Raw genomic sequence first — 817,500 nt, forward strand, 5'->3', positions numbered from 1 at the left:
CTGTGCACACACACACACACCAACTGTGCACACACACACCAACTGTGCACACACACACCAACTGTGCACACACACCAACTGTGCACACACACACACCAACTGTGCACACACACACACCAACTGTGCACACACACACATCAACTGTGCACACACACACATCAACTGTGCACACACACACACCAACTGTGCACACACACACACACCAACTGTGCACACACACACACCAACTGTGCACACACACACACCAACTGTGCACACACACACACCAACTGTGCACACACACACATCAACTGTGCACACACACACATCAACTGTGCACACACACACATCAACTGTGCACACACACACATCAACTGTGTACACACACACACACACACACACACACACACACACACACACACACACCAACTGTGCACACACACACACACACACACACACACACCAACTGTGCACACACACACACACACCAACTGTGCACACACACACACACACACACACACACACACACACACACACACACACCAACTGTGCACACACACACACCAACTGTGCACACACACACCAACTGTGCACACACACACCAACTGTGCACACACACACACACACCAACTGTGCACACACACACACCAACTGTGCACACACACACACCAACTGTGCACACACACACACCAACTGTGCACACACACACCAACTGTGCACACACACACATCAACTGTGCACACACACACACCAACTGTGCACACACACACCAACTGTGCACACACACACATCAACTGTGCACACACACACACCAACTGTGCACACACACACATCAACTGTGCACACACACACATCAACTGTGCACACACACATCAACTGTGCACACACACATCAACTTGAACTCAGGGGCAGACGTAACATAGCAAATGTAAATCCGGGACACTAGAATTAATATGATATGTTACGCTTCGGGTGGTATGTATTAATTTGTGGATGTCCATCATCCATTTCGTATGCTATGTTGGGAATTCCAAGTTGTTGTCGCTAATGTTAGCTAGGTGGCTGTTACGATACGTGTTAACATGTTACATAGAATGTTAAGTAAAAAGTAGTAAGTTACTAATTTGCAAAAATGCTAAAGGTGTCCGTGATGAGATTCGAATATGCAAACCTAGTCCAGGTTTTCCCTAACTCGGTCCTGCCCTCCCTGACGATGATTGACAGGGGAAATCTTCACACTTTTCATTTGAGCCCAGAAGCAGTGTTATTCACAACAATGAGTTTAGTCTATGCACACCAATGTCCAAATAGAAATCTAATGCTAGAGGTAAAGACAATTAAGACCAAGGGCAGTGGTACCCAGGGCGGCAAGTAGCCTAGTGGTTAGAATGTTGCTGGTTCAAATACCTGAGCAGAGTTTGACAAATCTGTTGATGTGCCCTTGAGTAAGGCACTGAACCCAAACTTGTTCCAGGAGTGCTGTACCACTATGACTGACCTTGAAAAGAAAGTCTCTGCACCTATGTGATAACAAAAAAAAAGTGGTCAATAGGCCACACTGTAGCAAACAGAAAACCAAAGTCTGTATGTATACTTATTGGACAAGATCTGGTAATACCTGAATAAACGTTTTCCCCCTACACGACCAGGAGACAGCATACTTACCAAGGTCCAATACGAGCTCTAGGGACAATCACAAATCATCCCCTAATCCATATGCACTTGTGGAGATGTGAGAGGATTTGATTGGTATGAGCAATATGGAAAACGTCCATCTAGAGGGCAAGGTGGAGCTATTACGAGTTTGGTTAATTGTCAATTCCTCTCAGATGTGCATAGGGCACAGGGCTTAATGGATGGTTTAGGATTTAGCCCTATTCTGAGTCCTGAGTCAGCCGGCCCAAGCAGGTTCCATTTGTTCATATGGTTACAGACACACACAAAAAAGAGTTGAGGCTACTCAATACACCTCTCACTCACTGATTACCCTCAATCATCCACAGTTGTGAGCAATTACTAATTTGTCAAGCCTACCTGCCCGGTGTATTGCATTACTGGAGATGCATGCTGTTCTGCAGGCAGGCCTGTACAGCAGAAGTTACTTTTCATAGCAGGTTATCAAGGCTGGCCCTAGCGTTTTGGGGGACCTCAGCGAGATTTGTCTTCGCAGGCAATTGTTTTTACTGGCCCCCCTCTTGGTGTCGGAGAGAAACATTTGTTCAAGTTAATGTACTGCAATTCTACACATTTTGCCATGGGGTGTTGAGAAAATGTTGGGTTTGTTGGGGTTTACACATGGTGCAATAGGGTTGAGATTTTTTTTTGCAGTTTTAAAGCTAATTTCCTTCAGTTCTACACATTCTGCCATGGAGGTCAGGGCCCCGGGGCACGTGCCTTGCCTGCCCGGTCAGTAATTCAGCCATGATTACTACAAGGCTTAAATAGCGGTCTAGATTCTAGACTAATTTATCTAGCAGTCTATAAAATGTTGGCTGTCATGGGCTAATTGAGTGACTGTCAGTAACTGACATAACAAGAAAACTGACGATGCACTACCTAATTACAAAATTGCACGTTGTTTATTCTATCCTAAATCACAACAATAAGCTAAGACCCTTAACTGACTTCCCAAAAAGCATATATATTATTATTTTGTGCCAGTTATGTAACTTAGTGACTTGCTTATTTAACTTAGTGGCTTGAGCCGGCACTGCAGGATAGGATAATTAACGTAACCTTATTTTCCTAACCTGTTGCGGTGAGTTCTCAGTGATCACCTCCAGGGGTGATTACCGACCAGCTTCATTACTGCAGTAATTAAATAATAAAGTTTGATTGTTTAAGTCTCTCCTTTTGATTACAACAATTCCACCACAACTATGGGCACTGATTGCTAACGAGCAGCAATAGTTCCAGTGCTTTGGTTTTTTATCACTGGTTATCTGGACAAATCATGATTTCACAAACGTGGGGGAACATTTGGCCCATAGAATTGCACGTACCTTGTAAAGAGAGAGGGTGGAGTTCCTCAGTCTAGCATCTCTTTATTAGAGCATCTGACCAATTACGTGATACTTTAGTTCTGGGTTAACCAAGATTACCTGTGCCCTAAGCACAAAACTGTCCCCATTCCTAATGGTCCAAAAGCCTGTCCATGTAACGAGGGTGCTGAGAGACGGGAAGCAAGTTCAGGGAGTGAGTGTTTTTTATTACATAAAAGGACCACGAACAATGCACCGACATGAAACAAAGTCAATAACACCTGAGGAAAGATCCAAGGGGGGTAACAGATATAGGGAAGATAATCACGGAGGTGATGGAGTCCAGGTGAGTCTCATGAGGTGCAGGTGTGCGAGACAGGTGTGTGGGATAATCAGCAGCCTGATGACCTAGAGGCCGAAGAGGGAGGAGACATGACAGTCCATTTGCAGACAGCCTGCATTGTAATAGAAAAACAAACATACCTGTACCTCTAAACTTTGCATGAGGTTCTCAGTCAAAACAATACACTTCTGAGAAAATAGTTTTCGACAAAGGAAACACCCAAGTCCATAACTTTGGTCTCTTCACTAGTCTATTTCCATGGGCCAGGGAGAAGGTAGACAAAAACACCCCAAATAAATTGTTGCTCTAGGCTGCTTTACGACAATCTACATAGATCATGTTGGTTGCCCTTCAAATCAAATCTTATGATGTACACAGTTTACAGCAGGTATGAAAGGTACAGTAAAATGCTTAGTGCCTTCAGAAATGATGCATACCCTTTGACTTTTCCACATTGTGTTGTACTCCAGCCTGAATTCAAAATGATTTAATATACTTTTTTTCCCACCCATTTTTTTTTACATTTGCATTTTAGCAGACACTCTTACAGTAGTGTGTGCTTACATTTTAACACTTTTTTTTCATACTGGTGGGGGACCAGAATCAGAATCAAATCCACAACCCTGGCATTGCAAGCACAAAGCTCTACCAACTGAGCTACATGGGATCTTCACGCAATACCTCATAATGACAAAGTGAAAGCATGTTATAGAAATGTTTGCAAATGTATTGATAATGAAATAAAGAAATATATAATTTACATACTGTAAATACTCACACCCCTGAGTCAGCTGGGATTACAGCTGGGAGTCTTTCTGGGTAAGTCTCTAAGCGCTTTCCACATCTGGATTGTGCAACATTTTTCAAAATGATTGTAGCTCTGTCATATTGGATGTTGATCTTTGCCAGACAACAATTTTCAGGTCTTTCCATAGATTTTCAAGTAGATTTAAGACAAAACTGTAACATGCACTGTCTTCTTGGTAAGCAACTCCAGTGTAGGTTTGGCCTTGTGTTTTAGGTTATTGTACTGCTGAATTAATTTCCCAGTGTCTGGTGGAAAGCAGACTGAACCAGGTTTTCCTAGGATTTTGGCTGTGCTTAGGTTCAGTTTTCAGTTTTTTATCCTGAAAAACTCCCCTGTCCTTAAAAATTACAAGCATACCCATAAAAGGATGCAGCTACCACTATGCTTGAACATATGGAGGTTGGAACTCAGTAATGTTAATTGCTCAATTGAGAGGTTGGATAATCTCCCTGTTCTTTGTAGTTGAATCCAGGTTCTGAAAATCACTGCTCGACTGCAGGACCTTACATATAATTGTATGTGCGGGGTACAGATATGAGGTAGTTATTCACTACTATTGCACACAGAGTGATTCCATGCAACTTATTATGTGACTTGTTCAGCACATACTTCTTATTTATTAAGGCTTGCCATAACAAAGTGGTTGAATGCTTATTGATTCAAGACATTTCAGATTTTCATTTTTAATTAATTTGTAAACATTTAGAAAAACAGGATTGCACTTTGACATTATGGGGTATTGTGTATAGGCCAGTGACAAAAAATAAAATAAATTGAATCCATTTTAAATTCATGATGTACCACAACAAAATGTGGAAAAGGGTGTGAATATTTTCTGAAGGCACTGTATGTGCTAGCTCCATCGACATTGCAGAACCAGGACAAGAACTGAGGACCCCAGTTGGAGACCATGTCCACCGAGAGTCCATGGGTCCGGAATACGTGCTGCATCATGAGCTGGGCTGTCTCTTTGGCAGAGGGCAGCTTGGGGAGAGGAATGAAATGGGTGGCCTTGGAAAACCGTTCTCCTACTGTAAGGATGACGGTGTTGCCATCAGACGGGGGAGACCAGTGACGAAGTCCAGGGATATGTGTGACCAGGGACGGTGAGGGACAGGAAGTGGTTGAAGGAGACCAGCCGCAGCTTGCCGAGGAGTCTTATTCTGCGCACAGATCGTGAAGGTGGCGACGAACTTGGAGACGTCAGGGAACATGGTAGACCACCAAAAGAGTTGTCACACAAAGGCCAGGGTCCGACGGGAGCCCAGATGGAAGGCAAGCCTAGAGGGGTGGTCCCATTCCAGGACTGAGTGGCGGACAGCGTCAGGAACAAACATCTGGTTATCTCGCCCCGGCTGGGAACACTGCGTCTCACGGACCTGATTCTCTATGCCCCAGCTGAGTGCCGCCGCCAAACATGAGGTGGGAAGGATGGTCTGAGGGTCTGAGGGAGTAGCTATAGCGGCGTGAAAGCGCATCTTGGATCCCAGACGGTAGGAGGGGGAGAAGTTAATCCGGGTAAAAACAGGGCCCACCTAGCTTGCCTGGAATTGAGACGCTTGGCGGTGTGGAGATATTCCTGGTTCTTGTGATCCGTCCACACAATGAAAGGATGTTCCGCCCTGTCCAACCAGTGCCTCCACTCCTCCAATGCCATTTTCACCCCGAGACGCTCACGATTCCCCACGTCGTAATTCCTCTCCGTGGCATTAAGACGATGGGAGAAGAAGGTGCAGGGGTGCAACTTCATGTCCAGGACAGAACGCTGGGACAGGACAGGCCCCACTCCGACATCTGAAGCATCAGCCTCCACCACGAACTGACGGGACGAGTCAGGATGAACTAAAATGGGAGTTGTATTGAAGCGGTGCTCTAGGTCCTGGAACACTCGGTCTGGGGACCACCTGAACGGAACCTTGGGAGAGGTGAGTGCAGACAGTGGGGAAGCCAGGGTGCTGTAACCCCCTTATAAAGCAGTGATAAAAATGGGCAAATCCAAGAAGCGTTGCAGCTGCACTCTGGACGTAGGTTGGGGCCAATCCACTACCTCTCTCACCTTTCCGGGATCCATCTGTATATTCCCAGCAGCGATGATGTAACTGAGGAAGGGGATGATGGAGCACGGTCAAGATATCAGAGCTTAATAACATATATACATATCTCAAAACACTTCTATCTCAAGGCCATCAGACTGTTAAATAGCCATCACCAGCTGGCCTCCACACAGTACCCTGCCCTGAACTTAGTCACTGTCACTAGCCGGCTACCACCCGGTTACTCAACCCTGCACCTTAGTGGCTGCTGCCATTCAATTTGTACATAGACATGGAACACCGGTCACTTTAATAATGATTACATACATACTAATTTCATATGTATATACTGTATTCTAGTCAATGCCACTCTGACATTGCTCATCCTAATATTTATATATTTCTTAATTCCATTCTTTTACTTTGAGATTTGTGTGTATTGTTGTGAATGGTTAGATACTACTGCACTGATACTACTGTACTACTACTACTGCATTGGAACACAAGCATTTTGCTACACCGGTAATAACATCTGCTAAATATGTGTACGTTACCAATAAAATATGATTTGATTTGATTTGATTCATAACCAAAGGCAAAAGGCGGCAAGAGGCTTCAAGAAAACTGCAGTTTTTCTCACAGTTTCAGTCATTTGCCTCATATCAATTTCCAGCCCATAACTTCCGTTTTATAACCCCTCACAAAGTTCCAGTTGAGGCATCAAGCTATCGAAAGTATATGGAGCAACTGAAGCCTACCAACAAGTCATGTATGAGAATGGTTGTTTCGCTGCTTGTTCTTATTCACCCCTATCCCCTGCCTAGCACAGCATCATCCTAATAGAACGTCAATGATACTACACATGGGACTGGTGGGGGAAAATCATATTTTAATCATCAGGAACCACTGCCTTTAGAAATCCTATTTTTCAAGCAATTTATCCACAGCCTGGGTATAAATAATGAATGTCATTGCTGTATGTGAAAATGTATGTTAACAGCTGCCTGAAGCAATGCAAAACTCCCCCATTGCTGGTAGAGGTGAGATAATGAAATGTAACTCTGTAATTCTTTGGGAAAATACTGCAGTATATTAATAAAGTACTGCTCTGGTATAAAGACCTGTGAAGGTGTGGGATTGTTAAGAACCACACATCACTTCTCTGTTTTGTACCATCATAAATACCCTTTATATTTGACTGTCCATGTGTCTGCATATGTAGTGGAGGTGGTTGTGAGAACCAGGTTTCTGTGATCAGTAACCTTGCCTCAAACCTGAAGACTTGTCGTAACTCCCTTAGCGAATGCCTGGGCTTTAGTTTGAAGGACTAAAACAACATTGGGGTGCACAGACAACCCGGGATTCAAACCCATTTGGTCACACAAAGAAGCTAGCACAAGCATTTTCTATCTCATTTGAACTACCCCGTAGAAGAGCAAAGAGATGGACAAGAACAGGTTGGACTAATCCCAATACCTGAATAAACCAAAATAATGAATTGTGCCTAATTTTCAGCTGTCTAAACAGAGATTGGATTCCTTTAATGTTAAACAGTCTAGTTCGGGAAATAAACACGTTCATAATTTAAAACCTCCCCAAAGTGTTTCTCTCCAGATGTAATATATGTAAATGAGAACATTTAGGCATCATCCCTTGCCTTCAGAGTAAATGGTGAGAATTCCCTTGGAGAGTTGTAGTCTTGTGTGCTGGTATAGTCAAAACTCTGCTTCTTCTACATTCTGCCCTCATGGTGGGCTTGCAAATGGCAGAAAAAATATGCATGAACTCTGTCATGAAAAGATTAAGATGTGCTCCTCTCATGGCTTCTTCAATCTTGACTAAAGGCAGAAATAATGGGTGTTACTTGTCATTGGTCTATGTCCAGTAAGAATTTAAAAGGCTCCCTAAAGTCTACATTATAGTAATTACATTTTTTTGCTGAAAAAACAGTATGGCGATATCTCTAACCCTGGCTGTCCATGTTCCATAATTGTTTCTGTTTCTGTTTGTTGTTGTCAAATGCTCCACAGTCCAAGGATCTGAAATGGAGTGTTATTTGATACTCAATTCTGACATTGCAAAAAAGCAGACTGAACTTTGTCAGTTTGTGTGCCATCAAAGTCTAGATCCAAAGTGCTCCAGATGACTGGCAATTTGAAATACAGTTTTTCTCAATTGCTAAAACACTAAAACCCATTGGCTGAACAAAGTTCTCAGTTGCCTAGACTCATTTAGCTAATTATGCAGTCTGTTGTCAATACCTTAAACCATTTTCACATTGTAAAACAATTTGCAGATCTCACTTAGACTTTTCAGCAAAACTCTAAACACATTCTCATTCTCAAAACACATTCTGCACTCTAATGCACGTCATCCATACTGGTAAACACAAGTGGCAACAATCAAATGCAAATAGAGAACATGTCATTGATTGAACACAACCACTCAAAATTGATTTAACCTGTTTCAAATGATGTGACAACCAATATAAGCCAGTTCAGAGAGCAAACAGGTTGTTGAAGGTGGGAAGGAGAAAGTCTGAGAATGGATACTGTAGTACAGTGCATTGTAGGCTGTATACTGTACAATGGAAAAACAAAACCTCATCTTCAAGCACTATTTACATAACCTCTGACTCCTCTTGCAAAATGAGACATTTGCCTCAAAACAGTTTTACCTGTGTTCAACATCAAACACTGCTCTCAAATCATAAACAAAGTGATCAAAGTGATATACACTCTCAAGCAGTCAGTAAACAAAAATAGAAAATACACCAAAAAATAGAAAACACATTGTTCAAAACATACAATTCTCAGGGAGAAGTACATTTTTAATCTAAAACAATATTCATATTTTTCCGTCATTGTCTTTTGATGAACGAAAACATGTTCTATCATAGTAGCTCAAAATTGATCAGAAATTACTACTCTGCTTTGCTCTTTGCAATTTTGTTTTTTGTTCTTCCTCCTCCTTTATACCCCTATTTTTACAGTACTGTACCTTGCAGTGAGATCAGGGAGCTACAGTCAACCATGAGAGAATTGGAGTTGGGACAACCAAGCCCTCAGAATGGAAGTGTGTTGACTGAATGAGATGCTGGCCACCAGCCCGGCCACACTGCCAACCCCCCTCCCTCTCCCCGTCACATCACACACACACAACACCGTCTCCCCCGCAAACTGACACACACCCTGACCTACCCAGCACTTACACACACACTCCCCTGACCAGCAGTGGCCCAAGTAACACAACCTGCCCTGGGCCAGACCCCCTCCAATCCCCACACCTTGCCTAGAGACTATTAACCACCAGAACTAGACTCCAAGGCCCTTCCTCAACATCCAAGGAGTCCCAAGCTACAGAGAGCCCACATTCCCACTGGCCCCAATCACCACGCTGCTCCAGGTCCTCATGCCCAACCACTAATCGTCCCTGGCAGAGCATCCAGCCAGTCACAACAGGCAATACAGAAGAACAGCTACGTAGCAGTAACTGCAACAGGGTCCTCAGCACAGGACAACCAGAGACCTGTTGGCTCAAATCTTCTCTAAGATAGGCATACTGAACTAAAAACATACATGCACTATAGATGACATCCAGGATAAAGTACCAACGTATGCATAGGCTATGTAGCCTAGATAATAATGAAAGAAAAATTACCTTTATTTTTGTAACTTTAAAAAATATATATTTAAATTAATATTTAAATACTGTTTATTTGTTTTATCCCCATAACATTTTATAACACATAAGACCCACAATGATAACAAATTGGTTCACAGATCAAGCGTTCCAGTGTTAAACACGTCCAAAAGAAACATTTGAAGCATACAGTTGAAGTCGGAAGTTTACATACACTTAAGTAGGAGTCATTAAAATTTGTTTTTCAACCACTACACACATTTCTTGTTCACAAACTATAGTTTTGACAAGTAGGTTAGGACATCTACTTTGTGCATGACACAAGTCATTTTTCCAACAATTGTTTACAGACAGATTATTTCACTTATAATTCACTGTATCACAATTCCAGTGGGTCAGAAGTTTACATACGCTAAGATGACTATGCCTTTAAACAGCTTGGTAAATCCCAGAAAAGGATGTCATGGCTTTAGAAGCTTCTGATAGGCTAATTGACATCATTTGAGTCCATTTGAGGTGTACTTGTGGATGTATTTCAAGGCCTACCTCAAACTCAGTGCCTCTTTGGTGACATCATGGGAAACTCTAAAGAAATCAGCCAAGACCTCCACAACTCCACAAATTGTAGACCTCCACAAGTCTGGTTCATCCTTGGGAGCGATTTCCAAACACCTGCAGGTAACACGTTCATCTGTACAAACAACAGTACACAAGTATAAACACCATGGGACCACGCAGCCGTCATACCACTCAGGAAGAATTCTGTCTCCTAGAGATGAACATACTTTGGTGCGAAAAGTGCAAATCAATCTAAGAACAACAGCAAAGAACCTTGTGAAGATGCTGAAGGAAACAGGTGCAAACGAATCTATATCCACAGTAAAACGAGTCCTACATCGACATATCCTGAAAGGCCGCTCAGCAAGGAAGAAGCCACTGCTCCAAAATCTCCATAAAAAAGCCAGACTACTGTTTGCAACTGCACATGGACAAAGATTGTACTTTTTGGAGAAATGTCCTCTGCTCTGATGAAACAAAAATAGAACTGTTTGGCCATAATGACCATCGTCGTGTTTGGAGGAAAAAGGGGGAGGCTTGCAAGCCGAAGAACACCATCCCAAACGTGAAGCACAGGGGTGGCAGCATCATGTTGTGGGGGTGCTTTTCTGAAGGAGGGACTGGTGCACTTCACAAAACAGATGGCATCATGAGGGAGGGAAATTATGTGGATATATTGAAGCAACATCTCAAGACATCAGTCAGGAAATTAAAGCTTGATCGCAAATGGGTCTTCCAAATGGACAGTGACCCCAAGCAAACTTCCAAAGTTGTGGCAAAATGGCTTAAGGACAACAACGTCAAGCTATTGGAGTGGCCATCACAAAGCCCTGACCTCAATCCTATAGAAAATGTGTGGGCAAAACTGAAAAAGAGTGCGAGCAAGGAGGCCTACAAACCTGATTCAGTTACACCAGCTCTGTCAGGAGTAATGGCCCAAAATTTACCCAAGTTATTGTGGGAAGCTGGTGGAAGGCTACCTGAAACGTTTGACCCAAGGTAAACAATTTAAAGGCAATGCAACCAAATACTAATTGAGTGTATGTAAACTTCTCACCCACTGGGAATGTGATGAAAGAAATACAAACTGAAATAAATGATTATCTCTACCATTATTCTTGCATTTCACATTCTTAAAATAATGGTGATCCTAACTGACCTAAGACAGGGAATTTTTACTAGGATTAAATGTCAGGAATTGTGAAAAACTGAGTTTAAATGTATTTGGCTAAATTGTATGTAAACTTCCGACTTCAACTGTAAAGTTTAACTAGTGTCTGAAATAATTTTTGGATTTAATATTTGTCAAATTATTGAGCATGTCCTCAAAACTAAAATACTCATCAGAAATGGTCCTTATTTAGCATTTCAAAAGCATATTAAGATCCAGGTATGGACCTCAGTCAAGAGCATATGCATTGTATTTGCTGAGAAAATATACTATGTAGGCCTACTGTCAGTATTTGTCATCATAGAGAAAATAAGATGTCCACATAGGCTTATCTCAGGATATCTAATGAGTCAATATCCGGCCATACCATGTGTGATATATGGAGGGAATCCCAAAATTATTTGTGCCTGAAAGAAAAATATGGATTTCATATTTTGTCAAAATATTGAGCATGTGCTTAAAAGGTGGAAATGCATCAGAAATTGTCCTTATTTTCAGTATATAAAAGGCATATCAAGAACTGGATATGGACCTCAGCCAAGAAAAGCTTATCTGGAAACAATATAGCTTAATTGTCACGTTCTGACCTTAGTTCTGTTATTATATCTTTGTTTTAGTATGGTTAAGGCGTGAGTTGGGTGGGTTGTCTATGTTCGTTTTTCTATAATTTGGGATTTCTGTGTTCGGCCTAGTATGGTTCTCAATCAGCGGCAGCTGTCAATCGTTGTCCCTGGTTGAGAATCATACTTAGGTAGCCTGGTTTCACTTTTGAGTTGTGGGTGTTTATTTTCCGTGTTTGTGTTTGTGCCACACGGGACTGGTTTGTTTGTTTCACATTGATTGTTTTGTATTTTGTAGTGTTCAGTTTTTCTTATTAAATTATGGACACTTACCACGCTGCAAATTGGTACGATCTATATTACTCCTCATCAGAGGAAGACAACGAACATTACAGAAACACCCACCAACCAAGGACCAAGCAGCGTGTCAACAGGCAGCAGCAGCAGCGGCTAAAAACACAGGAATCCTGGACATGGGAGGAGATTCTGGATGGCAAGGGACCATGGAAACAGGCTGTAGAATATCGCCGCCCCAAGGATGAGCTGGAGGCAGCGAAAGCGGAGAGGCGGCGGTATGAGGAGGCAGCACGGCAGCGCGGCTAACATCAGGACAACTCAGAGTATGCTATTCTGTTCTTCTGAAATAGGCTATGTGTGGAAGCCAGGAGATGCTAAATGTGTTTATGTTAATTAACAGTCAATTACCTTGACAGTTCTTAGCTTGACAATCACCGGCTGACAAGATTTTGTGACCGCCACAGCACTAGTCACAGATAACTTATTTTTTAATGTAGGGGCGTGGATCTGAAAACCAGTCAGTGTCTGGTGTGACCACCATTTGACTCATGCAGCGCCACACATCTGTGAAATGTTGTCCCATTCCTCCTCAATGGCTGTGCAAAGTTGCTGGATAGTGGGCAGGAGCTGGAACACGCTGCTGTACACATCCATCCAGAGCATCCCAAACGTGCTCAATGGGTGACATGTCTGGTGAGTATGCAGGCCATGGGATAACTGGGACATTTTCAGCCTCAAGGAATTGGGTGCAGATCATTGTGACATGGGGCCATGCTGAAACATGAGGTGATGGCGGCAGATGAATGGCACGACAATGGGTCTCAGGATCTTGTCACAGTATCTCTGTGCATTCAAATTGCCATAGATAAAATGTAATTGTGTTAATTTCCCGTAGCTTACGCCTGCCCATACCATAACCCCACCGCCACTATGGGGCACTCTGTTCACAATGTTGATATCAGCAAACCGCTCGCCCACACGACACCATAGTCTGCCATCTACCCGGTACAGTTGAAAACAAGATTCATCCGTGAAGAACACACTTCGCCAGCGTGCCAGTTGCCATCAAGGGTGAGCATCTGCCCACTGCAGTCAGGTCAAGACCCTGGTGAGGACGACAAGCATGCAGATGAGCTTCCCTGAGACGGATTCTGACCATTTGTGCAGAAAATTCTTAGGTTGAAGCATTAGAAGAGAAAAAAATGAACATTAACAATTGAACAACATCCATAGCAAGATAAATACATGTTACAGTTTACATAGCTTGCCATAAATGGATGTTGCATTTTACTTTATCGGTTGGTTATGTAGACTTCTTCTAACCCATTATTTTTCTACTACAGATAATACGATTAGGCTATATTATTACAATAAAAATCAAAGTCTGTCAGATTTCCAGTCATTGTAGTTAATTTAATACCCCTTGATCTTCAAGAACAGGACATGGAAACACAATACATTCAGAAAGTATTCAGATCCCTTGACTTTTTCCCAATTTTTTTACGTTACAGGATTAAATAGTTTTTTCCTCATCAATCTACACACAATATCCCATAATGACAAAGCAAAATCAGGTTTTTAGATTTTTTTGCAAATTTAAAAAAAAACATTTTTTAAAGATATCACATTTACATAAGTATTCAGACCCTTTACTCAATACTTTGTTGAAGTAGCTTTGGAAGCAATTACAGCCTCAAGACTTTTTGGGTATGACTCTACAAGCTTGGCATACGTGTATTTGGGGAGTTTCTCCCATTCTTCTCTGCAAATCCTCTCAAGCTCTGTTAGGTTGGATAGATAGTTTTGCCGAACAGATATTTTCAGGTCTCTCCAGAGATGTTCAGTCGAGTTCAAGTCCGGGCTCTGGCTGGGCCATTCAAGGACATTCAGAGACTTGGCCTGAAGCCACTCCTGCATTGTCTTGGCTGTGTGCTTAGGGTTGCTGTCCTGTTGGAAGATGAACCTTCGCCCCAGTCTTATCGCTCTGGAGCAGATTTTCATCAAGGATCTCTCTGTACTTTGCTCCGTTCATCTTTGCCTTGATCCTGACTAGTCTCCCAGTCCCTGACGCCGAAAAACTTCCCACAGCATGATGCTGCCACCCCCATGCTTCACCGTAGGGATGGTGCCAGGTTTCCTCCAGACATGACGCTTGGCATTCAGGCCAAAGGGTTCAATCTTGGTTTCATCAGACCAGAGAATCTTTTTTGTAATGGTCTGAGAGTCCTTAAGGTGCCTTTTGGCAGACGGCATGTGCCTTTTACTGAGGATCGGCTTCCATCTGGCCACTCTACCATAAAGGCCTGATTGGCATGCTGCAGAGATAGTTGTCCTTCTGGAAGATTCTCCCATCTCCACAGAGGAACTGGAGCTCTGACATAGCGACCATCAGGTTCTTGGTCACCTGCCTGACCAAGGCCCTTCTCCACTGATTGCTCAGTTTGTTCAGAATATATTCAAAAAGAAAGTACTCTTTCTGCTCACAGAAGAGTATTGGTGGTTCCAAATTTCTTCTATTTAAGAATGATGGAGGCCACCGTGTTCTTGGGACCTTCAATGCTGCAGAAATGCTGCAGAAATGTTTTGGTACCCTTCCCCTACGGACAATTCCTTCGACCTGTGAGTTTTTGCGCTGACATGCACTGTCAACTGTGGGACCTTATATTGCCAAATCATGTCCAATCAATTGAATTGACCAGAGGTGGACTCCAATCAAGTTATAGAAACATCTCCTGGATGATCAATGGAAACAGGATGTACCTGAGCTCAATTTCGAGTCTCATAGCTTATGGAAATGAGGTATTTCTGTTTGTTTTTTATACATTTGCAAACATTTCTAAAAACCTTTTGCTATATCATTATGTGGTATTGTGTGTAGATTGATGAGGATTTTTATTTATTTAATCCATTTTAAAATGAGGCTGTAACGTAACAAAATGTGGATAAAGGGGTCTGAATACTTTCCCAGTGCACTGTATATATTAGCCAAATTGTCTTACCTGAGCATAACCCAAAACCTGCACATGGTGCAAGTAAAACATGTGGTTGTGCATAAGCAGTTTTTCTTTAGTTTAGCCAGGTACTTGCTAGCCAGCTATCTAAACTTGTTGTAATGATGGTCAAATACCAACCGGGCATGCAGGGCACGTGCCCAAGAAATTCCGCTATGCCTTCAGACGAACCATCAAACAAGCAAAGCATCAATTCAGGATTACGATTGAATCCTACACCGGCTCTGACGATCGTCAGATGTGGCAGGGCTAGAAAACTATTACGGACTACAAAGGGAAACCCAGTACCGAGTTGCCGAGTGACACGTGCCTACCAGACGAGCAAAATGCATTTTATACTCGCAAGCAACACTGAAACATGTATGAGAGCACCAGCTGTTCTGGATGACTGTGTGATAATGCTCTTGGTAACCGATGTGAGCAAGACCTTTAAACAGTCAACATTTACAAAGCCGCAGGGCCAGATGGATTACCAGGATGTGTACTCAATGCATGCACGGACCAACTGGCAAGTGTCTTCACTGACATGTTCAACCTCTCCCTGACTGAGTCTGTAATACCTACATGTTTCAAGCAGACTACCATAGTCCCTGTGCCCAAGGAAGAAAAGGTAACCTGCCTAAATGATTACCGCCCCGTAGCACTCATGTCGGTAGCCATGAAGTGCTTTGAAAGGCTGGTCATGGCCCACATCAACTGCATCTTCCCGGATACCCTAGACCCACTCCAATTCGCGTACCCCCCCAACAGATCCACAGATGATGCAATCTCGATCGCACTCCACCCTGCCCTTTCCCACCTGGACGAAAGGAACACCTGCTCGGCCTCCAACCGCAAGACACTATAGCGAGTACTGCGTATGGCCCAGTACATCACTGGGGCCAAGCTTCCTGCCATCCAGGACCTAATAGGTGGTGTCAGAGGAAAGCCCATACAATTGTCAGAGACTCCAGTCACCCAAGTCATAGACTGTTTTCTCTGCTGCCGCACGGCAATAATTACCAGAGCGCCAAGTCTAGGACCAAAAGGCTCCTTAACAGCTTCTACCCCCAAGCCATATGACAGCCGAACAATGAATCAAATTGACTATTACACTGACCCCCCCCATCCATTTGTTTTGTACACTGCTTCTACTTGCTGTTTATAATCTATGCACAGTCACTTCACCCCTACCTACATGTACAAATTACCTCAACTAACCGCACACTGACTCGGTACTGGAACCCCCTGTATATAATGGTAACATCTTGTCTACGCCACATGCCAAAATGTGTAGAATTGCAGGAAATTAACTTTAAAATGTACATTTTTCTCTCCACAGTTGTAAGGTTCTGCTTTTCTTTTCTTAGTCAACATTGTGTTCTTTTTCTTTGTGTTCTGGAACGTAGCCCTGCCTTTCATTTTTGTTCATTGATTCATTGTTTCTCATCTCACCTGGTCTCATCAGCTCCCATTTAGTTCAGTTCTTTTGGTTTGTATGGTTGTGAGGTATTGTGTGTTTTTGACTGCCTATCTGTGTTTGACTATTGCCTGCGACCACGATTCCTGCCTTCTGCGAAGGCTGTATAAACATATGCAGCGCTCTGCGTGTGAATCTATACCTTTTTCTCCCTGAGTATTCTTTACAGACGTCAATGGGGGGGGCCACAAAAAAAATCACATTTTTTTCCCACTTTTCCCACTTGATGCATGTGAAAAATGTGTGCTCTATGCTGCATTTGCTATAGGGCTATTGTTTATGGTTTTGTTGGTGACACTTTGATATCTCGGTAATTTGCAGCTGTTTTTAATTTTATTTATTTAACCTTTATTTAATTAAATTAAATCAAATCAAATCAAATTTATTTATATAGCCCTTCGTACATCAGCTGATATCTCAAAATGCTGTACTGAAACCCAGCCTAAAACCCCAAACAGCAAGCAATGCAGCTGTAGGCAAGTCAATTAAGAACAAATTCTTATTTACAATGATGGCCTACACCGGCCAAACGCGGACGATGCTGGCCAATCGCCCTATGGTTCTCCCAATCACGGCCGGTTGTGATACAGTCTGGATTTGAACCAGGGTGTCTGTGGTGTCTTCTCTAGCACTGAACTGCAGTGCCTTAGACCGCTGCGCCACTAAATTAAACTTGTTTTTGACAGTATGGGACGCAATACCACTGAGGAGTACCACTTTTATTCCATAGGCTGGGATCTGCACAATCCAGCTGTTGGAAAAGCACATTTTTCACTGGCTTTCGACTGGTCACAAAACACAATGATTGATAGGCAGCTTAAACTTCTTCAATTCAACCATTATTAGGTTAAAATACACATACATTTGTGAATACACATCCACAACAACCACAATCCGTAAGGCGTAAATAGCTAAATGAGATCTCATCAGTGTGATTCACATAAATGCTCGATGTAAATATCAATATCCGTATCACCGTAGGCTATACCACTGCTGTGTCCTTACCTCCAAACGTTTCTTAAAGTTAAATCATCTTTGGATGCCGACAGCAGTCGCTCCATTGGAAGACATAGCTTGGACTGTAGCCTACAAAAGCCATTGAATGCATTTGTGGTCTCTGACTTGTAGTCAGACTCACAATGCTGACTTGAATGTCATTGAGATAACAGAAAGGTGTCAAATAATTATTTTCATTATTTTTTTAAATTATTTTCATAAACATCCTTTCAGAGTTAAAAAAGAATCCTACAAGTTATCATCTTTTTTTTTCAAAATGTATATGTAATCTGATAACATAACGGATTAATAGTTTTTTGCAATGTAGCCTCCCAAAACCTGTGTGTGTGTGTGTGTGTGTGTGTGTGTGTGTGTGTGTGTGTGTGTGTGTGTGTGTGTGTGTGTGTGTGTGTGTGTGTGTGTGTGTGTGTGTGTGTGTGTGTGTGTGTGTGTGTGTGCTAATAGTGTTACTGTGTGTGAAGCTTGTTAGAGGGTTGTTTGTCTTGCTTTCCAACCACTTCCAACCCTCCCTATCCCCTCAGCACCTAGAATTGCAGCAGGCACTCCTGGGCAGATTGTGTCTGGAGGCTGGTTATACGGGAGCCTTATGGCTTTGTCATAATTGCCCCCTCATAAACTCGCCACCACTGTTATTTTGCACGCTGAACCCTATTAGCAGATGAATACGCTTCCATGCTGGCTTCTTTCAGTCCGGGCATTGAATGCTAGCGTTAATTAGCTTCGTTTACCATCGCTTTCCGGGGTAATTTCTAAGTGCTGCTTTGGATGTCTCTTTGGAATCAAGCCTCATTATTTCATTTGTTTGCCCATGCATGTTTTTTTGTTATTAATCGGTGGGGTCACACAATTCCAACATTTTTAATTTTGTTTAGTCATTTTCAGATTAGTTCCACAGGAGGTGGCTCAACCCCCACAACATAGACACTGCACTCTGCCTCATCAAATCAGAAAAGTGACTTCTTAGTTCAAGACCTGTGCTACTGCAGGGCTACCTTATATTACTCCGAAGACCACGGAGAGACATCAACGGTCACATGATTAGCGCACCCCCAACTGGAAAGATCCCACAGTAACATCCACAATCAAGTCCCCGAGGACGTTGGTTAAATGCATAGAAAATGGGAACACAGCAGCATAAATTTGACTAATAGGGGAAAGGTTGCCTGCTTATTCTAATCTGAACCTGTAAACATTGTGCAGTGCTGCCTGTTAGCGTCACTGAGGGCTGTACAAGGTCTCCTGGGAAGGTGTGTGCTCCTTTGGCATGCTGTACAGTTCTTTGCTGACGAGTTGATGTACCAGGCCCATTGATCATAAGTACGAGAGAGATCATTGATCTGGTTGGTTGGTTACCACTCAGACCCTGCTTGGCTGTATGAGCCTATCCCAGTCCAGCTCTGACACATATGCTGTCATTAAACGCACTGGGAGTTTGAGTTGCAGCGACAGCTGTAGCTCAGGGGAATCACTCTCCATATTCAGCCTGATCCCAGACCAGCTGTCTGCCTCAGGGACGTAGGCACCTCAGGACACCTCCTAGGGGTTTCCCCCTCCTCAGGCAACCAATAAGATTGCAACCGTTTGCTTCTTCCCCCTCACCAAGGGAAAGGTCACCTGAGTGTGGCGTGCTCAGTGGGACTATTGTACTGCAGTGCTGCTGGATCCACAAAGGATTTTTTTTCTAACAATGTAATTGCCACCAAACTGGATTAAAATTACTAGATTATACCTGGGCATATTGGTTGAACAATAGTGCAAAACACATACTGAATCATCAGACATGTTCTATTTATCTGCTGAATGATCTGACAATCCATGAAGTTACTTCGGATGATAATGTCACCTTGAGGACATTCCAATTTTGTCGATCTCAGTACCGTAGCAGACTGACAATGAAGTTGTTGTGTTTGCATCATAAATAGAGTTTGTGTGAGGAATTGAGAAGACATGTCGACAGCAGGTGGCCCAGTATGTGGGAAAGAGTGAGAGTGTAAAGTGAGAAGACAGAATATGGTGAGAACTGTCCTGCTATATTCCATCTGCTTTATGTATTGAAAGAAGATAGAATAATTTTAGTTATTTCTAAGCAAATATGCCACAATATTTAAGATTCCAAAACTGAGGTCAGAATATATTCAAATCAGTTGTGCATTCTGAAATTTAGAAAAATGCAATTCAATACACGTGGGAACTCCAAACTGTATTATGATGCTTGGCCTCCATTCTGGTCTTACTTTAAACAGTCCACCCTCTGATGGAATTCTTATTCAAATAAGTCTGTATTTGGCACCTCTGTGATTTACTGGTTGGAGGAGCATTTCTTTGTGTTTTTTGGGGGAGGACAATGAGGTGATGTGCCTATTGATTCTTATTGAATGTGACTTGTGGATGCCTTTTTCCTCTTTCCCTGTCGGAGCCTAAAATGTGAGCTGTTTTGCCCTGGGTTTTTTTTCGTTTACACTTACATAACTTCTTTTTTTTTTAAGTATTGTAAACTTTAATTTAGAACTTTATGAGGATCTGAGGACCCATGCCAAATCTTTTCAGTCTCCTGAGTGGGAATAGGTTTTGTAATGTCCTCTTCAAAACTGTCTTGGTGTGCTTGGACCATGATAGTTTGTTGGTGATGCGGACAACAAGGAACTTGAAGCTCTCAACCCGTTCCAATACAGCACCGTCGATGAGAATGGGGATGTGCTTGGGGGGAGGGACACGGGGAGTGTGGCTAAGTCAGGTAGGAGACCTGCGCCAACTCCCCGTGCTTACCGTGGAGAGAGGTGGACCGGGCAGGCACCTTGTTATGCCGTGAGGCACACGGTGTCCCCAGTGTGCAGGCTTGGCCGGTGCGTTACAGTGCAGCACCTCGTATCGGCCGGGCTAGAGTGGGCATCGAGCCAGGTGCCATGAAGCCGGCTCAGCGCATCTGGTCTCCAGTGCGTCTCCTCGGGCCGGTGTACATGGCACCAGCCCTATGCATGGTGTCCCCAGTTCGCCAGCACAGCCAAGTGCGGTCTTTTCCACCTCGCTGCACTGGCCTGGCTACAGGGTGTATCCAACCAGGTAGGGTTGTGCAAGCTCGGTGCTCGAGACCTCCAGTGCGCCTCCACGGTCCGGTCTATCCGGTGCCTCCTCCACACACCAGCCCTCCGGTGGCAGCCCCCCGCACCAGGCTGTCTCTCCGTCTCCTCCCTACAGGTGCTCCCGCCTGTCCAGCGCTGCCAGAGCCTCCCTCCTGTCCAGCGCTGCCAGAGTCTCCCTCCTGTCCAGCTCTGCCAGAGTCTCCCTCCTGTCCAGCGCTGCCAGAGTCTCCCGTTTGTCCTGAGCTGCCAGAGTCTCCCGTCTGTCCTGAGCTGCCAGAGTCTTCCGTCTGTCCTGAGCTGCCAGAGTCGCCCGTCTGTCCTGAGCTGCCAGAGTCGTCCGTCTGTCCTGAGCTGCTAGAGTCGCCCGTCTGTCCTGAGCTGCCAGAGTCGCCCGTCTGTCCTGAGCTGCCAGAGTCGCCCGTCTGTCCTGAGCTGCCAGATCCGCCCGCCAGTCAAGAGCTGCCAGAGCCTCCGGTCAGTCAGGAGCTGCCAGAGCCTCCGGTCAGTCAGGAGCTGCCAGAGCCGCCGGTCAGTCAGGAGCTGCCAGAGCAGCCTGTCAGTCAGGAGCTGCCAGAGCAGCCTGTCAGTCAGGAGCTGCCGGAGCCGCCCTTCACTCCGGCGGTGCCGGAATCGTCTTTCATTCCGGAGCTGACGGAGTCTCCCGCCTGTCCAGTGCTGCTGGAATCTCCCGTCCATTCGGGACCCGTTGCTAGTGGCGAGGGTCGCCACTCCTATGGTGCCACATAAGTGGGCCGAGACTATGGTGGAGTGGGGTCCACCTCCCGCTCCAGAGCCGCCACCGCGGTAAATGCCCACCCAGACCCTCCCCTATAGGTTCAGGTTTTGTGGCCGGAGTCTGCACCTTTGGGGAGGGGGTACTGTCACGTTCTGACCTTAGTTCCTTTTTTATGTCTTTATTTTAGTTGGTCAGGGCGTGAGTTGGGGTGGGCATTCTATGTTGTTTTTCTATGTTTTGTTCTGTTGTTATATTTCTATGTGTTTGGCCTAGTATGGGTCTCAATCAGAGGCAGGTGTCAGTCGTTGTCTCTGATTGGGAGCCATATTTAGGTAGCCTGTTTTCTATTGTGTTTTGTGGGTGGTTGTATCCTGTGTTAGTGTTTTCACCATACGGAAGAAGAGAAGAAGAGGGAACGGAAGAAGTGAAGAAGAGGAATTCCGTTACATCATCAGTGCTTCAGAAGTCAAAGATGCTGCATGAAAACAAGCTCTTTTCAGTACTTCACCGCACAAAAAAACTTTCCCTACGAGAGACATTTGTTTTGGCAAGCTGAACAAGCGCAGGGGGAATCTGTGGACACGTTTGTGAGCAGACTGAAATAGTTAGCTGCTTAATGTGATTATGGAGATTTCAAAGACAATTTCATAAGGGACCAAGTGATTGACAAGTGTCACTCAAATGTGTTGCACAAATGGCTTCTGTGCAAGAGGGACCTCACTCTCACCGGTCTAATGGATATGAACTCAGCAAAATAAGAAAAGTCCTCTCACTGTCAACTGCATTTATTTTCAGCAAACTTAACATGTGTAAATATTTGTATGAACATAACAAGATTCAACAACTGAGACATAAACTGAACAAATTCCACTGACATGTGTCCCTGAACAAAGGGGGGGCAAAATCAAAAGTAACAGTCAGTATCTGGTGTGGCATTAAGTACTGCAGTGCATCTCCTCCTCATGGACTGCACCAGATTTGCCAGTTCTTGCTGTGAGATGTTACACCACTCTTCCACCAAAGCACCTGCAAGTTCCCTGACATTTCTGGGGGGAATGGCCCTAGCCCTCACCCTCCGATCCAACAGGTCCCAGATGTGCTCAATGGGATTGAGATCCGGGCTCTTTGCTGGTCATGGCAGAATACTGACATTGCTGTCTGCAGGAAATCACGCACAGAATGAAAAAGTGGGGATATCATCAGATCGAACTGAAACCTGAGTCTTGTTCCCTGACCACATTTGTGACTCACAAAGGTTTGTGGCACTACAAGAGACTAATGTTCGGTGTCATATCAGCACATCATCCGCCAAGTCCTACAAGGCATCGAGGGGGTCCACAACATCTCAGGTGATATCATTGTGTTTGGGAAGAACACACAAGAACACAACAAACAATGACACCAAGTTGTGAGACGCTGCAGGAGAGGGGGTTCACCCTCAACAGTGACAAATGTGAATTCTGTCTGATGGAGAGGGAGTTCATGGACCATGTTTTCTCCAAGAATGGAATCGTAACATCACAGTCAAAGGTGGAAGCGGTGCAGAACACACTCAGACCAACAAATGCTGCTGAAGTGAGGATTTTTTAGGGCTAGTAAACTACTGTTGTAGATTTAACCCTAATCTGGCAACCACATCCAAACCACACAAAACCATCATGCAAATGGACATGGGGAGATGAACAATAATCACTGGCCAGTTCACACAACACTGGCCTACTTCAATCAAGATGCAGAGACACATGATTGTGGATGCTAGTCCAGTGAGGCTAGGGGCTATCTTGAGTCATAAGCAAAAAGATGGTTCAGACAGGCCAGTGTACTTCGCTAGCTGGGCTCTCACAGTTGTAGAGTGATGTTATTCTCAGACTGAAAGAGAGGCACTCGCCATAGTCTGGGCATGCGAGAAGTTTCATGTGTTTCTCTATGGCAAAGACTTTGTAATGGTAACCGACCACAATCCTTTAGAGACTATTTATTCTCCAAAATCCAAACCACCAGCAAGGATCAAGAGATGAGCACTGAGAATACAGCCTTACAGATTCAAGGTTGTATAAAAGCCTGGGCCTCAGAATGCAGCCGACTCACTGTCACGGATGACTCTGAACCCTCCAGCATCTCTACACTACGGGGACGACCACATCTACTACATAGCCAAACACGCAGTGCCATGTGCATTCACCACACGAGAGCTGGAAGAAATGTCAGCAAATGACCCAGTTTTAGCTACTCTACAAACAAGCATCAGACAGGGTGATTGGAGCATATGCGACACTGCATACCAATGTGTGCATACCGATGTGTTCAAGAAGAACTCTCTATTGTTGGACAGATAGTTCTATGAGGCAACCACTTTATTATGCCACGAGCAGCTCAGAAACAGACTTTGATGTTCGCACAAGAAGGGCATCGGGGGATAGTAAAAACTAAACAGAGACTGAGCACAAAAGTGTGTTGGCCAAACATTGATAAAGAGGTTGAACTGCTCATGTCCAGCATGTCAAGTCAATGGCACACCACCAAATCAGGTCCACACACTGTTCCTAGGCTGTCATTGAAAATAAGAATTTGTTCTTAACTGACTTGCCTAGTTAAATAAATGTTAAAAAAATGTTTTTTAAATGTTTGGGCCGTTTCCAACAGGAGAACACCTCCTCGTAACAGACTACTACTCACCATGGGTTTATGTGAGTATCCTAAACTGCATCACCACTGCCAATTTAATCAAAAGCCTTTGCACAAGGCTGACGTTCTCAGTCCATGGGTATCCTGAGTCTATTGTGACGGATAATGGCGCTACTCTCACCACGAGAGATTTTCGAGCATACGTGGAGGAAAACGGGATCCGACACCGCTGCATCACTCCATACTCTCCTGGAAGACAGAACAGGACGCTTGTCAAAGCAATTTGCTCTGCTCAATCCGAAGGGAAGGATTGGCGAACAGAACTACAAACGTTTCTCATGGTCTACAGGAGTCCACCACACTCAGTCACAGGCCGCAGTCCAGGTGAACTGTTGTTCAACTGCCAAATTAGAACCAAACTGCCCGAGCTGTCAGCCAACATGCAACGAGGAGCTGAACCACACAACAACAATGCCATTTGGCTGAAAGTAAGGAGAAGGGCAGACAGAACGCTGACAGATCAAGGAGAGCAACTGAAAGCACAATCCAACAAGGTGACATGGTTCTGCAACAGCAACCAATGCAGAACAAATTGTCAACTACTTTCGAACCAGAGCCATACACCATTGTGGACAGGAAGGGGACCTCTGTTGTCCTGAAAAGGAATAGCAAGAGGGCCATAAGACATGTTTCTTTTGTGAAACTGTGGATACAACCACAGTCAGGACAATGGACTACAAGTGACAGAGACACTGACAGGGCAGAGCCTGCCTGCACCTGACGAGGCCATTCAACTACAGCCTCAACCCCAAAGACTCCGACAACAAGTTGTGCATCTGAATGACTATGTTAGATAGACATGTTGCCATAATGGGGCAGAATAACCTCCAGCAGAGTCTGAATGGCAGGGCATTCTACCCCTAGCCATCACAGAAAAGTTCCAATAATTATTGTCAAATAAACATTGTTAACAAAAGAGTTCCAGCAATGTAACCAGTGTTAAGGCTGGTAGTTTAAAGACAGTAGAATTAAACATTACAGTATGTTGTTGTTGGAAAATATATTAATACTGTGTACAAGAGATACTTTATTTTGAGTACTAGATCATGTTTTGTTATGATATAATGCATCGATCTGCAGTGTCATGACGTTGCCCTCTTTGGGTATAGCAAGCCCCATCCCCCTCTCCCTGCCCCGCCTTTCCTCCTTCAACTAGGCTGCTGTGGTCAGAGAGAGGTTGTAAATTCCTGAGGATCTCTTCATGGCCACACAGTATAGAGACAGAGTGAAGTTTCATAGAGAACAATGGAATTTCTTCCACCTCACAGAACTCGAGGTCCGAACAAATTTCATGTTCCAGAGAAGGTATAAAAGATCGGTGAAGAATCCAGCTACGAACTGGTCCATTTGTTACAACTTGGGGAAGCTCATGGGAGACGGTGTGGCCACATTACCATAACACTGATTCTATAATAGCCTCAGATATGTTTACATCTAATTGTTGTATAAGATGAATGAGTATGATACTGTTTACACAATATTACAATGTGATTTTGGACTGTTTAATGAAGGAAACGCCAATTCCCTTTTGAGTTTAAATGAATCAGAGGACCTCCCCTGAGCCCAGTCAGGGTCAGGCATCCTGGGACAGCCCCCTTTCTGCAATTCCAAGTGAAACCCAACTTTGAGAAAGTATCACCAGACCATGTTTTTCTCCATTAGGAGAGGACGAAGGTTGAAGACCATTGCTGAATCTTTTAACCATACCACGTGGTTAAACTCTTAGACTATCGATACCGACAGAATAAGAACAAGTCTTTGATATTAATTACTAGTCTGTAGCTAGGAATTTGGTATCATTGAACGCGAAGAACGACAACCGCCGAAACATTAATTCTATAACGAATGAAGGAATGTCACTCTGAACAACCCACTCTAACCCCAACCGAGAGAGAGAGGGAGAGAGACGGACAATTCTAAAAAAGAAACAAACTTTTCACCAGCGATCAAGACGACAAACTGAGCGTAAATATACAGTGGGGCAAACAAGTATTTAGTCAGCCACCAATTGTGCAAGTTCTCCCACTTAAAAAGATGAGAGAGGCTTGTAATTTTCATTATAGGTACAGAAGAAGAAGAAAAAAAATCCAGAAAATCACATTGTAGGATTTTTTATGAATTTATTTGCAAATTATGGTGGAAAATAAGTATTTGGTCACCTACAAACAAGCAAGATTTCTGGCTCTCACAGACCTGTAACTTCTTCTTTAAGAGGCTCCTCTGTCCTCCACTCGTTACCTGTATTAGTGGCACCTGTTTGAACTTGTTATCAGTATAAAAGACACCTGTCCACAACCTCAAACAGTCACACCCCAAACTCCACTATGGCCAAGACCAAAGAGCTGTCAAAGGACACCAGAAACAAAATTGTAGACCTGCACCAGGCTGGGAAGATGGCTCTAATGAACACAATGTGCATCTCACATTTGTTTTTTGTTTTCAATTTGTCATTCCAAGAATTCATTTCTTGAAGAGTAGAGTACTTAACAACAGAAAGAGAAATTAGCACTGCTCAACACGCCTCGGCTAACAATTTAGTTCCACCCCCCGCACACGCAGTGACATCACCTGGTTTAACTGCTATTTCTATAGACAATATCTCTTTCATTATCACTATATGCACAGGTTTACCCCCACTGTATTCACATCCTACTATACCTTTGTCTGTACATTATGCCTTGAATATATATTCTACCGTTCCCAGAAATCTGCTCCTTTTACTTTGTGTTATGAACGTACGAGGCGCCCAGTTCTGTTAGCCTTTAGCCGTACCCTTATCCTACTCCACCTCTATTTCCTCCAGGGATGTAGAGGTTAATCCAGGCCTTGCAGTGTCTACCTCCACTCCCACCCCCCAGGCTCTCTAATTTGCTGACTTCTGCAACCGTAAAAGCCTTGGTTTCATGCATGTTAACATTAGAAGACTCCTCCCTAAGTTTGTTTTATTCACTGACCTAGCACACTCCACCAATCCGGATGTCCTAGCCGTGTCTGAATCCTGGTTTAGGAAGACCACCAAAAACCTTGAAATTTCCATTCCTAACTATAACATTTTCCGACAAGATAGAACTGCCAAGATCTCAGCGATCACTGCCTCATTGCCTGCATCCGTAATGGGTCTGCGAGCAAACGACCACCCATCATCACTGTCAAACGCTCCCTAAAACACTTCTGCGAGCAGGCCTTTCTAATCGACCTGGCCGGGGTATCCTGGAATGACATTGACCTCATCCCGACAGTAGAGGATGCCTGGTTATTCTTTAAAAGTGCCTTCCTCACCATCTTAAATAGGCATGCCCCATTCAAAAAATTTTGAACCAGGAATAGATATAGCCCTTGGTTCACTCCAGACCTGTCTGCCCTTGACCAGCACAAACACATCCTGTGGCGTTCTGCATTAGCATCGAATAGCCCCCGTGATATGCAACTTTTCAGGGAAATTAGAAACCAATGTACACAGGCAGTTATGAAAGCTAAGGCTAGTTTTTAAAAAACAGATATTTGCATCCTGCAGTACAAACTCCAAAAAGTTCTGGGACACTGTAAAGTCCATGGAGAATAAGAGCACCTCATCCCAGCTACCCACTGCTCTGAGGCTAGGAAACACTGTTACAACCCACAAATCCACTATAATTGAGAATATCAATAAGCATTTCTTTACGGCTGGCCATGCTTTCCACCTTGCTACCCCTACCCCGGTCAACTGCCCGGCACCCTCCACAGCAACCTGCCCAAGCCCCCACCATTTCTCCTTCACCCATATCCAGATAGCTGATGTTCTGAAAGAGCTGCAAAATCTGGACTCCTACAAATCAACTGGGCTAGACAATCTGGACCCTCTCTTTCTTAAATTATCTGCCGAAATTGTTGCAACCCCTATTACTAGCCTGTTCAACCTCTCTTTTGTATAGTCTGAGATTCCCAAAGATTGGAAAGCTGCCACGGTCACCCCACTCTTCAAAGGGGGAGACACTCTAGAACCAAACTGCTGCAGACCTATATCTATCCTACCCTGCATCTCTAAGGTCTTCGAAAGCCAAGTCAACAAACAGATTACTGACCATTTTGAATCACATCGTACCTTCTCTGCTATGCAATCTGGTTTCCGAGCTGGTCATGGGTGCACCTCAGCCACGCTCAAGGTCCTTAATGATATCATAACCGCCATCGATAAGAGACATTACTGTGCAGCTGTATTCATCGACCTGGCCAAGGCTTTCGACTCTGTCAATCACCACATTCTTATTGGCAGACTCAACAGCCTTGGTTTCTCAAATGATTGCCTCGCCTGGTTCACCAACTACTTCTCTGATAGGGCTCAGTTTGTCAAATCAGAGGGCCTGTTGTCCGGACCTCTGGCAGTCTCTATGGGGGTGCCACAGGGTTCAATTCTCAGGCCGACTCTCTTCTCTCTATAGGTCAATGATGTCGCTCTTGCTGCTGGTGATTCTCCAATCCACCTCTATGCAGATGACACCATTCTGTATACTTCTGGCCCTTCTTTGGACACTGTGTTAACTAACCTCCAGACGAGCTTCAACGCCATACAACTCTCCTTCCGTGTCCTCCAACTGCTCTTAAACGCAAATAAAACTAAATGCTTGCTATGCAACCGATCATTGCCCACACCTGCCCGCCCATCCAGCATCACTACTCTGGACGGTTCTGACTTAGAATACGTGGATAACTACAAATACCTAGGTGTCTGGCTAGACTGTAAACTCTCCTTCCAGACTCACATCAAGCATCTCCAATCAAAAATTAAATCTAGAATCGGCTTCCTATTTCACAACAAAGCTTCCTTCACTCATGCTGCCAAACATACCCTCGTAAAACTCACCATCCTACCGATCATTGACTTTGGCGATGTCATCTATAAAATAGCCTCCAACACCCTACTCAGCAAACTGGATGTAGTCTATCACAGTGCCATCCGTTTTGTCACCAAAGCCCCATATACTACCCACCATTGCGACCTGTACGCTCTCGTTGGCTGGCCCTCGCTTCATACTCGTCGCCAAACCCACTGGCTACAGGTTATCTACAAGTCTCTGCTAGGAAAAGCCCCGCCCTATCTCAGCTCGCTGGTCACCATAGCAGCACCCACTCGTAGCACACGCTCCAGCAGGTATATCTCACTGGTCCCCCCAAAGCCAATTCCTACTTTGGTTGCCTTTCCTTTCAGTTCTCTGCTGCCACTGACTGGAACGAACTGCAAAAATCACTGAAGCTGGAGATTCCCATCTCCCTCACTAGCTTTAAGAACCAGCTGTCAGAGCAGCTCACAGATCACTGCACCTGTTCATAGCCCATCTGTATACAGCCCATCTATCTACCTCATTCCCATACTTTATTTATTTAGCTCCTTTTGCACCACAGTATCTCTACTTGCACATCCATCTTCTGCACATCTACCATTCCAGTGTTTAAATGCTATATTGTAATTACTTCGCCACCGTGGCCTATTTATTGCCTTAACTCCCTTATTTGACCTTATTTGCACTCACTGTATACAGACTTTGTTTTCTTCTGTATTATTGACTGTATGTTTTGTTTATTCCATGTGTAAGTCTGTGTTGTTGTATGTGTCGAACTGCTATGCTTTATCTTGGCCAGGTCGCAGTTGCAAATGAGAACTTGTTCTCAACTAGCTTACCTGGTTAAATAAAGGTGAAATAAAATAAATAAATAAATAATCATTAATGTATATTCACCTCATAGAGAACACTACCACTTACGTTAATAGCCTGTCTTGTAGAGTACATCAAGGTTAGGTACTCTTGATATGCACTTTATACATTATGGAAGATAACATGTATAGCATGCAGGACGATGCTAACAATGTACCACAATATTTTCACTATTTCTGTCCATCTAAGTTGTTGAGTTTTTGTAGCTTTTTTTAGAATGCGTCTGTAAGTGAGGTGTTTCAATGAAACACAAAGACCTGAAGAAACTACTCAGCAAACCGGATGTAGTCTATCACAGTGCCATCCATTTTGTCACCAAAGCACCATATACTACCCTCCACTGCGACCTGTATGCTCTCGTTGGCTGGCCTACATATTCGTCGCCAAACCCACTGGCTCAAGGTCATGTAAGTCTATGCTAGGTAAAGCCCCGCCTTATCTCAGCTCACTGGTCACCGTAGCAACACCCACCCGTAGCATGCGCTCCAGCAGGTATATTTCACTGGTCATCCCCAAAGCCAACACTTACTTTGGCCGCCTTTCCTTCCAATTCTCTGCTGCCAATGACTGGAACGAATTGCAAAAATCACTGAAGCTGGAGTCCTATATCTCCCTCAATAACTTTAAGCATCAGCTGTCAGAGCAGCTTGCCGATCACTGTACCTGTACACAGCTAATCTGCAAATAGCACACCCAACTACCTCATCCCCATATTGTTACTTATCCTCTTGCTCTTTTGCACCCCAGTATCTCTACTTGCACATCGTCATCTGCACATCTATCACTCCAGTGTTAATGCTAAATTGTAATTATTTCGGCTCTATGGCCCATTTATTGCCTTACCGCCCTACTCTTCTACATTTGCATACACTGTACATAGATTTTTATATTGTGTTATTGACTGTATGTTTGTTTACGTGTAACTCTGTGTTTTAGTTTTTGTCGCACTGCTTTGCTTTATCTTGGCCAGATCGCAGTTTCATTTCTAGGAACTCATAGCTCCTACCAACAGCAACAGGACATTGGGTCAGTCAGGGACATGAAATGAAATCAAATCAAATATAAAACCTTTAAATGTTGACACATGTACTATGTATTACCTACAACACACAACAACCTTTACTGTAAATGTAGCACTGAATACTGCATAGCGGATGGAATCACAGTTTTCCTTCTTGCCTCAAGGGATAGGCCTAAGGTTTATCAATCCAACTTTACAGGGATCTATTCCTCAGACTGACTACTGTGTACACTGACTCTTCAATTACAAATAGGTCAACCAGAACCTTCCCTTCAGACCAATGGCACATTGATTTGTCAATGCAGCTGTAAAAATGAATTGCTGCCTTTATTTGTTTCCCAATTTAGGCACTGTTTAAACTCTGCTCTGTTGTTGCAGAGAGAAAGGCTTAACACAACTCCATTTGTTACTTCAGAAGGGAGTACATCAACTCCTGTGTCGCCATTCATTTGTTAGGTTTAATACTTTCGAAACAATTTCCTCCAAGGACCCATGCTGTTTCCCCATAAGAGAGATAATGGATGCAAGGAAAGCGGCAGAAACGTTTCATTCCTGTCACAGATAGCTGTGGCGCTCCACACAGAAACTAGCCCTCCCTGTGGTAGCTAGCGACCGAACCGACCGGCATCATTTCCTCCTAGCTGATTGCCACATCAGAGAGATGAAGCACTAAGCTTAATCCCTCCCTGGAGGCTAGGGTGGAAGGCTCTCTACTTTGACTTCAGCCATCAGGGAGAATTAATACTGAAAAGACCCATAAATCGTCTCCATTGGATGCCTGGACATTTCCAATTTGTCTCTTCACCTTAGGGTGGACAGTAAAGCACAGTGAATGGCTGTCTCGCCGTCACTGTAATTATCCTTCAGAGACTGACAACTTGAAGCGTGAGACAATGGATCAGTGTCCAGTTATTTATTGTTTTCCTCTGCTCCGTAACAGCAACAGGCCTCCATTAATGTGGAGGTAATTGTTTAAAGTCGGTAAAACTATGAATGTGCTGTGGCACGTAATATATGGTTTAGTGAGGGGATGTTTTCAAGTTCATGCTTGGAAATGAGGAGTGAGCTGGGGAATGTTCCAGTAGGTGGGTTACATTTTCAGTGTTGCACTGGATTGTCTCATACATATGCAATGTTCTCATGATTGCCAACTATTTTTCAGTTTTTGCCAGAAAACAACTAATAGTTGTCATTTCCAGACACACATGAAATCAATAAATAAAACGTGTCAAGAAACCCAGCCATGCCAGTCAGCTTTTCAACCAGCAGCAGCAGGGCTGGCTCTAACCTTTTGGGGGCCCTAGCAGCACAACTTTTTAGTGGCCCCCCTCTTGATGGTGGACAGAAAAAATGTATGGGGTTCCCCTGGAGGTCAAGGCCCCTGGGCATGTGCCCTGAGTGCCAGTGTAACACATGTCCCATGAAGACAAGAAGACTTGTCTCGGTCCAGTGTAACAAATGTGATTGTACTTCGTAACTCTCTTGCATTATGTTTTAAAGAAAGGACTGTCCAGCCAACATTCCCAGTTGATAGTGTTTATTCTGACGATAGACACAAGAAAGCACATTAGATGTGAAGGACAACAATATGTTGATGACTGTACATTCGTGATTCTTCGCTTGCATATCAATATCAGTCTGGGAAGAATTTACATTTGAGATCTCCCCCTATCTGCAAGCGTAGCCAATGGCATTACACCTTATTGATATCCAATTTGAACCAACAAATTAGAATAAATAAACATTCAATTGACATCTCTGCAGTGGAATTGTACTGTAACTAACCCTGTTACACCTCTTCATAATTCAGCCAGGATTAATACAAATTTAGATAACTGGCTAGACTAACTAACAATCTAAAAAAGGTTAGCTGACATGGCTAATTTAGTGACTGTCATAACAATAGAAAATCTGCCAATGCACAGCCAATTTTCAAAAGTGTATACTACTATTCCTACATTCAATGGTAAATTGAGCCCTGTCTGAGTTCCTAAAAAAAGATGTTGCTTATGCCTGGAACTGGCCCGGACAGCAATGTGCTTTAAGGGAACACATGGTGATGATACCCTTTAAGCTCAAGAGCTAGCCTTGTGTCACCTCCACCTCTTCATTATAAACCCTGGGGGATGCTACATCGTCACTTAGAGAGATAATTTGACAGCACAGTATAAACAGGCGGATAAACAAAGCCTTAGCTTCAAACACACATTCTCTCCCAAGGGAAGCTAAGCGAGAGGGAGAGAGAGTTATAGTGAGAGGGATATGGATAGATAGATAGATGGATGGAGGGAGGGAGGGAGGGAGGGAGGGAGGGAGGGAGGGAGGGAGGGAGGGAGGGAGGGAGGGAGGGAGGGAGGGAGGGAGGGAGGGAGGGAGGGAGGGAGGGAGGGAGGGAGTGCTCAGTATTGCCAGTTTATCTGCCAAGTTTCTTCTACCAATGTTCTTCCAGATCAATGGCCATGAATTAGAGACTGATATTAAAGTTTCTCATGACAACAGCATCAATAGCGAAACAAAAAATCATCCAATAAATGGATAATTTCAATGTTATGAGTAATGCTTTAATAAACAAGCTAAGAAAACAATAGGCAACCATATCATGGCAAAGCCCCAGTGAGTGTTGTGCATCTCGAAAATCATAACCCTAATACTAAATCAGGCCAGATCATTCTAAAACTGTAATAATTGGTGTGTTCACTGATTAAGCTAATTGATGCAGTCTTATTAATGTATCTGTTCGTGTAGCTGTTACTGTTATGGCTACAGAGATATTCATTGTTGGTTTCAATTTCTTTCCTCAGCGTCAAAGGCATGTTCAGTGAAGGCTTTCCCTAGTTTTAAAGACCTTGCATTTAATCTGTGACTAGCTTAATGCCTCTGCGCCTGCTGCCAAGGAGGTTTCAGGATAATTCATGAGAACATATCCTCAAGGAAATGAGCGGGCGGAATGGCGCAATGAGGAAATATGACATACTGTATAAACCACACTGGTCATGAAATCCCTCTAATGTAAATGTACATTCTTTCTCTGCAAAATCATTGTCATTCACTGCAAAGTTTCTTTTTGTTTTTTTATATATCCAGTTGTACAACCGTCCATTTGATTTATGAATCCGGTTTATCTGCCAGTTGCAAATAGCAACCACTCTGGAGTCACACACATATGATTTAATGTATTGAGGCACGAGGCTGAGTCAATAGAATGGCTGGGAAAATAAGAGTTGTCTTAGACAAATGGGATTTGGATTCGAAATGAATTTTTAACATGTTTTACTGACAGCTTCCAACGGCGTTAGGAGGAGACTTGGGCTCCGCACTGCCACAGTTTATTATTAAAACATCCATTCAGCACTATCTCAGCATACCATAAAGAAACACTGGCCAGACCTGCCACTGTTTGTTTACTGTAATCCTGAACTTTGATGAGTGAGGCTGAGTAGAAAATTCCTATCTATTGTTGCCCTTAGAATAAATGGGTTATTTCAGTGGGAGATTAGGACAATATTGACAACTACAAATTCCAGTTATGCTTGGTATTATTCATGATAATAAACATACATGTCAAGGGACAATCAGTTGTATGTGGTCTACTACTAATTGAGTGAGGAATGAGTAAAGAATGATGCCTTTAAAAGTTATGATTTGCGAAGAATCAAAAGGAAAGGCTACTGTCACACGAGCAAAGCCACACGATCAGAAAGGAAATCTTATTCAAATTTGGATTGAAAGTGAAATAAAGTGTCCCCTTGAAGGTAATTCAACATATTGAATATTCAGTATTCCACTGAGGTTCAATTCCCTGATTTGGGTCTGAGTTAAAAACTGATGGGGGAACACAATTGGAAACACTACATGGCCAAAAGTATGTGGACAACTGCTGGAACATCTCATTCCAAAATCATGGGCATTAATATGGAGTTGGTCCTCTCTAGACGTTTCCACTTCTCAATAATAGCACTTAGTTGACCGGGGCAGCTCTACCAGGGCAGAAATTTGACAAACTGACTTGTTGGAAAGATGATATCCTATGACAGTGCCACGTTAAAAGTCACTGAACTATCCAGTGTCTTGGGTGGTTGACATTTCCCATTGCTACTCCCTTAACTGGATAGAGTATAACATAAATGTAACAAAGATGTGGTTGATATGGCAGCAATTTGATAAACTGGCAGCCCATTGCTTTTTAAAATATCCTATCCTTCATTAAAAAATGATGTGAATCTATAAAAGCAAGATGGATGAACACGTGTATGACATTATCTCTGAATGTATGGCATTGTCTTTCAGAGGTGCTCTAACAATGTTCCGGGGTAAGACCTCTCAATAGACTAAAAGCTCTTTACTGACCCTTTATATAGCAACGATTAAAACATTCCCTAACGACTCAGAAAAAGAGGGAAACGAAGCGGTCTTCTGGTCAGACTCCGGAGACGGGCACATCGTGCACCACTCCCTAGCATTCTTCTCGCCAATGTCCAGTCTCTTGACAACAAGGTTGATGAAATCCGAGCAAGGGTAGCATTCCAGAGGGACATCAGAGACTGCAACGTTCTCTGCTTCACGGAAACATGGCTAACCGGAGAGACGCTATCCGAAGCGGTGCAGCCAGCGGGTTTCTCCACGCATCGCGCCGACAGAAACGAACATCTTTCTGGTAAGAAGAGGGGCGGGGGCATATGCCTTATGACTAACGTGACATGGTGTGATGAAAGAAACATACAGGAACTCAAATCCTTCTGTTCACCTGATTTAGAATTCCTCACAATCAAATGTAGACCGCATTATCTACCAAGAGAATTCTCTTCGATTATAATCACAGCCGTATATATCCCCCCCCAAGCAGACACATCGATGGCTCTGAACGAACTTTATTTAACTCTCTGCAAACTGGAAACGATTTATCCGGAGGCTGCATTCATTGTAGCTGGGGATTTTAACAAGGCTAATCTGAAAACAAGACTCCCTAAATTTTATCAGCATATCGATTGCGCAACCAGGGGTGGAAAGACCCTGGATCATTGTTACTCTAACTTCCGCGACGCATATAAGGCCCTGCCCCGCCCCCCTTTCGGAAAAGCTGACCACGACTCCATTTTGTTGATCCCTGCCTACAGACAGAAACTAAAACAAGAGGCTCCCACGCTGAGGTCTGTCCAACGCTGGTCCGACCAAGCTGACTCCACACTCCAAGACTGCTTCCATCACGTGGACTGGGAGATGTTTCGTATTGCGTCAGACAACAACATTGACGAATACGCTGATTCGTGTGGGACAAATGAGGGACAAATGATTCGTGTGGGACAAATGATTCGTGTGGGAGTTCATTAGAACGTGCGTTGAAGATGTCGTTCCCATAGCAACGATTAAAACATTCCCTAACCAGAAACCTTGGATTGATGGCAGCATTCGTGTGAAACTGAAGGCGCGAACCACTGCTTTTAATCAGGGCAAGGTGTCTGGTAACATGACTGAATACAAACAGTGCAGCTATTCCCTCCGCAAGGCTATCAAACAAGCTAAGCGCCAGTACAGAGACAAAGTAGAATCTCAATTCAACGGCTCAGACACAAGAGGTATGTGGCAGGGTCTACAGTCAATCACGGACTACAGGAAGAAACCCAGCCCAGTCACGGACCAGGATGTCTTGCTCCCAGGCAGACTAAATAACTTTTTGCCCGCTTTGAGGACAATACAGTGCCACTGACACGGCCTGCAACGAAAACATGCGGTCTCTCCTTCACTGCAGCCGAAGTGAGTAAGACATTTAAACGTGTTAACCCTCGCAAGGCTGCAGGCCCAGACGGCATCCCCAGCCGCGCCCTCAGAGCATGCGCTGACCAGCCGGCCGGTGTGTTTACGGACATATTCAATCAATCCCTATACCAGTCTGCTGTTCCCACATGCTTCAAGAGGGCCACCATTGTTCCTGTTCCCAAGAAAGCTAAGGTAACTGAGCTAAACGACTACCGCCCCGTAGCACTCACATCCGTCATCATGAAGTGCTTTGAGAGACTAGTCAAGGACCATATCACCTCCACCCTACCTGACACCCTAGACCCACTCCAATTTGCTTACCGCCCAAATAGGTCCACAGACGATGCAATCTCAACCACACTGCACACTGCCCTAACCCATCTGGACAAGAGGAATACCTATGTGAGAATGCTGTTCATCGACTACAGCTCGGCATTCAACACCATATACCCTCCAAGCTCGTCATCAAGCTCGAGACCCTGGGTCTCGACCCCGCCCTGTGCAACTGGGTTCTGGACTTCCTGACGGGCCGCCCCCAGGTGGTGAGGGTAGGCAACAACATCTCCTCCCCGCTGATCCTCAACACTGGGGCCCCACAAGGGTGCGTTCTGAGCCCTCTCCTGTACTCCCTGTTCACCCACGACTGCGTGGCCATGCACGCCTCCAACTCAATCATCAAGTTTGCGGACGACACAACAGTGGTAGGCTTGATTACCAACAACGACGAGACGGCCTACAGGGAGGAGGTGAGGGCCCTCGGAGTGTGGTGTCAGGAAAATAACCTCACACTCAACGTCAACAAAACTAAGGAGATGATTGTGGACTTCAGGAAACAGCAGAGGGAACACCCCCATCCACATCGATGGAACAGTAGTGGAGAGGGTAGCAAGTTTTAAGTTCCTCGGCATACACATCACAGACAAACTGAATTGGTCCACTCACACAGACAGCATCGTGAGGAAGGCGCAGCAGCGCCTCTTCAACCTCAAGAGGCTGAAGAAATTCGGCTTGTCACCAAAAGCACTCACAAACTTCTACAGATGCACAATCGAGAGCATCCTGGCGGGCTGTATCACCGCCTGGTATGGCAACTGCACCGCCCTCAACCGTAAGGCTCTCCAGAGGGTAGTGAGGTCTGCACAACGCATCACCGGGGGCAAACTACCTGCCCTCCAGGACACCTACACCACCCGATGCTACAGGAAGGCCATAAAGATCATCAAGGACATCAACCACCCGAGCCACTGCCTGTTCACCCCGCTGTCATCCAGAAGGCGAGGTCAGTACAGGTGCATCAAAGCTGGGACCGAGAGACTGAAAAACAGCTTCTATCTCAAGGCCATCAGACTGTTAAACAGCCACCACTAACATTGAGTGGCTACTGCCAACACACTGTCAATGACACTGACTCTACTCCAGCCACTTTAATAATGGGAATTGATGGGAAATGTAAATATATAAACAATGCTACCTTATATAATGTTACTTACCCTACATTATTCATCTCATATGCATACGTAGATTCTGTACTCTATATCATCGACTGCATCCTTATGTAATACATGTATCACTAGCCACTTTAACTATGCCACTTGGTTTACATACTCATCTCATATGTATATACTGTACTCGATATCATCTACTGTATCTTGCCTATGCTGCTCTGTACCATCACTCATTCATATATCCTTATGTACATATTCTTTATCCCCTTACACTGTGTATAAGACAGTAGTTTTTTTGGAATTGTTAGTTAGATTACTTGTTCGTTATTACTGCATTGTCGGAACTAGAAGCACAAGCATTTCGCTACACTCGCATTAACATCTGCTAACCATGTGTATGTGACAAATAAAATTTGATTTGATTTGATTTGATTTATGATAGGTCAAAGCCCCGATATTTCCTAGCAGGCAAGAGGGAGACAAAGAGGATTTAGTTCATGTGACTGTTAAATTCATCACGCCGAAATAAACGATTCCATGAAGAAATAAACAAAGTCATAAAGCAACTAAGTCATGAACTGCAATATGTTTCAGCATTCATCATTTTGGAGTCGTTGCTGTAATGATATTACTAACGCCACGGAATGAAAACATATGTGATTTTATATACACTTGATATACAGCAGAAAATGTTAATGCCCAGAGCCAAACAGTAGAATGAATGAAACGACAAATATCAGTGGATTCTGTATTACAAAAAATGTATTATATTTGATTAAGAATGTGCAATTTCATATCAAAAATTGAAAATAGGGTCTTCTGTCCCTGCCTGTTTTGTACACCATACATATTGAGTATAGTAACAAATTAACTTCAGGTTGGTTATGTTTAAGGTGATAGGCAAAGATCTCCAAATTTCAACCAGGCTGTAATGACATTATTTCAAACAGTTTTCAACCTGTCTGTAATTATGCTATTTTAACCAGGTTGTTATACCATGTGGTCATGCTCCACTTAGAGTTATATTAAGGATACAACCTCTACTCTGACCAAAATATTACTCCATATCATAATATGATGTATTTAGCTGTTGCAAATCGTTTGAAAAAAAAACAGGGACGTCTTTGCTTATCACCTTTAATTGAACCCTTCATTCAATTTGTTGGGGTCGTAATGGGTTTACAAGCAACAACTTGCCTGTAGAAATATCTCATATTACACCCACTTACCCTGGAGGAAAGACAAAGTCAAATATAAACATGTGGGTTGTAATTCTTATGTTGAGTTAGGGTTGGTCCCACCCACATTCAAAACTTGCCCAGAATTACCAGGTTTTCCAGAAATCTCAGTTGGAAGATTTCCCAGATCTCCTGCATATTTTGGTAAAGATTGCGTAATTTTGCAACCCTATGTTAAACAAAGTTACTCCGTTTTTTACTTGTTGATGACTTACGGTGTTCAAATGTATTTTCTGTGTGGTTACTATCGAGATCAATCGCAAGCTGAAAGGCAAATCTAATGCCCTGTTCCCTCTGATCTCATTTGTCCCAAAGTTGTAAAATAAATAAAACTGACATTGTGCTTTGTAAGTGATTTATGCTTTAGTCTCAAAGGAAATTTGCATATTTTATTTCCACACCATTATTTTCCAAAAATGCGGTCAAAATTACTTGTAAGATCGAACTTCTCATTAATGTCACGTTTAACTCCCAGCAAAAGAAGCCTAATGTTGTCAGTCCCCTTTGGTCGCGGAGCAATCCCATTCAATGAGTACACATGGACCGTGTTTGATCGCTTGACTTGAGCATCTTCAATGAAAGGGTGAGCACTAAAAAGAGGTGTGGCACAGCTTAGGAAGTGCATGAGGCAGCCAGCTGAAGAGATCAGCCATTTCAAGATGAGGAGTAGGCCTATCGACTGCATTTCATAGTCTATAAAACATTCAGGATTCTGTGTCATCTGTGCTGGAAAGCCTTTGTTCCAGCCTCACAATTCTTCCTAGCAAGCCCATATCTTAAACACTACCCACACCAGTTCTATTTGCGATTAAAAAAGAAAATAGTAATCGTAATTACAGTTATTGCACAGCTGTCAACAATAGTATCATCATATACACTACATGACCAAAAGTATGTGGACACGTGCTCGTCGAACATTTCAATTCAAAATCATGGACATTAACATGGAGTTGGTCCCACCTTTGTTGCTATAACAGCCACCACTCTTCTGGGAAGGCTTTCCACTAGAACATTGCTGCAGGGACTTCCTTCCATTCAACCACGAGCATTAGTGAGGTCAGGCAATGATGTTGAGCGATTAGGCCTGTCTCGCAGTCGGCGTTCCAATAATCCCAAGGTGTTCGATGGAGTTGAGGTCAGGGCACTGTGCAGCCCAGTCAAGTTCTTCGACTAACCATTTCTATAATGTAAAAGCAGTAGTATGTCATGAATACCGAAACAGCTATCGAGCTGTTATCGTAGCAGTGGAAGTAGTGGTAGCAGCAACAACAATAGTAGTAGTAGTATTAGTAGTATTAAAAGTGGAAATATTAGAACTAGTAGTAGTACTAGTAGTACAACTAGTTGTAATTACTCCTGTAAGCAGCAGTAGTTAAAGTAGTAACAGTGCTAGTTGTAGAGGTGGTAGCAACAGCAGCATAGAAAGTACTAACTCTGTAATAGCAGCAGTAAAATTGTCATAAATAGTCCTTGACAGAACGCATGACACCTCAGAAGTGAAAAGTTTTCACTAAAGCAAGTTCGAGGGCACCACATGCTATTTAAAAGTAGTTGTCAAGATGACTGGCAATTTCCCAAAGCAGAGAACTGTGAACGTTATATGTATTAGCATTCAGTTCACAAAGAGAGTGGGAAGGAGAGTAAAGCTTAGAGATTTAGCAATCAATTCAACTGAAAAAGAGAACAGTCAAACCAAATGGATAACAACGCTACTGTCTTTTGTACCATATCCAATCGGGCAGAAATAGTTTTGAGATAGCCTCAATTGGTCCATGAATTCAATTGCATCAGCACATCACAGTGAATCTCAACATTATCAAGGCTGCATACAGAAGGTTTGTAGCTTGCCTATTGTTAACTCCTTTGTGTCTGAAGTACAGTAACATAATACTATAGTTGGTGCAAATTGCTCTTGACAGTCCAAGGTAATCAATGGAGACAGGAGATGATTGTTTACTGTGAATAAAGAAAGTGTTAAAGTCAAGAACCATTCAAATGTTTGAGTGGATGCCGTGGTTAACATATACCATTAGGCCACACAGAGCGCATTTTAATGGCACCACATAAGGCAAGGTCAGTAAGAACTATAGTTTGATTTGTTAGACATTTCTACCCCATGCACAGGATGATGGGGAATATGGCAAAATATTGCCTGTTGTCATTGTATGAATTGTGATAAGCATTCACAGTCCCATTTAATATGTCCTCATAGTAATCCTCAGGATTTACCTTTACCTGTGTTGTATGATACAGTGAAGTAAAATGACAAAAATGGCATATTTAAAGTGTTAAGAAAACATTCCATCACAATAATGTCACAAAGTGCACGACTAGAATACCTGTTTTGAAATGGTATGATAATACTTTCTAAAGGTTATGTTTTTCAATATTGCTTTAGGACTACTGTTGTGGGGGCTCATTTCTGCATTGCAACTTGTGTGTGATATAGTAGACATAATTGAATTCAAAAGTGTGTTGTTTAGTTCTAATTTACAGTGACACAGGATGTAAAATATTCCATGCCTCTTATCTGTTCTGCAACTGTCCAATAATATGGAAATAGAAAGCTTGGGAAAAAAGCATAGCTCTGTGGCATGCGATTTAACCGTCCACACACTAGGTGGTAAAATAATGTGTGTACATTTTCCTGATGCTGGGCGTGGATAGCCTAGCTACTACAGGAATGTGGGCTTAATCAGAGATAGGATGGGCAGTGAAGTCCAAGGATAAATCGTCTCCAGCCTGTGCAGTAACCCAATGCCTTACTTGTCTGACACTGTCAAACTCGGCTGCAGAAACACTGCAGATGGAGAACAGATATCATCTGCAAGTATTGATGAGGCCTGCTGCCCATCTCATCGGAAAGGTCTTTGGATGCTCTGTCATTTCATTATTTCTTGCTCCCTGCCGAAGGGATGACATCCACAGCAGCACCGGCGCCACGGCAGTATGTGTGTACTGTATATCAAGCATAAGTGGGGCTCGTTTAAATTCTGAATTTCTGGCTGTTGATGTTTGTGAGACGGTATGATTCATGCGGATATGGCTGAAATGCAAACAACACTCAAGTGTGGCGTAGCGCAGTTTCGCCGGGCCCCCTGCAAGGTGCAAGCAAGCAGTTTTATACATAGAGATCCTATTAAATTATTATTATAATTATATTGTTTTTTTATCTAATCTAATGCAATATTACACCTTTTGCCTTGAGGCTGAGAGAAAATGTTGCAGTCTTAAAGCTAATTTCCTGCCATTCAAATCATGGCTTATGACGTGTTCATATGCTATCTGGGGGGCCCAACCTCCGGGGGGACCCAAAGCTCGTGTGGGGGGGGGGGGCAGATTGCTGGTCCTGCAAATACAGAGGACATTAGAAAAATTAGACAGTGCCTTTGGAGGTTTACGGAATGAACAGAATGTTGTTTATTTTGTTAATTGTAAGAGACATGATCCGGTGACATTGTTTAAACGTTTAAAATCCCCCAAAATCCTGGATTTGTGTGTGTGTGTAACAGTATAGCTTCCGTCGCTCTCCTTGCCGCGAAGCAGGGACCCTCTGCACACATCGACAACTGCCTCCCACGAAGCATCGTTACCCATCGCTCCACAAAAGCCGCGGCCCTTGCTGAGCAAGGGAAACAACTACTTCAATGTCTCAGAGCGAGTGACGTCACCAATTGAAACGCTATTATCTCGCACCCCGCTAACTAGCTAGTCATTTCACGTCGGTTACACTCACCCCCTTTTGACCTCCTCCTTTTCTGCAGCAACCAGTGATCCGGGTCAACAGAATCAATGTAACAGTTTAGCTTCCGTCCCTCTCCTCACCCCTACCTGGGCTCAGTGTAGCCGATGTGAAATGACTAGCTAGTTAGTGGGGTGAAGTAGTTGTTCCCGCGGCTTTTGTGGAGCGATGGGTAACGATGTTTTGAGGGTGGCTGTTGTCGATGTGTGCAGAGGGTCACTGGTTTGAGCCAGGGAGAGGGAGAGGAGAGGAGAGGAGAGGAGAGGAGAGGAGAGGAGAGGAGAGGAGAGGAGAGGGAGAGAGGAGAGGAGAGGAGAGGAGAGGAGAGGAGAGGAGAGGAGAGGAGAGGAGAGGAGAGGAGAGGAGAGGAGAGGAGAGGGAGGGCCGGAAACTAACGTGTGTGTGTGTGGTCTAACAATAAAAGAGAGAGAACGAGACGCGCTGCTGTTGCTATGTGTTGGCCGATTAGCGGAATACTAATTACTGTAAACACGTAAACAAAATAACAGAGAATAAGGTTATGAAAATGGAATTCCTCAATTTGTTTGCCAGTATCCAATGCATGGGGTATGCAAACTAGAATACAAGCTATTAGGACAATGGTCAGTAATGCGATTCATGACAGTGGCCTCATTGTTGGTGCACTGAAAAATCCACTGCATGTAGCTAGGGACAGGATTTGATTGCATTCATCAGTAATGGCTCACCTCAGAAACAAACAGATTTCTGCTCCGATTACTAAAAACAGCCTTGATGCATCATGGAAGAGGGGTTGTCCTGGGTAAAGGTAGTTGTAGGTATACACAGAAAAGATTAGGGAATTTGAGACCTGGTCTCAAAAGCAATAATATTGCACTCACAACAAACTTGCTTGACCACAAATCTGAGAAATAATCAGAGAAATACACAAAGAGAGATAAGAAAGCAAGATGTCAGAATAATGGAAAACACAGGATGAGGACATTGATGACAGTATGTTGATTGTTCACATTGATATTTAGATTTTTTTTAGATGGTGTAAAATACTGATGAAAAAGATGGTGAGAAGTAAACAAAGCCTATCCAGAAGTCCATCTCAAATTTTACATCAATGTCACAGTCAGAGGAAAACTTGGACATGCTATCTAGCTATTTCGCCACAGTCTTTGAAAGCAGTGTCAAAATCATTACCCGCCCATCAAGCCAAACCTTTGATAAAGATGATAGATGCCGAGTAGGAAACGTACAATAACACTCCGGCTGTGTCCAGCTCACCACATATTCCAACTTGATTGGAAATGCTCTGATTTTGTCCTCGTCAATTTTGGCCTATGATGGCTGAACGCGTTCGGTGATGACAGATTGAGGTTGTTAAGGCTGTCAAAGATATCGACAAGGACGGTCAGAGGCCAGTCACAGCTGAAGAATGTCTTGTGCGGCTTCTCTTCCTCTTTTCACAGCAAAATATGAACCTATTTCCTGATGGACGAATGTGTGTTTCATCCTTTCCCTTGATGCATTAAAACAAACTTGATGCATTAAAACAAACATACAGTCAATAATACAGTATAAACAAGTCTATATACGATGTGAGCAAATGAGGTGAGATAAGGGAGGTAAAGGCAAAAAAGGCCATGGTGGCAAAGTAAATACAATATAGCAAGTAAAACACTGGAATGGTAGATTTGCAATGGAAGAATGTGCAAAGTAGAAATAAAAATAATGGGGTGCAAAGGAGCAAAATTAATTAATTAATTAAATACAGTAGGGAAAGAGGTAGTTGTTTGGGCTAAATTATAGGTGGGCTATGTACAGGTGCAGTAATCTGTGAGCTGCTCTGACAGTTGGTGCTTAAAGCTAGTGAGGGAGATAAGTGTTTCCAGTTTCAGAGATTTTTGTAGTTCCTTCCAGTCATTGGCAGCAGAGAACTGGAAAGATGCTCTTATCCAGAGCGACATACAGGAGCAATTAGGGTTAAGTGCCTTGCTCAAGGGCACATCGACAGATTTTTCCCCTAGTCGGCTGGGAGATTCAAACCAGTGACGTTTCCGCTAGGCCACCTGCCGCCCAATTAGAACATTTGCTCCAATTAGTAGCTGTAACGTTAGCCATTTTTGTAGTTGCCAGTAGGGGGAACTGTAATTAAATGGCCATATATTGCAATTAAAAGCTGGCCACCACAACTTGATACACAGACATCTGCATATCTGTTCAGTGTGCATATCCAGTCCTACTGTATGTCTCAACAATCTCACCTAATTTTACCTTATCGATGCCCAATGGCCACAGTGCAGACCTGTTGGCTCCAATGGAAAATAAATGAATGCTTACAGATTACACTATAACTAGAACTCACCCCACTGAAACTCACAACAGCAACTAAAATGCTTGACACATCCACAGAAGTGCTTCATTTCATGCTCAGGTGACACAAACAGTAAACCAAAGACCTTAAAAAAGGTTTACCCTGTTAACACTGGATCCAGGGCCTACATTTACATAAGGACAGTTTGTGTGATAAAGAAGCACGTAATATGTTAATGAAATTTGAATCAAAATCACAATGATCAAGATATCCCTGGCAGATTCTGGGACTGCCTCCTTAATGCTCAAATGTTTATTCATTACTGCGTAGTTACATCAGTCTATTCAAAATCAGATTACTGCACCCATAGCAGTCCTTTGTTGGGGTTAATGCTCCAATTCTACTGCATTATTAAGCTAACAGATGTGTATTTAACACTCATCTCAGCCAATTATACTCTTTTTGCCCTGGCAAAATGTTGAATTATACAATGGATTTACTCCTCCAGAATAGCAATATCTTCCTCTGTGCACAATATCAATACATATTTATAGGTGGCTGTACGCTAGTAGTCAACATAGAGGCCTATGTGAGTTGAACTTCCAACTCCTCAATCTACACTGAACAAAAATATCAACGCAACAATCAAAGTGTTGGTCCCATGTTTCAAGAGTTGAAATTAAAGATCCCAGAAATGTCCCTTCGCAACAAAAGGTTATTTCTCTCAAATGTTGTTTACATCCCTGTTAGAGAGCATTTCTCCTTTGCCAAGGAAATCCATCCACCTGACAGGTGTGCCATATCAAGAAGCTAATTAAACAGCATGATCATTACACGGGTGCACCTTGTGCTGGGGACAATAAAAGGACACTCTAAATTGTGCAGTTTTGTCACAAAAAAACAAAAATCCAGAAGATCACATTGTATGATTTTTAAGTAATTAATTTGCATTTTATTGCATGACATAAGTATTTGATCACCTACCAACCAGTTAGAATTCTGGCTCTCACAGACCTGTTTGTTTTTCTTGAAGAAGCCCTCATGTTCTCCACTCAATACCTGTATTAACTGCACCTGTTTGAACTCATTACCTGTATAAAAGACACCTCTCCACACACTCAATCAAACAGACGCCAACCTCTCCACAATGGCCAAGACCAGAGAGCTGTGTAAGGACATCAGGGATAAAATTGTAGACCTGCACAAGGCTGGCATGGGCTACAGGACAATAGGCAAGCAGCTTGGTGAGAAGGCAACAACTGTTGGCGCAATTATTAGAAAATGGAAGAAGTTCAAGATGACGGTCAATCACCCTCAGTCTGGGGCTCCATGCAAGATCTCACCTCGTGGGGCATCAATGATCATGAGGAAATCATGAGTAAGCGATCAGCCCAGAACTATACGGCAGGACTTGGTCAATGACCTGAAAAGAGCTGGGACCACAGTCTCAAAGAAAACCATTAGTAACACACTACGCCGTCATGGATTAAAATCCTGCAGCGCACGCAAGGGTCCCCCTGCTCAAGCCAGCGCATGTCCAGGCCCATCTGAAGTTTGCCAATGGCCATCTGAATGATCCAGAGGAGGAATGGGAGAAGGTCATGTGGTCTGATGAGACAAAAATAGAGCTTTTTGGTCTAAACTCCACTCGCCATGTATGGAGGAAGAAGAAGGATGAGTACAACCCCAAGAACACCATCCCAACCGTGAAGCATGGAGGTGGAAACATCATTCTTTGGGAAGGCTTTTCTGCAAAGGGGACAGGACGACTGCACCGTATTGAGGGGAGGATGGGTGGGGCCATGTATCGCGAGATCTTGGCCAACAACCTCCTTCCCTCAGTAAGAGCATTGAAGATGGGTCGTGGCTAGGTCTTCCAGCATGACAATGACCCGAATCACACAGCCAGGGCAACTAAGGAGGGGCTCCGTAAGAAGCATCTCAAGGTCCTGGAGTGGCCTAGCCAGTCTCCAGACCTGAACCCAATAGAACATCTTTGGAGGGAGCTGAAAGTCCGTATTGCCCAGCGACAGCCCCGAAACCTGAAGGATCTGGAGAAGGTCTGTATGGAGGAGTGGGCCAAAATCCCTGCTGCAGTGTGTGCAAACCTGGTCAAGAACTACAGGAAACGTATGGCCTCTGTAATTGCAAACAAAGGTTTCTGTACCAAATATTAAGTTCTGCTTTTCTGATGTATCAAATACTTATGTCATGCAATAAAATGCAAATTAATTACTTAAAAATCATACAATGTGATTTTCTGGATTTTTGTTTTAGATTCCGTCTCTCACAGTTGAAGTGTACCTATGTTAAAAATAACAGACCTTTAAATGCTTTGTAAGTAGGAAAACCTGCAAAATCGGCAGTGTATCAAATACTTGTTCTCCCCACTGTACACTTAGGTTGGAACAAACTATAGTTTTGGCAAGTCGGTTAGGACATCTACTTTGTCCATGACACTAATAATTTTTCCAACAATTCTTTACAGACAGATTATTTCACTTATAATTGTAATGGCTCTCGACGGTGGAAGGAAGAGTGGACCAAAGCGCAGCGTGGAAAGTGTTCATGATATTTATTTTCAAGAAACCCTCAAACCAAAATAACATATCCAAAAAAATGAAAGCGAACAGTTCCATCAGGCACAGACACTAAACAGAAAATAACACCCCACAAAACCCAAACGGAAAATCACAACTTATATATGATCCCCCAATCAGAGACAACGATTGGGAACCACACTCGGCAAAACACCAATTTATAAAAAAATTAAGTATTATTTACCTCAAATCTGTAATCCTTCATAGAAACCTACCAGAAGCTAGCCAGAAGCTAGCCAGAAGCTAACCAGAAGCTAGCCAGAAGCAAGCCTGAAGCTAGCCAGAAGCTAGCCTGAAGCTAACCAGAAGCTAATCAGAAGCTAGCCAGAAGCTAGTTATCTTCTTTACTGGCTAAAATCGTTAGTATTCAGCTAACCACGGTTTGTGGTCATCAGCTATCCTTTAGCTCGAAAATCTATCGCCAGTTTTGTGCGGCGCGGCTCGGACCGGAACATACCAAACCTATTTTTTCTCTCCATGTCCCTGGATTTCAACCGCAAGCTCTGGACATTTATATCTGGATCTCGCAGCTAGCTAGCTGCTATCCGTTTGACTATCGGCTTATGTCGATCCCGGAGAAACCATCAATTATTCCGGAGCTAGCCAGCTGAAGAGTTCCATCAGCCACTCCTGGGCTACAATCACCTATCCGGACCCGTTTTACTGCCGACGCGGAGCCCCACCGGGCCTTCACAACTGGACTTCCGACGTTATCTGCCTGAGGGAGTTATCCAGCTGGCTCCTCCGTCGCAACGTTACTTGAACGCCAATCTGCGGCCCGCTAATCGTTAGCTGTCTTATCGGCTGCTATCTGAATAGATCTATCGGACCATTTTTTTCTTTTTTCTTGAGCCTCTATAACTATATCTATTTTTTTTTGAGAATTGGATTGATCCCCTCTACCACACTGAATCCCACTAATTCTACCGACGGAAACGCACGAGGTGGCTAAAAACAGACCTCCATCCTATGGTAGCTTGCTACTGAATGGCCCGGCTAGCTGTCTGAATCGCTGTGACCTCAACCAACCTCACTACTCACTGAACTCTTTTGATCACTCGACTAAGCATGCCTCTCCTTAATGTCAATATGCCTTGTCCATAACTGTTCTGGTTAGTGTTTATTGGCTTATTTCACTGTAGAGCCTCTAGTCCTGCTCACTATACCTTATCCAACCTATTAGTTCCACCACCCACACATGCAATGACATCTCCTGGTTTCAATGATGTTTCTAGAGACAATATCTCTCTCATCATCACTCAATACCTAGGTTTACCTCCACTGTATTCACATCCTACCATACCTTTGTCTGTCCATTATACCTTGAAGCTATTTCATCGCCCCCAGGAACCTCCACTGTATTCACATCCTACCATACCTTTGTCTGTCCATTACCTTTGTCTCTGTTCAAGACGTTCGAGACGACCAATTCTCATTGCTTTTAACCGTACCCTTATCCTACTCCTCCTCTTTTCCTCTGGTGATGTAGAGGTGAATCCAGGCCCTGCAGTGCCTAGCTCCACTCCTATTCCCCAGGTGCTCTCTTTTGATGACTTCTGTAACCGTAATAGCCTTGGTTTCATGCATGTTAACATTAGAAGCCTCCTCCCTAAGTTTGTTTTATTCACTGCTTAAGCACACTCTGCCAACCTGGATGTTTTAGCTGTGTCTGAATCCTGGCTTAGGAAGACCACCAAAAATTCTGAAATTTTCATCCCTAACTACCACATTTTCAGACAAGATAGAACTACCAAAGGGGGCGGTGTTAATAATCTACTACTATTTCAGAAGAACAGAATAGCATACTCTGAGTTGTCCTTATGTTAGGTCCTGGTCTGGCTATGCCATATGGCTGAAGGCTACACTAGTTCATTTAGCAGACAAGATTTGGAAAGAATCCTGTGGCATTATTTTATATTATTTTATAGTATAAAGAATAGAATTGAACAAAACTTAATAAAATAGAAAGTATACTTTCTCTAAACGATTTGAGGGAGTGCGCACATGCGGCTATTCTGTGTTGAGAGGTTAACAAAGAAATAGGTACTCTTATATGCTACATTTAGAGTTCTTAATGTAACTTTAGTTGTTCTACAAACTTTGGGCTATATGTTTTTATTTTGGTACATTGTATACTGCGACTCTTATGATTATTTGCTTGAAAGGCATGAGTTCTGCTTTGTTTTTTTGCGCAGGCTGTACTCCCTAAGTTTGTTTTATTCACTGCTTTAGCACACTCTGCCAACCCGGATGTTCTAGCTGTGTCTGAATCCTGGCATAGGAAGACCACCAAAAATTCTGAAATGTTCATCCCTAACTACAACATTTTCAGACAAGATAGAACTGCCAAAGGGGGCGGTGTTGCAATCTACTGCAAAGATAGCCTGCAGAGTTCTGTCCTACAATCCAGGTCTGTACTCAAACAATTTGAACTTCTACTTTAAAAATCCACCTCTCTAAAAACAAGTCTCTCACCATTGCCGCCTGCTATAGACCACCCTCTGCCCCCAGCTGTGCTCTGGACACCATATGTGAACTGATTGCCCCCCATCTATCTTCAGAACTCATGCTGCTAGGCGACCTAAACTGGAACATGCTTAACACCCCTGCCATCCTACAATCTAAGCTTGATGCCCTCAATCTCACACAAATTATCAATCAACCTACCAGGTACCTCTCCAAAGCAGTAAACACGGGCACCCTCATAGATATCATCCTAACCAACTTGCCCTATAAATACACCTCTGCTGTCTTCAACCAAGATCTCAGCGATCACTGCCTCATTGCCTGCATCCGTAATGGGTCAGCGGTCAAACGACCTCCACTCATCACTGTCAAACGCTGCCTGAAACACTTCAGCGAGCAGGCCTTTCTAATCGATCTGGCCGGGGTATCCTGGAAGGATATTGATCTCATCCCGTCAGTAGAGGATGCCTGGTCATTTTTTTGCCTTCCTAGCCATCTTAAATAAGCATGCCCCATTCAAGAAATTTAGAACCAGGAACAGATATAGCCCTCGGTTCTCCCTAGACCTGACTGCCCTTAACCAACACAAAAACATCCTATGATGTTCTGCACTAGCATCGAACAGCCCCCGTGATATGCAGCTTTTCAGGGAAGCTAGAAACCAATATACACAGGCAGTTAGAAAAGCCAAGGCTAGTTTTTTCAAGCTGAAATTTGCTTCCTGCAGCACTAACTCAAAAAAGTTCCGGGACACTGTAAAGTCCATGGAGAATAAGAACACCTCCTCCCAGCTGCCCACTGCACTGAAGATAGGAAACACTGTCACCACTGATAAATCTACTATAATTGAGAATTTCAGGAAGCATTTTTCTATGGCTGGCCATGCTTTCCACCTGGCTACCCCTAACCCGGTCAACAGCATTGCACCTCCCACAGCAACTCGCCCAAGCCTTCCCCATTTCTCCTTCTCCCAAATCCAGTCAGCTGATGTTCTGAAAGAGCTGCAAAATCTGGACCCCTACAAATCAGCCAGGCTGGACAATCTGGACCCTTTCTTTCTAAAATGATCTGCCGAAATTGTTGCCACCCCTATTACTAGCCTGTTCAACCTCTCTTTCGTGTCGTCTGAGATTCCCAAAGATTGGAAAGCAGCTGCGGTCATCCCCCTCTTCAAAGGGGGGGACACTCTTGACCCAAACTTCTCCAGACCTATATCTATCCTACCCTGCCTTTCTAAGGTCTTCGAAAGCCAAGTCAACAAACAGATTACCGACCATTTTGAATCTCACCGTACCCTCTCTGCTATGCAATCTGGTTTCAGAGCTGTTCATGGGTCCACCTCAGCCACGCTCAAGGTCCTAAACGATATCTTAACCGCCATCGATAAGAAACATTACTGTGCGGCCGTATTCGGTGATCTGGCCAAGGCTTTCGACTCTGTCAATCACCACATCCTCATCGGCAGACTCGACAGCCTTGGTTTCTCAAATGATTGCCTCGCCTGGTTCAACAACTACTTCTCTGATAGAGTTCAGTGTGTCAAATCGGAGGGTCTGTTGTCCGGACCTCTGGCAGTCTCTATGGGGGTGCCACAGGGTTCAATTCTTGGACCGACTCTCTTCTCTGTATACATCAATGATGTCGCTCTTGCTGCTGGTGAGTCTCTGATCCACCTCTACGCAGACGACACCATTCTGTATACTTCTGGCCCTTCTTTGGACACTGTGTTAACAACCCTCCAGGCAAGCTTCAATGCCATACAACACTCCTTCCATGGCCTCCTTGCTCTTAAATACAAGTAAAACTAAATGCATGCTCTTCAACCGATCGCTGCCTGCACCTGCCCGCCTGTCCAACATCACTACTCTGGACGGCTCTGACTTAGAATACGTGGACAACTACAAATACAAATGTCTGGTTAGACTGTAAACTCTCCTTCCAGACCCACATCAAACATCTCCAATCCAAAGTTAAATCTAGAATTGGCTTCCTATTTCACAACAAAGCATCCTTCACTCATGCTGCCAAACACACCCTCGTAAAACTGACCATCCTACCAATCCTCGACTTCGGCGATGTCATTTACAAAATAGCCTCCAATACCCTACTCAACAAATTGGATGCAGTGTATCACAGTGCCATATGTTTTGTCACCAAAGCCCCATATACTACCCACCATTGCAACCTGTACGCTCTCGTTGGCTGGCCCCCGCTTCATACTCGTCGCCAAACCCACTGGCTCCATGTCATCTACAAGACCCTGCTAGGTAAAGTCCCCCCTTATCTCCGCTCGCTGGTCACCATAGCATCACCCACCTGTAGCACGCGCTCCAGCAGGTATATCTCTCTGGTCACACCCAAAACCAATTCTTTCTTTGGCCGCCTCTCCTTCCAGTTCTCTGCTGCCAATGACTGGAACGAACTACAAAAATCTCTGAAACTGGAAACACTTATCTCCCTCACTAGCTTTAAGCATCAGCTGTCAGAGCAGCTCACAGATTACTGCACCTGTACATAGCATATCTATAATTTATCCCAAACAACTACCTCTTTCCCTACTGTATTTATTTTATCTTATTTATTTATTTATTTTGCTCCATTGCAGTCCATTATTTGTATTTCTACTTTGCACATTCTTCCACTGCAAATCTACCATTCCAGTGTTTTACTTGCTATATTGTATTTACTTTAACTCCCTTATCTCACCTCATTTGCTCAGTATATAGACTTGTTTCTACTGTATTATTGACTGTATGTTTGTTTTACTCCATGTGTAACTCTGTGTTGTTGTATGTGTCGAACTGCTTTGCTTTATCTTAGCCAGGTCGCAATTGTAAATGAGAACTTCTTCTCATCCTGCCTACCTGGTTAAATAAAGGTTAAATGAGGGGGCACTAGAGAGCGTGCTATGGAGTAGACGTGCTTTGCTAGATCTCCGCTCCATTTTGAAACAAATTAGTATTTATCTTAACCTCTCACGACCTATAACTTCAAACAAATATGACAAAGGGAAAAGGCACCAAAAAAGGGAGCGCTAAACAAGATAATTTGAATGAGATAGACAACGAACCAAATTCAACGTCGCCAACCCACGAGGAGTTAGCTGAAGAGGCTAGCTTCCAAGAGATCCCCACAGAGCCTACGTAAAGTGACATACTGGCTGCCATAAACTCACTAAGCAAGAAGGTGGACACAAGGTTGGCTGATATCTCAAGGAGTATTGGGACTTTGGCCGAAACTGTGAAGGCAACTCAGAGAAGGGTGCATGAGGTTGAGCAGACGACAGTCGATCACGAGGCCAGGCTACAGGACATAGAGAAACAGTGCGCAATGTTCAAAAATGACAACAAAACCCTGAAAGCCCGACTGGAAATGCTCGAGTCGCATTCAAGACGCCAGAACATCCGAATATGTGGCATCCAGGAGGACACTGAGAAAGGGAAACCCACTGAATTTGTCTCGGAGCTGATACCGGCCCTGCTGGGGAGTGAACACTTCAAAACGGCCATCCTGATCGATCGCGCACACAGATCTCAGGCATCGAAGCCGGCCAAGGGCGGGCCACCAAGGCCATTCATTGTATGGCTGCACTATCCCCAGACCAGGGATCTCATCCTCAAGCTGGCTAGTCAAAAGTTCCCCCTTAACTTCAACGGAGCCAGGGTGTCTTTCTACCCAGATCTTACAGGAATGTGTTTGGATTTCCGGCCTATGTCTTTTCGATTAGAAGATCAGAATTTTGGACTTATGATTGGTGAGATGTTGTGGCTAATGTAGCATTGTTTGGCACATCATGTTTTAGCGCCACTCACCCCCTAACGTGAGAGTTAAGTGTTAAGTGTTATTTAATATTAGCGCATATGCGGAGCATCGATAGACGACGAGTTAGTTCAAGCTGTATGTCTAGACACCCTAAGGTTTGTGTGTTAGCCAAGGAGTGCTTCGTTTGGGGAAGTCACTCAGTAAAGGGACGGGAGGGGGGATGGGGTCTGTGTTTTATGTTCACGTTTATTAGTACAGGTGGCATGACAAGCTCCCGCATGGCGGGACGATTTTCTTCTGAGTTTCGTATGACAGCAACAATTTGCTCTAAAATAAGAAATGCCACATAGTGACAGAGCACAGAGTAGACCAGGTGGAATAAAGATAGTCAGCTGGAACTGTAATGGCTTAGGGCATGTGGTGAAACGAGCTAAGGTTTTTTCTCATCTTAAATCACTGGGTGCTGACATAGTGTTTCTTCAAGAAACTCATATTAACAGCTCCGCTCAGGCCAAGCTACGAGTCGGCTGGATCGGTCAGATATACCAGTCTAACTTTGATGCAAAAGCGAGAGGGGTAGCAATCCTGATAAGGAAAAACATTCCTTTTGTTTACTCATCCTCGATTTCAGATCCTAATGGTCGGTATATTATTGTGGCTGGTACACTGAATTCGAAACCAGTAACCTTGGTCAATTTATATGGACCCAACTTCGATGATCCATTATTGTTTCAAAGGGTATTTAAGGACATACCAAATATCTCGGATACAAGTGTTATTGTTGGAGGGGACTTTAACTGTACGTTAGATCCTCTTTTAGATAAACAGCTATCAAGGTCACTTCAACAATCAAATGCCATTGTCTGTCTAAATACATTGATGACAAACCTTAACATTGTCGATATTTGGAGACTGACGCACCCAACAGACAGGGATTACTCTTTCTTTTCATCAGTTCATAAATCATATTCCAGAATTGACTATTTTTTGTTGGTCTCCAAACTAATTTCAGCAGCTGAGTCGGTTACCTATCACCCTATTCTAATTACGGACCACTCTCCTGTGTCCATGGTGCTGAAACTCGACAATATGTCGACAGGTCGGCAACCGTGGGGCTTAGACGCATAGCTGCTGAAAGATTAGGCTTTTTGTCAGTATTTGAAGGAGCAGATTGCCTTTTTCCTCGGAACTAACGACACGGTGGATGTTGACGACTCCACCCTTTGAGAATCTCTAAAGGCTGTGATTAGAGGTTACATTATTTCTTATACATCAGAGAGGAAGAAACACGCCAATACTAGGCTGAGAGAAATTGAAATGGGTTAGGGGAACAGGAGAACGTTTTTAGGACGAATTCCTCGTATACAGTCCTTGAGAAGATCACAAAGTTAAAATATGAATACTGTCACGCCCTGGTCTTAGTATTTTGTGTTTTCTTTCTTTATTTGGTCAGGCCAGGGTGTGACATGGGTTTATTTTGTGGTGTGTTTGTGTATTGGGGTTTTTCGTAGGTTTTGGGATTGTGGCTTAGTGGGGTGTTCTAGCAAAGTCTATGGTTGCCTGAGGCGGTTCTCAATCAGAGGCAGGTGATTCTCGTTGTCTCTGATTGGGAACCATATTTAGGCAGCCATATTCTTTGAGTGTTTCGTGGGTGATTGTTCCTGTCGCAGTCTTTTGTATTTCACCAGATAGGCGGTATAGGTTTTCACGTTCCGGTTGTTGTTTTGTATTGATCGTGTTTTGTCTACATTAAACATGTATCGAATTAACCACGCTGCATTTTGGTCTGACTCTCTTTCGACGGAGGAAAACCGTAACAAATACAATACCATCCTTTTGAAACGGGTGGGCTCTTTACTTGCTAGAACGCAACAAAGTTATTTTGAACTGGGTGACAAACCACATAAATTATTAGCAAGACAGCTAAGGCATGTACAGGCATCTAGAGCTATTCACAAAATAAAAGACAAGAAGGGTATAATAGTAACAGATCCGCAGGATATGAGTAAATGCTTTGCGCAGCTTTACTCAGAGCTATACCAATCAAAATGCGATGCTACTGATCCACAAACTATGGAACTCTTTCTCGCTGAATGTGAACTTCCTAAACTAGACAGTGGGGCAGCTTCTGCACTCGATGCAGGGATAACTTTAGAGGAAATTAACACAGCGATAGCACAATTTCCAAACAGCAAGGCCCCTGGGCCCGATGGATATGTAATAGAATTCTATAAGAAGTACTGCGCCAGTCTATCTCCACTTATGTTGCGAATGTTTAAACAATCCAAAGAAAATTCCAAACTCCCGCAAACACTGTATGAGGCTACAATAGCACTGATCTTGAAAAAAGATAGAGATTCCATGGAGATGTCGTCTTATCGCCCCGTGTCGTTACTCCCCATAGAAAACAAGGTGTTGACAAAGATATTGGCAAACCGATTCAAAACATACATTTCCAAAATCATACACCCTGACCAGACAGGTTTTATCCCGGGCCGACATATATACTACAATTTGAGACGCCTTTTCAACGTAATGTATCACGATCATAAGGTTGAGGCAGTGGTAATAGCTCTTGATGCAGAGAAGGCGTTTGATCGGATTGAGTGGAAGTATATGATGTCGGTTCTGGAGCACTTCGGATTCGGAAAGGAATTTATTAATTGGATAAGAATTATTTATGCACACCCAATGGCGTCCGTGGTAACCAATCAAGAAATGTCGCAGTCATTCCGCTTGTTCAAGGGGTGCCGACAGGGGTGCGCTATTTCGCCTTATCTCTTCGCTATAGCCATGGAACCCCTTGCTACTCGCATTCGGGCATGTGCCGATATAGCTTCTGTTAAAATAAAGGACACACAGCACAAAATTTCCCTATATGCAGACGATGTTCTTTTGTTTTTGTCCAAGCCTAAAACTTCTATTCCACCCTTAACTTGATAAACACATTTGGCTCCTTCTCTGGCTACAAGATAAACTGGCAAAAAAGTGAGTTGATGCCAATATCACGGCCAGTGGATATGCAATTTCTGCAATCTACCCCATTTAGAACAGTGATGGACAAGTTCACAAGCCTTGGCATTGTAGTGACAAGAGACCTTGATCAGCTATTGAAAGCGAATTGGGACATGAAAATATATCAGCTTAAACAAAATATAGATTTTTGGAAAACTCTGCCTATCTCCTTGGTTGGTCGTATAAACGCTATTAAAATGGTTGTCCTACCCAGGTTTCTTTACCTCTTCCAATGTCTACCCAATTTCATACCACAAAGCTATTTTAAGAAACTGGATTCAATAGTAACTCCATTTTTATGGGATAACAAGGCAGCCAGAATTTCAAAGAAGCGTTTATGCAAGTACAAAATAGAGGGGGGCTTTGGCCTTCCTCACTTTAAACTGTATTATTGGGCTGCTAATCTGAACATTGTGTCTTTCTGGAGGGAAGGTTTACCTGCGATGAGACAGAAGGATATGCCTGCATGGCTTTTGATTGAGCAGGCCTCCTGTCAACGTTCCTCACTCCCTGCACTTGTTAACAGCCCATCATATGTGAAAAAATCCACTTATGACTCTAACCCAGTCATTTGTCATACGCTTAGGATCTGGAAACAGATTAGGTATTTTCTTAACATACCCACTGTATACATTGACAGCCCGATTTGCCTGAATCATGCTTTCCACCCCACATTGGATGATGTGGTGTTTTCACAGTGGAGGGAGAAGGGGCTCACAACAATTGGTAATCTATACATAGATGGTCAGTTAGCTTCATTTCAACAATTACAGGGAAGTTCAACATGCCAACACATTTTTTCAGATTCCTCCAAATCAGGAATTTCGTAAGGACACGTATCCCACAGTATGGCATGAAGCCAAATAGTCCTACATTAGATAGCTTAATCCTTGTCAAACCCCATTCAAAAGGGTCGGTCTCTAGACTGTATGATGTGCTACAGGCCCACATAGAGGTATCCACAGACACCACTAAAAGGGCTTGGGAACAAGAACTTTGGTCAGAAATCTCAGATGAGGACTGGGTAGAAGCTCTCAGGAATATAAACCACAGTTCAGTGAATGCCAGACACAACCTTGTACAGTTTAAGGTGATACACAGGTTACATTACTCAAAAGTAAAACTGCATAAAATGTTCCCGGACACCTCACCACTATGTGAGAGTTGACCCACTTATTCTGGACATGTCCTAAGTTACATGTTGACTGGGCTCTAATTTTTGATTACTTATCTAGAGCCTTTAATAGAGTTCTAGCCCCAGACCCATTGGCCACTCTGTTTGGTACAGTTGATGGGAATAACCACAAAGGGAAAGGTGTCTCTCTTTCTACTCTATTAGCCAAAAGGCTCATATTGCAATTTTGGAAACTGGAGACTGTACCTACCTTTGAAATGTGGTCACGGGATTTAGGGAATGTAATACATATGGAAAAGATCCGATACAATACCTCCAATCGAAGTCCAATGTTTTACAAAATATGGCAACCGATACTGGATAAATGGTCTAGTCCCGCTTCATAACTGGGTTGATGATCTGCTGCTACTCTGTGCTGTACTCCACTCAATATTTATTTTTGGCTTAACTACACTGCTTGTAATGACTATATGCTGTCTTCTTATACATGTACCACCTAATAGGATTTTGTTTTATTTTGTGTATGTGTGAGTTAAGTTTTGTTTTGTCCTCTAAATTGGCCATCCCATTCAACAGTAAAATGAATGTCATTGTTTGTATTGCTGTCTTTTTTATTTGATTTTTTTATTGGAAAATAATAAACATATTATAAAAAATATAAAAATAAAGGTTAAATAATAAATAAATAAAAAACATTGAGAATAAATACGGATCTCTTGACTGTGCCTTTAAACAGCTTGGAAAATTCCAGAAAATTATGTCATGGCTTTTGAAGCTTCTGATAGACTAATTGACATAATTTGAGTCAATTGGAGGTGTACCTGTGGATGTATTTCAAGTCCTACCTTCAAACTCAGTGCCTCTTTGCTTGACTTCATGGGAAAATCAAAATAAATCAGCCAAGACCTCAGAAAAAAAATTGTAGACCTCCACAAGTCACGTTCATCCTTGGGAGCAATTTCCAAACACCTGAAGGTACCAAGTTCATCTGTACAAACAATTGTACACAAGTATAAACACCATGGGACCACGCAGCCATCCTCCCGCTCAGGAAGGAGACGCGTTCAGTGACCTAGAGATGAATGTACTTTGGTGCGAAAAGTGCGAATCAATTCCAGAACAACAGCAAAGGACCTTGTGAAGATGCTGGAGGAAAAAGGTACAAAGTATCTATATCCACAGTAAAACTAGTCCTATATCGACACAACCTGAAAGGCAGCTCAACAAGGAAGAAGCCACTGCTCCAAATAAGCCAGACTATGGTTTGCAACTGCACATGGGGACAAAGATTGTACTTTTTGGAGAAATGTCCTCTGGTCTGATGAAACAAAAATATAATTGTTTGGCCATAATGACCATTGTTATGTTTGAAGGAAAAAGGGGATTCTTGCAAGCAGAAGAACACCATCCCAACCATGAAGCACGGGGGTGGCAGCATCATATTGTGGGGGTGCTTTGCTGCAGGAGGGACTGGTGCACTTCACAAAACACATGGCATCACGAGGGAGGGAAAATTATGTGGATATATTGAAGCAACATCTCAAGACATCAGTCAGGAAGTTAAAGCTTGGTCGCAAATGGGTCTTCCTAATGCACAATGACCTCAAGCATACTTCTAAAGTTGTGGCAAAATGGCTTAAGGACAACAAAGTCAAGGTATTGGAGTGGCCATCACAAAACCTTTATCCTATTGAAATTTTGTGGGCAGAACTGAAAAAGCGTGTGCGAGCAAGGAGGCCTAGAAACCTGACTCAGTTACACCAGCTCTGTCAGGAGGAATGGGCCAAAATTCACCCACCTTATTGTGGGAAGTTTGTGGAAGGCTACCTGAAACGTTTGACCCAAGTTAAACATTTTAATAGCAATGTTAACAAATACTAATTGAGTGTGTTAACTTCTGACCCACTGGGAATGTGATGAAAGAAATAAAAGCTGAAATAGATCATTCTCTACGATTATTCTGACATTTCACTTTCTTAAAATAAAGTGGTGATCCAAACTGACCTAAGACAGGGAATTTTTACTAGGATTAAATTTCAGGAATTGTGAGAAACTGAGTTTAAATGTATTTGGCTAAGGTGTATATAAACCGACTAACTGTAAGTATATGGATGAGCGATGGCCGAGCGGCATAGGCAAGGTGCAGTAGATGGTATAAAATACAGTATATACATGTGATATGAGTAATGTAAGATATGCAAACATTGTTAAAGTGGCATTATTTAAAGTGGAATTGTTTAAAGTGACTAGTGATACATTTATTAGTGTCCAGTCATTGGGTCTCAATGTAGGCAGCAGCCTCTCTGAATTAGTGATTGCTGTTAAGCAGTCTGATGGCCTTGAGATAGAAGCTGTTTTTCAATCTCTCAGTCCCAGCTTTGATGCACCTGTACTGACCATGCCTTCTGGATGACCTCGGTGTGAATAGGCAGTGGCTCGGGTGGTTATTGTCCTTGATTATCTTTTTGGCCTTCCTGTGACATTGGGTGCTGTAGGTGTCATGAAGAGCAGGTAGTTTGCCCCCTGTGATGATTTGTGCAGACCGCACCACCCTCTGGAGAGCCTTGTGGTTCAGTTGCCGTACCAGGCTGTGATATAGCCCGACAGGATGCTCTCAATTGTGCATCTGTAAAAGTTTGTCAGGGTTTTGTGTATCAAGCCAAATTTCTTCAGCCTCCTGAGGTTGAAGAGGCACTGTTGCGCTTTCTTCACCGCACTGTCTGTGTGGGTGGACCATTTCAGTTTGTCTGTGATGTGTACGCCGATGAACTTAAAACTTTACACCTTCTCCACTGCTGTCCCTTTGATGTGGATAGGGGGTGCTCCCTCTGCTGTTTCCTGAAGTCCACAATCTCCTTTGTTTTGTTGACATTGAGTGAGAGGTTGTTTTCCTGGCACCACACTCCGAGTGCCCTCACCTCCTCCCTCGTCGTTGTTGGTGATCAGGCCCACTACTGTTGTGTCGTCTGCAAACTCGATGATTGAGTTGGAGGCGTGCTTGGGTATGAACAGCATTCTTACATAAGTATTATTTTTGTCCAGATGGGATAGAGCAGTGTGCAGTGTCCAGTGTGATGGCGATTGCGTCATCTGTGGAGCTGTTGGGGCGGTATGCAAACTGAAGTGGGTCTAGGGTGGCTGGTAAGGTTGCAGTGATATGATCCTTGACTAGCCTCTATCGCTCCCGGGCGATAGTCATTTAGGTCCATTATCTTTGCCTTCTTTGGGACAGGATCAATGGTAGCCATCTTGATGCATGTGGGGACAACAGACTGGGATAGGGAGCAATTGAATATATCCTTAAACACAGCAATTGGCATGCTAACTGCAGGGATGTCCACCAGAGATGCTGCCAGAGAATTGAATGTGAATTTCTCTACCATAAGCCGCCTCGAGAATTTGGCAGTACGTCCAACCGGCCTCACAACCGTAGCCCAGGACCTCCACATCTGGTGTCTTCATCTGGGGGATCATATGAGAACAGCCACCCAGAAAGCTGATGAAAATATGGGTTTGCACAACCTGAAGAATCTCTGCACAAACTGTCAGAAACCATCTCAGGAAAGCTTAATTGCGTGCTCGTCTTCCTCAACAGGCTCCTGCCCCCTGACTGCAGTTTGGCTTCGTAACCAACTTCAGGGGGCAAATGCTCACCTTTAATGGCCACAGGCACACTGGAGGAGTGTGCTCTTCATGGATGAATTCCGGGTTTCAACATTTCCGGGCAGATGGCAGACAGCGTGTATGGCGTTGTGTGGGTGAGCGGTTTGCTAATGTCCACGTTATGAACAGAGTGATCCATGGTGGCAGTGAGGTTATAGTATGGGCAAGCATAAGCTACGGACAGTGAATACAATAGCATTTTATCGATGGCAATTTGAATGCACAGAGATACCATGACGAGATCCTGAGGCCCATTGAGGTGCCATTCATACGCTGCCATCACTTCATGTTTCAGCATGATAATGCATGTCACAATGATCTGTACACCATTCCTAGAAGCTGAAAATGTTCACGTTTTTCCATGGCCTGCATACTCACCAGACATGTCATCAATTGAGCATGTTTGGGATGCTCTGGATTGACATGTACGACAACGAGCTCCCGCCAATATTCAGCAACTTCACAGTCATTGAAGAGGAGTGGGACAACATTCTACACGCCATAATTAACAGCCTGATCAACTCTATGTGAAGGAAATTGCATGAGGCGAATGGTGATCACACCAGATACTGATTGGTTTTCTGATCCACACCCCCACTTATCTGTGACTAACAGATGCATATATAGTGCATTCTGAAAGTATTCAGACCCCTCCCCTTTTTCCGCATTGTGTTGTAGTCTTATTCAAAAATGTATTCAATTATTTTCCCTCATCAATCTACACACAATACCCCATAATGACAAAGTGAACACAGGTTTTTAGTTTTTAGTCACATTTATGACAAATGTCTTACTTACATAAGTAAGACCCTTTGCTATTACATAAGTAAGACCCTTTGCTATGAGACTCACAATTGAGCTCAGGTGCATCCTGTTTCCATTGATCATCCTTGAGATGTTTCTACAACTTGATTGAATTCAATTGACTGGACATGATTTAACCAAGATTGAACTCTTTGGCCTGAATGCCAAGCACCATGTCTGGAGGAAACCTGGCACCATCCCTATGATGAAGCATGGTGGGGGCAGCATCATGCTGTGATGTTTTTCAGCAGCAGGGACTGTGAGACTAGTCAGGATCGAGGGAAAGATGAACAGATCAAAGTACAGAGATCCTTGATGAAAACCTGCTCAAGTGCTCAGGGTCTCAGACAGGGGTGAAAGTTCACCTTCCAATAGAACAATGACCCTAAGCACACAGCCAAGACAACGCAGGAGTTGCTTCAGGATAAGTCTCTGAATGTCCTTGAGTGGTCCAGCCAGAGCCAGGACTTGAACACCATTAAACATCTCTGGAGAGACCTGAAAATAGCTGTGCCGCGACACTCCTCATCCAACCTGACAGAGTTTGAGCAAATCTGCAGAGAAGAATGGGAGAAACTACAGTACACAAATACAGGTGTGCCAAGTTTGCAGCGTCATACCCAAGAGTACTTGAGGCTGTATTCGCTGCCTCAAGTACTCTTGCTTCAGGTGCTTCAACAAAGTACTGAATAAAGGGTCTGATTACTTATGTACATGTGATATTTCCATTTTTAATTTTCAATAAATTAGCAAAAATGTATAAAGCCTGTTTTTCTTTGTCATTATGGGTTATTGTGTATAGATTGATGAGGGGAAAAAATATTTGATACATTTTAGAATAAGGCCGTAACATAATAAAATGTGGAAAAAGTCAAGGGGTCTCAATACGTTCCAAATGTGAAGTCCATAGACTAGGGCCTGATGAATTTACTTCAATTGACTGATTTCCTTAACTCCTTAACTCTAAAATCTTTGAAATTGATGCATGTTGCATTTATATTTTTGTTCAATGTGGTAACTGTAATGAATTACATTTAGAAAGTAACCTACCCAACCCTGCACACACACACACACATTAACACATACAGTACACTATTCACACACACACAGACTTAATTGCTATACAATTCATGAATACTTTGTTTCCATACTGACTTGCATATACAGTGCCTTGCGAAAGTATTCGGCCCCCTTGAACTTTGCGACCTTTTGCCACATTTCAGGCTTCAAACATAAAGATATAAAACTGTATTTTTTTGTGAAGAATCAACAACAAGTGGGACACAATCATGAAGTGGAACGACATTTATTGGATATTTCAAACGTTTTTAACAAATCAAAAACTGAAAAATTGGGCGTGCAAAATTATTCAGCCCCTTTACTTTCAGTGCATCAAACTCTCTCCAGAAGTTCAGTGAGGATCTCTGAATGATCCAATGTTGACCTAAATGACTAATGATGATAAATACAATCCACCTGTGTGTAATCAAGTCTCCGTATAAATGCACCTGCACTGTGATAGTCTCGGAGGTCCGTTAAAAGCGCAGAGAGCATCATGAAGAACAAGGAACACACCAGGCAGGTCCGAGATACTGTTGTGAAGAAGTTTAAAGCCGGATTTGGATACAAAAAGATTTCCCAAGCTTTAAACATCCCAAGGAGCACTGTGCAAGCGATAATATTGAAATGGAAGGAGTATCAGACCACTGCAAATCTACCAAGACCTGGCCATCCCTTTAAACTTTCAGCTCATACAAGGAGAAGACTGATCAGAGATGCAGCCAAGAGTCCCATGATCACTCTGGATGAACTGCAGAGATCTACAGCTGAGGTGGGAGACTCTGTCCATAGGACAACAATCAGTCGTATATTGCACAAATCTGGCCTTTATGGAAGAGTGGCAAGAAGAAAGCCATTTCTTAAAGATATCCATAAAAAGTGTTGTTTAAAGTTTGCCACAAGCCACCTGGGAGACACACCAAACATGTGGAAGAGGGTGCTCTGGTCAGATGAAACCAAAATTGAACGTTTTGGCAACAATGCAAAATGTTATGTTTGGCGTAAAAGCAACACAGCACATCACCCTGAACACCCCATCCCCACTGTCAAATATGGTGGTGGCAGCATCATGGTTTGGGCCTGCTTTTCTTCAGCAGGGACAGGGAAGATGGTTCAAATTGATGGGAAGATGGATGGAGCCAAATACAGGACCATTCTGGAAGAGAACCTGATGGAGTCTGCAAAAGACCTGAGACTGGGACTGAGATTTGTCTTCCAACAAGACAATGATCCAAAACATAAAGCAAAATCTACAATGGAATGGTTCAAAAATAAACATATCCAGGTGTTAGAATGGCCAAGTCAAAGCCCAGACCTGAATCCAAACGAGAATCTGTGGAAAGAACTGAAAACTGCTGTTCACAAATGCTCTCCATCCAACCTCACTGAGCTCGAGCTGTTTTGCAAGGAGGAATGGGAAAAAATGTCAGTCTCTCGATGTGCAAAACTGATAGAGACATACCCCAAGCGACTTACAGCTGTAATTGCAGCAAAAGGTGGCGCTACAAAGTATTAACTTAAGGGGGCTGAATAATTTTGCACGCCCAATTTTTCAGTTTTTGATTTGTTAAAAAAGTTTGAAATATCCAATAAATGTCGTTCCACTTCATGATTGTGTCCCACTTGTTTGTTGATTCTTCACAAAAAAATACAGTTTTATATCTTTGTTTGAAGCCTGAAATGTGGCAAAAGGTCGCAAAGTTCAAGGGGGCCGAATACTTTCGCAAGACACTGTAGGCAAAAAACACAAACTTAAGAAGCACAGACATGGCAATCACCAAAAACAAGGGTCCTACTGAGTCCCTAAAGATTAGAGCAAGCACCTCCTGTGGGCAAACTAGGGATCTGCCAAACTGTTGTCGACAAAGCTCCATAGACTCACCAACACCAACTAATTAATGAAGAGCTAGAGAAAATTACCAACTATGTCACCTTTTAATAGGATTTAATGATAATTACTTCACTAATGATTATCATTATCTTTACAGATGAACGTCTCTCATTGCATTCTGTATTGATGAGGGATAGTCTATCCGACAGAAAAAATGCTTTCCTATCCAGTTTGAAGGTTGTGGTATGTGTGAGTTCTTTGGACATTGTCTCTGAATATTGAGCTTTTCATACCACATTCTTTTGCGGAAGAAGCTGAAATCAATGGGAAAATGGACACACAGCCTTTAATTACATCCTCCAGTTAAAGGCAGTCCATGCTCGCTTTGAGAGAGAGACTCAAACTAATTTGCTTACCGCTTTCTAACCTTATTCCACCCCACACCCAACCTCGTTACTATTGCCGTCAGACAGCCAGTTTGGGTGACATGCAAACTGTGAATGGGAAACGTTCAACCAGATATCGAGTTTTAAAAACTATGGGCTGTTTTAAAGGACAGCTGCCAGTTGACAGCTTGTACAGGTCTCCAACGGCTTTGAGAGAGGATGAAAGGGAAAGGAAATGGATGCGCTAGCATGGATAATGAGATCAAACCTGAGTTTCCTGCTTGAATTTCAATTCTCCGGGAAGTATATTGATAAACAATAGATTTGTGGAAAATAGACTGTCCCAAAATATTGGTCTTCTGTCTGTATGCTGTCGGATGCAGTCACATACAACATGCAAGCGTGCATGTAGACACACACCTGCACGTGTTCTCACATACTCTCACACGCACACAAGCACACACTTTAGTACTGCAGGACTCCAAAGATATTTTTTTAAATTAAAATGTTCACTTTGTGGGTTGGTTATTTTCACATTTGTCATTGGTTATTTCCACGTGTCAGTGTTTATTTAGGATGTTACAAAAAGGAGATGACAGTTATAGAACATAATGTCAATATAGTGCATAGTATAGTGTTTATCTTTGAAATGGGAAAAAACCCAGTTAATATGAATTTTGCTTTTGTCTTTCTTGTGCTTAATCTCATGACAAGTGGGCATAGCCTCTTGTCATATATTCTTTATTAAGCAATCACAAGACACTCAACAGTCAGACACATCACATAGCTAGTATTCAATGTTGAGATTCCATCTGCAATCAATTAGATGATACAATGGACAGCCAAAAGATAGTGTGCTTGGGTAAGCTCCAATGAACAACATGCACAGCAGAGGTCTTGAGCCACTCACGTGACGTGATCAATACAAAAAATGTAAGATTCCATCTTATACCAGCAATTTTAAAGCACTACACATTTGTTCACTGAAGAGGGCAAAATCATATTCTGTGCATTAGTGCTGAACATTAGCCTGCATTGTGCCCACTTTACAGATAAAAGCCTGCGCTTATAGATAAATCACTTCAGATGTTAGCAAATATGATTCCCATTTTGAGTTCTTATTAATCAGATTCTTCTGCTGTTGGAAACCTGCACTTTAAACAAATCATTACATGGAAGCAGACCTGGGTTCAAATACATGTGTATTTGAGTATTTGTTATTTCAAATTCTGTGTTCTTGAGTATTTTCAAATATACGGCCAAAAACAATTACTTTTATTTGAATGGTTATTTGTAAAAACCAAATAGTCTACTAAATTGTATTTGAAAGTATTTTCAAATGCATACCTGGAATAAACCCCTTTTCAGATACCCTCAAATAATCTGCTATAAAATTTGGGCAAAAAGGCAAATGTTTATATACAATTCTATGAATACATGGTTGCTGCCTTCCTCTCAAGAAGAGGTTACTGATGATGAAGCTGATGTCACACCCTGATCTATTTCACCTGTCTTTGTGATTGTCTCCACCCCCCTCCAGGTGTCACCCATCTTCCCCATTATCCGCTGTATATTTATACCTGTGTTCTCTGTTTGTCAAGTCAACCAGCCCCTGACCCTGAGCCTGCCTGCCAACCTGTACCTTTTCCCCACCTCTGGATTATTGACCTCTGCCTACCCTGAGCCTGCCTGCCATCCGGTACCTCTGGTTTACTGACCCCTGCCTTGGCCTGTCTATTGCCTGCCCCTGTTGTATTATTAAACCCTTGTTAATTCGACATTGTCTGCATCTGGGTTTTACCTTCACACCTGATAGATGAGGAAGGTCTATAACCGGTAAATTGCACTAACCTTGATGAAGTTCACTTTCCACAGCATGAAAAATGCTTTGCTCACACACTAGAGCGCACCATAAAAGATGGCCTTAAATCTGCAGATAACCTCAACAAAGCCATTTTCAAAGCCTCCAACAATGTCTCCCACGACCGCAAGTCAACGTTTGCACAGGATCTCCTTGAAGGGGAGAATCGTCTGCAACCAGCCACTGTCACAAGGTGGAACTCTCAATTTGAACACTCGGTTCTCAATGCGGATTAAGGAAAGCTTGACACACTGCCTGTCACCAAGCTATCCAAGCACGTTGATGCTGTGGATATCCAAACCCCATTTGAGGTTGCCACAGATTTTGTGCGCAAGGATCTGACATTGTCACAGCTAGCTACATCATTCCATGCATCAGAGAGGACTGACTAAACATCTCACTTATAGCTCTACCAGGAACAATTGAAATCTTGGCAAAAACCTGAAAGAAGCAGTTGATAAGCACCTGACTGTTTATGAGCATTAGAAGCCAGACCAGATTGCCTCAGCCTTGGATTCACGCTTGGCATGGTGCAAATACATTCCAATATTTAACTACTTTTTTCAAATGAAGTTTATGTATATTTTTTAAATGTACTGAAAAGTAATTGAAATACATTAAATAGTATTTGAACCCAGATCTGCAGGGGAGGACAACCAAGGTACTGTGGGACAGAAGTGCACTGTAGCGTTTGCTCCAAATCAAATAACTTCTATTTGCAGACAAGAACAAAGACCTTGAAGCAAATCAATAAATAACAGGACGATTTCATTAACTAAAGAGCCCTTATGGTGACTTTCCAGAAGAAAAGTGTTGATCCAACAAGCTACCAAAAGCTTGTAGTCTATTACGGCAGGATCTCAAAACATGACCAGTGGGTTCAAAGGTTACATTGTATTCCTGCTGTGGCCTCCTGTTAGGAGTTGCTTTAATCTGGGAGCAGCTGTGGGTTTATTTTTAACTGAATGCATTTAGTTATATTTATTTTATCTTAATGCCTTGGGCAGATTTGTTAATCATATTAGTTACAATGGTCTGTTCATCTTATGTGGTCATGCATTTGACTGTATGTTGTTGATTAAATAAGTCTCTGAAATATTCCTATACTGTATGTTACAAACAGACTTATTTGCCTAGAATTAGAATACCTCATGAGAGAGCAAGTGACAGTGACATACTGTCTCACCATGTGGTAATCTGTGCTGCTTACTGCTCAGAAAATGTTTACCATTCATATAGTCTTAAAGTGCAGGGACCTGTTTATACAGGAAAGGGGTAGCTTGTAGATGCAGACCAAAAGTGCACTAGTTGTATGCCATGAAAGATGATTTGTCAACCAAAGTATAGTATCAGGGTGTCCCAAAGTCACACAAAGTAGGAAAAAAACATCCTGTATCCACTTTATTGGAGGGAGAAAAAAACTGCATTTAACTGTAGCTATTCCAGAAAGAACACTGCCAGTAGGAGACAATTGCCTCCACCCCTGATAAGTGCAGAATGGATTTGGCTGAGAGTTGTCTTTCCAGTTGTATAGGCATGGAGGGTTATCATTGAAATGTGAGGCATGTATAAACATTACTTTAATTCCTCTTCATTTCCAGAAAATCAAAGCACTTACCCTGTGAGCCATCGCATAACATTTGCATAATGCACCATCAAGGGTAGGAGCTACCTGGATTACATTATCAATTTGCAACCCTTGCTCCAACTGCAAGTAAATTTGAGAAAGCAACCAATGAATTTACATTATAAAGCCAACATATTGTTGATGAGTCCTAATTCTTGGAGGGTGAGGTAAGGTTTGGACTGGGCATGAAATCTCCCTTAATCTGGTCTCTAAAATGTTTGTGTTCAGATCATTTTTGGCTTCGGTGGTCAGATTTGTTGTCGTTGGATTACGCTCAAATTATATTTTTTGAGTTAATATCCTACAAAAACAGCTGGATTTGCAATCATTAGGTGTCTGAGCATTCCACCTTGGTGTTGGTTGGCTTAAGCAGTTGTTTGGCACTGATGTGTCACACAATTGTGTGTCTTCTACTATTTCTGGTGGGTGGAAAAAAGTAGATGAATCAGGGTTGTCAGATTGCAAAATTGACAGGCTCTCGACAGACCAAAGCTATGGACCGTTTACAAACAGAATTTTTAACACTTGCCAGGATCAAAGGCATGATTTGGACCTCTCTGAAAAGTATAATTAACTTCACAGAATGTCAATAAAGTGCATAATGAAAGTGTGACAACCATGGGATACCAGTATAGAAAAAAACCTGCATTGATAATGTATAGAATATTAGAACATTAAAGTAATAACTTAATATTGTAACAATGACGCAGGGAGTCAGGGTGCAGATGCTGAGTTTAATAACGAAAATGGAGAGAAACAAAACAAAACAAGCATCCGGACATTAAAACAGAACCAATGCTGCCTTAAGAGTAATGCTAGGGAGTGCTAGATAAAGGGGGAGTAATCAGGGTAGTGAGAAAGTTCAGGTGTGCCTCATGATGGGGCCCAGGTGTATGTAATGAGGGTTGCCAGGTGTGCGTAATGCCAGGACTAGTGGTTAGTAAACTGGCGACATTGAGTGCCGGAACGGGAGTAAATGTGACAGTAACCCCCCACCCCCCTGGGCGATGCCAGCTAGGGGAACTGTCCCGAGGGCGAGGAGCGGGTCGGTCCGGACAGCGAAGGTAGAAATCTCGGATGATGTTGGGATCTAGAATGTCGTCCACCGGAACCAAACACTGCTCCTCTGGACCGTACCCCTCCCAGTTCTGGAGCAGACCCCCACAGACGTCGGAAGTCCAGGTGGGATCTGACGGCATAGGCTGGGCTTCCCTCTATGTCCAGGTGAGGCGGAGGGTTATTGTGGGGGACGGCCTCAGCCATGAGACCAGGAACCACTGGGAAACAAGGGTGACATCCGGTAATTAGTGGGGAGATGTAATCTATATGTTACCTTGCTGATCCTCCGGAGGACCTTGAACGGCCCCACAAACCGGGTGCTAAGCTTCCGGCAGGGCAGGCGGAGCGGGAGGTTCCTGGTGGAGAGCCAGACGCGGTCACCAGGATGGAACACGGGAGCCTCACTGCGGTGGCGGTCCGCTTGATCCTTCTGATGGCGCACTGGAGCCTCACGTGGGTAGCGTTCCACACCTCCTCTGTATACCAGAACCATTCGTCAACTGCAGGAGCCTCGGTATGGCTCAGAGTCCACGGAGCCAGGGCAGGCTGATATCCACTGGAAGGGAGAGCCCGGTGGAGGATTGACGAAGTGAGTTCTGGGTGTATTCTGCCCAGGGAAGGAATCAGGCCCACTCCCCCTGCCGGTCCTGGCAGTGACTCCTTAACTTCTTATGGTATAGGGGACGCTTGCGTCCCACTTGACCAAAAGCCAGGGAAAATGCAGAGCGGCAAATTCAGATAAATTGATATAAAAATCAAACTTTCATTAAATCACACATGTAAGATACTAAATTAAACCTACACTCGTTGTGAATCCAGCCAACATGTCAGATTTTTAAAAGTATTTTCGGCGAAAGCATAAGAAGCTATTATCTGATGATAGCACAACAGTAAACAAAGAGGGTAGCATATTTCAACCCTGCAGGCGCTACACAAAACGCAGAAATAAAATATAAAACATGCCTTACCTTTGACAAGCTTCTTTTGTTGGCACTCCAATATGTCCCATAAACATCACAATTGGTCCTTTTGTTTGATTAATTACGTCCATATATATCCAAAATGTCCATTTATTTTTGTTTGTTAGACTGAGGCTGGTACCCGGATGTGAGGCTTACCATGGCCCCCCAGCTTCTCCATAAAGGCTTTCCAGACCCACGGCGTGATTTGGGGACCACGGTCGGAAACTATGTCCAGATAGTCATAGTGCCGGAAGACCTGCTGGAATAGTGCCTCAGCAACCTGCAGAGCGGTAGGTAGACCAGAGACAGGGATAAACCTGCAGGATTTGGAGAATCTGTCAACAACCACCAGAATAGTGGTAAAACATTCAGAAAGGGGAAGGTCCATTACAAAGTCTATGAACAGATGTTACCAAGGCCGCTGAGGCATGGGAAGGGGAAGTAGTAGTTTAGGAGAGTGGGTATGAGGTTAAGTTCAGGAAGGAGGCGAGGGCATGGTCGATAAAGTTCCTCGTTGCACCGGAGTCCACTAGAGCTGTAGAGGTAACACTTGAGGGACAGCGAAATGGGAGCCAGTAAAGGTTTGGCGGAAATCAATGATAATGGAATACTCACGCCTACCCTGGGAGATGGAAGGTCATGGGGCCGCCCTTCTGCTCTAGTGGACCTCAGGTTAGGACACACCGGACACCACTGAAGCTGGTGCCCCTCCTGGGCGCAATAGGGCAGAGCCCCAGCTGTCTCCGGCGACTCGGAGATGTGTGTGGCCCCTACCTCCATGGGTTCAGGCTCTGCCTCAGGACAGCCAAAGGAGGGAGGTGAGTGGCGAGGTGGACACTGACTCTCCCGAAGAAGATTATCCAGATGGATGGCCATCGCGATTAGAGTGTCCAAGGATATGTTGTCATCTCGACACGGAAACGCCGTCTGAACCTTTTCACACAGTCCACTGTGGAATAGAGTGTGGAGGGCCGGCTCTTTCCATCCGCTGGAGGCCTCCACAGTCCGAAAGGTGAGGCCGTACTCCACAGAGGTCTGGGCACACTGCTGGAGTTGGAAAAGTCTCTCACCTCCCTCTCTGACCTCTGGAAGATTGTTGAAGACCACCCTGAACAGAGCCATCAACCTCTCATAGGAACCCAGCTCCTCCTCTTCTCTTTCCCAGATGGCCGTAGGCCGCTCCAACGCCCGTCCGGTCAGCCTGGAAATGACCGTGGCAACCTTGGCCCTCTCAGTGGTGGGGGTGCACGTCTGATATGTCAAATATAGGGAGCACTGGAGTAAGAAGCCACGGCATTAAGATGGAGTGCCGTCATACTTCTCCGGAAGCGACAGTCAGGCAATTCTGACCTGGGGGGGGGGCTGGGTATGCTGGGGGACTGGCTCACTGTGATGACCCGTGGTAGGAGGCCCTCCGTCTGAGGTGGTGGACTACCTCCTTCATGGTCTTACCCAGTAGAGCCAGCTGGTCGTGGTGTGGGTGGAGTAGATGACCTTGTTCCTCAACCGTCTGGAAGATGGTGTAATCAACTGCTGTTCCCATAATACATCCCAAATGTACTCAATGGATGACCATGTCTGGTGAGTATGCAGGCCGCGGAAGAACTGGTAAATTTTCAGCTTCCAGGAATTATGTACAGATCCTTGCCACCTGAGGCCATGCATAAACATGCTGAAACATTAAGTGATGGTGGCAGATGAATGGCACGACAATAGGCCTCAGGATCTCATCACGGTATCTCTGTGCATTCAAATTGCCATCGATAAAATTTAATTCTGTTCATTGTGCATAGCTTATGCCTGCTCATACTATAACCACACTGCCATCATGGGGCACTCTGTTCACAACGTTGACATGAGCAAACCGCTCGGCCACATGACGCCATATGCATTGTCTGCGGTTGTGAGGCAGGTTGGACGTACTGCCAAATTCAAATTCTAAAATGACGTTGCACAAAATTTGAGAGAAATAAGCTTTTTGTGCGTTTTGAAAATGTATGGGATCTTTCTTATCAACTCATGAAACATGGGACCAACAATTTACATGTTGGGTTTATATTTTTGTAGGTAAAGTGTTAGCCTACTCTGCCACAAACCTTGTACTGTGGAACTACTTTATTACAGAATGATGAAGAACTACAGAAAGCAACTCATTATGAGCTAGATTGACTTGCATCAGTGAAAAAACTGCACCTGCTACTATCCGTAGGGACTATAACCGACGGTGCCCTTCAAAGTATTCATACCCCTTGACTTTTTCCACATTTTGTTGTGTTACAACGTGAATTCAAAATGGATTTTTGATAATTTGAATCTCACCGATCTACACACAATAACCCATAATGACAAGGTGAATATGTTTTCAGAAATTGTTGAACATATTCACACCCGAGTCAATACTTTGTAGAAGCACCTTTGGCGGCGATTACAGCTGTCTTTTTGGGTAAGTCTCTAAGAGCTTATTGTACGGATTGTACAGTACTTGACCATTATATATATTTTTCATTCTTCAAGCTAGGTCAAGTTAATTATTGATTTATTGCTACACAGTCATTTTCAAGTCTTGCCATAGATTTTCATACTGATCTAAGTCAAAACTGTAGTGGATTTTGAAAAGGAATTTGCCTCTCTCTCCACTGGGATTCTCTGCCTCTAACCCTATTACAGGGGTCGAGTCACTGGCTTACTGGTGCTCTTCCATGCCGTCCCTAGGAGGGGTGCGTCACTTGAGTGGAATGAGTCATTGACGTGGTCTTCCTGTCTGGGTTGGCACCCACATTGAGTTGTGCCGTGGCGGAGATCTGGGCTATACTTGGCCTTGTCTCAGGATGGTAAGTTGGTGGTTGAAGATATCCCTCTAGTGGTGTGGGGGCTGTGCTTTGGAAAAGTGGGTGGGGTTATATCCTGCCTGTTTGGCCCTGTCCGGGGGTATCATCAGATGGGGCCACAGTGTCTGCTGACCCCTCCTGTCTCAGCCTCAAGTATTTATGCTGCAGTAGTTTGTGTCGGGGGGCTAGGGTCAGTCTGTTATATCTGGAGTATTTCTCCAGTGTCCTGTGTGAATTTAAGTATGCTCTCTCTAATTCTCTCTTTCTTTTCTCTCTCTCGGGGGACCTAAGCCCTAGGACCATGCCTCAGGACTACCTGGCATGATGACTCCTTGCTGTCCCCAGTCCACCTGGCCGTGCTGCTGCTCCAGTTTCAACTGTTCTGCCTGCGGCTATGGAACTCTGACCTATTCACCGGAAATGCTACCTGTCCCAGACCTGCTGTTTTCAACTCTCTAGAGACAGCAGGAGCGGTAGAGATACTCTCAATGATTGGCTATGAAAAGCCAACAGACATTTACTCCTGAGGTGCTGACCTGTTGCACCCTCGACAACTAATGTGATTATTATTATTTGACCATGCTGGTCATTTATGAACATTTGGACATCTTGGCCATGTTCTGTTATAATCTCCACCCGGCACAGCCAGAAGAGGAATGGCCACCCCTCATAGCCTGGTTCATCTCTGGGTTTCTTCCTAGGTTTTGGCCTTTCTAGTGAGTTTTTCCAAGCCACCGTGCTTCTACACCTGCATTGCTTGCTGTTTGGGGTTTTGGGCTGGGTTTCTGTACAGCACTTTGAGATATCAGATGATGTAAGAAGGGCTATAAAAATAAATGTGATATGATAAAGTAAGACTGGATTTTTTAAATTAATTTTTCAATTTCGGTAATTCTCTTATAAAATGGGTAAAAATAATGTTTAGCAACTCCAGGTGTAAAATAGTAAATAACGGCTACTTCTCAGAGTTTTGAATTGTCATGAGTTAATACAAGGGAGTCCGCTGTCACCATATCTATTCATTATGGCCATCTAAATGCTAGATATTAAAATCAGATCCAATAACAACATTAGAGGATTAGAAATCCAAGGCTTAAAAACAAATGTGTCCATGTATGCCGATGACTCAAGTTTTATATTAAGTCCGCAAGCTAGATCCCTGCAATGTCTCATTGAAGATCTAGATAACTTTTCTGTACTCTCTGGTCTAAAACCTAATTATGATAAGTGTACAATATTACGTATTGGATCGTTAAAAAAATACAAATTTGACATTACCCTGCAGTTTACCTGTAAAATGGGCTCATGGTGAAGTAGACACACTCAGTATTTCGCTTTATCTGGGACGCTAAACCAGACTAAATAAAATGTGCCTATCTATATAATGAATATGAATTGTGTGGGTTGAGATGATTAAATATAAAAACACTAAACCTCTCTCTAAAAGCTTCACTCATTCAAAAGTTTTATTTGAACCCTAAATGGTTCTCAAGTAGATTACTAAGAAAAGCTCATCCATTGTTTAAAAATGGCCTTTTTGCCGTTGTGCAGATTGCCATGTCTCATTTTCGATTAATTGAAAATTATACATTTTTCAAAGTATCTCTTTTTCAAACAAGCATTGCAGAGCTGGCTACAATTTCAATTTCATCCCCCTGAAAAGATAGAACACATATTATGGCTGAACTAAAATGTGCTGGTTGATAAAATACCTGTATTTATGGGAAAGATGTTAGAAAATGTTATTTTGTTCTAAAATGATATTGTAATGGTAGAGTTGTGTCCTTCATGTAGTTATCAGAATTGTACGGAAAGGTCTGCTCAATCCAAGAGTACAACCAATTGATTACAGCATTACCCCAAAAATGGAGGAGGCAGGTGGCAGCTGGAGGAGGTAGGGAACTGGTCTGTCAGCCCAATATAAAGGATCAAAACTGGCAGAGGAATAAAAATAGCATAAATAGGAAAGTATACCAGTTTCATTTGAGGACCAGGATGTTGACAACTGTGCCATACAGATTGCAAAATAGTTGTGAAGAGATTTTTGATGCACTGATTCCATGGTACAGGGTGTATGAGTTGATATATAAAACAACGCAAGTTTCAAGACTTTGTGCTTTTCAGCTAAAATTATTATATAGCATTCTTGCCACAAACAAAATGTTGAATATTATATATTATATTTGGGGCATAAAAATCATCGAAGCTCTGCAGAAAATTGTTGTGAGGACACAGAATCAATAGACCATTTATTTTGATATTGCCCTCGGGTAGCCTGTTTCTGATCTCAGGAATGGCTGAAAATACATAGCATTGATCTAAAATTGACCCTATACATAGTACTGTTAGGAGATCTGGAGAGACCGGGTCAGTCAAATCAAATCAAAGTTTATTTGTCACGTGCGCCGAAAACATCACAGTGAAATGCTTACTTACAGGCTCTAACCAATAGTGCAAAAAAGGTGTGAGGTGAACAATAGGTAAGTAAAGAAATAAAACAATAGTAAAAAGACAGGCTATATACAGTAGCGAGGCTATAAAAGTAGCGAGGCTACATACAGACACCGGTTAGTCAGGCTGATTGAGGTAGAATGTACATGTAGATATGGTTAAAGTGACTATGCATATAGGATGAACAGAGAGTAGCAGTAGCGTAAGATGGGTTGGTGGGTGGTGGGTGGCGGAACACAATACAGATAGCCCGGTTAGCCAATGTGTGGGAGCACTGGTTGGTCGGCCCAATTGAGGTAGTATGTACATGAATGTATAGTTAAGGTGACTATGCATATGATAAACAGAGAGTAGCAGCAACGTAAAAACGAGGGGCTGGGGGGGGGCACACAATGCAAATAGTCCGGGTAGCCATTTGATTAGCTGTTCAGGAGTCTTATGGCTTGGTGGTAAAAACTGAAGCCTTTTTGTCCTAGACTTGGCACTCCGGTACCGCTTGCCAAGCGGTAGTAGAGAGAACAGTCTATGACTGGGGTGGCTGGGTTCTGTGACAATTTTTAGGGCCTTCCTCTGACACCGCCTGGTATAGAGGTCCTGAATGGCAGGCAGCTTAGCCCCAGTGATGTACTGGGCCGTACGCACTACCCTCTGTAGTGCCTTGCGGTCAGAGGACGAGCAATTGCCGTACCAGGCAGTGATGCAACCAGTCAGGATGCTCTCGATGTTGCAGCTGTAGAACCTTTTGAGGATCTCAGGACCCATGCCAAATCGTTTTAGTTTCCTGAGGGGGAATAGGCTTTGTTGTGCCCTCTTCACGACTGTCTTGTTGTTGATGTGGACACCAAGGAACTTGAAGCTCACAACCTGCTCCACTACAGCCCCGTCAATGAGAATGGGGGCGTGCTTGGTCCTCCTTTTCCTGTAGTCCACAATCATCCCCTTAGTCTTGGTTACGTTGAGGGATAGGTTGTTATTCGGGCACCACCCGGCCTGGTCTCTGACCTCCTCCCTATAGGCTGTCTTGTCAGTGATTAGGCCTACCACTGTTGTGTCGTCTGCAAACTTAATGATGGTGTTGGAGTCGTTCCTGGCCATGCAGTCGTGGGTGAACAGGGAGTACAGGAGGGGACTGAGCACGCACCCTTGTTGCTCCAGTGTTAAGGAACATTGTGGCAGATGTGTTGCTACCTACCCTCACCACCTGGGGGTGGCCGTCAGGAAGTCCAGGATCCAGTTGCAGAGGGAGTTTTTTAGTCCCAGGATCCTTAGGATTCAATTACTAATATTCTAATACTCTTAGGAAAAGTATTTATCTTCAACTCGCAATCTGTGGATTCTATTCGATAAGATAGATTGAAATTTTACGTTAAACATCAGAGCATAGTTGAAAGATATGTGTTGCGTAGAAACCCGAAGTGGGTGGCCAGCAGAGATAGATGGGATGGGCTGAGGGTTGGTATGTGGGATTGGAGAGAAGTGGGAGTGGAGTTGCTGTGTGGGAGATAGAATGACGGTCAAAGATAAAAGTTTTAAAAATTAATTAAAAAAATTAAAGTCCAAATAAAACATAATAAAAAGTACATTTGAATGACACTAAGGGGCAGTGTTTTTACAACTAATGCCGGTTTGCCGGAGGCTAATGCCATGCAGGTGGTTGTACCCATGCATATACACACACTCTCATTCAAATAAACACATACAAGAACACACCCATGCATGTAATAGTGCCAGACATGCACACAAACAGATACAGTTGGCATTGCTGTTATGATTTTAGTTGTCCTTGATGTCCTTTGTTTTAAATTTATTATTTTGTTTTGTTATTTTTTTGCATTGTTGATTGCTGTTTTCTTCTGTCTTTTCCTTTTTTTGGAATATTTGTATTTCTGTACAGGCTTCCTTCTTATCACTCTGTTATTTATGTTAGTGTTGTGGAGTATCTACAATGTAGTCATATTACATTCATTAAACTCTAGGCCTCATGGTATAGGCCTCATGGTGACATCTCTGAGCAGTTTCCTTCCTTTCTGGCAACTGAGTTAGGAAGGATGCCTGTATCTTTTTAGTGACTGGGTGTATTGATACACCATCCAAAGCCTAATTAATAACTTCACCAAGCTGAAAGAAATATTCAGTATCTGCTTTTTTGTTTGTTTTTACAACAATCGGTGCCATTCTTTGCGAGGCAATGTGAACTTCCCTGGTCTTTGTGGTTGAATCTGTGCTGGAAATGCTCTACTCGATTGAGGGAACTTACAATTATCTGTATGTGTGGTGTACAGATGGGGTCGTTATTCAAAAATTATGTTAAACACTATTATTGAACACCAAATGAGTCCATGCAGCTTATTATGCGATTTGTTAAAAACATTTTTAGTTCTGAACTTATTTAGGCTTGCCATAACAAAGGGGTTGAATACTTATTAACATTTCAGCTTAAATGTTTTTTAAAATTAGTTTCTAGAAACAAAATTCCACTTTGACCTTACTGGGTATTGTATGTGAATCAGTAATCCACTTTAAATTCAGGCTGTAACACAACAAAATGTGGAAAAAGCAAAGAGTTGTTAATAATTTCAGAAGGCACTGTAAATGTCAAAAAGAAGGGACAACAAAGATAAGAGCATGATTCATATATGTAGGTAATGTGTCAATAGAGACCCTATGAGTTTGAAATAACAGGTGCAAACCTATCCCAACGACACATAAAATATGGCAAGACATCCTCATGTCTGCAATGATGAGGACTTTTTCTGTAACCTTCAAATATAGGCGAGGAAATATAACTTGAAAATCATGCGCTTCCAAAAAATAATGGTTGATTGGCCTAATCTCTGATTAGAGTTCTGAATGGGTGTAATTACAAATATAAATCAAACTAAAAAGTTCTCATTCACATTCCTCTCAAAGCTATCTGTCACATGTCATGGGCAGACAGACCCGTTGTTCCATTCTTTCTAGGCTCTTGTGTCTGCCATAATGGGAGGCTGTGTAATAAAATAAATGTTCACCCCCAAAATAATTGGAGGTTATGTAGCTTTTGGGCATTCATTAGCCTAGATAAGAAGGGTCTTTCTTAATGTGGAACTAATTGCATACATTGATTTAAAACCATAAACAACGCTTATCAGTATTACCTTTTAAATCTTTAAAAATATCTGCACTATCCCAACTACTTTTCTCTCGGACCAGTTATTTCCTGTTATACCATGCAATTAACAATTTGGTCATTAGTATCAGCACTAACCAATTAAGCAGAGGATGCATAACTTATGTATAACTAATTATTTAACCCTCCCATTGTCCCCCAACAATGCTTTAATTTAAACTATAACTGGGTGGATCCAGCCCTGAATGCTGATTGTCTGACAGCTGTAGTATATCAGACCATATATCACGAATATGACAACATTTATTTCTACTGCTCTAATTACATTGGTAACCAGTTTATAACAGCAATAAAGCACCTTGGGTGTTTGTGGTATATGGCCGTGTTGTGTCGTGCCAAAGAACAGCTCTTAGCCATTGTAAATTGTCCATATACCACACCCCCACGTGCCTTATTGCTTAGAACTATCATTCATATGTTGATTATTGTATAATTTTTTAGGGGGGGGGCTTAAAGCCAGTTTAAGTGACACAAAGTAACACATCAATGCAACATGTCGCTATACTTTAAACATGCAAACTTCAAGCTGATGAGCACAAGTACCTCAGCTTCTGAACTTAGGGTCCCGAGTGGCGCAGCGGTCTAAGGTGCTGCATCTCAGTGCAAGAGGTGTAACTACAGTCACTTGCTTGATTCCATGCTGTATCACATCTGGCTGTGATTGGGAGTCCCATAGGGCGGCGCACAATTGGCCCAGCATCGTCCGCATTTGGCAAGGGTAGGCCGTCATTGTAAATAAGAATTTGTTTTGACTTGCCTAGTTAAAAATGAATAACTTTAAAACGAGACTGTTGTTTGCAATGGGAAAAATGTGCCATTGTGGGCAGAACATGCAAGGACGGGGGCAGAGCCAAGCATTGACTTGTCTAGCTAAAGGTTCAATTTGTACAGTGGCTTGCGAAACTATTCAACCCCCTTGGCATTTTTCCTATTTTGTTGCCTTACAACCTGGAATTAAAATATATTTTTTTGGGGGGGTTGTATCATTTGATTTACACAACATTCCTACCACTTTGAAGATACAAAACATGTTTATTGTGAAACAAACAAGAAATAATACTTTCTAGAGCAACCTTTTGCAGCAATTACAGTTGCAAGTCTCTTGGTGTATGTCTCTATAAGCTTGGCACATCTAGCCACTGGGATTTTTGCCCATTCTTCAAGGCAAAACTGCTCCAGCTCCTTCAAGTTGGATGGTTTCCGTTGGTATACAGCAGTCTTTAAGTCATACCACAGATTCTCAATTGGATTGAGGTCTGGGCTTTAACTAGGCCATTCCAAGACATTTAAATGTTTCCCCTTAAACCACTCGAGTTTTGGTTTAGCAGTATGCTTAGGGTCATTGTCCTGCTGGAAGGTGAACCTCCGCCCCAGTGTCAAATCTCTGGAAGACAAACAGGTTTCCCTCAAGACTTTCCCTGTATTTAGCACCATCCATCATTCTTTCAATTCTGACCAGTTTCCCATTCCCTTGCTGATGAAAAACATCCCCACAGCATGATGCTGCCACCCCCATGCTTCACTGGGATAGTGTTCTCGGGGTGATGAGAGGTGTTGGGTTTGTGCCAGACATAGCGTTTAACTGGCCAAAAAGCTACATTTTTTTCTCATCTGACCAGAGTACCAGCTTCCATATGTTTGGGGAGTCTCCCACATGCTTTTTGGTGAACACCAAACGTGTTTGCTTATTTTTTGCTTTAAGCAATGGCTTTTTTTCTGGCCGCTCTTCCGTAAAGCCCAGCTCTGTGGAGTGTGCAGCTTAAAGTGGTCTTATGGACAGATACTCCATTCTCCGCTGTGGAGCTTTGCAGCTCCTTCAGGGTTCTTTGGTCTCTTTGTTGCCTCTGATTAATGCCCTCCTTGCCTGGGTTTTGGTGCATCTGATTAATGCCCTCTCTTGGCACGTTTGTGGTGCCATATTCTTTCCATTTTTGAATAATTTAATGGTGCTCCGTGGGATGTTCAAAGTTTCTGATATTTTTTTTATAACCCAACCCTGATCTGTACTTCTCCACAACGTTGTCCCTGACTTGTTTGGAGAGCTCCTGGTCTTCATGGTGCCGCTTGCTTGGTGGTGCCCCTTGCTTAGTGGTTTTACCGACTATGGGGCCTTTCGGAACTAGTGTGTGTATATATACTGAGATCATGTGACACTTAGATTGCACACAGGTGGACTTTATTTAACTAATTATGTGACTTCTGAAGGTAATTGGTTGCACCAGATCTTATTTAGGGGCTTCATAGCAAATGGGGTGAATACAAATGCACGCACCACTTTTCTGTTTTTAATTTTTACATTTTTTTTAAACAAGATATTTTTTTCACTTCACCAATTTGGACTATTTAGTGTATGTCCATTACATGAAATCCCCCAAACTATTTAAATTACAGGTTGTAATGCAAAAAAATTGAAAAATGCCAGGGGGTGAAAACTTTTGCAAGACACTGTAAATCAAATCAAATCAAATTTTATTTGTCACATACACATGGTTAGCAGATGTTAATGCGAGTGTAGCGAAATGCTTGTGCTTCTAGTTCCGACAATGCAGTAATAACCAACAAGTAATCTAACTAACAATTCCAAAACTACTGTCTTATACACAGTGTAAGGGGATAAAGAATATGTACATAAGGATATATGAATGAGTGATGGTACAGAGCAGCATAGGCAAGATACAGTAGATGGTATCGAGTACAGTATATACATATGAGATGAGTATGTAAACAAAGTGGCATAGTTAAAGTGGCTAGTGATACATGTATTACATAAGGATGCAGTCGATGATATAGAGTACAGTATATACGTATGCATATGAGATGAATAATGTAGGGTAAGTAACATTATATAGGGTAGCATTGTTTAAAGTGGCTAGTGATATATTTACATAATTTCCCATCAATTCCCATTATTAAAGTGGCTGGAGTTGAGTCAGTGTCAGTGTCAGTGTGTTGGCAGCAGCCACTCAATGTTAGTGGTGGCTGTTTATCAGTCTGATGGCCTTGAGATAGAAGCTGTTTTTCAGTCTCTCGGTCCCAGCTTTGATGCACCTGTACTGACCTCGCCTTCTGGATGATAGCGGGGTGAACAGGCAGTGGCTCGGGTGGTTGATGTCCTTGATGATCTTTATGGCCTTCCTGTAACATCGGGTGGTGTAGGTGTCCTGGAGGGCAGGTAGTTTGCCCCCGGTGATGCGTTGTGCAGACCTCACTACCCTCTGGAGAGCCTTACGGTTGAGGGCGGAGCAGTTGCCGTACCAGGCGGTGATACAGCCCGCCAGGATGCTCTCGATTGTGCATCTGTAGAAGTTTGTGAGTGCTTTTGGTGACAAGCCGAATTTCTTCAGCCTCCTGAGGTTGAAGAGGCGCTGCTGCGCCTTCTTCACGATGCTGTCTGTGTGAGTGGACCAATTCAGTTTGTCTGTGATGTGTATGCCGAGGAACTTAAAACTTGCTACCCTCTCCACTACTGTTCCATCGATGTGGATAGGGGGTGTTCCCTCTGCTGTTTCCTGAAGTCCACAATCATCTCCTTAGTTTTGTTGACGTTGAGTGTGAGTTTATTTTCCTGACACCACACTCCGAGGGCCCTCACCTCCTCCCTGTAGGCCGTCTCGTCGTTGTTGGTAATCAAGCCTACCACTGTTGTGTCGTCCGCAAACTTGATGATTGAGTTGGAGGCGTGCGTGGCCACGCAGTCGTGGGTGAACAGGGAGTACAGGAGAGGGCTCAGAACGCACCCTTGTGGGGCCCCAGTGTTGAGGATCAGCTGGGAGGAGATGTTGTTGCCTACCCTCACCACCTGGGGGCGGCCCGTCAGGAAGTCCAGTACCCAGTTGCACAGGGCGGGGTCGAGACCCAGGGTCTCGAGCTTGATGACGAGCTTGGAGGGTACTATGGTGTTGAATGCCGAGCTGTAGTCGATGAACAGCATTCTCACATAGGTATTCCTCTTGTCCAGATGGGTTAGGGAAGTGTGCAGTGTGGTTGAGATTGCATCGTCTGTGGACCTATTTGGGCGGTAAGCAAATTGGAGTGGGTCTAGGGTGTCAGGTAGGGTGGAGGTGATATGGTCCTTGACTAGTCTCTCAAAGCACTTCATGATGACGGATGTGAGTGCTACGGGGCGGTAGTCGTTTAGCTCAGTTACCTTAGCTTTCTTGGGAACAGGAACAATGGTGGCCCTCTTGAAGCATGTGGGAACAGCAGACTGGTATAGGGATTGATTGAATATGTCCGTAAACACACCGGCCAGCTGGTCTGCGCATGCTCTGAGGGCGCGGCTGGGGATGCCGTCTGGGCCTGCAGCCTTGCGAGGGTTAACACGTTTAAATGTCTTACTCACCTCGGCTGCAGTGAAGGAGAGACCGCATGTTTTCATTGCAGGCCGTGTCAGTGGCACTGTATTGTCCTCAAAGCAGGCAAAAAAGTTATTTAGTCTGCCTGGGAGCAAGACATCCTGGTCCGTGACTGGGCTGGATTTCTTCCTGTAGTCCGTGATTGACTGTAGACCCTGCCACATGCCTCTTGTGTCTGAGCCGTTGAATTGAGATTCTACTTTGTCTCTGTACTGACGCTTAGCTTGTTTAATAGCCTTGCGGAGGGAATAGCTGCACTGTTTGTATTCAGTCATGTCACCAGACACCTTGCCCTGATTAAAAGCAGTGGTTCGCGCTTTCAGTTTCACACGAATGCTGCCATCAATCCACGGTTTCTGGTTAGGGAATGTTTTAATCGTTGCTATGGGAACGACATCTTCAACGCACGTTCTAATGAACTCGCACACCGTATCAGCGTATTCGTCAATGTTGTTGTCTGACGCAATACGGAACATCTCCCAGTCCACGTGATGGAAGCAGTCTTGGAGTGTGGAGTCAGCTTGGTCGGACCAGCGTTGGACAGACCTCAGCGTGGGAGCTTCTTGTTTTAGTTTCTGTCTGTAGGCAGGGATCAACAAAATGGAGTCGTGGTCAGCTTTTCCGAAAGGGCAGGGCCTTATATGCGTCGCGGAAGTTAGAGTAACAATGATCCAAGGTCTTTCCACCCCTGGTTGCGCAATCGATATGCTGATAAAATTTAGGGAGTCTTGTTTTCAGATTAGCCTTGTTAAAATCCCCAGCTACAATGAATGCAGCCTCCGGATAAATCGTTTCCAGTTTGCAGAGAGTTAAATAAAGTTCGTTCAGAGCCATCGATGTGTCTGCTTGGGGGGGGATATATACGGCTGTGATTATAATCGAAGAGAATTCTCTTGGTAGATAATGCGGTCTACATTTGATTGTGAGGAATTCTAAATCAGGTGAACAGAAGGATTTGAGTTCCTGTATGTTTCTTTCATCACACCATGTCACGTTAGTCATAAGGCATACGCCCCCGCCCCTCTTCTTACCAGAAAGATGTTTGTCTCTGTCGGCGCGATGCGTGGAGAAACCCGTTGGCTGCACCACCTCGGATAGCGTCGTTCCAGTGAGCCATGTTTCCGTGAAGCATAGAACGTTACAGTCTCTGATGTCCCTCTGGAATGCTACCCTTGCTCGGATTTCATCAACCTTGTTGTCAAGAGACTGGACATTGGCAAGAAGAATGCTAGGGAGTGGTGCACGGTGTGCCCACACACACTGTATGTGTGTGGTTATTAAGACCAGGCACCACACCCTAATATGGCATTATTTTTCCCCCTTAACCATATCACAATCAACTTTTACCAGTTCAATGTGGACACAAATATAATACTTTTTTTGTAAAATAAACATTTGACAACATATAAACAATTTCCTATGTCTAAGTCTGGAGAAACGTCTAAGGATAACCACACAAAATGTGGTGTGTGTAGATGTTTCTGAGGGTGAGAAAAAGGATTTGGCGTGTGGGAAGAGTCTGACTCGTGAAAGTGCAGTTAAAGGCAAATACAATGAATTTAGACTTCCAAAGACCTATTTAGACCCAATCACCATCTCTTCAAAGTAAGTTACTACATATAGTCCAGTTTGTAACATGCTATATGAAATGGGATTTTAAATGGTGTGTGATTCAATGTACTGAGCGAAATTATGGATGTATGTCCATTGAAGTGGTTTAAGTGATGCCGGTAATATGATAAACTAACAAAAATAACATTTTCATAAACTTTTTGACATTTTCAAATACCAATATTAATGGACCAAAATACCAAACAATCTCTAAATTGATAAGCAGATGCAAAAATGTAATTTTAGCCTGTGGTGCCTGGCCTTAATTAGATAACGTCACAGGATGAGACTGGGCCTCAACTGGCCTCCAACACACAGGCATGACTACATCAAACACAGCCGCAATACTTTAGTTCCACTCTCAGTGTGTGTCAATCTCTGCAGGGTACAGCTCAAATCAGAAAGGTATTATGCCATTCATCTGGTCCCGATTCACTGTGAAGATCATTCCTGAGCTTTCTTCGACTCAACCTTAAAATCCAATCCCAAACTTTTGTAAATCACAAGGAATGTTAAGACCCGGCAGGTACATTGCAATCTGATATTGAGGGAGAACAGAGAGGTCTGGTCATTTTTTGGTATGACATGACATAGAAGAATCCTTACGATTTCAGAGTGATGATTGCATTTGGGATTGCTTGTGTTTTACTATGAATTGGTATATTTTCAAGACAGTTAATATGTCATTGTGGCCTTCCCACTGGGACATTTCTAATCAGTACATGTAATTTATGCTATAGCCTCAAGATCATCTTTTTTCCTGCAAGAGATTCTGATAAAAAAAAAAGATGTAACTTGGTACCACCACTAGAGGCACCACTCTGTAAGCTACTTTTGTCAGAGAGCAGTCATTCTAATGAGCCCTCATTATATCAATGTGGTGTGGACATATAGGCTACTGCACTGTGTTAAATAAATAAAATATAACGGTGAAAATGATATTCAACAAGATTCTCTATATTGAAAATGCAGTATGCTTGTTTTTGTATTTTAGTTGCATGATGCCCAAAGTGGATGTAGCCTATTTACTTATCGGTGTTACTTGAATGTGTGTGCAGGCCATTTTTTATTCGCAAATGGACATGCCAGTGATGCAAAACATATCGTCATGTACAGCATCTTTGATAGCACATAAGGAATATATGGATGAAAAAGCTGCCACCTATATGATACTTCCCAGTTCATGTGACGAGCCATCTATGAGTAATCTAAGCACTGTTTGTCACAAAACAAATAATTAGGGAAGTTTTGAAAATTCACTGGATGTTTTGCCTTGAACCCTTCACACAAAAATGATTCAATGTTCTGGAATGGTTGAAAATAAAATAAACGATTTTCCCTCAGTTGTGCATTATTCAATAAGAACCCACCGTAACACTTGTATAACCTTTCTTAGTTGTTTAACCATCTTTTAAAAAATGAATTTGAATTGTTCCCTCCCCGCCATGCATATCATTAAAGTGATTCGCGTTGTCGCTAGGTGAAGTAGCTAGCTACTACTCGCGCAGCCAGATTGAAGCAGGTGTACAACATGGCGATCACAGGCAACGGATCTCTCGCTACTCTTCTCTTTTTGTTCGTGATTCCAGCAGCTCTTCACAAAGGTAGGATTTCGACGAAAAACTAAACAAACCTACGTCTTTTTAATTATTTTATATGGACATTGAGGAGTGGGCAAAAATGAGTGCATTCAGAGCAAGCTTTTTTCTGGATGTGCCCGTATAATTTTGAGTGATAGTTTATTAGTTAAGCATTGAGTGTTGCCTAACTGTTCTTCAAGTTGGAATACGATATTCCATGTGCCTAAAGAAGACTCAAATATTTGTTACATTCTTTGAAAATGTAAATTTCACTCATAGCCGTTACAGATGTTTCTGTCTTCCATACTAACCCCTCAACACAAATCACTTTGGCTAGTTTTCCCTTAGTCTTGAGCCCTGTGCCACTGTAATACTCACAAAGCTGCAGTTGGGAGTTTAAATGTGCGAAATTGGATATGAAAATAGTTGATTTTCCAAAGTATAAAGACCATAAATTCAACTTCAGTGTACAAGTTTAATATGGTTAGTTAAAATTAACCAGTCAGATGTTCTGAACACTTTTGTGTTGCGAATGTCCAGATTCTGTTGAACGCCGTAGCCTACAATGAATGCTGAATATTTGTAGCGGGAGCTATTCTGAGCGCGTTACCATGCTGAAGTTGAGGCTAATTTACATTGCATCACTTTACCGAAAAAATGCTCAGCTTTATTACATGTATTTAGACATTTTGATTTAGTTTGCTCAAACTATGATCCATAGGCCTACTGGCGTGATTGAATAGTCACTTTGTGTGTCGCATGTGTGACCTGGCAGACTGTTGATACAGCTAGGTATCTATGTTGCTAGGTAGGCTACTCTGAAACTATACCTTACAGTTGAATGCCCAGGGAACGGTGTCAGTGGTGTACAGTACACCGATGGAGACATAAGTTGTTAGTGGTGCTGTTTTGATTTTGCTTGCTTCCTAAACACCTTTTAAAAGTCAAATCAGTGGCTTAAAATATAACATGAGTGTGTGCTGTTATAGACTAGTCAACTGGATAGGCTATTACACATTGTCAGCTGATTCAGTATTGCAAATACTGTATCATGCCACGAGCTCTAGCAAGAGATGCGTTGGGAATACAATTCATGATGAATGAAAATATGGCAATTCAGATGTGGCTAGCTAAACTCGATTGAATCTCTGCAATTTGTGTCATATTGTACTGTAATTCATGTTTGTTAAAAATTCAATGTGAACAAAGTTATTTATTGAATTATCATAGCCTAGTCTTGTGGAAACGAATCAATGTTTCTCCGAAAAACCTGGCATGCGGTTTTACTCTGCCAAATGCAAAACACACTTGTTTTTCGATGCACCCATCTCTTTTCTACAACGTGTTGATTTACAATGTTGGGCAAACTCTATCAATTATGCAAAATAATATGCCAGGCTACTCAGTCAATAGGGAGTTTAGTTTACTGTAATCATCAACAGGTTCACCCTAATTAAGCTACCAAGTACCAACACCTACTGTATAGTCTATGACATTGCTGTCCACAAGATGTGCACAGAGCTTGGGTAGCCTTTATCTAGACAAAGCACTCCCACTGCTAGGCTGAATATTTCATAGACATTAAAACCAGTAGATGGTGATAGTGCTGGCTTCATCCACGTATTCCAATGGAAAACTCCCAATGGCGCATGAAGTATTTGAATTTTGATTTGATTTGCTCAAGTAGGACAGTGGTCTAAGGTACTGCATCTGTGCAAGAGGGGCCACTACAGTCCCTGGTTCGAATCCAGGCTGTATCACATCCAGCAGTGATTGGGAGTCCCTTAGGGCGGCGCACAATTGGTCCAGCGTCGTCCGGGTTTGGCCGGGGTAGGCCGTCATTGTAAATAAGAATTTGTTCTTACCCGACTTGCCTATTTAAATAAAGGTAAAAAAATAAATACAATTAAAATGAGAGACCACATCCTGTCGTTTTCAATGGGAAAACTTGTGCCATAGTGGGCAGAACATGCAAGGACGGGGGCAGAGCCAAGCATGAGCAAGTGAGATCCAATTGGTGCGTTCTAGTATGATGCATATTGCCATTAGGGAACACCTACTCCTTCTAAACAATGCAATTTAAAAAAAAAAACTTTTGCAAAGGGTAAAGTCTACAAAACATCCACTCTGTTCATAACAGATTCTAGTTTTGGGAACAGAACTGTATTGAGGTCAAATTTTTCAGCAATGAGAAATCCATCTTCTCCCACTGCCCGCCAGTGGGCTTCCTCTCATAACCATATTTGATAGTGATTAGAAACGCCAAGTGTATTGGCGTGTATTCAAGTGTATAAACTGTAAACTTCCGACTTCAACTGTATAAGTTGGAGTCATTAAAACTTGTTTTACAACCACTCCACAGATTTCTTGTTAACAAACTATAGTTTTGGCAAGTCAGGTAGGATGACAAGTAATTTTTCCAACAATTGTTTACAGACAAGATTATTTCACTTATAATTCACTGTATCACAATTCCAGTAGGTCAGAAGTTTTCACATATACTAAGTTGACTGTGCCTTTAAACAGCTTGAAAAATTATGTGATGGATTTCGAAGCTTTTGATAGGCTAATTGACATCATTTGAGTCAATTGGAGGCATACCTATGGATGTATTACAAGGCTTACCTTCAAACAATGCCCGACAGGCGGGAGCGAAGGACACTGTCTACCATTGTGTACTAGCTAAAGCTAGCTACCGTTGTCGCCCCTGCCTCTTCTGTGGGATTTATCGGCGGTTGGCATCCAGCATTAGGGTGTGCCCAAGCCTCCCACCTACAGTTGAATTCGGAAGTTTACATACACTTAGGTTGGAGTCACTAGTTTTTCAACCACTCCACAAATTTCTTGTTAACGAACTATAGTTTTGGCAAGTCGGTTATGACATCTACTTTGTGCATGACACAAGTAATTTTCCCCAAAATTCAGACAGATACCTTCAAACTCAAACTCTGTGCTTCTTTGCTTGACATCATGGGAAAATCAAAAGAAATCAGCCAAGACCTCAGAATTTTTTTTGTAGACCTCCACAAGTCTGGTTCATCCTTGGGAGCAATTTCCAAACGCCTGAAGGTACCATGTTCATCTGTACAAACAATCGTACGCAAGTAAAAACACCATGGGACCACGCAGGAAGGAGATGCGTTCTGTCTCATAGAGATGAACGTACTTTGGTGCGAAAAGTGCAAATACATATTTATATCAAAAAATCTCATTTTACATTGGCTCGTTACGTTCAGTAGTTCCAAAACATCCAGTGATTTTTGCAGAGAGCCACATCAATTTACAGAAATACTCATAATAAACATAAATAAAAGATACAACTATTAAGCATGGAATTATAGATGCACTTCTCCTTAATGCATCTGCTGTGTCAGATTTTTAAAAAACTTTATGGAAAAAGCACACCATGCTAGAATCTGAGTACGGCGCTCAGAGACCAAAACAACCCAAACAGATATCCGCCATGTTGTGTAGTCACAGAAGTCAGAAATAGCATTATAAATATTCACTTACCTTACCTTCATCAGAATGCACTCCCAGGAATCCCAATTCCACAATAAATGTTTGCTTTGTTTGATAATGTCCATCATTTATGTCCAAATACATCCTTTTTGTTAGCGCGTTCAGCCCAGTTACCCAAATTCAAGACGTGCGATCACTAGGCGTAGAAAAAGTCAAAAAGTTCCGTTACAGTCCGTAGAAACATGTCAAACGATGTATAGAATCAATCTTTAGGATGTTTTTAACATAAATCTTCAACCATGTTCCAACCGGAGAATTCCTTTATCTGTAGAAATGCAATGGAACTCAAGCTACCTCGCACGTGAACACGCGTGTCCAGCTTGTGGCTCTCTGGCAGACCTCTGACTCAATCCCCTCTCATTCTCCCCCACTTCACAGAAGAAGCCTCAAACAAGGTTCTAAAGACTGTTGACATCTAGTGGAAGCCTTAGGAAGTGCAATTTGACTCTATAGACACTGTGTATTTGATAGGCCAAGAGTTGAAAAACTACAAACCTCAGATTTACCACTTCCTGGTTGTTTTTTTTTCTCAGGTTTTTGCCTGCCATATGAGTTCTGTTATACTCAGACATCATTCAAAAAGTTTTAGAAACTTCAGTGCTTTCTATCCAAATCTACTAATAATATGCATATATTAGCAACTGGGCCTGAGTAGCAGACAGTTTACTCTGGGCACCGTATTCATCCAAGCTTCTCAATACTGCCCCCAGCCCAAAGAATTTAAGGACAACAAAGTCAAGGTACTGGAGTGGCCATCACAAAGCCTTGACCTCAATCCTATAGAACATTTCTGGGCAGAACTGAAAAAGTGTGTGCGAGCAAGGAGGCCTACAAACCTGACTCAGTTATAGCAGCCCTGTCAGGGGGAATGGGCCAAAATTCACCCACCTTATTGTGGGAAGCTTGTGGAAGGCTACCCGAAACGTATGACCCAGGTTAAAATATTTAAAGACAATGCTACCAAATACTAATTGAGTATATGTAAACTTCTGACCCACTGGGAATGTGATGAAAGAAATAAAAGCTGAAATAAATCACTCTACTATTATTCTGACATTTCATTCTTAAAATAAAGTGGTGATCCTAACTGACCTAAGACAGAATTTTTACTAGGATTAAATGTATTTGGCTGAGGTGTATGCGAACTTCCTACTTCAACTGTTCATGTGAGTTTTCGTGAGAGTCAACTTTTCATAGATAGCTTTTAATCGTTTGTAGCTCAAACCATTCGGACTCCACAGATGTTTTTGTAAAAAGACTCGGCCCGGGCCCCTTCGGGATCTGCCCTTGTCTCACAAACACCTCTCTAGCTCAGTCCCCGTTATTCACACAGACTAAAATTATGAGGAAGAAATAGACAAATCCAATGATGCAACCCAGAAGTCTGTAGCTCTGACACACTATTTAAAAGGGGTTAGAAGTCTAAAAGGCGGTGGCGTTGCAGTGGGTTAACGAAATAGCAGTTGTTCCATTTGATTTTGACCCTTGCCATTGTTTCCCAGCTAAACAGAATAACCATACAGTTTTCTTTATAGCAGGCTGGTTTCACAATCCCAACAGATTACTCCAAACATCAGAGGTCGACCGATTATGATTTTAACGCCGATACCGATTATTGGAGGACCAAATAAAGCCTATACCTAATTTAATTTTTATTATTAAAAAAATGATTTTACCCCTTTTTTCTCCCCAATTTTGTGGTATCCAATTGGTTGTAGTTACGGTCTTGTCTCATCACTGCAACTCCCATACGGACTCGGGAGATGCGAAGGTCGAGAGCCATGCGTCCTCCGAAACCCAACCAAGCCACACTGCTTCTTGACACAATGCACATCCAACCCGGAAGCCAGCTGCAACAATGTGTCAGAGGAAACACCGTACACCTGGTGACCTGGTCAGCGTGCACTGCACCCGGTCAAACACAGCAGTCGCTAGGGCGCGATGAGACAAGGATATCCCTGCCGGCCAAATCCTCCCAAACCCGGACGACGATGGGCCAATTGTGCTCCGCCCCACAGGCCTCCCGGTCACGGCCGGCTGGGACAGAGCCTGGGCTCAAACCCAGAATCTCTGGTGGCACAGCCTTAGACCACTGCGCCATCCGGGAGGCCCTATACAGAGTAGAAAGTAAAAGTGCAATATTTGCCATGTAAAGAAGCAAACGTTTAAGTTCCTTGCTCAGAACATGAGAACATGTGAAAGCTGGTGGTCCCTTTAAACATGAGTCTTCAATATTCCCAGGTAAGAGGTTTTAGGTTGTAGTTATTAGAGGACTATTTCTCTCTATACCATTTGTATTTCATATACCTTTTGACTATTGGATGTTCTAATAGGTACTTTAGTATTACCAGCCTAATCTCGGGAGTTGACATGCTTGAAGTCATACACAGCGCAAAGCTTGAAGCATTGCGAAGAGCTGCTGACAAATGCAGGACAGTGCTGTTTGAATGAATGCTTACGAGCCTGCTGCTGCCTACCACCGCTCAGTCAGACTGCTCTATCAAATCATAGACTTAATTATAATATAGTAACACACAGAAATACTAGCCGTAGGTCTTTAATGTGGTCAAATCCGGAAACTATAATCTCAAAAACAAAACGTTTATTCTTTCAGTGAAATACGGAACCGTTCCGTATTTTATCTAATGGGTGGCATCCATGAGTCTAAATATTGCTGTTGCATTGCACTACCTTCAACGTTATGTCATAATTACGTAAAATTCTGGTAAATTAGTTGGCAACGAGCCAGGCGGCCCAAACTGTTGCATATACCCTGACTCTGTGTGCAATGAACGCAAGAGAAGTGACACAATTTCCCTAGTTTAATATTGCCTGCTAACATGAATTTCTTTTAACTAAATATGCAGTTTAAAAAAATATACTTCTGTGTCTTGATTTTAAGGAAGGCATTGATGTTTATGGTTAGGTACATTCGTGCGATGATTGTGCTTTTTTGCAAATGCGCTTTTGTTAAATTATCCCGTTTGGCGAAGTTGGCTGTCTTTGCAATGAGCCAGGTGACCTAAACTGCTGCATTTACCCTGACTCTGTTGCACAGAACGCAAGAGAAGTGACACAATTTCCCTAGTTAAAATAAATTCATGTTAGCAGGCAATATTCACTAAATATGCAGGTTTAAAAATATATACTTGTGTATTGATTTTAATAAAGGTGTTGATGTTTATGGTTAGGTACACATTGGTGCAACGATGGTACGTTTTTCGCGAATGCGCTTGTTAACCTCTCTAGGGTATGTGGGACGCTAGCAAATACAGAAATACTCATTATAAAAATTCTGAAAACAAAACATATTTTACATAGGTTTAAAGATTAACTTCTTGTGAATCCAACCACGGTGTCAGATTTAAAAAATGCTTTATGGCGAAATCAAATCAAATCAAATCAAATTTATTTATATAGCCCTTCGTACATCAGCTGATATCTCAAAGTGCTGTACAGAAACCCAGCCTAAAACCCCAAACAGCAAGCAATGCAGGTGTAGAAGCACGGTGGCTAGGAAAAACTCCTATGTGGGGTGGCCAGTCCTCTTCTGGCTGTGCCGGGTGGAGATTATAACAGAACATGGCCAAGATGTTCAAATGTTCATAAATGACCAGCATGGTTGAATAATAATAAGGCAGAACAGTTGAAACTGGAGCAGCAGCACAGTCAGGTGGACTGGGGACAGCAAGGAGTCATCATGTCAGGTAGTCCTGGGGCATGGTCCTAGGGCTCAGGTCCTCTGAGAGAGAGAGAGAGAGAAAGAGAGAATTAGAGAACGCACACTTAGATTCACACAGGACACCGAATAGGACAGGAGAGGTACTCCAGATATAACAAACTGACCCTAGCCCCCCGACACAAACTACTGCAGCATAAATACTGGAGGCTGAGACAGGAGGGGTCAGGAGACACTGTGGCCCCATCCAAGGACACCCCCGGACAGGGCCAAACAGGAAGGATATAACCCCACCCACTTTGCCAAAGCACAGTCCCCACACCACTAGAGGGATATCTTCAACCACCAATTTACCATCCTGAGACAAGGCTGAGTATAGCCCACAAAGATCTCCGCCAGGGCACAACCCAAAAGGGGCGCCAACCCAGACAGGATGACCACATCAGTGAATCAACCCACTCAGGTGACGCACCCCTTCCAGGGACGGCATGAGAGAGCCCCAGTAAGCCAGTGACTCAGCCCCTGTAATAGGGTTAGAGGCAGAGAATCCCAGTGGAAAGAGGGGAACCGGCCAGGCAGACAAATCAAAGCCCATCAGACAAATCATTACAAACAGTAACCAGCCAAGTAGAAGAGTTACACAAGTCAGAAATAGAGATAAAATGAATCCTTTACCTGATGATCTTCATATGGTGGCACTCAAAAGACATTCATTTACTCAATAAATGTTCCTTTTGTTTCGAAAGTCTCTTTATATCCGAAAACCTCAGTTTTGTTTTCTTCAGTAATCCACAGGCTCAAACGCAGTCAAAACAGGCAGACAAAAAATCCAAATTGTATCCATAAAGTTCATAGAAACATGTCAAACAATGTTTATATTCAATCCTCAGGTTGTTTTTAGCCTAAATTATCTATAATATTTCAACCGGACAATAACGTTGTCAATACAAAAGGTAAACAAGAAAGGCACTCTCTCGGGATTGTGCATGAAAAAGCTCTGTGACGCGACAAGGGTCCACTCATTCAGACAGGTCTTACTCCCTCATTTATCAGAATACAAGCCTGAAACAATTTCTAAAGCCTGTTGACATCTAGTGGAAGGCATAGGAACTGCAAATTGAGTCCTAAGTCAATAGATACTGTAATGGCATTGAATAGAAAACTTACGAAAAATCCATTCAGGAAGTAGGTTTTTGCCTGCCAAATCAGTTCTGTTATACTCAGGCACTATTTTAACAGTTTCGGAAACATTAGTGTTTTCTATCCAAATCTACTAGTTATATGCACTTCATATCTTCTGGGCCTGAGTAGCAGGCTGTTTAATTTGGGCATGCTTTTCATCCAAAATTCCAAATGCTGCCCCCTACCCTAGAGAAGTTAAATCACCCGTTTGGTGAAGTAGGCTGTGATTCAACGATAAATTAACAGGAACCGCATCGATTATATGCAACTCAGGACAAGCTAGATAAACTAGTAATATCATCAACCATGTGTAGTTAACTAGTGATTATGTTAAGATTGATTGATTGTTTTTTATAAGATAAGTTTAATGCTAGCTAGTACCTTACAGCTCCTTGCTGTTTCGCCTGTCGCGCAGACTCCTCGTGGAGTGCAATGTAATCGACCATGATCGGTGTCCAAAAATGCAGATTACCGAATCAATCATAATCACTAGTTAACTACACATGGTTGATATTACTAGATATTATCTAGCGTGTCCTGCGTTGCATATAATCTGACTGAGCATACAAGCATCTAAGTATCTGACTGAGCGGTGGTAGGCAGAAGCAGGCGTGTAAGCATTCATTCAAACAGCACTTTTGTGCGATTTGCCAGCATCTCTTCGTTGTGCGTCAAGCATTGTGCTGTTTATGACTTCAAGCCTATCAACTCCCCAGATGAGGCTCGTGTAACCGAAGTGAAATGGCTAGCTAGTTAGCGTGCGCTAATTGTCGTTGTGTTGCTGTTCGAGCCCAGGGACGAGCGAGGAGAGGGACAGAAGCTATACTGTTACACTGGCAATACTAAAGTGCCTATAATAACATCCAATAGTCAAAGGTTAATGAAATACAAATGGTATAGAGGGAAATAGTACAATAATTCCTATAATATCTACAACTTAAAACTTCTTACCTGGGAATATTGAATACTCATGTTAAAAGGAGCCACCAGCTTTCATATGTTTTCATGTTCTGAGCAAGGAACTGAAACGTTAGCTTTCTTACATAGCACATATTGCAATTTTACTTTCTTCTCCAACACTTTGTTTTTGCATTATTTAAACCAAATTGAACATGTTTCATTATTTACTTGAGGCTAAATGGATTTTATTGATGTATTATATTAAGTTAAAATAACTGTTCATTCAGTATTGTTGTAATTGTCATTATTACAAATACATGTAAAAAAAAAAAAAAAAATTATCCGATTAATCGGTATCAGCTTTTTCGGTCCTCCAATAATCGGTATCGGCGTTAAAATCATAATCCGTCGACCTCTACTCTGTTGCATGTGTAGCGCAAAGTTTTACGTGTCGTCATTACATGTTATATAGGTATGCACGTCCAGCTTTGACATCGGTTTTGCACATCAGGGTTAAACTGTTTGCATTTTTAGCTAATATCGGCTGATTCCGATATATCGTGCATCCTTAGTGAAAATGGACCTTTATATTTGCTGCTGCTCTGTTTTTCTCTGGTGCCCTGAGAAGTAATGAAGAACAATGGCTTTATTGTGGGGGGAGGTGGGTTGCTGCTGTACCCCTCTGTCAACAGATGACTGGGCTTGGTCACATCACATGTATCTTTTTGATTATACTAAGTCTTTACTGAGGTGCCAACTGATTGAACAAGTAAAGCTACCAACACAATCCCTGATGAGGGATGCTGGATTAAAATCAGACATTTTGAAACCACTGCACATTATGCCACTGCATTGTAGGAAAAAAATATTATTTGACTTAGAAGATGTCATCATAACAACGGTCCTAAGACTAGCCCACTGCTCTGAAAATATTTGTACCAAAACAAATATTTTGATTAGGGCTAGATCTCCCCCAGAGTTGTTAGGCCCCTAATAAGCTTGTTATAGCAAGCTGTCATATTATATAAGTGAGCAATTTTTTTTGCATGCATTCATCCATGTAATGCTGGGTCCAACAATGAATTAAAAACATGTATGGAAGCATAAATAATATGCATGCATACCCCTGAAAAAACAAATACTGCTTCATCATTGTAAGGGAAATGCATCCTTTAAAATACAGTACAGGTATCTATCAACTGGGCTTATTGGACTTGAGTGATCTGCATTCTTGTCTGATATTAGCATAACACTAGTTACTTTTCAGTGAATTTGGCTCTGACGAGACCCTCACTGTCTCCCACAGAATTGGATCCCTTGTGATCATTGTATTCAGTTCCTGTCCATTTGTTTCCTACCTATTGCTGCAGTGTCTTGTCTGATGATAGCTTCTCGGCTGTTTTGTCTGCACAAATGCCAGATGCTACAGGATTATACAGTCTAAGGTCTCTATTCAATCCACATTGCGGAAGTTCAGCTTTAAAGTATGATTGAAATTTTAAAGGGAATGTTCCTGCTTTTGCAGAGACTACAATCACGGTAAATGCTACATATGTCAGTTCAATCTGAAATTACCTTTTACATTAATGTTGAGGAATCTGTAATGGTTCAGCTTTACAGATTGAATAGAACCCCAATTTTCTCTGTCAGAGCTGGGTGATGCAAGGGAAGTCTTGTGTGAAAATGCACACTAGGCCCTCCCTTGTGGTAAATCGTTTGAAGTAGGTAGTGTCCCTAAATAGCACTATAATCTAATAACATTGTGTAGAGTTAGAGAATAAAATAAATAAATATATACACACACTGTAATCTACTCTAGCGTGAATACCTTTTATTAGCAATCTATCAACGGGGGCAGCAGTAGGCACAGCCTAGGCCTAGCCTATGTTTTATCCTGAAAATAAAGATGAAAGGAAATGTTTGAACCACGTTGCTTTTCTTAGACAGTTTGCTGCTGCTTTGAAGTGTGTAGTATTGGATGGGCTCCACTTGGCTGTCAGACTAATACCTTCTAGACTGAAAATGAAATGGGTGAGGGAGAAACTAATCCGCATAATAATATTTTTGAGGATTATGTCTGGAGACTAGCAAACTGCCTTCCTATTGATTGGTCGCTTGGCCCTGCAGAAATGACAGAGCGAGACAAGATCCCTCTTAATTCTTACTTAGTTTGGACACTTAGACAGATTTCCTGCCTTATTCCTGATGCCTTCTGTCCTACAATATTGATTAATAATAATAGCAGCAGCAGCCACAACAATAACAACTTAAGTTTTATAACAATGATGGCTCTGGGCATACTGAACTAAATGCTCACGGAAGGGAGCTGTTAACTTTTTAAAATTGTTTTCAAAAAGCAGTGTTGATGGCATTTATACAAAATTAATTGAGAATTAAATTGTACTGCATTATGAAACTTCAGTTCACCATTTAGTCCAAGGTTTTGAAGTCATTTACTTATTGTAAAAAAAAATCCCCCAAAAATCTCAGCTCTTTAAAATGAAAGCCTTGGATGATGTTTTGGTTTATAATGACTAGTAATAAACTATTTAAGACTGGAGCCAGCAAACATTGATTCAGCAACTGATACAGATAAAAGTAGAAATCATCAATAGGCTAGTGGATAGAATAGTGTTTATGCAAAGGTTGAAGTTGATACATTATCACAAACGGGGATTTGCTAATAGACAGAGAATCCAATGTCCATGTGACTGTGTCCCCTCTTAGGTGCTATTACCTCGACTCCTCACTCATCTGAAAGGACAAGACAGGTTCAAGCAATATGGCGGATACTAACATGCTGTGTAGATGGAGTTGCTCTCAAAGGCCACTTAACGCTGCGCTCATATTACTCTGATATCCACTTGACTACTGATGTTAAGCTCAATGTAGGCATAGCTTATTTGTAATAAATCTATTATGTAACATATTTTTCTTCATTTTTATGCATGTATTTGTGAAATACATGACACTGTCATCAATCATAGGCCTTTGGTTGTTGATTTATGACGGTGCTACCCACATTCCTTCCAACATTTTCTCTCATGGGAAGAATGGATAGTCTTTCTCTTTGTTTTATTGGCACCATGTGCTATACAATATAGTGCCTCATTCAACTTTGAAATTCTTGCCAGTGGTTGAAGATTCATATAGGTCAATGCCATTTGACAAAAGCTCTTATTCAAACCAATCATGTACATGATTACCCGAGTTTAAATGAATAATGCGCGTTTCTTGGGTATGACTCAAAACCGGCTTTTATGTCTTGACTGAAATTCTGTCATAACCCCCCCCACTTAAATTTCTATCAACAAAAGACCCTCTCTACCAAAATGTATGCCGACTAGCATCAGAATATTTTTTTGTAATTCTTTCAAAACTCCTCATTGTTCAAATTTAAAGGAGGAAAACAGAGCTTTATTCAACACAGGCATTGAAGCTGAAGTGGTCTGATTTGTGTGCTGAATTTATGAAAGTTGTCTGTCCAAGGTTTTCCAACATTTTGATATTATAGTTTTGTGTTTTTTATTTCTATTCGTTTTTATATTTTCATTGAAATTCAGTTTTAGTTTCAGTTTCAGTTAATTTTCAGATCCACTTTACTAGTTATTTAGTTCAGTTTTTAAAATAACTTTTCTATTGTGCTTTATTTTAACAGTGGCAGGCTATACAACACATACAGTGGGGCAAAAAAGTATTTAGTCAGCCACCAATTGTGCATGTTCTCCCACTTAAAAAGTTGAGAGAGGCCTGTAATTTCCATCATAGGTACACTTCAACTATGACAGACAAAATGAGAGAAAAAATCCAGAAAATCACATTGTAGGATTTTTAATGAATTTATTTGCAAATTATGGTGGAAAATAAGTATTTGGTCACCTGGATAAGTATTTGGTCACCTGGACTAAAGCATCCACCAACTCCTGGACAGTCTGTGGTGCAATGTGGCGTTGGTGGATGTAGTGAGACATGATGTCCCAGGTGTGCTCAATTGGATTCAGGTCTGGGGAATGGGCGGGCCAGTCCATAGCATCAATGCCTTCCTCTTGCAGGAACTGCTGACACACTCCAGCCACATGAGGTCTAGCAATGTCTTGCATTAGGAGGAACCCAGGGCCAACCGCACCAGCATATGGTCTCACAAGGGGTCTGAGGATCTCATCTCGGTACCTAATGGCAGTCAGGCTACCTCTGACGAGCACATGGAGGGCTGTGCGGCCCCCCAAAGAAATGCCACCCCACACCATGACTGACCCACCGCCAAACCGGTCATGCTGGAGGATGTTGCAGGCAGCAGAACGTTCTCCACGGCGTCTCCAGACTCTGTCACGTCTGTCACATGTGCTCAGTGTGAACCTGCTTTCATCTGTGAAGAGCACAGGGCGCCAGTGGCGATTTTGCCAATCTTGGTGTTCTCTGGCAAATGCCAAACGTCCTGCACAGTGTTGGGCTGTAAGCACAACCCCCCCCACCTGTGGATGCCGGGTCCTCATACCACCCTCATGGAGTCTGTTTCTGACCGTTTGAGCAGACACAAGCACATTTGTGGCCTGCTGGAGGTCATTTTGTGGGGCTCTGGCAGTGCTCCTCCAGCTCCTCCTTGCACAAAGGCGGAGGTAGCGGTCCTGCTGCTGGGTTGTTGCCCTCCTACGGCCTCCTCCACGTCTCCTGATGTACTGGCCTGTCTCCTGGTGTCTCCTTCTTTAACCTCTCTCTCTCCCACTTGGCCAATAGTCAGGGAAAATGCAGAGCGCCAAATTAAAATACTATAAAAATCAAACTTTCATTAAATCACACATGTAAGATACCAAATTAAAGCTACACTTGTTGTGAATCCAGCCTACATGTCAGATTTCAAAAAGGCTTTTCGGCGAAGCATAAGATGCTATTATCTGATGATAGCACAACCGTAAACAAAGATACAGTAGGATATTTCAACCCTGCAGGCACGACACAAAACGCAGAAATAAAATATAAATCATGCCTTACCTTTGACGAGCTTCTTTTGTTGGCACTCCAATATGTCCCATAAACATCACAAATGGTCCTTTTGTTCGATTAATTCCGTCAATATATATTCAAAATGTCAGTTTATTTGGCACGCTTGATTCAGAAAAACACAGTTTCCAATTTGCAAACATTTTTTTTGCTCAAAACATTTCAAACTACTTTTGTCATAAAACTTTAGGTATTTTTAAACGTTAATAATCGATCAAATTGCAGACGGGGACTATCTGTGTTCAATACTGGAAGACCATAAACTGACGCTACTTTTCGAGTCATGCGCCTCTCTCAAGAAGTACACTTCAAATGACACTCATTCAAGATGGCCGAACTTCTTCATTACACAAAGGAATAACCTCAACCAATTTCTAAAGACTGGTGACATCCAGTGGAAGCGGTAGGAACTGCAAACAGGTCCCTTAAATCTGGTTTCCCAATAAACTCATTGAATAGACAAAAAAAAAAATCTGAATGGTTTGTCCTCTGGGTTTTGCCTGCTACATAATTTCTGACATGATTGAAACATTTTTAGAGACTTCAGTGTTTCAGAGTGGATCATGGCTTTCAACTAGATTCACATGGTCAGTCTGTCATGGAAAGAGCAGATGACCTTAATTTTTTGTACACTCTCTGTGTATACAAATAAATGTGATATTTGAGGCTCTCTCACAAAGTGATTGTACAGTGTACACTCATAATATTATGATTTCAGTTTGTTTCGACCATTATAAAGACAAACATTTAAAAAAAAAAACGATGGCATCACTGCCATGTATAGCCTATAATGTGTTTTGTCTATGTGATCATCATTTTAGCTTTTTAGAAAATAAATATTCAACTAAGATTGGTGTGGTACGAACACATTGGTGAGACCCGGGTCTGTGCAGATTCACAGACTATACGACGTTCAGAACGAGATTGTAGAGGTAACTGGTTAATTAGCTGTTAATTTGGGAAATAGAAACTCAATAAAAACTCGTTTTCCCATGGTGCCCCAGGTTAATGAGTTAATAATTGCTTGATTCCGTTAATCACGCAATTAGAAACTTTAATCATTCGATGAGCAACAGTCGTCACATTAACTAATACAACGTCACGACACCGGTTAGCCAATGTGCGGGAGCACTGGTTGGTCGGGCCAATTGAGGTAGTATGTACATGAATGTATAGTTAAAGTGACTATGCATATATGATAAACAAGTGGTTGAACCAGTGGTTGATATGCACAATACGACCAAGAAGCATGTTTTTGGTAAACATTAGGCGTACATTAAATCTCATTGATATCAATCCATCTTTAATATCATTAAGGGTTGCATCACGTCTACCACCGTGCCATAGCGTTGCGTATATGGCTATTTTGAACATTTAACATCAATTCTAATTATCCTGCACTAAAAATGAAAGTAATTTACACATCACCTATTTACAAGTTAACATTAACAGAATGTACCTTGACGCTGGCAGGAAATTTGAACCTTCTTGTTAACGAATGATTTGAATCTATTCAGCAGGTATTTAATGAGCGGTGGAATTGAATTCTGAGATATATTCCCCCTCCTGCAATCCCATCCCTCCACCTTCCCACCTCAGCCATCCCTACCACCTGACTTGTGTGAAGCCATTGCAGCAGAAGAAACTGCAACCCCATACATCATATTGCCTCCTACACAAGAAATATCTCCCATTAAGTGTAGCTTATGAAGATCCATTAGCACTACTTTAAAACCCATACAACATCCTCATGTCTCATGTTTGAGGGCAATCATGCCATTTTTCAGAGTAAAGGTTTTCTTTTATTGAGACAAAAATGCCCTCTTGTGCGAATTCTACTCTGAAGGTGCTATCTACTGAGACCATAACCACTTAATCTATTCAGCGGGTGTGTGTGTGCTCTTATCACATGATTTGGTGTTTTGTGTAATGTTTCGCAGTTATTTTCCATCGATTTATCAATGAGTGGTTGTTCAACAAGAACATCCACAGTTGCTGCAAAGGGTCCGTCTTGGTTGGTTGCAAGAATTATGATGAGTTCTTAACTTGACTTCACACTGCTGAATTTCATTAACTACCACTGCAACCTCACACCACATAGTCATGGGTATATAGTCTAGCTCCACAGTATGTTTAAAAACTGTAAGAGCAGCATTTTAGTTTAATCAGCACTAAAGCATTTTCAAAAGACATTTCCAATTAGAAAATACTAGACGTCTTTGTTATATAACACCCTGTCATAGACAATTTTCTGGATAAACCTCTGGACACTTTGATCAAGAGGCCCAACTTTGGTACGCTACAGGTTTTTGCAGTTTGTATCGACTGGATGTTACCTGCTTTTGGAGTGAACTCATGCTGGAAGGATTTCGGAAGTTCAATGACTTGGATGTTTTAGGCTCTCTTTTGATGGCTTACATTGTTCAGTTTTGATTTGTCCCCAGTTTCTTTTGTGGCTGAAGCCAAAGTTTCCTTGTAGACAGAAATATAATTGTGCATGCAGTCTTCGGTAGTTTGAGTCGATTCCTTAAAGATTGCTCAAGTGCCTTGTGAGCCTATTTTGGCTTTTTTCATTTAGTCGCGTTCTGATATTGATTCATTGAGTGCATTCTAATTTGTTTCCATTCCCCTGTTGCATTTCTGTTGTGGGTTTCTGTGTGCCAGAAAATAACACTTGTTGGTTTTGCTGCCCTCATATTATTTAGCCTAATTTTATAATGCCTTGTCCCTGTTGACGTGCAAGAGCTGGAGAAATCTTATTTTTCGAGAGGAGAACAGTGGGTGACCATTTAGCGGCAGTGTATGTGTCAAAGTTAGTGCAAAAAGGGTCAATGCAGATAGTCCAGGTAGTTATTTGGTTAACTAACTATTTAGCAGTTTTATGGCTTGGGGGTAGAAGCTGTTCAGGGTCCTGTTGTTCCAGACTTAGTGCATTGGTGTACCTCTTGCCGTGCGGTACATATTAAGTGGTGATGCAGCCAGTCAAGATGCTCTTGATGGTGCAGCTGTATAGCTTTTTTAGAATCTTAGGGCCCAGGCCAAATCTTTTAAGCCTTCTGAGAGGGAAGTGGTGTTGTCGTGCCCTCTTCATGACTGTTTTGGTGTGTTTGAACTAGAGGTCGACCGATTGTGATTTTTCAACGCGGATAACGATTATTGGAGGACTAACAAAGCTGAAACCTATTAATCGGACGATTTTTAAAATGTATTAATGACAATTACAACAATACTGAATGAACACTTATTTTAACGTAATATAATACATCAATAAAATCAATTTAGTCTCAAATAAATAATGAAACATGTTCCATTTGGTTTAAATAATGCAAAAACAAAGTGTTGGAGAAGAAAGTAAAAGTGCAATATGTGCCATGTAAGAAAGCAAACGTTTAAGTTCCTTGTTCAGAACATGAGAACATATGAAAGCCGGTGGTTCCTTTTAACAGGAGTCTTCAATATTCCCAGGTAAGAAGTTTTAGGTTGTAGTTATTATAGGACTATTTCTCTCTGTACCATTTGTGTTTCATATACCTTTGACTATTGGATGTTCTTATAGGCACTTTAGTATTGCCAGTGTAACAGTATAGCTTCCGTACCTCTCCTCGCTCCTACCTGGGCTCGAACCAGGAACACAACGACAACAGCCACCCTCGAAGCACCGTTACCCATGCAGAGCAAGGGGAGCAACTACTCCAAGTCTCAGAGCAGGTGACGTTTGAAATGCTATTAGCGCGCACCCCACTAACTAGCTAGCCATTTCACACCACATCGTTACACCAGCCTAATCTGCAAAACGCACGAAAGTGCTGTTTGAATGAATGCTTATGAGCCTGCTGATGCCTACCATCGCTCAGACTGCTCTATCAAATATCAAATCATAGACTTAATTATAACATAATAACACACAGAAATGCAAGCCGTAGGTCATTTAATATGGCCGAATCCGGAAACTATCATCTCGAAAACAAGACGTTTATTCTTTCAGTGAAATACGGAACTGTTCCGTATTTTATCTAACGGGTGGCATCCATCAGTCTAAATTTTCCTGTTACATTGCACAACCTTCAATGTTATGTCATAATTACGTAAAATTCTGGTAAATTAGTTAAAATCAAATGTATTTGTCACATACATGGTTAGCAGATGTTAATGCGAGTGTAGCGAAATGCTTGTGCTTCTAGTTCCGACAATGCAGTAATAACCAATGAGTAAGCTAACCTAACAATTCCAAAACTACTACCTTATACACACAAGTGTAAAGGGATAAAGAATATGTACATAAAGCTATATGAATGACTGATGGTACAGAACAGCATAGGCAAGAGGCAGTAGATGGTATTGAGTACAGTATATACATATGAGATGAGTAATGTAGGTAAGTAATTCGCAACGAATTCGCAACAAGCCAGGCGGCCCAAACTGTTGCATATACCCTGACTCTGCGTGCAATGAACGCAAGAGAAGTGATGCAATTTCAACTGGTTAATATTTCCTGCTAACCTGGATTTCTTTTAGCTAAATATGCAGGTTTAAAAATATATACTTGTGTATTGATTTTAAGAAAGGCATTGGTGTTTATGGTTAGGTACACGTTGGAGCAACGACAGTCCTTTTTCGCGAATGTTCACTGCATCGATTATATGCAACGCAGGACACGCTAGATAAACTAGTAATATCATCAACTATGTGTAGTTATAACTAGTTATTATGATTAAGTTTCATGCTAGCTAGCAACTTACCGTGGCTTCTTACTACATTCGCGTAACAGGCAGGCTCCTCGTGAGGCATGTGGTTAGAGCGTTGGACTAGTTAACAGTAAGGTTGCAAGATTGAATCCCTGAGCTGACAAGGTAAAAATCTGTCGTTCTGCCCCTGAACAAGGCAGTTAACCCACCGTTCCTAGGCCGTCATTGAAAATAAGACTGTGTTCTTAACTGACTTTCCTAGTTAAATAAAGGTATAAAAAAATAAAATCGGCATCCGAAATGACCGATTTCCCATTGTTATGAAAACTTGAAATCAGCCCTAATTAATCGGCCATTCCGATTAATCGGTCGACCTCTAGTTCAAACTAGAGGCTGACCTATTTATCATTTTTCAACACCCATACACATATATATAATGACAATTACAACAATACTGAATGAACAATGAACCCTACTATTTTAATTTGATATAATACATAAATAAAATCTATTTAGTCTCAAATAAATATTGAAACGTGTTCAACTTGGTTGAAATAATGCAAAAACACAGTGTTGGAGAAGAAAGTAAAAGTGCCAAATGTTCCATGTAAAAAAGTTTACATTTAAGTTCCTTGCTGAGAACATATGAAAGCTGTTGGTTCCTTTTTAACATGAGTCTTCAAAATTCCCAGATAAGAGGTTTTAGGTTGTAGTTATGAAAAGGACTATTTCTCTCTATACCATTTGTATTTCATATACATTTTGACTATTGGATGTTCTTGTAGGCACTTTAGTATTGCCAGCCTAATCTTGGGAGTTGATAGGCTTTAAGTCATAAACAGAGCTGTGCTTCAAGCATTGCTAAGAGCTGCTGTCAAACGCAGGAAAGTGCTGTTTTAATGAATTCTTGCGAGCCTGCTGCTGGCTACCACCGCTCAGTCAGACTGCTCTATCAAATGTGAAATCCTAGACTTAATTATAATAAACACACAGAAATACAAGCCTTTGGTCATTATTATGGTAAAATCTGGAAGCTATCATTTTGAAAACAAAATGTTTATTCTTTCAGTGAGATACGGAACCGTTCCATATTTTATCTAACGGATGACATCCCTAAGTCTAAATATTTCCGTTACATTGCACAACCTTCAATTTTATGTCATAATTATGTAAAATTCTGGCAAATTAATTACGGTCTTTGTTAGGAAGTAACAGTTCGCAACGAGCCAGGCGGCCCAAACTGCTGCATTATACACTGACTCTGCTTGCACTGAACGCAAGAGAAGTGACACAATTTCCCTAGTTAATATTGCCTGCTAACATGAATCTTTTAACTAAATATGCAGGTTTAAAGGTTTAAAAAAATATGCTTCTGTGTATTGATGTTTGTGCTTTTTTTCACGAATGCGGTTTTGTTAAATCATCACGTTTGGCAAAGTTGAAGTAGGCTGTGATCCGCTTTGATTATATGCAACGCAGGACAAGCTAGTTAACTACACATGGTTGATGATATTACTAGGTTAACTAGTGATTGTGAATATTTCTTGTTTTTTATAATATAAGTTTAATGCTAGCTAGCAACTTACCTTGGCTCATTGCATGCACAAGGTCCCTTTGACGCTGCACTCGCATAACAGGTGGTCAGCAATGTAATCGGCGTCCAAAAAGGCAGATTACCAATTGTTATGAAAAATTAGGGCCTATTTCAAGTTATCGGCCATGTCAATTAATCGGTCCACCTCTAGTTTGAACCACGATAAAATCCTGACCGGTTGCATCACCACCTAGTATGGCAACTGCTCAGCATCCGCCCGTAAAGCGCTACAGAGGGTAGTTTGTCCGGCCCAGTACATCACTGCCATCCAGGACCTCTATACCAGGTGATGTCAGAGGAATGCTCAAAAAATTGGCAAAGGCTCCAGTTACCCAAGTCATAGACTGTTATTTCCGCACAGCAAGTGGTACCGGAGTGCCAAGTCTAGGTCCAAAAGGTTCCTTAATAATAGCTTCTACCCCCAAAACATAAGACTGTTGAACAATTAATCAAATGGTCACCCGGACTATTTACATTGACACATCCCCTTTTTCTTTACATTGTTGCTACTCGCTGTTTATCTATTCATAGTCACTTTACCCTGACCTACATGTACAAATGACCTCGACTAACCTGTACCCCGTACATTGACTTTGTACCCTGTATATAGCATCGTTATTATTTAGTAAATATTTTCAAGAAACTCTTTCTTGAATTGCGTTTTTGGGCTTGTAAGTAAGCATTTCACGGTAAGGTCTGTTGTATTCGGCGCATGTGACATGTAAAATTTGATTTTGATTTGACACAGAGGAACTTGACGCTCTCGACCTGCTCGACAACGGATGTAACGGTTCGGTACATATTGCGGTTTTGGGGTCTTGGTTCGGTTACAGTTACGGTACAGCGGGAAATTTAGTTACTCTAGTCAATTTGTTTATTTGACAAAATATGCAACAATTAAAAGCACACTATTTGTGGCCGAAGTCCAGTTTCTGTGACATCACTCACAATGTTCCTGGCATTGTCTGTTGTGACAGGGATTGTTATGTTAAGCCTCTCAAGTAGATGTCTAAAAGGTTGGACCCGTTCCTAAATTAACCTGGGGCTTGCCCACCCAGACAAATATGCAGAAATACGTTTTTCAATATAGAGACCGTTCCGAACGGACCCGAGGACGAACAGTTCTGTATAGACATGATTTGATCCGAGTGAGGGAAGCAGCAGAAAAGTGAATTTGTAAGCTACTTTATTAACCAGAGCTAATTCAGTGTGAGGGAGAGCAGGCAGAGGGGCCTTGTGGTGTGTGCACTGTGAGCGATTGACACTGCATCAAGGAGAGGAGGAGAGACACAGTAACCAACCATAACAAGGCGTCTCGTGCTAGAATACTAACTTCTAGCTTGTCATAGTTAGGTTTTTTATCATCCAATATGATTTTTTAGTACCAGTCTTGACTGCATCAAACCGAGAGAAGCTAGTTGGCTACGATGCTGGAGCTAGCTAAGTTAGTGCATGCAGCCTAGCTAGCTAGCTTTCTTCCTGACCTACAGTTACAAATAACAACACCTCCATTAAGATTATTAAATAACAGCCTACCTGTCAGGGATGAAATTATATATAATGTATATACTTTGCTCGCTCCGCGCACTTCTCCAATTTATCAAATGTAACAACAGAAGACCGATCAGGGTCTCCATCCCCGCTCGCCATCAAGGCTAAATTATATTTAAAAAAATTGATGGATGAGTTGATGTGCAGGAAGAGTAGACAGAAAGAAGCTGGTGAGTGAGGGCTGGTATTGGATGTGGCTGGCTGATCAGAGCTGCCACACGTGATGTGCATATGAAAATCAAGTGGACATTATTGGACCATTTGCTGTTGCTAGAAACATTTTACTGTACCTATAAACAACTGCCTTTCTAAACATTTGAAAACAGGCGATAAATAAAACAAATAAATTCTAAAAGCTTTAACAAGAGCAAGGTATTGTGTTTCTCTTTGTACTCCGTGATAGTTTGCAAGCCCTGCCACATCCGACGAGCGTCAGAGCCCATGTAGTAGGATTTGATCTTAGTCTTGTATTGATGCTTTGCCTGTTTGATGGTTCGTCAGAGGGCATAGCGGGGTTTCTTATAAGCTTCCGGGTTAGAGTCCTGCTCCTTGAAAGCAGCAGCTCTACCCTTTAGCTCTACCAGCTCTACCCTATCCATGGCTTCTGGTTGGGATATGCAGTAATAGTCACTGTGGAGACGATGTCGTCAATGCTCTTATTAATGAATCTGGTGACTGATGTGGTGAACTGCTCAATGCTATCGGATGAATCCCGGAACATAGACCGTCCTGTAGCTTAGCATCCACTTCATTGGACCACTTCCTTTTGAGCATGTCACTGGTACTTCCAATTAGAGTTTTTTGCTTGTAGCAGGAATCAGGAGGATACAGTTATGGTCAGCTGGATGGTGAGGGAGAGCTTTATGTCTTTCTGTGTATGGAATAAAGGTGAACTATACATTTTTTCATCTCTAGTTGCATAGCTCACATGCTGGTAGAAATTAGGCATAAGACGTATTTCAGTTTTCCTGTATTAAAATCACCGGCCACTCTAGCAGCGCTGCTTCTGTATGAGCATTTTCTTGATTAATCAATTTTAGAACAAGGTTGTAATGAAACAAAATGTGGAAAAAATTAAGGTCTGAATACTTTCCGACTGCACTGTAGTTGAGTAGCTATATGGAGAGCTGTGATTGGGTTCAGATGGTAATCGTGGCCAAGGAGTGCAAGCATTGACGGTATTCTCCAATTAACCAAAAATGTTCAGTCATTGTTTTCCTTTGAATACTTGCAGCTGAGATTCAGTAATATTGTCATTCAGAGCAGATTACTGAACGAGCAGCAGTTAAAGAGAGTAAGACTATTTTAATGTTTCTGTCATCAGCTGACACTGGAGTAATGTCAGATTTATGTCTGTGCAAGGGACTTATTGTCACAGCAACAAGTCCTATCTCTCTAGTCCAGGCCTGGGCAATGGCCAGCCCGGGGGAAGTATGCGGCCCCCGAACTGATTCAATACGGCCCACGGAATCATGCTCAGATCACATAAAGAATTTGCGATCGTAAAGTTTTGAAAAACGTATTTGTTATTCAAATTAAAAGCCCAATGAATATTCTCCTTTGTGTAATGATTTAACTCCCACCGCTTGTGGGACATTTTATTTTGAAGACTTGTATAAATAACTGCACGAGGACAGACATTGACTGACACGTTGACAAATACGTCCCAGTTACAAAATAGTAGCTAGCTAGAAATTGCTTAAATTCGTTTTTCAAAGAAAATTAATGTAGGCTGTTCCAGCAAGAGTGGACATCAAAGTAATTCTTTATTGAGGTATCAGGGAAAGCTGTTTGCAAAGAGAGCATTACTGTCTTGAAAGGCTGGAACTTGTCCCGACACTTCCAGACAAAGCATGCAGAGAAATGTAGGAATTTGTCTTCTGAACAGAGGGCAAGTGCATTGAAAGAGTTGCTTTCTCAGTTGCAAAAGCAGCAAGGACTTTTCACAAAACCGTATTCAGGAAATTACGGAATTGCGAGAGCTAGCTATGAACTGTCCCACAAAATTGCTAAACATAGCAACCCGTTCACTGAGGGCAAATTAATTTAAATAATGTATCATTGACTCTGCAGTAATACTTTGCCCCGACAAGAAAGAGCTGATTGAAAATGTTTCCCTATCAAGACAAACAAGTGATATGGTGTGTTGAGGACATCGCAGAGAATATGGAACAACAGTTTGAAAGACAAGGTAAAGGATTTCGCCTAGTTCTCCGTGGCCCTGGATGAGAGCAGTGATGCACGTAACACGGCACAGTTGTTGATATTCTTATGAGGCATAACCCCAGACTTTGAAATTACGGAGGAGCTTGCTTCAGTCCAGTCAATGAAGAGCACAACCACAGGTAAATATTTATTGGAGGTTAATAAGTGTTATCCAGTGTGACCACTGATGGGTGCCCAAACTTGACAGAAAAAAGTTTGGCCTTTTGAAAAGGATACAAGATCAAGTAGTTGAGCTGAACCCAGATCAGAAAATGATTTTCCAGCATTGCATTATTAATCAGGAGGTGCGCTGTAAATGTGTTCTGAAAATGAGCCATGTTGTGGATACAGTCACTAAAGTGGTAAACTTCATAAGAGCAAAATCTTTAAACCACAGGCAGTTTGTCTCACTGTTGGAAGAGACCGAGTCGGGTCATGCAGATCTCCCCTCCCACTCAAACGTGAGATGGCTGAGTTTGGGGAAGGTACCTAAAAGGGTGTGGGACCTGAAGTCGGAGATTGCTGAGTTCTTGCAAATGAAAGGAGAATATGTGGATTTCCCTCAGCTGCAAGATAAAGAATGGTTGGCTGATTTTTGCCTTCACCGTGGACATGATGGCTCTCATGAATGAACTGAATTCAAAACTACAAGGGAAGGGCTTTTTTGCACATGAGATGTCAAAGCCTTCAAGGGAAAATTACTCCTCCTGACCCACCAAGTAGAAGCCAAAAATCTCACCCACCTTCTGACACTTCCAGCCTGTTCCCTATAAGATGACCAGCATGAGAAGTATACATCGCTGCTGCGACATTTTGAACAGTGACATTTTTTAATGGGATTTTGTCATTTTGAGGATTTCAAAGTCTTGGAAAATGACATGCTGTTGGTTTCCTCTCCTTTCAAATCAATCAAATTTTATTTGTCACATACACATGGTTAGCAGATGTTAATGCGAGTGTAGCGAAATGCTTGTGCTTCTAGTTCCGACAATGCAGTAATAACCAACAAGTAATCTAACTAACAATTCCAAAACTACTGTCTTGTACACAGTGTAAGGGGGATAAAGAATATGTACATAAGGATATATGAATGAGTGATGGTACAGAGCAGCATAGGCAAGATACAGTAGCTGATATCGAGTACAGTATATACATATGAGATGAGTATGTAAACAAAGTGGCATAGTTAAAGTGGCTAGTGATACATGTATTACATAAGGATGCAGTCGATGATATAGAGTACAGTATATACGTATGCATATGAGATGAATAATGTAGGGTAAGTAACATTATATAAGGTAGCATTGTTTATATATTTACATTTCCCATCAATTCCCATTATTAAAGTGGCTGGAGTTGAGTCAGTGTCATTGTCAGTGTGTTGGCAGCAGCCACTCAATGTTAGTGGTGGCTGTTTAACAGTCTGATGGCCTTGAGATAGAAGCTGTTTTTCAGTCTCTCGGTCCCAGCTTTGATGCACCTGTACTGACCTCGCCTTCTGGATGATAGCGGGGTGAACAGGCAGTGGCTCGGGTGGTTGATGTCCTTGATGATCGTTATGGCCTTCCTGTAACATCGGGTGGTGTAGGTGTCCTGGAGGGCAGGTAGTTTGCCCCCGGTGATGCGTTGTGCAGACCTCACTACCCTCTGGAGAGCCTTACGGTTGAGGGCGGAGCAGTTGCCGTACCAGGCGGTGATGCTCTCGATTGTTCATCTGTAGAAGTTTGTGAGTGCTTTTGGTGACAAGCCGAATTTCTTCAGCCTCCTGAGGTTGAAGAGGCGCTGCTGCGCCTTCTTCACGATGCTGTCTGTGTGAGTGGACCAATTCCGTTTGTCTGTGATGTGTATGCCGAGGAACTTAAAACCTGCTACCCTCTCCACTACTGTTCCATCGATGTGGATAGGGGGGTGTTCCCTCTGCTGTTTCCTGAAGTCCACAATCATCTCCTTAGTTTTGTTGACGTTGAGTGTGAGGTTATTTTCCTGACACCACACTCCGAGGGCCCTCACCTCCTCCCTGTAGGCCGTCTCGTCGTTGTTGGTAATCAAGCCTACCACTGTTGTGTCGTCCGCAAACTTGATGATTGAGTTGGAGGCGTGCGTGGCCACGCAGTCGTGGGTGAACAGGGAGTACAGGAGAGGGCTCAGAACGCACCCTTGTGGGGCCCCAGTGTTGAGGATCAGCGGGGAGGAGATGTTGTTGCCTACCCTTACCACCTGGGGGCGGCCCGTCAGGAAGTCCAGTACCCTGTTGCACAGGGCGGGGTCGAGACCCAGGGTCTCGAGCTTGATGACGAGCTTGGAGGGTACTATGGTGTTCACCTTCAATGTGGATAACGCTCCCACTGACCTGCAACTTGAGCTTATCGATCTTCAATATGATGCAGTGATTGTTTTTAATAATTCTCCAATGTCACTGACGAGGTTCTATGCATCTCTCGATAAACAGAACTTTCCAAAGATTAGGAGTCATGCTCAGAAGATGTTTGGTTCACACATATGGATGTAAACAGACATTTATACAGACTCTCAGCAATCCTGCGCATAGCAACGTCAACCTATATCTGACTTCACTGCTCTAGTCAATGCCTGTCAGAGACTTCACTCCTCACACTGTGTAGTTTAAGTGTAATGTTGAGCTCTCTCTCGTGTTTTTGTGCATACCCATGAAGAATTCTCTCCGTGGTGCTAAATGCAGTGTACTTTTCCCTCCGTGTAGTTCATTGCATGGTTAGTAATGAAAATACAGATGTGTTTTGTTTCTGTGAATGTTAAAAAAGTTAAATAAGTAGCATATCTGGATGTGATTTACTGTAGATATATCTGTCAACACAGTCATACACATGTATAATCCTGTAATATGATTCTGACATGCGATGGCAAACATATATTCTAATGTGGCCCTCTTTGGAAAATAATTGCCCAGGCCTGTTATAGACAGAAGCGTGCTACATTGCAGACCAATCTGAACATTTTACGTTCAAATGCCTCTCCTGTGAAGTAGTGACGCGCGACATATGCCTAGTTTCCTGAAACTAGTCACAAATGTCACAGGACATCCTAAACAGATGTCCAGTATGCAGAATGTAGATGAAAATATTTTAGTAATACTAGTTTTGCAAGTCTTTGTTTCTAGCCGTGTTCAGATACTTAAAGGGATGTTGGCAATGAAGCCCTTTATCTACTTTTTCAGTAGATAGAGTCCGATGAATTTGTGGATACCATTTTTTTGTCTCTGCATGCAGTTGCTAACTAGCATTAGCGCAATCACGAAGTCGATGTTAACTGCTAGCATGCTAGTAGATATCATAGACTTTATCGTTGCGCTAATGCTAGTTAGTGTTGTCTTGCAAAACTACCTCTAACATCCTTCATACTGGATGCAGAGACATAAAATGGTATCCATGACTTAATCTGTAGATAAAGAGCTTCATTTCCAAAATCCGGAAGTATGAATTATGAACACCAGCCATAATGGAATGTGGTAATATATTATGGATTGGGCAAAAGCCTTTAATGGCATATAAACAAACACGTGTTATGGTTGCTGTTTTCCAGAGGACTTCAGTGGCCTATTTTTATGCTTTGCAGAAGATGGAGAGAAAAAATAAACAAAAATAATGACATGTAGTAGCTAGATATTGCTAGGATATTATCATGGGCAAACTATATTTACCGATCTCGGTTGTGCTCCAGTCCGACCACCTTAACCTAAGAGAACCCTTTGTTTACCAAGACCACCTTAGTAATTATCTCCCTGTTTTTCAGTGGCAGATCTTCTTGCTCGACCTCCAAGTTCCTTGATAATATCCATTGCTAAGTGCGTCCAACTTTAAGACCATTAGTAGCTTCGGAGATTCTTAAGCGGGAGCAGAAGTTCTCAAATCTGCTCAATCTGGATTTCCTAATCCCTTTATCATGGGGGTTTCTGCCTGCTCTTCACCACCTACTATGCTCAGACCAGACATGTTTGGGCTTCAGACACGTGCACAGATGCAGTGGCCATCTGGATGTGCTTTTTTATTTTATTTTTTAAGGTCATAGGGATTTACCCTTGCATGGTAACAAGACAGAAGGCACAGATAGGATGGCTCCCCCATTCTGGGTCAAGAGAAGAGGAAATTGCTGTAGTTTGGGAAGATTACAGTACAGGACGTGGTATGAGAGCGCCATGCAGAATGAACATGAATAGTAGGCTCTCCATTCCCGCTCCCAAAATGTCTGCTTGCTCAGTAATGAGGAAGCAGACAACAAAGGAATAAGTACTTTTAAATGAAAGATAATTTTATCATTCCACCAGGTCAAGAGAGGTTATTAAGAGTACATTCTGTCCCAAAATGTGTAGTCCTAGGCTATGTTATGAGTTGTTTGTATACAGGACGAAGAGACATCCTAACCTTTTCTAAACTGTCTTCAAGTTAATCCAATGAGTCTACCTATCACACAGAGCATGCTAAAGGGGACCCACTCCTGGGTCAGCCCAGTTTGAGCTAATATACAGTGCTGTTAAAAAGTATTTGACGCCTTTCTTTTTTTTACACTGCATGTTATATCTTCAACCAAAACCTAATATTAGAGGGAACCTGAGTGAACAAATAACACAAATATTCAATACTTATTTAGTTTATTTAATAAACAATGCAACATACAATGACCCTGTGATAAAGTATTTCACCCTTTACACTCTAACTGGTTTTGACATATTAAGCTGCAATGACTATAACATCTCTAACATCACTGTGGAGGAATTTTGGCCCACTCTTCCATGCAGAACTGCTGCATGACCCATCTGGGCTTCATCTTACAGATGGCCTGACATTCTCCAGTAAAATGTTCTGATACAAAACAGAAATCATGGTTCCTTCAGTGACGGATGGCAAGTCGTCCAGATCCTGAGGCAGCAAAGCATCCTCAAACCATCACAATACCACCACCACCATGCTTGACCGTTGGTATGGGGTTCTTACTATGAATGCACAGGGGCATTTTGGCAAACTTTTTGGATTACGTGGGTCCTGTTATGTTGTGCAAAAACCAAACACAGCATCTCACAGTAAAAACTTCATACCGACGGTCAAGCATAGTGGTGGCAATGTGATGGGTTTTGGATGCTTTGCTGCCTTAGGATCTGAACGACTTGCCATCATTGAAGCAACCATGAATTCTGCTCTGTATCAGAGAATTCTACAGGAAAATGTGAGGCCATCCGTCCATGAGCTGAAGCGCTGTTGGGTCATGCAGCAAGACAATGATCCAAAACGCACACGCAAGTCGACATCAGAATGGCTACAAAGCAACACACGTAAGGTTTTTGGAATGGATTAATCAAAGTCCAGACCTAAACCCGATTTGAGATGTAGCAGGACCTGAAACGAGCAGTTCATGCTCGAAAACCCACATTCCGTTAAAGCAGTTCTGCATGGAAGAGTGGGCTAAGATTCCTCCACAATGATGTGAGCGATGGATCAACAACTACAGGAATCGTTTGGTTGCAGTCATTGCAGCTAAAGGTGGCACAACCGGTTATTGAAAGTGAGGGGCAATTACTTTTTCATAAACGGGCATTGGGTGTTGCATAACTTTGTTTATTATATATAATCTCAGCAAAAAAGAACCGTCCTCTCACTGTCAATTTAACTTGTAAATATTTGTATGAACATAAAATTCAACAACTGAGACATAAACTGAACAAGTTCCACAGACATGTGACCTAACAGAAATTGAATAATGTGTCCCTGAACAAAAGGGGGTCAAAAGCACCACTGCACCAGATTTGCCAGTTCTTGCTGTGATATGTTACCCCACTCTTCCACCAAGGCACCTGCAAGTTCCCGGACATTTCTGGAGGGAATGGCCCTAGCCCTCACCCTCCGATCCAACCGGTCCCAGGCGTGCTCAATGGGATTGAGATCCGGGCTCTTCACTGGCCATGGCAGAACACTGTCTTGCAGGAAATCACGCACAGAACGAGCTGTATGGCTGGTGGCATTGTCATGCTGGAGGGTCATGTCAGGATGAGCCTGCAGGAAGGGTACCACATGAGGGAGGAGGATGTCTTCCCTGTAACGCACAGCGTTGAGATTGCCTGCAATGACAACAAGCTCAGTCCGATGATGCTGTGACACACCGCCCCAGACAACGACAGATCCTCCAAATCGATCCCAGTACAGAGTACACTCATTCCATTGACGATAAATGTGAATCCGTCCATCCACCCGGAGAGACAAAACGGCTACTTGACACTGAAGAGCACTTTTTGTCAGTCCTTTCTAGTCCAGCGAGGGTGGGTTTGTGCCAATAGGTGACGTTGTTGCTGGTGATGTCTGGTGAGGACCTGCCGTACAACAGGCCTATAAGCCCTCAGTCCAGCCTCTCTAAGCATATTACGGACAGTCTGAGCGATGGACGGATTGTACATTCCTGGTGTAACTCAGGCAGTTGTTGTTGCCATCCTGTCCCGCAGGTGTGATGTTTGGATGTACCGATCCTGTGCAGGTATTGTTACACGTGGTCTGCCACAGCTGTCCGTCCTGTATTCCTGTAGCACTGTCTTAGGCATCTCACAGTACGGACATTGCAATTTATTGCCCTGGCCACATCTGCAGTCCTCATGCCTCCTTGCAGCATGCCTAAGGCACGTTCACACAGATGAGCAGGGACCCTGGGCATCTTTCTTTTGGTGTTTTTCAGAGTCGGTGGAAAGGACTCTTTAGTGTCCTAAATTTTCACAACTGTGACCTTAATTGCCTACCGTCTGTAAGCTGTTAGTGTCTTAACCGTTATAGCAATCCCCAACCCCCTCCCCCTGCCTCCCCCTTTCCTCCTTCAACTATGTTGCTGTGCTCAGACGTCGTAAATTCCTGAGGATCTCCTCATGGACACACAGTATAGAGAGAGTTTTCATAGAGAACAAAGCAATTCCTTCCACCTCACAGAACTTGAGGTACGAACAAATTTCATGTTCCGGAGAAAGTATAAAAGATTGGTGAAGAATCCAGCTACGAACTGGTCCGTTTGTCACAACTTGGGGAAGCTCAATGGATACGATGTGGCCACATTACCATAACGCTGTTTATATAATAGCCTCATATGAGGTTTACATCTTATTGTTGTATAAGATGAATGAGTGAGTATGATACTGTTTGTAAAATGGTGTAATATGATTTTGGACTGTTTAATGAAGAAACTCAAAAAGGGGATTGGATTTAACTAAATCAGAGGACCGCCCCTGAGCCCAGTTAGGGTCAGACATCCTGGGACAGCCCTTTTCTGCCTTACGAATAAAACCCCCACTTGGGTTTTTGATCAGCAGACTGAGCTTACCTCAATTACGAGATGGCTAAAGGTTGCAGACCATGTTTTTCTCCATTAGGAGAGTACAAAGGTTGTAGACCATTGCTGAATCTTTTAACCATCCCACGTTGTTAAACTCTTAGACTATCGATACCAACAGAATAAAAACAAGTCTTTGATATTAATTACTAGTCTGCAGCTAGGAATTCGGTATCATTGAACGCGAAGAACGACAACCGCCGAAACATCCATTCTCTAACGAAACGAATGAATGTCACTCTGAAGTATCCACTATAACCGCAACAGAGAGGGAGAGAGACGGACAATTCTACAAAAGAAACAAACTTTTCGCCGGCGATCAAGACGACACACTGAGCGTAAATATATATATATTGGTTGCAATTGTTCCCGAATGAGTGACAACAGGCCCTCCGATTTGACACACTGAACTCTGAGAAGTGGTTGGTGAACCAGGCGAGGCAGTCATTTGAGACAAAAGGCTATTAAGAATGCCGTGATTGACAGTCAAAAGCCTTGGCCAGGTCGATGAAGACTGCTGCACAGTACTGTCTTTTATCGATAAGGTTTATGATATTGTTTAAGACCTTGAGCGTGGCTGATGTGCACCTATGACCAGCTCGGAAACCATATTGCATAGTGGAGAAGGTACGGTGGGATTCGAAATGGTTGGTGGCTTTCGAAGATTTTAGAAATGCAGGGCAGGATCGATACAGGTCTGTAGTATTTTGGGTCTAGAGTGTCTCCCTCTGAAGAGGGGGATGACCGCGGCACCTTTCCAATCTTTGGGTATCTCAGACGATACGGAGGTTGATCAGACTAGTAATAGGGTTTGCAACAATTTTGGTGGATAATTTTAGAGCGAGAGGGTCCAGATTGTCTAGCCCAACTGATTTGTAGATTTCCAGATTTTGCAGCGCTTTCAGAAAATCAGCGGTCTGGGTTTGGGTGAAGGAGTGTGGGGGCTTCGGGAAGTTGCTTCTTTGAGTGTGGAGCTGTTGGTAAGGGTAGCCAGGTGGAAAGTATGGCTAGCCGTATTAAAATGTTTATTGAAATTATTGTACATTTATCGGTGGTGAGTGTTTCCTAGCTTCAGTGCAGTGGGCAGCTGGGAGGAGGTGCTCTTATTCTCCGTGGACTTTATAGTGTCCCAAAACTTTTTTGGAATTCGTGCTACAGGATGCACGTTTCTGTTTGAATAGCAAGCCTTAGCTTTCCTAACTGACTGTGTATATTGGTTCCTGGCTGATTACGGGGGCCATTCGATGCATATGCAGAAAGCCACAGCATGTTTTTGTGCTGTTCAAGGGCAGTCAAGTCTGGTGTGAACCACGGGCTATATCTGTTCTTAGTTCTACATTTTATGAATGGGGCATCCTTATGTAGATGGTGAGGAAAGCACTTTTAACCTCTGGGATATGTGGGACGGTGGCGTCCCACCCCGCCAACAGCCAGTGAAAGTGCAGGGTGCCAAATTCAAAACAAAAATCTCATATTTAAAATTCCTCAAGCATACAAGTATTTTACACCATTGTAAAGATTAAAATTCTCGTTAATCCAGCCACAGTATCTGATTTCAAAAAGGCTTTACAGCGAAAGCACCACAAACGATTGTTTGGTCACCACCAAGTCACAGAAAAACAGCCATTTTTCCAGCCAAAGAGAGGAGTCACAAAAAGCACAAATAGAGATAAAATTAATCACTAACCTTTGATATTCATTAGATGACACTCATAGGTCTTCATGTTGCACAATACATGTATGTTTTGTTCGATGAAGTGCATATTTATATCAAAAAATCTAATTTTACAGTGGCACGTTACGTTCAGTCGTTCTAAAACATGCGGTGATCTTGCAGAGAGCCACATCAATTTACAGAAATACTCATAAATGTTGATGAAAATACAAGTGTTATACATGGAGTTAGAGATATACTTCTCCTTAATGCAACCTTTTGTCAGATTTAAAACATTTTTTTAACAGAAAAAGCAAACCATACATTAATCTGAGTACAGCGTTCAGACAACAAAGCAGCCAAAAAGATATCCGCCATATTGGGTAGTCAACATTTGTCAGAAATAGCATTATAAATATTCACTTACCTTTGATCTTCATCAGAATGCACTCCCAGAAATCCCAGTTCCACCATAAATGTTTGATTTGTTCAATAAAGTTAATAATTTATGTCCAAATAGCTTCTTTTGTTAGGGCGTTTGGTAAACGCACGTTCGGGTCCAGCCAAATGTTATTTAACAGGTCAGAGAAACATGTCAAACGAAGTATAGAATCAATCTGTAGGATGTTTTTATCATAAATCTTCAATAATGTTCCAACCGGAGAATTCTTATGTCTGTAGAAAAGCAATGGAACGAGAGCTAGCTCTCTCTCGTGACCGCTCGAGCCTGTGGCACTCTGCCAGACACACCTGGCTCAATCCCCTCTCATTCTCTCCCCCATTCATAGTAGAAGCCTCTAAAGACTGTTGACATCTAGTGGATGCCTTAGGAAGTGCAACATAACCAATATCCCACTGTATCTACAATAAGGTCCGATTTGAAAAACTACAAGCCTCAGGTTTTCGCCTGCCATAAGAGTTCTGTTATACTCACAGACATCATTCAAACAGTTTTAGAAAATTCAGAGTGTTTTCTACCCAAATCTACTAATAATATGCATATATTAGCAACCGGGCCTGAGTAGCAGACAGTTTACTCTGGGCACCTTATTCATCCAAGCTACTCAATACTGCCCCCCTGTTACCAAGAAGTCAAAGAGCCTTCAGGCATCCTCTACTGACGGGATGAGGTCAATATCCGTCCAGGATATCCTGGCCAGGTCGATTAAAGGCCTGCTCGCTGAAGTGTTTTAGGGAGCGTTTGACAGTGATGAGGGGTTGTCGTTTGACCGCAGACCCATTACGGATGCAAGCAATAAGGCAGTGATCGCTGAGATCTTTGAAGACAGCAGAGGTGTATTTAGAGGGCAAGTTGGTCAGGATATCTATGAGGGTACCTGTGGTTACGGATTTAGGGTTGTGTCTCGTAGGTTCCTTGATAATTTGTGAGATTTTAGGGCATCTTGCTTAGATTGCAGGATGTCCGGGGTGTTAAGCATATCCCGGTTTTGGTCACCTAGCAGTACGTACTCTGCCCGCATCGATCTTCAATCTATTCACATATGGTGTCCAGGGCACAGCTGGGGGTAGGGGGTCTATAACAAGCGGTAACGGGGAGAGACTTGTTTCTGGAAAGGTGGATTTTTAAAAATAGAAGGTTGAATTGTTAGAGCACAGACCTGGATAGTATGACAGAACTCTGCCCCCTTTGGCAGTTCCCACTCGTTGGAAAATGTTGTAGTTGGGGATGGAAATGTAAGGATTTTTGTTGGCGGAGCAGTGAATAAAACAAACTTTGGGAGGAGGCTTCTGATGTTAACATGCATGAAACCAAGGCTTTTACGGTTACATAAGTCAACTAATGAGAGTGCCTGGGGAATGGGAGTGGTGCTGGGGGCTGCAGGGCCTGGGTTTACCTCTTCATCACCAGAGGAACAGAGGAGGAGTAGGATAAGGGTACGTCTAAAGGCTATAAAAACTGGTCGTCTAGTGCGTTTGGAACAGAGAGTAAAAGGAGCAGATTTCTGGGCGTGGAATAATAGATTCAAGGCATAATGTACAGACAAGGGTGTGGTAGGATGTGAGTACAGTGGAGGAAAACTTAGGCATTGAGTGACGATGAGAGTGGTTTTGTTTCTAGAGGCACCAGTTAAGCCAGCGGAGGTCACTGCATGTGTGGGGAGGTGGGACAAAAGGGCTATCTAAGGCATATTGGGCAGGGCTGGGGGCTCTACAGTGAAATAAGACAATCACTAACTAAACAGCAATAGACAAGGCATATTGACATTAGGGAGAGGGGTGTGTAGCCGAATGGTCATAGGGTCCAATGAGTAGCAATAGGTGAGTTAGGGAGCCGATTCAGTAGTCTCTACTACTCTAAGCGAGCTGGAGACACGGCGATTCAGACAGCTAGCGGGCCGGGGATAGCAGATGGGCCTTCGCGTCATCTCAATGGACAGGACTGTTGAAACCACCTCGGACGATTACGTCGGCAGACCAGTTGTGATGGATTGGGGGGGGCTCCGCGTCAGCAGTAAAGGGTCTAGCTCGAGGCTATCTGGTGCTTGCTTCGGGACAGACATCAGCCAGGAGTAGCCACTTGGGTTGTAGCTCGCTAGCTGCGATGATCCGGTGTAAAGGTTCAGCGCTTGAGGTAGGAATCTGGAGATGTGGTAGAGGAAAATCAGTCAAATATGCTCTTGGTTGATATCGCGCTGTGCAGACTGGCTGGTATTGACCGGGCTGAGGCTGGCTGGTGTCCGAGTTGACGGTGAAGGCCGCTAGCAGTGGCTACCTGACTACTAGCTAGTAGCTAGTTAGCTACTGATGGGGGTTCTGGTTCTAAAGTATAAAAATAGCAGATCCGTACCACATTGGGTGAGGCGGGTTGCAGGAGAGTATGTTCAGTCCGTAGATGAAAATTGAGATTAAAATATACTAAATATATAAGGACAAAAACGAGGAAAACTATACTTACACGGGACTAGACAAAACACACGTCTGACTGCTACGCCATCTTGGATAATTTTGTCTGACCTTCATGTCTTAAAGTAATGATGGTCTGTCGTTTCTCTTTGCTTATTTAAGATGTTTTTGCCATAATATGGATTTAGCCCCATTTGGTAAAATACCATCTTCTGTATACCACCCCTACCTTGTCACAACACAACTGATTGACTCAAATGCATTAAGAAGGAAAGAAATTCCACAAATTACCTTTTTTTTTAACAAGGCACACCTCGTGAAGCTGGTTGAGAGAATGCCAAGAGTATGCAAAGCTGTCGAGGCAAAGGGTGGCTACTTTGAAGACTCTCAAATATAAAATATATTTTGATTTTGTTTAACACTTGTTTTGGTTACTACATGATTCCAAGTGTGTTATTTCGTAGTTTTGATATCTTCAATACTATTCTACAATTAAGATAGTACTGAAAATAATGAAAAACCCTTGAATGAGTAGGTGTGTCTAAACTTTTGACTGGTACTGTACATACTCAGTTATACACTCTCAAGGTTATTTTTGAATGTGAGTAACGGCAAATACAATTCCACTCCTCAGTTGTTTATTCCTAAGTTATTATTCCTAAGTTTATTCCTAAGTGCTTTTCTTCTTTAACTTGCCTGCCTCCTTATATTGGGCTTTTCACCCCAATGTGATTTGTGACGCCTCATGTTGAAGGCTCTACCTTTGTTGCGGCTGCAGTAGTTTTCAGTTAGGCCCTCTGCTCTGTACCTGACACTCGGAGTGATTAAGCCATTGCTCTTAGGTCGTCTCTGAGATCTTTGAGTCAGCCTTGATTGGCCGTCTCATCCTTATGTCCAATAAAGCCTCTATTTTCTCTCAGACATAGGTGGAGTGTACACAGGCGAGCAGGTCAGAAAACATCCCTTGACTACTAATGCAGGGTGTTTTTCTGTATTTTCTAAAACAGAATAAAAAATGGTTTTGTAACTATTACATTTTAATGGGCATGTATCAGCACAGTTGACCTGTGTATGAGTGTATTTAGTGCCGGCCAGCATGCACCTGATGCAATGTGTGTAATGTTACGCATTCTAATCCAGCTCATGGTGAATAATGGATAATTTACAAAATGTGGAGTTTTGGGGCTGGGGACAGAAGCCCTTTACTCATTATGAATTCATTTCCCACCAGAATTATTTGATAACGTTTCACTGGGGTGTCTGTTTTCAATGTCAAAAGAGGACCTGTGCTTGAATATCAAGCAGCCCCATAGATAATGCATGTTTAATTTCCCCTAACCCACAATCCCTAGAGCCTAGGCACCTAACCTCGCCAGTTTCTTTTGAAGTTTGTGTTATCAAAGTTCCTGGACGGCGGTAAAATCCTCACCTGTTGGAAACAAGGGGACGACAGTGCGCCTGGGCTACTCTTTGAGAATAATCAGTCGAGCCTATGGAGAGGTAGGCCTGTGATCTTCCCTCTAAGCACAGCCAACAATATGGAATCAACATGGTCGTCGTGCTCAACGGAACACAAGTGCGGTATTGGTCCACCCAGCTTACAGACCCCCACTGTTTTCAGTTGGCCTATATCCGTTTGTGTGTATGCATAGCCCACAGCCATCAGTGACGATAAGGGAAGCATGTTGCCCAAAGCAATAATATTCTTTGAGAAAATGACCAATTTCCCACCCATTTCTGAAGCAGCTATGTTATTACGGTAATAAGGTCTAAGTGTCATTCCATATTTAGGTGGCTTGAGCCTGTATCATAGCCTCAAGTTAGATATAATTGGACTAATTAAATAAACTGACTTGCTCTATAATGTCACATTATATAAGCAGAAAACTAAGGCAAGCCATTTAGTGTTGTCGCCATAAAGTTGATGAAAAAGAAAGGTAATAAAAGGTAGAATTAGGACATGCTATGTTTGCCTCAGCCTTGCATATCTCTAAAGCTGTTTACAATGTATTGTTGTTGTAGTGTGTGGGAAGTGGGTGTCTGATAAATGATGATCGTTCCTTTAGGATTTCGACAGAACCAAATGGCTTACCAGCCACCATTTAAAATTGATGACTTGGCATGTGCTGATATCAAAATGTTCAGGTCATCAGGACAAGTCATCTTAGATTTTTATCCTCTGAAATATTTTCCTATCAGGGTTCTCACACACAGTAAATCACTGCTGTGAGATGAATGCATGTATAGCCTATTTGCAAACATCATGACCAAGCATGTGTGCTTAACTTACATTACACACGTTTTGTGTTTGTATAGCCTACATATACTGTACATGTTTTGCTGCCTGTAAATTGCATAACATCACATTTCAAGATCTCTGCACTAGAGGTCGACCGATTAATCGGAATGGCCGATTTAATTAGGGCCGATTTCAAGTTTTCATAACAATTGGAAATCTGTATTTTTGGACACCGATTTGGCCGTATTTAAAAAAAAAAATATATATATATATTTTTAACACCTTTATTTAACTAGGCAAGTCAGTTAACACATCCTTTTTTTCAATGAAGGCCTAGGAACGGTGGGTTAATTGCCTTGTTCAGGGGCAGAACGATAGATTTGTACCTTGTCAGCTTGGGGATTCGTTTTTGCAACCTTCCGGTTACTCGTCCAATGCTCTAACCACTTGCCTTACATTGCACTCCACGAGGAGCCTGCATGGCAGGCTAACTACCTGTTACGCGAGGGCAGCAAGAAGCCCAGGTAAGTTGCTAGCTAGCATTAAACTTATCTTATAAAAAACAATCAATCTTAACATAATCACTAGTTAACTACACATGGTGGATATTACTAGTTTATCTAGCGTGTCCTGCATTGCATATAATCGATGCGGTGCCTGTTAATTTCTCATCGAATCACAGCCTACCTTGACAAACAGGTGATGATTTAGCACTGTCGTAGCACCAAACCTAACCATAAACATCAATGCCTTTCTTTAAAATCAATACACAAGTATATATTTTTTAAACCTGCATATTTTAGTTAATATTGCCTGCTAACATCAATTTCTTATAATTAGGGAAATTGTGTCACTTCTCTTGCGTTCCGTGCAAGCAGTATTTGCAGCAGTTTGGGCCGCCTGGCTCGTTGCGAACTGTGTGAAGTCCATTTATTCCTAACAAAGACTAATTAATTAATTTGCCAGAATTGTACGTAATTATGACATAACATTGAAGGTTGTACAATGTAACAGCAATATTTAGACTTAGGGATGCCACCCGTTAGATAAATAACGGAACGGTTCCGTATTTCACTGAAAGAATAAACGTTTTGTTTTCGAAATGATAGTTTCCGAATTCGACCATATCATTGACCAAAGGCTCGTATTTCTGTGTGTTATTATGTTAGAATTAAGTCTATGATTTGATAGAGCAGTCTGACTGAGCGGTGGTAGCCAGCAGCAGGCTCGTAAGCATTCATTCAAACAGCACTGTTGTGCGTTCGCCAGCAGCTCTTCAATGCTTTGAGCTGTTTATGACTTCAAGCCTATCACCTCCTGAGATTAGGCTGGTGTAACCGATGTAAAATGGCTTGCTAGTTAGCGGGGTGCGCACTAATAGCGTTTCAATTGGTGACGTCACTCGCTCTGAGACTTGGAGTAGTTGTTCCCCTTGCGCTGCAAGGGCCGCGGCTTTTGTGGAGTGATGGGTAACGATGCTTTGAGGGTGGCTGTTGTCGATGTGTTCCTGGTTCGAGCCCAGGTAGGAGCGGGGAGAGGTACACTGGCAATACTAAAGTGCCTATAAGAACATCCAATAGTCAACGGTATATGAAATACAAATGGTATAGAGAGAAATAGTCCTATAGTTCCTATAATATATAGTTCCATATAATAACCTAAAACTTCTTACCTGGGAATATTGAAGACTCATGTTAAAAGGAACCACCAGCTTTCATATGTTCTCATGTTCTGAGCAAGGAACTTAAACATGAGCTTTTTTACATGGCACATATTGCACTTTTACTTTCTTCTCCAACACTTTGTTTTTGCATTATTTAAACCAAATTGAACATGTTTCATTATTTATTTGAGGCTAAATTGATTTTATTGATGTATTATATTAAGGGAAAATAACTGTTAATTCGTTATTGTTGTAATTGTCATTATTACAAATGCATTTAAAAAAAAATCGTCAGATGAATCAGTATTGGCTTTTTTTGGTCCTCCAATCGTTATCGGCTTTTTTTGGTCCCCCAATCGGCATCGGCGTTGAAAAATCATAATCGGTCGACCTCTACTCTGCACTATTGAAAATGGGCAGACCTTTTCATTCTATAGTTTGACATTTATTAGGCTCCCTACTGTTGCCAACTAATAAACTATTTTAAAGCCATTTGGGTTGTTTGCTAAATCATGGCAACAGTGATATACATCCCTTGTAAAATGTAATTTATAGATCATTAAATTCACACCCACATTTAATTACAAAATAATGCACAGCCTGGCATAATCCCTCATATTTTAACAAATGGTTGCAGGCCAGAAAAAACTAGTCAACTGGTTGCATTGGGTAAAAAAAATAATTTGGCTAATGCTTGGACTCAATCAGATATTTTCTGAAGGTGAATGTAAAATATACACTACATCGACAAAAGTATGTGGACACCTGCTTGTCGAACATCTCATTCCAAAATCATGGGCATTAATATGGAGTTGGTCCCCCGTTTGCTGCTGTAACAGCGTGAATTTTACAATTTTCCTGTCCTGCTAAGCATTCAAAATGTAATGAGTACTTTTGGGTGTCAAGGAAAATGTTTGGAGTAAAATGTACAATATTTTCTCAAGGAATGCAGTGAAGTACAAGTAGTCAAAAATTAAAGTAAAGTAACCCCAAAAGCTACTTAAGTAGTTATTTAAAGTATTTTTACTTATGTATTTTACACCAATGCTCCAAAGTCCAATGGCGGCGACCTTTACTCCACTCCAGCCGACGCTTGGCATTGCACATGGTGATATTAGGCTCGTCTGCGGCTGCTCGGCCAAGGAAACCCATTTCATGAAGCTCCCGATGAACAGTTATTGTGCTGACCTTGCTTACAGGGGCAGTTTGGAACTCGATAGTGAGTGTTGCAACCGAGGACAGATAATTTTTTCACGCATTACCCGCTTCAGCACTCAGCGGTCCTGTTCTGTTAGCTTGTGTGGCCTACCACTTCGCTAGACATTTCCACTTCACAATCATTTGAAGGGATGTCCCCATACTTTTGGCTGTGTAGTGTATGTCGTGTGAATTTAATGCTAGTCTGGAATACAAATGCACAAGAAATTATAATCCTGTTTCCCATTAACACTATGACCACTTCTGCCAGAAGAGATTACTTTTCCTTAAATACAGAATGGTCTTTCCTCATCTCACAAGCAAGCACAATAAATGCCATATTCTGAATATGTTCTCTGCATGTGCAATAATTTGGATGACAGAAATATGACCTAAACTCAGCTGTTTAGCAATTGCTTTTTTATTTTTTATATTCACCGCAAATGAAATGGCCTTGCTCTTTCTCTCAATGCTAGTGTCATCCCGTCAGTCGAGGATGCCTGGTTGTTCTTTAAAAGTAATTTCCTCACCATCTGAAATAAGCATGCCCCTTTCAAAAAATGTAGAACCAGGAACAGATATAGCCCTTGGTTAACTCCAGACCTGACTGCCCTTGACCAGCACAAAAACATCATGTGGCGGACTGCAATAGCATCGAATAGTCCCCGCGATATGCAACTGTTCAGGAAAGTCGGGAACCAATACACACAGTCAGTCAGGAAAGCAAAGGCTAGCTTCTTCAAACAGAAATTTGTTTTGCTTTTGGGACACTAAAGTCCCTGGAGAATAAGAGCACCTCATCCCAGCTGCCCACTGCACTGAGGCTACGTAACACGGTCACCCCCGATAAATCCATGATAATCGAACATTTCAATAAACATTTCTCTATGGCTGGCCATGCTTTCCTCCTGGCTACCCCGGCCAACAGCTCCGCACCCCCCGCAGCTACTTGACCAAGCCTCCCCAGCTTTTCTTTCACCCAAATCCAGATAGCTGATGTTCTGAAAGAGCTGCAAAACCTGGACCTGTTCAAATCAGCTGGGCTAGACAATTTTGACCCTCTATTTCTAAAATGATCCACCGCCATTGTTGCAACCCCTATTACCAGTCTGTTCAACCTCTTTCATATCATCCGAGATCCCTAAAGATTGGAAAGCTGCTGCGGTCATCCCCCTCTTCAAAGGGGGTGACACTCTAGACCCAAACTGTTACAGACCTATATCCATCCTGCCCTGCCTTTCTAAAGTCTTCGAAAGCCAAGTCAATAAACAGATCACTGACCATTTCTTCTCTGCTGTGCAATCTGGTTTCCGAGCTGGTCACAGGTGTACGTCAGCCACGCTCAAGGTACTAAACGATATTATAACATCCATTGATTAAAGACAGTACTGTGCAGCCGTCTTCATTGACCCGGCCAAGGCTTTCGATTCTGTCAATCACCGTATTCTTATTGGCAGACTCAACAGCCTTGGTTTCTCTAATGACCTGTTGTCCGGACCTCTGGCAGTCTCTATGTGGATTCCACAGGGTTCAATTCTCGGGCTGACTTTTTTTCTCTGTATATATCAACAATGTCGCTCTTGCTGCGGGTGATTCCCTGTGCCACCTCTACGCAGACGATACCGTTCTGTGTAAATCTGGCCCTTTTTTGGACACTGTGTTCACAAATCTCCAAACAAGCTTCAATGCCATACAACACTCCTTCCGTGGCCTCCAACTGCTCTTAAATGCTAGTAAAATGAAATGCATGCTCTTCAACCGATCGCTGCCCCTCACCCACCCGCCCGACTACCATCACTACTCTGTACGGTTCCGACTTAGAATATATGGACAACTACAAATACCTAGGGGTGTGGCTAGACTGTAAACTCTCTTTCCAGACTCACATTAAACATCTCCAATCCAAAATGAAATTGAGAATTGGCTTCCTATTTCGCAACAAAGCCTCCTTCACTCACGCTGCCAAACACACCCTCGTAAAACTGACTATCCTACCGATCCTCGACTTCAGCGATATAATTTACAAAATAGCCTCCAACACTCTACTCTGCAAACTGGATGCAGTCTATCACAGTGCCATCCGTTTTGTCACCAAAGCACCATACACCACCCACCACTGCGACCGATATGCTATTGTCGGCTTGCCCTTGCTACATATTCATCGCCAGACCCACTGGTTCCAGGTTATCTATAAGTCTTTGTTAGGTAAAGCTCTGCCTTATCTCAGCTCACTGGTCACGATAACAACACCCACCTGTAGCACGCTCTCCAGCAGGTATATCTCACTGGTCATCCCAAAAGCCATCAACTCGTTTGGCCCTCTTTCCTTCCAGTTCTCTGCTGCCAGTGACTGGAACATATTGCAACAATCGCTGAAGCTGGAGACTTTCATTTCCCTCACTAACTTTAAACATCAGCTAACCGATTGCTGCAGCTGTACATAGTCCATCTGTAAATAGCCCATCCAATCTACCTACCTCATCCCCATATTGTTTTTTATTTACGTTTCTGCTCTTTTGCACACCAGTATTTGTACTTGCACATCTATCACTCCAGTGTTAATTTGCTAAATTGTAATTACTTTGTTACTATGGCCTATTTATTGCCTTACCACCTCCTGCCATTTGCACACACTGTATATAGACTCCTTTTTTCTATTGTTTTATTGACTGTACGCTTCTTTATTCCATGTGTAACTCTGTTGTTTGTGTCGCACAGCTTTGCTTTATCTTGGCCAGGTTGTAAATGAGACCTTGTTCTCAACTGGCCTACCTGGTAAAATAAAGGTGAAATAAAAATACATTTAAGAGCCTATTATAGGACATCTTCATCCAGTTATTTCATGGAAATAATAATAATTGTAACCCACATGTTTTCCCACCTAAAAGACTGGCAAAACAGACTTTTTATTCGATACACTGAACTGGAATGATAATAAATCAAGGATGTTACTTAACATGTTAACCTTTCTGGCGCAGGCTTTCCGCTAGAGACCCACCTCGACAACATCCTGTGAAATTGCAGAGTGCCAAATTCGAAATACAGAAATAGTCATAATAAACATTCATAAAAAATACAAGTGTTATACATCGGCTTAAAGATTAATTTCTTGTTAATCCAGCCTCTTTGTCAGATTTCAAAAAGGCTTTCCGGCGATTATCTGAGGACAGCGCCCCGCTTACAAAAGCGCACAAACATTTTACAACCAAGTAAAGGAATTACAAAACTCAGAAATAGCAATAAAATTAATCATTTACCTTTTGAAGGTCTTCATATGGTTGCAGTCACAAGAGTCCCAGCTACACAATAAATGTTAGTTTTGTTCGATAAAGTCCCTCTTTATGTCCCAAAAACTCAGTTTTGTTGGCACGTTTTGTTCAGTAATCCACTGGCTACAAAGCGGTCAAAACATGCAGACGAATACACCCTAATAGTACCGGTAAAGTTCGTCAAAACATGTCAAACGATGTTTATAATTAATCCTCAGGATTTCAATTATCTAAATAATCAATAATATTTCAACCGGACAATAGCGTATTCAATAGAAAGGAAAAAGAACGAAGAGCACGCACACAGTCACGCACGCAAACCAGTACTGCATGATTCCATAGACTACTTACCAAAAGGTCTTATTCTTCATTGTTTTTCAAAAAGCAAGCCTGAAACCATGTCTAAGGACTGTTAACATCTAGTGGAAGCCATAGAAACTGCAATCTGGGCACTAAACCCATATATGGTCAATAGGCTTTCAATGGATAACAAAATAAATAAATAATAAAAAATCCTTGGGTTTTTGCCTGCCACATCAGTTCTGTTATACTCACAAACATTATTTTAACAGTTTTGTAAACTTTAGAGGGTTTTCTATCCAATGCAATTCTGGGCCTGAGTAACAAGCAGTTTACTTTGGGCACGATAGTCATCCGAAATTCCGAATACTGCCCCCTTTCCATTAAAAAAAAATCATTTTTTGCTAAATAGTTTCTCAAGCAAGAATTTGGGTAAGACTGTCTGGGAGTGGTCTGAATTGGGAGGGGGAACTGAAAACTAGCTTGTTATTGGCAGATTTACCGCATGGTGATGTCACCATGGAAAGCGGAAACTTCCACCCAAACAAACCTGATTAGAAGGCCATGTGTAGGAACTAGCAATGCTATGAACTGTTCACTCAAAGACACAACGACAAGGTTCCAGTTTGCTGAAACTGTATTAGCACAATACATGGTTGCCATTTTCACTCCACTCAGGCCAGGTTAATCTCCAAGACTCCTGCGCAGGGGCACTAATAACAGACTGATAGCACCGTAATAGCAGAAATATAGGGATACTTAACATGAACCGCTAACACTTGACAAAAAAAACAATCTTTCCCCAGACCTTAATTTCTGAGCCACAGGGCAACCATCGTGACATTTTATGAAGTCGGCACAACAGACTTAAAGCAAGATCTCAGGAGTGTAATTATTGAGTTGCAAAGACAAATGAAGAGTGAGTGATAGTGAGTGTGACCTTGCAAGTTTGCAGATCCTATTGGCTACAATCAGTGTGCAAAGAAACCATGACCCTTGTAGCTGTATCGATATTGCATTACTAATGAAGACGTTCCCTTCGGTTACTTTGCTGCACCTTTTTGTTTTTTAAATTTTTAAATTTCACCTTTATTTAACCAGGTAGGCTAGTTGAGAACAAGTTCTCATTTACAACTGCAACCTGGCCAAGATAAATCATAGCAGTGTGAACAGACAACACAGAGTTACACATGGAGTAAACAATTAACAAGTCAACACAGTAGAAAAAAAGGGGAGTCTATATACATTGTGTGCAAAAGGCATGAGGAGGTAGGCGAATAATTACAATTTTGCAGATGAACACTGGAGTGATAAATGATCAGATGGTCATGTACAGGTAGAGATACTGGTGTGCAAAAGAGCAGAAAAGTAAATAAATATAAACAGTATGGGGATGAGGTAGGTACAGTGCCTTGCGAAAGTATTCGGCCCCCTTGAACTTTGCGACCTTTTGCCACATTTCAGGCTTCAAACATAAAGATATAAAACTATTTTTTTGTGAAGAATCAACAACAAGTGGGACACAATCATGAAGTGGAACGACATTTATTGGATATTTCAAACTTATTTAACAAATCAAAAACTGAAAAATTGGGCGTGCAAAATTATTCAGCCCCTTTACTTTCAGTGCAGCAAACTCTCTCCAGAAGTTCAGTGAGGATCTCTGAATGATCCAATGTTGACCTAAATTACTAATGATGATAAATACAATCCACCTGTGTGTAATCAAGTCTCCGTATAAATGCACCTGCACTGTGATAGTCTCAGAGGTCCGTTAAAAGCGCAGAGAGCATCATGAAGAACAAGGAACACACCAGGCAGGTCCGAGATACTGTTGTGAAGAAGTTTAAAGCCGGATTTGGATACAAAAGATTTCCCAAGCTTTAAACATCCCAAGGAGCACTGTGCAAGCGATAATATTGAAATGGAAGGAGTATCAGACCACTGCAAATCTACCAAGACCTGGCCGTCCCTCTAAACTTTCAGCTCATACAAGGAGAAGACTGATCAGCGATGCAGCCAAGAGGCCCATGATCACTCTGGATGAACTGCAGAGATCTACAGCTGAGGTGGGAGACTCTGTCCATAGGACAACAATCAGTCGTATATTGCACAAATCTGGCCTTTATGGAAGAGTGGCAAGAAGAAAGCCATTTCTTAAAGATATCCATAAAAAGTGTCGTTTAAAGTTTGCCACAAGCCACCTGGGAGACACACCAAACATGTGGAAGAAGGTGCTCTGGTCAGATGAAACCAAAATTGAACTTTTGGCGTAAAAGCAACACAGCACATCACCCTGAACACACCATCCCCACTGTCAAACATGGTGGTGGCAGCATCATGGTTTGGGCCTGCTTTTCTTCAGCAGGGACAGGGAAGATGGTTCAAATTGATGGGAAGATGGATGGAGCCAAATACAGGACCATTCTGGAAGAAAACCTGATGGAGTCTGCAAAAGACCTGAGACTGGGACGGAGATTTGTCTTCCAACAAGACAATGATCCAAAACATAAAGCAAAATCTACAATGGAATGGTTCAAAAATAAACATATCCAGGTGTTAGAATGGCCAAGTCAAAGTCCAGACCTGAATCCAATCGAGAATCTGTGGAAAGAACTGAAAACTGCTGTTCACAAATGCTCTCCATCCAACCTCACTGAGCTCGAGCTGTTTTGCAAGGAGGAATGGGAAAAAATGTCAGTCTCTCGATGTGCAAAACTGATAGAGACATACCCCAAGCGACTTACAGCTGTAATCGCAGCAAAAGGTGGCGCTACAAAGTATTAACTTAAGGGGGCTGAATAATTTTGCCCGCCCAATTTTTCAGTTTTTGATTTGTTAAAAAAGTTTGAAATATCCAATAAATGTCGTTCCACTTCATGATTGTGTCCCACTTCTGGTTGATTCTTCACAAAAAAATACAGTTTTATATCTTTATGTTTGAAGCCTGAAATGTGGCAAGAGGTCGCAAAGTTCAAGGGGGCCGAATACTTTCGCAAGGCACTGTAAATTGGTTGGTCTATTTACCGATAGACTATGTACAGCTGCAGCGATTGGTTAGCTGCTCAGATAGCAGATGTTTGAAGCTGGTGAGGGAGATAAAAGTCTCCAACTTCAGTGATTTTTGCAATTCGTTCCAGTTAAATTTTAGACTGATCAATAATCATCTGAGAAATGTCAGAGCTTTTATGACTCTCAAGCTTTTGATTTAATAACAAGTAGGGATGGTTTAAAAATAACCTGCAGACTGTGTAGGCCCAGAACAAGGTAGTTTGGGATGCCAATAGCATTAAAAATAAGAAACATTAAGTATATACAGTATGTTGATGATTTGCTATATCATGTAGTTAACTCCCTTGACCGCCAATGTGTGAAATATCATAAATCAGATGTATACTGTATAAAGGCCACATGCGCTTTAGTACGTGCTCCATTGATACTACCAATCCCCTGACTCCCACAATGATGTTCAACATTTGAAAATTGACCTGCCAGGCACGAGCTCTCCATGTTCGCTTATTACCAAGGCTATTTGATCAGTTATGATGGTAACCAGTAGTCTCTGTACCTCTTGCTTAGAGAAAGACCATGAGAACAGGGGCTGAATACTGAGTAGCTGATATTTTCCCATACATTCTACCATTAGCCCCTGTCAGCCCCCCCAAGAGCCGAGGCAGGTGTTAATCAGCATCCTAATTGTAATATTGTGTTAATGCCCGATCTGCTAAATGGAAGGGGAGGGCGCTTTTACCCAAAAGAGTATGGAGAGTATATGCGTTTAACTGTCTGTGTATTTGGTGTGTATATACTGTATGCAAGTGTGTCTAAATAAGGATATTGACCTGGGTGATGCTCCAGCCCCATCTTGATTATGAAGCTCGTCATTCTGAGTTCAGTTATTACAGCAATTACTTCCTTCAACTCTGAACTTTTAATAAGGTACGTACAAAGGTCACTGTAGCAAAATATGGTACACCAGTTCTCCAGTTGAGTCTGTTTTGATTGATTTCATTTCAATGCTAAAATTTGCTAGCTAGCTAACCATCAACTGTAACGATGTATTTGAGAAAAAGTGCTCATTGTGCAAATGTATTTGTTTTCAATAAACATTTGAGACTAAATATAGCTTACATGTTGTCGACAATCTATGCCAACCCCGTCTGTTTTGCCCCATAGTTGTGCACAAGTCGGTTTTGTTGCTTAACAACCAACCCGTCTATTGCAATGAGCTATGACGAGGTTTTGCCCAGCTAGATGAAACACTGTTTGGTGGTTACTATAGTCATTGTGCCACTAGTGGCCATTCTGAATTGAATAGTAAATGAAAGGGCCACGGCACATTGGTCTAATATTACCGCAACAGAAGTAGGCAGTCTAAATGGAGCGTAGAAAAGCAATGGCTCTCACTGGGATTGGCTTCACCATGCTTAGATTTCCAGACTCAGATTTCCACACTCCTCAGTCTACAAAAGAAACAATGCAGTGATGCATTTTTTTCTTCCTCTTTTTGCCTTGTCTTTACAGCCACATTTAGGATCTGTTTCATAATGTGTGACTCTGTGTCAGAGGTATTCATGTAGTTATTTCCCTGGCAACCTCAAGCACACACCGAGGTGAGCTAGAGGGAGTTATTGTTTAAGTTGACATGTTCCACACATGCTTACCTAGTTCCAGGGAATATCAGACTTCCCATATGTACCCGTTCCGCTCTTGATACATTAGTATTTGTAGCATATTGTCTTTCCTCTCACTGCTCTCTACTAATAACCTCCGTCTTATTGGATGCCTTTTTCTGGAGGGTAATCTTACAAAGGTTGAGCAACATTTAATTGCCATCCCCGCTCTTCCTTTATCTTCCATAGGAAGGAAGTGTTTAAAATCACAGCAGAGGAAATTAATGTTCTGTCATGTGGGAATTTGTCGAATAGTATAGCTGCTGTCCTATTAATTACGCCTAACAATGGTAGCAGGCTTATTGTGAAATTAACCCAAAGGCTTGACATAATCTGGGGCATGGACATATGATTGAGACAGCCTGATATTTTTGGTTGTTAGGTAGTCCTGTTAGGACTGGGCAATTAATTCACTTTTTATTACTTTAACAATGAAAAAGCTTTGTCTAAATTAAATTATTTGTTACATAGGATAGGCCTACACCCTGCCATTTGAAATTGTTACTTATTATTTTTATTTAAAGATTTTCCCTTTCTTGTTGTGTTTTACATGAAAATACATTTTACTATCATAGTGCATGTAGCCCTCCAGCCAGCACTGACAACAGTAGCCTATGCTATTTCCCCCCCACTTCAAATTGCGTTTACAGGCTTTCACCTAACAGATTCCACAGAACTGATTCCAATTAAAAATATCTATCATGGTGAACTTCAGACTTCTCTTTCACTGTATCAGAACCAAGGTAAGGCCCAGATGCAGACTGTCGAAGTAAAAATGTTTATTGTAGCACCAGGCCGGCATAGACCTGTCAAGGCTGGCAGGGGTCGATAATCCAGAGTATGGGGGCAAAGGTACAGGATGCAGGCAGAGGTCAGTAATCCAGAGGGGGGCAGAGGTACAGCTCAGGGACAGGCGGAGTGGTCAGTCTGGACAGGCAAGGGTAAAAATCGTGAGGAAAAGAGACTGGGGGAAAAAGCAGGAGCAGAGACCACAACCCGTTGGTTGACTCAAACAAACAAGACAAACTGGCACAGACAGACAGAAAACACAGGTATAAATGCATGGGAAGATGGGCAACACCTGGAGTGGGGTGGAGACTATCACAAGGACAGGTGAAACAGATCAGGGCGTGTACTCCAGAGTACAGGCCTTGGTGTAGCGCCCATTCCATCAACGATAAACGCGAATCCGACCATCACCCCCGGTGAGACGAAACTGCGACTTGTCAGTGAAGAGCTCTTTTTGCCAGTCCTGTCTGGCCCAGCAACGGTGACGTCAGTGACGATGTTGCCGGTGATGTCTGGTGAGGACATGCCTTACAACAGGCCTACAAGCCCTCAGTCCAGCCTCTCTCAGCCTATTGCGGACAGTCTGCGCACTGTTGGTGGGATTTTGGGATCCTGGTGTAACTCGGGCAGTTGTTGTTGCCATCCTGTATGATGTTCGGATGTACCGATCCTGTGCAGGTGTTATACATGGTCTGCCACTGCAAGGACGATCAGCTGTCTGTCCTGTCTCCCTGTAGCGCTGTCTTAGGCGTCTCACAGTACGGACATTGCAATTTATTGCCCTGGCCACATCTGCAGTCCTTATGCCTCCTTGCAGCATGCCTAAGGCACGTTCACGCAGATGAGCAGAAACCTTGGGCATCTTTCTTTTGGTGTTTTTGCAGAGTCAGTAGAAAGGCCTCTTTAGTGTCCTCAGTTTTCATAACTGTGACATTAATTGCCTACTGTCTGTAAGCTGTTAGTGTCTTAACGACAGTTCCACAGGTGCATGTTTATGGTTCATTGAACAAGCATTGGAAACAGTGTTTGTAAAGGGTTTAAATCTGTGAAGTTCATTCACAAAATTCAAATATCTTTGAAAGACCTGAAAAAGGGACTTTTCTTTTTTTGCTGAGTTTATAATGATTATACTAAATCTGTGCAGTATTTTCACGTCCGGATAAAATGCATGCCCAAATTCAACTGCCTGCTACTCATCCCCAAAAGATAAGATATACATATTATTAGAAATTTGAATAGAAAACACTCTTTTTGAATCATGTCTGTGAGTATACCAGAACTTATTTAGCAGGTGAAACCCCGAGGACAAACCATTCAGATTTTTTTTTGAGGTCCCTCTCTTTTCAATGGATTTTCATTGGGAATCCAGATTTCTAAGGGACCGTCTTGCAGTTCCTATCGCTTCCACTGGATGTCAACAGTCTTTAGAAATTGTTTGAGGTTATTCCTTTGTGTAATGAAGAAGTACGGCCATCTTGAACGAGGGTCACTTGAAGTGTACTGCTAGAGGCGCGTGACCAGAAAGCATGCTTCAGTTGAGCAAGTTGGAACCGGTGTTTTTCTGGATCAAACGCGCCAAATAAATGGACATTTTGGATATATATCGACGGAATTAATCGAACAAAAGGACCATTTGTGATGTTTGTGGGACATATTGGAGTGCCAACAAAAGAACCTCGTCAAAGGTAAGGCATGAATTATATTTTTATTTCCGCGTTTTGTGTCGCGCCTGCAGGGTTGAAATATGGTTTCTCTCTTTGTTTACGGAGGTGCTATCCTCAGATAATAGCATCGTTGGCTGGATTCACAACAGGTGTTGCTTTAAACACCGGGGCGGCAGGGTAGCCTAGTGGTTAGAGTGTTGGACTAGTAACCAGAAGGTTGCAAGTTCAAACCCCCGAGCTAACAAGGTACAAATCTGTTGTTCTGCCCCTGAACAGGCAGTTAACCCACTGTTCCTAGGCTGTCATTGAAAATAAGATTTGGTTCTTAACTGACTTGCCTAGTTAAATAAAGGTAAAAAAAATAAATGAATTGCTATCTTGCATGTGTGATTTAAGGAAAGTTAATTTTTATAGTAATGTATTTGAATTTGGTACTCTGCATTTCCCTGGCCCAGAGAGGTTAAATAGCGAAATTGTTGCAGAAATCAGCTTTGTTTGCAATGATGAAAGGGAGATCATTTAGGCTGTAATGAACAAAAATTCTGATCATTAGGTCATCACACCGTTGATATAGCAACGGACGCTAATAGTTTATCGAATACCATTGTGACGTAGAGGGGGACACTATTTGGCTGGGGAACATTATTTGGTATGACAGGCCGATTGTTAATTGCCGACACCATTAGTGTCTGCTGCTCAGTTAATGTCCTTCAAGTGAAAGTCTTAAATAGAAGTGGCGGAGCACTCTGTGGTCGGCGTGGTGTAGACAGCAAGCATGAGCCTTAACCCCTATACCTGGCAGCCAAGCAAGGAGTGGATGGAAGGGAGGAAAATGAGAGCTCATGCTTGAATTAGTGAAGGTCCCCATTCACCCTTGAGAGCGCCGGAGCCACGGATGCGCTGCAGAGATAGGGTTACGGCCAAGCAAGTTTAAGCGGGTCCTTTTAAACGCAGAAACACACACACAAAGATATGTGCTCAGTACAATAGAGAGCCACACACTCACAGGCACACACTATTCTGTACATATACAAACTAAAGAAGCAGGACACACACACACCAAAAAGAAGCATGAACAGACACACATCAGCTCTTTGCTCCCTTTACCCTGCGCTTTCTCCCCTCTCCAAAACGAAGAAAAAATGTTATGCAACTCCAGCTGTTTCCCCCAATCAGTTAATACTGTGTCAGAGAGAGACTGCGTCAAAGAGAGAGACAGTGAAGCTAGGCCAGCCAGGGGCAAATCTCCCCACACATAACCAAGGACCCTTTGAAAAAAAAAAGAAAATGTTGCCTTCATGCATATTCCAAGGCTGTTGGATGGTAAGGATTTATGTTCTCTCTGCTAGTAGACAGTGGTTTCTTGAGAGATTTCCTGTATGGACAAAAGGCATATGTGATTCTCTGTGACAACACAGACTCGTTAGGGTGTTCACAAATCATAGCTGCCACGTTTCTGGTGTTGTATCCTCTCTGCTACTAAAAGACAAGTCGGATAACAAAGTAAGGGTAGAGTGCCTTTTCATTTGTTGTTAAAACTGCATCATGAACCTTCCAAATTAGTGATTTAATTGACCTTCTAAAACAAAATAAAGTGGATGATCATCTAGAATCGATCAGAGTGGCCCAACGGTCTCAAGTGGCATTTCCTCTGCCGATTGTTTCATCTTTCATCGCCTTTCATTGCTTTCCTTTTCTGTTTTCAGGCCTACAGCTGAGTAAGAGCATGGAGGAGGCTAACAAGGCCATGCTAATGCAACCCTTCATCTTTTAACCAAAGCCTTGTTTTTGTGTCAGCAAATTTTCCTTGCAAATGGAAAAAGGCACAGAATGAGAACTGGAGCCTGCCGACAAAGCCCAGGCCCTGGAAGCCAAGTGCTTGGTACTTTGCAGATTAGGAGATCAGTCATCCCCCCTCTGGACTGAGCAAAAGGGAGCCATGAAGAGGACCTTCTAGTCGGGAAGCAATTCCTGCAGTGTTTTCTATACTAGAGCAGCAGATTTCTACCCTTGTCCCAAGTTTGATTAATAAATAAGTGTTTTTCAGCTTCGGAATATTTTGTTTTTCAGGGGTGGATCACAGTAGGAAAGGGAAGACGAGACAAAATTGGCATTTCATGAGTGTTTTGTTAGAATCAGTTTCTCCCATTCCCTGTCTTCCAGTTTTGAGGAGTCAAAGGGACTTGTGACAGACAATAATATAGCCTACTGTAAGTAAACAAAGGGCTTCTTTACAGCATAGGCTACTAGCAGTACGCTACTAGCAGTTTACATTTTTCATGGAGACATGTTCAAATTTCACCCACCTCACAGTAAAGTGAAGCTAAAAGGCCTAATCCAAGCCTCGTCTCAATGTCCCGTTCATATCGATGAAGGGAATGGCTAGGTAGTATACCATATTTTACTATACACCGTTAAAAATGCAATGACCCATTTGGGTTTTTACTTTACCTTCTACAACGGTATTTTAATGTTTGGTTTGTTAAACATGATACGTGCCACTCCGGCATGTACTCCGTCTGCCACTTGAGTCGTCTCTCTCCTCCTGCATGCCGCTTCCCCATGCGCTTCCTTCAAAGCCCTGCCCCCTATCACTCAAGCACTTGCCGTGCTGTTCACACTGTCTGCATGATCAGATGCAAAAAGATATTGGTGACAACAATGCAGATTTCCACTTTGCTTCTTAATATACAATACCAGACAAAGGTTTGGACACACCTACTCATTCAAGGGCTTCTCATTATTTGTACTATTTTCTACATTGTAGAATAATCGTGTAGACATCAAAACTATGCAATAACACATACTGAATCATATAGTAACCAAAACAGTTAAACAAACCAAAATATCTTCAATATTTTTCATTCTTCAAAGTAGCAACCCTTTACCTTGACAGCTTTGCACAATCTTGGCATTCTCTCAACCAGCTTCACCTGGAAAGCTTTTCCAACAGTCTTGAAGGATTTCCCACATATGCTGAGCACCTGTTGGCTGCTTTTCCTTCATCTCAAATTGGATTGAGGTCGAGTGATTGTGGATGCCAGGTCAAATCAAATCAAAGTTTACTTGTCACGTGCGCCGAATACAACCGGTGTAGACCTTAGTGAAATGCTTACTTCCAGGCTCTAACCAATAGTGCAAAAAAGGTGTTAGGTGAACAATAGGTAAGTAAAGAAATAAAACAGGAGCAAGGCTATAAAAGTAGCAAGGCTACATACAGACACCGGTTAGTCAGGCTGATTGAGGTAGTATGTACATGTAGATATGGTTAAAGTGACTATGCATATATGATGAACAGAGAGTAGCAGAAGCGTAAAAGAGGGGTTGGCGGGTGGTGGGACACAATGCAGATATCCCGGTCAGTGGGAGCACTGGTTGGTCGGTGCAATTGAGGTAGTATGTACATGAATGTATAGTTAAAGTGGTTATGCATATATGATAAACAGAATAGCAGCAGCGTAAAAAGAGAGGCGGCACATAATGAATATAGTCCGGGTAGCCATTTGATTACCTGATCAGGTGTCTTATGGCTTGGGGGTAAAAACTGTTGAGAAGCCTTTGTCCTAGGGGCTTCTCAACAGTTTTTAACCCCAAGTCATAAGACTGCTGAACAGGTAATCAAATGGCTACCCAGACTTTTTTTCATTGTGTGCCCCCACCCCCCAACTGCCACAGGAACGGTGCAGCACACCATCACCATCCTTCTTGGTCAAAAAGCCCTTACACAGCCTGGAGGTGTGTTTTGGGTCATTGTCCTGTTGAAAAATAAATTATAACCTCATGGCTACCACAACATTGTGGGACTAAGTGTGTCTTGAATTCTAAATAAATCACTGACACCAGCAAATCACCCTTACACCATCACACCTCCTCCATGCTTGACGGTTGGAACCACACATGCGTAGATCTGTTCACCTACTCTGCGTCTCATAAAGACACAGCGGTTAGAACCAAACATCTCATATTTGGACTCTAGACCAAACGACAGATTTCCACTGGTCTAATGTCCATTGCTCGTTTTTTTTGGCCCAAGCAAGTCTCTTCTTATTATTGGTGTCCCTTAGTAGTGGTTTCTTTACAGAAATTCGACCATGATGACCTGATTCACGCAGTCTCCTCTTAACCTCTCTGGGATATGTTATATTTCTTCCCAGAGAGGCCAGGGAAAATGCAGAGCGCCAAATTCAAATAAATTACTATAAAAATCAAACTTTCATTAAATCACACATGCAAGATAGCAAATTAAAGCTACACTTGTGAATCCAGCCAACATGTCAGATTTCAAAAAGGCTTTTCGGCGAAAGCATAAGATGCTATTATCTGAGGATAGCACCTCCGTCAACAAAGAGAGAAACCACATTTCAACCCTGCAGGCGCGACACAAAACGCAGAAATAAAAATATAATTCATGCCTTACCTTTGACAAGGTTCTTTTGTTGGCACTCCAATATGTCCCATAAGCATCACAAATGGTCCTTTTGTTCGATTTATTACGTCTAGATATATCCAAAATGTCCATTTATGTGGCACGTTTGATCCAGAAAAACACCAGTTCCAACTTGCTCAATGTGACTACAAAATATCTCAAAAGTTACCTGTAAACTTTGCCAAAACATTTCAAACTACTTTTGTAATACAACTTTCGGTATTTTTTTAAACTTAAATAATCGATAAAATTGAAGACTGGATGATCTGTGTTCAATACCGGAGGAAAACAAACTGTAGCTAGCTTTCTGGTCACGCGCCTCTACCTAACAGTACACTACAAGTGACCCTCGTTCAGGGCTACTTCTTCATTACACAATGGAAAAACCTCAAACAATTTCTAAAGACTGGTGACATCCAGTGGAAGCGGTAGGAACTGCAAGAAGGTCCCTTAGGAATCTGGGTTCCCAATGAAAACCCATTGAAAAGAGTGATCTAAAAAAAAAAAAAAAAAAAAAAAAAAATCTGAATGGTTTGTCCTCGGGGTTTTGCCTACTAAATAAGTTCTGTTATACTCACTGATATGATTCAAACAGTTTTAGAAACTTCTGAGTGTTTTCTATCCAAATATACTAATAATATGCATATCTTATCTTCTGGGGATGAGTAGCAGGCAGTTGAATTTGGGCATGCATTTCATCCGGACGTGAAAATACTGCCCCCTGTCACCAAGAATTTAAACAAGTTTTGTTTAGCTAGTAAAATGAAAACATTATTTCAAACTACTTTTGGGGACCTTTTGTTAAGATTGGAAACATGAAATCCATATTTTTGGCTATTGGGCTTCACTGAAGTGTAGGGCGTCAGTGCTTCCAGTGGTCGACCGTCCAACTGCTCCAACTGTAGAAGATTATTGGCTTCTACCGAGGTAACCCTAGGAAGACAGAGAAAAATATCAGTGTTAGGGAAACTAAAACTAGCTTCACATTATTTTTGGTCCAAATGCTAATTGTTATTATCTGAGATTTTTATATTCACTTTAACAGATGGTGACCCCAGCTAGGAGCAAAAGAGCAGCGAGGTTTCCCAGGTCTCGCCTTCCTTTCATCCTTCTTCCAAACCAAGTAATTTGCGTGGATGTCATAGCACATGGTCCTTTTCTTGATTCTGCTCCGGTAGCTCTCCTTCTGTTTCTCCTGTGCCTTGTCCATGTTCTGTCTCACCTTGATTGATGACAGGAATAAATACAATTATATTACAAATACATTTCTTACATATCCTCTTGGAGGGACGGAAAATAACAGTGGACAATCATTTTTACCTGCTCAAAAACCTCCACATCCTTCTCTGTCTGTGCCTGAAGGTCTGTGCCTGAAGGTCTGTGCCTGAAGGTCTGTGCCTGAAGGTCTGTGCCTGAAGGTCTGTGCCTGAAGGTCTGTGCCTGAAGGTCTGTGCCTGAAGGTCTGTGCCTGAAGGCCTGTGCCTGAAGGCCTGTGCCTGAAGGCCTGTGCCTGAAGGCCTGTGCCTGAAGGCCTGTGCCTGAAGGCCTGTGCCTGAAGGCCTGTGCCTGAAGGCCTGTGCCTGAAGGCGTTCTGATCTGGTTCGACAACTTCCACCACATCAGGTGGAGTTTCAGTGATTTGAAAGTACGTTATACAAAAATAGCAATAGACAAACACTAAGTCCATCAATTTTGAAAGACTACAGTATGTACAATTCCATTGTTTACCTCAGTCAACAGCTGCGGCTCCCTGTCCATACTCAGCCTGGATGCTGCTGTTGTGTACGAAGATAATTATTATTATTAGGTTGTTCTCCCACCCTTCCTGGCAGTCTTGAGGGTCTGGTTGGTCCATTCACCAATAGGAAAGAGATATCTATTGAAATATGTCTGATTATGTACTATGGAAAAACAAATTGTAAAAAATAAATATAACAAACCATTGTTGACAGAATATAACCTGTAACATACGTACCTTGTTCCAGCGTTCATGACCTTGGTCACTCAAGATGACCTCAGGAGAACCGTGGGTGTTGACGATGTCCACCATTGCCTTTGAAGTGGCCTTGCTAGTCTTGTCCTTGATGGGTATCATACTTAACAAAATTACATTTTAGGTTCCAAGCACCCTTTTTAATGGGTTACAGAAGGGAATTTAGAGTTAAGCACGTACTCTTCCTCTACTGACCTTAATGGGTATTGCCTCCACCCACTTGGTAATGTGATCAGTCGCAGTCAGACACCAGCTTTGCCATTCCTGGATTTTCTGAATGGTCCAATGAGGTCCACCCCTAACATTTATAGTGTTTGTGAGAAGATTACTTTATTCTTACCCGTATCTGCATCATACAGTATGCAGATTTTCATATTTGTGAGGATACTGACACACACACACACACACTCTATAATATTGAACTCTGCTGTGGTCAAATAAAGAAACCATTACAGAACAACTTATCAGGGCAAATGTGCCATGATGAAACAACTTTGATGGGCTTTAACTCCGGCGCCACTTCGCCCTCTCAAACTTCTGGCAGACTAGACATGGTACTGACCTTTACGCAAAAAGTGACACATTTAGATGTTGTGTGCTCTCTGATATAACATTAATTGAAATCATAATATCTTCACATATAATTGAATGTGATTGATAAACGAAATATTATTTAACTTGCCCAGCTGTCCACCTCCTTGACACTTCCCTGTCAGAAGAAGTGTACGTTGATTTTGGCAATCATGCGCTTCACTCCGAAATTGCCAGCATGCATCTCGGTCAGCACGGCCTCCTTTTCCTTAGTAAAAATCACCCTCCCGTGTGGTTGGCCATCCTTCCCCCGTAGGTAGATGTGATTGCCTAAAAGTTGTTCAAATACTCAGGTGTAAGTACATTTGCACTGCTGTCTTTCACTCTCTGTTTCTCTCCCTCTGTCCTCCCCCTCTCTGTCTAGCAAAGAAACCTAATTAAGGCCATTTGGAATTACCATAATTGCTTACACATATCCATTTTATTGATCAGGTTTAACTTATAGCTAGACACCTCAATATGACAGACGTATAACTATATCAGTGGAGGCTGCTGAGGGGAGGACTGCTCATTGTAATGGCTGGAATGGAGTCAATTGAATGGTATCAACCACATGGAATCCACGTATTTTATTCCATTTACTCCATTCCAGACATTATGAGCCATCCTCCCCTCAGCAGCCTCTACTGAACTATATGTATAGCTAGCAACTGGCTAACATTAGATGGAAAAAGGTTGCAACGTTACATATCTAAATCTGTCCGTTAACTGCTTAACGTTACCCTGAATTGTGAATTCCTTTGAATCCTTTGGCTCTTGTCGAGTTCAGTGGTGTCTTCATAGTAGTTCGCCTGGTTGGAAAGATAAAAGAAAATCTCCTCGGGATGCTGTTGAAGTGCACACTACATACAAACAGAACTGCAATAACAGTTACAGTAGCTACCTAGCTAAATAAAACAGGCTGGTTAGCTAGCTAGCTGGTTGGTTAGCTAGCGTTAGCTAAATAAAACTTTCTGACTGGTTAGCTAGTTAGCTGGCTAGCTAACGTAAACTCACCCCATTCCATACAAATGTGTGCAACCACAACATTCAAACGAGGCTACAAAGAAAACTAATGGGACTTGAGCGACTTCAAAATCGGGGGTGTGAACTAGATTTCTATTCAAGCGTTGATCGACATGGTAATGTCTCTATAGTATTGGAGAAAAAACTGACCCTCCGTTACATCTTGACGTGTCATGTTGTAACGTACAGCACGCATAAAGTAACTCTTTCTGTCTTACAATCTCTCCACCAGGTGTAGCACTTCTATCATCCTTTAAAAACAAGAAATGAACAGTGACGGGGGTAAGGGGGGATACCTAGTCATTTTTGCGTCATCGTTGCATGTGATCATCATTCTCAAAGCCGCTGTTTACTTCTAAGATCACTTTAGCACCGCCCTAAAAACCCATTTAAAAAAAATTGACACAAACCTTCAAATAGGTATGACACATTATATAAACTCTTTATAGTGTTTTATTTACATTTTAGAGGCAATAAGGTGATAAGTTGGACAGATCGAGTGAAAAAAAGCAATTTTCCCAGACATCTCTCCTTCTCACTATCACGCATTTGTTTCGCTTCCCCACCCGCCATTTTTAAAAAGACCTGACGGGGCTCATTGCCTGCTTGAATTATGCAGAAACGGGCAGCGTTTAGGTCATGTAATTGATTCTGTTGGAAAGGGGAGAAATTGTGCTTTATAGAAATTGACATTACAGTTGATCTGGAAGTATTACGTTTTTGGGGCGCTAAAATAAGGGCAATTGTACAGACCAAGGCGATGTACGAGTTTACGTTACTGTAGGTGGCTAGGCATGCTGAGGTATATAAGTAAAGTAGTTAGCAACATCAATCTAAAAACAGCTTAATGATTTATTTATTTTTTAACTATGTACTTATATAAAATACAAGTACATCATAAAGAAAGTGTTCTCTTTCCAGTCTTTTCGGTCCTCTGAAGCAGTAGGTAGAACTCATTGAATCCCATTGTAATTTCCAGCTGTAGTCTAGAGTTCATGTACACAATGTTTTTATTACATTTTCTCTGTAATGAAACATAGTGACTGTCTTTGCTTTGCCTCTTGTCTACGGCGTCTGGCAGTGTGTGGGTGTTCATTCTGATTTTTCGTTCAGACCTGGAGTTGGGGACTGGATTTGATGACTCTGTCTTACCACTGAGATGAATCGACATCCTCCAGCTTACGCCATGACAATGAAGGAAAGAACGGCGTGATGTACCAAGGGTCAAAAAATTTGCCGCAGTACGCAGCCTCAGCTGGCAAACAAGGTGTTGTGTTGGAGGCACTTTAGTTTCCGAGACCTCTGCAGGGACCTTGCTCATTCACTGTGCGATGAAAGACTTACCGTTGCATTGTTCAAGCCCACTCTTTATTTTGCAAAAGTACAACTTCAATAGCCCGCACACAATTTAGTTGGGAATTCAGTTCAACAGTATAGCGGGTCAAGGTCGCAGATACACCCATGAAGGGACCTGTCTTTTCTAACAACCTGTTTCTTTAAAGCAAAATGAGAGCGATGGGGTTGTAAGACGCGCCCCCGGAATGTCTGACTGTGACGGTAATAAAAATGACGAAGGAGAGCACTCTGTAGAAGAAAAAAAAACACAGACAAGGCCTGGTAGAAGGTTGAGGTAAGTGAGCAATTATTAGCGGGCGAGGGATGGTGGAACGGCCACCCTCAGACTGACAAATAATGGTCTCCATTCATGCCAGGTCAGTGCTAATGAGAGAGATATGCGGGAGATAGCTTGGGAGAGAGGGGGATGAATGGGGGACTATGACATTGTTTCCCACCATGCCCAAGTTAATTTTTTTCTGGAACACTGTTCATTGTCTGAATTGCAGCACATGACGTCAGGCTTTGGGCGCGGCAGCCAGAGGGTGGGAACACAAGGGTCAGACAATTCTCGCAGCCAGTACTGTACCCCATTCGGAAAAGTCTACTGTACCCATTCTATGAGCGTCAAGTCTAATTTGTGCCTGTCACTTAATGGATGAATGCAGAAGGTCTGTCTCTTCAAGTAGCAACCATACAATAGTATCCTATTTTATACAGTATAAATATCTAGCAATATCTTTCAATAAAAGCCATTTTGAAATGTTTCAATATTTTTGGTGCTTTTCTGCCACTACGATAACTGGCCTACATTCCTGCGGAGACTTGGTTCGCCATGTCTTTAACCTGATTTGTAACTGTCAAAGATTTTTTTGCTCAATTCCCTCACTTGTTGCGCCTCTTTCCTTTATAGATTATAATTTCATCTGCCAAGGGAGCAGAGAAGTGGATTGCCAAGCAGCAGGCAATTTGCACATTTTTAAACTTGAAATTGTGTTTTTTAGATAGGATAAATGTAGAGACTCTGCTACAAAATGGTTAATCATCAGTTGTGGAAAAGTACACATTTGTCATGCTTGAGTAAAAGTGAAGATACCTTAATAGAAAATGACTCGAGTAAAACTGAAAATCACCCAGTAAAATACATCTTGAGTAAGTCTAAAAGTATTTGTTTTTAAATATACTTAAGTATCAAAAGTAAATGAAATTGCTAAAATGTACTTACAGTGGGGCAAAAAGTATTTAGTCAGCCACCAATTGTGCAAGTTCTCCCACTTAAAAAGATGAGAGGCCTGTAATTTTCATCATAGGTACACTTCAACTATGACAGACGAAATGAGAAAAAATTCCAGAATATCATATTATAGGATTTTTAATGAATTTATTTGCAAATTATGGTGGAACATTTTTAACATTTTTATTTTAGTGCCTTCAAAAAGTATTCAACCCCTTGACTTATTCCACATTTTGTTATGTTACAGCATTATTCTAAAATTGATTAAATAAAACAATTCTTAGCAATCTACACACAATACCTCATGGATTGGTTTTTGATCTGACATACACTGTCAACTGTGGGACCTTGTATAGACAGGTGTGTATCTTTCTAAATCATGTCCAATCAATTACATTTTTGTAAAATTGTAAAAACATCAAGGATAATCAAGGATGATCAATGGAAACAGGATGCACCTGAGATCAAAGTATCATAGCAAAGGGTCTGAATATTTATGTAAATAAGGTATTTCTGTGTGTTACAAATTTGCTAAATTTCCAAAACCCTGTTTTCACTTTGTCATTATGGGGTAGTGTCCAGATTGCTGAGTTTCAAAAAAACGTAACAAATGTGGAAACAAAATGTGTAAGTCAAGGGGTCTGAATACTTTCCCAAAGGCATGGTCTCACTTTAATATGCTTGGGAATATTTTTTTTTTGGGGGGGTCAACTAATATCAATCCCGTAGTCTTGAGTGGGTTTGTTCGCCCGCAATTGCTAATAACCCATCCTCAACCACCCATATAAGTGATAAAGTGAAAATCCCAACCTTAGATATGGTTCTGCTAAAATTACTGACATTTTGGTAGGCTATTTGTTAGTCAATTTGTCTATAATTAGATACATGCTACTTCTCCTGTCATTATGTTGCCCTTGAAGACTAAATATACCCTTACTCACCAGAATGTCAGAAATCAATAGAATGAATTTTAACCTTTTAACTAGGCAAGTTAGTTAACCTTTTTGGGATAGGGGGCAGCATTTTCACTTTTGGATGAATAGCGTGCCCAGAGTGAACTGCCTCCTACTCTGTCCCAGAAGCTAATATATGTATATTATTATTAGTATTGAATAGTGAAGGGCCAAAATACCAGCAACAGTGTGTGAAAACCTTGAAGACTTACAGAAAACGTTTGACCTCTGTCATTGCAAACTAAGGGTATATAACAAAGTATTGAGATACATTTTAATTATTGACCAAATACTTATTTTCCACCATAATTGGCAAATAAATAAAAAATCCTACAATGTGATTTTCTGGATTTTTTCCCCCCCTCATTTTGTCTCATAGTTGAAGTGTACCTATGATGAAAATGACAGGCCTCATCTTTTTAAGTGGGAGAACTTGCACAATTGGTGGCTGACTAAATAGTTTTTTGCCCCACTGTATATATATTCCATGTCAGATATACAGTGGGGCAAAAAGTATTTGATACACTGCCGATTTTGCAGGTTTTACTACTTACAAAGCAAAAACACACAGCCATTTTCCCAGCCAAAGATAGGAGTCACAAAAAGCAGAAATATACATAAAATTAATCACTAACCTTTGATGATCTTCATCAGATGACACTCATAGGACATCATGTTACACAATACATCTATGTTTTGTTCGATATATGTGCATATTTATATCCAATAATCAGTTTACAATGGCACCTTACGTGCAGTAATATTTTGATTCCAAAACATCCAGTGATTTTGCAGAAATTCTCATAATAAACATTGATAAAAGATCCCAGTGTTATTCACAGAATTAACTGACACTAATTAGCATAACGCAACGGACATAAATATTCCTAGAAAATATTCCTATTCATGAAAATCACAAATTAAATATATTGAGAGACATTAGGTACCGAGATGAGATCCTCAGACCCCTTGTTAGACCATATGCTGGTGCGGTTGTCCCTGGGTTCCTCCTAATGCAAGACAATGCTAGACCTCATGTGGCTGGAGTGTGTCAGCAGTTCCTGCAAGAGGAAGGCATTGGTGCTATGGACTGGCCCGCCCGTTCCCAGACCTGAATCCAATTGAGCACATCTGGGACATCATGTCTCGCTCCATCCACCAACGCAGTTGCACCACAGACTGTCCAGGAGTTGGCGGATGCTTTAGTCCAGGTCTGGGAGGAGATCCCTCAGGACACCATCCGCCACCTCATCAGGAGCATGCCCAGGCGTTGTAGCGAGGTCATACAGGCACGTGGAGGCCACACACACTACTGAGCCTCATTTTGACTTGTTTTAAGGACACTACATCAAAGTTGAATCAGCCTGTAGTGTGGTTTTCCACTTTAATTTTGAGTGTGACTCCAAATCCAGACCTTCATGGGTTGATAAATTTGATTTCCATTGCTAATTTTTGTGATTTTGTTGTAAGCACATTCAACTATGTAAAGAAAACAGTATTTAATAAGAATATTTTATTCATTCAGATCTAGGATGTGTTATTTTAGTGTTCCCTTTAATTTTTTGAGCAGTGTATTATCGAATAGATATTTGAAAAATACCCTGAGGATGACAATTATACCGGATCCGGGGTGGGTGGTTCAGAGAGGTTAAAGGACTTTTAAGCTTTGAGACAATTGCGACATGGATTGTGTATGTGCACCATTCCGAGGGTGAATGGGCAAGACAAAAGATTTAAGTGGCTTTGAATGGGGAATGGTATTAGGTGCCAGGCGCACTTGTTTGAGTGCCAAGAACTGCAACATTGCTGGGCTTTTCACGCTTAACTGTTTCCCATGTGCATCAAGAATGGTCCACCATCCAAAGGACATCCAGCCAACTTAACACAACTGTGGAAAGCATTGGAGTCAACCTGGGCCAGCATCCCTGTGGAACGCTTTGACGCCTTGTAAAGTCCATGTCCCGACAAATTGAGGCAGTTCTGAGGGCAAAAAAGGGGGTGGGTTAACCCAATATTAGGAAGGTGTCCTTAATATTTTGTATACTTGTTAATGTGCTAAAATGATGATCTAGGAACTGTTTGTTGGAGCTTTCACATATTTTCCCCCACGATTTGAATTTACTCGAATACTAAAATATTAAATATCTTGTGTTTTACATGTTCGTGCTATACATATTCCACACATCAGAAATTACTGATTTGAAGCCAAAGCTGAGTTTAGGGTCTGTGACTCCAATGGGGTTTATTCTGAATTTGGCATTTTCCAGTACATTTAGTTCAGTTATAATTGACATTTATGAGTTTGGGGGTCTACAGACCATGATAATTACCCTTACTTGTAATTATGCATTTATTTTCAAATGTAGCAGAAGGATTGGGAAAAATAAATTGAATTAGTGATGGAACAGTGGATTTGTATTTGCGGGGACCTATGCTGTGTACTGCCGGGTTTTCCACTAGACGTCCTGTCAGTAAGTACAAAAGCCTGATCATTATATTTCCGGTATGCTTAGATTTAGATTTCATTGCTTCAGCCAAAAGGAAAGGTAGTTGTTCCTGCAGGTTAATTTAATTGTTCAAATTTCTGAGTCCGCTCTGTTTTATGTTTGCACCTGCACCCCTGACGGGTGTCCTACGAGGCAGGTTTGAAGAGATGGCGAGGTAACTTTTGTCAACTCGGGATAACAAAAAACAGTGGGTCACATTTTAGCCAGAAATGTATCCACCTACTCTGAATGAAATGACTGAGCCATGAATTGAGGACCAATGAAATCAGATTCCCTCCCTCTCGCAAAGATTGCATCATCATCCCCTTCATTTAAGGAAGATGACTGATTTTAAATATTTATAATCACATTATGATAAAAAATATTAATGTTAGTGTGTGTTTCTGAGTGTATACATGTGTGTATACGTTTCTCATTTTGTCTGTCATAGTTGAAGTGTACCTATGATGAAAATTACAGGCCTCTCATCTTTTTAAGTGGGAGAACTTGCACAATTGGTGGCTGACTAAATACTTTTTTACCCCACTGTATATATACATATGTGTGTGTGTGTGTATGCATTTATTTATTTAACCTTAAAGGGCTCATTGAGATTTTAAATATAATTTAAGAGCGTCCTGGCCAAGATGGGCAGCACCAAGTAATTACACAATTACAGACAGACAACTTGAAAAACTACACGTAATCTAGTAAAAACCATAGAAATCATCGGAGTATAACGAAATCATAAAACGGCAAATTAAAAACAATGACAGGTTATGGAATCGGCCTCAAAACCCTTAATAATTTAAATACACCAATCGGTACAAGTTCTTCCAGTTTAAAACTATTTTGTAAGGCGTTCCAATTAGAGATCGACCGACTCTGATTTTTCAATGCCGATACCGATTATTGGAGGACCAAAAAAAGCCAATACAGATTAATCGGCCATTTTTAAATTGTTTTATTATTATTATTTTTATACATTTTGTAATAATGACAATTACAACAATACTGACTGAACAATTAACACTTATTTTAACTTGATATGATACATCACTAAAATCTATTTAGTGTCAAATTATTAAACATGTTCAATTTGGTTTAAATAAGGCAAAAACACATTGTTGGAGAAGAAAGTAAAAGTGCAATATGTGCCATGTAAAAAAGCTAAGGTTTAAGTTCCTTGCTCAGAACATATGAAAGCTGGTGGTTCCTTTTTAACATGAGTCTTCCATATTCCCGGTTAAGATGTTTTAAGTTGCAGTTATTATAGGAATTATGACACGTTGACTATTTCTCTCTTTGTATTTCATATACCTTTTGACTATTGGATTTTCTTATAGGCACTAGTATTGCCAGCCTAATCTCGGGAGTTGATATGCTTGAAGTCATAAACAGCGCTGTGCTTCAAGCATTGCTAAGAGCTGCTGGCAAACGCAGTAAATTGCTGTTTGAATGAATGCTTACGAGCCTGCTGCTGCCTACCACCGCTCAGACTGCTCTATCAAATATCAAATCATAGACTTAATTATAGTATAATAACACACAGATACGAGCCTTTGGTCATTAATATGGTCAAATCCAGAAACTATCATTTCGAAAACAAAACGTTTATTCTTTCAGTGAAATACAGAACCATTCCGTATTTTATCGAACGGGTGGCAACCCTAAGTCTAAATATTGCTGTTACATTGCACAACCTTCAATGTTATGTCATAATTATTTAAAATTCTGGCCAATTAATTCCGGTCTTTGTTAGGAAGAAATAGTCTTCACACAGTTCACAACGAGCCAGGCGGCCCAAGCGGCTGCATATACCCTGACTCTGCTTGCACTGAATGCAATTTCCCTAGTTCATATTGCCTACTAACATGCATTTCTTTTAACTAAATATGCAGGTTTAAAAATATATACTTCTGTGTATTGATTTTAAGAAAGGCATTGATGTTTATGGTTAGGTAAATTTTTCGCGAATGTGCTTTTGTTAAATCATCACCCGTTTGGCGAAGTTGAACTAGGCTGTGATTCGATAAATTATATGCAACGCAGGACAAGCCAGTTAACCTAGTAATATCATCAACCATGTGTAGTTAACTAGTGATTATGTGAAGATTGATTGTTTTTTTTATACAATAAGTTTAATGCTAGCTAGCAAATTATCTTGGCTCCTTGCAGCCACAAGATCCTTTTGATGACACTGAAATAAGATAAAGACGGGACTTCTAAAGCCTATTTCACACTACAGCCTGCTGACTTTACAAGAAGTTGTATTTCTTATGATTTTGGCACAAATTAAAATGTGGCACTGACTTGCCCATGGATTGATGTTTCAGCGTTACCTCAATGAAGAGTTTGGTGTTTGAATAGCCATGTGCGACATGCACGCACAGTTACAAGCCTGCCAGAGTTGGCAGCAGGCGGAAAAGCAATATCCACCATTGTATTATGGATGAATCCTGACCTGGAATGTGAAGCTAACTGAAGCTGGTTATCTTTAGAAAGCCCTGAGTAGATTTAGCTTGATTTGTAGGATACCCCTATGGTCTTTACTGGTATTTTTGCACTTCTAGCAAGATGGACGTCTCCATGAGCCTTGTTTGCTAGGATCTGTGCAATGACAGCTGCAGTGGAGGTTGCATTTACTGCATGGCTTTGCGTGTTGGTGAGTGGCTGGGAGAGAGACAGTCCAAAACTTTTGATTAACAAGCCAGTAGAACAGACTGAGGGCTGGGGGTGTGGAGTTAAATCATGCTCTGAGCCAACTTGCATTTTTTAGGTGTGTCAGTTAACCGGAGGAGAGGAGTTGATGCTGATTGGGAATCTTGTGAAGCTAGCGCAGACCGACAGATGTTGATGTGCAAGCTTTTCTGAAGAGTAGCACCTCCCCTTTATGAGCCACCATCTGTAAGCCTACTGAAGGTGTGCATGTGTCTTTCTCCTCTCACTGTCCTCCCACATCCGCACACAACTCTCCAAGGTAATGAGTTAATCTGCTGTGAAGAGTTGCACTGGGTCTGTTATAATGCACGTATGAGCATCTATGGAAAGTAAACAAATAGTGCCAGTTTCTCTGGTGTTTGAATAGCAACTCATCAGGGTATATATACAAAAGTACGTGGACACCCCATCAAATTAGTGGGTACGGCTATTTCAGCCACACCCGTTGCTGACAGGTGAAGTACATTGAGCACGCCGTCATGCAATCTCCATAGACAAACATTGGTAGTATAATGGCCTTACTGAAGAGCTCAGTGACTTTCAACGTGGCACCGTCATAGGATGCCACCTTTCCAACTAGTCAGTTTGTCAAATTTCTGCCCTGCAAGAGCTGCCCCGGTCAACTGTAAGTGCTGTTATTGTGAAGTGGAAACGTCTAGGAGCAACAACGGCTCTGCCATGAAGTGGTAGACCACACAAGCTCACAGAATGGCGCCGCTGAAGTGCGTAGCGTGTAAAAGTTGTTCGTCCTCAGTTGCAACACTCACTATCGAGTTCCAAACTGACTCTGGAAGCAACGTCAGCACAATAACTTTTCATCGAGAGCTTCATGAAATGGGTTTCCAATGCAGAGTAGCCACACACAATCCTAAGGTCACCATGCCCAATGCTAAGCGTTGCCTGGAGTGGTGTAAAGCTCACCGCAATTGGACTCTGCATTTCTACTCCTCTATTCTCTGGCAGTCTGACGAACGAATCTGGGTTTGGCGGATGCCAGGAAGAACGCTACCTGCCTCAATGCATGGTGACAACTGTTGGGTGTACGAGGAATGAATGGTCTGGGGCTGTTTTTCCTGGTTCGGGCTAGGCCCTTAGTTCCAGTGAAGGGAAATCTTAATGCAACAGCATACAGTGACATTCTAGACAATTCTGTGCTTCCAACTTTGTGGCAACAGTTTGGGGGAAGGCCCTTTCCTGTTTCTGCATGACAATGGCCCCATGCATAAAGCGAAGTCCATACAGAAATTGTTTTGTCGAGATCGGTGTGGAAGATCTTGACTGGCGTGCACAGAGCCCTGACATTAACCCATCGAACGCCTTTGAGATAATTTGGAACGCCGACAGGGAGCCAGGCCTAATTGCCCAACATCAGTGCCCGACCTCACTAATGCTCTTGTGGCTGTCCCCGCAGCAATGTTCCAGTGGAAAGCCTTCCCTGTCATAGCAGCAAAGGGGGGACCAACTCCATATTAATGCCTGTGATTTCAAAAAGCACATGTGTCCACATAGTTTTGGTCATATAGTGTAAGATTGGAGTTGCATATTTTTCAACCACACTGAACGGCATTGGAATGTTGTGATAGTTGTGTTATTTATACTCTCTATATAAACTCACTAATAAAAGAAACCTCCTCTCACTGTCAACTGCGTTTATTTTCAGCAAACTTAACATGTGTAAATATTTGTATGAACATAAGATTCAACAACTGGGACAAACTGAACAAGTTCCACAGACATGTGACTAACAGAAATGGAATAATGTGTCCCTGAACAAAGGGTGGGTCAAATCAAAAGTAACAGTCAGTATCTGGTGTGTCTCCTTGTCATGGACTGCACCATATTTTCCAGTTCTTGCTGTGAGATGTTACGACACTCTTCCACCAAGGCACCTGCAAGTTCCTGGACATTTCTGGGGGGAATGGCCCTAGCCCTCACCCTCCGATCCAACAGTTCCCAGATGTGCTACATGGAATTGAGATCCGGGGTCTTTGCTGGCCATGGCAGAACACTGACATTCCTGCCTTGCAGGAAATCACACACAGAGCGAGCAGTATGGCTGGTGGCATTGTCATGCTGGAGGGCCATGTCAGGATGAGCCTACAGGAAGGGTACCACATGAGGGAGGAGGATGTTTTCCTTGTAACGCACAGCGTTGAGATTGCCTGCAATGACAACAAGCTCAGTACAAAGATGCTGTGACACACCGCCCCCAGACCACGACGAAACCACATCGATCCTGATCCAGAGTACAGGCCTCGGTGTAACGCTCATTCCTTCGACCTTAAACTCGAATCCGACCATCACCCCCGATGAGACAGTGAGTGAAGAGCACTTTTTTTCCAGTTCTGTTTGGTGTTTGGTGTTTTTCAGAGTCAGTAGAAAGGCCTCTTTAGTGTCCCAAGTTTTCATAACTGACCTTAATTGCCTACGCCTAAGCGGTTAGTGTCTTAACGACCGTTCCACAGGTGCATGTTTATGGTTCATTGAACAAGCATGGGAAACAGTGTTTAAACCCTTAACTTCACAGATCTTCATTGTTATTTAGATTTTTACGAATTCTTTTTTTTTGCTGATTTTAGTTGCATGCTATGGCTTGGAATCAGTTTTTTTATTTTTTAAAAACTCTGCACTGCTTATTAATCTTGATCTTGATCTTCATTACCATAACGCAACGTTAACTATTCATGAAAATCGCAAATGAAATGAAATTAATATGCTAGCAACTCAAGCTTAGCCTTTTGTTAACAACACTGTCATCTCAGATTTTCAAAATATGCTTCTCAACCATAGCAAAACAAGCATTTGTGTAACAGCTAGCGGAGCTAGCGTAGCATTTAGCGTTAGCATCAGCAGGCAACATTTTCACAAAAACCAGAAAAGCATTCAAATAAATCATTAACCTTTGAAGAACTTCTGATGTTTTCAATGAGGAGACTCTCAGTTAGATAGCAAATGTTCAGTTTTTCCAAAAAGATGATTTGTTTAGGACAAATCGCTCTGTTTAGTTCATCACGTTTAGCTACGAAAAAAACCTGTATCCAGGAGTGTAATTATCCCCGCAGCTCATTAGCATAACACAACGTTAACTATTCATGAAAATCGCAAATGAAATGAAATAAATATGCTAGCTCTCAAGCTTAGCCTTTTGTTAACAACACTGTCATCTCAGATTTTCAAAATATGCTTCTCAACCATAGCAAAACAAGCATTTGTGTAACAGCTAGCGGAGCTAGCGTAGCATTTAGCGTTAGCATCAGCAGGCAACATTTTCACAAAAACCAGAAAAGCATTCAAATAAATCATTAACCTTTGAAGAACTTCTGTTTTCAATGAGGAGACTCTCAGTTAGATAGCAAATGTTCAGTTTTTCCAAAAAGATGATTTGTTTAGGACAAATCGCTCTGTTTTGTTCAACCAGAAAAGCATTCAAATAAATCATTAACCTTTGAAGAACTTCTGTTTTCAATGAGGAGAATCTCAGTTAGATAGCAAATGCTCAGTTTTTCCTGAAAGATTATTTGTTTAGGAGAGATTGCTCCGTTTGGTGCGTCACGTTTGGCTACCAAAAAAACCCGAAAATTCAGTCTTCAAAACGCAGAACTTTTTTCCAAATTAACTCCATAATATCGACTGAAACATGGTAAACGTTGTTTAGAATCAATCCTCAAGGTGTTTTTCACATATTTCTTCATGATATATCATTCGTGGAAGCCTCTTCTCTCCTCTCAATCACTGGATGACTGCGTGCAGCTTGTAGATTACGCACCAATTTAGACATAGGACACCGGGCGGACCCCTGGTAAATGTAGTCTCTTATGGCCAATATTCCAATGATATGCCTACAAATACATCACAATGCTGCAGACACCTTGGAGAAACGGCAGAAAGGGCAGGCTCAGTCCTGGCGCATTCACAGCCATATAAGGAGACACTGGAAAACAGAGTGTCAAAAATTCTGCTCATTTCCTGTTTGAAGTTTCATCTTGGTTTCGCCTGTAGCATGAGTTCTGTGGCACTCACATATAATATCTTTGCAGTTTTGGAAACGTCAGAGTGTTCTCTTTCCAAAGCTGTCAATTATATGCATAGTCGAGCATATTTTCGTGACAAAATATTGCGCTTAAAACGGGCACGTTTTTTTATCCATAAATTAAAAGAGCGCCCCCTATATCCAAGAAGTTAAGAAAACAGAAGTCTCTCCTCAGTCAATTAAATCTTGCTCAGCATTTTGTGTTCTACCTTAGATATATTTATGGGTACATTTAACAAGTACAGCAGAAAGGAAATGCCTGGTAATGATATGTACAATTAAAGTCTCGGGACAATGCACTCCGAGCTCTTACCCACAGAATTAATATTTCATGTGGAGCCATCACTAGCGTATTGGGAATAGTGCAGCCCTGAAATGAATGCAAGGGAAAAGGTGGGTCTCTTGAGGCCTTGTGATCGTATTGAAAGCTCCTAATCCGACCATTTTAAAACTTGAGGCTACTTTTGGGAACATGGGAAGTTCCAGGCAAGTAAGAAGCTTTATTTAGCTCACTTGTGTGTTTTCCCCAGTTAGTAATCTACTGGCTATTCATACAGACTGACTGTGGCACCCTTAGGAACACCATATTGAAAATGTACCATTAAGTGCATGTACCTCTCCCTCATTATTCTAATGTCAGTGACATAAGTAGGGTGCCATGAATATTCCCATTTCAATATAATTTCTGCGCCTTCTATTCTGTTTGTCAGTAATTGTTTTCTAGCAATGTATACCGTGCTAAAGTACAGGCCAAATGCTCAGAATGACATGGTTTTGTTATTCAGTTATTTTTGTATAACAGAAAGCAGTGTTTTTGGAAGGCATAATAGTGCCTTTACTTAATTTGAGATAAATGTGATGCTAGCAGGCAGTAGAGCTGTAACTCTCCTCTTAAACTGTAATTCTTCTGTCTGTAGTGGCACAGTCTTCCAACTGTCCTCTCCGCTCCCCTACTGCTTTTGTGAAATGTCTTCTCCTATGGCCACTTTGTTTTTATCAATGTCCTACCGTTTTATGTGTAGCCTTCAATCTCTGTGAGACGATGGTATTTTTATGTCAATGAATTGTGACGAGTGTGTAGGCTATGCGTGGCGCACATCTGTGGAATCCTGAAGGAGCACTTTTCTCATATCGAGGTGCCATCTCCTCCACTTGAGAATTATTCTTCTCATATGAGCGGGGCTCTATTATTTATTAAGTCAGTCTTTTTCCAGGAGTGGATTTCTCTTGTTCTTAGCGGTGTATCACTTTCCCATTTTTGAATAATTTGCATGATATTGGCGATGCTGTTGCAAGTCGTGCTCCCTTACTATCTCTTAGCGCTGAGATGGTTACAGTTCCTCAGTGTTATCATGTATGTAATGCCCTGTTGCATTGTCTCTCTCAACATACTATAAATCAGAATTAGGTTTTTGAATTAGTGGAACTTGCAGCACTGTATTAAGCAAGAATATTTTCATGCAAGGACAGACTTTTCATCAAATTGAGGGATTAGTGTACGTGCTTCGATCACCTACTCTTTGCCAGGATAAATGTTCCCTGTTGTGCAAAAGATTTCGCTCTCTGAGATGCTGCTGGGGCTTCTACCAAGTAATTACCGCAATGATGTTGAAAGTTATGCAGAGAGAGAATAGACTAGCCTTCATAAGAGAACTGTGTAAGCCTACAGGACGAAGCAAGTTTATTCCAGGTTATTTGCTTGGGCTGTTTAACATATGAGTCGTTACTTTGGCTTACTTTAACAATCTTAATTGCCCTGCCACTGAACCCCCCCAACCCCCAAATGTTATCTTCAGCAGAGTCTGCAGAGTGCAACCCAAGCAATAATACCACTTCACCCAAACCAGTAGCCTATCGATCGGTGCACATGGTAAGGGACATCTCAGTGAATGTAATGGGGTGATAAAGCTGCATTGTAAAGGGAAGGCACCTAATCCTTTTTTATATTTCCCAGCTAATGTTAATCGAAGGCAAAGGTTCCTGCTGCACTCTCTTAATTGCCCTCATGTTGGGACTTGAATGGGCCAAGAGCAGCAATTTATTGGACAAAACAGCGACAGGAAAAAATGGCCAAGGACTGCCAAGCCGCTGAGGCCCTCTGACTGGGAGCCTCGTACTTAGTCAATACTTCTGATGACACGACATTCATGCCCTCTCAATGGGGAAGTTATGCAAAAAACCTATCTGATGTGACTACCAGCTGACATTGTCACACAGATGTTGCCTGCTGTGGGACTTTTAAATATATATATATATATATTTAAAAAAAAAATGTCTGTGCAGATGAGAGGCCAGGACTGATGTGTGTTTTTGTGTATCCTGAAAAATTAAGCATGAGAAATGACATACAGTATGTTAAATCGAGGCTATAGAGAATGCTTGGTTTTGGTCACTTAGTCTTTAGGGATGGAGCAAGTACATTGAGGCACCAGTTGAGTTTAGAGGCCTTCTCTCTTGTTATCATGATCACTGCCACAGATCAATAGCAATTTGGTTGTTGTACGTCAGACGTTCAATGTCAGTGATGTTTGTATATATACTGAGTGTACAACACATTATGAACACCTGCTCTTTCCATGACAGACTGACCAGATGAATCCAGGTGAAAGCTATGATCCCTTATTGATGTCACTTGTTAAATCCACTTCAATCAGTGTAGATGAAGGGGAGGAGACGGGTTAAAGAAGGATTTTTAAGCCTTGATACAATTGAGACATGGATTGTGTATGTGTGCCATTCAGAGGGTGAATGGGCAAGAAAAAATATTTAAGTGCCTTTGAACGGGGTATGGTAGGTGTCAGGCACAGCGGTTTGAGTGTGTCAAGTGCAACACTGCTGGGTTTTTCACGCTCAACAGTTTCCAATGTGTATCAAGAATGGTCCACCAGCCAACTTGACACAACTGTGGGAAGCATAGGCCAGCATCCCTGTGGAACGCTTTCGACACCTTGTGGAGTCCATGCCTCGACAAATTGATGCTGTTCTGAGGGCAAAATATGTGCAACTCTATATTTGCAAGGTGTTCTTAATGTTTTGTACACAGAGTATGTATGATTCCCCTTATTGTACTGAACCTTAAATGGAAAAAAGTGTCCATGAATATCAGATGGAAGCTGGTTTCAATGTTGTTGCAAGGTATTATCTTGGTTGACCGTCATCACACCTCAACCTCAAGGGCCATGTGCTCAAATTGTTTCATAGTGCCTAAGTGGAAGTTGGACATTTCTTATCTCTTGCCATGGTCTAGTCTAGGCTCTCATACATTTGATTAGGCCTATGCCTACAGCACATTTACTCTTTACTATTTTCACAGTTACAGTATGCCTACTTTTGTTTATCAGGGACTGCATTGAGTGTGAAATAAATGTACCATTCCTAATTGTACAGTTATGCTAGAAATGTGAATGTGCTTTTTTTGTCAGCAAAAGAGGACATGGAACGTTGACATAATTGAAACCACCAAGTAAGAGGTCATCCATTTCTGCACCTTTCGTCGTTCAGCACTAGCAAACACGTAGAGGGTCATGACTTTTCAGCACTAGTCTGAGCTCAAGCCATGATTTGTATTTTCAGGCATCATTAAAACTACGTTAGCCAAAAGAAATTTAATTGGAAAATGTGTTTTTTTAAATACTAATTTGCCCATGTGCTTCTATAATTGAAAATGCAGGCTGTATATTGTATGAGAAGCACATTAGAATATAGTAATATGAAATTAAACTGTTCATTGAAACTGCACAGCGTCATTTGGCTTTCGATCTCCCCGAAACATTCTATTCACCCCCCCCCCCTCCTCTACTTCTACTCGCTGAGGAGAGGCTGGCATACTGAAGAAAACACGATCACGTTAGTATTTTGGTGAGCAAGGTCAGTTGCCAGCCTGGGAGAGACAGAAGCATGCTGGTGTGTCTGGAAAGTGTTATAATTGATCATGTGGGAGTCGCTCCTCCTCGTTATTCCCGGCAGCCCCCTGCAAAGTACAGAAGCTGCTGACCAATCTGGAAAAATATGGCTTTGACAGCAATCCTTTCAACCTGGTGAGTGTTCCCTAAGGACCAACATTTCTCTGCTGCCATTAGATTTTCTGTTGTATCTTCGAGATCTTGTTGTCCAAATTTAACAGGTCTGTAAAATCTGCCTTCAGGATTTTTCTTGCAGGATAGGTGGAAACTTGAACTGAACTGGATAAAGTTTTGTAAAGAAAAATACATAAGCCTTCATCAGGTCATGAGACCAACACCTGGTGTTGAAGCATTTAATCTGTTTACGGCCGTGTAGCATGACGCTGAAAAACTGAGTTTGGCAGCATTGGTTTTGCATAGCAGTGCCCTCCTGGGTCCAGGAAACTTCACTATCAATTATCAACCTGGTGTAGAGCTTTCCTTTCCTTCCATTCATAACATACCTTGTCTGCAAACCTGACAAACTACAAATTAAGCTTAAGCACTTAATGCTACAGAGACGTGTTCATTTAGTGATCGACTTGCAGAGTTGACAACCTCAGAGGTAAGGTTGTAGTGTATCAAATTTTATTTGTCACATGCGCCGAATACAATATCCAGTGAAATGCTTACTTACAAGCCCCTAACCAACATTGCAGTATAAAAAATAGGAATAAGAACTAAACGTAACAAATAGTTAAAGAGCAGCAGTAAAATAGCAAGACTATATGCATGGGGTACTGGTACAGAGCCAAAGTGCTAGTCGAGGTAATATGTACATGTAGGTGTAGTTATTAAAGTGGCTATACATAGATAGAGTAGCAGCGGTGTAAAGGGGGGGGGCATTTGATTAGATGTTCAGGAGTCTTATGGCTTGGGGGTAGAAGCTGTTCAGAAGCCTCATGGAGCTAGACTTGATGTTCTGGTACCGCTTGCCGTGTGGTAGCAGAGAGAACAGTCTATGACTAGGGTGGCTGGGGTCTTTGACAATTGTTAGGGCTTTCATCTGACACCGCCTGTTATAGAGAGGTCCTGGATGGCAGGAAGCTTGGCCCCAGTGATTTACTGGGCCATACGCATTACCCTCAGAGGCCGAGCAGTGGCCATACCAGGCAGGGATGCAACCCATCAGGGTGCTCTCGATGGTGTAGCTGTAAAACCTTTTGAGGATCTGAAAACCCATGCCAAATCCTTTCAGTCTCCTTTGGGGGAATAGGTTTGTCGTGCCCTCTTCACGACTGTCTTGGTGTGATTGGACCGTGATAGTTTGTTGGTGATGTGGCCACCAAGGAACTTGAAGCTCTCAATCTACTCCACTCCAGCCCCGTCGATGAGAGCGTGCTCGGTCCTCCTTTTCCTGTAGTCCAATCATCTCCTTTTGTCTTGATCACGTTGAGGGAGAGGTTGTCCTGGCACCACACGGCCAGGTCACTGACCTCCTCCCTATATAGGCGGTCTCGTAGTTGTAGGTGATCAGGCCTACCACTGGTGTGTCATCGGCAAAGTTAACATTGGTGTTGGAGCCATGCCTGGCCGTGCAGTCATGAGTGAACAGGGAGTACAGGAAGGGACTGAGCAAGCACCCCTGAGGGGCTCCTGTGTTGAGGATCAGTGTAGCGGATGTGTTATCTGTCCTTACCACCCAGGGGGCAGGATCCAGTTGCAGATGGAGGTGTTTAGTCCCAGGGTCCTTAGCATATTGATGAGCTTTGAGGGCAGCAGTCGCCTCTTCACTGTTGACGTTGAGATGGGTGTTTTGCGGGTAATATTTAATGAAGCTGCCAGCTGAGAACTTGTGAGGCGTCTGTTTCTCAAACTAGACACACTAATGTACTTGTCCTCTTGCTCAGTTGTGCACCGGTGCCTCCCACTCTTTCTATTCTGGTTCGAGCCAGTTTGCTCTGTTCTGTGAAAGTAGCAGTACACAGAGTTGCATGAGATCTTCAGTTTCTTGGCAATTTCTCGCAAGGAATAGCCTTCATTTCTCAGAACAAGAATAGATTGACGAGTTTCAGAAGAAAGGTCTTTGTTTCTGGCCATTTTGAGCCTGTACTCGAAACCAACAATGCTGATGCTCCAGATACTCAACTAGTCTAAAGAAGGTCAGTTTTATTGCTTCTTTAATCAGAACAACCATTTTCAGCTGTGTTAACATAATTGCAAAAGGGTTTTCTAATGATCAATTAGCCTTTTTAAAATGATAAACTTGGATTAGCCAACACAACGTGCCATTGGAACACAGGAGTGATGGTTGCTGATAATGGGCCTCTACGCCTATGTAGATGTTCAAGTTTATTTTTACAGGGACAGTGCACATTAATAAACTTTTCAGTAAAAGATCAGGTTTTAGTCAGCCGCCTAATTTTAAATCGCAGTTCCTGGGTAGGTTATTAAAAACAATTACAATACCAATACAGGCATTCAATGAGCAGTGAGCACACACAGAGCAACATAGGACAAGCAAGTTGTAGCATGCAGACAGAGCAATATAGCACAAAAAGCAACAAGACAAAATCCATAAAAGCAACAGTGTTTCCACACCTCACAAGCTACAGACATGGAAAGCGGCAATACACAACTAGGTATTATGTTCACAAGTCTGATTGGCCATTAGCCATTTCTTCATGTTTTTTGTGAAAGTGTGATAGGTGGTGCAGTTGTGTGTGTGTGTGTGTGTCTGATGGCAGTGTATTCCAAACATTGGAAGCTCTCACAGAGAAAGCAGATTGACTAAAGGTGCTTTTCCTTAACCTGTTTGGGGTAGGGGGTAGCATTTTCACTTTTGGATAAATTGCGTGCCCAAACGGAACTGCCTCCTACTCTGTCCCAGATCCTAATATATGCATATTATTATTAGTATTGGATAGAAAACACTCTGAAGTTTCTAAAACTGTTTGAATCATGTCTGTGAGTATAACAGAACTTATTTAGCTGGCAAAACCCAGAGGACAAACCATTCATTTTTTTTGAGGCCACTGTCTTTTTCAATAAGTTTTCATGGGGAATCCAGAGTTCTCATCGACTTTCCTGCAGTTCCTACCGCTTCCACTGGATGTCACCAGTTTGTAGAAATTGGTTGAGGTTTTTCCTTTGTGTAATGAAGAAGTACCATATCTCAGAACGAACGTCAATTCATGTGTACCTTTTTTGATAGAGGCACGTAACCAGAAAAGAAGCGTCAGTTTGTTTTGCTCCTGTATTGAACACAGATCATCCAGTCTTCAATTTTATTGATTATATGCGTTTAGAAATACCTAAAGTTGTATTACAAAAGTAGTTTGAAATGTTTTGGCAAAGTTTACAGGTAACTTTTGAGATATTTTGTAGCGACATTGCATAAGTTGGAAGCGGTGTTTTTCTGGATCAAACGCGCCAAATAAATGGACATTTTGGATATATATTGACATAATTAATCGAACAAAAGGACCATTTGTGATGTTTATGGGACATATTGGAGTGCCAACAAAAGAAGCTCGTCAAAGGTGTAAGGCATGATTTGTATTTTATTTCCGCGTTTTGTGTCGCGCCTGCAGAGTTGAAATATACTACTCTCTCATTGTTTACTGTTGTGCTATCATCACTTAATAGCGTCTTATGGTTCCGCCGAAAAGCCTTTTTGAAATCTGACATGTTGGCAGGATTCACAACGAGTGTATCTTTAATTTGCTATCTTGCATGTGTAATTTAATGAAAGTTAGATTTTTATAGGAATGTATTTGAATTTGGCGCACTGCATTTCCCCTGGCTATTGGCCATGTGGGACCCAAGCGTCCCGCCTACCCCAGAGAGGTTAAGGGAACTATACTGTCACCTCTCATGGCAGACCTTGTGGATCTGTTGCCATATGTTTGGGTTTTCTGTTTAACAAAAGTACTGAGTGGAGGGGAGCCAGGCCATTTATGTTCTGGAATACAGGATATGTGTCGGTGTATTGCACAAGATTTTTCCAACTCAGGAGCTCATGCTTTCTGAGGATGTAACAGTGATGATGGCTATTGGGCTTCCTATCAAGCACTTTGAGAGCCTGTTTGTAGACAGACTGAATGGTTTTTAATGTTGTACAGCAAGCTTGGGCCCAACTAGTCAAGCAGTATGTTAAGTGGGGGAGTATCATAGATTTGAAATACATTTGAAATTTGTATCATAGATTTGAAATACATTTGAAATTTGCTACCTCTAGTCAAACAACTTCGTATAAATCTGAAATGATCTAGGTTGAATTTGGTTATTTGAGTTACCTTATTCACCTGCTTTTTAAAAGAGAGGTTGGAATCAAGTGTAATGCCAACGTACTTTAAAATCAGATACCACGAGCTTCTCCCCTGACACCCAGACATCTGGCTCAGTAGCATGTTGCCCTCTTTGTGAAGTTTTTTCACATTGAGACTCAAACATGAGTAACTGAGCCACTTTGTAACCTGGACCATTACAGTAGTGAGTTCTTGTGCAGCTTGTTGTTTGCTCTTTGCATGCACATATCACTGTATCATCTGCATACATTTTAACTTCAGACCCAGTACAGACAGAAGGCAGAACATTAATGTACAGGCGTAACAGGAGGGGCCCCAGTATTGACCCATTATAACTAAGAGTGGGCGATGGCTCATCGCTCATTCTGACACACTGAGTTCTGCTTTCAAGCAGACAAGTTGGCCGTTTCTGTGGAGTGTTTTGCACTGAAGCCAAACTGCATGTATGTAATGTGAAGGGGCTGCCGTTGAGGTTTGCAATCATTTGTTCTACTCCACACTTTTCAACAATATTCGACAACACAGAGAGTATACTAATGGGGCTGTAGTTACTCACGTCAGCAGGGTCACCCGATTTAAAGATGGCCGTTATTATGGCTGACTTCCAGACCCTTGGAAACACTCCCGGACCAATAGATGTGTTGGTGACCTGAGTAATGGGGCCAATGAGTGACTCTGGTAGTTTTTAAGAAAGGTAGAGTCCAGCCCAAACACATCTTTGGCTTTAGAGTTCTTTAGTGAGCGAATCACCTTCACCTCTGACTCGGAAACCTCCCTTATGATGAAGATGGGTTGAGTGTCATTCTCTACTGAGCCAAAGAAACCAGTGGAGGGGTTCTGTGTTAGTACCCTGACAGAGTCAACAAAGTGAGAATTGAAGGCTACTGCTATTTCGACGATATTCTGTGTTAGATTGTCATTCACCATGATTTCTAGTCTTTTTGCAGTGTTACTAGGGTCTTCCCCTGTAACTTCTTTTAGATTATCCTAGATCAACTTAGAATTTCCATTTGCTTCACCAATTATGTTAATTAAAAAGTTTGCCTTGGCCTGTCTGATTTCTTTCATCACGTTATTTCTCAACATGGTAAACCTGTGTCTGTCATGCTCTAATTTGGACTTTAGGGATGTTTTTAGAGCATGATCTCGTTCTTTCATCAGTTTCCAGATGTATCCATTTAGCCAAGGAAGAGTGCTCCTTTGGCCAGGTTTGGATTTAATTTTCTTTAGGAATCCATTTATTGTAGTCTGGATTGTGGATCAAAAATAATATCAGCTTCCACGTCTGTATAGGACTATAGATCATTCCAGATAATTCCCTTAATTGCGTTTTCAAAATAATTTAATTCACTTAGGTATTCTGAGTTGATCAGGCTTTCTAACAGTAGAGGTTCAACCTGTTCTTAGACAGCTTTCTGTCAATAAATGTCAGATTATGATACGATAGTCCAGTAACCATATTGAATGATTTAGTCACTCTCTCTGGTTTATTACTCAACACCAGATCAATCTGTGTTTAGAGCAAGAAGTTACCCTGGTTGGTCCTTTAACTAGCTGTGTAAGTTCAAAGGTATTATTGATCCGTTTGAGGGTTTTCCTGCAAGACTTGTCTTCATAATTAATGTTAAAATTTCCCGTTAAGATGACCTCTTTCTCAGGATCACATTCCCTAAGCATGTTATTAAACTGATCAAAAAACGATGGTATATACGTTCCAATAAGGGTGAAAGATATTTCGGGAGACAGTGTAACGTTTAGGCTAATACATTCTAGTTCATTATCACATGACCACTCAATTTGTTTACATCGGATATGTTCTTTAATGTAAATCATCAGACCCCCTCTTCCTTCAATCGTGTCTCTCCTGAAGACATTGTAGCCAGGCACAATCAAAGCAGCATATGGAGAGTTTTTATGGAGCCGTGTCTCTGAGAGGCAGAGGAAGTCAAGGTTGGAGTCTGTGAGAAGATGTCGAATTTGATCACTTTTTGGAATGACGCTGCGAATGTTCAAGTGCCCCCCTGGTAGTCCCTTGGGCTTAGCTCGTGGGTCCCAGATAACTTGAGAGTGATGACTCGAGAGAAACCGGGTGACCATGGAGCCATAGCACTCACCCACTTCCGCAGCGGCAACGATCTGTGGAAAAGGCCATCCACTGCTTTCCACTCCGGTGAGTATCGCTGGCTCGGTGATGTTAGGCCCAGGGTTGAGTTGTACATCCCCGGAGAGCAGGAGGGTAGTGAACAGGTAGTTTAACAGTTTCCGATAAAGGTTGGACTAGTGTTTGTTACTCCTAAGCGGTTCAGTGGAATAGGGAGTGAGGTAGACTTGGCCATTATTCAGAACATTATGGTATGCTCCGCTCCCGTAAAACAGTGAACCAATGTGTTTGTTGTTGGTATTCTCCAGCAGTAGATTGATTGTGTCATCCCAGCAAGGATGCACAGATTATCAATAGAGCAGCTACATAACTGACAATTGTGGCAATGTACTGTAAAATAAGATGCATAATTGCGCTTTAAATCTTTGCATGACTTAGCTGTACACCTGATGTTTGAGAAAATAACAGCATCTGTAGGAGAAGTGGCACCACATCCTCCCTTCCGTCTGCCATCTTCCACATCATTCCATTAAAAATCAGCCATTTCCAGCAACAATAGTAATTTACAACATTAACAATGTCTACACTGTATTTCTGAACAATTTGATGTTATTTGTCTTTCAAAAACAAGGACATTTATAAGTGACTCCAAACTTTTGAACGGTAGTGTATATCACCAGGGAAATGTACAAGAGCATGTTGCCCATGGTGACATGTTTCCAGTGCTTCTTCTCCCCTTCCATGCTGCTTCTTGTCTACATACTTGTTGGTATTGGAAACTAGTGTCCCCAGCACAGAGGGTGGTGAAGTAGAGCTGAAACAGCTGGAAGGGGGTATATGTTTGTGTACTGTCCAACTGTGGGCCTACAGGTCGTTTGGGTCTGAACATAATCTCCACAATCTTCAATGATTGTATGCTATCTGTTTTGGGGTGGCAGGAAGCCAAGTGGTTAGAGCGTTGGGCCAGTAACAGAAAGGTTGCTAGATCGAATCCCAGAGGTGACAAGGTAAAAATCTGTCAGTCTACCCCTGAACAAGGCAGTTTTTAAAATTTAAAAAAATGTTTTATTTAACCAGGTAAGCTAGTTGAGAACACGTTCTCATTTACAGGCCAAGATAAAGCAAAGCAGTGTGACACAAACATCAACACAGAGTTACACATGGAATAAACAAGCGTACAGTCAATCTAACAATAGAAAAAAGGAGTCTATATACAGTTTGTGCAAATGGCGTGAGGAGGTAGGCAATAAATAGGCCATAGTAGCGAAATAATTACAATTTAGCAGATTAACACTGGAGTGATAAATGAGCAGATGATGATGTGCAAGTAGAGACACTGGTCTGCAAAAGAGCAGAAAAGTAAATAAAAACAATATGGGGATGAGGTAGGTAGATTGGATGGGCTATTTACAGATTGACTATGTACAGCTGCAGCGATTGGTTAGCTGCTCAGATGGCTGATGTTTAAAGTTAGTGAGGGACTATAAGTCTCCAGCTTCAGCAATTTTTGCAATTCGTTCCAGTCACTGGAAGCAGAGAACTGGAACGAAAGGCGGCCAAAGTAGGTGTTGGCTTTGGGGATGACCAGTGAGATATACCTGCTGGAGCGCATACTACGTGTGGGTGTTGCTATCGTGACCAGTGAGCTGAGATAAGGCGGAGCTTTACCTAGCATTGACTTATAGATGACCTGGAGCCAGTGGGTCTGGTGACGAATATGTAACGAGGGCCAGCTGACTAGAACATACAGGTCGCAGTGGTGGGTGTTTATAAGGGGCTTTGGTAACAAAACAGATGGCACTGTGATAGACTGGATCCAGTTTGCTAAGAAGAGTATTGGAAGCTATTTTGTAGATGACATCGCCGAAGTCGAGGATCGGAAGCTATTTTGTAGATGACATTGCCGAAGTCGAGGATCGGTAGTTTTACTAGGGTAAGTTTAGCGGCGTGAGTGAAGGGGGCTTTGTTGCGAAATAGGATGCCGATTCTCGATTTCATTTTGGATTGGATATGTTTAATATGAGTCTCGAAGGAGAGTTTACAGTCTAGTCAGACACCTAGGTATTTGTAGTTGTCCACATATTCTAGGTCAGAACCGTCCAGGGTAGTGATGCTAGTCCGGCGAGCAGGTGCGGGCAGCGAACAGCTGAAAAGCATGCATTTGGTTTTACTAGAATTTAAGAGCAGTTGGAGGCCACGGAAGGAGTGTTGTATGGCAGTGAACCTCGTTTGGAGGTTAGTTAGCACAGTGTCCAAGGAAGAGCCAGATGTATACAGAATGGTGTCGTCTGCGTAGCGGTGGATCAAAGAATCATCCGCAGCAAGAGCGACATCATTGATATATACAGAGAAAAGAGTCTGCCCGAGAATTGAACCCTGTGCCACCCCCATAGAGACTGCCAGAGGTCCTGACAACAGGCCCTCCGATTTGACACACTGAACTCTGTCTGAGAAGAAGTTGGTGAACCAGGCGAGGCAGTCATTTGAGAAACCAAGGCTATTGAGTCTGCTGATAAGGATGCGGTGATTGACGGAGTCAAAAGCCTTGGCCAGGTCGATGAAGACGGCTGCACAGTACAGTCTTTTATCGATGACGGTTATGATATCGTTTAGTACCTTGAGCGTGGCTGATGTGTACCCGTGACCAGCTCGGAAACCAGATTGCACAGCGGAGAAGGTACGGTGGGATTCTAAATGGTCAGTGATCTGTTTATTAACTTGGCTTTCGAAGACTTTAGAGAGGCAGGGCAGGATGGATATAGGTCTATAACAGTTTCGGTCTAGTGTCACCCCCATTGAAGAGGGGGATGACCGTGGAAGCTTTCCAATCTTTAGGGATCTTGGACGATAGAAAAGAGATGTTGAACAGACTGGGAATAGGGGTTGCAACAATGGCGGTAGATTGTTTCTAAAACTGAGGGTCCGGATTGTCTAGCCCAGCTGATTTGTTCGGGTCCAGGTTTTGCAGCTCTTTCAGAACATCTGGACTTTGGTAAAGGAGAAGCTGGGGAGGCTCGGGCAAGTAGCCGTGAGGGTGTGGAGCTGTTGGTTGGGGTAGCCAGGAGGAGATTATGGCCAGCCGTATAGAGATGCTTATTGAAATGTTTGATTATCATGGATTTATCGGTAGTGACCGTGTTACCTAGCCTCAGAGCAGTTGGCAGCTGGGAGGAGGTGCTCTAGTTCTCCATGGACTTCACAGTGTCTCAAAACATTTTGGGGTTAGAGCTACAGGATGCAAATTTCTGTTTGAAGAAGCTAGCCTTTGCTTTCCTGACTGGCTGCGTGTTTTGTTTCCTGACTTCCCTGAACAGTTGCATATCGCGGGGACTATCCGATGCTATTGCAGTCCACCACAGGATGTTTTTGTGCTGGTCAAGGGCAGTCAGGTCTGGAGTGAACCAAGGGCTATATCTGTTCTTAGTTCTACATTTTTTGAAAGGAGCATGCTTATTTAAGATGCTGAGGAAATTACTTTTAAAGAACGGCCAGGCATCCTCGACTGACGTGATGAGGTCAATATCCTTCCAGGATACCCGGGCCAGGTCGATTAGAAATGACTGCTCGCAGAAGTGTTTTAGGGAGCGTTTGACAGTGATGAGGGGTGGTCGTTTGAGCGATTACCCATAGCGGATGCAGGCTATGAGGCAGTGATCATTGAGATCCTGATTGAAAATAGCAGGTGTCTATTTGGAGGGCAAGTTGGTCAGGAAAGTATCGATGAGGGTGCCCATGTTTACGGATTTAGTGTTGTACCTGATGGGTTCCTTAATGATTTGTGTGAAATTGAGGACATCTTGCTTTGATTGTAGGACTGCAGGGGTGTTAAGCATTTCCCAGTTTAGGTCACCTAACAGAACAAAATCTGATATTAGATGAGGGGCAATCAATTCACATATGGTGACCAGGGCACAGTTGGGAGCTGAGGGGGTTCTATAACAGGCGGCAACAGTGAGACTTTTTTCTGGAGAGATTAATTTTTAAATTTAGAAGCTCAAACTATTTGGGCATAGACCTGGAAAGTATGACAGAACTTTGCAAGCTATCTCTGTAGTATATTGCAACTCCTCCCCCTTTGGCAGTTAGTTATATCTTGATGGAAAATGTTGTAGTTGGGAATGGGAATCTCAGAATTTTTGGTGGCCTTCCTAAGCCAGGATTCAGACACGGCATGGACATCAGGATTGGCGGAGTGTGCCAAAAGCAGTGAGTAAAACAAACTTAGGTAGGAGGCTTCTGATGTTAACATGCATGAAACCAAGGCTTTTTCGATTGCAGAAGTCAACAAATGGCGGGGCCTGGGTTAACCTCTACATCACCCAAGGAACAGAGGAGGAGTAGGATCAGGGTATGGCTAAAGGCTATCAAAACTGGTCATCTAGTGCATTGGGGACAGAGACTAAAAGGAGCAGATTTCTGGGCGTGGTAGAATAGATTCAGGGCATAATATGCAGACAGTGGTATGGTGGGGGTACAGTGGAGGTAAGCCCAGGCACTGAGTTATAAGAGAGGTTGCATCTCTGGATGTGCTGGTTATACTGGGAGCGGTCACTGCATGTGTGGGGGGTGGGACAAACGAGGAATCTGAGGCATGTTGAGTGGGACTAGGGGCTCCACTGTAAACTAAAACAAGGATAACTATCCTAAACAACAGTTTATAAGGCATATTGACATTTTGAGAGAGACATAAAGCGAGGCATAAAGCAATCACAGGTGTTGATTGGGAGAGCTAGCTAAGACAACAACGGTTAAGACAACAACGGCGAATCAACTAAGACAACAACAACAACAACAGATAAAATGGTGATGAATGGGTAGAGAGGGTTGGTTAACTACACACAGGGCCTGAGTTCGGGGCTAGGGCCGCGAGATAAACAAAAAAATTAAAGTAGACAAAATTGAGTACCGTGATAAATGAACAGTCCAGCCGGCATCAGCTATATAGCCAAGTGATCATATTGTCCAGTGAACAGCAATAGATGGAGCAGGGAAGCCGTGGCGTAGTCGTTACTACGCTAGCACACGTGAGACACAGCGTTTAAAGTTACCAGGCTGGGGTAAGGAGAAGCGTCTGCTCCGATGTACGGCATTGGCCGGTTGAGGGCACAGCAGATGGAATTGCGTCTGCGGACCAGTCGTGGTGGTACGGCAGGGCGTCGTGTCTACAAAAGGTTCGAGCCAGATGGCGAAAGAGATATTGTAGTTCTAGTAATTTCGTTTGCCAGCCAGGAAATGCGCCTGGCTCACGGCTAACTGGTGCTAGCTTTTGGGCAGGGGCGTCAGCCACTATAGCCACTCAGTACCAGCTAGCTAGCAGCGATGATCCGCTGTAAAGGTCCAGAGCTTACGGCAAGTATCTGGTAGGAGTAGTGGATTCTAGCCGTGTCCGGGAGGCATCGGCTGGATAGCCGGGTGATCAGAGTGGGCCGGGATGTGGGCCTCGCTCAGGGCTAGCTTCGAGGCTGGGTCACTCGGTGGCAGCTAGCTAGCTGTGATGATCAGGAGTAATGGTCCAGGGTTTACGGTAGGAATCCTGTGTTCTACTGGAGAAATACAGTCCGAGGCTGGTAGGTATTATTCAGGCTAAAAAAATATGGCTGGTGCCTGTGCAGAAGGTAAAGAACGCTAGCAGTGGCTAACAATGACTAAAAAGCTAGTAGCTAATTAGCTGGTTAGCTTCTGATGGTTAGCCTCTGATGGAGGTCCTGGCTATAAGGTCTAAAAAAAAAATAGCAGATCCGTGTCACATTGAGTGAGGCGAGTTACCGGAAGTTATATTTAATTTAAAAATAGAAAATAAATTGAAATGTATAAAAAAAAAAATGAAATATACAAAAAGTAAGCGAGAGGACGACTAACCACGTCTGCATCTCTGCGTAGGAGTGCTGATCGAGAAGCAGTTTTACTTTTTAGATCATAATGAATAAGATTAATTGGACACTGTCTGGAGAGTGCCTCACATAGAGGTGTGAAACACGCACCAACTCACAATGCAAACAGTGGAACACATAAGAGACAAAGGAGCAATGGCCACGAGTTTGATAGCCTCCCAGTAGGGGTGCAGGCAGAAGTTCGTTGGTGGGCGGGTCTGCAGAAATATGGATGGGCCAATGGGGAGGGGGGTTGTTCAGTATTTTTGTAGTAATAATGGTTTGTTTTTGTTCAATCTGATGCCTACACACCTCCCAGTGGAAAACTAATTTCAAATATTGCATAAACGGGACACAGTTACATAGGCCTATACTGGGTGTAAGCTATACATACAGTCCAAAACACAAAAAAAGCTGACCACAACTATAACATAATTACATTACTGTAATGTTAAAGTAATATACTAGCCTATACAATGCAAACAGTGGGATGCAGTTTAACATTGGCCATGATGATTTGTTGGCCTCTCGAAGGTTACACAGAATATATGCAACTTTTACCAGCAAACTAATGTGAAATATATGTAATGTGTAACTACTTTAGAATGATAGACAGGATATAACCTACACACACACAAAATTCTCCACCAAAGTCATCTTGGTCCAGGACGCTCCCATCATCTGTCTGACTCACTAAGAATTTCTTCCAAATACTCTTCCTCTGTATACCTGGCTTGACGTCTTTAGACTCCCCGTTGGGTACTTTGCTTGGTCTTTCGCTTTCTTTTTACATCCCTAATAAGCCATTTTTATGCCAAAGTGATGAAAGAATCTGTTCAAAATACTATGATGCGTTCTGAGAGTCCTTTCACAATGCTGGTAGCAATGGGCCATATTACTCAAAAGACATACTCAAGTACTACATGATCCCACTCAGGTCATCGGATATGACTGTAAAGCTTAATGTGTATTGGCGACACGGCTGTCCATCTTTAACTTTACCCACTCCCCAGTCTAACGCTATACCACAGGTCGAAAGATAACACCCCACTTTTTGTGCACAAAGATGTCGTCATTGGGTGCACATTTTGATGTTCTAATTCAGCCATGTATTATCAGAGAACATTGACAATAGACTACTGTTTGAAAGAACCTATCAATCATTTATCTCTAGCTCAAACACAGACCAAATCAAAGCTTACCTTGTAAGATGTTTGTTGTTTAGTGAAAATGAAGTATAACATGAACAGGTCACAGGCCGACCAATAACATATCATTATTATCTGTATAGTCTTCACTTTCACCACATATCAATGTTGTTCAAGATTTATATAGTTTTAGCTTCTCCACACTAACGGACTGTGAGTCATAGCCATCTTGACATGGGCTCATGGGTGTGACCATATATGGTACTAAGTTACGCCAAAGATTGTATGGTACGGCTGGAAAGCCAAGGTCCCCAGCTTTCAGGAGACACGGTATTCACGGATAGGGGCTATCGCTATCATTTTAGACAACATTGAATAAAAAATTGAAGGTCCCCTATCTTCAATTTTAGACATTGGCTCGAATCTAGCTTGTACCTTTTTCGATTTCAAGAACAATTCACTTCTCTCATTGACTTCTCAATCCCAAACACCTGCCTGGTCTGTTTCGCAAGCTTTCTTGCAAGTCTCGCGATGTTGTGCCTTTGGATTTAGAAACTTTGTGACCAGAGTAGCAATTAAAGCCTACTGTCGAATGGCTATGTGAGGACAGCTAGGCTACACTGCAGAAACCTCTCATTCGCTTGTGTAATGTATGCCATCAATTCACCTGTCTAGAGCAATTGCAGGGTAATACATTTTGTATTTGATGTGGTCATTCAATTAGCCTTTTCCACTTTACATAGCCAGTGATGCTTGGACCTGTGATGTATTAAAGCAGACATTCATGGGCAAAACCTGCATCATGATCCCCAAGAATTAGGTTGAAATGGGTTCTGTATTAAAGCAGTTGTTCTGCTCAATGGAATAGCCTGAACTTGTTTCACATTTGAAACTAACATTCTTTAGTCCTAGGCTATATGATCATGTGTACATTTGTGGTTTGTTATTCTGACTGACATATATCCCTGCCTCTTTGTGACTCATGTCAGGAAACTAAGCGTAAGTCGGGCGTAACTACTTCACAGGAGAGCCATTTGAACGTTAACTTTTTTTAAAATTATATAAATGCGTTTTTTGCGTTGTGAACTTTAATTTGCCTTAATAACAAACTTGTATGCCATCTGTAAATTCAATTGTTAAATTACGAGTCTAGTTGGTTTAGCCACAGAAAAAGTCAAGAACCTTCCCGCTAGCCATGATTGGCTGAGCTAATGAGTGAGCTGGACATGCTTAGAGATGAGTTCGGATTGGTCTGCCATATAGATCTATAACATGAGCTGTTCAGAGTATGTGTCGGTAATCCTTTCTAACGCAGCTTTTAAAAAAAAAAAGCTATCACGAAGTAGAATTTCAAAGGTGTTGCTCTCCACTTTCAGGAGGACCGAGTTTTGAAATCAGTGCAATTAGAGTATGATAGCTAAGGAGATGGAGAAAATGTTGGTGTTTGATTGCAAATATGCAGAGGGAGTTGAAAAGAGAACACACAGAAGGCTGTTGTAATCCAGATAGAGGCGTTTTATACATCTTCAAAACTAAGGGCAACCATGGCATCCGTGACAGAGGGAGAAGCTAGTTACATTTTCAGATATTACACGTTTCTAATTTTGTCACAGTTGTTTCCATTTCAAGTTTACGTGTACTGCTAGCTAGCTAGCTAGCGTTACATGTATGAGCTGTGTAGTATTATTATTAGTATCTCAGAGCCATTTGCATTTCTAGTTATAGCCTAATGTTAGCTAGCTAGCTAACTACCAACCTGGTTGGTTAGCTACCTAAAATCAAATCAAATCAAATTTTATTTGTCACATACACATGGTTAGCAGATGTTAATGCGAGTGTAGCGAAATGCTTGTGCTTCTAGTTCCGACAATGCAGTAATAACGAACAAGTAATCTAACTAACAATTCCAAAAAAAAAAAACTACTGTCTTATACACAGTGTAACGGGATAAAGAATATGTACATAAGGATATATGAATGAGTGATGGTACAGAGCAGCATAGGCAAGATACAGTAGATGATATCGAGTACAGTATATACATATGAGATGAGTATGTAAACCAAGTGGCATAGTTAAAGTGGCTAGTGATACATGTATTACATAAGGATGCAGTCGATGATATAGAGTACAGTATCTACGTATGCATATGAGATGAATAATGTAGGGTAAGTAACATTATATAAGGTAGCATTGTTTAAAGTGGCTAGTGATATATTTACATCATTTCCCATCAATTCCCATGATTAAAGTGGCTGGAGTAGAGTCAGTGTCATTGACAGTGTGTTGGCAGTAGCCACTCAATGTTAGTGGTGGCTGTTTAACAGTCTGATGGCCTTGAGATAGAAGCTGTTTTTCAGTCTCTCGGTCCCAGCTTTGATGCACCTGTACTGACCTCGCCTTCTGGATGACAGCGGGGTGAACAGGCAGTGGCTCGGGTGGTTGATGTCCTTGATGATCTTTATGGCCTTCCTGTAGCATCGGGTGGTGTAGGTGTCCTGGAGGGCAGGTAGTTTGCCCCCGGTGATGCGTTGTGCAGACCTCACTACCCTCTGGAGAGCCTTACGGTTGAGGGCGGTGCAGTTGCCATACCAGGCGGTGATACAGCCCGCCAGGATGCTCTCGATTGTGCATCTGTAGAAGTTTGCATACCTGCATATTCATGCAGAATAGTAATGCTATGGATTGGGATTATAGTTAATTGTTTAGCTAGCTAGTTACATGTCTAAACAAGACTCCACTATGCAAGTAACCATTTCAATAGAATGTTCATGATGTCACTGCGACAACAGTCACCAATGCTCTGGAGAACATAAAAAGGTCAGAGTTCCCTAATTTGTCCCTGGGAGTAGCTAGCAAGCTAGCCAACGTTAGCTTGGGTGACTGATTGCTGCTGTTTGATCAGAACGCTTGGATAAACCCTTCTCCCCGGCCAGAGCATCCAGTGTGCGTCCTGAACGCTCCGAGAGTTTACCAACGCCCAGAGTGCACACTCTGGCAATCCAGATTGAATTTACGAACATACCTGTAGTATAAACCATAATTTAGTCTTGAAATCTTTGGTTGTTTTAGTACATGTTCTCGCATGTGAATCCTTAGAAGAAGAGCTCTCCAGTAGGTCTACCAAAACATTGAAGGTCCATTTTCTCAAAAGTGAGGTTACAAGTTTATCAACTTTCAAAGCAGAGTTACTTTCCCATTGTTCCTCAACTGTAGTGTATGATATACCATTTTCTAACTGTGAGTCTCTGATTTTATCCAATGTAAAAAAAACAAAAAAAACATTTAAAATGTTGCTACATAAGACCGAATTGAGCCAGGCGGTCACATTCATTGTCCCTGTAATCATTCAATTCTAGCTCACTGCATGGCAGATGCTTTTAGTCTCTGTCACTTGTAGCTCCAGCAGGCCTTTTTGCATTTGAACTGTATCACCAATTTATCTCAACTTTGATGTAATTTGCCTGGTTCCATTACCCTTTGTTTGCCAGTGCTGATGTCTGAATTCATATCTTGTTCTCCCATTGTTGTCGCTCAGTGTTGCCAAATGAGTATGCCTCGCTGTTTGACAATGCGCAGCATTATTCTTACCATTATGCACATTCAGTCTTCTCAATTAAAGTATAACACAGCTCTTGCCACTTGCATGCTGACTCTTAGTGCAGCAGTCTTCCCATTGTCTCCCAGTTTGTCACTGTGCTGTATCTATCCATCAACAATCACCAGAACCCTCCTCTGCAAAGCACATAAAAATATGCTAAATAAGGTGTTGAGAAAATAAGGACACTCCTACTGGCTGTTTCGGTATTGAAATTTGCGACAGGCAAAAAGGATAGGCCTATCCAAGACTGATGTTAATTCTGCTGCTTTCACATATATAGCGTAACACATTCCTTCTGTTCTGTGATTACAATGTTATGACTCGAGTGTTCCAGACCTGAATAACACAGGTGCTCACAAATTCCTGTTACTTCTTGGCTATACACTGCACTGGCTTTTAAAGGCAAATGCACTTCTTTCAAATCACTGTGTTTTTCCAGAAAACTCACATTTCATTCTTGACATAGTGATCCATTACGGAAGCTCACAAATCATACTGTACGTTTTTTTTTTGTTTTTTTTTTTTTTTTTTTTGTTTTTGTTTTTGTTTTTTTGTTTTCTGTTTCACAGTATGCAAAAAATTAAATGATTTAAATCAACGGTCCAATGGTTTATGATAGTAACAGCAGTTACATTCCCCTGATTGTGGCCTACCAGTTCTATTATCGTGGCAGTGTGTCAAGTAGATTTTTATCCCCGGGTAGCCTAGCGGTAAGAGTGGCGAGCCAGCAACCAGAGGGTTGCCGGTTTGAATATCGTGTCCAACAGGAAAAATCGGGCGGGAAGTGAGCTGGAAACCCGAGGGTTGCTTGTATAAAAACCTAGATGCCTTTGCCTGCCATTGTGCCCTTGAGCAAGGCACTTAACCCCCCGCAACAACAGGTCCTCGGGTGCCCAGTGTGGCAGCCCCCTGCACCTCTCCAAAACCTGTATATGTATGCATGTGTCTCTTTTGGAGGGGTTGGTGACCACTTATGTGGTCAGCACTGGCTGACATTTGTGGTGGCTTTAGAATAAAGAAATTCATGGTTGGTAAAGGCACATGGCAGCCTCCTTACGATGATGGTAGCAGAAAAAGTAGACTTGCATTCTCCTGCATTGCCTTAGACATTATCATTCCAGTTACAAGTCTTCTTTAACGCGACATCATGAGAACCTACTCATTTGAATTCAGTGATATGCAATGGAATCTGCTTCTTAAAATGCAAAGTTATTGTTTCTATAGAGTAAAGCATTAATGTTAATTAAGTCCATAAATTAAGCTGTTTAAGTGGTCTTTGACAGCGGAAGAAAACACACACACCAGTGTTTCCCCGATATTCAGTTAGCAACGGCGAGTTCCACTCCCAAAAATCTGGTAAAAATCTAAATTGGTATGGTTAAACATTTTCAATATATATAAAAGAAAATGGCGCTATATATTTTTTTGTAAGATTGTCTTTGAGAACTGAGAACCACAAGAAGGAAAAACTAAACCTTCATGGAGAATCTAAAATTCCCATTCATTTTGTTAATGTTTGAGTCACTCAGACAACATAAGAATATGGCATAAGCCATTGCAAAATTTTGCTTTAAAAGTGTTCTTTTTTTTTCTTCCTTTATTTAACCAGGCAAGTCAGTTAAGAACAAATTCTTATTTTCAATGACGGCCTAGGAACAGTGGGTTAACTGCCTGTTCAGGGGCAGAATGACAGATTTGTACCTTGTCAGCTTGGGGATTTGAATTTGCAACCTTTCGGTTACTAGTCCAACACTCTAACCACTAGGCTACCCTGCTGCCCCTCTCAGCCCCATGACAAAATGTGTTAGAATTGCAGGGAATTAAGCAACATTTTGTCTGTGCGGCCAAGTGGAAGGCCTCAAATGTTTGGTCGGAGACCAAGCCCCCCCCCATACTCAAACTTTCCTACCGCTGCTGAAAAAACTCCTAGGGGCAACACTTCACACACAAACAAAGCAGCAGCTTCTTTTCCATACTTATTCATTTCACCGTGCCTCTTTGGAGGCCGTCCAATTATGGCAGTTTAGCATAACGGCGCTAGACAAACGGACAAGATGGATGAGTTTACATATCTGGCTTGGTAAATGTATCTACAACTGTTTGGCTAAGTGCCCGCAAGGCCTTCAGAGTCCTCAGGTCTGTTTAACCTTGAGCAGGGTGCTGGACCGATACTGTAAGCTGCAGGAATCTCACTGAAGGCCAGCCACTTATAAACAAAACCACACACAATAGCCACAGAGCAAGGCTTCAGCTTTCACTGGCTGTGCTACAATAAGTGGTCATTTTTGTGACTGAATATTAAAAAAAAAAGGGAAGCATGCAGTGTGCACTTGTATTGGTGGCACTTGTATGTATTGGTGGAGCGTGTAGAAGTGCAGAATCTGCAACAGGGACGGACGGATAGACAGACACGTGGCCATGAACGCATGTGCGCACACTTTTATATTATACGCCATGTCTAATATTGTATTGCTTATCTTCAAATTCTCTATTAACCCGATTTAATGTAAAGTTTGCATTCTATCTTGGCTCCTTCATTGCAGTTCATTTCTTGCCAGGGCTGCCGTGTGGAATGTATTTTCCCAATATTGTAACATCCCACTGGACACATACGTCAATTCAACGTCGGTTCAATGTAATTTCATAGAAATTATGTGAAAACAACGTTGATTCAACCAGTGTGTGCCCAGTGGGATATTTGCAGAGAGACAACATAAATAGTTTACCCTGGCATCAGGGGAGTACTTTGTGCTCAAACATTTGGTTGGTTAGCCATCTCTAACAGTGAGTTAATTGAAATAGAAACATTGGCTTACGTGCTTGAGATGCTCTTTATTGGAAAGCATGTGTAGACTATATTGATGGATTCTGTCAAAGTATAACATGTTTCAAGTTCAACTGTAGTTTTGTTTGTATCCTGTTTAGTGAATGATTACTGTGAGTATTAATGGAGTTTAGGCTAATTAGAAAGGTTGACCTAATCAGATGAGAGGAAATTGCCTAGGATCAGAGAGCAGTGTCAGGTCTAGGACAATGAAGATGGACGGGTTGTGATTCTGACATCTGGCTAAACAAAGAGAGGAGCATGGACATTCCACAGGGGAAAGGAGGGAAACTGGGGTCATAAAATGTAGCTGGGGAGGTGACACCTATAAGAGGGAAGGGACCAAAAGGAGGGAAGAGTATAAGATGTTTTGTGATCTTTCTAAATGTATTCACTCTGACTGTATCCTTGCTATTAAACACTTGAAACTTCTCTTGAGCGTTTGGGCTCAAGTCCTTATTGCAAAGAGGTTGCATTAGCATTTTTCATATAACAATATTAAAGTTGAAATCAATTGGGATTACTCCAGTGAACTTCCTTTTTGTCACCAAGGAGAAATAAAAGCTTGACGAAAGCTGGGATGAGGGAAGCGTCTTGGCAAATCACATCTCGATTAAGATGAAGTTGTCAACTTTCTAGCTGGATTTTACTCTTTAGTGTGATCTACTAATCTAGAGTGAATGTCATTAAATGTATCCTCACCGTTATGTGTTTATGGCCTCCAGCCTTGTTCTGGTAGAGACAGAAAATGTCCCCCAAACAAAGCATAAATCACAAAGTTAGTGGAAGTGAAGCAGGAGGAATAAATCAAAGCTCTTCGCTCGCAGCCCCAAGTTTGGCACGACAACAAGACCTAGTCATCGTCATAGCAGTGTGACTTATAGCCCTGAGGCAGAGCGATGACATTTATCACTTAAAGATAGAGAGAAAAATGCAAATGAATTGCTGGATGAGAAATGTCACTTATATTTTTAAAGCATGGTCTGTCTGTGGAGAGTGTGGCATGTTTGGGTGCATAGAAAGAAGGCATTTATTTTGTGTGTGTTGGGGGAGGGGCTGCTGAAAGTCACTAAGGATGACTTTTGACTTCCCAGAGGCCTGGTGAAAAAGGCTGAGCTACAACACAATGGCCGCTTCTTCCTGCCTGGAAAAAGAAGGGGGTTATCTTCGTCATGGTAATTGGTTTGCCGGCGTGGAAGTGGGATAATTTGTAAAAGTTTATTCAGTCTCAACTCCCTTGCATTTATCTGTCTGGAAGAACAGGGGGCTGGGGAGAGAGGTGGAAGAGGGAGAAAAAAAGTGCTGCAGAGAGAGAAATGAGAGGCATTTCCATAAAAAGGCTGAGAAGGTGAAGGAGAGTGTATGAGGGCTCAATCTGATGGCAGCCAGAATGAAGGATCCCTTTGGCAATCCGATGCATTTAACCCACATTTTAACCCATACAAGCACCTCTCCTGAACTGCCTTTTAACCAATGCAAGCACCTCTCCTGAACTCCTATCTCCAGAGAAAGCGATCCCTTTTAGGACCAATGCAGCAAATATAATATGTTTTGTGAGTATGTGGTAGATGGAGAGGGTTACCAGTGCAGAAGCACAGAGGTGGGGTGGTAGTAGTATCATCAAATAATTTCACAATTTTCAGTTTATATTAATGACAGTGGTAATTGCGTCCCCTTCTCCGACTACTATCGTCTGGCTGGGCCGTGCTTGAAACTAAATACAAGGTTTCTCGCATAGCTCCATAATACATAGGCCTATTTACAGATTATCATAACAAACCTGAGAGAGTTACGAGCGGGAGCTTCATGGTGCTCCAGTCCTCAACGCCGCTCTACCTACCCCAGCACTGCGGACCCAAGTTTAATCAAATGGAACTGCAATTGACTGGCAATTGCTTACGTGGATGATGGAAACGTCTTGACTTGTTTAGGTGCACCTCCACTGCTTGCAGACTCTAATTTAATCAGGCAAATGTGCAGGCTGCCTGCTTCAGAGCATCTTGACTGATCACTTTTCCAGGTGATCAGACGTGTTCAACCAACCCTTCCTTCTCTAAGGTCTCTTTCATACTCCTCCCTATCTATCTTTCTCTCCCTGTCGGTCTCACTTTCTCTCTCTCTGTTCTGTTACCCTCCATCTTCCCTCTCCCTCAAATATCTTCACTCTGCCTCAATCTCTATTCCCTTCCTGTTTGACATTGATTTGTTTCAGGGGACATAGGTTGTGAACAGGGGCCCTACCCCTGGCAAAGTGTGTCTTACCCCTGGCAAAATTGAGGTGGTGGGGTGCTGGTGGGAGGGGAAAAGTGTCTCTGGTTGTCTCAGTGCTGTTGCTAGGGTAACGCCTAGCCTCCCACAGTGATGTATCACTCAGCCTAAAGGCAGAATCATTGAGAGGAGGAGGAGAGGGAAAGAGAGGCCTTGATCAACTGGTAGTCAACACTGTTGTGGCAGCTCTGCAGCACACACACACGCTGCTTCCTAGCCCAATTCATCCACATTTCTTGAACTCTCCTGTTATTGTTAATAGCTATGCTGTTTTTAACGGGGGCTTGGAGACAAACGATGCCTAGGCTTATCTCGAGCCTACATATAGCCATTTCTCAGACCAGTACCATTTGATCTGGCGAGATGTCAGATATGCAGAGTTGTTTGTGCTGAAATATAGGCCTAGCTGTTTTCTCTTGTATGCCAGCCCTTATAAATAGCTTTCCACGTGATTTCCAACAGACCGTGGATGAGACATAATTTATAGATCGGCATGTAAGGGTGCTCTCGAGCGGCTAGATGGTCTTTACCATTCTGCCATCAGATTCGATGCTCCTTATTGGAAACATCACTGCACTCTATAATCCTCTGTAAACTGGTCATCTGGTTGCTTATTTATAAAACCTTCTTAGGCCTCACTCCCCCCTACCTGAGATATCTACTGCAGCCCTCGTCCTCCACATACAACACCCGTTCTGCCAGTCACATTCTGTTAAAGGTCCCCAAAGCGCACACATCCCTGGGTCACTCCTCTTTTCAGTTCCCTGTAGCTAGCCCAGGAACAAGCTGCAACAAACACTCAAACTGGACAGTTTTATCTCAATCTCTTCATTAAAAGACTCAATCATGGACACACTTACTGACAGTTGTGGCTGCTTTGTGTGATGTATTGTTGCCTCTACCTTCTTGCCATTTGTGCTGTTGACTGTGACCAATAATGTTTGTACCATGTTTTTTGTTGCTACCATGCTGTGTTGTCATGTGTTGCTGCCTTGCTATGTTGTGTTAGGTCTCTCTTTATGTGGTGTTGTCCCTCTTGTTGTGATGTGTATTTTGTCCTATATTTATATTGTATTTATTTTTAATCCCAGGCCCCCGTCCCCGCAGGAGCCCTTTTGCCTTTTGGTACTCTGTCATTGTAAATAAGAATCTGTTCTTAAATAAAGGTTAAATTAAAAATGTGATACTTCATCTTCCTATTGGATATTGTCTGTCCTGTCAATCCAAGTTACCAACATAATTGGGTTTAGTAATTTTCTTAACTTGGGGCGGCAGGGTAGCCTAGTGGTTAGAGCGTTGGACTACTAACTGGAAGGTTGCAAGTTCAAATCCCTGACAAGGTACAAATCTGTCATTCTGCCCCTGAACAGGCAGTTAACCTGCTGTTTCTAGGCTGTCATTGAAAATAAGAATTTGTTCTTAACTGACATGCCTAGTTAAAAAAATAAAAACTAGAAGGTCAGAAAGTATCTCCGGGGTTGATATTTTGTACAAAGATCCCACAGTGGAGCTTATATTGGCACAGTTCTCAGCTGTATTGGCTTGTAGAAATCTCTTTTAAAGTTGGAAAGGGGTGGAGTTGTCATGGCATACAGTACGAGAGCCAAAAGCCAGTCACCTTAGTGTTAGCCTATGGATACTGTAAAGTCTGTATCGCCACCAAACAACGCAGGACAAGGAATCATATCAGGGGCTATTGTATGCCGTACACTACACCCTGAGCCACATCGAATGTGCATTGCGTATCACAAATATACCAGCACACAATTTGCTGTGTCAGCAACATTGGCCGCCCGGTTCCTCACTCTCTGTCCGTCACCACAGTTATTCATAGAACACATCAATGATTTATTGAATAACAAATCATGAATAATGAGAACCCAATCCATCATCCTGCCTACCTAACCCTCACAGCTATAAGACGCTTCCTTTGATTTATTTCATTTGCTTGATTTCCAAATTAAATTTCGCAATTGCCAATGGTTTAATTTGATTTTAGGAAATGAAATTGGGGTGGAGGGAGAAGAAGGAAAAAACAAGACAAGAAAGGGACCCTTGTGGAAATCAGGATCTTATTTCATTTAGTCTTTCTATTGCGTTGAACATGGCCACCTGTTTTAATTTTTTGAATTTTATGGCCACCATATCATTAGCATAACTGGCCGATTTTTTTCACTGTAATTACAGCGGGTTGTCAGGCTGGTGGAAAGCACTTAACATCCTGGCCTGTTTAGACATGGTGTCCTTTACAGCAGTGGTGTAAAGTACTTAAGTAAAAATAATGCAAAGAAATCAAGTTGTTTTTTTGCGTATCTGTACTTTAGTACTCTATATTCTTTCCAACGTTTACTTCACTACATTCCTAAACAAAATAATGTACTTTTGACTACTTACATTTTCCCTGACACCCTTAAGTACTCGTTACTTTTTGACTGGAAAATGGTCCAATTCACACACTTATCAGGAGAATATCTCTGGTCATCCCTACTACCTCTGATCTGGCGGACTCACTCAACACATTCTTCTTTTGTAAATTATGTCTGAGTGTTGGAGTGTGCCTCTGGCTAGCCGTCCCAAAAAATGTAGTTTGCTTAATATAAGGAATTTGAAATTATTTATGCTTTTACTTTTGATACTTAGGTATATTTTAGCAGTCCCATTTACTTTTGATACATAAGTATGTTTAAAACCAAATACTTTTAGACTTTTACTCAAGTATTTTACTGGGTGACTTTCACTTGAGTCATTTTCTATTAAGGTATCTTTTACTTTTACAGTTCCTACAGGCAGGGGCTGTCTGAGAGAAACCTTCTGTTTGAATAAGGAATGCTGATTTAAGCCTTTTTATTTCTTCGCATTCTTAGATCAACCTTATCAGTCCCGTGACCCCAGCAAAAATCGGCTTTTCATTTAACTGCATGTTCAGGCTTTATATTTAGCCTAACAATGGAGTGTTTTATCATTTTCTTTACAGGACAAACAGGGCGACAAGTAGAACACAAAACAATGACTAACAGTTGCATTCATGAGTTTTTTTGACAAATGTCTGCCAAAGCCAAAACCTGATAAAAATGAATATATATGATTTCTGTAAGTACAGAAATTCTTTGCTCACTGTGAAATTAATATCCAACTAGTCAGTGACAGCAACTATGTGAGCTTATTACAGTATTTTAGGCACTTTGTCCTGGGATTTCCTATGTTCTATGTAGATGAACAGAGCAAAACGTGCGTGTTTGTCTCAGATTTTCATAGATAGCTTTTAATAGTTTGTAGGTCAAACTAGGGATGCACCGATATGACAGTTTTGGCCAATACGATATCCAATATTTTCCTTGACAAAACAAACGATACCGATAACCGATATTTAACATTTTAGCGGCAGTCTAATACAGTTAAATAGTTAACACACACACATGGACACAACGGTCTAAGGCACTGCATCGCCATGCAAGAGGCATCACTACAGTCCCTGGTTCGAATCCAGGCTGTATCACGTCTGGCCGTGATTGGAAGTCCCATAGAGTGGCGCACAATTGGCCCAGCGTCGTCCGGGTTGGGCCGGGGTAGGCCGTCATTGTAAATAAGAATTTGTTATTCACTAACTTGCCTCGTTAAATTAAGGTTCTTCTGGTCAGACTCCGGAGACGGGCACATCGTGCTTCACGGAAACATGGCTCACTGGAGAGACGCTATCGGAGTCGGTGCAGCCAGCTGGTTTCTCCACGCATCGCGCCGACAGAAACAAACATCTTTCTGGTAAGAAGAGGGGCGGGGGCGTATGCTTCATGGTTAACGAGACGTGGTGTGGCCACAACAACATACAGGAACTCAAGTCCTTCTGTTCACCTGATTTTAGAATTCCTCACAATCAAATGTCGACCGCATTATCTACCAAGGGAATTCTCTTCGATTATAATCACAGCCGTATATATTCCCCCCCAAGCAGACACATCGATGGCCTAAAACAAACTTTATTTGACTCTTTGCAAACTGGAATCCATATGTCCTGAGGCTGCATTCATTGTAGCTGGGGATTTTAACAAGGCTAATCTGAAAACAAGACTCCCTAAATTGTATCAGCATATCGATTGCGCAACCAGGGCTGGAAAAACCTTGGATCATTGCTATTCTAACTTCCGCGACACATATAAGGCCCTGCCCCGCTTTCCTTTCGGAAAAGCTGACCACGACTCCATTTTGTTGATCCCTGCCTACAGACAGAAACTAAAACAAGAAGCTCCCGCGCTGAGGTCTGTTCAACGCTGGTCCGACCAATCTGATTCCACACTCCAAGACTGCTTCCATCACGTGGACTGGGATATGTTTCGTATTGCATCAAACGACAACATTGACGAATACGCTGATTCGGTGAGCGAGTTCATTAGAACGTGCGTTGAAGATGTCGTTCCCATAGCAACGATTAAAACATTCCCAAACCAGAAACCGTGGATTGATGGCAGCATTCGCGTGAAACTGAAAGCGCGAACCACTGCTTTTAATCAAGGCAAGGTGACCGGAAACATTACCGAATACAAACAGTGTAGCTATTCCCTCCGCAAGGCAAACAAACAAGCTAAGCGTCAGTATAGAGACAAAGTAGAATCTCAATTCAACGGCTCAGACACAAGAGATATGTGGCAGGGTCTACAGTCAATCACGGATTACAAAAAGACAACCAGCCCCGTCACGGACCAGGATGTCTTGCTCCCAGGCAGACTAAATAACTTTTTTGCCCGCTTTGAGGACAATACAGTGCCACTGACACGGCCCGCAACCAAAACATGCGGACTCTCCTTCACTGCAGCCGACGTGAGGAAAACATTTAAACGTGTCAACCCTCGCAAGGCTGCAGGCCCAGACGGCATTCCCAGCCACGCCCTCAGAGCATGCGCAGACCAGCTGGTTGGTGTGTTTACGGACATATTCAATCAATCCCAGTCTGTTGTTCCCACATGCTTCAAGAGGGCCACCATTGTTCCTGTTCCCAAGAAAGCTAAGGTAACTGAGCTAAACGACTACCGCCCCGTAGCACTCACTTCCGTCATCATGAAGTGCTTTGAGAGACTAGTCAAGGACCATATCACCTCCACCCTACCTGACACCCTAGACCCACTCCAATTTGCTTACCGCCCAAATAGGTCCACAGACGATGCAATCTCAACAACACTGCCCTAACCCATCTGGACAAGAGGAATACCTAAGTGAGAATGCTGTTCATCGACTACAGAATCACCTGACTCTGATTGAGAACCGCCTCAGGCACCCATAGACTATGCTAGACACCCCACAAAACCCAGAGACAAAACGCACCACAAAAACCCATGTCGTGACAAACCCCCCTAAGGTGCGGACTCCCGGACGCACATCAAAACAATAGGGAGGGTCCGGGTAGGCGTCTGTCCATGGTGGCGGCTCCGGCGCGGGACGTGGACCCCACTCTATCAATGTCTTAGTTCCTCCCCCTCGCGTCCTAGGATAGTCTACCTTCGCCGCCGACCATGGCCTAGTAGTCCTCACCCAGAACCCCACTGGACTGAGGGGCAGCTCGGGACTGAGGGGCAGCTCGGCACTGAGGGGCAGCTCGGCACTGAGGGGCAGCTCGGCACTGAGGGGCAGCTCGGCACTGAGGGGCAGCTCAGCACGGAGGGGAGGGGCAGCTCGGCACGGAGGGGAGGGGCAGCTCGGCACGGAGGGGAGGGGAAGCTCGGCACTGAGGGGAGGGGAAGCTCGGCACTGAGAAAGCTCAGGCAGGTAGTTGGATCCGGCAGATCCTGGCTGGCTGGCGGATCTAGAAGAGTCTGGCTGACTGGCGGACCTGGAAGAGTCTGGCTGACTGGCGGATCTGGAAGAGTCTGGCTGACTGGCGGATCTGGAAGAGTCTGGCTGACTGGCAGATCTGGAAGAGTCTGGCTGACTGGCAGATCTGGAAGAGTCTGGCTGACTGGCAGATCCTGGAAGAGTCTGGCTGACTGGCAGATCCTGGAAGAGTCTGGCTGACTGGCAGATCCTGGAAGAGTCTGGCTGACTGGCAGATCCTGGAAGAGTCTGGCTGACTGGCAGATCCTGGAAGAGTCTGGCTGACTGGCAGATCCTGGAAGAGTCTGGCTGACTGGCAGATCCTGGAAGAGTCTGGCTGACTGGCAGATCCTGGAAGAGTCTGGCTGACTGGCAGATCCTGGAAGAGTCTGGCTGACTGGCAGATCCTGGAAGAGTCTGGCTGACTGGCAGATCCTGGAAGAGTCTGGCTGACTGGCAGATCCTGGAAGAGTCTGGCTGACTGGCAGATCCTGGAAGAGTCTGGCTGACTGGCAGATCCTGGAAGAGTCTGGCTGACTGGCAGATCCTGGAAGAGTCTGGCTGACTGGCAGATCCCTGGACTGGCAGATCCTGGAAGAGTCTGGCTGACTGGCAGATCCTGGAAGAGTCTGGCTGACTGGCAGATCCTGGAAGAGTCTGGCTGATCCTGGAAGAGTCTGGCTGATCCTGGCAGATCCTGGAAGAGTCTGGCTGATCCTGGAAGAGTCTGGCAGATCCTGGAAGAGTCTGGCAGATCCTGGAAGAGTCTGGCAGATCCTGGAAGAGTCTGGCAGATCTGGAAGAGACTGGCAGATCTGGAAGAGACTGGCAGATCTGGCTGCTCCATGCAGACTGACATCTCTGGCTGCTCCATGCAGACTGACAGCTCTGGCTGCTCCATGCAGACTGGCAGCCCTGGCTGCTCCATGCAGGCTGACAGCTCTGGCTACTCTATGCAGGCTGACAGCTCTGGCTGCTCTATGCAGGCTGACAGCTCTGGCCGGTCCATGCAGGCTGACAGCTCTGGCTGCTCCATGCAGGCTGACAGCTCTGGCTGCTCCATGCAGGCTGACAGCTCTGGCTGCTCCATGCAGGCTGACAGCTCTGGCTGCTCCATGCAGGCTGACAGCTCTGGCTGCTCCATGCAGGCTGACAGCTCTGGCTGCTCCATGCAGGCTGACAGCTCTGGCTGCTCCATGCAGGCTGACAGCTCTGGCTGCTCCATGCAGGCTGACACCTCAGGCTGCTCCATGCAGGCTGGCAGCTCTGGCTGCGCTGAACAGGCAGGAGACTCCAGCAGCTCTGTAGAGGAGGAAGGCTCTGGCAGCGCTGAACATGCGGGAGACTCCGGCAGCGCAGGAGAGGAGGAAGGCTCTGGCAGCGCTGAACATGCGGGAGACTCCGGCAGCGCAGGAGAGGAGGAAGGCTCTGGCTGCGCTGAACAGGCGGGAGACTCTGGCAGCGCTGTAGAGGAGGAAGGCTCTGGCTGCGCTGAACAGGCGGGAGACTCCGGCAGCGCTGTAGAGGAGGAAGGCTCTGGCTGCGCTGAACAGGGGGGAGACTCCGGCAGCGCAGGAGAGGAGGAAGGCTCTGGCTGCGCTGAACAGGCGGGAGGCTCCGGCAGCGCTAAACAGGCGGGAGACTCCGGCAGCACTGGAGAGGAGAAAGGCTCTGGCAGCGCTGAACAGGCAAGACGCACTGAAGGCCTGGTGCGTGGTGCTGGCACTGGTGGTACTGGGCCGAGGACACGCACAGGAAGCCTGGTTCGGGGAGCTGCCACCGGAGAACTGGTGTGTGAAGGTGGCACAGGATGGACCGGACCGTGAAGGCGTACTGGAGAGCAGGACTGACACAGGACGTGCAAGGCTAGGGAGGTGCACAGGAGGCCTGGTGCGTGAGGCTGGCACAATCTTCACCAGCCGACTAACACGCAGCTCAGGACGAGTATGGAGCGCTGACCCAGGTGCCATCAAATCCCCGACACGCTCCGTCGGGCGAATATCTTGCATACTACACCAAATCAACTGCTCTCTCTCTTCACTCTCCTCCAATTCTATTAACACCTCCTCGAGTGTCTCCTCATCTCCCATCCGTGCACTCTCCTCCATTCTGTCCAATAATTCCTCGACCCTCTCAGACTCACCCTCCACAGCTTCGCCGATAGCTCCGATAACATCCCTGGCTCCTTACGGTAAACAGGGGGAGTTGGCTCAGGTCTGACTCCTGACTCTGCCACACTCTCCCTGAGCCCCGCCCCAATACATTTTTGGGGCTGACTCTCGGGCTTCCTTCCGCGCCGCCGTGCTTGTCTCTCCATCTCCATTCTCCTATAACCCTCTTCGCACTGCTCCAGCGAATCCCAGGCGGGCTCCGGCACTCTCCCTGGGTCGACCGCCCACCTGTCTATTTCCTCCCAAGTAGTGTAGTCCCGATATTGTTGCTCCTGCTGCCGCTGTTGCTTCTCCTCATACCAGCGCCTCTCAGCTCTCGCAGCTCTCGGGGCGGCGATATTCTCCAAGCTGATCCCAGGGTCCGTCTCCGAACAATTCATCCTCCCATGTCCAGTCCTCTCTTTGTTGCTTCTGCTGTCGCTGCCTGTCACCACGCTACTTGGTCCTGGTGTGGTGGGTGATTCTGTAACGGCGTTCGTCTGTTGAAAGAGGAGCGGACCAAAATGCAGCGTGGTGGTTACTCATGTTCTTTAATGAAAATGAACAAACGAACAATACAAAACAACAAACGTAACGCGAAAACCTATACAGCCTATCTTGTGACAAGTAACACAGAGACAGGAACAATCACCCACAAACACACAGTGAAACCCAGGCTACCTAAATATGGTTCTCAATCAGTCAGGTGATTCTCGTTGTCTCTCTCTCACCATTTTCCCTATGGATGTGCCTTTCCCCGTTCACGCCTTAGATAGTCAACCATTAGGGTCAGGGATAATTAGGGAGGTCACCGCTCCGTTGGGTATGGTGACGCAGGGGGGTCATACGAAGAGAATTAGCCTCTTCCTCATTGATTCTCCTGTTTTTTCCCGTGGTGCTGGGCATACCCTGGTTAGCGTTTCATAACCCCACTGTTTCTTGGCCACAGAGGGCTCTCACGGGGTGGTCGCGAGAGTGCTCAGGTAGGTGTTTAGGGGTTTCTGTTGGTGCTACAACGGTGGAGAGTCCAGACCAAGTTTCCACTGTGCGCAAGTGCAGTCTCAGTGCTATGATGGGGTCTAAAACCAGACTGAAATGTTTCGTGTACATCGTTTGTCTTCAGGAAGGCAGTGAGTTGCTGCGCAACAGCTTTTTCTAAAATCTTTTGAGAAGAATGGGATATTCGATATAGGTCGATTTTAGTTTTTAAAATTTTCTGGGTCAAGGTTTGGCTTTTTCGAGAGAGGCTATATTACTGCCACTTTTAGTGAGTTTGGTACACATCCGGGGGATAGAGAGACGTTTATTATTTTCAACATAGGAGGGCCAAGCACAGGAAGCAGCTCTTTCAGTAGTTTAGTTGTAATATGGTCCAGTATGCGGCTTGAAGGTTTAGAGGCCATGATTATTTTCGTCATTGTGTCAAGAGATATAGTACTAAACTTGATTGTCTTCCTTGATTCTAGGTCCTGGCAGACTCAGGATTGAGTTTTGGAGGAATACACAGGTTTAAATATTTGCTTTTTAATGATCATGATCTTTTCCTCAAAGAAGTTCGTGAATTTATCACTGCTGAAGTGAATGCCATCCTCTCTTGGGGATTGCTGCTTTTTAGTTAGCTTTGCGACAGTATCAAAAATAAATGTTGGATTGTTCTTATTTCCCTCAATTAAGTTGGAAAAATAGGATGATCGAGCAGCAGTGAGGGCTCTTCGATACTGCACGGTACTGTCTTTCCAAGCTAGTCGGAAGACTTCCAGTTTGGTCTGGCGCCATTTCCGTTCCAATTTTCTGGAAGCTTGCTTCAGAGCTCTGGTATTTTCTGTATATCAGGGAGCTAGTTTCTTATGAGAAATGTTTTTAGGGGTGTGACTGCATCTAGGATATTGCGCAAGGTTAAATTGAGTTCCTCAGTTAGGTGGTTAACTGATTTTTGTACTCTGACGTCCTTGGGTAGGCGGAGGGAGTCTGGAAGGGCATCTAGGAATCTTTGGGTTGTCCGAGAATTTATGGCACGACTTTTGATGATCCTTGGTTGGGGTCTGAGCAGATTATTTGTTGCGATTGCAAACGTAATAAAATGGTGGTCCGATAGTCCAGGACTATGAGGAAAAACATTAAGATCCACTACATTTATTCCACGGGACCAAACTAGGTCCAGAGTATGACTGTGGCAGTGAGTAGGTCCAGAGACATGTTTGACACTGAGTCGATGATGGCTCCGAAAGCATTTTGTAGTGGGTCTGTGGTCTTTTCCATGTGAATATTAGTCACCAAAAATTAGAATATTATCTGCCATGACTACAAGGTCCGATTAGGAACTCAGTGAGGAACGCTGTATATGGCCCAGGAGGCCTGTGAACAGTAGCTATAAAAAGTGATTGAGTAGGCTGCATAGATTTTATGACTAGAAGCTCAAAAGACGAAAACGTTGTCGTTTTTGTAAATTGAAATTTGCTATCATAAATGTTAGCAATGCTTCCAAATCCTTCTTTAACCTGTCTCCTCCACTTCATCTACACTGATTGTGAAGTGGATTTAACAAGTGACATCAATAAGGTATCATAGCTTTCACCTTGTAAGTCTATTTCATGAAAAGAGCAGGTGTTCTTAATGATTTGTGTACTCAGGGTATATTCAGATTTGCCTGCCAAGTTGTAAACATTTTTTGTAGGCCTAGCATTTACATGCAACATCCAAGCAAGTGTTAAACTTTAGAATGCTGGATCTTATTAATTTATCAACAGTTTCACCAAGCCACATTCGCTAGTCCTGAGAGAGCATTTGGGTCAGCGATTCACTGCTGCTCTTTGCGACAAGGGGAAATTCATGATTTACGGTACAATAATTCCCCAAGATACATACTTCGTCACACTATTTTAGGATGTTTCAAGGATACTCTAGGGTGTGTCTTAGAGAAAAGGGGACAACAGGCACTGCCAAACCGATTCCTAGTAATTTATCTGATGGACAGAACAAACAAATCATAACACATGAAAGGGAGAGGATTTTTGCTGTTATTTTTAACTCCTATTTGCCCTTCAGTGACTCAATGCAGATTACTGCCTCATGCTGAGTGATACCTGTTTTGTGACTGTACTGTACTATGTCACAGGGCTCTACGCTGAAAAATTTAGGAGCACAATAAAAGTTTGAAGGGTTGTTTTTATAATAAGAAATTACTGAAAGTTCATGAATAAAATATTTTTGTAGTGTTCCATGCACAATTAAGTACAATGTACCCTCAAATATTTGGGTCACTTAGGTGAGACAATGTTCACCTGTCCCTCTAAGGGTCGGTCTATTACCATACCATCTATTACCGGTGGGACCCATGTCTGTCTGTGAGAGATGAGATTCTCTGACATGTCACTTCACTAGCAGTTGCGCAAGCTCAAACTAACATTGAAAACAACTTTGTGTGTTAACAAAACAATGAATAACTAGAAACGTGAGGACAAAGATACTTTAATACCCTTTCGGGTAAATTCAACCAACTTCTATGCCTGTGGGCTTCTAATACTGAATCTTTCAGCACTTTACACAGTGTGCATAGCTCCACAGTGTTGCGGCGTGAGGTGGGATAGCTATATAGGATTTGTAGTTCTTTGTGTGATTTAACTACGAGCTATGAAACAAAACTGCAGAAATACTTTAAAAATAGTTACGGCAGATTTTGTTTTGCTCTAAATCACAACTCCCATATGTTCTCATACTTTACTTTTTCAGTTTGCACATCTATTTTTAGGTGCATATTTGAGTAACATGGTCATTGAGTTGAGAAGGATACATTGAAGATGAGTTTAACTGATTGGTGGCTCCATTAGCATTGAGTGAAAATGAGAAAGTATTTTTAAGGATATTTTCATCTGCTTTGGAGCTGTAGTGGGAGGAGAAGGCTAATTAAATGTATAATCCACTAACTCAGTCTTTAGAGACTCGTTTGCTCTAACCACATGTGGCGATCACTGGACTTTGCCGTAAACACAATCGGACGACAAGCGCAAGCTTATTTGGCCCTTGATTCGTATTTAATTTATGTTTTTTTTTTCTCCCCAAAAATGATCAGGCAATAAGAAACAGCCTCTGGCTATTTTTTCCACGGTCTATTGCCTGGCACCATTAGGTGTTTGATATGGTGCAAACCTGCCACATTTACAATTCTCCAACCACGTGCGTGCTCAGGCAGATATTGACGGCTTAAAATACACACTCATCTGGAGCCTTGTAATTAAATCATTTGAGAGGGTAAGCAGTGAGCTGTGATGGCGTGCCAGATGCTGTTTTGTTTAGAATGATGCTAATATTGGGCGTACGGAGGACACAAGATATTTTCCTCCATTCTGCTGGCATATGGGGTAGAGAATCAGAATTCCGCCCACTTGAAATGGAAGAGGAGAGTCTCTGCTCAAAAAAACGGCTTCACAGAATTTCTGCAGCTTGGATAGTTTAACTTTTAGAGGAGTTTGATTCGTTTGTTTGGTTGTTTAGCAAATGTGCACTGTAGTAGGGCAGGGATGAGGGTTGGTTAAGATTGCTGTGCATTTGCTCTTCAAATATATGCGCAATAGCTAGTGATAATTCATTTTCTGGCATCATTTTGACATATTTCAATCCATGTGCTTGCTTTGTCTCGCAATTTGAAACATTTTATTTTCCAGTCAAAGTTCTGAAGCGCTTTAGCTTCTTGTGAATAGTCTATAGGCTTCATGAACACAAACAATAACTCTCATCCAGACAGAGTATGAATCAATAGCAACACTCAATCCAACCATTGCTGCCATATAGCCTAGATGCCAGGATGCATACCCTAATGCAGTCAACCCATCCATCCAATTTCTTTCTCCATCTCAACTCCCCATCCTCCCATATCCCTTGGGCATGCACAAACCTGGGCCCTTTGAAAGGGGAACATCCCTTACTGAATGAGATCACATCACAGTGAAGCCAGAAGAAACGTGATCATTCCTCAGAGTCCCTCGGAGTACAGAGATGTTAGTGGGAGCAAGGCGAGTGAACGAACTGAGAACTCTAAAAGCCATGTTGCCTGTTAGACAGTATTTATAGAACGTCCCCCAGGCTGCCATGTCCTGGTTCTGTGAAAGCACAATATAAAATTTATATTGTGAGGCACAAATAACTGGGAGTTTGACTTTGTGAGTGCACATCTAGACAGTTTGTCTATAAATCAGAAAGGGCAGTTTTGTTATTTTATCCTCACTCCTGGGTGTAGATTCATTCAACAAAGGCATTATTACCCAAACACACAACAAGGGGGTGACATGGAGGCAGGACTTGCCAAAAACACCTCTTAAATCACACTAGCCAAATGCCATAAAAAAAAATATCCCTCAGTATCATTTTCCATGCAGGCATGTATTTAGCAAAACATATCCACAGTGCTGCAACGTGTGCATAGCCCTGCATTTTGCCTCTGCTGGCCTATTAATCTGCAGTTAAATCACTTCCATTAGATTTCAGGGAAAAAAGCATTTAGCAGTGGGGATTTGCTGAGGCATTGCTTACACAGAGGGAGAGGGGGAGAGGAGCTGGCGATAAGCTGTTGGGGATAAATGAGCAAGCCACCACAACCTGTAAGAATGATGAATGAGGAAAAATACTCATCCGGGGCTGACTGTTTTCATCATGGAACATTTCTTTGGAGACACATTCACCTGTTAGAAAGGCCCCATTCGGAAGCACAGTAATGGGCATTATTCCTAAGCACAGAGGTGCAGCTGGGTTGGGATAATCGGTAAGGGGGTGCTGGGCGAACAGTGACGGGGTGGGGGTGGATGCACGTTCACTGATTGGTGCAGATTGTGCTGAATGGCTCTGCTGTAATTCTTGGTGGAAGTAAATAGATCACCCCCTCCTTCATTTGGACGCAATTTTCCTTGAACGCTCAGCCAGACACCTTCTCCTGTAGCATCGGCTCTGTAGCTCTTACTCCCCTTCCATCGAGGTTTGCGCTAGCTAATGCTTACAGATGTCATTCAACCCTGTGTTGTGTTGTATACGCAGGGGTTACAGTGGTGGTATGGATTTAAGTTCAGAGGTCTCAATAGCACGATTTTTGGGATGTTTTAGGGACCAGACAGTCCATTTTTTAGCGATTACATGTCATGCTGAAGCAGGGTTCCTCAAATGCCGGAGATGCTAGCTGCTTCTACCTCTGTTCGGCTTGTCAAGCCTGTCTCTGCCTCTTCTCTCACGGTGTCGGCGGGTCAGCACGCCAGAGCCACTGGCACCAAAGCAATTGGTCATAGAGTCCCATCTGGGCTGGGAGTCAGAGACAATCTGGCCTCACACTACTATAGACCCTGGAGCTCTCTCTCTCTCCTAAAGAGAGGGGCTTAAGTCTTATTAAAGAGGGTATTACAGCCAAACACAGCCATTTAATAGGACAACACTGTCAGGGAACAAAATGGAAATTACGTTTGTGTTAGAGAATCCTCCCTTTGTACTGTAGGTTAGAGGCTGGTAACAATCTGGAATTGATGACCCATATGGTACCCACTGTACTGTACACACAGTTCTGGAGAGCATCCCCCTATAGTATTTAGTAGCCAGACACTGCAATTGAACGGGATAGCTAGATGGTAATTCACCTGACAAATTCTCTTAAGAACGTAGCAGCATAGCAACGACGCTTGGGCACTCACCGAGTGACATTTAATCAGTTCTGGCATGCAGGATGGCTCACTCAGAAAGAGCGAGGTGAACAGATCTCGTCCGCCGGTAACAGGTTGGCGTCAAGCGCCACCGCGCCACTCACTGTTTTTGATTTCCTGCACCGTGCCTCTCCATACTGGTGGTACCCTCTCTTCCAGAAGGGTGTAATGAGAGCTGAATGCATTAACCTGGTTTTTCCATTTACTCCCCATAGACACGGCACACAGGGCTAACTGAACAGGAGCTTCTTTCTGCTTCTTCCCTCTTTTGTCGCAACACTTTGTCATCCCTGGCACTTTCTGCAAAGTCTGGTGACCTTTTGGTGACCTTGCAGCACAAATCCTAGGGGAGTATCCTCGAGGTGACTTTGGCCTTTGTTTGCAGAGAAATTCACACTACTCTCCATGCCTCAAGGCACGCCTGTTCACAGCTCAAAGCACCACCCCCGTCCCCCAACATCACCTGCCAATGTGAGGTTTGATGCGTTTTAATAATAAATGGCTTCAGTCAAAGCATGTGCTAACTGATAGACGCATCAAAGAGTTTGTTTTCACTGGCTTGGGGAATGTATCCAATATAGATAGTGGGAATGCTCTCTTCTTGGCTTTGCTTACATCTGTTTTCTGTCAAAGACCAGGTAAAAATAAAATCAAAAATTCATCCCTTAGAGCAGTGTTTCCCAAACTCAGTCCTGAGGCCCCCCCTGCCTTAGAGGGATGTTGAAGTCATAAAAAAATATGTATTTAATTTTTGGTACAAATTCATTATTTAAGTCAAAACTCATACAGAACATATCATGCATATATTTTCCCTATCATGGCAAATAAGTGATTCCTGGAAAATTGTAATAATCATAATCATTATCATGACTTGCTTGCACATTTGACTTGATGTTGACTTTCACATATACTCTCAATGTGACGAGTTCACTGCAGTCTCTGGTGCTGATAGACCCGAGGACAGCTTCGCTCACTACACACTTACACATTCGGCTGCCGGGATAATGACATTTCATGTATATCTACACAGGTTCAAGCTTCGTAAGTACAAGAAATGATTCTTGGAGATAATTGAGTCCATAAAATGTTAAGGACGATATTACCATTCATGCCTAAATAATTTCCAACCGTAAAACCCCCACCAGTTACGATGGCTGGGCAGAAGCCTCCCTTCATATCCCGTATCGTCGGGTTGCGTTGGTATGATTTCAAATGTTAACTAGCAAGAGGAGGAGGGGTTTATGACGTAGCCTATTGGTTATTGCCTGTGTTTTCTGTGGAATTCTTCCCCAGATGTTTGACCCAACTTCCGGGGTGCCTCTCCTCTGCTTATCCCAGATTCGGCCACTGTATAAGAGTGAACAGGGGTTAGACACACAGCTGGCGCTCTTGAGCCCATTTTAATGTGCACCTGTTATTAGTCAGCAGCTTTAACGGTGTAATAGGACTGTGGGCTGCCCCAAGTGAGTCTTCCCCCCTCCAGAATATTTGCTTCCTGTCAATGTCTTAACACTGCAGCAAAGCACACTGCTTAAGCCCCAGAGTGGATCTGGATCAGATTTGATAGCTTCAGCACCCCTGAGTGAATTCACAGGCCTATGATACATCTGACTGGAGGCTAGATGCGCACTGGAGGCCAGATGCGTGAAACCGGTGATGATGCGCACTGGAGGCCAGATGGCACCGGACTGGTGTCATGCTCTTCAGTACACCTGTACGGCAGCATTCTCATCGCTACCACCACTCCCTGGAATCTTTCATCAAATTCCTCCTCCGACTCCCAAACAGGCTCTGGTACTCTCCGCTGCTCGACGGCCAGTTCCATGTGCTACCCCCACCCCCCCCTCCCAAAAAAACTCTTGGGGTTTCTGTGGCCGTGGTCCCCGGTGTCGTCGCTGTCCTTCCATGCTCCTTGGCGACTCCCGCCAAGGAAGGGTCTCGTGTCCTCTCATGTCCATCCAAAACGTCCTTACCTCATTTTCACGCTGCTTGGTCCTTTGTTGGTGTGATATTCTGTCACGTTTGTTGTAAGAAAGGGAACAAGGCGCAGTGGATGTTGAGTTCCACATATTTATTGCAAAGTGAAACTTAAAGAAAAAAAACAATAAATCAATAAACGAACAACTAAACGTGTTTGTGCATGTGCACCACGTAGTCACAAAACAATATCCCACAAACACAGGTGGGAGAAATATCTACTTAAATATGATCCCCAATTAGAGACAACTACCAGCTGCCTCTAATTGGGAATCATACAAAACACTAACATAGAAAATATAAACTAGAATACCCCCTAGTCACGCCCTGACCTACTTCACCATAGAGAAACAAGGGCTCTCTATGGTCAGGGTGTGACACACCATCTATATGGTTTGTTGTGCACCACTGTTAAACCGCGATACTATGGCAAGAGTTACAGCTTGCCTGTAGCCAGCGTTTGAAATTCAAACTAGTCTTACACACTTTGCAGTAACTAATACTGAGATATGTTATTGTTTCACCCGCACTAACTCGCTCACAATGAGCTGCTCGGCACTCCTATTTGTCATGTGGAGAGGTCGACAGCTGGAGAGCTGAAATATTACCTCATTAAGTGAATGAATTCTGCTGGACCTGTGTTGTTCTGTTACCATATTGTACAATTGTGGACAGATTTGTGACTGCGACAGCAGCCTAGGGGAAAAGAGCTACAGAGCTTAAAGGCAAGCAGGTTATATCCATAGAACCCTTAATACAACCGAGGCTGGCAGCAAAAAGTGGCCAGCGCCAATCTGTCACTGCTTTTGTCGCCTGAGCCAGTGATTTGTCCCGTGTCCATTAGAGACTAACCCTTCATGACCCATACAAGGGGTTACCAGACGGGCTTTACCTCAGGGAACCGGAAGAGGTCAAGGGAGCATCACTCCAAATGCACACGGCCACTGTTACAAGGGCCCATTACCCATCTGTTCAGTAACACAGCCACTATCCCGTGATGGAAATGTCCAACTGACTAGGCAGCAGGGCATTGGTGTTGGGGGTGGGGAGAGACAGGAGCGGTCGCTCCCTGCCAGCAGATGCATCCCTAGCTTCCCTCTGCGAAAGCTGTTTGGAGATCGTCTCCCCCTCCCAGCTCTCCATCCGATGGATTATTTATGCTATCCCTCTGCCCGTCATCACTTATTTATGGCATATTTGCATACGCAGAGCGTCTCTCCTTTGACAGCTCCTCAAGCGGCACTCACGGTATAGCCTAATGTTTACAGATTGAACACAATAAGTAGGTGATGTCACCCGGGCTCCAAAATGAAACACTTCATTCTCAGCATAATGGCTGGCAAGGCAGCACTGATTGGGCGGAACTGAAAACCACACAAGCAGTCTACCACAGGTTGTCACAAGACACAAGGTGGAAAAAAGTAATGGATGAGCCCTTGTTCCCAAGAGCTTTTAAGACCTTCTCTCGTTCTTTGAAAGGCCCTCCCCCTCTGTAACAGAATATGTTGCAGCAACCGAGCCAAAAGGCAGGCGTGTGTATTGGAATTTCACATGTTCAGTGTTAGTCCAGACTTGTACACACAGTGGTGTGTGCTAACGAGCGAGCGATACGCAAATTCTTGTGCTTGCAACGACTTGACTATAGCTGGTTACTGTAGCAGTGACATGTTTAGTTTTCATTGACCCACTTCGACTTGCCCTTGCCTGAGTCTAGCTCCTAAGAGGAACATCAGTTTGCAAGTGAGAGTCAGTGAAACGCTGAATATTATTTGAGGCATGGCCCAATGAGTGGGCGGATGTTCTTCCGTGTGCAAGCCGGAGTCTGTCTGTGTACGCCACTCTACAGGGCTGTACCCAAGAAAAACCAGTTATGGACATGACAGGGTGAAAGTGTGATGAAGTGAGATTTACTGCGAGACATTCACAGCCCAATACAGAGGTCTACTAAATCAGCTGTATATACCTTCTTCCCTAAAATAACCTAAGCTACTCTCGTAACTCCCCTGAAGTTGCAGGGGTACTGGTAAGTAGCTTCAGGCACTCTGTCTGTTGTCACCACCTCTTAATTTGGCCACATGCCCTGGAATATAATTTCATTATTACTGTTAAAAAATCAGCGTTAGCATGACATTTTTAGTTGCTGTAAGCAAGTTGAGAGGAACTGAGCAAATGAATTGGGTCTGACACTATGAATACTGGCGGGCATGTTATGTTTGAATATCATACTTCCTTTGCAAAATGTATTTTGGTTTGAACATGACAATTCAACATTGGCTTTAGAGTATGTAATTGAATTGCCCTTTAGAGCCAGAGTGGAATCTTCAAAGATTCCTGTGTTGTGGGCAATAATTTTCCAGTTATTAATGGGCAATAATTTTGACCTCGAGCTACAAAAGAGGGAAACAGCTGGTTTTGGGGTAATATTTCCAGTGCCTTTAGGCCAGAGACAATATATGTTGTCATGTTACATTATCAGTGAGGTGTAAAAATGAAATTTCTTTAAACTCAGACATGAGCTTAACTATGATGGTTTTGTTGCACATTCGGCTAACAGAGCTAAATCGCTGGTTGTTTTTACTATCTGCAAGCCATATTAAGGTACATGCAAGCCACTCTTGCCTTTGGTATTAGGCTAGCCTATTTCAGGGAATACAATTAAGTAAAGACACACAGAATGTGGCACCTCAGGGAGCTGAAAGTTACTTCTGACAGGTTTAATGTGCTTCTTAGAGCAGGGTAATGGGAAATGGAGATTTGGAATGTTAAAAGGATAGTCTTTTATTTCACCTTTTATTTATTTATTTATTTAACCAGGTAGATTAACAAGTTCTCATTTACAACTGCGACCTGGCCAAGATAAAGCAAAGCAGTGCGACAAAAACAACAACACAGAGTTAGACATGGAATAAACAAACGTACAGTCAATAACACAATAGAAATATCAATATACAGTGTGTGCAAATGTAGTAAGATTAGGGAGGTACGGCAATAAATAGGCCATAGAGGCAAAATAATTACTATTTAGTAATTAAACACTGGAGTGATAGATGTTCTGAAGACGTACAGTGGGGCAAAAAAGTATTTAGTCAGCCATCAATTGTGCAAGTTCTCCCACTTAAAAAGATGAGAGAGGCCTGTAATTTTCATCATAGGTACACTTCAACTATGACAGACAAAATGAGAAAAAAAATGTATTTGCAAATTATGGTGGAAAATAAGTATTTGGTCACCTACAAACAAGCAAGATTTCTGGCTCTCACAGACCTGTAACTTCTTCTTTAAGAGGCTCTTCTGTCCTCCACTCGTTACCAGTATTAATGGCACCTGTTTGAACTTGTTATCAGTATAAAAGACACCTGTCCACTTCCTCAAACAGTCACACTGCAAACTCCACTATGGCCAAGACCAAAGAGCTGTCAAAGGACACCAGAAACAGGCTGGGGAGACTGAATCTGCAATAGGTAAGCAGATTGGTTTGAAGAAATCAACTGTGGGAGCAATTATTAGGAAATGGAAGACATACAAGACCACTGATAATCTCCCTTGATCTGGGGCTCCACGCAAGATCTCACCCCGTGGGGTCAAAATTATCACAAGAACGGTGAGCAAAAATCCCAGAACCACACGGGGGGACCTAGTGAATGACCTGCAGAGAGCTGGGACCAAAGTAACAAAGCCTACCATCAGTAACACACTACGCCGCCAGGGACTCAAATCCTGCAATGCCAGACGTGTCCCCCTGCGTAAGCCAGTACATGTCCAGCCCCGTCTGAAGTTTGCTAGAGTATTTGGATGAATCAGAAGAAGATTGGGAGAATGTCATATGGTCAGATGAAACCAAAATATAACTTTTTGGTAAACTCAACTCGTCGTGTTTGGAGGACAAAGAATGATGAGTTGCATCCAAAGAACACCATACCTACTGTGAAGCATGGGGGTAGAAACATCATGCTTTGGGGCTGTTTTTCTGCAAAGTGACCAGGACGACTGATCCGTGTAAAGGAAAGAATGAATGGGGACATGTATCGTGAGATTTTGAGTGAAAATCTCCTTCCATCAGCAAGGGCATTGAAGATGAAACGTGGCTGGGTCTTTCAGCATGACAATGATCCCAAACACACCGCCCAGGCAACAAAGGAGTGGCTTCGTAAGAAGCATTTCAAGGTCCTGGAGTGGCCTAGCCAGTCTCCAGATCTCAACCCCATAGAAAATCTTTGGAGGGAGTTGAAAGTCTGTGTTGCCTAGCAACAGCCCCAAAACATCACTGCTCTAGAGGAGATCTGCATGGAGGAATGGGCCAAAATACCAGCAACCGTGTGTGAAAACCTTGTGAAGACTTACAGAAAACGTTTGACCTCTGTCATTGCCAACAAAGGGTATATAACAAAGTATTGAGAAACTTTTGTTATTGACCAAATACTTATTTTCCACCATAATTTGCAAATAAATTCATTAAAAATCCTACAATGTGATTTTCTGGATTTTTTTTTCTCATTTTGTCTGTCATAGTTGAAGTGTACCTATGAAAATTACAGGCCTCTCCCTCTTGTTACGTGGGAGAACTTGCACAATTGGTGGCTGACTAAATACTTTTTTGCCCCACTGTATGTGGAAGTACAGATACTGGGGTGCAAAGGAGCAAAAAATAAATAACATGGGGATCAGGTGTGCTATTTACAGATGGGCTGTGTATAGGTACAATGATCGGTAAGCTGCTCTGACAGCTAATACTTAAAGTTAGAGAGGGAGATATAGGACTCCAGCTTCAGTGATTTTTGCATTTAGTTCCAGTCATTGGCAGCAGAGAACTGGAAGGAAAGACGGCCAAAGAAGGTGTTGTCTTTGGGGATGACCAGTGAAATATACCTGCTGGAGTGCGTGCTACGGGTGGGTTTTGCTATGTTGACCAGTGAGCTGAGAAGGCGGGGATTTACCTAGCAAAGACTTGTAGATGATCTGGAGCCAGTGGGTTTGGCGCCGAATATGTAGCGAGGGCCAGCCAACGAGAGCATATCGGTCGCAGTGGTGGATAGTATATGTTGGTTTGGTAACAAAACGGATGGCACTGTGACAGACTACATCCAATTTGCTGAGTAGAGTGTTGGAGGCTATTTTGTGAATGGCATCGCTGATGTCCAGGATCGGAAGGATAGTCAGTTTTACTATGGTATGTTTGGCAGCATGAGTGAAGGAGGCTTTATTGTGAAATAGGAAGCCAATTTTAGATTTCGTTTTGGATTGGAGATGCTTAATGTGGGTCTGGAAGGAGAGTTTACAGTCTAACCAGACACCTAGGTATTTGTAGTTGTCCACATAATCTAAGTCAGAACCGTCCAGAGTAGTGATGCTAGTTGGAGGCCACAGAAGGAGTGTTGTATGGCATTGAAGCTCGTTTGGAGGTTTGTTAACACAGTTTCCAAAGAAGGGCCAGATGTATGCAGAATGGTTTTGTCTGCGTGGATCAGAGAATCACCAGCAGCAAGAGCGACATCGTTGATATATACAAAAAAAAGAGTCGGCCCAAGAATTGAACCCTTTGGCACCCCCATAGAGACTGCCAGAGGTCCAGACAAGAGGCCCTCTGATTTGACACACTGAACTTTATCTGAGAAGTAGTTGGTGAACCGGGCGAGGCAGCCATTTGAGAAACCAAGGCTATTGAGTCTGCCGATAAGAATGCAGTGATTGACAAAATCGAAAGCCAGGTCTTTTATCGATGGCGGTTATGATATCGTTTAGGACCTTGAGTGTTGCTGAGGTCAGCTGGGTAGACGGAGTTAGTCTTTTCAAACAAATGAAATGGCACACCAGTATCACCAATAGTAAATTTTTCGTTAATTACCATAATTTCTAATCTACAATATATTTTTGGGGTTACAGTCATTTCTGTTGATGCATTCAATTTATTATTATTGTTATTATTATTATTGCAGTCTTACTGTTGTCATTGTAGGAGAGGACACATTGTTTGCAGAGCACCCAACCTAGGCCACACTTGTGAGAACATTTTTGGTTTATTTCATTCCATTTACAAGTTGTCAATTTATTCATGGTCTTTTACTTGGAGCGCTCCTGTCAATGTTGAGTCAGGACACACACTTGATTACACATAGAAGTTGGCCTAGGCTAGCGGGCCTGCTTGTAAATGTAGGCTTATAAATGTTACTCTTTCTGATTGTCTTACCTCACCATTAGGGAAATGGGGATACCTAGTTAGTTGTACAACTGAATGCCTTCCGCATTTAACCCAACCCCTCTAAATCAGAGAGGTGCGGGGGGCTGCCTTAATCAACATCTAATTCTTCAGCGCCCGGGGAACAGTGGGTTAACTGCCATGCTCAGGGGCAGAATGATTTGATCTCGCAACCTTTCGGTTACTGGCCCAATACTCTAACCACTAGGCTACCTGTCACCCCATTACTGTGGAGCTTCTCAAAGTAATTTTTTCTTAGCCTCAAACAGCAAGTAAACAAAATCTGTTTTTACGTCCACTGAACATGATAATAGTTCCACAATGTAGCCTATTTAAGAAATCTTTCCATCTTTCTCCTTTTCGATAACCACTCGTCAACAAAGCGGGATAAAATGTCATGCTCTGATCCGGAGGAAACATCGTAAAAAAGGCCTACTTGATTTGCTTCTTATCCCTTGCGCAAATAGCATACAGCTGTGTCTGTTCGGAGCTTACTGGCATGGGAAACTCTGAGGACCCAGAATATTTTATACAATGCTGCAAGTTTGCTAGTATGAGCCTAAGTTGATAGCTGATAAAATGTTTCAATTTTCTTGCAGACAGGCCATGCGTAGCCAACCTGATTTGTAGGATATTTATTTTTATCAGGATATTTTCTACCTGCGGACTGCAAGGTTTTTATTTGTTGTCTTTATATAGGCTATTTTTACATAATGGCGATACAAGTTACTTTTAGATAGAATTTTCATTAACCACATGACATTGATTTTGATTCATGAAGAATTTATTCTAAATGAAATGAAACTGTTCCACAAATGTGCATATGAAAATCATCCGTTGATGAATCATCAGCATGCATACCAATAGAAATGGTACGATAACAAAAAAGATTTGAGATTCTTCAAAGTAGCCACCCTTTGGCTTGATGACAGCTTTGCACACTCTTTGTATTCTCTAAACCTTCTTCACCTGGAATGCTTTTCCAACAATCTTGAAGGAGTTCCCACATATGCTGACCACTTGTTGGCTGCTTTTACTTCACTCTACCTCATCCCAATCCATTTCAATTGGGTTAAGGTCAGGTGATTGTGTAGGCCAGGTCATCTGATGCAGCACTCCATTACTCTCCTTCTTAGTCAAATAGCCCTTACACAAATATAGTCCCACTAAGTGCAAACCAGATGGGATGGCGTATTGCTGCAGAATGCTGTGGCAGCCATGTTGGTTAAGTGTGCCTTGAATTCTAAATAATTCAACGACTGTGTCACCAGCAAAGCACCATCACACATCCTCCTCCATGCTTCACGGTGAGAACCACACATGCGGAGATCGTCCGTTCACCTACTCTGCTTCTCACAAAGACACGGCGGTTGGAACCAAAAATCTCAAATTTGGACTCATCAGACAAAAGGACAGATTTTCAACCATTCTAATATCCATTGCTTGTGTTTCTTGGCCCAAAGCAAGTCTCTTCTTCTTATTGGTGTCCTTTAGTAGTGGATTCTTTGCAGCATTTGGACCATGAAGGCCTGATTTGCGTAGTCTCTGAACAGTTGATTTTGAGATGTGTCTGTTACTTGAACTCTCTGAAGCGTTTATTTAGGCTGCCATTTCTGAGGCTGATAACTAATGAACTTATCCTCTGCGGCAGAGGTAACTCTGGGTGTTCCTTTCCTGTGGCGGTCCGCATGAGAGCCAGTTTCATCATAACGCTTGATGGTTTTTGCGACTGCATTTTCCGGATTGACTGACGTAATGATGGACTGTCATTTCTCTTTGCTTATTTGAGCTGTTCCTGCCATAATATGGACTTGGTCTTTTACCAAATTGGGCTATCTTCTGTATACCACCCCTACCTTGTCACAACACAACTTACCGGCATTAAGAAGGAAAGAAATTCCAATAATTCATTTTTAACAAGGCACACCTGTTAAGTGAAATGGGGGACAGTCGGGCACACTCCTATAATGGGAACACACTAAATCAATTGCACTTACAGCCAATTGACACTACCTGCACTACGAGCCATAAAGAAAAGGAAATGTTTTTAACAGTACTACTTTACTAGGTGTGGTAGTCGATGTGGTTTTGCAGACAATAGAAGTGGGAAAGGTTAGCCTAATTGGAGTTTGTCTGATTGCAAGCAAAATAGTGCCTAGTAGCCTATAATTTAATGGTAGATAATGACAAGTTATCACCTTGCTGAAGAAATCTCAGATACGCATATTTTGTTCTTCCCACTGAACTGTATCTCTCCAATGCTCCCTCACTCTGCTCACACCTCAAATCTTCGGTGGTAGACTGCTGATATCGGGAAACCCGATATTCAGATCTTAACTTGACTTTGGGCTTAAGTACACATTGGCATTTCTGTTATAAGGGGATCGTATTCTGTGATTCAGTTGCACCGGCCAATTACTTTCAGTTAACTTTGTTCAATATGCCTGAGTGAACATTGTGTAGCTGAGGAATCATTGGGAGCTGTTGTCTTACTCTCAGTAGCAGATGAACTCTTCCTTGTCTTCTGTCATTTACCCTGGCTACAAACGCACACACACACACACACACACACACACACACACACACACACACACACACACACACACACACACACACACACACACACACACACACACACACTCGATTGTTTGCTTAGTCTGGCAACAATGCCAAAAAACATTCCGTCTCACTTGGGGATGTGACAATGCCTCCTGTCTGTTTACCCGGCCGCTCCAGCCCAGATGTCGCTCCAGGTTGCTAATGGCCCCTGACCATTTTGGCGAGGGACACAAGCATACATTTTTTTATTTAACAGAGCCACTCAAATATATGTTCGCCTCTTAAGCGTGAACAACTATTTTATTACCTGAGATGTTTAACCAAGCTGTCCCTGTATACCAGGTAGCATATGGCAGCCATATGTAACTCACTGGAAGGCACACATCCTGATTTACATGACTTTTTTTCTCTCCATTTCCTCTAGGTAAGTGATGTTTGGCTTTTCATCTCCTTCATCCTAACTGTGCATCCCCACCCCCCTGGAGGACGTACCCCAGAGATACAGGCGCCTACAGTAGGTGATTCATTGGCGAGAAGGGAGCAGAGTGATAATAAATGCTCTTCCTCTCACCTCACCACGCCACAGCAGAGGAAATAAACCCTGCTCAACTCGTGTCCAAACAGGAAATCTAGAGGGGCTGTGAGCTCATATGGATCATTGTAATGTTCCCTTTAACTCCTGAAACACATGAAATATTTATTGGGCAGTCTAAAACCGAAGAATGGCCCGTGACATAGAGGTTTAGGAGACGTTTTAGGACGTTGAGCTGACAAAAGATGGGGAATATCTGTGTGGGGTGGGAGTTTAGAGCCACAAGGCTACAGTTGTTCATGCCCATAAGTAGCTTACTGCTTGATTCATGCCCATAGCTCACTGATTTGGCCTTAAGAGGTCATGGATGAGCATTAGATACCTTAGATATCTGAGAAAATAAAGTTTACAAACTGCATTACGCCTAGAAAATCAACACAGCCATTTGGTAGGCCGATGCAACAATTAAAGATAGGTCTAACATGTTTTATTCGAGCATGAAGAATCCTGACCTTGAAAGTGGGCGATACACAATTATCATCAGAATGTGTCTGAAGCACAATTTGGCTTCACCACGCGAGAAGCATCACCTTGTGTTCTTCCCACTGATGCAGCCATAAAGTATTTTATCACACACCTCCAGGAGGAACAGATTAATCCATTTAACTGTTTTTCAGCTAAGACAGTGTTACTAAATCGAGAGGTGGGGGCAGCTTCTACTGTGGGGGTCTCCGACATTACAAAGTCACTCTTCTTTTTAAAAGAGGGAGAAACATGTTTATGCCACCAAGATCAATCACTTGGCAAAACATTGGTTTGAAGTGCTTGTTTGCTTTGTGGATGACGAATTCCTGAGCAACGCTGTTTCGGCTTGGCTCCCATCTGATGCAACCGGGGTGCAACAGCAATTGTTTTCTCGGTTCTGAACTTTGTTTCCCCGAACGGTGGAAAAGCTTGCCGCGTTGACAGCCGTTCCTCTCAAGTGCGGGTGGAAGCGCGAGGGGTTTTCTCGCGGTGGCCATCGGGAGGGGGCGATGGATGGCATTTATCTGAGGTCTATGAAGGTTAAGTGATGCCAGGGGTCTCCGGCTCTTTGCCAAATTTTTCACACCTCCAAGGGAACACTCATCACGACAAGAGACAACACAACACTACATAGAGAGACCTAAGACAACAGCATAGCAAGGCAGCAACACATGACAACACAGCATGTTAGCAACATAACGACAACATGGTACCAGCACAATACATGGTACAAACATTATTGGGCACAGAACAGCACAAAGGGCAAGAAGGTAAAGACAACAATATATCACGCAATGCAGCCATAACTGTCAGCAAGAGTGTTCATGATTGAGTCTTTGAATGAAGAGATTGAGATAACTGTCCAGTTTGAGTGTTTGTTGCAGCTCGTTCCAGTCGCTTGCTGCAGCGAACTGAAAAGAGGAGTGACCCAGGGATGTGTGTGCTTAGGGGACCTTTAACAGAATGTGACTGGCAGAATGGGTGTTGTATGTGGAAGATGAGGGTTGCAGTAGATATCTCAGATAGGAGGTAGTAAGGCCTAAGAGGGTTTTATAAATACGCATCAACCAGTGGGTCTTGCAACAGGTATACAGAGATGACCAGATAAGCGAGTGATTGACGAAAAACCACTTAAAATGGAATGAATGTGGAAGCTCTGTATAATTCATAAGAGAGAGTGAATTAACAAGTCCTTATGGGACTGGTGACCTTCTGCTGGTTCTGCTATAGAGTAGGTTGGCACAAACTTTTTCCCATGGTAGCACTGGTGCCACTAACATTTTCATTTGGTGGCACTGATTTGGTCGCATCAACATTTTGTAGCGGCCTCACACAATAGATACAATTTGTAGTGAACTTAAGTCATTCACAGTGCTATCGAGATGGTATGATTGAAGAAATAAAGTTAAATAAATATAAAACAAGTTGTTTCATCTTACATGTCCAAGCAGCAGGAACACCTAATTCAAGATATTATTTAATGTGAAACCTAAACCAGTGATTGTTTTTGTGTTTACAATTAGGCTTTTGTGTCTATATTTTACTCTCAAAAAGTTTGCTGTGTCTGTCAGCGTAGTGTCCAGAGCATGGAGGCGCTACCAGGAGACAGGCCAGTACATCAGGAGACGTGGAGGAGGGCAACAACCCAGCAGCAGGACCGCTACCTCCGCCTTTGTGCAAGGAGGAGCAGGAGGAGCACTGCCAGAGCCCTGCAAAACGACCTCCAGCAGGCCACAAATGTGCATGTGTCTGCTCAAACGGTCAGAAACAGACTCCATGAGGGCCCACAGGTGGGGGTTGTGCTTACAGCCCAACACAGTGCAGGACGTTTTGCATTTGCCAGAGAACACCAAGATTGGCAAATTCGCTACTGGTGCTCTGTGCTCTTCACAGATGGAAGCAGGTTCACACTGAGCACGTGACAGACGTGACAGAGTCTGTAGACGCCGTGGAGAACGTTCTGCTACCTGCAACATCCTCCAGCATGACCGGTTTGGCGGTGGGTCAGTCATGGTGTGGGGTGGCATTTCTTTGGGGGGCCGCACAGCCCTCCATGTGCTCGCCAGAGGTAGCCTGACTGCCATTAGGTACCGAGATGAGATCCTCAGACACCTTGTGAGACCATATGCTGGTGCGGTTGGCCCTGGGTTCCTCCTAATGCAAGACAATGCTAGACCTCATGTGGCTGGAGTGTGTCAGCAGTTCCTGCAAGAGGAAGGCATTGATGCTATGGACTGGCCCGCCCGTTCCCAGACCTGAATCCAATTGAGCACATCTGGGACATCATGTCTCGCTCCATCCACCAGACTGTCCAGGAGTTGGCGGATGCTTTAGTCCAGGTCTGGGAGGAGATCCCTCAGGAGACCATTCGCCACCTCATCAGGAGCATGCCCATTCAGATCTAGGATGTGTTATTTTAGTGTTCCCTTTATTTTTTTGAGCAGTGTACATTTTTGTATTCTAATATCACAGTGAGAAACGTAAAACCCCTTAATTATATCACTAAATAGAATGTGCTGCTAGTTAGCTGTGTAATGGATTAATCTAATAATAAATGTAATGTCCTAAAAAAGAACTTTGCAGCATACTAGGCCTACCCAATGATGTCTAAATAGGCCTATGCAATCACTGCAAATGGGCGATGCACACTTCCTGCACTCTGCATCTCAAAGCCACCAGTTGGTTTACTTTGGTCGTAAAATGGTGCTAAAATACTCAATATTAATACCTACAACTTGCACAACTGGAGTTGTTTTCAACACTTTTCCTCCCACTTATTTCTTTCCCGCAATTGCATTTGAAATGAGAATGCATTTTTTCTCTCTACATGGGAGTGCACAGGAGGGAGGGAGTGTGGCTCTCTCATCACAGATACTCTACCTAAATCCTTCCTGACAGTGAAACAGCTACAGGGGCAGACACTTTGATTGCAGGAATCAGGATAGGCCTAATGCACTTTTTTTTTTACTGTTTGACCCCAAAAATAAATGCCCCCAAAACACCCTAAAAGTAGACTACTTTTTTTCCGAGTATCTGAACAGTTTGTTAGAATTAACTGAATTCCACCTGGTTATTGGGACAGAGATGAAGGCCATTAAGATGCCAATAAGACCAACTACAATCCACATGCAACCAAGGCTCTCTAACATATACTCTCTGATTACAACCTCATTGATTCCTGGCGAGCACATAATCCTAAAGCAAAAGAGTACACTTTCTACTCAAACAGACATAAAATATTATCCTGAATCGATTTTATATTATTTATACCTATTTTTTCTAAAATTAAGAAAATAGAAATTTGACGTGACCTGTTTCAGGAAGCTTGGCGTATGTCGCACGTCACTACTTCAAAGGAGGCGTTTGAACGTACATATAACTTGTGTACCATCTGTAAATACTAATACCATTTTTATGATTCGCTGAGATAATGGATGGGCTGGATATGCCGAGATGAGTTTGGATTGGTCTGCCATGTAGCATACTATAACATTAGCTGCTCAGTACGTGTAGATAATCCTCGCTATCATGGCTTTTTTGAAAGATATAACGTTAGTCATGGAGACCTGCAAAAGTATTGCTACTGCCGTCAACAATATTGCTGCCCTGATTGTTGCCTGCCTTTTAGCAGGCGTTATTGACAAAGATGGGAAAAAAGTCTGTGTGAACCAGAGTGACTTAACACAGCGTGGGCCAAACAAGTTGTACAAACAAAATGGAGTTAAAGTATTGGACAATGCCCCCAACCACGGGGCAGAAGTGGTCACTGAATGGTTTGATGAGCATGAAAACGATGTAAACCATATCTCATTCACCAGGTCTCAACCCAATTGAAGACTTATGGGAAATTCTTGAGTGGCGCCTGAGACGGCGTTTTCCGCCACCATCACCAAAACACAAATTTAAATGGAATTGAATTTCCAGACAAGGTGCATTGAAGCAGTTCTGGCTCATGGTGGCCCAACACCCTATTAAGACACTTTATGGTGGTGTTCCCTTTATTTTGGCAGTTACCTGTAGTTGGTGACCTTCACCTTGGCACCCACTCAACAAGGGAATTTAAGCCTTTGGCAGCAAACCATTAGATCTATTTGAGTTATTTATAAAGTATCTAAATACAGCATTACCCAGAACATTCATTATTACGACTCGGAGTAAACTATTATTTTGCCCGGCAGATGGGCGACGACTTCAAGGTAATTTTATGGGAATAATTGCTTTGAAAATGGCATCCATTTCTCCCCTTGTCAGGTACTGTAGCAATTCAATGTTTTTAGCCTGTGTAGATGTGTCATGCCTATGAACATGGTGTACCGCCCCTTTGTGTCCTTCTGCCTGGCGTCACGGCCCTGTGCCGTGTGATGGTGGGGAACAGAATGGCGAAGGGTGGGAGGGCCGTCTGCATTCTTCCCTGTGGAAGGCTCAGCCACCTGGCCGCTCGGGGGAGGGGCCCAGCGGGAAAGGAGAGTCTCCTCCTCTCTTCTATTTCTTTGTCCAGAGTTCTACCCCGCCTTGGCTCATCTGTCTTTTCTCTCTCTCACTCTGTCCTACTATTTTTTTTCTCCATCTCTCTCCCTCTTCCCCTCTCTGACTCTGTCTTACTTTTTTTCTTGTACTTGTTTTTCATATGTCTTTCCTCTCTTAACCATGCGGGCATTAACCACGGTTCAACTGAGAAACATCTGAGAAAGACAATAATGCGCTTCAGGCTAGCGTCAGCCAGCCTGCATTTGACTACATACATACACAATCTTTGCTGCAGTGACTGGAGCTGTGTGTGTGTGTGTGTGCGCATCTCATCATTATCACACATTTCAGCAGCGAGCAGGCCTTTTTGGAGTCCCTGCATTGCTTTGCATCTTAAGATGCATAACATATCCTCTTCTGAATACACTTTTTCCTCTCTTTCTCAAACAGCCCATTTGAGTTTTTGCCCCTTAATTATTTTCAGGCTCTTCTGGAGGGGTCGACACATGGCACAGAGGTCAAACTGTGAGGCCAGGTGAAAATAAACTGGCCATATTGCACTCGCCCCTGTCTCCTCCCTCTCTCCTCAGGTCCTCAGGGCTGGTAATGGAGATTTTGGGAACCCCCACTGCTCGAGCCACCTGTGACATTATCTCCCGGATCCTCAGTCAAGGTGTGCCGTGGCATCTTTCCCTTAGCGGCTCTCTGCAAAGATACATTTGACTTAGTTTCACTACTCAAAGGATCCAAGGCTATGAGGCTATTGGAGGTGGTTTGCCATAAGACGTCAAACTTGACATGCCACATACAGGAGTGAAAAACGCAGAGGCACAGGTGTCGGATATCAAAAGCTACCTTTGAAGGTTGCCTGTAGTTCCTATGCCAGTCGACCACAGCGCCGATGGAGGGTCTATCTTTCATTACAGTTCACTGCTTTGGTCTATGTTGTGGTTAAAATTGTTAGAATGCATCTGGGAAAGAACAAAACATGTGCCAGCAATCTATTTCTACGTTTCTACTTACAGCCCTGCAGTGCTTTAAAAAAAACACTTAAAAAATGCCCCTAATCATTTATAGACATGTACCTAGCTACCTATTGCATAATTGTTTTAAGGAAATCTCAAATGATTCACAAAGCTATTAATATTTCCATATTCTCCCAGTTTGATGCTTGAATTTGTTTCTTCTCTTATGCTGGAAAATTTGCTGGTGAGGTGTACGTACCAGGGACCTTGTGGCTCTTAAAATCGTCCTGTGTTTTACTTTATTACCTCATAAGATGACCTGACGGACGTTAATTAAGCAGCAGAATTTCAAACCATACCTTTCTTAAATATTTTTAACATTGACTCATGTGGGACTTCAGTGGAACCTCAAACAGGCCATCCCCTAGTCTTCTTCATGTGGCTATCAGTTAGAGACTGGGTAGGCACAGCACAACCATATGGGCACCGTGAGTGATTTTATAGCAACCCCCTAGTGCACCACTTAAGTAGCTCTCATCATTAACAGATGCCATGACTCCGGAGGAATTCTTAAATGTCATGTTTGTCATTTTGGTCACATCTAGACAGATGCATGTTTAAATGTTATGTAATGATCTGGTTTGTTCATGAACAATATCAAAATGTCCCGCTTAAAAGGTTTGATGGTGCTTATGCCATGATTTTCTAGTTAGGCTTCAATGTACTTCTCATACAGTTAACTGATAGTTCTTGTTAATGCCTCCAGCGTTGTGTATTAAAGGGTTTAGAAGACTGCAACACTTTGTCCTGGTAAATAGCCTCTGCTTTTATGGTGGTGGCAGACATAACTTTTCGACTAATTAGCCACTGTCCCAGAATAAGGCTGTGACTGGGGACTACTTAACTAGTGAGATGAAATGTGTGAACATCCTTCATCATGCTAAGCTCAGCCACGTTCACTCACGTCCCCCAGCTCATTCTTAAATGGTTGTATAAATAACAGATTTTTATTATTTTGTGGTGCTGACACCATCCACCATGGTGTCATGTGTAACTGTAATCCCATAATACACAGGATGTCTCCTCTGTAACCTTTCTCAATAACACCCTGCAGCCTCTGGCGCGGTGTTGTGAAAATGTCTGACCTCACAATTTCTGACCTGTTTTCTTCTCCTGGTGCATTTATTTCCTAGAAACCTATCTTTGTCACCCAGTGTGGGAGTTGCCCCTTAGGCCAGACACTTTACCATCCCAAGAGGCATTTGTCTCACAGAATTCACATTTATAGGACACAGATGGCAAGTGTAACTATTCAATGCATTTCATACACCCTTGGTGGCAATATTGACAGTCTAAAATTAGGGGTTTAGGATAAATGTCACAGGAGACTTAACTGTCACAATTCACAACTCATATAGGGCCTAACAGATTATCTGACAAACGACAATTCCCCACAGCCTTGGTTTTAATTCCATATTGTGCTACTGAGGCAAACTTAGAATATATATATTTTTCTTATTCTTAAGGTCATGAATGGAACCACAATTAATCACAATTGGAGGTATTTCTGGCGTTATCAACTCTTCTGTATTGTTGAATTCTATTTTTAAAAATGTCCACGTAAATGTCCAGAAGCCCAGGGCTCCCCTTTGCCTCTCCTGTGGGACAGCAAAGATGGGGAACATACTTTCATTCAAATCAAATCAAATTGTATTGGTCACATACACATGTTAGCAGATGTTAATGTGAGTGTAGCGAAATGCTTGTGCTTCTAGTTCCGACAGTGCAGTAATATCTAACAAGTAATATAAAAAATTCACGACTACCTTATACACATAAATGTAAAGGGATGAATAAGAATATGTACATCTAAATATATGGATGAGCGATGGCTGTGCGGCATAGGCAAGATGGTATAGGTACAGTATATACATATGAGATGAGTAATGTAGGATATGTAGACATTAAAGTGGCGTTAATAAAAGTGACTAGTGATACCTTTTATTAAATGTATTAAAGTGGCAAGAGATTTGAGTCTGTATGTTGGCAGCAGCCACTCTGTTAGTGATGGCTGTTTTTAAGTCTGATGGCCTTGAGATAGAAGCTGTTTTTTAGTCTCTCGGTCCCTGCTTTGATGCACCTGTACTGACCTTGCCTTCTGGATGATAGCGGGGTGAACAGGCAGTGGCTCGGGTGGCTGCTGTCCTTGATGATCTTTTTGGCTCTTCCTGTGACATCGGGTGCTGTAGGTGTCCTGAAGGGCAGGTAGTTTGCTCCTAATGATGCATTGTGCAGACCTCACTACCCTCTGGAGAGTCTTGCTGTTGATGGCGGAGCAGTTGCCATACCAAGCGGTGATGCAGCCCGACAGGATGCTCTTGATTGTGCATCTGTAAAAGTTTGTGTTTTAGGTGACAAGCCATTTCTTCAGCCTCCTTAGGTTAAAGAGCTGTCTGTTTGGGTGGACCGTTTCAGTTTGTCTGTGATGTATACACCAAGGAACTTAACTTTCCACCTTCTTCACTAGTGTCCAGTCGATGTGGATCGGGGGGATGCTCCCTCTGCTGTTTCTTGAAGTCCACGATAATCTCCTTTTGTTGACGTTGAGTGAGAGGTTATTTTCCTGACATCACACTCCCAGGGCCCTCACCACCTCCCTGTAGGCCGTCTCGTCGTTGTTGGTAATCAAGCCTACCACTGTAGTGTCATCTGCAAACTTGATGATTGAGTTGGAGGCGTACATGGCCACGCAGTCATGGGAGTACAGGAGAGTGCTGAGCATGTACCCTTGTGGGGCCCCAGTGTTGAGGATCAGCGGGGTGAGAATGCTGTTTCCTACCCTCACCACCTGGGGGTGGCCAGTCAGAGTCCAAGACCCAGTTGCACAAGGTGGGGTCGAGATGCAGGGTCTCGAGCTTAATGACGAATTTGGAGGGTACTATGGTGTTAAATGCTGAGCTGTAGTCGATGAACAGCATTCTTACATAAGTATTCCTATTGTCTAGATGGGATTGTGCAGTGTGATGGCGATTACGTCGTCTGTGGACCTATTGGGGCGGTAAGCAAATTGGAGTGGTGATGATGACAGAAGTGAGTGCTATGGGGCAATAGTCATTTAGTTCAGTTACCTTAGCTTTCTTGGGAACAGAAACAATGGTGGCCACCTTGAAGCATGCTGTCACAGCAGACTGGGATAGGGATTGATTGAATATGTCCATAAACGAGCCAAGAAGTTGTTTAATTTGTCTGGGAGCCAGACGTCGATGTCCGCGATGGGACATCTTTTTGTAGTCAATGATTGACTGTAGACCCTGCCACATACATTTTGTGTTTGAGCCATTGAATTGCGGCTATACTTTGTCTCTATACTGCCGCTTTCCATGTTTGAATGCCTTGCGGAGGGAATAGCTTTACTGATTCGCGTTTTCACTTCGCGCGAATGCTGCCATCCATCCACGGTTTCTGGGTAGGGAAGGTTTTAATAGTTACAGTGGGTACAACATCACCGATGCACTTGCTAATAAACTCTTTCACAGAGTCAGCGAATACATCAATGTTATTGTCTTGGGCTACCCGGAACATATCCCAGTCCACATGATCAAAGAAATCTTGAAGCGTGGAATCCGATTGGTCAGACCAGCGTTGGATAGACCTGAGCACGGATGTTTCCTGTTTTAGTTTCTGTCTATAGGCTGGGAACAACAAAATTGAGTCATGGTCAGATTTTCCGAAGATAGGGCGGAGGAGGGCTTTGTATGCATTGCGGAAGTTAGAGTAGCAATGATTGTAATGCATACAATGCGGTCGGCATGTGATTGTAAGGAATTCTAGGTCAGGTGAACAAAAGGACTTAAGTTCCTGTATGTTGTTATGATTACACCATGTGTTGTTAATCATAAGGCATACACCCCCTGCCCTTCTTCTTACCAGAGAGTTATTTGTTTCCATCGGTGCGATGCGTGAAGAAACCAGGTGGCTGTTCCGACTCTGACAACATATCTTGAGTGAGCCATGTTTCCGTGAAACAGAGAATGTTATTCTCTGTGTCTCTGGAAGGCAACTCGTGCCCTAATTTCGTCCACCTTGTTGTCTAGAGATTCGACATTCGCGAGTAATATGCTCGGAAGGGGCGTATGGTGTGCTCGCCTTCTAAGTCTGACCAGTAGGCTGCTCCTTCTGCCTCTCCTGCGGTAACCGCATTGTTTTGGGTCGGCCTCTGAGATAAGATCCCACGTACAGGGTGGAGGTCAGAACAATGGATCCGCTTCGGGAAAGTTGTATTCCTGATTGTAATGTTGGTAAATTGACATTGCTTTTATATCCAATAGTTCTTCCCGGCTGTATGTAATAACACTTGAGATTTTCTGGGCCAACAATGTAAGAAACAATACATAAAAAAACAAATTACTGCATAATCTCCTAAGGACCTGAACGAGGCAACCATCTCTGTCGGCGCCATCATGCAGTCCTTTACATGCACTTCTTTAACTTCTTGGTGACAGAGGGCAGTATTTTCACGCCCGGATGAAATGCATGCACAAATTCAACTGCCTGCTACTCATGCCCAGATGATAGGATATGCATAGTATTTGGATAGAAAACACTCTGAAGTTTCTAAAACTGTTTGAATCATGTCTGTGAGTATAACAGAACTTATGTAGCGGGCGAAACCCCGAGGACAAACCATTCAGATTTTTTTTTTTTGAGGTCACTCTTTTTCAATGGATTTTCATTGGGAATCCAGATTTCTAAGGGACCTTCTTGCAGTTCCTACCACTTCCACTGGATGTCACGAGTCTTTAAAAATTGGTGGAGGTTTTTCCTTTGTGTAATGAAGAAGTAGCCCTGTTCAAAACGAGGGTCACTTCAAGTGTACTGTTAGATAGAGGCGCGTGACCAGAAAGGTAGCGTCAGTTTGTTTTCTTCCTGTATTGAACACGGATCATCCCGTCTTCAATTTTAACAATTATTTACTTTAAAAAATACCTAAAGTTGTATTACAAAAGTAGTTTGAAATGTTTTGGTAAAGTTTACAGGTAACTTTTGAGATATTTTGTAGTCACGTTGTACAAGATGGAACCAGTGTTTTTCTGGATCAAACTTACCAAATAAATGGACATATATCGATGGAATTAATCAAACAAAAGGACCATTTGTGATGTTTATGGGACATATTGGAGTGCCAAAAAAGAAGCTCGTAAAAGGTAAGGCAAGATTTATATTTTTATTTCTGCGTTTTGTGTCGCGCCTACAGGGTTGAAATATGCTTTCTCTCTTTGTTTACCGAGGTGCTATCCTCAGATAATAGCATAGTTTGCTTTCGCCGAAAAGCCCTTTTGAAATCTGACATGCTGGCTGGATTCACAACACAAATAGCTTTAATTTGGTATCTTACATGTGTGATTTCATGAAAGTTAGATTTTTTATAGGAATTTATTTGAATTTGGCACTCTAAATTTTCATTGGCTTTTGGCCAGGTGGGACGCTAGCATCCCACATATCCCAGGGAGGTTAAAGCCCCGGCTTCCTGCATTGGCCAATGTTTGTTGTTCGTCATTCTAATGAATGATACATTTGATAGGAGACGTCTTGCCAAGCTTCCTGTTGGTGGCCTGAGCTCCTTTTATGTTGGGACTAACTACAGCTTCCTGCTCGTGTTGATTAAACTTTCATAATGGCTTTGAACTACGCCGTCCCCACTCACCGCCATTCTCTCACATTGTGGGTAACCATGTGAAAGAGGATAGTGTATCTGATGTGCACTGAATGAGACTGCTCGAGGAAAAACAGTGCCACCGCAATTTTTATATAAACACCAACAACGGCACAGTTTGCTCTGTAAAAAGGCGACTGTAAAGCTGAGTCTGGTTAGTTAGTGTGACAATTTATCTTCACACTGTCAGTTCAGGCTCAGGGCTGTGGTATTTGACTTTTTAATGGCAGTCCCCACTCCCACTGACACATCCTCCAATTATTATTTTTTATCTCCCACTGTAGTCACTGACAACTTTGATTGCCATATTTTTTAAAACAGAATCTTGAAATTATACTCTGTCAGATTCATTTTGCATCCCTTCTGAAACATAACATGAGGTGTCAATCATCTCTAATTATTCAGTCCTGACAGTGCATTTGGGAAAACAAGACCTCCGCAATACCTTCATGGATTTTTTTGTTATTGTTTTTGGTGGGGGTAAGCCGGTAGCAGAGAATCTTGGTCAGAGACGGGGGGACCTGTTGTGAGATGAAGACTGACCTGTCGCTTTTCTTTCCAACCACACGTCTGGTTGTATTGACAGTGCCGCACCCTCTAGCATTTTCCTGTCTGCGTCAGGTGCAATATAGCTGAGGTTAAAGCGAGCATGTGATGGCAACTAAGGCCGCACCCGGGGCCCTCTGTCGAGCGCTTAATAGAGTGCTGTCAAGCACAAGGGCCATTAAAGAGGGATACCGGGGGCATAAATTCCATCCCCAGGATGACAGCCTGCCTTGCGTTGACAAGGCACTGGCCCTTCTGTTTGCGGAGCCATTAGCATGGAAAACAGCAACAGGAGAGGGAACTCGGTCACCGATGACACCGTTACACTACCTACCCAACAGCCAGTGGAGTTTCTCCCTATGGCTGCTCCGTGCAGCTTCATTGCCTCTCACAGATGGAGCCCGAGCACTCCCCGACGCACAACAGTCTGCTTCAATTGGGCTGTTTTTAAGAGTGTGGGCGCTCATGCTAATCATACTCTCTGCCATGTCTGGCAATGCTGATGTTCAGAGACTGTGGCTAGAATGCTACTGTAACTGTCAGGCCCCACCTGCAAGTTTAGCCGGATGTGTCACTTCCTGTGTGCGAGCTGATATTAGTTTTGGTTAGAACTAACATTTCATGCCATGAGTTAGCCTAAATGTTGTCTTTGATTACCAGGAATATTTTACATTATAATTTTAACACTCATTAAATATTACCAAAAGTTACAAAATATTCTTAAACATTTGAACCCAACCTACAGTGTTTCTCCTACGATTATGCGACCCTGCTATGTTCTTCACTCTGAAGATGGCGGCAGGTAGCCTAGTGGTTAGAGTGTTAGAGTGTTGGACTTGTAACTGAAAGGTTGCAAGATCAAATCCCAGAGCTGACAAGGTAAAAAAAATACAAAAAAATGTAATTCTGCCCCTGAACAGGCAGTTAAACCATTTTTCCTAAGCAGCCATTGAAAATAAGAATTTGTTCTTAACTGACTTGCCTAGTTAAATAAGGGTAAAATAACATTTGTTTGACCTTTTATACATACAGGAGTCTTAGAAGCATTGAGGTATGATGGTGCTGTTTTTCCACTTTGATCTCCCCACAGTTCACCACTCTGTCCAAATTGTGCGAGTCACTGTACTGTTTACCTGCCTCCTATCTCCAGAAGAGTGTCAACTGGTCTTGCAAAGACCAGCACAACAAACTTGCCCTCCCTCGCTTACAGTACCATCCACCACACCGCAATTTTTTATTTATTTTACCTTTATTTAACTAGGCAAGTCAGTTAAAGAACAAATTCTTATTTTCAATGACGGCCTAGGAACAGCGGGTTAACTGCCTGTTCAGGGGCAGAACGACAGATTTGTACAATAACAACCACATTGTAGCACAAAGGGAGCATTGCAGTGAGTATACACCCCATACCCTTAAAGTACTTTCAGACTTGCCTTATTGTGCTGTCATCCCTTTGATATCCCCCAGGTCATTCAAAGTTAATATCTGTCAGTCAGTCTATTAGGCCTCCCCTAGCCCCATAATGACTTCCAGAGTTTTGGGATGCAGGCTCGACGATGGCAGGGGCTGATAGTGGCAGCGTTTCGTCTCAATGGGGCACAAAAGGCATTTGACTTCCATTGTGCTCATTGCAGTCTCCTCTGTCTCAACTGTGGTAACAAAGAGCAATTCGCATGCTGATTCGTCGCAGAAAGTGTGATTGTTTTCATTCGGGGAGGAGATGGGCGGCAAAAGGAGACGTATTACCCATGTACAGTGGAGCACAGTGGCATGTTTCAAAGAGCTGTTGATGAAATGGGGAGGCCATAAAAGTGTATGTGCTTTTGACTGAGCTTCTTTTGGTGGCAGCGGTGTCAGTGCGTGCAACTGTTCGCTCATAGGGTCCATTTGAAAAGAGCCTGACATGTCGAGTACAGTTTGGTAGTATAGGCTAGTTTTAGACAGATTTTTCCCAGAGATATTCTGCTATCATCACATGTAATGTACCTGTCACGAGGGCTTTATCTTTATTAGAAGCTTCAATGTTTCAAGGCAATTTTCAGTGCTGTGTTCTCCCTTTACCTTGATCTACAGCCCGAACAGACAACACAAACAACAGTACATTGCTTTATTGGTGCTTTCTGTCATACCGTTCCATTAGGCATCAGAAAATGATGGGAACACAACAATATCCCTCTGGAATACCAAAGAGCTTTGAAGAAACACCTTTTTGAAGAGTTCTAAGAAAGCGATTGCAAAAGAGAAGGTGCCAAGAGGTGCACCAACAATGACAGCGAAAAGCTCCATCCAAAAGGGAAAGTGAAAGAGGGAAGGGTGTGTTCCCTCAGACGCCTGGCTTGTTTTATTATTGATAGGATTATGAGTCAGTAACTAGGGGCTATAGGCCCATTAGCGCTAGCACCAGGACTCTGGAGCTTGCTGTACTCTGCACAGCAGGTGGAGTGATTGACTTGGAAACACAATTGACTCCTAGCTGCAGCTAATGCCTGCCATTTATTAATTAGCATGGCTAAAAGGGTCAATCATCGATGAACCATTGTGCTGCTCTGAATTTCGGCCTAAGGTTGCAGGTGTCATATTACAACGCGGTAACATGATCAAAAGAGAAAAAAAAGCACTTAGCTGTAAACCTGTGGTTAGTTGGTTTGTTTAATTTGCTTTTAGTGAATGAAAGGTCTTTAAAACGTTTGTTACCGAAATACAACATGCTTTGTGACACCAACCAGCATGTGGGTGTTGTTTTTGTCGTGACCAACTAATTAAGAGATTTTATATCATAATTACTTTCTTGCACACGAGCATGGCTAGAATTTACTCGTTAAGTTACTGCTTTTGAAGGTTGTGAATAAGTATGTATTTTTTTCTTTCTTTGCTCACAACATCTTGTTCTAAATGTTTCCAGTGAGTCAAGACAGATGGAGTTTCCACGTTCAGCTCTGTATCAAAGTGTCGGCTCAACAGGCAACTTCACTGCCACCTTCTCCAAGCCTCAAAGATCTTGTGCTCAATAACACGTCATGTTAAACAGCAGAACTATGCTAAAACATATATTTTTGACAGCAACCATTTTAAATAAAGCTTTTGGTGCAACCTATAACCCCGTTTTCAGCTTGACACCCACTGGGGATTTGTTTTTACCTTTCCAGTTCTTTCACATCAGTGTACATTGAATGAACGGATATTGTCTGTAGATGGGTGAGAATTAAAAACAAATATATTTAATCCATTGTGAATTCAGGCTGTAACACCAAAATGTGGAATAAGTCTAGGGGTATGAATACATTCTGAAGGCACTGTAACTTGTGTAACAAAATCGTTAATGTAGCACAGCTTTCTAATTAGGCTACATAATTTAAGGAAAATACAAATATTAGGCATATGCTTTTCCTCTAAGCATTTAAAAAATGTCTGACACTTCTAACGTTGAATTTTCTGATATCCCACTTCGAGACCACTCTCTTGCTGTTTTTTTCAATCAAAGTCATGAGCAGTGCTATTGTAGAAGCTTCAAGCTTTTCATGGTCACCATGTGAACTCAAGCTTCCTGGGTAGAAGGCAAAGAGAAGTTTAAAATACGGTACAGCAGATTTTTTTCTCGAGGCATTCACATAATTCTGGGCTGTCAAGAACAGAATTTTATTCCTCATAGAAAATCTGTCTGAAAGTGCCTACATTTCATCTCCATATTTTTGATAAAATGAAAAATGTCCACAAAGGGAATGTGTGCTTCCCGAATTAGAGTTGCCATCTGGTTGTAGTCATACAGTGGTCCCATTTGGGATTTTTCTAATGGTCCACAATTGGCATAGAATCATGATGATGTTATTTGGACCAAAGTAGAAAGTCTGCCCAGAATGGAAAAACATGTTAGTCCTATAACCTTTTGACACCAACTAGGCCTAGCTTTTAACAGTCAGTTGGTCACAGGATGTAACAAGTTACACATGTGAATGTCACTTTAAACATTTTTATATATAGGCTATAGTATATTTAGGGCTGGGTGAAAAATCAAATTAATTTGGTGAAGGGAGTGAATGTTATTTATAGTATGGGTTACATGGGGCGGCAGGTAGCCTAGTGGTTAGAGCATTGGGCCAGTAACCGAAAGGTTGCTAGATTGAATCCCTGAGCTGACAAGGTAAAAAACTGTAATTCTGCCCCTGAACAAGGCAGTTAACCCACTGATCCTAGGCCGTCATTGTAAATAAGAATTTGTTCTTAACTGACTTGATGAGTTAAATTTAAAAAAATAATTACACAGACAAAATCGGACCTCTCTGAAATTCAAATGGATGGCCCCTTCAGCCAAGAATATTTTGCCTAAACCCTACCTGAACACTTGAAAAAAAACTAGTGACCCTCCCATATACCCAAAATAATAATTAAAACAAAGTGGATAGTAGAGAACATTTACCTTCACTTCCTGGACTGACCAGAGCCTTAGATATGTCGTTTTAGAAACTGTTCTTCATCCTTTAAGCATTACATGGCAACGCAGGAATTTTAATAGCGCACAGGGCTGGGGGCCAGAAGCTTTTGTGTTTGCAGACCACCGTGGACAAGAGTAGGAGTGGAAAGATCTCCTTTATAGTAAAAGCATTGCATGAATCTCATATCGTATTTGCAGGTCAGAGAAAATATAGCCTTTTGTAAAAATGTCATGCAATTCTACATAATTTCACATATTAGCAGAATATTTTTAATACCACACAAATGACAGAAATTACAGGCTTAGAATGGACAGAGAGATAGGCCTGTGTTGATCTTAACATATTTCTCATATGGCAAATCAGTGTCTTGGTTGCAACGAAACTGTTCCGGTTTGCAATAATTAAATCTGAGACGTCATTAGGAATCTGACTGAGCATGGTACATTCAAAATATAGGCCTACCTTTCCACCCCAGACAGAGTAGTCCTACCAACGCAGAAAACATGTAAGCTTTAACTGCTGGCTACTCTTCTTCCATGGCTTAACCCACTGAGAGAAGGTCACAAGTGTTTCACTAAAAGCTGTCTGGGTTTAAACACCTCCTATGGTACAAAAAGTGAATAGTTTAATCAATTGATTGTGACAGAATTTGATTTCTTCCCGAGCAAAGTACATTTTTTTGTCTCCGGTTGTAGCCCAGCCGCTGAATGTCCCCATATACATCGTAGTCAAGTCTTTCCTGGGAATTTTACAGCTTGTTTCTAGCATAAAGCATCGCGGACCAAAGTGCTGTTAAAGATCACTTTATATAATGGGATCGGTTTATTTTTTTTCTAAAGCTAACAAGGGGTAGGCCCTCTCATACCCCCTCAATACTAGTTTTGGGTTTCACCTAACCTCTCTGGGATATGTGGGACGGTAGCATCCCACCTCGCCAACAGCCAGTGAAAGTGCAGGGCGCCAAATTCAAAACAAAAATCTCACGATTAAAATTCCTCAAGCATACAAGTATTTTACACCATTTTAAAGATAAAAGTCTCGTTAATCCAGCCACAGTGTCTGATTTCACAAAGGCTTTACAGCGAAAGCACCACAAACGATTATGTTAGGTCACCACCACGTCACAGAAAAACACAGCCATTTTTCCAGCCAAAGAGAGGATTCACAAAAAGCACAAATAGAGATAAAATTAATCACTAACCTTTGATGATCTTCATCAGATGACACTCATAGGATTTCATGTTACACAATACACATGTTTTGTTCGATAAAGTGCATATTTATATAAAAAAATCTAATTTTATATTGGCGCGTTACGTTCAGTAGTTCTACAACTTTTGCAGAGAGCCACATCAATTTACAGAAATACTCAACATAAATGTTGAAGTGTTATACATGGAATTAGAGATATACTTCTCCTTAATGCAACCGCTGTGTCAGATTTAAAAAAAACTTGATGGAAAAAGCACACCATGCAATAATCTGAGTACAGCGTTCAGACAACAAAGCAACCCAAAAAATATCTGCCATATTGTGTAGTCAACATTAGTCAGAAATAGCATTATAAATATTCACTTACCTTTGAGGATCTTCATCAGATTGCACTCCCAGGAATCGCAGTTTCACAATAAATGATTTGTTTGATAAAGTTCATCATTTATGTCCAAATAGCTTCTTTTGTTAGGGTGTTTGGTAAACAAATCCAAACGCGCGTTCAGGTCCAGCCGAACGTCGGACGAAAAGTTCAAAAAGTTATATAACAGGTCGTAGAAACATGTAAAACTAATAAGTATAGAATCAATATTTAGGATGTTTTTATCATAAATGTTCAATAATGTTCCAACTGGAGAATTCCTATGTCCGTAGAAAAGCAATGGAACGAGAGCTAACTCTCTCGTGACCGCGTCACGAGAGAGTTAGCACTCTGCCAGACACCTGGCTCAATCCCCTCTCATTCTCTCCCCCATCATAGTAGAAGCCTCAAACAAAGTTCTAAAGACTGTTAACATCTAGTGGAAGCCTTAGGAATTGCAATATGACCCCATTTACACTGTATATTGGAATGGCAAAGAGTTGAAAAACTACAAACCTCAGATTTCCCACTTCCTGGTTGGATTTTTCTCAGGTTTTCGCCTGCCTGTTATACTCACAGACATTATTTAAACAGTTTTACAAACTTCAGAGTGTTTTCTATCCAATACTACTAATAATATGCATATATTAGCATCTGCATCTGGATATATCAGCCTATAGGCCTACCTGTTTGACAGACAAAACTACTATCTCTTTTTTCTTAAATAGGAAGAAATATGCTCCAACACAAAGCCCTCTTGTTTTTAGTAAAGTCTAATTAAAATGAAGATGGTTGAAATTAATTTGCCTACTTTCAGCAACATGAGCTGTCAATTTCCGATTGATGGTGCAGTGACTGCTGCTTCAAGTTTGGGCACCCCAATGCAAGTTACTTGAAATCTGCCTTATTGTGAGGTCAATAACTCTGATGAAAAATACATCATGAGCAAGAAACAAATTGTTTTTAATCAAATCAATTACGCTAGAAACAAGCTATCAAATTTGACCTCAGATCTTACTCTTCATCTTTGCGCTCTCCTTCTCAAACTGAACAGAACACAGGCTATAGTCTAGTCCGCGCATAAGAGAGTGCATTTTTTCGGAAGAAGCCGGAAGAAGCCTTTGACATTCCTCATGAACTGCCACGTTAGGCCTAAACAGCACAGCTAATGGTTAAGCAGCACACAAACAAGTTTTTGATCAGCAAGAGTAGAGCAGGCCGGGACTCAGGGTTGTTATATCCAGTGCAGTGTGAAATACAGTCTAGTTTAATTTACACCATCCCTACAGCTGTCTTAGAAATATAACTTTGATGTGCTTCTCCAGGCATGCACTTCGTAGCCTACAGTGCATTCGGGAAGTATTCAGACCCCTTCACTTTTTCCACATTTTGTTACGTTAAAGCCTTATTCTAAAATGGATTAAATAAAACAATTCCTCATCAATCTACACACACTACTCCATAATGACAAAGCGAAAAGAGGTTTTTAGACATTTTTCAAATGTACAGTACCAGTCAAAAGTTTGGACACTTACTCATTCAAGGGTTTTTCTATATTTGTACTATTTTCTACATTGTAGAATAATAGTGAATAAGTCAAAACTATGAAATAACATATATGGAATCATGTAGTAACCAAAAAGGGTTAAACAAATCTTCAAAGTAGCCTTGATGACAGCTTTGCACACTCTAGGCATTCTCTCAACCAGCTTCTATAGGAATGCTTTTCCAACAGTCTTGAAGGAGTTCCCACATATCCTGAGCACTTGGCTGCTTTTCCTTCACTCTGTGGTCCAACTTATCCCGAACCATCTCAATCGGGTGATTGTGGAGGCTAGGTCATCTGATGCAGCACTCCATCACTCTCCTTCTTGGTCAAATAGCCCTTACACTGCCTGGAGGTATGTTTGGGTCATTGTCCTGTTGAAAAACAAATGTTAGTCCCACTAAGCACAAACCAGATGGGATGGCATATCACTGCAGAATGCTATGGTAATCATGCTAGTTAAGTGTTCCTTGAATTCTAAATGATTCACTGACAGTCACCAGCAAAGCACCATCACACCACCTCCTCCATGCTTCATCCGTCCACCTACTCTGCGTCTCACAAAGACCCTGCGGTTGGAACCAAAAATCTCAAATTTGGACTCATTAGACCAAAGGACACATTTCCACCATTGCTCATGTTTCTTGGCCCAAGCAAGTCCTCTTCTTATTGGTGTCCTTAAGTCGTGGTTTCTTTGCAACAATTTGACCAGTATGGCCTGATTTACGCAGTGTCCTCTGAACAGTTGATGTTGAGATGTCTGTTACTTGAACTCTGTAAAGCATTTATTTGGGCTGCAATCTGAGGTGCAGTTAACTCTAATGAACTGATCCTCTGCAGCATAGGTAACTCGGGGTCTTCCGTTCCTGTGGTGGTCCTCATGAAAGCCAGTTTCATCATAGCGCTTGATGGTTTTTCAACTGCACTTGAAGAAATGTGTCAAGGCAAAGGGTGGCTAAGAATCTCAACTATAAAATATATTTTAATATAACACTTTTTTGGTAAATACATGATTCCTTATGTTATTTCATAGTTTCAATGTCTTCACTATTATTGTACAATGTAGAAACAAGTCCAAATAAAGAAAAACCCTGGAATGAGTGCCAACCTTTGACTGGTACTGTATAAAAATAAATACCTTTTTCTTTTTACAGAAGTATTCAGACCCTTTGCTATGAGACTCGAAATTGAGCTCAGGTGCATCTAGTTTCCATTGATCATCCTTGAGATATTTCTACAACTTATTTGGAGTCCATCTGTGGTAAATTCAATTGATTGGACATGATTTGGAAAGGCACATACATGTCTATATAAGGTCCCACAGTTGACAGTGCACGTCAGAGCAAAAACCAAGCCATGAGGTCGAAGGATTTGTCCGTAGAGCTCCGAGACAAGATTGTGCCGAGGCACAGATCTGAAGGTTTCCAAGGACACAGTGGCCTCCTACCATTCTTCAAAGGAAGAAGTTTGGAACCACCAAGATTCTTCCTAGAGCTGGCCGCCCAGCCAAACTGAGCAATCAGGGGAGAAGGGCCTTGGTCAGGAAGATGACCAATATACCGATGGTCACTCTGACAGCGCTCCAGAGTTCCTTTGTGGAGATGGTAGAACCTTCCAGAAGGACAACCATCTCTGCAGCACTCCACCAATTAGGCCTTTATGGGAGACTGGCCAGATGGATGCCACTTCTCAGTAAAAGGCACATGACAGCCCGCTTGGAGTTTGCCAATTAAAGATTGAACACTTTGTCTTGAATGCAAAGGGTCACGTCTGAAAGAAACCTGGCACCATCCCTATGGTGAAGCATCGTGGTGACAGCATCATGCTGTGGGGATGTTTTTCAGCAACAGGGACTGGGAGACTCGTCAGGATCGAGGGAAAGATGAACGGAGCAAAGTACAGAGAGATCTTTGATGAAAACCTGCTCCTGAGCGTTCAGGACCTCAGATTGGGGTAAAGGTTCACCTTCCAACAGGACAACAACCCTAAGCACACAGCCAAGACAATGCAGGAGTGGCTTCAGGACAAGTCTCTGAATGTCATTGAGTGGCCCAGCCAGAGCCCGTACTTGAACCCAATCGAACATACAGTGGGGCAAAAAAGTATTTAGTCAGCCACCAATTGTGCAAGTTCACCCACTTAAAAAGATGAGAGGCCTGTAATTTTCATCATAGGTACACTTCAACTATGACAGACAAAATGAGAAAAAAGTCCAGAAAATCACATTGTAGGATTTTTAATGAATGTATTTGCAAATTATGGTGGAAAATAAGTATTTGGTCACCTACAAAACAAGCAAGATTTCTGGCTCTCACAGACCTGTAACTTCTTTAAGAGGCTCCTCTGTCCTCCACTCGTTACCTGTATTAATGGCACCTGTTTGAACTTGTTATCAGTATAAAAGACACCTGTCCACAACCTCAAACAGTCACACTCCAAACTCCACTATGGCCAAGACCAAAGAGCTGTCAAAGGACACCAGAAACAAAATTGTAGACCTACACCAGGCTGGGAAGACTGAATCTGCAATAGGTAAGCAGCTTGGTTTGAAGAAATCAACTCTGGGAGCAATTATTAGGAAATGGAAGACATACAAGACCACTGATAATCTCCCTCGATCTGGGGCTCCACGCAAGATCTCACCCAGTGAGGTCAAAATGATCACAAAATGATCACAATCCCAGAACCACACAGGGGGACCTAGTGAATGACCTGCAGAGAGCTGGGAACAAAGTAACAAAGCCTACCATCAGTAACACACTACGCTGCCAGGGACTCAAATCCTGCAGTGCCAGACGTGTCCCCCTGCTTAAGCCAGTACATGTCCAGGCCCGTCTGAAGTTTGCTAAAGAGCATTTGGATGATCCAGAAGAAGATTGGGAGAATGACATATGGTCAGATGAAACCAAAATATAACTTTTTGGTAAAAACTCAACTCGTCGTGTTTGGAGGACAAAGAATGCTGAGTTGCATCCAAAGAACACTATACCTACTGTGAAGCATGGGGGTGGAAACATCATGCTTTGGGGCTGTTTTTCTGCAAAGGGACCAGGACGACTGATCCGTGTAAAGGAAAGAATGAATGGGGCCATGTATCGTGAGATTTTGAGTGAAAACCTCCTTCCATCGGCAAGGGCATTGAAGATGAAACGTGGCTGGGTCTTTCAGCATGACAATGATCCCAAACACACCGCCCGGGCAATGAAGGAGTGGCTTCGTAAGAAGCATTTCAAGGTCCTGGAGTGTCCTAGCCAGTCTCCAGATCTCAACCCCGTAGAAAATCTTTGGAGGGAGTTTAAAGTCCGTGCTGCCCAGCAACAGCCCCAAAACATCACTGCTCTAGAGGAGATCTGCATGGAGGAATTGGCCAAAATACCAGCAACAGTGTGTGAAAACCTTGTGAAGACTTACAGAAAACGTTTGACCTCTGTCATTGCCAACAAAGTATATATAACAAAGTATTGAGAAACTTTTGTTATTGACCAAATACTTATTTTCCACCATAATTTGCAAATAAATTCATAAAAAATCCTACAATGTGATTTTCTGGAAAAAAATATATAATTTTGTCTGTCATAGTTGAAGTGTACCTATGATGAAAATTACATGCCTCTGTCATCTTTTTAAGTGGGAGAACTTACACAATTGGTGGCTGACTAAATACTTTTTTGCCCCAATGTATCTGGAGAGACCTGAAAATAGCTGTGCATTGACGCTCCCCATCCAACCTGACAGAGCTTTAGAGGATCTGCAGAGAAGAATGGGAGAAACTCCCCAAATACAGGTGTGCCAAACTTGTAGCGTCATACCCAAGAAGACTAGGCTGTAATTGCTGCCAAAGGTGCTTCAACAAAGTAAAAGGTCATTATGGGGTATTGTGTGTAGATTGATGGAGAAATTGTGGAAAAAGTGAAGTGTTCTGAATACTTTTTGAATGCACTCTATAGCTACAGGCTATGGATCATTTGATTGAGACCACACTAAACACTTGATATTTCGTGTCCTGCGAGAATCAGAGATGAGGGGCGGCATCGATCATGCGTGTACTGTATCACGCCTAATAAAGCAACTCATTCTAAAACACTGAAAAATATAGACATTTTATCAATTACAATTTACATGGCCCTGTCCTGGACTAGATTAAAAAAAATACTAATCCCTCCCCTTCACTGAAATTGAAAAAGCATGATCCTCCTCCATTTTCCTCCAGATAATTATTCTGTACATTTTTATCCATCCCTAATTCAAATGCCTGTATCGCAAGATTTGAGGTTATAAAAAATAAATGATTATAATTTGTCTGCTTGTTCTCATGTCGTCTTTCAGGTCTCCTTCGTTCCTTTTGCTGTGGCTGTGCACCTTTTCATTTACACACAGACAACAAGCTCCTCCCCCTGCCACTCAGAACAACAAACATGAAAGATAACTTCTTCCTCTTTGACAAGAAGTGTTTTCAACTCGCTCTTTGCTTTTGAGGTTTGGTCCAACAGAATGGGTCATATGGACACTGAAACACATTGAGACATTATTTTACTGTAATAGAGGAGAAGAACCTTTCTAACAATACCCTTTTTCCTGTCTCAACTCCTCACATTTTGCGAAGAGCAGACTACTGAAACAGGAGTATCAATATACATTCTGGAAAATGAATGCTCAGTTTCTGTCGCGTGCTCCATTGCCGTACCATGTACCGTTAACAGCATTTTAGCCACAGACTGTTATACTAGCTGTCTAATCTGTATATGAGTATACAAAGCAATTATATAGAAGTAAGATAGGCCACTTGATTTCAATATCTGAAGAAAGCGGACAGGCCATCATTTGGAGACTGACAGAGAAGGGTGTGTTCATAACAATTCAACTGTTCTACCTTGGTAACTTGGATCTATTTGCTAGCTTTCTAGATTTTAAATATACTCAAATAAAATGTAAACGCAACATGTAAAGTGTTGGTCCCATTTTTCATGAGCTGAAATAAAATATCAGAGAAATGTTCCATACAAACAAAAAGCTTTCTCTCAAATTTTGTGCACAAATTTGTTTACATCCCTGTTAGTCAGCATTTGTCCTTCGCCAAGTTAATTTAGATTTGACATTTTAGTCATTTAGCAGATGCTCTTATCCAGAGCAATTTACAGTTAGTGCATTCATCTTAAGATTGCTAGGTGAGAACCACATATCACAGGCATAGAAAGAAAATGTTTCCCCAATAAAGTAGATATCAGTAAAGTCAGAGCTAGAAGGGAGAGTGGGGTGGAGGGGAGTCAAGTTTAAGTGCTGGTTAAAGGGGGGAGGGGGTCGAGGTGAGGAGGAGGATTATTTACGATACTGTTTGAAGATGTGCAGGGACTCATCTGTCCTAGCATCAGGGGGAAGTTTGTTCCACCATTGGGGTGGGTGGGTGCTGAGGAGAATTTCTATCTGTAATAACGCTCTTTGTTGGGGAAAAACTCATTCTCATTGACTGGGCGTGGCTCCCCAGTGGGTGGACCTGGCTCTCAAGAGGTTGGGCCCATGCCCACCCATGGCTGCGCCCATGCCCACTCATGTGATATCCATAGATTAGGGCCTGATAACCTTCTATGAACTGTAACACAGTCAAATCTTTTAAATTGTTGCATTTTATATTTTTGTTTAGTGTATATAAAAATTAGCTGGCTACTACCCAACACTTGAGTTGGTGCTTGAGAGATTGTTCATGTTCTGGAACGCCTGCTACAAGAAGTAGGTCATTATTGTTCATTTTCTATAATGCCTGCTTCAAGAAGTAGGTCATTATTGTTCATTTTCTATAACGCCTCCTACAAGAAGTAGGTCATTATTGTTAATTTTCTATTTGCAGTGGTCTGTTAAATACTCCTTCCATTTCAATATTATTTCAAGCCCTTGCACAGTGCTCCTTGGGATGTTTAAAGCTTGGGAAATCTTTTTGATTATCCAAATCCAGCTTTAAACTTCTTCAGCAAACAGTATCTCGTTTTGGACCTGCCTGGTGTGTTCCTTGTTCTTCATGATGCTCTCTGCGCTTTTAACGGACCTCTGAGACTATCACAGTGCAGGTGCATTTACTGGAACGGAGACTATAGTTGATTACACACAGGTGGATTGTATCTTTATCATCATTAGTCATTTAGGTCAACATTGGATCATTCAGTGAGATCCTCACTGAACTTCTGGAAAGAGAGTTTGCTGCACTGAAAGTAGGAAAAAAGGGGCTGAATAATTTTGCACGCGCCAACTTAAGGGGGCTTTTTCAGTTTTTGATTTGTTAAAAAAGTTTGAAATATCCAATAAATGTCGTTCCACTTCATGATTGTGTCCCACTTGTTGTTGATTCTTCACAAAAAAATACAGTTTTATATCTTTGTTTGAAGCCTGAAATGTGGCAAAAGGTCGCAAAGTTCAAGGGGGCCGAATACTTTCGCAAGGCACTGTATATATGTCTTTTTTAAAGATGTGAATCACCCATACGTAAAAACCAAAAAAAAGAGGTATGATTTTTAGGACATATCGCCAAGCCCTAAGTAAACTCCTAACTCGCTTGCTTGTTAGATATATCAAACCTTTTGTACTTCCCAAAGAAAGGTTGGCCAATTGTGTGGTAAGTCCTCTAGCATATTCATCCTTTTCTTCACAGCCCTGTTTACTGTGTGAAAGTTGGCTGAAGGAGATAGAATGAGAAACAATGTACTTCTTTTCTTTCCCCATGAGGTAATGTCGCCTTTTGCTCTGCTCATTTTTCGCCAACATTTATTTCAGCTCCAAATGGCTCCTGGCTCCGAGATGTTTCTGGAACATAAATTCTAATAGGCGAGAGACAGCTAGAGCGAAAGAGACAGACAGAGCAAGAGGGAGAGAGAGGGAGAGAAAAAAGTGAGGTGGGCAACCATGCCATGGTGCATGTTGCCAGCTCTGTTTATCATGCAATAGTCCTCTGTTTGTTCCATCTTTACATGCAATCGAGCCACTGGTGCATGTTAGCCCTGGTTACCTACACTTGCCTCTGAAATGCACCATTAGCCTGATTGATCCTCCTGTGTTTGGCAACATGTACAGTACTTGTGCATGGCAGCCATCCTGTAGTGTTTTTGCCTATGTGTTTTTACCCCAAATCATGAATTTGTAGTTAGTGAATCTCATCTTCGACTGTCTTCCAGGTATAATGAATCTTCTCAGCACAGCATAAAGATGATTGATAGGTGAGGCACTTAGACAAGCCATGGTGCTGGGATAAAGAGGGAGAGGAGAAATCAGACAAGCAGCGATAATGGGAGGATTGCGCCATAATCATTGCATTGACTGTTGATGTGCTGCACGTTGAAGAGGCAGGCGTATCAGAGAGTATGCACTTTGGTCTTAATTGCACCTTTGGGCACCTTTTCAGCAAGGATGTATAGACCCAGGCCTACATTTCATTAGATATCAGGTAAGGTTGGTACATGTTTAGCCTACCAGCCGCCAACAGAGTTAATCTAGATAAGGTGTCTATAAGGGGTTGGGGAGGCCGCTCAATTTACTTTTTTTCTCTGCTACGATGTAACTGCAATAATAACATTGTTACTCATTCAAGGGTTTTTATTTGTACTATTTTCTACATTGTAGAATAATAGTGAAGACATCAAAACTTACACATGGAATCATGTAGTAAGCAAAAAAGTGTTGAACAAATCAAAATATATTTTATATTTGAGATTTTTCAAATAGCCACCCTTTGCCTTGATAACCGCTTTGCACACTGTTGGCATTCTCTCAACCAGCTTCATGAGGTAGTCACTTGGAATGCATTTCAATTTACTTGTGTGCCTTGTTAAAATTGAATTTGTGGAATTTATCAAATCAAATTTCATTTGTCACATACACATGGTTAGCAGATGTTAAATGCGAGTCTAGCGAAATGCTTGTGTTTCTAGTGCAGTAATATCTAACAAGTAATCTAACAATTCCCACACAACTACCTAATACACACAAATATAAGGGGGGAATGAGAATATGTACATGTAAATATATGGATGAGCAATGGCCCGAGTGGCAATAGATAGAATAAAATACAGTATATACATGTGATATGAGTATGTAAGATATGTAAACATTATTAAAGTGGCATTATTTAGAGTGGCATTGTATAAAGTAACTAGTAATCCATTTATTAGTGTCCAGTGATTGGGTCTCAATGTAGGCAGCAGCCTCTCTCAGTTAGGGATCGCTGTTTAGCAGTCTGATGGCCTTGAGATAGAAGCTGTTTTTCAGTCGCTCGGTCCCAGCTTTGATGCACCTGTACTGACCCCGCCTTCTGGATGGTTGCGGTGTGAACAGGCAGTGGCTCGGATGGTTGATGTCCTTAATGATCTTTTTGGCCTTCCTGTGACATAGGGTACTGTGGGTGTCATGGAGGGCAGGCAGTTTGCCCCCGGTGATGCGTTGTGCAGACCGCACCACCCTCTGGAGAGCCTTGCGGTTAAGGGTGGTGCAGTTGCCATACCAGGCTGTGACACAGGATCCTCCCGATTGTGCATCTGTAAAAGTTTATCAGGGTTTTAGGTGACAAGCCAAATTTCTTCAGCCTCCTGAGGTTGAAGAGGCGCTGTTGCGAGTTTCTGCCTATAAGACGGTAGGAGCAAGATGGCGTCGTGGTCGAATTTGCCAAATGGAGGGCGGGGGAGGGCCGTGTATGCATCGTGGAAGTTAGAGTAGCAGTGGTCGAGGGTGTTGCCCATGCGCCATATGCTGGTAGAATTTAGGTAGCCTTGTTTTCAAATTTTCTTTGTTAAAATCCCCAGCTACAATAAATGCAGCCTCCGGATGTATGGTTTCCAGTTTGCATATATTCCAGTGAAGTTCCTTGATGGCCGTCTTGGTGTCTGCTTGAGGGGGAATGTACACAGCTGTGACTATAACTGACAATAATTCTCTTGGTAGGTAAAATGGACGTATTGGATTGTAAGGAATTCTAGGTCGGGTGAGCAGCAGGGCTTGAGTTCCTGTATGTTATGATACACCCCCACCCTTCCTCTTCCCAGAGAGGTGTTTATCTCTGTCGGTGCGATGCATGGAGAAGCTCGGTGGCTGAACCAATTCCGACATCATATCCCAAGTGAGCCATGTTTCCGTGAAACAGAAAATGTTACAATCTTTGATGTCTCTCTGGAAGGCAACCCTTGCTCAAATATCATCTACCTTGTTGTCAAGAGACTGGACATTGTCTATTCGTATACTTGGGAGCGGTGGGTGACGTGCACGTCTACAGAGCCTGACCAGCTGACCTGTTCCTCTGCCCCTTCTGCGGTGCCGTTGTTTTGGGTTGACTACTGGAATTAGATCCATTGTCCTGGGTGGTGGTCCGAACAGAGGATCCACTTCTGGAAAGTCGTATTCCTGGTCCTAATGTTGGTAAGTTGACGTTGCTCTTATATCCAACAGTTCTTCCCAGCTGTATGTAAGAGGACTTAAGACTTCCTGGGGTAATAATGTAAGAAATAATACATGAAAAACAAAGTACTACATAGTTTCCTAAGAATTCGAAGCGAGGTGAACATCTCTGTCGACGCCATCATACAACTTTCCTTCTTAATGCGTTTGAGGCAATCGGTTGTGTTACAAAGTAGGGGTGTTATACAGAAGATAGCCCTATTTGGTAAAAGGCCAAGTCCATATTATGGCAAGAACAGCTCAAATAAGCAAAGAGAAACAACAGTCCATCATTACTTTGAGACATGAATGTCAGTTAATACGGAAAAGAACTTTGAACATTTCTTCAAGTGCACACAAAAACGATCAAGCGCTAGGATGAAACTGGCTCTCGTGTGGACCGCCACAGGAATAGAAGACCCAGAGTTACTTCTGCTGCAGAGGATAAGTTCATCAGAGTTACCAGCCTCAGAAATTGCAGCCCAAATAAATGCTTCACAGAGTTCAAGTAACAGACACATCTTAACATCAACTGTTCAGAGGAGACTGCGTGAATCAGGCCTTCATGGTCGAATTGCTGCAATAAAACCATTACTAAATGAAACCAATAAGAAGAAGAGACTTGCTTGGGCCAAGAAACGTGAGCAATGGACATTTGACCGGTGGAAATGAGTCCTTTGGTCTGGAGTCCAAATTGGAGATTTTTTGGTTCCAACCACTTTGTGAGATGCCGTAAAGCATGGAGGTGCTACGGTGTGGGGGTGCTTTACTGGTGACACTGTCTCTGATTTATTTAGAATTCAAGGCACACTTAACCAGCATGGCTACCACAGCATGCTGCATCCTATCTGGTTTGGGCTTAGTGGGACTATCAATTGTTTTTTAACGGGACAATGACCCAACACACCTCCAGGCTGTGTAAGGGCTATTTTACCAAGAAGAAGAGTGATGGGAGTGCTGCATCAGATGACCTGGCCTCTACAATCCCCGACCTCAACCAAATTGATATGGTTTGGGATGAGTTGGACCGCGGAGTGAAGGAAAAGCAGCCAACAAGTGCTCAGCATATGTGGGAACTCCTTCAAGACTGTTGGAAAAGCATTCCAGGTGAAGCTGGTTGAGAGAATTCCAGACTTGTGCAAAGCTGTCATCAAGACAATGGGTGGCTCCTTTAAAGAATCTCAAATCGAAAATATATTTTGATTTGTTTAACACTTTTTTGGTTACTACATCATTCCAAATATGTTATTTCATAGTTTTGATGTCTTCAATATTATTCTACAATGTAGAAAATAGTAAAAATAAAGAAAACCCCTTGAACTTTTGACTGGTACTGCATGTCTTTTTCAAGTTGTATGTGTGCTTGTTTTTAAAATAGTCAAATGAATTAATAAACTAATCATGATACTTGGTCAATTGAGCGGGCTCTATGATACTCTATGATACTCTATTCTGAGAGGTTTATTTAAACTCATTTATTTGAAACTAGTGTGAAATTTCTTCTATTTGAGATTTGATTTAATATAGTTTATCAAACATTTAATCGGCCATAACACATCTGATAGCATGATTCATTATGTGCCATCGACAGCTAGAACTCTGATTTGGTTAGTTAACTCTGGCAATTATTTAGCTGGGCCCACTCCAAATTAGAACACTGATATGCTTCTGGTCTCCATAGCAACTTCCTGTACTTTTTTCCCGAAGTCTTGTTTGTCATTTTTCATTTATTATTTTTTTTGTTTGCTGTCACGTCGTACCAAAATGAGTTAATTACAGCTGCGGACGGGTGGTATACTGCGCGAGATGACAGGAGGTCTCTGATGATGCCTGATGGATTAGCATGGCTGTTTATTTTAGCGCCCAAAGTGTTTATTTTATTTTAATTCCTAAGGCATTGATGCTTGCTGTAATTATTTAATGACTGTGCTGTACCACGCTGTGTCAGTAAGCACATTTCCCATCCGTTTTTTAAATCTTTTGAGCATTTTGGTAAACAATCATGGTTGCTACCTGGACTACAAATACACCCCCCCCCCCTTTTTTTTCTTCTTCCTGATTGGCATTGACTGCTAATGATGTGTGAGGGTGTGGGAAGTCCATGACACAGGAGCAGAGAGCATGCTATGGCTATTGCTAATGAGATTCTTAATTGCCAATGCCCTTCAACCCTTTGAGTTCCAAATCAGGAATCTATGAAGCCATCTTTGACGAATGTCCATTGGAGGCCTAAGGCTAATAGTTAGCGCTTGATAAAAAGGAAACAATGAGTTGGTTATACGGTACGAGTCAAAAGTTTGGACACACCGACTCATTCAAGGGTTTTTCTTTATTTTTACTATATTCTACTTCTTTAGAATATTAGTGAAGACATCACAACTATGAAATAACATATTTGGAATGATGTAGTAACCAAAAAAGTGTTAAACAAATCAAAATATATTTTATGTTTGAGATTCTTTAAAGTAGCCACCCTTTGCCTTGATGACAGCTTTGCACACTCTTGGTATTCTCTCAACCAGCTTCACAAGGAATGCTATTCCAACAGTCGTGAAAGAGTTCCCACGTTTGCTGAGCACTTGTTGGCTGCTTTTCCCTCACTCTGCGGTCCAACTCATCCCACACCATCTCAATTTAGGACTCGAGTGGCGCAGCAGTCGAAGGCACTGCATCTCAGTGCTAGAGGCGTCACTACAGACATCCAGGGATCGAACCAGGGTATTACAACTGGCCGTGATCGGGGCATCCCATAGGGCGGCGCACAATTGCCTCAGCCATCACTGTAAAATAAGAATATGATCTTAACTGACTTGCCTAGTTAAATAATAATAAATAAATAAAAATTGGGTTGAAGTTGGGAGATTGTAGAGGCCAGGTCATCAGATCTAGCACACCATCACTCTCCTTCTTGGTCAATTACCCCTTACACAGCTTGGAGGCGTTTTTGGTCAATGTCCTTTTGAAAAATAAATTATACTCCTATTAAGCGCAAAGCAGATGGGATGGCGTATCGCTGCAGAATGCTGTTGTATCCATGCTGGTTAGGTCGTGCCTCGAATTCTACATGAATCACTGACAGTGTCACTATCAAAGCGTCCCCACACCATCACACCACCTCCTCCATGCTTCAGTGTGGGAACCACACATGCAGAGATCATCCATTCACCTACTCTGTGTCTTACAAAGACTCATCATACCAAAGGACAGATTCCCACTGGTCTAATATCCATTGCTTGTGTTTCTTGGCCCAAGCAAGTCTCTTTTTATTATTGGTGTCCTTTAGTAGTGGTTTCTTTGCAGCAATTCGACCAAGAAGGCCTGATTTACGCAGTTTCTTCTGAACAGTTGAGGATGTGTCTGTTACTTGAACTCTGAAGCATTTATTTGGGCTGCAATCTGAGGTGCAGTTAACTCTAATGATCTTATCCTCTGCAGCAGAGTTAACTTTGGTTCTTCCTTTCCTGTGGCGGTCCTCATGAGAGCCAGTTTCATCATAGCGCTTGACTGCGTTTTCCGGATTGACTGATCTTCATGTCTTAATTGTAATGCATTCCAGTTGGCTACCTCACGAAGCTGGTTGAGAGAAGGCCAAGTGTGTGCAAAGCTGTCAAGGCAAAGGGTGGCTACTTTGAAGAATCACAAATATAAAATATTTTGATTTGTTTAACACTTTTTTGGTTACTACATGATTCCATGTGTGATTTCATAGTTTTGATGTCTTCTCTATTATTATACAATGTAGATAATAATACAAATATAGAAAATCCCTGGAATGAGTAGGTGTCCAAGTCTTTTGACCATTTACTGTATATGTCTTCGTCTTAAAGAGGTGTTTTCTGGTCTTATCGGTGGCTCGGTTTTGTGTTCAGCAAGCAAGATGTTTCATCACCAGCTCATTCACTTCAGCTTTACAGTGGGATTGTCACTTTAATCTAATAAACAGAGAGTTAAGTAATCTTCTGGGCTTCTGTCAAGCTTTTGAGGGGCTAATACCAGGCTTTGATAGGCTTCGTCATTGAGGGAATGTGCTAAATGGCCCGCTGAACCATGTTTTTTTTCGATGAGGGACACATTTTCCTGGAGCGAGTCTTGTATACCTTTCATGGTGTTAATTTATTTGGGGCTAATTTAGCATTCTCGGCTAGTGCGACTGGGTGCGGAAAAAGTCTTTGCAGCCTTTGTTCAAATCCACCCGACACAGGAGTTGTTTACCTTGAATTTCTAAGCAGTTAAGCTTGTTTTCCCTTTTTCTTGTTCTGCCCCATACTTTTCTTTGTGTTGAAGGGAGAGTGAGGAGACAAGGAAACGAAAGGTTGAGTGGAGTTTGACTTATAAGCTGACTGCAAGTCCGCCTTCTGGGAGGCTGGGTGGCAGCTCTAAACTTTGCCAAACTTCTCTCTCTCTGGTTCGCACTCTGGTTCTATCTCTGTCCATCTCTCTTTATCTCTCTCTGTTCTCTGCTAACATAATTTTTTTGCCGTCTCTCAACCCTTGCTTAGCTGAGAATGTAGATATCTTCAGTTGAGTTATGACCTGTAAAGAGATCCATGATTCCACCAAGCAGTTGGGCAATGAATGCTTGTCTTTTTAATATAGCATCAAAAAGAAAGTTGTGTGGTGGTTTTTCTCAGATATTGCAATGAAGGCTGCCTCATTACCGACATAAGAGGGACTCCCACACGAGCATCAGGTGTCTTCCAAGTTGGAAAACTAGCTCTTTTAGTATTTGTCAAGTAGGGATCTTCAATTGAAGAAGCTCCCATTTTTATGGGGCAGGTAGTCTAGGTCTTAGAGCGTTAGGCTAGTAACCGTAAGGTTGCTGGTTCAAATGCCTGAGCAGACAAGGTGAAAAATCTGTCCATGTGCCTTTCAGCAAGGCACTTAACCCAAATTTACTTGAGGGGCACTGTACTACTCTGGCTGACCCTGTGAAACAACACCTTTCAATGCACCTATCTCTGGTGTATGTTACACTAAAACATTATTTATTTTATTATATTCTCTGAGTGGCCTGCCTGCAATCTCATACTGTATACCCACTCTACCTGTCCTATTCTCCTCACACAAATTTGAAAAGAGTTGGACAGATGAAAGAAGGTTACTCAGTAGGCCTAGTACTCGGGTGAGTTGTTTTCATATCAGTGCAGAAGAAGGAAAGTAAACAAAGAGAGGAAGCCACTTTAGATTGGGGAGCACGTCTTCTCTACCCTCGTTTGCCTTCTCATAAACCCCAGTTTTTTTCTGGACAGCCACTATATCCTCTGTGGCCTCTTCTCACTATGCGATAATGGAAAGTCTTCGGACAGTTTGTGAAGTGAGAAATAAGGAGAGGGGGAGTGCGAAGGGAAAAAAACGTGAGAGCTATCCATCAACGGCACAATCAGAGGCTGGGATCCTTCGTTCAGATAAGGACTGTTTAGAAAGATGGACGGCCATTGTCAGCGCACAGCATCATCCAAAAAGGCTTAAATGAAATCTAAAGATTCTCAGCGGTGGCTTGAATTACCTCTTTAATAACTGCAATAAGGCCCAGGCTAAACCTAGTTCAAGGATGATTATAGTGGCAGTTCCCAGCGTTATTATTACAGATTGTAAACATTAGCCTGCCCTAACCTCTTCAGCTCAGGGCCTGCCGGGAGAGGGAGAGTTGTGGTGGGGGGTTGAGGAGAATACCATAGGTCAGGGATCACCAACCAAATTTATCCGCGGGCCGATTTTTTTTTCTTGAGTGGATGGTCGGAGACATAATTACAAATAATTAGTACAGCAAATTGACGCACTAACCTTGCTTACATTTGTATACGATCACGTGTCTCTCTATTATGCATGGAATACTTGGGAATAGATTTCTTAAATTAAAATCACTTGGAACTGATTTCCTGGTGTTTTTACAGTCTATGTCCAACAATGAAAATAAAAAAATCTCAGAAAACTTGCCTGGCCAAATAAAACCACCGCCAGTTGGGGAACCCTGCCATAGATAGTAGAGGGGGGATGTGGCTGTGTTCTTGAGGTTCAGTTCTCAGGGCTTCATGTCCATTGGCAATTGGGCTCCTGAATGGCGCAGCGGTCTAAGGCACTGCATCTCAGTGCAAGAGGCGTCACTACGGTCCCTGTCACTACAGTCCCTGGTTTGAATCCAGCCTGTATCACATCCGGCCGTGATTGGGAGTCCCATAAGGCGGCATGCAATTGGCCCAGCGTCGTCTGGGTTTGTCTGGGGTAGGCCATCATTGTAAATAAGAATTTGTTCTTAACTGACTTGGTGTCCATGTCCTTTCCAAATACTTCCCATGGTTATTTTCACCAGTCAGACATGGGGTTAATAGCAGCCTTTTCTACCAGATTTGAATTGCAATGACACATTGTTGCCACGTAAGTTAGGCTATGCTGCTTAGGCATACACCCCCTTACCCAGGTAGAGACATTGCTCCTGGTGGTTTTCTATGGGGCATAACGTATCTTCATAAAGGTATGCCAAGTTGCGTTGAGATCTGCTCTTTGCATGAATAATCTTTACTGTAATTGGCTATCTCAGGTTAAAACAATGTTTCTAAGGAATACCACAGTCTGATGTAATATTACAGGTCAATATTACCGACAGGGAATCAATGGCTGAAGTTGTCCAGATAGCTGCATCAATCTAATCACTTCATTAGTGATACGGTCGTATGGAAACTCAAGCTTGGATTGGATGCGAATAAAGCTGCCATACAACACATACATTTGTTGTGTTTAAGATAATAAAGACAAGAAAAAGTTAATGTCTATTTCTGATTTGCAGTTCTCTCTCTAATATAAAGACATGGAAATCTAGCCTGTGATGGAATAAAAGGGCTTTTATTCTGACCTCTCATATTGACAGTCTATTTATGTCTCCGGCAGAACTCATTTCAGCCTCAGTTTCCTGCTGAGAATAAATGAAGCTTCTGGAGGACCCTCGCTGTGTCTCTGGAACTAGCCTGAGTATTCTGTTCTTAAGTGCAGAAATTGGCAACAGTTCCCCCTCGCTAAGTACACCACACATTCAGTGAGACTTCCTTCTGCCAGCCGAGTCAATTTGGTCAATAGATGCTTTTAATTCCTTTTCCAGCATGCTTTGACAGGAGGGCCCAATGAGGCGGACTTGGCGATTTGTGAAGCCTGAAGGGACTCTCTCAGTGCTGATGTCATCGTCCATGTTAACCGTGTGTGGCCCAAATGACCCATGTTGACGCCGCTGGTCTTACCTCCGGTTTCAACACTTCAAACTGATTTGAGCATTGAGTGAGCTCAGCCTCTTAGATCATATAGCCTACAGTACTATAATGGTTTCAAAAGCCTAGTCTTGCCAATGACCTTGGGCATAGCCGTCATATCTCCTGTCACATCGTGTCACAGTCCAGGTCATCTATTTTAGGCTTTGCGTAGTTGGTAGGAAACTTCATAATTTCAGGTCAAGTAAGCCTACATCAAGAGGTTTCTTAATGTTGTTCTATCCCTTCATCATTAGGTCCTTACTTGCTCCAAACAAACTGATCAGCTGGACAGGAATCATAAAGGGCAGGTTGTTTTGCTGGAGGGATTATAGCTAGCCAGTAACTTTGCTCAAATACCAACCCACTGGACGAATGCCCTGAGCATAACAGCACAGCCAATTTGGACTGTTCTGGGGCGAAAATGAGGATTGTTGGTAGGCCTATATTCCTCCTCACTACAGCCGACAGTACCTGTCAGCCCACGCCCGTCAAGAGCTGCCTGGCGATGTCGAGACGGGTTTTATTTCAAAATGAGAATCGATGGTTGTTCTGACGGCCGCAATTACTGTCGTCTCCATGTCAAGGTCTGAGCCTGTCCCTCCAACAGAACAGCCTAATTACTCATTAGCAGCACATTTTTACCTTTTATAATCTCACGTCATAAAGGCTCTACCTTTTCATCTCGTTCAGGGGGAGGGCTGTCTGTCGGTGATTGTTAGCGTTAGCTGCCCCGCTCCGAAGCTCTATTACCTTTATGCCAATGATGAATTTATGAAATACCGCAGCCCAAGTGCACCGTCTCTCAATATCATGGGGTCAAAAGCCTCCCCCCAGCCCATTTCTTTGTCTCCTTATTTAATTTCCTGGCCGGCTAGGGCCTTGATTAATGCTTTGCAATGCCAGAGTTGGTCATCTGCTTTCTTTTTTTCTCTTTTTTTCAAGATTCGTAGTGTGCCACCTGCTCCTCTGTTTTTCGAAGGGGAATGTTTTGATTGTAATGATGGTTTTTATTGCATGCTTTTCATTTTCATTCTGGTATATGATGAGAAGTTTAATATATGAGGCTGAGTGATGGTTATAACCTTGGAGCTCTCATAACGTGGGGAATTGACACCCCCAGCACCTGTTGAATATAGGCTGAATGATGGTTATAGCCTCGAAGCTCATAACGTGGGGGATTGATACCCCCCAGCGCCTGTTGAATATAGGCTGAATGATGGTTATAGCCTCGAAGCTCTCATAACGTGGGGCATTGACACAGGACATTGTTCTGGATGAATAAATGCCAGCAGGAGCCTATTGTTTAGTAAACTATACTCAAAATTCTTCCATCACGGTATCCAAAACCCCATGGCTCATAGGTAATGACAAGGCTGCTTTTTCATTTCTGTTACCACTTACACAATTTTTAAAGAAGAATACCTACTGTTGCTTGGCATTTTGTTGAAATTGAATAGTGGAGAGATGTTTTTTTTTACCCCCCCGGGGTACGCTCAAAGCTGTCGGGGGTAGGCCAAATAAAAATGTGATTCACATTTTAAACATAATACAAAAATTACAGTTCATCACATTTTCAAACAGTACATTTATATTTTCCAACTGAGCTTGGAAAATTTGGGTGAGTTTTTTTCTCTCTCACCTGACTAGCCTCGTTTCTCTGCCCAAAATAAAATTAAACCATCTAGTGTTCAGCGAAATAACAACACAATGTCAAATACAGGAAACCTTCACGCAGACATTTGGAAACGAAACATGACAATTTGAAAAATAAGCCACAGGAGTTTTTTGAGCGAGAATAAAGACAACTTTCAAGTAGTAAGACAAGTAAACTCAGTAAAAAAAGAAACGTCCCTTTTTCAGGACCCTGTCTTTCAAAGATAATTCATTAAAATCCAAATAACTTCACAGATCTAAATTGTAAAGGGTTTAAACACTGTTTCCCATGCTTGTAGAATGAACCATAAACAATTAATTAACATGCACCTGTGGAACGGTCGTTAAGACACTAACAGCTTACAGACGATAGGCAATTAAGGTCAGTTATGAAAACCTGGGACACTAAGGAGGCCTTTCTACTGACTCTGGAAAAACACCAAAAGGAAGATGCCCAGGGTCCCTGCTCATCTGTGTGAATGTGCCTTAGGCATGCTGCAAGGAGGCATGAGGACTGCAGATGTGGCCAGGGCAATACATTGCGATGTCCGTACAGTGAGACTCCTAAGACAGCGCTACAGGGAGACAGGACGGGCAGTTGATCGTCCTCTCCGTGGCAGACCACGTGTAACAACACCTGCACAGGATCGGTACATCCAGACATCACACCCGCGGGACAGGTACAGGATGGCAACAACAACTGCCCGAGTTACACCAGGAACGCACAATCCCTCCATCAGTGCTCAGACTGTCCGCAATAGGCTGAGAGAGGCTGGACTGAGGGCTTGTAGGCCTGTTATACGGCAGGTCCTCTTCAGACACCACCGACAACAACATTGCCTATGGGCACAAACTCACCGTTGCTGGACCACACAAGACTGGCAAAAAGTGCTCTTCACTGACGAGTTGCGGTTTTGTCTCACCAGTGGTGATGGTTGGATTCGTGTTTATCGTCAAAGGAATGAGCGTTACACCGAGGCCTGTACTCTGGAGTGGCATCAATTTGGTTGTAGGTGGAGGGTCCGTCATGGTCTAGGGAGGTGTGTTATAGTGTCATCGGACTGAGCTTGTCATTGCAGGCAATCTCAACGCTGTGCATTACAGGGAAGACTTCCTCCTCCCTCATGTGATACCCTTCCTGCAGGCTCATCCTGACATGACCCTCCAGCATGACAATGCCACCAGCGATACTGCTCATTATGTGCGTGATTTCCTGCAGGACAGGAATGTCAGTGTTCTGCCATGGCCAGTGAAGAGCCCAGATCTCAATCCCATTGAGCATGTCTGGGACCTGTTGGATCAGAGGGTGAGGGCTAGGGCCATTCCGCGAACTTGCAGGTGTCCGGGAACTTGCAGGTGCCTTGGTGGAAGAGTGGGGTAACATCTCACAGCAAGAACTGGCAAATCTGGTGCAGTCCATGAGAAGGAGATGCACTGCAATACTTGCAACTGGTGGCCACATCAGATACTGACTGTTACTTTTGACTGTTACCTTTAAACACAGTTGACAGTTTGCGGAGTTTATAAAAGCAACAGATACCATTAATAAGAAGGGGCTAGAAGTGTATTTCTTATATGGTGAGTTACTTAGTGGCTAGAACAGGCAAGCCTCATTCTTTTGTGGAGGACTTAATTCTTCCTGCTGCTGCGGATATGGCTGGGACAATGCTGGGGGAAAAGGCCAAAAAAACTATGCAGACAATGCCCTCATCAAACACTGTTTCACAACGCATCAGTGACATGGCAGGAGATGTTTTGAAACGGTTACTGCTTCGCATACCAGCTAGTGAATTATATGCGTTACAGCTTGATGAGTCAACAGACGTGGCGGGCCTGGCACAGCTCCTGGTATATGTCCGTTACGTTGATTGGGGGGTCAATTAAGGAAGACCTCTTCTTCTGGAAACCAGGACAACATGAGATGATTTAAAAAACGCTCTGGACAGCTTTGTGACATCAAATGTACTTTGGTGATCAAGACGTGTTGCTATCTGTACTGATGGCACAAAAGCCATGACAGGGAGACATAGTGGAGTGGTAACGCACGTGCAAGCAGTTGCTCCCGATGCCACTTGGGTACACTGCAGCATCCACCGAGAGGCTTTTGCTGCCAAGGGTATGCCTGACAGCTTCAAAGACGTTGACCCTGGTGCTAGAGGGGGTACACAGTTGGAGGTTGAATGTTTGAAGGGGTAAAGGACTATTAAAAGTTGGGAACCACTGCTAAACGAATGGTATCCTTTCAGTTAAGCGTACTAGTGCTTCACTGGTCTACTGGATGTTGATGCTGTTGCTATGCAACCTCTTGCTAACTTGTTAGCATAACAGATTACTAGCTAGACATTTAGACTTCGTGTGTATTCTTAAATTCAATCTGGAGTGCCAGAGTGCCCCCTGGGTGTTCATAAATTGAGGGTTGTCAGATTGTCCGTTTGTAAATTCAGAGCATTTAGCTCCTCGGAGTGTTCAGAGCGCACACCGGATGCTCTGGTCGAAGAGTAGGCTTGATTTGAGAGTTCTGACCTTACAACGGTAGTCAGGCATCCATGCCAACTGGCTAACGTTGGCTAGCTTGCTAGCTACTTCCAGACACACATAAGAGAACACCTCACTTTGACCATTTTACTTACCCTAGCAGCGATGGTTAGGCAGTTTTCATGTTATCCAGAGCGTTGGTGACAAACTGTGCTGCTGTCAACAATTTAATTACACTTTTTGAAGATGTTTACTGATACCGGTTATATTCCATGGGTGTTGAGCGTTCGTAAATTCGTCACTTTTTCTGCGCTCTGGTACACTCAGACGAGAGTGCTCTGAAATCAGAGTAGATAGCCAGAGCGAATTTACGAAAGCACCTAAATGTCCATTAACAACACCACTTAGCTAAGCTAAGTATGACTGTAATAAGTCAAACGTTGGTTAGTAGCCAACTAACATTAGGTAGCTAGCTAACATACCGGTACATACTGCTGTAATAATATGCTAGGTGGTTTGTAAGGAACAAATTGTCAGCCAACATAACATGTAAGGTAATTTATTTGAAAAGTCATTGCTCAACCTTGCTGTCATAATTATTTAAAGCTGTGAATTGTTGGACTTTGGCTGCATATTTTCTGCCATTTTCTTCAAATCTGAAAATGATGTAAAGCCACACCATTTTTTGAAGAATTGCATTATGGGCCCTAAAAGCATGGAAATAGTGTCCACTGCTTGTATATTTTGTATTTTGGCTAACGTAGTACGACATCCGGAACTTTTGTTGTACTAACTATATCCATACTATGACCAATAAGCATACTATATACTTAATTTACATCACAAATAGTACGATTAATGCGGTTAGTATGAGTATTCAAACACAGCTCATGTCTTTTTGTTTCTACCCCAATGGTGGAGAGGAGAGTGAGATGCTAATCCTTTCCTTGCCTGGGAAGGTATCTGTATAATTTTTTGGAAGCAAAGCATTATAAATATAAAATTACTTGAGTTGTTAGCAGGATAAGAGGCTGACATTCAGCACATGGGGTGGATTAATACACTCCATGTTTCTCCTGACAGCTCTCTCTTTCTTCCTGCTTTGTGGGGAAATAGGCCAAATCCTTAGATGTCATTAATTTCTCTCTCCGGGGTCAGACGCTGAATATCTTGACTTCAGAGGGGCGGTCACAAATGGCAACATGGTCTCCCTCACTTTCCTTCTATAAAACACCCAAACCGGAGGAGAGAGCCAGCCAGGGAACTTTTAATAGATCCAATAAACAGAAACACGTTGGTTACAAGCGACCCAAGCCCTTGAGCTGGCCCTTCCATCAGCTTTAAAGCCCATGTCAAGGATAAAGACATCCCTTAATGGGATGGTTATTAAGCTGCTATGAGCTAAAGGCCATACAGCTAAGCTAAGTGGACCATCAGGGCACCCCTGTGCTGGTGCGGCAACTAATCCCAGGGAGAGGCACGCTACTGTGGCCACGGCACCAGGCTTCGTCTGCCTCTCCTGGCTGTCACAGCTCTGCTGATTTCTAATTAAATGACCCGAAGCCGCATTGTAATATTCAATGCAAATGTGGGTGGGGTGGGTGAGTGGGGGTGGGGGGTCTGTGAGCCACCTTCTGGCGGTAAACCTAGATATCCCACGACGCACCCGCCACCAGATTCGTTCTTCTTGACCTCCTTCCATACAGTCACCCACCAAAGAGCTTACAGGTGTGTTCAGGGCTAAGAGAAGCAATTTAGATTTGAATTGTTTCAAGACTCGTTCAAGTGATGGGAGAGGGAGACTGAAAAAAAGACGGAGTCCCTTATGTGAAGTAGTAGCTGTCATTTGGATTAGGTGAAATAATCCCTTTCCTCCTCAATGGCTCCCACCTCTCTCCTCCCTCCACCCCTCAGGCTCTCTTCTTCCTCACCCCTGCCAAGCCCACTGGGATCATAGCTCCAGTGTAAAAACTCAGGCCAGGTGCTGATGGAACTTTTCTTTTTTCTCTCTCTCTCTCATTCCCTCTCTACTTCCATCTCAACTATGGCAGTAAACTAACGCAGCCCAACCACAGAATAGGGGGAAGATTAGCACGCCCCCACCCTCTCTCGCTTCTTCCTTTTTTGTTGTTGCTTACTGCCGTCGGGCTGCTCCACACGTAGCGGCCCCACCGAGAGACGGAGAGAGGGAGAGGAAACACTGAGGGCAAAACCCCATGGGTGCTGAGGATTTAGTGGAGGACTGAGGAGATGAAGCAGCCAGTCAGTGAGGCTTGATCAGGAACAATCTGAGAAGAGGACAGAATGGCAGTTGTTGGTTTGATATGGCAAACGGTATGCGCCTGACTTACACACATGCACAAACTGAGGTATAAACATACCTGTGTGCCCCCACAAAAGAAAGGAAACTATCTGAATGAGCAAATGAATAATGGAGCTCTGCAATGACTAGGGTTGCTGCATCCGCTCTCGTTGAGCTGTTTTTGAGACCACCTTAGCAGAATAATAGATATTCCAATGCCATAGATGGAGCATGGATCAGATGACACTGCATGCATGTTGATGTTATTGGGTTAGTGTCCACCATCCGCCTGCCCACCATATATGATTGGCTTTGAGAGAAACATATTGACTCACTTTCTGAAGGAGGTGAAGTGAGGTTTTACCGATATTCTCTGCTTATGTCTCCGTGGAGCTAATTCTAATGTAAATGTCAAATGGACCACGGTCAGGTGGAGAGAAGCCTGACAAGGCCCTGAAGTTATTTACCGTGAGTTACAGTGCCTTTCGAAATCATTCATACCCCTGGACTTATTCCACATTTTGCTGTGTTACAGCCTGAATTCAAGATTGATTAAATCTATATTTTGTATCACCTATCTACACACAATACCCCATAATGGACAGTGAAAACATTTTTAAATGTTTTATTTGCTAATTTATTGAAAATGAAATACAGAAATATCTAATTTACATAAGTATTCACACCCCAGAGTCAATACTTTGTAGAAACACCTGTGGCAGCGTCTTTCTGGGTAGGTTTCTAAAGCTTTCCACACTTGGATTGTGCAATATTAGCCCATTTATTATTTTAAAATTCTTAAAGCTCTGTCAAATTCGTTGTTGATCATTGCTAGACAAACATTTTCAGGTCTTGCTATACATTTTAAAGTAGATTTAAGTCAAAACTGTGACCTGGTCACTCAGGAACCTTCACTGTCTTCTGGGTAAGCAACTCCAGTGTAGATTTGGCCTTGTGTTTTAGGTTATTATCCTGCTGAAAGGTGAATTCATCTCTGTGTCTTGTGGAAAACAGACTGATCCAGGATTTCCTCTCGGACTTTGCCTCTGCTTAGCTCCATTATGTTTCTTTTTCGTCCTGAAAAACTCCAGTCTTTAACGATTACAGGCATACTCCTATAGGGCTGTGGCGTTCACCAAATTTTGTCAGCCGTTGATTGTCAAGCAAATAACTGTCGCTCTCACAGTAATTGACCGTTAATTTACATAAACACATTTAGCACCTCCTGGCTTCCACACATCAGTGACCTACAAGCCTACACACTATATAGCCTACACCTTCATAATAAATCCATTATTTATTTTAGATGGGTTTAAAGAAACATGATATGAAGAAAATGTAGTCTATTTCAGAAGAACAGAATAGCATACTCTGAGTTGTCCTTATGTTAGATCCTGATCTGGTTATGCCATATGGCTGTGGGCTACATTCATTTAGCAGACAAGACGTGCTTAGAATTCCGTGGCATTATTTTTTTTTATAGTATGAAGAATACAATTGAACAAAGCTGAGTAAAATACACTGCTCAAAAAAATAAAGGGAATACTAAAATAAAATAACACATCCTATTTTAGACGGGTTTAAAGAAACATGATTACTGAATCTGAATGAATTAAATATTCTTATTAAATACTTTTTTCTTTACATAGTTGAATGTCCTGACAACAAAATCACACAAAAATTATCAATGGAAATCAAATTTATCAACCCATGGAGGTCTGGATTTGGAGTCACAATCAAAATTAAAGTGGAAAACCACACTACAGGCTGATCCAACTTTGATGTAATGTCCTTAAAACAAGTCAAAATGAGCCTCAGTAGTGTGTGTGGCCTCCACGTGCCTGTATGACCTCCCTACAATGCCTGGGCATGCTCCTGATGAGGTGGCGGATGGTCTCCTGAGGGATCTCCTCCCAGACCTGAACTAAAGCATCCACCAACTCCTGGACAGTCTGTGGTGCAACGTGGCGTTGGTGGATGGAGTGAGACATGATGTCCCAGATGTGCTCAATTGGATTCAGGTCTGGGGAACGGGCGGGCCCTGGTAGAGGTGATATGATCCTTGACTAGTCTCTCAAAGCACTTCATGATGACAGAAGTGAGTGCTATGGGACGATGGTCATTTAGCTCAGTTACCTTTGCTTTCTGGGTACAGGAACAATGGTGGACATCTTGAAGCAAGTGTGGATAGCAGACTGGGATAGCAGCCTTGCGAAGGTTAACATGCTTAAATGTCTTACTCACGTCAGCCACGGAGAACGAGAACCCACAGTTCTTGGGAGTAGGTCATGTTAGTGGCACTGTGTTATCCTGTTTAGCTTGTCTGGGAGCAAGACGTCGGTGTCCGCGATGTTGAATTGCGACTCCACTTTGTCTCTGTACTCACGTTTTGCCTGTTTGATTGCCTTATGGAGGGAATTATTCAACCATATTCCCAGTCACCTTATCATGGTTAAATGCAGTGGATCACGCTTTCAGTTTTGCACGAATGCTGCCGTCTATCCACGGTTTCTGGTTTGGGTAGGTTTTAATAGTATTTACAAATACTCCGGTATACTGCCCAACCCTAGCCTCATGGTTAAATCCCTCAGCTGTTTCCTACCTCTCCAGCAACTGAGTTAAGAGGACACCTTTATCTTTGTAGTGACTGCGTGTATTGATACGACATCCAAAGTGTAGTTAATAACTTCACAAGGCTTTTTACCCATCTAACAATTAGACACCCCTGGTGTTTGTGGTTGAATCTTTGCCAGAAATTCACTGCTCGACTGAGGGTCCTAACAGATAATTAAAGTGTGGGGTACAGAGAGGAGGTAGTCATTAAAAAATCTGGTTGAACACTATTATTGCACACAGTGAGTCCATGCACTCATTATGTGACTTGTTAAGCACATTTTTGCTTCTGAACTTATTTAGGCTTGTCATCGGTTTGAATACCTATTGACTCAAGACATTACATCTTTTCATTTTTTATTAATTTGTAAAAATGTCCAACAGAATTCCTCTTTTACATATGAGGTATTGTGTCTAGGCTAGGGCTGGGCCATATTGCCTAAAAATCATCTCGATAAAAAAATAAAACGTATGGGTGATTCACTATGTATATATATTTATTTATTATTACTTTTCTCTAAATAAGCTTGGTTGTACAATTAAAGGTCAGTACACTGCATTTTGAACAGTCAGGAATTATCAAATGAATTCAGGGCTTGTAAAACTAATATAAATATAAGCCTTCAACCATAAGATTCACTATAATCTAATTATCAAAATAGTATAACCTGCTTTTTTGCTCTAATTAATGATCTGGCTTTCAAGTCTATGAAAATCCCCTTTTGTTACACATGTAACCAGAACCATGCACATTCACTACTGATAACCAACGTCATGTATTCTAGAAAATTAACAGTTCATAAAAACCTCTCTCTCAAGCACAAGTCCACTGCTATTGAGTAACCAACTAATATTTTTTTTGAAGTCTAGCCAACATGGCTCTATTTGTTTGACAACAAGGTAGAACAGTTGAACTTTTCTGAATACACCCACCCGTTCTCTGTTCTACATTTTTGGAGTTGAGACATAATAAGGGTATCGTTACCAAGGTTAATTTCTCCTCTATTAAAGTAAAGCGAGTTGAAACAGCTTGTCAGGGTGGAAGAAGTTATCTTTCATCTCTTTGTTGTTGTGAGTGGCAGGGGGAGGGTTAAGGTGTCTGTCTGAGTTGCAACACAGCACACAGCACAGAAGCAGTGAAGGAGACGAGACCAAAAAGACAAACACTCATAAAAATAGAAGAGAAGAAAAACTAACCTAGATTCTTGCGATACAGGCATTTAGAACATCGCTTCAACATAAATTTGACTTAATCAAATTAGTTCGATATCGCTCAGCTCTAGTGTACAGTGGTTCTTCCTTTAAAGGTTGTAGCACACCTTGCGGGTTGCCGCAGAAATCTATGGCACATTATTTAATTGTCAGCCATTGTTACCATTAATGCTAGTTAGTGCTAGTTTGACCACCAGAGGGCATCTTTGAGAAGCATTTGAAAACCTTCAACATTGGCTGTACTAGAGAATTTAAAACCTTTTTTTGTAAGAACATAGTATATGGGATTGATTTGAAGAAATGTATCTTAATTAATTAAATTAATATTATGGTGTTTCGATTCCGAGAAAAACGAAAAACCCTCTGGGTTTTCGTTAAAAAATCTGGCGCTGTACACCGTGACGGTTGGGAGTAGGCTACAGTACTAAGAGCATAACATTTCCACACCCTAAGTGTAGTCTAACCAATACCCAAAAGGAGATTCAGTCAAAATAAAAATCTCATTAATTTATCAAGACCAGTCCCCATGCTTGTCTCAGAGCAGTGCTAAACGGTGCTGAAATTGTTGTAGGCTAACGCTTCAAATCCTATTGCTTCTAACTTCAATATGCTTTTTAAACAAATAAGCCCTACACCACTTAACAGCACATTACTCAACACTAGTGAGGCTCATATCGCCTACGGTAGACCTACAGTATATTGAAAAATATTTGTTTCAATTAAGTTACTCTCAGCCGATAATTAGATTTAGAGGATTGGAGGATTCTACAGTAATATCTAAGGGGCATTTTTCGTTTGGGCAAATCTGATCTGTGAGAATATCTAAGGGGCTTTTATATCATTCTAAATTAATTAATAATAATCATCATAATTGCTTTATTTTAAAAATTAATGATATTCTGGAGATTATTTAGTTTTCAAGTAACCTAAAGTGAGGGAGAAAAAGGACATTCTTGAACATGCGGTGAGACATCGTTACTAATTTGTAAATAAAGACAGTTTGTAGGCCAGTGACAACAAATCTCAATTTAATACATTTCAAATTCAGGGTGTAACACAACAAAATGTGGAAAAAGTCAAGGGATGTGAATACTTTCTGAAGGGACTATATGGTCTCCTCTGTGAAGGCTTCTGCTCTTGTGGCTTTTCTTCTCACCATCGACAGTACCGTTTAAAAATAATTGTTTAGCTCCCTTAACAAGACAGACAACACATTTTGAAGGGCATGGGATCGTTGGGTGTATGTACACCTATATGCCTTATAAAACTATGGAGTTATATTGAAAAGTAATAGATAGGGTTTTGGGAAATCCTCTGAAACAAACTTTGAATCAGAGGCCTTCTCATGGCATTTTCCTGAAAATCTTAGGACACCAGTCTCAGACAAATAGGGTTTCTTAGAGGAGACTCTGAGACTGGGAGTGTTGAATTGAATTTCTCACCTTTTAACAAAACTCTCATGACTCTTCCCTCATGACCCACAGTCAACTATGGTCGTCACACAGGCTTACCAATATCTCTCTTGATCCTTTTTTTCGGGCCATTTTATCTTCAACTTTATAGTTGATCGTACTGTAGATTTAGGCCTGCAAATCTACAGTCTTTCCCACCTGTTGACATATCTGTTTAACACTCATACATCCAATAGTGACATTTCATCACACGACACATAGAAATGTCTGTGTTTAATAAGAGGATGTTTAATTGCAGGTGCTTCCAGCTGACCAGATTTAGCTTAGTCCTGAAAAGCAAATCAAATCAAATCAAATTGTATTTGTCACATACACATGGTTAGCAGATGTTAAAGCAAGTGTAGCGAAATGCTTGTGCTTCTAGTTCCGACAATGCAGTAATAACCAACAAGTAATCTAACTAACAATTCCAAAACTACTGTCTTATACACAGTGTAAGGGGATAAAGAATATGTACATAAGGATATATGAATGAGTGATGGTACAGAGCAGCATAGGCAAGATACAGTAGATGATATCGAGTACAGTATATACATATATATACATATGAGATGAGTATGTAAACCAAGTGGCATAGTTAAAGTGGCTAGTGATACAAGTATTACATAAGGATGCAGTCGATGATATGGAGTACAGTATATACGTATGCATATGAGATGAATAATGTAGGGTAAGTAACATTATATAAGGTAGCATTGTTTAAAGTGGCTAGTGATATATTTACATCATTTCCCATCAATTCCCATTATTAAAGTGGCTGGAGTTGAGTCAGTGTCAGTGTCAGTGTGTTGGCAGCAGCCACTCAATGTTAGTGGTGGCTGTTTATCAGTCTGATGGCCTTGAGATAGAAGCTGTTTTTCAGTCTCTCGGTCCCAGCTTTGATGCACCTGTACTGACCTCGCCTTCTGGATGATAGCGGGGTGAACAGGCAGTGGCTCGGGTGGTTGATGTCCTTGATGATCTTTATGGCCTTCCTGTAACATCGGGTGGTGTAGGTGTCCTGGAGGGCAGGAGAGCCTTACGGTTGAGGGCGGAGCAGTTGCCGTACCAGGCGGTGATACAGCCCGCCAGGATGCTCTCGATTGTGCATCTGTAGAAGTTTGTGAGTGCTTTTGGTGACAAGCCGAATTTCTTCAGCCTCCTGAGGTTGAAGAGGCGTTGCTGCGCCTTCTTCACGATGCTGTCTGTGTGAGTGGACCAATTCAGTTTGTCTGTGATGTGTATGCCGAGGAACTTAAACTTGCTACCCTCTCCACTACTGTTCCATCGATGTGGATAGGGGGTGTTCCCTCTGCTGTTTCCTGAAGTCCACAATCATCTGCTTAGTTTTGTTGACGTTGAGTGTGAGGTTATTTTCCTGACACCACACTCCGAGGGCCCTCACCTCCTCCCTGTAGGCCGTCTCGTCGTTGTTGGTAATCAAGCCTACCACTGTTGTGTCGTCCGCAAACTTGATGATTGAGTTGGAGGCGTGCGTGGCCACGCAGTCGTGGGTGAACAGGGAGTACAGGAGAGGGCTCAGAACGCACCCTTGTGGGGCCCCAGTGTTGAGGATCAGCGGGGAGGAGATGTTGTTGCCTACCCTCACCACCTGGGGGCGGCCCGTCAGGAAGTCCAGTACCCAGTTGCACAGGGCGGGGTCGAGACCCAGGGTCTCGAGCTTGATGACGAGCTTGGAGGGTACTATGGTGTTGAATGCCGAGCTGTAGTCGATGAACAGCATTCTCACATAGGTATTCCTCTTGTCCAGATGGGTTAGGGCAGTGTGCAGTGTGGTTGAGATTGCATCGTCTGTGGACCTATTTGGGCGGTAAGCAAATTGGAGTGGGTCTAGGGTGTCAGGTAGGGTGGAGGTGATATGGTCCTTGACTAGTCTCTCAAAGCACTTCATGATGACGGATGTGAGTGCTACGGGGCGGTAGTCGTTTAGCTCAGTTACCTTAGCTTTCTTGGGAACAGGAACAATGGTGGCCCTCTTGAAGCATGTGGGAACAGCAGACTGGTATAGGGATTGATTGAATATGTCCGTAAACACACCGGCCAGCTGGTCTGCGCATGCTCTGAGGGCGCGGCTGGGGATGCCGTCTGGGCCTGCAGCCTTGCGAGGGTTAACACGTTTAAATGTCTTACTCACCTCGGCTGCAGTGAAGGAGAGACCGCATGTTTTCATTGCAGGCCGTGTCAGTGGCACTGTATTGTCCTCAAAGCGGGCAAAAAAGTTATTTAGTCTGCCTGGGAGCAAGACATCCTGGTCCGTGACTGGGCTGGATTTCTTCCTGTAGTCCGTGATTGACTGTAGACCCTGCCACATGCCTCTTGTGTCTGAGCCGTTGAATTGAGATTCTACTTTGTCTCTGTACTGACGCTTAGCTTGTTTAATAGCCTTGCGGAGGGAATAGCTGCACTGTTTGTATTCAGTCATGTTACCAGACACCTTGCCCTGATTAAAAGCAGTGGTTCGCGCTTTCAGTTTCACACAAATGCTGCCATCAATCCACGGTTTCTGGTTAGGGAATGTTTTAATCGTTGCTATGGGAACGACATCTTCAACGCACATTCTAATGAACTCGCACACCGAATCAGCGTATTCGTCGATGTTGTTATCTGACACAATACGAAACATCTCCCAGTCCATGTGATGGAAGCAGTCTTGGAGTGTGGAGTCAGCTTGGTCAGACCAGCGTTGAACAGACCTCAGCGTGGGAACCTCTTGTTTTAGTTTCTGTCTGTAGGCAGGGATCAACAAAATGGAGTCGTGGTCAGCTTTTCCGAAAGGGGGGCGGGGCAGGGCCTTATATGCGTCGCGGAAGTTAGAGTAACAATGATCCAAGGTCTTTCCACCCCTGGTTGCGCAATCGATATGCTGATAAAATTTAGGGAGTCTTGTTTTCAGATTAGCCTTGTTAAAATCCCCAGCTACAATGAATGCAGCCTCCGGATAAATTGATTCCAGTTTGCAGAGAGTTAAATAAAGTTCGTTCAGAGCCATCGTTGTGTCTGCTTGGGGGGGATATATACGGCTGTGATTATAATCGAAGAGAATTCTCTTGGTAGATAATGCGGTCTACATTTGATTGTGAGGAATTCTAAATCAGGTGAACAGAAGGATTTGAGTTCCTGTATGTTTCTTTCATCACACCATGTCACGTTAGTCATAAGGCATACGCCCCCGCCCCTCTTCTTACCAGAAAGATGTTTGTTTCTGTCGGCGCGATGCGTGGAGAAACCCGCTGGCTGCACCGCCTCGGATAGCGTCTCTCCAGTGAGCCATGTTTCCGTGAAGCAAAGAACGTTACAGTCTCTGATGTCCCTCTGGAATGCTACCATTGCTCGGATTTCATCAACCTTGTTGTCAAGACACTGGACATTGGCAAGAAGAATGCTAGGGAGTGGTGCACGGTGTGCCCGTCTCCGGAGTCTGACCAGAAGACCGCCTCGTTTCCCTCTTTTTCGGAGTCGTTTTTTTGGGTCGCTGCATGGAATCCACTCCGTTGTCCTGTTTGTAAGGCAGAACACAGGATCCGCGTCGCGAAAAACATATTCTTGGTCGTACTGATAGTGAGTTGACGCTGATCTTATATTCAGTAGTTCTTCTCGACTGTATGTAATGAAACCTAAGATGACCTGGGGTACTAATGTAAGAAATAACACGTAAAAAAACAAAAAACTGCATAGTTTCCTAGGAACGCGAAGCGAGGCGGCCATCTCTGTCGGCGCCGGAAGTAGGTAGGCCGCCATCTCCATCCAGTCTGTCTGGGACATCTGCACTTTGCTGTCCGACATGGTTGTTTACATATGCCAAACAGAGTTTGTTTGAGCGGTATTGGCTCCTCTGAACTTGGTATGAGTTTTCGTTCTCCCATTTTTGTGCCTACATTTTTGGTGAATTTGGGCTCGCTAAATGTTTTTTCTCCACAGTTTTTTATGGCGGCCTACCTACACTTACTTACAAGCCCTTAACCAACAATGCGGTTTTAAGAATAACAAATAATTAGAGCAGCGGTAAATAACAATAGCAGGGCTATATACAGAGGGTACCGGTACAGAGTCAAAGTCACGGGGGGGGGCGTTGCTCTTATATTCAGTTGTTCCTCCCGACTGTATGTAATTAAACCTAAGATTACCTGGGGTACCAATGTAAGAAATAACACATAAAAAAAACGAAATACTGCATAGTTTCCTAGCAACGCGAAGCGAGGCGGCCATCTCTGTGGGGCGCCGGAAGTAGCGAATCTGCATTGGCTCCTGAGTGGCGCACAATGGGATTGCCTTGCAGTTCTCCAGCTGTATCCACTGAAAGCACTCAAGGTTCAAGGCCAAGAGCAGGGGGCACGGCTATATTTAATTATTGGCTGGAGCGCACAGAAGACAGACCTAGCCCATGGGGAAGGAGGAGGAGGAAGGGGGGGTAGCACAGAGCAACACTTTAAGGGGCATTGCAGTAATAATGGAGCTGACTAGGGAAACGTTCCCACTGTTCTAGCAGGTAGCTGGACAATAGACTTGCCTAGGTGGAGGGTAGGGGGGAAATTCTGTCGTCAAATGTATTTCTAAGTTAGGTATTATTATAATTATGTATCACAGCCGACCGTGATTCCATCCTAACGGAAACCCAGAGGGTTTTTCGTTTTTCTTAGAATATAAACACTATAATATTAATGAAATGAATTAAGCAACATTTCTTCAAATCAGTCCCATACACTATGTTCTAACAAAAAAGGTTTTAAATTCTCTAGTACAGGCACAATTGAAGGCTATCAAATGCTTCTCAAAGATGCCCTCTGGTGGTCAGACTAGTGCTAACTGGCATTAATGGTACCAGTGGTTGGCACTTAAATAACGTGCCATAGAATTCTGCAGCACCACGCAAGCTGTGCTGCAGTACGCTGCAACTTTTAATGGGAGAACCACTGTAAGTGTGCTCTTCATGGATAAATCCCGGTTTCAACTGTACAGGACAGATGGCAGACAGCGTGTATGGTGTCGTGGTTTGCTCGCCCACACGACATGATGGTGGTGGGGGTATGGTATGGGCAGGCATACACATTCTGATTGCATTTCTTTCTCAATATCGTTTAATTATTCTTCATTTTTTATATATTTTTTGACATGGCTGTTGCGGGATATAAAGGGATTTATACAAGGATAATTATTCATTCACAACTCATACAAAAGTATGTGTACACCCCATCAAATTAGTGGATTCGGCAAGTCCAGCCACACCCGTTGCTGACAGGTGTATAAAATAGAGTACACAGCCATGCAATCTCCATAGACAAATATTGGCAGTAGAATGGCCTTACTGAAGAGCTCTGTTACTTTCAACGTGGCACCGTCACAGGATTCCACTTTTCCAACAGGTCAATTTGTAAAATTTCTGCTCGGCTAGTGCTGCCCCGGTCAACTAAGTGCTGTTATTGTGAAGTGGAAACGTCTAGGAGCAACAGCGACGTGGTAGGCCACACAAGCTCACAGAACGGGACCGTTGAGTGCTGTAGCTCATAGAAATGGTCTATTTTCTGTTGCAATCACGCTTCACCATCTGGCAGTCTGACTGATGAATCTGAGTTTGGTGGATGCCAGGAGAACGCTACCTGCCCGAATGAATAGTGCCAGTTTTGTGGAGGAGGAATAATGGTCTGGGGCTGTTTTTCATGGTTTGGGCTATGCCCCTTAGTTCCAGTGAAGGGAGATCTTAACGCTACAGCTTACATTCTAGATGATTCTGTGCTTAGTTTGGGAAGGCCCTTTCCTGTTTCAGCATGACAATACCCCGGTCCATACAGAAATGGTTTGTCGAGATCGGTGTGGAATAACTTGACTGGCCTGCTCAGAGCCCTGACCTCAACCCAATCGAACACCTTTGGGATGAATTGGAACGCCGACTGCGAGCCAGGCCTAATCGCCAAACATCAGTGCTCCCGACCTCACTAATGCTCTTGTGGCTGAATAGAAGCAAGTCGCCGCAGCAATGTTCCAACATCTAGTGGAAAGCCTTCCCAGAAGAATTCTGTTATAGCAGAAAAGGGGGGACCAACTTCAAATTAATGACCATGATTTTGGAATGGGATGTTCGACTAGCAGATGTCCACATACTTTTGGTCATGTAGTGTACATCCTCTCCCAAGGTGAAAGGTACCTTATAAATGTGAAATTGCAATTTCACATGTAAAACAACCACGTGAAAATCTCACTTAAGTTTTCAGGGATTTTTTTCATGATAATGTAATTAAATAAAACGCCTCGCTCTCCGCAATTTTCCCTTCGCTTTTGCTGCCTTATTTCCATTTGCAAGTTTTGTGCACATTCATTCCAGCAGAAAAAAAACCCTGGATGTGACCAGATGTAGGTGGAAGTTGTGAAAAATAATGTGAAGAATTAACATTAAAAAAAACATCTGCAGGAAAAAACAACTTCACACTGTGTCTGACTCTAGTGATTTAAAAAATGTATTAGAATTATGTGATTTGTTTGCATTTGTGTTCACACGTGTCCGAAAACCACGTGCATTTTTCAGGTTGGTTTTTAGTTAGGGAAGTGTATGTTTGTGGGGAGAGTCAAGCCCATGTTTGTGTACAGTCTGAATCGTTTTCTTAAGCCAATTGATGTCTGCTTTTTGAAGGGAGTCTTCTTGATTCTGGGTGGTTGGTGGAAAGCTTTCAAGCCCTTTCACTTTAAACATCAAACCAGTTGTCCTAAGATTTGCTCTAGGAGTGAGAATTGAAAAGCAGAGAGAGAGCGCCTCAGACAGTGGGAGCACACGGCGAGGTGTCAGTTGTGTGATCTTAAACTTCTCTTGAGGGCGGAATTGGAGGAGCAGAAGCAGCGGATAAGGCCAATCTTAAAATGCCATGGCAGCTCTGAGAAGGAAATTAAATTTGACTCGGAAAGGACAACTCTGACATGGCCAATTAATAATTCAAGTAGTTTTGGCTTTAATGAGCTGTTCAATTACCGAGTAGTCCCTTGAGAAGATGGTTTAGGGTGTTGCGGCGTGGTCATGTTCTCTCCATGGCTGCCCTGCGCCATCATTCTGAGGAGGCTACGCCACGATTGAGCCGGAGAAATCACCATTAACCTTGTCCCCACATCGCCACTGAATAATGGGCATGCTCTGGGAATGGGCTTCTCTTCTTAAAGACCACTTTCCGAGTCAACAGAATGATTGCGGCGCACCAAACGTCTCCAGTGCTTTACGGTTGTTCAGAAAGCGGCGGTGGGCAAACCCCCTCAAAGTTCAGAGGCTTCGGCCGTTAATCAATCAAGTCAGGGAATTCAATACCAAGTGTCCCTTTTCAAGTGTACTCTCTTATGAAAAGGAGTGAGATGACCTTTTGAGTGCTATGCAAATTAAAACTTATACTAACTGCCCTCCTACTCCGTCAGCGGTGCTAATCAGCACAAGTACAGATGGAACAAAGTGACAGAATATGCCCTTTACAGCGACTTGTTTTGACAGACGCTTCCTTCTTTGCAGATGTTCATACAAAGACCCCATGCTGTAAAGCCACACGCTCCCCAGCATTCTTGAGACTCGACGCAGCCTTATCAAAAGCACTGACATGAATGTGTCGTTTGATGGGTTCAACCCGTAATAATGAAGTGATCGAGGCAATCAGACATTACAGCACCCCTCCTGTTATTGACATCTGTCATCTCGGGCACTTTTGTCTTCTCATGTATTGGTAATCAGCCAGAGGAAAAGCGCAGGGAGCCACTCTTTTTGTGTACTCCATATAAAAAACTGGAAGGACAGCATCGAAAGCACTGTCAGCTGAATGTAAACATAACGCTGACAGTGAGTACGTTTACATGCACACTAATAATTCAATATGAAACTGATTAGCCTTTGGCAGTAGGCTGAGCATTGCAGTAGTCATGTAAAAGCTTTACTCTGATTATCTGAATCGGTGTAAGGTCATAATGGAAGTAAGCATACGCTGAATAAAACACCTGGTTTCCTGAACAATCTTTTGAATTATTAAGACATGTGAACAGCTTGATTGGCGTTCCAGCTGTTTATTTGATGTGCGCATGTGCCAGCACCAGTAGTGCAAGCCTCCCTGTTATGAACGAGTGAAGTGAGTTTGGAAAAACTTAAAGTATGCATCTTAGAAATAATTTTCACATACAAACTTTGTCAGAACTCAATCAAACAGGCATTGCAAAAATTACAGAATGTTTATTTGGATAGTTGATTTTCCATGTAAACAGGATTATTTGGGAAACCGTTATTTACAGTGCCTTGCGAAAGTATTCGGCCCCCTTGAACTTTGCGACCTTTTGCCACATTTCAGGCTTCAAACATAAAGATATAAAACTGTATTTTTTTGTGAAGAATCAACAACAAGTGGGACACAATCATGAAGTGGAACGACAATGGATATTTCAAACTTTTTTAACAAATCAAAAACTGAAAAATTGGGCGGGCAAAATTATTCAGCCCCTTTACTTTCAGTGCAGCAAACTCTCTCCAGAAGTTCAGTGAGGATCTCTGAATGATCCAATGTTGACCTAAATGACTAATGATGATAAATACAATCCACCTGTGTGTAATCAAGTCTCCGTATAAATGCACCTGCACTGTGATAGTCTCAGATGTCCGTTAAAAGCGCAGAGAGCATCATGAAGAACAAGGAACACACCAGGCAGGTCCGAGATACTGTTGTGAAGAAGTTTAAAGCCGGATTTGGATACAAAAAGATTTCCCAAGCTTTAAACATCCCAAGGAGCACTGTGCAAGCGATAATATTGAAATGGAAGGAGTATCAGACCACTGCAAATCTACCAAGACCTGGCCGTCCCTCTAAACTTTCAGCTCATACAAGGAGAAGACTGATCAGAGATGCAGCCAAGAGGCCCATGATCACTCTGGATGAACTGCAGAGATCTACAGCTGAGGTGGGAGACTCTGTCCATAGGACAACAATCAGTCGTATATTGCACAAATCTGGCCTTTAAGGAAGAGTGGCAAGAAGAAAGCCATTTCTTAAAGATATCCATAAAAAGTGTTGTTTAAAGTTTGCCACAAGCCACCTGGGAGACACACCAAACATGTGGAAGAAGGTGCTCTGGTCAGATGAAACCAAAATTGAACTTTTTGGCAACAATGCAAAATGTTATGTTTGTCGTAAAAGCAACACAGCTCATCACCCTGAACACACCATCCCCACTGTCAAACATGGTGGTGGCAGCATCATGGTTTGGGCCTGCTTTTCTTCAGCAGGGACAGGGAAGATGGATGGGGCCAAATACAGGACCATTCTGGAAGAAAACCTGATGGAGTCTGCAAAAGACCTGAGACTAGGATGGAGATTTGTCTTCCAACAAGACAATGATCCAAAACATAAAGCAAAATCTACAATGGAATGGTTCAAAAATAATGTAACTGTCATGTAATAATGCAACTGGCATGTAACTGTACTCAGTGTTGTGACTGTCAAGTTTTGCCAAACAATTGAAGACTGTTTGCTTTTTTGTGATCAATTTTTCATACATTTTTCAGAGTTGTGAAAATTTGTCAAATTTCATATTGACACATCTTCACAACTCCAAAAAACAACTATCATGAGGCCATTTCTGCATACTGCATTAAAAAAAACACTTGACAAAGGCCCCACACTCAAACAGACGTTAATGTCACATTTTCATGCTGCTTAAGTAATTTAATAATATTTTGGGATTTCCAACAGTGAACCACAAATGTTTACAATGTCCATTGGTTCCAAGTCTTAATACTTCTCACACCCCCAAGCCAAATTCAGTCCAATGGTGATGGCCATCTGCTCAGAGCAGATCGGAATATGTCTAACAGCACACTCCGGTTGAGTGTCAACGCTGCCTGTACTGTTCTACATACAGTATGTACAGTCATACTCTGTTTTGTTTACATTCCCCTCCACAAATGAAACTATAGGATAGCAAGAATCTCTGGGGCATGCTGTTCTGAGGGGGGCTTTGTAGCTGGTAATCCTCCCGGCCCTGAGTGGAAGCCAAGAGCCCCTTCTGTGGCAGCTGTGGTGGGATTCTCCTTTATGGGTCAGATGGAGGAGCACATCTCAATTGATATGTAATGCTCCCCTGTGGAAACTAGTGAATTGGGCTATGAATTATTATTTTGTTGACCAACTTTTTATTTTGTTTTTATCTTTCGGGGGGGTTACCGGTACAAAAAAACAATGATAGAAATGCACAAGGTTGAAAACCCCACCTTCTACCCATCCATCCCGAGCCCCCCCACACACACACACAAACCGGTCATCACTGCAGCCACAAAGTCAGAAGGCCCGCCTACTCGACCAATCAGGTGAGAGGGAGTGTGATGACACATATGCCGGCTCAGAAGGCCCATCTACCTGACCAATCAGATGAGTGAACGTGATGATGCGTATTCCGGTTTGCGGGAAACGGCTCATTTTCTAAATGACATATAGAGTTCAAGTTTGAGGATCAAATAAGGAAATACATTGAAGAACAAGAATTGACAACGTCACAAAAATTCATAGCAAATTCATAGCTTTGAGAAAGGACAAAAGTTTTGGGCAAGTTGAAACCAATTTTTGCTACTCATCTAAAATGAGCTAGCTAGCATAATGGATTCCTTTCCAAGCACAGAGGAGTTATTCTGTTTGGTAAAGCAATGTTAGTTTCCCTACAAGCCTTTCATTCTAATAGTAATATATCACATTGTTGACCTTCAACAGATGCACAGCCTTTGGCAGGAAAACAATTCATTTGGGAGAGTAAAAGTTTGCCATTCAATGGTGTCCTGTTTCAAATTGTGGGCATCAGACATGGGGTTGTCACGATACCACTTTCGCGATACCCAGCGGTATTGTGGCATGGAAACTACATGAAGTGGACTAAATTTCCCGAGGAAAAGTTTTTTTTTTCTTCGAAGTTTTTTTTTCAGTTTTCTTGCTATATATACATACAGTGCCAAGAACAAGTACGTGAACCCTTTGGAATGATCAGGAATTCTGCATAAATTGGTCATAAAATTAGATCTGATCTTCATCTAAGACACAACAACAGACACACAGTCTGCTTAAACTAATAACACACAAATTATTGTATTTTTCTTGTCTATATTGAATACGTAAGTTAAACATTCACAGTCTAGTTTGGAAAAAGTATGTGAACCCCTAGGCTAATGACTTCTCCAAAAGCTAATTGTAGTCCGCTAACCTGGAGTACAATCATTGAGACAAGATTGGAGATGTTGGTTAGAGCTGCCCTGCCTGATACAAAACACTCACAAAATTTGAGTTTGCTATTCACAAGAAACATTTCCTCATGTGAACCATGCCTCGAAAAAAAGAGATCTCGGAAGTCCCAAGATTAAGAATTGTTGACTTGCATAAAGCTGGAAAGGGTTACAAAAGTATCACTAAAAGCCTTGATGTTCATCAGTCCACAGTAACACAAATTGTTTATAAATGGAGAAAGTTCAGCACTGTTGCTACTCTCCCTAGGAGTGGCCGTCCTGCAAAGATGACTGCAAGAAACTAGCGCAGAATGCTCAATGAGGTTAACAAGATGCATAGTGTCAGGTAAGGGCTTACAGGAATCTCTGGAACATCTCTATTGACGAGTCTACGATATGTAAAACACTAAACAAGAATGGTGTTCATAGGAGGACACCACGGAAGAAGCCACTGCTGTCCAAAAAAACCCATTGCTGCACGTCTAAAGTTCACAAAAGAGCATATGGATGTTCACAGCGCTACTGGTAAAATATTCTGTGGACAGATGAAACTAAAGTTGAGTTGTTTGGAAGGAACACACAACACTGTGTGGAGGAAAAAAGGCACAGCACACCAACATCAAAACCTCATTCCAACTGTAAAGTATGGTGAAGGGAGCATCATGGTTTGGAGCTGCATTGCTGCCTCAGAGACTGGACAGCTTGCTATCATCGACGGAAGAAGGTATTCCCAAGTTTATCAAGACATTTTGCAGGAGAATGTAAGGCTATCTGTCCGCCAATTGAAGCTCTACAGAAGCTGGGTGATGCAACAGGACAACGACCCAAAACACAAAGTAAATCAACAACCGAATGGCTTCAACAGAAGAAAATGCACTGCTCAAAAAAATAAAGGGAACACTAAAATAACACATCCTAGATCTGAATGAATTAAATATTCTTATTAAATACTTTTTTCTTTACATTGTTGAATGTGCTGACAAAATCACACAAAAATTATCAATGGAAATCAAATTTATCAACCCATGGAGGTCTGGATTTGGAGTCACACTCAAAATTAAAGTGGAAAACCACTACAGTCTGATTCAACTTTGATGTAATGTCCTTAAAACAAGTCAAAATGAGGCTCAGTAGTGTGTGTTGCCTCCACGTGCCTGTATGACCTCCCTACAACGCCTGGGCATGCTCCTGATGAGGTGGCAGATGGTCTCCTGAGGGATCTCCTCCCAGACCTGGACTAAAGCATCTGCCAACTCCTGGACTGTCTGTGGTGCAACGTGGCGTTGGTGGATGGAGGGAGACATGATGTGCTCAATTGGATTCAGGTCTGGGGAACAGGCGGGCCAGTCCATAGCATCAATGCCTTCCTCTTGCAGGAACTGCTGAAACACTACAGCCACATGAGGTCTAGCATTGTCTTTTGCATTAGGAGCAACCCAGGGCCAACCGCACCAGCATATGGTCTCACAAGGGGTCTGAGGATCTCATCTCGGTACCTAATGGCAGTCAGGCTACCTCTGGCGACCTCTCTGCTCAGTGTGAACCTGCTTTCATCTGTGAAGAGCACAGGGCGCCAGTGGCGGATTAGCCAATCTTGGTGTTCTCTGGCAAATGCCAAACGTACTGCACGGTGTTCGGCTGTAAGCACAACCCCCACCTGTGGATGTCGGGCCCTCATACCACCCTCATGGAGTCTGTTTCTGACCGTTTGAGCAGACACATGCACATTTGTGGCCTGCTGGTCATTTTGCAGGGCTCTGGCAGTGCTCCTCCTGCTCCTCCTTGCACAAAGGCGGAGGTAGCGGTCCTGCTGCTGGGTTGTTGCTCTCCTACGGCCTCCTCCACGTCTCCTGATGTACTGGCCTGTCTCCTGGTAGCGCCTCCATGCTCTGGACACTACGCTGACAGACACAGCAAACCTTCTTGCCACAGCTCGCATTGATGTGCCATCCTGGATGAGCTGCACTACCTGAGCCACTTGTGTGGGTTGTAGACTCCGTCTCATGCTACCACTAGAGTGAAAGCACCGCCAGCATTCAAAAGTGACCAAAACATAAGCCAGGAAGCATAGGAACTGAGAAGTGGTCTGTGGTTATCACCTGCAGAACCACTCCTTTATTGGGGGTGTCTTGCTAATTGCCTGTCATTTCCACCTGTTGTCTATTCCATTTGCACAACAGCATGTGAAATTTATTGTCAATCAGTGTTGCTTCCCAAGTGGACAGTTTGATTTCACAGAAGTGTGATTGACTTGGAGTTACATTGTGTTGTTTAAGTGCACCCTTTATTTTTTTAAGCAGTGTATATTGAAAATATTGAGTCCTGACCTCAACCCGATTGAGATGCTGTGCCATGACCTCGAGGGTGTTTCACACCAGACACCCCAAGAATATTGCTGAACTGAAACAGTTTTGTAAAGAGGAATGGTCCAAAATCCCTCCTGACCGTTGTGCAGGTCTGATCCACAACTACAGAAAACATTTGGTTGAGGTTATTGCTGCCAAAGAAGGGTCAACCAGTTATTAAATCCAAGGGTTCACATACTTTTCCCACCCTGCACTGTGAATGTTTACACGGTTTGTTCAGTAAGGACATGAAAACATGGTTTGTTTATGCAGGCTGTGTTTGTCTATTGTTGTGACTTAGATGAAGATCATATCACATTTGATGACCAATTTATGCAGAATTCCAGGTAATTCCAAAGGGTTCACATACTTTTTCTTGCCACTGTATATATATTTAAAATTTTAAATTGAAAAACTCTAAGTGTTGAATCAGGTGTAGGTTTTTGTACCGGTTCATAAACCATATGCCATGGAATTGGTACATCGAAAATCTCTTCCCGTTTTATTTTGCAACCTTTGGCGCAGCTGTCAACAATTTTGTCCTCAAATGAAACTGGTATATTTTTCTATTTATGCCAGTTCCTTTCAGCCACTTTGTATCTATTAATATATGGCAAGCAAACAAGTTCCCTACCTTCTCCCTCTTCCACTTGCCTCCTCCATTTTTGTGGTAGTGCTGCAATCAGTTGGATGTAAATTTGGATTGAGCAGATATTCCCATATATTTTCGATAACTGCATAGGTGACAACTCCTATCCATAATATAGTTAATAAATATAATACCATAAAAATAAATGTGTGTGATTTTTTTTTATTAATCAGTATTTTTGGATTTAACCATAACATTACAGTATTAATGTTGGAAACAAGCAGCCTCATGTCACCCAGAATGTGTTTATTTTCCAAGCTGTAGCACACACTATTTTACATACTGTAGGTTTTTAATGGACCAAAGAGTTCAGGCTGCTTTTTGTTTTCCATTTTGCCATGGAAAATCAGGTATTGTAGTACCGCGATACGGGCATCGTGACAGCCCTACAAAGACGTATGAATGCCACCAGGGGAAGACAGACAAACAAAAGCCAAAGAGAAATATGCTGCTGAAATGAACAAGAAGGTAGTAAGTTCAAAGATGGATTACTGTAATTTATACCATGCATTGAATTGAATTTTAATAAGGTTGAAGCACAAACTAACAATGTAATATTCCTCAATAAAATTGAAGGAGATGGGACTGTAAATGGGTGTCCTAATTCTGTGGTCACTGAAGATCCCATGGCACTTATTGCAAGAATATGTAATAATGAGTACCATTTTAAGGTACAAATCTGTCGTTCTGCCCCTGAACAGGCAGTTAACCCACTGTTCCTAGGCCGTCATTGAAAATAAGAATTTGTTCTTAACTGTCTTGCCTGGTTAAATAAAGGTAAAATAAATACATTTGGGGGAGTTTCTCCAATTATTTTCTACATATCTTCTCAAGCTCTGTCAGGTTGGATGGGGAGCGTCGCTGCACAGCTATTTTCAGGTCTCTCCAGAGATGTTTGATGGGGTTCAAGTCCGGGCTCTGGCTGGGCCACTCAAGGACATTGAGATTTATCCCGAAGCCACTCCTGCATTGTCTGTGCATTGTCTGTGTTTTCAGCTTTCCCTCAATCCTGACTAGTTTCTCAGTCCCTGTTGCTGAAAACCCTCCCCCAAAAGCATAATGCTGCCACCACCATTCTTCACTATAGGGATGGTGCCAGGTTTCCTTCAGACGTGATGCTTGGCATTCAGGCCAAAGAGTTCAATATTGGTTTCATCAGACCAGAGAATCTTGTTTCTCATGGTCTGAGAATCCTTTAGGTGCCGTTTGGCAAACTCCAAGCGGGCTGTCATGTGCCTTTTAAATCAGTCCTTTATGGCCACTCTACCATAAAGGCCTGATTGGTGGGGTGCTGCAGAGATGGTGGTCCTTCTGGAAGGTTCTCCTTTCTCCACAGAGGAACTCTGGAGCTCTGTCTTAGTGACAATCAGGTTTTTGGTCATCTCCCTGACCAAGGCCCTTCTCCCTCGATTGCTCAGTTTGGCCGGGCGCCCAGCTCTAGTCTTGGGGGTTCCAAATTTCTTCCATGATGATGATGGAGGCCACTGTATTCTTGGTGACCTTCAGTACTGCAGACATTTTTTTGGTACCCTTCCCCAGATCTGTACCTCGACACAATCTTGTCTTGGAGCTCTACGGACAATGCCTTCGACCTCATGGCTTTGTTTTTGCTCTGACATGCACTGTCAGCTGTGGGACCTTACGTAGACCGTCTGTGCATCAGAACCGGTCGTAAATTTGGAGTCCCATAGGGCGGTGGACATTTGGCCCAGCAGCGTCCGGGTTTGGCCGATGAAGGCCGTCATTGTAAATAAGAATTTGTTCTTAACTGACTTGCCTAGTTAAATAAAGGTTACATAACCAGGTGTGTACCTTTCCAAATCATGCCCAATTAATTGAATTTACCACAGGTGGACTCTAATACAATCTTAGAAACATCTGAAGGATGATCAGGATGCACCTGAGCTCAATTTCAACTCTCATAGCAAAGGGTCTGAATACTTATGTAAATAAGCTATTACTGTTTAATAATGTTTTATAAATGTGTATTTTTTTTCTTTTCTTCTAAAAATTTGTTGTAATGTGGTATATTGTGTGTAGATTGATGAGGATTAAAAAAAAGTAAAATTAATTTTAGAATAAGTCTGTAATGTAACAGTTGAATAAAGTCAAGGGGTCTGAATACTTTGTGAATGCACTGAAAGAGCTTTGGGTGTCTCAATGCCATTTGTTCAATCCATTACTATTATTAAATGTTTTGCCATCTTCCATAGCTTGAACACCATGCCTTTGTACAGAGATGGAAACTCGTTCAAAATACCAAAAAGTTGGACTGCAAGGCTATGCAAGTTAAATAAATAAATGTTTATAGTAAGTGCCTTGGTGCCAAATAAAGTAACCGGGTTGAAGTTTTCTTAAATCAGCCAATTTTAAAAAATCTGTGAAACTGAACCTTTTACTTGTGGATTACTTGTTGATTTAGAAAATACGTATTGAAAATTAAGATGGCAATTTGTTTGTCTACATGCAGGTAGTGGAGTAAACCTATTTTGGTTTAAGATGATCAACTATTTGTATTATGGATCCCCCATTAGTTGCTGCTAAGGCAGCAGCTACTCTTCCTGGAGTCTAGCAAAATTAAGGCAGATATACAATTTAAAAACATCATGTAACATTGCAATACATTCACAACAGATTTCACAACACATTAAGTGTGTGCCCTCAGACCACATATCTACACAAAATCCATGTGTAGGTGTGTGTATAGTGCCTATGTTATCGTGTGTGTATGCATGTGTCTGTGCCTAAATGTGTGTTGCTTCACAGTCCCTGATGTTCCATAAGGTGTATTTTTATCTGTTTTTTAAAAAATGATCTAATGTTTGCATGAATTACTTGATGTGGAATAGAGTTCCATGTAGTTATGGCTCTATGTAGTACTGTGTGTCTCCCATAGTCTGTTCTGGACTTGTGGACTGTGAAGAGACATCTGGTGGCATGTCTTGTGGGGTATGCATGGGTGTTCGAGCTGTGTGCCAGTAGTTCATACAGACAGCTCGGTTCATTCAACATGTCAATACCTCTCACATATACAAGTAGTGATGAAGCCAGTCTCTCCACCACTTTGATCCAGGAAAAATTGACATGCATATTATTAATGTTAGCTCTGTGTACATCCAAGGGCCAGCTGTACTGCCCTGTTCTGAGCCAATTGCAATTTTCCTGTCCGTCTTTGTGGCACCGAACCACACGACTTAACAGTCGTCCAGTTGCGACAAAACTTGGGGCTGTAGGACATACCTTGTTGATAGTGCTGTTAACTTCTTATGGCTGGGGGCAGTATTGAGTAGCTTGGATGAATAAGTTGCCCAAACTAAACAGCCTGCTCCTCAGTCTCAGTTGCTAATATATGCATATTATTATTAGTATTGGATAGAAAACACTCTAAAGTTTCCAAAACTGTCAAAATATTGTCTGTGAGTATAACAGAACTGATATTGCATGCGAAACCCTGAGGAAAATCAAACCAGGAAGTGGCTTCTATTTTGAAAACTCCATGTTCCATAGCCTGCCTTTGCTCTTGCACTACAGCCAAAATGGGAGCCATCTAGAAAAACTAATTTCTGGCTAATTTTTCCAAAAAACAGCCTTTTTTGGGATGGTTTGTCCTCGGGGTTTCACCTGCCATATCAGTTCTGTTATACTCAGACATTATTTTAACAGTGTTAGAAACTTTAGAATGTCTTCTATCCAAATCTACAAATTATATGCATATCCCAGCTTCTGTGCCTGAGTAACAGGCAGTTTACTTTGGGCATACTTTTCATCCGGACGTGAAAATACTGCCCCCTACCCAAGAGAGGTGATGTTATATGTTGACAATTATTAGAAAATAAGCCTGTTAATTCATAGTTATTTAGCAAAAGAAAGCCATGCGTTTCAGTGCATGCCACTGGAACACTCAGGCTATGAATAATTCTTGAGACAATGAAGGTCATGCGTCTGGTGCTCTTATTTACATGCTCCTGTGAAATGTCTGAATGGGTTTACGAATGTTATGAGCACATGTCATAGTTTGTTTCTGAACGTGGGCTTTCTTGTGTGTTTGTGAAAATGTAAAGTGTGTGAGTGTGCTTCAATCCGGGTGTTCCTTTGTTTAGGCCTGTGTGCGTGTTGCTTGTAGGCCTACATGCTTGAAAGTCAGAGTTTCTGTGTGTGCTCTTAGAGCTTGAGTGGTCCAGTGTGTCTGTGTGGACATTTCACACCAAGCCCCATTGTGTGCTCAGTGTAACTGCACAGTATGTTTGGAGTCATTGGCTCGCCTCGGTGTGTGAAAGTGGCACCACTTTGTGTGCCCAGTGAATGAAAGTGGTATCACCAGTCAATAGTATGAATTATGTATGGCAGGAGTAGGTGAAGGCCTTATTTTGCATCATCTGCAGCTTGTTCAGCAAATTAGCATTTGGAGAGAGGTCTGCCTTTGTCTGGGGTTTGAGCTCTTCTTTATGGCTTTAATATGGAAATAGAGGGAGCAAGGGAGGCTTCTTGGATGCCTTTTTCATCATTTGTTTCACACGGTTCCTTTTCCTAATTGGTCAGCTTTGAGGGAACAACACTGTTAGGTGTGGACTGGGCAGACGGGGGTGATCATTGATTGGCTAGATCCCCGTTGGGCTCTGCTTGAACTGGTGGACGGTCATCAAAACCTTCCCAGGATTAACAGGGAAACGACAAAGCTGAAAGATGCCTGTGCTACAAACTGAATGAACTTGAGTTGCCAATGGACAGACATATGGACAGTCAAGAGACTGTCAATATGATTTTAATTAATTTCACTTTAGTGCAGCATCTAGGCTATCTATGAGCTATTCCCTATTTCTTCCCTCTCCTCAGCTCTCCTCTCTTCACTCACCTCACCTCTCCTCTCTTCACTCCCCTCACCTCCTCTCTTCACTCACCTCACCTCTCCTCTCTTCACTCCCCTCACCTCCTCTCTTCACTCACCTCACCTCCTCTCTCCCTCATCTCACCTCAGCTCTCCTCTTCACTCACCTCTCCTCTCACCTCTTCACTCTCCTCACCTCTCATTTCTTCACTCTCCTCACCTCATCTCTTCACTCTCCTCACCTCTCATTTCTTCACTCACCTCTCATTTCTTCACTCTCCTCACCTCATCTCTTCACTCACCTCTCCTCTCATCTCTTCACTCTCCTCACCTCTCATTTCTTCACTCTCCTCACCTCTCATTTCTTCACTCTCCTCACCTCATCTCTTCACTCACCTCACCTCATCTCTTCACTCACCTCACCTCTCCTCTCATCTCTTCAATCTCCTCACCTCTCATTTCTTCACTCTCCTCACCTCTCATTTCTTCACTCTCCTCACCTCTCATTTCTTCACTCTCCTCACCTCTCATTTCTTCACTCTCCTCACCTCATCTCTTGACTCACCCCACCTCTCCTCTCATCTCTTCACTCTCCTCACCTCTCATTTCTTCACTCTCCTCACCTCTCATTTCTTCACTCACCTCTCATCTCTTCACTCACCTCACCTCTCCTCTCATCTCTTCACTCTCCTCACCTCTCCTCTTTTCACTCCCCTCACCTCTCCTCACCTCTCCTCTCTTCACTCTCCTCACCTCTCCTCTCTTCACTCTCCTCACCTATCCTCTCTTCACTCACCTCTCCTCTCATCTCTTCACTCTCCTCATTTCTTCACTCTCCTCACCTCTCATCTCTTCACTCACCTCACCTCTCCTCTCATCTCTTCACTCTCCTCACCTCTCCTCTCTTCACTCCTCTCTCCTCTCTCCCTCATCTCACCTCAGTTCTCCTCTTCACTCACCTCACCTCTCATCTCTTCACTCTCCTCACCTCTCATCTCTCCCTTTCATCACCTTTCTTCACCTCTTCACTCTCCTCACCATTCATCTCTTCACTCACCTCACCTCTCCTCTAATCTCTTCACTCAACTCACCTCTCCTCTCATCTCTTCACTGTCCTCATCTCTCCTCTCTTCACTCTCCTCACCTCATCTCTTCACTCTCCTCACCTCATCTCTTCACTCTCCTCACCTCTCCTCTCTTCACTCTCCTCACCTCTCCTCTCTTCACTCTCCTCACCTCTCATCTCTTCACTCACCTCTCCTCTCATCTCTTCACTCTCCTCATCTCTCCTCTCTTCACTCACCTCCTCATCTCTTCACTCTCCTCACCTCTCCTCTCATCTCTTCACTCTCCTCACCTCTCCTCTCTTCACTCTCCTCACCTCTCCTCTCTTCACTCTCCTCACCTCTCCTCTCTTCACTCTCCTCACCTCTCATCTCTTCACTCACCTCTCCTCCCATCTCTTCACTCTCCTCACCTCTCCTCTTTTCACTCCCCTCATCTCTTCACTCTCCTCACCTATCCTCTCTTCACTCACCTCTCCTCTCATCTCTTCACTCTCCTCATTTCTTCACTCTCCTCACCTCTCATCTCTTCACTCACCTCACCTCTCCTCTCATCTCTTCACTCACCTCACCTCTCCTCTCATCTCTTCACTCTCCTCACCTCTCCTCTCTTCTCCTCTCTCCCTCATCTCACCTCAGTTCTCCTCTTCACTCACCTCACCTCTCATCTCTTCACTCTCCTCACCTCTCATCTCTCCCTTTCATCACCTTTCTTCACCTCTTCACTCTCCTCACCATTCATCTCTTCACTCACCTCACCTCTCATCTCTTCACTCACCTCACCTCTCCTCTAATCTCTTCACTCTCCTCACCTCTCATCTCTTCACTCTCCTCACCTCTCCTCTCTTCACTCTCCTCACCTCTCCTCTCTTCACTCTCCTCACCTCATCTCTTCACTCTCCTCACCTCTCATCTCTTCACTCACCTCTCCTCTCATCTCTTCACTCTCCTCACCTCTCCTCTTTTCACTCCCCTCATCTCTTCACTCTCCTCACCTCTCCTCTCTTCACTCTCCTCACCTATCTCTCTTCACTCACCTCTCATCTCTTCACTCTCCTCATTTCTTCACTCTCCTCACCTCTCATCTCTTCACCTCACCTCTCCTCTCATCTCTTCACTCACCTCACCTCTCCTCTCATCTCTTCACTCTCCTCACCTCTCCTCTCTTCACTCCTCTCTCCCTCATCTCACCTCAGTTCTCCTCTTCACTCACCTCACCTCTCATCTCTTCACTCTCCTCACCTCTCATCTCTCCCTTTCATCACCTTTCTTCACCTCTTCACTCTCCTCACCATTCATCTCTTCACTCACCTCACCTCTCATCTCTTCACTCACCTCACCTCTCTAATCTCTTCACTCAACTCAGCTCTCCTCTCATCTCTTCACTCTCCTCACCTCTCCTCTCTTCACTCTCCTCACCTCTCATCTCTTCACTCACCTCACCTCTCATCTCTTCACTCTCCTCACCTCTCATCTCTCCCTTTCATCACCTTTCTTCACCTCTTCACTCTCCTCACCATTCATCTCTTCACTCACCTCACCTCTCATCTCTTCACTCTCCTCACCTCTCCTCTCTTCACTCTCCTCACCTCTCCTCTCTTCACTCTCCTCACCTCTCATCTCTTCACTCACCTCTCCTCTCATCTCTTCACTCTCCTCACCTCTCCTCTTTTCACTCCCCTCATCTCTTCACTCTCCTCACCTCTCCTCTCTTCACTCTCCTCACCTATCCTCTCTTCACTCACCTCTCCTCTCATCTCTTCACTCTCCTCATTTCTTCACTCTCCTCACCTCTCATCTCTTCACTCACCTCACCTCTCCTCTCATCTCTTCACTCACCTCACCTCTCCTCTCATCTCTTCACTCTCCTCACCTCTCCTCTCTTCACTCCTCTCTCCCTCATCTCACCTCAGTTCTCCTCTTCACTCACCTCACCTCTCATCTCTTCACTCTCCTCACCTCTCATCTCTCCCTTTCATCACCTTTCTTCACCTCTTCACTCTCCTCACCATTCATCTCTTCACTCACCTCACCTCTCATCTCTTCACTCACCTCACCTCTCTAATCTCTTCACTCAACTCAGCTCTCCTCTCATCTCTTCACTCTCCTCACCTCTCCTCTCTTCACTCTCCTCACCTCTCATCTCTTCACTCACCTCACCTCTCATCTCTTCACTCTCCTCACCTCTCATCTCTCCCTTTCATCACCTTTCTTCACCTCTTCACTCTCCTCACCATTCATCTCTTCACTCACCTCACCTCTCATCTCTTCACTCACCTCACCTCTCCTCTAATCTCTTCACTCTCCTCACCTCTCATCTCTTCACTCTCCTCACCTCTCCTCTCTTCACTCTCCTCACCTCTCCTCTCTTCACTCTCCTCACCTCATCTCTTCACTCTCCTCACCTCTCCTCTCTTCACTCACCTCTCCTCTCATCTCTTCACTCCCCTCACCTCTCCTCTTTTCACTCCCCTCATCTCTTCACTCTTTTCACTCCCCTCATCTCTTCACTCTCCTCACCCCTCATCTCTTCACTCTCCTCACCTCTCCTCTCTTCACTCTCCTCACCTCTCCTCTCTTCACTCTCCTCACCTCTCCTCTCTTCACTCTCCTCACCTCTCCTCTCTTCACTCTCTTCACCTCTCATATCTTCACTCTCTTCACCTCTCATATCTTCACTCTCCTCACCTCTCATCTCTTCACTTCACTCCCCTCTCCTCATCTCTTCACTCTCCTGACCTCTCCTCTCATCTCTTCACTCTCCTCACCTCCTCCCTTCACTCACCTCTCCTCTCTTCACTCACCTCTCCTCATCTCTTCACTCTCCCCACCTCTCCTCTCTTCACTCACCTCACCTCTCCTCTCTCCTCTCATCTCTTCACTCTCCTCACCTCTCCTCTCTGCACTCACCTCTCCTCATCTCTTCACTCTCCTCACCTCCTCTCTTCACTCATCTCTCCTCTCATCTCTTCACTCTCCTCACCTCTCCTTTATTCACTCCCCTCACCAAGTAACAAAGCAGAGGTTTGGGGAAATTCAAACATAAAATCACACTGTCATTGTTGCCCTTACTGCCTACTGCCTACATGTACTTATCACATCAAACCAAGCCCTGCTCTGTTACAAGGCTAATTCATTGAGTGCACTGCACCTTTTCCCCCTCTTATTTGAAACTTTGGAATTAAAGGAGAAAGAAAAGGCTGCATTTTTTGGAGTCAATGGTCCTTGCAAATAGCTAGGACCATTGAGTTGGTACAAGAGGGGCACTTTGTTTTCAGACAAACAAGGTAGTTGCGTTTTACTGTTGCCATTGCTGCTATTTTTCTGTGTTCAACGTCTGTGATTCTCTTTCTCTGCCTTGGCTGCTCTGTAGGCTTAGCTCAACGAAGCTGCAATCAGTCTCAATTCGGGCTGAGGCTGGAGCCAAATAATGCAATCTCTCCATCCACCGACTCGAACATCCTGCCCCTCCGCTCTGTGCATTAGTACCTCTTCCTCTTGGGCAATTTTAGCTGCCACTCTTGATCACCCTTGCCTGCTTGGAAGCTCGCAATGTTTTTCATGTGGAATTGTAGTCTTAGGCTTGTTAGCGTCTTGGTGAAAAACGAGACGAAAATGAAATAGCCACAGGCAAAACATTTCAGCCAAGGTCACTTGCATTAAAATGGGTTGTTTTTTTCAGTGCTTTACGGCGCTGTAGCTCTATTTCATCTTAACCGGGGAGTTAACCTGTGTAGTCTTTCTAAAGGTGGTCTGCAAGACTATGATAAATGGCAGTTGTGGAGGGGATGTTGAAAGTCACTAACCACAGATGTATTGACAATCAAACTCCTAATGCAAAACCCACCAAATCACTCTGAGCTGTGGCAGAAGCAGGTGTTCTGTCTACGTAGGGTTTGATTTGCTTTATTGATAATGGTTGTCCTATAATGTTGTAATTATCACATTGGTGGGGAACAAATCTGGAAATGTATGTTGATCATTCACAGTCCTAATAGGATGCCCTCATTCACTTCTCCCTAGGAAAGCTATGGGTGGAGAGGGGTATGGGTGGATCATCTTGGATGAGCTCATAGACCTGCTGAGTGTAATTTAACATTGCTGCTTGAATAATCCTCTTCCCCCCCATCTAGGTAAGCTTTTTATTTGGCCCCTGGTGGTAATGATGATGATGGGGGAGGGTTTGAGTGAGAGCACCTCATGTTGCCGGCAGCTCCTGATGGCTCCCCCGCTGTGAGGGGGGCGATTTAAGGTGACGCACCGCACCAGTGAGCTCAGGGCTCAGAGAGATGTCTGTAGCCCTGGCTCATCCAACTAACACACACTGGACTGATGTCATGTCCCCATCCCATCTCCGGCCATTAAATCTCAGACCCCATAACTAGACAGAGGAGAGAGGTTGAAGAAAGGAATTAACTAGCTTTTGATCTGACCCTCCTTAATGTTAGGGCTACTGCGATGCACAAACTGTTGTCCAAACACATCATTCTTAAATTCATCCAGATGTTGAATGTGGGATTTGATCAACATGTTGCCAGAATTTGAACTCCAACCTCAACTGGCCTTTGATTTATGTCATCAAGCTCTCTATTTTTGGCCAAAATCGACAGTGCCAGGCCTATTTTGGTCCTGTAAAACAGATGGTAGTGGACGAGGGAGGTAAATTCTCTCTCCTACCTACCTTTCCCATCACCATCTCAGTCTGTAACTCACTGCCCACTCACCATACAAACAACTGAAACAGTTTGGTTGGAAAGCTGACAATTTGTCTAAGTGCATTCATTCCACTTCAAGCAGCAAAATGGCTTTTCTTTTGTAATAGCCAGGCTATATGCGACAAGTGTAAGGACATCATTTCTGTTCCCTCTTATTGAAACAAACGGTCGTCAAACAAGCCTTTCATATCTGGGAAGTGGGAACAATAAATCCCTGAATATCCCACAGCTGTGGCTCGGCCTGTGTACACGGCCACGTGCACGGATATTGACAAGCACGGGGCAGAAATAGCCCCATTTGGATGCAAAGGCGGATTGGGGATCAGCAACAGTGTAAATAGCACGGACCTGCCAATAGTGTTTCCATTTGTGGCCATTTTCTCTCTCTTTGATGGGAGGGGAGATGGGCAAAACAGTAGAGTGAGAGAATGTAAAAGCAGAGGGCCTAGCCAAGGTTGTCTACTTATCCCCTCGATTCGATTTGTCAGTACAAGGTTTTGGGCCGGCTAACAGCAACAGTGAATCCCTGATCCATGCCTAAGGAGGACCGACGGGCCCCTCTTGTCCAAGGCTTTAGGTGAACAGGGAAATAGGCCAAAATCAAGAGTCGCTCTCTCTTTTGCTCTCTCTCTCTCGCTCTCTTTTGCTCTCTCTCTCGCTCTCTCTCTCGCTCTCGCTCTCTCTCTCGCTCTCTCTCTCTCTCTCGCTCTCTCTCTCGCTCTCTCTTTCGCTCTCGCTCTCGCTCTCTCTCTCTCGCTCTCTTTTGCTCTCTCTCGCTCTCTCTCTCGCTCTCGCTCTCTCTCTCTCTCTCGCTCTCTGTCTCGCTCTCGCTCTCTCTCTCTCTCTCTCTCTCTTGCTCTCTTTTGCTCTCTCTCTCTCTCGCTCGCTCTCGCTCTCTCATTCTCTCTCTGCTCTCTCAGTTTACATCCCAATGGGAGGTCCAAAATAAAAGCAAGCAAGTTGAAGTTGCCGGTTCTGTGAAGGCCACGGTCTAAAGAGGCCCTGGCTACTGTTTGACAAACAAAATCAGGCAGTTATGGAAGACATGTGGGACGTGACTGCAGTGCACCTCAGTAGCTCTTCTACCTTTGAGAAAAGTGGAGCTGAAGTATAGGGTTAGGGATAAGAAGATGTGTTTCTACCAGTTTACAGCCTCTTCACACTTACTACTCTTTTCGTAAAAATACCTTTGGCAACGCATATTACTGAAATGTTAACACAGTTTTTTAAATATTTTTTTACTTTTGTTTTTTGCCTTTATTTAACTTGGCACGTCAGTTAAGAACCATATTTTAATTAATAATAATAAACCCAGACGATGCTGGGCCAATTGTGCGCCACTCTATGGGACTCCCAATCACAGCCGGATGTGATACAGCCTGGATTTGAACCAGGTATTGTAGTGATGCCTCTTGCACTGAGATGCAGCGCCTTAGACCGCTGCCACCCTTGAAGCAGGGCAGGGTGAACAGAATTGTATCGTTGAGCCAACACTCCTACAGTATCAATGGTAATAGCAGAGGATTTAAATGTATGGTCATCTTCCTAATATTTGAATTCAATTTAATATTGAATTTCTACCTGAAATTGTAGTAACAGCCTGTTACATTCTGAAATTGTTGCAGTTGCTGCTGGCTATACTGAGCGGAGCCACATAAAACTACGGAAGCCCATCCTCACCACCAAAAACCTGTCAAATGTAGATCATACAAATAGGATATGTTTTTAAATTTGTAACATTCTGTGGTGATTTGTTGGCACCACAGAGGGGAAATTGTTTTCCAGGGGCCCAGAGTTTTTCCTGATTTGATAGTAGGCTAACCATATTCATCGAACTGGCTAAGGCTTTCGACTCTGTCAATCACCACATTCTTATTGGCAGACTCGACAGCCTTGGTTTCTCAAATGATTACTTCGCCTGGTTTACCAACTACTTCTCTGACAGAGTCCAGTGTGTCAAATCGGAGGGCCTATTGTCCGGACCTCTGGCTGTCTCTATGGGGGTGCCACAGGGTTCAATCCTCGGGCCGACTCTCTTCTCTGTATACATCAATGATGTTGCTCTTGCTGCTGCTAATTCTCTGGTACACCTCTACGCAGACAACACCATTCTGTATAATTCTGGCCTCTCTTTGGACACTGTGTTAACTAACCTCCAGACGAGCTTCAATGCCATACAACTCTCCTTCCGTGGCCTCCAACTGCTCTTAAACGCAGGGAAAACTAAATGCATGCTATTTAACCGATCACTGCCCGCACCTGCTCGCCTGTCCAGCATCACTACTCTGGACGGCTCTGACTTAGAATACGAGGACAACTACAAATACCTAGGTGTCTGGTTAGACTGTAAACTCTTCTTCCAGACTCACATTAAGCTTCTCCAATCCAAAATTAAATCTAGAATTGGCTTCCTATATCGCAACAAAGCATCCTTCACTCATGCTGCCAAACATACCCTCGTAAAATTGACCATCCTACCGATCCTTGACTTCGGTGATGTCATCTATAAAATATCTCCAACACTCTACTCAACAAACTGGATGCAGTCTATCACAGTGCCATCCATTTTATCACCAAAGCCCCATACACTACCCACCATTGCGACCTGTACGCTCTCGTTGGTTGGCCCTCGCTTCATACGCGTCGCCAAACCCACTGACTAAATGTTATCTACAAGTCTCTGCTAGGTAATGCCCCACCTTATCTCAGCTCACTGGTCACCATAGCAGCACCCACCCGTAGCACGCGCTCCAGCAGGTATATCTCACTGGTCACCCCCAAAGCCAATTCCTACTTTGGTCGTCTTTCCTTCCAGCTCTCTGCTGCCAATGACTGGAACAAACTGCAAAAATCTCTGAAGCTAGCTTTAAGCACCAGCTGTCAGAGCAGCTCACAGATCACTGCACCTGTACATAGCCCATCTATCTACCTTCCTCACCCCATACAGTATTTATTTATTTATCTTGCTGCTTTGCACCCCAGTATCTCTACTTGCACATTCATCTTCTGCACATCTACCATTCCAGTGTTTAATTGCTATATTGTAATTACATCGCCACCTGCTCCTTTGCACCCCAGTATCTCTACTTGCACATTCATCCTCTGCACATCTACCATTCCAGTGTTTAATCGCTATATTGTAATTAGTTCGCCACCATGGCCTATTTATTGCCTTAACTCCCGTAACTTTCCTCATTTGCACTCACTGTATATAGACTTTTTGTTTTATTTTGTCCTACTGTATTATTGATTATGTTTTGTTTATTCCATGTGTAACTCTGTGTTGTTGTATGTGTCAAACTGCTTTGCTTTATCTTGGCCAGGTCGCAGTTGCAAATGAGAACTTGTTCTCAACTAGCCTACCTGGTTAAATAAAGGTGAAATAAAAAAAATACAACTCTGGACCCTAGTTGTAGCATGTGACATGGGGTGGTAGGGTAGCCTAGTGGTTAGAGCGTTGGACTTGAAGGTTGCAAGTTCAAATCCCCGAGCTGACACGGTACAAATCTGTCATTCTGCCCCTGAACAGGCAGGGGCGGAACAGTTAACCCACTGTTCCTAGGCCGTCATTGAAAATAAGAATTTGTTCTTAACTGACTTGCCTAGTTAAATAAAAGAAATAAATCAGCTGTGAAAACTAGTTTTATATGGGCTATGATGGGACCTGATTTTTTTCTAATCATGTAATATTTGTATTTTTTTACTCCTGGAAAAACTCCTGGACCAGGGAGAACGAAAACATTAAAACCATTTACAGAAGCTAGGTTTCATACAAATATGCAAATATCCACATAAATATGGTGTTTAAAAATCCACATAAATATATATATTTTTTTACATTGGATAAAAGCAGATTCTCAGCGATTATACGCTACAGTTGAGGAACAATGGGAAAGTAATTCTGCTTTGAAAGTTGATAAATTTGTAACCTCACTTTTGAGAAAACAGCTTTGAATGTTTTGGGAAACCTACTGAGAGCTCCTCTTTGTCTACACCCATTCAGCATCGTTCACACCCTCTTAAGCCTTATACTATAGGTGTGTACGTAAATTCAATCTGGAGAGCCAGTGTGTGCTCAGTGCGCACTCTGTAAACCTAGAGCGTTGTCAGTTTGTCTGTTCGTAAATTCAGAGTGTTTTTTTCTCTGAGCTCACACTGGACGAGGAGTAGATTGATCCGAGCATTCTGACGTAACAGCAGTCAAGCACCCAAGCTAACTGGCTAACATTGGCTTGCATGCTAGCTTCTTCCAGACACAAATGAGAGAATAGCCCACGTTTGTAAATTCGTCAGTTATTCTGCACTCTGATATCTTTCAAAAAAGCTGCGTTAGAAAGGATTACCTACACATACTGACCAGCTCATGTTATAGACAGAAGCGGGCTACATGGCAGACCAATCCGAACTCATCTCTCTGCATGTTTAGCCAACTCATTATCTCAGCCAATCATGGCTAGTGGGAAGGTTCCTGGCTTTTTCTGTGGCTACACCAACTAGGCTCGTAATTTAACAATTTTGTTCGTATTTACAGATGGTGTACAAGTTTGTTATTAAGGCACATGAAAGATCACAAGGTCCAGAAGGCATTTCTGCCAAAAACGCATTTGGATCGAAAAAAATATGTTTTATGTTCAAATGGCTTTCCTGTGAAGTAGTGATGTATGACATACGCCTAGTTTCCTTAAACAAGTCACATATGCTCATTTTCCCACCATTGTTTCCATGTTCCCCGATAAAAGGCTGTGGATGATGACATAGTACACATAAATATAACTTTTGCAGTGAAATTCCCATATACCGTATAAAAATTAAATGTAAATAGTTTTTCAACTCTACTGATGGTTTTGTCACCCCAAAAAATAGTTATATAGCGACTATGCTCACTCTGGTCTTGGCACGGGAGCTCTATCTAATAGCTCGCAGATACAGTACTGGTATAGAGTAGTACATGATTATGGAAAAAATAGCACGATTTTTAATTGTGAAACTGCAGCCATCATGTTACCCGAATAAGACCCTCAATAATTTTTGAAAAGGACAGTGTTGAGCATCAGCTCATCACTGTGCACAATCACCATCCTGAACTTCCTTCATAACTTATTTAATCTGTACCCTAATAAACTGCATGCTTTCCCAAGTCGTAGTGGGAGGCCCACACAACATATTATCGTGTGACTCCAAGTTTACTTAGATATGATGATTATTATGTCAATATTTGTGCATTAAAGTGTTTCTACCAGTAATTTTACAGACACCAAAAGATCAAATCAAATTGTATTTGTCACATACACATGGTTAGCAGATGTTAATGCGAGTGTAGCGAAATGCTTGTGCTTCTAGTTCCGACAATGCAGTAATAACCAACGAGTAATCTAACCTAACAATTACACACAAGTGTAAAGGGATAAAGAATATGTACATAAAGATATATGAATGAGTGATGGTACAGAACGGCATAGGCAAGATGCAGTAGATGGTATCGAGTATATACATATGAGATGAGTAATGTAGGGTATGTAAACAGTGGCATAGTTTAAAGTGTCTAGTGATAAATGTATTACATAAAAATGCAGTAGATGATATAGAGTACAAGTATATACATATGAGATGAGTAATGTAGGGTATGTAAACATTATATTAAGTGGCATTGTTTAAAGTGGCTAGTGATACATTTTTTACATCAATTTCCATCCATTTCCATTATTAAAGTGGCTGGAGTTGAGTCAGTATGTTGGCAGCAACCACTCAATGTTAGTTGATCAGACTGAATCACAGGCTTATTGTGCACGTTGACAAATCATGAGACATTAGAACATTTTTATCCAACATTTCATGAAAGTAAATGTTGGATAAAAAAAATCACGACATGCCTGATGGAAATGGCTAAAATGTCAGTAAACTTTCAAAATGTCGACAAAAGGAAATAAGTGAGACAAGGTGGGATCTTTTTGTGCCTGTAAAAATGGTGATGGGGATGGTCTTCCATAAAAACCAGCTTGTCACGGTGAATTCCCTTACAGTATACCCACGTTGTCAGTCGCAATTTGCTTTTACCACATGTAATGATTTGCATGATATTGATAAAAGTGAAGCATGGTTTGTTGTAAGGTAGGCCTACTGTAGTCTTATATTCTTGTGAGTTAATCGTTCATTTTTGATAGGCTAGCCTTACTTGATGAAGACATGCTATCTAAAAAAAGAAAATGTAAACAGTGAGCGTTGTTGGCTAGTGAGTTCCCGCTGACATGTTCTATAGCAACTCTGTGCTTTTGTCTTGAAGCTAAAATGTGTAGCCTACAGACGAGTAAATAAACCCTTTAATTGTCTGCACATAAATGCTTGTGAATTGTTGCATTATTCAAGAGTGTAATATAGTTTGGTTGCATTATTCAATAGTGTCATAGGCTTTAGAAGAAAAGTTTGTCATTGTTGAATAGTTTGTGCTCACTGGCTTGTGGCTTCTGTGATATTTACGGTCAATTTGAGCTGCGGACCAAGAATGTTGCGTTGCCAGCCACAACGAAAGGTAAGGTAAGGTAAGGCAAAGATGTAATGTGAATTGAAAAGTAGAATTCTCATTCTCCACCCCGCTCCTCAGACTGTCTTTCATATCTCATTGTGGGAAATAGGGCCTTAGACACACAACAACATTTTCACAAGATTACCTGCCTCAAATAGGTGTGGCACAATACACAAGCTGACATTTCATCAGGTAATGAATTCAGCAATGACTGAATGTGCCCATGTCCTTGATTTAAAAACATCTGCTATATTTTCCTCATTTAAATTGAAGCCCTATTCATTTATATCTCAGTTGAACAGCTAATTGGATTTGTGGCTCCTCTTGCTAATGCCTGAAGCTTAACCACTCTGCAAGGCACAACCTTTAGTTTTATCACAAACAAATTGTACCTATATGCTCCCAAAGACCACCATTTATTTTTCCCTTATTGTCAATTTTTCAACTCACAGTATTATTATCTATTCAGAAGCCCATCTTTATGTTATGTTATGTATTGTTGCATAGAGTATATCTCTGTATGGTGCTTCATTAGGGGTTTAGAGAGAACAGCTGCAAAAGATAATGAGATTCTTTGGACCAGAAATGTGTTCTTGGAAATCATGGCTACATTACGGGATTAGATGGGTGTATTTATGTTCTGCTGAGCGTTACTGTAAGTGGCGTTTCCCATTTGGGATAGAGACGTTTCCTGAATAAATCTTTTTTTTATAAATATATATATATTAAAGGGATAGTTCACCCAAATTACAAAATTACATTGCTTAAAGATTAAGGAAACCATGCCTTGGTTTAGTTTGCCTGGCATTGTTTCCAAATGCTAACGTTTTAGGATTTGTGGCACAAATCCTATCCAAGTCCTAGTACTGATATTTGTATTTTTCACGTCCAAATCATTAAAAAATATCTAAAATTGATTGTGAAGCTCAACACTGTCACTTATAGATGATTTGAACATGTGTGAAAAATGCTAATATCCTACCATGACTTGAATAAGATTTGTGCCAGAAATGCCACAAATTCATGGTACCGATATTAGCGTTTTACACGCATAGGCCTCTATCTGCAGTTCTGTAAACTGCAAAATGATCAGAGCAATACAGGGGACCACTGTATTTTCTAATACAATGTAAGTTTATATAAGATGGCAACTTTATATGGTATGTTATCGATGTGATCTTTTTTAAGTCTTGAGTGGCTTCATAACAAGGTGTTGTTCTTAAGGCTTTCACACATCGTACCGAATGTGTATCTAGCATTCGTCTGCCAATCGTTCAGCGTGTTGGGTTTTCATTTTTGTGACATGATTCTACATTTAAAATCATTGCACACTCAGTTCACAAATGACGTGGAGGTGCTAAGTACTCTCGGTCAGCAACCGCTGTTGGTGTGTCTGAACCCTAAGACTATGCAAGTCAATGGACAAGCAGCCTTTCAACGGTACACAGTGTCCTGTTAGCGTGCCGTCCAGGGTACCTTTGACTAGTAATCAACAGAGTCGAAGTTGCCATAGGAGCAAAGTGTCTGTCTGAGCTCTGGTTACATTTTAATTTACTTCTCGTCGAGGACTCTGCCTCTGAGCAAATTATAGAGTTAAACCACTTAGCAGGTTTCTTTCTCAATGTCTCTCAGGAAAGGAGGGAGAGAAAGAGAGAAGGCGTTGAGGAAAGCAAAGGACCCATCCTCGTTTTCTAATAACATCCGAAACGGGGGAGTACAGCAATTAGTATTTTGGTTCCGACGCAGTTCCACAACCTCCAGGCCCTTTTCCAAGCTCAGGTTCCCTTTGCTGTGGAAACGGCAGACTGCCGCAGAATATTCATTTTAAAAGTCTGAACAAGCAATTATAAATTACCCTTATGGGGCCTTTGCAGCTTTTGTTTGTGGACACACACACAGAACCATAAAGATACATCTTCCGTGGAAATTGTCACGTTGCAGAGAGTGGGCTATGGTAACTGTAGATGACTACAGGGTGAATGTGTCAGTAGTGTTAAAGTTGAAAAGTGTGTGTGTGTTTGTGCGCATGCAGACTGCGCACATCTGTGTTTTTGTCCATGTGTGTTTCTCGTGAATCTGTGTCAACCGTCTGTGGTGTAAATGTGAATGAACGAGGTCATGAGTAAACTTGTATGGCTGTAAGCGTTGTCTGTCTGCAAATGTACCAGCGTGGGTGTGTCTTCTCTGACTGCTTATTGCAGAGCAGTGTTGTCTGTATCTCGATCTGTATGGATCTCTGCTCCCCCTTCAATGACGTCTTAGATCTGTATGTGACTTCACACTCAGGGGAGTCCATTCTGTGGCGCTCTCTGCACCCCCAAGTCCCTCTCTCAAACACACACAGAGACAGACATACACACTATTACCCCTGTGTCAGCCCGATCAGCAGTGACGCTCTGTTCTTTTCAATCAATGTCCTGTGGAGGGAGGCAGTAAATCAGGGATTAAGGTGCGGCGTGGCACTCTATTCCCTCAAGCCTGTGTCTTTTCATCTCATCAAGGTGCAAACAGAGGAACGTGGCCATGATGGTACCCCTACACTTTAATCATTGCCGGTGACCTCACTCATCAATAATAGATTAAAAAACAATCGCCGCCTCGTCTCGCCCCGTAACTGCACTCCTCTCCGCCTCTCCTCCAAGTTAGTTTATTTTTTTTCTCTGTGTGGGCAAATCAAAGAAGTCCATCAAGAATATGTCGTCCATGTAGGATAGGGTCTTGTGTTTGTAGTGCGGCCGATGAGTGGGAATGTTTAACACTAGAAAAGCCACCCCCCTTCAGGCCAATGAGTAGTCCTTTGACTCAACATTCTAACAGTCTAATAAATACATTTCATGTATGCTATCGGAAAAATAATACTTTGGCTGTGTTTATGAAGGTATTGGGTAATATTAGAATATACTCTTTTTTTTAAAGAACTTAAGAAAAACCTGCTGGTGCTCACATGTGGAGTGCATGGAACAGTGGGTATTTTTTAGAAAAGGTGATATTTTGAAATAGAGCTCATCTTATTTTTTGGGCTTATTTGGCAATGGTGTTTTGGAAACCTCAGAATCTGCTCTTTCTGATACTATATAGAGATCTACATGTCTTACCTGCATGTAACTATATAGGAGGATTTTTAAAAGTAACTTTTTCGCTCTCTGGGGGAAAAACAAGTCTTCTTAAAACTGTTTGTGAAATCAAAATTCTAATAACATACTTTTAAATAGACTTTTTTAGGAAAATTCCATTTTAACTTCATATTGTGTCAAAATGATCCCCTTGGCCTTTTCTTGTGTTAACCAGAGTGAAGGCTTCGAGAGGTATTTAAAAAGAGAGCACTGCTACGGTACCATTCCAGTGAGGCTAGTTTATTGTACCGGTGTTTTCGGCATCGACCGATTTTTGTATTCAACAGGTCTCGAGTCTCACGACAAATCAATAGATGGCTTGACGGAAAGAAAAAGTATAGAATGTAATGGTTTCTAGACAATTGTATCATGTTGCCCTTGACATATTGGGAATTGGCTGTAGTCATTTGGTTGTGGGAATCTCATAGCACCAATTGATTATTTAAAGACCCCAAGGATTCTCAGAAAAATCTCAGTGGGATTGTTTTTCCAATGCCTCTGATCAGGCGCAATCACAATTTTCTTGAAGAATACAGTCACATGCTTAAGCACATATCTCAACCAGTGATAGACAGTGTATATAGACTGTCTTTTACCTCAGACCGACAGCGGTCAGTCAATACTCTCTTTTCCAGAGTTCCTTCGCTCTCATTAAAATCAACTATGGTCATACTAAGAATTTCACCGGAGCGCAGCCATTGGCACCCTGAGCAGAGCAGATTGGTGAGGCCACCCAGGGTTTCACCTCCCATATCAGGCAGGACCGACTAGACCTGGTAAAAAGGTAATCTGGGTTTGTTTTAACCCAAGGTTCCACACTGTAATCTCTTGGGAGATCAATTTACTGCCATCCTTGATGATACAAAAAAATGAAGAAAACTAAGTTCAGACTAGAGCTGTCCCCGACCCCAAAAAATCTTGGTCGACCAAGAGTCGTCTCTTCTTTCAAAATTTGAAAACTTGTATTTTTCCATATATAGACAACTGTGTGTTTTCGTAAAATCAACAATATGTAGGGCACTGAGCTTGTCTGATGCTTTAAGCACATTATTTGATTTAAATAATTAAGACACACAAATGATTCAAGGGGAAGCCAGAGATCAAGATAGCCTAACCCAAAATATTTTTACAGTACCAGTCAAACGTTTGGGGACACCTACTCATTCCAGGATCTTTCTTTATTTTTACTATTTTCTACATTGTAGACATAAAAACTATGAAATAACACATATGGAATCATGTCGTAACCAAAAAGGTTATTCAAAATATCCACCCTTGATGACAGCTTTGCATTCTCTTAACCAGTTTCATGAGATAGTCACCTGGAATGCATTTCAATTAACAGGTGTGCCTTGTTCAAAGTTAATTTGTGGAATTTCTTTCGTTAATGCATTTGAGCCAATCAGTTGTGTGGCGACAAGGTAGGGGTGGTATATAGAGAGAGCCCTATTTGGTAAAATACCAAGTCCATATTATGGCAAGAAAAGCTCAAATAAGCAAAGAAACGACAGTCCATCATTACTTTAAGACACAAAGGTCAGTCAATGAGGAACATTTCAAGAACTTTGAAAGTTTCTTCAAGTGCAGTCGCAAAAACCATCGAGCACTATGATGAAACTTGCTCTCATGAGGACCACCACAGGAAAGGAAGACCCAGAGTTACCTCTGCTGCAGAGGATAAGTTCATTAGAGTTACCAGCCTCATAAATTGTAGACCAAATAAATGCTTCACAGAGTTCAAGTAACAGACATTCCTCAACATCAACTGTTCAGAGGAGACTGTGTGAATCAGGCCTTCATGGTCAAATTGCTGCAAAGAAACCACTACTAAAGGACACCAATAATAAGAAGAGACTTGCTTGGGCCAAGAAACACGAGCAATGAACATTAGACCGGTGGAAATCTGTCCTTTGGTCTGAGTCCAAATTTGAGATTTCTGGTTCTAACTGCCGTGTCTTTGTGAGACGCAGAGTAGGTGAACGGATAATCTCCGCATGTGTGATTCCCCCTGTGAAGCATGGAGGAGGAGATGTGATGGTGTGGGGGTGCTTTGCTGGTGAAGCTGTCAGTGATTTATTTAGAATTCTAGGCACACTTAACCAGCATGGCTACCACGCCATTATGCAGCGATACGCCATCCCATCTGGTTTGCACTTACTGGAACTATCATTTGTTTTTCAACAGTACAATGACCCAAAACACACCTTGGATGTGTAAGGACTATTTGACCAAGGAGAGTGATGGAGTGCTATATTAGATGACCTGGCCTCCACAATCACCCAACCTCAAACCAATTGAGATGTTTTGGGATGAGTTGGACCGCAGAGTGAAGGAAAATAAGCCAACAAGTGCTCAGCATATGTGGGATCTCCTTCTAGACAGTTGGAAAAGCATTCTTCGTGAAGCTGGATGAGAGAAAGCCAAGAGTGTGCAAAACTGTCAAATATATTTTTATTTGTCTAACACTTTTTTGGTTACTACATGATTCCATGTGTTATTTAATAGTTTTGATTTTTCTACAATGTAAAAAATAGCAAAAATAAAGAAAAAGCCTTGAATGAGTAGGTGTGTCCAAACTTTTGACTGTTACTGTACATTTAAGGACATGGATGTTTTTACGTTGGAAATGCTTTCTATCTTGTTCCCTGGGTACCCAAAGTGCTGCACATTCTCTCTCCCCCGGAACCTCCCTAACCCCAATGAAAGGTTTGATGGGTACGAGGGGCAGCACCAAGAAGCACAACTCAGAGGTATACAGACAGGAAGGGTAACAGATTCTTAGCAGAACCAAGAAGCTCAACTTCGAGGTATACAGACAGGAAGGGTAACAGATTCTTAGCAGGGCCAAGCCATCCACACATAATGGAGGCAAATCAAATCTAAAACATCTAAAAAAAAGGCAGCGATCTTGGGATAGATCTTGGGATAGGACCAAAACACATGAGTAGGATCTGCAGAAGCCTCTACATCGGTCACATAAAAAGTTTAAGTTTGGATACATTGACTTAGCCTGGACTTTGGTGTAGCATCTTGAAATGAACAAGTGCATGTCTAGCACAAATAGACGATGAATGAAGCCTCAACAATACTTGCTTCCATTACTCATTTGAGAATGAGCAACACTCAGTTTTAATGTTCAGAATAGGGGAGGGTTGTACAATGAGAGAGAGGCATACATTTTTGCAATTTTCACCTTTTCAAGCCCTGGATTAAAATAGTATCTAATAGTAAAGCTGGAGGGGGTAAAAGTTGCATACCAAAAGATAACAAAATAAATGACATCCTGGTCAAACGAGTCAAACGAGGGGGTATATGGTGATTGTTTTGTGACATGCAAATGGAGGCTGTGAGGCAGAATATTTTTCGAAATTGGATCCACATTCTCATAGATTGTTTAACAATTGGATTAGATGTGTAGCTGGATAACGGAAGAGGTAAGGGTGTACATAACAGTGCTGATAAAGATGTTTAACAGGCTTGCACCCAAGAGAGATGACTTGAAAAATGTGGATAATCTAACCACTACATAATATTTCTGATGTTGTCAAACATGGGTAATGCCAGGCCTCCTTGATTTTTGGGCCTTTGAAGAAATATTTTACGTAGCCACAGGTTTTTTTTATTCCAAATGAACGCGGTAATAACTTGATCTTAATTGTAGAAGAAGGATTTAGAAAGAAAACTGGAACACATTGAAATAGGTGGATAAACCTTGGCAAGACATTCATTTTCACAGTATTTTTGCGTCCAGATGACGAAAGGAGGAGTAGCGACCAACGCTCAGTCATGTTTAGTATGTTCTAATAGCTTTGTAAAGTTTGCCTTTAGGAGATCTTTAACGTTTCGGTTAACTTCTTAAGGTATAGGGGGCAGCATTTTCACTTTTGGATAAATAGCGTGCCCAATTTCAACTTCCTGCTACTCATGCCAGGAATATAAGATATGCATATTATTAGTAGATTTGGATAGAAAACACTCTTGAAGTTTCTAAAACTGTTTGAATCATGTCTGTGAGTATAACATAACTTATGTAGCATAAGTCTGTTCAGTGAGTTCTCATTGGAAAACGATATTTCTAAGGAACTTGTTTTCAGTTCCTACCGCTTCCACTGGATTCCACTTTGGCATTTGGTTGAGGTTATTCATTTGGGCAATGAAGAAGTACGGCCATCTAGGAACTGCGTAACACTGTTGAGAGTTGCGCAAGACTTGAAAAGTAGCTTGGTTTGTTGTCTTCCTGTATTGAACACAGATAGACCCGTCTTCAATTTGATCAATTATTAACATTTAAAAATACCTAAAGTTGTATTACAAAAGTAGTTTGAAATGTTTTGGAAAAGTTTACAGGCAACTTTTGAAATATTTTGTAGTGACGTTGCGCAATTTGGAAGCTGTTTTTTTCTGGATCAAACGCACAAAATAAATTGACATTTTGGATATATATGGACGGAATTAATCGAACAAAAGCACAAATTGTGATGTTTATGGGACATATTGGAGTGCCAACAAAAGAAGCTCGTCAAAGGTAAGGCATGTTTTATATTTTATTTCTGCGTTTTGTGTAGCGCCTGCAGAGTTGAAATATGCTACTCTCATTGTTTACTGTTGTGCTATCATCAGATAATAGCTTCTTATGCTTTCGCCGAAAAGCCTTTTTGAAATCTGACATGTTGGCTGGATTCACAACGAGTTTAGCTTTAATTTAGTTTATTACATGTGTGATTTAATGAAAGTTTGATTTTTATATCATTTTATTTGAATTTGCCGCGCTGCATTTTCCCTGGCTTTTGGCCAAGTGGGATGCAATCGTCCCCTATACCATAATAAGTTAACTGAAACACCCAGATATGTGTTATGAGAATTTTGTTATCAATGTTCATAAACTTCAATTAATCTACTCGGTCTGCAACCCAGAGTTTGTAAGATTCTGGTTGAATGAAATAGACGATTCCCAGCTTACAATAGTCAAAATGTTTATTCATGGGAACGTTCTCCAGTCCATTATACAAAAACATCAATTTTATACTTGCTCCTTACTTACGTACATACTTTCACACGAACAGTAGATATCCTATGCACATACATACACACAAACAGTAGGTGAGTTTTATCCTTCTCCATAGTTCTCACCACTGTGTATCACTACCCAGCCGACAGTTCCATTTCCCAGAGGTTAGTGAAACCTTGAGAAGTACTCCCTGTCCTATCATAAGTTTCTCAGAGTTCTAGCCAGGTCTGTTCAAACACAGTTTAATTGTTCTCTGTATTTTCTTAGGCACACACATACACACACATTTCTCTCCCCCCCAATCCAACCTAGTTTAATTATTCCTTATACATGCTACAATTATTCCTTATACATGCTACATAAACTATAATCCCTAATGGTTAAGTTTCAGGGTAGAATTATTTAGTCATTATCTCTAAACATATAAATTATTTGATCAATATGTGAATTTGCTTGCGACCCTTTTGAATGGAAGTGTAGCCGAACTGGTGGATCCATAATGCGGGTGAGTACAAAACATTTCAGCATTCAGTTTATACCCAGATATTTTCCCAAAGGTTTTAAGGGATTCAAAACGATTGATGCAGCTAACATTGGATCATAGATTAATAAAAGTATATCATCAGCATAAAGTCAGATGTTGTGTTTGAGACCTCTTATCACCCCTTTCACTACCTCACTGCTATGTACAGTAGATCGATGGGTAGTGGCTCTATGGGTATAGAAAAAAGGAGTGGAGACATCAAACAACCCTGCCTAGTTGAGGCCTGTAGGAGGCACACTCGAGGGGATTATCTTTATTTATAATGATTGATATGGTGGCTTGGTAAAACGTCTGGGGTAGAGATTTCCTATCAAAGGAGTGGGAGAAGGCTGAGGCTAAAAGCAGTAGGAGCTGTTTATCAAATTCAGCTGAGAACCCATCTGGTACCGGTGCTTTGCCATTCTTTAAGGACTTCATTACTTGTAAAATTTCTGAAGTGGTAAGTGGTTTCTCAAGATCCATTCTCACTTTGTCGTTTAGCTTTGGTATTTGTAAACTTGAGAGGAAAGTGTCTGTCAAAGAGGAATCTCCAGAGGCTTTAGTGTGATATAAATCAAAGTAAAAGTTTTAAAACTGATTATTGTTAAGGCACCTGCCTTTGTGAGGGCTTTTTCTACCAGGGACTGTAAACTGGAGGACAAGTAGAGCATGGTAAGATCGTACAATGTTGCAAAAGTTGACAAGTGACATCAGTTTGTTGTCAACAAACCAATAGTCAATACATGAAAAGGTATGGTGAACATGGGGGGAAAAAAGAGTATTGCCTTGTAGGATTTAGTGCCTGCCAAACATCAAACTGTTCTAAAAATGGCAATATCATTTGTGACCTCAGAGAGAGAGAGAGAGAGAGAGAGAGAGATGTTTATTTCACTTTTGTATATTATCTACCTCACTTGCTTTGGCAATGTTAACACATGTTTCCCATGCCAATAAAGCCCCTTGAATAGAGAGAGAGAGAGAGAGAGAGAGAGAGAGGCCTTTTTATTAGAAGAGTGGTCCAAAAATGGATCCAGCACACAGTTAAAGTCTACGCCTAGGATCAGTTGATGGGTGTTTATATCAGGCAGTATAGACACCACATTTTCCATGACGTTTATATCGTCCATATTAGGGGCATACATATTTGCCAGAACCACCAGAATATTATACAGCATCCCTGAGACCACAATATATTGACCATTAAAGTCTGAGATAACCTGGGAAGGTGCAAATTGTGCATTATGATTGATCAGAATAGCTGTTTCATGTGATCTGCTCTGATAGCTTGAGCTAAAAACTTGCTCAAGCATGAATGGTCATCTGAGTTTTTCTTCTTCCGCAATTATTTGCAAAGGCAACCATCGGGGAGCCATTAATGATGCCCCTGGTTTGACTTTGTGTGCAGCAGCCATTCCAGAAGGTTCCACAGGAGCCCGACAATGACCCTTGAGCGCTTCTCCGTTTGTCTTTCAATGGCTCTCCTGACAATATCCTCATCTTTTATTCCTCTTTCTCTCTCTTATTTAACACACACACACACGATAAGAAATTCCAAGTGACAAAGACGGTTGCAAGGAAGAACTCTGGAAAGAACTCACGCCTAGGGATCGGGTATATCCAGTCTACTATGGCACAGAGCACGTAACCCCTTCGGCTCTAAAAGCATCCGTCTTTTCCCTTCATCTCCCAACACTCTCAAATAGAACAGAGGTACTGAAAGAAAAGAATACCAAACCTCGGTACCGTTGCTATACTTAAACTTCAATTCCAACTAGATCTACACCAAAACAAAGTGTGCTCAAGTTTAATTTCATTTCCACTAGGCCTACACCAACACAACCTGAAGAATTTCAGTTAAAAAAAAGAAAACAACGGTATGAGTTAGAGCTGACCCCATTTAGTCGACTGGTCGATTGCTTGGTTGATAGGCTGTTGTTTGACCAATATTTCTTTAGTCGAGCAGTCACAAAAAATGTCATGCCTGTCTCAGTGGACTACTCCATTGCGGAGGCCTCTGGGATGGCACGGTACGAGAAGGAGTGTGGCTAAGATGCTTAAGGCACGTTTCTCTCCAGAATGCACTCTCTCCCCCCATTTTGTGCATTTTTTTTTCATTACTTCATTGTGTATTAGGCCTACAGTATGTTTGTATTAAGCCTACAGTAAATGTTGAGTCAAGAAGAAAGGGAGTGTGGCTAAGATGCACAAGGTGCGTATCTCTCCAGAATGCACTCGCCAATTCATGCACATTCATTGTTTCATATCTTCATTGTGTGAATTGTTTGCGTTTGATTGTTAGTGTCTATCAATTCCCCATTACATATATCACCAGTAGTACATTTACCATTAATCCCCATAATTTATAATCTACAAAGTTTGTTTGGATTCTGTTCATACATTCAATATAGTATTATTATTAGTCATTTACCGTTGTCATTGTTGGAGTGGGCACATTGTTTGCAGAGCTCACAACCTATGATACACTTGTGAAACAAGGTTTGGTTTATTTCATTCCATTTATGAGTTTTGTCAATTTATTCATGATTTTTTGTTTGCAGTGCATCTGTCAATATTGAGTGATGACACACACCTGATTAATGCATATAGAAGTAGACCTAGGATACCTGCGTGCAAATGTAGGGGATTTTGGGGATGTCTGATAGTATTTCTGATTGTCTGAACTCACCACCACTAATGAGCTGTGGAACTTTGCAAAGTAATTCTCAAACAGCATGTAAAAAAGAATCTATTGAGAATGACAATCCATTGAATCCATTGAGAATGACAATGGTTCCTCAATAACCACTTGGCATGAAAGTGAAAAATGTAATGCTCTGATCCAGTGGAAATGTCACAAAATACCTGATTAACCTTGAACAAATAACCTACAGCTGCGTCTGTCCAGAGCTCACTGGCATAAACTCTGAGAGCCCAGAATATTTTATACAATGTTGCAAGTTTGCTAGTGCGAATTTCAGGCCGGACCCACTTGGAGAATTTTGATTAACCACATGACAATGATTTTGAGATACGAAGACTTTATTATAAATTAAATCAAACCGTTCCAAGAAAATGCGCATATTGAAATTATAACTGGCATGCAGATCATTAGAAATGGTGAGATAAATTGGCACCCCAAATGGAAAAGGTTGCTGACCCCTAGTGTAGCTTATTACCTGCAACTTCAGGAGCATAACAGCAGAATCTGCCAAGGCTAGGAGCAGCGGGATGAGGAGGGCATACACCGTATCAGTCAAAGGTTTGGACACACCTACTCATTCCAGGGTTTTTCTTTATTTTTACTATTTTCTACATTTTAGAATATTAGTGAAGACATCACAACTATTAAATAACACATACAGTGGGGCAAACAAGTATTTAGTCAGCCACCAAGTGTGCAAGTTCTCCCACTTAAAAAGATGAGAGGCCTGTAATTTACATCATAGGTACACTTCAACTATGACAGAAAAAATGTAGAAAAAAATCCAGAAAATCACATTGTAGGATTTTTAATGAATTTATTTGCAAATTATGGTGGAAAATAAGTATATGGTCACCTACAAACAAGCAAGATTTCTGGCTCTCACAGTCCTGCAAATAAATTCAATAAAAATCCTACAATGTGATTTTCTGGATTTTTTTTCTTCTCATTTTGTCTGTCATAGTTGAAGTGTTCTTTAAGAGGCTCCTCTGTCCTCCACTCGTTACCTGTATTAATGGCACCTATTTGAACTTGTTATCAGTATAAAAGACACCTGTCCACAACCTCAAACAGTCACACTCCAAACTCCACTATGGCCAAGACCAAAGAGCTGACAAAGGACACCAGAAACAAAATTGTAGACCTGCACCAGGCTGGGAAGACTGAATCTGCAATAGGTAAGCAGCTTGGTTTGAAGAAATCAACTGTGGGAGTAATTATTAGGAAATGGAAGACATACAAGACCACTGATAATCTCCCTCGATCTGGGGCTCCACGCAAGATCTTACCCAGTGAGGTCAAAATGATCACAAAATGATCACAATCCCAGAATCACACGGGGGGACCTAGTGAATGACCTGCAGAGAGCTGGGACCAAAGTAACAAAGCCTACCATCAGTAACACACTACGGCGCCAGGGACTCAAATCTTGCAGTGCCAGACGTGACCCCTGCTTAAGCCAGTGCATGTCCAGGCCCGTCTGAAGTTTGCTAGAGAGCATTTGGATGATCCAGAAGAAGATTGGGAGAATGTCATATGGTCAGATGAAACCAAAATAGAACTTTTTGGTAAAAACTCAACTCGTTGTGTTTGGAGGACAAAGAATGCTGAGTTGCATCCAAAGAAAACCATACCTACTGTGAAGCATGGGGGTGGAAACATCATGCTTTGGGGCTGTTTTTCTGCAAAGGGACCAGGACGACTGATCCGTGTAAAGGAAAAAATGAATGGGGCCATGTATCGTGAGATTTTGAGTGAAAACCTCCTTCCATCAGCAAGGGCATTGAAGATGAAACGTGGCTGGGTCTTTCAGCATGACAATGATCCCAAACACACCGCCCGGGCAACGAAGGAGTGGCTTCGTAAGAAGCATTTCAAGGTCCTGGAGTGGCCTAGCCAGTCTCCAGATCTCAACCCCATAGAAAATCTTTGGAGGGAGTTGAAAGTCCGTGTTGCCCAGCAACAACCCCAAAACATCACTGCTCTAGAGGAGATCTGCATGGAGGAATGGGCCAAAATACCAGCAACAGTGTGTGAAAACCTTGTGAAGACTTACAGAAAACGTTTGACCTCTGTCATTGCCAACAAAGGGTATATAACAAACTATTGAGATAAACTTTTGTTATTGACCAAATACTTATTTTCCACCATAATTTGCAAATAAATTCATTAAAAATCCTACAATGTGATTTTTTTCTCGTTTTGTCTGTCATAGTTGAAGTGTACATATGATGAAAATTACAGGCCTCTCATCTTTTTAAGTGGGAGAACTTGCACAATTGGTGGCTGACTAAATAGTTTTTTGCCCCACTGTAGTTACCCATGTTATTTTGTAAATGTATATATTTTTTTCCACATTTTTTTTCTCCTTTTTTGTGTGTGTGTGTGTGTGTTAGAATACCATTTTGTTATTTTGTATATAGTTATTTGTTTCCAAATGTATACCTTCACCAATTTGGCCACTTGGGTACATTTGGGCTACTTGTGTGGGACACCTGGGTGACTTCATGATAAATGTCATGTAGCACACTCATTTTGGATGTTATCATTCTGAAACTTTGCATAAGTACTGTTGCCCTCTTATGTTTGTCACTGAAATTGTCCCCATCATCCTATCTGAATGTTTGTTTTGTCTTGTTCATTTTAAAGATGATGATACAAAAATAAAAAACGTTTTTTTCATTGTATTATCGAAACCATATCTATTTTGTTATATTCTCCTACATTCAATTCACATTTACACAAACTTCAGAATGTTTTCTTTCAAATGGTACCAAGAATATGCATATCCTTGGTTCTGTGCCTGAGCTACAAGCAGTTAGATTTGGGTATGTCTTCATGTGGAAATTGAAAAAAGTAGGGGTAGCTCTAAGAGGTTTTAACTGTCTTTCCTAGTTAAATAAAGGTTCAGTTAAAAATTATATTATTTTACTGCTCTAGGGATATAATTATTGTTTGGATAACCTTATCTACTCTTATGTATTGATTGTTACCTTTTTAATTTTTACACTTTTCTTGTGAAGCGCATTGCAGAGAACACTGAAATAATTATCGCTGAATTACCAAAGTGAATTATAGTAATGCTTTTTTCAATTAATCCCATAAGGAATGGTTTGCCAATTGGCGATTTGACACAAAAACAAAATGTAATTCATTCATGAGCCGTTCCCCCTCAGCAGCCTCCACTGCTCTGCAATGCTGCGTGAGATATCCGAAATTGGTGATTGGTGTTGATGGGCTGGGTTGGCTTCCCTCTGTATTGCTGTCATTATATTAACTGGATGATAGAAAAAAAATCATGAAGATAAGAGCGGTTCAATCCATAGCAGAAGATAATTGATTTAAATTGCATTAGGGGGCAGCGGATATCACAGCACTCTATTGCTGCTAGTCTGTTGCAAGTAAAGGGGGTGGTAAAGCGGGAGATAGACGGAGTAGGGGTTTGTAGTGGGTGTTTTTCCAGCTACAGAGGATCTCGAACTTCAGAAGTTAAGTCTCTATGGGGTTATTCCACTTACCCCCAAGGGGTTCCACATCCAGAAGCAGTCCAAAGTAAAGCTTGAGTGGCCCATAGAGAAGAATGGCCTAACGCTGACCTACCCCCTTCAATGGACTGTATTACAGTAATGGTTTTCCCCCATTTCACCTTCCTATCGCTCCTTCCTCTTACCTCTTTTCGATCGCTCAGGGGACGCCCAGAGACAGTCATGTGATGAGAGGAGGAGTGTTGGCGTAAAGAAACCTAGTCTCCATTGTCTGAGGACAGATAATGGGGGCAAGGCCCAGTTCACTATCAGCCCACAGGGATTGTGGGAGAATGAGGGATTCAAGGTGGAGGTGAGGAGGGTGTGTTACGCTTGTCTCAGGTGGAATATCAGAGTTAGCTCTCAGCTTTACCTTAGTTATATCAATGGTCATCGTCGGTTCTAGTCAATGCCATCGGGAGCACCTCTTTGATTTAGCTGTTTTTCAAGATTAAAAGAGTATATCCAGAGTTTAATCGCATTGAATACTCTTGACATGAGGCATATTCAATGAATCCTCATCGCCACAATGAAATCTGAATCTGCTGACGCTAAACCTTTTTGTGATCCATCTCTATTGACATATCAATCCGAGCCACCCGCATCTGTGTTCAGCGTGTGTAAAGGCATCATGTTGCTATTACGCTGATCAGGATTTCCTATGGCATCCCACTTCCTGGCTCACTGGGTTGCAATGGATGGATCAGGGGGCATAGTGCGTGTGGGCAAAATTAAACACATCATGCTCCAGATAATTAACCTCACTAGGACTTGACACACTCTATAAATGCTTGGTATGTGTGAAGTAAGAAGTGGAGGTGTGGGGACCTCACCCCAGTTGGAAGGCTCTGTCCCAGGAGACCCCATATCTCTGACATTAGGCTACGCTTTTTTTTAAGCACTACGGCTTCCAGTCTTTTGTGGCTTGATTTCTATTCCCCACTTATTTGGACATATAAGATGGAGTTGATTTTTCAATCCGGTGTTGCATTATACTACGTGAATGGGCTCTCTCTCCTTGTGGCCTGCTAGCCAAACGTCTATCCATGTAGTCACTCACCATTTGCCTTTGACCTAGTAGTATTATGGGGATGTAAACTGGGGGAGCTACACAGATCTTGGCAGCGCTATGTCCTCGTATGTCATTCCAGTGTGTGTGCTTGTTCTGGAATGTAGGGCACCCTTCTCTAGAAATGTATTTCAAGGGCCAAATGAACACCCAATTTAACTTTTAAATTCAGAATATTGAAGGACTTTGTGTTGGCTTTAGCAATACTTCTGTCAATTTGTCATAATTTCGTATTTTGATAACCCTTTGACAGTAGCTGGATTAGTTGGCTTGACTTTCTTTTTTGTTGTAGCAGCCTATCACTATCCCAGAATTAGAATTAGCACTTGGCTAAATGGGTTTTAACCGACATTCATTTATTCATTCATTCACACGTATACACTCCCTAGGTGTCTCAAGTATTAGCTGGCTAAATAACTGTTTTACACAGCAACTGACAAAGCAGCTTTATAAAAACAAAATGCCAGTATTCTCATGCCAGGAATGCTTTGTTTCCATCAATTTGTCGTCATTTCGGCTAAATTCATTGCCAATGCCACCTTACTAAATAAAAGCCATTGAGACATAGTATACCATCCTAAGCAGTTTTCGGTCGACACTTAAATTGCCTACAGACTATATTTATAAGGCACTCACGCCGTAGAATAGCCTAGATATTGAAAGCCGTGGTTCATGTTCTGCCATATTTACAAGGGCCAATGTCTACGGCCTTTCTCTGTCGGCTGTGGTGAGTCATTTTACTGCCGTTTCATGCAGGTTTCTTTGGCCGACAAAGAAATTCATCAGGAAATAGCCGCTGCATTTCACATCCATTAAAGTAATCAAAAGTAGAAACATTCCACTGTCATATCGACACAGTAAAACCAACACAGAGCGAGTATGAGGACTCAAATGTTTTATATTTGAACTAGGCCTATCTATCTGTGCTTTCAGTTGAGACCGACCAATTTATTTTGATGCGGGAATGTGTTTTAACCTCTCGCTTTGACACTTTTCCAGTGGGCTGATGTGCATACCAGTGACAGTAATGTATGCTCACACATGCCTGTTTGCAAAAACTCTCCTACATGAATATGTATAATACTTCATTTGTTTTAGAGAAGGCAGCATGTGGACAGGGGAAATGGATTGGTAATACGGTTGCAATCCTTGTTAGGGATACTGCTTCCATTTCCCTCATGCATACTAAAGAAAGTAGATAAATGAGCATGCTCCTTCAGGACAATGTAGACTTTTATAGCTGCTTATCATTGTAAAAATAAATGATTATTTTCCTTGGCGTGGTTTGTTAGTTTAATTTCCTTGTGGTTAGGACAGAATGACCTATTATTTTGAATTACCCCTATCCCAGGCCAGTACTGTATATGTACAGTAATGTTACAGCCCCATATTTTTCTGGTTTCTCTTTGGGATGCAGTGGATGTGATGTTCAGTGGGAAAGTGTTAAGCCTTTCACAGTGTGCTTTTCAAGGACATGTTGATGGTAGAGATAAAGCCAATACTGTAGCCATTCTTCACTAGGAAGTAAAACAAAAGTGCATGTCACAGTTTAACAGAGGTTCATGGACCCCGTTAGAGGGAGAAGGAGGGACAGGCAATGCGTGTTCACGTTTGATACTGTGGCCACCCCTGGCTGAATTTGTATCACTCAAACTGAGTACATTTTGTAATTGCAATCCCATCCTGGCCTTGTGCTTATAACCCCACAATTCAACCATCACCAGAAGTGAAACGTGGCCATGCAAAGGTAATATCTCTGTAAACTTGTTTTTCCACCACAGAACAGACTCCCACACATAATCCCCTTTGCATCCCTATCAGTGCACCACAATGGATTAAATACTAATTGAACAATGGGATCAAGTTTGACAATGTTGGAAGCAATGTTGAAATGTTAGAAGACTGATATTACACAAAGCACCCAACCGCCACAATTTCTGAGTGGTTAACAGTCCTAAGTATATTTCTTCCCTCTGATACAGTTTTCCATGCTACGTCAAGCCTATATAACAAACGAGGTGAAAACATAGTTCTAAACTTTTCAATTCATTCCAAGTTGTCCTTCTTAGCAGTTTGTTACACAAGAACAACAACAGCCTTGAGAGTGGGCAATTACAAACAAAAGCATCCAACACATTTCCATCAAAGGGCGTATAGCAAAATTATTTTTGGGATAAACCACCTCAAGATCTCTCATTGGATGTCTCCTGATGGCAAGATTACAGCATTAAGATGTCACACATCCCTCCCACACACCATCATCCCACTGCTAATGCAGAAATGCATAATTCCAGAAGACTTTAATCTGAATGGAAAAGGGGTTTGAGTCAATTCCCTGACCTAGATTTAGTTGACTTCTGTCTCATCCTACTCCAAGCGGCACTCTGTTGTGGCTTGCATCATTTATGAGTTCAATAGGTTAACACGTGCTCAAGGTGAGAATGTCACTCACGTCACAGGCTGTGGGCGACACATCATTTATGAGTTCAATAGGTTAACACGTGCTCAAGGTGAGAATGTCACTCACGTCACAGGCTGTGGGCGACACATCATTTATGAGTTCAATAGGTTAACACGTGCTCAAGGTGAGAATGTCACTCACGTCACAGGCTGTGGGCGACACGTCATTTATGAGTTCAATAGGTTAACACGTGCTCAAGGTGAGAATGTCACTCAAGTCACAGGCTGTGGGCGACACATCATTTATGAGTTCAATAGGTTAACACGTGCTCAAGGTGAGAATGTCACTCACGTCACAGGCTGTGGGCGACACATCATTTATGAGTTCAATAGGTTAACACGTGCTCAAGGTGAGAATGTCACTCACGTCACAGGCTGTGGGCGACACATCATTTATGAGTTCAATAGGTTAACACGTGCTCAAGGTGAGAATGTCACTCACGTCACAGGCTGTGGGCGACACGTCATTTATGAGTTCAATAGGTTAACACGTGCTCAAGGTGAGAATGTCACTCACGTCACAGGCTGTGGGCGACACATCATTTATGAGTTCAATAGGTTAACACGTGCTCAAGGTGAGAATGTCACTCACGTCACAGGCTGTGGGCGACACGTCATTTATGAGTTCAATAGGTTAACACGTGCTCAAGGTGAGAATGTCACTCACGTCACAGGCTGTGGGCGACACATCATTTATGAGTTCAATAGGTTAACACGTGCTCAAGGTGAGAATGTCACTCACGTCACAGGCTGTGGGCGACACGTTGCATAAGCAAACAAGAACATTGTCTGAATGTGAGTGGCTATGTTTTACTCACCTCTTGTTTTGGCTTATTCTTCCCTTTCACCAGGAAAACACCCGACCAATGGTTGCCAAACCACCTCTGTAACCCTCAGGACCACAGTCACCTACCTAATAATGTCTACCAGCTCCCTCTGTAACCCTCAGGACCACAGTCACCTACCTAATAATGTCTACCAGCTCCCTCTGTAACCCTCAGGACCACAGTCACCTACCTAATAATGTCTACCAGCTCCCTCTGTAACCCTCAGGACCACAGTCACCTACCTAATAATGTCTACCAGCTCCCTCTGTAACCCTCAGGACCACAGTCACCTACCTAATAATGTCTACCAGCTCCCTCTGTAACCCTCAGGACCACAGTCACCTACCTAATAATGTCTACCAGCTCCCTCTGTAACCCTCAGGACCACAGTCACCTACCTAATAATGTCTACCAGCTCCCTCTGTAAACCTCAGGACAAAAATGTGTATGCTGACATCGTCGGTTTTGCCAAAGGTATACCATAGGTCTACTCAACACATCATGAAGGAACTTTCCGGGCTTTTAGTCCATATACTGAACAAAAATATAAACGCTACATGCCACAATTTCAATGATTTTACTGAGTTACAGTTAATATAAGGAAATCAATCAATAGAAATACATGAAGTATGCTCTCATCTATCGATTTCACATGACTGGGCAGGGAAGCAGCCATGTGTGGGCCTGGCATGGGATAGGCCCACCCACTGGGGAGCCAGGCTCAGCCAATCAGAATGAGTCTTTCCCTAAAAAAGGGCTTTATTACAGACAGAAACACTCTTCAGTTTCAATAGCTGTCCTGGTGGCTGGTCCCACATGTAAAGAAGCTGGTGTAGAGGTCATGGGCTGGCGTGGTTACATGTGGTCTGCGGTTGGATGTACTACCAAATTCTCTAAAATTACGTTGGAGGTGTCTTATGGTAGAGAAAATAACATTAAATTCTCTGGCAACCGCTCTGGTGGACCTTCCTATAATCAACATGCTAGTTGCACGCTCCCTTAAAACTTGAGACAACTGTAGCATTGTGTTGTGACAAAACTGCACATTTTAGTGGCCTTTTACTGTCCTCAGCACAAGGTGCACCTGTGTAATGATCATGCTGTTTAACCAGCTTATTGAAATGCCACACCTGTCAGGATTATCTTGGTAAATGAGAAATAATCAATAACAGGGATGTAAACAAATGTGTGCACAGCAAAATAAATAAGCTTTTTGTGCATATGGAACATTTCTGGGATTTTCTATTCTATTTCAGCTCATGAAACATGGGACCAACACTTTACATGTTGCTTTGTATTTTTCTTCAGTATAAATAATCACACCGAAGAACTGGATTTTAAAACACAGGCCTACATGCAAAGTCTGCCATTATGCAATGTCTCTCCAAGTCCCTCTATTGCTGTCTTGCGGGTCTGATTTATTTAACAATTTCATTTAGCACACTCATATATACACACACACAGATCCCTCTCTCCTTTTGAGATATGCTTCCTCTTTAAGGGGTAGGTCTGCTTATTTAAATCCCCTCCGGTTAAGACGGACGGAGCAGGTATAGGCTGGAGTCAGCGATATGCTAATAGTGGCCCGTGGGCCGTGGTGAAGTGGAAGGCCTTGCCGCTCATCACTGCCATCCTGGCTGGAGAACAAAAGACAAGAGGGGAGGCACCGCCCTGAGAGAGAGCGAGACAGGAAGCAGTTCTGAAATGTTTTGCTTTATTATGCATTTTAAGTATTGTCAAAGATTTGTGTCTTTGATTTTGTTACTTGACTTCTTTGGTATGCAAGCTGTAAGGCCTCTCTAGATAGGCTAATTGTTGTAAACACAACCTTGTATTAATTGCAAATATTTTAGCAAAATAATATATCAGCATTCAGAGAAATAAATACATTATTTCCCTATGAAAAAGGCTCTTCTATGAAATCCGTAGACCTCACTAATAAGCCAGTCCAAGTCTCAGATTCTTTTGACATGGAGAGTCTTGCCCTTGCACGTATGGCGCCCCTCACTTCAACAGGTCTGACTGCTGATCTATCAGAATAGCTCCATGCAGCCAGGCCCCCCCAGTGACTGTCTGCTGTCGAGCCAAATCCTGCACCTCCACCGTACAGTGCCAATGGGAATATAAAATCTTAAGGCTCAACAGCCTAATTACCAGTGAAACTTTGCTGGATTTTCTGCTCTCAGACCTCAGGAGGGACACGCCCAGGCCGGCCGGTGCTACGGACAGACTTTGGAATTCTCCCATCCACTGACGTGGGGAACAGTCGTTTTGAATGTGCTCTGATTATTTTGGAGCAAGTCAAAGGGAAACAGGTGTCATCTTTGTTGCATGGTGATAATTCACCAAAGCCCCATACATCTCAGAGTACAGAAACCGCACTGTTCCATGTTTACTAACATCACATATTAAGTTATTGGATTGCAGGGCAATTATTTGCCTTCTTGTCAAACGGTGCCATTTTGTCTGGAGAGAAATCACCTGTCTACCCACTGTTTGTGGGATATTGGTGCCTTGGTTGCCAACACAGTTGGTTCTTCTACTAATCACGTTGACACACACAGTTCTCCCAAGACATGTACAGTGCCTTCAGAAAGTATTCACACCCTTTCACTTTTTTGTTGTCTTACAGCCTGAAATTAAACTGAGTTGTTTTGGTCACTGGCCTACACACAATACCCCATAATATCAATGTGGAATTATGTTATTTTTATTTGACAAATTAATTAAAAATGAAAATAAGTATTCAACCCCTTCGTTATGGCGAGCCTAAATCAGTTCAGGAGTAAAAATGTGCCTAACAAGTCACCTAATAAGTTGTATGGACTCACTGTGTGTGCAATAATAGTGTATAACATCTCTGTACCCAACACATGCAATTATCTGTATGTTAAGCAGTGAATTTCAAACACAGATTCAACCACAAAGACCAGGAATGTTTTCCAATGCCTCGCATAGAAGGGCACCTATTGGTAGATGGGTAAAAAATAAAAAAAGCAGACATGGAATATCCCTTTGAGCATGGTGAAATGATTAATTACACTTTGAATGGTGTATCAATACACCTAGTCACTACAAAGATAAAGTGGTCCTTACCAACTCAGTTGCCGGAGAAGAAGGAAACCGCTCAGGCAAATGGTGACTTTAAAACACTCACAGTTTAATGGCTGTGATGGGAGAAAACTGAGGATGGATCAACAAGATGGTCGTTACTCCACAATACTAACCTTATTGATAGAGTGAAAAGATGGAAGCCTGTACAGAATAGAAATATTCCAAAACATGCACCCTGTTTGCAACAAGGCACTAAAGTAATACTGCAAAATTGTGGCAAAGCAATTAACTTTTTGTCCTTCAATACATTTGTAAACATTTCCAAAAACATGTTTTTACTTTGTTATAATGGGGTATTGTGTGTAGATGGATGAGGGGGAAAAAGAAAATGTAAAACATTTTGATTTCAGGCTGTAATATAACATGTGGAATAAGTCAAGAGGTATTAATACTAATACTAATACTAATATTAATACTTTCTGAAGGGACTGAAAATACTACTGATCTCTTGTGTGAGACAGAAACAGCAAGACACTGTCTATTTAAAACCCAGGGTTGATTATATACTGAACAAAAATAAATGCAACGTGCAACAATTTCAAAGGTTTTACTGAATTAAAGTTCATATAAGGAAATCAGTCAATTTATTAAATTCTTTAGCCCTTTAAATTCTTTAATCTATGGATTACACATGACTGGGAATGTTGGTCTCAGATAGGGTTGCACATTTTGGGGAATATTCAGAGGTGGAAACTTTCTGTGAGAATTAACGGGAATATATGGGAATTAACAGGAATATATGGGAATTAATGGAAATATATGCTAATTAATATTAATACCATTTAAATGTAGATGGTTTTTGCTTTGGATATATTTACCATATCATATGGAGACAGAAACATAAACCTTTTACCTTATCATAAGTAGACATAATTGCAAATGATTAAATCCTTCCAATAGAAATAAAAATAACAATTTAGCTATGAATTTAACTTTAATTAAATGAGTTGACTTTTCACATGGGATGATTTCACTGAACAACAAAAGAAAGGGAATATTGAATGAACCCAATGATCCATCGCATCTCCCAGAAATGTTTTTAACATACATCTGTAAAATGATAACCAAAGCTTTAGTTTCTAGACTGTCTTCCTCTCAGGCTTCCATGTCTTGTCCTCCTCTTGAACATCAGACTCTGGGGCCTCATCGTCACTGTCACTTTCCAACCTTGGTGAGGATGACCTGTTGTCAGGCTGAAAAAGCCTAAAATTTGCCCGGATGGCCACCAATTTTTCAACCCTTGTATTGGTCAGCCTGTTGCGTGCTTTGGTGTGTGTGTTCCCAAACAAGGACCAGTTGCACTCTGAGGCAGCTGCTGTTGGTGGGATTTGGAGGATGATGGAGGCAACAGTGGAAATAACCTCAGATCCATAAAGTCCCTTCCATGTGGCTGATGAGATATGTTGGCACGACTCCCAAAGCCCTTGATTTGAAGTGTATTTCAAGAACCTTGCCCGACTGCCAAACACCTTGACCTCATCCCGGCAAGGTGGTGAGACACGGCAGTGATGACACCATAGGCCTTGTTGATCTCTGCACCAGACAGGATGCTCTTGCCATCATACTTGGGGTCCAACATGTACGCTGCAGCGTGTATGGGCTTCAGGCAGAAGTCTTCACGCTTTTTGATGTATTTCAGAACTGCAGTTTCCTCTGCTTGGAGCAACAGTGAAGTGGGCAGGACAGTACGGATTTCTTATCTTACATCTGCAAGCAGAGTCTGAACATCAGACAGTATGTCATTGTCTCCCTCAATCTGTGCAATGACTACTGCTATAGGTTTCAGGCTGCTTACCACACTCTCCCAAAATACATCATCCAGAAGGATCCTCTTGATGGGGCTGTCCATATCGGAAGACTGTGATATGGCCATTTCTTGGAGAGACTCCTTCCCCTCCAGGAGACTGTCAAACATGTGTTTGGGTGTTGCTGGGCAGCTTCAATGTGGTGCTCTTATTCTTCTCACTTTCCTTGGTGAGGTAGATTGCTGCTGTAACTTGATGATCCTTCACATACCTAACCATTTCATTGGCTCTTTTGTAGAGTGTATCCATTGTTTTCAGTGCCAGGATGTCCTTGAGGAGCAGATTCAATGCATGAGCAGCACAGCCAATAGGTGTGATGTGAGGGTAGGACTCCCTCACTTCAGACCAAGCAGCCTTCATGTTCGCAGCATTGTTTGTCACCAGTGCAAATACATTCTGTGGTCCAAGGTCATTGATGACTGCCTTCAGCTCATCTGCAATGTAGAGACCGGTGTGTCTGTTGTCCCTTGTGTCTGTGCTCTTGTAGAATAATGGCTGTAGTTAATTATTCCTTGCCCATGAACATTCGGCCACCCATCAGAGATGATTGCAATACAGTCTGCTTTCTCTATGATTTGCTTGACCTTCACTTGAACTCTGTTGAACTCTGCATCCAACAAATTAGTAGATAAAGCATGTCTGGTTGGAGGGGTGTATGCTGGGCGAATAACATTCATAAATATCTTCCAATACACATTGCCTGTGAGCATCAGAGGTGAACCAGTTACATACACAGCTCTAGCAAGACATTCATCAGCATTTCTCTGACTACGTTCCTCCATTGAGTCTAAAACACTTCTCATTCCAGGGGGACCAAGAGCTGTTGCTATCAATAAGGTGTCTGATTCATCATTTTCACCTCGATTAGAAGTAGAGGGACTTTGTCAGAGGTTGCTTGTTGTGAGCGCTGAGGGAACTTTATGCACTTGGCCAGATAATGCTGCATCTTTGTTGCATTCTTCACATATGATTTGGCACAGTATTTGCAAATGTACACAGCTATTTCTTTTACATTAACTGCTGTGAAATGTCTCCACACATCAGAGTGCCCAAGGCATTTTCCTGTAAAGATTAGAAGAAAATTAGTTAAAAAGAATACAATTCCATGTACAGAGAAATAGTTAAGCAGTTAGATTAAACAACTCCTTTGTAATATAAATGTTTTAAAATGAAACGTATGGAAACAGGTGAATGAACACTCCTCAGTTAGCAGGCTCAAGCAAGCTAAAACCCACATGGTAGTAAAAACTAATGAGCAGAAATTGTTAACAAGTTGAAAATGATTTAAATTAAATCAAATCAAATGTATTTATATAGCCCTTCTTACATCAGCTGATATGTCAAAGTGCTGTACAGAAACCCAGCCTAAAACCCCAAACAGCAAGCAATGCAGGTGTAGAAGCACGGTGGCTTGGAAAAACTCCCTAGAAAGGCCAAAACCTAGGAAGAAACCTAGAGAGGAACCAGGCTATGAGGGGTGGCCAGTCCTCTTCTGGCTGTGCCGGGTGGAGATAATAACAGAACATGGCCAAGATGTTCAAATGTTCATAAATGACCAGCATGGTCCAATAATAATAATCACAGTAGTTGTCAAGGGTGCAACAAGTCAGCACATCAGGAGTAAATGTCAGTTGGCTTTTCATAGCCAATCATTAAGAGTATCTCTACCGCTCCTGCTGTCTCTAGAGAGTTGAAAACAGCTGGTCTGGGACAGGTAGCACATCCGGTGAACAGGTCAGGGTTCCATAGCCGCAGGCAGAACAATTGAAACTGGAGTAGCAGCACGGCCAGGTGGACTGGGGACAGCAAGGAGTCATCATGCCAGGTAGTCCTGAGGCATGGTCCTAGGGCTCAGGCCCTCTGAGAGAGAGAGAAAGAAAGAGAGAATTAGAGAGAGCATACTTAAATTCACACAGGACACCGGAAAAGACAGGAGAAGTACTCCAGATATAACAGATGTCTCCAGATATAACAAACTGACCCTAGCGCCCCGACACATAAACTACTGCAGCATAAATTTTGGAGGCTGAGACAGGACGGGTCAGGAGACACTGTGGCCCCATCCAATGATGCCCCCGGACAGGGCCCAACAGGAGGTGCACTAGAGGGATATCTTCAACCACCAAATTACCATCCTGAGACAAGGCCGAGTATAGCCCACAGAGATCTCCGCCACGGCACAACCCAAGGGGGGGGATCACGTCAGTGACTCAACCCACTCAAATGACGCACCCCTCCTAGGGACGCCATGAAAGAGCACCAGTAAACCAGTGACTCAGCCCCTGTAATAGTGTTAGAGGCAGAGAATCCAAGTGGAGAGAAACGCACTTTTTTAAACACACTTTGCTGTATTCTACTATTTACTTGTTAACTAAAAATTGTGTATGTCCTCTAAAATATATTCACCCCATCCAGTATTGTAATCAAAACTTACCAGAAAGCATGTAGTCCTTGGCTCAGACAGTGTAGTAGTGTGGGCTCAATAGCATCTCATTAGTGTGCAAGATCTTGAGAATCAGCTGTACATGTGATGGAAGAATGCACTGGTGATGGAAGAATGCACTGTGCATGCAGAGGGTTGCAATTCCATTAAATTGGGGATTGTTTAACCAAAATATGCCATTGTGTACAGATCCTTGTGACATGGGGCAGTGCATTATCATGCTGAAACATGAGGTGATGGTGATGGATGAATGGCAAGACAATGGGCCTCAGGATCTTGTCACAGTATCACTGTGCATTGAAATTACCATCGATAAAAAGCAATTATGTTAATTTTCTGTAGCTTTTTTTTGCCCATACCATATCCCCACGCCAATCCGGGATTCATCTGTGAAGAGCACACTTCTCCAGCATGCCAATGGCCATCGAAGGTGAGCATTTGCCCACTGAAGTAAGTTATGATGCCGAATTGCAGTCAGTTCAAGATGACTAGCACACAGATGAGCTTCCCGGAGACGGTTTCTGACAGTTTGTGCAGAAATGTTTTGGTTGTGTAAACCCACAGTTTCATCAGCTGTCTGGGTGGCTGGTCTCAGACGATTCCGGATGTGGAGGTCCTCGGCTGGCGTGGTTTACTCGTGGTCTGCGGTTGTGAGGCCAGTTGGATTCACTTCAAAATTCTCTAAAATGACATTAGAGGTGGCTTATGGTAGAGAAATTAACAGCTCTGGCAACAGCTCTGGTGGACATACCTGTAGTCAGCATCCCGCAAAACATGAGACATCTATGCCATTGTGATGTGTGACAAAACTGCACATTTTAGAGTGGCCTGTACCTAAGTGCACCTGTGTAATGATCAAGCTGTTTAATCAGATTCTTGATACATTTGGTCATATAGTGTATGTGGACACCTGCTTGTCGAACATCTCATTCCAAAATCATGGGCATTAAAATGGAGTTTGTCCCCACTTTGCTGCTATAACAGCCTCCACTCTTCTGGGAAGGCTTTCCACTAGATGTTGGAACATTGCTGCGGGGAGTTGTTTCCATTTAGCCAGAAGACCATTCGTGAGGTCGGGCATGGATGTGGGGCTGATTAGGCCTGGCTCGTGGTCGGCGTTCCAATTCATTCTAAAGATGTTCGATGGGGTTGAGATCAGGGCTCTGCGCAGGCCAGGCAAGCTGTTCCACACTGATCTCAACAAACCATTTCTGTTTGGACCTTGCTTTGTGGACTGGGGCATTTTCATGCTGAATTGTTGCCAGAAATTTGGAAGCATAGAACCATATAGTATGTCATTGTATTAGTGTTAAGATGTCCCTTCACTGGAACTGAGGGGCCTAGCCCGGACACGGAAAAACATCCCCAGACCATTATTCCTCCCCCACCAAACTTTACAGTTGGAACTATGCATTGAGGAGGTAGCATTCTCCTGGCATCCGCTAAACACAGATTTGTCCGTCGGACTGACAGATGGTGAAATGTGATTCATCACTCCAGAGAACGCGTTTCCACTGCTCCAGAATCCAATGGCGGCGAGCTTTGCACCACTTCAGCCGACGCTTGGCATTGTGCATGGTGTTCTTTGGCTTGTGGGCTACTGCTCGGCAATGGAAACCCATTTCATGAAGCTCCCAACAAACAGTTCTTGTGCTGACGTTGCTTCCAGAGGCAGTTTGGAACTCGGTAGTGAGTGTTGCAACCAAGTACAGATGATTATTACATGCTACGCGCTTCAGCACAGTCTTCTTCTGTGAGCTTGTGTGGTCTACCACTTTGTGGCTGAGTGAAGTGTGGCCTTTCAACTTCAAGATAACAGCACTTACAGTTGACCGGGGAAGGTCTAGCAGGTCTAGAAATTTGACAGACTGACTTGGAAAGGTGGCATCCTATGACGGTGCCACATTTTAAAGTCACTGAGCCCTTCAGTAAGGCCATTCTTCTGCCAATGTTTGTCTATGGAGATTGCATGGCTATGTACTCAATTGTATACATCTGGCAACAACAGGTGTGGCTGAAATAACCAAATCTACTAGTTTGAAGGGGTGTCCACATACTTTCGTGTATATATAGTGTTTGCACCAGTAAGGTAGATGGATTATCTTGGCAAAAGAGAAATGCTCACTAACAGGGATGAAACAAATTTGTGCACCACATTTTTAAGAAATAAGCTTCTTGTCCATGGGACCAACACTTTACATGTTGCTTTTCTATTTTTGTTCAGTGTAGAATCCCAACATAATTAGCAGCCACCGCTAAGCCTTTGTTTCAGAAACACACACCAACACAGTCGCAAGTGTGTGATTATAGGAACTCTAAATAAGTTTGCGCAGGCACTATAGAGTCATCCTATTCTACAGTGGTGCTTCTGAAATCTTCACAATAGTAGGAATTGCATTATAACTGGACATTTTCACCTATGTGATTAAGGAACCAGACCAAATTATTATCTCTTAAGGCAGAGTGATTCACACGTTACAACCTTAATCTAAAATGTATTAATTCTGTTTGAGTAAAAAAAAAAAAACTACTTACAATTACCCAATGATGACAAGGCAATAACGGTTTTAAAAAATGTGAAATATCATACCCTTTACTCTGTACTTTGTTGAAGCACCTTTAGCGGCGGTTACAGGCTCGTCTTCTTGGGTATGACGCTACAATCTTGGCACCACTGTATTTGCGGATTTTCTCCCATTCTTTCCTGCATATCCTCTCAATTTCTGATGGGGAGCGTTGTTGCACACTATTTTCAGGTCTCCAAAAATGTTGAAGTTTATACCTGGGCCATTCAAGGACTAGAGCAGATTTTCATCAAGGATCTCTCTGTACTTTGCTCCGTTCATCTTTCCCTCGATCCTGACTAGTCTCCCAGTCTCTGCCGGTGAAATACATCCCCACAGCATGATGCTGCCACCACTATGCTTCACCGTAGGTATGGTGCCAGGTTTCCTTCAGATGTGATGCTTGGCATTTAGGCCAAAGAGTTCAATCTTGGTTTCATCAGACAAAGAATATTATTTCTCATTGTCGGAGCGTTCTTTAGGTGCAATTTGGCAAACTCCATGCGGGCTGTCATGTGCCTTTTACTGAGCAGTGGCTTCCGTCTGGCCAATCTACTATGAAGGCCTGATTGGTGGAGTGCTGCAGAGGTGGTTGTCCTTGTGGAATGTTCTCCCATATCGCCACAGAACTCTGGAGCTCTGTCAGAGTGAACATCAGGTTTTTGGTCACCTCCCTGACCAAGACCCTTCTCCCCCGATTGTTCAGTTTGGCCAGGCTGCCAGCTCTAGGAAGTGTCGTGGTGGTTCCAAACTTCTTCCATTTAAGAATGATTGAAGCCACTGTGTTCTTGGGGACCTTCGATGCTGCAGAAATGTTTTGTTTAGGTTCCCTTCCACCGATCTGTGACACAACACAATCCTGTCTCGGAGCTCTACGGACAATTCCTTCGACCTCATGGCTTGGTTTTTGCTCTGACATGCACTGACAACTGTGGGACAACTGTGGGACCTTTATATAGACAGGTGTGTGCCTTTCCAAATCATGTCCAATGAAATTAATTTACCACAGGTGGACTCCAATCAAGTTTTAGAAACATCAAAAGGATGATTAATGTTTTAATCTAAATACCTGTTTTTTTTTTTGTCATTATGTGGTATTGTGTGTAGATTGAGGAAAATATTGATTTAATTGATTTAATACATTTTAGAATAAGGCTGTAATGTAACAAAATGTGGAACATGGAAGGGGTCTGAATACATTCCGAATGCGCTGTATAATGAAGAGAGATAATGAAGAGAGACAAATGTTAGGTCTAGGCTATGTCTTTTCAGCTACTACTACCTTTCCAGATTTTGACCAGTGGAGTATCTCATTAGCCGGGCCCTCTCCTTTGTCCTAGAATTGCCACCACGTCTCCTACCCTGCATAATGACTAGTGCTCTCTGAACCACAGGCAGTCACGGAACCACAGTTAGGCAATGATAGCATTACTGCTCTGACTTATTTAAGGTGGTCGTAACTGGGGGCCCTGTTTAATGAACAGCTTGTGCCAAGCAATAATCTTTGAGTTGACACACACAAATCACTCAGCAGAGCACTAAAAGAGATTCACCTGCCGCACAATATGTTTGCGGGTGTGGTTTGCTAACGTGAGATGGAGGGAAGAGGTTGAGGGAAGTAAATGGACCGCAGGGAGAGTCTACACAACAGAAGAGGAGCACTTAATCACTCACTTTGTTTCTGGAAATACCTTCACCAGCGAGGCATTGTATGAGGGCCCTCTGTTCCTAGTCAACTGCCGATGGAGTGCGCCAAAAAAGTTATGTTCTTGAAGTAGCATCCATTTGACAATTCTCACTATTTAGGTAAGAAGGTTAAGGTAATACTCAATTTAATGGTACAATTTTTATTTTTTAGCACAACTGTCATAATCTGCTGGGAAGTTTTTAAAAGTAGCTGTGGGGAGTGTGGATAATGAGTGCTGCTGCGTTGCATCCCTTGGCTCAGTCAGATGCTGAGAGAGCTCTCCTCAGATTCTTTCCAATTTTGCTACACTTCTCTGGAAATGCACCATGAAAAGCCTCCAAATCCAGGTTTTACGTTTCCTGTTTAAAAAAAAAAGTACAAAAAAGAGGAAACTTATGCTTAGTAGTTCTAGCGTTTAAGTGAAGTAAGCCTCAGATCTCACACAGCACTGTACCGAAATGGACCTGGGGCTTTCCCACTCGGACCCGATATGCATACATATTTTTTTTTTTAAATATAGAGACCCATTCCAAATGGACCCAAAGGCATATAGACCAGTTCGGGTTCAGGTCCGATCCGAGTGAGGGAAGCAGCAGAAAAGCCCATTTTTATTAGCTAGTTAGATTATTAACTTTTAATTCTGTAATTTTTATTCCATCTTCCATTCATCTCCTGACCTGCTTCCAACACACGGAAGCTCTATGACTGTAAATGCCGCTTCGATTACTTGTGATTGGCTGACCAAAAAAAACAACTACACGTGCCACTCTCATTTAAAGCCTGAGCAGCAGCATAAATTATATAATTTTCTCTCTTTCTCTCTCGCAGCAGTTGCGTTCGGGTCTTTGCGGATTCTTTCAAACAAGCCAGTTCTAATTACACCTACCCGAGAACCGTGACAATCAAATCAGTTACCACGACCCATGAGATAATTTAGAAATTCTGCACCCGGACCCACCCGGGTTCTGGACTGGGTCTTGGGTAATCGGGTACAGGTGGACCTGTGAATACTTCTACTGTAGATCTTCTTTAAATGTTTGCAAGTGAAATGGTTCTTTAAAATGCAACAACACTTATAAGGTCAAGAGTTGACTTGACACAAACACAAGGCTATGGAAAGATAGTGAGCATACAGGTGTTAGTTTGTGTTTGCACGCCTGTTAATAGTTATATTAGTGGGTTTACCCACCTTAAAAAGACAGTCTTTGCAGAGGTGTATTCAATGTCTTGCCTTTTTCAACAGCCAGGACAGCTATTTGTCATGGTGAGTTGGTTAAACAAGCTGAAAACTATTGATTCACTTTTGCCCAAGACAAATGTAATTTGAATAGCATTGTTAAGGAACGTCAACTTAAGGAACGTCAAATTTAATCCTGATATCCCTCTATTTATAGATGGCTGTGTAATCGCACAACCATATAATCCATCACAATGAATTACCCCTTAAGATAATACATATTTTATATCAACATTTTACCTTGATATTTCTCTAAATTTGGGTGGTCAGTCAAGCCGATCCTGTGCAATGCATTTTCCGCTTCAAATGTTTTGCATCATTTATCCACATAAGCTCCTCTTGTCTTATTTTTTTTGAGGGAAATCAATACCTCTCTTACTAGTTTTCAGGAAAATAATAAAATAATGAGAAGTTGTCTCGCAAGGAAAAACAAATTGCATGCGGACCTTATTTAGAATAAGTATGCTACTGCAGTCTCTGTAGAGCACAATATCATCTTAGTTCAGGTAGTCTAAATATAGTTGGCATAACTGCTTTGGAAGAACGTTCCTTTATGTGAAGACCTAATGTTATAATGAGGATGTGCTCTGGCTTCAGCTCCTCATATGGTGAACTTTTAAGTTTTTTTTTTCAATTTTGAAGGCAGACTTTCTTCCGCTGCAATAGATACTGCATTGGAATTCACATGGTAGTCATTCTACAAGCTCAGTTTGTACACAGAAGTTGTTTTATATTGTTGACCAGTCATAGATAGCAAATGTGTTCAAATTTCTCTGTAGTGTCTTCTGAATCAGGGCAGGTGGCTCGTGGCTAACTCTGAGTGTCGACTAGAGTGCTGTCGCGGCTATTCTGGGCTCCATTCGCTCTCTCTATGGGAGTTTCATGTTCAGTGTCAGGCTCAGGTCCCAATCTTTCTCAATGGTCCTTGTACTCCCAAGATTGATTCTTTATACAGGGTGCTCATTTCTAATTATGGTTTCAATTGACTGTATAATTACAGTAACATTTCACCATTAAATAGCAACAAGTGGGGGAGATCAGCCAATGGATATCAATCTGTCAAGTGGGTCACTAGTTCACCATTTAAAAAAACATAACTATATTTTGTGGATATTTTTTCGATACACATTGAAAGTTTAATCTAATCAAGGCATTAAATTCACCCCAACATACATTTGCCGATACAGTTTTTTTATGAGGTCTTTGCACAGCGTGGTTCTAATCTAAAAATGAAATTTCCCTCCAACAGTCTCGTCTGTCCCCAATGTTGTGCATCAACAGTCTCGTTCTCACTCCAAATTAAATTGTTTTCTCACGCGTTTTTCTGACACGTGCTTTGTCTCTAGTTGTAATCCATGGCACATCTGGTCTTTCCCTTTGTGTTTTCAATTCTCTTTCATGTGAGCTTACATGTTTAGGGTCATGGACCTTGTGTTGATTGCTCTTGTCCAGGGTTCCCCAACTTTGGCCCTCCTAATTTTTCTGAACCCCCAAAAAATTGACATCAGACTAAAAACACTAGCACGTCAGCTCCAAGTGATTAGAATTGTTTTAATAACTTCTGTTCCAAAGTATTCCCACACATAATAGAGAGATGTGTGATCATAAGCAAGGTTTGACATGATTATGTTTTAGTCATAGTCTACAGTCTTAAATATTTTCATTATGTTCCGGCCCCCTGACCATCCGCTCAAGAAAGTTTGTCCCGCAGCTGAATCTAGTTGATGATCCCTGTTCTACTCCATGCATCAGACCTCTAGTGTAGTGTTGTTGGTCTGTAGTTACTGTTGATGTATGAGCTGTGTCGACTGGTTATGCATGAAAAAGTTGGCCTACATAAAATACGATATATCCCAGATATATAACCTTGTTTGTTTTCTTACAGTTAAACAAATATTCCTCCACGAGGCCACATCTCACCAACAGACTTTGTTTGGCTCCCATTAGCGAGCATCCTGAAACAATGAGCGGATAGAAGGAATACCAATGAAGAACAATTCCCCAGTTATGGCCTGAAATAAGACTATTTATCTTAAGATAATAACACAAGGGCACTTAGGAACATGAATCTCATTGATTATGGCGGGAGTGCACTTTCCTAGCAAGCCAGAGGGCCTTGACTCCTGGCCACCTGGCGTTGGTTGGTTAAAAAGACAAGACCATATTTCTTACCCCGCAGAATGATTAATCCAATAGAGAGAAACAAATGCACATGATACGCTCCACTATTTTCCCCCCTCAGTGCCGCTCAATGAACTCCTAGGCACCCATCTCATATCAATGGCCCGCAAATAGATGACTATGGCTTCATTGGAGCAGATGGAAGAGAAGAAAGAAGTGAGGTGTGTACAGTATGTTGGCCTATCTGGCCATCTCTGTAACCCAAACATACATTGATAGAATGTCAAAGGACAAAAAGCAGGAGTTCATGTACTCAACTGAAAGGAATATGGTTGGTATTATAAGATGGATTGTATCATTCATAGAAAGTGTTTACTGTATGTTTACACTACAATAAACTGGAAATGATCTGGGTGTTGCCTAGAGACATGCAAAGACAAGTGGATTTGTGGTAGTGGTAAAAAAAGGCAGATGGTAATAGTACATGTAGTCTCAGAGAGGACATGCCTTTTTGCTGTACACGCTCCAGAAAGGACACGTCCAAGCGCTGACGTCCCCTTTCTGTGATATTCTCCAAAGTGAACAAAGTAGCAGGTAGAAGTGTGTGTGTGTGTGTGTGTGAGAGAGGGAGCGTGTGAGAGTGAGCGACTCTCCCCCTCTCTGGACGTGACTTGGATAGCAGTAATAACCCAATGGGTAAGGATTCTACTTAATGCCAAATATAACCTACTAGTGTTACATTCTAAGGTTGCTAAATGGGAAAGTTTCTACCACTACACATCTTACATGCTATAGATGCTAAATTCCAACAAGGCACGTGGCACCATGACAAGGCTGAGCCAGCCAAGCCATGTCAGCCTAAGGGAGCAGGGTAACGAGAGAGGAAGAAAGAGAGATGGATAGAGAGCGATGACCACACACTACGATATCCTCAACACATGACAGGCTACACCTTCTACTCTCTGTTTTTTCTATTGTGTTGCTTGATGCCCGTTTGTGTTTACTGTGACTAACCCTGGTATCCCTACTGCATTCCCTCAGGAAACTGTGCTATGTTTCATTGGCAACACGGAGGGACTATCTGGAAATTGTAATCTCTGTAAATTAAAGCCTGAGAGAGGCTTTAGAAGCCGGGAAGCCAAGCCTAAGCACTGCCCCTGATTGTCATTTGGCTCGAAGCCATCTGACGAGAGAGAAATGCAAAATCACTCATTTGGCGGCCTGCTAATACCCCCCTGTGTGCTCAGAGGGTGAGGGTATGTTTGTGCGTCTGTCTGCTCGACGACAGCATAAAGAGCATGCCTGTACAGAGAATGTCTGATACACTAAAGAAGTGGGCTGCAATATTCATCCCCCGTCCCCTCATTTACATTTAGAGCAGAAATCATAGAGAGTCATGACTTGTTAAAGAAAGAGAACTGGCGACGTATAGTTTGAAAGGCCAGGCGACAACAACGTGGACTGGTCGGACCATCTACATAATGAAGTAAAAAGGGCCGTGATTAAAATGGCTGGACAGTGAATGACTAGATCCGGTGAATCAAAGGAAGGTCATTTGCCATAGTGGAACATTGACAGTGGCCAAAATGCACATTACTCTCGCAATCAGGCTTGCTTAGGCAGTGATTTAATCTACCCCGATGAAAGGTTGGGGTTGTGTGCAGCATGCAATCACAGACATATCATGACACACACACACACACCTGATACAGGTGCATGATTTGTCAGAAAGATGTGAATGCCCCTGAACTTACTCGGAGTAAGGTTATATTCAGAATCTGTGGCTTTGGTCCCTCATAGTTAATTCCCACTTTGTGTTGAGGGATGGGGACAGCATCACTCCCCAGGCTATGTCTTTAGAAAACTATTTTAAATCTTAAGCGTACCAGATTAAATTGTTGTTAAGGATTCTTCTTGGTTGTCTTATTACTTGCTTGGAATATGAAGGCTGTAGGGCCGTATTGTAGACCAGACCACTGAGGTCAACGTGCGTCATAGCTAGCTCATTGTCATTGATTGACAGCTGTGCTGAAGATTCCTCATTGAATGTGGGCCTGTAGTCCCACCCCCGTACAACATCAGGCACACCCGTCCGACATAGGCTACACTTCGTCCCTAAAGACTACATTTCAATAAAATCAAATCACCCGTGTCATTCTCATCACAAGTAAAGTATTAGCTCAAACTAATGTTGTCCTGATGGTGGTGCCATTTTCCCTCGGCTGCATCGATGTGATAAAGGAAAGGGCGGGGGCTCAGCTGTGAACATGCTTTGGCAGGTCAGGGGTATTTTTAGTGCTGTTGACTGAAAGCTCGGCCAGTGTGTTATATTCCCCTAGGGGGCTGTGGCTCATGCTCTCCTAGGCAGCTGTCACACACACAACCCACCAACCAACCATAGATGAGAACCAGCTGTGTGTGGTGGGAGGGAACGACAGGCCCCGGGTCTGGGGACAGTAGTGTTCCCGTCAAGGCCATCCAATTATCACACGCCATTCGACCGGCAAGAAGTCTAAGAAAAAAACTGCAAGTTAGCTTCAGAAGAGTCCTGCAAACAGGAGGAGTCGCCTGTCAATTAGTGATACTATAAAAGCTGGCAAGGACAAGAGTGTGGGGCATTCCATTCCCTCTTGCAAGGGTCAGGGATGTTTTGTCTCCTGCAACATCCCCCAACCTCTAACCCTGGTCACTCTGTATTTCTCTCCTCCTTTTTTCAACTCTCTCAATCTTTCCCTCTTTCGATGTCTCGTCGAGATTTAATGTCATCCCCCTCCACTGCTAAGTTGCGTCTCTTTCTCCTTCCAACCCCTACTCACTTGCTCCGTCTTGCTGCCTCCTTCCTTCTGCCTTCCCTCTCCTCCTACTTATGGATTTGGTGCCTCACTCCTGCTCTCCATCCTTTCCTCCCTCTGTCACTATCCTGGCACCTCTCCTGCCCTCTCTCTCTCCCCTCCCTCTCACCCCCTTCCCTCCCTCCCCCCTCTCTCCTCCCATCCCCTGTCTCAGCATGGAGCGGCTAACTCACACTGTGCTGGGCTTCACGTCCGCCTGGGTGTCTTTCACTTTGCTAATGAGATTTAATTATTGGCACAAAAATGAGAGATCACACTGGTAACATCATTTGGTGTCCCTCTATCTCCCCTTCTTTTCTCTCCCCCTCTCTTTTTTTTTTACTCCCTCAGCTTTTTCCATATGCTGTGACACTATTCATCCACTGCAGTCGCTGTGTGTGCTGCTGTTTGACTACGGAGTCCTCTGATCAAACACCTACAGTGCAGGGTGCTCCACAATGTTCCATCCTCTGCCTACTCCTTTTTTCCTGCCATCCCGCTATCGAGTCTCCTAACTGGAATGATCAAATTTTTTGGGCCATTTGCACGTCATTGGAAAAAGAAAAATAGTTGCTCTGTGCTTGCTATTGCTATGTGACTGCATCTGAGTAGCACAGAGGCATTTCCGGATTACCAATGCAGTGGCAGGAGGCTTGTCTATGTGTTTGTCGTGCCTAATCAATAACCATACAAATTACACCCTTGCAGTTTCAGACCATGTCCAACACCCTATTAGAGCACAGGAAGCAGATTGTAAGTTTTGATTTGACTTCTCTGGCTCCCTGGTAGGGGACACCCTGAGGATTCCTCTCTCATTAATGCAATGTATGTCAGAGACCGAGCCGAGTTGTCAAAGAGCGCTGCTGCACCTTTAGCCGAGCCGCAGTGGACACTCTCGCTGCTTTAGCCTCTAACGGGCTGATGGCAAACTTTCACCATATTTTGACAGTGTACTGTGGGGGTTGGGAGGGCTGGGGTGGGGGAGGAAAGTCCCAGCTTGCCCGATTAATCACTTAAGAAAACTCCCTTCTTGGTGAAGAAGTATTTACATTGAGCATACTGACCTACATGATCCCGGCTCAAGGCATTAGTCACAATGCTCCCACTGTTAATTTAGCTCTCTCTTGACAATCCAGTACCCACTTTGGAGTGAATCGGCTAATGAGGACTTCCTAAAGGTTAAGTAAACACGAAGCAAGGCCATAAGCTCTATCGCAATTGGAGAATAAAGAGCACTGCAGGGAACAGGCGTCTTAGCAGATCTTAGCTGATGCATGTTGGTGAGACTAGGTTGGTTGGTGGTTAGATTTAATCGGGAGATAGCCTAGCTAGTAAACCTACATTTCCTACTCTGATTGAAGCTGATCCTGGTAAATAAGTTAATTCAGAGAATGCTAAGCGTTAGTTGTATTTATTTATTCTCTTGGAAGTCACGTTCACAGAACTGCCGGGCCTTGTCTTGAGCGCAGACAAAACAATTATGCAGGCTAATTAGTTTGAATTAGAGCACCATTTGAAAATGAGAAACGTTTGCAGTTAAAACGATACTCTTCGGGCCTTGAGAAGTAGGAGTGAATGAAATGATTCAACCTTTATTAAGCGGGCCACTGCCTACCTTCTCATGAATAATGCTCATAAAAGCACAAAGCAAAGTAGATGAAGACGTCAAGTGCATTATCATTTTGTTAGCTCCTCCAAATATGTGGTGATTGGAATTGAAAAAGTAATTGTCTGGAGAAAGTGAAAGTTATTATGTCATGTGGAATACGCAGCAAGACATTTGGATTCAGTGATGGACATTATGGTGCATTGTAACAATTTCCCCAATGTAATTGGTGCTGAATAGCATTTTTAAGATGTAGTCAGCTACTGTTTTGAATCAATAATTTTGTGTGGGCATTTGACCACTGCTGTATTGGAAGGACCGAGCTACTATTGATTGTTCTGTTTTACACCTTGGAGAGTGAAGTCAAATATAACTTTTATGCATCTGCTACATGATCAATAAATGTTGAACCGGTAATCAAACTGGTAGAAACAAATCTGTTTGATAAACCATATTGTCATGCGGTTGCCTTTTGAAATAACCATTTGTTTATCTAGTGTGGTTGAGGTTGGCTGCCTCACAGTGTACAAATACTTACCCCATTGCTCCCCAAGATCCAAGGGTGAGGAGTAGTAGCCCTCTCTCTTGGCCTGGTACCCAGCCGCGTTGCAGTGGAATGCCCAGGCCCCACCAGGTCTGCTTTGGGCGTTTCTTCTCTGGGAGGATTGTGCCCGCCTACTACTCCACCATAATCCTGATAGATTTTTGTCACTTAAAGAACACAAAGGCTGAAATCTTGTGGCGCCTGACATTTTACCTCCCTCTCACAAAATAAGAAGAAACTGCCTTCAGAGGCTCAAATTCTGTATTTTTTTGGACACTGCTGGGCCACTGATGGGTAATACTTCTGGGGGTTTCAACAACAAATGTCCACCAGGTGTGTGAGTATTATTTGAACAGTTCCAGGGCTTATTCTTGTCTCTTTGAATTAATTTGCACTACTGGCATGGCCTAGTACAGAGATGATACACAACACCACCAATCTCCTTCAACAGACCAAGATAAAACCCTGTTTTGGAATCCTGCTTAGTAAGCCTATTTATTTGTTAATGATGACAAAGCATTTCCACAGCAGAAGCTTTGTTGTTGTGACATACAAAGACAAGTAGGCTACTGTCTGCATTGGAATGTAATATACAGTACTAGTCAAAAGAATGTACACACCTACTCTTTCAAGGGTTTTTCTTTATTTTGACTATTTTCTAGATTGTAGAATAATAATGACGACATCAAAACTATGAAATAATACATGAAATCATGTAGTAACCAAAAAAGTGTTAAACAAATCAAAATATATTTTATAGTTGAGATTCTTCAAAGTCGTCACCCTTTGCCTTGTTGACAGCTTTGCACACTCTTGGCATTCTCTCAAAAGTTGCCTATAAACTCTGCCAAAATATTTCAAACTACTTTTGTAATACAACTTTAGGTATTTTTAAACGTTAATAATCGATCAAATTGAAGACGGGTCTATCTTTGTTCAATACAGGAAGACAACAAACCAAGCTACTTTTCAAGTCTTGCGCAACTCTCAACAGTGTTACGCAGTTTCTAGATGGCCCTACTTCTCTTCTCTCTACTACTCATTACTTATTCAAATGAATAACCTCAACCAAATTCCAAAGACTGGTGACATCCAGTGGAAGCGGTAGGAACTGAAAACAAGTTCCTAAGAAATATCGTTTGCCAATGAGATATCAGAAAACAGACAGAGACCTCAAAGAAAAATAAATCTGATCGGTTAGTCCTCTGGGTTTTGCCTGCTACATAAGGTCTGTTATACTCACAGACATGATTCAAACAGTTTTAGAAACGGCAGTGTTTTCTATCCAAATCTACTAATAATATGCATATCTTGGCATGAGCAGGAAGTTGAAATTGGCCACGCTATTTATCCAAAAGTGAAAATGCTGCCCCCTATACCTTAAGAAGTTAATAACAAACGTGTATGCCATCTGTAAATACAAATAAATTGTTAAATTATGATCCTGAGATAATGAGTGGGCTGGACATGCCGAGAGAGTAGTTCAGAAGCCTCTAAATAAGATCTGGTGCAACCAATTTCCTTCAGAAGTGACATAATTACTTAAATAAATTCCACCTGTGTGCAATCTAAGTGTCACATGATCTGTTACATGATCTTAGTATATATACACCTGTTCTGAAAGGCCCCAGAGTCTGCAACACCACTAAGCAAGGGGCACCATGAAGATCAAGGAGTTCTCCAAACAAGTCAGGGACAAAGTTGTGGAGAAGTACAGATCAGGATTGGGTTATAAAAAAGATCAGAAACTTTGAACATCCCACGGAGTGCCATTAAATCCATTATGAAAAAATGGAAAGAATATGGCACCACAGCAAACCTGCCAAGAGAGGGCCGCCCACCAAAACTCACGGACCAGGCAAGGGGGGCATTAATCAGAGAGGCAACAAAGAGACCAAAGAAGAGACCAAGAAGAGACCAACAAAGAGACCTGAAGGAGCTGCAAAGCTTTCCAAAGCTCCACAGCAGCGAATGGAGTATCTGTCCATAGGACCACTTTAAGCCGTACACTCCACAGAGCTTGGCTGTATGGAAGAGTGGCCAGAAAAAAGTCATTGCTTAAAGAAAAAGATGAGCATACACATGTGGGAGACTCCAAAAGCATATGGAAAAAGTTATTCTGGTCAGATGAGACTAAAATGTAGCTTTTGGGCCATCAAGGAAAACGATATGTCTGGTGCTAACCCAACGCCTCTCATCACCCCGAGAACCCTATCCCCACAGTGAAGCATGGTGGTAGCAGCATCATGCTATGGGGATGTTTTCCATCGGCAGGGACTGGGAAACTGGTCAGATTTGAAGGAATGATGGATGGCGCTAAATACAGGGAAATTCTTGAGGGAAACCTAGTCAAAGCCCAGACCTCAATCCAATTGAGAATCTGTGGTGGATGACTTAAAGATTGCTGTACACCAGTGGAACCCATCCAATTTGAAGGAGCTGGAGCAGTTTTGCCTTGAAGAATGGGCACAAATCCCAGTGGCAGAATGTGCCAAGCTTATAGAGACATACACCAAGAGACTTGCAGCTGTAATTTCTACAAAAGGTTTCTCTACAAAGTATTGACTTTGGGGGGGTGAACAGTTACGCACTCAAGTTTTCTGTTTTTTTTTGTCTTATTTCTTATTTATTTCACAATAAAACATATTTTGCATCTTCAAAGTGGTAGGCATGTTGTGTCAATCAAATGATACAATCCCCCCCAAAAATCTATTTTAATTCCAGGTTGTAACGAAAAATGCCAAGGGGGGGTGAATACTTTCGCAAGCCACTGTATATAGGTAAGAAAGTCTAACTAGCTACATTTTCAGAATTTACACATTTGTAATTTTGACAGTGGTTTAATTTCAGGCTAGCATTACATGTATGATGTTATTATTCGTATCCCAGAGCCGTTTGTTTGGCTACTTAGAACCTAATGTTAGCTAGCTGGCTCATTAGCTTACGTTACGTGTATGATGCTATTATTCATATCTCAGAGCCGCTTTCTTTGCTAGTTAGAACATGATGTTAGCTAGCTAACATTGAACCTGATTGGTTAGTTACCACTACCAGCAGATTCATGCAAGTCGTAGTAACGCCATGAGTTGGCATTATGGTCATTGTTGTTTAACTAGCTAACGTTAGCTGGCTGGCTTGCAAGCTAACGTTATGTGACGTGTATGATCTTACACGTTGTTTACCTAACTAGGTTCATTGTTTACCTACCTAGCTAGCTACATGTCTTAAGTTAAAGTGTACTGTTAGCTAGCTAGCTAACTTTAGCTGGCTGGCTCCCTAGCTAATGTTACGCGTATGATGTTATTATTCGTACCCCAGAGACGTTTACTTGGCTAGATAGAGGCTAATGTTAGCCAGCTAACATTGAACCTGTTTGGTTAGCTCCCAGCAGATTCATGCAGGTTGTAACAACATGATTTGGCACTATGTTCATTGTTGTTTAAGTAGCTATGATATGTGTTGCGATTCTCATGATTCTATATGTATTGCAATTCGATACTGTGATTTTATTGCGATTTGATATTCCAAACAAATTGCTGGCTTGCTAGCTAACGTTATTTGACTTGTTTGATCTTACACATTGTTTATCTAGCTAGGTAAATAGTATCTCAAAGCTCAGTTTGCTGCACCCACAAAGCAAATATTAGACAGCATGGATCTTAATCCAGGAGGGGATTCTCTGCTGCTGTTACCAAGAAGCTTGACCTTGAAAATCATACCATTGGTATTTTCAAATACCCCGATATACTGTATGGTATACCGCCCAAGCCTAGTGTGTATGTGTGTGTGAGGTGATGGATCAAGGTATGCTAATTCGGAACTGCCTGACTCTATCCTCTGCCAAAGCAACCCCTGATCCATCCCCCTATCCCCACCTCCTCTCTTGGCTCAACAAATAGCCGTTGTTCTCCGGCCACAGGAAGAGTCACCTTTCCCCAATTGAAGCTAATGAGATATAGCGGAACTGAGACATTAATTAGCCTCCCCGCTAAGATTGCCATAATGTATTATTTTAATCAAACATTCGACTACCTTTTTAAAGGGGTTATAGACAGGTTGGATTTTAGTTATAGTGAAGAAACATAGATATCAAGCGTAGCGGTTATAGCCACAGTGTGGCATATGTGGATAGATGGTTTGTTAATTGTGGCGTTGGACGCACTGGACTGCCCATTCTGGACATATAAAGGGGTCCTTTCCTGGGAGAGGTTGGCCTCTGTGGTGCCTTCTTCAATATGCAGCTTTTTGGACAGTATGGTTAGAATGGCCGCAGGGCATTTTTCTTGAAGAGAGGCGCTGTTTTTTCAAAAGCCCGGTAGAATATAGAGAAGAATAAGTGTCTTTGTTGTTTTTTCTTTGTTATTTATTTTCCCGACTTAATGATGACTTTCTAAGAGTTCCACCTACACACAAACCCACAGTGGAGGTTTTGCTGGAGGTGCTGCACCATTCTATTGTATTCATGAGAATCCGTGGCACACAAACAGGGTTTTATTCCTGGAAATGACGTTTTTGCCAAAGTTTCTAGACAAATCTTTCTCTCACACTCACATGCATACACACACACGCATACACTTCATCCTATGCTTTGAGAGTGTTTTAGAAGAGAGACATGAAGAAGAGAGAGAGCGATTGAAAGAGGAGAGAAGGGAGGCTGAGAGGCAGTGGGCCATATCCCCCATGTACATCTCTCCACGCCTGGGTGACTCTGCTAAGTGTAGTCAAGTGCATTAAAGCCTGAGACAGGCTGGAGCTCCCTCCATTCGCGCCTACCTTCCCTTCCCCATACTCTTCCAATTCCCAGCTGGTCCCACAAATCACCCCTCCCACCATCTCCATCCCCATATACCCTCCACTATCTATCTGAGCATGCCAAAGTGCCTCCAAATGCACCAACCAACCATGTCACCGAGTTGCGCAAGCTCACAAAGTCTTTAAACCTCATGTGTCACAATTCATTTGCCTCGTTGTTGGAGCTTGCGAGCCAGCTTGTGTATGTGTGTGCACTCCCATGAACCACACAGTAGGAGTGCACCTCTAGAACCCCTGTCATGTGTGAGGGGGCGGAAAGCTTTGATGCTATGCAATAACAAACATTGTCCCCAAATGCTAATGAGCGATCGAAGGAGCACGAGCTAGTGCACCACGATGGAGATGTAATGTACATCAACTCCTCTACCGATTAATATCCTGGGATACGAAATGCAGGCTTTACCTGAGCTTAACTTCAGCAAACCCCCCTGTGTGCTTGTCAGAACCCAACAAAGAGCGCTGCTGTTTTAATTTAGCAGTGCTGGCAACCACTCTGTGAGCCCAGACTGTAACTGTACATGCTCTTTGTATTTTTTCTCTCTGAGTAAATGTCTTTCAGCTGAGAGTCGGCAGTGGCAGCAGCCGTTCCCACCAGCTTTGTGGAGCTACTGTAGCAGCGCGATGACAACTGACATATTGCCGTGTTTTGGCGCCGTCTCAGAATAGCAGCCCGATGCGAGATCGCCTCTGTATCAAAGAGAAGACGCTACCAGCTGTTTCACACTAGTTGACTCTGTTACCGTCTCTCTCCCCCCTCTCTCTCACTGTCTTACACTTCTTCTCTCCACCACTATCTCTCTGTCTCCCTCTCTGATTTCGTCTTTTACCTGAGGGTATGTTTAAAAACGTGAATTAGTACATGCTAATTGGGCGTATGCATTATTGAATGTAATTGACAGAAAAGGCCATTTGCAAACCAACTGTTTTCTTCTCGAAGGGATTTCCACAGTTTATCCAAGTTGTTGCTAGATGCCTGAGTTTAGCAACTGTCATGTGTCTCTCTCACCCATGGCTTTGTGTACATCCTATCTCTGATCACGTGTGTTTGTGATACTTCTCAACACCAAGCAGACAAAAAAACATGTCAGAATTAATTGCTCTCCCAATTAAGAAACTGGCAGAGTTGCCAGACATCGGTGTTGCCCGGTCTCAATCATTTCAATGATTTATTGGTATACTTACTCAGTGTTACCATTCAGCTTTGGTTGAAAAGACCCATTGTCAGCTGACAAGGCAAGTTGCTAATCTGATGGTGTTTATTGAGAGACGTGGGCTGCAAGGAATACAGTGGGGAAAGTGGGGACGGGTTGTACGCAGTGAAAAGGTTTTGCAGTACATGGTAGTTCATATTGGCACATATGTTAGTGTATGCACACAAAGGCTTTAGGATATTTGATACGTTGGCCTTTATTCAATCAATTTGAAATTCTGTTATAACGGTGTGAAACAAATGTAAATCAGGCTATATTTTACTGTCGGCTGTGTTTTATGAATTTCGGCAGGGCTTGCGGCATACAAAAGCCGTCAAGTAGGTTTTTATGTCGCAATGGCAACACACAAATATGTGTGAGCTGAAAAATGTAAGCTGAATGTCTAGGGGCTTGTGCCAAGGCCACCTAATCCCCTTCATGGTATGGTGTTGCTGGTGACATACAGGAAAGCATGAGCTTGAGCCAGAAGAGATTCCTCAAGTAGGCTAGGTGAAGTATGTGGGTTGTCCTGGCTATGAAGTGCAATCCCCCAAGGTTTAAGTACTTTCTGTTTACAACATATATATTTACAGCTTTGTGTAATTTTTACTATGTAAGTAATGGAGTGTATTTCTGGTGTGTACAGTTTTGCATTTCAGCGGTGCAATTTATAATTTTGTATTTTTAAACTAGACTGGATACTGTTGCTTACCTGGTGCCATGTTTTTTATACTGAATAGTAATACTGAATTCAATGTTGTGAAAGGCTCCAATCGTAGCTCAGAGTTCACTATTCATTACTTAATTCAATGACAAAGGAATGCGTAACAGTAAGACAATATTGTAGTCCAGGCTTCTTTGAAATCATGAAAGTTGCAATTCAATTAGTCCAACTTTTGTAGTTCATTGACCTTTTAAGCTATGGAGGACAGTCACGAGACATATGAACATGGAGCTAAAGCCAGTCTCTCTTTAATATTGCAGGTGTGAAATTGACCCCCACCATGAATTCGGGGAGATAGATCTGCAGTTATCTGTCTCTGTCCGTCCATTATTCACACGTGATATCTCAGACAGATATCTCAGACAGCACCGATTTTGACGACACCAGCAATTTACAAAAGTACACTGATTGGACCTAGGGGGACGTTGCATCATTTGTGGAGGACTACATGTTTACTGTTGTTTCCAAATGGAGGTAGCTGGCCTCATACTTTGTGCTTGTTTACTTTTAGAGCTTTGTGTTCCGATACAGTACATGCACTAATTGAGGCATTATTGTAAGAGATCAAGCGAAGTGGCAAGTCAAGTAGCCTATACTGCAGCATCTGTACAGTGATGTATGACCAGAAGTGATATCCGGCCTTCTGCACTGTGTCTGTAACCAGCGCTGAGATCTGGTCATATCTTGATATAGAAGCACTGCAGCAAAGGAAGTCGCAGTACCCATCTGCCGGCTAAATGAGAGAGGGAGACCTTATTGTTCGAAATGCATGGATTTGTGCTCTGAAACATTCAGCCGAGGCACTTTGGCAACTCCAAGGCCGAGCTCAGAGCATTAAGAAGTTAGACATATACATTTTTTGACAGATAAGTCCTTTATGGTGCGTTACCATTGTGTTAAACAACATTACATATTTGTTTTGTGGCTCGCACAAGGACTGTGGCTTTGTCATTTTACACAGTGTGGGTGGGAAGGGGGCTCTTTGTATGTTGTAGATTTTCCACTAACTGTAGTGCTTGATTTTTACAAGATGACGGCAGTGTTTTTTTCCCTTATATTTCATATCAAGGGGGAGGGGAGTTGCCATTTTGTTGTCATTTTATCTGACAGAGCATAGAAATCTAGGCCTGAATTAGGTTACATGAGGTTACATGAGACTCAAAATGTGCCATCCACTTTGTAAAGACAATTAATATGGAAGATGATCCCTTTCTCTTTCCTTCTCTCTGTTGCGACTGTTGCTCTTTCATGAGTGTAGTGCTCAATTAGTGTTGTGCCATCTCGGTGGTCATTGCGTATGGGACTCTCATTGACTACTGTCATACAGTGCAGTGTAGCCACTACAGAGATGACAACCTGGTTTGTTTGATCTGATGCACAGTTGAAGTCGGAAGTTTACATACACCTTAGCCAAATACATTTAAACTCAGTTTTTCACAATTCCTGACATTTAATCCTAGTAAAAATTCCCTGTTTTAGATAGGTTAGGATCACCACTTTATTTTAAGAATGTGAAATGTCAGAATAATAGTAGAGAGGATGATTTATTTCAGCTTTTATTTCTTTCATCACATTCCCAATGGATCAGAAGTTTACATACACTCAATGAGAATTTGGTTGCATTGCCTTTAAATTGTTTAACCTGGTTCATAAGTTTCGGGTAGCCTTCCACAAGCTTCCCACAATAAGTTGGGTGAATTTTGGCCCATTCCTCCTGACAGAGCTGGAGTAACTGAGTCAGGTTTGTAGGCCTCCTTGCTCGCACAAGGAGGCCTACAGTGCCGTGTAGTGGCTACACTGCACTGTTATGACACCTAGGTTTTTCAGTTCTGCCCACAAATATTATATGGGTTTGAGGTCAGGGCTTTGTGATGGCCACTCCAATACCTTGACTTTGTTGTCCTTAAGCCATTTTGCCACAACTTTCGAAGTATGCTTGGGGTCATTGTCCATATGGAAGACTAATTTACGACCAAGCTTTAACTTCCTGACTGATGTCTTGAGATGTTGCTTCAATATATCCACATAATTGTCCTCCCCTCATGATGCCATCTATTTTGTGAAGTGCACCAGTCCCTCCTGCAGCAAAGCACCCCATAAGATGATGCTGCCACCCCCATGCTTCATGGTTGAGATGGTGTTCTTCGACTTGCAAGCCTCCCCCTTTTTCCTCCAAACATAATGATGGTCATTATGGCCAAACAGTTCTATTTTTGTTTCATCAGACCAGAGGACATTTCTCCAAAAAGTACGATCTTGCCCCCATGTGCAGTTGCAAACTGTAGTCTGGCTTTTTTTATGGAGGTTTTGGAGCAGTGTCTTCTTTCTTGCTGAGCAGCCTTTCAGGTTATGTCGATATAGGACTCATTTTACTGTGAATATAGATGCTTTTTTACCCGTTTCCTCCAGCATCTTCACAACATCCTTTTCTGTTGTCCTGGGATTGATTTGCACTTTTTGCACCAAAGTTAGTTTATCTCTACAAGACAGAACGCATCTCCTTCTCGAGCGGTATGACGGCTGCGTGGTCCCATGGTGTTTATACTTGTGTACTATTGTCTGTACAGATGAATGTGGTACCTTCAGGCGTTTGGAAATTGCTCCCAAGGATGAACCAGACTTGTGGAGGTCTCCAAATTTTTTCTAAGGTCTTGGCTGATTTATTTTGTTTTTCCCATGATGTCAAGCAAAGAGGAGCTGAGTTTGAAGGTAGCCTTGAAATACATCCACAAGTACACCTCCAATTGACTCGAATGATGTCAATTAGCCTATCAGAAGCTTTTAAAGCCATGACACAATTTCTTGAATTTTCCAAGCTGTTTAAAGGCACAGTCAACTTAGTGTATGTAAACTTCTGACCCACTGGAATTGTGATACAGTGAATTATAAGTGAAATAATCGGTCTGTAAACAATTGTTGGAAAAATGACTTGTGTCGTGCACAAAGTAGATGTGCTAACCGACTTGCCAAAACTATAGTTTGTTAACAAGAAATTTGTGGAGTGGTTGAAAAAAAAGTTTTAATGACTCCAACCTAAGTGTATGTAAACTTCCGACTCCAACTGTACATCTTATACAATGACAAGTGTGTGGGGAAGAAAGTTCAGTTCAGTCCCTTCAGGTTTCTTACCTACCTCTCTCCGGCAAAACGTAGAAGTGCCTTAACTTTGTTGGTTTGGATGAGAAACTTCTTAGTCAGGATGAAGAGAACTTGCCATGAGGTAGGTTCTGAACATTTCCCACATCGTTTACTTGCACAAGTAAATCTAGGAAATCTAGCTAGAGGCCTTCACTTTAGCTTATCCCTTACTCACATCTTCATCCTTCTCCCCAAAATTCAAATTCTACCTTTGTGGAGGGTATCCTTTGAGTCAACAGTGGGCAGCAGCCGAGAAGCAGCCTGGGAAGTCTAATCGATAGCCACAGAGAGCAGCCTCACGTTGATCACTCTGTAAATCCTGAAGCTGATCGGAGTTGTTGTTCAGCACAAGCAGCGCTGGTTCAGACGATTAAATTTGCCTCGCCTCCTGTCTCCTCCTCCTCTCTCCTCTCCTTTTCTCCCCTCTTTCCAGACTGACAGGGAGATTGGCTGGGGTACGGAGGGAGAGAGAGATGGAGGGTTTGAGGGCAGGAAGGTGGGGGGGGGGGACGTAGATGAATACAGAGAGATTGATTGTGAATTCAGCTGAGAGCACAACCCCCAAGTGTGTGTCATGCAACATCTTACAGATATGATTATCATCAAAAGAGAGAAAACCCTCTCTGCGTTATGTGAAAGAAGATGTAAGACGGAGTCTTTTCTCAGGCTCGGGCCTTAATTGAACAATATTTACAGGCTCCTGTTTTTCTTTTATCTCCGCTACCGGCTTAAGAAATATTAATAATTAAATCAGAGAATATCAGTTCAGCGTATTTTATATTGTGGGGAGATGAGGGGCTCACTAATGCAGTGAAATAGTGAATTTATTTATCACTGCGAGTGAGAAGCAAGGAGACGGTGCATCAATCAAGGTTGGCAATTTGGCGTGGCGGCATTGAATGGTGTGGATTAGCCACCCACTATGGGGCATTGGATTTCAGCGTCAGTTGTTATTGTGAAGGGCCACATGGAGAGGCTGCATTACTTCTCTCTCTCTTTTCCCCACTGTGTCTGCATTGATCAAATTAATTGACTGTCATCTCTCTGATGGCACATCATTTTTCACACTCCCATTTACATTTTAACCACTCTCTTACAATGGAAGGTGGGTCACGCAATGAGAATATTTTGGGCGTGGGAACCCTAAGTGTAATTTTATTTGGTAACACAATGTGGAAATATTAAAGCGTGGAAAAAAGCTCAGTCATCTCACTTGGACATCCTCATTGAAGATGAACTGCCTCGAAAAGAGTCCTCCATCTTGATAAATCAACATTTAATTGAACTGTGCCCTCTGGCCATCTTCTCTGACAGTTCTTTCTACTGACAAGTAGTCCCCTGATTGACCGATTTAACTTCATTTTCACTAAAAAGGAAAGTGGACGCGGGCAGAATCTCGACTCAGAGACGGGGTCTCGTCTCCTCAGCTCGCTCACCACTGCCTTCTCTCAGGCAGCAGAACCTGGCTGGCTGAGATAAGTTTCCTCAGTGGTGATGTGCTTCCGCGGCTGTCAATCTGAGTCCGTCTTGCATCCATCGCTGTCGATGTCAAACAGACCTCAGGCAGAACAGACTGTTTGGTTAGAGGAGTGGAGTGCCATGCTCAGGACAGGCCAATGGGTTGCCCATTGGACATCTAAAGTGCCCAAAATCATCTTGCATTGACTTGGCACCCAGAGATACAGTTGAAGTCAGACGTTTACATACACCTGTGTCAAGTGCATTTAAACAAAGTTTTTCACAATTCCTGACATTTAATCCTAGTAAAAATGCCCGTCTTAGGTCATTTAGGATCACCACTTTATTTGAAGAATGTGAAATGTCAGAATAATAGTAGAAAGAATGATTTATTTTAGCTTTTATTTCTTTCATCACATTCCCAGTGGGTCAGAAGTTTACATACACTCAATTAGCATTTGGTAGCATCGCCTTTAAATTGTTTATCTTGGATCAAACGTTTTGGGTAGCCTTCCACAAGCTTCTCACAATAAGTTGTGTGAATTTTGGCCCATTCCTCCTGACAGAGCTGGAGTAACTGAGTCAGTTTTGTAGGCCTCCTTGCTCGCACACTCTTTGTCAGTTCTGCCCACAAATTTTCATTAGGATTGAGGTCAGGGCTTTGTGATGGGTACTCCAAAACCTTGACTTTGTTGTCCTTAAGCCATTTTGCCACAACTTTGGAAGTATGCTTGGGGTCATTGTCCATTTGGAAAACCCATTTGCTCCAAGCTTTAACTTCCTGACTGATGTCTTGAGATGTTGCTTCAATATATCCACATAATTTTCCTCCCCCATGATGCCATCTATTTTGTGAAGTGCACCAGTCCCTCCTGTAGCAAAGCACCCCAACAACATGATGCTGCCATCCCCGTGCTTCACGGTTAGGATGGTGTTCTTCGGCTTGCAAGCTTCCCCCTTTTTCCTCCAAACGTAATGATGGTCATTATGGCCAGACAGTTCTATTACTGTTTCATCAGACCAGAGGACATTGTTCCAAAAAGCACGATCTTTGTCCCCATGTGCAGTTGCAAACCGTAGTCTGGCTTTTTTATGGCGGTTTTGGAGCAGTGGCTTGGAAAATTCCAGAAAATTATGTCATGGCTTTAGAAGCTTCTGATAGGCTAAATGACATAATTTTCTGGAATTTTCCAAGCTGTTTAAACGCACAGTCAACTTAGTGTATGTAAACTTGTGACCCACTGGAATTGTGATACAGTGAATTATAAGTGAAATAATCTGTCTGTAAACAATTGTTGGAAAAATTATTTTTCATGCATAAAGTAGATGTCCTAACCGACTTGCCAAAACTATAGTTTGTAATCAAGAAATTTGTGGAGTGGTTGAAAAACAATTTTAAATGACTCCAAATGTAAATATGCAATGAAATGAAGATCCAGGCCATTCTGTCGGGGCAGGTTTCTCTGCTGCAAACACTTTCATTGCCCGACCTTGTCTGACCTTGTGTCTTCTATTCCAACTATGCCCCCTTTTAACGTAGCCTGGTGTATCACAAGCTAATTGTGTTAAACAATAATTAACATTTGAATAAGAGACATCTGTCTTATTTGAATTCTGCGCCCGACAGGTTGTGACACACTTAACCTCACAGCCAGCGTCAGAGAACAGTCTCTGTGATCGTTGCTGACAGCCCTGTGTTATGTTATACTTGACATAAGGACTCTTCCTTCTATAAGGTTGACGCGTTTGTAAGCCATCGATGTGAATGAATGTGTGTTATCATAACCGGGAGCATAATCTGGGGGTCTCCCAGAGATAAGGTTGGGGCAATTGTGTTATGAACTGTCAGTGAGACTTCCCGTGAGGAAGGATTGAGAATAAGCACTACAGCAGTTTCACCCACTTTCCCTAGCATCCAGGCTAGTAACTCCCTGCAGGCAACATGTTGCCTTGAGCGCAACGCAGGGGCTCTAGCTAGCTAAAGGAGTCTTTCCATCCCTCCATCTACCATCCCTCCCTCTCTGGCCCCCACACCACTACTCCCACCCCCTATTCTCCCAAGCCTGGGCGCTTTCTCTCCACTGAAACTAGCCTGTGTTTGGGGGTCCTTGCCTCCAGACAGTTGATGCTAGCTGCAGCAATCCACATGAAGGTCAATCATAGAGATATACTGCCCAAGGCTGGGGTGTCAAACATACGGCCCTCGAGGAGGTTTAATCCGGGCCATATATACTTTAAAATGGCTAAGACCAAATTGAAACGGTGTAAAAATGGTAATGGGCCTACATTCATACAGTTTCACTAATAGTCACTGAAATGAAAGCTAGACAGTCAGGGAGTATCAAATTCCCAAAACGATGGATTAAGCACTATTTTTTGCACATTTTGACGGCAAGGAAATCTAACACACTTTTTGTGCAGACCTCCGGACCTTGTTGAAGACCGAATGCAGGCCCCCAATAGATATTTTTTAACACCTCTGGCCGAAGGGAAGGTGGAATGGAGAAAATGGGGGAGGGGGTTGTTGGGTCAGTGGGGCTTGTATGGAAGTCAGGGATTTAAAGTGAAAGCAAGTCTTAGCACACTGAATGTCCCCTGTGACATTATACAAACCTGTGCACTCCCCTCCCTACAGCGATTATTTTCAACATCTAGTCAATTTGAACCCAGCTTTAAGCACGGAGGAAGGCTAAAGTTCATTGTGAGAGAACGAGTTCCTGAAAGAAGAAGCAGAGTTGCTACAGTACAAACGACAATGTCATCATCACCCCACTTTGTTCGAAGAAGGATAGGACAGAAACCTGGCACTCTTAAGATGTTACAACGACACACAGAGTGCCGAGATGACAGTCACATAACTGTACAAGGAACCTTTAATAAGTATTACACATTGAGCGAATGTAAGTACCTACCCTCATTTTAATACATTGGGTTTCCTAACTTTTTGGGCACACGATATCTGGGGCTATGGCAGTCAATTGAAAAAAATTGTAACAATATTTCTGATTGTCTTCTCAACTCACCTTCATATACTTTTAAGATGGGGCTATGACAGTCAATTGCAGATTTTTTATGGAATATCTACATTAGGCATACAGAGGCCCATTATCAGCAACCATCACTCCTGTGTTCCAATGGCACGTTGTGTTAACTAATCCAAGTTTATAATTTTAAAAGGCTAATTGATCATTAGAAAACTGTTTTGTAATTATGTTAGCACAGCTTAAAACTGTTGTACTTCTTTAGACTAGTTGAGTATTTGGAGCATCAGCATTTGAGGGTTCGATTACAGGCTCAAAATGGCCAGAAACAAATGACTTTCTTCTGAAACTCGTCTGTTTATTCTTGTTCTGAAAAATGAAGGCTATTCCATGTGAGAAATTGCCAAGAAACTGAAGATCTCGTACAACGCTGTGTACTACTCCCTTCACAGAACAGAGCAAACTGGCCCTAACCAGAAAAGAAAGGAATGGTAGGCCCCGGTTCACAACTGAGCAAGAGGACAAGTACATTAGTGTCTAGTTTGAGAAACAGATGCCTCACAAGTCCTCATTTGGCAGCTTCATTAAATAATACTCGCAAAACACCAGTCTCAACATCAACAGTGAAGGGGCGACTCCGGGATGCTGGCCTTCTAAGCAGAGTTGCAAAGAAAAAGCCATATCTCTGTCCAGAGTCTGTGTTCTTTTGCCCATCTTAATATTTTCTTTTTATTGGCCAGTCTGAGATATGGCTCTGCTAGGGTGAGTAAAATGGTCAGAGTGGGGTGTTCTCTCATTATGTGTCTGGAAGTAGCTAGTCAATGTTAGCCAGTTAGCTTGGGTGCTTGACTGTCGTTGTGAGGTCAGAGCTTTCAGAACAACTACTTATTGGCCAGAGCGTCCAGTGTGTGCTCTGAACGCTAAACGCTCCTAATTTACAAACAGACAATCTAACAGCACAGTTGCAGTCACCAAGCGCTCTGGATAACATAACAGCGTAACCAGCTCTGCTAGGGCGAGTAATGTTCAATGAGCTGTTCTCTCACTCTCTTAGATGTCTGGAAGTAGCTGTCAAGTTAGTACAGAACGCTCGGATCAAACCTTAAAGAGATGGGTGGGGCTAAGGCTTAAGAGGGTGTGAACAATGCTGAATGGGTGTAGACAAAGAAGGGCTCTCCAATAGTAGTACCAAAACATTGAAAGACGGTTTTCTTAAGTGAGTTTACAAGTTGATCAACTTTCATTGCAGAATTACTTTCTAATTTTTTCCTCAAATGCAGTGTATGATATACAATTTTGTAGCTCTGAGTCTCTACTTTTATCCAATGTAAAAAAACAGAAATTCCATTGTTGCTACATAAAACCGAATCCAGGTTGAGTCACAAATGCTTTTGTGATAAGTTAAATCTTCCCAGTAATACCACTGTAGGTTTGGAAGTTGCAACCCCCTTTTGTTATAGGGCAAATAAAGAAGAAAACGTATAAGCCTGTTGCTCCAGATAATATTTTAGAATATCTTTCTGATCTTTGGGAAAAGTAAAGGTGATGGAGCCAGAGGAATTGATTGAAATAAAGACATTTGTGCAGGATATTAATCTTAATGATATTTATTCTACCAATAATAGATATAGGCAATGATGTCCATCTGTTGATGGATTCTGTTACACTCTTTACCATGGGTTCATATTTTGTTGAACTCAAGGAGCTAATTGCTGGTGTGATTTTAATACCAAGATATGTGACACCTTGTTCTGTATTCACAAATGGATGCTGTACAACTGGATTCAGTCTCTTGCTTGTTGAGGAAAAAGGATAGAATATTTAGATTCATTCACTTTAAACCCAGAACACTGACCAAAGTTATTAATTATATTGGAGAGGGAAGAGAGAATTCTTAAGATCTGTTAGGATAAAGAGCGTATCATCGGCATACAGGGCCATCCGATGTTTAATTCCACTAATTGACAGGTGGACCTTACTGCAATGGCAAAGGGTTCTATAGCTAAAAGAAAGAGTCCTCGACTGGCTGCACAGCCTTGTCTTGTTCCCCGAAAAAGCTTAAAAGGTTGTGAAAACAATTTCTTAGTGGCAACTTCTGCAATGGGGTCGGTATATAACATCTCAATCCATTTACAGAAGTAGTTCCCAAACCCAAATCTCTTAATTAAGTACTTGAAATTAATAAGACCTCTCAACTCTATCGAATGCTTTCTCTGCATCAAGTGAGAGTATGGCAGTATCAGGGGACCCTTCACACATGTGCACTATGTTTAGTACTCTCCCCACATTGTGAAAACCTTGGCGGTTTTTCACGAAGCCATTTTGTATTATATGTGGGAGGACTCTATCCAATCTCCTGGCTAAAGCTTTAGCAATAATTTTTGAGTCGGAGTTCAGAAGAGAAATTGGTCTAACTTTCACATTTTGTTGGAGATTTATCAGGCTTCAGAATAAGAGTGATTAAAGCACCCCTTGGAGAGGGACAGAAACAACCTTGCTGAAAGGATTCAGCATACGTATCCAAAAGTGGACCTAGACGTGTGTCCTTAAACATCTAGTGGGGGCCCATCTGGACCTGCCGCTTTACCTCCCTTTACCTCCCTCTTTGTCCCCTAATATATGCTTTGATAGCCTCCCATCTGGTACTCGCTGGTCAGTGTTCAATGTACAATAAACGTCTATATGCACTCCAACGTAATATAAGAAGTCTGGGTCCTGTAAACATCTGGGATGCAAACACCATCTAGAGGATCCTTTGACTAGTTTTGTATCCCTATAGAATAATGACACAGGGGAATGGTCACTCAGAACAATACTATCATATCCACTTCCTGCTACATTGGGAAGCAATGAGCAAGAAAATAATTATTAGTCTAAACGAGAATATCGTTTAAATGTTGATGAGTAACATGAATACTCCCTTTTACTCGGGTTCTGAGTTCTCCAAGGTTCACATAGATTTATGTCCTTAATGAAATGCTGTAATTTCCCAGAAATTACAGCATGAGAAGTGTCTAAACCAGAGGAGCGATCTAGATAACGACCAAGAGTGCAATTAAACGCCCCTGCCGTTAGGACTTTACCAGGAAGGGAGGTTAGCAATAGAAATACATTCTCAAAGAATTTGGGATTATCATCATTAAGACCATAAACATTAGCCAGATTAATATGATCATTCAAAAGACTTCCCTGTATCAAAAATGTATCTACCAGCTGTATCAGTTAAAATATTATCCACTTGAAACAGAACAGATTTGTGAATTAAAACCATAACACCACGAGAATGAGAGGAGGAACAGGATGCTATTACTTGTCCTTTTCATCTCTTGCATACTTTAAGTAGCTTATCCTTCAACAAATTAGTTTCTTGTAGGAACACAATAGATTAATGAAGTTGTTTAAGCATAGTAATAACCTGTAAGCTTGGATAGTTTACAAACTCCTCGGACATTCCACAAAGTAAATTTCACTTTTACATTTGAAGTAATTTAACCAAAGATCTAAACATGGAATAAGCTATAGCATAAAGGCATATTTAAAATATGTTTAGTAACCACAAGGACCGCCTTAATATTTTGTGTTGAGGAAAATATGTACAGATCTTTTGGAACGAGCAAACATAAATCTATCCTAACAGTAAAACACTGAACCCCATTCCCTTGTCTCCCTAATTGTATCATGACACTAGATGGTTGGAGTTTAAGATGTTTAATAAATCCAAAGGGAATAGGCAAGATAATGGTCATGGACAGGCAAAAGGTCATAACCAGATCAGAGTCCAGGAGGTACAGAGTGGCAGGCAGGCTCGAGGTCAGGGCAGGCAGAATAGTCAGGCAGGCAGAATAGTCAGGCAGGTGGGTACAGAGTCCAGAACAGGCAAGGGTCAAAACCGAGAGGACTAGAAATGGAGAAAAGGCAAAGCAAGAAAACGAGAAAAATACTGGTAGGCTTGGACATTCAAGACGAACTGGCACAGAGAGACAGGAAACACAGGGATACACTGGGGAAAACAAGCGACACCTGGAGGGGGTGGAGACAATAACGAGGACCGGTGAAACAAATTAGGGTGTGACAAATTGAGACAACCAATGCTTCCTCTCCCACCTCGCCCCTAATCGTAGCCTGGTGGACGACTGATCCATTTAAAGGGTCTAACCAAAGCGACACTAAACAAAAAAAGTGTCTCCTGCCTTCTCTCGGGCCATTACTCCTCACGAACAAAACAAAAGGCATATCCTGCTAGATGTTATGTGAAATATCACAACAAAAGGCATATCTAGCAAGATGATATGTGAAATATAATGTGGTATTCGTTTGAAAAGTGGCAAAGAATAGCTCCACCTATAACAGCCCAAAATAGTTGTAGATGATCCACAACATAGGGTCTGCTGCCAGTAGCTACAAAGTAACAAAATGGCCCATACACATAGCATTAATGTAGCATAACATGGCAAGTTTTTAAACCAAAATAAGTATCAAAGCCTGTTTAATTCTGATCTATGTAAGAAAAAGAGAAACCATTGAATATGTGCTACATTACCCAAAGGCCGTTGCACATGATGTTGATGTCAGGCTTGCACGTGAGTGTCAATGATTTTAGTCCAAGGATATGATCGAAACTTAAGCCTTCATATAAAGTAGTTCCAATGCTTCTCTGTGGTGCAGGATGCTTGAATAAGTTCCAGATGTGTCCGTTGACATGGAGCTAAACATCTTCGCCAGCATTTTAATGTTTTATGTAATCCAATGGAAGAGAATTATCAAGTGGTGGTAAACTTCACAGCGTCAACATGACTAGGGAGAAGATCCACGTTGTGTGCCACGGATAAACGTGCTGGCGTTTGACCCCATCGTAGCCTTTTCTTTTTTGGTGCAGGTCCGCGGATAGGTCAGGGAAGAACATAACCTCTTGGTCCCCATACATCACCTTGGCCATAGCCCTTGTTTTCCGTATCACTCAGACTTTGTCTTGAAAGTTGAGAAACTTCATGATAAGGACTCAGGAAGAGTGTGGTGGTTTCTCGGGCCTGTAGGAGCCGGAAGCCGATGGGCTCTTTCAATGCGCAGGGGGTCCGGAACGTTGTCCGGCCACAATGCCTCGGGAAGCCATCTCCAGAGAAATGCAAATGAGTAACCATTTTCCACTTTTTTTGGGTAAATTAACCAGTCTCAATTAGACCTGTGGTGGTTCTCGATGGAGTTTAGCTTTGAAGTAAGGTCCGCCACCTGTTTTTCCAACTTTTCGGTCGTTGTTTTGACAGCAGTATCTTCCACTATGCTAATGCATTCCTCTGCTTCATCCAAGCGTGAGGAGTAGGCTTGAAGGTCACGGTTAACCTCACTAATTCCTCTTAGGACACCTTTGAGTTTGGTGGAAAAGTCCACCCTCATGGCAGAGATTGCTTACAAAACCCACTGGATCTGGTTTAGGTCGTCTACATCATTGGTTGTCAAGTCGGACTTGTGGTGTGAGGAGCTTGCAGGGCTAACTGGGTTAGTAGAGCTGGCTTAAGAGCTGGCTGAATTAGCAGGGTTAACTGGCCTAGCCTGGACCACGTTGTGGATGTGAGATGTTCTTCTTGTTTTAGGAGGACTATGTTTAAGTTGAATCATAATGGATGTAGATGAGCCTGAAATTGTCCAAGAAAATTGCTGTTTGTGTTAGAATATATATAACAGACTGATCCCCTACACAAACTATTGCAGCATAAATACTGGTGGCTGAGACAGGAGGGGTCGGGAGACACTGTGGCCCCGTCCGACGATACCCCCTGACAGGGCCAACCAGGCAGGATATAACCCCACCCACTTTGCCAAAGCACAGCCCCCACACCACTAGAGGGATATCTTCAAACCACAAACTTACTACCCTGAGAAGAGGCCGAGTATAGCCCACGAAGATCTCCCCCACGGCACGAACCCGAGGGGGGCGCCGACCCTGACAGGAAGATCACGTCAGTGACTCAAACCACTCAAGTGACGCACCCCTCCTAGGGACGTCATGGAAGAGCACCAGTAAACCAGTGACTCAGCCCCTGTGATAGGATTAGAGGCAGAGAATCCCAGTGGAGCGAGGGGAACCGGTCTGGCAGAGACCGCAAGGGCGGTTCGTCGCTCCAGTGCCTCTCCATTCCCCTTAACACCCCTGGGCCAGACTACACTCAATCATGGGACCTACTGAAGAGATGAGTCTTCAATAAAGACTTAAAGGTCGAGACTGAGTCTGCGACTCTCACATGGATAGGCAGACCATTCCATAAAAATTGAGCTTTATAGGAGAAAGCCCTGCCTTCAGCTGTTTGCTTAGAAATTCTAGGGACAATAAAGAGACCTGCGTCTTGTGACCGTAGCGTACGTGTAGGTATGTACGGCAGGACCAAATCGGCGAAGATAGGTAGGAGCAAGCCATGTATTGCTTTCTTGGTTAGCAGTAAAACCTTGAAATCAGCCAAAGCCTTAACAGGAAGCCAGTGTAGAGAGGCTAGCACTGGAGTAATATGATCACATTTGTGGGTTCTAGTCAAGATTCTAGCAGCCGTGTTTAGCACTAACTGAAGTTTATTCAGTGCTTTATCCGGGTAGCCAGAGAGTAGAGCATTGCAGTAGTCTAATCCAAAAGTGACAAAAGCATGGATTACTTTTTCTGCATCATTTTTGGAAAGAAAGTTTCAGATTTTTGCAATTTACGTAGAAGGAAAAAAGCTGTCCTTGAAACAGTCTTTAAATGTTCGTCAAAAGAGATATCAGGGTCCAGAGTAACGTTGAGGTCCTTCACAGTTTTATTTGAGACAACTGTTACTTGGGACCTAGAACTAGCATCTCTGTTTTGTCCGAGTTTAAAAGTGAAACATTTGCTGCCATCCATTTCCTTTTGTCTGAAACACAGGCTTCCAGGGAGGGCAATTTTGGGGCTTCACCATGTTTCATCGAAATGTACAGCTGTGTATCGTCCGAATAGCAGTGAAAGTTAACATTATGTTTCCAAATGACATCACCAAGAGGTAAAATATATCGTGAAAACAATAGCATTCCTAAAACGGAACCTTGAGGAACACCGAAATGTACAGTTGATTTGTCAGAGAACAAACCATCCACAGAGACAAACTGATATCTTTCCGACAGATAAGATCTAAACCAGGCCAGAACTTGTCCGTGTAGACCAATTTGGGTTTCCAATCTCCAAAATAATGTGGTGATCGATGGTATCAAAAGCAGCATTAAGGTCTAGGAACACGAGGACAGATGCAGAGCCTTGGTCTGACGCCATTAAAACGTAATTTACCACCTTCACGAGTGCAGTCTCAGTGCTATGATGAGGTCTAAAACCAGACTGAAGCCTTTCGTATACATTGTTTGTTTTCAGGAAGCTTTGAGCTTCTTTTTTTAAATGTTTGTTTTTCATTTTTTATATTTTGTTTTGTTTTTTATATTTTCTGGGTCAAGATTTGGCTTTTTCAAGAGAGGCTTTATTACTGCCACTTTTAGTGAGTTTGGTTTGGCGTTTATAATGTTCAACATAGAAGGGCCTAGCACTGGAAGCAGCTCTTTCAGTAGTTTAGTTGGAATAGGGTCCAGTATGCAGCTTGAAGGTATTCAGCTTGAAGGACAACTAAGCTTTGGAGAAATACGCAGATTTAAAGATGAGTCCATAATTTGCTTTCTAATGATCATGATCTTTTTGTCAAAGAAGTTCATGAATTTATCACTGCTGAAGTGAAAGCCATCCTCTCTTGGGGAATGCTGCTTTTTAGTTAGCTTTGCGACAGTATCAAAAATACAGTTGGGATTGTTCTTATTCTCCTCAATTAAGTTGGAAAAATAGGATGATCGAGCAGCAGTGAGGGCTCTTCGATACTGTACGGTACTGTCTTTCCAAGCTAATCGGAAGACTTCCAGTTTGGTGTAGCGCCATTTCCGTTCCAATTTTCTGTAAGCTTGCTTCAGGGCACCGGTATTTTCTGTATACCAGGGATCTAGTTTCTTATGACAAATGGTTTTTTTTGTTTTTAGGGGTGTGACCGCATCTAGGGTATTACGCAAGGTTAAATTTAGTTCCTCAGTTAGGTGGTTAAACGATTTTTGTACTCTGACGTCCTTGGGTAGATGATGGGAGTCTGGAAGGGCATCTAGGAATCTTTGGGTTGTCCGAGAATTTATAGCACAGCACGGCTTTTGATGATCCTTGGTTGGGGGTCTGAGCAGATTATTTGTTGCGATTGCAAATGTAATACAACGGTGGTCCGATAGTCCAGGATTATGAAGAAAAACATTTAGATCCACAATATTTATTCCACGGGCCAAACTAGATCCAGAGTATGACTGTGGCAGTGAGTAGGTCCGGAGACATGTTGGACAAAACCCCCTGAGTCGACGATGGCTCCGAAAGCCTTTTTGGAGTGGGTCTGTGGACTTTCCCATGTGTGTATTAAAGTCACCAAAAATGTTAATATTATCTGCCATGGCTACAAGGTTCAATAGGAATTCAGGGAACTCAGTGAGGAACACTGTATACAGCCCAGGAGGCCAGTAAACAGTAGCTATAAAATGTGATTGAGTAGGCTGCATTGATTTAATGACTAGAAGCTCAAAAGACGAAAATGCAGTAATTTTATTTGTAATTTGCTATCGTAAATGTTAGCAACACCTCCACCTGTGCGGAATGTGCGGGGGATATGGTCACTAGTGTAACCAGGAGGAGAGGCCTCATTTAACACAGTAAATTCATCAGGCTTAAGCCATGTTTCAGTCAGGCCAATCACATCAAGATTATGATCAGTGATTAGTTAATTGACTTTAACTGCCTTGGAAGTGAGGGATCTAACATTAAGTATCCCTTTTTTGAGATGTGAGATATCACAATCTCTTTCAATAATGACAGGAATGGAAGAGGTCTTTATTCCAGTGAGATTGCTAGAGCGAACACCGCCATGTTTAGTTTTGCCCGACCTAGATCGAGGCACAGACACAGTCTCAATGGGGATAGCTGAGCTGACTACACTGACTGTGCTAGTGGCAGACTCCACTAAGCTGGCAGGCTGGCTAACAGCCTGCTTCCTGGCCTGCACTCTATCTCATTGTGGAGCTAGAGGAGTTAGATAGGGCTCTATGTTCATAGATAAGATGAGAGCACCCCTCCAGCTAGGATGGAGTCCATCACTCCTTAGCAGGCCAGGCTTGGTCCTTTTTGTGGGTGAGAACCAGAAAGAGGGCCAATTATCTACTAATTCTATCTTTTGGGAGGGGTAGAAAACAGTTTTCCACCAGCGATTGAGTTGTGAGACTCATCACTCCCCCTAACTGGGAGGGGGCCAGAGACAATTACTCGATGCCGACAAATCTTTCAAACTGATTTACACGCTGAAGCTATGTTGCGCTCCGAGACCTCTGATGGTTTCATCCTAACATCGTTGGTGCCGACGTGGATAACAATATCCCTATGCTCTCTTCACTCACCAGTTTTAGCCTTAGCCAGCACTATCTTCAGATTAGCCTTAACGTCGGTAGCCCTGCCCCCTGGTAAACAGTGTATGATCGCTGGATGATTATTTTTAAGTCTGCAGAATATCAGTCTGCCCCTGATGCTTTTCCTGGAGAGAAGTGGCTTCTTTGCCGCCCTTCTTGAAACCAGGCCATCCTTCAAAAGTCTTCGCCTCACTGTGCGTGCAGATGCACTCACACCTGTCTGCTGCCATTCCTGAGCAATCAACTTTAGGAGACGGTCCTGGCGCTTCCTAAACTTTCTTGGGCACCCTGAAGCCTTCTTCATAACAATTTAACCGCTCTCCTTGAAGTTCTTGATGATCCGATAAATGGTTGATTTAGGTGCAATCTTATTATAATAATTTTTTTACCCCTTTTCTCCCCATTTTCATGGTATCCAATTGGTAGTAGTTACAGTATTGTTTCATTGCTGCAACTCCCGCACGGACTCGGGAGAGGCGAAGGTCGAGAGCCATGTGTCCTCCAAAACACAACCCAAACAAGCCGCACTGCTTCTTGACACAATGCAGATCCAACTCTGAAGCCAGTCGCACCAATGTGTCAGAGGAAACACCGTACACCTGGCGACCTGGTCAGCGTGCACTGCGCCCGGCACGCCATAGGAGTCGCTCGTGCGCGATGAGACAAGGATATCCCTGCCGGCCAAATCCACCCTAACCCGGACGACGCTGGGCCAATTGTGCGCCGCCCCATGGGACTCCCTGCGCTCGAACCCAGAATCTCTGATGGCACAGCCAACACTGCAATGGAGTGCCTTAGACCACTGTGCCACACGGGAGATTTAGGTGCAATCTTACTGGCAGCAATATCCTTGCCTGTTGTTTTGTGCAACGCAATGATAACGGCACGTGTTTCCTTGCAGGTAACCATGGTTGACAGAGGAAGAACAATGATTCCAAGCACCAACTGTTATGAGTACAGCGACTGCAATTTGATGGCATAATGTTAATTTTACTACTTAGCTTCGGCTGGAGGAGGTCCTGTAGAACCATGTCCAGATAAAGCGTCTGGGGTGAAAAAGTTGAATGAAAAAAGTTGAATGAGGGGAAAAAATATTAAATGGTAATTAAAAAGTAAAAACCGTGAAGTTGGCAAGTAGTAGTAACGTTAGCAAACAAGTCTGATAGTTGTTAACGGAAATTAGGTCCTGTGACCGGAAATTACGTCATGGCTACAGATGTGAGTTCTACGGGTCGATAGTCATTTAGGCAGGTTACCTTGGTGTTTTTGGGCACAGGGACTATGTTGTTCTGCTTGAAACATGTTAGTATTTCATACTCTGTCTGGGACAGGTTGAAAATGTCAGTGAAGACACTTGCCAGCGCATGCACAGAGTACACTTCCTGGTAATATGTCTGGCCCTGCTGCCTTGTGAATGTTGACCTGTTTAAAGGTCTTACTCACATCGGCTTTGGAGAGTGTGATCACACAGTCGTCCGGAACAGCTGATGCTGTTATGCATGCTTCAGTGTTACTTGCCTCGAATCGAGCTTAGCAGGTATTTAGCTCGTCTTGTAGGCTCGTGTCACTGGGCAGCTCACAGCTGTGCTTCCCTTTGTAGTACATAATAGTTTGCAAGTCCTGCCACATCCGACGAGTACAATTCAATTTTAGTCCTGTATTGACGCTTTGCCTTTTTGATGGTTCCTCGGAGGGCATAGCGGGATTTCTTATAAGTGTGCGGTTTAGTGTCCCGCTCCTTCAAAGTGGCAGCTCTACCCTTTAGCTCAGTGGGAATGTTGCCTGTAATCCATGGCTTCTGGTTGGGGTATGTATGTACGATCACTTTGGGGACGACATCATTTATTGATGAAGCCAGTGACTGATATGGTGTACTCCTCAATGCCATCGGAAGAATCCTGGAACATATTTCAGTCTGTGCTAGCAAAACATTCCTGTAGCTTAGCATCTGTGTCATCTGACCACTTCCTTATCTAGCTAGTCACTGGTACTTCCTGCTTTCGTTTTTTGCTTGTAAGCCGGAATCAGGAAGATGGAGTTATGGTCAGATTTGCCAAATGCAGGGTGAGGGAGAGCTTTGTACACATCTCTGTGTGTGGAGTAAAGGTGGTATAGTTTTATTTCCTCTGGTTGCACATTTAACATGCTGGTAGAAATGAGGTAAACCGGATGTAATTTTCCCTGCATTAAAGTCCCTGGTCACTAGGGGCGCCACTTCTGGATGATCATTTTCTTCTTTGCTATTGGTCTTATACAGCTCGTTAGGGGGTGTGGTCGACAGTGTGCACCTCATCTCATCTAACCTGGATCGATATTTGGTTTTAATGCAGACGAGCACTGAATCCAGCCTCACATAGATATGAGCTGGCGGATGGTAGCATGACTTTTATGGTGCTTTCAAGACAATTGGGAACTATGAGGTAAAATCAAGACATTTGTGATCTTCAGATCGGAAAGTCAGAGCTCTCGAAAGAGGCCATTGCTCCCAAGTTGGAATTCCGAGTTGCATGACCGTTCAAAATTATTTTTCATAGTCGAAGCAAATGTTTTGGCAACTTCCCAGTTGTCTTCCCAGTTGTTTTGAACGCTGAATTAATGCCCAGAGGCTGACAGCATTTTATTCCCTTTGAGTCTAGAATTAAAACTCCTCCGTAGTGACCCGTGAATGCATTCGGTCACATGACGGCACATGACGGCTTGATCGGCTGTATACCGGTCGGGAGTAGGCTACAGTACTAATAGCAAAATAATCCTAACATCTCCATACCCTAATTGTAGTCTAACCAAAACCTAAACGGAGATTCAGTGAAAATAAAAATCTCATTGGTTTATCAAGACCAGTCCCCATGCTTGTCTCAGAGCAGTGCGAAACGCTGCTGAAATAGTTGACCACACGCGGGTAGGCTATTGCTTCAAATCCTATTGCTTCTATCTTAAATATGCTTTGAATGCCACAATGTCACAAATAATTGAACACACATCATTCTTAAAACTCTGAGAAGGGTAATAGGAGGTGATCTGCACTGCATATTTAACTGACATTCTTATTGCTGTATTCCATGTGTTACTGTGTGTGTTTCGATCTTCTCTCAAATTTCTCTCTCTCTCGCACACGCACTTGCTGTGTTGACCTCTGAATGCTCGGCTATGAAAAGGCAACTTGCATTTACTCCTAAGGTCCTGACCGGTTGCACCCTCTATTACCACTGTTTAAATTATTTGACCCTGAATGCATCTATGAATGTTTGAACAGCTTGAAAAAGGATCTAGCCTTTATGGCCGTGTACTCTTATATTCTCCAACCAACTTTTGTATGACTGATGCTTTTAGTGAGAGGTCTAATCCTTTAATATTTACTCATTTCTGCCCTCCGAATTCATATTCACCTTCATCAGATTAACCGCAACATGTCAGCTAAAGCGATTTAATTCATGAATGCATAAAGTCATGTGCATGCAGAACAATTCTTACAATATTGTTCGAAATTCAGTCACATTCTTCATCTTCATCATTCAGTTCATTGCAATTCAATTTGAAGTTGTGCACAATTATCAGTTTCTATTTGGTTTATATCGCCCATTCATTGTCAGGTAGAGACACATTAGGCCTTGGGACCCAAAAGCATAATCAGTGTTCTAGCTCCCCCTTGTGGTGGTCTGGATCAATGAAGCAGTGACGCAGGGTACTGTACTAAACCACAAATTACTTTAAAATCCCGTGGCATTATCTCAAAACCTTTAATTGAGGAAGCACTGTAATAGTCAAGGAGACACATTTCCTTTTCATTACACGGAAAGTCAACCAAGTCAGTTTTTTTTACATCCATTATTGTGTATGACAACAGTTCCCCTTTCAATGCATTCCAACACTCAAATCTTTCCAACACTCCCCCTTGATAACCACCAAGCCTTGGTATGAAATAGAACATTGTCATGCTCTGATCCCATATCTCCACATAGTTTTGCAAACAGGCGTGCATGCTGTGGATATGGTTTGATGTTGTTTTCAATCAGAGTTACCTCCTGCAGTACATCTCAGAGTTCTGTGCTCTGCTCTTTTGCTGCCAGTTGCTCTCGGTGTATCATACAATGTGTCCATAGAGGGAGACACATTCATAACTAAAGTGCCCGCTGTCCCGCCATAGATGGAGCCCCATCTGTGCAAAAACCCACCCACCATTCGATCCTATGGAATCTGTTTTCTGTCAATATAGCCACGCAGCACATTGAACATCCCCTGCGCCCTTTCAGGCTTGGGAATTGTGAGACAGAACAATATGTCCTTGAGAATAGCATCCCCCGACATGCATGGCGAACAAAAGTCAATACATTGGCATCTCGGCCCTCACAGCTAACGTCCATTTGGAGAGCATAAGCTGGGGAGTTTTTGACTCGTTCAGTCAGTTTCCTCTTGATTAGTAGCAAAAACATAAATTCTTCGTTTAACAGTGTTATCTGAAGAAGGTATTGATGTGAGTTTCTGTGCCTCTGCCTCCCCATGCATTGTTTTCACCATATCAATTTCAGCCGGTAATATCAAAGTCTCTGCAATAGTGGTTTCTTAGCGTAGCGGGCCTAGCCATTCACCGCAGGAATAATTCAAGTGCAACGGTCAAGTGTGGCCTTTTCCCATGATCTAAGTTTGAATCTTATCTTTTAGATTTGAATTATTTTAATTTACATTTTTAAAGCTAACCAAATTACAATGATTTTGAGATACAAAAAAATATATATCGTCTTTGTATATACAGTGCATTCGGAAAGTATTCAGACCCCTTGACTTTTTCCAAATTTTGTTACGTTACAGACTTATTCTAAAGTTGATTTAAATTAATTAAAAATCCTTATCAATCTACACAAAATTAAATCTAATTTTATTTGTCACATACACATGGTTAGCAGATGTTAATGCGAGTGTATCGAAATGCTTGTGCTTCTAGTTCCGACAATGCAGTAATAACCAACGAGTAATCTAACCTAACAATTCCACAACAACTACCTTATACACACAAGTGTAAAGGAATGAAGAATATGTACATAAAAAATATATGAATGAGTGATGGTACAGAACGGCATAGGCAAGATGCAGTAGATGGTATCGAGTACAGTATATACATATGAGATGAGTAATGTAGGGTATATAATCATAAAAGTTGCATAGTTTAAAGTGGCTAGTGATACATGTATTACATAAAGATGGCAAGATGCAGTAGATGGTATAGAGTACAGTATATACATATACAAATGAGATGAGTAATGTAGGGTATGTAAACATTATATTAAGTGGCATTGTTTAAAGTGGCTAGTGATAAATTGAAGTAAAGATGTTTCCATTATTAGAGTGGCTGGAGTTGAGTCAGTATGTTGGCAGCAGCCACTCAATGTTAGTGGTGGCTGTTTAACAGTCTGATGTCCTTAAGATAGAAGCTTTTTTTCAGTGTCTCGATCCCTGCTTTGATGCACCTGTACTGACCTCGCCTTCTGGATGATAGCGGGGTGAACAGGCAGTGGCTCTGGTGGTTGTTGTCCTTGATGATCTTTATGGCCTTCCTGTGACATCGGGTGGTGTAGGTGTCCTGGAGGGCAGGTAATTTACTCCCGGTGATGCGTTGTGCAGATCTCACTACCCTCTGGAGAGCCCTACGGTTGTGGGCGGAGCAGTTGCCGTACCAGGCGGTGATACAGCCCGGCAGGATGCTCTCGATTGTGCATCTGTACACAATACCCCATAATGACAAAGTGAAAACAGGTTTGTAGAAATGTTTGCAAATGTATTAAAAATAAAAAAACAAATACCTTATTTACATAAATATTCAGACCCTTTGCTATGAGACTCGAAATTGAGCTCAGGTGCATAATGTTTCCATTGATCACAATGTTTCCATTGATCATCACAGATGTTTCTACAACTTAATTGGAGCTCACCTGTGGTAAATTAAATTGTTTGGACATGATTTGATCCGTGGCCTCCAATTGCTCTTAAATACAAGTAAAACTAAATGCATGCTCTTCAACCGATCGCTACCTGCACCTACCAGCCTGTCCAACATCACTACTCTGGACGGCTCTGACTTAGAATACGTGGACAACTACAAATACTTAGGTGTCTGGTTAGACTGTAAACTCTCCTTCCAGACCCATATCAAACATCTCCAATCCAAAGTTAAATCTAGAATTGGCTTCCTATTTCGCAACAAAGCATCCTTCACTCATGCTGCCAAACATACCCTTGTAAAACTGACCATCCTACCAGTCCTCGACTTTGGCGATGTCATTTACAAAATAGCCTCCAATACCCTACTCAACAAATTGGATGCAGTCTATCACAGTGCAATCCGTTTTATCACCAAAGCCCCATATACTACCCACCATTGCGACCTGTACGCTCTCGTTGGCTGGCCCTCGCTTCATACTCGTCGCCAAACCCACTGGCTCCATGTCATCTACAAGACCCTGCTAGGTAAAGTCCCCCTTATCTCAGCTCGCTGGTCACCATAGCATCTCCCACCTGTAGCACACGCTCCAGCAGGTATATCTCTCTAGTCACCCCCAAAACCAATTCTTTCTTTGGCCGCCTCTCCTTCCAGTTCTCTGCTGCCAATGACTGGAACGAACTACAAAAATCTCTGAAACTGGAAACACTTATCTCCCTCACTAGCTTTAAGCACCAACTGTCAGAGCAGCTCACAGATTACTGCACCTGTACATAGCCCACCTATAATTTAGCCCAAACAACTACCTCTTTCCCAACTGTATTTAATTTTAATTTATTTATTTATTTTGCTCCTTTCCACCCCATTATTTTTATTTCTACTTTGCACATTCTTCCATTGCAAAGCTACCATTCCAGTGTTTTACTTGCTATATTGTATTTACTTTGCCGCCATGGCCTTTTTTGCCTTTACCTCCCTTCTCACCTCATTTGCTCACATTGTATATAGACTTGTTTATACTGTATTATTGACTGTATGTTTGTTTTACTCCATGTGTAACTCTGTGTCGTTGTATCTGTCGAACTGCTTTGCTTTATCTTGGCCAGGTCGCAATTGTAAATGAGAACTTGTTCTCAACTTCCCTACCTGGTTAAATAAAGGTAAAATAAAATAAAAATAAAAATTTGGAAAGGCACACACCTGTCTATATAAGGACCCACAGTTGACAGTGCAGTCAGAGAAAAAAAAACAAGCAATGAGGTCAAAGGAATTATCCGCAGAAATCCAAGACAGGATTGTTGAGGCACAGATCTGGGAAAGGGTAACAAAAAATGTCTGCAGCATTGAAGGTCCCCAAGAACAGAGTGGCCTCCATCATTCTTAAATGCAAGAAGTTTGGATCCACCAAGACTCTTCCAAGAGCTGGCAGCCAGGGAGGTGACCAATGGTCACTCTGACAGAGTTCCTCTGTGGAGATGGGAGAACCTTCCAGAAGGACAACCATCTCTGCACCAATCAGGCTTTTATGGTAGAGTGGCCAGACGGAAGCCACTCATCAATAAAAGGCACATGACTACCCCCTTGGAGTTTGGAATATAAACAATATTCTCTGGTCTGATGAAGCCAAGATTCAACTCTTTCGCCAGAATGTCAAGCGTCACATGTGGAGGAAACCTGGCACCATCCCAACGTTGAAGCATGGTGGTGGCAGCATCATGCTGTGTGGATGTTTTTTTATCAGCAAGGACTGGGAGACTAGTCAGGATCTAGGCAAAGATTAACTGAGCAAAGTATGGAGAGATCCTTGATGAAAACCTGCTCTAGAGTGCTCAGGACCTCAGGTTGGGCTCTCTGAATGTCTTTGAGTGGCCCAGCCAGAGCCCGGACTTGAACCCGATCAAACATTTGGAAAGACCTGAAAATAGCTGTGTAGCGACGGTCCCCATCCAACCTGACAGAGCTTGAGAGGATCTGCAGAGAAGAACTGGGAGAAAGTCCCCAAATACAGGTGTGCCAAGATTGTAGAGTCATACCCAAAGAGACATGAGGCTGTAATCGTTGCCATAGGTGCTTCAATAAAGTACTGAGTAAAGGATCTGAATACTTATTTAAATGTCATATTTAAGGTTTTTTCTACATTTGCAATGTAAAAAAATGTTTTTTGCTTCAAAAAACAACAAATGAATCAATTTTAGAGTAAGGCTGTAACATAACAAAATGTGGAAGAAGTCAACAGGTCTGAATACATATATATATATACACACAGTGGGGCAAAAAAGTATTTAGTCAGCCACCAATTGTGCAAGTTCTCCTACTTAAAAAGATGAGAGAGGCATGTAATTTTCATCATAGGTACACTTCAACTATGACAGACAAAATAAGAAAAACAAATCCAGAAAATCACATTGTAGGATTTTTAATGAATTTATTTGCAAATTATGGTGGAAAATAACAAAGGTTTATCTCAATACTTTGTTATATAGCCTTTGTTGGCAATGCCAGAGGTCAAACGTTTTCTGTAAGTCTTCACAAGGTTTTCACACACTGTTGCTGGTATTTTGGCCCATTCCTCCATGCAGATCTCCTCTAGAGCGGTGATATTTTGGGGCTGTTGATGGGCAACACAGACTTTCAACTCCCTCCAAATATTTTTTATGGGGTTGAGATCTGGAGACTGGCTAGGCCACTCCAGGACCTTGAAATGCTTCTTACAAAGCCTCTCCTTCGTTGCCCGGGCGGTTTGTTTGGGATCATTGTAATGCTGAAAGACCCAGCCACGTTTCATCTTCAATGCCCTTGCCGATGGAAGGAGGTTTTCACTCAAAATGTCACGATACATGGCCCCATTCATTCTTTCCTTTACACGGATCAGTCGTCCTGGTCCCTTTGCAGAAAAACAGCCCCAAAGCATGATGTTTCCACCCCCATGCTTCACAGTAGGTACAGTGTTCTTTGGATGCAACTCCGCATTCTTTGTCCTCCAAACACGACGAGTTGAGTTTTTACCAAAAAGTTATATTTTGGTTTCATCTGACCATATGACATTCTCCCAATCTTCTTCTGGATCATCCAAATGCTCTCTAGCAAACTTCAGACGGGCCTGGACATGTACTGGCTTAAGCAGGGGGACACGTCTGGCACTGGAGGATTTGAGTCCCTGGCTGCGTAGTGTGTTACTGATGGTAGGCTTTGTTACTTTTGTCCCAGCTCTCTGCAGGTCATTCACTAGGTCCCCCCGTGTGGTTCTGGGATTTTGTGTGGTTCTGGGTGAGATCTTGCGTGGAGCCCCAGATCGAGGGAGATTATCAGTGGTCTTGTATGTCTTCCATTTCCTAATAATTGCTCCCACAGTTGATTTATTCAAACCAAGCTGCTTACCTATTGCAGATTCAGTCTTCCCAGCCTGGTGCAGGTCTACAATTTTGTTTCTGGTGTCCTTTGACAGCTCTTTGGTCTTGGCCATAGTGGAGTTGGGAGTGTGACTGTTTGAGGTTGTGGACAGGTCTTTTATACTGATAACAAGTTCAAACAGGTGCCATTAATACAGGTAACGAGTGGAGGACAGAGGAGCCTCTTAAAGAAGAAGTTACAGGTCTGTGAGAGCCAGAAATCTTGCTTGTTTGTAGGTGACCAAATACTTATTTTCTACAATAATTTGCAAATAAATTCATAAAATCCTACAGTGTAATTTTCTGGATTTTTCTTCTCATTTTGTCTGTCATAGTTGAAGTGTACCTATGATGTAAATTACAGGCCTCATCTTTTTAAGTGGGAGAACTTGCACAATTGGTGGCTGACTAAATACTTTTTTGCCCCACTGTATATATACATATCATTTTGATTTAATATTATTTCCCCCAGGATTTTCAGGAATTTTCACGCGGCCCTATTTTCATATCAGGCGCCGCCTAGTTTGGGAACGCTAATTATTTAACTGCCTCTCCTTTTGTTAGTCGCCAGACACATTTATTGATGCCATGTATAATTAAAAGCTTGTTGTTCCTGATGTCGTGTCTTTGGCATCATTAAAGTTGAAGACTGTTATTTTATCAAATCAATTCTCTGTAATTATTATTACGTGATTAAACGAATCATGTACATTTAATTAACTAGGAAGTCGGGCCACCACGGAAAATCTTCAGACTAAAGTGACACTTTTCTGATTATAACTCTTCAGATATTTTAATATCTGATCAATTAATCTTCTATTAATTAATTATTCTTTACCTCACATCAGTCTCATCTGAACGTCGTAAATTATCTGCACAAACCCAGACTTTACTATAAATCATCCATACACCAATTGTCTTAATCATTTATTTACTAACTAAATAATCACAGAAATGCATAAACAAACAGTAAATATTGGTTACCAACAAAGATAGGGAAGATTCCCTAGTGGGCTAAGCCGATATGAAGGCTTGGTGGACAAAGGGAAGAGGGTGTGGACTGAGAGAGTGCGGGAAAGACTGAAGAGATCACTACACACAGTTGATAATTATATGAATTGAAATGCTAATCCTTTGCACATGAACGCCTACTCATTTGGGAACAATTGCAATCAATATATTTACGCCCATCGGTCGTTGATCTTCTCTGTTGAAATTGTCAGTCCGTCTGCTGGAGAGTCAGTTCATCAGAGAGTGGTTGTAGGTCTCGGCGGCTCCTGATAGTGTCTGTTGTAATGGATACGTCAGGCGTCCATTGTTCTTAGAATAGATGTTTCGGCGGTTGTCGGTATTCACATCCCAGGTTTACATAATTCTAGCTACAGACTAGTAATTTGTACCTAATATTTGCTCTTATTCTGTAGGGATCGATAGTCTCAGATTTGAACCTTTTCCAGCCGTGTAGCCAATGCTCCAAGTGGTATGGTTTTCTAGTCTTGGTACTCAAACCTGTGCCATCTCAGCTTACACCGAGGTATGCGTGGTCTGAAGAGGATTTCCTCAGGGTTTTTATTCGTAACTATAGAAAAGGCGGTTCCATGGCACCAGATCATGTCTGTGCTCACGGGGGTGTGGCTGCTGACTAGTTAAACTTTACAAGGAATACAATTCTCACAAAATTAAAGGTTAACATCACATTACATCATTTCACAAATAGTTTAATCTTTACTCATTAATTTCATAGAATAATTAGATGCAAACACCATAATTAAGAAATGTACACATTCGGAAATATAGTTATGTGTGTTTCCTGTCCTTCGTGAGGTCACCAAATGATACACACTCAACATAACTGTCCCTTATGTGTCTACGGACACTTCCCACATTCTCACAAGTGGACATTTTGTGGATTTAGGAGTTTGGCCACGTGAAATCCTTTGTTCACTCTGTGGTCTCTCTCTATGCATGAAAAGGGGAAGAGAGTCTCCGCCAGGAATTTACGACCTGAGATAACAGAACCTGGGTGAGTGAGAGAGGGGGAATCTACGATCTACACCCAGAAAGTGCCACGTCATGACACTGACATTGTTGGACGAATATGAAATCTGGATTACATTGTGTGACATTCGTCTTTGGTACTGGGCCTAGACAAGTCGTTTCTCTGTACTCTCTCTGTGTAGCCTAAATTGTTTCTTCACAGAGAGGTTTGACTGAAAGAAAGGCAAGTCGCCATGCTGTTCTCCATACCTTTTGTGTGTTTTAGATCTTGGCAAACTTTTGTCAGCTCTAATGGCCCTATTCAATCAAAACTAGTATCCAGGAGTTTCTGGTTTCCGAGTCAGATAGTACTAAGTGCTGGAACTATTTTGTCTTACACAAGTAACTCTTGCGTTGCTGGTGTTGATAACATTTTCACCAAGTCCTTTAATTGGACTTGAAATTCATCAGAGCATCTTCACCTGACCTGGAGCAAATTTAGCTCATATTTCAAAATCCACGCTGAAAGACAACAACCCCCCTTTCTTTCATACGAAACAAATTGGTCCTAATATGTTGCTAACATGTATTTAATGTTTTAATTTGAAAATGGCCATGACAGCACATTAATATTTAAAAGTTTAAATAAGGAATTGGAACCTGGATGGCATTAGTCAGAGTTGAGTCCATGTATCATAGCTCGGAATGGTGAATAAGTAAGTATCTTATTTAGCCGCAAAAGATAATTCGTTGGGTGGAGCTTCAGTCTATAACCTGCATACAAAATAAGTGTCATCAGTTTATCACACGGTGAACTCCATGTACTCCCCGTTCACCCACGACTGCGTGGCCATGCATGCCTCCAACGCAATCATCAAGTTTGAGGACGACACTACAGTGGTAGGCTTGATTACCAACAACGACGAGACGGCCTACAGGGAGGAGGTGAGGGCCCTCGGAGTGTGGTGTCAGGAAAATAACCTCACACTCAACGTCAACAAAACAAAGGAGATGATTGTGGACTTCAGGAAACAGCAGAGGGAGCACCCCCCTATCCACATCGACGGGACAGTAGTGGAGAGGGTAGTAAGTTTTATGTTCCTCGGCGTACACATCACGGACAAACTGAATTGGTCCACCCACACAGACAGCGTTGTGAAGAAGGCGCAGCAGTGCCTCTTCAATCTAAGGAGGCTGAAGAAATTTGACTTGTCACCAAAAGCACTCACAAACTTCTACAGATGCACAATCGAGAGCATCCTGGCGGGCTGTATGCCTGGTACGGCAACTGCTCCGCCCACAACCGTAAGGCTCTCCAGAGGGTAGTGAGGTCTGCACAACGCATCACCGGGGGCAAACTACCTGCCCTCCAGGACACCTACACCACCTTTATGTCACAGGAAGGCCATAAAGATCATCATTACAACAACCACCAGAGCCACTGCCTGTTCACCCCACTATCATCCAGAAGGCGAGGTCAGTACAGGTGCATCAAAGCAGGGATCGAGAGACTGAAAAACAGCTTCTATCTCAAGAACATCAGACTGTTAAACAGCCATCACTAACATTGAGTGGCTGCTGCCAACATACTGACTCAACTACAGCCACTTGAATAATGGAAATTGATGTAAAAAATGTATCACTACCCACTTTAAACAATGCCACTTAATATAATGTTTACATACCCTACATTACTCATCTCATATGTATATGTATATACTGTACTCTATATCATCTACTGCATCTTGCCATCTTTATGTAATACATGTATCACTAGCCACTTTAAACTATGCAACTTTTATGTTTACATACCCTACATTACTCATCTCATATGTATATACTGTACTTGATACCATCTACTGCATCTTGCCTATGCCGTTCTGTACCATCACTCATTCATATATCTTTATGTACATATTCTTTATCCCTTTACACTTGTGTGTATAAGGTAGTAGTTGTGGAATTGTTAGGTTAGATTACTCGTTGGTTATTACTGCATTGTCGGAACTAGAAGCACAAGCATTTCACTACACTTGCATTAACATCTGCTAACCATGTGTATGTGACAATTTTTTTATATTTTTTTATTTCAACTCGACAGAGGGGTGAGGTGGCTGGTTTAAGAGGAGGTTGGAATTAATGATAATCGTAAATACCCATATGTCGATATGTAACGTATTGTTGTAACACAAATTAACCAAATAAAAGCTGCTTGGAATGACATCTTGGCTTTTTTATGTCGATTATAGGCTTCCATGTCATGTCCACAGATTGTAATCAATTAGTATCAATTAGACGTGAGTCATCAAGGGCTTCAGGTTTTTTCCCCATCTCTATTGTCGACCCACATTTGAAAATGTAATCCCTCTTAGCAAAACAACTAGTCATTCTGTAGCAAGGCCATACACGTCCATACCCTAATTAGCCAATTTATTTCGGGGGTGCTCTCAATACGCTTTACCCCTGTGTCCAGCTATGTGGTAATGGCTGCTCTTGCCAAGACAGGGGAAGTATAAAGTAAGCTTAGCTCTGTCGCCCTAACTGTGCAAGCTCTCAGCTAGCAAACACGGCAAGTCACAAACAAGCTGTCAGCTGGAGTGTTCACTAGTGATCCCACCCTGTCACCCTGGTGTCACATCACAAAGAGAAGCTACTCCCTCTCTCTCTTCCTCCCTATCTTCTGTGTATAAGTAAGACACTGCCAGAGCGGAAGGGGCCCAGAGATGGCAATGCTGGTGGTGCAGTCATGAGAGGGTTTCCAAAGAGCCTTGAGCTGTCAGCAAGCAACACTGGCAGGGGCTCTGAGATCCCCCTCTCTGATTGAATTAAGGGAACTGGAAAGGATGGCCATTGAAGTGGAGAGTAACAGGTTGGAGAGGACTTGTGCTGCACACTGCTTGAAGTCCCCAATGTGCGTTTCACTCGGCTGGATCGTCTATGGGCTGTTGTCTTTGATAGTGTGTGATGGGAACCATGCGACAGCTATATGGTGCCAATCAAATCCGTTTGCGGTGCAAAACAATGCGATTGGGATTGTTTCTTGATGTGTCTCATTAACTATCAGGAGGAATTAACTCACTGGCATTTGAGGCAGTGCTGGATTGGTCTTGAATACACTCAGATCCCAGGGATGCACTTATGTGTATCATGTTAAGTAATGTGATATGTTTGTATGCGTCAAAATGAGGAGATACGTGAGCTCTTTTATTATTTGACACCACCACCTCTCGGTGTTACCAGACTCGGCTGTCACACACACTGCATTTCAAAGCCATTATTCCAAAGATTTCACACTCGGAGGAAGAACCTTTGACTTGAATGAGCTGCCCTTTTTTCAATCTCCAACCCAGATGTCAGATAGACTGACAGCGTTTGAAAAATAAAGTCTTATGGCTGAAATGTCACTCTACTCCAAAGGAGCGCTCGGTTCGTCACAAAATAAATGTCACATCATACAGTATCTATATCATTTTTTGAGCGGCACCATTTTTCAAGACCGTCGACGATCAACCAGCCCTGGTTCCTGATGAGAGGAATTTAAATGTCTTCGCCTCTCTGAAAATCTTTTTCTTTCCAAAGTTCTCCATCTCTACTTTCTGACTTCTTTGAGGTTCCTTCCTCTCCCCCTCGATGTACTTGCCTGTCAAGAGCACTTTCATTGTGACACATTATGCAGGAAAACCCGGATGAAAGTGCAAGCAAACACAGGGAAGTGAAAAATTCGGCCTGTTTTATGTTTCTGACGAACAGAATGATTGTCACCTTGATTAAAAAGCTACTCCTCACCCCATACCCCCCTCGTTCGGCTATAACCCAATCACAGGGTTGATGATGCGTCACCCGCATAATGCGCAGCGCTCAGTCATTACTGTTACATCCACCTAATAAAGGCGATAGCCAGATTATTATGGGAGTTCGTAATTGCCATCCCAGGGTGCCTGAGTTATTAAATGCCAGCCTCTTCTCTTCCCCTCCGTCCTTCAAGACCTGCCGTCGTTTTCTCTGCAAGGCAGCTTCATGAAAGCCTTTAATTTTCTCCTGTAATTTTTGTGATAAATTATTAATCAGGTGCAGTCTAATGGTATGCGGAAAATAAAATGTTTGGTGTCTTATTACAATTTTGTACACGGTTCAGAAGTTCCCACTTAATTGTGCCTTGCAGTCAAGATTGTTAGCTATGTGAAAACGGCCTAAGGAGTAATTCCCTCTAAAGCAGAAGGGTGTAGAGAGTCGGAGTTCAGAGAGTCAGGGAAGAGGGCTGGGTCTCAATAGTTTTACTCCTCTTCCTTTCCTCTACCACCACTGATGTGGATATTGCTGAAACTAAACAGGGCTTCCTTTCACCAATCAAGGAGATGAGGAAAGGAATGAAGCAATTTAATTGTGTTGAGACACTGTCCCCTTCATGTCCGTTAGATCCTCTCCTCCTTATGCTTTACCTTTGTGTGTATAAACCTTTAATTGTTTGTCTTCCTGTTTTTCTTAATGACACTTCTAGTGTTGTTTAGCAACTGTTTAACCTGTGTTTCTCTCTCTCTCTCTCTCTCTCTCTCTCTCTCTCTCTCTCTCTCTCTCTCTCTCTCGCGCTCTCTCTTGCTCTCTCTCGCGCTCTCTCTCTCTCTCTCTCTCTCTCTCTCTCTCTCTCTCTCTAGGTAAGTACCATCATAACAGGGTGTGGATTATTCCGAATGCTTCCCAACTCCTGCAGGGTCCTAGCTTTACGCCACTTTGGTCAAGTGTCCAACTCTACTGCCAGGTTTGAAGAGACTGTCCAATTTGTATGTGTCCGCTATTGGTGAATTAAGTCCCCCTTGAGAAAAAAAGCACTCTTTGTTGACTGTAACGGTGTGTTGGTTGAGACATTTGTGAAGATGTTCCATTCTTGTATGGGACATAATACAATTATTGTTTTGTGGTTGTCAAAGGTGTTCCGATTGAAACATTGAGCTGAGTTACACTGAGTATGGCATTAATATAAGACAGTAGAGCATTTATGCATCCCTCCTTGTACTTGTCTTAATACTGAGTAGTAGCACTGTAGTATTCGTTCAAAACCTTGCTTATAGCTATCTGAAAGTGTGTCTTTAAAAATATCTGTCTTGAGTGCATCTCATGGGAGTGACTCATGTAGTTTTTTTCCATACTCTCCGCAACATATCATATACGTTCCGAGGCATGAATCTTGAATCCCTGTATGAGAAAATCTGTATCTTTATTTCTCTCAATTAGCATCAATGACACATTTTTATCCTGTTTGCATGTTTACGTCGTTGACTTCTCATACTACCCAACGTTTGATAATGCATCTCAGAGATTTGGCCACGCGTTGAACTGATGAATACACAGAGTTGACCTAATGCTTACATAATGGTGCCTTCTCGAGACCTTTTTCTTTTCTCTATCCCTTTGCCCAGCTGTGTGTTCAGATTGTCCCCCTTGAAGGATGCATGGGGACAATGGTCGGGGCACCACCCATCCACCCACCCCTGTATGTCGTTAAAAACCGAGTCACGGGCATATCCCTGGCAACGGGCACTGAGGCCATTATCCGCCTCAGTCTCCTACCCGGGCACTTTGGCATGGATCTGAGCAATTAGGCCAGATCAGTGGCAACCTTCTTTGCCCTCACCCCATTATCAAGATCACTAATTACCTCCAATGTTCAGAAGACTCAGTCCTCTCTGCTCTCCTCTACTGTCTCTGTCTTGAGGACTGTGCCATATAATCTGCTGCATGGTAACATGAGAAAGAAGAATGGGGTGGTTGATAGAGAGAGAGGGAATGGGGGATGTAAAGGAGTAAGGTGAGGGAAATTAAGAGTTTGTGAATTGTTTTGTTTCGGGGTGCTACTGAGGACTTTTTGACACTGTGCGTACATGCTTGTGTGCACTGGAGGAGCCCCTAGGGAGTGGAGTCTAAATGGAAGCCTTTTTAAAAGTGTCAGGCAGCGGGTTGAAGCCATGTGGTGTAGGTGGCTGTCTCAGGGCGGGAGCTGTTGGTGTGGCTGTATTTGTGTTTGGATGATGTCTGTCATCTTGTCTACTTGGAGAACTGAGCCATGGCATTGAGTGGGTTAAGGGAGACTGACTAAGAGCAGTGTGTACAAGCCAGGTAGACGTGCTTTGATACGGAGGAGCTAAAAAGTGAATACTATTGACTGGCTTTTTTTAAAGGATATTAGTGTGAGTAATTGACTCGTCCGGGCCTTGATCTAACCGCTTTCCCCTTCTTCCTCCACAGCTAATACACACACTCTCCTTTACACACACCATACATCTTCCATTTCCTTTAAAAACTGAAGGTTAGTAAAGGTCTCCTGGAGTTAGGGTGGAAAAAAGAGAGACCTCACAAAGACCTCCAGAGAGCAGAGATATCATACCAGACCTTATCTACTGCGAACACGCCAAAGGTCAGATATCACAGACAACTTTTAAAGCAATAGTTACACGTTGTGACATATCTGGGAGAGGAGAAGATAAAAGTGGAGGGGTGCTCATCTGGGGAGATGCAAGTGTGGGTAGAGAATTCTCTTGAGGGGTTTGGTGGTATGAGTAAGGCCAGGGGCTGGGAGGGGTTTGGTGGTGTGAGTCAGACTTCATTGGAAGGCAGGCTCAGACATCTCTCATTCTCTCTTCATGTCTCCCTCTCTGCCCCCCCCATCTCTCTCTCTCCGCCTCTTTCTGATTAATTTCCCCAATTGTATAAGGGGATAGTCCTCTCCTCTCCCAGTCAGAAGCAGTTGGAAAGCAGAGGGAGACAGAGAGGGGGGGATGGAGAAGGAGTAATCTAGAAGGGTATAGTTCTGTCACAGTCAAGTCTTTGGAAAGTAGGAGTGAAAGGAGAGAGTGAGAGAAGTACACTACATTACCAAAAGTATGTGGACACCTGCTCCTCGAACATCTCATTCCAAAATGATGGGCATTAATATGGAATTGGTTCCCCTTTGCTGCTATAACAGCCTCCACTCTTCTGGGAAGACTTTCCACTAGATGTTGGAACATCCATTCAGCCACGAGCATTCGTGACGTCAGGCATTGATTTTGGGCAATTAGGCCTGGCTCGCAGTCGGTGTTCCACTGCTCCAGAGTCCAATGGCAGCGAGCTTTACACCACTCCAGCTGACGCTTGGCATTGCGCATGGTGATCTTAGGCTTGTGTATGGTTGCTCGGCCGTGGAAAACCATTTTATGAACCTCCCGACAAACAGTTATTGTGCGGACATTGCTTCCAGAGGAGGTTTGGAACTCGGTAGTGAGTGTTGCAACCAAGGACAGGCAAAACATTTGTTTTACGTGCTACGTGTTTCAGCGCTCGGCGTCTCGTTTGGTGAGCTTGTGTGGCCTACCACTTCGCGGTTGAGCTGTTGTTGCTCCTAGACGTTTACATGTCACAATAACAGCACTTACAGTTGACCGGGGCAGCTCTAGCAGGGCAGAAATGTGGCATCTAATTACGTTGCCATGTTGAAAGTCAATGAGCTCTTCAGCAAGGCCATTCAACTGCCAATGTTTGTCTATGGAGATTGCATGGCGGTGTTCTCATTTTTTTTTTTACACCTGTCAGCAATGGGTGTGGCTGAAATAGCCTGAATCCACTCATTTGAAAGCGTGTCCACATACTTTTGTATATATAGTGTACTTTCTAGTTTCTTTGGATAACCAAGTAGCCTATAGGAGCATAGCAAACATGACTTTTATTATTAGGAGGAGATTTATGTTTACGTATTTCACCACATTTGGTATCATAGCCAAATCTCTCCTGCTGCTCTTGATTTGTTTTACTCTACAATTGTAGCACCTAGGCCTTTGATGAGTAGATTGAGGTCCATTTCATATTGCTGAATAATTTGGAAAAGTTAAAGAACATTTCCATTAATCAGTTAAATCATGTGGTCTTGAGTTGTACCCACTGATGCTGTAATGTGTCATCTGGAAACTGAATAACCTCTTTGACCATAACCATTAGAGAGAAATTAACGGTCAACGGTTTGTATTTCCCCATTCCCTTTGCCAGAGCCCCATTTGATGATAAAATAAAAGTGTTTTTAATTGATTTTGAGGAATTATCTGAGTCTGAATAAATCTAAATAACGGTTTATGAACTTCAAAGTCAAAACGTAAAAGCCATTTAATGGAAAAATGACCTTGTGGAGGGCCACGATGCAAGCATTAATCTACAGAGCCACCGAGTAGATGTTTACGAAGCCGGCCGAGTTGATTTTAATAATTGACCATAGAAAAGTGCCTCAGCCGAAGTTTGCTGATAAGCAAGAAGAATAGGTTGTAGTGTTTGAGTCACAAAAGTCGTATCGATCCCCCTCGAAATAATGGAGGCTTTGTCTCAGGGATCATTTATTGATTGCTTTTGACCTCACAAGCTTCCCCTTGCGTTTTCCTCCCTCCCCTCCACGACTTCCCTGTGAAGTCGGCTGCCAAGCTCCTTTTGGTGTAGTGATAAATCAGCAGGGACTCAGCAGGATTCCTCCCACCGCTACTCAGTTGCTTAGCTTCGGAGCCTGTAGTCAAAAGGTCAAATGCTTTATCATCTTTTCTTGTCCATACTTGGGCAACACATGCCATGTTTCATACCTCCACCCATTAATTGGCAGCATGGATGTGTGGACAGGAGACTGAGCTGAGCAAATTCCTGATCAGTGTATACATGAAAACATGAGAGACCCCACTAGAGCTGAAGATACAATATGTGGCGTGGCCCTTTTCTATCATTTATGTCAGCAGTTTTTTTTGGCCTTCCTTTTTTCTTAAACTCCTACTGAATTCCGCCTATATTTCATACACACCCGTGAATGTATTTTCTGTCCGTTGATTGTGTTTGTCACTTTGATTTATATGTTCACATTCACAAATGCAGCATGTATTATATAATGTATAGGGAAGCAAACGTAATGCAGAGCGACTCGCCCTCGTTCCAAAGGGAATCGCATCGTTGTCTCTCGTCTGAATGAACTGGAGTCTGGATATGCTGTTGGGCACTCAGTTCTGCAGTGTTGCAGTATGCCAGCCAATGAGGCGCAAAATGGACATGGTGATATGCACTATATGGTTATTACCATCATTCCAGCAGCCTTTCTGCACTACATGCTGTATGGACCATCAGGTTCATGCTGTAGTAGCAGGGCCGTGCATATACCTTTCAGGCATCTCCCTCTCCCCCCAACCACTTTTAAAAAAAGGCATAATGATTTCATAATCCATATATCGAAATTCAGAACATAATGACTTTTTGAGAATAGGCCTATTTATTTCTGCAACAATAGTCATCATAAATTGTAAGCAAGCTAGTTAGTGCCTGAAAAGACAGTCATTAATGTTGATGATTGATCTGCTAGTTGGTTAGCTCAATATATATTTTTTACTGATTGTAATTTATCTTCAATGCTCTTAAATAAGTACATGGAGGTTCGCTACCTGTGTTGCTGCTGCCCTGACACACGTGCAACTCTTGACTGAAGAAGAGATGGAGTTAGGTCAAAGGGTCGTAGCCTACGAGCAGCATCTATCAGCTAACCAGACCAAATATTGATCATGTAAATCAAGTGTTATCGGGTGTTAATCAAATGTTATGCTGCTCATCATCCTGATGACTTGCGGCAGTGGGTTCATAACAACAACTACAAAAACTGTATACTATTTTTTTTAAATATTATACCACTGATAGGCCTTCTGTACCTCTTCAAACCAACAGCGGACAGTTTTCTCCATCCGTATCTGTATTGTGGTATAAGGAGCGTTAATCACACTGTTGTAACCTTACTGTACAATGCAATAATGCTGCTGTACTTAACTATGCTACAGCAATGAATTGTACTGTCATACTGAAAATGTTAACTGGCTCAAACTGAGAAGAACATCAATCAGGTTCAATTAGGTTTTGCCTGTATAGATGAATTACTTTCACAGAAAGTAGTTTCAAAATAACTCTGTGGTATAATTCTTAAATCTCATTTGAGCATTGCTCCCTGAAGCAGTGGTCCAAGATAAGATCACAAGCCCAAATTGCTGGTCTCACTGGTTTTTAGCTTGGAGCAAAAAGTCTGTGAGATCTGTTCTCCTCCTCTTGAACTTTTTAACAAACCTCACTGAGCCAATTTAGAATTAAAGAGCAGGGCCGGGGAACACCTGAAACCAAATTGGGGGGAAACACATTAACCCACAAGTTAAAAAAATACAATGTTTACATTCCTAATTCATCATTTCAACTTTACAGGCATGGCATATAATTGTATTTCTCAACAACGTCCTTCACCGATGGATTACAAAATAACCCTTTTTTTCTCACTCCTTTTACCTTCATTTTAGTCGCAGGTGCTATCTGCTATCAGTGCACATGGCCTTTTGGCGGGGCGCATTAGGTATTCAAAGTACATCTCTGTTTACTGGCAAGACACAGCAACTTTGCTGCGCGATGCTGAAAGGTGCTCAGCTCTGACAATTACTCCACTCAAAGTGACAGAGAACAACAATGACTAAGATTAAGAGGGGAAAATAACCTTCAGTAGGAACTGCTAAAACAACAGCAAAAAAACTCCCATACTAAGAAGCTGTCATTTAACAAACTATTGCCTTTTGTGCCTCTTCAGGCACTGATCTGCTGATCCGTTTCTTTGTATTAAAGTGTAGGCCTACCTGTTACCTCATTAGAAGTAGGTAGGGTTCTCACTCCTGATTTTGCTAAGATAAGGTGATTATTTCATAGCTTTGTCATACCACAAATAAAGTGCCTTTTGGGTAGTGTAATTTTGTCTAAATAACTATTTATTTCACAACATTTTTACATTCTGTCATAAAAATCTCATGTTTAACTTCATAACAAACTAGTTTTTCCATATCCTTTTGGGTGTGTTGAAGGGTTGAGTTCATGAGCCGAGTGTCATTGGTGGATTTTTGCCTGGAAACGCATATCTCCCACCATTGGCGTATTGAGTGGTGTTAAATCGGCATCTAAATGCAATCATGACTGAATCCATATTTCCAGTTCTTTGTCAATGTAGCAGTTCACCACCACTTGACTCGCAGATCATTGGCTCGAGTGGATTGTTTACGCTGGGTCTGCATTAACACGTTACTCCAAGATTAGTCTGTCGCGCTCCTTCTTCTTTCATGTAAAAGCTCGCAGGGAGGCCCAGGTGAACCGGCACACATGTTAAATTCATTGATCTGAAATCTCTGGGCCAAGAATCATGTGTTTTGTTTGGGACAAATAACATGTAATTGAATTATGGCTTGCCACACTATAAAATGCACTGCAAGTGTAGAAAAAAAAGTAAAAAAGGCCAAAAGAAAGGTACTACCTCTTCAATACCTCTCAACCTCTCTTTCGTGTCGTCTGAGATTCCCAAAGATTGGAAAGCAGCCGCGGTCATCCCCCTCTTCAAAGGAGGGGACACTCTTGACCCAAACTGCTACAGACCTATATCTATCCTACCCTGCCTTTCTAAGGTCTTCGAAAGCCAAGTCAACAAACAGATTACCGACCATTTCGAATCACATCGCATCTTCTCCGCTATGCAATCTGGTTCCAGAGCTGGTCATGGGTGCACCTCAGTCACGCTCAAGGTCCTAAACGATATCTTAACCGCCATCGATAAGAAACAATACTGTGCAGCCGTATTCATTGACCTGGCCAAGGCTTTCGACTCTGTCAATCACCACATCCTCATCGGCAGATTCGATAGCCTTGGTTTCTCAAATGATTGCCTCGCCTGGTTCAACAACGACTTCTCTGATAGAGTTCAGTGTGTCAAATCGGAGGGCCTGTTGTCCGAGCCTCTAGCAGTCTCTATGGGGGTGCCACAGGGTTCAATTCTTGGGCCAACTCTCTTCTGGGTACTACCCTGGGGCGGCAGGGTAGCCTAGTGGTTAGAGCGTTGGACTAGTAACCGAAAGGTTGCAAGTTTGAATCCCCGAGCTGACAAGGTACAAATCTGTCGTTCTGCCCCTGAACAGGCAATTAACCCACTGTTCCTAGGCCGTCATTGAAAATAAGAATTTGTTCTTAACTGACTTGCCTAGTAAAATAAAGGTAAAATAAAGGTAAAATAAAATAAAAATTCTCTGTATACATCAATGATGTTGCTCCTGCTGCTTGTGAGTCTCTTATCCACCTCTACGCAGATGACACCATTCTGTATACTTCTGGCCCTTCTTTGGACGCTGTGTTAACAACCCTCCAGACGAGCTTCGATGCCATACAACTCTCCCTCCGTGGCCTCCAACTGCTCTTAAATACAAGTAAAACAACCGATTGCTGCCTGCACCTGCCCACCTGTCCAGCATCACTACTCTGGACGGTTCTGACTTGGTATATGTGGACAACTACAAATACCTAGGTGTCTGGTTAGACTGTAAACTCTCCTTCCAGACTCACATTAAACATCTCCAATCCAAAGTTAAATCTATAATTGGCTTCCTATTTTGCAACAAAGCATCCTTCACTCATGCTGCCAAACATACCCTCGTAAAACTGACCATCCTACCGATCCTCGACTTCGGCGATGTCATTTACAAAATAGCCTCCAATAACCTACTCAATAAATTGGATGCAGTCTATCACAGTGCCATCCGTTTTCTCACCAAAGCCCCATATACTACCCACCACTGCGACCTGTACACTCTTGTTGGCTGGCCCTCGCTTCATACTCGTCGCCAAACCCACTGGCTCCAGGTCATCTACAAGATCTAGCTAGGTAAAGTCCCCCCTTATCTCAGCTCGCTGGTCACCATAGCAGCACCCACCTGTAGCACGCGCTCCAGCAGGTATATCTCTATGGTCACCCCCAAAACCAATTCCTCCTTTGGCCGCCTCTCCTTCCAGTTCTCTGCTGCCAATGACTGGAACGAACTGCAAAAATATCTGAAACTGGAAATACTTATCTCCCTCACTAGCTTTAAGCACCAGCTGTCCGAGCAGCTCACAGATTACTGCACCTGTACATAGCCCATCTATAATTTAGCCCAAACAACTACCTCTTTCCCTACTGTATTTATTTATTTATTTAGCTCCTTTGCACCCCATTATTTATATTTCTACTTTGCACATTCTTCCACTGCAAATCTACCATTCCAGTGTTTTACTTGCTATATTGTATTTACTTCGCCACCATGGCCTTTTGTTATTTTACCTTCCTTATCTCACAATGTATATAGACTTATTTTTCTACTGTATTATTGACTGAATGTTTGTTTTACTCCATGTGTAACTATGTGTTGTTGTACAGTGGGGAGAACAAGTATTTGATACACTGCCAATTTTGCAAGTTTTCCTACTTACAAAGCAAACCAGAAAATCGCATCGTATTGTTTTTTAGTAATAATTTGCATTTTATTGCATGACTTAAGTATTTGATACATCAGAAAAGCAGAACTTAATATTTGGTACAGAAACATTTGTTTGCAATTACAGAGATCATACGTTTCCTGTAGTTCTTAACCAGGTTTGCACACACAGCAGCAGGGATTTTGGCCCGCTCCTCCATACAGACCTTCTCCAGATCCTTCAGGTTTCGGGGCTGTCGCTGGGCAATACGGACTTTCAGCTCCCTCCAAAGATTTTCTTTTGGGTTCAGGTCTGGAGACTGGCTAGGCCACTCCAGGACCTTGAGATGCTTCTTACGGAGCCACTCCTTAGTTGCCCTGGCTGTGTGTTTTGGGTCGTTGTCATGCTGGAAGACCCAGCCACGACCCATCTTCAATGCTCTTACTGAGGGAAGTAAGTTGTTGACCAAGATCTCGCGATACATGGCCCCATCCATCCTCCCCTCAATACGGTGCAGTCGTCCTGTCCCCTTTGCAGAAAAGCATCACCAAAGAATGATGTTTCCACTTCCATGCTTCACGGTTGGGATGGTGTTCTTGGGGTTGTACTCATCCTTCTTCTTCCTCCAAACACAGCGAGTGGAGTTTAGACCAAAAAGCTCTATTTTTGTCTCATCAGACCACATGACCTTCTCCCATTCCTCCTCTGGATCATCCAGATGGCCATTGGCAAACTTCAGACGGGCCTGGACATGCGCTGGCTTGAGCAGGGGGACCTTGCGTGCGCTGCAGGATTTTAATCCCTCACCTTCCTCATGATCATTGATGCCCCACGGGGTGAGATCTTGCATGGAGCCCCAGACCGAGGGTGATTGACCGTCATCTTGAACTTCTTCCATTTTCTAATAATTGTGCCAACAGTTGTTGCCTTCTCACCAAGCTGCTTGCCTATTGTCCTGTAGCCCATCCCAGCCCTTTTCAGGTCTACAATTTGATCCCTGATGTCCTTACACAGCTCTCTGGTCTTGGCCATTGTGGAGAGGTTGGAGTCTGTTTGATTGAGTGTGTGGACAGGTGTCTTTTATACAGGTAACGAGTTCAAACAGGTGCAGTTAATACAGGTAATGCGTGGAGAACAGGAGGGTTTCTTAAAGAAAAACTAACAGGTCTGTGAGAGCCAGAATTCTTACTGGTTGGTAGGTGATCAAATCTTATGTCTTGCAATAAAATGCAAATTAATTACTTAAAATCATGTGATTTTCTGGATTTTTGTTTTAGATTCCCTCTCTCACAGTTGAAGTGTACCTATGATAAAAATTACAGACCTCTACATGCTTTGTAAGTAGGAAAACCTGCAAAATTGGCAGTGTATCAAATACTTGTTCTCCCCACTGTATGTGTCGAACTGTTCTGCTTTATCTTGGCCAGGTCGCAATTGTAAATGAGAACTCGTTCTCAACTTGAATACCTGGTTAACTAAAGGTGAAATAAATAAAGAAATATAAACTAACAAATAAAATTGACAAAAATACACATCACACTGTATGTATTGCATTTGCGAACACATTGTAGACTTTACCAGAGCTGTTCATTAATTGCTTTCTGATAGTGTATTTTAATTTCGCTACACTGGTTCTAATTTAAAAGGAGAGCCGCAGGTTACCATTTAGCGACATGAAACCGAGAAAATGGCTAACTCCAAACAATCAAAAACAGACGGCTCCATTTGTAACGCCGACAACTTACTCTGCTTAGTCTGTCCACCACAAGCGTCCCATCTACAAGACAAGCACCTCTCACTCGCGCTTCAGCCATTCAGGCCGTTAGTTGCCCTCTCTAAATAACTTTATTAATGAATATTGATATTTCCTGTCAGTGCGCTTCAGTGCTCGCCGCTAGCGCCGCTAGGCTAGGTATAAGTCATTATGTAGCAACATTATCATGCGGCGTGTGGCGATTACCTGTCCTGTGAGCTGGGCTCGAGGTGTATTAATATGCCCAGTCTCTCATTCCATCCATCTGAAGCTGTCAGGGCCAGGAAACACGGTGTCCGTGGCACTGCACCGTGATTTATTGCACTGTTTTGGAGGTGTGTGATTTATTGCAGTGTTTTGGAGATGTGCATGAGGTGCCCACATGGAGATTCATCACCACACATGCACAGGCACATGTGCACACTCACACTCAAACACACACACTCTAGTGTAGCTATACTGGCACTCCTGCAAACTCACAGATGTGCGCACACACACACATACTAGCACCCACTCAGTTCAGCTACATTATATGTTGCTCACATTGCTTTGGTTAGAATTAGCCCAGATTAGATGGGATCTAGTGTAAAAAAAAGTACAAATCATTTAATTGAAATGCAACTCGATAATGATCTTCAGGGTGGTTATTTTTAGTTTGAATAAGCACCACATTGGGTTCCTCACTTCCACCACTGCAAATCTAAGATGATAGTGGACTTATTGTCTTAAAAACTACTTTTGTCAAGCCTTTGATTACTATTTCCAGATATGTTGAGTTGGTTTGCATGATCAAACCTTTGAGCCTCATACTGTATTATCAAAAGGCGTGGGTACGGAAATGCAGTAACTATCCACCGCCTCCGAAAAAAATAATGCAAATGTTGGGAGATAAATGAGACTTTGTTTGTTGCCATAGCAACTCTTTGGGTCACAAGCCAGTGAGGAGATGAGGCCGGGGCTGGAGCTGTGAAGGTGATTAGGCTTTTGTGTCTGTCATACTTAATTCAGCATCTGGTGGGGACGCACAACACACACACACACACATCTCATTCTAACACACACACACCTGCCATAAACACAAAAACACAAATGTACATCATAGACACCCTAAATGCATACTACACACACACACACACACACACACACACATAGACACACAGACACACTATACACTGCAGAGAAACGGCAAAAATTGTCCACACATCACATCCTACAGACAGACATCTCTTGTTTTAGCATAAATTAAAGATGGGGGAAACATTGGCGGGGTGATAACGAACATCACTTTATCTGGTACAGGATGCAGCTGATGGCATTGTTTACATAGATCTAATATTGACAAAATGTACAACACTTGGACTAGCTGCAACACAACAGGTGGAATTAAATAAAGGGCTTTAGAAACGTTTTGTTTTTCTCCTCGGCAACCAAGAGTTCCCCAGAGATGACACATGGGCCTTATTATAGTATGCTCATGTGTGACTTCATTTTTACATCCCTTAATGGCTGTTAGGGGCAATATTATTGTGATATGTGTGTTTGAGGTGTATTTTATGTGGATTGATGTAGCCTCACTCAAACCTTGCTCTCAGACCCTCGAAGGTGCCAATGTTTTCTTCAAAACACACAGGAAAAAAACACACAAACACACACCAATTCCCTAGCTGTGCTCAGTGGCTCATGGTTGATGTGACATACCCTCAAGCCTCCAGTTAAGCTCAAAGGACACCACGGTCCAGTGTGTGAGTGAGGGGGTGCATCAGCTCTGTCCAAGCCCTTCCTCCACACGCACACACGCACGCACACACACACACCACGAACACACACACATACATGCATACACTCTTGCAGGCAGACAGGATACATCTGGACACACACTTGAACACGCTCACAGGCATGTGTGACCCACTCCTTGCAGCCTTCAGCCATGGTCACTGGCTCTTGGGTGATGCAAAATTGTAATTATTCACCTACCTCCTCATGCCTTTTGCACACAATGTATATAGACTCTCTTTTTTTTCTACTGTGTTATTGACTTGTTAATTGTTTACTCCATGTGTAACTCTGTGTTGTCTGTTCACACTGCTATGCTTTATCTTGGCCAGGTCCCAGTTGCAAATGAGAACTTGTTCTCAACTAGCCTACCTGGTTAAATAAAGATGAAATAAAAATAAATAAAAATGTGAGACAACCCCTATCCCCATCTCTCGCTCTCTCTAACTCCACATTGGCTGCATACTGAAGTGCCACTGTCTCTCCTCCCTCTTCGGGTCTGGCAGCCCTACTCTCCAGCTCACTGTTGTTTCTCTGTTGGGAGCCCAGTGGCTTTGCATCTCTCTATAAATATATTTAGGCCAGTGGCGGTCGGTGCCGTTTAAGATGAGGGAGTATGATGATAAATAAAAAAATGAGTGTGGCCTTATTTCTATTACAGTATATTAGATGACTGTCATTCATATTCTAATCACCCAGCTCAACGTAACATAGAAACATTTTGATTACTACACGATACAAACATTTTCCCTCTACCCATCATGAGGTTGCTACAAACCTAGCCTATGATGGACCGTTTACAACGTAGGTGCACAGGTCGGGAGAGGTGACAGACATTGACACATTCAATACCGCCTTGCACAATCTTGCCTGCATCTAGTTGATCTAGGGTGTAATCATTAGTCCCAACAGTTGTAAACGAGAGTTTCTATTGGACAAATTCAGGTATGTTTATCCGTGTTTGCTTCCTTTAAGAAATCGGCAGAATGAATACACCCCTCATCACACTCAAACACAGTTCACTTTCATGGCAGCCACATACAAACAGCGTGATCCCTTTGATCATTGTATTCCTTCTCACATCTACCCGCTCTCCTTCTCTCACCTTTTCCCTGTGAACTTCAGTGCGCAACTCATCAGCTGTCTGTAACCAGACTAAAAATCTTTCCAAGGCAAATATTCATATCATAACCGCTTACCACTACACACAGGCTACATCATTGTCACCATTAGCTAACGTCAAGTCAACATAGCTACTAGAACTAATACGTTAGTAAACCCGCTACAATCATGCAGTGCAGTGTACAGTCAGCAACCACTTTAGCAGCTACATCGGCGGGCCTCTTGGTAATAAATACATAAAAACCAAAAGCTTACCTTCACTTGAAAGAGTTCTAGTGTTGGATAATAGCCAGCTGGGTAACATAGCATCTCTCTCTGTTTGAGCCGGGTGTTTCAGTAAGCTAAACTAGGTAGCTGCATTGGCTAGCTAAGTAAGTGAGAGTGAAAAAAAAAAATGCAATATAGATAGCTCTCTCTCGCACTCTCTCTCTTTGGCTACTCCTTCATTTTTTAAAGAAATTAATTTGTTCAAAACTGTTAAACTATTGTCTTTCTCTCTCTGAGTCAACTACTCACCATATGTTATGCACTGCAGTGCTAGCTAGCTATACCTTATGCTTTCAGTACTAGATTCATTCTCTGATCCTTTGATTGGATGGACATCATAATTGTCATAATTACTGTGTAAGTCTATGGAAGGGGGTGAGAACCACGAGCAACCCAGGTTTTGTATTGAAGTCAATGTACCCAGAGGAGGATGGAATCTCGCTTTCCTCCGGCTACACCATGGTGCTACCCTACAGAGTGCTGTTGAGGCTACTGTTGTAGACCTTCATTGCAAAACAGTGTGTTTTAATAAATTATATGGTGACATGAATAGTATAGTTTTATCTAAAAAGGATAACTTTTTTTAATGTTTCACTATTTAGATTTTTCTGAAATTCACTGAGGAGGAATGTATGTTTCTCTCTCTCAATCGATTTTCTCTGTTTTTGTTTTGTTGTCCATCGCTCCCTCTCTAATCCCCCGACCTGCCAAGTACTGTCCCATTACAGTCCCCCCCTGTGTCACATTACATAGCGCTTCAACCACCACCACTCAGTGTCTGCCAAATACTGCACTACTATTAGTCACCCTTTTAATGTATTATGGCTTCACCATTACCACACCTGTTGTTGCCGAAAACTGCACCATTACAGTTCCCTCTTTTGTCACATCATAAAACCTCCCACAGTCTTTCAAACGAAGTCATACCTCAGCCATACTACTCCCAAGCACAACATCCTTCCTAGCTGTGGTTGTAAATAACCAGGATCCAATAACTCTCCAATAACTCTGCTTGAGATCCAGGCACTTGAGTAACATGACTAAATCCTATTCACCTGTTGGCTGGTCAGAACAGGTGGAGGAGGGGGGCCAGTCCCAGGAAGTTTGCCCATGAAAGTATATCAATTGCCTGGGCTGCGTGGCCTGCCTCAGCCTGCGGGGCTTAGCTAGTGTCAACTTCCTCCAGCTCTTCTCCCCCAGACACAGTTAATTCCCTGCAATCTGGTACCATAGACGGGTGGGGGTGGGGGGGGACATGGCAACACGGCAACATGAGAAATGGAGAAAGAGAGACAAAATGAGACGAGAGAGACAAAATGTGAAAAAGAGAGCAGGTGATGCCTTTTCCCTGTCACCAAGATGGGCTCTATTGTGACCACAGCAATATCGCTTCCTGGACGGCACCCCACAGGGGCCATAATTGCACAGGGGCCATAATTGCACCGGGCATGCAGATGGGAGGACCGGGGATAGGCTAATGTTTTTACCTAAGCAATAGTTCCCAGAGATTCACATTCACTATTCAACCCCCCCCAGTACCAGCTATAACTGTCATCTTGCTACATTAGAGCACAACATACAACATATTGAAGTCGGAAGTTAACATACACTTGTTTTTCAACCACTTCACAAATTCTTGTTAAGAAACTATAATTTTGGCAAGTCCTTTAGGACATCTACTGTGTGCATGACAAGTAATATTTCCAACAATTGTTTACAGACCGATTATTTCACTTATAATTCACTGTATCACAATTCCAGTGGGTCAGAGGTTTACATACACTAAGTTGACTGTACCTTTAAACAGCTTGGAAAATTCCAGAAAAGTATGTGATGGCTTTAGAAGCTTCTGATAGGCTAATTCACATAATTTGAGATGATTGGTGGTGTACCTGTGGATGTATTTCAAGGCCTACCTTCAAACACAGTGCTTCTTTGCTTAACATCATAGGAAAATCTAAAGAATACAGCCAATACCTCAGAAAAATAATTGTAGACCTCCATAAGTCTGGTTCATCCTTGGGAGCAATTTCCAAATGCCTGAAGGTACCATATTTATCTGTACAAGCGATAGTACGGAAGTATAAACACCATGGGACCTTGCAGCTGTCACACTGCTCAGGAAGGAGACATGTTCTGTCTCCTAGAGGTGAACGTACTTTGGTGTGAAAAATGCAAATCAATACCAGAACAACAGCAAAGGACCTTGTGAAGATGCTGGAGGAAACAGGTACAAAAGTATCTATATCCACAGTAAAACGAGTCCTATATCAACATAACCTGGAAGGCCGTTAATTAAGCAAGGAAAAAGCCACTGCTCCAAAACCGCCATACAAAAGACAGACTACGGTTTGCAACTGCACATCGTACTTTTTGGAGAAATGTCCTCTGGTTTGATGAAACAGTAATAGAACTGTTTGGACATAATGACCATCGTTATGTTTGGAGGAAAACTGGGGAGGCTTGCAAGCCGGAGTACACCATCCCAATCCTATAGAAGATTTGTGGGCAGAACTGAAGAAGTGTGTGCGAGCAAGGAGGCCTACAAACCTGACTTAGTTACACCAGCTCTGTTAGGAGGAATGGGACAAAATTCACCCAACTTATTGTGGGAAGCTTGTGGATGGCTACATGAAACTTTTGACACAAGTTAAACAATTTAAAGACAATGCTACCAAGTACTAATTGAGTGTATGTAAACTTCTGACCCAATGGGAATGTGATGAATGAAATAAAAGCTGAAATAAATGGTTCTCTTTACTATTCTGACATTTCACATTCTTAAAATAAAGTGGTGATCCTAACTGACCTGAGACAGGGAATTTATACTAGGATTAAATGTCAGGAATTGTGAAAAACTGAGTTTAAATGTATTTGGCTAAGGTGTATGTAAACTTCCGACTTCAACTGTGGCTGCGGGCCCGCTAACCACATAACGACCACATTTTCACCTTTACTACTGTCTACCATTTTCTTTTGGGGGGGAATAAAGTTTGATTCTATTTTTAATCCACCCGACAACAAACATTTTCGGCCAATGATCCACTGCTTAGGCCCATTTGCCGTAAAATGCTGTAGGAGCCTCCGTCCCCAGTGTGAGTATAATTCAAGGTCTGCAATTATGTGGCTGTAATGAATGGTTTGTAATCATGATGAGACCAAAGGAGAAGGGGCAAGGGTAGGAGAGTCCAAATGTGTAATGAAAGAAAAATACGCAGAAAAGAGAGATGATTATCTTTTTGTCACTCGGTGAGGTAAGCGTCAGTCAGTGAGATGAGTGAGGCAGACGACACATTGTATGTGTGTATACTAATAGTACATTTATGCTTGCTCTGGCAATGCAATCCTGACGCTCCGGCAATGCAATCCGGAGGCTCCATACGGAGGTGTGACGCAATTGCGGAGTCTACAGGGGCTTGTGGTGGCCAAATTGAGCTCTGTAACACATCGTTGTGTGCCTCACAATTTTTGTAACAATACAGAGGGCTCCGTTTAGCTCCCGCTGGTTGACGGTAGGTGAGGGCGGGTTGTTCTGTATAAAAACATACTCACTTCCTTGACAACAGCTCTGCTCCACGAAGTGCATGAAGTATAAATGCCCTGACTTATGCTGCGGCCGTATCACAGTAAATGCTGTACGGCCACTGCAGCTGTCAGATTGACCATGCAGAGCCTTTAAGCCTATACTGTGCCTGACAGTGTGTGTGTATGACTACATCTTCATTTAGTATCACATAACCCTATGGTGCCAGTCAGCTTACCATATATTTCTCATTTCAGCAGAAGACAGGTACGTAGGCGCATAGCACACTCTCATGCACACACACAAACAGTGCACACCTACTCAGTGTCACCACCAGAAAGCATGAGTCATAACAAACACAGGCAGACTATGACATCATCAAGACCTCGTGGTGAAAATGTTTTGTGTACATACTCCGCTGTTCTATCATGTGTGCAATGATTTTTGAGGTAACGTCTTTGTTGTAGTATCGCAAACGGATGTGGCATTTTCACCGCTATAGAGTCCAACTTTAAGGTGTAATGCAGAACAATTCTAGAGTCACTGCTATTACATCAATGTGATTCAGTCATTTAGGCTGTCCTATTGTGTGTTTTGCTGTTGGCTTATCAAAATTATATATTCCTTAAATCATACGAGACATGCAACATGTTAGCCTATTGCGGTAGTATGACTATATTTCACCTACTGTGGTAGTATGACTATATTTCACCTACTGTGGTAGTATGACTATATTTCACCTACTGTGGTAGTATGACTACATGCCACCTACTGTGGTAGTATGACTACGTGCCACCAACTGTGGTAGTATGACTACATGCCACCAACTGTGGTAGTATGACTATATTTCACCTACTGTGGTAGTATGACTATATTTCATCTACTGTGGTAGTATGACTATATTTCACCTACTGTGGTTGTGTGACTACATGCCAACTACTGTGGTTGTGTGACTACATTCCACCTACTGTGGTTGTGTGACTACATTCCACCTACTGTGGTTGTATGACTACATTCCACCTACTGTGGTTGTATGACTACATTCCACCTACTGTGGTTGTATGAATATATTCCACCTACTGTGGTAGTATGACTACATTCCACCTACTGTGGTTGTATGACTACATTCCACCTACTGTGGTAGTATGACTACATGCCACCTACTGTGGTAGTATGACTACATGCCACCTACTGTGGTAGTATGACTACATGCCACCAACTGTGGTAGTATGACTATATTTCACCTACTGTGGTAGTATGACTATATTTCATCTACTGTGTTAGTATGACTACATTCCACCTACTGTGGTTGTATGACTACATTCCACCTACTGTGGTTGTATGACTACATTCCACCTACTGTGGTTGTATGACTACATGCCACCAACTGCGGTAGTATGACAACATGCCACCTACTGTGGTTGTATGACTACATTCCACCTACTGTGGTTGCATGACTACATTCCACCTAATGTGGTTGTGTGACTACATTCCACCTACTGTGGTTGTGTGACTACATTCCACCTACTGTGGTTGTATGACTACATTTCACCTACTGTGGTTGTATGACTACATTTCACCTACTGTGGTTGTATGACTACATTTCACCTACTGTGGTTGTATGACTACATTTCACCTACTGTGGTTGTATGACTACATTTCACCTACTGTGGTTGTATGACTACATTTCACCTACTGTGGTTGTATGACTACATTTCACCTACTGTGGTTGTATGACTACATTCCATCTACTGTGGTTGTATGACTACATTCCATCTACTATGTCAAAGCACAAAAACAAATGTGATGATTCATATTTTTTCCATTTGTTTAAAAAAAATGTATGCCTTTTGGTGTTTTCTCCCTTGGAGTTTTCTCATCTTTTACAAATGTGTTTATCATTGAATAGACAAGTCCTTTTTAGCCAAAATATAAATTGGAGTAGTGAACCTCAGCTTTATCATTTGGGGTTGTAGCTTTTAGTAAATGTGGAATAGGAGACCAGTGTGATAGTTTCCATTGGCACCTATTTTGCTATTATAAGACGTGTGAACAATTGTTCTTGCTTTTTCTGAGATGATTATCTTTTGAAACAGCACAGTCCTTATTCCTGAGGACAAGATTCAGTTTTCACCTCTAAATGTCTTCTGCACCCAGGAACGCACACACAACCCCCTGCCCAAAAAAACACACACGCCCCCCTCTTCACCCCCCACTCACTCCTAGTGTGACTAAGCATGTAGTGTTTTACCTCAGTAGCTCCTCTTCGTGTGCCATCGGGACAGCAGCAGTATTTACGGAAGTGGTGTCTGTGTGGGCTGATGCAAGCTTTATACCTGACATCAGGTCAAGCACTCCAAGCTTTGCATCACAGTGTGGATCCTCATCCCTATAGGCAAGGCAATTGTGCTGTATCTTAGCCTACATGCTGGAATAAAGAAAGAAATGGTTGGATGCCCACAGACAATAGTTGGTACAACAATACATCACAGCCCTAAACCTGCAGTATAGAAAAAAACAAAGACGAGGCTACCATTCATACAAACTTGCTTTTCAATTGCCAGTGTTCCGATTATCAAGCAGTAAAATGTTGCAGTATTGCATTAAGCGTCAAACTAATACACAAAAGTCTGTGACAGACCTCACTTTTAGTCTTAATCACGTTGTCATCCATTTTATTGTTAGAATCTGTTTCTCTTAAAACCGCTTAAGGACATACGCAAATCTGACTGCCTGTTGCTCAGTCCCTGAAGCAAGGATATGCATCTTCTTGGTACCATTTGAAAGGAAACACTTTGAAGTTTGTGGAAATGTGAAAGGAATGTAGGAGAATATAACACATTTGATCTGCTAAAAGATAATACAAAGAAAAAAACAAAGCGTTTTTTTTTTTTTTTTTGTACCATTTTAGAAATGCAAGAGAGAGGCCATAATGTATTATTCTAGCACAGGTGGCATTTAGATTTTGGCCACTAGATGGCAGCAGTGTGTGAAGTTTTAGACTGATACAATGAACCATTGCATTTCTGTTCATTTCTGTTGTATCAAGACTGCCCAAATGTATGTGCCTGATTTGTTTATTAATAACTTTTTCTTTTCAAAACTGTGCACTCAAACAGTAGCATGGAATTATTTCACTGTAATAGCTACTGTAAATTGGACAGTGCAGTTAGATTAACAGGCATTTAAGCTTTCTGCCAATATCAGATATATCTATGTCCTGGGAAATGTTCTTGTTAGTTACAACCTCATGCTAATTGCATTAGCCTACGTTAGCTCAACCGTCCCGCAGGGGACCCACCAATCCTGAAGAAACACTTTTTAACATCATTCTCATTATCTCCAGTACCATACCAGGGTCAATAATGTTAAAAGGTATTGACATACCCCTTTAAAGAAACCCTTTCAGTGCTGATCAACTGGCATTAACCCTCCCCTCCCCCCTATTGTCAGAGGAGCTTCCCTACTTCCCAAGTTCCTTTATTGACCTCACTCCCCTCATCATCACCTTACCCTACCCAGCAGCCTGGTTGATTTAGCCCCCTCATGGTTGCCAGTCTATTCCCACTCTAACCCCCTTCATGATTCTATGCCTTTATAATAAGGTACATATCACGACCAGGGTTGTGTCTCCAATAGCACCCTATTCCCTATGTAGTGCACTACTTTTGACCAGGGCCCATAGTGACCTTTGGGAAACAGCTTAGGTCCCATGGTTGGTGGTTCTCTCCTCACCCCTCTAGGGTCTCTCTATCTCCCACCTGTCTAGCGTCCCGGTAGCGGGTCACCTATCGACATCATCCGGTGAAATTGGAGGTTGCGCAATTCAAATAAATAATTGGAATATTAAACATTTATGAACTTATATCGTTTAAAAGCTTAAATTCTTGTTAATCTAACTGCATTGTCAGATTTACAATAGGCTTTACAGCGAAAGCATACCATGCGATTGTTTGAGGACGGTGCCCCACATCAACATATTTTTTAGCTAATAAATAAATCACTTACCTTTGAAAATCTTCCTCTGTTTGCAATCCCAAGGATCCCAGCTACAACATGAATGGTTATTTTGTTAGATAAAATCCTTCTTTATATCCCAAAAAAGTCAGTTTAGTTGGCGCCATCGATTTCAGTAATCCACTCGTTCAACATGCAGACAAAGGAGTCCAAAAAGCTACCTCTCTTTTGAACTTTTTCAAACAAGTCAAACTACGTTTCTATTTAATCCTCAGGTATTCTAAAATGTAAATAAACTATAATATTTGATATGGAAAGTAGTATGTTCAATATCCTCTCCGTCGCGCGCCAACAGACTGAATTGTATTATAGTCTCACACATTATTTTAACATTTCTACAAACATCAAAGTGTTTTCTATCCAATGCTGGGCCTGAGAAGTTTACTTTGGGCACGTCAGGCAGGCAGAAATTGAGAAAAATAGGCCCTATCCCTAACACGTTTTAAGACAATGTAATGGTTGGGTTCCCGTAGAGGCCCAGAGAGAGACTGGCAAACATGCTAATGATCAAAGGTAACCCCCCATCATCCCTCTGTTTTGCCCCTGGTGGTGTTGTTCTGCCTCGCAGCTGTCACCCGTGTCTTTTAATGGGCTCGTTCCATGGGCGGCAGATCACAGGCAGTCAGTCCTCCATCATCGTAGCTCCAATTTGAGGTGCGTCTGATTATCCTTCTTCCCCTCACACACGCACGGGTACACATACACACACGTTGGCTCCCATGAGTGTCCATCTCTAAGGCAGGCGATGGCTCCCTCATTTCTGTTTCTCTTTCTATCACTGCTACCCCTCTCTCCTATTTCCCCTTGTTTTTTTCCTCTTTCCTTATTTCGCTCCCTACCTTGCTCCCCTTAATCCATCTTTCTTTCTCATCCCCTCCTTCTTTCCCTTTAACACTTACCATCCTCCCCACTTTCATGTCATCTCACCCTCACACTCTGCGTCCCTGCTTCCAACCCACTTTCCCTCCATATACCACTCTCTTCTCCTTTCCCCCTCAGTTTCTCTCACTCCTTCTTTCCCTCCAACTCTTTCCCTCCCTATCCCACTCTCCTCTCCCTCCCTAACTCCCTCCATCCCTTTCCCCAGTGGGGATGTGTCCAGTTCTCCTCCCCCCTCAGCTGGGGCCTTGCTAAGGTTGGGTGTCTCAATTGGTGTCATGAAACGTACTACCACCCTATGACCCCCTCTCTACCCACACACATACCTACACCCCCCACTCAGGTCCTTTTCTCTGGACCAACCATCTCCCCCACCCCATCCCAGCCATTGCAAAGAAACCATTACCCCCCCATTTATTTGTTATCATCTCCCTAGATTAAAGACTTGGCGGCTCCAGTACTTGCCAGCCTATTGATAGGTTGGACGCCTGCTAAAGCCGTGATCTATCCAAGAAGCTCCCTTTGAAGAGAGCTGGGACACGTGCGCATGCTTGCAGGTTGCATACACACACAGGTACACACACACCACTCACGGAACACACTCACACAAACTGATCCAACCTCCAAGCTCTCCAGAATAAACAGCCCTAGCCTGGCCCTTTCTCCCTGGGCTAATTGTGAGAGAGGTAGCAGAGACTGCTCCATCGCTCCATGTTCATAGCTCCATAGATCCAGGGTACAGTGATACATTCGCCTATGCAGTGCTCCTCTCCTCCTCTCTTCTTCCTCCCTGTAGTTTGCAGTAATGAATTTGGCTAATATGGGGAACATGGATCCTGGAAATGAAGAACTAACTCGGGGAATACATTTAGCCGCTGCCCTGTGTAATAGCAGCACACCATAAATTACTGAGTTAATCATATTTCTCAATGAGCAGAGTTCAGCTACTTCAGGGACAGTAGTAAAATGGAGGGAGGGAGGGGGAAGGAGTACAGACGTAAGGAAGAAGGAAGAGAGATGGAAATGTATGGTCCCCACTACTATATTTTGTATGAATACAGTAATGTGATTAAAGATAAAGTACTAATACTACACTGAGTGTGTTTGAATAGCCAACGTTTTCACAGACATGGTCAGGATGTCTGTCGTGTTAAGGCAAAAGGCCAAGTTAGAAGAGGATCATTGATTCCCAGTCTGCTGCCCCCACATGCTTCAAGATGGCCACCATTGTTCCTGTACCCAAGAAGCAAAGGTAACTGACCTGAATTTCTGTCGCCCCGTAGCACTCACTTGTCATCATGAAGTGCTTTGACAGACTAGTCAAGGATCATATCACTTCCACCTTACCTGTCACTCAGGACCCACTGCAATTAGCATACCGCCCCAATAGGTCCACAGACATTAAATCATTGGCCACTCTAACAAATGGATCACTAGTAACTTTATTAATGCCACTTTAATAATGATGTTTACATATCTTGCATTACTCATCCCATATACACTATTTTATACCATCGATTGCATCTTGCCTATGCCTCTCAGTCATTGCGCATCCATATATTTATATGTACACATTCTTATTCCATCTCTTTACTGATATTTGTGTGTATTAGGTAGTTGTTGTGGAATTGTTACATTACTTGCTAGATATTGCTGCACTGTCAGAACCAGATGCACAAGCATTTCACTACACTCGCAATAACATCTGCTAACCATGTGTATGTGACCAATAAACATTTGATTTAAAGTGTATGTGGGTCTAAATGCAGGAAGCAAAATGTCAAGTCTGTCAAGTCAATTCAGAAACAATGTACAGTATGATGGGTGTTTTCTTACTCCTGGATACCTTGATTGATTCAACTCTTTCCTCAACATGAATTTACATGTAGGTCGAATGTATCCCAATTCAGGTAAAATGCAGGCAATGCATTGCATTTGACAGAATTTAATTTTTTATTTATAATGTCATTACATTTCAGTGGACCGAGATTTAAATAAATGTGACCTTCATTCCGGTTAATATCCGCCTTCGTATGTACTCTTCAGAGTCATATGATGTTCAAATTCTTCCTTCAGAACACTTTGAAAAACTTCAGGTGGGTGACTTTTTAAGGTAGGAAGGCTGGCGCCGGCACAGACATTCATCACATTACCAAGTGATAATTTGTTTGTAAGGTGTGTCAGGTTAAACTTGGGATTCATTTTAAAATGCATGAGGTGTCTTGTTTCAAACGTCCCCTTCAGGGGCAACACACATGAAGTGCGGCGCAGGGCTGTTCATTTGGCACCTGCTGTGGATTGAAGACACAATTGATTATCTACTGTCTGTATCCTGTGGCATAGGGTTTAGCGCGCGACACGGCTTATGTGTCAGGGTGTGTAGGAAGTCAAGCTGGGGTTAGACCCTAGGCGAGACACCTTGACCTGTTAGTGTCCTACTTAGCCTTTGATACGCTGGTTTCAAAGGACTTCTAGAGGAGTAAACCAGGGCATCATTTTGTGGATTTTGAGAGGGGAATTCATTATTTCCTGTCCCTATTTACTGATGTGTGATATCAAGTGCTTTATATTATATTTTTTCCCTCTCTATTTTTATATATATCTCAATTCTAAATATAATTTATCCAACATTCATAGACTACACGTCGGGGGATTTGATATTCTATCAGAAATGAGGAACTGTAGGATGTTTCAAATGTTTTGCTGAAATGTTTGTCCTGTCCTCATTTTATGAAAGCTGTATCTGTAATTTGTTGATCTATGGTGTAATCCTAGTGGTTCAGGAAACGCTAATGCAACATTAGTACAACATTACCCAATGTTTCCAATTCTGTCATTACTGGAAATCCGTAACAAGGGTCCGCCAGTAGGCTACAACCTGTCTTTCCCTCGAGAAACACTAACACACCTGACTTAACAAAGCATGCGAATGAGATGATAAGCTGAATTATGTGTGTTAGTGCTGGTCTGAACAAAAGCCTTCACAACCTGTTGGTTCCCATGACCAGGCTTGAACAACACTGCCCTAGGCACTGTTAAATGTTCTGCTCTCTACAACTAGAGAACAACTGGTAATTGGGCCGATATTAGCCTTTCCTAGTTTATCGGCCATTAAATCTAGTTAAGGAGGAATTTGATTCCTTTGCAGCTTGAATGGGGAATGTTTTATGTAAGAACCGGTCCATGGGGGATACGAGTGTATAGCCGGCTGCATACATTCCCTTTGGACAGTAAGATGAAATGACATCTACCAGCCTTTGGGCATTGGTTTACCTAGCGAACTAGGTAAACAACTACATTCAGCATTACCAGAGACAACTTTGCTAGCTATGAAGTTAATGTCAATTAACTGGGGCGGCAGGGTAGCCTAGTGGTTAGAGCATTGGGGCGGCAGGGTAGCCTAGTGGTTAGAGCGTTGGATTAGTAACCGGAAGGTTGTGAGTTCAAACCCCTGAGCTGACAAGGTACAAATCTGTCGTTCTGCCCGTGAACAGGCAGTTAACCCACTGTTCCCAGGCCATCATTAAAAAGAAGAATTTGTTCTTAACTGACTTGCCTAGTTAAATAAAGGTACAATTTTAAAAAATTCTCTACCCTAGAATTTTATTTGTGATAGCTAATATGTTAATTTCAAAGCTGATTTTCACAAAATAAATGTTGCTTATTCACTAGTATGGGTTATCTAAATGAGTTGTCTTTCTGTGGCCTAGCTGAACTGCCAGGCTACATGACTAGCAATTGGTGTATTTTCTCTTTTGTAAGCCCTAATATGCTCCCAAATGAAAAGGAAACAGATTGTCATCTGTAGCCCCATAGAAGACTGAAACAGCCTTTACCATTCAAATAAATTATTGTTATGTAGATTGTTATTTGATTAAGAACAAGTTACCATTTTTGTATGGTTGTATAATTGATAGTCCCGTGTAGCTCTGTTGGCTGAGCATGGCGCTTGAAATGCCAGGGTTGTGGGTTCAATTTTCATGTGGGACCAGTACAAAAATGTCTGCACTCCTGTGAATAGCTCTGGATAAGTGCATCTGCTAAATGACTAAAATCTAAATGTCCATTTGTTAATACATACATGGCTGTCTCTGGGAACATTTCCCATCAAAATGTTAATATTTAATTATATTTATTATCGGCATAAAATATCGGCCATCGGCCTCGTTTACTCACAATAATTGGTATTGGCATCAGCCCCTTAAAAAACGATATTGGTCGTTCTCTATCTACATCGTCTCTGATACAGGCTTTGCTCTCTTCTGTCAGGTTCCACAACTATGTAGGTTATGAGGGGTATAGGATTGCATTCATTGTGTGTGTGTGTGTGATTGCACTTGACAGGCAAGCATGTTTAAGAATACCAGACACCTACACATGTAGCCCCCTGCTCTCTCCTCACTTTCATTCATTCATGTTTGGCAATGACAGAGCACCACACACACTCACTCAGGTAGCTAGCCAGCGAAATGGTGCATTCAATCGAGCACATGTTGAATACTGCATGTAATACAGTGGGTTGCAGTTCAGCTGAGACCCATCATTCAGAATTCAGCATGGGATTCCATTGAATGCCCGAACAACTTTATACCACAGTGTATTTGGAATACAAACACAATTTCTAAGCACAGGAGAGCATCTTACTTTTAGTCAGAACTAACAAATGCCCCATGCAGTCTGACAACCAACATCACCATGAATTTTATTCTATCTTTAATCAGTCCTCCTCACATGGATTGATGCCAATATAAAGCATAATCACCCACAGACACCCTGTTTCCAACTCTTCTCCTCCCCCTTTCCTCCTTCCTTCCATCCATCCATCCCTCTCTCCCCTGTCAACACACACTCAACCACCTCTTCTCCTCTAATTTCCCTTTGCCATCCATCCAGCCATGCATCCCTATCCATCCCTCTTTCCCCCCTCCATCCTTCTCTCCCCAACAACACAGACACCATGTTTCCAACTCAACCTCCCTATATCAAATCAAATTTTATTGGTCACTTACACATGGTTAGCAGATGTTATTGTGAGTGTAGCAAAATGCTTGTGCTTCAAGTTCTGACAGTGCAGCAATATCTAACAAGTAATATCAAACAATTCCACAACTACCTAATACACAAATCTAAGTAAAGGAATGGAATAAGAATATAGAAATGTAAATATATGGATGAAGCGGCATAGGCTAAGATGCAATAGATAGTATAGAATACAGTATATACATATGAGATGAGTAATGCAAGATATGTAAACATTATTAAAGTGACTGGTGTTCCATTTATTAAAGTGGCCAATGATTTCAAGTCTGTATGTAGGCAGCAGCCTATTTGTGCTAGTGATGGCTCTTTAACAGTCTGATGGCCTTGAGATAGAAGCTGTTTTTCAGTCTCTCGGTCCCAGTTTTGATGCATCGGTACTGACCTCGCCTTTTGGATGGTAGCGGGGTGAACAGGCAGTGGCTCGTGTCTTTTTGGACTTCCTGTGACATCGGGTGCTGTAGGTGTCCTGGAGGGCAGGTAGTTTGCCACCATTGATGCATTGTGCAGACTGCACCACCCTCTGGAGAGCCCTACGGTTGTGTCCGGTGCAGGTGCCGTACCAGGCGGTGATACGGTCCGATAGGATGCTCTCAATTGTGCACCAGTAAAAGTTTGTGAGGGTTTTGGGTGACAAGCCAAATTTATTCAGCCTCCTGAGGTTGAAGAGGTGTTGTTGGGTGGACCATTTCAGTTTCAGTCATATGTACGCCGAGGAACTTAAAACTTTCCCCCTTCTCCACTGCTGTCCTGTCGATGTGGATAGCGGGTGCTCCCTCTGCTAATTCCTGAAGTCTACGACCATCTCCTTGGTAATCAAGCCTACTACTGTTGTGTTATGTTGTGGCCACACAGTCATGGGTGAACAGGAGTACAGGAGGGGGCTGAGCACGCACCCTTGTGGGGCCCCAGTGTTGAGGATCAGTGAAGTGAAGATGTTGTTTCCTACCTTCACCACCTGGGGATGGACCGTCAGGATGTCCAGGACCTAATTGCACAGGGCGGGGTTGAGACAGAGGGCCTCAAGCTTAATGATGAGCTTGGAGGGTACTATGATGTTGAATGCTGAGCTATAGTCAATGAACAGCATTCTTACATAGCTCCTACATCCATCACTTTCTCTCTCCCTTTTTTCCCGTCCCATCCACTCTCTTCTCCCCCATCCATCCCTCTCATCCTGTTTCTGCTACTTCTCCCTCTCCCACCATCCCTCTACTCTCCTCTCCTGTTTATCATGTACCAAAATCACCATCTGCAATGACATTTAAAGGTTGCTAGATGAGGCGCCGGCCATCCAGGGAGCTATCTTTCTGGTCACACCTGTCAGAGTTGGGAATTTCACCTCCCGTTTGGGATGAGTAAACCCGTAGGGCTGATTCCACAGCCTGATGGATGGTTCCGGTGCAAGGTTTAAGCTGATCCACTTGTCAGGCCGCTTCTCCTGCTTCTCTTATCTTTTTTTTCTTCTTTCTCTGGCTTAGTTACAGTACACATTGACAGAGGTGTTGTGTGGTAGTTGGATAGGCAGCGAGATGGTGGAGTCTGTGGGGGGGTCAGGCTTTGGGGTTTTAAAGTGGTTTGGGGAAATGTGTCTTCGGCCTATATCCAAACGCAGCATTGACAATTGAACAAACCTCTGAAATGATGACAGAGTATTATCTGGTTGCACCATATCCAGTTGTATTACATCATGTTTTTTTTTTCTCATGGTGTGTGAGACTGTGTGCCAGAGTTGTCTACCAATTAGTCAGAGAGCTGAAAGATCAGTCGCTTGTGCAGTTTCCATTAAAAACACATTTTTTTAAACAAAGCAAACTGTCTGGGCAGTGTCAACTCTCAACCCCAGTGCAGCGTGTGTGAATAATCTTTGCTTGGCCAAGGGACCTATTTTCTCACATTGCAGCTTTGTCTCACGATCCAACGAGGAACAAAAGCAGAAACACAAGTAGTGGAGGGAAAAAAAGGTTTGAGACACCTAATTACATGAGCTGTGGCATTTGAGCAAGAGAGAGAAAGTGCTGTATCTAGCCTTCAATTCACTGTAGAGCAGTCTACGGGCAAGGACCACCACAGAGAGAAAATGGCACCAAATCAATGGTTCCCTACACATTATCCTATAGCCTCAAATGTTAAGTAAGCACTTTGGGACTGGCGGGCGGATGAATAGGCAGTTGGGGGGTGTCCTTTCTCTGAACGGTGTTGTCATATCAGACCGCACAGAGTGGACCGATCTGCCGTGGCACATTTCCGTGACATTTACTTTAAAGAGCACCCACACCTTTATCCTGGAGAGTACTGCCAGGGGGCTTAGAGGTGAGGCGGCTCTGACATGAGGGGAATAAAAGAGAAATGGCAGACTTTGTGTGTGTATGTGTGTGTGTGTGTGTGTCTGAGGGATGCACATGTTGGTACATTGTGCTCCTGACTAACCAACCCTCAAACAAACAGTAACACTATGCATCCAAACAAGTAACAGACATTTTTCATTAAGAGCTTAACATGCAACAATAGCAAACCTATTGTCTTACAGTCCAAATGCTATGGCCTTTTATTTAACTCCTGTAATGAAGCAGCTAATAAAATGTGATTTTCAAACATTTGCCAATATGGCGGGAAAACACCATTCTAAATAGCGCACCTATTGTGAGTGGTTCCATATGTGACAGAGATGAAAATCTACATTTGATAGTAAGAAAGAGGGGGAATCTAATAGAAACAACTAGGGTGGCTTGCTAATATGGCGAGGATTGTGTCTTTGGCTTAAGGACAACAAAAGGAAGTTGATATGAAAACCAAAAGAACAGGAGAGAAGTGCTGGTTAATGGTATGAGGAAGTGTTTATAAAATAATTGCATGCAGATAGCCTGCCTACTGTTGTCTATAGCCTATGCAGTCTAGTGGTGAATGGGAGATGTGCTTTAATTACGAGTTGAGATGAGAAATAAAAATATATAATACCTATTTTTAATTGTGGCCATCAAAACAGTTTTTAACACACGATTGGGGAGGAATTGCAATCTACTGTAGAGAGAGTCTGCAGAGTTCTGGCATACTATCCAGGTCTATGCCCAAACAGTTCAAGCTTCTACTTTTAAAGATCCATCTCTCCAGAAATAAGTCCCTCACTGCTGCCACTTGTTATAGACCCCCCTCAGCTCCCAGCTGTGCCCTGGACAACATATGTGAATTGATTGCCCCCCATCTATCGTCAGAGTTCGTACTGCTTGGTGACCTAAATTGGGATATGCTTAACACCCCGGCCGTCCTACAATCTCAGCTAGATGCCCTCAATCTCACACAAATTATCAAGGAACCTACCAGGTACAACCCCAAATCCGTAAACATGGACACCCTCATAGATATCATCCTGACCAACTTGCCCTCTAAATACACCTCTGCTGTTTTCAACCAAGATCTCAACGATCACTGCCTCATTGCCTGCGTCCGTAATGGGTCCGTGGTCAAACGACCACCCCTCATCGCTGTCAAACACTCCCTAAAATACTTCAGGCCTTTCTAATCGACCTGGCACGGGTATCCTGGAAGGATATTGACCTCATCCCGTCAGTAGAGGATGCCTGGTTGTTCTTTAAAAGTGCTTTCCTCACCATCTTAAATAAGCATGCCTCTTTAAAAAAAAAACTAAGAACAGACATAGCCCTTGGTTCACTCCAGACTTGACTGCCCTTGACCAGCACAAAAACATCCTGTGGAGTACTGCACTAGCATTAAATAGTCTCTGCGATATGCAACTTTTCAGGGAAGTCAGGAACCAATACACACAGTCAGTTAGGAGAGCAAAGCACACAGTCAGTTAGGAGAGCAAAGGCTAGCTTTTTGAAACAGAAATTTGCATCCTGCAGCACTAATTCCAAAATGTTTTGGGACACTGTAAAGTCCATGGAGAATAAGAGCACTTCCTCCCAGCTTCCCACTGCACTGAGACTAGGAAACACTGTCACCACTGATAAATCCACGATAATCGAGAATTTCATGAACCTGTCTGGGAACAGGGTTAATGCAGCCACAGTGTCTGATTTCAAAAATGCTTTACAGCGAAAGCTCCACAAACTAATATGTTAGGTCACTACCAAGTCACAGGAAAAACCCAGCAATTTTTCCAGCCAAAGAGAGGAGTCACAAAAAGCAGAAATAGAGATCAAATGAATCACTAACCTTTGATAATCTTCATCAGATGACACTCATAGGACTTCATGTTACACAATACATGTATGTTTTGTTCGGTAAAGTGCATATTTATATCAAAAAATCTCATTTTACATTGGCATGTTATGTTCAGTAGTTCCAAAACATGCAGTGATTTTGCAGAGAGCAACATCAATTTACAGAAATACTAATTATAAATGTAGATGAAAATACATGGAAATATAGATAAACTTCTCCTTAATGCAACTGCTGTGTCAGATTTCAAAAAAACTTTACGGAAAAAGCATAATCTGAGTACGGCGCTCAGAGCCTAAAACAGCCAAAATAAATATCCGCCATGTTGCGCAGTCAAAATTAGTCAGAAATAGCATTGTAAATATTCACTTACCTTTGATGATCTTCATCATAATGCTCTCCCAGGAATCCCAGTTCGACAATAAATGTTTGATTTGTTCCATAAAGTCCATAATTTATGTCCAAATAGCTTATTTTGTTAGGGCGTTTGGTCAACAAATCCAAACGCGCGTTCAGGTCCAGCCGAATGTCGGACAAAAAGTTATATTACAGGTCGTAGAAACTTGTCAAACTAAGTATAGAATCAAACTTTAGGATGTTTTTATCATACATTTTCAATAATGTTCCAACCGGAGAGTTCCATTGTCTGTGGAAAAGCAATGGAACGAGAGCTACCTCTCATGTGAAATGCGCGTGACTGAGATCGAGGCTATTGCCAGACCTCTGACTCAATCAGCTCTCATTCGGCCCTCCTTCACATGTGAAGCCTGAAAAAACGTTCTAAAGACGTTTGGCATCTAGTGGAAGCCTTAGGAAGTGCCAAATGACCCATATCCCACTGTTTATTCGATAGGGACTTCAAAAACTAAAACCCACTTCCTGTTTGGATTTGTTCTCAGGTTTTTGCCTGCCATATGAGTTTTGTTATACTCACAGACATCATTCAAACAGTTTTAGAAACTTCAGAGTGTTTTCTATCCAATACTACTAATAATATGCATATATTAGCATCTGGGGCTGAGTAGGAGGCAGTTTACTCTGGGCATGCTTTTAATCCAAAAGTGAAAATGCTGCCCCCTTTCCCAAAGAGGTTAAGCATTTCTTTATGGCTTGCCATTCTTTCCACCTGGCTACCCCAACCCCGGCCAACAGCTCTGCACCCGCTGCAGCAACTGGCCCAAGCCCCCCATGCTTCTCCTTCACAAAAATCCAGACAGCTGATGTTCTGAAAGAGCTGCAAAATCTGGATCCAACAAATCAGCTGGGCTCGACAATCTGGACCCTCTCTTCCCCTATTACTGGTCTGTTCAACCTCTCTTTCGTATCGTATGAGGTTCCTAAAGATTGGAAAGCTGCCGCAGTCATCCCCCTCTTCAAAGGGGGAGACACCCTAGACCCAAACTGTTACAGATCTATATCTATCCTGCCCTGCCTTTCTAAAGTCTTCGAAAGCCAAGTTAACCAACAGATCACCGAACATTTAGAATCCCACCGTACCTTCTCCGCTATGCAATCTGGTTTCCGAGCTGGTCACGCGTGCACCTCAGCGACATTCAATGTCCACAATGATATAACCCCCATCGATAAAAGACAGTACTGTGCAGCCGTCTTCATCGACCTGGCCAAGGCTTTCGACTCTGTCAATCACTGTATTCTTATCGGCAGACTCAACAGCCTTGGTTTCTCTAATGACTGCCTTGTCTGGTTCACTAACTACTTCTCAGATAGAGTTCAGTGTGTCAAATCGGAGGGCCTGTTGTCCGGACCTCTGGCAGTCTCTATGGGGGTGCCACAGGGTTCAATTCTCAGGTTGACTATTTTCTCTGTATATATCAATGATGTCGCTCTTGCTGTGGGTGACACTTTGATCCATCTCTACGCAGACGGCACCATTCTGTATACATCTGGCCCTTTTTTGGACGCTGTGTTAACAAACCACCAAACGAGCGTCAACGCCATACAACACTCCTTCCATGGCCTCCAACTGCTCTTAAATGCTAGTAAAACTAAATGCATGTTCTTCAACCGATCGCTGCCCACACCCGCCCGCCCGACTAGCATTACTACTCTGGACAGTTCTAACTTAGAATATTTGGACAACTATAAATACCTATGTGTCTGGCTAGACTGTAAACTGTCCTTCCAGACTCACATTAAGTATCTCCAATCCAAAATTACGTCTAAAATCAGTTCCTATTTCGTAACAAAACGTCCTTCACTCATGCTATCAAACATACCCACGTAAAACTGACTATCCTACCGATCCTTGACTTCGGCGATGTTATTTACAAAATAGCCTCAAACACTCTACTCAGCAAATTGGATGCAGTCTATTACAGTGCCATCTGTTTTGTCACCAAAGCCCCATATACCACCCACCACTGCGACGTGTATGCTCTCGTTGGCTGGTCCTCGCTACATATTCGTCGCCAAACCCACAGGCTCCAGGTCATCAATAAGTCTTTGCTAGGTATAGCTCTGCCTTATCTCAGCTCACTGGTCACCATAGCAACACCCACCCATAGCACATGTTCGGAAGTTTACAGACACTTAGGTTGGAGTCATTGAAACTTGTTTTTCAACCACTCCATAAATTTCTTGTTAACAAACTATAATTTTGAAAATCGGTTAGGACATCTACTTTGTGCATGACACAAGTAATTTTCCAACAATTGTATACAGACAGATTATTTCACTTATAATTCACTGTATCACAATTCCAGTGGGTCAGAAGTTTACATACACTAAGTTGACCGTGCCTTCAAACAGCTTGGAAAATTCCAGAATATTATGTCATGGCTTTAGAAGCTTCTGATAGGCTCATTGACATAATTTGAGTCAATTGGAGGTGTACCAGTGGATGTATTTCAAGGCCTACCTTCAAACTCCGTGCCTCTTTGCTTGACATCGTGGGAAAATCAAAAGAAATCAGCCAAGACCTCAGAAAGAAATTGTGGACCTCCACAAGTCTGGTTCATCCTTGGGAGCAATTTCCAAACGCCTGAAGGTACCATGTTCATCTGTACAAACAATAGTATGCAAGTATAAACACTATGGGACCACACAGCCGTCATACCGCTCAGGAAGGAGACGCATTCTGTCTCCTAGAGATGAACGTACTTTGGTGCGAAAAGTGCAAATCAATCCCAGAACAACAGCAAAGGACCTTATGAAGATGCTGGAGGAAACAGGTAAAAAAGTATCTTTATTCACAGTAAAACGAGTCCTGTATCGACATAACCTGAAAGGCCGCTCAACAAGGAAGAAGCCACTGCTCCAAAACCGCCATAAAAAAGCCAGACTACGGTTTGCAACTGCACATGGGGACAAAGGTCATACTTTTTGGAATATTTCTGGTCTGATGAAACAAAAATATAACTGTTTGGCCATAATGGCCATCGTTATGTTTGGAGGAAAAGGGGGGAAGCTTGCATGCCAAAGAACACCATCTCAACCGTGAAGCACGGGGGTGGCAGCATCATGTTGTGGGGGTGCTTTGCTGCAGGAGGAACTGGTGCACTTCACAAAATAGATGGAATCATGAGGGAGGAAAATTATGTGGATATATTGAAGCAACATCTCAAGACATCATTCAGGAAGTTAAAGCTTAGTCGCAAATGGGTCTTCCAAATGGGCAATGACCCCAAGCATACTTCCAAAGTTGTGGCAAAATGGCTTAAGGACAAGAGAGTCAAGGTATTGGAGTGGCCATCACAAAGCCCTGACCTCAATCCTATCGAAAATATGTGGGCAGAACTGAAAAAGTGTGTGCTAGCAAGGAGGCCTACAAACCTGACTCAGTTACACCAGCTGTCAGAAGGAATGGGCCAAAATCCACCCAACTTATTGTGGAAAGCTTGTGGAAGGCTACCTGAAATGTTTGAACCAATGTTATATTGTTTAAGGCAATGGTACCAAATACTAATTGAGTGTATGTAAAGTTCTGACACACAAATGTATTTTCAGAGGGTAACTGATTAACGGTGACACACTTGTGTGTGTTTTGTCATGTGAAGTGCATTGTGTAACAGTGCACTTAATTGTGAAAATAATTTTGTTGGATTTTTGCTAAATTTGAGGGTAGTAGTGTGAAAATATCATGGCATCAGATTTGATTTGTAACAGATTACAGTACATGCACCCTGAGAGTAAATGCTTTACATCTATTTACAGTCATATGGCCTTTCTCAGTGTAGAGACCCAACAAGTCAATGAAAGAAGCATTTTCACCCGAAAAATAGAGAATCACATTGTGTAGATTCATCTAGTCTCATTGACTTTATCCTCTGTGTTTCTGGAGAGAGAGAGAGAATTGAAAATCATTCATAACAGCTGCTCGGCGAGCCCAATGTGCAAAACAAATAGAACAATTATTTAAATCTGTTGCAACGTTCTAGGTGTCACAGGCAATTCAGATCATAGGAAAACACAGGGCAGGCTCGGGAGGTAGACCGGACAAGCAGCATTGTTTTCCATTGTAAATGAAACGCGATCAACGAGTGGCCTCTTCCCGTGAAGATCTGGCTCCTATGGCTTTTTTCCAACGCGCTCTCGTCAACACACACTTCTGCTAAGAAAACCATGTATTGTAAATACAAAGACAGTTTGAGATCCTGTTTGGCTGCACAATCCGATTCCACAAACAACAAAAGATCAGGAGCCAACCACTGCTCTGGAATTCCTTTGTAGCAGCAGAATCAGTGAGTATTGCTCTGGCCTAAAGTGACTTTCCCTTTGAAACAGAAGTTTCATCCTCCAGCTTCAAAAATCACAGCGAAAGGATGAAAGTGCTTCCACCTTCTTACTAGTGATGGGGGGGAGGGGGCGATAGTTACATATCGGGATATTATTTTTGATGATATATCGTTTCGTATTGGTTTTTACAATATCGTAATATTATTTGTGAGCTAGTTGGCTGTACCTGCACCAAAACTCCAGTATTTTTCCTTCATAGCTTGTTCTCCATCTTCTTTTTAAATAGGCAGCCAAATTTGTTTTCAGCACTTTTATTTCCATGACTCATTTTATCATGGCTTTCTCTTGTCCTTCTGCTCCAGACATATGGTGAGCAATATGTTTGGAACATCAAATCACAATAAATGTACATTATCAAATCACAATACGTGAGATTCACAATACATCGTATCGGCACATACAGTGGGACAGACAAAATGAGGGAAAAAAATCCAGAAAATCAAATTGTAGGATTTTTTATGAATTTATTTGCAAATTATGGTGGAAAGTAGGTATTTGTTGCGTTTTGTAAACGCAGATCTGAAATGCTTCTTAATGTAAATGCTGCTCGCCTTCAGTCAGCGTTCGCTCCAAATCATGGATGAAAAATATTTAATTTGGCCTCCCGAGTGGCGCAGCGGTCTAAGACACTGCATCGCAGTCTTGCGCGTTTAATCCCTGGCTGTCATAACCTGCTGTGACCGGGAGTCCCATAGGGTGGTGCACAGTTGGCCCAGCGACGTCTGGGTGAGGGGAGGGTTTGGCTGGGGGGGCTTTACTTGGCTCATCGTGCTCTAGCGACTGCTTGTGACAGGCCGGGCACCTGTAGGATGACTTGGGCCATCAGTTGAACGGTATTTCCTCCGACACATTGGTGCAGCTGGCTTCCGGGTTAAGCGAACAGGTATTAAGAAGCGTGGCTGTGGGTCATGTTTCGGAGGACACATGACCCGACCTTTGCCTCTCCCGAGCCTTTTGGGGAGTTGCAGCGATTAGACAAGATCGTAACCACAAAATTGGGGAGAAAGAAAATACAAATGAATTTGCTGTGCTTCAGTTGCTCTTCTCCACTCAGATAAAGTATCTTTGTCCTCATCTTGACCGATCAAATTCCACTATTCACGAATTGGCATTGGATCACCAGACAGTACTCCGACTGATGTGAAGACTACTTTTTCTCCAGTACTTTTCTCCCATGTTGTTTTTCTACGGTAGCAAGTTACAATGCCAGATTAAATTCAAGCAAACCTTTAGGAAATAGCTGTCTATATTCTTTATATGATAAACATTAGAAGTATGATGGCCATGCATGGTTTTAGCAAAAAATAACTTGGTTTTTCATAGAATTTAATTGACTTGGATGTATGTTTGCTGTAGTCAAGTGGCGTCATTATCATGGCTGGACTACCTCCTCTGTAGTCTTCCACAGAAGCAAACAAAGCATTTATAAAGCGTATAGTTGCAGCCTAGCGACCAACCGTCCTTCATTATCCTCTGTTGAATGGAGCGCAGCAGTGCCTCAACTCGCTTTCTTCACAGTTGGGCTTTGGCGTGCACCATAGCTGTACATCTATTTAAATGACACTGTGTACTACAAGGACTGTGTCAGGACTGACCGTCATCGTCAGAAAGACTGTTCATAAAGAAATGTTTAACATGGCCGTTTCTTGACAAATTATGTCCAACACAAAAACACAAACACTGAGAGTGAGTGGACAAAGAGAATTGGCCTTTCATATGGATAAATGTAGAAGATGCATCAAATGATCCTCCAAGACAGTGGAGTAATTAAATGCATTACTGTTTAAATATTGAAAACATTTGGGCTACAGAGAAAAACTAAATATACTTAAGAAAAATATAAACTCAACATGTAAAGTGATGTTTCCATGCTTCATGAGCTGAAATAAAATATCCCAGAAATGTTCTAAGAGCACAAAAAGCTAATTTCTCTCAAATGTTGTGCACAAATTTGTTTACATCCCAGTTATTGAACATTTCTCCTTTGCCAAGATAATCCATCCACAGCATGACCATTACACAGGTGCACCTGGTGCTGGGGACAATAAAAGGCCACTCTAAAATGTGCAGTTTGTCACACAACACAATGCCACAGATGTCTCATGTTTTGAGGGAGCGTGCAATTGGCATGTTGACTGCAGTAATGTTAATTTCTCTACCCTAAGCCGCCTCCAACTATGTTTTAGAGAATTTGGCAGTACGTCCAACCGGCCTCACAACCGCAGCCCACGTGTAACCACGCCAGCCCAGGACCTCCACATCCGGCTTCTTCACCTGTGGGATTGGGATCAACACATATGTGATTTATTTAGAGCTTAAAAGCAAAGGGGTGAATACATATGCACGCACCACTTTTCCATTATTATTATTTTCACTTCACCACTATTTCACCACTATTTGGTGTATGTCCATTACATGAAATCCAAATAAAAATCCATTGAAATTACTGGTTGTAATAAAACAAAATATGAAAACACCAAGGGGGATGAATACTTTTGCAAGGCACTGTACACTTGTTTAGGAGAAGATGTTATTGCGGGTGTAGCGATGCTTGTGCTTCTAATGTCTAACAAGTAATATCTTAACAATTTTACAACATATGCCCTATACACACAAATCTAAGTAATGGAATGGAATTAAGAATATATAAATATATGGATGAGCAATGTCAGAGCGGTATAGACTAAGATACCGTAGAATAGTATAGAATACAGTATATACGTATGAGATGAGGAATGCAAGATAAGTAAATATTATTAAAGTGACTAGTGTTCCATTTATTAAAGTGGCCAATGATTTCAAGTCTGTGTATATAGGCCACATCTTTTCTGTGCTTGTGATGGCTCTTTAACAGTCTGATGGCCTTGCGATGGAAGATGTTTTTCAGTCTCTCGGTCCCAGCTTTGATGCACCTGTACTGACCTCGCCTTCTGGATGGTAGAGGTGAACAGGCAGTGGCTTGCATGGTTGTTGTCCTTGTTGATCTTTTTGGCCTTCCTGTGACATTGGGTGCTGTATGTGTCCTGGGGGGCAGGTAGTTTGCCTCTGGTGATGCGATGTGCAGACTGCACCACCCTCTGGAGAGCTCTATAGTTGTGGGCTGTGCAGTTCCCGTACCAGGCGGTGATACAGTCCGACAGGATGCTCTCAATTGTGCATCAGTAAAGGTTTGTGAGGGTTTTTGGTGACAAGCCAAATTTCTTCAGCCTCCTGAGGTTGAAGAGGTGTTGTTGGGTGGACCATTTTAGTTTCAGTCATATGTACTCCGAGGAACTTAAAACTTTCCACCTTCTCCACTGCTTTCCCGTCGATGTGGATACCGGGTGCTCCCTCTGCTGTTTACTGAAGTCCACAATCATCTCCTTTGTTTTGTTGACGTTGAGTGAGATGTTGTTTTCCTGGCACCACACTCCCAGAGCCCTTACCTCCTCCCTGTAGGCTATCTCGTCGTTGTTGGTAATCAAGCCTACTACTGTTGTGTTGTCTGCAAACTTGATGATTGAGTTGGAGGCCTGCATGGCCACGCAGTCATGGGTGAACAGGGAGTACAGGAGGGGGCTGAGCATGCACCCTTGTGGGGCCCCAGTGTTGAGGATCAGGGAATTTGAGGTGTTGTTTCCTAACTTCACCACCTCGGGACGGCCAGTCAGGAAGTCCAGGACCCAGTTTGCGCAGGGCGGGGTTGAGACCCAGGGCCTCAAGCCTAATGATGAGCTTGGAGGGTACTATGGTGTTAAATGCTGAGCTATAGTCAATGAACGGCATTCTTACGTAGGTATTCCTCTTTTCCAGATGGGATAGGTCAGTGTGAGATATGATCCTCAAAGCACTTCATGATTTTTTTTTTTTTTTTTACCTTTATTTAACCAGGCAAGTCAGTTAAGAACAAATTCTTATTTTCAATGACGGCCTAGGAACAGTGGGTTAACTGCCTGTTCAGGGGCAGAACGACAGATTTGTACCTTGTCAGCTCGGGGGTTTGAACTTGCAAATGACAGAAGTGAGTGCTCTGTGGCGATAGTAATTTAGTTCAGTTACCTTTGTTCCTGTTCCCAAGAATGCAATGGTGGCCATCTTGAAGCATGTTGGGACAGCAGGCTGGGGTAGGGAGAGATTGAATATGTCCGTAAACATACCAGCCAGCTGATCTGCAAATGCTCTGAGGACACGGCTAGGGATGCCGTCTGGGCCGGCAGCCTGCCGAGGGTTAACGGGAAGGAAAGCCCACAGTCCTTGGTAGCACAGTGTTATCCGTCGGTGGCACTGTGTTATCCTCAAAGCGGGCAAAGAACATGTTTACCTTGTCAGGAAGCAAGATTTTGGTGTCCGCGACGAGGCTGGTTATCCTTTTGTCTTCCATGATTATCTGTAGACCCTGCCACATGTGTCTGAATTCTGAGGGAATGATTACTCTGTGTTCTGCCATATTCCCAGTCACCTTGCCATGTTTAAGTGTGGTGGTTCGTGCTTTCAGTTTTGTGCAAATACTGCCGTCTATCCACGGTTTCTGGTTAGGGTAGGTTTTAATAGTCATAGTGGGTACAACATCTCCTATACTCTTCATGATAAACTCTTGAAGCATGGATTCCGTTTGGTCAGACCAGCGTTGAATAGTCCTTAGCACAGGTACTTCCTGTTTGAGTTTCTGCCTACAGGAAGGGAGGAGCAAAATGGAGTCATGGTCAGATTTGCTGAAAGGAGGGCGGGGGAGGGCCTTGTATGCATCCCGGAAGTTGGAGTAACAGTGTTAGTGTTTTAGCAGTACTAGTACTACAGTCAATATGCTGATAGAATTTATGCTGCCTTTTCCTCAAATTTGCTTTGTTAATATACCCAGCTACAATAAATGCAGCCTCAGGATATATGGTTTCCAGTTTGCATGAAGTCCAGTGAAGTTCCTCGAGGGCCGTTGTGACATCGGCTTGAGGGGGGATATACACGGCTGTGACAATAACCAAAGAGAATTCTCTTGGGAGATAATATGGTCGCCATTCGATTGAGGTATTCTAGGTCAGGTGAAGAAAAGGACTTGAATTATTGTATGTTATCACAATTACACCATGAATTGTTAATCATGAAACATACACCCACATTCTTCTTCCCGGAGAGATGTTTATTCCCGTTGGCATGATGAACTGAGAATCCAGATGGCTAGACTGACTCCAACAGTATATCCCGAGAGAACCATGTTTCCGTGAAGCAGAGTATGTTACAATCCCTGATGTCTTTCTGGAAAGAAACCTTTGTCTTGAGCTCGTCAGCTTTATTATCCAGGGACTGAACATTAGCGAGTAATATCCTCGGAAGCGTTGGTGGTGTGCACGCCTCCTAAGTCTGACTAGAAGACCGCTCCGAGTACCTCTTCTTTGCAGGCGTTGTTTTGGGTCGGTCTCTGGAATCAGTTAAATTGCCCTGTGAGGTGCAAAAGGATCCGCTTCGGGAAAGTCGTATTCCTGATCGTAATGCTGGTAGTGCTGATGAGTTACCTCCTCTCTGATATCCAATAGTTCTTCCCAGCTGTATGTAATAACACACAGCATTTTCTGAGCTAACAATGTAAGAAATAATACAAAAAAAAACAAAATACTTCAAAGTTTCCTAAGAACTAGAAGTGAGGCAGCCCTCTTTTGGCGCCATCTTTCAGACAGCAAGTGATGCATTGTCAAATAGTAATAATTCTCTATCTGTATGGTCTGTTATAAGCAACTGGAATCCTCTCTCCAAGTCAACTGGATGCAATAGATGCAAATCTACAATGGGCTTTGATATACTCCGTCTTGGCAATCAACAGAGCTCTTATCCATTGTGTGGCAACCGGCACAAGAACCACACCGGATTGTCTCCATTAATTCATATGTCACATGATTGATAGTAATTTCCCACTGCCCTTTTTATATAAAACTATTCAGCTGTTCAGCAAAACTATTTAAAGCAGATCTGGCCTGTCTCGGCTAAAGCATACACAAAATAATTAATTATCCCTGATGCCTAGGGGAGAAAATAATTATCCCTGATCCCTAGGGGACAATATGAATTTGGGTTCTGTTAGAAATATGCTTTCTTTTATAGAGGAAATGCTAGCTAGTGAATAAATGCAGTGGTGGTTATATATTTATCTGGCGTTGTAAAAATTGCTGTCAGTAAATATAGACATTAACAGTTCATTCGGAAAGTATTCAAACTTCTTGACTTTTTCCACTTTTTGTTACATTACAGCCGTATTCTAAAATGGATTTAAAATAAATCATCCTCATCAATCTTCACACATGGTCTGACAGTCTTTAGGTGCCTTTTGGAAAACTCCAAGCGGGCTGTCATATGCTTTTTACTGAGGAGTGGCTTCCGTCTGGCTACTCTACCATAAAGACCTGGTTGGTGGATTGATGCAGAGATAGTTGTACTTCTGGAAGATTCTCCCATCTCCACAAAGGAACTCTGGAGCTCTGTCAGAATAACCATCTGATTATTGGTCACCTGCCTGACCAAAGCCCGTCTCCCCCGATTGCTCAGTTTGGCAGGGCAACCAGCTCTAGGAAGAGTCTTGGTGGTTCCAAACTTCTTCCATTTAAGAATAATGGAGGCCACTGTGTCCTTGGGGACATTCAATGCTGCAGAAATTCGGGGGGGGATTTCCAAATCATGTCCACTCAAATGAATTTACCACAGGTGGACTCCAATCAAGTTGCAGAAACATCTCAAGGACGATCGATGGGAAAAGGATGTACCTGAGCTAAGTTTAAAGTATCATAGCAAAGGGTCTGAATACTTATTTACGTAAGGTATTTCTTTGTTATTTTTAACAGCTGACAGAACAGCTAACATTTCTAAAAACCTGTTTTCACTTTGTCAATATGGAGTAATGTGTGTGTATTGAGATTTTTTGTGGGTTATTAGGATCCCAATTAGATGTTGTGATAGTAGCAGCTTCTCATCCTGGGATCCATGCAAAACATGAAACATTAAATAATACAGAACATTAATAGATAAGAACAGCTCAAGGACAGAACTACATATTGTGCATTGAGACAGTATTCAGACCCCTTGATTTTTTTTCCACATTTTGTTACGCTACAGCTTTTTCTAAAATGGATTAAATTGTTATTTTATTTCTCATCAAACTACACACAATATCTCATAATCAAAAAGCAAAAACTGCTTTTTAGAGATTTTTGCAAATGTAAAAAAATAATAATAATTAAATACCACATTTACATAAGTATTCAGACCCTTTGCTCAGTAGTTTGTTCAAGCACCTTTGGCGGAGATCACAGCCTTGAGTCTTCTTGGGTATGACGCTACAAGCTTGGCACACCTGTATTAGGGGAGTTCCTCCCATTCTTCTCTGCAGATCCTCTCAAGTTCTGTCAGGTTGGATGGTGAGTGTCTCTGCACAGCTATTTTCAGGTCTCTCCAGAGATGTTCGATCGGGTTCAAGTCCGGGCTCTGGCTGGGCCACTCATTCAGAGACTTATCCCGAAGCCACTCCTGCGTTGTCTTGGCTGTGTGCTTAGGGTTATTGTCCTGTTGGAAGGTGAACCTTCGCCCCAGTCTGAGGTGCTGAGCACTCTGGGGCAGGTGTTCATCAGGTATCTCTCTGTACTTTGCTCCATTCACCTTTCCCTTGATCCTGACGAGTCTCCCAGTCCCTACCACTGAAAAACATCCCCACATCATGATGCTGCCACCACCATGCTTCACCGTACAGTGGTTCGTCCTTTAAATTTGCAGCGTACTGTGGCGCAGCTTGCATGGTGCCGCAGGATTCTATGGCACGTTATTTAAGCGTCAACCACTGGTACCATTAATGCTAGTTAGTGCTAGTTTGACCACCAGAGGGCATCTTTGAGAAGCATTTGATAACCTTCAATGCAGGCACGCGGGAGATCGGGGTTCAATTTCCCGACAGGTAGGAAGGAGTAGGCTGTCCCTGTAAATAAGAATTTGTTCTTAACTGATTCCATGTGTGTTATTTCATAGTTGTAATGTCTTCACTATTATTCTACAATGTATAAAATAGTCAACATAAAGAAAAACAGTCTTTAGGTGCCTTTTGGCAAACTCCAAGCGGCCTGTCATGTGCCTTTTACTGAGTGGCTTCAGTCTAGCCACTCTACAATAAAGGTGGTTCCAAACTAATTCCATTTAACAATGATGGAGCCCACTGTGTTCTTGGGGACCTTCAATGCTGCAGATTTTTTTGGTACCCTTCCCCAGATCTGTGCCTCGACACAATACTGTCTCTGAGCTCTACAGACAATTCCTTTGACCTCATGGCTTTGTTTTTACTCTGACATGCACTGTCAACTGTGGGACCTTATATAGACAGGTATGTGCCTTTCTAAATCATGTCCAATCAATTTAATTTATCACAGGTGGACTCCAATCAAGTTGTAGAAACATCAAGGATGATCAATGGAAACAGGATCCAAATGAGCTCAATTTCAAGTCTCATAGCAAAGGGTCTGCATAATTAATGTGAATAAGGTATTTCTGGGGGGGGGGGTTTCTTCATAAATTTGCAAACATTTCTAAAAACCTGTTTGCTCTTTGTCATTGTGTGGTATTATGTGTAGATTGATGAGGGGGGAAAGTCAATTTAACAAAATGTGGAGAAAGTTGGGGGGCTTGAAAACTTTCCGAATGCACTGTATGTCTTGAATCACCAATGAAATTGAAAAAATCTAGATATGATTTAATCCATATATGAGTAGAAATATAGGTCTTGCCATTTGAAACACTAATAAGCCAATTACACAAATCACAAATCCACAGTGGTTTGGCTGGTGGAGAATGCAGACACACATTTCTTTCTTCCCCACCTTATCCCCTATCCACATCAAAAAGCGTCTTTCCTCGCTCTTTTTACCTTTCCAGCAGCAGCGCCATGGGCCTGTTTGGTTTAATAAGTCTGTTTGTGGCGGCTGCAGCTGCTCTCTGCACAAGTAGCTAGGCCTTCTCTCCTCCTGTTAGTGGTCGTACACAGTGGACGTGAAAGAGAATACTGCAGGCTGTATTCCCCTAATTAGGTTGGCTATAACCTGATGGGTGTGTGAGCATCTCACTCTGACACACTGCTGAACTTTTCATTCGGTGCAGTTGGAGAGCAGCCAATGGAATATTCCCTTTCACTTCTTTAGTAAAGGTGCTTCATGGCGATCAGACGAGGTCCTTTTCTTTCGCGTGTTGATACTTTTCCATTTCATTTGGTCTCATCAGAGGGATTTGGTTTTTTTTCACCTGTGGGCTTGGTGTCATGCTTGGACAATCACAGGCCCTTCGTTTCTTCCTTTGCTAGAGAATATTCACTGTAAAAACAAATGGAATTCAAACGAGGGCTGGTTGTCAAGGGCAGTTCAAGATACTGTTATGATGTCTGGCTAGGAAGCTCATGACTAGGGTTGCAAAGGATCAGAAACGTTCTGGTAATTTCCTGAAATTTTCCATGGGAAGTTAAGCCTGGGAATTTTGGGACTTTTGCTTAGATTCATCAAAAAAAAGTTAGCTTATAACAGTTAACCTTTTTTGTGGGATACACATAAGGCAATTATAGCTCTTGTGGCATATTTTGGTTAAACAATCCCCAATTCAATGGAATTGCAACCCTCTGCATGCACAGTGCATTCTTCCATCACATGTACAGTGCAGTATGATGCTCACAGGCAATGTGTATTGGAAGAGATTTCTGGATGTTCTTTGACCAGCATACACCCCTCCAACCAGACATGCTTTATCTGCTAATTGGCTGGATGCAGAGTTGAACAGAGTTTAAGTGAAGGTCAAGCAAATCATAGAGAAAGCTGACTGTATTGCAATCATCTCTGATGGGTGGTCGAATGTTCATGGGCAAGGAATAATTAACTACATCATCTTCACCCCTCAACCAGTATTTTACAAGAGCACAGACACAAGGGACAACAGACACACCGGTCTCTACATAGCACATGAGCTGAAGGCAGTCATCAATGACCTTGGACCACAGAATGTATTTGCACTGGTGACAAACAATGCTGCGAACATGAAGGCTGCTTAGTCTAAAGTGGAAGAGTCCTACCCTCACATCACACCCATTGGCTGTGCTGCTCATGCATTGAATCTGCTCCTCAAGGACATCATGGCACTGAAAACAATGGATACACTCTACAAGAGAGCCAAGTAAATGGTTAGGCATGTGAAGGGTCATCAGGTTATAGCAGCAGTCTACCTCACCAAGCAAAGTGAGAGGAATAAGAGCACCACATTTAAGCTGCACGGCAACACCCATTGGGGAGTTGTTGTCATCATGTTTGACAGTCTCCTGGGGGGGGAAGGAGTCTCTCCAAGAAATTGCCATATCACAGTCTGCCGATATGGACAGCCCCATCAAGAGGATCCTCCTGGATTATGTATTTTGGGAGAGAGTGGTAAGCAGACTGCAACTCCTGAAACCTATAGCAGTAGCCATTGCACGGATTGAGGGAGACAATGCCAACCTGTCTGATGTTCAGACTCTGCTTGCAGATGTAAGATAAGAAATCCGTATTGCCCTGCCCACTTCACTGTTGCTCCAAGCAGAGGAAACTGCAGCTCTGAAATACATCAAAAAGCATGAAGACTTCTGCCTGAAGCCCAAACATGCCGCAGCGTACATGTTGGACCCCAAGTATGCTGGCAAGAGCATCCTGTCTGGTGCAGAGATCAACAAAGCCTATGGTGTCATCACTACTGTGTCTTGCCCCCTTGGCCTGGATGAGAGCAAGGTTCTTGGCAGTCTGGCGAAGTACACTTCCAAGCAAAGGCTTTGGGAAGGAGATGCAATATGGCAGTCGTGCCAACATATCTCATCAGCCACCTGGTGGATGGGACTTTGTGGATCTGAGTCTCTTTCCCCTGTTGCCTCCATCATCCTCCAAATCCCAGCAACATCAGCCACCTCAAAGCGCAACTAGTCCTTGTTTGGGAGCACATACACCAAAGCACGCAACAGGCTGACCACATACAAGGGTTGAAAAGTTGGTGGCCATCCGGGCAAATGTGAGGCTTTTTGAGCCTGACAATGAGCCATCCTCAACAAGGTTAGAAATTGACAGTGAGGAAGAGGCTCCAGAGTCTGATGTTCAAGAGGTGGACATTGAGGAGGTCCATGGATCATTGGGGATCATTTAATATTCCCTTTCTTTTGTTGTTCAGTGACGTCATACCATGTGAAAAGTCTACTCATTTAATTGAAGTTCAATTCGTAACTAAATTGTTTTTTTAGTTTCTATTGGAAGGATTTAATCATTTGAAATTATGTCTACTTATGATAAGGTAAAATGTATTAATATTAATTTGCATATATTTCCATTAATTCCCATATATTCCTGTTAATTCTCATATATTCCCATGAATTCCAACGGAACGTTTCCACCACCTGAATATTCCCCAAAATGTGCAACCCTACTCATGACTGTTATATACTGGCTATTATATTTCCAGTGTTCCTTCAGATTCTTCATCATTTAGACTACATTTAAACTTACATCCCTAAGCCACAATTAGTCACTTTTCCCTACCCACAGTTGATTTTGTCTTGGGTCCAGACAGTAAAGCGTGTTCAATTTGTCGCACAAAGGGTGTATAAGTGCATCATTACTGTTTTATTCAAGCAGGCTGTTTAAGCCAGCCAGTTGCCTTTGGTTGAATGTGATCAATAGACATCAGAAGAGACTGCCTGTGTACAGGATGTAACCGATCCAAGCCTATTTGTGTTTGCTGAGTTCAGTATCGACGCTGCCCGTAGGGTTGCTGCTGCTACATTGTACTGTTGTCTATTGTGTGCTCTCTCACTCACTCTCTCACCATTTCTCAGCAAAGACCCCCTCGACCAACGAAGTGCAAACACAAAATTAAGTTTAACTGGCTTCCCCATTCGTGCGATATCCTGCTGATCAATTCTTCCTTTCTCCAGGCTCAGCTTAAAAGCTTCCATATACCACCTTGCCCAACAGTGAGAGCCAACAACACGGGCCCTGCCAGGGCCTGTCAGACTGAGTATCTGATATTATTAGAGAGGAGACTTGTTATTTTCTGTGATTCACAAACCCGGCTCTCAGACACCTCTTGGCGTAGTAGACACAGGGTTTTGGAAAAAACGTTGGCGTGTCTGTCTGTTGCCGTCATGTTGCCGTCGCTCTCCCGTCACGTCACAGACAGCATTCTCAGATGACAGGACAGGAGCTGTGTGTGTGTGGTGTTCTTTTGTTTTGACTCGGTTTCAAGGACAGAGCCTAGGCGAGAGACGGTAGCTAGCAGGGGAGAGCGCTACAGTACAGAGTACAGAGGCTTCTGACAGCTTTCTGTGGGGAAGGTATGAGACTCAGCAAAATAAGCACCTGCATAGAGGAGGAGGGGAGTGTCGAAGTCATATTTGACAACACCCCAGCTGAAATGTCATCACCTACCCTGGCCACATGGGTTTATTAGCTTTCCACAACAAGGGTTGAGGGAAAGAGATGTGGGGTGAGAAGAGAAAGCTAGGCTATTGCACGAGACTCCTAGAAAAGTATTTTGTCATCATTATTTTGTCCTAGTAGCCTCGGGTGGTCGATTCAGCTGTCATGAGACACGTAGGCTGACATATTAGCCAGACCGAGATGTTTTATCAACATCAGAGTTGGATGTTAATTCTTAAGTCTAAGCCATTGCTGGGGGAGGGTCTAAGCTAACATATGGAATTGTTTTAAGATGGTCATAATATGGATAATTTTTTATTTGTTAATAAATGTGCAAATGTCTAAAAATCTATTTTCGCTTTTTCGTTATTGTGTGTAGATTGACGATTTATTTAATTAATTTTAGAAAAAGGCTGTAACATAACAAAATGTGTAAAATGCTTTCTGAATGCACTAGGGATGCACAATATATCGGTGAACATATCGGAATCGGACTTTATTAGCTAAAAATGCCAGCATCGGTATCGGCGGGTGTCTAGTTTAACTCCAATGTGCAAAACCAATGTCAAAGCTGACGTGCCTACCTATATAATGTACATGACGTAATGACGCCACGTAAAATTTTGCACTGCACGTGCAACACAGCATTCCTAACCTAGCCCACAATGTCTGCTGTGTGGATCGAGCAGTCAACAAATCGAGAAGTCATTTGAAAGAGTAAGAAAAAATTTCAGCGAGACAACTCAATGGCGAAATCCATTAAAGCCAAGATAATGGAATGAATTGCCCTTGACAATCAACCATTCTCTGTCGTGGGTGATGTTGGCTTTCGCCAACTGGTCGAGCACCGTTACACACTACCAAGTGCTCTATTTTTCAGATGTTGCCCTACCGGAGATACACAGTAATAGCGTCACTGCTATTGCTATTAGCTTCACGACAAAGCTGTCAAAGCTGTACAAAAAAGTCTGCAAACACCGGCCACGAACGATGTGTTTGCAATACCGCGTCGGTAATAAAGCATAATTTGTTCGACCTAGCTAGCATGAATACAACCAGCCTGAAAACAATGACCAGTAAAAACTGAAGTCATTATCTTTATTCTTAGCAATGATTTGGGAATCCTTATGAGTACGTATTAGCTAGGTTGACCCTTGTTGTTCGCCTATTGAAATTTAACTTCAGTTCATGAAAATAAATAGGTAGCCAGCTACTTAACCCTGTTGCCCAAAGCCAACGTTATAAGAAGCCAGCTATCTGGCTATTGAGGCTCGACTGGACCGGGTTATGTGTTGTGAAACTAGCCACAATAAGGATAAGGCACAACAGTGGAATTTGCGGTTTGCCTTCAAAATAAAAGTATGTCATTGACAGTGATGCTAATTAATACAAATAGTATAATTATGCCATACTTTTATTTTGAAAGCTAGCCGCAAAGTCCACTATTGTGGCTAATCCTTTTTGGGGCTAGCTTCACATAGATGGGTCCAACCACCATTAATCAAATAAGAACTGCTTATAAATTATGGTTATTTTAGATGATGACACCTAGCTGCTGAAACATATTATGTCATTTTGCTATGTTTTTGGGGAAGAACATTGTTTGCATTCATGAGCTAGCTAGCTTTTTTTTCATGACCAGCACTGTTGGTGCGCGAGACAACTTTACCAGCATCATAGCATACGCATCGATGAATCGTTGTGACATATGAAATACGAGTGATAGTGTAATCAATGTGTAATAACTACATTTAAAAAATTATGAACGTGTTAAATTATTATGTAACGTTCAGTTATATTCAGCTCCTGATTGGTCAACAAGGTTATTTGACATGTCAAATAGTGTTATTTGACGTGTATCTTTTTTGACACACAAAGACCCAAACGGCCAAACCCGGATGACGCTGGGCCAATTGTACACCCTATGGGACTCCCAATCACAGCTGGTTGTGATTCAGCCTGGATTCGAACCAGGAACTGTGGTGACGCCTCTTGCACTGAGATCTAGTGCCTTAGACTGCTGCGTCCATGTGTGTGTGTGTGTGTGTGTGTGTGTGTTAACAATTTAACTGTACTAATTTAACTGGACGCTAGCGTCCAACCTGGCCAAAAGCCAGAGAAAATGTAGAGCGCAAAATTCAAATAAATTACTATAAAAATCAAACTTTCATGAAATCACACATGTAAGATACCAATTTAAAGCTACACGTGTTGTGAATCCAGCCAACATGTCAGATTTCAAAAAGGCTTTTCGGCGAAAGCAAACGATGCTATTATCTGAGGATAGCACCTCCGTAAACAAAGAAAGAGAAGCATATTTCAACCCTGCAGGCGCGACACCGAAATAAAAATATAAATCATGCCTTACCTTTGATGAGCTTCTTCTGTTGGCACTCCAATACGTCCCATAAGCATCACAAAAGGTCCTTTTGTTCGATTAATTCCGTCAATATATATCCAAAATGTCCATTTATTTGGTGCGTTTGATCCAGAAAAACACTGGTTCCAACTTGCGCAACGTGACTACAAAATATCTCAAAAGTTACCTGTAAACTTTGCCAAAACATTACAAACTACTTTTGTAATACAACTTTAGGTATTTTTTTAAGTAAATAATCGATAAAATTGAAGACGGGATGATCTGTTTTCAATACAGGAAGAAAACAAACTGACACTACATTTTGGTCATGCGCCTCTAACACACAGTACACTTGAAGTGACCCTCGTTTAAACGTGTTAACCCTCGCAAGGCTGCAGGCCCAGACGGCATCCCCAGCCGCGCCCTCAGAGCATGCGCAGACCAGCTGGCTGGTGTGTTTACGGACATATTCAATGAATCCCTATCCCAGTCTGCTGTTCCCAAATGCTTCAAGAGGGCCACCATTGTTCCTGTTCCCAAGAAAGCTAAGGTAACTGAGCTAAACGACTACCGCCCCGTAGCACTCACTTCCGTCATCATGAAGTGCTTTGAGAGACTAGTCAAGGACCATATCACCTCCACCCTACCTGACACCCTAGACCCACTCCAATTTGCTTACCGCCCAAATAGGTCCACAGACGATGCAATCGCAACCACACCGCACACTGCCCTAACCCATCTGGACAAGAGGAATATCTATGTGAGAATGCTGTTCATCGACTACAGCTCGGCATTTAACACCATAGTACCCTCCAAGCTCGTCATCAAGCTCGAGACCCTGGGTCTCGACCCCGCCCTGTGCAACTGGGTACTGGACTTCCTGACGGGCCGCCCCCAGGTGGTGAGGGTAGGCAACAACATCTCCACCCCGCTGATCCTCAACACTGGGGCCCCACAAGGGTGCGTTCTGAGCCCTCTCCTGTACTCCCTGTTCACCCACGACTGCGTGGCCACGCACGCCTCCAACTCAATCATCAAGTTTGCGGACGACACAACAGTGGTAGGCTTGATTACCAACAACGACGAGACGGCCTACAGGGAGGAGGTGAGGGCCCTCGGAGTGTGGTTTCAGGAAAATAACCTCACACTCAACGTCAACAAAACTAAGGAGATGATTGTGGACTTCAGGAAACAGCAGAGGGAACACCCCCCTATCCACATCGATGGAACAGTAGTGGAGAGGGTAGCAAGTTTTAAGTTCCTCGGCATACACATCACAGACAAACTGAATTGGTCCACCCACACAGACAGAATTGTGAAGAAGGCGCAGCAGCGCCTCTTCAACCTCAGGAGGCTGAAGAAATTCGGCTTGTCACCAAAAGCACTCACAAACTTCTACAGATGCACAATCGAGAGCATCCTGGCGGGCTGTATCACCGCCTGGTACGGCAACTGCTCCGCCCACAACCGTAAGGCTCTCCAGAGGGTAGTGAGGTCTGCACAACGCATCACCGGGGGCAAACTACCTGCCCTACAGGACACCTACACCACCCGATGTTACAGGAAGGCCATAAAGATCATCAAGGACAACAACCACCCGAGCCACTGCCTGTTCACCCCGCTATCATCCAGAAGGCGAGGTCAGTACAGGTGCATCAAAGCTGGGATCGAGAGACTGAAAAACAGCTTCTATCTCACGGCCATCAGACTGTTAAACAGCCACCACTAACATTGAGTGGCTGCTGCCAACACACTGCCTCAACTCCAGCCACTTTAATAATGGGAATTGATGGGAAATGATGTAAAATATATCACTAGCCACTTTAAACAATGCTACCTAATATAATGTTTACATACCCTACATTATTCATCTCATATGTATACGTATATACTGTACTCTATATCATCTACTGCATCTTTATGTAATACATGTATCACGAGCCACTTTAACTATGCCACTTTGTTTACATACTCATCTCATATGTATATACTGTACTCGTTACCATCTACTGCGTCTTGCCTATGCCGCTCTGTACCATCACTCATTCATATATCTTTATGTACATATTCTTTATCCCCTTACACTTGTGTGCATAAGACAGTAGTTTTGGAATTGTTAGTTAGATTACTTGTTGGTTATTACTGCATTGTCGGAACTAGAAGCACAAGCATTTCGCTACACTCGCATTAACATCTGCTAACCATGTGTATGTGACAAATAAAATTTGATTTGATTTTGATTTGAACAGGGCTACTTCTTCATTACACAAAGGAACAACCTCAACCAATTTCTAAAGACTGGTGACATCCAGTGGAAGCAGTAGGAACTTCAAGAAGGTCCCTTAGAAATCTGGATTCCCAATGAAAACCCATTGAAAAGAGAGTGCTACATAAGTTCTGTTATACTCACAGACATGATTCAAACAGTTTTAGAAACTTCAGCGTGTTTTCTATCCAAATCTACTAATAATATGCATATCTTATCTTCTGAGGATGAGTAGCAGGCAGTTGAATTTGTGCATGCATTTCATCCGGACGTGAAAATACTGTCCCCTGTCACCAAGAAGTTAAAAGGCCGCAAAAATATTAAATATTGGTTATCGTATCGTTTTGTATTTTTTGCAAGGAAAATATCGGATATTGGTATCGGCCAAAAATGTCATATCGGTGCATCACTAGAAAGCACTGTAGGTCATTCATATTGAAACTAAATAAGGCTTTTTTTGCATCGACCATGCTACCAGCCCATACAGACTTGTCATGTGTTTGAAATGGAAGGCTTTTGCTCCCCTGTGCTCTATGCGGCACATATTTTTCCTGGGATGCCTCTCTTTCTCTAGCCTCAAGCCATGGCTGATTGATATCTGTGATATCCATGGAAAGAGATTGCTGTGTGTGTGTGTGTGTGTGTGTGTGTGTGTGTGTGTGTGTGTGTGTGTGTGTGTGAGTGAGTGAGAGGGTGGAAGAGGGCTGTGCATGTACCCATGTTTATGTGTGTGTGTCCTCGTGTGCATCATGTCTGATTCATTAGAAGTGGAGAGAAGGAAGTGAACAGATAAAAATAGTGGGTAAAGATTAGAAATTGAGCGCCCGATTATAAACCTCTGTTCCTTTTTACACACTCGGGGGAGTAGGATGCAGGTGTTTGTGACAGGTGTCTGAATGAGCTTCACAGAAAAACATTAAAATGGCACCCAAATTGAAGGAAGATGTTTTTGCAGTGCTTTTCTGTAAATTGTGTCAAGCCTGATGGATGATACTACCCAGGGAGACTGTCTTCCGAATTGGGGAAACACAGGTGTCACCAGATGGGTCAGAAAATGGAAGTACACAGAAAGAACCATCAAAATAAACCCCTCAGAGGTCTTTGTGAACGGGAGACTGGGGCCATAGGCTGTCTCAATAGCAGAATGGGGTTTGATATGGCCAACTAAGTGACTAACTAACTAGGGGAATACTCAAAAGGCAATACGTGTGTGTGTGATGTTGACACTATTGGTTTGTGGAATGATTTCTTAACCCATTCACAGTGAACAATGACCCGTTATGTGAAGGAGTCTCTACTGCAGCTTTGTGGTGAATCACAATGAAAGATTAATTTATTTGGGAATCCATTTGCTGTCAATGACCAAAGGCTCTAGTGCCATGAGTTTGATAGTAATCAAAGTCATTGATTGCCTTGTCTGAGGACTGATTTCCACTGTTAAGCCTGTCCTAGTCACACTGGATCAGTGTGGATAAGCAAATTACTTGATTTAAAAGTAAGTTTATAACCTGTTATTGAGCATTTGCTTTTCTACCCAATGCAAGGAACACCTTAAACTGTTTAATTCCATATTGGACGCATAGACTAGAAACAAGTGCAGGGTAAGAGAAAGAAAGAAAGAGAGCAAACAGAGGAAATCACTCTTCAGAGGGGTTCATAGGCTCTTAGGTCAAACACCAAACACTCCTCGTTCTCGTCCGTCAACTGGCTAGATTGTACGACTCCCAAAGCTTCCTTCATCCAAATAACTCTGTTGCTTCTTAACATGGATGAGAGGGGGAAAGAAAGAAAAATCCATACAGCTCATTGCATTGGCCACCGAAATCCTCCAAAGTCCCTCTTCTGATGTCGGCACATATAACTGATGTCGGGGCATAGAACCCCTTTCTACAAGTCTTCATACTGCTTGTAGAACCCCCCCCCCCGCCCGTTCATTGACTGTACCCTCTAATCCATTTTCAAATAATACAATGCCTTTCAGTTGAGACGCACACTCAGTGGCCAGTTTAAAATGTTTCGCTCCTACAGACAGTCACGTCGCCATGGCTTGCTCTATGAAGCAAGCAGACTGGCATCAAGGCATTCAGTAACTGTTCGATTGAACGTTAGAATGGACAAAACAAGTAAGCGACTTTGAGCGTGGTATGATCCTCGGTGCCAGGCGTGCCAGTTCCATAATCTCAGAAACAGCAGGCTTCCTGGGCTTTTCACGCACTAAAGTGTCTCGGGCAGGTATGGGCTACTTTGATGGGGGTGGGGGCCACAAAAATCAAAACTCATCATGCAGGGCCATAGTGGCTCGTGAGTCTGCGAACCCACATTCATACCCCCTCCCCCTGCAATTCTACTGATTTAGCCAGGAGAAGAAATGAAATGGTTACAGCAGATTGTCTGGAATTCAACAGATTTTGCCATAGGGTGGATGCAAATGTTTGTAGGTTTTAAGTGATGATCACTGGGCCCCACACCGGTCGGTAATTCAACCATGCTTACTACACGTTTAGATAGCTGGCCTCTGGACTAACTTGCCAATAAATAAATAAAAAATGCTGGCACGGGCTAATTAAGTGACTGCTGATGCACAAACAAATGTTATTATTCTAACTCTCAACGGTAAGTTGAGACCCCGACTGAGTTTTTTTATTTTTTATTGCTCCGTGGGTTGTCCATCTCTGGTCTAGGGTTTCCCGAGAGTGGCGCAACAAGCAACAAACATCCAGTCAGCGGCAGTCCTGTGGGTGAAAGTAGCTCATTGATAAGAGAAGTCGAAGGAGAATAGCAAGAATCTTGCAAGCTAACATGTGGACCAGAAACAGGCAAATAATGGCGCAGTACAACAGTGGTGTGCAGAATGGAATCGTAGAACTAGTCTGTCTTTGTCACAGATGGGCTATTGCAGCAGATGACCACACCGGGTTCCACTCCTTTCACAAACACTGAACAATTGAGTGGAAAAACATTGCCTGGTCCGATGACTCCTGGATCCTGTTGTGTCACGCTGATGGCAGAGTCAGGATTTGGTTTAAGCAGCATGAGTCCATGGCCCCATCCTGCCTGGTGTTAACGGTAGAGGCTGGTGGCGATGGTGTGGGGAATGTTTTCCTGGCACACGTTAGGTCCTTTTAGGTCCACGTTAGGTCCACCAATTGAGCGTAATTTGAACACCACACCTTAGAGAATCCATGCCCCAAAGAGGCTGTTCTGGAGGCAAGGGGGGTCCGACCCAGTAATAGATGGGTGGACCTAATAAACTGGCCACTGAGTGTATCATCGTGATGCTATGTATTTGTTTTCTTCTGTTTTTGGTCTTTATTTTCCCTTGTGCCTTTATTTACTCTCACCCCTCCCTACCTCACATCTTCCACCCCTCCCTACCTCACATCTTCCACCCCTCCCTACCTCCATCTTCCACCCCTCCCTACATCTTCCACCCCTCCCTACCTCACATCTTCCACCCCTCCCTACCTCACATCTTCCACCCCTCCCTATCTTCCACCCCTCCCTACCTCACGTCTTCCACCCCTCCCTACCTCTTCCACCCCTCCCTACCTCCCTTCCACCCCTCCCTACGTCTTCCACCCCTCCCTACCTCACGTCTTCCACCCCTCCTACCTCCTCACCCTCCCTACCTCACGTCTTCCACCCCTCCCTACCTCGCGTCTCCCACCCCTCCCTACCTCGCGTCTCCCACCCCTCCCTACCTCGCGTCTTCCACCCCTCCCTACCTCGCGTCTCCCACCCCTCCCTGCCTCGCGTCTCCCACCCCTCCCTGCCTCGCGTCTCCCACCCCTCCCTGCCTCGCGTCTCCCACCCCTCCCTACCTCGCGTCTTCCACCCCTCCCTACCTCACGTCTTCCACCCCTCCCTACCTCGCGTCTCCCACCCCTCCCTGCCTCGCGGCTCCACCCCTCCCTACCTCGCGGCTCCCACCCCTCCCTACCTCGCGGCTCCCACCCCTCCCTACCTCGCGGCTCCCACCCCTCCCTACCTCGCGGCTCCCACCCCTCCCTACCTCGCGGCTCCCATCCCTTGACACCAATTGAGCATAATTTGAACACCACACCTTAGAGAATCCATGCCCCAAAGAGGCTGTTCTGGAGGCAAGGGGGGTCCGACCCAGTAATAGATGGGTGGACCTAATAAACTGGCCACTGAGTGTATCATCGTGATGCTATGTATTTGTTTTCTTCTGTTTTTGGTCTTTATTTTCCCTTGTGCCTTTATTTACTCTCACCCCTCCCTACCTCACATCTTCCACCCCTCCCTACCTCACATCTTCCACCCCTCCCTACCTCACATCTTCCACCCCTCCCTACCTCACATCTTCCACCCCTCCCTACCTCACATCTTCCACCCCTCCCTACCTCACATCTTCCACCCCTCCCTACCTCACATCTTCCACCCCTCCCTGCCTCACATCTTCCACCCCTCCCTACCTCCACATCTTCCACCCCTCCCTACCTCACATCTTCCACCCCTCCCTGCCTCACATCTTCCACCCCTCCCTGCCTCACATCTTCCACCCTCCCTGCCTTGCGGCTCCCACCCCTCCCACCTCGCGGCTCCCACCCCTCCCCCTGCCTCACATCTCCCACCCCCTCCTCCCTATCTTCCACCCCTCCCTGCCTTGCGGCTCCCACCCCTCCCTCGCGGCTCCACCCCTCCCTACCTGCGGCTCCCACCTCGCGGCTCCCACCCTCCCCCTCCCTCCACCCTCCCTCGCGGCTCCCACCCCTCCCTACCTCGCGGCTCCCACCCCTCCCACCTCGCGGCTCCCCCCTCCCTATCGTGCGGCTCTCACCCCTCCCTACCTCGCGGCTCCCACCCCTCCCTACCTCGCGGCTCCCACCCCTCCCTACCTCGCGGCTCCCACCCCTCCCTACCTCGCGGCTCCCACCAGCCATTCCGATTTTTAAAGTCAGTGCCTTCTGCTGGCGGAAGTCTGACAGCAGCTGAAAATGGAATTGAGTGGTAAATTGAATTACGCCAGAATTACGCCATTACATATGCCACAATGGCAGGTGTACAGTGGTGTCTGGGTGGACAGCCTTGATTGGTGGCAGCTTTGAAAGTTTTTCTTGTCTTATGGCCGATGTCTAAATGGAGTAGCAACGGTCTGTGACATTGTGTTGGTGAACAAGAGCCACATTTGGCCAAGAAACGGAATGCATCCTCACAACATTCTGTAGCTTGGCATCTAGGGTTCTGCATCGTCTTCCAGAGCCGTCATTGTGAATACACCTTCTCTTATTTGCACTAGCCTATATTTGGCAGCTCCACTGCCAAGGCAGCAGCTACTCTTCCTGGGGTCCAAACACATTAAGACACTTATATTACACATAAAACAAAAGATAAAACAGTACATCATATAACACTTGAAAATATAATTATAACGTTGGCCATGATGCTTGAGTTGTTCTCCTCAAGCTTTAAAGCCAACCTTATTTTGTTGGTTCAGCAAGTTTTGTGGACTCAGTTTTGCAGTAGTAATGCGTGACCAAGTCATTTGTAGCGATGGCATTGGTCATATTCAGCCTGGGCATTTCCTAGGAACTGTACTTCCTTCAAACTCTCTCTGACTACTGTTTTCTCACCTAGTTACGTTATACATCAAGCTCAGTGGTTCAAAATATACTGCTATTTTTACTTGCTCTAGGAAGGTGTAACTGGGGTTTCTGGGCAACAAAATCTCAACACTGAGGATGAATAATTAAGGAGACTGTAACGGCTGATTTCTTCCTCTTCCTCTGAAGAAGTGTAGCAAGGATCGGACCAAGATGCGGCGTGGTAAGTGCCCATGTTTTAATAAGAAAAACTCAACATGAACACAAAATACAAAAACAATAAATGTGAACAAACCGAAACAGTCCTGTGTGGCACAAACACTGACACAGGAAACAAACACCCACAAACCAACAGTGAAACCCAGGCTACCTAAGTATGATTCTCAATCAGAGACAACTAACGACACCTGCCTCTGATTGAGAACCATGCTAGGCCGAAACAGAAACCAAACATAGAAACATAAAACATAGACTGCCCACCCCAACTCACGCCCTGACCATACTAATTAAAGACAAAACAAAGGAAATAAAGGTCAGAACGTGACAGAGACACAACTGTGACCCATCGTCAAGGAGTTTAATTTAGGGGCCGAATGTCCTGGGGTTTGTTTTGGTTTTTCAGAAAGAATCTGCACTCCGTAATGGCAAGTGGGGAAGGACATAGGCCGGCCTAGCAGTCTGCAGAAAATCAGCCGTTGTGCCAGTAATGGCACAGACACACATGCACTCGCTTCATCGTAGTGTGGCACGAATTGCTAAGGGCTGTTTGTTCACACCTCTGCTTCTGAGAGTCTGGATAGTGTGCAATGTCCCACTTGTCCCACTTCTTTTATTGTCCCACACTTCTAATAAGCTGTTAGGCTAGGCTATATCTGCACAGTACCACTGATTCACTGCTCATTGGGTGAAGAGATTTAGAATTTATATTTAAGGGCGTCGGTTCTGAAATATCTGCAATAGTCCGGGTAACCTTTTCCCCATAATCGCCACTTTGTAGCTGAATGTCAGTAGCTTAATTTAAATGGAGGGGCGCTTATAATAACAGCAGACCATTAATTTGTTTGCTCCACTCTCTGTTCCTCTCAAAGTCTGTGTCATGACAGTACAGTGCTGCCGTCATAGTAATATAATTTATATAATTCTAGTTCTGTGGCTGCCACAACCCCAAACTACTACACTACGTTTTTGCCCTTCGAGTTTGCAGCAGTTGAAAGGGAAGCGTTTGAGGATTGCTTCTGCGGAACTTGGGACGGTTGTTGTTGTTGGGAGAATTACTGCCACCTCCAAGTGCAGCCAATCCTCTGAGGTAAATGTGTTTAGCCCTGTGTGCCGCGATGAGGGGGGATATGAAGACAGCCTGTGGGCCACGCAGAGGAGGGAGATGAAGACAGCCTGTGTGCCATGCAGAGGGGGGAGATGAAGACAGCCTGTGTGCCACGCAGAGGGGGAGATGAAGACAGCCTGTGTGCCACGCAGAGGGGGAGATGAAGACAGCCTGTGTGCCACGCAGAGGGGGAGATGAAGACAGCCTGTGTGCCACGCAGAGGGGGAGATGAAGACAGCCAGGGTGCCACGCAGAGGGGGAGATGAAGACAGCCTGTGTGCCACGCAGAAGGGGAGATGAAGACAGCCTGTGTGCCACGCAGAGGGGGGAGATGAAGTAGCCTGTGTGCCACGCAGAGGGGGGAGATGAAGACAGCCAGGGTGTGTGATGAATGATGACTCCAACAGCAGCTGCCCCATTTCCAGCCCGACGACGACGTGAACTGCAGCAACCCTCTGCCTCCTTATTCTCTATCTGTTATCCAACTGGCAAGGAAGGGCTTTTGAGATGGAAAAGAGCGAGAGAGACTCAAAGCCTGCGGGAGGAATTTGTGTAGTCTCCTCAGACGTCTTCAAGGATAGACACGTTACTGATGCAAATCTTCTGGGGTTTACTCAAAGGACGTTGGGACTTTCATCCCTGACATGAAGGTGGAAGGGACGTTATTGGGCCTGTGACATCACAGCTCCTTCTTTAGAGAGTGTCCTAAAAAGGAAGTATCTTCTCCCCCTACCCTTTGAATAAGGAGTTCTGTAATTGGTTGAAACGGCTGCTCTTTCCCTTTTCCGTTTCTGTGAGTAATTGGTGTTTATGAAGTATTTATGGGCACTCTTTGCCAATGTCAGCTCAATGGAGTAAGATATTCCCTCTGTTTTACATTTTTTTTCTCTTCTTTTTTACTTTTTATTCCTTGAATACGAGTGCCTTTTTCTTGTTTACTCTGGCTTATGCATTCATGAATTCAGCAGTGTCATGAATTGTTGTAATTATATAAGCGTTAGAGGCAACCAGAGATGGTTATTTTGGTGCAATAGATGCAGTTTGCTGTCTGCCGTCCCATCTGCGACAGTGACTTGATGAATGGAAGGGATGCCCCTTGCTGCTCCCTGCTATTAAGCAGGTTTTATCTGTAAATTAAACTAAAGTCTGTCAAAAATATAGGCACGATTGTTTACAGATCAATCAAGCGAGGATCCCCAAGTTCGCCTGTGAAACAAGCTTTTCTTCCATCGTCATATAAACGCCATTAAAAAGGGAATGGGTAAATACAGGCTATCAACATGGGCTTGACACCAGACATTCAAGGATATTATTTTGTACCACAACTCAATGTGGGCAGAATGGGTGCAACAGTCGGTGCATTGGAAAATGAGTGTACCCTGTCTTTGTCAGAGTGCAGTGGGAAAAGCGTCAGCTGTGTTTCTCTTTTGCCTTGTCAGATACAGTGCAAAATCATTCTCCCCCTCTTTCATTATTTGACTGTTTATCCTACTGTACAGGAATGCACACTTTCTAGCTGACTGCATCACTTGTTCCTGCTTATGCATTCTCTGCAGATTCAATTATACGCTGCTCTGGACACAATGAACAAATATGAGAAAGAGAGGGAGGTACAGACAGAGAAAGGGTTGGACTGAAATAAAGTAAGGGAGAGAGAGAGATGGATAGAGAGTGTGTTGAGGGACCGAGAGAAGCATACTAGAAGGAACGAGGGAGGCTGATGCAGAGCAGTACCTGAAGTCACGTATTTGTTGGGGGGAAATCAGTGATGCTGGAGTGGATGCTGTAATGGCACCCTAATGTATAATGATCAGCAGAAACCTCCTAAATGAGAGTATTAGTCCAAGGGCCCCAGCTGTGCAGAAATAATGGACCCCTGGGATCCAACCTATGCTTGACACAACAAACGTATAATAAATTGAGGATCCCACCACTGACACCAACACGCACTCGTGGTCACTGTAGTATGTTGTTGTCATATATTATACAAGGCCCCCTGCTCTCCTGTTAGATAGTGACCGCCGGACAGACAGCAGAGATCTAGGGGCCCCATTTATGGGTTGTGTGTGTCACAAGACTTATCACCAGCATGACAATGGTCCACTCTCACGGCTCCATTCCACAGACACTGACCCCTGTTAGACAACCAGATAAGATGAGGTGCAGAAAACAGATGCTCACTAATGCTGACATTCTTGGTCTTTTGATAGGGACCTGTTGGTGAATGACCTGGAGGTTCAATGACAAATACTATATTTGCTATTGCCCCCACTATAATACACATACAGTATATTTCCTTGGTCAGTGGTCATATAATCAATGTGCTGACAATGACCAGCACAGTTGGAGTGAACCTCCATGACCAAAAATAGTGACCATATAAACATGTAGCCTAGTGTATGTGAAGAGTTGTTTACTGCTATCTGTTGCCTGGGATGAGAGTGCCTTTGAAGAGGAATGGAGTGGTGGTTGTAATTTCTGTCAGGCAGTGTCAGTGCAGCCTCCAGGTTTGAACACGGGGCTTAGAAGCGAATATGTGGCTAATAGCTGACTGCGGGCAATGCTCTCTTTTGTGTACTCTGATCTGAGTGGATTAAAGCATCAATCTTTCTGCCTCTCCTTGTAATGGTAATAGCTGGCTAGAAAGGGATATGTTTTATTATTCTGTTAGAGATTGAACGGGATCTTAAGTAACTTATTGTACGAATTGTAGATATTGTACGAATTGGAATTTGAAGCATAACCTATAGGAATGGGGGTGGAGGGGGTTTGCAGGGCGTAACATAAGAAATGGATGACGATACACAATTTTCGGGTACCTGTTTTGGCTCGTGAGTGCCACTTTCAAAACTACTGGCTGAAATTATACAAAACCTTTACAGTGAGGGGGGGGAAGTATTTGATCCCCTGCTGATTTTGTACGTTTGCCCACTGACAAAGAAATGATCCGTCTGTAATTTTAATGGTAGGTTTATTTGAACAGTGAGAGACAGAGTAACAACAACAAAAATCCAGAAAAACACATGTCAAAAATGTTATAAATTGATTTGCATTTTAATGAGGGAAATAAGTATTTGACCCCCTCTCAATCAGAAAGATTTCTGGCCCCCAGGTGTCTTTTATACAGGTAACGAGCCGTCGATTTGGAGCACACTCTTAAAGGGAGTTCTCCTAATCTCAGTTTGTTACCTGTATAAAAGACACCTGTCCACAGAAGCAATCAATCAGATTCCAAACTCTCCACCATGGCCCAGACCAAAGAGCTCTCCAAGGATGTCAGGGACAAGATTGCAGACCTACACGAGGCTGGAATGGGCTACAAGACCATCGCCAAGCAGCTTGGTGAGAAGGTGACAACAGTTGGTGCGATTATTCGCAAATGGAAGAAACACAAAATAACTGTCAAAATAATCTCCCTCGGCCTGGGGCTCCATGCAAGATCTCACCTCGTGGAGTTGCAATGATCATGAGAACGGTGAGGAATCAGCCCAGAACTACACGGGAGGATCTTGTCAATGATCTCAAGGCAGCTGGGACCATAGTCACCAAGAAAACAATTGGTAACACACTGCGCCGTGAAGGACTGTCTCTCACTGTTCAAATAAACCTACCATTAAAATTATAGACTGATCATTTCTTTGTCAGTGGGCAAACGTACAAAATCAGCAGGGGATCAAATACTTTTTTCCCTCATTGTATAACCCATCTCTAAAAAAGATCAGATATGTGGACAGGACCAAGCTGATTCAATTGTGACCTACAGGCTCAAATCGGTCTTATGTAGCAAAATTTGAAATTGTGTTTTTTAAATTGGATAAAAGTAGAGACTACAGAATGGTGTATCATACACTGTATTTGAGGAAAGTAATTCTGCTTTGAAAGTTGATAAACTTGTAAACTCACTTTCGAGAAAATGGCCTTTAAATATTTTGGTACCTACTGGAGAGCTCTTTTGTCTACACCCATTCAGCATTGTTCACACCCTCTTAAGCCAGCAGCACCCATCTCTTTAAGGATTCACATGTGAGGTCATGTGCTAAACATTGAGTAGTGTATTAAAGATTAAGAATAAAAGTAGCCTACAATAAGGAACAATTCCTGGTAAACAGAAAGTGTCCAGATAAAAATATTTGATAAATATTAGATGACATTTACACAGACACACTTGTCTAAATTGATGGGTCATGTGAAATAAATGCTATAACCCCCAGCCACATATTATTGCCAAATGGATGGGTCTCTACAGAAGGTTTAAACGGTACAGCCAAATGGTTACTTGCATAGTAGCAATATCAGAAATAGATAGTGTCAAAATAAATAAAATAATATACAGTATGTACAAGAACAATATCAGTAATAGATGAGGTAGTTATATGCATACAATCAGGGGTAAAGTGGCGGAGAAGCAGGATGCATTTTATTTTAAATAGTAGCAGCAACGTATGGTGTTGTAACGTTCGTCTTCGTGCTCCTCTGACGAGGAGTAAGACATGTCAGGCCAATGTGCAGCGTGGTAAGTGTTCATCCTTTTAATAAACTGAACTGAACACTAAATACAAAGTAATAAAAGAGGTTTCATCTGACCAGAGCACCTTCTTCCACATGTTTGGTGTGTCTCCCAGGTGGCTTGTGGCAAACTTTAAACGACATTTTTTATGGGTATCTTTAAGAAATGGCTTTCTTCTTGCCACTCTTCCATAAAGGCCAGATTTGTACAATATACGACTGATTGTTGTCATATGGACAGAGTCTCCCACCTCAGCTGTAGATCTCTGCAGTTCATCCAGAGTGATCATGGGCCTCTTGGCTGCATCTCTGATCAGTCTTCTCCTTGTATGAGCTGAAAGTTTAGAGGGACGGCCAGGTCTTGGTAGATTTGCAGTGGTCTGATACTCCTTCCATTTCAATATTATCGCTTGCACAGTGCTCCTTGGGATGTTTAAAGCTTGGGAAATCTTTTTGTATCCAAATCCGGCTTTAAACTTCTTCACAACAGTATCTCGGACCTGCCTGGTGTGTTCCTTGTTCTTCATGATGCTCTCTGCACTTTTAACGGACCTCTGAGACTATCACAGTGCAGGTGCATTTATACGGAGACTTAATTACACACAGGTGGATTATATTTATCATCATTAGTCATTTAGGTCAACATTGGATCATTCAGAGATCCTCACTGAACTTCTGGAGAGAGTTTGCTGCACTGAAAGTAAAGGGACTGAATAATTTTGCACGCCCAATTTTTCAGTTTTTGATTTGTTAAAAATGTTTGAAATATCCAATAAATGTCGTTCCACTTCATGATTGTGTCCCACTTGTTGTTGATTCTTCACAAAAAAATACAGTTTTATATCTTTATGTTTGAAGCCTGAAATGTGGCAAAAGGTCGCAAAGTTCAAGGCGGCCGAATACTTTCGCAAGGCACTGTATATGGGAGGAAGGATGTCAGGGTTGCACAGCAGCTGAAACCTGGTCCCGACTGAGTCCAAACACTCCTTTGCCACAACACCATCAGTTTCCAGAGCATTGAAGCTGTAAAACAGGAAATAACAACAAGAAATAAGACATTACAATATTGCACAACATCAATTCACCTCCCAAGTTTAGATTAAAAGAAAAACCTCATATAATGCAATGAAAATTATATTTATCTGAAGTGCTGGTACTGCTTGAACTGTGGCAGCAGCCTGAAGTACGGAGTCAGGTGTTGTTGCCAGCAATAGCTTTCCTCCAGCACCAGTCCAACCTGCTGTGAGATGTTGACCCCTGTCACAGTGCTGTTCTTGACAACACCAGCGATCTCAGACAAAGAGTTCATTCTGGTCTTTCTGAGGCGCAGCTTGATGAGGCCAAAGCACCAGTTGGGGGAAAACTTGGTGTGGCCTGTGATCATGAAGTGAAGGTCCAGACTGGTGGAGCTTGTGCATGTTCCTCCTGGCACAATACCAGAAATAGGTTAATGAAAAGAAAATGTAACATAATATCATTTTTTAGGCCCCCTGCTCTCCTGTTAGATAGTGACCGCTGGACAGACAGCAGAGATATAGGGAACCCATTTATGGGGCCCCTGTGTGTGTCACAAGGCTTATCACCAGCATGACAATGGTCCACAGCACTGCGTACTGAAACATCTTGGAAACTGGAAGTTAAAATGAAAACACACAGCCTGACTGCACGTACATATGTCTGGAAAATACAGAAATAATGTGAAATCAATCAAAGTAGTGCCAATCATGTTGGAGGTCAATTAAATAATCTAAATGTGTTGTTTATACTTTACATATCAAGTGTTGTCATCGATTCCTTGTAATGATTCCTTGCTGCTTTTGTCGCATGGGATGGCAGCAGCGTTCCACCAAAGTGTTTGTGTCCTGGGTGTAGTTCTGGTAATACTATTGCATTATCCTCTGCATAGTTGTTGAAGTTCACCACTCGCTTCAGGAGCTTGCTTGGGCCAGCTCTCTTTTTGATGGGAGCCATTAGAACATTCTCCTTGTGTGACTGGTGGAGGAGAGTCAGGCTTGTTCTACTGATGCTGAAAGACAAATTCCAGATACAAATATTTTGGCATTATTATACAATAGATAGCTGTAATCACTGTCAGACACACCTGGCTAACTTGATGGGTCATGTAACCATCTGGCGAAGTGGTCTTTTGTTTAGACATGCTAGGTAAACAATGAACCATAATCCTAATCTATAGAGTACTAGCAATAGAAACCGATTGTCATAGCTAGCTAAAGTTAACCAAATAGGTTCAATGTTAGCAACATAATGTTAGCTAGCGATCCAGTAGTGAACTTTAATTTGGGGCCTTTTGTTTATACATGGAGCTAGTTAGCAGCTAACGGTGACTAACCCCATTCTGTACAAATTTGCGCAACCGTGGCATTCAAACGAGGCTGCAATGAAAACGAATGGGACTGTAGCGACTGTGTTGGCATCAAAATCCGGGACGTGAACTGCGTTTCTATTCAAGTGTTGATTGACATGGTAATGGCCAATAGTATTGGAGAAAAGTTGAAAAAACAGACCCCTCTGACGCTGTACGTTAAATTGGGACGGGTCATGACGTAACGCATTATGCAACTCATTCTGTGTCATACAGCCTCTTTCCACCAGGTGTAGCGCTTCTCTCGCAGATTAAAAACAAGAACGGAACAGGGTAAGGGGGATACCTAGTCAATTGTACAACTGAATGCATTCATTTTTTGCGTCATCACTGCAAGCCATCATCACGCTCAAAAGCCTTGACAGCCGCTGTTTACCTCTGAATATAACTTTAGCGCCGCCCTAAATACCGTCAAATAGGTATGTAATGACATATTACATAAACTCTTTATAGTGTTTTGTTTGCATTTTAGAGGTGATAAGGGTATGCAATCTGGTTTCCGCTCAGGTTATGGATGTGTCACTGCAACCTTAAAGGTCCTCAATGATATCACCATTGCCCTTGATTCTAAGCAATATTGTGCTGCTATTTGTATTGACTTGGCCAAAGCTTTTGATACGGTAGACCATTTCATTCTTGTGGGCCGGCTAAGAGTATTGGTGTCTCTGAGGGGTCTTTGGCCTGGTTTGCTTACTACCTCTCTCAAGGAGTGCAGTGTATAAAGTCAGAAAATATGCTGTCTCAGCCACTGCCTGTCACCAAGGGAGTACCCCAAGGCTCAATCCTAGGCCCAATGCTCTTCTCAATTTCCATCAACAACATAGCTCAGGCAGTAGGAAGCTCTCATCAATTTATATGCAGATCATACAGTCTTGTACTCAGCTGGCCCCTCCCCGGATTTTGCGTTAAATGCTCTACAACAAAGATTTCTTAGTGTCCAACAAGCTTTCTCTACCACTAACCTTGTTCTGAACACCTCAAAAACAAAGGTCATGTCGTTTGGTAACTAGAATGCCCCTCTCCCCACAGGTGTGATTACTACCTCTGAGGGTTTAGAGCTTGAGGTAGTTACCTCATACAAGTACTTGGGAGTATGGTTAGCCCCAAAACATCACTGCTCTAGAGGTACACTGTCCTTCTCTCAGCACATACTGTTGAAGTCGGAAGTTTACATACAGTGGGGCAAAAAAAGTATTTAGTCAGCCACCAATTGTGCAAGTTCTCCCACTTAAAAAGATGAGAGAGGCCTGTAATTTTCATCATAGGTACACTTCAACTATGACAGACAAAATGAGAGAGAAAATCCAGAAAATCACATTGTAGGATTTTTTATGAATTTATTTGCAAATGATGGTGGAAAATAAGTATTTGGTCAAGAACAAAGGTTTATCTCAATACTCTGTTTTATACCCTTTGTTGGCAATGACAGAGGTCAAACGTTTTCTGCAAGTCTTCACAAGGTTTTCACACACTGTTGCTGGTATTTTGGCCCATTCCTCCATGCAGATCTCCTCTAGAGCAGTGATGTTTTGGGGCTGTTGCTGGGCAACACGGACTTTCAACTCCCTCCAAAGATTTTCTATGGGGTTGAGAAATTGTGCTTTACAATGGTATTCATATTACAGTTGACCTGGAAGTAATACGTTTTTTGGGCGCTAAAATAAGATAAACTGTACGGAATGTACAAAAGTGTGTTAGTTACCTTTAGCTAAACAATGAACCATTATCCCAATCAATAGAATACTAGCAATACAAACTGGTTGTCATAGCTAGCTTAAGTTAACCAAATAGGTTCAATGTTAGCTAGCTAAAATTAGGCTATAACTAGCCAGGCTTAATGGCATTCTGAGATAATATTACTACACACATCATAAACGTAATGTGTAATGTTAGCTAGCGGGCCAGCCATCTAACGTCAGCTAGCTAGGTAGCTAACAGTAAGCTTTAACTTGCAATGAAAACAACTTTGACAAAATTAGAAACGTATAATATCTGAAACTGTAGCTAGACTCTTACCCGTATACATGAATGAATGCTTCACGGCAGATTGCAACCCCTTTCATTAAATAAGACATCCCTGTGTTGTTTCCGTTTTGTTTGTAAAGCTTGCTTTGCATCAAGTCACTCTGGTACACACTGACCGTGTGCAATGCCATAAGAATAATCTTAAGCTTTAACCCCCAGCCAAACTCTGGCCATTTTACTCTCCTTAGCAGAGCTGGTTAGGCTGTTCTCATGTTATCCAGAGCATTGGTGACTGTAACTGTGCTCCTCAGACGAGAGTGCTCTGAAACAGTTGTTCCGGTGGCGTTCTACTGGAATGGATACTTGCATAGTTGAGTCTTTTGTTACATTTTACTACACAATAAAAAAATAAATAAAGCTACGTTAGACAGGATTACCTACACAAACTGACCAGATCAAATAGACAGAAGCATGCTACATGGCAGACCAATCCGAACTCATCTCTCGGCATGTCCAGCCCACTCATCTCAGCCAATCATGGGTAGCGGGAAGGTTGCTGACTTTTTTTGTGGCTTTAACCAACTCAGCTCGTAATTTAACAAATGTATTCGTATTTACAGATGGCATACAAGTTTGTTATTAAGGCACATGAAAGGTCACATGTTCAAGAAGGCATTTCTGCCTCTCCTGTGAAGTAGTAACCCGAGACATATGCCTAGTTTCTTGAGAGCCAAAACCAGGGCAAAGGGAGGAAATGGAAAAGCAGTGCATTGTGGTCCCAGCAGCAGCATGACTCAAGGTGAAGGGTTTGGAGAAAATCGTTGTATTGGAGCACACTTTAGCCTACCTCTAAAACAAATGTTCACCAGAATGGGAGATATGTTGAATATGTGGCATGTAAACTACATTGTGACGCTTTATAGAAAAACATTATTGGGGGGTGAAAAGTAGGTTACCAAATGTTTTCTGCATGTCAACATAAATCTTATGGGCCTAATCTTATTGATAATCAGTCACCACCAAAGTGAAAGTAAGATCGTCAATACATTTTTCTCATAACCTAAAAAAACTGACCAGATTTAAAATAACTGAAATAAGAATAAAACCTGGCTTTATGTGTTGCCCTTGGCATGTTTCATAAATGTCACTTTTTTTCTCCCATTTGTTATTGCGTAGTAATTAAATTCCTTTTATAAAATTCCTTGCATTGTTTATAATAATAAAATCTCTGTTCTGTCCAGTGTTGTACAGTAATGTCTGTCAATGGTCTCTGGAAAATGTATTATTCATGTTTGTGGGGCCGTGGTTCCATATGTTGGTCATTGTTCGGAATCAGTGAAATATTGAACCACGTAAGCTTTGAATGTTGAATGTTTTACATGTTTTTATGCTAACTGAATGACTTCTTAAACACTCCCTGTAAAAAGGCGTTTGAGTTGCTTAAACACGTTGTTTTTTTTAACCTTCACTAGGCCTATATGCCACACAATAGACAGTTTGGTAACACTTTCTACGATTCACTAATGTAGAGGCTAATGTTCTATGAATGCATTTCAGATGCATAAAAATTGGTTTTCCCAACATTGGGCATTGTGTTGGCAAACACAAAAATAATTATGCTGTGTCATGACAGCTCACAGCCCCTTGTACGTGCCTTTTAAAAGTCTGTAGCCTAAATGGACTAGGTAGCCTAGTGGTAGCCTAGTGGTTAGAGCGTTGAGCTAGTAACCAAAAGGTTGCTGGATCAAATCCCCAAGCTGAAAAGGTAAAAATGTCTTTCTGCCCCTGAACAAGGCAGTTAACCCACTGTTCCTAGGCTATCATTGTAAATAAGAATTTGTTCTTAACTGACTTGCCTAGTTAAATAAAGGTTAAATAAATTTCAAAAATCACAAGTATAACTTTGCACAAGTAGGCTATTATTGATCCTAATAAGTGCAGTAGGGCATCCATAATGTAGAAAGTGATACTGAAAACAAAACTTATCAAATGGATTTGTTTGTTTATTGTCCTCAAAAGTGGGGGTGGTGGTGGCAGACCAATAAATCAACCTAAGGGCCTCTTCTAACTATGAGATATTGCCTAGAGATTTAGAGAAAATACCCTCAGATAGACCTTTTACTATAATGTGAACTTGCAAACTTGCCAGGACTTGACCGCTACCACCGGAGGTCGCGCACGACACTTGCCAGACAGTTGCCCACCCCCTCCAAGCAGGGCAGTGTAAATAGAATTGTCTCGTGGAGCTCAACACTTCTACAGTAAAAAATGGTAATAGCAATACAGAGCCCTGCGTGGAATAGCCCAGCGTGCCCCAAAACAGAACATCTGTGACCAGTGATAAGATAAAGTTTCTGGCCAAATCACAGTACAACATATGGTGGAGGGAGGCTGACTGTCAGTGCTACAATAAAATATGAGTTGAGATGTTATTGTGCCCTGATTTTGGTGTAGGGATGTAGGTACTACACAAGTGATAGTATCAGGGCCGTAGGTCACACTTAACATGGGCAATGGCCTTTTATAAACTGGGTGGTTTGAGCTAAGAATGCTGATTGGTTGAAAGTCGTGGTATATAAGACCTTATACAAAAGGTATGACAAAAAAAAGTGTTACTGTTTTAATTACATTGGTAACCAGTTTATAATAGCAATAAGGCACTTCAGGGGTTTGTGGTAGAAGGCCAACATACCACGGCTAATGGCTGTATCCAGGCACTCCGCTTTGTGTCTTGCCTAAAAACAGCCCTTAGCTGTGGTATATTGGCCATATACCACACACACCCCCTCGTGCCTTTTTGCTTAAATATAACACAGCAACTACTAAAGGAATAATTATATAACCTCAAAACAGATGAGTTACTTTGCAGATATGTACAGTAGCATCTACCACTTTTGCGTACATGTTTTTGTCTACATGAACAACATTTTCGATGCAGTAGTGAGTAGTTGGCCCAATATAACCACGTGTGCCCTGGAATAATGTCTTGTAATGGAAAGTGTTCCATTTATAGTTACATAAATTCACATGTAAATAACAAAGTTCACATAGTGTTTATGGTCCTTACATTACTTATGTAGCCAGTACGTATGCTATATATACCCTCTACGTGGCCTATTTTATCCTAGATAGTGCAGAATGAGTTGGCTTAGTGGAGAGAGGTACACTCAGAGATGAGATCGGGACTTTATGTTTATGTTTAGGAGTATGATGAGGGTCATGGTTTTACATGACTCTCCGCCACTTATGGTATTTCAGTGCATATTAACCTTTGATCAATAAAAAGACGTCACACACGCACAGTGCATCACAATGCCAAGTAACAACAGACCTTATCTGTGCCTTCGAAAACTCACACAAAATATATAAAAATCGATAACCCTTACTCTGTGTCTGCTCTGCAGTGCGTAGAGTTTTTTGTCCCTCCTGAAACACTAAGAAACCTACATTAGTTCAGGGTTTTATATTTTTCCCATTTGTTGACGCCACCCATGATTGTGGTGCTGACCTCGCCTTTGTCTCCCAGGTCACACTGGGACACGGTGGGGGAATTTTCCCATCAACAGCAGCTTATCGATGTGACAGCGTGAGCGTCTAATCGTGGTGCCGCAGACAGCTCCGTCCCTCTCCTTACTGACTGAACCTCCGAGCGTGGATGAGCCAGCCAAGCCTTCCAGTGTAGGGGAAGGGAGAGAGAGCGGAAGAAAGAAAAATAAAATGTCTGGTTCATAGATTTCATAGAGCTCCACTGTGTCACAGTTCAACGGCAGCTGTCGTCTCATTCCCCCACCCCCTCGGTGTTTGTGTGAGTAAGTGATGATTCAGACATCTAGATCTCTTTCTTGCGGTCTGTGTCACTCACATACACACAATCACAGTGACACACACACAATACAGTATGGTCTCAATCGCAAGAGGAAGGCTCTCATGGTAATGTAGTCACAATTGGGTCACTGGGGCTTTGAAAACAAAACACATTGTCACATTGTTGTCTGGAATAAGTTCAAATCCATTTTCATTCAGGCTTTGATTCACTGCGGCGGCTTGTAAGGGAGACAATGGGAGAGTGGTATTGATAATTACTTTTTAATGTGGCACACTCATCATGTCCAATTTCATGGCCCTCTAGCTGCATATTTCCGATTTAATCACGGCATAATGCAGTTATACTGCACCTTTTGAAATGGGTGGAGGAGGCCACAGCCACCTTTCCCTTAACAAAATGTCTTATCTGTGCCATTCAGACCTGGGTGAAAATAGTTTGGCTATTGTTTTCTTTCAAATATGTTGTGTGCACTTGATTTAGGGCTGGCACTTTTGGGACTACTACATGGAAGGTTGACAAGGTTAGAGGTGTGGCGGTATGGTTCCTCTGATAAGGCCTTAGATCAGTGGAGGAAAGGGTTTTAAGAAATAATGTTAATGTAGAGAGTTCAGCAGAGGGTTAATGCTGTCAGAAGATCCTTGACTTGATAGGATGTTGCTGACCGTAGCAGATTGCCATATATAGATAATTAACCAGGGTCTCCATATTTCACATGCAGTAAGGTATGTATTTTATATTGAGGCTTTGAATATGAAAGTTGTCATTTTTGCTACTGCAATATAGTTTAAAAATAGTTTATTTAACCTTTATTTAACTAGGCAAGTCAGTTAAGAACAAATTCTTATTTACAATGACTGCCTACCAAAAGGCAGAAGGCCTCTTGCGGAGCTGGGGGCCAGGGATTTTTTTTATTTTTTATGTAAAAAATTATACAATATAAATATAGGACAAAACAGACATCACAACAAGAGAGATACAACACTACATAAAGAGAGACCTAAGACAACAACATAACAGCAAAACATGACAACACAGCATGGTAGCAACACAACAACATGGTAGCAAGGTTTTCTTTTGCAGGTCTCTCACTCACAGAAATGTGTGTTGTATGTGTCTTGCATGGGGATGTGCATGGGTATGCATGTGCGAGATGGAAGGCCAGCCTGTCTTTGAGCTGGTTTTCGTAGCCCTTTTGTGAAGTGAATTGTTCTTAAGGGCTGTAGAGTTGAATCTAAAGAGAGGCATCAGTCCTTCATTAATGCAGCCCAGGCTGGCTGACCCCTGGTTAATGTTCCTATCATTTCTAGAGGAGACAGCAGCTACCTTTCATTTGAAATGACTCATGTTTAATGCATCTCTCTGGTATAGCATTTAACCTCACCTCTGGGATTGGATGGTTGCATACCGGTGACACGGCCATGCCGGGCAAGAGGGGAAGTGGGGTTAGCAGTTACGTGGGTTAGCCAGGCAGGCCCCTCAGGACCGGTGGGGTTGAAATGGCCATGCAGAGTTATTCTGACCAGTCTGGCATTTACTTAACATGGCGAGCCCCTTCCCCCTGACCTGTCACCAGGGTGGCCCAGGTCCCCCTTGGCTCTCTGAACCACTTAGTGGCCTTGGCCTGGCCCATGACTGGAATCTTTAAGCAGGAGAGACTCGGTGGTGCTAGGGTTTTGGATGCACTCTGTGTGTAAAGGTGCGTGCGTGCGCGCATTGATGGCTTTTAGCTTACTAACCAGTGATGGAAAAGTAGCCAATTGTCATACTTGAGTAAAAGTAAAGATACCTTAATAGAAAAGAACTCAAGTAAAAGTTGAAAGTCACCCAGTGAAATTCTACTTGAGTAAAAGTCTAGAAGTATTTGATTTTAAAGTATAAGTATCAAAAGTAAAAGTATGAATCATTTAAAATTCCTAGTTAACAAACAAAGCATGTGTGCTATGAGTCAATAGGGTTGACCAGGGATGATCCCTTGATAAGTGCGTGAATGTGACCATTTTCCTGTCCTGTTAACCATTCAAAATGTAAAGAGTACTTTTGGGTGTCAGAGAAAATGTATGGAGTAAAAAGCACATTATTTTCTTTAGGAATGTAGTGAAGTAAAAGTTGTCAAAAATTATAAATAGTAAAGTACAGATACCCCAAAAAATGACTTAACTTCCGGCGCCGACAGAGATGGCCGCCTCGCTTCGCGTTCCTAGGAAACTATGCAGTTTTTTGTTTTTTTAACGTGTTATTTCTTACATTAGTACCCCAGGTTATCTTAAGTTTCATTACATACAGTTCTGGTAAGAAGAGGGGCGGGGGCGTATGCTTCATGGTTAACGTGACGTGGTGTGATCATAACAACATACAGGTACTCAAGTCCTTCTGTTCACCTGATTTAGAATTCCTCACATCAAATGTCGGCCGCATTATCTACCAAGGGAATTCTCTTCGATTATAATCACAGCCGTATATATTCCCCCCCAAGCAGACACATCGATGGCTCTGAACGAACTTTATTTGACTCTTTGCAAACTGGAATCCATTTATCCGGAGGCTGCATTCATTGTAGCTGGGGATTTTAACAAGGCTAATCTGAAAACAAGACTCCCTAAATTTTATCAGCATATCAATTGCGCAACCAGGGCTGGAAAAACCTTGGATCACTGCTATTCTAACTTCCACGACGCATATAAGGCCCTGCCCCGCCCTCCTTTCGGAAAAGCTGACCACGACTCCATTTTGTTGATCCCTGACTACAGACAGAAACTAAAACAAGAAGCTCCCGCGCTGAGGTCTGTTCAACGCTGGTCCGACCAAGCTGATTCCACACTCCAAGACTGCTTCCATCACGTGGACTGGGATATGTTTCGTATTGCGTCAGACAACAACATTGACGAATACGCTGATTCGGTGTGCGAGTTCATTAGAACGTGCGTTGAAGATGTCGTTCCCATAGCAACGATTAAAACATTCCCAAACCAGAAACCGTGGATTGATGGCAGCATTCGCATGAAACTGAAAGCCGAACCACTGCTTTTAATCAGGGCAAGGTGACCGGAAACATGACTGAATACAAACAGTGTAACTATTCCCTCCGCAAGGCAATCAAACAAGCTAAGCGTCAGTATAGAGACAAAGTAGAATCTCAATTCAACGGCTCAGACACAAGAGGTATGTGGCAGGGTCTACAGTCAATCACGGATTACAAAAAGACAACCAGCCCAGTCACGGACCAGGATGTCTTGCTCCCAGGCAGACTAAATAACTTTTTTGCCCGCTTTGAGGACAATACAGTGCCACTGACACGGCCCGCAACTAAAACATGCAGACTCTCCTTCACTGCAGCCGACGTGAGGAAAACATTTAAACGTGTCAACCCTCGCAAGGCTGCAGGCCCAGAAGGCATCCCCAGCCGCGCCCTCAGAGCATGCGCAGACCAGCTGGCTGGTGTGTTTATGGACATATTCAATCAATCTCTATCCCAGTCTGTTGTTCCCAGATGCTTCAAGAGGGCCACCATTGTTCCTGTTCCCAAGAAAGCTAAGGTAACTGAGCTAAACGACTACCGCCCCGTAGCACTCACTTCCGTCATCATGAAGTGCTTTGAGAGACTAGTCAAGGACCATATCACCTCCACCCTACCTGACACCCTAGACCCACTCCAATTTGCTTACCGCCCAAATAGGTCCACAGACGATGCAATCTCAACCACACTGCACACTGCCCTAACCCATCTGGACAAGAGGAATACCTATGTGAGAATGCTGTTCATCGACTACAGCTCGGCATTTAACACCATAGTGCCCTCCAAGCTCGTCATCAAGCTCGAGACCCTGGGTCTCAAACCCGCCCTGTGCAACTGGGTACTGGACTTCCTGACGGGCCGCCCCCAGGTGGTGAGGGTAGGCAACAACATTTCCACCCCGCTGATCCTAAACACTGGGGCCCCACAAGGGTGCGTTCTGAGCCCTCTCCTGTACTCCTTGTTCACCCACGACTGCGTGGCCACGCTCACCTCCAACTCAATCATCAAGTTTGCGGACGACACAACAGTGGTAGGCTTGATTACCAACAACGACGAGACGGCCTACAGGGAGGAGGTGAGGGCCCTCGGAGTGTGGTGTCAGGAAAATAACCTCACACTCAACGTCAACAAAACTAAGGAGATGATTGTGGACTTCAGGAAACAGCAGAGGGAACACCCCCCTATCCACATTGATGGAACAGTAGTGGAGAGGGTAGTAAGTTTTAAGTTCCTCGGCGTACACATCACAGACAAGCTGAATTGGTCCACCCACACAGACAGCATCGTGAAGAAGGCGCAGCAGCGCCTCTTCAACCTCAGGATGCTGAAGAAATTCGGCTTGTCACCAAAAGCACTCACAAACTTCTACAGATGCACAATCGAGAGCATCCTGTCGGGCTGTATCACCGCCTGGTACGGCAACTGCTCCGCCCACAACCGTAAGGCTCTCCAGAGGGAAGTGAGGTCTGCACAACGCATCACCGGGGGCAAACTAGCTGCCCTCCAGGACACCTACACCACCCGATGTCACAGGAAGGCCATAAAGATCATCAAGGACAACAACCACCCGAGCCACTGCCTGTTCACCCCGCTATCATCCAGAAGGCGAGGTCAGTACAGGTGCATCAAAGCTGGGACCGAGAGACTGAAAAACAGCTTCTATCTCAAGGCCATCAGACTGTTAAACAGCCACCACTAACATTGAGTGGCTGCTGCCAACACACTGACTCAACTCCAGCCACTTTAATAATGGGAATTGATGGGAAATGATGTAAAATATATCACTAGCCACTTTAAACAATGCTACCTAATATAATGTTTACATACCCTACATTATTCATCTCATATGTATATGTATATACTGTACTCTATATCATCTACTGCATCTTTATGTAATACATGTATCACTAGCCACTTTAACTATGCCACTTTGTTTACATACTCATCTCATATGTATATACTGCACTCAATACCATCTACTGTATCTTGCCTATGCCGCTCTGTACTCACGCATATATCTTTATGTACATATTCTTTATCCCCTTACACTTGTGTCTATAAGGTAGTAGTTTTGGAATTGTTAGATAGATTACTTGTTGGTTATTACTGCATTGTCAGAACTAGAAGCACAAGCATTTCGCTACACTCGCATTAACATCTGCTAACCATGTGTATGTGACAAATAAAATTTGATTTGATTTGAAGTAGTACTTTAAAGTATTTTTACTTAAGTACTTTACACCACTGCTACTAACAGCAAAGTGAGTAAGAAACATTTATGGGGCATTCATGTCTATGTATCAATGTTGATGCATGAATCGATTACTGTGCTCCTCGAGGCCTGGAGGGCTTTGGTATAGTCAACCTGCTGATGATCTCAACACTCTTCATTTCTATGTGTGTAATCAGGCTACTTTTGCTGAGTACTACGCTACACTCTTAGAAAAAACTTGCTATCTAGAGCCTAAAGGGTTATTTGGCTGTCCCCATAGGAGAACCCTTTGAAGAACCCTTTTTGGTTCTAGGTAGAACCCTTTTGGTTTCAGGAAGAACTTTTTGGGGTTCCATGTAGAACCTTTTCCACGGAAAGGGTTATCCTATGGTACAGACGAAGAACCCTTTTGGAACCCCTTTTAAGTGTACCACTTATGTTATTCCATGTTGTTTGATTTTTGGGAAATGTTTGTCAAATGGGACATATTTGTCAAAGAAACTGCTTGAGACGATGTCATCCGATGACTCATTTCAGGCCATGTCAGACATCCATTAGATGCATTGGCACCAAAAATAAGAGTTAAATTGTCTCTCAAGATAGAAAAGAAAACCAAATAGGAAATATTTTCTTTTCGGTCTCCACACTAACATTTTAACTGATTTCTCTGGTGCTAGGACGAATCAACAAACTCCCACCCGTCTCTTGGAGAATTGCATTAGTATGTCACCGTGATGGAAATTTGGCAAATGTTGAAGGAATATGGGTTGTCTAATCAGAACTAGCCTCAGAGCAGAATCCTGACACTCGGTTGGCGTAGAGTGGTTTTTAAGGATTTAACTGGTGCCAGATGAATTGCATTATGGGTTCATTATGGGTGAAGATGGTCATTTTCAGGGAGATAGCGATGGCAGAAACCGCAGATGGACAATCTGGGACCTAAGATCTTTGAAATGGTGTCATTTGCTTTTGCTGTCATATAAAAACTGAATTGAACCACCAATAAGCTTGTGCTTGCTATTTAGACCAATTCTGAAATGTTCAATATGTTTATTATGCTGTGATTATGTCACTGGCTATGTTGGTATTGAATATAACTTATAACTGAACTGTCAAATCCTTTGCTGGTGACTTGTCTGAATTGAAAATGCCCGGTGTGATACTGAATCTATGAAACCATTCACTCTTTTCCCTGAGCAGAAATCGAGTACCCTAGAAATATTTCATATTTCCCTGCCTTCTTAAAATCAAATCAAATATAAGTTTATTAGTCACGTACACAGATAAGCAGGTGCAGCAAAATGTTAGCTTCATGCTATGCTAGTGATTTTTCAAAGCTGTTAATCTGTGGTGAATGGAGCTAATCGCTAATACAAATGCTTTTCTCTTGTTCTCCCTCCCTTCCCCTGACACAGGAGCTGCTCAGTACCCAGGTAAACCCCCTACCTCCTCCTCTCTTCTCATTTACTTCTCTTTCTCTTACTTGTCTAGTACCCTTCTCTTCTTCATTTTTAATGAATGGTCGCGTCTCTGTGTGCTGCATATTAACTAACACTGGTTTCGCCATATCAATTTTATTTTCTCTGACTTATTTTTTCTCTTTCTTTGGCTCTGCTTCCGTACGTCGTGCGCCACCACTGCATAACTGCTGATAGACTATCTGTTGCTTCTGTACCTACTTATTTTCTTCCTCATCCCTCTCTTGTTCTGGATACCTTTTGCTCGCTATAGCTGGTCTAGGGTCAGTTTTGTTGAGCACTGCATAATGGATGATGGAAAACTTTGGGTCAGGGAGAGCTGATCTGAAACCAGATGATATGAGCAGAAGGTAACTAGACTAGAGCTTCAGCTTGTCATGTTCTCTTTTTCTTCTCAGTGTTTTGTGTTAGTGTTTTAGATGTCGATGGTCTGTGGTTTGTGAAATTGTTTGCATTGTCGATAAAATATATTTTGATACTCCTTAGCAAAACCTCAGAGCTTATTTTAAGAATGGCACTTCATTCATACTTAGACACTGTGAAATGGATGGCATGTCTGGACATGCCTGATTTAAAAATAACAGCCTTCTCTCATTTGCCTGATAACAAGGGCTGTTTTAATCTAAGCCGTCACCAATTATCACCCGAATTGGCCACTCAAACACTTACGTTTGCATTGCTCCATGGCACCATGGCAAACTGGGCTGAGTTCATGGGTTGGAACTAAAATAAGTGACACAAGCTACAAAGTAAGGTGTCTTTTTTGTCTTCAACTTTGATTGTCTTTCATTCAGTCATCCACAATTCAATTGTGCTTTAGCAGATAGCATACAGTCACTACTCTCTCGCCAACTATAGCACAACTCCAATCCTGGCGTGTGTACATCTTTATTCCATCCCAGCTCTAAATTGAACGCTTAGTTAATTTGCTTAATCAGGTTTGTTGGTGCTGGAGTGGAACCAAAGCCTGCACACTCTGTGGCTCTTATCCGAACCAGACCATTAGCTTTTAGCCCGTTAGCCAAACGTACTGTAGACCAGGTTGAGGACAGTCAGACGTTGAAACTAGACTGCTTGACAACGGTCCTCACTGCGGCACAGGCGACACTCGTGCTGGGGTCTGGACCTAGCATACCCCCTGACGAAGGGAGTTTTGAGCCTCGGCTCAGCAAACTGTCTGTGCCCTTCCTCTCTGTGTCTCCTTCTCCAATGTTTATCCCTTGATCTCACATCCAACTGTCCTGTCTAAAAGAATCAATGAAATGTGAAAGATGTTCGGGACTCCGAAATAATTAAAAAGAAAAAGGACAGCATTCAACCCAGGATGTTCTCATACGAGGTATCTACCTCTGAGCCATTTCAGGAGCTAGTTTAATAATAATTAAAAAGGACAGCATTCAACCCAGGATGTTCTCATACGAGGTATCTACCTCTGAGCCATTTCAGGAGCTAGTTTAATAATAATTAAAAAGGACAGCATTCAACCCAGGATGTTCTCATACGAGGTATCTACCTCTGAGCCATTTCAGGAGCTAGTTTAATAATAATTAAAAAGGACAGCATTCAACACAGGATGTTCTCATACGAGGTATCTACCTCTGAGCCATTTCAGGAGCTAGTTTAATAATAATTAAAAAGGACAGCATTCAACACAGGATGTTCTCATACGAGGTATCTACCTCTGAGCCATTTCAGGAGCTAGTTTGCGGTTTCGGACTTAAAATTTGATAATGGGATCAGGATCAACTCCAGTCCATTTTAAGTTGTGAATTTGAATTAAATTCTTCAGCTGACGTTATGGGCATTTTTTCAATTTGTGATTGGAATGATATTTCATTTCCTGAACGGACGATCAACAGAGTCTGTTGCAGGTACTGAGGAGTAAATACATTCTCCAGACACTTGATTAGAAGAAATACTTAGTAATGCAACACTGCGCCCAGTAAACCTACCACCTCCGTTATACATTCATATTTAAATCTGAGACCTTTGTGTTTCAGTCTAAATCAGTCTACAACAAATGTTTAGACTGATCCTGTTTTAGTATAACTGACTTGAATTTGATTTAGGTTAGGTAAGGTACTGTCCTTTGAAAACGACCAAATCTAACAAAAAAGAGCAACAAGTTATTTGATAGGATGACAGGATGAATCACAATAATAAATAATAATTACTTGCCACAAATGTAATTTTTGTAATGCCAATCCTGGTTATAGGTAACAATCCTTTGTGTGAACTGCCAACATTATTATGCATATTATTTGTTAATTGTGGGAAAAAAATTAAGATATGCTAGATTTTTTTAATATACACTACAGTTCAAAAGTTTGGGGTCACTTAGAAATGTCCTTGTTTTTGAAAGAAAAGCACATTTTTTTGTCCATTAAAATAAAATAAAATTGATCAGAAATACAGTGGAGACATTGTTAATGTTGTAAATGACTGTTGTAGCTGGAAACGGCTGTTTAGGCGTACAGAGGCCCATTATCAGCGACCATCACTCCTGTGTTCCAATGACACGTTGTGTTAGCTAATCCAACTTTATCATTTTAAAAGGCCTATTGATCATTAGAAAACCCTTTCGCAATTATGTTTGCACAGCTGAGAACTGTTGTCCTGATAAAAGAAGCAATAAAACTGGCCTTTAGGCTAGTTGAGTATCTGGAGCATCAGCATTTGTGGGTTCGATTACAGGCACAAAATGTCCAGAAACAATGGCCATGTCAGTCTATTCTTGTTTTGAGAAATGAAGGCTATTCCATGCGAGAAATTGCCAAGAAACTGTAGATCTCATAGAACGCTGTGTACTTTTCCCTTAACAGAACAGCACAAAGTGGCTCTAACCAGAATAGAAAGAGTGGGAGGCACCGGTGCACAACTGAGCCATAGGAGTCGCTGGTGCGCGATGAGACAAGGATATCCCTACCGGCCAAACCCTCCCTAACCCGGACGACGCTAGGCCAATTGTGCGTCACCCCACGGACCTCCCAGTCTCGGCTGGCTACGAAAGAGCCTGGGCGCGAACTCAGAGTCTCTGGTGGCACAGCTAGCGCTGCGATGCAGTGCCCTAGACCACTGCGCCACCTGGGAGGCCTGAAGAGCACATTTTGCCTGTCCTGTCTGATCCAGCAGTGGTGGGTTTGTGACCTTAGGCGACGTTGTTGCCGGTGATGTCTGGTGAGGACATGTCTTACAACAGGCTTGCAAGCCTTCAATCCAGCCTCTCTCAGCTTATTGCAGACAGTCTGAGCACTGATGGAGGGATTGTGCGTTCCTAGTGTATCTCGGGCAGTTGTTGTTGCCATCCTGTACCTGTCCCGCAGGTGTGATGTTTGGATGTGCCGATCCTGTGCAAGTGTTGTGACACGCGGTCTGCCACTGAGAGGATGATCGGCTGTCCGTCCTCCCTGTAGCGCTGTCCTAGGCGTCTCACAGTATGGACATTGCAATTTATTGCCCTGGCCACATTTGCAGTCCTCATGCCTTCTTGCAGCATGCCTAAGGCATGTTCATGCAGATGAGCAGGGACCCTGGGCATCTTTCTTTTGGTGTTTTTCAGAGTCCGTAGAAAGGCCTCTTTAGTGTCCTAAGTTTTCATAACTGTGACCTTAATTGTCTACCGTCTGTAAGCTGTTAGTGTCTTAACGACCGTTCCACAGGTGCATGTTCATTAATTGTTTATTGTTCATTGAACAAGCATGGGAAACAGTGTTTAAACCCTTTATACCCTTTACCCTTTATATATTTAACAGGATGGGATATGGGGAAAAATACACAAACTGCTACCAAAAATAATTTACTGTAATTTGTTACAAATGACGGGGTCACCCATGATTCACCAAACAATATTTTGAAAGAGGATTACCGTGTAGTTTACCAATAAGATGGTCTGGTAGTGAAGTGGACATACTTGGTATTCATATCCCGAAAGAAAGAAATTACAACCAACTAATTGCAGCATTAACGCAAAAAATGGAAGAGGCAAGTGGAAGGGGGAGAAAGTAAGGAACTTGAGTCGCCCCTGTATTAAAGACCAAAATTGCCTTAAGGAAATTGTGATAAATAAAAAAGTTTACCAGTTTCATTTAAGGACCAAAAAACTGACAGCTGTGCCATATAGATAGTTGGGAAGAGATTTTCGATGTACCGATTCCAAGGCCAATGTTTTATGAACTGATACAAAATATTGCTGGATTCAAAAGGTTAGAATTTTTCCATTTGAATTATTATACAACATTTTTGCAACCAATATAATGTTATATATATGGGGGATAGAACCATCCCAGCTCTGCATATTTTGCTGCGAAGAGACAGAATCATTAGATCATTTGTTTTGGTTACTGTCCATATGTAGCTTATTTCTGGTCGCAGGTTCAGGAATGGCTGACAACATTTACCTGGAGCTCACTCTGCAAATTGCACTGCTGGGTGATTTAAAAAGTCATAGTCAATCAATTAATAATATAATAATACTCTTAGCAAAAAGGTTTATCTTTCATTTACAATATGTAGAATGTATGAGAATAGAAAAACTGGATGGTGTTCAGAGATATAGAGGAGGGGTTGAGTGAAGCTAACTATTGTAAACTATACTGTTTCTGTAAAATGTATATAGGGAAAGGGAAAGGGGGATACCTAGTCGGTTGTACAACTGAATGCCTTCAACTGAAATGTGTCTTCCGCATTTAACCCAACCCCTCTGAATCAGAGAGGTGCAGGGGGCTGCCTTAATCGACATCCACGTCCTAAGAGTTGTTGTCCAATAGTTTACTCCAATTAGGATAGGGATGGTAGGGTTAGGGGAAAAGAATGAAAGGAAAATATCTTAAATATACAGTACCAGTCAAAAGTTTGGACACACCTACTCGTTCCAGGGTTATTCTTTATTTTTACTATTTTCTGCATTGTAGAATAATAGTGAAGACATCAAAACTATGAAATAACACATATAGTACTGAGCAGCAGGTTTCCGAATACTTTATTTTGTATTCATGTACAAGGTAGCTGTGGAGAAACAGCCAGGTGCTAGAGCCACATAGTACATACACTTAAGTGTGCACTCTCTCACACACACACACTAACACACACAGCTAACCAAAAGGAGAAACGGTGAGTGTGGAGGAGAGGAGGGGGGAAGAGGGATGCTGATAGCCTGTGTTCTGCTGCAGTGCCCTCTACCTCCCCACCTCTCTCTTTCTCTCTAAGTCTGTATCTCCCTCTTGTTCTCTCTCACCATCTCTCTCTTTCTCCTCCTTCAGACTGTCTGCAGGGTCTCAACCAGTTTTTGTTTATCTGGCTGGTAGTGGAGGAGATGAGCCCACTCTATTGCTCCTATCTCTCTCTTTCCCTACCTCTCTCCTTCCCTCTCTCCCTCTCTCCTGCCTCTCTCCCTCTCTCTCCCTCCCTGCCTCTCTCTCTCTCCCTCCCTGCTTCTCTCCCTCTCTCCTCCCTGAAAGAGATTTCCAAATGAGCGAGCATAATGGCAGGCCCTCTAGTTATAGCACCACTGCCTCTGATGCATTAATCTCTGGGCTGCCACCCCCTCCCCTCCCACACACACACACACACACACACACACACACACACACACACACACCTCCCACACACACACACACACACACACACACACACACACACACACAGTAGTACAGATAGACACTCACGCCATGCTGGTGCACATACACAAATCCCTTCACAGAGAGTCACAGTAAATGCACACATAATCATGCATTAATCACATGCATGATCATCAACATTAATCACATGCATGATCATCCACATAAATCACATACATGCAAGCAGCTATACACACACACACTTAATGACACTAAAAGCACACACACACATCGTCCCATCACGCCACTGATTTGGATGGTTTTCTGCTCTCCTTCTCTCCATCCATCCATCCATCCATCCACGGACAGCTCCCACGTGACCTCCATTTTACTGGTCATTAGCACCACACAGGCCTCCCCCTCCTTCTTTACTTCTCTTCTCCCTCCTTTATCGAAAGGCACTGCAAATGTCTCCCCACTGTCTCCTCTCAGAGTGGAGAGGGGGATGATGATGAGGGAGGAAGGGAATAATAGCACAGAATAGCTTTTGAAGGATTTTCTCTGTTTTTTTCACCTCCAAAGTGTTGATGCAGAGGTCAGTTTATAAACACTGTCTCCTAATCTGCATAAAAACGCCATGCTATTGTTGCTAATTAGCCACTACAAAAGCTTCTTCAAACTTTTCTTTGGGACGAGTAATCACAACTTAAGCTTTAGGCCCTTTTTGTATTGGAATATGCTTTATGAATATCGGTGGCATTGGTTCACTATTAACATAAAAAGTAGTACAGAATTGTTCAGAAGTGTTTTTTTGCGTGTTTTTTACAGTTATTTTTATTCATATACCTCTGGAGACATTAAAAAATAAAAATAAACACAGTGAAATTACAAGGGGAAGCATAGAACAAGTCAAAGACGATGTGGGATCATTCCAAGTCATTCCCTTTGAATGAGGTAGCTATCTCAAATACTAAAACATCCTCAGTATTTAAGAAACCATGAACGTTTCTGAGGAAAATGAAACCACTTGACGTCGTTCAATGATTCAACATTATCCCTATCAAACCTTTGATCTTATTACTGTGCGATAAAATATCTCTAAAACGTCCTTTTTACTCCCTTTAATAAGATTTGTTTAATCTTGAAAGCAGGCCATTTCTAAAAGGCTTAAATCAGGCTTAATGTATTTTATATTCTTGAGCAGCAGGGTACTTTTAGCCTGGTCCCAGATCTGTGTGTCCTGTAGAATCAACTATGGTTTGGCATGACAATGGCCGTAGAAGTTGGAATGACAGCCCAAACACATTGGTACATGGGTAGGGTTATTTGCATTAAGGCAGTGTACTGTATGGGAATTTGATGCTTTTTTACAATACAGTGTCTAGTTGGTTAGGGATTTTGGCAGGGCTGCATCACTGTGCATTTTGGGTTGAGAACTGGTTCTCCTACTCACAGATGGAGTGGTCAATGGCCACCCAAACTTATCCAGTCCACAGCAGAATTGTGTTGTGAAAAATCAAAGGGAGATAAAAGAAGTGCCTCTTGTTTTTTGAGAGAACACCAGGGAAACTCACACACACACTGAATTAGAGGTCGACCGATTAATCGGAATGGCCGATTAATTAGGGCTGATTTCAAGTTTTCATAAACAGTCAGAAATCAATATTTTTGGGCGCCGATTTTATTTTTATTTTTTATTTTATTTTACACCTTTATAACAAGTCAGTTAAGAACACATTCTTATTTTCAATGACGGCCTTAGAACAGTGGGTTAACTGCCTTGTTCAGGGGCAGAGAACGACAGATTTTCACCTTATCAGCTCGGGGGAACCAATCTTGCAACCTTAACTAGTCCAATGCAATAACGACCTGCCTCTCTCTCGTTGCACTCCACAAGGAGTTACGCGAATGCAGTAAGCCAAGGTAAGTTGCTAGCTAGCACTAAACTTATCTTATAAAAAACAATCAATCATAATCACTAGTTAACTACACATGGTTGATGATATTACTAGATATTATCTAGCGTGTCCTGCGTTGCATATAATCTGACTGAGCATACAAATATCTAAGTATCTGACTGAGCGGTGGTAGGCAGAAGCAGGCGCGTAAACATTCATTCAAACAGCACTTTCCTGCGTTTTTCCAGCAGCTTTTCGTTGTGCGTCAAGCATTGCGCTGTTTATGACTTCAAGCCTATCAACTCCCGAGATGAGGCTCGTGTAACCGAAGTGAAATGGCTAGCTAGTTAGCGCGCGGTAATTGTCATTGTGTTTCTGGTTCGAGCCCAGGGAGGAGCGAGGAGAGGGACGGAAGCTATACTGTTACACTGGCAATACTAAAGTGCCTATAAGAACATCCAATAGTCAAAGGTTAATGAAATACAAATAGTATAGAGTGAAATAGTCCTATAATTCCTATAATAACTACAACCTAAAAATATTGAAGACTCATGTTAAAAGGAACCACCAGCTTTCATATGTTCTCATGTTCTGAGCAAGGAACTGAAACGTTAGCTTTCTTACATGGCACATATTTTACATGGAACATATTGCACTTTTACTTTCTTCTCCAACACTTTGTTTTTGCATTATTTAAACCAAATTGAACATGTTTCATTATTTACTTGAGGCTAAATTGATGTTATTGATGTATTATATTGAGTTGAAATAAGTGTTCATTCAGTATTGTTGTAATTGTCATTATTACAAATAAATGTTTTAAAAAATCAGCCGATTAATCGGTATCGACTTTTATGGCCCTCCAATAATCGGTATCGGCGTTGAAAAATCATAATCGGTCGACCTCTACACTGAATCCTAGCGGATGAGAGTCATATCATCTGGGGTGCTTAGATGCACCCTGTCAAACACGGTCTCAGTGAGATATGACTATTTGACCTCCAAATTCACCATGTCAAAATACAGCATTGTTTGTTTGTTGTAAATTGTCTCCTTAGCTGTAGTGTGATACATAAGATAAGGGTAAGCAGAAGCTACAGTCCTAGTTAATTGCTGGGACAATAGACCCTTCAAAACTAATCTGACATAACTGGATAGGTGTAACGAATACAGTGGCAACCTTGCTTTCACCCAATTAGATCAGAGATCATCTCAAGGTAGAACCTGCCTTGTGCATATCAACAGGGTCAAGTGCTCTACAAACATTCCAATAACAGTCTAGCTACATTACCTAGTTATTGCCAGTTAGCTTTAGCAGGATACAGCTCAGCAAGGGGTGTGGCACAGTAAGAGCCTATCACTGCTCACTGCCTGTTTAATAGCCTGCTGTGTGCTAGCTAGCTCAAGATCCCCTTCCATATGCAAACCCACTGGTCAATGGTTAATGCTAATTTGACACTGGTGCTATTTTCACTGACTGAACGTGCTGAGCTTGTACTGGGGGTCTACCGGGCCCTGGCTGCCGGACCCTCTACGCTCCCCTCTAAATAGAGGACAGGGCCAGTGAGGGCCCGGTGACCTTTCCAACCCAGCGGTGCGCTGCAGCCTTCAGCCAGCTGTCTATGACATGCTGCGCAGGTGGTCTTCTCCCAACTGCTGGTGCTCTCTCTCTCTCGAAATATACCACACACACTGGCGCATACACACACGGGTCTCTCTCTTTCTCACACACACACACACACACACACACACACACACCTACTCAAATGTGTGCTCCACACTCAGACAAGTGCAGTAGCGCTTACACACACAGGGTGGGCTAGTACAGATCATCCTCATCTGACAAGTTTAATCTAGGCCAGAATGATCAATGCTCTGTCCTAGCGCTTTTGAATTCCACTAATTAAATACAGAGATAATGTAACAGATCTGTTTGAACAAGTTATGCAAATGCTACAAATAGTCTTTGGCTACATGACAGCATTCACAGAAAGCAAATGCACATCAAAGTGGGCCTACAGCAAAGCTAAAGTATGTTGCACATGCAAATGTTGCACATTTGCTTAGAATGAATGTATTTTATTGTTCAATCAATTCATTGAAGCATAGATACAATAGCCATCCTCCAATTACTATACACATGTCCCTATTCCCATTATGGATCTATTAGACCAGGGTTTCCCAAACTCGGTAGTACCCCCCCCCCCTCCTAAATGCACGTGTTGTTTTTTTGACCTAGCACTACACAACTGATTCAAATGACTAACTCATCATCAAGCTTTGATTATTTGAATCAGCTGTGTAGGTGCTAGGGTCGAAAACCAAAATGCTCACTCAGTGGCGGACCCCAGGACCGAGTTTGGGAAACCCTGTATTAGACCATATCTATCTTGTTGTTTTACTTTCTGGTCAGCTGCATGCAGTGTTGAGCTTTCCCCAAATCACTCTTGATGAGTACTGCTGTATTGCTAGGTTTTTGCTAAAGGTTCATCCAATATGCACACACATCTCTCCCATTGAATTTGACACGGTGGCTCCCCCTTGTGGCTCAGACACATGCACATCTATACATGTACAGTGCATTTGGAAAGTATTCAGACCCCTTGAATATTTCCACATTTTGTTACGTTACAACCTTATTCTAAAAGTAAAATAAAATCCCTCAGCAATCTACACACAATACCCTAATAATGACCAAGTGAAAACAGGTTGAGAAATGTTTGCTAATTTATAAAAACTAAAAACAAATACCTTATTTACATAAGTATTCAAACCTTTTTCTATGAGACTCGAAATTGAGCTCAGGTGCATCCTGTTTCCATTGATCATCCTTGATGTTTCTACAACTTGATTGGAGTCCACCTGTGGTAAATTCAATTGATTGGACATGATTTGGAAAGGCACACACCTGTCTATCTATATAAGGTCCCACAGTTGAGAGTGCATGTCAGCGCAAAAACCAAGCCATGAGGTCGAAGGAATTGTCCGTAGAGCTCTGAGACAGGTTTGTGTCAAGCCACAGATCTGGGGAAGGGTACCAAAAAATGTCTGCAGCATTGACGGTCCCCAAGAAAACAGTGGCCCCCATCAGTACACCCGCACATTGACTCTGTACTGGTACCCCCTGTATATAGCTTTGTTATTATTATTTTATTGTTGCTCTTTTATTTTTTACTTTAGTTTATTTAGTAAATATTTTTCTTAACTGCATTGTTGGTTAAGGCCTTGTAAGTAAGCATTTCACGGTAAGGTCTACACCTGTTGTATTCGGAGCATGTGACAAATAAGATTTGATTTGATCATTTTTAAATTGAAGGAGTTTGGAACCACCAAGACTGTTCCTAGAGCTGGCTGCCCGGCCAAACTGAGCAATCGGGGGAGAAGGGCCTTGGTCAGGGAGGTCACCAAGAACCTGATGGCCACTCTAACAGAGCTCTAGAGTTCCTCTGTGGAGATGGGAGAACCTTCCAGAAGGACAACCATCTCTGCAGCACTCCACCAATCAGGCCTTTATGGTAGTGTTGCAGACGGAAGCCACTCCTCAGTAAAAGGCACATGACAGCCCGCTTGGTGTTTGCCAAAAGGCACCTAAAGTCTCTCAGACCATGAGAAACATGATTCTCATTTGGAGGAAACCTGGCACCATCCCTACGGTGAAGTATGGTGCTGGCAGCATCCTACTGTGGGGATCTTTTTCAACGGCAGGGACTGGGAAACTAGTCAGGATCGAGGCAAAGATGAACAGAGCAAAGTACAGAGATCCTTGATGAAAACTTGGTCCAGGGTGCTCAGGACCTCAGACTGGGGCGAAGGTTCACCTTCCAACAGGACAACGACCCTAAGCACACAGTCAAGACAACGCAGGAGTGGCTTCGGGACAAGTCTAATCAGAGAAGTAGTTGGTGAACCAGACGAGGCAATCATTTGAGAAACCAAGGCTGTCGAGTCTGCCGATGAGGATGTGGTGATTGACAGAGTCGAAAGCCTTGGCCAGATCAAGGAATATGGCTGCACAGTAATGTTTCTTATCGATGGCGGTTAAGATATCGTTTATGACCTTGAGCGTGGCTGAGGTGCACCCATGACCAGCTCTGAAACCAGATTGCATAGCAGAGAGGGTATGGTGAGATTCGAAATGGTCGGTAATCTGTTTGTTGACTTGGCTTTTGAAGACCTTAGAAAGGCAGGGTAGGATAGATATAGGTCTGTAGCAGTTTGGGTCAAAAGTGTCCCCCCCTTTGAAGAGGGGGATGACCGCAGCTGCTTTCCAATCTTTGGGAATCTCAGACGACACGAAAGAGAGGTTGAACAGGCTAGTAATAGGGGTGGCAACAATTTCGGCAGATAATTTTAGAAAGAAAGGGTCCAGATTGTCTAGCCCGGCTGATTTGTAGGGGTCCATATTTTGCAGCTCTTTCAGAACATCAGCTGACTGGATTTGGGAGAAGGAGAAATGGGGAAGGCTTGGGCGAGTTGCTGTGGGGGGTGCAGTGCTGTTGACCGGGGTAGGAGTAGCCAGGTGGAAAGCATGGCCAGCCGTAGAAAAATGCTTATTGAAATTCTCAATTATAGTGTTTCCTATCTTCAGTGCAGTGGGCAGCTGGGAGGAGGTGTTTTTATTCTCCATGGACTTTACAGTGTCCCAGAACCTTTTTGAGTTAGTGTTGCAGGAAGCAAATTTCTGCTTGAAAAAGCTAGCCTTGGCTTTTCTAACTGCCTGTGTATAATGGTTTCTAGCTTCCCTGAACAGCTGCACATCACGGGGGCTGTTCGATGCTAATGCAGAACGCCATAGGATGTTTTTGTGTTGGTTAAGGGCAGTCAGGTCTGGGGAGAACCAAGGGCTATATCTGTTCCTGGTTCTAAATTTCTTGAATGGGGCATGCTTATTTAAGATGGTTAGGAAGGCATTTAAAATAACCAGGCATCCTCTACTGACGGGATGAGATCAGTATCCTTCCAGGATACCCCGGCCAGGTCGATTAGAAAGGCCTGCTCGCTGAAGTGTTTCAGGGAGCGTTTGACAGTGATGAGTGGAGGTCGGTTTGACCGCTGACCCATTACGGATGCAGGCAATGAGGCAGTGATCACTGAGATCTTGGTTGAAGACAGCAGAGGTGTATTTAGAGGGCAAGTTGGTTAGGATGATATCTATGAGGGTGCCCTTGTTTAAGGCTTTGGGGAGGTACCTGGTAGGTTCATTGATCATTTGTGTGAGATTGAGGGCATCAAGCTTAGATTGTAGGATGGCTGGGGTGTTAAGCATGTTCCAGTTTAGGTCGCCTAGCAGCATGAGCTCTGAAGATAGATGGGGGGCAATCAGTTCACATATGGTGTCCAGAGAACAGCTGGGGGCAGAGGGTGGTCTATAGCAGGCGGCAATGGTGAGAGACTTGTTTTTAGAGAGGTGGATTTTTAAAAGTATAAGTTCAAATTGTTTGGGTACAGACCTGGATAGTAGGACAGAACTCTGCAGGCTATCTTTGCAGTAGATTGCAACACCGCCCCCTTTGGCAGTTCTATCTTGTCTGAAAATGTTGTAGTTTGGGATGAACATTTCAGAATTTTTGGTGGTCTTCCTAAGCCAGGATTCGATAAAATAGCTTCAAGGTATAATGTACAGACAAAGGTATGGTAGGATGTGAATACAGTGGAGGTAAACCTAGGTATTGAGTGATGATGAGAGAGATATTGTCTCTAGAAACATCATTGAAACCAGGAGATGTCATTGCATGTGTGGGTGGTGGAACTAATAGGTTGGATAAGGTATAGTGAGCAACACTAGAGGCTCTGCAGTGAAATAAGCCAATAAACACTAACCAGAACAGCAATGGACAAGGCATATTGACATTAAGGAGAGGCATGCTTAGTCGAGTGATCCAAAGGGTCCAGTGAGTAGTGAGGTTGGTTGGGGTCACGGCGATTCAGATAGCTAGCCGGGCCATCAGTAGCAAGCTAGCATAGGATGGAGGTCTGTTTTTAGCCACCTCTTGCGTTTCCCGTCGGTAGAATTAGTGGGGTTCCATGTGGTAGAGGGGATAAATCCAATTTGCAAAAAATAAAAACAATAGATATAGTTATAGAGGCCCAAGGGAAAAAATAAAATAAAATAGTCCGATAGGTCTATTCAGATAGCAGCCGATAAGACAGCTAACGATTAGCGGACCGCAGATGGGCTTTCAGGTAACGTCGCGATGGAGGAGCCAGCCGGATAACTCCCTCGGGTAGATAACGTCGGTAGTCCAGTTGTGAAGGCCCGGTGGGGTTCCGCGTTGGCAGTAAAACGGGTCCGGATAGGTGATTGTAGCCCAGGAGTGACTGATGGAACTCTTCAGCTGGCTAGCTCCGGAATAATTGATGTTTGCTCCGGAATCTATGTAAGCCGATAGTCACACGGATAGCAGCTAGCTAGCTGCAAGATCCAGGTATAAATGTCCAGAGTTAGCAGTTGAAATCCGGAAAAAATAGGTCCGGTATGTTCCGGTCCGAGCCGCGCCGCGCCATACAAAACTGCCGATAGATTTTCGAGCTAAAGGATAGCTGATGACCACAAACTGTGGTTAGCTGAATACTAACGATTGTGGTTAGCTTCAGGCTAGCTTCTGTATTAGCTTCTGGCTAGCTTCTGGTTAGCTTCAATGGAGTATTACAGATTTGAGGTAAATAATACTTTATTTTTTTTTAATATAAATTGGTGAGGCGGGTTGAGTTTATGGAAAATAAAAAATATATATAAAAAGGTATGCGAAGAAAGTTGTGTGTGTGTATATATATATATATATATATATATATATACAGTGCCTGGCGAAAGTATTCGGCCCCCTTGAACTTTGCGACCTTTTGCCACATTTCAGGCTTCAAACATAAAGATATAAAACTGTATTTTTTTGTCAAGAATCAACAACAAGTGGGACACAATCATGAAGTGGAACGACATTTATTGGATATTTCAAACTTTTTTAACAAATCAAAAACTGAAAAATTGGGCGTGCAAAATTATTCAGCCCCCTTAAGTTAATACTTTGTAGCGCCACCTTTTGCTCCAACCTAAGTGTACGTAAGCTTCAACTGTATAATATTTTTTTATTTAAGCTATGCATCAAGGACGTAAGAGATTCATCTTGGAGAAGATGAAAATCAAAAATCTCTCTCCTGACTTTAATGAAGTAGCTAAAATCCATGTATGAAGTCTTCCATTGCCCTGTGATAGGGTCTTCCGTCACCCACAGGGTCAGGCATCAGGAGCAACCTTTACCAGCTCGCTCATAAAGCACACATTCACACACACACACAGTCCTGTACAGCTAACCTTGTGGGGACACACAATTCAGTCCGATTCGAAATCCTATTTTCCCTAACCCTTAAAACTAACCGGGGCGGCAGGGTAGCCTACTAGTTGGACTAGTAACCCGAAAGGTTGCAAGTTCATATCCCCGAGCTGACAAGTTACAAATCTGTCGTTCTGCCCCTGAACAGGCAGTTAACCCACTAGGCCGTCATTGAAAATAAGAATTTGTTCTTAACTGACTTGCCTAGTTAAGGTTAAATAACCTGTACTCTTACCCTAACCTTAACCATAACCCTAAAACCTAACCTTGGTTCCTAACCCTAAACTTAATTCTAATACTAATTCTAACCGTAACCCTCTACAAATAGCATTTGACCTTGTGGGTCCCAACACAATTTCCCCAGTTGGTAAAAAATAAAAAAATATCCCCACTCTTCCTTGCGGTTGTTATGGACTGAAGGGCTTATTTTGAATTATAACTTGGGATACATATCATGTTGGCATTGATCTCTTACAAGTATTGGCAAATGGTAGTACCACCGGAATTCATTCCATACTTGGGATCACATGTTTGCAAACCAAATTGTGCTCGCTCAGATATGATATTTTCGTACCATTTCAGCACAGTTACTGCAACTATGGTGGATGTGTAACCAGGCTGAGTACAGCTTGGCTTGGCTTGGCTTGGCTTGGTTTAGCTCAGTGGTGTGAAAAACTATACTGCACACAGCCTGGCAGTTGTAATGACTACTGTGTGTCTGTCTGTGCCTTCCAGTCCAGAGTCAGAACCTGGTGACAGACAATGTGGAGGTGATGGAGGGTGACGTGGCCGTCATCAGCTGCAGGGTGAAGAACAACGACGATTCTGTCATCCAACTCCTCAACCCCAACAGACAGACCATCTACTTCAGAGACGTCCGACGTGAGTACCACACACACACACACACACACAGAGAGGCTGGCATACACACGGACACAAACTAGTACTAGTTCTACACAGACGGACATACACATACTTTCACATCAACGCTACAATAATATTTTGGTCCACTTCAGAGACTTACAGATGTTATTAGTACTTTCCACTGGTTGGAAAATACTAAATATGCCCACACACACAAACATAAAATACAGCCCTAATGGTCGCACACTTTTGCAGTAAGTCCTCAAGTCCTCCTTCTGTCCTCCTTCTTCAGAGATGAGGCGTGAGCACGCACACACATACACACACACACACCACACACACACAGAGAAGCAGCCACATCAGAAGGGCTCCCATCTGTCTTTGATGGATACAACGTTCTGTCCCTCCCTCCCATCCTACCACCACAAACTCTTCCTCACTCACCCACACTCTCTTTCACACACACATACACAGCCACACAGCCAGGTCCTCAGGATCCCCCTGGCATACATAAATCGTGCCTCGTGTTTTTCTGTTTCGCTGGGGCACCAAATACCAAACCCACAGCTGGCTGTCAAGGGCATCTCTTCTTCCGACGGGGCGCCTTGATCTCTTGTGATCTTTTCCAGAGAACATTCGGGCATTTCACTGCAGCTGCACTTCTTAATTATAGCTTGGCTCTTCTACCAGCCTCCCTGAATATCATATTGGGCCGCTCCAACTGAAATCCATATTGGGGAAAAAAGGAGGGAGATAGAGGAGAGAGCTTTGACATTGACATCCTAGTTGCGGAAAAGCTCAGCGGTAGCATGTTTCTCCATCGCATCTGAAATTAATGTGACCCCACTTCAAGGGAGCGGTTGGAGCCGGGTGTGGATGAGGGCTCCTCCCCAGCGTGGCCCTCTGCACACAAAGTGAGCACACACACATGTTTTCATGCTCCTTCATATACACACACACATATACTGTAGGCACACTCGGCGAGTTAAGAGGCACACACACACTTTTGCACTGGCACTCAGAGTGAAGAGGCAGACACTTGAAACCTGTGTAGTGGGTGGACGCCAGTCCTTTTGAAGACCAGAGACCACGTGTGTAAGGATTCCGCTGGGCCCCGGACGGTACCTGTCTGAAAGTAGCCTGTGCATTACCAAAGGACACCTTTACCTTACCTTTACCACCACCAGCTCCCAATCTCTTAATGAGGACATCACCTCCATATCCTCTGTGTTTTCAAAGCACTGACCTCGTCATTAACAGGTCCACAGCCGCTGAGCCAAAAAGGTCACCCTCTAATCTCTCCGCCGCTCTCCTTATCATTAAAAGGTGTCTCTCTCCGGCAACGTTTAAAAGTGAGATGACGAAAACAGCATGGAGCCAGCTAAAGGGCAAGAAGATGGTTGGGCGCCACAAATCCCTTTTCCATGTGTGTGTGTGTATCGTGTGTGCATGTGTGTGGTGGGAGTGGAGTCTGTGTGAAGAGCCAAATTACCCTCACCCACCTACCCTTTCCCTCTCTCACTCCTTAATAAAACTTTGATGGGCTCCTCTCAAAAAGTAGCCAGGCCTGCTAATCAGAATTGATTGCCGCCACTTAAGAAGAAGCCAGAAGCTCATCTCAATGAAACCAGGGAGAAACAACACAACTGAGATATGGAGAAGGAGAAAGACGGAAGAAAAGAATAACCCATTGCAGCCATAAAAGTTTTGGTTATCTCATCTTTATTTTTTCGCTCTGCTCTGAATTGCAGTTTATTTCCCCCCCTTTTGTGTTTAAAGTCAGCTTCATTTCAATGCAGAGATTGCCAGGACTCAATGGATATGGCCGTGTGTGTTTGTGCAGTCTTTTGTCCCCCGTCACCCGTTTCCTCGATGGTGCCGAACGGACCTTTGGCTATTTGCGATAACACGAAAATAAGCAATGTATATTCAACACCACTTTAGGCGACTGTCCACCCCTCAAATGGAGTTGAGTGGAGAAAAAAAATGTCCATTGTCCACTTTGATCTGACTCAGGAAAATTAATTAGAAATCTTGAAAATAAAGTTTTATCTGTTTTATTATTTCATATTATTTTAAACATAAGTAAGATCACTTGATTTGTGAGATAACTTGGGGCCTTCTGATACGATATTATTAACAAAATAGCTGTATTGAGGTATGTTTTTTTAATACTATAGCTTGCTATGTGAATCTGTGAATAAGATTTAAAGAAAGCCTTTATTTTCATAGAAAGGCTGTTTGTTTGGTTGTAGAGAGGCTGTATGAAGAAGATGGACTTTAGTTTTCACAATCTAATTCAAGATCATCATGGAAATGAAACATATACATCCCGGAAATGAAATGGATGAAGTACAAATATTTATCAAATTCTCTGCCTTGTGTGGCTGTTAAAACAAATAAATTAGCTCATTTTGAAACCCCTATAGCTACTATATTCAAGTATAAATCAGCCAGAATAGGATACTGCTGTGTTTTGAGACGTGCATGGCGCTCCTCCCTTCTTTTTCTTCTTTGTGGCTGTTTTTGTCCCTGTTCCTAGCCACTGTGAATCTTATTCCCACGTTTTGTTTTAGTGTTTGTTGCCTCAGAGGTCTCACCATGGTCACTGCATTTTCTTGCCCAATTTTGTCTTTCCTTGTGTTTGTACCTTCCAAAAAAGGCATTACCTGCATAGGAGGTTTGTGGCACCTTAATTGGGAGGACAGGCACGTGGTAATGGCTGGAGTGGAATCAGTGGAATGGTATCAAATACATCAAGCAATATGTTTGATGCCATTCAATTTGCTCCGTTCCAGTCACTATTATGAGCCAAACTCCCCTCAGGAGTCTCCACTGATTACCTGAGAAACGCTATGTCAAACTAAAGGAATTGAAAGAACAAAATCAACATCGAAAGACATATTCAGTTTGTTTTCTTGAGTGGAATTGCTTTCTACTACTAGTGCCTTTGTTTTCCCTGAAACTCACCCCATTGGACATCACTGCTGCGTGTCCAATCCCGGGCTCCCCCACAGTGAGCTGGATGCTGTGAGCGGGCGCCGTTGTTGTGTCATCATGGGGGACAAACTCCTGGGGCATGGCGGGCCGCTGTTGAGTCCTCACATGACCACGCTTGTGTCCAGGACCAGCACCACTGCGCTAAAGCAGGGCCATGTTCCCTGTTGGACACAGCTGATGTCGTCAAGCCCTAATGCTGTTTTACACTCCAAAAAATGGATCAGTATTCAGTTTCTCACCACCTCCAATTCTGTCTGGTTTTTTTTGCCCAAACCACATTTGTGTTGTTGATATACACTATATATACAAAAGTATGTGGACACCCCTTCAAATTAGTGGATTCGGCTATTTCAGCTACACTTGTTGCTAACAGGTGTATAAAATCGAGCATACAGCCATGCAATCTCCATAGACAAACATTGGCATTAGAATGGCCTAACTGAAGAGCTCTGTGACTTTCAACGTGGAACCATCATAGGATATCACCTATCTATCAAGTCAGTTTGTCAAATTTCTTCCCTGCTAAAGCTGCCCCGGTCAACTGTAAGTGATGCTATTGTGAAGTGAAACATCTAGGAGCAACAACGGCTCAGCCGCGAGGTGGTAGGCCACACAAGCTCACAGAACGGGACCGGCGTGTGTTGAAACGCATAGCGCCCTAAAAATCATCTGCCCTCGGTTGCAACACAAGTTTGGTGGAGGAGGAATAATGGTCTGAGGCTGTTTTTCACTTAGTGCCAGTGAAGGGAAATCTTAACGCTACAGCATATAATGACATTCTAGACGATTCTGTGCTTCCAACTTTGTGGCAACAGTTTGGGGAAGGACCTTTCCTGTTTCAGCATGACAATGCCCTGTACAAAAAGCGAGGTCCATACAGAAATGGTTTGTCGAGATCGGTGTGGAATTGCCTGCACAGAGCCCTGACCTCAACCCCATTGAACGCCTTTGGGGTGAATTGTTAATGCCGACTGCGAGCCAGGCCTAATCCCCCAAAATCAGTGCCCAACCTCGCTTATGCTCTTCTGGCTGAATGGAAGCAACTCCCCGCAGCAATGTTGCAACATCTGGTGGAAAGCCTTCCCCAGAAGAGTGGAGGCTGTTATAGCAGTAAAATGGGGACAAACTCCATATTAATGCCCATGATTTTGGAATGTGATGTTTGACGAGCAGGTGCCCACATACTTTTGGTCATGTAGTGGAGATATACACTTACAGTATATTAACACAACAACAAGATATAGCATGTTAAAGGAGGCAATGTATGCAAGGTATGCATTTAGCATACAGTATACCACAATGGACTGGAGGCCATTTTTCAAATACCCACAGTACACCAGACTGTAGTGCCATTATGAACATTATCGGTGTTGACATAATGCTTTAATCATTCCTATTGGTGTCCACCTAACGCCGAGTCTCACAACAGATTACCAGCAGTTTAGCCCGTGATGCCTCGCATTGGAGTGTTTTAATCCCAGCACATTCTTCAAATCAATACATTTAATTTAATCATTAGTGTCAGGCTGCCCCTTGCACTGACAGGCCTAACCCTGCTTTCAAGTCAGCCACTTTAATTAGTCACACATGATCTGTGTGTAACGTTAGCCTCTGTTGTGTTCATGCACTGCTAACAGAGGAGCCAAGCATAATGACTACTGGCACCAAAGTTATCAGTTAGCGTTGAAAAGTGGCATAGGTAAGTAACTTAGTAATTAAAGTAATTGAGTTAAGAAGTTGGGACACCAGAATAGCTTTGCAAAATGGAGTTGAATGTTGAGGAGTTATGTTTTGATTGGACTTCAATCTTGGGCCCACATGCTAAAAATAGAGCTCTCCTTTGAACATTTGTCACTTACTCATTTGTCACTTACTCTGAATTCACACACTTGTTAGCTATTCTGTTCGTTGTTCTCTTCTGATATTCCAAGACCACCACCTTGGCAGCAGGACCAAAGACATTAGCGATGAGTTGGCACGGAAACATGTTTAACCCCTTCTCCTTTTTGGGGGGGGTCGAGAGGATTAACTCAAGGAGAAAGGGTGGATGGCAGCGGAGATGGAGACACGCTCTGTGTTTCTTTGCTTCTCCACTCCCTCCACAGCAGCAGAACCAGAGAGAAGGCTGACAGCCTTTCTTTCTCTCTTCCTCTTTTCCCCCCTCACTCGCTCTCTTGCTTTCTCTCTTTTTGCATAAAAGCGAAAGAGCATGGCTAACCAGCTGGAACCCAGAACAATCAGCTTCACCCCCCCCCCCATCACTATCACAATCCTGGCTTTCATGTGCTCGCCGCCGCAAACTGTAATAATCCCAGATGATTTCTTCATTTAGTTATTTGTTTCCGTCTATGTAGTTATGTATTAATGCTACCTCTTTTTTCTTGTTGCTTTTGCTCCTTTGAACTGGGATGCTGCGGGTGAGAATAAATGTGGTGTGGGGAGAAAAAGAAGACACAGAGAGCAGTAAATGGCTGCTGTCGATCTGTCAGAGGTGGTGGGGAGGCTTTCATCTGAACCAGACATTGCGTTTCTCCATTGCGTTTGCCAGGCAAAACAACTCCCTAATGGATTGCTCATTATTCTGCGTGTGTGTGTCACCACATATTCCTGTTTTGATTAGAAACAACAAAAAAGTTTTAAGTGAGAAAATAAAGGAAATTCACATGAGCCCCACAATGCCTACTTCACCCATGCTCTACCAAGGTTTTCCAGCACACAGCTTTGACCTACTATAGTAGCTTTATTGGGCTATTGTACTTCAAGAAATATGTAGGGAAGTTGCTTAGGATTCAAATGTTCTCAAAGATCAGATAAATTTCAACAAAGAAAGGAAATTATGATAAATGGCGAGAGACTGTTTTAGGGAGCATTAAACAAAGCTCACCTGGCATCAATATGAGTTTTTCCCAGCTATATTCAGCACAGTTTAAAGTCACAATCTATGATGGTGCTCCAAAGTGTCAAAGCATACACATGACCTCAGAATGTCGACCGTTCCAGTATTCTTTAGTTCTGCGCATGTTACCAAGAATACTTAAGATTCACCTGAGGAGATTTGTTGTGTTCTTTAAGTTTGCTAAACTCAAGAGAACATTTTAAGGTATGTGCAATACTCCCAGATAGAGCACCCAGCTCACTCTTCCAAAGCAAATGAAAAATATACTCAGGTGAGTTTGTGAGGGACAACAACAAAAATGTGTACTGTTGGGGGTACTCAATGACTGGAGTTGGGAAACACTGCCATAGTCAATGCATGGACAATGACAATGGTATCCTCTTTTGACCCCCCTTATCTCCCTTACTCTTTCTCTCCCTATCTCTCTTTCTTTGATCCCCAGCCCTGAAAGATGCTCGCTTCCAGCTGGTCAACTTCTCGGACAATGAGCTGCGGGTGTCTCTATCCAATGTGAGCCTGTCGGATGAGGGGAGATACGTGTGCCAGCTCTACACGGACCCCCCACAGGAGGCCTATGCAGACATCACTGTGCTGAGTATGACTACACACACACACTACACACAATGTTTGTTGAGGGGGGAAATGTCTTAGACCGTCTACGTTGACATTCATTATGAAAGTATGATTGAAAACACACACACACACACAAACACACACACACTAGTGATACACGAGTTCACCCATAACCGGCAATCCCTGAGGTTATATCCACGATACGGGTGGGTTTAGGGTCTAGAAATATTGTTTGGATGAAGGGCGGGCGGATTGAATAAAGAGAAAACAATGTATTAAAAATCCATAAATGTATCAGTCTTGTGCAATTCATATCTATATGCTACATTTAGGTTTGCGGGTGAACAAACAGCCATCAGTAACACACACACAGCTATCACTGGCACATCATTGACCGATGGAGTGGTTGATACCGTAGCTGTATCTAACTCACTTTTGCACTCAGAGACAAACTAACTACGAAATAATAAACATTCACCAAGGTGTAGAGCCACAGTGCAAAGCATGAATTGAATTATAATAATATGTAATGGGAATAAAAGTGACGTGAAGACTGAAAGTCTGTCTCACTTTTAGGGATTATGCCATTTCACTGAAAGTTAAATATATTTTAAATCTGTTCCTCAACGTCATTTTAAATGTCATAACCTCGCACAGGGCTCTAAAGTGTGACCATTTTGGTCATATATATGTTCCTAAATATTTAGCTGTGCGACCTGTGCGCCTACAATTGTTTTCCATTGTAATGATTGTACCATTACTACAGGGAATACAGCTTGTTTGTAGACCAAACGGTTCAAATGATATGACCCATATAACCGGCGCAACTTTTTCTTCTTCCTGTGGTGAATTGGCAAGCCACATTTTACATTCATAGACCATGTCGCGTGCCATTCTAAAACTACTCGCGGGCCTTTTGTTAAACCTTGTTCAGTCATGTACCTTCTTAGCTAGCTTGCTAACAACCTAGTAACTTTACTTATAGGCTATGTCCTAACATTTGGGAGCACAGAAATAAAGGAAAAGTGATTGCTTCTCCAGGAAATCAATAATCACAGCAATAAATGAATGAGAAGCTCTCAATTGCATACTCCTCGCATCCTATCTCCTCATCTTCTTTTCAAAACCAATTGGAGAAGAAGGTCAGAGGGAAGGGACCTCTGGCTCTCTCATCCAATGTGTTTTGAGAAGGAGACGAGGAGAGGGGATGTGAGGAGTATGCAATTGAGATCTTCCAAATGACTGATCTGTTGCATATTATCACTAACAAACTTGATGTTCTTAAAGAGACCGTGTACAATTTTTTGATGTAATGCATCTCAATATTGTGCTTTTACACAATGTGGAAACCTAATGTTCCACAAATGACTTTGTAATTTCAATGACAGGTGTTTTTATAATAAACCATTGTATTTACAGGGTTACAAATTAGTTTCTAGGGCACAAAATGTGCTAAAATACATATAGTCTACTTACTGTCTACTTACTTCAGTCTACTTACTTCAAAGTAAAGTATTCACACCCCTTGAACTTTTGTGTCACTGTCCTACACGCAATACCCAATAATGTCCAAGTGGAATTATGTTTTTAGAAATTAATTACAAATTAAAAGCTGAAATGTGTTGAGTCAATAAATATTCAACCCCTTTGTAATAGCAAGCCTAAATAAATTCAGGTGTAAAAGTTGCATGGACTTCAACACTGGGGTAGATAATAGTGTTTAACCTGACTACCTCACCTCTGTACTCTACACATACAATTATCTGTAAGGTCCCTCAGTCGAGAGAATTGCAAACACAGATTCAACCACAAAGACTAGGGAGGTTTTCCAATGCCACTCAAAGACGGGCACCTATTGGTAGATGGGCAACTTTTATTTTAAAGCTGACATTGAATATCCCTTTGAGCATGGTGAAGTTATTAATTACACTTTGGATAGTGTGTCAATACACCCAGTCACTACAAAGATTCAGGTGTCCTTACTAACTTATTTGATGGAAAGGAAGGAAACCACTCAGGGATTTCACCATGAGGCCAATGGTGACTTTAAAACAGTTACAGAGTTTAATGGCTGTGATAGGAGAAAACTGAGGATGGATCAACAACATTATAGTTACTCCACAATACTAACCTAAATGACAGAGTGAAAAGAAGGACATCTGTACTTAATAGAAATATTCAAAAACATGCATCCTGTTTGCGATAATGTACTAAAGTAAAATTACCAAAACAATGATGTCCTGAATACAAAGCGTTATGTTTGGGCCAAACACAAAAACTCATGAATGCAACTGTTAGTCATTGTTAGTCATTGTTTTGTTAGTCATTGATTCTGACTTGAGATACACGCACTTAAATATAACTTAGTCCTTTTTCACGCACATTCTTCTCTGCGCACATTCTGACGTTTTTGTTTACAAGAAAATGGCTGTACTGTAGTCAATTTAATTTATTTCAAAGTATTTCCATAAACCTCTCACAGAGTACTAATTGCAACAAAATTCAGTTATTTTATTTGGTATGTGGAGGGACCAATATTATAAATGACACCCATGACAATAGATGCATCACACCATGCTACCTCAACACCACATTGCTGATGAAACGCCCTTCCACCACACATGGACAGTTAAGACATCTAAGAGGGAGGACTGACCCGACACCTCCTGGTTGTTAGGGTGATTTATGCCCCCACATTCCCTAAACACGGTGTCTATTTGTCCCCCCTGCCAGTCCCTCCAGGCAACCCAATCATCGAGTCCCGGGAGGGGCAGGTGATTGAGGGCAACGAGACAGAGATGACCTGCACCGCTATGGGCAGCAAGCCCGCCGCCACAATCAGATGGATGAAGGGAGACAAAGAGCTCCAAGGTAGGTCAACACCCGTCAACACCGTCACGTCCAAACCACTTTAGCTCTCTATTATAACTCAGTTGGACTCTGAAAGAATGAATATTCTTTAAAACAAGATTTTTCAGATGAAGAGGGATAAAAAAGGGCAAGGGTTAAGGTAATTGTAGGGAATTACTCAGTATGAATTGTAGAGTTGTCTATTAATGTTCATTGCATAACTTTCCATTCCCTACAAGTTTTCCATTCCCTACGAGTCTACCCAATGATTTAGTCATACATTCATGACCATAGCTTTATTCAATAATAAAACCACTCACGTCATCTTCATAGATGTTTTCTTTAACCCATCTGTTGGTGCCTCTACACTCTCTTTCTAACTTTCTTCTTCCTTCCTTCACTCGTCTCTTTATAATTCGCCCCACGTCAACGACACCTCAGCCTAATTAGGTCACTCCCATGGCTCTGAATGACTTCCATTAGAGTGATGGGCTGGCTCAGTGGTCACCTAGCCTTTTGGCAGAGTGACAGCTTTCAAGCCTCTCTTCAAAGGGAGCTGCGCGATTAGGGGGCCCATAGATTGGGCCAATGGAATGACCCCGGGCTGTTCCAACTCTTACTCAGCAGAGCCCAAAGCCCGTCACTCACGTCATAACCACAACCTCATACCAAGCACGAATGGTGCAAAGCCCTAATGTGGAGTAAAGGCCTTGGTTTCATCTACTCAATAAACACTTTTACCCAGAAGAGGGTAGGCTGACTCTGGTCCTGGATGACTGTGTGCAGTGTGTGCAGGCTTAAGTTCCAGCCCAGCGCTAACACACCTGTTTCACATAATCAACTAATTGTTGTCATTAATTAATATAGACCAGGTTTAGGTGAATTGGGTGTTTTAGTCCCGGGCAGGAACAAAAGCCTTCACACACTGCGGCACTTCACTGCCCCTTCCCTGCATTAGCGTAACTACTACAGTGTTGTTAAATAGCACTGGCTAGGCCTAAATGTGTGGATGATAGCCTTCCTTACTTTCTGTGTTGACAAGAAAAGTTACTTGACAACAAACAGAGGGTGAAGGAGAGTTCACAGATCTGAGCTTAACTGCTAGCCGTGTAAAACGTTTTGTCCATTGCCTATTTTTATTGTAACGTGGTCTATTCATTTGGTAATTAAAAGGGGTTTCTGTTGCCAACCACCACTGAAAGTAGTATTGCGTCATCTTGAACGATGTGGAGTGGAGTCCATGTTTCCCCCGTTAATTGCCACATCAACGTGATGAATATGGCACGCCGCATTGTTCAGTGGGAGTTTGACTGACTGACTGAATGGACAGAATGTGGAGGTTGAGAAGCAGGAAACGTGAGAACAAAAGAGACAGGGGCTCTTTGTCAAGCCATATTTACTGGTTTCTTTGCATCCTCTCTCCCTGCCTCCTCTGAGGGGAGGGACCTTGGACCTCTAATAAGGTTCAGAAGGAGGCAAGGAGATACGAATGACGAATTGTGGAATCATGGAATGACGAATTGTGAGAGGTCACAAAAGGGAAAGAGCGCGTCACCGCAGTCCACGCCACTCGCCGGCTGCTCCAAATTACTTTCGGTGTCGGCCGGCTCCTCGCCTTGCAGATTTATTTCTAATTAAACCTAATTACCTTAAGGGATAATCGGGCATGTTTTAAATATCATTTAAAGGTTACACACCCACCCTGCTCGCTCGCGAATGTAAACCAAGATTTCGGCCCCCGAAAGCAAAGTCCCAGTTATCCTACTATCATTATATCCCTTCTCTTGCCCTCTCTGTGTGTCTCTCTGTCCCCCTCTCTCTCTTTCTCCCCTCACCCTTGCACTCGCTCTCCCTTCCCCCACTCGGCCTCTTTATTGTCCTCTCTCTTATCTTGCTAGTTTTGTGTTGTGGTTAATATTTCCCCCTCTTTTATATCCTGTCTTTCACAGATATCTCCAGCACTTAAGTGTGCGAGTGAAATGAAAGTCAAGGAACAATGGGAGTTCCAACAGCACAGGTTATTCTGTCTGTACAAGACGAGATGAGAGGGAGAGAGACTGGGGGGGGGCAGTGACGGACGGGGCCGAGCGCGGCCATTAGCCTTAAGTCTTCTAAAGAAAATTACCGGGGTGATTTCAATTACCCTGCCACACTCTGCCAGAATGACTGGCAAATTTATTAAATAATATTTGAACTTGCTGAAGGCAAATAGTCAAGGAATGTCTATGGCACTTTGATACATCCGAGTCCATTCTCCCCAAACGCAGGCCCCCCACATACCCCCGTGCTCTTAAATGGTGCTGAAATTACAATTAACGATTATTTTCAAATGTAAAATAGAGGGGACTGTTAATGGCTCTGCATCTGAAGGAATAGCTAAGTGCAGCCATTAACAGTGCATCAACTCTCTCTGCTTTGATTTTGAACCCCGAGCTTCACTATTCGACTACAAAAGCAATTAGCTTTTCATTAACATCAATATGTTCACTAGCACTCCAAAAATAATGTTGGAGTAATATCGAGCTCCACATCTGAGACTGCGGCTATCAAACGGAGATGCTATCACCGTTGGAAGATGATATCTTCATAAGTAAATAAGATTCAGTACGCATCATCCAATTCAAAGGTATTTGCATATCTCTCTTTCATTGAGCAAGTGCTCAACATGTTTGTTATTGCATAATGTTGACAGTGCAGTGATATTCAACATGTTGGTAATTAGCTACTGTGCTGTAATAATAAAATAAAATGTATGGATAATCAAATTAAATCCTTAGGTCAAGATACACCAGTGTCTGCTGCCTGTCTTTTCCTCCAGGTAGTAAATTGATCACTTTATCATTTGTCAGACGTTCACCTTAGCTGATTTCTCAGGTCTAACTCAGCTGGTTATTTAAAACGCTTGGCTTTTAAATAAAACTACAGCGCTTGGCTTGTCAAATGGAGTAACTCACCTGTTTATCACAAAGACTCGTTTTCCCATCAGCCTCAGAGACAGCTGTCTCTGCAGTGACGAGGCGGGATGTGAAGCGGCAACTCAATATCCATCAGATACCTGTAGCTGAGGAACAACAGCACACAAGGCTGTTCGCCATTTCATCCTCATAATACGAAGCTACAGTGCTTTCAGAAAGTATTTACACCCCTTGCCTTTTTCTCCATTTTGATGTGTTACAAAGTGGGATTAAAATGTATTTGTCATTTTTTGTCAACGATCTACACAAAATAATCTGTCATGTCAAAGTGGAAGAAAAATGTGAACATTTATAAAAAATAAAATAAAAAAAATAAATGTTTAAAAAAATATATATATGTATATATACAGTGGGGCAAAAAAGTATTTAGTCAGCCACCAATTGTGCAAGTTCTCCCACTTAAGATGAGAGAGGCCTGTAATTTTCATCATAAGTACACCTCAACTATGACAGACAAAATGAGGAAAAAAAATCCAGAAAATCACATTGTAGGATTTTTTATGAATTTATTTTCAAATTATGGTGGAATTAAGTATTTGGTCACCTACAAACAAGCAGGATTTCTGGCTCTCACAGACCTGTAACTTCTTCTTTAAGAGGCTCTTCTGTCCTCCACTCGTTACCTGTATTAATGGCACCTGTTTGAACTTGTTATCAGTATAAAAGACACCTGTCCACAACCTCAAACAGTCACACTCCAAACTCCACTATGGCCAAGACCAAAGAGCTGTCAGGCTGGGAAGACTGAATCTGCAATAGGTAAGCAGCTTGGTTTGAAGAAATCAACTGTGGGAGCAATTATTAGGAAATGGAAGACATACAAGACCACTGATAATCTCCCTCGATCTGGGGCTCCACGCAAGATCTCACCCCGTGGGGTCAAAATGATCACAAGAACGGGGAGCAAAAATCCCAGAACCACACGGGGGGATCTAGTGAATGACCTGCAGAGAGCTGGGACCAAAGTAACAAAGCCTACCATCAGTAACACACTACGCCACCAGGGACTCAAATCCTGCAGTGCCAGACGTGTCCCCCTGCTTAAGCCAGTACATGTCCAGGCCCATCTGAAGTTTGCTAGAGAGCATTTGGATGATCCAGAAGAAGATTGGGAGAGTGTCATATGGTCAGATGGAACCAAAATATAACTTTTTGGTAAAAACTCAACTCGTCGTGTTTGGAGGACAAAGAATGCTGAGTTGCATCCAAAGAACACCATACCTACTGTGAAGCATGGGGGGTGGAAACATCATGCTTTGGGGCTGTTTCTGCAAAAGGACCAGGACGACTGATCCGTGTAAAGGAAAGAATGAATGGGGCCATGTATCGTGAGATTTTGAGTGAAAACCTCCTTCCATCAGCAAGGGCATTGAAGATGAAACGTGGCTGGGTCTTTCAGCATGACAATGATCCCAAACACACCGCCCGGGCAATGAAGGAGTGGCTTCGTAAGAAGCATTTCAAGGTCCTGGAGTGGCCTAGCCAGTCTCCAGATCTCAACCCCATAGAAAATCTTTGGAGGGAGTTGAAAGTCTGTGTTGCCCAGCAACAGCCCCAAAACATCACTGCTCTAGAGGAGATCTGCATGGAGGAATGGGCCAAAATACCAGCAACAGTGTGTGAAAACCTTGAAGACTTACAGAAAACGTTTGACCTCTGTCATTGACCAAATACTTATTTTCCACCATAATTTGCAAATAAATTCATTAAAAATCCTACAATGTGATTTTCTGGATTTTTTTTCTCATTTCATCTGTCATAGTTGAAGTGTACCTATGATGAAAATTACAGGCCTCTCTCATCTTTTTAAGTGGGAGAACTTGCACAATTGGTGGCTGACTAAATACTTTTTTGCCCCACTGTATATAAAACATTGTTATACAGTATCTTGATTAGACAAGTATTCAACCCCCGTGAGAATATCTGTTAGAATTGACAGTGACTACAGCTGTGAGTCTTTCTGGGTAAGTCTCTAAGAGCTTTCCACACCTGGATTGTGCAACATTTGCCCATTATTCTTTAAAAGATTCTTCAAGTTCTGTCAAATTGGTTGTTGATCATTGCTAGGCAACCATTTTCAGGTCTTGCAATAGATTTTCAAGCAGATTATAGTCATAACTGTAACTTGACCGCTCAGGAACATTCACTATCTTCTTGGTGACAACTCCAGTGTACATTTGGCCATGTGTTTTAGGTTGTTGTCCTGATGAAAGGTGAATTCATCTCAGTGTCTGGTGGAACGCAGACTGAACCAGGTTTTCCTCTGGGATTTTGCCTGTGCTTAGCTCCATTCCGTTCCTCCATTCCGTTTCATTTTCATCCTGAAAAACTCCCCAGTCCTTGACAAGCATGTCTGTAACATGATGCAGCCACTACTATGTTTGAAAATATGGAGCGTGGTACTCGGTCATAGTTGTAGTGTTTGTGGCAAATCCAAAACACTTTGTCTTCATTCAGGACAAAAGTGAATTGCTTTGCCACATTTTTTTGCAGTATTACTTTGTTGCAAACAGGATGCATGTTTTGGAATATTTGTATTCTGTGCAGCAGTGGTCACCAACCTTTTTTGAGTCAAGATCACTTTCTGAGTCAGATTTTTCTTAAGCAGGACTTAAAGGTAAGCCTATGCAACATTTTCCAATTAAAAACAGTTCCATAGCAATGAGGTTTGTGCAGCAGGCTATAGGACCAACACATTTCATAGCATATTTCTATGCCTGAATTGCCCTGCCAATGTTGTTCTTCTCAGACCATTTTGAAATTATATTTAAAATGTGGTATATGATCACATTGGTGATATATAATTTGTTGTATTACTTGAGGCACAGCTGAGTGAGCATAATAGTTAGCTTTTCTTTTTTTACTGGGCTGATGGCCTGCGTCTGATGGTCAGTCTGAGGGGGGAGGGAGCAGCTGTGAGGCTGCCTCTAACCTGACTCAATGTCCCTCCTCTCTCCCTCCCTCCATTGAGAAACGAGGACACAGTCTTCCAGCTGATGGCAAAACTCAAGTCGCACTGCATTATTTCTGCCTCATGCACCAAATTAAGTTGTTACTCCTATGACCTGAGAAAGTGAAATATTCCCAGATATTAAAAAGACACAAGACTCTAATAATAAGAACGCAAGCTTATCGGAACACTTTGCTGTACTCCTTCAATGCAGCTGCAGTGCTGGTTGTAGTGTAAGTGTAAGGAGGGATGACATACATTTTATGGCTTAGTGTTGACAGTGCTGAATATCAACTTAAACATGAGCTTACTCATACAAACAGCAGCTCTTTACTGTATTCATCAAATCTCTCTAGTCATGGTTTTACATTTTTTGAAATCTCACAGTATCAACTTCTCTGCTTCTTTTTACAATCTATGGCTCAAGGAAACTGTGCAGACACAGTCATCTGAGCTATCTGATTGGCCAGTGGTAAGCCTAAAGGTGCACTTGATTTGCTCTGGGCCTGCCGGGTAGGTTGAGTTCTACCTTCAGACACATGAAATTGTTAAAAAATGGGAACACTTTGCCTTCCCGGTGCTAGGGTTGCTGAATCAAATGCACCTACCGCCAACAGTGCGGGATTTTTAAAAATAATATTAGGAAAGCAAGGCTATTTACAGAAATGTTTGTTGATCACTAGGAATGCCTTGGAGATCAACCAGTTGATCGCGATTGACTGGTTGGTGACTGCTGTACAGGCTTCCTTATTTTCACTGTCAATTAGGTTAGTATTGTGGAGTAACTACCATGTTGTTGATCCATCCTCAGTTTTCTCCTATCACAGCCATTAAACTCTGTAACTGTTTTAAAGTCACCATTGGCCTCATGGTGAAATCCCTGAGTGGTTTCCTTCCTCTCCGGCGACTGAGTTAGGAGGGACGTCTTTATTTTTGTAGTGACTGGGTGTATTAATACACCATCCAATGAGTAATTTATAACTTCACCATGCTCAAAGGGATATTCAATATCTGCTTTTTTTTTATTTTACCCATCTACCAATAGGTGCCCTTCTTTGCGTGGCATTGGAAAACCTCTCTGGTCTTTGGTTGAATCTGTGTTTGAAATTCAATGCTCGACTGAGGGACTATACAGATAATTGTATGTGTAGGGTACAGAGATGAGGTAGTCATTCAAAAATAATGTGAAACACTGTTATTGCACACACAGTGAGTCCATGCAACTTAATTACTCCTGAACTCATGTAGGCTTGTCATAACAAAGGGGTTGAATACTTATTGACACGAGACATTTAATTATTTTAAATTTTTTATCAAAAAAACATAATTCCACTACATTATGGAGTATTGTGTGTAGGCCAGTGACAAAATTCTAAATGTAATCCATTTTAAATTTAGACTGTAAAACACAACATGTGGAAAAATTCAAGGGGTGTGAATACTTTTTGAAGGCACTGTATATGAAAATAAATCCTCTGTCAGGTGCATTATCCCTCACCCCCCTCTCCCTCTGCCTGTCTGTCTCTACCTCTCCCTTTCTCTTCCCCTCTACCTCTCTCCTCCCCTCCCCTTGTTCTTTCTCTCTCCCTCTCCCGCTCTTTCTCCCTGATCAACCTCCCCATCTCAATCCAATGAAATTCTATTTGCTTTATTGACATGACACTCTTGATAACAAATATTATTACAAAATGGGACAATGGGGAAAGGAAGTTGGCCTATTCAGCATGTGGAGAGTGTGTTGTCTGTGTTGTGTAGTAACACCCCAGTTATCAGAACAAAGTGTATAGGCTTACTTCACACCTTGCTGTGTACTGTTGGCAGGGGTTACTTTGGATCAAAATCCCTTCATAAAACACAAATAAACTGTCCCATCAACAACTACCCCAGCAGCCATTGAGTGACTCACGAGTACAACAGCCCTTGACAGCGAGAAATTTCCAGCTGATTCACCTTCTATTGACCATTTTCTAGGATGTTCCGTTCTCTCTCCCCTACTTGTACTGTACAAGGTCACTCACAGAGCCACTCCATTCAGACGCACAATGGCCGCCTCTCTCCCTTATGCTGAGTTATTACTACTCTTCCCATGTAGTCTTGAGCACAACAGTAGCCCTTTGTCACAATTTCGTTACCAAATAAACGTATTCCACTCCCAATTCAATGTGGGAACACATAGTTACACAACACCAGCTTTTTATAGGAGCTTATTGGTTTTCAGTTATTTATATTTCAGGTGTACTGAATTCCACGAAAAGTACCAAAGACCATTTTATGTACAGGCCAGTTACATGAATGACTTGCGGTCTAAAGATGAAGACTGCTTTACAATAGGTTCCTACGGTCTTGTGTTGAAACATGGCTGTTTTTCTTCCCTATAGGAAAACATGATACACACACACACACAATGTCTTTGAGCAGGTGCTGGATATTGTTCAGTAAACAATACAAATAAATTCTATACACTGCAATCTGTGCTTACATGTGGTTTATTGGTGACAATTGAGACAACGTTTCAACCACTCAGGTCTTCATCAGGTTCCGTACAATGGGTCCTGAATTCTTTAGTAAAGACCAACTTCCCAAAACAACAAAATTATAATAAATATTTTTAAAAGGCTGTAAATATCAGGGGGCTTTTAACGCCGTTGAGTCGATATATGCGGCCTCGCAAAAGTCTAATTAGCATAATACAACAATCCCCATCAAAATCCGTTTATTTTTATTTTTTTGCATGGGCTGTGTCTCAGTTCACTGCATTCGCCAATGTCGCCCTTCCGCATCTGCACTGAAAGGTGGCAGAGCTAGAGCGGTGTTTGTCAGACCATGGGAAACATCCCGAAAACGTATGTAGTGTCCAAACTGTTTGGCCCACAAACTATTATGACCCCTATATGGAAAGATGAGACTCTCACGACCCCCACAAGCGTCACGTGTCTGGTCTGAAGTCAGAACAGCCGATCTGCCAACTTCTGTCTGTAGTGTCCGAACAGTTTGGACTACACACTAATATGACCCCTCTATGGAAGGTTAGTCTCTCACAAACACGTACATTTAGGATGCCCACAAGCCTTACAAGACTAGTCTGAAGGTAGCCGGGTAGTACAGTGCATTCGGAAAGTATTCAGAACCCTTGACTTTTTCCACATTTTGTTGCGTTACAGCCTTATTGTAAAATAGATTAAATTGTTTTTTCCCCCTCATCAATCTAGACACAATACCCCATAATTATAAAAGCAAAACTTTTTTTTTGAATGTTGCTAATTTATTACAATTTTTTTTAAAACTGAAATATATCAAATTTACATAAGTATTCAGACCCTTTAGTCAGTGTTAAAGCACCTTTGGCAGCATCAAGTCTTCTTGGGTATGACGCTACAAGCTTGGCACACCTGTATTTGTGGAGTTTCTCCCATTCTTCTCTTCAGATCCTCTCAAGCTCTGTCAGGTTGGAGCGTCGTTGCATAGCTATTTTCAGGTCTCTCCAGAGATGTTCGATTGGGTTCAAGTCAGGGCTCTGGCTGGGCCACTCAAGGACATTCAGAGACTTGTCCCGAAGCCACTCATGTGTTGTCTTGGCGGGATGCTTAGGGTCATTGTCCTTTTGGAAGATGAACCTTCGACCCAGTCTGAGGTCCTGAGCGCTCTGGAGCAGGTTTTCATCAAGGATTTCACTGTACTTTGCTCCGTTCATCTTTGCCTCGATCCTGACTAGTTTCCCAGTACCAGTCAAAAGTTTGGACACACCTACTCATTTCAGAGTTTTTCTACATTATAGAATAATAGTAAAGAGATCAAAACTATGAAATAACACATATGGAATAATGTAGTAACCAAAAAAGTGTTAAACAGATCAAAATATATTTTATATTTGAGCTTCTTCAAAGTAGCCACCCTTTTCATTGATGACAGCTTTGCACATTCTTGGCATTCTCTCAACCAGATTCATGAGGTAGTCACCTGGAATGCATTTAAATTAACAGGTGTGCCTTGTTAAAAGTTCATTTGTGGAATTTCTTTCCTTAATGAGTTTGAGCCAATCGGTTGTGTTGTGACAAGGTAGGGGTGTTATACAGAAGATAGCCCTATTTGGTAAAATACCTTGTCCATATTATGGCAAGAACAGCACAAATAAGCAAAGAGAAACAACAGTCCATTATTACTTTAAGACTTGAAAGTTTCTTCAAGTGCAGTCGCAAAAAAAAACACAAAAGCGTGCAGTCACAAAAATGCAAAAAAGGCTCTCATGAGGACCACCACAGGAAAGGAAGACCCAGAGTTACCTCTGCTGCAGAGGATAAGTTCATTAGAATTACCAGCCTTAGAATTTGCAGCCCAAATAAATGCTTCAGAGAGTTCAAGTAACAGACACATCTCAACGTCAACTGTTCAGAGGAGACTGTGAATCAGGCCTTCATGGTCGAATTGCTGCAAAGAAACCACTACTAAAGGACACCAATAATAAGAAGCGACTTGCTTGGGCCAAGAAACACGAGCAATGGACATTAGACCAGTGGAAATCTGTCATTTGGATTGATGAGTCCAAATGGAGATTTTTGGTCCCAACCTCCGTGTCTTTGTGAGACGCAGAGTAGGTGAACGTTAGCTACATTTCATAAAAATAAACAAGTTTTATTAACCCCAAGAGTCGATGTATGTGGCCCCGAGGCAATCGAATTAACATAATACAAAAATCGGCATCAAAATCCGTCAGTTTAAGCTAGAGATATCAACCTGGAATCGAACCCGGGTCTGTAGTGACACCTCTAGCACTGCGATGCCTTAGACCGCTGCGCCACTCGGGAGGCGAAATGATCATGTTTTATTATTTCCCCCCCCGGCCATACCCTCAATAAAAAATCATCCCGCGGCTGAATCTAGTTGATGATTCCTGGCTTAGTAGAACCCCCCCAGAACCTTGAGGGTTTTAAACGTGGCTGTTTTTGTCATCCCTCCCAGGCATATCCAAGGTGGAGGAGACATATGACCACATGTTTACTGTGACCAGCCAGCTGAGGTTCATCGTCACTAAGGAGGACGACGGCGTGCCCGTGGTGTGCATCGTGGACCACCCAGCCGTCAAAGACTTCCAAGCCCTGACGTACCTGGTGGTGCATTGTGAGTATAGGCAAACACTTGAGAGAAATAATACTTCCAAGTGTCTTTGTCCACTAATAATGTCTTTCCTGAGGGACTCAAACCTAGAAAATAAGATTAAATGCCATCTTGTCTATTATCACAGTAATGTGCCTCGCTAACTATATACGAATTACTTATGCAGGGCAAGGGGCTGTACATGTGAGATACACTTATTCTACTGAGTGAGGGACATCGTCTAGATTTTGTTCTTCAAATGTTGACTTAACTTTAAGTCTATCCATAATTTTTTACACACAAGTTTGCCCCTTTTTCCTTGAACAAAGATCCCAGAGGCCTTTGTCCATACTCAGACAACAGACCAAGGCCTTCAGCCTGCATTTGAGCTGCCTCTGCATTAGGAGCTAAAATACACCATTTTTATATTTGCCCTATGTTTAATATGCAGTAGTGGTATTATGATACAATGGGTAAGGCCCTGAAGTGCTTGACTTGGCCTTTTGGCTGAAGACCTAGGCTTCAGATCCCATTATCTATGCAAAAGGGTAAGGTTATTTTCTCCAAAACGTTGCCTTTCCTTTCAAACCTTGACATATGGCTCATTGGTAGTGTGTTGCTGTAGCATGGTTAACCTAAGCCGTGCTTGTAGTCACTCTTGGAGCTTTGTCCGTTCTGTAAAAAGCTTCTGCCCAGGAATTAAAAAAGGATGCTCCATCTGACCTTTCCAAATCTGCCTAGACATGACATTTAGTCACTCTCCCATGACAGTAGCAGATAGGGCTCGAGGTTGGTTGGGCTTCCCCTCCAATTGGTTGAGCAGAGCCTGGTTAGGCTGCCTATCCAATTGCTTTTTCACATTGCGCTGAATACATATGGAAGAGGCAGAGCGGATACAATTAGACATGTCCACAATTTCACATGGACCCCCAATATAGCAGCAATTGACCCTTCGCTAAGCCCGCCTCCTAGGTTGCAACCTATTATGTATATATATTTATTTTTACCTTTATTTATCGAGGTAAGTCAGTTAAGAACAAATTCCTATTTTCAATGACGGCCTAGAAACAGTGGGTTAACTGCCTTGTTCAGGGACAGAATGGCAGATTTTTACCTCAGCTCAGGGATTCGAGCTTGCAACCTTTCAGTTACTAGTCCAATGCTTTAACCACTAGGCTACCTGCCACCCCATATACACCCTGGTTGCAGATGCTATGAATTGGACATTGAGAGGCTTTAAAGTCACCGGTCGGCCATATTGGCACAGTCCTCCATTCAGTTGGAGCAGTCCTCCATAGAAATTAATGGAATTCTGCAGTATTTCAATTAAATGTTTCAAGTACAAAATTACATGTATTTAAGTATGTTTTCTTTATGTAGTGGGAACAGTATCCTTAGTACTTTTAAAGTTTTAATATATTTTTGTCATTTTTGTTTAGCTCACATCATAGAATTTAAATGTATGCATTAAGGCATCTGTAATAGAATAAATGTGTCATAAACTAATGCAGACATTAATAAATGCATTTCTATAGCTTCCAAAATCATTTTTATAATGGAGGAGTACCACCAAGATGGCTGTGCGGTGGCTTCAATACAGCACCCCCTGTCAGTCATCCAGGGTTTATATACAGTGGGGCAAAAAACTATTTAGTCAGCCACCAATTGTGCAAGTTCTCCCACTTAAAAAGATGAGAGTGGCCTGTAATTTTCATCATAGGTACACTTCGACTATGACAGACAAAATGAGAAAAAAAATCCAGAAAATCACATTGTAGGATTTTTAATGAATTATTTGCAAATTATGGTGGAAAATAAGTATTTGGTCACCTACAAACAAGTAGGATTTCTGGCTCTCACAGACCTGTAACTTCTTCTTTAAGAGGCTCCACTGTCCTCCACTCGTTACCTGTATTAATGGCACCTGTTTGAACTTGTTATCAGTATAAAAGACACCTGTCCACAACCTCAAACAGTCACACTACAAACTCCACTATGGCCAAGACCAAAGAGCTGTCAAAGGACACCAGAAACAAAATTGTAGACCTTCACCAGGCTGGGAAGACTGAATCTGCAATAGGTAAGCAGCTTGGTTTGAAGAAATCAACTGTGGGAGCAATTATTAGGAAATGGAAGACATACAAGACCACTGATAATCTCCCTCGATCTGGGGCTCCACGCAAGATCTCACCCCGTGGGGTCAAAATGATCACAAGAACGGTGAGCAAAAATCGCAGAACCACACGGGGGGACCTAGTGAATGACCTGCAGAGAGCTGGGACCAAAGTAACAAAGCCTACCATCAGTAACACACTACGCCGCCAGGGACTCAAATCAAGCAGTGCCAGATGTGTCCCCCTGCTTAAGCCAGTACATGTCCAGGCCCGTCTGAAGTTTGCTAGAGAGCATTTGGATGATCCAGAAGAAGAGAATGGGAGAATGTCATATGGTCAGCTGAAACCAAAATATAACTTTTTGGTTAAAACTCAACTCATCGTGTTTGGAGGACAAAGAATGTTGAGTTGCATCCAAAGAACACCATACCTACTGTGAAGCATGGGGGGTGGAAACATCATGCTTTGGGGCTGTTTTTCTGCAAAGGGACCAGGACGACTGATCCGTGTAAAGGAAAGAATGAATGGGGCCATGTATCGTGAGATTTTGAGTGAAAACCTCCTTCCATGAGCAAGGGCATTGAAGATGAAACGTGGCTGGGTCTTTCAGCATGACAATGATCCCAAACACACCGCCAATGATCCCAAACACAATGTATGCGGCCCGAGGAAATCTAATTAGCAACTCTAGTTTAAGATAGAGATATCTTTTTTTTGTTGCATTGGCTCAACCGGCCGCATCCTCTAATGGAAAAAGTCAAGGGGTCTGAATACTTTCCAAATGCACTGTATCTCTCAGATATAGGATCGAAACTTCCTTTACATTTTTTTGTGGGTGAACTACATGTATCTGTTTAACCAAATTCAAGGTTTCATCAATTAAGTTTGGAATATTTTTTTATACGTTACGGGGTCCTAAAATTCTAAATCAAATAGCTAAATGATCCTTGGTATGACCTTCTTAAAACAATTCCATACGTTAGCTTATGGGGCTTAGCGAAGGGTCAATTGGATTTGACATTTTAGCAAATACTAAAAAATAATGTGATAATGAACTATCAATCTTGAAATTCTTCTCCAAGGTGAGCCAGCCAACAGACCAAATTATTACCGTTCTCATTCCATGGTCTGCCTCACATGCTCTCATCAGACACATCGCTTCTCCATGCCTCGCCATGCTGCCGGGGCAGGCAAAAGCAATCGATGTTAAAATCATTGAGTGCACAGGCTGTCCTAATAGACTTCATTCTGCCATAGGAAAAAAAGAAAAAACATGTCCAGGGATATTAAATAAGCTCAGTAATAATATAGATGGCTGGCTGGGCAAGGCAAAGACATTTTCCCTACTGCGCTATTGCTTCTTCCCCCCTTGGGCAGATGGAGGGCCGAGGCTTAAGAGCTGCTGGAGGACACCAATAATAAAGCTAAGCAAATAATTCTGTTAGCATAATGATAATGGCCGTCTCCCTCGTACGATACAGCTGCTCTTAATTTCCCCAAGTGGCAATATCAGGAAGTCACCGGAATGTTTAGTGTTTGTGTCTAAGGAGTCTAAGACAGTATGACTCTGAGACAGACGATGGTACTGTAGCATTCAAAACACTAAACCTCTAGTTTCATGATAGCATTATCAAGATGACAATGACAGAAGATACTACACTGCAGTGGGAGGAATATAAGGGATGTACTGTAGTGTCTTTTGTCAGTACCGACCCTCTGCACTCCATGTAACGGTTTAATTTGAATCCACCAACCACAAGTTCTGGGCAAAGTGGTTACAATAACCTTTGGAATAGTGCAGTTGAGAAACTAACACAGCCCAACCCCGAAACAAAGTTCTCACTCGTAAAAACGGTACTTGCCCGCCCAACCAACGTGGCGCCACGCCCAGCCCTGTCCATCACTCTGACAGAGCAACACAGCTTCTGCCAGGTCTGTAATTTGGACGGATGGACGGCCTACAGATTGCTGTGTGTTGACCGGAAAGGTCGTACAGCAGAGCGGCTGGGGTGAGCTACGCTGTTGACATATTTAGTGATCTTCAAAGTTTAGGTTGAGAATGAAAGGGGACAGGGCATTTACCATTAGGGGCTCCTAGACTTTGCAGTGGTCTGCCAGAGGAGATCAGGCTAGCGGATTCAGTGCCTTTTTTATATCCCTGCTAAAGACACACACTACCGTTCAAAAGCTTGGGGTCACTTAGAAATGTCCTTGTTTTTGAAAGAAAAGCACGTTTTTTTGTCCTTTAAAATAACATCAAATTGATCAGAAATACAGTGTAGACATTCTTAGTGTTGTAAATGGCAGATTTTTTTATGGAATATCTAGTTGAAGTCGTAAGTTTATATACACTTAGGTTGGAGTCATTAAAACTCGTTTTTCAACCACTCAACAAATTTCTTGTTAACAAACTATAGTTTTGGGAAGTCGGTTAGGACATGTACTTTGTGCATGACACAGGTAATTTTTCCAACAATTGTTTACAGACAGATTATTTCACTTATAACTCACTGTATCACAATTCCAGTGGGTCAGAAGTTTACATACGCTAAGATGACTGTGTCTTTGAACAGCTTGGAAAATTCCAGAAAATTATGTCATGGCTTTAGAATCTTCTGATAGGCTAATTGACATCATTTTAGTCAATTGGAGGTGTACCTGTGGATGTATTTCAAGGCCTACCTTCAAACTCAGTGCCTCTTTGCTTGTCATCATGGTCAAATCAAAAGAAACCAGCCAAGACCTAAGAAAATAAATTGTAGACCTCCACAAGTCTGGTTCATCCTTGGGAGCAATTACCAAATGCCTGAAGGTACCACGTTCATCTGTACAAACAATAGTACGCAAGTATAAACACCATGGGACCACACAGCCATCATATCGCTCAGGAAGGAGACTCCTAAAGATGAGCATTTTCTTTGGTACGAAAAGTGCAAATCAATTCTAGAACAACAGCAAAGGACCTTGTGATGATGCTGGAGGAAACCGGTACAGAATTATCTATATCCACAGTAAAACGAGTCCTATATCGACATAACCTGAAAAGCCGCTCAGCAAGGAAGAAGCCACTGCTCCAAAATCGCCATAAAAAAGCCAGACTCTAGTTTGCAACTGCACATGGGGACAAAGATCGTGCTTTTTGGAGAAATGTCCTCTGTTCTGATGAAGCAAAAATAGAACTGTTTGGCCATAATGACCATCGTTATGTTTGGAAGAAAAAGGGGGATGCTTGCAAGCCGAAGAACACCATCCCAACCATGAAGCACGGGGGTGGCAGCATCATGTTGTGGGGGTGCTTTGCTGCAGGGGGGACTGGTGCACTTCACAAAATAGGTGGCATCATGAGAGAGGAAATGTATGTCAAAATATTGTAGCGACATCTCAAGACATCAGTCAGGAAGTTAAAGCTTGATCGCAAATGGGTCTTCCAAATTAACAATGACCCCAAGTATATTTCCAAAGTTGTGGCAAAATGGCTTAAGGACAACAAAGTAAAGGAAATGGAGTGGCCATCACAAAGCCCTGACCTCAATCCTATAGAAATAAATTGGTAATCCTAACTGACCTAAAACAGGGAATTTTTACTAGGATTAAATGCAAGAAATGTGAAAAACTGAGTTTAAATGTATTTGGCCAATACGACTTCAACTGTACATAGGCGTACAGAGGCCCATTATCAGCAGCCATCACTCCTGTGTTAGCTAATCCATTATTTTAAAAGGCTAATTGATCATTAGAAAAACCTTTTGCAATTATGTTAGCACAGCTAAAAATCGTTGTGCTGATTAAAGAAGCAATAAAACTGACCGTCTTTAGACAAGTTGAGTATCTGGAGCATCAGCATTTGTGGTTTCGATTACATGCTCAAAATGGCCAGAAACAAAGACTTTCTTCTGAAACTCATCAGTCTATTCTTGTTCTGAGAAATTAAGGCTATTCCATGCGAGAAATTTCCAAGAATCTGAAGATCTCGTACAATGCTGTGTACTACTCCCTTCACAGAACAGCGCAAACTGTCTCTCTCCAGAATTGAAAGGAGTGGGAGGCCCCGGTGCACAACTGAGAAAGAGGACAAGTACTTTAGAGTGTCTAGTTTGAGAAACAGACTCGTCGCAAGTCCTCAACTGGCAGCTTCAGTAAATAGTACCCACAAAACACCAGTCTCAATGTCAACAGTGATGAGGCGAGTCCTGGATGCTGGCCTTCCAGGCAGAGTTGCAAAGATCAAGCCATATCTCAGACTGGCCAGTGTAAAGAAAATATTAAGATGGGCACAAGAACACAGACACTGGACAGAGGAACTCTGCCTAGAAGGCCAGTATCCCGATGCCTCCCGAATCTGTGTTTGAGTATTGGTTAGACTAAAATCATGGTGTAGAAATGTTATGCTCTTAGTGTAATTGAATCCTGTTCTCCCGTGTGCCCGTGCACAACACGGGGATCCGTCAGCTAAGTAGCCCACTCCTACTCCCGACCGTCACATTGTACAGCGCCATATTTATGTTCCATAAAGTGTTACATTTCTAAATCAAAACAGAGGTACAGTATTTTTTCATAAACATCTTTATGCTTTCGTTAATAAAACATTCAAAATGCAGATAGTTATTTAAACTACATTTTAGTTGCACTTCCACCTTGCTCCGCGACCATGGGTAAAACCTTGCTGAGATGATCAATGTATTTGTTCCATTGTAGTATTGTCTATTTCTCTAGCCAAAATGTTTTTATAGCTTCAAAAGTTTGGACACACCTACTCATTCCAGGGTTTTTCTTTATTTTTTACTATTTTCTACATTGTAGAATAATAGTGAATACATCACAACTATGAAATATCACATACGGAATCAGTTAAGAACAAATTCTTATTTACAAGAACAGCCTACTCCTTCCTCCCCGTCGGGGAATTAATCCCCGGTCTCCCTCGTGCCTGCACGGCACGGGGATTATTTAGCTTATTAGCCCAAGACTGTAGCTTACTCTCGACCGTCATGTTGTACGCTCCATATTTTCCGTTCCATCCTAATGGAAACCCAAAGGGTTTTTCTTTTTTCTTGGAATAGAAACACCATAATATTAATCAAATAAATTAAGCAACATTTCTTAAAATCAGTCCCATATACTATGTTTTCACAAAAAAATGTTTTCAATTCTCTAGTACAGCCACTATTGAAAGCTATCAAATGCTTCACAAAGATGCCCTCTGGTGGTCAAACTAGCACCAACTAGCATTAATGGTACCAGTGGTTGGCGCTAAATAACGTGCCAAAGAATTCTGATGCACCACGCAAGCTGTGCTGCAGTATGCTGCAACTTTTAAAGGACGAACCACTGTATGTGGCAGCACTGCAAGCTCCATCACAGGGAGAATATTCGATTTGGAGAAGCTATTCGGCTTAAATACGAAGGCAAGATGCATATTTCTCCAAGGGATCCTAAAGGACATGTTTTACAATGTGGTGCCTCTTAGTGCATTTTGCAAGGTCGTAGTTTATCATGTTATATTCTGTCTTGTACTGCTTTTTTTTACCATGCCTCAACTAGCTAACTCTGCTACTTGAACTTACACTGCTGCTGCTGTTGATAAAAGCAATAACATTAAAATGGTGGTGATGATGATTATGATGATGACGGTGATGATCCTGGTGGTCATATTAACACAACATCCTGCAGTAGTGCAGCAGCCATACTGTGTGTTTATTTTCATGGTCCACGCCAGCTGTTGTTGCCAGGGAACTATTCATAAAGGAAGGTAATGGTGTGCTTTCTTTGACATTCTCTCTCTCTCGCTTCTTTCTCTCTCACTCTCGTACCTTCACTCTCTCTCAAATTAAATTGCTCCCTTTTTCTCTCTCTCTTGTCCCCTCTCTCTTTCTCTTGCTCTTTCTCTTCCCTTTCTCTCTCTCTTTCTTACCTTTCTCTCTTTCTTTCCCCTCTCTGCATCTCTCTGTCTCTCTCTCTCTCTTTCCCCGTCTGTCTGTCTCTTTCTTCTCTCCCTTTCTTCTCCCCTTGCTCTCATTAGCACTGCACATAATACAGAGGCTGATCTTTCTTCTGAACACCAAAGGGAGCTAAGGGGGGCCTTATTAGTGTTTACTTACTGTAAGGTAACATTCAAAGGTGGCCCGGGCTGATGTACCCACTTTTATAATCCTGTTTCTGTTTTAACTGTTGTTGAGAAGGACCTTTTACATAAAGCGTCCAGAGCGTCTTTGACGTCCAGACAGTCTAGTTAGCGGGGCAGATTTTTTTCTTATTTGATCTTGGTTCCCTTCCCGGATACTACAAGGACAGCAAACGGTGTTGGAAGTTCATACACATTACAAGGACTGTCGTTAGTCATGAAGGGACATATTTTATTTTGACTAATTGCACCCTGCAAAGGAACACCTCTAGATAACCAATCGATATCGATATAACAACTATTCCTCTATAAACGACAATTAAAAAGAAACATAAGTTTGATCTGGAGCACTCCTTCACACACTCCAACAACCTTAAAGCCATAATCTCTGAAATTATTTTATTTTTGGTTAAGCTGTCTTGTACAAGTTTGCAGCTGAATTGCAGTATATAGACAAAAAAGAAACAAGAAAAAAAGGTGATAACAGTTAGTTAGCTGAAGAAAAAATAAATGGAGAGCAGCTAAGTCTAGCTTCAGAGAGTGCCTGCTCCTGGTAATTGCATCTATTCTGCTGGCAGCTGAGTTGGATGGTAGGGACAGGGTTGATGATGGTAATGGAGCTGGAGTTGTCCTCTCTTCAGACATTGTTCTTGTCAATCCTCAGGTCTCTCTTTAGCCACTGGGTGACTCCTCCACTATGCTTTCTCTGCTGCCGGCACACCACACACCAGTCCAGAGTATAATGTCTTCCTCACCTTGAGGGAGCCTCCTGCCATCACCACACTGCAGTTCACTCACAGCCACTTGTGGGTGAAGAAGGCAGGATGCATCTTTTGAAAGCTAACAGTCAGCTAAGATAGCTAGCCAAGCAATCATTAAGGTTCTGTACAATAATGACACCCAAACCATACTTAAACCCCCCCACCCCCATGTCATAAGCCTGTTTCATTTCACACAAATGTTGTAAACAGCGTAAGCAGCTACTGTATGGATAACACATGGATCAAGCCATCCCTTTAGAGCCTGGCAACTAACAGCCATTCTTCACTACCTGCTATCTATCACTGGGTGGTGGTGGTGGTGGAAGAGAGTAGAACCTGACCAGTCTGCATGTGGCTGCTAGTCAGGCCAGTCATGTTAATGGATGAGCCAAAGATTGTTACTGATGGACCAGAAAGGTCAATGGTGTTGATGTTGCCTGCCACCGGCCCCATGGACTGTTGACAAACTGCACCTCAAAGAAGAGAGAGGAAAGGCTTGGAGCACAAGTGGACAGTGTGCTGCTGTGAAGATAGGAGGTTACAGTAGGAGAATGTGGACCAGCAGAGGCTGCTGGAGGGAGAAATCAGAGGATGGGCTCATTGAAATGGTTGGAAGGAGCTTGTCCTGTCCTCCACTAGGAGGCTACGTATTGAGGCCCAAACTCTGAAAGACCTTCGAATGGCATAGTAAAAAAAATATATATATATATCTCACAAAGATTTACCAAACTACAATACAAACGTCCCAGAGTTTGAAGCGTTGAGAGAGTTTGGCCAACTTCAGAGCTGGATGTCATGTTTCTACCCCTAAGCATTCCACTGGATTCCACATTTTAAGCTGGTTCTTAAAAATTCTGCCAATATTGCCCACCAGGCACAAACATGACTGAGGTGGAATTATGGGTTTAAGGTTGTCAGTAGAAAAGAGAAAACCTCTGTGGATCTATAGCAGCATCTACATTGGGGACTACAGCAGTCGTGTCTAGTTTTCGCAAATGTCATATTCAATTTATACAAACCATGCACCATTTGAGCACTACTATTAAACTAAGTTCCCAGTATTAAATGTTAAATTCTGCTCTAAGGCAGTGTTCTGAGGAACATGAATGATTTTATGAAGTGCTGTATTGGCATCGTTATTTTCTAATATTTTTGGAACTCTTTTGAGAGTATCTCTGGTCATACATATTGTTTTGTGTTTTCTATCATGCTGCTTGACCCTGGAAAACAAGTATTTGGTCTTTCACTTCAAACTTAAAAAATGAAGTTTAATGTGAATGACCACAGTGACAGTTGGTAGGGAGAGACCTTCCAGTTAATCCAGTGTTCCTTTAAGAAAGTACCTAAAGAACAGGTCCGACTACATTTCCTCTCCCAAATCTGATCCATACCAGCAGCAGCAGCCTGGTTTTCCCAAGTGGTCCCCCATCCACGTATCAATCAGGTTTAGTCCTTGGGAAACAGCAGGATGGTATCTCACCCATTATTGCTATAAAATAAAACCAAAGCATCCCCTACACTAGCATCCAGTTAAACCGTCTAGAATATGATAGAGTGTGCTCTTCCAATGGTCTCTAGTTAAGTGTTGTGAAAGGATACAAACAACTCTCAATTATACACAACCACCCTCAATTTTGTACAGGGATTTGAAGTCCGATTTTGTCCTCAGACAAGTCCTCCGGAACACTTGTTTTGTGAACTTCCCAATCACACGTCTGTACATTTCACATCACGTAGCCTGCATCAACTTGGATTGAAGAAACATTAAGCAGACTGAAGCCTAGCTACTTTATAAACTTGTAACATAACTAATGACTTGCATGTCATATTGATGCACTCCCTCCCTCCCTCTCCACAGATAAACCGGAGGTGAAGATCATAGTGGAGTTTCCTGATGGACTGCCAAGGGAGGGACAGAACATGGAGCTGTCATGCCAGGCCAAAGGCAAACCCCAGTAAGACACACCACACACAAACACCACACAACCCACACATGTAACTTTAAATTATGATTTTGCCAAATGGTGGGAATGCAGCGAACAGAGCTCACACACAAGTGTACATCAGTAACAGTGAATTAATCAAATCTCTTGGGAACCCCCCCAAAAAATAGCATATTACAACCTATTTGTTGTGAAAATTGTGTTGCTCTATATGCCTTGCGACCGTGGTATATAGGCCTAAAGGCAGAGACAATAAGAGGACACAGTGGCAGAATAAATTCAAGCACACCTTTGTTTCATCACAAAACAGGAGAACAACTCTGTCCGGTGAAGTCCACAAAGTATATTGCATGTAACAAACAGTTACATGACCTACAGCCTGGTCAAGCAAGTTAATGTTACTGACATTTTCTGACCACTAAACAACTATTGATTTAGAACCACAGAGTTACCGCAAGTCGCAAAGAAAACAGGAGCTGCCTCCACTATTCCTGCACCATTTCAACTTCAACATGTCAACATAATCTAATAACCTAGTCTTAGTCTAATACAGTGACAACAAAAAGATAAAAACAATTTAGTCCAGTCAACGTATGCTAAATATGATGTGGCTGTCCATGGTTCTGACTTCTGTGTGTGTGTTTGTGTGTGTTCGTTCGTGCGTGCGTGTTCGTGCAATGACCGTTTGGGACACAAACGGTCATTACATGACGCCGTCAGCCGTGCGATACCCGCGAAGACCTTACATCATTACCCAGCCTCCTGTCCCGAGGCTGATTAATTGTGAACACTACGTGTCAGATGTGTACACACACACACCACACAGGCCCCTCCCTCTCCCATTCAAGTTTTGCACTCAGCAGGGAGACAAGGCGGATCTCACCCGTATTAATTTAATAAAGATGAAAATACAATCAATACAGTGGGCCAGAGAATTGGAAGTCATTTTCATTAGAGCTTGTGAGAGTTCTCTGAACTCATTACTAAGCTGAGATAGTGACAGGCTCTGGCCATGTGTCCATTTGTATTCTATCTACTTTCCTCTCTTCCCCCACTGCCTCCCTCCCTCTCTCTCTCTCCATTCCCCTCTCTCTATCTCTCATGTGTCACCCCGCCCCTCCAGTAAATCTCTTTTTCTAGGTCATTACTCCATTTTTAGGCCCGCACTGTGTGTGTATATTTAACCTCTGATTCCGGTTCCCTAAGATTCTTGCCCCGACGAGGGATTCCAATTTGCTCTCTCGAGCCGCCTGCCGCCACAGCCATCAAATGTTTTTTCACCCGCCACAAAGGCGAGAGTTCAACTGTTACTGAGCTCAAACTGCTCTTTTGTTTCAAGGCTTAGCCCTTTCTTCCTCCCTTTTTTCTCTCCCTCCCTCCCTTGCTCTCTCCAAACCAAGTGTTTTCAAATGGAAGGAAACAAGTTTAACAGCAACACAAAAACAGAACAACGAGAGAGTCCTCGGCACCCACTCAAGGGACATAACGGCGTGTTAGCTAGCTAGCAGCCACCCATTGAAAGTTGCGAGAGCAAAACAGTTAAGAGGTGCTTTGCTTTTCCCCCCTCGGTACATAGCTCATCATCAAAGAAATGGGATCCAGATCCAGCACTTCCTGTAAGCTTCCTGCCAAGGTAGTGAGGGAACAAAGATGGCTGGGTAATGTAGTTAGGCCAGTAGGCCACTAGGTCAGGAACATAAAAGGCTCCCCACCTAAATAGCACACACATATACACACACAAATAGTTTGGCAATCAAAGGTGAAAGAATCTCATTGGGAGTGTTGATGTTTACCCTATCGGATGCGCCCTATCGGATGCGCCCTATCGGATGCGCTCTATCGGATGCGCCGATCGGATGCGCCCTATTGGAGCCTTAAAAGGGGCAACAAACAAGTACTTTTTAAAAAAAAATCTCTGTATCACAAAAGTGAGTATCCCCCTCACATTTTTGTAAATATTTGAGTATATCTTTTCATGTGACAACACTGAAGAAATTACACTTTGCTACAATGTAAAGTAGTGAGTGTACAGCTTGTATTACAGTGTAAATTTGCTGTCCCCTCAAAATAACTCAACACACAGCCATTAATGTCTAAACCGCTGGCAACAAAAGTGAGTACTACAAGGTCTCAGGTGTGAATGGGGAGCAGGTGTCTTCAATTTGGTGTCATCGCTCTCACACTCCCTCCTACTGACTGGTCACTGGAAGTTCAACATGGCACCTCATGGCAACAAACTCTCTGAGGATCTGGAAAAAATTATTGTTACTCTACATAAAGATGGCTGGGCTATAAGAAGATTGCCAACTGAAACTGAGCTGCAGCACGGTGGCCAAGACCATACAGCGGTTTAACTGGACAGGTTCCACTCAGAACAGGCCTCGCCATGGTCGACCAAAGAAGGTGAGTGCACGTGCTCAGCGTCATATCCAGAGGTTGTCTTTGGGAAATAGACATATGAGTGCTGCCAGCATTGCTGCAGAGGTTGAAGGGGTGGGGGGTCAGCCTGTCAGTGCTCAGACCATACGCCGTACACTCTATCAAATTGGTCTGCATGGCTGTTGTCCCAGAAGGGCGCCTCTTCTAAAGATGATGCACAAGAAAGCCCGCAAACAGTTTGCTGAAGACAAGCAGACTAAGGACATGGATTACTGGAACCATGTCCTGTGGTCTGATGAGACCAAGATAAACTTATTTGTTTCAGATGGTGTCAAGCGTGTGTGGCGGCAACCAGGTGAGGAGTACAAAGACAAGTGTTTCTTGCCTACAGTCAAGCATGGTGGTGGGAGTGTCATGGTCTGGGGCTGCATGAGTGCTGCCGGCACTGGGGAGCTACAGTTCATTGAGGGAACCATGCAAGCCAACATGTACTGTGACATACTGAAGCAGAGCATTATCTCAATACTTTGTTATATACCCTATGATGAATATTACAGGCCTCTCTCATATTTTTAAGTGGGAGAACTTGCACAATTGGTGGCTGACTAAATACTTTTTTGGCCCACTGTATATATATATATACTTGTGGTGGTGATTGATTTAGCTCGCCAGGTACAAAGGAACCAATTGAATATAGTCCAAAAAAGGTAACCTGTCTTTATTTGAAATTATTTGGCATAACATGTATTCAAGGTCTAGGGGAAACAATGTGTGTGACCAGTGAAATTACTGTCCCCTCGCTCTCCTATGGAGCCAATAGAAAAAAGTGCAAACACTGCTTATTTGATCACTGAGTGACATTGCTGTCCCCTCTCTCTCTGTAGTCCCCAGCAGATCAACTGGGTGAAGGTGGACGATGACCTTCCCTCACACGCCCTCATCACCGGCCCGGACCTGTACATCGAGAACCTCAACAAGACCTACAACGGCACCTACCGCTGCTTCGCTGCCAACTCAGTGGGCGAGTCGTATGACGACTACATCCTCTACGTCTACGGTACGTACCTCTCGATTCAACACGGTCTCTCCCTCTTTATCTTTCAATCCTCCCCCTCTCTGACTATAGTACCAGTCAAAAGTTTGGACACACCTACTCATTCAAGGGTTTTTCTTTATTTTTACAGTAGAATAATAGTGAAGACATTAAAACTATGAAATAACACATCTGGAATCATGTTGTAACCAAAAAAAGTGTTAAACAAATCAAAATATATTTTGTATTTGAGATTCTTCAAAGTAGCCACCCTTTGCCTTGATGACCTCTTTGCATACTCTTGGCATTCACCTGGAATGCTTTTCCAACAGTCTTGAAGGGTTTGCACATATGCTGAGCACTTGTTGGCTGCTTTTCAGTCCAACTCATCCCAAACCATCTCAATTGGGTTGAGGTCGGGTGATTGTGGAGGCCAGGTCATCTGATGCAGCTCTCCATTCTTCTTCTTGGTCAAATAGCCCTTACACAGCCTGGAGGTGTATTGGGTCATTGTCCTGTTGAAAAACAAATGATAGTCCCACTAAGCACAAACCAGATGGGATGGCGTATTGCTGCAGAATGCTGTGGTAGCCATGCTGGTTAAGTGTGCCTTGAATTCTAAATAATTCAACGACTGTGTCACCAGCAAAGCACCCCCACACCATCACACCTCGTCCTTCATGCTTCACCTTGGGAACCACACATACGGAGATCATCCGTCCACCTTCTCTGCATCTCACAAAGACACAGCAGTTAGAACCAAAAATCTAAAACCTGGACTCATCAGACCGAAGGACAGATTTCCACTGGTTTAATGTCCATTGCTCTGTGTTTCTTGGCCCAAACAAGTCTCTTCTTCTTATTGGTGTCCTTTGGTAGTGGTTTCTTGGCAGAAATTCTACCGTGAAGGCCTGATTCACGCAGTCTCCTCTGAACAGTTGATGTTGAGATGTGTCTGTTACTTGAACTCTGAAGCCTTTATTTGGGCAGCAATTGCTGAGGCTGGTAACTCTAATGAACTTATCCTCTGCAGCAGAAGTAACTCTGGGTCTTCCTTTCCTGTGGTGGTCCTCATGAGAGCCAGTTTCATCCATAGCGCTTGATGGTTTTTGCGACTGTACTTGAAGAAACATTCAAAGTTCTTGAAATTATCCGCTTTGACTGACATGTCTTAAAGTAATGATGGACTGTCATTTCTCTTTGCTTATTTGAGCTGTTCTTGCCATAATATGGACTTAGCCCTATTTGGTAAAAGACCATATTTTGTATCCCCTACCTTGTCACAACATAACTGATTGGCTCAAACGCATTAAGAAGAAAAGAAATTCCACAAATTAACTTTTAACAAGGCACACCTGTTAAAATGGGCAATAGGGATGCATAACAGAGAGGTTTCAAAAACAGGGGCACTTCCTGATTGGATTTTTCTCAGGTTTTAACCTGCAATTTCAGTTCTGTTTAACTCACAGTCAAAATGTTGACAGTTTTGGAAACTTTACTGTTTTCTATCCTAATCTGTCAATTATATTCTAGCATCTGGTCCTGAGAAATAGGCCATTCACTTTGGAAACGTTATTTTTACTTATTTTCCACCATAATTTGCAAATAAATTCATTAAAAATCCTACAATGTGATTTTCTGGATTTTTTTTTCTCATTTTGTCTGTCATAGTTGAAGTGTACCTATGATGAAAATTACAGGCCTCTCTTATCTTTTTAAGTGGGAGAACTTGCACAATTGGTGGCTGACTAAATACTTTTTTGCCCACTGTATTTGAAAAACACCCTGAGGTTGATTATAAAAAACGTTTGACATTTTTCTGTGGACATTATGGATATAATTTGGAATTTTTGTCTGCGTTGTCGTGACCGCTCTTTCCGGTGGATTCCTGGACATAACGCTGCAAACTAAATGAGATATTTGGATATAAAAAATATCTTTATGGAACAAAAGGAACATTTGCTGTCTAACTGGGAGTCTCATGAGTGAAAACATCCGAAGATCATCAAAGTTAAACGATTAATTTGATTGCTTTTCTGATTTTCGTGACCAAGTTACCTGAGTGTACTTATTGTTTTGTCGAGCGATCAATAAACGTACACAAACGCTTTTATTGCTTTCGCTGTAAAGCATAATTTCAAGATCTGAGACGACAGGTGGATTAACAAAAGGCTAAGCTGTGTTTTGCACTATTGCACTTGTGATTTCATGAATATGAATATTTTCTAGTAATATTATTTGACTGTGGCGCTATGCTATTCAGCGTTGCTGATGACAATTATACTGCATCCGGGATGGGTGGTTCAGAGAGGTTAATTGAAATGCATTCCAGGTGACTACCTCATGAAGCTGCTTGTGAGAATGCCAAGACTGTGCAAAGCTGTCATCAATGCAAAGGGTGGCTACTTTGAAGAATATAAAATAAGTTTAACACTTTTTTGGTTTTACTACATGATTCCATGTGTTATTTCATAGTTTTGATGTCTTCACTATTATTCTACAATGTAGAAAATAGTAAAAAATAAAGTAAAGTAGGTGTGTCCAAACTTTTGACTGGTAATGTACATACTCTGGCTGTATGGTACGTACCTTCCACCACCCTCTCTCTGTCTATCTCTTTTTATCCCCCATCCCCTATCTCTCTCTCTTCCCTCTGATATTCTATATTCATGGTACGTATCTCTTTATCCCCCATTCCCTCTCTCTCTATCCCCCATTCCCTCTCTCTCTCTCTCTCTCTCTCTCTCATTCCCTCTCTCTCTCTTCCCCTCTCTCTCTCCCCACAGCGTTATCTGAACACAGTTCAATACCATTGATTCCAATGACATTTCCTTCCCTGCAGGACATTACCATCTAATCTGGCCATTTTCCCTCCGCAAAATGTACTCGGCTGATATAGCTTACTAAGCCTGCGGGAGAAATAATTTGGCTGCTATTTTCAGAGGGCATTAATGGACTGAGAATAACCTTTTTGAAAAAGGGCTTGTTGCCTGACAGATGAATGAGTTGCTGAATAATGGAAGAGCAGGAGGTAGTGTTAATGACGAATGTGGTAAAACAACGAGGCTCGTGAAAGACTGAAGCATTTTTTTCCACCTTTTTTTTGTTCTTGTTAAATGTGTTTATGGACGGAGCCGTTTGGATTGATAGATGAAGCAGGGAATGTGTGTCTGTATGTTAAGTGTTAGACAAAGATAGAGAGATGGGCAGTGAGTGAGTTGTATTCATAAACATTCAGTGTACAACATATGACGATCAGCGAGTCCCGGTTCCTTCTCCCACTTCTCACTGCTTGTGTTCCAAAAGTTAGCCTCAGCTCAAGGTTTAAATGCTGTGGTTGGTAATTGCACCAGGGTTTTTTCCACATCTCTCCACCAGCTTTGAACCTCCGCTCTGGGTATGTGAGAGCGCCCTCTCCTTTTCCCTCCTCTCCTACTGTGAGGAACAAACACAGGCAACACGTGGACTGCAGAAAAGAGAAAAAGATAGAGGCTGATGTTAATAGGAAGAGAGCTATGATAATAGAGGCTCTGTCTGCTCTTTGATGACTTTGGTTTCTGCACCCCCGCTCTAACATTTAGGTAGTGCCCGTAATGGCATCATATTCCCTACATAGTCCACCACATTTGATCTAAGCCCTGTGGACCCAGGTCAAAAGTAGTGCACTATATCGGGAATAGGGTACCGTTAACCACTCAGCCCTACTGTAATTCAGTCGTGCATCAGGTCCCACATTAAACTTGGTAATGAAGGGATGTACAGGACAATGAAGGGTCCGGGCTGTCTGCGCCTAATCTTGCGCCATGTTCCTCTAACACATACATGCAAGTGAGCACAAAATTCACCGGAGTGGCAAGATGTTAGTGAAGCGAACGCACTGACACTGAAATATCCTCCCCTCTCTCCAGCTCTCAACTCAAAGACAGACAGTGATGGCATCTGTGTGTAGCTGCACACATTCCCCTTCAAATTAACAGACAGACATCTTCTTATTACAAACACAGCAGCCCCGACGTATCGGAGATGGCAAGCGAGTCACACACTCTGACATACAAACAGAGATGCACACACATGTAATACAAATGTTGTCTGAGCCATTATGAAAATGTACCTCAGGGTTCTGCTAAAATACATCATTTAAAAAATCAAACAAATCTGCAAAAGTGAGTAATGTGTGTGTGACATTCAGAGATTTTTGTAGTTTAGTGTTTATTTCAGGTATTACTAGCTACACTGGTACTACATGTTTTCACTATAATGCACTTTCCTGCTGGTTAAGTTGTGGGAAATTACAATAGGAAATCCATTTGAGTTATTACTGTCCCAGTATGCTCAGTGGGGGGCTCAATATCCTCTAGGTTGGAGTGGTCTGGAAATGTAATGTGTTATAGGCTTTCCCCCCCCTTCCATCATTTACCATTCACTCCTGAACCAATCAAAGCCACGTACAGTAAGTCAAGAAGCCTCCCTATCCCTCCCCATCCTGCCTCCCTTCAGTCACCAGGCAGAACAGATGTAGCACTGGCCCCCATACCTCTAATACATTTGTTTCCTCGACTATTGTGAAACTAAGTGATGGAGAGCACCGGGAGTGCAGCTGACACTAACCGGGTTACCGGGAGAAAGAATGCATTCACCGGTACCCATTTCTTCAAGTGGCCCGTGGATAAAGGAAAATCGGTGGGGCCCTGCAGTCGAATGAGATCTAGCACCCAGGACTTTAACCAGTTTACAGAGCCAGCGTTAACCTAATTAACAGGACCTCCTTCCTTCGCAAGCTCTGCCTTTTAGTCCTCCGTGCTCTTCGGCTTGTCGCTCTCCTCTCGGCTCCCTAAGACTTCCACCTCCTCCTCCTTCCAGGGGTTTTCTCCTCCCAGCCCCTGGCATCGGCGCTGAAGAACCATTGCTGCTGTTGGCGATACACTCTACAAAACTGGTCTGGAGTGGAGCTTTGTTTATCCCAACCACCAACACCCGACCTGAGTCAAGTGTCGCAAACAGTTTGTGGAAATGGAAGTTGTATTATTGTGTGGCCGGTACAGTATTAATGCCCCCTGTAAGGAGACACACAGCCAAAGCTGAAAAAATGTATCGGACCCTTTACAGTAACCTTGTTAGCCTTCATCCTACAGCTGTATCTACAATCTGGCTTGGAAAATGAAAAACATAATGAAAAACATTGTCGCAAATAAAGAGCCACCGGTTCCTAATATGCACCCTAACCTAGTATAGGGGAACATATTTTGTCATCAGATGTGACTCACAATCAGGCAGCCTAACTGGAGAAAATCTACAGGACACCAGCTGCAGGGAAACAACATGTGCAGTCCTGCCACAGCCAGACCCACTCCCATCAGCCAGCCATTATAATGAAGTCGTAAATTCTCTCCTCTTGACAACCTCCTCCAACGCCCATTCTTAACCAGGGTCTTGTGCTCGTTCATTGCTCCTGGTTAGGGCTCGGGCTGGCACTTCAATTTGCAAGGCAGCCTGAGATCAATGGTAGACTATGAGATCATGTCAGACATGGCTAGTGACTACTGTGACACGCATAACATGCAAATGTATAGAATCAGATCCAATCATATTTTATTTGCAGCACACACATATTTAGCAGATGTTATTGCGGGTGTAGCGAAATGCTTGTGTTCCTAGCTCCAACAGTGCAGTAGTATCGAACAATACAGAAATATATACTGTGCCTTCAGAAAGTATTCAGACCCCTTGACGTTTTCCACATTTTGTTACGTTACAGCCTTATTCTAAAATGGGTTTAATAAAAATAAATCCTCAGCAATCTACACACAATACCCCATGATGACATAGCAAAACAGGTTTTCTGAATTTTGCACATGTATTAAAAATTTAAAACAGATACCTTATTTACATAAGTATTTAGACCCTTTGCTATGAGATTTTAAATTGAGCTCAGGTGCATCCTGTTTTCATTGATTATGCTTGAGATGTTTCTACAACTTGATTGGAGTCCACCTGTGATAAATTTATTTGACTGGGCATGATTTGGAAAGGCACACACCTGTCAAAAGTTTACCATCTTGAAGGAGTTCCCGCATATGTTGAGCACATGTTGGCTACTTTTCCTTCACGCTGCGGTCCAACTCATCCCAAACCATCACAATTGGGTTGAGGTCAGGTGATTGTGGAGGCCAGGTCGTCTGATGCAGCACTCCATCACTCTCCTTCTTGGTCAATTAACCCTTATGCAGCCTGGAGGTGTGTTGGGTCATTGTCCTGTTGAAAAACAAATGATAGTCCCATTAATCGCAAACCAAATGGGATGGTGTATTGCTGCAGAATGCTGTGGTAGCCATGCTGGTTAAGTGTGCCTTGAAGTCTAAATAAATCACAGACACTGTCACCAGCAAAGCACCCCCACACCATCACACCTCGTCCTCCATGCTTCACGGTGGGAACCACACATGCGGAGATCATCTGTTCATCTACTCTGTTTTAATGGCCCAAAGGACAAATTTCCACTGGTCGAATGTCCATTGCTCGTGTTTCTTGGCCCACGCAAGTCTCTTCTTCCTGTTGGTGTCCTTTACTAGTGGTTTCTTTGCAGCAATTTGACCATGAAGGCCTGATTCACACAGTCTCCTCTGAACAGTTTATGTTGAGATGTCTGTTTCTTGAACTCTGTGAAGCATTTATTTGGGCAGCAATTTCTGGAGCTGGTAACTCTAATGAACTTATCCTCTGCAGCAGAGGTAACTCTGGGTCTTCCTCTCCTATGACGGTCCTCTTGAGAGCCAGTTTCATCCATAGCGCTTGATGGTTTTTGCGACTGCACTTGAAGAAACGTTCAAAGTTCTTGAACTTTTCCGTATTAACTAACATTCATGTCTTAAAGTAATGATGGACTGTCATTTCCCTTTGCTTATTTGAGCTGTTCTTGCCATAATATGGACTTTGCCTTTTACCAAATAAGTCTCGATCTTCTGTATACCACCCCTACCTAATGAAAGATATTCCACAAATTAACCTTTACTGGATCAGTGTCCCAATATTGCTGCTCAATATATGCGATATTTGACTAGAATGGCGTTGTATACAAAAGCCAACTTTTCGGGACATAGACATGTCTCATATGGTCAGAAAGCTTAAATTATTGTTAATCTAACTGCAGTCCAATTTTCCGTAGCAATTATAGCGAAAAAATAACATGCTATTGCTATAGTTTGAGGATAGTGCACAACAACAAAACACTTATCAAGGCAACTGGTTTGATTCATTCACCTCTGACTGTATATAATGTACTTACATTCGGTAGTTTTGTTTGATAAAATACATTTTTATATCCTAACACGATCCAAGTCTTTCTACTTGCAAAAAAACTATCTATGAAATCTCACTGGCTAAACCTTGTTTCACCCAGTCAAGTTTGGTTTCTGTGCAATCCGTAGACACTCTAGAAAGCAACCAAACTTTGTTTCGTCATTCTACACTACGTATTGGCTTTTCAACACGTCAAGGACAGCCATCATTACGCACCAAAAAGACGGGCGGTTTTCACTTGATTTGACAGTCTCGTTTTGAAATATAGAAACATTTCAGATCTTCAACCAAAACCTAATATTGGATAAAAGGAACCTGAGTTTACAAATAACAAAAAATATATATACTTGTTTTATTTATTTAATTAACAAAATTATGCAATACCCAATTCCCCTGTGTGAAAAAGTAATTGTTCCCTTACACTCAATAACTGGTAGTGCTAGTGCTGGCCACTGCCCTCATTCAATGCCATTTTGACTATGGTAGTTCTTCCTGGTTTGGGTGCTTATCTAAGCTTCTGATGTGGAAACTCCAGAATAATCTGCTCTCAGGAACTAAACTGGCTGCCTGTAGAGGCTATGGTGCCCAGATGAGACTGGGTATGGTTTACAGGAATATTTGTTGTTCTGCGCCCAGATATCTAACTGATTACTTACCCCATGTTAAAGATGCACACAATCACAGCAACAGATCAGGTGTTGCTAATGTGTGCTTATACATGTAATGCTGGGAAATGTACTTTCTTGAATACTGGAGCCTCAGAGTGGAATGTGTTGCCTCTGCCCATAAAAACAACATCCTTTCTGGGCAGCTTTTAAAAAAGTTAAAACAGTTTGATGTGTTCTGTGCCTATTCAATATACCTTACGATGCAACTGCAATGATGACATAGATGTTCTTCTTCTTTGTTTTATTATCTCGCTGTCAACTGTGTGCAACGGTGTTGATCGTGCCTAGCCATCTTGTCTCAAGAGGACCACAATCAAAATAAGTCCCAGACTTTGTGTGTTATACTCAATAATTTTACTATTGTGCATGTATGGCTTTTCAAGTTTTATGTTTGCTTGTTTTTTTAAATGGTCAAGTTAATAAACTAAACAAAAAGAACACATTTAGCTGCCATAACTGCAACCAAATGTTTCCTGTAGTTGTTGATTAGACTCTCACATCGCTGTGGAGGAATTTTAGCTCACTCTTGCATGCAGAACTACTTTAACTCAGCAACATTTGTCGGTTTTCAAGCATGAACTGCTCGTTTCAAGTCCAGCCACATCTCAATTGGGATTAGGTCTGGACTTTCACTAGGCCATTCCAAAAAGTCAAATGTGTTGCTTTTTAACCATTTTCATGTAGACTTGATTGTGTATTTTGGATCATTGTCTTGCTGCATGACCCAGTTGCGCTTCATTTTCAGCTCACAGACGGATGACCTGAGTTTTTCCTGTAGAATTCTCTGATACAGAGCAGAACTCATGTTTCCTTCTATTAAGGCAAGTTGTCCAGGTCCTGAGGCAGCAAAGCATCCCCAAACCATCACACTACCACCACCATGCTTGACTGTTGGTATGAAGTTCTTACTGTGGAATACAGTGTTTGGTTTTCATAGACACAATGGGACCCATCTCGTCCAAAAGGTTGACTCAATTTTGCCAAAAAGCACCTGGAAGCACTTGGATGATCATCAAGACTCTTGGAAGAATGTTCTATGGACAGATGAGTCAAAAGTATAACTTTTTGGGTGACATGAGTCCCATGTATGCCTATATGTAAATATGGGCCTCACAATGGCCCTCAGGATCTCGTCACAGTATTTCTGTGCATTCAAATTCAGTTTGTTGTCCGTAGCTTATGCCTGCCCTTATCATAACCCCACCGCCACCATGGGGTATTTCGTTGAGATCAGCAAACCGCTCGCCCACACAACACCATACACGTCTGTAGACGAATTGACAAATTCTCTAAAATGACGTTGGGGGCGGCTTATGGAATAGAAATTAATATTAGATTATCTGACAACAGCTCCGGTGGACATTCCTTCAGTCAGCAATCCAAATGCACGCTCCCTCAAAACTTGAGACATCTGTGGTAATGTGTTGTGTGACAAAACATCACATTTTAGAGTGGCCTTTTATTGTCCCCAGCACAAGGTGCACCTTTGTAAGGATCATGCTGTCTCATCAGATTCTTGCTATGCAACACTTGTCAGGTGGATGGTTTATCTTGGCAAAGGAGAAATGCTCACTAACAGGGATGTAACCACATTTGTGCACCAAATTTTAGAGAAATAAGCTTTTTCTGTGCATATGGAACATTTCTGGGATCTTTATTTTAGCTCATGAAACATGGGACCAACACTTTTTTATTTTTGTTCAGTGTAGGATTGATTTTGACTAGAAAACAGTATATACAGCATCCCGAGTGACACTGCGGTCTAAGGCACTGCATCCCAGTGCTTGAGTCGTCACTACAGACCTGGGTTGGATCCAAGGCTGGATCCATGCCCGGAATTCCCATGGGGCGACGCACAATTGGCCCAGCGTCGTCCGGGTTAGGGGAGGGTTTGACTGGGGGGGCTTTACTTGCAGGCTCTAGCGACTCCTTGTGGCGGGCCGGGTGCCTGGATGCTGTCCTCGGTCATCAGGCGAACGGTTTTTCCTCGGACACATTGGTGCAGGTTAGCTGGCGGGTGTTAAGAAGTGCGGTTAGGCGGGTAATGTTTCGGAGGACGCATGACTTGAGCCCGTTGGGGAGTTGCAGCAATGAGACTGGATCACAATTGGATATCATGAAATTGGGGAGAAAAAGGGGGTAAAAGGGGGCCTTCCTCTGACACCGCCTAGTATATACAGTGGGGCAAAAAAGTATTTAGTCAGCCACCAATTGTGCAAGTTCTCCCACTTAAAAATATGAGGCCTGTAATTTTCATCATAGGTACACTTCAACTATGACAGACAAAATGAGAAAAAAAATCCAGAAAATCACATTGTAGGATTTTTAATGAATTTATTTGCAAATTATGGTGGAAAATAAGTATACGTTGACCTGTTTAAAGGTCTTGCTCACATCGTGATCACACAGTCGTCCGGAACAGCTGGTGCTCTCATGCATGCTTCAGTGTTGCTTGCCTCAAAGCAAGCGTAAAAGGCATTAAGCTTGTCTGGTAGACTCGCGTCACTGGGCAGCTCGTGGCTGGGTTTCCCTTTGTGGTCCGTAATATTTTTCAAGCCCTGCCACATCAAATCTAATTTATTTATAAAGCCCTTCTTACATCAGTTGATATTTCAGCTTCAGCAAGCAATGCAGGTGTAGAAGCACGGTGGCTAGGAAAAACTCCCTAGAAAGGCCAGAACCTAGGAAGAAACCTAGAGAGGAACCAGGCTCTCAGGGGTGGCCAGTCCTCTTCTGGCTGTGCTGGGTGGAGATTATGACAGAACATGGCCAAGATGTTCAAATGTTCATAGATGACCAGCAGGGTCAAATAATAATAATCACAGTGGTTGTCGAGGGTGCAACAGGTCAGCACCTCAGGAGTAAATATCAGTTGGCTTTTCATAGCAAATCATTCAGAGTATCTCTACCGCTCCTGCTGTCTCCAGAGAGTTGAAAACAGCAGGTCTGGGACAGGTAGCACGTCCAGTGAACAGGACAGTGTTCCACAGCCACAGGCAGAGAACAGCTGAAACCGGAGCAGCAGCACGGCCAGGTGGACTGGGTACAGCAAGGAGTCATCAGGCCAGGCAGTCCCGAGGCATGGTCCTAGAGCTCAGGTCCTCCTCCGAGAGAGAAAGAGATACGTAGCTGCTCTGTCCTGCCGATGCACGGAGAATCAAATCAAATTAATTTATATAGCCCTTCGTACATCAGCTGATATCTCAAAGTGCTGTACAGAAACCCAGCCTAAAACCCCAAACAGCAAACAATGCAGGTGTAGAAGCACGGTGGCTAGGAAAAACTCCCTAGAAAGGCCAAAACCTAGGAAGAAACCAGGCTTTGTGGGGTGGCCAGTCCTCTTCTGGCTGTGCCAGGTGGAGATTATAACAGAACATGGCCAAGATGTTCAAATGTTCATAAATGACCAGCATGGTCCAATAATAATAAGGCAGAACAGTTGAAACTGGAGCAGCAGCACGGCCAGGTGGACTGGGGACAGCAAGGAGTCATCATTTCAGGTAGTCCTGAGGCATGGTCCTAGGGCACAGGTCCTCCAAGAGAGAGAAAGAAAGAGAGAGCACACTTAAATTCACACGGGACACCGAATAGGACAGGAGAAGTACTCCAGATATAACAAACTGACCCTAGCCCCCCGACACATAAACTACTGCAGCATAAATACTGGAGGCTGAGACAGGAGAAGACAGCCAGGTCTTTATTATCCTTGTTGTCATTCAGCCACGTCTTAGTGAAACATAAGATATTAGTTTTTAATGTCCCGTTGGTAGGATAGTCTTAATCGCAGATTGTCCAGTTTGTTTTCCAATGACTGCACAATGGCCAATAATACGGAGGGAAGTGGTGGTTTACCTACTCGTCGGCAAATTCTTACAAGGCTCCCCGCCCTCCTCCCCCTTTTTTTCTTCACGCTGATGACAGGGATTTGGTCCTTGTCTTGACAAAGCAGTATATCCTTTTTGTCTGAATTTTATTTTACATTTTTTAACCCTTATTTCACCAGGGAAGTTGACTGAGAACACATTCTCATTTACAGCAATGACCTGGGGAATAGTTACAGCGGAGAGGAGGAGGGATGAATGAGCCAATTGTGAGCTGGGGAAGATTAGGTGGCCATGATGGTATGAGGGCCAGCTTAGGAATTTAGCCAGGACACCGGGGTTAACATCCCTACTCTTAAGATAAGTGCCATGGGATCTTTAGTGACCAAAGAGAGTCAGGACACCCATTTAACGTCACATCTGAAAGACGGCACACTACACAGGGCAATGTCCCCAATCACTGCCCTGGGGCATTGGGCTAATTTTTTAGACCAAAGGAAAGGGTGCCTCCTACTGGCCCTCCAACACCACTTCCAGCAACATCTGTTCTCCCATCCAGGGACTGACCAGGACCAAACTCATTAATGAAACAAATATTTATCCAGTTTGAGGTGAGTAAACACTTCTGATGTCCAGAAGCTCTTTTCAGTCCTAAGAGACTGTAGCAGCAACATTATGTACAAAATGAGTTTCAAACAATGTGAAAAAACAAACAAAATAGCACAGTTGGTTAGGACCTCGTAAAACTGCAGCCATCCTCTCCGGCGCCATTATCCCTGCTGTCTCCTGAAGTCCATGAACACCTCCATTGTTTTGTTGACGTTGAGGGAGAGGTTATTTTTCCGGCACCACTGTTCCAGGGCCCTCACCTCCTCCCTCTAGGCTGTCTAGTCATCGTTGGTAATCAGGACTAACACTGTTGTGTCTATCAGCCTTCAATATGGAAGAGATAGCTTCTCTCCATCTTTATGGTTGAATAACATACAATTGCATAATTAGGAAATTGTACTGCTTCCCACAATGCAAGATGGCATTGATTTACCCCAGCGAAGATGGGCTACAGTAATTTGCAGAGGGGTCTCCGTGCTATTCACTCCCTCTAATGAAAATGAACACAATTAGGTTAACATACGAACAGATGCCATTCAAAACACATGAGTGGGCCCGACAAGGGACATTTCCCCTCGCAACCCCACACAGCGTTTATTAATGCGTAATTGTCCACCCCTTGATTGCGTGAGACAAGCATTCGCTGCAGGTGTGCCGTTGGCTTCCAACGGCCATTGTTAGCTTGGTGCCGTTGCCAGAGACTGTAATTGTTTTCCTTACCTCTTCTTTTCATCCTCTCCTCCTCCTAAGAGAGGCCCCCATCAATATAATTTCTCATATCATGCAGCTGGCAGATTTGGGAGAGGTAGGGGGGTTTCTAATTCTTTGCGCGGCAAGTGCCGGGCACCATCCCATTGTTGTGCAGGTGACAGAGGGATGCCCAGTGCCTCGCTAAGAGTCGCCTACTATCTGCCAGGGTGATTAATGGGGGGGGGGGGAATCACTCCTCTGTGCTGTTCATTAGCTTTTAATTGGAGTCAACCACCCCCAGTGCTCTTTTGGCAGTGGGAGATGTGTGTGCTTCAGTTATTGTTATTGTGCTGTAGTGTCACATCATTCACCCATCTCCACACTTATTTCATTTATCTCTGGAATGATTGAGTAAGAGGGATTTTAATCAGAACGAAAGTTCTACCTGTGTTTTGACCTCTAGTTTTTATTGACATACCGCCTTGCACTACGGGGCCTAGTCATAAGAGGTGCGGATATTTAGTTTATCAGCCTCAATCTGTTTTTAGCCTTTGGATATGCAAAACTTGAGGGGATGCACTATTATTGAGTTTCGATGGGCTCAGGATGAGATTTGACCCGATTACTTTCCACTCCTCTCCAATATATAAAGGTGTGGTTGGTAGGGAAATCCACAGCCCAAAGTACAGTATACTTTAAGAGCTCTATTAGCCAGATTGTTCTGTTTTCCTCATTGACTTGAGTGAGGTTCTTATACTACACCCCACGTGCCAGTATGCCACTCCCACACCTCTCTTTTGGTTAAAGGATTAATTGGCCGGTTGCCTGTCTGCTTCTCCCCTCCGTATGTCTGTGTATGTCTGCTGTGTCATATCCAACTGAGCAAATTTTCAGAGGTGTGTTTATACTCCGCTGTCTAAGGGGATAAAAACGAGACACCGGAAGTGAAATAAGTATTTTAATGCAGCCTCCGCTCCAAGAACTCTGGGACTATTCTTAATCTGCCCCGGTATACAAACCACAGTGACTCAACAGGGAAACTCACTCAGCTTCCCATATTTGAAGTCAATAAGCTTCCACTGCGTTTGATACAACATCACTGGAATAGCAGGTAGTGTGGAGTGCTGCTTTTTGTAAGGAAACCTTGCTTAATATTTGCTCCAGTTGAGCCTGTTTGGAGGGTGGCAAGCAGGGGAAGTATAGATCTTATTATCGCTGCCAAGTTTTTAATGAGCTATTGACACCGATGAACCCAAACATCTGCTGGGCCCTCGCAGTTCATTATGGGATAAATCCAATTAAGTAGCACCACCACCGAGCTCGAGTTTGTCAGCTCCCGACGTGTGTGAAACTCATCAGTGACACAAGCCCAGTTAGTAAGGCTCCCGCCGCAAGATAGTCCCCCCTATTTGTCTGTTCAGCCATTCTTTTTTCAAGCCTCTGTTTATAGGAATGGAATATGTTCTTTGTTAGAAATAATAAAAATAAAAAAAATCTAAGATTAACGGAGTGTGTACAAATGCAGACCGCCTCAAGGCCGGGTTGGTTTGATTCTGAAATTGTTCCAGGCTGGATTCTCAAAGCAATGCGGGTCGTTCCACAAAATGAGTCCCTTTTGGGTCGTGTAACTTTTGATTTCACTGAACTTTTACATTCTGTCATGAAGAACACATGTTCAATTTAATAAAAAACATGTTTTCCCAATTCAAGAGGTTAAATAAAAAATATATACTATAGTGAATTCCTATTAAGTTCCCAAAAAAGTAACAGGGTTGACCGAAACAGGGTTGACGATTTAATTTAAATCAGCCATAAATCCCCTTGTGACAGAGGTACTGAAGCTTGTTGTGTGTAGCAGGGGTGGGCAATTGAATGCAAGCTTAAAAATAAAATAAAAAATGAAATTGTTAAAATAATTAAAATTCTGTGTATAGGTAACAGGTTTGACATGTTTGATTTTTTCTTTTTAAGGAATGGTTTCACCAATGAGTAATTCAGTCCACATAAAAAGGTTGACCATAAAATGAGGGACAAAAAAAATATCAATAATCACATGAAAAAATGTATGATCTTCAAAAATGACTTTGTCAAAGCAACAAAATAACTAGGGCTTTACAATGATGGTGGGTTAAAATCTTCCTAGAAGTCACAGACTACTCAGAGGGACATGTCAAAATGCTGAAATTGGCAATTTAAGTCTTTATTCATATATAAAATCTGACGTGTTGAATTTTCCATGTGGTCTATATTAAAGGGCACTTCATTTAATATAACAGGCTTTTAAAATGCAATATTGGTGCACGATTTCTACTTAAAATATCAAAGGGACGCAAAAGGGAACCATTTTGTGAACATGAACGCTCTCTAATAATGAATTACTTTCTTCTCCACACGTGTACCTATTTAATAAGGTGAAAAAGCCTCCTGGAGTCTAACAGAATACATTACAACAAAATATACTGAACAAAAAAATAAATGCGACATGCAACAATTTTAAAAATGTACTGAGTTACAGTTCATATCAGGAAATCAGTCATTTGAAATAAATAAATTAGGCCTTAATCTATGGATTCCACATGACTGGGAATACAGATATGCATCTGTTGGTCACAGATACCGTTAAAACAAAATGGGCCTCATCTTGTCACGGTATCTCTGTGCATTCAAATTGATAAAATACAATTGTGTTCATTGTCCGGAGCTTAAGCCTGCCCATACCATAATACTACCGCCACGACTCTGTTCACAACGTTGACATCAGAAAACCGCACGCGCAGACGATGCCATACACGTGGTCTGCAGTTGTGAGGCAGGTTGGAGGTACTGCCAAATTCTCTAAAATGACTTTTGGTAAATAAATTAACATTCATTTACCTGGCAACAGCTCTGGTAGGCACTCCTGCAGTCAGCATACCAATTTGCACTCTCCCTCAAAACTTGACATGTCTGTGGTATTGTGGTGTTTGACAAAACTGTACATTTTAGAGTGTCCTTTTATTGTCCCCAGCACAAGGTGCACCTGTGTAATGATCATGCTGTTTAATCAGCTTCTTGATATGCCAGATCTGTCAGGTGGATGGATTATCTTGGCAAAGGAGAAATCCTCACTAACGTGGATGTAAGTAAATTTGTGCACAACATTTGAGAGAAATAAGCTTTTGTGCATATGGAACATTTCTGGGATCTTTTATTTCAGCTCATGAAACATGGGACCAACACTTTACATGTTGCTTTTATATTTTTGTTCGGTGTACACTACCAGTCAAAAGTTTAAGAACCCCGACTCATTCAAGGGTTTTTCTTTATTTTTACAATTTTCTAGAATAAAAGTGAAGACATCAAAACTATGAAATAACACACATGGAATCATGCAGTAACCAAAAAAGTGTTCAACAAATCAAAACGTATTTTATATTTGAGATTCTTCAAAGTAGCCACCCTTTGCCTTGATGACAGCTTTGCACACTCTTGGCATTCTCTCAACCAGCTTCATGAGGTAGTCACCTGGAATGCATTTCAATTGACATGTGTGCCTTAAAAGTTCATTTGTGGAATTTCTTTCCTTAATGCATTTGAGCCAATCAGTTGTGTTGTGACAAGGTAGGGGGGTAAACAGAAGATAGTATTTTACCAAGTCAATGTTATAGTAAGAAAAGATCAAATAAGCAAAGAGAAATGACAGTTCATCATTACTTAAAGAGATGAAGGTCAGTCAATCCCGAAAATTTCTAACCTGAAATGTTCAAGTGCAGTCGCAAAAACCATCAAGTGCTACGATGAAACTGGAGCTCATGAGGACCACCAAAGGAATGGCATACCCAGAGTTACCTCTGCTGCAGAGGATAGGTTCTTTAGAGTTACCAGCCTCAGAAATTGCAGCCCAAATAAATGCTTCACAGAGTTCAAGTAACAGACACATCTCAATGTCAACTGTTCAGAGGAGGCTGCGTGAATCGGGCCTTCATGGTCTAATTTCTGCAAAGAAACCACTGCTAAAGGACACCAATAAGAAGAAGAGACTTGCTTGGGCCAAGAAACACGAGCAATGGACATTCGACCGGTGGAAATTTGTCTGTTGATCTGGAGTCCAAATTGGAGATTTGTGAGACGCGGTGTGGGTGAACGGATGATCTCCGCATGTGTATTTCCCAACTTAAAGCAGGGAGGAGGAGGTGTGACCTCGCCTCCACAACCCTCCGACCTCAACCCAATTGAGATGGTTTGGGATGAGTGAATGAAAAGCAGCCAACAAGTGCTCAGCATATGTGGAAACAGCATTCCAGGTGAAGCTTGTTGAAAGAATGCCAAGAGTGTGCAAAGCTGTCATCAAGGCAAAGGGTGGCTACTTTGAAGAATCTCAAATATAAATATATTTGTTAAACACTTCTTTGGTTACTACATGATTCCATATGTGTTATTTTATAGTTTTGATGTCTTCACTATTATTCTACAATGTAGAAAATAGTTGTTTTTTTTTACTTTAAAAACCTTGAATGAGTAGGTGTTCTAAAATATTTGACCGGTAGTGTATATTACAACTGTTTCTCTTTGTCTAATGTACTGAAGTAAAGTACAGTTTAAATATACGCCTTTACATGGACAAGATGATCAACTATAGGCACTTCATCAATCTACTTTCTTCTTCTTAACGCCAAGCTGACTTCTTCAGTCAGTGTAGAAACGCATCATGCCACTACTCAAATCAAATCAAATCAAATCAAATCAAATTTATTTGTCACATACACATGGTTAGCAGATGTTAATGCGAGTGTAGCGAAATGCTTGTGCTTCTAGTTCCGACAATGCAGTAATAACGAGCAAGTAATCTAACTAACAATTCAAAAAAAAAAAAAAACTACTGTCTTATACACAGTGTAAGGGGATAAAGAATATGTACATAAGGATATATGAATGAGTGATGGTACAGAGCAGCATAGGCAAGATACAGTAGATGATATTGAGTACAGTATATACATATGAGATAAGTATGTAAACCAAGTGGCATAGTTAAAGTGGCTAGTGATACATGTATTACATAAGGATGCAGTCGATGATATAGAGTACAGTATCAACGTATGCATATGAGATGAACAATGTAGGGTAAGTAACATTATATAAGGTAGCATTGTTTAAAGTGGCTAGTGATATATTTACATCATTTCCCATCAATTCCCATGATTAAAGTGGCTGGAGTAGAGTCAGTGTCATTGACAGTGTGTTGGCAGTAGCCACTCAATGTTAGTGGTGGCTGTTTAACAGTCTGATGGCCTTGAGATAGAAGCTGTTTTTCAGTCTCTCGGTCCCGGCTTTGATGCACCTGTACTGACCTCGCCTTCTGGATGACAGCGGGGTGAACAGGCAGTGGCTCGGGTGGTTGATGTGGTGTAGGTGTCCTGGAGGGCAGGTAGTTTGCCCCCGGTGATGCGTTGTGCAGACCTCACCACCCTCTGGAGAGCCTTACGGTTGAGGGCGGTGCAGTTGCCATACCAGGCGGTGATACAGCCCGCCAGGATGCTCTCGATTGTGCATCTGTAGAAGTTTGTGAGTGCTTTTGGTGACAAGCCGAATTTCTTCAGCCTCCCCAAGCTCCCTCCTGTCTCACCTTTGGCAAAGATAATCAACATGGGTGCACTGTTCCGAAAAACAACGTGAAAGCAACTGCCCTGTCAAAGCACGCCTTATGAATCACAGGGAGTTTGGGACAGGTAACAACTAAGCTCTGACATCCCATGATCCATGAATGTACTTTATTGACAAGCCAAACATACAAATCTCTTTAAGTACCTCTCCCTTGGAGAAATATGCTGGCAAACTCGTCCACTTGTCCCCCCCTGGGGAGATGGAAAGTGCTACAGATATACCGATGGTATTCTGGATGGGCTCCAGTAGAGGGAAGGTGACCCTTGTATACACCACAAGATGGCCGCCGACTTTGAGTGTTGTTGACATGAAGAAACATTTGGAAAGATGTATTGCTGCCCATTGTGATTTGATCCTCGTAGTAAAATTAAAGAATGTGTGTTTCAGTCCGGAAAAACTAAAGGGATATGGCACCAGTGAACCCAATTGGTTATGGTTAGGGTTAGAGTTATGGGTTGGCATGCTAGTCACATCTGTAAGTCACACCTGTTTTATTTACCCCAGCTTTTACCTCTGGAAGGGCAATTGAAAATGTTCAATAGCCTTGGTTAAATCCCAAATGAAACCCTCTTTCTTCTGTGTGCACTACTTACTGGTCAAAATAGTGCACTATAATGGGAATAGGATGCCATTTGAGACACAGCCCTAGTCAACACCAAGTATGCTTAAAATTGAGGTGAGGTCATAGCAGAGGTCCTTAGATTTCCCTCTAATCTCTTTTGACATCATTCATAAACTATGAAAACAGCCCACTGGCATATGCTCATTTCAGACACACAAGTTGCAGCTAATATTACAAACTGTCAGTCAGAACCAAAAGCAATGAAAGTGATGGAGATATTGAACCCTCCATTTCAGTAGATATAAGCACCATTTCTTCATTTCTTTACCTTCAAGCTTGAATCAAATGTATTTTGACAATAGGTGTAGACTAACAGTGCAATGCTTACTTACGGGCTCTTCCCAACAATGCAGAGAGAAAGAAAATAGAGAAACGGATAAGTATAACAAATAATAATAAAAGTAATAATAAATACACAATGAATAACTTGGCTATATACACGGGGTACCAGTACAGAGTTGATGGGTACTAGGTAACTGAGGTAGATACTGTATGTACATATAACTAGGAATAAATTGACAGATAATGAATAGTAGCAGCAGCGTATGTGATTAGTCAAAAATGTTAGTGCGAAAAGGGTCAATACAGGTAGTCCGGGTAGCTATTTGGTTAACTAATTAACTATTTATCAGTCTTATGGCTTGGAGTAGAAGCTGTTCAGGGTCCTGTTGGTTTCAGACTTGGTGAATCGGTACTGCTTGACATGCGGTAGCAGAGAGAACCGTCTATGACTTGGGTGGCTGGGGTCTTTTACGATTTTTAGGGCCTTCCTCTGACACCGCCTGATATAGTTGTGGGTGAACAGGGAATACAGGAGGGGACTAAGCACGCACCCCTTAGGGGCCCCCGTGTTGAAGGTCAGCATGGTGGATGTGTTGTTGCCTACTCTCATCACCTGGGGCAAACCATCAGGATGTCCAGGATCCAGTTGCAGAAGGAGGTATTCATTTTCAGGGTCCTTAGCTTAGTGATGAGCTTTGAGGGCACTATGGTGTTGAACGCTGAGCTTTAGTCAATGAACAGCCTTATCACCTCTGTGTTCCTCTTGTTCAGATGGGAAAGGGCAGTGTGGAGTGAAACAGAGATTACGTCTTCTGTGGTTCTATTGGGGCGCTATGCAAATTGGAGTGGGTCCAAGGTGTCTGCGATGATGGTGTTTATGTGAGCCATGACCAGTCTTCCAAAGCATTTCATGGCTACAGATGTGAGTGCTACAGGGCAATAGTAATTTAGACAGGTTACCTTGGTGTTCTTGGGCACAAGGACAATGGTGGTCTGCTGGAAACATGTAGTTATTACAGACTGGGTCAGGGAGAGGTTTAAAATGTCAGTGAAGATACTTGCAAGCTGGTCAACACATGCTCTGAGTAAGCGTCCTGGAAGTCCATCTGGCCCTGCGGCCTTTTGAATGTTAACTTGTTTAAAGATATTACTCGCATCGGCTACGGAGAGCGTGATCACACAGTTGTCAAGAACAGCTGATGCTCTCATGCATGGTTCAGTGTTTCTTGCCTCGAAGCAAGCATAGAAGGCATTTAGCTCGCCTGGTAGGCTTGCGTCACTGGGATGCTTACGGCTGTGTTTCCCTTTGTAATCTGTGATATTTTGCAAGCCCTGCCACATCCAGCGAGCGTCAGAGCCAGTGTATTAGGATTCGATCATAGTCCTGTATTGATGCTTTGTCTGTCTGACGGTTCGTCAGTGGGTGTAGCAGGATTTCTTATAAGCATTATTTTCCTGCAGGGATGGGCAGCATTCATTTCATTTTATTGCCATGCATTATTGGCATTATTGACGGCAGATAGCCTAGTGGTTAGAGCGTTGGGCCAATAACCGAAAGGTTGCTAGATCGGTAAAAATGGGTTGTTCTGCCCCTGAACAAGGCAGTTAACCCACTGTTCCTAGGCCGTAATTGTAAATAAGAATTTGTTCTTAACTGACTTGCCCAGTTAAATAAAGGTTAAAAAAATAATTTTAAAAATGCGTCATTTCAAATATTATTTGCTTATCCTGTCAGTGATATTAAAAGGCTTGGTAAACACAGCATGTTTGAAGACAACGTTTAAGCTGTCACTGCCCACACACGTCCGTCTCTCTGATGCGTCCCTCCCTGCCTGCCTGTCTTCCACATCTCATCATTAGTCTGTTGGAAAGTGTCTCTGGGCCCTCCTGCGTGATGTTCTGATGGAACACAGACAACAAACAAAGCAGGCAGGGAGGTAGGATGGGAGACTGTCTGCAAATTTTCCCCCACCTACACAGATGTTAACACAGTGGTACCTGTCTGGCTAGATGGGGACAGACCGGCAAACAGTTGTGGCGGCGGGCGCAAGTCACTGCTCACGACTTTCAGCACAACAGAAAATTCTCTCTCTCTCTCTATTTCTATTTCTCTCTCTCTCTCTCTCTCTCTATTTCTATTTCTCTCTCTCTCTCTCTCTCACTTTCTATTTCGCTCTCACTCTCTCTCCATCCCCCTCCCTCTATTTCCCTCTTTCTCTCTCTCCCCCCTCATTTCATTAACCTGTTTGGTTGTTGTCTCTCTCATCGCTGGAAAAAGCTGCCCCAATCACTCGCTCTTTGCACTCCTTTAACACTTCCCACTGTTTTTTGGTACACTCTCAGGCAATCTGAGCAGCATGCCGAGTGTTCGAGCCTCTCTCCTGACTGAAAGCCTCAGCCCCAGGTTCTTATTAATGCAGCACCACCACTCCGACTGAGAGAATGTCACTTTTGATGTCCCCCTACAGTTATTGGTGGGGGGTGAGCCGACTAATGAAGTAAAAGTAAAATGCAACTGGGGGGGGTTGCCTTGAGCTGAAAGTCTGTGTGTCGAACGTCCCTCCCTCCCTTGGACATCACGTTGTGCCACTGTGTTTGTTTGTTTGTTGATGTCATGGGCGTTGGACATTGCATTTTCATCACTAATCATGTCCATCATGTTTTTTTAAAGGATTGAGTTTGGAATTTCTAGTTTTTTTCTGTTTGAACTTGTGATGGGGCTTTTTACTGATATAATGCCAACAGTATATCCGTAGGAGAGATTCATTGACACATTTGGATGCCGCAGCCCAAGCTCCAGTGGATTATGCACTAGCCAAGCATTTTTCGAGAATGGTGAATTTAAGTTATGTTGTACGTATTTATTACAGTGCCAGTCAAAAGTTTGAACTCACCTACACATTCAAAGGTTTTTCTTTATTTTTACTATTTTCTATGTTGTAGAATAATAGTGAAGACATTAAAACTATGAAATAACACATGTAGTAAGCAAAAAATGTTAAACAAATCCAAATATATTTTATATTTGAGATTCTTCAAAGTAGCCTCCCTTTGCCTTGCCAGCTTTGCACACCCTTGGCATTCTTTCAACAAGCTTCACCTGAAATGCTTTTCCAACAGTCTTGGAGTTCCCACATGTGCTGAGCACTTCTTGGCTAATTTTCCTTCACTCTGCGGTCCAACACATCCCAAACCGTTGCAATTGGGTTGAGGTCGGGTGATTGTGGAGGCCAGGTCATCTGATGCAGCACTCCATCACTCTCCTTCTTGGTCAAATAGCCCTTACACGGCCTGGAGGTGTGTTGGGTCATTGTCCTGTTGAAAAACAAATGATAGTGTCCATTACTTGAACTCTGTGAAGCATTTATTTGGGCTGCAATTTCTGAGGCTGGTATTTCTAATGAACTGCAGCAGTGTTAACTCTGGGTCTTCCTTTCCAGTGGTGGTCCTCATGAGAGCCAGTTTCATCATAGTGCTTGATGGTTTTTGCGACTGACCTTAATGTCTTAAAGTAATGATGGACTGTCGTTTCGCTTTGCTTATTTGAGCTGTTCTTGCCCAAATATGGACTTGGTATTTTACCAAATAGGGCTATCTTCTGTATACCACCCCTACCTTGTCACAACACAACTGATTGTTTCAAACTCATTAAAAGGAAAGAAAGCCCACAAATTAACTTTTAACAAGGCACACCTGTTAATTTAAATGCATTCCAGGTGACTATCTCATGAAGCTGGTTGAGAGAATGCCAAGAGTGTGCAAAGCTCTCATCAAGTCAAAGGGTGGCTACTTTAAAGAATCTCAAATATAAAATATATTTAGATTTGTTCAGCACTTTTTTGGTTACTACATGATTCCATATGTGTTATTTAATCGTTTTGATGTCTTCACTATTATTCTACAATGTTGAAAATGGTAAAAAATAAAAATACAAAAAATACAAAAAACCTTGAATGAGTAGGTGTGTCCAAACTTTTGACTGGTATTGTACATGGCAATTACTCCAATAGGGGCAGTGCGATTGCCTGTTAACATACTATAGCCTCGCAACGAGGAAGGGCCAAACCGTGAGTTACAGCTTCTTAACTACTTTGAATGAATACCTAAACTTAATAAATGTTTTATATAACTTAGTTTATGACAGGCTTAGAGGCACACACATACACTATCACTGGTATCTATAATGTCCTCATCACAATTGCCTTATTTCACTGCAAATCCAGGTCCAAATACTATTTTAAATAATTTCTAATACTTTATCTGTGCTTGATTAAGCTGGCCTGACTTCATGCCAATACAACAGTCTCAAAGCTCAACCCTGACAATCTGGCACTCTAGGCGGCCAAGCACAAATGCTCAAAGTATTTGAAAGATTTCAAGTGGTATTTTAACCAAGGTCTGTTTCGTTGTGTATTTTGTTTTCATGGTTTACTCATTAGTTTCTGTCTTTCATGTATTTGTTTTCTTCATCCAGATGCCCCCACCACTACCCCTATACCCACTACAGCTACCACCACAATTCCCACCACCACCATCTCTCTCCCTGAAGCCACTGCAGGTACAGTATAACCTCCCACCACCTCCCTGTGTTTGTGTGTGCGCGTGCTGGTTGTGCGTGCATTGTTTGTGTGCATATGCGTTACCCACCACACCACAAACACCACCACTTACAACATCCACACTGTGAGTGTGTGCGTAAGCATGTTTATTCTACAGGTACCATTACCACCACCCTCTACCCATGGTAATGTATGATCTGACAACCCCCTAGTGTGTGAGGAAAATATAAATATTTGCTGTCTGCCAGTCCTGATAAGATTGAGACATATTGTTATGTTTTTATTGTTGATCTCTGGAAGTTTGCAACCAAATCCTGATACCATGCAATCTCTACCAAGTCTGATTAAAAAATAGAGCATGTCTTGGTCTGGTACATAATCATGTCAGAAGTCTAACCCCGAAAATGGACATGATTTAGGAAATATGACAAATGCAGACATAATGGTGTTATCAGAATCGCAGGCCTTAGGCACAGACAGACGCTCCTGGCTTAGCACGTCCCAACATTCCAAACAGGTGTCAGTCATGCATAGACCAAGGCAAAAACAGGCCTAATCAGTCAGGATTCTTTTTCCAAACAATTTACATAAAATTGAGACTGAGATCGAAAAAATAATAGTGGACATACAGTTGAAGTCGGAAGTTTACATACACCTTAGCTAAATACATTTAAACAGTTTTTCACAATTCCTGACATTTAATCCTAGTAAAAAATTCCCTGTCTTGGGTCAGTTTGGATCACTTTATTTTAAGAATGTGAAATGTCAGAATAATAGTAGAGAGAATGATTTATTTCAGCTTTTATTTCTTTCATCACATTCCCAGTGGGTCAGAAGTTTACATACACTCAATTAGTATTTGGTAGCATTTCCTTTAAATTGTTTAACTTGGGTCAAACGTTTCAGGTAGCCTTCCACAAGCTTCCCACAATAAGTTGTGTGAATTTTGGCCCATTCCTCCTGACAGAGCTGGTGTAACTGAGTCAGGTTTGTAGGCCTCCTTGCTCGCACGCTCTTTTTCAGTTCTGCCCACACATTTTCTATAGGATAGGTCAGGGCTTTGTGATTGAGGTCAGGGCTTTGTGATGGCCACTCCAATACCTGGACTTTGTTGTCCTTAAGCCATTTTCCACAACTTTGGAAGTATGCTTGGGGTCATTGTCCATTTGAAAGACCCATTTGCGACCAGGCTTTAACTGATGTCTTGAGATGTTGCTTCAATATATCCACATAATTTTCCTACCTCATGATGCCATCTATTTTGTGAAGTGCACTAGTCCCTCCTGCAGCAAAGCACCCCCACAACATGATGCTGCCACCCCCGTGCTTCACGGTTGGGATAGTGCTCTTCGGCTTTTAAGCCTCCCCCTTTTTCCTCCAAACATAACGATGGTCATTATGGCCAAACAGTTATATTTTTGTTTCATCAGACCAGAGGACATTTCTCCAAAAAGTATGACCAGACTTGTGGAGGTCTACAAATATTTTTCTGAGGTCTTGGCTGATTTCTTTTAATTTTCCCATGATGTCAAGTAAATTGAAGGTAGGCCTTGAAATGCATCCACAGGTATACCTCTAATTGACTCAAATGATGTCAATTAGCCTATCAGAAGCTTCTAAAGCCATGACATCATTTTCTGGAATTTTCCAATCTGTTTAATGGCACAGTCAACTTAGTGTATGTAAACTTCTGACCCACTGTGATACATAAGTGAAATAATCTGTCTGTAAACAATTGTTGGAAAAATTACTTCTGTCATGCACATAGTAGACAACCGACTTCCCAAAACTATAGTTTGTGGAGTGGTTGAAAAACGAGTTTTAATGACTCCAACCTAAGTGTACAGTATGTAAACTTCCGACTTCAACTGTATATAGCATCCACATTTACAACAAAGTGACAGGATCAGGGTAATTTACACTAGAAAAGCCTGGCTTCTTGGGACCCCCCTTCAAGCTAAAACAAGTATTTTTGACTCCAATATTCTAACAGTCTAATTTATTTTATTTTTAATTTCACCTTTATTTAACCAGGTAGGCTAGTTGAGAACAAGTTCTCATTTGCAACTGCGTCCTGGCCAAGGTAAAGCAAAGCAGTTCGACACATATAACAACACAGAGTTACACATGGAATAAACAAACATACAATCAATAATACAGTACGAAAATCTATATACAGCATGTGCAAATGAGGTAGGATAAGAGAGGTAAGGCAAAAAATAGGCCATGGTGGCAAAGTAATTACAATATAGCAATTAAACACTGGAATGGTAGGATGTGCAGAGGATGAATGTGCAAGTTGAGATACTGGGGGGCAAAGGAGCAAGATAAATAAATACAGTATGGGGATGAGGTAGATTGGATGGGCTATTTACAGATGTGCTATGTACAGGTGCCGTGATCTGTGATCTGCTCTGACAGCTGGTGCTTAAAGCTAGTGAGAGAGGTAAGAGTCTCCAGCTTCAGAGATGAATAAATAATAAACACATTTCATATACAGTATGCTATCGTAAAACAAATATTATGGTTGTGTTTATGAAGGTCTTGAGTAACATTAGAATTATTATAACATTATTATATCATTTTAATTTGTTAATGTTAATATAGGCTATCTGTTTCCATGTGCTCAAGTGTGAAGCGCATGGAACAGTGGTTATTCTTGGAAAAGTTACATTTTGAAATAGAGCTCATCTCTTCAATTTGGTAGTATTTTAATTGTTTTGGAAACCTCAGACTGCTCTTTCTGATACTATACTGTATATAAATTAAAACGTCTTACATGTGACTTAAACAAGTAACTTCTTGGAAATTGTCCTCTTAACTTGTTATCAAATTCTAAAAGCATACGTGTGTTAAATATACTTATTTTGGAAGATTCAAGGACGGAAGGTGGCATGACTTTAAAAATGGCAGAGATATTTACATTTGTAATTCATATTAAGCAAAATAGTGTTAAAACACAAACACAAACTCAAACTCTCGACGATCAGACATACAAACGAACACTGTCTGGATTATATTTTTGGATTATATTATATTTGGATTATATTTTTGTGTTCCTACTGGAGGGGCCAGGCTCAGGGTCCCTCCCACTGCAACTCGAGGCTGTCAATGGCACTCCTCAGAGTTGCCCGCTTGCGCCCATCACAATTCTCTCTAAAATGTTCACCCGCTTTCTCTCTCCCTTTCTCTCCCACTCACCATCTCCCTTCTCCCCCTCTCCCTCTCTCTTTCTCCCTTTCTCTCCCACTCACCATCTCCCTTCTCCCCCTCTCTCTCCCTCTCTCTTTCTCCCTTTCTCTCCCTCTCTCTTTCTCTCTTTCTCTCCCTCTCACCATCTCCCTTCTCCCCCTCTCTCTTTCTCTCTTTCTCTCCCTCTCACCATCTCCCTTCTCCCCCTCTCTCTTTCTCTCTTTCTCTCCCTCTCACCATCTCCCTCTCCCTTCTCCCCCTTTCTCTCTCCTTCTCTCTTTCTCCCTTTCTCTCCCTCTCAACATCTTCCTCTCCCTTCTCCCCCTCTCTCCTCTCTCTCTCGTTGCTCCCACAATCTTATCACGATCTGGGGCTGTATCCCGTCCTGTCTGACTCTTTTGTGTTTCCTATTTTCAAACGTTCAGACAAGAAAGCTGGGACTGGGACAGGCGCACGACTGCCTTCTCTTCCATTTACATTCATATATTGTAGAGCCGTATACTCTTATTTCCTCTAGTGAGGTGCGTCTCACTTCGACCAGAAAAGTTCAGGTCCCTTGTCACTCCTCAAAATATATTTGCCTTATGCAAAAGCAATATGCGAAAAATTAACTGTCCCCTTGCGCTGTCGCGAGAATGCATTCACAATGACCGCAGTTAGCGGTAAAGTGATATGTTAAAGTTCAGCTCGGTGCTCGACTAAACTTTTGTTAGCCTTTGGAGCCGCCGTTGTAAATGCTGAGCACTGATGTTATCATTGCATGGAGTCACTCGTTTGATCCTATTTCCTGTTATGGCTATTATACAGAAAGGAGGTACATGGATATATTTAGCTCTGATCTCTCCCCTGCCTTTCTTGTATCATGTTGTACCTGATGCAATGAACAGGCAATAGATTTTATTTTTCTGTTGCAATTCCTGCTACCTTAGCTCACCAGTTACTGCAGATTCAATGTTTGTCCTTACTACTGCTTCGGCTTACTTTTAAGCCCCCCAAACAAAACAGACTTTAATTGTTTTTGTCTTGGAGAAACACTGACAAGATACCAATGAGTCCTCTAGATCTGGGACCACATGTACTGACTGTCTCAGAGTAAGAGTGCTGATCTATGATTAGTTTTGCCTATGAGGTAAAAATGAATAAGACTACATGGACAGGGAGGGAGACCTGATCCTAGATCAGCACTTCTACTCTGAGACGCTTTTTGACAACGAGCCCTAGTATTTGCAGGCTGCCAGTTGATCTATAATTGATGTTGAAACATTCTGTTAAGTGAGTAATGGACATGGATGTGACCTGTCACTATCGCCAACTGTATTTCCTTTCTCAGTCCAATCGCTAATATGTGCATGACAAGACGATGATGTCATCGTAAATCATTTGTCAACTCTATTATGACATCTCGGTTGCCATACTATTGTGGACTAACTATAACCATTTGATTGTATTAGATTTTCAGCTTAGTGCCACATAAAGCCATTTGCAACGCTTAGTAAATGCACGATTGTCTCTCTTTGTTCATAATGACACTCATTGTCAGAAACAGTTGCTAAAGGCCATTTTTGGCATTGCAATTTCAAATCTCCTGATTGTGCATAAACAAAACAACACTTTACAACTGGTGTTTGAGCAGAGCCGCCATGAACTAGAAATACAATCAAAGTCTCTGACAGACGTTTCTCCGCACGGTTGGAACAAACCTAGACCTGGAAAAAACAGGCATTGTGCTCGATTATGCCATCTGATTGGATTAAGTGAAAGACCAAAGGCCTAATGACGATGCTGATTAGTTACACCTTCTACTCACACCAAACAAGTGGGTGTGTCTAAGTAGGCTGTTACCTGCTTTGTCAGACTCATGTAATCTAGTATCGCAATAAAATAATATGAGGTATTTTATTGTTCAAACGGTGGATACTTTGAAGAATCTAAAATCTGAAATATATTTTGCTTTGTTTAACACTGTTTTGGTTACTAGATGATTCCATATGTGTTATTTCATAGTTTTGATGTCTTCACTATTATTCTACAATGTAGAAAATAGTAAAAATAAAGAAAAACCCTTGAATGAGTAGGCATATCCAAACTTTTGACTGATACTGTATGTCACTAATAGTAAACGTATATAATGGGGAATTGATAAAAAGAGTAGTTCAAGACATATCGAAAGGGAGGATGAATGCAATTGAAAGAACCTGAATTTATCTAATTTTCTACTATTTTTATTTGTCTGCTTTATGTATACTGAACAAAAATATAAACACAACATGTAAAGTGTTGGTCCCATGTTTCATGAGCTGAAATAAAATATCCCTGAAATGTTCCATACACAAAAAGCTTGTTTCGCTCAAATGTTATGCACAAATTTGTTTACACCCCAGTTAGTGAGCATTTCTCCTCTGTCAAGATAATCCATCCACCTGACAGGTGTGGCATATCAAGAAGCTGATTAAACAGCATGATCATTACACAGATGCACCTTGTGCTGAGGACAATAAAAGGCCACTTTGAAATGTGCAGTTTTGTCACGCAATACATTGCCACAGATGTCTTAAGTTTTGAGGAAGCTTGCAATTGGCATGCTGACTGCAGGAATGTCCACCAGAGCTGTTTCCAGACAATTAAATGTTCATTTCTCTACCATATGCCACCTCCAACGTTGTTTTAGAGAATTTGGCAGTACGCCCAACCGACCTCACAACCACAGACCACGTGTAACCACGCCAGCCCAGGATCTTCACATCCAGCTTCATCACCTGCAGGATTGTCTGAGACCAGCCGTCCGGACAGAGGATGAAACTGAGGGTTATTTCTGTCTGTAATAAAGCCCTTTTGAGGGAAAAACTCATTCCGATTGGCTGGGCCTGGCTCCCAAGTGGGTGGGCCCAAGCCCAACAATGGCTGTGTTCTTCTGCCCATTCATGTGAAATCCATAGATTAGGGCCTAATTCATTTATTTCAATTGACTGATTTCCTTACACGAACTGTAACTGGAAATTGTTGAAATTGTTGCAAGCTGCGATTTTTTTTGCAAGCTGCGATTTTTGTTCAGTGTAAGTTTCTAACGGAGATTTTCATTTCTGTCACATATGGAACCACAGTCATCAGGTGCGCTGTTTAGAATAGAGTTTTCCCGCGAATGACATTTTGCCAATTGTTTGAAAATGAGGAGTTACATATTCTGATTAATTACCATAATCTAAATGTGATTTCTGTCATTCTGAGCACAGTGGATGGACGCCCTAATGGATTATGCACCCAAAAGATGTTTATTAAATGGCCAGTGAATTCAAATCTTCCTGGTCCGGTTGTCCGGTGACACACCCCAATGAGTTGGAAGCAATGGGTCAGCCGCAGTGCAGCATTCCTGCACGATTATAGACGTTAATGCACTGAACACTTACTGAGAATAACGTTTACTTATGCAGGAACGCAGTGACAAACTTAACTTGCACATGCTGTAGACATACTGCACTGTAAATAATGATGACACATTGTTCCTATGTTGTTGCACTTAATAAAGTGGACCTCAACATGGCCGACTCGTCATAATTAGAAAGATAAACCCCATTTACTGGTATCTTTCCCAGGTCGTCTTTTTGCTTTTAACTTTTAACATTATTTCTGTGTATTTAGATGTGAAGGAACAATCTCTTATGGACGTTATGCGCTCTGCCGGCTGATTATATTTCTCCACAAGCACAGATGCGTATAGATCAGAGGCAGTAGCGGCAAGCAAATCTATCAAAGCCCCCGCGGGGTAGATGCCACTTAGAAATGTAATACATTTTTGATAAACTGGCTATAAGGAGACTGGAATGGGGGTATACTGCACTTTTATAGAAAATCTATTATAGCCTCAACTCAAGACTAAGGTGCTCAGCGGCTTCAGGAGGTGACATTTAGATATTACTAAATTGCCATTTACACAGCAAATAAATGGCTATATGGAAGGACCTTGCTCACTACCATCCGCACGAGGGACAGATGTCATTAATAAATAAATAAAAATGCCCTCTAAACACAGCTCTGAAATGTATGTTTATCGATATTTTGCCATTATTTTTTATTTATTTTTGCTTTTAAAAAGCTTTTGCAAATGTGATTAAAGGCCAAAGCTCGCTCTCGTTCTATCTTGTATGTCTCCATTTTTACCCTTTCCCATCTACTTTATCCCTCCCTTTATCGCGCGTTTTTTTTGGTCCTATTCCCAAAGCATTCTTCCTACCAAATCTTTCTTTCAGCTTCCCTTATTCTTGCCCTCCCTCTTTGTATTGTTTCCCTCCATTTCTTCTGTTCCCTTATTCGTTCCCTCCATCTCCTTCTCTATCTTTATGTCAGTCAGAAAGGCAAAGCAAGAGCTTTTCCGCTTGACATGCAGCGTTTTGTGCTGGCCCTGTCCTAAGGGCAGGCCGTTGTCCTTTTGGTAGTCAGGGGCAACAGTAGTTACTGTCATCTCTAATGTCATCTCTAATGCGAACCCACTCCTGTTTGGAAAAGTCCACAGATACCAAGACACTCAGTCATCTAGAATACTCCCTACCTCTATCTTTCCTGCTCTCTCTTCATACAACTCTCTAGCATTCTCTCTGGCTCCCTCTCTCTCCTACTCTCCCCTCTCTTTCTCTATCCCTTGCTCTCCTTCCCTCCCTCCCCTTACTTCTTCGCTCCCGTTCTCTCTCAGCTTAAATACAGTATATGACTAATGATGTACCAAAACGAGATGTCAGAGAATTACAGTCAGCTCAACCCAGCAACGTAAATAGACACTCGTAAAGCAGCGTTTGGGAGACAGAAAAAGCCATTAATAAAATGTACCCCCGCTAATAAAACGGAAATGAATTAGGAGACAGAGGTGCCACCGCCTGTTAATTGATGAAAAGCTATAAACAGAGACGGCAACCAATTAATTTCACCCCTCTCCAAACATAAAAACGACAACAACAAAAACGCTTTTGTCAATACTTAAATTGCATAAACACCATCTGGTAAACTGATTTTGGGATTGAACAAATGAATTGCCCTTGCCTGCACAAGCACTTGCAAGATAGAGTTGTCAATTTCTCTTGATTCTTTCCAGCAGCATAAAGCAGGGACAGAGAGGGATGGCTCGCTGGTAGAGGATGGGCTAATTCACTAAAGGTCAATTGCATTACAATGGGGGAAAACAACAACTGCAGTTGTGTGATACACCGCTCATTGAGCGCATCCCGCTGAATTTATTAGGCTTAGCAACATGCAAACACAGAAATGCACCCAATACGTCTTTTTTATGTAGAGGTATATTGTTATTTGAGGCAATGTTTGCGCTCCATGATGGCTCCAAGGAGATGGAACTCATAAAGCAGGCTGGGGAAGGTAATCAGCTAGCTAGGCCTGAATCACCTACGTCCTACAACAATGAAGCTTGGTGTGTGTGTGCGCATCAACAGAAGGATTGATTCTTACATTTTTGTTGTATTTACACCTTGATTTGAATGGACATTCTCTGATAATTGATGTCAATTAAGCAAGATCATTGATGTCAAGTTAATTTAAATATAGAATGTTGGGAAGTTTATGATTAATATAATCTGTGGCCAAAGCAATGTCATTCTGTAGTGATTGCTGTAACCATCCACTAACAGAATAAGAATGGACTATACAGTGCTGTCGGAAAGTATTCAGACCCCTTGACTTTTTCTACATTTTGTTACGTTACAGCCTTATTCTAAAATATTTTTTTCTTCTCAGCAATCTACACACAATACCCCATAATGACAAAGTGAAAACCAGTTTTTAAAATGTTTTGCACATGTATTAAAACTAAAAAACAAATATCTTATTTACATAAGTATTCAGACCCTTTGCTATGAGACTCAAAATTGAGCTCAGTTGCATCCTGTTTCCATTGATCATCCTTAAGATGTTTCTATAACTTGATTGGTTAATTCAATTGATTGGACATTATTTGGAAAGGCACACACCTGTCTATATAAGGTCCCACAGTTGACAGTTCATGTCAAAGCAAAAACCAAGCCACGAGGTCGAAGGAATTGTCCGAGCTCCGAGGCAGGATTGAGTCAAGGCACAGATCTGGGTAAAGGTACCAAAAAAAATGTCTGCAGCATTGAAAATCCCCAAGAACACAGTGGCCTCCATCATTCTTAAATGGAAGAAGTCTAGAACCTCCAACACTCTTCCTAGGGCTGGCCGCCCGGCCAAACTGAGCAATCGGGGAGAAGGGCCTTGGTCAGGGAGGTGAACAAGACCCCGATGGTCACACTGACAGAGCACCATAGTTCCTCTGTGGAGATGGGAGAACCTTCCATAAGGACAACCTTCTCTGTAGCACTCCACCAATCAGGCCTTTATGGTAGAGTGGCCAGACGGAAACCACTCCTAAGTAAAAGTCTCATGACATTCCGCTTGGAGTTTGCAAAAAGGCACCCGAAAGACTGACCATGAGAAACAAGATTCTCTGGTCTGATGAAACCAAGATTGAAATCTTTGGCCTGAATGCCAAGCGTCACTTCTGGAGGAAATGTCCTTGAGTGGCCCAGCCAGAGCCTGGACTTGAACCTGATTGAACATCTCTGTAGAGACCTGAAAATAGCCGTGCAGTGACACTCCTCATCCAACCTGACAGAGCTTGAGAGAATCTGCAGAGAAGGATGGGAGAAACTCCCCAAATTCAGGTGTGCCAAGATTGTAGCATCATACCCAAGAACACTCGAGGCTGTAATCTCTGCAAAAGGTTATTCAACAAAGTACTGAGTAAAGGGTCTGAATACTTATGTAAAAGTAATATTGCAGTTTTTTTTTTAAGTGTAAAAAGCTGTTTTTGCTTTGTCATCATGGGTATTGTATGTAGCATCAGGTTGCCACCACCAGCGCCAGCGACTGGGAGACTAGTCAGGATCGAGGCAAAGATGAACGGAGCAAAGTACAGGGAGATTCTTGATGAAAACCTGCTCCAGAGCGCTCAGGACCTCAAAATGGGGCAAAGGTTCACCTTCCAACAGGACAACGACACTAAGCACACAGCCATGGCAACTCATTAGTGGCTTTGGGACAAGTCTCTTAATGTCCTTGAGTGGCCCAGCGAGAGGCAGGACTTGAACCTGATCGAACATCTCTGGAGAGACCTGGAAATAGCTGTGCAGCAACGCTCCTCATCCAACCAGACAGAGCTTGAGAGGATCTGCAGAGAAGAATGGGAGAAATTCCCCAAATACAGGTGTACCAAGCTTGAAGCGTCATACCCAAGAATACTTGATGCTGTAATCGTTGCCAAAGGTGCTTCAATAAAGTACTGAGTAAAGGGTCTTAATACTTACGTAAATGTGTTATTTCGTTTTTATTTTTTAATTAGCAAACATTTCTAAAAACCTGTTTTTGCTTTGTCATTATGGGGTATTGTGTGTGTTTAATAAAAAAAATGTTTGAATAAGGCTGTAACGTAACAAAATGTGGAAAAAGTCATGATGTCTGAATACTTTCTGAATGCACTGTATATAGAAAAGTTCAGCCACACCCGTTTCTGACAGGTATATAAAACTGAGCACACCGCCATGCAATCTCCATAGAGATTCTCTCCGCTCAGTGACTTTCAACGTGGTACCGTCATAGGATGTCACCTTTCCAAAAAGTCTGTAAATCAAATGTCTGTCCTGCTAGAACAGCACCGTTCAACTGTAAGTGCTGTTATTGTGAAATGGAAACTAGCAATCTCACAGAACGGGACCTCTGAGTTCTGAAGCGCGTAGCGGGTAAAAATCGCCTGTTCTCGGTTGCGACACTCTACAGACTTCAAAACTGCCTCTGGAAGCAATGTCAGCACAAGTACTGTTCATCTGGAGCTTCATGAAATGGGTTTCCATGGCTGAGCAGCCACACACAAGCCTAAGATCATCACGTGCAATCCGTCGGAGAAATCTGTGTTTGTGAGATGCCAGAATAGCGCTACTTGCCAAGATGCATAGTGAGAACTGTAAAGTTTGGTGGAGGAGGAATAATGGTTTGGGGCTGTTGTTCATGGTTCGGGCTAGGCCCCTTAGTGCCAGTGAAGGGATATCTTAACGCTACAGCATATAATGACGTTCTAGACGATTCTGTGCTTCCAACTTTGTGGCAAGAGTATTGGGAAGGCCCTTTTCTGTTTCAGTATGACAATGGTTTGTCGAGATCGGTGTGGAAGAACATGACTGGCCTGCACAGAGCCCTGACCTCAACCCCATTGAACGCCGACTGGGAGCCAGGCTTAATTGCCCAACATCAGTGCCCGACCTCACTAATGTTGTTGTGGCTGAATGGAAGCAAGTCCACGCAGCAATGTTCTAACATCTAGTGGAAAGCCTTCCCAGAAGATTGGAGGCTGTTATAGCAGAAAAGGGGGGACCAACTCCATATTAATGCTCATGTTTTTGGAATGAGATGTTCGAGAAGCAGGTATCCACATACTTTTGGTCATGTAGTGTTTATCCAGAGGGTCATATCTTAATTAATTACATTGAAATGTGAGGTAGAACTGATACAGAAGTGCACTAAGAAAGCTCTGAACATAAAAAAAATATTAGCTTGAGACGGTCATCATGAACGAATTGGAGGGGCTTTGCCTTCCAAATCTCAGTTCTTCCTTGCAGCTGACCATGTCTGTATCTTTCCTCAGTTAATGTACTCCACTAAAGATTTTTATTTTTACCAGTTATGTAGTGTTAAAAAATTGTTTAAACGCTGATCACCATTCGCAGTGAGTAAAGTAATGCTTTCAATAATTGTTTTCGCAAAAGGTGGGTAAACACTTTGCAAAAGCATTTTACGCCTAATGTACTCTCTTAAATTTCAGACTTGATTTGCCCTAACGAAAAATGGAACAGCCCCTACAAAAATGTCAGATAATTATAATCCACATAATAATTCACGTTTCCTGTTGCTGCAGGATTATTTGCAATCTTAATGTGTGTTTACCCTCCACTACACCACTGATTTTGACTCTTATCAAACCCATATCAAGCCTCCTTGACTAAAAAGCATGATATAACTGTGGGCATTTTACTTCTACAGTGCAGACACTGGTTCCAGTGGGGATTCTCTCATATGTACTGTCAACCAGAATAGGCTTTGCAGAGGTTGTGGTGCAGTGGTATTATCAGTAGCCCATTGTCACGTCTGCTGATGTTAGCTGCTGATGTCAGCAAGGACGCTAGTGCCTCAGGTGACCTGCGACACAAGGCAAGAGAAAGAAAGGGAGAAGGAGGAGGAGGTCCGAACCATGGGCTGGCGATAGCTCATCAGTAGACATATTGACCGGCTGGTGCAGCAGTCACAGCCAAGTAATGGGGTTAGCAGACATCCAGGGGCCACCAATGACTGAGGGTTGCAGAGACAGATGCCTTATTGTATTGCTTGATTTGAATGAGCAGCGATATATTACTACCGCATAGCAGGCTAGTGTAGCACACATAACCAGGACACATCCCTAGCGGAGCCCTTTGAGAAGCCCCTCCAGCTGTTTTAAGAGGACTGCTTAGAGCCCGTCTTTCCCGAAAAGATTTTACTAGACCTCAGAGGCTGTGATGTCGTACTACGTCTTAAAATGTAGATCGATTTGACTGTGCCAGACGTTTGATTCTCTTTTCTTCATGCCTACTTGTTTCAGGACACTGTCATTGAACCGCTCCGTCTTTCTCTTCCCTCCGTCCTGAGGACACGCAGTCTGCTCCTCTTTGATAACTCATTCTACTTTCAAGCGTACCAGAGGTGATCTGGCCTACAATCAGCCCAATAAAGGAAGCGCTAGGAGCGGTCCGTGTAGGAGTAGCAGCTGCAAAGAAGCTAGTAAAAAGCCGAGCAGTGGAGTGTCCCCTTTTTAAAAGGTCAGAATACATTTTAAAGCGCAAGCCGAGGAGGTGAAACAATGGCAGTGTCCGAAATCTTGCTTGCCTACTACATACTTAAACTGCATACTGTCTACTAATCGTACTACAGACTATTAAACAACACATATCAGCATACTAGGGTCATCCTACTAAGAATGCGTAGTCACTCAATTACGTTGATTCCCGTCATTCGTTAATTTTGGTGCAGCTCGTCCCCTCTGCTGATTATCAGCTATTATCAAACACACGTCTCAAAAGACGATTCTTATCCTCAATAGTGTGCAGCGAATTCTACTAGATGAAAAACTGAAATTAGTATTACCTCCTGGCATTTGAAGCATGCTCAAAATTTCACATAATATCATTTTTTGCATACCCAAAATGCCTACTATTTAGAACGCAAGTACGGGTATTCAGACACAGCCAGTGGCTTCGCTGAGAAGCTCCTCAAGTGATTATGCTAAAGAGCTGTCATCCTAACTGGAGGCCTGTGGTATTACTTAACACAGACTACAATGTGTTTCTTCTGGAGGGCCATAAGAATAGTCTCTGATAGGGACTTTATCTGGTCTTGCCTTCTGAGATCTCTCCCCATTCCCTGTTCCTTTGGCAATAAATACGAGGGAAGCGAAGCGTTAACTCTCGTGTCCCTGACGGTTTGATATGTAGAAGTGTAGAGAAGCCTGCACTCCTTGGCACAGCGCAATGATGCAACATGAGAGGTAGTGAGAAGAGTGGTATGGAAAGTGAGAACACCTCCCTCCACTCACTCTTATGTCTACAGTAGATAAGAAAGGGAAACAGAGTCAACATGGGTGGTCTGTTTACATATACCTCTGGAAATGCATCCAGACCCGACTTAACCATGACTGAGATGGTGTCAAACCTGTCTGAATTAGATATGTTTGATACATATATTGTTGTTATGTTACCAATATTGACACATTGACCTTGTTCACGTGATTTATGATGCGCTAGATAGTATCTGTGTTTGTTGACAGGTTTCTCAACAACAAATCTAACATTGGTTGGGTACAGGCCTGCTTTGATAAACAGTGAGAAACCATGTTACCTGACAGGCTGCTTTGATTGGCAAGCAGACATCTCCATGCATTTCTAAAAGCAGCCGAGTCCTCTGTGTTTCATCCCAGGATGTCCCAAATAGCACTATTTTCACTATATAATTCACTACTACAGTGCCTTCAGAAATGTAAAATTGATTGAATTGAGATTTTGTGCCACTGATCTACACACAATAGTCCACAATGTCAAAGCGGATTTTTTGGTGAGAATTTTTTACAAATTAAAAAATAAAAGCTGAAATGTCTTTACTCAATAAGTATTCAACCCCTTCGTTATGGCAAGCCTAAATTAGTTCAGGAGTAAACATTTGCTTAACAAGTCACATAATACATTGCATGGACTCACTCTGTGTGCAATAGTGGTTAACATTATTCTTTTTTGTCATTTCCCCCATCTCTGTACCCCACACATACAATTATCTGTAAGGTACCTCAAGTAGTGCATTTTAAGCACAAGACTAAATATGTTTCCAATGCCTCGCAAAGAAGGACACCTATTGGTAGATGGGTAAAAATAAACAGACACAAAGATACAGGCGTCCTTCCTAACTCTGTTGCCGGAGAGAAAGGAAACCGCTCAGGGATTTCACCATGAGGTGAACAATGGTGACAATGGTGACTTTAAAACAGTTACAGAGCTTAATGGCTGTGATGGGAGAAAACTGAGGCTGGATCAACAACATTGTAGTACTCCACAATACTAACCTAAATGACAGGGTGAAAAGAAGGAAGTTTTGCAGAATAAAAATATTCCAAAACATGCATTCTGTTTGCAATAAGGTACTAAAGTAATACTGCAAAACATGTGGGAAAGAAATTAACTTTTTGTCCTGAATACAAAGCATTATGTTTGGGGAAAATCCAACACAACACATCACTGAGTACCACTCTTCATATTTTCAAGCATGGTGGTGGCTGCATCGTGTTATGGATATGCTCGTCATCAGCAACGCCGAGGGAGTTTTTTTAGGCTAAAAATAAATGGAATAGAGCTAAGCACAGGCAAAATCCTAGAGGAAAACCTATTTCAGTCTGCTTTCCAACAGACGCTGGGAGACAAATTTTAAAAATGAAGGTCAAATATACACTGGAGTTGCTTACCAAGACGACTTTGAATGTTCCTGAGTGGCCTATTTAAAGTGACTTAAATCGTCTTGAAAATCTCTGGCAAGACTTGGAAATGGTCTAGCAATGATCAACAACCAACTTGACAAAGCTTAAAAATAATATATATATTTTTTAAAGGCTAATATTGAACTTTCCAGGTGTGCAAAGCTCTTACCCAAAAAGACTCAGCTGTAATCACTTCCAAAGGTGATTTTAACATGTATTGACGCAGGGGGTTGAATACTTATCTAACAAAGATACACTGCATGGCTAAAAGTATGTGGACACCTGATCATTGAACATCTCAAAATCATGGGCATTAATATAGAGTTGGTCCCCCTTTAGCTGCTATTACAGCCTCCACTCTTCTGGGAATGCTTTCCACTAGATGTTGAAACATTGCTGCGGGGACTTGCTTCCATTCAGCCACAAGAGCATTAGTGAGGTCGGAAACTGAAGTTGCCGTTCCAATTCATCACAAAGGTGTTCGATGGGGTTGAGGTCAGGGCTTTGTGCAGGCCAGTCAAGTTCTTCCACACCGATCTCACCAAACCATTTCTGTATGGACCTTGTTTTGTGCACAGGGGCATTGTCATGCTGAAACAGGAAAGTGTTGCCACAAAGTTGGAATCACAAAATCATCTAGAATGTAATTGTAAGCTGGAGCATTAAGATTTCCCTTCACTGGAACTAAGGGGCCTAGCCCGAACCATGAAAAACAGCCCCAGACCATTATTTCTCCTCCACCAAACTTTACAGTTGGCACTATGCTTTTGGGCAGGTAGCGTTCTCCTGGCATCCGCCAAACCCAGATTCGTCCATCAGACTGCCAGATGGTGAAGCTTGATTCGACACTCCAGAGTCCAATGGCAGCGGTCTTTACACCACTCCAGCCGACGCTAGGCATTGTGCATGGTGATCTTAGGCTTGTGTGCGTGCGGGTGCTCGACCATGAAAACCCATTTCATTAAGCTCCCGACGAGCAGTTATTGTGCTGACATTGTTTCCAGAGGCAGTTTGGAACTCGGTAGTGAGTGTTGCAACCGGAGACAGATCATTTTTATACGTTATGCGCTTCAGCACTCTGCATTCCCGTTCTGTGAGCTTGTGTGGCCTACCACTTCGCGGCTGATCAATTGTTGCTTATAGATGTTTCCACTTCACAATAAAAGCACTTACAGTTGACCGGGTCAGCTCTAGCAGTGCAGAAATTGAACGAACTGACTTGTTGAAAAGGTGGCATCCCATATTGGGTGCCACGTTGATAGTCAACAGATCTTCAGTATGGGACATTCTACTGCCAATGTTTGTTTATGGAGATTGCATGGCTGTGTGTTCGATTGTATACACCTGTCAGCGACGGGTGTGGCTGAAATTGCTGAATCCACAAATTTGAAGGGGTGTCCACTAACTTTTGGCCATGTAGTGCATATTAGTGTTTTTTCATTTATTTTTCCTTGATAAATAAAAATCTTCCACTTAGACAAAATATTGTGTAGATAAAGAAATACTATTAAATCCAGTTTAATTCAAATCTGCATCAACAAAGCATTGGGAACAAGTCGAGGGGTATGAATACTTTCTGAAGGCAATATGTATTGTGCCATTTGGGACTCAATCGCAGTCAGTCCCCCTGTTCCCATCTCCCCCTACACCGATACGGTGGAGCGCAGTCAAATTGTATCTCCTTTGTTTCCTAAAATTTTGGATAAACACAGAGGAAACTGGTAAAACTGTACCCAAAATCATCAAAAGACCACAATCGGATTACAACTAGATGTTGGTTTAATCTCCCTGGAGAGGGAGCAGAATATGGAGTTACACCACACTCTTGCAGCGATTGACATTGCATAACAAGCTTTACAGTTTCCTGCACCTCAAGGTCTGATGAAGTAAAAGTCTGGTAAAGGGAAAACAACCTTTGCTTGTGTCCCCACAACTGCACCGCATGGGGACAATGACAAAGATCTTCCATGCATTAGACTCATTTGCGATAGTACATTGTGAATTTCAATGTGTACAGGCAACAGCAAAACTAATGGCTTGTTTATATTGATCCATCATGGATATTTATAGTTGAAAGGATAAATTAAATAAACAGCAAATTCCGATTTATTGGCTGCAGAGATAGAACAGTGTTTGTTTTATCACCTAATGTCCTCTGCAAATTCATTGGAATACTCTTGATCATGAAAATATAATATTTGTCACTGAAATATTAAAAACGGGTGAAGGTTTTCATATGCAGTGCTTTAGACTGCGAAAAATTGATATTTTCTCTCCTCTAAGGAACCAAAACATTTTTTATTTCCTAACTCAAAGGCCCAATTGGTAGTATGCATGCCCTGTAACATTGCAGTTTGTCACATCAAGGTTAGTATGATTGCTTTTGACAAAGGTTGTTTCAGCTGTTGTAATTTATTGAGATTCCCAAAGTCATGTCATATCGATCGAAATATGCACAGCCATACCAAAATATGTGAAATGTTTTCCCCCAACACCCCAGAATCACATATGTCCACACTGGCCTCCCACATAATGCAGGAGTGTGTGTGTGCAGTTGTATTCTATTGATGAGCTGTCTGTGTACCACGCAAACGCTTTGGCGCTCCCCTCACGGTGTGACGTACGATATGTTTGTGTTGTGCTTTATCTTTGTGCTACCTTGATTCTCTTTGATTTCCCTCAAGCCTCATGTCTTAGTCCTTGTCGTGTACTGGTCTCTAAATGCTTGCTTATGGGTTCCATTTGTTTTCTCCCTCCCTCCCGCCCCCATTTCTCCTTTTTTTGCATGCCACCTGTTCCCTTCCTCCCTCCACCACCACCACTGCTCCTCCGCTTCGCTCCTCTCCTTCGCCCTCGTGTGCTCAGATACTACGCCCAGCGCTGAACCCGCAGCTCACGGTTGGTTTCTCTTCCCTCTTTTTCTTCTGCCCACCACAGCATGCCCCACCACAGCATGGCACCTGATTACCAGCGCTGTTTTAATGTCTTGCTCTCCTTTGATTACTCTACTGTACTCTCTGCCACTACATGAAAAGATGACTTGCTATGGTTTCATTCGTCTGTCTCTGCTTGTTTGTCTATATGTGTTTTTCTGTCTGTTTTTACATCTATTGCTCAATCCCAAAACATCACCTAGCCCCTACACACAGATCTGAAAGAATCAGAAAGATATAGCCAATATGGTATTAGCTCCATCTTGCCCTTTGATAGGCTAGGTGGAATTTTGACAGCATTGCTGATACATATTATGTCGGCCCAATTCCCCTATAAGAGAGGAGTTAGGGGTCAATTTGGGGTTGGGCATTTGTATGACAAGCCTGCTGGTCCGGTTAGCCAGTTTGTGCTTTTAGATAACTCCTCTATGTGTTCGTAGCTTGCAATGCCAAACCTGTATGCCATGACAACGAGAGAAGAGTTAGCTGCAGCACATACCGAATGGGACCAGGCTATCGTATGGCTATCCATCCTTTTTTCTGTCTGTCTTCCTGTCCTTCCGTCTGTCTTTCTGGCCATCAGTGTTAGAAACCCTTGCTGGTTCACCTTAAATCCCAAATCACCCCATTTGGGTTTCTTTAATCAAAATGCCCACTCAAAATCTCCATGAGGGTGCATTCTTCCTTGTTGAAGTATGCCTTAAGTGTCCTCATTTTGCACCCAAAAGGAATAAATAATAACCCGCCTCGAAAATCTTTTTAATTAATTTAAATTATGTCTAAATGGCTGGTTTCTTAAGGTGATACATCACAAACCTTTAGCTACCACTCAGGTACTCAGACAGCGTAGTTCAGTTTGCCAGACAATTACCACTTTGTTTCCATCAACATAAGGCACAAGCAACAAACTATTCACAGAGCTCAGATGGCAAGACAATTTTGTATTCGGCAGAAAATACACTTAATACTGGTGTTTTTTGGAAGAAAACTACCCTTATAACCCTCGGAGCGCATATGAATTATACATAGAGATGTACAACCTCAAGTTCATGTATTTTTAGGCACCTGTGTTGATACATCTCTCCTGTGATTATGTAGGCTAATATCTACATAGGGTAATACGTTAATTAAACCCTTGGCCTTCATCACATTCTATCAGCTAATCCCCATTGGCTCAGAACACGAGCTGTTGCTGCAGAGTTCTGACAAACTAACCAATATTAACGGACACCAGCTAAATTTCTGTGGTCTGAAGGGATAGGTCCATTCTCTGAATTGTATTTATAATTTTTATTTGTTACCTTTATTTAACTAGGCAAGTCAGTTAAGAACAAATTCTTATTTTCAATGACGGCCTAGGAACAGTGGGCTAACTACCTGTTCAGGGGCAGAATGACAGATTTGTACCTTGTCAGCTTGGGGATTTGAACTTGCAACCTTTTGGTAACTTGTCCAACGCTCTATCCACTAGGATACCCTGCCGCCCCAAAGGGATGTACAACCTCAAGTTCAATATGATTGAAATGACTGTCACGCCCTGGTCAAAGTATTTTGTGTTTATCTTTATGTATTTGGTCAGGCCAGGGTGTGGCATGGGGTTTTTGTAATTGTGGTGTGTTTGTCTTGGGGTTTTGGTGGTGGTATTGGGATTGTAGCTTAGTGGGTTGTCTAGCAAGGTCTATGGCTGTCTGGAGTGGTTCTCAATCAGAGGCAGGTGCTTATCGTTGTCTCTGATTGGGAACCATATTTAGGCAGCCATATTCTTTGAGTTTGTCGTGGGTGATTGTCCTTAGTGTCTTACTTGTACTCTCTGTTAGTTTGCACTAGATAGGCTGTTTTCGGTTTTCATTACGTTTATTGTTTTGTAGTGTTTAGTGTTTAGTCGTGTTTACGTTTTGTTTAATAAATATGGATCGCAATCGACACGCTGCAGTTTGGTCCGACTCTCCTTCATCACCACTAGAAAACCGTTACAGAATCACCCACCACCAACGGACCAAGCAGCGTGTTAACAGGCAGGAACCACAGGAGAGGCAACAGAGGCAGCAGCAGCAGGAGCAGCAGCAGCTGCAGTGGGAGAGGCTGCACCACCTGGAGAAATGGACATGGGAGGAAGAACTGGACGGTAAAGGACCCTGGGCTCAGCCTGGAGAATATCGCCGCCCCAAGGAAGAACTGGAGGCGGCGAAAGCTGAGAGGCGCAGATATGAGGAGGCAGCACGGCGTAGCGGATGGAAGCCTGAGAATCAGCCCCAAAAATTTCTTGGGGGGGCTCAGGGAGAGTGTGGCAGAGTCAGGAGTCAGACCTGAGCCAACTCTCCCTGTTTATCGTGAGGAGCCAAGGAGGAGACCAGAACCAGAGACTGTGAAGGAGTTAATGGGGAAATTGGAGGAGAGAGAAATGAGGGAGTTGCTGTGTTGGTGCTTTTTGCATGGAATTCGCCCGACGGAACGTGTTGGGGATTTGATGGCACCTGGGTTAGCGCTCCATACTCGTCCTGAGGTGCGTGTTAGTCGGCTGGTGAAGTTGGTGCCAGCCTCACGCACCAGGCCTCCTGTGCACATCCCTAGCCTTGCACATCCTGTGCCAACACTGCTCTCAAGATCTCCAGTACGCCTTCACGGTCTAGCCCATCCTGTGCTACCTCCACACTCCAGTCCTCCGGTAGCAGCTCCCCGCTCCAGGCTTCCTGTGCGTGTCCTCGATCCAGTACCACCAGTTCCAGCACCATGCACCAGGCCTTCAGTGTGCCTTGCCTGTTCAGCGCAGCCAGCGCTTTTCTCCTCTCCTGCGCTGCTGGAGTCTCCCGCCTGTTTAGCGCAGCCAGAGCCTTTCTCCTCTACAGCGCTGCCGGATCCTCCCGCCTGTTCAGCGCAGCCAGAGCCTTCCTCCTCTACAGCGCTGCCGGAGCCTCCCGCCTGTTTAGCGCAGCCAGAGCCTTTCTCCTCTCCTACGCTGCCGGAGTCTCCCGCCTGTTCAGCGCAGCCAGAGCTGCCAGCCTGCATGGAGAAGCCAGAGCTGCCAGCCTGCATGGAGCAGCCAGAGCTGTCAGTCCGCATAGAGCAGCCAGAGCTGTCAGTCCGCATAGAGCAGCCAGAGATGTCAGTCTGCATAGAGCAGCCAGAGATGTCAGTCTGCATGGAGCAGCCAGAGATGTCAGTCTGCATGGAGCAGCCAGAGATGTCAGTCTGCATGGAGCAGCCAGAGCTGTCAGTCTGCATGGAGCAGCCAGAGCTGCCAGTCTGCAAGGAGCAGCCAGAGCTGGCAGTCTGCAAGGAGCAGCCAGAGCTGTCAGTCTGCATGGAGCAGCCAGAGCTGTCAGTCTGCATGGAGCAGCCAGAGCTGCCAGTCTGCATGAAGCAGCCAGTCTGCATGGAGCAGCCAGAGCTGCCAGTCTGCATGGAGCAGCCAGAGCTGCCAGTCTGCATGAAGCAGCCAGAGCTGTCAGTCTGCATGGAGCAGCCAGAGCTGTCAGTCTGCATGGAGCAGCCAGAGCTGCCAGTCTGCATGGAGCTGCCAGTCTGCAAGGAGCAGCCAGAGCTGTCAGTCTACATGAAGCAGCCCGAGCTGCCAGTCTGCATGAAGCAGCCAGTCTACATGGAGCAGCCAGAGCTGCCAGTCTGCATGAAGCAGCCAGAGCTGTCAGTCTGCATGGAACAGTCAGAGCTGTCAGTCTGCATGGAGCAGCCAGAGCTGTCAGTCTACATGAAGCAGCCCGAGCTGCCAGTCTGCATGAAGCAGTCAGTCTACATGGAGCAGCCAGAGCTGTCAGTCCGCATGGAGCAGCCAGAGCTGTCAGTCTACATGAAGCAGCCCGAGCTGCCAGTCTGCATGAAGCAGCCAGTCTACATGGAGCAGCCAGAGATGTCAGTCTGCATGAAGCAGCCAGAGCTGTCAGTCTGCATGGAGCAGCCAGTCTGCATGGAGCAGCCAGTCTGCATGGAGCTGCCAGTCTGCATGGAGCTGCCAGTCTGCATGGAGCTGCCAGTCTGCATGGAGCTGCCAGTCTGCAAGGAGCTGTCAGTCTGCACGGAGCTGTCAGTCTGCACGGAGCTGCCAGTCTGTAAGGAGCTGCCAGTCTGCAAGGAGCTGCCAGTCAGCACGGAGCCGCCAGAGCGGTCAGTCTGTAAGAAGCCGCCAGAGCTGTCAGCCTATATGGAGCAGCTAGTGCCGCCAGTCTGCCCAGCGCCGCCAGTGCCCCCAGTCTGCCCAGCGCCGTCAGTCTGCCCAGCATCGCCAGTCTGCCCAGCGTCGCCAGTCTGCCCAGCGTCGCCAGTCTGCCCAGCGCCGTCAGTCTGCCCAGCATCGCCAGTCTGCCCAGCATCGCCAGTCTGCCCAGCGTCGTCAGTCTGCCCAGCGTCGTCAGTCTGCCCAGCGTCGTCAGTCTGCCCAGCGTCGTCAGTCTGCCCAGCACCGCCAGTATGCCCAGCGCCGCCAGTCTGCCCAGCGCCGCCAGTCTGCCCAGCATCGCCAGTCTGCCCAGCGCCGCCAGTCTGCCCAGCGCCGCCAGTCTGCCCAGCGCCGCCAGATCTGCCAGTCAACCAGACTCTTCCAGATCTGCCAGTCAACCAGACTCTTCCAGATCTGCCAGTCAACCAGACTCTTCCAGATCTGCCAGTCAACCAGACTCTTCCAGATCTGCCAGTCAGCCAGGATCTGCCAGTCAGCCAGGATCTGCCAGTCAGCCAGGATCTGCTGAAACCACCAGCCAGCCAGGAGCTGGTAGATCTATCTACCTGCCTGAGCTTCCTCTCACTCCTGAGCTTCCTCTCACTCCTGAGCTTCCTCTCACTCCTGAGCTTCCTCTCACTCCTGAGCTTCCTCTCACTCCTGAGCTTCCTCTCACTCCTGAGCTTCCTCTCACTCCTGAGCTTTCTCTCACTCCTGAGCTTTCTCTCACTCCTGAGCTTTCTCTCACTCCTGAGCTTTCTCTCACTCCCGAGCTTCCCCTCAGTCCCGAGCTGCCTCGGTCCCGAGCTGTCCTTCAGTCCCGATCTGCTCCTCAGTCCAGTGGGGTTCTGGGTGGGGACTACTAGGCCATGGTCGGCGGCGAGGGTGGACTATCCAGGGACGAAGGGAGAGGGGACTAAGACATTAAAGGAGTGGGGTCCACGTCCCCGCGCCGGAGCCGCCACCATGGACAGACGCCCACCCGGACCCTCCCTATTGTTTTGAGGTGCGTTCGGGAGTCCGCACCTTAGGGGGGTTCTGTCACGCCCTGGTCAAAGTATTTTGTGTTTATCTTTATGTATTTGGTCAGGCCAGGGTGTGGCATGGGGTTTTTGTAATTGTGGTGTGTTTGTCTTGGGGTTTTGGTGGTGGTATTGGGATTGTAGCTTAGTGGGTTGTCTAGCAAGGTCTATGGCTGTCTGGAGTGGTTCTCAATCAGAGGCAGGTGCTTATCGTTGTCTCTGATTGGGAACCATATTTAGGCAGCCATATTCTTTGAGTTTGTCGTGGGTGATTGTCCTTAGTGTCTTACTTGTACTCTCTGTTAGTTTGCACTAGATAGGCTGTTTTCGGTTTTCATTACGTTTATTGTTTTGTAGTGTTTAGTGTTTAGTCGTGTTTACGTTTTGTTTAATAAATATGGATCGCAATCGACACGCTGCAGTTTGGTCCGACTCTCCTTCATCACCACTAGAAAACCGTTACAATGACACCCACACTGTATTCAAGATTATGCTCAGGTTATGTAAATTAGGGTTTAATCATATGTTAAAGTGAACGTTTTTAGATAATTTATATCAAACTCAACCGTTAAAAGTATTTACTAAAATAAACTGAAGTAAAATATATATTTTAAAAATTAACAACAAATAATTAAGGAGCAACCATACAATAACAGTAGCGAGGCTATATACAGGGGGTACCGGTACAGAATCAATGTGCGGGGGCACCGGTTAGACAAGGTAATTGAGGTAATATACACGTAATGTTAGCTAGCTAGCCAGAAATCTAACGTCAGCTAACATTAGCTAGCTAACAGCGAGCTTTAACTTGGGGTCTTTTGTTTAGACATGCCACTTTAACGTTAGCTAGCTAGCTAAAGAATGAACGGTTCTGCCTGTGGCTATGGAACCCTGACCTGTTCACCGGACGTGCTACCTGTCCCAGACCTGCTGTTTTCAACTCTCTAGAGACAGCAGGAGCGGTAGAGATACTCTTAATGATTGGCTATGAAAAGCCATCTGACATTTACTCCTGAGGTGCTGACTTGTTGCACCCTCGATAACTACTGTGATTATTATAATTTGACCTTGCTGGTCATTTATGAACATTTGAACATATTGGCCATGTTCTGTTATTGTTACGTTTTTCTAGGTGTGAAGGAGAGTCGGACCAAAATGCAGTGTGTAGATTACGATTCATGTTTAATGACAAACACACTAAACACTACAAAACAATAAACGTAACGAAAACCGAAACAGCCTATACTTGTGTAAACTAACACAGACCAAGGACATCAGGATACTAAGGACAATCACCCACGACAAACTCAAAGAATATGGCTGCCTAAATATGGTTCCCAATCAGAGACAACGATAAACACCTGCCTCTGATTGAGAACCACTCCAGACAGCCATAGACTTTGCTAGATAACCCCACTAGCTACAATCCCAATACACACACACCAAAACCCCAAGACAAAACACACCACAATACAAAAACCCCATGCCACACCCTGGCCTGACCCAATACATGAAGAAAAACACAAAATACTTAGACCAGGGCGTGACAGTTATAATATCCACCCGGCACAGCCAGAAGAGGACTGGCCACCCCTCATAGCCTGGTTCCTCTCTAGGTTTCTTCCTAGGTTTTGGCCTTTCTAGGGAGTTTTTCCTAGCCACCGTGCTTCTACACCTGCATTGCTTGCTGTTTGGGGTTTAGGCTGGGTTTCTATACAGCACTTTGAGATATCAGCTGATGTAAGAAGGGCTATATAAATACATTTGATTTGATTTGAACTATAATTCCAATCCATAGAGTACTAGCAATACAAACCAATTGTCATTGCTAGCTAAAGTTAACCAAATAGGTTCAACGTTAGCTAGCAAGCCATTCATCGAACTTCAGCTAGCTAGCTAACAGCAAGCTTAAATTTGCAATGAAAACAACTTCCTGACAAAATTAGAAACGTATAATATCTGAAACTGTAGCTGGCTTCATGGCAGACTGCAACCCCTTTCATTAAATAAGACGTCCTGTGTCATTTCTGTGTAGTTTCCACAGAAATTCCACTGAACTTCTTCCGTGACAACAACACTGTTGATCGCCGTTTCTTCCCCATTACTGTCATCAGAAGACTACAATGTCTTCTTCTTCAAAAAAACGTGTTTTTTTTAACCTAAATCGGTAACTTCCTCAACGTCTGATTCATTTTCAGAGTCGGAGAGAGTCAGCATGGCACGATCGTCCTCCAGAAAGTAGTCCATCACAACTGATAATATTTGCAGTTCTCCATGGCTAACTTTATATCTTTTGAAAAAACTGCAGTAGAATGGATTATTTACGTAAAACGAGCAGCTCATTTTATAGACACGATGCTACACCGCAGAACAATCTGAAACTCATAATCTCTACATGTCCAGCCCACTCATTATCTCAGTTAATCATGGTTAGCGGGAAAACCAACTAGGCTCGTAATTTAACAACTTTATTCGTATTTACAGATGGCATAAAAGTTTGTTATTAAGGCACATGAAGGTTCACTTATTCGAGAAGGCATTTCTGCCAAACAATGCATTTTGATTTTTAAAAATTGTTTACGTCCAAATGGCTCTCCTGTGAAGTCATGACTTGCGACATTACACCTTGTTTCCTGAAACGGGTCGCAAATGATAGTCCCACAAAGCGCAAACCAGATTAAATGGTGTATCGCTGCAGAATGCTGGAGTAGCCATGCTGGTTAAGTGTGCCTTGAATTCTAAATAAATCATGACAGTGTCACCAGCAAAGCACCCCCACACTATCACACCACCTCCTCCATGCTTTACGGTGGGAACCATCCGTTCCCCTACTCTGCGTCTCACAAAGACACAGTGGTTGGAACCAAAAATCGCAAGTTTGGACTCATCAGACCAAAGGACAGATTTCCACCGGTCTAATGTCCTTTGCTTGTGTTTCTTGGCCCAAGCAAGTCTCCTCTTATTGGTGTCCTTTTAGTAGTGGTTTCTTTGCAGCAGTTTGACCATGAAGGTCTGATTCACACAGTCTCCTCTGAATAGTTGATGTTGAGATGTCTATTACTTGAACTATGTGAAGCATTTATTTTGGCTGCAATCTGAGGTGCAGTTTGTTAACTTCATGTTTAAAGTATCCCTATATTTCTGTTATTACGGTGCTATCACTCTGTTATTAGTACGCCTGCGCGGTAGTCTCACTGTTGATGGACCTGGCCTGAGTGCAATGGCAACCATGTACTGTGGAAATACGGTTTAGTAAACACTGTTATACTGGAACCTAGTCGTTGTGTCATGTTAAGATAACACAAGGAACTCTAATGAACTTATCCTCTACAGCAGAGGTAATTCTGGGTCTTCATTTCCTGTGGCGGTCCTCAGGAGAGCCAGTTTCATCATAGCGCTTGATGGTTTTTGCGACTGCACTTGAAGAAACTTTCAAAGTTCTTGAAATGTTCCACATTAACTGACCTTCATGTCTTAAGGTAATGATGGACTGTCGTTTCTCTTTGCTCATTTGAGCTGTTCTTGCCATAATATGGACTTGGTCTTTTACCAAATAGGGCTATCTTCAGTATACCACTTTTGACTTGTACTGTATGTGTACATGTAAAGCTAATCTGGGAAAGTAGATGGGGGGTGTATGGTATTGTGTACACACACACAATTAATCTAATTTCTTCAAATTCTTAAAATAATGCCAAGTTTGGTGTGAAATGTGTTTTAATGTAAAATGTCAAGCAGATTTATTTCACTCCGACTGCTAAATCAATGTTTGTGACCTGTAAGACCCATGCATCTCTCTCTTGGTTCTGAGAATAGTATTATGGCTTTTCTTTATCGGCGAGATAGAAAATATTGATTAACCTGTGTTTTTGCAACTCTTCTCAGAAACCTGTTCAGAAAATTCTTTCAGTGGTCTAAAAAAAGATTTTAGTCACAAAGACGCCAACAAAATACAAAGACGCCAACCTAACACGTTTCACACAGGTCACTGTGAAATATTAGTCTGTCGCAGAAGTATTGCAAAATGTGTTCTTCTTGTTGTTTTGGTGCCCTTTCACAGTTTTGGAGATGTTTCTCCTCTCTAATAACAGTGTATATTTTGCTTATAGCAGCAAGCTGTAAGAAATATATTGCAGTGAACCAGGAAGTCAGTGAAGATTAACCAGTACATTACCACCAAAGAAAAGCAGTTCCATTTGTGTATTTATGCTACATTGTTGCATCATCCCCTTTGACAGAAGTTCTTCACTCTAGCTGACACTCTATTTAATTGCTTTGGAGAGAGATATTACAAGGCCGTGTTACTCCTTTGCGGTGTGGAGCTGAGGTGGGGTTACCTCAGGAATATGAATCGCAGAGCAGGGCCAGAAGAAGCATTGTTCTTCGGGTCAGATAGATCAAACCCTTATCAGCACGTCAGCCTCACTGTCAGACAGCACTTCTATCGCCACACACTGGTACCAATGGTATTAATGGCATTTCCTTTACCTGACCCACGTGTATTTAATGTCATACTGTGCCAGGGGCCACCCGGACTTTTTAAAATGTCTGATTTATCAATAGCGTGTCAACTTGTGTGTTTTATTGGTAACACTGTACTTGAAACCTAGTGTCATAACCATGTCATAATATGTCATAACAGCTGACATAACTTGTCATAACCTGTCATAAAATGGTCATAACACTGTCATGACACATATTTAGACCTGACATATATTGTGTTATTTTATGGCTGGTTATGACACCTACATAGGAGTGTCAAACCTACCACACAAGGCAAAACATTCCATTACACCATAGCCTACTTCTCAACAGTATTTTTTTCATGTAACATTTTCTGAAATTGACCATATTGAATTATAATTGTAATTGCGCACAGATTGATGTCAGACATGCACCTACCCCAATTATCTGTTGTTGATGACTGGGATGGATGCAGGAGCAGATTTCAGGGGCAGGCCAAGACACCCTCTTTTTGACTGGTGACTGACCTAAAGGAATGTACGTGATAGGCCTATCTGGTTTATATGATTTTGATGGTCATAATACTTCTCGACAGAGTCATAAAGTGTATTTTCTTAGTCCAAGTAAAGTGACACAGGATGGTCATAATACTTCTCGACAGAGTCATAAAGTGTATTTTCTTAGTCCAAGTAAAGTGACACAGGATGGTCATAATACTTCTCGACAGAGTCATAAAGTGTATTTTCTTAGTCCAAGTAAAGTGACACAGGATGGTCATAATACTTCTCGACAGAGTCATAAAGTGTATTTTCTTAGTCCAAGTAAAGTGACACAGGATGGTCATAATACTTCTCGACAGAGTCATAAAGTGTATTTTCTTAGTCCAAGTAAAGTGACACAGGATGGTCATAATACTTCTCGACAGAGTCATAAAGTGTATTTTCTTAGTCCAAGTAAAGTGACACAGGATGGTCATAATACTTCTCGACAGAGTCATAAAGTCATAAAGTGTATTTTCTTAGTCCAAGTAAAGTGACACAGGATGGTCATAATACTTCTCGACAGAGTCATAAAGTGTATTTTCTTAGTCCAAGTAAAGTGACACAGGATGGTCATAATACTTCTCGACAGAGTCATAAAGTGTATTTTCTTAGTCAAGTAAAGTGACACAGGATGGTCGACAGAGTCATAAAGTGTATTTTCTTAGTCCAAGTAAAGTGACACAGGATGGTCATAATACTTCTCGACAGAGTCATAAAGTGTATTTTCTTAGTCCAAGTAAAGTGACACAGGATGGTCATAATACTTCTCGACAGAGTCATAAAGTGTATTTTCTTAGTCCAAGTAAAGTGACACAGGATGGTCATAATACTTCTCGACAGAGTCATAAAGTGTATTTTCTTAGTCCAAGTAAAGTGACACAGGATGGTCATAATACTTCTCGACAGAGTCATAAAGTGTATTTTCTTAGTCCAAGTAAAGTGACACAGGATGGTCATAATACTTCTCGACAGGTCATAAAGTGTATTTTCTTAGTCCAAGTAAAGTGACACAGGATGGTCATAATACTTCTCGACAGAGTCATAAAGTGTATTTTCTTAGTCCAAGTAAAGTGACACAGGATGGTCATAATACTTCTCGACAGAGTCATAAAGTGTATTTTCTTAGTCCAAGTAAAGTGACACAGGATGGTCATAATACTTCTCGACAGAGTCATAAAGTGTATTTTCTTAGTCCAAGTAAAGTGACACAGGATGGTCATAATACTTCTCGACAGAGTCATAAAGTGTATTTTCTTAGTCCAAGTAAAGTGACACAGGATGGTCATAATACTTCTCGACAGAGTCATAAAGTGTATTTTCTTAGTCCAAGTAAAGTGACACAGGATGGTCATAATACTTCTCGACAGAGTCATAAAGTGTATTTTCTTAGTCCAAGTAAAGTGACACAGGATGGTCATAATACTTCTCGACAGAGTCATAAAGTGTAGAGTCATGAAAGGATGGTCATTTTCAGAGTCATAAAGTGTCCAAGTAAAGTGACACAGGATGGTCATAATACTTCTCGACAGAGTCATAAAGTGTATTTTCTTAGTCCAAGTAAAGTGACACAGGATGGTCATAATACTTCTCGACAGAGTCATAAAGTGTATTTTCTTAGTCCAAGTAAAGTGACACAGGATGGTCATAATACTTCTCGACAGAGTCATAAAGTGTATTTTCTTAGTCAAGTAAAGTGACACAGGATGGTCATAATACTTCTCGACAGAGTCATAAAGTGTATTTTCTTAGTCCAAGTAAAGTGACACAGGATGGTCATAATACTTCTCGACAGAGTCATAAAGTGTATTTTCTTAGTCCAAGTAAAGTGACACAGGATGGTCATAATACTTCTCGACAGAGTCATAAAGTGTATTTTCTTAGTCCAAGTAAAGTGACACAGGATGGTCATAATACTTCTCGACAGAGTCATAAAGTGTATTTTCTTAGTCCAAGTAAAGTGACACAGGATGGTCATAATACTTCTCGACAGAGTCATAAAGTGTATTTTCTTAGTCCAAGTAAAGTGACACAGGATGGTCATAATACTTCTCGACAGTGTCATAAAGTGTATTTTCTTAGTCCAAGTAAAGTGACACAGGATGGTCATAATACTTCTCGACAGAGTCATAAAGTGTATTTTCTTAGTCCAAGTAAAGTGACACAGGATGGTCATAATACTTCTCGACAGAGTCATAAAGTGTATTTTCTTAGTCCAAGTAAAGTGACACAGGATGGTCATAATACTTCTCGACAGAGTCATAAAGTGTATTTTCTTAGTCCAAGTAAAGTGACACAGGATGGTCATAATACTTCTCGACAGAGTCATAAAGTGTAAAAACACTACTTCAAATAATTCATTTCAACAACAACATGGATTTAAGAAACAAACGTTCAATCGAAAGGAAACTTCTTGGGAAAAAAACAAACATTTTAATACATGTGGGTTTTGACACTTATGTAGCTGTCATAAAAAAACACAGGTGTAAATATATGGGTAATGGCAGTGTTATGACCATATTATGACAGGTTATTACAAGTTATGTCATCTCTTATGACATATTATGACATGGTTATAACGCTAGATGTCAAGTAAAGTGTTACCATTTTATGATAAATTCCGTTGCCATTTTCCCTCAATTCGAAAAGTGCATCCGCTCTCTTCCTCTGTTAGAATGGAGAAGTCTGGTGACTTTTTATTCTAAGAATCCCATTCATTTGGTCTGCTGCCCCTTGTGTTTTCTCTCTCTCTTCCTCTCCCTCGCTCCCTCTGTGGATGCATTCAGGCATGGTCCCTCGTTCTCTCTGTTCATTTCCAAAGAGGATGATTGAACACACTTCACTTCATTCTGTCATTTCATCATCCCTTGTTCGGGGTGGCAAAGCCAACACATTTTGCTCCGGCTTCGGCAAACATGAGCCTAGCATGTCCAGGCCAGTTGGTTAATGATGTGCCTTAAGTAGTTGGATTGCAAAAAATATAGATCTACAAGAAGCCAGCCAGCGCCGGTGTTCAGATCACTACACAGATTAAGGCAGAAGGAGGGTTGGTGGCAGGGCAATAATGTTTCACCTCATTGTCGAAGTAATGCAATTGAATTTCAAGGACCACTTGTTTTTTGGTGGGTAGTTGTGTGTGTCAATTTCATGCATGACATTTAGGAATACATGATTTTGGTTGTTGTTCTACCTTGTTCTTCATGCTTAAATTACCTCAAGGCCAGTAAATACCTAGTCACCATTGCCCAATGTGTAGCTGAGGGCCCTGTGCTTTTCTGAATGCTCCTCAGAATGAATTCCATTCATATTCCTGAAGCTGTCGCTAAGTCACCCCCAACAATAAAACTCCTGAAGAAAACTTCCTGCTATCCTCAACAAAAATGGCATTTGCATCTTGGGAACATTAAGCAACAGCTTATTTGCATCTCTCCCTCTCTCGTCCCCCCTTCTCTCTCGCTGTCTCCCCTCGTAAAGTAACCTAAGCCTCTGTTTGACATGAGCTGAGCCTCCGCTGATGCGCGCCTGTTTTACATGCCGAGAATGCCAGTGCTAGCTAACTACCTCACGCCTCATCCTCTCTCCCCCAAAAGCTGTTGCCATGGTGATGCCCCTGCTTGTTGTGGTAGATAGAAGCCGGCGTTATTGAACATCTACTTTCAAGAACCCCTCCACCACACACACACACACACCTTCCAATTGGAATGTTTCTCCAAAATGTGAGGGTGAAGTAGAAGAAATGATGGACACATCCCAAAAAATAAGGGCAACAGAGAGATGACTTGCTGAGTCAGTGTTTTAGCCCGTTTCATCCCTATGAATAGCCTAGCTTAGCCCAGGTGTGAGGAGAGAGAGATGGGATTAGACTTGCCCCGATTTTTTGTCTCTAATGAGCGCACCACACCAGAGATTGACAGTGCAGACATGGTGACTAATTTCCCCATGCATAGAGATGAATATGACTGCAGTGCTGTTGTTGCTGTCCTCTTCACAGTAGCCCACTTTGCATCAGGGGGCTCAAAAGCACACAGAAATGTCAGAGAAAATAACAGAATGTAAAGCATTCTATAGCATGTATGGCTGGCCTATGGACTACCTTAGTCATCTTCAGTGTAACCTGTTGTAGCAATGTAAAATGTATTACATAAGCATTTCATACATCACGCTCTGCTTAGTGCTACCCTTGAGAGCCCCTGTTTGGGTTGGCGTGGGGCTACATCTCTACAGAATCTTCTGCTCTTATCAACATTGTATTTTTGGAAAGGGCATAGTCGGACGTCTGTTCCATTAGTTGATGGCGAGCTCTGCCCTCTGTGGAGAGGTGAGCGCGCTCGAAAGGACACCCCTGCCAACATGCTTGTGAGGGCGGCGTGTGAGAGGAGGAGGGGATAATTGAGGTAGGCCCAGGAAGCCCCTGGCAGAGCAATGGCAGAGCGGGAAGACTGCAGGATAATGGCCATTTTGCTCCCAGCTGGAACTGTGGCAGGTGAAGCGGAAGACTTATCTTTTCCCTTTAATACGGAACAGAGTTTGCTACATTTGGATGCCATAAAAAAATCCGATCTGGTCATTAAATGACGGGAACACAAGTCGTTGCGAGACATGCCGCTTCGGATTTTTTCCCCCTGTTGTGTTTATTCTTTTGGTCTCTCGGAGTTGTCAGGGTTTTCATTGACTCTTTGATTACTGCCTCCACTGACTTTGGAAGTCATGCTTACTGGCAGGGAAAGAGGTGGGAGAGACTATGTGTGAACACGGCATGCTTGTAAATGGCATGTATGTCTGAGAGCTGTTTCGCTTTATGTGTGTTCTGTGTGGACGTTGATAGTATATGAATGTGTGGGTTTAGTGTGAGGTGCATTTGTGTTAATGATTTTTGGTGTGTGTTTGTAGCACGTGGTGTGTCTGTGAGCCTGCCACTCCATTCCTGGAAGCCCACCTGTGGGGCTCTCTCAGGTTAGGCACATATGCTGCAGTAATTAGCCAGGAGACTTAAAAACCATTAAGGCAGACAACCAAAAGGGGACCCTCTTCCTCTCCCACTCTAACTCATCCTCGGTTGACAGTTAAGTGGACCCCCAAGGGGCCGTCTGGGGCTTGGACTCCCTGCCGTTTGGCGGGAAGTGAGAATCAATGGTGTTGGTTGCTGGCAACAGGGCAAGCTCTGGCCCTTCAGTTGAGCCATTTTGTTCAATTATTCTTCCATTTTTCTTTCTGTGACCCAGTTTAGAAATTTTGGTACAATTTGTATTTCTCTGGCAAGGATTCTTAGCCAGAAGTTTTTTTTTCTTCAGTTCTCTGCAGGGTGTGAAGATTTGATTTGGCCCCTCAAAGGAAATGTATTTCCAAATCTGCCTTAATTTGTTTTGTTTGATTTTAAGATTTATATTGCAAAGAAATTATGCACATCCTGATTGCCGTAAGCCTTTTAAAGCACCGGTACAATGACTGACTGAAAAATGAGCCGATCTGTGGAATAGCAGATATGAGAGCAGAGACCCCTTTGAGATGAGGTTTTGGATTAGAGATCACCTCTTCTGAATACTGTACTCAGTCTGCTATAAAGGGTTCCATTATCACTGCGTGCTTTGTGAACAATGGCCTCAACCAGATAGCTCTGCAAGATTGTGCCGTGTGTCCTCAAACAGGGACAGCAAATCACCCCAAAACCTGACAATGTCAGCTCACGATGGCCTACAGCTAGGAAGTGAAACCCTGCTAGGCCAACATTCATTCATTAACACATTTTATTCTCTCCACCTGTTTTCCTTGCTTTTTGTGGAGGTTTCATTGTCCAACTCAAAACCATCAACCAGCTGTACATCGGCCACCACCGCGCTGAGGCAAAGGTGACGGCTGTCAAATCGAGTCCCTGTATGCTCGTCAGTGAGGGTCGACTGCTTCCCTGGCACCCAGGGACAAGAATGAGCCCTTATCCCTCTGCTCTTGAGAAATGGGCCCTGCTCGCCCGAGGCTTTGCACCATTCCCTGGAACAGACATCTTATCCCTGGATTAGCCCTTACAATCCTCACTTCCCCTGGCTCTTGCACAATGGGCAAACTCTGGTCCCGAGTGTTGTCTTGTGGTGTTAACACATATTTACATATGCAACACAGTGGGATGGGGGGTGCATCTATATGTTGACACACTAAGAAAATAAGCAACATCCAATTTTAACCGAGCCCTGCCACAACGTCCATCCCTAATTCTTCACATGCCACAGGATATTCTGCCTTTCCTTATTTTTATTTTTTTTACAACTACATTGACGTGGCAGGAATTTAATGGGGTTGTTTGTTCGTCAGATACAAGGAGTCCTCAGGCACCCTCTGTCAAGCTAAAAATATATTTGGTTTAACCGGCTTGTAAAGGTTGCCCTCCCCTTCCTCCGTGCCACACCGGTGGCCCACTCCTGTCCGCCCCTCGCTACTGTAAATATAAATCTTGGGGAGTTTGTAGGCCGGCACGGTAATGACAAGGCTCCAGGCAGCTTGCTGACAGCGAGGGGGGGGGATTGGAGAGGGGATGATAAACAGACGGGAGAGGAGAAGAAAGGGCAAACGGCGAAGCGAAAGCAGTTATTGCTCCGCTGTTCTGTTCTTTTTTTTCTGCCTCCTATGAACTTGGCTAGTGGTGTGTCTATGAGACGAGCTGCGGAGTCTCTGGACCTGGCGAGTCCCCTGAACATTTTGACAAACTCAGGAGGCCGCTGGGATACATTAGGATGTGGTTATGGAGAGAACCATGACCTAGTTCTAACTCAAACTTCCTGAGTTTGTAGCTCATACACTTGAATGTCAGTTATGTTTGGTCTATTTTTCAAAGTCCATGATTTTATCAAAGTCTCAATGAGGTTTTAAAATGGTTGCCAAGATACCATAGAGAGATCCATTTAAAACATCCAAATGTATGTAGGTCTTTCCTAAGACGTCCAACGTCCAACTGGTTCAATACCGCATGAGTGGAATACTTTTTCTTTCATTAAAATCTTAACCCCAAACTCAGTGAATGGAGAGGGGACTTCATGGAGTAACATGGAACCCAACTTCTCATTCATTATGTGCATAATGGCTGTACAGGCAGTGGAATAACAACAAAAGACTTGGTATTCATTTACATTATTTTCACCTTTCCCCACTGTCCCCATATCTAATAATACTCTTCCATGGATTGAAAAGGCTTTTGGAGAGATGTCATGCCTTCCACCTATCAGTCTACTGTTACCATGGCACCCAGATTAAATGTATTAACTAAACATTTAAGATCGAAATGGCAGAGCTATCCCAGATCATGATTTGGAAATTAAATTATGACTTTGAGGTTGTTGTTTTTTCTCTATTCAAACTGACCAAAGCTGTGTTTTTGAAGTAATTAGATTGTTAATATGTTTAACTGAAAATGCTTTCAAAGCAATGCCAGAGGTTCTCTGCTGAGGAAATTTTGTGGAAATGGAATTGAATAGAGCCGGGTTGTTGTCTTCAATAGGCCACGCCTCAGTGTAATCGGTAATTAGAATCATTGTTTGTCTTTTTCTAAAAGGAGACACTCCTCTATCTGGAACACACATCTCAAATAGGTAGTTGTTATCAAAAATAAACACTATATTTATACACTTTCCTTGATGCTTTCTCTTCTGTGAAGGTAAAAACAGGACAGTTTTACCTCTCTTAAAATTGTGTTTCCCAGTGTTTAAAGAAATTCACTCGAAAGAATCAAACCATCCAACCAATTCAGTCTTGGCACACAATCATCTGACTGTCTGTCAACTTGTACAGGTTCTTTGTTACAAGTTAAACAAGCAGTTACCAAAGTCTAGTCACACACATTCTGTCTCAAAAGGCTTCTTGACTTGCATTAAGCTGAGGTACTTTATTTACAAGCAAACTAACGCATTATCCATGAGGCAAAATATTAAATTGACATCATTAAATTGGCTCGATGGACTTTTTAATTACACGTACTGACTGCAGGGCCAGTGCAGTAGGGATGCAGGTATATCTATTGAGGCTATGCAATAACATTTGTAGTATATGTAGTTATGGATGTAGTTTTGTATGGCACCCACCTACAGGATGCTTCTGTTTTTTGATTTTCTTCCTATCTGCAGGCAGCACAGCCGCACCACTGCAATCACTGCAATCATGCTTAATTACCAGATTAGAAGATCCAATTAGCAGATCTCCTGTCTTTCAGATCAGGCCGCTGCCAACACATCCTTTGAAATTAGATACTTTTGGTGCCCCCCAGGGGTTGGCATTGCTCCGCTTCAAATTGATCGCACTCCTGAAATGGCAATGTGCTTGTTTGGCGTGTGGACAACTTGTTTCCGTACGCTCTTGGAGGTTTTGATTTATATTTCAGAGAATGTGGAAAGAGACGCATGGTTTGGATAAATGTGTCTTGGGCAAGTTGCACACAGGTTTAATTCACTATTCTTTCTTGAACTGCCTCTGACTTTACTGTACACATACTAAAATGGTGGTACTTAAAGGAGATGCATGTGAAACAAAGCCCCCTTGTGGAAACTAGGTGAATTGCATATAACACCTGAATTCAAACAACTTTACATCCTCCTCCCCTCCCCCGCAACCTCCTTAATTAAGTTTAGCTTTTGAGTCTTTTACTTTCAGTTTTGTCCACCAGCTTCAAGCTGCTGAAAATACAAAATTGTTTGTTATTTTAAAGATATTTGAAAGTGATTTAGATGGTACAATGATTATCTACGCTTGCTTGTTTTGTCACATGAAACTGAAATTGGCCAATGCATAATTTTCGCTACCAGATAATGGCAGAGCGATATTTACATCTTGCCCCAGTTGCCTTTGTTGGTTGTGCTCCTGAGTGAGGTGACCATGCCTATAACTGACACTGATGGAAGAGTGAGTGAGTTTTTTCACATATCCTTAACCTCTATCGGCATATTGATGTTGGGTAAAAACACTTCAGACCTTATACTACGGTTGGGATTAATTCCTCAAATTACTAATTCCTCAAATTACTATACTACGGTTGGGGTTAATTCCTCAAATGATTCCACAAATTATATTATAATTCGATTCCCTCCCCTGTAAATTCCATTTAATTCAATTCAAATTCAGTCTTTGAATTCAGTGATAATTTAATTCCTTTGTTAGGTAAATTTCAATAATTCAATTCACAATTCAATATTATTCCCAACAATTCTACAAATTTGAAATCAAATTCAATTCCCTCAGGCTTTCAGGCTGATCATGTCATTGTTCAGGCACTGGAAATACAAGTTTAAATGATCTAAAACAAATCCTGCAGTAAATGATTGATACTGAGCACATTCATTCCATTTACTGAGAAATTTACAAATATAAATTCCAAAGAATAAATGTTTTTCCAGTTCAAACAGTCTAATTCCAATTTCATAACTTGGAGATTATTTAAATTTTAATTGAATTCAATGTAAATTCTTCACTTCATGAGTGAATTCAAGAATTCAATTGGATTTGACCCCAACCTTGCCTTATACTTAAAAGACCTGCTTAAGTATAAGACAATGAGAAGGATAGCACCATAGGAGCACATGCATATCAACATGCTGATGTGTGTGATATACAAGATTGGCGCAGCATATTGCAGAGCTACAGTGGTTCCTCCTTTAAAAGTTGAGAGCTTACACAAGCAAATGTATGTAGTTGTAACGTCATAACGAGTCAAGCAAATAATGTACAATTGAGAGGAATATGTTAGTTAATGTAGAGACAAACGATTGAGCATATTTTTTGTCATAAAGTTCATTTACAAAAATCGCTATTTAGCAAGTTTTTTTTTCCGCCATATCCATTACCAGGTGTATCAAACTCATTCTTTATAGCAGGGAGCAGGTTTCGAATCCTCAACATTCTAGCCCGAAGTCCAGCACACTATCGACTGTGCCCAAATGTATTCGTTGGGGTTGGGGCCGATTGTGGCTAAAACATTTATCTATTGGAATCTTTAACATGTGGAAAGGGGGAAAAGTATTATTATTCGTTTTTCACAAGCATAGCAAGATGGGCTATTATCTGAACAATTCAACCCTTACTAAAGACTTGTCTAATAGCCTCCCCAAGGTTTCAAAGAAGATAATATCCTCCACAATGTATGGATGAAGCTCTTCATTTAGCATTGCTGAAAACACGACATGAAACGGATCAAAAAAAGACCCGTTAAAGCTAAAGAACACCCTGTAATGTTCACAACTACATATACTTTGAACTCGCAAAAAGTAGAAGATGCGGTCAAGAAACACTGGCATGTTTTATTTATGCGATAAAATGGTCCATGCCAACTGCCAACCACAAAAGAAAATCAGCCAGAATGTTTTTGGATTATCACCCTCCAGACATTATTTCCTAAAGGTCTTAGTGATAAAATGGCTGTATGTTATGTTGTAAATTTGAACATGAATTATGCTCCTATTTCAGATTACTCTGACGTTTTTCTTACACTGTACCGAATGATTTATGAAAACTTGCTTGGTAGGTCGATGTCCTTATTGTGGTTATACAGACGTGTTTAATATGTTTCATGTACACACTTTAATTGAATATTTATGAAATGCATATTGTTATATTTGGTAGCACTTTGTTTTTCCTTCGCCTCCAACCCTTTTCGATACGTGGAACGTATGTGGGTGTGGCTAGGTCTAGATAAGGGAGCTCATTTAAAAAACTCACAAAAGCTCTGACGAAGTCCATGAGGCCGATACATAAAGCTTATTAAAGGTCAGTGATACGATCAAGAGCAGTGTGCGCGTTTCTTCTTTTTCCTCATCTTATCCGTCTCTTGCCATGCACCTGCAAAAAACATAGCTCAGATGTGCGAGTGCCTTTTTAATTTTAAATTTGACTCTACACACAAGAGGGCTTAATTGGCATCTATTTCTTCAGAGCCTAGACCTACATAAGTTATTTTAACTGGCTGAGGTAGGCTATGAGGCTTAACAGCCTAATAGAAGTAGGATTTTTTTATTACGCCTACTTACAATTGCAACTGGTCAAAAATGTAGCATCCTACATAAAACAATAATTTAAAGAAAAAAGTCTGCACATTCGAACTAAAACAATGTAACTAAAAAGAAAGCGCACATGTGTAATTCCCAAACTCTAAAAGTCATTTGAAAGGTAGATACAAATTATGTGTGACATTGTGGTTACAATAAAGAATGTAGCCCATCATGCAAACGCGCTGTCAGATTTCAGAAAGGCTTTACGACGAAAGCATACCCTGCGATTATCTGAGGACAGCGCCCCACATCAAAATACTTTTTCAAACCAGCACAGGCGTCACAAAATCACAAATAGTGATAAAATAAATCACTTACCTTTGGAAAATTCCAGAAAATGATGTCATGGCTTTAGAAGCTTCTGATAGGCTAATTGACATCATTTGAGTCAATTGGAGGTGTACCTGTGGATGTATTTCAAGGCCTACCTTCGAACTTAGTGCCTCTTCGCTTGACATCATGGGAAATCAAAAGAAATCAGCCAAGACCCCAGAAAAACAATGTGGACCTCCACAAGTCTGGTTCATCCTTGAGAGCAATTTCCAAACGCCTGAAGGTACCACGTTCATCTGTACAAACAATAGTATGCAAGTATAAACACCATGGGACCACGCAGCCATCATGCTGCTCAGGAAGGAGACATGTTCTGTCTCCTAGAGATGAACGTACTTTTGTGCAAAAGTGCAAATCTATCCCAGAACAACAGCAAAGGACCTTGTGATGAGGAAACAGGTACAAAAGCATCTATATCCACAGTAAAACGAGTCCTATATCGACATAACCTGAAAGGCCGCTCAGCAAGGAAGAAGCCACTGCTCCAAAACCGCCATAAAAAAGCCAGACTACTGTTTGCAACTGCACATGGAGACAAAGATTGTACTTTTTGGAGAAATGTCCTCTGGTCTGATGAAACAAAAATATAACTGTTTGGCCATAATGACCATCGTTATGTTTGGAGGAAAATGGGGGAGGCTTGCAAGTCAAACCTGACTCAGTTACACCAGCTCTGTCAGGAGGAATGGGTGAAAATTTACACAACTTATTGTTGGAAGCTTGTGGAAGGCTACCCGAAACGTTTGACTCAAGTTAAACCATTTAAAGGCAATGCTACCAACTTCTGCTACTGAACTTCTGACCCACTGGGAATGTGATGAAAGAAAAAAAAAGCTGAAATAAATCATTCTCGCTACTATTATTCTGACATTTCAGAATGGTGTAGGTCTTTATTTATTTAAAAAGCATATTGAAGTTAGAAGCAAAAGCCTACAACTATTTTAGCACTGTTTCGCTCTGCTCTGAGACAAGCACGACACAGGGATTCTTTAGCTAAATAGCCCAGTACTGTACTGCCGGACATCACATTGTACAGCGCCATATTTTCTGTTCCATCCTAACAGAAACCCAGATGTTTTTTTGTTTTTCATGGAATAGGAACCCCATAATATTAATCAAATGAATTAAGCAAGTACCAGTCAAAAGTTTGGACACACCTATTCATTCAAGGATTTTTCTATATTTGTACTATTTTTTACATTGTCGAATAATAGTGAAGACATCACCTGTAGCAGGTGTAGCCCATCATGCAAATGTTTCCTATTAGCAGGAAAATATACTTTTTTATAACCAGGCTACTGTTGTGTAAATCCCTCAACTTGCAATGTATTCAATACTAAAGTACTCTAAAGTGTTACATTTCTAACTAATATTGTTCCAATATTTCTGTAAATCAGTGATATTTATTCCCGTAGTAATTCGTTATGATCCATAACTAAATCAACATCTGCATTTTGAAATATTTTTTATCATTATTTTATTAACAAAATGTTGTTATTTGTTTATTAGGCTACTGTGTAGTATACAATAGATACTGTAGTTAACATGGGACTCTTTCAAAATGCAGATGTTGCTTTAGTTATGGATCCATAACCAATTAATTTGGGAGTAAATATCACTGATTTACAGAAATATTGGAACAAAAGTTGTCTAATGAAGGCAAACAATTTAGAATCATCCAATCCATTAGCCTACTCCCAACCGTCATGTTGTACATCGCCATATTTTCCATTCCATCCTAACGGAAACCCTGAGGGTTTTGTTTTAATTTTTCTCTGACTAGAAACACCATAATATTAATCAAATGAATTACGCCAAATTTCTTAAAATAAAACCCATATACTATGTTATTACAAAAAAGGTTTTAAATTATTTGGTAATGCCAATACGGAATACAATCAAATGCTTCTCAAAGATGCCCTCTGATAGTCAAACTAGCAATAACTTGCAGTAACAGAAAAAATGGCTGAGAATTAAATGACGTGCCACAAAATGCTGCGGTAGCACGCAAAGTATGTGTCACTGTATAAATCACTGTATGATTTAGTAGTCCCTCTGACATACACACACGTGTACACGTCTTGCCCTGTGAACACTAGCCATGCTTTGCCTCCGTGTGCTGCCGTCTAATTATCTCTAATCATGAGATAATAAAGCTGAAAATGGCTTAGTCTTCTCATTCCTTATCATAATACACACGGACCTCAGCAGGGGACAGGCCAGAGCTACAGATCTACACGCCACCATGAGCGGGCACCCAGTGTGTTCACAGAACCCAACACATTCAATCACATATTTACAGACTTGGACACACACACACAAACACACTCACAGTCATGTTTGTTTGCAGTTTTGTATACAGTACCTATGGCATGTAGACGAAGCATCTCTAGGCTAGCCTCTGTAGGATAGTTAACAGATCGGGATTTATTTACATTGCCACAGCTGACCAATTGGAGTGGGAGGGCCGTTCCTGGAATTGGCTAGGTAATTCACAAATTTTGCTTATTGAAACAGAGAAGATCTTTTCAAAGACACCCTGAAACGTATCCTTGGTTTCAGTGAGCGATGCTCATAAATTGGCTCGACTAATGTATTAGAAATGCGTAGTGGAGATTTACAAAAATAATGTTGTGCATATTGGTTTGTGTGTGAGTGCATCCTAAATGTCGAAAAGCAACAAAACAAGGAGAGATGGCTATAGGCCAGACTGAATACCATTTTAATTGTCCACCAGAGGATAGCATCTATTGCTATCCTGTGCTTCCTTTGAGAAAGTTATTAGAACTTGACAATGAGCACCCCGATCCAGGGTGCTACAAAACAGCAGCCTTATCCCGAGGAAGCAAAGTAATTGACTCTGAGAGCAAGATCAAGTGTGGCTACAGGCTCCACTCACGAGATGGGGAGAAGTTGGGGGGGATTGGATGGGGGAAGGATGGGGGTGGAAGAGGGAGAACAACACATTTCCACTCTCTCTCCACCTGAACAGCAAACAACTGGGAGAGAGATGGAAACACTCTCACCCTCTCTATCCTCTGGCGACATTTAACAAAACAATCATGGAGAGAAAGAGAGAATGAGTATGGAAAGGAGTGAAGGGAGGACAGAGTCAGGTGTCTGTGGGGCTTTAGTATATAGCTTGGGCGTTTGTCATTTAGGTCATTTGGGGGTAAATTGGAGTGTGTTGTTCTAGATCAAAACCCAGAACCACAGGGAGGTATGGATGACTGGGGACAATACATTTTCAGCAAGAACTATAGACACAGATCTTCTCTACTTTCCCACTGACAATATATACTGAACAAAAATATAAACGCAACATGTAAAGTGTTGTTCCCATGTTTCATGAGCTGAAATAAAATATAATAGAAATGTTCCATATGCACAAAAAGCTAATTTCTCTGATTTTGTGGACAATTTTGTTTACATCCCTGTTAGTGAGCATTTCTCCTTTGCCAAGATAATCCATCCACCTGACAGGCATGGCATATCAAGAAGCTGATTAAACAGCATGATCATTACACAGGTGCACCTTGTGCTGGGGACAATGAAAGGACACTCTAAAATGTGCAGTTTTGTCACACAACTTGAGGGAGCGTACACTTGGCATGCTGACTGCAGGAATGTCCACTAGAGCTGTTACCACATAATTTAATGTTAATTTCTCTACTATAAGCCACCTTTACCCGCGTTTTAGTGGGAAAATACTCACCTTCGATGGCCACTGGCACGCTGAAGAAGTGTGCTCTTCACGGATGAATCACGGTTTTAATTGTACCAGGCAGATGGCAGATGGCAGACGGCGTGTATGGTGTCGTGCGGACGAGCGGTCTGCTGATGTCAGCAGAGTGCCCCATGGTGGCGGTAGGGTTATGGTATGGGCAGACATAAGCTACGGACAACAAACACAATTGCATTTTATCAATGGCAATGTGAATGCACAGAGATACCGTGACTACATCCTGAATCCCATTGTCGTGCCGTTCATCCTCCGCCATCACCTCATTTTTCAGCATGATAATGCACAGCCCCATGTTGCAAGAAGGATGTTTACATAATTTCTGGAAGCTGAAAATGTCCCAGTTCTTCCATGGCCTGCATACTGACAAGACATATCACCCATTGAGCATGTTTGGGATGCTCTGGATCGACATGTACGACAGCGTGTACCAGTTCCCACCAATATCCAGCAACTTCACACGGCCATTAAAGAGTGGGACAGCGTTCCACAGGATACAATCAACAGCCTGATCAAATCTATGTGAAGGAGATGTGTCGCACTACATGAGGCAAATAATGGTCACACCAGATACTGACTGGTTTTCTGATCCACTCCCCTATCTTTTTTTTAAAGGTCTCTTTGACCAACATGCATATCTGTATTCCCAGTCCAATCCATATATTAGGGCCTAATGAATTACCTTATATGAACTGTAACTCAGTAAAATCTTTGAAATTGTTGCATGTTGTGTTTATATTTTGTTTAGTAGAGAGAGAGACTGAGAAATATTACCCCAAGGTGTCCCGTTTGAAAAAGCAAGAGGGGACAAATCTTAAAAGAATGCTCCTTCTTTGGTGATGTCTTTGGTCCAAAGGAATCCAAGTTGATGTTCCCCAAAGGAAGGTGCTGCTACTCACATGACACATCGCCACATTACAGCAGCAATACGCCGAAGACTCCATCATGCCTGTGTTTTCCTCTCTGGTTGTCGGAGAATGTGTCTCGGGTTATAAAAGGTGTGGGCAGCAGAGTGCATCGACCCTATCAAGCCAGCCATCCCTCAGCGAGTGTTATCGTGACTCCATTGTCCGTGGATGACTTCCTATAAGGGCCGGTCACCAACTCTATCAGGGAAGCGTGTTTGAGGGTAACCCAACATGACATTACTCCCAACGTGGTCTGCAGATGGACACCCCCTGAGAGTCATCCTTTAATTCCCTTCATCACGACTGTGTTCACACTGGTATTTCACTTCAACCCCAAGTTCCTGCATCCACACGGTTTTGTTGGGACCTATTCTTCTTTCTCTTTTGGTCCTTGTCTTGGAGTTGTACTTTGAAAACCCAGAAATGTCACTTGGGTGTTTGTTTCAGTTGTTGTCTGATTGAGGACTGCCTAGAGACTGGTTCTGACTGTGCTGCTGCTCCAGTTTCAATTGTTCTGCCTTATTATTATTCGACCATGCTGGTCATTTATGAACATTTGAACATCTTGGCCATGTTCTGTTATAATCTCCACCCGGCACAGCCAGAAGAGGACTGGCCACCCCACATAGCCTGGTTCCTCTCTAGGTTTCTTCCTAGGTTTTGGCCTTTCTAGGGAGTTTTTCCTAGCCACCGTGCTTCTACACCTGCATTGCTTGCTGTTTGGGGTTTTAGGCTGGGTTTCTGTACAGCACTTTGAGATATCAGCTGATGTACGAAGGGCTATATAAATAAATTTGATTTGATTTGATTTGATTTCTGTCTGCCATTTTCTCCATACAAAGAAGATGACTCTCTGACTTCAATACATCAACTTACCTTGGGTTGAATGTTGTGTTTTGGCAGTTGAAAATACTCAGTCTTTAGATTTACGTAGATTTGCTGAAAGGAAAAGTTTAGATTACTTTTCAATGAACTTGAAAAATATATTTTCATCCTTTACATTCACAAATTTTGGTTCCATTTGTTCAAATTAATTTGAAGTCTAAATATTTCTATATACAGTTCACAATTCAATTTCACTTTTGTGAACATAAGCAGAATGTAAGCAGAATTCATTGAAGGCTCTCAGATTTTATGGCTTGCTTTTTGCCTTGCACCTGTGAGAAACAGTAACTTACCGAAATACAGTGCATTTGGAAAGTTTTCATACCCCTTGACTTTTTCCACATTTTGTTACATTACAGCCTTATTCCAAAATGGATTCAATCATTTTTTCCCCTCATCAGTCTACACACAATACCCATGATGACAAAGCGAAAACAGATTTTTACACTTAAAAAAAAACTGCAATATTACTTTTACATAAGTATTCAGACCCTTTACTAAGTACTTTGTTGAATAACCTTTTGCAGAGATTACAGCCCCGAGTGTTCTTGGGTATGATGCTACAATCTTGGCACACCTGAATTTGGGGAGTTTCTCCCATCCTTCTCTGCCGATTCTCTCAAGCTCTGTCAGGTTGGATGAGGAGTGTCACTGCACGGCTATTTTCAGGTCTCTACAGAGATGTTCAATCAGGTTCAAGTCCAGGCTCTAGCTGGGCCACTCAAGGACATTGAGACTTGTCCCCACTCCTGCGTTGTCTTGTGTGTGCTTAGGGTCGCTGTCCTGTTGGAACGTGAACCTTCGCCCTAGTCTGAGGTCCTGAGCACTCTGGAGCAGGTTTTCATCAAGGATCTCTCTGTACTCCGTAATTGTTTCTCTCGATCCTGACTAGTCTCCCAGTCCCTACCGCTGAAAAACATCCACACAGCATGGATGCTGCCACCACCATGCTTCACCGTAGGGATGGTGCCAGGTTTCCTCCAGATGTGACACTTGGCATTCAGGCCAAAGAGTTTAATCTTGGTTTCATCAGACCAGAGAATCTTCTGTGGCTTCTTTCTGAGGAGTGGCTTCCTCTATCTTAGTGACCATCGGGTTCTTGGTCAACTCCCTGACCAAGGCCCTTCTCCCCTGATTGCCCAGTTTGGCTGGGTGGCCAGTTCTAGGAAGAGTCTTGGTGGTTCCAAACTTATTCCATTTAAGAATGATGGAGGCCACTGTGTTCTTGGGGGATCTTCAATGCTGCAGACATTTTTTTGGTACCCTTCCCCAGATCTGTGCCTCAACAAATAAAATAAAATGTATTTGTCACATACACATGGTTAGCAGATGTTAATGTGAGTGTCGCGAAATGCTTGTGCTTCTAGTTCCGATAATGCAGTAGTAGCCAACGAGTAATCTAACCTAACAATTCCACAACTACTACCTTATACACACAAGTGTAAAGGGATAAAGAATATGTACATAAAGATATATGAATGAGTGATGGTACAGAACGGCATAGGCAAGATGCAGTAGATGGTATCGAGTACATACATATGAGATGAGTAATGTAGGGCATGTGAACATTATATTAAGTGGCATTGTTTAAAGTGGCTAGTGATACATTTTTTTACATCAATTTCCATTATTAAAGTGGCTGGAGTTGAGTCGGTATGTTGGCAGCAACCATTCAATGTTAGTGGTGGCTGTTTAACAGTCTGATGTCCTTGAGATAGAAGCTGTTTTTCAGTCTCTCGGTCCCAGCTTTGATGCACCTGTACTGACCTCGTGTTCTGGATGATAGCGGGGTTAACAGGCAGTGGTTCGGGTTGTTGTTGTCCTTGATGATCTTTATGGCCTTCCTGTGACATCGGGTGGTGTAGTTGTCCTGGAGGGCAGGTAGTTTGCCCCCGGTGATGCATTGTGCAGACCTCACTAACCTCTGGAGAGCCTTACGGTTGTGGGCGGAGCAGTTGCCGTACCAGGCGGTGATACAGTAAGACAGGATGCTCTCGATTGTGCATCTGTAAAAGTTTGTAAGTGCTTTTGGTGACAAGCCGAATTTCTTCAGCCTCCTGAGGTTGAAGAGGCGCTGCTGCTCCTTATTCACAACGCTGTCTGTGTGGGTGGACCAATTCAGTTTGTCCGTCATGTGTACGCCGAGGAACTTAAAACTTACTACCCTCTCCACTACTGTCCCGTCGATGTGGATAGGGGGGTGCTCCCTCTGCGTTTCCTGAAGTTCACGATCATCTCCTTTGTTTTGTTGATGTTGGGTTATTTTCCTGACACCACACTCCGAGGGCTCTCACCTCCTAGGCCGTCTCCTGGTTGTTGGTAATCAAGCCTACAACTGTAGTGTCGTCCGCAAACTTGATGATTGAGTTGGAGGCGTGCATGGCCACACCTTCGTGGGTGAACCTGGAGTACATTCAAGTCTGAGCTCTACGGGCAATTCCTTCGACCTCATGGCTAGGTTTTTGCTCTGACAACTGTGGAACCTTATATAGACAGGTGTGTGCCTTTCCAAATCATGTTCAATCAACTGAATTTACCACAGGTGGACTCCAATCAAGTTGTAGACACATCTGATCAATGGAAACAGGATGCACCTGAGCTCAATTTCGAGTCTCCTAGCAAAGGGTCTGAATACTTATGTAAATAAGGTATTTCTGTTTATAAAAATAAATTTGCAAAAATGTAGAAAAAATTGCTTTGGCCTTATGGGGTATTGTGTGTAGATTGAGGATTTAAAATTTTAAAAATATATTTTAGAATAAGGCTGTAACGTACATTATTTGGGGAAAAGTCAAGGGTCTTAATACATTCCGAATGCACTATAGAACGTAGTTCTAACTTTCCACGTCATACACTTTCTCTTCTCATGACTTTAGTTGACCTTGACACAGGCCTGATGCCTCACAAAGAAGGGTTGCCCACTGTGCCCTATTAACACCAGGTTGGTCCATAGTATTGTGCCTTGGGGGGCTCCAGCCTCTGGGTAATAATCTGGGTAACACCCCAGACAGGCCCGGGGATGGAGGAAAACATCCAGCCCTGAATTCCTGGCATCTTGTAGCACTGTGCCATCTCTCCATGTCTGTAGCAATCTCCCTCTCCATGGCGGGGGGGGCTGTTCAGACAAAACATGAACCAGGCCTGTCTAGGTTAGACATGAGAGAATGTGAGAATGCACAATTGGATTCATTTTAAACCAAGTGTACTGTGTGAGATAAAAAAAAGTCAACCGGATATAATTTACAACATGTAACACAAGGAGAATTGTTGTGTTGCCTCACCCGAAAGCGACTATATACCTGTTTTGATTGACTATGGCATTGATCTTAATTAATCCACATGGTGAAGGGAGACGGAGGGTTAATGTGCCTTAAGGATTTTGTTTCAATCAGTTGAAAACATACACCATGTTATCTCCTTATTAACCTCCATAACTGTTTGACGTATAGAAAGGCAGGAACGCTCCAGTCCTCCAGTCTTATATGAGTAAATCTTCCGTGTTTAACAAGGATTGCTGTTGGTGGTAATGATTTCTCTATAAGCACCGTGCAATATGTATAATTAAGTGACACATTTCAGTCAATTTGGATGGACAGACATTTCAGGGGTTTTCATTACCATGCCAATTCCCTGTGAATTACTGAATATTACGGGGGAAGAATGGGCTGGATGAGATCAAACCAAATCAAATCAGACCTTATTTGCCACATGAGCATAATAAAACAAGTGTAGACTTTACCGTGAAATGCTTACTTACAAACCCTTAGCCAACAGTGCAGCTCAAGAAGAAGAAAATATTTACCAAGTAGGCTAAAATAAAAGTAATAATAAAAAGTAACACAATAAGAATAACGATAACGAGGCTATATACAGGGGACATCGGTACCAAGTCAGTGTGCGGGGGTACAGGCTAGTTGAGGTAATCTGTACATGTACAGTCGAAATCGGAAGTTTACCTACACCTTAGCCAAATACATTAAAACTCAGTTTTTCACAATTCCTGACATTTAATCCTTATAAAAATTCCTAGTTTTTGGTCAGTTAGGACCACCACTTTATTTTAAGAATGTGAAATGTCAGAATAATAGTAGAGAGAATGATTTATTTCAGATTTTATTTATTTCATCACATTCCCAGTGGGTCAGAACTTTACAAATCAAATCAAATGTATTTATATAGCCCTTCGTACATCAGCTGATATCTCAAAGTGCTGTACAGAAACCCAGCCTGAAACCCCAACAGCAAGCAATGCAGGTGTTGAAGCACGTACATACACTCAATTAGTATTTGCTAGCATTGCCTTTAAATTGTTTAACTTGGATCAAACGTTTCGGGTAGCCTTCCACAAGCTTCCCACAATAAGTTGGGTGAATTTTGGCCCATTCCTCCTGACAGAGTTGGTGTAACTGAGTCAGGTTTGTAGGCCTCCTTGCTCACACATGCTTTTTCAGTTCTGCCCACACATTTTTTATAGGATTGAGGTCAGGGCTTTTTGATGGCCCTCCAATACCTTGACTTTGTTGTCCTTAAGCCATTTTGCCACAACTTTGGAAGTATGCTTGGGATCATTGTCCTTTTGGAAGACCCATTTAAGACCAAGCTTTAACTTCCTGACTGATGTCTTGAGATGTTGCTTCAATATATCCACATAGTTCCCTTCCTCATGATGCCATCTATTTTGTGAAGTGCACCAGTCCCTCCTGCAGCAAAGCACCCCCACCACATGATTCTGCCACCCCCGTGCTTCACGGTTGGGATAGTGTTCTTCGGCTTGCAAGCCTCCCCCTTTTTCCTCCAAACATAACGATGGTCATTATGGCCAAACAGTTATATTTTTGTTTCATCAGACCAGAGGACATTTCTCCAAAAAGTACGATCTTTGTCCCCATGTGCAGTTGCAAACCGTAGTCTGGCTTTTTTTATGTCAGTTTTGAAGCAGTGGCTTCTTCCTTGCTGAGCGGCCTTTAAGTTTATGTCGATATAGGACTCGTTTTACTGTGGATATAGATACTTTTGTACCTGTTTCCTCGAGCATCTTCATAAGGTCCTTTGCTGTTGTTGTGGGATTGATTTGCACTTTTCGCACCAAAGTACGTTCATCTCTAGGAGACAGAACGTGTCTCCTTCCTGAGTGGTATGATGGCTGCGTGGTCCCATGGTGTTTATACTTGTGTACTATTGTTTGTACAGATGAACGTGGTTACCTTCAGGTGTTTGGAAATTGCTCCCAAGGATGAAACAGACTTGTGGAAGTCTACAACTTGGCTGATTGGCTGATTTCTTTTGAATTTCCCATGATGTCAAGCAAAGGGGCACTGAGTTTGAAGGTAGGCCTTGAAATACACCCACAGGTGCACCTCCAATTGACTAAATTAATGTCAATTCGCCTATCAGAAGCTTCTAAAGCCATGACATTTTCTGGAATATTCCAAGCTGTTTAAAGGCACAGTCAACTTAGTGTATGTATACCTCTGAGCCACTGGAATTGTGATACAGTGAATTATAAGTGAAATAATCTGTCTGTAAACAATTGTTGGAAAAATGAAAAATTACTATGGTGTTGAACGCTGAGCTGTAGTCAATGAACAGCATTCTCACATAGGTGTTCCTTTTGTCCGGGTGCGAAAGGGCAGTGTGGAGTGCTGTGAATCTGTTGGGGCAGTATGCGAATTGGAGTGGGTCTAGGGTGTCTGGGAGGATACTGTTGATGTGAGCCATGACCAGCCTTTCAAAGCACTTCATGGCTACTGACGTGAGTGCCACGGGGCGGTAATAATTTATACAGGTTACCTTCGCTTCCTTGGGTACAGGGACTATGGTGGTCTGCTTGAAACATGTAGGTATTACAGTCTCGGTCAGGGAGAGGTTGAAAATGTCAGTGAAGACACTTGACAGTTGGGCCGCGCATGCTTTTATTACACATCCTGGTAATCCGTCTGGCCCAGCGGCTTTGTGAATGTTGACCTGTTTAAAGGTTTTGTTCACATCAGCTACCGAGAGCGTTATCACACAGTCATCCAGAACAGTTGGTGCTCTTGTGCATGCTTCAGTGTTGCTTGCCCCGAAGCAAGCATAAAAGGCATTTAGCTCGTCTGGTAGGCTCGGGGTCACTGGGCAGCTCGCCATTGAATGAATCCCGGAACATATTCCAGTCTGCTAGCAAAACAGTCCTGTAGTGTAGCAGGAATCTGATCACTTCTTTATTGAGTGAGTCACTGGTACTTCCTGCTTTAGTTTTTGCTTGTAAGCAGGAATCAGGAGGATAGAATTATGGTCAGATTTGCCAAATGGAGGGCGGGGGAGAGCTTTGTGTGCATCTCTGTGTATGGAGTAAAGGTGGTCTACCTCAAGAGAGCAATACCTCGAGACTTCTTTAATATTAGACATCGTGCACCAGCTGTTATTGACAAAAAGACACACAACCCCACCCCTCGTCTTACCAGAGGGAGCGTCTCTGTTCTGCCGGTGCATGGAAAATCCCGCCAGCTCTATATTGTCTGTTTCTTCATTCAGCCACGTCTCTGTGAAACGTTTGTGTGCGTTTGTTGGTTTGTGTGAGAGAGTGAAGCAACTCATTTTCAAACCATCTGCCCTCTCTGAAATTACACAATGCAACAATGTTGGTATACAGTGGACTTTTATAAAATTACAATTTATCCTCTTCTGATTGCGTTAGAGTACAGTGGCGTTCTGTATTACCTCAGCAACGCCCCTTACTGCGAGTCATCATAAACGCCAATCTACAGCCTGATTGTTGTTGACTGCAGTCCCCGGCCCCATGTCATACGGCTGCTCCACAGAGGCTGGCAGGGCAGGGGAGGGCGGGGCGGGGCAAGGGAGGAAGGGAGGGGTTAGGGGTGGACGTCAAGTGGGAGCCAGATCACTCCCGAGGAGGCGACAGTCGGCTCCCCAAGCCCAGCCCATTTGTCAGTTTATGTGAATTAGTGTCAAGTACAAGTGCAGTCAGAGCGAATGACCTGAGTGGGACGTCAACCCACCGTGGACCCAGTGCCTCCTCTCCTCCCTCCCACCCTCATCCACCCGTCCCTCATTCAGTACAGAATTTACTGAAAAAGGACGTGTTTTATCCAGGGGAGAGGGCAGAGCGAAATTCCCTGACATTTCCATAGGCTTCTGTTTATGCCCCAGCCCCGACGGACTGGTGCAGCCCAAGATCCACTTTAACATCTTAATAGGAAAGTGTGTTAACGCACGTCTTTACCTCCCTCTTTGACAAGAGCGAATTAGGTGTCAAAAGGATTTCTGCTGACTTTAATTGAATCTGCCCAGCGCGGAAAAGGAAATCTGAATTTAAAATAACCTATTAGGCTTATCAAGTAATGTTTGGTTGAGTTTGGCAGGTAGCACTGTGACTGTGGCGTTCTCTTCCCCTTTCCCTCCCCCACCAGTAAGTTGTTTATGAGGTGAGTTGGGTGAGGAGGAGGGGGGCGTGTTCCACAACAGCATGGGCTTCTCTCACTCTTCGTTATCCTATAATAAGTTGTGGCCTGCCAGTTTAGTTTTTTGAGCTCCCACAGGAAAAGCCTTGAGCTGGGATTTAGGCTAGAGATGAGTGCGAGAGATTGCAGTGTGTACCTATGAGGGATGGGCTGATGGATTCCACGCGAGTCGATTGCAAAGAGGATGGTTGTTCATTTTTCCTTCCATTTCTCCATTCCCTCTAGCCTTCCTATCTTTCCGAGATAGCTCTTTGGAGGAGATGCACCTGTTAACATAAATAAGTCTGGAGTTAAACACCGGGAATGACAAAATGGAACCTGTGAGTCTTTTGATGTACAGTATATGGGAATGTAGCTGTGATATGTAGCATAGGCAATGGTAGAAAAAATACACTATTCTCATTACTTGAGTAAAAGTCTAAAAGTATTTGGTTTTAAATATACTTAAGTATCCAAATTAAAGGTAGCTGCTAAAATATACTTAAGTATCAAAAGTAAAAGTAAGAATAATTTAAAATTCCTTATATTAAGCAAACCAGATGGCACTATTTTTATTTACGGATAGCCAGGGTCACACCCAACAATCGGACATAATTTAAAAACAAAGCATTTGTGTTTAGTGAGTCCGCCAGATGAGAGGCAGTAGGGATGACCAGGGATGTTGTCTTTATAAGTGTGTGAATTGGACCACTTTCTGTCCTGCTAAGCATTCAAAATGTAATGAGTACTTTTGGGTGTCAGGGAAAATGTATGAGGTAAAAAGTACATACTTTTCTTTAGGAATCTAGTGAAGTAAAAGTAAAAGTTGTCAAATATAAATAGGTAAGTACAGATACCCCAAAACACTACTTAAGTAGTACTGTAAAGTATTTTTACTTCAGTACTTTACACCACTGACCATAGGCTATTATCAAAGGACAACTAGTTTCTCACTTTTACAAATGTATAACCCCTCAATGAATCTGAAACTTTTCCCTCTCACTGACATTAGGCCTTGTCAAAGCACCCGGCCTCCTATCTATTCTCTCCCCCAAACTTTATCATTTCCTAGCAGAGTGTGAGCTATTGATGAAAGATTTTGCTCCTCCTTTGCAACTGTGAAGAACCAATCAAGTCCACAAACCGCCATTAACTTTTGGTTGTCATGGATCCCTACACTTGATCAATAACCTTCACATATCATTACAGCTTGGAGCCTCTAAGGCAAGCTCCTTGTTCTTCAGGCCAAGCTGGTGTAAATCTTTCTTAGAAATTGCCTGGGATCCGCACTTTTTAGTCATTGCAGGCGCTAAATGTATTGCTCTGACTCGAGACAAGGCAGGGGCCAGATTTATTTGAACAGTGGTGCTTGCTCTGGTATATTGAAGTTGAGAACCGCCTGTATCACTTCATAAATCATGTTTAAATGCTCTACTATCTTCTGCTGTTCAGTTGAATGGCCAACCACAGTAGAGTTATGCATCCCCTCACTGTAAATTGGATAACATACTGTGTTATGCACATTGACTCAATTTTTTACTGCTCCTCTTTAATTACTTCTTACTTTTATCTCTTATTCTGATCCGTATTTTTTGAAACTGCACTGTCGATTAGGAGCTTGTGAGTAAGCATTTCACTGTAACCTGTTGTATTCGCGACTAATACGATTTGATTTGAAATGCGGTTTGTATAGTGATTCTCTAAAGACAGTCATTTTGCCTAACAAATCAAACTCAAGCCACATTCTAGCCATTTTATACAATTCAGTCAATTTGATATTTAGTTTCATTACAGTGGAAGCTGCAATATAAAATGTAAATTTAACTTGAATCACATTGTGTTTTAGAAAGATCGTCATGGCATTTATTTGTTTAATTTCATAAATGTTTTGATAATTCTCATTTTGCGGAGGGGTGTAATGGTACACCGAACCGTTCGGTACATGAACCTCGGTTCGGTCCGCACTGTGAACCCAAATTAATACATTAAAAAATATATATACCAAATTAAAACACTAGGTCTATAGGCAATGCCTTTAATGCTTTGTAGGCCTCTTGATTAAATATAAACTCAATTTATTTTTTAAATTTCAGGCCATTCGGTAGAGCCTGTACACTAGAGCCTGTACACATTGTAATCAAAATTAAAATCTTAATTGGAGCATTTCAAACTGTCCTTTAGTGAGGCGCAGCTGGGAACTAGTTCTGTACGATGGCGAGTGGTGGGGTTGATAAACCAGAATTGGAGGATCTTCCATCATTGTTTAAATCTCGCGTTTGGGAACATTTGTCTTCCCAGTAGATTACAACGGCGATGGACAGAGAGAGTCACTGCTCAACGAGGATAGCCAATGCAAATGTTGACACATTTACGCTGACATCACCCCAATATTCCTACCACCGGAGCAAGACTGAAATGCAAAAAGACAACAAAACAACTTAATCTCCCCTCTGCATTCAAGCAGCCCTTTTGCAGCTTATTTTGACTGGGTCAAATAAATTAAAGAGTGATGGGTATGTTTATAGCCATGGATATGCGCCCATTCTCGGTGGTTGAGAAGAATAAGGGGTTTCAGCATCTCATGAAAAGTACTTGAGGCACGTTGCGAACTTTGCCCTCTCGCACCCTTCTCAGCAAACCGATGGTACCCACTCTTTATATGCAAGATACAGCCGAAGTTGTCAATTAATTGGCCAATGTACCCTGTATTGCGCTTACTATGATGGCTGGACCTCCAGGGCTACAGAGAGCTACTTAACACTGACAGCCCATCACATTACCCCGGAGTGGTAAATGAGAAGTACCGTGCTATATTAACCCTTTATGAGAGTCACAGAAGTGTGGATATTTTTGTCTTTGTAAGAAAACATTATAGCATACAATGTCTGAGCCATGTTTATATTGCAATTTATTTTAGTGTTGTTGTTGAGTAATCATGGGTTTTCATTTAAGAAAATACAAAGTGTTGGTATTCATGATTGTGCTCTCATCAGGTATTATATGACTCATGGTCATATATGGAATCATGATGTACCAACACTTTGTATTTTCTTAAATAAATACAAATGAACTACAGTGACTGTTGGCATTTAAATCTCCCTCTGTACCGAAACCAAACTGTGATCCCAATACCGCAATACGTACCGAACCGTGGGCTTGGTGAACCGTTACACCCCTACACCCAACTTGTAATATCGGCCCTTATTCTCCAACTCCGCAGGCTGGAGTAGCTGACAATATACTATAGGTGATGTATGTCATCATAATTTTTTGGAGATCTCTTATCCACCAAAGTTGACGTGATGTCTTCCCTTTGGCTTGCACTGTTAGAGGATTCTGTAAAAGGTGTTTCTGTTACTGTGCTTACAGATTCTAGAGCTGGAGAGGGAGCACCGAGAGCGGTCGACCATGCGGTCATCGGAGGAGTGGTGGCTGTGGTTGTCTTTGCCATGCTCTGTCTACTCATCATTTTGGGACGGTACTTTGCAAGACACAAAGGTATGTGACGAAGCCTTTTGTTTTCTATCTAGAAGCACCTCTGTGTAATCTCAAGGTTAAACATTTTAAAAGAGCACAGACACACTATCATTTTATGATTTATTTTACTCAGTGTCATACTAGTATTGTCCTGGGCAATCAGAAAACCACTTCCCTCTCCCCCCAAACTCTGAAATTCTACCATACCTCCTGAGCCCCATCTTATTTTCTCTCTGTTATGGCTACTGTACATTTGAAGGGGTTTTCTTTGGAGTGCAGCCAATGGTTTGGTTTTGATTCCAAATTACTCCTTGCCCTTCTCCATTCAGTCTGGGCTATCGCCTTTATTATCAGTCCCAAAACTGTTGGGATGTGAATAATCCCTGTCGGAAATTAAGTTTGAAGTGGATTGCTCATTCACGCGCGTTCGTTGAACTTGACAAGGTTCATTTGGAGGCATGAGCTGAGCTGAAGCTGAATCTTGAGCATCCCTTGGTTTGGCTTGTTTCATGGAAATCAAATAATAGATTTTCATGTGTAAATCTTGAATGCCAACCAAGGAATGCCAACAGAGGGGTTTGCAGTGGCAAATAAAGAATTTACCTACCAGAATTAAAAACCTAGTACCTGATGTATAATTTTGAAGCTACAGTTTCCATTAGAGTTTGTGTAAACCTGCCAAAGGCATACATTTTATGAGATTATACAGTCGTGGCCAAAAGTTTTGAGAATGACACAAATATTAATTTCCACAAAGTTTGCTGCTTCAGTGTCTTTAGATATTTTTGTCAGATGTTACAATGGAATACTGAAGTATAATTACAAGCATTTCATAAGTATCAAAGGGTTTTATTGACAATTACATGAAGTTGATGCAAAAGAGTCAATATTTGCAGTGTTGAGCCTTCTTTTTCAAGAACTCTGCAATCCGCCCTGGCATGCTGTCAGACCTTCTTGCATAATCAATGCTTGGAGTTTGCCAGAATTTGTGTGTTTATGTTTGTCCACCCTACTCTTGAGAATTGACCACACGTTCTCAATGGGATTAAGGTGGTCTGGGGAGTTTCCTGGCCATGGACCCAAAATATCAATGTTTTGTTCCCCCGAGTCACTTAGTTATCACCGGTGCGTTATGGTAAGGTGCTCCATCATGCTGGAAAAGGCAATGTTCGTCACCAAACTGTTCCTGGATGGTTGGGAGAAGTTGCTCTCGGAGGATGTGTTGGTACCATTCTTTATTCATGGCTGTGTTCTTAGGCAAAATTGTGAGTGAGCCCACTCCCTTGGCTGAGAAGCAACCCCACACATGAATGGTCTCAAGATGCTTTACTGTTGGCATGACACAGCGCTCACCTTGTCTTCTTCGGACAAGCTTTTTTCCAGAACAATCGGAAAGGGGATTCATCAGAGAAAATGACTTTACCCCAGTCCTCAGCAGTCCAATCCCTGTATCTTTTGCAGAATATCAGTCTATCCCTGATGTTTTTCTTGGAGAGAAGTGGCTTCTTTGCTGCCCTTCTTGACACCAGGCCATCCTCCAAAAGTGTTCGCCTCACTGTGCAGATGCACTCACACCTGCCTGCTGCCATTCCTGAGCAAGCTCTGTACTGGTGGTGCCCTTGATCCCGCAGCTGAATCAACTTTAGGAGACGGTCCTGGCGCTTGCTGGACTTTCTTGGGCGCCCCGAAGCCTTCTTCACAACAATTGAACCGCTCACCTTGAAGTTCTTGATGATCAAATAAATGGTAGATTTAGGTGCAATCTTACTGGCAGCAATATCCTTGCCTGTGAAGCCCTTTTTGTGCAAAGCAATGATGACGGCACGTGTTTCCTTGCAGGTAACCATGGTTGACAGAGGAAGAACAATGATTCCAAGCACCACCCTCCTTTTGAAGCTTCCAGTCTGTTATTCGAACTCAATCAGCATGACAGAGTGATCTCCAGCCTTGATCTCGTCAACACTCACACCTGTGTTAACAAGCGAATCCCTGACATGATGTCAGCTGGTCCTTTTGTGGCAGGGCTGAAATGCATTGGAAATGTTTTGGGGGGATTCAGTTCATTTGCATGGCAAAGAAGGACTTTGCAATTCATCTGATCACTCTTCATAACATTCTGGAGTATATGCAAATTGCCATCATACAAACTGAGGCAGCAGACTTTGTGAAAATCTATATTTGTGTCATTCTCAAAACTTTTGCCCACAACTGTATATTTTACAGTTAACCTGATGGGTCGTTTTTGGTTCAATGATTTGCTTGTTAATGTCAAGGAAACGTATGAGTAGGCATTCATGAGCTTAGGAATGAAGTGTCCATTTTGATCAATTTGTTAATTCCCTATCTTTTCCCCTCTTCAGGTACCTACTTCACGCATGAAGCTAAAGGAGCCGACGATGCAGCAGATGCAGACACAGCCATTATCAACGCAGAGGGGGGCCACAACAATTCGGACGAGAAAAAGGAGTACTACATATAGAAATCACAGGGCCCCAATACTGTCCCCTGTAGGACACCATACTGTCTTTGGGTGAGGGGTGCTTGGGGTTTAAGTATGGTTGGGTAGGGGGGTAGGATGGGTTGGTTTTAGTGGTGATTGCCAGGGATTGAACAATGTATAGTCCAGTCTGTGCCGCTGAAGAGGAACAGTTTTGTGTGTATAAGGTGGAAATATTGGGAAGGGAGAGTAGGTTTTGGTTAAGAGTGGGTGGGTAGGGAGGGAGGGGGTTTGGGGGTTGCCAGATGTTGCCAGATATCACTGTAGAGCTTCACCATTCGACACCTCCCAAAACTGCTGGTACGAATTTTGTTTAGTTCAACCATTTGCAGAAAATTCTGTGCCTTGTTCTGAATTTCTTTTCTATTCATTCTTATTTTTTTCCCCGTCAACATGCCGTTGCTCCTCACCGTCCCCTCTTTCACTCTCTCCATTATGATTGTGATGTTGGCTTTCCTATGAGTGTTGAATTACACAGTGGCTCTGTTCATCTCTCCCACTGTGTTCGCACACACGTTCTCTTCTGCATACCAAAACCTCAAAAGAACCCTATTTCCACTATACTGTGAGCAGGCCTAGTCTCAAGCCACTACCTTTCTTTTTTTCCAACCTTTTGATAACTCCAAAACACATCCAACGCTTTACGTATCATCTTCGAAAAATGTACATGAGGAAAATATCATTACACATAAATAACATTACCCCCCTCTTTAAAACACACACACAAATATAATCTAAAGGAAGACAGTGGAGGACAGTTGGTCTCAAACTGTCCTTGTTTTCATTTTATCTGAGCCAATTCCTATTCACTGTGGATGACTTGTATTCTTTCCTCTCTCTTCAATTTGTTTTTCTTATTAGATATGCCAGCACATTTAAAACATTGGTACTATTTGGAATAAGCAAAGTAGAAGGCACATTATTTCACCCTCGCTATGCTGAACTTAAAAGCATTTTCAATTCACTATTTTTACCTTTTATTCTCTGTACAATGATGTTTTTGTTCTGTTCCAATGAATGGAACCGCAATTCCCCTGCAGGCATTTCATGTTTTATGATGACATTTTGGGGTTTTACATCGTCTCTCTCATTCAGAAATATTTTTGACAAACAACAAAACATTTAAAAGATCATTTGTTTTTAATGGTTTCTTTGGTGGTGTATACTCACCCTTTGTCTTTCAATCAAGCTGCCTCACTTTAGCCAAGCTGTAATAAAGTTGGTATAACAAAATGGTAACACTGATAGGATTAATTTCAATAAGAAATGACCGGAAGACATCTCCAAACTAATAAATGAATGTTGACTGTCAAAGGTGAATATCCTCATTATAATACATATATCAATCTACTGTAGGTTGTGAGGTACTAAATGGAATCAACATTTATAAAGCGATACTACCTTCATATTGTTACATGCTGAACAGTCAAATCTCACATGTAGAGTGGTTGTATTTTTCCAGCCTTGTGTATAAATTAGAACTAAGGAGTAATAAGGGTTATAGGAGTTTAAAGGAGATGGTGATACATAGACGATACATAGCTTCTGTATGAGCAACGGACCTACAATCATTGTGTCTAAGGCATTTTTTCAAAGGGTATGATTTCAATACAAAACATTATCTCAAAACAATTCAGACGCACCAGAACGAATAGTTCCAACAATATACAAACTATGACCAGACATTATATTCACACCAATGTATTATACACAAAGATTTTTTACAACCTAGTGGAATTTCATGTTTTTTCTGATTATCACAAGCTGTTTGTTATGAGTTTTGTCGCTCCATATTGTAAAACACTCATGACAGTTGAGGAGCATGTGTGTCACTCGGAATTACCACGGGAGACAGGGCCTTATTTCCCCTACTATCACACCCCAGCCTCTGGACTGTACATGGTCTTGTCATGATGCAACAATTTTCAGTTGCCCAAACAGTCAGCCAACACAACACTGCATGTATGTGAGTGTGAACCTCTAAAACAACATAATACAGTCTCCTATTTTTCTTTCTTTACAATTGACCTGCCTAAGCTTAAAGATGATACAATGTGGAAAGAGCCAGTTAGGGAGAGTACTTTTTGGGGAAATGTTCCTTTTCATGTATACATCACTACAGTAAACATTGCTGTTGAATTTAGTTACTGTCCTGCTGAGGTTGTTGACCTGACAATTAGGTTGAAAAGATGTTGTTGCTTACGTGTTTGATTTGATGTTTATTCCGAATATAATATCTTGAAGAAGGAGCTACCACTGATTTAATACTGTTTGACGACAATGCTGGTTGTTTATCAGGACAGTGGTGGCTTTCTGGCTCCGTTTAAATGCTCCATTTTAGACTGTGTGATTTCATGTGAAACATTTTGGATCCCCTCTGTTGTTTCAATGGATCAAACAACAGAGAGAATGTAACCGTCTTTTAGATTGAGGTTGTGTGACTTGTATTTAACAGTGAGCATTATTTTGCTTTGGTCAAAAGTGTGGTGGCTTCCTTTCACAACTGGACCTTAAAAAGTCTGTTCTTACCAAGTGAACATCTATTCACTCGTTCTGTAGGTGGACATTTTAATACATGTACTCACAGCTGTGTGGACTGGGTCGATGTACCGTACCAGTCAAAGGTTTGGACACACCTACTCATTCAAGGGTTTTTCTTTATTTGTACTATTTTCTACATTGTAGAATAATAGTGAAGACATCAAAACTATTAAAATAACACATATTGAATCATGTAGTAAGCATTCTTCAAAGTAGCCACCCATTGCCTTGATGACAGCTTTACACACTCTTGTCATTCTTTCAACCAGCTTCAGGAGGTAGTCACCTGGAATGCATTTCAATTAACAGGTGTGCCTTGTTAAAAGCGAATTTGTGGAATGTATTTCCTTAATGCGTTTGAGCCAATCAGTTGTGTTATGACAAGGTAGAGGTGGTATATAGAAGATAGCCCTATTTGGTAAAAATAAAAAAAAAACATATCTTGGCAAGAACAGCTCAAATAAGCAAAGAGAAATGACAATCCATCATTACTTTAAGACATGAAGGTCAGTCAATCCGAAAAAGTTAAAGAACTTTGAACGTTTCTTTAAGTGCAGTCGCAAAAACCATCAAGCGCTATGATGAAACTGGCTCTCATGAGGACCGCCACAGGAAAGGAAGACCCAGAGTTACATCTGCAGCAGAGGATGAGTTCATTAGAGTTACCAGCCTCAGAAACTGCAGCCCAAATAAATGCTTCAGAGTTCAAGTAACAGACACATCTCAACATCAACTGTTCAGAGGAGACTGCGTGAATCAGGCCTTCATGGTCGAATTTCTGTAAAGAAACCACTACTGAAGGACAATAAGAAGGAGTGATGGAGTGCTGCATCAGATGACCTGGCCTCCACAATCACCCAACCTCAAAGCAATTGAGATGGTTTGGGATGAGTTGGACCGTAGAGTGAAGAAAAAGCAGCCAACAAGTGCTCAGCATATGTGGGAACTCCTTCAAGAATGTTGGAAAAGCATTCCAGGTGAAGCTGGTTGAGAGAATGCCAAGAGTGTGCAAAGCTGTCAAGGCAAAGCGTGGCTACTTTGAAGAATCTAAAATATATTCTGATTGAAAATGTTTTTGTTTACTACATGATTCCATATGTGTTATTTCATAGTTTTGATGTCTTCACTATTATTCTACAATGTAGAAATAGTAAAAAATAAAGCAAAAACCGTTGAATGAGTAGGTGTGTTCAAACTTTTGACTGGTACTGTATATGTTTCTGCTTAACCTTTTACTGGTGTGTGTTGTGGTTTGTAATGGTTGACCACTGTCAGCACCAATAGGAAACAGGAGTGTATTGGGGAAAGTATATGCAACTCGAGCGTAGTTGACATAAAACAAATGTTAATTTCTATGATCACCTACTTAAAGGGAAACTCCACCCAAAAACTATATTTTGGTATTTGTTTCATTAGTCCATTGTTGATATAGTCCAAAAATGTTTTGCATGTCAGCAATCAAATTTTGAAGATATATAACTGTAAAAATATACAAAATACATAAATATAGTGGCGTTTTGAGTCATATGATGCGAAATGGATCATACTGGCTTGATATATGTATTTTGAAAGCTTTGGGGTGGAATTTTCCTTTAACCCTGGTGATATGAACAGCAAATCAAATACAATTCGATGATGGACAACAATTTGGGTGGGTGTAACAAGTCCAGATGTGTGTGGAATGAGTTTGATATTTGAGTATAGAATGTCATTTTTGTCATTTCTGTTTCTGTGTGTTATCAGTTTTTTCTTCTTCATGAAATGTCCCCTTTGTTACTCAAGCTACAGTTAATTTGGTAGTTTACGTGTTGAGGATTTATTTTTTATTTTATCAATTTACTTTTTACATTTCTTTGTTAATGCCCTGTCTCAGGTTCATGTGCATTGAATGGTGTGATTGCATCTCAGGTAGAATGCAAAGTCTAAGGCCCACCACACATTGATGAAGTATATATATAAAAAAGTACACCAATCATTTTAGATCAAGAGACAACTGGTGATTTGTTTTGCATTTAAGCTGTACATGTTTTATGAATTTTCTTAAATATTCGGTGCACTGTATAAGATGTTTAAGTATTTTTTTGTATAGACATAGTTCACAATGAAAGAGTACTCCGTTTGTTAAAATGATGCAGGAACAGAACACACTCAGCTGTGGCTGTGCAACTATCAATTTAAACATGTCTCGGACGTTTAGTTTTCCTTCCAGGACGTTTGGTCGTTTATCACTTCATTGTTTTTAGGTTGATTATTTTTGTTTTTCTGCTGTACTAGGGCAAGGTTAATGTGTATTAATGAAGAAAAAATATATCCACATTCCCATACACATTTTGTATTGGTTCATAAATAGACATTTTTACAAAAAATGAAGAGTTCTTGTCTTAATAAAAAAGAAAAAGATATTAATGTTCAAAGTAACTGGTGTATGTGTTGTTTTTAATTTTCCCTTTCCTTCTTTTCATGTATGAAGAGACCTATATAAAGAGACATAAAATGTGGTGCTTAAATGTTGGATGGATGGCCTCACACGTTTTCGCCGTTACATAGTCCGTTAACCCCTTTTTTGTGGTTTGAGGAGCATATTAAGAGCAAGCTCATCCTCCAAACCTATACAGTTTTGCTACAAATATCATAACATCTTCATCACACACATAAACCCACATGGACATGTAGAAAAACTACTCCTAATTAATAGAAATATGATACTCTGAGGAGCACCAAGAGAGAGACAATACATTTTACAAGGTTTGTGCTCTGCCAGAAAATCAATTTGTGGACTCCCATTGGGAAGTGCAGTACTACCCATTGAGCTACATCTTCAATAAGAGGAGATACTATTTTAATGAAAACAGAGATAGCAGTAAGTGTGAGAATCTAACGGTAACTGTAGAATCTGTGGAAATGGAAATCTTTGAGAAATAACACATTTACATTTTTGAAGAGCAATACATGGCGAGTCAGTCATAGAAAGGCCAAAAGAGCCACTACTATTTGTGGACACTCAAACATCATAGCAGCAATGTACAGTGTCATGGGCCAAGGATGATGCTCTCATAATATAAATAACATTTTGTATGCATCCATAATCGGGCCAGTGCAATTCAGCTTTCAGCTGCCACGTACGGCCTACATGTTATGTAATAAAAAACTACTACTGTTATGGGCAGGGAGCAGAATATCTTCCATTCCCTCCCAACAGATGAAAAGCACAACTAAAAGCAGGTGGAGGTGGGAAAAAGCAGCAGCAAAGTTGCACTACAATTCTGTTTGCTGGACTGGTCAATGTACGCAGAGTGCCATTATGTTGGAGAGTTTGTCAATATCTGGTAGCGTTCTGCGCACTGGTTGTCAGCTGAGGTAAAGACTGACTGGAGTTTCCTGCCAGAACCTTGCTTCACTCTGTTGAGCTTTGCTACCTTATGAAGGCCCATTTCAGGTCAGCAACCTGAACAACAAGGCTGAAATGTTGAAAATACAGTGCATTCAGATTATTATTTTTTTTCACAGAAACATCACATTTACATAAGTATTCAGACCTTTTACTCAGTACTTTGTTGAAGCACAGTTGGTAGCGATTACAGCCTCAACTTTTTCGGTATGACGCTACAAGCTTGGCACACCTGTATTTGGGGAGTTTTTCCCATTCTTCTCTACAGATCCACTGAAGCCCTGTCAGGTTGGATGGGGAGCGTCGCTGCACAGCTATTCTCAGGTCTCTCCAGAGATTTTTGATCAGGTTCAAGTCCAGGCCCCCTCCTGGGCCACTCAAGGACATTCAGAGACTTGTCCCCAAGCCACTCCTGCATTGTCTTGGCTGTGTGCTTAGTGTTGCTGTCCTGTTGGAAGGTGAACATTCATCCCAGTCTGAGGTCCTGAGCACTCTGGAGCAGGTTTTCATCAAGGATCTCTCTGTACTTTGTGCCATTCATCTTTCCCTCGATCCAGAGTAATCTCCCAGTCCCTACCACTAAAAGACATCTACACAGCATGATTCTGCCACCACGTGCTTCACTGTAGGGATGGTGCCAAGTTTCATCCAGATGTGATGCTTGGCATTCAGGCTTGAGTTCAATCTTAGTTTCATCAGACCAGAGAATCTTGTTTCTCTATGTGCTCCAGGAGTGTTCTGAGCGGGGAGGGAAAATTGATAAGTAGGCGTTATTGGCCGGGAGGTTTAGAACTTTCTTATTGGTCTGCTAACAGATTTGGCGATGTCACCAGGCAGGCCAAAACTCTATCCCACTAAATCACCATTCACTTTTCAAACAGCTCTTACACTAAAAGTGCATTATCATCATTCTCACAATTTCACAGTGTTGTTCCAACCTCATAGTGTAAATATACTGAACAAAAATACAGTATTAACGCAACATTGTCAAAGAGTTTACTGAGTTACAGTTCAGATAAGGAAATCAGTCAAATTAATTAATTAGGCCCTTATCTATGGATTTCACAAGACTGTGATACACGATATGTAGAGTTGAATTCGGAAGTTTACATACACTTAGGTTGGAGTATTAACACTCGTTTTTAACCACTCCACAAATTACAAACTATAGTTTTGGCAAGTCGGTTAGGACATATTCTTTGTGAATGACACAAGTGATTTTTCCCCAAAACAATTAGACAGATTATTTCACTTATAATTCACTGTATCACAATTCCAGTGGGTCAGAAGTTTACATACACTAAGTTGACTGTGCCTTTAAACAGCTTGGAAAATTCCATAAAATGAAGTCATGGTTTTAGAAGCTTCTGATAAGCTAATTGACATCATTTGAGTCAATTGGAGCTGAACCTGTGGATGTATTTCAAGGCCTACCTTCAAACTCAGTGCCTCTTCGCTTGACATCATGGGAAAATCAAAAGAAACCAGCAAAGTCCTCAGAAAAAAGATTGTAGACCTCCACAAGTCTGGTTCATCCTTGGGAGCAATTTCCAAACACCTGAAGATACTACGTTCATCTGTACAAACAATAGTACGCAAGTATAAACACCATGGGACCACGCAGCCATCATACCGCTCAGGAAGGAGACGTGTTCTGTCTCCTAGAGATGAATGTACTTTGGTGCGAAAGTGCAAATCATTCCCAGAACAACAACAAAGGACCATGTGATAAGGAAACAGGTACAAAATGATCTATATCCACAGTAAAAACAAGTCCTATATCAACATAACCTGAAAGGTCACTCAGCAAGGAAGAAGCCACTGCTCCAAAACTGACATAAAAAAAGCCAGACTACGGTTTGCAACTGCACATGGGGACAAAAATTTTACTTTTTGGAGAAATGTCCTCCGGTCTGATGAAACAAAAATAGAACTGTTTGGCCATAATGACCATCGTCATGTTTGGAGGAAAAAGGGGGAGGCTTGCAAGCCGAAGAACACCATCCCAACCGTGAAGCACGGGGGTGGCAGCATCATGTTGTGGGGGTGCTTTGCTGCAGGAGGGAAATGATGTGGATATATTGAAGCAACATCTCAAGACATCAGTCAGGAAGTTAAAGCTTGGTCGCAAATGGGTCTTCCAAATGGACAATGACCCCAAGCATACTTCCAAAGTTGTGGAAAAATGGCTTAAGGACAACAAAGTCAAGGTATTGGAGTGGCCATCACAAAGCCCTGACCTCAATCACAAAGCCCTGACCTACCTATAGAAAATTTGTGGGCAGAACTGAAAAAGAGCGTGCGAGCAAGGAGGCCTACAAACCTGACTCGGTTACACCAGCTCTGTCGGGAGGAATGGGTCAAAATTTTTGTGGGAAGCTGGTGTAAGGCTACCTGAAACGTTTGACCCAAGTTAAACAATTTAAAGGCAATGCTACCAAATACTTATTGAGTGTATGTAAACTTCTAACCCACTGGGAATGTGATGAAAGAAATACAATCTGAAATAAATCATTTTCTCTGCTATTATTCTGACATTTCACATTCTTAAAGTAAAGTGGTGATCCTAACTGACCTAAGACAGGGTTTTTTACTAGGATTAAATGTCAGGAATTGTGAAAATCTGAGTTTAAATGTATTTGGCTATTTTTATTTATTTTTTGTACCTTTAACTAGGCAAGTCAGTTAAGAACAAATTCTTATTTTCAATGACAGCCTAGGAAGAAGTGGGTTAACAGCCTGATCAGGGGCAGAATGACAAAATTGTACCTTGTCAGCTCGGGGGTTTGAACTTGCAACCTTCCAGTTACTAGTCCAACGCTCTAACCACTAGGCTACCCTGCCGCCCCTGCTGCAATGCGTACAGTCTTGGCCAAAAGTTTTGAGAATTACACAAACGTTAATTTCCACAAAGTTTGCTGCTTCAGTGTCTTTAGATATTTTTGTCAGATGTTACAATGGAATACTGAAGTATAATAACAAGCATTTCATAAGTATCAAAGGTTTTTATTGACAATTACATGAAGTTGATGCAAAGAGTCAATATTTGCAATGTTGAGCCTTATTTTTCAAGAACTCTGCAATCCGCCCTGGCATGCTGTCAGACCATTATTGCATAATCAATGCTTGGAGTTTGTCAGAATTTGTGGGTTTTTGTTTGTCCACCCTCCTCTTGAGGATTGACCACAAGTTGTCAATGGGATTAAGGTGGTCTGGGGAGTTTCCTGGCCATGGACCCAAAATATCAATGTTTTGTTCCCCCAAGCCACTTAGTTATCACTCTTGCATTATGGCAAGGTGCTCCATCATGCTGGAAAAGGCATTTTTTGTCACCAAACTGTTCCTGGATGGTTGGGAGAAGTTGCTCTCGGGGGATGTGTTGGTACCATGCTTTATTCATGGCTGTGTTCTTAGGCAAAATTGTGAGAAGGCTGAGAAGCAACCCCACACATGAGTGGTCTCGGGATGCTTTACTGTTGGCATGACACAGCGCTCACCTTGTCTTCTTCGGACAAGCTTTTTTCCAGAACAATCGGAAAGGGGATTCATCAGAGAAAATGACTTTACCCCAGTCCTCAGCAGTCCAATCCCTGTATCTTTTGCAGAATTTCAGTCTATCACTGATGTTTTTCTTGAAGAGAAGTGGCTTCTTTGCCCCCCTTCTTGACACCAGGCCATCCTCAAAAAGTGTTCACCTCAATGTGCGTGCAGATGCACTCACACCTGCCTGCTGCCATTCCTGAGCAAGCTTTGTACTGGTGGTGCCCCGATCCCGCAGCTGAATCAACTTAAGGAGACGGTCCTGGCGCTTGCTGGACTTTCTTGGGCACCCTGAAGCCTTCTTCACAACAATTGAACCGCTCTCCTTGAAGTTCTTGATGATCCAATTAATGGTGGATTTAGGGGCAATCTTACTGGCAGCGTCCTTGCCTGTGAAGCCCTTTTTGTGCAAAGCAATGATGACGGCACATGTTTCCTTGCAGGTAACAATGGTTGAAAGATGAAGAACAATGATTCCAAACACCACCCTCCTTTTGAGTGATGTGATTGCTGGCACCGTCTCATTCCTCAGGGTGGTTAGATCTGCTTTTAAAGTATCAGAAACCTCCTGTATTCGGGCCTCAATCGTAGCAACTATCTCAGAGCGTAGTAGTTTGATGGCCTCGAGAATGTTTATTTCAGCGCCGCCAGGCCAAGTCGCACCCCCGGGTAAAGTGTGATTCCCCGGGCCCTCAGACTCAGGAGAGGGCGGTGATGAGAGTGGGTCTTGTAGGCCGGGCTTTCTCAAAGTCATGTTTTTGGCCTTATGTTTCGTCTACATGCTGACATTCGAAAGCAAAGTAGTCTTGGTTTTTACGAAAAGGGATCAACAAACTAATTTTTGAAAATAAATATGGTTCTGCTGCAAAATTCACAAACTTTAAGATTTTTTTTTTTTAAACTGCAATTTATCTGATCACTCTTCATAACATTCTGGAGTATATGCAAATTGCCATCATACAAACTGAGGCAGCAGATATTGTAAAGATTAATATTTGGGTCATTCTCAAAACTTTTGGCCAACTTGTTTCCTGGCCCAAGCAAGTCTTTTCTTCTTATTGGTGTCCTTTAGGTAGTGGTTCTTACAAGAAGCACATCTTACAGCCAGTGAATACAAGAAATTAAAGAGGGTATGGGTAGGACAAGTTTTTGCATCCTCTTTCAACTCAAAATCAAAAGGAACTGCACTTTTGATAAGTAGACACATTCCCCTTTTGTGTCAGCAACACTATATCTGATCCTTCAGGCAGGTTTGTTTTGGTGCATGGGCATAAGTATTCGAAGTCTTGGACCCTATTGAATATTTATGCTCGTAACTTCGATGACAATATGTTTGCTCAAGCACCACCAGGATGGCTACTGGCTGGAAGAGATTACAATTTTTGTTTAGATACAGTTCTTGATAGGTCCTCTGAAACACTCTCCTCTTACCAAAGCCGCCAAGCTCACAATATCATTCATGAAGGATCTCAATTTACTAGAAGTCTGGAGACGGATGCACCCAAAGGATAGGGACTACTGATTTTATTCACACCATCACAACACACACACACAAATAGATAACTTTCTGCTAACAACCCAACAGTTTCATAGAGTGTTAGATACCAATTATCTCCCCAGATTGTTTAGTGACCATTCTCCTCTGGTGTTATCAATCTCCATTCCTACCAAGGTAAATGGAGCATATAGATGGAGACTAAATTCTACACTCCTGAAGCAACCTGACTTTTGTGTATTCATCAAAGAGCAGATCAATATTTTCACTTTGACAAACAAACCCTCTGCTCCTGACAGTTTCATTCTTTGGGACGCATTGAAAGCCTATGTGAAGAGACAGATCATTGCCTATACTAAAGGGTTGAAGAGAAAACACGGTGCCGAACTGAATGTCCTTGAATCTGAAAAGAGGCCTGAATAAAGACCTATACAGGCTTTTGGTAAATAAAAAACTGAAATATAATACTCTGAACACGTATCAAGCTGAGAGGACCATCACTAAATCAAAACAGCATTACTACGAACTTGGAGAGAAAGCACACAAAGTGTTGGCATGGTAACTGAAATCAGAGGAAAGTAAGAGGACAAATAATGCTATAGAAACTCTTACTAATGAGATATTTTGACCCTACTGAAATGAGTTATACTTTTAAGAAATACTACGAGGACCTCTATACTTCCCAATCAATTGATGATCTATCAGAGATGGATTATTTTCTCTCCTCTCTCAACCTCCCATGCCTGTCAGAGGAATACAGAGAACGCCTGAGTGAACAGTTCTCAGTCCCTGAATTGTTGGAGGCCATTAAATCTTTATCTTCTAATAAATCTCCTGAGGAGGATGGCGTCCCTTCAGAGTTCTATAAAGAATTTAAGGAGCTGTTGATACCCTACCTTATGGAGGTACTTAAAAAAAGATGGGGAGGACAACTGCTTTCCAGACTCTTTCTCTCAAGCTGTGATTACAGTCATTCACAAGAAAGGGAAACACCTGCTAAAGTGCACCTTCTATAGACCACTCTCTCTCCTTAATATAGATTGTTAACTGATCACCATGATGCTAACTAAGAGACTAGAGTTATTGCTCCCTCTGCTGGTCAACCCAGATCAGACTGGCTTCATAATTAATAGATTGACCTCCAAAAATCTCAGAAGGTTCTTTGATATAATTCACCTTGCTAACGAAAACAAAATACCTTGTGTAGCAGTCTTCCTCGATGCCAAAAAGGCCTTTGATATGGTCAAATGGCCATATCTCTTTTACGTTTTGGAAAGGTAGGTTTAGGCACCATGTTTGTAAACTTGATTAAATCACTGTCCTAAAGCTAGGATTGCTACCAATGGGATTATTTCCTTGTTCCCTCTATATAAGGGGAACAGACAGGGTTGCCCTATTAGCCCCCACCTCTTCACCCTCCTTATCAAACCTTATCAAAACATATATATAGGCCTATGGGCTAAGCTACATAAGCTACATGAGATATCAGTGTGACTGATTTGAAAAGCCACAAAAAAGGTGTGCTATTTCTTACCTTACTACACAAGCTGTGCACAAGTGATAAGCTATTGTCACTCCTTAGACTTCTTAATTTAATGATGTCTTTACATATACTAAATAATATTTGTGTGAAATTAGTTTGGATTTAGAATGGGCCATTATTATGCACCTGCTCGGAACAGGGGCTGGCGTTTATGCACTTAAATAGCGAATGGAGGACGCTTTCCCATGGTTCATTTTCATGCCAAACAGGTAGGCTATACTGTTGTAAAGTGAAGCAATGTGCTTAATATTAGGGAAGTTGATAAATAAATATAATAGGCCTAGTCTATAGAAAGCTGATGGGATCCTCTTTTTAATAGAGGCCATCAAAACTCTGTTTTTTTACGCAATTCCATAGCCGATATAAATATTGCACAACATGAGCTCATGGGCTTGAATGTTTGATTTGATTTTCGAAAACATTTGCAATGATGTCAGAGTGATTAGAGCGACAATTTAGTGCTGAATACCAGACAGTTATCAAGTTTGGTAGGCTGCTAATGACCATCACTAGCATCAGACCTTGGAGAAGCCTAGTTACCATGACTATATGGTCAGGTGGAATTTGACTGAGGTCATGACTCAGGCGGTAATATAGTCACTGTAACAGCCCTAGTTGGACGTAATGCCAATTCTGGGGGGATGTAAAGAAATTTGTGCACAAAATATGAGAGTAAAAAGAGTTTTGTGCGTATGGAAAATTTCTGGAACCTTTTATTTCAGCTCATGAAACATGGGACCAACACTACATTTTTGTTCAGTATATGTAAAACACAGGTTATCACGTTTTTGACTGCACTGGGCCTTTAACATTAGGTTGTGCTTATGACTAAACTTTTATTAATGTGATAATACAGACATTTTAGTCTATATCCAGTGTTACATGTTACATCTTATTATTATGAATCACTTCCTAACAAAGAGTTCCTCTCAGTGCATTTCTACTTTTGTCTAAATGAATATTAACTAAATGTGTTGAAATGTTACGAGGCAGAGGCAGTTTGAAAGGTAGAATTAAAAGTTCACCAAAATGAAGTTCAAGTAGCAGCACATTAATTCATGGATATTGGAATGAATTAAGTAAATTATAAAAAGATTGGTAGAGCCTCTTAAGACTCAATTAATGTGACAACTTCTGAAAAGGTCAGAAAAACTCTGATTCTTTTTTAAATTTACCTTTATTTAATCAGGCAAGTCAGTTAAGAACAAATTCTTATTTTCAATGATGGCCTAGGAACAGTGGGATAACTGCCTGTTCAGGGGCAGAACAACAGATTTGTACCTTGTCAGCTCAGGGGTTTGAACTCACAACCTTCCAGTTACTAGTCCAATGCTCTAACCACTAGGCTACCCTGCCACACCATTCTATGGGTTTAATAGTAAATTCAGTATAGTACTATGTTAATATATTTCCATATTGCTTAGTCACAGATTCAGCAAAACATTTTAGAAGGATGTCACACAGAATTCATTGTGAATATGGAAATTGTTTTCCACATCGAAATAAGACGTGATGCATCCTCACTTATAGTTTGACACAGTTGACACACACACACACACACACACACACACACACACACACACACACACACACACACACACACACACACACACACACACACACACACACACACACACACACACACACACACACACACACACACACACACACACACACACACACACACACACACACACACACACACACACACACTCACTCCTGATGACATTTCCTGATTATAGTTTATCATCTAACATTTTGAATTCTCTTTGAACAGAGCCCATGGTGGAAGTCTTTAGAAGTCCAGCAGCAACACACTTTCTGTACCTGCTCAACCATGGCCATGCCTATAGATTGCCCATGCTTGTGTCAAGAACACAATTTCGGCACACAATGGAGCTATTTACCCTCTCTGAGTGTTCCGAAACAAAGTGTGTCCACTCAATCATACGGACTGGTGTAAAAATATTATATAAAAGCAATACAAATGTCAAGATCTAGAACTATTGTGCTTCATTCAAACTATAATTGCAATGCCATGTTGATTCTCCAAATTGAACCCTAGCCATTCAGGTAGAATTGGCATTCCTACGCTCTTGGATACTTTACATTTTGTTGTTATTCTTCCTTTGCCAAGACATTTGGACATTTCCCACTGTTGGACAATACTGCAAGAGATTCAAGGTAAGTCTATATCTCTCCAAACTACACAGCAGCTCTCACCACTGCTGCCCCCGCAATCAAGGTGTCTTATGGTGAAGTTTCACCCCTACTCTCAGCAGCAATCTCTCGCGACAGCCTACTGCAGATGTTGACTTTGGGTTGTTGTCTGTATGAAGCCCTGGCTTTTGATTGCCTGAGCAAGGGCACTGGAACGGCTTGTCATGCTGCCAGGGCTCAAAGTCACCTTGTACCACTGATAGAAGCCTATCTGCTAGCGGGCTGCTAGAGCCCAGCACAGATGTCATGTGGCATCATCTGCTGTCCTGAGACACAAAGACACTTGTGGTTGCGGAGGAGGAGAAGGGGAGAGGAGGGGGACGTGTTAAACTTGGAGCCCCCTGTCAGGAGGATTCCATAATGATCCACATGTGTTGCTCGGAGATTTCATGTCAAGGCATGAGCACCAGTTCCCCTGGCTTTTACTTCGCCTGGAAGAATAGAAGCACTGCATGAGCAAAGTGTTATCTTTCACTCACATTTATGACTGTGATTTTACTCAAATTCAACCACAAAGACCAGGGAGGTTTTCCAATGCCTCGCAAAGAAGGGCACCTATAGGTAGACGGGTAAAAAAAATCAGACATTGAATATCTATTTGAGCATGTTGAAGTTATCAATTACACTTTGTAGTGACTGGGTGTATTGATACACTATCCAAAGTTACTGGCATCCTTCCTAACTCCGGAGAGGAAGGAAACCGCTCAGGGATTTCACCATGAGGCCATTGGTGACTTTAAAACTGAGGATATATCCACAACATTGTAGTTACTCCACAATTCTAACTTAACTGACAAAGTTAAAGAAATACAAGTATTACAAAACATGCATTCTGTTTGCAACGCGGCACTAAAGTACTACTGTATTAAATGGGGCAAAGCAATTCACTTTTTGTCCTGAATACAAAGTGTTATGTTTGGGGCAAATCCAATACATCACATTACTGAGTACCACTCTCCATATTTTCAAGCATAGTGGTGGCTGCATCATGTTATGGGAATGCTTGTAATAGTTAAGAAACGGAATGAGCTAAGCACACGCAAAACCCTAGAGGAAAACCTGGTTCAGTCTGCTTTTCACCAGACACTGGGAGATGAATGCACCTTTCAGCAGGACAGTAACCTAAAAGACAAGGCCAAATATATACTGGAGTTGCTTACCAAGATGACATTGAATGTTCCTGAGTGGCCTAGACTTAAATCAGCTTGAAAATGTATGACAAGACTTAAAAATGGCTGTCTAGCAATGATCAACAACCAACCTGACAAATCTTGAATAATTTTTGAAAGAATAATGTGCACATATTGTACAATCTAGGGGTGCAAAGCTCTTAAACTTACCCAGAAAGACTCACAGCTGTAATCACTGCTAAAGGTGATTCTCACATGAATTGACTCAGGGGTGTGAACACTGTAAATGAGAGATTTCTGTACTTCATTTTCAATGTGTAAGTCATTATTTTGTGCAATCCACTTACCTAGCAGTTAATACAGCACACAGGAATTTGTTGGTTTACCTCCACCTGAAAATTGTTCTGCAGTTTGGCTCACTGTTGTTTTGTTTTTGTTTTTGTTTTTGCACTGTCATACCAAACACGCTCGGTGAAACTCTGTCCATCGTTTTCTTTGGGTACCATGGTGCCGCGTGGGGGAATCTGAGCAACATAGCATCCCACTGGGCACAGATGGCAGTTCAATGTGAATTCACCATATCATTCAATTTAGGTTAAAAGTTAAGTGAAAAAAATACTAAATTCCCGTACACTGATAACTTTTTGCAAATCCAATCGGTTTTAAACATAGATTCAACATCATCACATAAAATGTTCTCGTTGAAATGAAATAGAAACAACATTGATTCAACCAGTTTTTGTCCATTGGGATGTTCTTTACATTATATGCAGTATCTGTGATCCATGACAGACCCAGGGACCACACTATCTGTCGCGGGCATCTGCACTGACTATCTGCACTGACTCTATGCACACTCGAGGTTTCTAACTATAACCACATATTCACACACACTTACACTGACACTCTCGCACGCACACACACCTTTTGTTCTTCTATCCTCGTGGGGACCTAAAATTGATTTCCATTCAATATCTTATTTTCCCTAACCCTAACCTTAACCATAACACAAACACAAACCCAACTCCTAACCTTAGCCCATACCCTAACTCCTAACCCTAGCCTCTTACTCTAACCCTAATTTTAACCCAAACCCTAAACCTAACCCCGAAGCTTAAAATAGCCTTTGTCCTCATGGGGACATGGGATAATTTCCCTTGTTTGGCTGTCCTTGTAGGGACTTTGGGGGATTTTAGGGTCCCCACAAGGCTAGAAGAACCAACACACGCACATGCTCACACACACAGGACAAATATAAGCACGCCCCATTTTACCTTTGACACGCACCTACACCCACACATCTTGACGCCCACACAAGTATGAACACACACACAACACACTCACCATATACGCTGCTGCTACTATTGACATGATAATTTATCCTGCTGACAGTCACTTTCACTCTGCTTACATTTACAGTACCAGTCAAAGGTTAGGACACATCTACTTATTAAATTGTTATTATTATTTTTTACTATTTTCTACATTGTAGAATAATAGCGAAGACATCAAAACTATGAGATAACACATATGGAATCATGTAGTAACCAAAAAAAGTGTTAAACATGTATATTTATACTTGAGATTCTTCAAAGTAGCCACCCTTTGCCTTGATGACAGCTTTGCTCACTCTTGGCATTCTCTCAACCAGCTTCACCTGGAATGCTTTTCCAACAGTCTAGAAGTAGTTCCCAAACATTCTGAGCACTTGTTGGCTGCTTTTCCTTCACTCTGTGGTTCAACTCATCCAAAACCATCTCAATTGGGTTGAGGTCGGGTGATTGTGGAGTCCAGGTCATCTGATGCAGCACTCCATCACTCTCCTTCTTGGTCAAATAGCCCTTACACAGCTGTGTTGAATGTGTTGAAAACAAATTATAGTCCCACTAAGTGCTAACCAGATGGGATGGCATATCGTTGCACAATGCTGTGACAACCATGCTGGTTTAGTGTGCCGTGAATTCTAAATAAATCAATGACAGTGTCACCAGCAAAGCACCCCCACACCATCACACCTCCTTCTCCATGCTTCATGGTGTGAACCACACATGTGGAGATCATCTGTTCACCTACTCTGCGTCTCACAAAGACACAGCGGTTGGAATCAAAATCGCAATTTTGGACTGATCAGACCGATCTAAGAAGAAAGCCCCTCTCCCAACAGGTGTGATTACTACCTCTGGGGGCTTAGAGCTTGAAGTTGTCACCTCATACAAGTACTTGGGTGTATGGCTAGATGGTATACTGTCCTTTTCTCAGCACATATCAAAGCTGCAGGCTAAAGTTATATCTAGACTTTGTTTCCTCTATCGTAATCGCTCCTCTTTCACCCCAGCTGCCAAACTAACCCTGATTCAGATCACCATCCTACCAATGCTAGATAACGGAGACGTAATTTATAGATTGGCAGGTAAGGGGGCTCTCGAGCGGCTAGATGTTCTTTACCATTCTGCCATCAGATTTGCCACCAATGCTCCTTATAGGACACATCACTGCACTCTATACTCCTGTGTAAAATGGTCATCTCTGTATACCCGTCGCAAGACCCACTGGTTGATGCTTATTTATAAAACCCTCATAGGCCTCACTCCCCCCTATCTGAGATTTCTACTGCAGCCCTCATCCTCTACATACAACAACAGTTCTGCCAGTCACATTCTGTTAAAGGTCCCCAAAGCACACACGTCCCTTTTTCTTTTCAGTTCGCTGCAGCTAGCGACTGGAACGAGCTGCAACAAACACTCAAACTGGACAGTTTTATCTCAATCTCTTCATTCAAAGACTCAATTATGTACATGCTTACTGACAGTTGTGGCTGCTTTGCGTGATGTATTGTTGTCTCTACCTTCTTGCCCTTTGTGCTGTTGTCTGTGCCCAATAATGTTTGTACCATGTTTTGTGCTTCTACCATGTTGTGTTGCTACCATGCTGTTGTCATGTATTGCTGCCTTGCTATGTTGTCTTAGGTCTCTATTTCTGTAGTGTTGTCTCTCTTGTCGTGATGTGTGTTTTGTCCTATATATATATATTTGGTAGGCCCGCATTGTAAATAAGAATGTGTAAATGACTTGCCTTAAATGACTTGCCTAGTTAAATAAAAGTTCAACACCATTGCTCATGTTTCTTGGCCCAAACAAGTCTCTTCTCATTATTGATGTCCTTCAGTCATGATTTCTTTTCAGCAATTTGACCATGAACAGTTGATGTTCATTTGGGCTGCAATATCTGAAGCTGGATTTCAGAATGAACCTGGAAGAATCCATTGAAGGGTTTAGGTAAACTGTATGGGAGGTATGAGTATTTGTAGATTTTTTATTATACCTTTATTTAACTAGGCAAGTCAGTTAAGAACAAATTCTTATTTTCAATGATGGCCTAGGAACAGTGGGTTAACTGCCTTGTTCAGGGGCAGAACAGATTTGTACCTTGTCAGCTAGGGGGTTTGAACTTGCAACCTTCTGGTTACTAGTCCAATGCTCTAACCACTAGGCTACCCTGCCACAACATTCTATGGGTTTAATAGTAAATTCAGTATAGTACTATTCAGTATAGTACGCCCCAGATGAAAGTGTATAATTGGCTTCCATTAATGTCGTAAATAGACAAGATATTGAGTTTCTTAAACAAATGTGCAGATTGAGCCAGGTAATTAGAGAAGGTGGCTAGTCTTGCAAATTAGTTTTGTTTGATGAGTAATTTGTGTTGGTAGGAGGCATATGTACTGGTCCAGACAATATTACAGTAAATGAGATGTGGGTAAATGAAGCTACATGTATAGTATAGAGTTAGGAAGCAAGCCTGATGAACCAGACGACTAATTTGCTTAATGAGAACTCCCTTCAGTCCAGCATCTCACATAGTTCTTGACTTGATTTCTCATGTGAATTATTGGATTTCTCTCTAGAGAAACGGAAGGTTGGGCTCACAAAAAATATAACTAAATGGAACTCAAGTAATTGAACCGACATCGGTCTATTAGTTTAAAACCGGAAGAAGAAGAAATGTTAATCGCTCATCATCTATAAGACACGAACAAAACTTCCATAGACTTGGGAATAACACTCTGATACAAACATTGCAAGCATGTCATCACAACTGGACATGTTTTGTGTTTTAGGAACCTACACTCTAAAAATTAGGGGTTCAAACAAGGTTTCTTCTCAGATCCTCAAAATTCTTTGAATAATCTTAGGGTTCTTGGCACTGAGAATTGCCCCCAAATGTAAAGCGTCTGTGTGTAGCTGGTGAGATGAGTCAAGCGCAGGACGGCAGATAATAGTAATGAAAGCAATTTTACTCAATATTATCACAATACACGTTGTATAAATAAAGGCCACAAATACGGACCGCAATACAATAAACAATTACTCACAAACAAACATGGGGGAACAGAGGGTTAAATAATGAACAAGTAATTGGGGAATTGAAACCAGGTGTGTAAGACAAAGACAAAGCAAATGGAAAATGAAAAGTGGATCGGCGATGGCTAGAAGGCCAGTGACGTCGACCGCCGAACGCTGCCCGAACAAGGAGAGGGACTGACTTTGGCGGAAGTCGTGACACCAAAAGGTTTTTCCAAGAACCCCATAGGAGGTGGGGTTCATATAGGAACCTCCTTAGTTGGTGAGGATTCTTGCTGGAACCTAACTACCCAACTGAAACATTTATATTTGAAAGGACAGCATTTAAGTTAAGGTTTGTCCCTTATATGATCTAAATTGATATTGTTTTAGGAAACCATCTCTCTTTTCATATTTGTGAAAATCGCTTTAAAACAGAAAATGGGCACAATTCAATGGATATCAATCATCAAAGAGGTAAGAATATGTAGGCTACAAGAATATGTTGAAGGCTAGCTGCATTGGGTACAGATGACTGAACTGCTCACTTTTGTGTCTGTGTTTGTAGGTACAGTTTGTGTATGATTCACATTTAACACAAAAACCAAGGTGTGAATGCTGATGTGTGCATGTTTTGGTAAATTATTATTTATGGGATTCACAGACCCCTCCCTCCCTACACCTCTGATGACTATAACAGGAAACCTGTTCGATCATCATGCACCGCAAAATAATTCTGGCTATGGATACGGAGAACATCAACACGATAACATCAACACGGCAGAGGATATATCCATTGGACTTGGGGATCTGCTGGGACTTTACCTCACATTTGGATTTTTCTATTCTCCTTTGCCACTAAAATCATAATAAACACAGACAACAAAAATATTGTGTTATTGTTATGCATAATAATAATAATGGGGGAGGGGGGGGGTAGTTCAAAAATTAACCCTAAAAGGTTATTCAAAAGGTTCTTTGATAATCCATTAAAACATGGTTCTTTGAAGAACCCTTAAAGTGTTATTCTAAGAACTTTTAGGGGTTCCCCCACAGTTTCAATTTGAAGAACCCCTAAAGGATACTCCAGGAACCTTTTATTTTTTAGAGTGTATATATTGTAATGTCCCCACACTGTTCTCACAACATAATGAAATGTTTTAGGAACTTTAAAAGAACAACAACATATGTTCTATTAACATTCTTGCAATATCAGAGGAATGTTTTGCCACCCTAATACCAACATTGTAGAATCATCAAACAGGGTTGGGGTAAGTGCTTTTTCAATTCCAGTCAATTCAGGAAGTACACTGAAATTGACCCCAACCCAATACAACTGGACATCATTTGTGTTATTAGAACTTTTGGGGGAATGCTCTTACAGCTTTCCCACAACTTAATGAACATTCACAGAACCAGTTTTGGTTTGCTGGGTAGTTAGTAATTCTGACATTTACATATGGGTGTAAGAAAAATGAAGAGGGGACAAAACAAAGTCAGATATTCAGTTGTACTTCTGCAGGTTTGTAGTTGGACACAAATTGCTGAGATAAAGCATCCCACCTAATTTGTAATTACCTCTGCTGAATCACTGCTGTGCTAATAATTGCACATTGAAAATAATGGGTGTTTGGTGGTTAGTGCAGGCATTAGAGAAGCTTGCTTTGAAAGGTTATTTACCGAATTAAACAATTTAGGGACAAAATGTTCTGTTGGTGCCATCGGAACTGGAGTATTCAAGGCTGCCTGCCTCACTGTCTAATCATAACTTGTCACCAGAAATAGATCTATCCTTTTCAATGCTAGGAGTGGACAGAAAGGTTGTTTACCTACCCTGTCATTAAAACGGACTACTCTCTATGAAGACTTTGGCATGCAAGTAAACACAGTTGCCTATCCATTAATTTTCCTCAACCACTGTAACATAGCCCCATTGCTTCCCCATCGGGGGCCAGCTTTCACTTCTTTAGTTGATAGCGAGCGCCACGGTGGCCATTGTGGCTTTGTAATGGCCTGAGTCACCCTGCTCCACCATTTACAGCCCCCAACGTTCTTCAAATGGAGCTCCCATTTGAATGGACCATTCACAGCTGCTCTGGGAGCCGTTTAATTGCAATGTGTGTTGTAGCTGATGTCCCTCTGTCAACACTGCACCAATATCAATTGAGGAAAAAGGCAGCGGCGCTCTCTCCTCTGTATCCAGGATTTTACAAGGTCATATCATACTCCTCTCCTCATAATAAAACATTTGTATTATTATTGTTTTGTTATTTATATTAATGTTACACAGACAGAAGGTTCCAGCAGGGGAGATAATAAAATCAATTAATCTCTTCACCCGTCCGACAAAAATGTATCTTACTCTGAACTGAAAGCATTTGGGATATAAATTATATCTGCTGTCTTGTTTTTCTTCTTGTGATATGACTGCCAATATTCTGGTCAGAGGCGATATTGTGGCCAAATCAAATTGTTTTTGTCACATGCGCCAAATACAGTGAAATGCTTACTTACAAGCCCTTAACCAACAATGCAGTTTTAAGAAAAAAGTGTTAAAGTATATACTAAAAATAAATATAAAATATAAAAACAAAAAATAACAACTAACAAATTAAATAACTAACAAAAAAATAAAAATAACTATAAAATAACAGCAGAGGCTATATACCTGGGCTACCGGTACAGAGTCAATGTGGAGGCTATATACCTGGGCTACCGGTACAGAGTCAATGTGGAGGCTATATACCTGGGCTACCGGTACAGAGTCAATGTGGAGGCTATATACCTGGGCTAACGGTACAGAGTCAATGTGGAGGCTATATACCTGGGCTACCGGCACAGAGTCAATGTGGAGGCTATATACCTGGGCTACCGGCACAGAGTCAATGTGGAGGCTATATACCTGGGCTACCGGTACAGAGTCAATGTGGAGGCTATATACCTGGGCTACCGGCACAGAGTCAATGTGGAGGCTATATACCTGGGCTACCGGCACAGAGTCAATGTGGAGGCTATATACCTGGGCTACCGGCACAGAGTCAATGTGGAGGCTATATACCTGGGCTACCGGTACAGAGTCAATGTGGAGGCTATATACCTGGGCTACCGGCACAGAGTCAATGTGGAGGCTATATACCTGGGCTACCGGCACAGAGTCAATGTGGAGGCTATATACCTGGGCTACTGGTGACAGAGTCAATGTGGAGGCTATATACCTGGGCTACCGGCACAGAGTCAATGTGGAGGCTATATACCTGGGCTACCGGCACAGAGTCAATGTGGAGGCTATATACCTGAGCTACCGGTACAGAGTCATTGTGGAGGCTATATACCTGGGCTACCGGTACAGAGTCAATGTGGAGGCTATATACCTGGGCTACCGGTACAGAGTCAATGTGGAGGCTATATACCTGGGCTACCGGTACAGAGTCAATGTGGAGGCTATATACCTGGGCTACCGGTACAGAGTCAATGTGGAGGCTATATACCTGGGCTACCGGTACAGAGTCAATGTGGAGGCTATATACCTGGGCTACCGGTACAGAGTCAATGTGGAGGCTATATACCTGGGCTACCGGTACAGAGTCAATGTGGAGGCTATATACCTGGGCTACCGGTACAGAGTCAATGTGGAGGCTATATACCTGGGCTACCGGTACAGAGTCAATGTGGAGGCTATATACCTGGGCTACCGGTACAGAGTCAATGTGGAGGCTATATACCTGGGCTACCGGTACAGAGTCAATGTGGAGGCTATATACCTGGGCTACCGGTACAGAGTCAATGTGGAGGCTATATACCTGGGCTACCGGTACAGAGTCAATGTGGAGGCTATATACCTGGGCTACCGGTACAGAGTCAATGTGGAGGCTATATACCTGGGCTACCGGTACAGAGTCAATGTGGAGGCTATATACCTGGGCTACCGGTACAGAGTCAATGTGGAGGCTATATACCTGGGCTACCGGTACAGAGTCAATGTGGAGGCTATATACCTGGGCTACCGGTACAGAGTCAATGTGGAGGCTATATACCTGGGCTACCGGTACAGAGTCAATGTGCGGGGGTACCGGTTAGTCCAGGTAATTGAGGTAATATGTACATGTAGGTAGAGGTAAAGTGACTATGCATGGCTAATTAACAGAAAGCAGCAGCAGCATAAAAATGTGGGGGGAGGGGGACAAAGCAAATAGTCCAGGAAGCCATATTATTACCTGTTCAGGAGTCTTATGGCTTGGGGTTAGAAGCTGTTGAGAAGCCTTTTGGACCTAGACTTGGCGCTTCGGTACTGCTTGCCGAGCGGTAGCAGAGAGAACAGTCCATGACTAGGGTGGCTGGAGTCTTTGGCAATTGTTTGAGCCTTCCTCTGATACCACCTGGTATAGAGGTCCTGGATGGCAGGAAGCTTGGCCCCAGTGATGTACTGGGCCGTACGCACTACCCTCTGTAGTGCCTTGAGGTCAGAGGCCAAGCAGTTGCCATACCAGGTGGTGATGCAACCAGTCAGGATGCTCTCGATGGTGCAGCTGTAGAACTTTTTGAGGATCTCAGGACCCATGCCAAATCTTTTCGGTGTCCTGAGGGGGAATAGGTGTTGCTGTGCCCTCTTCACGACTGTCTTGGTGTGTTTGGACCATGATAGTTTGTTGGTGATGTAGACACCAAGGATCTTGAATCTCTCAACCTGCTCCACTACAGCCCCGTCAATGAGAATGGGGGTGTGCTCGCTCCTTCTCTTTCTGTAGTCCACAATCATCTCCTTTTTCTTGATCACGTTGAGGGAGAGGTTGTTATTTTGGCACCACACTGCCAGGTCTCTGACCTCCTCCCTAATGGCTGTCTCATCGTTGTCAGTGGTGTGTCATCTGCAAACTTAATGATGGTGTTGGAGACGTGCTTACCCATGCAGTCATGGGTAAACAGGCAATACATGCCCATGCACCTACCGTCCCACCTGCCCAACATCCGGTGAAATTGCAGAGCGCAAAATTCAAACTACAGAATTATCAATGTTTAACTTTCATAAAATCACAAGTGTAATACATCAAAATAAAGCTAAACTTCTTGTTAATCCAGCCGCTGTGTCACATTTCAAAAGGCTTTACCTAGAAAAACTACAATTTCTGGCTAATTTTTCCAAAAACCAGTCTGATACTCTTTCTACAGACTGTTTACATCTAGTGGAAGCCCTAGAAACTGCAATCTGGGAGGACATCGCCTTATAATAAAAGTGACAGCCATTGAAAATAGTGGTAGGCTGAAATCTTTGGGGGGGGGATAGTTTGTGCTCGGGGTTTCGCCTGCCATATCAGTTCTGTTATACTCACAGACATTATTTTAACAGTTTTAGAAACTTTAGAGTGCTTTCTATCCAAATCGACCAATTATATGCATATCCTAGCTTCTGGGCCTGAGTAACAGGCAGTTTACTTTGGGCATGCTTTTCATCCGGACGTGAAAATACTGCCCCCTACCCAAGAGAGGTTAACATGTTGAATTGCCACCAGTTGTCGCCAACTAGCACACCCAGCCACCTGCTGGTTTTAGCTGTTCAACTTCACAGTGTCTCTTACATTTCCAAACGGTTAAATTAAAATATTATTTTCTGAGTATTAAAGCATTGTGAGTTCACATGTGTTAAACATTAAGAGGATTCAATAGGCATGGCATTTAAGGGCTCTATTCAATCCGCATAGGGGAAATTCAGCTTTACATGGTGATTGAAATGTAAAAGGCACCATGCTTCCGTTTAGCAGAGACTGCATTCACGGTAAACACTGCATATTACCTTCACATATCTATTGCGGAATCTGTAATGCTTCAGTTTAACAGATTGAATAGAGTCCTAAGTGTTCTGTTTTTGCATGGCCATTATCATTACAGCTTTTTGCTTATTTGTTTGATTTACATTATTTGAATGTAATTAAAGTATGCTGTAAGTGTCTGGCTGGAGGGACAATTTGTAATTTGTTCTCCATGGAAACCAAACTTTTCCAATTACTGGAGAACAGTAAGTGTACCTTTCGCTCACGGCAGGTGAATTAGGATAGACTCAGCTTAATTTCTCCACTCTCCTCATTTAACAATAACTCCATTGTAAGAAAAAGAGATCCATAAAAACAATAACAACTGAACTAAAGCTAGGCAAATCCGGGTTAAATTCCCAATTAAAGTTTGTCAATGCATGTACAATGAGGGCATCCAATGAAATTTGTTAAAATTATTCCATTTTCAATTTAACGCCACTTCAGGTTAAACTGGTAAGTGTTTAATAGTTCATTTACAGGACCACTAGCGATGTTCCACGTAAATGTACACTCAAAAACATCTCTAAAAGAAAATAGAAGATGTTTAACTGTAAGAAAATGTAGACTTCAAATGTGAAACTTGTTTTACAAGTCTACACAACTAAATGCTCACTCATCCAAAAGACATTCACTGAGCAATATTTCCTCCTATATATAGTGTTTTATTGTGAATAGCATATTGGGGAGTGAAGATTTATGTAAAAAGGTCCTTACTGAAAAGCCTTATTCAAAACAAAATCTGATACTACTTAAATTATATCCTGAATAATTGTCTTATGTCTCTTCTACATTTATGGGAGGTTAAAATGAATGGCATTGACTAAACTAGTTATTATGACTTATTAGTGCTACATCGGTTTGATTGGCAATGTAATTGATTACTCATTGGTATCTCTGAATGATCGTAAAGGTCACCAAGGCATCCTGTTTTTTCCAACAGGAAGAAATTATCTTGTCTCAATGTCTGCCAGCCATTGTATTGACATTTAGCACAATACATGGGAGTCCTGAATATCAACTTAATGGATCTTACTATTAGACATGTCCTCCAAGAACAATATTAATTAATCAGTGTTTCTATATTTTCTCCCTCCCTCTCCATGTGTCCCTTCTTGATGAATGATTGGAACCATATCCTCCAACACAACAGTAAATTAAGAGGGATTGAAGAGAAAAAGAGAAATAACAAGGTCCATTCATCCCAATGGAGCTCTTACTGGTTGAAAACATTCAAAGGGGCTTTATTTGTAATGTCTATCTGTAGCAGACATGCTGTTAAATCCTTTCCAATTTTTCCTGAAATATGTAATTCTCCTGAAGTGCAACATCTGATGCCAACAGTCCTCGATGAATTGGAGCAATAATGATATCAAAAATCCCCAAAATCTCTTTATTTCTGTTAGTCTCTATTAGCTAGGAACTGTAGTAGTGTGTGGATTTGTACACAGGCGCACACACACACACACACACACACACACACACACACACACACACACACACACACACACACACACACACACACACACACACACACACACACAGACCCTTCTTCCTGCTGTCCTTTCCCCTACCTCCACCTATATCCAATCTTCACTGCCTTGATCAGTGGTTCTCCCACCCTGCAGCAGGTTGTGGATGCCGCCCCAGCAGGACTCACTCTGGTCCACCCACCCCCACTGCTTCTCATCAGAGAGGGGCTCAGCTGCACGCAGTGTGTGTGTGTCAATGTGTTTGTGTAAGGGTGTGTGTGTTTGCCTGTGCATTTGAGCATTTGTGTGCCTACCTCTTTGTTTCTGTCTGTGTGTGCATATGGCACGTGTGTGTGTGTGTGTGTGTGTGTGTGTGTGTGTGTGTGTGTGTGTGTGTGTGTGTGTGTGTGTGTGTACACAACTGTTAGTGTTTGTGCCTGTGCTGAATGTAGAGGGACCCAACCAGGCCCTGGCCATCAAGCACTATTTTTGAATTATTCCCACAGCCTTTGGCAGGATCCACAAAGGGGCCAGACACACGCAGCCATGTTGCTGGACATCTGGTTAAGTGGCTGGCACCAAGATGAAATGAAGGGGAGTCTTGACATGACTCCAGGTCCCTGACTTCACTCAAATACGAGGCTTCATTTCTGCATTTAGAGATTTTGTTTGCATCCTTCTTCCGGGGCACCATTTGTTTGGATGGTGGGTTGTTGTTGTTTTCTGTTTCCCAATCAAATGGCAGTGATGGGGATATGATACTAAGACACACTTGACATTTGTAGTCAGAAACCAAAGGATTTGGACGCCTGTTCTCATTTGGAATTTGAATCCAATACGTATTCCAAAAATAACTTGTGTTCAGAAAGCCTTAAACCCGAACATGTGTGCTGGCAAATAGGCGTGCAAGTGTGCACAAACGCTGACAGCATATTCACAGTCAGTCAAGTACATCAGTATCTGTCAACAAACTGGTGAATATCAAAGGATTCAGTTTGTCAATCCCGCTGTCTGTTTTGTTTTCTTATTCATGTTGAGTGAGAGCTATAATGTTGCCTTGATGTATTTACAGACGGCTGTGTTCGCAGTCATCCTCATCATTGAACTTCAAAGTGTTTTGATACCTCAACAGCAACTCCAGCTCTAGAGGTCAGATGCTTTGAGTTATGATTCTCCCCTATGAGAGCGTATTTCTCTCTCTACTAAGTACTTCTGTAACTGCCTTTGCTCAATGCACTCTTCTGTAACTGCCTTTGCTCAATGCACTCGTCTGTAACTGCCTTTGCTCAATGTGCTCAATGCGCTCTTGAGATGACACCTTCGATCGATGTCCAGAAAGGCACAGGTAGATCACGATTCCTTTTCAGGTGTGTTGGATTCTACATACAGTGTGATATGCTGCGATATCAGCCTTCATGTCAGGAGTGACCATGACAATTTGCTGTCGGTGACACTCTGTTAGTGCAGTTTGACATGATTTGGTGTGAGTGGTTGTGTCTGGGGGGGAAGAGGGAGCTGTTCTATTTGTATGCTATTTACATTCATATACATGCAGCAGCCTATGCCCTTCATATGTTTCTCATGAAGTCTTTTTTTATTTCAAACAAAACATGAAATGTTTTTTTAAAGATATGTGGGTTAAACTCAGATTGGGAGAGTTGAAATTAAATATAATGTACTTAAATGTATTTATTGTCCTTATGCATCTGGGTCAACTCATATGTATCAATATAACTGTTGTTATTTGTGTCAACTACAACCAAGAAAATAAGTCTGTAAGGAGCGGTTATACAGATTGTAGTAAATATATTTAACGAGAGCTAAATTGTTTTCCCCTCTACACTAAGTGAAAAGAGTAACTGGCTCTCACATTCACAATGTTTGGCAATTTATTTTTATTCGAAAGACTTGACCTTTTGTTGTCTGGTTGGTCTAACAAGTGTGGGCTAAAAGGAGATAAGTAGCAATTGATTTCAGCGTCTTTGTTCCGCAAAACTCCTTTGTTTATCAAGTCAAGAGTGCTCAGACTTCAGAAGGCTAAGGTTGCCCTGACCCTCAAATATCAATGCCCCTAAAGACACCACTTATAATACTCAGTAGTGTTGGATGTTAAGTCATCAACACACATTAAAGGGCAGTGCTTGATTAAAATGCCTAAACTTCTGGTCTTGTACCTGATCTCAATCCAAGAGCTCAACTCTAATTAGCATAAACATTTTTGGCGGTAAAAAAAAAGTGGACTGCACCTCAAAACAAAAATAAGTAGGCCCTATTTATCCACCAACAGCTCCCAATGAAGACTATTGTGGACTAGTCTGCAGTTTTTAATCATCAGAAAAATTAATAGACTCACCAATTGAGTCATTTACTCTTTTCTCCGCATGAGATAAGAGATTTGGAGAGGAAAAATACTCAGCAAACCCAATTTATTCCCTAAGCCACTATTAAAGGTTTTCAAAAGTGCGAGGATCTTTAATGCTTCCAAAGTGTCCAAGCTGGAGATGTTTGAATAAGAATACTGAGAAATGTACTTAATTAGAAGGATGCATTTTGTGTATTTTGTCTAGTGGAGGTTGACAGTTTTTATTCTGGGTTTAGCTCCAAGGGTCTCGGGGTTTCACAGAGGGAAGGGAGAGGGTGGGGTGAGGGGAGAAGACAGGGGAGGTAAGAGTATCAAGTGAGGGGTGAGGATGGGAGAGGAGAGAGGGTGGGGTGAGGGGAGGTAAGAGTATCAAGTGAGGGGTGAGGATGGGGAGAGGAGAGAGGATGAGGAGAGAATGGAAAGGTATTGTTGAATTTCCTTCAATTTAAGCTTTGTGAAGCGGTGGTCCAGGAACTTGTCAGATTAAAGCTTTGACAGTGTAGGAGACTCATGCAGAGAGGGAAGGAGCGAGAGAAAAGTAGAAGAGAACTGTGTCATCAGAGATGTGCTATTTACACACACACACACACACACACACACACACACACACACACACACACACACACACACACACACACACACACACACACACACACACACTCCTACTTACCAGTATCCTAAAAAAGAATACACCCCCTTGTCACCTTCCTACTCAAGCTGGTGAGACAGTTACAATTTGATAATGGTATGGAGTATACCCACCTGTAGGAGGGGGTTGGGTATTCATATGCCAAAATACAGGAGGCATCATTTTCAAACATATAGATCTTAATTTGAGGCAGCCTGCAGAGTGATCAAATGAAGATCCTACATTAAACGTCTCTATATAACCCTGTCACATCAAAGTATTGTTAGTTCATTCATATTTCTGTGAAACATGAACGGTACCATGAACACCAGTGAGGTAACTTGTGTCAGAGTTACCCTTTCAAAATGAGGTGGCTCAGTCCCAAGGGGCATTCAAAATATTTGACATATCCTTGACATCTTTGTACACATCTTTGACTGTATTTATTTTGTATTCTGTCATTGCCCTTTTAGAGAAACATCTGAGCAGAGCAAATGGGTGGAGATGACCCAGGTCTAAGGAGTTAGATAAAAACTGCAGAAAACAGCCATGAAAGACTATGTTCAGGAACCATGAAACAGCATCTTCGTAAGTCAGTCTCATTCTGGAAATGACCTATTGGCATCCATATCACTTATCTCAGATGGGAATAACTCATATATTTGAACTGCAATTAAAAGTACACAGCCTACAATCCGGCAGACACAATTTACAGTTCTCCAAGTCTCAGTCAAATGTGTACAGTGCATTCAGAAAGTATTCAGACAGTCTTATTCTAAAATTGATTAAGTAACTTTTTTTCATCATCAATCTACACACAATACCCCATAATGACAAAGCAAAAACAGGTTCTGACAATTTTTGCAAATGTATTCAAAATTAAAAACAGAAATGCCTTATTTACATAAGTATTCAGATCCTTTGCTATGAGACTCGAAACTGAGCTCAGATGCATCCTGTTTCCATTCATCATCCTTGATATGTTTCTACAACTTGATTGGAGTCCACCTGTGGTAAAGGCAATTGATTGGACATGATTTGGAAAGGCACACTCCTGTCTATATAAGGTCCCACAGTTGACAGTGCATGTCAGAGCAAAAACCAAGCAATGAGATCAAAGAAATTGTCCGTAGTGCACAGGATTGTGTTGTGAGGCACCGATCTGGGGAAAGGTACCAAAAATATCTGCAGCACTGAAGGTCCCCAAGAAGACAGTGGCCTCCATCATTCTTAAATGGAAGACGTTTGGAACCACCAAGACTCTTCCTATAGCTGGCCGTCCGGGTGAGAAGGGCCTTGATCAGGGAGGTCACCAAGAACCCGATGGCCATTCTGACAGAGCTTCTGACAGAGCATCTGTGGAGATGGGAGAACCTTCCAGAAGGACAACCATCACTGCAGCACTCCACCAATCAGGCCTTTATGGTAGCATGGCCAGATAGAAACCACTCCTCAGTAAAAGGCACATGACAGCTTGCTTGGAGTTTACCAAAAGGCACCTAAAGGACTCTCAGATTATCTGGTCTGATAAAACCAAGATTGAACTTGTTCGGCTGAATGCCAAGCGTCACATCTGCAGGAAACCTGGCACCACCCTTTTTTTGGGCAGGGACTGGGAGACTAGTCAGGATCGAGGGAAAGATGTACGGAGCAAAGTACAGAGAGATCCTTAATGAAAATCTGCTCTAGAGCGCTGGGGACCTCAAACTGGGGCAGAGGTTCACATTCCAACAGGACAACGACCCTAAGCACACAGCCAAGACAACGCAGGAGTGGCTTTGGGACAAGTCTCTGAATGTCCTTGACTGGCCCAGCCAGAGCTCGGACATGAAACCAATGGAACATATCTGGAGATTTTATCTGGAGACTTTTTGCTGCTGTGCATCAAAAATATCTAAAAACCTGTTTTTGGGGTATTGTGTGTAGATTGATGAGAAGAAAAAAACAATTGAATCAATTTTAGAATAAGGCTGTAATGTACCAAAATGTGTAAAAAGTCAAGGGGTCTGAAGACTTCCCGAATGCACTGTATATTCGATCTCAAACCACAAATTCCCTGTGATTTCAGGGCCAGGTCGCTTTTGGAAAAGCAAACCATATAGAAAAACCTGTGTTTATTGGAAAGCTTCAGAGAAGTGGAACAAGGGGAATTGTTTTTTTTACAAGGCATTAACACCAACAACTGTGACAGGAGTGCTTTGACAAAATGATGATCTGTCAGTGTTCCCTGCCACCAATCACGCAAACCAGCTAGATACCGCGGACAAGCGGGGCAGGCAACCAGTAAGAGGAGGTTAACGGGGGAAAGGACAAGGAGGGAACACAAGGAATTTATCCCCCCTCCGTGTGGGTACCACCATTTTTCTGCGTCAAGCAAGCGTTTAAGCGCCATCTACGATTTTATGTGCCCAATACCCTTGACGTTATTTACTGTTTGGCCATTTTGTTGTTGTGAATTTTAGCTTTCCGGCATTAGTGACGCGCCCATATCGAGATTGCATGTAAGGATGTTTGTTCCCATAGATTCCGCTGCAGGTCATTGCTGCAGTACACAATTTCAAAATGGAGTGTGATTTCTTCTTCCTACCAAAATAGTCCTTTAGTTGATTGTCTTGTGGAAAAATTGTCTTTGGCAGACTTTCTTTACCTTGTTAATTCTCAGAGATAATGTGTCTTGACAGAGACTCCCCGAAGCTGGCTCGCTATGCATCCCTGCAGAGAGCCCTGTCTGCCTTTGCCCTTTTGAAGACGTTATTGCTTTCATGTACAAGGGAACAGATAACCCAGTACGTGGAGGGAAGAGTAATTGCGCCGAGGCTTCGGGGGGACAGTATTTAGCCCACACAATGACTCCAGTCTCTGTGTCTCGCTATCTGTTTCTCACTCTTTCTCAGCCTAATAGACGATGCATCATATGGTATGGCGACGGAGGCACTGGGGCAAGACGGGTGAAATCATTCTCTCAGTATCCACAGTCCACAGACAGACAGCAGAGAGATGGAGAGCAGGATGTTGAATAGATAGATCACAGAGTGCTGTTTTTATTTTTGCTATGAAATCAGGATTGTATTATGGTCATGAAATGTGATAACGTTAAACGATGTGTGACCATGGAGGTGGTCAGATTGACATCTCCGTGTTTACTAAACACCAAATAAACACTTGGTTTATGTCAGTGTTTCATTCATGAAAAATACATTTCTTACTGAAAAGTTTCACTGTAAAGGGTGCCTAGAGGAAGTCAGAGAAACTATAATTCTATGGAACTATAAAGCAACAATGTGCCACTGTGTGGATTTGGCCAGACAGTGGGAATAGCTCTAGCTTCTAGAGGGAATCGAGATCTAGTTGTTAGAGCCCACTACCTGAAGTACTTCTCCTTACCCTACCTGAACCGTGTCCACCCAGCACTTTACTCTCCACCTCAGCAAACTCATCAGGTAGGCTACCCACACTGGAGGCTAACAACATAATTTCACAGTGGACTGAATCATGGAAAGGTTAGCCTAGTGCAAACTCATCAGTTTGTAGCCTGGTAGACCACATATTTTGATTGGTAAATTCTCCTCAGATTTAAACTCAAACCTAGGAAAATGAATCTCCACATGTGTTTGTTACTGCGGACTTGTTGTGAGTTGCAGGTACGAAATACTTTTTTTCCTGTAAGATTTCAAATGACTACAGTTTAACACTAATATGTCCTAAATTGTGGGTAATATAGCCAAACATCTACTGTGATAATGACTTGGCTAACCACATTTCTGGGAGCATGATGTTGCTTTAAACTGTGCAAAGGTTTTGTAGCTCTAAACCAAGTGTAGAAGTGTCTTCAGAAAGAAAGCAACAACAGGATGCATTGCATTCCATCCCAGTCATTCAAGGTAAGCAAGCACAGAGAAGTAATTTCATCACCTGGTAATAGGAAAATCAAAGGGAAACATTAAAAGGGAAGCACAAACCTGCAACTGGATGTAAAATATTACTGTGAATCTTTTTGAAGATGTGGGAGAGCAAGGACAAATACCTTTCATCCTCAGATCAAGCTTGGAGCCTATAAAAATCCCTTTGACAATGTTTTTATGATTAGACACATAGTCCGTCATAGTATACGGCTAACGCAACAGGACAAAAATAAATGATATTACAATACATTCACAATGTTTGCATTTGTGTTTAGACTCTCGCATAATGTATAACATCCCTGCCTAGCACTAGCCTCAGGCGCTATGTTTGTGTTGCTTACAGCATTAAAAGCTCACTTTTGATAACACGTCAGCATACAGAATCTTATGTCTGAATGCATGTTTCAATTGTAGACTTTTTCAAGTAGGATCAGTTGTGACTTGTCAAAGCCTTACTGAGTCTTTGTGTTTTGTAAGTAGCGCATACCTGATCAAAAGGCCTTCACTCTAAAAGAGGCCTCACAGACAAATTGGAACTGAAACAAATTTGATTGACATGACTTCAAAATCAGGGGTCACAAATACTCCCTCCAGATTTTCCACATCAGTCCTGGGATTTGAACCAGCATCTCTGCCTCTCTAATCTAATCTAATCTAATCAACCTATCAAATCAATGCCTGTAGCAAGACTTTGTAGTGAGTACATGCATTATTTATTAGATTATTAGATTTTACTTTTGCATTAAAGATTGTTGCTATGGTAGGGATTCAATCCATATTGCTTAAGTTCAGCACTCTAGCACGATTGAAATGTAAAGCTAATTTCCGATTGAGCCGACATATGCAGCGCGGGAACATTGCCTTTCTATTGCACTGTAGCGCAGCTCTTCAGTATATACTTTCAAACTTGTTGGATGTGTTTGCAGTTTAGGAGAGGACTCGGGAGAGGTGAAGTTCGAGAGCCGTGCGTCCTCCTAAACACAACCCAGCCAACATTTTCAAAGAAAAATTGCATGCAATAATATATCTCAGTATTTGAATGATTTACTTTATACAGTCATTACTGCTCATCTTTATCAAGGGTATCAATCATTTCAGACCCAACTGTATATTGGTATTCGATTTGTACATCATTAAAAAATAAAAACCTGTCGGGATCACGCAACTAAAGCATAAATCAAAGTAAAAAGGAATCAAGCCAAGGCTCAGGGATATGTAGTATCAAAGAGATAAGCGCATCTCACATTACCTCCCAAAACGTGCAAACGACTACATGTTTAACTTCATTGCATCTAATTTAGCATCTGGCCTATGCCGAGATAATGAAACTGATTGGCTGGAAGTACATTTCAGTGGACAATTAGCTCTGCCCTTTTTCCGTACCAATTAACTGCACGGCAGTGATTGATTGCATTCCAAAGCTAATAAAGGCTAGTCTTTCTTGTTACTTTTGACTAATTAGCTGAAGAGCAAAGTGGGGAAGGGATATACTCTACAGAGTAATTTAAGGTCATGCATTCTGAGGAGTCCTCGAGGGGGCTTGGCAAGAATATACAGCTTCTGACAGGTACAATTGTTTGACCTCTCTTGGGCCTGTCTCCTGGTCGCATCTATTACTTTGTCTCCTGTTTCATCATTCAGAGAGGCAGGCACTACTATTGGGTAGAGCGAGGTATCGCTGAGTTGTTGAGAGAGTTTGTGACAGAGTGCTGTCACTTTGGCCATTTGCCAAACTGGATTGCCCACTGAAGCCCCTTGCAGACCAGGGCCTTAAATTGCCAGAGCATAAACTGTGGGAATACTAGCTTAAATTACTTCGGGACCCTTGAGGTGATATCCAAAGAAGCTACTACTAATACTGTCAACCAACAGACAGCAAATGTTTTAAGTGTCTCCTATCCTCACTCGCACTGGCTAACGATATATTTTTCATACTAGGTGTTATATGATTCTACATACAGTACCAGTCAAAAATTTGGACACCTACTAATTCAAGGGTTTTTCTTTATTTTTACTATTCTCTACATTGTAGAATGGTGAAGACATCAAAACTATGAAATAACACATGGAATCATGTAGTAACCAAAGAAGTGTTATAACAAATCAAAATATATGTTATACTTGAGATTCTTCAAATAGCCATCCTTTGCCGTAATGACAGCTTTTCACACTCTTGGCATTCTCTCAACAAGCTTCATGAGGTAGTCACCTGGAATGCATTTCAATTAACAGGTGTGCCTTGTCAAGTTATTGTGTAATTTTTTCCTTCTTAATGCGTTTGAGTCAGTCAGTTGTGTTGTGACAAGGTAAGGTTGGTATACAGAAGATAGCACTAAAATATCAAGTTCATATTAAGGCAAGAACAGCTCAAATAAGCAAAAAGAAATGACAGTCCATCATCCCTTTAAGACATGAAGGTCAGTCAATTAGGAAAACTTCAAGAACTTTGAAAGTTTTTTCAAGTGCAGTCGCAAAAACCATCAACTGCTATGATGACTGTCTCCCATGAGGACCGCCACAGGAAAGGAAGACCCAGAGTTACCTTTGCTGCAGAGAATAAGTTCATTAGAGTTAACTGTACCTCAGATTGCAGCCCAAATAAATGCTTCACAGAGTTATCTGTACCTCCTGGACTCTGATCTGGTTTGGTTTGACCTTTTTGCCTGTCCACGACCATTCTCTTGCCTACCCCTTTGGATTAATAAACATTGTAAGACTCCAACTATCTGCATTTGAGTCTCACCTTGTGCCTTGATACTGTGTCTTTGTGAGACGCAGAGTAGGTGAACGGATGATCTCTGCATGTGTGGTGACACTGTCAGTGATTTTATTTAGAATTCAAGGCACACTTAACCAGCATGTCTACCGCAGTATTCTTCAGCGATACGCTATCCCATCTGGTTTGGGCTTAGTGGGACTATCATTTGTTTTTCAACAGGACAATGACCCAAAACACATCTCCAGGCTGTTTAAGGGCTATTTGACCAATAGATGGAGTGGAGTGCTGCATGGAGTGCTGCATCAGATGACCTGGCCTCCACAATCACCCGACCTCAACCCAATTGAGATGGGATGACTTGTACCACAGAGTGAAGGAAACGAAGCCAACAAATGATCAGAATATATGGAAACTCCTTCAAGACTGTTGGAAAGCGTTCCTCATGAAGCTGTCATAAAGGCAAAGAGTCAGTACCTTGAAGAATCTCAAATATAAAATATGTTTAACACTTTTTTTTGGTCACTATATGATTCCATATGTGCTCTTTCATAGTTTTGAAGTCTTCACTATTATTCTACAATGTAGAAAATAGTAAAAAAGAGAACCTTGAATAAGTAGGTGTGTCCCAAAATTTGGACTGGTACTGTATCTATTTGAATTTCTAAATGCTTTGGAAGTGGAGATGTCGCAAACATCAAATTGTAAACATTAGTGAAGATACCAGTTTGTTAGTAAAGAGTGGAGCAGCGCTTAACTGGCTGTAAATGTGTTTATTTTGCCCAACATGAGCCAAGTTATTTAGCTAGCTAGATAGCTAGTTAGCAACTGCCCCTACCCAATTTTGCTAGCTATAGTAACACTCTTGTGTCAATACCAGATCTCCAAAAATGACAAGGTATCTCCAGTTGTGTCTACATTTTATAGAATTTCACACAATCCACTTTCCAAGAATATTGGCACACTATATTACCTCAGGAATGTCATTGGCACAGCATGTAACATACTGTAGCAATAACAGAGATTGTGTATGTGGTTCTATATATATATATATATATGCTCATTGGAAATTGCAGCCCAGAATAACTTTATCTGAACAAAAATCTAAATGCAACATGCAACAATATCAACGTATTTACTGAGTTACACACGACACCAAACACTTAGTATACGGTTGTGAGGCCAGTTAGACGTATTGCCAAATTATCTGAAATGATGTTGGAGGAGGCTTATGGTTGAAAAATGAACATTCAGTTCTCTGGCAACAGCTCTGGTGGGCATTCCTGCAGTCAGCATGCCAATTGCACACTCCCTCAACTTAAGACATTTGTGGCATTGTGTTGTGTGACAAAACTGCACATTTTAGAGTGACCTTTTATTGTCCCCAGCACAAGGTGCACCTGTGCACTGATCATGCTGTTCAGCTTCTTGATATGCCACACCTGTCAGGTGGCTGGATTATCTTGGCAAAGGAGAAAATGCTCACTAACAGGGATATAAACATATTTGTGCACAAAAAAACAGAAATAAGCTTTTTGTGCATATGGAACATTTCTCTGATCTATTATTTCAGCTCATGAAACATGGGCCCAACACTTTACATGTTGAGTTTATATTTTCCTTCCGTGTAGTTAAACTATACTTTAACCATATGGAGTTTCAACTTATCTGTGAAGCGTTTGAAGTTGATTCATATATAGTTCAGAACGCCAAAAAGACAGTCACAGACAGACACATCCCTCATATTCATCTCTTTATACAGTACTCCTCTTTTTATGTGGAGTGATTTAGCAAAGTCTGAGGATGAAATAGACTAATTTCCCTTTCATTAGAGCATTTCTAAATTTTGGGAGTTTTGAAGAGCCTTCTTGGTTAAATCAGTAATCATTCTCCAATCTGCCTCGAGGAGAAAGAGAAATCTAATTTGATAAGGAGGTAATGAAGCCTCACAGCCATTATCCTAGATAACCTATTTGTGGGACTGGTTGAGCAGTGATGGAAATTCTATTTAACGAAACTGGCTGATTTATCTATTTTGATCAGTGGCGAAACCCCAGAGATGGTCCTTTTCTTTGCCCTTGCCCATTTACTTTGAACTTTCCAAGTTGCCAGGGATCATTACATTGAGGAGCTCCATACACTTGCCTGTTATTTAATGACTGAAAGCCAGAGAGAGTCTAATCTTGTCGTGATAACCTGTGCACATGCTATGTACACAAGTGCAGGAAACATTGGGAGCAAAGGCCACTTCTGGGCAGTTGTCCTCTAACAATAGTCTACTCACTGGACAGCTTTACGGAGTATGCTCTAGGCTTTTGGTAATGAGATCAAATTATATCCAATTATATATGCCTGACATTGACCAAGCATAATATACAACATGTTATAATACGTATTCATGCCAACAGAGACCTCCATAAGCACTGAAAATCCCTTTCTAAGTCTATTAGCCTTCTGCACTGTTAACTGGACCTACATCACTTAACGTGCTCGGCAGCTTGCACCCTCAATATGGGTTAAAAATATATGCCTATGCAATCTGGCTGTATGGCACCACAATAGTCAGGTTGAAACAGTAACAAATCTATATCACAACCATCTTCACCTCTTTTGATAGATGAGATGACATTTGTAACTATATCACAATGCAGAACATCCCCAACAATTCAATAACACACAAAGCACTAATACAACCAGAGACCAAGAGTATGGGCTCTGTCAAAACATGCAGTAGGCCTCTGGAGGAACATTGTTACCTTTATTGCTAACATTACTGCTCCATTTTCCCTTGTTAAATGAATAGGACTGGTTATTAAAAGTGACAAGATTAATTAAATGGACATAAATTAAAGCATTAGGAATCCATCCAATAAAAACCATAGTGTATAATTAACTAGAGGACTTGGATTGCATTCTGTGTCACTGCGCTTTGTTAACAAGGAGACAGTAGGTGAGCAGACAGTAGCTCCTACATTTCTGTTAGAGAGCTTATGGTTCTAGAATGCCTCGGGCAGTACCTATAGCTCCTCACTCTGTCTTGAATTAATGTACCCAAGTAACAAATATTACACAAAAAGTTATAGGAAGCAAATTAAAATCATTTTGTGCTTTTGTTAAGTTTATTGTATCTGACACCCAATACAACAAATACCACGATATTAAAAATAATGTGTTAACACTAGGAAGAAAATAAACAAATACTTTTAGCAAATCTGTTCTTGGAAAATGAAAAGCGCTGGACATAAAAATGTGTTCAGTATATCATTAATTGAGTATACTGTATATAAAGTACTAAGCCGTTCGATATGAGCAGAATGTTTGGATAATAAAAGCAACATTTTTCAGCATGTGCTATCTTGTCAATATTTATTTTCTTCAGCATCCTAGACCTCAACAAACCCAGACTGCATCCTGCAGCTCGTAAATCAATTATGTGCACAGCTAAATTATGAAAAGAACAACTCCTGAACATGGCCCAACTCCACAGGTCTTTGGCCAGTACAGACTAGAGGTACAGTGGTATAGAGTGCAATGCCACTGCCATCTCAAATCAAATCAAATCAAATTTTATTTGTCACATACACATGGTTAGCAGATGTTAATACGAGTGTAGCGAAATGCTTGTGCTTCTAGTTCCGACAATGCAGTAATAACGAGCAAGTAATCTAACTAACAATTCCAAAAAAAACTACTGTCATACACAGTGTAAGGGGATAAAGAATATGTACATAAGGATATATGAATGAGTGATGGTACAGAGCAGCATAGGCAAGATACAGTAGATGATATCGAGTACAGTATATACATATGAGATAAGTAGTAAACCAAGTGGCATAGTTAAAGTGGCTAGTGATACATGTATTACATAAGGATGCAGTCGATGATATAGAGTACAGTATCAACGTATGCATATGAGATGAACAATGTAGGGTAAGTAACATTATATAAGGTAGCATTGTTTAAAGTGGCTAGTGATATATTTACATCATTTCCCATCAATTCCCATGATTAAAGTGGCTGGAGTAGAGTCAGTGTCATTGACAGTGTGTTGGCAGTAGCCACTCAATGTTAGTGGTGGCTGTTTAACAGTCTGATGGCCTTGAGATAGAAGCTGTTTTTCAGTCTCTCGGTCCCAGCTTTGATGCACCTGTACTGACCTCGCCTTCTGGATGGCAGCGGGGTGAACAGGCAGTGGCTCGGGTGGTTGAGGGCGGTGCAGTTGCCATACCAGGCGGTGATACAGCCCGCCAGGATGCTCTCGATTGTGCATCTGTAGAAGTCTCTATCTCTATTGTGCATGGTGTGCTGTCCTGAACTCTCCCACCGCCACATTCACTCAGCATCTGTTTTTAATGAACTGCTTTGCTGGAGTATCTCCCCCATCTGCTCCTCCCCGCTCTCCTCTCCTGTGGTCTGGCGTGCCACACCAGAGGCATCACACCAGAGGCATCACACCAGAGGCATCACACCAGAGGCATCCCACCAGAGGCATCACACCAGAGGCATCACACCAGAGGCATCACACCAGAGGCATCACACCAGAGGCATCACACCAGAGGCATCACACCAGAGGCATCACACCAGAGGCATCACACCAGAGGCATCACACCAGAGGCATCACACCAGAGGCATCACACCAGAGGCATCCCACCAGAGGCATCCCACCAGAGGCATCCCACTGGGCAAAACCTGGTTGAACAGCATTGTTTCCAAATCCATTTAAAAATATAATAATTCAATGTGATGACGTTGAATCAATGTGGAAAACTGATTGGATTTGAAAAAAGTAATCAACGTGAGGGAATATCTTATTTTCACCCTACTTTCAACCTAAATCTAATGACATGGTGACATTTTTTGTTGAATTCATGTTAGTTGACAACTCAACCAAATGTAAACCAAAACTAGATGTTGAAATTACTTCTGTGCCCATTGGGCTGCTCAAACCCATTCAGTCAACATTACTTCTATCAGGAAGCAGCTAGCCAGGCACACACTCTGTGCAAAGAGAGAAATATTGACAAAGTGTCTGGCAGCCATTTTATTATCTTGCCAGTTGGCATTGAACAGCATTGTGCCTGCCTGGTAGTGGCTTGAGAGAAGCACGGTGCCCATGTTTGTAGAGCTAACAAATCTGGAAGCACTGTTGGTAAAAGAAGCGGTGAATGTCTGCTATGTCCATCACATTAGTGTGGCTGGCTCTGATAGCATGCAGGGCTAGAGTGAGCGGGACAAGATCACTGATTTCACTCTGTCCCACTAGCAAAGCTAGGAGCTCCCTCCTGCACAACCACTGCCAAGGCCCACATTCATAAGGCCAAAATGGAAAGACCAAATCATGTTTTTCAATTTGTTTGTTAATCACACAAAAAATACCAACATACATTTTGCACCAGAAAACCCAATGACAGATATCCTTTTATACTGTAAGTACTGTTAATCTCCAAGACCTGATTTAAAAATGATTATGGAACTAAGTACTTTGTATGAGGTAAGTGCATTAAACAATACTGTCACAGCTCAGACAGACTGAAGAGTTCAGCTTGGGTTCAGGCCACAAACCTCCCACCATAAGGATACACTTCACTGATAGCACCAGGACCATGACAATTACAATAGGCATAATACACGCTTTACATTTTAGCCACATCATCTCTCTAACCATAGCTAATAGTGGAATGTCTGTAAATGCTCACTAATGCAATAAAAGAGCATTCTTGGAAATCTGTTTAAGTAGACATTATCATGTTTTCAAATGATAATGTTCAAATCAAAGTTTATTGGACGCGTACACAGTTTAGGAGATGTTATAGCGTGTGCAGCGAAATGCTTATATTGCTAGCTCCTAACAATGCAGTAAAATGTCAAATAATCAACAACAAAACAGTTCTGTGTATGTTTAATTCAAACAGAAATAAAAGCAACCAGGTAACTGTTGGAATGTGACAATGTAATCTAAAGGCTCTCTTTTGAAGGTGTATTTTATATTTTTTCACAGTAAAAGTGCTTTGTCACATTTACGTTGAACTGTTAAATGCGTCTGAGTGTCTGTGCGTACAAGGCGGAGTGACAATGTGTATGGTAAATATGTGTTTGAAGACGGTAGACACCATTAAAAAGAAAAGCAGATCATCCTATTCACTGTCACCTAATTGTTATTCATCCTAGCTGGCAGTCAGTATGACAAAGCAATTGGAGAGAGAACAAATATCAGTCTTTTTTTGTGGATGGCTGTGACAGAGTTATTTAGTACTGACAACTTCAAAAGAGATCAAAGTGTATTCATTTTGGAGAGGCAACTCCCCAGTTGCAGCACTTGGTAATTGAACTGAGAACAGAGTCACAAATGTAGAGTGAGCACTCATAAGTGATAAGGATAGATGGGGCTAGTGTGCAACATTATCATAATGTTTTGTTTATTAATTTGTGTTTTAATATAGAAACGTATTGTTGTCGCAGTATTGTGATCGTTTCATGAATGAGACTGAAAGAATTAAGAGATGAATGGACTGCAATGATTGGAGAAATTGATGCATACGACACCATTGGGACTTAACAGGTGTGCTATAACTGTCTACGCCATCTGCTAAGTAAAATCCAACATCTTTTTTTTATTGGTGATGCACAACGACTTTGACTGAGTTCTAAGTTTTGAAATTGCCATATACACTTACTATTATCATAACAAGCAGGCTAAAGGAAGAATCACCAATCTCCATTTCAGATGACATAAGATGATTTTCACACAGTGCCTTCAGAAAGTATTCACACCCCTTGACTTTTTCCAAATGTTGTTGTGTTACAGCCTGAATTTCAAATGGATTAAATGTAGATGTTTTAGTCACTGGCCTACAGACATTAACTCATTATGTCAAATAAGAATTATATTTTTAGAAATGTTTCTCAAATAGATTAACAATGAAAATTGTGCTCAACAAGTTTTTATTTACTTATTTTTATTTCACCTTTATTTAACCAGGTAGGCCAGTTGAGAACACCTTTATTTAACCAGGTAGGCCAGTTGAGAACACCTTTATTTAACCAGGTAGGCCAGTTGAGAACACCTTTATTTAACCAGGTAGGCCAGTTGAGAACAAGTTCTCATTTACAACTGTGACCTGGCCAAGGTAAAGCAAAGCAGTGCGGCAAAAACAACACAGTTACACATAAACAAACATACAGTCAGTAACACAACAGAAAAATCTATGTACAGTGTTTGCAAATGTAGAAGAGTAGGGAGGTAAGGCAATAAATAGGCCATAGAGGTGAAATAATTACAATCTAGCATCAACACTGGAGTGATAGATGGGGAGATGATGATGTGCAAGAAGATAAAAAACTATATGGGGATGAGGTAGTTGGATGGGCTATTTACAAATTGGCTGTGTACAGGTACAGTGATCGGTAAGCTGCTCTGACAGCTGATGCTTAAAGTTAGAGAGGGAGATAAGTCTCCAGCTTCAGTAATTTTTGCCATTAGTTCCAGTTAATGGCAGCAGAGAACTGGAAGGAAAGGCGGCCAAAGTAAGTGTTGGCTTTGGGGATGACCAGTGCAATATACCTGCTGGAGCGTGTGCTACGGGTGGATGTTGCAATGGTGACCAGTAAGCTGAGATAAGGCGGGGCTTTACCTAGCAAAAACTTATGTATGACCTGGAGACAGTGGGTTTGGCGACGAATATGTAGCGAGGGCCAGCCAACAAGAGCATACAGGTCACGGTGGTGGGTAGTATATGGGGCTTTGGTGACAAAACGGATGGCACTGTGATAGACTACATCCAATTTGCTGAGTAGAGTGTTGGAGGCTATTTTGTAAATGACATCGCCAAAGTCAAGGATCGGTAGGATAGTCAGTTTTACGAGGGTATGTTTGGCAGCATGAGTGAAGGAGGCTTTGTTGTGAAATAGGAAATAAATTCTAGATTTAATTTGGGATTGGAGATGCTTAATGTGAGTCTGGAAGGAGAGTTTACAGTCTAACCAGACACCTAGAATATGTGGACAACTACAAATACCTAAGTCAGAACCATCCAGAGTAGTGATGCTAGTCGGGCGGGCGGATGGAAAATTATATTTACATGCGACACAACAAAACACACGTCCGACTGCTACGCCATCTTGGAACTTGGATCAAGTCACATAACAAGTTACGTAATAAGTTGCATGGACTCACACTGTGTGCAATAATAGTATTTAACATTATTTTTTAATGACTACTTCATCTCTGTACCCCATACATGCCATTATCTGTAAGGTCCCTTAGTTGAGCACTGAATTTCAAAGCCAAATTCAACCACAAAGACCAGCAAAGTTTTCCAATGCCTCGCAAAGAGGGGCACCTATTGGTAGATGGGTAAAAATAAAAACAGACATTGAATATCCCTTTGATCATGGTGAAGTTATTAATTACACTTTGGTTGGTGTGTCAATACACCCAGTCACTACAAATATACAGGTGTATATTCCTAACTCAGTTGACGGAGAGGAGGGAAACCGCTCAGGGATATCAACATGAGGCCAATGGTGACTTCAAAACAGTTAGAGTTTAATGGCTGTGATAGGAGGAAACTGAGGATGGATCAACAACATTGTGGTTACTCCACAATACTAACCTAATTGATAGACTGACAAGAAGGAAGCTTAAAAACATTCCAAAACATGCATCCTGTTTGCAACAAGGCACTAAAGTAATACTGCTAAAACAAATTGACAAAGCAATACACTTTTTGTACAGAATACAAAGTGTTATGTTTGGGGAAAGTCCAAAACAACACATTACTGAGTAACACTCTCCATCATTTTCAAGCAAAGTGGTGGCTGCATCTGGTTAATAAGCCTGTAATCGTTAAGGAATTGGGAGTTTTTCTGAATAAAAAAATCTATGGAATGGAGCTAAGCACAGGTAAAATCCTAGAGGAAAACCTGGTTCAGTCTGCTTTCCACCAGACACTGGGAGATGAATTCACCTTTCAGTAGGACAATCACCTAAAACACGAGGCCAAATATACTTTGGAGTTGCTTACCAAGAAGACAGCGGCCAAGTTACAGTTTTAACCTAAGTCTACTTGAAAATCTATGGCAAAACCTGAAAATGGTTGTCTAGCAATGATCAACAACCAGTTTGACAAAGCCTAAAGAATTTAGAAAATAATAATGGGCAAATGTTGCACAATCCAGGTGTGGAAAGCTATTAGAGATTTACCCAGAAAGACTCACAGCTGTAATCACTGCCGAAGGTGCTTCTACAAAGTATTGATTTAGGGCAGGGGTGTGAACACTTATGTAAATTAGGTATTTATGTATTTCATTTTCAATACATTTTCAAAAATGTCTAAAAACATGTTTTCTCTTTGTCATTATGGGGTATTGTGTGTAGATGGGTGAGAAAAAAATATTTAATCCATTTTGAATTCAGACTGTAATGCAACAAAATGTGGAATAAGTAAGTAAGTATGAACGATTTCTGAAGGAACAATATGTTCAAGTTTTGAAATTAGCATACTTACTGTTATCATAACAGTAAATAACCACTATAGAATTAAACTATGCCCTTTCTTCCCAGAAACTGAATATAGATCAAAAGCCTGAACATGAAAACACAGAATATTCTGTTGCTGGGGTAGGCTGGCTGTTTATGAAATGTGTCTGAACCTCTTGACTAGACGGGCAATATTTCCGCATGCCACTTCAAAGGCCATCTCTTTTTGGATAACTGACAAGGATGACTCCGATTGAAACCAAATTACAGCAGGGCCCGACTTTTGTCTCGACTCCGCATCTGGAGGAGGAGGGACTGTGATCATTCGGATAAACACATTCGGAGGAAGAGAGAAATAAAAAAAGAGAGAAAGAAACAACTCACAAAGCAGCTGTTAACATTACTGGATCTTTCCTCTGAGAAGATGTAAGCAAGACCACTACTCGTTTAATTTCAAGTGAAGGAGAGCCAGGTGTATGGATCATTGAATTCCCGCTATTACCACATCTTGTCATGCTTGATTTCAAATAACGTCAGCAGGTGACTCAATAACAGGCAAAATATATATATGCTGTTATCCGACTCAGTGGAGTGAGGCGGAAATACGAATGGGGGCTAAATAAAGAGGGGGGCTGTCAAGTCCCCAAGTACTCCTCCTACGGACCACTTACACGTGACAGACCCCAGTTGTCGTGGGATAAGGAAAACAACTTGTTGGATTTGGGTAAGCTTCATTACTTGGCACCAGATAGATTACTTGTTTCCAATAGAGATCATTTTGGTCTTATCAGTTTGTGTGTGGTGCTAGAAAACACAGTAGGTTTAAGTTCTGGAAATGAAGATTATCTCTATTGAATTGAATTAATGAAGTTGTGAGATACTGAAACAATACCATCTACTGAACATCTATACTACCATTACACTACACTACACTACTCTCTACACTACAGTTTTTAGACACCAGGGTAAATGTGGACATGTAGTTTGCTTTCAAGCAATACTGTGTCCCTAATCATCCACTCTTTGTATGCTATCATATGATACTAAACGTCTAACTTCACTATCTAGCAAAAAAAAATGTTGTACTGTTTTCAGAAAGTTCCTGCCACACTCATCAACTCATTCAGTTTCACCAACTTAGTGGGGAAAGGGGGGAGTAAGATTCACATTACAATTATTTGGCATCAATGTCACTTGGAAGTCAAATAAGTTAATTAGTGGCTTTCATGGATCTGACCTTGAAAACCACATTTGAATGACTCAAGCAAGGTGTGCAGTACTGATGAACATCACCCCGAAGAGGTCAGCTGCAGCCAGCTAAGTGGAGAGGACAGCTGTGCAAGCATCTTCTGGACATGGCAACATTCCTTTGATATTTCAGAAAGTTTACATCCGTTTCTATGAAAGCAAACTTCAGGTCTTTCCCACTTGGCTAGCTGGGGAAAAGCCATCTACTCTAAGCCTTGTGATAGATGAAGGGAAGGATATCTTTTTTAGCTCGTTAGTTAGAGTTGGGTTGTGCACAACTTCTCCAGTCAACCTTTTGTGAAGTTTTTGGAGAGCAAAATACATTTAGTTTATTTAGTTTATTTCACCTTTATTTAACCAGGTAGGCCTGTTGAGAACAAGTTCTCATTTACAACTGTGACCTGGCCATGGTAAAGCAAAGCAGTGCGACAAAAACAACACCACAGAGTTGCACATGGGATAAGCAAACGTACAGTCAGTAACACAACAGAAATATCTACATACAGTGTTTGCAAATGTAGTAAGATTAGGGAGGTAAAACAATAAATAGGCCATAGTGGCAAAATAATTACAATTAAGCATTAACACTGGAGTGATAGATGTGCAGATGATGATGTGCAAGTAGAGATACTGGGGTGCAAAAGAGCAAAAATAAATAACAATATGGGGATGAGGTAGTTGGGTGGGCTATTTACAGATGGGCTGTGTACAGGTGCAGTGATCGGTAAGCTGCTCTGACAGCTGATGCTTATTAAGGATAACTAAGAAGAGCTGCGCATCAAAATCTTGAAACGGCCTGTATGGTGCCAACGGTATACACTGAGTGTACAAAACATTGGGAACACCTGCTCTTTCCATGACATAGACTGACCAGGTGAAAGCTACGATCCCTTATTGATGTCACTTGTTAAATACACTTCAATCTGTGTAGATGAAGGGGAGGAGACAGGTTAAATAAGGATTTTTAAGCCTTGAGACAACTGAGACATGGATTGGTGAGTGGGTAGGACAAAATATTTAACTGCCTTTGAACGGGGTATGCTAGTAGGTGCCAGGCGCACCAGTTTGAGTGTGTCAAGAACTGCAACACTGCTGGGTTTTTTCACACTCAACAGTTTCCTGTGTGTATCAAGAATGGTCCAGCACCCAAAGGACATCTAGCCAACTTGACACAACTGTGGGAAGCATTGAAGTCAACATGGACCAGCATCCCTGTGGAACGCGACACCTTGTAGAGTCCATGTGCCAACGAATTGAGGCTGTTCTTCAAGCAAAAGGGGGAGCAACTCAATATTAGGAAGGTGTTCCTAATGTTTTATACTCTCAGTGTATAACGCTACATCATGAAACGCTCCCATTCCAGTCAATCTTCAGCTAATCCGTACATTTTAGGATACTAGAGGGGAAGTACTCCAACATGACATTGGAATCACATATCAAGGTTTGCTTGAGATTTTGAGGACTTCAGGACATGATTCATTCAGAAATTAAATGCATTCTGATGGAAGTGAAAGATCCTCAAAAAAAATACATCCCATTTCGCTGTCGCATTGTGCGACCATGCCATGTGGGACAGTTTGGCTCTCGGAGCGCTATGCCAATGCACCACCATGAGTAACACACTCTTTCACAAGAGCAGTGTGGACCATTTGAAGAGACTATGAGTGACGGTCTTCTTCGCCCCTCGAGGACTCAGAGTGGTGGCGTCTCAGCAGGTGAATGCAAATTTAGCCAGATGCCTGACTGACTGGTTGTATGCTTGTTGGCTTGTATGCCTGCCATTGGAGTTTTCACTGTTGTTTTGGGGAGAAGCGGTTGCCTGATTCCCTGGTTTTGTCAGGTATAAAAAGGGACTGAGAACATCTTTGTCTCTTCATTCTGACACAAATGAACAGCTGGCATCAATTTTGATTATTTAAGTCCTCGTTTATTTAGTTCTACCTGGATACGCATTATGGGATTTGGATGTTTGAAGTCTTCGGTTTGTTTATAAGCCACAACCAAAATAATGCATAACTTACATCTCTGAAATAACAAGTTAGACAGACAGTGTTTGGAAGCTGTTAACAACAGGATGTCTTCATGATGTCTTGCTACTACTGAACTGGTATTATTTATCCTAAAAATAGTAAACTCGTTAGATAGGTAACAACACTAAGGCCCAAGAGAACCAAGTGTGACAGGAGTTGGTGCTGCTATTGCATCATCAAAACACTGCCAATGTCACTGTCAGTCAGAGAAGCAGAAGGCTTTAACTTTCTCTACAAAATCCCAAAACTTGACAATGTCTTTTTCCCCTAAGACAGCTCTTCTATGTCCCCCCTAGCTACTGCACTTTTTGACACTAATAAACGTAGGGCCATTTCGTGACATCTCTTTGTTCCTAACCCAAATTGACGACAAGGCGTATTTTCCCTGTCAGAGAAGTGCAGAAGGGAAAATGAAGCAAGGATTCCCAAGAATCAAATCAGTGGGAAGGCTCTTTGGACTTCTGAGTTCCCTGGCATAGTCTGGTTTAAGTATCTGCGATTTCCCAGCCATCAATCATCTGTCTTTTTCACTCAACACACCTGGCACCTCAAATGTATCACATCAGCAAACGAAAGTAACTGTATTTGAACCCTTTTACTTTAAAATGTACTTAATATCCCACCTCGCCTTTTCATGCTATGTTGAAATCACATAGCTTCTTCTGAAATAGCTGAGGACATTCACCTAAAGTAGTGTGCTGGTCGAGGAGCATCTAGTCTAAAAAGTAGTGAGCCAACAAGTAGCAACACTCTCACCTTACTCTCCCCATAAATACCATGTCTGCCAGAGGGGCTGTGCCCTCCGAAGCAGACTTCTTCCTGTTTCATGTCGTCTATAAAGAAAAGGGGGAGTCTATTTGAGGTAAGGATTCGGCAGTCGGCACCTTGCCTTTGAATGCGTGTTGCTGTGCACTGTTCCAGAGCTAGGCCTTGCATCTGCACTGCTGCTGCTGAATCATTACTGAGCAAGGGCCTCTGAGCTTTCTGTCTGCAGGATGAAATTATGTAGAATCACCTTCTCTTGCCTTGTTAGTAGTTGTTATCACTGTAGGATTGGAAGGGTTGCCTCTCGCACAGGTTGCCAGGTTTGAAGAGTTTGGACGGGTGAAAGATTGTTGATGCCCTGCATGCATATTCATTGGGGGATTGGATCATCTTCACAGAATATCATATGCAAAAGAAGACTGTCGTATCAAATGTAATACTTGTACCATCAAAACTGTGTTGGCTCTCAAAACTGCTGCACAGATTGTTTTCCACATATACGCTACAGATTAAAGAGAGTGATGTCTAGGTGAGCAAAACTGTGCATTATAATTTAAATGTAATATTATTATTTTTATTAAGACTCCACAAGATGACCTCCCATACAGTTAGAAGTAGAAGCTCATTGAAATGCATCCATTGTTCTATTACTGTTCTGCATATCTTCATATCACTGTTGGTACCAAACAAACCCCCCTGAATAATATCCAGATCTACCTAGTCAATCACTGTCCCTGTGTTGTCTGGGCACAGCCAGTCATTTGGTCATCCTTGCCCTATGAGTCATCACCTTCTATCATTTTCAGCTGATTGCTATCAATGTACTGTTGTACCCTGATCAGTTGCCAACTATATAAGTCATTATTGTACAGAGTGAATTGTTACTCCTATGCTTTTCCTGACAGTATGGAATGACTACAAGGGTGGGATGTTGTCCAATAGCTTGATATATTCAGTGGTGCAGCAAATAATTTATGCTGAAGCATCATCATCATCTACAAAATCCTCCATTGGAGACCTGCAATCCAAATTCTCATGCCTTAGTCATGCTATTGTTTATTAAGTCTCAGGTGGTAATCAATAATTCATGAATATTAAACTATTGAACTACAAGAGCACTGTGGAGCTGTCTCACTCCAACCACTCTCTACCTATACAATGAGTAATCAGTGAGGAAAAGAGTGTTGATTTGCTCCACTATGTCTGTATCAGTACCAGTCAGACCCTAAAAACTCTGGGCTTTATTAGAGCACGGCTCATAGCAAGGCTGAGGGGCGATAAACAAAACAACGGATACATGTTCTGTAGCGTACACACACAAACAACAGAGAAAGAAACAAGGGGATGGAGTGAGAGCAAAGAGCACAAAAATAAATAAACAGGGTGGGAGAGAGAGTCGGGGGGGGCAGCCTCAAGTGCAACAGATTCTAGGTGAATCTCAGTAGGCACAACATGCTCAGTGAGATAGTCCTATTTTGTCTCTCTCCCTTTTCCCCTCTTACTCTCTTCCACTCCCTCACAGTATTTCACTCACAAACTCCCATAGGTCACAGAAGCACAACAGAGCGAGCCTGAGGACACTTGTGTTAACAAAGGCTGACGTCTACCCTGTCGCAGAGGCAATGAGACGTACCAGAGATGGTGTTTGATGCCTGCGCCTCTGCCTTCATTTTCTGCTCTGGATATATATCGCAGGCTTCTTATATTCATGCATTTTGTTTTTGAGGGCCAAATTAAAATAAAATAAGATACTTCACAAATAGTGTCTCTGGTCTCGTATTTTTCTTGCAGCTTAACCAAGTCCAAATTGCAAAATTGATATTCAAATAACATTGTGACCATGGCTTGAGCTCATATCTGGTAAAGTATTTTAAATAGGAGTTCATAGTAGTCCATGAGCCAGAGGTGTTGTCTCATAGTGATTTTTTTGAAGGTCTATTACCTTTGAAATTATATATAATATAACCAACTTTGAAATTACCAGATGCAACTATTGTTTCAAAATGGACCATATTATGCCATTGAATGTTGAAAGCTTAGCCATAGAATTCCATGTAGTAGAGTCACCAAATTGCACACACACAGCTAGGCTTGGGTATTGAAAAGATTTGTAGATACAGGGCCATCAAAACATGTATGCATTAGCCCCAGAGAAGCCTTTTCACAATATTGCCACCAAACAACTCAATGGGGTCTAATTGGACAATTTCGCATGACCATACCTGTATGAAATATGATTGTAGTATGCCAAAAATATCTTAAAATGTTCCTAGTGATGTAGAATACACAACCACATGAGCCAGGTGTGCCAGATATATAAAGATGTATAATTATTCACAGAAATGTGGCAAGAATGTTCCTGAAAAGCAGTATGAATCGCTGATTTCTGAAGATGTTATAATTTATAATTGCAATATTTAATCTTCAACCAATGGATATGTATAGTTCATGTGAATAGTCATGGATGTAACCGGATTAAAATGATATACGATGTTATCGTATTAGCTGTTTTCATTATGAGGACAGTACAAAATCAACAGACTACTTAACTCCCCTGGCGGCACCAGGGAATCAAGACGCAGGGAGTTCTACATGTTATTCCAAAAATGGGGGATATTGAAACTGAAGGTGGATTTACTTAATTCGGAGGAGACCCAAGGAACCTCAAGAGTTAACCAACCATGGGAACGGGTTTGGTAACTCATGTTTTTATACTTCCACAACGAAGTTAGGTAAGTTGTAAGGTTGTATAGTAGAGCTTTGTACACAAAAACAATAACCAACAGAAAATGAAAAGGGAATCGGTGGCAGCTAGTAGACCGGTGACGACGACCGCCGAGCGCCGCCCAAACAGGAAGAGGAGCCAAGTCGTGACATTTCCATGCTAACATATCTGTAGATTGATGAGGAAAAATGTTTTTTAATCCATTTTAGAATAAGGCTGTGACATAACAAAATGTGGAAAAAGACAAGGGGTCTGAATACTTTCCGAATCCACTGTATATCACCAAAGTTAGAACCCATAAACATAGCTGCCCTATTACATTGAATTCTATGGCTTAGCTTCCAATATGGGCTATTTTTAAACAATATTTGTAGCTGGTGTTTTCAAAGTTGGTTATATTATAGATAATTTGAAAGGTAATTTTAAGACCTTTCTGAATCACTTGTCAAACAAAGTTTTTAATGCATCAGGCTCATGGACTATAACCTAATGCAATTCAAAAACAGGCAATTTTGGTTATCATAATTAAGCAATAAGGCACACGGGGGTGTGATATATGGCCAACATACCACGGCTAAGGGATGTTCCTCAGCACGACACAATGCGGAGTGCCTGGATACAGCCCTTAGCTGGGGTATATTGGCCATGTTTTGTCATACCTGTGGTATACGGTCTGATATGCCATGGCTGTCAGCCAATCAGCATTCAGGGCTCGAACCACCCAGTTTATAATAGTGAACAAACAATAGTATTAGTGAAACACAATAATTCAAATGTTGTGCTACAACAGCGAGTCAGAGGTTTTATAGGCAGCAGGCGATGTTTGGAGCCTGGTGTAACATCTCATCTAAAGCAAGACCAGTCTGTGTAGGAGCAGGAGGGAAATCTGTTGCATGGAAGAGAGGGAGAAGTCTGGCAGAGATGTTTCAGGGAGGTTGGATATGCTTGAAGGAGTCAGTTAGGAAAAGATCAAATGAGGCATCAGAGGAACTGTGGCCAACATACTCTGATTCCAGTTTTTGTGTGTGTGTGCGTGTGTGTGTGTGTGTGAGAGAGAGAGATGGCCTGCTAACTCCTGGAAAAACTCATAATCTGCAGGGGGAAGAGGGTTCCAGGCAACACATCCATATGAACCCTCTGTGGCCAACCTGGAAACCACAAGCAGAATGGTCTGAGGACCAATGGACAACATGGAGAGACAACAAAGGGAAAACACAGACGTCCCTACATGGATAATGTCCCCCATATTTCTCAGAGTGGATGTGACAACCTGGCCCAGCCAAGACAGAATTTCCATTACATAGTGGCAGAAGTGTAAAGACTAGAGAGATGCCTGTTGAGTGATGGACACCATGTGGAGTACTCTAAGCTTGTCTTCTCTGTCAAGATTACCAAACATATCAAACACATTGACACATTGTATTTTCTAATAATCTTCCTACAGCTAATGTCTCAATTAGCTGTAATTAGCTTCAATTTTATTGAACTAATGACAAGACCCTGTAGACCCTTCACTTTTTGTACAGAAGATAAAACAATGTGTGAATACATTAGCTTCTAAGGTATTTATATAGTGCCTTGAAAAAGTATTCACACCCCAGATTTTGTTGAATATAAAATGGATTAAATTGAGATTATATATACACTACAGTTCAAAAGTTTGGGGTCACTTAGAAATGTCCCTGTTTTTGAAAGAAAAGCACATATTTTTGTCCATTAAAATAGCATCAAATTGATCAGAAATACAGTGTAGACATTGTTAATGTTGTAAATGACTATTGTAGCTGGAAATGGCAGATTTTTTTGTGGAATATCTACATAGGTGTACATAGTCCCATTAATCAGCAACCATTGATTTCTCAGAACAAGAATAGACTGACGAGTTTCAGAAGAAAGTTCTTTGTTTCTGGCCATTTGAGCCTGTAATCGAATCCACAAATGCTGCTACTCCAGATACTCAACTAGTCTAAGGAAGGTCCGTTTTATTGATACTTTAATCAGAACAAAAGTTTTCACCTTTTTCTCCACAATTTTGTGATATCAAATTGCGATCTTGTCTCATCACTGCAACTCCCCAACGGGCTCGGGAGTGACGAAGGACGAGTCATGCGTCCTCCGAAACATGACCTGACAAACCATGATTCTTAAAACCTGCCCACTTAACCCGGAAGCCAGCTGCACTATTGTGTCGAAGGAAACACTGTTCAACTGACTATCAGGATCAGCCTGCAGGTGCCCGGCCCGCCACAAGGAGTCGCTAGAGCACGATGAGCCAAGTAAAGCCACCCTGGCCAAACCCTCCCTTAACCCGGACGATGCTGGGCCAATTGCGTGCCACCCTATGTGACTCCTGGTCACGGCTGGTTGTGACACAGCCTGGGAACAAACCCGGGTCTGTAGTGCCTTAGACCACTACGCCACTCAGGAGGCCCAAAATGAGATAATAAAATGTGTCACTGGCCTACACACAACACTCCATAATGTCAAAGTGGAATTATATTTTTAGAACGTTTTACAAGTTAATTAAAAATAAAAAGCTAAAATGTCCTGTCAATAAGTGTTCAACCACTTTGTTATGACAAGTTCAGGAATAAAAGTGTGCTTAACAAATCACATAAGTTGCATGGACTCACTCACACTGCAATAGCTTTTAACATAATTGTTTAATGACTACTTTATCTCTGTACACCACACATAACATTATCCAGGTCCCTCAGTCGAGCAGTGAATTTCAAATCAGATTCAACCACACAGACCAGGGAGGTTTTCTAATGCCTCACAAAGAAGGGCACCTATTGGTAGAGGGTAAAAGCAGACATTGAATATCCCTTTAAACTTCTTCGGGATCGGTGTCCCTTCCACGGGACAGTTGAGCTAATAGAACACATTAAGGAGTTCCACTCTGTCAGACTGGTATAAAGGATTTGGAGACAGGTGCAGGAATACACAACAGCAGTTTTTAATATACCCAAAACAAACACGTATACAAAAACACTGGGCTGTACCCCAAAAAAAGATTGAGGGTAAACCTCATTGAACGACATGGGACAATACCCGTAATACACAATATATAATATACAACTGCACTAACGCATAGATACTCACATGACCAACGGATATGGGAACAATAACTGACAAAGACAGATGGAGGGCACAAATATAACATACTAATCAGGGGAAATGGGAACCAGGTGTGAGTAATCAGACAAGACAGTCCGAGGTTGATGATAATGAATCCCGTTCAGTGAAGCCTAGAATGCCTGTGAAGTAGACCTCCGGAACTGGTGAACAGAATAAGCAGCAGTACCGGGGGATCTGTGACACTCTCCATATTTTCAAGCAAAGGTGAGGCTACATCATGTTATAGTTATGCTTGTCATCATTAAGGACAGGGGAGTTTTTCAGGATAAAAAAGGAAACTGTCACGAATATTACCGAAGGTGACTCCCCTTCTTGTTCGGGTGGCACTCGGCGGTCGTCGTCACCGGTCTACTAGCTATCGCCGATCCGTTGTTCTGTGTTCCTTTGGTTTTGTCTGATTGGTATCACCTGTTTCTTGTTTGGTTGTTAGGGTAGGGTTATATATAGTTTGTTCAGCCTGCTTCTGTTTCGTGCGGGCTTGTTAGTCTGTTTTGTTGTTTGAGTGTATTTTGTTTGTATTTGGGTTTCACGCTGTCCGTTTATATTTCTGATCATTTGTTTTTCTACTTTTGGTTCATGTTATGTTTCCGGGACATTTAAGCGTGTTTTTTCCCACATCTTTTGCTCTCTGCGCCTGACTCCACACCTCCTCACTCATTTATCGTAACAGAAACAGAATGGAGCAAAGCAGAGGCAAAATCCTAAAGAAAAACCTGGTTCAGGCTGCTTTCCACCAGACACTGGGAGGTGAATTCACCTTTCAGCAGGACAATAACCTAAAACAGAAGGCCAAATATACAGTGCCTTCGGAAAGTATTTAAACCCCTTGACTTTTTACACATTTTGTTACATTATAGCCTTATTCTAAAATGTATTAAATAAAAAAAATCCTCAGCAATCTACACACAATACCAAACTGAGCATTCGGGGAGAAAGGCCTTGGTCAGGGAGATGAGTTCGTCTGTAGAGATGGGAGACTTTTCCAGAAAGACAAACATCTCTGCAGCGCTCCACCAATCAGGCTTTTATAGTAGAGTGGCCAGACGGACGCCACTTCTCAGTAAAAGGCACACGACAGCCCGCATGGAGTTTGCCAAAAGGCCTCTAAAGACTCTCACACCGTGAGAAACAAGATTCTCTAGTCTGATGAAACCAAGATTGAACACTTTGGCCTGAATGCGAAGCGTCACGTCTGGAGGAAACCTGGTACCATCCCTATGGTGAAGAGTAGTGGTGGCAGCATAATTCTGTGGGGACATTTTTCAGCGGCAGGAACTGGGAGACTTGTCAGAATCGAGGCAAAGATGAACGGCGCAAAGTACAGAGAGATCCTTGATGAAAACCTGCTCTAGAGTGCTCAGGACCTCAGACAGGCACCAAAGTTCAACTTCCAACAGGACAACGACCCTAAGCACACAGCCAAGACAATGCAGGAGTGGCTTCGAGACAAGTCTCTGAATTTCATTGAGTGGCCCAGCCAGAGCCCGGACTTGAGAAACCTGAAAATAGATGTGCAGCGACGCTCTCCATCTAACCTGACAGAGCTTGAAAGGATCAGCAGAGAAGAATGGGAGAAACTCCCCAAATACAGGTGTTCCAAGCTTGTAGCGTCACACCCAAGAAGACTCGAGCCTGTAGTCACTGCCAAAGGTGCTTCCACAATGTACTGAGTAAATGGTCTTAATACTTATGTAAATGTAATATGAGTTTAAAAAAATATAAATTAGAAAACATTTCAAAAAACTGATTTTGCTTTGTCATTATGAGATATTGTGTGTAGATTGATGAGGGGAAAACAATTATTGCATCAAATTTAGAATAAGTCTGTAACGTAAAAGAAGGTGGACAAAGTCATGGGGTATGAATTCTTTCCGAAGGAGTTGCTTATCAAGAAGACATTACCAAGAAGACATTCCCAGTGGGTCAGAAGTTTACATACACTCAATCAGTATTTGGTAGCATTGCATTTAAATGGATTAACTTTAAATTGCCCATTCCTCCTGACAGAGCTGGTGTAACTGAGTCAGGTTTGTAGGCCTCCTTGCTCGCACAAGCTTTTTCAGTTCTGCTCACAAATGTTATATAGGATTGAGGTCAGGGCTCTGTGATGGCCACTCCAATACCTTGACTTTGTTGTCCTTAAGCCATTTTGCCACAACTTTGAGAGTATGCTTGGGGTCATTGTTAATTTGGAAGACCAAGCTTTAACTTCCTGACTCATGTCTTGAGATGTTGCTTCAATATATCCACATATTTTTCCATCCTTGTGATGCCATCAATTTTGTGAAGTGCACCAGTCCCTCCTGCAGCAAAGCACCCCCACAACATGATGCTGCCACCCCCATGCGGTTGGGATGGTGTTCTTCACCTTGCAAGCATCCCCATTTTTCCTCCAAACAATACAATGGTCATTATGGCCAAACAGTTCTATTTTTGTTTCATCAGACCAGAGGACATTTCTCCAAAAAGTACGATCTTTGTCCATGTGCAGTTGCAAACCGTAATCTGGCTTTTTTATGGCGGTTTTGGAGCAGTGGCTTCTTCCTTGCTGAGCGGCCTTTCAGGTTATGTTGATATAGGACTCGTTTTACTGTGGATATAGATACTTTTGTACCGGTTTCCTCCAGCATCTTCACAAGGTCCTTTGCTGTTGTTCTGGGATTGATTTGCACTTTTCGCACCAAAGTACGCTCATCTCTACGAGACAGACCACGTCTCCTTCCTGAGCGGGGTGACGGCTGCGTGGTCCCATGATGTTTATACTTGCGTACTATTGTTTGTACAGATGAAAGTGGTACCTTCAGGCGTTTGGAAATTGCTCTCAAGGATGAACCAGACTTGTGGTGGTCTGCAATTGTCTTTTCTGATGTCTAGGCCGATTTCTTTTGATTTTCCCATGATGTCAAGCAAAGAGGCACTGAGTTCGAAGGTAGGCCTTGAAATACATCCACAGGTACACCTCCAATTGACTCAAATGATGGCAATTAGCCTATCAGAAGCTTCTAAAGCCATGACATCATTTTCTGGAATTTTCCAAGCTGTTTAAAGACACTTAGTGTATGTAAACGTCTGACCCACTGGAATTGTGATACAGTGAATTATAAGTGGAATAATCTGTCTGTAAACAATTGTTGGAAAAATTACTTGTGTCATGCACAAAGTAGATGTCCTAACCAACTTGCCAAAACTATAGTTTGTTAACAAGACATTTGTGGAGTGGTTGAATAATGAGTTTTGATGACTCCAAACATAAATGTGTTTCCTCTTCTGACTTCAACTGTATATGGTATAACGGTATGAACATCTTGATACAGCCCAACCCTAGTAGGAGTGTGACTTTTAAACAGATCTTTTTTTGGCTTCCTGTTGGAGTAAATGTCATTTCTGTTCATCTGTTCTATTATATTGTCATCACATGTTAAGGTCGAACAATGACAGTTTTATAGCTTCAATGAGGCTAACAGAGGTGTATGAGTTCCTCAAGAGCCTATGGAAATCCCAAAGTTGGAATAGTTACCACTTTAGTAATATATGTAATCAGCAATGTTAATATTATTAATATTATATTAGAATATACAAAAAAATTCAGGGTAATTTTTATTTGCAGTGTACAAACTTAACATGATGAACAGGAATGTCTTTTGCACTAACGCATGGTCATAAATAGCTATCAGAAAAACCATGCCTCCAATAAGCCACACCTCTAATCTGATAGGCTGCAATCTGTACAAAAAATATTAAAAAGGTTCAACATTGAACCTCTCCCATCACAGAAAGTTTCCGATTTGAACTTTTACACAGCGGTTCTTCGAAGACCCATTTCAGAGGGATTCCTCGAGGAACCTTTTTGAACTGGAAAGGTTCCGCCGGTGTGGCAACCCAAAAGGTTCTTCCAGATACCTTTACTTCTAAGAGTGTAGAATACAATATGTTTAAAGAGGGAATATCATTATGAGGCATTTGTAATGCAATTGTCATGTTTTGAGAAGCACATCAGGACAACATCAGCATATAGGGACAACATCAGTATAATGGGACATCGGGATAAAGGGACAACATCAGTATAATGTGGCAATGTCAGGACAACATCAAGATAAGGAGACAATGTCAGGACAATGACAGGACAACTATTTGGTCCTTAAGGCACTTTTTTGTAGCACCCAACACATATCAATTGTAGTTTGTCTTATTGCCATTTTCAAAATCTTTCTCTTAGCAAAATTCATGGATATTAAAGCAAGGAAAAATCTTTGTTAATCAAAATAGGGCTGACGAGATGTGCCATCCATGCAGGGACACTTAGTCTTTTACCACTTTTTGAAAGAGGAGAATACATATTACCCACAAGGCCTTTTAATCCTCTTTAAAAGTCTATATTTAGAAAGAGTTCAGATTTATATTGACATTGTGTTATAAAGTCCCTTGACAATCAGCTTTTCTTCTGCTAGGACAATGCATGACTACCTCTGTGGAAACGGCTTTTTATGTTTGGAGTGCAAGGACCGGAATGGAGTTAGGCAGAGCAATCAAGCAAAGCACCAATTAAATTAGGCAACTGTTGAAAACCAAAACAGGTCACCAAGGCAACAGTCGTTTGAACCTGCTGACACGGTAAGTACCTGATCAAGCAATCATCTTTCAGTGGCTTTGTACAGCATTGTACACACTTAAATGTATTTATGCGTTTAAATAATTTTTCTTGACCCTGAGGTTGATCTGCTTAGAGTCATTGCCCCGTCGCACAGTGATTGACCTAGCCTTACTTGCTACATTGGTTCGAATAATTAATTAAGCCCAGCTGAAAGAGGAATAACGGCTCCTTTAGATGTTTTGCTATTATTAATTAATACACTTTTATTTTAGGTACTCAGGGCACCATTGAAAATGAGACCCTTGTCTCAATTGGGCTCCCCTGATTAAATAAAATATTTAAAAAACGTCAAGATACAAGACAGAATAACAAGATATAATAACAAGTACATTACATTAGAACATCCCAAACATCATAAACAAATTATTAAAGTCAATAAAAAAAATTGCACACCTTGGGGAAACTCATTTATCCATTTTGTTAAACTGCCCTAGTGGCACCAGGGAATCCAAATGTAATACATTTGATAAGTCATTCCAAAAACGTGGAGCATTAAAACTCGAAAAGCGGATTTACTTATTTCGGGGGAGACCCGAGGCATCTCAAGAGTTATCTGTGAATGGGTTTGATATATCATGTTTTCATACTTAAACAACGAAGTTGGGTAAGTCGGAAGCTTGTATAGGAGAGCTTTGTAAACTAAAAGGGAGTAATTAAATGATCTACTGGACTTCAATGAGGACCAGCCAACCTTTTGATACAGGATGCAGTGATGTTTATTAAAAGTATCACCTATGATAGAGTGAAGGGTGCTATGGTAGACGGGCTTCCAAAGGTTTGGCAGAAGTGGCTGTTGCATTCTGATAAATGGCATCACCGTAGTCATGAACTGGCAGTAAAGTTGACTGTACAATCTGCCTCCTGCTCTTCAGAGAGAGGCATGATATATTTCTATGAAAGAAGCCTACTTTAAATCTCAGGTTTTTAACTTGCTCCTTCATATATGTTTTTAAAAGTCAATCCAAATTATTATCAATCCAAAAGCCCAGATACATGCAGAGACCTCACCTGGCTTAAATGATGCCTCCAGAGATACAATCTCTCTCATAGTCACTCAACGCCTAGGTTTACCTCCACTGTACTTGCATCCTACCATACCCTTGTCTGTACATTATGCCCTGAATCTATTCTACCACGCCCAGAAATCTGCTCCTTTTATTCTCTGTCCTCAGCGCACTAGACAACCAGTTTATATAGCCGTTAGCCGTGCCCTTATCCTACTCCTCCTCTGTTCCTCTTGTGATGTAGAGGTTAACCCAGACCCTGTAGCCCCCAGTACCACATCTATTCCCCAGGCGCTCTCATTTGTTGTCTTCTGTAACCGTAAAAGCCTTGGTTTTATGCAAGTTAACATCAGAAGCCACCTCCCTACGTTTGTCTTATTCACTGCTTAGCACACTCCACCAACCCTGATCTCCTAGCCATGTCTGAATCCTGGCATAGGAAGGCCACCAAAAAGTTGTATATTTCCATCCCCAACTACAACATTTTCCACTAAGATAGAACTGCCAAAGGGGGAGGAGTTGCAATCTACAGCAGATGTAACCGATGTGAAATGGCTAGCTAGTTAGCAGTGGTGCGCGCTAATAGCGTTTCAATCAGTGACATCACTCGCTCTGAGACCTTGAAGTAGTGGTTCCCCTTGCTCTGCAAGGGCCGTGGCTTTTTGGAGCGATGGGTAACGATGCTTCGCGGGTGTCAGTTGTCTGTGAGTACAGAGGGTCCCTGGTTCGAGTCCGGGTAGGGGCGAGGAGAGGGACGGAAGCTATACTGTTACACAGAGAAAGCCTGCAATATTCTGTAATACTATCCAGGTCTGTGCCCAAACAATTCAAGCTTCTACTTTTAAAAATCCATCTTTCCAGAATAAATCTCTCACTGTTGCCGCTTGTTATAGACCCCCCTCAGCCCCCAGCTGTGCCCTGGACACCATACTGTATGTGAATTGATTGCCCCCTATTTATCTTCAGAGTTCGTACTGTTAGGTGACCTAGACTGGGATATGCTTAACACCCCAGCCATCCTACAATCTAAGCTAGATGCCCTCAATCTCCCACAAATTATCAAGGAACCTACCAGGTACAACCCTAAATCCGTAAACATGGACACCCTCATAGATATCATCCTGATGAACTTTCCCTCTAAATACACCTCTGCTGTCTTCAACCAGGATCTCAGCGATCACTGCCTCATTGCCTGCGTCCGTAATGGGTCCGCGGTCAAACAACCACCCCTCATCACCGTCAAACGCTCCCTAAAACATTTCAGCGAGCAGGCCTTTGTAATCGACCTGGCCCAGGTATCCTGGAAGGATATTGACCTCATCCCGTCAGTAGAGAATGCCTGGTCATTCTTTAAAAGTGATTTCCTCACCATCTGACATACGCATTCCTCATTCAAAAAATGTAGAACTAAGAACAGATATAGCCCTTGGTTCCCCTCAGACTTGACTGCACTTAACCAGCACAAAAACATACTGTGGCGTATTGCATTAGCATCGAATATCCCCAGTGATATGCAACTTTTCAGGGAAGTTAGGAACCAACATACACATTCAAATAGGAAAGCAAAGGCTGTCTTTTTCAAACAGAAATGTGCATCCTGTAGCACTAATTCCAAAACGTTTTGGGACACTGTAAAGTCCATGGAGAATAACAGCACCTCCTTCCAGCTGCCGACTGCACGGAGGCTAGGAAACACTGTCACCACCGATAAATCTACGATAATCAAGAATTTCAATAAGGATTTTTCTAAGGCTGGCCATGCTTTCCAACTGGCTACCCCTACCTCGGCCAACAGCTCTGCACCCCCCCCGCAGCAAGTTGCCCAAGCCCCCCCCTCTTCTCCTTCACCCAAATCCAGATAGTTGATGTTCTGTAACAACTGCAAAATCTAGACCCCTAAAAATCAGCTGGGTTAGATAATCTGGGCCCTCTATTTCTAAAATTATCCACCGCAATTGTTGCAACCCCTATTACTAGCCTGTTCAACCTCTCGTATCGTCTGAGATCCCTAAAATTCTAAAGCTGCCACGGTCATTCCCCTCTTCAAAGGGGGAGATATTCAAGACCCAAACTGTTACAGACCCATATCTATCCTGCCCTTCTAAAGTCTTCGAAAGCAAAGTTAACAAACAGATCACCGACCATTTAGAATCCCACCGTACCTTCTCCGCTATGCAATCTGGTTTCTGAGCTGGTCATGTGTACACCAAAGCCATGCTCAAGGTCCAAAACAATATCGTAACTGCCATTGATAAAAGACTGTACTGTGCAGCCATCTTCATTGACCTGGCCAAGGCTTTTGACTCTGTGAATCACCGCATTCTTACCGGCAAACTCAACAGCATTGGTTTCCAAATGACTGGCTCGCCTGGTTCACTAACTACTTCTCAGATAGAGTTCAGTGTGTCAAATAGAAGGGGCTGTTGTCAGGACCTCTGGCAGTCTATGGGGGTAACCACAGGGTTCAATTCTCGGACATACTCTTTTCCCTGTATATATCAATGACGACGCTCTTGCTGCTAGTGATTGTCTGATCCACCTATACGCAGAAGACACCATTCTGTATACTTCTGGCCTTTCTTTGGACACTGTGTTAAAACTTGTTAAGGATAGGGGGCAGTTCCCCTTTGGATGAATTGCGTGCCCGTAGTGAACTGCATCAAAATCTGTCCTAAATTGCAAATATATGCATATTATTATATTTATTATTGGATAGAAAACACTCTGAAGCTTCTAAAACCGTTTGAATTATGTCTGTGAGTATAACAGAACTCACAGGGCAGGCAATCTTCCAAACTAGTTTTGGAATCCTGAAAGTTGGGGCAACTTTGACGTCGTCGCCCCCTCGCTTCCCAACAAGTTATGGATCTGGAAACACTTCCTATGTCTTCCACTAGATGTCCTCATTCAGTAGAAAGTGCAATGGAGCATGTGCTGTGAACTTTGACCTAATGGGAGGGAAATTACTACAGTGTCGCAAAAGATTCATGTGCTTGAAAGCGCGTGTGAGTCGTCTGTTGCAATCAGCCCGAGATTAACTAGGATTACCCGTTTGGAATGCCATTCGTTTTGTACGTTTATAACATCCTGAAGATTGATTCTGCACTTAGTTTGAGTTTCGTCGACCTGTAATATATAATTTGGAAGTTTTGATGCAAAATTATCCTGGACCAGAAGTCATTTTTTGGGCATTTGAGCTGAAAGTGGTAGCAGATGCTGCTACATGGACACTAGAATTGAACATTATGAAACAAAACAATTTATTGTTGAAGTAGGACTCCTTGCAGTACATTCTGATCGAAGACCATCAAAGGTAAGGGAATATTTATGTTGTAATTTTGTATTTCTGTTGACTCCAACATAGCGGAGATATATTGTTACGTCTGAGCGCTGTCTCAGATTATTGCAATGTTAGGCTTTTTCCGTAACGTTAAAAAAAGTGACACAGCGGTTGCATTAAGAACCAGTGTATCTTTTTAATTATATGTATACATGTATCTTTAGTCAAAGTTTATGATGAGTATTTCTTTTATCTGGCGTAGCTTTCTATAATTCCTCCGGACATTTTTGAGAATTTTCTGAAAATGGCGTCAATGTAAACCGATTTTATGGATATAAAATGCATATTATCGAACAAAACATTAATGTACTGTGTAACATGTCATATGACTGTCATCTGATGAAGATTTTCAAGGGGTTAGTGAATTATTTAAAAAACAAATCCTGCTTTTGGCATTTTATATTTTGTGGTACAAAATGGCTGCCTTTTGTCTTTGTTTTGGTGGTGGTCTAACATAAATATGTGCTGTGTTTTCACCGTAAAACATTTAAAAAATCTGACAGGCTGGATAGATGAACAAGGTGTTTATCTTTCATTTGAGGTATTGGACTTGTTAATGTGTGGAGGTTAAATATTTCTAAGAATATTTTTGCATTCCCTGCGCCACCGTTTCAGCTGAACGAGGGGGGTGGAGTTCCCTGAGGGGAACGCCTCGCCGCAAAAGGTTTAACAAACCACCAAACGAGCTTCAATGCCATACAACACCCCTTCCGCGGCCTCCAACTGCTATTAAATGTTTACATACACCTTAGCCAAATACATTTAAACTCAGTTTTTCACAATTTCTGACATTTAATCCTAGTTAAAAGGTCAGTTAAGATAACCACTTTATTTTAGGAATGTGAAATGTCAGAATAATGGTAGATAAATTATTCTATTTCAGCTTTTATTTCTTTCAGAAGATTACACACTCTCAATTAGTATTTGGAAGCATTGCCTTTAAATTGTTTAACTTGGGTCAAACGTTTCGGGTAGCCTTCCACAAGCTTCCCACAATAAGTTGGGTGACTTGTCCCATTCCTCCTGAAAGAGCTGGTGAAACTGAGTCAGGTTTGTAGGCCTCATTGCTCGCACACACTTTTTCAGTTCTGCTCACAAATATTCTATAGGATTGAGGTCAGGGCTCTGTGATGGCCACTCCAATACCTTGACTTTGTTGTCCTTAAGCCATTTTGCCACAACATCGGAAGTATGCTTCGGGTCATTGTCCATTTGCAAGACCCATTTGCGACCAAGCTTTAACTTCCTGACTGATGTCTTGAGATGTTGCTTCAATATATCCAAATAATTTTCCTACCTCATGATGCCATCTAGTTTGTGAAGTGTACCAGCCCCTCCTGCAGCAAAGCACCACCACAACATGATGCTGCCACCCCAGTGCTTCACGGTTGGGATGGTGTCTTCGGCTTACAAGCCTCCCTCTTTTTCTTCCAAACATAACGATTATCATCATGGCCAAACAGTTCTATTTTTGTTTCATCAGACCAGAGGACATTTCTCCAAAAAGTATGGTCTTTGTCCCCATGTGCAGTTTTTATGGCAGTTTTGGAGCAGTGGTTTCTTCCTTGCTGAGCAGCATTTCTGGATGTGTCAATATAGGACTCGTTTTACTGTGGATATAGATACTTTTGTACCTGTATCCTCCAGCATCTTCACACGGTCCTTTGCTGTTGTTCTGGGATTGATTTGAACTTTCGCTCCAAAGTACATTCATCTATAGGAGACAGAACATGTCTCCTTCCTGAGTGGGATGACGGCTGCATGATCCTATGGTGTTTATACTTGTATACTATTGTTTGTACAGATGAACGTGGTACCGTCAGGCGTTTGGAAATTGCTCCCAAGGATGAACCAGACTTGTGCAGGTCTACAATTGTTTTTTTCTGAGGTCTAGGCTGATTTATTTTGATTTTCCCATGATGTCAAGCAAAGAGGCACTGAGTTTGAAGGTAGGTCTTGAAATACATCCACAGGTACACCTCCAATTGACTCAAATTATGTCAATTAGCCTATCAGAAACTTCTAAAGCCATGACATCATTTCCTGGAATATTCCAAGCTGTTTAAAGGCACAGACAACTTAGTGTATGTAAACTTCTGACCCACTGGAATTGTGATACAGTGAATTATTGTCACGCCATGACCTTAGATCCTTTAAATTCTCTATTTGGTAGGTCAGGGTGTGACTAGGGTGGGAAATCTGTTTATATTTCTTTGTTGGCCGAGTATGGTTCCCAATCAGAGGCAGCTGTCTATCGTTGTCTCTGATCGGGGATCATACTTAGGCAGCCCTTTTTCCCACCTTCTGTTGTGGGATCTTGTCTTTGGTTGTTGCATGTGTTGGCACTCCTAGCTTCAGGTTCGTTGAGTTGTTCCACCAAAAAATATAAACATTTAATATTAAAAGAAAATGTACGTCTACCAAGCTGCACCTTGGTCTTCATTTAACGACGGACGTAACAATTACAAGTGAAATAATCTGTCTGTAAACAATTGTTGGAAAAATGACTTGTGTCATGCAAAAAGTATATGTCCTAACCGACTTGCCAAAACTATAGTGTGTTAACAAGAAATGTGTGTAGTGGTTGAAAAACAAGTTAATGACTCCAACCTATGTGTATGTAAACTTCCGACTTCAACTGTATGTGAGAATGCTATTCATTGAGTACAGCTCAGCGTGAAACACCATAGTGCTATCAAAGCTCATCATTAAGCTATGGACCCTGAGACTAAATACCTCCCTCTGCAACTGAATCCTGGTCTTCCTGATGGGCCGCCGCCAGGTGGTAAGGGTACGAACAACACATCCGCCACGCTGATCCTCAACACGGGGGCCCCTCAGGGGTGTGTACTCAGTCTCTTCCTGTACTCCCTGTTCACTCATGACGGCCCTGTTCACTCATGCACGGCTCCATCATCAAGATTGTCGATCACACAACAGTGGTAGGCCTTATCACAGACAACGATGAGACAGCCTATAGGGAGGAGGGCAAGGACCTGGCCTTGTGGTGCCAGGATAACAACCTCTCTCTCAATGTGATCAAGACTAAGCAGATGATTGTGGACTACAGGAAAAGGAGGACCAAGCAGCCCCAGTTCTCATCGACGGGGCTATAGTGGAACAGGTTGAGAGTTCCTTGGTGTCCATATCACCAACAAACTATTATGGTCCAAACACACTAAGACAGCCGTGAAGAGGGCACAAAAAAAGCTTATTCTCCCTCAGGAGACTGAAAAGATTTGGTATGGGTCCTCAGATCCTCAAAAGGTTCTACAGCTGCACCATCGAGAGCATTACATGGTTACATCACTGCCTGGTATGGCAACTGCTCGGTCTCCGACCGCAAGGCACTATAGAGGGTAGTGCGTATGGCCCAGTGCATCACTGGGGCCAAGCTTCCTGCCATCCAGTACCTCTATACCAGGCAGTCTCAGAGGAAGGCCTTCTGATCAGACTATTTGCTCTTTAATTACTTGTTACTTTTATCTCTTATTCTTATCTGTATTTTTTTAAACTGCATTGTTGGTTAGGGGTTCGCAAGTAAGCATTTCACTGTAAGGTGAAATCTGTAACCTGTTGTATTCGGCGCATGTTACTAATCATTTTTGGGGGGGAAATTCTCAAATACTCCAGCCACCCTTGTCATAGACTGTCCTCTCTGCTACCGCACGGCAAGTGGTACCGGAGCGCCAAGTCCAGGTCCAAGGTTCAGGTCCAAGGTCCAGGTCCAAGGTCCAGGTCCCAGGTTCTTAACAGCTTCTACCTCCTGAACAGCTACCCAGACCCCTCTTTTACGCTGCTGCTACTCTCTGCTTATAATCTATACATAGCCACTTTAACTCGACCTAAATGTACATATTACCTCAATTACCTCAACTAACCGGTGCCCCTGCACATTGACTCTGTACAGGTACTGCCTGTATATAGCCTCGCTTGTTATTTTGCTGCTGCTGTTGAATTATTTGTTACTTTTATTTTCTATGTTCAACTTAAAGCATGGTTGGTTAAGAGCTTGTAAGTGAACATTTCATTGTAAGGACTACACCTGTTGTATTCGGCGCATGTGACAAATAACATTTGATTTGACGGTTCCTGCTACCAAAAAGGGGTACAGGGACACGGCGAAGAACCCTTGGAAGAATCATTTAAAATGGTTTAGAGTGGTTTAGCTGCGTGGTCCACATGCCAATGTTGTCTTTGGCTCTGAACACATAACCATCACCCAACTGAGGACAAATGTATACCCAATCATCTTAGTTGAATCTGTGGAACACAGGACATACATGTACTACACAAGAATGATACCAGTCTCTGCAAATCTATTTTGCTATTGGGTCATAATGAATTCACTTGTCTCTCGTAGTGCAAACACTGCTGACATTTCCTTCTCATTGTAAATACCATGACATTTTAACAGCCTGTAAGAAAGACCCCAATGAGAACACACGTCAAATGATCTGTCAATACGTACTCAACATGTGTTCCTATTCACAAACCATTATGTATACACTGGTTTAGCGCCCTAAAATATGTATGTTTGAGAGGTATTCATTTTGAGTACAGTGCTAGGTCTTTGCCTCATTCTGACGATAGAACATGTTTTATTTTATTTTTTCATGACACAAGCATTCTTTTTTGCCTTTTCTCTTCTGAGGGACAGAGGTTTAGAGGTTAAGGGACAGTCTAGCGATGGCTCCCATTCAAACAAAATATACTTAACAAAAATATAAAACGCAACATGCAACAATTTCAACGATTTTGCTGAGTTACAGTTCATATAAGGAAATCAGTCAATTGAAAAATTCATTAGGGCCTGATGTGTGGATTTCACATGACTGGGCAGGGGCGCAGCCAGGAGGGGGTCTGGGAGAGCATATGCCCACCCACTTGGGAGCCAGGCCGAGCCAATCAGAATTTGTTTTTCCCAACAAAAGGGCTTTATTACAGATAGAAATACTCCACCACCCCCTCCTCCATCAGACGATCCCACAGGTGAAGAAGCCGGATGTGGAGGTCCTGGGCTGGCGTGGTTACATGTAGTCTCCGGTTGTGAGGGTGGTTGGACGTTCTGCGAAATTCTCTAAAATGACGTTGGAGGTGGCTTATGGTAGAGAAATTAACATTAAATTCTTTGGCAACAGCTCTGATGGATATTCCTGCAGTCAGCACGACAATTGAGACATCTGTGGCATTGTGTTGTGTGACAAAACTGCTTATTTTAGAGTGGCCTTTCCTTGTCCCCAGCATAAGGTGCACCTGTGTAACGATCATGCTGTTTAATCAGCTTCTTTATATGCCACACCTGTCAGGTGGATGGATTATCTTGACAAAGGAAAAGTTGTTACTTTTATCTCTTATTCTTATCTGTATTTTTTTTAAAACTGCATTGTTGGTTAGGGGTTCGCAACAGGGATGTAAACAAATTTCCTCTCGTCTCTTTTATTTAATCTCATGAAACATGGGACCAGCACTTATATGTTGCCTTTATATTTTTGTTCAGTGTAGAAGACGACCTACAGAAAAAATTGTCTGTGACCAAGCGTCCATGCCTGCTGTGGGACGCAGACAGACCGGGACAGTAGGAAACTAGTTGATGTGTGCAGGGAAACAAAATAGCAGCTCTGAACAAGCAGCACTGTATCCTGCAGCATGAGCATTATTTTTTTTAAAGAGCCCCTCTGGAACTAAATTTCTTCAAAGAGTACAGAGCTGCCTTTTTCTTACTGCTACAGTAGGCATTCCAAGTTATCAAAATAATGTAGTGTTGGTGTAGCAATGATTGGTAATGATTCAAAATATTGTGTGGTGACGATACTTTCCTTGACTCAGAAAGTTAGCAGTCACCCTCACTTAATTAGCCAATTAAGTTTAGTTGTTAGAACTGCTGACATTGGAGATTGGGGTACTGGAAGAAGCAGCAGATCTAATCAAGGGTCAACTTGAACAACATTACAAAAGGGTGTTCCTTTTTCATACACAGTTCCAGCTTTCAACAACACAAACACCTATTCACTTAACATGAATGTTTAATTACATTCTTCTTTGTATAAGGTTCTTGGATATGGAGTGCCAGGTATCTAAAATTTGAGTCTGGTAATGAATCTATCAGCCAGAAAAGATGCTGAGCATTCATTCAGAAAGCATTGCTATTGGTTAAAAAACATGACCTAACTCCAAGACATCTTCTCCAATGTGTAGTAATTATCACAGTCTCCCTTGTTTTCTTCTCAGATCAAATATTTATGACTGAGTAGAATGGAAGATTCTCTTCGGAACACTAATTTGTCTCTTATGTAAAAGTATAAATCTGTCGAAATAATAACATTCTCTTTTGCTGCAACAAAGAAAATGGGAATTTACATCACATCATTACTTTACGCGAGCCGTTCTGAAAGAATTTCTAAATGAAATTGCACTTTAATTACTCCATTGATCATCAAAGCTAGATGTCATCTCTCTGTCATCAGCAATATGAATTCAGACACTTTCAAAGGAAACAGTTTCTCATCTATCCTAAGTTGTGGTGGCGAGGCCCACTCTAAACAGAACATGCTGGAAATGCACACCATGCACACTACTTTATGCATTTGCCTGTTATATGTTTCAATTTGAGAAAATTAGGTGTGTTTGAGATTAACTAATATAGGGCAGCAGGGTAGCCTGGGGTGGCAGGATAGCCTATTGGTTAGAGCGTTGGACTAGTAACCAAAAGGTTGCAAGTTCATATCCCCGAGCTGACAAGGTACAAATCTGTCATTCTGGCCCTGAACAGGCAGTTAACCCACTGTTCCTAGGCCGTCAAATAAGAATTTGTTCTTAACTGACTTGCCTGGTTAAATAAATAAAACCCACTATAAAACGTTGTTCAATCTCATCAAAGTAACCATCATTGAAGATCTTGTATTCCTTTTCATAAGACAAAACTAAAATGCAAGATAATTCATTAGATCTTAATTGTAGAGATGCCGATATAAAATAATTCAAATGATTTTTTTTAACCTTTATTTAACTAGGCAAGCCAGTTAATAACAAATTCTTTATTTCAATGATGGCCTAGGCACAGTGAGTTAATTGCCTTGTTCAGAGGCAGAACAACAGATTACCTTGTCAGTGGGAGGGATCTGATCTTACAACCTTTCGGTTGCAAGTCCAACGCTCTAACCTCTAGGCTACCTGCCACCCCAACATGAATAGACCATAAGCCTTACATAATCAATAATCTATGTCTTCCACATATCCCTGTGGAGATTCAACATCATTTAGACAGAGGTAAGGTCAGAGTGTTTAGAATTTACTAGGCCACTATTTGCAGATGGACTAACCTGGGGCTCTCAATGCACCTTTTTTATTATTACGAAAAATAACTTACAGGCATAGACAAACTAAGACCACATCTCATCTACCCAGACCCACCTGCTCATACCCCCATCTGTTGGATATGCTCTCTGCAAGGTTTTGTATATCTTACATATTGTATGAACATCCTTTTCTGACTCAATTAAGATTCTCTCAAGGTTACTCTGATTTCCAAAAGATTTCAAACAGACATTTTGTGACAATTCATTTTTAAGTTGCATTATTTGAAAATATCTACATTGGTCAGTGCAAAATTGCTTTTTAATTCAGTCATAGAAATACATTTATGGTTTCAACGCCTTTAGTTTTCCACGTGGACCAATTTATCGTTGATTTCTGAAAAGCTTTATACAATGATTGCTCCATAGGGTTGTGTTTTGTGGGAATTATATTGGTTCTTGTAGAATACGTTTAATTTTCTTCCATATTGTTTTAGTGTTCTTAACTATGAAGTTGTTCATGTCTTAGGAAATAAACACGTAAAAAGACTCTGGGGGTGAACATGCGCTTCTTCAATATGTACCCATTGGCCATTGTTCCTATTTAGTGCATTTAACTATACAGTACATACAGTACCAGTCAAAAGATTGGAAACACCTACTCATTCAAGGGTTTTTCATATTTTTTTTACTATTTCATACATTGTAGAATAATAGTGAAGACATCAAACAATGAAATAAACCACTTGGAATCATGTAGTAAACCCAAAAAGTGTTTAACAAATCTAAATGTATTGTACATTTGAGATTCTTCAAAGTTGCCACCCTTTGCCTTGATGAGAGCTTTGCACACTCTTGGCATTATCTCAACCAGCTTCATGGGGTAGTCACCTAGAATGCATTTCAAATAACAGGTGTAGCTTGTTAAAAGTTCATTTGTGGAATTTCTTTCCTTATTGCGTTTGAGCCAATCAGTTGCGTTGTGACTAGGTAGGGGTGGTATACAAAAGATAGCCCTATTTGGCAAAAGACCAAGTCCAGAGTTACCTCTGCTGCAGAGGATAAGTTCATTAGAGTTAACTTCACCTCAGATTGCAGCACAATTACATGCTTCACAGAGTTCAAGTAACAGACACATCTCAACATCAACTGTTCAGAGGAGACTGCGTGAATCAGGCCTTCCTGGTTGATTTTCTACAAAGAAACCACTACTAAAGGACACCAATATTAATAAGAGGCTTGCTTGGGCCAAGAACCATGAGTAATGGACATTAGAGTCCAAATTTGAGATTTTTGGTTACAACCGCCGTGTCTTTGTGAGACGCAGAGTAGATTAGCGGATGAGCTCCGCATGTGTGGTTCCCAACATGAAGCATGGAGGAGGTGGTATGATGGTGATACTGTAAGTGATGTATTTAGAATTCAAGGTGCACTTTACCAGCATGGCTAACACAGCATTCTGCAGCAATACGCCATCCTATCTGGTTGTTGCTTAGTGGAACTATCATTGGTTTCTCAACAGGACAATGACCCAACACAGCTCCAGGCTATGTAAGGGTTATTTGACCAAGAAGGAGAGTGATGGAGTGCTGCATGAATAGGTGTGTCCAAACTTTTGACTGGTACTGTATAAACATACTGTGTACACAAACATACATACAGTTGAAGTCAGAAGTTTACATACACCTTAGCCAAACACCTTTAAACTCAGTTTTTCACAATTACTGAAATTTTATTCTAGTATGCTTTGTCCATTTGGAAGACCAAGCTTTAACTTCCTGACTGATGTCTTGAGATGTTGCTTCAATATATCCACATAATTTTCCTACCTCATGATGCCATTAATTTTGTGAAGTGCACCAGTCCCTACAGCAGAAAAGCACCCCCACAACATGATGCTGCCACCCCCGTGCTTCACGGTTGGGATGGTGTTCTTCGGCTTGCAAGCCTCCCTCTTTTCCCTCCAAACAATACGATGGTCATTATGACCAAACAGTTCTATTTTGGTTTTATCAGACCAGAGGACATTTCTCCAAAAAGTACGATCTTTGTCCCCATGTGCAGTTGCAAACTGTAGTCTCGCTTTTTTATGGCGGCTTTGGAGCAGTGGTTTCTTCCTTGCTGAGCGGCATTTCAGGTTATGTCGATATAGGACTCGTTTTACTGTGGATATAGATCCTTTGCTGTTATTCTGGGATTGATTTGAACTTTTCACTCCAAAGTACGTTCATCTCTAGAACACGTCTCCTTCCTGAGCGCATCTCCTTCCTGAGCGGGATGACGGCTGTGTGGTCCTATGGTGTTTATACTTGCGTACTATTGTTTGTACAGATGAATGTGGTACCTTCAGGCATTTGGAAATTGCTCCCAAGGATGAGCCAGACTTGTGGATGTCTCCAATTATTTTTCTGAGGTCTTGGCTGATTTCTTTTGATTTTCCTATGATGTCAAGCAAAGAGGCACTGAGTTTGAAGGTAGGCCTTGATATACATCCACAGGTAGCCTCAGATTGACTCAATTGACGTCAATCAGAAGCTTGTAAAGCCATGACATACATTTCTGGAATATTCCAAGCTGTTTAAAGGCACAGTTAACTTAGTGTATGTAAACTTCAGACCCACTGGAACTGTGATACAGTGAATTATAAATGAAATAATCTGTCTGTAAACAATTGTTGGAAAAATGACTTGCGTCTTGCACAAAGTAGATGTCCTAACCGACTTGCCAAAACTCTAGTTTGTTAACAATAAATTTGTGTAGTGGTTGAAAAACTAGTTTTAATGACTCCAACCTAAGTGTATGTAAACTTCCGACTTTCACATTGTAGAATAGTAGTGAAAACATCAAAACTATGAAATAACACATATGGAATCATGTAGTTACCAAAAAAGTGTTAAACAAATCAAAATGTATTTAAGATTCTTCAAAGTAGCCACCCTTTGCTTTGATGACAACTTTGCACACTCTTGGCATTCTCTCAACCAGCTTCACATGGAATGCTTTTCCAACAGTATTGAAGGAGTTCCCACATGTTGGCTGCTTTTCCTTTTCTCTGCGGTCCAACTCATCGATTCCGGAGCAAACATCAATTATTCCGGAGCTAGCCAGCTGAAGAGTTCCATCAGTCACTCCTGGGCTACAATCACCTATCCGGACCCGTTTTACTGCCAACGCGGGGCCCCACCGGGCCAACTGGACTACCGACGTTATCTGCCCGAGTGAGTTATCCAGCTGGCTCCTCCATCGCGACGTTACCTGAACGTTACCTTGTTTTTTCTTGGGCCTCTAACTAGATCTATTTTTTTTTTGCGAATTGGATTGATCCCCTCTACCACACGGAACCCCACTAATCCGACCGACGGAAACGCACAAAGTGGCTAAAAACAGACCTCCATCCTATGCTAGCTTGCTACCGATGGCCCGGCTAGCTGTCTGAATCGCCGTGACCCCAACCAACCTCACTACTCACTGGACCCTTTTGCTCACTCGACTAAGCATGCCTCTCCTTAATGTCAATATGCCTTGTCCATTGCTGTTCTGGTTAGTGTTTATTGGCTTATTTCACCGTAGAGCCTCTAGTCCTGCTCACTATACCTTATCCAACCTATTAGTTCCACCATCCACACATGCGATGACATCTCCTGGTTTCAATGATGTTTCTAGAGACAATATCTCTCTCATCATCACTCAATACCTAGGTTTACCTCCACTGTATTCACATCCTACCATACCTTTGTCTGTACATTATACCTTGAAGCTATTTTATCGCCCCCAGAAACCTCCTTTTAATCTCTGTTCCAGATGTTCTATACGAACAATTCTCATTGCTTTTAGCCATACCCTTATCCTACTCCTCTTTTCCTCTGGTGATGTAGAGGTGAATCCAGGCCCTGCAGTGCCTAGCTCCACTCCTATTTCCCAGGTGCTCTCTTTTGATGACTTATGTAACTGTAATAGCCTTGGTTTCATGCATGTTAACATTAGAAGCCTCCTCCATAAGTTTGTTTTATTCACTGCTTTAGCACACTCTGCCAACCCAGATATTCTAGCTGTGTCTGAATCCTGGCTTAGGAAGACCACCAAAAATTCAGAAATTTTCATCCCAAACTACAATATTTTCAGACAAGATAGAACTGCCAAAGTGGGCGGTGTTGCAATCTACTGCAAAGATAGCCTTCAGAGTTCTGTCCTACTATCCAGGTCTGTACCCAAACAATTTGAACTTCTACTTTTAAAAAATCCACCTCTAAAACAAGTCTCTCACTGTTGCCGCCTGCTATAGACCACCCTCTGCCCCCAGCTGTGCTCTGGACACCATATGTGAACTGATTGCCCCCCATCTATCTTCCGTGCTCGTGCTCCTAAACTGGAACATGCTTAACACCCCAGCCATCCTATAATCTAAGCTCGATGCCCTCAATCTCACACAAATGATCAATTAACCTACCAGGTACCTCCCCAAAGCCGTAAACACGGCCACCCTCATAGATATCATCCTAACCAACTTGCCCTCTAAATACACCTCTGCTGTCATCAACCAAAATCTCAGTGATCAATGCCTCATTGCCTGCATCCGTAATGGGTCAGGGGTCAAACGACCTCCACTCATCACTGTCAAACGCTCCCTGAAACACTTCAGCGAGCAGGCCTTTCTAATCGACCTGGCCGGGGTATCCTGGAAGGATATTGATCTCATCCCGTCAGTAGAGGATGCCTGGTTATTTTTTTTAAATGCCTTCCTAACCGTCTTAAATAAGCATGCCCCATTCAAGAAATTTAGAACCAGGAACAGATACAGCCCTTGGTTCTCCCCAGACCTGACTGCCCTTAACCAACACAAAAACATCCTATGGCGTTCTGCATTAGCATCGAACAGCCCCCGTGATATGCAGCTTTTCAGGGAAGCTAGAAACCATTATACACAGGCAGTTAGAAAAGCCAATATTCCAATATAGCCAATATTCCAATATTTCAAGCAGAAATTTGCTTCCTGCAACACTAACTCAAAAAAGTTCTGGGACACTGTAAAGTCCATGGAGAATAAGAACACCTCCTCTCAGCTGCCCACTGCACTGAAGATAGGAAACACTGTCACACTGATAACACACTGATAAATCTACTATAATTGAGAATTTCAATAAGCATTTTTCTATGGCTGGCCATGCTTTCCACCTGGCTACCCCTACCCCGGTCAACAGCACTGCACCCCCCACAGCAACTCGCCCAAGCCTTCCCCATTTCACCTTCTCCCAAATCCAGTCAGCTGATGTTCTGAAAGAGCTGCAAAATCTGGACCCCTTCAAATCAGCCGAGCTAGACAATCTGGACCCTTTCTTTCTAAAATTATCTGCCGAAATTGTTGCCACCCCTATTACTAGCCTGTTAAACCTCTCTTTCGTGTCGTCTGAGATTCCCAAAGATTGGAAAGCAGCTACGGTCATCCCCCTCTTCAAAGGGGGGGACACTCTTGAACCAAACTGCTACAGACCTGTATCTATCCTACCCTGCCTTTCTAAGGTCTTCGAAAGCCAAGTCAACAAACAGATTACTGACCATTTAGAATCTCACCATACCTTCTCTGCTATGCAATCTGGTTTCAGAGCTGGTCATGGGTGCACCTCAGCCACGCACTCAAGGTCCTAAATGATATCTTAACCGCCATCGATAAGAAACATTACTGTGCAGCCGTATTCGTTGATCTGGCCAAGGCTTTCGACTCTGTCAATCACCACATCCTCATCGGCAGACTCAAATGGTTTCTCAAATAATTGCCTCACCTGGTTCACCAACTACTTCTCTGATAGAGTTCAGTGTGTCAACTGTCAACTGTGTCTACTTCCCAGACCTCTGGCAGTCTCTATGGGGGTGCCACAGGGTTCAATTCTTGGACCAACTCTCTTCTCTGTATACATCAAAGATGTCCAGCAGGTATATCTCTCTGGTCACCCTCAAAACCAATTCTTTCTTTGGCCGCCTCTCCTTCCAGTTCTCTGCTGCCAATGACTGGAACGAACTAAAGAAATTCTGAAACTGGAAACACTTATCTCCCTCACTAGCTTTAAGTACCAGCTCTGACAGTTGGTGCATCATTCCTTCCAGCAGCTCACAGATTACTGCACCTGTACATAGCCCACCTATAATTTAGACCAAACAACTACGTCTTTCCCTACTGTATTTGTTTAATTTTATTTATTTATTTATTTTGCTCCTTTGCACCCCATTATTTTTATTTCTACTTTGCACATTCTTCCACTGCAAATCTACCATTCCAGTGTTTTACTTGCTATATTGTATTTACTTTGCCACCATGGCCTTTCTTTTTTGCCTTTACCTCCCTTATCTCACCTCATTTGCTCACATCGTATATAGACTTGTTTCTACTGTATGTTTGTTTTACTCCATGTGTAACTCTGTGTCGTTGTATGTGTCGAACTGCTTTGCTTTATCTTGGCCAGGTCGCAATTGTAAATGAGAACTTGTTCTCAACTTGCCTACCTGGTTAAATAAAGGTTAAATAAAAAAATAAAAAATCCCAAACCATCTCAATTTGTCACACCTGCTCCCGCTCTCCCTCTCTGTCGCTCGAGGGTGCCAGGCTGTCCTTCATTATTTATTTTATTTTTATTTATCCTTTATTTAACTAGGCAAGTCAGTTAAGAACTATTTTTTTTATTTACAATGACAGCATAGGAACAGTGTGTTAACTGCCTTGTTCAAGGGCAGAACGACAGATTTTTTCCTTGTCAGCTCGGGAATTCAATCTAGCAACCTTTCGGTTACTGGCCAAAACGCTTTAACCACTAGGCTACTAACGCACACCTGTCACCATCATTACCCACAGCAGCGCTCATTTGACTCACCTGGACTCCTTCCCTTTGTTGATTGCCCCGTCTATAACTGTTTGCTCCCCCGTTTGTTCCCTATGTCAGCATTGATGTCATTATTTTCTCCCGTCCAGACCCTGTCCTGTCCTGTTCCATGTCCTTTGCTCATGAAATGCTCTCCCTGTACCTGCTTCTCGTCTACCAGTGTCAATCTTCACAGAATGCGGACACCACTAAAAGAAACACCAGGGAGTATTGTTTTGTGTCTTGGTTGAAAGAAAGTGTGCAAAGCTGTCATCAAGGCAAAGGGTGGCTTCTTTGAAGAATCTCAAATATATTTGATTTGTTTAACACTTTTTTGGTTACTACATGGATCCATATGTGTTATTTCATAGTTTTGATGTATTCACTATTATTCTACAATGTACAAAATAGTACAAAAAATAAAGAAATTCTCTTGAATGAGTAGGTGCGTCCAAACTTTTGACTGGTACTATATATATTCCAGATTTAACATGGCTCGTTCTGATGTTTCTTCATTTCTTTATTTTTATTTTAGGGATTTGTGTGTATTGTTTTGCATTATAAGGTATTACTGCACTGTTGGAGACATAAAACATCAGCATTTCGCTGCACTTGCGATATCTGCTAAATATGTGTACGCGATCAATACAATTTTACTTGAAGTCGGGCCGCCAACCTTCCCATCTTGGGTTCAAATACTATTTGGGAATCTTTCAAATACTTTTACAGATAGGAAGGGATAACAATTTTGTGATTCTTCTATTGGTTCCATTGTTCCAGCCAAGCTCAATCAAGCCCAACATAAGTATTTGAAATGAGTTGACATACTGGTCTGCAACCTTGAGACACTGTGGGTGTCCTCGGGAAGCGTTTCCTCGTTACCATCACTGACACAGTGCAGGGGGAGAACAGCTGTTAGGTACATAATGAGATCATTTAGAAGGCACGCTGTGACATTTTTGTCTCAATCACTAACACTGGGTCAGGGCATGAATGTGTCTTCCAAGAGGAAATATAGTCCCAAACAGTCAGGCAAACTTGGCATCCTATCGCCCCATTTGTAGATCTTACTTGGCAGACCGAAACACTGGGCCAAGTGTTTCTAAAGGGAATATTTGGTGTGGAAGTTAATCTGCAGTCTGCCATGAAGACTTATAACCAAGAAGCAATTTTCCATCATGCTCTATATAGTATGATAGAAAATGCCCACAAATTAGACTACACAAAGTCTGATCTGTAGAATTAGTCTTTACGCTAGGATTATGATGCCACTACTGCAGGTAGATGAATGCTGACAGATTGGTCCACTCCTTTGTGGACCATAATCAGTACTCTTTAAAGGACCAGTGCAGTCAAAAATGTGATTTCCTGAGTTTTAAATACATTTCCACACTATGAGGTTGTAATAATACTGTGAAATTGTGAAAATGCCCTTAACATCTTCAAAGTACACAACAACATTTTGTAAGGACAGCACATCATTCCTTCCTCGACTTCCATGTTTTGTTAATATGAATTACCATAATCTAAATGTGATTTCTGTCATTCTGAGCACCATGGGTGAACACCCTGATCAGGTTACACATGGGACCGGCAGATTTCACAAATGTCCATTGTCCTAACGAAAACCCTGGGTTGGAATAATACTGTGAAATTGTGAAAATAATGATAATGCCCTTTTAGTGTAAGAGTTGTTTGAAAAGACCACCTGAAATTTTAGCCCGTTTCTGGTGTGATGGGGTTTTTGTAAATTAGTTAATATTAGTAAGAGTTCCAAACCTCTCTGCCAATAACAGGGAAGTGCTGTAGCATGGCTGTCCTCAATGTGGCGGCCACCTCTATACGGCTTCTTCCAGAGTATTTCTAAACAGTTAAGTTAACTTTTAAATAATGTGTTACGTCACCTCCGCGAGCTGCCAGGAGTCACACAGCACCCCACGCACATCTACAGTATAATAAATCCATTTCACCCAGCAGGAAATAAAATATCATTTTCAAGTTCAGTGATTGGGTTCATAAACACTGCCTCTGAGTTTCAAACAAACACACATGCATGTGCACCTATACACACACACACACGCTGAAAAGCAGTATATAAAAAATGTATACAGGTGATTCTGCAACTACGGGCACTTCCATGTCCCCGGGTCAATAAAACGAATATTTGTATGTTAAGTTCACACTGGAATCACCCCATACTTTTTTAAACACTTCTCTATCAATTTCACTATTTTGCCCTTGTCCCTGACCCAGACTTTTAAGCTTCTACTATGTTTTTCTATGACAAAACATGAATAATTACACATTATATAATGGTATTTACTACAGAAAGAGTCAACTAAATAAAATCTATATCAATATTTATTGTGAGTATGCCCTTTATATTGTTTTTTTTACACAAAATATACCTGTCCTTGGGAGTGGTGTCATTTCAAATTCCTCATTAATAAAGTTTTCAAGAGAATGTTAATTTAGTTACCATGGAAACATATTGTAACACTGAAGCACATGGCTGCAGTAGACAGTTGCTCCAAATGTGATGTCCAGAAGTTGAAGAAATATCGAGGTAAATATTGCTTGTGTAGAAAATATTTACATTGTCAGTCATTTCCAAACAGGCTATAATTTCTTTAATTTGTGGTAGAACTTTAGAATTTAAAAAATATTTTATGTATTTAGTGTAAATGAAATGATAGCTGTAATACTAATCAAAGCATGCTAAGCTGTCTGTCAATTTTCTCCAGAAACTGTAGAAATGTCATTTCCATCACAGGCATTTCCATCACAAACCACAAAGTGTGGTGGAAATGACAAATCCATCATCTTATTCGTTGTTGTTTTTGTTTTTTTAACTTTGGGGTTATTTAATCATGATTTATATTAATTGAATCTATAAAATGCCCCAAGGTGTCCACAAGTTGAAAACAAAGTAGTATTTGTCATTATTTTTTAGAAGATGCCACATAAAACAGCAGAGAGGACACAGACAGAAACAAAATTAAAAAATGATTGTCTACGATACCAGGAACATCTGCAAAAAGACAGGGAGAGATACTGGAAGAAAAAAATAGAAGGGAGAGGTTAAATCTATCTCTGAGCTTACAAAGCGAGAACAAAGAAACAAGAGATGGCAATGGAAATGTAACCAACGGAATAGAAGACAGACTTTAAAGACAGCTGTTGCAATGGAGACCTCCCTATCAGGCACCACACTACCTCAGTCACCAGATGACTTGCAGCCAGAACATGAGGCTAACATACCTGCCCTAACTTGCCTGCCCCTGATGCACACCCTGGTACCCCTTCCTCATCATCTGCGACAGGAATGAGAAGTTGATACTTGCTGGAAGGTAAAAGGTTGGAAGACGTTGCTCAAAAGCATACAGAGATCTTAGTATGACAAATGTCAAACTTGATAATGCTTTACGGAAAACTGAGAAATACACAAAAAAGGTTATGATCAACTGAAGAACAAAATGAAGAGGCAAGGTTCCCAAAAGACAAAACAGCAAATGAAGGGGTCTCCGAAGAACTTGAGAAAGATTTTATTGTTTCAAAATGCCATCATTGCAGAGTTAAAACAAAAGTAGAAAAATGTGCAGTGCCAAGGACAAACAAGTGGCTTCAAAAATGCTCAGAGTCAACATCCTGAGAAAGTATGGCCTGGTCAAAGCCACAAACAGAGAATTTGGATTTTCAGTAAAAGCAATGACGGCAAATGAAAACAGGCCATCAAGTCTTCAATACTCCAGGAAAAAATCAGTGTAACAGAATTAGCACTGCCACAGAAGAGAAAATCACTAGATTCTATGAACGTGATGACAACGGCAGAGCAACAACAGGGAAAAAGGACAGAGGAACAAGAAGAAAAAGCAGTAGTGCTTCTTGAATGGCACAATTCAGAACCTTTATCAGAAGTTAAGAGGGAATATTCAGAAATTCAAATTTCCTACTGTGAATTCTGCAAAATTCGTCCTTTTTGGGTTGTCAAGCCAACAGTCCAGGATAGGGACACATGTCTCTGCAAAACCCACACCAACCTCCAGTTCCTGGTGGACAAACTACAGCATCAAAGTGATCAGCTGCAGCAACATTGAGAAACTTATTGAGTCTTTGTGCTGTGAGAACATGAAGAAAGAGTGCATGTATAGAGAGTGCTGCCATTGTCAAGCAAAAGAGCTTAAAACATTGGACTTTGATGCTGGTGAGCAGACATGGTGGTTTGAGTGGAAAAACAAAGCTGAAGAGAGAGAGTGGAAAAACAAAGCTGAAGAGAGAGAAGAAAAACAAAGAGGGAAACATGGAGAAGTTCACGGTACATTTGACAGTAAACTAAAAGGTATGTGGCACACTGCAGATTCCATTGAAGGACTTCTCCAAAGGATTGAAAGAGGTTGCGGAAACACGTGTACAACATTCGACACCAATACTCCAAACTGAGAGAATTAAGAGAATCTGGGGAAAGAGGAGATCATTGTGCGTATTGACTTTGCAGAGAACTACCTGTGTAAATACTGAAATCCAGGCAGATCACTTTGGTGATTCTCACAAGCAGGTGACCCTTCACACCTGTGTGGATATACCACAAATGAAACAGTTTCACTTTACTCACTGAGCTCTTCTATGTGGCATGACCCCTCTGCTATCTGGGCCCATCTCTCAAAAACACTGGCCTACTTCCTTGAGCTCTGTCCATTGGCTACTGCTGTACACCTTGTGAGTGATGGGCCTACAACCCAGTATAGGTCTGAAATGTTTAACAATGGTTGTTGTTCAAAATGTTTGCAATAAAATAGTTTCATATAGTTTTTTTTGTGTTTTTTTAGATAGTTGCTGGTTTAGGTGGTAGAAATTAAATCTAACAAAAACAAGATCCCACAACAGAAAGTGTGAAAAAGGGCTACCTAAGTATGATCCCCAATCAGAGACAACGATAGACAGCTGCCTCTGATTGGGACTCGGCCATACTCGGTCAAAAACAAAGAAATAAACAACATGGAATGCCCACCCCAAATCACACCCTGACCTAACCAAATAGAGAAATAAGACGGCTCTCTAAGGTCAGAGCATGACATGGTGTTTGAATAAGTTTTCATTTCTGAAAGTTTGCACGGCCAAAGTGCCCGAAGTTGCATAATCACCCATACATTGAATTTCTATAAAATTATATATATTAATCCATTTCGTGTAGCACTCTGACGTTTGGATGATAGTGAGAGTTCAAATAATTCTTCCTCTGTTCAATAATTTCCTACTTTTTCATGGTTATTCTGCAAAGTAATACAATACCTGCGGAAAGTATTCAGACCCCTTGATCTGATCAACAATCCTCAGCAATCTACACACAATACCCCATACTGACAAAGTGAAAACAGGTTTCTAGAATTGTTAGCAAATTTATAAAAAAAAAATCAAAACGGAAATACCTTAAGGAAATTCAATTGATTTGACATGATTTGGAAAGGCACACACCTGTCTATATAAGGTCCCACAGTTGACAGTGCATGTCAGAGTAAAAACCAAGCCGAGGTCGAAGGAATTGTCTGAGACAGGATTGTGTAGAGAGACAAATAAGGGGAAGGGTACAAAAACATTTCTGCAGCATTGAAGGTCCCCAAGAACACCCTGGCCTTCATTTTTCTTAAATGGAAAAAGTTTGGAACCACCAAGCAGCTTCCTAGAGCTGGTCGCTGTGCAATCGGTGGAGAAGGGCCTCGGTCAGGTAGGTGAGCAAGAACCCAATGGTCACTCTGACAGAGCTCTAGAGTTCCTCTGTGGAGAACCTTCCAGAAAGACAACCATCTCTGCAGTACTCAGGCCTTTATGGTAGAGGGCCAGACGGAAGGCACTCCTCAATAAAAGGCTTATGACAGCTGCTTGGAGATGCCGAAAGGCATCTAAAGACTCTCAGGCCATGATAAACAAGAATCTCTGGTCTGATGAAACCAAGATTGAAATATTTGGCCTGAAAGCCAAGCGTCACGTCTGGGGTAAACCTTGCACCATCCCTACGGTGAAGCATGATGGTGGCAGCATCAGGCTGTGGGGATGTTGTCAGCGGCAGGGACTGAGAGACTAGTCAGGATTGAGGCAAAGATGAACGGAACAAAGTACAGTGAGATCCTTGATGAAAACCTACACCAGAGAGCTCAGGACCTCAAACTGGGGCAAAATATCACCTTCCAACACATAGCCAAGACAATGCCGGAATGGTTTTGGACAAGTCTCTGAATGTCCTTGAGTGGCCCAGCCAGAGCCCGGACTTGAACCTGATCTAACATCTCTGGAGAGACCTGAAAATAACTGTGCAGCTCTTCATCCAACCTGACAGAGCTTGAGAGGGTCTGCAGAGAAGAATGGGAGAAACTCTCCAAATACAGGTGTGCCAAGCTTGTAGCGTCATACCCAATAAAACTCTACACTGTAATAACTGCCAACAGGTGCTTCAACAAAGTACTGAGTAAAGAGTCTGAAAACTTACAGTACCAGTCAAAGGTTTGGACACACCTACTCTGGAGAATAATAGTGAATACATCAAAACTATGAAATAACACATATGGAATCATGTAGTAACCAAAAAAAAAGTGTTAAACAAATCAAAATATATGTTATACTTGAGTCTTCAAAGTAGAAAACCTTTGCTTTGAAGACAGCTTTGCCCACTCTTGGCATTCTGTCAACCAGCTTCATGAGGTAGTCACCTGGACTCTATTCCAATTAACAGGTGTGCCTTGTTAAAAGTTCAGTTGTGGAATTTCTTTCATTCTTAATGCATTTGAGCCAATTAGGTGTGTTGTGACTAGGTAGGGGTGGTACACAGACTATAGCCCTATTTGGTAAAAGACCAAGTCCATATTATGGCAAGAACAGCTGAAATAAGCAAAGAGAATGGACAGTCCATCATTACTTAAATACATGAAGGTAAGTCAATGTGGAATATTACAAGAACTTTGAAAGTTTCTTCAAGTGCAGTCGCAAAAACCATCAAGTTCTATGATGAAACTAAGCTCTGAGGACCGCCACAGAAAAGGAAGATCCAGAGATAACTCTAATGTACTTATCCTCTGCAGCAGAGGTTACTGCACCTCAGATTGCATTCCAAATAAATGCTTCACAGAGTTCAAGTAACAGACACATCCCAACATCAACTGTTCAGAGGAGACTGCGTGAAATCAGGCCTTCATGGTTGAATTGTTGCAAAGACACCACTACTAAAGGACACCAAAAAGAAGAAGAGACTTGCTTGGTCCAAGAAACACGAGCAATAAGTCCTGTGGAAATCTGTCCTTTAGTCTGATTAGTCCAAATTTGAGATTTTTGGTTCCAGAGGCCGTGTCTTTGTGAGACGCAGAGTAGGTGAACGGATGATCCCCGCATGTGTGGTTCCCACCATGAAGCATGGAGGTGGAGGTGTGATGTTGTGGGGGTGCTTTGCTGGTGACACTGTGTGTATTATTTAGAATTCAAGGCACACTTAACCAGCATGGATTCTGCAGCGATACACCATCCCACCTGGTTTGCACTGTGAGACAATCAAGAAGGAGAGTGATGGAGAGCTAAATCAGATGACCTGGCCTCTGCAACCACCTGACCTTAACCCAATTGAGATGGTTTGGTATGAGTTGGACCGCAGAGTGAAGGAAAAGCATTCCAGGTGAAGCTGGTTGAGAGAATGCCAAGTGTGCAAAGCTGTCATCAAGGCAAAGGGTTGCTACTTTGAAGAATCTCAAATATAAAATTATTTTGATTTAACACGTTTTTGGTTACAACATGATTCAATGTCTTTTATTTCACAGTTTTGATGTCTTCACTATTATTCTAGAATGTAGAAAAATGTACAAACAAAGAAAACCCTTGAATGAGTTGGTGTCCAATTTTCAAATCAAATGTTGTTTGTTACATGCGTGGAATACAACAGGTGTAGACCTGACAGTGAAATGCTTACTTACAATACCTTAATTAACCAACAATGCAGTTTTAAGAAAATTTTTTTGAGGATTTGAGGACCCATGCTGAATATTTCAGGTTCTTGAGAGGGAATAGGCTTTGTCGTGCCCTCTTCATGACTGTCTTGGTGTGTTTGGACCATGATAGATTGTTGGTGATGTGGACACCAAGGAACTTGAAACTCTCAACCTGCTCCACTACATCCCTATCGATGAGAACGAGAGCGTGCTTGGTCATCCTTTTCCTGTAGTCCACAATCAGCTCCTTTGTCTTGATCACATTGAGGGAGAGGTTGTTGTCCTGGCACCATACAGTCAGGTCTCTGACCTCCTCCCTATAGACTGTCTTATCGTTGTCTGTGATCAGGCTGAGGAACCAGTTGCAGATGGAGGAGTTTAGTCCCAGGGTCCTTAGCTTAGTGATGAGCTTTGAGGGCACTGTACTGTTGAACGCTGAGCTGTAGTCAATGAATAGCATTCCCACATAGGTGTTCCTTTTGTCCAGGTGGGAAAGGGCAGTGTGCAGTGCAATAGAGATTGCATAATCTGCGGATCTGTTGGGGTGGTATGCAAATTGGAGTGGGTCTAGGGTTTTTGGGATAATGGTATTGATGTGAGTCATGACCAGCCTTTCAAAGCACTCAATGGCTACAGGCCTAGGAACAGTGGGTTAACTGCCTGTTCAGGGGCGAGAACGACAGATTTGTGTCACTGGGCAGTTCGTGGCTGTGCTTCCCTTCGTAGTCTGTAATAGTTTGCAAGCCCTGCCACATCCGAGTTTCGGAGTAGGTGTAGTACGATTCAATCTTAGTCCTGTATTGACGCTTTGCCTGTTTGATGGTTTGTCGGAGGGTATAGCGGGATTTCTTATAAACATCCGGGTTAGAGTCCCGCTCAGTGCAGATGTTGCCTGTCATCCATGGCTTCTGGTTGGGGTATGTACTGTGCGTACGGTCACTGTGGGGACGACGTCATCAATGATGATGATGCCAATGACTGATGTGGTGTACTCTTCAATGCCATCGGAGGAATCGCGGAACATATTCCAGTCTGTGCTAGCAAAACAGTCTTGTAGTTTAGCATCTGACCACTTCTTTATTGGTGCTTCCTGGTTAAGTTTTTGCTTGTAAGCAGGAATCAGGAGGATACAAATATGGTCAGATTTGCCAAATGGAGGGTGAGGGAGAGCTTTGTAAACGTATCTGTGTGTGGAGTAAAGGTGGTCTAGAGTTTATTATCCTCTGGTTCTACATGCTGGTAGAAATGAGGTAAAACAGATTTAAGTTTCCCTGCATTAAAGTCCCATGCCACTAGGATGAGCGTTTTCTTGTTTTCTTATTGCCATATACAGCTGAGTGCAGTCTTAGTGCCAGCATTGGTTTGTGGTGGTAAATGGACAGCTACAAAGAATATAGATTAAAACTATTGGTAAATAGTGTGGTCTACAGCTTATGAGATACTCTACCTCAGGTGATCAAAACCTCAAGACTTCCTTACTATTAGATTTTGTGCACCAGCGCTTGTTTACAAATATACACAGACTGCCACCCCTTGTCTTAAAGGAGGCAGCTGTTCTATCTTACCGATAGTGTAAAACCCGCCAGCTGTTATTTGTGTCATCGTTCAGCCACAACTCAGTGAAACATTAGATACAACAGTTTTTAATGTCCCGTTGGTAGGATATTCGTGATCGTAGTTAGTCTATTATGTTATCCAATGATTAAACATTGGCTAATAGTACAGATGGTAGATGCAGATTACCCACTCGCCCCCGGATCCTTACAAGGCACCCCAACCTACGTCCCCGATATTTCCGTCTCTTTCTCATGCGCATCACAGGGATTTGAGGCTGAAGTAAATCCTTTGCGTCCAACTCGTTAAAGAAAAATTATTCTTCCAGTACTAGGTGAGTAATTGCTGTCCTGATATCTAGAAGCTCTTTTCGGTCAAAAAAGACGGTGGCAGAAACATTATGTGCAAAATAAGTAAAAATAACATGAAAAAAAACACACAATAGCACAATTTGTTTGGAGACCGTAAAAAGGCAGGCGCAATTATTCCCAAACTGCTACTGTCTGTAACTGATTTTTTTCTCTTTTTAATAAATACGCAAAATGTTTTTGCTTTGTCATTATGGGGTATTGTGTGTAGATTGATGAGAGAAAACAACAAATTAATACATTTTAGAATAAGGCTGTCACATAAAAAAAATGTGGAAAAGGTCAAGGGGTCCAAATACTTTTTGATTGCACTGTATTTGCTGTTAGTATGTGGACAAGTAACAAATAAAAAAGGGAAATGTAGGAAAATGTAGATATTTACTTAGATGTAAAAAAACAAACTTAAAAAAAACTGGGATTTCCACATCCAATATTCTACATTTAAATCTTCTGTATTCCCAATGGCAGTAACACTGCATTCTAGAGCCAAAAGCCAACCCAATGATCATAATTTTGATAATCTCAGTTAACCCAGAACAAAAATCTTGTGTAATTTGGTCCATTTTTTTATTAAGTTCTGGGTCAATACGTGTTAGAAATTGAGAGTTCCGGTCTGATCAATCAGAATCCACGCTCCAAGACGGAATCAGAATCCACTCTTCGGACTGTTTTGATCACGTTCCGGGTCTCCTCGGGGGATAATATCATGAATACGCCAACTCAGTCACCGGATTCATAAAACAAATGCTTAAGTGTTGAATCAAAAACCCTGGATTGATGGCAACCTCGTCGGGAAACTGAAGGAGAGTCATGCTGCTTAAAAACACAGTTGACCAGGGACAATTGCATGGTTAAACAGTATAAATACGACCTACACAGATGGATCAAGATGGAGAGACACAAATGTAGGGACAAGCTGGAGGAGCAAAGTGAAAAGAGGAGTATGTGACAGGGGCTTCTAATAATCACGGATTACAAAAAGAAAGCCATTAAAATCGTGGATATCAACACCGCCCTACAGGACGAGCTAAACACCTTTGGCTCTGGCTTCAAGCATAACAACGCTGAGCTGCCGAGGAGAGCCCCGGAGGATAACGAGGGCTAAGTGATTACGTTTTTTTATGTAGGACGTATGCAAGTAATTCAAACGTGCTAATCCTCGTAAGGCTGCCGGCCCAGACAGCATTCCTAGCAGCGCCCTCAGAGCATGTGCAGATCAGGAAGCTGATGAGTTTTCTGACATTTTCAATCGCTCTCTAGCTCAGGCCATTATCCACTCCTGCTTCAATCAATCAAATGTATTTATAAGCAGATGTCACAAAGTGCTTAAAGAGAAACAGTCTAAAACCCCAAAGAGCAAGCTATGCAGATGTAGAAGCACGGTGGCTAGGAAAAACTCCCTAGAAAGTCAGGAACCTAGGAAGAAACCTAGAGAGGAACCAGGCTCTCAGGGGTGGGCAGTCCTCTTCTGGCTGTGCCTGGTGGATATTATAAGAGTACATGACCATCAAACGTTCATAGATGACCAGCAGGGTCAAATAATAATCACAGTGGTTATAGAGTGTGCAACAGGTCAGCACTTCAGCAGTAAATGTCAGTTGGCTTATCATAGCGGAGCATTCAGATGAAGAGACAGCAGGAGACAGCAGGAGAGAGCGACTCAAGATGTCCACTATCATCCCGTGCCCAAAAAAGGGAAAGTAACTGAACGACTACCAACCTGTAGTACTCACTTCCATCATCATGAAGTGCTTCAAGAGGCCAGTCAAAGACCACATCAACTCCTCCCTCCCCGACGCACTCGACCATCACCATTTGCCTACTGCCAAACAGAACCATGGATGACGCAATCGCCATTGCACTGCACACTGCCCTCACCCTCCTGGAAAAAATGAATACATTTGTGAGGATGCTGTTCGTCGACCACAGCTCGGCATTCAATACCATAGTGCCCTCTAAGCTCACAACAAAGCTCACATAGTTCCAACTCCATCATCAAGTTTGCTGACGACACAACAGTAGTAGGCCTGATTACCAACAATGACGAAACGGCCTACAGAGAGGAGGTAGGCACTCTGACGGCGTGGTGCCAGGTAAACAACCTCTCCCTCAACGTCAGCAAAATTAAGGAGCCAATTGTGGACTTCAGGAAGAACTAGGCTGGGCACAACCCCACCCTCATCAAAGGTGCCAATGGCCAAAAACGTCAAGTTCCTCGACCTACACATCTCCAATATGCTGAAATGGTCAAACCACACAGACACCGTGGTGAAGAATGCATGACAGCAACTCTTCAACCTTAAGAGGCTGAAGAAATTTGGCTTAACCCAGAGTGCCCTCACAGTGTTCTACAGGAGCACCATTGAGAGCATACTGTCGAGCTGCATCACAGCCTGGTACGGAAACTCTACCACCACTGACCGCAGGGCTCTACAGAGGGTGGTAAAGCTTAGCCGAACGCACACTGGCTGCTTTCCAGAACACCTACAACACCAGGTGTCACAGGAAGGCCCGAGAAGGACCTCAGCTACCCAAGCCACACTTTGTTCTCCCCGCTTCCATCACTCAGATGTGGGAAGTACAGGAGCATCATGGCAAAAACTGTCAGACTGGTCAATAGCTTCTACCCCCAGACCATAGCCACCACTAGTCAGCTACCAACCCCCGTCCCCCCGTCCCCGTCCCCCTCTTGCCTCCCAGACTTCCAAAACCCCCCGGACATTTTAACCACTCTCAATGGACATGTACCCTGCCCCCAATGGACATTAATCATGGTTCCATCTGTAAATATGTATATATTATTATTATTATTGTTTTAGTATTTGTTATTGTTTCACTCATTCTCTTTGACCTGCACTCTCACTGTAATCACATCTGCAACCCTGTGCGTGTGACTAATGAACTATCTACAGACGGTTTCTGGACACAGATTAAGCCTAGTCCGAGACTAAAAAGCGCTTTGAATGGAGAATCCCCATTGAACATGCATTTCAGTCCAGGACTAGGCTTCATCTGGGCCTGGGGAAAGGCTAATGTTTAAAGGGATACTTTGAGATTTTGGCAATCAAGACCTTTTCTACTTAGTCAGTTTCGCGAGCCAATGCTATCTAGTGTTAGCGCAATCAATTGAAGTGTATGGTATTTACTAGGATGCTAGCAGTTACCATAGACGTTCAGTCATTGCACTAATGCTAGTTAGCGACTTCCTTCAAACTGCACGCAGAGACATAAAAATGGTATCCACAAGTTCACGAGAATGTACTACAGAAGGTGGCTTTGAAACCAACCAGGCTACAAATCTACGAGGTCAGGACCTGTGGAGCTCAGCACTGGCAAAACTAAGGACTTGAAATAAATTCAGCTTGAATCTGAATCGCTCTCTGTTTCCAGAATGATGTAAGACCAATGTGTGATCTTCAAGAGGCTTTCTTAGTCTGCCCATTTGTTCAAGCTCAAAAGGCAAGACTGATCAAGCAGGGAGGACAATAACGTTTAAGCGCTGACTGCCGTCTCAACACAGAGGACTAGAGGAACAAAAATGTTTTATCTCCAGCACCCAGAATGAAAAGGAAGAGAGCAGGATGAATGTAAAGAGTGAAGGAGGAGACCTCTATGGTCACGTGTCAAACGCAAATACTGTACTGAAGAGACATCCTCTTTTCACAAATTTCAAAAGGTGTATTTTCCGTCAACTCCATCAAACACCTTTGGGATGAATTGGAACGCCCAATATCAGTGCCCGACCTCGCAAATGCTCGTGGCTGAACAGAACCAAGTCCCGACAGCAATGTTCCAACATCTAGTGGAAAGCCTTCCAAGAAGAGTGGAGGCTGTTATAGCAGCAAAGGGGGGACCAACTCCACATTAATGCCCAAGATTTTGGAATGAGGTGTTCGATGAGCAGGTGTCAATATACTTTTGGTTATGTAGTGTATTTATCTTTTAATGCAGTCATATCAGTTTTCATTTGAAGCATCTTTCTGTTTATAACATGACAATGGCAACTTTGTATTGTAGTCAACTTCGATCTGAAGGGATCGGCTGTCACAGACAGATAAAAATCTTGATTCTATGATTAGCGGAGATCTTCTGTGTATAAAGTGATGCAAAAGGGAGGAAAAGCATCAAACGGCCCATTTAGCTGTTCTACAAGTGGTCTGAGGCAGTTGGTAAATAAGTGTTTTCAAGTGCAACTTTAGTAACAATGGTTTTGGGAAACACCTCAGAGTTAACAATGCGCCTACAAAGGTTCTAAAGATGAGCTTAGCCTTAAAATGCTTTTTGGAAACCGGGCTTTGGACAATAAATTATGAGACAAAACACATCTCACCCAGCCTGAATTAGTCAGGGCATGGCATCTAAAAGGTGTTTGAGTGTTTTTCACACTCAAACCAGTGTACCTGCCACGTACTAGTCTATGTCATGGAAAGAGCAGGTGTTCCTAACACTCAGTGTCTACACAGTGCTTTCGGAAAGTATTCAGACCCCTTGACTTTTTCCACTGTGATACGTTACAGCTTTATTCTAAAATTGATTTAAAAAATGTTTTCCTCTCATCAATCTACACACAATACCCCATAATGACAAAGCAAAGCCAAGTTATGTGTTTGCTAATATTACATAAGTATTCAGGGCCTTACTCAGTACTTTGTTGAAGAACCTTTGGCAGCAATTTCAGCCTCGAGTCTTCTTGGGTATGACGCTACAAGCTTGGTACACCTGTATTTGGGAAGTTGCTCTCATTCTTCTCTGCAGATCCTCTCAAACTCTGTCAGATTGGATGTGGAGCATTGCTGCACAGCTATTTCCAGGTCTCTCCAGAGATGTTCGATCAGATTCAAGTCCGGGCTCTGGCTGGACCACTCAAGGACATTCAGAGACTTGTCGTTTAGGACCTTGAGGTTGGCTGAGGTGCACCCATGACCAGCTCTGAAACCAGATTGCATAGCAGAGAAGGTACGGTGGGATTCGCAACAGTCGGTAATCTGTTTGTTAACTTGGCTTTCGAAGACCTAAGAAAAGGCAAGGTAGGATAGATATAGGTCTGTAGCAGTTTGGGTCTAGAGTGTCTCCCCCTTTGAAGAGGGGGATGACCGCAGCAGCTTTCCAATCTATGGGAATCTCAGACGATACGAAAGAGAGGTTGAACAGGCTAGTAATAGGGGTTGCAACAATTTCGGCAGATAATTTTAGAAAGAGAGGGTCCAGATTGTCTAGCCCAGCTGATTTGTAGAGGTCCAGATTTTGCAGCTCTTTCAGAACATCAGCTATCTGGATTTGGGTGAAGGAGAAATGGGGGAGGCTTGGGCGAGTTGCTGTGGGGGGTGGAGGGCTGTTGATCGGGGTAGGGGTAGCCAGGTGGAAAGCATGGCCAGCCATAGAAAAATGCTTATTGAAATTCTCAATTATAGTGGATTTATCAGTGGTGACAGTTTCCTAGCCTCAATGCAGTGGGTAGCTGGGAGGACGTGCTCTTATTCTCCATGGACTTTAGTGTCCCAGAACTTTTTTGAGTTTGTGCTACAGGATGCAAATTTCTGCTTTAAAAAGCTAGCCTTAGCCTTCCTAACTGCCTGTGTATATTTGTTCCTAACTTCCCTGAAAAGTTGCATATCACGGGGGCTATTCGATACTAATGCAGAACACCACAGGATGTTTTTGTGCTGGTCAAGGGCAGTCAGGTCTGGAGAGAACCAAGGGCTATATCTGTTCCTGGTTCAAAATGTTTTGAATGGGGCATGCTTATTTAAGAGACTATGCTTAGATAAAACAGCGAGTAGCTGTAAATTGTCCGGGTGGCCATTTCTAAACTGTTTAGCAGTCTTATGGCTTGGGGATAGAAGCTGTTAAGGAGCCCTTTGGTCCTATACTTGCGCCCCGGTACCGCTTTCTGTGCAGTAGCAGAAAGAACAGTCTAGGACTTGGGTGACTGGAGTCTTGGACAATATTTTGGGCCTTCCACTGACAGCGCCTAGTATATAGGTCCTGGATGGCAGGAAGCTTGGCCCCAGTATGTACTGTGCTGTAAGCACTACCCACTATAACGCCTTACGGTCAGATGCCGAGCAGTTGCCATTCCAGACGGCCATGCAACCGGTCAGGATGCTCTCGATGGTGCAGCTGTAGAACTTCTTGAGGATCTGGGGAACCATGCCAATTCTTTTCAGTCTCCTGAGAGGGAAAAGGTGTTGTCATGGCCCCTTCACGACTATATTGGTGTTTTGACCATGATAGTTTGTTGGTGATGTGGACACCAAGGAACTTGAACCTCTCGACCTGCTTCATTACAGCCCCGCCTCAGCTCCTTTGTCTTGCTCACATTGAGGGAGAGGTTGTTGTTCTGGCACCACACCGCCAGGTCTCTAACCTCCTCCCTATAGGCTGTTGATCATGTCCAATCAATTGAATATACCACAGGTTGACTCAAATCAAGTTGTAGAAACATCTCAAGGATGATCAATGGTAACAGGATGCACCTGAGCTCAATTTCGTGTGTCATGGTAAAGTGTCTGAATACTCATCTAAATAAGGGTTTTCTGTTGTCTTTTTATACATTTGAAAACATTTCTAAAACATTTCTAAAAACCTGTTTTTGTCATTATGGGATATTGTCTGTAGATTGCTAAGGGTTTTTTACTTTTTAAACCCATTTTAGAATAAAGCTGTCACAGAACGGACAAGTTCTGGCCTGGTTTAGATCCTATCTGTCGGAAAGATATCAGTTTGTCTCTGTGAATGGTTTGTCCTGTAAATTTCCGTGTTCCTCAAGGTTCCGTTTTATCACCACTATTGTTTTCACTATATATTTTACCTCTTGGGGATGTCATTCGAAAACATAATGTTAACTTTCACTGCTATGCGGATGACACACAGCTGTACATTTTAAGGAAACATGGCGAAGCCCCAAAATTGCCCTCGCTAGAAGCCTGTGTTTCAGGCATAAGGAAGTGGATGGCTGCAAACTTTCTACTTTTAAACTCGGACAAAACAGAGATGCTTGTTCTAGGTCCCAAGAAACAAAGAGATATTCTGTTGAATCTGACAATTAATCTTGATGGTTGTACAGTCGTCTCAAATAAAACTGTGAAGGGTCTCTTTTGACGAACATATCAAGACTGTTTTAAGGACAGCTTTTTTCCATCTACGTAACATTGCAAAAATCAGAAACTCTGTCCAAAAATGCAGAAAAATGTATCCATGCTTTTGTTACTTCTAGGTTAGACTACTGCAATGCTCTACTTTATGGCTACCCAGATAAAGCATTAAATAAACTTCAGTTAGTGCAAAATATGGCTGCTAGAATCCTGACTCTAACCAAAAAATGTGATCATATTACTTGAAAGTTCTTGAAGTTTTCCACATTGACTGACCTTCATGTGTTAAGGTAATGATGGATTATCATTTCACTTTGCTTTTTTGAGCTGTTGCCATAATATGGACTTGGTCTTTTACCAATTCGGGATATTTTCTGTATACCACCCCTACCTTGACACAAAAACTGATTGGCTCAAACACATTAAGAAGGAAGGAAATTCCACAAATGAACTTTTAACAAGGACCATCTGGTAATTGAAATGCATTCCAGGTGACTACCTCATGATGCTGGTTGAGAGAATGCCAAGAGTTTGCAAAGCTGTCATTAAGGGAAAGGGTGGCTATTTTTAAAGAATCTCAGATATAAAATGTATTTTGATTTGTTTAACTCTTTTTTGGTTACTACATGATTCCATATGTGTTATTTCATAGTGTAGATGTCTTCACTATTATTCTACAATGTAGAAAATTGTAAAAATAAATAAAAATTAATGAGTAGGTGTGTCCAATCTTTTGATGTGAACTGTATCTCATTAGGCTGTATGTATTTGTAGATATTGTAAATGTGTATTATTGTAGCGTCACCATCTTTACTGCAAAAGTAAAATACACACAACTAAGCTACATTTTCATTTGACAGAGGTAATTAACTGCCCATTGATCAGCACAGCAATTGATAAAACAGGACTGTGTTTGCAAAGCAACGTGTTTCTGAGCTTATGGCAATATCACACAGGTAAGCGAATGGTTACAGGATCTATAGACTTCTAAATGTGACTCGTTTCAGGAAACTAGGCATATGTCGCACGTCACTACTTCACAGGAGACTGATTTGAACGTAAACATTTATCAAAATGCGTTTATTGGCAGAAAATCCTTCTAAAACAAAGTTTCATGTGCCTTAATAACAAACTTGTATTTCATCCATAAATACGAATAAAACATTACAATTACAAGCCCAGTTGATTTAGCCACGGAAAAAGCCAGGAACCTTCCCACTAGCCATTGGCTGAGATAATGAATGGGCTGGACATGCCTGGAGATGAGTTTGGATTGGTCTGCCATGTAGAATGCTTCTGTCTAAAGTGAGCTGTTCAGTATCTGTTGAAAGTCCTTTCTACCGCACCATTTTTGAAAGATATGTTAAGTTTTGCTACTTTTCTCTACTACACTGATGCCCTGAATTTAGCAGGCGCTATCGACAGATCAGTTGGACAAAGTGATGGGCTACTTTCTGCACATGCCACGGTCAGTGTGAACCGGAGTGACTTGACAACACTGGCCAAACAAGATGTAGCTAGAAACAAAACAGAGTAAAATGGTTGCAGTCTGCCGTGAAGCATTCCTCCAAGTATACAGGTAAGAGTCTTGCAACATTTTCAGATATAAGTTCCTAATTTTGTCAGAAAGTCGTTTTTATTGCAAGTTTTAAAAAAAAAAGAAAAAAAAAGTTACTTTTTATTTAACTAGGCAAGTCAGTTAAGAACAAATTCTTATTTTCAATGACTGCCTAGGAACAGTGGGTTAACTGCCTGTTCAGGGGCAGAACGACAGATTTGTACCTTGTCAGTTCGGGGGTTTGAACTTGCAACCTTCAGGTTACTAGTCCAACACTCTAACCACTAGGCTACCCTGCCGCCCCAAAGTTAAAGCGTACTGTTAGCTAGCGAACGTTAGCTTGATGGCTCGCTATCTAACCTTGTGTATGATCTGTGTAGTAATATTATTCCATTCAGAAGTCAATTTACATTGCTAGTTATAACCGAATGTTAACTAGCTGACATTGAACATAGTTTGTTAGCTTTAGCTCCCTGCGGATTCATACTACAGCTATGACAAGGTTTGTATTGGTAGTAGTATGAGTTGGGATTATGCCGGTTTATTGTTTAGCTAGCTAGCTACATGTCTAAACAAAAGACTAGTAGATGAGCCAGGTCTGTCTCGGGGTGATTACGGCAGTCTATTGTACAGTCGTGGCCAAAAGTTTTGAGAATGACATAAATATTAATTTTCACAAAATCTGCTGCCTCAGTGTCTTTAGATATTTTTGTCAGATGGTACTATGGAATACTGAAGTAGAATTACAAGCATTTCATAAGAGTCAAAGGCTTTTATTGCCAATTACATTAAGTTGATGCAAAGAGTCAATATTTGCAGTGTTGACCCTTCTTTTTCAAGACCTCTGCAATCCACCCTGGCATGCTGTCAATTAACTTCTGGGCCACATCTTGACTGATGTCAGCCCATTATTGCATAATCAATGCTTGGAGTTTGTCAGAATTTGTGGGGTTTTGTTTGTGCACCCACCTCTTGAGGATTGACCACAAGTTCTCAATTGGATTAAGGTCTGGGGAGTTTCCTGGCCATGTGCCCAAAATATCAATGTTTTGTTCCCCGAGCCACTTAGTTATCACTTTTGCCTTATGGCAAGGTGCTCCATCATGCTGGAAAAGACATTGTTGGTCACCAAACTGTTCCTGGATGATTGGGAGAAATTGCTCTCGGAGGATGTGTTGGTACCATTCTTTACCCTCTTTGGGATAGGGGGCAGCATTTTCACTTTTGGATAAATAGCTGATAAGGAAACGTGTTTTAATAAATGATTAGAATGTTAGGTCTGATACCATGTGATTGTATGAAATTAATTTGAATCATTAGATTATTATAATACATGTGTGTAAGTGTTAGACTCATTCAATGATTATATTATAATATTGTGTGTGGTTTTAGTCAGCATCAACGTTTGGGAATAATGTGTCTAGTGTTTTGAGAACAGACTATCTATCTGAGCCAGATCCGGGGAGACCTTGGCTGGGACACTGAGAACTTCCCAGGCCCAGGTCTCTCCCTATCTTAGGGGAGGGTAGGAAGACACTATTCTCACGTACTCCCCTAGGCTCTATTGGCGGGCGGATTTGATGGTTGGTGTGGAAGTATGTGTGTCGCTATAAATTGAAGATCCTGTACTGTACACGTCAGAACGTTCCCGTGAATAATCATTTAACTTTGGTAGACTGGGCCTCTGTCTGTTTCCTTTTCTATCAGTATCTTACAAATTCTGATAAAACAGACTAAGGGTAACGTAATTGAATTGGTAAATGAACAGGAGTATAGAATTCTGACAATTGCGTGCCCAATTTCAACTTCCTGCTACTCATGCCAAGAATATAAGATATGCATATTATTAGTAGATTTGGATAGAAAACACTCCGAATTTTCTAAAACTGTTTGAATCATGTCTGTGAGTATAACAGAACTTATGTAAATTGAGGTCACTGTTGATTCAATGAATTTTCATTGGGGAACTAGATTTCTAAGGCACTTGTTTGCAGTTCCTACCACTTCCACTGGATGTCACCAGCCTTATGAAAATGGTTGAGGTTATTCCTTTGTGAAATGAAGAAGTACGGCCATCTTGAAACAGTGTAACACTGTTGAGCGTTGGGCAAGACTAGAAAAGTAGCGTCAGTTTGTTGTTGTCCTTTATTGAAAACAGATAGACCCATCTTCAATTTGATCGATTATTAACGTTTAAAAATAACTATAGTTGTATTACAAAAGTAGTTTGAAATTTTTTGGCAAAGTTTTCAGGTAACGTTTGAGAGATTTTGTAGTGACGTTGCACAAATTGGAAGCTGTTTTTTTCTGGATCAAACGCGCCAAATAAATTTACATTTTGGATATATGGATGGAATTAATCGAACAAAAGGACCATTTGTGATGTTTATGGGACATATTGGAGTGCCAACAAAAGAAGCTCGTCAAAGGTAAGGCATGATTTATATTTTATTTCTGTGTTTTGTGTAGCGCATGCAGGGTTGAAATATTCTTTCTCTTTGTTTACTGTTGTGCTATCATCAGATAATAATGTGATTTTCCCTGGCAATCGGCCAGGTGGGACATTTGCGTCCCCCCTATCACAGAGAGGATTTATTCATGGCTGTGTTCTTAGGCAAAATTGAGAGTGAGCCCACTCTCTTGGCTGAGAAGCACCCACACATGGATGGTCTCCGGATGCTTTACTGTTGGCATGCCACAGGTCTTATGGTAGTGCTCATCTGGTCTTCTCTGGACAAGCTTTTTTCCGGATGCCCGACACAATCGGAAAGAGGATTCAGAGAAAATGACTTTACCCCAGTCCTCAGCAGTCCAATCCCTGTACCTTTTGCATAATATCAGTCTGTCCTTGATGTTTTTCCTGGAGAGAAGTGGCTTCTTTGCTGCCCTTCTTGACACCAGGCCATCCTCCAAAAGTGTTCACCTCACTGTGCGTGCAGATGCACTCACACCTGCCTGCTGCCATTCCTGAGCAAGCTCTGTACTGGTGGTGCCCTTGATCCCGCAGCTGAATCACCTTTAGGAGATGGTCCTGGCGCTTGCTGAACTTTCTTGGGCGCCCTGAAGCCTTCTTCACAACAATTGAACCACTCTCCTTGAAGTTCTTGATAATTAGATTAATGGTTGATTTAGGTGCAATCTTACTGGCAGCAATATCCTTGCCTGTGAAGCCCTTTTTGTGCAAAGCAATGATGACGGCACGTGTTTCCTTGCAGGTAACCATGTTTGACAGAGGAAGAACAATGATTCCAAGCACCACGCTCCTTTTGAAGCTTCCAGTCTGTTATTCGAACTCAATCAGCATGACAGAGTGAAATCCAGCCTTGTCCACACCTGTGCTAACGAGAGAATCACTGACATGATGTCAGCTGGTCCTTTTGTGGCAGGGCTGAAATGCAGTGGAAATGTTTTTGGGGATTTAGTTCATTTGCATAGCAAAGAGGGACTTTGCAATTAATTGCAATTCATCTGATCACTCTTCATAACATTCTGGAGTATATGCAAATTGCAATCATACAAACTGAGGCAGCAGACTTTGTAAAATTAATATTTCTGTCATTCTCAACTCGGTCACGACTGTATATCACGAACATGTATACATTTCTAGACAACAGTTACCCATCCACTTAACTAGATGAGGCTGGGGGGTGGTTATAGCATTTCCTTCACATGACACATCAATTTAGACAAGTGAGTCAGGTAAGCGTCATCTAATTATAAAATATTTAAAAATTATTTCTGTACACTGTTTTTGATATTGCTACTATGCAAACAACCATTTCAGTGTACAGTTTACACTTTCTGTATCCTGTGCATGTGACAAACTTATATTTTATTTGATATAGCGTGTGTTTACCACATGGCCTCACATGTGAATCCTTAATTAGATGAGTGGGGCTAAAGTTTAAGAGGGTGTGAACGATGCTGAATGGGTGCAGACAAAATACCTCTCCAGTAGGTGTACCAAAACATTCAAGGGACATTTTCTCAAAAGTGGAATTACAAGTTTATCAACTTTCAAAGCCAAATGAATTTCCCATTGTTCCTCAACTGCAGTGTATGATATAATTTTCTAGCTCTAGGCCTGGTTTACTAACTAACTAAAATCGGAGGACCTGTTGTCCAGACCTCTGGCAGTCTATGGGGGTGCCACAGGGTTCAATTCTCGAGATGATTCTTTGCTCTGTTATTCTTTAATCCACCTCTACGCAGACGACACCATTCTGTATAAAACTGGCCCTTCTTTGGACACTGTTAACAAACCTCCAATCAAGCTTCAACGCCATACAACACTCCTTCCGTAAAACTAAATGCATGCTCTTCAACTGATCGCTGCCCACACCCGCCCTATTAGCGTCACTACTCTGGACGGTTCTGATTTAGAATATGTGGACAACTACAAACACCTAGGTGTCTGGCTAGACTCTAAACTCTCCTTCCAGACTCACATTAAGCATCTCCAATTCAAAATGTAATTTAGAATCGGCTTCCTATTTCACAACAATGCCTCCTTCACTCATGCAGCCAAACGTACTCTCGTAAAACTGACTATCCTACCGATCCTCGACTTCGAAGATGTCATTTACAAAATAGCCTCCAACACTCTACTCAGCAAATTGGTTCAGTCTATCACAGTGCCATCTGTTTTGTCACCAAAGCCCCATATACAGTGCCTTGCGAAAGTATTCGGCCCCCTTGAACTTTGCGACCTTTTGCCACATTTCAGGCTTCAAACATAAAGATATAAAACTGTATTTTTTGTGAAGAATCAACAACAAGTGGGACACAATCATGAAGTGGAACGACATTTATTGGATATTTCAAACTTTTTTAACAAATCAAAAACTGAAAAATTGGGCGTGCAAAATTATTCAGCCCCTTTACTTTCAGTGCAGCAAACTCTCTCCAGAAGTTCAGTGAGGATCTCTGAATGATCCAATGTTGACCTAAATGACTAATGATGATAAATAATACAATCCACCTATGTGTAATCAAGTCTCCGTATAAATGCACCTGCACTGTGATAGTCTCAGAGGTCCGTTAAAAGCGCAGAGAGCATCATGAAGAACAAGGAACACACCAGGCAGGTCCGAGATACTGTTGTGAAGAAGTTTAAAGCCGGATTTGGATACAAAAAGATTTCCCAAGCTTTAAACATCCCAAGGAGCACTGTGCAAGCGATAATATTGAAATGGAAGGCGTATCAGACCACTGCAAATCTACCAAGACCTGGCCGTCCCTCTAAACTTTCAGCTCATACAAGGAGAAGACTGATCAGAGATGCAGCCAAGAGGCCCATGATCACTCTGGATGAACTGCAGAGATCTACAGCTGAGGTGGGAGACTCTGTCCATAGGACAACAATCAGTCGTATATTGCACAAATCTGGCCTTTATGGAAGAGTGGCAAGAAGAAAGCCATTTCTTAAAGATATCCATAAAAAGTGTAGTTTAAAGTTTGCCACAAGCCACCTGGGAGACACACCAAACATGTGGAAGAAGGTGCTCTGGTCAGATGAAACCAAAATTGAACTTTTTTGGCAACAATGCAAAACGTTATGTTTGGCGTAAAAGCAACACAGCTCATCACCCTGAACACACCATCCCCACTGTCAAACATGGTGGTGGCAGCATCATGGTTTGGGCCTGCTTTTCTTCAGCAGGGACAGGGAAGATGGTTAAAATTGATGGGAAGATGGATGGAGCCAAATACAGGACCATTCTGGAAGAAAACCTGATGGAGTCTGCAAAAGACCTGAGACTGGGACGGAGATTTGTCTTCCAACAAGACAATGATCCAAAACATAAAGCAAAATCTACAATGGAATGGTTCAAAAATAAACATATCCAGGTGTTAGAATGGCCAAGTCAAAGTCCAGACCTGAATCCAATCGAGAATCTGTGGAAAGAACAGAATACTGCTGTTCACAAATGCTCTCCATCCAACCTCACTGAGCTCGAGCTGTTTTGCAAGGAGGAATGGGAAAAAATTTCAGTCTCTCGATGTGCAAAACTGATAGAGACATACCCCAAGCGACTTACAGCTGTAATCGCAGCAAAAGGTGGCGCTACAAAGTATTAACTTAAGGGGGCTGAATAATTTTGCACGCCCAACTTTTCAGTTTTTGATTTGTTAAAAAAGTTTGAAATATCCAATAAATGTCGTTCCACTTCATGATTGTGTCCCACTTGATTCTTCACAAAAAATACAGTTTTATATCTTTATGTTTGAAGCCTGAAATGTGGCAAAGGTCGCAAAGTTCAAGGGGGCCGAATACTTTCGCAAGGCACTGTACTACCTACCACTGCAACCTGTATGCTCTCGTTGGCTGGTCCTCACTACATATTTTGTCGCCAAACCCACTGGCTCCAGGTAATCTATAAGTCTTTGCTAGGTATAACTCCGCCTTATCTCAGCTCACTGGTCACCATAGCAGCACCCACCCGTAGCACGCGCTCCAGCAGGTATATGATCATCCTCAAAGCCAACACCTCCTTTGGCCGCCTTTCCTTCCACTTCTGTGCTGCCAATGACTGGAACGAATATCCCCCCCCCCAAAAAAAAAAGAAATTCACTGAAGTTGGAAGTTTACATACACATAGGTTGGAGTCATTAAGCTGTTGAGTGTAGGGGGCAATATTTTGATGCTTGGATGAAAAACGAACCCAAATGAAACTGCCTATTTCCCAGGTCCAGAATCTAGAAAATGCATATAATTGTTGGATTAGGATAGAAAACTCTAAAGTTTCCAAAATATTGTCTGAGTATAACAGAACTGATATTGCAGGTGAAAACCTGAGGAAAATCCAACCAGGAAGTGCTGTTTTTCCTGAAAGCTCGCTGTTCCATTGCCTGCCTTCGCTCCATTTAAAGGGATATCAACCAGATTCCTTTTCCTATGGCTTCTACATGTTGTGAACAGTCTTTAGACATAGTTTCATGCTTTTATTTTGAAAAATGAGCGAGAAAGATCACATCGCATCATTGTATGGCTGGGTGCTAGCAGCGTTTTGCATGCACAACAGCTTGGAACAGACATTTTCTCTCTCTCCAATTGAAGAAGCTACAGTCCCGGATGTATTATTATCGATTATATATTGTAAAAACAAACTGAGGATTGATTATAAAAAACGTTTGACATGTTTCTACGAACTTTACGGATACTATTTGGAATTTGTCTGCTCCGTCGTGACCGCTCGAGCCTGTGGATTTCTGAACATACCTCCAACATACCTTTGGTTGACGCGTTATTTTGGATATAAAAATAATCTCTATGGAACAAACGGAACAGTTATTGTGTAACTGGGAGTCTCGTGAGTGCAAACATCTGAAGATCATCAAAGGTAGGCAATTCATTTGATTGCTTTTCTGACTAATCTACTCGGCTGCTAGCTGTTTGAAATGTTTTGTCTGCTGAGAGGGATGTCCATACATAAACTCTTGGTATGCTTTCGCCGGAAAGCTTTTTTGAAATCTGACACATCAGGTGGATTAACAACAAACTAAGCTGTGTTTTGCTATATTGCACTTGTGATTTCATGAAAATTTAATATTTGTAATTTAATTTGAATTTGGCGCTCTCCAATTCAGCGGATGTTGACGAAAATGATCCCGTTAATGGGATGGTGCATCAAGAAGTTAAAATCGTTTTTCAACCACTCCACAGAATTCTTGTTAGCAAACTATAGTTTTGGCAAGTCGGTTAGGACATCTACTTTGTACATGACACAAGTCATTTTTCCAATAATTGTTTACAGACAGATTATTTCACTGTATCACAGTTTCAGTAGGTCAGAAGTTTACATACACTAAGCTGAATGTGCCTTTAAACAACTTGGAATATTCCAGAAAATGTCATGCTTTAGAAGCTTCTGATAGGCTTATTGACATCAATTGAGTCAATTGGAGGTATACCTGTGGATGTATTTCAAGGCCTACTTTCAAACTTTGCTTGACATTATGGGGAAATCCAAAGAAATCAGCAAAGACCTCAGAAAAAAAGTTGAAACCTCCACAAGTCTGGTTCATCCTTGGGAGCAATTTAGAAACGTCTGAAGGTACCACGTTCATCTGTACAAACATTAGTACGCAAGTATAAAAACCATGGGACCACGCAACCGTCATACCGCTCAGGGAGGAGATGCGTTCTGGCTCCCCGTACTTTGGTGCGAAACGTGCAACTCAATCCCAGAACAGCAAAGGACCCTGTGAAGATGCTGGAGGAAACGGGAACAAAAGTATCTACAGTGGGGCAAAAAAGTATTTAGTCAGTCACCAATTGTGCAAGTTCTCCCTCTTAAAAAGATGAGGCCTCTAATTTTCATCATAGGTACACTTCAACTATGACAGACAAAATGAGAAGAAAAAAAATCCAGAAAATCACATTGTAGGATTTTTAATGAATTTATTTGCAAATTATGGTGGAAAATAAGTATCATCAACGGGACAGTAGTGGAGAGGGTAGTAAGTTAAGTTCCCTGGCGTACACATCACGGACAAACTGAATTGCTCCACCCACACAGGCAGCGTTGTGAAGAAGGCGCAGCAGCGCCCTCAGGAGGCTGAAGAAATTCTGCTTGTCACCAAAAGCACACAAACTTCTACAGATGTACGATCGAGAGCATCCTGTCGGGCTGTATCCCCGCCTGGTACGGTAACTGCTCGGCCCAATACCGTAAGGCTCTCCAGAGGGTAGTGAGGTCTGCACAACGCATCACCGGGGGCAAACTAACCTGCCCTCCAGGACACCTACACCACCCGATGTCACAGGAAGGCCATAAAGATCATCAAGGACAACAACCACCCGAGTCACTGCATGTTCACCCCGCTATCATCCAGAAGGCGAGGTCAGTACAGGTGCATCAAAGCAGGGACCGAGAGACTGAAAAACAGCTTCTATCTCAAGGCCATCAGACTGTTAAACAGCCACCACTAACACTGAGTGGCTGCTGCCAACATACTGACGCAACTCCAGCCACTTTAATAATGGAAATTGATGTAAAAATGTATCACTAGCCACTTTAAACAATGCCACTTAATATTATGTTTACATACCCTACATTACTCATCTCATATGTATATGTATATACTGTACTCTATATCATCTACTGCATCTTGCCATCTTTATGTAATACATGTATCACTAGCCACTTTAAACTATGCCACTTTATGTTTATATACCCTACATTACTCATCTCATATGTATATACTGTACTCTATACCATCTACTGCATCTTGCCTATGCCGTTCTGTACCATCACTCATTCATATACCTTTATGTGCATATTCTTTATCCCTTTACACTTGTGTATAAGGTAGTAGTTGTGGAATTGTTAGGTTAGATTACTCGTTGGTTTTTACTGCATTGTCGGAACGAGAAGCACAAGCATTTCGCGACCCTCGCATTAACATCTGCTAACCATGTGTATGTGACATAAAATTTGATTTTCTGCTCTTTTGCACACCAATTTTTATACTTGCACATATCACTCCAGTGTAAATTGCTAAAAATTAATTATTTCACCACCATTGGCCTATTTATTGCCTTACCTCCTTACTTCATTTGCACACACTGTATACAGATGTTTTTTTCCTATTGCGTTTGTTGACTGTACGTTTGTTTATCCCATGTGTAACTCAGTCGTTGTTTTTGTCGCATCGCTTTGCTTCGTCTTGGCCAGGTTGCAGTTGTAAATGAGCACTTGTTCAACTGGCCTACCTGGTTAAATAAAGGTGAAATATAAATCTAAAACACAATTTCAAATTTTGCTACATAAGAACGAATTGAGGCAATCGATCACAAATATGAGTGAGTGTCCAACACACCACCTGTTGTTGTTGGGCACCTACTGACCAAACAAATGTCATAAAATATACTTTTTTCTCAGTGACATGTATTGCTAAAATAAAGGTTTAAGGAAATAGGCTGGCACCACATTACAAGACAAAACAGCTCACTCAATCGAGCATGATGGTCTTAAGTATAAAAGAAAAGCTTGCTTTCATATATTTAAACAAAAACTTTAAAAGGTAGTGGAATGGGATTAGTGTGGCGTGCGAAGAATCCAAAGCTAACTTGTATGCAATACAAAACATATTGTGGGAGCAACTCCTCTAAGATATGAATTAGGTTTGAGAAGGTTTGAATCCTAAGCAATCCTAAGCAACCATACACACACATTGTTTGAACTACAATAGACCAACATAGCTACTAGGTCAAGGCTGTGTGCTGGGAAAACCTTGGTAGAGCATGGGTTGAGTAGGCATTGTGGTGCTCCTGAATTTCATTTTTTTATATATATATATAGTACAACAAAGCCATATACAGTACACAGTATTCAGCCAAGTCATTGAAGCAGTACAACAAAGCCATATACAGTACTCAGCCAAGCCATTGAAGCAGTACAACAAAGCCATATACAGTACACAGTATTCAGCCAAGCCATTGACGCAGTACAACAAAGCCATATACAATACACAGTATTCAGCCAAGCCATTGAAGCAGTACAACAAAGCCATATACAGTACACAGTATTCAGCCAAGCCATTGAAGCAGTACAACCAAACCATATACAGTACACAGTATTCAGCCAAGCCATTGAAGCAGTACAACAAAGCCATATACAGTACTCAGCCAAGCCATTGAAGCAGTACAACAAAGCCATATACAGTACACAGTATTCAGCCAAGCCATTGAAGCAGTACAACAAAGCCATATACAGTACACAGTATTCAGCCAAGCCATTGAAGCAGTACAACAAAGCCATATACAGTACACAGTATTCAGCCAAGCCATTGAAGCAGTACAACCAAACCATATACAGTACACAGTATTCAGCCAAGCCATTGAAGCAGTACAACAAAGCCATATACAGTACTCAGCCAAGCCATTGAAGCAGTACAACAAAGCCATATACAGTACACAGTATTCAGCCAAGCCATTGAAGCAGTACAACAAAGCCATATACAGTACACAGTATTCAGCCAAGCCATTGAAGCAGTACAACAAAGCCATATACAGTACACAGTATTCAGCCAAGCCATTGAAGCAGTACAACAAAGCCATATACAGTACTCAGCCAAGCCATTGAAGCAGTACAACAAAGCCATATACAGTACACAGTATTCAGCCAAGCCATTGAAGCAGTACAACCACGCCATTGAATCCAGACAAATATGGAGGGAATGTGTACAAATAAATTGGTATAAACAATTTCATGAAAATAATTGTTTCATTATTTACTACATTATTTTGATGGTAGATCAAGAGTGTTAGTAAAATGTGCACACTGGAAAATGTGAATCCCAAAACACTTCCAGCCAAGATAGCCATGTTCATCTACTATTCTTTTATATTGTTCAGTTGATTTGTTTGGTTCATAACCAAATTGCACTGTTGGAGAGCTGTTACAATTTCAAAGGGATTTGATGCAACAGATTGACAATTTACAAGGTGAGATTGCTCAATCTTTCCAGAAATTGGGCCTGGCACACCCTAACATTGAGTTTTTGAATCAGCCTAAACATGACCAAATACCTTTGTGGCTGAAACATTATCCTTCTCAATTAATATATTATTAATCAATAATCCCACCCCCTTAATGTCCCTATAGTTTGTTGAAATTATGCAACTAGAGATACATTTTTGCAGGTAGTGGGACTGCCTTCAAATGTGGATGGTTCTTAAATGTTATTTTGAACCCAGAGGTAAATACAATGACAATTACACAAACTGATGTAAATACAGCATCAAACAGCCAATACCGTCTCGTCGCATCTCAGTTTAAGAGCGTTACAGTTCTATTCCATGAGTTTACTGTCCATACAGACTATTCATTTCGGGTATTTGTGGGCTACATGTTTTGCGTCTACGTTGTAACAATTGATGTAAGAGAAAGGGATCCTAACGAAAACACAATGGAGTGTTGTTTTGCTGTGTTGAGCTGATGTTTCATAAATTGAAAAGATAAGACACTGAAAAGAAAACCTAGGGAAATTGACATACTTTGGGTAATGCAATACCTCCCTCTGCTGTATTTAGTCAGAAATAACACCAAGAGTGCTGCGGCATGCAAGAAAACATGTCTTGGGAGTTGGGAATATTCCACCATTATTACTTTTGAGACAACACAAAGAAGAATATGTAATGAAACTATTTGGATTAATAGAAGGCTTCTCAGATATTGATATAATTGTAGCCTCCAACAGTTTCAAATGGGAGACTGCACAGTACTTTAATAAGATTAAGCTCCATGTGACGTCTTTATATACTGTATTAGTTTCTAGGTTTGAGAAACTACGACAAGTCACTGTTTTAAAACCTATCCCTTCCAGACATAATTGCAGTCAATTATTTAATTCAATAGTATTCCACATGCATTACTGTACACATTGCCTCGTCCAATAGTGTGTGTTGTGGCCAAACTATTTCTCATGGTTAAGCAATAAGAGTTCGCCACAAAACAGCCTATGGGATGAGCTTACCATACATTATTTCGATGTGTCCATATACAATAGGATTCACCTTGTTTGCTGCTTGTAAACCCCAAATCATTTTTCAAAAGTCAAAATGAATGCATGTCCAACTTCTGAATGGGAAGCTACTTTTTATTTTGGGATATTTTTGCCCCAGATTGTTTTGCGTTTTAAAGCAGACCTTTCAGATACAAATACACAATCACACCCACTTAGATTCATCATAGACTTTACTTTTATCCTGCACCATTCTGTAAGTCCCAAACGGTTTAAAACTGGGTATGAGCATGACCAAATCTGACTAGTAACCTAGTACATAGGGGGTGAAGGAACATCATGCATTTATTTGCTTGCATTAAATCAGCACTAGACATCCTATTCCATTGCCCCCCGGCTCAGACAGTCCTGTGTTGTCACAATAAAATACATCCAATTAGACACAATCAATGGCATTCATTGAGTGCACGCGAAAACAAGCAATTATTTCTCAAGGCAACAATTGTGAGTTCCAGGAAATGGTGAGTGGCCTGCTAGGTTTGTATAGCCTATGACTATGAGAATAGCGTGGTGATTTTGCCTCCCTGCTAAAGTTATCCCAATGAAAAATAGTCACTGGTTTAGAAATTGCAATAGACTATTAACAAATAGTTCCCAACCTCTGCCAATAACAGCTAGATTTCCCCTCCCCACTCAGACAGTCCTAACAAAATTCTTGCCTGAGAAATTTCTCTTCGCTAAGAAGCAATTGGTTTCATTTTTGCCATTTGAATTAAAGAATCACAGTAATGTACTTAATTGTTATCCATAAATGATTTGACACGGAGAAAACGGCTGCAATGGACCTTTAAGTATTTGTTTGGCAAATACATTTTCTTTGTACACCTGTATATTCAGCATAGTGCTTTTCAGTGAAATGTCTTTAAGGAAAGGTTGCCTTGTCCCTTTCCCTAGCATTGAAACAGGAAAAAGTCATTCAAGGAACAAGGGACAAAGGTAAACAAATTTTCATGGGGATGAATGAAAAGGACCAATGTGTTGACCAGCCCTTCTTTGGACACGGTTAACAAACCTCCAGACGAGCTTCAAAGCCATACAACACTCCTTCCGTGGCCTCCAACTGCTCTTAAATGCAAGTCAAACTAAATGCAAAGTCAAACTAAATGTATGCTCTTCAACTGATTGCTGCCCGCACCCGCCCGCCCTTCTAGCAGCACTAATCTGGACGGTTCTGACTTAGAATATGTGGACAACCACAAATACCTAGGTGTTTGGTTAGACTGTAAACTAAGCATCTCCAATCCTAAATTAAATCGGCTTCCTGTTTCGCAACAAAGCATCCTTCACTAATGCTGCCAAACATACCCTTGTTAAACTGACTATCCTACCGTCCTTGACTTCGGCAATGTCACTTACAAAATAGCCTCCAACACCCTACTCAGAAAAATGGATGCAGTCTATCACAGTGCCATCCGTTCTGTTACCAAAGCCCCATATACTACCCACCACTGCGACCTGCATGCTCTCGTTGGCTGGCCCTCGAGGTCATCTAAACTCAACAAAAAAAACAGACCTTTTTCAGGACCCTGTCTTTCAGAGATAATTCGTAAAAATCCAAATAACTTCACAGATCTACATTGTAAAGGGTTTAAACACTGTTTCCCATGCTTGTTCAATGAACCATAAACAATTAATGAACATCCACCTGTGTAACAGTCGTTAAGACAGTAACCGCTTTCAGACGGTAGGCAATTAAGCTCACAGTTATGAAAACTGAGGACACTAAAAAGAGGCCTTTCCACTGACTCTGAAAAACACCTAAAGAAAGATGCCCAGGGTCCCTGCTCATCTGCGTGAAGGGGCCTTGGGCATGCTGAAGGGAGGCATGAGGACTGCAGATGTGGCCAGAGCAATAAATTGCAATGTCCGCACTGTGAGACGCATAAGACAGCGCTACATGGAGAGAGGATGGACAGCTGATCATCCTCGCAGTGGCAGACCACGTGTAACACCTGCACAGGATCAGTACATCCGACCATCACACCTGCGGGACAGGTACAGGATGGCAACAACAGCTGCCTGAGTTACACCAGGATGGCACAATTCTTTCATCATTGCTCAGACTGTCTGCAATAGGCTGAGCGAGGCTGCTGTAGGCCAGTTGTAAGGCAGGTCCTCACCAGATTTCACCGGCAACCACGTCGCCTAAGGGCACAAACCCACCGTCGCTGGACAAGAAAGGACTGGCAAAAAGTGCTCTTCACTGACGAGTCGCGGTTCTCTCACCAGGGGTGATGGTCGGATTCGCGTTTAACGCCGAAGGAATGAGCATTACACTGAGGCCTATACTCTGGAGTGGGATCGATTTGGAGGTGGAGGGTCTGTCATGGTCTGGGGTGGTGTGTCAGCATCATCGGACTGAGCTTGTTGTATATCTCAAAGTGCTGTACAGAAACCCAACCTAAAACACCAAACAGCAAGCAATGCAGGTGTAGAAGCACTTCATTTGCACACTTAAAACACGGTCTCCAGTTCAACTGCACCAGACATATTTTGCTGTCAGTTATTGAGCACAGAACAGTATAGGCTTTGAATGAGTGATGTTTTAACCCCCCTAATACATGTCAAGGATGATCCATATTCAATGGATTATACAATTCAAATAATTGTATTCCCTCATCCCCACTTGATGAAGCATGCATTTTGACCAATATACATAAGTTAGTCATTGTACCAGGAAAGCTTTTTCTTCCAACACCATAAACACAAGACAAGGGTGAGCTGTAAATGAAATTCCGCAGCAAGCCAATTGGTGTACACCACTTATTGAACCTGTTGGAGAAGTTAGGGGCATTTTTACTGAGGAACCCTCAGCATTGTGCAAATGAAACACCATTGACAGGTGTTTAATCACTCCTCCAAACGGTGGAAAAATGTTCTGTTTTGCAAGGAAAAGTAGCATATCTATTGGACATGTTCAGCAAACAGAGAGGGACCTATCTGAACATTTTGCAACTGTTTGGAGGAATGAGTACACCCCTGTTGTTTAAAACCAAATTATAATAGATATAAAATGTGTTTATCCTTGAGTGAAAGAGATCTCAATCAAAAAAAACCTCAGGGCGGATAAAAAATTGTGTAGGAGTAAGAAATATTGTAAAAATAGCAAGTTGCCCAGCAAAATGTGCAGCTGGCAGGCCAGTATTGCAATGCTTCACTGGATCAATCTGCCATCTAGTGGCCAAAATATAAATTGTGACTGAACTGCAATATTACATTATGGCCTCTCTTGCATTTCAAAGTAAATTATTTTTTAAAAAAATGTAAAAGCATTTTTTTTTTTTGCATCATCTTTTACCAGAGTAAATGTGTTATATTCTCCTACATTAATTTCACATTTTCACAAACTTCAGTGTTTGCTTTCAAATTTTATAAAGAATATTCATATCCTTGCTTCGGGTCTTGAGCTTCAGGCAGTTAGATTTGGGCACGTCATTTTAAGGAAAAATAGAACAAAGGGGTCAGATCCTTAAGCAGTAAAAAAAAGGCAAGCTCACGTGGGAGGGGGAAAACAGTTAAGACATGTAATGCACCCAACAGTGTCAACCTAACGCCCAAATTAACTTACTCCTTCACAATCCATAACAGCAGTAGGCTGATCTGATATGTTGATGTGGGGCGCCGTCCTCAGACAATCGCATGGTATGCTTTCACCGTAAAGCCTCTTGTAAATCGGATAACGCTGTTGGATTAACAAGAATTTAAGCTTTTAAATTATATGAGATACTTGTATGTTCATGAATGTTTAATATTAAGATTATTTATTTGAATTGTGCACCCTCCAATTTCACTGGATGTTGTCTGCTGGTGTCCCACTAGCGGGACGCCTATCCCTATTAACCCAGCTTCCTGTACTTTCTTCACTGCCTCAGCATACGTCAACTTCTGCACTACTGCAACCCTGGAAACCTCAACTTGCCTCTCTCACACCGGACATTTCTGATCCCCAGTTCCATGGACACCCCTACAATTAACACAACGCTTATTTCCCCAATGCAACACATTTCTTTGTCTCATGCCCTTCTGCACATTTGTCACACCTAGGAACCTCCCACCTACACACTGCTGCCACATGCCCATAAGCTTGACACCTGTACAAACGTTTCTATGGCCTCGTGAGTGGCGCAGTGGTCCACTAGAGATTCTGGGTTCGAGCCCAGACTCAATCGCTACTGGGAGGCCCATAATGCGGCGCACAATTGGCCAAGCTTAATCTGGGTTAGGGGAAGGTTTAGCCAGCAAGATACACTGCCGATTTTGCAGGTTTTCCTACTTAAAAAGCATGTAGAGGTCTGTAATTTTTATCATAGATAACTTCAACTGTGAGAAAAAAAGGGAAAAAAATCCAGAAAATCACATTGTATGACTTAAGTAATTCATTTGCATTTTATTGCATGACAAGTATTTGATCACCTACCAACCAGTAAGAATTCCGCTCTCTCACAGACCTGTTCGTTTTTCTTTAAGAATCCCTCCTGTTCTCCACTCATTACCTGTATAAAAGACACCTGTCCACACACTCAATCAAATAGACTCCATTTTGGTTTTGGATCTTGTCTACAAAGGCTTGGAAGACTGATGGCGCATTCATCAACCTGTACGGCATGACGAGGTACTCATAGCGCCCTGAGGTGGTACTGAAAGTCGTCTTCCACTTGTCTCCCTCCTGGACTGGGTCCTGTCGCCGGACGCTCCGGCCTGGGTCCTGTCGCCGGACGCTCCGGCCTGGGTCCTGTCGCCGGACGCTCCGGACTGGGTCCTGTCGCCGGACGCTCTGGACTGCCGAGGCGCACTGTAGGCCTGGTGCGTGGTGCCGGCACTGGTGGTACCGGGTTGGGGACACGCACCTCAGGGCGAGTGCGAGGAGCAGGAACAGGGCGTACAGGACTGCCGAGGTGCACTGTAGGCCTGTTGCGTGGTGCCGGCACTGGTGGTACTGGGCTGGTGACACGCACCTCAGGGCGAGTGCGGGGAGGAGGAACAGGATGTACTGGACTGTGGAGGCGCACTGGAGGTCTGGAGTGTAGAGCTGACACAACCCTTCCTGGCTGGATGTTTATTTTCGCCTTGCAAAGGCGCTGGCACAGGATGCACTGGGCTGTGCAGACTCACCGGAGACACAGTACACCTCCAAAGAGGTATACTGGAGACCAGGAGCGCTGAGCCGGCACCCTCCTTCCTGGCTAGCCCGGCCAATGCGAGGAGCTGGAATAGAGCTAGAATAGAACACTCTAGACACCGTGCGCTCTACCTCATAACACGGTGCCTGACCAGTAACACGCTCCCCACAGTAAGCACGAGGAGGAGTTGGCTCAGGTCTCCTACCTGGCTCATGCAATCTCCTTGTGTTTTTATTGGGGCTGCCGGGCTTCCGTGCTAGCCGTGTACCCTCATATCGTCTCCGTTCCTCTATTCTCCGGTATTTCTCCTCGTAGTATCGCCGTTCCACTTTCGCTGCCTCTATCTCTTCCTTAGGACGGCGATACTCCCCCGGCTGCGTCCAGGGTCCTGCTCCATCTAATATCTCCTCCCAGGTCTATTTCCCCATTAAACGCGGCACCTCCTTTTCACACTGCTTGGTCCTGGTTTGGTGGGTTATTCTGTCACGTTCGTCGTATTGATGAGACCAAGGCGCAGCGTGATAAGAATACATTCTTCTTTTAATGAAGGAAAATCACTAAACACTAAACTAACAAAGAAACAAAATGAACGTGACGCTATATAACACGAGTGCTGACAGGCAACTACACATAGACAATAACCCACCAAACCAAAATGGAAAATGGCAACCTAAATAGGATCCCCAATCAGAGACAACGATAAACAGCTGCCTCTGATTGGGAACCAATTCGGGCCACAATAAACCTACATTACCTAGACATACAAAAACCCCATAGATATACAAAACCCTAGACAGGTAAAATCACACATACCCACCCTCGTCACACCCTGACCTGACCAAAATAATACATACGCACCAGGTTGTAAGCGCTCCTGAGATCTAGTTTGGTGAAGAAGCGCGCCCTGTGCATTGACTCGCTGTGGCTATGAGCGGTAGCGGGTAACTATACCTTACAGTGATCTGGTTCAGACATCATAGTCAATACACGGGCGCAGACCTCCCTACTTCTTCACAAAAAAGAAACTCGAGGAGACGGGTGAAGTGGAGGACCGAATGTACCCCTGATGCAGGGATTCGGAGACTTATGTTTCCATAGCCGCAGTCTCCGCCTGTGAAAGGGGATACACGTGACTCCTGGGAAGTGCAGCATCTCCTGGGAAGTGCAGCGCCTCTGCGGCAGTGATAGATGTCTCTGTAGGACTGTGATCCACGGTAACCTGACCCAAACAGGTCAGTTATTGCACACGCGCACATCAGAGTAGGCGTTCCCTAACGGAAATATGCAAATACTTGCTAGAACGCGCCAATAGGAACTCGCTAGCTAGTGCTTGGCTCTGCCCACCTCCTTGCTTGTTCTAACAACTGAATAATTTGCTCCCATTGGAAACTACAGGCTGTGGTCTGTCTTGGGTTAAATGTTAGTTGTAAAAAAATCTTTGTAGGTAGGAAAGAGTAATGATGTGTCTGAGTGGAAAATTGTGAAGGTGTTTTATGTTACCACAGGGTGCAGATGCTGTCCTATCTCATTAACAAATGACAGGCGAAGTAAAACTAGCCTGTTAATAGGAAACGGTAGACTGCTAACATTCTATGCTAGCCATGCTAAGCAGGGGAAAATTCTTCAATTGGAAATTCTCAATGGGAAAAAGTGCCATGTCCCTGGAGCTTATGCTAAATTCATGGGAGTCATTTCTTGGGTCCCATAGATGTCCATAGATGAGATGAAAGAAAATGTGAAAGGAGGCATAGTGATTGAGGCCAAAAGGTTGATCAGTAGGAAAGAGGGTCAAATAAATAAAAGCTTACTGTATCAGTGCTACTGAGGTTTGAAAAGGTTTTGCCTTGAAATGTATATATTGGATTTCTTAGTTTCAATGTCAGAATTTGTTTCATCCCCATTGCATCGATTTAAATGCCAAATAATGGGACATGTTGCTGCTCAGTGGAAAGGAAATATGTGCCATGTGTGGAATGGTGACTCTTGGAACAATGTGAAGGCCAAGCGTTGTAATTGTATGTGTGAGGGGGACATAGTGGATGCCAGGTGCAGAGAGAGGTTAGAAGCCCATATATTTGATATACAACATTGGGATTAAAATGGATTTAAATAATTTATCTAGACAAAATACTCTAATGTGAAAGTGGAAGAAAAATTATATTTTAAGATGAATGAAAAATAAAAATAAAAAAGTAATATCTTGATTAGATAAGTATTCAACCCCCTGAGTCAGTACATGTTAGTCACCTTTAGCAGCGATTACAGCTGTGAGTCTTTTTGGGTAAGTCTAATAGCTTTGCATAATATTTGCCCATTATTCTTTTTTAAACTCTCCAAGCTCTCAAGTTGGTGGTTGACCATTGCTAGACAGCCATTTAAGTCTTCCCATAGATGTTCAAGCCGATTTAAGTCAAAACTGTAACTAGATTTACTCAGGAACATTCAATGTCGTCTTGGTAAGCAACTTCAGTGTATATTTGTCGTAGTGTTTTGGGTTATTGTACTGCTGAGGGGTGAACGTCAGTGTCTGTTGGAAAGCAGACTGAACCAGATTTTCCTCGAGGAATTGACCTGTGCTGAGCTCCATTCTGTTTCTTATTATTAAAAAAAACTGCCTAGTCGTTGCCGATGAGCATACCCATTACATGATGCAGCCACAACCCTGCTTGAAAATATGACGAGTGGTACTCTGACGAGTGACGTGTTGGATTTGCCCCAATCATATTGCTTTGTATTCAGGATAAAAAGTGAATTTCTCTGCCAAATATTTTGCAGTTTTACTTTAGTGCCTTATTGCAGACAGGATGCATGTTTTAGAATATGTTTAATCTGTGCATACTTCCTATTTTTCACTCTGTTATTTAGGTTAGTATCGTGGAGTAACTACAATGTTGTTACAATGTCATCCTCACTTTTCTACTACAGCCATTAAACTTTGTTATAAAATCCCTACCATGGTAAAATCCCAGTTGTCATCTTCCAATAGGTGCCCTTCTTTGAGAGCCATTGTAAAACCTCCCTGGTGTTTGTGGTTGAATCTGTTCTTGAAATTCACTACTCAACTAAGATAATTATATGTGTGGGGTACAAAGATGGGATAATCATTCAAAAATCATGTTCAAGTTGCACAAAGTGAGCCCATAAAAAAAAAAACTTTACTCCTGAACGCATTTAGGCTTGACATAACAAAGGGATGAAATACTTGAGTCAAGACATTAAAGCTTCCACTTGGACATTGTGTCCAGATTAGTGGTCCAAAATCTCCATTTAATCCATTTAAAAATCAGGCTGTAACACAACAAAATGTGAAAAAAAGTCAAGGGGTGTGAATACATTCTGAAGGCATTGTAGAATCAATTGTCTCAATCAAATTTTATTTGTCACATGCGCAAAATACAACAGGTGTAGACTTTACCGTGAAATGCTTACTTACAAACCCTTTCCCAACGGAGTTAAAAAACTAAAATTTGCACAAATTAAGGAAAAAGTAACACAATAGAATGACACTATATACAAGGAGTACCGGTACAAGGTAGTGGAAGTAATGTGTGTACAGTGCCTTCAGAAAGTATTCATACCCCTTGACTTATTGCACATTTTGTTGTGTTACAGCCTGAATTCAAAATCGATTAAACGTGTTTTTCCTCAATCTACACACAATACACCATAACGACAAAGCGAAAACATTGGGAATTTTTTGCAAATGTAATGGATTTTTTTTTTTAAATAATCTGAAATCTCATTTACATAAGTATTCACACTCCTGAGTCAATACTTTGTAAACATACATTTGGCAGCGATTACAGCTGCTTCTTGACATTGCTCGCTTAACCCGGAAGCCAGCCACACCAATGTGTCAGAGGAAACACAGTCCGGCTCGCCACAGGAGTAGCTATAGTGAGACGGGACAAGGACATCCCGGCCGGCCAAACCCTCCCCTAACCCAGACGATGCTGGGTCAATTGTGCGCCGCCTCATGGGTCTCCCAGTCGCGGCCGGCTGTGACACAGCTCAAGATCAAACCCGGATCTGTAGTGACACCTATAGCACGGCGATGCAGTTCCTGAGATCGCTGCGCCACTTGGGAGGGCCATGGCTTGGTTTTTACTCTGACATGCACTGTAAACTGTGGGACCTTATATAGACAGGTGTGTGCCTTTCCAAATCATGTCAAATCAATTGAATTTACCAACGGGTGGACTCCAAGTTGTAGACACATCAAGGACGATCAATGGAAAGAGGATGCACCTGAGCTCAATTTAGAGTCTGAAGGGTCTGAAAACTTAAAATAAGGCTGTAAAGTAACAATGTGGAAAAAGTCAAGGGGTCTCAATACTTTCCGAAGGCTCTGTAGGTGTAGGGTTAGTTGGTGGTGGAATTTGTTTTTCCTTTTAGAAACCGGAATAATGAATAAAATGTAATGTAGGTCAGCCGTGACTGGCCTCATACTTTAATACACTAGGTGGCGATGTATGCACCTTTAAATTGGATGTGATCCGCCAACCTAATCCCAAAACCAATCACTGACGAAGGATTGAGTGGTTTTGTTGGAGTCAGCTCGGGAAAATAGAGTTCCTTGAGAGGGCAAGAACGACATGTACACTGCTCAAAAAAATAAAGGGAACACTAAAATAACACATTCTAGATCTGAATGAATGAAATATTCTTATTAAATACTTTACTTTTTCTTTACATAGTTGAATGTGCTGACAACAAAATCACACAAATTATCAATGGAAATCAAATGTATCAACCCATGGTTGATAAATCTGGCAAAAGGGAATGGGATGCTAGTAGAAGGGGAGGCAATTTTATTGCGTGCAACGGTCAGTTAAGGAAGAGATCTGGACTAGGGGATGTAGGAACAAAACAAGCAAAAGTTGCAGTAGAAGACAAGGACCGGTCCAATAATGCATTTCTTATTGGACTGTGTTTGTGGACAAGGAGATTAATTTGGGAAATCCATTTGTAATACTGAGGACTGTGAAGAAAGCAGTGGGAAAGGTACAGTCAATCAAGGTGACTAGAAGCAGCCTTGTTTTTTTGTGTCGATGAAGAACAGAAGAAGCGTGCACTGGATCTGGCAAAATTGTCCACGTCAGAAGTAATGTATTGATCTTCGGAGCAGGGCGCCTGCAGAAGGCTTTATATCTGGAGTCTCGTTGAATATAGATGAGGAGTACCTTAGTCAGAAAATCCCAGGAGTGGTCAGTGCATGTCGCCTGACCCATATGGTAAATGGAAGAAAGGAGAAAAGCCTATCAATATTATTGTTGTTTGAGGAGACTCTACCTGAATGTGTGAAGCTTGGATGTGTGAGGTGTGCGGTCAGTGCATTTGTGTCCAAACCATTACAGTGTGGGAATTGTAAAGGATATGGTCATGTGTCAAATGTTTGAAGACTGGAGAAGTACAGTATTTCTAGAATCTGTAATTGGAAAATGTTGCAACCGTGGTGAGGATCATACTCCAAAAACTTCCTTTAGTGCCTTATTAGGGTGAAGGAGGTTGAGGTGTCAAGGATCAGGGCTGTGGAGCAGATCTCCTATGTGGAGGCGGTGAAGAGTCGGAGAGGCAACAGTGTTGAAGATATGGCAGTGGATGCATTGCAACCAGTTGCTAGTGTTTGAAGTCAAATCGAGTGATCTCGATACACTCATTGTGAAGAAAGTGGATTTTGTGGCATTTATAGCCACTGATTAATTGTACAGCACAAGTGTCTAAGAAGTCCAACAAGCTGGACATCTTTATTTCTGCAGCTTTTGGGGATCCAAGACTTAACGCCAGAAGCACTACAAGGACTATTGTGGCTAGGAAATGTCCCGCCCTCACAGGAGTCATTTGAGCCTGTGTAGGGACCTGATTAGAATGTTTTATTTTATTTTTTACAGAAAAGCAGTTTGATTTTGTGTAGTCAATTTCTTTTTCGAAAGATTGTATGATATTTCATACAAATGGCCCTAGCCCTCACTCTCCGATCCAACAGGTCCCTGATGTGCTGAATGAGATTGAGATCCGGGCTCTTCGCTGGCCATGGCAGAACACTGACATTCCTTGCAGGAAATCACGCACAGAACGAGCAGTATGGCTGGTGGCATTGTCATGCTGGAGGGTCATGTCAGGATGCAGAAAGGGTACCACATGAGGGAGAAGGATGTCTTCCCTGCAACGCACAGCGTTGAGGTTGCAGGCAATGACAACAAGCTCAGTCCTATGATGCTGTGACAGACCATGACAGACCCTCCACCTCCAAAACGATCCCACGCCAGAGTACAGGCCTGGGTGTAACGGTCATTCCTTCTGCGATAAACGCGAATCCGACCATCACCCTTGGTGAGACAAAACCACAACTTGTCAGTGAAGAGCACTTTTTGCCAGTCCTGTCTGGTCCAGCGGAGGTGGGTTTGTGCCCATAGGCGACGTTGTTGCCGATGATGTCTGGTGAGGACCTGCCTTACAACAGGCCTATAAGCCCTCTGTCCAGCCTCTCTCAGCCTATTGCGGACAGTCTGAGCACTGATGGAGGGATTGTGCGTTCCTGGTGTAACTCGGGCAGTTGTTGTTGCCATCCTGTACCTGTCCCGCAGGTGTGATGTTTGGATGTACCAATCCTGTGCAGGTGGTGTTACATGTGGTCTGCCACTGAGAGGACGATCAGCTGTCCGTCCTGTCTCAGACTTGGCACAGTATGGACATTGCAATTTATTATCCTGGCCACATCTGCAGTCCTCATGCCTCCTTGCAGCATGCCTAAGGCACATTCACGCAGATGAGCAGGGACCCTGGGCATTTTTCTTTTGGTGTTCTTTGGAGTCAGTAGAAAAGCCTCTTTAGTTTCCTAAGTTTTCATAACTGTGACCTTAATTGCCTACCGTCTGTAAGCTGTTAGTGTCTTAATGACCGTTCCACAGGTGCATGTTCATTAATTGTTTATGGTTCATTGAACAAGCATGGGAAACCGTGTTTAAACCCTTTACAATGTAGATCTGTGAAGTTATTTGGATTTTTACAAATTATCTTTGAAAGACAGGGTCCTGAAAAAGGGACGTTTCTTTTTTTTGCTGAGTTTACCATAGAAGCAGCTCCACTCAGTATTATATTTTCCATAGATATTTTACTTTAGCTAGCTAAACATTTTGTTGAGACTTTGGGCATGCCACACCAGAACTCTGTTTGACAGGTTGTCTGCAACACAACAAATAAGGATACTTAATTGTGCAATCGTCACACTAGTCTATTAGTTACATTAGCGATAACATTCCGAGATGGATAGTGAAGTTCAAAGAGATGGCAGGGTTCTTGGCATAACAGATGATGCTTGGAGGGAAGACTGTCTAACTTATGAAGATGTCACTATCCCATTGGTAAGGAAAGCCTTTCAACAGTTATGTATCTGGTGAGGTTTAGTTAGCTAACGCATTACATATGTAGCTTCTGCATCTGGCTCACTCAATGATTCATGAATAGCTAGCATAGCTATACAAGTCATAAACCAGTTTTTATTATTTGTTCCTCAATCCAAATCACTGATGGCCAGTTATAAAGACTTGCGTGCCTAGGCTACTATAAACCCCAAAAGTATACTTTGGACTTCCGACCTAAAGCTTATACGAGGGGCACTGTAGCTAATGTTTCATGGACAACTGGTAACTGCCAAAATAAAAGGAAATTCAATCATTGTGTTTTGTTGATGGTGGAATCCGCTGTCTCAGGCACCACTCCAGAATCTCCCATAAGTGTTAAATTGGTTTGAGATCTGGGGTGTATTCATAAGGTCTTGCAATGGAGACCGTTTTACTGTTCAGAACCAAACGGAACAAAACGTGGAGGGAATTTGACCAATAGAAACTATCGTTTTCATTGCAAAATGTTTTCCATTTGGAGTAAATATTTTTTTGTTGTAAAAGACTAAACGTTTTGCAACAGAATCGGCGTAATGAATACACTTATACACTCATACACTCAGGAACCACACCTGTGTGGAAGGACCTGCTTTCAGTATACTTTGTAGCCCTCATTTACTCAAGTGTTTTATTTATTTTGGCAGTTACCTGTATAAATAGCTAGTTTAGTTCATTTCTAAAGATTGGTACCTTACCTTTACATCAGCTCTGCATTGCTAAATATGTAGCTACAGTTCCCTGTGTGGATATCTTCCTTACAGGGTACTAGCGTAGGTAGCTAAGAATTTAACTAGTGTTTGACAACGTTGTGCCGCTGGAGGTTCTAGCCCTGCTTGGCTACAAATGGAGGCATTATTCAGACTAGCCCTCAAGCACGAGTGACCTTACATTTAATCCACAAATGGCCTAACAGATGCATATTACTGGTGTCTTCTCTCCCTGTTGGTACCCAATAGAGCAAATGCCATTATTTACCTTTATTTAACTAGGCAAGTCAGTTAAGAACAAATTCTTATTTTCAATGACGGCCTAGGAACAGTGGGTTAACTGCCTGTTCAGGGGCAGAACTACAGATTTGTACCTTGTCAGCTCGGGGATTTAAACTTGCAACCTTTCGGTTACTAGTCCAACACTAACCACTAGGCTACCCTGGCATGAGTCCTTTCTTACCTGCTTTCAGAAATCAGTTCATGAATAAAGAGCCTTTTAGGAATGTCTGATACTCATACTACTGTATAAGCCTGGACAATACTACTAGTTTGCGCTCGTGTGGTTAAGGCTTTTTTTTACTTCCCTCCTGCAGAGTGAACTGCCTGAAGCTGAGCAAGATAATGGAGGATCAACAGAGTCGGTGAAAGAACAAGAAATTAAGTGGTCAGATTTAGCCCTTCAGATCCTGCACGAGAATACAACCAACACTGGGACTTAGCTACTCCTTAAATCAAGGGTGAGCAATTCCAGACCTCGAGGGCCTGATTGGTGTCACAGTTTTTCCCCAGCTAACACAACTGACTCCAATAATCACCTAATCATGATCTTCAGTTTATAATGCAATTTGATTCATCAGCTGTGTTTGCTAGGGATGGAGAAAAAGTGACCCTAATCAGGCCCTCGGAATTGCCTACCTCTGCCGTAAATGGATGCTGTGCCTTTTCCAATGTACCCGTGGTTGAACAGTTGTCTGTTTTCTGTATTCTTACAATTGTCAAAATGAAATGATTTATGTAGTATTTTGTCATTCATGTCGAACGACCCCCTTAAACCCATAATTTCTTTCAGTTCAATAATCAAACCTGGAGTGCGACATCCCTGGACTATTTTTAGATTTTCTTCTTGACCTGACAGAAATAAATGTATTGGAAATGGAGTATAATGATGTAAAATAAACAGAAAATATAAATTTATACATCCACCCCCCCCAGTCAAAGGCAATGCATATTACAAGTGTGACAAATACAGGTGGCAAATACATAGGCATACCTTTGTAATTGGCTCCTTGCCTCTGGCATCAAACAGGGAAAATGCAATTACCGGTAGGTTCACAGAAATCTGTATGCCAACACAGCATTTAAGTGTTTATCATTAGGTCTACAGTCAAGACATACCAGGGAGCTTTTTGTTATGTGACAAAGGCTCACAGGAATACATGATCTCCATCAAAAGTAGCATTGAACGTTCTACACTGCGATATTGGGAAAGGGGTTTATCTTGTCAGTTGTACAACTGAAATGTGTGTTCCGCATTTAACCCAACCCCTCTGAATCAGAGGTGCGGGGGGCTGCCTTAATCGACATCCACGTCTTCGGCGCCCAGGGAACAGTGGGTTAACTGCCTTGCTCAAGGGCAGAACGACAGCTTTTTACCTTGTCAACTCAGGGATTCAATTCAGCAACCTTTCGGTTACAGGCCCAACACTCTAACAACTAGGTTACCTGGCACCCTACTGACAACATAGACCTATGCCGAGTTATTTCCTGAACAATTTATTTTTGCTATATTCAACAATATAATACTCAATTTACTGTCACAGATGTTTTCACATTCAAACACATTCTTTAGCCATTTACTGTGCCCCATAACAAAAGAGAGACAGGAATATTCTGTTTGTATCCATTTGAACATGTAGGGGCCATACATAAGGCAAAAGAGAACAGTACTGTCACAAGCCAATGGGGGTTGCAAAATATGGTCAAAGGCAATGTTCTTTCAAATTTATTCAGGCACAATAATTTTCCGGTCTGCTGAGCGGCAAACTTGACAGATAATTCAGTGAACTTTCAGCAAGCGTTTATTGTGAACACTGAGGCTGTACCCCCTTTAAGTTAGTTTTAACTGTAGCCATGTAGGCTACTATGGTTATTTGATCATAATGTAGGCCTACCGTACCATCAAAAACAGAGAAAATGCATCCCATAACATTTTAACATGGAAATAGCGGTTCTATCATTAAGCCTACAGTAGCAGCAAATGTGTGGTGTTCAATGTAGGCTTATATTCCATGAGACTTTTGAAAGAAAAAAACATGCAGGGCTTGACAACCTGTTTATTTTTTATTTATTTAACTTCATCCACTTGTCCTTTAGACAAGGTGGTGACTGAAAATGATGTGTTGTTTGATGCAAGAAACCAAAATAAAATGCATTATTATTATTACAGAGAATCAGACAAATTATGCTACCCTCTGCCTATTGGCTACTTAGGTTATTCAAGCTGGTCTCAAAATACAACACTGCCCCTTTAAGACTCTTGTAGGAAGCAATCACTCCCCTATTGCTGACGACAAAATATATTTGACTGGGCTAATAACTCACTAACTAGCAAAGGATATGAACAAAATGCGCACACGTGACTAGATGCAGCTCTCGCTTTGATCTAAAAACAAGCGCATCTACTCACGACTGCTCATGCTGTAAACACAATCCAATTCAAAGTAAATGGGACAGATGTATGGTAATTGTCTATTTGCATATAGACCTACTGAAGCGCTGATTGTTTATGCCGCACTGGTCTGTGTAGAGTACAGGCTGAGTAGTGCGTGTCAATGCAATAGAATTCTACTCAGATGCGTTCTGCCTACAACAAAATCTCTTGCATAGTTCTTTTGTTTCGGTATGCTGTATTGAAAGTGGCTAATATTGCGTTGATTCGATCACAATTGCCACAGTAAAGGGAAACGTTAAGTGTTAACATGGAAAACTCTAGAACAGTGGTCACCAACCTTTTCTGAGTCAAGATCACTTTGAGTCAAAATGCAATCCGAGATCTACGGATATTTTGTTGCATGACTTAAACGTAAGCCTATGCAACATTAACCAATTAAAAACAGTACTGTAGCAATGAGGTTTGTGCAGTAAGCTATAGGCCCAATACATTGTCACTGCATATTAGTTACGCTTGAATTGCCTTGCCAATGCATTGTTGTTCGGGACACTTTTTTATATTATTTTTAATTAAAACATAAATTGAGGTAGGCTATAATCACACTGGTAATATATCTGTTGTTGTATTACTTGTGAGGCACAGCTGAGTGAGCATATATTTAAATATTGTGCTGGGCTGATGGTGCTCACATCTGATGGCCAATTTTATCTGAGGGAGAGCAGCAGATTTCAGGTCCGCCTCAACATCCCTCTGCTCTCCCTTTCCTCCACTGACCAAAAAGGGACACGTCTTCCAGCTGATGGTGAAACTCGAGTCACATCGCATTATTTCTGCCTCATGCACAAATTCACGTTGTTACCCCTATGAGAAAAGTAAATATTATTCGATATTAAAACACCCAAGCCGCTAATAATAACGCAATCCTATAGATACACTTTCCTAATCATTCATTATTGCTGCAGTGCTTGTTTTAACGCTGATTGGAAATAGGAAAAACACGCATTTTATGGTTCATAAAAGTGTTGAATACAAAGTGTTGACAGTGCGGAGTAAGAACTTAAACATGAACTCACTCATAAAAACAGCAGCTCTTTACTGTATTCGTTGACAGTCTCTAGTCTTGGTTTTAAACGTTTTGAAATCTCACAGTATCAATTCTGCTGTAGCTTTTTTAAAACGCCTTCTACATTACTGCAGATACCGTAATTTGAGCCACCCGATTGGCCAGTGGTAGTTTTATAGTGCTCTCTGGACCCGCCAGAAAGGCAGTTTGCACCTTCACACACATGAAATGGTTCAACATGGTAACAGTTCGCCTACCCGGCGTGCAGGGCAGTTGAATCGGGTGTGCCAACAGCCCGAGACGAATAATACACATTTGTAAATAAACACAAGGCTTAACGTTTTTCTTTTTACGTAAACGTTTGGCAATTGACTAGGAATGCTTTGGAGATCGACGTGACCACTGCTCTAGAAAGTTGGGTGAAATTCAATCTCGTGCCTCTCTCCGTGGGTTGATATTTCCCATAGGACGGCGCATTGTCATTGTAAAATAAGAATTTGTTCTTAACAAACTTGCCTAGTTAAATAAAGGTAAAAAAGAATAATAAATGCTCAGCAGTCCCGGGGGAGCTGCGCGGCAGTCGCTGGGCTGCTTCCATCAAACAGACAGAAAATACAATTTAAATGTGTTTGTATTGCATTTAACAATGGTTTTGTCACAATTTGTGTGCATTATCTAGCGAATGTACCAACTCTGGTCTTGGCAGGTGTGCTCTATCCAACAGCTCGCAAGTGTTGCCAATTTAGCGACTTTGTCTCTATATTTAGCGAGTATTCAGACCCCTCTAGGGACACATTTTCAAAAAAATCGACTAGGGACAAATCTAGCGACTTTTTCTGGTGTCATTGGAGACTGACGTGAAAGTACTTATCGTTCTTACTCTTACTCTTCTCAACGAGCAGCGGGTGCTGCCGTGGGCCCCACCCCGTCCCAAAGCACTCCCAGTCCTCGCACAGCTGTCCCTCCCAGCTGCAGTCAGAGCAGGCTACAAATGAATTGCGCATGCGGGAAGCCGCCGCTGGCTGATGTAAATGTAAAATGTTCTTTGTCTAAAATAAATCACTGCATTTGACTCACACAGCCTCAGTCACTTACTCACCTTGTCCACTGTGTGTGTGCCTCTGTGACATAAGCTAAACATCTAGCTGGCTAGCTCATCATGTCTCAGTCTAAATTGTACCCTTAAAAATACAGAAAGGCGTGGGAATCAAACCCTGAATTCAAAGGCTGGTGGAAGCCGTTCATTGGAGATGATACACGGACATACTGCCTGTATTATAAGGCTGATTTCTACACCAAACTTAGTGATGTAAAAAAACACATGACAACTCAAAAACATAGTCAAAAGGCAAAGCCTTATAACAGTTCCAGCCAAAACAAGCTGCCATTTATGGTTTAAAAAAAATTGACTCTGCAAAAAAGGCTGAGGCCACCATGGCATTCATTGGCTATCGCTGAACACTGTTGTTCCATGCTGGCATGTGATCACATTGGAGAAGCATGTAGAGCTGCTTTCTCAGACTCCACTGCTGCTACCCACTTCAAAATGCACAGGACAAAGTGCACAGAAATGATTAATGGTGTTCTAGCATCATACTTTCTGAAAACGTTGGTCACAGATGTGGGTGAGCAGTGTTTCAGCCTAATCCTCGATGAGTCTACAGATGTGGGTGACCAGCGTTTCAGCCTCCTCCTCGATGAGTCTACAGATGTGGGTGACCAGCGTTTCAGCCTCCTCCTCGATGAGTCCACAGATGTGGGTGACCAGCGTTTCAGCCTCCTCGATGAGTCCACGGATGTGGGTGACCAGCGTTTCAGCCTCCTCGATGAGTCCACGGATGTGGGTGACCAGCGTTTCAGCCTCCTCGATGAGTCCACAGATGTGGGTGAGCAGCGTTTCAGCCTCCTCGATGAGTCCACAGATGTGGGTGAGCAGCGTTTCAGCCTCCTCGATGAGTCCACGGATGTGGGTGAGCAGCGTTTCAGCCTCCTCGATGAGTCCACGGATGTGGGTGACCAGCGTTTCAGCCTCCTCGATGAGTCCACGGATGTGGGTGACCAGCGTTTCAGCCTCCTCGATGAGTCCACGGATGTGGGTGACCAGCGTTTCAGCCTCCTCGATGAGTCCATGGATGTGGGTGAGCAGCGTTTCAGCCTCCTCCTCGATGAGTCCACAGATGTGGGTGACCAGCGTTTCAGCCTCCTCGATGAGTCCACGGTCGTGGGTGAGCAGCGTTTCAGCCTCCTCGATGAGTCCACAGATGTGGGTGACCAGGGTTTCAGCCTCCTCGATGAGTCCACGGATGTGGGTGAGCAGCGTTTCAGCCTCCTCGATGAGTCCACAGATGTGGGTGAGCAGCGTTTCAGCCTCCTCGATGAGTCCACGGATGTGGGTGAGCAGCGTTTCAGCCTCCTCCTCGATGAGTCCACAGATGTGGGTGACCAGCGTTTCAGCCTCCTCGATGAGTCCACGGTCGTGGGTGAGCAGCGTTTCAGCCTCCTCGATGAGTCCACAGATGTGGGTGGCCAGGGTTTCAGCCTCCTCGATGAGTCCACGGATGCAAGTGTTTCTAAGTACCTGGAGGTAGTGACACCAAGCAGACAATTTTATCAACAATTCAAGCCTCCAATTCAACTCAAGCCTCCAATTCTGGGGCTTGAGTTGGAGGTAGGATGCCAAATGTATAGCCCGTGCTGTTGTGGCTATCCTCAAAGTGTTGTCTTAAAAAAGAGAAACTTCTGTGGATAGGGACCGACAATGCCTCTGTTATGGGGATTAACAATGGGGTCCATAAAGTGCTGGAGGAGGAGTATGGCCTCAAATATCTGGTTCTTATTCGCTGTGTGTGCCACTCTCTGCAGCTTGCTGTAAGTCATGCTTCCAATGACACCATCCCCCGTAGTGTGGAGTACTTGGTACAAGAGACTTATAACTGGTTCAGTGTCTCCAAAGCACTGGGGGGCCTACAAGGCCATATATGAGACCAACTGTGGGGAGAAACCTTTACAGATAACCAAGGTGTGTGCCACACGTTGGCTCTCCATTGAACCCGCGGTTTCATGCATTTTGGACCAGTGGGAGGCTGCATTTCTCAGTCACCAAGTCCAGTGAACACTGCCCCATGGCTGAGGTTTTATACTCCATGTACAGTGATCCTCAAAACATATTGTATCTGACTTTTTTGAAGTCAGTGCTGGGTGAGGTACAGTAGTGCTGGGTGAGGTACAGTAGTGCTGGGTGAGGTACAGTAGTGCTGGGTGAGGTACAGTTGTGCTGGGTGAGGTACAGTAGTGCTGGGTGAGGTACAGTAGTGCTGGGTGAGGTACAGTTGGCCATCAAGGCTTTTGAGGGAGAGCAAGTAGATCCTCTTAAGCTACAGCTTGGTTAGCCTGATCAAGTCTGTGAGCAGCAGGGTGCTGAATCCACTGGTAAATGTTGATGTACTCAAAGGGCCAATATATGGATACCTCAGTCCCAAACCGTACCATGGTTACCTTTTTGAGTCAAAGGCAGCTGAGCTCCACCTTGCGCCTGAGGATGAAAACAATGTCCGAAAGCGGTGTGTAGCCTTTACCATCTCCCTCACTAATGACTTGAGGGTGAGACTGCCAGACAACATTGAAGCATTGCAGTACATGTCCGTTTTCAATGTGGAGGAAACTCTAAAGCACAATAAGAGCCCTGGAGAAATAGAAAAAATAGCCAAGTTCCTTGGCTACTCCGCTGCAGAGATAGACAAGATTGTCCAGCAATGGCGTGCCATCCATCTTAGTAAATGAAATGAGACAAAAAACACACTGGGCTTCTGGAGTGAGATTTGGAAGTTCAGGGATGCAGCTGATATCAACCCGTTTCAAGAACTTGCCATGGCTGCTGTGTCTGTGTTGTCATTGCCAAACTCAAATGCTGAAGTCGAGAGTATTCAGCCAGATTAGTGTGGTAAAAAGCAAACTTAGAAATCGGATGTCCTTGCAGACCCTTAACTCCATCCTGTACATTCAATATGGACTGAAGCTGTCTGGTGAGGCTTGCTATGAGCACCAGCTGCCTGATAATGTTTTGCACCTTATTTGCATATCACATCCTTACTCATTTGAGTTAGCTCCCTCAGGTTGCTGAACCTGCCATAGAGAGAGAGCCTTGACCAAAATGACGATGACCCACTCTTTCTGTGAGCAAACACTGCCTGTGTGTGTTGGAGGGGAGTCTGAATTTTTTTTTTGTTACCTGAATTAGGGCCAGACTAGTTACCATAATTTTCTCACATTGCCATTGACAGTTTTTTTCTATTGTCTCTTTTTGGTCCATTTAGATGGTTAATGTAGATTGTATACAAAAAAAAAAAAAAATGTTATGGTTAAAAATATTAATGTTTTACTGTGACTTGTTGTAGGCTCCTTAGTGGACCATAAGGTTAAAAACCAAACTAAATTAAGAAAACTAAGCTAAAAAACAAAAAAATAAAATAAAAAAACGAAGTAACTCCGCCAGCGGGTCACTTTTGCCAGTCCCAAGCCCGGATAAAAGAGGGTTGGAATTGTGACATAAAAAAAAACAAGAATCAACAGAAGTTCATTTGTAGTTCTAAATATATTTAGGGTGTTTTTTACTTACTTTTTGTCTCTCCCACAATGTTACTCCTCTCTCCTACAGCGTCCATTACAATTACATGCACATAGCCAATTATGCAAATTAGGTGACGTAATTTAGCGACTTTTAGGACAGCCAATAGCTACTTTCCTTACTGAGGAGTTGGCGACACTGCAGCAGATACAGTGCGGGTATAGTCAACTACATGCTTAGATTATTATGAACAAAAGAGCGAGATTATTTTTATTTGTCAAACCGCAGCCAAGCATAATGTCACCAGAATAAGACCCTCAATATTGGAAAGAAACAAACTCATCACTGGACTTTCACCACCCTGTGAAGTTCATCATTTATTTCTAGCCTAATAAACTGCATGCTTTCCCGAGTTGTAGTGGGAGGCCCACACACACCATATCGCTGCGTGACTCCAAATGTACTTCTAATGGTCATTCTATAAATATTTGTGCATAAAAAGGCACTTCCACTTCTTGCATAATTCATTTTACTAATACAAAAACAACCCACCTTGTCTAGTGTACTTTGTTTTGTCGACATTTGGAAAGTTTACCAACAAATTTGATGTTTCCATCAGGTCTGTCGTTCCATTTTTTTATCCAACGTACTTTACTCACATAAAAAAGTTAGATGGAAACCTGGTTTAAGAACTGCATTTGAAATTGAATGAGATTAATCTGAATCCTCTGTCAATTTGACTGTCTGTTGACAAATTGCACTGAAAGCAGACAGTTGATTCCAGAAAGGTTATCCCACTTTTTTTCTTCTTCAAAATGATCCCAAACATTTATGCTTTAAAATGACTTTATGGTTTTCGACTCTGGGAACATATAAAACAATATTTTTCACATACTCTGAAAATGAGTACATACATTATTTCAAAATGTACTGTAGTGAATTCACTTGCTCGAGCTGAGCAAGCATTTCAATTTGTGTGAAGTGTTGTAGAATATCAGTTTCTTCGAAAGAACACATTTTTCATAACTTTATTAAGTTAGTCCATTGAAGTTCTTTGCAATTGGCAGAAAAAAAACAAGACTACAAAACAAAACACATTGTAAAATAATTATTATTTTACAGCTTCCAAGGTAACATTGTCATTCTCATAACCAATCGTTAGCCCATACATGAGCAGGAATGCTTTCACGATCAAAAAGACTGCCAAAATGTTTTGTCCCTCTTACAATGAAGAACAAGCCTCTGTACCAAAAAATTCCATTAGATTTAAATTCACTCTGCTTTATAGCAAAAATACATAAAATCTAAGAATGGCACAGTCACAGAGCAAATAAAATATGAACATAATCCTACTGTACTAGGTGAAAGTACCCTGTGTAGTTCTAGTACTCTTGGGCCCGACCCCAATTCAGAGATGTTTGAAAACTGAAACATATTGCACCGCCATGTGTACACAGAGACAGGAGGGAGGGCACGATGATTTAAACAGATTTTCTCCCACAACAACTTGTACTGTAACATCCAGAAAGTACAATGGATACAGTGGTACATAGAACTGTTCTGTAAGTGATTGAAGAGTACATGCATTTCTAAAATGCAAACCTTCATCCCTGTTATGCTGGAAATCAAACAAAAAATATCTATTTTTACACATTTAAATTTTTTTGCAATTCTGGTTTCACATACATTTTGTTTATAATATCATAAACATTTCTATGATCTGCCACCATTTCAATGAGTCATGACCACGTGGCTTCTTAGAACAATTGAAGAAATTATGGTTAATTCAGTACATTCTGTAAAAAGTATCTTATAATTAGATTTTTACAATTCATAAAAAATACAGGGAAGAAAAATAATGTAAAACGGTCCAACAACAGTCCACTGTCCTGCAGAGGCTGTGGAACTTTGAATCTAGAGTTGAGTCACTTATTTGCTTCCTAAAACCCAGGCAAAAGTTTGTTTGACACATTTTTCTCAAGTCTCTTCTTCATTCTGCATGTATTTCTGTCTCGGGCCTCTGCAGGGCCAGTTCAGCTGGGATGAAGGCACCCTGGCCCAAGGCAGTGGAGTACGCCCTGTTGCTGTGGCTGGCCGTGAAGCCAGGGTTGGTGGGGAAAGAGCCCGAGGAGCCCCCACAGGGGTTTTGCATGGGGGCCTGTGGCTGAGGTAATGCTGCTGGGTGGTAGTCATCCATGTTGTCGTAGTGGGACTGCACCGTCATGGTGCTGTGTCTCTGCTGCCCACCGTGGGGCTGGTATGAGTATTCTCTGTCTGACTTGGGCATGGCGGCTTGGCTGTAGTGCTGCTGCTGCTCTCGGACGCATTGCGACCACTCAGGCTTGGGAGGGGCCTGCGCTTTGACGGGGGCCGACTGTTGTTGCTGGTCATCTTTGTCCTGGTAACCAACGGGTGTTTTGGCCCTGTTCGGATGCCGGTCTGGATCGGACAGTTGGTAGCGAGGTTGGAAGCTCCGAGCTCCGTCCCCTGGGTCGTGTCGACTGGGGTCCTGCTGATGGGACTGGTTGCGGGGTGGGTGTTGGACTTGGTGCGAGTGGGAGGCCTGGCAGGTCCTGGAGCTGCTTTGTTTGTCCCCAGTGGCGGTACCCTGACAGTGGTTCCCTGTCTCCATGTACATGAGGACGTCAGGGTCTGACACCAAGTGTCGGGGAGCGTGCTGGGAGCCTGGCGGTACGCCGTAACACCCATCTTTACTCTCGGCAGACATCAGCACGGATTTGCTGGGGTCTGACTTACTGCGCAGGTGTAGGGTTTCGTACCCCCCCAGGTCGCCAGGCATGACCAGGCCTAAGTTGTCATACTGAGACATGACAGGACCCCTGACCGTCTGCCTTGCCTGGCTCTCCCTGTGGATGGAATGCATCCGGAGCCTTTCCGACTCCTCGGGGTCCCAAGCAAAGTAGAAGGCGGCTCCCTTGGAGCCGTGGCCCGGGGGCACATCTCTGCTGAACAAGCTTTGCTCCTTTCCAGGTGGAAGGACAGGGCGGGACAGGTAGTGGTAGCCGCCTGCCTTGCCCCCCGACCGGCTGAGGGTGGGCCCCAGGTCCCGGCTGCTGAACGAGTGTAAGTGCCGCAGCCGGATGGTCCCATAGGGGTCCACATTGTAGTAAGGGGCGTCCAGCGGGTTGGCGCCAGGCGAATAGGGGCCGTAACGGTACTGCACCCGGCCATTCTCAAAGTAAGGCTGGAGCTGGGTGACGTGGTAGTCGGCCTGAGAGAACTGTTGCGGCTGTTGCTGATAGGCCTTGCACTGGTAGAAGGGCCGCTGGTAATACAAGAGCTCGTCGTCCGGAGGAACCTCGGTCCGCTGGATGGGCACTGAACGAATGGTTGAGGGCACGTGTAGCGAGTGCACCCTGCGGATGGCGGGGTAGACTGGGGCTCCCTCCATGGGACCATAGCCCGGGCTGGGGGAGATGTACTCGCCCCTCCTGGGGGGCCCGCGGTGCTTCATAGACTGGTGGTAGGACCTGGAGTGAGCATGGGTGTTGTAGCGGTGGTCCGTGCGGGTACTGTAAGGTATCTGAGGCTCCGACTTGGACACGTAGGAGAGGTGTGACGGAACACTGTCTGGCCGGTAGTGGTATGAAGGTTTCCCCACGGGAATGGCCCGTTGGTGGTAGTAGGCCTCCTTAGGAGGCTCCAGTAAGGCAGCCTCTCCCTTGGTGTGGTAGAGGTAGGCTGACTGGTGGGTGGAAGACTTTAGCGCGGGAGGGGGAGGATGGGTGAGGGCCTCTTCAGGGGTGGAGGCCTCTGCCAGGATGTTGTGGAAGATGGCAGGGTTGGCAGCCTCTGTGTGGCTGAGCACAGCGGTTGCCAGTTTGCTCTCGATGGAGCGGACGGGAGGCGTTGGCGGTGTTGGCCCATGGGCATGATGGTGGGTCGCTGACTCCATGCGGGGCTCTACTGGCTTTATGGCCTCCCATGGTCTCTCCACTTGCTCGGCTGGGGTGGGGGCCACTCTGGTGTTAGGCTGGGGATGGGGCTGTGACTGGGCCTGTGGGTGAGGATGGGACTGTATATGAGGCTGTGGCTGCAGAACTGCCACTGGCTGCTCCAAAGGTTTTGGAAGAGTTGGCGACCAGACGCTATCATTTACATGGACCTGAAAATGAACCAAAAACAATTCCAGTTGGCTATATAGTTTCTATTTCAAAGATATGCTGCAAATAAGACACATTTTAGGCAATTTACCTCAGGAGCAGGCTGTGGCAGGACACCCATCTCCTTGCTGCTGGGAGTGGTGGTGGAGGATCCAGTGCTGCTGACCGCTACCTGGCCCATGGCGGGCTGCTGCCTCTCTGGACACCTCCGAGTGGGGGACACATGGGCAGGAGGTCTGGAGGGAGTGGTGATACACGGGTGGTGGGGGGATGTTGGTGGGGTGAAATCTATATCCTGTCTGGCTCTGGGAGGAGTGGAGGGGGACTTAGCACTGGCGGACGTACTGATTGACTGATAGCTGGCTGACTGGCTTGGCTGTTTGTCAGTAGGGGTGGTGGGAGGGAGAGAGGAAGAAGGGGCGATGTTTGGGGTGGTGGTGCTTAGGTTTGGGTTCTGGGCTGCTCCTGTTCTGGGTCCCTTCTTGAGGGAAGTCTGGGGGAACAGGGCTGTGGGAGGGGTCCAGTCAAGGGAGTGTGAGGGCACCTTGGGCCTGATGGGGGACTGGGTCTGGGAGGACCTCTGGGTCAGGATGGAATACTGTTGGGCGGACTCTGCCAGGGCCAGCATGTGGGCAGAGTTCTTCTGAGCGGGCAAGGGAGGAAGAGGGGACACGGAGGGGGAGCTGAGAGGGCTAGGGGTACCCTTTGGAGAGTCCAGGCTAGCTACGGTTCCTGAGAGGGGGAAAAAACAGAAGGGAACTGCAGTGTGAGGAAAGAGAGAAGAGAAAGTATGCTAGAGGGAAAGAAAAAAGGCAGGCTTGGTCTTCAAGAATAGGAGAGAGGGGGAAGAGTTAAGCATGGCACTCGGGGCAACATAATGTGGAAAATTTCTCTGAGCTGAAATCCATGCAAGGTGCATGAGGTGGGGAAACTAAGCCTAGAAACAAAACAGGCATCATCGATCAAAGCATTATCAAACATAGGCCCTATAATCTAAAAAGAAACATGACAATCATATATTTAAAGGGACAGTTCACCTAAATTACATATTGGTTTCCGTACACTGTAAGCAGTCTTTAGACATGACCTCCTTGTCCACAGACTGCTTACAGGGTAAGGAAACTAATATATAATTTTGTAATTTGGGTGAACTATACCTTTAACATAAAAAATAAACAAAGTGAATACAAATTCAATGTAGCGGCTGTATGTATCACTGACCTGGCTGTTCCTGGCTACTGGTTGCTGAAGGTTTCTGGGCAGTGCTCTCTTCTGTTGAGACTTGGCTCTCAGTGTTGATGTCATTGTCGAAGGTGGAGAGTTTACAGTGCAGCTCCATCTGGAAGGCCTCACTCAGCGACGGCTCCCCTGTCCTCAGCAGCACTGAGCCCATTAATGGAGGAGAATCCCCGGGCTGTCCCGAGGAGGGGGGTGGGGGCTGGGGAACAACGTAGTTTTCTGTAAGCCTACTGGGAAACACCATGGCAAATGGCTCTGAAATGGCTAGAATGGTCGCCTTAAACTTTATAGGGGAAACAGCATGTAACGGTTTGTCTGGGAAAGACACGGAGCAGGTCAGCTTCTTGCTCTCAGCTTTCTTTCTCGTGGCCAGGCTGAGGTCGGGTGACAGGAAGGGGAAGGTGAACGTCCCCGGGAAGGAGGGTGAGACAGGCACCGAGCCATTGTCAATGCTGCCTTGGCTCCTCTTTAGACTGGTGCTCTCACCCGCCGCGCCCATGGCTACATCACTCAGCCCGAGGGGGAAGGAGAAAGAGCCATCATGCAGGCTGCACTGGAACGACATGGGGTCAAAGTCCAACGAGGCCATGCCGATGTCGGGGAGACTAAGGTCCACGTCTTCGTTGGCCAAACACGGAGGCGAAATGAGGGCGGGCACGCAGATGGGCCCCTCGTCCCCGTTGCTGTCCCCTCTGTCGTGGGTGGGGCCCCCGCTGTGGTCCTGGGTCAGGTTGTCGTAGAAGTTGCAGTGCTGCCAGGCGTGGCTGTCCAGCAGGTCCCCATTGAAGGAGGCCGAGAGGGCATCGCTGCTGGAGCGGGGCCGCCGTGGACGGTACACCTTCGACTCTCCTATGGGGGTCGGGGAAATCATCAATTCAAAGACAAGTCACATTTTTTATTAGAGAAAATGATCTACTACTACATTACTACTTGGACCATAGCACAGACTGCCACTCAAGAATAGGCTCAGTCAGCCGAGAGGAGCCCCATGGAACATTACCTTCAACATTGTGTAGCGAGGTGAGTGACTCCTCGCTTTTGGCCGATCGGAGCGTCCCAGTGTCCCCTCTGCCTCCTGAAACACACCAGACTGACATTAGTTTACATACATCAGGACAATCAAATATATATATACTTTAGTCTATTTGTGAGAAGGGTCAGAGAGATTGATGGGTAGAGTTTGGGTGGAAAAAGGAAAGGGAATCTAACCTGCCATGGCCTGGAGTTCGTTGGGTTCGCTGGGGTTGCGGTGCAGCTTGCGCTTGGACATGGACGAGGACTTGCCCAGGTTGAAGAAGGAGCGCCAGCTGCCCACCGGAGACTTCTTGGACTTGATTGGGGGCCTCTTTCTGTAGGGGGTGAATGGAGAAAAGGAAAAAGTGATTTGGGACAACAAGTAGTCCTATGTCCTTTTGTAATCTGTGCCTAAAGAACACGAGTCATATTTATGAAACAATATAACTATGCGTTCATGGCACGACATTCCCATTTAAGTAGCGTGTCATTTATGCTTCCTGCATTTCCATGCTTTATACCTCAGACAAACATCGTCTGTTAGAAAGATACCAGGGCCTCAGGACGTTCATACCTCTCAGTAGGGAACTCGATGATGGTGTGGAACTTGCCCTGCAGGGCTGCAGGGCCCTCCCCCACCTCAATGTACTTGCTGTCGGCTGTGACGGGGGAGTTGATCTGAGCCTGGGTCCGGGCCTGGGCCTCCTCCAGGGTCAGCAGCTTGGTAGAGGGGGATGACACCAGCAGGGACTTGGGCCGCGACAACGAGTTGTGTCCTAGGGGAGAAATTATCATCATGTACACTATGTTGTGGAAGAGACAAATGACTTGCATAAATGTGATTGTTCTGAGTAAGCTACTTTTTCTGAATGAAAGGAAACTTTGGGCCAGGGAAGACTTGGGGCAGGTAGATTCTGTATGCACACAATTTTCTTGTGCATGACAAATTATGACAAAGAATCGCCACTGGCATATAAGAATCCTCCAGATTCATTTAGCACCATAGCACATAGATGAGTATAGATAACCTCCCAACAGGTTGACATGCATACCTGCTCCCTCCCGTATGAGCGAGCTGAGTTTGGGGTTGAAGAGGACGTCTACGTGGTTCAGTATGAACTCCACCACCACCGACTGGATGCGGACCTCCATGAAGGCTGCCGTGCCGCTGAAGCAGGCTGACTCTATCTGCTTGGACCTGGGGAGACCGGTAGGGAAACAACACGGGGGATCAGCCATGGGGAAAGTCAACCAAATTCAAATGGTTTTCAACAAAGACTCATGCTTCAACAAAAAGGCAGAAGAGATGTGTTTTTGTGGCTTAAATTAAGTCATAACAGGCATTGTTGGTACAAGACTATAGTAGCAACTATAGAAACTTAGAGCAGTGGTTCAAAGTTTTTATAGTCCCGCACCCCTTCAAACATTCAACATCCAGCTGCGTAGCACCAGGGTCAGCACACTCTCAAATGTATATATTTTTTGCCATCACTGTAAGCATGCCACACACACACTAAACGATTCATGTATTAAACATAAGCATGAGTGTGAGTTATCATCACAACCTGGCTCATGGGAAGTGACAAAAATCTCTTATAGGACCAGGGCACAAATAATATTATTATTTAGCCATCTTACATATAAAACCGTATTTGTTTATCAAAAATTGTGAATAACTCAACACAGGTCAATGTGAAGGGTATGCTTGAAAGGATGCACATAACTCTCCAATACAACCAAACATTGCAGAGAGTCTCAGTGTTAAATCATTTTCCACACACAGTCTGTGCCTGTATTTAGTTTTCATGCTAGTGAGGGCCGAGAATTCACTCTCACATAGGTACGTGGTTGCAAAGGGCATCAGTGTCTAAACAGCATGATTTGTCAAGGCAAGAAACTGAGTGCAGCCCAATCCAGAAATCGAACAGTGGATTCTGATTAAATTCAATTGTCACAGAACCGCTTGTTGCAATTTCGATGAGGCTCTCTTGTTCAGATATCGGTAAGTGGACTGGAGGCAGGGCATGAAAGGGATAACGAATCCCGTTTGTGTTGTCCGTTTCAGGAAAGTACCTGCATAATTGTGCACCCAGCTCACTCAGGTGCTTCGTTATATCACATTTGAAGTTGTCCGTAAACTTCAGATTATTTGCACACAAAGAATAATACAATGATGGAAAGACCTGTGTGTTGTCCTTAATGCAGACAGAAAAGAGCTCCAACTTCTTAATCACAGCCTCAATTTTGTCCAGCACACTGAATATAGTTGCAGAGAGTCACTGTAATCCTAGATTCAGATCATTCAGGCGAGAAAAAACATCATCCAGATAGGCCAGTCGTGTGAGAAACTTGTCATCATGCAAGCGGTCAGACAAGTGAAAATTATGGTCAGTAAAGAAAACTAAGCTCATCTCTCAATTAAAAAAAAGTGTCAATACTTTGCCCTTTGATAACCAGCACACTTCTGTATGTTGTAAAAGCGTTACATCATTGCATCATTGCATAATGCAGAAAATACACAAGAGTTCAGGGGCCTTGCTTGAACAAAGTTAACCATTTTCACTGTAGTATCCAAAACGTCTTTCAAGCATTCCCTTGGTAGCAAGAGCCTCTCGGTGGATGCTGCAGTGTACGCAAGTGGCGTCGGGAGCAACTGCTTGCACGCGCGTTACCACTACTATGTCTCCCTCTCATGGCTTTTGCGCACCATCAGTACAGATACCAACACATCTTGACCACCATAGTCAAATGGATGTCACAAAGCTGTCCAGTACTTTAAAAATATCCTGTCATGTTGTCCTGGTTTCCAGTGGTTTGCAGAAGAGGATGTCTTCCTTAATTGACCCTCCATAAACATAACGGACATACACCAGGAGCTGTGCCAGGCCCGCCACGTCTGTGGACTCATCTAGCTGTCATGTATATAATTCACTGGCTTGTATGGGAAGCAGTAATCGTTTCAAAACAGCTCCTGCCATGTATGTCACTGATGCGTCATGAAACAGTGTTGTTTGTATCGTTTTTTTGGGCCTTTTCCCCCAGCATTGTCCTAGCCCAGCATTGTCCTAGCCTCCGCGGCAGCAAGAAGAATTAAGTCCTCCACAACAGTATGGGGCTTGCCTGTCCTAGCCACTCGGTAGCTCACCATATAAGACGCTTCTATACCCTTCTTATTAATGGTATCGGTTGCCTTTATACATGTTTTACTACTCGAAAGTCGTCCTTTTCTCGCTCAAAAAACTCCTGTGGCGTATATTTCAAATTGTCATGTTTTTTTGTCATGTCTGCGCAAGAGTGAAGGTTTCCGCGAGAGAGTAACAGTTCATGTGATTGGATGTTAATTACTTGACTCTGCTACCTGTATTTGACATTGTGTTATTACTTCGCTGAACACTTGGTTTAATTTTATTTTTTTGCAGTGAAACGAGGCTACTCAGGCGAGAAAAAAAACCTCACCCAACTGTATAGCCCGTTGGAAAATATTTAATGTACCGTTGATTAAAAAAAACACATTTTAAATGTGAATCACATTTTTATTTGGCGTTCCCAAGACGGCATTGCATACCCCAGTTTGGCAATACCTGACTTAGAGCAACTTCATGTACTCAATCTATCAATAATACTGAGATATGAACAATAACATGACTTTTAACAAGACAGTAACAAAGTTGTCTGACCTCAGTAGGTTGGGGGCCCAGACGATGGCCAGGTTCTTGCTGTGCATGTTGGTAACGTAACTGAAGGTGGCCAGATGGGACAGGTGCCTCATGAGGAACTCCAAAGTCCTGGGAACAGGATGGAGGATGAAGAACACAATTCATTTACACCAGTTCTACTTCATAGAGCCTCATTAGCTTCAGTAGTACTGTGCTATTGTTATAAAAGCAGGCAGTGTTTATCTGAACCAGGTGAGGTGTTCTATGACTACTTCTATGAACTTTTGACCTAATTGTACAATCATACCATTCTAGAGCTGTATGAGTGTAATATAATAACCATCCACTATGTTTTTATAACACACATATTGTATATTATGACACCCTTCTGATGCAAAAAATATATATTGACATCCGGTTACGGAGACAGTACTGTGTGTGTTCCTGCAGGGGGCAGCCTGGCTCTGCTCTAACCTGTAATGCGGCGGCGGCAGCTGCTGGATGACATCATGTATTTTGATGAGCCGCTCCTCATCTGTAGCTGCGGAGACGGCCTCCTGTGGAGCGGAGAGGAATGAGGAAGACTGAGGGGAGGATGAAGGGAGTAGAGCGCTACGGGTCAGTGCCTCTGGGTTCAGAAGTGCTTACTGCTTGACACCTCCACCAAGTTAGTTGGCCAGGGGTGGTGCAGAGAGGAGGCACTTGCACAAAGCTTGGCTGAACCAAAGGGGCATAACGCTGCCTGCACTCCCTCCTCCACCCTTTCCTTCCCCGCTCTTCCATAGCAACCAGCAAACATTTACACCCAGACTATTTGGTTTGGTGAGGGTTTTGATTTCAAGTCAGAGAGAGTGTGGTTTGTCTTATTTGTAATACTAGTTTAAAGTGGATGCCATGTGCTTAGGTTTTGGAGTGGGGTTCCTCCAAAAGTGTAGTGTTTGGTGAATTGAGAATGAGATCACTGAGGGGCCATGACTACCTTGATATTTTGATTAGGGGGGGAATGTATTAGATTGGCCCATCCTCAATAAATACAGGACTTATTACCCCTTAGATGAGTGACACTTGAACCTGGAAAGACTCTTGAACATACCCCCCGCAGAGATATAAAAATGTACACTGAACAAAAATATAAACTCAACATGTAAAGTGTTGGTCCCATGTTTCATGAGCTGAAATAAAATATCACAGAAATGTCCCATATGCACAAAAAGCTTATTTCTCAAAAATGTGTTTACATCCCTGTTAGTGAGCATTTCTCCTTCGTCAAGACAATCCATCCACCTGACAGGTGTGGCATATCAAGATGCTAATTAAACAGCATGATTGTTACACAGGTGCACCTTGTGCTGGAGACAATAAAAGGCCACTCTAAAATGTGCAGTTTTGTCACAACACAATGCCACAGAAATACAAGTTTTTTTGTATTTTACCCCCATTTTCTCCCAAATCTGGTCTCATCACTGCAACTCCCTAACGGACTTAGGAGGCGAAGGTCGAGACATGCATTCTCCAAAACTTGACCCGCCAAACCGCGCTTCTTAACACCAGCCGCACCAATGTGTCAGAGGAAACACCGTCAACTGACGACCGAGGTCAGCCTGCAGGCACCTGGTCCGCCACAAGAGTCGCTAGAGTGAGATGTGCAAAGTAAAGCCCCCCCCCCGGCCTAACCGGGAATGAACCCGGGTCTGTAGTGACGCCTCGAGCACTGCGAGGGAGTGTCTTAGAGCGCTTTGCCACTCGGGAGGCCTCCGATGTCTCAAGTGTTGAAGGAGCGTGCAATTGGCATGCTGACCGCAGGAAGGTCCACAAGATAATTTAATGTTAATTTCACTACCATAAGCCTACCACAATGCCAGTTTAGAGAATTTCGCAGTACGTCCCACTGGCCTCACATCCGCAGACCATGTGTATGGTGTAGTGTGGGCAAGCGGTTTGCTGATGTCAACGTTGTGAACAAAGTGCCCCATGGTGGCAGTGGAGTTATGGTATGGGCAGGCATAAGCTACGGACAACGAACACAATTGCATTTTATCGATGGCAATTTAAATGCAAAGAGATACCGTGACGAGATCCTGAGGCCCATTGTCGTGCCATTCATCCGCAGCCATCATCTTGTGTCAGCATGATAATGCACTGCCCCATGTCGCAAGAATCTGTACACGATGCATATCTGTATTCCCAGTCGTGTGAAATACATAGATTAGGGCGTAATGAATTATTTGAATTGACTGATTTCCCTATATGAACTGTAACTTAAGAATTGTTGCATTTAAATTTTTGTTCAGTACATTTTGGACATGGAAATTCGACTCCAGCTCTGGACTGTGCGAAACCTAATAAATACCATCTAGCAACATGTTAGTGTGGGAAAGCGGGATTTGTTTATTTTGGGTGGAGAAGGACACTCAGGGAGGGTGCCTACGCTGTGCCAAGAGAAGGTGCTTACAGAGAATTTCTCGTAGAGCTGATAGGTGAGCAGGGGGTTGGGCAGCTCACGAAAGTAGAGCTTGCACAGGGAGCCTACACAGTGGATGTCCTGGATGTACACGTCTTTAGTCAGGTCGGGGATCTGCTCTGAGTCAAACTCATGCCTAGTGGAGGGAGGGAGAGAAAGAGAGAGAGAGAGAGAGGGAAAGAGAATTGAGAGAGACATACATAAACCAAGTTTTTATCCACAGTTTTAAGCATGTGAAGTCTTGACAGATCTTTTTATGTCGGTAAAATAAATAATGTGAGAAATGGAAGTGGAAACTCATTTATGCGTAAATATCTATATAATAACCACAATATCGAAGTAAACACAATGATTATGGTGTGTGGTCTTCCCACTACGACTCAGGAAACCATGCAGTTTACTAGGCTACAGATGGAATGAGTTATGATGAACTTCAGCGTGGTGAAAGTTCACAGTAATGAGCTTGTTGCTCCTTTTCCACAAATATTGAGGGTCTTATTCTGGTGACATGATAATCGATGCTTGACTGCATTTGACAAATATTCTCACTCTTTTTCCATAATAACCTCATGTAGACTAGTCTACCCGCATCTGCGAGCTGTTGGCACGTGCCAAGACCAGATGGGCACATTTCCTATTTATCGCAACATTTTTTGTGGAAACCAGGAAATGGCGGAGCTATTTCTGTATAGTGCATCTTTAACAAATGGAAATGTTGATTTTTGAGGTGGTTCTTAAATCTCAATCCGGAGCTAAACCATGTAAATACTTATTGACGGGTAAGGGTTATACTTATTAAAGGAGGGGGGAAAAAAGACAAGAAAGCCCCATAAATACAAAAAATATATATATTTCTGGGTTGGCTTCGAGGCGCCAAACATTCCATCCTCTTCCCTGTCCAAAATGTTATAGTTACAGGGTGAGCTGACATCGGGGTTCTCGGTTGGCGGAGTGAAAATGTCAGTTACTTGGACTGTTTCAGAGGACAAAACGAACAGCACAAAAGCATGATGGGAAAAGAACAGTTTGGGCTCATCTTTTTCTACAAGATATGGTCAGTCAATAGGTTGACGAGGGACTTACACACACATGCACCCACACACATTGTTGTCGAGGGATGCCCACTGTGCCTACACAGAGGAAAATCCACATATCGCATGCAAAGGAAAAGATAATGGGATTTTTGTTTACAGTGCCAGTAATCTTTGATGGAATTTTTTATGTGATGTATGGCATACGTGGATTATCTTTGGGAGTTGGGTTCCACCCCTTACTTCATGTGACGAGAGTTGTATTCATTGAACATGAACTGATTGAGTACAATGGCACCTGGTAGTCAAGGTCCATGGTGTTAAAACGCTTTGTTTTCTCTCAATACCGAGGGATAAACAAATTCTCAGAAGTTGATGGCGGGTGTACACTTGAGATCACTTCTATGAATGCCCTGAGGCAGACCCATGTTTAACGGATAGTGCTGCCAAATTTGTGTGTGTGTGTGTGTGTGTGTGTGTGTGTGTGTGTGTGTCTAACCGTAGTTTCTGGATGTTGGAGGCGATTCCAGAGAGGCGGTACATGCCGTCCACCACGCCATGCTTCTCAATGAACTCTGTGCAGCTCTTGAGTACCTGGGGAACTGTAGCAGCAAACAAACACCACAATGTCAGAGAGTGAGAGTGTGCGAAAGAGAGGGAGAGAAAGACACCTTTAAAGGGCATCTCTACTTCAATCAATAGATGTGCACCGGAACACTGCAATAAATGTGCACCCTTTAATAATGTATAGACGTTTCCTTTCTAAAGAGCGTGCATATATTCTTCCTCAAGGGAACACCAGCTACGAGTGGTTTTGGACTGAGAGAATATTTGACGTTCTCTGATAAAGAAAAACACAAACTTCTGTTGAGTGTCCGAGACCAAGGCCCAAAAAGGGTCCTTATTTCCTTTCTCCATGACTGCAGCATAGCAAGTCAATATCTTACCACCACTGGCTGTTTGTGAAAAAAACACCTGCTGTTTCACCTTTGTTACTACCTCTGGCCAGTGGTCAGCAGAGAGAGCAGTAGACTCGGTGGCTATCTGGATAAGATCATCAGATAACATGTCATGGCCTGCTGCAAGGGCAGAGAGAGACAGGGCGAGAGACAGGGCGAGAGACAGGGCGAGAGACAGGGCGAGAGACAGGGCGAGAGACAGGGCGAGAGACAGGGCGAGAGACAGGGCGAGAGACAGGGCGAGAGACAGGGCGAGAGACAGGGCGAGAGACAGGGCGAGAGACAGGGCGAGAGACAGGGCGAGAGACAGGGCGAGAGACAGGGCGAGAGACAGGGAGAAACTCTACTTGGAGGAGTTGAGACATGAAAAAGGATATAGCCAGAAAAGTGAACTTCTCTATTACAATAAAATAAATGTCTCAATGTGTTTTGGTGTCCATATGACCCATTCTGTTGGACCAAACCTCAAATGCAAATAGTTAGTTGAAACTTCTTGTCAGGAAGGAAGATGTGATCTCTGAAATTTATTGGCGTGAGGCAGGGAGAGGTCATTTCACTCTTGCAAAAATCTGTCCAAAATAAGGCCAATGCGTTTCTATGTGCTTATTTTGGACCAAAACTTGATGCTTGACTTCCCCCCTTTGGGATGACTCCCACTATTAAGGCGGAAACCTGCATCTCTTCAGTATATACAGATCGCGGGTGTAAATGGGAAGGCGCACAACACAGCACAGAGGAGCGAAAGAGACAAGACCAAAAATACAACACGAGAATAAGCAGACAAACGCTTATAAAAACAAAAAATAACAAAACCTTGATATACAGGGATTTGGAATATTGTGTAAAAAAAACATTAGAATTAATCAAATGTACTTGATATATCGCCCAGCCCTACATGGGGCTGTGCATTATCATGCTGGATCATAAGGTGATGGCGGCGGATGAATGGCACGACAATGGGCCTCAGGATCTCGTCACGATATATCAACATTCCTGCAGTCAGCATGCCAATTACATGGTCCCTTAAAACTTGTGACAAAACTGCACTTTTTAGAGTGGCCTGTTATTGTCCCCAGCACAAGGTGCACTTGAGTGATGGTCATGCTGTTTAATTACCTTCTTGATATGCCACACCTGCCAGGTGGATGGATTATCAAGGCAAAGGAGAAATACTCACTAACAGGGATGTGCACAATTTGTGCACAAAATGTGCCACTGTAATGCAGCTATACAGCACTGTGGTGGGAGCCCATTTGAACAGAGTAGAAGAGGGAGGGGAATGGGGGGAGAGGAGGTTGTTTGGGTGGTAGTAGTGCAGGCAGACAGAACAGACAGCTCAGGATGGATTTGGGGGCAAACAAAGCATGTGTTGCCAGATCCCTCTGGCTCCAGATCAGTGGAGAGGAAAAAATCTCCCTGTAACCACGCTGCTGACCTGACCTTTACACCCTCTAAGTTGCCACGGTCACCGTAGCAACCCTCCTAGGGCGCAGAGGGTGGTCGGGTTCATTCTGCATGCACGGACCGTAAAGCTGAAGGGCGTGAGTCAACAACAGCCCAACCCTGCTCTAGCCTCTACCGGAGTTGAGCCAAGCCCTGCTATACAGCCACTGTTAGGTGGCGACTAGTCGGACCCTTGTACCATAGTGTGAGTGACCATCATGCACAAAGAAGGGTAACCGTTAATCCTGAGGTATTTTAGTGTTTGCATGTGTGCGTTTCAAGCCTTCAATACCACAGTTGAGGTCAAAGCTGAAGAACTTCCGCATTTATGTGTCAGAGATTGAATGTACCTGTCTGTTTGTGAGAGAGAAAGAAAGGGAGTGTCTCACCATCGTGGCCCGAGTTGAGGAGGTGCTCCCCAAGGTCACAGCCAAACACCCTCTCCCGGAGGATGCCCCGCTGCTTCAGCTTCTGCTTGGTGGGCCTGGACTTCATGAAGGTGCGCAGGAACGTGATCAGCTTCCCGTGCTTCTTAGACACTGCCAGGAAAGAGAGACACACACATACAATATGTTTAACACACACTCACATGTTCAGCTGGTGTTGACCGTCCATGTAACGTAAAGTAACGCATTTAAAATGGTGAGCTGGCAAAGTGATGCAAACATACCAGTAAGATGAGCTGCAAGACCTTGCTTTCATTAGATTATTGATTATTTTTAATCCAAGGTTATGCTGCATTTATGTCCAAGGTTCAATGGAAACATTTAACAGACCAGAGGTGTGTGTGAATAAGCCAGTCCCAACCAATATATTTAAAAAAATATATATTCTTCTAATGCCAGCCATTTATTACACCATGGGAAGATTTCTTGAGACTGTAGTCAGCTTCATTCCTCAATTTAAATTTGAGGGCAACTGCAAACATCCTCCACCAGAATCACCACCTCAATATGAAAGACAAACCAAAACCCCCTCATTAAAGACAATGGGTCTAGAAAAAGGTCTAAGCCTTTCAAAGTATGGGCCCAGTTGTTTTCTCCATTTGGAAAATTGTGAGAAAAAAAACTCAGCTTTCAGAGAGAACAATGGAGTTGGCATGCCTGCAAACTTTTGTTCACAAATCCTCCACTGCAAATTGTAGATCCCAGAGTCAAATTTCCCTGAAAAAGTGGAGACACATTCTCCAACGGAGTAGAAATAAGCCGGCTGTATCGTCCGACACGTTGGGGAATCAACTTTCCCTCTACAGCAAGGCTGCCTAATTGCAGTCCTGGAGGGCCAAAACATTTGTGTTTTTTGTTTCTACCTGGTAGTTAATTGCACTCCCCTGGTGTCCCAGGTCTGAATCAGTCCCTGTTTAGAGGGGGAAGATTAAAACCAGAAGTGTTTCAGACCTCCAGGACTGGAATTTGGCAGCCCTGCTCTACAGACTACAAACAAAATACGTAACCCTATTCCAGGGACAACTTTTCTGAGTGAGTCCACTCTCTTCACCACAGATAAATACCGAAAGTACTTTCATTTGTGTATATATTGAGTACGAGAAGCACACCGCTTCTAAATCATGAACCATACTTTCTGCTTTGATAAATTCTCAGCTGATTGGAGCCAGAATTTCCCCTATGAGAAAGATAAAAAATCCTTGGTGCTGAATCCCACCAAACTGCTGAGGCAGCTTTGTTACCAACCGTTGAGGCATCAAAAGGGCTTTGCATATCATGTAGGGCTGACAGAGCAATTGTATCAGCTTACACCAGCTGTCACTGTTATTTAGGAACCCACATCAACAGAAGCTGATGGGAGCGCAAGCCTGCAAGGCAAGAAAGACTTTCCAGAGTTGTCTGAAGACTTCTCTGCTCAATGTCAACTCTGCTGACAGTGAAGGGGCAATTCCAGAGACGCACTTCGGAAAATCAAACTGATTGTGGGACAATGACGAGGTCATTGTTTAAACTATCTTTGGCGAAAGCCTCCAAGATGGAAAACATATGGTAAACTATCTCACAGGGTTGGGTAAAGCACTGCTGCAACTCTGATTTTATGCAGTGCCTTCGGAAGATAATAACACCCATATAGTTTTTTTCTTCAAATAAATAAAACATGTAAAGCTGAAATATCTTAAGTCAATAAGTATTCCTCTTTGATATGGCAAGACTAAATAAGTTCAGGAGTTAAAAATAGTGTTTAACATGATTTGTTAATGACAACCTCATCTCTGTACCCCACACATACAATTATCTGTAAGGTCCCTAATTCCAGCAGTGAATTTCAAACACAGACTCAACCACAAAGACCAGGGAGGTTTTCTAATGCCTTGTAAAGGGCACCTATTGGTAGATAGGTAAAAAAACAAACAAACAAAGCAGACATTGAATAATCCTTTGTGCATGGAGAATGTATTAATTACACTTCGGATGCTGTATTAATACACCCAGTCACCACAAAGATACAGGCGTCATTGATAACTCAGTTGCCGGAGAGGAAGGAAAGAGCTCAGGGTTTTCACCATGAGGCCAATGGTGATTTTAAAACAGTTAGAGTTTAATGGCCGTGATAGGAGAAAACACAATACTAACCTAATTGACTGAGTGAAAGAAGGAAGTCTGAAAATAATACAAATATTCCAAAACATGCATCCTGTTTGCAATAACGCACTATAGTAAAACTGCAAAAAATGTGGCAAAATAATTAACTTTATGTTCTGAATACAAAGCATTATATTTGGGGCAAATTCAACATAAACACATCACCTTCCAAGATGGCGTAGCAGTCAGACGTCTTTGGCTTTTGTCCTGTCGTGTCCCTTGTGTATATCTTTTTCTTTGCATATCTTTTAAAAATATTTTCCTAAACCTTAACTTCTAAATGTATTTATATTTACCTCGGATCTGGAATCCCTCAACTGAAGCTAGCCAGCTAACAACCTACCAGCTAGCAAACAATTGCAAGCAGTCATCAGCTAACCTTTAGCTCGGAAAGCTCTCGCCAGTTCGAACAATGTGACTTAAACCAGAGCATAACGGACCTATTTCTCTCCATATCCCCAGATTCCTACAGCAAACTCTGAACATTTTCATCTGGATCTTTGCAACTAGCTAACCGCAATTCTGGTGTCCACTCCTGGCTAGCATTTCCATCCCGGAGGAAGCACCAATTAGCCTGAAGCTAGCCCGGACAGGGCTCCTGTGCTACCACTGAAGCCCACTCCTGGGCTACAATATCCGGACCCCTTCTACTGCCAGTACGGGGCATGGAATCCCGCCGATCCTCTACGATTGGAATACTGACATAATCTTCCCGAGGATTCCAACAGGCCCCTCAGGCGTTATGCCTGCTGAAGGCCCATTCTGCTAACCTGCTAGCTACCTAGAGCTACTTGGAACCCTACTAACTACACGACTGGTCTATCGACGTCACCGCACGAAGAGGCAAAAACAGACTTACCCCCATCGCGACGTCTCCCAAAGGCTAACTTGCTAGCCTCAATCTGCTAACTGCTAGCCCCTGCTAACTGCTTGCTTGCTAACCCAGTCTGCTAACTGTTAGCTTGCCAGCGCCGGTCTGCTAACTGCTAACTTGTTTAGCCCCGGCCTACTAACTGTTAGCGTGTTAACATCGGCCTGCTGACTGTCTGAATCGACGTGTTTCCAGTCAGCCCAACCACTCACTGGACCCATATGTTCACTTGGCTACGCATGCCTCTCTCTAATATCAATATGCCTCGTCCATTACTGTCCTGGTTAGTGATTACTGTCTTATTACACTGTAGAGCCTCTAGCCCTGCTCAATATATATATATATATAACCAACCATGTTGTTCCACCTCCTACATATGCGATGACATCACCTGGTTTAAACATCTCTAGAGACTATATTACATCTCTCTCATCATTACTCAATGCCTAGGTTTACCTCCAATGTACTCACCTCCTACCATACCTTTGTCTGTACACTATGCCTTGAATCTATGCTATCGTGCCCAGAAACCTGCTCCTTATACTCTCTGTTCCGAACGTGCTAGAGGCCAGTTAGTGTAGCATTTAGCCATACCCTTACCCGACTTCTCCTCTGTTCCTCTGGTGATGTAGAGGTTAATCCAGGTCCTGCAGTGCCTAGCTCCTCTCCCACTCCCCAGGTGCTCTCATTTGTGGACTAACTATAACATTATCCCCCCAAGATAGAACTGCCAAAGGGTGCGGTGTTGCAATCTACTGCAAAGATAGTAATACAGAACTCTGCAGGCTATCCAAGTCTGTACCCAAACAATTTGAGCTTCTACTTCTAAAAATTCACCTTTCCAGAAACAAGTCACTGTTGCCGCTTGCTATAGACCTCCCTCAGCCCCCAGCTGTGACCTCGATACCATATGTGAATTGATTACCCCCATCTATCTTCTGAGCTCGTGCTACTAGGTGACCTAAACTGGGACATGCTTAACACCCCGGCCATCCTACAATCCAAGCTTGATGCCCTCAATGTCACACAAATTATCAATGAACCTACCAGGTACAACTCCAAATCCGTAAACACGGGCACCCTCATAGATGTCATCCTAACTAACTCACCCTCCAAATACACCTCTGCTGTTTTCAATCAAGATCTCAGCAATCACTGCCTCATTGCCTGCATCCGTAATGATCTGCAACCAAACGACCACCCCTCATCACTGTCAAACACACCCTAAAACACTTCTGCGAGCAGGCCTTTCTAATTGACCTGGCCGGGGTAACCTGGAATGACATTGACCTCATCCCGTCAGTAGATGATGCCTGGCTATTCTTTAAAAGTGCCTTTCTCACCATCTGAAATAAGCATGCCCCATTAAAAAAATGTAGAACTAGGAATAGATATAGTCCTTGGTTCACTCCAGACCTGTCTGCCCTTGACCAGCACAAAAACATTCTGTGGCGTTCTGCATTAGCATTGAATAGCCCCCGTGATATGCAACTTTTCAGGGAAGTTAGGAACAAATATACACAGGCAGTCAGGAAAGCTAAGGCTAGCTTTTTCAAACAGAAATTTGCATCCTGTAGTACAAACTAAAAAAAGTTCTGGGACACTAAAGTCCATGGAGAATAAGAGCACCTCCTCCCAGCTGCCCACTGCTCTGAGGCTAGGAAACACTGTCACCACCGATAAGTCCACTATAATTGAGAATTTCAATGAGCATTTCTCTATGGCTGGCCATGCTTTCCACCTGGCCAACCCTACCCCGGTCAACTGCCTGGCACCCTCCACAGCAACCCGCCAAAGCCCCCACCATTTCTCATTTACCCAAATCCAGATAGCTGATGTTCTGAAAGAGCTGCAAAATCTGGACCCCTACAAATCAGCCGGGCTAGACAATCCGGACCCTCGCTTTCTAAAATCTCTTTTGTATCATCTGAAATTCCCAAAGATTGGAAAGCTTCTGCAGTCATCCCCTTCTTCAAAGGGGGTGACACTCTAGACCCAAACTGCTACAGACCTATATCTATTCTACCCTGTCTTTCTAAGGTCTTCGAAAGCCAAGTTAGCAAACAGATTACCGACCATTTTGAATCCCATGGTACCTTCTCCGCTATGCAATCTGGTTTCAGAGCTGGTCATGGGTGCACCTCAGCCACGCTCAAGGTCCTAAACAACATCATAACTGACATCGATGAGAGACATTACTATGCAGCCGTATTCATCGACCTGGCCAAGGCTTTCGACTCTGTCAATCACCACATTCTTATTGGCAGACTCGACAGCCTTGGTTTCTCAAATGATTGCCTAGCCTGGTTTACCAACTACTTCTCTGATAGAGTTCAGTGTGTCAAATCGGAGGGCCTGTTGTCCGGACCTCTGGGAGTCTCTATGGGGGTGCCACAGGATTCAATTCTCGGGTGACTCTTCTCTGTATACATCAATGATGTTGCTCTTGCTGCTGGTGATTCTCTGGTACACCTCTACGCAGACGACACCATTCTGTATACTTCTGGCCCCTCTTTGGACACTGTGTTAATTAACCTCCAGACGAGCTTCAATGCCATACAACTCTCCTTCCATGGCCTCCAACTGATCTTAAACATAAGTAAAACTAAATGCATGCTATTCAACAGATTACTGCCCGCACCTGCTTGCCCATCCAGCATCACTACTCTGGACGGCTCTGACTTAGAATATGTGGACAACTACAAATACCTAGGTGTCTGGTTAGACTGTAAACTCTCCTTCCAGACTCACATTAAGCATCTCCAATCCAAAATTAAATCTGGAATTGGCTTCGTACAGTGGGGAGAACAAGTATTTGATACACTTCCGATTTTGCAGGTTTTCCTACTTACAAAGTATGTTCTACTGTATTATTGATTATGTTTTGTTTATTCCATGTGTAACTGTGTTGTTGTATGTGTCGAATTGCTATGCTTTATATTGGCCAGGTCGCAGTTGCAAATGAGAACTTGTTCTCAACTAGCCTACCTGGTTAAATAAAGTTGAAGTAAAAAAACAAAACAAAGTTTTACCATTCATATTTTCAAGCATGGTGGCGGCTGCATTATGTACTGGGTATGCTCGTCATCAGCAAGGACTAGGGAGTTTATGATAAAAAATAAACAAAATAGAGCAAAGCACAGGCAAAATCCTAGAGGAAAATCTGGTTGTCTGCTTTCCAACAGACACTGGGAGACAAATTCACCTTTCAGCAGGACAGTAACCTAAAACACAAGGCCAAATATACACTGGAGTTGCTTATCAAGACGATATTGAATGTTCCCGAGTGGCATAGTTAAATTTTTTTTGCTAAATCGGCTTGAAAATCTAGGGAAGAAATCATGTAAAAAATAACAAGTGTTAATATTGTACAATCCAGACGTGCAAAGTTCTTAGAGACGTACCCAGAAAGACTCACCAAAGGTGATTCTAACATGTATTGACTCAGGGGGTTGAATACTTATCTAATCAAGATATATTAGTGTTTTATTTTTCATATATATTTATATTTTTACAAAGGTTTCTTCCACTATAAACGTTATAGTATTTTGTATAGATCGTTGACAAAAAATGACAATGAAATCCATTTTAATCTTTGGAAACAGTAAAGGGGTGTGAATACTTCCTGAAGGCACTGTAGTGAGCAAGCTGAAGACCAGCATTCAGGTTAGTGGATCAGGGTGATGTAAAACTTTCCCAGCTGTTGCTGAAACCTTCTTCTATCATGGTATGCATTTGAAAACCTAGAAAATGGCTGAGTCATAGTCAGCGGGGCAGAGAGCTGCTCCTCGGGTGGTTGGACACAGTGGAAGTCCCCGCGGTCCACAGCAAGTCAAATAAGAGCCAGCAGCCTCACCCTGAGATTTGCATGTGGAACTCTTGGGTGCCAGAGGGGGAAATTTATGTGGAATTTTGATAGTTTGGGGAGAATTATTATTATTATTATTATTGTGACAAAACTGGTGTAGTTGACCGTAATGATATTTCACAATGCTCATACAGTTAGAAAATACTTTTACAACATTTTGAAATGCAAACATCATTAATTAGGACTTTTAAGGTGGTGTAAGGAGCAGTATGAAATTATGCCAACATAATGCAGACGGAGGTAAGCAAACACGCGGGTGTTCGCGTGGACATGCACACACTCCGGTCAGAGTCAACACAAAGCAGCTACTGTCTGTTCTTTATCTTTACAACTTTCACAGTTAAGTGCCACTGTATAGGAAGCTAACAATAAAATTCCACATTGCACTGCATAGCTATCCTCTCAGTCAACATTGATCATTTCTCAAAACAAGAATAGACTGACAAGTTTCAGAAGAAAGTTCTTTGTTTCTAGCCATTTTGAGCCTGTAATCAGACCCACAAATGATGATGCTCCAGATACTCAACTAGACTAAAGAAGGCCAGTTGTATTGCTTCTTTAATCAGAACACCAGTTTTCAGCTGTGCTAACATAATTGCAAAATGATTTTCTTGTGATCAATTAGCCTTTTAAAATGATAAACTTGGATTAGCTAACACAACATGCCATTGGAACACAGGAGTGATGGTTGTTGATAATGGGCCTCTGTACGCCTATGTAGATATTTTAGTTTCCAGCTTCAATTGTAATTTACAACATTAACAATGTCTACACTATATTTCTGATCAATTTGCTGTTATTGATAGGGACTAGGTCCCTGTGGCGGGATCAAATCAGCGGAAATTTTAGAGCGCCACCGAAAGTTTTCGATAAAACTCAAACTTTCATTAAAACACACATACAAGGTACTGAATTAAAGCTACACTCGTTGTGAATCTAGCCACCAAGTCAGATTTGTAAAATGCTTTTCGGCAAAAGCATGAGAAGCTATTATCTGATAGCATGCACCCCCAGAATACCAGACCGTCAACAAAACAACAGATTTTGCGGTAGCCGGCGCTACCCAAAACGCAGAAATAAAATATAAAACATTCATTACCTTTTCGAGCTTCTTTCTTGGCACTCCTATATGTCACATAAACATCACAATTGGGTCTTTTTCCCAATTAAATCCGTCATTGTATACCCAAAATGTGATTTGCTGAAGACCGGTCTGATCCAGAAAATGCCCCTTTACAAGACGCAACGTCACTTTTTAAAATTACAAAAGTTGCCTATATACTTTTACAAATCACTTCAAACTACTTTTCTAAACCAACTTTAGGTATTAATAAACGTTAATAATCTATCAAATTGATCACGGGGCGATCTGTATTCGATAGCAGCAAGTCTTGAAATCATACTCCATGTTTTCACTTTCATAACATCCTGTGGTGAGCCCCAAGAAAGGAAGTGCCTATATGTCACCAAACCAAGGATAAAGCAGCCCAAAAATGCCAGCACTGGCGACATCGTGTGGAAGCTGTAGGCGTTTACAGGGGATCCCCATGTATTTTCTTCAGCCTTAGACAATACATTGACTGGCGGATGAATATTATTTTTGTGTTTTTGGTGAACAGTTTTTCGAAGGATTTTGACTCCTAAACACGTTATGTTATAGCCACAGACACGATTTAACCAGTTTTAGAGACTTCAGAGTGTTTTCTATACACAGACACTTATCATATGCATATACTATATTCCTGGCATGAGTAGCAGGACGCTGAAATGTTGCGCGATTTTTAACAAAAAGCTGCGAAAATTTGCAGCCTCCTTAACAGGTTTGGACAAAAAAGGTGTTTTTCTTTCAAAAACAAGGATTTTTCTAAGGGACCCCAAACTTTTGAACGGTAGTGTATTTGTAATAAAGCAGCTTTCTTGACAACATTTTTGGTTCCCCTTCCCCTACATTTATGGCTCATTCCCAAGATTATCCAGCGAAACATTTGGATCAGGATATCAGTAGGAAATATAAGCATCTGAATAAAAAAATATATATTTCTGGGGCAGGATCATTTTCAATCTCTCCACGCCACGACTGCTGCTGAACTAACGTGGAGAGGGAGAAAGAATAACAAAGGGGGAGAAGGACAGAGATGGAGACAGAGTGCGAGAGAGACAGCGAGTGAGAAGAAGTGGAGCCAAAGCTTGGACTGCGAGCTATCAAAACTGTTGAGATTGCAGGAGCGCACGTGTGACAGGCCATGGAGGCCCCAGTGCGCTCAGGGACCAGATGCGTGGTAAAGTAACCGTTACTGACATCACAGCAAACATCACGCTCCCTCTCGGATGCTGGCCCACACATCAACTGCCATATCCCAGGCCAACCGTAGGTGCAAAACCACAATTTAGAAATTAGTTTTAGGTGCATTTGGGGCGGCAGGGTAGCCTAGTGGTTAGTGCGTTGGACTAGTAACCGGAAGGTTGCAAGTTCAAATCACGGAGCTGACAAGGTACAAATCTGTCATTCTGCCCCTGAACAGGCAGTTAACCCACTGTTCCTTGGCTGTCATTGAAAATAAGAATTTGTTCTTAAACTGACTTGCCTAGTAAAATAAAGGTAAAAAAAAGGTGTTTGAAACTTCTCTGAACTGATTTGATAATGTTATGCATCTACCTTTTGCTGTACTGTATTGAAATTGTTGCCAAGATAACAATGACAGGTTATACTGATGCCATGACACTAAACCCTGCATTTTCAAGTACAGTACAACGGATATCAAGTCTGTCGATTGATATCTTATCTACTTGCAACATCAGTCCAACAATACTACTGGAGAGGGATGTCGAGGAATCCAACTATTATGTCAACTTCATGCTCTATTTAGCAGAGCCCTTTTGCAACCTGCTCATGTTCAACAGGCTTGACCGCTCCATTTACCTGCTCAATTACCCCCCCATCCCCCCGTTTACAACCACATCAAGCACTTTTATAGAGGGGGGAGCATTGTTCTGCCATGAGCCAATGTTTACATTCTTCACCAAGGCAGGTCCTATGGTATTCCATGGGGAAAACTGCTATAGAATATTTAGAAATGACACCATTGAGAGATTACAACAGTAACAGTATAATATGGACATATCCAGTTAGCCCCCAAAAAAGCTTTAATTGCCAGTGTGAGCAATGTTGTGTCCAAAGCAAACAGTAGAATTGCATCTGCCCATTAAATGTGGTCCTGGGAGACAGTGATCTCTGTTTGGGTATGAGAGCGCTGGAGCATGTCACAGCCAGGCCAGAATGGCTGATTGTTCCAAGCTGAATACCCCATTGGAGTAACAGAGAGTTCTGGCTGAGAGAGGGATGACATCAGCCAAAAGTGTGTGGTCTCACAGGACAACTATGCAAATGGTCCTTTAAGACAACTAACAAATAGAGCAATATTTGTCTTGGGGGACCAGAGTGAGTTCATTCTGACGTCTTATTTTCAGGGAGTCCACATGAAACTGCTTTATAAGACATCCATCTCAGCCTTTGTAAGATAAGGTTGATGACATGCAAACTACAAAGCCCAATAGACCTCTAAAGGATCAATGTGGTATCTCAAAGCTATGAATCAATTTAATGCATGTCATTATATGATGTAATTGCCACGACTCACAGGAGATATCAAGGGTGTAAAGAAAACGCAACACTGTTCTTGTGAGCATAAGGAAATTCCGAAGGAGTCTTAACTTAAATAGTTCTGCCTATAGGACACTTAAACCTAACTGCTGTTGAATATTAACAGACCCTCACAAATGACAGTCATTGAAAGCATGAGCATAGTTGTCTATTCCCCCCACTGAGTTTAATTAATCATTTTAGAGCAATTGTCAAAGGAATGTTAGGGCTGATTTGAGTTTCAACAACTGTGCTACTAGACTTAATGACATGACTGCCCACGTCACGTAAATCTAATAAAAATAATTTCAGAGAAGATCAACAAAACGGCTTGAACTTTCATCGATTGACAACATAATTTCAGAATTTAGGTGAGAAAGCAGTGAATAAGTGACAAATAAACTGAATTTAGGGGCAAAGACAGTTCTAACCCCCCAGATACAATTGAAATACACACTATACTAGGCTACAAATTAAATCCCATACAGTAATACATTCTACAGTAATACATTCTTACCTGCGTTTCAGTGGGATTCTCCCTTTATGACAGGACTTTAAATAGGGGATCCAAGGTAAACTGTAGGCATTTCCTTACAGATGCTCGTACTGTGACTCCTTATAATTTGGTTAATACGACTAATTATTTCAAAAGACACCGCCGACAAAACTTCACTTGACAATCACAAAATGTAGGGCTACCCATGGACAGTGAATAGCAGTCAAAAATAGGATTAGGATAAGTGTGCTTCTCACTCCTCAGCGAGTCTACTATGAGTTCAATCGCCCCGCAAGCAAACTTTCGTCACAACATTCTTTCCTTTCAGTTAAACCAGCCCCCTCCCGTGTCAGTTTACAACCCAACTAGACCATTGAACTGAGAAGAGGGTTGCTGTGAACGGAGTATGGGCAAGTGGGCGTGTAGAAAGGAGAGTAGCAGACATGTGGAAAGGAGTGGGTGTGCCAAAAGGAACGATTTGGGCTTGTGGAAAAGACAAATAATTGTACATTTTCAGTTATAAAACTGATGATTGTTTATTTTTTTCTTAAAAGTACTTATGATGTGCTTACTGTGACTGTCACCCTGATAAATCAAATAAAATTGTATTGGTCACATATACATGGTTAGCAGATGTTATTGTGAGTGTAGCGAAATGCTTGTGCATCTAAACAAAAAAAGAAATGTCCCTTTTTCAAAGATAATTTGTAAAAATCCAAATATTTTCAAAGATCTTCATTGTAAAGGGTTTAAACACTGCTTGTTCAATTCACCATAAACAATTCATGAACATGCACCTGTGGAACAGTCGTTAAGTCAAGCTTACAGACAGTAGGCAATTAAGGTCACACTTACGAAAACTTGGATATGGATATTTACCCCAAAAATATATGGGGGATTTGAAATGATGCAGACAATTACATTGATGGAAGCAACAATCTTTCCGCAATATATACAAGTAAAGGGATGGAATAAGAATATGTACATATAAATATATCTATGAGCAATGACCGAACAGCATAGGCAAGATGCAATAGATGGTATAAAGTACAGTATATACATATGGGATGAGCAATGCAAGATATGTAAACATCAGTATTAAAGTGGCATTACTAAAGTGACTAGTGATCCATTTGATAGAGTGGCCAATGATTTCAAGTCTGTATGTAGGCAACAGCCTCTCTGTGTTAGTGATGGCTGTGTAACAGTCTGATGGCCTTGAGATAGAAGCTATTTTTCAGTCTCCTGGTCCAAGCTTTGATGCACCTGTACTGACCTCGCTACTAGTAGCTACTTCCCATGCAGTTACCTGACCTGCCAGACAGTCGTGCCAGTGTAGTTGCCGTTCATGCCCTCACCATTGAGTAGTAGACTGTATCCATGTATAAAAGTGACATCTAGATGGTTATACATTTTTATTATTTCTTGTATAGGCTACTATGAATCCATGGGAAGGAAAAAAGTTGACACGGTACCTACTGCCGGCGACATGTCCTGATACAGCTGCCCATTAAGTAAGCAGGTAGGAAGCAGGTTGGCAGGCATGTCGATACAACACCACAAATCTTCCCAATTAGGTGAGTTGCTTTCTATACACCCACTCTCCTTCGACACAGCCACTCGCCCATACTCCAGTCATCATATTGTGCTGCAGCTACCCATACTTGAGTGGACTGGCCGGTCACAACGTCTCGCATGGAAACGCTGTACAAATCGAAGGAGCATAAGACCACAATTCTGTTTCAAAGAGGCAGTCACCACAACAAACCCAGTTGACGTAGCTCAGATTCAGAGTTCACATGTACAGGGTTGCAGGTGTGATTGCCGGGTACAGTGAAAATATTAGGCTCCGAGCTCTAACATGCAGGACTAAGTGAAATAAAATTGTGAAAATTGTAAAATATATTATATATATATATATATATATATATATATATATATATATATATATATTTGGAAAAATGATTTTCATGTTTGGAAAAATAACGCTCCCAAAGTAAACAGCCTATTTCTCAGGACCAGATGCTAGAATATGCATATAACACTCTAAAGTTTCAAAAACTGTAAAAATATTGTCTGTGAGTGTAACAAAACTGATATTGCAGGCGAAAGCCTGAGAAAAATCCAATCAGGAAGTGACTCTTATTTTGCAAACCCTGTGTTCCTATGCATCCCTATTGCCCATTGAAAGGGATATCAACCAGATTCCTTTTTCTATGGCTTCCCTAAGGTGTCAACAGCCTTTAGACATAGTTTCAGGCTTTTATTTTAAAGAATGAGCATGAACGACCACATTGCGTAAGTGGATAGGTGGGGGCTCTCAGAGTGATTTGTGCGCAAAAGAGAGAGGCGGCCATTGTTACTCCCGGGCCTAGTGAAAAGCCAACTGTCCCGGTTGATATATTATCGAATAGATATTTGAAAAACACCTTGAGGATTGATTATAAAAAACGTTTGACATGTTTCTGTGTACATTATGGACATAATTTGGAATTTTTGTCTGCGTTGTCGTGACCGCTCTTCCTGGGCATAACGCACCAAACTAACGGAGGTATTTGGATATAAAAATATCTTTATGGAACAAAAGGAACATTTGTTGTCTAACTGGGAGTCTCGTGAGTGAAAACATCCGAAGATCATCAAAGGTAAAGGATGAATTTGATTGCTTTTCTGATTTTCGTGACCAAGTTACCTGATGCTAGGTGTACTTATTGTTTTGTTATGCTATCGATAAACTTACACAAACGCTTGTATTGCTGAGACGACAGGGTGATTAACAAAAGGCTAAGCTGTGTTTCGCTATATTTCACATGTGATTTCATGAATATGAATATTTTCTAGTAATATTATTTGACTATTGCGCTATACTATTCAGCGTTGCTGATGACAAATATACCGGATCCGGGATGGGTGGTTCTAAGAGTTAACTTCTTCGATATAGGGGGTGCTCTTTTAATTTTTGGATAAAAAAACGTTCCCGTTTTAAACAAGATATTTTGTCACTAAAAGATGCTCGACTATGCATATAATTGACAGCTTTGGAAAGAAAACACTCTGACGTTTCCAAAACTGCAAAGATATTATCTGTGAGTGCCACAGAACTGATGCTACAGGCGAAACCAAGATGAAATTTCAAACAGGAAATGCCCCAGATTTTGAAGGCGCTGTGTTCCAATGTCTCCTTATATGGCTGTGAATGCGCCAGGAATGAGCCTACACTTTCTGTCGTTTCCCCAAGGTGTCTGCAGCATTGTGACGTATTTGTAGGCATATCATTGGAAGATTGACCATAAGAGACTACATTTACCAGGTGCCCGCTTGGTGTCCTCCGTCAAAATTATTGCATAATCTCCAGCTGCGTGCATTTTTCCATTTGGTTCAGAGGAGAAACCAAACTGCCACGAATGATTTATCATCGAATAGATATGTGAAAAACACCTTGAGGATTGATTCTAAACAATGTTTGCCATGTTTCTGTCGATATTATGGAGTTAATATGGAAAAAAGTTTGGCGTTGTAATGACTGAATTTTCGTTTTTTTTTCTTAGCCAAACGTGATGAACAAAACGGAGCGATTTCTCCTACACAAATAATCTTTTTGGAAAAACTGAACATTTGCTATCTAACTGAGTCTCCTCATTGAAAACATCCGAAGTTCTTCAAAGGTAAATGATTTTATTTGAATGCTTTCTTGTTTTTGTGAAAATGTTGCCTGCTGAATGCTAGGCTTAATGCTATGCTAGCTATCAATAGTCTTACACAAATGCTTGTGTAGCTATGGTTGAAAAGCATATTTTGAAAATCTGAGATGACAGTGTTGTTAACAAAAGGCTAAAGCTTGTGAGCCAATATATTTATTTCATTTCATTTGCGATTTTCATGAATAGTTAACGTTGCGTTATGGTAATGAGCTTGAGGCTATAATTACGCTCCCGGATACGGGATTGCTCGACGCAAGAAGTTACGTTCATGTTTAAAGTATCCCTATGTTTCTGTTATTACGGTGCTATCACTCTGTTATTAGTACGCCTGCGTGGTAGTCTCACCGCTGATGGACCTGGCCTGAGTGCAATGGCAACCATGTACTGTGGAAATACGGTTTAGTAAACGTTGTTAAACTGGAACCTAGTCCTTGTGTAATTTTAGGTTAATGGGGATAGGGGGCAGTATTTTCACTTTGGATGAATTGCGTAACCATAGTGAACTGCATCCTACTCTGTCCTAGATTGCTAATATATGCATATTATTATTACTATTGGATAGAAAACACTCTGAAGTTTCTAAAACTGTTTGAATTATGCCTGTGAGTATAACAGAACTCATAGGGCAGGCAATCTTCCAAACAGGAAGTGAAATTCTGAATACATGTCTAATTTCAAGTCATCGCCTATCCACTTCCAAATAAGATATGGATCTGGTAGCACTTCCTACGCCTTCCACTAGATGTCCTCATTCAGTAGAACGTGGAATGGAGCTTCTGGTGTGAACTTTGACCGAATGGGAGGGGAAATAGTCACTGTCCCGACAGAATGCCATTTTCCTGTGGCGCATTTGTCTGTGGGTGTCACCATCGTTCCATTTGGCTGCAGATGAAAACGTATGCTCCGGTTGGAACGTTATTGGATATATATGAAAATAACATCCTGAAGATTGATTCTCTACTTAGTTTGACCAGTTTATTCGACCTGGAATATATGTTTTTGAAGTTTTCGTCCGAGTTCTCCTGGACCAGCGTCAGCTTTGGGGCACGTGAGCTGAAAGTGCTAGCAAATGCAGCTAATTGGACACTAGTATTGGACATTATGGAACAAAACAACAATTTATTGTGGAACTAGGACTCCTTGCACTGCATTCTGATGAAAGATCATCAAAGGTAAGGTAATATTTATGATGTTATTTCGTATTTCTGTTGACTCCAACATCCAACATCTCCAACATCTGACACAGCGGTTGCATTAAGAACCAGTGTATCTTTAATTATATGTAGAACATGTATCTTTAGTCAAAGTTTATGATGAGTATTTCTGTTATCTGGCGTAGCTTTCTATAATTCCTCTGGATATTTTGGAGGCATTTCTGAACATGGCGTCAATGTAAACCGAGATTTGTGGATATAAATATACATATTATCGAACAAAACATAAATGTATTGTGTAACATGTCATATGAGTGTCATCTGATGAAGATTTTCAAAAGGTTAGTGATTCATTTTATTTCTAATCCTGCTTTTGTGACTATCTTTGGCTGGGAAAAATGGCTGTGTTTTTTTATTTATTTGGTGGTGGTCTAACATAAATATACGTTGTGTTTTCGCTGTAAAACATTTTTAAAAATCAGACATGATGGGTAGATGAACAAGATCTTTATCTTTCATTTGCTGTATTGGACTTGTTAATGTGTGAAGGTTAAATATTTCTAAAGAATATTTTTGAATTCCCTGCGCCACCTTTTCAGCTGAATGGGGGGGGGGGGATGCGTGAGCACCCTCATTCCGCATCCAAGAGAATGAGGGCTGAAGTTTCTGAGACAATCTCCCCCAATCATTCCCCACAGGCCCAAACTACACAAGGTCTCTGTGCCTCACATACTTTCACGGCCCAGAGCATATGTGTTGGAAAATTGACCAAAGCCCCATTGGGAAAAGCATGACAAATATTACTGTCTCCTTCACACATTCTCCATTCTATCTCTCACTTTGCTTCTCTCATAGACACATCCAGCTCTTGTCTTGGCTCGCTTGCGCTCCTCACAGCTGCCCAACTCACTCGACTGGTCCCCAGACAGGAAGCCAGCTCCAGCCCAGGGAGGAAGTAGGAGATTCAAAGAGTAGTGGGGTCAGAACATCTGGACAAACACCTGCCATACTAGGGCAGTCAGGCTGGAGAAAACAGCAGAGCTGATCACACTGTTGCTTAGACTTCAGTGTTTGGATGTGTGTGGATGACGTGTTTCTCTCAGACTTCAGTGTTTAAGTGTCTGGATGACGTGCGTCTCTCAGACTTCAGTGTTTAAGTGTGTGGATGACGTGTGTCTCTCAGACTTCAGTGTTTAAGTGTCTGGATGACGTGTGTCTCTCAGACTTCAGTGTTTAAGTGTCTGGATGACGTGCGTCTCTCAGACTTCAGTGTAACCCTTCATCCAAGTCAGACAGTTTGCAGATGTCCTTTTAAACTTTAGTTAAAAAGGCTAAAAACTATTCGGAGCTTTCCAAAGTAACTTTTTTTTCAAATGCAACTCAATACAGTGGTGTATCCAACTGCAAAGGATCTCCTTCAATCTGCTCACTCTCTGAAATTTCAGAGGTAGAAATCTCAACCCAGTTCGCCAGCTAAAAGGACAGGAACCATTTTCTATGCAGGGGAGCTGGTGAGTGTATTTTTGAACATGTCAGGGTTCCTGTTAAGAATGTAGCCATTTCAGTGACCATGGAGAAGACTTGGCTCCTTACTGTTGCAGGACAAAGCTTAATGCTCCAAAGGATCCTTTTATAGCACCCGTCTTAAAGGGAGGACTTGAATAAATCAAGCCAGTCTAGACCCCAGCCACAGCCACACCCGAAAGTCTTTCAAGTTAAATCAAACAGAGTAGACAACTACAGCTGGCTGGTAACCGGATAGGGGGAACACTGAAGAGGTCTGAAGAAAAAAAGCAGCAGGATCAACTCTTCAAAAGGAACCCTGATAAACCTAAATAAGAAAAGGTAAATAACACAGCAACACATTCATTGGAAATAGTCTAGTAATCAACTAATTAAGTCTAGTGCAAGTGAATCTGATAAAGGAGGGTACGTTACACTCCGACAACAGTGCTCAGGTTAGAGAGTAAGTGGATTTAGCTGTTCAAGTGAGGTTCCACGCATCAAAGAGAAGGCTCCTAAAGTATTTTTCTAAACTTGACCAAAGCACTTGTGTTACATCATAGAGTGCACCAAGAACTAAGAATTAACTAAGAATGAACTGCGGACTCTGGTCCTAGTGTTGTGGTATTTTAGAGACTTGGTGAACAGACAGAGAAAGACAGAGTGCGTCAGCGGCGTGTCGTGTGCGTTAGTAGTGGGTTAGCTCTGGGGTGGTTAAGGCACACGTAGGGATGGACACACGTGTCTACCTGAGCTCAGGCTGTAGAAGTTTAACGGGTCGGTCACCCATGCACTGTCCTGCTTTACACTCTCCATCTCCAAATATGTATGCCATTCACACGAACGGATGGATAGGCAGGAGAGGTGGGTAGGAATGGAGAAGGAGAGATCGTCCTGTTAGAGGAGGAACTGGCAGGAACAACAGCTTTTTTTCTGTTTCGAGACTGTCACTCAGTCAGATAGCTTGGCATCTGACACTTGGTGGAGGAGGCACAAAAGGACATTACGCATGACGTGTGCATTGGTTAAAGTTCAATTAATATACAGGAAATGAATAAACCTTTCATAGTACATCATTGGGCAGTGAATACTACAACACTTTGTCAGCAAATAAAATAATTTTCACTGTAAAAATTGGTGTCAGCCAGTACAAAGTATCATTAAGTGTTGCAATGACTATTGAATTTGACAACCAGGTGTGGAAGGAGGAAAAGCAGTGTGGGTAAGAAAAGTGTGTGGCCCTTAAGTGCATCCTTTCTTCCTCCCTCCTCTAATCTGTGATTAAGCATGATTAGATAGGTGAACCCAAGGGCTCTATCACATGGCTTTAACCTGTCCAGTAATTTCTAATCATTGACTACTTCAAGGAAAGAAAGAAGGATGCACTTGAACGGGGCCTGTGTTTGTAAGAGGGATAGGGAGAGGGGGTGTATACCAGCACGCACAGGGTGGGAAGAGACTCCAGGAGGCAGGCTGTAGACCAGAGCAGGGGAATGATGAAGTAGGGTGGGGGGCAAAGGGGATGACAGTGAAATAAACAACAAACTTAAACATGCATGGAGCAGAGTGAAGCTGTGCAAAAAACGACATGCAAATTTCAGGTGTGTGACCAATATGGCAACCCAATGAGTGGAGATTTAAAATGGGTGGGCAAGCAAATAGGAGCCATTTCCGCAGAGTTGACTTTCTTTGTGTGCATTCAGGACAGTATGACAGATACAGCATGATGCATTATTTTATTTGCATAACACACAATCTAATATGCTTAGAAACATTGGCTTTAAATTTTGTGTACCAGATAACATTGGGCCATAACCCCTAACAACATCTGAGACGGCATAGTTATGGTGATGATGCTATTCCTCATTACGGATCCTATAGGGATCCTATGGGGTGTGTTGTTTTTTTGTCACCACTTCCCTGTATCCTTTTCCTTGATATTGTTCCCAGCAGGCCTTGCATGGTTCTGCTCCTACCAGGCCTCCCACCTCAATTCCAAAGGGTTGGTTCTGACACTGAGTCATTGGGTGATTCACCCCTTGAATTGGAAGGGAATTTTTCAAGACTGATTTAGATAGGCTTAAGGTGTCTGTGGCTGATCGAGAGAGTACATGGGGCTGAGTCCAAAATGGTACCTCCTTCCCTACATAGAGCATTATAGGGAATGGGATGCCATCTCAGGATATAAGATATGAATACGATGGGATGCCATGGAAAGGGCTTGGCAGCCTGGTCATTCTGAAACATGACATAAGCTGCACTTTTCACAATCCATCTAAAAGTATTACCCATGTAAGAGGGGGTCAAAGTCCATGCATGATAGAGTTTCATTTACGCCTATCAGAATGTCGTGGCTGTACTTTCTGATTGTGATAGGGCTTTATGGTACACTCACGTGTTGAATGGCCGTGTTTGTTTTTGGACACTCATATGAGTGCGCTAGGTGGCTTATCTGTTTGCTCTGGCTACCTATAGATCAGCGATACGTGTTTGCATTGGATTAACATTGACATTGTGCAAATAGAGACATGAGATGCAAGTTTAGGTGGTTATTCAAGAGCACGATAACTATGGATTTCATTTTTCAAGTTGTGAAACGTTGAGTAGTGGGAATTCTCACTGGACACTTCATACCACTATAAGATCATCACATTCAACTAAAGAGATCAATATTATGATCTAGGTCTTATGTTTTTATTTTGAATACACAAGTCTCTTCAATCAATCCCTAGGTCTATACCATCACTAAACTTTCCTTTTGGATTCACCCTATTGTATTGTGGAGTCAGTCCTGAAATGCATTTAAAAAGGCCAGTTAACATGAGACATGTTTGGGTTGGTTGTGACTTCACTCATTCAGTGGTCTCTGCAATGACATGATAGGTGTTCCCTCACATTGCTCTGTGCTTTAGCCTCAGCTGGCCTAGCCGCCTGAGACAGACCGACACTTGTGTAGAGCATCACCCTTACTCCTCCACAGAGTGGCACTAGCACCTGCTGCAGGTCAGTCACCATGACACACCACACATCCCATCCACATCATCATCACACCACACACTTACAGACGAGATCACAGTTGGGAATCCCCCCCCAATCTCACCAGACATTATCATACTCTAACGTTGATATGCATTTTCCATAACCAACTGCTTCCTGCTGTCATAAATATCAGATATATCTAGTTAGTAGTTTATAGTTAATGATGTCAAAATCACAACAACACATTTTTGATAAGAACTATTATATACTTTATCCACCAAAAACAACATAGCACCCAGTGGGAGCGAACGCTAGGAGAGTCACGGACGCCTCACTGTACCTGGTTTTGGCACCGAGAGGAAATACAGTACCTGGTTTTGGCACAGAGTTGGTGACGGACTGCGGCACCTTGTCGTTTATCAGCTCCACACACTCACTGGGAAAGAAGCCAACCTGGGGAGAGAGGACAAAAAACACTTTTTACACACACGCAGAGAGAGAGAGAGCACAAGAGTGAGCAGAGAGGATGAGTGTGTGTGAAAATGAATGAATGAATGAATGAGTGAGAGCAGTACCACTAAAGACTGATAAACAGGCTTCAGCCACTTATATCAATATGTCTCTACTGTGCATCTGGCCTTTGTTGGAGACCTCTCTCTGGATTAGGGAGTCCATAGGTAGTTGGTATAAACACATACTAAAAGGTTGGTGTGAGACCCAGGATGCCACTTGGAAATGTGCTGTGCTCGTTGCGGTGTTCAGTCAAGATCATGTGCCTAATTAGCTGCCCAAGCTATGGCTTTTAGGAATGGTCTGTGCCAGCTGAAGCGGAGGTAAAGGCCGGAGGGTGAGTGTGTGTGGGGCAATGTGTGTGTGAGACTGTGTTTACATGCTGTGTGTGTATACCAAATATTTTATATCAGAAGAACATTTCCTTCTAGTCTATAATTGGACACTGGACAGAAGTCAAGAGCAGACTGTGATAGTTTAAAATCTCTACAGTCAACCGGAAAGCAAAATATCCTTGTCGGACACAGATGTTAGTGCGTCAGGTAGCCTAGCGGTTAGGGCATTGGGCCAATAACCGAAAGGTTGCTGGCTCGATTACCCGAGCCAACAAGGTGAAAGAAAGCAAGGCACTTAAACCCTAATTTGCTCAAGGGGTGCCATACTACTATGGCTGACCCTTTAAAACAACACATTTCACTGCACCCATCCTGTGTGCGACAATGAAACATATATATTTCTTTATATTATTTTTCAAATGAACATGAGTAAAACAAATAATTTCTGATTTAAAACAACTGATCCTCCCAGTGCAAATAGACATAGATGCCTCCAGGTTAGGGATGGACAGGTTTATTTGAATATGCAAACAAAGTATTTTATCACTTTTGTGAGTATACATTTTTTGTTTTTTAAAGATGCCGATTTTAGCAAAGAAAATATTTTTTCTTAATTACATGTAAATATCCATGTGACAGTTAGATACAAGGCTATACCATTACATTTGACATTCTTAATGTTGTAATGACCTGACTAGATCATAAAGGAACAATTGCCCAGACTGAGGCTTGAGTTTACGAATTGACTTTACACAGGCTATTGTTTGGCCGTAGCCCACGCCAAATAAATGAAGGATACCCCACAAACCAACCGTGACCTTCTCTTGTGAAAGCCAGAGGTAAGAGAGAGAACAATGGCTAAACTTCCAATGCTTCATCCCCCTGCCCAACCCCCCTACACGCCACTCCGCCAACCACCAGAATGCCCGGCATCAGAACATTCCAGGCATTCCCGTGATTGGCAGATAGCAGGTTGATTGCCATGTCGGACTCCGCGAACACTGGTAAATACAACACAACTCACTAATAGCCTAACACATAACACACAGCTGTCTGTGCTGGTCGCTACAATGTAATAAAACAACACACTTTTGAATGTAGTTTATATGATGTGCGCCCCATGAAATAGGCTTCATATACACGTAGCTTGTTTTGTCGGCCAAGGAAAGCGGCACCACGGTCAGACTCCATGTGTAGCAAGTGAAATGACAGATCACTAATACAACGCAAGATGGAATTAAAATGACGAAATTAAACATTAGCGAAATGAGAAGGAGTGGGCTACAACAAGCAACCAAAATCGCAGCAAAATGTAGACTCAATTAGCCAGGGTAGCTAGCTTACTTTTCTAGTCTACTCCAACTTATTCCAGTCAAGAAGAGTGTAGTATCTGGGATCTACAACTGTTTAAATTAGTTACTGTGCTGTTACTAAGCAGGGGTTTTGGCTAAACAAAAACTAACTGTACTCGCGTCTCCTGCCTGGTCATTTCTCCACAACACAAATATTACAAAGGGCACGGTCAAATGGGATGATAAATAACACTGTGGCTGCTACAAGTTAGCTAGTGTATCAAGTCTGACGAGCTAGCTACTCTATCTCTTCCGTTTCCATCTCACACATACCTTCCCCTCCCCTGCAGCAGCAGAGCTCACACATACCGTCCCCTCCCGGTACGCTCAGGTTAAAAACATATGTACAAAAATTACAAAAATCAAAATAAATAAATAAACCATGTATTTCGAATATCTGGAAAAATGCATGATATTATTAGAATAGTAAAATTATTTCTAACGCCCATCCCTGCTCCAGGCTAAACTGTTTTCCTCAAGTCTTTGTGAGTGTTAAGAAATCTCTTAGGCTGTATAATAGAATAATATAAATCTCTATGCTTTATAATATAATAATATAAATCTCTATGCTGTATAATAGAATAATATAAATCTCTATGCTGTATAATAGAATAATATAAATCTCTTAGGCTGTATAATAGAATAATATAAATATCTATGCTTTATAATATAATAATATAAATCTGTATAATAGAATAATATAAATCTCTATGCTGTATAATAGAATAATATAAATCTCTATGCTGTATAATAGAATAATATAAATCTCTTAGGCTGTATAATAGAATAATATAAATCTCTATGCTGTATAATAGAATAATATAAATCTCTTAGGCTGTAAAATAGAATAATATAAATCTCTTAGGCTGTATAATAGAATAATATAAATCTCTATGCTGTATAATAGAATAATATAAATCTCTATGCTGTATAATAGAATAATATAAATCTCTATGCTGTATAATATAATAATATAAATCTCTATGCTGTATAATAGAATAATATAAATCTCTATGCTGTATAATAGAATAATATAAATCTCTTAGGCTGTAAAATAGAATAATATAAATCTCTTAGGCTGTATAATATAATAATATAAATCTCTATGCTGTATAATAGAATAATATAAATCTCTATGCTGTATAATATAATAATATAAATCTCTATGCTGTATAATAGAATAATATAAATTTCGTAGGCTGTATAATATAGTAATATAAATCTCTAGGCTGTATAATAGAATAATATAAATCTCTAGGCTTCACTTAATGAGTTTGGAGAAAGACATGATATAAATATTTTTCTTTAATGAAGACATGGGAAACTGCCAAACCAAAGCCATTCCCAGCAGAGCAATTTGACAAAAAACCTTCTCTGTCATTATTGACTAATCACCTAGTCCCATCTCTGATTTACAAATCTTAACATGTGCGATACCTAACAAATCAGAGACCAGACTACACTAATAGACACTTTTAAAGAAGCGTCTATTTGCTTAGGAGTATGTAACCTACACGCTTTGCAAAATAAATGGCTTCCATCTTGTAGTAAATGTGACTGATAAGAGGGTTGAATGTGACTATCATAGGGATCCAAGGTCCAGCTGTCTTGCAACTTACAAATAGTACTATGCTATATAAAGATGTGACGCATGCTGAGCACTCAACGAAAGAAGCTCACCCTTTCCATGGTTGGATTTTCTCTCTCCCTCTTTCTCTTTGGACCCTCCAGCTTTCTTGCTCCTTCCCTCCCCCCTCTCTCTATATATATACATATATCTCCCCCCTCTCTCTCTCTCCTTGAGGCTCTGCAGGCAGGCTGATGTGTTGTGTCATACAGAAAGACGTGAGCTGCCTACCTGACCTTAAGCCACAGACTGACTCAGACTGCCTGTAGGGTGACTGACTGCCCTCCAGTGGAGATAGCAGGGAGGACATTGACATTTGCTTTGTGCGAGCAGATACACAATCCAATCAATGCTCCACCATCTAGTGGAGCATTGACATACAATGGCATTTCCCCAAAATCCAGATTGGTTTCAAGGCCCAACATTGTGTGTAATAACCTAGTTATGACATCATTGTTGAAGACCAAACATCATGGTATGCACCAGACCATGATTCTTGGTAGGAATGAGTGCCATGATTCATAATAATGAAAAAATAGACAGATAATACCTTTGACAAAACCAAGGAATCTTCATCTACTTGATATTCCAAAATCACACACAAATAATGTTCCCTTTCTTTAAAACTCAGCATATGCATCCCTACAGTACAACAAAGCAACAGGCAACAACCGCCTCCAAGAGTCGTTCGCCTAACAGCTTCGCAAGTTCCTAATTGTTCTTCTGCAGTGTTTAATAACAACATGTTGTGAAGGCCCATCCAACATGGCTGTCCTCCCAGCTGGCCTGTATCAGTATTTTTCCCCCGGGGCAGCGAGCGGCAATGTTATGGGTCAGCTATGACCAGAACACTGCTAGGGGTCAATGCTAAGGGCACAGGAAGTTCAGCTGGATTAGATCAACAGACAACACAATATCAGGCTTTATTGTGCTCAAAGAAAGACTATTGATCACTTTAAAATGGAATACTGGAAAACGTAGCTAGGCTAATATAATCACATCACGATCGAGAACAACCACTCTGTGTACCCATTTTGTATGATACAATGAGTATGTCTGTCTTTAACTGATGAGATAGTCCATAGAGAAATGTTTAACCCAAATGAACAATGAGCTGATTTGGTCTTTTGTATATGGATAAATATAGTAGAATTAGCTAAAAGGCCAAACCAAATGTGACTGAAAAGAGAAATTGATAGACACCAAAGCACAATAAAAATCCTGGCCTTGTGGAGTCTACAGTAGATCAGTAGACAGAAGATGAGTGGATGCCAAGCCATCTGTGCGCAACTTATAAACACCCCAGGTTCTAAACTGTAACACAGTAATTGTTTGTCTTTGTGTGTATGTGCTTCTGGGTCACAAACCTGAAAGCCGTGCTTGCCCCTCCACCATGTGGTGTCCTCTTTGGGGGGCATGTCAATCACTGACACAATGTCCCCAACCTGTCAGGGGAGGGAGAGAGATAGGAGGGAGAGAGAAAGGGGAAGAGAGGAGAAGAGAGGGATAGCTGGATCAGTCATTGCTAAAGAATGGACTCACTAGTCATGCTGTGAATACATCTGAGGGGAAACATCATCCTACATATAGAGGTGGTGGGTATTATTTGCTAAGAAACGTTTGGGAACCACTAACTGCATCAGAGAGTATTTGTACAGAAGAATTGCATGTTCAATCAGATGTGTGAAAAGTAGTGTGTGAAAAGAGTAATGGAGAAACAACTCCCTAGGAACAACAATGTATTGGGGCATCTGTAGAATAGTAAATATGATGCAGATTACCTGTCATACAGCAAGATTATCACTGCATCCAAGCACAGCCATTTATCCATGACATTCACATTTGTATCTGCACATATGTCCATGTGAGTGTGTGTACACGCATTTGTATGTGCACGTGTTGTGTTTAAATGCGGTTCAGCTCTCCCTGTACTTGGCGGTCACCTGGAAGGAGAGCTCGTCGGCGGCCTGCGCGATGTAGCGTTTGATGACATGGGCGGCGGCGATGGCGGGTACATTGATGGAGGACTCCTCGTGGACCAGTAAGTGGTTGCCCTTGTTATCAACCTGGAACACACACACACACAATCAAGTTAGTGTCATATTTACTGTCTGTCACTGCAGACATTACACTTAGTTGGTGAGTTACTGTTCTATTATACAACGGGTGGGGCTAATCCTGGACGCTGACTGGTTAAAACTGCATTCCAGCCAGTGTTTATTCCACACGTTACCACCAGCTAAAGCTATGACGTTTAAATGCCTATTTACTCTGTTCCATCTCACTGCGCAATCCACTGTCTCATCAGCCCAGCCAGGCAAGTTATAAACTTGATCTCCACTGTAAAAAGAATCTAGACAATATATCCCATTTCTTTTAGACTAGCATTTGGTTTTCAAATGCAGAGATTTGTATAAGCCTTGCTTTCTGTCTCTGACATTTGCAACATTGTTTCAGTATTGAAATTCATCTCCAGCTGTCTCATAGTAGTGAACGTGTAGATGTCAGGAGTCAGGATAAAACAGACGAAGGGAGATTTTCTCAGCCAGTCAAAGATCATGAAGAATCAGCATAATTTTTATGGATATATATACAAAGAAATGTCAATAGAAAACAGGTCAAATGAAACGAAGTGCAGCTACTGTAGTTTGCAGTCTTTCCAGCTTCAGTTTGAAGTAATTGTGTTAGCTGTGTCATTGGCTAGCGCCTCTGAACAACATTGTCCTGAAATAGCGCATCATTAGCTCATTGTTAAGGATGTATCCATTGTTAAGGATGTATCCAGCTCTGTGAGCTCTGGTCTAGTGTGTGTGGGAGATTGATAGACAAACAGACACAGACAAGACAGACAGACAGCATGAGACACACAGACATAAACCCAGACAGAAGCTCACCTCCATCCACGTGAGGGCGGGCCCACAGTTGATCTTGTTGTCAGCGATCGCTGAGAAGCGGGAGAGGTAAGCCATCAGCATCTGGGAAACTGCCTGTGAGAGAGGAAACCAGGAACAGACAATGGGTAAAACACTTATATAAAATACTAGTTCCACACAGTGTTGAATGACCTACAGCTACTAAAAAGGTAGTGTACAGTACCAGTCAAAAGTTTTTACACACCTACTCATTCAAGAATTATTCTTTATTTGGGCTGTTTTCTACATTGCAGAATAATAGTGAAGGCATCAAAACTATGGAATAACACATGTGGAACCATGTAGTAACCAAAAGTGTTAAACACAAGAAAATATATTTTATATTCTTCAAAGTAGCCACCCTTTGCCTTTATGACAGCTTTGCACAATCTTGGCATTCTCTCAACCAGATTCATGAGGAAGTCACCTGGAATGCATTTAAATTAACAGGTGTGCCTTGTTAAAAGTTCATTTGTGGAATTTCTTTCCTTCTTAATGTGTTTGAGCCAATCAGTTGTGTTGTGCCAAGGTAGGGTTGGTATACAGAAGATAGCCCTATTTGGTAAAAGACCAAGTCCATATTAATGGCAAGAACAGCTCAAATAAGCAAAGAGAAATGACAGTCCAACATTACTTTAAAACAGTACAGTCGCAAAAACCATCAAGCGCTATGATGAAACGGGCTCTCATGAGGACCACCACAGGAAAGAAAGACCCAGAGTTACCTCTGCTGCAGAGGATAAGTTCATTAGAGTTACCAGCCTCAGAAATTGCAGCCCAAATAAATCCAAGTAACAGACACATGTCAACATCAACTGTTCAGAGGAGAATGCGTAAATCAGGCCTTCATGTTCAAAGAAACCACTACTATAGGACACCAATAAGAAGAAGATACTTGCTTGGGCCAAGAAACACAAGCAATGGACAGACAGGTGGAAATCTGTCCTTTGGTCTGATGAGTCCAAATTTTTGATTTTTGGTTCCAACCGCCGTGCAGAGTAGATGAACGGATGATCTCTGCATGTGTGGTTCCCACCATGAAGCATGGAGGAGAAGGTGTGATGGTGCTTTGCCGGTGACACTAAGGGATTTATTTTGAATTCAAGGCACACTTAACCAGCATGGCTACCACAGCACTGCTGGTAGCCAAGTATTAATCTAACAGTAAATGTAATGTCTCAAAAAAACGTTTGCAGTTGTAGCCTGTGCACTCGCAATGGCAGATGTGCATTTCACACGCTCTGTATTTAAAAGCTATAACAAATATCATGGTTGTAAAATAGTTGCTATAGAGAGAACATTTATGTCTACAGCAAGCTTAGAACCTCCTCTCTTCAACAGTGACAACAGCTGTGTTTTTCCCGCAATTGGATTTTGAAATGTTATAGCCTACAATCAGAATACTTTATTTTCTCCTGGAATGCAGGGGGAGGGGGAGTCAGTCTCGCTCATCATAGAAGCAGGCCACAGCGAAACAGGCACGAGGCAGGGCAGAGACTTTAATTACAGGAATCATAATTAAGGCTCTGAATGAATAAAAAAATGTGTTGGTAGCACTGGTGCGCTCAACTTAAAAAAGTTAGGAGCACCACATAAAATGTAGGAGCACCAGAAAATAAGATTTTTTAAATTGATTGAGATACAACCTACATGAATTACAACCTACTACTTTTGAAGCAAATGTTGTGCTCTGTCAACTAATATGTAACCCTGTAAATGCATGCATTTATTATAAAAGCTAAAATGTTGATACAAATAGCTGTCATTGAAATTACAAAGCAATATTAGGTTTCTACATGGTGTAAAAAGCACTGTTTGCTATTGAGATGCATTGCATTGAAAATTGTACACGGTCTCTTTAAGAATGTCAGTGACGTTCTGAGTGACAACATGCAAATCGGTCATTTATTTTTATTTGTTAATTTATTTCACCTTTATTTAACCAGGTAGGCTAGTTGAGAACAAGTTCTCATTTACAACTGCGACCTGGCCAAGATAAAGCATAGCAGTGTGAACAGACAACACAGAGTTACACATGGAGTAAACAATTAACAAGTCAATAACACAGTAGAAAAAAAAAGAAAAAAAAGAGTCTATATACATTGTGTGCGAAAGGCATGAGGAGGTAGGCGAATAATTACATTTTTTTTTTTTTTGCAAAAATATAAATAAATATATATATTTTGCAATAAAATGTGTGGTTTGTTTGTATGCGTGTGTATATATGTATGTGTATAAATATATATATATATATATATATATATTTTTTTTTAAATCATCCATTTTTTTATTCAAATGGAATGGAGTAGAACAGCAAACACACACATGGCCACTGCGCCTGCTCCCCCTCTCCATTTCCATATGAAATAGCCATTGGGTGCTGTTCGGGAGAGGGCAGGCCCACAACAATGGCCAGAGTTGATTGGAACAGCACTTCAACTTAGAGACTGTTCCCTCTGTTCTATACAATACATATCTGTTTATTTTATGTGATGATAAAAGGCTCATACAATACAAATATTTTTTTTAATGTTTTCTTTCACAGTGATAGCGACTCCGACTGGGAGCCCCCGGTGCCAAGCTGCCCGCTCTACCTCTGCCCCCTCTACTCCTGCCTCCAGTGGTGTTCATATGCCACAGTTCATTACTGCAGGCATGACTGTGCCTCAGGGCCAAAAGGGCACAGCATGGAGGCGTCGTTGTGTTCTGTGTCGCATGACCTGCACAACTTGTTCAGTTTGCCTCTGCTTTACGTCAGAAAGAGACAGCTATGGGACATGGCACAGGCAGCAAAATATTGTGTAGAGGACTTCCAAAGGGTGTACTGTTTTTTAAAAATATTTATTTTCTAATATATTTTTTTTAAATTTGTATATATATTTTTTGTGTGTTAGAATTGCTTTTTGATATGTTGTATATAGTTATTTGCACTGTTGTATATAGTTATAGGTCATTTCACCAATTCGGCCACATTTGGGCAACTTGTGTGGGACACCTGGGTGACTTAATGCTAATGTAGCTCACCCATTCCTGAAGTTATCAGTCTGAAACTTTGCACACCTACAGTTGCCCTCTTGTGTTATCCATCAAATTATCTCCAGCATCCCATCTGACTGTGTGGCTATTCTAGTACATGTGAAAGATGATGCTACAACAATAAAAACAGAAAACGTATGCTCTTTCTTTCTCTTTTCTTCCACCAGATCTACTGTGTTATATTCTCCTACATTCAATTAACATTTCCACAAACTTCAGAATGTTTCTATTCAAATGATACCAAGAATATGCATATCCTTGCCTCTGGGGCTGAGCTACAGGCAGTTAGATTAGGGTATGTCTTCAGGCGGAAATTGAGAACAAGGGATGCAGCCATAAGAGGTACAAGAAGTTGATCTTTCATTTGCTGTATTGGACTTGTTAATGTGTGAAAGTTACATATTTCTAAAAAAGATTTTTGAATTTCACACGCTGCCTTTTCAGCGGAATGTTGTCGAGGGGTTCTGCTAGCGAAACGCCTGCGCTAGAAAGGATATACTGGTAAAGTTACAAGGTTGTTAACTTGCTAGCTAATGAGGTAACATGACTTAACAAGGTGCTAGTGGCCCACAAGTAGTCATGACATAGTTAATGAACGTAAAATACAGCCCGCCAATGGAGATGCAACCAGCTGCAGAGCCAATGCACAATAGAAGGGAAAAAATGTAGCACTACTTTTGAACAGTTTGGGCTAGAGATAACCAGTTCTCTCTGTAGTAATGGTGTAACCACCACAGTCACGGATCAGCACTCACTTTTTTCTCTAGGATACTCAGAAATAGCGATACAGCAAAGCATAACCATTAAAACAATTATCTGGGCAAAAAAACATTTTGCACAGCTAAATATTTAGGAGCACATGCTATCAAAATGGCCACACTAGAGCCATGATCATGAAGAAAACGCACTTTACTGTTTGACCAAATCATGGTCAGAGCCTCCTAAAAAAATAGGACATTTGGAATGAAGTGACCATGTAGAATGTGCAGCTCACACCGAAGCGACCAATTAAACATGACTTGCAACAGCCAAGTAAAAGGGTCACAAAATACAACTAAATTATCGCAGTCTGGAGCCCTGGTGTGTGTCTGACTTGAGCATAGGCCAGAAAGACATGTTTGACTGAGCTCATAATGTAGCCAATCCTAATGATATTGAAAGGACGGTTGTTTCTAGTTTTTCATTGGCAACTTCTTGAGTAATGCACTATAGATGAGAGAAAGCGAGAACAAAAGGAAAGACAGAGTGGTGAGCACCTAGCAGAGGAAATCAAACGCTCCACTGGAGGCCGTTTGGAGAGGAGAGGGGAAGATGGAGAGGTTAGAGAAGGGGAGAGGAGAGGGGAAGAGGGAGAGGTTAGAGAAGGGGAGAGGAGAGGGGAAGATGGAGAGGTTAGAGAAGGGGAGAGGAGAAATGTTCGAGCAGAAGGAGAGGAGAGGTTAGAGAGTTGAGCTCCAAAGAGAAGAGAGGAGAGGAGTAGGTGAGATTAGAGAAGGGGCGAGGAGAGAAAAGGAGAAGGTATACGTTAAAGGATAGGAGAAAAGAGGAGAGGTTAGGGGAGGAGAAGAGAGGTTGGAGAAGAAGAGAAGAGGTTAGAAGGGAGGATGGCTAGCTAACTGAATCAATAGGGAGACTGATTGGTTGATTAGCAGTGAGTTTCCTGATTTCGCTGAATATTCTTACCAACTTTGTACAGATTTTCTCTAAGTTCGTTTAAACTTAACGAGTCATGGAAGATATTGTATAAGGTAATGTCAGCTCATTTCGAACAGGCAATCTAGCTTCCCAAGTACTGGCCTACAAAACAGTGACAATCAAGTATTGGAATGCGCAAGCAATATGTTGGTTAGCATACTAGCTAGGCTAACACTATCCAAATACCTGCAGTAGCTAGGTACCAAAATATGCGCTTCAAAGAGGGGTCAGCAAAACAGCCTCTCGACAATACGGTTAGTGACACTTTAATTCAAGCCAATTTTCCCCTACCCCAATTAATCCTATAAGGACCTATGTGTATTAAATGCCTGAAGGCTACAATCAAATAATGACTGCTGTCTGAAATTACTGTACGCCAACTCTCTGCTATTACTTGTCCCAGCAGCCACGGACACGGATTAAACTGAAATGTCCGACATCTCGTTCCTCCAATCACGACTGAGGTATTTCCACAGCCTTTTTTTGTGAAAACCCTAATAACCTGTTTTACCAGTAGTTTTTAGCACTGAACATCCCACTACAGAAGGACCTGTGCTTTCACTGTGGGCGTAGTAATCTGACCTCCTGAGATTAGTCAACGCGCAGCCCAGTGTTTCACATTACACTTGGGACAGCTGGAGAGAGAGGTTGTGTCTCAAATGGCACCCTATGCCCTATAAACATGTTGTGCACTAATTTTGAGCAAGGCCCAGATCTGGTCAAAAGTAGTGCACTATGTAGGGAATAGGGTGTCATTTGGGACGCAGGGGCAAAGTGGTGACTGTGAAGCCTAGTCAGCCTACCTTTGTGGGAGTCTCTTTTTAGGGGCAGAGAGCATGAGTACCAGGGTCTTTTTCCATTTACTGAAGGACTGGATGATCATATGGGTAAGCATTAACAGCCACTCCATACTTCAAAGCCCATCAACTTAGCTGTGAAAATGTGCCACAGTTCAAGAGGGCTTTCTCTGGGAAAACAACTGTAAACAGAGAGAGCGAGTGAGAGTTCCTATCGCAGCCCAGCAGGATGGAGAGGTTTTCTAAAAAACATAAAACAGACTATACAGCTGCTTCCTCTAAACACCAGGCCATTAGACAGAACATTTTTTTTTTTAAACCTCGGCACAAATGGACACTAACAAATTTAGCCCATGAATCAGCCTGCCACGAACACGAGTTTGTAAAACAAGCAAATACAGCATTGACATTGTGCAGGTATTTCACTCTAGGACGGACATGGACGCAAAACTGTTCTCAAGTCACCCGTCCATTGCCTCTTGCTTCTGTCTGAACACCATAATCTTGAAGGGGAAAGATAATATAGTCCTTAAAGGCGGTATTCAAAGTGGGAGACTGGGAGAGACCATTTGAATGGGGATATAGGGGTGTTGGGTGGGGTGGGGCACATTGGCTGTACTGAGAAAGACCGGGTATCTTACCTCAGCATGATCCCTCAGACTGTCGAATCGAGGCAGCTCAGGCAGCTGCGAGAAGCGGCGGTCATAGATGCAAAGGTGCAGGTGCTTGTCCAGGACACGGAAATCCTCATAGCTGCGCTTCACAATCCAGCTTCGGCTCTGCGGAGCAAAAATAGTAAGAGTGGGAAAGTGGGAAAGAAAAGAGAGAGAGAGGACGTTTCAAAACACAGGGGATATGCATGAGGCATGAGCCCCTGGCTGCTTTACTAGCCTGGTAACAGATACCCTCTGGGTGCCCCTCACGCCCTAATTCACAATCCACTGCTGGGACGGAGTTGCAAGAGGGGGAGTCTATGATTTTACGAGGGGGGTCGGACAGGGGATATTACCTTCCTAGCTATAATCCTGCTACAGTGACTCCCCACACAATACTCCACTGTGGGACAGGGACCAGACATCTGTATGGTTCCGGATGTGGTATGGTTGTGGTTGCCCCAAGCAGAGCACCAGTCTGCCAATGTAAGGCAGTGCCAAAAAACTGATTAAAGGATGGATGGTGGATAGATGGCGGGAGGGATTGGAGAAGGGGATGAATCCAAATGGCTGGGATTATTAAGAGAGGCGGGTCAAATCTGGTGGAATTAAGAGAGTTGGATGTTATATCCTTCTAGTCTCAACAGGGGGGCATTTCAATCTGAAAAGGGGATCTCCTTCATTGGACGATGAACCCGGAATCTAGTACAGAACATCCAGTGAAAAACAACCCAGCTTTAATTATATCAGATTGGATGTACTGCTATTATTCAAACCAGACATACAGTTGAAGTCGGAAGTTTACATACACCCTAGCCAAATACATTTAAACTCAGTTTTTCACAATTGCTGACATTTAATCCTAGTATAAATTCCCTGTCTTAGGTCAGTTAGGATCAAATTTCTCAAAAAAGTACGATCTTTGTCCCCATGTGCAGTTGCAAACCGTAGTGTGTCTTTTTTATGCGGTTTTGGAGCAGTGGCTTCTTCCTTGCTGAGCGGCTTTTCAGGTTATGTCGATTTAGGACTCGTTTTACTGTGGATATACAGTGGGGCAAAAAAGTATTTAGTGAGCCACCAATTGTGCAAGTTCTCCCACTTAAAAAGATGAGATAGGCCTGTAATGTTCATCATAGGTACACTTCAAACTATGACAGACAAAATGAGAAAAAAAATTCCAGAAAATTACATGTAGGATTTTTTATGAATTTATTTGCAAATTATGGTGGAAAATAAGTATTTGGTCACCTACAAACAAGCAAGATTTCTGGCTCTCACAGACCTGTAACTTCTTCTTTAAGAGGCTCTTCTGTCCTCCGCTCGTTACCTGTATTAATGGCACCTGTTTGAACATGTTATCAGTATAAAAGACACCTGTCCACAACCTCAAACAGTCACACTCCAAACTCCACTATGGCCAAGACCAAAGAGCTGTCAAAGGACAACAGAAACAAAATTGTAGACCTGCACCAGAGAGCTGGGACCAAAGTAACAAAGCCTACCATCAGTAACACATTACGCTGCCAGGGACTCAAATCCTGCAGTCCCAGACGTGTCCCCCTGCTTAAGCCAGTACATGTCCAGAACCGTCTGAAGTTTGCTAGAGAGCATTTGGATGATGCAGAAGAAGATTGGGAGAATGTCATTTGGTCAGATGACACCAAAATATAACATTTGGTAAAAACTCAACTCATCGTGTTTGGAGGACAAAGAATGCTGAGTTGCATCCAAAGAACACCATACCTACTGTGAAGCATGGGGGTGGAAACATCATGTTTTGGGGCTGTTTTTCTGCGAAGGGACCAGGACGACTGATCCGTGTAAAGGAAAGAATGAATGGGGCCATGTATTGTGAGATTTTGAGTGAAAACCACCTTCCATCAGCAAGGGCATTGAAGATGAAACGTGGCTGGGTCTTTCAGCATGACAATGATCCCAAACACACCGCCCGGGCAACGAAGGAGTGGCTTCGTAAGAAGGATTTCAAGGTCCTGCAGTGGCCTAGCCAGTCTCCAGATCTCAACCCTATAGAAAATCTTTGTAGGGAGTTGAAAGTCCGTGTTGCCCAGCAACAGCCCCAAAACATCACTGCTCTAGAGGAGATCTGCATGGTGGAATGGGCCAAAATACCAGCAACAGTGTGTGAAAACCTTGTGAAGACTTACAGAAAACGTTTGACCTCTGTCATTGCCAACAAAGGGTATAAAACAAAGTATTGAAATAAACTTTTGTTATCAAATCTTATTTGTCACATACACATGGTTAGCAGATGTTAATGCGAGTGTAGCGAAATGCTTGTGCTTCTAGTTCCGACAATGCAGTAATAACCAACAAGTAATCTAACTAACAATTCCAAAACTACTGTCTTATACACACAAGTGTAAGGGGATAAAGAATATGTACATAAAGATATGAATGAGTGATGGTACAGAGCGGCATAGGCAAGATGCAGTAGATGGTATCGAGTACAGTATATACATATGAAATGAGTATGTAAACAAAGTGGCATAGTTAAAGTGGCTAGTGATACATGTATTACATAAAGATGCAGTAGATGATATAGAGTACAGTATATACGTATACATATGAGATGAATAATGTAGGGTATGTAAACATTATATTAGGTAGCATTGTTTAAAGTGGCTAGTGATACATTTTACATAATTTCCCATCAATTCCCATTATTAAAGTGGCTGGAGTTGAGTCAGTGTGTTGGCAGCAGCCACTCAATGTTAGTGGTGGCTGTTTAACAGTCTGATGGCCTTGAGATAGAAGCTGTTTTTCAGTCTCTCGGTCCCAGCTTTGATGCACCTGTACTGACCTCGCCTTCTGGATGACAGCGGGGTGAACAGGCAGTGGCTCGGGTGGTTGTTGTCCTTGATGATCTTTATGGCCTTCCTGTAACATCGGGTGGTGTAGGTGTCCTGGAGGGCAGGTAGTTTGCCCCCAGTGATGCGTTGTGCAGACCTCACTAACCTCTGGAGAGCCTTACGGTTGTGGGCGGAGCAGTTGCCGTACCAGGCGGTGATACAGCCCGCCAGGATGCTCTCGATTGTGCATCTGTAGAAGTTTGTGAGTGCTTTTGGTGACGAGCCGAATTTCTTCAGCCTCCTGAGGTTGAAGAGGCGCTGCTGCGCCTTCTTCACGATGCTGTCCGTGTGGGTGGACCAATTCAGTTTGTCTGTGATGTGTATGCCGAGGAACTTAAAACTTGCTACCCTCTCCACTACTGTTCCATCGATGTGGATAGGGGGGTGTTCCCTCTGCTGTTTCCTGAAGTCCACAATCATCTCCTTAGTTTTGTTGACGTTGAGTGTGAGGTTATTTTCCTGACACCACACTCCGAGGGCCCTCACCTCCTCCCTGTAGGCCATCTCGTCGTTGTTGGTAATCAAGCCTACCACTGTTGTGTCGTCTGCAAACTTGATGATTGAGTTGGAGGCGTGCGTGGCCACGCAGTCGTGGGTGAACAGGGAGTACAGGAGAGGGCTCAGAACGCACCCTTGTGGGGCCCCAGTGTTGAGGATCAGCGGGGTGGAGATGTTGTTGCCTACCCTCACCACCTGGGGGCGGCCCGTCAGGAAGTCCAGTACCCAGTTGCACAGGGCGGGGTCGAGACCCAGGGTCTTGATGACGAGCTTGGAGGGTACTATGGTGTTAAATGCCGAGCTGTAGTCGATGAACAGCATTCTCACATAGGTATTCCTCTTGTCCAGATGGGTTAGGGCAGTGTGCAGTGTGGTTGAGATTGCATCGTCTGTGGACCTATTTGGGCGGTAAGCAAATTGGAGTGGGTCTAGGGTGTCAGGTAGGGTGGAGGTGATATGGTCCTTGACTAGTCTCTCAAAGCACTTCATGATGACGGAAGTGAGTGCTACGGGGCGGTAGTCGTTTAGCTCAGTTGCCTTAGCTTTCTTGGGAACAGGAACAATGGTGGCCCTCTTGAAGCATGTGGGAAAGCAGACTGGGATAGGGATTGATTGAATATGTCCGTAAACACACCAGCCAGCTGGTCTGCGCATGCTCTGAGGACGCGGCTGGGGATGCCGTCTGGGCCTGCAGCCTTGCGAGGGTTAACACGTTTAAATGTTTTACTCACCTCGGCTGCAGTGAAGGAGAGGCCGCATGTTTTGGTTGCAGGCCGTGTCAGTGGCACTGTATTGTATTGTCCTCAAAGCGGGCAAAAAAGTGATTTAGTCTGCCTGGGAGCAAGACATCCTGGTCCATGACGGGGCTGGTTTTCATTTTGTAATCCGTGATTGACTGTAGACCCTGCCACATACCTCGTGTCTGAGCCGTTGAATTGAGATTCTACTTTGTCTCTATACTGACGCTTAGCTTGTTTGATTGCCTTGCGGAGGGAATAGCTACACTCTTTGTATTCGGTCATATTTCCGGTCACCTTGCCCTGATTAAAAGCAGTGGTTCGCGCTTTCAGTTTCACGCGAATGCTGCCATCAATCCACGGTTTCTGGTTAGGGAATGTTTTAATCGTTGCTATGGGAACGACATCTTCAACGCACGTTCTAATGAACTAGCACACCGAATCAGCGTATTCGTCAATGTTGTTGTCTGACGCAATACGAAACATATCCCAGTCCACGTGATGGAAGCAGTCTTGGAGTGTGGAATCAGATTGGTCGGACCAGCGTTTAACAGACCTCAGCGTGGGAGCTTCTTGTTTTAGTTTCTGTCTGTAGGCAGGGATCAACAAAATGGAGTCGTAGTCAGCTTTTCCGAAAGGAGGGTGGGGCAGGGCCTTATATGCGTCGCGGAAGTTAGAATAGCAGTGATCCAAGGTTGCCAGCCCTGGTTGCGCAATCGATATGCTGATACAATTTAGAGAGTCTTGTTTTCAGATTAGCCTTGTTAAAATCCCCAGCTACAATGAATGCAGCCTCAGGATGTATGGATTCCAGTTTGCAAAGAGTCAAATAAAGTTCGTTCAGAGCCATCGATGTGTCTGCTTGGGGGGGAATATATACGGCTGTGATTATAATCGAAGAGAATTCCCTTGGTAGATAATGCGGTCGACATTTGATTGTGAGGAATTCTAAATCAGGTGAACAGAAGGACTTGAGTACCTGTATGCTTTTGTGACCACACCACGTCTCGTTAGCCATAAGGCATATGCCCCCGCCCCTCTTCTTACCAGAAAGATGTTTGTTTCTGTCGGCGCGATGCGTGGAGAAACCAGCTGGCTGCACCGACTCCGATAGCGTCTCTCCAAATACTTATTTTGCACCATAATTTGCAAATAAATAAATTAAAAATCCTACAATGTGATTTTCTGGATTTTTTTTCTCATTTTTCTGTCATAGTTGAAGTGTACCTATGATGAAAATTACAGGCCTCTCTCATCTTTTTAAGTGGGAGAACTTGCACAATTGGTGGCTGACTAAATACTTTTTTGCCCCACTGTAGATACTTTTGTATCCGTTTTCTCCAGCATCTTCACAAGGTCCTTTGCTGTTGTTCTGGGATTGATTTGCACTTTTTGCACCAATGTACACTCATCTCTAGGAGACAGAACACGTCTCAGGCGTCTGGAAATTGCTCCCAAGGATCAACCAGACTTGTGGAGGTTTGCAATTGTTGGCTGATTTCTTTTGATTTTCCCATGATGTCAAGCAAAGAGGCACTGAGTTTGAAGGTAGGCCTTGAAATACATCCACAGGTACACCTCCAATGGACTCAAATTATGTCAGTTAGCCTATCAGAAGCTTCTCAAACCATTACATAATTTGTTTAAAGGCACAGTCAACTTAGTGTATGTAAACTTCTGACCAACTGGAATTGTGATACAGTGAAATAATCTGTCAGTAAACCATTTTTGGAAAAATTCCTTGTGCCATGCACAAAGTAGATGTCCTAACCAACTGGCCAAAACTATAGTTTGTTAGAAAGAAATTTGTGGAGTGGTTGAAAAATGAGATTTAATGACTCCAACCTAAGAGCATGTAAACTGCAGCGGGGTAGTAACTTTGCATGTTTTATTGGTATTGCGAGTAAATCCAACAGGCATCATGCTCGACAGAATGGAACAGCTCCTAAATCGTCCACCATATCTAGCTCACCCGCTTGAACTGTGCTGGCCTGCCCTGGATAGCTAATTTTGGAATCCATTGATGAAGTGATCAATTTGCCGAAGCTATTTCTGGAGAACAACACGAGAAGTCGATAACTCCATACGTTAATTTAACTGATGATACATCTTTGGGGTAAATACATCAGAGGCCGGCTGGCACATGACAAAGCAAGGCTTTTTTAAATCTGAAGAAGAGGGTGCTGGATCAAAAAGTGACAGGCAAATACAGTTGTGATGTAAGCCTCAGGTAATGTCCCAAATGGCACCCTATTCCCTATATAGTTAACTACTTTTCACCAGAGCCCTATGGGCCCAGGTGAAAAGCAGTGCACTATATAGGGAATAGGTTTCCATTTGGTACATGCCCTCGGTCAGCACCGGGCACACATGACTTGCCTCGCTAGGTCTCTGATGAGAGGGTAGCATAACTGCCAAGTTGAGGAAAAGATTTGGAGGCACGGATGGTATGCCAGATATCTTCTCCAAGTTGTGTGTTTTGTTGCTACTCAACACCTCATGAGCATCATGGATGAGGCCAATTGGTGTGATTTCAGTGTCGCTCTCCTTTCCCACGAGACCCTTCTATTTAGTTGTTTGGTTGTTTCAGCTTCACTGTTCCCACAATTTTAATCATGACCAAATGGGTTTTCAGAAATGACTGAAAATGAGCCAATCACCTACTAGCTAACACATTGGACATTCATTTGGTGTGTGACAAGATTCCAAAGACAGAGGCTTTCCATGTGACTGTGTGTATTTGTGAGAGTGTGCATGCAAGTGAGAGTGAGTGTGTATGCAAATGTGAGATAGAGTATGTGTGTGTGTACCAAAAGTTTGGACACACCTAGACATTCAAGGGTTTTTCTTTATTTGTATTATTTTCTACATTGTAGAATAATAGTGAAGACATCAAAACTATGAAATAACACATATGAAATCATGTAGTAACCAAAAAAGTGTTAAATCAAAAGTAGCAACCCTTGCCTTAATGACAGCTTTGCACACTCTGGCATTCTTCTCAACCAGCTTCACCTGGAATGCTTTTCCAACAGTCTTGAGGGAGTTCCCACATATGCTGAGCACTTGTTTGCTGCAATTCCTTCACTCAGCAGTCCAACTCATCCCAAACAATCTCAGTTGGATTGAGGTCTGGTGAATGTAGAGCCCAGGTCATCTGATGCAGCACTCCACCAGTCTCCTTCTTGGTCAAATAGCCCTTACACAGCCTGGAGGTGTGTTGGGTCATTGTCTTGTTGAAAATCAAATGATGGTAGTCATGCTGGTTAAGCGTGCCTTGAATTCTAAATAAATCCCTGACAGTGTCACCAGCAAAGCACCCTCACACCTGCTCCTCCATGCTTCAGTGGGAACCACACATGGTGAGATCATCTGTTCACCTACTCTGCATCTCAGAAAGACACGACTGTTGGAACCAAAAATCTCAAATTTGGACTCATCAGACCAAAAGGACAGACTTCCACCGGTCTAATGTCCATTGCTCGTGTTTCATGGCACAAGCAATTATCTTCTTATTATTGGTGCCCTTAAGTCGTGGTTTCTTTGCAGCAATCTGACCAGGAAGGCCTGATTCACAGTGTCCTCTGAACAGTGTAAAATATATGTTCATTTGTTTAACACTTTTTGGTTACTACATGATTCCATATATGTTATTTCATAGTTTTGATATCTTCAGTATTATTCTACAATGTAGAAAATAGTACAAATAAAAACAAATAAAAATGAGTAGGTGTGTCCAAACTTTTGACTGGTACTCTATATGAGAAAGCACTGATTGAGGACACCGCAGCATAGCACAGCACCCAGATGATTACTCGGTCATACCTGGCAGTAGATCTGGACCAAATACTGCAGCTCCTTGGACTCAAAGCCATTCCGTGTCACTTCACTCTGTTCATCCGCGAGGGACAACTGGAATAGAGAGAAAGGGAAAGAGGGAATGAGAAATTATGAGACGCATATGGTAGCTCTTGGTGTTTTGGGTCAAATAGCAGAAGGGCGTAGATGTGGACAAATGACAGAAAATTCTGTTTAAATAATCCTTTAACCTTTCTCTAACCCCCCTTCTTTCAAGCTAGAACACCATCCCTCACAGCCCCTGACAATTAAACACAGCCCAGTGCTCCTATTCACAAAGCTTCTGAAAGTAGGAGTCCATTTTAGATCATAATGAATATGATTATAGGAACAGGTGGGAACATATCCTAGATCAGCACTCCTACGCTTTGTAAATACGAGCCCTGTACATTTTAACCCCAATCCTTTTCCCTTCTCGCGCTTCTCTCAACTTCTCCTGCTGTAGGACACAGAGAAGATGAACGTAATACCTGAGAGAGGTTGTTGTGGATGACAACAGAAAAGCTTAGAGTCCCAAGCCAGCCGTCCGCAACTGACATACATGAAGTGCCACAAATGCACTGGCTGGATAGGCTACTTGGACCTATTTATTCCAAATTATTGACTGAAATTAACCTATCAACATAGTGATTACATATACAGTGTGCATAACTTCTTATTACAGGTGCATACTAGACAATGCATCCTGCACCATTAGCAAGCTGTCATGAAGTTAGTGGGTTGAACAGTGCTAGCTAACATTAGTTGCTACTTTCTAGCTACAAGATCGTAACGTTTAACAGGTTGCAGATATCTAATATCACTCCTTTTTGAGTAGAAGGGTTAAAACGTTTTGAAAAGGTGTGTGATGATTTATGCACCCTATTTATGAAGTTAGTGGCAAACGATTTCTGAACTGCAGAGGTATGTGCTAGCGCACACTGTAGCAAAACGTTTTGCAGCCGAAAACAAGCATTTCTTATAGGACAAGTTCAGATAGTCCCTCCCCATTTTGGTCCGTTTGCTTCTGTTTGGTTCCTAGTGAATACGACCCTGATCTGGCTGTGAGCACATTGTCAAGACCGGACGGCAGACTCAAGTAAGATGAAGGGTAGAGGGGTGTGTCTCTTTAACAACAGCTGGTGTACGACCTCAAATGTTAAGGAAGTCTTGAGTCTTTGCTTGCCCAAGTTAGAATACCTCATATGCTGCATGTCATACTATTTGCCAAGAGAGTTATCTATTTACCACCACAAACCGATGCTGGCACGAAGACCCTACTCAATGAGCTGTATAAGTCCATGAGCAAACAAGAAAATGCACATTCAGAGGTAGTGTTTCTCACGCATGGTGATTTTAATGCAGGGAAACTGAAATCTGTTTTACCTCATTTTTACCAGAATGTCACCTGTGCAACTAGGGGTGACAAAACTCTAGATCACCTTTTCTCCACACACAGAAATGCATACAAGGCTCTCCCTCACCCTCCCTTTGGCAAATCTGACCAAAACTCTATCCTCCTGCTTCCAAGCTCAATATGGAAGTGGTCGGATGAAGCGGATACTAAGCTACAAGATTATTTCTCTAGCACAGACTGGAATATGTTCCGGGATTCCGGGATCGGATAACATCGAGTTTACCACATCAGTCACCGGCTTCAATAAGTGCATCAATGACGTTGTCCCCACAGTGAATGTATGTATATACCCCAAACAGAAGTAATGGATTACAGGCTACATCCGCATTAAGTTAAAGGATAGAGCTTCCGCTTTCAAGGAGTGGGACACCAATTTGGACGCTTATAAGAAATCCCGCTACAACCTCTGACGAGCCATCAAACAGGCAAAGCGTCAACACAGGACTGAGAATTCTACTATGCAGGCTCTGATGCTCGACAGATGTGGCAGGGCTTGCAAACTATCACGGATTACAAAGGGAAACCCGGCTGCGAGATGCCATGCGACACAAACCTACCAGACAACCTAAATGCCTTCTATGCTCGCAACAATGAAACATCCATGAGAGCATTAGCTGTTCCGGATGACTAAGCCCGATGTGAGTAAGTCCTTTAAACAGATTAACATTCGCAAGGCTGCGGGGCCAGACGGAATACCAGTATATAGAGCAGCCAGCCAAATAGAAAAAGTAGCCAGCCAGGTGCGTCTGAGCTCCAAAGGAGCTCTATTTTGATGGCCACCGGTACATTCAAATACATTTTTTATATTTAACCTTTATTTAATGCCTTGATTCCATTTGAAATACACAGCGAAATTATTGAATACTTTATCAAGTTTACCTCCCAGATTAGAAAATATTTGTGACTTGACTTTAACATTAATCTGAAGACTGTTATTTATCTAATCAACTATGTTTAATTGTTACCCAATTAAATTAATCATGTAACAATTAACTCATTAGGATGTGGGGCACCAAGGGAGCGGTTCTTTAAAGAGTTAACATCTCCCGAATTAAACTCTAAAAAGGTCTTTACCTATCACACCTATAAACAGTCAACTTATTAATCATAACCTCGTATCATATCATCATTCTGAACAGTCGTAACCTCCTTGCATCTACAAAAACCCGAGCCTTACTTATGATTCAGTACTACACAAATTGGTTTAATCAGTTATTTACCAGTTAATTAAATGTTAACACAGGATAAACATACACACTTAATACGTTAAAAACAGATCGCTAGCGGAATGGCAAAACATGGCTGCTTGTTACAAAAGAGATGGAGAGGGGGGCAGAGACATAATACTTCGGTACATTTAGAAACTACTCTCACTTACAGTAATCATATACTTTGCACACAAACCGCCACTCTCATACTGTTGTCAGGTATTTGGTGACTTGTCGTGTAGTCCTGAATAGAACAACAGAGTTTATTTTCCTCCCATTCCCTCCTGAAGATGCTTATTCGAAGATAGGCTAGCCAGCCAGGTTGATGGTACCTAGTAGAGTGATGATTGTAGCGTAATACTATGGTTTGAGCAGAGTAGTAGAATGGTCCCACCTAAATTCGCTTTCTAAGATACTTTACTTATGACAGCTAATCAGCCGTACCAGTGATTGTCCAGGAGGTGAGTTTAACGTCTCTGCCTCATGTTGAGATTCAGAGTTCAAACCACTTTAAGCATGCAGCTGCAGCTTCATGCTTTTCTGGTCTGATATGTTATTTCTTAACCCATCAATTTATACAGTTTCATCGAAAGGGCGGTTCCGTTAGGCTGACACGGTCTGACCTCACTCAGCGGCATGACTTATCACTCTGCAAATTTTATGTAAAACAATCATCTCTTATGGCTCCTAAAATCCCATCCCCCATCATTTTTCATATTACATGCACAATGCATAGGATGGACACTTCACACATGTAGTGGGGATCCTTTCCACATTACAGTATTTCCTTTATAACATTTTTAATGGCATCACAAAATAAACTAAATTACATTCATTCTATAGTTCGCCTCTGACCATTCCCAACGTTCTATGTTATGTATTATAATATTATTATATTGTTTCAGTATTCGCTTTTGAACATGTTAGTGTTTCGGTGGGAAAAGTCTCTTGAAAACAAAGGACATTCCTCTGGTGAACATTGGCGAGGGAGACTTGAATCTTTTCCTCTTGATTTACGACAGGATGCGAGGTGTTAACCCTCACAAGTTCAACCCTCCCCCCTTTGCAGGTGAGATGGGGTCTGGTTGAAGTTATTCATTGCAAATCTGATCTGATCTGATCAATTTGGATCCTCACAGGACAGTCATGACATATTGTTGCGATATTCAAATAAAATCATGTTATTTGTCACATGCTTCGTAAACAATAGGTGTAGACTAAGTGAAATACTTACGGCCACTCCCAACAATGCAGAGAAAAAAAATACAACACAATGAGTAACTATAACTTGACTATATACACAGGGCACCAGCGCTGAGTCGATGTGCAGGGGCACGAGGCAACTGAGGCAGACATGCACATACAGGCAGGGGAAAAGTCCCAACAGGGTATAGACAATAAGTAGTAGCAGCAGCATATGTGATGAGTCAAAAGAATTAGTGCAAAATGGTATTGTATAAAAAGGCCATTTAAATAACAGAAAATGTATGAATTCATTGTACTGTTGTTTTGGATATTGTCTAGGTCTAGGCCTATATGACTATGACTATTTTCTAAGTAAGAGAACAAACCAATTTAAACACTGTAAATAAGACTTTAATCTCAAGATAGTTTACATTTTAACCTGTCGTCTCTTGAGATTAAAGTCTTACTTACAGTTTAACTGCAAGATATTAATTGCCACAATGTTTGTTCTTCAAATGATGTATTTTATAAAAAATGAAGAAAAAAAATTACGTAATAGCCCACATTATCTTTAAAAATAAATCAAAGGTTTTGTTTTTCCAGGTTTCCGTTTGCCCCAGTTCTTTAAAGTTCTCTCTCAAAATCACACTTTTTAAATAGAAACATTACATTAGATGTTCTAAGCCCACAACAATGCCTAAACCACGAGACCCTTTTTAAGGTTTGTGAAAAATCTGAGAAATTTAGATTTTTGGGTGTAGTTACCCTAGCTGTTGTTTAGCGGTGGTTTTGCAGCGAATGTAGAGTTTGTAAAACAAATACCCACTTGATTGATGCAAATAATCACGATATCATTCTGCCAGGTAAATATAGGTTACTTTGTAGGTAACATTGAATTGAGAAGTTTTTTTTGGAAAGTCAATCTACCAGAAGACCGTTTTCATTAGCATCATCGCTAACGGCTACACAAAGTGGTAGACATGTGCACCGCACACAGACAGGGGCATTCTCGTTGCCTTTTCAGAAAGTTGCAGGAAATACGATTCACTGATGCATTCTGTTCAATACATTTAGTATATTGTTCAATTCCGTGAGGTCGCTAATTATCATATTTGGACCAGAATGAGGCTCTCCGCTACCTATTGTTACTGCAATGATGCTCCACCATCTTCACCGAATGTTCTCATAATTTATTTGCAGATAACCGCAAAAAAAGCAGTGACATACCAGTAGCCCTATGCAAATTAGGAAGCCAAATGAACGGCTCTCACAGATTCAGTAGGCTACACTGACTGACGAGAGTCACTCACTTTAGCGTCACTGTTTGGCAAGCCCCGACATCTTAGGAAAGGAAACCTAGGAAATCCTTTGGTTTACTTGTCCCGATGCGATACCATGCCATATCATTTATTAATGGCAAAGGGATATAGGATATGAACTTTATTCAGTCAGTTCAACACCATTTATAAACTAGTCAACACTTGCTGTTAAGTTATCAACATGCAGTAAATAGCCTTCTATGCGCCACGATTCCGTGTGGCTGGCTATGTGAAACACGGAAAATAAAAGTGTCAGAAAACAAATTAAGTTGTGGATTTCGACTCATCATTACCACTTACATTACATGGGATGTGCAAATTCCCGCCGTGTAAAGAAATTCTACTGCAACCAGAGATCTCTATTTAATGATGAGATGCTCGTCTCCTCCCTAACAATGGGAGTCGTCTTAAAGGCAGAAAGCAGGTGACAAGCTTAGGTCCAAAATAAGCCTACAAAAAAGCACTGGGTTAATTTTGTACAGAGTGAAACCTCTCACTTGGCCTCTTCTTCTCTGCTGCATTTCCCTGTCATCGCTCACTCTGTGACTGACAGGCACCTATCCTCTCAATAGATCCCTAGAAGGTGCATATAGTTCATTCTAGAGGGAGAGGGCTCGACGGACTATCAAATTGAAACTTAAATGAAAAGTAGACTATTTAATATGAAGTGGAAAACGTAGCCAGCTGAAAATGAGCCCATAACCGGCCGATTAGCCAGCGCTAATGGAAAACACTGGTAATACCAACTCGTTTCATGCAGACCACCATTGTCCCCGTATCCCAAGAACAAAAGGTAACCTGCCTAAATTACTATCGCCCAATAGCACTCACATCTACAGCCATGAAATGCTTCGAAAAGCCAGTCATGCTCACATCAACACCATCATTCCATGGACCCACTCCAATTCGCATAGCGCCCAAACAGATGAATCAATCTCGATTGTACTCCACACTGCCCTTACCCACCTGGACAAAAGGAAAACCTACAGTTGAAGTCGGAAGTTTACAATTACTTAGGTTGGAGTCTTTAAAACTCGTTTTTCAACCACTCCACAAATTTCTTGTTAACAAACTATAGTTTTGGCAAGTTGGTTAGGACATCTACTTTGTGCATGACAAGTAATTTTTTGTTGTTGTTTACTGACAGATTATTTAACTTATAATTCACTGTATCACAATTCCAGTGGGTCAGAAGTTTACATACACTAAGTTGACTGTGCCTTTAAACAGCTTGGAAAATTCCAGAAAATGAGAGGCTTGACATCATGTGAAAATCAAAAGAAATCAGCCAAGACCTCAGAAAAAAATTGTAGACCTCCACAAGTCTGGTTCATCCTTGGGAGCAATTTCCAAATGCATGAAGGTGCCATGTTCATCCGTACAAACAATAGCACGCAAGTATAAACACCATGGGACCCCGCAGCCATCATACCGCTCAGGAAGGAGACGCGTTCTGTCTCCTAGAGATGAGCGTACTTTGATGCGAAAAGTGCAAAACAATCCTAGAACAGCAAAGGTCCTTGTGAAGATGCTGGATGAAACAGGTACAAAAGTATCTATATCCACGGTAAAACGAGTCTGATATCGACATAACCCATAAAAAAAAGTCAGACTATGGTTTGCAACTGCACATGGGGACAAAGATCATACTTTTTGGAGAAGTGTCCTCTGGTCTGATGAAACAAAAAATAGAACTGTATGGCCATAATGACCATTGTTATGTTTTGAGGAAAAAGGGGGAGGCTTGCAAGCCGAAGAGCACCATCCCAACATGAAGTACGGGGGTGGCAGCATCATGTTGTGGGGGTGCTTTGCTGCAGGAGGGACTGGTGCACTTCACAAAATAGATGGCATCATGAGGGAGGAAAATTATGTGGATATATTGAAGCAACATCTCAAGACATCAGTCAGGAAGTTAAAGCTTGGTCGCAAATGGGTCTTCCAAATTGACAATGACCCCAAGCATACTTACAAAGTTGTGGCAAAATGGCTTAAGGACAATAAAGTCAAGGTATTGGAGTGGCCATCACAAAGCCCTGACCTCAATCCTATAGAAAATTTGTGGGCAGAACTGGTAAAGCGTGTGCGAGCAAGGAGGCCTACAAACCTGACTCAGGTACACTAGCTCTGTCAGGAGGAATGGGCCAAAATTCACCCAACTTATTGTGGGAAGCTTGTGGAAGGCTACTCGAAACGTTTGACCCAAGTTAAACAATTAAAAGGCAATGCTACCAAATACTAACTTCTGACCCACTAGGAATGTGATGAAAGAAATAAAGGCTGAAATAAATCAATCTAGTATTATCCTGACATTTTACATTCTTAAAATAAAGTGGTGATCCTAACTGACCTAAGACAAGGAATTTATACTAGGATTAAATGTCAGGAATTGTGAAAAACTGAGTTTAAATGTATTTGGCAAAGGTGTATGTAACCTTCCGACTTGAACTGTATGTAAGAATGCTGTTCATTGACCACAGCTCAGCATTCAACACAACAGTCCCCTCCAAGCTAATCACCAATCTGCTGACCATTGGACTAAACACTTCCCTCTGCAACTGGACTACCTGATGGGCTGCCCCCAGGCGGTGAGGGTAGGCAACAACACAGCCGTCACACTTACCATCAATACGGGGGACCCTCAGGGGTGTGTGATTAGTCCCCTCCTATTCACCCACAACTGCGTGGCTGCGCACAACTCCAACACCATCAAGTTTGCCGATGACACGACGGTGGTAGGACTAATCACTGATGAGGCAGCCTATAGGGAGGAGATCAGAGATGTGGCAGTGTGGTGCCAGGACAACAACCTCTCCCTCATCGTAAGCAAGACTAAGTAGTTGATCATGGACTACAGCAAACGGCGGGGCGAGCACACCCCCCATCCACATCGATGGGGCTGTAGTGTAGCGGGTCGAGAGCTTCAAGTTCCTCTGTGTCCATATCACTAAGAAATTTAACATGGTCCACACACATGAAGAGGGCATGACATTAGCTCTTCCCCGTCAGGAGGCTGAAAATATTTGGCGCTCAAAAGTTCTACAGCTGCACTATTGAGAGCATCTTGATTGTCTGCGTCAACGCTTGGTACAACAACTGCAAGGCATCCGACCGCAAGGCGCTACAGCGGGTGGTGAGTACGGCTTAGTACATCACTGGGGCCGAGTTCCCTGCCATCCAGGACCTCTATACCAGACGGTCTCAACGGAAAGCCCCAAAAATTGTCAAAGACTCCAACCACCCACGCCATAGGCTGTTTTCTCTGCTATCGCACAGCAAGCAGTACCAGTGCCTCAAGTCTGGAACCAACAGGATCCTGAAAAGCTTCTATCCCCAAGCCATAAGACTGCTAAATAGCTAATCAAATAACTCCCCGGACTACCTGCATTGACCCTATTTGCACTAATGCTCTTGCACTGAATCTATGCATAGACACTGGACTCTACCCACACACTCACACATACTTACACAGACACTCCTGTCATGACGTTGGCCTCTTTGAGTATAGGAACCCCATCCCCCCCTCCCTGCCTCCCCCCTTTCCTCCTTCAACTAGGCTGCTGTGGTCAGAGGTCGTAAATTCCTGAGAAGACCTCATGGACACACAGTTATAGAGAGTAGTTTTTCATGGAGACAAAGGAAATCCTTCCACCTTACAGAACTTGAGGTACGAACAAATTTCATGTTCCGGAGAAAGTGTAAAAGATCGGTGAAGAATCCAGCTACGAACTGGTCCGTTTGTCACAACTTGGGAAGCTCATGGGAGACTGTGTGGCCACATTACCATAAAGCTGTTTGTATAATAGCCCCCAGATATGAGGTTTAGATCTAATTGTTGTATAAGATGAATGAGTGAGTATGATACTGTTTATACAATTTCACAATTTGATTTTGGACTGTTTTATGAAGGAAAACTCAAAAAGGGAATAAATCATTAATCAGAAGACTATTGATCAGATATGAAAATACCTGAAGGGTTATATTGGGAAATTATAACTTTGTAATCCGAATACTTTCCTTGGTGTCCCGACTTCATAGTTAATTACGGTTACATGATTATTCAGTTTAATCGCGTAATACTAATTACTGGAATCTTTGATACTAAGTCTTCAATTTAATGATAGTAAAGACACGACACTCCAAAACACTTACACGCACAGACACTACATACGGCCACACACACATACATAACATGCACACATGCATACTGTGTGCACATGCATTCTTCCACATTTTGTTATGTTACATTCTTATTCTAAAATGTATTAAATATGTTTTTTCCTCATCTATCTACACACATAATGAAAGCAAAAACAGGTTTTTAGAAATGTTTGCATATTTATAAAAACAAAAGAGAAACATCAAATTTACATAAGTATTCAGACCCTTTACTTAGTACTTTGTTGAAGCACCTTTGGCAGAGATTACAGCCTTGAGTATTCTTGGGTATCACGCTACAAGCTTGGCACACCATGTATTTGGGGGAGTTTCTCCCATTCTTCTTGGCAGATCCTCTCAAGCTCTGGTTGGATGGGGAGCATCGCTGCACAGCTATATTTAGGTCTCTCCAGAGATTTTCAAATCAGGTTCAAGTCCAGGGTCTGGCTGGGCCACTCAAGGACATACAGAGACTTGTCCCGAAGCCATCAGACCAGAGAATCTTGATTCTCATGTCCTGAGAGTCCTATAGGTGCCTTTTGGAAAACTACAAGCTGGCTGTCATGTGCCTTTTACTGAGGAGTGGCTTCCGTCTGGCCACTCTACCAAAAAGGCCTGATTGGTAGAGTGCTGCAGAGATGGTAGTCCTTCTGGAATGTTCTCCCATCTCCACAGAGGAACGCTAGAGCTCTGTCAGAGTGACCATCGGGTTCTTGGTCACCTCCCTGACCAAGGCCCTTCTCCCCGATTGTTCAGTTTGGACGGGTGGCCAGCTCTAGGAAGAGTCTCGTTGGTTCCAAACTACTTCATTAAAGAATGATGGAGGCTACTGTGTTCTTGGGGACCTTCAATGCTGCAGACATTTTTGGGTACCCTGCCCGAGATCTGTGTCTTGACACAATCCTGTCTCGGAGCTCTGGGGACAATTCCTGGCTTGGTTTTTACTCTGACATGACCGGTCAACTGTGGGACCTTATATAGACAGGTGTGTGCCCTTCCAAATCATGTCCAATAGAAACAGAATGCACCTGAGCTCAATTCCGAGTCTCATAGCAAAGGGTCTGAATACTTATGTAACTAAGGTATGTTATTTATTTTTAATATATTTGCAAAAATGTCTAAAAACCCATCTTTGCTTTGTCATTGTGGGGTAGTGTGTGTAGATTGATGAGGGGAAAAAATAATTTTTATACATTTTTGAATAAGGCTGTAACCTAACAAAATGTGGAGAAAGGGAAGGGGTCTGAATACTTTCCGGGACTCTATGTAAAAATAAATATATAATACAAGCACAAAACAACAGGAGGGGATTGAATGTCTCTGCTGTAACCAAGAAGCTTGATCTTGACATCTAGCAAGTTAGCAAACCAAATGCATAGCTGGAGTCCTGAGCTGGATATATATATTTGACACATCTTAGATTTCTTAGTTATTCTTAACTTAGCATACATTATTTTTTTTACGGTATTGAAAATCATAAATCATATTTTTATCTTTAAATCAGCATTGTTGGAAAAGGACCCGTAAGTTAGCATTTCACCGTTAGTCTACACCTGTTTATGAATCATGTGACAAATAACACATTTTATTTTATTTGCGCACTGGACCTGACAAACTTATTGATACATACAGTAGTAGGCCTACTTTACCATCAGTTATTTGCAAAATGTTTATGCTGTAGGCCAAGTGTCATACATTCACATTGTAGGCCTAACACGTTTTTGTCGAATGCAGGGGGGGACATGGAATTTTTTTCTAATTTCATGGAACATTCCACAGAGTTGCATGACATTTTCGCATAATTTATAGCTGAGAAAGGTAAGTAGTGAACAAAAACCAGTGGCCTCACTTTCTCAAGCCATTGCTTTGGCATGTGACACCTTACAACACTGACAACATCTATTGCTTAGCTACGCTGCAAGCACAATAAAATAGTTCCATTACTTCAATGCCAATTAGTGACCAAACAAGCCATTGTTTTCTTCCTAATTGAAAGCTACTTGCCTATATATCTCCCAATCAATCCCTTGGAAATTCCTTTAGGAAGGACAAGCATATAAAGATGTAACACACAGAGGGTAACACACAGAGGGGATATAACACAATGTTGCTATTGCAGAGACCATGTTTAACAATCCACCATTGATTGCTAGACTATGTAGTGAATTGTATGGTTTGTGTGTTCCTTCATACACAGTGTACAAACCACAGACATACACAGCACAACAGTCGGTGTTTACCCCCATCATTGCATACACACAGATTACAGATACACACATGAACACAATCAAACTGAATGGCCTCCGCTGTCCTTTGTGCCTGAAGAGGTCTGCTCCGTATCCTCCAGGCACCAGAACCGGATCCGCACCCCAATCCATCCCTGTGATTGACATGTCATTATGAAACGAGCTGGGCAATGCGTCCAAGCACTGACCTCCGAGAGCGAGTGAAAAATAATGGTATTGTATGTTTACACAGTTAAACACACACACACTGGGTTTGGTGGGGTCTTTGTGTAACGATGAGCAAAACAAACCTAGACCTTTCAGATTCCCCCATTGCTATGGAGTGGTAGACACAGCAGCCGCTTTAGACAATAGACAGCTCAGCTCTAGCCAGGTTAGCATAGAAGTTGTTAATACACTAATCCAGGTGCAGTGGGACTGGTGCAGGACCAAACCCAACATGGTACACAACAACAGAACAGAACACCGATCAGTAGTAAGCTGCCTTTACCATTCAGAGCAGAAATTTGTGCTGTTGATTTATAGGATAAACAGTGGTGCACTTTATTTGAATCTGGGGCTGCCACTTGGTTAAATTTACCCTTGAATATGTGTGATACAATTATGCCACTTTGACAGTGTTGAGGGCTGAGGGGCCTCCTCTACTGCAGCTGAACTGCTGTGGATATGGATAGGATAGATTGCATACAGCCAATAGCCACTAGGTCAACCCGCTAAAGTGGTGACGGTCATGATGTGGGCTGGCTAAGCTTGACAAACAGACGTGAATAATTTCAAATAGGTCACAAGATCGAAAAACGAGGCCAGGTTCAATATGCACCTCGATCCACACTGTTAGCCCACTTCAAAACAGACACATCATGGAAAAGGCCTCCATATTTGACACACTAGCAACAGAAGCTTACTCAAATGTGACCCAGCATTCAGACAAGGGACTCGAATCATGGGGATATGACATCGCTCTGTCAAACAGTCAATTTCACAGTGCGTGGATGGAGAGTCATCCTTGAAAAATGGCAAAAAACAACCACACACATCTAGGGTCTACATTTCGAAGAGCTTCATTAGTGTCCTTGGCATTAGACTCTAAGTTTTGGAATTAAATAACTACAGAAATAGCATCTTGTCAGTTCCACGTGATACATCAGTAGGTGGTTGTGAGGGCCTTTTCACCTCCATCTATGGAGCCAGCAGGTTTACTGTCTGTACAAAACAATTGTCAAGGCTACGTGTGGGACGCAAAATAGCAGGCTTGGTTTAAGTACCACTGTAGCTCCAGACGGCTTGGCACAGCCTACTGTTTGCAGCGACTCCGCTCTATCACTTCCTCCCTCTCTCCTTCTTCAGTGTTTTCACTTTTGTTAGCTTCCACTCTTCTCATATCAACTCTCTCTCCCTATTTCTTCATCAGTGTTCTGTGTTTTCACTTTCGTTAGTTACCGCTCCAACTCTTTTTCTCAACCCTGGGGTCTAAAATCTCCAAACTGAAGTGGTACGTTTGCTCAATTAGTTCTACAGACAAAGAACCTTGAGTGAGCTCCAAGCTTGACAAAGCGCTACAGAGGAGAAAGTTGTTTGTTCTCTAAGAGCTTAGAAAGTGTGCTGATCAAACAATGTTCGGGGACAAGGGAGAGAGACAGAAACACACATGGAAGAGTTTTTTGGGTCTCATTAAAGTTGACTTAATGTAAGAGAGATGCTGGAAAACAGCTAACAGTAATCCCCGTCCAGTTTCTGTGGGCTCGTCCCAAAAAATGCATGGTAGTAGGAGAGAACATGACCTAGTTCTTCGTTCTCTGCAAGCAGAGTTCAATAATGGTAGGCTACATGTACAAATGCACTTGCACACACATACACTGTCAAACAGACTGTGTGTGTCTCTCTCTCTCACACACACACACACACACCATTACCGATGGCACTCAATGACAGTTCAGTGAACCGGGAGCGACACAGCAACCAGTCTATTGTTCAGCTGGGATCCCTGCTGCTGAACCACACGTTAAAAACAACTTGTTCCGCTCCGTAAAAAAAAGTGACTAATTCCAACACCCAGCCAGTGCATGTCTAGCAGTGAAATACTGACTTGTCCATTAAGACTAAATCCACCACAGTGACAGAAGACCATCCACGGTGGCCTTGCTGCAGAGAGAGAGAGAATGTGTGTGTGTGTGTGTGTGCAGACGTGGGTGAGCAGCTATTACGGCCTTCTAGCTCTGTAGTCTCTGAAGAATAAGCTCAAAGCTAACCCACCTGCTATATTTTAGCCTAAAAAAGCTTTCACTGACACACTGTCACTGAGAAAGGTGAGATAGACGAGAGAGAAAGATATAAAGAGGAAGAGGGAGAGAGGTCCTCTCAGTCAGTACTCACAGCATTAGAGTCCCGTTGCCACTGCTTTGGTCATAAGGCCTTTTGTTTGTTTCCCTTCACGGTGCCTGCTGGGGGCTAAACACAGAAAGAGAGCCCCCCTACTGAACACATACACACACTGAGTCCGTCCTCCCCCTTTAGCCTGGAGTATCCATGTCTCACAGTGTGTGTGTGTGTGTGTGTGTGTGTGTCTCAAAGTGGCAGGTTCCCCAGTCCCGCAAGCCTCTGTTCCCCTCGCGTCCTAGAACAAATCCACTCTCCAGGATACAGATACAGCACAGTCTCCTTGCAAGCTCACATACACTCTCTCTCTCTGTTTGTTGTCCCGTGTGTGTGGAGTGCAACCCCTCCCTGTGTGGGATTCAGAGAGAGAGGAGGAAGGCAGTGGTAGCACCAGCAGCAGCTGTAGAGCAGTGGTTTGTTGGGTTTGGAAGATTCCACGTCGGGACCTGTGTGTTTTTCATCCCATCTGTTTTGTTCTCTCTCTCGCCATCTCTCATCCCAGTGACGTTCTCTAGGTTCCCTTCTCTCCCTCTGTTCTTACTACTTGGTTAGCCCTTCCCCACAGCATATTTTACACTCAATTTGTCAGGCAGAAGTAGTAGTTGACGAAAAAGCGGTTTTCTTTCCTTTCTTTTTACTGCCCTGCGCTAATCCGCTCTGTCTGTCTTTCAACCACATGCTTTCTCACTCTCCTCTTTTCCTCACTCGCCCCCTCCCCCATATCTCATTGGTACAGTCCCCAGGACAAAGCAAGAGGGTTGGAGAGAGCCAAAAGAAACAGAGGGGAGGGGTGTGTAGATGTGGTGGGGAGGAGGGGGATGCCCTTGCAGGAGAGCAGTTCTTTTCTCCAGCATGTGCAGTCTTTCAATCTTTTTCTTTCCTTTTTCCATTTCTCTTCTGGCCTGTGGAGGGGCAGAGGATTAACAGCACAGTGCAGACCCCTCAGTGAGAATCTCCCCATTACAAATAATAAGCAGAGTTGAGAGGACAGACACACACCAGCCTGTGATCAATCCCCAAAAAGCTTGAATTATGCAACCTTTACACTTGACTGTCAATGTCCATTTACATTTGTTATAAATTAAGAGATTTTGCAACCATGTTCTTTCGACCAATCGACTGCTAGAAATGTCAGACATGTATTTTCCCATATACAGTGGGGAGAACAAGTATTTGATACACTGCCGATTTTTGCAGGTTTACCTACTTACAACGCATGTAGAGGTCTGTAATTTTTTTATCGTAGGTACACTTCAACTGTGAGACGGAAGCTAAAACAAAAATCCAGAAAATCAAATTGTATGATTTTTAAGTAATTAATTTGCATTTTATTGCATGACATAAGTATTTGATCACCTACCAACCAGTAAGAATTCCAGCTCTCACAGACCTGTTAGTTTTTCTTTAAGAAGCCCTCCTGTTCTCCACTCATTACCTGTATTATCTGCACCTGTTTGAACTCATTACCTGTAAAAAAGACACCTGTCCACACACTCAATCAAACAGATTCCAACCTCTCCACAATGGCCAAAACCAGAGCTGTATAAGGACATCAGGAATAAAACTGTTATTAGCAATTATTGGAAAATGAAAGAAGGTCAAGTTGACGGTCAATCACCCTCGGTCTGGGGCTCCATGCAAGATCTCACCTTGTGGGCCATCAATGATCATGAGGAAGGTGAGGGATCAGCCCAGAACTACACGGCAGGACCTGGTCAATGACTTGAAGAGAGCTGGGACCACAGTCTCAAAGAAAACCATTAGTAACACACTACGCCGTCATGGATTAAAATCCTGCAGCGCACGCAAGGTCCCCCTGCTCAAGCTAGCGCATGTCAAGGCCCGTCTGAAGTTTGCCAATGACCATCTGGATGATCCAGAGGAGGAATGGGAGAAGGTCATGTGTTCTGATGAGACAAAAATAGAGCTTTTTGGTCTAAACTCCACTCGCCGTGTTTGGAGGAAGAAGAAGGATGAGTACAACCCCAAGAACACCATCCCAACTGTGAAGCATGGAGGTGGAAACATCATTCTTTGGGGATGCTTTTCTGCAAAGGGGACAGGACGACTGCACCGTATTGAGGGGAGAATGGATGGGCAACAACCTCCTTCCCTCAGTAAGAGCATTGAAGATGGGTCGTGGCTGGGTCTTCCAGCATGACAACGACCCGAAACACACAGCCAGGGCAACTAAGGAGTGGCTCCGTAAGAAGCATCTCAAGGTCCTGGAGTGGCCAAGCCAGTCTCCAGACCTGAACCCAATAGAACATCTTTGGAGGGAGCTGAAAGTCTGTATGGAGGAGTATGTATGGAGGAGTGGGCCACAATTACAGACCTCTACATGCTTTGTAAGTAGGGAAACCTGCAAAATCGTCAGTGTATCAAATACTTGTTCTCCCCACTGTATTGACACACCCTATGTGTTTTAATAAAATTAACTATATGATTGAGCTTGTCTGACACTTTAAGCTTAAGGTTTGATGCCTCAAGAGGTCACCAGAGATCTAGATAACCAGAAGGAAAACATTTTTCACCTGACCAAACTATTCTCTCGCTATTGCAGATTCTGCCATTACTCTCCTGACGTTGCCGGTAATAGGCTACAGGAGGAGTAGGCAACCTTTCTCATGTGCGTGCAGTTATGGTTTTCATATACACATTTTTGTGAAACAGTTTAGTTTAATTTATAATGTCTTCGCATCTCAAAATCATTGTTGTGGTTAATCAAAATCTACCCAAATCTAAATGAAAATTATACAAACCTAAAAAGTTGCCATTGCCAAACTACTTAAAAACAGCTTACAAAAAGCCAACAAATAAAAACATTGCAGGTAGAAAATGTCCTGACAAAAATATCCTATAAATCATATTGGCTACACATTGCCTGTGTGCAACAAGCTTGAATCAACATTGCATCAACTATTAACTGGGGCGGCAGGTAGCCTAGTGGTTAGAGAATTGGAGTAGTAACCAAAATGTTGCCAGATCAAATCCCCGAGCTGACAAGGTAAAAATCTGTCGTTCTGCCCTTTTGTTCTTATTAACTGACTTCCCTAAAAAATAACAATAAATATATTATATATATATATATACACACATACAAAGCATTACTAATGAGATATGAGGTAACAACATGTGTTTAAAAAAAGTACAAAGTGTTTGGTAGGTGTTAACCTTGTGTTAAAAGATGCCTATGATTTAAAAAACAAAAAGCAATTATTATTGTGCTGAAGTGTGCTTGGGAAATAAAGATAGAGATGGTTTTTACAAAGGTAGTGGTAATATTTAATTCAGTACAGAACATTGTAGACAGTTTAAATTACCCTATCCTGAAGCTCAACTTTCCAAATACCCAGGAATAAAAGGCAACTCTAAAATGTGCAGTTTTGTCACACAACACAGTGCCACAGATGTCTCAAGTTTTGAGGGAGCATGCAATTGGCATGCTGACTGCAGGAATGTCCAGCAGACCTGTTGCCAGAGAAGTGAATGTTAATTTCTCTACCATAAGGTGCATTCAACGTTGAATTTGGCAGTACGTCCAACCGACCTCACAACCGCAGACCACATGTATGGGGTCATGTAGGCGAGCAGTTTGCTGATGTGAATGTTGTGAACAGAGTCCACATGGTGGCGGTGGGGTTATGCTATGGGCAGGCATAAGCTACAGACAATGAACACAAGTGCATTTTATCGATAGCAATTTGAATGCACAGAGATACTGTGACGAGATCATTGTCGTACCATTCATCTGCCTACATCACCTCATGTTTCAGCATAATGCACGGCCCTATGTCGCAAGGATCCGTTCTCATCTGAGTGGAGAAGTGCAACTGAAGCACGAAATGTATCTGATGCCGAGAAGAAATTACAATAATAAGCATTTTATATCTGCGTTTACAAAACACAGCAAAATATTTCTTGTGCGTTTTATATTTTTTCCTTCGTGAAAAACTCAGAATGCTGCATTAATGCGACCCCTAAATTTATCTTGCCAGTTAATCTAAGTAAGTGGCTGAATTAATAAGGTAACGGGCATCATATTGTGTTAGCTTTCTGCCGTGTTTGAGAAGTCAAAGCTCTTTGGAGTTATTTGTACAGCTGTACAGTCTCTTACACTGCACCAAGTACGAACCAACAAACTGCTGCCATTGACCTAAGCGAATTGCAGACGTTTCAAATAATGCAGGGATTCAGTACGAAGAAGCATAAGCAACTTTTTGTTTGTTTGCCAGAGAGAAGTGGGGGACTGCAGAGGTAGATGAGGTATTTGGAGTGTCCCTCCCACACAACAAACTTCACATGCTGGTATTTTTGTCAGGCTGTAGAAAAGGAGGCTTTCAAGTGCTGTTCACCTTTGGGGCTACACTGCAGTGCTTCAGAACAAACAGAGAGAAACATTGAAAGATATATTCAATATGACCAACTGTAATAATAATAATTGTAATAATTACTTTGCTGTACCGTAGTCTCTTAAATGCTATAGAGAATAGACTGAGGACAGATTCGTGACAGTCCTGTTGCGCCATTACTACAAGGAAAACGGCTTGTTTCTAGACCAAACTTTTCAAATACTATGCTACCGGCATCATTTTTTGTTGTTGTAACTGTACTCCTACATCTCTTTATATGCGCCTACATTTTTCAACTTAGGAGCACAAATGTCAGCCTGTATGGACTGGACGGAGATCGCAGCAGTAAGTGGATGAGATTAAGGACCGGGAGTAGAGTGTGAAAAATTGCAAAGCTGCTTATGAAACAAATAACATAGCAGTTGACTTACTCACTGTACATGCTGTTACTGCACACACAAGCACAGTGCAATGACAAACATAGGCACACAGATGTGCAGGTACACAAAGACATGCGTGTGTCAGAGGCTGGTGGAAGTCACTATAGGAGGATGGGCTCATTGTAATGGCTGGAATGGAATTAATGGAAAGGAATCAAACACATCCAACATATGGAAAAACATTTGACTCAGTTCTTTTTACTCCATTCCAGTCATTACAATGAGCATGTCCTCCTATAGCTCCTACAAGACTCCTCTGGCATACACACGCACACAGCATGTCAAATCAAATCAAATCAAATTTTATTTGTCACATACACATGGTTAGCAGATGTTAATGCGAGTGTAGCGAAATGCTTGTGCTTCTAGTTCCGACAATGCAGTAATAACGAACAAGTAATCTAACTAACAATTCCAAAAAACGACTGTCTTATACACAGTGTAAGGGGATAAAGAATATGTACATAAGGATATATGAATGAGTGATGGTACAGAGCAGCATAGGCAAGATACAGTAGATGATATCGAGTACAGTATATACATATGAGATGAGTATGTAAACCAAGTGGCATAGTTAAAGTGGCTAGTGATACATGTATTACATAAGGATGCAGTCCTATGTATCTACGTATGCATATGAGATGAATAATGTAGGGTAAGTAACATTATATAAGGTAGCATTGTTTAAAGTGGCTAGTGATATATTTACATCATTTCCCATCAATTCCCATTATTAAAGTGGCTGGAGTAGAGTCAGTGTCATTGACAGTGTGTTGGCAGTAGCCACTCAATGTTAGTGGTGGCTGTTTAACAGTCTGATGGCCTTGAGATAGAAGCTGTTTTTCAGTCTCTCGGTCCCAGCTTTGATGCACCTGTACTGACCTCGCCTTCTGGATGACAGCGGGGTGAACAGGCAGTGGCTCGGGTGGTTGATGTCCTTGATGATCTTTATGGCCTTCCTGTAGCATCGGGTGGTGTAGGTGTCCTGGAGGGCAGGTAGTTTGTCCCCGGTGATGCGTTGTGCAGACCTCACTACCCTCTGGAGAGCCTTACGGTTGAGGGCGGTGCAGTTGCCATACCAGGCGGTGATACAGCCCGCCAGGATGCTCTCGATTGTGCATCTGTAGAAGTTTGTGAGTGCTTTTGGTGACAAGCCAAATTTCTTCAGCCTCCTGAGGTTGAAGAGGCGCTGCTGCGCCTTCCTCACAATGCTGTCTCTGTGAGTGGACCAATTCAGTTTGTCTGTGATGTGTATGCCGAGGAACTTAAAACTTGCTACCCTCTCCACTACTGTTCCATCGATGTGGATGGGGGTGTTCCCTCTGCTGTTTCCTGAAGTCCACAATCATCTCCTTAGTTTTGTTGACGTTGAGTGTGAGGTTATTTTCCTGACACCACACTCCGAGGGCCCTCACCTCCTCCCTGTAGGCCGTCTCGTCGTTGTTGGTAATCAAGCCTACCACTGTTGTGTCGTCCGCAAACTTGATGATTGAGTTGGAGGCGTGCATGGCCACGCAGTCGTGGGTGAACAGGGAGTACAGGAGAGGGCTCAGAACGCACCCTTGTGGGGCCCCAGTGTTGAGGATCAGCGGGGAGGAGATGTTGTTGCCTACCCTCACCACCTGGGGACGGCCCGTCAGGAAGTCGTCAAGATAGCTCTGAAAACACTAGGACTGTTTCTGCTGCTGTGACATCACTAAGAGTAGACTACATTGACAGGGCAGGCGGGCAAGCATTCATTGGGGCTAAAAAATTATTTACACCGAAGCTCCGAGCAGCTTGTCAATATGGTGCCACTGCCCTGTTATGCACGGAACTCTCCAGCAGCATAGTGCTATGTTGACTCTTTTGCAGCATGGTACTTTCCTAGTTTCCCCAGTAGTCACACACTGCAAATGACTGCGGTCTCCGTAATAACCGTTAGAATAGCAAAACTGTGCTGCCATAGAAATAGAATGAACAGAACGGGCATCCCCGTTCTTGTCAATGATGGCATAATGGATGGCCTGGCGGCCATTGCAAGTGTACCCATAGGAGCAAAGCAGAAAGTAAAAAGCAGGACGTGTACCCATCAAATGTGGCGAACAGTACAGTAAATATAAAATTCACAAAATCAACAGTGTAATGTTAGGATTCAGTCTCATGTCAGGTGACCTTTGGTCTAATAATTTTCCCATAATCTCGGAACTGTTCCCTTTCAATTGCTACAATGGTTATGCATATGCTTTTCATATTTCTTCTGTAAGAAACATTTCAATTTAGCCCTATCCATATAGGCCAATTCCCACAAGTGTAAACGTTACGAGTGTATCGTAACCTAATACATCAGATAATAATTACTGAGCTCTATTTTAACAGAGTGGTGCAGCTTTTTTTGCCAAAACTTGAGGATTTTACATGTTATGGTGGACACCTTCAAAATTGTTTCCGCGGGTTGCAAATAAGCTAAATTAGCATGACAAGAGCTGAATTAAATGTAAAGGACTTGAAAATAAAAGCTCAGTGCTCTGTTGACATTTCACAGAGATATGCTTGTTTGTGAGAAATCTTTGAAAAAATGATTTAGCATTATCTGAAAAGTGTATACTTAAATATGAAAATAACACATGTCATGTCTCAAAATCAATATCCATCTTTCCTCTATATTGTTTTATGTCCTGCGGATTCGAGAAGGAAGATGATGAGCTCAACAGGAAAGTGAGCCTGTCAGGTAGCCATCATTCTCGCACCACGTTCAGCCTAGCTGACGTAATGCTGTGTGTGCAATTTTCATAATTTTGGACTTTTTCTCCCTCTGGCCTCTTGATTTAGTCACCATAATTTTGGACATTCTACAAGTGTAAAAACATGAGATTTGCACCATTGGTTTTCTTAGAGGATTATCTACACAATAAATTATTGAACAAATTGGTCAAAATATTAGTTTTTGATTGGACACCCTAGTCCATGTTACCGCAGAAACGGACTCAACTGCACGAACACCCGGCTGTCCCGCCTTCAGGGAGCTGTTTGTAAAAAAATCAATCAATAAAATAACAGTTCACGGTTATTTTATTTTCATGAAGGTCTTCATTCATAACCGTCGGTTACACAGTAAGTGTGCCAGTTCTAGGTAGCCTACATTAGATTAAGCTTTGCAGCAATGCTAAGCTAAGTGCACTGTACAGTAGGGGGGAGTTTCGCGTGGGCACAGTTGGGAGTGTGGACGTCCCAAGTTGTAGATCATGTACTGGGACAAGGAGACCCTCAGCTCCGCTAAAACCATTGACAACTGTGTGCTTTTTAAGTGATTGTTAAAGATGCACTACACAGAAATTGCTCCACCATTTCCTGGTTGCTAAAAATAGTTGACTAATTTCAGTTAACGTGACAAAACAAGCAAGTATAGTGTACAGAATCATTATACCATCTAAACCGCTGTGAAATAGATTTTACATATTAACCAAAAATATTTTTTTCAGCTGTTTGAAGCTGGTGTACAAAACCGAAAGTAAAAGACGCAAGAACAAAACTTAACAGAAAGCATAGAAATAACGCACATAGAACACATCTACTGCTTCGTAGACTTTCAATGAGAATGACAGATCTAAAACACACATTTCTATGTGAATTTGGTCGGGTAGCCCAAAAAAGTTACATATTGCAGATTTAACTATTTGGTTGTAATTTCATCACCTCTTGAAAAGCATAGTCAGAACTATGAATTTTGGATTATTCCATGCAAAACAAATGCAACATTTAGCTCTATCATCAGCTTTAGGCGTTTACAGCAAGTAACTGCATGCTTTCATGACCAGTAAACATCAACTGATCATGTTGAGGGAGATACGTGAGGGTAGCCTCATGATATGTCAATATTGGATACTATTAGTTGGATATTTGAGTGATACAAAATAAAAGTAAACTATACCTGACAAGTACAAGTGGTTTAGGTTAATTTCCCACGTTCAACACCATAGTGCCCACAAAGCTCATCACTAAACTAAGGACCCTGGGACTAAACACCTCCCTCTGCAACTGGATCCTGGATTTCTTGACGGGCCTCCCCCAGCTGGTAAGGGTAGGCAACAACATCTGCCACGCTGAACCTGAACACTGGGGCCCCTACGGTGTGCGTGCTTAGTCCCCTCCTGTACTCCCCGTTCACCCACGACTGCGTGGCAAAGCACTACTCCAACAAAATCATTAAGTTTGCTGATGACACAACAGTGGTAGGCATGATCACAGACAATGATGAGACAGCCTATAGGGAGGAGGTTAGAGAACTGGCAGTGTGGTGTCAGGACAACAACCTCTCCCTCAATGTGAGCAAGAAAAAGGAGCTGATTGTGGACTACAGGAAATGGAGGGTAGAACAGGCCTCATTAACATCAACGGGATGTAGTGGAGCGAGTCGAGCGTTTCAAGTTCCTTGGTGTCCACATCACAAAAAATCAAATCAAATCAAATTTTATTTGTCACATACACATGGTTAGAAGATGTTAATGCGAGTGTAGCGAAATGCTTGTGCTTCTAGTTCCGACAATGCAGTAATAACCAACAAGTAATCTAACTAACAATTCCAAAACTACTGTCTTATACACAGTGTAAGGGGATAAAGAATATGTACATAAGGATATATGAATGAGTGATGGTACAGAGCAGCATAGGCAAGATACAGTAGATGGTATCGAGTACAGTATATACATATGAGATGAGTATGTAAACAAAGTGGCATAGTTAAAGTGGCTAGTGATACATGTATTACATAAGGATGCAGTCGATGTTATAGAGTACAGTATATACGTATGCATATGAGATGAATAATGTAGGGTAAATAACATTATATAAGGTAGCATTGTTTAAAGTGGCTAGTAATATATTTTACATAATTTCCCATCAATTCCCATTATTAAAGTGGCTGGAGTTGAGTCAGTGTGTTGGCAGCAGCCATTCTCACATAGGTATTCCTCTTGTCCAGATGGGTTAGGGCAGTGTGCAGTGTGGTTGAGATTGCATCGTCTGTGGACCTATTTGGGCGGTAAGCAAATTGGAGTGGGTCTAGGGTGTCAGGTAGGGTGGAGGTGATATGGTCCTTGACTAGTCTCTCAAAGCACTTCATGATGACGGAAGTGAGTGCTACGGGGCGGTAGTCGTTTAGCTCAGTTACCTTAGCTTTCTTGGGAACAGGAACAATGGTGGCCCTCTTGAAGCATGTGGGAACAGCAGACTGGTATAGGGATTGATTGAATATGTCCGTAAACACACCGGCCAGCTGCTCTGCGCATGCTCTGAGGGCGCGGCTGGGGATGCCGTCTGGGCCTGCAGCCTTGCGAGGGTTAACACGTTTAAATGTCTTACTCACCTCGGCTGCAGTGAAGGAGAGTCCGCATGTTTTCGTTGCAGGCCGTGTCAGTGGCACTGTATTGACCTCAAAGCGGGCAAAAAAGTTATTTAGTCTGCCTGGGAGCAAGACATCCTGGTCCGTGACTGGGCTGGATTTCTTCTTGTAGTCCGTGATTGACTGTAGACCCTGCTACATGCCTCTTGTGTCTGAGCCGTTGAATTGAGATTCTACTTTGTCTCTGTACTGACGCTTAGCTTGTTTGATAGCCTTGCGGAGGGAATAGCTGCACTGTTTGTGTTCGGTCATGTTACCAGTCACCTTGCCCTGATTAAAAGCAGTGGTTCGCGCTTTCAGTTTCACGCGAATGCTGCCATCAATCCACGGTTTCTGGTTAGGGAATGTTTTAATCGTTGCTATGGGAACGACATCTTCAACGCACGTTCTAATGAACTCGCACACCGAATCAGCGTATTCGTCAATATTGTTATCTGTTGCAATACGAAACATATCCCAGTCCACGTGATGGAAGCAGTCTTGGAGTGCGGAGTCAGCTTGGTCGGACCAGCGTTGGACAGACCTCAGCGTGGGAGCCTCTTGTTTTAGTTTCTGTCTGTAGGCAGGGATCAACAAAATGGAGTCGTGGTCAGCTTTTCCGAAAGGAGGGGGTGGCAGGGCCTTATATGCGTCGCGGAAGTTATAGTAACAATGATCCAAGGTTTTTCCACCCCTGGTTGCGCAATTGATATGCTGATAAAATTTAGGGAGTCTTGTTTTCAGATTAGCCTTGTTAAAATCCCCAGCTACAATGAATGCAGCCTCCGGATAAATGGATTCCAGTTTGCAAAGAGTCAAACAAAGTTCGTTCAGAGCCATCGATGTGTCTGCTTGGGGGGGATATATACGGCTGTGATTATAATCGAAGAGAATTCTCTTGGTAGATAATGCGGTCTACATTTGATTGTGAGGAATTCTCAATCAGGTGAACAGAAGGATTTGAGTTCCTGTATGTTTCTTTCATCACACCATGTCTCGTTAGCCATAAGGCATACGCCCCCGCCCCTCTTCTTACCAGAAAGATGTTTGTTTCTGTCGGCGCGATGCGTGGAGAAACCCGCTGGCTGCACCGCCTCGGATAGCGTCTCTCCAGTGAGCCATGTTTCCGTGAAGCAAAGAACGTCACCAACAAACTATCATGGTCCAAACACACCAAGACAGTCATGAAGAGGGCACGACAACACTTTTCCCCCCTCAGGAGACTTAAAAGATTTTGCATGGGTCCCCAGATCCTCAAAAAGTTATACAGCTGCACCATCGAGAGTCTCCTAACTGGTTGCATCAACGCTTGGTATGGCAACTGCTCTGCATCCGACCGTAAGGCACTACTGAGAGTAGTGCGTACGGCCCAGTCATAGACTCACCCAAGTCTAGGAAGCCAGCGGCACCAATGTGTCGGAGGAAACACTGTTCAACTGACGACTGGGGATCAGCCTGCAGGCACCCGGCCCCCCACAAGGAGTCACTAGAGTGCGATGAGCCAAGTAAAGCCCCCCCGGCTAAACCCTCCCCTAACCCGGACGACACTGGGCTAATTGTGTGCCACCCTATGGGACTTCCGATCACGGCTGGTTGTGATACAGCCCGGGATTGAACCTTAGACCGCTGCACCACTCAGGAGGCCGAAATGGCTGGCTTTCTATGAAGCTTGCTCCTCCACTGTCCGATGATTAGGTGAGAATAGCGATTCACCGTTCAGTTTGAACCTATTAGAACCTATTAAAGCTCCTCCTTCACTGTCCGATGATTAGGTGATAATAGCGATTCACCGTTCAGTTTGAACCTATTAGAGCTTCACATCTAGGAATCTGGGACTGGGAGCAGTGTATCCCATTCCCGACCTCTCTCTCTCGATAGAATCTTTAACAGACAGTGACAATGACCAAAAAACTATCGGCTGAACTACAACAACCGTTGTCAGGTGGAATCACATTATTTGCAAAACATTTTCACTTTCTACTTTCAATAACTATTTAATAAAACTCTGCATTTAACTTCTTGAGTGTAGGGGGCAGGATTTTCGTTTTTGGCAAAAAAACATACCCATTTGAAACTGCCTATTTGTCAGGCCCAGAAACTAGAATATGCATACAATTGTCAGATTGGGATAGAGAACACTCTAAAGTTTCCAAAACTGTCAAAATATTGTCTGTGAGTATAACAGAACTGATATTGCAGGCGAAAACCTGAGGAAAATCAAACCAACATTGTGTCAATATTGCCAAAGCAACAATGTATACAATATACATTGTAATAAAATTATAAACAATAACAAATAATAATATAAAATGGCAGTAAGTAATAATACAGAATTAATGACAAAAATAATAATAAAATGGTAAGTCAATAGTAGAATGTAATGTAATAAATCTAAAAATATAAATATGGAAAATGAAACTATAACTACCTTATAACTAAATAACGGTCATCTTCACCATTACATCACTACTAGAACTATCATCATTACCACTACTACCACCACCACCATCACTAAACTGTTATCATTACCACCCATACCACTAATAATAATAGTAATAACAATAATACTAATAATAAGTAAGTTACTGCTTACTATGCAGATGTTATTATTCTGTGTCCCTCAGGCTATGGCAGGTAAATACATATTTGGCTGCAAGAGGAGCCATTGCGCCTTCGCCCATGAGTATTTTTAGTTTTGCCTGTGGGTTTAATAAGTTCAAATTTGGAGTAAATGTAGTAATTTCTGTGAATAATGAATTTCTTTGTGAGGAATATTTATCACAGTTAAGGAGAAAGTGCATCTCTGTCTACCTCCCCAGTCATGCAGTGACCCCATACACGCTCCTCTTTGGATAGCCATGTCTTTTTATGTCTGCCGGTTTCTATTGCCAATCGGTGGTCACTCAGCCTGTACTTGGTAAGGATCTGTCTCTGCTTCGTATCTCTGACAATGTAGAGATAATCAGCCAATTCATATTCTCTGTTTAGGGTCAGATAGCAATTTAGTCAGCTTTGGGGTTCTGTTTCGTTTTTCCAATGTTGTAAATATGAGTCCTTTGATTGGTTCATGATTTTGTTTATTGGAATTCTTTCTTTTGAAGCAGTGCTGGTGTCAGCTTGGTTGGTTAGGTCCAACAACAGCTGACAGAAAGCTTGTTTCTGGGCTCAGCTCTTGGGTTTGAAGTGCTTTAAATGGCAGACTCGAATTTGGACTTGATTTTATGATATTTTCTGTATTTTCATTACTGGAAAGCGGCCCAATTCTGCCCTACATGCATAAGTTGGTGTATTTCTCTGGATTTTCCGACAGAATTCTGCATGTAGGGCTTCAATTGGATGTTTGTCCCACATTTTAAAGTCCAGTTTATTGAGTGGCCCCCAAACCTCACTTCCGTAAAGAGCTATTGGTAGGATTACACTGTCAAATATTTTGGGATGTTGATTTTGAATTATTTCATTTTTATTGCATACAATGCTCTGCAGGCTTTTTCTTTGAGTGCATTCACTGCCATATTCAAGTTTCCCGATGCAGATATGGTCAGACCAATGTAGGTGTAATTTTTAGTGTGTTCAATTATGGTGTTGTTCAGGGTGAATTTATATGTGTTTCTGACATTTTTTTTGTTGTTGTGGAAAATCATGACGTTTGTGTTTTGGAAATTTACTGCCAGGGCCCAATTATAGCAATATTGCTCTAGAATATTAATGTTCTGTTGAAGACCTTCTTTGGTTGGTGATAGAAGTACCAAGTCATCAGCATATAGCTGTTACGGCTCTCTTCTATCTCCTCCTCTGACGAAGAGGTAGAACAAGGATCGGACCAAAATGCAGCGTGATGATTCATGATATATATTTTAATGAAGGAAAACCTATACATACAGAAACTACAAAACTAACGAAATGAAATAATGAAAACCAAAACAGCCCTATCTGGTGCAAACACAAAGACAGGAACAATCACCCACAAACACACAGTGAAACCCAGGCTACCTAAATATGGTTCCCAATCAGAGACAACGAGAATCACCTGACTCTGATTGAGAACCTCAGGCAGCCATAGACCAAAATAATTATATAAACACAAAATACTAAGACCAGTGCGTGACAATAGCAGGTATTTCACCTCGGTGTCAAATAGTGTGAGTCCTGGGGCTGGAGAATGGTCCAACATGTCTGCTAATTCATTGATATAAATGTTGAAAAGATTTGGACTCAAACTGCAGTCTTGTCTCACACCTCGACGTTGTGAAAATAATTCTGTTCTTTGGTTTTTTATTTAAAAAAAATTCTGTGTACATACATTTATTAAGTCATACACCTTACCACCAAGCACACTTTGTAGAATTTTGTAGAATAGCCCTTCGTGCCAAATAGAATCAAATGCTTTCTTAATGTCAATTAAGCAAGCAAAGATTTTGTCCTCTTTTTTTGGGTGGACGTTTTTATTAATTAGTGTGTGTAAGGTGTATTGTCAGTATTTGACATTTACTTATTACATTTTTTTCTTGAAGAAAGGTTTGAATTCAAAATGCTACAGAAAACCTTTCAAGTTAATTCTTACTCAAATTCCCCTGTAATTATTGGGGTCTGATTTGTCTCCACTTTTGTGGATAGGGGAGATGAGCCCCTGGTTCCAGACATCAGGGAAGCAGCCAGAAGTTAAAACCATGTTGAACAATTTAAGCACAGCATTTTGCAACTCAGGTGTGCTCTTTTTCAGCATTTCATTTCTGATGTTGTCTAGACCACAAACCTTCTTTGATTTAATAGATTTAATAGATTTAATAGATGTAATATTTAGTTATTGTTGGGTTAATCATTGCAGGGTAATCTAATGGATTTTGTTTGTCTTTAATGACTGATTCAAGGATGTTCAATTTTTCTTGAATTTCTAATTGGTTCTGTTGTAAGTCTTTGTGGGATGTTTTTGTATATATTATCAAAATAGGTTTTCCAAATTCCTACATCTTGTATGGTTAATTCTTGTGGCTTTGTTGTGCTTAAATTGTTCCACGTCCCAGAACTGATTTTGGTCAATTGCATTTTCAATTTCATCAAGTGTCTTGTTGGTATAATTCAATTTCTTGCGTTTCAGTGTTTTTTTATACTGTTTCAGAGTATTCATATCGTAGCTCTGGGTTGTTTTGCTGCTTTGTTTGTCACGGCCGTCGAAAGTGGACTAAAGTGCAGCGTGGTGAGCGTACATTTTCCTTTTATTTAAAATGTTGCCAACAAAACAACAAACAAAGAAATAACCGTGAAGCTTACAGGGCTATAGTGCCACTAACAAAAGTCAACTACCCACACTGAAAGAAGGGAAAAAGAGCTACCTAAGTATGATTCCCAATCAGAGACAACGCTAGACAGCTGTCCCTGATTGAAAACCATACCCGGCCAAAACATAGGAAGAAAGAAACATAGAAAACAAAACATAGAATGCCCACCCAAATCACACCCTGACCAAACCAAAATAGAGACATAAAAAAGGCTCTCAGGTCAGGGCGTGACAATGTTTTTTGTTTGACATTTGTCTTACGTGTTTTCTAATTGTTTTACATTCATTATCAAACCATTTGTCAGAAACATTTAATTTTTTGTTTCTGATGTTACATTTCTTTGGTTTTCTCAAATTTGCTTTCGATGCTGCTTTTTGGAATATGCAGTTGATGTTTTGTATAGCCAAATTGACACCATCTTTATTGTTTTGGTACTGTGAGTTATTGAAAAACTGTATCGAGTTCATAATTTCATTTGAGTTCAACGTTTCAATGAATCTCTCTGCACTGTTTGGAGCCCATCTGTACGATTGGTTTATGTTGTAGAGTTTATTGGGCTGTTTTTTTAAATTAATATTGCCGGTTAATTTCTTCAGAAACACGTTGATCTGACTGTGATCTGACAATGGTGTCTGTGGTCTGACAGTGAATGCACTAATGGAGGAGGGGTCAATGTCAGTGATGGCATACTCGACTTCACTTGTCCCAAGAGCTGAGCAGTAAGTAAACTGACCTAAAGAGTCCCCTCTGATTCTACCAATAAGCATGAACAGGCCTAAAGCTCGACAGAGATGCACTAACTCCTTCCCATTTTTGTTCAGTATTTGGTCAGGACTGTTTCTATTATTTATAATAGGGCTACCGTACAAGGAGGGGTGTCCAAATATGTGGTGGTTACCTCCCGCATCAGTGTAATCAGGCTCAGAACCTGTTCTTGCATTGAAATCTCCAAAGAAGCACTTTACCCTCTGCCTGAAATGTAATGATTTCTGTATGGAGATTGTCAAAAAAACTGATGAATCTGAAGGAGGAGCATAAGCTGCACATATGTATACATCATTGTCACAATAGATTGTACCTTTGTTAAGTTTTAGCGAAATGACTGGTACCTTTTTTAATTTCATTCAGTGCTAAGTCCTACTTATGCCAAATGATGATTCCACCTGAGTCTCGGCCCCGTTTAACATTTTTATGTTTGATTGATGGTAGTAAACTTTCTCTATAGCCTGAGGGAAACTGAGTATCTATGTCTCCACAACACCATGTTTCCAGCAGGATTAGCATGTCCTGTCCCTTGATGTTTTTAATCAATTCTGGATTTGTTGTTTTATAACCAAAATGTGAAGAGTATAGGCCCTGGATACTCCAAGAGCTGATAGTTAATGATCTCATTTATAATAAGTGATATTCACTGGTTTGTACATTGAAAAATAAAATAATAATAATTATGTACACACACACAATTATAATACCGGTGCCAATAAAATTAAGAATAGTTGTAAACAAATTAATAAGAATGGAATAAGATTGCACAAAAAATAAGTACAAGAAACCCTGTGTGTGTGTGTGTGTGTATTAAAGGGTCTGTCTAGCTCAGTAGTCTGCATATTAGTTGCAGTAGTTGGCGCACCTCTCAATCTCTGATTGTTCTAGGTGTCTTTTGCCAGAGGTTACCTCAGCATACGTAGGCTGATGATCTGAATGATGCATGGTGTGGACTGCATCATGTGGTGTACTTCTCTGAAGGACAGTGTTCTGTCCGACCCTGGAGTAGTGGCCAGCGCTGTGTTGTGATGGGCCAGGTCTAGTAGAGCTGTGTTGTGATGGGCCTGGTCTAGTAGAGCTGTGTTGTGATGGGACGAGTCTAGTCGTGCTGTCCTGAGGCGGGTCTGGTCTGGTAAATCTGTGCTGTGTTGGGCCCGGTCTAGTAGAGCTGTGCTCCGTCTAAGCCATGTCTGGCTCTTTTCTCCTGGGGATGGTGGAGGTACTGTTGTTTCAGAACGTGGGGCGGGAGACCTCTGTTGCTGGGGTGATGGGTGTGTGGATCCCTGCCAAGTGTTGCCTCTTTTAGGTCCTTGGCAAAGGTTCTGATACTGTCCTGATCAAGATGTACATTATCGTATAAGTGTTGACATGTCAGAGTGGGGTGGTGAGCCGTTCTGACGTTGAGCAGTGAAGCACAGTCCACAGTGATCTGTTGATTTATTTTGTCGATCAACTTTCCTGGGAAGTATTTTCTTGGTAGGAGGGTTGACACAACTATACTGGGTGTTGGGAACATAGCCTGCGCCCGTTCTGCCACTCTTCTCACTGCCCCAGGTACATTTTCAACTTTGTCATGAAGGTTGTTAGTGCCAGTGTGGATGATGATGTTGTCGGGGGTGTCAATCCTGGTCTGACTGAGTAGCTGCATTGCACTGTCAGTTGTAGGACACCAGAACTTATACACCTGGTGTCTAGTGATAATCTTTAGAGGACTAAGAACTTCCCATTTGAATCCATAAGGATTGCAGTTGTGGGTGATTGTCTGGGTGGAGCAGACTGAGAGGCTGGTATTCTGACCTGGACTGGAACAGACTGGGAGGCTGGTATTCTGACCTGGACTGGAACAGACTGGGAGGCTGGTATTCTGACCTGGACTGGAACAGACTGAGAGGCTGGTATTCTGACCTGGACTGGAACAGACTGGGAGGCTGGTATTCTGACATGGGCAGGAGCAGACTGGGAGGCTGGTATTCTGACATGGACTGGAACAGACTGGGAGGCTGGTATTCTGACCTGGACTGGGACAGACTGAGAGGCTGGTATTCTGACCTGGACTGGAGCAGACTGGGAGGCTGTGATTCTGACCTGGGCTGGAGCAGACTGGGACGCTGGTTGGCTGATCTGGGCTAGAGCAGACTGGTAGGCTGGTGCAGTGTCATCAGGCTATGTGGTGCAGGCCATGCTGGTCTCAGGTTCTGCTTGTGTTGTACCAAGCTGGTGGACAGGTTCTCTAGATGCAGAAGACATAATGACCCGCTGCTGGTCAATGTACCTATCTCTTTGTTCTAGCTCCTTTCATGTTGTGCTCAGATGGTCTCTGAGGTCATCATTTGTCTGACTCAGTTTGTCCTTTCTGCTTTCTAATTTAGCAATAGATGCTCTGTTCTCCTCCCTGAACTGTTTCATCTCTTCTTTAAGTTTCTGGACAGTGTCCTCCTCTTGAAGCTTGTTCTCTCTGAGTTCTATGACCTCTGCTTCGACTAGAGAGAGGGTGTTGTGGAAACGTTGCATAGCAGGTGTTTTTAGGTGTTTTTAGTGTTGTAGACATGTCCTTGGCTCTGTCTGCTGCAGTTTCTGAGATGATTTCAGCTTCTGCTTTTAGGGTAGCAAACCTATTCTAAAAAGCCTGGAGGCTTGAATCATTGCCTTGTATCAATACAGTTCCATTATTATATAAGTTTATTGTTTGATACGTGTTGCTCTGGTCAGCTTCTTCAAAAATGCAGATCTGACATACTTGGCTGATGCCTCTTTTTTTTAGAAAGGGAAATGGTTGCAAATAAGCCTTTTCCATATGTGCCCTCTTTAGGTATTAAAAATTACATTTGCTCTTGTTTTGCAACTGGTAAGATCTGCAAACGGGCATTCATGGTTCTGTCCCATCAACAAACCTTTGAAACTTTTCTTAGCTTTCTCTGTTTGGATGTCTGGTGGGTAAACAATTTTCATCGCAACGCAACGCTTCTTGTATTATTGTCTCGTGTCTTTAGAGGACTGTTTCACTTTGATGTCCTTTTTCTTCTGTCCTTATTTTGTCTTTCTTTTCTTCTGTTAACTAGATATTCTTTGTTAGCTAGCTAGCTTCTTCCAGGAGAGTCCATAGCAACTGCTTAGCAACTGGTAAACAATTCAGCTAGCTAAGATAACTGTACAATTTTATGAAAAATAGTTACTTTTTCAAAAGCCTATCTTCTTTGCTTGTTGCTTGTTTTGTCTCCTATTCAGTCTTGCAGTTTTCTTTCGATGTAGTTCACTCAAAAAACCATGTAAATTTCAATATTTGTAGGAGCTCATTTTTTTCAGCAGCTACTGCTCAATTTGAAACTCCGGAACTCTCCCCCTCTCCCTCTCTAGCAACCTCTCTCTCAACCCCCACTCTCTCTCAACCCCCTTCTCTCTCAACCCCCTCTCTCTCTCAACCCCCCCTCTCTCTCTCAACCTCTCTCTCCCTCTCTCTCTCTCTCTCTCTCTCAACCTCCCTCTCTCTCTCTCTGTCCACTCTCTCAGTCCTCTCTCTGTCCTCTCTCTCTCTCTCAACCTCTCTCTCTCTCAATAATCTCTCAACCTCCCCCTCTCTCTCTCTCAACCTCCCCCTCTCTCTCTCAACCTCCCCCTCTCTCTCTCAAACTCCCTCTCTCTCAACCTCCCCCTCTCTCTCTCAACCTCCCCCTCTCTCTCTCAAACTCCCCTCTCTCTCTCAAACTCCCCTCTCTCTCTCAAACTCCCCCTCTCTCTCTCAAACTCCCCCCTCTCTCTCTCAATCTCCCCCTCTCTCTCTCTCAATCTCCCCTCTCTCTCTCTCAGCCTCCCTCTCTCTCTCAACCTCCTCTCTCTCTCTCAACCTCCCTCTCTCTCTCTCTCTCAACCTCCTCTCTCTCTCTCTCTCAACCTCCCTCTCCCTCTCTCTCTCAACCTCCCTCTCTCTCTCAACCTCCCTCTCTCTCAGCCCCCCCTCTCTCTCTCAACCTCCCCCTCTCTCCCTCAATCTCCCTCTCTCTCTCTCTCTCTCTCATCTCCCTCTCTCTCTCTCAACCTCCTCTCTCTCTCTCAACCTCCCTCCCTCTCTCTCTCTCAACCTTCCTCTCTCTCTCAACCTCCCCCCCTCTCTCTCTCTCAACCTCCCTCCCTCTCTCTCTCTCAACCTCCCTCCCTCTCTCTCTCTCTCAACCTCCCTCCCTCTCTCTCTCTCAACCTCCCTCCCCTCGCTCTCTCTCTCTCTCAACCGCCCTCCCTCTCTCTCAACCGCCCTCCCTCTCTCTCAACCGCCCTCCCTCTCCCTCCTCTCAACCGCCCTCCCTCTCAACCGCCCTCCCTCTCCCTCCCTCTCAACCGCCCTCCCTCTCCCTCCCTCTCAACCGCCCTCCCTCTCCCTCCCTCTCAACCGCCCTCTCCCTCCCTCTCAACCGCCCTCTCTCTCTCAACCGCCCTCCCTCTCTCAACCGCCCTCCCTCTCTCAACCTCCCCCTCTCTATCAACCTCCCCCTCTCTCTCTCTCTCTCAACCTCCCCCTCTCTCTCAACCTCCCCCTCCCTCTCTCAACCTCCCCCTCTCTATCAACCTCCCCCTCTCTCTCTATCAACCTCCCCCTCTCTCTCTCAACCTCCCTCTCCCTCTCTCTCTCAACCTCCCTCTCTCTCTCAACCTCCCTCTCTCTCAACCCCCTCTCTCTCTCAACCTCCCCCTCTCTCAACCTCCCTCTCTCTCTCAACCTCCCCCTCTCTCAACCTCCCTCTCTCTCTCATCTCCCTCTCTCTCTCTCTCTCTCTCAACCTCCCTCTCTCTCTCTCTCTCTCTCTCAACCTCCCTCTCTCTCTCAACCTCCTCTCTCTCTCTCTCTCAACCTCCCTCTCTCTCTCTCTCAACCTCCCTCTCTCTCTCAACCGCCCTCCCTCCCTCTCAACCGCCCTCCCTCCCTCTCAACCGCCCTCCCTCTCCCTCCCTCTCAACCGCCCTCCCTCTCCCTCCCTCTCAACCGCCCTCCCTCTCAACCGCCCTCCCTCTCCCTCCCTCTCAACCGCCCTCTCCCTCCCTCCCTCTCAACCGCCCTCTCCCTCCCTCTCAACCGCCCTCTCCCTCCCTCTCAACCGCCCTCTCCCTCCCTCTCAACCGCCCTCTCAACCGCCCTCTCCTCTCAACCGCCCTCTCCTCTCAACCGCCCTCCCTCTCTCAACCTCCCTCCCCCCCTCTCTCAACCTCCCTCTCTCTCAACCTCCCTCCCCCTCTCTCAACCTCCCTCCCCCTCTCTCAACCTCCCTCTCTCTCAACCTCCCTCCCTCCCTCTCTCAACCTCCCTCCCTCCCTCTCTCAACCTCCCTCCCTCCCTCTCTCAACCTCCCTCCCTCTCTCTCAACCTCCCTCCCTCTCTCTCAACCTCCCTCCCTCCCTCTCTCTCAACCTCCCTCCCTCCCTCTCTCAACCTCCCTCCCCTCTCTCAACCTCCCCCTCCCTCTCTCAACCTCCCCCTCTCTATCAACCTCCCCCTCTCTCTCTCTCTCTCAACCTCCCCCTCTCTCTCAACCTCCCCCTCCCTCTCTCAACCTCCCCCTCTCTATCAACCTCCCCCTCTCTCTCTATCAACCTCCCCCTCTCTCTCTCAACCTCCCTCTCCCTCTCTCTCTCAACCTCCCTCTCTCTCTCAGCCTCCCTCTCTCTCCCCCCTCTCTCTCAACCTCCCCCCTCTCTCAACCTCCCTCTCTCTCTCAACCTCCCCCCCTCTCTCAACCTCCCTCTCTCTCTCATCTCCCCTCTCTCTCTCTCTCTCTCTCAACCTCCCTCTCTCTCTCTCTCTCTCTCTCTCAACCTCCCTCTCTCTCTCAACCTCCTCTCTCTCTCTCTCAACCTCCCTCCCTCTCTCTCTCTCAACCTCCCTCTCTCTCTCAACCGCCCTCCCTCTCTCTCAACCGCCCTCCCTCTCCCTCCCTCTCAACCGCCCTCCCTCCCTCTCAACCGCCCTCCCTCTCCCTCCCCTCTCAACCGCCCTCCCTCTCCCTCCCTCTCAACCGCCCTCCCTCTCAACCGCCCTCCCTCTCAACCGCCCTCCCTCTCCCTCCCTCTCAACCGCCCTCTCCCTCCCTCCCAACCGCCCTCTCCCTCCCCTCTCAACCGCCCTCTCCCTCCCTCTCAACCGCCCTCTCCCTCCCTCTCAACCGCCCTCTCAACCGCCCTCTCCCTCTCAACCGCCCTCTCCCTCTCAACCGCCCTCCCTCTCTCAACCTCCCTCCCCCTCTCTCAACCTCCCTCTCTCTCAACCTCCCTCCCCCTCTCTCAACCTCCCTCCCCCTCTCTCAACCTCCCTCTCTCTCAACCTCCCTCCCTCCCTCTCTCAACCTCCCTCCCTCCCTCTCTCAACCTCCCTCCCTCTCTCTCAACCTCCCTCCCTCTCTCTCAACCTCCCTCCCTCCCTCTCTCTCAACCTCCCTCCCTCCCTCTCTCTCAACCTCCCTCCCTCTCTCTCAACCTCCCTCCCTCTCTCTCAACCTCCCTCCCTCTCTCTCAACCTCCCTCCCTCTCTCTCAACGTCCCTCCCTCTCTCTCAACCTCCCTCCCTCTCTCTCAAAATCCCTCACTCTCTCTCAACCTCCTCTCTCTCTCTCTCAACCTCCCCCTCTCTCTCTCAACCTCCCCCTCTCTCTCAACCTCCCCCTCTCTCTCTAACAACCTCCCCCTCTCTCTCTCTCTCTCAACCTCCCTCTCTCTCTCAACCTCCCTCCCTCTCTCTCTCAACCTCCCTCCCTCTCTCTCTCAACCTCCCTCTCTCTCTCAACCTCCCTCTCAACCTCCCTCCCTCTCGCTCTCTCAACCTCCCTCCCTCCCTCCCTCTCTCTCAACCTCCCTCCCCTCTCTCAACCTCCCTCCCTCTCTCTCAACCGCCCTCCCTCTCTCTCAACCGCCCTCCCTCTCTCTCAACCGCCCTCCCTCCCTCTCAACCGCCCTCCCTCTCCCTCTCAACCGCCCTCCTCTCCCTCTCAACCGCCCTCCCTCTCCCTCTCAACCGCCCTCCCTCTCCCTCTCAACCGCCCTCCCTCCCTCTCTCAACCTCCTCCCTCTCTCTCTCAACCTCCCTCCCTCTCTCTCTCAACCTCCCTCCCTCTCTCTCAACCTCCCTCCCTCTCTCTCAACCTTCCTCCCTCCCTCTCTCAACCTCCTCCCTCCCTCCCTCTCTCAACCTCCTCCCTCCCTCTCTCAACCTCTCTCTCTCTCTCTCTCAACCTCCTCTCTCTCAACCTCCCCCCTCTCTCTCTCAACCTCCCCCTCTCTCTCTCTCAACCTCCCCCTCTCTCTCTCTCAACCTCCTGTCTGTCGCTCAACCTCTCTCTCAACCTCCTCTCTCTCGCTCTCAACCTCCCTCTCAACCTCCTCTCTCTCTCTCTCAACCTCCCCCTCCCTCTCTCAACCGCCCTCCCTCTCTCAACCTCTCTCCCTCTCTCAACCTCTCTCCCTCTCTCAACCTCTCTCCCTCTCTCAACCGCCCTCCCTCTTTCAACCGCCCTCCCTCTCTCAACCTCTCTCTCCCTCTCTCTCTCAACCTCCCTCTCTCTCTCAACCTCCCTCTCTCTCAACCCCCCCTCTCTCTCTCAACCTCCCCTCTCTCTCAACCTCCCCTCTCTCTCAACCTCCCCTCTCTCTCTCAACCTCCCTCTCTCTCTCTCAACCTCCCTCTCTCTCTCTCAACCTCCCTCTCTCTCTCTCAACCTCCCTCTCTCTCTCTCAACCTCCCTCTCTCTCTCTCAACCTCCCTCTCTCTCAACCTCCCTCTCTCTCTCTCAACCTCCCTCTCTCTCAACCCCCTCTCTCTCTCAACCTCCCTCTCTCTCTCAACCTCCTCCCTCTCAACCGCCCTCCCTCCCTCTCAACCGCCCTCCCTCCCTCTCCCTCCCTCTCAACCGCCCTCCCTCCCTCTCCCTCCCTCTCAACCGCCCTCCTCTCCCTCCCTCTCAACCGCCCTCTCCCTCCCTCTCAACCGCCCTCTCTCTCTCAACCGCCCTCCCTCTCTCAACCGCCCTCCCTCTCTCAACCTCCCCCTCTCTATCAACCTCCCCCTCTCTCTCTCTCTCTCAACCTCCCCCCTCTCTCTCAACCCCCTCTCTCTCTCAACCTCCCCCTCTCTATCAACCTCCCCCTCTCTCTCTATCAACCTCCCCCTCTCTCTCTCAACCTCCCTCTCCCTCTCAACCTCCCTCTCTCTCAACCCCCCTCTCTCTCTCAACCTCCCCTCTCTCTCAACCTCCCTCTCTCTCTCATCTCTCTCTCTCTCTCTCAACCTCCCTCTCTCTCTCTCTCTCAACCTCCCTCCCTCTCTCTCAACCTCCCCTCTCTCTCAACCTCCCCTCTCTCTCTCTCAACCTCCCTCCCTCTCTCTCTCTCAACCTCCCTCCTCTCTCTCTCTCTCTCTCTCTCTCTCTCTCTCTCTCTCAACCGCCCTCCCTCTCTCTCAACCGCCATCCCTCTCCCTCCCTCTCAACCGCCCTCCCTCTCCCTCCCTCTCAACCGCCCTCTCCCTCCCTCCCTCTCAACCGCCCTCTCCCTCCCTCCCTCTCAACCGCCCTCTCCCTCCCTCCCTCTCAACCGCCCTCTCAACCGCCCTCTCCCTCCCTCTCAACCGCCCTCTCCCTCTCAACCGCCCTCTCCCTCTCAACCGCCCTCTCTCTCAACCTCCCTCCCTCTCTCACCCTCCCTCCCTCTCTCACCCTCCCTCCCTCTCTCTCACCCTCCCTCTCTCTCTCTCAACCTCCCTCCCCCCCTCTCTCAACCTCCCTCCCTCTCTCAATCTCCCTCCCTCTCTCTCAACCTCCCTCCCCCTCTCTCAACCTCCTCCCTCCCTCTCTCAACCTCCCTCCCTCTCTCTCAACCTCCCTCCCTCTCCTCAACCTCCCTCCCTCTCTCTCAACCTCCCTCACTCTCTCTCAACCTCCCTCACTCTCTCTCAACCTCCCTCACTCTCTCTCAACCTCCCTCACTCTCTCTCAACCTCCCTCTCTCTCTCTCAACCTCCCTCTCTCTCTCTCAACCTCCCCCTCTCTCTCAACCTCCCCCTCTCTCTCTAACAACCTCCCCCTCTCTCTCTCTCTCTCTCAACCTCCCTCTCTCTCTCAACCTCCTCTCTCTCTCAACCTCCCTCTCTCTCTCAACCTCCCTCTCAACCTCCCTCCCTCTCGCTCTCTCAACCTCCCTCCCTCTCGCTCTCTCAACCTCCCTCTCTCTCTCTCAACCTCCCTCTCTCTCTCTCAACCTCCCTCCCTCTCTCTCAACCTCCCTCCCTCTCTCTCAACCGCCCTCCTCTCTCTCAACCGCCCTCCCTCTCTCTCAACCGCCCTCCCTCTCTCTCAACCTCCCTCCCTCTCTCTCAACCTCCCTCCCTCTCTCTCAACCGCCCTCCTCTCTCTCAACCGCCCTCCCTCTCTCTCAACCGCCCTCCCTCTCTCTCAACCGCCCTCCCTCTCTCTCAACCGCCCTCCCTCTCGCTCTCTCAACCTCCCGCCCTCCCTCTCTCTCAACCGCCCTCCCTCTCTCTCAACCGCCCTCCCTCTCCCTCTCAACCGCCCTCCCTCTCCCTCTCAACCTCCCTCCCTCAACCTCCTCTCTCTCTCAACCTCCCTCCCTCTCTCTCAACCTCCCTCCCTCTCTCTCAACCTCCCTCCCTCTCTCAACCTCCCTCCCTCCCTCTCTCAACCTCCCTCCCTCCCTCTCTCAACCTCCCTCCCTCCCTCTCTCAACCTCCCTCCCTCTCCCTCTTAACCGCCCTCTCCTCTCAACCTCCCTCCCTCTCTCAACCTCCCTCTCTCTCTCAACCTCCCTCTCTCTCTCTCTCTCCCTCCTCTCTCTCTCTCAACCTCCTCTCTATCTCTCTCTCTCAACCTCCCTCTCTCTCAACCTCCCTCCCTCTCTCTCAACCTCCCTCCCTCTCCCTCTTAACCGCCCTCTCCTCTCAACCTCCCTCCCTCTCTCAACCTCCCTCCCTCTCTCAACCTCCCTCCCTCTCTCAACCTCCCTCCCTCTCTCAACCTCCCTCCCTCTCTCAACCTCCCTCTCTCTCTCTCGCAACCTCTCTCTCAACCTCCCTCCCTCTCTCAACCTCCCTCCCTCTCTCTCAACCTCCCTCCCTCTCTCTCTCAACCTCCCTCCCTCTCTCTCTCAACCTCCTCCCTCTCTCTCTCTCAACCTCCCTCCCTCTCTCTCTCTCTCTCAACCTCCCTCCCTCTCTCTCTCTCAACCTCCCTCCCTCTCTCTCTCTCAACCTCCCTCCCTCTCTCTCAACCTCCCTCCCTCTCTCTCTCTCAACCTCCCTCCCTCTCTCTCTCAACCTCCCTCCCTCTCTCTCTCTCAACCTCCCTCCCTCTCTCTCTCTCAACCTCCCTCCCTCTCTCTCTCTCAACCTCCCTCCCTCTCTCTCTCTCAACCTCCCTCCCTCTCTCTCTCTCAACCTCCCTCTCTCTCAATCTCCCTCTCTCTCTCAATCTCCCTCCCTCTCTCAACCTCTCTCTCTCAACCTCCCTCCCTCTCTCTCAACCTCCCCTCTCTCTCTCAACCTCCCCCTCTCTCTCTCAACCTCCACCTATCTCTCTCAACCTCCACCTATCTCTCTCAACCTCCACCTATCTCTCTCAACCTCCCCTATCTCTCTCAACCTCCCCTATCTCTCTCAACCTCCCCTATCTCTCTCAACCTCCCCTCTCTCTCTCAACCTCCCTCTCCCTCTCTCTCAACCTCCTCTCTCTCAACCTCCCCCTCTCTCTCTCTCTCTCAACCTCCCTCTCTCTCAATCTCCCTCTCTCTCTCTCATCTCCCTCCCTCTCTCAACCTCTATCTCTCAACCTCCCTCTCTCTCTCAACCTCCCTCCCTCTCTCTCTCTCAACCTCCCTCCCTCTCTCTCTCAACCTCCCTCCCTCTCTCTCTCTCAACCTCCCTCCCTCTCTCTCTCTCTCAACCTCCCTCCCTCTCTCTCTCTCTCAACCTCCCTCCCTCTCTCTCTCTCAACCTCCCTCCTCCCTCTCAACCTCCCTCCCCTCTCTCTCAACCTCCCTCCCTCTCTCTCAACCTCCCTCCCTCTCTCTCAACCTCCCTCCCTCTCCCTCTCCCTCTTAACCGCCCTCTCCTCTCAACCTCCCTCCCTCTCTCAACCTCCCTCCCTCTCTCAACCTCCCTCCCTCTCTCTCTCTCAATCTCCCTCTCTCTCTCATCTCCCTCCCTCTCTCAACCTCTCTCTCTCAACCTCCCTCTCTCAACCTCCCTCCCTCTCTCTCTCAACCTCCCTCCTCTCTCTCTCAACCTCCCTTCCTCCCTCTCAACCTCCCTTCCTCCCTCTCAACCTCCCTCCCTCTCTCTCAACCTCCCTCCCTCTCTCTCAACCTCCCTCCCTCTCTCTCAACCTCCCTCCCCCTCTCTCAACCTCCCTCCCTCTCCCTCTCCCTCTTAACCGCCCTCTCCCTCTCTCTCAACCTCCCTCCCCCTCTCTCAACCTCCCTCCCTCCCTCTCAACCTCCCTCCCTCTCTCAACCTCCCTCCCTCTCTACCTCCCTCCCTCTCTCTCTCTCAACCTCCCTCTCTCTCTCGCAACCTCTCTCTCAACCTCCCTCTCTCTCTCAACCTCCCCCTCTCTCTCTCTCAACCTCCCTCTCTATCTCTCGCAACCTCTCTCTCAACCTCCCCCTCTCTCTCAATCTCCTCTCTCTCAATCTCCCTCTCTCAGCTCCCTCCCTCTCAACCTCCCTCCCTCTCTCTCTCTCTCAACCTCCCTCCCTCTCTCTCTCAACCTCCCTCCCTCTCTCTCTCAACCTCCCTCCCTCTCTCTCTCTCTCAACCTCCCTCCCTCTCTCTCAACCTCCCTCCCTCTCTCTCTCTCTCAACCTCCCTCCCTCTCTCTCTCTCAACCTCCCTCCCCCTCTCTCAACCTCCCTCCCTCCCTCTCAACCTCCCTCCCTCTCTCAACCTCCCTCCCTCTCTCAACCTCCCTCCCTCTCTACCTCCCTCCCTCTCTCTCTCTCAACCTCCCTCTCTCTCTCGCAACCTCTCTCTCAATCTCCCTCTCTCTCTCAACCTCCCCCTCTCTCTCTCTCAACCTCCCTCTCTATCTCTCGCAACCTCTCTCTCAACCTCCCCCTCTCTCTCAATCTCCCTCTCTCTCAATCTCCCTCTCTCTCAGCTCCCTCCCTCTCAACCTCCCTCCCTCTCTCTCTCTCAACCTCCCTCCCTCTCTCTCTCTCAACCTCCCTCCCTCTCTCTCAACCTCCCTCCCTCTCTCTCTCTCTCAACCTCCCTCCCTCTCTCTCTCAACCTCCCTCCCTCTCTCTCTCTCAACCTCCCTCCCTCTCTCTCTCAACCTCCCTCCCTCTCTCTCTCTCAACCTCCCTCTCTCTCAATCTCCCTCTCTCTCTCATCTCCTCCCTCTCTCAACCTCTCTCTCTCAACCTCCCTCCCTCTCTCTCAACCTCCCTCCCTCTCTCTCAACCTCCCTCCCTCTCTCTCAACCTCCTTCCTCCCTCTCAACCTCCCTCCCTCTCTCTCAACCTCCCTCCCTCTCTCTCAACCTCCTTCCTCCCTCTCAACCTCCCTCCCTCTCTCTCAACCTCCCTCTCTCTCTCTCGCAACCTCTCTCTCAACCTCCCCTCTCTCTCTCTCTCTCTCAACCTCCTCTCTATCTCTCGCAACCTCTCTCTCAACCTCCCCCCTCTCTCTCTCAACCTCCCTCCCTCTCTCTCTCTCAACCTCCCTCCCTCCCTCTCTCTCTCTCAACCTCCCTCTCTCTCTCTCTCTCTCAACCTCCTCCCTCTCTCTCTCTCAACCTCCCTCCCTCTTTCTCTCTCAACCTCCCTCCCTCTCTCTCTCTCTCAACCTCCCTCCCTCTCTCTCTCTCAACCTCCCTCCCTCTCTCTCTCTCAACCTCCCTCCCTCTCTCTCTCTCAACCTCCTCCCTCTCTCTCCCTCAACCTCCCTCCCTCCCTCTCTCTCAACCTCCCTCCCTCTCTCAACCTCCCTCCCTCTCCCTCTTAACCGCCCTCTCCCTCTCTCAACCTCCCCCTCTCTCAACCTCCCTCTCTCAACCTCCCCTGTCAACCTCCCCTCTCTCTCTCAACCTCCCCCTCTCTCTCTCTCTCAACCTCCCCCTCTCTCTCTCTCTCAACCTCCCCTCTCTCTCTCTCTCAACCTCCTCTCTCTCTCTCTCTCAACCTCCCTCTCTCTCTCTCAACCTCCCTCTCTCTCTCTCAACCTCCCTCTCTCTCTCTCAACCTCCCTCTCTCTCTCTCAACCTCCCTCTCTCTCTCTCAACCTCCCTCTCTCTCTCAACCTCCCTCTCTCTCTCTCAACCTCCCTCTCTCTCAATCTCCCCCTCTCTCTCTCTCTCAACCTCTCTCTCTCTCTCTCAACCTCCCTCTCTCTCTCTCTCAACCTCCCCCTCTCTCTCTCAACCTCCCCTCTCTCTCTCAACCTCCCCTCTCTCAATCTCCCTCTCCCTCTCTCTCAACCTCCTCTCTCTCTCTCTCAACCTCCCCCTCTCTCTCAATCTCCCTCTCTCATCTCCCTCCCTCTCTCAACCTCTCTCTCTCAACCTCCCTCCCTCTCTCTCAACCTCCCTCCCTCTCTCTCAACCTCCCTCCCTCTCTCTCAACCTCCCTCCCTCTCTCTCAACCTCCCTCCCTCTCTCTCAACCTCCCTCCCTCTCTCTCAACCTCCTCCCTCTCTCTCAACCTCCCTCCCTCTCTCTCAACCTCCCCCTCTCTCTCCCTCTCAACCTCCCTCCATCTCTCTCAACCTCCCTCCCTCTCCCTCTCCCTCTTAACCGCCCTCTCCCTCTCAACCTCCCTCCCTCTCTCTCAACCTCCCTCCCTCTCTCTCTACCTCCCCCTCTCTCTCCCTCTCAACCTCCCTCCATCTCTCTCAACCTCCCTCCCTCTCCCTCTCCTCTTAACCGCCCTCTCCCTCTCAACCTCCCTCCCTCTCTCTCTCTCAACCTCCCTCTCTCTCTCTCGCAACCTCTCTCTCAACCTCCCTCTCTCTCTCTCTCAACCTCCCCCTCTCTCAATCTCCCTCTCTATCTCTCGCAACCTCTCTCTCAATCTCCCTCTCTCTCAGCTCCCTCTCTCTCAGCTCCCTCCCTCTCAGCCTCCCTCCCGCTCTCTCTCTCAACCTCCCTCCCTCTCTCTCTCAACCTCCCTCCCTCTCTCTCTCTCAACCTCCTCCCTCCCTCCCTCCTCTCAACCTCCCTCCCTCTCTCTCTCAACCTCCTCCCTCTCAACCTCCTCCCTCTCTCTCTCAACCTCCCTCCCTCTCTCTCTCAACCTCCCTCCCTCTCTCTCAACCTCCCTCCCTCTCTCTCTCAACCTCCCTCCCTCTCTCTCTCAACCTCCCTCCTCTCTCTCTCTCAACCTCCCTCCCTCTCTCTCTCTCAACCTCCCTCCCTCTCTCTCTCTCAACCTCCCTCCCTCCCTCTCTCAACCTCCCTCCCTCCCTCTCTCT

The 817,500-nt window shown here is 42.7% G+C and overlaps 3 protein-coding genes and 1 pseudogene across 10 annotated transcripts in view; 3 read left to right on the plus strand and 1 right to left on the minus strand.

The window, feature by feature from the left end:
• Positions 1–87,666: 87,666 nt before the first annotated feature.
• LOC112228465 (cell adhesion molecule 1) lies at positions 87,667–583,360 on the plus strand. 4 transcript variants are annotated; one of them, XM_042309109.1, is made up of 12 exons: positions 87,667–87,782; positions 449,903–449,920; positions 465,482–465,628; positions 471,949–472,101; positions 474,813–474,950; positions 485,811–485,969; positions 496,800–496,896; positions 500,148–500,320; positions 524,399–524,482; positions 542,596–542,628; positions 580,551–580,679; positions 583,019–583,360. In XM_042309109.1, the coding sequence occupies exons 1-12, from the start codon at positions 87,710–87,712 to the stop codon at positions 583,135–583,137; spliced, it is 1,323 nt and encodes a 440-aa protein (XP_042165043.1). In that variant the 5' UTR covers positions 87,667–87,709; the 3' UTR covers positions 583,138–583,360. The 4 variants fall into 4 exon arrangements, with proteins under 4 accessions (XP_042165043.1, XP_042165045.1, XP_024249568.1 ...); XM_042309111.1 differs by lacking the exon at positions 542,596–542,628; XM_042309110.1 differs by lacking the exon at positions 449,903–449,920 and having other exon boundaries at positions 87,669–87,782.
• On the plus strand, positions 246,253–246,310 carry LOC112229144 (annotated as a pseudogene).
• Positions 583,361–706,215: 122,855 nt separating the features above from the next.
• Positions 706,216–707,810, plus strand: LOC112228106 (anaphase-promoting complex subunit 13-like). Its single transcript, XM_024393228.1, has 2 exons — positions 706,216–706,314; positions 707,657–707,810. Exons 1-2 carry the CDS (start codon positions 706,216–706,218, stop codon positions 707,780–707,782), a joined length of 225 nt encoding a protein of 74 aa, XP_024248996.1. The 3' UTR covers positions 707,783–707,810.
• Positions 707,811–716,375: 8,565 nt separating this feature from the next.
• LOC112228455 (rho GTPase-activating protein 32) overlaps positions 716,376–817,500 on the minus strand; it is a 241,599-nt gene continuing 140,474 nt past the window's right edge. Inside the window, exons 1-19 of one of the 5 annotated variants that reach the window (XM_042309011.1) lie at positions 786,854–787,551; positions 772,936–773,022; positions 764,994–765,131; positions 758,807–758,899; positions 757,856–757,978; positions 757,280–757,357; positions 752,460–752,541; positions 731,678–731,827; positions 729,386–729,488; positions 727,847–727,991; positions 725,869–725,951; positions 725,416–725,523; positions 722,791–722,936; positions 722,313–722,514; positions 721,934–722,073; positions 721,725–721,799; positions 720,707–721,573; positions 719,577–720,217; positions 716,376–719,487 (exon numbers count right to left, since the gene is read on the minus strand). In XM_042309011.1, coding sequence (XP_042164945.1) covers positions 717,352–719,487; positions 719,577–720,217; positions 720,707–721,573; positions 721,725–721,799; positions 721,934–722,073; positions 722,313–722,514; positions 722,791–722,936; positions 725,416–725,523; positions 725,869–725,951; positions 727,847–727,991; positions 729,386–729,488; positions 731,678–731,827; positions 752,460–752,541; positions 757,280–757,357; positions 757,856–757,978; positions 758,807–758,887 — 5,160 coding nt within the window. In that variant the 5' untranslated portion in view covers positions 758,888–758,899; positions 764,994–765,131; positions 772,936–773,022; positions 786,854–787,551 and the 3' untranslated portion in view covers positions 716,376–717,351. Of the gene's footprint in view, positions 719,488–719,576; positions 720,218–720,706; positions 721,574–721,724; positions 721,800–721,933; positions 722,074–722,312; positions 722,515–722,790; positions 722,937–725,415; positions 725,524–725,868; positions 725,952–727,846; positions 727,992–729,385; positions 729,489–731,677; positions 731,828–742,772; positions 743,134–749,858; positions 750,225–752,459; positions 752,542–755,965; positions 755,999–757,279; positions 757,358–757,855; positions 757,979–758,806; positions 758,900–764,993; positions 765,132–772,935; positions 773,023–786,853; positions 787,552–817,500 lie in introns of those variants that run through there. The other 4 variants (XM_024393786.2, XM_024393787.2, XM_024393788.2 and 1 more) reach the window with 4 other exon arrangements.

The sequence above is a fragment of the Oncorhynchus tshawytscha genome, linkage group LG30 (genome assembly GCF_018296145.1).
Source record: "Oncorhynchus tshawytscha isolate Ot180627B linkage group LG30, Otsh_v2.0, whole genome shotgun sequence".
NCBI classification, from domain to species: domain Eukaryota; kingdom Metazoa; phylum Chordata; class Actinopteri; order Salmoniformes; family Salmonidae; genus Oncorhynchus; species Oncorhynchus tshawytscha.

Coding starts and splice junctions, on each gene's coding strand:
- LOC112228106 (XM_024393228.1), top strand. CDS start 706,216: ATGGATAGTGAAGTTCAAAGAGATGGCAGGGTTCTTGGCATAACAGAT. Junction 706,315..707,656: donor AAGATGTCACTATCCCATTG/GTAAGGAAAGCC, acceptor TCCCTCCTGCAG/AGTGAACTGCCTGAAGCTGA.
- LOC112228465 (XM_042309109.1), top strand. CDS start 87,710: ATGGCGATCACAGGCAACGGATCTCTCGCTACTCTTCTCTTTTTGTTC. Junction 474,951..485,810: donor GGGAGACAAAGAGCTCCAAG/GTAGGTCAACAC, acceptor CATCCCTCCCAG/GCATATCCAAGGTGGAGGAG. Junction 485,970..496,799: donor GACGTACCTGGTGGTGCATT/GTGAGTATAGGC, acceptor CCCTCTCCACAG/ATAAACCGGAGGTGAAGATC.